This window comes from Schistocerca nitens, chromosome 4, assembly GCF_023898315.1.
Source record: "Schistocerca nitens isolate TAMUIC-IGC-003100 chromosome 4, iqSchNite1.1, whole genome shotgun sequence".
NCBI classification, from domain to species: domain Eukaryota; kingdom Metazoa; phylum Arthropoda; class Insecta; order Orthoptera; family Acrididae; genus Schistocerca; species Schistocerca nitens.
Window position 1 is genome coordinate 105,645,259 of NC_064617.1, and position 1,113,055 is coordinate 106,758,313.

The 1,113,055-nt window shown below is 43.4% G+C and overlaps 5 protein-coding genes and 1 pseudogene across 5 annotated transcripts; 4 read left to right on the plus strand and 2 right to left on the minus strand.

Moving 5' to 3' along the window:
- The first annotated feature begins 184,896 nt into the window (after positions 1–184,896).
- On the plus strand, positions 184,897–234,512 carry LOC126252139 (transcriptional regulatory protein AlgP-like). Its single transcript, XM_049953006.1, has 3 exons — positions 184,897–185,070; positions 216,483–216,591; positions 234,214–234,512. The coding sequence occupies exons 1-3, from the start codon at positions 184,897–184,899 to the stop codon at positions 234,510–234,512; spliced, it is 582 nt and encodes a 193-aa protein (XP_049808963.1).
- A 128,423-nt stretch (positions 234,513–362,935) lies between these two features.
- Positions 362,936–918,815, plus strand: LOC126252140 (tyrosine-protein phosphatase Lar). The gene is made up of 32 exons (XM_049953007.1): positions 362,936–362,957; positions 367,002–367,292; positions 777,572–777,766; positions 790,509–790,619; positions 797,654–797,929; positions 798,508–798,792; positions 801,147–801,170; positions 811,156–811,256; positions 820,379–820,574; positions 838,835–838,968; positions 839,642–839,792; positions 848,751–849,050; positions 862,842–862,981; positions 863,086–863,288; positions 868,110–868,279; positions 878,170–878,441; positions 885,625–885,843; positions 891,160–891,441; positions 891,609–891,825; positions 896,008–896,183; positions 899,416–899,610; positions 899,698–899,921; positions 901,482–901,707; positions 902,095–902,295; positions 903,314–903,532; positions 903,640–903,794; positions 903,894–904,023; positions 905,845–906,000; positions 910,508–910,813; positions 914,450–914,730; positions 914,871–915,006; positions 917,559–918,815. Exons 1-32 carry the CDS (start codon positions 362,936–362,938, stop codon positions 917,625–917,627), a joined length of 6,063 nt encoding a protein of 2,020 aa, XP_049808964.1. The 3' UTR covers positions 917,628–918,815.
- On the plus strand, positions 702,662–702,779 carry LOC126253787 (5S ribosomal RNA; annotated as a pseudogene).
- A 45,882-nt stretch (positions 918,816–964,697) lies between the features above and the next one.
- Positions 964,698–965,285, minus strand: LOC126252142 (piggyBac transposable element-derived protein 2-like). The gene has a single exon (XM_049953009.1). It carries the CDS (start codon positions 965,283–965,285, stop codon positions 964,698–964,700), a length of 588 nt encoding a protein of 195 aa, XP_049808966.1.
- Positions 965,286–973,188: 7,903 nt separating this feature from the next.
- On the minus strand, positions 973,189–974,852 carry LOC126253068 (uncharacterized). The gene is made up of 3 exons (XM_049954158.1): positions 974,820–974,852; positions 974,261–974,526; positions 973,189–974,180 (listed from the first exon to the last, which is right to left on the minus strand). Exons 1-3 carry the CDS (start codon positions 974,830–974,832, stop codon positions 974,061–974,063), a joined length of 399 nt encoding a protein of 132 aa, XP_049810115.1. The 5' UTR covers positions 974,833–974,852; the 3' UTR covers positions 973,189–974,060.
- Positions 974,853–1,014,569: 39,717 nt separating this feature from the next.
- Positions 1,014,570–1,099,365, plus strand: LOC126251960 (phospholipase A1-like). Its single transcript, XM_049952723.1, has 7 exons — positions 1,014,570–1,014,717; positions 1,023,248–1,023,377; positions 1,044,877–1,044,998; positions 1,063,306–1,063,560; positions 1,081,895–1,082,092; positions 1,095,777–1,095,927; positions 1,099,084–1,099,365. Exons 1-7 carry the CDS (start codon positions 1,014,648–1,014,650, stop codon positions 1,099,166–1,099,168), a joined length of 1,011 nt encoding a protein of 336 aa, XP_049808680.1. The 5' UTR covers positions 1,014,570–1,014,647; the 3' UTR covers positions 1,099,169–1,099,365.
- Positions 1,099,366–1,113,055: the final 13,690 nt, after the last annotated feature.

Here is a 1,113,055-nt window from a genome sequence, read left to right on the forward strand (position 1 = left end):
ATTTCAATCAATGCCTGCTCACAGCCAATATCTGTTTCCTTTGTGTCTTAATTCACAGTGACGTCTGTTGTTTCCGACCTTTCCGAAGGAACAAATACCCCCCCCCCCCCCCACACACACACACAGACACACGCACGTCCTGTCATAAATAAAATTTGTGAAACGATTTATCCTGCCGCCGTGTGAAGTTACGAGCAGTTTTGACGTGAACCGCTACGCAACTCATTGTAGACTCCACTAGGAAACAGAGACAGTAATTTGATTCACAGTAACTTGGAAAGCCTTGAAACAAAACATCAACAGAATCCGACTGCGGCCCTGCGTATATGTGAGCATCCGATTTAAACGACGCGGCCTCTCCAACAATCAGCGCAGCCATGGTTGATTTTTGGAGCGGCAGCTGTTTACTCTCCTCTCAGAAGAACTGATTGAGAATTCAGCTGCAGGTATCTTCCAGACATACAGCCGTTACAGGGTGGTGTGTGCTCTTCTTTCGTGTGCTGCCTCGTGACTGCCTCGCAAACAAAGTGGGAGAATTTGTGGTTACTAGAGGTACACGTGGAGCGCACAGTTTTGACATCGTTTCTATATGTGATGGAACGCGACGTATTTCGTATATGCTGTCCGGAAGCCACCGCATGATGTGTGGCTGGGGTACCATTATCATATTGTGTCAAATCGGCGACTGTGTACGGGAATAACAGCTACCTTTGAATTTGCGTACGAGCTTTCCGTCACGATCATTTTACGAGAGACATGCGAGGAGCAGTGATGCGCTCCTCCACTCCATTCGGAATGCCCAGTCTTGGAATACACAGGCCAACGAAAAATGTTGTATGAAAAACTTTTTTACTTTGATAGCTGATCCTTATAGATTTTTATGAGCTGAATCGAAATCTAGCTTTAGTTTTTTTTTGTATCACCCATAGTTTTCGAGCAATATGCTTTTTATAATATAGTATGAAATCCTATGCTATACAGTAAACGAGGAAATTAATGAAACGCTTTGTTACAACATAAAAATGATTTGTATCTTCAGTAAGCTACTTAAAACAATGATATGTGTTAATAGAGGTTTCACTTGTCAGCTGGAATTGGTTTGTATTTTCTTTCTCTTTTTTATTTGAAGCTTCTTGTGTTGCTTTTTCTACGATGAGTCGCTTGCTGAACTTCTCGGTGAAGTGACCAACCGTAGTCCCCCGTCATGTTGATGTTCCAGCGGCCTTGTTAGCGTTTTTCCATCACTAGTTTTGGGTGAATCAGTATTCAACACCAAACTCATTCATCAGACCGGGAATGTCTGAGCAGTACTCTAAATCACCTTCTTGTTGAAAAAACTTGGGAAGCTGCTGCTCTCTCTTTCTATACATATGTATGCTGGTTCCAACTGCCAATAGCCGGCCGCTGTGGCCGAGCGGTTCTAGGCGCTACAGTCTGGAACCGCGCGACCGCTTCGGTCGCAGGGTCGAATCCTGCCTCGGGCATGGATGTGTGTGATGTCCATAGGTTAGGTTTATGTAGTTCTAAGTTCTTGGGGACTGATGACCTCAGAAGTTAAGTCCCATAGTGCTTAGAGCCATTTGAACCATTTGAATTTTTGAATGGAGAAAATATGACTTTACAATAGTTCAGCTCGCCCATGTCGATAGGCAATTAAAGTAAACTAAAGCGGGAGATCGATGTGAACGCTAAAATAATAATAATAATACAGTTTCAAAATGTTGCGCTGCCGATGCGAAGTCGTGCCTTTTCGCCTGGTACCGCGCTGATCATTGCAGCGGCAGGCTTAAACAGAGTCACCTACGCAGCTACGTATTTTACCGGACATAAATGCGGGGGACTCACTGGTGACCGCTGTCCGTGGAGCTAATCGGCCGCCAGTTTCCAGAGAGGTGCTTCATAAACAGAATTGTAAAAATTACCGCCAGTGAACGGCTGGTAGGGGAATTCCCCCGATAGACCAGCGACAGAGCGTAAAGGCCGACGAATCGTTAAAACGAGAAAATAATTGGCGACCGCGCTGCGTCCAACTGGGGCTGGCAGTGAGCGCGCCCACCAGCCTCCGAAAGCCACACTCCACTCAGCTGGAATATTGTTCGCTGCAGAATCAACGCCCGACGGCCCATACGGGCAATGTGTGAACAACGGTAAATGCTTCAAAACGCCAAAGCATCAAGTTACCGTCGAGTGACCGTTTTATTACAGCAGCACGGCCCCGAACCGTAATGAGTTCTCGCTGACCGGAGATTTCAATGCTTCCACTACTGTGCTACGATTATATCCACTAATCTTCGATAACTGGCCACAACTACATATCGAAAACTAACTCTTTCGCAGTGGTATATATTACTAAAACCTTCAGATCAGGAATGTTCAATGCCAGTACTCACAGAAAAATATTTCACGTTAATTGCTTCAGTTTTTCCATCACATGACTGTTTCACATGGGCTATACCAATTACGAAATAGCAGATCAGTATTTTATAGAGCGACATCGTAAAGTAGGTGTACTGTTGACGGTGACACACTACTTAGCGAGTCGGTGTACAGCAGTTCACTGAATTGCAGGGAGCATAAATACACCCAAACTATGTCGACTGCTTTGGGGCGATTATCGCGAGCTTTCGTACGTATCGTATACATGAAAGTTTCAAAGTTTTCTTTTTGTTTCGTAGCGTGACCTCCTGATAGCCCTCTATTAACGCTGAAGGCAATATGGTACCACCCGATACTCGGTTATCGCATTTACCTGTTTTTTCTTCTGTTTCTTTTTGTGACTTTTTGATATGTTTCTATTAACGGAGAAGGCGATATGAGAAAATCCAGTTTAATTCACAACACCTGTCGGCGAAGTCTCCATTAGAAGTCGCGCCACTGCCACTTGTTCTGAAGAAAATTACTTTGTCATTTGAGTTAGTTCCGCGTCTATGTAGCGCTAATATTTTTTCTAGAAAGCTGTTCATTTTCTGGTGTTTCACATTTCAGCGCTCCATACTTACTCGCATTCTCAGAGCGTACTTCTTTCTGAGCTGTGACTCCCAAAACAAAAATGGTTCAAATGGCTCTGAGCACTATGCGACTTAACTTCTGAGGTCATCAGTCGCCTAGAACTTAGAACTAATTAAACCTAATTAACCTAAGGACAGCACACACGTCCATGACCGAGGCAGGATTCGAACCTGCGACCGTAGCGGTCGCTCGGTTCCAGACTGTAACTCTCAAAACAGCTCTCAGACTAATGAACATAGTTACTTTTCTGTATCACAAGTAAATTAGTAAATATTTAAATATCCGTAAAACTCATATCGTTCTTCAGATGTGCGACACAAATGTGCGAAAAAGAAACCTGATATCGTCGAATCGATAAAAATTTGCTGAATGGCGGCAGGACAGAAAATCGCCATCGTGGAGCTACGGGCGTAAAATTTGCAGCGCACGCAAATGAGTGGATTAACCTGCCTCAGTTAAAACGTTATACTAATGTAATTGCTTAAGCTGAATTATCAAAACTCGGCAAAAGCAAAATTTGTATTCACTGCTGGTTAATGCTTTGTTCACTTACTGAGCAAAGCTAGACTATTAAATCAATTATCCTGCAAGTAGTGTAATTCCATTACTTTGTTATCATAATACGTTACAGAAAGAGCACATCAGTAAGGTTGTCGCCATATATACCTGTAAAATCTAAAGGATAAGTGTTTTAATTTTTGGTAATATTCTGAGACCATGAACGAGAGTTTATTCGGGCACGTAGGTCAGTAACTGTAAACTAACTTATCTGATGATAAAGAAAGCAGCAGTTAAATTTGGAAGCACCATTTCTGTTTCATTTGTATCCACGAAATTTCCGCCGCCAACATCGCTGCAAAGTTGACAACGTCGAAGAAATGATTGGTTCGCCTTCTCGAAAAATACTGACGTGTTAAGAATGATTTCCGCGGTCCGAAAAATTATTCCCATCAGCTCTTCACTGGTGTCGACCACACAATTTCGCATTTATTTGGGAACTGGTGGTATGGCGTCTCATATTTGTTGGAACGCTTTCACTTCAATCTTCTCATACTTTCACCTGTGTCACTCTTTGCCATAATTATGATACTCCAAATAAATTTGGGATTCCCTATACTAACAGGAAAATCTAAGCTTCCGGCCGATATTGTATTCCGTTTTCCTCAAAACCATACTAACCGTATTGTGTTTCGTATTTGTATACTGAACAATGTTGTTTTATTTTCTTTCAGGTAAGTATCACAAGCAGCAGCTTTCCTGACGCTCTCTGGTCACGTGCAATAAGATGGGACGGTCTCGGTGAAGCTCTTCCTGGTTTTTCATCATTTAAGAACGGCCCGATTTGCGGTCGCACAAACGTTATATGTTTGACCTTAAAGAGCCACTTTCATCGAGGTAAGTTTTCATAATATCAATTATTGTGGAATGGCGACACGGTAGCGGTTTCTTTGTGGGCAGGATTTTTCCATTGTTAGGACGGCGGAGACGGACATCACATTCACAACGCCACTGCATCATTATTGTACTTAAGTTTTTGTAGGAGATTAATCTGTGCTGATGTCTGCAGGATATCTTCATACTTTTGAATTATAGGAGATGGTCAAAAATTTTGAGATAATTAAGTGTGGGTGTCTGGCGATACGCCTGATGGGAAGTAGACACATGGCTCTTTTGCTGCATCACCGTTTTACGCAAAATCTATGGATCTTGACTCCTTTGCCTGTACAGAGACGCCATATTAACAGATGGAATTCTGGCCGAAGAGAATTAGACGACGATAACATTCTTAAGTGGGCTTTTCGTGGTTATTTGACGGGAATAATTGTGGCGCTTAGACAGTTAGGCTGTAGCAAAGCGAGGAAGGAAGTGGTATTTGAACGGAGTAGCACGGAAGGCATCGCACGCTGTCCATATTTTGCTGGAATGTGTTTGTGGGGAGACAGGAAGTGGTTGGCTATGAAAAGCAAAATGCTTCCTTTCGTCGTGTTCCCACCAACATGAGAATAGCTGGCTTTCCATGCAGCTGCGGTTACTACTGTAGAAATTGAAGTGTCAAGAGTTACAACCGGCACTCACATTAGGTGTCGAGCAAGTACTTGTTGCACAAACGAATGTACAAACACATTCTAGACGTTCATATTTATGTCCCTTGTTCCAGAAACAAATTAAAAGTAGCTCTAATCCCTCAGTTTTGAGCGAGACACATAGGAGGTGTACATAGTTTCTGAGGCTATGTTCTTAGTGTCAGAGCTCACCAACACCTGAGCCCCGCAGTGTCCCGGACAGCAGACAGTCCGTTCTGTCTGAATAGCAACGAGTGAAAGGTTTCCTAAAATAAAAGCAGTGTGCTGTATCGCGGACAGATCCGAGGATCTCGCTGGCCACATAAGTACCAGAAAATCCTGCACACAGTGCACAGAGGCAAGTATTCTGTGTTGACTATTGCAGTAATGTTGAAAGCTGATACAAGGATACAATCTTTTCAGAGGTAATACATCATGACCTGCTATGTCTGTGGCACACTGCTCTACTACAGAGGTCCCTGAATTAGTGCCAGAGATGATCTGAAGTCATATCCCGTGGCTCCCCATACCAGACCCTAGTGGTAGCACTGTCGTCCGTCACCAAAACTTTGGCAGAATTCAATGCGCCACGTCGACATCGCCATACCCGCATAAGACAGTCATCGGAGGTAGTGTAGAACGGTGTGTCATATATCGTGTAGATTGAGAGGAGGACTTACAGAAAAATGCATGTCAGCAGGAAGCGCGTGGCGAATGAATTCATACCAAGAGACGTGTGCTTGTGTCAGACAGTAGCATTCCCAGACAGTGGGTGTTGTGTTGCAAGTGTGGGGCAACACATGCACTATTACATATGTCGTAGACGCAGGCGAACCCACTGACGACTAAGAGCATCGGATAAACAGCAATAAACTGTTTGTTTTCGTCCTTTTCCCGCATGCCTGGGGGGCTGAGTGGATGTATCTACCACATTCAGGTACTAAGTATCTTGTCACTCTGTTACATTGACTGCTACACTCAAGAGCCAGAGAAACTGGTACACCCACCTAATATCGTGTAGGACCCCAGCAAGCAAAGTGCCGCAACACGACGTGGGATGGACGCGACTAACGTCTGAAGTGGTGCTGCAGGGAATCGACACCACGAATCCTGCAGGGCAGTCCATGTATCCGTAAGAGTGCGAGGGGGTGGAGACCTCTTCTGAACAGCACATTGCAAGGCATCCCAGATATGCTGAGTAATGTTCGTGTCTGGGGAGTTTCATGGCCAGCGGAACTGTTTAAACTCAGAAGAGTGTTCCTGGAGCCATTCTGTAGCAATTCTGGACGTGTGGGGTGTCGCAATGCCCTGCTGGAATTGCCTAAGTCCGTCGGAATGCACAATAGACATGAATGGATGCAGCTGATCAGACAGGATGCTTACGTACGTGTCACCTGTCAGAGACGTATCTAGACGTATCAGGGGTCCCATATCACTCCAACTGCACACGCCCCACACTATTACAGAGCCTCAACCAGCTTGAACAGTCCCCTCCTGACATGCAGGGTCCATGGATTCGTGATGTTGTCTCCATACCCGAACACGTCGATTTGCTCAACACAATTTGAAACGAGAATTTCTTGTGTGTTTGAATGCTTGCTAGGCACAACCTTTTTTTTAATAACAGTGTAGTGTAGAGTACCGCCGTTGCTGTCGACCCTTGTATCGTACAGGCTTTTGTTTGTTTTGGTTAGAACAGCTCTGTGTCAGTTTGACTGTCAGTGAGAGAGCACCGCGAGTTCCTGCTGCTAATAAGGCGAGTACACCGTTCGTTTATTACATATTTTTACGAGCTTCAAACAGGAGCGATTTCAGTGATGAATAGGAATAGGAACTGCGATTACTATGTACAGATGCGAGCTGAGTTGCTAATCCTTCGCTCACAGCTCCAGGCTGTGTTGGCTTCCGTCTGTGGCAGGTCGAACACGGGTATGCGAGGGTCGTCCCCTGATCGGTCCACTGCTGTGGCCGCCGTGGGTAATGCCTGCACTGAGGTGTATGCCTCACCCGTGGTCGAGTGGCAGATCATTCAAAAGTCTTGCAGGCAGCGAAAGACTTTCCGAGGGGCCGATCGTAGAGCCTCGTTGGTTCGCTTGACGAACAGGTTTCTGGCGTTATCTGTGGCTGACGAAATCTCTGAGCCGGATGCAGTCGTCCACCCTGTTCCAGAAGAGACTGCTTGGCCCGCAACGTCTGGGCATTCACAGAGAGTGGGTTTGCTGGTAGTTGGGAGCTCCAACGCTAAGCACGTAATGGGGCCCCTAAGGAACATAGCTGCCAAGGAGGGTAAGGAAGCCGGTGTGCATACCGAGGGGAGTCATTCCGGATATGGAAAGGGTGCTTTCGGATGCCATGAAGAGTACAGGGTGCAGACAACTGCAGGTGGTGGCCCATGTCGGTACCAATGACGTGTGTCGCTTTGGATCGGAGCAGATTTTCTCTGATTTCGGGCGGTTAGCAGAAATGGTAAAGACTGCCAGTCTTCCTTGCGAGAGTAAGGCGGAGCTCACCATCTGCAGCATCGTATCCTATGTCGTTAATATAGATCAGGAACAATAGAGGGCCTATAACACTTCCTTGGGGAACACCGGATATTACTTCTGTTTTACTCGATGACTTTCCGTCTATTACTAAGAACTGTAACCTTTCTGACAGGAAATCAAGAATCCAGCTGCACAACTGAGCCGATATTCCATAGGTACGCAGTTTGTTTAGAAGACGCTCGTGAGGAACGATGTCGAAAACCTTCTGGAAATCTAAAAATATCGATTGTTTGCTGATGATGCTGTCTTTTACCGTCTTGTACACTGATCAGATGACCAAAACGAAACGGAAAATGATTTATATAAGATATCGGTATGGTGTGAAAAGAAACAATTAACCCTGAATAAAGAAAAGTGTGAAGTTATTCACATGAGTACTAAAAGAAATGCGCTAAATTTCGATTACGCGATTAGTCACACAAATGTTAAGGCTGTAAATTCAAATAAATACTTAGGGATTACAATTACAAATAACCTAAATTGGCCCAATCACATTGTGGGTAGAGCAAACCAAGCCGCGCGGGATTAGCCGAGCGGTTTAAGGCGCTACAGTCTTGGACTGTGCGGCTGGTACCGGCGGAGGTTCGAGTCCTCCCTCGGGCATGGGTGTGTGTGTTTGTCCTTAGGATAATTTAGGTTAAGTAGTGTGTAAGCTTAGGGACTGATGACGTTAGCAGTTAAGTCCCATAAGATTTCACAGACATTTGAACAGAGAAAACCAAAGACTGTGATTGATCGGCAGAACACTTAGAAGGTGCAACAGGTCTACTAAAGAGAGTGCTTACACAACGCTTGTCCGCCCTATTCTGGAGTATTACTGTGCGGTGTGGGATGTGCATCAGGTGGGATTGACAGTGACATAGAAAAATCTCAAAGAAGGGCGGCTCGTTTTGTATTACCGCGAAATAGGGAAGATAGTGCCAAAAGACATGACACGTGAATTGGAGTGGCAATCATTAAAGCAAAGGCGTTTTTCGTTGCGACGGGATCCCCTCATGAAATTTCAATCACCAGTTTTCTCCTCCGATTGCGAAAAATTCTGTTGGCACGAACCTACATAGGAAAAAATGATCATCACGGTTAAATTAGAGAAATCAGGGCTCGCACAGAAAAATTTAAGTGCTCGTTTTTCCCGCTGACCGTTCGAGAGTGGAACGGTAGACAGCTTGAAGGTGGTTCAATGAACCCTCTGCCAGGCACTTTATTGTGAATAGCAATCACATAGATGTAGATACTCATCCGACCAGGCAACGCGTTTCCAGTCATCAACAGTGCAATGACGGTGTTGACGGGCCCAGGCGAGGCGTAAAGCTTTGTGTCGTGCAGTCTTCAAGGGTACACGAGTGGGCTCTAAATGGTTCAAATGGCTCTGAGCACTATGGGACTCAACTGCTGAGGTCATTAGTCCCCTAGAACTTAGAACTAGTTAAACCTAACTAACCTAAGGACATCACAAACATCCATGCCCGAGGCAGGATTCGAACCTGCGACCGTAGCGGTCTTGCGGTTCCAGACTGCAGCGCCTTTAACCGCACGGCCACTTCGGCCGGCGAGTGGGCCTTCGCCTCCGATGATGTTTCGTTGAATGGTTCGCACGCTGACGCTTGTTGACGGCCCAGCATTGAAATCTGCAGCAATTTGCGGAAGGGTTGCACTTCTGTCACGCTGAACGATACTCTTCCGTCGTCGTTGGTCCCGTTCTTTTTCCGGTCTCAGCGATGTCGGAGATTTTATGTTTTACCGGAGTCCTGATATTCTCGGTACACTCGTGAAATGGTCGTACGGTAAAATCCCCATATCATCGCTACTTTGGTGGTGATGGGTCCCATCGCTCGTGCGCGGACTAGAATACCAAGTTGAAACTCACTTACATCTTGATAACTTGGCATTGTTGCGGCAGTAACCGACCTAACAACTGAGCCAGACAATTGTTGTCTTATATAGGCGTTGTCAACAGCGGCGCCGAGTTCTGCCTGTTTACATATCTCTGCATTTGAATGCTCATGCCTATACCAGTTTCTTTGGCACTTCAGTGTATAAACCATTCCAGTGACGGTAGCCGTCTGCATGAATGTCACAGTGTTCAAGCGGCGAATGGTTTGAAACGAGGCAGATTGTGGCGAGTATTTCGCGCACGTGGCGGCCGCTGGCGGGCGATTTTCGCTTCGCTTGGCGACGCGCGCGCAGCGCACCATGCATCCGGATCGCGTGCGCTGCCCGTCCCGGCTGGGAATTTATCGCCGGCAGCTCAGCTCAGCGCAGCTCGCTCCACCAGCTCGCCTCCCGCCATCGACCGCGCGTTATCGAAAAGCCATCGCAGCGCACCGCAGCACACCGACCGCCCCAGACCCTCCGCAACGTTCCGCTGCGCGCCATTTGCCGGCAGCGCCGGAATGGCGGGAGTGGGTCACGTAAAAAGAGGACAGCGAGTGCGCCTGGATCCTGAGTTGGCAGCGGCGCAGTCCGCTGGCCTTCGTAGACGCTGACACCACTTGTGATAAAATTAAGTAGGTACCAGTCTTACTGGCAAATAAAAACCGTGTACTGGACCGGCACTCGAACCCGGAACCTTGGTCTTTGGCTAGCAGATGGTGCACCGACTGGGTAGTCTAGGTACGATTCACACCCTCGCTGCATTAGAGTGGATCGTGAACCGTGTCTGGTTAGCTCATTGTGATAAGCATTTGCACGTGAAAGGCAAAGGTCCCAGGTTTGAGTCCCGATGCAGCTTGCACTTTTATTCTGCCTAGAAGTTTCTCACCAGCGTTTACTCTACTGCAGAGTGGAAATTCGTTCTTGAAAGTGATAAGTACCTCATACACTGTAGCGCTAAAGAAACTGGTACAGTCACTCGTATTCAAATACAGAGATATCTACCCAGGCTGAATACGGCGTTGCGGTCGGCAACGTCTATATGAAACAACAAGTGTCTGGCGCAGTTGTTAGATCGGTTACTGCTGCTACAATGGCAGATTATCAACATTTAAGTGAGTTTCAGCGCGGTGTTATAGTCGGCGCACGAGCGACAGGACACAGCGTCTACGAGGTAGCGATGAAGGGGGGTTCAAATGGCTCTGAGCACGATGGGACTTAACATCTGAGGTCATCTGTCCCCTGGAACTTAGAACTACTTAAACCTAACTAACCTAAGGACATCACCCACAGACCGATGACCATAGCAGTCTGGTCCCTTTAATCCCACCTCACACACAGCCATTCCCGACGAAGGATTCGAACCTGCGACCGTAGGGAACGCACGGTTCCGGACCGAAGCACCTAGAACCGCTCGGCCACTCCGGCCGGCGGTGAAGTGGGGATTTCACGAGTGCATCTTCAATATCAGGAATCCGACAAAACATCAAATCTCCGAAATTGCTGCGGCCAGAAAAACATCCTGCAAGAACGGGACCACCGCTGACTGAAGAGAACCGTTCAGCGTGACAGTAGCGCAACCCTTCTGCAAATTGCTGCAGATTTTAGTGCTGTGCGATCAACGAGTGTCAGCGTACGAATCATTCAACATAACATCGTCGATATGGGCTTTCGGAACCGAAGAGCCAGTCGTGTACCCTTGATGACTGCAGGATACAAAGCTTTACGCCTCCCCTGGTCCGTCAATATCGACATTGGACTGTTGACGACTGTAAACGTGTTGCTTGCTCAGATGAGTCTCGTTTCAGATCGTATCGAGCGGATGGACGTGTACGGGTATGAAGACATCCTCGTGGATGCTTGGACCCTGCGTTTCAGCAGGTGAATGTTAGAGCTGCTGGAGGCTCTGTAATGGTGAAGGCGTCTCCAATTGGAGCTATATCACCCGCCTGACACCTCTAGATACGACTCTAAAAAATGGCTCTGAGCACTATGGGACTTAACATCTGTGGTCATCGGTCCCTTAGAACTTAGAACTACTGGCAGGATTCGAACCCGCGACCGTAGCAGTCCCGCGGTTCCGGCCTGAGCGCCTAGAACCGCTAGACCACCGCGGCCGGCAGATACGACTCTTAACAGGTGACACGTACGTAAGCATTCTCTCTGATCACCTGCATCCATTAATGTCCATTGTGCATTCCGATGTACTTGCTCAATACCTGCAGGGCAATGCGACACCCCACACCTCCAGAATTGCTACAGAATGGCACCACGAACGCTCTTCTGAGTTTGAAGACCTTCGCTGGTCACCAAACGCCTCAGACATTATCTTTATGGAGAATATCTGGGATGCCTTGCAACGTGCTATTCAGAAGAGATGTTCACCCCCTCGTATTCTTACAGATTTATGGACAGTACTGCAGGTTTCATGGCGTCAGTTCTCTCCAGCAGCACTTTAGACATTAGTCCAGTCCATGCCACGTCGTGTTGCGCTACTCTGTGTGCACGCGGGGCCCCTACACGATTTTAGCTAGGTGTACCAGTTTCTTTGGGTCTTCAGTGTACAAACCGTAATCGCAAGACATAGAGGGAGGGAAATGCAACTTGAGATTGTGCACTTCTCCGCTGTGGAGACATAACAGACTTGTGATGCTCCTCGTCGCCGTTATTTGTATGCAGATGCATATATAACTTTGATGTCATGCCATTTTCCTGGGTTATGTTCACTTTGAAGTGGAAGCATAAAAGAAGCAGGTAAAAGTGACGTCATTTGCCGACGTAACTTCACGTAGCAGCCAATAAGTAGCCGCTACCCAGCCACCAGTTGCTGAAACCGTCGTCTTCAGTAAAGCTAATTGCACTCTGCCGAAAAGCTTGTAGTTTGTAGCGGATGGTTGAGACAGACTACTTACTAAATACAGAGTAGAACTACCGGCAGTAAATGGGAGGAGATGAACCATCAGACCATCTGGTATCCAAAAGGAACTATTGCCTGGACGTAACTACTAATGCAGCCTTGTAGGTTTCCATCCATATAACATTTACTGGAAAGTTTCTCAGTACTTATGATTGTAGATGCGAACATGTCTAAATTCGTAACTCACGTGAATATCAGAGCTCACTGTTTCATGTCCACCGCTTCTCGTCAGGTTATGAGGTCTTTTTGTTGTAATGCTTTCAGTGAATCAACTAGAAGGAACAAAAACTTTGTGTAATATTTATTATTTTGAGTAATATTTATTATTTGCATCTCTAGGTCGTGATAACGCAGACATTGGACGAAAATTCGTGATATCGGAAATGAGTCTTACAACCATATAACTGTTTCACACGCGCACAATGACGTAAGACTTGCGGCTCACAGTGTGTGCTACGCACTGCCCACCTTCAGCTGGTGCAGCTGGTCCTACAGCGTAAGTGAATTTCTGTATCGTGGAAAGCCACAGTCTGGATGGCCAAACGGGAATTTGAACCCTGTTCCTCCCAAACACGATTCCATTGTCTTAACCAGTGCACCGAGTTGCTCGGACCCAGGGTTTCCGACGTATTCAGTGACTTTCATGATTAAGGTCTGCCTCACAAATATTTTTGTTCCTGTAAATAGTGCTTTCGAGCTTCGATCAATGGCAGAGAACGGGTTAATTAACAAGTGGAGCGTGCTGTTGGGTTTGGAACATTTCTTTCAAAATAACTTTTCGTTTCCCAAGAATCTCTAACTGCCTGTTAACAGCGTCCACGGTTACAAGTAAGGTTACTCACCCAATTATTTTTACAAAATACGAAATTTTGAAACGATGATTTTTACAGGTCTAATTCGTTGTAAAAATTACTGAATACTTTCGCACTTAAGCCTAATAAAAACATTAAAAACTTAAAACTTAATAAAAACACTAAAGCGCTAGGATCACAAATAAAGAGTTTTATTTTTCAAATTTCTCTAGAAGACAGTTGGTGTGAACAGAGGTTAATAATATCGACTAAGTAATGAAACTATTCAGTGCTCCGTCGCTGTACCTTTTAACGATCCTGAACTTTCAGATTACAGTTCCATTCTGAGGCAGAAGCTTAAACACTGTAGCACAAAGGTTAATTTACGTGCCCTTTAATTTCCTGTAAAAACAGAAATGTTCTAGATTCTGTCCGTTCGTCCAAGGCTACCAGATACTCATTACAAAATGATTCTAACAACAGTTGTAAAGGTGAGGAGACAGTGATTACAAAATAATTCAAACAGCAGCTCTTGCCTGCGGAACAGTACATGAGGAGCGCAAACACACACTATGCCTTTAAGCACATTTCCAACATGCTACGCAAAGCAACCTAGATCGTGGTCGGTGTGGTACAGCTCATTTCAGACAACTGGCACTACACAAACTTCAGCTATTATATAAAAATACTGCAAGGCGAGATCAGGACACGTTTTTCTAAGGTACATACCGTATGGTTCACAACTGCGGTAGATGTAGAGCAAGGACGTGCGCACTTCAAAATGCTCGTACCTCCACACCATAAGCACTCCGTCTTCAGGCTACAAGTGGCCCATCGGGGCCATCCGACCGCCGTGTCATCCTCAGTTGAGGATGCGGATAGAAGGGGAGTGTGGTCAGCACACCGCTCTCCAGGTCGTTATAATGGGTTTCTGTGACCGGAGCCGCTACTATTCGGTCGAGTAGCTCCTGGATTGAATCACGAAGCTGAGTGCACCCCGAAAAATGGCAACAGCGCATGGCGGCCTGGATGGTCACCCATCCAAGTGCCGGTCACGCCCAACAGCGCTTAACTTCAAAATGGTTCAAATGGCTCTGAGCACTATGGGACTCAACATCTTAGGTCATAAGTCCCCTAGAACTTAGAACTACTTAAACCTAACTAACCTAAGGACATCACACACACCCATGCCCGAGGCAGGATTCGAACCTGCGACCGTAGCAGTCCCGCGGTTCCGGACTGCAGCGCCAGAACCGCTAGACCACCGCGGCCGGCGCGCTTAACTTCTGTGATCTCACGGGAACCGGTGTATCCACTGCGGCAAGGCCGTTGCCATTACCTCCACACCATAAAGCCACACAAAAGCGAAAGACGTATCGTCATACACAGCTGTCTTCAGCCACCGCGTCTATGGAAGCAAACAACAAGGAAACCGTTCCAGATGCAAGCCGCTGACGCAGTGTACTTGTTGATCTCGGGGGTACTACTGGTACTAGCGTTGTTTCCGTGTTTCCGGACCTGTAGCCGACTAGTTGTACACTGATCAGACAGGAAATGACCTCCTACCTAGTGTTCACCTTTAGTACAGGTAACGATGACGCGTCGTGGCATGGAAGCAGTGAGGTCGCTGGAGGGAGTTACCACCTCCACACAGCAGTCACCTAATCCTCGTAAATTCCAGGTAGGGTGGCGATGAGCTCTGACGTCACATTCAATCACATGTGTTTTGGACTGGATTCAGACCTGGCGAGTTGTGGGGCCACCACGTCAGTTGGAACTCGACACCGTTTTCCGCGTCAGTTGGAACTCGACACTGTTTTCCGCGAACTACTCCATCACACCTTCTAACTTGGCGCATTAACTTGTTGAAAAATGCCACTGCTGTTGAGAAACATGATAGTGATGATGGGGTGTACGTGGTGTGCAACCAGTGTACGATACGTCTTGGCCGACGTGGTGCCTTGCACGAGCTCCACTGAACCCATGGATGCCCACTTGAATGTTTCCCAGATGAAAATATTAAGTATTATTATGATGAAACTTGAAATAAAGATGAATGTTGGTCCATTGTAGAATTTTTTTCCCTAATTCAAACAACATAAATAAAATAAATGAGCTGCCGACAGCTTGTCCGTGTCCCGCAGTACAGGTGCCAAGGAGTTGTTCCCCTGGAAGACGATGGGTTCGCGCCCGACCACGGCATGATGGAGAAGGGATCGGGATTCATCAGACCGTGCAACGCTCTGCCACTGGGCCAATGTCCAGTGCCGATGGTCACTTGCCCGTTTGCTAGTGTCGTGATGTTAACATTGGCTCATGCATGGGCCGTCGGCTGCGGAGGCCCGTCGTCAGCAGTGTTCACACACATTTGTGCTCTGCCCAGAATTAAAGTCTGTCCGCCCTGTTTTACCAGTCTGTCCAGCCTACGAAATTTGTAATTAGGGGTGGCCGCCCAACCGCACGTTGTCTGGATGCGCCTTCCCCATTCTACACACTGAAAGTTCGCTCAGTGATACTACATGAACCGTGCGTGTCCCTCACTAGCAGTTATTCCTTGCCAGGTGACACAGCTATCGCCTGGACGGGTTTATATCGATTTAGGTCGCTGGTCATGATGTTCTGCCTGATCAGGGTATTTACTTTCTCGCCACACCCGCCAACATTCCGTCTCCGTGCACGTGCTTTATTCTCCGTGGTGGTAGGCGGTGCAAAAAAAAACCTCGATAGTTCACTCTGGCGAATGTGATTCATCGAGCCGTCGATAGCCATTGTTCACCGATTTTTCAAATGAAACGCATTTTGTGCCGTCCTGACAGGTCCAGTTGAGTGGTGAACTGAGGAAGGAACGGGTGTAAGGACCTGCCGACGACGATGTCCTCTGAAGTGGACTACATATTTGGGCTACTAAATGATGGAAATTGAAATCGACCGTGCTCTTTCAAAGGAACCAGTCCGGCATTCACATTAATTTATTTAGGGAAATTACGGAAAACGTAATTCTAGACCCGCCAGGGTAGCCGAGAGCACTAACTCGCTGCTTCCTGGACTCGGGTAGGCGCGCCGGCCCCGGATCGAGTCCGCCCGGCGGATTAACGACGAGCGCCGATGTGCCGGCCAAGCTGGATGTGGTTTTTAGGCGGTTTTCCACATCCCGCTAGGTGAATACCCGGCTGGTCCCCATGTTCCGCCTCAGTTACACGGCTCGCAGTCATCTTAACACTTTCGCACTATTCCATGCATTACACTCGACGCAGGCTGTTGGGGTACACTAAATCCGTCCTGGGGGGTACGGGGTGGCGGCAGGAAGGACATCCGGCCACCCCTTAAACATTAACATGCCAAATCCGATTAACGATGGCTGACCCTGCGTAACTGCGGGACAAGGCTCAAGCGATAGATAGAATAGAACGGATAACCTAATTCTAGATGGCTGGACGGGGTGTTCCGAGTATGAGTGAAGTATCAACCCCATGCTTGAACCTAGTGAGATGGTTTGCATGACGCAGCTTAGTAACGCCTCTTTGACATTATCGGTTATCGCTTGTGTGTTTTCCGACAGGTTTCAGTGCATACAACAAGTGATAAACGTCCCATAATAGAAACGGGGCGACCTTTCGGTTTAATTACAGGCAGGTGTCACTGCGTTAGCTGTGACGTGTGGACGACTTCGACAGCCTGCCAGGTGACACTCTGCTTCGTCCTGAGGCCTGCGCCCGTTGCGCAGCCGTTCCCAATTTCCACTCTGTTGGCGTGGCGGGCGCAGACCACCGGACGAAATTAGATTACTGTCACTATTCCACGGCGTGTAATATATCAAAATACAGCGGCGATAAAAATCCACTCTGCCCACTGCCCGCGTCCCTCGAGCGCGTCATGCCCGCCGTGTGTATCAAAAGTGAGACCACCGTAGTTGCTTAACCCGTTCTGGTTGCAGCTTTACTCGCCGGCAGGTTGATGAGTAATTACAGGCACCCAGCCGAGCGGTTTCAGTTCCATTTCATTGATGAGATGTTGACATTTTGCCTCCAATTCTCAAAGACGGTGTTTTGTTATGTGGTGGTCGATTTCTTTTGAATTTTGTCAGGTGAAATAAGTAACAGCCGGAGGACAAAACATCGGCGATCGCAATGTATAAGTTGACACTTCGTAGTTGTTTCGAGAGTGTTACAATAATAAATGGAAGTAGCCAATCCATATGGAAGTAAGTGCGGAAGTAAGTGCTATCTTCGCATGGTTCCAGTGGTAATGGTCCACACCAACGTAAGACCGTGAATATCGCACAAGTTAGCCAGCTAGTTAGCTAAATGTTCCATAGAGTATTTGAACGATACTTTTATCAAAAAGTATGTAACGTGTCAGTACACATGATATGTAAACATAGCTAGTGCAAACATCAATTAACACATTACATTTTTAGCCCTGTTCATGTAAGTACTCATAAAACTAGAAGGTTTTTTTGTTCTTTTTTTTTTACAGACATACAGACACCAGTTTTTAAATAGAAATTTGTCCGTGGAGTAGGAGGTGTTTTCCACGAGAAATGACTTTAGGTTTGATTTAAGGCTAACATTACTACCTGTCTGACATAATACGGTATTAGGCAAATGATCAAAAACTTTTGCTGCTCTGACCCACGGACAGCTTCAATAATTGGTAATAAAGGTCATTTTTTTCCTCTAGTGTTGTTGAATTCTTCTGAAATTCTGTTGGATTATTTATGCCGAGTTTCGTTAGCGATTATATTGGGGCATTCTACCCTGTTGATTGACTTCTCCTCATGTGGTGTGTTTTCTTCGAATTTAGACAGAGTCCGTTTTCAGAGAACCACTTAATAATTCTTTGAAGAACATGATTAAGAATCTCTCGCGTTCGTTTCTGTCTAATGGACTTTATTATAACACTATTATCATCCGCAAAAATGATCAATTCTGCTTGCTGGATGTTTAGTGGAAGGTCATTCACATATATAAGAAATAGAACTGAAGACAAAATTGAACGTTGTGCGCTGCACTTATAAATTTCCTACATTTCCAAGATTGTATGAAGTAACCAGCACGACTTCCTGCACACTGTTTGTAAGTATGATTCAAACCAATTGTATGTAACGCCATCAGGCCCATAAAACTCAAGTTTGTCTAACAGAGTTACACGATCTACACAGTCAGACTCCTTGGAAAGAGCACAAAAATATTGATTGGCGATATTTTAGTGTTCAATGTATGTTAAACATTTAGTGTATGAATCTGTAAATAGCATTGCCTGTCGAGCAACTCTTCTGGGATTCGAACTGTGATATGTTAAGTAAATTGTTTCTACTTCAGTGCGAGACTAATTATGAGAAGACTGCATATTTTAATCTGTCTCGAAGAGTTCCCTGTGACAGTCCTGCACAGGTTCAGGTTCCCGTCAAAAGCTCCTGGCTGTATATGAACTCCATGTGTGTTGCTGTTGGCGATGTATACTTCTTGACAACAACTTTGGAACTTGGGATGAGTTTTGCGAGGGCCGCGTCATGGGCCTGATTCAAGTTAATAGGTCTCTCCGACATACCGGGCAACACGTCTCCATCATGGTGACTATTTCATAGTACAGGAAGGTGCGCCATATCGATGTCACGATATAGCATCCCCAAAGAGCCGAAAGATTCTTCGACAAGGCTTAACAGTAGTGAAATGACAGTGAACCGTTATGTGTACCTCTACTCAAGGCTACACATAACGAGGGATTAGTATAATCATAGGCGTATCCAGTCATTTCATTGTCTGCCTCTCAGCCATCAATTCTAATTCAATCCAGTTGAAGAGGTGGAGAAGACTTGAGACTCCCCACCCCCTTTCCCCCTGGCTGTTGGCCAAAGTTAAGCCGTGCAGTTCGTTGCTGTACGACACATCTTATGATATAATTTGGTGTTTTTTGTACCATGCAGTCGCCACCACATTTCGTTAGTAATACAGCTGATGATACCAAATTTATGTTAGCACTTATTGGGTATATTATGGATTTTAGCTATATTTATAGACTACTATCTATTAGAAAGTTTAATATTTTGTGTTTGCATTTTCTGCTGCTTTATTAGGAGTTTTCTGCTTCTTTATTAAGGATTTTATGCTGCTACTTACGTAGTATTCTAGGCCTAGGGCAGTATTACAGCAAGGTGGGACTTTTCAAGTCTCCATTTATGAGGGACTGACGGTGAATTCTAGACACCTTTTCATGCCAATTAAAATCATGTGATCCTCATTGGACAGGAAATGATTGAAATGAAATTTCGTGCGTCTTGCTGCAGCCAATCCACTGCTCAGTATTCCGGAACACAGTGTAAGAGGAAACACGACATGCTATCTGCTACTACGACATGCAAGGAATAGGAAAAAAAATGTAATCACAATATTTAAAAATTAAATTATATTCTCGGTACAGCAGTCTACATTTAATAGGTTTTTAAATTTAAAACCGGTGGTAGTGGTGGATTGCTTCTGAAACTAAATGAGGGATTAAAAACAAAGTCTCTGAATCAAGGAGGATCCGCCAGTCCTATATTACTTTTCGAAAACTGTGTGTGAAGAATGACGTCGCCTGGACAGCGTTAATCCTGGATGTTAGCGAATGCGATGGCGTATTCCAAATAATGGCAGTTAAAGTGCGCACCCAACGTCCCAGTTTTGGATTTCCCTTAGTTTCGTTAATGCGCTTAAGGCAAATGCTCAGACTTTTCTCCTTCGGTAGTGACACGAGCACTATCCTTCCTCCAGTTCAATTTGAGCTCTATCCCTAATGACTTCATCGTTGACGGGACGTTAACGCTCGATCTTCCTTCCTACCTTCCTTATGTTCCATTTGAGTGTGCGAACTGCTTGCGAAACGATGTGATAACATACTTAAGACGATGGGCCTTTCTATCAAATCATTACATGGAACATATTCCGAACATTGGTGAAATTCTAATGACTTCTTGTAATCGAATCAACCGTTTTCCTTTTTTTCATTTCGCCCTTTGGAAGTGTCTTCTCGGTGGAGCTTCACTGAACAGCGAAAGAAACTGTTACACCGGCCTAATAAAGTTTAGGGCCCCCGCGAGCACGCCGAAGTACTGTAGTACGACGTTGCATGGACTTGACTAATGTCTGAAATAGTGCTGGGGGAGACTGACACCATGAATCCTGCAGTGCCTTTCCATAAATCCATAAGAGTACTAGGGGGTGGAGATCTCTTCTGAAAAACACGTTGCAAAGCATCCCAGATACGTTCAATAATGTTCATGTCTGGGGAGTTTGGTGGCCAGCGGAAGTGTTCAAACTGAGAAGACTGTTCCTGGAGCCACTCTGTAGCAATTCTGGACGTGTGGGGTGTCGTATTGTCCTGCTGGAATTGCCGAAATCCGCTGGAATGCACAGTTGATGCAGGTGGTCAGGCAGGATGCTTACGTACGCGTCACCTGTCAGAGGCGTATCTAGACGTATCAGGGGTCCCATACTACTCCAACTGCACACGCTCCACACCATTACAGAGCCTCCACCAGCTTGAACAGGCCCTGTTGACACGCAGGGTCCGTGGATTCATGAGGTTGTCTCCATACCCGTACACGTCCATCCACTCCATCGAATTTGAAACGAGAATCGTCCGATCAGGCAACATGTTTCCAGTCATCAACTGTTCAATGTCGATGTTGATGGGCCAAGGCGGGGCGTAAAGCTCTGTGTCGTGCAGTCATCAACGGTACACGAAAGCCCATAACGATGATGGTTCGTTGAATAGTTCATACACTGACACTTGTTGATGACCCAGCATTGAAATCTGCAGAATTTGCGGAAGGGCTTGCACTCTGTCACGTTGAACGATTTTCTTCAGTCCTCGTTGGTCCCGTTCTTGAGGATCTTTTTCCGGCCGCATCGATGTCGGAGATTTGATGTTATACCGGCCTCCTGATTGTCACGGTACACTCTTGAAATGGTCGTACGGGAAAACCCGCACTTCATCGGTACCTCGGAGAGGCTGTCCCATCGCTGGTACTAGACTATAATTCCACGTTCAAACTTACTTAAATCTTGATAACCTGCTATTGTAGCAGCAGTAACCGATCTAACAACTGCGCCAGACACTTGCTATCTTATATAGGCATGGCCACCGCAGCGCCGTATTCTGCCTGTTAACATATCTCTGTATTTGAATACGCTTGCGCATATCAGTTTCTTTGGCGCTTCAGTGTATGTTGTTAGTTTTTCGTAGTCTCTCAAATCTATTTCACTTGATAAAGAGCGCCTGCTGTCAAAATACTTTCACGTCGGTTATGGCAAGCAGTCACGTGCTGCGTGTATAAAGGGCATTCTGTCGTTTGGTGGCACGTACACTACTGGCCATTAAAATTGCTATACCAAGGAGAAATGCAGATGATAAACGGGTATTCATTGGACAAATATATATATATATATATGTGGTTACATTTTTAAGCAATTTGGGTGGATAGATCCTGAGAAATCAGTACCCAGAACAACCACATCTGGCCGTAATAACGGCCTTGATACGCCTGGGCATTGAGTCAAACAGAGCTTGGATGGCGTGTACAGGTACAGCTGCCCATGGGCAGCTTCAACACGATACCACAGTTCATCAGGATTAGTGACTGGCGTATTGTGACGAGCCACTTGCTCGGCCACCATTGACCACACGTTTTCAATTAGTGATAGATCTGGAGAATGTGCTGGCCAGGACAGCAGTCGATCATTTTCTGTAACCAGAGAGGCCCGTACAATACCTGCAACATGCGGTGGTGCATTATCCTGCTGGAATGTTGGGTTTCTCAGGGATCGAATAAAGGGTAGAACCATGGGTCGTAACACATCTGACATGTGACGTCCACTGTTCAAAGTGCCGTCAATGCGAACAAGAGGTGTCTGAGACGTGTAACGAATGGCACCCCATACCGTCACACCGGGTGATACGCCAGTATGGCGATGACGAATACATGCTTCCAATGTACGTTCACCTCGATGTAGCCAAACACGGATGCGACCATCATGATGCTGTAAACAGAACCTGGATTCATCCGACAAAATGACGTTTTGCCATTCGTGCACCCAGGTTCGTCGTTGAGTACACCATCGCATGCGCTCCTGTCTGTGATGCAGCGTCAAGTGTAACCGCAGCGATGGTCTCCGAGCTGACAGTCCATGCTGCTGCAAACGTCGTCGAACTGTTCGTCCCCATTTGTTGACTCAGGGATCGAGACGTGGCTGCACGATCCGTTACAGCCATGCGGATAAGATGTCTGTCATCTCGACTGCTAGTGATACGAGTCCGTTGCGATTCAGGACGGCGTTCCGTATTCCCTCCTGAACCCACCGATTCCATATTCTGCTAATAGTCATTGGATCTCGACCAACGCGAGCAGCAATGTCGCGATACGATAAACCGCAATCGCGATAGGCTACAATCTGACCTTTATCTAAGTCGGAAACGTAATGGTACGCATTTCTGCTCCTTACACGAGGCATCGCAACAACGTTTGACCAGGCACCGCCGGTCAACTGCTGTTTGTGTATGAGAAATCGGTTGGAAACTTTCCTCATGTCAGCAAGTTGTAGGTGTCGCCACAGGCGCCAACCATGTGTGATTGCTGTGAAAAACTATCACAACATCTTCTTCCTGTCGGTTACATTTCGTGTCTGTAGCATGTCATCTTCGTGGTGTAGCAATTTTAATGGCCATTAGCGTATTTTGGCTGGATTGGGATAGGTTGGATGCAGAATTGGGGCATAGGCGGCCGGCATAGGGCCCCCGCCGGAGGCTGCCGGCGTTCGATGGTGCGGAGCAGCGGGCTGCAGCGGTTCCCACGGAGACGCGCTCTGTCAACAGGTGACGTCACGCCGCGCCGGCCGTTGTTTGCGAGCGGACAGCAACAACACAGGTATGCAAACACGCCGCGGCTACGACAGCAGCGCCGCCAAAACTCACCGCCGCAAACGTTTTGTCGGCGACCCGCCGCTGTTGACAAAAGCGACGCGCTTATGCGCCGCCTCCGCATGCTGCGGCCGGGTTGCTCCAAAACATGCGCCATCACGCTGAGCAACCACGGCTCGCGGCGGCCATCAAGCCGACGCGCACTGCACAGAGCTCGCAGATGGGGCAGCGAAAGCATCTCCGTGCCATCTATCTCCGGCCACTGAAGTGTTTGATATGGAGGCTGCTTTCCCAAATTAATGTGGGCCACGGTGGCAACACAGAAGAGCAGAGGTGAGGTCGAAGCGTACTGTTCCTGAGCAGCAGGCAGTGCTCCCAGAGAGAGAGAGAGAGAGAGAGAGAGAGAAATGTCGATTCGATGATGCTACGTCCTCACCCACATATGTTAAAGCTGTGTGAATCTTCACCCTATATGTGCAGGGTAAATCACCTAAACCTTGCGACGCTAATATTGCCGTAATGAAAAGTGTTATAGATAGCGGTTTTCACAGAATGGATTGGATCTCAGGGTCTCGTTTTGTTAGCCGCTCAACAGATAATCATACTTAGATAGTGTATTTTTTGTGAAAACATACAATTTTTAATGGGAAATGCCTATTTATATTAATAAACTTAAAGCAGGGTAAATTAGTATGTAAGTGATATTTGTCGCAGGATTGTAGTACGAGTCGTTTACGGCATATCGTATTTTGAAAAGTTCCCACAATGACACTTTTACAACCCCTGTCGTAGCACACACCAAAGAACAAGACAAGTGTCCAGAATGAGATTTTCACTCTGCAGCGGAGTTTGCGCTGATGTGAAACTTCCTGGAGATTAAAACTGTGTGCCGGACCGAGACTCGATCTCGGGACCTTTGCCTTTCGCGGGCAAGTGCTTCACTATCTGAGCCACCCAAGCACGACTCACGCCCCGTTCTCACAGCTTTACTTCTGCCAGTATCTCGTCTCCTACCTTCCAAACTTTACAGAAGCTCTCCTGCGAACCTTGCAGGACTAGCACTCCTGAAAGAGATGATACTGCGGAGACATGGCTTAGCCACAGCCTGAGTGATGTTTCCAGAATGAGATTTTCACTCTGCAGCGGAGTGTGCGCTGATATGAACAATCAATGTTTCAACAAGTGTATTCACTAGTTACATGGAGTCTGACCAGTAATGAGACAACTGACCATCACAGGCTGTGTTCAGAACCACCACCGGCAGCGGCAGTGCACTCTTCCAGTGTGGTATGTTACGACTGCTGCACACGTGCCAACATTTCAGCGGAGATGTCCGAGCAGGCTGCAGCAATGCGTCGTTGCATATCATCGAGTGTGCTTAGTATGTCCTTGTAGACAACGTGTTTCAGCTTTCCCCACAGAGAAACGCCTACAGTCGTCAAATCTGAAGAACGGGCCGACCAAGGTACAGGTCCTCTGGGTCCAATCCAGCTATTTGGAAACAATTCGTGAAGACATTCAAAAAAATGGTTCAAATGGGTCTGAGAACTATGGGACTTAACTTCTGAGGTCATCAGTCCCCTAGAACTTAGAACTACTTAAACCTAACTAAGCTAAGGACATCACACACATCCATGCCCGAGGCAGGATTCGAACCTGCGGCCGTAGCAGTTGCGCGGTTCCGGATTGAAGCGCCTAGAACCGCGCGGCCACAACGGGCGGCCCAGCGTAAGTCCCCAGAGCAACAAGATTTCTCCTGTTCACCGCTATCGTTCAGAAACCGTGTATTCCTTTGAGTTGTGGACACAACTCCTGCGCGATTTGTGCGAAGCTCCTCCATATCCCTATAGCCGCTACGTAACAGTGTGGTTACCTTCTCCCTCGTAAATTGAAAACGTCCTCACTATTCACGCGAATGAATGTACAGGAGCAGCTAAAAGACTCAAGTGAATGGCCAGCAGAAAAGCGACCACCAGTCCTGGGCTGCAGCAAACTACTGCTGCAGCAAACTACTGCCTTATACAAGCGTTATGTTTTCATCTTTCGTCAGTATTTTAAAGCTTCGTCGTGTGAAAGGGTAAAAAACGTAAAAACATCGTAATCTAGCATATACGGCGAGGAACGACTCAGAATGGTAACAAAGTTGTGGTGTCAGCAACTGCAGTATCGAACAAATAAAATCAGTGTATAGAAACCCTGTGCGAGAACTTCCGTAAGTGTGTTATCGAGGACAGCCCGGTGGAATAAAGTCGGCAGGTTGGTTAAAAGGGCGCTCTCTAGCATCGGAGACGGAAAGCAGATCCTTTTTCGCGAGTGCTGTGCTTACGCGTGTGCGAGTATACCACATCGCCCTATCCACTAATGCTGCCTGTTTTCCAGGTAAAGACAGCGCAGAGACTTTCATTTCAAAGAAGCGCCTTTGTGCTCCAGGATTTAAAGAAAGAAAGATTGCAGGTAGGACTTCTGCGTCGTGCTTGAAGGGAGTGAAAGGAAATTATTTCTCGTCCCACGTTCCGGAGGCTGCTGCCTTTGTGACGTGATTCTCAGTTCTTTAGGGAACGGGGAGGGGAGAGAGGGATGGAGAGAACGAGAGAGAGAGAGAGAGAGAGAGAGAGAGAGAGAGAGAGAGAGAGGGGGGGGGGGGTGGGGGGAGGTAACTAAGGGCTCGTAAGCATCTATTCATGCCTCCTCGACTCAATTTACGGAAATCTTCTTCCCTTTCTCATTTTGTAAGCCACCGTCAAACAGCTGAACAATGTAGGCGTGTACACAAGCATCATTAGACATTTAAGTTGCTGCTTATAGAATGGTGATGACCAATGCAGTAAGTAGATTTTAAAGAATGTGTGGTCAAGTTAATATCACGGGACAGTCACCATCTGATACTCGGACGAAACCTTTAGAGTTTTGAACAACACGGCGCAGCTCGAAGCTCAAGACAGGAAGTTGTAAACCCCGTAAATATACTGCATCGAGAAGCAAGAGGAAATTACAAGTAGCCGATGTGAGATTTTTCAGCTCCCTTGGAAGTACTGATGTATGGACGAAACTGGAAATGTTCGCTTTCAGGGCACTTAACTAAATCGAAAATGACATATTGAACGAATGGACACTAGCAATATTCCAAAGATTTTGGTTGCTTATAAGCCAACGCTTGAACCTTACGGATGACTATTATTATTATTATTATTATTATTATTATTATTTTCTTTCTTCCCTTACATAAACCCGGTGAGATGGCGCAGTGTTTAGCACACTGGACTCTTATTCGCGAGGACGACGGTTCAAACCAGCGTCCGGACCTCCTGATTTAAGTTTCCCACGATTTCCCTTAGTGGCTTCAAACACATGCGGGATGGTTCCTTTGACAAAAGGCACGGCCGATTTGTTTCCCCATCCTTCCACAATCCGAACTTGTGCTCCGTCACTAATGACCTCGTTGTCGACGGGACATTAAACACTAATCGCTTCCTTCTCCTCCAGTGCTTCTCCAGTGCATAAATGGATAGTGTAATGGAAACTACTGATAACAGCTTGTAAAAAACGTGTGAAAAACAACTACAATCTGCATGAAAATTCTGTTTGGGCTATTGTCGTTTATCAATGTAAACTGATCAAAAAATGGTTCAAATGGCTCTGAGCACTATGGGACTCAACTGCTGTGGTCATAAGTCCCCTAGAACTTAGAACTACTTAAACCTAACTAACCTAAGGACAGCACACAACACCCAGCCATCACGAGGCAGAGACAATCCCTGACCCCGCCGGGAATCGAATCCGGGAACCCGGGCGTGGGAAGCGAGAACGCTACCGCACGACCACGAGATGCGGGCATAAACTGATCCATTTCATCATTTCATACTGCTACGTAACTTGACATGCATTCAATCCCCTCCATGTGCGAACGGATCTGTGGAAATCAAAAGTATCCGGACATCCATTAGTGGATTTTAATACAGGGTGTGCCCACCTTTCACATTTATGACAACTTCAACTTCGCTGGGGACATTTTCAATGAAGTGTCTGCATGTCTTTGTCGGAGTTACAGTCGGTTTTTCCCCAAGACGCGAAAACAGAGAAGGTAGTCAATTTGGACGGTGGGGTCTGGAGCGAAGCCGAAGTCCTGATGGGCGTTAGCTACAACAGCTCCACGGACGAAATCGCCGCAACTCCGGGGCACACTATTGGTGCTATGTACTTTTTAATTCCTGTCTTTTATGTATTTGACAAGCGTGTGTATTAAAGATGGAGTGTGCTCTCGTTATGACGGAATATTCATGCACAGTAATATTATTTCCAGTAGATCCGAGGATGACAGCTAGACTTGTCGAAACCGGCCAGTGAGGAAATAAAAATATTTCATCACCCGATCTTGGTTGCAAAAATTCTTATTTGTCAAAAGGTTCTCCTCTGGGTTCAATTCGGGGTCTCAGCAGGACAGTCCATTTAAGAGATGCTGCCTTATGACAGGATGCGTTTTCATGCTGATCCAAAAAAATCATCGTTACGGAACTGGTGTTCTTTGGTACGCAGTACGAAATACTGTTAAACTAGCTGACCCGGCGAACTCTGTTCCGCATTAAAGCCAATAAATAATCAGATTTTGGATGTTAAGTTCAATTTTTTATTGGGAAATACAAATAAAAAATTAAGTATTTTAATGTTTCTTTATTCTTTATGTTTTATGGTGCATAGCTTCCACTCTTCAATTAAGTACCCTATGATACACGACATTTTTTGTTTTATTATCAGGCGCAAGAAAAAACAACGCAGACGGTCTTCCGACCCGTGAACATGCCACATATAATGACCATGTGAAAAACATGGATATTCCAGATTTAAACCAAAAACTTTCAAGGATTCGCCTTGTGATTCGTTAATGGTCAGGGCGAATGCAAGAAGGATCAGAAATTGAAGTCTTTTAAACTCAAACGGCATATCGGTTGGGATCATCGGGATCCTCGGCATGAGAACTTCCTCACCTTCGAATTTTCCTTTGAGTATCGTCGCGTAAATAACATTGATCATCAATTTACTTACCCCCAATCGCATACCGTTGCACAGTTTTGGTTGGTTTATGTTTCGAAGCATGATTACTACGGAGCCAACTTTTAGGCGTAAATTGTGCGGTTGTAAGCCAGGCACATCCAAGGAGTTTAAAAATTCAGTTGGATAGTTGGTGGCTTCGTCTTCATTTGTTACACAGTCAATAGTATGAATGAATGCATTTTACCAATGATCGCATTCCGCATTAGGTAGTTTAGGTCATCTACATCTTTATTCTTAGCCGCTGAAATTGCTCGCTCACTGAACCATTCATTACTTTTGTAGTTAGAAATGATGTTTGGGAATACTTTGTTGATAAGCTCGTCTTTCGATGAAAAAAAGATACAGAAATATTTGATCGTCTTGGTCGCGGCATTGTTAATGATGATTCAAAGAAAATACAAATTATTTCTTTAAATTTTTAGTTAATGATATATGCTGATACTTAACCATAGACGTTTAGCTGTCATTTGCGTTTTGTTACTCCATGTCAGATGCGTTTTTGTTATACCACATTTTATAGTGACGTTTAGCTGACATTTGCGTTTTGTTATTCCATGCCAGATGCGTTTTTATCATACTACGTATTATAGCGGTCGGACGGGGTAAAAAATATCCTTTGTCCGTCTCCTGGTTCTAAGCTACCTCTCCACCAATTTTCAGCCAAATCGGTCCAGCCGTTCTTGAGTTATAAATAGTGTAACTAACACGACTTTCTTTTATATATGTAGATGTGTTCATATCCTTCCCCATTTAGTGTTCTCTAATCGCGAAAAACAGCCCCATATCGTAACATTAATTCCTCCGTACTTCACTATTAACACTAGACATAATGGCAAATAGTTTCCTCCAGGCATTCATCAACCACAAGGCGTCCCATCAGATTGCCACCGGGTATAGCGCTATTCGTGACACAAAAGCGCTCGTTTCCAGTCGCATAATCTATACTGGCGTCTCTCTTTACACGATTCAAGCGCCACTTAGCATTGGCTACAGATTGTCTGGTCTGTTAGGAGCTATTCGACTATTGTACGCCATTCTCCTTCACTCCGTGGGCACAGTCATTGTGGTAGCTGGGACTCACGTGTGACTCCTTCCGCCGAATTCATGCGATTTTTACAACCCTGCTCCCTAACACTCGAAGGTCCCGTTCCATCTGACAAGGCAGCTGTCCTTGCCTTCTTTTATACTGGTGGGTTAAGCTCTCGTGGCATCTAGCTGTCAGTTCCACATTACACTGGAATGTTCGAACACAAAAATTTATCAGGTTGTGTACGTTTCTGTATCGTCGCCAGCCGTAGTGACGGCAGTAAATGCAAAATTTTCTCTCAGGAGAATATAGCGCTGGACGAAGAACTACTGTTCATAGCAGAAATATTCGTGAACTAGGTGCTACGTGAGTCATACACTCCTGGAAATGGAAAAAAGAACACATTGACACCGGTGTGTCAGACCCACCATACTTGCTCTGGACACTGCGAGAGGGCTGTACAAGCAATGATCACACGCACGGCACAGCGGACACACCAGGAACCGCGGTGTTGGCCGTCGAATGGCGCTAGCTGCGCAGCACTTGTGCACCGCCGCCGTCAGTGTCAGCCAGTTTGCCGTGGCATACGGAGCTCCATCGCAGTCTTTAACACTGGTAGCATGCCGCGACAGCGTGGACGTGAACCGTATGTGCAGTTGACGGACTTTGAGCGAGGGCGTATAGTGGGCATGCGGGAGGCCGGGTGGACGTACCGCCGAATTGCTCAACACGTGGGGCGTGAGGTCTCCACAGTACATCGCTGTTGTCGCCAGTGGTCGGCGGAAGGTGCACGTGCCCGTCGACCTGGGACCGGCCGGACCGCAGCGACGCACGGATGCACGCCAAGACCGTAGGATCCTACGCAGTGCCGTAGGGGACCGCACCGCCACTTCCCAGCAAATTAGGGACACTGTTGCTCCTGGGGTATCGGCGAGGACCATTCGCAACCGTCTCCATGAAGCTGGGCTACGGTCCCGCACACCGTTAGGCCGTCTTCCGCTCACGCCCCAACATCGTGCAGCCCGCCTCCAGTGGTGTCGCGACAGACGTGAATGGAGGGACGAATGGAGACGTGTCGTCTGCAGCGATGAGAGTCGCTTCTGCCTTGGTGCCAATGATGATCGTATGCGTGTTTGGCGCCGTGCAGGTGAGCGCCACAATCAGGACTGCATACGACCGAAGCACACAGGGCCAACACCCGGCATCATGGTGTGGGGAGCGATCTCCTACACTGGCCGTACACCACTGGTGATCGTCGAGGGGACACTGAATAGTGCACGGTACATCCAAACCGTCATCTAACCCATCGTTCTACCATTCCTAGACCGGCAAGGGAACTTGCTGTTCCAACAGGACAATGCACGTCCGCATGTATCCCGTGCCACCCAACGTGCTCTAGAAGGTGTAAGTCAACTACCCTGGCCAGCAAGATCTCCGGATCTGTCCCCCATTGAGCATGTTTGGGACTGGATGAAGCGTCGTCTCACGCGGTCTGCACGTCCAGCACGAACGCTGGTCGAACTGAGGCGCCAGGTGGAAGTGGCATGGCAAGCCGTTCCACAGGACTACATCCAGCATCTCTACGATCGTCTCCATGGGAGAATAGCAGCCTGCATTGCTGCGAAAGGTGGATATACACTGTACTAGTGCCGACATTGTGCATGCTCTGTTGCCTGTGTCTATGTGCCTGTGGTTCTGTCAGTGTGATCATGTGATGTATCTGACCCCAGGAATGTGTCAATAAAGTTTCCCCTTCCTGGGACAATGAATTCACGGTGTTCTTATGTCAATTTCCAGGAGTGTATAACTGTCGGCACAGTAGTTTGATATTTTCTGTTTATGTTTTTACTCTGTTTGCTGCTTGAAAATTTTATCATTCGTTCTCTAAGTGAAGGTAAATAACATTTATTGAAGATTAAAATACTCTGTAACCAACATTCCGAAAAGAAAATAATTTAATGTAACGATGGAGTCATCGGACTAAGTCAGGGCAGTTGAAGATGATAGGCGGAGAACGAAGTCGTTAAGCGAAATAGGCTTTTAAAATTACGCTTGTTGCTTGTCTTTAAAAGAAAGTTTACGGAGTGTACTTTACCAGTTGTAATGTAAGGCAGTAAGGCGGAGACTTTTAATTCGAACATGGTTAAAAAAATGGAGGTTGCTCAGCGAGTTACTGGAATTGAGTTGGAGAGACGGGAAAACAAGCAAATGGAAGAGACTAGAGCGGAAGGACAGGAATGAAAGTGAAGAACTGAAAATCGTAGAGGAGGTCTTTGTCGAGCAGTTTGTGTCCAATGACTGACGATGATTTAATGACATGTGGCATGAAGGCAAAAGAGACTGTTTTGTTTGTTCTCAGGGAAGTCTAGCACAGAAACAAGGGGCTCTGTAATACTGACCTGAAGTATCCTAGTGTGTAACTGACACAACTACCGCAATGGATTCTTGAGAAATAGCCCATGCGCCAACCTGATCAGTGTTTCAGTATTTTTCCTGTTTGATTTTTCCCTCCTTTTTTTCATTAATCCGAATAGCTTCGTTAGAAATTATTCTTTCCTTCGCAGAGCCGATTACGACAGATTTGTCTAGTGATTTGCTCTCCTATGAAGCCAGCTTTCCCCCCCCCCCCCCCCCCCCCCCTTGCGCGGCAGGTTTATAGAGCATACTCGCAGTAGCAGCTGCAGACCGCCTTTACGCCAGCAAGAAATAAAATCTGAGTTTTTACGCTGTGGCATTTAGAATGAAATACTCGACCTTTCGACAGCTGACTCCCGAATCGTACTCTTCATGACGGGGCCGGGCACAGCTCTCCCGAGTATTTTATTCGAAATGACGCGCCTTGAAAACCGAGAACATTTTATTCACGCATCCTCCCACGAAGGACCCCGAGGAGATTGGTCAGTGTGGACTAAGTCGATGAACGAATAAAATGATTTTGTTCGCTCGAGTGTATCAGAGTAAATGATTTTATCGCAGCGAGACGGGAGATGAGCGCCACAGCTGGCGAACGCGTGTTGAAACAGAAGGAATTCCTTCGAAATGTGGCCGCTGGGCCCACGGAACGAGCCGGACACGGTGCTCGTAAAAGCAGATGGCGCCATTCCCCACGTAACTGGCCCCGCTGGAAGCTGGGCTCGTGCATGGAATTTCCATACAGATCTTGCGCCTCGGGCCCGCCCACGTGGTCAGGACAGGGTAGGCCCGCCGTTTTCAGCAGCGGGAGTTCGGGTCTCGCTGTCGTGTAGCGTGTTGGCGGCAGACGTCGATTCTAACTCACAGCCCCTACAGTAAAATCACATTATAAAGAGGAATACAAAAAGGATGGCAAGAAGATGAACATGAAGAACTGTGAGTACTTGACTGTTGGAAGGGAGAAAGTAAATAATTTGGAGATAGATGCAGAAGGAATTGTAGGTGTTGAAAAGACATAATACCTTGTGGTATTATTTAACAAACAGGGCACAAGCAACTATGAAATCCAAGAACTTTCAGCACTGCAGCGTGTCAGCAATCGTAAGCATCGAAATAATTAATAAAAATCCGTCTCGGCTGCACAAACTACCTGGTGTTTACCTAGGTTTCAACGTGGGTAGCCACGCCTTCTGCAGAACAAATATAAAACAGCTTGCCTAAATAGGCATAGTCAAAGGCTAAAATCAACACCTACAGCGGCAAGCCCCCATAATTTTTTTTTTTTTTTTTTTTTTACAAATACTCGGTACCTAGGTACCAAGTCAATAATATTACTTATCTCAACCCTGTGTGCGCTGCCTCGCCCCGGCCAACGTACAATGGTCACAGGCTCTCCACCGGAGTTCGCCTTTGACTACGCCTATTTAGGCAAGCTGTTTTATATTTGTTCTGAAGAAGGCGTGGTTACCAACGCTGAAACCTAGGTAAACACCGGGTAGTTTGTGCAGCCGAGACGGATTTTTCATAATTACAACCATGAAATCATTAGTACGATCAATAAAGGACGACCTGCAAAGTGAACTCTGTTCTGTGAAACGAAAAGATAAGAAGAACAATAACGAAGAAGAGAATGTGTGAGACTGTAGTCCAGAGTATAGTTTTGCTCGAAGCAGAAGCCTGCGACGTTAGGAGGAAAAAAATACTGCTTGCCTCTGAAATGCATTACTGAAGACGAAGCTCAAGTTGTACTAATATGGATAGGATAAGAAATGACGTAGTACAACGAAAGATGAAAGTGGATAGCGAAATCTCTGACGACATCCGACAAAAATAGCTGATGTGTTTTGGCCATCTGAATAGGATGAATGAAGAAGACAGCATACCAAAAAGGATACCACGATGGATACCATTCCAGCGGAAGAAATGCGGTCGCCCACGACGCAACTAGCAAAATGATGTGGAGAAGGCAATGGAAGCACGGTATATGAACGTTGAGCGAAGTCAAAACAGAAGAAGATGGCGACTTGGGGCGGAGAAGCGGCGCTAGAAGTAGATAATCCGCAAGATAACTTTTAACGACAGACTACACAAGGTGATACATTCTCTCCGGCATCGTTTTGATAATCGATTTCCACAAACGCCATGCACACTAGTAAATAGAAGAATATTTTGATCTAGTAGACCAAATTCCACAGAACGCGATACACTGGATCTGTATGGTTGAACGTTAGAGGCTTTCGTTTTAGAGGGTCGTCGTTAAACTTACCTGCTGTAAAACTTCCTGGCAGATTTAAACTGTGTGCCGGACCGAGACTCGAACTCGGGACCTTTGCCTTTCGCGGACAAGTGCTCTACCAACTGAGCCACCCAAGCACGACTCACGCCCCGTCCTAACAGCTTTAATTCCTCCAGTACCTCGTCGCCTACCTTCATTCTACTAACTTACTTGCTGTTTTAACTATATATTCGTTCATTGAGCCAAGGAGGTACTAATTATACGCAACGGCAGCAGTCAAGACCGGCTGGCAATTTTAGTTCAGTTCCAAAGGGTCTTGAAATGTCTTGTGTACAAGTAAGGTCTGCCTTGGGTGCCCTACCCATGAGATTGAACTCATGCTGCGGCTTTTCGCATAACGGCGTCGCTGCAGCATACACTATTGATAAGAAATTTAGTACTGACTGGAGTAGGGGTCAGAGTCCTTGGGCACCTTGCTAATAGCCACGCAACTAAGCTCTGTGACTAGGCTTCTTATCTGCTGAAAGAACGGCGGCTCTTTTCAGACGAAAAACCACTGCTGCCACTGCAAGGCAGTCCCTAGATGCAAAGAAAACAACGTGCAGAAAAAAAGACTTCATTTTTATTCTCGAAGCGATACCTTTGAATGTAACAGTGATTGTATTGAATTTGCACGACTAACAATTCAGATGCACCAACTTACCGCGTTTCGAAGGCACGCCAGAATTATCTTAATATAGAAATCTACGTTGATGGAAACCACTGACAAAAAAGCAGTGCTATAATCGTATAAAGGTACAACATATCGATGTAAAAGTACATTAAAATTTCGTGATGACTGCCGGCCGCGGTGGTCTCGCGGTTCTAGGCGCGCAGTCAGGAACCGTGCGACTGCTACGGTCGCAGGTTCGAATCCTGCCCCGGGCATGGATGTGTGTGATGTCCTTAGGTTAGTTAGGTTTAAGTAGTTCTAAGTTCTAGGGGACTAATGACCACAGCAGTTGAGTCCCATAGTGCTCAGAGCCATTTGAACCATTTCGTGATGACTCCCCTTGTAACCACCACTCTTCTTAAAACGTAGTCCATTAACAACTGTATCTTCGGCAGAACAAATCCGCGTATGGCGACCGTGAAATGTAGCGGTGTCACAGCGACTGCATTCCGTTTGCGTGGGTTCTTCTCCTTCCGGAAAAATGCGACTCGATGTAAACACATATGTGACACTACGGAGCATCTCATATACGTAATCGAGGTATCAAAGACATTCGTACCAAGTATCAAAGATAATTAAGATTCTCCCTTTGGAAATGACTGGGTGTCCGAATGACACCACGGTTCAGCATATCCCATATCACTATTATAACTGATATTTGAGGTACCTAAACAAATGACAAAAATATAACACTTTCGCAAACTTTATTAAATATTATTTACGTAAACCTTCTACACTACTGGCCATTAAAATTGCTACACCACGAAGATGGCGTGCTACAGATGCGAAATTTAACCGACAGGACGAAGATGCTGTGATACGCAAATTATTAGCTTTTCAGAGCATTCATACAAGGTTGGCGCCGGTGGTGACACCTACAACGTGCTGACATGAGGAAAGTTTCCAACCGATTTCTCATACACAAACAGCAGTTGACCGGCGTTGCCTGGTGAAACGTTGTTGTGATGGTTCGTGTAAGGAGGAGAAATGCGTACCATCACGTTTCCGACTTTGATAAAGGTCGGATTGTAGCTTATCGCGATTGCGGTTTATCGTATCTCGACATTGCTGCTCGCGTTGGTCGAGATCCGATGACTGTTAGCAGAATATGGAATCGGTGGCTTCAGGAGGGTAATACGGAACGCCATGCTGAATCCCAACGGCCTAATATCACTAGCAGTCGAGATGACAAGCATCTTATCCGCATGGCTGTAACGGATCGTGCAGCCACGTCTCGATCCCTTAGTCAACAGATGGGGGACGTTGGCTGACAACAACCATCTGCACGAACAGTTCGACGGCGTATACAGTAGCAGCTGTCAGCTCGGAGACCATCCCTTTGGTTACCCTTGACGCTGCATCACAGACAGGAGCGCCTTCGATGGTGTACTCAACGACGGACCTGGGTGCACGAATGGCAAAACGTTATTTTTTTCGCATGAATCCAGGTTTTGTTTACAGCATCATGATGGTCGCATCCGTGTTTGGCGACATCGCGGTGAACGCACATTGGAAGCGTGTATTCGTCATCGCCATACTGGCGTATCACTCGGTGTGATGGTATGGGGTGCCATTGGTTACAGGTCTCGGCCACCTCTTGTTCCCATTGACGGCTCTTTGAATAGTGGACGTTACATTTCAGATGTGATACGACCCGTGGCTCTACCCTTCATTCGATCCCTGCGAAAGCCTACATTTCAGCAGGATAATGCTCGACCGCATGTTGCAGGTCCTGTACGGGCCTTTCTGGATACAGAAAATGTTCGTCTGCTGCCCTGGCCTGCACATTCTGCAGATCTCTCACCAATTGAAAACGTCTTGTCAATGGTGGCCGAGCAACTGGCTCGTCACAATACGCCAGTCACTACTCTTGATGAACTGTGCTATCGTGTTGAAGCTGCATGGGCAGCTGTACCTGTATACGCCGTCCAAGCTCTGTTTGACTCAATACCCAGGCGTATCAAGGCCGTTATTACGGCCAGAGGTGGTTGCTCTGGGTACTGATTTCTCAGGATCTATGCACTCATATTGCCTGAAAATGTAATCACATGTCAGTTCTAGTACAATATATTTGTCCAATGAATACCCGTTTATCATCTGCATTTCTTCTTGGTGTTGCAATTTTAATGGCTATTAGTGTATTTAATATCTTTCCATTTAGTCGCGTTATATGCCGCAATCTCCAGTCATTCAATCAGGTCCATTTCCCTGTGTGGTAGATGACGAAGAACAGTCCATTGGGGATTTATGAGCTCTCACGGGTGCATAGACTTGTGTGAGACTTTGCGTTGTCATGAAGAAGAAGTTCGTTAGCATTTTTATGGCGACAAACAAACTGAAGTGGTTTCTTCAGTTTCCTCATGATAGCTCCAATACACTTTAGAGTTGTTCGTTGGACCTAGAGGGGTGGGGGGGGGGGGGGCATCAAACAGAATAACCGTTTCAGAGTTGCAGAAGACCGTCCCCATGACTTTACCGGCTGAGAGAGCAGCTTTGAACCTTTCATTCAGGGGAGAGGTGGTGTGGTGCCGCTCCACGGATTGTTGTTTTGTTTCTGCTCCGAAGTGAAAAAAAAATAATCCGTCATGATCAGCCTCGTAACGCGCAAGCAGCTCCACAAAGGTTGTTGCTCCTTATGGTTTTCTGTTAGGCAACGAGGAACCCAGCGAACACACACACCTGTGAGTACCCCAACTGGTGGAAGAGTGTGTCCGCGCTGCCATCAAAAACGTCCAGTCGACCAGAGAGATGTTTGATTGTGTTCTTTCGATCATCGCGAATGAGAGTGTCCGCAGGTTCCAACATTGCAAGAGTCCCTGCTGTGTGCCGCCGGCCAGCACGCGGGAGATCGAACGAGTTTGCAGGACATTGTTGCGATGATGACAACGCCTCGGCCAACGACTCACCGTGCTTTTGTTCGTAGCCAGGCATCCGTATAGATGCTACCAGCGCCAAAAGAAAGTGACAGCTGTCTGCTTGAATGCAGCTCCTTTACAGACGTCATTTTGAAACGTATAGCGCCGCCACCTGTCGAAACTCAGTGAAACTATAGCATCTGAAGCATATTTCGCAATTTTTTAACCAAAATTGGCCGAGAAAAAAATGTGTTGTATTAGTTGTTGATCGCCCCTGTATCTAATAGCTAAGGGCGGATTGTTTTTATCCATTCTGATGACAAGATTTATTGTTGCGTAACTTTTCTAGTCCCCTTTGTGAACGCGGACTATAACGTAGCAGGTATAATCCTTTCGCTGTCGCCGGCCGCCCACAGCAGATGCGATTTAAATCGCAAAAACCTCGCTGCTGTCCAGTGCGCGACATGGCGGATCGTCCGGTGCAAGGCACGCCGGAGCCGGGCGAGAGCTTCTAAATTTACGCAGACTGGCAGGTGGTATTTTGCTTCGGCGCCGCGTTCTGACGGATCGCGTGACGAGGCCGGGGCGGATTTCAATTAATCCGGGTGAGCAGCGTCTGCCCGCGCTCCGGATATCGTGCGAACCGCGTCGGCCTAGTCGAGCACCCGCCGTGTGTACGCTAATAAACCTGGACGTGCCGCCGTGGGCTAGTGGTGGAAGTGACGGGCAGTGATAGGCAGCCCGCTAGCCGTGTTGCCTGTCTTAAAACAGGTAAACAGACGGCGCATACTGCAGCTGCCCAGCACTGCTCTCTGATCTGCATTTTCACTGGCCTTCCCTTCTCCATAGCATAAGGGGTGATTATAATTAAACAGACACCACTTGCGGGGGCCCCATGAAAAACGAGTCATCATAGGACGATGAAACTTTGTGCAAAGATTTTTCAGGACGTGCGGAACAAAAATAACGAATAAACCATTGAAAGAAACACGTTTTAATGTCCACTTGAGACGGGAACATTTTTTATTGCGTTCTATGTTTTCGACGCAGGTTAGAAAATTCTGTGTCTCGCAGCAAACGTAGATTTACTTCAGGTATAGATCGAGCGGCTGCTGCTACTGAACAGTAATCGGAGACACTTTTAGAATAATCACTTTATTAAAAAACATAACCCAGTTATAATGTCGTCGGATGAATAGCCATACAGCTGCATATAACAGAAATGTCTCTTCTATGGCCGCGCGGGATTAGCCGAGCGGTCTGGGGCGCTGCAGTCTTGGACTTTGCGGCTGGTCCCGGCTGAGGTTCGAGTTCTCCCTCGGGCATAGGTGCGTGTTCGTCCTTAGGATAATTTAGATTAAGTCGTGTGTAAGCTTCGGGATTGATGACTTTAGCAGTTAAGGGGGGTAGGACGTCAAACGGGCCGACTTGGAAAAGGAGAGGCATCACAGGATATTTTAATTTCCAGTGTCTATACTTTTACAAATAAATTCATAAAACTTTGTCAGGATTCACACTCATTCCAGTGGAAGTTCGAAAACATAACGAAGTAATTTTTTTTACGTGTGAAATTTCATCATTTTTTCACTTACTAATGGCTGCATTTGTTGCTATAGGTACACTTTTCTTCATAAGTTAGAGAGTTTCTTCGATGAATTTTGCACAGCATACATACCGTACTTACAGGTGTATGAAACTCTAGAATTTATTTAATTTATGAAAAAACGAATGAGCTGCTATATTTTAAACTTCATGTTTAGAAAAAACACAAATTTTGTAGTTAATTACCTCAATTTTTACCACAGTTTTTAATAGATTTGCAAAATTCTAGAGTTTCATACACGTTTAGGTATGGTTTGTATGCTATGCAAAATTCACCGAAGAATCTCTCTTACTTATGAAGAAAAGTGTACCTATAGCAACAAATGCAGCCATTAGTAAGTGAAAAAATGATGAAATTTCACACGTAAAAAAAATTACTTCGTTATGTTTTCGAACTTCCACTGGAATGAGTGTGAATCCTGACAAAGTTTTATGAATTTATTTGTAAAAGTATAGACACTGGAAATTAAAATATCCTGTGATGCCTCTCCTTTTCCAAGTCGGCCCGTTTGACGTCCTACCCCCCTTAAGTCCCATAAGATTTCACATACATTTGAACATTTCTCTTCTATGACTTTGTACGTGATGTCCTGCATGACGAGTCCTAGAGCCGTGATAGGCCGCTCCGTGAGGAAGTTGGACGTTACTGGTCCGGTATATGACGGCTGACGTACTGCTGGTGCAGACCAGAACGAAATGGGACGATGCTGCTGCCGTGGAGCGGTGATACCACAGTGCTGGTACTGCCAATTTGAGACGTAGGCGTTAACACTTCGCACCGTTCGGCGGTGGCCTAAATAGTCGGAAGCAGATGGCTACCCGTGTGTGCTGCGAGGGCGCGTGACTGAGCTGGCTTCGCAAAATAGTGCCTTGCGTAATGGGCTCTCTGCTGCGAGAGATACGCTGCGCGTCGGCGAGATCGCGCCCCACAGACGCTGTGGATGCGACATGTAGCTCAGTGTTAAACAGCCAGGCAGTACTGCTTCAACTCAGCCGTTTACCCACGTCCTCCTGCCGCGACAGCTGCCCGCACGGTCTGCCTGTTGTGCGGTGGAAACGACTACTAGGCGGACACAACAGTACGAGGTGCAATCAAGTTATAAGGCCTCCGATTTTTTTCCTCCGGACTGGAAAGAGGTAGAAACATGCGCATTGTTTTAAAATGAGGCCGCGTTCATTGTCAATACGTCCCAGAGATGGCAGCACCGTACGGCAGATGGAATTTTACCGCCAGCGGCGACAATGAGAACTGTTTTAAATACTTAAAATGGCGACGTTTTCCTTACTTGAACAGCGTGCAATCATTCGCTTTCTGAATTTGCGTGGTGTGAAACCAATTGAAATTCATCGACAGTTGAAGGAGACATGTGGTGATGGAGTTATGGATGTGTCGAAAGTGCGTTCGTGGGTGCGACAGTTTAATGAAGGCAGAACATCGTGTGACAACAAACCGAAACAACCTCGGGCTCGCACAAGCCGGTCTGACGACATGATCGAGAAAGTGGAGAGAATTGTTTTGGGGGATCGCCGAATGACTGTTGAATAGAAGATCGCCTCCAGAGTTGGCATTTCTGTGGGTTCTGTGCACGCAATCCTGCATAACGACCTGAAAATGCGAAAAGTGTCATCCAGGTGAGTGCCACGAATGCTGACGGACGACTACATGGCTGCCCGTGTGGCATGTTGCCAAGCAATGTTGACGCGCAACGACTGCATGAATGGGACTTTCTTTTCGTCGGTTGTGACAATGGATGAGACGTGGATGCCATTTTTCAATCCAGAAACAAAGCGCCAGTCAGTTCAATGGAAGCACACAGATTCACCGCCACCAAAAAAATTTCGGGTAACCGCCAGTGCTGAAAAAATGATGGTGGCCATGTTCTGGGACAGCGAGGGCGTAATCCTTACCCATTGCGTTCCAAAGGGCACTACGGTAACAGGTGAATCCTACGAAAATGTTTTGTAGAACAAATTCCTTCCTGCACTGCAACGAAAACGTCCGGGAAGGGCTGCGCGTGCGCTGTTTCGCCAAGACAAAGCACCCGCACATCGAGTTAACGTTACGCAACAGTTTCTTCGTGATAACAACTTTGAAGTGATTCCTCATGCTCCCTACTCACCTGATCTGGCTCCTAGTGACTTTTGGCTTTTTCCAACAATGAAACACACTCTCCGTGGCCGCACATTCACCAGCCGTGCTGCTATTGCCTCAGCGATTTTCCAGTGGTCAAAACAGACTCCTAAAGAAGCCTTCGCCGCTGCCATGGAATCATGGCGTCAGCGTTGTGAAAAATGTGTACGTCTGCAGGACGATTACGTCGAAGAAGTAACGCCAGTTTCATCGATTTCGGGTGAGTAGTTAATTAGAAAAAAAATCGGAGGCCTTAGAACTTGAATGCACCTCGTAAAACACACCAGTCTCTAACACTTCGGTGCTTTCCATGTCCACTTGAATAACAATATATATTTATTACTGTCGCAAAATACAAGAAGTGATTTGTACTTGAATAGAACAGAAGTAGAGTCACATCTCAATGTATCTTAAACTTTGAAATTTGGTACACGGTTGTGATGGATGTGAGTTACATTGATGCTGGTGTGAGGCTGAGCGGCGCTGCACTGTGACGTAAAAAATCTTGCGACAGCGGCGCCGATGACTCTGAGGCGTGGCTGACCTCACTCTACAGACGACACCACACAAAAGTTGCTCAGTGTGACTACCATCTGTACCCACGACAGCTTGGAACCGCACTACAGATACCATTTCGCATTTGTTCTCAGCTCTTTTCCAGCGGTGGATCAGGAAATGTTCAGCTGTCGCGACACAGCTCGAGTACTGTTTTCAGATCGTACGTGACGTCCCCGGGGGTCTTAGCCATGGCAACAGCAACTACTTCAACTGTTCGTGGCACAATTGACCGTCAGCCTCTCTCAGGAGCAGTGCCCAAATCGCCAGCTAATTCGACCTTCCGAATCATAGTCTTCATCGTTGCGGAAAGAGGACCTCTCTGGACAGCTTAATGCGCCGATACTCGCGAAGAGTAGCAGCACTATTCTTTTTCGTTATTGTTTTTTTGATAAAACAGCTTTACGAGTGAAGCCCTGCTCACCTTGTCCAGGCCCATTCTGACTGAATCTATAATGCATGCTGATACTTGTGTATCCACCCTACGTCGCCGAGCCAGTACCGGTGCCTAAGGCAAGTCGTGACACTAACACTACTAAGAACGGAAATCCTACAGCGCACAGTCTGTACATCATTCCTATAAAACTGGGTGCCCAAACGGTAAATAGTTTTCCGTCTACGCTGGCCCAGGTACTGCAAGATTAATTACAACCTCCCTGTACTACTTAACTACACCCTTAAAAATTTTAGAAGTAGCAGCGATAAAATACAAGGAGCGAATGGTTGTCTACAACGTGCAAAGGAATAGGACTGCACTAATAAGAGACAGTAGTTTCGAAGAGAATGAGTGAGGGTTGTAATCTGTCAAAAAAAAAATGTTCAAATGGCTCTGAGCACTATGGGACTTAACATCTATGGTCATCAGTCCCCTAGAACTTAGAACTACTTAAACATAACTAACCTAAGGACATCACACACATCCATGCCCGAGGCAGGATTCGAACCTGCGACCGTAGCAGTCGCGCGGCTCCGGACTGAGCGCCTAGAACCGCTAGACCACCGCGGCCGGCTGTAATCTGTCCCTGAGGTCTTCCAGTCTGCACGTTGAACAAGTAGTGAAGGAAACCAAAGAGAAGCTTTGAAAGGGAACTAAAGTTCGTGGAGAATAAATAAAAACTTTGAAGTTTGCTGATGACGTTGCAGCTCTGTCAGGCACGACATCACAATAAGTTGAACGCTATGGACAGTATCCTGAAAAGACTTCATAATATGAATATCAATAAAAGTAAAATGAGCGTAATGCAATGTAGTCGAATTAAAACAGGTGATGTTGATAGTATTAGGAAATGACACACCAAAAGTAGTCGATTGAGTTCTGTTATTCGGTCAGTGGAGTTACTGGCGACGGCCGAAAAAGAGAGGATATAAAATGAAGACTCGCAATAGCAACTGCAGTTACGAAAAAGAGAGGTTTATGAACCTCGAATGTGAATTTGTGTCTGGAAGTCTTTCCTGACGATATTTGTGTAGGTTGTAGCCTCGTACGGAAGTGAAACGTGCACGATACAGTCAGGCAAAAAGAAAAGAGAAGCTTTCACAGTGTCGTGCTGCAAAAGAATACCGAAAGTTAGATGGGGTGGATCAGATAACGAATAAAGAATTGCTGAACTGAACTGTGGTGAAAAGAAATTTATTGCACGATTTGACTAAAAGTAGTGGTCGATTCATAGGCTACGTGCATTCCTCAAGTCTGTAATGGAAGGAAATGGGAAGGGGAGGGGGAATAAAAATTGTGGAGTGTGATCAAGGTTTGGCTATGGTAAGCAGGTCCAAATGTAGGTTCAACAAGACGTGCGAAGATGAAAAGGCTTTCACAAGCTAGACTAGCGTTGAGACCTGCATCATCCAGTCTTCTGCAAATGGGCTCTCATTAAACTTTGAGAAAACACAGTATATACAGCTCCACGCAGTAAATGGAATGACACCATTAATAAATATAGACTTCGATCAGAAATCGGTAGCTAAGGTAGAATATTCAAAATTTCTAGGTGTATGCATTGATGAGGGGTCGAATTGGAAAAACACACTGAGGATCTGCAGAAACGTTTGAGTTCAGCTACTTATGCTATTAGGGTCATTGCAAATTTTGGCGATATACATCTCAGTAAATTAGCTTACCAACCCTATTTTAATTCTCTGCTTTCGTATGGCATATTCATATTCTGGGGTAACTCATCATTGAGTAAAAGAGTGTTAATTGCACAAAAGCGTGTAATCAGAATAATTGCTGGAGCTCATCCAAGATCATCCTGCAGACACTTATTGAAAGAGCTAGAGATCTTCGCTGTAGCCTCACAATATATATATATATATATATATATATATATATATATATATATATATATATATATATATATATATATATATATATATATATTCACTTAAGAAATTTGTTATTAGCCATCCGAACGAATTCAAAAGTAATAGCAGTGTACATGGCTACAACTCTAGGAGAAAGGATGATATTCACTACTCAAGGTTAAATCTAATTTTGGCTCAGAAGGGGGTAAATTATGCTGCCACAAATGTCTTTGGTCACTTACCTAATAACATCAAAAGTCTGACAGATAGCCATATAGTATTTAAAACGAAATTAAAAGAATTTCTTAATGGCAACTCCTTCTACTCATTAGATGAATTTTTGGATATAGTAAGTGGGTAATTTGCCCAACACCCACAAGTGTCATGTAATATTTTGTGTAATGTAATATCATATCTTGTATAGACACCTTTTATTAATCTGACACGTTCCACATCATTACGAAGTGTCGCATTCATGATCTATCGAACAAGTACTAATCTAATATAATCAGACCACATGAATTGCTGCTCACCAGCTAGGCACGTGTCCTAGGCTTTTTACCGTTTCTCGTCAGGCTCTACATAACTCTTGCATCCTGAATGAAATTTCTGTCTAAAGATCGAGTCATGCACCGTCAACCCAATGAAACGAAAATAGACTTAACTGTCAAAGATTGGCGGGAAGATACTTTTGGCACTGTAGACTGGGGAGGGTGAAGTCTTTTGCTAAACAAGCGTTGTGCTCACTTATGTTGTAGTAATGATTGTTCTGTTTTCACTATCGTTATTAGCTATTATTTTTCGTGAAAAGATGCGACGGTTACGTGAAGAGTTGACTCATTTCCTTTGAAAAGGGACCAAAAGTGTAAAAGCGAAAAATCATTTACATTCTTCAGCACCTAGACAAACAGAATGCCTACACTATGCGTAAAAACTAACATAAATGGATTAGAAAGTTTATTTAATGAAAACTTTTCAACGTCTTAAAAACCAGATCTGTTGAATGTGAAAAATACAATTGATTGACGTTATTTCTCACTTCGGAAGAAAACAAGACGTCAAGCATAAAATACTGCCTTCAAAATATCGATATACTTGTACGTATATATTTTATGGAGTAAATAAATGTTTCTAAGTGAAAATTTAGCAAAATACCTACATGATGAACATACATTATGAATTTTTTTTATTATTTCAAGTGCCTTAATACAGTTATTGTACTCAGACATTTTGTAATACGGATGGTCTCTCATGACCTTACTTCCACCGTTCACTGCTGGACTATGGGACGTTACGTTGCGTTGACATTCCGTTTAGAGTGAACAGAGCTCTATGTGTTGGTGACGTACCCTTCCATTCCGTGATGTTTCATTGACCTCCAGTGCGAACCGTCCTCCATGAACCACAAGTGCAAAAGGAGGCAGTAAAAAAAAATTTAGTACTTATTAACAGTCTAACGTTCGTTACTGTTATCTACTAGGTATCGAGACAAAAAATGTAATTATCCTCCATTGCTAGGTTTCTACCATAAACTTCGTCATGTTTTAAACCTGGGCAGTTTTCGCTGTAAGTTTCCATGTCACTAGAAAGTTACAAAGTTCACCTTCTAATGCACATAGAGGTACTGCAGCTAAAGGAAAGTTAAATACCGTATTATGATATAGGTAATGGCTACACATAATAAAATTTCTCAAAATTGAATCAATTTACTAACTCTGTAAGGTTTTTCGAGCTGCTTATGTAACCGTTCAGCCGTACACACATAAAAATGGCATTTGTTCACGAAATGCGTTTAGATTTAACAATTACTGGTAGTTCTGTGTGAGTGCACCCCTTACGCGAACATTGCATGCTGTCGTTGCTCTTCGTCGTCAGTAACTTTCTACATCTCCATCTATACTCCGCAATCCACCATACGGTGCGTGGTGGAGGGTACCTCGTACCACAACTAGCATCTTCTCTCCCTGTTCCACTCCCAAACACAACGAGGGAAAAATGACTGCCTATATGCCTCTGTACGAGCCCTAATCTCTCTTATCTTATCTTCGTGGTCTTTCCGCGAAATGTAAGTTGGCGGCAGTAAAACTGTACTGCAGTCAGCCTCAAATGCTGGTTCTCTAAATTTCCTCAGTAGTGATTCACGAAAAGAACGCCTCCTTTGCTCTAGAGACTGCCACCCGAGTTCCTGAAGCATTTCCGTAACACTCGCGTGATGATCAAACCTACCAGTAACAAATGTAGCAGCCCACCTCTGAATTGCTTCTATGTCCTCCCTCAATCCGAGCTGATAGGGGTCCCAAACGCTCGAGCAGTACTCAAGAATAGGTCGTATTAGTGTTTTATAAGCGGTCTCCTTTACAGATGAACCACATCTTCCCAAAATTCTACCAATGAAGCCCGTCGACTATCTGCCTTCCCCACAATTGCCATTACATGTTTGTCCCACTTCATATCGCTCTGCAATGTTACGCCCAAATATTTAATCGACGTGACTGTGTCAAGCGCTACACTACTAACGGAGTACTCAAACATTACAGGATTCTTTTTCTTATTCATCTGCATTAATTTACATTTATCTATATTTAGAATTAGCTTCCATTCTTTACATCAGTCACAAATCCTGTTCAAGTCATCTTGTATCCTCCTACAGTCACTCAACGGCGACACGTTCCCGTACACCACAGCATCATCAGGAAACAGCCGCACATTGCTATCCACCCTATCCAAAAGATCATTTATGTAGATAGAAAACAACAGCGGACCTACCACACTTCCCTGGGGCACTCCAGATGATACCCTCACCTCCGATGAACACTCACCATCGAGGACAACGTACTGGGGTCTTTTATCAACTAAATACGCTGAAGAGACAAAGAAGCTGGTACACCTGCCTAATATCGTGTGACTTAGCGGATGATGATTCTGCGCTTTCCCTGCAAGCGGTGTACATCTTCGATACGGTGCGTCTTGGAACGCCTAACAGTTCGGCTACCTCGGTTACGGAGGTACTCACCATACGAGCGCCAACAATTTGTTCACGTTCGAGTTTACTTAGTTGCTTAGGGAAATTCACAGATGGCGTTTATGGCTAAATACTACAGCGCAATCTGCAGGCTTAGCTAGCGCGTGCATTTATATTCAGGCATGTATTTATCGCGGTGTTTCTATATTTTCTACAACCCCTGTATATTGTATTGCAATGCATAGACCGAGGGAATCTTAAACGCAGATGTGTCCAGATGCACTCGAAACCTTAAGGAAGGAAATCATCGGCTGGTTTGCAGCGTGTATTCGTTACCGGGACGTGACGAACGAAACCGTAGAATTGGGAGAATCCGCTAAATTTAAGGAGCTGAACGCGTTGCTGTAAGCGCCGGGGTCTACTTTCCCGCCCACAGTAAAACGCCTCAGGCGTAATAAAACGCCCCGGCTACGCCCTGACGGGCAACGCAGGACGGGGATTTCGCAATGAGACCCAACGACGCTATAAATAATGGCGAATTAAAGAGAAGGCTATTTACGAGCAAGTAGGGGCAGGAGCCGGCAAAGGCGGCCGCGGCAAACAAGCTGTACTTTATATTACGCCGCACCTTAATGCCGGTCGCTCGTGGGGGCCATTCGTTTCACTTATGCCGTCCGCTGGCTCTGTGCACGGGCTGCGTCATACCTGCGCCGGTGTCTCGCTCTACACACGCTTGCGGTCCGCGCCCTGTTGGTAGTGTGATGGTCAGCCAGCAAAAAACAATGATTTTTGCTCGGTAGTTAAATTTGCCACGTTGCCACGAAACAATTGAAATATTTGAAAACAAGTTAAGTTGCTACGTCCGAATGGAATCTCATTTCGGTTTTACAAAGAGTTAAACTGCTGTTATCGCGAATACCTCTCCACGCTCTTCGTCCCAAGCGACTGAGAAAAGCGCAGGTGACTCCTGTATATAAGAAAAGTAAAAAAACGGATCCGAAAATTTACAGACCAATATTGTTAAAATCGATCCAGATTTCTTGAGCGTATTCTAAGTTCGAATGTGATAAATTTCCTTGAGACAGAAAAAAACTTTTGTCCACAAATCAGCGCTGATTCAGAAAGCATCGCTCGTTGTGGAACAGCTTGCCCTTTTCTTATACAATATCCGGCAAACCTAGACGAACTGCAACAAGTACATTCCTGATTCCTAGATTTTAGAGACCATATGATATAGTTCCCCACTGCAGACTGTTAACGAAGATACGAACCTACGGAATAGATTCCCAAATATGTAAGTGGCTCGAACACTTCGTAAGTATTAGAACCCATTACGTTGTCCTAGACGGCGAGTGTTCACGAGAGACAAGGGTATTATCAGGAATGCCCCTAGGAAGTGTTGAAGGATCACTTGTATTCTTTACATAGATAAACAGCTTGGCTGATAGGGTGAGCGGCAATCTGCAGCTGTTTGCTGTTGATACTGTTGTGTACGGGAAGGTGTCGTTATTGGATTCCTGTAGGCGGATACAAGATGACGTACACAAAATTTCTTCTTCCGTAATGAATGGCAGATAGGTCTAAATATAGAAAAATGTAAGTCAATGCAGATGAAGAGGAAAAACACCCCATATTTTTCGAATATAGTATCAGTAGTGTATTTCCTTGACACGGTCACGTCTCGAATGAAAAACAGCCCAAAGTTGCACTAAATTATGTCTATTTTAAACCTTGACCATGGTTTCTGCTATAATAATGTAGCCTTCTTCAGAAGTCATCCACACTAATAAATGAAAAATGTCTTAGCCCAGCGGCTGCGTCAAGACCAATAAAATAACTTCAACAGACATAAGCCTTTTTCGAACATAAGTAAAATTATATATGGTACCGTATGTCCTCCGCCACTACGTTATAACAGTGGACGGAGGAGATGAAACTAAAACAATGAATACCGCTAAGTGGAAGGAAAGTAGTATAGTCTGAAGCATAACGAAAAATATTCGTATTTTCTCCACGACGTTCAAGTAGCGCTGCCAAAGAAGCTTAGTGGAACTGAGGCGTTTCTAAAGCTACAATCGTCTTCCGCTTGCTATACTGCTGAATCTTTTCGTGTATTTTGCGACCAACGTACTTCGTTTGCAGCTCTACGAAATTTTTATAGTGTGAATATTGATCAGTTTTAGGTTCTTACGACTTGTCATCTACGAGGTACGGAAAAATAGCGACGCAAACATCTGTATTTAAATTTTCTATACACACTGAAAAAGCGCATCAGTGGCAGGGCTAAGCTAGTCGTCATTCCTAGTTCACTGCTGACTTGTTTCTGCCCTGTGCGATCTGACTAAAGCAAATACACTGATTTGTGTTTGAGTAAAAGTGTTCATTTGATCAGTGAGTGTCAGTTTTAAAGGGCCTGCTGGAACTAATTTAGAACTACGGGAGGAACAAAATAAAACTGTCCCGGAAGATATTTCATGCTCGTTAAGGTGGGCAACTGAATATCGTCCGCTCCCGGAGCGGATGATAGGGAACCAAACTTCTATCTTTAGCTCCATTACATATCTTCCGGGGCAGGTTTCTTTTGTTCACCCTTCGTTAATTACTCTCAGTTCGTTACATTTCGGGTTTAGCACCAACTACATTTGCATAATAGACCTAAGGAGGAAAGCAGCACCACCGTTGAGAGTCGAGGGGCCGTGTGAGCACTGACCAACGTGGATAAGCGACTGACAGTTCAGTCATCGAGCGAGTTGCTGCCATAATAATTAACACGCTGGAAGCATATTCGGGAGAGCGGTAGCTTATGCACGTGTAAGTGTGCTGCAGTTTTCACAAATCGCTCAGTTCACCTACCGGGAGGTTCCTCTGAAAAGGACAAGGCTCATTTCTGTTCCCTGTTATTCGTACTGTCTGGGCTAGTGCCATATCTCTAACGAACACAGTACATCATCTGGTTACTCTTGCGCTATGGCGGGTAAGTGACAACATTAAAGTGGACGTCACGCTTTCATTCTGAAACAGCACAATAATAACATTTCAGTAAAAGAAATTGGCAATAAACAGCTGGTGTAGTGAATCAGAGAAAAAATTAGCGAATACAATCGCTTTGAGGTACTGAGGTAGAAATTATTGTGGAAGAGAGGGGATTTTTCAGTGAACTGCAGGTGGATGAAGGGTCCATTGCGACACTTCGCAAGCAGCAAACGGCGTTCCCTTTGTGCGGCTGACGGGTGTAAATGGCGATTTGCGGGCGACGACGGCGCGTGAGCGCGCAAAAGCCAGAGCGCCGCTGCGCTGCGATATTAAGCTCGGCGCATCAAAGCCGCCGGCATTATCCCGGCAGCGCGGCGGCGCTAAAAGGGCGCCCGAATCTGGAAAAGCTGCGAGCCGCGATCCCTCAGCCCGCTGTCACAGGTGTCCGCCTGCCGGTGCCGCCCTCACAAAGGCCGTCCCGGCGAGCCCTGCCGGCCTCAAATTGGCCGCGCACATGTGCTGCGTCGGGTGCGTCTCAGGAAAGGGAGCAGGCCAACGTCTCGGCGACAGCCTGCTTACGTGGGTCGGAATAGCTGGGGTGTGGAAAGGTAGTGGCTTTGGTGAAGGACTCATAGCGACATCCGCCTAAAGCGGGGATGGCCACGATTTCGGCTCGCGGGCCGACTTAACGTTTCGTCCGCATCTCGTGGTCGTGCGGTAGCGTTCTCGCTTGCTACGCCCGGGTTCCCGGGTTCGATTCCCGGCGGGGTCAGGGATTTTCTCTGCCTCTTGATGACTGGGTGTTGTGTGCTGTCCTTAGGTTAGTTAGGTTTAAGTAGTTCTAAGTTCTAGGGTACTTATGACCACAGCAGTTGAGTCCCATAGTGCTCAGAGCCATTTGACTTACGTTTCACGCTTGACAACAACATGTTGTTGTTGTTGTTGTTGTGGTTTTCAGTCCTGAGACTGGTTTGATGCAGCTCTCCATGCTACTCTATCCTGTGCAAGCCTCCTCATCTCCCAGTACCTGCTGCAGCCTACATCCTTCTGAATCTGCTTAGTGTATTAATCTCTTCGTCCCCCTATACGATTTTTACCCTCCATGCTGCCCTCCAGTACTAAATTGGTGATCCCTTGATGCCTCAGAACTTGTCCTGCCAACCGATCCCTTCTTCTAGTCAAGTTGTGCCACAAGCTCCTCTTCTCCCCAATTCTATTCAATACTTCCTCATTAGTTATGTGATCTACCCATCTAATCTTCAGCACCACATTTCGAAAGCTTCTATTCTCTTCGTGTCTAAACTATTTATCGTCCATGTTTCACTTCCATACATGGCTACACTCCATACAAATACTTTCAGAAACGACTTCCTGGCACTTAAATCTATGCTCGATGTTAACAAATTTCTCTTCTTCAGAAACGCTTTCCTTGCCATTGCCAGTCTAAATTTTGTTTCCTCTGTACTTCGACCATCATCAGTTATTTTGTCCCCCAAATAGCAAAAACCTAATACCCTCAGCATCGCCCGACTTAATTCGACTACATTCCATTATCCTCGTTTTGCTTTTGTTGATGTTCATCTTATATCTTCCTTTCAAGACGCTATCCATTCCGTTCAAGTGCTCTTCCAAGTCCTTTGCTGTCTCTGACAGAATTACAATGTCATTGGTAAACCTCAAAGTTTTTATTTCTTTTCCATGGATTTTAATACCTACTCCGAATTTTTCTTTTGTTTCCATCACTGCTTGCTCAATATACAGATTGAATAACATCAGGGAGAGGCTACAACCCTATCTCACTCCCTTCCCAACCACTGCTTCCCTTTCGTGCCTCTCAACTCTTACAACTGCCATCTGGTTTCTGTACAAATTGTAAATAGCCTTTCGCTTCCTGTATTTTACCCCGGCCACCTTCAGAATTTGAAAGAGAGTATTCCAGTCAACATTGTCAAAAGCTTTCTCTAAGTCTAAAAATGCTAGAAACGTAGGTTTGCCTTTCCTTAATCTTTCTTCTAAGATAAGTCGTAGGGTCAGTATTGCCTCACGTGTTCCATCATTTCTACGGAATCCAAACTGATCTTCCCCGAGGTCGGCTTCTACCAGTTTTACCATTCGTCTGTAAAGAATTCGCGTTAGTATTTTGCAGCTGTGACTTATTAGACTGATAGTTCGGTAATTTTCATATTTTTCAACACCTGCTTTCTTTGGGATTGAAATTATTATATTCTTCTTGAAGTCTGTCTCATACATTTTGCTCACCAGATGGTAGAGTTTTGTCATGACTGGCTCTCCCAAGGCCGTCAGTAGTTCTAATGGAATGTTGTCTACTCCCGGGGCCTCAACAACATAGATCACAAAAAGCAAATTTTCATTATTATTTAATTGTTTTTGGCGTGGTGAACACGTAACTTAATTTTTATCTGCTACAGACTGTCGCCATACAGACAGACGCAGACAGTTTCACAGAGTTTCGCGCTAAAGTTGCCATGTCATTGGGACTTATTTAGTTTCGCACTAATAGAAAGGTCATTCTCACAAATCTGTCGTTCGAAATACTGTAGCACTTCTGTCACCTCATTATGGATAGTTGGAAGTTCTACCCAAGGAAATCCATGTAGATGTCCTGCATAGTTTTAACGTAAAGAAATGTCATTATAACTGGAATTACCTTGCAGGTCCGTCAGTTACATCTGTGCATGCACAAGGCTCTTTATCTTAAATGGCAAATAGTGTCGGAAACATCTCGGAGACAGATGTAAGACTGAAGTCTCCTCAAAACTTTTATAAAACTATTCTTGTTACTCTTTCAAGGCCATAATGAATTCTTCAAACCTCGCGCTTTTTTAATGTCAGTGAGTTTAGGGAACTGGTCTGTCTTCGTCAGAATGTGTCCATTCTAGAACGCGATTTTCTTTCTATATACATCGTAATAAAATCGGAAATAAGTCACCTGTCTTAAATGTGGGCAGTTTGCAGTCAAGTCCACATAAAAAACGAAGTCTGCAATCCATTCTGGATGTTCTAATTTCCGTTCCTGCACTTCTTCTTTTTCCGTCACAAAATCGAAAAATCGTTCCATGCGTCCCCCTTGAATTAATTAACGTATTTTGCAGTAATATATGAACCCTCCATACTCTTCGTTCAGTTCCGTTGAAACTATTGCAGCTCACAGTGGAATAATGGTGGGACTTCAATTTCTTAACGCACTCTGTGCCTGCAAGTTTAACACACATTGTGTCGTGATGTACAGGCCAATGAATCGTATCTTCGATCTTTGTAATTGTCATTGTCAACTAAATCACGCAATAGCCGTCGCTTATGCGAACTAAAAATACTCATCCCTCTCTTCTGTCATTCCGGTTCATTTTTAATGATTCGGTAGATCGCTAGATTGCCTCTCTTTGCGTAAACAGCTACTATACCTGTGAACTTCCTTTGTGCTACGAACAAATAGCAAAGAGTAAACTGCGCTGACGCCACGATTCTGGCGAACTAAGAATGTCGTTCCGACCGAAATACAAAATGAGACGTCGTGCTGTTGCGGGTATTTCCGAGAAGGACCGAGTAAAGTCCAGAGGCAGGCTGGGGCTTGGCCGGCACACGCTGAACTGAACGAAGAGTACGGAGGCTTTATATATTACTGCAAAATACGTTGAATAAGTGAAGGGGCATGCATGGAACGATTTTTCGATTTTGTGAAGGAAAAAGCAGTGCGGCAACGGAAATCAGAACATCCGGAATGGATTGCAGACTTCGCTGCATGTGCGAAGTTCGGCACGCCTTGGCCGGCCTTGCGGTAAAGGGATTTGAAGGCGCAAGGGAAACTGACGAGACTCCCTCAGGCCGGTAAAGGCACTAAAAGGCTTGCCAGTAATTGGCAGATTTTCTTCTCACCTTTTTCTTCAGTTGCCCATTCATTAGGAGTGTGCAGTTAACAGCAGGTATGACAAGCGTTCTTCCCGTCTGTGCTGAGCATCGAAATGCTCATTTTGTTGTCACTCTGGAAATTTATTAGAAAAAGAAAAGAGTGCTTACAGGAGAATTTGAAGTAGAACAACGACACAAAACTAGTAGTAGGAAAGGCAGATGCCAGACGGACTGGGGGACCGCGCCCACTAATCGTCACCAATTTCGTCCAAACTTACCGTTTATGCAGGACTTAACCAAAAATAAAAGTGACAGGATTGGTAGCTCGAGATGGCCAAACGATCAAATGAAATTAGAATTTTTTGCGCAAGTCGGACGAGGCATGAGCCATGGCGTTAGCGTAGTTTACTGAGAGCGGTTGGCGCAGCGGGAAGACTCCAGGAAGTATTCCTAGGATCGTGGGGTCGAGTACGTACACAGAAAATGTTTATTTTTCAATTTTTACGTTACTTACACAGCAAATAAACGAAGTAACGTTCAGTATCTCATGCTTATTAATATTTTCATAAGAGGGATGGAAAGGAAAGGCATCGGAATATTTGTGGGCCGGCCATTGTGGCCGAGGGTTTCTAGGCGCTTCAGTCTGGAACCGCACTGCTGCTACGGTCGCAGGTTCGAATCCTGCCTCGGGCATGGATGTGTGTGGTGTCCTTAGGTTAGTTAGGTTTAAGTAGTTCTAAGTCTAGGGGAATGATGATCTCAGATGTTAAGTGCCATAGTGCTTAGAGCCATGTGAACCATTTTGAATATTTGTGACTGAAAATAAGTTTCCAACAAAGGATTGCGCTTAACAACGTCCAGGAGAATTCTGCAAATAACGTTTCAAGTAGTGATTATACTTAAAGCGTACAGGACTTCGTACTCCGTTAGTCTCATTTTGGCCTTGGAGAAGACTGCCTCAGAATGCATTCTAAGGTACTTCACCGGCTATCGTCGCCAATAGTTTGCGAAATTTTGCGTTGTGCGTGATTTGCTGCCAAACTGTGCTGATGAGAGAGAATCTTTTATGAATGTAAACCAGCTTTGCTTTTCTGTAGAAACTGTATAACAAACATGTAATTGTAAAAATGCGGCGTTTATAATATGTGCAAGATGCCGAAAAATAACTGCTTCCCCTGCTTTTGAGACGAATAGCACCCCATCACGTGTAACTAATCAACTGTAAAATAATAAAACTACCTAATTTTATATACAAAGTTCTCGTGTACGTCTTACAATCCCTTCATGGAAGTATATTTGCAATCACAGCTCATATTTCTCTTTTCATGTCTTTTACGAAAATGTTAATAAACACAATATATTTAGCATTATTGCCGTACTTTCGCAGCGTAAAGTTATGTAAAAACTGAAAAATGAATAAAAATATTTTCCGCGTACGTACTCGACCCTGCGACATTCGAATTACCGTTCTTCAATCTTACACCTGCGCCAGCCACTCTCACCAAACTACCAAAACATCAATGGCTCATGCCTCACTCAACCCGCGCCAAAAATGCTATTTTTTTTCTGAACGCTCGACAGTCTGGAACTCCCACTCATGACTCTTTCATTTCTGACCAAGCCCTGCGTAAAATCCGCACGATATCGGCGGTGACGCGCAGGCGCTCTCCCCATATGGGGCTGATTGGAAGAATCCTTAGGAAGTACTCCGCCCACCAAGCTGGTAGCTTAAAAAAACCCTCGTTCGACCCGTACTTCAATATTGCTCGCCCGGAGGCCAACAACAGTGCATTTTACGCACCACGCACCATTTGCGGCTGAAACAGGACGCTGGTGCACCAAGTACCCTCCACTACAAACCACCTGCGGTGTATAGATCTAGACGTAGAACCACTGTTTTTCAAATATTCAAATGTGTTTGACTTACTGAGGGACCAAACTGCTGAGGTCATCGGTCCCTAGACTTTGTCACTACTTAAACTAACTTATGCTAAGAACAACACACACACACACCCATGTCCGAGGGAGGACTCGAACCTCCGGCGGGAGCACTGTTTTTCGTCACACAGTTCACTGAAATGTGATTTATTTATATGGTGATTTAGCTTTTAATTACTGATACTGAAGAATAGATCAGCGTATAACCAGATTAATTTCTTGTCCATGTAAATTTGCGTGTCGGTTGAAATCTTTAATTACAGTGTCAGATGTAAGAAATTGCAAGTGTCCATCAAATATTACACCCGTTGTCAGTTTCTCGGCAGTCGTGGGCTGCATGTTACTCTTATCGAGATTTCACGCAATTTTGCAACGATATTCATCCCAGTTACATCTCTTTCCTTCGTCAGCAATGAAAACCGGTTAGGCAGTTCTTCATAGCACTGGTTTTCTACTCGGTGTTAACACAAAAATCAATTTCAGTGCTCTGTGAGGAAGGAGTGGAAATGATAGTATTCAAAAATTCACTTCAAAAGTGAAGACTCATTAAAAATTGGGACTTTGCAATGAGCAATAATCGTGCTAAAGTTCAGCGAGCAAGTGCAGACTACTGAAATAACTTAGCTGGCACAAGAAATGGGAGCGCAGTGCATTCCTCATGTGCGAATTAAACCCTGCAGTAAAAAGATAACAGATCACATCCTGTAAACAGTTCACAAGCCAAGGACTGCTGCATCAAGTATTTCCTTCGGATCGCCTTGCCACTTTGTGGACATTCACTGCACAATCTCCAAAGAAGCTGTGGAGACTTGCCGAGAAGTTGCTCAAGCCTTATCAGTCTGTTTCCCTGATGCCTTAACATATGTCCTATTTTCCTGTCCTTCCTTGTTTTGTGTCTTTCACATATTTCTTCCGTCGCTGATTCTGCGCCTAAACTGCTCATTTCCTATCTTATCAGGCAACCAAATTTTCGGTCATCTTCTGTAACACCACATCTCAGACGATTCGATTCTCCTCCTTTCCTATTTCCACGCTCTCCATCATTCGCTTCCATAGAATACTGTGCTCCAAACGCACATTCATAAAAACTTCTTTCTCAAATTGAGATCTGTGTTTGACACTAATAGATTTCTTTGGGTGAGGAACGCCCTCATTGCCTATAATCTGCTTTATATGTCCTCATTCCTTCGCCTGCCATACGTTATTTTCCTTCCAAGATAGAATAATTCCTGCTCTTCGTCTACTCGGTATTGAGCAGGTGTCAAATATTATATCAGATCTGAATAAAAGTTCAGAACATTTTTTTAGTGGCTAATGTATAAACAGTTCTTAACTCCCTTTTGAAGAGTACTAGTGTTGTGACTAGACGAAACAACAATCGCCTGGCCATGAGTTCGGGTTCTTTGATTGCTCTGGGAGATGGAAAATCAAGATACAATAAATGAAATATTAGTTCATTTTATTATATGAACAAGATTTACTTAACTTGAAACAATCCTTTGCCACAGGAGTGCTTGATAATTTACAAGTCATTGACTATTACAGCTTCGTTTGACCCTTGAAATTACAGCTCTTCTCTTGAAGAACGAAGTTTAAAATTTTCAAAGCAACATTTCCACCCTAAATAACTCTTTAAACTTATTTGATGATGTTGAGTGCTTCAGCCGAGGTCACGCAATGGGACAGAGCACTCCCAAGCTCGGCTATGTATTGACCTCTGTGCGAGGCCGCTGCTGTGCGGAGAGGGAGGGCATGTCTTCTGGGGCGCCTTCTATTCGTCGTTGCGGACTGCAGCTAACCTCGCTAACATCTGTGGTATCGATGTGCATTGCCGAATTTGGTTGAATTGTGATCTCTGGACGATACCACAAATGATGTTAGGCACAAGTAATCACTCTGTATCAAAGGCCTAATCAGGTCAAGTTAGACTTCCAAGAAGTTCTACGTCCATTCTTGGAGCTAAGCATTGGTGGGAGAGCGACAGTCGTCGAAAGAAGGGTGGTGGTAGCCTGTGGTCCACTGACGTTCGTCACATTAGCTTGCAGTACGTCGGTCCTGGGACCTGCTGACTCTCTAGTAGACGCTGCACTTCGTTGTGGTGTCGTCCGGCCGCGCAGCTCCCCAAGTATTCGGCAGGCGGAGGGATACTTAGCAACGCTCTAAGCGCACGTGACTGTCGCTGCAAAATGTACGCAAAGGCTGCGCCCGCTATAGGTCAGACCGGAACTACGGTGTCACCTCGCCGCTTAGCCTGCTGTGAAGGCAACCCGGCGGACTCTGCTGTACTGCGTGGTGCCTAGTTGCCCCTGCAACTGCAGCGCAGGCAACCCGGCGGACTGTAGCGCAGGCAACCCGGCGGACTGTACTGTACTGCGTGGTGCCTATTTGCCCCTGCATCCTGCGAAGTTCGAGGAGTAGACTTGCGACTTACGCGACCGTATATCCGAGCAGCGTTGCTGTGCGCACCGTTGCGGCGACCAGAGCACATTGAGGGTTCTAGCAGAGCTGCAGCAGGCGGTGAAATAGCCGCCGCTGTAACTACAGAGGCATTCAGGGACGCCGCGACTACTGTGCGACAGCGGGCGCAACCGCGGCCGCATTAAAAGCGACTCAGCGCCCGGTCAAAGCGGCGGCCGGCGCCCTGAAAGCGCCGCTCTGGCACAAGTTGTCCGCGACCGGCCGGCGCCTGCCCCCCCCTTACCCCCCCCTCCCCCGGGCTCCACCTTGCCTAATTAATCCTTTTACGGCCTTCCTCTCCCTTTCGCTCTCTCGGTACAATCTTATCAGTGGCGGCTCCTCCTCCTCCGGCACACGCGCCGCCGAGTTAATTATCCAACAAGCCCACTGGCGCTTCATCACCGCCATAACACAAGGAACGCCGGGAATTATACGGCGCTATTTAAATTTACATCTGAGCACGACGCGACGCACCTGTTAAGGCACAATGTGGCCCCGGAGGCTGTTAAACTCACTATCTCGCTGCCGTAGACTACTTTCGCGAACACTCTTTCATCCGATATAACTTCCTGGAGCTTTCGCCAGCTTTTGCAGGGGCCACGGGGTCAACGGCGCTGATTTTACCCGCGTACCTAAAGCTGAACTCGTGCCACTACCGACAGTGTTGTCGTCATCGTGTTCGTTGTAAAGCGTGGCCGCGGGTTGCCTCTCATGCTGACACGGAGACCTTGCCGACTGCCGCCGGACTCGCCATCGACAATTTTCTTGTAGGATTTGAAGCTCAGTGCCCGGTCATGAGTTTCCTAATACAGTACAGTGGGAGAACAGGCTTGCCGACTGCTGTTAGGTACAGAACATAGTTTCCGGTAGCTTAGTGAGTAGCGTAGAAGTCGAGTAATCGCGAAGTCATTAGATCGAATCTTGTTGATAGCGACATTTTTCTTTTATTTAAATTCCATATTTATTAACAAATGGAAATGTTAATAAATACTGAATCTATATTTTCATTAAAAATATGTTTCTATTTTTAATTAATAATCTCATCGAACTAAATTTTAATTAAATATAAATGCAAAATGCGTGTTGTCAAAAGAAAAGTTATGTACGTCAGTAATATTATTCAGACTCTAAATAAGCAAGTGTTTTATTTTCTATTTGACGTTTCGCTTTTTCATGCAGTTGGTTATTAAAAGACATTATTTTTATTAAAAAATATTGTTCAGCATTTATTAATTAACATTTCCATTTGTTAATAACAACAGAATTTAAATAAAATATGAATGTCGCTACCAACAAAATGGGAAGAAACGACTTTATTCTAAACGCTCAGCCAGCGGCAACTGTGTCAAGAAGTGCGAAATCTTTTGCTCTTAAGAGCGACTGGAGATCTTCTACCATCTAAAAAAATGGTTCAAATGGCTCTGAGCACTATGGGACTTAACTTCTGAGGTCATCAGTCCCCTAGAACTTAGAACTACTTAAACCTAACTAACCTAAGGACATCACACACATCCATGCCCGAGGCAGGATTCGAACCTGCGACCGTAGCAGTCACGCGGTTCCGGACTGAGCGCCTAGAACTCTTCTACCATTTCCTCATATATATCTCTTCAAATATATATAATTTTTTATAATCCCGTGGTGTTGCTTTAGCAAACTGGCGTCACAAAACTGACCTTAAAATCCTGTAAGTATGAAGAAAGTAGAAGAGGGCAGTGCGGTGCATGAGGTGAACTTATGAGAGAAACTGTTAAAATGAGAGAAGTCGGTGTAACCAGTCCTATCCTAACCAATGATGGGTGATTCAGCACCCCTACGTAAGGGTTTTATGCAACCTTCAAATACCACGTGCAAAATTTTCATATTCTTTTCCTTGCTACGAACAAATATTATTCGAACATAAAAAATAAACAGGACCTTGTTGAAGCAAATTTAATGCAGTTAAATTCTGTATTGGAATACATTTTCGCTCGAGGCCTTAGTTTTCGAATTATTCAAGATACACGTACAAAAGTGACGTTCAGTCTTGTTTTTCTTCAGTAACTCGAAATCCGTGGACTCTATTCCACTGTATAATTTAAATACATTAAATTTCCTACAAAACGGTCCTGTTAATCTGGTGTGTAGCGATCAGGGGAATACTAAAATCTCGCACGTCGTTTATGAAGGCATTCTGGGCTGCATAAAACCCACAGGTAGGTGCAGATGACTCACCCTGTCTGTAGCAGATCTTCACAAAATAAAGCGTTGTTTAAATAACAGCTGAGTAAACAGCATTCTTGAACAATGTAGGCTCTGGTAAATTTCTTACTTCAGTTTTATCTACATGAGCTAACGTTCAGTCTCCGATGTCCTTAATGTGATGAGGTGGGGACTCAGCCGGCCGCAGTGGCCGAGCGGTTCTAGGCGCTTCAGTCTGGAACCGCGCGACCGCTACGGTAGCAGGTTCGATCCTGCGTCGGGCATGGATGTGTATGATGTCCTTAGATTAGTTAGCTTTAAGTAGTTGTAAGTGCTAGGGGACTGATGACCTCAGATGTTAAGTCCCATAGTGCTCAGATCCATTTGAACCATTTTGGGGACTCAAACTTGGGTTCCTTTGTCTTAATGGGAGCACTATCTTACTGACTGACGTCTAACAGGAATTCTATTTTATTTCCCATTCTTCAGTATGTTAATTTTGTGAGCAATTTGGATCCAGGAGCTGCCAAGCTGACTGTGGTATAGTTCCCGTAGTGACTTGCCCTTGCTATTCTTGGGATTGGATGGATGACATTCATCAGAAAGTCGGATGGCATGTCTCCAGTCTCCTAGAGTGTACACTCTTAACTCGACCAGCTGACAAGGAACCCCTTGAGTGCAACGTGTTAAGTGCAGTCTTTAGTAAGGCTCATTTGAAAATATTGTGGTAATAGTTATCATAGGAAAAATATTAGCTGCTATTGACTCACCACGTGCATCGCGAGGGCGACAGAAAATTTGTGTCCGGGAGGTGCAGAGATCAGCCTTCCGTGCGACGTATGTATTACACTTCACAAAGTCGACATCTTCGACATTCAACAAATGTTCAAAACAAACCATTAACTTGCACCATGAACACCAAATGAAAAATGGCGGGCCACAGTGATCACAAAGGTTCGCACCATCATGTTTGAAGGCAAACTCCTTGAAAACTATACACCATACACGACGTTCGGCTTCGTATCCAGTCTTAAAACAATGCATATAGAATCACATTGGTGTAACGGGGTGATGATAACTGATGGAATGTGATGGCATGCAGACGAATGCGAAACAATCTATTGTGGTGCTTATCGTGAAACTAGCTATCCTTTAAGGCGTAGTTGCAGATAGTGTGATTACGTGCTTTACAGGCATGGAAAAACAAATGTCAAGAAGCTGAATTTGTCCAATGGTTCCAGGTGCTACACATTGCAATGTCACACACTTTTCAAGGGGATTAGCTTTCTATAAAGGAGTACGATTTTTGTACGCAGTCCAGGAATCAAGCAAAAGCAACTTATTTTGATCAGCTATTGGTCAAAAGCAGTGCTCATATCATAGCTGTAGTTCTCTTACGCCCATTTTCTCACTTTTTCTGACGGTGGGTAAATATTCCCAATTACCCTTCCAAGATTACGCACGCGAGAAAGAACGTATGGAGCTGATTCAGCAGAATAAATAACTTTCCAGCCACTTTACCGTTTAGATTAACCATCGGCATAATTGTATACTATTGCGTTAAGGGGGGGTAGGACGTCAAACGGGCTGACTTGGAGCAGGAGAGGCACCACAGGACATTTTAATTTCCACTGTCTATACTTTTACAAGCAAAATTCATAAAACTTTCTCAGCATGATCAGGAAGGATTCAGGAATCAAACTCATAGCAGTGGAAGTGCAAAAACATAACAAAATAATTTGTTGTTAGATATGAAATTTCATCATTTTTTTCACTTACTGTTGGCTGCATTTGTTGCTATAGGTACATTTTTCTTCACAAGTAAGAGAGATTCTTTGAAGAATTTTGCACAGCATACAAATCATACTTACAGGTGTATGAAACTCTAGAATTTTCCAAATCTATTAAAAGCTGTGGTAAAAATTGAGATAATTAACTACAAAAATTGATTTTTTTCTAAACATAAAGTTTAAAACGTAACAGCTCATTCATTTTTTCATAAATTAAATAGATTCGTGAATTTATTTGTATAAGTATAAAATGAAATGTCCTGTGGTGCCTTTCCTGCTCCAAGTCGGCCCGTTTGACGTCCTACCCCCCTTAAGGGATTCATATTATTTGATCTTGATACACCTCTCCTGGTACCTTTAATATGCAGGGTTCCTTTGACATGCATTTCCTCTTCAAGCCCCGATTGCTCTGAGTTGAAAACAAATATTACTGGACGATGGGAAAGTTTTTTTATCTTATCTACAAATTTTCGGGCCGATTCTGCAGTTTCCTATGCATCGTCAAGCTGATTCTTGGCTTGAAATTTCGTTATCTCACTGTTTGAAGTTATTCAGCCGCCCATTGCTTACACTGAAATCAGCATAATCTGTGTCACGAACAGTTTGATGTGCACAACATACTAGGTCACTGTCACGCACGTCCTGTCTTTCTCCCTCTGCCAAATTCCTTGGGTTTCTTTCTGACGAAATGTCAGCTTCAGCAGCTGTTGTTGTAGATATAATGCAGTGTTTGCTTTGTTTATCATTGCCACTGATGTGTTTTGCATCAACACCACTAGCACTGTAACACTGCTGTTGGGAGCTACTCGTGGACTAAGCAATTCAGCTACGCGCCCTAGCCTTATGTGGTGCTCGTCATTGGATACCTCGCTCTGAAGTAGCTCCTTGTGAAATTTGTTGTACGGCGGTGAACACTCGGTCGCGGCGAGCGGGTGGATGAATGCTTGATCGTCAGTAGGGGGAGAGCCCGGTGCAGAACATTGCGCCGTGCTGCCTGCAGCCGGCCCTCGCCGCCGCGGACGTCACCGCGAAGCCCCGGAACGCGCGCGCTAAGCCCTGTGAGACAGCCCTGCAGGGCGGCGGCGACGGCGGGAAAAACGGCGGCGCCTGCAAAGCGTGAAGCGCAGCCACCTGCCAGCTACCTCCTGGATCCCTAGGATTACCGCCGGCGAGCCCTCAAATCCCCGCCTCCCCACTCTCTTCCTCCCCCCCCCCCCCAGCCAGCAATACGACGTACACAGCTGGTAAGCAAAACAACGCTCCAGTACGGCTCTGGGCCACTGTCATCCTATCGTGCATATGCAGTCCGTCGCGGAGTGCATGTAAGCCATTCACGAAATTACCATTTCAGATGTCTCATTTCGCTATCTTCTCTAAGAAGAGACGACCTGCAAAAGGACGATCGCGTTTGGAGTGTTTGGCAGTGTCAGATGTGGAGGTGCGGAGCTAGAAATGGGAATAAGGACATCGTCGTATAGGAAAGGTGACTGCCATTCTAGCGAACAAGAGCTGCGCGTTGCGATGTAATTGATAATAAATACAGGGTGGTCCACTGATAGTGGCCGGGCCAAATATCTCACGGAATAAGCATCAAACGAAAAAACTACAAAGAACGAAACTCACCTAGCTTGAAGGGGAAAACCAGATGGCGCTATGGTTGGTCCGCTAGATGGCGCTACCATAGCTCAAAAGGATATCAATTGCGTTTTTTTTTAAATAGGAACCCCCATTTTTATTACATATTCGTGTAGTACGTAAGGAAATATGAATGTTTTAATTGGACCACTTTTTTCGCTTTGTGATAGATGGCGCTGTAATAGTCACAAACGTATAAGTACGTGGTATCACGTAACATTCCGCCAGTGCGGACGGTGTTTGCTTTGTGATACATTACCCGTGTTAAAATTGACCGTTTACCAATTGCGGAATAGGTCGATATCGTGTTGATATATGGCTATTGTGATCAAAATGCCCAACGGGCGTGTGCTATGTATGCTGCTCGGTATCCTGGACGACATCATCCAAGTGTCCGGACCGTTCGCCGGATAGTTACGTTGTTTAAGGAAACAGGAAGTGGTCAGCCACGTGTGAAACGTCAACAACGACCTGCAACAAAAGATGATGCCCAAGTAGGTGTTTTAGCTGCTGTCGCGGCTAATCCGCACATCAGTAGCACACAAATTGCTCGGGAATCTCAAAAACGTCGGTGTTGAGAATACTACTTCAACATCGATTCCACCCGTACCATATTTCTATGCACCAGGAATTGCATGGCGACGACTTTGAACGTCGTGTACAGTTCTTCCTCTGGGCACAAGAGAAATTACGGGACGATGACAGATTTTTTGCACCCGTTCTATTTAGCGACGAAGCGTCATTCACCAACAGCGGTAACGTAAACCGGCAAAATATGCACTATTGGGCAACGGAAAATCCACGATGGTTGCGACAAGTGGGACATCAGCGACCTTGGCGGGTTAATGTATGTTGCGTCATTATGGGAGAAAGGATAATTGGTCCCCGTTTTATCGATCGCAATCTAAATGGTGCAATGTATGCTGATTTCCTGCGGAATGTTCTACCGATGTTACTACAAGATGTTTCACTGCATGCCAGAATGGTGATGTACTTCCAACTTGATGGATGTCCGGCACATAGTTCGCGTGCGATTGAAGCGGTATTGAATAGCATATTGCATGACAGGTGGATTGGTCGTCGAAGCACCATACCATGGCCCGCACGTTCACCGGATCTGACGTCCCAGGATTTCTTTCTGTGGGGAAAGTTGAAGGATATTTGCTATCGTGATCCACCTACAACGCCTGACAACATGCGTCAGCGCATTGTCAATGCATGTGCGAACATTACGGAAGGCGAACTACTGGCTGTTGAGAGGAATATCGTTACGCGTATTGCCAAATGCATTAACGTTGACGGACATTATTTTGAGCATTGATTATATTAATGTGGTTTTTACAGGTAATCACGCTGTAACAGCATGCGTTCTCAGAAATGATAAGTTCACAAAGGTACATATATCACATTAGAACAACAGAAATAAAAAGTTCAAACGTACCTACGTTCTGTATTTTAATTTAAAGTACCTACCTGTTACCAACTGTTCGTCTAAAAGTGTGAGTCGTATGTTTGTGACTATTACAGCGCCATCTATCACAAAGCGAAACAAGTGGTCCAACTAAAACATTCATGTTTCCTTACGTACTACACGAATATGTAATACAAAATGGGGATTCCTATTTTAAAAAACGCAGTTGATATCCTTTTGACCTATGACAGCGCCATCTAGCGGGCCAACCATAGCGCCATCTGGTTTCCCCTTTCATGCTAGACAAGGTTGGTTCTTTGTAGTTTTTTCGTTTGATGCTTATTTCGTGAGATATTTTGCCCGGTCACGATCAATGGACCACCCTGTTTACACTGAACTAACAAAAGCCATTCAAATAGATGCCATCAGTTTCGCGTACACAAGGTATAAACGGCCAGTGCATTGATGGAGCTATCATTTTTACTCAGGTGATTCATGTCAAAGGGCTTCCGACGTGATTATCACCCCACGACGGAAATTAATAGACCTTGTTCACGGAAAGGTAGTTGGAGCTAGACACATGGGACATTCCATTACGGTAATCGTCAGCCAATATTCCAAGATCCACAATGTCAAAAGTGTGCCGAGAATACCAAAGTTTGGGCGCAGTGGCCGATGACCTTCACTTAACGACCTAGAGTAGCGGCGTTTGCGTAGAGTTGTCAGTGCTAACAGGCAACCAGCACTGCTTGAAATAACCGCAGAAGTCAAGGTGGGACATACGATGAACGTATCTGTTGCGACAGTGCTACAGCCAGATGTTGTGTTAATGGGGTATGGCACCCGACGACCGACGCGAGTGCCTAGCAAGATATCGCCTGGAGGCCGTCTCCTGGGCTCGTGACGATACCGGTTGGATCTTGGACGACTAGAAAACCATGACCTAGTCAGACGAGTCCAGGCTTCAGTTGCTAGGAGCTGATGATAAGGTTCGAGTGTGGCGCAGATCCCATCTAGTCGTGGGTCCAAGTTTTTTAACGAGGCACTGAGCAAGTTGGTAGTGGCTCCATAATGGTGTGCGCTGTGTTTACGTGGAGTTTACTGACTCCTCTGGTCCAACTGAACCGATCGTTGACTGGAAATGGTTATAGTCGGCTACTTGGAGACTATTTGCAGCCATTCATGGGCTCGTGTTCCCGAACAACGATGGAATTTTAATGGATGACATTGCAGCATGTCACCCCTACACAGTTGTGCGCGATTGGTTTGAGGAACTTTCTGGACAATGGAGCGAATGATTTGGCCATACAGATCGCCCGACATGAATCCCTTCGAACATTTATGGGTCAAAATCGAGAAGTCAGTTCGGCATCAAAATCCTGCGCCGACAACGCTTTTGCAATATTGACGGCTATACAGGCAGCATGGCTCAGTATTTCTGCAGGGGATTCAACGACTTGTTCAGTCCGTGCCACGTCGAGTTGCTGCAGTACTCCCGGCAAAAGTACGGCCGACACGATAGTAGGACGTATCCCCTGACTTTTGTTTCCTCAGTGTATGCCATTAATTAGCGGTATGCCGTTAATTCGTGACCATAATTTCTTCTTGTAGGTCAACAATGACAGGTAATAATAAAAGTGCTTTCTGCACTAACATCATTTTCAGGCTGAATCTTTCAGCCTGCGTGGGAGTGGGCACTTGTTTGAAAGTTCCTGGCAGACTGAACCTAGTCATTTATTCGGCCGTCTGTCTGGGCATGCACTGTGAGCTAATGGGAGCACGGTCTCGCATTAATATCTCAACTAACCACACGTGACAAGGCTCAGATATTAGCGAAACATCAGCGTTAGATGTTTCAGGTGTCGACAACGGTCGCATACACAGTTCGCTTTCAGCACATGCTCGTTCTATTGCCTACTGATGGTTCTAAACGTAAGCATGAATTCCATGACACGATGGACTTCTCTTCCTGTTAAGTTACAGTTGGGTTCGGGCTAATATCATCGTACATGAATTATTACGTTAACGTAGGATTATATTGCGCTCTTAAAACGTCTGCCGTTCGCGAATCAGTTATATAGAAATAATTTGGAACCCAATGAAGTTAATCAATTATCCTCCTTTTATTTACGAAAAGAGTTACACAAGTAAGTACTCATAGAAAAACAATGTCATCAGTACCAGCCAAACATTGTGACATATCCCACTATGGCAATATCGCAAAATCTGGATGATGTTACACTGCTCTCAATTCCCGATGACTGTTCAAAACCATATACATAGGAAAATTTGGAACCTCGTTTAGGTCTACTTTTTGTAACTGTCACACTGTTTCGCTTAATATTCCATGGATCTGAGAATATTTGCCACACGCTCAAGCCTCTAAGCTGAATTCTATTGAGTACATCTGGCACATTGTCTATAAGAAAGTACATACGTTGGTTTCGATTCACGACACTTTCCGCTGCAGGTAGTGGCTGTTGAATGGTTAAGCGTTCACACTGCTTCCCACAACACGCCGTTCTTACGAAACTCATACCATTCCGAGCCCTCGTCTTCATTAGGTTGAAATGGATTGTTATCCTTTATTGGAGAGGAAGCTCTGCTTAGTTCTTCTGCAGTGGTTTCTGGTAAATAGTAAAAGGTTACCCAAGCTAACCTGGCTACACCGCTGCTACAGAGGTTAGAGAAATGTGCGGAAACACCAAACCCACAGCACATTACCAGGCCTAATACGGCGGAGGAAACGCGTTGGCATTCAAAACGGATTCCAGCCGTCTCGGAATGGATAAATGCGGGTCTTGTATGGTATCCGAGAAAGTCGTAGGCAATTATTTCTCCAAAATAGCGACAAGAAAGCGTAACGACGATGGAAATGGATAGCGCTCACTCACCTTTCTGTCCGCAGTAGACTGCAAATGATCAATACTACTGAGATCTGGTACCTGTGGTGGCCTGAGAGGGTTCGAAAATTCGTCCTAGTGCTCATAAAACCAGTTCTGGGAGATCCGAGTTGCGTGAACAAGGACTGTGTGTTCTTGGAACACAGCATCATCATTGGGGAACATACACTGTACCCTGGGATGGACTTGATCAGCCAAAATTGTCACATCGTCCTTGGCAGTAATGCAACCCTGCAGAGTGACCATGGGGCGCACGGAATACCACAATATGATCCCCGAAATCATCACCGAATCCCAGAGTCGTTTCACTGTTGGAACGTACACTCGCCAGAGGTTGGAAACATTGTGAAAGAAGAGTCGTCCGACCAAATTACTTTCTTCCAAGGCTCCGTAAGCCAGGTTTTATGGCTTTGTCACCACGTTTTCCTATTGTTTAAATATCTTCTACATTTGGCGGCCCTGTCAGCAACGGTGTAAATATTAATTTTAATTTTAATAATTAATAGCCTCAGTTGCACCGTTTACCTAGAATTTACCTAGGTTTCAGTCGGGATAACCCAACCATCTTCAGAACTACCGTTTGTCCATAGTGGACACCGTCAAGCTAAAACTACAAATCCATAAATCATCATCAGAGTATAAAACTTTTCTGGAACTGCCTCGGCCCCACTTCGCGACCGCGATGCGGCAGCCACTACATCTACATCTACATTCATACTCCGCAAGTCACCCAACGGTGTGTGGCGGAGGGCACTTTACGTGCCACTGTCATTACCTCCCTTTCCTGTTCCAGTCGCGTATGGTTCGCGGGAAGAACGACTGTCGGAAAGCCTCCGTGCGCGCTCTAATCTCTCTAATTTTACATTCGTGATCTCCTCGGGAGGTATAAGTAGGGGGAAGCAATATACTCGATACCTCATCCAGAAACGCACCCTCTCGAAACCTGGCGAGCAAGCTACACCGCGATGCAGAGCGCCTCTCTTGCAGAGTCTGCCACTTGAGTTTATTAAACATCTCCGTAACGCTATCACGGTTACCAAATAACCCTGTGACGAAACGCGCCGCTCTTCTTTGGATCTTCTCTATCTCCTCCGTCAACCCGATCTGGTACGGATCCCACACTGATGAGCAATACTCAAGTATAGGTCGAACGAGTGTTTTGTAATCCACCTCCTTTGTTGATGGACTACATTTTCTAAGCACTCTCCCAATGAATCTCAACCTGGTACCCGCCTTACCAACAATTAATTTTATATGATCATTCCACTTCAAATCGTTCCGCACGCATACTCCCAGATATTTTACAGAAGTAACTGCTACCAGTGTTTGTTCCGCTATCATATAATCATACAATAAAGGATCCTTCTTTCTATGAATTCGCAATACATTACATTTGTCTATGTTAAGGGACAGTTGCCACTCCCTGCACCAAGTGCCTATCCGCTGCAGATCTTCCTGCATTTCGCTACAATTTTCTAATGCTGCAACTTCTCTGTATACTACAGCATCATCCGCGAAAAGCCGCATGGAACTTCCGACACTATCTACTAGGTCATTTGTATATATTGTGAAAAGCAATGGTCCCATAACACTTCCCTGTGGCACGCCAGAGGTTACCTTAACGTCTGTAGACGTCTCTCCATTGATAACAACATGCTGTGTTCTGTTTGCTAAAAAATCTTCAATCCAGCCACACAGCTGGTCTGATATTCCGTAGGCTCTTACTTTGTTTATCAGGCGACAGTGCGGAACTGTATCGAACGCCTTCCGGAAGTCAAGAGAAATAGCATCTACCTGGGAGCCTGTATCTAATATTTTCTGGGTCTCATGAACAAATAACGCGAGTTGGGTCTCACACGATCGCTGTTTCCGGAATCCATGTTGATTCCTACATAGTAGATTCTGGGTTTCCAAACACGACATGATACTCGAGCAAAAAACATGTTCTAAAATTCTACAACAGATCGACGTCAGAGATATAGGTCTATAGTTTCGCGCATCTGCTCGACGACCCTTCTTGAAGACTGGGACTACCTGTGCTCTTTTCCAATCATTTGGAACCCTCCGTTCCTCTAGAGACTTGCGGTACACGGCTGTTAGAAGGGGGGCAAGTTCTTTCGCGTACTCTGTGTAGAATCGAATTGGTATCCCGTCAGGTCCAGTGGACTTTCCTCTGTTGAGTGATTCCAGTTGCTTTTCTATTCCTTGGACACTTATTTCGATGTCAGCCATTTTTTCGTTTGTGCGAGGATTTAGAGAAGGAACTGCAGTGCGGTCTTCCTCTGTGAAACAGCTTTGGAAAAAGGTGTTTAGTATTTCAGCTTTACGCGTGTCATCCTCTGTTTCAATGCCATCATCATCCCGGAGTGTCTGGATATGCTGTTTCGAGCCACTTACTGATTTAACGTAAGACCAGAACTTCCTAGGATTTTCTGTCAAGTCTGTACATAGAATTTTACTTTCGAATTCACTGAACGCTTCTCGCATAGCCCTCCTTACGCTAACTTTGACATCGCTTAGCTTCTGTTTGTCTGAGAGGTTTTGGCTGCGTTTAAACTTGGAGTGAAGCTCTCTTTGCTTTCGCAGTAGTTTCCTAACTTTGTTGTTGTACCACGGTGGGTTTTTCCCGTCCCTCACAGTTTTACTCGGCACGTACCTGTCTAAAACGCATTTTACGATTGCCTTGAACTTTTTCCATAAACACTCAACATTATCAGTGTCGGAGCAGAAATTTTCGTTTTGATCTGTTAGGTGGTCTGAAATCCGCCTTCTATTACTCTTGCTAAACAGATAAACCTTCCTCCCTTTTTTTATATTCCTATTAACTTCCATATTCAGGGATGCTACAACGGCCTTATGATCACTGATTCCCTGTTCTGCACTTACAGAGTCGAGAAGTTCGGGTCTGTTTGTTATCAGTAGGTCCAAGATGTTATCTCCACGAGTCGGTTCTCTGTTTAATTGCTCGAGGTAATTTTCGGATAGTGCACTCAGTATAATGTCACTCGATGCTCTGTCCCTACCACCCGTCCTAAACATCTGAGTGTCCCAGTCTATATCTGGTAAATTGAAATCTCCACCTAAGACTATAACATGCTGAGGAAATTTATGCGAAATGTATTCCAAATTTTCTCTCAGTTGTTCTGCCACTATCGCTGCTGAGTCGGGAGGTCGTACTAGGCGGGCCTGATGACGCTACGGTCAGTTCCAGTACTGCATTAGTGGCTGCCGCATCGCGGTCGTGAAGTGGGGCCGAGGCAGTTCCAGAAAAGTTTTATACTCTGATGATGATTTATGGATTTGTAGTTTTAGCTTGACGATGTCCATTAGGGTCAAACGGTAGTTCTGAAGATGGTTGGGTTATCCCGACTGAAACCTAGGTAAATTCTAGGTAAACGGTGCAGATGGTTCAGATGGCTCTGAGCACTATGGGACTTAACATTTGTGGCCATCAGTCCCCTAGAACTTAGAACTACTTAAACCTAACTAACCTAAGGACATCACACACATCCATGCTCGAGGCAGGATTCGAACCTGCGACCGTAGCGGTCGCGTGGTTCCAGACTTGAGCGCCTAGAACTGCACGGCCACACCGGCCGGCTACGTAAACGGTGCAACTGAGGCTGTTAATTATTAAAATTAAAATTTATTTTCCTATTGTGGTCACTTGCACCACTGATGTGTTTTGGAATTCCCCCTCACCCTGCAGTTCGCTGCTTTTGGAGCTCCAGTCGTGTTGTTTAGGTGCCGACAGGGTTCTCTACTGCGACATTTGTTCGTCTCTCTATTTTTCGTCACAGTCGTTTTTAATCACCGTCTGTCGTGATTACTCAACACACACTATCGTCCCCAGCGTGAGTTAGAGGACGATGTTTTTCCACTTTCTCTGTATGCGGTATAAATCTTCGATCGGTGCCTGTTGAAATACCGAACACATCGGCTAACTTGGTTGGGGGAGCATGCACCGTAGGAGCGCCAACAACTTGCCTACGTTCGAATTTACGTATTTCCAACATACTGCGCTCACGCCTACACAGTTCTGACCACGACTGACACTTGCTAAGTGTTGAGGACACTGGCCAGAGGACCATTCGTGGTCAAACACAACAATACTGTCTGCAGGCTTGGCTAGCTCTCTACTTATGTTGAAGCATGTTTTTGTCCACCCCCTTGTAGCTACAGATCAATTACTACGCAAACTCTGCAAACGGGCAGTGGAATTACATTTTCCTCCTTGCTTAAGTTAGGGGACGCTGCACATGTTACACTACCAGTTTCGGGGTCCTCAAGAAAATAGAAATATTCCGTCTCCCAGGAGAAAAGTTTAAGCGAGTCGTCCAAGCAGGAATGAATGCGACGGTGGAGGTGCCGTGGCGCACACGTGGCGCTGGATATACGCCGGCTATTGGAAAACGCTAAGGCACGCCCCCGCGCCCCAGGGGCATTACCCGTCGCTTTTACTGTGCCATTTTTCTTTTGCCTGCTATCTTTCTCTCTTTGCCTCTCACAAATGGCCCTCGGCATTGCGCAGCTAACCTCCTGCCGCTTCCTTACGCCTGCGACGGTAAACAATGTACCACTCTATAGGCGGCGAGGCGCCGACTCGGTCAGACGTGCCACACATTCCTAATGAGGGGCGAAATTTAGTCTCTCTCCAGCGCGATGTAAGAGGTAACGGGCAAGAACAGTAACAAGTCAATAAATGATTTGGCAACTTTCTCTGCTAATCACCTACAGCGTATTGTGAGCAATTGTCGCAAGTGAAGACAAGAACTGAGAAATGAAGTTAACCGCTCATTTAAAATATACTACAGGCCATTAAAACTGCTACACCAAGAGGAAATGCAGATAATAAACGGGTATTCATTGGACAAATATACTATACTAGAACTGACACGTGATTACATTTTCACGCAATTTGGGTGCATAGATACTCAGAAATTAGTACCTAGAACAACTAGGTTGCTCGGCCACCATTGACCAGACGTTTGCAGTTGGTGAGAAGTCTGGAGAATGTGATGGCCAGGGCAACGGTCGAACATTTTCTGTATCCAGAAAGGCCCGTACAGGATGACGCTGTCGTTTATCGACTAATAAAGTCATCAGAAGATCAAAACAAACTGCAAAACGATTTAGAAAAAATATCTGATTGGTGCGAAATGTGGCAGTTGACCCTAAATAACGAAAAGTGTGACGTCATCCACATGAGTACTAAAAGGAACTCAAATAAATGATGACTAACTGAAACCCTCAGCTGCCGACGGGTGTTGTTGATATACCTCGATGTGGACAGTTAAAAATGTGTGCCCCGACCGGGACTCGAACCCGGGATCTCCTGCTTACATGGCAGACGCTCTATCCATCTGAGCCACCGAGGACACAGATGAATAGCGCGACTGCAGAGACTTATCCCTTGCACGCTTCCCGTGAGACTCACATTCCCAACTGTCCACAATTCTACATACGTAATGTACCTTATAGAGTGGATGGGCAAATGTCTATAAGGTACATTACGTATGTAGAATTGTGGACAGTTGGGAATGTGAGTCCCACGGGAAGCGTGCAAGGTATAAGTCCCTGCAGTCGCGCTATTCATCTGTGTCCTCGGTGGCTCAGATGGATAGAGCGTCTGCCATGTAAGCAGGAGATCCCGGGTTCGAGTCCCGGTCGGGGCACACATTTTCAGTGTCCACATCGAGGTATATCAACAACACCCGTTGGCAGCCGAGGGTTTCAGTTAGTCATCATTTATTCCAGGGAAAAGCTGCACGGTCATCAACAGTATTCTGTTCTTTCGAGAATAGTTACTGTCTTCACATATAAAAGGAACTCGTTAAACTTCTGTTACACGATAAATCAGTCTAATCTAAAAGCCGTAAACTCAACTAAATACCTAGGTATTACAATTACGAACAACTTAAATTGGAAAGAACACTTAGAAAATATTGTGGGGAAGGCTAACCGAAGGCTGCGTTTTATTGGCAGGACACTTAGAAAATGTAACAGACACACTAAGGAGACTGCCTAGACTACGCTTGTCCGTCCTCTTTTAGAATACTGCTGCGCGTTGTGGGAGCCTTACCAGGTAGGACTGACGGAGTACATCGAAAAAATTCAAAGAAAGGCAGCACGTTTTGTATTATCGCGAAATATGGGAGAGGGTGTCACAGAAATGATACAGGATTTGGGCTGGAAATCATTAAAAGAAAGGCGTTTTTCGTTGCGACGGAATCTTCTCATGAAATTACAGTCACCAACTTTCTCCTCCGAATGCGCAAATATTTTGTTGACACCGACCTACATAGGGCGGAACGATCACCACGATAAAATAAGAGAAATCAGAGCTCGTACGGAAAGATATAGGCGTTCATTCTTTCCGCGCGCTATACGAGATTGGAATAATAGACAATTGTGAAGGTGGTTCGATGAACCCTCTGCCAGGCACTTAAATGTGATTTGCAGAGTATCCATGTAGATGTAGATGTAGACGCTCACGACACAAGCACGTGAATAATCAGCTTAGCAGTGCTTCGTCTCGTCCGTACCCTCATTGGTACTATTCCCGTCTCATCGCAGAATCTCTTTTGGTAGTGTCCAGAAATCATCACCAATGCAATGAAAATTTTAATTAGATCTGCAAGCGTGATTAAATAACCTATAGAATAAGAATAATGCTGTTGAGTACAGGTAAATCCTGGTTCGACTACCGATGTGATACTAACTGTCGTTAGTTACGATGTATTCATTACAATTTAGGTACTTCTCGCATCAGATACCCAATATTTTTTTTATATTTTCGTTAAACATGATGCCAGAGGTCAATACAGATTTAGATTTATGTTCCAAATACACCCACAGTAAGTGCTCTTTTAAAACTCATGTCTAGAATTGTGAACATACCGTAGGCTACTGTAAAATATCGTTAAGTAAGAGTTGATTACGGTAGTTTACCTATTAGCTTTGATCATATAAGGCGGTATCCGCGTTAACTGTACATTACGTGTGTTGCACACCTGTCGGGCGTTACTTCGTGACGATCACTTTCTTGACGTGCGATCTTATTCTTACTTGATTCCCCTAAAAATTGGAAGCGGTCAACCGTTTAGAAACTGAGAGAGGATTTGTAAAAGACCGGGTGGCCTACAGAACATTTCAGTTCTGCCTGCGTATGCTCCTGTCTGTTACTTAAAGGCAAACAGTATTTAAAGCAACTGTTAATGTTTAATTCATGTTCTATACGAAAATTGTGGGTTTGTAACCTGAAACAGAGGGATGTTGTAGTAAAAATCAAGAAAATAACACAGGTTTATCACATAGCGCTAGAAAACGCAATTTCATATACAAGAAGGTTCAATAAAAAAAAGTGCAGAACGGAATTATATCAAACATGGCTTCAATACTACGTCGATTTTTTTTAATAAAACATACTTCTGTTATTTATAAACAACGTCTGCATTCACCAATAATAACAGGAAACTCTTGCCTTTGATCAAGATGAAGAACGCTTTATTGAATACGAAGTAGCAACAATAACTTCATATATTTTATATGTCTGTACGTGTAAACTGTGTTTACATCAATGGTAATTGCTTTGGTTACACAAAAGCGCAGACGTTACGCGATCAAATAATTTTTGTTAGTTCGAAAATGCAGTTTATATTTTACATCTACATCTACATTTATACTCCGCAAGCTACCCAACGGTGTGTGGCGGAGGGCACTTAATGTGCCACTGTCATGGCCTCCCTTTCCTGTTCCAGTCGCGTAAAAGGCCCGGGGAAGAACGACTGCCGGAAAACCTCCGTGCGCGCTCTAATCTCTCTAATTTTACATTCGTGATCTCCTCGGGAGGTATAAGTAGGGGAAAGCAACATATTCGATACCTCATCCAGCAACTCATCCTCTCGAAACCTGGACAGCAAGCTACACCGCGATGCAGAGCGTCTCTCTTGCAGAGTCTGCCACTTGAGTTTTCTGAACATATCCGTAACGCTATCACGCTTACCAAATAACCCTGTGACGAAACGCGCCGCTCTTCTTTGGACCTTCTCTATCTCCTCTGTCAACCCGACCTGGTACGGATCCCACACTGATGAGCAATACTCAAGTATAGGTCGAACGAGTGTTTTGTAAGACACCTCCTTTGTTGATGGACTACAATTTCTAAGCACTCTCTCAATGAATCTCAACCCGGCACCCGCCTTACCAACAACTAATTTTGTATGAGCATTCCACTTCAAATCGTTCCGTACGAATAATCCCTGATATTTTACAGAAGTAACTGCTACCAGTGTTTGTTCCGCTACCATATGGCTCTGAGCACTATGGGACTCAACATCTTAGGTCATAAGTCCCCTAGAACTTAGAACTACTTAAACCTAACTAACCTAAGGACATCACACACACCCATGCCCGAGGCAGGATTCGAACCTGCGACCGCAGCAGTCCCGCGGTTCCGGACTGCAGCGCCAGAACCGCTAGACCACCGCGGCCGGCCCGCTACCATACAGAACGGTGCTATGTAGGTGCGCGTCTCTGAAGTTTAATGTGTTGTTGTAAAGATATAAAATACGCAGTGGTCTAATACTGAACGCTGAATGATGTGCAGTGCTCATTATGTGCAAAACAACCAAAGAAACAAAAGAACAAAGATAAGTCTTTGGCTCCCAGTTTCTCTCGTAGACATTGATTTAAGTTTATTTCCCTACCAACGCTACCGATAATGCAACCATTTACTACGTCATTCATGTAGTGTACCAAAACTGCTGAAGCGCAGGTTTGGTAGGACGCGACTCAACTCGTGTCCAAACCTGAAGTACGATTCGAACCCGAAAATTCCGCCTAAATACCTGGATATCTTCTGAAGTCGCCATATTAGCATGAGATGTACTGTAGGCACTGTGTTATGTGAACAATTTTAGCACTATATCGTCTTCGTGAAGTAGAGTCAGCGTTTCAAGAATAACTCTTCAACGTGCTCATAGACTGTAGATGCAAAAAAAGAAAAAGCTGTATTGGCCATACCTCGAAACGAGTCTACAAGCAGCTTGTACACGGCAGTTTGCAGAAAGTTTTAGGCGTGTTTTTAGCGCTGACTCATGCGCGAGGTCAGCGGGTCTGCGCCCTCAGGTCGGCGGCTGCAGTCGATGGAATTGTGGCGGCGTTCTTGCGGCGCTGACCCTAATGACCGCGGGGTCAATACCGCTGGCGAGGACATGGTCCCGGATGGCCACTGCCGTCCCGCCAACCGCTACCCACACACACAAGTTCCACCTAGTCTGTGTTCACAAACGCTTTCAAATACAGGAGCACTGACGCACCTACGCATTTATCTCTCTCGGCAAGTTCCTACAGAACGGTGCTACATAGTTGCGCGTCTCTGTAGTTTAATGTGTTTTATTACGGGGGATAGTCATAAATTCTTAATCATCATCAGGAATAGATGAAGTTACGTAATTTAATTTTTTGTGGGTTTGCAGGTACTTGTCTGCAGTCCCAGTATACACTGAAATCCTCAGACCACTGCACCGCAGCGAGACCACTGCACCGCAGCGGGACGCTACAGGAACAAAAACAGCAGGACGGAGCCCGTTGATAAAATGGCGTATCGTGCGATAATTAGTTTTCAGCAGTTACGGAAATGTTGCACCTGTGTGAACCTAATTAAGACGGCTACAGAAATCATATGAATTGGCCTGACACAGCTGCACTAATTCTGCTGCTGCCGACAGCGAATTACCACGCGATACTACACTTTATCCTCTAGTGGCGTGGGAATTTCAGTGTGTACCACGACTGCAGACGTATTCACAAATTATTTTTTTCGTGGTTGTAACTGAAACTTTATGAATATACGTTGTATAGTGCACAACGTGAATAAAATTTGTGTAATACAGGAAAAAGAACGAGAGATACTCGCGTGACTTAAGCATTTTGTGTAACAACTGTGGGTACATCAATACACATATGTAGCGCTAGTGTTGCACAGTTTGTCTATTTGTTGACATTCCGATCAGCTGGCGTACAAGAAATATTGCTAAAGAGCGGGATATTCTCTTCCGCGTACAAACAAAATATATCTCATCCGTAATGCCAGAAGCGGAGGGAAGAGAAGGGAAACAGCAATATTTTCTTAACAACGAGTTCGGGGCTTTCTTCCATATCGCCCTTAAAAGAGAGAGAGAGCTAGAGAGGGAGAGAGAGAGAGAGAGAGAGAGAGAGAGAGAGAGAGAGAGAGAGAGAGGTATATCTTAGCTTTTCAGTGCAGCCTGAGGAACAAAAATTACCGCAAGTCGAACTTCACAAAACAACTGAAATTTACAAAACCATCAAAGACGGTGCAGACTCTCTTTATCCTTTACGTCATACGTATTTATGCTCTGGATAGACAAAACGTCGGACTCTTACAAAATTTTGGTCATTGTTGGAATATATTCAATACTTGTATTGCATGAATCTCAAAACACCATGAATGCATGAAGGTAGATGTAGATGCAGAGGAAGAAAGTAAAAGACAGAAGAACGTACATAAAGAAAACCTCCCTCAGGAACTCGTAGCATCGCACACGACATTGCGTCTAGTAACTCTTAACTTTGCAGACTCTACTCCGCGCGCTGATAAAGGATATCCCAAAGATAGATCCATCTGGTCAGAAACATATTAGCATTTCACTTCCGCCTGCAATATTTATTTATTTATTTATTTTTTTGCACACAGTACAGACCGGAAAAATAAACCTACAACAAAATGTTAGGTTTCCAACATAAAACAGAAGTTTGCCCTAATTGTAATAAATGAATAAGCTTCCCCTGTATTCACCAAGGAAATGCGTCATTTATAATACCTACATAACTGCAGAGAGTACATTCCAGGTCGGCCGGAGTGGCCGAGGGGTTCGAAGCGCTACCGTCTGGAACCGCGCGACCGCTACGGTCGCAGGTTCGATTCCTGCCTCGGGCATGGATGTGTGTGATGTCCTTAGGTTAGTTAGGTTTAAGTAGTTCTAAGTTCTAAGGGACTGATGACCTCAGAAATTACGTCCCATAGTGCTCAGAGCCAGTACATTCCAGTCGATACTGTAAAAAGCTTTTTCTAAATCTACAAGGCAACAAACACCAGAATATTGTAGAAGCTAAAAGTGGTCGCCATACATCGTGCACAGTGACAGCCCCAGTAGAAAGAAAGAAAGAAAAATAATACTAATGAATATGCCTTGTGTCTGTCACGGTTGAATAACATTTGATAATATTGCGACTCCAATTTCATATTTTTGGCCGAGCTCCGGGCCAGAGTGGCTTTCATGTCACAGTTGAGGGAAAAAAATAACATTGCCCGTGAAGTTTTTTTTACTAGATTTAAATCGACCCTTTACCAACAGTGTCAAATATTGAAAAATGATTTATTCTTTTATTTGCTTGTTAAAGCCACACGTCACTTCCACAAAAAGGAAAACTGAGCACCAGCGCCCGGCAACACTACCTGTATCTCAATAATTTTATGTTTCTGACTGGTACCTAATGGATATTATTACTGATTTTTTAAAAATAATCTCTGCAAGACAACGGCAGAAAATAGCTCCAGAAGGGCATTTACACACAAGCTTCTACTCTTTACACGTCAGTAGCGCAACAAAGATTATAAGGAAGGTGCATGGTTTAAACACAGTATTCCGGTACTTCATTTATATTTTCTTTCAGGCACAATTATTACTTATTGTTACATAAGTCCTTCATCGTATTACATGAGAAAGACAAAACGTATACATAATGTCCGTTCTATATTAGGAATAAAATAAAAACATACGCGCACACACATTGAGCTAGTATGCTAGCATTTGTCGGTCGCGATCACTGTCCGTTCTCACCTCCCCCGTTACAAGTTCCCAGTTTTAGCAACAGAAAACGCCACAGGAGTGCAGCTTTCTGTATTGCTTGGCCGTCGCTAATCATGTAGAGTTTATGAAAAAAAGATTATCCAAGTATCAGAACCGCGTCTTGTGTGTGGAACCGAAGCTTATTAGTGCACGTAAGTGTAAAGAAAATATTTACTTTTAATACGCCAAGTATTAGATGTAGAAAATATATACAGAAAATACTGATTTATGATTTTATAATAGCTTTCAAATACTTATAAGATTTAAAAAGAATAACACGGGGCTCATCCAATACGTAATAGTAAAGAGGTGTGTGTGTATTGTGTGTATTGAATCGGGGACCTAGAAACGACGGAGAGGCTTCGTTGCGCCGTAGCCCGCAGTGTTCCACAACCCCACAACAGGCCACAGCAGTCCACCCACCCCGCCGCCGCTCCACACCGAACCCAGGGTTATTGTGCGGTTCGGCCCCCAGTGGACCCCCTCCCCCCCCCCCCCTTTCCCTGGGAACGTCAAATACCAGACGAGTGTAACTCCAAACATTTGCATGGTAGAGTAATTACTGTGTACGCATACGTGGAGACAGTTTTTGCGCAGCAATCGCCGACAGTGAGGCGGAATAAGGGGAACCAGTCCGCATTCGCCGAGGCAGATGGAAAACCGCCTTAAAAACAGACTGGCCGGCACACCGGACCTCGACACTAATCCGCCGGGCGGATTCGTGACGGGGACCGGCACGCCTTTCCACTCGGGAAGCAACGCGTTAAGCCGCGCGGCTAGGCAAGCGGGCACTAAAGAGGTGAACTGTTCGTGCATCGATTATGTATAACAAGCGTCAGACTTTTTCATTTTAAGGATTACGAGTACTTCCATAGCTATTAAAATTGCACAATCACAAATTTTCAGGACTACCTTTATGGACTTGAGAGTAATTATTTTATAGGGCTGAGAGAAATTATTTCATACTTCTTAGTCTAATTTAATAGCGTGTCGTATTAAAAGTTTTATTGACATTGAAATAATTATTTTTTTTTTACATTTAGTCTTGCTAGTGGGAAATTTCTCAATGGGTTTTAAACATTTTGAGGAGGTTGTAAGGGAGACATTAAATTTTAGGTTTATTTCAGTGCCTTTTCACCTGGTAATATCTGAAACAGAATAGTGTTATACCTTCCTACTAATAATATATCAATCCATTTGTTATATTCCAAAAAAATAAAAAAAGAAGCAAGCAAAATTAATTTTATATTAATACTAGTTTTATATTGACAGCTTCATTCATGTACATGTATGTTACACAAATCTCGCCCTCCCCCTCTGTCTGCCTGTCTCCTCCCCCCCCCCTCTCTCTCTCTCTCTCTCTCTCTCTCTCTCTCTCTCTCTCTCTCTCTCTCTCCTCCCCGTCTCTTTACCCACCTCCTCCTCACCACCCCCCTCTCCCTGTCTTTTCATCTGCTCCTCCACACCTCCTCTCTCTGTCCATTTCTTCCCTCTACTGTCTCTCTGTCCATCTGTTCCTCTTCTGCCTCCCTCTATATCTTCTCCTGTCTCTTATATTCCACCTTCACACTATATATTTTTGCTCCCCTCCTCTCTCTTTTCAGCTGAGGTCATCCCTGAAACACATTGTGATACTACTCTGCACAACATGCCAGTCACGCAGGGTGGAGTAGATGTCAGGCAGTACCAATCTTTTACACCCCCTCTCCCGCACTGTCGACCAGACCGACAAGAATGGGAGCTAATATTCTATTGTTACCCCCTTCTGAGCTATGTGCGTAGCTCATTGGAAAGTTAGTTTAAAATGAACTGCAACATTTGTACGGAACTGACAGACTGACTGACAAGAAAGAGAGTTAATCAAAACATCGTAAAAATTAATATACTGGTCTGTCACACATTCTTCAGGATATGTACACTACTGGCCATTAAAATTGCTACACCACGAAGATGACGTGCTGCAGACGCGCCCACAGCAGCGAAAAACGTAGATTGGCATCACATCTCCAGACGTACAGTCTCCGAAATTTCTTCGCAAAATTAAGACAATGCTCGATAGCATTAAGACTTCTCTTGGCCAGAAACGCCCTCTTTGCTTGTGTTATTGCGTTTCTCATGCCGTTCAGGCTTCGTCCGTCGTGCATTACTCTGCATACAAGATAGCACAATTATTTCAGCTGGTTACAATACGGTGCTCAGTTCTGAAATTAAGTTTATCGCTAATCTGATTTCCGCTATTCCTCATTACTCTCGTGGATCTCTGGTTTACTATCGAACCATATTCTGTACTCGCTGCGCGGGCTTAGCCGAGCGGACTGAGGCGCTGCAGTCTTGGGCTGTGCGGCTGGTCCCGGCGGATGAGTCCTCCCTCGGGCATTGGTGTGTGTGTGTGTGTGTTTGTCCTTAGAATAATTTAGGTTAAGTAGTGTGTAAGCTTAGGGATTGATGACCTTAGCAGTTAAGTCCCATAAGATTTCACACACCTTTGAACATATTCTGTACTCGTTAGAGTGTTCATTCCACGCAATAGGTCCTGTAAGTCTTCTTCTTCTTCTTCTTCTTCTTCTTCCACTGAGGTGTTCACATTCTAAAGAGAGCTGCCATTCATCACAGGAACTAAATTCTGTAGGCGTATTTGTACACTGACTGACGACGGTTTAGCGACGATACTTTAGCGCAATCGGCAGCGGATAGTAAAACGCCGTAGACAGATAAAGGTCCGCTATGTAGATATCGGCAACGGCCTTTCCGCAGTGGATACACCGGTTCCCGTGAGATCACCGAAGTTAACCGCTGTCGGGCGTGGCCGGCACTTGGATGGGTGACCATCCAGCCGCCATGAGCTGTTGCAATTTCTCAGGGTGCACTCAGCCTCGTGATGCCAATTGAGGAGCTACTCGACCGAATAGTAGTGGCTCCGGTCATAGAAAACCATCATAACGACCGGGGGAGCGTTGTGCTGACCACACGCCCCTCCTATCCGCATCCTCGACTGAGTCGGATGCGGTCGGATGGTCCCGATGGGCCACTTGTGCATGTTGATATCGGAAAAGAAAGTCTCCAGTGTACAGAGGTTTCAGCAGTTATGGAAATGGAGGATAGCAGATGAAACTGCTCCAATGATCGTTCGGCTACAACATCTAACAACCCTACCACAACAAAGGTCAAAATTTAATAATAATTGTGGTGTTGCTCACGCTGCTAAATACTGCATTTTCGGGCAACAACATAGTTATTATGTGGCAGGTGTCATTAGAGCACAGTTAATAAAGTCATTTCATGTAATAATGAATTAACTAGGCAGTCATGTTTTCGTGTTTCCCATGCTGGTCTCGTTGGAAAATCATGGCTCAATCGTCGAAAATCTAGGTGGTGATGATTCCAAGTTCGGATGCAAAAAGGCCTAGGTTTTATTCCGCTATATTCAAAAGTTTTGTAGATGCGCTTCAGAAATCATTCTTGAAGATTAAACCTTTCAAAGTTAGCACAATGGTGATGTAAAAAATAATCAGCAGTCCGAATTTCAGTTACACTTCCTTTTAATTGCTTTTATTGCAATATCACGTAACACACAAAAGATCACTTCACAATACAAAACATACTTGAAAACATCTTCCTCACTGTTAAAGTTCACATTTTGTAAGCTGACGACAATATGCGTCTTTCCAACATGACGTCCAAGACTTGACTCTCGCAAGGTCCGACTCTCTAACAACTAACTAATAACCGGTTACGCACCCAAAAATCAGGGTTACAAGTACGTCAAAGATCATAGTGACAAAAGAAAGAATACACATAAGAATAATATCATTGCAATATGAACATATCGATGTATCACAAATGAAATCAAATCTGAATGTTGTCTCAGAAATATGTTAAGTAGTTAACGGAAACACAGTAGAATATCGCTGGTATCGAGACGTTGAGTTGAGGTGCCATAATGGTTACGTAATTCAAGTACCATTACAAACGGTCGATGTGAATGTGACGTGACAACAAAAATTCTCAGTCGCGAGCAAATTTATTCATAAAAATATTCCGTCGAGTTAGTAGAAAGTTAGCAAGTGTCTTCATATCCCAGCGTTTAACGACGGTATCGAAGCAGCTCACCTCAGCTCGGCGCGGCGGCCCGGTGTACAGTGAATTATAAAAGGGCAGAGGAGGAGGCAGAGGCGGCGGCGGCGGCGGCGGAGGAGGAGGCGGAGTTAAGCCGCGTGAGCCGGCGGCCGGCGGTTATGACCTCCTTTATAGGCGTGATAAATTTAATAACGCGGGCCGGCAGATTTATTCGGGCGTGTGATTTACGCGGCCGCCGCCGCGGCCGCCGCCGCCTGCGGCCGGCCCGGACGCGCGGCTCGCGGCCCGCGGCCGCAGGCGGCGCTTTTATCGGCTTTGCAGCGCGGTTGTCGGCGGCCGCGCGGGCTCCGTAATCCCGGTTTATCCTCCGGTGCCGGCGGCGGCGGCGCCGGTGCGGCAGTGGCCAGCCCAGCCCTGCACAGCCCGGCCGACCTGCCTGCCGGCCGCGCGTGCCTACCCACAGCGCCGGCGCCTCTCGCTATACACGGCCTGGCGCGTGCACTCCTGTTTCGTGGTACAAACTACTGAGCCGATACGACGAACATCACCATTTCACCTCGTATGAATAGTGCAACTGGAAAGGGTGATAAATACTGTCACTACACTACTGCCCATTAAAATTGCTACACCAAGATGATAAACAGGTATTCATTGGACAAATATAATAGAGCTGACATGTGATTACATTTTCACGCAATTTCGGTGCGTAGATCGTGTGAAATCAGCACCCAGAACAACCACCTCTGGCCGTAATAACGGCCTTGATACGCCTGGGCATTGTGTCAAACAGAGGTTGGACGGCGTGTACAGGCACAGCTGCCCATACAGCTTCAACACGATACCACAGTTCATCGAGAGTAATCACTGGCGTATTGTGACGAGCCAGTTGCTCGCCCACCATTGACCAGACGTTTTCAATTGGTGAATGTGCTGGCCAGAGCAGCAGTCTAACATTTGTTGCATCCAGAAAGGCTCGTACAGGACCTGCAACATGCGGTCGTGCATTATCCTCCTGAAATGTAGTATTTCGCAGCGATCGAATGAAGGGTAGAGCCACGGGTCGTAACACATCTGAAATGTAACGTCCACTGTTCAAAGTGCCGTCAATGTGAACAAGAGGTGACCGAGACGTGTAACCAATGGCACCCCATACCATCACGCCGGGTGATACGCCAGCATGGCGATGACGAACACACGCTTCCAATGTGCGTTCACCGCGATGTGGCCAAACACGGATGCGACCATCATGATGCTGTAAACAGAACCTGGATTCATCCGAAAAAATGTCGTTTTGCCGTTCGTGCAGCCAGGTTCGTCGTTGAGTACACCATCGTAGGCGCTCCTGTCTGTGATGCAGCGTCAAAGGTAACCGCAGCCATGGTCTCCGAGCTGATAATCCATGCAACTGCAAACGTCGTCGAACTGTTCGTACAGATGGTTGTTGTCTTGCAAACGTCCCCATCTGTTGACTCAGGGATCGAGACGTGGCTGCACGATCCGTTACAGCCATGCGGATAAGATGTCTGTCTTGTCGACTGCTAGTGTTACGAGGCCGTTGGGATCCAGCACGGCATTCCGTATTACCCTCCTGAACCCACCGATTCCATAATCTGCTAACAGTCATTGGATCACGACCAACGCGAGCAGCAGTGTCGAGATACGGTAAACCGCAATCGCGATAGGCTACAATCCGACCTTTATCGAAGACGTAAACGTGATGGTACGCATTTCTCCTCCTTACACGAGGCATCAGAACAACGTTTCACCAGGCAACGCCGGTCAAATGCTGTTTGTGTACGTGAAATCGGTTGGAAACTTTCCTAATGTCAGCACGCTGTAGGTGTCGCCACCGGCGCCAACCTTGTGTGAATCCTCTGAAAAGCTTATCGTTTGCATATCACAGAATCTTCTTCCTGTCGGTTAAATTTCGCGTCTGTAGCACGTCATCTTCGTGGTGTAGCAATTTTAATGGCCAGTAGTGTAATTAACTCGAAAACGGCGCAACATATTGAATTTTTCTCTTAATAATTATTTCTCAGCTCAGCCTACCGTGCAACACCTTTACATGTTTTTCAGACCGTTTCTGACTGCCCTGTATAACCCACCAGCCCTTACAACAACACCAATGTAATTTTGTGGACGTTAGACGCGTCACAAAAAACTATGATCATTCAAATACCCGCCAGTGACGCGTACGTATACGAAGGTACATTAACATCTGATCGTGTCTTCGGGGTGCTTCACTTTTTGTGTCAGGCATTCTGTGTAGGTGTGGAAGACGTATTTGCTATGGAATCTTTCCATAAGCGCGGCGTATTTGAAGTTCCAGTATAGCGTCTTCATTCGTAGCTAGATCTTGTTCATTTCTGCGAACAGATGAGTTTGTACATCCAGTAGAAATATCGCAGTAAGTGGCAACGGAGAGTAGTCCACGAATGCATCTCCGTACCGCTACCGTGTTTTAGGTAATCTTGTTACCGGGAACAATGGCGCGGCTGAAATATTTTTAATTAAGTTAACAGGAGGGAGGAGGGCAGTGGGAAGAGCTGAAGCGAAGCGGGAGAGCGGTGACTATTTATGACCCGAGAGGCGCCGTTTCAAACTTTAATAAGCATTGCGGGCGCCGCAGCAGGGTGGAGACGGGAGCAGGTAGCCACCGCCTTGCCTCCTCGGCTATCGCGCTGTTTCTCGAAACAGCCGCGCCGGCGGCGACCTCTGCCGCTGGCAACAGACTCGTATTTCTGCGCTCACAACTGGACGGTAATTAGCCGGAGACAACGGCGGAAGACCCACTTGCTACTCCTGCGGACGGCGAAAACCCGAGCTGTTATAGCCGCTATCGAAACCTGATATTAGCCGTTGGCTCGGAGCAACCGGACGCGACGCGACCGACGTTCTGGGACTCCCCGAAAACTAGACGGGCAGCTGCTGCAGCGATCGCAGGCTACAGCCGACCACGCGGTGGGTCCACGTCACGCGTCGATACCGAATAACCGCTGCTGCAATAGAAACACAAGCGAGGAAACGGCGTGCTGTTTTAGGCCGGTATTCCACTATCATATTTCTTTGTCAAAGGTGATACGTCAAATATTTACGTCAAAGAAATGTGGTGGTGTAATAGGGAACTTTGTCAAATCTCGCTTGTGGTCTATATCTACATCTACATTTGTGCTCCGCAAGCCACCCAACGGTGTGTGGCCACCCTTTCCTGTTCCAGTCGCGTATGGTCCGCGGGAAGAACGACTGCCGGAAAGCCGCCGTGCGCGCTCGAATTTGTAATTTTACATTCGTGATCTCCTCGGGAGGTATAAGTAGGGGGAAGCAATATATTCGATACCTCATCCAGAAACGCACCCTCTCGAAACGTGGACAGCAAGCTACATCGCGATGCAGAGCGCCTCTCTTGCGGAGTCTGCCACTTGGGATTGCTAAACATCTGCGTAACGCTATCACGCTCACCAAACAACCCCGTGACGAAACGCGCCGCTCTTCTTTGGATCTTCTCTATCTCCTCTGTCGACCCGACCTGGTACGCATCCCACACTGATGAGAATGCTCAAGTAAAGGTCGAACGAGTGTTTTGTAAACCACCTCCTTTGTTGATGGACTACATTTTCTAAGGACTCTCCCAATGAATCTCAGCCTGGTACCCGCCTTACCCGCTTCCCACGCCCGGGTTCCCGGGTTCGATTCCCGGCGGGGTCAGGGATTTTCTCTGCCTCGTGATGGCTGGGTGTTGTGTGCTGTCCTTAGGTTAGTTAGGTTTAAGTAGTTCTAAGTTCTAGGGGACTGATGACCATAGCTGTTAAGTCCCATAGTGCTCAGAGCCAATTGAACCATTTTGAACCCGCCTTACCACCAATTAATTTTATATGATCATTCCACTTCAAATCGTTCCGTACGCATACTCCCAGATATTTTACAGAAGTAACTGCTACCAGTATTTGTTCCGCTATCATATAATCATACAATAAAGGATCGTTCTTTCTATGTATTCGCAATACATTACATTTGTCTATGTTAAGGGTCACTTGCCACTCCCCACTCCCTGCACCAAGTGCCTACCCGCTGCAGATCTTCCTGTATTTCGCTGCAATTTTCTAATACTGCAATTTCTCTGTATACTACAGCATCATCCGCGAAAAGCCGCATGGAACCTAAGACACTATCTACTAGGTCAATATATATATTGTCAAATAAATATGATCAAACCTAGGGTCTCGCCGTAAATTTGATCATAAAAGTCGTTCGTCTTCTGTTCACTGCAATGTGAAATGTGGCCGCTTCGAGCACTGGCGTCGCTACAGCTATTTGACTTCTCTGTAGTGTGTTTGTAAACATAGCTTCAAGGTTGATTTCTTGCTTCGACTCTCTTTTTGTTTCGACTACGGTGAGGAGAGAGAGGGGGCTGAGCAAGGGGCACATTGCATGCTATTAATTGTGTGTTGATGGGCAGGTGGAATACGCAGCAGGTGACTTCGTGTCCACAATTACACTTAGAGCCGTCCATCTCTACATCTGGAAACATCCACGCAGGTTTCCAGTAAGGCGGAATAGAAGATGTGGTCATTCTCTAAAATAAAAAATTCTTTCGTAGTTTTCCATCCTACTTTGTCTATTTTTGAACTCTGGATGCGACAAGTTAAAAAACGCTTCATCTGTTTCGTACTTCTTATTAATTTTGTAGTTGTTGGAACACTAATTCCATTAATTAAATTATTCAAAATTAAAAATAGTTCTTATAGCCTATATAGTGTGCTAAACATTTACTTTTTTTCTTTCTCTCTTTCGCTTGTACCTTTTTCCCGCAACGACGCAGGGTCGGCATGGTTAATCGGATGTAGCAAGGTTAATTAAGGGGTGGCCGGATGCCCTTCCTGCCGCCACCCCGTACCCCCCGGGACGGAATCAGTGTACCCCTGCTGTCTGTGTCTAGTGTAATCCATGGAATAGTGCGAACGTGTTCAGATGTCTGCGAGCCGTGTAACTGAGGCGGAACGTGGGGACCAGCCCGGTATTCACCTAGCGGGATGTGGGAAACCGCCTAAAAACAACATCCAGGCTGGCCGGCACACCGGCCCTCGTCGTTAATCCGCCGGGCGGATTCGATCCGGGGCCGGCGCGCTTACCCGAGTTCAGGAAGCAGCGCATTAGCGCTCTCGGTTAACCTGGCGGGTTGTGCTGAACATTTACAGACCTTCACATATTCCCACTTCAGTGCTTTATAAATCGCTTCACACGTTTCTCGAATTACACCATGTGATCAAAAGTATCCGGACACCTGGCTGAAAATAACTGACTAGATCGTGGCGTCCACCATCGGTAATGCTAGAATTCAATATGGTGTTGGCCCACCCTCATCCTTGATGACAGCTTCCACTTTCGCAGGCATACGTTCAGTCAGGTGCAGGAAGGTTTCTTGGGAAATGGCAGCCCGTTCTTCACGGAGCGCTGCACTGAGGAGACGTATCGATGTCGGTCGGTGAGGCCTGGCATGAAGTCGGCGTTCCAAAACATCCCAAAGATGTTGTATAGGAATCAGATCAGGACTCTTGCAGTCCAGTCCATTACAGGGATGTTATTATCGCCTAACCACTCTACCACAGGCCGTGCATTATGAACAGGTGCTCGACCGTGTTGAAAGAGGCAGTCGCCAACCCCGAACTGATCTTCAACAGTAGGAAGCAAGAAAGTGCTTAAAACATCAGTGTAGGCATGTGCTTTGATAGTGCCACGCAAAACAAAAAGGGGTGCAAGCCCCCTCCATGAAAACCATCGTCTACGAATTTTACTTTTGGCACTACACATGCTGGCAGGTGACATTCACCAGGCATTCGCCATACCCGCACCATGCTATCGGATCGCCACATTGTGTACCGTGATTCGTCACTCCACACTACGTTTTTCCACTGTTCAATCGTCCAATGTTTACGCTTCTTACATCAAGCGAGACGTCGTTTGGCATTTACCGGCGTGATGTGTGGCTTATGAGCAGCCGCTCGACCATGAAATCCCCCTCCCGCCTAACTGTCATAGTACTTCCAGTGCATCCTAAAGCAGTTTGAAATTCCTGTGTGATGATCTGGATAGATGTCTGCCTATTACTCATTACGATCCTCTGTAACTGTTGACGGTCTCTGTCATTCAACAGACGAGGTCGGCCTGTACGCTTTTGCGCTGTACGTGTGCCTTCACGTTTACTCTTCACTGTCATATCGGAAACAGTGGAGCTAGGGATGTTTAAGAGTGTGGAAATCTCGCATACAGAGATATGACACAAGTGGCATCGAATCACCTGACCACATTCGTATACGGGAGAAACGATTTTTAACGAATAAAATTTGCCAAAAACAGTCTTGATCGCATTAATATTTTTTAAACTGGTGACCTGTTTCGATCTATTGTACGTAGTTCATCTTCGGACCTTGTACTCCACTTTGGTGACAAGAGGTCGTCTAGCTGAGCAGGCTGCTCTAGAGATGTAATCGACTATTGAGCTGGCTGAAGATGATCTAAGAACAACAGTTCGAAACTGGTCACCACTGTAAATAAAATATTTGAGTGATCAATACTGTTTAAACAAATTTTATTGATGCACCTGAGATCGCTGTTTTCCTAGTACAATGGTCCACAAATTTAATTTTGTAGCTGTTTAAATGCCCTGCTATAGTATTAGAAATTGACTGCGAGAAAGGCCGGCCGGAGTGGCCGTGCGGTTCTAGGCGCTACAGTTTGGAACCGCGTGACCGCTACGGTCGCAGGTTCGAATCCTGCCTCGGGCATGGATGTGTGTGATGTCCTTAGGTTAGTTAGGTTTAAGTAGTTCAAAGTTCTAGGGGACTGATGACCTCAGAAGTTAGTCCCATAGTGCTCAGAGCCATTTTTGACTGCGAGAAAGAAAACAAACCATACATTTACACAGAACAGCACATTATTTTCCCAGTCGCTTTCGACAAAAAACCTCTACATTACTGTTTAAAAATGTATGTTGTATAGACAAACGTGCAAAAATTAAACTAAAGAAATCGAAATCTTCTCGAAATTTTACTAGCATTTCCCATTTATAAATTAGATGTGTATTCGTGAAGTATGTGACCTATGTCCATGTGAACCTTCATTAGAGTAACATGTAAGAGTTTTAAGGGGGGTAGGACGTCAAACGGGCCGAATTGGAGCAGGAGAGGCATCGCAGGACATTTTAATTTCCAGTGTCTATACTTTTACAAATAAATTCATAAAACTTTGTCAGCATCACCAGGAAGGATTCAGGATTCACACCCATTGCAATGGAAGTTCGAAAACATAACAAAATAATTTTTTTACGTGCGAAATTTCATTATTTTTTCACTTACTAATTGCTGCATTTGTTGCCATAGGTACACTTTTCTTCTTAAGTTAGGGAGATTCTTCGATGAATTTTGCACAGCGTACATACCATACTCACAGGTGTATGAAACTCTAGAATTTATTTAATTTATGAAAAAACGAATGACCTATTGTATTTTAAACTTCATGTTTAGAAAAAAACACAAATTTTATAGTTAATTACCTCAATTTTTACCACAGTTTTTAATAGATTTGCAAAATTCTAGAGTTTCATACACGTTTAGGTATGGTTTGTATACTATGCAAAATTCACCGAAGAATCTCTCTTACTTATGAAGAGAAGTGTACCTATAGCAACAAATGCTGCCATTAGTAAGTAAAAAAAATGATGAAATTTCACATCTAAAAAAAATTACTTCCTTATGTTTTAGAACTTTCACTGCAATGAGTGTGAATTCTGAATCCTTCCTGGTCATGCTGACAAAGTTTTATGAATTTATTTGTAAAAGTATAGACAGTGGAAATTAGAATATCCTATGGTGCCTCTCCTGCTGCAAGTCGGCCCTTTTGACGTCCTACCTCCCTTAAGTAAATTAGTCAAAAACTTTTCGAGATTCTTGGAAACAATCTTTCCCACATATTTGTCCGAATGTTGACTAAAGCATCCTCCAAAAATTTCAAGTAAACTGGTCAAGAAAATTAAGAGATTTTTGGAAACAGCGTCTTGTTCTTATGTAGTAGTATAAATTATGTTGCGTACTGTTATAAAATTTTATTTTTATCTTCGTCTCTTCGAATGGTAAAATTATCATGAAATAAGTCATTGGTCGTTTGTGTAAATATAATACCGGGTGGTCAGAAACAGTCTGAAAAGCTCGTAAGGGTGTTGCAGGATAGGTTGCACTGAGAAACATTTATTAAGAAAAGAATTCGACACGTTGCGTCGTTTTCGAATTACGTAATTAGCATTGAAGTTAGCCAATCAGGGCGGGCCGCGGTGGTCTAGCGGTTCTAGGCGCGCAGTCCGGAACCGCGCGACTGCTACGGTCACAGGTTCGAATCCTGCCTGGGGCATGGATGTGTGTGATGTCCTTAGATTAGTTAGGTTTAAGTGGTTCTAAGTTCTAGGGGACTGATGACCACAGATGTTAAGTCCCATAGTGCTCAGAGCCATTTGAATTAACTCGGAAAAGGCGCAACGTGTCAAATTTTTTTCTTATTAATTATTTTTTAGTATAACCTACCCTGCAACACCTTTACAAGCCTTTCAGACTGTTTCTGACCATCCTGCGTATCGTGTGAATATTACGCCGGCTCTCTTTAACAGCAAGAGAAAGCTCAGAAGGGGAAAAGGTGCCGGCCGCTATTCGATAGGTGGCAAACAGTGAAAACGAAAGATGGACTGCGAAAGGTGAGGAGGGGGCGAGAGAAGATCCGCTGTAGCGAACGGGTCAGCCTATTACGAGTTCACACCGACTGCGCCACATAAAAGGCTATTCTACCCGCGAGCCGCGTGTCGTTACAGTCGAATTTCACCCGGCGCGGACACAGACCGGCCGGCTAATTTGTCGCGCCGCAGCTCGTATGGCACTGAAAAAAAAAAGGAAAAAAGCGCACCGCGCCGCTGTTTGTGCGTGACGCACCGTGGCCGCGTCCGACGAACAAGCGCGCAGCACCGCTAGCCTGTCCCCACCTCTTCACACGCTTGCAGACACAGCGCGGAAAAAGGGGTCAGTGCTCGTGGGTTACTCACCGGGAACATCGGCAGCGGCGTCTGCAACTCTGGCGGACGGCGGGAAGAATAAAGGCGTAATTAAATTCTGAAGACCTCCCTACAAAAATAGACCGTAATTAATCGCCATCGGAGCGGCGCGACCTTTTGTGTTGGGCCTCCCTTTGATACCGTTCTCCGTTTCCGTCGCGGTTCCTGCTTTCTGCCCTTGTTGCTTCCTCCCTTCATTCCGCAAGAGAGTGCCTCGAAACAAGTTAGGCAATTGATCCGATCGATGGGGGGGGGGGGAGGGGGGGCGATCCGTGAAGCACTGGCATTCCCCGTCTCGACTACATCCAAAGTCATTCTTTTTTCCAATAGAAAACTGACTGGCAGATTTTATCCGTAATGAATAAATCGTAGGTACAATTCACGTTCGTGTGATACTAACAGAAGCCCTTTTTTTTTGTTGTTGTCCGCCCTTGTGACTGTGAAGGTCAGGAAGACTACAGCCGTTCGCTATTGTAAGAAAATGAAACACTTAATACGTCCTTATGATGTCATTTATTGTGTAGCTACCAGTTTCGGCGCTTCAGTGCACCATGTTCAGGCTTTAGTCGATGCTGAAGGTGTTATCACGAACTACACTACTGGTCGTTAAAATTGCTACACCAAGAAGAAATGCACTTGATAATCGGGTATTCATTGGACAAATATATTACACTAGAACTGACATGTAATTACATTTTCACGCAATTTGGGTGCATAAATCCTGAGAAATCAGTACCCAGAACCACCACCTCTGGCCGTAATAACGGCCTTGATACGCCTGATCATTGAGTCAAACAGAGCTTGGTTGGCGTGTACAGGTACAGCTGCCCATGCAGCTTCAACACGATACCACAGTTCATCAAGAGTAGTGACTGGCTTATTGTGACGAGCCAGTTGCTTGGGCACCATTGACCAGACGTTTTCAGTTGGTGAGAGATCTGTAGAATGTGCTGGCCAGGGCAGCAGTCGAAAATTTTCTTTATCCAGAAAGGCCCGTACAGGACCTGCAACATGCGGTCGTGCATTATCCTCCTGAAATGTAGGGTTTCGCAGGGATCGAATGAAGGGTAGAACCACGGGTCGTAACACATCTGAAATGCTACGTCCACTGTCCAAAGTGCCCTCAATGCGAACAAGAGGTGACCGAACCAGAGGTGACCGAGACGTGTAACCAATGGCACCCCATACCATCACGCCGGGTGATACGCCAGTATGGCGATGACGAATACACGCTTTCAATGCGCGTTTACCGCGATGTGGCCAAACATGGATGCGACCATCATGATGCTGTAAACAGAACCTGGATTCATCCGAAAAAATGAAGTTTTGCCATTCGTTCACCCAGGTTCGTCGATGAGTACACCATCGCAGGCGCTCCTGTCTGTGATGCAGCGTCAAAGGTAACCGCAGCCATGGTGTCCGAGCTGATAGTCCATGCTGCTGCGAACGTCGTCGAACTGTTCGTGCAGAAGGTTGTTGTCTTGCAAACGTCCCCATCTGTTGACTCAGGGATCGAGACGTGGCTGCACGATCCGTTACTGCCATGCGGATAAGATGCCTGTCATCTCGACTGCTAGTGTTACGAGGCCGTTGGGGTACAGCACGGCGTTCCGTATTCCCTCCTGAACCCAGCGATTCCATATTCTGCTAACAGTCATTGGATCTCGACCAACGCGAGCGGCAATGTCGCTATACGATAAACCGCAATCGCGATAGGCTACAATCCGACCTTTATCAAAGTCGGAAACGTGATGGTACGCATTTCTCCTCCTTACGCGAGGCATCACAACAACATTTGACCAGGCAACGCCGGTCAACTACTGTTTGTGTATGAGAAATCGGTTGGAAACTTTCCTCATGTCAGCACGTTGCAGGTGTTGCCACCGCCTCCAACCTTGTGTGAGTGCTATGAAAAGTTATTTACATATCACAGCATCTTCTTCCTCTCGGTTAAATTTCGCATGTGTCACGCGTGTGAGACGCCGATAGCAGTCGTGCCGGATTCGGCGGACCCAATGGAGCACTCCCGCTGAGTCACGCCTGTAGAGACTCCGTACCAGAAGCGCGCTGTGCCGCCACAATGCAGGATGTTTCCGTAAGAGCGTGCAAAAATTTATTACAACATAGAGGATGCTGCACTGAACAATCTGAGGTAGGGAACCTGGGGGTCAGAGAGGCCAGCTTAAGGAGATAATAGGAATAAAATAGCGTTACTGTGTACTTTTTTATATACATTATGTACAGTTAACTGCAAATACCGTCAACGACACAATGAACGTACCATTTGTACCGTATCGTACAAAATTTGCTGCAACTGATGGGCATGAAACCTCAACGCAAGCATGACATCGGCGAACAAGATCATGACGCACTGTGACAAATATCGCTGGTGTTTTTCGAATCACATCACAAGCAGCTACAATTCTGGCGACTAATTCCACCTCCGTCTCACACACAAGCATTTAGTCGAGGTGGTTCAGGTTAGGTGATCTCGCAGGCCGTGGAATAGGATCTCCCCTTCCAGTCTAGTAGTGAGTTGTTTGCGGGCATCCACACTGAAGTGAGACGATGCAGCGTCATGTTGTATCCGCATCCTCTCACGAACAGTCAAGAGTGCGTTCTCCAACAACTCGGGTAGAACTCTTTCTTTGCACGAACCTCAAGTGCAGGTGGCCATTCAGGCTTACTAGTAATCGGGCTCGTCCTCCTTGTTTCCTGCAGGAAAAAAAATGTAAATAAACAGCTCAGTACGTGCAAACTTGTACGTATGTTAGTTGTAAATAAGCTGGAAAACAGTAAAGCTACAGAAAGCGGTAGACAAGTGTACTTACACCTCTCCTTAAGCTGGCTTCCCCGACCCCAGGTTACCTACCTCAGATTGTTCAGTGGAGCATTCTCTCCTGTTATTTTTGGACGCTCTTAAGGAAACGCCCTGTATAGGAACGCCGGCGGCAACGGGTCGGTCCACTCTAGCTCGGAACCACATCAGTACGTGAAGCTCGCAGACGCAGAGTAGTCACGGCTCCGTCACCATCGTTGCTGCAATAGCTGCACTCTATTTCTTGTCGCATTATCTGTATCCAGACTTCGCACGTTTCCAGGACTATATTGAAGAGCCAAAGAAATTGGTACACCTGCCTAATAGCCGCGCAGTATTAGCCGAGCGGTCTAAGGCGCTGCAGTCATGGACTGTGCGGCGGGTCCCGGCGGAGGTTCTAGTTCTCCTTCGGGCATGGGCGTATGTGCTTGTCCTTAGAATAATTTAGGTTAAATAGTGTGTAAGCTTAAGGACTGATGACCTTAACAGTTAAGTCACATAAGATTTCACATACATTTGAACATTTTGAACGTGCCAAATATGGTGTAGGGCCCCCGCGAGCTCGCAGAAGTTTCACAACACGACGTGGCATGGACTCGACTAGTTTCTGAAGTAATGCTAAAGGGAAGTGACACTATGAATCCTGCAGGGCTGTCCATAAACCCGTAAGAGTACGAGGAGGTGGAACAGCACGTTGCAAGGCGTCCCAGATATACTCATTAATGTTCATCTCTGGGGAGTTTGGTGGCCAGTGGAAGTGTTTAGACTCACAGAAGTGTTGCTGGACCCACTCTGTAGCAATTCTGGACGTGTGGGGTGTTGCATTGTCGAAATGCACAATGGACATGAATGGATGCAGGTGATCAGACAGGATGCTTACGTACGTGTCACCTGTCGAAGTTGCATCAGGACGTATTAGACGGCCCATATCACGACAGGATGATATGACATCTGCTAAGACATGAGGGAATGACTTCCATGGTACTAGAGGGAGCTGTAGAGGGCAAAAACTGTAGAGGAAGACAGAGATTGGAATGTCAAGCAAGTGCTACTCTGAGATGAAGAGGTTAGCACAGGAAAGGAATTCGTGGCGGGCCGCATAAAACCATAGACTGATGACCAAAAAAAAAACCACTCCTACTGCACACGCCCCACACCATTACAGAGCCTCCATCAGCATGAACAGGCCGCTGCTTAAACGCAGGGTCTACAACTACATCGATACTCCGCAAACCACCTGACGGTGTTTGGCGGAGGGTACCTTGAGTACCTCTGTCGGTTCTCCCTTCTATTCCAGTCTCGTATTGTTCGTGGAAAGAAAGACTGCCGGTATCTCTCTGTGTGGGCTCTAATCTCTCTGATTTTATCCTCATGGTCTCTTCGCGAGATATACGTAGGAGGAAGCAATATACTGCTTGACTCCTCGGTGAAGGTATGTTCTCGAAACTTCAACAAAAGACCGTACCGAGCTACTGAGCGTCTCTCTTGCAGAGTCTTCCACTGGAGTTTATCTATCATCTCCGTAACGCTTTCACGATTACTAAATGATCCTGTAACGAAGCGCGCTGCTCTCCGTAGGATCTTCTCTATCTCTTTTATCAACCCTATCTGGTACGGATCCCACACCGGTGAGCAGTATTCAAGCAGTGGGCGAACAAGTGTACTGTAACCCACTTTCTTTGTTTTCGGACTGCATTTCCTTAGGATTCTTCCAATGAATCTCAGTCTGGCATCTGCTTTACCGACGATTAATTTTGTATGGTCATTCCATTTAAAATCGCTCCTAATGCCTACTCCCAGATAATTTATGGAATTAACTGCTTCCAGTTGCTGACCTGGTATATTGTAGCTAAATGATAAAGGGTCTTTCTTTCTATGTATTCGCAGCACATTACACTTGTCTACATTGAGATTCAATTGCCATTGCCTGCACCATGCGTCAATTCGTTGCAGATCCTCCCGCATTTCAGTACAATTTTCCATTGTTACAACCTCTCGATACTACAGCATCATCCGCAAAAAGCTTCAGTGAACTTCCGATGTTATCTACAAGGTCATTTATATATGTTGTGAATAGCAACGGTCCATGAATTCAGGAGGTTATCTCCATACCCGTACACATCTATTCGCTCGACACAATTTGAAACGAGACTCGTCCCACTAGGCAACATGATTCCAGTCATCAACAGTCCAATGTCGGTGTTGACGGGTCCAGGCGAGGCGTGAAGCTTTGTGTCGTGCAGTCTTCAAGGGTACACGAGTCGGCCTTGGGCTCCGAAAGCCCATATCGATTATGTTTCGTTGAATGGTTCGCACACTAACACTTGCTGATGGTCCAGCACTGAAATCTGCAGCAATTTGCGGAAGGGTTGCACGTCTGTCACGTTGAAAAATTCTCTTCAGTCGTCGTTGGTCCCGTTCTTGCAGGATCTTTTTCCGGCAGCAGCGATGTCGAAGATTTGATGTTTTACCGGTTTCCTTTCACTGTACATTCGTGAAATGGTCGAACGGGAAAATCCCCACTTCATCGCTACCTCGGAATTGCTGTGTCCCCTCGCTCGTGCGCCGACTATAGCAGACTCACGTAAATCTTGATAACCCGCTATTGTAGCAGCAGTAACCGATCTAACAACAGCGCCAGACACTTGCTGTCTTGTATAGGAGTTGTCGACCACAGTGCCGTATTCTGCCTGTTTAGATTGTATTTGAATACGCATGGCGATAGCAGTTTTACCGGCCACTGTGGTCGAGCGGTTCTAGGCGCTTCAGTCCGGAACTGCGCTGCTGCTACGGTCGCAGGTTCGAATCCTGCCTCGGGCATGGATGTGCGTGATGTCCGTAGGTTAGTCAGGTTTAAGTAGTTCTAAGACTAGGGGACTGGTGACCTCAGATGTTAAACCCCATAGTGCTTAGAGCCATTGGCACCGTAGCAGTTTCTTTGGCGTTTCAGTGTATAAGTTAATTATAACTTGTGTTCGCTGTGTTACTTGTTCATTAACCATCTCTGCTCCTGTGGGGCTTTCCTACGACGACAGTTGCCGTAACACTCTGTACCTCAAAAATGGTGCAGTTGGCTCTAAGCACTATGGGATCTGAGGTCATCAGTCCCCTAGAACGTAGAACTACTTAAAGCTAACTAACCTAAGGACATCACATACATCCATGCCCGAGGCGCGATTCGTACCTGCGACCGTAGCAGCAGCGCGGTTCCGGACAGAAGCGCCTAGAACCGCTCTTCCGCAGTGGCCGTCCACTCTGTAGCACCCCCGTCTTACCGCTGTGTAGGAAGTCTCACACAGCACTTACAACAAGTAAAATTTATATATTTGCGCTCCTCACTAGACCTGCAGTGTCAATGAACAGCAGTGTATTTAATGAGCTTGTCAGTACAACGGTAAGCGCTTCCGCGGAAGAAATCTGTATATTTCCGGGCGGGGCACAGAACGGCCTGCGGCGGTGTCGGCGCGCTGTTGCTCCGGCAAACCGCCGCCGTTCAGGCTTGCAGAGTCACTCCTCGCCGTCTTGGCTGTTTACATCGACCGCCAATTAGCGCGCGACGGCGGCTCCGCTCCACACACGCACGAGTACACGCGCCTTGAAAGGAACAGCTCTCCCGCGTACTCCTAAGCTGTTTGTTATTGCTCCCCCTAATTATAGCGGGATGCTTCGCCGGTACGTACGCTCACTGTCATTCGAAGAAAATACTTCTTGCCTGAATAAAATCTGCTCGGTTTTTAATCCACGTCATTCCGAATAAAATACTTGAGCTTCGATAGCAGTTTTGAAATGAATAAATAAATCTCACTGCTGGGACTGGCGTGTTGTTCCGCTAATAGGGGCGCGATACTAACGTCTGGAACCTTCGAGAGAGAGCGCATGCGCGGGAAGACGAGTTGCGCAGTTCACAGCTGCCCCGGCCTGCCACGGGACCGGGGCCAACGGGAAATACGGGCTGCGCAACAAACTTGTGACGTCACACTAGTTGCCTTGCTCGACCTACATAACGAACACTCGGCTACGTTCGGGGCAAGGCGGGAAATCAATGTGTCAGCGAAAAGGTACCCAATAAAGTCCTTAACCTTATATATTATCGCGAGTAATGTAGCCAGAAACGTGGGACTGAGGATCGCCTATAACAAGACAAAGACATTAAATGCCACTGGGAAACACTGGAAGGCACTGTGTAAATGGAGGACAAATTTAAAAACCTGGGAGAATTTATAACAGGAAGGAACAGGAGCAAGGAGGGAATAACAGAGAGGATGAACAAGATGAGGTTAGCCTTATGCATGACGAGAGAGATATACAATAAAAAGAATATATCCACAGAGGCAAAGATAAGCCACTGCAAGGCAGCTGTGAGGAATGCAGTATTATATGCTGCTGACACGATGACACTAGGAAGAAATTGGGCAGAACAACTAGAGAAAGAAGAGAGAAAAATACTGAGAACAATACTATGTCCCAAAAGAGGTGGAGAGAGGTGGATGCGAAGACCTAGGGAAGAATTTTACCGGAACGTGATAATAATATCCGCGGAAATCAGACTCAAAAGGGGAAGGTTTGCTGGACATGTAGTTAGGATGAGTATGGACAGAATGACGAAGAGAGTGTGGGAAACATCAGGGAGAACAAGGGAAAAGACGGGAACCAAGTGGGTTGTTGTACTTCGGGAGGACTGGTTGAAATTGGAGATCAACGTCAAAGGAAAGGAAAATTGTAGGAACAAATGTACACCGACCAATATGCCGGAGATCAATGACAGAGAGGAATACAGGAAAATATTAGTGTCACCACTGGAGCCGACAGGAGAAACGGACACTGAAGATCTCGGAAGAAGAGCGGCAGAGAAGAAGAGAAAGAATGAAGAGGTTCTGGGAGAAGAAGAGGAAAATGGAGTCAAGGAAGGGGCTACCCGTGGTCCTACAGAGGCCGTAACGCAAGAAGAAGAAGAAGAAGAAGAAGAAGAAGACGATTATCGCGAGTGTAAGTCTCTTTACACAAGTAACTAAAAAGTATTAATTTGATATCAAATGGTATCTCGTTCCCCGCTGGAGACTGTCGCTGCAACTCGTAAGACATATAGTGTCACATGGTGTGGCATAGGCCACAGGAACCATATATTTTCTTAACATTGGTTTTCTGAAGAGCCGGCCGCTGCGGCCGAGCGGTTATAGGAGCTTCAGTGCGGAACCGGAACCGCACTGCTGCTGCTGTAGTCGCAGGTTCGAATCCTGCCTCGGGGCATGGATGTGTGTGATGTCCTTGGGTGAGTTAGGTTTAAGCAGTTCTAAAGTGTAGGGGACTAATGACCTCAGATGTTAAGGCCCATAGTGCTTAGAGCCATTTGCATTTTTTGTTTGCTGAAGAATTCTAGAACATATTCTGAGCTCGAGTATAATAAAGTTCCTAGAGACCAAAAAGCTTATGTCCATGAAACAGCTCGGTTTTAGAAAGCATCGCTCCTTCGAAATTCAGGTTGCTCTTTTCTCTCATATATGCTGCAAACTGTGAGTGAAGGGCAACAGGCAGATTCCACATTTCTAGATTTCCGGTAAGCATTTGATGTGGTGCCCCACTGCAAGCTCTCGAAAAAGCTACGTGCATATGGAATAGGTTCACAGATATGCAAGTGGCTTGAAGACTACTTCAGTAATAGTAATCATTGTCTTATACTAGATGGCAACTCATCGTCAGAGACGAATCGTCAGGAGTGCCTCAGGCAAGTGTGGTAGAAACGCTATTATTCCATGCGGCTTTCCGCAGATGATGCTGTAGTATACAGAGAAGTTGCAGCATTACAAAATTGCAGCGAAATGCAGGAAGATCTGCAGCGGATAGGCACTTGGTGCACGGAGTGACAACTGATCCGTAACATAGACAAATATAATGTAGAAAGAAGGATCATTTATTGTATGATAGCGGAACAAACACTGGTAGCAGTTACTTTTGTAAAATATCTGGGAGTATGCGTACGGAACGATTTGAAGTCGAATGATCATATAAAATTAATTGTTGGTAAGGCGGGTGCCAGGTTGAGATTCATTGGGAGAGTCCTTAGAAAATGTAGTCCATCAACAAAGTAGGTGGCTTACAAAACACTCGTTCGAGTTATACTTGAGTATTTCTCATCAGTGTGGGATCCGTACCAGGTCAGGTTGACAGAGGAGATAGAGAAGCTCCAAAGAAGAGCGGCGCGTTTCGTCGCAGGGTTATTTGGTAAGCGTGATAGCGGTACGGATATGTTTAGCAAACTCAGGTGGCAACCTCTGCAAGAGAGGCGATCTGCATCTGCATCGGTGTAGCTTGCTGTCCAGATTTCGAGAGGGTACGTTTCTGGATGAGATATCGAATATATTGCTTCCCCCTACTTATACCTCCCGAGAAGATCACGAACGTAAAGTTAGAGAGATTCGAGCGCGCACGGTGGTTTTGCGGCAGTCATTCTTCCCGCTAACTATACGCGACTGGAACAGGAAAGGAAGGTAGTGACAGTGGCACGTAAAGTGCCCTCCACCATACACCGTTGGGTGGCTTGCGGAGTATAAATGTAGATGTAGATAATTAACGTATAGATTATATGATTTGTTTTCTTACTTGCATGTCAAAAATCATCTGACTTGTGTGGAACAGAACTCATCGTTGAAATACATATCTTGGGTTATATAAACCTGATACTTTATAAGTAAAATTGAGAACATTTTTGTAATATGTTAATTGCTTGGCGACTCTCCATAACATATCACAAAAATTTTCTGAGTTTTACGTACGAAATATCAGGTTTACATAACCGACGATACAGATTTTAACGACGAGTTCTGTTCCAAATAAGTCAGATGTTTTTGACATGTGAGAAAATAAGTCATGTAATCTCTGCATTAATTATATGTTGCACCGCGCGGGATTAGCCGAGCGGTCTAGGGCGCTGCAGTCGTGGACTGTGCAGCTGGTCCCGGCGGAGGTTCGAGTCCTCCCACGGGTATGGGTGTGTGTGTTTGTCCTAAGGATAATTTAGTTTAAGTAGTGTGTAAGCTTAGGGACTGATGACCTTAGCAGTTAAGTCCCATAAGATTTCACACACACAATTATATTTTGCCCTTTATACTATTTGTACTCTGTTGTGTATTCATTTGCTCCAATTGTAACACTAGAAAGTGGCCTACGGCTGAAATCTAGATTGTGTAATGAAGCATATCATACAGTCAAATGGCGATCATATCTTTACGTAAATCTTTCCTAGTCAGCTAGGTTGGAGTCAGATATTTAGTATCGTATTGCATCGATTACAGCACGGTAGAGATTGTATTGGCGATGGAGCTGAGCAGGTATTCTGGTAGCGGCGACAGGCACGCCTGGCGACTTTCCCGCGAACTTTCGTACATCGTAACAGTTCGTTTCTACCCGCTGGCGTTCGGCCTGCAGTCCCAAGAGATAGCGTATGTCGGTAATTTCGAGATTGTTGAAGTAGCCCACAGAAATGAATGAAAGCGCCTGTTCCCACGCCCCGAGACTTGGGCAGTTTCTTCGGTCTGCAGGTGCGTCCGAAAGACTAGCCGAGTCGTTGGGAGGAGTCTGTGCTGGCCGCCAGTGAAAGCTGAAGACGCCCGCGTGCAGAGTGGCGGCGCGAAACAAAGGCGGCACCCGGCTGCAGGCAGTCGGCACTCATTGTAATGCAACCTGTTGAGAGGCGGCTTTTCGTGCCTGCGAAGGCGGCTATATTCGGAGCAATATTATCCTCCAGGAGCGCCGTCCCTACTCCTCGCTAAGATTGCCACCGTTGTGCGAGGACTATTAAATGTCTCTTTCGTCCTGCAGAACGGCAGTTTTGTTCTTCTTCCGCGCACACAATACCGGGAAGTGCTTTTATTCTCGGCTTTGTGTCCGCGCACCAACAACTTCGTCTCAAGGTCCGTCTTATTCAGACGCGCGTCGCTGCTTGTTCTATAAATATTTCTGTTGGCGTTTCTCTGGAACGGCGTCAGAGATTGTTGTATTGACGCGACGGGCCGAGGGAAGCAGGTAGAAGAATAGAAGTGTTTGCTCACCTCTGAAAGCATCTCGGGCAACGATTTTCTTTCGACTCATCTCGAGATCAGCTCTAAATACTTCGTACGAATCCTGATTTTTGAAAGACGAAATTCGACATCATTTCGCTTGCCTTACCAAAGTTTGTCGATAGCCCTTTTTGCAAAAGAATGGTACGTAAAATCACTAGAGATATTTCTGACCGCCTTGCTGCTATTAGCACACAAAAACATTTGATTTGAATTAAATAGATGTGTTGTATTATTGAATGAATTTTCCTTCCGTAACAGAGTGTTCCCTGGTTCGAAATTCCGTGGCAGCTTAAAACTGTGCGTTGGACCGATACTCGAACTCGGGACCTTTGCCTTTCGCGGGCAAGTGCTGTAACGACTGTGCTATCCACGCACAACTCAGGAGTGGCCTTTAGAGCTTCACTTCTGCCAGTCCCAGTGAAGATTGAAAGGCAGGAGAAGGCGTAATGGCGGAAAAGTACCTCTAATGGCGGGTCGGAGTCGCGTTTCTATAGCTTGTCTTTCACTATGTAAAATATTTGATTAAAAAAAAGGGAGAAAAAGATAGCTCAGTGGGGTTGCATGTGCCCGCGAAAGGCAAAGATCTCAGGTTTGAGTCCCGGTCCAACACACAGTTTTAATCTGCCATGTAGTACCCTTGTTTTCAATCAATGTACTAAGCGTCATTATTTGATACATAACACTTTACTGTTTTCAGTGTCGATTGCTGTAATGAGAAGACGTATGCCATTGTTTGCATTGTGTATGTCACACATTAGCGTGTAATATCAGCTGTTCTTTTAAAACATCGGTTTTTCGATTAGTTTCACGCTGAGCTTCAGCCGTTTCTATAGTGTTCTTTTTAAAACGTTCTGGTTACAATAGTCTTCTTCCCATGGCTACCATTATTCTATACCAGTGTTCCTTCCACAGTCAAGTTAACAATTTCCTATCTTAGCACTTCCATGTTTTGATAAGGGGTTCAACCCAGAATTGTATAGTCCGATACTGAATCTGTTTCTCCTTCATTTCGTATCTTTAATGAGCGCTTAATTTGCAGCGTCCTTCTGTAGCACATTTCTTGCTTGAATTTTCTTCTTCAGTCCTCTCATTTCGGCACAGTATTGTGCCTCACAGATACACCTGCTCTTTTAGTTCTGCCTCCGTATGTCAATTCAGTTAAACCTTTGTGTCGAAGTAAGTTGTTTAACCCTGCGTCAGTCTGCTTCTTATATCTTCCTAGCTTTGGCCATGTTATTTAATTATGACGTATTATTAATTCCTCTCTTTTCTTGTGCATGGTTTGCAAGCAGCGCGTTTGCTACTGAAAATATTGCATTTCCCTTTGGGAGAATTGTGTACTAGATTGTGGGAATAGATTTGTGTTACCTAATCTGGCTAGGTCCCCGTGTGACGAAATATCCCGATTCACTTTCCTTCTTTACACATCTTACCGGTAATTAAGGTTCATCAAGTTGGTAATAGAGGAAAGTGGTGGAATTAAAAGTTATAGACGAAGGATTGTCTAGGTGAGCAAATTCAAATGGATGTAGGTAGTAGTCATGTGCGGGATAGACTAGTCTCAAAATTTGCATCAAGTAAGTCTCCGGAGAAAGGACTGCTGTAATTATAACAATACCAACAATAGCAACAGCAACAACAACAACAAGTATACGCTCATCCGACAAACAATCGTGTTTTCAAACTACTGGATAGGTACCTTGAAATTTGAGTGCGTCAGTGTGATTCTTATCAGAAAAGCTGTAAAACGTATTGCTTCAAAATTGATAAGTTTCAATATTTCACGCAGCATTTTACTATAGCATAAAACTCTGAATTGAACCTATAGACGTGTTAAGTATGTCAGTTTCAATCTCTCGACTGCGAACACAAGCTGAAGCATGGGATAGCGTGCTCGCCGGACTTGGACATCGAGATCGAGATGGACGCACCAGCCTTGGCCATCCAGATGTATTTGGTTTTGGTTTCGAGTCCGCATCACGGGAGACCTGGACCCTCTGTAGGCACAAGCTAAAAGGAAAGTCTTCGCGCTTCCTCGTACAGTTGTGTCAATGTTTCCGAAGCTTGCCGATCGGGGACGTTATTTTCGCAGTCACTCAGTTGCTCTTGATTTCTCTCCCTGTTTGCTATTGTGGCTTTTGTCGTACTCTGTTGGCGATATTTCTCTTTTGCTTTTTGGACTATTCTCGGTGTGTCGTTTCGGATTTGTGTACCGCTTTCGCTGTCGACCTCTCGATCCTTTCGGCCACTTTCCGTTTCTCAGAAACTGACTCGCGGCGCTCCCACACCTAGATAGAACTTTACTAAACATTGCAAAAGAGAAGCTATAGTCCGATTAAAATTACGTAATAGTTGACACTTCACGCGCTGGAGCCGGTTTCCTCCAATCAGAGTGCTCAATTGTCCGGCTTTCTTTCATAATGTGTTTGGATCCCGAATCAGGGTCAGGCACTTTTATTTCGTGCTTCATCACAGATGGCGATCACATAAAAAGCGACGCCCGTAACCCACCACCATCACCACAACCACACACAGCGATGCTAATGAAATACACGCGTCGCATATACAGAACTAACCAACACTATTGGATACTTCCGCACATGAAGCGATTCAGCGTCACATACGCCATTGTCATGATCACAGAGATTGGCTTAAATTAGATAGGATTCGCACGACATTCCGTGAAGCTGAATTTTTGGAAGCTGCATTTCATCGTGGTGACTGGGTCACTACATTTATAAATATAGCGGAGTAGCGCAAAGGTTGTTGGATGTTGTAGGTTCGTATCTCGTCAAATGTTTCTAAATCTAATATAAAGAGTTTGGTTATTAATTTTATTCCGTTAATTGGTTTAAATGTAATTTTTTATTGTGCTATTGACAAGGGATTTGAAATTGATTCCGTATTCCTGGATTTCCCGAAGGCTTTTGGCACTGTACCGCATTGCGTGCTTGTGGATTATCGTCTCAGTTATGTGACTGGATTCGTGATTTCTTGTCAGAGAGATCACACTTGGTAGTAAGTGAAGGAAAGTCTTCGAGTAATACAGAAGGGATTTCTGGCGTTCCCCAAGGTAGTGTTATAGGCCCATTGCTGTTTCTTTGGGAGACAATCTGAGCAACCGTCTTAGGTTGTTTGCAGATTTGCAGATGACGCTGTCATTTATCCACTAGTAAAGTCCTCAGAAGATAAAAACAAATTACAAAACTATTTAGAAAAGATACCGGTATGGTGCGAAAATGGGCAATTTTCCCTAAATAACGAAAAGTGAGATGTCATCCATATGAATGCTGCTAAAAGGAATCCATTAAACTTCGGTTACACGATAAATCAGTCAAACCCAAAGGCCGTAAATTCAACTAAATACCTGGGAATTACAATTACGAACAACTTAAATTGGAAGGAACACACAGAAAATGTTGTTGGGAAGGCTAACCAAGACTGCATTTTATTGGCAGGACACATAGAAAATGTAACGGATCTACTAAGGAGATTACCCACACTACGCTTGTCCGTCCTCTTTTAGATTACTGCTGCGCGGTGTGGGATCCCTACCAGACACGATTGACGGAGTACATCGAAAAAGTTCAAAGAACGGCAGCACGTTCTGTATTATCGCGAAAAAGGAGAGAGTGTGTAACTGAAATGATATTTGGGATGGACATCATTAAAACAAAGGCGTTTTTCGTTGCGGAGGAATGTTCTTACGACACTACATCACCAACTTCCTCCTCCGAATGCGAAAATATTTTGTTGACGCCGACCTACATACGGAGAAACGATCATCATGATAAAATAAGAGAAGTCGGAGCTCTTACGGAAAGATACAGGAGTTCGTTCTTTCCGCTCGCTATGCTAGAGAATTGTGAAGGTGGTTCGATGAACCCTCTTACATGTGATTTGTAGAGTATTCATGTAGCCGGCCGCGGTGGTCTCGCGGTTCTAGGCGCGCAGTCCGGAATCGTGCGACTGCTACGGTCGCAGGTTCGAATCCTGCCTCGGGCATGGATGTGTGTGATGTCCTTAGGTTAGTTAGGTTTAAGTAGTTCTAAGTTCTAGGGGACTAATGACCACAGCAGTTGAGTCCTATAGTGCTCAGAGCCATTTGAACCATTTGAAGTATTCATGTAAATGTAGAGATTTAGTTGTAGATTTCTAATATTTCGCTGCGTCGTTTTCATCATCGCATTGACTGCATTATGTGCTCTTATTTTTCGTCTCGTCATTTTTTTTTTCGTTCGGAATGTGCCTGTGTTGCCTATAATCTGCAACCAATTGCCAACGAGGACTGCCCATCGGTTGGTAACGCGGCAACGTCGTGTAGCATGTGTGAGTGCAATTTCAGATAACCAATGACAGCGACGAATTACAGTTTGTTTTTAGCGCTGAAACTATTTTTTTTTTCCTGTCTTGAGTGTGCTCGTAGAGGTTCGCTTTAATCGCGGTGAGCAAAGTGACCGCGATTGTATTTTTGCCACAGATTGTTGATTGTAGTTTTCTCGGATACATTGCACGAGGTTGTGGTTAGGGCATGAGTTTAAATTCAAGGCTGCAAAACGCTTCGTATGCCCCATTCTAGTCATTGGTCGCAAAAAATGAGCTGCCGACGGATCATCATTTCCGTCATACTGCCTAGCGGCTGCTTCGGACATTGCTCCTTGTTACACATTAACAGCAATTGTTAAGTGACCCACCATATGTGTTCCTTCCTTCGCTTACGCCATAGTCCCGCACCGATCGCAGGGTCGGCGTGGTTACAACGGATTTGGCAATGTAAATTTTAGGGGTGGCCGGGTGCCCTTCCTGCCGCCACCCCGTACCCCCCAGGGATGGAAGCAGTGTACCCCCAGCTGTCTGCGTCTGGTGTGAATCGTGAAATAGTGCGAACGTGTTTCAAATTCTACGACGCGTGTAACTGAGGCGGAACGTGGGGACCAGCCCGGTATTCACCTAGCGGGATGTGGAAAACCGCCTAAAAACCACATCCAGGCTGGCCGGCACACCGGCCCTCGTCGTTAATCCGCCGGGCGGATTCGAGCCTGACCCACCATATGTGTGTGTCACCTATAATCGAGCGGTACCCATCAGAAGATGTGGCAAGACTGAAGTGATAAGTGACAGGCGTCAGCTATCAAGTAACTTTAATCGGACTATGGCGTTGCAGTAGCATGTAGCACGCCATCACTGTATTTGGCAGAACAGGCCCGTTGCAAATGGCGCAACTGCTTTTGCGAAAGATTCCACTGCGGCGCCCCATATTGCCCCCGTGAAAAAGCTCTTCGAACGCCGCCGTGCTGTATCCCCGCCGTTTCCAGCTGCGCCCGGGAATTGCGGCCTCCTTTGTTCCTTCTTCCAGCGTTCCGTTTCCCCCGCTCGCCGCCTTAATTTTTATTTTAATTTTCTCTCTTTGTTTCACTTAGGCACGGCATTACCGGTATTAATCCTCGGCGGGCGCAATTTTTCACGCGGCCCTCCTCGGCGGCGATAGTCCCTGCAGCTCGCAAACGCCCGTCCATCTAATCGCCCAAAGTAAATTAGGAAGAATAATTAATGAAGATGCATCTGGAGGAGCCACCGAGGTGCAGCCGGAGAGGAACATTATTGAAATTGCTTTCTGTGGAAGCAGCGGGAAGGATGGGGGGGGGGGGGGGGGGAGGGCTACGCCGCGCTGTCCCCGCCTCGGAGCGCGCTTCTGCTGCCGGCGATGATGGATCATGGCAGCGGCAACCACTTGCTGGTCGCCCCTTTGTGCGCCGCTTCCGCGGAACAGCATTTGTTGTGCGAATACGGGATAAGCCCCGGCTGAAGCTTACTCCGTAGAATTGCGTCAGCTTTACCTCAGAATTAGTTTTGGCGCACCTCTGCAACTTGTCACCACTGTAGGCACTATACGTACAACTTACACATGCATTCGTCTTCACGGAGCTCAGCTGTGGCTGTCATACTCGTAAGAGGCCTTTTGCTTAACACAACTGTAGAAGCTTCGTGTCAAATATGGTAAATAATAAAAAAAGACGATTAATTTTTTTGACAGTTCCCAAATATACTCCCACATTCTTTAAGTGAGAAGTTAGCATTTTCATGACGATAATTGCAAGTTGTCGGCAGACTTGAAAAGTTGAATGCAAATAATAAAATATTGTTCACATATATGCTTATCTTCTGTGGCGAAATAAATAAAAAAATTAAATTTATTGATTTTTTAAAGAGAAAATAATTATGGATATGGAACTGTAACCTTAGAATTTTTGAAACGCTTTTTTACGGACTGTATTGACCGGCTTCAATGTTGACAAATTCAGTGCTGCGTGACATTTGCCTGTAATATAATTTACAATTCTGATTAAATACATTTTTGAATTCTAACATTGTTGATTTAGTCAGAGTTCTCACCTTAGACGTAGAATTAGTCCTTCTGCCACATTATTAATTCATTAGTCGCCATCAATGTTCTTCTCTTTGTTGACCGTGTGTATCTTCCTGAGTCGGCATCGGTTCACTTCACGTAAAACTTAGATACTTCTCACTATTTTTTATTCACAACACAATAAGACTTGCTCTGTTCGTCGCACAAACCATAAATGCTAAGAAGAGGGCTGCCTTTCCGCACACACCAAAAAATTGCGTCCATCCTCTACTAGGTAACAATCGAAAGTGTCTCTTAACTGGCCGGCCGCGGTGGCCGAGCGGTTGTAGGCGCTTCAGTCTGGAGCGGCGCGACCGCTACGGTCGCAGGTTCGAGTCCTGCCTCGGGCATGGATGTGTGTGATGTCCTTAGGTTAGTTAGGTTTAAGTAGTTCTAAGTTCTAGGGGACTGATGACCTCAGATTTTAAGTCCCATAGTGCTCAGAGCCATTTGAACTCATTTTTCTACACCCTATACTTCCTGTCATCATGTAACTCGCAAAAATTACATATAGCGTAAGATTTTAAGACGGCATTCACTAATAATTTCATACTTTTTCATAAAAATGTCCTACAACGAAATATATTATCAAGCGTTGTCTTCAAATACATACTTAGTTATATTCATTTAGGTAGTTTTAATATGAATCACAGAAAAACCAAGTATTCTCGATTTCACTCGGGTAGTTCTAGTGCCACCACCATACCCAGAAATTTTTATGACTAAAAAAAAGTTTTCTTATTTTGCTCTACAAACAATAATTGGCCGTAATAGCTACCGATAATGACGTTAATTTACTTTAATTTACCGACAAATTAATTCCTTTTAATATATATGATAAATTTATAACTGAGGTCTAATTTATGAAATATTAAACAAATGCGTTTACGAAATAAGGTCATTGCCCTTAATTTGGCTCCAAATGGCCACAAATTTTGAAAAAAAAAATTCTCTCTTTAAAAAGAAATAATGATCGTTCTAACATAAAAGCGTTGTTCACATAATGAATAATGTTAACTTATTCTTGAAATTCAAGTTACTGGCGTAAGATTTTAAGACAGCACTCCGTAACAATTTCATGCAATCGATGGACACTCTAAAGCGACATATGAAAGTTTCTGCCCGACCGTGACACGAACTCAAACTTCCCTCTTATCATGAGCGGTCACCTGACCACTTTGGCTATCTGAGCACGCTCTCTACACTGACCAAAATTTCCTATGTCTCACACACACAGATTATTAATTCATTTACCCACACTCGCGTATCTCGTGGTTCCCGTGCAATTTTTAGAATCGAGACGACGACGTCGACTAAGAGAGTGACGTTGTCATTTTCGTCACAGGCCTGCCTTCGCCTTACGTATGTTTATATTTGATGATTTAATGACGAACTACAGTTTCAAGTATTGAATTATACACCTGTCCGTGTATAGGCAAGTAAATTAATAATCTGTGAGAAGAAACAGAAAGGTGTGCGAAGTACGGAAGTGTGAGTCGGTGTGGAGAGCGCGTTCACATAGCGTAAGGCGACCTCTCGCAATACGCCGGAAATCCGGGTTCGAGTCCCAATCTGCACAAATTTTCATATGGCGCTTTATCTGATACATCTGTACCTAACACAGTTAAATTCAGTTTCAGGAAAAAATTTCAGTGTTTGAAACTATAGTTCATCATCAAATATAAAAATATATGAATGTTGTTAAATTACACAATCTGAATTATTTCAGCATAATTTTGGCCTTAAATGAATAATCTATATGTGAATAAGTAACAGTAGCAGAATAACATATGTTTAGTGGAGGCTGTACAGTTCTAGGAAATTGCACATACTCGACTCAGACGAGACTTAGTGAATAGTGTTCTTCATCAAACAGATAGATAGCATTCCTTATTGAAACTAATGTGATAGCGTATCCAGTTTCATTACAGAAGCCGTTTCCTGGGTTCAGCCGTAACCTCGGTTTTATGTGCCGCATTGCTGTGGCATAATGGTTAAACCTGGTAGAAAGGTTGCGTGCCCTAGATCGCGCAGTCTTGAATGTAGTTTGATTGTAGCTGCTCCAGGCTGTTATTAAGCATAGCGTTTCATGCCCATGAAAGCGTGTTGTAATAAATCTGCTTCAAAATCGGTTTGCTCCGATACCTCCTATTCAATCGTTCTGAATATGACTTTATCTGTATGCACACAGATTTGACGGAAAGATGGATGGGCACAGATAATGAACTTATGAACGTTAATATAGGTCATCTAGCAGTAATCGGTATGTCGAATTGTACTGCACCTGATAACTCACTTTTTCAACACGCATACAGTTTTCTTGTGAATTTCACTAAGCGCGTTATGTTAAAACTTTAGGAGGGATGTAGTGGATTAGTCACATATCTTTTATTCCCGTTATTCTGATTCCCAGTAACATGTGCCTACTGAAGATTCGCATTTTTTCCACAGTTTTTGCTAATCCGCGGTCAGTGCTATAGTTTTTATCATTGATTTATCATATCTGGCCGCCCCTTTAGCTGACCAGTCAGTGCGTCTCGGTGATATGTGGAAGACCTGGGTTCAGTTCCCGGTACTGTCAGCAATTTTTCTTCGGTGGACGCACTGGAACTTGATGCCAAAAGAGGAGCCCCTAGAGACAGAAGTAGCGGCTCCAAGGTCGGGGAAACAGACTGCTGCCGGAAGGGCGTATGTTGACCCCACTTCGCTCCAGGCCGCATCAAAAACGTTCAAATTTGTATGAAATCTTATGGGACTTAACTGCTAAGGTGATCAGTCCGTAAGCTTACACACTACTTAACCTAAATTATCCTAAGGACAAACACACACACCCATGCCCGAGGCAGGACTCGAACCTCCGCCGGGACCAGCCGCACAGTCCATGACTGCAGCGCCTGAGACCGCTCGGCTAATCCCGCGCGGCACCGCATCCGAAAGACGCCATTGCCAGAGCATGAGACGCCAGTCGGTCGATCTCAACTGTCGCATCAAGAGGTGGTACGTACCTCCTCTGTCGTCTCCGGCAATGTTTGTAAACGTGAAAAATAGCGAGTTGCGCTGCAGTTCGAAGTCAACTTTAATATGTTTTTCGACTTTTGTTCAGATTCCTTAAGATCTATTGACGTTGCAGAAACAACGAAACAAACATGCCAAATTTAAACAGACGCAAAATCCCCAAGATTGGCGATCCTTTACAGAAGCTCTAAACTTAGCGCGGAGTACAATGCCAGACGCCTGTAACAGTTTCCACAACGAAACTTTGTCTCGAAACCTGGCAAAAAATCCAAAGAGATTGTGGTCGTATGTGAAGTATGTTAGCAGCAAGAAATAATCAGTGCCTTCTCTGCGCGATAACAGTGGAGATACTATCGAAGACAGTGTTACCAAAGCAGATTTACTAAACACAGCCTTCCGAAATGCCTTCACAAACGAAGACGAAGTAAATATTCCAGAATTCGAATCGAGAACAGCTGCCAACATGAGTAACGTAGAGCCGGCTGGGGTGGCCGTGCGGTTCTAGGCGCTTCAGTCTGGAACCGCGTGACCGCTACGGTCGCAGGTTCGAATCCTGCCTCGGGCATGGATGTGTGTGATGTCCTTAGGTTAGTTAGGTTTAAGTAGTTCTAAGTTCTAGGGGACTGATGACCACAGATGTTAAGTCCCATAGTGCTCAGAGCCATTTTAACCATTTAGTAACGTAGAAGTAAATATCCTCGGAGTAGTGAAGCAACTAAAATCACTTAATAAAAGCAAGTCTTCTGGTCCAGACTGTATACCAATTAGGTTCCTTTCGGAGTATGCTGATGCATTAGCTCCATACTTAACAGTCATATACAACCGTTCGCTTGACGAAAGATCCGTACCCAAAGGCTGGAAAGTTGAACAGGTCACACCAATTTTCAATAAAGGTAGTAGTAGTTGTCCACTAAATTACAGGCCCATATCGTTAACGTTGATATGCAGCAGGATTTTAGAACATATATTGTGTTCGAACATTATGAATTACCTCGAAGGAAACGGTCTATTGACACACTGTCAACATGGGTTTAGAAAACATCGTTCCTGTGAAATGCAGCTAGCTCTTTATTCACATGAAGTGCTGAGTGCTATTGACAGGGGATTTCAGATCGATTCCGTATTCCTGGATTTCCGGAAGGCTTTTGACACTGTACCACACAAGCGGCTCGTAGTAAAATTGCGTGCTTATGGAATATCGCCTCAGTTATGTGACTGGATTTGCGGTTTCCTGTCAGAGAGGTCACAGTTCGTAGTAATTGACGGAAAGTCACTAACTAAAACAGAAGTAATTTCAGGCGTTCCCCAAGATAGTGTTATAGGCCCTTTGCTGTTCCTTATCTATATAAACGATTTGGGAGACAATCTGAGCAGCCGTCTCCGGTTGTTTGCAGATGACGCTGTCGTTTATCGACTAATAAATTCATCAGAAGATCAAAACAAACTGCAAAACGATTTAGAAAAGATATCTGAATGGTGCTAAAATTTTCAGTTGGCCCTAAATAACGAAAAGTGTGAGGTCATCCACATGAGTGCTAAAAAGAACGCGTTAAACTTCAGTTACACGATAAATCAGTCTAATCTAAAAGCCGTAAATTCAACTAAATACCTAGGTATTACAATTACGAACTACTTAAACTGGAAAGAACACACAGAAAATGTTGTGGGGAAGGCTAACCAAAGGCTGCATCTTATTGGCAGGACACTTAGAAAATGTAACAGACCTACTAAGGAGACTGCCTACACTACGTTTGTCCGTCGTCTTTTTTTAGAATACTGCTGCGCGGTGTGGGATCCTTACCAGAAAGGCAGCACGTTTTGTATTATTGCGAAATATGGGAGAGAGTGTCACAGGAATGATACAGGACTTGGACGGAATCTTCTCACGAAATTCCAGTCACCAACTTTCTCCTCCGAATGCGAAAATATTTTGTTGACAGCGACCTACATAGGGCGGAACGACCACAACGATAAAATAAGGGAAATGAGAGCTCGTACGGAAAGATACAGGAGTTCATTCTTTCCGCGCGCTATACGAGATTGGAATAATAGAGAATTGTGAAGGTGGTTCAGTGAACCCTCTGCCAGGCACTTAAATGTGATATGCAGAGTATCCATGTAGATGTAGATGTAGCCGTTGCTTCGTATCAGGTAATGGCGCCTCCGGCGTGTCTCAATCCCCATTAGCGGCGGGAGAGGTGGACTCCTGTTCTGGAAAATTCCGATTCAAATCCCCGTCTGCCCATCCACATTTAGTTTTTCCGTCAAGTCCCTAAATCGGTATGGTAACTGCTGGGATGGTTCCCGTAAAAGGTCAAGGTGGAATTCTGCCCCCATACTCCCCCAGCGCGGGCTGGTGCTTCTTCTCTAATGCCCTCGTTGTTGGCTAGGCGTAAAACCCTGGTCTCTCTTCCTTCCCTTTCGCTTCTCCGTCGTGTTTGACGGAACTCTGGCACCGTGGAGTCCTTTGCCGCTGCCACCGTGCCATGCTCTCACTGTGACGGCGCTATCGACCGTGCGATGCAGTCCTACAGCCCGGGGACGCGTATACGCACTCTCTGATGTAAATGAACCACACAAGAACGTGCCCTTTCTCTCTGCCGACTGTCGATGATGCTGCATGTTGCTCTTTCCATGATAAAAAGAGTGTACAAAAATCATATTCAGTGAAATAAGAGAACGTATTCACTCGAGCTATCAAAAACAAATGTAGGTTAATTCTTTCAAAGAAGACAGCAACCAGCCACTGTTTATACTGCTATTTATTTAGGTAAATAGCGCCGTTAACGGTTTCGAACTGGCGAGTTCATCATCCGACGACTGTTCACATGATTTTCAAGATACACTTTACTTTATCGTCCGTTTCCGATTTTTATTCTTCCACTGTGGCGAAGTATTTTTGGTGTATTGTTGCCCTACGGTGAAAATAACTAACCTCCAAACGATGAAATACAAATAAATATGTGAGGTTAAGTGGCTGTGGTACTTACGTCGAAAATTCCGCGCGATTTTGTTGCGAAGTTACAGGATAGTATTTTTCGAATATTCCAAAATATATCCAGCACTTATGTAATGTGTACATCACCATATTGTGCAAAGTACCCTCCCCCCCCCCTCTCTCTCTCTCTCTCTCTCTCTCTCTCTCTCTCTCTCTCTCTCTCTCTCTCTCTCTCTCTCTCTCATACACACACACACACACACACACACACACACACACACACACACACACACACACACACACCAAAAAGAATTTGCCACATGTGAAGTTATCACAAACATTGCAGATTTACAAAGACAACAATGTCAGAGACGTTCTCTAAAATGGTTCAAGGTTCAAATGGCTCTGAGCACTATGGGACTTAACATCTATGGTCATCAGTCCCCTAGAACTTAGAACTACTTAAACCTAACTAACCTAAGGACAGCACACAACACCCAGCCATCACGAGGCAGAGAAAATCCCTGACCCCGCCGGGAATCGAACCCGGGAACCCGGGCGTGGGAAGCGAGAACGCTACCGCACGACCACGAGAGGCGGGCAGAGACGTTCTCTCTCAGACACATCACAATATACAGATTGCTTTGATTTCACAGTATGTTTTTAAAGAATAGCATAAAGTAATGAAAATTAAAGCACAAAGATAATCCTTACATTATGAGCATATAATATTACAGATTAAGTTGACAGATGTAGTAACCAGCTTGTGTGAATGCTACTTATATGGTATTATGGAAATACTGTGCTTTATACAAGGAGCAACATAGAGATGAGATATAATGAATAATATGACAGTAACAATAGTGCACCACAGATGTTAATATAATTAACACAGTGGAAGAATAAAAATCGGAAACGGACTATAATGTAAAGTGTATCTTGAAAATCATGTGAACAGCCTTCTGATGATGAACTTGCCAGTTCGAAACCGGTACCGGCGTTATTTACCTAAATAAATAGCAGTATTAATAGTGGGTGGTTGCTTTCTTTGTAAGAATTAACCTACATTAATTGTACACAGCCACGATCTCACCATGTCAGTTTTAGACAAAATAGCAAAAACAAATGTCTTACATTATAAATCGTTAAATGTAGATAGAGGAAAAGTTAGAAAATTGGAAGACATGGGAAAAATATTGGACCTGACTTAAATCAGTGAACTTAGGGAGGGTTTCCAGTGAATGAACTTTCTGTGAAAGAGATTTAACTACAACTCCCGTATAATTAGGCCGCCAAACTTTAGAGAAACTGCATTGAGTGAGGTTGTCATCCGCGGGGAGTCGCTTTTGAAACACCTGCTGCATTGTAAGGCGTGGTCCTGTTGGGGCTAGTAGATGGTTGCCTCTATCCGTTCAACCTGTAGCCTGGCGCCTTCTTACACACGTGGCTGCACAGGTTTAGTCGTCGATTAACTATATTCCTTCGATTGCTAGGCAAAATGTGGAGATGATGAACTCGTTAAATATAAACTCGTGTTGAAAATACAAAGTACGAACAGGAGAGAAATTGTACTCGCGCTGACATTAAAAAGAACATAACGTGGACAGTAGCAAACCACCTTTGTCTTCACGAGTACCAAAATGTAATTTACTTGGCTGATTGTTTTACAACAAGAGCTGTAATGGGAAGTTAGCGGCATTAAAAGTGTTAAATTATCTTTTAATTCCTGTTGTTTTCGCAATTCCGGTTCAGAGGAATTCAGTAAAATTGAGCGGGTACTGTGTGAACCAGCATTTATCAAGCGGGTAATGGAGAGAACCATATTAGCCACTCATCAGATACAGTTGAAATCCTCACGCAAAGGTCTGAGATCATTTTAATTTATTTTTTCGAGAATGCTTATCACTCCGTCCAACGTGTGGAATAGTGCTCTTTCTTACTAACCGAGGTCATTACTCATCATACTACTGCAATATAAGGAAAATCTAAGGTGTACCTGTGGTCTAGGGGTAGCGTCTTTGATTCATAATCAGAACGTCTTCGGTCCCGGGTTCGATCCCCGCCACTGCCTAAATTTTGATAAATAATCAGCATTGGCGGCCGAAGACTTCCGGCATAAGAAGTCAGCCTCATTCTGCCAACGGCCTTGTCAAAGAGGGCGGAGGAGCGGATAGAGGTTCAGGGCACTCTCTTGCCCTAGGGGTGGGAAATTGCCCCTAAAGGCGGAAGAATCAGCAATGATCAACAACATGAGGATGCAGAAGGCAATGGAAACCACTGCATTAAAGACACGTAACGTGTATCCACAGGACATGTGGCCTGTAATTGAAGAAGTTTCATGATGATCTCTCCATTGGCAAAAGAATCCGGAATAGTCCCCCATTCGGATCTCCGGGAGGGGACTGCCAAGGAGGAGGTTACCATGAGATAAAGATTGAATAAACAACGAAAGGATAACGTTCTACGAGTCGGGGCGTGGAATGTCAGAAGCTTGAACGTGGTAGGGAAACTAGAAAATCTGAAAAGGAAATGCAAAGGCTCAATCTAGATACAGTACGGGTCAGTGAAGTGAAGTGGAAGGAAGACAAGGATGAGTATCGGGTAATATCAACAGCAGCAGAAAATGGTATAACAGGTGTAGGATTCGTTATGAATAGGAAGGTAGGGCAGAGGGTGTGTTACTGTGAACAGTTCAGTGACCGGGTTGTTCTAATCAGAATCGACAGCAGACCAACACCAAACAACGATAGTTCAGGTATACATGCCGACGTCGCAAGCTGAAGATGAACAGATAGAGAAAGTGTATGAGGATATTGAAAGGGTAATGCAGTATGTAAAGGGGGACGAAAATCTAATAGTCATGGGCGACTGGAATGCAATTGTAGGGGAAGGAGTAGAAGAAAAGGTTACAGGAGAATATGGGCTTGGGACAAGGAATGAAGGAGGAGAAAGACTAATTGAGTTCTGTAACAAGTTTCAGCTAGTAATAGCGAATACCCGGTTCAAGAATCACAAGAGGAGGAGGTATACTTGGAAAAGGCCGGGAGATACGGGTAGATTTCAATTAGATTACATCATGGTCAGACAGAGATTCCGAAATCAGATACTGGACTGTAAGGCGTACCCAGGAGCAGATATAGACTCAGATCACAATATAGTAGTGATGAAGAGTAGGCTGAAGTTCAAGACATTAGTCAGGAAGAATCGATACGCAAAGAAGTGGGATACGGAAGTACTAAGGAATGACGAGATACGTTTGAAGTTCTCTAATGCTATAGATACAGCAATAAGGAATAGTGCAGTAGGCAGTACAGTTGAAGAGGAATGGACATGTCTAAAAAGGGCCATCACAGAAGTTGGGAAGGAAAACATAGGTACAAAGAAGGTAGCTGCGAAGAAACCATGGGTAACAGAAGAAATACTTCAGTTGATTGATGAAAGGAGGAAGTACAAACATGTCCCGGGAAAATCAGGAATACAGAAATACAAGTCGCTGAGGAATGAAATAAATAGGAAGTGCAGGGAAGCTAAAACGAAATGGCTGCAGGAAAAATGTGAAGACATCGAAAAAGATATGATTGTCGGAAGGACAGACTCAGCATACAGGAAAGTCGAAACAACCTTTGGTGACATTAAAAGCAACGGTGGTAACATTAAGAGTGCAACGGGAATTCCACTGTTAAATGCAGAGGAGAGAGCAGATAGGTGGAGAGAATACATTGAAAGCCTCTATGAGGGTGAAGATTTATCTGAAGTGATAGAAGAAGAAACAGGAGTCGATTTAGAAGAGATAGGGGATCCAGTATTAGAATCGGAATTTAAAAGAGCTTTGGAGGACTTACGGTCAAATAAGGCAGAAGGGATAGATAACATTCCATCAGAATTTCTAAAATCATTGGGGGAAGTGGCAACAAAACGACTATTGACGTTGGTGTGTAGAATATATGAGTCTGGCGACATACCATCTGACTTTCGGAAAAGCATCATCCACACAATTCCGAAGACGGCAAGAGCTGACAAGTGCGAGAATTATCGCACAATCAGCTTAACAGCTCATGCATCGAAGCTGCTTACAAGAATAATATACAGAAGAATGGAAAAGAAAATTAAGAATGCGCTGGGTGACGATCAGTTTGGCTTTAGGAAAAGTAAAGGGACGAGAGAGGCAATTCTGACGTTACGGCTAATAATGGAAGCAAGGCTAAAGAAAAATCAAGACACTTTCATAGGATTTGTCGACCTGGAAAAAGCGTTCGACAATATAAAATGGTGCAAGCTGTTCGAGATTCTGAAAAAAGTAGGGGTAAGGTATAGGGAGAGACGGGTCATATACAATATGTACAACAACCAAGAGGGAATAATAAGAGTGGACGATCAAGAACGAAGTGCTCGTATTAAGAAGGGTGTAAGACAAGGCTGTAGCCTTTCGCCCCTACTCTTCAATCTGTACATCGAGGAAGCAATGATGGAAATAAAAGAAAGGTTCAGGAGTGGAATTAAAATACAAGGTGAAAGGATATCAATGATACGATTCGCTGATGACATTGCTATCCTGAGTGAAAGTGAAGAAGAATTAAATGATCTACTGAAGGGAATGAACAGTCTAATGAGTACACAGTATGGTTTGAGAGTAAATCGGGGAAAGACGAAGGTAATGAGAAGTAGTAGAAATGAGAACAGCGAGAAAATTAACATCAGGATTGATGGTCACGAAGTCAATGAAGTTAAGGAATTCTGCTACCTAGGCAGTAAAATAACCAATGACGGACGGAGCAAGGAGGACATCAAAAGCAGACTCGCTATGGCAAAAAAGGCATTTCTGCCCAAGAGAAGTCTGCTAATATCAAATACCGGCCTTAATTTGAGGAAGAAATTTCTGAGGATGTACGTCTGGAGTACAGCATTGTATGGTAATGAAACATGGCCTGTGGGAAAACCGGAACAGAAGAGAATCGAAGCATTTGAGATGTGGTGCTATAGACGAATGTTGAAAATTAGGTGGACTGATAAGGTAAGGAATGAGGAGGTTCTATGCAGAATCGGAGAGGAAAGGAATATGTGGCAAACACTGATAAGGAGAAGGGACAGGATGATAGGACATCTGCTAAGACACGAGGGAATGACTTCCATGGTACTAGAGGGAGCTGTAGAGGGCAAAAACTGTAGAGGAAGACAGAGATTGGAATACGTCAAGCAAAGAATTGAGGACTTAGGTTGCAAGTGCTGCTCTGAGGTGAAGAGGTTAGCACAGGAAAGGAATTCGTGGCGGGCCGCTTCAAACCAGTCAGTAGACTTATGACAAAAAAAAAAGGAAAACCTCTACAAATGTTTGGAAATGGACCGTTGCTGATGGAATACCAGACGTTTCATCTCCGATCCGTATGTATCACGCTTGGCCTCGTTACGAAGATCGGAGCCGAAAAAAGGGCAAATGCGGAGGTAATAGAGGAAGAGCTAATAATTAATAGGCTACCAGAATCGCCTGGGATCATTACGTGTGAAAATCGAGTAACATAAATGACATTAAATAGGATTCACTTTCCTAATGTTCTGTAAAATACATTATTTACTTGGTCGTGAACCGGCTTTTGTCTCCTTACTCCCTAACCAGACGACAGTTCAATGTCGCAAACACAAATGAAATGACGAGCTACTTACGTAGGTATTACTTACGCAAAAGATAAAAAAAATTAAAAAAAGTGATGCGTACAGGATGTTTAGAACCGAATGAATTGCACTTATGTGTCACGCACAAATAGCTATATTTAGCTAGAAATGAAAAATAGTTTATGTGGATATCATTACACATAGGAAGAGATGAAAAACAAAGTTGAGTTGATAACTGTAATCTGATATCAGTACAACTGAAACTTAATTTAGCAGAGGGAGAAAAAGGATACAGAGTTTGCTCATTTCAAGTTGCCGTTTTGTGTCATATGTTTACTGATTTCATGCATTTCCAAGAAGTTGATATTCCAACTTTTCTTAATCTACATTTTGTGGATGGTTCTCTGTTAAAATATGTTCCGCACAAGTTGCATCTGTATCTCCTAATCTGCAACTTCTCTCTCGTTCAAATAACGTAATTGCAGCATCTCTGCTAGACTGACTGACATGTAATTTTCCACAATGCTTGCATCTGATTTGATACACAGCTCCCTGTGCCGAAGGTTGCATTTCGTCTTTATTATTGAATGAAGATTTTCATCTGCTGCTGTTATTGTAAAACACAAATCTATAGCTGCGAGGCGTTAAGTTTTTGCGAGGTTATCTGAAATTTTGCTAACGTATCGGAACGGTGGATAATTTTGTGTAACTTGTGGCGGGTCCCTGTTGGCCAGCGTAAGAAGGAGTGTAATTTTACACATTTTCTATTTTCGTGGTATTGTCAGTCAGGGTAGAGGTATAGGTGTTACTGGAAACGATGATTCTGATAGACTGTAGTTCGGTTTGAAAGGCAGGTTCTGGTTGTGGAACTGGTATGAGACGTTGTTCTATGGCTGCATGTTTGTGTCTTTGTGGCTTTTGGGAGCTTCCAGGGATTGTGGTATCTATAGGTGTGCGTTTTGTGTGAACGGTAAATAATTGTGCCCTTGTGCTCATGTTTGTATTAACATCCAAAGAAATAGTATATAGAAGGTACTCCCAGCTCCATTGTGAGCTGAATTTTGTTGTGTTGGCATTGCAAATGTGGTAACAATGTATGCAATTGTCGGGAAATCAGACCATAAACACAGCAGCAGGTTGTATAGTCTCCTACCAGCATCGTAAAAGCTGCAAATCCCTGGAACATCGAAAGACGCCTTGCGGCCGTCACAGAGACACTCCATTTCGCGCTTGCGTGTAAATTTTTAATATTAATTGAGCCTGCAGTGAGCTCTCAACGTTTTGATAATTGTGGCTGGTTGCTACAAATTTTGATTCGTTTCGGTCTGTTTGTTTACATGCTGTAGTAGAAAGCACATCTAGATAGTAATGTATAGTAGGGACTGTTTGTCGTAGACGAGGAACCTTCCTACTGATGACCAAGCTGCCCATATATGGGGATGGATGTAACACCACGTGTGTTTGACGTCAGACTTCGGACAGGTAATATTTCTGGGTGACTCGTTTACTTGTAACATCAATAAAAAAGTCTCCTATCGCATTAAAATTGCTGAGAAAGGTATACAGATGGACCTCCTTGAACAATGACAGATTTACATCCACAAACTAAAATCACCTCAAAAAATCCTAAATTAACAAACTGAATCAACTCAAAACCTTTTCTTCCAGAATTTCCAGGACATCCTGGTACCAAAACAAACAAAAAAAATGACAATAACAACACACATTCTTCTTCCCGCATAAATTTTGCTATCCTTGTCATGTAACAACTAGGGCATTCTGTAACTTACAAAAAGTTTTTAATTACGTAGTAAATATTTCACTCTACTTTTCTTTTTGCCTTTTGTATAACTGTTGGGCCATATTAAAATTATGCTGTCAATATAAAAACACTCCAGCAGCCAGCAAAATTTGCGGAAATATAATATCTGTACTAGTAATATTACGTACTGTAATACAATGTATCTCATGCCAAGACAATCATCTAGATAAGTGTAATATCTATCACATCTGTATTCTTTGTAAAAACATTAAATGTTTACTTTTTGTGAATCAGTGTAAAACATGTACAGCTGAACACTGTATATATTTGTGCACATAGCTTAATAATATACATTATAGGAAGAGGTTTGATATGTGTGCCACAAGGTAGTGCACTGTAAGTACCTAAAACATAAGAAACTTCCGGTTTCGTAAACTTTTCGTCACCGATTACTAAATTTCCGTCATTTGCGCCAGCAGCATCAGCACTGCATCTAGCTACACTCGGTCCACAACATATTGTTCTTATAACGCCTCCATCTGTTGATGAGCCTGCAGTGGCTCGGAAACATGTGTATGGTTGACTAAATCTTACTAAAAAACAAAAAAAACTCTACTGGTTGCTTATTTATTACCAGGTATACCACCAACGATATATTATCGGATGGTTTTTTGCTTAAAAAAAAGCCCACCTTATCACCTCTTAATCAATGATTAATTCCCCCAGAAAAATCTTGAATGAAAATTTGCCCACGAAGCACAGCTTGTCGAGCGCTACTTTAGACTGAGCTTGTTCATTATTGCTGGAAATGGGGAGGAAAGATAAGCAATTCTGCAAGGGGCGCGGTCGTTTGTTCTTCTGGTCCACACCGGCTGTGTAGTTGCTAATGACGCGCCGGATTCTTTGCCGGCGCGCCCTATTCTGCTGCTCTTTGTCACGTAGGCGCCACCGACCCGCGGCCAGCAATAGCTGAGCCGGCGGCTCATTAGTGTTTATTGTGTATCTGCGGAGCAAGTTGCAGCCGTGTAGCTGCAGCCAGCATTGGCCCTCCCGAACCTTCACCTCCAGCCACAACCCCCCCCCCCACCCCAAACACACACAACCCCCCCTCCCGGGCTCTCCCACACTCTTTGCGCCGCGGAGCGACCGGCAAACTTTTTTCACGTCCGACCCGGACCGGCCGCGCCGTCCACTCGATGCTCGCTTGTTCCCGGCTCTGGTCGCACACCCCTCCCAACTGTTTCCTTGGACCGGTGGCGCGCGGGGTCCGCGTTTCATCTCCCTGTTAGAAACGGAGGGAGAGCCTTGTGTGTCCAAAGTATTGGCACCGGCAACCGTAGTTGCTTAATCTAAATCTGCGACATATTCTGAGCTAAAATAATGTAATAAGGTATCTCGAACAGAATCACCTTATCTGTACCAACCAGCATGGATTCCGAAAACATCGATCATGTGAACCCCAAGTCTTGTACGTAGCTGCCATCATCTGTGCTGGCCTAAATACGTGGTTTTCTTGGAGGTTGTAATTCGTGTGTACAAATATGTAGTGGGAATTTCAAAATTTTTCTAGTTTTATTGGGCTTTCTACATTAAATTTACATACCTTGGCGTTAATAGTACTTCGTCTTCAGACCACGAGTGGCCTACCGGGACCATCCGACCGCCGTGTCATCCTTATGTGGAGGATACGGATAGGAGGGGCGTGGGGTCAGCACACCGCCCTCCCAGTCGTTATGATGGTATTCCTGACCGAAGCCGCTACTATTCGGTCGAGTAGCTCCTCAGTTGGCATCACGAGGCTGAGTGCACCCCGAAAAATGGCAACAGCGCACGGCAGCCTGGATGGTCACCCATCCTAGTGCCGACCACGCCCGACAGCGCTTAACTTCGATGATCTCACGGGAACCGGTGTATCCACTGCGGCAAGGCCGTGCCCCTTGGCGTTAATAGTGCTGAATCTAAATTCACGAATAAAACTTCAATTTAATAATAATTATTTAAAAAAAATTGAAAAGGAGTTGTGCTGTTCAGGTGTACATCTCAATAACCAAACAGTTGATTTTTCTGTTTAAATTTCTTTAACAGGCGATTTAAATCTAAATAAATACACACGACCCAAGAACAAAATAAAATTTTGCATCCATAGTGGGTAGTAATTTTAACTGCGAAAATAACACGATAAACGTATAATCTGAATCATCGTCAAACTGTATCATTTCGTTTTCATGATCTGCATAATCGTAAAAGGGCTTTGTAAATCAATTGCTTCAGGCGTTCCTCCTCTTCACTGCACATTTTGAACACAACATCAACATAAAAGCACAAAAAAACTCACGAAACAGAGAGAACTTGAACGTCAGCTTACGCCTACAAAACAAGAGACGATAACAGGTTCTTTTGCTACTCATAACGCTACTACCAACGAACAGAAACTATGAAGCCTGCAGACCTCACAGACGATTTTGGGAGCCGTAAATATACGTTTGCCACTGTAGAAAATCATCATAAATCGCTTAACGTAATATTACGTCCGCCACACATTCCCATTGCCCGCAAGGGCCGTAATGATGTCAGCCGCACGCTGCTAACGATTACCACCGCAACTCGCGTATCATATTCGTCATGTTCTGTTCCGTATTTCTCGATAATACAAAACGTGCTGCCCTTCTTTAAACTTTTTTGATGTACACCATGGTTCCTATCTATTTATTGTTTTACCTGGTTGCTGATATTCACGTTACACTCATGAAATGGTGGTAGGCGTAAATCCCCACTTCGTTGCTACCTCGGAGATGCTGTGTCCCATCGCTCGTGCGCGGACTATAATACCACGTTCAGATTTACTCAAATCTTGACGCCTGCCATGGACGCAGCAGTAACCAATCTAATAGCTGCGCCATACACTTGTTGTCATATAGGCGTTCTACATCTATATCTACATTTATACTCCGCAAGCCACCCAACGGTGCGTGGCAGAGGGCACTTTACGTGCCACTGTCATTACCTCCCTTTCCTGTTCCAGTCGCGTATGGTTCGCGGGAAGAACGACTGCCGGAAATCCACCGTGCGCGCTCGAATCTCTCTAATTTTACATTCGTGATCTCTTTGGGAGGTGTAAGTAGGGGGAAGTAATATATTCGATACCTCATCCAGAAACTCATCCTCTCGAAACCTGGACAGCAAGCTACACCGCGAAGGAGAGCGCCTCTCATGCAGAGTCCGCCACTTGAGTTTGATAAACATCTACGTAACGCTATCACGCTTACCAAATAACCTTGTGACGAAACGCGCCGCTCGTCTTTGGATCTTCTCTATCTCCTCTGTCAACCCGACCTGGTACGGATCCCACACTGATGAGCATTACTCAACGAGTGTTTTGTAAGTCACCACCTCTGTTGATGGACTACATTTTCTAAGGACTCTCCCAATGAATCTCAACCTGGCACCCGCCTTACCAATAATTAATTTTATAAGATCATTCCACTTCAAATTGTTCCGCACGCATACTCCCAGATATTTTACAGAAGTAACTGCTACCAGTGTTTGATCCGCTATCATATAATCCTACAATTTAGGATCCTTCTTTCTATGTATTCGCAATACATTACATTTGTCTATGTTAAGGGTCAGTTGCCATTCCCTGCACCAAGTGCCTATCCGCTGCAGATCTCTCTGCATTTCGCTGCAATTTTCTAATGCTGCAACTTCTCTGTATACTACAGCATCATCCGCGAAAAGCCGCATGGAACTTCCGACACTATCTACTAGGTCATTTATATATATTGTGAAAAGCAGTGGTCCCATAACACTCCCCTGTAGCACGCCAGAGGTTACTTTAACGTCTGTAGACGTCTCTCCATTGATAACAACATGCTGTGTTCTGTTTGATAAAAACTCTTCAATCCAGCCACACAGCTGGTCTGATATTCCGTAGGCTCTTACTTTGTTTATCAGGCGACAGTTCGGAACTGTATCGAACGCCTTCCGGAAGTCAAGGAAAATGGCATCTACCTGGGAGCTTGTATCTAATATTTTCTGGGTCTCATGAACAAATAAAACGGGTTGGGTCTCACACGGTCACTGTTTCCGGAACCCATGTTGATTCCTACAGAGTAGATTCAGGGTTTCCAGAAATGACATGATACGCGAGCAAAAAACATGTTCTAAAATTCTGCAAAGATCGATGTCAGAGATATAGGCCTTTAGTTTCGCGCACATGCTCGACCACCTTTCCTGAAAACTGGAACTACCTGTGCTCTATTCCAATCATTTGGGAGCTTCCGTTCCTCAAGAGACTTGCGGTACACGGCTGTTAGAAGGGGGGCTAGTTCTTTCGCGTATTCTGTGTACAGTCGAATTGGTTGCGTTGCCGACCTTAGCGCCGTATTCTGCCTGTTTACATATCTTTCTGTTTGAATATGCACGCCTATACCAGTTTCTTCGGCGCTCTAGTGTGTAATGCCGCGCCAGCACGATTGAATGAATTTCATCATAACAGTGCTGCGGGCGAGAGATAACGTGACGGATACAGAAGTGACAGTGGTGTGCAGGTTTCCAGTTTGCGGGTACGACTTCGCCGGCGCATCTTCCACTGGCCGTAAGCAGATTCTTCCGTTTATGCAGAAGGGTCTGGGACTCGCCTCCAAAAGGCACAATTTCTATGCAGCGGAAGTTGGCCGTGCGGACGAGCGGCTAGCGTGGGAACGGTTCAGCGCAGCTGACTGGGTGGCCGCGCCGCTCAACTTGGGTAATGAACGCGCGGCGGGGGAGGTACGGTATGTTTACGCGCGAGGCGCATTGGCGTTCGTTCCGCCGGGCGCTGTTTCGGCCCCGGGAGCTGGCGGCGGCGGCACAGTAAAGTATCCGGCGACGGCGCCGAGATTGGCCGAGCGCGCGGGCCCGGGCGGCCGCCAACTTTTAAATTCATGGACTGGTGCGCCGTGCGCGGCTTAGCCGCAAGTCTTGCGCTATTCATTTCCTGCCGCCCGCGGCGGTGCCAGTTTTATGATGCCGCCCTTATATTCGGCGCAGCTTAAAAGAATATTAGAGGCGGACCTCTCCTCGGTCGGCGCCGCATCGTTAAGTAGTTATAACGCCGCCTTCCTGGCGAAATTTTAAATTAACGTTAATATTTCATTGCACTCACACTGAAAATAAAATTGCTTAAGGTCTCACTTATGGAAGGTTTCGCATACTCCTCGTATACAGATGTAGGCTACTCGGGAAATCGCAGAAAGACGCTTCTGTTGTGCTTCACACGGTGAACCCAAACTCCGCCAACCAACTCCGAGGTGTTATAGAGGGTCTCATAAGAAACGAATTATGGCTGAACATTTATGGAGCATCTGTTGCCACTCAGTGTTTATTATTAAGACGTCCTCCAACGACGCTGCACAGCGCCAAAGCTATAGGGAAGGTGCTTGCCACTGGTAATACTTTCGACAGCAGACGCCAGTTGTAACGCTGGCTCCTCTCCCACCAGTGCGTGTGGCTGGCTCGCGTGGACGCATTCGAGGCCGTTCGACGGCGGGAATGCTGACAGGTCTATTGTTTGCGATCCGTCAGCGAATAAACTGAAGTTTTCTGCATAAGGGGTGGCCTAGCGCTCTGTAGCGTCGTTGGGTGATGCTTCCGGAATTCGGTTCTTATTCGCAATTTGTTCAAGACACCCTCTCTAACCTCATGAAGGTTGTCGCTGACGTTCACGTTCACAAAATATAATAAGGTATCTTACCACGCTCTTCGGTATACAGGGTGGTCCATTGATAGTGACCGGGCCAAATATCTCACGAAATAAGCGTCAAACGAAAAAACTAAAAGGGACGAAACTTGTCAATGGTTCTGTCAAACTGAGTTTCATTTCGACTTAGTAACAGACATGTGTGGATTGTGGCACACATCCTGCAAACATTTATGGAGCATCTGTCGCCACTCAGTGTTTGTTATTAAAATCAGTCATTGACAGTGCAGCCTCAGTACACCAGGCTTGAAAATGAGCCTGTAAGTGTTCGAAACTAGTCGTCTAATAAATACTGAACTGTTGACTGAACCATTAATAATCGCTTTAAAGAATTTAAGTGTTAAATGGTTTACGCTCTCTTATTAAAGTTTCTCCATGTTCCTATTGGAGTTTTGTTCACGAAGATGGGCTTACAATCGCCCGAAACCAGTCGAGACTGAAGAAATAAATCTTTTACAGCTGAAGCGATATACACTCCTGGAAATGGAAAAAAGAACACATTGACACCGGTGTGTCAGACCCACCATACGTGCTCCGGACACTGCGAGAGGGCTGTACAAGCAATGATCACACGCACGGCACAGCGGACACACCAGGAACCGCGGTGTTGGCCGTCGAATGGCGCTAGCTGCGCAGCATTTGTGCACCGCCGCCGTCAGTGTCAGCCAGTTTGCCGTGGCATACGGAGCTCCATCGCAGTCTTTAACACTGGTAGCATGCCGCGACAGCGTGGACGTGAACCGTATGTGCAGTTGACGGACTTTGAGCGAGGGCGTATAGTGGGCATGCGGGAGGCCGGGTGGACGTACCGCCGAATTGCTCAACACGTGGGGCATGAGGTCTCCACAGTACATCGATGTTGTCGCCAGTGGTCGGCGGAAGGTGCACGTGCCCGTCGACCTGGGACCGGACCGCAGCGACGCACGGATGCACGCCAAGACCGTAGGATCCTACGCAGTGCCGTAGGGGAACGCACCGCCACTTCCCAGCAAATTAGGGACACTGTTGCTCCTGGGGTATCGGCGAGGACCATTCGCAACCGTCTCCATGAAGCTGGGCTACGGTCCCGCACACCGTTAGGCCGTCTTCCGCTCACGCCCCAACATCGTGCAGCCCGCCTCCAGTGGTGTCGCGACAGGCGTGAATGGAGGGACGAATGGAGACGTGTCGTCTTCAGTGATGAGAGTCGCTTCTGCCTTGGTGCCAATGATGGTCGTATGCGTGTTTGGCGCCGTGCAGGTGAGCGCCACAATCAGGACTGCATACGACCGAGGCACACAGGGCCAACACCCGGCATCATGGTGTGGGGAGCGATCTCCTACACTGGCCGTACACCACTGGTGATCGTCGAGGGGACACTGAATAGTGCACGGTACATCCAAACCGTCATCGAACCCATCGTTCTACCATTCCTAGACCGGCAAGGGAACTTGCTGTTCCAACAGGACAATGCACGTCCGCATGTATCCCGTGCCACCCAACGTGCTATAGAAGGTGTAAGTCAACTACCCTGGCCAGCAAGATCTCCGGATCTGTCCCCCATTGAGCATGTTTGGGACTGGATGAAGCGTCGTCTCACGCGGTCTGCACGTCCAGCACGAACGCTGGTCCAACTGAGGCGCCAGGTGGAAATGGCATGGCAAGCCGTTCCACAGGACTACATCCAGCATCTCTACGATCGTCTCCATGGGAGAATAGCAGCCTGCATTGCTGCGAAAGGTGGATATACACTGTACTAGTGCCGACATTGTGCATGCTCTGTTGCCTGTGTCTATGTGCCTGTGGTTCTGTCAGTGTGATCATGTGATGTATCTGACCCCAGGAATGTGTCAATAAAGTTTCCCCTTCCTGGGACAATGAATTCACGGTGTTCTTATTTCAATTTCCAGGAGTGTAGATTCCACTATGCTTAGTTGCGCATATCCTGTCAACCAAATTTCGTGCCAGCCAATGGTATTTATTGAGGTTGGGGGACATGGAGGCTCACAAAACACGACTATATCGATAAAACCATTACTGCACTTCTATACCATCGTAAGTTGGCTTTTTATAGGTTACATATTCTGAGATATTACGCATGGGCGTAATGATTCTTTCATTTTTCGGGTATGGTCCCCGTGTGCTGACGTGGCGTTTGAACTGCCGACATTATTCTCAAGCGATTTCATAAATTACGCATAAAACGCAGTGCGAAGTGTCATTTGTGTCTGTCTAGCCAAGTCCATTATCGCTCGTTAACGAGACGGAGGTACCTGTTTCGAATTCGGTTGGCGCAGGGAATTTCCGCCTCGGGTATCGGTTTGGCAACTGGATAAGAGGTGATGGCATATGGTATCTGATCATGACTCGTGTGTGTGTGTGTTTGGGGGGGGGGGGGCGCCTTCGTGAGCTGAGCCATGAAAACAGAGGTAGCTTCTTCTCATACATCTACTTCGAACAAATTTTTTCACCATTTGTTTTCTAAAAGATTTTGTAATTTCTTATTCATTCAGTATAAGTATTATCTCAAAAGCCGATGTCCTGGATTAAATTCGAAATCTATGCGCAGTGTTCCTAGATGTAAGACCGCGCCATCTGAGGTTGAGAGGCTGTAAGTATTGCTCATTGTGGGATGGCGAGTAGCAGTAGATCGGTCGGTGGCTGTCCAGCAACGAGAGGCTCAACGAAACTTGTCTAGCTTGAAGGGGGAAACCAGATGGCGCTATGGTTGGCCCGCTAGATGGCGCTGCCATAGTTCAAACGGATATCAACTGCGTTTTTTTTTAAATAGGAACCGCCATTTTTATTACATATTCGTGTAGTACGTAAAGAAATATGAATGTTGTTGGACCACTTTTTTCGCTTTGTGATAGATATCCACCAGATGCTCTGGTTTTTCGCCAAAAGAAACTCAACGGCAGTTTTCTGCTTGTAACGCATCACCACTACAGACTCCATTTTGAAGATGTTAGCACATTTAGTCTTAACAAAACTTACATATAATACAAAGCAAAATGAGTAAGTAAGCAAGAACAAAACATTTAAGGAAAGTTAACAGTGCACTCAAGCAAAACTATTGAACGCTTAACAAAAAGTACAAATATTACAAGAGAATAAAAGAAAACCTTTCCTATTGAAGCACACTATACGACTTTTGTAATGGTGAACTACAAGGGCTGAAGTATTTTGAAGAGAGAAAATTCATTCGGGTATATCGGAGCATAAGTACCAGAAGAATAGCACTAGGTGGAACTATTCACGGGCAGCAGCGAAAATATTAGTTTGAAAGGAAAACCGCTGAACCTTCAGGTCAGATTGCATAAAACATCTACGGTTTATCTTCTATGTTGTGAGAAAGGAGAAGCTTAATATTGCTGCACGTATCTGGTATCTCGGCGTGGCAGCCAAAGGAAGAAAAGCCGGTGGCGTGCAGTGCAGCTGTTTCAGCGAATAGCGCACAAGACTCACCACAGTGCATTTGGGAAATCATAAAACACTCCGAATGAGTAACTTCAAAGATGGTGTGGAGAGCTCAGTAAATGAGTCTTTTACGGCGAGATGGCCGCGAAGCGCCTGCGAAAGTTCCCTCAGGCCGCAGCTACGAAATGTATCGGCGCGCTGCACGAACTGACCCTAATGAAAGGCTGCTGCATTTTCCATTCCAGGATTACGCAGTCATAAAGTCGGCTACGCAGTGCGGAAGAGGTTTCCCATACCCTCATTTGCTTAATGTCTCTGTAATTAGCGTTTGGACTGGAAGTCGGTATTACGGCGGAATTTCGATGTCAATAAATGTAATAACCTATGCCGTTCTACTAGCGGTAAACGAGCACAATTTACTTTTTCTGCCACTGCTTTTTGGCAGCTGAATCGGTAAGTCGTGTTCAGGCAACACAGTTTAATCATCTCCCTTTTTCACATATTTCAACAATTTATGTAAACACGACGTCGATGTCTGCACGCTGTTACGTCACTGAGATATGTTACGATGTCTGTACACTGTTACGTCATTGAGGTACGTTACGATTATTTCCGGAGGCTCCTGCCGTGGTTCAGGCTGGCACCACCTGTGTCGGTTTTTGCGAGCTTTCTTAAATGTTCCTGCTTTGCGCAGATGACCGATTAGAGCGCGCTGAGTGTAGACTTTTAACCATGACTGGAGAAAAGTGGCAGGAGACGACGCAACTAACGTTGGGCGCACACGTGCACGGAAACGCAGGCGCGTAAAACAGCTGAGGCAACTCTGTTAGCGATTGTCGAAGAACAGCGGGGAAAATCGCGAAGAAGATTCTGTAAGTAGAGAACATCACATAATGCTGTGAAACCATCTAATAATACTACTCGAAGTTATTCGTTAACTCAAAAATGAATTGTCATCTCATTTTCCGTTTTAAATTGAATACAGCTAAGGTATAGCGTCTAATGTCAATTTGCTGCCTCTGGATCACGGGATCCCGGGTTCGATTCTCGGCCGGGTTGGGGCTTTTCTCTGCCCGGGGACTCGGCGTTTGTGTTGTCCTCATCATTTGTGACAGTAACTAAATTGGACTGTGTAAAAAAAAATGGGACTGTGTAAAAATTAGTACTTCGTACCGGCGGTGCTGACCGCGCAGTTCAGCGCCCCAGTAGCCAAACATCATCACCCCAAGCTTTTAAAACTGAATGAGAATGACAGAAGAGAGAGATGAGAATTCTAAAATCCTGTTGTGCGGTCATCTAATCGACGGGTACAGCAAATTTGATATGAAATGACATTACAACCCCATGTGGGAAGAATTTAAAGATTTAGTTAACAATGGAAGAGAAAATAATTACAACCTAAGACAACTGGATTCATTGTTCTGTTCATCAAGAAGCTTTTTGTTCTAAATTTGCAGGCATGGACCACATGAAGAAATTGGTGGTACGAATACTAAAATGAGGTACTAAATTGTCTTGAGTAATAAAATGTTGCACCAATTAAAACATTTTAAATACCTGGTATGCGACATCCCTTACGGACATAATCATGACATGGACCAGAAATTAAACAAATTTGGTGCCACACGTATAAGGACCAGCTGAAGTTTTATAAAACAATAGTAATACTAAATCTTACTTATGGGAGTGAAGGACGGTCAATAACATGACACCAAGGATGTAGAATAAGTGTTCAAGAAATCATATTTCTTGTAACAGTCGAAGGAATTACAAGGGAAGATCGAAAAAGAAATGACCATGTAAGGAATGTTTTAGGAATATATAATGTCTACCAAAATAAATGAAAATAAGAACAAATGGAAGGAATGTTTAGATCTTATGGGTGGAGAATGATTCCCGGTAAAGGCTCTGAATTATAAATTCACTGGATCAAGAAATGTAAGAAGACCATAGAAGAGATGGACTACCATAACAGGTACATGGCATAATACATGGAGTAAAGAATAAGAAGAAAAAGATGAAGAATAGTAAAATTTCTGAAGACGCGCACATTATTCCACTGTCAGCTGCAACAGTTTTCGATGGAGCTGAGCAGAGAGTACAAAATGGTTCAAATGGCTCTGAGCACTATGGGAGTTAACATCTGAGGTCATCAGTCTGCTAGAACTTAGAACTACTTAAACGTAACTAACCTAAGGACATCACACACATCCATGCCCGAGGCAGGATTCGAACCTGCGACGTTGCGGTCGCGCGGTTCCAGATTGAAGCGCCTAGAACCGCTCGGCCTCACCGGCCGGCTGAGCAGAGAGTATGGAGACATTATATATTACTGCAAAGTACATTGATTAAGTCAAGGGGCGTCCATGTAACGATTTTTCAATTTAAGGATCCCTATTGTTGAATTTATGACAGGAAAAGGAGTGCAGGAACGAAAATTACACATAGAATATGCGGCGTGGGAATTGCAGACGACATATTTTAAGCGGACTCGACTGCAGAGAAGCCACAGTAAGGCACTGCAAGATGAGAAACAATTTGTTTCTGATTTCATGGGAATGCATTTAAAAATAAAATCATATTATAGGAGGGACAAATGCTAACAAACAGAGTCCAGCACCATAATCCCAATGCCGCTAAGGAAAATGCTAGGTTTGAAGAGTTCGTTGTGGCCTTGAAAGAATTACAGAGACAGTTTTCTAAACGTTTTGAGGACGCTGCCAAACTTTCATCTGTTGTCGAGACCGTTTGCCATTGCTTGAAAGTGTCCCTCCCCATGTGCAGATGTAACTGATTGATCTGAAATGTAATTCTGTTTTTAGAGAGAACTCCTTTTACGTTAAAAGTGTCCAAGACATTTCTTTCCTCCTGTAGAGTATCCATATCTATCATAATGAAGTTGTAAAAGTGCTACAATATTTTGATCAGTATATGTATGTGCGAAAAATAGTTTTTCGATTCTGAAAGAAATGATTGCATGACAACCTAATGCGAAAATTTGTCAAATTGCTTGCATCTGTCCCTATGCAACCGTTTGTACAAGATAAAAATTTCGTCTACAGCATGCCAAGAATAATTAAATAGTACTAAACATTTGCTTTGTTTTTGATGTATGTTCTTGAGAAATAATTAAAAGCAAGTCGTGTGTAGTGCGACTGAATTGTCATTTAAATGCGGCGCCTTCGCAGTGTCCCCGTAGCGCCGTTTCTCACGCTGAGACGGAGTGCTTTTGCCGCCCGGTGTGGCCGATCGGTTCTAGGCGCTACAGTCTGGAACCGCGCGACCGCTACGGTCGCGGGTTCGAATCCTGCCTCCGGCATGGATGTGCGTGATGTCCTTAGGTTAGTTAGCTTTAAGTAGTTCCACGTTCTAGGGGACTGATGACCCCAGGAGGTACGTCCCATAGTGCTCAGAGCCATTTGAACCATTTTGAACGGGGTGCTTTTCTCGCGCTGAGACGGGGTGTCGCTCGGTGGGGGAAACGTGTAGGAAGGCTAAGCTCTACGGCACTCGTGCCGGGGCACGGCCCGCGAGCCCAATCCTTGCCCGTTTCCACTCTACAACAGATTGCTTAAGTTACATATAAGTCAGGTCTTGCTGGTCTGTATTCGTGTCTCTTGTTTCGCGTTTCCCCACATTCCTCTCCAAACTGACTCTGCGAAATGCCTCCTCATTTGTAATGTTATCGATTTTGTTCTCTCACAAGGGAAGCTCCCCATCGCACCCCCCCTCCCCCCCCCCCCCACAGATCTAGAGGTAAGATGGCTCAGTGGGTAGATAGACCTTCTAAAACTGAAGACAGGTCAAGCATGAAAACAGGAAGAAGGTGTACCGAACTGTGAAAAAAGTAGCGAAATAGAAACAGTGGGCGGTTCAAGCTCAAGGTGTGCAGTATCGAGCAAAGTTGTGTAGCTGTGGCGTCGTAGTTAGTGGTGACAGTGTTGGACTGCGAAGGGGGAGATCTGTCTTCAAATCTCGCTCGTCTCCCAAATTTTTTTTCAAAATGGTTCAAATGGCTCTGAGCACTATGGGACTCAACTGCTGAGGTCATTAGTCCCCTAGAACTTAGAACTAGTTAAACCTAACTAACCTAAGGACATCACAAACATCCATGCCCGAGGCAGGATTCGAACCTGCGACCGTAGCGGTCTTGCGGTTCCAGACTGCAGCGCCTTTAACCGCACGGCCACTTCGGCCGGCAAATTTTTTTTTTTTTTCACAAAATTACGAACTTTACGTCCGGTCGTTGACGTGTCTGTTCTCGTTCTGTGGTCTTGGCGATTATCGTACTATATATTGCTTATAGAATATGCCATATGATAAAAATATGTTACCGTCGCAAGTAAATATGATGAATAGCGAGAGCAGGCGAGGTTTTGTATCTACTTTCACAGAAATGTGGACAACGAGTAAGTGGGTGTGAACAATGTTACAAGAAAGGAATTCAAAAGTCAAAATTTTCAGGACGGAACCGAAGATTCATAACATGTGACACTTGTGAAGAACAAGTAGGAGTTACGTACATCTGGAGCTCCTCTTGCAAACGGACGTTAGAGCACGACGCAGAGACAGATCTGAATGTAGCGAACAGACACGTCAATAACCGGACAGATAGTTCCAAATACTGTGAAAAAAATTTTGGGGCGCAATCGAGATTTGAACACGGGTCTGTCCCTTCGCAGTCCAACACCGTAACCACGGCATACATAAGTATGCTCGAAGTTGCACACCTTGTGCTTGCACTGCCCACTGTTTCTATTTTGCGCCTTTTGTCACAGTTCAGTACCCTTGTTCCTGTTTTCATCCTTGGTCTGTGTTCGGTTTTTGATGGGCTATTCACTGAGCCATCTTACGACTAAATGTGAGTAGGGTGCGATTGGGAGGTACCCTTGTTAGAAACTACGAAACAGAACATAATTTCCTCTTCGCAATTCCAGGAGAAAATGAAACATGATGATTAGAACTTCGCTGTTTTATCCAGTGCTAATTTGACATGTGCCGCCTCTTTTTATGACCGTAATCGTTACAAGGAAAAATTTTCAACGGCTTGAGAAGGAAATAAAAAAACCGCAGCTGGAGAGAGCACAGTGGCTCCTCTCTTCTCAAGGACAACTCTGCCCATCTCTGTGACGGGCGGAATTTGCGCTCCCGGCGAGCTGTGTCTCGGCGGACATATGCGGGGATAAAACGAGGGCGCGCGGGAATATTGAAGTGGCTCTCAGACTAATTACCGTCCGCAGGGAGAGGCGGCACCGGGACGTCGCGACGTAAGACAGACGCCGCTTGGCGACAAAGAGCGTTTAACGCTATTTATAAGGCCCAACACGAGCCGGCTGGCTAACGCAATTGCGACGCAGAGAGAAGGCACGCAATACGGAAGAGCCAAATTAAAACCGCGCGCGCGCGCGCGCCGTAGCTCTCTGGCCAACTTCGTTAACTCGGGGTCGCTTCATAATCGTAGTGGGCCGGCGCGGGAGGCGAGAGGAAACGCGCCCGTGGAGGCGGAACAGTGCGGGGCAAAGATACTGCGCGGGTGGTGAATTGGGGATGGCAGTTACCGCTGTGAAACAACCAGTTTTCGGTTTTATCCTTTTTTTTTCAGCGTAAATTTAACCGGACTACAAAAACTGCCCAAAATAACCAGTTTCTGAAATAACCGTTTATCGCTTTTTATTCCCATTGCTTCCCATAAAAAACGTAGTAAGCAAACAAAAATTGAAAAATTTTGGCTCACTCAGTTTCAAGATACATAGAAGCAGGATATTAAATTAAAAAAAGGTTCAAATGGCTCCGAGCACTATGGGACTTAATATCGGAGGTCATTAGTCCCCTAGAAATTAGAACTACGTAAACCTAATTAAACTAAGGACATCACACACATCCATGCCCGAGGCAGGATTCGAACCTGCGACCGTAGCGGTCGCGCTGTTCCAGACTGGATATTAAATTAAATGGTACTAGGGCAACAGGGGTATCAGCACAATGTGTTAGTGGCTGTCTCTGAGCACTATGGGACTTAACATCTACGGTCATCAGTCCCCTAGAACTTAGAACTACGTAAACCTAACTAACCTAAGGACAGCACACAACACCCAGCCATCACGAGGCAAACAATGTGTTAGTGCAGGTTGCTTACATCAGGGGTAAGTATGAACTCAGTTTGTTCTCCTTCGATTGACAGGTCATTAATCTGTTGTTCTGCTAAGAGGATTAAGATCCCTGGGAATTATCCTTCTTTTTGATCGCCAGGTCCTTAACCTATTGAATCCTCACCCCTCCCCCTCCTCTTCCCATCTGCATAGGAAATCTCTAACCCTCCCTGCCCCCCTTCCCCCCTTCAGGTCTGAGTTATTCAGATTACCCTCTCTCACTCTTATCAATTTGATTTACTACCTAATTAAATTGATGACTTAATTAAACCCTCTCCTCTGGTAAACCCCCCATCCTTCCACCTCCACTCTCCCACTCTTCTTTCCTACCTGGAATTCGGCGGCTCTGTGGCGGAGAGGAAACATATCATGACAGGAAATATAAGGCTATATTGTTTATTTATTTAAAAAAATGCGGTTTCCAAGGGTTGGTTTTCTCTTGCTCATCATTCTCTGCTGTTTGGGAAGATGCAGGTCTTGTAAGAAGTAATTAAATATATCGCCGGCCCTTGTGGCCGTGCGGTTCTAGGCGAAGAAGGGATGGCGGTCATCGCTGTGAAACAATCAGTTTTCGGTTACATCGCTTTTTTTTTCCAGCGCCAGTTTAACCGGAATCTAAAACAGCTCAAAATAACCGTTTCTGAATTTAAAGTTTTTCGGTTTTTATTCCTGTTACTTCTAATAACAAACGTAGAAAGCGAACAGAAGTTGAAAAATTTTGACTTAGTTTCAAGATACATAGAATCAAAATATTAAATTAAATAGGCAAATAAAAGGAAGCAAAGTGGTTGACTACTACAACTAATCATTGGTATTCTCGTATTTACCGTAATTTTTTGAAACTGTGCTCAAAAATCATGTTGTAACCAGGGTGAGAACTATGTATGGAACAACGAAATGGATAAAGATTCAGAAAGGGGTCCGGCAGGGCTGCATACTGTCACTGTACTTATTCAGTTTGTATGCAGAACATGTTATGAGGAATGCGAGGCTAGATGAAGGAGAAACAGGAATTAAAATAGCTGGAATAAATGTAAACAACCTCAGGTACGCGGATGATACGATCCTGTTGGCAGAAAGTGAAGAAGAATTGAGAACACTCTTACTGAAGGTGAAAGACGAAAGTGAAAAGGCCGGTCTTATGCTGAATGTGAAGAAAACGAAAATTATGGCAACTACACCTACCAATTCGTGGGATATAGCAGGAGAAACAAACCATGGAGGTTGTGACCACATTCAGTTATCTCGGTTCCCTGATCTCTGCTGATGGCGACTGCAGCCATGAAATCCGGAGACGCCTGTTGCTCGGTAGACAGGCGATGTCAAACCTTGACAAGGTTATAAGGTCCAGAGATATAAACTAGCAACAAAGATCCGTATTGTGAGGACTATGGTCTTTCCAGTTGTGATGTATGGATGTGAGACTTGGACCATTAGAAAGGCTGAACGGCGAAGAATTGACTCCTTCGAATTGTGGTGTTGGAGGAAACTTCTTAGAGTTCCATGGACTGCAAAGAGAACCAACAGATCAATATTGGAGCAAATAGAACCAGATTTCTCCCTGGAAGGTCTAATGTTAAAACAAAAGCTGACCTACTTTGGACACACAATGCGAAGGCATGCCTCGCTGGAAAAAAACGTTAATGCTGATTGAAGGAACTAGAAGAAGAGGAGGTCAGAGGATGAGATGGATCGATGGCATCACAGAAGCAATGTGTTCCAACCTGGAAGGTCTACGGGAGAAAGTGCAAGACAGGAAAAAGTGGCGTGATTTGGTTCATGGGGTCACGAAGATTCGGAACCGACTAAACGAATAGAGAGAGAGAGAGAGAACCACTGTTCAAACCACTATTTGGATAATACGAATAGTCAGTGCTAAAGGAGAAAACTGAGGTGGAAGAATACTATTTTTCGTGTTAATTCGCCCGTTTTCAAGTAGTACAAGCAGATAAAGGCATATTGTAAACTATGAATGAACTGTTAAGTTTCAAGTGTCCTCCTTATATACTCGTAGTCTCACAAGTTGTTTATGGCTCCTCCAGTTTTCAATCTTATAAAGTGAAGAGCATTGAATCCCACTGATACAGCACTTCGTAAAATTACTTTCAGGATAGGGATGGCGCCATTCTGTAATACAACAGATGTCCGACGATGAGAGCGAGAAACTACCGTATAGACGAGATGAGGCAAGTCTTGTTGCACAATGCATGTACACGCACACAATGTAATGTGCCACGCCACTTCGTAACTGGTACATTACTGAAACTTCCTGGCAGATTAAAACTGTGTGCCCGACCGAGACTCGAACTCGGGACCTTTGCCTTTCGCGGGCAAGTGGTAGAGCACTTGCCCGCGAAAGGCAAAGGTCCCGAGTTCGAGTCTCGGTCGGGCACACAGTTTTAATCTGCCAGGAAGTTTCATATCAGCGCACACTCAGCTGCAGAGTGAAAATCTCATTCTGGTACATTACTGTCTCAGCAGTGCTCTACCAATTCCTATGCGAAGTGTTTATTGCTCTTTTCTTTCGGCATTGTTGTTAAAATAGCACTGTTCGCTTTTCCCATTTTCTACAATATTTCAAAGCAATGTAAAATTTCCGAATAAAAATAATTCGTTCTTTAAAAAAGGTTTATTTAAAAAGGAAAAAATTGTACTGCTGCTATAGCTAATTGATATTTCGCCTTTTAATCCGGTTATTCCTTAAAAAATAAAAACACATGTCATAATCGAGACCAAGGAAATACCGAACAATACCGATTATTCTAAAATACCGGTAACGGTTTTAAGCGGACTGTTTTTCCCATCCGGCGAACTCGTCGCAACCGTTGCAGTTCTCGTGGCGAGATCTAGTTCCGCCAGTTTCTAAACAATCGGAAACAACAGCTGTGGCACTAGACTACGTAATGATCGACAAGAAGTCAGTGATGGCGAGAAAAAAAGTAACTACCTGCAGCCAACTTAACTTCGGTTCCTGTGCTGAACGTTACTGTGGGGCGCACATGCTGATAGCTGTTAAAATAGTGGATTGCGTGACGAACAATGGAAAGTTGCATGTTACGCAAAACAAGGAGGGATAGGGGAAAAAGAACAGGTGGGTAAGAGAGAAAACAGGGTTTGAGGACGTAACAGTCTGTGTTAGGAAACTGAAATAGAGGTGGGCCGGGAGATATACCGAGACGAGATGAAGGAAGATAGGCAAAGGAGATTGTGTATTGAATTTCTCATGATAAGAAAAGAACTTGTGAAAGATCTGATTGGCAGATGGATTGATGACATAAAGAAGGAAATACACTACTGGCCATTAAAATTGCTACACCACCAAGATGACGTGCTACAGACGCGAAATTTAACCGACAGGAAGAAGATGCTGTAATATGCAAATGATTAGCTTTTCAGATCATTCACACAAGGCTGGCGCCGGTGGCGACACCTACAACGCGCTGACATGAGGAAAGTTTCCAACCGATTTCTCATACACAAAAAATAGCAGTTGACCGGCGTTGCTTGGTGAAACGTTGTTGTGATGCATCGTGTAAGGAGCAGGAATGTGTACCATCATGTTTCCGACTTTGATAAAGGTCGGATTGTAGCCTATCGTGATTGCGGTTAATCGTATCGCGACATTGCTGCTCGCGTTGGTGGCGATCCAGTAACTGGCCGCAGAATATGGAATCGGTGGGTTCAGGAGGGTAATACGGAACGCCGTGGCATCCCAACGGCCTCGTATCACTAGCAGTCGAGATGACAGGCATCTTATCCGCATCGCTGTAATGGATCTTGCAGTCACGTCTGGATCCCTGAGTCAACAGATAATGTCGTTTGCAAGACAACAACCATCTGCACGAACAGTTCGAAGACGTTTGCAGCAGCATGGATTATCAGCTCGGAGACCATGGCTGCGGGTACCCTTGACGCTGCATCACATCAGGAGCGCCTGCGATGGTATACTCGACGACTAACCTGGGTGCACGAATGACAAAACGTATTTTTTTTTTCGGATGAATCCCGGTTCTGTTTACAGCATCATGATGGTCGCATCCGTGTTTTGCGACATCGCTGTGAACGCACACTGGAAGCATGTATTCGTCATCGCCATACTGGCGTATCACCCGGCGTGATGGTATGGGGTGCCATTGGTTACACGTCTCGGTCAGCTCTTGTTGTATTGACGGCACTTTGAACAGTGGACGTTACATTTCAGATGGGTTACGACCCGTGGCTCTACCCTGCATTCGATCCCTGCGAAACCCTACATTTCAGCAGGAAAATGCACGACCGCATGTTGCAGGTCCTGTCAGGGCTATTCTGGATACAGAAATTGCTGTCCTGGCCAGCACATTCTCCAGATCTCTCACCAATTGAAAACTTCAATGGTGGCCTAGCAACTGGCTCGTCACAATACGCGAGTCACTACTCTTGATGAACTGCGGTATCGTGTTGAAGCTGCATGGGCAGCTGCACCTGTAGACCCCATCCAAGCTCTGTTTGACTTAGTGCCCAGGCGTATCAAGGCCGTTATTACGGCCAGAGGTGGTTGTTCTGGGTACTGATTTCTCAGGATCTATGCATACAAATTGCGTGAAAATGTTATCACATGTAATTTGCAGTCACATCAGCGATAGATGACTTCGGCAGCTTTAGAAGCGTTGAATCTTACTGATGGAGTTGTTATTCCTGTGATATTCAGTGACTAGTCCACGGTCAAAGTCTCAGAGCTCTCCTGATTTACCAATTCTGCTGTTATTTCTTATTTACTGAGAAGTACTTCCCGCCTCCTTTCATACTGATATCTCGTGACATCTAGTGGTCAATTCCGCATTGCGTAGAGGTGTCCGGATACTTTTGATCAGACAGTATATAGTGGTGAACTGGCATTTTTTGTTAAGGACACCATATAACTTTCCTGTTAGCTTTTAGTAGGGAGAAGGAAGTGCAAGTCGAGCAGAAGCTACCCACGGTCCTCTGCTTGGGGCATTACACGCCTCTAGCGCCCCCTCGCTACGTCTCCTTCCCATTCGCGTCCCAACGTCTCGGCTTTCGCAGTCCCCGGCCACTCGGCGCGGGAATGGCCGCTCGCCGGACGCCGCCTCTTCGATTGCCTGCGAATTAATTGCGCGCATTAGCATAAGGCGGGTCCCGGAGGCGGTGGCGGGCACGGCTGGCCGGCGTGCCGGGGGCGGCGTGCGTGGCGTGCCGTGGCGCGCGGCCGGCGGAGCGGTGGGGATCAATACGGCCGGCCGGGCGGACAGCAGCGGCAGTGCTGGCCCGCCGCCGCCGCACGTCACCCGCAGCGCCACACCGCGCTCCTGACGACGATGCGTCGCGCCGCGGCCGAAACGTTCTCGCGCCTGGCCCGCTCCGGCCGCACACACGCGTGCTCCGCGCTCTGCGTGGGGGCACCACAGTTCCCTGCATATTTTTTGCCCCTTTTGTTTCATTAATTTCTCGACTGGCTTCAGTCATCTCTGTATTACCGACATCAAGCTGTTTACTCAGCACAAACAATATGGTGTGAGTCCGCCTTGATGCAAAACACTTTATTTGTTTATTTATTCCCTCAAACTAGTTTCGGCGACAAATACCACCATTATCACTGGGTTGTTTAAATCTTATTTATTGTTCATTATGACATAATTTTAAGAATTATTGTCGCTGTTCGTGGCTTATTTTCTTGACGTCGTAATGTTCTTTACAAAGTGCGAAAGTTTTGTTTTTGTGTGTATAGAATCAGCTACATGCCGTCCAACGAACTTGCAGATGACATGATGTACTCTGAGAGAAAAACGGCTTCAGAAAATAAGCTGCGAACAGCGACAATAATTCTTAAAAAATGCCATAATGTACAATAAATAAGATTAAAAGAACCCACTGATGATGGTGATAATATGAATTACATTCTTTTTAAGTTCGTAGGCGTCCACGGCCGGTATCATTGTAAACTATGAAAATAACTAAGTTGCCGACGTTTCGACCGTCCTGATCCGCCCCTGTTCAGGGCAGCTTACTCCTATGTACTGGTTAATGTCTTTCTTTATATACCGTCATTTTTGGTTACCTGGTGGCTACTGAAATCACGTATCTGAGATGTCACTGAACTGTTTAAAGAGGCTGTTACAGAGAGGGTGACTGTACGGTACGCTGTTGCCTGTGCCTATCGGCTGGCTGTTGCCTGTCTTTCTCTGGTAAGTCCTCGGTGGGCAATGTCTCGTTGGTGATTGGAAAGCAGTTACAAATCGGTCGCTTGTACCCAAGGGGTAGTGTTTCTCTGCAGCGAGGCGTTAAGGTCGCACGGCAGTTCTCTCGCGGCCACTATTAATGAGCGGGGGGCGGCCCATAAAAAAAAAAACTGGGAATTCGTCGTGACGTCTTTATTTCTTAATGATCACCTCCAAGGTATTATCCGTAGACCGCAACGCACTTCTTCAAACGATCTTTCCACTGTTCAAGACAGTTTTTAAATTCGCTTATCGGGATGTTGTTTATACCTTTCAACGATTTTTGTTTTAACTCTTCCACACTGGCAAAACGCTTTGCTTTTGAGTCTGGACAATAGAGGAGTAGATCCGGTGTCTAGGGTAGGGGGGTGGGGTGAAAATCGGTGTCATGTGTCATGCCGTTTTTGGTCAAAAACTACTGGTTTGCCGCACGGTATGAGGCGCCATGTCACGGATTGCGTGGCCCACAGGAGATTCGAGTCCTCCCTCGGGCATGGGTGTGTGTGTTGTTCTTAGTATAAGTGAGTTTAAGTAGTGTGTAATTCTAGGGACCGATGACCTCAGCAGTTTGGTCCCTTAGGAATTCACACACACTTGAACTACTTGAACTACTGCTTTACGGAGAGGACAGTGTGGGCCAGCGCGTTGTTATGATGGGAGTGACAGCCAACCCCTGGTTGACAGTTTCACCTGCGGGAACGAACTGCGCGTGCACAACACCGCTGCAATCAAATAAACAAATGAGCATTGTCTCAATGTTTGACTTCACTTGGTGAGCTTTTTTGGGACGAGGAGAGCCATTTGCCTTCCACTGGCTTCATTGCTGCTTTGTTTCGCGGTCGTATCAATAGCACCACGATTCATCACCAGCAATCATGTTGGGAAAAAAAAATCATGGTCCACTTTGAGGTGATTTTGAAGCTCAAAACATGCCTGAAGTCGACGCTCTCTTTGCTCGCCAGTGAGAGGGTGAGGGACAAATTTGGTTGCAACCCTACTCATGTGGAAATCTTCAGATAGAACCCTCTGAATTGAACTCCATGATATTCCAGACTTGTCATAGATTTGATCAATGGTTCGGCAACGGTCTTCACGAACTAGGGTATTGATATTGTCGCCGTTTTCGTCACTTCTTGACATTGAGAGGCGTCCTGAAGGGGGTTGGTGTTCAATTGACATTTCTCCGTTTTCAAAACGTGAAAACCACTCGTAGACTCTGGCTTTACTGATGGCAGCGTCACCATAAGCAGTCACAAGCATTACAGTGGTTCCTGTGGCCGATTTCCTCAACAGGAAATAAAATTCCACAGCCGCGTGTTGCTCTCAACAATCTGCCATCACTTTTCGCCGAAATGGAAAAAGTTGTTTTACTAAAAAAACTCCCACGGGCGAATCGATGCGCTGACAGCGACACAACTTCGCACACTGACTGCGGTGACCGTAAGGGACGCCTGCTCGAACAGTGCGTTCCTCCTCTCTCTCTTTCCCTCCCTACCGCAGCCCAATTCCCGTTACTGTTGGGTTCCCCCTCGTATACTTTTAAACCCGGGTCAGTTGCCTTCCAGTCAGCCATCAGTGTAGGACAGAGAATAGCGTACCGTACAGCCATCCTATTGCAGCCTCTTCAAAAGTGTCCACCGATCTCTCTGATATATGACGTCGGTAACCACCAGATAAACCGAAAATGACATATAAAGGAAGGCATTCACCACTATAATGGATTGCCTCCCAGCTGATGTATCAGGCTCCCTTTTCGTGGACGATTTTACCATCTGTTGCAGCGCGCAGCGTACGTGTCTCCTGGAGCGCTGTCTTCAGCGTTCTCTTGACCGTCTTTACTCCTGGAGTGTCGCCAATGGCTTCCGTTTTTCTGCCGAGAAGACGGTCTGTATTAACTTCTGGCGCTACAAAGAGTTTCTCCCACCGTCCTTAAGACTCGGTCCCGTTGCTCTCCCATTCGTGGACACAACAAAATTTTTAGGTCTTACATTTGACAGGAAACTTAGTTGGTCTCCACATGTGTCATATTTGGCTGCCCGTTGTACCCGTTCTCTAAATGTCCTCCGTGTTCTCAGTGGTATGTCGTGGGGAGCGGATCGAACCGTCCTACTTCGCCTATATCGGTCGATCGTCCGCTCCAAGCTGGATTATGGGAGCTTCGTATACTCCTCTGCACGGCCATCCATCTTACGCCGCCTCAACTCCATACAACATCGGGGTTTACGACTTGCGATCGGAGCGTTTTATACTAGTCCCGTCGAGAGTCTTCATGCTGACGCTGGTGAGTTGCCACTCACCTACCGGCGCGATATACTGCTTTGTCGGTATGCCTGTCGGCTACTGGCAATGCCCAACCACCCGTCTTATCGTTCCTTTTTTGATGACTCTCTCGACAGTCAATACGGGTTGTATGTCTCTGCCCTGCTACCCCCTGGAGTTCGCTTTCGTCGCCTCCTTCAACACCTTAATTTTTCACTCCCTGCAACCTTTCGAGTGGGCGAGAGCCACACGCCACCTTGGCTCCAGGCTCAGGTCCGCGTTCACCTTGACCTCTGCTCGCTCCCGAAGGAGGTTACCCCCAGTTCGGTCTACCACTCCCGTTTTGTCGAACTTCGTTCGAAGTTCATTAATATGACCTTCATTTATACAGATGGCTCTAAGACCAATGACGGGGTCGGGTGTTCTTTTATTGTCGGGGCACAAAGTTTCGAATACCGGCTCCATGGCCATTGTTCGGTCTTCACAGCTGAGCTCTTTGCCCTCTACCAGGCTGTTCTTTACATCTGCCGCCACCGACATTCTGGATATATCATCTGCTCCGATTCCCTGAGCGCTATCCAGAGCCTCAGTGATCCGTACCCGGTTCACCCTTTCGTGCACCGGATCCAACGCTCTCTTCAGCAGCTGGTGGACGTCGGTTCTCCGGTTAGCTTTATGTGGGTTCCTGGCCATGTCGGTATCCCCGGGAACGAAGCTGCAGATGCCGCGACCAAGGCTGCGGTCCTCCAGCCTCGGACAGCTTCTTGTTGTGTCCCTTCGTCAGATTGTAGCAGGGTAATTTGTCGGCGCATTTTATCGTTGTGGCCTGCCGATTGGGCTGCACTTACAGACAACTGGACACTGCCGGTTCAGCCATCGCCATCTGCTAACGGCTGCGCCGGCGCCGTTCTGCCCATGTGGGCAATTGCTGACGGTCCGCCACATTTTAACGTCCTGTCCGGATTTTAACACCCTGCGTCTTGATCTTGGCCTGCCCTGTACTGTAGAAGCCATTTTAGCGGATGACCCACGAGCAGCTGCTCGCGTTCTTCATTTTATCAATTTGACAACCCTCTCAAAGGACATTTGATTATGCTGTTTTCTTTTTTAATCCTATGCCTGTCAGTCTTTTATCGTGTTTTCCGTTTCGTTGCTGTTTTAAACTTGTGACTCGCGGTGCATTCCTAACGTAGTCTGGGCGCTAATGACCGTTGAAGTTGTGCGCCCTAAAACCAAAACAAAACAAAAATCACCACTATACAGCAGTCAACCGCCCTGAAGGGAATAATCATGAAGGAAGCTACTACTGCTACTACTCTGTTTGAATGTAGATGATCGCGAGCGTGTAGTGGAGTGGAGCGATTCACAGAACCCGCAATAAACCAGAATCTAGGGAAGTGGATCGAGAATTGAATTCGACCTGTGCCGCTCGAAAGTCCTGCGCTTCCGTACGGTGTACACAGCAGTCGTGAACACGCTGCGTGCGCTCCAGGCCAGCAAGTGGGACCTCGCACGCTGGGGGTCGGAACGGACGGCGCATCACCATTATTAAGGGCACATTTGCGTGGCTGCGGGCCCGATCTTAAAATATGACGGCGCATTAGCCCGTCTGCGGCCGGCTTAACAATTACAGATGCGAGGCGGGCGGAAGGACCGCACGCGCGCACGCCATAGTGGTGGGGCGTGCTGTCGGCGCGGTGCCGGCAAATGATATAGGAGAACATTTATACAGAACGCGCCTCGCCCACGCTGAAACACGACTCGCCGACAAAGCCCCGCAACGTGATAGCGCGGCCCCTGCCGCCGCCGGCTAGCGCGTTGTCAAAAAATGCCGACCCACCGGCGCAAACGAAGCGCTCTCTCATTTCGCGCACCACCATTCCAGGTCTTTTTCAGGCGCGAAACCCGGCTCGCGTTTCCCTCTCCATTTTTTTCCCCTCCAACTTCTTTTTCACGCAATCTGCGTAGCTTACACACGCCGATAATGCAAGAAATTGCGCAGCGCAATTGTACCGGTGTTACAGAAAATTCTGGGCTAGCAGTTCATACTGCTGCAAAGCGTGCTGGCAACTCTCGGTAATACAACTCGACACAATGTAGCCGAAAGGCTTGCAGATTTGAACAGTGGCGTTGTTACGGCTGCAGTTTTAAAGTGCAAAACTGCTGTCCCGTGCGCACTTTCCGGTAGCGACTAACAGTCATATCGGTCGCATAATTTTAGAACTCAGTCGGTGCCTGACTAGACGAGTACTAAAATATGGAGGGTTAGAGTGTAGCTTCTTGATGACGTCGCCATCGTTGGTGATGGAATATACACTACTGGCCATTAAAATTGCTACACCACGAAGATAAGGTGCTACAGACGCGACATTTAACCGACAGGAAGAAGATGCTGTGATATGCAAATGATAAGCTTTTCGGAGCATTCACACAAGGCTGGCGCCGGTGGCGACACCTACAACATGCTGACATGAGGAAAGTTTGTATCCGATTTCTCATACACAAACAGCAGTTGACCGGCGTTGCCTGGTGAAACGTTGTTGTCATGCCTCGTGTAAGGAGAGGAAATGCACTGCACGTTTCCGACTTTGGAAATGTAACCTATCACGATTGCGGTTTACCGTATAGCTAAATAGCTACTCGCATTGCTCGAGATCCAATGACTGTTAGCAGAATATGGAATCGGTGGGTTCGGGACGGTAATACGGAACGCCGTGCTGGATCTCAACGGCCTCGTATCACTAGCAGTCGAGAAGACATGCATCTTATCCTCATGGCTGTAACGGATCGTGCTACCACGTCTCAATCCCTGAATCAACAGATGGGGACGTTTGCAAGACGACAACCATCTGCACGAACAGTTCGACGACGTTTGCAGCAGCATGGACTATCAGCTCACCACGCTGCGGTTACTCTTGACGCTACATCACAGACAGGCGTGCTTGCGATGGTCTACTCAACGACGAACCTGGGTGCACGAATGGCAAAACGTCATTTTTCGAATGAATCCAGGTTCTGTTTACAGCATCATGATGATCGCATCCGTGTTTGGCGACATCGCGGTGAACACACATTGGAAGCGTATTTTCGTCATCGCCATACTGGCGTATGACCCGGCGTGATGGTATGAGGTGCCATTGGTTACACGACTCACTCTTGTTCGCAATGACGGCACTTTGAACAGTGGACGTTACAGTTCAGATGGGTTACGACCCGTGGCTCTACCCTTCATTCGATCCCTGCAAAACCCTACATTTCAGCAGAATAATGCACCAGCACATGTTGCAGGTCGTGTACGGGCCTTTCTGGATAGAGAAAATTTTCGACTCCTGCCCTGGCCAGCACATTCTCCAGATCTCTCACCAATTGAAAACGTCTTGTCAATGGTGGCCTAGCAACTGGCTCGTCACAATACGCCAGTCACTACTCTTGATGAACTGTGGCATCGTGTTGAAACTGTATGGGCAGCTGTACCTGTACACGCCATCCAAGCTCTGTTTGACTCAATGCCCAGGCGTATGAAGGCCGTTGTTACGGCCAGAGGTGGTTGTTCTGGGTACTGATTTCTCGGGATCTATGCACCCAAATTGCGTGAAAATGTAATCACATGTCAGTTCTAGTATAATATATTTGTCTAATGAGTACCCATTTATCATCTGCATTTCTTCTTGGTGTAGCAATTTTAATGGCCAGTAGTGTATGATCACTTGGATAAAAAGAAAAGAAAGCAAGCTGTAGGAAATCGAACCAATGGATTCCGAAAACAGAGATCTTGCGTAACTCAGCTCGCTCCCTTCCTCCATTAGATCCAGAGCGCTGTAGACCACGACGCTCAGCTTGATGCCGTGTTCCTTGGCTTCAGGACGCCATTCGACACCGTCTCGCACTGCCGTTTAGTGATAACAAAGAGCTCATCGAGTATCGGAGCAGATTTGAGACTGGATTCAAGACTTCCACGCAGATAAAACTCGATACTTCCCTCTTAAGCCGGCCGGAGTGGCCGTGCGGTTCTGGGCGCTACAGTCTGGAGCCGAGCGACAGCTACGGTCGCAGGTTCGAATCCTGCCTCGGGCATGGATGTGTGTGATGTCCTTAGGTTAGTTAGGTTTAAGTAGTTCTAAGTTCTAGGGGACTGATGACCACAGCAGTTGAGTCCCATAATGCTCAGAGCCATTTTTTGGAGACCAAGAGATGAATACACTAAGCAAAGGATGTAGGTTGCGATAGGTACTGGGAGGTGAAGAAGCTTGCACAGGATAGAGTAGCATGGAGAGCTGCATCAAACCAGTCTCAGGACTGAAGTCCACAACAACAACAGTGATCTCGACAAGAATATTCGAGAAATTAGAGATAATGCTTGACGTCGAAACTGTTCACAGCAGACTGAAGTGTTATTTAATAGCGGGTTTTGTGGTATTAGAAAAATTCTTTCGTAGAAGAAATAGCTGTTCTTGTGTCATTCTTTGTTAATATTAAATTAACGGAATTCAAACGTGCGCTCAGTGCCTCGTACGTGTCCACTTTGCAAGTCGTTCCGCGATGTGTACTCACAGCCCAGCGTTATTCCCAGAGCGTGTGAAGAAAGGAAGCCGGCAGTTCAACTGGCTGCCCTGTCACCTGATTACAGCTCGTAATTGAAACGGGCAGAATCGGGCTCGTTGTGTTCCGTGTTTGATCCCGGCGTAGTTATCAGCGCTTGTGTACATTTTGAGTTTCGGCTGTTTGTGTTTGCGAGTCGAGGGAAGGCGTGCCGCGCGCGTTACGTAGGCGGCCTTGTTGAATTATTCAGGCGCCGAGTATTCACGTAACGAATAATTAATTCGCCAGTCACTCATGAACTAATAAAAGCACGGCGGCTAATACTGCTGGGCGATGTAGCTGCATGTGAATTCGCGGTCGATGGCTGGATCGAGAGATCCGGGAGCAGCGACACCCTGGCGGTGTGGGCCGCTGCGGCGTGACTCGGCTCGCCGGCTGCCCTTTGGCTGGCCGGTTCTGCGGCTGTTTGTGCTCGTGTGTCGACCTGCCAGTGTTACAGTCTTACGCTCTTGCTTGCGGGGTTAGCGACTTTGTTGTGCAGCTGTTTGTGCCCTTGCACAGAGCCGCGAGTATCATCGTCTGTGCTCTCATGGTTTGGAGTTGTAAAAAGGCAGAAAGGCTGCATACGAGGTGTGTGAGGAAAATAATGAGTCTAATTTTTTATCTACCAAAGTTTTTAAACAACAGCACTGGTCCCAGTCTTGGTATCAGCGCTGAAAGTTTTCAGCTGGTTGGGCCTGTAACATTCTTTTGGATGTTCTCCAGAGTGGCAAATTGGTTCAAAACACTCTGAGCACTATAGGACCTAACTTTTGAGGTCATCAGTCGCCTAGAACTGAGAACTAATTAAACCCAACTAACCTAAGGGCATCACACACATCCATGCTCGAGGCAGGATTCGAACCTGCGACCGTAGCGGTCGCTCGGTTCCAGACTGTAGCGCCTAGAACCGCTCGGCCACCCCGGCCGCCCCAGAGTGTCAAACTGACGTCCTTTTAAGACATTTTTCAACTTCGGGAAAAGAAAATAATTCACAAGATGACGTGAATAGGGGACTGTGGAACAACAGAAATGGCTTCTGAGGCCAAAAATTCCGTCATGGAAGTGGCCGTGTAGTGGCGTTGTCATGTAGCCTCATTCACGTGTCTGCAATGTCCGGTCTCACTCGATTCACCCCTTTCCTGAGGCGTTCAAGGAAATCTAAGTAACACATTTGGTTGACAGTCTGTTCTGGAGAAACAGTCCCACAAGAGCACGCTCACGTTTGACATTTTCGTCTGATTTTCAAGCTGAAAGTCTCTCCGAGCGAGGTTCATCTTCAACGTGTTCTAGATCTTCTAAAAATAATTTGTACCAGCGAAAAACTTGTGCTCTTGATAAGAAATGTTACTCATAGGCCTGCTTCAGCTTTTCAAAGACCACACGCGCGGATTTCCCAAATTTAAGACGAAGCTTGAAGGCATAAATTTGCTCTAAGTTCCGCTGTTTTCGTAACACACAACAAAAACACAGAATCACTGATTTCACTCTCAAAAATAACATGATCGCTGAACGAAGCTGAAACTGGGACAGCATGTGGAAGGATGATCGGACCGTTTTATACGGGTAGAACAACTCAGCGTTTCCAGATCGCTCGCAATGTTGTAGTCTCATTACTTTTCGCACACACTTCGTTTACTCAGATTGTTCAATAACAGAGTGCAGTAGAGGGCCTAAGTGCAGGTCGTAGTTGAAACGGGAGCTGGGACACAACGATATAAAGCTGTCTGTGTTGCCACATCTGCGTGTAGTGTTTGCAAAGTGGGGGTAGAACGGTGTACATATTCCCACTTTGCATATGCTACATCGCCTCCCACTTTGATTTCTATACGCTGTGTGCAACATCTTGTCATGTCGTAACTACATCTTTAGATTTAAAATCAATCGATAGATTCTCTGGTATTCTTTGATGTGATGAAGAGGTGACAGGAATGGCATTTGACGAGATAAATAAAAAAATCACCTAAACTAGTTTAATAAATGTTACATATATAAATATAAAAATGTTATTTATGGGCTAATGTTTGTATGTTTGAGCTGGGGCATAGACATCAATCCATGTGCGACAGAAGTTGTGCAACGGAGGAGCTTGGACACCAGCAGGTGTGCACCTCAACTTATGAAAAGCGGAACTGAAACATCAAAAGAAGACATGTGTCTTAACTTTGTTTTTATTTTTATTATCTGAGAAGTACCAACTGTCTTATAACATTACCTGCTGTAAAAAGGGTAGACAGTAGGTGTGTAGGTGAAACTAAATAAATAATTAATGAAATCCATTAAGAGTCTCTTGAAAAACTACATAAGTATCAGCTAAAGAGGACCGAAAGCTTTTATGAAGAAAACCAATACATGGGAGGATCTGCTCAATATCTAGATGGCAAATGTTTATACACTTTGGTAAAATATGTCAAGTATTCAAATTAAATACTTAAGAGAAATTATCCAACCCTCTAGATGAAATCGGGAAGCAATCTCGGTTGTAAAATCTAAACCGTTATATACCTCAGAGGCTGTAATCATTGGTGTTAGATCATTAACTAAAAATACATGAAAAAATGGAAACGAAAATACTAAAGAAAATTTTGGTCCGGTTTGTGTTGAGAGAATGTGGATTGGACGGACGGCTTATGTGTTATATCAAAATTTGGAAGAAAAAGGAGATTCAAGTACTATAGCAACATTCTCAGAATGAACAATAATAGGCTGACCAAAAGGATTCTCCACCTTGCGCTCTCAGCGAAAATTAGAAACAACTGGATACTTCAAATTGATAAAGATCTTCATGAAATAGGCATTACAAACAAAATACTGCAAGACTCAGCTGCATTCAGAACTCAGACTGACAAGCGTCAAATCAAAGCATCGACAGAAGAACGTAGGAAAAACTACAGTGAGACGATTAAGAGGTTTTGGGAGAAGAAGAAAGCAAGAAAATTAGCGAAATAAGTTCAGTCGCGCTCCATAACTCGGCTTAACGATGAAGAAAATTCATTGTGGGCGATTGTTTATGAGCTACGTACGCCAGAGACAGCATACAGTTTCGGTGGAGACTATGGTTCACTGTTAAGCTGGAAAGAGACAGAAGGAAACCTGATGGCTGATCCTAGCCTTCGCACCAAAGGACAGTTGTTGGGGTCCTGTTTGATGTTTAGTACTTTGTATTTAAGAGGCAGCCATTCGTAGTAAGTGTTCTTTGTTCCCTGGAAATAACCCGAGGATCTTTTAAGTAATGTGATACGTATCTTACCAAGTTTAGGTACGCGTACGATCGTCGTAATACCTGCAGTTGCAGACTAATTTGTCGTTCACACATATCCAGCCGTTTTATGGTTATTAACGTGGGATACTAAGGTAACTACCAGGTGTAGAAGCATGAAATCGGAACTTGGTTGCAGTAATTACACGTCTGTTGTTTGAAACTAATAAATAATATTTTATTCAAAATAATCTACATTGCTGTTTATACATTTCTCCCACTTCTCCGGCCGGCCGAAGTGGCCGTGTGGTTCTAGGCGCTGCAGTCTGGAACCGCGTGACCGCTACGGTCGCAGGTTCGAATCCTGCCTCGGGCATGGATGTGTGTGATGTCCTTAGGTTAGTTAGGTTTAACTAGTTCTAAGTTCTAGGGACTAATGACCACAGAAGTTGAGTCCCATAGTGCTCAGAGCCATTTTTGAGCCCACTTCTCCGGTAGGCTATGAATGGCACACCAAAAAACAGTTCTGTTTTTGAAGCAAACCAGTCAGCGAGCCGTTTTCGTACATTTTCATACGAATTGCATGCCCTAGTATTTCCCAACTCAACGCCTCGATCGTTTCCCTGACCCGTTTTGCTGTGTGTGATGGGGAGTTCTCATGGAGCAGGTATGACTTCGTGTTGCCTTTTTCCATATTCCGGTCGTTTTTCACGTAATGCTCGATTTAAATCGATCATTTAAAGCGATCGATGTTAACAGTTTCACCGGGTTTTAGCCGCTCATAATAGATGACACCCTTCTGATCCCACCCAACACAGAGCACTGTCTTTTTTCAAAAGCAGTTTCGTATTGCAGTGGATGTCGATGGTTTGCCTGGATTCATCCATGGTTTACGACGCTTAGGATTCTCAAAATATTTCCATTTTTCATCACCAATCACTAATCGATGGAGAAACGACATTCTTTTGTATCTGGCGAGCAGCATTTCAGAAATGGTCTTTCGAGTTACTTGCTGTCTTTCATTCAGTTCGTGCGGAACACTTTTTCCCGCTTTCTACACGTTGCCCATAGCTTTCAACTGAAGAGAAACGGCTTTCTGCGTCACATTCAATTGTTCCGCGAGTTCCTGTTGAGTTTGCGTATGAACTTCATCGAGTAAAACCTGCAATTCGTTGTCTTCGAAATTTTCGGTGGTTTTCCGCGCTCGTCGTTTCTCAACTCAAAATCACAACTTCTGAATTTTTTGAACTACTCGAAACACTGTGTTTTCCCAAGAGCGCCTTCAAATGGTTCAAATGGCTCTGAGCACTGTGGTACGTAACTTCTGAGGTCATCAGTCCCCTAGAACTAAGAACTACTTAAACCTAACTAACCTACAGACATCATACACACCCATGCCCGAGGCAGGATTCGAACCTGCGCCGTAGCGGTCGCGCGGTTCCAGACTGAAGCGCCTAGAACCGCTCGGCCATCCCGGCCGGCCAAGAGTGCGTTCGCAGAAAGCTTCGACAAGCATTCGATGCGATTCTGCAGCAGTTTTCTTCAAATGGTAGAAGAAAACCAATGCTATCCGCCAGTCGTAGGTCGTAAGCGCGGAACTCGACATGTTTAAGGGTTTGAAAGAGACACCGATGTATGGAACCTGGGTTACTGTGTGTTGACATACGTTGTAGGCCGTCACAGGAAGTAGAAGGTGCTGCCAGACGCTGTCTCACTGGCCCTATACTGCCGGCTAGCACCATCTATAGGGAAATTCCGGTTTCATACTTCTGCACCTGGTAAACTGAGAACACATGTATTGTGAATGGCTGTTGAATTTTCGGTAATCTGTTGAGCAGAGATGAAAATTTTTTCAACCGTGTCCCGTAAAGGCCGCTTTCGGGGTGGTGGGATACCTCGATAGCGAGTATCAGTGACCCTCCACTCCTGGCCAGCTACTGTTAGGTGATAGTGTTGGAAATATTCACGGCCTGTCAAAGATCTTGGGCAGTGCGCTCCAAATCGGTTCATTGTGTGTCGAGAGACTTTGGTATTTACAGTTATAGACCGATGCTTTTCTTCGACAACAACCGGCGCGTATTTTCCGCAAGTTTCCGTTGCCTAATCCGGCGTATCGGTTAGGCGGCGTGTAAAGAATTAGAAAAAATTGTCACCGTCGCGCGTCGGCAATTGTGACCACCTAGCGAGCCGGTGTGCGGGCCCGCGGTTCGACGCTCTGCTGCTGCAGCTGCAGCCATTACGGCGGACTCAATTAGCGCGCGCGCGGTTGTTACCGCCGGCGGGATTCGGTTTCCTCGGCGGCAGGCAGCCAGTTAGGGCCGGCGCGAATCGCTAATTGCGGTCGCGACCTGCCCGGCCGCCTCTCCTGTGCAAATCTGGACACCCCTGTGTGTGTCGGCAGCGGCTGTTGCTCCAGCTGCGCACCCTAGAGAGCCTGTATAGGGCGAGAGTGACCAACCGGACGATACGGCGGCCATTTTTCTGCCAAACTGCGGGCGGGACTTTTGAATGGCCAGCAGTGGAGTAGTGGAGTACACACTCACCGAATCAAAAGCACAAGACAATATGGCGAAATCATTCGTTAAATGCCTTTCTTTACAGTTATAATATACTCATAGTAGCCTACTACGTACAGCACAGGAAAATTTGATACAGTGGCTGTAAAAATTATTCGTTACTTGCATTTATCTCCTTTAAAGTTCGTTTACTAGACATATTGCAATGAAAGTAACGAAAATAAAAAAAAAATATGTTGCATAGCATTTGTTTTGTATCGGAAGTGCATAACGTTAAAGATTTAACATACCTGTATTACGTCAGATGACTGAAAGTCGTAAGCAGTTGTTTACTTCTGACATGCAAAAAGTGTGAGACATATTAGTACTTCTTGTCACGTGTTCAAACTTTTTGCATGTCACAAGTAAACATCTGCTTACGACTTTCTTTCATATATATCGTAGATATCAAACGAAAAAGATTACAAAAATCAGGTAATGTTAAATGTAGTTTACTGTAATAACGACCACATATAATAAGAAAACTGCCGTATCCCTTCTACCCCACAGTAAGTAGGCCTATTAAAAACTGTCTTCAGGAGTACCTACAATTATATACTACGAATAATGTTTCAGCAACCCCGACAACTGCGGAAAACGTGCTTACAACTTGCCTGCGTCAACAGTCAGGCAATAATACTGAAACCAAAATAGTGCCTAGTGTTCTCATTGGGAACGAAATAAAGTTTGACGCTATAAAGTCGAATGAGCATGGCACAACAATTACAGGAACTTTCCGTTTCCAGCAAGGACTGTCAGATATTGGCTTCAGAAAAGCTTGTGATGCTACCAGTATGCACGCAAACGATAGTTACGTACTAAAAACGATATACAACTAAATCGAACATGCATGCACAACGCATAACAAGTCTCTCAATAATTCAGATACCTTTTAATCGTTTCCAAAAGTCCTCTGAACTTCAACTCAAAATTACGGCGAACATAGGAAGCGCGAGAGAGATTTGGCAGAAAAATGGCGCCAAAGCTAATCAACCAATCACGGGCAGCTTCACCTATGGCCATTCTCTCCCTATGCAGGCTCTCTAGCGCACCCCAGTCCGCTGCCACCGGATCCGCGAATGGGAAGCAGAACGTTGAATGGCCAGTACTGAAACAGACAAAGCAGAAAAAAATACTACACAAACTGGTGAGGCAAAATTCAATACAGGCTAACCTCTACCAGTCGTACGGACGTACCACTGTGTGCTCTTCGAATCAGTACTCAGCTTCAAAGCTAGCACGTGGGCACGCTGACTGAACCTGGCCACCAACAAAGCATCAGTCAGACGAGGGCTGAGAAGTGTCCTACTTAGGCTACCTGGAGCCTTCGGCACCACCTCGGTGGATGCACTGTGCGTGGTGCTCGGAATATGCCCCATAGATATCACGATCAAATACAGAGCTGAAAGGTACTGGTTAAAGATGGGGAGAATAGATGTGGTACACACAATAACTGGTGTGCCGATACGGACGATACGTCATCTTAAAAGTTGGCGTTTGGATACATGACAAGGTGAGTGGGATGTAACTGGTAAGGGACGTAGATTGCACGACCTCCTGCCTGACATAAAAGCGGTTGAGAATGAAACATATCGATCCCATCCGCGGTGTATATTTCTTAACTGGGCACGGACCTTACCCCACGCGCATAAACCGCGTGAGTCTGAGGCAGACACAAATATACACATGCGGGGAAGAAGGTTCCCCAGTACACATTGTCTTTTTCTGCGGGCAGTACACGACACTTAGACTATATAAAAATAGACATACATTCACAGCAATAAGAGGCGAAGAACAATGGGCACAATTAAAGGTATTGACAAACAGTATTTCAAAAACAACACTTGAAGAGTACCTGCGGACACGACATAACAGACATGCCTACATGCAACGTAACAGCGATCTCCAGTGGGTGGACAGCGATACCCATAGTGACAGCGAAAGCAGTGACAGTCAGGTGGAACAGGCGGAGGAAGACGAGATGTGACAGTAAATAGCATAAGGTGCTGGCGATCTAGCCAAGGAATCACCAAATGCTGTACAGGGATGAGCACCTAAAGTAAATGCATAGAAATAGCAATACATAGGATTAGCAATACTATTTCTCTACTAATAACCATTGTGTGTGTGTGTGTGTGTGTGTGTGTGTGTGTGTGTGTGACTGGTGGTCAACAGCTCGAAGAAACCATTCCGAGATATTCACCGTCAATCGGTGATGTCACTAACAAATCTCTCCTTTATCCTATCGTCTTTTTTATATTCGTCTTAAGAAAACCTTAAATCATTGTTATTTTGAAAAGTATTGTTTGTAAATGTTGTAGATAAAAATAGAAAACTGCAAGAAGATGAAAAACGAAAACTGTAAGATGTACGACCTGTTTTAAACCATCAGGTAACAGGTCTATAATTTGGCAATAAATAAATCGCTAATACAGATCTCTACAATTGTCTGTTCTCTGCAAGACTGTTTCCGGTGTGTGGACGTGTGCTACTGAAAGACAGAATTAGTGGACTATTTCACTTACCGAAAGAAGCGTGATGTCAGCATTCCTACAATCATCTGCCAACTGAGTCAGATGGCAGTTGATGTTGAAGTGCTGATATCACAGGTCAAGATAGTCTGTGTAAACCAGTTATGTTGGCCACTGATACTCGTATATATCGATCGTGGTAACCTCTTCAGCATCAACTGAGGCCTGAAGATGGCACTTTGGAGCGCCGAATCCGGTAGCTACACAGTAAAAAAAGATCATAAGGACGGGTGTAGGAGTTTCATTTTCTTACAGTAGTGAACGGCCGTGGTCCCAAAGACCTCCAATCAAAAGGATGGACATGCAAAAACTTAGCCATTTGTGGTTTGACATTAGAGTCGAATGAAAATCTCCATTGCGTTCTGGGGCTGTCTAAATGAACTTTCGATGCAATGTGCAGCTCTCTTTTGGATCTCCTCTATATTTTGTGTGCGTGTATCTGTAGCAACAGCAATGTCTCTCTTGAATGAGGAATAAGTATGTCTGGTTTTATTAGTAGTAGCGGTGATGAATCTGTATAGACCGTCATCGTGCGGGCACACCGCAACCAAGTGAAGTGCAGCTGGTACTCCACGCCGAATGACCAAAATCATAACTGCAGTGGAACGAAATATCGCAGTCGCCGACATTCTGTGGAACCGTCGCTTTCTGTACAGGATCTGACACACACACACACACACACACACACACACACACACAAAAGTTTTATAACCCACCCATCCCCTCAGCAAATAAAACAAAAAGCTCTCCCTAACGACCCTCTCTACTGGGCAGGCAGCATTTCAATTAATTTTTGTGACTTTAATTTCAAAGCCACAGTTCTTTCATGTTTTTTAATTGCAGGTGTAGAAAGTATTTATTTGCTAAACAAAGCCTGCTCGGCGTATGTGTTTGGTCTTCGGTGATCAAAAACAAATTAAAAAGTAGCACGCACTCTTAGCTCGTATTTCCACTGAGCACTGCACAATAAACTGGCCGGAATCATTGTTTACACTATACTTGTGAGGCGGAAACTTATTGTATTCCGGTTTCTGTGTTCCAGCGCCGTCCTATACATTTTAGGTTGGTCTAACTAAATCACAAAGCGAATTGGTGCAATGTGTGCTTTGGGAGGGTTGGGATTGAAATCAGCTCTCGCCCGCCTGCGTCAATTTTTCCGTCTCATCCCAAATCGTCGCTGGAACTGCACTCCACCGCTTAGCTTTCCCGTGCATTCTTCTGTGGGAGAGCGTCTAGTAAAGTGAGTAATGAGACAGATATGACATTATCTCTGACCTTATTTCCGTAGATAAGTTCTTAGCTACTTGTTCCGAATGTCACTGAACTGAACTTTTCCTACGAGCCAGGATCCTTAAGGACGGATGCAAGAATAAACAGAACGTGGCATATTTGCGCTGATTAGCGGCCAGTAACTATGGACGCGACGAAATAGATTCGAAAGAAGGTCACTTGTTTTTGTTTACAAGAAAGAAGCGTTTTGCAAGTGTAACAGAAATGATTGGTCATTCCCTATAAACACAAAAATCGTATGGCATTACTACCTTGGAGACTCTTGAAGGTAGCTCACTCTTCAAAATAGGTCTCTTAGTTCTTGCACTATTCCTTAATCCTTTCCCTTCTCTTATGTAGATACTAATACAGAAATGGTGATGAAAATAATAGTGTGACAAAGCCCTGCCACCTCCTCGCAAATATAATGTGAAGAGCTATGAAAAAGAACGACACTGCTGCTCGTTTACGTCTTAAAAGCGTGTACAGTACCTGCGAAGTGTAGTATGAACTTTAATGATTGAAGCGGGAGACAGTGAGAAAACGTCGTCCATGTGATATTTCCTCCTTGACAGGTTCCAGCAGACTGTATCATAGCCTACTGCATGAGTGCTGTTAATCTTCGATCTGCAACTGCTGATTGGCAAGTAACTGTAACCGAAAGTACCATTTGGTCTGGCAAGCCTTCCAGGACTGGAGAGTGATTACCAACGATTCCAAAATTGTTGAAAGCTTTGCTTCATTTCATTCATTTCTTTCAAAGGCAGGCGTGACAATTCTACGTCTTCGATCAAGGCTGACTACGGAAATAACGATATCCACGGACCAGAGAATGAATACCCTTTTGCAGAGAAGAATCACATCCATTGCCATTGCTCCAGTCTCTCTCTCTCTCTCTCTCTCTCTCTCTCTCTCTCTCTCTCATTTCTTTTTTTTATTGTTAATTTGCTGCGTAGAATTTTATGCTCGTCATAGGACACTGTCTGTCTCGTAACATAATTTACATTTGCACAGGGGGAAGGTAGCGTGCTTGTACGTACAATTACGATCAGACGTCGTAAATAGTTGTGCGTTGCGGCTATTGCTGTATTTTTCTCCCTTGTTTGCAACCTATTCGACTAATGAGCTGCGAACGCGGACGTGTGAAAGTGAAGAATTGCCCACAATTTGGTTTGCATAACAGGCCGGGCGCAGCGAACAACTTCATTTGGCGTCGTGCTTCTTTTTGGGGCGAGCACGACCCGCGCTTTCCGGCCATTGGCTTGGTAAATTTTAATTCGGCCGCCGATACGGTTAACTTATTCACCATTAAAAGCGGCCCGGCGGTGCGCGCACTCGACCGTGTTTGCTATCAGGATTTTTTCCACTGTCCATCGCCACGGTCGGCCGCGCTGATTTATGTCTTTAAAGGCAGCGATTTTTCCAAATGGCTAACATATTTCATATGTAGTACCGAATATATCAATTACACGACAAATGTGATCGCGGTGATGCATTGTGTTCCAGGCGCCACCGTGTACTCTGCCCGTGCGCCACAGTTTCGCTTCTTTTTTTTTCACTGCGTGAATTTTTTTTTTTTTTTTATTCTGGCTCAGTCTCTGCAGTGCAGTAAAGTCCCCTCATCCACTCACCTCACTCAATCCCTTCTCCCCTCCTCTCTCTCTCTCTCTCTCTCTCTCTCTCTCTCTCTCTCTCTCTCTCTCTCTCCCCCTCCCCCCCCCCCCCCCCCACACACACACGCACACGCACAAGCGTCATTGTTGTTTTGCGCTGTTGTGCTGTGTACAGGTGCTTTTAGACTTGTTACGATGCACCTGCACAACCATACTTGATTTAAACTTTGTATGGTTTTGCTGAACCACTTTACGTAAAAGCCAGTTTTGTTTTCTGCGGCGGACTACGGCGATTTACCTCTTACAGTTGTTGTGGGACTGTGCTTCATATCCAACTGTTAGGTCGTACGACTACATACATCGCCTTTTTGAAATTCTGGGGAGGGGAGAGGAATGCTCTATAAATGATAACTTTTTCCTCTTACGGGATCCTTAAGGAGTCGTAGTAAATACGAGGGTCGTTCACTAAGTAATGCCCCACATTTTTTTTAAAAAAGCCATTAATATACATAGACAAACGTCCTTGTTGGTGCTTCACATTTGATGTTTATTTTGTCCGCCGCTGAAATTTCGAACCGTTCTGGCAGTTGGGAGAGCCGTAGTACAGCGTACAAATGTCGTCTTCATACGACTCACTTTATAAGCAGCGTGCTGTTATTGAATTCTTGTGTGCAGGAAAAGAAACCGTAGTGAACGTCCATAAACGTTTGTGTGCAGTGTAGGGCGATGCTGCAGTTAATAGGAGTACGGTTGGACGATGGGCAAAGAAAGTTACAGCCTCGGGAAAAGCAGAAACAGTGCTCTTTGATCAGCCACGCTCAGCACGTCCTGTCAAAGCCACTGCTCCAGACCTGCTGAATCGTGCGTATGCCATTTTTTGTGCCCACCGGCGCCTCACAACTCGACAGTTCTCTCAGTTGTCGGTCAGCGCTCGAAGTGCGTTTGCAATGATCGAGGCTCTCGGATATCCAAAGAGGTGCTCACAATGGGTGCCACGAATGCTCGCAGCGGACCACAAAATTCGAAGAAAGACCATTTCATCTGACTTGTTGGAGCGTTTTGAGACCGACGGGGAGGCCTTTTTGTCACGGGTCGTTACGGGGGACGTAAGCTGGGTGCACCAGTTTGAGTCGGAAACAAAAAGGCAGTCCATGGAGTGGCATCATCATCATTCACCACAAAAGAAGAAATTCAAGACAACCCTCTCTGCCGGAAAAGTAATCGTGACAGTCTTCTGGGATTGTGATGGCGACATTCGATGTGATGCCAGGAGGATCAACCACCAATTCAGGGGCATACGTGAAGAGTGTGAATAAACTCAAGAACCGTTTCCGACCTGTTCGATTGGTCAAGAATCCAGCAGAAATCTTGGAGTAAGATAAATCACGCCCACACACAAATCTGAGAACTCGGGAACACATCGCCAAATTGGGTTGGACATCATTGCCTCATCTACCCTGCAGTCCAGACCTGGCATCCTCGGACTTTCATCTCTTTGGGCCGCTTAAAGATTCTGTACGGGGAATACACTTTGACGATGTCGAGAGTGTCAGTCATGCAGTGAAGACATGGCTATGCCTACAGGACAAGAGCTGTTACCGGCAGGGAATACACGCTCTTGTACAACGTTGGTGTACGGTCATAGAACGTGATGGAGACTACGTAGAAAAATAGCACATGAACAAGACGTGTTGATGTATATTGTCACCAAATTCAGACTCTTAACAATAAAGCCGCGCGGGGTAGCAGCGTGGTCTGTGGCGCCTTGTCACGGTCCGCGCGGCTCCCCCCGTCGGAAATTCGAGTCCTCTCTCGGGTGTGTGTGTGTTGTCCTTAGCTTAAATTGTTTTAAATTAGATTAAATAGTGTGTAAGTTTAGGGACCAATGACCTCAGCAGTTTGGTCCCATAAGATCGTATCACAAATTTTAAAAAATTAACAGTAAATATGTTCTGCGGAAAAAAAATGTGGGGCATTACTTATTGAATGACCCTCGTATTTCAGAAGGCGGTGGTGCAGACTGATTCCATGTAACATCTGTATAATTTGTATCGGCTAGACAGATGCAACTGTAATAATGCATCTCAATCAGATACTCGTATAACATGTTAAACAAGGCAGCCGATCGAGTTCAAAGTCGATTTTTCATAAATTCCACCTCTGACTTCTGAATTCTCTTGACAGCCGACATACAGCACTTCTGCAGCCATCTTGGCATTCTTTTAAGGGGAAGCACTATGCATAATCCGAACGGTCAATTCGTCTCTTGTGTTTACTTTTTTTCTGTAGCCTTCGCTTTTCAGCCATCCTCTAGGGCAAAAATATGAAGGAAGTGAGGTTTGGGTATCTTCGTGGCCGAGAAAGGTGCCCACTTCTGCCTATCCAACTTCGGGGAAATGTTCGGTTTTAAATGTCACTGGACAACTACAGTGTGAAGGAGACTTTTTACGTTGAAACGGCCTCTTCCAATTAACGCTCGGAGTTCGGTTTCAAGGAAGTGTTGGCTGCGGCGGCGTGTGAGGCGACGTGGTAATATAACGGGCTCAATGGACTGATGGTCTACTACACCATACATTTACAGGGAAGCGTACTTGAAAACTTGAGTTCACAAAGATATATTTTTGTCACTTACCCTTCTCACACCTCTGGCAATTAACCGTTCCTGCAAAAGCATGCCAATTTTCACCGTGGTTGCGAGTCGACGGTGTACTGATAGCAAGTTTTGAGAGAAAGCTTATAATTCCCATCGCCAAGAGAGGAATAGTTTAAAATGCGAAAATTACCGAAAGCTTAGCCTAATTGTGCGTACATCAAAAATAATGAACAACATCGTCCTCAACCGGATGCACTATCAGAAGCTTAGTTAGGCTTCCAGGGAAAACATTCTAAAGGAGGAATATTAGCTTAAAATTAGTTGTACAGAGGGATGGAAAGGAATTTTAAAACGTACTTAGTTTTTTGAGGTACATGGGAAGCGTTTCATAATACGAAATGGGGAAACACGTTCAGGGTAGAAATAGAGTACGGAAATTGATACCAATCATTTTTTATCTATATAATTAGCAGACACGTAAAAAGTCAGAGAAGAGTGAGAGAAAGGTGTAGTAATACATGGCAAAAGAATAGATTCTTGAAATATGCAGGTGATAAATGATTTGTGTTAAAGTGAAGAAGACCTCAGAGCCACGTTAAATAAAGTGAATGATGGTATGGGAAGAGAACGGAACGCTTAAATAAACAAGTTTAAAACATGGTGATGATTTATGACAAACGTGAGAAAGCGAAAGATCGAATACATGCACGTGAGGGAAATGGTTCAAATGGCTCTAGGCTCCATGGGACTTAACATCTGAGGTCATCAGTCCCCTAGACTTAGAACTACTTAAACGAACTACTTAAACCTAACTAACTTAAGGACATCACACACATCCAACATCCATACCCGAGTCAGGATTCGAACCAGCGACCGTAGCAGCAGCGCGGTTCCGGACTGAAGCGCCTAGAACCGCTCGGCCACAACGGCCGCCCGCATATGAGGAGCTGCTGCAACAAAGTGACTCTCTTACGTATTTGGGAAACATGATCACTGGATGTGTAAGAAGGAAGGAAAAAATAAGAAACAGAACTGATCAGGCAAAAAGAGGCTTAAATAAAGTGAAGACGATAGTAACATAGAAAGTGCCTGCAAAACGAGGAAAAGGTTTCAGAAAGGATTGTTTGCCACGTGGCTTTGAAAGGCTCTGACGATTGAAGAATGGTAGACTGAATTCTTTTGAAACGTGGTGCTACTGCTGTATTTAGTAAACACTATTTTAACTGCTGTATCCAGTAAACGGTATTTTTATTTATTACTTTAAAAAAAGGAAGGTTAAAAAAACACACGACAGAGAGAGAGAGAACGACCCCCACCGTCCTGCCCCTCTGCAGCCACAACCCAACACCGCACTCCAGTCACACGCTCCATAGTTCCCACGCTTTCTCCAGCTAACCAAGTGAGCAAGACTATGTGTAGTGTGCAACAGGAAAGCTAATGTGTAATGAACTATATGAGTGTGATCCATCAATCGGCAATGTGTCCTCCGTCCGTCATTGTCTGAAAGAATTCAAGGATACATGAAGAGAAGAAAATGAAAGTAAATGATAAATCACAATAATATATTTGTAAATAGAAAATTTGAATTTGCTGCTAAGAATCTCTTCAAATCTCGTAACAAAATAGGGATAATTAAATAATTTTCTCTGTATAATAGACCATTGACGATATTTAGCGTGAACAGACGTAACAATTATCGAGTAGATAAAAAGTAAACATTCAGTTACAAAATATGTATTTGTTCTTGTCTGGGTGACAAACAAACGAGCGTGGATCAAAACTTAATGCTTCGTGTGTCATAAAAAATTTAATAATTAACATAAAAGAGCTGAATTCGTACAGCTGTCCTCTTCATAATACCACCAATCGACAGAGACACCATGGCGCAAATGTATGCAAGTGTACGGTGATTATTTTGAATGGTAGTGTTGTGTATAGAGGACAATGCAGGCTGTGTTCTGTAGTAATTCTGGTGTTATATGTTCGTTATTACATTTTTTATGTCAGGCGGCATTACTGGTTGATTCAGGCTCGTAACTGAAGTAGCAGTGCGGAAGAATGGTTGATAATATTGACAGTACTAGCGGAGAAACCCGGCGTTGCCCAGGTATATATTTATAGCTGTGTGTCGGCGCCCGTACCACGCAGCGTTTGTCCCTAGTGCTTATGACGTCATGTCTCGTGAAATATGTGTCGTGTAAAGATATATTTCTGCCCTTACATTCGGTGGTATATGTGCATATTGTCTGCAAAAATACACTACTGGCCATTAAAATTGCTACGCTACGAAGATGACGTGCTACAGACGCGAAATTTAACCGACTGGAAGAAGATGCTATGATACGAAAATGATTAGCTTTTCAGAGCATTCACACAAGGTTGGCGCCGGTGACGACACCTACGACGTGCTGACATGAGGACAGTTTCCAACCGATTTCTCATACACAAACACCAGTTGACCGGCGTTGCCTGGTGAAACGTTGTTGTGATGCCTTGTGTAAGGAGGAGAAATGCGTACCATCACGTTTCCGACTTTGATAAAGGTCGGATTGTAGCCTATCGCGATTGCGGTTTATCGTATCGCGACATTGCTGTTCGCGTTGGTCGAGATCCAATGACTGTTAGCACAATATGGAATCGGTGGGTTCAGGAGGGTAATACGGAACGCCGTGCTGGATCCCAACGGCCTCGTATCACTAGCAGTCGAGATGACAGGCATCTGCATGGCTGTAACGGATCGTACAGCCACGTCTCGATCCCTGAGTCAACAGATGGGAACGTTTGCAAGACAACAACCATCTGCACGAACAGTTCGACGACGTTTGCAGCGGCACGGACTATCAGGTTCTGTTTCCAGCATCATGATGGTGGCATCCGTGTTTGGCGACATCGCGGTGAACGCACATTGGAAGCGTGTATTCGTCATCGCCATACTGGCGTATCACCCGGCGTGATGGTATGGGGTGCCATTGGTTACACGTTTCGGTCACCTCTTGTTCTCATTGACGGCACTTTGAACAGTTGACGTTACATTTCAGATGTGTTACGACCCGTGGCGCTACCCTTCATTCGATTCCTGCCAAACCCTACATTTCCGCAGGATAATGCACGACCACATGTCGCAGGTCGTGTACGGGCCTTTCTGGATACAGAAAATGTTCGACTGCTGCCCTGGCCAGCACATTCTCCAGATCTCCCACCAATTGAAAACGTCTGGTCAATGGTGGCCTAGCAACTGGCTCGTCGCAATACGCCAGTCACTACTCTTAATGAACTGTGGTATCGTATTGAAGCAAAAATGGGTCAAATGGCTCTGAGCACTATGGGACTCAACTGCTGAGGTCATTAGTCCCCTAGAACTTAGAACTAGTTAAACCTAACTAACCTAAGGACATCACAAACATCCATGCCCGAGGCAGGATTCGAACCTGCGACCGTAGCGGTCTTGCGGTTCCAGACTGCAGCGCCTTTAACCGCACGGCCACTTCGGCCGGCTCGTATTGAAGCTGCATGGGCAGCTGTACCTGTACACGCCATCCAACCTCTGTTTGACTCAATGCCCAGGCGTATCAAGGCCGTTATTACGGCCAGAGGTGGTTGTTTTGGGTACTGATTTCTCAGGATCTATGCACCCAAATTGCGTGAAAATGTAATCACATGTCAGTTCTATTGTATTTGTCCAATGAATACCCGTTTATCGTTTGCATTGCTTCTTGGTGTAGCAATTATAATGGCCAATAGTGTATTTCGCCTGTACAGGCGCTAATGATGGGGGTAACAAATTATAGCGTCATGCCTCATTCGGTACTTCTACTGCATGTACAGCGGAAAAGAGTAAGCAATAAACATTTTTCTGTAGGGATCGTCGCCAATAAAAATCACAATAATAATAATAATAAATGGTTCTAATGGCTCTGAGCACTATGGGACTTAACATCTGTGATCATCAGTCCCCTCGAACTTAGAACTACTTAAACCTAACTAACCAAAGAAAATCACACACATCCATGCCCGAGGCAGGATTCGAACCTGCGACCGTAGCGGTCACGCGGTTCCAGACTGAAGCGCCTAGAGCCGCACGGCCTAGTAATAATATAATCGTAAAGGTTTGAAATCATATGTAAAGTTTGTAGAAAGTCGTGAAGTACTCTCCTTCACACATTGCGGGCTACGCTTCTTTTTCATCCCCGTCCTTTGATGGTTAGGTTGTTCTTAGCCCCACAAAGAATGTCACCTGGCAGTCGAGTATATGTCTGTGGTTCAGCAGGAGATGTGGAAAACACAAACGGACGCACACACACACACACACACACACACACACACACACACACACACACACACAGTCTTTCGTTTTCTGATATGTGTGGATTTAAAAGTTCAGATTATTGATCATCTATTGAGACATGAGGGGGCTTCAAAAAATAGTAATAGAGGTATGTGGCGATGGAAAAAGCAGTAGCTAAAGGCCACATTAATAAAATTATAGAACACGTCAGTTGTAGCTCCTGTACAGAACTGAAGGAGGACGCAAAAAGACGTGCAGACTGGGGACGTGTTGCCAAGCAATCCACCGATTGACCGCTTGTGGACGAAGAGGAGAACGTCCCTCCAGAACCAGACTGTATACATCCAGAGCGAGCGCGGCTGCTACAGTGGCTGCAGAGGATGTTGACTTAGACGCGCAAACACAGAGCGCGCTTGTCTACGAATCGCCGTACGTCTCCGGTTAATTTGGGGATGCGGCGGCCGCCTTATACGGCAGACGGCAGGTGGAGAAGCGGCGGCGCGTCGCGTGTGTACACACGACACACATCAAATTAGGCCGGCCGGGCCGGCGTTGTCTTGCGAGCAGACGCCGCCGCCTCGCAGCACGCGACACACACATACTGTAATTGAATCGGCGGCGGGCGCGCCGTGTGCGTTATACAAGCACCATTAGCTGATGGGCCGCCGCCGCCGCCGCTGCCACATCCCGTGGGGACGCAGCGGCCGCCAGCCACCGGTCGCCCTGCCTAGGTATAGGGCCGCGAGGGTCCGCCGGGACGGCGGTGACAGACACAGCGGAGCCGCCGCCATTCACCTGCAGCGTTCAATGCAGGCCCGTCTGCGCGCCGCGTACTAGGCTACCTCCTGCGACGAAGTTGCGACCTGTCGATAAGGCCGCTATTACACTATCAAATTTCTTTGTCAAAGATTTGATCTACAAAAAAAATGGCTCTGAGCACTATGGGACTCAACTGCTGTGGTCATAAGTCCCCTAGAACTTAGAACTACTTAAACCTAACTAACCTAAGGACAGCACACAACACCCAGCCATCACGAGGCCGAGAAAATCCCTGACCCCGCCGGGAATCGAACCCGGGAACCCGGGCGTGGGAAGCGAGAACGCTACCGCACGACCACGAGATGCGGGCATTTGATCTACATCTACATATGCATGATTACTCTGCAATTCACATTTAAGTGTTTGGCAGAGGGTTCATCGAACTACAATCATACTATCTCTCTACCATTCCACCCCCGAACAGCACGCGGGAAAAACGAACACCTAAACCTTTCTGTTCGAGCTCTGATTTCTCTTATTTTATTTTGATGATCATTCCTACCTATGTAGGTTGGGCTCAACAAAATATTTTCGCATTCGGAAGAGAAAGTTGGTGACTGAAATTTCGTAAATAGATCTCGCCGCGACGAAAAACGTCTTTGCTTTAATGGCTAAAATGGTTCAAATGGCTCTGAGCACTATGGGACTCAACTGCTGCGGTCATAAGTCCCCTAGAACTTAGAACTACGTAAACCTAACTAACCTAAGGACAGCACACAACACCCAGCCATCACGAGGCAGAGAAAATCCCTGACCCCGCCGGGAATCGAACCCGGGAACCCGGGCGTGGGAAGCGAGAACGCTACCGCACGACCACGAGATGCGGGCTTGCTTTAATGACTTCCATCCCAACTCGCGTATCATATCTGCCACACTCTCTCCCCTACTACGTGATAATACAAAACGAGCTGCCCTTTTTTTGCACCCTTTCGATGTCCTCCGTCAATCCCACCTGGTAAGGATCCCACACCGCGCAGCAGTATTCTAACAGAGGACGAACGAGTGTAGTGTAAGCTGTCTCTTTAGTGGACTTGTTGCATCTTCTAAGTTTCATGCCAATGAAACGCAACCTTTGGCTCGCCTTCCCCACAATATTATCTATGTTGTCTTTCCAACTGAAGTTGTTCGTAATTTTAACACCCAGGTACTTAGTTGAATAGACAGCCTTGAGAATTGTACTATTTACCGAGTAATCGGATTCCAACGGATTTCTTTTGGAACTCCTGTGAATCACCTCACACTTTTCGTTATTTAGCGTCAACTGCCACCTACCACACCAAAGAGCAATCTTTTCTAAATCGCTTTGCAACTGATACTGGTCTTCGGATGACCTTACTAGACGGTAAATTACAGCATCATCTGTGAACAACCTAAGAGAACTGATTAGATTGTCACCCAGGTCATTTATATAGATCAGGAACATCAGAGGTCCCAGGACGCTTCCCTGGGGAACACATGATATCACTTCAATTTTACTCTATGATTTGCCGTCTATTACTACGAACTGCGACCTTCCTGACAGGAAATCACGAATCCAGTCGCACAACTGAGACGATACACCATAGATGTGATCAAATATTCCGTCAAATATATTTGACAAAGATCTTTGACAAGGCGCTAGAAGGGGTATTACACTGTCATCATATTTGTCGTCAAAGTTCAAGATGGCTGACAACAACAACTTATTAACCGCAGCAGTTGCATGTACCACATTTGAACTATGTGCACATGCGGAAGAGACGCGGGGGAAAAAAAGGAAACGTACCTGGGTGAAACCGTGGGTTTTACGACGACATTATAAAAGCATTCAACAAAACTTGTTACGTAAGCTTATAGTGGAGGATGTCAAGTCGTACATCAATTACTTTAGAATGGATGAGCATACATTTCTGTATGTGCTCAGTGAAGTGTATCCTCATATCGCAAAGCACAGTATTCACTTAAGAACTGCTACATCTGCATAAGACAGGCTCAATGTAACACTCCGATTCCTTGCTACAGGAGACGGTTAGGTTAGGTTAGGTTAGGTCTACAATCTTCTTAATCTGTTTTTGTATTCACGGTGCCTCACGTTGTAAAGCGCCTCATCAGCTTCATACATCTCTATTAATTTTGTAGTCGGCACACACCAATTGTATTTACCGGCAATGTTTATAAAAACGCTACAGACGACAGAACGGTGCAGCGATGCTAGCGCTCCACGTGGTAACATGTCACATTGCAGTGAACAGAAGACTAGCGACCTCTTTGATCAAATCTACAGCGAGGCCCTAGATTTGATCAAATATTGGACGACATTTGACAAAGTTCCCTATTGCACCATCAAATATCTTTGACAAAGATTTTTGACAAAGATATTTGACAAAGAAATTTGATAGTGTAATACCGGCCTAATCAACAGTAGGCTATCGAACGTCAATAGTAGGGCCGCGTAGACTTACGGGGTGACAGTTTTTGAACTGTATAAAATAATATCGTCGTAACTTCTGAACTGTTTGCTTTAGGGCGTTAAACTGCGCGGTTGGCCGCGGGGCATGATGGGAATTAGTATGCGCATGCGCACGTGTCTTGTTGTCCGCCATTTGCACATGAAAATGTCACGGTACAGCGTGTCTGAGCGTATAGCCCTTCTGAAAGCCTACTCTGCGAGCAATAACAGCCCAGCTGCGGCTCAAAGGAAGGATTTCCATCAACTGTTGAATGGGATAAAAAAATGAAAATTTGTGCCGGATCGAAATTCGAAACCGGGTTTCCTGGTTATCGCGAGAGGGAAATGCGGGTTAGAGTCCCGGTCCGCCGAAATTTTCATTGTCATCATTCCGTTCTATAGCTGATGGTTGTCGTTATTCGCAACTAGTTGCGAATACATTTAGTGCATTTCATAACAGCTGCTGTAGCCACAGTTATGTCCCTTTGGACGTTCGTGCAGGTCTAAAGAAAATTTGCATCGTAGTCAGAATAACCCAGGTCTGACAGGAATCCAAAAGAAATTTTACTCCAAATGTGATCCCACAAATAAGCCTCAGAACCCAGGAACACATCACCGAGTTGGATCGGACGTTACTGCCTCATCCACGCTACAGTCCGTACATTTCGCACTCAGGCTTCCATCAGTTTAGGCCACTCAAAAATTGTCTACTTCACCGTTTGAAGAGTCCGCACCTTGTGGTCTAGTGCGTTGCTGCCTCTGGATCACAGGGTCCCGGGATCGATTCCCGGCTGGGTTGGGGATTTTCACCGCCCGAGGGTTGGGTGTTCGTGTTTGAGCCGTGCCGGCTCGTATCGATTGATCGATCGGGTCGGCATCGTGTGATCTTTGGGCTCGGGCGTTTGACGCGGCTTTTGGCCGCGACGAGCGTGTGGCGCTAGAGAGGGACAGCCGGAGAGCCGCGCGGCCTTGGAGAATCAGGGGGAGCGTGGTTGAGCAGGCCGGGGCACGATGCAGAGGTTGTGGGGTGTTTGACACGTTTGCAAGACCGAACCTGGCTCGTAGTGTGGGAACTGGACTCGGCCACATTACCCGAATCGAGTCGTGCAGCTCTGATTTGGATCTGTAAAGGATTTCATAAAAGATTTGGTTTATCTGGATTTTGTGATGTGATGCAGTCAAAGTAAGCATGGTGTATTAATTGCTACTATTGCTGTTCGGAGTGACGGACGGCATAAGCCAGTATGGTGAAACTGTAATATTTTTCCTGGCACACTGAGCGGTGTGGACGTTGTTATAGTTGGTTCAAAGTACTGGCTTAACATTGAACCTATACGTTCTGTGTTATCTAAATGCATTACTTGTTCACTCGTAAACAGTGAAATGGTAGTTTACTTGACTGTTTAAGTTTATCAGTATCCAGTTAAGGGGTAATTTAAATCTCCTCAGTTTCAGTGGGCATATGTTAACCTACTAGTGTAGTTTAAATTTCTAAGCTGACTTGGTATTATGCTATTCGCCTTCGTCCTTTAAGGTTACGTCAAGGGCATTAGTTATTGATTCACCCTTGACTAGTTCGTGAAATAGGCTATTATTTTATACATCGTAGTTATTTTACGTTTGAGGAATCAATGTTTGCCGTCCGCCCCCCCCCCCCTTTTTCTCTGAAATTGTGTAGTAGCACGGGCTCTAAGACATTTTTTTTTCCAGTGTGTTACAGTGTACTGTGTGCGGCACCGCGTCAGGTTCGCCCGCTTGCTGTGGGTTGTGGGTCTAGTCGCCTCTGGTCTGGGTCCAGTGCCCCCCTTTCTCTTCTGCTACTTGAATTAGCCCGTGCCTTTGTGACGTTACCTGTTTTGAAAACGTGTCACGAAGGGGTGTATCTGTTTGTATTTTTTTTTTTAATTTTGTGATATCCATGATTGGTTAAACTTTATCTCATTATTGTAGTCTCCTTTTGCGAGCTTTACTGTGTACAGGATTTAATTAACTTGCGAATCACTTAATGCCTGTTTAAAGATTAATGTCGTTGTTTGAATAGGGCGCTTGCCCGTGCTTGTAAGGATTCTTTGCTAACTTACCTTATCACAAAATTTTTAAAAATAAAATTTTAATTCCTAAAGAAATGTTTAATAAAAGTGTTGTTGTTATAATTTGCGAATGTTGCTTATGTGGCCCTACCCTCCCGCTCAACAGCAACTGCCTGATTAGGGTGGATTGACCACCACAGTGTTGTCCTCACCATTTCATCAACATTCATTAAATTGGCGAGATTTGAGTGAGTGAAGGTTGGAAATCTGTGCGGGTCGCTGATAACCGCGCAGTTGAGCTCCCCACAAACCAAACTTCACCACAATCTGGAGATGTGAGAGCGTGACTGGCACAGTCAAAACATGGCTAGAGCACGGACATGTGTTGTTACCAACAGCTGACGTAAGGCCACAGAACGAGATGGAGATATTGTAAAAAAAGGACTGGTACATATAAAAGAAATGTTGGTTGATACTGTCGCCAAATACAAATTCTTGAGAGTAAAAATGTTCTGAGAAAGAAATTGTGGGGCATTATTTGTTGAAGTACTACCCTTCAACATGGTGTAAGCGTGGTGTCCAGGATATAGATACTCTTTCTCGAAATAACGTTTGTACGGCTGCGATTTGGGTAGTAATTTCTGTTGCGCTGTAGCACAGTGCAATAGTTATTGCTACTCCGTGCTGGGACCAGAGAGGGAAGATGCAGCCGAAGCGAGCGGGGGAGCAGGCGGCGCGCGGTCCCGCGTGTAATCGCATTGCCTCCGGGCGACGGATCAAAGCGCGCCGCGGGAAGTCGCGTCTTTTGTGGAGCTCCTTACCTCCGCCTCTTTCCTTAATTAGCCCGATAATTCTGCACGGGCGGTGTCGCTCCATTGTCTGCGGATGTCTGTACTAGATAGATTGTGCGCCACCAATAGCTTCCGTCTTTCTCCGAGAGCGAAACACGGTTTGACGCACCGCGAGTGGATTCGGAGAACACTTCCACTCATTTTGTCTTTCTCCTCCTGCCCTTCGTGACGGTAAGAAGCCATTACAAAAGGATTCCTGAGCAGTCGGAAGCCCGATGCGGCCTCGAATTGTTATTGATCTACATTTGTAAAGGAGCGGCCATTTATTTTGTCAGAAACCTACGCTTGCAGTGTGCAGGGGCAGCTGCTGTTTTCAGGACATCCTGCTTCTTTGATTACATCGAACAGAATCCCCTGTTAGATACACCGCCCATTATACCTTTCAGAAAGTATCTTTGAGTCCTTTTTTATTGTGCCTTTTGACCCAATTTGCTGAAGCTGGAAGGTTCGACGATTGTTGGAATCTGAATGGGAAGGTTCAGAGCAGGAAGTGTTATTATCCTTTGACAGGGTTCACTGGAATATATTCTTTGAAATTCTGATGGTAGCAAAGATAAAATGCAGGGAAGGGGAGATTATTCGAACTTTTACAGAAGTCTGACTGCATTTTTAAGAATCGAAGTATGTGAGTGGGAAGCAGCAATTAATATAGTGACACGAGCATAGAAAATGTTAATAATTTTAATTACGTGTCAGATCACAACTAGGAACGGACAGAGGCTTTCAGGTGCATGGAACAGACGGGTGACAAACAGGATGAGAGAACCGAAAGCTGTTCGATTCTCAGCGGCTGACCAAACACGTCAGTGAGGATTATTCGTGAACGGTTCGCCAAGGCGACGAGGTTTGATAAGTTTCCCTTAATTACTTCTATGGTCACAAACTTTTTGTTAACAGATTACCGGTTTCGGTCTTTAATGACCATAATTAGATCTGCAGCAAAAAATGGGAAAAAACATAAATACCCTCGAAAACTGTCTACAGCTTGAGAGCAATACATAGCCCATAATGAAAAGTAGTACTTGCAAAATTTACATTTGTGCGCTTTAAATATGAAGAGGCATTCCTGTTTCATAAAAACAAAGTCCGGGGTTCCCGGGTTCGATTCCCGGCGGGGTCAGGGATTTTCTCTGCCTCGTGATGGCTGGGTGTTGTGTGCTGTCCTTAGGTTAGTTAGGTTTAAGTAGTTCTAAGTTCTAGGGGACTTATGACCACAGCAGTTGAGTCCCACAGTGCTCAGAGCCATTTGAAAAACAAAGTCCTAATGTACTGCAGCCATAATGGCATCGTCAAATGTTAAATGCGAAATCAGCACCAGCATCGTCAAATACATATAAATAACATCATATGCACGAGTCATGTTGTCAGTAGTACTACTGTTGAAAACAAGCTGCCGTACAGTAGCCACAAGATGTTTGTGTAAGTTCACCAGATGTCGCTAATGTCGGCATACACTAGTTTTCAATAATTAATTGAAACAGCGAAAATTAATTAATTATTGAAAACTAGTGTATGCCGACATTAGTGACATCTGCTGAACTTACAACACAAACATATTGTGGCTACTGTACGGCAGCTTGTTTTGAACAGTAGTGCTACTGACAACATGACTCGTGCATATGATGTTGAAAGTGGCTCTGAGCACTATGAGACTTAACGTCTGAGGTCATTAGTCCCCTAGAACTTAGAACTACTTAAACCTAACTAACCTAAGGACATCACACACATCGATGCCCGAAGCAGGATTCGAACCTGCGACCGCAGACTCTAGCGCCTAGAACGGCTCGGCCACTCCGGCCGGCCCAAATGATGTTATCTATATGTATTTGACGATGCTGGTGCTGCTCCTTTTTCACACAACCAGTGATTAGCAGGAACAAGTTTCTGATTAGTACTTGTCTATAATCAGAGTTGGAAAGAACACGCTAAAAATGACAAACCAATCGGGTGCACATGAGATCTTCACACAGTTGATTGTGACCCGATTTCCGCGCGGGGTTAGCCGTGCGGTCTATGGCGCTGCAGTCATGGACTGTGCGGCTGGTCCAGGCGGAGGTTCGAGTCCTCTCTCGGGCATGGGTGTGTGTGTTTGTCCTTAGGATAATTTAGGTTAAGTAGTGTGTAAGCTTAGGGCCTGATGACCTTAGCAGTTAAGATTTCACACACATTTGAACTTCTTTTTTTTTTTTTTGTGACCCGATTGTCAAACGATGAGTTTGATCTCAGTGTAGATGCTATGCGAGTACAGGAGGGCATACGCCTGCGTTTGACGATGCTTCCTTCGTTTTGGTTCATACTAGGAAGAAACAACGAAAGCAGGGATACCCGCTATTATCTTCACGCAACATCTGACACAACACTCAGATGTAAGAAAAAGGCAGACTTTGTAAGAAAGAAGTGCGAAATCTGTTACGAGACTTAGGTGGCGAAGTGCTACGCAAACGCCGGGAGGTGTGGCCGTGCGGTTCTGGCGCTTCAATCTGGAACCGCGTGACCGCTACGGTCGCAGGTTCGAATCCTGCCTCGGGCATGCATGTGTGTCATGTCTGAGGTTAGTTAGGTTTAAGTAGTTCTAAGTTCTAGGGGACTAATGACTACAGATGTTAAGTCCCATAGTGCTCAGAGCCATTTGAACCATTTTTGCTACGCAAACAATGCATTACCGCGGGTTAAGAAGAAATGATAATTACGCCATGCAGCGATTCCAAAGTACTTGTGGTCTGTATTGTCCACAGTAACTAAAAGAAATAATGTATCTGAAGAAAACTGTGTAATCAAGTGCTTTCTGTCACTTTTTTTTTTACGTCTACATGTTGTGCGATCAAGGATTTCACATTATCATGAAATTCGTATAGAGATTCATTCCCCGTCCGATCCGCTTGTCGCAAATTTTCATTTAGGAGAACCAGTACGAGATCTCCGGTTACAAGTAACCTTTTTCGCGTGTCTCATTAAAATTCTTCTGAATGTACTGCTACATCAACTTGCAAAATAATTACTTACAATGCTGAAACATTAAAGTATCCGACGTGACGGATATTTCAGTATTTTAGTATTGTGAAGTATTTTGGAAGGTGATGTAGCAGTGCACCCAGTGTGATTTTAATGAGGACATCTGCCATGGAAGCCTACACATTTATGCTTTTCGTTTGTGTGAAGTTCGAGGAAGACTTGTATCAGTTTCCTTTGTGCGTACTGCTTTTTCGCAATACACGAAATGATATATCAGGTGGCAAAGGGGTACTTGTATTATCCGAAGGTTTACAGATGCAGGGTTCTCTTAACGGAAGGCAGCCATTAGCGCGGGAGCACTGTAGCGTACGTTGCCATTGACAGCTCGTTCCGGAAATAGGCTCGTGCGTAGGCGGGCGACCCGGCGCGTACGCACGCACGCACGCCACACCGGCGCATCGGCGACGCGCGCAACATTTAAAGCCGTCCGGCGCGACGCGCTAATTGGCTTAGCCTGTAGGGCCAGTCGCTGAATGTTTGATGCGCCGAGTGGTGGTTTCGGCGTCGTTTGAATGTTTGATCGGAGGCCCCGTGCCCTCTGCGGCGGCCCCCGCCATCAGATCCTCCTACTCCCCCCCCCCACCCCCCCACCGCCCGCACCCCCACCAGTGCCCTGCAACATTGATGCGTCTCTGTTGCTGGCGCACTGCCGCCATCTACGGGTCGCCATGGTCACCTCACAGTCGCCCCACCATATGCGTGAAAAGAATTGGCTAGCACGTGAGAGCTATCGAACCAATTACTGTAGCACTGAAGCTGCATTACGTTCCTGGGAATGAAGGCAGGTGCTACTAGAGAATCGGTACCGCCTCATCGCATTCTCCTAGAAGTTTTCTATCTTGCACTTTCCGGTTCAGCTCACCTTCGTGTTAGATGCTTGACAACCAGTTCTACGCTCTGCTGATTGGTGAATCTCACGTTTCCAGAGTGAAATTTTCACTCTGCAGTGGAGAGAACGCTGGTATGAAGCATCTGCCAGATTGTGCGAAATAAGTTTTAAACCTGATGTTGTTGGAATTGTAGCCTTCTATTCCTACAAAATGATTCAAATGGCTCTAAGCACTATGTGACTTAAGATCTGAGGTCATCAGTCCCCTAGACTTAGAACTACTTAAACCTAACTAACCTTTAGCCATCGGCACACGGACCGTGCTGTCGAACGCCAACGTTGAGCGTGCCTAGTTCAACGTGCTACTGAACGCTCAGGAAAGATGCGACGTGTGCATACGGTACGTGGGCCCTAACGTGGTATACGCGATCGCAACGTACTCTAGCGCCAGTTTGAGGGATGTTTCTAGTTCCTAAATCACACTGTTTACTCAACGGGCGCGCGTAAAATTCCCACGTTAGCTCTATTAAAACGCACATTTCCCCCATCGTCCACGAAAACGAAAGTACTATGTCCAATCACTAGCGACACAGGCTTATAAAAGTCCCATTACAAACAGTGCGGGGTGCGTTTTGGGTGGATCTTCAGTGTGTCGCTGCCTTCAAATAAGCTACTCTCATAATACGCGCGTTACAATAATTCTTTAGCCACGAATATGATGTTTCTCATTATTTTATTGGAACGAATCACACAACTAAGAACGGGTTTTCCAGTGATTCCCAATTTGCTGGTGCTCAGAAACGGCATATATACATAAAGGCTGGAAATGATTGCCAACATGACGCCTCAGATCTCTGTACTGAAGGGAGGCGGCGTGCGTGTGACTTAAGTGGCGTTGTGCCATCTCATTGGTCAACGCTCAGACGCATGCTCAGAATATCTGACATGCCAGACATTACTGTGCACGTTCGGAAAGACTCTCGAACGTGCTATTCCACGCTATGACGACAGAAACTCGGCACGCTCAACGTTCGGATGCACGGTCCGTGTGCCGACGGCTTAAGGACATCACACACATCCATGCCCGAGGCAGGATACTAACCTGCGACCATAGCAGCAGCGCGGTTTCGAAGCGCTTAGAACCGCTCGGTCACAGCGGCCGGCGCCAATTTTCAAATAGAAACAGAAACAAAAAAACGAACATTGTAGGGAAGTATGGAAAAAATTTTCATATCCATGTTTTCGTGAAAAAAACCTCCGAAATTATGAAACGGTCGTACAAAGAAATATGCATAATGTACAAATGTATAAATACTGTATCCAAATTAAGAAACGTGATCACAGACAGCTTCTCTATTGTGGACGCAGGGGCTTCGCGTGTCTGTAACGCGATTTTGAAAAAGTCTGTAGGGTAGTGCGTCTTCATAGTTCTGTAGACGGCTGCTGTTTTCAACTACAGCTGTTTGCGCTTTGCAGTTGAAAGCTTTCAGAAGCGATGCCAGTTAGCAAAGATTTCCTTACTTTGACTCGCCTGTATGTATTAAAACTTCATTCGTCATGAGGCAATTTTTCACGCATCTGTATGTTTCGGAAGTCATATCTCTTGAACCGTATGTCCTACAATGATAAATTTGTCTAGGTACATTCAGCGGCATATGTGGATACTGTCTGCGAAATTTATTGCCAGTACAGTTAGCAGCACAGGAGTAATACATTTAAACGTCATGCTTACAGTTTTAAGACTGCCTGGGGTGAGTCTAGTTTTACTAGTAGCTTTAGTTTGTTAAGAGTGTAACTGCATTACCTGTACATTAGGTGTATTGCATACCTGTCACGTGTTACCTCATTTTGATCGCTTCGTTTGCATCTGCGATCAGTCTCGTATTAGATTTCCCTAGAAACTGGAAGCAGCGAACTGTCTTGGCACTGAGTGAGGGTTTATAAAGGACCATGTACCCAACAGAACATTTTTGTTCTACATAGTTATCCTCTTGTCTGTTAGTTAAAAATAAACCGTGTTTGTAGCAGAATTGAAATAATCTATGTTGAAGTCTGGTTTTATTTGAAAATTGCTGATTTTTAACGTGAAACAGAGGGATGTTGTAGTAAACATAAAAGGAACAATACCGATTCATCATATGGAGCCAGAAAACGCAGTTTCCTCAGAAAAAGGTAAAATTAAAAAAAAAAAAACGCAAAAATTATGTCTCACATCACTTTAATATTTCATCGAGCTTATGTAAATCACGTTCCTGTTATTCATAGCCGGCCGTGGTGGCCGAGTGGATTTAGGCGCTACAGTCTGGAATCGCGCGACCGCTATGGTCGCAGGTTCGAATCCTGCCTGGATGTGTGTGACGCCCTTAAGTTAGTAAGTTCTAAGTTCTTGGGGACTGATGACCTCAGATGTTAAGTCCCATAGTGCTCAGAGCCATTTGAACCATTTTTTTTGTTATTCATAAACAACATTCGCACTTATCAGTAGTAACAGGGAAACCTTGCCTTTAATCATGGTGAAGTCCGCCCCCCGGTAGCTGAGTGGTCAGTGCGACAGAATGTCAATCCTAAGGGCCCAGGTTCGATTCCCGGCTGGGTCAGAGATTTTCTCCGCTCAGGGACTGGGTGCTGTGTTGTCCTAGTCATCATCATTTCATCCCCATCGACGCGCAAGTCGCCGAAGTGGCGTGAAATCGAAAGACTTGCACCGGGCGAACGGTCTACCCGACGGGAAGCTCCAGTCACACGACATTTATTTAGTTATGTCGAAAAACATTTTGCTGAATTCAAAATCACAACAGTAATTACATAAATACTATTATGTTTGCGATATAAACTATGCTTGCATCAAAATTAATTGCTTTGGTTACATAAAAGCGCATAATTTACGCGATAAACTAACCTTTATTCTTCATAAAATGCAATTCATATTTTGTAAGGATGTAAAATACTCAGTAGACTACATAGAACGATACGCAGTTCTGCTTCTGCAAAACAAACAAACAGAAAACAGAGAGAAGTGGTCGGATTCCAATTTCTCTCTGGCACTTCCATTTGTGTTTCTTTCCCTACCATTGCCACGAATACTACAGATTATCCTATTATTTACTACGTCATTTATGTACGGAACTAAAACTCCTGAACTGTAGTTTTGGTAGGGCGCAGCACTAGTCATGCACGATGCGGCAGTTTTTCCACGCATCTGCTTGTTTATGGCGTCATATCTCTTGAACTATTTTAGCTATGTGGTTCTTACGTCCAGATCAATTGTTGCTTGACAGTAAGGGATATGTGTACCAACTTCGGTTGAAATCACTCCAGTGGTTTAGGAGGAGATGTGTAATATACATGGGGTGGCTACTCTGTATCACTGTCAATTCCTTGTGTATCTCTGTACGATAACTTGTCTCCTTTATTTTGTCCTTACGCGAGATGAAAAGCGATGCCAGTACAATAGTTCTGCAAGCTATGGCACATGCTAATTCTCTAGACTCTCTCAAAAGTGTTTCGCGAAATGATCGTCTTCTACCCTCAGGTATTACCATTTAAACTCACAGAGCATTTCGCATAACTTTCTGCAACAGATCGATCCGACTGTAGCAATTCTAGTAGCACGCCTAAGGGCTAGTTCGATGCCTTACTTTACTCCCATTCATTGAGAATCGCAATCACTCGAGTAGTACTCGAGAATTGGTCGTACAAGCGCCCTGGTTGCGGTCTCTTTTAGACTTGCGGTGCACTTTGTCAGAACACTCCCAAAAAAATGTTGTGAGCCATTCCTCACATCGACGTTACATGGCCGTTTCATTTCATGTCAGTTCACAACACTAAGGCTAGATATTTAATCGACGCGGCTGAAGCCACATGCTACTGATACAGCATTCGAACGTTACGGCAATGTTTCTCCTATCTATTTGCATTACCTACATTATTTGTACAGATTTAAAAGCCAGCCGTCATTCTTCGCATGAAATTCAAATTCTGTCCAAGTCACTCGCCGGCTTTACTTCTGCATAGCCGGCCGGTGTGGCCGTGCGGTTCTAAGCGCGTCAGTTTGGAACCGCGTGACCGCTACGGTCGCAGGTTCGAATCCTGCCTCGGGCATGGATGTGTGTGATGTCCTTAGGTTATTTAGGTTTAAGTAGTTCTAAGTTCTAGGGGACTGATGACCTCAGTAGTTAAGTCCCATAGTGCTCAGAGCCATTTGAACCATTTGAACGTCTGCATACAAAAAAATGGCTCAAATGGCGCGGCTCCAGACTGTAGCGCCTAGAACCGCTCGGCCACCCCGGCCGGCTTCTGCATACACAACGGAAGTATTAGTGAACAGGTGTAGCATCGGTTTTATGTCGCTGGCACAACTTAAGAGACGCTATATTATATTACGTCATATGGAGCTGAACTGCACATTTGGTGGTATTTTATGTCATGGTGTGCGTGGTATGTATATAAGCTATTTCAGAAGACCAGCACACTAAGCATTTCTCGAAAATACGTCGGTTTTGGTGCGACATCATATATATATCCGCCAAATGTGCAGTTCAGCTCCATAGGAGGTAATACAATATAGCGTCTCCTAAGTTCTGCCAGCGACATAAAACCGATGCTACACCTCATTGCCTACGTTTCCTTTCACTCCTCGCAGTATAGTGGAATTCCGCGGTTGTGGGGGTCAGCAGCTCCTGGTCCACGAAAGTTTCCTCGTACCGCGAGAGAGCGCCTTTGGTCCGCCCTCGGCAAGTGCGTAAACGCGAGAGCGACTGGCCGGGAGGGAGTCTCGCTATTCCGGTGCGTGACGGGCGGGGGCGCGGCGGTATGCAGTATGCAGGCCGGCTGAGTGGCAGGACAGGCGCGCGCGCTGCATTGTTAACGGCGCCCGCCCACCTGCCGCCCGCCACGCCCCGTCGACAACTTCTGGCCGCCCCCGCCGTCAATCCGGCGTCAGCGGGCCCGCAGGTGTCGCCGCTGGCGCTGTCTCGCCGGCACCCAGTGCAACGCCACCAGTGCTGTGGTTTCCTAGACATGCGACACCTTTGTCCATAAATCACCAGCGCTCGTAGTAACCGTAGCTCGCCCTTTTCACCGTGAAGGCAGGTTGATTCTACACTTCTGTTTCCTAGGTACCCACAAACCATTCAACATTGTATGTCACTGTAAGACTCTTGCCAAAAGTGACAGCATACACAATCCGTCGCACAGGAAAATTTACTTATATGAAATACACTACTAGCCATTAAAATTGCTACGCCAAGAAGAAATGTAGATGATAAACTGGTATTCATTGGACAAATATATTATACTAGAACTGACATGTGATTACGTTTTCACGCAATTTGGGTGCATATATCCTGAGAAATCAGTACCCAGAACAACCACCTCTGGCCGTAATAACGAACTTGTTACAGCTGGGCATTGAGTCAAACAGAGCTTGGATGGCGTGTACAAGTACAGCTGCCCATGCAGCTTCAACACGATACCACAGTTCATCCAAAGCAGTGACTGGAGTATTGTGATGAGCCAGTTGCTCGGCCGTCATTGACCATTTCTGTATCCAGAAAGGCTCGTACAGGGCCTGCAACATGCAGTCGTGCATTATCCTGCTGAAATGTAGGGTTTCGCAGAGATCGAATGAAGGGTAGAGCCACGGGTCGTATCACATCTGAAATGTAACGTCCACTGTTCAAAGTGCCGCCAATCCGAACAAGAGGTGACCGAGACGTGTAACCAATGGCACTCCATACCATCACGCCGGGTGATACGCCAGTTTGGCGATGACGAATACACGCTTCCAATGTGCGTTCACGGCGATGTCGCCAAACACGGATGCGATCATCATGATGCTGTAAACAGAACCTGGATTCATCCGAAAAATGACGTTTTGCTATTCGTGCACCCACGTTCGTCGTTGAGTACACCATCGCAGGCGGTCCTGTCTATGACGCAGCGTCAAGGATAACCGCAGCCACGGTCTCCGAGGTGATAGTCCATGCTGCTGCAAACGTCGTCGAACTGATCGTGCAGATGGTTGTTGTCTTGCAAACGTCCCCATTTATTGACTCGGGGATCTAGACGTGACTGCACGATCCGTAACAGCCATGCGGTTAAGATGCCTGTCATCTCGACTACTAGTGATACGAGGCCGTTGGGATCCAGCACGGCGTTCCGTATTACCCTCCTGAACCCACTGATTCCATATTCTGCTAACAGTCATTGGATCTTGACCAACGTGGGTATCAATGTCGCGATAAACCGCTATCGCGATAGGGTACAATCCGATCTTTATCAAAGTCCGAAACGTGATGGTACGCGTTTCTCCTCCTTACATGAGGCATCACAACAACGTTTCACCAGGCAACGCCGGTCAACTGCTGTTTGTGTACGAGAAATCGGTTACAAACTTTCCTCACGTCAGCACGTTGTAGGTGTCGCCACCGGCGCCAACCGTGTGTGAATGCTCTGAAAAGCTAATCATTTGCGTATCTCAGCATCTTCTTCCTGTCGGTTAAATTTCGCGTCTGTAGCACGTCATCTTCGTGGTGTAGCAATTTGAATGGCCAATAGTGTAGAAGGGGGAGGGGCGTTCAATAAGTAATACATGTTATTTTCTCGGCGTTTCCGTTGAAAAAATTCGGAGTTTGTTGTTAAGAGATCGTGGAATATTCCCGTGTCAGCCCCTATAATTTCATGAAGTGGCGGCGCTGTACGTAGCCTTCACAATGGTGTCTGTCACGGAGGTGCGTTCCCAGCAGAGAGCTCTCAGTGAGTTCTTTTGGCGGAAAACTAGAGGATCGTAGATATTCATAAGCGCTTGCAGAATGTCAACGGTGATCTGGCAGTGAAAAAAAGCACGGCGAATCGTTTGGCGACGCGTCTGTCATCATCGCAGCAACATCGCACAACCCTGTCCTATCTCCAGCGTGCCGGCCAGCTGCATAGCTATCACTGCTGCAGTGCTGCAACGTGTGGATACTCTCGTTCGAGCTAATCGACGAATGACAAACACCTCTCTGCAGAGCTGGACGTTTCCATTCCGGGCTTCGGCGCTTTGTAAGTGACTCTTACTGAAAACACCATGTTTCATCACCTGCTGCGGTGCAAGACTTGAAGTTTTGGTCCCTAACGTCCGATCTTCCCATGTCCGTGTGGTATGCCACTCTGTAGTCTTTGCGATCGTCAGTGAGCGGCGACTCATCTTCTTTTCGCCAAATTTTCTGCCAGAACGCGATACGCAATTGTTTTAGGATATCCTGTGGGGTCCTTAGTTATCTATTAACGATCAATTAGAAGAATTTCAGCCACATTTCGAACATTTTCATCGACAAGAACTGTCGATGTTACTTTTGGACGTGGATCACCTTCAGTCCTCTCTGCTATCACGAAACCTTCCATAACCGGTAAAAACATTTTTGTGACTCATTGCTTCACTGCCATAAACAGTGTGTATCTCTTGAAAAGTGTCTGAGGCACTTTGAATCAATTTAAAACAAAATTTAATGTTCGCGCGTTGCTCCTTTCACGACCTAAATTCAAAACATACTGTTAATGGTTCAAAAATGGCTCTGAGCACTATGGGACTTAACATCTATGGTCATCAGTCCCCTAGAACTTAGAACTACTTAAACCTAACTAACCTAAGGACAGCACACAACATACTGTTAATGTTTCGGTTATTTCGAGCAGTCTGTGATACCAGTATTACGAGCAGTCTGTGATACCAGTGCTGTTAAATGTAAAACTGAATCTGTTCGACATACCACGCTCGTTATTTCATGCATCCGTTTACAAATGGCATTAGTAGGTACGCGAATATGAAATCATTCACCTTTCCCTTGTGTGTAGTAGGCCCTCCAATACGTAACCAGCTCTAAGTACGTAGCAAGTTGTCATCAACGGCGAGTGTTCATTGGAGACTTAAGTTATATGAAGAGTGCCACTGGGAAATGTGATACGAACGCTGTAGTTCTCAGAGTTGATAAACCATATGTCGGATAGGTCGGCGCACACGAACTCCCCCCACAGGGAAAGAGTCGATGGCAGTGCGAGAGAAAGAGAGGGACACAATGGCAGTGAGTTCGTGAGGGCCAGTGATAATGAAAGAAAGAGCCTATGACAGTGACAATTAAGAAGAGAGAGAGTTAGTGAGAAGAGGCAGCAGCAGTGGGAACGAATGAATGATAGAGCAGGAGTAAGAGAGAGAAGAGGGAGGGAGGAGCAGCGAGAAAGTCCAGTAGTAGTAGGACAGAACGAAGGAGTCTGTGGCTGTAAGATAGGAGACAGTGACAGTTAGAGATACTCAAGAGATAATGACAATGAGTTAAGCTGAATGAGAGAGAGTAGGCAAGTAGGAGCGGAAGGGTATGAGCGACTTACAGCGGTGGACTAGTGGGTGTGAACGAGTTACAGTCAAAAGAGGGAGTGAAAAGTTAGCTACATGTTAAAAAGAGCGCGACTATGTTGGCATGGCAGAATTTTTGGGAAAATTTCTAAAGATCCTGAGGAAGGAAGAATAAGGCAGCTGGAATTCCACTTCTCAGTCAAAGTCATTTTAAAACAGGAGTATATTTCCATTTGTACTTTGTTAGGGAATTTGAGTACCCTTAGCTGATCAGCCATCTTTTTAGTCTGGTTAACGTATAGGTATCTTTTGTCTAAATTGAAATTTATCCTACAATAAGAACAATAATGTAACGAAAATTGTTATTCAGGGGCAATGAACTATATAAAAATTATTAATTCGCCTAAAATAAAACATATGACTAAAATTGTTATCGTCCGTGGACTGTGTGGTTATTACTTTTTAATGTTCCGTCGTTTACCGAAGCATCATTTCACAGTTTTAAGCACTGTCAACATGTAGCTACAGTGTTGTCAGATACGAGTAAACTCCAAAAACTGCAACGCACTGCACGGCTAATTCTTTGAGACTACTGTTCTTCTGTCTCCGTATTCGCAGAAACTGTAGTGGACATAGCACTGTTTCCGGAAAGGTCGCAAAAAAGTAAAAAGGCCGTAACATCGCCAGTGGCGTTAACTTACGCAGCAACACGAGAGGATGCTGTGGAAAAACTGCGTCCGTCCGCTCACCCACACACACTGCTGCTCCCGCCAGCGCCAGGGCAGTGGCGCGTGAAATGTCCGAACCGAGCCACGCTTAACGCACAGCAAGTGAATAGTGCCACCTTCTCTGCGCGTAGTGTTTTAATCTCTTCCGCACGTTTCATTCGTGTCGTGATGACATGCGATAAGTACATTTTGGTTCCGTGTACCACTCTGTTCTTCAAAAGAAATATTGTTTGGCATTTTACAGTTGAAAAAAATTGAGAGAGATAGAGAGAGAGAGAGAGAGAGAGAGAGAGAGAGAGAGGGCGGGGGACACAGAGAAAAAGAATATACTGGATGTTCATTTATGAATGGAGGGGAGCGACAGTAAATTTTGAAATTACGTGCAGTTTCTACGAAAAGCTAGCTTGTAAGTTTATCTTAACATTCATTGCTATATGCGTCTGTAGGACTGTCTCTTAGACTACAGTCGGACGTCGTGACATTGAAGCTAACACCTCGATCAGTTGACTGCTCTCGGCGTCCATTTGCAGACAACTTCTGGCATGCTGAGGCCGGCGGATGTGGCCGAGCGGTCCTAGGCGGTCAGTCCGGAACCGCGCTGCTGCTACGGTCGCAGGTTCGAATTCTGCCTCGGGCATGGATGTGTGTGATATCCTTAGGTTAGTTAGGTTTAAGTAGTTCTAAGTCTAGGAGACTGATGACCTCAGATGTTAAGTCCCGTAGTGCTCAGAGCCATTTGAACTATTTTTCAGTGATAAGGATCATTTGCAATGAGGCGACAAAAGTCATGGTATACCTCATAACATCGTGTCGAACCCCCTTTTGTCCGGCGTAGCACAGCATCTCGAGGTGGCATGGACTCAGCGAGTCGTTAGAAGTCTGCTACAGAAATATTGAGCCATGCTGCCTGCATAGTAGCGAAAATGTTGCCAGTGCGGGATGTTGTGCACGAACTGACGCCTCGGTTATATCCCATAAATGTTCGATGGAACTGATGTCAGGCGATCTGGCTGGTCCAGTCATTCGCTCGAATTGTCCAGAATGTTCTTCAAACCAGTCGCTGACAGCTGTGGCCCGGTAACATGACGCACTGTCGTGGGAACATGAAGTCCATGAATGGCTGAAATTGCTCCCCAGGTTGCCGGATATAACCATTTCCAGTTCAGTTGGACCAGAGGGCGCAGTCCGTCCCCTGTAAACACAGCCCACACCATTATGGACACACCACGAGCTCGCACAGTGCCTTATTGACAACTTGGGTTCACGGCTTCGTGGGGTCTGCGCCAGTCTCGAACCCCACCATCAGATTTTACAAACTTAAATCGGGACTCATCTGACCAGGCCACGGTTTGCCAGTCGTTTAGGGTCTTCTGATAGGGTCACGAGCCCGAGAGAGGCGCTGCAGGCGATGTCGTGCTGTTAGCAAAGCCCGTTACCGCCAGATTTGACCGCACTCTCATTACGGATTCGTTCATCTTATGTCCCACATTATTTCACGCAGTGTTGCTTGTCTGTTAGCACTGACAACCATACGCAAACGCTGCTGCTCTCGGTCGTTAAGTGAAGGCCACTGCGCTGCCCGTGATGAGAGATAATGCCTGAAATTTGGTATTCTCAGCACGCTCTTGACACTGGGGATCTCGTAATACTGAATTCCCCTAACGGTTTCCTGCGTCTAGCTACAACTGCCATTCCGTGTTCAGAGTCTGTTAGTTCCCGGTGTGCGGCCGTAATCACGTCGGAAACCTTTTGACATGAATCACTTGAGTACAAATGACAGCTGCGACAGTGCACTGTCCTTTTATAACATGTGTACGCGATACTACCGTCGTCTGTATGTGTGCATAACATAGTCCCTTGACTTTTGTCATCTCACTGTATAACTATTTTGTAAAAATACTTGAGTCATTAGACCGAAAACTCGATGAATGGCGAAGCTTTTGAGAAGACATGATATCTATCTCAGTACTACAAATGACTCGCAGTGCAACACATACAATAATTCACCGAATAACGGCAACTCTGTCGCTTTTGAAAAATAAGAAAGGTCAATACAGTTTTTCTATGTGTTAGCTACCCTTTGACCTGGGCAAATGGAAAATAACCACCACATAAATATTAAAATTTTCCGAAAAATTAAGTTAAAAGTACTCCTGTGAGAGCGTTTTGAGAATTAATGCCTCCGATTATTTAAAGTGAAAACTCTTAAAGCTTTTTAAATAAAACTAACATTATTAACATTCTACATCTTTATTCTTCATGTGTACGTTGTATATTTTGTGTTTAAACCGGGGACCTAGAAACGACGGAGAGGCTTCGTCCCGCCGTAGCCCTCAGTAGTTCAGAATCCCACAACAGGGCGCAGCAGTCCACCCACCCCACCGCCGCCCCACACACAACCCAGGGTTGTTGTGCGGTTCGGCTTCCAGTGTCCCCACCCCGCACCACCACCACCACCACCACCACCACCCCTCCCACCCTGGGAACGTCTCATATCAGACGGCTGTAACCCCAAATGTTTGCGTGGTAGAGTAATTATGGTTTACGCGTACATGGAGACAGTGTTCGCGCAGCAATCGCCGACATAGTGTAACTGAGGCGGAATAAGGGGAATCAGTCCGCATTCGTCGAGGCAGATGGAAAACCGCCTTAAAAGCCATCCACAGGCTCTCCGGCACACCGGACCTCGACACTATTTCCGCCGGGCGGATTCGTGCTAGGGGACCGGCACGCCCGCCCGCTCGGGAAGCAGCGCCTCAGACCGCGCGGCTAGTCTGGCTTCACGTGTACATAATTGTTTTTCAACATAGTCAAGCTGACGACGAACCAACGAGAGATCGGTTTGTTCATAACGGTACTGCAGAATGCTTGATTTTATGACGGAGCCACGACCTCACTCTGCTTGCACGTTTCATCCCCCAGAAAGTTACGTCCCCGAAGGTGTGCTTTAAGTTTCGGAAACATATCAAGGTTAGGGCCTTAGGTGCTATCTTACTTCCGACGAGACCTTATAGGCTACATATTTTCCACTCATATGTAGCGTAAGTTACATCTATAAAACATTTAATAGTTACTATACTGCAGAGAGAGGGAAAAAAAACATACATTGCGATAAGCATATCATAAGTTACATGTAGAAAACATGTAGTAGTTACCGTAGTGAAGAAAGAGAGAAATAAAAAAAATAAAAATAGTTTACATTCGTTCATGAGAAGTACAACAGCCGGCCGAGGTGGCCGAGCGGTTCTAGGCGCTACAGTCTGGAACCGCGCGACCGCTACGGTCGCAGGTTCGAATCCTGCCTCAGGCATGGATGTGAGTGCTGTCCTTAGGTTAGTTAGGTTTAGGTAGTTCTAAGTTCTAGGGGACTAATGACCTCAGAAGTTAAGTCCCATAGTGCTCAGAGCCATTTTTGAAGTACAACAGTAACGACAAATTACAGGAAGGCAGATTTAATGAATGAGCGCTAGCAGTATTGGGTGTAAGATAAAGGATGGATGAAGCAGAGAGACTGAGAGAGAGGAACTTAACAAAACGAAAGTGATGATGTTAGGAATAGGAAACAGAGCATAAGGCTAGTATAAAAACTATAGAAAAACGAAGTAGAATGCCATACGTTCTGCAACTCAGCTAAATTTTCGTACTTCATGTGGGAGGATTTATATACAGACATTGATAATATGCATGCCTGCTCGCAGTCACAGTGGTCGGGTCACACCCTTGAGACGGAATGACGTGGGGGCAGCGAAACGTTTTCTGCCCCTGCATGCCGTCTGTTGCACGTCTGAAAGCGACAGAGGGAAAGCGTGTTAGAGGCACACAGCTTTTGCAACCGTATGTGAAACAGTTCACATTTGACTGAAAATCTCACTGTGTGCCATTAGTATTTTCTGCAGCTAATTTAAGGCGTGGAAAGGCTAGAAGTTTATGAAATTAAAGCGTCGTAATCTGGCTGGAGATAAAGGCTTCGCTTTGAAAAGGTTGTGGAGGCGAGGGAAGTTTTGCGACGTTTATCATAACGCAAGCGCCGCGGACAGACAAGCAGACGCGGCCGGGCCGGAGCGAGGTAATTGTGCGGCGCGGCTTAGCGGCGGGCGCTCCAGGCTTCCAGCTGCGGGCTTCCAGCTCCAAGCTGCAGGTGCAGCCACAATGGCGCCAAATCCCGCCAGCCGGCCACGTCGTCCCACACCCCCCACCCTCTGTAGCTTCCCGCCAGACTACCTCACACCGACCTAGGGATTACAGAGTGGCCACTGTCGCAGCCCTAATGCCCCGCAGAGCTTGACGAGCCAGTACGATTTACACTTCATAACTGACTCTTACTTCTCTATGAGAGGGAAACCAGATGTGGTAGCACACTTTCGTCGTGCTTTTTTTTTCATTTAAACGCTACAGAGTAGCCCACCACCTGGGTTACTAAGGTGGGCCGTGTGCTACTTAAGACAAGTAACAAGCCAGGCAGCATGTAGGTCTCTTAGCCATCATGGTTGCTCACAAGTTCGGTTAGCTTGGCAAGCACCCATTCCATTGCCCGTCCCTGCCACGAGGAGGCGGAGCTGTTTCTAATATTTCTGCCCTGTCTGTTGCTCTGAGTGTTGGTGCACTATATAATACAGTAAGTGATGTTGTGAAATTAGCGTAATTAATAAAAACAATATAATTATACAAAATATAAAAGAAAATAAAAATAGACAGAGAAATTTCTAAAATATATGGTGTCATCTGAAACCAAATTCTCACTCATGCAATTCCAGAATACCGAGGATGTATATGTGTCTTGAAGTTGAACATAACTAGATTTCTCTGAATGAGACTATAAATAATGTTTAAATTTCACATGACTAATGACAACATTATGAATATTAACATACAGCAAAAGATAACATTTGAACGCTATTAGTGACAACTAAAGCCAAATTTCTCACACAGACAAGAATAGATACAAAAATATTCAGGTAGCTAGAAGTTGAACATAACCAAATTCCTTTAAACAAAATTAAAAATTTAGTTTAATTTAAATGAGATATCATTGCAATATTAACAATAGTTAGAGACAAAAGATTAATTAAATGCAAACAATGTGTTGAAAATCGTTAAATAAAACTAGAAGTAATTAATCGCAATAAATGATTTAATATCACGTTGGAGAATAGTTCATAAGAATTCCTTGTGCGTAATAAATCTTGAATGTTTGAATGCGCTAGGATGGACTTTATTAGAAAATCAAACGTTAAATCTCATGGTGATATAGAATATAATGTTTCAAATGTGAAAATACTTCGTACTGTAGTAAAATGTACCACCTGTTCAGGTGGTATACATCTGTGAAGTATCCTCTGGCCAGATTCCACTAAAATGGGACCCGCCACGGAAACGTAGTCAGTAGCGTTATACAACAATACAACAAAATATCAGATTTATTTTCCTAGTAGCATGATGGATTTACGCCCAGTGTTTCTGCTCAGTCATATTTGAAATGATTAGAAAAGCACTTAAAAATATAGTATGGGAAGGATGCTGTACAAACATTAGAGGAGGATCGTACTTAAAAAAAAAAAATAAAAGAAAGAAAACTGAAGCTGGAATTCCCGGAAGAAAGATGTAGTTGTCACGAAACACTGTGGGGTAAATTTAGAGTAGGCTTGCCGTATTCGGAGAAGACGGAGACGATTATACTGTCAGCATCCTGCATCTCGCATACGGATCATCAGAATAGGATTAGTGAGATTAGCGCTTATACAGAGGTACATGGAAAATTTTCTCTTGTTCAGCACACGAGTGCAATCATTTGAAATTTATGTCACATATTTATGTCTGTGATCCTTTTATGATGTGAAAAAAAGTTAAGCTTCTAAGTTAATCCAATCATGCATTTATGTCACATATTTTGATACTTGCAAACTCATTCATCAATAGCTATTCTTCCCGTTGATCTAAACCCATGAGATTAGGCAGGAAGCAAGATTTTGCAGTACAAGTAAAAGAAAATGCCATAAAGTTGTTAATTTGTAATCATATAACCCGAAAAAGTATTTCTTTTGTAATATGTTATCGGACTCCAGATTTTAAATTTAAGTGTTCTCCAAAGCCTTGGAATTCCTGGGGCCGATGTCTTTCATGTCTATCGGTGTCGATAGCAGGTAAGAATCGTCGAGATTCTCGATTTTCGACGTGGATGAACTGTGTGTATTGTGTATTAAATCGAGGACCTAGAAATGACGGAGAGGCTTCGTCCCGGCATAGCCCTGAGTACGGGCCAGAGCAGTCCACCCACCCCACCGCCGCCCCACACGCAACCCAGGGTTACTGTGCAGTTCAGCCCCCAGTGGATCCCCCCGCCCCTCGTACTGGGAAAGTGTCAGCCAGACGAGTGCAACCCCAAATGTTTGCGTGGTAGAGTAATTATGGTGTACGCGTATGTGCAGCAATCGCCGACATGGTGTAACTGAGGCGGAATAAGGGGAACCAGCCCGCATTTTCCGAGGCAGTTGGAAAACCGCCTTAAAGACCATCCACAGGCTGGCCGGCGCACCAAACCTCGACACTGATCCGCCGGACGGGTTCGTGCTGGGGACCAGCACGCCTTCCCGCTCGGGAAGTAGCGCGGTAGACCGCGCGGCTAGCCTGGCGGGCTTGGATGAACTGACTATATACAGAATGAAGCTCGTACGGAAGGCTCAGAGCGTCAGTTCTCGCACCTGGCCAGTTTTTTTCTAAGCTCTTGGCGAACTGGCGCTGCTACTTCTGTCACTTCCAATTCTGACGGAGCCGTGGATATGCCGTAACGAACGAATTGAACGAAATTGGCGATGACTAGTAGCCGCGGTTCCCCGTGTAAGAGAGAGACGGCGTATCGCCGTGGTAGCGGCTGCCTTCCCAGGGCCTAGCTGCTGGCGGGATGGCGGCACTGCACCGCCCTCCAACTTCAGCGCCAGAAGGACCACGCCGGCGCGTAAATCCATTAGTCGGCAAGTAGTCGCAAATTGACTTTAGAACTGAAACAAATTTGTGGGGGACACTTGGCGGTATAGCGGCAGACGGCCGCCGGCGCCGACGCCTCCTCCGTGTCCGAGCCGACGCTCCCGACTGCGGGCACCGCTTTTTATCTTTTCAATCTGTTTCTATTAAGACCACTCGCGCGCAGGAAAGGGAATTAAAAGTTTTTGTTTCCGTTGGCGGCGCACAACAATTCGGGAAGTCTTGCGCGGTGCGGACCTCGCAGAACAACAGTGGACGAGAGAGAGAGAGAGAGAGAGAGAGAGAGAGAGAGAGACGGTCGGAGGGAGGGAGAAGAAAGTGAAGGTTAGCTCCTGCAGACGAGACGGCGGCGGAAGAGAAAGACGAGACGGTCTTAATAAGGACGTGTCTGCAGACTTGCGTGTGATTTTCTCTCTCCATTTTCGCGGTCTCTGTCTTTCTGGCGTGCCTCGCCAAGTCTTAAGAAGCCACACGTCGAAGAAACGCGCGTAAAAACAGAAAAATAGAGTAAGGGGTAGACGACTGCAGATGAAGAAAGACAGCGCGCGAGGCAAATTAAAAATAAGAAGGGTAAGGTGAAAAATAATGTGGGTAAAAGCGGAGCGGAACAGAAATTCCAACTGCTGGGAGTGTTCCCGCCGCCCGCTCCCGCTGCTCGGCGGCCCCCGCGCACGCCGCAAAAAACCCGCTGGAAGTAAACTCGACTCGCGTTGCGCCAGCCAAGTTACGGTCGGCGTTGTTTTTATAAGTAATTTTACACCCGGGACTCGGCTTCGGGTCCGCGCGCCCGCCAGACGGAAGGGGTGCGTGCGGCTCTTCTGGCTGGTGTAGTCGCTGTCCTGTCCTGGGGGAGGGGCGCATGCGCGGACAGCGCCGCTGGAAACGGTTTCCTGGGGGCCCGACCTTATGAAACATGCATTATCCCCCAGAGTGTGCGACTGTTGCGCCCGTATTTCCATGGGGTGAATAGGCCTCGGAGGCCCGGCGGCCACGAGGTGAGTCGGCTGTCCACTGCTGAAGGGTGTGCTTGCCCATCGTCTCGGGCGACTGTTGTTATTTCTTGGCCGTAATCAGCTCGTGCGCAGCACTCTGAACTACCTACTGGCAAGTTTATGGACTTGTTTCTAGAGCATACCCCGCTGCTGTTGCAGCTCTTGACGCTTTGCAAGCATCTTAACCTCTGAATAACTACTGCAAGCTACGTTCTTTTGAACCTGCTTACAGCGCTCATGCCTAGGTCTTCTATACGTCGCTCCGTCACCAGCTCGACCACTCCACAGAGTCTCAGGATGTATGCTGCCAAAAGATCCCTTCTTTTTGGCAAGTAATGCCATAAATTTCTTTTTTTTTTCTCCCTTGCGATTCAGTACCATGTTTCAGGAACTGTTTATCTTCATATCTGAACTGCTTACCTTCATGGATATGTTCCAAAGAAACACCTTCAGGAAAGAGTCCTTAACATTTCAGCTTATAACAGGCGATCAGAAAGTTTCCGATTTTGCCGGCCGGGGTGGTCGAGCGGTTCTAGGCGCTACAGTCTGGAACCGCTCTACCACTGCGATCGCAGGTTCGACTCCTGCCTCGGGCATGGATGTGTGTGATGGCCTTAGGTTAGTTAGGTTTAAGTAGTTCTAAGTTCTAGGGGACTGATGACCTCAGAAGTTAAGTCCCATAGTGCTCAGAGCCATTTGAATTAGTTTCTGGTTTCCTTTTGAGGGTGTTGGTGCAGCGTATATGCAAAAAAAATGGTTCAAATGGCTCTGAGCACTATGGGACTCAACTGCTGTGGTCATAAGTCCCCTAGAACTTAGAACTACTTAAACCTAACTAACCTAAGGACAGCACACAACACCCAGCCATCACGAGGCAGAGAAAATCCCTGACCCCGCCGGGAATCGAACCCGGGAACCCGGGCGTGGGAAGCGAGAACGCTACCGCACGACCACGAGATGCGGGCAGCGTATATGCAACTCAGCGCACTTCATTGCGGGTGTATCGGTTAGGGGTTAGTGTAACATTTGAACAGAAACTTTTTGATCATCCCTTATATATTAACTGTTTACAGATTTCTTTTGTTTTTTCGCTATTGCCGGTCTCTGTTTTACATGAGCTCTACTTCAGCTGTCGTCAGTTGTTACACTGCTCAAATAGTGAAACTTATTTATTGCTTTCAGTGTTACATTTTCTAATCAAATCCCCTCACCATCACCTGATTTAATTCCAGTACACTCTATTACCCCTGTTTTGCTGCCGTTGATGTTAGCCTTATGACTCTGTAAAGACACTATACCCTCTTTCCTCTTCGTAAAACATAGCGTTCTGCACATTATCTCATTTTGGTAGCGCCTGCAAAGCAGCATGACCTTGCCACCACCTTGCCTATCTTTCGAAACTTATAACACTTCGAACACTACTTTTGCGTTAGTTACACACTTGTACTACAGTTAACGGCGTTCTACGTCTACATACGACTACAAGTACATTCCCTGCAAGCCGCCGTAGAGTGCATGGCGGACTGTACCACGTACCAGTACTTATCATTTCCTTTCCTGTTCCACTCCCAAATAGAGCAAGGGGAAACCGACTATCAAAATGCGTCGGTACGATCCTTAAATTCTCGCATCTTATTTTGTGGTCCTTACGCATAACGTACGTTGGCGGCAGTAGAATCGTTCTCTAAATTTCCTCAATAGTGCGTCGTCTTCCATTCAGGGATTCCCATTCGAGCTCACGAAGTATCTCCGTAATACTTGCATGTTGATCGAACCTACCGGTTATAAATCTAGCAGCATACCTTTGAATTGCTTCGATGTATTCCTTTAATACGACCTGACGATGATCCCAAAGACCCGAACAGTACTCGACAATCGGTCCCACTAGCACTCTATATGCCGTTTCCCTTATGGATGAACTACACTTTCCCAAAATTCTCCCCATATATCGAAGTGGATCATTCACCTTGCGCACTACCAGCCTGGCGTGCTCATTTCTCTTCGCTTTGAACGTTACGCCTGCATATTTAATAGATTTGCCTGTATCAAACAGCACCTTACTGACGCTGTATTCGAACGTTACAGAGTTGTTTTTCGTACACATTCGCAGTAGCGTTTCCACATTTAGAGCAAACTGTTATTCATCACACCTGCTAGTAATTCTGTCACATGCCATTTAGGACAATACTGGGTTGTATTACTTAAAAACTCTTCGAGCCACTCACATTCTGGGAAAATTAACTACACAATCTTAGTTCATCCGAAGCATTTAGTGGGCAGACTAGGGGTCATTGTGAAAGAAAGTTATGCACTTCTTTTTTTACCATCATCTGTCATTCTGATGGATAATGCTTTCGACTAAAGCGCAGTGACAGCATACAATACTACGCCAGGATCAATGATGACCCACCTTTCGAATTATCCTCCTGAAAAACAATTTTATACTTGCTATAAACGATCGCCACATCTTGAAAGGTTGAATCCGTTCAACTAAGAAGAGTTAATGAGTTTATTGTTTCACGAATGTGATTGATGTTTGTCTTAATAGAATGAAACTGACAAACATTAAATAACTTCGTATTCTAACATTACGTTTAAGAATTCTGAAAACAAAACTGAAGTTAGCAGTGATGAAAGGGTGGGAAACGTCTCCTATTTGAATCTCTCTCTTCCCATCTCTCTTTTTCGAAAGTACTGCGTAGTAAGTTGTGTAATCCGCTGGATGGGCTACCTGAATTCCTCGTTTCATCTACCTAACCCTTCGTCATATGTCGACTGCATCCTCGGCCATGCACTACTTCCGTGGTACAGTGACACTTGCCTCGGCTCAACGGGTACGGGTACATTAATAGGAGCTGTCTTCATTACATAAGCTTTTTTGGTATTTAATATTTTTCGGGGAGGAGTCTCTTTCGTTGTCGTAGTTTCTGACATTGACGTGTTTTAAAAGTAACATATAGATATAGGAAATAATGACAAGGTATATAGATAGGAAATAAAGACAAGGTATGGATTAAAAATAAATAAAGATAAGAGTGAAGTAATGGTATTTGGAAGGGAGAAAGGAATCAACGGAAACATTACCTTGAATGGAGAACCCCTCAAAGTGGTAGAAAGTTTCACTTATTTAGGGAGTGAAATATCTAGGGATGGAAGAATAACTAACGAAATTAATAGGAGGTTACAGAAGGGAGGCAATTTCTACCAAACAATAAAACATCTGATTTGGAATAATGAAGTTTCAGAAAGAGCAAAACTCCTTATGTATAAGAATTATTACATCCCTATTGTCACCTGTGGTGGAGAAACATGGACAATGACAGAAAGGGACTGGAGCAGACTGCAAGCAGGGGAAATGAAATTTCTCAGAGCAGTTAAGGGAAAAACAAGAATGGACAGAGTAAGGAATGTAGAGATTAGAAAGGACCTCAAACAAAAAAGTATGAGAGAAGAAATTGAAAGAAAGAGAGTAAGATGGTATGGGCATGTTAAGAGGATGCATGGGCAGAGACTCCCCAAAATTATGGAAGAACTAAAGATGGATGAGAAAAGACCTAGAGGGCGCCCAAGAACACGGTGGAAAATGGGAGTGAGAATGTCTGTTGAAAGGAGAGGTGTGACCTGGCAGCAAGTGGAGGAAGAAAAGTGGTAGGAGGACCGAGCCAAATGGAGAGGACTCGTCAGCACCCAGACCCTGCAGTAGCTGGAGCGGGATTCGGATATAGATAGGTAGATAGATATAGATATATGTCTTAAGCGTGAATCGTGACGTAGGTTTCCTCGGTCTTGATGAGCTTCGACAGGTGGTATTACATCGACGTTAGAAATCTAGGAATTATAAATTTGTATGAAATAGTGGCGTATAAAAGATGGTTGAAAGTTGCTCTTTGGTGGATCTTTTACTTGTTCTGTTACGGAACCTGTTGTTGTGGAAATTCAGGCCTTTCTCAGTTTGTACACACACACACACACACACACACACACACACACACACACACACACACACACACGGGGGTGCGCGCTTGCTTTTGTGTGTGTGTGTGTGTGTGTGTGTGTTTTTGTGTGTGTGCGTGCACCTTTTCAACTACTGAAATTTAACTTCCTTAATTGACTCGTAAGACAGTGATTATCCATTACCTTCTTTTTTTTTTCAGAAAGGGTAGAGATGTTTGTTTTCGTGGAGTTACCTGGTATTCTGCATTACCTCCTCTGAAGATGATGCAGATGCAATTTTGATCCAATTTTCGCTTCAGTAGAAAGGGGCGTGGCGCCCTTAACAACATCAAGAACCATATTCTCCTCACTCTGGCTCAAGCATATGATTTAATGCCGTCCCTGTCGAATGGTCAGTTAAGTCTTAACGTAAATTATATTCTTTCCAAGCAGCTAGAGCTCTTAAATTGCGTGCGCGATTCTATGCTACCTACTTTCATTCACTGGCATATTAACACGAAGCGATGTTCCCTTCTTTCGCGTTCTTCTGTTTTGGTCGTGCCGGTATATGAGTTTCGTAACGAAAAGTAGCAGGTTGGTGGATAAAGTTCCTATCCGCAATTTAGTGTCTTTTGTTGCCATTTCCGCAGCTGCATATGAATTATTCAGCAGACCCACAGCTGGATGAACACAAAAACTCCCGAATAAGTTCCTTTCGCGCCCGGAGTTGTAGATTTCGGCCTCTTTTCCTTGTTAATTACTGAAGAACTTGCGTAATTACAAAGGAGCCGTCCCTTGTACGGCTGCCCCACGATCTTGTCGCCTGACGTAGCCTACTCTACTCACTGGGAGTACACTCCCTCTCTTCGAGCTGCGGTCATACTCCGGACCACAGAAACACTAAAGTTTCATTAAAGGTATTGAACAGCGCCGTTCTCGAGAATAACGGGAGGAATATTCAGTCTCGGCAGCACTTTTCTTTCTTTCGTTCTTTTTTTCTTTCCCTCCAGCCCCGGCGGTTTGCCCCCAGAGAGTTGCAGCATAAATTGGAGTGCGGCACTGCCGCCTGCTAGCGTATTATGTTAATTGCGTTCCGCGGCTCGGAATCCTGCGGCTGACAATAGGCGCGCATCCTCGACTCGCTCCGCTAATTACGAGTGGCCAGGTTTATAAAATTACAAGGAAATTAAAAGAAAATTAGCTTCCCCTGCTCGCGCCCTCGTCTCGCCGCCCGGCGCGGGTTTAATTGCGGAGGCGCTCTCGCGTGGATCAGGTGCAGATTGGTTCAAATGGCTCTGAGCACTATGGGACTCAACATCTTAGGTCATAAGTCCCCTAGAACTTAGAACTACTTAAACCTAACTAACCTAAGGACATCACACACACCCATGCCCGAGGCAGGATTCGAACCTGCGACCGTAGCAGTCCCGCGGTTCCGGACTGCAGCTCCAGAACCGCACGGCCACCGCGGCCGGCGGTGGAGATTGCGCCGAGTATTTCTTGGCAGGCTGGACACAGATTATCTGTACCTTGAACGGTCAGACTTCAACAGGCTCCAGGCGTGGACGCCGGCTATGGGTATATGACTGGTCCTTTTTTTTTTAACCACAAAAAATACCTTTGTGGTACACCCAACGAGGTTCGCTGGTCACTTAGCCATCGTGAGTGGTCGCAAGTTTGTTAGCTTCCGGCCACCCTCGATGTTGCCCGTCTCTGCCACGTGGAGGCGGACCACTTTCGTGAATGAACTACCTATTTACAATTGGGTATTATCACATTTTCACGTACATGCTTTGACATATTTAAATACACACATGGAATTCAATTACAGTTTGTTTTACGAGTAATGCTATAAAGAAATTAAAAGGACTTGAAACAAGTCACTCGGTTAATGTCCTCCCATATGTTCTCATTTCTGATTTCCTGTATGTATGTCGTCTGGCGTTTGTATCTGTAGCTGTGTAGGTGTTGTGTCTTCGACGTGTAACGGGCAGTGAAATACACTACTGGCCATTAAAATTGCTACACCACGAAGATGACGTGCTACAGACGCGAAATTTAACCGACTGGAATAAGATGCTGTGATATGCAAAAATTAGCTTTTCAGATCATCCACACAAGGCTGGCGCCGGTGGCGACACCTACAACGTGCTAACATGAGTAAAGTTTCCAACCGATTTCTCATACACAAACACCAGTTGACCGGCGTTGCCTGCTGAAACGTTGTGATGCCTCGCGTAAGGAGGAGAAATGCGTACCATCACCTTTCCGACTTTGATAAAGGTCGGATTGTAGCCTATCGCGATTGCGGTTTATCGTATTGCGACATTGCTGTTCGCGTTGGTCGAGATTCAATGACTGTTAGCAGAATATGGAATCGGTGGGTTCAGGAGGGTAATACGGAACGCCTTGCTGGATCCCAAGGGCCTCGTATCACGAGCAGTCGAGATGACAGGCATCTTACCTGCATGGCTGTAACGGATCGTACAGCCACGTCTCGATCCCTGAGTCAACAGATGGGGACGTTTGCAAGACAACAACCATCTGCACGATCAGTTCGACGACGTTTGCAGCAGCATAGACTATCAGCTCGGAGACCATGGCTGCGGTTACCTTTGACGCTGCATCACAGACAGGAGCGCCTGCGATGGTGTACTCATCGACGAACCTGGGTGAACGAATGGCAAAACTTCATTTTTACGGATGAATCCAGGTTCTGTTTACAGCATCATGATGGTCGCATCCGTGTTTGGCGACATCGCGGTGAACGCACATTGGAAGCGTGTATTCGTCATCGCCATACTGGCGTATCATCCGGCGTGATGGTATGGGGTGCTACTGGTTACACGTCTCGGTCACCTCTTGTTCACATTGACGGCACTCTGAACAGAGGACGTTACATTTCAGATGTGTTACGACCCGTGGCTCTACCCTTCATTCGATCCCTGCGAAACCCTACATTTCAGCAGGATAATACCGGACCGCATGTTGCACGTCCTGTACGGGCCTTTCTGGATACAGAAAATGTTCGACTGCTGCCCTGGCCAGCACATTCTCCAGATGTCTCACCAATTGAAAACGTCTGGTCAATGGTGGCCGAGCAACTGGCTCGTGGCAATACGCCAGTCACTACTCTTGATGAACTGTGGTATCGTGCTGAAGCTGCATGGGCAGCTGTACCTGTACACGCCATCCAAGCTCTGTTTGACTCAATGCCCAGGCGTATGAAGGCCGTTATTACGGCCAGAGGTGTTGTTCTGGGTACTGATTTCTCAGGATGAATGCACCAAAATTGCGTGAAAATGTAATCACATGTCTGTTCTAGTATAATATATTTGTCCAATGCATACCCGTTTATCATCTTCATTTCTTCTTTGTGAAGCAATTTTAATGCCCAGTAGTGTACTATGTGTTCTGGGGATCCATTTTCGCCACGTACACAGGTGTCACTGTGGCTGAGTCCCACGCGATGTAGATGCGCGGGATATGGGCCATGACCCGTGAGAAGATGAACCATGCCCCGACTTGGGTTAATGTGATTCATCTTCAGACGTTCCCTGATGTCCGGGGAAAATTGGTAGACCCTGCGGCCCTTGTCGTCCGTGTCCCATTCCCTCTGCCATGTGTCCACCCTCCACTCAGTAAGTTGGCGTCTTTCGTTTAGGTTGTGCCCTGTGATCTCTGTCACCTTGTCGTGTCTGCCTTTCTTTAGCCAGTACATGGCTGCCCTCAGTCTGATTGTTAGGTCAGTGGGAAAGATTCCTAGGATCACACAAAACGCTTCCAACGGTTCCGAAGGCCCAAGATAACCTGACCAGGGCGCTTCTTTGCCCCTTCCGTACAGTGTTCCTGTAAGTTACTAGGGGCAGCCTATGGGCCCATGTACTGCCCGCGAAGCAGACCACAGATTCAACGAGCGCACAGTGATAGGTTCTAAGTGTTGACAGTGGTAGTCTGTACTATGCGGCGTTCAGGCTAGCGAGCTTATGCATTATTTTAGTCGCTTTGTCGGTCGTAATTTTTATGTGTCCGTTAAACGTCAGTCTTTCATCTAGGCGTACACCTAGGTACCGTGTTGTGTGTTGTCTGTGTATGTTCTTATTGTTTATTTTAATTGTCGGATGTCTTGCCAGCGAACCTTTAAGTAGAATACAGATTGTTTTGTGCAAAGCCATTTGTAGTTTATTATTGTTGCACCATGTACTGATATCCTTTAGTAGGTGTGATGATTTGAGTTCCAGCTGTGTTCTTGAGTTGCCGTGACTATCACCAAGAAGCCGTCCGCATAGGCTGTCACACCAACTGCTCGATTATCCTCATCAAGTTGGTGGAGGAGGGGTTCAAAGCCAATGTCCCAGAAAACTGGAGCACAGGTTGACCCTTGCGGACAGCCCTTGGTGATTTTCTTAAGAACTTTCTGGTTTCCTGCCCGCCACTACTGTCTTTACAGTAGGGAAAGCTGATGGGATGGTTCTAAATGCGAAAGGATCATTGCTGTTTACGCCAATTTTTGTAATGCCGAAGTCGACTGATTCAGTCCGTCGCCAGTATTACACCAGCATGGAGCAGAGCGGAGACAGCGTGAAGTTCCTGTGATCGTAAGACAAAGTACTGGTGTTGCGATTGCCCGTAGGAGTCCGTTTATGGTCCAGAGTACTGGGATGTTGGTATAGAACCACCATTGGAGTACCTCGAAGGAAACGATTTATTGACACATAGTCAGCACGGATTCAGAAAATATCGTTATTATGAAACACAACTAGCTCCTTATACTCATGAAGTAATAAGTGCTATCGACAGGGGATGTCAAATTGATTTTTAGATGTCCAGAAGGCTTTCGAGAAACACCGTTCCTCACAAGCGTCTTCTTACCAAACTGCGTTCCTACGGAGTATCGCCTCAGTTGTGCGACTGGATTCGTGATTTCCTATCAGAAAAGTCACAGTTTCACCAACTGCGACATAATCGCGTGTACAAACAGTGATCCATTACTGGAAAATACTATTTTATTCCAGTCTCTGATCACAAATGAATTCTTTAGACGATGACCGGTTTCAGTGTGTAATGACCATCTTTAGATCTTTTTTACACCATGTGTTATGGCTGTATCACTTTAGGACATGGTGTAAAAAAGATCTGAAGATGGTCATTACACACTGAAACCGGTCATCGTCTAAAGAATTCATTTGTGCTCATAGACTGGAATTAAAAAGTATTTTAAAGTCACAGTTCGGAGTAATACACGGAAAGTCATCGAGTAAAGCAGAAGTAATATCCGGCGTTCCCCAAGGAAGTGTTATAGGCCCTCTATTGTTCCTGATCTATATTAACGACTTAGGAGACAATCTGAGTAGCCGACAGATTGTTTGCAGATGATGCTGTCATTTACCGTCTTGTAACGTCATCAGATGACCAAAACGACTTGCAAAATGATTTAGATAAGATACCTGTATGGTGCGTAAAGTGGCAATTGACCCTAAATAAGGACAAGTGTAAAATTATTCACATGAGTACTAAAAGAAGTCAGCTAAATTTCGATTACACGATAAGTCAAACAAATCTGAAGGCTATAAATTCAATTACAAATTCGAACGATCACATAGATAATATTGTGATTAGAGCAAACCAAAGACTGCTCTTCATTGGCAGAACAGTCAGAAGGTCAACAGGTCTACTAAAGAGACACCACGCTTGTCCGCCCTATTCTGGAGTACTGCTGTGTGGTGTGGGATCCGCATCGGGTGGGACTGACGGATGACATCGAAAACGTACAAAGAAGGGCAGCTCGCTTTGTATTATCGCGGAACGGGGAGATAGTGTCACAGACATCATAAGTGAATGAATTGGAGTGGCAATCATAGAAATAAAGGCGTTTTTCGTTACGACGGGATATTCTCACGAAATTTCAGTTTTCTCCTCCGATTGCGAAAACATTATGTTGGCACCAACCTACACAGGGAGAAATGATCATCACGATAAAATAAGAGAAATCAGGCTCGCACAGAACATTTAAGTGCTCGTTTTTCCCGCGTGCCTTTCGAGAGTGGAACGGTAGAGAGACAGCTTGAAGGTGGTTCATTGAACCCTCTGCCACGCACTTTATTGTGAATAGCAGAGTAATCACGTAGATGTAGATGTAGACTGAACCAGCTTCAGAGTATAACATACACAGGAGGCTCCATCATCTGCGCAGACGATCTGCTGATTATAGTATCTGCCAACACAAGAGCTAAATTAGAGGAAGATGGTAGGGACGTTCTTGGAAGACTAAGTAACTCGTGCGTTGGGAACAAGCTAACGGTAGCGGCACGCAAAAATGTTTATTATATGTCACTGAAAGGAACATTATCATGATCTAGAGACCCCACAATCAGAATAAGTGACCAACCTGTGGAAAGAAAAGAAGTTTATAGGTACTTTGGTATAAACAAGGATGAAAAGCAAAGCTTTCACGCACGTGTAGAAATCGTCTGCCAGAGATGTATTACAATCCTAAATAAAATAGCAACAGTTGGCGAAAGAAGCTTATAGCTGTCTGTGAGTGCAATGAGAACTATCACAATGCAATCTTACTCGCTATTCTGGGATACGGCTCCAACGTTTGAGCTCATAGTTGTAGGAAGGTGACAGGCTCTGCGGCGAGTACAGAGTAGTGTACACGTGTACACGTGCGTACAGATCCAACGTCTACTGAGGCGCTGCTGGTGATACTGGGCTTGCTTGCTACCCCTGCAAGTAGTCGCGACGAAGAGAGGTGCACAATATTGGCTCAAAAAGCGCGAATACGATAAGGTAAAGGAGATACTGGGCACAAGGGTCAGATATAATACGGAAATAAAGGCATGCATTGATAGAGAATGGCAAGAAATCTGGGACAGGAAACAAGCAGGGAAGGGAACTTACCAGTTCCTAGGTGACATATGAAAGAAATATCCAGAATGTCATGCTTGCTTCCGACGAAGAACTCTACCTGTCGCGACATGGTTAGTATCTCAGGCACTTGTAAATTTGGAGCAAACGACACCCTGGACCACATAGTCTGGCAGTGTCCCATTAGAAGAGATGTTGCAGACCAGGATAGGAACGCCTTTGGTAATACAGCAGTCTATAACAAGAAATGAGGGACTGTGGCACAAGCTGACCCCACTGATAGCCACTTATGAACTGCAAGCCTACAAAACTGAGAGCAGCGAAGAAATGACCATACATTATGACAACGAGACATGCCATGGCAGAACATACACCTACAATATCCTTCCGGAAGCAGCGAGGAGATGAAACTCGGAGAGGACCAGGAAAGATTTTCTGAGACAATGAAAGCCATTAAGTTTTTGTTGTATGACCATCCTTGTAGCTGGAGGTATGGGGAACTACGGCAGTTCGCTATTGTAAGAAAATGCAGTGACGTTTGAAAATGAAATGACAAGTTGATGGTTAGAGAGACAACATCAGAGTTACAGATAGTGTGCGTAGTGCCGGCCGGAGTGGCCGTGCGGTTCTAGGCGCTACAGTCTGGAGCCGGGCGACCGCTATGGTCGCAGGTTCATTTCCTGCCTCGGGCAGGTTTAATTAGTTCTAAGTTCTAGGCGACTGATGCCCTCAGAAGTTAAGTCGCATAGTGCTCAGAGCCATTCTGCACGTTGGGTGGCATAGCGGCACAGCCCCTGTGAATCCTGAGTTGTACCACAGTGCGCCAGTGGATAACTATCCAGACCAATGAGAGAGTCCAGCGTGGTTCTGATACCAAGAACACTAGTGCAGTGTAGCGCTATGTAGTATAGTTGAATAGTAGTGCAGCCCAGAATTATAAAACACAAAATTTGTGGTATAGCAATGCAGCACAGTACAGTAGGCCAGTAGTATACGCCTTCTGGATTCCCTGTGAACGTCCTGGGTGCTTACAATCAAACTCCAGTTCAGGGAAGTCCAGTTTGGGCTGTAATTATGGTAGCGCATTTTGGCCACCAGGTGCAAATCTAGCGCTGTACAGCATGTCGTCGACGCCTCCATTGGTCAGATTGATCAAATTGTGGAAGCAGCGGTTAATAATAAGATCAACATTATGCCTTTCTCACTTGTTTGACCTCCTCTGCCCACGTCTCGTTCCTGATCCATTACATATAGAAAAATTTCTACACGTCTTTCTCGCATTCTACACATCTTTCTTGCATTCACAACGCCAGATTTCCAGCTGGTAGCCAAAGCTGGTACTAATTTTTTTCCTAGCGTAAATCGGTTCCGCTTTAGCACATTAGAATATCTACCAATTTCCGTTACCACACGATAATTAACAGCCCATACTGGACCTCTCTGAATAGCCGTACTTCAGTTATAGTCACCCGGTATGTCTGTGCGCCAGATGGCCGAAGGGTAGCGTGCAGATTTTTTAAAATTACTTTTGAGTAGATTTTTCCGCGTTAAACAGCACAGAAGTTAGTTATAGTAACACATTTAAAAGTTCGCGTCCTTAGCTGAGTGGTCAGCACATCTGACAGCCATACGGCGGGCCTGAGTTCTATTACGAGCGAGGTCGGGGATTTTCTCCGGTCAAGGACTGGGTGTTGTGTTGTCTTCCTCATCACGTCACCATTATCGACAAGTAGGTCGCCCAGTGTGTCGTCCACTGAGAAGACTTCCGGCGAGGAGGCCGAAATTCACTAAGTGGGGACTCCCGGCCGTAAGTGCTATATGATCATTTCATTTCATTTTAAATTATCTTAGAACATTATGTACTATATTCATGTCAGTTCACGTGCAACATTTGCTCTGTTCTTTTGTCTAGATACAGACTGAAAGAAAATGGCAGACAAATAAAAATAAATGTTGTGACCGGAAGGTCTGTGTGTCACCTTTAGGCGTTTCGAGCGATCAGCACACAAGGTTTATTTATTTATTTAATCGTATGGCTAGGGCCCCCCGTCGGATAGACCGTTCGCCTGGCGCCGGTCATACAATTTGACGCCACTTCGGCGACCTGCAGTCGATGAGAATGAGGAGGAGGAGGAGATGAGTGTTTAACGTCCCGTCGACAACGAGGTCATTAGAGACGGAGCGCAAGCTCGTGGGAGGGAAGGATGGGGAAGGAAATCGGCTGTGCCCTTTCAAAGGAACCATCCCGGCATTTGCCTGAAGCGATTTAGGGAAATCACGGAAAACCGAAATCAGGATGGCCGGAGACGGGATTGAACCGTCGTCCTCCCGAATGCGAGTCCAGTGTGCTAACCACTGCGCCACCGCGCTCGGTGATGAGAATGATAGGCTGATGATGAGGACAGCGCAACAACCAGTCCCTGAGCTGCGAAAGTTCTCCGACCCAGCCGGGAATCGAACGCGGGCCTAGTTGATTGACATTCCGTCACGCTGAACATTCAGTTACGGGAGGCGGACCACACACAATGTTAACGATGAAAACAGGTCTTTATATGTCCCGTGGTAGGGCCAGCTGTATTTGACGCGGCTAATGAGGCAATCCTTTTGCAGCTGAGTTGGCGCCCGCACTCCGGCGACCTCGGTAACTTCCTTCCGTCTGTTAGCCCCAGAACGATGCGGCTGATAAGCGAAATTCAGGTTTCGGACTTAAACCTCCGTGAAAGTGCTCAGCCCAGGGACAGGCGACGACGCCGTCTATATATTTAGTAGCATTAAACCTTGGAGAGACGACATAGTCGGACGCTGGAGCGGATATAGCCGCGGCAGGGAAATCCAAACTTACTGCTAGTGCCGGAGTGCAGGATTTTGCGCTCTCAACATAACGCGCCGATCGGCCGCGCCCGCTGGAGGCGCCGCCTGTCTTCGTAAAGTCGCGATAATCCGCCGCGTGGCAGGTGGCGCGCGCGCAGCGTTAGCCCGTCTGTGGTGGCGAGGATGGGTGTGTGGACGGGGTGCACGGACACGCGGTGTATATGAGCGCGCGTGCGCGGCGCCGTGTCCGGGCATTAGCGCGACCCGGGCTGACCTCTGCCCCGCTTCCACCTGGCGCTACTTTCTAAAAGGGAAACCCTGTACCTCTCCCCTCGCCACCCTCCACATCCAGCTTCCGGCTTTACGCGGCGCTGTCCGAGCGGTGCACTGCCGGGAGACTACATCGCGCGCACGCAGAATTCTGGGAAAGAGGAGAGAGAGACGGAAAAAAAGGAGTAAGTTTCCCGCTGACTACACGGTATACGTGACAGTGTTTCCCTTTGCTGCACTGGTAGAATGCTTAGAATCTGATAACAGTCTTCGAAATTCCAAGAAAGAAAATTAGGATTACCGCCCCATCAACAACGAGGTCAAGGGAGACGGAACACAAGAACGAATGGGACAAACGAACGGAAGGATACTGGCTGTGCCCTCTTCAAATGTACCATACCGACATTGGTCTTAAGAGATCTTGGCCACGCGTAATCATTCGGAGATTTGAAAAATGTTCAAATGTGTGTGAAATCTTATGGGACTTAACTGCTAAGGTCATCAGTCCCTAAGCTTACACACTACTTAACCACTACTTAACCTTAATTATCCTAAGGACAAACACACACACACACACCCATGCCCGAGGGAGAACTCGAACCTCCGCCGGGACCAGCCGCACAGTCCATGACTTCAGCGCCCTAGACCGCTCGGCTAATCCCGCGAGGCGGAGATTTGAATCCCACGCCTCATGAATACGAGTCTAATGCAGTAGCCACTTTTAGTCACTCTAAATTACACTTGTAGAGCCACACAGTAGCCAACCTCCTGTCATGAGATACTGGCGGAAGTAAAGCTGTGAGGACGGGGCGTGAGTCGTGCTTGGGTAGCTCAGTTGGTAGAGCACTTGCCCGCGAAAGGCAAAGGTCCCGAGTTCGAGTCTGGGTTTGGCACACAGTTTTAATCTGCCAGGAAGTTTCAATCTCCTGTAATGTCGTCGCATGGACAAATATCCAGTTGATGTTATTACCTAATAGTCCTATTTTAGGGTGTAAATTGGGACCTTGAAGCGATTTCCTGGTAGGGAACGTACGTCGCCTATGTCTTCTTGCACTTGACCTAAGGTGTGTCCAATATGGCCTATTTTGCCGCAGTTGGTTCCATTTCGGTGTCCACTAGCGTATCGTAGATACGTTGCCGGAGTGCGAGGAGGTGGGGGGGGGGGGGGGGGAGCGGTGGTAGAGTGTCCAACGCGACACTTTGTTTTGGGGTACCTAAAGAGATTGCAGTTGGTGGTATTGGAAGCTGTGCTGTCGTACTGCAAAACTCATCTACAGCTTTCAGTGTCTCATTGGTAATCTAATTGTGTTTGCATCACCTGATTTCATACGACTACATTCCATTACCCTTGTTTCGCTTTTGCTGACAGTCATCATATAACTTCCTTTTAAAACCTTGTCCATTTCACTCAAATGGTCTTCCTAATCAAAAAAGTTCAAATGTGTGTGAAATCTAATGGGACTTAACTGCTAAGGTCATCAGTCCCTAAGCTTACACCTCACTTCAGAATCTCATGCGGTATCCAACCACTCTTTTCTACAGTTTGGAGGCTAAAGTTAAACAAAAAAGAAACTAAAAAGTCAACCCTGTCGTTCAGCATTCCTCAACTGTGATGCATGCTAAGAAACAAGTACATAATCATATATTTTTCAACTATTGGCTGCCAACGTTCAGCGCGAAATAAGTGTATCGTTTTCCACAGAAAGAAACGTTAAGTGGTCATGAACCTAGATGAATTTAGAATACCCCGGATTACACCAGCGCCTGGAAAATTTCCGAGATGATGATAGATTTCAGTGCAGTAGGTACGTTGAACTGGAACATCAAACTGCGGTAATTATTGTCTGTTGCAATAATACAAAGTGTCACAGAAAACCATGTCTTATATGTGCCAACTCTCCCGACTTAGGCGGGAGGCTCCCTATTTTCCACATTTTTTCCCGCCTCCCTATTATTCCATTATTTCTCCCGATTTTTCCTAATTATCGTCAATAAGATATTTGTTTTGAAAACCCACCTTTTCAGTTTTTTTTGCAAGTGGTCGGAATTCGTTTGCTTGGTGGTCGACTTTAATTGATATTCGTATAGAAGTTTTTAGAAATCGAGAAGTCGAGCGTGACCTTTGTATCGACAGTTATTTGCCCTCTTTCAGTGTTTCTGCGTGTGCTTTTATAACCATTATATAGCTTTGTGACTTCACAGAGAAAGACTCAAATCACATCAGTTGTCTTAGGTTTACACAAAAATGAGCCGCAGCTTGTTGATCATTCATATTTCGTGATTCTCCTGATTTTTAAACCTGAATCTCCTCAGTTTTTGTTTTTGAAGGTTGGCAGGTATGTTGCCACTACTGGTATAGGGTCTCTGTATTTTGTACTTCCCTTCGCTATGAATAGAGTGGACCAACATCATGAAGTATTACTTCGGAATAACGAGTTCACACAAGCATTACGCGAAAGGTAGTAATTATCTCAGTAATTGGGTTCCTTTTTATGGTTTCGTTTTCGTCTCAAAATATACCGGCTGCGGGGATAGTTGGTGCTAGCAAATAGGATAGCTGACTGTAACAGTGTGCATGGTTCTGTGTAGGAGTGAATGCAATTAAGCGTGCACTCATGTCGAGAAAGAAGCGCGCACCAACACTAATGCAATTTCTTGCGTTTGAGGCAGACTAACGACGACTAGGCACGAGGCGCACAGGTGTAAAATCACCTTCATTCACATTAAAAGATTGTTCGACATTCGTTTATTCCTCCATGAAAAATTGTATTTCTGATTACCATATCGAGGTGCTGGCAAATTAAATGTCGGTGGACAGCTGGTATCTCTCAACGACGTCCTTCACGCACTCAACAAGATCCAGCCCTTTGCGGCGGAGTACCTTCCTGCGAAGTCTCGGCCAGAGCTGAAACTCCCAGCTGCAGAGCCCCTGTGAAAGCGCTTTGAGGCGCTCCGAAGACAGAGCAGTTGGCCAGAAGGTCAAGTCTGCAGCAGGCGCGGTTCTGCGGCCGAAAGGGCGAGATAGCGGTGTGCTGTGTGCGGCGTGCGCAATAACGGGGCGTCACCCGCAGATGGCACCGCCTGCTGAGTAGGCAGCCCGCGGCGCGCGGCCGCGCCCGCCTCCCTGCTCCCTCTGGCGTCGCGCCCGCGAGTTTCTTTCGCTCTCCTTTTCCAGTTTAATAGAAAGCGTACGCCAGATGTATCAACCGGATTAACACCTGCATAACGTACACAATCATATTTCCCAGTTCATTTGCTATACGTTCATCCCATATTCATTGTGGAAGTGCAAATGTCGAGTTTCAGGGATGTGATTAAAACACAGGGAATGGAACAGCTTGTGGCAAAGATCTGGATAATGTGATCACTGTGCTTTTTGACTCTGGATTACTGCAGTACAGATACACTTAAAATCTATGTCCAGACTTTGCCCTCTTAAGTGTGCATACCGTTCCTGAACAGTGTAAGAGGGGAAGCTTCATCTATCTTCGAAAGGGGCCACATTTCTTCGAAAGGGGCGAATATTCATATCGAAATTATTGTACGATAAGCAAGGACAGTTACTGATACCTGTAGTGTCTCGTTGTTGTCTTCAGTTCAAAGTTTGGTTCGATGCAGCTCTCTGTGCTAATACATCTTGTGCAAATCTCTTCGTCTCTGCATACTTCTACACTATATTCAAACCCCCTCCACACACACACACACACACACACACACACATACACACACACACACACACACACACACACACACACACACACACACACACGCTCAGTCTACCCACTCTACACTACGCTACACTCTATTACCAAACTGGCTATTCCTCTCTGCCTCGGATGTGTGTGTTATCAGGCATTCTCGTACTCAAGTTCTGCCATAAATTTCTATTCTCTCCAATCAGATTACTACCTCCTCATTAGTTACATGATCTACCCATCGAATTTTCAATATTCTTCTGTAACACCACATTTCAAAAGCTTCTATTCTTTTCTTACCTGAACTGCTTATCGCCAAAGTTTCACTTTTGTACAAAGCCGCACTCCAGTCAAATGTCTGCAGAAAAGATTTCCTAACATTTAAATTTGTATTAAATGTTAACAAATGTAGATGCTGGGAAATTCCTCATTTCAAGTGATTCTTTTCTTGCTATTATCAATCCACATGTAATACCTTTTCCACCTCAGGCACCACCAGTTGTTTTACTGCCCAAAAGCAAAACTCTCCCACTACTTCCATTTCCTAATCTAATTCCCTAGATAAAATCTGATTTAATTGTACTACATTCCGTTATACTTGTTTTTGTTTTGTCGACATTTATCTTGTAACTTTTTCTCAAGATACTATCCATTCCGTGCTCCATTCATCTCCTCTTGGTAGTTCTTTGCTGTCTCTGACACTATTACAATTTCATCATCAGACGTCAACGTTTTTATTTCTTCTCTGTGAGCTATAATTTCGTTTCCAAATTTTTCGGTTGTTTCTTTTACTGCTTGCTCAATCTCCATGTAGAACTGAATCTTGCACAATATAAATTATGGAATCAGGGCGCTGCTGTGGGAAAATTTCGCCATGTCTCTAGCACGCAGGCGTAATCATTTCATGACCGATTCTCAGTAAGCCCTCATTGGCCTTTCTTTCTCTGAGAAGGCAGATATTTTGATATTTTTAGTTTTCTAAGACTGTTGTTTCTTGCATAACTCGTGTAAGGCACTCCATAGTTGGTTTAGTGCTGTATCACATTGCTCCCGTTGTAATACTCTTTATGTATTAAAAAGATATGGCTTCGGTTCATCCTATCCAATGAAAAAAAAAACACACACACACACTCATGGTCTTTGCCCAAAGCTATCTTATACTGTCGTCGTCCGCAGCTGGTGGTCGTGCGGTAGCGTTCTCGCTTCCCGCGCCCGGGTTCCCGGGTTCGATTCCCGGCGGGGTCAGGGATTTTGTCTGCCTCGTGATGACTGGGTGTTGTGTGATGTCCTTAGGTTAGTTAGGTTTAAGTAGTTCTAAGTTCTAGGGGACTGATGATCATAGATGTTAAGTCCCATAGTGCTCAGAGAAAAAAAAAATGTATACTGTTGTCCTTTCCCTGAATCATCGTGGCACGTAAGCTGAAAACGGTGGCCGGTTGCCTTTTCTGACGCTAAAAGTAGTCGGAAGATTGATCACTGAAAGAAAAAAAACAAACGATGTCAGGTTTCCGACCGCTCCGGAATCTCATTTTTGCCACGTATGTGCTGTAGCGCCACCTGGTGTTAGGTCGTAGTAGAGTGAAGTCTCTTGCTCTCAGGGCGCTAATAACCTCGCCGTTGAGCGCCCTAAATCCATCCACCCACTCGCATCACACACGCACCCCTGCCCCTATGTGGCGCTAAGTTGTGCCCAAGTAAGCGGCAAGTCGGCGGCGCGCAAGGTGCACGGCAGTGCGGCGGGGCTACTAATGCAGTTAGCGCAGCACTAAGAGCCGTAATCGCATCGCAGCGGGCTAACCAGCGGCGGGCCGGCGGACGTCCGCGCCGCCGCCGGAGGACAATCGACTCGGCGGCCGATAAAGGGGCTGCTGGGGCGGCGGGGGCGGCGCGGGTGCAGGGCGGGTGGGGGCGGCTATATTGCTGACGTGCCCCGGCGGAGCCCCGTTATTGCTCACGCGGCCTAAGCCGGCGGCTCAGCGCCGTATTGGCACGCCCTGCCATCGGCAGCCCGGCCGCGGAAAGACGGCGCCGGCGAAAGACCGCGACTGCGGCTTACCTCGCCCTGTCAGCGGCCCTGCGTTTCTAATGGCTCGCAGCCTCTAGCCAACTTCCGGCGCCGTGTCTGTCTGTCTTCCTTTATTTCTCTCCGCTCCTGCCGCGGTTTTCGGCTAGAACGCCGATTGCTTTGGAAACTTTGTTGGAAATGGAATGTGCCAGGGTATTTTCACAACTGTAAAATTACTTCATGCCGTCTTTATCGGAGGCAATACGGGTTTAGCATCTTCACGACAGAAAGAGCTATTTCTCGTAAAGGGAGAAGGATCCAGCGGTGCACGAAGTAGCACTGGGACAGTTCTCCCTGCTATTGGTCATGAAATGTGTACTGTACTGCTCTGGACTAGACCTTTTTCCCATTCATGATTTTCTGGCTCTTACGGCTCCTGCCATATTTCGTACCTCCATCTATCCCCTGCGAATTGCTGTAAAGTGAGGTGGTAGATGGTACCTACCGTATATACCGGGTGATCAAAAAGTCAGTATAAATTTGAAAACTGAGAAAATCACGAAATAATATAGATAGAGAGGTACAAATTGACACACATGCTTGGAATGACATGGGGTTTTATTAGAACCAAAAAAATACAAAAGTTCAAAAATGTCCGACAGATGGCGCTTCATCTGATCAGAATAGCAATAATTAGCATAACGAAGTAAGACAAAGCAAAGATGATGTTCTTTGCAGGAACTGCTTAATATGTCCACCATCATTCGTCAACGATAGCTGTATTCGAGGAATAATGATGTGAACAGCACTGTAAAGCATGTCTGGAGTTATGGTGAGGCACTGGCGTCGGATGTTGTCCTTCAGCATCCCTATAGATGTCGGTCGATCACGATACACTTGCCACTTCAGGTAACCCCAAAGCTAATAAAAAAAATGGTTCAAATGGCTCTGAGCACTATGGGACTTAACATCTTAGGTCATCAGTCCCCTAGAACTTATAACTACTTAAACCTAACTAACCTAAGGACATCACACAACACCCAGCCATCACGAGGCAGAGAAAATCCCCGACCCCGCCGGAAATCGAACCCGGGAACCCGGGCGTGGGAATCGAGAACGCTACCGCACGACCACGAGATGCGGGCAAAGCTAATAATCGCAGGGACTAAGGTCTGGGGACATGGGAGGCCAAGCTCCTTTTATACGCGATTGTCATGAGCAGTCACTGACGTTTTACTGTCCAGAGCCATCTTTCGGACATTTTTTTTCGTTCTAATAAAACCCCATGTCATTCCAAGCATGTGTGTCAATTTTTACCTCTCTATCTACATTATTCCGTGGTTTATTAAGTTTTCAAATTTATAGTGACTTTTTGATCATCCGGTACATCAACCAACCCACCTGACTCGTAAGAGTCATGAGGCATATTTTCTCTGATATTCCAGTAGATATTTCCAGTTACGTTTATGCATTCGATAGGGAGGTGCCAGAATAGCCTGGTTCGATATTTGTTTTATCGCTATGTATTAACAGGGACAGTATTCTAGTAATCCAGCAGTACCCTTATATCCCTGGTCCGCGCTGACTGCTATCGCTAAACATGCAGCGCTACTAAGTCGCTGCTGGATTCCTGTTTAATTTTCCTGTTTTACTGTCACTCTTAATACATATTGATGAAAGAAATATCGCACTGTACTAATTTGGGACCGCTCTATCGGATGAGCACTTAAAATTTCGCGCCACCCAGTGTGGCCGAGCGGTTCTAGACGCTTCAGTCTGGAACCGCGCGACCGCTCCGGTCGCAGGTTCGAATCCTGCATCGGGCATGGATTGTGTGATGTCCTTAGGTTAGTTAGATTTAAGTAGTTCTAAGTTCTAGGGGACATGACCTCAGAAATTAAGTCCCATAGTGCACAGAGTCATAAATTTTCGCCTTAATAATCATTTTGTTTGTAAAGGGAAACAAACCGACGCTTCCGCCCACACTGGACGTCGCATTGAAGACGTGATGACCACTGTTTGTTTGGCTGACTCCAGCTACACAATGCAAAAACAAAATTGTAAATATCTGTTGAAACAACAGAGAAAATGCGCCTGGCGAGTCTTAGGACAGACACCCTATATAATCAGCCAATTCCATTCGATCACTTGCTCATGTAGCCTCTTTGAGTCGACGTCCAACATAGGATACCAGCAGGTTCATCCATTTCTGCCGATTATGAACTTCCCATCGCCAGTTCAATCCGGCTGTCGTTCTTACGTCTCAATCCTATCTGTCTAGTCGTTTTTTGTTAAACTGTGCTCCAGTGTAGTACTTGTTCTATTTTCCGATTTTTCTTCGACTTACATGGTTCAAATGGCTCTGAGCACTATGGGACTCAACTGCTGAGGTCATAAGTCCCCTAGAACTTAGAACTACTTAAACCTAACTAACCCAAGGACAGCACACACATCCACGCCCGAGGCAGGATTCGAACCTGCGACCGTAGCGGTCGCGCGGTTCCAGACTGTAGCGCCAGAACCGCTCGGCCACCAGCGGCCGGCTTTCGACTTACATGACCAGTCTACTGCCATTATGTGACTGACCTTTCTTCTCCGTCTGACACATACTGCTTTTGTCCTGTGTTTCTTTGTATAAATCAACATACGACTTTCTATTCTTCTGGGAGTCGTTATTAGTTTTCTAATAATGAAGTCGTTTAATCTATATGTCTCATTGCCAAGTTATTACTGGCTGTACACATCGGTCAAAAGTTGTCTTCTACAGTTCAGCCGACATCTCAGGCTTCAAAACTGAAGCGTATCTTCCATAATATTGCCAGTCCAAATTAATGTTCTGTTCCATATACCGCCTCTGAAAGTTTTTCGGTATTCTACTTCACGCTGTGCGGTTATGGACCAAAAAATGTCAAGTAAACATGGACTTAAGAGCTAGAAGCACTTTTTCAGAAGAAGAGATTTGCGTGTGTGTGGATCTAAGTAAGAAAAAATGTTATAAGACGTGTTTGTCTTCGCTACTGGGAGGCAAATCTCTTCTGCTGGAAAAGTGCTCATAGCTCTTTGTGTCGTAATTGCCACAGTAGAGTCCTGCACCAGGGGAAGCAAGTCAGAGAATGTTGCTTGGCGGCCGGTATTCTCTTTCTACAACACAACTGCACACGTGTATGAACAGGGTTTTTTATTTACTAGAACAGAAAGCTACTTATCTTTGAGCTAGTCCATGGTTGTGGTACAAGCTCTTCCATAGTAATCCTCGATAGCCTCACTGCTGGTGAAGTACCAGTCCCGCTATAAACACTACGCTCTCGTCGCAACGTACTGACTGACACCGACTAGGATACTGACTGAGACTGCCAGTCTGACTCGGCATGCAACTGCGACTGCGACTCACTGCCTGAAACTGCGACTGACTGGGCCCTCCGGTCGGCGGCGGCGATCTAAATTCCGGCGAACGAATGGGCGTTGCTCACGTGTGGCCTCTCTCCTGATACGCGCTTGATTCTGCAACTGTTATCGATCTTCTTGCAGCCTCTTTGTCGACCGGCGTGCTGGCTACAGCCTACACCAGCACAGCCCTTAAGGTACGCATTTGTCTAATTGTTATCTGCGTGTTTGCTACAGTGCAGATTCATTGGAGACTGCAGAATACTCGTAAAGACGAAGAAAAAGTGCCTCATATGAAACGATCCGTGTATAAACACAACCTGATGGCAAATTCTGTTCCCAAACGATGCCATTGTATGTAGGGGTGTCAACTGGTTAGCAGACTGTGAATAAAGGGAGTGAAACTAGATCGTGATCAGCGTTTGGTGTGGTGACAAGGCTGGAAGCTGACAGTCAACTTTTTTAACGTAATCTAATGCCCAGTAAAATGACAGAAAGATTCTCTACCAAAGTGGACTCTACTTAAGCCTCTGGCCATGTCTGCACATAGAGAACGTCACTGGACATAGCTGACGCAGGTACTATTACCGCGCTCCACCGACGGAAGTAAGTTGATACGCAGCTCCGACTTGTCCATTGGCGGCATACAGCGACATCGATCGCCAGAGGAGATGAACGGTGCAGTGCAGTGTCTGTAATTAGAGAGGTGTTCAGATTCACATCGCCTCTGCCGCAGCTGGCGTGATGGGCCACACCTATCCGACGTGTTTCGTGTCGCGGTGCCTGCGTGACCGCGCCGTTTAAGCAGTGCAGCGCACGTGGCCTGTGCGAAGACTATGCCCCTCACTCCTCTTAACGCAGGCCGTCGGACACGCATTAAAGCCATTGTTTCGTGCGCACTTTTCCAGGGCACCGTCGCTCGAATCGTTTCAGCCTTGCGTGCGAGGGAAAGATTCTGTCACTGCGGTTCCGTATCTTGGTAGGTTCCAGTAGGCAGAGTACGGAGAGGTAGCTAAATGCGGCATGTCCTGAAGTAATACAACTTTAAACAGTCGCTCACGTAAGTAGTTCATAAACCACTCTTCGGCACAATTGGGCGACTTAGCGCCGAGCGTGCCTCCTTAGAATCGTATTCGGGAGAATGAGGTGTTCGCATGTCTGGATATGTGAATTGCGCAGATAAGCATCATATTTACGGATGTAAACCTTTGGAAGGTCATCTGTAACTGCGTACCATAGCAGTTACTACTGAGGACAAATAAGCATCGCTTTTCGTGTTACCCTACGCTGCTGGTATTCCAGAGATGTTATGAAATGTTACGAAACATAAAAAAGGTTTTATAGTACACCGAGTAGTGTCTTCTGTTCCTTGTTACTAGCGAGAGAGTTGTACTGCTAGTGCCGTTTGACGTCACTAACTTAGTTCAAAAATGGCTCTGATCACTATGGGACCTAACTGCTGAGGTCATCAATCCCTACTTAAACCTAACTAACCTAAGGACATCACACACATCCATGCCCGAGGCAGGATTCGAACCTGCGACCGCAGCGGTCACGCGGTTCCAGACTGTAGCGCCTAGAACCGCTCGGCCACCCCCGGCTGGCACTAACTTAGTTGCAAAGGCTCTCATTGATGAGTGTATAATTACATTAACAGATCTCTTGCACAAATCTAAAGTTATCCTTTAGAATTACACGACATAATCTTTGCTACTCAAACATGTGAGAACGTAGTTATTTCCAGTTTCAGAACGCGTATTACTGCCAAGTCTGATGGCCTAGCTATGGGCTAGCCTCTTAGTCCTGTACTATCCGAAATTTTTATGCCCTGTTCCGAACAAGTTTGTGTTCAGTCACTAAGATCTAAAATTAAATACTGGATCGGGTATGTAGATGGTATGCTGTATTTATGAACTGATAGCAATAGATACATAGCCACAACGTTCACAATCGAGATGGGCAGTTCTTCTATAAGAAAATGGTGTACCCTATTGTAGTCTTTAGCTCAACAAGATCGTATTTAGCATTTACAGAGAAACTGCGGTAAGCACTCGAATCTCCCAGTACGAACAAACTCACAAACATGCCGATTTCCATTCCATGATGCATCGCCTCATATCAATTCCATTATCTGAATCTGGTTTCAGAATTAATTGCAGAGTATCAAACTTATCGCTGCTAGTAATGGCTATTGCTCTGCAATGATTGATTTATACAGAAAAATGAAATGTCGAAAATTACGAGTACTCCACGTCTGTTTGCTGACGAAGAGATTCAAATGGTACAAATGGCTCTGAGCACTACGGGACTTAACTTCTGAGGTCAGCAGTCCCCTAGAACTAATTAAACCTAACTAACCTTAATTAAACCTAACTAACCTAAGGACCCGGCCGGAGTGGCCGTGCGGTTCTAGGCGCTACAGTCTGGAACCGAGCGACCGCTACGGTCGCAGGTTCGAATCCTGCCTCGGGCATGGATGTGTGTGATTTCCTTAGGTTAGTTAGGTTTAATTACTTCTAAGTTCTAGGCGACTGATGACTTCAGAAGTTAAGTCGCATAGTGCTCAGAGCCATTTGAACCATTTAACCTAAGGACATCACGCACATCCACGCCTGAGGCAGGATTCGGACCTGCGACCGTAGCGATCGCGCGGTTCCAGACTGTAGCGCCTAGAACCGCTCGGCCACCCCGGCCGGCTGACGAACCAGTCATTAGTTACACAGACTAGTATGTCCGTCGTTCCATTTGTTAGCAAAATTTCAAATGGCCCCACAAAAAAATTAACCTTACAACTAAAGTCTTGATTCTTAAAAGCATATAAAAATTCTTATTGAGTAGGAAAGAGAAATTGCAACCTTTCGCACAAATTTGTGTGTCTAAAGTCATATTCAAACACTGTGAGAGATGATGTGTTGTTTTGTCAGTCAGAGTTGTGGCAGTTAAGTTATGGGAACGTGAGACAAGTCGAAGTTTTTCACACCGTTAAGAAAAGCAGAAACATGGCCATACTAGAAATACTTGAAATCAATAAACGTGTGACACATGATGCCATCTTACTATTAAATAACCAAAACCAGTTTCCTTTTTCTCCGATTAAATTAAGTTCAGGTTATATAAATATTAGATTACAATAGTAAACATAGCGTTATTTCTCATTGTTTTTAAATACAAAGATAGCGATGTAAAATTGTTTGTTCCTTTGTTAGTCAAATGTAACTGCACTTTTTTTGACGTGGAAATTTAGTACTTTCCTTTGTACACACACTGTATGTGATCAGTTGTGTATTTAGTATCGTCTGTGTAGGTAATAACTGTGTAAGTCGCACGTCATTGATTTATGTTTGCAACATTCAGTTGTCACCGGACGATGGACTAAGAATCTGAAAGCTGCTGTGTGACAATGTCAATATGTGAAATAAAAGAGTGGTTTGTCTGTGCTTATTGGTGTGACTGCACAAGCCATGCCCCCAGCGCTATGGAGGCTATACGGTATTGTAGCTCTCCACCTCCCCATCTGTGAAGAAGGTTTCGGTTTGGAACTGCAGGAATTGGGTTCGCAGACATTAGTGTGAGAAGAGGGCATCGCACCAGTGAACGTCTTATTGGAATCGAATGTCAAAATGGCTGAGACTGGCCGTAGTGAACCGGAACGTGCTATAATGCTCCAGACAGAATGCTCCAAAATGTTGAAGAATGTTTCAAAATGTTATAAAATCCTACATAAAGTTCGAGAATGTTCTTGAATTTACTATAATGTTCTAGAAGAATGTTCCAGAATTTACTAGATTGTTGCAGAATGTTCTAAAATTTTCGATAATGTTCCACGATGTTATAAAATGTTCTCGAATGTTCCGTTATCCTGTTGTGGGGCGGATACGTTCTAGCTCAGAAGGAAATAGCCATTTTAGCAGTAAGTTGTTGACGATATTAACTTAAAAATTCCCAGTAAGATTCTTTGTGAAGAAAGAATAGATGGAGGAGCTGATTCAGTGATTAATGCAAATGGTAGTGTTGATTTTCCTACCGATTTTTTTAATTCGATACAAGTGCCAAGAATGTCTTAACACGATTTAAGATTAGGAAGAAGATCATTAATTATTTTGTTGAGATGTTATTGAGAAATTATACAATGGAACAAGAACGGCCGTGAAACAGTTTTGAAACAATATAATTGAAGGAAAAATAATATCAGGAAAAGGAAAGGAAAGGAAAAAAAAATTATTCGAGGAATCTGCTGATGTCTACGGAACTGCCGTTTCAGTTCAAAATACTGCAATTGGCAGTGAAAACATCATTTAATGTCGCCATAAAGAAGGCACATGAACAAACGTCAAGATATTACGGTATTAATTGTCGAATATTTTTGAATGTTTTTGAATATTCGCGGATATTTTGGAAACTTCTTGGTGTTCTATAAGAGACTTGAAAAAACTTTTAATAGCCAAGATCGCATTAATTAGTATTTATTATTGATGATCTGTTTTGACAGTTCAAACTGTCATCTTCTGATCTGCAAAAAATTGCTTGATATAAATCGTATTCCATTACGAATTCAACACGTATGCCATGTCATCATTATGGTGGAGGATACACAGCACGTTATACGTACGTAGGTTTGTCAGAAGTAAAACCACATTCAGACGATAAGCACCTTGTAAATATGGGCGTGTTGACGGAAGTGTACCACCCCACTGAGGCTTGTTAGTTCCTACAATGCACGATGCATAGCAAAAACGCACATTTGTACAAATGTGTACGTTTACATGACATGTTGTGTACATCATGGATACATCTCGGTCAGAGTACAACCGATCATTTTACAATTTTCTGGTATTTTCCCGAGTGATCTGGAATGTGAATATACCGGGTGATCGAAAAGTCAGTATAAATTTGAAAACTGAATAATCACGGAATAATGTAGATAGAGAGGTACAAATTGACACACATGCTTGGAATGACATGGGGTTTTATTAGAACCAAAAAAATACAAACGCTCAAAAAATGTCCGACAGATGGCGCTTCATCTGATCAGAACAGCATTAATTAGCATAACAAAGTAAGACAAAGCAAAGATCATGTTCTTTACAGGAACTCAATATGATCACCATCATTCCTCAACAATAGCTGTATTCGAGGAATAATGTTGTGAACAACACTATAAAGCATGTCCGGAGTTATGATGCATTGGCGTCGGATGTTGTCTTTCAGCATCCCTAGAGATGTCGGTCGATCACGATACGCTTGCGACTTCAGGTAACCCCAAAGCCAGTAATCGCACGGACTGAGGTCTGGGGACCTGGGAGGCCAAGCATGACGAAAGTGGCGGCTGAGCACACGATCATCACCAAACGACCCGCATCTGTCGGACATTTTGTGAAATTTGTTTTTATTTGGTTCTAATAAAACCCCATGTCATTCCAAGCATGTGTGTCAATTTTTACCTATCTACATTATTCCGCGGTTTATCAAGTTTTCAAATTTATACTGACTTTTTGATCACCCGGTAAATCGAATTCCATTCTGAATTCAACAAGTGTGTCATGTCATCATTGTGGTGGAGAATTCACAGCACGTTATACGTACGCATGTTTGTCAGAAGTAAAACCACATACCGACGATAAGCACCTTTTACAGATGAGCGTGTTAACGCAAGTAGCACCCCACTGAGGCTTGTTAATTCTTGCAATGGACGATGCGTAGTAAAAATGCACATTTGTACAAATGTGGAGGTTTACGTGACATGTTGTATACATCAGGGGTACATCTCGGTCAAAGTACAACCGTTCGTTTTACAATTTTCTGCTGTGTTCTCGAGTGATCTGGAATGTGAATACAAATACCAATCGAGGCGTGTCCTTTTTCAGCTAGTTGTTAATAATTTGTGGAACATTAGGAAACAACTTGTTGTTTAATATCTATCAGAATGGTTTGTCGCGGCAGCAGACCAGACAGTGTTGTACGACTTCGCACTGGCGCGGCGGTGTGGGGGCGATGCTGTCGCCATTTCCACGGCTGGCAGCAACAGCCGGAGCTCGAGCAGTGTCTCTCGTTGCCGCCCCCACGCTGCGCCCGTCACACGCGTCGCATTATTCCATATTCCTGGAGGCGCCCTTTTATTCGATTCGGCGCCAACTTCTGGAGCTGTCAGCGGCGCTGCACATTTTGGCCGTTATTGCTTCTTGCCTCCCGCCTCCAGCACATTTTCGCACGTGTCCCGCCAACCCCTCCTCTGGCACGTGTGCCTGTCCTCGCTCGTTAGCGCCTCGTCACTCTCCCTGCGAGTGCCCAATGAAATTGCCTGCTCCGACGAGTGCGCTGACGTCCGCCGCTAACACAGGCCGTAGTCGCACGACGAGTTCCTACATTCCTCATGCGCAATTTGACAAGTTTCGTCTGCTCCGGCACTTTCATTCCTCACCGTCGGTTCCCTCTTTGTTTCGTTCACTGTTACTATTTTTCGCCACTAGCAACGTGACTTGCTTTCACCAGAGGCCGATTCACACTAGACGTCAGCGGTACGGAACGGAGCAGCAGGCGACGTCAACACACAAAAGCGATGTGTTCATACTGCAGACGGAACATCAACACGACGTCACTTCGCTTAGCTCAGAACCGAACGTTGAAAGTGGGGCTGTGACACATATAAATTCAGGGTGCGTCAAAAATATGTATACACACTTTGAAGCGTCATAGAAAATTTATTTCCCGTCCTACAATCTTAAATTTCTGGAAATGGAAAGCTTAAAGTCCAATTGTAAAAATAAATGTACTTTGCAAATATGATTAATGTTCAAACTGGTGGCCTTCAGCATCAATTCATTTCTGAGTACGAGTCACCACTGATTCCGTACATCGTACCAAAGTTTCCAATGAGAAATGGTTGAATGAGAATGGTAGAGCACTTGCCAGCGAAAGGCAAAGGTCCCGAGTTCGAGTCTCGGTCCGGCACACAGTTTTAATCTGCCAGGAAGTTTCATCGTACCAAAGTGTCCAATGAGATTTCTGTGCACACCGCCTGAATCTCATTCCAAAGTGTGTCCAGGTTACGTGGTTTACGTTTGTACATCTCATCTTTTACTGTGCCCCATAAGAAGAAATCCACCGGCGTGAGGTCTGGAGAGCGTGCAGGAAATTCGATTGGTCCCCTGCGTCCTATCCACTGGCCTGGCACATTGTGATCCAGGTATGCTCGTACGTCCCTAAGATAGTGCGGCGGGCCGCCATCTTGTTGGATATAAAACTCATTGTTACCGTATAATGCACGAATGGCAGGGAATATGGAGTCAGCAAGCATTGTTAGGTACATTTCTCCAGTAACAGTACCTTGAAAGCAGAAAGGCCCAGTGAGTCCCCTTGCAGACAAACCACACCACACATTTACACCAGGCAAATTCACAGCCTTTTCAACTGTAATGTGAGGATTATCTTCAGCCCAGTACACACAATTATGCCTATTGACAGTTCCATTGAGTTTGAATTGGGATTCATCTGACCAAATTATGCTACCCATAAATCCCGGTTCGCGTCTCACCATCTCCTGAACTCATTCACAAAATTCTAACCTTCGATCTGGATCGTCGTCACTTAGCTGTTGCACCAGCCTTTGAATGTACACACGAAACTTGCCTTTCTTCAGGATGCGTAGCACACTACTAAATAGCACTTACATTACTCTCACGTGCCGCTTGCCTAGAAGATTTTTGAGGCGAACGCTGAAACAGTTCCAAGACTGCAGTTGTGGAATCATCACTTGTAGCTGTACGAGGTCGCCCTTATCGACCTTTATGCACATCACACACTGTTCCATGAATTTCGAATTTGTCTCGTAGACGTGTAATTGTTAACCTTGAAGGTGGTTCTGTACCACACTCACTTCTTCACTGTCTTCGAACCGCAGCTACATTCTCAAACTTCCAGTAACAATTATCTGCTTCCGCGCTTCAAAGCTCAAACGCACGTCCGCCATGTTTCTGTTACTTCCTTGCCACTGCTGCCACCTGTTGAAGAAACATAACATTACTTTCTCACAGATATTTAACCTTGTAGAACGGGAAATAAATTGTCTATGACAGTTCAAAGTGTGTATACATTTTTTTGACGCACCCTGTATTACGATGTTGTCCCTGTGGTAAAAATGGTTGTATTTTGCACTGTTTCATGTGAAGTTTCTTAAAACAATTCCTTTCTGATATTAGATCAACAACTTTCTTTCCGCCGTTTTTTCTCGGATTTCGAGGCTTTATTGTGAAAAACGTATAAATAATCTACGACTCAAGGTATTGGACATCTCTGGTCACTATCTATCCAATCTTTCGTGCAGCATCCGAATACTGCAACGGAAGAACTGGGCGTCGTTTGAGGAGAGTCATGAATCGATCCGGTTTTCCATTTGTTCATATGTCCGGAAATGCTGCTCAGCCAGGCCGTGTGCCATTGGTCGAAACAGTGGCAGCCAGAAGGAACAGACCATTTCAACATTGCCAAGTGTGTTTTGACGATTTTTGCGACATGGGGTCGAGTACTGTCGAGCTGCAAAGTCACCTTTTCATGTCTGTCGCTGTATTATTGCCGTTTGTCTTTCAGTTCTAGGCTCGAACGTATCAATTGCTTTCGACAACAATCTCCTGTGGTTGTTTCCGTCGGCTTCAGTAGCTTCAAAAATCTGCTCCCTTCGACGTCATACCGTCAAAATCATCCGTCTTGAAGGATTAATACCATTGTTTGCCCAGCGCTTTATGACCCTCAGCGACAGATTTCTTCATGTTAAAACAGAAAAAATTTCCTGCAAATGACAAGAACTGGGCTCGTAAATTGACAATTCAATCGAGAATAAATTTATGATGCCATCGCAGATCGACTAATACTTTGTAGAGTTATGTTTACAAAGGGCTAAACTTACTTCATGGCACTTACGACCTACCGCCTGCACCGTCTATTGCAAAACTGCGTATGCAGAGTTGCAGGCCCAATACAAGGCACAGAACAGTTTCTCATTTCCCACATTGTACACTCGAATATCCTTAAGAGCAAAGTCTGTGACCAAGACTGGCGTATCGTACACCATTCTCAGGCACAGGAGCTGCTGTTTGCTTCTTCTTCAGGTTCGCTTGTCCATCACAGTGATGGTCTGGCCAGACTACCTCTTCCCAGAAAACGTGAGTTCATTTGTAACGTACCACGTAAGAATTCGCTAACAGATTTGTATAATAACTCACCTTCTAGACTTCACCTATCTGTTCATAAGCAGCACCACAAAATCGAAAGAAACTGCTACACCGCTAGCTGGACTCACATAGCCTAGTATGGTGTGTGTTGAAGACGCACACTCTTCAGGAACTTTGCACCAGAGATAACAGAACATCGCTGGAAGAGAGAGTTTAAACATTGCTTGCAAGCGTCATTGCCCATCCAAGGACGAAACTTAAAACATGTGCAGCAAAGAGTGCACAATTTTAACGTCGCTTGACAGCAGCGTTGTCCAATAAGGGATTGAGGAACTAGCAGTAGTAAATTTTACTAATGGGCAAGACAAATTTCATAGCGGATCTTCTTCATAAAATTTGTGTGTTAAACCGCTGAGAAATGAAACAAATGGAAAATTGTCGTCCAAACATTTCAAACTATCGTCAGTTATTAACTATCGAAAATGCAGGCTGTGCCAAAAGTCACGAAGGCGTTATAATTGCTTTTACATATTCTGCTCTCTTTTGTTTCAGATTCTGAAAAACTATGAATGACAAATCTTCCATACTTGATCTTTAAGTTTATGAAATATTAAATGAAACTAACGATACATAAAAAAGTTATTCGCAGTTATGAGCCCTACGCCACTTTTGGCCCACCCATTAGATACGTTCAAATACATCAAACAATATTTGTAAGGCAATACATAGAGCCTGTTTACCTTATCCATTGAGGTCTGTTCTAAGTATCAGGTAACATTTAAAACGACTGTATTTTCCTCCTTTAGTAGAGCTGATTTTTTTTACTGTTAAAAAATTATGTTATGAAAATTGCATGTTTTTATTTCTAGACAATGTAGTCCAGATATTGTGGTAAAACGTAAACAATTTTTTACTGTCAGGCTTCTAGTGCTAGAACACTTGATGGTAAAATATCGAAGTCGTCATGGAACGTTTGTAATGTGTCACTAAAACGAAGCAAAATAATAAAATAAAGACTAAGAAGACACAAAAGTAGGAAATAGAGTTCTATAAAATGAGCGACGGCAGCGAAAATAAGTTAACCTCTGATGTCGGCAGCGTCACTCTAGCGTCAACGTCAAAACTTTCCTTATGTGATACCCTGACATTGACGTCTCACAGTTCCCGCTGCCAGCTTATGCGAATGCCACCATATCTGACGCCTTGTTCCGTCAACTGTGAATCGACCTTTATTCATATAAATGTAGGCGATGAAAGAAATGTTCAGCACAATTGGCCACTAAGAGAACAGGAGGTGGAGCTATGTAATTTTTTTGATCACCTGACAGTTAGTCAGTTATGTGTCTTAATTTCAAGACCCATCGCCACACTCTGTTGTGCGCCGAGACTGTATGACGATATTGATTCTTTCCACAGGCAGAGCGCTTAATCTGGACTATATGCATTGTGGATTTTTATAGGAGCACGCACTGTATCTCCATAAGGTGTCACTCTCACACCAGTTTCCCGCGGTATCATCAGCCACATAGGTACTTCGCTGTTGCTGACACGAACTGATCTCGGCAATCTTCTTCGTAGACTTCGTAGACTTGTCGACATTGGTCATTTCGCGAACAACTACCAGTTCCCAAACAACCACAAAGTGCTCTCCAACCAGTAACGGCAACACGGCATTTTTTTTTTTTACCTCGCATAGCGTCAGTACCAGTATAACACTCTTAAATTGCGGAGTAATGTTCCCGAGGGCGTGAAGTATTCGGAGTGGCATTTCTGCAGATATACGGACATTTTATCTGATTATTAAACATATGACAGCGTTCGTTATGGAATCCTTCTACAGACATCTTACACCTCAAAAATCTGCATTTTTAAAAGTATATTCCTCGAGTCATGACTGTTCCACAAGGTCTGTTTTGATGGCTCACGTCAGTAGATCTAAACGGCAGAGTGAAGAGAGTCTGTCACGAGAATAGCGAATATCCGGGAATTGATGTGTCTGCTGCAAGAATGTCAAACACAGACAAACGTCCCACCTCTCTCGCTCTCTCTCTCTCTCTCTCTCTCTCTCTCTCTATCTGTTATGGTGATAGGTAGTGAAAGAGATGGTGTGCAGTTAAGGCGGTTTTATCGTCCGTGTAATCTTAATTACGGTAATATTTTTTTCGTGCTACGTTCCGATGTGTAAGTGCCAATGACCGGGTAGCGAAGTGTAACATTTCAAGAATATTCTCACGGCCTCTGAGGAGGTTTGAGCACGCGAACTTGTGATTATCACGTCTGAAATGTCAGATACCACTGCCCGTCCGGCCATCAACGACAATGATTCGTATTCTTTTCTGACCATGGTTAATCTAGAATTTTCAGAAGCGCCCAGAGTAGCTGTTGAGCAGAAAAAAAGGGCAAACGGAAATGATATCGAAAGATCGTGTTCAGCAACACGGTTATTGACTAGGTATGATTCTGTTGCAGAGGGAAACTTCAGCCTTGGTCGTATACGTCTTAAAACTTTTTCGTATTATTGAATATCGATTTTAAACACAGAGTGATTATATTAAAGCAAGACTAAGCTCAGTGCACTGATATAATCATGGACGCAATATAACTTCAGAGATGTTCATAGTGAAGAATATGCCAACTAGCAAGTACATGCTAAGTTCTTCACTATGAACATCTTTGAAGTTATATTGTGTGCATGATAAATAAGTCCACGAGACTTAGTCTTGCACTGAAGATAGCCACTCTGTGATTGAAATCGATATGCAATAATGAAAAACGGTTTCAAATCTAGACGATCAATGCTGGAGTTTCCCTTGTTGCCGTGGTGTACAAATTCACTAATGGAATCAAAAATGGTTCAAATGGCTCTGAGCACTATGGGACTCAACTGCTGTGGTCATAAGTCCCCTAGAACTTAGAACTACTTAAACTTAACTAACCTAAGGACATCACACACATTCATGCCCGAGGCAGGATTCGAACCTGCGACCGTAGCGGTCGTGCGGTTCCAGACTGTAGCGCCTTTAACCGCTCGGCCACTCCGGCCGGCCACTAATGGAATCCAATCAGTTGCAAGTGGTATGTATTTCTCTTCCAGTGACCCGAGATTCATCTCGCTACACGAAGACTTAACGTATAATGTTAAAAACATTGAATATTGCTGTCTGGCAAAGATATAAAGTACTTCAGATCTTAAAAGTTATGGTTCTTCATCTGCATTCGAAATCTGTTTTTAGTGTAGTGAAGATTTGGGTGTATCAAAGCTAATGCAGTGAGCGCTCAGCTAAGATCTATTCTCGTCTGCAAGAAGGAAGTCAGTACCAAGACTAAGTTATCTGTGCATTGTTCAATCTTTCGACCAACTTTGTTGTATGGGAGCGAAAGCTGGGTGGATTCAGGTTACCTTATCAATAAGGTTGAGGTTACGGATATGAAAGTAGCTAGGATGATTGCAGGTACTAGTAGATGGGAACAATGGGTGTCCACAATGAGGAAATCAAAGGAAAACTGGGAATGAACTCTATAGATGTAGCAGTCAGGGCGAACAGGCTTAGATGGTGGGGTCATGTTACACGCATGGGAGAAGCAGGGTTACCCAAGAGACTCATGGGTTCAGCAGTAGCGGGTAGGAGGAGTCGTGGTAGACCAAGGAGAAGATACCTGGATTCGGTTAATGGTTCAAATGGCTCTGAGCACTATGGGACTCAACTGCTGAGGTCATTAGTCCCCTAGAACTTAGAACTAGTTAAACCTAACTAACCTAAGGACATCACAAACATCCATGCCCGAGGCAGGATTCGAACCTGCGACCGTAGCGGTCTTGCGGTTCCAGACTGCAGCGCCTTTAACCGCACGGCCACTTCGGCCGGCCAGGATTCGGTTAAGAATGATTTTGAAATAATAAGCTTAACATCAGAAGAGGCACCAATGTTAGCACTGAATAGGGGATCATGGAGGGTTCCAGACTGCAGCGCCTTTAACCGCACGGCCACTTCGGCCGGCCAGGATTCGGTTAAGAATGATTTTGAAGTAATAAGCTTAACATCAGAAGAGGCACCAATGTTAGCACTGAATAGGGGATCATGGAGGAATTTTATAAGGCGGACTATGCTCCAGACTGAACGCTGAACGGCGTAATCAGTCTTAAATGATGATGATGATGGTGTAGATTTGTTAGTACATTGTTGGTTTTTATAGCATTGGAAGGAAGGGCCGCTGGGGAGGGGGGGGGGGGGGTTGGGGGCGAGCGGTTCTAGGCGCTACAGTCTGGAACCGCGCGACCGCTACGGTCGCAGGTTCGAATCCAGCCTCGGATTTGGATGTTTGTGATGTTAGGTTTAAGTAGTTCTAATTTCTAGGGGACTGATGACCTCAGATGTTAAGTCCCCTAGTGCTCAGAGCCATTTTTTTTGGAAGGAAGCGTTTTATGATCAGGCTCTAAGGTTAGCCAAAGGAATGGAATAACACGCTAGTAAAGATGTTACATGACTAACATAAACTTCGGGCAATGCAATGAATAGTTTCTGACTATTGCCTTCTCCTCTCTCCCTCTCTCTCTCTCTCTCTCTCTCTCTCTCTCTCTCTCTGTCTCAGAATAATTACTCATCGTAGTCCTAAGCAATGCGTTCGGGAGTCGTTCGTGCCCGTTAGGGGGCTTTCGTGCTTGAGCAGTTGATGTCCCAAAGGAACACGCAACTTCTATTTATCACCACTCTTGTTTGGAGTCGCATGTCGATGCGTAGGCAGGCTCTTTGACCTTGTCCTATGCGGTTTTTTTGTTGTTTTGTTTTTAAGGGTGCAAAAAATGTTCGGGTATAGCGATGGGTAACTTGCCAGTCCTACCTTTGATCTTTCCTGCCCGACCCCAAGCGGAGGTAGTGTTCAGGTCTGGAAGCTGGTCGCTAACGACGCGGGCACTTTATCAGTGTCAGCGCGGACATGGAAGGCGCACATTTCGGGCCGGATTGCAGCGCAGCAGCCCCTGCCCCTGGATGGCTTCCTCGCCCGCGGTGCAGCCGCGCGTTCGACCGGCCGGCCCGGCGCGGCGCCTGTTGCGGCCCCAGTAATTGTGGCGCGGCCGTGTCGCGATAAAAACCCGCCCGCACGCACGGCCGCCGCCCCCACGCGACCTTGTGCGGCCTCCCGCACTCCCCCTCCTCCTACACCCCTACCTCTGCGCACGCCAGCCGAGAACCGCCGGTGGCAGCAGCAAGCAGTCCAACAGGCGACGGAGGCTCCTACAGGAGGATCACGTGGGACACCTTTGTAGTAAGACCGGGAGAGATACCGCATTGGCTCGCATTTGGGAGGACGAAGGTTCAGATCATTTGGGATTCCCGTGATGTCCGTAAATAGCTTAAGGCAAATGCTGGGATGGTTCCTTTGAAAAGGCCACGGCCGTTTTTCTTAGTTATTAATAACCAATCTGTAGTGTGCGTACTGCAAGACCTTCAGTACACACACCATCAGATTATTTGACTTGTCGCTCTAACGAAGTAGGCGAGTGTCAGCAATGTGTCTCGTGGTCTTATCGTGGCGTCTTTATCTTCTGCCGTTAGGTCAGACGATAGAAATGCCACTTGCACGCTTAGAGTAGCAGATTGACGGTGACCAACTTTAAACAGAACTTGATTAATTTTCACACACATTTATTAAAATAATAACAAGCATAAAATTACTTAACTTGGTTCTGGATGCGATTTACAATTGACAATCTGAAGTTCCTTTGGTATTAATACGTTAATCTTATTCTCACATATATCTCTGATACTTGACAAAAGTATCTATACATTTATCTTCATGGCCATGGTAATCTTATTAGGCGCAGACTGAAACTTGACTATAGACTGGTACAGACAAATGTAGAACTCGTACAGACTTGTGCAGACACATGCAGACTAATGCAGACTGCCTAATCGGAGTTCTGTACACTCGTTATAATACCTCGCGCGTTCATGTATAACTGCGCAAGTGTGACCCGCGAGGAGAAAAGGTTCTACGTTAGCAGCAATCTCATTGGCTGTGTTACATATTAATACGCGGATCGGCGGAAGCAGAATTTGGTCCGTCTCTATGGCAGCGCCATCTAGTTGTGCGGAGACGGACGAGCGCTGCGCCTACGCTGTTGTGCTTACCGGGGCGCGCTCTAGTGGGAAAGTTGTGTACGCGCTGACTACGCGGAACTGTGTACACAACACAATTCCAGCTTTTATTCCGTCTCTAATGACTCAGTCGTAGATGGGTCGTTAAACGCTAATCTCCTCTTCTTCCTCCATGGTAATCTACATCTACATCTATATTTATACTCCGCAAGCAACCCAACGGTGTGTGGCGGACGGCACTTCACGTGCCACTGTCATTACCTCCCTTTCCTGTACCAGTCGCCTATGGTTCGTGGGAAGAACGACTGCCGGAGAGCCTCAGTGCGCGCTTGAATCTCTCTGATTTTACATTCGTGATCTCCTCTGGAGGTATTGGTAGGGGGAAGCAATATATTCGGTACATCATCCAGAAACGCACCCTCTCGAAACCTGGACAGCAAGCTACACCGCGATGCAGAGCGCCTGTCTTGCAGAGTCTACCACTTGAGTTTGCTAAACATCTCCGTAACGCTATCACGCTTACTAAATAACCCTGTGACGAAACGCGCCGCTCTTCTTTGGACCTTCTCTATCTCCTCTGTCAACCCGACCTGGTACGGATCCCACACTGATGAGCAATACTCAAGTATAGGTGGAACGAGTGTTTTGTAAGCCATCAACAAGATGGACTACATTTTCTAAGGCCTCTCCCAATGAATCTCAACCTGGTACCCGCCTTACCAACAATTAATTTTATATGATCATTCCACTTCAAATCGTTCCGCACGCATACTCCCAGATATTTTACAGAAGTAACTGCTACCAGTGTTTGTTCCGCTATCATATAATCATACAATAAAGGATCCTTCTTTCTATGTATTCGCAATACATTACATTTGTCTATGTTAAGGGTCAGTTGCCACTCCCTGCACCAAGAGCCTATCCGCTGCAGATCTTCCTGCATTTCGCTGCAATTTTCTAATACTTCAACTTCCCTGTATATTACAGCATCATCCGCGAAAAGCCGCATGGAACTCCCGACACTATCTACTAGGTTGTTGTCTTTAGCCTGAAGACTAGTTTGCTGCAACTCTCCTCACTATATATCCTGTGAAACCTTCTTCATCTCTGTAACTACTACAGCCTCCTACATCTATTTCAAACAGCTTACTGTATTAATGGCTAGATCTCCCTCTAAAATATTACCTCCCCCCGCCCCCCCCTTTCCGCCTCCTTCAACACAACACTTCCCTTTTCCTTCCAATAATAAACTGAGGATTTCTTGGTGTTTCAAAATGTCGTGTGACCTGTCAACCGATTCATTCTTTCAGTGAAGCTGTCCTTTATTTTCCATTCAGTACCTCCTCATTCGTTACTCGATTTATCCATCTTGTCTTCAGGAGTGTACTACAGCATCACAATCAAAAACTTCCCTTCCTGCCTGTTCACTTCCGTACATGCCTACACTCCATACAAATACCTTCATTGGATGGCAACAAATTTTCCTTTTTCGGAATCGCTTTTCTTTTTATTGCTAGTCCATTTCAAAATCTCTCGACTTCGGTTTTCGTCCGTTATTTTGCTGCTCAAGTAGCTAGTGTCTCTTCTCCCAAGCTAATCCCCCTCAGCATCGCCTGATTTAATTCGACTACATTTCGTTTCTTGCGTTTTACTGTTGTTGATGTTCATCTTATAACCTTCATTGAAAGCAGTCTCTGACAGAATTACAGTGAGACTGGCAAAACGTGAAGTTCTTATTTCTTCTCCCTGAACCTCAGTTTCCTCCGACATAAAAGTTTTCTGGGTTTGGTACCGCGTCATTATGACGCGTCATTTACTGGTTGCTTAATAGTTAGTTCTTCTCCTTGAACTTCAATTTCCTTTTTCAGATTTCTCTTCGGCTTCCTTTACTGGTTGGTTAATACACACATATAACAACATCAGGGATAGGCTACATCCTTGCCTTATTTCCTTCTCAACTACTGCACCATTTTCATGTTCTTTGGTTCTTGTAACAGCGACATTCTGGAAGTAACAGTGAAAATAATACAGAATAATAATCACGATTAACGATATTGCTTTTTCTCAAGATTACAATACAGATTACTAAATTGCAACGAAATTAACTCTTCCGTACATAGTTTTACATTTTATACTGTAACATGTGTGTGGATATAAATGACAGTCAAAAATTAAGGTTCTAACCCAACTCTTTATTGTATGTATCGTGCTGTAAACTAGAAAACAAAAGAGTGCCACTGACCAGTTCCACTATGAGGTCAGGATCATATTCTGATTTATGCCTACTAGAGATTGCATTTGCCGGCCGCGGTGGTGGAGCGGCTCTAGGCGCTTCAGTCCGGAACCGCACGACTGCTACAGTCGCAGGTTCGAATCCTGCATTGGACATGGATGTGTGTGATGTGTTTAGGTTAGTTAGGTTTAAGTAGTTCTAAGTTCAAGGGGACTGTTGACCTCAGATGTTAATTCCCATAGTGCTCAGAGCCATTTGAACCATTTGAACTTTGCATTTCATAACTGAGTCCGCCTTGCAACTGTATCTTTTCGCATAAACCCTGTCGATGGTTTCCTTGTTGAAGCCCAGATATTCCACCTGTAAAGATTAGCCGCACTTAATTAATTACATGATGAGGCTTTATTGTAGGCCAGAACATCCATTTATGCGATAGTGTATTGGAACCCCCTCACCCAACAGTCCACTTGTGTATCAGTTGAAAAAAAGCGAAGTCTGCCCATTCCACACAGGGAACGTTCTCCGTGGTTTATTCCCGGACCTGATGCTCGAATGGATCTCCTGTAGAAACTCAAAGATCACACAGCCCCAAATACTCATCTCCCATTTCATCTCTGTTCGGTCCTTCACGACTACGCAACCCTTAGTCCGATATGTACCGGTGGATCCAAGGACGAAGAGAGTTGGCTGTGCATTTATCGATAAAAATGTTTATTACTAACACTCCCTTCCCACAGTATGCATTATCTACTAGACGATATTAGTAGCCCTCACATACCTGCAGCCTCAACCTTCGACAAACTTTCTCCCGTGCATCGATTCCATCAGTATTAGTGTTGTCAGATCCGATTTGAAGACAATCGGAACTGCTGATATTAAAAATCGACGAGACAAGGACCTAAAATGAAGACAAAAATGTACAGTACAAGCACCTACAAAATGTCGTCAATTTTTGGTCGTTGGGTAAGTACTTCCTTATAATTTGATATGAACGAAGTAGGTACACTGGTACAAGTGTACTAATCAGAAATACCAACTTTAAGCAGATAATAAAAAAAAGTCCAGCATCTTTTCTTTAGTGCTACTACTTACTTTAAACGGAAGGATGTTGAGTTTTCGGTCACATAAAGGACCTATAACAGTTTACAGACAGTGTGGCGCCGTTCCCCTGATACAGAGCCGGCTGCAGTTATGAGAGGCGGCGGGTATTCCCCGCCGGCTGTCAGAACCCACCCCACGTGCGCACCAGCCGGCCGGCTTAACGGCGGACCAGGGAACGCTCTTAACGCCGCAGCGCCGCTAATGCCCCCGCAGCCAGTAGGCCGGCCCAGAGTGGCAGCGTTCCCAAGTTGGCAGCCCTTGCCGCCGCGCTCAAACACAAGACGATCGACAAGCGCGTTATCGCCGCGGCCCGCACGCAACCGCCGCCATCTTTGCCTCGCCGGCCGCCCACGGCTTATCGCAGCCCAGGCGTCCCCATTCAGAAAACGGGCAGTTCGCGACAAACGAATGGTGTCTCGTGCGAACACAGGCGCTGCGCCTGAATGTCACGGAGGGATGGCCGCTGCCTTTAAGTCCAAGTCTTACTATCTAGCACCGCCGACGCTAACTTTAGAGAGTTGTGTATTGTGTGCCGGAGCTCTTATTGTGCAAACAGGCCAAGGGCAAACATAGCAAACTGGAACTGTAGCTGCGGAAGACTGGGAGGTACGACGATAGCTCTTCTGTCGTATTGTGATTCTCGCTGTTTAAACAATGTAGAAGATTCTCTTTTTTTTATGACGAAACGCTGATGAGACAGACCATTATAACCACCTCTTAAATAGTATGTTTAGGGTTATCACGTGTCCGTCTTTAGCCACACATGCCAGGTTTTTTAAGGTCTTCTCCGGCCAAATATGCAGAAGTCCAGCCTATCCCACTTTTGTTTGGCTTTTCCTCCATGAAGGAGAGAACGAACAACTAACGCCCGTTCGAAGCTGATGACGTAAGTGCGAGGAATGAGCGTAACGAGGACTAAGGAGATACATCGTAATAATGTTTAGGTATACCAGCCAATTCTGTTGTCATGAGTCTGCCATACGATTTTCTTCGTAGACTGAAGGAGCCTGACGTACAACATGACAGCCGCGGTAAGCGCAGATTAAGCAAAGCAGAGTAGTGTGTGCCGATCGCCCGCCCGGCCAAATGCATGACAGTAAATTCGTTGATAAGTAGCAAAATTTCATGAAATTCGTGTAACAAGGAAAAAGACGACTCCACCTTTGAAAGCTTTTTGGCACGTGAACTGTGAACAGCTTGTTTTAATTCACAAAATAGTGAAGAATTTTATTCGGAATTAGTGAAATTGGGAGACTACACTGCTGGCCATTAAAATTGCTACACCAAGAAGAAATGCAGATGATAAACGGGTATTCATTGGGCAAATACATTATGCTAGAACTGACATGTGATTACATTTTCACGCTATTTGGGTGCATAGATCCTGAGAAATCAGTACACAGAACAACACCTCTGGCCGTGATAACGGCCTTGATACATCTACATCTACATTTATACTCCGCAAGCCACCCAACGGTGTGTGGCGGAGGGCACTTTACGTGCCACTGTCATTACCTCCCTTTCCTGTTCCAGTCGCGTATGGTTCGCGGGAAGAACGACTGTCTGCCACTGCTTCCGTGCGCGCTCTAATCTCTCTGATTTTACATTCGTGATCTCCTCGGGAGGTATAAGTAGGAGGAAGCAATATATTCGATACCTCATCCAGAAACGCACCCTCTCGAAACCTGGCGAGCAAGTTACACCGCGATGCAGAGCGCCTCTCTTGCAGAGTCTGCCACTTGAGTTTGTTAAACATCTCCGTAACGCTATCACGGCTACCAAATAACCCTGTGACGAAACGCGCCGCTCTTCTTTGGATCTTCTCTATCTCCTCCGTCAACCCGATCTGGTACGGATCCCACACTGCCACCTCCTTTGTTGATGGACTACATTTTCTAAGGACTCTCCCAATGAATCTCAACCTGGTACCCGCCTTACCAACAATTCATTTTATATGATCATTCCACTTCAAATCGTTCCGCACGCATACTCCCAGATATTTTACAGAAGTAACTGCTACCAGTGTTTGTTCCGCTATCATATAATCATACAATAAAGGATCCTTCTTTCTATGTATTCGCAATACATTACATTTGTCTATGTTAAGGGTCAGTTGCCACTCCCTGCACCAAGTGCCTATCCGCTGCAGATCTTCCTGCATTTCGCTACAATTTTCTAATGCTGCAACTTCTCTGTATACTACAGCATCATCCGCGAAAAGCCGCATGGAACTTCCGACACTATCTACTAGGTCATTTATATATATTGTGAAAAGCAATGGTCCCATAACACTCCCCTGTGGCACTCCAGAGGTTACTTTAACGTCTGTAGACGTCTCTCCATTGATAACAACATGCTGTGTTCTGTTTGCTAAAAACTCTTCAATCCAGCCACACAGCTGGTCTGATATTCCGTAGGCTCTTACTTTGTTTATCAGGCGACAGTGCGGAACTGTATCGAACGCCTTCCGGAAGTCAAGAAAAATAGCATCTACCTGGGAGCCTGTATCTACTATTTTCTGGGTCTCATGAACAAATAAAGCGAGTTGGGTCTCACACGATCGCTGTTTCCGGAATCCATGTTGATTCCTACATAGTAGATTCTGGGTTTCCAAAAACGACATGATACTCGAGCAAAAAACATGTTCTAAAATTCTACAACAGATCGACGTCAGAGATATAGGTCTATAGTTTTGCGCATCTGCTCGACGACCCTTCTTGAAGACTGGGACTACCTGTGCTCTTTTCCAATCATTTGGAACCTTCCGTTCCTCTAGACACTTGCGGTACACGGCTGTTAGAAGGGGGGCAAGTTCTTTCGCGTACTCTGTGTAGAATCGAATTGGTATCCCGTCAGGTCCAGTGGACTTTCCTCTGTTGAGTGATTCCAGTTGGTTTTCTATTGCTTGGACACTTATTTCGATGTCAGCCATTTTTTCGTTTGTGCAAGGATTTAGAGAAGGAACTGCAGTGCGGTCTTCCTCTGTGAAACAGCTTTGGAAAAAGGTGTTTAGTATTTCAGCTTTACGCGTGTCATCCTCTGTTTCAATGCCATCATCATCCCGGAGTGTCTGGATATGCTGTTTCGAGCCACTTACTGATTTAACGTAAGACCAGAACTTCGTAGTATGTAAGACCAGAACTTCCGAGGATTTTTTGTCAAGTCGGTACATAGAATTTTACTTTCGAATTCACTGAACGCTTCACGCATAGCCCTCCTTATGCTAACTTTGACATCGTTTAGCTTCTGTTTGTCTGAGAGGTTTTGGCTGCGTTTAAACTTGGAGTGAAGCTCTCTTTGCTTTCGCAGTAGTTTCCTAACTTTGTTGTTGTACCACGGTGGGTTTTTCCCGTCCCTCACAGTTTTACTCGGCACGTACCTGTCTAAAACGCATTTTACGATTGCCTTGAACTTTTTCCATAAACACTCAACATTGTCAAGTGTCGGAACAGAAATTTTCGTTTTGATCTGTCAGGTAGTCTGAAATCTGCCTTCTATTACTCTTGCTAAACAGATAAACCTTCCTCCCTTTTTTTTATATTCCTATTAACTTCCACATTCAGGGATGCTGCAACGGCCTTATGATCACTCATTCCCTGTTCTGCACATACAGAGTCGAAAAGTTCGGGTCTGTTTGTTATCAGTAGCTCCAAGATGTTATCTCCACGAGTCGGTTCTCTGTTTAATTGCTCGAGGTAATTTTCGGATAGTGCACTCAGTATAATGTCACTCGATGCTCTGTCCCTACCACCCGTCCTAAACATCTGAGTGTGCCAGTCTATATCTGGTAAATTGAAATCTCCACCTAAGACTATAATATGCTGAGAAAATTTATGTGAAATGTATTCCAAATTTTCTCTCAGTTGTTCTGCCACTAATGCTGCTGAGTCGGGAGGTCGGTAAAAGGAGCCAATTATTAACCTAGCTCGGTTGTTGAGTGTAACCTCCACCCATAATAATTCACAGGAACTATCCACTTCTACTTCACTACAGGATAAACTACTACTAACAGCGACGAACACTCCACCACCGGTTGCATGCAATGTATCCTTTCTAAACACCGTCTGTACCTTTGTAAAAATTTCGGCAGAATTTATCTCTGGTCATTGAGTCAAACACAGCTTGGATGGCGTGTACAGGTACAGCTGCCCATGCAGCTTCAACACGATACCACAGTTCATCAAGAGTAGTGACTGGCGTATTGTGACGAGCCAGTTGCTCGGCCACCGTTGACCAGACGTTTTCAATTGGTGAGAGATCTGGAGAATGTGCTGGCCAGGGCAGCAGTCAGACATTTTCTGTGTCCAGAAAGGCCCGTACAGGACCTGCAACATGCGGTCGTGCATTATCCTGCTGAAATGTAGGGTATCGCAGGGATCGAATGAAGGATAGAGCCACGGGTCGTAACACATCTGAAATGTAACGTCAACTGTTCAAAGTGCCGTCAATGCGAACAAGAGGTGACCGAGACGTGTAACCAGTGGCACCCCATACCTGGTGATTACACGCTTCCAATGTGCGTTCACGGTTGCGACCATCATGATGCTGTGAACAGAACCTGGATTCATATGAAAAAATGACACTTTGCCATTCGTGCACCCAGGTTAGTCGTTGAGTACACCATCGCAGGCACTCCTGTCTGCGATGCAGCGGGAAGGATAACTGCAGCCGTGGTCTCCTAGCTCATAGTCCATGCTCCTGCAAACGTCGTCGAACTGTTCGTGCAGATGGTTGTTGTCTTGCAAACGTCCCCATGTGTTGACTCAGGGATCGAGACGTGGCTGCACGATCCCTTACAGCCATGCGGATAAGATGCCTGTCATCTCGAGTGCTAGTGATACGAGGCCGTTGAGATCCAGCACGGCTTTCCGTATCGCCCCCCTGAATCCACCGATTCCGTATTATGCTAACAGTTATTGGATTCCGACTAACGCGAGCAGCAATGTCGCGATACGATAAACCGCAATCGCGATAGGCTACAATCCGACCTTTATCAAAGTCGGAAACGTGGTGGTACGCATTTCTCCTCCTTACATGAGGCATCACAACAACGTTTCACCAGGCAACACCAGTCAACTGTTGTTTGTGTATGAGAAATCGGTTGTAAACTTTCCTCATGTCAGCACGTTGTAGGTGTCGCCATCGGCGCCAACCTTGTGTGAATGTTCTGAAAAGCTAATCATTTGCGTATCACAGCATCTTCTTCCTGTCGGTTAAATTTCGCGTCTGTAGCACGTCATCTTCGTGTTGTAGCAATTTTAATGGCCAGTAGTGTATTATAAAATGCATTGCCACTATGTACCTCGGAGAAGCCATCGTCAACAACGATGGAAAAACTGAAAACGATTTACGAAGCATGATCGTAGCACTGGTTTAGAAGGTGCACAGCGACATTGGTTGTCGCGGGGATGGGGGAAGGGTCTCCTGATTTCTCGCGGTTTGAAAGATAAAAGCGGTTTTGCGGGTTATACGACACAGCGCGTAGTCAGCGCGGAGCTGGTAAGCACTCCACTTCAGGTAACTACCGCCTCGCGTCCTTCATGGCCCCACTGAAAATTTTTAATGCCTCTCCCCGGCATTTAGGTGCCGGCCAACTTTGTCCAGGAGACGCTCGGGGCAAACAAACAGTTTAGCCGTGGCTGTCCGCTTGTTTTGCCTCGCCGTTTCCCTTCCCTGCCCCTTCCCCTTGCCATCTCCGCTGACCTCCAGAACGCGGCCGTGCGTCGGGCGCGGTCGACGTCGACGTCGGCGTGGTCGTGGCCGGCGGAGCGACTCTCTCCTGCCCATTAAAAGTTGTCGTAATGAGTCGCTGGCGCGGCCGTCCCCGCCCGGGAATTGCATTGTGTTTGTGCGCACCGCAACTTTCTTGCCGGTTAATTTCCTGTCGCCCCCCGGCCCGCGGGACTAATTGGATTATATTGGAGATGCGCGATTGGCCGATATGCTCGGCCGGGGCCGCGCCGCTGTCTGCATCTGCATCTGCGTTACTACTCTGCGGGGCGGCCCTCTCACCAGCATTACTCGTCGCCTCCCCTTCACGGGAAGGGTGGCGCAGTACACTGCCTTATCTCTGCCTTTTTATCGCCGTTGTCTTCATGCCGCTCTCTTATAACATTAGCTTAATGCACTTCTCGTAAGCGTACTTTGTTAGGTGCTCCGACCGAAACAGGGCGATTCAAAAAGAAAGAACGGCTTGTAATAGTTTATTACATTCGTACTATAAAAGACAGAAACACATTGCCCATGTCACTGGATAGAGGAAGGCTCAAAGTGTTGACTCAGCTGCGCCGATGTCTGTAGCAACATGGCGCCTATACCACAAAGATAAATCATCTTGTGTGTTCGAATTTGCGCGAAGTCGATTCATTGTTCAAGTGCAACGTGAATCTGCCCTAGATTCAGCAAGAAGCCGCCTATGCACAAACAGGTATATGACTGCCATACAAAATTCTTGGATGCTGGATGCATATGCCGAGCTGAAGAGACTGGTCGGCTACTCACGCTTGATGAAAATGTCGGACGTATCCGAGCTCACGGAGCCCCCGGAAGTCCACAAGACTGGCAACCCAGAAACTTCATCTTCCTCTAACAGCGGTGTGACGTGTTCTGGAAACGACGCATTCATATGAAGCCTTGCAGGTCACAGTTACTTCAGCAACTGCGTCCCAGAGAGCTTGACAAAAGGTACGAATTTTGCATTTCAGTAGTCCAGGATATGGCAGAGGATACTTTCCTCGAACAAATCAGCTTTTCGGACGAATCGACGTTTCATCTATCGAGTAAAGTAAACCACTATAATGTACGAATTTGAGGGCCACAAAATCCTCACTTCGTCGTCGAACATGAAAGAGACTCACCGAAACTCAATGCGTTTTGTGCCGTTTCTGTTCACAAAACTTTATGGACCTCTTTTTTTGTGGAGAAAACAATGACAGTAATGTCATGTCTGGATATGCTGCCGGCCGCGGTGGTCTAGCGGTTCTGGTGCTGCAGTCCGGAGCCGCGGGACTGCTAATGTCGCGGGTTCGAATCCCGCCTCCGGCATGGGTGTGTGTGATGTCCTTAGGTTAGGTTTAAGTAGTTCTACGTTCTAGGGGACTTATGACCTATGATGTTGAGTCCCATAGTGCTCAGAGCCATTTGAACCATTTTTTTGGATATGCTGCAAAATTGGTTGTCTCCTCAATTTCACATAGGTTGCAAAGACTTCGTTTTTCTGCATGATGACGCCCCGCCTCAATTTCACCTTCAGATGCGGCGTTATCTTAGTAACACCACAGCGTTGGACTGGAAGAGATGGACAACAGGATCTTGAACATTGCTTGTGGCCTCCCAGGTCAGCAGACGTCACATCTTGCGATTTTTTTTCTGTATTGTACGTAAAAGATGGAGTCTTTGTTCCACCTGTGGCAGCTACTCTTCAAGAGCTGAGAAATCGAATTTTTGAAGCTGTATATTCAATAAACAGGGACCTGTTCCTTCGTGGTTCAAATGGCTCTGAGCACTATGGGACTCAACTTCTGAGGTCATTAGTCCCCTAGAACTTAGAACTAGTTAAACCTAACTAACCTAAGGACATCACATACATCCATGCCCGAGGCAGGATTCGAACCTGCGACCGTAGCAGTCGCGCGGTTCCGGACTGAGCGCCTAGAACCGCTAGACCACCGCGTCCGGCCCTGTTCCTTCGTGTGTGCAATGAAATGGATTACCATTTCAGTATTTGTCGAGCAACACATGGTGCTCAAATTGAGTGTACGGTGTAGTGACTCTGTGAACATAATACTCTGAACTTTCCTCTGTCCAGTGACATGCGCAGTGTTTTTCTATGTTTCGTAGTTTGTCTGTAGTAAACAAATGAAATCCGTTTTTTTTTTCAATCCCTCTGTATAAGAACGTAAATGGATAAAAATTTTCAATGAAAATTGTTTAAACAGTGAAAAAGTCAGATCTACACTCCTGGAAATGGAAAAAAGAACACATTGACACCGGTGTATCAGACCCACCATACTTGCTCCGGACACTGCGAGAGGGCTGCACAAGAAATGATCACACGCACGGCACAGCGGACACACCAGGAACCGCGGTGTTGGCCGTCGAATGGTGCTAGCTGCGCAGCATTTGTGCACCGCCGCCGTCAGTGTCAGCCAGTTTGCCGTGGCATACGGAGCTCCATCGCAGTCTTTAACACTGGTAGCATGCCGCGACAGCGTGGACGTGAACCGTATGTGCAGTTGACGGACTTTGAGCGAGGGCGTATAGTGGGCATGCGGGAGGCCGGGTGGACGTACCGCCGAATTGCTCAACACGTGGGGCGTGAGGTCTTCGCAGTACATCGATGTTGTCGCCAGTGGTCGGCGGAAGGTGCACGTGCCCGTCGACCTGGGACCGGACCGCAGCGACGCACGGATGCACGCCAAGACCGTAGGATCCTACGCAGTGCCGTAGGGGACCGCACCGCCACTTCCCAGCAAATCAGGGACACTGTTGCACCTGGGGTATCGGCGAGGACCATTCGCAACCGTCTCCATGAAGCCGGGCTACGGTCCCGCACACCGTTAGGCCGTCTTCTGCTCACGCCCCAACATCGTGCAGCCCGCCTCCAGTGGTGTCGCGACAGGCGTGAATGGAGGGACGAATGGAGACGTGTCGTCTTCAGCGATGAGAGTCGCTTCTGCCTTGGTGCCAATGATGGTCGTATGCGTGTTTGGCGCCGTGCAGGTGAGCGCCACAATCAGGACTGCATACGACCGAGGAACACAGGGCCAACACCCGGCATCATGGTGTGGGGAGCGATCTCCTACACTGGCCGTACACCACTGGTGATCGTCGAGGGGACACTGAATAGTGCACGGTACATCCAAACCGTCATCGAACCCATCGTTCTACCATTCCTAGACCGGCAAGGGAACTTGCTGTTCCAACAGGACAATGCACGTCCGCATGTATCCCGTGCCACCCAACGTGCTCTAGAAGGTGTAAGTCAACTACCCTGGCCAGCAAGATCTCCGGATCTGTCCCCCATTGAGCATGTTTGGGACTGGATGAAGCGTCGTCTCACGTGGTCTGCACGTCCAGCACGAACGCTGGTCCAACTGAGGCGCCAGGTGGAAATGGCATGGCAAGCCGTTCCACAGGACTACATCCAGCATCTCTACGATCGTCTCCATGGGAGAATAGCAGCCTGCATTGCTGCGAAAGGTGGATATACACTGTACTAGTGCCGACATTGTGCATGCTCTGTTGCCTGTGTCTATGTGCCTGTGGTTCTGTCAGTGTGATCATGTGATGTATCTGACCCCAGGAATGCGTCAATAAAGTTTCCCCTTCCTGGGACAATGAATTCACGGTGTTCTTATTTCAATTTCCAGGAGTGTATTTAAGGATGAAACGAATTTTTAGTTGCTTGTCACTTAGAAAGAAAGATAAAATCAAAAGCGGCGTCCTCCTGGATATCTTTTGATGTGGTTGCAAGTATGCATTCTCTTGAGAAATGTTTTGAAATGTTTGGACGACACGTTTTCTATTCTTTCAGTTCTCAGGATTGTAGAGACTTTAGCGTACGAACTTTATCCAGAACGTCCACCTTGAATTTCGCTTTTGTTACTACCAAACTATTATTATTGTTCCCAGAATGAGATTTTCAGTCTGCAGCGGAGTGTGCGCTGATATGAAACTTCCTGGCAGATTAAAACTGTGTGCCCGACCGAGACTCGAACACGGGACCTTTGCCTTTCGCGGGCAAGTGCTCTACCATCTGAACTACCGAAGCACGACTCACGCCCGTTACTCACAGCTTTACTTCTGCCAGTATCTCGTCTCCTACCTTCCAAACTTTACATAAGCTCTCCTGCGAACCACGCAGAACTAGCACTCCTGAAAGAAAGGATATTGCAGAGACATGGCTTAGCCACAGCCTGGGGGATGTTTCCAGAATGAGATTTTCACTCTGCAGCGGAGTGTGCGCTGATATGAAACTTCCTGGCAGATTAAAACTGTGTGCCCAACCGAGACTCGAACTCGGGACCTTTGCCTTTCGCGGGCAAATGCTCTACCATCTGAGCTACCGAAGCACGACTCACGGCCGGTCCTCACAGCTTTACTTCTGCCAGTATCTCGTCTCCTACCTTCCAAACTTTACAGATTATTATTTGTTCCTACGTTCAGTTACTGCATTTTGATTTTTTTCGTAAAAAGGATGTTCCCTCATAACATCACATTCACCATTCAGACTCCAGGCTGCACATCACGCAGCTATAACGGTACCCTAGCAAATTTTTTACTGAAATAGTACGTACTTAGTAGCTGTTACGTGGGAGTCCGTTAGTAGGAATACCATTTCACACTAGTACTGTCATGTGCCCCTCAGAATTATTTAATGCTGCACGAGAATTCGCATTTGCGTCTTCATCGAAAGAAATGTTATAACTCGAGAAGTAGTTGATGCCGGAGTTAATATTCTGTAGACGTGTACATGATTGATTCATCCGTAGTGAGAAACTGTAGCCCCATGAACACCGTCAGCTGTAGGCTTTCGCCCTCCTCAGTATTTATACTGTCACGTCGGTGACGAATAACCGTTATGCAAATACCGAAACAAAATTGTTGGAAGGCGGTATTGAAGCCAGTTGTATAACTCTTTAAAAAAGAAAGACACTACGCCAGCAGTTAAGCAGAACAAAAAAATTTATTGTTTGTTATTATACACAGATACATAAAGCAAAAACAGGCAAAGCTCTTTTTAAACGCCTTGAAATACAGGGTGAGCACAAAGTCTTACGCTGATTATAAAAATTTATAACAAAATAACCGTTTGACATAATAAGTTACATTTGATGCCATTACATAGGTTAGTGTTACTAGTTTTTTTAAGACCACTTACGTTAGTAAAACTCAACGTGTGCTTCCTTGTTTAGCTCGGAGGATGTCGAGGTGGTATTCCAGTTTCCGCCAGGTGTTTCATAACACTTGTTCTGTCTCAGTATCCACAACAGCTTGTATCCTAGCCTTCAGTTCGTCGACGTCAGCAACTGGTGTGACGAAGACTCTGTCCTTGATATACCGCCAGAAAAAAAAGTCAAGGGGCGTAGCGTCTGCAGAGCCGGGTGTTGGACCGTTCCTTCCAGTCCACCGATCCGAACATTACTCCCCTCTCCACACATTACGACCCTTACTCTTTTTTCTGGGGCTATATCAAGGACAGAGTCTTCGTCACACTGGTTGCTGTCGTCGACGAACTGAAGGCTAGGATAGAAGCTGCTGTGGGTACTGTGACAGAACACATGTTACGAAACACCCGGCGGGAACTGGAATACCATCTCGATATTCTCCGAACTACCAAGGGAGCACACGTTAAGGTTTTGTAACGTAAGTGGTCTTTAAAAAAACTACTAACACTAACCTATATAATGGCATCAAATGTAAATTATTATGGCAAACGGTTATTCTGTAATAAATTGTTATAAACAGGACAAGACTTTGTGCTCACCCTGTACTACATTCTAAGATACTGGACAAACATGAAATTTCATCGGTACCGCCGCCTCAAATTACACGTCCTCAAGATACGCATGACATCAAACCTATTCTCAGGCGATCATCAAAACCGGTGACGATGTCGCTTGTGTGCCCCGAAACTGAAATGTATAATAATTTTTTTTCCACAAAAGGGTAAAAAATGGTTGAAATGGCTCTGAGCACTATGGGACTTAACTTCTGAGGTCATCAGTCCCCTAGAACTTAGAACTACTTAAACCTAACTAACCTAAGGACATCACACACATCCATGCCCTGCGACCACAAAAGGATTACTGTGTGTGTGTGTGTGTGTGTGTGTGTGTGTGTGTGTGTGTGTGTGTGTGTGTGTGTGTGTACACGTGTACCTAAGGCGGTATGCCTGATATTCTGTTGAGGAGAAAAAAGGAATTTGAGAATAAGCAATATTTGTTGTGGATGAGTTACTGGTAACAAACATAATTGATTAAACACATTGTTTTCTGTATGAATGTAGAGTCTCGCGGCGATAACATTGAATAAAATGTTCTCGGGTTTACAATCGCGTCAATTGCTTAAAACTGCACGAGCTTTCGGCCAAGCACTCCTTGGCCATTGTCAAGTGATATGACTGCCCACTGCCCACTGGCAGTCATAACACTTGACAATGGCCAAGGAGTGCTTGGCCGAAAGCTCGTGTAGTTTTAAGCAATTGACGCGGTTGGAAACCTGAGAACATTTTATTCCACATTGGTTTCTGTGTGGAAATTAAATAAATATTGGCACTTTTACGCCCTTCCGCCAAAATGCTGTCCCTAGTATTTGTGTTCTAGGAAATAGTATCAAGAAGAGGTAAACAAATTTGTTCATTACACATCCACGATTTTTTAAAAAAAATCGTATCTGAAATATTTTGCCAAATACTCTTTATAGAGGCTCCACTGCCAAATTGAAAAACGTTATTTTTCACGTCGCTAAAAGCGTCGCGTGCATCGTCTACGGCTTGTACACACTACAGCAGTGTATCCAATTGGTAGTAAGGCCCGTTTTGTATAATGTGATGCATTCTGCTACGTACGTTCCGCAGAACATTACTGCCAATAACATGTTTCCGTCATAACATAAATGCTGCTCGTGGTATTTAAAGCCACAAGCGACAAAGTGACAATTTCTCGTGGGTTCTTGCCTCCGTTGCTGGTGTGATTTGTGGGTACAGGAGTGCTGTGCAGGAAGAGCGGGTTGGGGGGGGGGGGCGACCAACCATCACGCCAGTCAATAATGGCTCCCAGCGGTGCAACTTTCTTGATATTCTCCCCATATAAGTGCGCTGACTTTCGATCGTGTTGGGTTATTTTCCCCCCAATATTTCCCTCCCTCTCCTTTCTCTTGTTTTCTACAGTTTGATCCTCTAAGATATTGAAACAGAGTTGTCCAATTCTGAAGTGATTGGACGGAAGCCTGAAGAATATTACACCGATCGCAGAGCCAGCTGCCTGGGGGAGGAGACTTCCCATACGTAAAAAAAAAGAAGCCTGCCGCCTCGGAAAGCAATATCTTGTATCGCCTAGGCTCATTTCAGTTGCTTATTTTCTCGAGCTGAACTCGCGCTGCGTTAGCATATACTCCAAAAGAGGTACTCTTAACTTCGAGTGCTTTTGCCTACAAGGAAAGTGAAAGATTCTAGTTATTGCATTATGTAGTGTTATTGTGAGGCTATCAACTATCTTCAAAAATACCTTGCGATTTTTTAAACCTTTTAGAACTTGACTGTCAGAGATTAGATATATTCCACCTACTTCGGTATAAAGCCATCGTTAGAATGGTAGAAGCTCGTATAACATATCCCCCGTTTTTCAATTTATTTACAATTGATTTTTCGTCAGTGAAGTAGGTCGTCATCGCACCTTATATCGAAGGAAAATATGCTTATTACGTACAACTGTTTGTCTGCTAGAGTGCGATGCAAAATAAACTATGCTGCCCATTTTTAAATTGCTTTGGGCTACGCAGCCATTCAACTATCACAACTCTGTTTTCCGAATACACACACCTTTTATATGTCTCTGTCATCATGTGTGCTTGAATGATCTGTTTGTTATTGTTCCAGAATACACAGACAGTAAACTCAGTTTCAGAATCCACACGTGATCCTCTGCTGCGTCCGGCAGATGTCATTTACTAATCCAGTATGCCGTAACAGAAGCCACTTCTTCTTGTTAGCAATTTTCCTTGGATTTCGTTGTCTCTGACACCTCTTCGTTAAGTACTTATCAGGCTGTGGTGGACAGCACATTATCATTGTTTCATAATGTATAAACGAAGTTAGGAAATACTATTCCAATAACACTTGCTAGTTCGATTGCACACTGTCGAGATATAACGTATAGCAGAAACAGTACATTAAACCCCAAACCGGCTCATCTGAATGCGAGTTTGGTTATTTCGAGTAGCACGCGACCGATTTCCTTTCTCATCTCTGTCCAATACACGCTGGTGTTCCGCGCTTAATAACCAGGTCTTCGACGGAATGTTAAACCTTACCTTCTTAAGTTCCCCGGTTACAGTATTGTGAGTCCAAATGTTAGAGTTGCTTGACAGTGTTGGCAGCAAAGCACTACTTGCCATTCGTAAATCATTGCAGCCGGTGAGAAAGGAAACCTTGCTCGTAATGGCGGTATAAAAGTTTTTTTCCCAGTTAGTACCGCTTTAGCAGGTGGCCAGAAAAAACAATAACAGATGACTGCGGCGCGTGCTGGCAGGACACGTGTAGGGACACGTACGTGGCTTTGCCTACAAGTACCTCTCAAAGGGCGATGCTTGCGCGCGCGCGTGCGTAAAAAACTAAAGAGAACGAATCGCCGCATCTGGAAAGCCGAGCGGAAGCAGAAATATGATATTCATTTACACCAGCAAAAAACAAAGGGTTTCATTTATCTCCCTTTGTATTGTCCATCAGATTAAAATTTCGAGGACAAAGGAGGGCGTTTGTTTGCACGCGGTGTATTGCGAGGAGGCCGGCTCCCCGCCCGGGGCGTGTAAAGTGTAACAAGCAGCAGCAGCGGCGCCGCGCCGCGCCGCGGTCGCACTTTTAATTAATTTGCGGAGGTGGCGGCGGCTCGCGAGTTGTGCCGCAGCCGCGGGCGCCCACTTGTCGCAGTCTTCTGGCACCGCCGCGCCGTGGCGCTGGCGTCAGCGCGATTTCTGCCGCGCCCTCCACTACCCTGCCGCCGGATGTATGTACTTTGTCAACAACGTCATACGTTTCTCATTGTGTCCATTTTTTTCATGCCGGTGCCATCATTTCTATACGTATGGGATATGGGTTGGAGGCTGTGGGTTAGGCTTATATGTTGCAGGGTATAGGTTGCGGGTTATGGGCTCTGAGTACTATGGGACTTAAGTTCTGAGGTCATCAGTCCCCTAGAACTTAGAACTACTTAAACCTAACTAACCTAAGGACATCACACACATCCATGCCCGAGGCAGGATTCGAACCTGCGACCGTAGCGGTCGCGCGGTTCCAGACTGTAGCGCCTAGAACCGCTCGGCCACTCAGGCCGGCTCGGGTTATGGCGGATGATGGGTTTTGGGTAAAGGGTTATGGTATGGATTGTGGATTAGAGGTTGTGAAGAGTTGTAGGTCATGGGTCGTAGAAATTGTTGAAACCTCAGAATAGCACTGACATTCCGTGTACTCAGTTATTTTCATCTTCTTCTGTATTTCAGCAATATAGTTTTTGCCTGTTACGCTGCCCATCTCGCCCTTGACCTTCTCACATTTCTTCCGCCTTCTGGTTTACAATTTTTGAAACTTTTCGTAGGTGACAGTCTGCAGCTGTTAAATATTTTGGAAAAAGGCATATTTGTGTCATCAACTGTACATTCTGTGTGTATTCTCTACTGGTTTCAGTTATTACAACTACCTTCACAACACAAAAATAATGCACATCAAGGGATAAAAAATCCTTTTTTTATGAAATTTCTTCTTTTCCTTGTGCCTTTGTCCTACAGTGTCGCAGGGTCGGCATGGTTAAGGTCAGATTTGGCGTGGTTAATTTTAAGGGGTGGCCGGACGCCCTTCCTGTCGCCACCCAGTGGCGCGAATGGTGATGATGATGAGGATGAAATGATGATGACAACATAAGCACTCAGTCCCCGGGCAGAGAAAATGCCCATCCCGGCCGGGAATCTAACCCGGGACCCTGCGATCCAGAGGCGGCAACGCTAGCCTCTGGGCCACGAGCTGCGGACACATTTTTGTCGAATATGACCCACCAAAGGTAGAACACATTTAACTGTCAGAAGAGCCTTTCTGCACACAATCTGTATAAACGTGCTATACCTTGGCACAGTAACAGTAAAGTACACTTGCTGAAAGCCTCGCACTTAATAAATGACATGTTAATCTGTCAAAAGCACAAATGCTAAGTTATCGTCATAGAGACCAAGTTGAAACACACAAAAAGTTGATACTTTATATCAGTTTCTACACATATGTTGAAACACACACGCCGGCCGCGGTGGTCTAGCGGTTCTAGGCGTTCAGTGCGGAGCCGCGCGACCGCTAGGTCGCAGGTTCGAATCCTGCCTCGGGCATGGATGTGTGTGATGTTCTTAGGTTAGTTACGTTTAAGTAGTTCTAAGTTCTAGGGGACTGATGACCTCAGATGTTAAGTGCCATAGTGCTCAGAACCATTTGAACCATTTCTCCGCTACCCAGTTCCTCATCTTTTACCGGACTATAAATGTACCTTAAGACTTTCGCTCATACCCGAAATTTATTATTTAAGTGCTTTTTCTGGACACTCCAAGTGTCGAATAAGTGTTTCGTACAGCTGCAGTTTGAATTTCGTTGACAGACTGCAAGATTTCAAAAACTGACTGAGACGATGCGTCTGTTGTAAAGATCACTTCTGGGTATTTAAAATCGTGAATCCTTTTGGAGGATCGCACTCCGACTATCAGTGGTTGGAGTAAGTCTCTTGAGTGGGCAAGAGTTCTCCTCATCACCAGATATCCGTTCTTCGATTGATTCACCAGATCAGTGTTGACTCCACGTTGTCGCCTATCCACATGTTCATCATCTGATAGGAACAACAAGGCCACGTCGTCGGCAAATGCGACATCCGTTATTTTATCGACCCCTGTCGGGATTCTTGAGGAAAGGGCACCTGTTTTCTATAGCAGAGTCGAACAATATTGGTAACACATCATTTCCCTGTCTTAGCCGTGTGGTTATACACTACTGGACATTAAAATTTCTACACCACGAAGATGACGTGCTACAGACGCGAAATTTAACCGACAGGAAGAAGATGCTATGATATGCAAATGATTAGCATTTCAGAGCATTCACACAACGTTGGCGCCGGTGGCGACACCTACAACGTGCTGACATGAGGAAGGTTTCCAACCGATTTCTCATACACAAGCAGCAGTTGACCGGCGGTGCCTGGTGAAATGTTATTGTGATGCGCCGTGTAAGGAGGAGAAATGCGTACCATCACCTTTCCGACTTTGATAAAGATCGGATTGTAGGCTATCGCGATAGCGGTTTATCGCATCGCGACATTGCTGCTCGCGTTGGTCGAGATCCAATCACTCCTAGCAAAATATGGAATCGGTAGGTTCGGGAGGGTAATACGGAACGCCGTGCTGGATTCCAAAGGCCTCGTATCACTAGCAGTCGCGATGACAGGCATCTTATCCGCATGGCTGTAACGGATCGTGCAGCCACGTCTGGATCCCTGAGTTTGCAAGACAACAACCATCTGCACAAACAGTTCGACTACGTTTGCAGTAGCACGGACTGCCAGCTCGGAGACCATGGCTGCGGTTACCCTTGACGCTGCATCACAGACAGAGCGCCTGCGATAGTGTACTCAACGACGATCCTGGGTGCACGAATGGCAAAACATCATTTTTTCGGATGAATCCAGGTTCTGTTTACAGCATCATGATGGTCGCCTCCGTGTTTGGCGGCATCGTGGTGAAATCATATTGGAAGCGTGTATTCGTCATCGCCATACTGGCGTATCACCCGGTGTGATGGTATGGGGTGCCATTGGCTACACGTCTCGGTCACCTCTTGTTCTCATTGACGGCACTTTGAACAGTGAACATTACATTTTAGATGTGTTACGACCCGTAGCTCTACCCTTCATTCGATTCCTGCGAAATCCTACATTTCAGCAGGATAATGCACGACCGCATGTTGCAGGCCCTGTACGGGCCTTTCTGGATACAGAAAATGTTCGACTGCTGCCCCGGCCAGCACATTCTCCAAATCTCTCACTAATTGAAAAAGTCTGGTCAACGGTGGCCGAGCAACTTGCTCGTCACAATACGCCAGTCACTACTCTTGATGAACTGTGGTATCGTGTTGAAGCTGCATTGGCAGCCGTACCTGTACACAACATCCAATCTCTGTTTGGCTCAATGCCCAGGCGTGTCAAGGCCGTTATTACGGCCAAAGGTGGCTGTTCTGGGTACTGATTTCTCAGGATCCATGCACCCAAATTACGTGAAAATGTAATCACATGTCAGTTCTAGTATAATATATTTGTCCAATGAATACCCGTTTATCATCTGCATTTCTTCTTGGTGTAGCAATTTTAATGGCCAGTAATGTATATTACGTAGACGAATGTATTGCCGAAATTTCATTAATGTACGTTAGTTATTTTTTGGTGTGCGATTTTTTTCCATCACTGTGGAAAACACGGTAGGCGTACAGTATGTGACACACTACAGGCAATGCAGGTGCCGTGAAACCCGCAGGTGGCAGCGCACCTCTTTGCGAGCACCTGGTGGACGGCGGCCAGAGTCCAGCGTCCGGCGGCCGGTGGCCAGCTCCGGATATTGATATGGATGCGCTGGAGCCGGGGCGGCGCGCGAAAGTCCGTCCCCGGAGTGCGATATATCAATTAGGCGGCGCGCGCCTCGCCGGCCGGATTAGCCACGTAATTCTGCCCGAGGGCGCATGATGGACGGCCGGCGCTCTTCCGCTCCTCCGGGGGCCGCCGCGATTGCGCCCGGCGCCGTTTCTTCTGTTTCTCCTCCACCTGTCCGGGGAAAAGCGCGCGCAGTGCCCGCTTCCCGACGATGTGCGAGTGATAATGGCCGGTTTCGCGTCTCTCAGATTTTGTCTAACAAAACAGCTGTCGGAGTAGACATTAAATCAAGTCTCGTGTCCGTCGTCCAAAGGGGGTCAGTATTTCCACAGAACGCTTTCTTGTTCCTTTCCTGCGCCCTCTCCCCATACCCCGATCCTGTTCTTCACAGTGCGCCATACGCTACCTGCTCAAAAGTACCGGGTGATCAAAAAGTCAGTATAAATTTGAAAACTGAATAAATCACGGAATAATGTAGATAGAGAGGTACAAATTGACACACATGCTTGGAATGACATGGGGTTTTATTAGAACCAAAGAATTACAAAATTTCAAAAAAGGTCCGACAGATGGCGCTTCATCTGATCAGAATAGCAATAATTAGCATAACAAAGTAAGACAAGGCAACGATGATGTTCTTTACAGGAAATGCTCAATATGTCCACCAGCATTCCTCAACTTCTCAACCATAGCTGTAGTCCAGGAATAATGTTGTGAACAGCACTGTAAAGCATGTCTGGAGTTATGGTGAGGCATTGGCGTCGGATGTTGTCTTCCAGCATCCCTAGAGATGTCGGTCGATCACGATACACTTGCCACTTCAGGTAACCACAAAGCCAATAATCGCACGGACAGGTCTGGCGACCTGGGAGGCCAAGCATGACAAAAGTGGCGGCTAAGCACACGATCATCACCAAACGACGAGCGCAAGAGATCTTTCACGCATCTAGCAATATGGAGTGGAGCGCCACCCTGCATAAACATCGTTCGTGCCAGCAGGTGTTAACAGCCAGGCAGCCCCATACTGATAATCCAGCTTCACTAAAAGCGCCTTTTCAGGTAACGTCAACATGCTGCGACTACATTATTCCGTGGTTTATTAAGTTTTCAAATTTATACCGACTTTTTGATCACCCGGTATCAGGCCAACCCTAAGTAATGCGGATTTGATCACGAGGTGGACCGACCAGTGTGAAAGGGAGCAGGGAGTATCCTCCTGCCAGTAGACAAGCAGTGACAGCGGAATGAGTCTGTCGGGAGCTCTCAGTGACTTGGAACGTGGAATTGGTCGTCACTTGAGTAATGAGTTCATCAGCGACGTTTCGCCTCTTGTGAAGCTACCCAAGTCGACTGTTGTGATTGCGAAGCGGACCCGCAAAAGAACAACCGCGGCTGAACCGGACAGAGTAGCGCCGCCAAGTATTGTGGAAGGTAGTTTTAAAAACGGCATAAAATCAGCCGAGGAAAACACTCGTCAGTTCCAAAGTGCTACCATTAGTCCCGCTACGCCACTAACTGTGCATAGGGAGTTAAAAATAATGGACTACTGTGGTCGAGAGTCTCCTAACAAGCCCCACATTCTGTAGCCAGTGCTAAGCGACGCTTCAGGTAGTGTAATGGATGACGTCGTTGGACAGTGGATGATTGGAAACGATTTATTTCGAGTGATGAATCACGCTAAACCTTGGGGCAATTCGATGGAAGGACTGGGGCTTGGCGGAAGCCTGGAGGATGTTACCTGCCACTATGTGTTGTCCCAACAGTGGAGGACGATGGAGGTACTGTTAGGGCATGGGAGTGTTTTCGTGGTTATGGTGTAGTCACCTTATTGCGCTTACGAGCACTTAAATGTGGAAAAATGGGAGGATGTTCAGAAAGTAATGCAACACATTTTTCTCGGCCAACTTCTGTTGAAAGATACTAGTGTGGAATATTCCCGCTTCAGCCCATATAGTATCACGAAGTTCCAAAAAGCGCTGAACGTAACCTTAAGAATGACGTCTGTAACGGAGTTACGTTCCAGGAATAGACCTATCATTGAGTTTCTTTTGGGGGAGAACCGGAGTATTGTAGATATGTATAGGCGCTTGCAGAATGTCAGTGGAGACGTGTCAGTGAGCAGAACCACCATCAGTCGTTAGGCGAGGCGTCTGTCACCATCGCAGCAAGGTCGCGCGAACCTATCCCGCCTCTCACGTGCCTACCGGCCTCACACAGCTGTGACTCCTGCAATGCTAGAACGTGCGGACACTCTCATTCTAAGTGGTTGACGAATCACAATCAGATACCTCGCTGCACAACTAGACGTCTCTGTTGGTAACGCTGCACATTCTCATGTCGACCTGTAGAGTGGTACCATGCACACATAAAGGCCCCCCAGTAAGGTGGCGTAAGGCCGTCGTATTGAAAGTTTTGAAGCCAAAAGAGTAGGGAATAATTTGGTACATTGTAATCTTGAATAAAACCAACCTGCTTTCAGAAAAAGAAGTATTAACTTATTTATTGAACGCGCCTTGTGCAAACACATTTTACAGCTTTGTGAACTGCTTACAATAGCGAAACAGGTCGGAGACGATGATTGTTTGCACCAGCAATACAGTGCACACTGCCGTAAAGTCGGTGGATACACTCTACGAGGGTTGGAACATTAATAGTGGCAACTATTTATTTACCGCTCGTACAGCATAGATACGTGTCTCAAAGTTTTCCTTACTTTCAAGCTAGTCACCAGCGATGTGGAAGACGTAGGATAGTCTTACCAGTGCAAGTTGTGTTGACAGTTCGAGCGGCGTGGTCTATTGCCCGACGAATTTGTAGCAGTTCTGAAGTGAGTGCCGTGAAGTGTTTCCAATGGTTCCAGTGGCTCTGAGCACTATGGGGCTTAACATCTGAGGTTATCAGTCCCCTAGAACTTAGAACAACTTAAACCTAACTAACCTAAGGACATCACACACACCCATGCCCGAGGCAGGATTCGAACCTGCGACCGTGGTGGTCGCGCGGTTCCAGACTGAAGCGCCTAGAACCGCACGGCTACACCAGCCAGCGAAGAGTTTCCTTCAGTTTAGAAATCGAGCTGACGAGGGCTTAAGTCAGAGGAGTGCAGTAGGTTCAAAAATGGTTCAAATGGCTCTGAGCACTATGGGACTCAACTGCTGAGGTCATTAGTCCCCTAGAACTTAGAACTAGTTAAACCTAACTAACCTAAGGACATCACAAACATCCATTCCCGAGGCAGGATTCGAACCTGCGACCGTAGCGGTCTTGCGGTTCCAGACTGCAGTGCCTTTAACCGCACGGCCACTTCGGCCGGCAGTGCAGTAGGTGGTATAGCACTTAGCAGCCCCATCAGTCAAACAAATAAATCAGTAACAGCTTGCATTGTATGTGCTTGAGCATTGCCCTGAGACAGAAGTGTTGACACTTTCTGCAGGACCTGACCATCATTTTGCAGGACAATGCTCAAGCACGTACAGTGCAAGCTGTTACTGGTTTGTTTGACTGATAGGGGTGCTAAGTGCTATACAACCTACTGCACTCCTCTGACTTAAGCCCTCGTAAGTTCAACTCGATTTCTAAGCTGAAGGAAACGCTTCACGGCATTCACTTCAGAACTGATACAAATCCGTCGGCAATAGGCCGCGCTGCTCGAACTGCCAACACAACTGGCACTGGTAAGAGTATCCTACGACTTCCACATCGCTAGCAACGGGCTATGCATAATGCTGGTGACTACTTTGAAGGTCAGTACAGCTTTGAAACACGTATCTATGATGTACGAGCTGCAAATAAATAGTTGCCACTATTAAAGGTCCAACGCTCGTATGTTAATGTTCACTGATACAGTAAGTACTGGCATACTTTTGTACAGATAGTGTATCTTAAAGAGCATGTGACACTTGAGAGGTTCCAGAGGAAGAATCACAGTTACACAGCATTGATTTCTACAAGACTACGAATGGTCGCCCTTGAACCTTACAGAAAAGATATTCTTCCAACCATACACTGCCCCTCTCGTATCTGATGAATGAGGGTTAACGACAAAGTGGTGATGTTATTCAATAACTAGGCTGCAGCTCTAATAATAGAGATATCTCCCATGTTACTCAATTTGTCCATCGAGCAAGAGGTAAAGCAAGGAGATATTTTGAATGGAAGTAAATTCCAAGCGTAAGAAATCAAGACTTAGAACTTGGCCGATGGCATTGTAACTCCGTCAGAGACAGTAAACCGCAGAAATAAACAGAATATAAAATCCTCGGAAAGAGAAATATGTTGTTATCGGAAATATATTTAAGTGTTACGAAGTATTTTCGAAAGTATTCGTTTAAAAGTGAAATGTGAACCGTAGAGAAGTGCAGAGAACAGAAGCTTTATAAACGTGATGATTAACAGGAATGTTGAAATTATTTTGGTATACCGGGCAATTGCTTCAAATGGTTCAAATGGCTCTGAGCACTATGGGACTTAACATCTAAGGTCATCAGTCCCCTAGAACTTCGAACTACTTAAACCTAACTAACCTAAGGACATCACAGACATCCATGCCCGAGGCAGGATTCGAACCTGCGACCGTAGCGGTTGCGCGGTTCCAGACTGAAGCGCCTAGAACCGCTCGGCCACACCGGCCGGTCCCGGGCAATTAATAGAGATGTCGAATCAGGGAGGAGAGAGGTTCATGGTATAAATTGACTTAAAAACGGCGTAGGCTTAGGTTACGTTTTGACGCATGAAACAATAGCTAATGCGGTAATTGAAGGGCTTGGGTAAAAACTGCACCGGAAGACTATGCTTGGAATTGGTGTTAGGTGCACGTGCAGTCTCACAGATCGTAAATATTTGAAGAAAGTCATAGTTACGAACCACCGAGAGGAACTGATAAAATAAACCTTTATTCACTATTAGTTTCGATCGACCGATTATAATTAGATACCATATAACTGTTTACATAGTCGTATATAGTATTGTACTTACTGTGGTGTTAAAAAAAAAATAAAGTGAAGTAGCACACCTATGCATGCAGGAGCGATCTCCACACAGGAGCGTGCATCGTGAGTGTAGGCAGTTTGCTAATACTACTTAACTGCATTCATGCATTTTACTGTTAAGACAGTTTCAGTGCTGCAAGACGGTGTTTTGTTTTGTTGTTTGACGTCACAGCAAGTACGGTACCATGCAGGCTGAAGTAAATAAGTTTATGTTTTTGATGAAAGTCGGTTAGTCAAAATTGATAGTAAACAAATGGTTATGTAGCTATTGGTTGTTCCTTAACATTCATCAAAATGCATTATATATTCTAATATAAATAGATATACGGGCGCAGATAATTTCACCAAACCAATCTTCGAACCGATGACAACAACGACGACGACGACGACGACGACAACAACAACAACTACTACTACTACTACTACTACTACTACTACGTTACTAGTGGTAGAAAGGAACACTGTGGTTGGTATGCGTAGACTGCAGTGTTCTGTTTGCGTTGGTATCCATTGTGACTGTGAACTCTGGTAATGTCGCATCGCATGTATAACACTCCACAAGTGTTCTTACAGCTCTTGTGCCCGTGAAACGCTCCAAACAGAATGTCGTTAGAGTTAGGCATTGTAGTCGTAGTTGGGAGAGTCTTCCATGAAACACTGCGATGGAATTTAACATTGACTTGGGTTCGAACATATTGCTTTTGTATCAAGCTATCCTGCACTACCTATATAGCCTATGTGATAAGTGGAAAAGAAAGAGGACATTCGTTATTCAGAGTATCTCACATGAATAGCAATAATGAACCTCGTTTTTCGAAATCTGTGCGGGCCTTGGAGACCCACGGGTTCTGGTGACGTGTAGAAGATGTTCCGTAACTAGAATTATTCTGGTAAATGGAAGAGTACGATATTGTGTAACGGTTACATTCCAGACCTACAGTGTCCCGCGTAAGAGCGAATGATACAGTTGATGATGTCGTGGTACTCGAACGGGAGCGTCAAAACTTACGGCCAGCCTTTCGCTTTTCGAGAAGAATGCTGTATTTAGGGCCTAATTCCACAATACTCTAATACTGTTCGCTCAGTTGAAGCGACAGCAACACAGTACACTACTCTACACGGGATCATCGCCTTCACATCTGCGTAAGTCAAGAACCTTTACTTTGCCGATAAAGAGTCAAGATTACGAAAAGATTTCCAAAGAGAGACGCTAAATGACTGCTTCATGTTGTACGACTCTTTGTCCAAGTGTGTCACAAGATGATATTTGGAGATTAGCTTTTCCTTAATCATGGCTACACACAAAGTGCTGTCTTTTTTTTAAGTTGCGTCGTATTTTCAGGGCATTCGTGCGTAATTGTGGTTATCCTGTTTACGCTGGGCAGAAATCTAGTACTTTCGTGGCTTTAGCAAAAACACGAAAAAGGGGTTTTGTTTGCAGTTAGATCAGTGTTAAAAGACGCATAGTATTTTCCACATCGGAGGGATTTAAAGCACGAAACTTAGAAAAATAAATTTAGTGTATCTTGGGTTTTCCCTGACATCGATAAATCTAATTTCCGGTCATCAAAATAGTTTTGCTCTTAAGTCAAAACAGAAATTTCTGGGGACGAAGTGCGTTTAGATTCTGTTATCGCGCTGTCCTTTTTTTTTTTCTAAATTTCCTGCGAAATTCTTCCCCATTGCACGTGGTCTTCAACTTTTACATTCACTCGAGTGATAAACATGTCTATTAGAACAACTGTATAGTTATTACCGATTTTACTAATTTCTCTGACCATTGCGATTAGAAACAGTAAAGTTAAGACTTTCATTGTTACCCTGGAAGCTGTCAATGCTCAGTAGAGGACGCAACTAACCGCTCATGAATAGAGCAACAGCTAGCATTGACAGCTACTGCCAGTGACGCCACAGCGGGCAGCACGTCCTGGAGGGGCGACCCCCGCGCGTACGTCACACACAGAAGGTCACGTGATCCCGCGGGGTCCCGGCCTGCAGCAGTCAGGGCGATTTAATAATTCATTAACCCGCCTCTGTAACCGAGGTTGCTAACGCTACTGCAGGTAGTCCAGGCAATAAACTTTCGATAACCAATACTCGTCCGGAGATATGAACCCAGTAATTGCTGCCTAAATTGGATGTCCAAGTGCAGTGGGCGGAGCGTTCCGCCAGAAAGTCACCTACTTCGTTTCCTACGTAGTAACTCTAAGGCGCCATTAGAACCATAAAGATGCTGTGCTCTCAAGAGCATATTACATTAGATGCACAATTACCAGAGTAGTAAACAACCTTCATTAGTTGTAAATTGATATTAAAATGTGAAAGAGCGCCAAACCCCGACCTAAAGCGAATTATATTTTTATTTTCTTGGTATTTGGCGTGGTGCATTTCCCACCAGCTTTTGTGTTACGCACAAAGGCCGCACAGACACGTATCGCAAATACAACACTGCATTTTTCAAAACAGGATACTAAATACTGAGTTTTGAGAAACACACTCTGCACTTGTGGGTACTACGTGCAGTTTATTATGCTTCATCACGTACAGACCGACCGAAACTCTTTGCCTTATCTCCAGCATGATTATTATCTGTCGCTTTGACTGTTGCTACTTGGATTAAAGTATGCTCCTATGTTCTGTTTTTCAGTACTGCACAATGTCAGCTGTGTAGCCTTATGCAGTAAAGCCCGTCAAATGGACATACTGTGAGTTTGGAAATGGCTGCAAAACCGCCAACCATGCTGCAGTGAAAAATGCAAAGAGTATTTTAATGTACACTCCTGGAAATTGAAATAAGAACACTGTGAATTCATTGTCCCAGGAAGGGGAAACTTTATTGACACATTCCTGGGGTCAGATACATCACATGATCACACTGACAGAACCACAGGCACATAGACACAGGCAACAGAACATGCACAATGTCGGCACTAGTACAGTGTATATCCACCTTTCGCAGCAATGCAGGCTGCTATTCTCCCATGGAGACGATCGTAGAGATGCTGGATGTAGTCCTGTGGAACGGCTTGCCATGCCATTTCCACCTGGCGCCTCAGTTGGACCAGCGTTCGTGCTGGACGTGCAGACCGCGTGAGACGACGCTTCATCCAGTCCCAAACATGCTCAATGGGGGACAGATCCGGAGATCTTGCTGGCCAGGGTAGTTGACTTACACCTTCTAGAGCACGTTGGGTGGCACGGGATACATGCGGACGTGCATTGTCCTGTTGGAACAGCAAGTTCCCTTGCCGGTTTAGGAATGGTACAACGATGGGTTCGATGACGGTTTGGATGTACCGTGCACTATTCTGTGTCCCCTCGACGATCACCAGTGGTGTACGGCCAGTGTAGGAGATCGCTCCCCACACCATGATGCCGGGTGTTGGCCCTGTGTGCCTCGGTCGTATGCAGTCCTGATTGTGGCGCTCACCTGCACGGCGCCAAACACGCATACGACCATCATTGGCACCAAGGCAGAAGCGACTCTCATCGCTGAAGACGACACGTCTCCATTCGTCCCTCCATTCACGCCTGTCGTGACACCACTGGAGGCGGGCTGCACGATGTTGGGGCGTGAGCGGAAGACGGCCTAACAGTGTGCGGGACCGTAGCCCAGCTTCATGGAGACGGTTGCGAATGGTCCTCGCCGATACCCCAGGAGCAACACTGTCCCTAATTGGCTAGGAAGTGGCGGTGCGGTCCCCTACGGCACTGCGTAGGATCCTACGGTCTTGGCGTGCATCCGTGCGTCGCTGCGGTCCGGTCCCAGGTCGACGGGCACGTGCACCTTCCGCCGACCACTGGCGACAACATCGATGTACTGTGGAGACCTCACGCCCCACGTGTTGAGCAATTCGGCGGTACGTCCACCCGTCCTCCCGCATGCCCACTATACGCCCTCGCTCAAAGTCCGTCAACTGCACATACGGTTCCCGTCCACGCTGTCGCGGCATGCTACCAGTGTTAAAGACTGCGATGGAGCTCCGTACGCCGCGGCAAACTGGCTGACACTGACGGCGGCGGTGCACAAATGCTGCGCAGCTAGCGCCATTCGACGGCCAACACCGCGGTTCCTGGTGTGTCCGCTGTGCCGTGCGTGTGATCATTGCTTGTACAGCCCTCTCGCAGTGTCCGGAGCAAGTATGGTGGGTCTGACACACCGGTGTCAATGTGTTCTTTTTTCCATTTCCAGGAGTGTAGTTCAGAGACATTAAAGGACTAGGTCGGGCAGATAAAAGGGTTTCATTGGGTCTTGAAAAGAAGTTGTAGACTAACATGAATATCAACAAAAGCAAAACAAGAGTAAAGGAATGCAGTCGGATTAAATCAGACGGAGATGAAAAAGTTAGATTAGAAAGTGATGCACTCAAAGTCGCCGTCAGTTTTGCTATTTTAGCAGCAAAATAACTGATCATGGAAAGAGAAGAAAGAATATAAAACGCCGACTGACTAGCAAGAAAGAAATTCTGGAAAAGAGAGTTTGTTAATATCCAACATAACTTAAATATTAGGATGATGAAGGAATTTACACTGTATGTGGACAGATGGGGCACACAACTTCCGTCCGAGGGGAATGGTGGCGTTAGGAAGGACATCTGATCACTAACTGTGAACAGAGTTGCCAAAACTGTGTAACAAATTCGGCCCCTTGGATTAGGGGAAAATGCAAGGAAGAAGAAGATGATAAATTCAAGTTTTATGAAGTTTTTTTTATGAACGTATTTATGTGGGAGTGTAGCCTTGTGCGGAAGTGAAACATAGACGATGAACCCAGACAACAATGGAATAGAATCTTTTTAAATGCGGTGCCGTTGAAGGATGCAGAGGATTAGATGGTAGATCGAATATTGAGGAGGTACTGAATCGAATTTACGAAAAAAGAAATTTGTGGCACAGTTTGAGGAAAACGAGGAATCGTTTGATAGAATAGCTTCATTTTGGTTGGAGGGAAGCGTGGGGGGTAAGAATTGTAGAGGAAGATCAATGGGTGGTAAGAAGGTTGCGGTAGCTGTACAGAGATGAAGAGGACTGTAATGTGGAGAGGTGCTTCAAACCAAGACCACAACAAGTAAAAATATAATAGCAACCACCAGTGAGCCATGTTATTAACATTCAGAAATTGTGTTCTCGGTGCAGATCTAGTTAGAAATATAATATTACAAAATGATGGTAGGTACAAATCAGAGGAATCTGCAGCATGTGCAACCCCTACGCTCAGAGAGCACGTTTCTGCACCCACCCAGTACAGAGATAACTGAATAAGTCCTAGTAACTGCATATTGTGGCGTGAGAACATTAGACGAGATTAATGATCTTCCCTCCTCTCTCTCTCCCACTCTTTTATCGAATGGGGGTATTAACTTCTGCGATCCCGGAATTATATAGGGCGATTCAGCTGCTCCTTCCTGTGGGTGTAATACAACCAGCAATGCCTTCAAAAACTACATGCGAGATTTTCATATCCTCTCATTCACTACGCACAAACTGTTAGTCTTACGTGAAAAAAGAGCAGTGCCGTTTTGTAGGAAAATTAGTATAGCTAAATTTTGTACAAGGATACGCTTTCGCTGGACATCACGATTTTCAAGTTATTCGAGAAAAACGCGTTTGAAGCCGGCCGTTGTGACCGACCGGTTCTAGGCGCTTCAGTCCGGAACCGTGCTGCTGCTACGGTCGCAGGTTCGAATCCTGCCTCTGGCATGGATTTGTGTTATGTCCTTAGGTTAGTTAGGTTTAAGTAGTTCAAAGTCAAGGGAACTGATGACCTCAGATGTTAAGTCCCATAGTGCTTAGAGCCATTTGAACCATTTTGATACGCGTTTGATGCTGACTTCCGTATGTTTTTCGTGAATAATTAGATAGTTGCAGTCTCTATCCCAGCACAAACTTTAACTACGTTAAATGCCCTTCGAAAAGGTCCTGTTAATTTTTTTCTCTAAGATTAATAGTTTGGGCAATTGAATCTCAATGTAGACAAGTGTAATGTGCTGCGAATACATAGAAAGAAAGATCCCTTATCATTTAGCTACAATATAGCAGGTCGGCAACTGGAACCAGTTAATTCCATAAATTATCTGGGAGTAGGCATTAGGAGTGATTTAAAATGGAATTATCATATAAAGTCGATCGTCGGTGAAGCACATTCCAGACTGAGATTCATTGGAAGAATCCTAAGGAAATGCAATCCGAAAACAAAGGAAGTATGTTACAGTACACTTGTTCGCCCACTGCTTGAATATTGCTCACTAGTGTGGGATCCGTACCAGATAGGGTTGATAAAAGAGATAGAGAAGATCCAACGGAGAGAGCGCGATTCGTTACAGAATCATTTAGTAATCGCGAAAGCGTTACGGAGATGATAGATAAACTCCAGTGGAAGACTCTGCAGGAGAGACGCTCAGTAGCTCGGTACGGTGTTTTGTTGAAGTTTCGAGAACATACCTTCACCGAGGAGTCAAGCTGTATATTGCTCCCTCCTACGTATATCTCGCGAAGAGACCATGCGGATAAAATCAGAGTGATTAGAGCCCACACAGAGGCATACCGACAATCTATCTTTCCACGAACAATACGAGACTGGAATAGAAGGGAGAACCGATAGAGATGCTCAAGGTACCCTCCGCCACACACCGTCAGGTGGCTTGCGGAGTATGGATGTAGATGGAGATGTGTGTGCAGCGAGCGAGAGAATATGAAAATACTACACGATACATAAAACCCATAGATAGGGGCCGCTGAATCACGCTGTATATTGGAAACGGGAATCGAACCCACCGCCCTGTACCTCAGGGATGTTTAGTTTTTTTTCCGAGCACAGACGAGACGTCAGTGCAGACGGTGTGTCGCGACTTCGGGGCCGCAGAGGTGATGGCCGGCGTTTCGTTGCGGCCCGGCGGTCTCCGCACCGCGGCTAATTGGCGAATTGCCCGGGCTGGCGCAGCGACCGCGTGTAATTAGCAATCTCTTTATGTGGCGCGCGCCTTTGTCCCGGCCGCAGATCGTCTTAAAGGCGATGTCTTTTGGGGCCTGCGGTCGGCCGTAATTACCGCCGCCGTGGGGTGGGGTGGGCCCGCTCCCGGTTATTGTTATTGGCTCCCCTGCTGCGGTGCCGTAGCCGCTACCCGCAGCACACAGCCGCAGCCACCGCCCGTGGCGGAGCGCCGTGCAACTGCAGGCGGTCAGCGCTGACGAATCCTGCCCGGCGCTTACCTCTGCTTCTCGTAGCCTCGCCCTGCAGTTAGCTCTGCTCTCGGCACCGCACAACACCAACTTGGGCGGACGAGGGTGGGCGTAGGAACACGGCTTCGATTGAAAAGTATGGCTGTTTTATACTAGAGCAATGTCGTACTCATTAACGTTTCGACACCTTGAAGTATGATAAGAGTAGATTAAAGTGGCTCCAATCTCACTATCTGTTTTCAAACTCCACTTATAACAAAAACACACACACACACACACACACACACAGAGAGAGAGAGAGAGAGAGAGAGAGAGAGAGAGAGGAAGTAGAGGATATTGAGAAAGTTACCTCGGATAACAGACTGTTATTTTAGTCACACTGGTGGCAAACCCTCCGTAAATATCAGTAGGTGAAGCCCCTATTCATTTCAAGTTATCAGCCATCGTTAAACCAAGCTGAATATACAGGGTGGTCCATTGATAGTAACCGGGCCAAATATCTCACGAAATAAGCATCAAACGAAAAAACTACAAAGAACGAATCTTGTCTAGATTGAAGGGGGAAACCAGATGGCGCTATTGTTGGTCCGCTAGATGGCGCTGCCATAGGTCAAACGGATATCAACTGCGTTTTTTAAAATAGGAATCCTCATTTTTATTTCATATTCGTGTAGTACGTAAAGAAATATGAATGTTTCAGTTGGACCACTTTTTTCGCTTTGTGATAGATGGCGCTGTAATAGTCACAAATGTATAAGTACGTGGTATCACGTAACATTCCGCCAGTACGGACGGTATTTGCTTCGTAATACGTTACCCGTGTTAAAATGAAACAGTCAGATCTTTGTGATGAGTGAGAGCTGGGACCATACATTATGTACTTTTACTGAGAAGCATCACAACACCATTTGTAAGGTGTACATCACTACATAACATTACTAGGATGGCAGTATCATTAATAAATACTTACCAATCTTCACAAGTGCTCAGCTTTTAATAACATCACTTCATATTTCCAAATGGTAATTACTTATTGTGTGTGTGTGTGTGTGTGTGTGTGTGTGTGTGTGAGAGAGAGAGAGAGAGAGAGAGAGAGAGAGAGAGAGAGAGAGAGAGAGAGAGAGGTTGGGGGGGAGGGTGGAGAAATTTCACAAGTTTTAAACAAATTAATACAACCGTTAAGTAAAGCATTGTTTTATTGTCACGAGGAAAGTTGTTTTCCTGAGTAGGCACTTTTACTTTTGAAATAATGACTTTATTTCATGATTTAGCAATTAGCTATATTCGCCTCCATCTCGTGATAAAAAATATCGAAAGCTACATCAGCTCCAAGAAGAAACAAAATATAAAATAAGAAATTTAAATACATAAAAATTTACCCACCTCACACCTGCGTGGCAGAAAAAAAGTAAGCGTACAGCATAATATATCCCACTCATGTGTGTGAAGGAAGCAACTTGTGGTGGCGTCCTTCATAATGGCTTTGCATAGCCGTGCTGGTTACGGGCATTGTATTCATCACTGTACGGAAAAAAAAGGAAAGCAGATACACGCTTTGTCAAAGGTAGGACCACATAAATATGCTTAATCAAAAAGTTTTATAGAAAATCTCGTAAAAGAAACGTAATTGTATCGGAGACATTCGAAGGTTTTTACTTTTTATTACAAATTTTAAAAATTTGGAACTCGAAACATGAAATTACATAACGGATTATCAGAAAAGTAACTAAACAAGAGGATTCCAAATGTTCGAACTGCAGACGAAACGGTCCCAATGTTGGTGAAGTGTAGCAAATATCCTCGTACAATAACGCTCATTCATCTGTTGGACTGTTAGTGCCCGCACCTTGAATTGTTAATAGTGTTAAAATTTTAGGTAAATAATAAAAATGCTACAGATCATTATTCGGATCATACAGTACTATGCGTCCTGTGGAGGATTGATAAAAGCATCGGTCGAAAAGTATCGAATAAAAAAGTATTGCTGTCGAGATGAAACTACTCGACATCAAGAAGTATAGATACCTCGTCCGTGTGCGTAGGTGGGGTCGGAATGAAACCAAGAAATATATAGGATGACTGGACGGTGACGGTGACTTCAACTCCACTTCTGAAGGAGACGAGTGCGGTGTTTTAATCACCACTCCACATTGCCAGGTGGGAAGCTGAAAAATCAGTTTTCAACGTAATAAATATTTGTTGCTTCCAAGCGTGCGAGCGTTGGTTTTAGTGGTCGTTGTCATCTTCCAGAAGTGTGACCGCGTCGTTTAACTTTCTTCGAGAGCGCCACATATCAGATGTATTCGGTTTCGTCTTCTCCTGATTTTTCCCATGGTTCACGTTTCATTGTAACGTGTAAACCTAAGTTAGCAAAGAGTAGGCTGCCTTCAGGAGAACTTCCACTGCTTTCGCAACAATGAAACACCACAGTACCATCGTTCGTGCGAAAAGAAAGGAAAGGAAGACGACAGAAATGTTATGTTGGTGTTGCAGAATTAATGAATGTAGACGCAAGCCTCACCTCGCAGTGGAATTCGCGGGTGAGTGTAGCGTTGCCTGGCTGCCGCGACAAGCAGACGCCAGAAATGTGTCTTCCGCACCAGTTCTCGAGATTTTTTTTTGCGGCCGGCACCCCTGACCTGGAGACACTGGCGCAAGAACGCCGCCGCGCGCCCTAATTGTTGTAATTCCGTGCGAGACGCGGCGTAATTTGCGGCTCGGCAGGCGCCAGCGCGTGGCGAGCTTTCGTTTGCAGCGCGCCTCGTAAAACACTAATGAAGTAATTCAACACGTCAGCTCAGCCGCGTCTGGCTGCAGTGCGCCAGCTAGGGGCTGATGGAGGCAGCGGTGCAGGTCGCCCGTACAGCGGTGCGAGAGTGACGGAAGACCACGTGCAACTCACGGCAGTCGCCTATCAGTGCAGTTACCTGGCAACTGTTGCGAGTTATCTGATATCCTGGCATTAGCTACAACGAAAGACCGGTCGTATGCGGCACGTACGAGAACCTAGAGGCGTCAATAGGAACAGAAGACCCAAATTTAAACAGAAGCAAAATCCCTAAGGTTGGCGATCTTTTACAGAAGCTCGAAATATAGCGCGGACTTCCATGCCAGATACCTATAACAGTTTCCACAACGAAACTTTGTCTCGAAACCTGGCATAAAATCCAAAGAGATTCTGGTCGTATGTGAAGTATGTTAGCGGCAAGAAGCAATCAATGCCTTGATACTTCCTGGCAGATTAAAACTGTGTGCCCGACCGAGACTCGAAGTCGGGACCTTTGCCTTTCGCGGGCAAGTGCTCTACCAACTGAGCTACCGAAGCACGACTCACGCCCGGTCCTCACAGCTTTACTTCTGCCAGTATCGTCTCCTACCTTCCAAACTTTACAGAAGCTCTCCTGCGAACCATGCAGAACTAGCACTCCTGAAAGAAAGGTACTGGCAGAAGTAAAGCTGTGAGAACCGGCCGTGAGTCGTGCTTCGGTAGCTCAGTTGGTAGAGCACTTGCCCGCGAAAGGCAAAGGTCCCGAGTTCGAGTCTCGGTCGGGCACACAGTTTTAATCTGCCAGGAAGTTTCATATCAGCGCACACTCCGCTGCAGAGTGAAATCTCATTCTGGAATCAATGCCTTCTCTGCACGATAGCAATGGAGATGCAAGCCTCACCTCGGAGTGGAATTAGATTGGTTCAAATGGCTCTGAGCACTATGGGACTTAACATCTATGGTTATCAGTCCCCTAGAACTTAGAACTACTTAAACCTAACTAACCTAAGGACATCACACAACAGCCAGTCATCACGAGGCAGAGAAAATCCCTGACCCCGCCGGGAATCGAACCCGGGAACCCGGGCGTGTGAAGCGAGAACGCTGCCGCACGACCACGAGCTGCGGACATCCAGAATTAGAATCGAGAACAACTGGCAACGTGAGTAACGTAGAAGTAAACATCCTAGGAATAGTGAAGCAACTTAAATCACTTAATAAAAGCAAGTCTTCTGGTCCAGACTGTATACCAATTAGATTCCTTTCGGAGTATGCTGATGCATTAGCTCCATACTTAACAATCATATACAACCGTTCGTTCGACGAAAGATCCGTACCCAAAGACTGGAAAGTGGCACAGGTCACACCAATATTCAAGAAAGTAGGAGTAATCCACTAAATTACAGGCCGATATCGTTAACTTCGATATGCAGCAGGATTCTAGAACATATATTGTGCTCGAGCATTATGAATTACCTCGAAGGAAAAATATCTGAATGGTGCGAAAAGTGGCAGTTGACTCTGAATAACGAAAAGTGTGAGGTCATCCACATGAGTGCTCAAAGGAACTCGTTACACTTCGGATACACGATAAATTAGTCAAATCTACAGGCCGTAAATACAACTAAATACTTACGAATTACAATTACGAACAACTTAAATTGGAAGGAACACATAGGAAATGTTCTGGGGAAGGCTAACCAAAGGCTGCGTTTTATTGGCAGGACAGTTAGAAAATGTAACAGACCTACTAAAGAGAACGCTTGTCCGTCCTCTTTTAGAACGCTGCTGCGCGGTGTGGGATCCTTACCAGATAGGACTGACGGAGTCCATCGAAAAAGTTCAAAGTTTTGTATTATCGCGAAATATCGGAGACAGTGTCACAGCAATGATACAGGATTTGGGCTGGACATCATTAAAAGAAAGGCGTTTTTCGTTGCGACGAAATCTTCTCACCAAATTCCAATCACCAACTTTCTCATCCGAATGCGAAAATATTTTGTTGACAGCGACCTACATAGGGATGAACAATCACCTAGATAAAATAACGGAAATCAAAGCTCGTACAGAAAGATATAGGTGTTCATTCTTTCCGCGCGCTATACGAGATTGGAATAATACAGAATTGTGAAGGTGGTTCGATGAACCCTCTGCGAGGCACTTAAATGTGATTTGCAGAGTATCGATGTAGATTTAGAAATGCTCGGATTATAAAAGAGCGTAAGGCAAGAATGAAGTCTATTACCGAATCCTCAATTAAGGAAATAAAAGAAAAGTTCAAAAGTAGACTTGATGTTCAGCGTAAAATTACACTTAGGTGACAAAAGCCCCAGGATTCCTCCTAAAATCGTGTCGGACCTCCTTTTGCCCGGCATAATGTAGCAACCCGACGAGGCATGGACTCAATAAGTCGTTCGGAAATATTGAACCACGCTGCCTCTAAAGCCGTCCATAATTGCGAAAGCGTTGCAGGATTTTGTGCACGGGCTGACCTGTCGATTATGTCCCATAAATGTTTGATGGGATCTGGGTGACAAATCATTCGCTCGAACTGTCCAGAATGTTCTTCAGACCAATGACAAATGATTGTGCCCCGGTGACCTCCATAATTGTTGGGGAACATGAAATGCATGAATGTCTGCAAATGGTCTCCAAGTAGCCGACCATAAACATTTCCGGTGAACGATTGGTTCAGTTGGACCAGAGAATCCAGTCCATTCAATGCAAACGCTGGCCATACCATTATGGAGCCACTACCTGCCTGCTCAGTGCCTCGTTCAAAACTTGGGCCCACGATTAGGTGGGGTCTGCGCCACTCTCGAACCCCACCATCAGCTCCTACCATCTGGACTCATCTGACCAGGCCATAGTTTTCCAGTCATCCGGGGCCCAACTGAACACGAGCCCAGGAGAGCCGCTCCAGGCTGTATCGTGCTTTTAGCAAAGGTACTCGCGCCGGTCGCCCAAAACGCCAAATCTCGCCGCACTGTCCTAAAGGATACGTTCGTCGTATGTCTCACATTGATTTCTGCGGTTATTTCACGCAGTGTTGCTTGTCTGTTAGCACTGACAACTCTACACAAACACCACTGCTCTGGGACGTTAGGTGAAGGGCGTCATCTACTGAGTTTCTGCGGCGAGAGGTAATAACTGAAATGTGGTATTTTTGGCAAACTGTTGACACCGAGAGTCTCGGCATATTGAGTTCCCTAACTATTTGCGAGGCGGAATGTCCCATACGTCTAGCTCCAACTACCATCCCACGTTCAAAATCACGTCGGAACCTCTCCACATGAATCAGCTGAGTAGAGATGGGTCGAACTCGTTCATTCCCGTGAACTACTTCATTCATTTCACTCTATGCCGTGAAGCGTTCAAATGAAGTAGTTCATTGATGAAGTACGGAAGGCTGGCGAAGTTGCCTAGTTCGCCGCTCAGCCGCGGCTACGCTCGCTTCGCCTCGCTCGTACAATAAAGCTTCGTAATACTTCATAATTTTACCAACAGATGGCCGAACTATGCAGTAACGTGCATGCAACGTTTTACGCTCTTACAGCGCCTGAGCTAACTTAAATAGAGCATGGTCGAAGGGGACAGAGGAAAGATAAACAGAGAAGCCTGTCACATATAAAGAAGGTATTACATTTAATCTTGCTCGACATTTTCTCATGAAGCGCCCAAAAAAGTCTTTATCTGCCAAGTGAAACTTTATTTGTTGTATTCGTGGAGTGAAAACTAGGGCTACCAACGAAATGCAGTCCAATTTTACGTTCCTTTTAAAATTTAATCCAAAATAGAATGTGTATGTTTACCACTGTCACAAAGTCTATATATCTACGTAATGTAATTATTCAGAAGTTTTCCTGTAGATTTTATTTTTGTTGAGAATAATAACCCTCCAGATTCAAAACGTTAACTGTCACCTGTAGTCATTGGTACGATTTCAGGTAAAATCCCTCTTTCAGTGTTGTTAACAAACCTTTTATTTTCATGTTGGCTGTGCGTGCTCACACAGCCAGCCTCTTCGTTTGTATCTTTAATAGTCATTAGTCCGCAAGCGCTGCCAACGGTAGGCTACCGGTAGACGCGAAGTATAACTGGACTGCACAAATAGTTACGGGTAATGATGTCAGCACTGCAGGAAGCAGCACACGCTGCCTTCCCCTCGTCCCTCACCCCCACAACCCCCCAAACCAATCGTTTCCCACAAACGCCGCGCGATTCGTCGACAGGCAGTAGAGGGGGAACTGAAGTGAAGGGAGAATGAGTGACGTAGCGCCGATGTAATGGGATGAGGGAGAGGGAAAGAGAGTGAGTGAACTAGAAAAAAAGTGTGGACTGTGCTATCTGTGAATAGTTTGAAGTACCAGTTCATTGAAATTGAGTGGTTAGTTCACACTTCACTGGAGTGAAGCATTCATTTGAACGACTCATTCACGAGCTCCCCATCACTACAGCTGAGTACAAATGATACTCCGCCAGGCACCGCCGTTTTACACCTTGCGTAAGCTATACTTGCGCCATCTGTCTATATGGATATCGTTATCTCATGACTTTTGTCACTTAAGTGTGTATCAGCCATAAGATTCGCTGATGACAGCGACCAAGAATTAAAGGAGCTGATGAATGGACTGAGCAGTTTATTGTGCGTACAAAGTGGACTGAGAGAAAAAAGACGAGGGAGTAACAGAAATGAGATTAGCGACAATCTGAACATCAAAACTATAGTCTACGTCGGAGATGAAACAGTGGAATTTTACTGCTATGGAAGCAGAATGAAGCACGAAGGATGAAGCGAGGAGTACATAAAAGGAGACTAGTACAGGCAAAATAAACATTTCTCACCAGGAGACGTCTTCATCTTACCTATTAGGATGCGGATATCCGGACACTGTGGCAATTCAAATGAAAGCATGCATTAACACCGCCTCCATTCAAAAGGTATCTATGTTTATGGTTCAAATGGCTCTGAGCACTATGCGACTCAACTGCTGAGGTCATTAGTCCCCTAGAAGTTAGAACTACTCAAACCTAACTAACCTAAGGACATCACACACATCCATGCCCGAGGCAGGATTCGAACCTGCGACCGTAGCGATCTATGTTTAAATCGTGCCCTATGTCCATGTACGGATTCAGTTATTCCTGAAGCATTAACGTGTATGTTTACAAATACTTTCTTGTATATGAGATGTGCAAAATCGATATTATAATACACGAAAGAGTATTACGATAACATTAGGTATTTGCATGGGGCCCTTACCGGGAGAGCAATGTAAACTAGCTCCAGAAATACAGGAAGGAGGAGAAGGAGAATAGTTAACACCTCGTCATCTACGAGGTCACTGGAGACGGAGCTCAAGCTCGGATTAGGGAAGGATGGAGAAAGTAATTGGCCGTGCACTTTCAAAGGAACCACCCCGGCTTTGCTTGATGCGTTTTAGGGAAATCACGGAAAACCTAAATCAGGATGGCCGAACGCAGGTTTGAATCATCCTCCCCTATGCGAGTCCAGTGTACTAACGACTGCGCCATATTTCTCAATAAAATACAGGAAAAGGTATGTTAATCGATGTGACATTCCCGTATTACATCGTACCATTTTCTGGAGTTTTGGACTTAAGAAAAGTTTGTACCCATAGAAATAACGTGTTCTATAGCAATATTGTTTGTATATAGACCCTGCTATCACTTCTGTTTTATTAGCACCAATTTCACGAAAACGTGTGAAATATTTGGCACTGGAAGAAAACAAGCCCATGAAGATGGACTCACAACATCATAAATGAAATAGTGTATGATTTAAAAAAGTTACTTTGTGACTGGTGAGGACAAAGTGTTTAGCGAATTGAATGAAGCCCGGTGTAATGAACTGAATGGTACAAATGGGAATAAAGTCAATGAAGATGCAATGGTATGAAATTAATTCAACTTATGTTCTCATGTCATCGCATTTCAGTGATTTCATTCCAACTGATTTCATTTCACTGAATTTAATTCAGTTCGTAAATTCCTGTATGACAGATAGCCACGGTGATGCACTAAACTGGCAACCACAGTGGTGTTGCTACACCCGCGCATCCTGTGGGATAATCTTTGATTGCACTTCATACGCGGAGCCATCAGTGACCGTGAAAGCTCGAGGCAGACAAGGAGGTGCCCGTTGGGTATGGCAACCGCTCGAGAGGAAATGTGAAATAAAGGGTCTGAATCCAGTTGTGACAACACTGCGTTGCAGGTACAGTATTTGTGGACGGTTTTTGCTGATACCATCTCACGTCAGTGCATCTTCATTGATTTCAGCCTCAGTGACTCCATCCATTTCGTTTCAGTGAGCCTTATTCAGTTCATTTAATACTTTGCGGAGAATGAACACGTTTTAATCCCTTCCGTGGTGGAACGCTACTCGTACTTGACTCCTCTTTCTCTTCTATAAGAATTACTTTTCCGGGCATGTGTTGAGTATCTAACTTATTCAAATCCCTGTCATCACTTCTGAGTCAATCCTTCACACCCAGTGGAATACTAGCTCTGTGAGAATATATTAATATTTCTCCTTCGTACACTGTTCACTGTCACTTTCAAGTTCATCTAAATAATTTATTCACGTAAAGCACATTTGATACAATAAGTACCTCATAGTCTTCTTTAACGATTGACAACATGCATTATAAGAACACGCAACATTCCATATGAAGAATGGGTTATGCCGTCAATCAAGCTCGATTATGAATTGCATATTCCACTGAAATTTTCAGACGCGCCCCGACGTTCGAGCGTTAATCGCGAACAATACGCAGCCATGGAGAGAATCTGACAGTTACCAACTGACGAGTACCGACCAAGTTAATGATTTACGGGGTTTACCTGTCTTGGCCATCCGTGTAGTGGATAGGCATTGATACGTGTTGCTGTTAACATTAGGGATTTGAAAGGCAGGAGGTTCGTACTTCGCTATCGGATGTCGGACGAAGATCAGAGTGAGTGATTCCTGCCAGTAACGTCAGTGGTATTAATAGAATGTCTGATGGTAGAAGGGAGAATGCTTTCTCGGAATTTTGAGATCAGTTCAGTCGATATTTATTATGCGTAATCCATACTGAAACTACACTCTGTGTCTTTTACTTCGGGTTAGGCCCTTTTATATCCCCCGGATTATGTTGGACCTCCAACCTTTACGTATGATGTGAGCATTTCGATGTCTTTATAGGGTCTGGAAAATTCCTTCATTGTTCGTGTTGTAAGCAATTGTCTGTGACCTACGGCCGGGGGCTACGTGACTATTACCTTGTCACTCTGCCCGTTGCATGTTAGGCCTGGTTAAACAACCCGCTTCTTATCTGCCTCGAGTGAACTACACGAAGCTGCCTGATACTGACTGATTTGGGGGGAATTTGTGAAAAGAAATTCATATACGTTAATATAACATTATACCCGTTGTTTCTGGCATCCTAGCTGCCGATGTCTCCATCTTTTCATATTTCGCCTTGCAAATTTCGTTCCGACATATCTCTTCTAATTCACTTCTCCCGTAGTGTCAACCTACAGCAACATCTCTAAAATTCGGTCTTCATTGACAATTAATTCCTCCTAATTCTTGCAGTTATTTCCCATATGTTGCTACACTTTCTACAACAATTTTAAATGCCCTAATTTTCGTTACTGATCTAATATGTATGCTGCATAAAGCTCCATTCAGTTGTTTTCTTGTTTGACTGCTTGGGCCTATTTGGTTCTTAATTTCGCTTTTCTTTTTAGATCCATAGTAATGACTCTCAAATATTTATAAGAATCCACTGGACGTACCAACCAAAAATCTAACTTCAAGTCTTGACTGATTCCTCCAGCAACCAAACACGACGTTTTCTCTACATTAATGGTTAAATCCCATTTATAATATTCTCCGCGCTATTTTCTAATCACGTAGTTCACGTCGTCATCAGCTTCTGCAAAAATGACTTGTCATCAGCGAAATTCAAAGTGAGGAGCTTGTCATATTTTGTAGACACATCCTTATTACGACAGAAACGTTTCCAAAACTTTAAAGAGCACATTTTAAATAGTGTAGGTCCAATAGCACATCCTTGTAATTCTTTAGTCAATGAAATTTCGCCGGATTTTTTTTGTATCTACTTTAATTCTACTAGTTGTGCCACCGTATAAAGCTGTAACAGCTTCAAGATATAAATGAGTCACTGTATTCTCTAACGTTGCAGGCCACAATTTACAGAGGCGAATGGTATCTTAGGCGGTCTTAAAATCAATGAAAACCGTTTGAATCTCTAAATTCCTGCCCAAACCTTTTTGCCACTCGTAATTTAAGGGCAAAACAAATTGTCTGTTCATGATCTTCCAGCAATGAAGTCATTTTGTACCTCTTCGTTCACAATCTGTGATTCGATTCCTGCTTTAAATTTTTTCCACATAAACTACTGAAGTTGTCACATTTACTCCTCTATAGTCTCAATATTTTTTCCTGTCACCATCTTTATCCTTGTCGCATATGTATGACGTTTTCTATTGCTCTGGCAATTGTTGCACAATTAGAAAGCAGTTGAAAACATATGCTATTAACTCCAGAAGTTTATCTGGTCCACTTTTGAACAATTCAATCACAGTCCGTTTGGACCTGAAGCACAGCCATTCTTCATAGTAAGAAGCACTTCGTTTTTTAATTATGCTTTTTCCATGCTCGATCTTGTGAACTGCGCGAGCGTTAATGATTGTTGGTGAACAATGGTTGCGGCAGTCACCAACACTTAATACGATTATTCTACAGGACATATATCAATTCTGTAATTACCTGACATTGCCAGAAGGAGAACCATCTCTATAGCAATGTAAAAAAGCTTTCAAAATAGAAGCTTTAGTGGCCAGATCGCAGTTGGTACGTATCCTTATTAGTAGTTTCAGCAAAGCTATGTTGCCATCCTTAGACCAGCGGATGCGCGAATTATAAAAGCCCTACGTGTGACGCGTTGCCATCTGGCCACTGAAAACATGGAGGTAAACGCACAGAAAAGACACTCCGACGCTACATTATGTACACTGAAGTAGAAGCTACAGCTGTATCAGCTAGGCACAGAGATTTGAAATATGTCAGATACAGCACATCAACTGCTGTTCGTACGGAGCCGGCATACTACCCATAAGTTCATCAAGGCACTGTTGGTCCAGATTGTCCCACTCCTCAACGGCGATTCGGCGTAGGTCCCTCAGAGCGGTTGATGGGTCACGTCTTCCATAAACAACCCTTTTCAATGCCAGGCATGGTCGGTAGGGTTCATGTCTGGAGAACTTGCTGGCCTCTCTAGTCGAGCGATGTCGTTATCCTGAAGGAAGTCATTCACAAGATGTGCACGATGCGGGCACGAATTGTTGTACATGAAGATGAGTGCCTCGCCAATATGCTGCCGATATCGGTCGGAGGATGGCATTCACGTATCGTACAGCCATTACGGCGCCTTCCATAACCACCAGCTGCGTAACTCGCCCCCACATAATGCCACCCCAAAACAGCGGGGAACCTCCACCTAGATGCACCCGCTGGGCAACATACACCCATGTGACAGTAGTGGATGTGCTCTACCTCGTGTATTTGACGCCTCTGTGCCTTGCTGATAACAATTATGGCTCCTGTTTTAGTGTACTTAGTGTTGCGACGGAGTGTATTTTCTGTGAGTTTACCTCCACGTCTTCAGTGGCCAGGTGGCAATATGCCACATGTATCCGATGAAGATGGCAACGTAACTTCGCTGAAACTAGTAAACAGGACATGCTATCGACTGTGACCTGGGCAGTAAAAGTTCTGTTTTCGGAACTTTTTACTCGTACATATCAGTACGTTGCTATTTATGTATATGCATCAGTTTAGCTGTAGACGACAAACAGCGCCCGGGTTAGAGTCCCGGACAGGCGCCCAGCTGGATACGGCTACTTTGAAGTGCGGCGAAAACAGCTTCTGGGATCGGCTGGTGTAGGTCGGAAGACAGGTGTGCGCAGTCGCAGCTTGTGACAGGGCAGCGCGTCAAAGGGCGCTGGCTACGGGCACCGCTCCGTGGTGGGGTGTGGCGCGGTCGGCCGGTCGCGATGGACGGCAGTCTGCCGCACAAAGGCGCGCGCCCGCCATTGTTCTCTGGCCCACGTCGATTTTCCGCGCTGGCCTCTACTTAACCTCGTTTTCACCGCTTCGGTAATTAGAGGGATTGAATGCGCGCTCTAATGGAACGCTTTGTATCCTAAGAGCTGCAGAAAAGCTCTCTTGTTCGTTAGAGTTGGAGTATTTTGCTGTCAGCGCGGTTCTTTATTGTCCTCTGGCCAGGCGGTCCTTGCCCGGTGGCGGACGAGCTCTGCCGCAGGTGCCTTCCTGCCCGTACTTTTAATTATTAATGGAAAATGAAAGAACTACCAGTAACGCATTAGAAATCGCGCCCGTCCATGTTTCGTCACAAGTTCTTGCCACGTCTACGTACATACTGTGCAAGACACTGTGCAGGGCACGGCCGAAGGTACACTACTGGCCATTAAAATTGCTACACCATGAAGAAATGCAGATGATAAACGGGTATTCATTGGACAAATATATTATACTACACTCCTGGAAATTGAAATAACAACACCGTGAATTCATTGTCCCAGGAAGGGGAAACTTTATTGACACATTCCTGGGGTCAGATACATCACATGATCACACTGACAGAACCACAGGCACATAGACACAGGCAACAGAGCATGCACAATGTCGGCACTAGTACAGTGTATATCCACCTTTCGCAGCAATGCAGGCTGCTATTCTCCCATGGAGACGATCGTAGAGATGCTGGATGTAGTCCTGTGGAACGGCTTGCCATGCCATTTACACCTGGCGCCTCAGTTGGACCAGCGTTCGTGCTGGACGTGCAGACCGCGTGAGACGACGCTTCATCCAGACCCAAACATGCTCAATGGGGGACAGATCCGGAGATCTTGCTGGCCAGGGTAGTTGACTTACACCTTCTAGAGCACGTTGGGTGGCACGGGATACATGCGGACGTGCATTGTCCTGTTGGAACAGCAAGTTCCCTTGCCGGTCTAGGAATGGTAGAACGATGGGTTCCATGACGGTTTGGATGTACCGTGCACTATTCAGTGTCCCCTCGACGATCACCAGTGGTGTACGGCCAGTGTAGGTGATAGCTCCCCACACCATGATGCCGGGTGTTGGCCCTGTGTGCCTCGGTCGTATGCAGTCCTGATTGTGGCGCTCACCTGCACGGCGCCAAACACGCATACGACCATCATTGGCACCAAGGCAGAAGCGACTCTCATCGCTGAAGACGACACGTCTCCATTCGTCCCTCCATTCACGCCTGTCGCGACACCACTGGAGGCGGGCTGCACGATGTTGGGGCGTGAGCGGAAGACGGCCTAACGGTGTGCGGGACCGTAGCCCAGCTTCATGGAGACGGTTGCGAATGGTCCTCGCCGATACCCCAGGAGCAACAGTGTCCCTAATTTGCTGGGAAGTGGCGGTGCGGTCCCCTACGGCACTGCGTAGGATCCTACGGTCTTGGCGTGCATCCGTGCGTCGCTGCGGTCCGGTCCCAGGTCGACGGGCACGTGCACCTTCCGCCGACCACTGGCGACAACATCGATGTACTGTGGAGACCTCACGCCCCACGTGTTGAGCAATTCGGCGGTACGTCCACCCGGCCTCCCGCATGCCCACTATACGCCCTCGCTCAAAGTCCGTCAACTGCACATACGGTTCACGTCCACGCTGTCGCGGCATGCTACCAGTGTTAAAGACTGCGATGGAGCTCCGTATGCCACGGCAAACTGGCTGACACTGACGGCGGCGGTGCACAAATGCTGCGCAGCTAGCGCCATTCGACGGCCAACACCGCGGTTCCTGGTGTGTCCGCTGTGCCGTGCGTGTGATCATTGCTTGTACAGCCCTCTCGCAGTGTCCGGAGCAAGTATGGTGGGTCTGACACACCGGTGTCAATGTGTTCTTTTTTCCATTTCCAGGAGTGTAGAACTGACATGTGATTACACCGAGCGAGGTGGCGCAGTGGTTAGACACTGGACTCGCATTCGGGAGGACGACGGTTCAATCCCGCGTCCGGCCATCCTGATTTAGGTTTTCCGTGATTTCCCTAAATCGCTCCAGGCAAATGCCGGGATGGTTCCTTTGAAAAGGGCACGGCCGACTTCCTTCCCCGTCCGTCCCTAATCCAATGAGACCGATGACCTCGCTGTCTGGTCTCCTTCCCCGAAACAACCAACCAACCAACCAACATGTGATTACATTTTCACGCAATTTGGGTGCATAGACCCTGAGAAATCAGTACCCAGAACCACCACCTCTGGCCGTAATAAGGGCCTTGATACGCCTGGACATTGACTCAAACAGAGCTTGGATGGCGTGTACAGGTACACCTGCCCATGCAGCTTCAACACGATGCCACAGTTCATCAAGAGTAGTGACTGGCGTATTGTGACGAACCAGTTGATCGGCTACCGTTGACCAGACGTTTTCAGTTGGTGAGAGATCTGGAGAATGTGCTGGCCAGGGCAGCAGTCGAACAATTCTTGTATCCAGAAAGGCCCGTACAGGACCTACAACATGTGGTCGTGCATTATCCTGCTTAAATGTAGGGTTTCGCAGGGATCGAATGAAGGGTAGAGCCACGGGTCGTAACACATCTGAAATGTAACGTCCACTGTTCAAAGTGCCGTCAATGCGAACAAGAGGTGACCGAGACGTGTAACCGATGGCACCCCATAACATCACGCCGGGTGATACGCCGTTATGGCGATGACGAATACACGCTCCCAATGTGCGTTCACCGCGATGTCGCCAAACACGGATGCGACCATCACGATTCTGTCAACAGAACCTGGATTCATCCGAAAAAATGACGTTTTGCCGTTCGTGCACCTAGGTTCGTCGTTGAGTACACCATTGCAGGCGCCCCTGTTTGTCATGCAGCGTCAAGGGTAACCGCAGCCATCGTCTCCGAGCTGATAGTCCATGCTGCAGCAAACGTCGTCGAACTGTTCTTGCAGATGGTTGTTGTCTTGCAAGCGTCCCCATCTGTTGACTCAGGGATCGAGACGTGGCTACACGATCCGTTGCAGCCATGCAGATAAGATGCCTGTCATCTCGACTGCTAGTGATACGAAGCCGTTGGGATCCAGCACGGCGTTCCGTATTACCCTCCTGAACCCACCGATTCCATATTCTGCAAACAGTCATTGGATCTCGACCAACGGGAGCAGCAATATCGCGATAAACCACAATCGCGATAGGCTACAATCCGACCTATATCAATGTCGGAAACGTGATGGTACGCATTTCTCCTCCTTACACGAGGCTTCACAAAAACGTTTCACCAGGCAACGCCGGTCAACTGTTGTTTGTGTATGAGAAATCGGTTGTAAACTTTGCTGATGTCAGCACGTTGTAGGTGTCGCCACCGGCGCCAACCTTGTGTGAATGCTCTGAAAAGCTAATCATTCGCATATCACAGCATCTTCTTCCTGTCGGTTAAATTTCGCGTCTGTAGCACATCTTCGTGGTGTCGCAAATTTAATGTCCAGTAGTGTAGTTAACCGCCGTACTCAGGACAAGCAAAATACCGTTAGTACCCTCTTCGATCCTTTGCTTTCCATTTGAGTCGTACTGTTGCCGACAGTGTAAAGATTTGACGCCTATGCTAATGTCCGAACTCTGCGATGCACGGCGAGCGGACGTAATCGATTGTGGGCGGTGTATTCTCCTCCCTGTAACGAGCTGTTCGTTTCTGGTGGTATGGTAGCTGACCGGTTCCAGCGCTTCTCGCCGATTCAGGTGTACACGGCACACCCTGTAAGTGGTGGCACGTTAAAATCCCAGGACCTGCGCGATCTCCGAGTGCCACGTAGGTGAGGCACCCACGAAGTGGTCGCTGTCAGATCTCTCTCCCCCTCTCCCAACTTCTTCTTTCTATTTTATTTATTCATTATGACTAGTTGACTCTCTCCACTTGTCAGCTTACTTACCCGAGGCGTGTTTTCGACCTACTCAAAGCTGCTAATCCCGACTCACAAGACACCACATCAGTGTTCCACGGCCGATTTCTGACTGGAGAGGTGCCCAACGGTGGGATCCACTTTTTGAAACTGCCTATACGGCGGTGTAGGTTAAGATCGCAGGTATCGCACACTGCAGTCATTCAACCTAGTGGGCCCCCGTTATGCGAATAACTGACAGAAAGAGTCGCAGTTTTATGTGACGTGCAATAGCGCTATGGTTGTGTGGTGTAATTATAGGATAACAGCTACACGTGCAGGAGAATGTGCGTTCGAATCTCGTTAGGTGCCCAAAATTCTTTTTTTTTTTTACTCTTTATCGAAATTGTTGCAATCATTATTTTTATGCAGTTAACTGGTTCAAATGTAATTTTTTATTTCTGGTCCTTTGGCATGTCAGTTTAATCACCCTATGATCTTTATTTGTTTCATTTCTTTCTTCATATAATTCTTCTACGAATCGGAATTTTTGTGGACGTGAATTCAATTATAGTTATCTATAATCATCTGTCAGCTAAAAACCGAAAAAGTAATCTGTTTGTCTTTTTTTTTGCGTGGTGATTGTCATACCAACATTTCAAACGTGACGTGGAAAAAAATAACGCAGATGAAAATTTAAATGGAAGTCGGGTTCATAAGTAAAACGAAATTCGAGCAAAATGAGGAATAGATACAACGAACACAAAGGAATTGAACTAAAAAATTACATATAAATCAGTTAACTGAATAAAAATTATGATAAAAGTCATCTTGAAGAGATTTAAAAATTAAAAAATCTTAAGACACCTGACGAATTCGAACCCAAGGCCTCTTGCATGCGAAGCTGTTATTCTGTAAGTTCCACCGCACACCCAGACTATGTAATGAAACTATCCAATGGTACTGAGTGCCAAACAAAATTCCGATTTTTTTTTTCGTTAATTACTCGCATAACGAGTCCCCACCAGGGCGAATGGCTGCAGTGTGTGATACCTAGGATCTTAATCTACATCACCGAATAGATAGTTTAAAAAAGCCGGTAACTCCGCTTGGGACTTCACCGTGTAAGATGTATAACTGTATATCAGTCCTCGGAAAAAAATAAATGTGTGAAAAAAACTTAGGACTCTTAGGGATGGTTTGATGCTACTTGTGGCCACACATACACAGATACTTTAACCGAAGAACGGAGGGAGCAGTAGAAGCTGGAAATTACTCGAGGTATCCAACAGGTGTGCACGTGAGGCAGCATAATGTATAGAATACAAAGATATTACAGAGGCCGACGAACAGCAGGAGGAGACACATCTCCACTGGTAATCGATTCTAGCAGTCGAGAGTAGCTTCTCAGTAATTTATCTTCTACTGTGACATGTCCAAGCGACGAAATATTGTCGACGGCGTTCGGTATTAGTCGTAGCGTTTGTATTTCCTTTAAACTTAGCTGTCATTGTGTCAAAGTTCGTGACAGCAGACAGGCGCTGGGTGGGGGACGCAGACGCACTAATTTACTGAAAGTCAGAGTTCGCATAATTTGCTTAATGACCTGTGACTGTAATAGCAGTTGATTGCCGCTCTTTGTCGCCCCGCCTGTATTTTTCCAGCGACTGGCGTGCTCGTTCTATCTCATCAGGTATATGTATAAGTAAATTAAATTCCCCTCATTTGAAATGCTGTTTGTGTGGGCATCAGAGAAGCGAAACGTAGCGAGTCGTGTTCAGCAAGAGAGAAATATTACTGGCAATTTCTCATTGGACATTCTGATTGGACATTTTCGTGCTCAGTGGTTTGAATTTAGTGCTGAAGGAGATGTACGCTACAGAATATTACTAATTATATGCTTATTATTGTTGAAATGGAAAATTTGAGCAGATATCGTACTCATTGACAAAATCCTTCCTTGGCCTCCAATATTCTTTTGTCATAGCTAATCATATCAATTAAATTGCTCAAAAATATGATATCTCCTTTCCTGACAACAAGTCTGTAATAATACGTGCAGTTTTGAAAAGTGGTTGCTATCCTAAGGAAAAAGTACTGTAGAGATTGCGAAGGGACTACGTAGGAAGCATTATTTCGGTTATATTTTCATCATTGTTTACTTGTTATTTTGGTGTTGATCCCTAAGTTTTATGCAATTTTTCATTAGCGTCCCTTGCCGGCTAATATCTTCATTTCACCGTCACTCTGCATTCGATCTCATCGACTGTCTATTCGATGTAGTTACACCCAGGCCTGCCCTACGATTATTTTTCTTCCACTGTCCTTCTACTACATTTTTCAGCTACAGCTCATCTCGTAGTGCACGTGTTCTATCTCTTTGATTCTTTATGTGTCTTATTAGGCATTTATTTCTTGTCGACCACTTGCAGAACTTCTTCCTACATTGCTCTGTCAACCCATCTCATTTTCTGTATCCTGTAACACTACATTTCAAACGCATCCCATCGTTGCATTTTCGTCTTCCCCATATTTCAATGATATTTTCATGAAACACTTACTGATAAAAATATTTGCTTTAGTCTGTAGTTGACTTTTTTGTTGTCTGAAGACTTCCGGGTTCGGCATAAGTACAAGCATGTGGCCGTCCTACGATCAAAGAATCACAGTTCATAGATAAAATATTCTTTAAAAGACATTTAAAGAATATTTTTATCTGTGATAGACATGTAGTAAAAAAGTCCTTAAAGTAGAGACAGCCCCTTCCCTGACTTACTGAAAAATTTCTAAATGTAACTGGGAGTCAACCGCGCGACCTTTCGGTTCGTAGTTCATGGTGCTCGGTGACAGTTGCAGGTTCTCTGTCTAAAAGCTTACAGCAGCAACAAAAATAAGATTTTCAATATTTCATGTAATTACTGTCTAAATTGAAAATTTTTGAACACTGTCATAAGCTACTCATTAAGAGGTAAAACAGTGTTAAAGGGTTAACACAGTAACAAAAGTATTACAATCAGGAACTATGTGTATCCCTTGAAGCAACGTAACTCATGGCGCGGAAATTACCTAGACTGTATTGATGCAGTATTTGAGAATGAGTGCACTTACCGATTTTGATACATTATTATTATATTGGCTAATTAATTAAAGATATTCTTTATTTATTTATTATTATAAATAAATATTCTTTATGTGGGCTTTTATTTTAATTTTTGGTTTAGTTATTGTTTTAGTCGATCTATCTTAGTTCCTTATTTCCTTTTATTTTTACTGTCCTGAAAACATGGAAAATATAAATATTTCGTCTTAATTACCACAGGAGAGCAAGAAATGTATTCCGCAGCGGCGATCTCGCGGAAATTCCTCGTTATCTGCTCCACCTGAAAACTAAAACCTTTACTCGCTACGCATGTCGTTCGGCACAACTGTGTGCTATGTTGTTTGATGAGTCTGAATGATAGCTCCAACAATTTAGCATGTTAAAGTTTGTTAATTCTGAGATAAACTCTCGACGAATTCTGACCGTGGAAAATGCAGGTTCGCACTGTCGTTCCAAACTTCACCTCCGAGCGATCTACGTCTCGTAATATCTGTACCTTGATCATTAACTCATTTCGGTGTAGATATATACACACCTTGAATACTTGATGTTATTTGTTGGATTTTATTTTGTGCAAAATACTGTTTGAACATTTACTATATATCGTAATGGCGTCTCACAACAATACAATCTCTCTCCTCCTCCCATGGGTCCGATAACTCCATTTTCTTCACAGTGTGTCCACAAAATAAATCTTTGGTTCGGTAAGACACAGATTCTCGCAGTCGGTATATTCGGTTCACCACAGTATCATTTCGTCGCACCGAGATTTTTCTGTATTTCTGTAGTAATTTTGCTCACGCTGAGAGACCATACGACGACTTACCAAATTTACTCGTGATTTCCCAGGCTTTTAGTTGCTAGCGTCACCTCTAATGATGAAAGGGAGGAAGTTCACTTGCTGCTGCTTACTACATTTTCGCTATTTGTGCAGTACGTTTTCAGCATCAGATTTTTCTGTATTTCTGCAGTAATTTTGCTCACGCTGAGAGACCATACGACTTCTTATCAAATTTACTCGTGATTTCCCAGGCTTTTAGTTGCTAGCGTCACCTCTAATGATGAAAGGGAGGAAGTTCACTTGCTGCTGCTTACTACATTTTCGCTATTTGTGCAGTACGTTTTCAGCATCATGTCGTTTTAATTTATTACTTCTTTACTACTAACACTATTCGCAACACATATAGCAGACATTGAACATATATGTCATGGAAGGTAACTGTAAAATAATATAATTTTACTACATGTACGGCGTCATAAATTCCGAGATGCGTGAAAAAAACGGACCGCAAACTTTGCTCGTCCCGTGTGTGGGAATGAGAGCACTCAGCAACATCCAACACGTTATAAACGTAATTCCAAACATTTTCTAAACTTTTTCACTTATTTAGAACGTTAAGTCATTTGTAAAGTATTCTAGAAGTTTGAAGCTGTTTTGTACGTGGAAGTTTCGTAAGATGGTTTCGAACGCCCTCCGTCATATTTCTTATGTGGTGACATTATATAGGGTGTCCGGGCTAAATGTATACACAAACAAATGCCATAAATGAAAAAATTCGACATTTGATGTTGTAGGGTAAGTACGCAGTTGATAGATACTCTCTCCAAGAAGTGATCGTCACCATTTCATGCAGAGCGCATGCGCACATATGTTTTCTGTGCAGCAGACAGACGTACTCCTAACAGTCGACATGTGGACGCAATAACGAAGAAGTACAGTTTGTGCTATGGTTAGAAGAGTTAAAATCTGTAACATGTGTTCAGCGGCGTGCAAAAAAAGAATGGAAAGTGAATCATCCCACACGTAAATCCATTTATCTGTGGGACAGAACTCTTATAAAAACGGAAGGTTTGATTTCAAATGCTGGAAAAATGAAGAGAACGTGTACGCGATGCATTTGGTACAAGCCCAAGTAAATCCGTTAGACAAGCTAGAAGGGAACTAGCCGTCCCCCTTTCGAAGGTGCTGTGCAGAAACGCCTCCGGTTGCGTGTGTACAAATTCCAACTTTTGCATCACGTTAAACCTGATCACCGCAGATTATGTGATTCTTCTGGTGAAATGTTGCATCCTATAGACGAAAACAATGACTATCTCAGTGCAGTACTGTTCAGTGATAAATCTATCTTCCACGACTGTGGCAAAGTTAATCGACATAACTGACGAATATGGGGAAGTGAGCCTCCAGGGGAAGTGAGTACGAAAGGAACACATCAAAGTTAAAATGTGGTTGGAATTACATAAACATGAAGTGATTGGTCTGCAGTGACAGAGCACACATGTCTCGTTATGCTGGCGAACTGTGCTGTTCCAGAGATGCCTCCCGACGTCGTTTTCCAGCAGGATGGCACACCGCCCCACTGTCATGTGGATGTTACACATTTATTCATGAGACGGTTTCTTAGCATTGTATCGCTGGATGTCCGTGCACTGGTTACAGAACAAATATTCAAGATCTAGCAGATCTGTGACAAGAGATCTACGCCGCAGTAGAGGCCTTAACAACAGTAATGCTTATTAACATGTGGCGAGAAACGGAGTACTCAAAATGAGACTTTCACTCTGCAGCGGGGTGTGCGCTGATATGAAACTGATATGAAACTTCCTGGCAGATTAAAACTGTGTGCCGGACCAAGACTCGAACCCGGGACCTTTCCCTTTCACGGGCAAGTGCTCTACCAACTGAGCTACCCAAGCACGACTCACGCCCTGTCCTCACAGCTTTACTTCTGCCAGTACCTCGTCTCCTACCTTCCAAACTCTCAGCGAAAGGCAAAGGTCCAGAGTTCGAGTCTCGGTCCGGCACACAGTTTTAAACTGCCATGAAGTTTCAAACGGAGTACTGTTTGGATATCTGTCGAGCTACAGACAGTGCCCACACGGAACTGCCCCAACGTACACAGAAATTTTTGAGCCCTGTGTACAGTGTTGGACAGATAAAGTTGTGAACCTTAATATGTGCTATAATGTAAAAACAAATCTGTATTGTGGAGCCCTCGTGAGTGAGAAGAGGGCAGCTGCAACGGCATCCTACTACGGCCCGCCTGAGGTGCGTGGCGGTGGGTGGTGGCTCTGTGTCCCCGCGGGGCGTGCCGCCGGCAAACAAAAGCTAGCGGCTAACGAGTAGCGTGGCGGCCACGCGCCAGCGCTGGCCGTTTATCGCGGCGTGGGCGGCGGGGGCGGCGCGCTGGGGCGACAAATCACGTGCTGCCCCCAGCCGTGCCCTGGTGGTCCTTAGCGCCGATACGACGACCCTCACTCCAGAGCAAGCGGCTATCCTGCGCGACACGCCCGCCATGTCGCAACGCCAGTTTCCATACAACCACTACACTGCTTAGAACTGCAACACTATAAACCATAAAGAAATATTGTGCTTATTATATACATGGAGTCCAATTTATCTTGGCCGCAATAAATAACTTTTTATCGATAAGAAAAATAAAAAAAATGTATCAAACAAATTTTTCTTAGTTCTCAGGGGGACATAACCAGCGTTATTGCCTTTCTTGTAACTATAAACGATGGAAACTCTAGGTTGTAACATCATCAATATAAGGAAATGATAGACTGCATGGCATTCCGGTCCGAATTGATGTAGGTCACGTGTGCGTGAGGTGTGCTTACTTGTGTGAATGAATGTATGTGTATTTCTTTTCCTGGCGAAGGCTTTGGTCGAAGGCTAATGTGTAAGTGTTCTTTCGTTATGTCTGTGTGCGACTCAACGTCTCATCTTTACGGTGAGTAACAATCTATCTTTTCCTCATATTGTTTCTTGTAGCTTTGTTCCTCACGAAGATGTGTACAGCAGTACATCTTTTCCAAATAGCACCCTACATGTTTTCATTCGGTAATCTCCTCAAGACCTCGACATAAAAGTTTTCTGGGTATGGTACCGCGTCATAATGTAAGAACTACTACTGCTGGAGAAAAACGTTTCGGCCTAATTAGACCCAGAAGAAGGCCGCTGCAATCGTGGCCGAAACGTTGGTTTTTCTCCAGCAGCATTAGTTTTTACATTATGACGCGGTACCATACCCACAAAACTTTTATGTCGACTGACTCTGGCCGCGGAATCCTAAGCAATTATATCCTCAAGACCTGTTCGAAAACATGACACAGTGTATCATTGACTTAAACATGATGCTATCAAAAACGTAACTCAAAACTGACTTTGACTCTCTCCTATTGACATACAGTACAGGTATCAGCGGTACTCTTTCAATTGCTGCAGCTGACAGCCAACAAATAGCAACAAAAGGGAAGTGCACACTGTTAGTTCAGTCAACCGTCTTCATTTGAAGGTTCGCATGAGTACAGTGTACAATGACAATGCTCCTTATGGGCTGTGTTATCTCTAAATTTCTCGTCACTATCGTTTCGCGAGGCGAATGTGAAGAGAAATAACAGGTTGTGTTACCCTTTTTGGAATGTAAGCTCTCGAAATTTCAGCGGTAAATATATCCGTGGTACACAACGTGTTTCTCGTAGCGTCGACCACTCGACTTTCTTGAGCGTCCCCGGAATGCTCTCCTGAAGAGGAAACGTCCCCGAGACGATACACGCCACTATTCGTTGTATCTTCTCTATCTAATCTATTATTCCACTGAGAGAGGAACAATACTGTGTACTCACTGCAGTGAGTGTTTTGTGACTCACTTCTTGCGTGCATGAACTAAATTTCCTTTTGATTCTCCCGCTCAATATGGCATCTGCTGCTCCTACTATTTGTTTTGTGTGTTGATTCCACTTTAGGTCGACTTTGTTCCGATAAGAACGACTTGTCGACTAGTGCCTCACGCAGAAGTCCTGGACCCAAGAGTAATAACAGAAGAATTAAGTCACAGTTTACTATAAAAAATTACACACACACACACACACACACACACACACACACAGTACCTCACTACCCACTGTCCCTCTATCCCCACCCCAACACCCCACTCCACCCCTCCCTTTACATCTTCCATCATTCTTCAAACCCGCCCTAAAGCATGTAAACAAGAACTTGTGCAGTGCGCTAGAGTTAGGTTGTATGGTATGAAATGTTTAAATCTTACATAACAGTTGGCAGATGTGACGTCCGTTTGGGATTCGTTACGTCACATACAAAAAAATTACTTACATATATATTTTATATATTTTTATTTTTAATTTATCAGCATGATTCTTTCTCTCAGGGATATTGTCTTCTCTTATCACTTTTACTTACGTGCATAAGTAAATATGAAACGAGTTCTTGAAGGGCCTCAGTTATTCATGTACCAACTTTAGATTTAGAACGTGATGACTAAAATATAGTTGCCGTTAACTGAATTGAATGTAATTTTGTTAATTTCTATTTATTTATTGATTGCAAAGCAAGGTTTGAGAGAATTTCGATTGTTGCCGTGGAGCGGCCCAAGATAAAACTTACTGAACTCGTGGAATCTTTATAGTTTAAAAACATGAACTTTAATGTAAATTAATTATCTGTTGCAATTTAAAAAGGTTCTTACAACGAAATCTCTCGCATTTGCATTTACTGTTAACACTTTGATAAATAAATTAATAGTTCGGCGCGTAATGGCCGCCCAGAGGCTGCATCGGAAGATGAGCTTCTCGCAGCGCAAATTACTGAAAAATGCTTATTAAAAATAATTAGCCACTGCGAGCATTTGAGGTGACAACTATTACAAAGAAATTCATTTTCTAATAATAATAACAAGTTTATTTAAGCAGAAATACGAGTAACTTACATAAAACATGTGTAGCCGCTCAATGGCTGCCTTCCGTATAGCGAAACAAAACAGTGCGTGTACCACAAAATACGTCCTTCATCCTCGGCCGTACAATCGCGTTTCTTTCGATCCATTTTTATTTTAATAGACATTAAATAAAGATGGTCGCTGCATATCAGTTGTTTCAAGAACATTAACTATATCTTTTACACTAATTATATTCATAAAATACGTAAACTATGATTTACAACCGCTAGAAATGTCAATATTTATGTGACGTACCGTCACACAGAGATCCGTATTATGTGCATGTAGTACATGTAGAACAAAAAATGGGTGCATGAATAGAACAAAAAACTGAACGCAAGTAAAAAACACAACAATAAATGGAAATAGCTGGATTGAATGAGCTGCCAAGAAGCACTGCAAAAGTCATTTCAAAATATATATAATTAAGTAATTTTGTTTGTATTATAAACCACTGAAGATGCCTAGCATAACTAGGCGAAACATGTTTGGCACACACAAATAAATTAAGTTGCAAGTTTTCCTTGTCTGCATGATAAACCACAATTAAAATTAGCAACTGAGGAGAAATGGCTGCGAATATTACGGCTGTCTTTACCCTACTGGACGGGAGTGGAACCATTCTAGTTTGTATGTAGTATCTGTTATACTAATTGTATTATGTTGTGGAAGTGTATGTGGACAGGGAATCTGTGCGATGATGCGATGGCAGTGTTGTTTCCTCTCTCACATTGTTACGAGAGACGTCGGCGGTGCGTCATTACGCCCGCTCAGCTGCGTCAGAAATGATGCCATCGAGTCGCCTCTGGCCGCGCCGCGCTACGAACGGAAAGGTCTCAGCTCGGGCAGAAGATTCTCCCCGAAACAGGAACAAGTTTGGACGTCCAGTCTGCCGAAAGTTTTAATTGCAGTCCTAACCTTGGTGCGCCGCTGCCGCTGCTGTGGTATTTCAAGTTCGCCAGGCCGCTGCGTTGTCTGCACAAGTTTGGACTCAATTTTATTCTCGGCGAGGAGGAGGGCGCTGCCGTGCCCGTGGATAACTGTGCGTTAATTGCTTCTGCAGTTCACGGCCGTTGTGGTCATTAGAGTCCAGGGATTCAGTGTGCGCCGCGTCGAAATCAAAGATCTTTGCGTTATTTTTGTTTCTTCTTTATTCGCACAGGGTAGCTATATCAAATTGATCCCATGTTTCTAGATTTCCAGAAGGCTCTTGACCGTTTCCCACAAGCGCCTTCAAACTGCATACATATGGTTATCGTCTCAATAGCGCTACTGGATTCGCGATTTCCTGTTATGCAGGTCACAGTACGTAGTTACCCATGTGAACATCTGGCGTTTCCCGGCGAAGAGTTATACGCTCTCTACTGTTGCTAATTTATATACACGATTTAGGAGGTAATCTGAGCAGCCGGCGTAGATTGTTTGCAGATTATGGTGTCTTTTACCGTCTAGTAAAGTCATCAGAATATCAAAACGAATTGTAAAATGATTTGGACGAGATATCTGTATGGTGCGAAAACTGGCAATTCTAGACCATTGAAAGTGTGAGTTTTTCCACATGAGTACCCAAAGAAATCCGGTAAAGTTTGGCTATTCGCTAAATCACATATCAGACCCATCACACAGAAAATATGGGGAAGGCGAACTGCGTTTTATTGGAAGAACACTTTGAAGATGCGACTAATCTGGTAAAGATACTCCCACACTGCGCTTGTCCGCCCTCTTTTGGAGTATTACTCCGTGGTATGGAATCCTTACCACAAAGGCTTGACGAAAGACATCGAAAAATTCCAAAGGAGGACGGCTCGTTTTCTATTATTGCGAAACAGGGGAGAGAATGTCACGTATATGATACGCAAGTTCGGGTAGCAGTCATTAAAGCCAAGACGTTTATCGTTGCGGTGAAATCCTATCACGACATTTTAATCACAAACTTTGTCCTCCGAATGCAAAAACATTTAAACATTTTATTGACTCCCATCTACACCGGGAGAAAGGATCATTGTAACAAAATAAGAGAAATCAGAGCTCGCACGAAAGTTTTAGGTGTTTGTTTTTCCCACGTGCTGTTCGAGAGTGGAATGGTAAAGAAATAATCTGAAAGTGTTCGATGAACCCTCTGCCAAGCACTTAGAGTGAATTGCAGAGTAGTAATATAGATTTCTCGTCACAAAAACGTGCCCAAAAGGGTGAAAAAGTGAAATGTCCGTTTAGTCCTCGAGTCACAACTTCGACTATATTTCCGTTCCACTTCCTGGGAGCAGACTTTCTTCTTTTCGAAGAAGAGTGCGGCATTTCTTATTATTGATTGTTTTTCAGCTACATACAGTAAAATTAAGAAATTGAATTTTGTAAAATGCATGATTTTCTAAGCGTATTTGTTGTTGAACCAAGCGTGGATACAAATTACGAGTACCTCAAAATTAATTAGACCGTAATGCTACATACTGATCTTAATATGACCATTCGATACCTTTGTAAGCAAAAATGTAAGAATATAAATGTCTGATTAGAAAAATCGGTATTTTCGTTGTTGGATGCAAAAATTTGCTCTTTGTTCGCTGGAAGATTTCTCCTTGTATCTGCCAAACCGCCCTGTGATTGTGAACACTGCTGTATTGACGGTCTATCTGAACAGAAGAAAACCCAGTAAAGACGCCGCAAGAATTAGAAAGATGGATGACCGCAGTCGAAATGAAAGATTATGTATCTTCAAATCTGTGCAAATCAGTGTTCGATAGAACCCACTCTACTTTGTTGATGTCAGAGGATGTCGGGTTGGAAATCTCCATGATTCAAAGAATAGTGAATGAGCCGTCAACCTTTAAGATACCGTATGCTGACGTCACAGAAATGAGGGCCGCTTACATGTGAGAATGAATATATCGTAGCATCGTTTACGTTTTAGCGACGTTTTGGTGCACCGTAGCAGACAAGCGAATGGGCTGACTTTGAAGCTGTCGATCTTCGTTGCGCACATTGTCACACGATGACTTCGCTTCATTGGACTGACTGCCTCGAAATTTCCCAACCCTGTCCACATCAGTGCAGCGTGTTGTGTGTAGAAAGAGTTATTGCGGACTGTGATGACTTCACAGAATACAGATTTCTCAGTACGTTGTACTAGTCTCAGTTTTCAGGTACTTCTGTTAAGTCTGTGTGTGACAATCTATTCACTTTTCAAATAATTATCCCCAGGCCGAGCGGTTCTAGGCGCTACAGTCTGGAACCGCACGACCGCTACGATCGCAGGTTCGAATCCTGCCTCGGGCACGGATGTGTGTGGTGTCCTTAGGTTAGTTAGGTTTAAGTAGTACTAAGTTCTAGGGGACTGATGACCACAGCGTTTAAGTCCCATAGTGCTCAGAGCCATTTGAACCAGCCAGTTATCCCCATGCGTAAACACTGTAGCTTATTGCCATCACAGTTTTAATTTTTTACCGACATGTAGTCCCACAAAAGTCCTCGGTAAAGGTGTCAGTTTATTGCTTCTATTTCCGTAGTTTACGATTAGGTAACTATTTGAAACTGTGTAAGAGAACGTACAGCTGTTTAGAACTGCGCAATCGAAACTGCAGAACTGCCGTAGCCTTACGCTGTAAAGAACACGTTGTAAATGCGACTCAGTCCTCGCTAATGTGATGGAAGTCGTAAACAAATCGTCATTTTTAAGCCAGTGGCAGATAACGAGCCATAAAAGTCTCCCTCTAGCGTCGATGTGGGCGTGGCCATACTCTGCACTGTGATGCGTGGGTGGCTCAGTGTCTGATGCACCCGCCGAAAAGACGATGAAATTTCTTTTTTACAGCTGTCATAGAGGCGGCATCATATCTGTATGGTGATAATGTATAAGTATGGCAATGTGTGTTGCATAACGAGACGTTACCGTATACTGTTGATGTGAATGGTTTCTTACGTTCCTTCAAACCTTAATCTTGCATTTCTCCTTTAGATGTTTATGCACTGAACTATAAAAATGCACTAAGGAAAAATCTGAGTCAAGACTCTCCCTCTGCCTCTCCCTAGTGTTTCTCACACGCCCTCCCACTAGAAGTCGACTAAATTGAAGGGGAAAGCATCGAAAATACTACAAAAATTGCTTTATACGTAAGAAATCTAATCAGTATAGTACTGAAAGGAATCCATTACATTTTGGTTACACGATAAATTACACAAAGGGCTGCCAATCCAACTAAGTACCTGGGGTTAACTATTACGGACAACTTAAACTGGAGCGATCACATAGAAAATATTGCGAGAAATGGAAAAAAAGACTGGGTTTTTTTGGGAGAACACTCAGAAGATGCAACAGATCTACTAAAGAGACTGCTTACATCACTCCTGTTCGTCATCTGCTTGACTATTGCTGTGGAGTATGGGATCCTTACCGGACAGGATTGATAGGACACATCGCAAATGTTGAAAGGAGGGCAGCTAGTTTTGTATTATCGTGAAATAGGGAAGAGAGTGTCACTGATATGATAGGCGAGTTGGAGTGGCAGTCATTAAAAAAAAAAAGACGTTCTTTGTTGCTGCGAGATCTTTTCAGGAAATTTCAGTCTCCAACATTCTCCCCAGAATATGAAAATATTTGGTTGACACTAACCTACAATGGGTGAAATGATGATCATAATGAAATAAGAGAAATCAGACCTCGCACGGAAAGATTTAAGTGTTCGTTTCTCCAGCGCGCTGTTCGAGAGTGGAGTGGCAGAGAAATATTGTGGAAGCAGTTTGATGAACCCTCTGCCAGGCACTTAAGTGTGATTTGCAGGGTAGTCATGTGCATTTAGACGAAGAAATCGAAAACAGTGGCGACTATTACTTCGAGAATGTAAAAACTAGTAAAACATTTATTTACCATGATACCATATTTTGCTTGGACACTGATTTAATTTCGCATTTACGACCACCCGTTGAAAGTTCATTAAAACTATAAAGTTTCGTGCATACGTCCATATTCGAATTATTTCTCGTCGTACAACTATGAAATGATCGTATTCAGCAGTACTGCAACAGAAAATAAAACGCAGAATTGGAGCACGATTTTCAATTTCGTGATTATAAAACAATATAAGTTGTGTTTAGTTCTCGAAAATCTATCTTCAGGTTGAAGGAAGGAAGGAAGGAAGGAAGGAAGGTTGGTGTTTAACGTCCCGTCGACGATGATATCATTACAGGCGAAACATAGATTCAGAGTGAGGGAGGATGGGGAAGTCCTTTTCGAAGGAATTATCCAGGCATTTGGCTTAAGCCACAGAAAGCCTAAGTATGAAACAGTGACAAGGGGATTTGAATCGCCCTTCTCCCGAATGCGAATCCAGTGTCTTACCTCTGTACCATCTCGTTCGGTTTCCGTAGCATGAAAAGTGGGCGCTTACATAGCATCACACCACCACTGACTTAGAAGAGCCTATCATTGTCTAAGGAACAAGCAATTTAAACGTCTCTCTCTCTCTCTCTCTCTCTCTCTCTCTCTCTCTCTCTCTCTCTCCCCTCTCCCTCCTATATATGTATGCACAAATATCCTGTGATATTACGACTGCATTGCTTTTGCTTCCGAGGAGTTAAGAATGATCATAATAGCTACCTTGTCCACGGTAATTATGTTGTACTTATTTATTCCCGTCAAATATTATTTTGGTGGTCCAGCAGGTCGAGCACTAGACTCCGTCCTTAGAGATGCCGGCATCAGTTGCGGAAGGGGGCGGGGGTGTTGTCAAATTAGTCCTGTTCTTATCCTCGCGATCCCGACGGGAGCGATGAGTAAACAAATTATAGTACATTCAAAGATTCATCAGTTAAAGCTGGTTCTTGAAACTCTTAAAATCCGCGTCTAAGCGCTTGCGTGTTCAGTTTCTTCTGCATCACTGTGACACGCGGCCACTGATCAAAGAAACCTTGTGACCATTCGTGCCGTCCGTCTCTGTATATGTTCACTATCTCCTGTTAGTTCGCCGGGAAATATTCTAGGATAGGTCGCACGATTGTTATGCAAGCACTCTCCTTCTTGTAGAGTTCTTGCATTTCCCTGGTACTCTACGGATGAATCTTGCTTTACATATGACTATGCCTATGTGAGGGTTCCACTTCACCTCCCAACAAATTGTTACCGATTCCAATTGCTTTAAAAACGCTAAATATGTAAGTATATGGTCATCCGCCTCCGTTACCGCGGTCTCTTACGCACGTAAGGGCGATGATGCTTCACCTGAAGGTAGGGAGCTCGCAAGCAGTACGGTGGATCAGACAGATGTAAAGTACTTGATTACCAGCCCTTCCTGTAATGACGTGAGATATATGTCACAATTTTTTCTGTAGTGTCATACGGAGTGGAGGCGCGTGACACGTTTAATGGTGACCGTCTGTCCGGTACTGACCTTCGGCTGAGCGACCATCTTCAAGGTAGCCGAACGGAATACGCTATGTGCCGACACAAGATTTTAACCTCTCCTCCGACTGTGTTTTCTCAGGTCAGAATGCCTGGTCTAAGATCTACATCTACATGACGACTCCACAATTCTTAGGTAAGTGTTAGGCTCTGGGTCATAGAATCAATTTCGACTATAACTCAGTCGTTCCATTCTCGAATAGCAACTGGGAGAAAACGAACACGCAAATATTTCCGTGTGAGCTGTCATTGCTCTTATTTTAATACTATAGTCATTGCTCCCTATGTCAGTGGGATACAACAAAATATTTTCTGTAGAATAAATATTTATCCCCTTTGTTTTGAAATTGGTTCCAAAAATCCTTATTTGATGATGACGGTTTTTGGAGGTGATGATGACGACGGTATTTGGAGGAGGTGGTTGGGAATTGAAATTTCGTGAAAACCGTAACGGAAAAGGACTTTGTTTTAATAACGGCAGCCACAAATCAGTTACCATATCTGTGACACTGTATCATAGATTTCGCTCTAATACAAAACAACATTTGTTGCTACTTTTTCGATGTCCTCCGTCAATCCTATCCGGTAAGGACCCCATACAGCGCGGCAGTAGAAGAGCACGGATTGGTTGATTTGAGGGAGGCGAACGAACAGCGAGGTCATCGGTCGCATGAGATTAGGGGAGGATGGGGAAGGAAGTTCGCCGTGCCCTTTCAAAGGAATCAACGAAGAGGACGGGCATACATAATGTAGGCATCTCTTTCGTAAATTCATTGCACCTTTTAAGTGTTTTGCCAGTAAAACTCGGTCTTTGATTTGTCTTCCCTACTTGATAGTTGCAGTTTAAGCTGTTTGTAATCTCTAGGTATTTAGATGAATATACAATTTTAAATTTTGTGTTATTTATCGAGTAACCAAAGTTTAGGTAAATTTTTTAGTACTCATGTGCAGGACCTCACATTCTTTTATTGTTTATGCAGATATCTTTCTAAATCATTTTGCAATACGTTTTTATTTTCTGCTGTTTCTGGTAGACAGTAAAGAACAGCAAAATGACTTGCCATCAGTTAATACGAACTGTGACCTTTCTGACAGGAAATCACGAATCCTGTTACAGAACTGAGACGATACTCCATACTCATGCAATTTGATTAGAAGCCTCTTGGACGTAACAGTGCTGGAACCGTTCTGGAAATACAGCAATAAGGAATCAACTTTAAATCTCGTGTCAATAGAACTCATTACTTCATGCAAATAAAGAGCCAGATTTGTTTCAGAAGAAGGATATTTTCTGAATCCATAGTGGTTATATCTCCATCTTATCTCTCTGTCCATCTCACTTCTCATCTTCTCTTTTCCCCTCTCTGCCCATCTTCTCCCTCTTTTTCTACACTCCTGGAAATGGAAAAAAGAACACATTGACACCGGTGTGTCAGACCCACCATACTTGCTCCGGACACTGCGAGAGGGCTGTACAAGCAATGATCACACGCACGGCACAGCGGATACACCAGGAACCGCGGTGTTGGCCGTCGAATGGCGCTAGCTGCGCAGCATTTGTGCACCGCCGCCGTCAGTGTCAGCCAGTTTGCCGTGGCATACGGAGCTCCATCGCAGTCTTTAACACTGGTAGCATGCCGCGACAGCGTGGACGTGAACCGTATGTGCAGTTGACGGACTTTGAGCGAGGGCGTATAGTGGGCATGCGGGAGGCCGGGTGGACGTACCGCCGAATTGCTCAACACGTGGGGCGTCAGGTCTCCACAGTACATCGATGTTGTCGCCAGTGGTCGGCGGAAGGTGCACGTGCCCGTCGACCTGGGACCGGACCGCAGCGACGCACGGATGCACGCCAAGACCGTAGGATCCTACGCAGTGCCGTAGGGGACCGCACCGCCACTTCCCAGCAAATTAGGGACACTGTTGCTCCTGGGGTATCGGCGAGGACCATTCGCAACCGTCTCCATGAAGCTGGGCTACGGTCCCGCACACCGTTAGGCCGTCTTCCGCTCACGCCCCAACATCGTGCAGCCCGCCTCCAGTGGTGTCGCGACAGGCGTGAATGGAGGGACGAATGGAGACGTGTCGTCTTCAGCGATGAGAGTCGCTTCTGCCTTGGTGCCAATGATGGTCGTATGCGTGTTTGGCGCCGTGCAGGTGAGCGCCACAATCAGGACTGCATACGACCGAGGCACACAGGGCCAACACCCGGCATCATGGTGTGGGGAGCGATCTCCTACACTGGCCGTACACCACTGGTGATCGTCGAGGGGACACTGAATAGTGCACGGTACATCCAAACCGTCATCGAACCCATCGTTCTACCATTCCTAGACCGGCAAAGGAACTTGCTGTTCCAACAGGACAATGCACGTCCGCATGTATCCCGTGCCACCCAACGTGCTCTAGAAGGTGTAAGTCAACTACCCTGGCCAGCAAGATCTCCGGATCTGTCCCCCATTGAGCATGTTTGGGACTGGATGAAGCGTCGTCTCACGCGGTCTGCACGTCCAGCACGAACGCTGGTCCAACTGAGGCGCCAGGTGGAAATGGCATGGCAAGCCGTTCCACAGGACTACATCCAGCATCTCTACGATCGTCTCCATGGGAGAATAGCAGCCTGCATTGCTGCGAAAGGTGGATATACACTGTACTAGTGCCGACATTGTGCATGCTCTGTTGCCTGTGTCTATGTGCCTGTGGTTCTGTCAGTGTGATCATGTGATGTATCTGACCCCAGGAATGTGTCAATAAAGTTTCCCCTTCCTGGAACAATGAATTCACGGTGTTCTTATTTCAATTTCCAGGAGTGTATGTCGTCCTCTCCTTTGTCCGCCTCACCGACCCTCTGTCACTACCGATTCCCACATCCCCCTCTCTCTGCTCAGCCATGCCCATCCCCATGTATAGCCTGTGGAACACATTCGAATACTGCCCACACAGTAACACGCCTGTTACGGAGGGCAGCGTAGATGTTAGTGGTTACCAAGTCTTCTCACTGCCATCGCCACGACTAAGAGAACTAGGTGGTTCTTGTCTCCCCCCATTACGCCTCCTCAGACACTAGATAGTATGTGCACCATATTTGGCACATATCGATCCAGTGCTTTAAGAGAAGATGCGGTAAAAGCACACACACACACACACACACACACACACACACACACACACACACACACACGCGCACATCCATTTTTATTTGTGTGTAAGATATATATGCAGTGACTGAAGGATTTAGAACGGTTGCTAATGTAGAGAAACCAGCCCTAGATGACGGTTACTGTAGAATACTCAGTATTGTAGAACACTCAGTATAATGTCGTTCATTGAAACTGAACTACAGTTCTCGAACAATCACTATATACACACAAAAACAAATAACTTGTAGACGACCATTCACCAAGAGCGTCGGAGCTGGTCCTAGCTCGGCGAGGAACTGGCTGTACTGCTGCTGCGCTGGCCTTATAAAGCCGGCGGAGGCCGGCGGAGTACTCCAACTTTCCCTGTATCTGTGAGACGACCTCTGCAGAAAAAGGTTCGCATTAGTCTCTAGCAAGTTCTGTTTGTTTTGAAGAATTGTTTTCTCTCGGTTGCGCCTGCAAGTGACTGTGTATGTTATATGGTACACAGGTGTGTCTTGAGTGTAGTCTGCCTGGCAGGGGCCGTCTGTGGCAGACGTAACAGTTACTATGGTGACGACGGTTGAGGCGGTGAAGAACACCTGTTCGTGTGTCGCTAGGGAGGCTGTAACCGTCACGTGACGTTACCACCTGCCGCATAGTGGCACAGAGCCGCTCGGGTGTTTGACATATCGCTATGTACTGGGCGGGACATTTATATGATATTTATTAACTGGGGTCCGGCAGGGCGCGGCGCGCTGTTTTTGCAACGCGTAATTTACGTGACTGCCCGGCGGCGCAACAAAACAGGGCGACTGGTTAATTGCGAGCGTCCCGCGGCGCTGCGGCCCATCCAGCGCCGCCGAAAATATTCGCGACTGCAGCGCCACTCCGCGGCTGGTCGAGCAGAGCCCCCCCCCCCCCTTTCACTCTTCCCTCCCCTACCCGAGCTCACCCCTCCCTCAGCGCCCACCCACGGTGCGCGCATACATTTCTGCTCTCCGCGCCGCCATTGCTTATGCGTAAAAAGTTATCAACTCCATCTTGATATTTCCATCTGCGGCGCGGCATTCCTTCGCGGGCCCTCCGCCGTTATCTGCGTCCGCTGCGCCTTCCTTCGCTCCTCCGGAGTTCTCCGCGTCCCATCCGTCTGGCTACGCGAGTGATGAGCATTCCGATGGCGGGCCGCAAATATTCCAATAGCGGCCGCACACTGGATGAGAGACCGGGCCGATTGAAGCCAGTGAGCCTTGCCGCGGTTTTACGGCGCCGGCGACTCAGTAGCCCGCCCGACGACTCGTCACTTGCCTGCCTTCGCGCTCACTCCCCCTCCCTCCCTCTCAACCCATCCCACTACTCCCTCTGCCTCTTACGCACATAATTTCCACGTAGTGTATTTCCGGCGTTAGTTAAAAACCATTCAAGATCGCGCAAAATATTTTTTTTATTCAATACAACCGCTTTCAAGTCTTAGCTGTCATTTCCAGGTCTTAAACATTTTTTGTAAAAAAATATGGTTATTTTACGATGATGTCAAGTGGATAAAACACAGCTCATAATAAACGTTTGTCATAACTGGGTTTTATCCACTTGACATCTTGTGTAGCGTAAAACGAATATGTTTCACTACAAAGAATGTTTAAGACCTGAAGATGACAGCTAAGACTGTTGAAACCTGTTGTCTCGAATAGAAAAATATTTTGTGCTATCTTGGCTTTTGAGCGATTTTCAGTAATTAAAACAGATCGCCCTTCAATACTCTCATAATGAGAAAAATCAGTCCGGCGTTAGTGTTCGGCTTCGAGAGACGGGAAAGTGCTTAATGCTCTGCATTCGCAGGTGGGAGGGTCAGGGTTCAGATCCCCACCCGGCGATCCAGAGTTGGGTTTTGAATAGTTTGCATTCCAATGGTAACTATCTAGACTGCAGAACTCCAGTTGTCTAACGACGTGCCTCGGCTTATCCGCAGATACCTGACCGTTTTTGAAAAAACGACGGTCAAAATATCTGAGCTACTGTCGAGGTACTTTATGTGCAGTGCCCCAAAACGGAATCGTGGCACAGTTGTTAGCTTCTAATCTTCTTAATTTTGCGCCCCGTGTTCGAAATCCGATAATTGCCTTCATTCTAGTTTTTCATTTATATATCCATGTATGTAAAAGATTACTACAAGAATTTTTACCATCCTTTATTGATATAACGTTGTCCTTATTCGTCTACTAATTGTATGTCAGGTGAATGAATTAAAAAAAAAAGGAATGATAGAATTGTTTGTAATTGTTTTTGGTGAAATACCGATAGTGTATCGTGGTTCATAATCAGTTGCAAGCGCCAGTTTTCGGGAAAGTGATCAGTTATGCGTATTATGCCGCAAAATTATCGCCAACGCATGAAATTTTCTCCCATGTTAACGACGTTTGCATCGCGAGTGAGATTCATACCAAAAAATGTCACTTTGGATGCTCGTGGTGTTCGTGATATCCGTGTTTCGAACGTTTGTACTATTGGTAGCACTCAAGGGAATGCACCAAAATTTTCTGAAGAATAAGAATAAAATATAAGAATTGGTATGAGAAGGAAATATCAGAGTATAGGAATTTAAAAATATTGTAACCCCTCAACATACCGTACACACATATATTATATAATAAATGTGTGGCACTTATTGTGCAATCCTGTTCTAATTTTACTATTAATATAACTACGTTGTATCCCCTAATTTGATAAGAAATCTTCTATGGATATGGGTAGATAAATGAAAACAAAATAAAATAATATGAAATAAAGAAAAATAATAATCGGGTGTCATTGCAATGCAAAAGAAAATACTTTCCGATTCTACACTCACACGACCATGTTACACCGCATGCTCCAGGTTTCTGGGGCGCAAGAACGGCCGTAATTCTGTTGCACCGTTTCAAAAATCTCGTCATCCGTCTGTTGACAGGCTGATCAGAAATTTGATTCTGCACCATTTCAGTTACACTTTACTCATACGTTCTGGCATTCGGGAGGACGACGGTTCAATCCCGTCTCCGGCCATCCTGATTTAGGTTTTCCGTGATTTCCCTAAACCCTTTCAGGCAAATGCCGGGATGGTTCCTTTCAAAGGGCACGGCCGATTTCCTTCCCCATCCTTCCCTAACCCGAGCTTGCGCTCCGTCTCTAATGACCTCGTTGTCGACGGGACGTTAAACACTAATCTCCTCCTCCTCCATACGTTCTGTTCGTATGCGAAACAACTGCATTACTTGTAGCAGAAACCAGTAAATCAGGTACTACATTAGTCAAACCTTAATGGTCCCCATTGTCTAGTGGCTAACGTAACTGGGTACTAATGAGGATATTGCGCGAAGGGATATTCTTTCAACAAACTGCCTGTTGGCTTCTGTCTCGGCTTCTTCGGCGGATGTTGTTTGATGATTTTTGTGGCGTTTCGCCAGTACGAGTGGCTGGCATTGTCAAAGCTTCACCCACCATTGGTGGTGGTGGACTGGGGTCTAGCTCACGACCGCGTATTATATGTTCCTGGCGCGCCGACGTCCAAGGGTTTTTCGTGGTATTTCCGCGGCGGTTCTCCTCTTGCTACCTGCAACGGTCGTTCGCTGCAGCACGGGAATCCGTTCACCATGACTCTTTCAGTTTTACGTTCCAGAGGACGTGGCAGTTTTACAGCAACTGCCATGAAATATATAAGTAATTGGCATCACTTCGAACGTCAGTTTTGTAGCCATAAACTCTATCGTGCAACTGAGTTTCACAGATAAAATCTTCAGAATGTTATACTTCACGCTAGGCATAATTATCGGTTTCACACAAGTGTTGTTTTGCCGCGCAGGATTAGCCGAGCGGTCTGAGGCGCTGCAGTCATGGACTCTGTGGCTGGTCCCGGCGGAGGTTCGAGTCCTCCCTTGGGCATGGGTGCGTGTGTTTGTCCTTAGGATAATTTAGGTTAAGTAGTGTGTAAGCTTAGGGACTGATGACCTTAGCAGTAAAGTCCCATAAGATTTCACACATTTTGAACACGTGTTGTTGGTATACTAGAATCTTATAAGAGTGTTTACTAATTAAAGTCCGTTTGTCTATATTCCTTCTAATTCTGGAATGGCGAAAATAGTTGTTTCCGCGAAGCATATCGAAGTCGAATTTGAAGTGGTGTTAATCGTAGCCTGTTATCGTACTACGTACTTATTCTTGACTCATCTGACAATAACGGTCGCAGGTTCGAATCCTGCCTCGGGCATGGATGTGTGTGATGTCCTTAGGTTAGTTAGGTTCAAGTACTTCTATGTTCTAGGGGACTGATGACCACAGCAGTTAAGTCCCATAGTGCTCAGAGCCATTTGAACCATTTTTTCATCTGACAATAAGTAACTATCAAAAATACTGTACAGTTCGTTGAGCTGTGAGAGTTCTTGGGCATATCTGCAGAGCCAGGCAAGTAGAACGCAGTAGTTGTGCTGAGTTTCTCGGTATTGAAAAAAACATTCAGTAAAGTATAGCACAATGGAATCATTTTCAGACTACTTCAACACGACTAACCACCACCTACTCGAAAGCTTTTCGTATGTTGTGAAAAAAAGACTGTTCTGTCTGGCTATGCAAAAGACAGATAAGCAGCCGAGACAAACTGAAACGCGCTCAGTTATGTGACAAAGCCTGTATACCATCTGCAGTACACAAGAGGCATTCCGAAACAGCTAGGGATCACGTGTTTTTGTTACCCAACGGCACAACTCTCTGTGGACGTAGTTGGAACTCTAAATGTATCGCTTGCATCTATAGAACGCCGTTAAATTGACTCTACTTTGGGAAATTGCTATAAATGTCTAGGTAACTTTATCCGTCGTGTTCACTAATAAAATAATTAACCAGAATGTAGACTAATAAACAGGCCTACCTTGGGAAACAAGCGTACAATATTTAGTCCTAATCATTATTTCAAAGTTAACATTCAGTATACTCGTCGAATTTATTTTCAAGGAAGGAAAGGCACTACTACATGTGATGTATCAACTCTTAAACGGAGATGCACACAGTAACTCGATTCAGTGGTTTAGTTTGTTGCGAAATAAGATTTGTTGCCACCAGTCACAATTTATTTTCCGCACTGTGCGTTTCGGGAAAGAATTCCCATTATCAAGTGCATTTTTATGTTATTGTATAACAAACGAAACGACTGTTTTACAGTCTCCGGCTTTCAAGATGTATTTCGTACAGGATAAAATAAACTCGAGACTGAATTAAAAATCTCCACATTATGTTTTCTTCAAATGATGAGTTGCGGTTCGGAAAGACAGTTTGAGTCAGGAGGAAATGTACTAGCTATGAGGGGTGATGTATTAGTGATTCTGAACAAAAAACTTCATGTTTCCGAGATAGAACACATTTAGTATCACTTTTGTACGTTTTTCTTGATTTACTCGAAAACCGCACCCTCCAGCGAAAACGTGTCGCAGTACAAAATTAAACCATATTAAATTTCCCGACCTGATAGACCACAAGTGTCCCGTATCAAACTGTTCGTCTCAACTTGCTACCTCAGTATGCTACCTCAAATTGGCCTTCAAAAACTATGTAAGGTACAGCGAATGCTCGTCGAGCGAGTTTTTCAACATTCTACATCAACACCTACATCCACACTCCTCAAGCCACCTGACGGTGTGTGGCAGAGGGTACCTTGAGTACCTCTATCGGTTATCCCTTCTATTCCTGTCTCGTATTGTTCGTGGAAAGAAAGATTGTCGGTATGCCTCTGTGTGGGCTCTAATGTCTCTGATTTTATCCTTACGGTCTCTTCGCGAGATATACGTAGGAGGGAGCAATATACTGCTGTACTCCTCGGTGAAGGTATGTTCTCGAAACTTCAACAAAAGCCCGTACCGAGCTGCCGGCCGCGGTGGTCTAGCGGTTCTAGGCGCTCAGTCCGGAACCGCGCGACTGCTACGGTCGCAGGTTCGAATCCTGCCTCGGGCATGGATGTGTGTGATGTCCTTAGGTTAGTTAGGTTTAAGTAGTTCTAAGTTCTAGGGGACTGATGACCATAGATGTTAAGTCCCATAGTGCTCAGAGCCATTTGAACCATTTGAACCCGTACCGAGCTACTGAGCGTCTCTCTTGCAGAGTCTTCCACTGGAGTTTATCTATCGTCTCCGTAACGCTTTCGCGATTACTAAATGATCCTGTGACGAAGCGCGCTGCTCTCCGTTGGATCATATCTATCTCTTCTATCAAGCCTATCTGGTACGGATCCGACACCGGTGAGCAGTATTCAAGCAGTGGGCGAACAAGTGTACTGTAACCTACTTCCTTTGTTTTCGCATTGCATTTCCTTAGGATTCTTCCAATGAATCTCAGTCTGGCATCTGCTTTACCGACGATCAACTTTATATGATCATTCCATTTTAAATCTCTCCGAATGCGTACTCCCAGATAATTTATGGAATTAACTGCTTCCAGTTGCTGACCTGCTATTTTGTAGCTAAATGATAAGGGATCTATCTTTCTATGTATTCGCAGCACATTACAATTGTCTACATAGAGATTCAATTGCCATTCCCTGCACCATGCGTCAATTCGTTGCAGATCCACCTGAATTTCAGTAAAATTTTCCGTTGTTACAACCTCTCGATATACTACAGAATCATCCGCAAAAAGCCTCAGTGAACTTCCGATGTTATCCACAAGGTTATTTATGTATATTGTGAATAGCAACGGTCCTACGACACTCCCCTGCGGCACACCTTGAAATCACTCTTATTTCGGAAGACTTCTCTCCATTGAGAATGACATGCTGCGTTCTGTTATCTAGGAACTCTTCAATCCAATCACACATTCTCGCGCTCTCTTCGCACAAACCATTACTTCTAGAGAAAAAAATGAATAGGACCTTTTTTGTAGGAAATTGAATATAGTTTAATTTTGTACTGCGACACGTTTCGCTGGAGGGTGCGGTTTTCGTGTTATTCAAGAAAAACGTACAAAAGTGATATTAAATGTGTTCTGTCACGGAAACGATTGGGAATAGGGCATACGCCCATATGAAGTTTTTTGTTCAGAATCACTGTCACCCCTCAAAGCTTGTACCTTTCCTCCTGACTCACCGTCTGGAACCGCAAGACCGCTACGGTCGCAGGTTCGAATCCTGCCTCGGGCATGGATGTTTGTGATGTCCTTAGGTTAGTTAGGTTTAACTAGTTCTAAGTTCTAGGGGACTAATGACCTCAGCAGTTGAGTCCCATAGTGCTCAGAGCCATTTGAACCATCCTGACTCACCCTGTATGTTCGTCCTCCAAGAAGATGCAAGGTGCGCGTAGACATATAACGCCACATAACCTACCAACAAACTGTCGAATTCCTGATACATATAATCAGTGGTGTATTTCGCTCCAAAGACGGACAAACAAGATGTTAAGCGGGTGGTCCTAACGTTTTGGCTCTACATTTTAGTACAACAACCCTGACAAAGGATGACCGACGACGTCTCGCGGAGTTTCAGACACAGTGGAGTTCAGAACCCCAAAGCGCTCGCCCGATCGGCTGTTCTCGTGTCCCACCCGCGGGGCACCAGCGCAGGCCTAGGTATCGCCGCTGAATGCCTCGGCTGTCGATACGCGCGCGGCCTGTCCGCCGGCGATGCGGCGCCTCCTCGCCTGCGCCGCCCCCGCAGCCTTTTATCTGCCGACAATCCCTCCCCGCCGAGTGCCGGCCGAGGTGGCTATCGGAGTGCATCGGCTGGTAAGAGCCCGGAGATAAACCTGGCGCGCCCCCCGATGAAAGAGTGATGAGTCCGCCCAATCTGTCTGCCGGGGGATGCGCCTCTCGAATCCCTCGCCCCGCCGCTACCTGCCACCCTGGCCGCCTCGTATTTCGTCAATATTGTACCGCGCGGTCCCTCGCTCTGACGCCCCTTCCCGGCCGCGCAGGGAGGGGCAGAGAGGGTTAAAGATGTATGCCGAGCTGATGAACGAGCCTCTGCCCCTCCCTGGTATACTAAAAGGATAGGTTACCAGCTGCCTCGTTGCGATGTCGGCCCTGGCTCTCGTTAATGGTTCGAGGGGAAGGGGAGACACCGAAACTGATGGGAGGTCAACGTCGTTAAGCGCGGAACCTCGCGAGCTGCAGGTGATCTGCCCTCCAATAAAAACGCCCGATGGGAGGGAGACCCGTCAATGGATTTAAACTGTCTCTCCGAGTGCGAAGAAATTGCAAATGTGAGCAGCGTCGGTAGGGCCTGTTTACCAAATTGCAGAACGATGTACTAAATTCTAATACATCCTGCCGACACAAAATCTTCGAAGAACAATTTTGATTTTTGTACTGTCGAGCAGCTTGTAAATGTTTAAAGAACACTGTGATCAGCTGGAGAAGCTACTGCTTGAGTAACAGCTGTTTACAGTCAACCGATTCCTATCGCGAAGGGCGTCATCAGGTTCTGAAAAAAGTCAAAGCAATGTACCGGGTGATCAAAAAGTCAGTATAAATTTCAAAACTAAATAAATCACGGAATAATGTACATAGAGAGGTACAAATTGACACACATGCTTGGAATTGCATGGGGTTTTATTAGAACCAAAAAAATACAAACGTTCAAAAAATGTCCGACAGATGGAGATTCATCCGATTAGAATAGCAATAATTAGCATAACAAAGTAAGACAAAGCAAAGATGATGTTCTTTCCAGGAAATAACTTGTCCACCATCATTCTTTAACAATAGCTGTAGTCGAGGAATAAGGTTGTGAACAGTACTGTAAAGCATGTCCGGAGTTATGGTGAGGCATTGGCGTCGGATGTCTTTCAGCATCCCTAGAGATGTCGGTCGATCACGATACACTTGCGAATTCAGGTAACCCCAAAGCCAATGATCGCTCGGACTGAGGTCTGGCGACCTGGGAGGCCAAGCATGAAGAAACTGGCGGCTGAGCACACGATCATTACCAAACGACGCGCGCAAGAGATCTTTCACGCGTCTAGCAATATGGGGTAGAGCGCCATCCTGCATAAACATCGCACGTTCCAGCAGGTGTTTCAGCCAGGCTGGGGATGATGCGATTCTGTAACATATCCGCGTACCTCTCACCCGTCACGGTAGCAGTTACAAAACCAGAATCACGCATTTCCTCGAAGAAAAAAGGCCCGATAACGGTAGATGTGATAAATGCAACCCATACCGTGACTTTCTCGTCGTGCAATGGAGTTTCCACGACAGTTCTAGGATTTTCTTCTGCAGTTGTGGGTGTTGACAGACTCTCGGAGCGTGAAATGAGCTTCGTTGGTCCACAACACGTTACTCAACCAATCGTCATCTTCCGCCATCTTTTGAGACGCCCACACCGCTAATGCCCTCCGCTTCACTAAATCGCCAGGTAACAGTTCATGATGCCGATGGATTTTGTACGGATAGGATCGGAGGGTACAGTAGTGTATGGAATGCCGGTGCGACGTGCGACTGCACGAGCGCTGACTTCCCCGTGCATTGACGAACCCGCTACAGTCTCCATTTTTTCCTGAACTGTCTCAGCAGCATCATGCCTTGTGCTCGGTCGGCCACTACGGGGCCTATCGTCTAAATAACCCGTGGCTTCGAACTTTTAAATCATTCTCGCCACAGCTGCATTTGTCAACGGACCTTTACCCGTTCGAATCCCCTTCCTATGGCGATAGGATCGTAACGTTGAACTAGCACATTCCTCATTCTGATATTACAGCTTCACTAAAAACACCTTATCAGGTAACGTCTGCATGCTGCGACTGCACTGGAGGCCTTTTTCAGGTGCCTACATACGTTTCTTGACAGCATAATCATCAAAATTTGCGATGGCAAATGATATCGTGCTGGTCTCTTGCACCTATTGTACGTAAATAATGCCTGTAGTCATGTAATTCTGAGTTCAGGTGTCATGTTTACGAGAACGTGCAGAAAAGTAATGCTTCCGAACTTTTTATGCGAAAATTCTTAAATTCTTTTAAATAAAACAAACCTCATCAACATTATACATCTTTATTCTCCATGTCTAGAAGTTGATATCTCAACATAGCCATCTTTACGACGGACACGTTTCTTCCAACGAGAGACCAGTTCGTTGATACCGCTACTGTAGAGTGTTTGACTGTATTGACTGAGCGACAGCATCAGCTCTGCTTGGACCGCTTCGTCACTATCAAAGCGAAGGCCTCGAAAGTATTCAAGTTTTTGAAACAGATGAGAATCTGATGGGGCCAAGTCGGAAGTGTATGGAAGATGATCGATGCCCGTGAACGCTGTGCGTCGTCGAATTGTTGTAGGTGTCGCAGCGCTCGTGTGTGGTCTGGCTTTGTCGTTCTGAAGGTGGACGAAGTCTTCAGATTTGAAACTCGATTACAGCACACTGTTACTCGCGCAGCGGCGCTACAGTCCGGAGCCCTCTAGCAGCCGAGCGGCTGCAATTATGTGGACACAGATAATAAAGATATGGAATGTTGATAACGTTTGCTTTATTTAAAGAGATTTGTTTTCACATAAAAATTCCGAGACATTACTTTTCAGCATGGCCTCGTATAATCAAGCAAGAGAACGGCATGATAATATTTGCCATTGCATTTTTTGATGATCATTTTGTCAACAAATGTATTCAGGTTCTTGAAAATGGCCTGTGGCCGGATTTGGACGATACTGCGAAAAATTCCTGTTTTAGGCAGTATGTAGCATTTAAAAATAATTTTATCTGTGCAACATACATAGGACGCGGTGCTTGTCTGCCTGAACGTATGAAATTTCAACGTAGTATAGTGCAGTTATGCAAAGACTTCTTGGTTGTTCCTTACATTAAAATAAAGTGATTGGTCACTGCTTTGAAAAGTAGCAATTCTTACAGTGTAAACTGTTATCTTTATGGTATTTTATGGTTTCAGACACAAGATTAGCATTTCTTTTTGGTTTTAAAGTAGTTTATGGAAATTTCCACTGAAACTAAACTCGTCTTGTGTGTGCTTTGCCGTAATATATTGGTAAAGAGCTGTGGCAGATTTCTTGTTGCGTGGTCTTGAGTCCGTAGAAAGTCGTCGTGTTTATTTGCAGATTCGTTTGCCAATGTCCCCAGAGTCTCTCCAACTCCACGTAGACGTAGTCTAGCTGAAACTTAGCTGTAGTTGGAATGAATGACTAGAAAGAGTAATATTTACGTTCGAATCTCACCTAATGAGCACTTGCTTACTTCTTTTTGAATGCAACTTTTACTATCGAATTGTAAAACGTATTATTCACGGTTATAAGTTCCCTTAGTCTTTATCAGAGCAAGAAGAGAATTGGAGTTATGAACATTACATTAAACAAGACAGATAAAAGAAATAGAGATAATGATACGATAATGTTCGCTTTCTTATGCAAGAAATAAAATCTTTGGTTCTACGCACAGCACAGTATCTGACACATTCATCTCCGTAATAAAATGTATTACAAACGATTAAAAATTTTTCACTTATAGGTCGAGAACCATGATACTATTTTCGATAGTGTGTTGGCAGTACGTTGAACAACTTTTCGGGAGTGTTTTATGTTTGAGGCTATATACATCATCGAATCGGATGAATAAGAACCGAGATGTCGGTATAGAACAGAATGCGATCGTAAGTATCCTTTCTGAGAGCTTTTTCTCTAATTTCAAAACGATTTCCTAGTCTCCGTTTGACATGTTTGAAACACATTCTATCGTCGGAAACACTACCGAACGAAGTAACTGTAGTATGACGAGAAACACTTGTGTAGAGACTAGGTAAATTATAGCAAGGTGCACACTGCTGAACGGGAAGCGAATACTTACGTGTCTGTGGCTGTAGCTTTTTTTTTTTTTTTGTGCTCGTGCTTGTTTACTTACTGTACCTGTGGTAAGTGCATCAGTTTAATTTTTTTATAGATCTTGTTTTGTGTGTGATGGACACTGATTGTCAAAAAACCCTTTTTATTCGAGCAGCAACTTGTTCTAAGTGATCATGACCTCCTTTAAATCTCGGAACAATTTCGAAAGCCCGCAGCAGATGAAAGTATAACTGGAATTTACAGAGCAGCATGACAATTATTCAGGATTATTCAGCTGTATTGTCATTCAAACTACCTGCGTCGTTGAAATTGTAGACAACTTACATATGTACATACTACATGTATTAAATGTGACTTAATAAAAAAAATGGCCAGGTGCGAGTAGGATCGCGCTCTGAGGTTTCCGTACGAATTTAATTATGTATATTCACGGAATAGTGAATATCGACGATTTTCGTCTGTTACCGAAATGGATACTGTCAGGATATTGGTCTCAGCGATTCCAAGACTTTCGAGAATGCTATAATCATAAGTTTGAAGTCGGATAACAAATGAAAAAAATAATTTTTTTCGTGTGACGTAATTAGAAGTTAACAATTTGCAGATTTTTGCATTTGTTTGTGTTGTGAAATCTTGCCTCTTGCAAAATTGCGTGATTCTGGGTCAACCGGAAGAACGCTACAGTTTTTGATGAGTGAGTTTGTATGTGACGTAAGTGGCCGTATTTTTTTATTGTATTGATTTAGAAGATTCACTTTCTTGTACCACCAAGGGCCTTAGATCCTAGTATGTGACATAAATTTCAACATATGTCTGCCCGTTCCTGAAAAAAAAAAAAGGATTTTTAACAGTAGGACCGACAGACAGACAGACAGACAGACAGACAGACAGACAACAACAAAGTGATCGTATAAGGCTTCCTTTTATACCGCTTGAGATACGGAGCTGCGACTAACTGAATTAAGACATGTTGATCGCCTCAGCGGTGGTACGAATGTTCACGGTGTCCCTTTGCATCGTACACTTGTGTCGCATTGTGCGATGAGGGAACCTACCTGCACGGACCATATAGTGCGGTGATAGGCAAACTATTCCGCGAATTATGTATCGAGTTTGCGGTGAATTTATGAACTTCTAACGTTTAGTACTCTTTCTTTAGTACTGTGGAGTGTGAATGTAGCACGAGAGGCGAACATTAGCTGAATGAAAGGTGCTTGTGTGTTGATTGAGGTTGTTACTGGTTTTTATTGTCTTTTATAATACTGCCCTTAAATCAGCATCGGGTTTACAATTTATGAACGTACAGTGTATTAATGCAGATACCCTCTTACGTCCAACCCGTGTTCAAGCTACGCAATGCTCTTGTGCTGGTTCAAACACGCACACAGAGCTACTCAGGTGATTTCTACTGTATATGGCAACATTTGTTCAGCCTTCTGGATGAAGGCGATTATTGAACAGTGCAAGTGAAACGTTGAGAGTTCAAGAAATTAAAAAAAAAAATGAGGCGACTGAACGTTTCGGGATATATTTGGACGTATGAAGACGCATAGACGCAATTGAGAGTTCATTATTTGACTCTGATAACAATGTATGCGACGTGCATCCTTGCGGGCTATGAAGCTGGACAAGAATTTCCGTAGCTATGGGATACAACTGCAGAGATCGTCTTGTTAAGATTAGTATTCTTAGTTTTTTAGAGCTGTGCTTTACCTCCGTCTACCTGACACGGGCCATATTTCATAAATTTCCGTGGATAACGATTCTCAAATGGAGCAGAGTCACAACACGCTTCTTCCAATTGGACAGATCTCCGCGAGAGCTTAATCATCGTCGCTGAGAAGTCTTTGGTCCAAACCGCTTCGCTTAAAATGACTGTTCGTAGTGTACTTCCTGTGATACATCTTTTATTCGTGTCGTCAGGGCGGTAAAACGAGAAGCTTGGAGTATGGTCCCTGTCAGAAGGCGGTCACTAACAGTACTTGTGAGCGGCACCGGCCTGTCTGTCTGACCTACGGTCGAACAGCTGCGCCAGCCGCCGTGTTCCAGATATCCTATAACGGAATTGTTTCTCTGGTCTCTGTGCAGGCGCCAACTACTCCGAATACCCGTACATCCAATACCTTACACGTAAGTGCCCTGTGGCAACACAAGGAAGTAAATCGGGAATACGGTGCACGGATCGTAATGGTTTCTGAGTACTCTGCCACAACATCGAGTGTTTTCAGAGTACAAGTTGGCAATACAGCTTGCTCTTCACGGCAGGAAGGTCGACTCGTCTACAACAGAAAGATATTACTCACTGACTTAAGCATTATTCTTTGACTGAAAAGCGGGAAACATACCACATTTCTTTAAAATAGATGCTTCAGGCATATACTGCTTATCTTTAGACACCAGTCTCGTAACAAAGATACATATTTTCGACAGTAATGTACCGTAAAGTAAAATGCGGCGGCAGATGAATCGAGTGTTCCATGAAGACCATTTTCTTTTTCATCCAACACATTCTTCGAATTAAATAATAACTCTTCATATCACGTTATCGTAGAATGAATATGCTGGGATGATTTGCAAAAAAATTTAAATGTAAAGAATACCCACATAATGGTCTGTAAACCCCTAAACGTTGTTACGTTTATATTAAAGTCCGAAGATGAGCATTAAACGACCGAAACACATCGTCAAAAGAAGCATGTAGTTGGAAGATCGCAACAGTGAAAGTAGTTGCGTCTCGTTCCTTAAAATAATTAGGACAGGACCCACATCTACTGTCACTGTTGAGATCTTCTTATACTTTATGACACTACTATGGCAAACTGAGCAGCCTCCAGGACAGCATTACTTTTTGCTGTTCAGAACGTACTGTTAATGTTTGAAAGCACTAATAACTTTCGTTGAGTTCACATCATATCACAATGACTGTTTCACAACGAAGCTGGGATACTGACCGAAAAGAGATTGTAATCGCTGGTACAAGTCTTACATTCATGAATTCCTGCATGCACTCAAAATCGGAAAGCCGGTCAAATAGTATAACAAGACAAAAACACGCTGTCACCCGTGTTAGCTGTGATTTGCAGGAAGTCATCGGCCACCGACATTGTTTTCGACTGTAGTGTGTGTAAGGTGGTAGCAAAGTACGTGCCCATCTCGAGTGCAGCAAACTACGAAGCTGACGATGATATGGACTGGATGCTACTTTGTCAACGGGTTCTCTGCAAACTTTTGACATTTGCGTTTCAGAACTGATTCTTCTTCCATTTCCTGTGGAATGAAGTGCTGCAACTTCTCGCCATTTTCATATATTGAAAAATATATTTCCCCAATGGACGCACAACCTGCTCCCTGTATGCAGTCACATAGTTCGCTCATGCGTGATGTCTAGTATCAATTTATGGCGCATTCCATTCGTGGCAAATAAACAGCAAATAAACAGCGTGCTATATTACGAATATGTAACTGTAAGGTTTCATGGCTCTTATAATGTGCAAGGAAACTTTTTCCACAGCAATTTTCCCCTACGCAGCGTTCTGTTTGATATGCTTTCAAACTACATCATGCTGCAATTCGATGTTTCAGGGTTATCGTGGCCCAGTACAAGACAGCAAGACAAAAAATTTATTGCAATACATTTACAGTCACAAAAGTCGGGAAACGCTCTTTTGTTTTGACGTCCAATAGCGCCATTAAGCAACATTAGTCGCTAGCAGTACGATGGAGTCAGCTAATACGTAAAATATTGGGTCAGAGTTTTTCTAAATGAAGTAGTTCTGCAATAGGGTTACGAAATTACATGTTCACAGTTTCAGTGACTTTTATCTCCAAAAAACAGTGTGGCACCATGTGTTTCAGCAACATGCTGCCATTTGTTGTTAATACATAACGCCGTGGGTTACACATTTCTTTGAAGTACTGTGTTCTAGTCAGACCATGTAGCCAAATATCGTGAACTTTGATCACGAAAATGCAGTTAGTTGGTTTGTATCATCCAGTGCTTTGGCAGATTTACGTCGAAGCAACAGTATAGTAGCCATTTCTGACACTCTGAACACAGAAGCAAAAACAATGCTTCAGATTTCTTTTAGTTTGCCCGACAGCTTAATGTAATAACGACCCAGAGACGAAAATGTGCTGCCGAAATGCGTCATGTTTGTAACGTATTATTTCCTTATGTTTGCTAATCATGAAGAATCTTAGCTCCGCATCTTCCATCGAAATAAATTAACTACCGATGAATACGTTAATACGGTGGAAATTGTTTGTACTTAACCACACTCCGAAACCTAATCTTGAAAGATGAGTTTTTCGAGTCTCCTTTTCTTCGTTAGAACTGCGTTATACCGCTTTAGGAAATTTATAATATTACTTGAAAATACAGCTCTTCGGTTGCACAGGTAAAAAATTTCCAACTTCACCTAGGTTTCAACTGCTCTAAGGCAGCCTAATGTAAAAAAAATTTACATTACCTATAACAGAGTTTTGGAATAATACAAAAATTATTAAATTATACATATGTAATAAATAGATGCTAACATCGAAGGCGCGCGCGCCTGTCAGTCTGATGCTGCTTACAGTGCCGGCCGCACACGCGACCCTTACCGGCGCGTCTTAATCAAATTGTGCATTCCTAGGAAAATTTTATAATGTACAAATATATTTTTATCTTTAACGTGAACACTGTTGCTCTAAACCATTTCATAACTACTTACTCTATGTAAGTATTCTTTCTTTGTGTACTGTACTGTAGCAGTTAGCTATGATGTAATTTTATTACATATGTATAATTTAATAATTTTTGTATTATTTCAAAACTCTGTTATAGGTAATGTAAAAATTTTTTACTTCTGATGAAGGCTGCCTTAGAGCAGTTGAAACCTAGGTAAAGTTGGAAATTTTTTACCTGTGCAACCGAAGAGCTGTTTTTTCAAGTAATATTATAAATTTCGTCTACGGTTGCTGCATTATCGGCAATGTTCAAAATTGTAAGCTTTAGGAAATATTATAAAGTACGAAGAAAATGGAAGAGGGCCAGTGCGAAAGGTCTCCTTGTCAGTATTAACCTTGTTTTGAGAGTTGAGTTTCATATCGCCCGCCCCTAAGAGAGCGCGCCACGAATGGCGTTCTAAGGGTGAGCAGTTTCACGGAAGATACCGCAGCAGTAGAGCATAAAAAAACACTTGGACCGGGAGTCGCTTTTTCGCCGGAAGCTCCATACTCGTTGTAACAAAGTGGCCGGAAGCACAGGCGAACCGCCAGCGATCAGTGGACTGCGCGGGCCGTCCCCTTCTTTTTTGCTGTATTTTTTCCGGTCGGCCGCCGCTGCCACCGCAGCGGAAAATTTGCGTGCGCGCCGCGCCGAGCCGAGCCGGGGCTCCCGATTGACAGCGGCGGCTGAATGGCAGCCGGTTGGGTGGGGTGGGGCGGGGCGGCAGGCAAATGTTATTAATTGGGAGGCCGGGGAAGCCCCGCGAGTGGCGGCCCGCCAAAGCCGCTTACTGTGCGGCCGAGAATGGACGCTTAATAGCGGCTCTCCGCTCCTTCTGTCTGTGGAGAAGCCTGTCTGTGGCTGCGCAGCAACACGACTCTGACCGCGACTTGTTCCTTGTTACCGGCACTTTCTTTTATACAAACTCCCCAATTACCCGTTTTAAGCGGACCAGAGACTGCACGGATAGCACAGATGGTTCACAAAGTCCATGTTATACCAATAGCTGCTATTTATTATATTTACAGAACATGCGCAGTTCAAAGCCCACTTCATTGCTTATCGTAACCCTTCAGAAACTGACAACTCATTTACAAAATTACACTTAAAACACACTGTATTCCGTACCACTTGCTTTCAGATCGCTTTCGACACGTAACAGTCCAGTATATTCTGTTTCTTCTCCTTCTTCTTTCTTTCTTCGTTTGGGTCATCTAAGGACCATGCACCAATTTCAGTGCTTCCTTCTCTGTTGTTCTTTCTTTTTCCTCCAGTATTCTTTCATCTTTTCACTGTTGTTGTTGTGGTCTTCAGTCCTGAGACTGGTTGGATGCAGCTCTCCATGCTACTCTATCCTGTGCAAGCCTCTTCATCTCCCAGTACATACTGCAGCCTACATCCTTCTGAATCTGCTTAGTGTATTCATCTCTTGGTCTCCCTATACGATTTTTACCCTCCATTCTGCCCTCCAGTACTAAATTCGTGATCCCTTGATGCCTCAGAACATGTCCTACCAACCGATCCCTTCATCTAGTCAAGTTGTGCCACAAACTCCTCTTCTCCCCAGTTCTATTCACTAACTCCTCATTAGTTATGTGATCTACCCATCTAATCTTCAGCATTCTTCTGTAGCACTACATTTTGAAAGCTCCTATTCTCTTCTTGTCTATTTATCGTCCATGTTTCACTTCCATAGATGGCTACACTCCATACAAATACTTGCAGAAACGACTTCCTGACACTTAAATCAATAATCGATGTTAACAAATTTCTCTTCTTCAGAAACGCTTTCCTTGCCATTGCCAGTCTACATCTCTACTTCGACCATCATCAGTTGTTTTGCTCCCCAAATAACAAAACTTCTTTACTACTTTAAGTTTCTCATTTCCTCATCTAATTCCTGCAGCATCACCTGACTTAATTCGACTACATTCCATTATCCTCGTTTTGCTTTTGTTGATGTTCATCTGCTACCATCCTTTCAAGACACTGTCCATTCCGTTCAACTGCTCTTCCAAGTCCTCTGCTGTCTCTGACAGAATTACAATCTCATCGGCAAACCTCAAAGTTTTTATGTTTTCTCCATGGATTTTAATACCTACTCCGAACTTTTCTTACGTTTCCTTTACTGCTTGCTCAATATGCAGATTGAATAGTATCGGGAAGAGGCTACAACTCTGTCTCATTCCCTTCCCAACCCCTGGTTCCCTTTCATGCCCCTCGACTGTTATAACTGCCATCTGGCTTCTGTACAAATTGTAAATAGCCTTTCGTTCCCTGTATTTTACCTCTGCCACCTTCAGAATTTGAAAGAGAGTATTCCAGTCAACATTGTCAAAAGCTTTCTCTAAGTCTACAAATGCTAGAAACGTAGGTTTGCCTTTCCTTAATCTTTCTTCTAAGATAAGTCGTAGGGTCAGTATTGCCTCACGTGTTCCAATATTTGTACGGAATCCAAACTGATCTTCCCCGAGGTCCGCTTCTACCAGTTTTTCCATTCGTCTGTAAAGAATTTGCGTTAGTATTTTGCAGCTGTGGCTTATTAAACTGATAGTTCGGTAATTTTCACATCTGTCAACACCTGCTTTCTTTGGCATCGGGATTATTATATTCTTCTGGAAGTCTGAGGGAATTTTGCCTGTCTCATACATCTTGCTCACCAGATGGTAGAGTTTTGTCATGACTGGCTCTCCCAAGGCTGTCAGTAGTTCTAATGGAATGTTGTATCCTTTTTCTCTCCTCGGACCATTTTGACCCTGTCTTCTTCTCCCTCTTGCCTTGGATTTCTTCCATTTTTAACACATTTCTCTTGAAACTCTCTGTTGCATCTTTTTCACTTATGTTGTTTCTTTCCTAATCTTTGCTAACTTCTTGAATCCAGGCTATTGTTGACTTCTTGTCTCAAAGATATTTAAAAATCTGTTTGGTTAACCTGTTGCTGCTCATTCTGTATAAGTGTCCAAAAAATAGCAGTCGCCTCTTTCGTAGTGTTTCATTTATGTTTCCTGTGTTGCGATAAACTTCTTCATTGCTTCTTAATTTCCATGCCTCATTATTTTTTGGTGGTCCAAGTATTTTTCGAATGATTTTTCTTTCTAGGGCTTCGAGTTTGTGTAATTTTATAGTTCAGTACTAAACATTCTGGTTTTACTAGTGTGTTGTAGTGCTGTATCTTCAAATTTTTAGACAGACACCTTCTGTTGTAGACATTCCTAGTTATTCCATAGGCTCTCTCCATTTTATGTACTCTTTCTTCTGTAGCGAATTTTTCTAAGCCATTTTCTTGGATAATTTCTCCCAAATATTTAAATTTATTTACCCTCTTTATCCGGCCAATATCTTGCTAGGGATTCCGGAGCATTTTAATATTTATCATAAATTTTGTTTTTTCTACAGATATTCTTAAACCCGCTTTGTTGGCTATTTCTTCTAAGAGATTAATTTGCATTCCAGTATTTGTTAGGTTTTCAGGAAGAATGGCAAAATCATCCGCAAATGCTAAACAGTGAATTTCAATGCCTTTGTTTTCAGTTCCCAGTCTGATTGGTGATAGCTTCTCTTTTAGTTTTTGTTTCCATCCTCTTACTATTTTCTCTAGTACGCAATTCAAGAGGAGTGGAGACATGCCTCCGATATTTCACCCTGAAGCTTTACTTTTGATTTAGTGTCTGTAAGCGTTTCACGAATAAGGTTTGCTATATAGATTTGATGCCAAATTCTATGATCAATTTATCTAGTATTTCCCTATCAACTGAGTCAAATGCCTTTTTAAAATCTATAAATGTTACAACTGTATCGTTGGAGTTTGTAAGTCTGTGACGAATTATGGACTTTAGGTGGAAAATCTGTTCTGAGCAATATCTTCACTTTCTAAAGCCACTGTGATACTCTCCCAGTTGGCTATTAAGTGCTAATTCTACCTTGTTTAGTAGTATTGTTGAAAATATTTTATAACCCGCTGGCAACGAAGATATACCTCTGTAGTTATTTACATATTGCTTATAACCTTTCTTGTGCAAGGGATGGATGAGAGCCACTTTCCAGTCTTCTGGATGGATGAGAGCCACTTTCTATTCTTCTGGTATCTTTTCAGTTTCCCATATTTCTTCAAACATGAGCTGAAGGTTAGTTATAATTTTTGGTTGAGACCATTTTCTGTTTCGTTTTTCATTCTCTTTTATTTCCTGATGACTGTTCAAATTTTAATGAATTTAGTCCTGCTTAGGCTAAAAGCAGTTTAGTCCATTTATGTGGATCGGTGGACATGGTAACGGATTCCCCGATCGACTCCTCGTCTTCGCTCTCTTCGTCTACTGAGGAATAGACTAAAATATTTATGGATACAACAAGCACCCGATTGTCAGGGTGCGAACTGGGATCCACATCATCTTCCGGCGGCAAAACATTAGTCATATGAATATTACTGCATTCCAAACGAAAATGTAGTTTCTTCGTATAACAGAATACTTCGTGCTTTTTTTTCCAGAAATTGCGGAGCTGTGGTCCGATAATGCACAAACCGGATAATCCACACTCAGATAATCATGAACTTGCTGTACATTAAAATAATCGTTTGCAACGGTTCGTCAATGTTAGAGACATCAGAATGTTCCATATCTATGACCAGAACTTTATTTTTGTTTCCACGATGCGTTTCTTGGCGTTACACATCGGTCATCATGTGGTTTCAGATCAAAATTAATACATATACATATAAAAAGAGGAACTACTTGACTGACACAAACACCATGCATTCTAAACTTCTGTTCCTAGGATCATGAAATGTGAAACGAACATTTTTTGTGTGATGTAGGCGCCCATGTGGAAAGGACTTTCTTTCAAAGGCATGGCCTAAATACATGAAAAGAACGATCCAACTTTTTTGCCGAATCGACGTCCAGCCTAAACATTGGTCCTATAAACATGAATTTTCTTGTAAATTTTTATTATGTATCGTATTCTCCCACTAAAAAAAGATTCTGAAAAATTCAACACCCAACGGACTAAATGGGCATTGTGGGATGCAACGCGAAACAATCCAAGAATCAACGAAACTATTGGTCGCAGAATAATGAAATCTGGAGGCATCATTCGTTATACATCGTAGGCAGGCACTCATCGATAAAGCATTTTCTCTAAATTCAGTCCCTAAGGAGATGGATTGGATATGGATTGTGTGACAAATATTCCATTGTGCTGCCGGCGTCGCGGAGAGTTAATAGACCATGCAAGCTGGTGCATGTAAGGTTCACACAACACATGTTAGTGACTCACGCGTATTTTCAAGTTCTTTTGCGTGTGTACAAAACGTAGAAATATACGATTGTGTACTTAAGCACAAGTCTTGTCAGACGAAACATAGCAACCGGAAAAACGAGGTAAACTTACTCTAGGGAAAAACAGTAATCGTAGCAAGTGAAATATGAAGTTATAGATTTCTTCGCAGTGTAGAATTCAGAAAAAAGACCATAACGACGGCTGAAAAGGTAGGACGCAACCACTCGGAACTACATACTAATGAATACATTACGGTACGCCATTCCATTTTTAATAAAAGCCATTCGGCGGATTGAAATAAGCGACTCAAGACCGACTTTGGTCATAGAAAAACATCATGTTGCAAAATTTACGAGTAATTCGTCATTTAGTCCATAAATCATTTGAGAGCTCTCAAATTATCGTTTCGTTAAGTAGGAGTACTCTAGAAACATTCTTGGAGGTTTTATTATTTATGTTCCAGTATACAAAGAAAACATATGAAAAAATTGTGGGTTCACTTTCTAGCTTTTTAGTTTTAAAAATAAGTTTCTGGACGTAGTATGAACACCACTGGTACAACTTTCAGATGCACTTGAATTACACAAGATAAAAAAAAAAATTATTGTCTACCCGGCGCCCTGTGTAAGTATCATCATGGTTGGTTTTGTGGACTGGTTGTACGTACAATAACAACTTTTTCTGAGTAATTTCTGTAGAAACTTGTTACTCGTTTGCTCAATTTAACGCGTACACTCGACTGTGGATTTGGAATTTCGTTGCTCTACTACATGCCGTTTGAATTTATGTTTGTTTTAGTTTATTCGTTGTGGGGCAGCCATTTGTACTCAACGTATTTCCAGCAAATGATCGCTGGAGTCACACTGAAGTAAACAAATTAGAAAAATCTATAGTAGAATGTGGGAGCTTATAATTACGCTTTAAGTATTGCACTCTGATGTACACAGTTAAAACAAATCACTTAACAAATGGGCATAAGTTCCCCGGCGCCAGTTGCATCACACGATAACGAAAGGTCTGTCGGAAGGAGTATTCGAGATGCTATCTCCAAGGCTTCAGCACGTCTTATATCGTACATAAGAGATGCGATAGTTAATTAATGAACTATCATCTATAGTTACTGAGAAAACGTATATGTAAAAATATTTCAGCTTTAATATCGTTATACATTAGGTACTGTTGTTGCAGGACAACATATATTATGTAAGTATTCTGGGTAGCAGATGATCCATGTACTACGAAATGAGCTAACAATGTTATCAACAGCTAGTGCTGTTTAACTCTGCACACCCAGCTTTTCCCATGAATTGTGGATCAGTAATACTGTTTCCTTTAGAAGCAAATGAAATTTGTGCATGCTTTCTGTAACATGCTTACAATTTTTCTTACACGTTGACAGTAGCTATTTTGATTATTTAGCTTCGGACGCCTGGCCCGTGTGTTGGCATCCACCACATGGAGAACTTGGACGCTTGTCTGCTACGAATGGAATGCGCCGTATAGGCCGTATAGGAAACCACCCACACAAGGGGTACACCCCTGCTCACCGGTCGCATAATACTTTCGTGCTGTAACGGAAGAGCGCTTGGGAAACAATAATAATTTTTCTGTGAGAGCGTTTTTCGACATTACGTAAGCAGTTATTTCAATGAGACTCTGGTCATCTGTGTTCTTCCGCAATCGCGCAAGCTTATTTAACTTACTCCTGCAGAGCTCGAACATTACGATTCGTGAACCTGTTCCCGATTTTAAAGTGTTCATCTTAATGTCAAAGGAGACAGGCGTGCTTCATATGGATAGCTAGAACAGGCAATTCCCGGGACAGTAACTGTGGCATCTTTTTATGCATTCCAAGCTAACTTCAAAAGTAACATGTCACATAAATTTGTTGGAGTACACATTCTTGTTTGTTATTTTTTTACGTTTGTTTCTAGATTTTGTAAATCTTGGGCTGAGTCTATGAAATCGGGTTAAGGGAATGTTAAAGCGATCATTGAAGCTGTAAGCACAGAGATAAATATTTGTCCTGTTCGAAAAACTTCACATGAAGCACGTTGCTCTACCCTGTCTAACAGTACGTGTTACTGTAACATGATCATGTCTACATCTTGTTGTCTGTGTACAAATTTCTGATTTTATGTTGCGAAAATTTTATGGAAATCTGACTTCAGTCTCGAATCCTTTGGACTTTCCTGGTAACAACACTTTTTTTTCGATGATGTGAGCAAATGCGAGTGAGAAAGATTGGTAAGGCAGCTGGCACACCAGTACCACCATGATATGCAGTGTGACAAAACTATTTGAGCACTAACGTGCATTCTCTTCTCGGTATCTTAGAATGAGAGACATTTGATAATCTCTCTTTTAACCTGAGTTGACCTGGAGTAACTATTGCCATGTAATTCCAATTAGTAAGTAAGCTGCGATGACCTTTTGGAAGCAGTTGGTAAATGGCAGCATGAATCGCTGTTTGCACGGGAAATATTTTAGAGAGGCGTCACAAATATATCTCTATATTCCGTAAGAGCACAAAAATTGATGTAATTTTGATGATAATACTAATTACTAATGCTGAGATGAAATGTAAATTTCTGTGTTAATCTTTTAAACGACAATGTTATTTTTGTCTGTTATTTTCTTTTATTTCTTATTCGCCCCAAAATTTATCTCTGAATATCCAGCGGAGTACAGTATGTGCCAAAACAACTCGCTACCAATCATCTGCGCGGCGTAAGACACTGAAATTTGCTGTTCATATGTACCATGCTTAAAATTACCATCCGTTTGTACAGGATGGGGGAGGTTGGAGCAACAGCACAGCTACGGCGCTGGGTCCGCGGTGATAGTGTAGAAAGGGCTACGTATAGAAGAAGATCACGGTCATCTATGTCGACCTGAGGAAACTCGACAGTAGTTTATCCTTGTCTGTCAAATCTCAAAGGTTCAGTGTTTTTGGTTCTGCAATCAGCTCTCCATATTTAGTTTCTACTTTCTGGGTTATTTTGACAACATATATAGGATTAATAATACATGATATTGAAATAATGCAGGCAACAGCAAATTCTTGATCAGATCACAACTATATTGAGCAAACTCTAATATAAGAGTGTGATCGCGCTTCTGGCTTGCGTACACTTGCTACGACACCTATGAGAACAAAAAGACTAACGAGGATTCCGTCGGTAACATGAAACTTGGTCGCCAGTAGAGACGTACATGCGGGGAAAGTATGTAAAGGTGTCCTGAAAATAAACCATGCACCTTAAGACAGGCAACCCAGCCTCTGATGATATGCGAGGCCGATAGACTTTTGTGCAAGACTGCGTTTTTGTATCTGTTCATCAGAGGGTGGCATCCTGGGGAACATTTGGCTTGATGGAATGGTAGGCGACACAATTATAGAAATTTTCTGCTATTTCACGTGTCTTGTAAATGTAAGGGGAGATGTATATGGGTGGAACTTTTGCAACGAGCCCAGTTTGGACTTTGCACTTTGGAGATCTTGCAGAAATTAAGTCTACGTTTGGGTTTTGTAGAGAGCAAACGCATCAGGGTACCCCTCAGCGACAAGATATAACTAGTAGTAGCTTCGCCGCTCCGAAATATGAGATTTAATTTTGTTTCAGGATGCAGTTCCAGTGAACGGTATAAAGCGTTGGTTACCAGTGCTGAATAGTTCACTCGATGCTGCTTCTTTGTTACGACCTCTGCACTGATTTGACGTTATGTTAACGTCGGTTATTGAACAGAAATGACGAATGCAAGTCACAGGAATATATTGGCTCTTAAATACGCCATACTGTGTGTTAATGGTTTTCCACTGTGCGCAATGTCAGCCGTATTATGTACCTAAGATATTTACTCATATTCTGTAATACGACAACTGGTCTATAAGAACAGAAATATGTATTTTCGACGATGACATGTCACACAAAGATATATTTTAACATGTAAGTATTGTTTTCAAAAATGTAATAATATATTGTTCCTATGACCTACACTGTAGGATATGTACGCTTTATTAATTTCCAGTTCAGCGAGGACTTAAGAGTGGCTGTAAAGCCGAATTCACGTTTTTGTAAAATAAATGGGCAATTAACAGTCAGATTTTCTTGAAGAAAAATCTGCACTTTGTGTTGTTGGTATTAGCGACGCTGACAACAGCCAATTAAATAAGTTGCTGAATGATTTCTCCATTCGGACGAAGAACTGGAACAGCATCATATTTAGCACTAGTATCGATCCGATTTAGATTAATTTCTGTGAGCCAAATATTCATTTACACTACTGACCATTAAAATTGCTACACCACGAAGATGTGCTACAGACGCGAAATTTAACCGACAGGAAGAAGATGCTGTGATATGCAAATGATTAGCTTTTCAGAGCATTCACACAAGGTTGGCGCCGGTGGCGACACCTACAACGTGCTGACATGAGGAAAGTTTCCAACCGATTTCTCATACACAAACAGCAGTTGACCGGCGTTGCCTGGTGAAACGTTGTTGTGATGCCTCGTGTAAGGAGGAGAAATGCGTACCGTCACGTTTCCGACTTTGATAAAGGTCGGATTGTAGCCTATCGCGATTGCGGTTTATCGTATCGCGACATTACTGCTCGCGTTGGTCGAGATCCAATGTCCGTTAGCAGAATATGGACTCGGAGGGGTTCAGGAGGGTAATATGGAACGCCGTGCTGGATCCCAACGGCCTCGTATCACTAGCAGTCGCGATGACAGGCATCTATCCGCATCGCTGTAACGGATCGTGCAGCCACGTCTGGATCCCTGAGTTTGCAAGACAACAACCATCTGCACGAACAGTTCGACTACGTTTGCAGTAGCATGGACTGCCAGCTCGGAGACCATGGCTGCGGTTACCCTTGACGCTGCATCACAGACAGGAGCGCCTGAGATGCTGTGCTCAACGACGAACCTGGGTGCACGAATGGCAAAACGTCATTTTTTCAGATGAATCCAGGTTCTGTTTACAGCATCATGATGGTCGCATCCGTGTTTGGTGACATGGCGGTGAACGCACATTGGAAGTGTTTTCGCCATTGGTTACACGTCTCGGTCAACTCTTGTTCGCATTGACGGCACTTTGAACAGTGCACGTTACATTTCAGATGTGTTACGACCCGTGGCTCTACCCTTCATTCGATCCCTGCGAAACCCTACATTTCAGCAGGATAATGCACGACCACATGTTGCAGGTCCTGTACGGGCCTTTCTGGATACAGAAAATGTTCGACTGCTGCCCTGTCCAGCGCATTACCCAGATCTCTCACCAACTGAAAACGTATGGTCAATGGTGGCCGAGCAACTGGCTCGTGACAATACGCCAGTCACTACTCTTGATGAACTGTGGTATCGTGTTGAAGCTGCATGCGCAGCTGTACCTGTACACGCCATCCAAGCTGTGCTTGACTGAGCCCAGGCGTATCAAGGCCGTTATTACGACCAGAGGTGGTTGTTCTGGGTAGTGATTTCTCAGGATCTATGCACCCAAATTGCGTGAAAATGTAGTCGCATGTCAGTTCTACTATAATATATTCGTCCAATGAATACCCTTTTATCATCTGCATTTTTTCTTGGTGTAGCAATTTTAATGGCCAGTAGTGTATGTAGCATTTATACATCATCGCAGGGCTGTTGTTTAATACTGTTGCGACATTTCTCCACCTGTCCCTCTGTGGCAGTTTTGGTAGCGTATCCCCTGCGTCTTTTACGTGCACGCACCGTGTATCGTTCTCTCCCTTTTTTTTTGTTATTTTTATCGCCTCGTGTCGGCGCACGTAGCGCAAATTCGGCGATCCGGGCCGTGTCGATGGGCCGCGCGTAAAATAAAGTAGTTTGGTTTTAACGTCATTGTAGCGGTAGTAGGTGAGCGACGCGCGGTCGGTCGATGGACGCGCTACCAAGTGGAGCGGGGCGTGGCGCGGCGGCGGGTCGTCACCGGCGCTTTTAATATGCCGCCCCCGGCCCCCGCCCCCGCCGGCCCCCGGCCATGTTAATTGGATGTTTAATTTATCGAGCCGCGGGGGTGGACGGCGTGCGTGCAGCGCGGCCGACGCGCGTCCAAACAGTTATCGGCCGGCGTGGCGCTGCCGGAGCGGCGACCGAACCGCCGTGTACCTCGCCCGCCGGTCCTTCGCTGTAAATAAATATTCTTCCTCCCCCTCTAATTGAAATGGCTTGTTGCCTATTTAACCCGCCAGCGAATCGGTTATTTATTTCGTGTTTTTGCACTGGTAGCCGCCGCACTAAAGCCCCTGTCCAGTACCGGCGATGGAAACAAAAAACGGGAGACAGAAAGACAAGGGTGGAAAAAAAAGAGGGCTGGACATGTAGTCAGTGGCGCCACTGTTCTGGCGCCGCCGACCCTATTGACAGCTGTTGACAAATAAAATGGAGCTAATGAAATATGTGTAAAGCTCGCAGTGCGCCCGGCTTAACGATGGCTGCGCGCTGTTGCAGGGCCCCGTCTTCCCCTTCACCCCCCGCCCCCACTCCGCCCCCACCCCCAACGTGCTGCACGTCCAGTGTTATGAAAGCCAGAGCGCAGCGCACAACAAGCAGCGACAAGAGACGGCGCCATTTTTTTCTTTCGTTGTCCAGATATCGGTGATTGGACACATGTTTCCTTTTTCCAGACCGTGTGATTATTCGTTTTTGTACTATTATGCAAGGTTGTAAGGTGCCTCTTACGTGAGGAAGATATTTTTACCAGTTTTAATAAATTATTGTCTCTTATTGATGTATTCACGATAGTTATGAAGTACTGTAGTCCGTAGCCGGCCATGAATCGGAGAGCATTTCCCACGCTGGCTGGCTTGGTGACGAAGCGACCATATGTCGCGCGTAGTGGGGTGGGCCTCGGCTCTGGACCGTAGCAACATGCGTCAGCCTGGAAAATATACATAACGGGAAGTACCGCCATCTTGGCGCCAAAGTCACCGATTTTGTTTATCTATATTTAATAATTACAGTCATTTATGACAACACGAATACTAGGAGGAGCCTCTGGATGCTTAAAACTATTTATCATAATGTTGCCTTGTTAAAATTCACACATGTTCATTAACAAATGCATATCTTAGTAAGTACGAACTTGATCGGAAATCCACGAACTGTGACGAAACTAGTAAGAGATACGGAATGTGCGCCAAAGTCGGCAGTCGGCGTTATGAGCTCTTCCTGTCTTGTTCGATGGTAGCCGTGCTCTCGGTTACGAGTAGTTTGTGACGTGAGTGTCTCATTATTGATCTAATAGGAAGAAAAGTGATATTACGGCATTCTGAATGTTAATTTCGAGTAAATAGATACCCCAAAGTTGATCGACAGCAATTTCAGATAATTAGCTTCCACCGACAGAGACATCCATTGCGCCAATGAAGAATCTGCACGGGACGACATTTAGAGAGCTGCACCGTGCACAGGTAGGAGGAAATCGGACGACACGACCCACCAAGGCGGATCAAGGGCGGTCCGACTTACACTCGCAAATTCCGGGTGGAAACGCTGACCAATTATACTGTACGTCACATACACCACCCTCTACGGACTCGCGGCTGAGCTGAGTAATAACAGTATCAGTTTAGAAGCGAGGGGATCTTGCAAGATGTCCCAAGTAAAACCGCTGCACCTCACGTACGCGTTAATCGTCTCTACTCGAATTGTTTGTGAAGTGACAAAACTGTCTCGAAAGTTTGCTACAATGCATTTTATCGAAAAGTTGAGTACAGCTATGTGTTCGTGCGTCAGTAGTTGTGAGAAGCTCGTATATTTGAGTTGTTACAGAAATGCGGCAGTTTTCATTAGAACAGCGAATTGAAACCGTAGAGGCCCCATCAAGAAATGTAAAGTAATGTTTCAAGCGAAGTGTCCCGGTAGGAAACTCCTCACGTCCAGCGCTACTCAAGATATGTACAAGAAACAGCGGGCTGTAGGATCCGTTCAGAATCTGCAGAGGTACAGACGACCGACAATGAAGATACCTGGAACTATAAGCAGAATTCGCATGGACAATATGAAAAGTTCCCGCAAGTCTTACTAGGAGGTTACCACTGCCGCTTGGTGTATCTAGTACATTTTCTACTAAAAGATATGAAATTAAAAGTCATCATATGAGTTTGGTGCAAGAGATGAAATTTGAGGATCAGGAAAAAAACTGGCTGTCAACATTAATTGCTAACGCTTACTTGGACCCCTTGCTTCATGTCAGACGAAACTTGGCTTCATTTGTCAGGTTATGTAAACTCCCACCATTGCAGATACTAACCCACGACTCAGACAAGATGGGTGTTTCGTGTGCGTTGTCCGGCATGCGTATTACTTGCTTCATATTTTTCAGTCACGCGTTAAACCGTGCCAGACATACAGAGACCTTTGACTCTTTCTGTCGACGGTTAACAGACGTAAGAGAAGTTGTTTGCAGTGTTCCAAAAAGACGGGCCAACCTCTCACACATCCATCGGTAGTATGGCCACATCACCAACGTGTATCCTGAAGACAGACTTGTCAGTAGACGCCCCCAGGATCCCTGGAGTTAATATCGTGTGATTTTTTCATGGGGGCACACTAAAAAGCAAAGTGTACGCTGACAATCCTCGCACAATAGACGATGTTAAACGGAACGTTACTAGAGAAATCAACGCCACCACGCCTGCAGAATTACAGCGTGTTGCTGGTAACGTCATTACTGGAAGTCAGCGATGCCTGGATGCCCGTCGACACCACTTCCAGCATCCCTTACAAACTTGTAACTACATATTTTTAACGTTACTATTATCTATTCTTGATCAGTTAGTTCAATGTCAGTTGAATCTCGGGCATGAGGCGTATCTGTTTTATGTGGGACGCCCTGTATTTGTAATTTTTGTATCTTTTTCTGCTATGACGCTGGGTTCCATGACGACATGACCCCTCGCGTGGTCCTAGGCTGGTTTTGTGGGCACAAGAATGAATTTTCCCGTCTCCTCTGCCCACCACCGTCATCAGAACTCAATATCACCGTTACTTGAAGTTGCCGCTATTTTGCATGAAGAATGGTATAAAATTCTGTATCTGTGCTTTCCGAGACGACTGGAAGCTGCTTTGAATGCCAGCGGTTTTCCTACACCGTATTTGGCATGACAATGTGTTGCGTTTTTTGTGTTTCCATATTATTATTCAACTCCTGTATAGTTGCATGTATCCGTAGCACCAACAAATATTAACAAATGATATCACTAATAAATTAAAGTGTAAAATCAGAACAAATAGATCGCGAAATGTAAACAATCAGCGTTATACTTAAGTGATGGAACAGTTACAGTTTGATGATAACGAAATGCGCAGACCGCTATAATTACTGCATAGACATCCCTAGTGTATGAATTAAAAATTTTCAGAACAGTCGACATCAAGTTATACTTGCCTTTGCTTCTAAGGAACATTCTTGACTACAGAGCTCGCTGCCACCTTGGAAGTGTAAATATTTTCCACTCTCTGGCAGATGTGAATGTCACCATTATGTGTGCACGCACTGTGCTTAGAAACCTTAGAAAGAAAGACTCAAACCATGCTGTGGCATATGTCGCAGTGACCAACATGTGTCGGCTGACTAGCAAGGGGTTCTACATCGTAATTTGTCGACTAACAGCCCATAACAATCCAGGCAATGAAATAACTGACGCTATTGCGAAGGAATTCATTTACAGCGACCAAGAGGAAAACAGAGTAATGCCATCGGAAGGCTGGATCCACAAGACGAAGCATCTCTTGATAAGAGAATGGGACAGTGCGCCATGATGGCGGACGAGAATGCTTAGTCAGTATACCCCGCATGATGTTTAATGGTAGTCGACTAAGACAGCACCTCCAACGCATTATACCATCTCCTCTACTCGATTGTGTTGAAATTGTACATCTTAAAAACACATGTTATTTGCCTGCTTATGGCGGAAAGACTGAAAACTGAAATCACTTGTACATTAAAAACAACTGCATTTTCTGTGTTCTCGGATTATCTTGGGCCAGTTTTCAAAGGTACATCATGCATTAATTGACGACGCTATTCAGTCAATCGAACTGTTCCTCTGAAAATGGCATTGCAACAATCCGAAACCAGCTCGCAAATAAATAAATTGTTGTAATTGCTTTGCGACATAAAAGTCATTTATGCTCGAAGCACGCAGCTACGTGTGCAGCGGAATCACAACGCGCGGTAAGCTCAAAGTTGCAACACAAAAGTTGACGCTAAAACTCAGGATGCAAGTTAATCGACAATTGCGTGAAAACTGATACGGGAATATGGAGCTGTTGATAGCAGTCCCCGTATGGGTTGGTACCCAGAGACTACCATACAAGCAGAGTGTGAGTGGGTTTTGTTGAGAGAGGCAGCTCTCACCGCCATACTTTGCCGCTGGCGTTTTGTGTACGCCCAGCAGTGACCGAGCCGCTGCCGCTAATTGCCGACTGCCGTACGCACCCCCAGCGGGCCCCTGCTGCGACTCGAACTAATTCTGAGGTTGCGGGGCCCGTGCTCGTCCCCAGATTAAACCGGCGTCGCGACGCCATTGCCACGCCGACGGCGACGCCGCCTTCTTTCATTTCAGTCGCGGCGGTTCCCCCCAACCCTCTCTCGTCTGGCCGCTTCTATATTCGCTGCAGTGCGTGAACGCGGCGGAATTCTCTTGTTTCGGAGGAGCGGCTGACGCGTATTCGGAAACTTAATGAATAGAAAGAGACGCTTGCGGTGGTCTCCGCCCCAAAGCAGTAAACGCTTGTGCAGCGGTGAGTACAAATCCTCGCTAGACGCGCAAAGGAAATTGAATTTTCTCGCGGACTGACCCAGATGAGGAAACCAGAAGCACCGGCGTAGCGGAATTGGGCCCTGCCGTAGAATGTGAGAGCTCCAGATGCAAACTTGCCGCTGTTTGTGTCGATGAAAGAGCTCGTCTCGCTTTACGAAAGAAACCGAGTGAAGTTGTACAAACATGACCGTTCCAGAAAAGTATTGGTGTTGCTTATTTCGCTTACCGCACAGCTAGCTTATTATGTTTTATATAGAATCAGAAATCGGGGAGCGAAGCCACTGAAAGTTTGCCAGCAAATTTTCTCGGCGTTCAAGCAGCCTCACGTGCGAGTTAAAAGTCCAGCTTTCGAAGCTATTCACCATCTTCATTGTGAGGAGTAATCTGACTGGCGCAACCGATGTTGGCAATAGCGGTACATAAAACATATTACGTTCTTTGGAGGTACGAAGATCTTACGTCACACGTCGTTTAACAGAGACTATGTAATAAAAGAAACTATAGCATTTCCGATGTGCATCAGTAAATCTGTCAGAGATGTCGTCTCTAAGCTGAGTGGTCACTGAAACCGGTGCATTGACAAACAAACAAAATTAAAAATATCGTTCTGGAAACCGTGTGTCCATTTGCCTCCAGCCCCGTAATTTGCGCTTAAAAGTCTCACTTCCCACGTAGATGACATCACTTTACCAGTAGCAATCCGGACCATCACTACAGTGTCTCTGTTGATCGATTGTGGACGTGGGACAACAGCTGGTCAAATATTTAACAAAGAAATTCTCCAAACACCCGTGCAAACTTAGAAGTTATTTTATTTTATTTTGGATACCAGTTTCGGCAATTCAATATGCCATCTTCAGGCCCCATATGCACCTCTAAAAAATTACCGATATTGACATATTGGGGCCATCTGCTTCTGCCTGTCGTGAATTCCCTAGCGCTTTCTTCGAAGAAAGCGCTTGAGAATTCGCACATCCAGGAACAGATGGTCCCAATATTCCAATATCGATAACTTTTGAGAGGTGCATATGGGGCCTGAAGATAGCATATGGAATTGCCGAAACTGGTAGCCAAAATAATGTTGTTGATGTTGTGGTCTTCAGTCCTGAGACTGCTTTGATGCAGCTTTCCATGCTACTCTATCCTGTGCAAGCTTCTTCATCTCCCAGTACCTACTGCAACCTACATCTTTCTGAATCTGCTTAGTGCATTCATCTCTTGGTCTCCCTCTACGATTTTTACCCTCCACGCTGCCCTCCAATACTAAATTGGTGATCCCTTGATGCCTCAGAACATGTCCTACCAACCGATCCCTTCTTCTGATCAAGTTGTGCCACAAACACCTCTTCTCCCCAATTCTGTTCAATACCTCCTCATTAGTTAGGTGATCTACCCATCTAATCTTCAGCACTCTTCTGTAGCACCACATTTCGAAAGCTTCTATTCTCTTCTTGTCCAAACTATTTATCGTCTATGTTTCACTTCCATACATGGCTACATTCCATACAAAGACTTCCCGAAACGACTTCCTTACACTTAAATCTATACTCGATATTAACAAATTTCTCTTCTTCAGAAACGCTTTCCTTGCCATTGCCAGTCTACATCTCTACTTCGACCATCATCAGTTATTTTGCTCCCCAAGTAACAAATCTTCTTTACTACTTTAAGTGTCTCATTTCCTAATCTAACACCCTCATCATCACCCGATTTAATTCGACTACATTCCATTATCCTCGTTTTGCTTTAGTTGATGTTCATCTTATATCCTCCTTTCAAGACACTGTCCATTCCGTTCAACTGCTCTTCCAAGTCCTTTGCTGTCTCTGACAGAATTGCAATTTCATCGGCGAACCTTAAAGTTTTTATTTCTTCTCCATGTATTTTAATACCTACTCCGAATTTTTCTTTTGTTTCCTTTACTGCTTGCTCAATATACAGATCGAATAACATCGGGGAGAGGCTACAACCCTGTCTCACTCCCTTCCAAACCACTGCTTTGGGTCCCTCAACTCTTATAACTGCCATCTGGTTTCTGTACAAATTGTAGATAGCCTTTCGCTTCTTGTATTTTACCCCTGCCACCTTTAGAATTTGAAAGAAATCTCAAATTGCACGGGTATTTGGGGAATTTCTTTGTTGGCTTCTTCAGATTTCTTTTGCCTTTGCCCAGCATCGGCGCTGAGTCAGTGTGGTTATTACCTGAGTACCGCGTTATAGAATTCAGAGGCCACCAATTTGTTCCAGTTTCACAAATTATGAGAAACTACGCAGAAACAAAACTAAGCATTGCCACGCTGTGCGCATTGCGAGATGAGCACTTTCCATATTTTTAGGCTGCACCACGACACATTGTACGCTACATACTGTCCTATCGCGGAGAACGCAGCTCCTTCCGTCGTGTTAATGCCTCGCGCGTGCTACTTTCAGTCGGCTGCTCGCACATTTCGCACCAAGGCAGCCGCGAACAAAAATGCAGGATTGGCCTTTTTTTGCTGCGCTTCGTATTGATGTGGCGCTTGTGTAATGTATCAGATACGAGGACGGCGATGTATTTTTTCGATAATCGCCGATTATTCATGACGTGTTAAAAGGGCTTTTAAAATTAATCAGTTTACAAATGCATTATTTTGAAGTAGATTATCCCGCTTCGCCATTGTACACGAACGTTTTTTCGTTGTTCGCAAAATGGGGTGTAGCGTTTCTGACAGCTATCGACTAATTGAACGGCGGCACTGAATCGATGGACAGACACGAGTGAGAGAAGGCAAATCAGAGTGTTTATAATGCGTTCTAAATTCGCCCTATCGTACGCCTTTGCTTTAAATGGAACGGAAATTTCATATCGTCGTAATATCAACTACATTAATAATACTACAAAGGTGGGTGCGTCCAAAACTGCCCATATATAATGCAGATTTTTTAAAAAAGTTTGTTGCTCACATCTTGTTGTTATGCGTGCATGTTAGTCTACATCGCTACTCGTTTTTGTGTGTGATATATTTAAAAATGAAGTTATCTGTTTACTGTTATGAAGTTTACGAACATCGTTGATAAGAGAGTTACTTTGGCGTGTGCAGGTGGTATATTTCGTATCCCCTCTAAATTGATGTTTTATAATGAGGCGTGGATATCTTTCTGAGGACAAAAAATTATTTTCGTGTATTAAAATCCAGTGACTCGAAGTGAGAAAACCATGAGACTCGTCGAGGAGGACAGAAATCACAAAATTGAGTAATATGCGTGTCAAAATTAACCGTTGGAAGGAAGAGCGTCATTATAAATTGAGGAGAAGCTGTTTAACAAGACTCCACATCATTTTACACCATGTAATTCAAAAAAGATGTACTTTTGGTGACTAAATAAGCGGGATAATACTCTTCCCATACCGAAATTACTGCTTAATACTGGAAAGACTATGGGACATGGCATGACTCAACAAGTTGCTCTGCGTTTCGATATAAATATAACGGAAACATGTAGATGTCAAGTGTAGATCAGTACCAGACCCCACAATCTACAAGAGCAGTAAATTAACAAATTTTAGAGAAATTCGGTTACCTGGGAACAAAGATTGGGGCATACACTGAGACCAACACCGAGCCATACAGAACCAATAATCAGATTGACGGTTCAGTCAGTCACGTAGCTGTTCTCCATGGCTTCAGAACAAAGTAAGTTAAAAATGTGATAGAAAAAACTTGAGATCAGTGAAAAAAAGAGTATTTTGCTCCGACATGTTGCGATTGGATTAACATGGCTGAGACGACAGACAAGGAAGTGTATGCTGTGGCGGAAGGAATGCGTTGTGAGGAGGTAACAGCTGCAGTGGGCTGCTCACACGGCAAGAATGTCTCAGAGCTTATGTCCTAACCTATGAGAGCGGATTACAAACCAGACGAACAGGAGTCGCCGGCAAGATGACCTACGAAGAGCCGTAACGCCGTTGGGTGTTCGAGAGACTGGAAGGAGGAGAATCTAGATTGACTTAATAAAGCAAGTCGTCATTAGTTCTAAATGGTCGTAGCAACTAAAACCATTTCTCTCCTTGACAATGTATGTAACTTATCGCGAAACATTAGAAGTAATTCGAGCGCACGAGACAAGTGTATGACGGATCATACCTTCGTTAGCTGTGTGGGGAAAGATAAGAATTACTATAACGCTGACGAAAATGAAACTGAAAACTAAACTGGATCCTGAGACTGACATCAGAAGCCAGAGTGTTTCGGTCGATTAAGAGAGAACCAAAGTTGATTAACGGCAGAAGCAAGCAATCGAATAGGAAATGAATAATGTGACAAGCAAAGAGGTAATAGTACAAGGTCCGATCGGTCGCGAAATGGAAACCACTGTAAAAATCAAAAATGTTTTATTTGCAACAGTTAACTACACCTTCCAGCTACTTCTCTACATTGTCGCCGCTCGTAGCGCTGCACCAACTGTCCAACACCCTTGTCATAGAAGGCAGCCGTCTGTGCAGGTTCATGTGAACAGCCATGAAAATTGAGGGAACCATATCTAGATTATATGATGAGCGATGAAAGTTTTCCCATCGAAAACGTGGCAGGAGCGTCTCCGTTGCCCCTGCAGTGTGCTGTCGAGAACTGCCATGAAGAAGGAAATGCATGTCAGGTACGTTATGTGGAATGCATGAAATCAGGCGAAATCTCACGGCTGGCACCGGTACTCGATGGGAGACTCTATCAGCATCTTTACTTTCTCACTGTGCGCACAGAACTGAAAAGAGCAACGTGCTGCGATTGACGGACATGCTAGAGACACACCCCAACACATCTGTACAAAGCTAATCGGATCTTCACTGTGGTTCCCATTTCACGCCCAATCGGGCCTTACTTTCGGAATAGTCCTCGTAGTAATGAAGGGAAAACCAGAAGAAGGTGGTGTGAAAAGGCGGTTTTATAATAGCTCGCGAAAACGATTATACTACGTGTAAAATTGCTACGACAGTTCACATTACTGAAGGTACTTTCGTTTGAATCTACTAAGCGATAAAAGTCATGTTAACCCTTGAAGCGGGTAGTTTTAGCGCGCTCTCCTCTGCCTCAGTGACCACGAACAGCGATCATATCCAGGCTTCAGAGAACACTTCACAAACCAGGTACAACTACGAATGAAAGATAGTAAGTATAGGCAAAAGTGTGCAAACTGTATATAAACACTGAAAGTAATTAAAATATGAGATGGAAAAAAGAATGAAGAAGGCACAGAAACAAAAATGCTACAGTTGCAGTTTTTGTCTTGCTGGCTGTTGCTAGTAGCTTCCTTCTGCGAATCTGGTGTTCTTGCTATTGCAAATGTACACAGTATCTACAAAGACATGTAAATTCTGCTCAATAGGACGAGTGGTTTTCTCGGTAGTCTCTTTAGTTGTACATTTGTTATTGCACCTCCACCAGCTGCTTTGTTCTTCTTAAGATTTTTTACCTTGGTCCTCACTTCGTTGAGTGTTGCCTGTCGAGATGCATTCCTGTACAGTATCTACAAAGACATGCTTCGTGCGAAAATAAATGAAGCATCTGACGTGGACTACATAACTGCACCCGGTCACTTTCCAGGGTTAATGTATATTTCTCGCATACCCCGCAGCATTGATGACTTCAACCTGCCATACCTTGAAACTGGATGGATGGCAAACACAGCAGGACAGTGGAGCAGCCAAATAATGGCAGTGAAGTAGTGAACAAGTAGGAGGAGGAATAGAAGAAGAAGAAGATGGTGATGGTGACGATCAAATTGAAGACAGCGATGATGCTGTACTACCATCGTCTTAAAAGAAAGAAATCGGAGTAACTGGGATAACAGTACGTGAAATTTATAATGTGCCGATAACAGAAGACAATACTGTGTGCTGCTTGATTTGAGTTTGTATTTTGTTGAAAGATTGCACGTTTACTATTAATAAATTATTTTTGATAAAAAATGTGGGTAATTTCCGCCAGCTCTGGCTGGCACAGTGGTGCCGCGTGTCTTGCTCCCATATTAAAACATTTCTTTTTTATATTAGTTTTTGGAGAAAAATGAAAGCGGATTTAACCCATTGGGATGTATTAAAGAAAAAGAATAAATTTCATTTCCGTATAGTTACACGTCGTTTTGTGTGTGAAATATTTAGAAACATTATGTTACACAGGAAGGAAGTTGTCATTTTGCGCACCAAATAGGATGTCTCCCTTCAAAGGCCTCTTATCGTGTGCACTCCGGACCTCCTTGTTGGTCCTTCCTTCGTTGTGCGTGGCGAAAATTCTAGTAAATGCGTGGCAGTAAGACGAAACACTTTTTGTATTTATGGAGGACGTCCAGTCGATGACCATGGTTCTGGAGAGGATCCGGCCAACTGTTCCCCGAGACTAATTATGAATTACAACCTTTTTTTTCACCACCTTTTTTTGTACACAACGTACACATTGAAAAATGCAGCGCCCAATAAATGGCGATAAATCTTTTTATATTATGTTTTTCAGTCTATTCCTGGCTATTTGTTAACCTTCCAACAGAGAATCACCTCTCTTGTCTGACGAAGAATTAGCCTATCCCGCAGTTTGTTAGCGCGCGCTGTGTGTATTCTGCGCATAGTGGTGACAGATGTACCACGACATCTGGGGAGCAGCAGCCTCACTGTTGGAACTGTGGAATTCTGCTGTCCTCAGGGTTGTCGTCATCCTTTTAAACAAATAGTGGGAATGATGGGGCTCCACGCAGGATTTAACCGGAAGCATCCTCTGTTACGGCTCATGTCTCTTGCCATGGTTCTTTCAATCGATTCTTCAGTAATGGAGTCTCAAGATGTTACAGTGGTCCAATTCATTCTTTTATCGTGTTCTATTGGTTGCCGGTGGTGATACAATATTAAGCAACAGCAGACGTGATAGGTTGCAAAAGACGAGTGCAGCAAGGTAGAGTCCAGCCTTCCTCAATAACAGATCTTCAGTGATACCATAAGGTCAGCAATCTTAGGTGGTTGGCTGGAAACCACTTTAACACAGGATTTACGAGGTTTATAGCTATCTTGAACGAAATATTGCGGAAAAATGGAAGAAAATCTGATTATTTAGCCGGCGTGTTCTCCTCTTTTACCCACTTCTTGATGTCAACTGCGTTATAATTGGATCTGAGGACAACTGGATACGTAGGACGGAGTTTAGCGTGCGGGAGTCGCAGCCAGGAGGCTCTGCACGGTGAATCACGACGCAGGAGTCATCCACTGGTATAGCAGAGGAGACGGTGGCAGCTGGTTGCACCCGCAGGTGTGTGTACTGCGGTGGTACGGCTGTATGAGGGCTCGGGGAGGGGGCGGGGGCGGGGTCGGCTGTATGACGGCCCGTGATGAGGGCGGGGGGGGGGGTGCCAGTCGCCCGTCACCCGTCAGCGTCGCGCGTTCATGAATATAAATAGGACGCGGCGCACACGGCTGGTTTGCATGTTATTATATGCGGCCCGCCCCCGCAGCTGTCTGCAGCAGCCGCCGGGACTCGGTCTCTAGCACGAGCCGCCTCCGCGCTCCCTTCTGTCACAATTAACACCGAAAAAAAATCTTGTGCACCACTGTCCCCACCTCCAGACCTGCAGACCTGTTGCTGCAACTACTGGCCCTGTAATGATGTACTTCCAGGTCGACACTGCTGAACGCTGGACTTACGATTTCGTCCGTAGGCAATCCTAAAAAATTAGGTGCAAGTGTCACTACTGTTAATCCTTTAAGTCGTCATGATAGATATCTCTGCGCAAGGCACTGTCGTTCTCAGTCGGTTCGACGGCTTTATCTGTCCGTGGCATTATGTGGTTTGTAGCCAGTGGGAAAGACGAGTTGCAGGCAAGCAAATGTTATCTACATCTACATCCATACTCCGCAATCCACCTGACGGAGTGTGGCGGAGGGTACTTGAGTACCTCTATCGGTTCTCCCTTCTATTCCAGTCTCGTATTGTTCTTGGAAAGAAAGTCGGTATGCCTGTCTGTGGGCTCTAATCTCTCTGATTTTATCCTCATGGTCTCTTCGCGAGATATACGTAGGAGGGAGCAATATACTGCTTGACTCCTCGGTGAAGGTATTTTCTCGAAACTTCAACAAAAGCCCGTACCGAGCTACTGAGCGTCTCTCCTGCAAAGTCTTCCACTGGAGTTTATCTATCATCTCCGTAACGCTTTCGCGATTACTAAATGATACTGTAACGAAGCGCGCTGCTCTCCGTTGGATCTTCTCTATCTCTTCTATCAACCCTATCTGGTACGGATCCCACACCGCTCAGCAATATTCAAGCGCCGGCCGCGGTGGTCTAGCGGTTCTAGGCGCTCAGTCCGGAACCGCGCGACTGCTACGGTCGCAGGTTCGAATCCCGCCTCGGGCATGGATATGTGTGTTGTCCTTAGTTTAGTTAGGTTTAAGTAGTTGTAAGTTCTAGGGGACTGATGACCACAGATGTTTAGTCCCATAGTGCTCAGAGCCATTTGAGCCAATATTCAAGCAGTGGGCGAACGAGTGTACTGTAACCTACTTCCTTTGTTTTCGGACTGCATTTCCTTAGGATTCTTCCAGTGAATCGCAGTCTGGCATCTGCTTTACCGACGATTAATTTTATATGTTCATTCCATTTCAGAACACTCCTAATGCCTACTCCCAGATAATTTATGGAATTAAATGCTTCCAGTTGCTGACCTGCTATATTGTAGCTAAATGATAAAGGATCTTTCTTTCTATGTATTTGCAGCACATTACACTTTTCTACATTGAGATTCAATTGCTATTCCCTGCACCACGCGTCAATTCGTTGCAGATTCTCCTGCATTTCAGTACAATTTTCCATTGTTACAACCTCTCGATATACTACAGCATCATCAGCAAAAAGCCTCAGTGAACTTCCGATGTTATCCACAAGGTCATTTATGTATATTGTGAATAGCAACGGTCCTACGACACTCCCCTGCAGCACACCTGAAATCACTCTTACTTCGGTACTTCTTCGATAGTACTTCAGTCTCATGTATTCTTGGCCATTCATAACATTTTTCATTGCTTATAGTGACAAGGACCCAAACTACTGCAGTCACTATCCTGAAAAGAAAAAAATATCTGCAATTGTCTTGGTATATTGCACATGATATGCTCGGAGAGGGTTATTGTATTTACCTCGACTACTGGTACACTAGTCCACTTTGGTTGACAAGCAAACGAATAAGAAAACTGACGTTGTCGGCGCAATGCGCCAAAAACGGAAAGGAGTTGACTGACTTCACGAAAAATGAAGAACCTTAAAAGAGAGAATACGAACGCCATTGAGAAAAAAGCAGATGTTGATGGAATGGAGGGACAACGGAGACGCCGTGATGATCAACATGTTCCATGACAATACATTTCAAGAGGTTAATATAAATAATGGCACCGTGCAAATTTTTGCCACGGATTACAAACCATATGGGAGGTGATTCTCTGTTGGAAGGTTAACAAATGACCAGGAGCAGACTGAAAAAATATTATAAAAAGATTTATCGCCATTTATCGGGCACTGCACTCCTCAATGTGTACGTTGTGTACAAAAAATGGTGATGTAAAAAAAACGAGTTGTAATTCATAGTCAGTCTCGGGGAAGAGTTGGCCGGATCCTTTCCATAACCATGGTCATCGACTGGACGTCTTCCTTAAGTACAAAAAGCGTTTCGCCTTACTGCCACGCATTTACTAGAATTTTCGCCACGCATAACGAAGGAAGGACCAACAAGGAGGTCTGGAGTGCAGACGAGAAGAGGCTTTCGACGGGAGACACCTTATTTGGTGCGCAAAATGACAAGTTCCTCCCTGTACAGCACAATGTTTTTAAATATTTCACACACAAAACGACCTGTAGCTACACGAAAATGAAAGTTCTTCTTTTTCTTTAATACATCCCACTGTTTTCAAATCCGCTTTCATTTTGCTCGATAAACTAATATAAAAAAGAAATGTTCTAATATGGGAGCAAGACACGTGGAAGCACTGTGCCAGCCAGAGCTGCCGGAAATTACCCACTTTTTTAATCAAAAATAATTTATTAATAGTAAACGTACAATCTTTCAACATAATACATACTCAAATCAAGTAGCACACAGTAGTGTCTTCTGTTATCGGCACATTATAAATTTTACGCACTGTTATCTCAGTTACTCCGATTTCTTTCTTTTAAGAGGCTGGAACTACAGCATCATCGCTATCTGCAATTTGATCGTCACCATCACCATTTTCTTCTTCTTCTTCTTCTTCTTCTTCTTCTTCTTCTTCTTCTTCTATTCCTCCTCCTACTTGTTCACTACTTCACTGCCATTATTTGGCTGCTCCACTGTCCTACCGTGTTTGTGTCACCAGTTTTTTCCTCAGTTATTTTCTGGTTTTCCACTGTTCCGCATGAAGGACATCGTCCCTTCCATCCGTCCAGTTTCAAGGTATGGCAGGTTGAAGTCATCAATGCTACTGGGTATGCGAGAAATATACATTAACTCTGGAAAGTGACCGGGCGCAGTTATGTAGTCCACGTCAGATGCTTCATTTATTTTCACACGAAGCATGTCTTTGTGGATACTGTACAGGAATGCACATCGACGAACAACACTCAACGAAGTGAGGACCGGGGTAATCTGTTTAAAATGCTGCTTTGCCGGCCATTTTTAAAAGAGCAAACACTTTCGTTGCTGTGGATGTATTTGGATGATGTTTATGTGTATTGGCATTGATAAACGGTTGTGCGGGCGTGATTATTTGACTGTGGCAAAACTAAAAAGTGGTCAGTCGCAGCGTTTGAAATGTGTTACCGCAGGCCAATGAATGATAAGGTTTCGGACGCTTTGGTCTTCGGTCTCGTCGGATCAGGGAAGAACGGGGAAGGAAGTCGGCCGTGCCCTTTCAAAGGGACCATCCCGGCATTTCCCTGGAGCGATTTACATTACCTAAATCAGGATGGTCGGACGCGGGATTGAACCGTCGTCCTCCCGAATGCGAGTTAAATAGACTGTCAAGATACGAGGTGTTCTCCCCAGAATCGGCGAGGTACGTAACATGTGGCAAAAGTAAGTGGGAAATTTTAACAGTTGCTGTGGTCACGTTAGTTGCTTGCATGCAATGGCCTTTATGCAGTCTTCTCAGTCGTTTTCCTTCAGTTGTGGCCTTTAGGCGTCTAAGCTTTTGCCAGTGAATTTCAGCATTCGGCATGATGATTCCCAGAGAGCAGTTCGTAAAACACAGCCCTTCTTCCACCCACCAAACGCATAATCAGTACTGTGTTTCCAATCAAACTTTTGTAGGAGTTGTTGCTTCCTTGTTGGATTCTGACATACATTTTTATATTGACATAGTAAATGGTGACAATTGCTCACAAAATAAGTGTAGATAGCAAGCAGAGAAGCACATTTGGTCGTCCATTCATTTTGTGGCTGTCCTGTTAAGTGTATGCAAAACGTGCAATTTTTTAACATGCTCTTAGAAAACCCACAGGGTTGTAGGCTTATTAAAAATGTCCTAATTCTACAGTTAACTGAACTATACCATTATAAACTAGTGTGTTCTGAAGCTTTTCATCTTGTCAGTATGGTATACCTGTGTGTGACCAATATATCGTGTCCAGGCATCTTTTGTCAAACAATAAAACCATTTTTTTCTGTGCTTACTGCAATGGAATTCTCCCTACAGGCGGCAATACCATTTCGAGCCACCTACGGCGTCTTTTCTGTTCTCTTGTGAAAGAGAAGAACATGTCTGAAGTGTTTATTTCTTTTTCCTGTCATATCCTCTGTAGCACACAAAGAGTGCGCAAGTCCTTGACATCTAGTCGTATTTACAAGCACAACATTCGAAATGACGAATAACTTACGTGTCCTAGTAACGGATTGTTGTGGCAACGAGCAATATTGGTGCGAACTTATACGCCAGCCATTTGCTTCTAGACTGGATTGCGCTTTACATTACAGTGTGTGTGTAATGCCTGATAATATTTATTATACGGTAAATTAAATTACCCTTCTCCTCCTGATTTTGTTCCACTGAGAGTCTTCTATCTATCGGCTTATTGGAAGTTCTTGTCCTTTATTCTACCTGGAATGCCTTCAAGTTACCGCCGTTTGTTATGAACACCTCGTAGTTGCAAATTTTGTTGTGAATTAATCTCAGCTTCGTCCAGATGCTCGTACTCAGTCTTGTAATGTACCCATAGAATTTTACTCTGATCTTATCATTCTAGGTTCCTCAACTGCCCTTCTTCAGTGTCCGGCATTAACAATATGTCTGTCTTCATTGCTGTGTCGTATACCTTGTAGGAGATCGTCTTCTTGTTGTATCTGATCTAGTCTAACCTGTGATTAGGTCACTCTTAAGCACTTATTATAGTAGCCAGTGTCAAGATCACTCAAGGATCATCTCAAGGATGAACGTGATTAAAGAGTTATGTCTTACTTTATAGAACCTTCAGATATCTTCTTTTAACTACATTCATGTTTATGGCAAGCTCTGCTACCATATGATATTGTTAGGCCCCAGGAACGTGAATTCACTACCAGAAAACTGTAATCAGATAGATTTGAAATTTATGCCATAATAATTGCCTACATGGTTGATTGTGTCCTGTACTATGACACGAAACTCTTGTATTTAGTAACGCGTCAATTTTTCGAGAAGACTAGCCTCTTACTGTGGACGCTATTCTTTCTCTGCCACTGTAAAAAGAGCTCATACTTCTTTTTGTGTGGACTCTACCGTATGGGACATCATGGCTAACTAGCTTCCCCTGCAACAGCGCGAGAGCGTTCTCATTCTGGGTGACGTGTGAGAGGCACAGGGTGCTTTTAACACTGATGAGCGGCGGAGCCTATTTTTAGTGAAGGCGGGCCCAACGTCATTACTGCACAGGTCGACCGAGGTGTGTTTAATTAGTGCGTGTAGCCAGCGTCAGAGAGCGGCACACGTCGAGTGCTGTCAGCGGCGGGGCTACGCCTGATGAGCCGGCGCGGTTGCCAAATGAAGTGGCGCCCCGCCGCGCGGCCACAAGCGATCAGCCATTATGGCAATCTGGCAACGCCGGCCGGCGCAGGGGCACTGGCAGTGCAGCCAACAGAGGCGTGGTCATCTGCGACACGGCCACTGTCCGCTGCCGAGCGAGGCAGTAGCAGGCCCACAGTCTGGCAACCTGGGGATGTTTAACAGCCGTGCAGACAAGTGCTGCCAACTCAGGCGGAGTCCCTTGCGCAGAGCGGTTAAAATATCACCACTTCGTACAGATAAGAAAGCGAATAGTGAGCTGATGTAAATTTTGACAGTTATACAAACGATAAAGTAGAAATTTGCCGCATTTGGGATTTTTGTTCCAATCTCTGATTTGACGCCAATGTTTCTAAAAGAAGAGTGTGTACTACTGAACTGGCTGCGACCAAGATTTGATTTCTGAAATAGCACTGTGTGAAATAAGAGGAAGTGATTCTTAGGAGTGATTCTTAGGGTGTGGCTGCAGATTTTTGCTGCATGAAATGTGTATTCTAATCTTCTACAGCAGCGTCTTCAAACAGATGTATATTTTTATACGTACGATCGATATTTTACTTAATGAAATCATTTCTTTTTCGCGAAATGAGCTCGAAGTACGAAGTTACACCGAAGTGTTGTCACATGAAGCATTTCCCAGGAATAGTTATGAGTTGTAAAACGTAAAATGATGTTTTAATGCGTAAGAGAACACAAGTAAATCCTTTGGCACTGCAGAAATTAATGAAAACTTCGTAATGATACACTGATCAGCAGAAAGCCTGGCGTTACACAGATATTTAGAAAGATTACTAGTTGTAATGATGTAGGAAAAGTAATGATGTAGGAAAAACTGCAGCTGTTACATTTAGCCTCTTACTAGTTTTCAAGTGTTAAATGCACGGCTATACCTCCTATTTTCATCTGCTGTTCGTGTACTTAAGGTGATTTTTGTCCTACAGTCGGAGCACCCACTATGGACTGTGAATAAGCCGAAATAAGACGAAACTAACTAGGCGTAAGACAAATGGGATAAGTAGGTAAACTTAGCACCGAGACTGGTGGCTACGAAGTGAAGGAATTACGCTAGCTTGGAAGCAAAACAACACATGATCATGATGGACGAAGCAAGAACATGAAAAGCAGGCTACGAAAGGCAAAGATGGATCTGACCAATGATAGTGTACTAGTGTCAAATGTTGGTCTTATTTTGAGGAAGAAATTTATGAGAGTGTACATTTGGAGATGTACATTTGGAATGATTGATGGAATGTGGAAAAATAGAAAAAGAAGGAAACCGAAACCTGTGAAATGTGGTGCTGTAGAAGGGTGTCGAAATTTAGGTGGGCTGAGAAGATAAGAAATAAGATTTGGCGACGCCAGGAACTTATGGAAAACATTGGCAAGAAGAAGGGACAGGACAATAGCACGTGTGTTAAGACTCTGGGGAATAACTTCCACGATACTAGAGGAGTAGCTGAGAATAAAAGCTCCAGGGAAACACAGAGTTTGAGTTACACCCAATAAGTAACTTAGGACATTGGGTGTAAAAATGACTCTGATGTGAAGAGATAAGCAAACAAAAATATATTCCACAACTATGACCAGACTAACTGTGCCCCATCCACAGGCACCACGTCCTTCGAACCGATGCCACTGCACCAGGTGGTCGCCAACGCCTCTTTGTTTTGGGCAGGTCTATTTATTATTGGCGAATGGGCCCAGACTGCGACGGGATCGCCAGTGATGGCCCTGGCGTTAGTGTTGTATGTGAGTATAGTGACAAGAGCGACATGTGATGGCATAGCGCGGAAGCAACTAGCGCCGTCAAGTGGAAGCAAGTAAGAGGCCCTTACGATATTACCAGCATCCCAAGCTACTGACTACTCTTATTAGTTCACACACACACACACACACACACACACACACCAGCACGCCAGTCATACTCTGATGAGGCACAATATTATGGCCACCTGCTTAATAGCGTGTTGGTCCATCTCCAGCGCTTCTGTATGGCATTCTTTCTTCAAGTGCTAGTAAGTTTCTGGAAGTACAAGTATCTATGAACAGGTCACGCGATTCCCGTAAATTAAGGGCTGGTGGTTTGTCAACACGAATATGGCGTCCCCGGCGTGTTTTACCGGATTGTGATCAGGCGAATTTGGTGGTCAAGAGGTCAGAGTGAGTTCTCTGTCATGGCCCTCGAACCGCAGCTGCATGATTGTGGCGCTGTGACACGGACAATTATCCTGCTGGAAGATGCCAAGAAGAAGAAGAAACATAAAGGGTGCAACTGTCTATTACTACCACTAGTCCCACGTAATCCCAAGTGAATGCTCCCCTTAGCATAATGTTGTCCGCATCAGTATGCGCCCTTGGCTCGGTGAATGTTTTCAGCCAGCCATTCTCCTGGATAATGGCATACCCGGACATGACCATCGGTCTGGTGTAATAAAAAAGGTTTCCAATGATACCAGCGCAATCTCGATTATCCCGTGCCCACTGCAGTCTTCACTGAAGATCCAGATCGGTCACCATGGGAATACGTAAGGATCGTGTGCTGCAGAGCCCCATGTTGAATAATTGTGTGCTGAGCTGTGTGCTCTGATAGACCTGGGCCTGCACGAGCACTGTACTCTGTTGTCAGATCCACACATCGCCTGTTGCCCTGCGTTACAGAGCAGATAAACCTCCGAGCTCCACGTTCTGCTGTGAGGCGTGGACGGCAAACACCTTGCCGCCTATCGTGGTTTTCTCGTCTTGCGACCCCTTTGCATAGATGCTCTCGACAGCAACACACGAACAGCTGACCAGCGTTGCCGCTTCCGAGATGCTGATCTTCCAGACGCCTGGTTGTAACAATCTGTCCGTTGTCAGAGTCGCTTACGCCAGTATACTTCCTCTATTTACGGCCCGTTTTGTCACTAGGGTGGTTCCCCATTCGTCTCTGCTCCGATTATATTCCTTCTTTGCCGTAAAACGTGTCCGCAAAACGAGCAGACAGAATGCGATCTCGCGCTTGGCAGAAGTCATAATGTTGCGGCTCATTAGTGCGTCTTGTACACTACTGGCCATTAAAATTGCTACACCACGAAGATGACGTGCCACAAACGCGAAATTTAACCGACAGGAAGAAGATGCTGTGATATGCAAATGATTAGCTTTTCAGAGCATTCACGCAAGGTTGGCGCCGCTGGCGACACCTACAACGTGCTGACATGAGGAAACTTTCCAACGGATTTCTCATACACAAACAGCAGTTGACCCGGCGTTGCCTGGTGAAACATTGTTGTGATGCCCCGTGTAAGGAGGAGTAATGCGTACCATCACGTTTCCGACTTTCATAAAGGTCGGGTTGTAGGCTATCGCGATTGAGGTTTATCGTATCACGACACTGCTGCTCGCGTTGGTCAAGATCCAATGACTGTTAGCAGAATATGGAATCGGTGGGTTCAGGAGGGTAATACGGCACGCCCTGCTGGATCCCAACGGCCTCGTATCATTAGCAGTCGAGATGACAGGCATCTTATCCGCATGGCTGTAAGGGATCCTGCAGCCACGTCTCGGTACCTGAGTCAACAGATGGGGACGTTTGCAAGACAACAAGCATTTGCAACAACAGTTCGACGACATTTACAGCAGCATGGACTATCAGCTCGGAGACCATGGCTGCGGTTACCCTTGACGCTGCATCACAGACAGGAGCGTCTGCGATGGTGTACTCAACGACGAACCTGGGTGCACGAATGGGAAAACGTCATTTTTTCGGGTGACTCCAGGTTCTTTTTACAGCATCATGATGGTCGCATCCGTGTTAGGCGACATTCCAGTGAACGCACATTGGAAGCGTGTATTCGTCATCGTCAAACTGGCGTATCACCCGGCGTGACGGTATGGGGTGCCATTGGTTAACGTCTCGGTCACCTCTTGTTCGCATTGACGGCACTTCGAACAGTGCACGTTAGATTTCAGATGTGTTACGAACCGTGGCTCTACCCTCCCTGCGAAACCCTACATTTCAGCAGGATAATGCACGACCACATGTTGCAGGTCCTGTAGCCGTTTATCATCTGCATTTCTTCTTGGTGTAGGAATTTTAATGGCCATTAGTGTATTATTGCGTGATGGACTTTGAGCGTTACTCGAGGCCAGTAATGTTTGGTCTGAGCTAGTGGTGCGCAGAATTTCGCCCGCCGACAAGAGTCCATTTGGGCTGACTTTTGGGATATTCGTCGCGTGTGGTCGGCCGTTCGCTGGAGGCCGCTCTGGCCGGGTCGCCCCTGGCTGGTAGCCCACCGGGCAGCGCGCGGCCGCGCCATGAATATTTGATGGCGCGTGCCGGGCCGGCCGCCGCGCTCCTCCTATAATTCTTATCTGCGGAGCGCGAGCCGAGCCGCGCTACACGTGTTTGCGCCCTTGTCCCGTGTGTAGCGCCGCGACGCCGACTTCTCTCCGTTTAATTCGTGGCCGGCGGTCATTTTTACCGCATGTGCCGCGGCCGTTATCTGATGCGCGTCGCGTTTCCTGGGCGTTAGCAATTAAAGTAGACACCGAGCGAATTAGTGCGTACTTCCGCGGGCGAACTACTTGTTTTGTATTGCAGGTGTGCTAGATAGCTAGCTGCGAGTTGTTGTCCATACAGCTCTAAACGCGTATGCTGCTAGATAGCCATCTGCCGTAACCCGAGCAGGCGTAGATGATGACGACGAGTAATTCTTTGCGGGTAGTTCCCGATTATTAACGGGCATCGTGGAAGTTTAACTGGAACATTTTTCAAATGAACTAGTTAAACATTTTTTAAATCGATTACCAACAGCTGTTTCGTGAAATGCATGACACAGCTGTCTAGATGTCCTTTATTATCGTACCAGTTATGCTAAATAACCATCATCGCATCTGATATTCTTCACGGGTTTGCAGCCGGATCATGTCGTCGTCCAGACACAATATTTCGGCGGACCAGCTGGCCGCCATCTTCAGGTGAGTTAATGCTCGTGCACTGCCTCGCCGGAACTGAATTCCAGCCACAACGACGGAAACCTTTATACGAAATTTCAAGAATTTTAAGAAAATATAATATTAAAAGTGTTTTTGCGCCGGTGGCCAAGACTAGAGCCCTTCTTGGCTCCGTTAAAGATAATTTGGGCTTGAGGAGGCCCGGGGTTTATGAAATTCCGTGTCACTGTGGAAAGAAGTATATTGGTCAAAGTATTAGAACCATTCAGGACCGGTGCGTGGAACATCATCGGCACACTCGGTTGTTCGAGCCTGAGAAGTCGGCAGTGTCGGAACATCGCCTTAACTAAGGACACAGGATGATGTATGACAAGACACAATTGATCTCTCCTGCTTCTCGCTACTGGGAATGTGTTCTTAAAGAATCCATTGAAATCAGATTATCCAGTAATATTATTAAGAGGGATAAAGGTTTTCCTCTAAGATATGGAATCCGATTTTGTCCGACATTAAACAACAACGGTCTTCTTTTCGATCATTGGATTCTTCCAACAAGTGCGATTTATCTTTTCTGCCGTCTTCTCCCACAGGCGCGCTGCGTGTCTATTTGTCGCCAGGAGGCGCTGCCCGTCATCTCACGCACGCGCGGTGCTCTGTTCACGGTGTAATAAGGTTTCCGTCGTTGTGGCTGGAATTCAGTTCCGGCGAGGCAGTGCACTAGCATTAACTCACCTGAAGATGGCGGCCAGCTGGTCCGCCGAAATATTGTGTCTGGACGACGACATGATCCGGCTGCAAACCCGTGAAGAATATCAGCAGTTATTACGCCGGAAAAGTCTACGAAATCACAACCATCATCACAGTATCAATATGCAGCAGGAAAGATAAAAGACAACCACCAGAAACGCATAGTGTATAACCAGTTACGTATTATTTTACGAGCGTCATGCCAGTACAGCAATGTTATTAATACAGCCCCGTCAAAACTACTGAACATCAAAAGAACGAACACGTCGTATCCGTTATCAAGAGGTGGCGTGTCAGATGTGAAAGCACAACTATAATAACTGGTCATTAATTAATAGTAAACAAATCAGAGCGTTTGTTATGAAAAGCAAAGCAAAGCGAAGATATAGCTAGTGCTGCTTCGTGCATTCAGTGTTGAAAGACACTACAACAAGCTATAAAAAATCGGCTTTAGACACAGAAATAAGATAAAAAATATACCATAAAACACAAGTCATTTATTCAGAGCATAATCAAAAAAATAAAAACAATCTGCTTAGGGAGTAGGAAAATGAAATTAAATTTGGAGAATGGATTAATACATTCCTTTTATCGAACGTATTATTGGGACAACCAAATCGTTGCACGTGAAATAGAATACAACATATAACAAAGTCAACATCAGCTGCATAACAAACGAAAGAGAGAGAGAGAGAGAGAGAGAGAGAGAATCATTAAAAAGTAGGGAGGTGATGAACTACCTCCGGCACAGGAACTAAAATCTTGAAAGCCGTAGCCTCAAGGGACATCTTGAGTGCCATAAAGGCGTATCGCTTCTATCATTTCTGTGTGGTTCTAAAATATTAACTTTTCGCAAAGCTGACGAATACACAGCAGAAATGAAACTTCAGGGGACAGCAGTAGACGTCGGCCCACGCCCCCAGTGACGAACAAAGGGTGAACTAAGCTTGAAGCCAGTGCTAAATCAAATCTTAGCAAGTACTTCACTTTGGATACAGCCCGTTTAAAGCACGCGGGGAGAAAACGAGCCTAACGAAATAACCACATAACGATCCAGTCAGAAGATCGGTGGCGGCAGACCACTCATCAAACTAGAACGGCCTAGGACCTTATCCTGAACCGAAAGTAATTTTTTTTTTATCAAGCTGGTTCTTTGAAATAGATTTATCCTATCGAATACATCGGTTGGTGATCTGAAACTTCGTGACACACTGAAAATGTTTTGGGCCTGGACTTCCGATTCTCAAGTTTCATTCTCACTACCTGCGCTACCGAACACGACAGATTCAGAGCTACATGGCAGCTACCCTACAAATTTTCCATGTCTGAAATGTAACGCTGTTCAACGAAAGACACAGTATGGAGTACTTTAAGAGCTTTCATTCAAGGTGTTCTGGTTCTTTTTTCTGAACATGAGTGTGCGTAGTGTCCTAGAATGGGTGCAGAAATGCACTTATCACGAATAAAAATTTATTGAAGTACTGTCAAAAAAAGTAAAACTTAAATTCTCAGTGTCGTGTGTGCAATGAGATTGTACATCGAGCACCTGATACTCCCTTTAATTGTAAAGGTCTGTTTTCTTATTATTTTTATAATTATTTTTATTCTCATTGCAAAGGAATTACAAACTGTGTTAGCTCTTTGCTGCTGATTTTTAGACTCACTATTTTGCTCTGGCAACTTCTCTCCCTTCTCAAAACCTTTGCGTTGTATTGTCTTCTTTGTACGTTTCCTTTTCCATTTTAGTCAAGAGATCAGGTTTAAAATGCTTACCTATTCGCATTTGATGATCTTCGTAGAGATATTTATGCTGTCAGTATGATTGAGAGGGCTTAAAATTCTAACGCTGTCTCCATCTGCTACTATGTAAATTTTCTATGTGGAAAGAATGTTCTCAGATACTTAAATTCGTTCATTTATCCAAATATTTGAGTTTAGAATATCAAGGTAGTCGTTATAATGTAATTTAATGAATAAAGCAGCAAAATCCATTCTCTACAGTAATGTTTTTCTTATCTTAATGACTTCCCTGTTTAGCTTAGTGAAATAAAAGTTGCGAATGCTGTTATACTATGCTTTCAAACTGATAGTATACTTTGAACGAAGAAAAATTTATTGAATGTTTTTATTCCTGTCTGAATTACTCTTTAACTTCATTCGTGAAGTGGTTTGCTACTCAAAAATACCAATTCGTGTATTTATCCAAATATTTGAGTCTGGAATATCAAGTTTTCTAATGTAATACCTTTTCTGCAGTAATTTTTTCTTATCCTAATGACTTGTCGGTTAGCTTAGTGAAATAAAAGTTGCGAATGGTAGTATACTTTGAACGAAGAAAATTTTATTGAATGTTTTTATCCCTATCTGAATTGCTCTTAACATCATTCGTGAAGTGGTTTGCTACAGAAAAATACCAGTTTTTATTGGCGATTCATTTCGGCTCTGCGAACTGCTGGAGATTAAGGAAGAATTATGACACTAATTGGGTCTATCCGCAGTTTGCCGCAGAGAAGTGCAGCGCTTCTCGGCGAGTTTTACGAGCTGTTGCTGTTAATCCGAAATACCAATAGCGGGGCCCCTGGCCGCCGATACGTTTTGTTGCCGCTCTCTCGACTGATAGCGGCGCGCGCGGGGATACGTTTAAGCGCCGCCTAATGAGTGGCTCCTACGCTCCAGCAGCTCGTTAATAAGGCCAACTCCGGACGTGTTGCTCTCTGTATGCGAGCTATCGCTCCCACCCCCTGTCCCTAAACAAACAATTAGCCGGCTCGTATTTCGTCGTTTAATCGTATCTCTCTGCCGCCATTATGCGTTATCGTCTTCCAGGCGGGGACCTAACTGCGTCCCCACGACCGTTGGCTCGGCGCGTTCGTCTCGTAGCAGAAAGGCAGTCGTGGATACATATAATGCGTGCCTGCAATCTTGTCGCCGACTTCGTGGTTTGCGTTTTGTGGAAGCTATAATAATTCTGCTGCTTTCTAAACATTTCAGTGATGTAATACGTTTGCATCGCTGTGGGCGTGGTTCAGACCCGTTGATTTGGCATAGCGTGGGAAGTTCAGCAGAATTTTAAATCACTCTGACATTCAGCCGGTGGCCCTTTTCTTCTCGCTGTGAAACGACGCATTTTTCCCACGTGCTACGTTACTCAAAGAGCAGCTTCTCTTTGTTGGAATAACATTGGTGCTAAACCTGTTTCGACTGGACATCAGTTTTCAATCATTTTTGAAGGCGATTTCCAACCGCTGTTAAGTGTTTCATAAAATGCATAACGTACAATCTACGTGTATTTATAAATTATAGAGCGCAGCAAACAGTCGTCCATTTTTTCCGGTTTTATTTGGCAAATCTAGATTTCGGCTAGTGCCTAGCCATTATCAGTGCTAAAAAATACAAGAAGTACATGGTCAGGTGATACAATAAAAAGGTACAAGTCATGGCTTATACATTAGATTACATACCACTATTTTCTAGTCTCGATGCATGTCAGTTTAGATTTGTTCTGGCGTCAGTCACAGTTCTTTGAATGCTTCTGTACAAAGAAGGTAGGCTTATACATTAGATTACATACCGCTGTTTTCTAGTCTCGATACATATCAGTTCCGTGTTGTCACAGTTCTTTGAATACTACTGTACAAAGAAGGTAGGCTGTGTGGAGAACCTTCCTAATGGAAGGTAACCTGAATATACATGTACTTTATTATCACTGACCGTCACTACAGTACCTGCATACAACAAACAACAAAAGCATGGAACAACCAGAAATGTTTTTCTGCTTGTTCCATGCTTTTGTCTTTTGTTGTATACAGGGTGTTACAAAAAGGTACGGCCAAACTTTCAGGAAACATTCCTCACACACAAAGAAAGAAAATATGTTATGTGGACATGTGTCCGGAAACGCTTACTTTCCATGTTAGAGCTAATTTTATTACTTCTCTTCAAATCACATTAATAATGGAATGGAAACACACAGCAACAGAATGTACCAGCGTGACTTCAAACACTTTGTTACACGAAATGTTCAAAATGTCCTCCGTTAGCGAGGATACATGCATCCACCCTCCGTCGCATGGAATCCCTGATGCGCTGATGCAGCCCTGGAGAATGGCGTATTGTATCACAGCCGTCCGCAATACGAACACGAAGAGTCTCTACATTTGGTACCGGGGTTGCGTAGACAAGAGCTTTCAAATGCCCCCATAAATGAAAGTCAAGAGGGTTGAGGTCAGGAGAGCGTGGAGGCCATGGAATTGGTCCGCCTCTACCAATCCATCGGCCACCGAATCTGTTGTTGAGAAGCGTACGAACGCTTCGACTGAAATGTGCAGGAGTTCCATCGTGCATGAACCACATGTTGTGTCGTACTTGTAAAGGCACATGTTCTAGCAGCACAGGTAGAGTATCCCGTATGAAATCATGCTCCATTGAGCGTAGGTGGACGAAACTAAAATGAGCTCTAACATGGAAATTAAGCGTTTCCGGACACATGTCCACATAACATCTTTTCTTTATTTGTGTGTGAGGAATGTTTCCTGAAAGTTTGGCCGTACCTTTTTGTAACACCCTGTATAGAGTACTTTTTATTGCTTTGCACTGTGGTGATGGTTACCAACGGAAACCGTTAGTGACAATAAAGGAAGATACCGTACAACTAAACTTAAGAAGTGGAAGCAAAGTACGCAAATACACTACACTGATGAAGTTCTCAACTACGTACATAAACTACAAAAACATTATGAACGACACTGTGGAATGAGACTTGGCGAAAGACTCCATAGTAACCGATCGAACTGCAGCTAGTCTTTGTAAGTCCTTAAATAGATTCCAGGAGTGTTTACAGTTAGCTTACACGCATTACTTAAATTTGTGTTTACATAGCAAAATACATACGAATGCTTTACAGTAGTGTAGAGCTGACAGTTATAATATCATACGTTACATAAAAGGAATAAAATGTGCTTTGAAACGTTGAAACTGGTATAGGTTCATAAATGTGGACATGAATTGTGACTATAATAGATTTACTGTTGGAAATTGTGTTGTTGTTTGTACTTTATTTTCTCTAAAGAAAATCGAAAGCCAAATGCCCGTAATATCCAGTCACGCTCTGTGACGTGTGGTGAACGATACATAAATTAAATAGTAGTAAGGTCATTTTATAGCGCACTTGCCTGTATACAGCGCAACCGACGACTGTTGGCGCCGCATTGAAGTTGCCTGGGAATGGACTGTTCCCACACACTGCTCATGGTGGTACTGATGTTCCAGCCTGTGTGGTTTCTACTTGATTACAGTAAAGCTGTGAATATGGGATTCTTGTAAGAAACTAGCAATCTATGAGTAATATTGTGCAGAATCTCTTCAAGTGTATCACATTTCAGCGGGAAAAGATGTCATATGACAACGGTTCATCGGAAAGTGATTTTATGTGACGACAAATCGTTCTTTATTAAAAAAATGGTATCATATTGAGTTTTTTTTTTGCATCCTTTAGCAGTAGTCATTTTGTTGCAATGATGTACCGATAGCATATCTCACAACTGCCCTCTGAGCGAATCATACAAGTGCCATCTGAGCGAATCCTACGCAGTAGTCGTGAGGGAGTCGTCTACTCACCTCTGCTTTAGGCCTTCCAGTTTTAGTTACCTATGAATTGTAGATATCATGTGATACGTACTCCGCAGCATTCGTTTCAGATTCCATCTCCATTTTCATATTTCACAGTCACCTTGCGCTGATAGTGTATGTAATGTGTGTCACCCTGAAGCTAACAGAGGCCCCGGTGGGCCAAGGAACTGGTCTCCTCTTCACATTGTCCACTACTCTACTACTAATACCTACAGAAACCTTATGCTAAGAGATGCTTTCAAACAGTCCATCTTTAACCTCTGATCATCCTTTTTTTAAACTCTAAAAATTGGGAAGATATCCTCCGTTTCACTGAATGGTTTTTCATCTAGGATGATAAGTCCAGTTGTTGATGCAGCTAAGTAGTTAGTGATGTAAAAATCTCATACTTGTTTTGGGGCTTGGGGACTCATGTTTCTGCCCTTACAGAGGTGTATCTGTTTATGAGTGTGGCGGGTCATACCTTTCGCCATTCCGTAAATCTTCGTACTCCAGACAATAGTACGATTTTGTTCCTGTCATTTAACAAATGTTTCCTTAACCACCCACAGCCCGTTGCCCTACTTGTGGTACTTCCTGCAGGTACTCGGGTATTTTCAGAGAAGATGACGACTTTTTGCAAAAAGTCTGGAATCCGGTTTCGCGTGCCAGTCTGACATATTTACACTCGCATAGCGTATTCGTTGCCTTTTCTGGATCATCAGACTTTCGTGTCGTTTGTTGCGGCCCGTCACGACTTCCCCTTCTGTGCCAACCTTTTCAACTTAGTGTAGCACTTGCACCCAACGTCTTCAGTTATTTCTTGGGTGTATTCCAGTGTCTATCTTCCCCTACGATTTTTACCCAATACAACTCCAACTACGAGGAAGTTATTCCCTGATGTATTGACACATGTTCTATCATCTTGTCCCTACACCTCGTCGGTGTTCACCACATGTTCCTTTCCTCTCCAGTTGTACAGAGAACCTCCTCATCTCTAGTTCTATCAGCATACGTAATTTTAATCGTCCCTATGTAGTAGCACATCTCAAACGCTATGATTCTGTTCTTCTCCGGTTTTCTCACAGTCCATAATTCACGTGCGTACAATGCTGTGCTCCAAACGTACATTCTCAGAATTTTTTTTCCTCTAATTAATTACATTTTAGTTCCGTAATTCTGTTTCTTCGCCGATATCATGTCACGTCATCGCATCTTAATTGAGCTCATCACTATTGTTGGTACTCGTTTCATCAGTTAAATTGATTCATTGAGCATTCTCACCTGTTGTGGAAAAATTGAGTCTAACACTTCAGTCGACATTATTTTGTTTCCTTTTACTGCTAGGCGAGTTCTTTTGTAGATTTTTTTCTGCCGATCATTTACAGATCGCGACTTTGATTGGTACCTGCTATACTGTCAGATGTGTTTTTTTCAAGTGTCAGAGGGGAGCATCGCTTCACGTCTCTGACATTTGTGGTGTCAGCGGATGATTTGTGCGGAAACGATCTTCACTCATTTTACTGTTTTTAAAACTCTTTATTTGCCAATTTGCCAGCTTTCAAGCCACTGCAAGATGATCATTAGACGCTGGTATTTACGGATAATTTAAATTTTATACCAAGGGCAACTTACCACTGGGATTGTTGCGTTGATGAAAATATTTTGGATTTATATGAACCGATCAGAAGTTTTTCGGACCTGCAGATCTGCGAATGTGTGTAGTCATGGGAGAACAGCGAATGAAAGGTAAGCCTCTACTAATAAGGTTCTGACTGCCTATCTTCAGTATTTGATGTGTCACAATATCGGCTGAACGTTCGAACGACACCACTGTGGTGTACACCAATTCTTGAGGCAGTTCCCATGAGATCAAGCCTCCTAGCCTAGAAGTGACATTGTGAGCATAGTCGAAATTTGAAATGACCGTCCCGAGGTTTACTGATAGCCTGAACAGCGTACACGAGTTGCTTTGTGCCAGCTACTGAAATGCACTGGGAATGCAGATTTGCTCGTTCTTTTAGCTCAATTACACTTGTGCCTGCGCGTTATAATTTCCTATGCCAAAAGAATATTGGGAAGTGGAACCAGATTAGAAAAAAAAAGCATCGACTCTGAGCAGTTTATAATCACCAGTGCTGTTGTTCTACGGCTAACTGGGTTTGTGAAATGCATACCAGCGTCACGTTCGAGCCGACCGGCCGCCGTGTCATCCTATGCCATATGGCGTAATGCGGGTGCGGTATGGATGGGCATGGGTTCAGGACACCGCTCTGCCGGCCGTAGTCGGCTTCTCAGACACTACAACCGCTACTTCTCGCTCAGGTAACTCGTCAGTTGGCATCGCAAGGCTTTCGCAACGTGCCAGAACTTCCATCATGAAAAATATCCGTGGTAGTACCAAGATTTGATAGCTTTTTCCTCCGCAAGGTGGTTAGACACGTTGGCCACTCAGCAACGTAGACGGATTTACATTAACTCCATATTTCTTGTTTCTGTAAATATCCACGATCTGATGGAGAGCATGCAGTGACTACGAAGCTGACTAATATGAACGTAAAGATGTTTGCTTCCACGACCATGTACCTCAGCAGCTGTTATATATATCCGTTATTATTGTTTTTTCCTACTTAACCACCCTGCAATTTAAGAAGATAGTCATCCGAACTGTGTCGCTTTATTCGCAACGCTTCTTCAGTGGTCATTCTGTAAACGTAATATAGAGAGAACACTTTTTATGTCTTATTATTTATACATTAAAAACAGTTTATCTTCATAAATTTTGGAAAATTTACTTATGGTGTTTTCCCTCTTTTTCATTTTTTTTCGAAGTTCACTGGTTTTTCCCTCGTTGTTAGCGGATGTTGAAGTTACAAAAGACTTCCTTTCAACTTCCGCGTTTTTCGGGTTACGAACGCACGTTTTTGTGTTTGTGTTTTTGCTCATTAATTTGTAAAACGTAACAAAATTCGATGTCATTGAAATACTACTGATTCTTTACGAATGATCACGGAAAAACTTTGTGCTGAACGTGGAACATATGCAAATTCCGTTCGCAAAAGACGAACAATCGCGAAGGGGAAAGAATGTAAAACCAATTTTTTTTAACTACAACCTCTGTTGACACGGAGGAAAAAATCAGCGGAGTTCACAAGGTGTGGAAAGAAAATTTAAGTAAATTTTGCTGCAACATTTATAAAGAAAAAACTGTTTTTTAATCCATACTAATATTATAAATGAGAAAGTGTGTTTCTCTGGTATCTTTCTACGAGCAAACCGCTGAACCGATTTCGATGAAATTTGGTACAGATATATTAGCTTGTACCCTGAGGAAGAACTTAGGCTACATTAGACATTTAGAAAGGGAAATCATTTCGACCGCAAAGAGGGGAATGGAACGTCTTTTTTAACTTCAGTGAACATAAACTATGTTAAAAAGCGTTGAATTTGTTGCATAATGTGCACAATGTATAATACACAGCACGAAACATAGACGGCGCGCTCCTGCCTGCCTTCCTCCGCACGCATCGGTCGACAGTGACACAGCGCGTGCCGCGTCGTGGAAAGCAGACGCGTGAGGGCAGCTGACGTTGTTGCACGTACAGTAGCTCACTTACCCACCATCACTCCGCATAACAACACTAGTGGTACACGAAAACAGCTGTGCGTAACAGGCAGTATGTTGTTGTTGTTGTCTTCAGTCCAAAGACCGGTTTGATACAGCTCTCCACGCTACTCTATCCTGTGTAAGCCTCTTCATCTCTGAGTAACTGCTGCAACGTACATCCTTCTCAATCTGCTCACTGTATTCATCTCTTGGCCACCCGCGACAGTTTTTACCCCCTGAAGCTTCCCTCCAGTACTAAATTGTTGTTAAATTGGTGATCCATTCATGCCTCAGAATGTGTCCTACCAAACGATCCTTTCTTCTAGTCATGTTGTGTCACAAATTTCTCTTCTCCCCAATTCTGTTCAGTACCTTCTTAACAGTTGCGTGATCTACCAGTCTAATCCTGAGTATTCTTCTGTAGCACCACGTTTCGAAGGCTTCTATTCTTTTCTTGTCTAAACTGTTTATTTTCCATGTTTCACTTCGATACATGGCTACACTCCATACACTTTCAGAAAGGACTTCCTGACGCTTGAATCTATACTCGATGGTAACAAATTTCTCTTCTTCAGAAGCGCTTTTCTTGCCATTGCCACACTCCATTTTATATCCTCGCTACTTCGACCATCATCAGTTTTTTGCTTCCCAAATAGCAAAACTCATCTACTACTTCAAATGTCTCGTTTATCATACAATTCCGTCAGCATCATTCCATTATCCTCGTACGGCTTTTGTTGATGTTCATCTTAAATCCTCAAGACACTGTCCATTCCATTTAACTGCTCTCCCAGGTCTTTTGCTGTCTCTGACAGAATTACAATGTCATCAGCAAACCTTAAAGTTCTTACTTCTTCTCCCTGGACTTCAATTCCTATTCCAATTTTTTCTTTTGTTTCTTTTACTGCTTGCTCAATATACAGATTGATTAAACATCGGGGATAGGCTAAAACCCTCTCTCGCTCCCTTCTCAATCACTACTTCCCTTTCGTGCCCCTCGACTCTTATAACTGCAATCTGGTTTCTGTACAAATTGTAAATAGCCTTTCGCTCCCTGTATTTTACCCCTGCCTCCTTCAGAATTTGAAAGAGAGTGTTCCAGTCAACATTGTCAAAAGCTTTTTCTAAGTAGGTTTGCCTTTCCTTATCCTAAGATAACACGTAGCGTCAGTATTGCCTCGCGTGGTGCAACTTTCTCCGGAATCCAAATTGTATATAAATAACAAAATGCAGGAACATTATGTGTACCATATTTACAGAATGATCTCAGAAGATGATTTGTAAATGAAAGCGGGAACGATCAGGTGATGAACATTCATCATTTGCAGGAAGCGTAAGTTGGAACGAACAAAAACTTAAACCAACGTAGAATTTTCAAATGTATTATGCAGCAGATGGTTACAGCTGCCACACAAATCACCCGCTGTCGCAGTGTTGACGGTGTAGAGTGGACGGTGGCGTTCCTCTGGATCCCAGGACACGTTGGTATCTGTGGAAATGAGGCGGCCGATACAGCGGCCAAGGCTGCAGTCTCTCTTCTTCAGCCTGCTATTCGCATGATTCCCTTCGCCGGAGTGTTTTATGTCGTCGTGTTGCTCTTTTATGGCACGCACATTGGTCGACACTTCCCAATAATAAATTGCGGGACGTGAAAACTCTTCCCTGTGCTTGGACCTCTTCCTCCCGAACGCGTCGTCGGGAGGAGGTAATTTTAACTAGACTCCGGATAGGGCACTTTTTAGCCATCGACATCTTTTAAGTGGCGATCCTCCCCCACTCTGTCCCCACTGCTCTCAGCTGTGGGCAGTGAGACAACTTTTACTCGAATGCCCCTATTTTACTCCGTTACGCGCCCGTCTACAGCTGTCGCCTGATATATCGTCCATTTTAGCTGGTGACACGCGCTCAGCCGATCGCGTTCTCAAATTTATTAGTGCCAGTGAGATGACGTCAGTAATTTGAAGCTCTTTCTGGGGACAAACAACCCCCCTTCTATAGTGGTTTTTTAAGCTTTCCTTCTGGTTTTAGTTTCCCCACTTTTTTGAGTTTCGCTCCCATTGCTACTGGTTTCCAGTCTCGTTTTTTACCTTTTCCTAAGTCACAGACCGGGCGCCCAAAAAACCGTAACGAGGCGGATTGCAGCGGGGACCGGTGCTGACGGACGCGTGTTCGTTCCCGTGTTGCAGACCCGCCGGAGATCACGCAGCGGCCGCGGGACCTGACGGTGAAGGCGGGCGGCGTGGCGGCGTTCGTGTGCGGCGCGCGCGGCGACCCCACGCCCAGCATCACGTGGCGCAAGAACGGCAAGCGCATGTCCAACACGCAGTCGCGCTACCTGCTGCACGACTTCGCGGGCGGCTCGCTGCTGCGCATCGAGCCGGTGCGCGTGCAGCGCGACGAGGCCGCCTACGAGTGCTACGCCGAGAACGGCGTGGGCGACGCCGTCAGCGCCACCGCCAACCTCGTCGTCTACGAGGGTGAGTACCCGCCGTCCACTGTACACTTTCAGCACTCACCGGCAGCCGGCCAAGAGCCTGTTGCGTCCAGCCGTCAGCGGATGAGTACCAAAATATCTCTGGAGCACGCGAAGAGAAAAAATTTGCGAGTAATAAAACAATTGCCGCCTTTCTGATTTGTAGCTCCTTGTATTGGCCGTGTTTGTAGTCAAAATTTTTGGATGTGAGGTCCGCCAGTTATGCAAAACACCGTTTTTCTCAGTACACAAACATGTTTCGGCACCACTGTGCCATCATCAGCGGGTTTTCGTTTTTTTTATTCTTTACATTTAGTGAACATGAATTTTCTGGATCACTTTTGAGTTAATTATTACAGGTAGCTTGCCATGTTTCCGTGTGGCAAGCCTTCCATTCTCCGCATCATGCTGAGGTATTGTGATGCATACCTAACTATAACAAGTATTTTCCACAAATAACGTAGTAAAACACTTTTCACTGCACCAGAACACAGTGTGATTGTGGTTTGTTCAAACCAAACGCTTATTCGATGTTAAGAAAAGTTCTGTTTTTCAGGAAAGTTTGCTGCCCAAAAAGCAAAACGTGCGTAATAGTTTTAATGTCTCATTGCTGTGAATGAGGAGTGGGTGCTGAGGGTCTGGCCAAATCTTTTCGTTACTCCATGTGTATTTTTGAGCGCCCAGGTCCCACTTGTCACTGTTACATTTCTGAAGTTGACTGGTTGCTCTAGAACATGGCTTCCCAACCTTTTCAGCTGCCGGACCCCTTCAGTCGAAAATCCATGGCGGACCCCTAGTCAGTCAGGATCACAGTAACTTTAAATTTCAGAGCGAAACCAATGGGTACTGAAAGCTTCTTAATGGAACTGCTGTGTTCCCAATATATTTCAATCTTAAATTATTGTTATTTTGAAAAGTATCATTCTTTGTAACTGTTGTAGATAAAACAAAAGAAAACTGTAAAAACATGAAAACGAGAATTGTAAGATGTACGACCTGTTTTAAACATCAGCTAACAGGTCTATAATTTGGCAATAAATAAATAAAATAAATGTTCCCAATGACCCCCCCCCTCCTCTCCCCGCCCCCCGCCCCCCGGAGTATCAATAGTCTTTGGTTTAGAGATGAATGAAAACAACTTGAAATTAACGACCTAGTTTGAATTCCCACTGTATCCAGACACTTACTAGTGGATTTACTCCCTTTGTTCAACACACTGTAGCCTGATTAAAATTACTTGGTAATTGAAATTTCACAGGATGGAGCTGTCTTCCTCCAAGAGCAATCAATGTCACGTCCAAATTGTTCGTTGTTGACAAGCTGCTGCTTATGGTCTGTTCACTTCCACTATTTCGCTACTGTTGTGTAAGGAGCATGCATATTTCGTAATAGTCGTGTGTGTGTGTGTGTGAGGGGGGGGGTGTGTTTTTTCGTGAAATCCGAAGAAAAATGTTCAAGTATATGTAAAGTCTTCCTTTGGTCGTCCTCTCTCCTCATTCATTTCAACTGGAAACATCCCTTGTTGTGAAGGCGATGGAGAAACTGCACCCTTCTTCAATGATCCTGACCTCAGCCACCGATCCACGTTAGAAGTAATAAACTGGTCAAAAATCGACTTATGAAATAGGTAGTGCACTGACAAGGCAAGTTTAACATTTAATGATGCCTGGGGCCGCATACGTGCCAGCGAGCGCTGTGATTGGTCGACAAAGCTCGCTCCCCGCATGCGTAAAAGGTTTCAGCGCATCTAGCGCTGTGAGCCGGGGCACAACGACCCCCGTATTGTTGCTGAACAGTCGATCAGAGAAGCCGCATTCTCCGGCTACGTTCTCACTTAGGAACCGCAAAGGCTGCTTGGGGATACGACTTGAAATAAAAGTACACATGTTTTAGTAAAAGTAGACATGAAACTTCCTGGCAGATAAAACTGTGTGCCGGACCGAGACTCGAACTCGGGACCTTTGCCTTTCGCGGGCAAATGCTCTACCAACTGAGCTACTGAAGCATGACTCACGCCCCGTCCTCACAGCTTTACTTCTGCCAGTACCTCGTCTCCTACCTTCCAAACTTTACAGAAGCTCTCCTGCGAACCTTGCAGAACTAGCACTCCTGAAAGAAAGGATATTGCGGAGACATGGCTTAGCCACAGCCTGGGGGATGTTTCCAGAATGAGGTTTTCACTCAGCAGCGGAATGTGCGTTGCTCATTTTGGAAACATCCCCCAGGCTGTGGCTAAGCCATGTCTCCGCAATATCTTTTCTTTCAGGAGTGCTAGTTCCGCAAGGTTCGCAGGAGAACTTCTGTAAAGTTTGGAAGGTAGGAGGCGAGGTACTGGCGGAAGTAAAGCTGTGAGGACGGGGCGTGAGTCGTGCTTGGGTAGCTCAGTTGGTAGAGCACTTGCCCGCGAAAGGCAAAGGTCCCGAGTTCGAGTCTCGGTCCGGCACGCAGTTTTAATCTGCCAGGAAGTTTCATATCAGCGCACACTCCGCTGCAGAGTGAAAACCTCATTCAGGAAAAGTAGACATGTTTTTCACACGAATAAAAAAACAGTGATGAATTAGATTGTCACATTTTTATTCAATAATTTTACTCATTATTTTACACGATTTGGTGAAAGGTGGCCGCGGACTCCCTAGAAAGAGCCGGCGGACCCCTAAGGGGTCCGCGGACCACAGGTTGGGAAGCCCTGCTCTAGGAGAATATCCTTTCGTACGACTTTCGGAACATACGCTGACCTGGCAACGCAGGCCGTACGCGGTGCTCCGCAGCATCACAGCTGCCCTGTTGGATTGTTGCTCCCCGCCTGCTGCCGTGGGCCTTCTGGGGCGCGCGGGATTGTGTAAGACGGCGGCTGCCGCCTCGAGCCGCTGCGCCAGTCGCTCCGGCAGGCCGTATTATCGCGGCAGCGCGGTTGCGTTATTGCTGGTGCCGCCAGACTGCCGAGCCGCGTAACGTTTATACCAAACACGAGAGGCCCCGCGAAGGCAGAAAATTGAGTTTGCCTGCGAGATGGGCGCGCCGCTGATACGCGCCCTCGCCGTGATTCGGCGCCGGCCTGCGCCACTCCGTTCCGAGTCTGAATTAGTGCGCGCCGCGCCGCGGGCTGCGCAAACACTGTGCGCTCTGAGGCACAGCCAGCCACAGGGCTGTGGCTGCCGCTGCTGCTGCTGGCAACAGCACTGGCTCTCGCTCTGTATTTTCGAGTCATCGGGCTGCTGATTGGTTTCATGCGGCCCGCCACGAATTCATCTCCTCTGCCAACCTCTTCAATATATTCCAATCTCTCTTCCTCTGCAGTTTTTACTTGCTACAGCTCTCTCCAGTGCCATGGAAGTTATTCCTTGATGTCTCAGCAGATGTCCTGTCGTCGTTTCCCTTCTTCTTGTCACTGTTTCCTATATATCCCTTTCTTAGCCGATTCTGCTGAGACACTTCTCATTTCTTATCAGTCCGCCTAATTTTCAACATTCTTATGAAGCTCCACATCTCAGATGCTTCGATTCTCTTACACTACTCGCCATTAAAAGTGCTGCACCACGAAGATGAAGTGCTACAGACGCGAAATTTAACCGACAGGAAGAAGATGCTGTGATATGCAAATGTTTAGCTTTTCAGAGCATTCACACAAGGTCGGCACAGGTGGCGACACCTACAGCGTCCTGACATGAGGAAAGTTTCCAACCTATTTCTCATACACAAACAGCAGTCGACCGGCGTTGCCAGGTGAAACGTTGTTGTGATGCCTCGTGTAAGGAGGAGAAATGTGTACCATTACGTTGCCGACTTTCATAAAGGTCGGATTGTAGCCTATCGCGATTGCGGTTTATCGTATCGCGACATTACTGCTCGCGTTGGTCGAGATCCAATGACTGTTAGCAGAATATGGAATCGGTGGGTTCAGGAGGGTAATGCGGAACGCCGTGCTGGATCCCAACGGCTTCGTATCACTAGCAGTCGAGATGACAGGCATCTTATCCGCATGGCTGCAACGGATCGTGCAGCCACGTCTCGATCGCTGAGTCAACTAAGGGGGACGTTTGAAAGACAACAACCATCTGCACGAACAGTTCGACGACGTTTGCAGCAGCACGGACTATCAGCTCCGAGACCACGGCTACGGTTACCCTTGACGCTGCTTTACAGATAGGAGCGCCTGAGATGCTGTGCTCAACGACGAACCTGGGTGCACGAATGGCAAAACTTCATTTTTTCAGATGAATCCATGTTCTGTTTACACCATCCGTGTTTGGTGACATGGCGGTGAACGCACATTGGAAGTGTTTTCGCCATTGGTTACACGTCTCGGTCACCTCTTGTTCGCATTGACGGCACTTTGAACAGTGGACGTTACATTTCAGATGTGTTACGACCCGTGGCTCTACCCTTCATTCGATCCCTGCGAAACCCTACATTTCAGCAGGATAATGCACGACCGCATGTTGCAGGTCGTGTACGGGCCTTTCTGGATACAGAAAATGTTCGACTGCTGCCCTGGCCAGCACATTCTCGAGAAATCTCACCAACTGAAAACGTCTGGCCAATGGTGGCCGAGCAACTGGCTCGTCACAATACGCCAGTCGCTACTCTTGATGAACTGTGGTATCGTGTTGGTTGGACTGAATGCCCAGGCGTATCAAGGCCGTTATTACGGCCAGAGGTGGTTGTTCTGGGTACTGATTCCTCAGGATCTATGCACCCATATTGCGTGAAAATGTAATCACATGTCAGTTCTAGTACAATATATTTGTCCAATGAATACCCGTTTTTCATCTGCATTTCTTCTTGGTGTAGCAATTTTAATGGCCAGTAGTGTATTTTCCGGTTTCCCCACTGTCTTTGATTCACTACCATACAAAGCTGTGCTCCAAATGTACATTCTCAGAAATGTTTTCCTCAAATTAAGGTTTATCTCTGACACTGGTAAACTTCTTTCGGCCAGGACTGCCTTTTCCAGTGCTAGTCTTCCTTTTACGTCCTGTTTTCTCCGTTCATCATGGGTTACTTCGCTGCCTAGGTTGCATAATCCCTTTACTTCCTCTACTTTGCAATCACTAATTTCGATGATAGGTTTCTCGCTGTCCTCCTCTTGCTACTTCTCATTACTTTCGTCTTTCTTCGGTTTTATCTCAATACGCGGTATTTACTGATTATGCTGCTCATTCTATTCAGCAGATCCTGTAATTCTTCACACTTTCTCTGAGGGTAGTAAAGTCGTTAGCGAATCTTATCATTGATATCCTCTCAACCTGAATTTTAACCCCACTCATCAATCTTCATTCTATTTCTGTCTTTGCTTTTTCGATGTGTAGGCTGAACAGTAGGGGCGAGACACTGCACTCCTGTCTGATACCATTTTTAATCCGAGCACTTGGTTTTTGGTCTTTCCATTTTATTCTTCCATACTGTTTGACATCTACCGATGTTTTTCCGGCCTACAAATGTCGCACTAGATCAGAATGCTAAAGGTTAGATGGCTAAATCGAACAACAGATGAGTAGGTACTGAATCGAACTCATGACAAAATAAATTTGTTGAATAAGTGATTGGTTGATAGGACATATCACAAGGAATCGAGGAATTGCCAGTTTGGTAATGAAAGGAATTGTGCTGGAGGGTGTAAACGTTGCAGAGGGAGATCATGTACGTTCTGGTGGTTACACAAATATGAAGAGGCTTGCGCAGGAGAGATTAGCGTGGAGAGCTGCAGCAAACCAATCTTTGTATGAAAACGACAACAACGTCTGTAAAGCCCAATTAAAAAAAAAGCAGCTATGAATATTGCAGAACCATCAGTTTAATAGGTCGTGGCTGCAAAATTGTTACAGGAAGTATTTAATGATGGAGGAAGATCAGTTTGGGTTCCAGAGAAATGTAGGAACAGTTGAAAACAATGGAACCTTACGGTTTACCTTACAAGACAGACAGAAGGAAAGCATTTGTATTGTAGACTAAGAAAATTTTGAAAGTAGCAGAAATGAAAACAGGGAGCGAAAAGCTATTTACAACTTGAGCGTAAACCGGACTGCAGCTATAAGATTGCAACGACATGAAAGCGAAGCTGAGGCTGAGAAATATCATCCTCGATGTTATTGAAACTGTACACTGGCCAAGCAATAAATGAAAATTTGGGGAAATGAAATAAAAGTTTAGGGAGAAATAATAAAAACTTTGACGTTGCTAATGCATTGTAATTCTACCATAGATGGAAAAGGACTTGGAGGAGAAGTTGAATGGAATAGATAGTGTCATGAAACGAGGTTATGAATATCAACAATAGTAATGGTATGTAGGCAGATTAATTAAATTATGCTAAGGGAATTAGATTAGAAAGTTAGACACTATAAGTGGTAGATGAGTTTTGTTATTTGGGAAACAACTGACGATCGTCGAAGAAAAGCCTGTATAAAATGCAGACTAGCAACAGCAAGAAGAGCTTTTCTGAAAACGTAGAATTTGTTAACATGTAATATAAATTTAAGTGTTAGGAAGTATCTTCTGAAAATATTTGTCTGGAATGTTGCCTCTTATGGAAGTGAAACGTGGTCAATAGCCAATACAGACAAGAAAAGAACAGAAATATTAAAATGTGGTGCTATAGAAGAATACTGAAGGTTAGGTATGTATATCGAGTAGCTAGTAAGGAGGCACTGAATAGAACTAGTAGAAAAAGAAGTCTGTGGCAGAACTTGACTTACAAGAAGGGGTCGGTTGATACGACACACTGTGAGGCATTAGCGAATCGTCAGTTTGGTAATACAGGTAAGTGTGGTCGGTAACAGCTGTAGAAGGAGGGCTAGGCAAGCAGACAGTAAGCAGGTTCAGATGGATGTAAGCTGCACTACTAGCTAAGAGAAGAAGGGTCTTGAGCAGGAATGAGTAGCGTGTGGAGCAACATCAAACCTATCTTAGGACTAAATACAACAATTGTTATAACCGAGCCCCTAGCAGTAGAAACTAAAATCCACAACCTGCTTCGATCTACTTGTTGTGATTCATAGTTTCATCAAGGTTACAGGTTTACGGCCGTTTGGAATCGATCTATACTGAAAATGACTTTGTCACAATTTTGGAGCAGTTCTGTCCAGTGTCTTTATTTCACCACAGGCCCTAGGACAGTCTTTGAATATTACGAAATAATTTTAAGTTCTGGTGGCTATAATACTGGATAGTCTTCTCAAACTTAAGACAGTTATACTTTATTGTTCATTTTAATCGAAATCCGCTCAACCGGTTCAAAATGGTTCAAATGGCTCTGAGCACTATGGGACTTAACATCTATGGTCATCAGTCCCCTAGAACTTAGAACTACTTAAACCTAACTAACCTAAGGACAGCACACAACACCCAGCCATCACGAGGCAGAGAAAATCCCTGACCCCGCCGGGAATCGAACCCGGGTACCCGGGCGTGGGAAGCGAGAACGCTACCGCACGACCACGAGATGCGGGCCCACTCAACCGGACGTGCATTGTTTGGCGATACTGGTGACATGTATCATCTATGGTCACACTGCATAGTATTCTAAATTTAATCATCATGCGTATATGTCCCTTAACTTGATTAGATTAGTAACGCATAGGGTGAATATTTCGACTAACTATGTGATACTACTTGGCAAGACAACTTGTTTTGTTAATGAAATTCCCTTTTTGAATTCAAACAGCCTCAACGGGAACAGGTCCATTATTTTAAAACTGAAAATAACTCAGTTTAAAAGCCTCGAAAGCGACTTTATGATCAGTAATAATAATTATATTTAATGAATGAAATGTGTGAAAGAATTAGAACAAACCCTGGTATGGCATGAAATTTTATAAAATGATTGCCATGCATGAATTTTTGTGTGGTAGGGAGACCTGGATCAAAAATAAATTACCCGAGTAGAATAAGGCTAGTAAAAAAAAAATTATTTAGACAGCATCGAAAACGAACCTTGCCAAAAGAACAGAAGATCTAATTTCAGTTCTTTTTTTCAGTATTCAATAACAGATACTAGCTGTTGTATTCAGATTCTATGACTATGGTTTTTGAAAAAGCTTGGCAGTGACACCAAAGAAGCGTTAGGAAATCTAAAGCTTTCAAAATGAAAATTCAGTAGAAGTGCCTTATGTTATTCTGTAATAATTATCGAGTCGTCGTCGATTTTCGAAGTGCCTACGTTGCCAAACGTCCCTGTTTCTCTGATAAAATATTTTTTCATTCGTGTTTGTTGTATCCACATTCTAGCAGTTACAAAATAGCTGCTGTTATTCTGGTCGCTTCTCTTATTCTTCCAGATTCTGAGAAAATTGTCTAGCAAGGTTTTTGTGGTTTCAGGCGCCTCGAATGGTATAACATCATCGCGATAGTTTTTGTTACAATATTCATGTGAATCTATCTCCGTGTTCAACTCACTGAAACTCCAGCTGTTTGCGCAGATTGATCGCTAGCTGCCAGGGGCAACTAGCAGCGCAAGCGCGGTAATGATGTTTTTCGTAGAAATAATTTTCCATTAATTCAGTTTTTTTCTGTTTTTTTCTTCCGAAATGACGCACTTACTAATTTTCAGGTTTATATGAACGTGAGTTCTGATTACAGATGTAAACATGTTGTTACTATGTTGTTAATAATGCGTATGGCTCGGACAGAATCTATATTTTGTATTGCTGCATGATATTATACTGAATGGCGAGTAAAATAGTCATATGTAGCTAGACTGATTTTGCAGCCGGCAGTAGAACGCGTAAGTGTATTGTGGTCGCACATGTTGCGTGATCCGCTGATTGTGGTGTGGTTGATTTACAGCAGCATTTGCATACTCATTGCGGAAGGAACAGCGGTGTATCTATTCAGAATACGAACCTCTCCGCGAGAAGTCTTCTTTGCCTCTCTTGGTTCATTGTTCGTGGTACAGACCTCTACGGTAAATTAGATTTGTGTGTTGGGGGCGGGGGGGGAGGGGGGCAGCGGGAGAAGGGAGAGGGAGGATCCCTCATTACTGTGTTAGCAAAGTAAACATCGCGAGATATGCCGGTGTTCTGCACAGTAATTCACTTTCCCATTCGTTGCTTGTGCAAATGCAGAACAGTATCATGTGACGTGTGGTCCTTATTGTCATAACATCCAAGTCATTTCTGTAGGAGGTACTTTGGCGCAACTCGCTATTCACTTGTCTCTACTCAGCTGGGTGATGGCAAAATGCCTTATTCATATATGCGTAAAATATGAACGCCCATCATTTCGGAATTTGCATAAATTACTCCCAAACCACGAGAATACATCATGAAAAGAAATGATTTGCAGCCCAATCCTGTATCATTTCTGTGACACTCTCTCCCATATTTCGCGATAATACAAAACGTACTGCCTTTCTTTGAACTTTTTCGATGTACTCCGTCAGTCCTATCTGGTAAGGACCCCAGACCGCGCAGCAGTATTCTAAAAGAGGACGGACAAGGCGTAGTGTAGGCAGTCTCCTTAGTAGGTCTGTTACATTTTCTAAGGGTCCTGCCAATAAAAGGCAGGCTTTGGTTAGCCTTCCCCACAACATTTTCTATGTGTTCTTTCCAATTTAAGTTGTTCGTAATTGTAATACCAAGGTATTTAGTTGAATTTACGGCTTTTAGATTAGACTGATTTATCGTGTAACCGAAGTTTAACGAGTTGCTTTTGGTACTCATGTGGATGACCTCACACTTTTCGTTATTTAGGGTCAACTGCCACCTTTCGCACCATTCAGTTATTTTTTCTAAATCGTTTTGCAGTTTGTTTTGATCTTCTGATGACTTTATTAATCGATAAACGACAGCGTCATCTGCAAACAACCGAAGACGGCTGATCAGATTGTCTCCCAAATCGTTTATATAGATAAGGAACAGCAAAGGGCCTATAACACTACCATGGGGAACGCCTGAAATCACTTCTGTTTTACTCGATGTCTCCGTCCATTACAACGAACTGTGACCTCTCTGACAAGAAATCGCAAATCCAGTCACATAACTGAGACGATATGCCATAAGCACGCAGTTTTACTACGAGCCGCTTGTGTGGTACAGTGTCAAAAGGCTTCCGGAAAGTTAGTTCGTAGGAAGCTCATATCCACAATCCAAACTGCCAAAGAAGCTTTTAATTATTAAGTTATGATGAAAACCTTCGTCGCTACTCCCCCGGCATCTTCCTTTTGTTGCAGCAACATAATCAGTTCCGTCTGCAGAAGACACGAGTTCAGTATCGCTGGCTAAGTGTAACATTAACACTCGCGCATTCAGGTCTTACCCAGCTGACAAGCAGGAGGGCTTCGCATCGAATCGTACGTCATTGCATAAATATCAGTGGACAGCGACGGGAGGCAATCAGAGCTGGCTTTAGGAGCACATGTGCGGTAATATTGAAGCTCCGCTTAGCCACTGTACATCACGATAGCGGGGCCAGTAGATTAGCTCCATCAAAAGTACATTAATATGTAGTTAAGGCAGGGTTAATGCGGGTGACACGCCTGCCTATAGGCGGCGCAAAGCCCGTTAATCACGCGGTATTTCACCTGCTGCGCGCGGCGAAGGGGATTCCCTGATAGCCACAGGGCTGCCAACGCCGCGGAACAAAAGAGGACGAGCTGCCCGATATTGTGGTTACTGGACAGTAATGTATGAAAATTATAAAGGCAGCGTTGCATATTGACGTCGAGTTCATGTTCATGGATTACACAATCCACCAGCAACCTTCCGATTCTTTAACGAATTAAACTCCCGTGTATAAAGCAACTTCAAACGTCTGATTGCTTTACAAATGAGTTAATGTGTTAAATATTTGCCTTTAAACATTTCAGAGAGAAAATTTTAGGAAAGATTGGAAATTAAGCGTAAATTTGTTGGAAGTTGCTAAGTGCTCTCATTGTGAAACACTGGACGAATATAAACAGGGTAATTTGCACCCCATTTTAAGCATTTCACGTATCTCAATGTTTATGAAGTCATATACACTGAACTATGTGTCGTACAATGATACAATCTTACAGGTACCGTCGGTGATATATGTGGATACTATATGCAGAATGAGTTACAGAGTTAGTAGCAAAGAAGTTTTAAATTTAAACTTAGAGCCCGATATTGAAGTTTTACTTGGCGCCATTTTAAGTAAACGCTGGTTTTGCACGTGTATAAAAGCTAATGACGTCATATCTCCTAACTATGTGACGTACAACGATATAATTTTACAGATACAGATATTGCTATATATGGATACTGTCTGAAAACTGTGTTCCTAATAGAAATAGTAGTAAAGAAGTAATAAACTAAAACGTCATGTGTAGTGCTTAAGTGTGACTGCATGAAAAGCGAAAACGTAGTTAGAGATGAAATTTTTTCCGTTCACCAATTTGCGGGCGGAGGGTGTCGGCGATTGAAAATTGCTAAAAGGTTTGAAATTACATGTGAAGTTCGTTGGAAGCATATATGAAGGTAATATCTGTTCCCGAAAGAACAGATACCATTAATGACCGTGCAGCTTCTCTAGAATGAAATGATAATTAAATCGACACCCTAGCTGCAAACAGGCGTTTATACACATCATTGAGGACATTTTCAACATGTCCCCAATGATGTATAGCAACTCCTGCTTGCAGATAGGGTGTCGATTTAATTATCATTTCATTCGTTGGAAGTCGCTAAGTACATTGATTTTCAAATATTGGACAAATGAAGCTCGGGTATTTGTTGGCCGTGAGTTACGCAGCTTCATGGCAAACACGGTGTTTCTAACTATAGTACTTGTCTACTGTGTCAAACTTTTAATGTAAGATTATACCTCTTAATGACGAGATTATGATAACATTTAAACTTCTGGGTTGGGCCAATAATTAACCGAAATACTGAAGACAAAATTTTTGTGCCACTCCGCAGCAACTGATGCTAAGTGCCGGGATGTGTGTTCGTAATATAGATAGGTTGATTACGCCAACGGCCTTGCTGAAGGGTAACACGGTTCCCGTCAGATGTTAAGCGCTGTTGGGCTTGGTTAGCACGTGGATGGGTGAGCGCTGTTGACAAGCGAGAAGAAGCACTCAGCCCCTGTGAGACCAGCTGAGGAGCTGGTTCACTGAGATGAGATGTAGCGGTTCCGGTCACGAAAACTGACAACTGCCGGGAGAGATGTGTGTTGATCACATGCCCCTCCATATCCGCATCCAGTGACGCCTTTCGGCTCAGGATGACACCGCAGTCGATCGGTACCGTTGGGCTTCCGAGGCCTGTTCGGACGGAGTTTAGTTTTAGTTTCTTACGTCGACTATAGGGCATGCTAGTGTGCTTTATTTTCACATGAAATATTTATTATTAACTTATCACCCAAGAGAGTAATTTAGGAAACAGGTTGCTCTTAGTTTATGTGTACTCCTCGACCAATTTTCTAACGACGCCACACTACTTGACCGCAGCTGTGATATGCGGGTAAGCGAAGCGTCATAACCGATTTAGGCAAATGTTGGAAAAGCTAAATCTTGATGGAATTTGAACTAAATCAGTTTATAGTATCTATATGGACACTAAACTATGTTACTGATATCAAACGGGTTGAACAAATTTTTCCTTTGAGAATCCTCTGTTTTTCGTGGCCTGTTCTGATAGTAGTATTACATATTAATATCTTCATAATCTTCAGCGAACATAGGCCTTCGCATTACTTCCAATGTGGTAGAACTGAAACGATCTCCTATTCAGTCAACCCCGAGCAGAATTTCATCGCTTCTTTAAATTGCTCACGGAGAACACATGCATAATACGCCTGTACGTTTCCGCTTACTTCTCCAGTTCATATTTGTTTCGTTTGTCTTCATTTTTTTCGACTACATAGTATCTGTTTTTAACAGATTCACTACAACGTAAAAGTGACAGAATTTTAGAGAAAAAGAGACTCGTATTGGATGTATTCGTTAAGGAAGTAGAAAGTAGGTTATAATTTAACGTCTAGCCGACCATACATGGAGTTTCAAAGTCTTTGCATCAAACGTTTCGGGGTGATGGATCGTGTCATGAGCAACAACTTTTCTCAGAGACAAAATGTTCGCTTGCATTATAAATGAAAGACACACAACGCTGGTGTAATATTCTACAACATTTTATATTATACAGTATTGTAGAATGTTACACCAGTGTTGTGTCTTTCATTCATAATGTATAAATTATTCTAGGAAGAACCGACGGAACAGTCGGTGGATACAAAATGTTCGCTGTCGCTTTCGGTGACGGCAGGTGTATTTTTTTTATTCGTTATGCCCCTGAGAGGCTGCATGGCGCAGGCACTTTGGAACGTGCGTATGGAATTTGTGTCGCCTGTAATCCAGTAATCCAGTCGTCTTCTGTTCTTGAAAAGATGTAGGCTGATCATAATTAATAGCCATGATTTGTTTTTAAAATATCTTTCTCTGGTCAAAGACACTTGTTCTTAATGGTTCAAATGGCTCTGAGCACTATGGGACTCAACTGCTGAGGTTATTAGTCCCCTAGAACTTAGAACTAGTTAAACCTAACTAACCTAAGGACATCACAAACATCCATGCCCGAGGCAGGATTCGAACCTGCGACCGTAGCGGTCTTGCGGTTCCAGACTGCAGCGCCTTTAACCGCACGGCCACTTCGGCCGGCTGTTCTTAATGTTTTATTGTTGTAAATCACTTTAGCAATTTACTGTGGCAGGTAGCATGAAGATGCAGGACACCTTGCTAGTTCGATGTGATTTCGTCGTACCTCCCTGGCGAATGCAATAAAAAGACGGCTAACCTCGCCAGGAAGCTTAAGCGAACATTTTATCCCTAACAAAAGTTGTTCCTCATGAGACGATCTTAATCCCTAGATTTTAGACAGGTGGGAAAAGGAAACCGTCGCGACTACTTTAAGGAACCATTCCGATATTCGCCACAAGTGTTTTCTGGAAGTCATTATAAACTTGAGGAACGATGGTTATGCGGAGATCTGTATCCTGCCCTTAATGAGTACGGCTGTAGTACATCTCGCTGGGTAGTAGTAGTTTTCCATAGTCTTTTTGATTACTTTTTAAGAGAATTTTACAGGCGGGTCGATAGCTGATAAAGTAAAAGTTTTCTGCAATGGGAATAGAGGTTCCACAGCTTCCATTGTGTGTTTGTTTTATTTATATATCTTCCGCACCTTACGACTATTGCACTTGGCAGTCATTCTTTCCATCAGCCAAAGTTTTACGCTGTGATCCGGATGAACCACTGGTGCCGCGCGAGGTAGCCGCGCGGTCTGGGGCGTCGTGTCACGGTTTGCGCGGCTCCCCCCGTCGGAGGTTCGAGTCCTCTCTCAGGCACGGGTGTGTGTGTTGTCCTTAGCGTAAGTTTAAGTTAGATTAAGTAGTGTGTAACCTTAGGGAGCGATGACTTCAGCTGTTTGGTCCCATAAGATCTTACCACAAGTTTACAAATTTGCACCACCGGTCACTGCCATATCCTGTGTCAGATATAAGAGATAAGTAAGATGCTAGTGTGCTAGCAAGGTAATACATTTATACAAGGTGGTCCATTGATCGTGACCGGGCCAAATATCTCACGAAATAAGCGTCAAACGAAAGAACTACAAGGAACGAAACTTGTCTAGCTTGAAGGGGGAAACAAGCTGGCGCTATGGTTGGCCCGCTGTATGGCGCTGCCATAGGTCAAACGGATATCAACTCCGTTTTTTGTTTAAATAGGAACCCCCATTTTATATTACATATTCGTTAGTGCGTAAAGAAATATGAATGTTTTAGTTGGACCACTTTTTTCGCTTTGTGATAGATGGCGCTGTAATAGTCACAAACATATGGCTTACAATTTTAGACGAACAGTTGGTAACAGGTAGGTTTTTCAAATTAAAATCCAGAACGTAGGTACGTTTGAACATTTTATTTCGGTTGTTCCAATGTGATACATGCACCTTTGTGAACTTATCATTTCTGAGAACGCATGCTGTTACAGCGTGATTACCTGTAAATACCGTATTAATGCAATAAATGCTCAAAACGATGTCGGTCCGCCCCAGTGCAATCGATGTTGATGTAGCATTCTCAACACCGACGTTTTTGAGATTCCCGAGTCTCGCGCAATTTGTCTGCTACTGATGTGCGGATTAGCCGCGACAGCAGCTAAAACACCTACTTGGGCATCATCATTTGTTGCAGGTCGTGGTTGACGTTTCACATGTGGCTGAACATTTCCTGTTTCCTTAAATAACGTAACTGTCCGGCGAACGGTCCGGACACTTGCATGATGTCGTCCAGGATACCGAGCAGCATACATAGCACACGCCCGATTGGCATTTTGATCACAATACCCATATATCAACACGATATGGACCTTTTCCGCAATTGGTAAACGGTCCATTTTAATACGGGTAATGTATCACTCAGCAAGTACCGTCCGCACTGGCGGAATGTTACGTGATACCTCGTACTTATACGTTTGTGACTATTACAGCGCCGTCTATCACAAAGCGAAAAAAGTGGCCCCACTAAAACATTCATATTTCTTTACGTACTGCACGAATATGTAATAAAAAATGGGGGTTCATATTTTTAAAAACGCAGTTGATATCCGTTTGACCTATGGCAGCGCCATCTAGTGGGCCAACCATAGCGCCATCTGGTTTCCCCCTTCAAGCTAGACGAGTTCCGTTGTTTGTAGTTTTTTCGTTTGATGCTTATTTCGTGAGATATTTGGCCCGGTCACTATCAATGGATCATCCTGTATCCGCTTGCCAGGACTAGTAAGCCTAATCACCTGATTTCGTAAGCTGATCAAGCACCTGAAGATGAGATCCCATGGCTCGAAACACATCTGCATTGAAATAAAACTCACGATTTAACCTGAATGCGGCTATTTTTTTTTATTATGAAAATAATAGAGTCACTGGGACAACACAGGCAAGTCGACATAAATTTTAAAAAATGACTTATTATTTAGGTTACTTTGGAGGAATCGTTTTCGTGGACGCCGTCGTTATTTTGAGGCCAGCGTGAGCCGCTACTCTGCGTAATTTCGTTACTGGTTACAGGCTCCGAAATTCCGGCCGCCTGGTGAGGTCTTTATAAGCGCAACAACTCATCTGCACTGATACGCGGAATTTCTGGTGGGCGCAGGGCGAGGGCCCCGCAAAATGTGACAATTAATTATGTGCGCGGCTAACGAGGTGACTATGGGTGGAGGCGGACCTGGTCAGCAGAAACGGGCCGGGCACGGGCAGTTAGAGCGGTAACTGCCTCCATTCCAGACAGCGGGCTGTGCGCGGCCGTGTTCCTGGGCCGGCGGACCACGCATTAGGCACACATGGCGGGAATCTGCGCCAACTCCGCCGAAACACTGCGCTGCGCGACGTTAGCCGCCGGCCTAGCACACCCACCTGCTCGTGCGTCTGCGCTATACCTGACCAGAATGGCGGCTTCATTTAGGATTGACTGCTCATGCTCAGTTCGCTCCACTTTAACTTAATTCACTTTTCAAATGGTTCGAAGCAGTATGGGACTTAACATCTGTCATCCGTCCCCTAGACTTAGAACTACTTAAACCTAACTAACCTAAGGACATCACACACAACCATGCCCGAGGCAGGATTCGAACCTGCGACCGTAGCAGCAGTGCGGTTCCGGACTGAAGCGCCTAGAACCGCTCGGTCACAACGGCCGGCCATTCACTTTTTCCTCCTTGATATCCATACACGTTTCAAGGCAGGTCAAAGCGAATGCAGCCTTTACAAACAGCTATAACTATATAATGCAAGACAATGTAAGAGAAGATTCAGTTTTTTTACAGACTCCCATTGGTCACATGGACAACATCTCAGAGGTAATCGATTTCACGCCATCCATTCTGAAACACATAACGAGTCACCGACGCGAGTGTGTCAAAAATTACACTGATGGATTTCTTTTCATTTATATCTACATCTACATTTCGCAAGCCACATTGTGGTGTGTGGCGGAGAGTACTTCTTGTCCCACTGTCACTTTCCCCCTTCCAGGTTCCAGTCGCTCACAGAACGATTGCCGATAACCGTCAGTGTGAGCTCGAAAATCTCCAATTTTATCTTAATGACTTTTTCGCGAGATGTGCGTAGGAGGAAACAATATATTGGTTGATTCTTCTAGAAATGTACGCTCTCGGACCTTTAACAGTAAACCACACAATGATGCAGAACGTCTCTCTTGCAGCCTCAGCAAGTGGAGTTGGTTGATCAAGTCTGTAACGAAACGCTCCCCTCTTATTAGGACCTTCTCTGTTTTCTGTATGACTCCTATCTGGTACAGCTTCCATACTGACGAGCAATAACCAAGTACTGGCGAACGAGTGTTTTGTAATCTACTTCCGTTGTTGGTGGACTAGATTTCCTCAGCATCTGCCAATGAATCTCAGTGTGGCACCTACCATACCCGCGATTAACTTTACGTCATCTTTCCATTTCAGATCCCTCCGTACGCATGTTGTTGTTGTTGTTTTGGTCTTCAGTCCTGAGACTGGTTTGATGCAGCTCTCCATGCTACTCTATCCTGTGCAAGGTTCTTCATCTCGCAGTACCTACTGCAACCTACATCCTTCTGAATCTGTTTAGTGTATTCACCTCTTGGTCTCCCTCTGCGATTTTTACCCTCCACGCTGCCCCCCCCCCCCCAATACTAAATTGGTGATCCCTTGATGCCTCAGAATATGCCATACCAACCGATCCCTTCTTCTAGTCAAGTTGTGCCACAAATTTCTCTGCTCTCCAATTCTATTTAATACTTCCTCCTTAGTTATGTGATCTACCCATCTAATTTTCAGCATTCTTCTGTAGCACCACATTTCGAAAGCTTCTATTCTCTTCTTGTCTAAACTATTTATCGCCCATGTTTCACTTCCATTCATGGCTACACTCCATACAAATACTTTCAGAAACGAGTTCCTGAGATTTAAATCTGTACTTGATGTAACAAATTTCTCTTCTTCAGAAATGCTTTCCTTGCCATTGCCAGTCTACATTTTATATCCTCTCTACTTCGACCATCATCAGTTATTTTGCTCCCCAAATAGCAAAACTCATGTACTACTTTAAGCATCTCATTTCCTAATCCAATAAACTCAGCATCAAACGATTTAATTCGACTACATTCCCTTATCCTTGTTTTCCTTTTGTTGATGTTCATCTTATACCCTCCTTTCGAGACACTGTCCATTCCGTTTAACTGCTCTTCCAAGTCCTTTGCTGTCTCTGACAGAATTACAATGTCATTGGCGAACCTCAAAGTTTTTATTTCTTCTCCATGGATTTTAATTCCTACTCCGAACTTTTCTTTTGTTTCCTTTATTGCTTGCTCAATATACAGATTGAATAACATCGGGGATAGGCTACAACCCTGTCTCACTTCCTTCCCAACCACTGCTTCCCTTTCATACCCCTCGACTGTTATTACTGCCATCTGCTTTCTGTGCAAATTGTAAATAGCCTTTCGCTCCCTGTAGTTTACCCCTGCCACCTTCAGAATTTGAAAGAGAGATTACATACTTTATAGATTTTCTGTATGACTCCCATTGGTCACATGGACAACATCTCAGCGGTAATCGATTTCACGCCATCCATATGTGGAGTCACCGACGCGAGTGCGTCAGAGATTACACTGATTGATTTCTTTTCGTTTATATCTACATCTACACTCCGCAGTTGCAGTGTGTGGCGGAGAGTACTTCTTGTCCCACTGTCACTTCCCCCCTTTCAGGTTCCAGTCGCTCACAGTTCACGATAATAACGATTGCCGATAACTCTCAGTGTGGGCTCGAAAGATGTGCGTAGGAGGAAGCAATATATTGGTTGATTCTTCTAGAAATGTACGCTGTCGGAACTTTTAACAATAAACCACGCCATAATGCAGAACGCCTCTCTTGCAGCGCTGCCGCTGGAGTTGGTTGATCATTTCTGTAACGAAACGCACCCCTCTTATTAGGATCTTCTCTGTTTCCTGTATGACTCCTATCTAGTACAGCTCCCACACTGACGAGCAATACCCAAGTACTGGTCGAACGAGTGTTTTGTAATGTACTGCCGGTCTTGGTGGACTAGGTTTCTTCAGCATCTGCCAGTGAATCTCAGTGTGGCATCTACCATACCCGCGATTAACTTTACGTGGTCTTTCCATTTCAGATCCCTCCGTTGGCATACTGCTGGATATTTTATGGGAGTAATGCTTCCAGTGATCTATCTGCAGTTGTGTAATCATACACATAAGGGTCTTTCTGTATACGCATTTGCAATGCGTTACGTTTGCTTCTGTTGAGAGTCAACTGCGACTCCCTGCATCAAGTGTCGATCATCCACATACATGTCTTCCTGCATTTCGCTACAACTTTCTAGCGTCACAATACAACGGCATCATCCATGAAAAGTCTCATGGAACTTACAACGTTATCCACTTGCTCATTCGTACACTATATATCGTGAAGAGTAATAGTTCTATAACACTTCCCTTGTGCACGCTCGAAATGTACAGAGGAAATTTTCAGCTTCTAGAAATGTCATAATATGCCAGCATAAAACTTCCCAAAATTCTACAACTGAGCGATGTTACAGATATAGCCTATAATTTTATGCGACTTTTCGACGACGCTTCTTGGAAACGGAAATGATCTTTTGAGGTGTTAAGTCAAAGACCTCGTGTAAAAGCCTCCTTTGTCGAAAACAGTTCGAGAACTCAAAATGCGCTTTTATAATACGCTCGCGTTGGTGTGTACAGGGGTTTCAGATAAGATGTTATTTTCTGTAACTTACAAAATAATAAGCGATACCAACATTTCTGTGCCGGCCGGAGTGGCCGAGCGGTTCTAGGCCCTACGGTCTGGAACCGCGCGACCGCTACGGTCGCAGTTTCGTATCCTGCCTCGGGCATGGATGTGTGTGATGTCCTTAGGATAGTTATGTTTAAGTAGTTCTAAGTTCTAGGGGACTGATGACCTCAGATGTTAAGAGCCAGCCAACATTTCCTTAAATATTTAAAGTCAGTCTTTAAGCGGAGTTACCAAGATAGCTTTTTAGTTATTTCCTATGCAGGTACAGTACGGTTCATTAATTTTTAAATAGAACATTACCTTTTCTATCATGCAGCTGATATGTCTGAAGCATTTGAAATCAAATAAACCAAATTTCTATCAATTTCAGTTAAGGACATGCAAATATACAAAGTTCTAAGGGTGGATGCAACATGTTCCACCTAACTGCTGTATTTTAAGTGGCCGTTCTGGTGGTAGAGTTCTTCTGTTCATGTCCGATTGGAAACGACACGTTACTAGCTATCAGCGCAGGTAGCCAGAACAATAGAACTGTATTAATTCAGTGTACTAACGCAAGAGTAATCGAAACTTTTCTGACAGGTTAAAACTGTGCCAGACCGAGACTCGAACTCGGAACCTTTGAGGGAGAGCTTCTGTGAAGATTGTGAGGTAGGAGACGAGGTGAGGAGCGGGTAGTGGGTAGTGAGTCGTGCTTGTGTTGGGTAGCTCAGTGGGTGGAGTACTTGCCCGCGAAAGGCAAAGGTCCCGGGTTCGAGTCTCGGTTCGGCACACAGTTTTTTAATCTGCCAGGCAGTTTCATATCGGCGTATACTCCTCTGCAGAGCAAAAATTTCGGAAACATCCCGCAGGCTGTGACTAAGCCATGTCAAAAAAATGGTTCAAATGGCTCTGAGCACTATGGGACTTAACATCTACGGTCATCAGTCCCCTAGAACTTAGAACTACTTAAACCGAACTAACCTAAGGACATCACACAACACCCAGCCATCACGAGGCAGAGAAAATCCCGCCGGGAATCGAACCCGGGAACCCGGGCGTGGGAAGCGATAACGCTACCACACGACCACGAGCTGCGGGCCTAAGCCATGTCTCCACAATATCCTGTGTTCCAGGAGTGCAAGTTCTGCAAGGTTCACAGGAGAGCTTCTCTGAAATTTGGAAGGTAGGAGAAGAGGTGCTGGCAGAATTGAAGCGATGAGGGCGGGTCATGAGTCGTGCTTGGGTTGCTCTGTCGGTAGAGCACTTGCCCACGAATGGCAAAGGTCCCGAGTTCGAATCTCGGTCCGAGAAACAGTTTTAATCTGCCAGGGAAATTTCATATCGGCACACATTCCGCTGCAGAGTGAAAATTTCATTCTCGAAACAAGAGTAATCTCTGTGTGCCGGCTTATAATCAGTCACTGTATACGACAAGGTACTAGAAACGCTGTAGATGGCCGCTGTCAGTGGTAGAGTGCAGTGCTGCAAGGCTGAAGCCGTGGAGATTGTGATGGAGTAGTCCCTCGAAGCGGTGCGGGGTAAGCACTCGGCGCTCGCTCGTCGGTTTGACACATGGCCTGCGATTGCTTCGGTTGTGGGGGGAATCCGGTGAAGCGATAGCTCGGAGACGGTGTTGGAGCTGAGGAAAAGCGAGGTACAGCTGGCGTTGGACTGGCGATCGGCGAAGAAAGGTTCGTATTGAGAGACTGCGGACGGTCAGCACTTCGCCGCGGGAGGACTCCCGATGTGGACTGACGTGGATCGACCGAGCGGCGACCTACAAACAAATAGTGGGTTCGCGGATGGATACAGCGACCAGCGCTTGGCTGTAACGATGTAATGCCAGCGCTGGCAGCGGCACGTGTGGGGAGACTCGCGCCACCGGGAACCGTGCTCACTGCTGCAGCCCCGGAGGGGAAACAGTCCTTCATGTTTATGCGTGCCGTTGATTGTTTTCCTGTGATTGCCAGAGTCTGTGTAGGGAGCGGCCGAGGAAGGCGACGACCTGCGGTACACGGCTGCGTGAGTGGCTGGTGGATCACAGGTGATAGCCGTGCGATGCAATAAGAATGTTCACCTATACTGAGGTGACAATAGGTGATAGAGATATGCAGATATACAGATGGAGGAAGCATCGCGTACACAAGGTATAAAAGGGCAGTGCATAGGCTGAACTGTACTCAGGTGATTCATGTGGAAAGGTATCCGACGTGACAATGCTCGCACGACGGGAATTAACAGACCTCGAACGCCGAATGATAATTAGAGCTAGACGCATGGGACATTCCATTTCGGAAATCGTCAGGCAATGCAATATTCCGAGACTTTTGTCGCCTCAACGTAAATGAGGTGTTAGAATGAGTGTCGTTTTCCTGAATGCGTAACTCAGTGTGATTTAAAACTAACTGTACACTAAACCAGCTGGTGTCCCGGAGCGACACACTTATTCGGTGTGCTGTTCCAAGTTACGGTCGATTAGACTAGGCTCTCATTTGAACACTTCAATTAAATGAATATTCTTTCACCAGAACATCCATGCAAACACAGAACTTGATGTACACCGTGTTCCACGATCACGGGGTCCCGGGTTCGGTTCCCGGCTGGGTCGGAGATTTTCTCTGCTCATGGACTGGGTGTTGTGTTGTCCTAATCACCATCATTTCATCCCCATCGACGCGCAAGTCGCCGAAGTGGCGTCAAATCGAAAGACTTACACCCGGCGAACGGTCTACCCGACGGGAGGCCCTAGTCACACGACATTTACATAACAACTTTCCAATACCCTCGTTTTAGGAGGCATCCGTCAATGCTTTCCGCCAGTTCTCTACGCTGGCCTACAGCTCGTTGTCTGTGCCAAAATATTGCCTTCATATGTTCATATGGGCAGAGATGAAACGGCTATAGTGTGGATAATCAAACACTTCCAATTGATATCGCTGGAGGAGCATCTTCATTGCCCCTGCAGAATGCGGATGCTAATTTCCTTTAAGAAGAAAACGCATGACAGATATGTCATGAGGGCTGCATAGCTTCAGACGAAATTTCTAAGCAGGCCCTCGAAGTTGGCGGGAGACCCTATTTTCTTGGCATCTTTATATGCTCACTGTGGGCTCACAACTGAAAAGAGCGACGTGATGGGATCGACGGGCGTACTAGGGACGCTCCTCTACACATCAAAGCTTCGTCACATTTTCTCAGTGGTTTCCATTTCGCGACAGATCGGACCTTACTTTCCGAGTACGCCTCGTAAACTTGATACAGATTTGGTTTAAATTGATTTATGCACAAAGAATCATTAAATTCATCGACTACATAACTGAAAGAATTGCTTTCTATTTAAACAATTGTAACTCATTGATGTTGCTTTCTGGAAAATAACAAAACAAAGTATGCTTAAAACTCTGCAGAAAGTGTAGGGTTTTTACACTTACCTTTGTTATTTTATAACTGACTGGGGATAAAGACCTCTGACAAGTCGTGTATATATGAGGTGTACTGTAATCGTAGACAAGTTGTTGATACCGCTCTGACCTATTAAGACGGCCAGGAGATAAAGTTATGCCAAAAGCTGTACGAGCACAGTAATGTATTGGTTGGTTGGTTTGTGGGATTAAAGGGACCAGACTGCGATGGTCATCGGTCCCTTTTTCCAAAAAATTAAAACCGCCCAAAGAGAATAAAAAACGAACTGCAGGAAAGACGTCAGACGACACAGGACGAGAAAGACTCCGACAGAGATCAGACAAAACAAATTAAAACACACAGAGTGTGACGGTGGTTGGCCGACCATAGAGAAAAAAAGAGGAAAAGCCAACCACCAAGAACACATTAAAAACTCAGTTTAAAATCAGAGGCTAAAAGCCAGAATCAACACTAAAAAACAAACACTCAGATTAAACTATAAAAACCCCCTGCCCGAATAAAACGCAAAACTAAGTCCACCATGGCAAAGTCATCTAGTAAAAGGGCAGGGAGCGTATCAGGCAGCGCAAATGTCTGCCTGAGCACAGTTAAAAGCGGACAAGTTAATAAAATGTGTAACACCGTCAAAACCGCCCCACAGCGACAGAGAGGCGGGTCTTCACGACGCAATAAATAACTGTGAGACAGTCGGGTGTGGCCAATGCGGAGCCGACAAAGAACAACGGAATCTCTGCGAGTGGCTCGCATGGATGACTGCCACACACGCGTCGTGGTCTTGAGAGAAAGGAGTTAGTTTGGCGTGGGCAGATTGCGCCATTCAGTGTCCCAAAGCGAGAGAACTTCGCGGCGGAAGACTGCCCGCAAATCAGTCTCCGGGAGGCCAATGACAGTAATGTATTGTCTAATAGCATCTTTTAGTGGTACAGAAAATAACAGTCATAGTACAACTCTTACGCGGTACATGTATTACTGCCGGAACCACAGTTTGCGATACCTCCAGCAGGGCCTGCCTTTGTAGTGAGCCCGCTTTGGTGACGTCGTAGAAACGTCCACTCGGGGTAAAGCGTTGTAGGGATGCTTGTTGAGCGCGCACGGAGCAACACATGGCCCCCGCGCCGCCGCTCAGCCCAGCAACAAGTCTCGAAGAAAGTGCCCGGCTGAGCCTCGTCCCTCGTAAATATTCATCCGCGCACCAGGCCAGCGCAGGTGCCCCGGGCCCGAGCCCGAGCCCGTACAGGCGACGTGATTTAAATAAACATCGCGCCCTCCGCCGAGCTTCCGTGCCCTCCTCTGTAACCAGATTCGTTAACTCGCCGCTTACGGACGCTGCAGACACACCCGGTGCTCCTTTTGTGCGGACGGCGTATATGATATGAGTTTTCAACTTTGTGTCTGGATCACAATGCCGAACGATCAGTGGAATGGGAATGGAAGAAATCACATGACTGTGTAAAAAGTGATTCGCATGATAAATTCCATATACACTGTCTGGAATCGTATTTCGTATTCTGAAACTATGACGCAATTGCGTTGACCGGTGAATGTAACCTGTTCCAAGATTTGCGGTGGTGCCAAATCCGTATACACTATACCAGGGGTTCCCAACAAAATTTTCTAGAGGACTCCCTCATCGAACATCATTGGTACCTTGTCATATCACAGTATCAAGTACCTATAAAGGCCAAATTAAGAGTCTTTTTATACGTCTTCTATTTTTGGTACTTAGAAAAAACATTGACTTATCATTATTGAAAAAATATTGAGCTTAAAACTCTTTCAATATAGCCATCATTGTTAATGTTTAATTTTTGATTATTGCTCAAAATCTTTGTCTTCAAATCTGCATGTATAGTATAACAAACTCTTTAAAAAATGAAAATTGAGTATGAACTGAAAATGACAGGAAAAAATTAAAACTGAGTTTATTGGTCTTTGAAGTGTACTACACTTTAGATTGCATTGAGCAGACATGTGTGAAAAATAAGAAAACACTAATTTCATACAAGGTATTATTTATTTGAAAAAATACAATTACAATAGAGTACTCCATCAGTATACAGTTACTTTTGACTTTCAGTTCTTAATGAGATGAGTTCAGTCTGACCCGTGAGTCCGGGTTTTTTTTTTTTTTTTTTTTTTTTCATCAGTCTACTGACTGGTTTGATGCGGCCCGCCACGAATTCCTTTCCTGTGCTAACCTCTTCATCTCAGAGTAGCACTTGCAACCTACGTCCTCAATTCCGTTATTTCTGAAATATTAGGTTCCAAACTTGAAACTTTCACTCTGAAATTCGACCGCATGTCGAGCCGATTCCTATATTTGGTTTCATGAAACACATAGAAGAAAATGCTTGCTCACACCGATGTGTGGTTGCAAATGGAAGGATCTTTTTCATTGAATTATCTCCAAGTTTCTTGTAGTCCTTGCGTGCTGATGCCCAGAGGTTTGTAATTTATCACCGATGAAAATGTTTATCATCGTACCACAGCTGGACAGATCCACAAGTTGATCTTGCTCTTCTTCAGTGAGGCCTTGGATTTTGTCTATTTCTTCACAGCTAAAGGGATTTCGAATCCATCTATCGTCAGGGTCAGGTTCAGTGAAATACTCTCTAAAAGTGGTAGCTAGGCTGCTTAGGTGCTCGGCTACATTGATCTTGATCTGGTCAGGCAGTCTCTCCTCTGATGACTCCCAGAATTGTTCTAAAGTAGAAAAGCTAGTTAGTGACTCGTTTTCTATCCTTGACGCCCAGATCTGACACTTTTTGACCATAGCACTAATCTTATCCTCAACTTTGAACATGTCTACATTTTGCCCGCATCTCGTGGTCGTGCGGTAGCGTTCTCGCTTCCCACGCCCGGGTTCCCGGGTTCGATTCCCGGCGGGGTCAGGGATTTTCTCTGCCTCGTGATGGCTGGGTGTTGTGTGCTGTCCTTAGGTTAGTTGGGTTTAAGTAGTTCTAAGTTCTAGGGGACTTATGACCACAGCAGTTGAGTCCCATAGTGCTCAGAGCCATTTGAACCAACCATGTCTACATTTTTTCCTTGTAAACTCAAGTTTAACACATTCAAGTGTTCAAACACATCAGCTAAGTACCCAACTGAGCAAAGCCGAGAGAAGTTAGTGATAAAATCCGCGTACTTTGTGTCAAGAAGGAAGACACGAACCTCGTCTGTAAGTTCAAAAAATCTTGACAAGATCCTACCTCGAGAAGCCATCTTACTTCAGTATGAATAAGAAGTTGCTCATGCTCACTGCCAATCTATTCACACTCTAGGAAGACGCTACACGCAGAAGTTAGCATTCGCTAAAGCTCTGCCCATGCAGGAAGCGGCCAAAACAAAAAATCTGTTATCATACGAAATATATTTTTTATTCTAATAGCATCTTGCGGACCCCTTTGGCATAGCTCGCGGACCCCTGGGGGTCTGCTGATCACCTGTTGGGAACCACTGTACTATACTGTTGAGGAGTGCGGTCGAGTGCCCTTCTTGGGTGAGATTAGATTCAATCTGAATAGTGGTTCTGGATGTACTGTCACATGACGAGAGTTGGGAACACGTATAGCGCCCAGGAACATTGTCGAACATAATCGTTTGGTACTCCAGTTGTAATGGTCTGGTCAAGCATAATGTTGCACGGCCTTACTGACCTCGAAATTTTTGAACACGGTGCGTTCACCGGTGAACGTTATTGCGGCACTGTACTGATTTCCCCTGCGCATCTTTTCAGTGTGCATTGGACTCTGACTTCAGTCTTACCGCTGTCGATGCGCGATCGCATCCTTCAGCTCAGGTGGATAAGCCCTTCGAACCAGAGGGTATTCGGCGAGTTGATTGTTCTGTGTAGGAGCATGTGACACAGCATGCGTTACCATCCGTAGTCATCACAAACCTTATTAAGAACCATATCCCGTCTTTTGTAACGTCCAGTGGTCCATTATAAAGACCTGTGACTTCACTGTAATGACTACCTTTGAATAAAAGTATCATTTCTGTTCGTTTAATTGCGTAATTGTCTCACTTACCACCTGTGCTATACTGCAGGAATTCTTACTTTGTATGGTCCAAGTTTCATCGATCTATGCTACAAGGTGTACAAATTTGCTTCCGCCTTTTTTTCCCCAACATTCGAGGCTTTAATGAAACAAATTGGTTACACATGTATCATTCAAAGTATTTTCCATCGCTGGCTACTACTTTCTCCCATCTTGCGGGCAGTGTACGAATCCCGCGTCGAAAAAATTGTTCATCTTTCGAAGCGATCCACGAACCGATACAATTTGTGACTTCTTCATGAGGTCGGAAGTGTTGGTCAGCCAGGCCATGCGCTATTGATCTAAACAGGTGATAGTCAGAGGGAACAAAGTCTGGAGAATACGGCGGGTGGGGTAGGACTTCCCATTTTAACGTTTCCGAGTGGGTTTTGACCTCTTTTTGCAACGTGGGGCCGGCCGGAGTGGCCGAGCGGTTCTAGGCGCTACAGTTTGGAACCGCGCGACCGCTACGGTCGCAGGTTCGAATCCTACCTCGGGCATGGATGTGTGTGATGTCCTTAGGTTAGTTAGGTTTAAGTAGTTCTAAGTTCTAGGGGACTGATGACCTCAGCAGTTAAGTCCCTTAGTGCTCGGAGCCATTTGAACCATTTGATTTTGCAACGTGGGGTCGAGCGTTGTCGTGCTGAAAAATCACTTTATCGTGCCTCTCGCTGTATTGCGGCCGTTTGTCTTTTAGTTCTCTGCTCAAACGCATTAATTGCGTTCGATAACGAGCACCTGTGATTGTTCCACTTGGTTTTAACACCTCATAGTACACGATGCTAAGCTGGTCCCACCAAATGCAGAGCGTGATCTTGGGAACCGTGAATATTCGGTTTCGCCGTCGACGTGGAAGCATGGCCGGGATATCCCCATGATTTTTTGCGTTTAGGGTTATCGTAATGAACCCATTTTTCGTCCCCGGTCACAATGCGATGCATAAATCCCTTCCGTTTTTGCCTCTGAAGGAACAGATCACAAACGCGCAAACGTTTCTTGGTTTCAGCTCATACGGGACCCAAGTTCCTTCTTTCTGAATCATGCCCATAGCCTTGAGACGTTTTGAAATGACTTGCTGTGTCACTCCCACAAATGGTGTCAATTCTTCTTGCGTTTGACGCGAGTCTTCACTCAGCAATGTCTCCAATTCTGCATCTTCGAAAACATTCTCTCCTCCACCACTATGCCAGTCTACGACGTACTTTTTTTGTCTGGGACAACCGTAGGAAATGGACAAATGTGTTACTAAACGTTTTACATCAGTTACGTGTGTTCCACTAACAGGATTTTTTGGCACCTTATACCTTTTATCCATCTATATATTACCGAGTTCTTTATCTCTGTGAAGCGCATTACTTTACATTCATCCACATTTAAAAAGACGTGCCGTTCACTCGGAGTGGAAAGCCTTTCTGCATTTCCGTATGATCGTTTAAAGACGATACTTTCAGATCAGCAACAACATTATACAGAGTGTCGCAGAAGAAATGGTTAATTTTCAGGGATATGAGAGGAGCCATTATTCGAAGCAAAAATGTCTCACTGAACATTAGCTCTAAAATGCATACCTTAATAGCTAAGAGCGCTTTTTCATCTTCTATACTGTGAAACTGATCTCTTCTATTGCAGTGTCCTCGCTTTCCGTATTTTGCGAGGAGATAATACGGAAAAAAGGGAAAAAAAGGCCGGTAAACATGAGATACGAGTTATGAGCACTTGTACAGCAGAGAAAGACGCATACCTTAAGAACTATGAACACTTCTTCAACAGAAGAAATGTGTTTCATAGTAGAGAAGAATATCTTTGACTCAAGAAAAAGAAATTTTCCTCTGAATTTTGTTATTTATTTAGAACAAGTTACTGAAGTTCTTATAGAGTATCAGGTTGTGCGAAAGACAAGTTACCTAAGTTAGCAAAGTTACGTAACAAAGAACAGTGTACATGAAAAATTGTGTTAACACCAAAATTTACACACGTCAATGACATCCGTACATTTTGCACCAAGCTTTGGCTATCTTTTTCCAGATATTCCATACACCGTCGTTGCTTTGTATTAACTTTTATATCCTATTCTTTTATTTTCAGAGTACTGAATAAACAGAATTACCAACCGAAGCTAATGCAGTGAAAGACTTCTCAGCATGAAAAACTTTGAACTGTCCGGAACTTGCTGTTAGAGTGTATCTAACTGTCGAGTTTCTTTGCCTGCGGCCGTCACAAAATAATTCAACTTGCCTAGTACGTGCGTTACGGATTTCGGCCTGTTCTATTTACATGCCAAAAACAGCTGCTGCAAATGCGTTTATGTTGATTGAAATCCGTCTCAAATGCGGAATGAAAAGACTGCTGCGTTTGTTATAAAACGTGAACGAAACGAAATACAAGAGCCGTAACACACGGGCGAATAGCAGAGGATTAGAGTCGAATCTAATTTTAGCATTGTACTAACTCCGCATTGCAGAGCCAGGAAAAGCAATGCGCCGATGGCATTCGCATGCGGGGCCCCGCACAAAGGACGACGTATGCCGCGTGTATTTCCTCCTGCAGCGGTAAACTGAACGAACGGCTCTCCCGCCATTTATCCGTTCCGCACTTTGTGGTTACGACAGGCAGTATTTCAGAAGGCACGCCACACCGCGCGTCCAGGCACCCGTTTCCCGCGACAAGACAGACAAAACGTAAGTTTACTCGTCTCGGCAAGGATGCTTTGTACTGATGTGCGACAAATAGATCACGGGGCTAATATGTTTTCGTTCAGGTTTATGGCCTCATGTATCCTCCTACAGTGATACACGGTAGTGCAACTATGTTCGACCTGGATGTAGCCAGGTCATAACTTGGTGCTGAGAGATATTGCTTCAGCATCATCTAGCGAATAAGCAATTGAGAGGCGGCGGCGTATATATATATCCTGATTTCCAGACTTGGGGGCAATGTTCAGTCCACTGTTGCCTTTAAAGAGAGACTGATCCATATTATTTAGCTTTTCCTGCAGTGCCACTTGGTGCTATAACTTAGTTATTTTGTATTTTTCACTGTCTAGCCCAGTATGCTAGAAGCCGGATGTGTGGAGTTCCAACTGAGAGTATTTCGAAGGTGTTTCCAATTCCGTCACTCGCCTGATAACGAAGGGAAGCCCCCCCCCCCAAAAAAAAAAAAATTGAGTCAATTTTTGATGTACACGGTGTCCATAAAGTTCGTTTATCACTTCAAAGTTTTTATTACAACGGCGGTTGGTGAAACATTTTAATTTCTTTTATTGTAATTAGTGTTTATAAAAGTTTTTTTATAGTGTTTAATAGACCTCTATATGGGCGCCTTTAGTTGCACGAAGCGCATCAAGACGGTACTCGATTTCTTGCCATGTTCGCTGTAGCATAGCGTCATCAATGGTGGCAATGGCATTACGAATCTTTTGCTTCGAGTCAGCAATGTCCCGTATCTGTGTTTGATACACGATATCTTTTACATACTCCCATAAGAAAAGTCCAAGGCAGTGATATCTGGCGAACGCGATGGCCAATTCCTCCCAATCCATCTGCCTGGAAATGTTTCATTGAGGACCCGACGAACATGCAGTCCCCAATGTGGTGGTGCACCATTTTGCTGGAAAATGATAGTTGGTTGGAAGTCAATCAGTTGTGGTGCTACATATTCCGTCAGAAGGTCGAGGTAAACATCTGCAGCAATTGTTGACTCGAAGAAAAATGGACCAATTATTCGGTTGCACATGACTCCACACCACACATTCACTTTTGGACCATCCCGGTGAAGCTCCCTAGTCACATGGGAGTGTTCAGATCCCCAGATTCTCACATTGTGCCTGTTTAATGTTCCAGAATGAAAAATTGCCTCGTCACTCGCTTGAGGATTGCTTTTATTTTCTGAAAGGCGTTCCAACATGTCAAGTGCAAACTCTGTCCTCTTTGGCTTGTCATTCGGCTCAAGTGTCTGTAACAGTTGCACTTTGTAAGCGTACAACCGTAAGTTCTTGTGGAGGGCCTTATCCTCAGTTGAACGTGGTAGTTGCAACTGTCTGGCAGCAGCGCGAATGGACTTCGTAGGTGAACGAGTGAAGACGTGTAAAACGCGATCGATGTTTTCCTCGGATGTTCTTGGTCGACCGCTCCTCGCTTTATCCAACACTTTCCCTGTCTCTATAATTTTTTTGTGCGACGCACTGATTGAAGGGCGCGATGGTGGATCTCTTCCACACTTCGTTCTGAAGTTTCGTCTCAATAAACCAGGACACCCATTGTGCCTTCTCTTGAGGAATTGCCATTTTATACAGGATCACTTCCTTCCATCAACAGAGTATCTGAAACACAAAATGTTAGTATATATAAAAACTTTAGTAAACAGTGATTACAATAAAATAAATTTTGTTAAAATATTTCAACAACTGCCGTTGTAATGAAAGTTTGAAGTGTTACGGCAGAAATATTAAGGGCCGTCCTTAACATTGTTTGCATGCTGTAGTAAGGCGACAAAAATTGTTTTATATTGTGCTGAGTCATAGATTAGCTGTTGAGGTCGTTATACATTATTATTGCAAAAGTTGGTAATTCTTACGAGAACACGGCAAGTGCCATAACCCAATTTCCCAGAAATTTTGCTCAGTGGAAGAGGGGTCAAAACTAGCGAACAACTGTCTCGGCTTATCCGTAGGTACTCAACCGTTTCTGAGAAAGCAACGGTCAAAGTTTCGACATAATCTAGATGCCTTCCAGCGCGCGCTGGCATAGTGGCTAGCGTCGCCGTTTCTCACTTTTTCGTCCTGTGTTCGAAACCCGATTACTGTTTTTCTTTTTTTCTTTTATCTACACATGTCCGTAGAAAGTTACTGTACGAATCTTTTTGTCAAGCTAAGGAATATAAGGCTGTTATATTAATTGTAAAATTACTACTGTGTTTCACAGTAAGTGCCATACGTTTATAACGTAATATATGTATGTGTGGTGCTTTCACGGTTTAAAATCTTTCTAAATTTTGTTATTCTTATATTTCATTCTTACATCAATTCCTGATTCTTATGTTCTATTCGTATGTTTATTCTTCAGGAAGATTTAGTGCATTCTCTTGGATGATTACGATCGTTCAAACATTCGAAACATAGCAGCTCCGAAACCCGCGAATATCGACCGAAGGTAGGTTTGCCACAGTGACATTTCTTCGTGTGAATCTCATTCGGGAAAGAAGAGTCGTTAACATTTCTGAACATTTCTTGCTTTGGCAATAATTTCGCGGCAAACTACGCATAATGGATCACTTTTCAGAAACTGGCGCTTGCGATTGATTATGAAGTAAAATGCACTACAGTAATTTTACCGACGATTTTAAATAACTTTTCCAGTCATTTATTGTTACTTTTTAATTCATTCACCAGACATGCTGTTAGTGGGAGAGTAAGGACAACGTTATTTCAACATACTTTCGAAAACATTCGTGTAGTAATCTTCTACGGACATTGTGGATAAATGGAAAACAAAAATATAAATAATCAGGTCTCGAAAATGGGGCACAGAACTATGAAGCCGCGGCGCGAGCCACTATCCCACCACTTCGGGTGACGTAATTGCGTGCTAAAGGAAGCATAAAGTACCTCCAGAAATTTGATCATCGTTTTCTCCGAAACGGCGGAGTGCCTACGGATAAGGCGAGACACGTGTGCGCTTATTTTGACTGCCCCTTCCACTGAGGAAAAACGGGTAGTGGTACATGCCGTGTTCTCCTCGTTAGTATCATAAACTGAAACAATTGAAACCTTTTTAATTTGTTTGTGGGAGGTTTCACTACAATGTCTCGTTAACTTGCTCACACAGTACATAGTGGTACTGTGCTGACTCATGTTAAGTGCATTCGATGTGCAACTAAACAATGTTAATTAGTCATAACATATTCATATTTTGAATACAGTTTAAGATTTTAAAAACATGTCGTTACTCTAGGAATATTTTAAAATAGTGGCTCATCTGAATAAAAAATTACAGTGGATATTCTTGAAATATCTTAAGAGATTTTATTGAAACGTTGCTGCGCAATTTCTCAAAAAAACCGACTGGTCCCCCACCGTGGTTTACTGCCGAGGTCTTCAGATGTGTAGGATTGGTGCCGTGGCTTCGCTTTGGAAGAACCACTCCGGCATTCGGTTCAAATGATTTCGAGGAATCGACGGGATATCTGAAACGCGGTGGCCAGACTGTCGTTACTCTAGGAATATTTTAAAATGTGGCTCATCTGAATAAAAAATTGCAGTGGATGTTCTTGAAATATCTCGCTCGATAATTCCGCATTAATAATAATAAACTCACTAGTGAGTCGCTTTTTCGTTTAACAGGCTGTTATCACACACTTGACTGACGCTTTCCCGAAGCTAAAATCGAAACGCATTAATAAACGAAATACGGTTCTGTTAAATATGAGGTGCTTGCACTGTTCGCAAATGCAAAGTTCCTCGAACGTACCACGTTCTGCGCTGACGTCAGCTGAACGATGAAGGATGTAAAAGGCAAGAGAAAAAATGCTAATAGCGACCGTCTATTCTTATTCTGGTAACTCGTCTGCCGTGGGTGTAACAAAACTCGTCCGGCTACGAGACTGCATAGAGAGAGAAATACTTTGTACTGTACTGCTGTGCCGGGAACGAAAATTAAGAACGACTGCAGAGGTAGCTTAGCTTGTCCTGGAAACCAAACGCAAAGCAGCGATTGTTAATCCGTAGTGTAGAGCTTTCTGATTGCTTCCTTTAGAAGATACCGAAGCCGACAGAGGGGATGTATAATGGGCTGCCAGGCTGCCAGAAAGTTAGCGCAGGATGCCGACCGAGGAGCGAAACGCCGTGCATCGCGGTAATGAGATAAAATTCTGTAGCCGCCGCGCAACTCGTCGATCGTAATGCATGCGCCTGCGAGCTTTATTAATTAAAAGTTCACAAACGTAATTGTGCTCCATTTTAAAGTTCCGGCAAAATGTTTCAGAAGCTGTTAACATCGCGGAAAGTTAAAGAGGAGATTGGCAGTTACGCCGTACGCACGCCATTGTTTGCTAACTTATTAATGAAGGCGGAGAAGAAGGTATTGCGCCCGATAGTGGATCGTCCGCGGAAGATAGCGCCGGAGTAAACAGGTCGCACGAGCAACACCGTGCAGCGAAAGGGGCGTTACATTGCAGTATACTACCACACAAGTCCAGCTGCTCACTTTGGGAAGCATTTTTTTTTCAGTGTATTGGCTTTCGGGCCATGCCCATTCGCCCTCTCAATAGTAGTGTCATTTACGAAGACACGAATCTAAGGAGAAGATAACATCCGGTTTCGGAGCGGTGAAACACTCCGACTCGGCTGGGTGTTGAAACCGGGCCCCTTAGCTTAGCAATCCGCCGCGTTGATCGGGCTCCTACCGAGGCGAACACTCTGGGAACTACTGTTATTGTAACAATTTCCACGTTAGTAGTTAATGATAGATATTCCCAAGAAATGAGGAGGATATTCTGTATTCGGGGCGTTACGTATGCACGTGTTGTATAGAAACTCCCCACCACTAGTGATAGCAAGGAGCCATTATACCATTTATATCGAGTATTGATCGTAAATTAAATTTTATTGTAGTACTGTAGTACTCGAAGACTTCATAATAGCTGACTCCAGTCAAGATGCAATTCTCGTTAGTGCGTATACAACCAGCTGCGAGTTAACAGGTTTAGAAAGACAGTTTGTCTGCTGAGTTGAGCGAGCGAGTTCAGGACTACCTTCGTGACGTACGCGCCGCGGCCTGTCTTTCTCGTGGGCCTCGTGCCCACGGGAGGCTCACGAGAGAAAGTCGTTAATTTGCAATTATATTATATGAAAAAATATTTTTTTGTTATTTTTCATCCGACTGTCCATCTGCTAAGACTTCTTTTTTCCTCAATGATGGGTAGATGCATGTCTTGCCATTATCGATATTAGTAACGGGCAAAAATTGTCGAGATTTTCGATTTCTGGGATGGGTGAACTACCTGTAAACGTAATTCAACCTTCAGTGCACGATTCTTACTCGCACCTAACTGCCTTTTTTTCATCTAGCAATTATTTCTCAGCACAGCCTACCCCGCAAACTTTCCAGGCTGTTTCTCACCACCTTGTTTTTAGTTGCTTTGGAAATACTCTCCCCAAACAGGAAGCCGTGGGCCGGCCGGTGTGGCCACGCGGTTAAAGGCGCTACAGTCTGGAACCGCGCGACCACTACGGTCGCAGGTTCGAATCCTGCCTCGGACATGGATGTGTGTGATGTCCTTAGGTTAGTTAGGTTTAAGTAGTTCTAAGTTCTAGGAGACTGATGACCTGAGATGTTAAGTCCCATAGTGCTCAGAGCCATTTGGACCATTTTTTTAGGAAGCCGTGTGGCACAGTTTCTCGTAGACGAAGTGAGGCAGCACGACGAACCGGCACGTGGGTGCCGCCGTGGCGCGCCGCTGTGTGGCGGCTGGGGGGACGCTGAGACCGCAGAGGGCGCGATCCCGGGGCCTCCCGGCGTGTTTAATTCGCGGCGGGTGTCGGCCGGGGCATACCTCGGCACCGGCGCCGGCTCACAGGCTAATAAAGACGGCGCGCGTTAATTAAGACTGACGGCGCGCGTGTGCGGGGGCGGAGGGGGCGGGGGCGGCACCGGTCTCTGGCGGCGGCGCCTCCTCCTGCCCCCGGATTATTATTAATCTGCACGCCCGCGCGGCGCCCCATGCAAAGTAGGCGAGGCGCGCGAAACAATCGCGGGCCGCAGGGAAGCCGCCGGCGAAAATACGGCCGGGGTCGGGGCGGCCCTTCAAAAAGGGATTACCGCGGCTTAGCGGCTGCGGCAATTCGCGCTCGAGGGCGCCATTCATATTTCACACACCAACACCTTCAGCGTGAGCTTTACCCAAGATACTGTTCATCTGTGTCGCCGCTTCGTTGCGGGCGTCCGAAATATAATATAGCGCTCGCTGGATTTACATTATTTTCTTTTTCTTCTTTTATGGCAGCTAGAACAAATTTCGAGAGGAAATGCGACACAGGAAACAGTAAGTACTCTCCAGTTTCTTCGAGACAAATTCCCTCAGATCTGACGAGAGCAGGAAAATGACTCGTGTCTTAGGGTAGTAGGTACGTTTCGTCGACAGCGCCGCGATGTCCTCCCACAAATGCAGCACAATGAGGCTGTTACCTGGTGCGACACGCAGCGCACTGTCTCTTGCTACAGAACATCGCTCCACCTCCCTCCTTCTGACGTGCGCAGCGCTCTACGTATGTTATTGTTGCTGTTGTTGTTTTCAATCTGAAGCCTGCTCTGATGCAGCTCTATATTCCAGTTTCTCCTGTGCATTGAGCACATATACAGTGTGACGCACGAAATGTGTCACCATTTTGATTTTGAATACAAACTTTATTGTCAATACAATGTGAAATGAACATATACTACAATGAAGAGCCGTCAATGGAGATTTGTTCTAACTCAGCACATGCTCAATATGTCCACCATTTCGTTTCCTAACTTCCTTCAAACGAACACTGAAGTTGGTAATTACCCTACGGCACATGTCTTCCGTAATTTCACTGCAAGCTTGAAGAATAAGTCTTCTGAGCTCCATTAAATCACTTGGACGTTTCGGGAAAAATTTTTCCTTTAGTTACCCCGAAAGAAAAAAGTGACATGGATTGAGGTCAGGACTATTGGGGTCCAATTTTGTCCGCCATTGAAGCGACCTGGAAACCTGAGTGAAATGATCCGCATGTCGAAATGCTCGTGTAAAAACTCCAACACAGTGTTTGCAGTATGTGGCCTTGCTCCATCTTACATGAACCACTGCGTGCTGAAGGGCAAGGCAGTAGCAAAAAGCTGTGGAATGAAGCTATTGCGAAGCATGCTCAAATAACGCTCGCTGTTCACAGTTTCTTCAAAGAAATAGGTTCCAATAAGTCCGTGACTGGAAATTGCTGCCCACGTTGTAATCCTCGGGACTGCTACGGTCGCAGGTTCGAATCCTGCCTCGGGCATGGATGTGTGTGATGTCCTTAGGTTAGTTAGGTTTAAGTAGTTCTAAGTTCTAGGGGACTGATGACCACAGATGTTAAGTCCCATAGTGCTCAGAGCCATTTGAACCATTTTTGTAAACCTCGGAGCATAATGTTGTCGTTCATGAAGCACTTGTGGGTTTTCAGTGGCCCAAAACCGTACATTTTGTTTGTAAACCACACCGTCTAAATGAAAATGCGCCTCGTCTGAAAACCAAACGTTCCTGAGAGTTTCTTCCCTATCCTCCGCCCTCTGAGCAAACAGTAGTCTCTGCTGCTTGTGTTCTTCAGTGAGCTTCTGTGCACAGGTCATCTTGTATGGGTAGATATGGAGGTCACTTTTAACAAAGCGTTGAACGGAGCGTCTGTATATCCTCAGTTGCACTGCTGCCTTTCTACACGATTTCCCGAGACTTCTCTGTACAACTCGTACCGCATCAATATTCTCCGGCGAACAAACAGGCTTAGGCCGAGGTCGCTTCGCTTCCAATACTGTTCCTTCCTGTACAAATTTATCGTACAACCTGTGGATGGTCTTCTTGCAAACGACCCATCCTGTGTGAAACTGTTGTCGAAAACGCCTCTGAGTCACAACAAGGCTTTTCGTTTCAGTTGCTGCTTACTAGTCTCCTAGCGGCAGTATCGTGAATTACACGTCATTTCGTAACTCATTTGTTTTTCCAAGCTCTGTTGGTACTGCTGTAGAGATCCCAGCGGGATATCTAATGTGCGTCGTAAATTGTGAAAGAAACAATTGGTAACACATTTCGTGCGGTACCCTATATAAGAGCGCAATGGCTCTTTGACTTTAGTTTCAGTGCGGATGCACTAGTACCGCCTGAACTTCTACGGGAATAAATAATTTGCTAGTTGGGGCATAATGGACGAGGAGCGCTGCATTGCAACGTACGATAAGTTGAAGTTTGAGTCAGTCAGGGAGCGTGCCCTGCTGGCCGAAGCAGGTAAAGCAACCGCACATGAAAAGCGGTAATTCCGGTTTCGAGTCCCGTTCTGCATTATCACAGTGCCCTGTGCGGTTGGAAGTCACGACTTTCCCACCCATCCTTTCCCTATCTTCTCTCTCTCTCTCTCTCTCTCTCTCTCTCTCTCTAGATGCAGTTCAAAATTTTTGGTTCTCATGGAGATATTTCCATAGCAACTTTCATACTTTCATCCCCTAACAACTCTTATAAATTAAGATTTTAAATCTTTTAGTGTAACCAAATATTTGCTTAAAGTGTGTCTTCTCCCGCCGAAAAATCGGTGGTCGCTGAAAGTGTTACCTGGCAGAATTCCCGGAAGTTATTTGAAAGTTGTATACGCCAGCAGAAACTCAGGTCTCACATAGCACCATTTAGATTGCCATCGATAAAATGGTGGACAATTATCCTTCCTCCCTTAATGCCGCACCATACATTAACCCGCCAAGGTCGCTGATGTTCCACTTGTCGCAGCCATCGTGGATTTTCCGTTGCCCAATAGTGCATATTATGCCGGTTTACGTTACCGCTGTTGGTGAATGACGCTTCGTCGCTATATAGAACGCGTGCAAAACATCTGTCATCGTCCCGTAATTTCTCTTGTGCCCAGTGGCAGAACTGTACACGACGTTCAGAGTCGTCGTCATGCAATTCCTGATGCATAGAAATATGATATGGGTGCAATCGATGTTGATGTAGCATTCTCAACACCGACGTTTTTGAGATTCCCGGTTCTCGCGCTACTGATGTGCGGATTAGCAGCTAAAACACCTACTTGGGCATCATCATTTGTTGCAGGTCGTGGTTGATGTTTCACATGTGGCTGAACACTTCAAATGGTTCAGATGGCTCTGAGCACTATGGGACTTAACATCTGAGGTCATCAGTCCCCTAGAACTTAGAACTACTTAAACCTAACTAACCTAAGGACATCACATACATCCATGCCCGAGGCAGTATTCGAACCTGCGACCGTAGCAGTCACGCGGTTCCGGACTGAAGCGCCTAGAACCGCACGGCCACCACGGCCGGCCCCTGAACACTTCCGTAACTATCCGGCGAATGGTCCGGACACTTGGATGATGTCGCCCAGGATACCGAGCAGCAAACATAGCACACGCCCGCAGTTGGTAAACGGTCCATTTTAACACGGGTAACGTATCACGAAGCAAATACCGTCCGTACTGGCGGAAAGTTACGTGATACCACGTACTTATACGTTTGCAACTATTACAGCGCCATCTATCACAAAGCGAAAAAAGTGGTCCAGCTAAAACATTCATATTTCTGTACGTACTACACGAATATATAATAAAAATGGGGGTTCCTATTTAAAAAAAAAACGCAGTTGATATCCGTTTGACTTTTGGCAGCGGCATCTAGCGGGCCAACCATAGCGCAATCTGGTTTCCCCCTTCAAGCTAGATGAGTTTCGTTCTTTGTAGTTTTTTCATTTGATGTTTATTTCGTGAAATATTTGGCCCGGTCACTATCAATGGACCACCCATATTGAAATGTTTTAGCTTACACCGAAATTGTATATATGGCTTGTTGGTTGATGATCATAACACTGCTATAAAATCTGAATTTACATTAACTGTAAACAAGGCTCAACATCAGAGAGACGGGGTGAAGAGGAGGGGTGGCAGGAAGTGGACACAGAAACTGGACGGAGGAGATGGACAGAGAATGGGGACAGATAGATGGAAAGGGGGGAGAGATGATGGAGAGAGGAAGGGGGGTGGTGGATTTTTGGAGGGGGAGAGATGGGCAGGAGGAGAGAGAGAGAGAGAGAAAAAAATGGTTCAAATGGCTCTGAGCACTATGGGACTCAACTGCTGAGGTCATTAGTCCCCTAGAACTTAGAACTAGTTAAACCTAACTAACCTAAGGACATCACACACATCCATGCCCGAGGCAGGATTCGAACCTGCGACCGTAGCGGTCTCGCGGTTCCAGACTGCAGCGCCAGAACCGCGCGGCCACTTCGGCCGGCAGAGAGAGAGAGAGAGAGAGAGAGAGAGAGAGTGATGGATGGAGGGACGGGGGAGAAGATGGACGAAGAGAAGGGGAAGGAGGAGGAGATGTGTAAAAAAAAAAAAAGTGAGAGGGAGGTGGACAGAGACAGGGGAGGGAAGGAAATTAGTACGTATATCCAATTCGCATACCTATTAGAAACGCGTGCTTTCTCTTTTCTTTCTTTTCCACATAGGCAGACTGATCCACAAGGAAACGTGGCCGAGTGCAGATAGTGAGCGATAAAACTGGAATAAGGACCGTGTCATTTAGGGAAGGAATTTTTTCTGTCCTGTGTGTCTTTCTAATCTTTAGTTTGCCTGACGAACAAACTCTGTTGCCGAACGGAGGAGGTCAGTTGGTATTTGGCAGTGGGGGGAACGGCTCGTAAAACGCCGCTGTTTGATGGCCACCGCGGGCCGCGGCGGGCTCTTTGGCAGGCGGAGCGTTCCTCGGCGACGATAAATTTCATCGGTGCGCCGCCGTAATGGCTGTTCGATGGAGGATGAAATTGTTCATCTGCGGGATGGGGGCGTGGCCGGCAGCGCGGACTGTCGGCGGGTTGCGGAGGAAGTTGTAAGGCCCGGTGCGGCGAGGCGCAATTACACGTGGCCGCGGCGCCAACTTGGCTGATAAAGGGCGACCGTCCTCTCCCCCACCGTCTCCTCCCTGTCCTGCACGTGGCGTCCGGTGCGACGTGGCCAGGGGAAAGCCACGCTGAGGCGCCTCTCTGGCCAGAATCGACTACTCGCTGCGGGTGCGCGTCACGTGCTTGCGTGTAAATCACCCGTCAGCCACGTGCCGGGTGGGCAGTGACGTCAGTGGTCAACTGACTGGACCGAGCGTTGAATTCTAAAATTTGAGTATGTTTCAAACTACGCAGGCGCGGAAAAGGGGGACAGCGGCGACGTCTGCTAACACCGAAAGTTAATCTGTTATCGCCGAGCTCACGCCAGTTATACACTTGTGTCCAAAATTAAGGAAACAAATGGAAATTTTGCAAAGTAGAAACAATGTAAAGAATACAGAACGTAAACAACTGCAACTTGCAGAACATTAGACGAAAATGTTCTTCGTTTTTTTTCAAATTAACAGATTTGCACACACACACACTTTCCGAAAACAGGTTAATTTGCTCACTATCGGGTGTGACCACGTCTGACAACGACGGGGCATGCTGTGAATAACTTCATCAATGTCATGTCGAGGCAATAATGCTCATTCTTCCTGCAGAGCTGCTCGCAAGTCTTGGAGAGTGGTTGACGTCATGCTGTCTCCCTAGCGCGTCCCAGACATGCTCTGTGGGACCCCAAGTCGGGAGCGCGACCAGGTCACTTCATCCGTGCAGTATCTTCCGTTTCCAAGAAAACATCAACCTCTCGTGGTCTAAGAGGTCGAGTATTATCGTCCATCAGTATGAAGTCTGGGAGCACGGGACTTTGAAACAACCGTCCATGAAGTCCCAAGACCTCGTCACGGTACCTGACAGCAGCTAAATCTCTCCGATTAACCCATTCGATTTGGAGTGGTCAACATAATCCATGCTCACACCTTTAGCGATCCTCCTCGATATCGGTCTCTTTCCATAATGTTCGGATCTCGAAATCGTCTTCCTCATTCCCTTCAGATTTCGGATGTGTCGAGAATCACTCTGCAGACGAAATCAGGACTTATCTGTAAGAATAACATTGGACCACTGTTCGGCTGTACAGGTGGTATGTCGACCACTCCACTCTACACGTTCCCTTCTGCGAAGACGCGGCAGAGGCACACATATAGTAGGGCTCCGACAATAAAGGTCACTCTGCCGAAGCCTTCTGTACACAGTTCGCGTCGATACAACACGTCAGTATAAGCTGCGAGATCAGATGCGTTGCTGTGCAGTGCTAAGGCGGTACTGTCGTGCCCTTACAGCCAAATCACGGTTCTCTCTTTCTGCTGTCACACGTAGCCGGCCCTTCGAGATACAGAATCGATCTCTATAAACTCCCATTTTTATTGCAGATTGAGTATCTAGGCCAAAAAATACTTACGGTTCACTCAAACCATTATCTTCCATTCGTCGTAGATGGCGCTCTTATCAAATAATATCAAGTATGCCTGTTGTTTTTGCTGTGAAGAGCCGACACATTTGGTTCCTCATTTCATTTACAATCTACATCTAAACATTTGTTTTCTAACGGTTGATAGTGTTGTTCATTTGGTACTTGAGTGTTACGAATGTGATCATAAAGTACAAATATAAGACATTGACATTTCTGGCAAATAAACTACGTGTATGCTAAATAGTTTTCTTTTCCTTAGCGGGTGGGTGTGGTTAGTCCCCAAACCATCTGAATGCTTGATTTCGGTGGCCGCTCTCGAAACCTGCCATCTGGCTGTGTTCGGTTGTGTTTTCGGCCGGTACACAGACGCACCTGCCATGGATACCAATCGAAATCACGCACCATAACGGTGATAGGCAACGGAGCTAGCCGATATCAACCATCCCAATTGGAAATGAAAACTATTAGACCCATGTCGTTGTTCCTGGATCACGCTAAACGTAGTTCCTAAGCAGACATTGAAACTGCTAACCGTGTTTATTGTACTGTACAATCAAATTTGCAATACTAAAGTAAATTTCGAAAATAAATGTCAACTGTTGGAACACGCAGATTTACATTTATATCATAAATGAAATGTAAAATCAAATGCGTCATTTCTAAATTGCAAGAATAGGCACACTTGATATTTGTCGGATGCAACAGCGTCTATCACGAATGGACGAGAATGGTGTGGGTAATCACACGTATTCTTTGGCGTACAATCTGAATATGCAATAAAAATGGGGGAGGGGGGGGCGGTTCCATTTGAAAATACAAAGTTGATTCCGCCCTCGCAGGAGAGGTAGTTAGGAGATGGCGAGTCGTCACACACACAGATGTCCCTTTGCTGATTTTTTTTTCACCTGTAACATTTTTTTTCGTGATATTTAGCTGCCTCATCTTAAAACAAGCACCATGTATATTTTCTCGACCAATGTTTTAAAATGTATGGGCGACACATTTCCCATTCTTTCAGTTCTCGGGAGTGTGGAGAATTTACCATATGTGCTTTGTCAGAAACATCCACTATGAATTTTGTTTTTGTCACTGATACATTATCATGATTGTTTGTTTCCTACATTTTCTCACTACATTTCGATGTTTTCGTAAGATTGATGGTCTCTCAAAACCTCACTTTCACTGTTCAGACGACAAACTGTAAGCACACTGCGATCATGGCACACGCAGTTTTGACCCTTCCGAGTGAGGGGAAACGACCACTGGAGGCAGGCGGAACTCAGTATAGGAAAACGTATGCCGGGCGAACTCCAGTAGATTCACTTGAAACGATTAATCGATTTAAAGAAGAAAAACAGTCTTCTTTTCCTTTTTCCACTGAGCTGTTTTTGTTGTTGTTGTTGTTATTGTGATCTTCAGTCCAGAGACTGGTTTGATGCAGCTCTCCATGCTACTCTATCCTGTACAAGCTTCTTCATCTCCAAGTACCTACCAACCGGTTCCTTCTTCTAGTCAAGTTGTGCCACAAATTTCTCTTCTCTCCAATTCTATTCAATACCTCCTCATTAGTTATGTGATCTACCCATCTAACCTTCAGCATTCTTCTGTAGCACCACATTTCCAAAGCTTCTATTCTCTTTTTGTCCAAACTGGTTATCGTCCACGTTTCACTTCCATACATGGCTACACTCCATACAAATACTTTCAGAAACGACTTCCTGACACTTAAATCTATACTCGATGTTAACAAATTTCTCTTCTTCAGAAACGCTTTCCTTGCCATTGCTAGTCTACATTTTATATCCTCTCTACTTCGACCATCATCAGTTATTTTGCTCCCCAAATAGCAAAACGCCTTTACTACTTTAAGTGTCTCATTTCCTAATCTAATTCCCCCAGCATCACCCAACTTATTTCGACTACATTCCATTATCCTCGTTTTGCTTTTGTTGATGTTCATCTTATATCATCTTTTCAAGACACTGTCCATTCCGTTCAGCTGCTCTTCCAGGTCCTTTGCTGTCCCTGACAGAATTACAATGTCATCGGCGAACCTCAAAGTTTTAATTTCTTCTCCATGGATTTTAATTCTTTCTCCAAATTTTTCTTTTGTTTCCTTTACTGCTTGCTCAATATACAGATTGAATAACCTGTCTCACTCCCTTCCCAACCACTGCTTCCCTTTCATGCCCCTCGACTCTTATAACTGCCATCTGGTTTCTGTACAAATTGTAAATAGAGTATTCCAGTCAACATTGTCAAAAGCTTTCTCTAAGACTACAAATGCTAGAAACGTAAGTTTGCCTTTCCTTAATCTAGCTTCTAAGATAAGTCGTAGGGTCAGTATTGCCTCACGTGTTCCAATATTTCTACGGAATCCAAACTGATCTTCCCCGAGGTCGGCTTCTACCAGTTTTTCTATTCGCCTGTAAATAATTCGTGTTAGTATTTTGCAGCCGTGGCTTATTAAACTTATTAAGCTGCATTTATTGACCTCAAGTGGATTTCAGAGCGAAACGGCATCATTTTAAGCCATTTTACTGAATGCAGGAACCAACCAAATCTGCGGATAGTGTTATCTTCTGCAAGAGGTTGTGACAATGTGTTTTGGATGTGTCAAGCGTGAAGACACCTCAGTGCAACCACTTGGCACTACTGCAAACTTTAGTCATATTGATCGACACTGTGGAAATTACGAGAGTGTTTCTTTTGAGACTTCCTACTTGCCGTGGCACGTCGTTGGGAGGAGCGGACGGAACTCCCCGCAACGGCCACGCCGCGGCAAGCAGATGCCGCCCTTCATAACGGCGTGTCAGCCGGCTGTCGCCGTGCATGACGTCACGCGCCACTGGCGACGCGGTGTGGGTCTCGAAGGCGCGACCTGCGCTCCGCCTCCATCCGCCCCGCGTTGCATTATGTATGGCGGGCCCGTCCGGGCGCCTGTTGAACAGGTGACGGCTCGGAGCGCCTAATTCCCCCGGGGGACGCGTCCGTCCCATCCCACGCCCTCTCCACCTACTGTGCCGTCCGGAGGCTGTGGCAGCGCCGCCTCCTTGATCACTTGATGACAAGCGGCTAAGCTTCTCTCACAGCTGTCAGTCTCATGTTTTCCGCCGGTTGCTGTACAGTTCAGTTACTAAATGACGTACAGGTAAGTAGCTTGCAAGTTACAGGCTGGCGAGAAATTTGTATTTCATTTAGCCAAATCTGTTTCGAACATTGACAAATCATTTTCAGCTAGAGTGGAGAACAGCTACGAAGGCGGGTCAGGGTCGGATGTGCAAGTGTACCACGTGACTCACAACCAATCGCGCGCGCCAGTGACATTCTTGTCTTCGTTCTGTGCTGTGTATGGAAGTTCCAACTCTTTATTTCAGTCATAGTGTTCCGTGCTGACTGCTGACTGCCTTCATAGTGTTCATCGTTAGTGATGGTAAGCAATCACGCCAAATGCTTCACAAACAGGCAAGAGGAATAGTGAAGAATACTCAGTATTGTAGAACACTCAGTATAATGTCGTTTATTGAAACTGAACTACACTTCTCGAACAATCACTATATACACACAAAGAAAACAAATAACATGTAGACGACTATTCATCAAGAGCGTCGGTGAGGTCCATCGGAGCTGGTCCTAGCTCAGTGAGGAACTGGTTCTACTGCTGCTGCGCTGGCCTTATAAAGCCGGCAGAGGTCGGCGGAGTACTCCAACTTTCCCTGTGTCTGTGAGGCGGCCTCTGCAGGAAAAGGTTCGCATTAGTCCCTAGCAAGTTCTGTTTGTTTTGAAGAATTGTTTTCCTCGTGGTTGCGCCTGCAAGTGGTTATGTATGTTATGTGGTACACAGGGGTGTTGTGAGTGTCGTCTGCCTGGCAGGGACCGTCTGTGGCAGACGTAACACATAGTCTTCCGTTTTTACCAATGCTTTCAGAGACAATCTTCCGCTGAATCCACGCCGGCACAAGGCGCGGCCGCGGGTCGCGCCGTTGTCAAATGCCAGGAGCAGACAGCTGAAGCCTGTGGTATTGACTTGAGGACCATTCAGAGAATATCCAGTGAATCTAAGACTTCTATGCAAGCCTGCAGCTCAACTGTTTTCAAATCACCGGGGAAGCAACACAACTGTAAAAAAGAAGTGTGTGAGGTAGACGGTTTCGCGAAAAACGTTTTGCAATGCCTAGTGTTCAGCATGTATGCTGAAGGCGAGTATCCGACAGCAGAGAAACTAGTTTCGCGTATGAAAGAAGCTGAAAATTTTAACGGAAGCAAATTGACCACGTTGAGGATACTGAAAGACGTGGGGTTCAGGTATCAGAAAACGAATGATAGTAGGAAATTGTTAATGGAACGAAGCCATATTATAATTGCAAGGACTGTGTTTTTGAGAACAATGCAGGAGATCAGTGAAGCAGGCACATCTCGAATTTATTACTTAGATGAAACTTTCATTAATCAGAACCACGCAAGGGCTATGTGCTGGAAAATGAGCGATGGGTACGATGAATTAAGAGTTCCTTTTGGTAAGGGTAGTAGAACTATAGTGCTTCATGTCGGTTTTATTCCCCAGGGTAAGCTGATTTTTAAGGTTCAAAAATGGCTCTGAGCACTATGGGACTTAACATCTGTGGTCATCAGTCCCCTAGAACTTAGAACTACTTAAACCTAACTAACCTAAGGACATCACACACATCCATGCTCGAGGCAGGATTCGAACCTGCGGCCGTAGCGGTCGCGCGGTTCCAGACTGTAGCGCCTAGAACCGCTCGGCCACTCCGGCCGGCGATTTTTAAGGTGTCAGAGGCTAAGAATACTAAATATTACCCCTCTGAACTGACGTACAGCGTCTTCAAAAGGTGGTTTCCACAAAAATTATTGCCGCATATTCCTGCGTCTTCAGTTATTGTCGTGGACAATGCGAGCATCCACTCAGTGCAAGTGAACAAAGCTCAGAATACGAACTCCAAAAAGGCAAAGATTATTGCATGGAATACCTCGTAACTCGTCGCTTAACAGAGCAGAATTGCTGGTTCTTGTCAATCAAAACAGGCCTGCATACAGAGTTTATGAGAGAGACGAAATTGCAAAGCAGTATGGACATGGACACCGTATCGTTAAATTACCCCCATACCATTGCCATTACAATTCAGTCGAGCTGGTACGATTTCAGGTGAAAGCACATATTGCGAAAAGAACAATACATTCCAAATTGCCGATGTTGAGAGACTTACACATGAGGCAATAGACAGCATCTCAACATCTGCATGGGCACCTTGCGTAAGACACGCTGAGAAACTGCAAGATGAAGATTACAACAGGGAAATTTGCAGGGACATGCTTATGGAACCATTCGTCATAAATCTTGCGGAGTCTGATTCATCTACGTCGGACAGCAAAGACGATGGCGTGGATTTCTTGTTGTGAAGTTTGTAAGTACCAATTACTGCTACTTATGACTTTATTTGTATGACTGTGCCTGCAGCAGCATAAGAAATTATTAGTAACTGAAGTTTCATCTTTGACCTCGTAACAGTGCCGTTTTTTTAGTGAAACACATTTCGTTCGATTAAGTACACATACTATAACGCCGTAGCAGGTTGCACAATAAAAGAAAATCAGCTTTTAGTAGCATATGAAACGATGTGTTTCTGATATTCTTATACTCACAAATTATTAAAACTTGAAAATGCTTGAAATGTATTCGATCACTGTGGGTGCATAATGTAAGCAATGCAAAAAGTCGTTTGATTAACGAAACAAATCGTTGTCACTCAAAAACGGAACATTAAACATTGACAGTATTTAAAGAAAGATTGAAACTACATCATGATTACTGACAAAATAGTGTGTGTATCGTCTTGAGGATGAAGCTCTTCCGACTGTGTTTGCTTTACACAAAAACTGGTGTTTTGGAAGGGATCCACAGTGAGCAAAACACAATTGTTTCTTTTTGTGCTATCATCCCCGGGTTCGATTCCCGGCGGGGTCAGGGATTTTCTCTGCCTCGTGATGGCTGGGTGTTGTGTGATGTCCTTAGGTTAGTTAGGTTTAAGTAGTTCTAAGTTCTAGGGGACTGATGACCATAGATGTTAAGTCCCATAGTGCTCAGAGCCATTTGAACCATTTTTTTGCTATCATCCAGAGACGTTTCGTTGAGGTTTCAGCTTCGTCGCTGGGCTTCTATTTGCTTTCTGTTATACAACAGGAAAAATATCCGTTACTACTTACATATAAATTAGAGTTTTTAAGAAAGTTTTTACAAATCTGAAAACTGCATAGTTTTGCATCAGTACGTTGTTGCCACATGCAGTGGTTTTCCTGGTTTTTATGTTTTTCTTTACAGCTATTTTACATTTAGAGTCTTCAACCATATAGAACATAATGTAGAGAAATTATTTATCTCGATATTTTATACGACTGGGAATGTTGTGATTGAGTTCAACATTAATTAATTCTATGTGGAAGTTTGTGTGTGCGCGCCGGCCGAAGTGGCCGAGCGGTTCTAGGCGCTACAGTCTGGAACCGCGCGACCGCTACGGTCGCAGGTTCGAATCCTATTTCGGGCATGGATGTGTGTGATGTCCTTAGGTTAGTTAGGTTTAAGTAGTTCGAAGTTCTGGGGACTGATGACCTCAGAAGTTAAGTCCCATAGTGCTCAGAGCCATTTGAACCATTTTTTTGTGTGTGCGCGCGCGTAAGGATTCTTGTTACTGAGAATGCAGTTCTTGGAGTTCACTGTGGAACGATGTGTATGCTAGCGTCAGCTGTCTCAGTGCGGGAACTGACGGAAGGATATTGGCAGCGTCGCAACGTATCATCCTTCTCTCTCTGCGGAGAATGCGCGGCGCACCCGCCTTTGTAGCTGCTCTCCATTCCAGAACATACGTAAATTACTGTGGAATTTTATCTTTTTGTTCCGCCCAACACTTTGAGGTGCTTGGTAGTGTTTGTTTTATTAGATATATTGGTCTTCTGACCGATTTGATGCGGCCCGCCACTAATTCCTGTCGTGTGCCACCTTTTCTTTCTTCGGTTTGTATTGTACCACACGTTAATCTTCCATTTTATTTGCGGCTAAAGCTTACTTGTCTCGGTGGCCACGGTTTCTTGCGGAAAACGAAAATCGAACTTCAAAAACTGATTTTCGCTGTCGTGTTTACATGTTAAACTGAATCGATTTTGGTTTGCCCGATTAAATACCAGTTCCCCGAGCGTCGGCATTTGTACACGAATTGTGCCTGTAAAATAGTTGTTCCGATTTCTTCAGCACGGTAAAGTTAAGTTTCTCGTATTAGTAAACAGAGAGCACGATTTCCTGATGACCGGCCGTGAACTCGTGAGGAGTAGAAGGAGGAGGATAAAAGCAGTAGTCCTCCCTTGGGCATGGGCATGTGTGTGTGTGTGTGTGTGTGTGTGTGTGTGTGTGTGTGTGTGTGTGTGTGTGTTGTTCTTAGCATTAGTTAGTTTAAGTAGTGTGTAAGGCTAGGGACCGATGACTTCAGCAGTTTGGTCCCTTAGGAATTCACACACATCTGAACATAAAAAGCAGGAGAAGAATAGCGTTCGAGAAGTGATTTATAGAAGGGCAATTGGTAACAAACTGTTCTTTTCAAGAAAGGAAAGAAGAAACTTAATCATGTAAATACAACTTAAATATTGCATGGAAAAATAATAAATGAAAGTCTCCGAAATATATCTAAATCTGATTGAAGAAAAACTGGTTTCTAAAAAGGGAGGTACTGTAATCATGTTTTTACAATAAAACCAATAATTTAAAAATACGGAAAATTAACACGCCTACCTTACAAAGATTTCGGAAAATCATTTGACTGTGTTCGCAAGTAAAAGGTACAGGAGTCTGCAATCTTTTATAGAGACGATGAACCCAATTTATGATGTCTTCAGCTGCCTGTCTTCTACCTTTCTTAGATCCCAGCATTATGCTCGGAGGAAGATTGGGGGACCTGTCGTTGCTTAATGTAAGAAATAAGACAAAGACCTATCCTAGAATAAGAAGACAGTTGCAAGAACTCTCAAAGAGAAGGTGAGGAAAGGGTTGCAAATCAAACTTTATAAAGTACTGGCAGTTTCCACCATGTTCAACGAATCAGAATGTCGGTCCCCAAGAAACAAAACTCTTCGATAGTTGGAAACATTCGAAACGAAGTACCTCAAATCAGTAATAGGTTACAGCAGAGAAGAATATCTGCATAAACGCTGAACCAGGTGTAAAATACATAGCAGGCAAGCCTAAAAACAATAATAGTGATTAGGAGGAACGTGTTCTACATACATTGGAGTCCAGAACCCCAAAGCAAAGCCTTACTTTATAGATCTCTGAGGAAAATTGCGGCCATCAGGAGAAATCACAAACCCTTAAGTCAGCTACGTAGACTCCCGCCACAACCCATTTAGGAGGATTAGGGAAAGACCGACCTATCAGCTCTATGCTGAAGAAAGCCTTCTTCCCTCAGAAACTTGCCCTGTTGAGACAATAACCAGAGGTAAAACACACAGACGCTGTCCAGAAATCAGATGTTAAAAGATCAGTGGGCAGACCGACGAGATTTATGTTAGGCTGAACCTGGAAAGCTAAAAGAAGAAGAAGAACCGAACGATTTGTCTCGTAACGAGCTACTAGAGACCAGGGATTCCTCGCCTCCATTTAGCAAAGAGCTCTCATCTATCCGTGAAAGGCTAACTATGTAGCCTGTAAATAAAAGAAAGTTTTGAAACCTCGTCCTTCAAAACGTGGGAGGCATCCGGCCAGACATGGGAGTTGTTTTTGTAGCTGCATTGTATCTTTTGTTCGTATTTTAGTGTGTTATTTGCTGTCTGTTCCCTCGTGGCTGTTCAATGGTTCAATTTGCAAGTCTCTCTTTTCCTTTTGTCCGGCGGTGTATTTGGAGGAAATTGCCCAGAGACATTTTCACCTGAAACGCGGCATCTGTGAGGGGGAAGGGGGGGGGGAGGTAGAGAGAGAGAGAGAGAGAGAGAGAGAGAGAGAGAGAGAAATGTCCGCATGATCTTGCTGCATCCTCCTTCCCTGCCCTCCTCCCCCCCCCCAAATATCTCTCTCTCTCTCTCTCTCTCTCTCTCTCTTGTCCTCCATTTCTCGGACTCGCCTGTAGGAAACGATCGCTTAATTATCTTGCCCGCCGCGCACGGCGGAGAAATTTAATTCTCCGAATAAGCTGCCGCTACCGACTGCCGATTCTACGCAAGCCGCTACCGGATTTTTCTTACATTTTCCCCCGACTCTTCTTTTTTTTCTTTAAAAAAAGTGCTGACTCAGTCCTCATTTGTTTCATCCGCGGCACAGAATTTAAGAAGAAATAATATTTAACTGCCGACTCGGCACTTTTCTTGCCAGCGAAATCCGACGATTGAGCACGGCAGAAGAGATCAAACTTCCTTCTTTTCCGGCTTAGCATCTTCAGACGGCGAGGTCGCGAAGCCGGCCGGTATCTGATTACCGCGCCGACTGGGAGATTGCGTTCTGCGCCCGCTTTGCGCAGTAACTTAAGGTCGCATTCAGATGGCCGCATAAATGTTTAATAGAAGCTGGAGCTCTGCGTTTCAGGTAATTATGGACTATTGTGCGAAATTTTTCTGAGGTAGTCGCGCTTCCGAGGCCCAGCCGAAAAGCGGAGAGTACCGTATTGCGAGAATTAAATTAGCCAACATCGAAGCATTTATTAAAAAAGATGATAATTCTCGTGCTAATAGACTGCAAAAATTTGTTTTGATTATAGATTGACACTTGTAGAAAAACAGTATTATTTTAGCCCCAAATGAAACACCGATTGTCATGTGCTCTAGTCAACCTAATGTATATGATTTAACAGACGCAGGAGTGGGTGTGTTTCTTGAGGTTATCCCGGCGTATAGAATATTGCATCAACTTTCTTGCGTGCATCTGGGACAAAATTATTACTTCTTCCGGTAATTTGATGATAACAAGTGCATCCATCTTCAAGGTGAGTCAGTTACTAAATTAAAACCACTTGACACTGTGCAGTAAATGCGCGTGCGTCAAATGTGAGACGCTTGGGAGAGGTATTCAGTAGAAATGGGTATACAGAACATCAGATTAAGGGAGCTGTTCAAGCAAAAACGCCAGGCCAACGGAGAAGAAAGATATGTTTTAACCGTATGTGGAAAATGTTTCTTCAAAAATTACCAGAATAATGAATGAGTATAAAGTGGATGCTACCTTCTGCCCACCGACCGGGGTCCGTGAAAGACGATCTGCTTTTACGAAAATCGGTCAGTTACGAAAATCCTTGCCGGTGTAGTAAAAGCTACATACGACAACAATACGGACTATACTAGAACCGTACATCGAACACCAGTGAGACACGAGCTTTCTACAGACCAACAACTCTACTGCATTTTATTTCCAATGATCATTTCATGGATTATCAGAAAGTAAAATACTGGCCATAGGTTTATACTATCAGGATTCAGCGGTCAAGGAAGCTCTAGAAATATATTTAGCACGCAACTTGCTCAACCGCGAAGTGAGTTTCCAGCTCGACGGATCATGGAAACCACTCATTTAACATAGCGGTCTTAGAGGTTTGTTGTCATGAGTCTTTGCTGCCTGACATTCCAACATAAGCCCCGCATTTTAATAATTAACCAGCTAATTAATAAGCACTATGAATTTGATGTGTTATTCTTAGATACATTAAGTTTTATCTATGACTGATGCTCTTGTGCCAATTGTTTTATCTGTGACGCACGCCCATTTGCCCCACAATATATTTGCGCCACGTTGTTTTAATTTAGTAACCGACTTACACTGAAAATAGACGTACGATAATCAGCCGAAGTATCCGAAATAGAAATAATTTTCTTCTGGACGGACGTGACTGAACGCATACCGTTTTCGACTCGAGGAAACTGTCGTAAAAGTCCAACTTGCTATCCCAGGGTGATTAAATAATCTGTGAAGTGCACATTTTGAGTTGTTACCATCCAAGATGGCTGAAAATCTGTGTTAGACTTATCACAGTCGAGATCTTATGCAGAAACTGAATTTTGGTTTCGCTATAAGAATTGTCTTAGCTATCCCAGACATTGAAACGTGAAACCTTGTTTGCGTTTGCTCTATTATAATCTGCGGTGTCTTTTGGCTTGGGTTTACTCAGTACATCCACGAACAGTGTTTCTGCCTCGGAAAAGTGCTGCCCGCGCGACATTCAGCGTCATTTCGCAAACTTCACGCAGTCCGTCGATACAACTCTGCCTCTCCTGGTCAGCGCAACAGATTGCACTGGTTTCGCACCATTAGGTGTGCCTCCAGGCTCAACCTTCGTTGTGAGATGATTATAAACTGTGACCAAAGCTCACAGAAATACACTCCTGGAAATTTGAAATAAGAACACCGTGAATTCATTGTCCCAGGAAGGGGAAACTTTATTGACACATTCCTGGGGTCAGATACATCATATGATCACACTGACAGAACCACAGGCACATAGACACAGGCAACAGAGCATGCACAATGTCGGCACTAGTACAGTGTATATCCACCTTTCGCAGCAATGCAGGCTGCTATTCTCCCATGGAGACGATCGTAGAGATGCTGGATGTAGTCCTGTGGAACGGCTTGCTATGCCATTTCCACCTGGCGCCTCAGTTGGACCAGCGTTCGTGCTGGACGTGCAGACCGCGTGCGACGACGCTTCATCCAGTCCCAAACATGCTCAATGGGGGACAGATCCGGAGATCTTGCTGGCCAGGGTAGTTGACTTACACCTTCTAGAGCACGTTGGGTGGCACGGGATACATGCGGACGTGCATTGTCCTGTTGGAACAGCAAGTTCCCTTGCCGGTCTAGGAATGGTAGAACGATGGGTTCGATGACGGTTCGGATGTACCGTGCACTATTCAGTGTCCCCTCGACGATCACCAGTGGTGTACGGCCAGTGTAGGAGATCGCTCCCCACACCATGATGCCGGGTGTTGGTCCTGTGTGCCTCGGTCGTATGCAGTCCTGATTGTGGCGCTCACCTGCACGGCGCCAAACACGCATACGACCATCATTGGCACCAAGGCAGAAGCGACTCTCATCGCTGAAGACGACACGTCTCCATTCGTCCCTCCATTCACGCCTGTCGCGACACCACTGGAGGCGGGCTGCACGATGTTGGGGCGTGAGCGGAAGACGGCCTAACGGTGTGCGGGACCGTAGCCCAGCTTCATGGAGACGGTTGCGAATGGTCCTCGCCGATACCCCAGGAGCAACAGTGTCCCTAATTTGCTGGGAAGTGGCGGTGTGGTCCCCTACGGCACTGCGTAGGATCCTACGGTCTTGGCGTGCATCCGTGCGTCGCTGCGGTCCGGTCCCAGGTCGACGGGCACGTGCACCTTCCGCCGACCACTGGCGACAACATCGATGTACTGTGGAGACCTCACGCCCCACGTGTTGAGCAATTCGGCGGTACGTCCACCCGGCCTCCCGCATGCCCACTATACGCCCTCGCTCAAAGTCCGTCAACTGCACATACGGTTCACGTCCACGCTGTCGCGGCATGCTACCAGTGTTAAAGACTGCGATGGAGCTCCGTATGCCACGGCAAACTGGCTGACACTGACGGCGGCGGTGCACAAATGCTGCGCAGCTAGCGCCATTCGACGGCCAACACCGCGGTTCCTGGTGTGTCCGCTGTGCCGTGCGTGTGATCATTGCTTGTACAGCCCTCTCGCAGTGTCCGGAGCAAGTATGGTGGGTCTGACACACCGGTGTCAATGTGTTCTTTTTTCCATTTCCAGGAGTGTATTTGGTACACTTAAACGTGTGCCGTGTATGGCGATCAAAAGTTGCAGCTAAATGGTGCATACGGGACGAGTGTAGAAGCGATATCTGAGAGGTCTGCTACGGTCACGTGTGCAGTGAATGTGGCAAAATGTCGCGAGTTAACTTGATTTGGAAGTGGGATGGTAATTGGTGCTAGGCGCATGGCTCAGTATACTGGAGATTACAGAAGAATTCGGGTTTACGAGGTCAACAGTCTCTATGTAGTTCTTCAGTACAGCAAAATTTCCACCCATATAAATCGTCGTAAAGGAAGATCGCAGGTCGTCTCCTCAGACCCATACGGGCCGATCTACAGTCCGTCGTGAGTCTGTAGTTGTACGGCTTTCTGATACAATAGCATTATGAACCAGCGGTATATGAGTGTGGCTATGTATCTTAGCTTCACTTGCTCATTCGCTAGGCCTGCGAAGATCTACATTTACGTCTGGAGAAATTAAATATTCTTTTCAGGTTCTTTCCCGCTCTTGCAATCGGATTGTAGGCAATAGCTCTTGGGTGTATTCTGTTGTGTCGTATGTATGACTGTCGCGACTAGGATGCAATACTCTCTGATATATGAGACAGTCACTCTCAGTTAATTGCGAATTTGTATTTGAATATACATAGCCTCTGACTACTTTAGGAATGATAGATTTTAAACCACTACTCGCTATTCAAAAGCATCTACATGTACATCTACATCGATACTCCGCCGGCCACGGTACGGTAAGTTCTACCCTGTACTATTACTCGTCATTTCCCTTCCTGTTCCTCTCGCAAATAGAGCGAGGTAACAACGACTGTCTGTTTGCCTCCGTTGTTGTTGTTGTGGTCTCCAGTCCAGAGACTGGTTTGATGCAGCTCTCCATGCTACTCTATCCTGTGCAAGCTTCTTCATCTCCCAGTACCTACTGCAGCCTACATCCTTCTGAATCTGCTAAATGTATTCATCTCTTGGTCTCCTCCTACGATTTTTACCCTCCACGGTGCCCTCCAGTACTCAATTGGTGATCCCTTGATGCCTCCGTATGAGCTCTAATTTCTCCTACCTCATCTTCGTGGTACTCACGCGCAATGTATGTTGGCGGCTGCAGAAGCGTTCGGCAGTCAGCTTTAAACGCCGGTTCTCTAAATTTTCGCAATACTGTTGCTCGTAAAGAACGTCCTGCAGAGATTCCCATTTCAGTTCCCGAAGCAATTTCGTAACACGTGTTGCTCGAACCTGTCAGTAACAAATCTAGCAGCCCACCTCTGAACTGCTTCGATGTCTTCCTTCAATCCGGCCTGGTACGGACCCCAAACACTCGACCAGTACTCAAGAATAGGTTGCACCAGGGTCCTTTATGCGGTCTCCCTTGCAGGTGAACCTCTCTTTCCTAAAATTCTCCGAATAAACCAAGGTCGACCATTCGCCTTCCGTACCATAGTTATCTCATGCTCGTTCCACCTCATGTCACCTCTTACCCCTTTCCTTTCAGAACATCACAATATTCAGAGTTGACTTTAGAAACACGTAATATGTAGTGACCATAGATATCCTTGCATTATTCCTTGAGTTCCGTAACCAGTCTTGATTTTAAATTAATATTTTCGAATTATTTCCGGATCATTTTTGTAGATAATTTTCAAATTTCTAGTTTCACGGTAAATATTAACACATGCTATTCACTTCAACACATCAAAAAGTTTTAATGCACAGAGTAGTGTGCAGACTTTTGTCAAGCAATAACTTGAAATTATTGTACTTGTGTACACTATGTCATCAAAAGTATACGGACACCTGGCTGACAATGACTTAAAATTTCGTGCCGCCCTCCATCGGTAATGCTGGAATTCATCATGGTGTTGGCCCACCCTTAGCCTTGATGACAGCTTCCACTCTCGCAGACATACGTTCAATTATGTACTGGAAGGTTTCTTGGGGAATGGCAGCCCATTCTTCAAGAAGTGCTGCACTGAGAAGAGGTATCGATGTCGGTCGTTGAAGCGTGGAATGAAGTCGGCGTTCCAAAACATCCCAAAGGTGTTCTATAGGATTCAGGTCGTGACTCTCTGCAGGCCAGTCCATTACATGAATATTATTGTCGTGCAACTACTGCGCCACAGGCCGTGCATTATGAACGGTGCTCGATCGGTTGAAAGATGCAATCGCCATCCCCGAATTGTTCTTCAACTGTGGGAAGCGAGAAGGTACTTAAAACACCAATGTAGGCCTGTGCTGTGATAGTGCCACGCAAAACAACAAGGGGTGCAAGCCCCCTCCATGAAAAACACGACCACAGCGAAACACCGCCTCCGAATTTTACTGTTGGCACTACACACGCTGGCAGATGACGTTCACTGGGCATTCACCATACCCACACTCTGCCATCGGATCGCCACATTGTGTCCCGTGATTCGTCACTCCACACAACGTTTTTCCACTGTTCAATCGTCCAATGTTTACTCCTTACACCAAACGAGGCGTCGTTTGGCATTTACCAGTGTGATGTGTGGCTTATGAGCAGCCTCTCGACCATGAAATCCAAGTTTTATCACTTCCAGCCTAACTTTCATAGTACTTGCACTGGATCCTGATGCAGTTTGGAATTCCTGCGTGATGGTCTGGATAGATGTCTGCCTATTACACATTACGACGCTCTTCAACTGTCGGCGGTCTCTGTCAGTCAACAGACGAGACCGGCCTGTACGCTTTTGTGCTGTTCGTGACCCTTCACGTTTCCACTTCACTATCACATCGGAAACGTGAACCAAGGGATGTTTAGAAGTGTGAAAATCTCACGTACAGACTTATGACACAAGTGATACCCAATCACCTGACCACGTTAGAAGTCTATGAGTTACGCGGAGCGCCCCATTCCGCTCTCTCACGATGGCTAATGACTACTGAGGTCGCTGATAATGGAGTACCTGCCAGTAGGACGCAGCACAATGCACCTAATACGAAAAACGTATATTTTTGGGTGTGTCCGAATACTTCTGATCACACAGTGCATATTATAATCATCGTGCCTGCATATACGTGTTGTACAGAATCTGACAAGTCTCAAACGGTAAGTGAAAGCCTTACGTCACCTGCAACATTTTCTGTCTTTATTCATTTTTAACGAATAATTCGCCAGACCAATGAATTGCAGGCTCTGGCATTTTCTTTATTCGCACGGTCGTCGACTCTCTGGCGAATACATACGGTGGCGCCAACTACTCGTGCGTAGTTGGAATCTGCCGTCGGATGCCAACTAGTTATTGCACCACCCATGAAAAAAAATAATACTAAAATAAAATAAAAAACAAGAAGAAATTGGGAGTCGAAACAGGCACTCGTAAATCGGCACTAAAAAAGCACTGTGACTTACGATGTATCGTTTCTTCATTAAGACCTAAATATTAGTATCACTACAAGCGGGAACGCTTCTGATTTGATTGTGGGCTGTCAGCACTGTTTCTACCAAGACTGTACGGAGACAAATGTGCCTCATAGGCTCCAGCACTCGTCTCCCTTTGCCTTGCTATGACGTCTGGCCATTCAGTGTATAACCTAACGCCGTATATTTGTTATAATGCGGTGAAATCATTTTGGACCTATTTCTTGCCCGTTAAAAATACATCTGAGCGACACCTGTTTCCAGAGAGAATTTATTTACCTTGCAGATTGTCGAAAGCGGCCGGTGGGTTACGTATGCCGGCTTGGTCTCCGCGTGTCACGTACGGCAGGCACGTGCGTAATTCACAAAAGCGAGCGCGCGTCACCCATTCCGGACACATCGTCTCTCTCTCTCTCTCTCTCTCACTCTCTCTCTCTCTCTCTCTCTCCCCCTCCCCCCCCCTCCCTCCCACGTTTTTTTCCAGTCTGTGCGACCGCAGGTGGAGCGCCCTTTCATTTGATGCGTGCCGCCGCGTTTAAACGCTTGAAAAGTGCGCCGCTTTCACAATTTTAAAATAGTGGCCGATGTGCGGCGCTCAGCGACCCAGTCTCCATGACGGCTGCCAGGCGAAAAAGAAAAAAGAAATATATACAGCGAGAAAGCACTGTGTCTGTGTGGTCTTTTTTTTCCGTATCGTCTCATTATTCTCGTCAAATGCCTCTGGAACTCGGCGCTAGCCGTGCCATTGACCGTGATTCTAGTCCACGTATCCGGAATAATTGCTAGCCTTAATTTGAAACCCACAGCGGTAAAAAAAAAATCGCTGCAGCAGAAAACGGCAGCACGCGCACACGTTTAGAGCCTTGTTTCGAAGAGCACAGGCCGCTTCGATTGCAGTCTGCTCTCTGCGTACGCGCGCGCGCGCATGTGTTCATTTTGCGCGACATGCTGTGACCTCAACTGGCGGAAAATGCTCTAATGCATAATGGCGCTCCGTGGACGAAAGCTTTTGCTTTGAAGTGCAATTTCCGCCGAAATGGGACGTTTACAGAGAAATCCCTGACGACTATCACCAATGCGCTCAACCTTTCGTCTCATCTGCGAAATAAATTCACCAAAATTATTAATCAGTGATTTGCTCCGCACATTATCCACCATTTAAATATTTGTCAGAGTGTTTCCGTGTTGTGTTGTGCTGCACTATGCAACTCCTTCAGTATGGAAGACGTGTTTTCTGCGTTTGTAAGTTACTACAGTGCCCATATTATTTCCTGCGCTTCCGCAGGATTGCAAGGAAACTTGTTCCCTCGGTAGTTGCGCTGTCAGCGCGGCGGATTCTCGGGGCCCGGGTTCGATTCCCGTTTTCCCGGCCTTGTCGGGAACTGGGTGTTGTGTTCTTCTCACGTCCGTATCGTCATAATTGACATTGCACTATTGAGATGCCGTTTGGACTCGTCCCTCTAATGTACTTCATTGTCTGGTTCGGAGCCCCACAGTCACAAACCGGGGACTCTATAGCACCCTATTTGTAAAGAGAGTCTGCGCATCGTACATGCTCAGTGCGAGCTCTGTTCGTTTTGACCCACAGCTTCCTGTCGAGGTCTCTGCTTGTAGTATCACAGTTATACCTTCGGAACCATTCTCGCTCTTCAGGATTTTCAATAAGTTGGCACTTCTGATCCCACAGGTCTCTCACCTCGATATTCTGCTTGCCATAACGATGCATTTCTTGAATGGAATTTGTTTCGTTGTAGATGTGATATGTCTCTCTGTATGGGTAATTCCTGGTTCTCCTGTACGTTACCGTACTCCTTAAGCAAGGTCTCGCTTCTACGCTTTGCGTGTGGATAGATGTTGCTAAGCAGAGGAAGCCAGTAAATGGGTGTTGACCGGATCGTCTCAGCTATTAACCGCGTAGTGTGGTTCAACTGGACGCCGATCAGGTTGATGTGGCAGGTGTTAAATCACACCAGGGCACAATACTCGGCTGCTGAGAAGGCCATGGATGATGTGCGCAAAGTATTTGCTGAGGCTCACCACGTCATTCCACACAATTTTTAAAAATATTATTATGAGTTTTTATCTTGGCAGCAGTATTTTCAAGATGTGTTTTATACGAAAGGCTTCGTTCAAGGGTGACACCAAGGTACTTACGGTACTTGTTATTGCAAAGAGTGTTTCCGTTAAGTTTCATTCTGAACTCCGTGTTAACTTGTTTGTTGTTCAGATGGAATGAACATACTTCAGTTTTACTTGTAAGGTGTTTAAGTCGCCACTTTCTAAAATAGGAGTTCATAACGGCTAGATCTTCTGTGAGAATTGTCTCCGCGAAGTTTTAAAGCAGTGTTTGATATGTCTTTGTTTTCCATTTTCTAGCACTATATGATATATATATATATATATATATATATATATATATATATATATATATAATTTTTACAAAATTTTACTGCAACATCCCTATGTTTCACATTACAAATCAACAATGCTCTAATAAAACGTAGATTAAACACCGAAAATTTCAATTTTGGCATAATTACTGTTTGTTTTTGAGTAACAGACAGGAGGATAATTATGTTTTACCGCCGGCCGGTGTGGCCGAGCGGTTCTAGGCGCTTCAGTCTGGAACTGCGCGACCGCTACGGTCGCAGGTTCGAATCCTGCCTCGGGCATGGATGTGTGTGATGTCCTTAGGTTAGTTAGGTTTAAGTAGTTCTAAATTCTAGGGGACTGATGACCTCAGATGTTAAGTCCCATAGTGCTCAGAGCCATTTGAACCATTTTTTTATGTTTTACCAAAATGTTCCGTAGTTTACAAGGCCCTTTATACATCCTCACTCAGTTTCTAGATGGTTCACCGCTGCCGGTTTGTAGGGGAATCTAGTGAGACACTGATCGCATTCGGAAACAAAGCAGTCGAAATGAGGTACCGCTCGACAGGTATGCGACACACGTAATGCGGTTAAGATCTGAACTGAGCAAAACTACAACTGCCGTAATCGATGCTTCTACCGTACCGTACGGTAGTTCTACAGCTTTAGCTGTGACAGAGCCGTTCGCCGTCATTGTGTTGTCTGTGTGGCTAGTTTGAGCTTGCGGCAGGTGGTTAATTATCCCTAAGGAACACACACACACACACACACACACACACACACACACACACACGCTCGCGCGCACTTTGAGGGTACGTGCTTCTGCTCTTAATTGCCGCAACTGTTTTCCGACTGAACGCTACGCAGCCGGCAAATGAGCGAATTAAAGGAAATTAATCGGCCAACGACCGCTCGTACAGCGAGCTGAGTGGGCGTGGGGTGAGAGAGGAGGGGTGGATGTGTAGGACACGTGCTACTGGTGGGCACCCGTTGCACCCACCATTCTCGGAGGAGCTGGCTGCTTAACATTCGCCTGCACGGTACGTATTGTACGGCAGTCTACGGACGCAATAATGTTGCCCTCGAAACTGTTGCAATGTGGCTGCAAAACACGGCAGTAATGCGGTATGGTCCGGCAATATTGCTGACCTACACCTACATCTACTTCTACATCCATACTCTGCAGACCACTGTAAAGTGCATGGCAGATGATACGTCCCATTATACCAATTATTAGTGCGTTGACCTATTTCATTCACGTATCGAGCGCGGGAAGAATGATTATTTAAATGCCTCTGTGCCTCCTTTTATTGATCTGATCTTGCCATCACTGTCCATTAGTGAGTGATACGTTGGGGATTGTAGTATATACCTGATCATCATCATCAGTGTTCTGCCAAGAGGCAGGTTTTCACATGGTAGTTCTCCAGGCTGTCTGGTCTTCTGCCATCCTCTTCAGGTCTGCATAATTTCCTCTTCCCTTTCTATCATCTTGTATCTCCTTCTTCCTCTCAGTCTTCTCCCACAAACCAATCCTTCCAAAGCATCTGCTAGCAAGCAGTCCCTTCTCAATGAATGTCCCAATCAGTTCTTTTTCCTTTCTCTTACAACCTTCAGCAGACATCTTCTCTCACCAACCCTTTCCAATACTCTTTCATTGCACACTCTTGCCATCTAACTTATTCTCTCCATTCTCCTCCACATCCACATCTCAAATGCTTCTAACCTTTTCTCATCCTCTCGTCTCAGCGTCCATGTTTCTGCCCCATATAGTGCCACACTCCAGACAAAACATTTGCCAAGCCTTTTCCTTAGTTCTTTATCTAATTTGCCACATAAGAGTCTCCTCTTTCTGTTGAATGCCTCCTTCGCTATGGCAATTCGAGTTTTCAACTCCTGGTGACATCTCTTCAGTTATTGTGCACTTACTTGGCTAATGGTAGATTGTCCTATTTTAATACTGGACAGTCTGCGTCTTGTACTGATGACTATACTCTTTGTTTTTGCTGTGTTTATTTGCATCCCATATTCCACACAAGCTTCATTCAGATCTTTCAGCATGTTATACACTGTCTGCTCACTTTCTGCCACTAATACCATGTCATCACCAAATCTTATACATTCTGTTCTCTTTCCACCAATACATATTCCTCTTTTCCCATCTAAGATTTTCGCAATAGTCTCTTCAAGGCATACGTTAAACAACCTTGTCTAACACATCATTCAAAGCCGGTTGCTGAAAATTTGTAAGCAGGCTTTCTCTGGGTAGTTTACGTCTATCTTCAGGAGTGTGCCGTACAGTTCTTTCAACATCTCAGTGACACTGTCCAGCGGGCCAAACAAACCGGTGACCTTTCGTGCTGTGCTATGTATACGTTCAATATTTCCTGTCAGCCCCGTTTTGTACCGGTTCCACACACTTGAGCAATTGTGTAGGACGAGTCACACGAGTGAATTGCAAGCAATCTCCTTTGTAGACTGGTTGTATTTCCAGAGTATTCTATCAACAAACCGGAGTCTCCTAGCTGCTTTACCCATATCTGAGCGTATGCGATCCGTTCCATTTAGTGTCTGTACAAAGTGTTACACCCATGTATTTGTTCGAATTTACCGATTCCAATTGTGACTCACTGACATTATAATCACAGGATATTACGTTGTTTTATTTCGTTTTGTGAAGTACACAGTTCTACATTTCTGAACATTTAAAACAATCTGCCAATCTGTGCACCACTTGTCAACAGCTGACTGAATATTTATACAGTTTCTTCCAGACCTTACTTCATTTTAATAATTGCATTATCTGCGAAAAGTCTGAGGTTTCATTAACGTTGTCTGCAAGGTCATTGTTATACAATATGAACAGCAGGGTACCCAACGTATTGTTCTCGGGTACATCCGAAGTTGCTTCTACATCTGACGATGATTCACCATTCAAGATAACTTGCTGCGTCCTCCACACCAAGAAATCCTCAGTCCAAACATAAATTTCGCTTGATACCCCATATGCTCGTAATTTTGACGATAAGCGTAAATATGGCGATGAGTCAAATTCTTTTCGGAAATCGAGAAATATTGCATCTACCTCACTGTCTTGATCCGTGGCTTCCAGTATGTCATGTGATAAAAGTGCAAGTTAGGTTTCACATGATCTACGTTTTGCGAAATCCGTGCTGTGGCATGGAGGAGTTCATTCTGCTCAAGATACGTCGTTATCTTTGAGCTCAGAATATTTTCTAAGATTCTACGGCAAACGTATGTCAATAATATTGGACGGTAGTTCTGTGAATCACTACTGCAACCCTTCATGTCTAGGGGATCTATGATAGATTACAATTAACTGAGGGGCTAACTCAACTGCAAATTTGGTATAGAATCAAATAGGGATTCCATCGGGCCCTGGCGTATTGTTCAGTGCCAACGATTTCAGCTATTACTCGACGCCACTGCAACTAGTTGTCCAGGTGTTGCCGCTGTTGTCCATCAACAGTGGATATTATCTGTTTTCCCTTTGTGTAGTCTTTGTGGACTACTTCGGATATCATTGTCCGCCTCTGCTAATATTTTACAAGAAAAATGGTATATAATTTCCTAGTAAACCATATAAGACCTGTATTCATCCATTCCGAGTCGACTGAAAATCTGTTTTGAATGCCAACGGTTTTCCTACACCGTAGTAGCTATGGTAATGTGTTTGATGTTTCCACATTTTTGTCCACCCCCTGTCATTCTCTCACTGTACTCGTGAACCACAATAGAATATTAACACAAGTATATGATTTATTTCAAACTACGTTAATGACTTCCTTGAGACTTTCTACCAGAGCAGTGAAAACTTCTGTTACGAAGAGGTTTATCAGTGGGAAGTGCTCTCTAGAAGTAGGCCTACAGGTACATTACCAGTAGCTAACAGTCGAAGGGTGATCGTCATGCTGTTTATAACTGGTACTCAGTCTTTCATATTCGTATTGGTCTTACCAGTTCTCGAAAATTACTTTTACAGTACATTCAAAATTTTTGCAACATTGCAGTATACTTCTGGAATATGTACGAGGGTTATTCAATAAGTAACGCCCCTCATTTTTTTCTCAAAACATATTAATTGTTAAGACACAGAATCTGGTGACAATATACATCAACATCTCTTGTCCATGACCTATTTTTCTACGTTCTATGGTCGTACGCCTACGTTGTAGAAGAGTATGTATTCCCTGCTGGTAAAAGCTCTTGTCCTGTAGGCGTAGCCATGTCTTCCTGCATGACTGACACTTTCATCATCTTCAAAGTGTATTTCCCGTAGAGAATCTTTAAGCGGCCGAAAGAGATGGAAGGCTGAGGGTGTCAGGTATGAACTGGAGGGTGGATGAGGCAATGATGTCCAACCAAATTTGGCGATGTGTTCCCTGGTTCCCAGACTTGTGTGTGGGCGTGCATTATTGCAGACGCACTTCCAATGCTGACCGACAACTGTAGAGGCAGTTGTCGAGTTGTGATGCGCCGGTCGGCACGAATAATGGCATCCGCACGATTCAGCATGTCTGGAGCAGTGGCTGTGACAGGACGTCCCGAGCGTGACTGATCATGGAGCTCTGTTTCTGCTTTTCCTGAGGTTGTGACTTTCTTTACAAAACCCCCAACTGTTCTCCTATCAGCTACAGCATGGCTATACACTGCACACAATCGTTTATGGATGTTCACCATGGTTTCTTTTTCTGCACCCAAGAATTCAATAACAGCACGCTGCTTGTAACGTGAGTCGTTTGTAGATGACATTTTGACGCTATACTACGGCTCTGCCATCTGCCAGAACGATTCGAAACTTCACCGGCTCACATAACAAACATAAATTTTGGGGCATTCCTTATTAAACGACCCTCGTATTTATCCCGCATCAGTTCACATTTTAAAGTTTAGGGAGCGGTTCGCTTGCTTAAAAATAAACACATCAGCAGAGCCTGGTTTCTTTCCGTCTCCTCCCTCCCCCCCCCCCTTCTCTCTCTCTCTCTCTCTCTCTCTCTCTCTCTCTCTCTCTCTCCCTCTCCCTCTCTCTCTCTCTCTCTCTCTCTCTCTCCCTTTTTATGACTTATTGCCTAGTGGAATGCAGAAACAGCAGAGCTATACTCATTACCATTAATTCAGTTTCGCCCATTTCGCTGAAATACGGTGGCCCGTGAAAACATTTTCAGCCTGGAAACGTGATGCCGCAAACATTGCCGAGCAGTAGTGTTTGACAATGTTGCCGATCACGTGGTTGCAATTCGGGTGCCACTAAAGTTGCCGAATAACACTGCCGTGCCTTATTGTCGGCAAGGTGCAATTTCTGTGAACCGCGTAAACGGACCTTTACCGATTGTCAAGAAACCCTGAACTCCAGTATAAAATCAGGTTTCAGTACTCGCCTGTGAGGTATTGTACCAAGAGCTGCTGTCGGCCTTTGCTGGTCCAAATAATCCGCACCTGATGGTCGATGTAAGTATTTTCACTCAGGGGTAGGCCACTGTTTACTCGTGAGCAAGCGTCGCGCGACGAACATTTATTGCGCACGGACTAATTTTGCGATGGCGCGGAATGTGTATTGAGCGGTCATGTCGGCGCTGTTTCATTTTGTAAGTGCTGTTGTTACGCTTTTACCGCGTTATCTACTTCCTTCCGTAAATATTGTCCGGCGCAAATATTTCATGCAGCGTGGGGCGTGTCACAACAAGCCGCTGTTACCACGTACGGATGTTTAAACGTGTTTGACCGGTAAAGTAAATGCAATGCGTTTTATCGTCCTCCGCTTTCCGTTTGAGAGGAAACAGATTAATCATAATTCTCCCTCTCTCTCTCTCTCTCTCTCTGTGTGTGTGTGTGTGTGTGTGTGTGTGTGTGTGTGTGTGTGTGTGTGTAAAATCCTCTCGTTTCAACATAATGTGCGGTTTTCGCGGCTTCGGTGAGTAATTTGATTGGCTGATTTGCTCCGCTACCTCGATGATTTTGTCCAGAATAGTTACGTTGAGGTTCACCGCCATGGGAGTTCTGTAGCGTACGGTCGTTTCCATCGTTGTTGTATGAGTACAGTGAGGTTGGCTGTACTAGTAAATCGCCTGCTACGCCACCTTTCGTGTGTTTAATAAACCCACATGTATTTTGTGTCGTAGATACTGTCTTTAGGTTCAGCGTGCCGTACTGTTTTACAGTCCTGGAAATACGAGCGATGCCGTCCTCTTCCCATGAATGAACGTTTGAGTGTAACGCCCCGTCGACATCGCGGTCATTAGAAGCAGGGCACTAGCGTATTTGTACAATTTATACAAGGGGGGACAAGGAAATGTGCAGTACCGTGCTTGAAGGCACTGTCAAGTAACTCACGTGTAATACGTTAGACAAACCAAAGTGAGGTGGAGGGGATATCACATCCGCCTCTATAAATGCCACAATTGCAGCACCTCATTTGGTCCCAGAGGGGCACTGGAAGTCAACAACGGTACTGAAAGTACAATAAGACGGAACGCGTTTACGATTTGATGCATGTGTGTATTCTTGCTCAACACGTATGGCGCGTAAGCAACGTATTGCGATCATGCCTCACATAAGAGGAACAAGTACACGGATGACGTAACTGCTCCGGTCTGTTTTTGACTCGGCCTGACGTACTTAGGTTAGAGGCTTGGGATAAAAAGATTTGGGGCGAATAGAATGAACGAAGAGTTGTAACAGAAAACAGCGTCGTAATTAACGTCAGAATTAGACACATTAATGCAAAAGAGTTGTGGTATCTTGAAATCAGTCTTAAATAAGACGGATGGTGCAAAGAATGTCCCAGGAAAAGATTGTTACAGACGAAGAAAGTTTTCTGCGATAAAAAGATTCGAATAATATCGAATATTGACAGTACATTTAGAGATCTGTAAAAGTGAATATGCGGCATATTGTAGTCGACCGTCGTAAGAAACTGCAAGAATATGAAATATGAAGCTACGGAAAAATTTTAAAAATTAAGTGGACGAGCAGGCTCTAAAAATCGAAATGGAGGGCTGGAATGAACAAGCCAGTAAAGAATTTTACATAAAGTTTCGGCCTGAAGATGCAGGTTGGGGGACGTCAGATTATTTTTGTTAACATCACACTGGCAGGAATAGCAGAAGAGAGAAACAGTGGCGAAAGAAAACAATGAAATATCCAGAACGAATTGTCAAGGATGTCGGATGTAGAATAGGTAAAATGTGGCACTGAAACAGTAGAAACGGAGTAAGAACTACTGCGGAACCAGAATATCGTGCTGCGTTACAGATTCGAGACGCGAACTAATGTTAAGCGAACGGATGTAGGTAGGTTTTGCTTGTGAGAGTGTGTGACGAATAACATAAAAGAAATAGGTGCTCTAGAAAGTTAATTGGCACTACACGTAAAGGTTTTCTGCAAAGAATCCGGAATTAGATGGGAGCTCTATACAGACAGTTCCACTGGGACTATGTAAGCTTAGCCCAATTTAAACATGCGCATAGGCATAGAACCAATTATTCATCGCATGAATAAAATAAGGAGAAACGTCGGGATACGGTACAGTGAAATGTGGCCTCTGTCATGTCTCCTTCAGGGAATCGCGGAGTGTGAATGAAAGTGCAAGGGAGGGTAGGTGAGGCAGCAGTTTAATCGCTTCTGTTTCACCTCACTCTACATCTACATACATATCCCGCAAGCTAGTGCACTGTGATAGCGTACGGTAGTTTGTACCACTGCTAGTCATTCAGTTTCGTGTTCCTCTCGCAGATGCAGCGATGCGAAAACGCTTGCCTGCATTCCTCTGTACGAACCTAACCCTCTCATTTGTCTACAAGAGGTGAACGATGGAGGCAGTAGAGACGTTTTCCAGTCTGCTGCAAATGCTAGTTCAGTAATCTTCGTAAATACCGTTATCCGAAAAGTTCACCTTGTTCCATTCAAGGATTCCCAGCTAAGATCAGTGAGCTCTTCCTAACGCTCTCGCGCTGATCGGGCCGATCGGTAACAATCCGAGCGCAATGCGTTGGAGTTCCTTCGACGTGTTCTTTAAATCCGACTTGCTGGGAATCCCAAACACACGAACAGTACTTAAAAATGGTCCTCACAAGCGTTCTGTACGCGATCTCCTTCGTTGGTGCACGACAATTTGCCAGGACTGTCCCAATAAACTGCAGGCGGCCTTCTGCCTTCCCTATAACTGCCCGTTCCGATTCATGTCGCTTCGGAACAGTCAGTCTAAATATTTACTCGACGGGGAGTCACGCAGCTTAACATTAGTTGTAAAATGACAAGGAATGGTTCTCATTCCAATACGCATTAATTTCCATTTATCCACATTTACACCAAGCTACACTCATTGCACCAAATACAATTTATGTCCATGTCACCCTGACCCTCCCCCCATCCCCCACCCCACCCTCCCCATGCAGTCACTCGACGATGAAACTTTCTCGTACACAACAGAGCCATTAACGAATGGTCTCTGACTGTTGACCACCATGTCCGACGAACATATTCTATCAACTGATCCCTTCTTTACCTCAAATTCTGCCGCAAATTTATCTTTTCCCCCAATTCGATTCAGAACCTCGTCATTAGTTATTCGATTTACCCATCTAATTCTCAGCATTCTTCTGTAGCACCACCTTTCAAATACTTCCATTCTCTTCTTGTCTGAACTGTTTATCGTCCACGTTTCAGACCCATACAACGCTGCGCTCCACACTTTGGGAAAGACTTCCTAACAGTTAAGTTTATATCCGATGTTAACAAATTTCTCTCTTTCAGAAACGCCTTTCTTGCTATTGCTAGACTGCATTTTATATCCGCTCCACTTCGGTAGTCATCAGTTATTTTGCTGCTCAAATGGCAGTACTTAGGGGCTACATTTAGCGTCTCATTTGCTAATCTAATTTCCTCGGCACCAGCTGATTTAATTTGACTGCATTACATTACCCTTCTTTTAACTATGTTTTTCCCATAATTTGATTCAGAACCTACTCATTAGGTATTCGATTTACCTCTCTGATTCTCAACATTTCTCTGTAGTACCACCTTTCAAAAACTTCTATTCTGTCTACTGGCAGTACTTAGCGGCTACTTTTAGCGTCTTATTTGCTAATCTAACGTAGATGTTCATCATATATAACTTCTTTTCAAGGCACTATCGATTCCATTCGGCTGCTCTTCGAGTCCTTTGTTGTCGCTGACATGTCATAAACAAACCAAAAAGTTTTTATCTTTTCTCCCTCAACATTAACTCCGTTTCCCTATTTCTCGCATCTCGTGGTCGTGCGGTAGCGTTCTCGCTTCCCACGCCCGGGTTCCCGGGTTCGATTCCCGGCGGGGTCAGGGATTTTCTCTGCCTCGTGATGGCTGGGTATTGTGTGCTGTCCTTAGGTTAGTTAGGTTTAAGTAGTTCTCAGTTCTAGGGGACTTATGACCACAGCAGTTGAGTCCCATAGTGCTCAGAGCCATTTGAGCCAGCCCTATTTCTCCTTCATTTTCTTCACAGCTTGCTCAAGATATAAATAGAAATATTTATGCATACCACCACAAAGCCATTTAAGTCTTTATCATGCTGCAGATGGTTCCGACAATATGGCATTATCTGCAAGACTGTACAATTTTAAAATAGTGTATACCACACACCCATAATTTTAGAGTATGCTATATGCTATACAGGACTGCCCCTACGTATGGGTTTATGCAAACTTCAAAAATCAAGCATGAAATTTTTGTATTCTCTCGCTCGCTGTTCGCAGACTGTTAATAAAGAAGACCTTTTTGTACTAAGTTACGTGTAGTTAAATTTCATATTGGGATACGCTAGAGGTCGTAGTTTTCGAATTGTTCAAGAAAAATGTACAATAGTGACCTTCAAGCGCGTTTTTCTTGGATAACTCGAAAACCGTGGCCTCCAGCGAAAACTATCCCAGCGGAAAATTTGACTACATTAAATTTCCTACAAAAAAGTTCTGTTAATTTTTTATTTTATTTATTTATTTATTTATTTTTTTTTTGGACTCTTAGTTTGCGGGTACCGAACGAGAGTATGAAAAGCTCGCACGTGGTTTTGGAAGGCGTTGCGGTTTGCATAAAACCCACCGGTACGGACAGCTGGATCACCGTGCGCATCTGTTAGGGCTGCGAATGTAACTGGGTATGGGGTACGGGACGACATCACCCAGCTCGTGACTCTTCCCCGTGGCACAACAGACGTTATCTTTGGCACTGATGAACACTCAGTTTCCAGGACAACTTACTGGATTCTCTTACTCAGAATTTTTTAAAACCTATTCCGTACTCTAGGACCTTTGTCCACATACTGCAATATGCAACAGTTTTTAAAATTTGTAGGAATGTAGATTCTGTCTCTCTGCATTCGTGATTCGCAAGGTATCGTATGCGAAAAGGACAAAGAGCTCACAAAACGGTAAGAAGGGCGGGAGTGAATGTTTCCTGATTTTCTAAACCTGCACGTAATACGGCCGATAATTTAGCCCGTTTCACAAAGCGTCGCCTTTTGTCAGACTTTGGTCCGTGGCTGTCCACTTGCACAACAGAGGCGGTGTTCTCTGCCACGCAGACGTCGCGGGGGAGGCGAATTCTGTCGTCCGGCGGTCACCTGGCGTAATGAATAGCAGGGGCCCCCTCCCCCCCCTGCCCTCACCACACTGCTTCTCCCACCAGGCTTATCGATTGTCCGGCGGCGCCACGTGTGTGTGTGTGTGTGTGTGTGTGTGTGTGTGTGTGTGTGTGTCGCGCCCGCTCCTGCCGTGCCAGTCTCTCCAGCAAACCAGCAAAAACTGCACCCGGTACAAATGCTCACCTGCCGCTGCCATTCGTTAGCGAAATTAGTAGCGTTTTCATACAAGTCATTATTTGGAACGCTCGCTGCTAGTCCTGTGTAGCCGCATGCCCATTACTACACTTACGGAAAATTTATTTTGTTGTTATTAAATGCAGCTGTCGTGCTTTGCATCCACTCAATCACGACGCCAGTGCGGGGTCATTCGTAAGTGCCTCCAGCGTTTCAGAAGACAACTGCACAGAAATTAAAATACACTACTGGCCATTAAAATTGCTACACCAAGAAGAAATGCAGATGATAAACGGGTATTCATTGGACAAATATATTATACTAGAATGCAATTTGAGTGCATAGATCCTGAGAAATCAGTACCCAGAACAACCACCTCTGGCCGTAATAACGGCCTTGATACGCCTTGGCATTGAGTCAAACAGAGCTTGGATGGCGTGTACAGGTACAGCTGCCCATGCAGCTTCAACACGATACCACAGTTCATAAAGAGCAGTGACTGGCGTATTGTAACGAGCCAGTTGCTCGACCACCATTGACCAGACGCTTTCAGTTGGTGAGAGATCTGGAGGGCAGCAGTCGGGCATTTTCTGTATCCAGAAAGGCCCGTACAGGACCTACAACATGCGGTCGTGCATTATCCTGCTGAAATGTGGGGTTTCGCAGGGACCGAATAAAGGGTAGAGCCACGGGTCGTAACACATCTGAAATATAACGTCCACTGTTCAAAGTGCCGTCACTGCGAACAAGAGGTGACCGAGACGTGTAACCAATGGCACCCCATACCATCACGCCGGGTGATACGCCAGTATGGCAATGTCGAATACACGCTTCCAATGTGCGTTCACCGCGATGTCGCCAAACACGGATGCGACCATCATGTGCTGTAAACAGAACTTGGATTCATCCGAAAAAATGACGTTTTGCCATTCGTGCACCCAGGTTCGTCGTCGAGTACACCATCGCAGGCGCTCCTATCTGTGATGCAGCGTCAAGGGTAACCGCAGCCGTGGTCTCCGAGCTGATAGTCCGTGCTGCTGCATATGTCGTCGAACTGTTCGTGCAGATGGTTGTCTTGCAAATGTCCCCATCTGTTCACTCAGAGATCGAGACGTGGCTGCACGATCCGTTACAGCCATGCGAATAAGATGCCTGTCATCTCGACTGCTAGTGACACGAGGCCGTCGGGATCCAGCACGGCGTTCCGAGTTACCCTCCTGAACCCACCGATTCCATATTCTACTAACAGTTATTGGATCTCGACCAAATCGAGCAGCAATGTAGCGATACGATAAACCGCAATCGCGATAGGCTACAATCCGACTTTTATCAAAGTCGGAAACGTGATGGTACGCATTTCTCCTCCTTATACGAGTCATCACAACAACGTTTCAGCAGCACGTTGTAGGTGTCGCCACCGGCGCCATCCTTGTGTGAATGCTCTGAAAAGCTAATATATTTGCATAGCACAGCATCTTCTTCCTGTCGGTGAAATTACGCGTCTGTAGCACGTCATCTTCGTGGTGTAGCAATTTTAATGCCCACTGGTGTACAAATAGAAAAATAACACCTTTCAGTTGATAGAGCGTCTCTTCAGATTTCGTAATAGCCTGGGGCATAGTTGCAGTAGTGGCCAGCTGCGTCAGAACGTATAGATTACTCGGTATCGTAGCATTCGAATCATTTCTCGCCTGCAGGCAACCCTCCTTCCCAGGCGCTTCGATTAAGCGGCACGTACTCACGTTAGCTGCACCACAAACCTGCGATATGACTTAAACTTATCCTCGTGAACACTGGCAGTATTATTGAAATAATAATCAACCGTTACTGTTGAAGCCCTAACATATTTTTTGTGATGTTCGAAATTGTAATTTGCGAGTGTATTTAAAAAAAAGTCTATGTTTATTTGTGTGTTTCTACAATAGCTGAGGGTGCAGATAGGGTCATCTACACCGTGAATGACAATGATAAGCTATACAAAGATGTAAAGAAGCACCGACAATCTAAGAAATGAGAAGTGAAGAAACGTATCCAATGATGAGGGCACAAAAATGTATTAAAAGAACACTTGTTTACGTAATAGGTGGAACTGAATAATGAAGTTTTTCATATCTCTACAAGTATAACTTGACCCATTACAAATCCAATAAAAGCAGATGCTGACAGTTGTTAATATTACCGAATTATCAGTTTTTTCAGTCGTGGTTGCGAATTATTTACAGACGAATAGGGAGACTGGGTGAGGCCGATCTCGGGAAATATGAGTTTGGGTTCGAGAGAAACCTTGGACCTCGCGAGGCAATACTGACCTTGTCTTAGAAGACAGGTTAAGGAATCGCAAACCAACGTTTACAGCATAGGTGGACTTTCATAGAAACCTTTTGACAATGTTGACTGGAATACTACCTTTGAAATTCTCGAGGTGACAAGAGTAAAATGCGGGGCGCGAAAGGTTATATACAACTTGTGCAAGAAGTAGACTACAGTTATAAGAGTCGAAAGGCACGAAAGGGAAGCGGTGGTTGAGAAGGGAGTGAGACAGGGTAGTAGGCTGTCCCCAATGTTTTCCATCTGCAGCTGAGCAACTAGCAAAGGATGCCAAAGAAAAATTTGACGGAGGAAATAAAGTGCAGGGAGCGGAAATGAAAACCTTGAAGTTTGTGATGACATTGTAATTCTATCAGAAATAGCAAAGGACTTAGAAGAGCAGTTGGACAGAATGGGCAATGTCTTGAAAGGAGGATGAAATATGAACATTAACAAAAGCGAAGCAACGGTGTGGTTGAATTAAATCAGGCGATGCAGAGGGAATTAAATTGGGAAAAGAGACACTAGAAGCAGTAGATTGGTTTTGCTTTTTGGGCAACAAAATAACTGATGATGTGCAAAGTAGAGAGGAATAAAATGTGGACTGGCAATAGTAAGGTAAGCTTTTTGGGAGGAGAGGGTTTTTTAACATCGAATATGAATGTAAGCGTTAAAATGTCTTTTCTGAGGGCATCTGTCTGCAGTGTAAACTTGTGCGGAAGGGAAAGTGGACTATAAGCTATTCAGACAAGAAGAGAATAGAACCTTTTCAAATGTGGTGCTCCAGAAGAATGCATAAGTTTAGATAGGGAGATCGTGTAACTAATGAGCAGGTACTGAATAGAGGTACGGAGAAAAGAAATATGTGGCACAACTTGATTAAAAGAAGGGATCGGTTGATGGGACACACAACCGTGAATGTACTATTAGAAGGAAGTGTCGGAGGTAAAAGTTGCAGAGGGAGTCTAAGAGACGAGTGCAGTATGCAGATTAAAATGGATATGGGTTGCAGTAGTTATTTGGAGCTGCACAGAATAGAGTAGCGTGGAGAGCTGCATCAAACCAGTCTTCGGACTGAAAACCATAACAGCAACAAAATCTACTACTACTTCATCTATACACACGATACCTTGATAAATGTTTATTTTACACTTCTACCAATCACTTTATATTAAATCACTGTTTAACACATGTAACCTCCTTCCGTTATATTTCACTGATTTCTAACTGAAACTGTTTTCTTTGTGATAGTCCGACATGATTAACAGGGACAGTATGTGCGAAACCTATCAGTGTTGCCCAAAACGAAAACATGTATCTTTTCTTCACAGTTGCTAAAATTTTTGAGCTTTAAGTGAAAAAGTTGGTTTGAAATGATAACTAACACAGTTCGTAACAACGGTTGGATCCAATCATTCTCATATTTTCGGTTAAATTTAGTTCCACTCTCACACTGAACTTAGCCATTGTTGTATTTTTTTGGGCAATTGAACAACAGAGCCTGTGGGGGACGCATATAGATATATTCGTATTTACATCATTTACGGTCGTGCTAGAATCGTCTTACTATTTAATGTGTTCATACTTGTTAATGAATGCGGAAGTTTGCTTTGAAGTTTCATACATGCCCGATTGCCCATTTGTCATTCCGCACACAAATGTATAAGCGTGGGAAAAGTTTGCCTTTCGCCGCTCGCCGACAAACCGTGACAGGTCGGGGGACAAGATGCATTTTTTTTTTTTTTGAACGTTCCAAAACACTTTCGCTATATTTGGACGGGTCGGTGCACAGTAAATACCATTGTATGTAACGCGCTTACTTCCACATCACTCATGTACCGACGCATTCCTGGAAATATTTCTCATTTCTTCTTGCTGCAGAATTTCTTTCTTTCTAATTCTGAATAAAATCGGAGGGACAGTCCAGTTAACGTGGGTAATGACGATAGTTTCCCCTGTCGCGTACTCTGAGCCATGGTGCCGATCACACCCTACCTTTAGATAACATCTCGTTCGGTCTCCTTCACCTGTTGTCTGTATTTGTCGCACTTAGTTTCGTACTCTTCTTCGCTTTGTGCCCCCTTCCGAGCTGTGTAGATGCGGAAATAAAAAAAAAAAAAAACCCTGTATGCAAATGGACTACCGCGTGCAACGGACGTGTAAATATTTGATGAAACAATATTTACTATTTAGATGGGCCCGTGAAATTAAGTGGTAGCTTAATGCGCGGTAAATAACATTGCGGAATAATTTTACGCCGTACTCCCAAGTGGTGGGCAAATAAAAGGAATTCTCTTGTTTACGTCAAAATAGCTCCACAAGTGTAGACAGAGATCCACAGGAAATCAATTTTGTACACTTGCTCACGTTGTGTTGACGTAGAACGGAAGAGTATAGGATGTTTGTTAAGTCAATAGCCTTTCTTCTGAATTGTTCAAAAATAGACTAAGTCATGAAGAGACACGAAAAGAAAGTATCTCTCGGTCACCCTTCAATACGGCAGATATTCTGGGACGTGTGAGGATTTGATGTTACAAAAAAAAAAAAAGGGGGGGGGTAGTATTTTCTAAAATTTCACGTAAATGCTATAAATTGTTTTGTGAGCAGCGCACAATGGAATTCACTGCGCAGCCGTCCTCTTCCGCGATGACGTGCTCTGGTATTGTTTTCTCTGGCCACTCATCGACTTGCGGCTCCGTTCTCATCCTTCCACTCCCTCTCAAGGAAATACTTCAGCCAGAAACCTAATTAACTAGGTCGGGTGCTTAAAGTTAAGCAGTTCATGGTACCAACCGTCTTTTGGCCTCTGCACGGTTCTGTGCAGCTGGAACTTGTCACGCTAGACACATCTATCTGTAACTGTGACGCTGCTCTGCCATCCGTATCCTCCACTGAGTACACGTGCCCTCCAGGTTACTTCTTTATCCCAGTCTCTTGTTATACAGTAAAAGGAACGGAATCTGTTCAAAATGGTTCAAATGGCTCTGAGCACTATGGGACTTAACAGCTATGGTCATCAGTCCCCTACAACTTAGAACTACTTAAACCTAACTAACCTAAGGACAGCACACAACACCCAGCCATCACGAGGCAGAGAAAATCCCTGACCCCGCCGGGAATCGAACCCGGGAACCCGGGCGTGGGAAGCGAGAACGCTACCGCACGACCACGAGATGCGGGCGAACGGAATCTGTCAAACGTTGTTTATTTCCATGTAACTTCAATTCCACCCAGAACTCACACTCGCAGATAACATCGAGACTGTTACCAGTCATCTTTCTGACGCCAAAGCCACGGAGCCGAGAAAAATATCGGGTTTTCGATTGTTTTTTCATGCCACTTTGCAACATTTCTCCCTCCCTAATCGACTATGTAGATTACCGTTATCGCGTGAATCTTCAGAAAATTGAAGCAGTCTTTTTGAAAATACTATTTGACTATCTGGGAAAGTGTACGAGAAGCTAACCTAACAAAAAACTTATTCACTTTCTTCGTGCGTAAATTTTGAATGGATGTTACTAAGTAGTGCAAATCACACAAAACAAAGACAACGGAAAGTACCACGAAACTGTATGTAACCTGCAGTAAATCAATGAAGTTATTTCTGAACTGGGTCTCCGCCTGAATTGTAGAAAAAACTGTTCAGTAACTAGTTGGTTATCAGAACAGTAGTTAATACGTAACTTAACGGAACAGGCGCGTGGTGACTAAAGAGTTCCCACACGACATAAACAAAAACACTTCCAAAATAACAAAGATGAATATTGACTATGGTTTCAAATTACTAGAGAAACTCAAACGTATTAATTCGGAAAAAATGAAAATAATCGTTACAGAATAGCCAAATAGTGAGCTCACTGTATTACAATCAAAATTATATTATCTCCCAATAACGTATACCTGCTCAGGCAAAACTTGTCAACTTCACCAATAGAGATTATAACATTTCATTATTTTAAATAATTTAAAACTCTCTACACGAAATTGTAACAATCAAAATTCAACGCCATTGCAATGTAGAAATACGAGCCACTAAACAAGCAACAGAAAACACTTTCAGAAAATCGTGAAATGAAAACTTTGAATAATATTGTTTTACTTTGCCAGTGTTATTGCATTTAAATTATTCCGCTATTACTTTAATGGCCGAATCCTGTTCTGCCAAGTTTGGGAAAGGTCTTTGACAGAGACGTCATGGAATTCTGAACACGGATTATGTTTATTTTAAAATCTCCCTCTCATTTTTCCAGAATATACATTGTAACAATGATTAGTGTCCTCAAGGAAACCTGCTCGTGAAGAGGCAGCATTTTCGTAACATACTTCCAGAGTGCCTTACTGTTGATATATAACAGTTAAGACTTGCTGTTTTCTGCCAACACTGAATGACATTAGGTTAATAGTAGTATTAATTGTATTTATTTACCTATAATTAATTACTACAATAGTTTGTTTGTGCGATGAATTTTGAAGAAATATTAGTTTCCGGTACCATTGTCTGGTTCATATTGGCTCTGAGCAGTATGGGACTTAACGTCTGAGGTCATCAGTCCCCTAGAACGTAGAATTACTTAAACCTAACTATCCTACGGACATCACGCACATTCATGCCCGAGGCAGAATTCGAACCTGCGACCGTAGCGGTCGGGTGGTCCCAGACTGGAGCGCCTAAAACCGCTCGGCCACACACGATGCGTCTGATATCGTTCAAAGTTTGTCAGGCTTGGAGCAGCACCTATAGAATTATGTTATGCCCCATAGTATACAGGATGTTCATAATTTCCCGTTACAGACTTCAAGGACTTGTAGAGGGGAGCGAGTATGTAATATTTTGAATAAGAACACTTTTTCAGAATCGTACCGTTTCCGTTCTAGATCGGTTTCAGTTTAGATGTGTAACGCGTCCATGTGTGCCGAGGGAAAGGAAAAGTCTCAGAGTTGGTTTATTCTGGTATGCAATAGGGTAGACAGACTGACGTAGAGTATTTCTCTTGCGATCGTACGCAAAGTTTAACTTACGAGACTACTGTAGGTACAGAGGAAGATCTGTTGGCTCGAGTTCTGGCCTCCTCTGCACTGGAAACTGAAGAGACACCATGTGGGACGGAGAGTATGTACCAGAACATGCTTCCGAGGTGCAATGTCTCTAACTACGTTGGTGGTCGCCAGATCAACACGCTGTCGTAATGCGGGTTCTTTTTTATTTTGGAATAATGGTACAAATTCCAAGTACTAGAGCAGTACTGAAGAATAAGTCGCACCAGCGTCCTATATGCGGTCTGCTTTACGGGTGAACCGACCTTTCCTAAAAGTCTCCCAATAAACCGAAGTCGACCATTCGCTTTCCCTGCCACAACCCCCTCACGGTAGTTCCATTTCATGTCGGTTTGCAACGATACGCCCACATATTTAAACTACGTGACTGTGTCAAGCACGTCGCTGCTAATGCTGTATCCGAACATTACAGGCTTGTTTGTCCTACTCATCGGCTTTGACTTACATTTTTCCTCATTTTGAGCTAGCTAAAATTTGTCTAATCAACTAGAAATTTTGTGGAAATCGTCTTGTATCCACCTACACTACAGCATCGTTCAGCAAACAAGACTGATTGCAGCCCACCCTGTTCGCCAAATCATATACATTACTAGCCATTAAAATTGCTACACCAAGAAGAAATGCAGATTATAAACGGGTATTCATTGGACAAATACATTATACTAGAACTGACATGTGATTACATTTTCACGCAGTTTGGGTGCATAGATCCTAAGAAATCGGTACCCAGGACAACCACCTCTTGCCGTAATAACGGCCTTGATACGCCTGGGCATTGAATCAAACAGAGCGTGGTTGGCGTGTATAGGTACAGAGGCCCATGCAGCTTCAACACGATACCACAGTTCATCTAGAGTACTGACTGGCGTATTGTGACGAGCCAGTTGATCGGCCACCATTGACCAGACGTTTCCAATTGGTGAGAGATCTGGAGAATGTGCTGGCCAGGGCACCAGTCGAACATTTTCTGTATCCAGAAAGGCCCGTACAGGACCTGCAACATGCGGTCGTGCATTATGCTGCTAGAATGTAGGGTTTCGCAGGGATCGAATAAAGGGTAGAGCCACGGGTCGTAACACATCTGAAATGTAACGTCCACTGTTCAAAGTGCCGTCACTGCGAACAAGAGGTGACCGAGACGTGTAACCACGATGTCGCCAAACACGGATGCGACCATCATGATGCTGTAAACAGAACCTCAATTCATCCGAAAAAATGACGTTTTGACATTCGTGCACCCAGCTTCGTCGTTGAGTACACCATCGCAGGCGCTCCTGTCTGTTATGCAGCGTCAAGGGTAACCGCAGCCACAGTCTGCGAGCTGATAGTCCATGCTGCTGCAAACGTCGTCGAACTGTTGTTGCAGATGGTTGTTGTCTTGCAAACGTCCCCATCTGTTAGGGATCGAGACGTGGCTGCACGATCCGTTACAGCCATGCGGATAAGATACCTGTCATCTCGACTGCTAGTGATACGAGGCCGTTGAGATCCAGCTCGGCGTTCCGTATTATCCTCCTGAACCCACCGATTCCATATTCTGCTAACAGTAATTGGATCTCGACCAACGCGAGCAGCAGTGTCGCGACACGATAAATCGCAATCGCGATAGGGTACAATCCGACCTTTATCAAAGTCGTAAACGTGATGGTACGAATTTCTCCTCTTTACACGAGGCATCACAACAACGATTCACCAGGCCACGCCGGTCAACTGGTGTTTGTGTATGAGAAATCGGTTGGAAAATTTCCTCATGTTAGCACGTTGTAGGTGTCGCCACCGGCTCCAACCTTGTGTGAATGCTCTGAAAAGCTAATCATTTGCATATCACAGCATCTCCTTCCTGTCGGTTAAATTTCGCGTCTGTAGCACATCATCTTCGTAGTGTAGCAATTTGAATGGCCAGAAGTGTAAAATACCTGTTCTTGTCCTCGCCACACGCAGTTACAGCGTTGCCAGAGCCCCGTTTATTAAATCGCATATTATTAAACCTATTGGCTGGTCTACGTTTTGCCAAATACAAGTTTTGAACTGGGATGACGTATCGCGTGCCGACCGCCAAGTGCAGCGTGTTTTCTTCATACTCTGGTTGCCCTGACTTCCTATCAGAGAGGAAATCGAGTGCGGAGGGAGTCGCGAGGCGATCCGTCTTGGGACAGGAGCTGCTCAGTGAGGCCGCGAATAACGAGCGACGGTCCGCCGGCCGCCACCTCGCTAAGAAGCCTTGCTGCCCGCTTGCCTTCTTTCCGAGCGGTGCGGCGTATCCCTCCTAATGGGCAATCTAACAAGCAGCTTTGCCGCGATTACGCCGCCTGTCCGTCTGTGCCAGTGTGTGTGTGTGTGTGTGTGTGTGTGTGCGCGCGCCGGGTTAATCAGGATTTGCTGGTGCGCCGTAGCTCGCAGACTCCTTGTCCCGGGACGGGCTGTGCGCCGGGCGTTCGTTAAAACTAACGAGTGCGCCGGCGTGATTGTGCGGTTTGGCGGCCGGGCTGCGCCTCCGTGTCTGTGCGTCTGTGCCCGCCTGCTCATTACGCGATCCTCGACAACTTTATTAGCCGGGCGCACAAAAAAGTAAAAGTGGGAGTAGGCACGCGCGCAGCCCGCAGCACGGAGCCGGGCCCCGCCTCGCCTCTTCATTGTCCCCCGCTGACAGCGGGCGGCGGCGCCAGCTGCCACACTTCACGCAAATACTTGCTGCAGCTTAGGCGACGAGGCGGTGCCTGTTTTCTGCTCCATTTGCTCATTTTTGGCCAAATTAAATCTCATCACCTCTGTAGTATCCACAGGGAAAAAGTACTGAACGTACTTCGCACGTGAATGACAAGAAAACGGACGAAGTTTCAGACTAACATACTGCAGTAGCAGCACATAACGACTAGTGTAAAACTACCGTAGGCTACCGTCGACTCTCGTAAGTAAACGTAGACTACGGTAGATTTCCTAGTAGCTTTGGTCAGTTAAATGGCAACACCGGTTCCCGTCAGATCACCACAGTTAAGTGCTGTCGGACGTGGCCGGCACTTGGATGCATCTTGGCCGCCATGCGCTGTTGCCATGTTTTCGGGGTGCACTCAGCCTCGTGATGCTAATCGAAGAGCTATTCGACCGAATAGTAGCGGCTCCGGTCAAAGAAGACCTTCATCATAACGACCGGGAGAGTGGTGTGCTGACCACACACTTCTCCTATCCGCATCCTCAACTGAGGATGACACGACGGTCGGATGGTCCCGATGGGCCACTTTTGGCCTGACGACGGAGTGCTTTTTGGTCAGTTAAGAGTGTAGCCGCATTACCTGTATGTTAGGTGTGTTGCATACCTTTCTGGCGTCACGTCGTTCCGTCGCTTTGTTTGCGTATGCGACCAGTCTCTTACTTGGTTCCCCTAGAAACAGGAAACGGTGAACCGTCGAGAAACTGAATGAGGATATGTAAAGGGCCGTGTAACCTACAAAACATTTTTGTTCCACATAATTATCGTTCTGTCTGTTAACAAAAAACATTATCTACAGCAAAAATTGCCATTGCCATTGTTTTTATTCGAAGATGGATGTTGTAGTAAAAATAAAAAAAGGCAATATAGATTTATGATATATCAATAGAAAATACAATTTCCTATAAAAAGAAGAAGAAACAAAGAAAAAAGTATTAAATTACAGGAAACACAAAACCGAATCATATCGAACATCCCTTCAGTACCTCTTCGAACTTACAAGAAACAAGTTTCTGTTATTCCTAAACAATTTTCACACTTTTCAATAATGACAGAAAACTGTTACCTTTGATGAAGAACATTCTATCGAGCACAAAATAACTGAAATAATTTTTTGCGGACTACGTTAATAAACCATTCATTTTTCTTATTAGCTGGTTGATCACAAAGTATGTCGTTACAATTTCATTTTTTCTTCTTTCTCCAGAATTTCCTGTGTTTCCAATATTCCTTCATATGGTAGTTATGCTGTTCCTCGGTCGATCTTCTTGAGGTCTTCTTCTTTCAACCTAAAACCCTTCTAAACTTTGTATTCTGTTTCGAAACATGTCCCGTTCTAAAATGAGTGCTTCTTTGCTGTACCTCTGAATTTCTTTCTGAGTTTCTTTAATTCTCATCGTGGTGGTCTTCTTGTTCTGAAGGTAATGATATATTTGTTTCGACAGTTCTTGTCCATTTTTGTAGAAGTGTCCAAGAAATATCAGCCTCATTTTCCTCAAGCTCTCCGAGATCACATTCTGCTAGCCTTCTTTATTGCACCGAAGTTTCCAGCTAGCCTCTTATGTAGGATTCTCCTTTGCAGGATCTCCAATTTCTGTAGCTTGTATTTCATCACGAGGCATTCACTGGCATAAAGGCATTCTGTTTTGACCACAGTCACAGTTTGTGACACAGTTTGTGTTAGTATACAGACTCAGGAGGACAGTTATCCAGAAAGGAACGAAAAGGTTTCCTCCTAAATTCACTGTACAGTTATTGCAACTCGCGACTGAGTCACAAATGGAGCTGCGCTCTTCTAAAACTTCGTACAGTGTTATTGAGCTATTCCCTTTGAAATCCCAACTAACGTGCAGGTGTTATTTATAGTCGTCTTACGAAAGTAAACAACTCTACTCTCAGATCGGTTAGTTCTTCAGTACGGTGACCAAGCAATGTGACGTGGTTGTTAAGACACTGGTCTAATATCTGTGAGCACCGGTGTTCAAATTTCTGTCCGCTCATACTCATGTGACCATTACGCTATTTCCACAAATCGTTTAACCAAATGCTGTAGGACTATTACTGCTTCAGGAAAAGCACCACCGCCTTCGATGTCGGCGCGCTTATTTCGTCTCCTCCTACACCCCATCCCTTTCGTCCTCGCCTTTTACTAAAAATACGACAGAGAACAGCGCAGTGGACACCCTGTAGCGTTGTCGGCAGCCTCAAAGTGCCACTCAGGTGAAGAGTGTGGAAGGGTTGCCTGCTTGCAGGCGCATAGGACGCACGCAAGGGCTGTCTCTGTAAAGGTACATTTTTTTAAGTGCTCCACAAAGATGTGCTGGTGACACCGAGGATGTTGCCGAACTGGGGGATCTTAGAGGGACCTTTTTCTATTCTATTCACGCCTGTGTCAATGTCCCACTTCCCCGTCCCCCTGTGACCACGCCACAGGAGGCGCGAAACCAGAGGTATCAAAAAGCATAAATACACTTTGCTGCTTCAGATCTCGTTATAATTTCAATGAATGGTTTTGAATAGTCCTTAGTGTTTCCACCCTGTATACCAAAGCAAAAGTTGCTGTCGCACCACACTCTAAAGAGTTGAGATGGCGTTCAGTGGGTTTGCAGCCCCACAATGTCCTTAGAGAAGCGTTAAATCGTCACGGGGGGGGGGGGGGGGGTGCCAGCATTGAGAAAGGTTGTCAAGAACGCCGTAGTGTTGCACACCGCACTGTAAACGATCGTTTCTGACCGTGAAGTGTGTGTAAATGAACGCCCCAAGGGAGAGGGTTGTTTCATTGACGCCCTTTGTGCCGGCTCCTGAGACCTTTCCGTGTCGATTTTGAGAGGCGGTGCGTCTGAAATGACGTCGTCGGCCACTCATAAGAAATGCACGTTTCAACGCTGGACGTCGCCATTCTGTTCTCAATCGCAGAGGTGTCAAGAGAGAGACCGTGATTTAGGTAACGGAGGAGGGGGTGGGGGGGGGGGAAGAGGAGGAGCGTGACGACTTTCCGTTGTGTGAGACGTCCGCACTGGCGTTGAGCAGAATTGTTGTGCAATTTGGTACACCTCACACGAACTTCTGAGCTCTGACTCCTTTTTTTTGTGTCGACGCCTTGCTGTTCGAAGCATCCTCACGTCCGACGATGACGTAGCAGGGCACCACGCTTTTGCATTATTACAGAGGAAGGTTGACGGCACCTTTGGGCCAAATTTTAAAACTCGTGCCTCATAATTGGGGAAATTGAAGGGCTTTCAAAGCAGTGACCCTTTAATTTTTTGTGCATTGTAATGTGTTTATTAAATCGTTTTGGAACGATGTAGAAGAGCTAAAAATGTACAAAAATCAAATGAAAAATGTCGAAATAAAAATCAAACAGAATGTTACTGTTGTGTATATCAAACGATTTCGTTTGATCAGAAGATTACTAAATTGAAATTGGGTTTTGTCTAGGTAAGGAATAAGGGGCGATCAATACGTTTGCGTTCAAAGGCCATGCAGTCCACAATCGGTATGCCAGTCAGGCAAAATCGCCTTCAGCATTGAGACAATCCCACCAACACACCAGGCTGGTTGGGTTGGGTTGTTTGGGGGAAGAGACCAAACCTCGAGGTCATCGGTCTCATCGGATTAGGGAAACGGGGAAGCAAGCCGGCCGTGCCCTTTCAAAGGAACCATCCCGGCATTTGCCTGGAGCGATTTAGGGAAATCACGGAAAACCTAAATCAGGATGGCCGGACGCGAGATTGAACCGTCGTCCTCCCGAATGACCAGGCTGGAGATAGGCGTTTGTTAAAATACCGTGTCCTACTGCGTGAAGAAGTCCGTAAGTGCCTGCTGCGCATTCTCGTGCGACAGGAATCGTCGACCCTTCAACGCGTTTTTTAAGGGACCGAAGGCGTGATAATCGCATGGGGAGAGATCGGGACTGTAGCGCGGGTGTTCGAGTGTCTCGCACATGATATGGCGTAACTTCCGCGTTACGATATTTGCGGTAAGGGAGACGTGCGTTACCATGAAGCAGCAGCAGTCCATGTTGTAGTTACCATTCCTCAAACGTGGTTTTCGACAGACCTGCTGCCCCTTACACATCCTTCACATTCTTCATTCTACGAGGGCAGTTCAGTAAGTAATGCAACACATTTTTTTTCTCGGCCAATTTTGGTTGAAAAAACCGGAAATTTCTTGTGGAATATTTTCAAACATTCCTGCTTCGTCTCGTATAGTTTCATTGACTTCCGACAGGTGGCAGCGCTGTACGGAGCTGTTAAAATGGCGTCTGTAACGGATGTGCGTTGCAAACAACGGGCAGTGATCGAGTTTATTTTGGCGGAAAACTAGGGCATCTCAGATATTCATAGGCGCTTGCAGAATGTCTACGGTGATCTGGCAGTGGACAAAAGCACGGTGAGTCGTTGGGCAAAGCGTGTGTCATCATCGCCGCTAGGTCAAGCAAGACTGTCTGATCTCCCGCGTGCGGACCGGCCGTGCACAGCTGTGACTCCTGCAATGGCGGAGCGTGCGAACACACTCGTTCGAGATGATCGACGGATCACCATCAAACAACTCAGTGCTCAACTTGACATCTCTGTTGGTAGTGCTGTCACAATTGTTCACCAGTTGGGATATTCAAAGGTTTGTTCCCGCTGGGTCCCTCGTTGTCTAACCGAACACCATAAAGAGCAAAGGAGAACCATCTGTGCGGAATTGCTTGCTCGTCATGTGGCTGAGGGTGACAATTTCTTGTCAAAGATTGTTACAGGCGATGAAACATGGGTTCATCACTTCGAACCTGAAACAAAACGGCAATCAATGGAGAGGCGCCACACACACTCCCCTACCAAGAAAAAGTTTAAAGCCATACCCTCAGCTGGTAAAGTCATGGTTACAGTCTCCTGGGACGCTGAAGGGGTTATTCTGTTCGATGCCCTTCCCCATGGTCAAACGATCAACTCTGAAGTGTATTGTGCTACTCTTCAGAAATTGAAGAAACGACTTCAGCGTGTTCGTAGGCACAAAAATCTGAACGAACTTCTCCTTCTTCATGACAACGCAAGACCTCACACAAGTCTTCGCACCCGAGAGGAGCTCACAAAACTTCAGTGGACTGTTCTTCCTCATGCACCGTACAGCCCCGATCTCGCACCGTCGGATTTCCATATGTTTGGCCCAATGAAGGACGCAATCCGTGGGACGCACGACGCGGATGATGAAGAAGTTATTGATGCAGTACGACGTTGGCTCCGACATCGACCAGTGGAATGGTACCGTGCAGGCATACAGGCCCTCATTTCAAGGTGGCGTAAGGCCGTAGCATTGAATGGAGATTACGTTGAAAAATAGTGTTGTGTAGCTAAAAGTTTGGGGAATAACCTGGTGTATTTCAATGCTGAATAAAACAACCCCTGTTTCAGAAAAAAAATGTGTTGCATTACTTATTGAACTGCCCTCGTACGATGTATGTCTACCGGTGCTTGTCCTTCGGCAGCAAAGAAAAGAATAACAGCACGTTGGACCTCAAAATCAAATGGCTCTACGAGGGGCGTTTCAAAAGTGCGAGCAAAGTCCGAGAGATGGCTCCACCGGCGCGTATCTAGGTCATGTTTAGTTAGTAGCATCTTTGGATAGAACGCACACCAAGTTTCAGCGATATTGGTCTATTTCTTTGTGCTTGGCATTCGTGTAAATCAAGGAAGTCGAGTGATTGTCAAAAAATGGACGAAAAAGAATTTCGTGTGGTGATTAAACATTACTTTATGAAAGGCATTAGCCGAGCGGTCTAAGGCGTTGCAGTCATGGGCTGTGCGGCTGGTCCCGGCGGAGGTTCAAGTCCTCCCTCGGGCATGGGTGTGTGTGTTTGTTCTTAGGATAATTTAGGTTAAGTAGTGTGTAAGCTTAGGGACTGTGACCTTAGCAGTTAAGTCCCATAATATTTCACACACATTTGAACATTTGAAAGGCAAAACGCCTCTGGAGACTAAAGAGAAACTTGGTAAACATTACGGTGACTCTGCACCTTCGATTAGAACAGTTTATAAGTGGTTTCAAAATTTTCGGAGTGGTCATATGGACACAAGTGATGCTGAACGTTCTGGACGCCATGTGGAGGTTATGACTCCATAAATCATTGATAAAATCCATGATATGGTGATCGATGACAGAAGAGTTAAGGTGCATGAGATTGCTAGTGCTGTGGGCATCTCGAATGAACTGGTACATAATATTTTGCATAAACATTTGGACATGAGAAAGCTATTCGCAAGATGGGAACCGCGATTGCTCACGCTTGACGAAAAACGGAGTTGTGTGAAGTGTTGCGAGGATTGTTTGCAGCTGTTCAGGAAGAATCCGCAGGACTTTAAGCGTCGTTTCGTCACTGTGGATGAAACATGGATACATTACTATACTCCTGAGACCAAACAACAATCTAAAGAATGGGTTACTAAGGGACAATCTGCAACAAAATAAACGAAGACCATTCCTTCGGCCGGAAGGATTATGGCGACTGTCTTTTGGGATTCGCAAGGGATAATCCTCATCGACTATCTGGAAAAGGGTAAAACTATTACAGGTGCTTATTATTCATCATTATTGGACCGTTTGAAAACCGAGCTGCATGTAAAACGCCGCCGATTGGACCGCAAAAAAGTCCTTTTCTATCACGACAATGCACCAGCACACGCCTCAGCAGTTTTGGTCGCAAAATTTATGGAAATAGGATTCTAACTCGTTTCACTTCCCCCATATTCTCCAGACTTGGCTCCCTCGAACTACTATTTGTTCCTCAATTTGAAGAAATGGCTGGCGGGACAAAGATTTTATTCAAACGAGGAGGTGATTGCAGCAACTGATAGCTATTTTGCAGACTTCGACAATTCCTATTATTCGGAAGGGATCAACAAATTAGAACAGCGGTGGACAAAGTGTATGAGGCTAAAAGGAGACTATGTCGAAAAATAAAAAAGGTTTACCCCCAAACACATAAGTAGATTTTTGCACGGACATTTCAAACGCCCCTCGTAAGCACTATAGGACTTAACATCTGATGTCATCAGTCCCCTAGACTTAGAACTACTTAAACCTAACTGTCCCCTAGACGTAGAACTACTTAAACGTAACTAACCTAAGGACATCACACACATCCATGCCCGAGGCAGGATTCGAACCTGCGACCTCAGCAGTCGCGCGGTTCCGGACTGAAGCGCCTAGAACCGCTCGGCCACCGCGGCCGGTCACGTTGGTCCTGTTTGGGCTCTTTTGCTAATAACTTTGCCATAGTTCACGTTTCCGCATTTACGGCACGCACGTCGGAAAGACACGAATGCCAACCTAATCCCTGCCTACACGTCGGTGCTTAAACACCCGCATGGAAGTCACCGCTACGTTGCATATACGGTGCAGGAACAAACGCAAGCGTAAACCGTTTGATCGCCTCGTATAGTTTGGGAGGTACCGACCGATCTATATCAGTGATTTAATTAATTAATAGCAATTAAATCGTCGTCTTTTAAGCAAAACTAGTAACCAGTAGCGAGGTATTTTGACATCGTGCTTCGATGTAATACATCAATCGCTTCAAAAATCTTTTCTAAAAAGTGTCAAAATTATGATGAGCAGTGGCTGTCGTATCAGTCTTTGCCACGCGAAATCTATTACGTCTCTGCGAATAAGAGGAGGTTTTGACTTTTAAGCACATGTTGTTAAAGCTGGTGATAATTTCTAAAAAAGAAACCAATTACGTAAACTTGCACCACACGAAGATAGTTCATAAGGTACGTGCAAGTAAAAAGATCGATATGGAGACCGAATGATAACTTTAAGCAATTTCATATAATGAGTGGAAGTGTTTACGTCTGTTACATCAGAACCGACTTCTGTTACGTAGAATTTTTGGTTACAGTTTACCAGTCAGGAGAGTTCGATTTTTACCACGTCCGTTCTATGTGGATTGCATTACGGACACTATGGAAAATAAACCAAATATTCGGCCTCGAATGTGACCGAGGTGCCGCCACGTATAAAATAAAAGCTTTTTGGCGCAAAACTTCTTTACTCGATGCGTGGGTAATGTCTTTGTACAAAAGTGCACTGAAATATTTATGCGACACGAGAAAGCAGGCACAGTCCGCAGAACACAGGGAGAGTCAAGTTCCTTTCAGCTGCGAGAACTTTGTCATCGCGTAGTGCAGTGTCACGTCCCGTGAATATTTTATGTTCACGAAATACTAATCATTTTATCTGACTGCGACAAGGTTCTTCTGTTGTAGCACAGGCATACAGCCTGCTGAATATTTAAGGAATGCAACAGACGCGTCTCTCTCGCTTGTCTTAGACCCTAGATGGCAACCACTGCTAGCTTCGCTTCTTTTATGGACATCCTGCGATTTGACTTCAATATACAAGATATTGGCAACGGGGAATATAGTCAATGTTCACTCATTTTCGGAAGCATTGTATTTCTATGGATTCATTTGTTATCCAGTTACAGGCTTTTTGGAAGTTTCATTCTTGATCTAGTTTGCGTCTGAAGAGTTAGTTACCTTTTCAGTGTAGGCAGCATCATATTTTTTCATCAGTGTTAGCGCCACGTTCTGTAATCTTTCTCCTTCACGTCAAAAATGTTGATATATAATGTTTGAGGACTAAGGAAAAAACTATTCTGGCTTGAAGAGGAGCTGTAAGATGCGCCTTTTTCCTGCTGCTTAAGGACAAATCTTTAATGCAGTTTCAGCTGGCTGTTGGGATATCGTAATTTTGTCAAGTCAAGACTGTATTGTATGGAATTGTTGTTTGAAAGCAGTTTCATTGTTTCCTAGATGAGTCTTACAAACCTGCGATATACAGGTGCTGTTCGGCAAGAAAGATGGGTCGCGAAATGGAAATACTGAAAATCAAAGATATTTTATTTGCAGCAGTTTGCTCCACCTCCCAGCTACTTCTCTACATAGTCGCCACTCCGACTTAGACATTTGTCGTAGCGTTGTACCAACTTTCCCATATCGTAATCATAGAAGGCGGTCGCCTGTGCTTTCCGCCACTTCTCTGCGCTGGTCTGCAGCTCGTTGTCTATGCCAAAATGTTGTCTTCATAGCCAGCGGTTAATGTGAGCAGAGGAGGACATCGAAGGGAACCAAATCGGTGCTCTATGGTGAGTGATCGAATACTTCCATCGAAAACGCTGCAGTAGTGTCCCCATTGCCCCTGCAGTGTGCGGCCAAGAATTTTCATGAAGAAGGAAGTGCATGACAGGAACATTATGTGGGGTTGCATGAAATCAGGCGGAACATCGCAGCAGGCACCCGTACTTGGCGCTGCATGGTGTCGTGGTTGCAAAGATGGACCTTGCCATGGACGTCGGGAGTAAAGTTGCGCATCATGCAGCCTATTGCTCACAGTTTGAGTCGTAACACAACGTCCTGTGGCTGCACGAAAAGAATTACTCAATATGGTGGCGTTCCTGTCAGGGTTCCACCGAGCCGTAATCCGTAGGTAGCCGTCATTCACTGCAGCTGTGAGCACTATGGGTTCAAATGGTTCAAATGGCTCTGACCACTATGGGACTCAACTGCTGAGGTCATTAGTCCCCTAGAACTTAGAACTAGTTAAACCTAACTAACCTAAGGACATCACAAACATCCATGCCCGAGGCAGGATTCGAACCTGCGACCGTAGCGGTCTTGCGGTTCCAGACTGCAGCGCCTTTAACCGCACGGCCACTTCGGCCGGCGAGCACTATGGGACTTAACATCTATGGTCATCAGTCCCCTAGAACTTAGAACTACTGAAACCTAACTAACCTAAGGACATCACACAACACCCAGTCATCACTAGGCAGAGAAAATCCCTAACCCCGCCGGGAATCGAACCCGGGAACCCGGGCGTGGGAAGCGAGAACGCTACCGCACGACCACGAGCTGCGGACAGTAGTAGCCCTTGGGCGGCCTGAGCGAGGCATGTCATCGACACTTCCTGTCTCTCTGTATCTCCTCCATGTCTGAACAACATCGCTTTGGTTCACTCCGAGATGCCTGGACACTTCCCTTGTTGAGAGCCCTTCCTGGCACGAAGTAACAATGCGGACGCAATCGAAACGCGGTATTGACTGTATAGGCATGGTTGAACTACAGACAACAAGAGCCGTGTACCTACTTCCTGGTGGAATGACTGGAACTGATCGGCCGTCGGACCCCCTCCGTTTAATAGGCGCTGCTCATGCATGGTTGTTTACATCTTTGGGCGGGTTTGACATCCCTGAACAGTCAAAGGGACTGTGCCTGTGTTATAATATCCACAGTGAGCGTCTATGTTCAGAAGTTCTGGGAACCGGGGTGATGCAAAACTGTTTTTGATGTGTGTATTTACGATCTGCTGAGCAGCACTTCCTGAAAATATAATAGTAATTAAAAACTCACATTCTGGTGAAAGTCTTAGGATTAAGAATTATCTGCATTTCCATCATACAATGGAAGCAGCAGATTATCACAACGATCCGTAATGCTTTGATCTTGCCGATTTTACGACAAAGTATTTCGAAGCGTTTAGCCAGTCACGTCCTGTTCTCCGACGACGAAATACCACTGTTTCCTTAAAAAAAAAACTGCATGTTTGTTTCTCAAACGATAAGGCAGGTTAGTTGTGGACATTCCCCAAATAACATTGCAGTGTCTGCTTTTAGCATCCTACGCCTGTTTACGCAAAATGACGTTTATCGCCACATGTGTGAATGTAAGTAACATCTATATACCTTTTCACGCTCCTCACATGAGCGAAACTTGTTCGCATAAATGTAGAAATGCGTTATAATACTCGTAGTTTTAGAAAATATCCCAAAGATAGTTTCTAGTGTGATAAACGTATGCGTTATTTATATTATAAACGAGGCTACAATTTAGCTATATTAACATAGACTTAGCATATTGTTTGTAAGTAAATAATGTACTAACCCACTAACATGTCACCATAAGAAACGTAGTTGCAATAAACATTATTCCATTCCATTGTAGGATGGTGCTATACATGTTTATATGACGGATGGATCACATATCCAGCTAATGTTGCGTCCATTATCCATTATCGTATGTGGCTTATGACGGATGGGATATATATATATATATATATATATATATATATATATATATATATATATATATATATATATATCCAGCTAGTTTTACACAATCTGATGATGCCCCAAAAGCGTGAAACGCGGAATTAATATTAAATAATTTCTCAACCTAAACCGTTTTTTTTCTGGAGTAGTTGTAATATACTGAAATATTAAAATAACATAGCTGGATAATATTCTTATTTTGTAGAGCGGAATACATCTGCGTTTAATTAAAAATTTCTAATAATAGGTGTCACTGCTGTGGTACCGACGCAGCAGCTCTATATTCAGTACCAGCAAATGAATAACTAAATATAATAAAATGAAGTAATTAATGTCGGAGTGTGCACACCGTGTTTAGAGTGTTCTGATCGAGTACTGTAATCGAGATGCAACAAGAAGATCGCCGACAGCTGGCAGCGCTGTTACCGGCTTTCAACCCAAAGCCGAAGTGGCTGCCGGCCAAAACAATACCCGTCTACACTCTACAGAGCTGTGACAACACTGAAGCGTTGCCATAGACACGTTTACAAAATCGCGTTACGTCGTCTGTTAAGGTAGGCCAGCCAACCTGCCGCGCCCAGCCCACTGCAAACTGTCTGGGATCAGCTTTCGCCCACTGAACTATAGCAACCATACTACTGCACGCACGCGTAATCTCGTCTTCTGGTGAGATATTTGACTCGGGTTTCTACGATACTCGATGGTTAAAAGAGCTGTGGCTCCGACTATGATGCCCGCCGGCATTCCAGGAATTTGCCGCGTATTGTGCGCCGTTTCGTATAGCCAACAGTAACGGGCAATTCTCATCACGGGTCTCGACCACTATTGTGAATCAGTTCCCGAACTGTGGCTTCAGACTGAGGTTCAGTCGGTATATCTTCTCAGAAATTGTCGTTGGCAGTATAATTTGTAGCAGCTGCTATAAATTCTGGTGTGCATACAGTACCAGACTATCGGAATACGAGGTGCATTCAAGTTCTAAGGCCTCCGATTTTTTTTCTCTGGACTGGAAAGAGATAGAAACATGCGCATTGTTTTAAAATGAGGCCGCGTTCATTGTCAATACGTCCCAGAGATGGCAGCACCGTATGTCAGATGGAATTTTACCGCCAGCGGCGAGAATGAGAACTGTTTTAAATACTTAAAATGGTGACGTTTTCCTTACTTGAACAGCGTGCAATCATTCGTTTTCTGAATTTGCGTGGTGTGAAACCAATTGAAATTCATCGACAGTTAAAGGAGACATGTGGTGATGGAGTTATGGGTGTGTCGAAAGTGCGTTCGTGGGTGCGACAGTTTAATGAAGGCAGAACATCGTGTGACAACAAACAGAAACAACCTCGGGCTCGCACAAGCCGGTCTGACGACACGATCGAGAAAGTGGAGAGAATTGTTTTGGGGAATCGCCGAATGACTGTTGAACAGATCGCCTCCAGAGTTGGCATTTCTGTGGGTTCTGTGCACACAATCCTGCATGACGACCTGAAAATGCGAAAAGTGTCATCCAGGTGGGTGCCACGAATGCTGACGGACGACCACATGGCTGCCCGTGTGGCATGTTGCCGAGCAATGTTGACGCGCAACGACAGCACGAATGGGACTTTCTTTTCGTCGGTTGTGACAATGGATGAGACGTGGATGCCATTTTTCAATCCAGAAACAAAGCGCCAGTCAGCTCAATGGAAGCACACAGATTCACCGCCACGAAAAAAATTTCGGGTAACCGCCAGTGCTGAAAAAATGATGGTGTCCATGTTCTGGGACAGCGAGTGCGTAATCCTTACCCATTGCGTTCCAAAGGGCACTACGGTAACAGGTGCATCCTACGAAAATGTTTTGAAGAACAAATTCCTTCCTGCACTGCAACAAAAACGTCCGGGAAGGGCTGCGCGTGTGCTGTTTCACCAAGACAACGCACCCGCACATCGAGCTAACGTTACGCAACAGTTTCTTCGTGATAACAACTTTGAAGTGATTCCTCAGGCTCCCTACTCACCTGATCTGGCTCCTAGTGACTTTTGGCTTTTTCCAACAATGAAAGACACTCTCCGTGGCCGCACATTCACCAGCCGTGTTGCTATTGCCTCAGCGATTTTCCAGTGGTCAAAACAGACTCCTAAAGAAGCCTTCGCCGCTGCCATGGAATCATGGCGTCGAGAAGTAACGCCAGTTTCATCGATTTCGGGTGAGTAGTTAATTAGAAAAAAAATCGGAGGCCTTAGAACTTGAATGCACCTCGTATAAGGGTGAACATTAATGAAACCGATAAACTGCAGGGAGGGATTCCTGATAGGAAACGGAGGAAAAAAGGTCCAAGAGCATGTGTCCTGGAATTGACGGTGTGCGTGCAACGACAAAAAATCGTCCCAGAACCCAGTACATAACTCCATCGCATCCACTTCACAACAGATATTCAAAGTGGTCTCCGTGCCATCACAGGTGATAGGAATATTAGCGGTCGTCGTGCGGGATACACATAATCATACTTTGGCTTACTCCATGTTGGTGAATCACTAGCCAAGGGGTTGTACTAGGGTTCGCCTCAATATTCTCTAGATCCCGGTCCTTCAAATCTGTTGTACGCACTATCCATCACCTCCCGGCATGTTCATCTCTCTGAAAGGACCCACAATCACACAAGCACCCAAGAAGGCCTTGAAATGTTGTGGTCCGTGGCTGTGAAGGTACTTGTTTTGTTATAGCCGTGCTGCCTCTTAACCGTTTCCGTTTGCTTAGCCGTACACGAACACTATCTCGGCTTGTTGCCGACGTGAGTACCGGACCATTCTGCAGCTTACAGCACGCTACGTCAGTCACACAGCCTGCTACGCACATGGAACGTACGGCTCGCCGTCAGAGGAACTCTCATTCGTCAGCGGCCGAGCCAACGATGTATTTGCAGACACTTGTTCATAGGGCCTTTCTTTCTCAATTTCCATTCAGGAATCCATCCCTGCAATTTGTTTTATTAATGTTCACCCTGTATGGAACTGCTCGTACATCTGGGAAACCCTCAGTTGTTATTACATCTTTTTTTCTGGACGGATTACATACGTTTAAAATGACAGAATCTTTCGCATAATACTATCAGCAGATTTTTGGAGATATCATTGCAGATTAAAGTGAGTAATAGATTCTCATTACTTAGAAAGCTCCACTGTTCTGTTTCTTCTTCCCGATGCTACTAGTAAATGTTTTCTCCTTTAAGATACTGTGAATACATAGTTTTGCGCGTACAACCTACTCTATTGTAGGTTTACTTCCTCCTATTGCCGAAATCGAATTACCGCACCATTCTCTGCTTTACCAATCGGCCGCGCCCAGAGCTGCACTCTAACAAAACTATGGTTCGATAGTTTTAGTGCAGTACATGAATGGCGTAGTAAATGCTAGGATTACAGTTACTATTTCTAGCATTGTTAGGGAAATAAACATAAATGAATGCATGGCACAAATTGGGAGCAAACGATTTTTCTTGTTTCTTATCTGGTTTGCACATAATTGGAATCGCACATCGTTCAGTGTTACTGCATTGTGTATTTTATATCCTTCCAGAATATAAATTGCATTTTATAAGTAATAAAAATTAGCTGATCGTGTAACTTCTGCGCTTTCATTTTACCAAATCAGTTACTTGTGTTGCAAGTGCAATTTCAGCATGATCAAAGGCAGGAGTTTCCTGTTATTATTGATAAGTGAGAAATTTCTTTGAAAATAACAGAAACATATTTTATATAAGCCTGACGAAGTACTGAAGTTATGTTTGATATGTTTCTGTTTCAATTTTATCCTTTTCGTGAGGTAATTGCGCTTTCTAGTGCTATACGATAAATATGAATTTTTTCGTTTTTAATTTTTTTCTTTTATTACACCATCCCTCTGTTTCTTGTTGTAAATCAATAATTTTCGAACAAAACCTGAATTAAACACTGAAAATTACAATTTTGGTATAAATACTTTTGCTTTTAAGTAACAGACAGGAGGATAACTGTAGGTTACAGCCGGCCGCGGTGGTCTCGCGGTTCTAGGCGCGCAGTCCGGAACCGTGCGACTGCTACGGTCGCAGGTTCGAATCCTGCCTCGGGCATGGCTGTGTGTGATGTCCTTAGGTTAGTTAGGTTTAAGTAGTTCTAAGTTCTAGGGGACTGATGACCACAGCAGTTGAGTCCCATAGTGCTCAGAGCCATTTGAACCATTTTTTTGTAGGTTACGCGGATATTTGTATATCCTCAGTTAGTTTCCAGACGGTTCACCGCTGTCGGTTTCTAGAAGAATCTAGTGAAACATACGGAAACAAAGCGATCGAAATGAGGCAACGTTCGATACGTATGCAACACACCCAACGCACAGGTTAACGCGGCTGCGACCTTGACTTACCAAAACTACAAGGAGAGCTACCGTCCTCTTCGCTTACTTATTACTGTCTACCGTAGCACAGTTTTACAAAAAAAGCTGCGCCGTTTTACTTTGGCTCGTCTAGTGGCGTGTTACGGTACCGTACCGCGGCGATTTCAGTTTATACCAGGTCTACGAACACGTACGTGCAAAGAAACAAAAAATTAATAACGTAACTTTGGTACTCCTTTCTCGAGGTCGCACTTAAAACGTAGTAACTACTTACCCAACTTTGATTCTGTAAGGAACCGTTGCTCACAGCGATCGTAGACGATTATTAGGAAGGATAGGAACACAGCAGTCAGTCGCAACCTCACAGATTTTTAATTATTCTTACATATTCAGATTACAGTTATAATCATCTTCAGTGCGGAAAATTTTGGAAATTTTTTGGTTAAGTCCTGTGGGACCAAACTGCTGAGGTCATCGGTCCCTAGGCTTACTCTTTGCTTGATCTAAGTTAAACTAACTTACGCTAACGACAACACACACAACCATGCCCGAGGGAGGACTCGAACCTCCGACCGGGGGGGGGGGGGGGGGGGGGGCAGAGCCACCGCGCGGCCCTGCGTTTGAGTGAAATGGATTACAAGAAGCTGTACATGTCACCATACGCATGGTGATTCGTATTGATGTTTGGAAACTTCCGAAGCGATGAGCGACGTAGACGGCGCAGAGACAAGTAATTTAATACACGACACATGCGGCCGCAAATGCCGGCAAATACCACACAAGTGGATTAAAAATGTGGAATATGTGACGTCACCTGATGACGTACCTTGCCGCACGTGCAGCGGTAGAGCATATGGGTATGTTTCACCTGATCAGCCCAACCTAAGTGAAGTATTCACGTCGGTGTGGCGGCTCTGGGCCTACGTACGCGAATTCAGCGCGTGGGGCTCAGGGTTGAAGTTCTGTGTCTGACAGGCAGCATTCTTATGCATTACATTTGACAGTAATGTGTTTACATTGTGGTACTATTCATTATTTTATTTACCAGCCTTGCGGTCTCCGCTGGTTAATTCCGAAGTACAAATGTTCAAATGTGTGTGTAATCTTATGGGACTTAACTGCTAAGGTCATCAGTCCCTAAGCTTACACACTACTTAACCTAAATTATCCCAAGGGCAAACACACACACACCCATGCCCGAGGGAGGACTCGAACCTCCGCCGGGACCAGCCGCACAGTCCATGACTGCAGCGCCCGAGACCGCTCGGCTAATCCTGCGCGGCTCCGAAGTACAGTACAACAAAAACCTACGATATTGTGTCACAAGTAAATAAATATAAGCTTCCGAACTGCATCGCTACCATTTAATTTGCCTACTGTTCTTTACTAAATAAAGTCTATAAACAGAAAAAACGAAGGACAAAAGGAAAGACAAACAAAATAAGAACGGCTTTTGCTTGGTTACTGCGAGGACAATAATTTTGTAATTGCTGCGTTTTCAACAGACCACATTTACAAAATGTGTTTGAAAATTGAGTAGCCTAGCGGAGCGATGTGTAGCACTGCCCCATATCGGAGAGCGGGACCGACAACCCCAGTTGCTGCACGTGCGGGGAGGTACGTCATCTGGTGACGTCATATGTTCAACGTTTGTCGTCTACTTTTGGGCTTATTTCCCAAACATTTGCGGCCCCAGCGTCATCTGCGTCGATTCGGGGTTTTTAAACAAATGGCTCTAAGCACTATGGGACTTAACATCTGAAGTCATCAGTCCCGTAGACTTAGAACTACCGGGTGATCAAAAAGTCAGTATAAATTTGAAAACTGAATAAATCACGGAATAATGTAGATAGAGAGGTACAAATTGACACGCATGCTTGGAATGACATGGGGTTTTATTAGAACCGAAAAAATACAAAGTTCAAAAAATATCCGACAGATGGCGCTTCATCTGATCAGAATAGCAATAATTAACATAAAAAAGTAAGGCAAAGCAGATGTTCTTTACAGGAAATGCTCAATATGTTCCACCATCATTCCTCAACAATAGCTCTAGTCGAGGAATAATGTTGTGTACAGCACTGTAAAGCATGTCCGGAGTTATGATCAGGCATTGGCGTCGGATGTTGTCTTTCAGCATCCCTAGAGATGTCGGTCGATCACGATACACTTGCGACTTCAGGTAACCTCAAAGCCAATAATCGCACGGACTGAGGTCTGGGGACCTGGGAGGCCAAGCATGACGAAAGTGGCGGCTGAGCGCACGATCATCACCAAACGACGCGCGCAAGCGATCTTTCACGCATCTAGCAATATGGGGTGGTTCTAATAAAACCCCATGTCATTCCAAGCATGTGTGTCAATTTTTACCTCTGTATCTACATTATTCCGTGGTTTATTAAGTTTTCAAATTTATACTGACTTTTTGATCACCCGGTATTTAAACCTAACTAACCTAAGAACATCACACACATCCATGCCTGAGGCAGATTCGAACCTGCGACCGTAGCAGCAGCGCGGATCGGCACTGAAGCGCCTAGAAACGCTCGGCCACGGTTTTTAAACGTTAATAAGAATCACGCTGTATATGAAAGTAGTCACTACTTCACTCGCTGCCAAAATCGATATAATTGTTCCGATATTATTGAGTGATCGATGCTATATGTGGGATCGGTATCGATGCTGAATGTATCGAATCTTGTATTGGACACACGATACGTGGCTCAGAACTGACCCTACAGACAGTTGAATTTGTCTCAGGCGTGCCAACTTCTTGATCATCCCGAGTGCGCGCGCAACAGTAGCGGCACTTGGGAACACACACACACACACACACACACACACACACACACACAATGGAGTTGAGTTGGGCATCCAAATGGTCGTATCGCTGTGCTACATCTCGCCCAGGTCCCCCAAACGTCACGTCGGCTTGTGACTGTGACTGGCAGAGTTTGTGCCAGCTAACAAAGAGCGAAGCCATTCAGCAATCACAGCGGCGGGAGATGTCTGCGAGCTGACGGCTGGGGAATACACGGAGCGGGAGAGCGGGAGCAACGACAAGGGACTCGTGGCAAGTCTCCCGTATTAAGAAGTCTGCCGCGCAGCCGCAACTTACCCGTTCGACATTCTGTCTCTCCTCCTCGTCCTGTCTCCCCCCCCCCCCCACCTTCCCTCACCCCCTCTCGCTCTCCGCTCCGCCTCTCCCTTTCCAATTCGCCGTCCTTTCTCCCCGCGCCGCCCTGCCACGGCCGAATGCATCACCATCGTAATGTGCCCGCCGGAACAGCCGCGTCACTGCTTGTATAAAAGATGTCTCAGGGGGGATTAAAGAGAGGCTTTTTTCCCTCTGTAAAGGAAATCCCGTTCTTGTAAAGTTCCACTGTATACCGCCGTGGCTGAGACTCCATCGCCGTCTGTCAGAGCGAGCTGCTGCTTATCCGCCGCGCGTGTGTTCGCCGCGTAACAGCAAGGACCGCTACAAGCCCCCCGCTCCTGCACGTGTGTGTGTGTGTGTGTGTGTGTGTGTGTGTCTGTGAGCGCGTGCCCGCAATTTATCGTCGGCACAAGAAAAATATTCCGGCTCGTTGAGATACTGCGGGGCGGCGCCATTTGTCATCCGCCTCGCTCGGCCAGCTGTTATTTTATTAACTACCGACACGTCCGATTCGATTTGGAACTGTGGGTGATATTCATTTGTTCCCGCTGGCCAGAGACGCGTTCGTGAAATGTACACGTATATCTGCTCTACCACCTGCACTGGGCCGGGTCAGTGGCCAAAGCTATCAGTTCTGTTCCGATCACTACAGCTGAACTGAGGAAACCAAAGATTTACGACCTGCTGTTCATGGTTATCGCTAAGTTCACTACGTCTGACAACAATGCCGTACTGTACCCAACGGTTTTCCATGCCTTTACCGCCATGCATTTTTCAGAAGAGACGACAAAAATGAACGTTTTTCAACGTTATATGTATGCTTATGACTCTAAATTTATTTTCAAAAGCTACGACACCGTCGCGAGAAAACAGTCACCCATATATGTAAGATTTTTGTATTGAGAAAGATTATTCTTTGCAGATTGGTTGCACAGAGCTGACAAGATGACATTCATGGGATTTTACCTTTTCTACCATGCTTTGTTAGACTGCATTGAGAAATTCATCTATAAGTGGACATGTCTGTCTTTGGTGCCAACTGTTTCGTAACATCTTGTAACTAGTTTTCTTTTCGATCCTCAGGAAGCAGCAAAGAGAGGGATTTTACTTGTATCGCTTTGCCACATCAATTTTATATTCTTTACCATCCTCCATGTGCGTTTATCTCATTTTTTTTCTACGGAATGTCGCTTGTACCACTTTGCTTCAGATCTCTTCATCTAACATTTGGTCCCTCAAGAGAATCAGAATCTGGAGTAGAATACAGGTACTTTTACTGGTCATTTCTGCTCCACTTATATCGCTTGGTAGTATTCTGCTTCCCCTTAAAGAGCCAATGCGTGTTAGGAAACACCGAATGTTATGTGGAAGTCATTCGACCTTGAGCCGTCCTTAAGCCCAGAACACCACCTATTTAAGAGGATTGGGGCAGACAGACCCATCAACTTCAGGCTAAAGAAAGCCTCCTTTCGCCCAGAAACAGACCCTGTTGTACACAATAGGCACAGAAAGACAACAAAGGCACTGTGCGGAAATGATAAAAGCCAATCCTGATTCTTTCACTGGGAGTGTGGCGAATCGATCAAAAACCACGCTCAGCTTAGACATTTCAACAGACGAACGGTCGTTAAATCGGCACGCGAATCCATGCAGGTGCCCGTCATCTCTGCGTATCGCAAGGTGGTGTCCTTCGCATTACGATGTACGAGTAGGCAAGTTAAAAATAAACAACTGAAAAAAGAAACAGTATGAGTAAGTCTAAAACCAATGAAGTGTTTAGAGGCAAACGGATAAGTCAATAGACGAAAAGTGCCAGAAATAATGCCTAAATGTTCTTGCTAAAAAAATAATTTTGGAAAAAACGAATTACTTAGGAATAAAGAAAGGCAGAAGCTCTGGGCATAGGCATACAAACAAAAGGTATGGAGCTTGGCTACCTTTCGGAATACACTTCCTTTTCCTAGCCATAGGAAAAACAAGCGCTCTCTCTCTCTCTCTCTCTCTCTCTCTCTCTCTCTCTCTCACTCACACACACACACACACACACACACACACACACACTAACATACATACGCATGTCTCCCCACACTGAGCTCAGTCGGCCAAAAGAATGTCTATTGTCTACAACAGGGTCTGTTTCTGGGGGAAAGGAGGCTTTCTTTAGCCTGAAGTTGATGGGTCTGTCTGCCCCAATCCTCTTAAATAGGCGGTGTTCTGGGCTTAAGGACGGCTCAAGGTCGAATGACTTCCACATAACATTCGGTGTTTCCTAACACGCATTGGCTCTTTAAGGAGAAGCAGAATACTACCAAGCGATATAAGTGGAGCAGAAATGACCAGTAAAAGTACCTGTATTCTACTCCAGATTCTGATTCCCTTGAAGGACCAAATGTTAGATGAAGAGATCTGAAGCAAAGTGGTATAAGCGACATTCCGTAGAAAAAAAAATGAGATAAACGCACATAGAGGATGGTAAAGAATATAAAATTGATGTGGCAAGGCGATACAAGTAAAATCCCTCTCTTTGCTGCTTCCTGAGGATCGAAAAGAAAGCTAGTTTCAAGATGTTACGTAACAGTTGGCACCAAAGACAGACATGTCCACTTATAGATGAATTTCTCAATGCAGTCTAACAAAGCATGGTAGAAAAGGTAAAATCCCATGAATGTCATCTTGTCAGCTCTGTGCATCCAATCACCAGAGATTAATCTTTCTCAATACAAAAATCTTTTGGACTTTCTTCCATTTATCGTGGCTACCTATCATGCATTCTTCCACTCGCTTCGACGTGAAGAATGACAATCAATAACAATAACTAGGATTGACCGACTTGAGGTTCTTGAACCAGATGATGAGAAGGACTTTCTGGAACGAGATTATGAATATAGTCTTTCTTATTTTGTACCACTACTTTAAATACTGACTCAACAAAATGCAGTATGTTGATGTAGAATTATACTGACGTTTAATGTTGTGCATTATCTAAATAATCTTTTAATGATACATGAGAATAAGGGATCAACCCAGGTGGTATGAAATATTTTCAACAATGGGATAATGCGTTAAACAGTACTCTTTCTTATTTTGTTTCAGTATCGTGAGGACGAAAGGTGTGATGTGGGATTACATAAATGTTTTGTTATAGGTCTAAATGACAAATTTATGATTAACTGTACTGATGACTACCGATAATAAAGCATTATAGACAAAGTATAAATCACATTCGTCTTAATTCATAATATTGTGGGAGCAAATGGATACAAGCGCATACAGACTCTTACGAATTGTGGTATAAAACTGATCATTTATATTGACTTATTACGCCAGAATGCTAATGACAAATGCTACAAAGTAATACACAAAAATTCAGAAATTCCGTTTTTCTATCGCAAGAAACTTATGAACTTTAACTTCAGTTTTCCTAAAACTACAAGAAGTGTACTTACACCCCTTTACTTATACCCCTTTGCTTCTGACTCCATCAAATAAATTCGTGGAGCGGTTTCAAGTTTGCTAAATCGAAGAGTCGTGCGGCAGCTCTTGTGGGGTGCACAAGTCGCATGCCCTCTGGTGTTTTCGAAGTGCACATCAGAAGTCGGCAGAAGGCGGTCCTTTTGTGATCGACTTGAGTTATTTTTTGCAGTACGGAAACCTGTCTCACTGCAATTTGTCTCGCATACGGTTAGTGTGCAAGAAACCACACTGTGGCGTCCGAATAAGCGAATTTTCTCTCACGTTGCATATTAAACACTAACGGTGAGATCAGTGATCCGCGACGAATGCCTTGTGTTATGAGCATAGTTTCTGACTTCCTTACTTGCGTTTGTACAATTAATCTTGTAGAGGATGGCTATAATTAAAGTGCAAAACACTCACGGAGGTCCATTGTGGGCTGTAAATATCGTATGACAGCGGAACTTGGTAGATATGCTAATGCGTTAATGTGGAACCGATTTACACTGTAAAAAAAAAAAAAAAAAAAAATAGTTCCAATTTTGGCCACCTGATGCAAATCTGGCTCTGTGCACAAATTGTGTAAGCGGCGTTTAACAAGATCAAAATTATGCCTTTATCACTTGTTTGACCTTCTCTGCCCATGTCCTATTCGGAATCCATTAGATACGGAAACATTTCTACTGGGTGAAAAGTATTTAAACCGACAAACTCTGGGAGGTTGTAGGAGACATCAAAACAAATATTTTTCCCCAATGTCATTTTTTCCTATGAGGAGCATGTAAACGGGTAGAGGAATTGTGCTCTGGGTGGATAATCATCTGGTTTCAGGTTGTGGACACACTGTAAGTGAAATGGACGTAACAATTGCTCTCGGAGGACTGTTCTTACATTCGTCTGATTTGTCCCCATGTTACGTGCAATTGCACGAGTGCTGATTGAAAGGTCCCGCTCCACGTGCTGCAAGACAGCTTCCTCTAATCGCAGCGTTCTTACCGTGCGACGGTGTCCCTGTCCTGGTAATCTGCTAAATGACCCGGTCTCAAGCAGATGTCGGTACACAGCAGCAAAGGTCGTATGATCCGGGATACGGCGATTAGGGTATTGTTGTTGATAAACCCGCTGTGCATCTCGTCCGTTGTGGTGCGCTACGCAGTACGCACGAACCATATCAGTGTACTAACTCCAGGTGTATCGCTCCATTAGTAAACAGAGACAATGCACTACTACACTGGTGGACAGCAGTTGCCTACAACTGAAGAAGGTAATACGCCCTCCAACGGTTTAAATAATCCTCATAGGAAAAAATTACATTAGGGAAAAATATTTGTTTTGATGTCCCCTGCAACCCCCAGAGTTTGTCGGTTTAAATACTTTTCACCCTGTATACGCCCTTCAAGCATTCACAGCGCCAGATTTGCAACTGGTAGCGAAAATCGGAACTTTTTTTTTTCCAGAGAAAATCGGTTCCACATTAACGCAGTAGCATATCTACCATGTTTCGCTTCCTACGAAAATTACAGCCTACACTGGTCCTCTGTGAGTAGCTGCACTCCACTGTACACCTACTCGAAGGTAGTTGTTTATAATGTTGATACAGTAATTAAGGCTAGCTTCCCAAAATATTAGGAAACTTGTGACGTTACCGCGAGGTGTACGGCCTGCGCGGCGGTGTGGCAGCCAGACGGCCTCCGCGGCCCTCTCCCGCCCGCCCTCGAAGTTTCGGAGTGTCCGCCGTCGTCGTCAGTAGCCGCGTCCGCGCCACAGAGGCCGCTGTCAGCCTAATGGAGCGGCCAGCGAGCAGCGGCCAGTGGCCGGGCTATCGACCGGCCCGTGTTTACAGCCCGCTCCGGCTGTGTTTGCCGCGAGGGCGGAGCACGGCGCGCTGCGGCCGGCCGCCGGGCAACTCTCTGAGCTGAAGGCGTGGAGCCAGCCGGCTCCTCCGGCCCCGCCCTAAATCACTCACAAAGGACGCGTCCCCGCGACTTGACTCTTCCTCCCACGCCAGCGGTGCTTGGCAAGCGCTCGACGTCGACGAGAACGCGAACCTAGAAAACACGCAGGCACTGGCGAGAACACGGAAAATGCCATAACCCGAGTTCACAGCAACGTCGTTCACCGGAAGAGTAAAAATAAGCGAAGTCGTGTCTCGGCTTGTTTTTATTTATTTTTTTCATTTATCTACCTATGTCGGTAGAAACTGCACGAATGTTTCCTACGCAGTTAGGGGATTGTTGTTGCTGTGGTCTTCAGTCCTGAGACTGCTTTGATGCAGCTCTCCATGCTACTCTATCCTATGCAAGCTTCATCATCTCCCAGTACCTACTGCAACCTACATCCTTCTGAATCAGCCGGCCGCGGTGGTCTAGCGGTTCTAGGCGCTCAGTCCGGAACCGCGCGACTGCTACGGTCGCAGGTTCGAATCCTGCCTCGGGCATGGATGTGTGTGATGTCCTTAGGTTAGTTAGGTTTAAGTAGTTCTAAGTTCTAGGGCACTGATTACTACAGATGTTAAGTGCCATAGTGCTCAGAGCCATTTGAATCCTTCTGAATCTGCTTAGTGTATTCATCTCTTGGTCTCCCTCTACGATTTTTACCCTCCGCGCTGCCCTCCAATGCTAAATTTATGATCCCTTGATGCCTCAGAACATGTCCTACCAACCGGTCCCTTCTTCTTGTCAAGTTGTGCCACAAACTCCTCTTCTCCCCAATTCTGTTCAATACTTCCTCATTAGTTATGTGATCTACCCATCTAATCTTCAGCATTCTTCTGTAGCACCACATTTCGAAAGCTTCTATTCTCTTCTTGTCTAAACTATTTATCGTCCACGTTTCACTTCCATACATGGCTACACTCCATACAAACATTTTCAGAAACGACTTCCTGATACTTAAATCTATATCGATGTTAACAAATTTCTCTTCGTCAGGAACGCTTTCCTTGCCATTGCCAGTCTAAATTTTGTTTCCTCTGTACTTCGACCATCATCAGTTATTTTGTTCCCCAAATAGCAAAAACCTAATACCCTCAGCATCGCCCGACTTAATTCGACTACATTCCATTATCCTCGTTTTGCTTTTGTTGATGTTCATCTTATATCCTCCTTTCAAAACACTGTCCATTCCGTTCAACTGCTCTTCCAAGTCCTTTGCTGTCTCTGACAGAATTACAATGTCATCGGCGAACCTCAAAGTTTTTACTTCTTCTCCATGGATTTTAATACCTACTCCGAATTTTTCTTTTGTTTCCTTCACTGCTTGCTCAATATACAGATTGAATAACATCGGGGAGAGGCTACAACCCTGTCTCACTCCTTTCCCAACCACTGCTTCCCTTTCATGCCCCTCGACTGTTATAACTGCCATCTGGTTTCTGTACAAATTGCAAATAGCCTTTCGCTCCCTGTATTGTACCCCAGCCAGCTGTAGAATTTGAAAGACAGTATTCCAGTCAACATTGTCAAAAGCTTTCTCTAAATCTACAAATGCTAGAAACGTAGGTTTGCCTTTTCTTAATCTTTATTCTAAGATAAGTCGTAAGGTCAGTATTGCCTCACGTGTTCCAACATTTCTACGGAATCCAAACTGATCTTCCCCGAGGTCGGCTTCTACCAATTTTCCCATTCGTCTGTAAAGAATTCGCGTTAGTATTTTGCAGCTGTGACTTATTAAACTGATAGTTCGGAAAATTTTCGCATCTGTCAACACCTGCTTTCTTTGGGATTGGAGTTGTTATATTCTTCAGTTAGGGGATAGAGGGGCGTTATACTGATTGTAATATTAGAACTGGGTTTCACAGTAAGTGACATACATTTTTGACATAATAAATGTGTATATGGTATATTCAGGGGTTACAATGTTTTTAAATTCTCATCTTCTTATATTTCATTCTTATATCAATCGTTACATTAATTCTTATATTTTATTCTTATGTTTATTCTTGTGGAAGATTTCGTTCATTCTGTTGGATGAAACTGATAGTAGAAACCTTCGAAACATAGAAATTCCAAACACCACGAGTATGACGTGAAATCATGTTTGTCACAATGACATTTCTTCGTATGAATCTCGCTCGAGAAAGAAACGTCTCAGGACTGCTTAAGATTTCACGCGTTGGCAATGATTTCGCGGCAAACCACGCTTATCGGATCACTTTACCGAAAAGTGGCGCTTGCAGTTGATTATGAATTCCAACGAAAAAGATAACAAGAATTTTCTATTTATTTTTTTTTTAATCCATTCACCAGACATACAATTAGTAGACGAATTAACGCAACGCTGTTTCAATATACATTTCAGAACTTTTGTGTAGTAATCTTCTACGGATATGGGAATATGCATGGAAGAAAAAAATAATAATTGGGTCTCGAAAACGGGGCGCAAAAGTGTGAAACTGTGACGCTAGCCGCTATGCCGGCGTTTCGGTTGAACAAATTACTTGGTAAAAGACACATATAGTGTTTCGAAAACTTTGACTGTCGTTTTCTTAGAAACGGTCGAGTATCATCGGGTAAGCCGAGGCATGTGTTCACTTATTTTCACCCCTCTTCCACTGAATGAAATTTCTGGCAAATCGGGCTATGACATTGCCGTGTTCTTGTTGTGAGCCGCGAAACCATCGTTGCGAAACTAGTTTTGTAAACGGACGGCTACACAGCGACGTCAATGCGCAGTTCAGCTTCGGCGTTTTATGAGTACTGGAGCGCCATTTTCTTCTCTTGAATGAAAGTTTGGCAGTTACATTGGTAGTGGCAGAGGTCAAGCTTATCTGCTTGAAATCTCAATGGAAGTATACAAGTTGCAAATTATTTGCAGACTTTTGTCACGCAGCGTACGAGGGCACTTGAAACATCAAGTTACACAATATTACGGCAGGACAAATAAATTTTATTGTGCAGTATAGACGACATCTTTGTCCACCGCAACTAGCGCGCCGCTCACAGCTTCGCGAGAGGCGCACTTCTGAACTTCCCGCCAGCGCGCTGCGGGCGAGTTCGCTCTTTCTTCGCTCGGCGTTCTCCAAGGGTTGGCACCTCCAGAGGACGCTAAAACCACATGAAGTCCTTGCGTGCGACTCTGATTGGTCGGCGCATCATATAAGCTCTCTCAATTCAGTCATCACCCCGACACAGCCGGCCGGAATGGCCGAGCGGTTCTAGGCAGTACAGTCTGGAGCCGCGCGACCGCTACGGTCGCAGATTCGAATCCTGCCTCGGTCATGGATGTGTGTGATGTCCTTAGGTTAGTTAGGTTTAATTAGTTCTAAGTTCTGGGGGACTGATGATCTCAGCTGGTAAGTCCCATAGTGCTCAGAGCCATTTGAACTAACACCGCTCACCAAGCGACGCCCAATGTCAACAGAAAGCGTCACTTTGTTTTCCGTTACAAACTAAATGATTTTTTAAGCAGAATGGCACTGCCGCTTTCGATTGAGCGGTCTCAGGTTAACCTAGTGCGATATTTGTTTTATTGGTATGTAGTAATGGGTCCAGTAGAACGCGAAGAATAACCAGAACTCCAGCGAATACCGCTCTGGCCATAGCTATATACTACCGCCATTCAGCAACACTGCTCATTCACTGCTGGAGTTGTGATTACTCTTTCTGTTTTACTGTCCCCGTTAATACTTACCGATGAAACAAATATCGCACTAGAATTGAAAAAAAAATCAGCCCTCGGTGACTATTTTTAACAAATTAACCTGATTTCGACACTCCTAGGAGCGTCTTCCTCAGAATTTCAAACAAAGAAAGGTCTATATTCTATAACATGGTCAGAGAATTATGACTAAAAATGTATGATAGAGGATAAGTACGGACTCGTCGTGAAAGACTGGCAGTACTTATATGTCATTTATATGATAGTAAATATGCCAAAAGGGCATTAGTCACAAAGCTATTTAAGATAAAGGAAACTGTGATGGCGAGCCAATAAGGGCTGCTCGTTACTTGCGTGGTGCAGGTTGAGAAACGGTCTTTCACGACGAGTCCGTACTTATACTCTATCATACATTTTTAGTCATAATTCTGTGACCATGTTATAGAATGTAGACCTTTGTTTTAAATTCTGAGGAAGATAGTCCTAGCAGTGTCGAAACAGGTTAACTCGTTAAAAATAGTGACCGAGGGCTGATTTTCTTTCAATTGTAACTATTCCCGGTCTCTGAACGTGCAGCCATGTACAAGATTTACCGCACTAGACTAATTTTAGAGCCACCGTATCGAATGGGCACGTAAAATTCCGCATTCAAGATCGTTTTGTTTGTAAAGGGAAACAAACCGACGCTTTCCGTCGTCAGTGGGTGTCGCATGAAACTCGTGATCAGCAGTTTGCTTTTGGGCTGCCTCCAGCTGCACGTTGCAAAAAGGAAATTGCAAATATCTGCCGAAACACCAGAGAAAATGCGCGTGACCACTGTTAGGAGGGATACCCTGTGTATACAAGTGGGGGAAAACTGAAATGTTCGAATTCGTTGAATTTCAGCCGTCGGTTTCATTCAGAATGAATGAAGCTGTAAAACAGAGTTGTTTTCCCTCTTCGCTGTGATTTAACGCTCTCTCCTCGCCGTGTGACAGCTGCACGGAGTACAAAACTATGCTGGCGAAAGGAAAGTGAGTTCGCGTGCCCCCTGCGGCACCGTTGTGGGCCGTCTGGGTAACGGCACGAGGGCCCTCAGAGAGCCTGGCCCCGTGGGAAGTCAGCTCTGAACGGCAGCTGTCAGGCATATGTGCAGCTGCGTACCGCTCTCTGTCGCAGGGGATGCCGACAACAGGAATAAAGAAAATATAGCGTTAGGCCTGTTTCACACGAGCGACTTTCTGTTCACAGTAGACTGCTTGTGCCGGGTGTGCGCGTAGTCTCACTGTTTGCCGATGATGCTGTAGTCTACAGGAAAGTAGTATCACACGAAAGTTGTGAACAAATCAATGAGGATTTGCAGAAAATAAATGCGTGGTGTAATGACCGGCAGTTATCTCTCAATATTAGTAAGTGTAACCTACTGCGTATAACAAGGCGAAAATCCCCATTAATGTATGAGTACAAAATAAATGATCAGTCTTTGGAAGCGGTAACATCAGTCAAGTATCTGGGTGTGACTATTCGAAATGATCTCAAATGGAATGATCAGATTACACAAGGAACGGGTAAGGCGAACTCTAGATTGCGGTTTATTGGTAGAATCCTGAAGCGATGCAGTCCTCCAACAAAGGAAATAGCTTACAATACGTTAGTTCGTCCAGTCTTAGAGTATTGTTCGTTTGTATGGGACCCTTACCAGTTGGGTTTGATTCAAGAGATTGAGAAGAGCGGCAAGATTCGTGACTGGTACAATTAGCCATCGCGAGAGCGTTACAAATCTGATAGAAAATTTGAAGCGGGACACACTTGCAGATAGACGACGCGCTAAACAGAAGGGGCTGCTCACTAAATTCCGAAATCCAATCTTCACTGAGGATGTAGAGCATATATTATTACCACCAACTTTCAAAATGGTTCAAATGGCTCTCAGCACTATGGGACTTAACATCTGTGGTCATCAGTCCCCTAGATCTTAGAACTACTTAAACCTAACTAACCTAAGGACATCACACATATCCATGCCCGAGGCAGGATTCGAACCTGCGACCGTAGCAGTCGCGCGGTTCCAGACTGAGAGCCTAGAACCGCGAGACCACCGCGGCCGGCCACCAACTTTCAAATTGAGTAATGATCATCATTCAAAGATAAGGGAAAGAAGAGCTCGTACTGAGGCGTTCAGACAGTCGTTTTTCCCTCTCGCGGTCAGCGAGTGGAACAGAAGGGGGGAAATATGACCTTGGCGCGAATTGTGCCCTCCGCCACACACCGCTTGGTGGCTAGCGGAGTATGTATGTAGATGTAGATGTAGCATCCAGCTGGTAAATCAATTTCCGGCACATCACGAATGGGTTGGTGACGCCAATGAATGTGCCGTGCGCAGAGTTCTAAAATCGTAGGACGGTACACATGTGCGTACGTTTCTTTACTGCCGATAGGAAGCAGACACCATTAATGACAGTGGATGTTGTGTACTCACGCCACAATTCTGACAAAGCCACGTGAAAAACACTTATCATGTGATGATAAAACAAAAATCGGTAGGTACCTCGAAATGGAAGTCTCTAATCGTCAAATTGCCAAAAATATGAAATTTGGAAAATTTGGGGTAAGGTTTTATGGGACCAAACTGCTGAGGTCAGCTTACGCACTACGTAAGATAACTGAAACTAACTTACGCTAAGGACAGCACACACATCCATGCCTGGGGGAGGACTGGAACCTCCGACGGCGGGAGCGGCGCGGACCGTGACAAGGCGCCTAAGACCGCGCGGCTTCAAGAAGATCCTGTTCAGGTACACTGATTGATAATTTGGTTAGAATGGGCGCGCGTGTGGACAGAAAGGGAAATATAGAAAATTATTTGAGGCATAGAGTGGGCTACTTTTGCGCAAAGATAGGGGAACAAACCCTTGTTCGTCTCATCTTGTTGCTGATTTCAGTTGCCAGTAACTTCCAGAGGCGCGCAACAAATTTTGTCACATGAGAAACATTTGCATTCATGAAACGAATGAAGAAACCCGCATTAACGCTCAAACATGAACAGGCTACACTGGAGTTTGGTGAAAACCATATGTCGTGGACTTGAGAATGGGATAAAGTGATCTTCAGTGATAAGAAGTAGTTTAATTTAGATGGGCAGGGTCGACTTCAGTATTATTGGCCTGATATGAGAACAGAACAGCTGGTCGGGATGAGAAGAAGTTTTGTTGGTGGAAGAGTTATAATTTGGGGCAGCCTTCTGCGCTAAAGCTTGGCTTGAACACTAACTAGAATGAACATGTACACTGAGATGTTAGAAACAGAATTGATCAGAATGTATGAGGACCTAGGGGACGTAACTCTAATGATTCAACGAGACAGTGCATCTGTGTATGCTTCTGCTAGAACGAAAACGTCGATTGAAGACAAAGATATCGCTGTCTTGCCCTGACCTGCACGTAGCCCGCATTTGAACCATGTGGGAAACGTTTGTGGGATACGTGCAATCGCAATGGAAGGCGATCTGAGGCCGTAAGTGAGCTGAATACAGCGATACGAGAAGAATGGGCGACAATTTCACTGCAAGAACTACAAACCCTAACAGAATCAATTCCGAAGGGAATTTTTGACATAATTTGGAAGAACGGAGGTCGGACAAAGTACTAACGGCGCAATAGCAGATGATGACAATGAGTGCTTTTATACCTAATATCAATCTGGATATGCAAACGCCTTATTTTGTTACTCGTGCTATGAAAGAAACTTTGTGATTCTTTCTTGATTTTTTATGTCTTAGACGTAGTGTATTACTTTCATAATAAATTCGATACATGTATGCTTCAGTCTTTATATTACCAATTTAATTTTATCTATATTTTGCAGCTCCAAACGGATTGTATTCAATACGCTGGAAGTATGAATTGAAAAACGCCTTGAGTCACAAATTTTCGTGTTTTATTAAATACACGATGTATTTCTGACCCTGTGGGTCCATCATCAGATATGACTTGTCTTAATGCATGATTTATTTTTGCTCTCGAAGGAGGTGAAATGCATGTTCCTGTCGCGAAAGGGTTTGATGGTAGGTTATGGGTTTCGTAAGTCACATGCGGAAAACGTATGCGAATCAGTGGAAAAACTGAACAATGAAAGCTTACCACTTAACCCAAGAAGAGGGTTTTTAACTTTTTAGCACCATCGCACGTTCTTTTCTCCATCCTGTTCATGCATATCACTTCACGCAAGAGGTACATTTGCATACACAAGTTTGTAAACACTTCACAGGTGTTGTTACACATGGTGTGATGAAAGACGTACAGGAACATCTGTCAAGTGTTTACAAACATGTTTAGGCAAATTTGCCTCTTCAGTGAAGTGATATGCATGAACAGGATGGAGTAAAGGATGTGTGATGATGATAAAAAGTTAAAAACGCTCTTCTTGGGTTGTGTGTTAAGTTTACCCTGTTCAATTTTTCCAGTGTTTCGCACATACCGGGTGATCAAAAAGTCAGTATAAATTTGAAAACTGAATAAATCACGGAATAATGTAGATAGAGAGGTACAAATTGACACACATTCTTGGATTGACTTGGGGTTTATTAGAACCAAAAAAAATGCAAACGTTCAAAAAAATCTCCGACAGATGGCGCTTCATCTGATCAGAATAGCAATAATTAGCATCACAAAGTAAGACAAAGCAAAGATGATGTTCCTTACAGGAGAGGCTCAATATGTACACCATCATTCGTCAACAATAGCTGTAGTCGAGGAATAATGTTGTGAACAGCACTGTAAAGCATGTCCGGAGTTCTGGTGAGGCATTGGCGTCGGATATTGTCTTTCAGCATCCCTAGAGATGTCGATCGATCATGATACACTTGCGACTTCAGGTAACCCCAAAGCCAGTAATCGCACGGACTGAGGTCTGGAAACCTGGGAGGCCAAGCATGACGAAAGTGGCGGCTGAGCGCACGATCATCACCAAACGACGCGCGCAAGAGATCTTTCACGTGTCTAGCAATATCGGGTGTATTTTTTTTTTGTTCTAATAAAACCCCATGTCACTATAAGCATGTGTGTCAATTTATACGTCTCTATCTACATTATTCCGTGGTTTATTAAGTTTTCAAATTTGTACTGACTTTATGATCACCCGATATTTTCCGCATTTGACTTACGAAATTCATAACCGAACATCTCCCCGTTTTAAAGAAGGGACGTCGAACAGATGTGCAGAACATTAGAACCTATATATCTGACGTCGATCAGTTGTAGAATTTTGGAACACGTATTATGTTCGAGTATAATGACTTTTCTGGAGACTAGAAATCTACTCTGTGGGAATCAGCAAGGGTTTCGAAAAAGACGATCGTGTGAAACCCAGCTCGCGCTATTCGTCCACGAGACTCAGAGAGCCATAGACACAGGTTCCCAGGTAGATGCTGTGTTTCTTGACTTCCGCAAGGCGTTCGATACAGTTCCCCATAGTCGTTTAATGAGCAAAGTAAGAGCATATGGACTATCAGACTAAATGTGTGATTGGATTGAAGAGTTCCTAGATAACAGAACGCAGCATGTCATTTTCAATGGAGAGAAGTCTTCCGAAGTAAGAGTGATTTGGTGTGCCGCAGGGAAGTGTCTTAGGACCGTTGCTATTCACAATATACATAAATGACCTTGTGGATGACATCGGAAGTTCACTGAGGCTTTTTGCGGATGATGCTGTGGTATATCGAGAGGTTGTAACAATGGAAAATTGTACTGAAATGCAGGAGGATCTGCAGCGAATTGACTCATGGTGCAGGGAATGGCAACTGAATCTCAATGTAGACAAGTGTAATGTGCTGCGAATACATAGAAAGAAAGATGCCTTATCACTTAGCTACAATATAGCAGGTCAACAACTGGAAGCAGTTAATTCCATAAATTATCTGGGAGTACGCATTAGGAGTGATTTAAAATGGAATGATCATATAAAGATGATCGATGGTAAAGCAGATGCCAGACTGAGATTCATTGGAAGAATCCTAAGGAAATGCAATCCGAAAACAAAGGAAGTAGGTTACAGTACGCTTGTTAGCACACTGCTTGAATACTGCTCAGCAGTGTGGGATCCGTACCAGATAGGATTGATAGAAGAGATAGAGTAGATCCAACGGAGAGCAGCGCGCTTCGTTACAGGATCATTTAGTAATCGCGAAAGCGTTGCGGAGATGATAGATAAACTCCAGTGGAAGACTCTGCAGGAGCTTGTTGAAGCTTCGAGAACATACCTTCACCGAGGAGTCAAGCAGTGTATTGCTCCCTCCTACTTATATCTCGCGAAGAGACCATGAGGATAAAATCAGAGAGATTAGAGCCCACACAGAGGCATACCGACCATCCTTCTTTCGACGAACAATACGAGACTGGAATAGAAGGGAGAACCGATAGCGGTACTCAAGGTACCCTCCGCCACACACCGACAGGTGGCTTGCGGAGTATGGATGTAGACGTAGAAACCTTTTCACGGCAGGAATATGCATTTCACCTCATTCAAGAGTAAAAATAAGCCATGTGTTAAGAGGATTTACACCTGATGATGGACCCACAGCGTCCGAAATGCATCTCGTATTAAATAAAACATGAAAAATTTGTGACTCAAGGCATTTTTCATCTTATACTTGCAATTGTATTATCACTTTCGTGGAACCGTCATTTTATACTGATTTCCACTACACATTTATACTGATTTCCAGCATAAATCGGTCGCCCCCCCCTTTTGGCCCCGTGGACTAGCAGGCAGCGACTTGTGCGTCTGGAGAGGCACACGGCAGCAATACAAACAGTGGCCCGCAGCCCGGGCGAAGCCGCGGCGCGCGGGGCGGTGCTGGGCAGCCATGCGTCTTGCGCGAGCCGTTTATTGCCGCCCCCTGCCAGCCGAAGCGACGCTCCTCCGCCCCCGATCGCGCACAGACGGCGCGGCGGCGCGTTTTAGCGACGACGCGACGCCGCAAGAAGCCGTAATTAGAGCGCCGCGGCGCGCACCGAGGTCGTAAAGCGCGCAGGCCGCGCCTCACCGCGCCACGGCAAGAACACGCGTCCTGATTTGCGCCGCCCAGACGTCGCAGCCGCAGACGCGAGTCGCTACACGGCGCCCTCTCCCTGTTTACCTCCCCCGCCGCCCGCCCCCGCACGCTCCACCCACGCGGCCGAGATATATGCCCAAAGTTTCTTACGAGCCGGCTAACCTCTGCGCGGCAGTAGACTAGTGGTGCCTTTCCTGGGGCAGATTACTGTAACGGCCCGGGCATCAGCGCCGGCCGTAGCGCCTATTTGCATAATCTGGGCGCGCCAGAGTCAACACGCCAGTAGCGGGCTGCCGCCTACTGCGGCGACTCAACTTGTAAGCCGGCAGCGATATTCGGCCCGCTTTCGCCGTGGGCACTCGCCGCGGACATCGGCAAACAGTCGGCGGCCGCAGCGCCTGCTCCATCTCTCTCTCTCTCTCTCTCTCTCTCTCTCTCTCTCTCTCTCTCTCTCTCGTCGTCCCGCCCATCACAGGCTCCCATTTCGGATTTCGAGAGCCCGCAGTAAAACTGGCCCGAGTGACTGACCTTGCGGCTGCTTTGAAAAGTGAAAGTGAAAGTGAGCCGTGTATCGACTCGTGCTACACCTTGTATTTAGATTGCATTGGTTTTTCCTATTCTTCCCCTGACATGTTTGTTTGATATGTTGTCTGTCATTAAGTTTCTGCTTGGTTGTCTTTTCCCTCTGCTATCGATATCTGCGTTTGCTTCCGGGAAACTGCTATGGAGGAACTGAGGTCTTTGACCGGTGGTAACCTTGTGTGTTGGCGCGGAAGGAGGGGCGGGCGCTCAGAGAGTCTGGTGGTCACGGGAGGGCAGAGTGGCTCTCCAGCGCGAAGCAGGCGTGGTCGGCTGTACCGTGTCGCCACGTGATGTATGTCGGTCAGGTACATGTTAGAAGACGGTAACTGCTGCACCGATTGCTCACAGTGATTTGACAGCACCGTCGTGAACCTGCATCAAAATGGACTAAGAGCTGGCTGGGAGAGCGAATCTCCTTGGTTTTCTTGTCTCGGAAGAGACACAGTGGAGTGCCTACTCTAGGAAGGTGTAGTTTCTGTAGCCAGCTTACTGCGGGTCAGCACTGATCACTCCTGCAGCTATTTAGCTAGAGCGGCCGTGGAAGATTCCTTGGGAACTAGGTTGATCACTCTGCCCTGGCGCGAGGTGGTCACCTTCACACAAGAGAAAGGTTGTCTCTCCATGGTAGCGGGTGTGCGCCTCCAGTTTGAACGTAACGGCTCCGTCATTTAACAATGTATGCCATCTTGTGACTTTCTTAAACAATGTGTTCTGCGATGTTAAAATTACTTTGTCCACACAGTCAAATGGCCGTGTATTGAGGCAGCACATCGGCGAGTTCAGAATTCTGCAAAAATTAATATTTTAATAAAAATTTACATATTAAGTTTTCCATTCAATATTCAGGTAATCGGCCCATTATGCAGGCCACTGGATTTTTAATTTTTACCCCTGTATGAGTCTGCGATTAGAAATTTCATGAATCTAGTAATAAAGTACTTTTTCTTTGTTAGTTCTGGACGACACAGTCGCTGAGGTCTCTCTACATGTGTCTCATACATCGCGGAAAAGTCTCAGATTCACAAACTGAGCGAACTGCCTTGCGAAGTGTAGCATGCAAGCTCGTCCTGTTTCACCAGTATTGTGCACTATTGAATTCTTTCACTAATCTACTAGGGTGAATCAAAAGGTATCCGTACTTTTGTCATGAAACACCTTTAAAGTACTCTCACTGCTTTTTGCGCATGAACGCTTGCAGTGCGCACATGTGCACTCATGTAGACGCCATTCTACCTCGGCCGCTTCAGTTGAGGTATCTTGTCAGTTACATTCTGTCAGCGTCATCGTAACTATGCCCACTCCTCTAATAGTGTGCCCCAATGTGGGAGAACAAACATTGATTCGATTTCTTTGGTTTGAAGGGGTGAAAGAGGCTAAAATCGATCGTAGTCTTCCCGCACAGTATCAGGACAGGGCCGAGTTACGTAAAAGCTTTTATGTGTGGATCGGGATGATTCAAAGCGGCCAGACGACACACGGAGCACGATTCCCTTCAATATCTACCATGCTCCAAGAGAGTCAGCAAGCTCAAAAAATGGTTTAACAAATAAGCGAGTTACCATGGATATGGTAGCGTTTTCGATGGACATCAGTCATGGATGTGACTATCAAAGTGCTGCGGTTTGTGATACCGCATTGGGCTGACAACACCCCTGAACTCTCCTTACAGATCAGATCTTGCTCACTCATTCATTTCTTTGGAGCTCTCAAGGATGCCATACGACCGTCAATTTTCCTCAGACCTTGAAGAGCAGAGAGCAGCACAGAAATGGTAGGAGATGTACTGGCGGAAGCAAAGCGGCGAGGACGGGTCGTGAGTCATGCTTGGGTAGCTCGGTTGGTAAAGCACTTGCTTTGGCTAAGGTACCGATTTCGAGTCCCGGTCCGACACGCAGTTTTAATCTGCCAGGAAGTTTCACTGCATATATACTAAGATGGTATCTGTTCTTTCGGACATGTCTGTGCGAATGCACAAACAGTGCCCGAACACTTACGGGAATCGGCAACGCGCCGCGAGTAATGAGTATAATGGGCGGGGGCACTACGAATGTAGTGCGGGACAATACGTTGAGAATGTGGGTTTCGCGGGAAGCGTGCCAGGGATAAATCCCTGCAGACGCGCTATCCTCTGTGTCCTCGGTGGCTCAGGTGGATAGAGCGTCTGCCATGTAAGCAGGCGATCCCGGGTTCGGGTCCCGGTCGGGGCACACATTTTCATCTGTCCCCGTTGACGTATGTCAACGCCTGTAAGCAGCTAAGGGTGTTCATTTCATTGTAGTTTCACTACAGATGTGGCTTCTCGAACAATCGAAAACCACCTTCTCGTCAGGAGAACACAAGTCTTTGGATTTTTGTACCAAGTTCATTGTAAACGAAAGAGCATACGTTGAAGAATAATGTGCATGTCAAACTATCATTATTTCATAAATACGTTGTAGAATGAAAAGTGTAAATAATTTTCATTACCGCAGTGTCTGCAGCCTCACAGGAGTTCAAGTGTGCGTCATCATTCCTCAGATCTTCAGTATACTTCTTCTTTCCACGTTGATTCCTCTTGACGATTCCCTGTGCTGTCTAATCATTACTAAATTGTGGTCTGAGTCTGTACGTGTAGCTGGACACACCTTACAATCTGCCTGGTTTCGGAATCTCTGTCTGACCATGATATGACCCAACTGATATCTTCCTGTTTCTTCAGACCTTTTCCGTGTATACCTCCTCCTCTTGTGACTCTTGAACTGTGGATGCACGGTTACCAGCTAGAGTTTGCTCCAGATGAATCTTAATCTCTCTCGTCTATTACTATCATCATATTCTCGCGTAACACTGGCTTCAGTTCCTTGGTCTACCACAGCGTTCGAATCCTTTCCTAATTATTAGATTACCAGCTTCCTTTACATACAGAGTTACCTATTCGGTGCCCGCATATACTCTCTCTGTCTCTTCGCCTTCAGCCTGTGAAAGAGAAATCAGAGCTCGCACGTAAAGATTTAGGTGCTTATTTTTCGCACTTGCTGTTCGATAGGTGAATGGTCGAGAAATTGAAAGTGGTTGTATAAATCGTCTGCCAAATCCTCAACCGTGCATTGCAGAGTAATCATATAGGTGTAGCTGTAAATGGGAATATCGCAGCCGAAGGTGAGGCTGTAAAGGATTTGGCGCAAGTACCTTATGGACGAGAGCTTAGTAGGTCCTCGGAGGATAACAGACGCGTGTACATAATTGAACGGCGTCATTAGCCGGCGCCGTTGTATTTGTGTGTGGCTGGGAGCGGGCGGTTACGACGGCGAGGCAGGCGGTCCTTTTTCGCCGCGGCTGCGGCTGCGGCGCCGGCGATGGGCTTTTAAGACCGGTGCGTGGGAGCGGCCGTAATTGCCGGTGTCCAGGCCGGGACGTCAGCCTGAGAGGGCCGTGCATCACGGCCGCTAAAAGGCCCGCCGCAACACGCCACGCCGCGCCGCCTTTCCGCACCGATCCCAGCCGCCTCTGAAACACTCTGCGGCCCGCACCCCGACCCACACAGAGCCTCTGTGCCTCTACTCCTGCATCTACATCCTCACTCTACCCGCCACTGCGAACTGCATGCCAGAGGGTGCTACTTACCTGCGTTTCTTCCCATTCCATTCTCACACGGAGTGCTGAAAGTATTGTAAGCCCCTCCTGCTGTGTCCTGAACAGCGGACAGCCAGTTGCAAACAGCTCGCTACAGAGTTTCATGTCGTTGCGACTGGATCTGCCTTTTGCGCCGGAAATTCGCAAGCTGTATGCAATTTAAATCGGATGTAAGTTCGTGTTTCTCCCCGTCACTTTGAAACATATCGATCCATAAATAAACACTTTTACATGACATGGCTCTGTCCTTGTATTGTGCTGAAAACCTACGATCAATTGCAGCCCCTTTCACACGTTCCAACAAAAGAAACTGAATCAGTGCTCGTTCTCGCACTCTGGTGCAAACTACACTACTGGCTATTAAAATTGCTACACCAAGAAGAAATTCAGATGATATACGGGTATTCATTGGACAAATATATTAAACTAGAACTGACATGTGATTACATTTTCACGCAGTTTGGGTGCATAGATCCTGAGAAATCAGTACCCAGAACAACCACCTCTGGCCGTAATAACGGCCTTGATACGCCTGGGCATTGACTCAAATACATCTGGGATGGCGTGTACAGGTACAGCTGCCCACATTCAGATTCAACACGATACCACAGTTCATCAAGAATAATGACTGGGGTATTGTGACGAGCCAGTTGCTCGGCCACCGTTGATCAGACGTTTTCAGTTGGTGAGAGATCTGGAGAATGTGCTGGCCAGGGCAGCAGTCGAACATTTTCTGTATCCAGAAAGGCCCGTACAGGACCTGCAACATGCGATCGTGCATTATCCTGCTGAAATGTAGGGTTTCGCAGGGATCGAATAAAGGGTAGAGCCACGGGTCGTAACACATCTGAAGTGTAACGTCCATTGTTCAAAGTGCCGTCAATGCGTACAAGAGGTGACCGAGACGTGTAACCAATGGTACCCCATTCCATCACGCCGGGTGATAAGCCAGTATGGCAATGACGAATACACGCTTCCAATGTGTGTTCACGCGATGTCGCCAAACAAGGATGTGTGACCATCATGATGCTGTAAACAGAACCTAGATTCACCCGAAAAAATGACGTTTCGCCATTCGTGCACCCAGGTTCGTCGTTAAGTACACCATCGCAGACGATCCTGTCTGTGATGCAACGTCAAGGGTAACCGCAGCCGTAGTCTCCGAGCTCATAGTCCACGGTGCTGCAAACGTCGTCGAACTGTTAGTGCAGATGGTTGTTGTCTTGCAAACGTCCCCATTTGTTGACTCAGGGATCGAGACGTGGCTGCACGATCCGTTACAGCCATACGGATAAGATGCCTGTCATCTCGACTGCTAGTGATACGAGGCCGTTGGGATCCAGCACGGCATTCCGTATTACCCTTCTGATCCCACCGATTCCATATTCTGCTAACAGTCAATGGATCTCGACCAACGCGAGCAGCAATGTCGAGATATGATAAACCGCAATCGCGATAGGCTACAATCCGACCTTTATCAAAGTCGGAAACGTGATGGTACGCATTTCTCCTCCTTACGCGAGGCATCACAACAACGTTTCACCAGCCAACGCCGGTCAACTGCTGTGTGTGTATAAGAAATCGGTTGGAAACTTTCCTCATGTCAGCACATTGTAGGTGTCGCCACCGGCGCCAACGTTGTGTGAATGCTCTGAAAAGCTAATCATTTGCACATCACAGCATCTTCTTCCTGTCGGTTAAATTTCTCGTCTGTAGCACGTCATCTTCGTGGTGTAGCAATTTTAATGGCCAGTGGTGTACTAGCAGAGTGGGCACGGTTGCTGTGACACTGACAGATCTAACTCGTTTTTTACGATGTTTATGGTTCTCTATGTGTTCATCCTTCATCACACAGCACGCATCCTGCCGATGTGATTTCACACGGGACTGACTCCCTAGTAACGGAGACGAGCAAATGTTAGGTAAAGATGACGGCGTCTCTACACTTGTTCTTTACGATGATTTGACAGCACCGTCGCGAACCTGCTTCAAAATGGGCTCCGCCAAGGTTCTGCATAAGAGTGGGCTAGGTGAGCAGGTCGTTTTGGAGCAGTGGACTGCCTATTACAGAAAAATGGAAAAATGTAGTTCCTCTAGCCAACTTTACTGGAGGGTCAGCACTGACCACTCCTGCCGCTATTTAGACAGAGTGGGCCTGGCAATTAGGTGGAAGACAGTCGCCTTTGGTCCTACTTCAGAACTGTGCAATTGTCGAGGTGTGCTATCGTGCTGCCCTGTTTCAAGTTCTCGCATGAGTCATCGTTGCAGCATGTCGAGGTAGTGACAGTCTCTCAGCTTAGCAGAAGGGTCAGCGCGTGCTCATCCCCTTCCTCAGCCTGCAGCCTGCAGAAGAAGGGTCCACAAGGCCTTTTCGCCCGACAGACCTGCTACCTTTCTCACATTTGTGGTGTGCAAGTAGCCTAACAAGGAAAGGGCTACATCAGCAGCTACAGAGCCACAGTTAAGCACGCTGACTAGCAGGCGGCAGCTTGAGCGCCTTTAGAGCTCACTGGCTCCGTGGATCTGTTTGCTTCCACAGGCCATGTGATCTCAAATAGTATTGCTGTCCTGTCTAGGTATTTAGGCCAGCGCACAGACACTCCAAGCAGACTTTCATCCAGTCTCTGGGCCAGGGCCGACTGCACCCACAGTTCTTTAATCACTCGTTGGAAACTTCGCACCAGCCACCGAGAGAGCCGCCAGTCTCTGTCACTGCGACCTCCAGGACGTGGCCTCTATCTCGGATACTTCAAGGTCCATCGGTATCAGCTATCGACATTACCTCGCCTTATAGTTCCGCTAACAACTGAATCTCGAGACTTCTTCATTGGGGCCGTCAGCCGAAGTTCAGACATGCGAAAATTCAGCACATATTAGGAACCTTCACAAACGGTTGTTTAACTTTTTCTCCATGGAGGAGATTTTTTTTTGTTTACGTATTTTTAATAAAATTGTTTACCTGGACTGTGTCCTTACTGCGCCTCAAGTGGAATGACGTAATGCGCAGACTGTCTTTTTGGACACGAGACAGAACACGTTTTTTGAGAACTCCAGTCGGGTTTAGTAGTTGATCTGTGCCCGGTGGAACACATCAGGAGCGATATCGATCGCAAAGTCAGCGCATGCTACCCACCGGCCCGTAATTTACGGGGTTTGCCTGACCTGTGCATAGACATCTGGTGAATAATACGTCGCAAGTCCACCGACGACCTGTCGCATTCATGCCAAGTGGAGTTGCTGTCACACTGCGTCCTAAAGGTGAACCAAACCCGCTACGAGTATTAAGTCGGTGGTCATGATGTTTTGGTTCCTCAGTGTAGGCCTCACATTTCGAATAGCAGTTGTACTCAAACAAATCTAAAGAGTGATAAAAAAATCTTCGATATATCCCAATCGCATATGACGTAAGTTATTTTGAAGCAGATGCGGGCTGAGGAGGGGGATGAGCACGCGGTGAGGATGGCGACAGATGCGGCGCGAGGAGAGACGTCTCAGGGAAAACGCAGACAAAGAGGCTGAGAGCCGCGGATTCTGTTTCAGAAGTTGGAGCCACATTTCGCCAGGTTTACAAGGAAATTCACTTTCCGTCATCTGTTAGAGGAGCGTTCCGTTTCGTATCAGTCGGCGCCCGCGCGTGGAACTCGGGGCGGCTTATATTACATTCTGGCCGACCGCGAACTCCACTTTACATCCACTTTAAAAGTGCACTCGGCCGGGCGGAGTCGCGAGCCCTGCGCCGGATCTCATTATCTTAGGCGCGGGACAGGTCGCGCGCCAGATTACACGCCACAACTTGCTCTTCCTTCCAGTTTCATCGGCGGCCGCAGCCACTTTGTGCTTCCTCGCTGGCTGGAAGAAGGTAGAAGGCGCCACTTTGCCACCATATTGCTGTGTCTCGCTCTAAAAGGTCACCGCATGTGCGGGGCCCATACCGACAGACCTGTCCCTCTATCAGTGAAAATCAACCGCTGTTTTGAAGACAGATGCAAGAGAAATCCAAGAAGGATATTTAATTATTCCTCCTCCGTAACAAGGTAAATACTAACAAAATGGCAGTGGTAGTTTTATAGTAATTCTAACATTTAATGCTTCACAACAATAATAGCTTCTTCTTTCACCCTTCAGTATTCTTATTGTGCCACATACCACTGAGATGACAAGAAGTCATGGGATACAGGTGGCAGTAGTTCCACGTACACAAGGTATAAAGGGACAGTGCATTGACGGAGCTGTCATGTGTAGTTAGGTGATTCATGTAAAAAGACTTCCGACGTGATTATGGCCGCACGACGGGAAATGAGAGACTTTGAAAGCGGAATGGTAGTTGGAACTAGACGCATGGGACATTCCATTTCGGAAATCGTTAGGGAATTCAGTGTCGAGAGTATGCCGAGAATACCAAATTTCAGGCATTACCTCTCACCCCTGACAACGCAGTGGCCGACGTCGTTCACATAACGACCGAGAGCAGCGGCGTTTGCGTAAAGTTGTCAGTGCTAACAGACAAGCAACACTGCGTGAAATAACAGGAGAAGTCCATGTCAGACGTATGACGAACGCATACATTAGCTCAGCGGCGAAATGTGGCGTTAACAGGCTATGGCAGCAGACGACCGACGCTTGTGCCTTTGCCAACAGCATGGCATCGCCTGCAGCGTTTCTCCTCGGCTCGTGATCACATCACTTGGAACCTAGAAAACTATAAAACCGTGAGCTGGTCAGATGAACCCCGATTTCAGTAGGCAAGAGCTGATGGTAGGGTTCGATTGTGGCGCAGACCCCACGAAGCCATGCATCCAAGTTGTCAACAAGACACTGTGCAAGCTGGTTGTGGCTCCGGAATGGTGTGGGTTGTATTCACATGTAATGGACTGGGTCTTCCGGTCCAACTGAACCAATCATTGACCGTAAATACACTCCTGGAAATGGAAAAAAGAACACATTGACACCGGTGTGTCAGACCCACCATACTTGCTCCGGACACTGCGAGAGGGCTGTACAAGCAATGATCACACGCACGGCACAGCGGACACACCAGGAACCGCGGTGTTGGCCGTCGAATGGCGCTAGCTGCGCAGCATTTGTGCACCGCTGCCGTCAGTGTCAGCCAGTTTGCCGTGGCATACGGAGCTCCGTCGCAGTCTTTAACACTGGTAGCATGCCGCGACAGCGTGGACGTGAACCGTATGTGCAGTTGACGGACTTTGAGCGAGGGCGTATAGTGGGCATGCGGGAGGCCGGGTGGACGTACCGCCGAATTGCTCAACACGTGGGGCGTGAGGTCTCCACAGTACATCGATGTTGTCGCCAGTGGTCGGCGGAAGGTGCACGTGCCCGTCGACCTGGGACCGGACCGCAGCGACGCACGGATGCACGCCAAGACCGCAGGATCCTACGCAGTGCCGTAGGGGACCGCACCGCCACTTCCCAGCAAATTAGGGACACTGTTGCTCCTGGGGTATCGGCGAGGACCATTCGCAACCGTCTCCATGAAGCTGGGCTACGGTCCCGCACACCGTTAGGCCGTCTTCCGCTCACGCCCCAACATCGTGCAGCCCGCCTCCAGTGGTGTCGCGACAGGCGTGAATGGAGGGACGAATGGAGACGTGTCGTCTTCAGCGATGAGAGTCGCTTCTGCCTTGGTGCCAATGATGGTCGTATGCGTGTTTGGCGCCGTGCAGGTGAGCGCCACAATCAGGACTGCATACGACCGAGGCACACAGGGCCAACACCCGGCATCATTGTGTGGGGAGCGATCTCCTACACTGGCCGTACACCAGTGGTGATCGTCGAGGGGACACTGAATAGTGCACGGTACATCCAAACCGTCATCGAACCCATCGTTCTACCATTCCTAGACCGGCAAGGGAACTTGCTGTTCCAACAGGACAATGCACGTCCGCATGTATCCCGTGCCACCCAACGTGCTCTAGAAGGTGTAAGTCAACTACCCTGGCCAGCAAGATCTCCGGATCTGTCCCCCATTGAGCATGTTTGGGACTGGATGAAGCGTCGTCTCACGCGGTCTGCACGTCCAGCACGAACGCTGGTCCAACTGGGGCGCCAGGTGGAAATGGCATGGCAAGCCGTTCCACAGGACTACATCCAGCATCTCTACGATCGTCTCCATGGGAGAATAGCAGCCTGCATTGCTGCGAAAGGTGGATATACACTGTACTAGTGCCGACATTGTGCATGCTCTGTTGCCAGTGTCTATGTGCCTGTGGTTCTGTCAGTGTGATCATGTGATGTATCTGACCCCAGGAATGTGTCAATAAAGTTTCCCCTTCCTGGGACAATGAATTCACGGTGTTCTTATTTCAATTTCCAGGAGTGTAGTTATGTTCGGCTACCATTCGCAGCCATTCAACGATGGAATTTTTATAGATATCAGTGCGCCATGTCATTGGGCCACAGTTGTTCGCTATTGGTTTGAAGAACATATTGGGCCATTCAAGCGAATGGTTGGGCCTCCCAGATTGCCGACACGAATCCCATCGAACATTTAGAAAATAGTCGAGAGGTCAGTTTGGCAAAAAAATCTTGCACCGGCAACACTTTCGCAGTTATCGACTTTTAATGCTGCAGCGTGTCTCAGTATTTCTGCAGTGGATTTCCAACGAATTGTTGAGGCCATGCCACGGTGGTATCGCATGTCTTTCGTCGCCTCAGTGTAGTTCATAGGTTTTAATTTTCTTTTTTATTTCTCTTCTTCGAAAGCTATGTCATATCGTAGATACTATAATAGGCTACGTGTTCTATTATTGTGTTACTGGTGATTATCTTGGTCGTTATCGAGTATTTTCCTAAAAAGGCCACTGTTTTAGTTGTTGATATTTTCGGTTTAGAGTTTAGGGTTATATGGATTTAATCTATGTACCGCTGTTTGTAGCTGGTGGCCTTCACTGTCCTGTATGATTACCTGGTCGTCGGCAAAAAATGTTGTATTTTAGAAATTTAGCTGCCTAATTTTTATACCTTGAGGTTTCCTGTCCTCCATCCATTCCCTGACCAGGCCTTCGATGTAGATACTGAATTGACGTACCATAGCCTTGCCTTACTCCCGGTTTATACCTGTCTCTGGTATCAGATCTTGCCAGTATCTATTTTTATATAAACCATGGCATACGTTCTCAAGTTCATGTGAAAAACTCTCTTCTCCAGTATGTACGTGAGCTTTTTTCTGTGCATGCGGTCAAATATTTTTCATAAGCGATTAACGCTCGGTGTGCTTCCAAATTGAATTCTCGTCTTTATGATTTGCTTCAGTGCGAAAACATCATTAGCACAGGACCTTTCCGTATGGAAGCCTGCTTGTTGTTCTAATAAAAGTGATAGAGATGTTTCGAAGCTTTTCTTTTAATTATTTTGCTGAAGATTTTATATGAAGCCTTCAGAAGACAGATTCCGCTGTAGTTATTTGTGTCACTTCTGTTACCCTTTTTAAATAGTGAAATAACTTTAGCGCATCTCTGTTCTTGTCGTACTTCGCCTGTACGCCAACACCTGTTACAGAGGTGGAGCATCTGAATTCTGCAAATGTTCCACCGTATATTATCAGTTCCGAGTTAATTCTGTTTAGGTGGTTCTCTATTTTTTTCTTTTCTTGAATGCATGTTTCAATTGTGTAAAAACTATTATATCTGTTTTTTCCTCTACCCTTTCTTCCGTTGGTTCTTCTGCTCGTGGATTATATCATAATTTGTTCTAACGATTTTCCCAGTCCTTTTAAGAAATGATATTTTTACATGGTGTAACAAAAATGGACAGCACAGATTGAAGGACACATTACTCACACGTAGGCGTCCTCACACGTAGGTGAAGGAATTATATGAACATGGGTCTAGAAACCCTTTGTTTCCGTGTTGCAACTCACTTTCTCCAACTCATTAATCACGGGAAACATATAAGAACAGAACGTTAGAATCATGGGGTAAATGCTCTCTTGGTGACGTCTGGTTACTTTCTAGACGGCCAATGTTTTGTTTTACATGTCCTTGTTGCCTTGTGACGTACGTCATTGCTTGTTAGTAGGTAATATCAACTATTCCAGTGATCAGTACGACCTTTGCAGGTACACGTGTTACTACGTATGGTTAATCACAGACTTGGCGGTGTACACAAATGCAGAGTTGGCAGATCCCCATTTGATGTGTGGATTAGCGGACGACAATGGTGCTCGTGCTGAACGTTTGTCCCGGGAGTAATTTCCAGGTAGAAGGTGCTCTGACGGGAAAACGTTTGAGGCCATCGGTCGTCGACTTACGGAACATGGGGCATTTAAGCCTGATACTGGGCACCAGGGGAGGCGTATAAGGACGAGGACACCGCAACGGGAGGTGGCAATTGTTCATGCAGTTGACGACGACCATGTAGCTGCAACACTGAATGTTGGCCACGTGGCTGTGGGGAGTGTTACACGAGGACCAACTGCGTCCATACCATTTACAGCGTGTGCAGGCGCTATCGGCAGCTAATTATAATGCACAGGTACCCTTCTGCGAATGGTTTATTGAACAACATGTAAACCATAATTATAGTGCAACTGTGCTGTTCGCAAATGAGGCGTCGTATCAGCGAGATCAGATGGCAAACTTTCACAATCGGCATGTATGGGCAGTCATCAATCCTCACGCAACTGTTGAAGGGAGTCATCAACAAAGATTTTCTATCAGTGTTTGGGCCGACATTGTTGGTGACTGTTTGGTAGGGCCTGTTTTTTTCCACGCAGGTTCAACGGGCAGAGTAATCAAAATTTCGTAAAGAATGTTCTATCTGATCCTCTAGCAGATGTGCCTTTAGCTGTGTCACAAAACAAAACATGTACATCATGCACGATGGAGCACGTCCTCATTTTAATGTTAATGTCCATTGTCTTCTAAATAACAGATTCGGTGACAAATGGGTAGGTAGAGATGAATCAGTTGCTTTCCGGGTCTAAACCCACTGGACTTTTGTTTGTGAGGGCATTCGAAAGCTCTTGTGTATGGATCCCCAGTACATGACGCTCAGAATTTCCGTGCCCGCTCTATGGAAGGCTGCCCAACCATACTCAAGACTCCAGGGATACATCAGCGCATCCGGGATTCTCTACGATGGCGGGCTGACGTATTTATCAATGCCCACGGAGGCTTTATTGATCACGTGTGCACATGGTATGCTGGTGCGTTCTTCTCGCGTGTGTTTCCCGTGGTTAATGAATGGAGAAAAGGAGTTGTAACATGGAAACAAAGCGTTTCCAAACCTGTGTTCATATAACATAATTTCTTTGCCTACGTGTGAGGAATGTGTCCTGCAGTTTGTGTCGCACATGTATGTTAAAGCCTGTATATACACCTTATCCGTTCCTTTTGCTGTCTGATGAAGGACAGAAACGTAAATGAATTTAATGAAGTCATGGCACTAGTCAGAGAGCTACGGAGCAGAAAGTTGGACATTAAGTTCAGGAGGTCTAAGATAACTTGAAACACCAGTAATAAACTTCGTTAGATCAGTGAAAGACTGCACTAGAGAAGATAGAATGAGAAATGAAGAAATAAGGAAATAACTAGGGTACAACCATTAACTGAAAAAGTAATCCATCGAAAGCAGGATTGGAAAGAGCACGTATTACGTATGTTATCTCAGAGACTCCCTCGAGAAGCAGTGGAATACAATCCTATTGGAAGAAGGAGGGATAAATAGTTAGGCAGGAACAGTTCGTAAAGCATAATCCTGGACTGGAAATAGAAGACAGTCGCCGGCCGAAGTGGCCGTGCGGTTAAAGGCGCTGCAGTCTGGAACCGCAAGACCGTTACGGTCGCAGGTTCGAATCCTGCCTCGGGCATGGATGTTTGTGATGTCCTTAGGTTAGTTAGGTTTAACTAGTTCTAAGTTCTAGGGGACTAATGACCTCAGCAGTTGAGTCCCATAGTGCTCAGAGCCATTTTTGAAGACAGTCATAGCACAAAATCAGTATTTTGTAAATGCACCTTCAGCTAGGAAAAGGGTTGTTATTCCACAAGTGGCGTAGTTTAACAAAATACCTCCCGATCGCATACGTGTACAATAGTCACACACTCTTCGCAGTCTCTTCCGGAACTCACCGTTACTGGGTGTCCGTTCTCTGGTTAAATCTGCTACTGAATGTCTGCCGTATGGTCACTTGGCAGCTGCCCCATCATTGTATTCCAGCTATCAATACCGACGAATTAAAGATTCGAACCGATGCAGCATATCGTATGTTATCGCAAGAACATCACTCTGGAGCGCGTTATTCAGTTACGCGTCAAAGCCACCGACTTTCTTCTCATCGCGCGCACAAAAAAAGAACGAGAATCATAAACGGTGCACAAAATCGGATTGTACGTGGACGTAACAGGAAACACCCCGTGGCCTATCCGGTGCATCCGCTTTCATTGATATGGCGGTCCATGGAAAACCCAAATCGGGAATGTCTACCGTAGATCTGAAATCCGTTTTTCGCGAACGCAAGTACAGTGTGCTAACCACTGCGCCACCTCGCTAGATCACATATGTTCCAACAATATATTCAAGTTGGTTCAGTCCCCATGTACTCACAAGGCTTTTTGCGAGGTTTGTCTTGGTTGTGAATGCCAAAACTGGAAATCTCCTCCAGAATACTTCTTTGGGCCGCACACTGGCTCCACCCCCAATCTTGATGGGACCTGCCAGAGATGTCTCAACAACTTTACGACGACTGTCCTGTCCTGCTGAGTAACCAGCTGAATAGATATAAATAAACTTCTAGGACGTCCTAGGTTAGATATAAAGACATCCTGGTTGCAATTTCCAATTCCTTCATAACACACAGATGTCGCCTTAATGACATGAAATTTAAATTGGCGATTTCTATCTTTGTTGTTATTGTGGTCTTCAGTCCAGAGACTGGTTTGATGCAGCTCTCCGTGCTACTCTATCCTGTGCAAGCTTCTTCATCTCCAAGTACCTACCAACCGATCCCTTCTTCTAGTCAAGTTGTGCCACACATTTATCTTCTCCCCAATTCTGTTCAATACCTCCTCATTAGTTATGTGATTTACCCATCTAATCTTCAGCATTCTTCTTTAGCACCACATTTCTAAAGCTTCTATTCTCTTCTTGTCCAAACTATTTATCGACTATGTTTCACTTCCAAACATGGCTACACTCCATACAAATACTTTCAGAAACGACTTCCTGACACTTAAATCTATACTCGATGTTAACAAATTTCTCTTCTTCATAAACGCTTTCCTTGCCATTGCCAGCCTACATTTTATATCTTCTCTTCTTCGTCCATCATTAGTTATTTTACTCCCCAAATAGCAAAACTCATTTACTACTTTAAATGTCTCATTTCCTAATCTAATTCCCTCAGCATCACCCGAATTAACTCGACTACATTTGTTAGTTGCATACATTAAAATATTGTAATCGCTTTGCCACGTGAAATAATAGCGCGCTTTGCATTCACGACAGCAGGTAAAAACAAAGGCCATATTTAATGCAGCCATATGCAGCTGATGCTAATAACTGCATATGTTGAAATAAATGTTAACATTCAAATATGCCGTCCATCCAAAAAGTTCTGAGACTGATCTTATTCTTGCCCTATAAGCGACGCGAGCGCATTGACTGCGGTGACAGAATGAACTAATAACTGTAAGCGACAGATGTGCATTCAACCAGTCGGTTGTGAGTAGCCTGTGTTAGTAGTGGACGATAACACATCGTGTTACGACCCATCCCAAGCACACCATGTTACAGTGACGAGCGCGTGCGTGGCAGCCTAAGGCCAGAAACAAAGGATGAGTCTAGAAGCCATTAATGAATATGGAATCAGATGACAGATTCGGGACGTATCGACGAGGAAGAAACAGATGCTCTACCCATAATTTGCACATCAAATTTATTTCGATCTAAAGATTCAACCGCGAATTAAAGCACCTAAATAATTGCAATGAAACCTTATAATTCGGCTGCCGTCATTTTGAGAGGAGTTAATAAATTGTTCAGTATAGCGGCAGCCGTTAAAAGGGTACAAGTTTAAACGGAGCGTCTTCTTGGTCTTGAGGCACGCACGAGCGCAAAAAAGCCCTCTTCCGAACGGCTGATACTGCGCCAGATGTGAAAACGTATAAGCCACGTCGGAGCAGTAACTACGATGGCAGGATCAGCTAATAGCTGTAAACAAAAGATTTGCATTCGACCTGTCAGTTGTGAGCAGACAGTGTTATATAGTGGACGTGTGCCCGTAGGGTGTCAACGCCTTTGCATCACAAATCGCAATGGAGCAACTAACTGAACACATCTAAATCAAGTGTTCAACACATTCTCCATATCGTTTTGAAGAAGAGAAAAGTGTGCGCAAAGTTTGTGTCGCACACCTCGACTTCCGACTTGTGGACGCCTGCTGCGAGATGATTGAAACTGCACAACGCGGACAGTTCTTTTCAGTACAAAAATCGTCACTGGTGAGAGACTCGGTGTTATCAATACGAAACGACGAAGTTCAGAATGGTTCTCTGTGATTGTTCGCCAAGACCGAAGAAGGCGCGAATGTGACGCCCGGAATGAACAACAACAACAAAAAAAGACTTTCCTGCTAGTTTGAAATGGTTGTACCAACGTTCTGTGCATTGTACTCAAGTGGGGGCAGACAATGTATTGCCGGCCGGTGTGGCCGTGCGGTTGTAGGCGCTTCAGTCTGGAACCGCGTGACCGCTACGGTCGCAGGTTCGAATCCTGCCTTGGGCATGGATGTGTGTGATGTCCTTAGGTTAGTTAGGTTTAATTAGTTCTAAGTTCTAGGCGACTGATGACCTCAGAAGTTAAGTCGCATAGTGCTCAGAGCCATTTGAACCATTTAGACAATGTATTACAGTTGAAGCATTAAAACCTCTGTCTTAACTTTTGTCAATTTTTTTTTTATTAATCCAGCCTAGAAAGTTTTCGGGCTGACGGGGTAAGCTTGAAATGGACTCTTCACATTGTTCTTCCGTTAAGAATTCCGTTGTCCATTCAATTACTACAAGCGGCCCACAAGGAAACTTCGTATATTCTGTGACCTCGGATCATTGTTCTGTCGTAGTGGGATACGTAAAAAGCAGTAGGTGTAGGCAAAAAAAAAAAAAGTAAGAGTGCGAGTTACATTCTGAAAACTTGGGAGAGTAACCCCCTCTACTTTGTGACTAGGACGAGACCACCTACACCGAATTAGTTTATTTATTTTTAAAAAATCAACAGCAAAGCCCGTATATACGTCAATGCATCACGTCAAATTTGATGCGCGATTCGCTACTAATAGCTCGCCATCACTCTTTGGGCTTCACAGCGTCGTGTTATAAACGTTGTACTCATTAATAGTCTGCCAACCTTCATGTCGCGGATTATCTGACAGTCACCAGACTCTGATTTTAGGAAAGTATTATGCGGAACTGAAATACATCGGCTTTCTGTTGAAGAAGACAAATGATTCCGATAGCAGGCGTTGTAAAGGAAGTGAGTAATGGGTTCAACAACCCAGGTGGGAGCTTTTTGAAGCAGAGAGTACTTAGCATTTGCAGGAAATACTTAACAAAGATTGGTTACGGAAAAGTCCGGATCTTATTCCGGCTTCTTTTATCGTACGTGACACTGGTTCCAGCAGTGATCGTACAAAAAGAAACAGGGTCAGAGTCTGCCAAGAGGTTATCCTGAAACTGGCTTCTTGACATGTAGTGTCCTGGAAAATTGCTGTTGACCCTTCCGAATTGATGGTTCAAATGGTTCAAATGGCTCTGAGCACTATGGGACTTAACATCTATGGTCATCAGTCCCCTAGAACGTAGAACTACTTAAACCTAACTAACCTAAGGACAGCACACAACACCCAGCCATCACGAGGCAGAGAAAATCCCTGACCCCGCCGGGAATCGAACCCAGGAACCCGGGCGTGGGAAGCGAGAACGCTACCGCACGACCACGAGATGCGGGCTTTCCGAATTGATGCCAACTAAAAATAGGGGTAATAGTGAAACTGATATAATTAGAGCGGTAAAATGAAACTGTAATCTGGGTTTGTGCCCTCCGAATATCAGAAATGAAATGTTTTTCCGTATTTTTCCAAATAAATTTCTGCCAATAATACCGCAATATATATATATTTTTAATTTTTGTCGTAGTTATGAAACAATTTTTCATAGGAATGAAACGAATCGTCGAAAAATAATAATTTTATTATTATTATTTACCTTGTTCCGTGAACGGACAAAAAATATAAATTCTGAAAAATATTTGCAGTAGGGCGATGCGGTTTTCACAGGAAAGCACGAGATTTCTCAGCAATGCAAAAACAAAGAATTGCTGGCAGAATAGTTACGTTTTTTATCGGCAATACAATTGTGTCGTAATTGCCCCTGCTGCCATTTCGAGGAGGGAAATATTGCACTATGGCTACTAGACAAAGTACATTTTTAACTTCATGAAAGTGTGAACTGTGCCACCTCTTCTGCTGAAGTTCCACTTGTCTTTAAAAAATGTAACTAGTCTGAGAATAAATATTCCATTAGGGGATCATTCCATTTCTGTGTAACAACATCTTAATACTGGCAATGTCCGGCCCCGGTAGCTGAGTGGTCAGTGTGTCGGAATGTCTGTCCTAAGGTCCCGGGTTCGATTCCCGGCTGGGTCGGAGATTTTCTCCACTCAGGGACTGGGTGTTGTGTTGTCTAAATCATCATCATTTCATCCACATCGACGCGCAGGTCGCCTAAGTGGCGTCCACTCGAAAGACCTGCACCAGGCGAACGGTCTACCCGACGGGAGGCCCTAGCCACACGACATTTCATTTCAATACTGGCAATGCTTTTCAGATTACACTGGTGTGCAAAACTTAGGGACTAAAGTAGCTTTCACATCATGTGTCGCTGCTGAGTTACGTAGTTCGATGAAACTTGGACCATACGTAGAAAGAACTGCTAGACTATAGTACAGACGGTAAATGAAAGAAATGAGATAAACGGAAATGACACTTTTATTCAAAGACGAGAATTACTTTGAAGGCACCGCCGTTCATGATGGTCCCCTGGACATTACAAAAGGCGGGACGTGTTTTTTAAGGGGACCACACCGTGGTTGAGGTCGGAAAAAATCGATTTTCGGTTTTCATCATATTTCTATAGATTAAGGTTTTATTTAAGTACTCTGAAAAGGATTTTGCAGAGAAAATTTTTTTTCGAACATTTGAAGAGCATTTTCCTACCACGTGTGTTTATGTGCCACGCACACTTTTCTGTCACCCACTGTCAAGTCTAAGCCATATGGAGACGCCATTATTAGCAAAATAAAATGTGTAGGCCATGTTCAAAATCGTTTGGGAACAAGGCTGAGAAAACTAACTGTTGATATGAGAGGAAAAAATTAGAAGATGGAGAATTGTTGACTGGACAGGGTCGGTTAATTAAAACTGAAATAGAAAACTTCCAGGTATACTATAGGCAGGAAATTAGGAGAAATAAAGAAAATCTGGAGGCAATGAAGAGAGATGTTTGGGCCATATTCTTCCATAAGTCCGCTACTGATGATAAACCATGTCGTGGATTGTGTCCATCAGGAGAAAATTCGTGGTGCAAATACAATAGGGCTCAGACAACTGGAGAATCTTATTCTCACCAGCATTCTGCTGTTATTACAGCAATTAAACCTATTTTCAGAGACTTGGCTCATCCTGACCTTCTAAGGAAATGTCTGCATGGGCAGACACAGAACCCAAATGAATGTATTCGGGAGGACGACGGTTCAATCCCATCTCCGGCCATCGTGATTTAGGTTTTCCGTGATTACCCTAAATCGTTTCAGGCAAATGCGTGGATGGTTCCTTTGAAAGGGCACGGCCGATTTCCTTCCCAATCCTTCCCTAACCCGAGCTTGCGCTCCGTCTCTAATGACCTCGTTGTCGACGGGACGTTAAACACTAACTACCACCACCACCAAATGAATGTTTCAACAGCGTAATTTGGAACCGCCTTCCTAAAACTGTATTTGTAGGCATGCATACAATGAAGCTAGGAGTTCACGATGCTGTTATTACATTCAATTGTGGTAATATTGGAAAGTGTTGGGTACTGAAAAAGCTTGGAATTAATCCTGGTGAAAATATGATCACTGGGCTGCAACATTGCGATAAAATGAGGATAGCCGATGCAAACAGGTCTGCATCTAATATGGCAAAGAAAGCAAGATAAACATCCAGGAAAGTGAAAAACAAGCTGGAAGACCTGCTACAGGCCAAAGAAGGGCCATCATATGCAGCAGGACAGTTTTAATGAGCTGTAAGTAACAAATTTATAAAGTTTTTTCTTTAAAATCAATTCCACGCAAACTAAAATTTTCAGTACATGTGCCCCATTATATCAAAAACTATCATAGATAAATGAATGAAATTTTCAGAAACTCTGCATAACATAAAAAGCCACCTCTGGTACTACATTCATTAGTATTCCCACAGTAGGAAGTTCACAAAAAATAGTTTCTGCAGAAAATACTTAATATTTTTTGTTAATAAATTTAAAAAAGTATTTGTTAAAAACTATAAAATGGATAAAGTAGATTTTAGTGCAGTTCACTCTATTAGCATCATGTAACATAGAGTAAAAATATTTAGGGCCTGCATCAATTAGTTTTTTTCAGAAATGGGTCAAATACTTGCCTAAATTAACATGGGTTAGATAGGCAGTGTGTGGTCCCCTTAATAGGGTGTGTGATCACTGCGGACACGAATGCAAGCTCTGCAACGTGCTCCCATGCTGATCACGGAGGTGGTTGGGAATACAAGTGGTACGGAGGTTCGTACCCCTCTAGCGCGGTTGAAAACTACTGGCTGGTGGATGCGCTGCGGTACGTCTCCCAACGCATCCCGCACGTGCTCGGTGGAATTTATTCTCTCGTTCAACAAGAGCTTCTCCGTCTGCTCAGTTCGATGCGGTCGCGCATTATCATCCGCGACCGTGAAGTAAGGACCGAACGCAGTTTTGAAACTATGCACATGCCTGCAGCTCGTGGTCTAGTGGCTAGCGTTGCTGCCTCTGGATCACGGCGTCCCGGGTTCGTTTCCCGGGCGGCTTGGGGATTTTCTCTTCCAGAGGAATTGGTGTTTGTGTTGTGCTCATCATTTCATCATCATTCGTGACAGTGACTACATTGGACTGTCAAAAAATATTGGACTATATAAAAATTGGGACTTCGTACGGGCGCTGATGACTGCGTAGTTGAGCGTCCCACAAACCGAACATCATCATTATTGGAAGGAACGTTATCTGGTAAGTATCGTGTTCAAAGAGTTGGAGGTCAGTATTCCCGTGCAACATTATGCCTCCCCACTCCATCACACCTGAAACTCCAAATCGATCAGGTTCGATAATGCTGGACGTCGGGAGAGGTGGGACACGCCAGTCACACAGGAACAATGCCGAACATGATCCAGGTGTTATGGTTTGGGGAAGCATAAGGCTGCGTGGGCGTACTGACCTCCAAACATTGAAAAACTGTGCACTCACCGGTCAACGCTACTGTCATAGTGAACCCCTTCGTCATCTGCGTCTTTTCAGTGGTGTACGAGGTGCATTCAAGTTCTAAGGCCTCCGATTTTTTTTCTCCGGGATGGAAAGAGATAGAAACATGTGTACTGTTTTAAAATGAGGCCGCATTCATTGTCAATACGTCCCAGAGATGGCAGCACCGTACGGCAGATGGAATTTTACCGCCAGCGGCGGGTATGAGAACTGTTTTAAATACTTAAAATGGCGACGTTTTCCTTACTTGAACAGCGTGCAATCATTCGTTTTCTGAATTTGCGTGGTGTGAAGCCAATTGAAATTCATCGACAGTTGATAGGAGACATGTGGTGATGGAGTTATGGATGTGTCGAAAGTGCATTCGTGGGTGCGACAGTTTAATGAAGGCAGAACATCGTCTGACAACAAACCGAAACAACCTCGGGCTCGCACAAGCTGGTCTGACGACACGATCGAGAAAGTGGAGAGAATTGTTTTGGGGGATCGCCGAATGACTGTTGAACAGATCGCCTCCAGAGTTAGCATTTCTGTGGGTTCTGTGCACACAATCCTGCATGACGACCTGAAAATGCCCGTGGGTGCCCGTGTGGCATGTTGCCAAGCAATGTTGACGCGCAACGACAGCACGAATGGGACTTTCTTTTCGTCGATTGTGACAATGGATGAGACGTGGATGCCATTTTTCAATGCAGAAACAAAGCGCCAGTCAGCTCAATGGAAGCACACAGATTCACCGCCACGAAAAAAATTTCGGGTAACCGGCAGTGCTGAAAAAATGATGGTGTCCATGTTCTGGGACAGCGAGGGCGTAATCCTTACCCATTCCGTTCCAAAGGGCACTAGGGTAACAGGTCCATCCTACGAAAATGTTTTGAAGAACAAATTCCTTCCTGCACTGCAACAAAAACGTCCGGGAAGGGCTGCGCGTGTGCTGTTTCACCAAGACAACGCACCCGCACATCGAGCTAATGTTACGCAACAGTTTCTTCGTGATAACAACTTTGAAGTGATTCCTCATGCTTCCTACTCACCTGACCTGGCTCCTAGTGACTTTTGGCTTTTTCCAACAATGAAAGACACTCTCCGTGGCCGCACATTCACCAGCCGTGCTGCTATTGCCTCAGCGATTTTCCAGTGGTCAAAACAGACTCCTGAAGAAGCCTTCGCCGCTGCCATGGCATCATGGCGTCAGCGTTGTGAAAAATGTGTACGTCTGCAGGGCGATTACGTCGAGAAGTAACGCCAGTTTCATCGATTTCGGGTGAGTAGTTAATTAGAAAAAAAATCGGCCTTATAACTTGAATGAACCTCGTATTTGGCCCTGAACTTCATTTTCATGGGTGAGAATGCGCCACCGCGTCGGCGCAGGCAGATGAGTTCCTAGAAAGAGAGGACATTCGGGGGTAACTGCGTGCCCGTTTCCCTCCGACCATGGAGCACGTGTGTGACGCGATGGGCAGACATATTGCAGCACGACCACTTGCACTAACGATCATCAGCAGCTGCCAAACACACTAATGGAGGAATGGAGCAGCATACCTCAAGAACACTTCATCAACCTTTTGGTCAGCACGAGAGCACGTTGCAGAGCATGAACTGCACTCCGTTGTTATCAGACACGTGCTGTCTTTTATAGTCTCCAGTGGACCATCATTGATTGCGGCAACTTCAGCGTAATTATTGTCTCTGAATGAAAGGTAATGCCTCACATTTTTTTTGAAAGCCATTAATATACATAGACAAACGTCCTTGTGGAAGGTTTACTGCTGTCTAACTAACTCAGGTGATAAAGGGAAGAAGCAAAAAAAATTCCGGCCTCGTAAAAATTAAATGAGTTCAAATCTCATGGGCCGGCCGGTGTGGCCGAGGTCTGGGCGCTTCAGTCTGGAACCGCGATACCAAGTCCTGCCTCGGGCATGGATGTGTGTGATATCTTTGGGTTGCTTGGGTTTGGGTGGTTCTGGGTTCTAGGGGAGTGATGACCACAGTTGTTGAGTCCCATGGTTGAGCCATTTGATGTGAAAACGTCCATTATCGTTTCGGTCAAATTTCCTTGTGTAACAAAAAAATATCGGTGTGGGTTCCTGTAGTCATGTCCTAGTTCATGAACCACGGGAAACGTATGAATGGCCAAGTAAGTGGTCCCGACAGTCGGGATACCAGTTACTTTGGAATAAAGCTGGGCATCTCGGACATATTCTGAGTCGTGGTCACCTTTGTGCTCATACGGCAAAGACTACCAAATCCACCGGTTAGTCCCTCAGCCGTTAGGGGTAAAACCCAATGGGACTCGGGGCAAGTAAGGCTAACAACCTGCTTCCCTGGTACTTTAAATATGATGCTGGCAATAATCAGAGCAAAATGCCTCGGACCTTTGGAGATGGAGTCCCACCTCTAACTGACAAACCAGGGACTCCTAAGATAAGGGGGGCTATGCTCCAGACTGAACGCTGAAAGGTATAATCAGTCTTAAATGATGATGATGATGATGATGATGAAACGTCCTTGTTGGTGCTTAACATTTGATGTTTGTTCTGTGCGCCGTTGAGGTTTCCTACCTTTCTGGCAGATGGCACAGCCGTAGTACGGTGTCAAAAGGCGCTTACGGACGATTCACGTTACAAGCAGCGTGCTCTTATTGAATTCTTTTGTGCAGAAAAAGATCCCTTTGTGAACATCCATAAACGTTTGTGTGCAGTGTATGGCGATGCTGCAGTTGATAAAAAAATGGTTCAAATGGATCTGAGCACTATGGGACTTAACATCTGACGTCATCAGTCCCCTAGAACTTCTTAAACCTAACTAACACATCCATGCCCGAGGCAGGATTCTAACCTGCGACCGTAGCGGTCGCGCGGTTCCAGACTGAAGCGCCTAGAACCGCTCGGCCACACCGGCCGGCTGCAGTTGGTAGGAGTACAGTTGGGCGACGGGTAAAGAAAGTTACAGCCTAAGGAAATGCAGAAACAACGCTCCGTGCCGGCCGCGGTGGTCTCTTGGTTGTAGGCGCGCAGTCCGGAACCGTGCGACTGCTACGGTCGCAGGTTCGAATCCTGCCTCGGGCATGGATGTGTGTGATGTCCTTAGGTTATTTAGGTTTAAGTAGTTCTAAGTTCTAGGGGACTGATGACCACAGCAGTTGAGTCCCATAGTGCTCAGAGCCATTTGAACAGAGCTCCATGATCAGCCACGCTCAGGACGTCCTGTCACAGCCACTGCTCCAGACATTTTACCTGCTGACAAGGGCAATGCCACCGTTGTTTTAAATAAACATGATTATGTAAAAAAGATGCAACGTTTACTATCTGATTCAGCGTATCACAGAATCGATGCTGACCCCACGAAAAGTGTTGAGAGAAAGACCAACAGCCTCCTGAAGAAAAGTGGTTTTTCGCAGGACACTATCAAGAGGCTATAGTGCCGTTCCCCCTAGGTTATATGGGCTTCCAAAGCTTCACAAGGAAGAGGTTCCTTTCCGTCCTATAGTGAGTAACATCGGCGCTCCGACATATCATGTATCCAAGCATCTTGCTTCTCTGTTGAGTCCACAAGTAGGACGGTGTGAACATCATATCAGGAACTCAGCTGATTTTTTACGGCGTTTGGAGGGACTGAGGCTGAATGACTCTGATATTTTAGTGAGTTTCGATGTTGTCTCTCTCTTCACTCGTGTTCCTGTGTCTGATTCGTTGCGGTTAATTGATGCCAGGTTTGGTGCTGATTTAACTAATCTCTTTAGGCATGTGTTGATATCCACTTACATTTTATTTAATGACCAGTATTACGAGCAGACAGATGGAGTTGCGATGGGTAGTCCGTTGTCTCCTGTGATCGCAAATTTGTTTATGGAAGACTTCGAGGAACATGCATTGGAGTCGGCGCCTTTGAAACCCGCCTGTTTCTTCACATACGTTGACGATACCTTAGTTGTTTGGCCTCATGGTAGGGAGAATTTGAATGTCTTTCTAGAACATCTGAACTCGATCCACCCGAACATTCGTTTTACGATGGAGGTGGAAGAGGATGGTTGCCTTCCCTTTCTCGACGTGTTGGTTAGGAGGAAGGATGGTGGATCATTGGGACATGCAGTCTACAGGAAACGTACTCACACCGTCTTGTACTTACAAGCTAATAGTTGTCACCATCCGGCTCAGCGTGAAGGGGTACTTCGTACCTTGGTACACAGGGAACATGTCGTTTCTGACGCTGAGACTTTATCAGCTGAGCTGTCCCATCTTGAAGTTACATTTCGTCAAAATGGTTATAGTGATAGACAGATTGAACGTGCGTTGCGCTATCGACCAACTGTACATCGGGTGATTGATGATTGATGATATTTCTGAGTCAACACCTAAGTCTACTGCCTTTTTGCCTTACGTAGGAAACACGTCCAATAAGATCGGTCGTATTTTACGGAAATACGATGTGAAATGTGTTTTCCGACCTCCATCTAAAATTAGAGCACTTTTGAGTTCCGTTAAGGATGATCTTGGACTGCGTAAGGCGGGTGTATATCGTATTCCTTGTAGCTGCGGCATGGCATATATTGGTCAAACTATCAGGACCGTGGAGGACCGATGTACTGAGCATAAACGGCACACACGATTACAGCAGCCAAATAGATCTGCTATTGCCGAACATTGCTTGGATACTGGTCACCCCATGTTATATAATAACACCGAGATATTGGCATGCACGTCCAGCTATTGGGGCAATGTTATGAAGGAGGCAGTTGAGATCAAATTAGCGAGCAACCTCGTTAACAGGGATGGAGGTTTCTGTTTAAACTCGGCTTGGAATCCGGCTCTCCCTTGTCAAAAAACAGAGGGACAGAGTCAATGCTGCCTCACCTGCGAATTCAGTCTCACTATCGATAGCTCTGACTTTGGTCATCTTTGGTGGCACTAGTGTTCAGTGTGTGTGTGTGTGTGTGTGTGTGTGTGTGTGTGTGTGTGTGTTATCTTTCCTGCTTCTGTCCGAGAACCGAGGTATTAAATTCGCATGTACGCCGCCTGTCCGTTGCAGTTTGCCTTGAAAATGGCGGGGTGTTCTCCCGCCGAAATATCGGCGGTCGCTGAAAGTGTTACCTGGCTGAATTCCCGAAAGTTATTTGAAAGTTGTATACGCCAGGAGAAACTCAGGTCTCACATTACTCCAGACATGCTGAATCGTGCGGATGCCATTATTCATGCCGACCGGCGCATCACAACTCGACAATTGGCTCCACAGTTGTCGGTCAGCATTCGAAGCTCGCCTGGAATGATCGAGGCTCTCGGATATCCAAAGAGGTGTTCGCGATGGGTTCACAGCGGACCACAAAATTCAAAGAAAGACCATTTCATCCGACTTGTTAGAGCGTTTTGAGACCGACGGAGAGGCTTTTCTGTCACGGGTCATTAGGGGACGAAAGCTGGGTGCACCACTTTGCGCCGGAAACAAAAAGGAATCCGTGTACAGGGATCATCCTCATTCAGCACAAAAGAAGAAATTCAAGACAACTCCTCTGCGCGTAAAGTCATGGTGAGAGTCTTCTGGGATTGTGATAGGGTCATTCTCGTGGATGTGATGCCAAGAGGGCAGCCGTCAATTCAGAGGCATACGTGAAGACTCGAATAAACTTTAGAACCGTTTCCGACGTGTTCAATCGGACAAGAATCCAGCAGAAATCTTGCTCCAACACGACAATGCACGCTCACACACAAGTGCGAGAACCCGGGAACACTTTGCCAAATTGGTTTGGACATCATTGCCCCTCATCCACCCTACAGCGTTTGCTGCGGCATTCCAAGTTCGCATATTTGGCAAACCGTTGATTTTATTTGGCCTGCATATGAAACTTTCGGTCACGCTGTCCACGGTAGAATCTGGCACACTAGTTCGTGTACTTAGCTGCTTACAGCCTCCTTGAATTGTCGATACCAACGCACAGTGTTTACGTGGCGGTTCTTCCTTCTGAATGCGGCTACTGTGTTGTAAGATAAACATCTCGCATATTCCAGTACACAAAAAGTAGTTTCTTACTTTTTCGCCATTTTGCCAACCCATTACATTCGTAACGCCAGCTGGTGAAAGTGAGTTTACAGTTCTATTCTGGTGTCAATCACACGTATTTGTACCAGTAATACCGCTGAAAATATAGAACTTTCAAAATGAATGAATCATTTACAGTTGCCCCTCTTCTTGCAGCGGTGTACCGTAGGTCTCTAGAGGAGCGTAGCGTTCCAAAGGATTGGAAAAGGGCACAGGTCATCCCCGTTTTCAAGAAGGGACGTCGAACAGATGTGCACAATTATAGACCTATATCTCTAACGTCGATCAGTTGTAGAATTTTGGAACACGTATTATGTTCGAGTATAATGAATTTCCTGGAGACTAGAAATCTACTCTGTAGGAATCAGCATGGGTTTCGAAAAAGACGGTCGTGTGAAACCCAGCTCGCGATATTCGTCCACGAGACTCAGAGGGCCGTAGACACGGGTTCCCAGATAGATGCCGTGTTTCTTGACTTCCGCGAGGCGTTCGATACAGTTCCCCACAGTCGTTTAATGAACAAAGTAAGAGCATATGGACTATCAGACCAATTGTGTGATTGGATTGAAGAGTTCCTAGATAACAGAACGCAGCATGTCATTCTCATTCTCAATGGAGAGAAGTCTTCCGAAGTAAGAGCGATTTTCAGGTGTGCCGCAGGGGAGTGTCGTAGGACCGTTGCTATTCACAATATACATAAATGACCTTGTGGATGACATCGGAAGTTCTTTGAGGCTTTTTGCGGATGATGCTGTGGTATATCGAGAGGTTGTAACAATGGAAAATTGTACTGAAATGCAGGAGAATTTGCAGCGAATTGACGCATGGTGCAGTGTAATGTGCTGCGAATACATAGAAAGATAGATAGATCCCTTATCATTTAGCTACAAAATAGCAAGTCAGCAACTGGAAGCAGTTGATTCCATAAATTATCTGGGAGTACGCATTAGGAGTGATTTAAAATGGAATGATCATATAAAGTTGATCGTTGGTAGAGCAGATGCCAGACTGAGATTCATTGGAAGAATCCTAAGGAAATGCAATCCGAAAACAAAGGGAGTAGGTTACAAAAAAATGGTTCAAATGGCTCTGAGCTCTATGGGACTCAACTGCTGAGATCATAAGTCCCCTAGAACTTAGAAGTACTTAAACCTAACTAACATATGGATATCACACACATCCATGCCCGAAGCAGGATTCGGACCTGCGACCGTAGCGGTCACGCGGTTCCAGACTGAAGCGCCTAGAACCGCACGGCCACTCCGGCCGGCCGAAGTAGGTTACAGTACGCTTGTTCGCCCACTGCTTGAATACTACTCAGCAGTGTGGGGTCCGTACCAGATGGGGTTGATAGAAGAGATAGAGAAGATCCAACGGAGAGCAGCGCGCTTCGTTACAGGATCATTTAGTAATCGCGATAGCGTTGCGGAGATGATAGATAAACTCCAGTGGAAGACTCTGCAGGAGAGACGCTCAGTAGCTCGGTACGGGCTTTTGTTGAAGTTTCGAGAACATACCTTCACCGAAGAGTCAAGCAGTATATTGCCCCTCCTACGTATATCTCGCGAAGAGACCATGATGATAAGAGAGATTAGAGCCCACACAGAGGCATACCGACAATCCTTCTTTCCACGAACAATACGAGACTGGAATAGAAGGGAGAACCGATAGAGGTACTCAAGGTACCCTCCGCCACACACCGTCAGGTGCCTTGTGGAGTTTGGATATGGATGTAGATGTAGATGTAGATTTGTTGCATTTGGCGAGATGGGCCGTGTCTTTGCTTGTACCCCGCGTTCTCGGAGAGCAGTTCGGCGCTGCTGCACAGATGCGGCAAGAGGCGGGCAGGCCCTCCTTTGGTCTCGCTCGCGAGCATATAATAATCTCGTGCGGCAGACTCCCGCTCCCGGGCTCTGAGAGCGGGCTGTGTTTTGCTCGCGGCTGCTGATTGTTGCCTCTGCGTGGAGTGGCCTGGGGGCCAGGGAGGCGGCGGAGGCGAAGGCGGAGGCGCGCGGAATTAGAATTAGCCAGCCGCCCCCACCGGCCGCCATTGTGAAGCCGGGGGGGCGCAGGCGCCGGCGCCGAGAATATATCACATCAGGGGGCGCTGTCGGCGCGTAATCAGCCGCTGCCCCTGCCGCTCTGCCCCTGCCGCTCTGCCCCACTGTAATAATAATAATAATAATAATAATAATAATAATAATTCAAAACTACACGGTGATTCATAAGTAAGCCTACTTCTAGGGTTTTATAAGATGACTGTGCGAAAGCAAGATATATAGACACGTATCAGAGGATAGAGCATTTCTCGTAAGTTTCCATCAGCGCCTTGGATTCGTTGCACTAGGGAACAACCGTCTCAGAACACGTACAAATAGTACTTCAATAAAAATAAAATTTGAATGCAGTTGTTCCTTATATCGGACGAAAAATTCTGAAACGATTTCTTCTAGCCCCCGACAGATTCCTAACCTCATACTGATAGTGTTGGAAATTTGTGATTTTGGCTTTTAATAGCTGTAAAAACATTTCTAAGACTCAAGATGAGAAATATGGCGTACATGCAATAAACAGCAGTAAGGAGGAGAACTACTCAAGCATCTGTTAGTTGTTGTTGTTGTGGTCTTTAGTCCAGAGACTGGTTTGATGCAGGTCTCCTTGCTACTCTATCCTGTGCAAGCTTCTTCATCTCCCAGTACTTACTGCAACCGACATCCTTCTCAATCTGTTTAGTGCATTCATCTCTTAATCTGCCTCTACGATTTTTACCTTCCACGCTGCCCTCCAATACTAAATTGGTAATCCCTTGATGCCTCAGAATGTATCCTACCAACCGATCCTTTCTTCTAGTCAAGTTGTGCCACAAACTCCTCTTCTCCCCAATCCTATTCAATACCTCCTCATTAGTTATGTGATTTACCCATCTAATCTTCAGCACTCTTCTGTAGCACCACATTTCGAAAGCTTCTATTCTCTTCTTGTCTAAAATATTTATCGTCCACGTTTCACTTACATACATGGCTACACTCCATACAAATACTTTCAGAAACGACTTCCTGACACTTAAATCTATACTCGATGTTAACAAATTTCTCTTCTTCATAAACGCTGTCTTTGCCATTGCCAGTCTACAATTTATATCCTCTCTACTTCGACCATCATCAGTTATTTTGCTCCTCAAATAGCAAAACTCATTTACTGCTTTAAGTGTCTCATTTCCTAATCTAATTCCCTCAGCATCACCCGACTCAATTCGATCACATTCCATTATCCTCGTTTTGCTTTTGTTGATGTTCATGTTACGTCCTCCTTTCAAGACACTGTCCATTCCGTTCAGCTGCTCTTCCAGGTCCTTTGCTGTCTCTGACAGAATTACAGTTTCATCGGCGAACCTCAAAGGTTTTATTTCTTCTCCATCGATTTTAATTCCTACTCCGAATTTTCCTTTTGGTTGCCAGTCTACATCTCTACTTCGACCATCATCAGTTATTTTGCTCCCCAAATAACAAAACTTCTTTACTACTTTAAGTGTCTCATTTCCTCATCTAATTCCTGCAGCATCACCTGACTTAATTCGACTACATTCCATTATCCTCGTTTTGCTTTTGTTGATGTTCATCTTATATCCTCCCTTCAAGACACCATACATTCCGTTCAACTGCTCTTCCAAGTCCTTTGCTGTCTCTGACAGAATTACAATGTCATTGGCGAACCTCAAAGTTTTTATATCTTCTCCATGGATTTTAATACCTACTCCGAACTTTTCTTTCGTTTCCTTTACTGCTTGCTCAATATACAGATTGAATAACATCGAGGAGAGGCTACAACCCTGTCTCACTCCCTTCCCAACGACTGCTTCCCTTCCATACCCCTCGTCTCTTATAACTGCCATCTAGTTTCTGTACAAATTGTAAATAGCCTTTCGCACCCTATAGTTTATCCCTGCCACCTTCAGAATTTAGTAAGGAGCGTAACGACAAAGGAGTGAACTATTCGTTCAGTTATGTACTGCGTATGCCCCACGTTTTTCGTGTTAAATCTTACAGTTATTTTCAGAGCTATAAAAAATTCACATTCCAGCTTTTCTGGACTATCCATCTGTACGGTGTTTTGAATCTGTGTAGGAGCAGAAAAATTATTTTTAGTCTTTTTTGTACAATTGAGAAACATGTTATACTAAAAATTCATTTAATTTACGTTATTACATTCTGCTTTTTTGTCTTGTGTGTGTGTGAAATTTTTCAGTTAATTTAAAAATTTTTGATGAGATTACAGCAGAGACATGTGGTAAATTTCAATTTCTCCTCACCTGACGCAGCCAATATATTGCTTTCTGCTATGTGTACCTTGCACAAGTTCCTTGAAGGTAAAAATTACAAAGGTTCGTGCTCACACAGAGGCTTACTATAAACAATACGTGACTGAAATAGGAAGGGGAGGGAAATGGCAGTGGTTCACAAAGTAACCTTGGCCGCACACCAGACAAGAGAGAGTATGAATATTGCATTCTCATCCAGTTCAGAGCTATTTTTAAAATTTCGTGTCCGTAACTCATCAATCAGTTGCGAAATTGGTATTGGTACAGACGAGAAAGCGATATCCATCTCCTCTCTCTCATCTCTTTGCTCAGCCGTGCCCATCGACTCGCATACGACCCTGAATGCATTCCGATACTGCCCGTACAACATGATGCTTGTACAGGGCAGTCAAGATGTCACGTGGTATCAACCTTTTACACCCTCACCTCTACCGAATAGACCGATAAGGAAGCGGATTAATATTGCATGGTCATCCAGTCTTGGAGGAAAAAAAACAGTTAATACAGCTTATGGTACTACATAAAAAATACAGTAACAGCTGTTATCCCACTGTCGACCAAAAGATGAATGTACAGAGACAGCATTTTTGCCAGTTACATCGATCATAAATTACTTCGTTGCTATTTGTCTCTTCTCTGAGAACAGTCTGTTGCCAAAACTTTGATACCCATATTTAAGCGTAGTTTAACACTGACATTCACCTAGCTAATTTTCACGTCGTATCTAATTGTAAGTGCGACTACCACCGTTCTTTGATACAGAATTAGCTATAGCTTCGTGCCTAGATTGGCACTCAAACACAGCACAAGTATTTTTCTGTACAAATAACTACAACAATACTGTGCATGACAAACCCGAACTCAACCGACCATATTTCGCAGGTTGCTCAGTCATATTTCCAGAGTATTTTGGTATTAGAGACTCGTGGTCTCCCGCAGCTGGTAACAGAGTAATTGTATTATGTTTGTTTTCTTACACCTACTTACCTTTGTATCAGTATTACACTGAAAATGTCTGCGGAAAAGAGGAAATGTCGACAGTATGCACAGTGTGTCTTCTTTGAAAATAAATCCTTATTTCACTCACTGTATCAGTCGTCCACAATATTATTGCAGCTGAAAAAAATGGTTCAAATGGCTCTGAGCACTATGGGACTCAACTGCTAAGGTCATTAGTCCCCTAGAACTTGGAACTAGTTAAACCTAACTAACCTAAGGACATCACAAACATCCACGCCCGAGGCAGGATTCGAACCTGCGACCGTAGCGGTCTTGCGGTTCCAGACTACAGCGCCTTTAAGCGCACGGCCACTTCGGCCGGCTATTGCAGCTGAGTGCGAGGGCGCTTCGGTCGGCATATCGTGAGTTTTTACAGTGATGTCTCACGGGGACACTCTGAACTGCTTGATAGTATGTGCACAAGTGTCCTGAAAGCATTCGCAGTGCGATGCGTCTTCGTTAATCTCCACTGTCATTGTTTACTGTAACTTCTCCGCATGTTTCCGATACCGGCCACAGGAGCCCAGCTGCAGTAATATCGTGGTCAGGTAGTGCTTGCTGTTGACAACAGTAATGCCTACGTTACTCTGCGCCCTCAAGCTTGTACTCGGTGTTGCTCGTTTCCCGCGCAGGTTTGTTTTCCCGACAGTGTTATTTCTCCGTTAACAGCGATACACAGCAGTGCGGATAGATCTATTGATAAACAGTTGGCCAATATGAATCTCGCGCATGGCTCCACATATTGCAGTGGAAGAGGTGCACAGTGACGCAATTCCCAGCTACTTCCGCACCAACGGATCCGCAGCACAGTACTTCTGCGTGTGTACATAGGTGCCTTCTCCGTGTTTTGTTTTGTTCGTTTTGCTGATAGTACACTACTGGCCATTAAAATTGCTACACCAAGAAGAAATGCAGATGATAAACGGGTATTCATTGGACAAATATTACATTTTCACGCAATTTGGGTGCATAGATCCTGAGAAATCAGTACCAAGAACAACCACCTTTGGCCGTAATATCAGCCTTGATACGCCTGGGAATTGAGTCAAACAGAGCTTGGATGGCGTGTACAGGTACAGCTGTCCATGCAGCTTCAACACGATACCACAGTTCATCAAGAGTAGTGACTGGCGTATTGTGACGAGCTAGTTGCTCGGCCACCATTGACCAGACGTTTTCACTTGGTGAGAGATCTGGAGAGTGTGCTGGCCAGAAAGGCCCGTGCAGGACCTGCAACATGCGGTCGTGCATTATCCTGTTGAAATGTAGGGTTTCGCAGGGATCGAATGAAGGGTAGAGCCACGGGTCGTAACACAACTGCATTGTAACATCCACTGTTCAAAGTACCGTCAAAACGAACAAGAGGTGACCGAGACGTGTAACCAATGGCACCCCATACCATCACGCCAGGTGATACGCCAGTATGGCGATGACGAATACACGCTTCTAATGTGTGTTCACCTCGATGTCGCCAAACACGGATGCGACCATCATGATGCTGTAAACAGAACCTGGATTCATCCGAAAACTTGACGTTTTGCCATTCGTGCACCCAGGTTCGTCGTTGAGTACACCATCTCAGGCGTTGCTGACTGTGATGCACCGTCAAGGGTAACCGCAGCCATGGTCCCCCAGCTGATAGTCCATGCTGCTGCAAACGTCGTCGAACTGTTCGTGCAGATGGTTGTTGTCTTGCAAACGTCCCAATCTGTTGACTCAGGGATCGAGACGTGGTTGCACGATCCGTTACAGCCACGTGGATAAGATGCTTGTCATCTCGACTGCTAGTGATACGAGGCCGTTGGGATCCAGCACGGCGTTCCGTATTACCCTCCTGAACCCACCGATTCCATATTATGCTAGCAGTCATTGGATATCGACCTACGCGAGCAGCAATGTCGCGATACGATAAACCGCAATCGCGATAGGCTACCTTTATCAAAGTCGGAAAGGTGATGGTACGCATTCCTCCTCCTTACACGAGGCATCACAACAACGTTTCACCAGGCAACGCCGGTCAACTGCTGTTTGTGTATGAGAAATGGTTGGAAACTTTCCTCATGTCTGCACGTTGTAGGTGTCGCCACCGGCGCCAACCTTGTGTGAATGCTCTGAAAAGCTAATCATTTGCATATCACAGCATCTTCTTCCTATCGGTTAACTTACGCGTCTATAGCACGTCATCTTCGTGGTGTAGCAATTTTAATGGCTAGTAGTGTATATTACAGGCTTTTTCATTGTTGTGGAAATATTTCCAAAGAAACAAACGTAATAGGGGGACCAAACTGCAAAAATTTCTTCTTTGAAACAAACCACTGGAGACCCCGGATGCGGGTCCCGTATTCGGAAAATATACCAGAAAAACGTCCAAATTTTGTCAGTGGGGTTCAGGTTCACCCTGTGTATAAAACGTCGTCTACGTGGAAGTCTTTGTAGAGACCCACAACGCTTGTCTTTCGTCCCTTTTTAACAAAAGGGCTCACGTCGGGTGACTGCTCTTACACTCGAGGTCAGGTCGTTTGGGAAACGCGAGGCGGTGCTCGGTGAATCGCGGGGCTCGAGCGCGCAGCTCGCGACCGCCAGAGTGTAGTAGAGTAGAGTTAGCGCCGAACAAGCGGCCGCGTGTTTTGCATAATCGCCCAAGTTGCGGCGTCGCCGTGTACGCCTTCCGGTCGACAAATTTACCAGCCGCGGGCCGACCGAAGCCGCGCCAAGTTACTGTACGCTCCGCGCCCGCGCTCTGCAGCACCAAGAAACTGCGCCGCCCGTTCCCCTATGTTCTCGACTGTGAACGTTCCTCATGCACGTCCACACGTACACTCTGTAAGCCAGCGTACAGTGCGTGGCTGAGGGTACAATCGTACCAATTCTATCCACTGCCTGTCATTTTTTCGCTTTGAGCAAGGGGAAAATGACTGTCTACATAACTCCGCACGCACCCCAATTTCTGTCGGCTTAGTCTCACTATCTCTCGCTGTTCGTGTTGTACAGGGTGGTCCATTGATTGTGACTGGGCCAAATATGTCATGAAATAAGCGCCAAACGACAAAACTACAAAGAACGAAACTTGTCTAGCTTGAAGGGGGAAACCGGATGGCGCTATGGTTGGCCCGCTAGAAGGCGCTGCCATAGGTCAAGCGGATATCAACTGCGTTTTTTTAAACAGGAACCCCCATTTTTTATTACATATTCGTGTAGTACGTAATGAAATATGAATGTTTTAGTTGGACCACATTTTTCGCTTTGTGATAGAGGCAGCTGTAATAGTCACAAACATATGACTCACAATTTTAGATGAACGGTTGCTAACAGGTAGGTTTTTTTAACTTAAAATACAGAACGTAGGTACGTTTGAACATTGCCTTTTGGTTGTTCCAAAGTGATACATGTACCTTTGTGATCATTTCTGAGAACGCATGTTGTTACAGCGTGATTACCTGTAAATACCACATTAATGCAATAAATGCTCAAAATAGTGTTCGTCAACCTCAATGCATTTGGCAATACGTGTAACGACATTCCTCTCAACAGCGAGTAGTTTGCCTTCCGTAATGTTCGCACATGCATTGACAACGCGCTGACGCATGTTGTCAGGCGTTGTCGGTGGATCACGATAGCAAATATCATTCAACTTTCCCCACAGAAATAAATCCGGGGACGTCAGATCCGGTGAACGTGCGGGCCATGACATGGTGCTTCGACGACCAATCCACCTGTCATGAAATATGCTATTCAATACCGCTTCAACCGCACGCGAGCTATGTGCCGGACATTCATCATGTTGGAAGTACATCGCCATTCTGTCATGCAGTGAAACATCTTCTAGTAACATCGGTAGAACATTACGTAGGAAATCAGCATATATTGCACTATTTAGATTGTCATCGATAAAATGGAGGCCAGTTATCCTTCCTCCCATAATGCCGCACCATACATTAATCCGCCAATGTCGCTGATGTTCCACTTGTCGCAGCCATCGTGGATCTTCCGTTGCCCAATGGTGCATACGAGGTGTGGCTAGAAAAAAACCGGACTAGTACTGGTGAAACAATAAAACGAATGCAATAAGGCTGAAAGTCGCGTGGCCTGTCACGTGACTCTCGCTCCGCCTACTGCTCGAGTTTCATCTGCCTCCTGCACTCAGTCTGCCCGTGGCGTCTGTTTTAAGTAGTTGACGTTTTGTCTGTGCGTCGGAAAATGTTGAGTGTACAGAAAGAACAGCGTGTTAACATCAAATTTTGTTTCAAACTAGGAAAATCTGCAAGTGAAACGTTTGTAATGTTACAACAAGTGTACGGCGATGATTGTTTATCGCGAACACAAGTGTTTGAGTGGTTTAAACGATTTAAAGATGGCCGCGAAGACACCAGTAATGACACTCGCACTGGCAGACCATTGTCAGCAAAAACTGATGCAAACATTGAAAAAATCGGTAAATTTGTTCGACAAGATCGCCGTTTAACCATCAGAGCAGTGTCTTGAGTTAACAGGAGTTGACAAGGAAAGTGTCGAACAAGTTTACCGATTTTTTCAATGTTTGCATCAGTTTTTGCTGACAATTGTCTGCCAGTGCGAGTGTCATCACTGGTGTCTTCGCGGCCATCTTTAAATCGTTTAAACCACTCAAACTCTTGTGTTCGCGATAAACAATCATCGCCGTACACTTGTTGTAACATTACAAACGTTTCACTTGCAGATTTTCCTAGTTTGAAACAAAATTTGATGTTAACACGCTGTTCTTTCTGTACACTCAACATTTTCCGACGCACAGACAAAACGTCAACTACTTAAAACAGACGCCACGGGCAGACTGAGTGCAGGAGGCAGATGAAACTCGAGCATTAGGCGGAGCGAGAGTCACGTGACAGGCCACGCGACTTTCAGCCTTATTGCATTCGTTTTATTGTTTCACCAGTACTAGTCCGGTTTTTTTCTAGCCACACCTCGTATTATGCCGGTTTACGTTGGCGCTGTTGGTGAATGATGCTTCGTCGCTAAATAGAACGCGTGCAAAAAATCTATCACAAAGCGAAAAAAGTGGTCCAACTAAAACATTCACATTTCTTTACGTACTACACGAATATGTAATAAAAAATGGGGGTTCTTATTTAAAAAAACGCAGTTGATATCCGTTTGACCTACGTCAGCGCCATCTAGCAGGCCAACCGTAGCGCCATCTGGTTTCCCCCTTCAAGCTAGACGAGTTTCGTTCTTTGTAGTTTTTTTGTTTGATGCTTATTTCGTGAGATATTTGGCCCAGTCACTATCAATGGACCACCCTGTATATTAATGAGCTTGAGGACAACAGTGAGAGTAACCTCAGAATTTTTGCAGATGATGTAGTTATTCATATTGAAGTACGCTGTGAAAGAAGATGCATAAATATTCGGACTGGCCGTGATAAGATTTCAAAGTGGTGCAGATATTGACAAATCGCTTTTAACGTTCAGATAATATCAATGAACCACAGCTGGAAACAGCCAACTTATACACATACCTGGATGTAGCACTTTGTAGGCATATGAAATGAAATGTTCACTTACACCATGTGATCAAAAGTATCCGGAAACCCCCAGAAACATACGTTTTTCATATGAGGTGCATTGTGCTGCCACCTATTGTCAGGTACTCCATATCAACTACCTCAGTAGTCATTAGACATCGTGCGAGAGCAGAATGGGACGCTCCGCGGAACTCACGGACTTCGAACGTGATCAGGTGATTGGGTGTCACTTGGGTCATAAGTATGTACCCGAGATTTCCACACTCCTAAACATCCCTAGGTCCACTGTTTCCGATGGGTCGTAATGTGTAATAAGCACACATCTGTCCAGTCCATCACACAGGAATTCCAAACTGCATCCTATCCACTGCAAGTACTATGACAGTTAGGCGGGAGGTGAGAACTTGTTCATGGTCGAGCGGCTGCTCACAAGTAAATGCCAAACGACGCCTCTCTTGGTGCAAGGAGCGTACACATTGGACGATTGAACAGTGGAAAAATGCTGTTTGGAGTGACGAATCACGGTACACAATGTGGCGATCCGATGGAAGGGTGTGGGCATGGCGAATGCTCTGTGAACGTCATCTGCTAACTTGTGTAGTGCCAACAGTAAAATTCAGAGGCGGTAGTGTTTTACAAAAAAATGATTCAAATGGCTCTGAGCACTATGGGACTTAACTTCTGAGGTCATCAGTCCTCTAGAACTTAAAACTACTTAAACCTAACTAACCTAAGGAGATCACACACATTCATGCCCTAGGCAGGATTCGAACCTGCGACCGTAGCTGTCGCTCGGTTCCACACTGTAGCGCCTAGAACCGCTCGGCCACTCGGGCCGGCCGTGTTTTTCATGGAGGGGGCTTGCACCCCTTGTCGTTTTCCGTGGCAGTATCACAGCACAGGCTTACATTGATGTTTTAAGCACCTTATTGCTTCCCATTGCTGATGAGCAATTCTGGGGTGCGATGGGATCTTTCAACACGATCGAGCACCTGTTCATAATGCACGGCCTCTGGCGGAGTTGTTACGCGACAGTAACATCCCTGTAATGGACTGGCCTGTGCAGAGTTCTGACCCGTATCACATAGAACACCTTTGGGACGTTTTGGAACGCCGAGTTCGTGCCAGGCCTCACCGACCGATATCGATACCTGTCCTCAGTGCAGCACTCCGTGAAGAATGGTCTGCTATTCCCGAAGAAGCCTTCCAACACCTGATTGAACGTATGCCTGCGAGAGTGGAAGCTGTCATCAAGGCTAAGGGTGGCCAACACCATACTGAATTCCAGGATTACCGATGAAGGGCGCCACGAACTAGTCAGTCATTTTAGCCAGGTGTCCGGATACTTTTGATCACATAGTGTAGGCTCAATCATGGATAAAGCAGTGGTCGACTTCCGTTTATTGGTAGAATGCTGGAGAAATGAAACCATCCTATCCTAGAATATTACTCAAATGTTCGGGACTGGCACCAAATAAGAGTAACAGGGGAGATAGAACGTGTACAGAGGTGGGCAGCACGATTTGTCAATGGTTTGTTTGACCTGTTGAAGAGTGTCGAGTAGATGCTACAGAAACTGAACTGACGGACTCTTGAAGATAGACGTAAACCATCCCAAGAAAACTGACTTACAAACTTTCAAAAATCGGCTTTAAATGAAGACTCTAGGAATATACTACAACTCTCTCATACCTAATGATGAAAAAACAAAATACTACAACGAGAGACATAATTCCACCCAGTTAGCATGTTCCTAGTATGCTACGATAACTTGCCAGCGTGTCCCTAGTATGCTACGATAACTTGCCACTAGCACTTTTTTCGAAGACTTGAAATTTACAGGTGCAGTTTCATCTTGAAGTGTTTGAGATTTATTTATGGAACTATAACACACAGCAGTATGTGCGCTAAACGATCACATTCGGGTAGGTAACGTATCTTTGCATTCTTTGTAAAAAATGCTGTCCTTCGTTGCCTCTCCGGTATTTTTGAGCAACAAATCGTTCGATTCATTCTTAACGTTTATGTTTTTGTATTCATATGCCATAACAAATGGTTCAAATGGTTCTGAGCACTATGGGACTTAACATCTGTGGTCATCAGTCCCCTAGAACTTAGAACTACTTAAACCTAACTACCCTAAGGACATCACACACATCCATGCCCGAGGCAGGATTCGAAACTGCGACCGTAGCGGTCACGCGGTTCCAAACTGAAGCGCCTAGAACAGCACGGCCACACCGGCCGGCATATGCCATAACATCCCAATATGCTGGCAATGGTTTATACATCTAATAACAAACTTCTTTCGTCTTGTTTTGAACTCATTTCCGCCACTACCACCAGCGCAACCACAATAACAACAATGAACAGTGAAGGCAGTGATATACCCACATTCTCTAGCACGCTAGAGAGTGGCAAGGATATTGCCAGTAATGTCTACAGATGGTACAGTATTTCCGGCCAGATCAGTATATTTCAAAAGTTTTTGTTAATCTGAATATTACTGCTCAGCCTCTCAACCTCTCATGTGCACCTTTAATATTATTGCGTAACCTTTCAATCTCACACCTACACGTCCAGTATTATTGCGCATCACGAAATATTGCGCAATATTATTGGCCGTCTAGGGACATCTTTGGTATTCAAAAATGGCTCTGAGCACTATGGGACTCAACTGCTGAGGTCATTAGTCCCCTAGAACTTAGAACTAGTTAAACCTAACTAACCTAAGGACATCACAAACATCCATGCCCGAGGCGGGATTCGAACCTGCGACCGTAGCGGTCTTGCGGTTCCAGACTACAGCGCCTTTAACCGCACGGCCACTTCGGCCGGCTCATCTTTGGTATTACCCAGAAATACAAACACGATGTTATGTGCTCAACATATTCATAGTAGTCACGTAATCGAATGCTATCACGTTCTTTCTCTTTATTACAGGCATGGTCAGACATTTATCCACTTCTTATTTCACTGCTCTGCACCTGTATTTGTCTCTCCATCTTCTGTGATTGCCCTTTAGAGCGACATGTACAGTACTCTTCAACCGTGTGGTATTCATTATCGCAATATTTACAGCCGTAACGAACTTCAAACACGTCTAGTCTTCCTTTTATCGCACTCCATACTACAATGATTCTTCAGGCCGATTCTCTTGAACTTCATGACTATACTCTGATCTGAGTTTGTATGTGCTCCTGGGTACACCTGATTTCGGAATATTTTCTTGTCCGTGATGTAATTCATTTGGAATATTTCCGTGTCTCCGGTTCTTTTCTAAATATGCACCCTTCTCTTCTGATTCTTGAACACACGCCGGCCGGAGTGGCCGTGCGGTTCTAGGCGCTACAGTCTGGAACCGCGCGACCGCTGCGGTCGCAGGTTCGAATCCTGCCTCGGACATGGATGTGTGCGATGTCTTAGATTAGTTAGGTTTAAGTAGTTCTACTTTCTAGGGGACTGATGACCACAGCAGTTAGGTCCCATAGTGCTCAGAGCCATTTGAACCATTTGAACACACGTAATCATTTCTGAGTACTTCAGTACCGCACTTCTTTCCCTGTTGAATGTTGCTGACTGTCCTCTTAAAGTATACGTCGGACCCGCGTGTCGCCACTATCAGTGATTGCAGACCGAGCGCCGCCACACGGCAGGTCTAGAGAGACTTCCTAGCACTCGCCCCAGTTGTACAGCCGACTTTGCTAGCGATGGTTCACTGTCTACATACGCTCTCATTTGCAGAGACGACTGTTTAGCATAGCCTTCAGGTACGTCATTTGCTACGACCTAGCAAGGCGCCATATTCAGTTACTATAATTACTTTGTGAATCATGTACCGTCAAGAGCGACGTTCATCATGAATGGATTAAAGTTAAATATCAAGCTACTTCCACCCGCTTTCTGAATTCTCATTGCTTGTCATGTTCCAGACCTCACGTCAGTATAGTCCTTCCCTCCTCACGCCAGCCTGCGTGAGTTAAAACGCGTGTATTTCGGCCTCCACTAGTAACACGGTGTTGGCTCTTCTGCCAACACAACAGTAGCAGCGTGATTCTGCGGAACGTGTCTACCGCGCTATCCACGGGTAGGCCCCGCAGACGGCCAGCGCAGCGCCTGGGCAGTGCGCCTCCCACCGCTCCCTACGTAACCGCTTTTCAACGGGCAATTGCTCCAGGGGCGGCCGGCGCGCCGCCACGCACCGACGACGCGGCCCCTGCCGCCGGGAAGGGAACTTCCCCGTCCGCCCTCCTTGCAAGGAGCGCTTCCGGCCCAATCGAGCGGAAAATCACATTTTCCTATAAATTAAACAGGTTTAGCTAATGGCCGTGTCCTCGGCGGGCCTTTGTGTGTGACCCCGTACGCCCGCGTGCTGCCGAACACGGCGCGGGTGGGCTGGGACGCAGCCAGCCTATACAGCCCGTCTCCCTGTTCGCCGATATACCCTCAGCATTCAGCAAGCACAGCCATCACAGCGACACATTTCTTAAAGGAGCGCCGTCTTCTCGTTGAACTCTGTTGCCTAATATGCGTCTTGGAGGTGCGTCCCTTCACTCTTTCAACGTCGCTCTCGTTTTCTCCGTTGATCGTAAAACGTTTTTCGTACGTCTTGTTCCCAGATCGTACGAGGGAACTTCAAAAACTAAGTTATATATGTCGTCCGACGTTAAGACCATAGCGTAAGAAGAGTGGCGCAGTATCAGAAGAGCATACGTGTCCTGGATTTCCTTCAGACGTATTTCTGGTACGGTATGGATTACAGGAGCGTCACTGTGCGGGAGGGAAGTGACCCGGAAACTGGAAACGTACTCCCAAGCTGGAGTAAGCGGAGCAGCACGATTCTTGTGGGGAAAAAAAGTCTAAACTGCACATCGATTTACCGTGAAATTCTATTGGTATAAGGACGAAACGCAGTGTCGCTTCCAACAATTTGTCCAAGGCCGATGATGCTGCTCAGGGAACAAAGCCATTGACGTCGACGACACATGGCAATTGTCCAGGCAGTCGATGAACTCAATTATTCAAAATAATAATGATAATGATAATAATAATAAATGTGATTATCATTATTATACCGCCAACCGGTTTCAACTCGACGTAGGGGTCATCTTCTGGGCGTTTACACCATTGGTCGACTGCTGGTGGTGTCACTCCTGTCTGAAGATAGTTTCCTGCCGTTACGTAGAAAGGCTTTTCCAGAGTATTTCTCTCTGACGCCGACGAGGACAAGTCAAGGATTACATGCAGTCAATACAAAGAAAGAGCATCTTATAATTCAATGCAACTAAATTATGATCAAAGGTTCTAGTAGGTGATGAAATTGCGAACCGAATGACCACAGCACGGAATGACCACAGCACGGATGGATCACAAGTATGTTAAGCAAGCACATCAATTTAATATGAAAATCCCTTCCAGTAAATTAATTTCGCACGAAATTCTGAAACAACCAATGTGTTGTGGAAGGACACGACTATCAGACATTCATGTCTGAATGATGATTAAAGATCCCAACATGGCGTTCGCTGTTAGGAAGGGCCGTTTCCTTTCAGTTTGTCCGGGACTCACAAGGTCGCGTTGGCGAAGCTTAGAGAGGATAACTTCCTTGCAGGGTTGACAATGCGGACCACGCTCTCAGCCGTGGAGGCGATCTACCCACATGACAAAACGGCCCGGAAATAATGCGTTCCCTCCTGTCCGTTGTTCAGTCGTGACTCGGTGTTTTCTCGTTCGTTTACCGTCGTGTATTCGTTTTCTGTTAACGTGAACTTTGGCGCAGCAGTACGCCGCCATTCTGTGACCCCCATTACCGTGGAGTAACACCAGCAGAATGCAGCCTCGCTGTTAATTCAGCCGCCACGAGAGAACATAGTATCGACGAACTTCAGAGTCTACGCTAGGACCAGCCGGCAACCTGCGTGCTGTCGCTAGACATTTCATGGCGATTTTACAGCTCATATTCTCCCTCAGTGTTGTTTTCATTCGAATGCTTTTGAAACTCGAACCTTTTCTTTGTATCCTACGCAAGCATTGTAGTTGCTTAGTCGCCTGCCATCTTGTCGTTCCGTTATAATATGCTACTGGCTGGAGTAAGTGAACATCACTGCCTCTTTCATATTTTTTTCAGTTCAGATATTTTCTATGTGTAACAAGGCTATCTCTACTGATAATAAGGCACTGTGGATTGGTGGATTCCATAATGGAAAGATACCTCAATTTATTTCTGCTGAAGAATACATCTAAATTGCATTAAAATTCTCCTAGCTGTTTCTTGTTTGTAAACGTCCCACCTCCCCCATATTAAATACATACAGCAAGTTTTGGCAGAAACACCTGCAGTACGACGAGAAGTCTACATACATATCTACACGTGTGGTGCATGGCGGAGAGTACCTTGTACCACTACTAATGATTTCGTTGCCAGTTCAACTCGTCAATAGAGCGAGGGAAAAACGACTCACTGTATGCCTCTGTACGAGCCGTAATTTGTCTTATCTTCTTGGTCCTTAGGCAGAATGTAAGTTGGCGGTAGTAGAAACATCCTGCAATCAGCTTCAAATACAGCTTCTTACAATTTTCTCAGTGGTTTTTCGCGTTAACCTCGTGTTTCCTCCGGGGAGTTACCGAAGCATCTCTTTAATATTCGCGTGTTAATTTAAACTACCGGTAATAAAATTAGCAACACGTAACTGATTTGCTTCGCTGTCTTCCTTTAACCCGGCGTAGTGGGGATCCCAAACACTCGAGCAGTACTCAAGAATGGGTCGCACTAGTGTTCTGTATGCAATCTCCTTCACAGATGAACGAAACTTTACTAAAATTCTCCCAATGATCCGAAGCTGACCATTCGCCTTCCTTATTACCATCCTTACGTACTCTTTCCATTTCATATCGTTTTGCAACGTTGTTGTTGTGGTCTCAGTCCTGAGACTGGTTTGATGCAGCTCTCCATGCTACTCTATCCTGTGCAAGCTGCTTCATCTCCCAGTACCTACTGCAACCTACATCCTTCTGAATGTGCGCAGTGTATTCATCTCTTGGCCTCCCCCTACGATTTTTACCCTCCACACTGCCCTCCAATACTAAATTGGTGATCCCTTGATGCCTCAGAACATGTCCTACCAACCGATCCCTTCTACTGGTCAAGTTGTGCCACAAGCTTCTCTTCTCCCCAATCCTATTCAATACTTCCTCATTAGTTATGTGATCTACCCATCTAATCTTCAGCATTCTTCTGTAGCACCACATTTCGAAAGCTTCTATTCTCTTCTTGTCCAAACTATTTACCGTCCATGTTTCACTTCCATACATGGCTACACTCCATACAAATACTTTCAGAAATGACTTCCTCGCACTTAAATCTATACTCGATGTTAACAAATTTCTCTTCTTCAGAAACGATTTCCTTGCCATTGCCAGCCTACATTTTATATCCTCTCTACTTCGACCATCATCAGTTACTTTACTCCCTAAATAGCAAAACTCCTTTACTACTTTAAGTGTCTCATTTCCTAATCTAATTCCCTCAGCATCACCCGATTTAATTTGACTACATTCCATTATCCTCGTTTTCCTTTTGTTGATGTTCATCTTATATCCTCCTTTCAAGACACTGTCCATTCCGTTCAACTGCTCTTCCAAGTCCTTTTGCTGTCTCTGACAGAATTACAATGTCATCGGCGAACCTCAAAGTTTTTATTTCTTCTCCATGGATTTTAATACCTACTCCGAATTTTTCTTTTGTTTCCTTTACTGCTTGCTCAATATGCAGATTGAATAACACCGGGGAGAGGCTACAACCCTGTCTTACTCCCTTCCCAACCACTGCTTCCCTTTCATGTCCCTCGATTCTTATAACTGCCATCTGGTTTCTGTACAAATTGTAAATAGCCTTTCGCTCCCTGTATTTTACCCCTGCCACCTTTAGAATTTGAAAGAGAGTATTCCAATCAACATTGTCAAAAGCTTTCTCTAAGTCTACAAATGCTAGAAACGTAGGTTTGCCTTTCCTTAATCTTTCTTCTAAGATAAGTCGTAAGGTCAGTATTGCCTCACGTGTTCCAGTGTTTCTACGGAATCCAAACTGATCTTCCCCGAGGTCGGCTTCTACTAGTTTTTCCATTCGTCTGTAAAGAATTCGTGTTCGTATTTTGCAGCTGTGGCTTATTAAACTGATTGTTCGGTAATTTTCACATCTGTCAACACCTGCTTTCTTTGGGATTGGTATTATTATATTCTTCTTGAAGTCTGTGGGTATTTCGCCTGTTTCATACATCTTGCTCACCAGATGGTAGAGTTTTGTCAGGACTGGCTCTCCCAAGGCCGTCAGTAGTTCCAACGGAATGTTGTCTACTCCGGGGGCCTTGCTTCGACTCAGGTCTTTCAGTGCTCTGTCAAACTCTTCACGCAGTATCGTATCTCCCATTTCATCTTCATCTACATCCTCTTCCATTTCCATAATATTGTCCTCAAGTACATCGCCCTTGTATAGACGCTCTATATACTCCTTCCACCTTTCTGCTTTCCCTTCTTTGCTTAGAACTGGGTTTCCATCTGAACTCTTGATGTTCATACAAGTGGTTCTCTTATCTCCAAAGGTCTCTTTGATTTTCCTGTAGGCAGTATCTATCTTACCCCTAGTGAGATAAGCCTCTACATCCTTACATTTGTCCTCTAGCCATCCCTGCTTAGCCATTTTGCACTTCCTGTCGATCTCGTTTTTGAGACTTTTGTATTCCTTTTTGCCTGCTTCATTTACTGCATTTTTATATTTTCTCCTTTCATCAATTAAATTCAATATTTCTTCTGTTACCCAAGGATTTCTACTAGCTCCGTCTTTTTACCTACTTGATCCTCTGCTCTCTTCAATATTTCATCCCTCAAAGCTACCCATTCTTCTTCTATTGTATTTCTTTCCCCTGTTCCTGTCAATTGTTCCCTTATGCTCTCCCTGAAACTCTGTACAACCTCTGGTTCTTTCAGTTTATCCAGGTCCCATCTCCTTAAATTCCCACCTTTTTGCAGTTTCTTCAGTTTTAATCTACAAGTCATAACCAATACATTGTGGTCAGAGTCCACATTTGCCCATGGAAATGTCTTACAATTTAAAACCTGGTTCCAAAATCTCTGTCTTACCATTATTTAATCTATCTGATACCTTTTAGTATCTCCAGGGTTCTTCCATGTGTACAACCTTCTATCATGATTCTTAAACCAAGTGTTAGCTATGATTAAGTTGTGCTCTGTGCAAAATTCTACCAGGCGGCTTCCTCTTTCATTTCTTAGCCCCAATCCATAGTCACCTACTATGTTTCCTTCTCTCCCTTTTCCTACACGTTACGCCTAGATATTTAATTGACCGTACTGTCAGGAAGTAGACTGCTAACGCTATATTCGAACATTACGGATTGTTTGGCCTACTCATCAGCAATAACTTACATTTTTCTACATTTACATGAAGCAGCCATTCATCACAGCAACCATAATTTTCATCTAAGTCATTTTGTATACTCGTACAGTCACTGAACGACGTCATGTCAGAACCTAATCCACATGCTCGGACCATCGTTAAGAGCCTGCTGTGGGGTTCCGTGTCAGACACTTGCCGGACGTCTAGGAACACGGAATCTACTTGTTGCCTTTCAGCCATGGTTTGCAGGATATCATGTTCCGTAAGAACGATTCTTTGTTAATCCGTTTTGATTGGTGAACAGAAGTCTTTATTTCTGAAGGATGATTATTATATTCGAACTGAGGAGTTTTTCAAGAATTCTGCAGCAGACCGATGCTAAGGATATTGGTCTGTAATTCTGCGGGTCAGTTCTTTTACCCTTCTTTTACTTGTATGAGCGTCGCCTGAGCTTTTTTCCAGTCTCTTGGGAATTCGTGCAAGGCTAGAGGCTCGCGACAAATGCAAGCTAAGTAAAGGCCCAGTGGCATAGATTATTCTCAGCAAAACCGAACTGGGATTCCAAACGGACTGGATATCTGTTTCCATCTGTCTCGGTAGCTGTTCTACGCAAAGAATGCCGATTACTATGTCCTCTATACGGGAGTCTGCGCGACGGTCAAACGAAGGTGTCTGTACAGTACTCCTGCGTGAATGATTTCTTAAATGTGAAATTTAAAACTTCAGCTTTCCTTTTGCAATGTTCCGGCTATGTCACGTCCGTGGTGACAGGTGAATTTCTCTGAAGGTAAAAAGTTGCTTATTTTACAGTAAGGGAGGAAGCGAAAGTTTGGGAAAGACAAATCTCAAGACTTACAAGACTCTATACTAATATTGCGGATTCAGTTTCTTGCCCCATTGAAAAGAGCAGCAAGGTAGAGGGATTCAGTTTCATGCCCCATTGAAATGAGCAGCAAGGTAGAGGAAAAGATGGAAAGCATCAAACCGATGGAAAGAGTGACGACTTAAAAGGAAGACCAGAGTGCAGATGTCGATGTGGCCTCACCCGTTGCAGCACCTTAGGCGGCTCATAGCTCTGGTTCAAAGGACAAAGTGGAGCGCTGAACGCCCGGAGGTACCGTAAAGCTGGTACTGCGAACAAAGGGATGAAAATATTTTCCGTACTGGCTGCGTCCGCGGACCCGCGCGCCGAGTTTATTGTGCAGCTGGAAGAGGCGGGCCGCACAGATCGCGATCAGATGTCGGCGCCGCGCCGATACAATGGGGAATCCATCATCGTTAATCCTTGCTCGCCGGAGCCTTTTCGCCGGCAATTTGGCGCACATCTGAGGCGCCTTTGTACACAGTAAGCGGCGGGGCTTCCCCTGTCTCCCCTCCCCTCCCCCTCCCCACTCCCTCCCCTGGGAGCGGGCGCGCCGCAGCAAGCGAGCGCATTAGCGGTGATTAGTGCCATCGATCGCCGATTTTCCCTGCGGATCGGCGGAGGTCTGGCCGTGCCTCCCGGCGCCAGATTACGTTCGCTCCGCCGGCGGCCGCTGCTTCCTGTCCAGAGTCCGCGCTGCCCACCGCGAACAACGAAGCGCGCCTGTTAACCACTGTACGCGCTCACCGGGTCCTCTCCTTCCGCGTGCCTTCCGTTGCACAGTACGTTAATTATTCGATTAGATAGTAATGATTATAGAAAGACGAATTCTGATGAACAGGAAACCATACACTGAAGAGCCAAAACATTATGACGACTGCCCACTGCGAGATTAAATGCCTCCCGATGGCGTTGCGAGCGCGTGACGCGGTACGGTCTGTGTGTAAGAGGAGCACAGGCGAATGGGGAATCATTGTAGCGACGATACGCGAATCAAATAGCCAAATCTACTGTCATAAGTGACTTTAACAAAGAACAGATTGTTATGGCCCGGCTCTGGAAACGATCATCTCCCAAAGGGCGAAGCTGGTCGACTGTTCGCGTGGAGACTTCTTAAGTAATAGAACCCATTACGTTGTCCGCGATGGTGAGTGTTTATCGGAGGTGAGGGTATCATCTGGAGTGCCCCAGGGAAGTGCGTTAGGTCCGCTGTTTGGATAGGGTGGATAGCAATGTGCGGCTGTTTGCTGGTCTACGGGAAGGTGTCGTCGTTGAGTGACTGTAGGAGGATACAAGATGACTTGGACAGGATTTGTGATTGGTGTAAAGAATGGCAGCTAACTCTAAATATAGATTAATGTAAATTAATGCAGATGAATAGGAAAAAGAATCCCGTAATATTTGAATACTCCATTAGTAGTGTAGCGCTTGACACAGCCACGTCGATTAAATATTTGGGTGTAACATGCATGTAATGGCAGTTGTGACGAAGGCGGAAAGTAGAGTACTGCTCGAGCGTTAGGGATCCCTATCAGGTCGTATTGAGGGAGGACATAGAAGCAATTCAGAGGCGGGCTGCTAGATTTGTTACTGGTAGGTTTGATCATCACGCGAGTGTTACGGAAATGCTTCAGGAACTCGGGTGGGAGTCTCTAGAGGAAAGGAGGCGTTCTTTTCGTGAATCGCTACTGAGGAAATTCAGAGAACCAGCATTTGAGGCTGACTACAGTACAATTTTACTGCCGCCAACTTACATTTCGCGGAAAGACCACAAAGATAAGAGAGATTAGGGCTCCTACAGACGCATATATGCAGTCATTTTTTCCCTAATTCTGTTTGGGAGTGGAACAGGGAGAGAAGATGCTAGTTGTGGTACGAGGTACCCTCCGCCAAGCACCGTATGGTGGACTGCGGAATATGTATGTAGATGTAGATATCGTGAACGACTATGGAAAGTGATTGAAGGACTGTGAGACAACGACCACGTATTGGACGTCCTTGTCTCATCCCAGAACGCACAAGAGGCTCCGTAGCAGACGACTGCTGCGTGTTCCCATGCTGACCCAGCAACATAGTCTGTGGGCACGGGATCACCGAGATTAGACGATGGATCGATGGAAAGGTGTCGTCTGGTCAGATGAATGTCGTCTCATGTTACACAAGTTCGACGGACGTGTCCGAATATTCAGTCATCCAGCCGAACGGCTGTTCGAAATAATGCACTTCGCCAAGGGCGCAGGCCGCTGGGGGGGCAGTATTATCCTGTGGTCTTCCACAGTTCCTGCGGTAGTAATCGAAGGCACCATGGCAGCTGTGAAGTACGTGAACATTACAGCCTTACTCCCGTCACAGCCACTGCTTCCCTTCATGCTCTTCCACTCTTGTAACTGCCATCTCGTTTCTGTACAAGTTGTACATGACTTTTCGCTTCCCACTGGCTACAGAAATTCCAGATGGAGTATCGCTCCAGTTGCGCGACTGGATTTGCGATTTCGTTTGAGGAAGCTCATAGCAATCTACGGAAAATCATAGAGTAAAGCAGAAGCTATAGGCCTACATGACATTCCCCAAGGAAGTGTTACAGACCATCTGCTGTTCCTAATCCACGTATATAAACGATTAACGAGAAAATGTAAGCAGCTCTCTTAGATCGTTTGCAGATGATGCTGTCATTTACGGTGTAGTAAAGTCGTCAGAAGATCAAAACCAATTGCAAAATGATTTAGACACTATATATATGTATGTTGCGAAATTACCCGCCAGGATAGCCTAGGCGCGCCGGCCCCGGATCGAATCCGCCCGGCGGATTAACGACGAGGGCCGGTGTGCCGGCCAGCCTGGATGTGGTTTTTACGCGGTTTTCCACATCCCGCTAGGTGAATACCGGGCTGGTCGCCACGTTCCGCCTCAGTTACGCGACTCGCCGACATCTGAACACGTTGGCAGTATTCCATGAGTTACACTAGACGCAGACAGCTGGGGTACTAATTCCGTCCCGGGGGGTACGGGGTGGTGGCAGGAAGGACATCCAGCCACCCCTTCATACTAACCTTGCCAAATCCGTTCCTAACAATGCCGACCCTGCGTCAGTGCGGGACATGGCACCAGTGAAAGAAAGAATATGTATGGTGCGAGGTCATCCACATAATTGCGAATAGAAATCCGTTTGAGTGATCGTTTCTGTCATATCCATGAGAATTGACCGTTCCTCCAGGGACACTGTGTATGGTGGCAGAGTACTTCGTTACTAGTCGGGGCTGTGCAGGGCGTGATCACCGCAAGCACGCATGGCCGACACTGGGTAGCACCCTAGTGTCTTCATTGCACTCATTATTGTGATAAAGCAGTCTCAGAATTTTACGGACACAATTCTGCGCCGCGTACTAAACAGTTGGAGAAGAGTTTAACGAGAAGAAACATTCCCTCACGCTTTTTGTTTATATCAATGGTACGCGCGCAGCTTTGTCTCCGTTTCGTGTAGCGGCGAAAGAAGCCCGCACGAGAGGGGCTGGGCGCGGTCACGAAAGGCGGAGCGCAAGTGGGTGGATTGTGTTGTGGCGTGGCACGCACGCACGTGGACTGGCGGCGGCCCGGGAACAACGAGCCGCCCTTACGGCTTATAAACTCGGCGACCATTTTCATAGCCCGGCGCCGCGGAAGAGGAGGAACGGAAAGCAACGCGCGGCGCCAGCCAATTCCCCGCACCGCGGTGAGAGCCCGGCTGTCAGCGCCGGATCTGCGGCCAATCGGCCGGCGGCCTACGGTGATCTGTTGGCGGGGCTCCCCCTGCGCGGCCCTCTTCTCGCCGACGCACATAAATACGCTTCGGGGATTCCCCGCGTCGAGATGCGATTCATGACCTGGCAGAGCCGCCGCGTGTGACGTCATCTCGCACTGCGTAGAAATGCTTCCATTCCCTGAACCTGCACTCTCCGTCATTTCCCCCTCTCCCACCCGCAACTCCCATCGCCCGAAGTTGCCATCCACCTTTCCAACAGATCACGACACACACATACACACACACGCACGCACACACACACACACACACACACACACACACACACACACACAGTCGCCCGCAGTACACAGCCTCGCGGCTTTATTTTATTACCGCGGTGATGCGCTCTTCCGCTACAAAGGGAATTTGATGCCGAGCCACTCGCACGGAAAGATATATATAGAATTAAAATAAAACGTGATCGGAAGAGATATCTGCAGGAGGAGCAGTCGAGTGCGAAAAAAACTGGCAACGCGGGAGAGAGAGGCCGGGCAGCGAAGATGTGAGTGGGGTGCGCAGAGAGATTGGCCCCGAAGAGAGGTGGAGTGATGAGGCAAACGGGAAACGGGTGAGGGGACAGGGAGGCGGAGGGGGAGGGAGTATGGGTAGAGGATCTCGCTGTCGACAGTGGTGCGTCTGTGCGAAGTGCAACAAATAACCGCGTAATGGGGAGAGAGTGGGCGGAATAAGGCGGGCACCTCGACGGATGGCCGGGGGGTGAACCTATACCTCCGACCTAGTGCGAAATTTATGATCCCCGATTCGTCCTACTGTTTCTCTTCCTTTCCCTCGCGCCTTTGTCGATGCAGGAAGGCGCGCTTATTCTGATAGCGGTAAGGCGAACCGCTGACTCAGCGCAATGCGGTCCCACCATACTATCAGTTTCTTCGCAACAATTTCATGACAGAAGCATATCTAGACCTTTCGAAAGTTTCTTTCATCTCTCCGTATCCGACTGGCTCACAGATCACTCTAGTAGATATCCTACTAATACGTCTTCCAGGCACTGCAGTCATGGACTGTGCGGCTGGTCCCGGCGGAGGTTCGAGTCCTCCCTCGGGCTTGGGTGTGTGTGTTTGTCCTTAGGGTGATATAGGTTAAGTAGTGTGTAAGCTTAGGGACTGATGACCTTAGCAGCATAAGATTTCACACACATTTTTGAACTTCTTCCAGTCGTGCTTTTTCCTTGTACTAGACGTACGTTGCCAAAACGCAGTGCCTCCCCGCAGACTGTAAACAGACCTCCGGGCATATAGTGTAGGTTTCCAGATAAGTGACTGACTGGAACACTTTTTAAGTAACGCAGTCCACTACGTTCAGCGGGACAGCGAGTGTTTAGCGGAGACAAGGGTATCGTCAGGACTGTCCCAGGGACATGTGACAAGACCACCCTTGTTCTCTGTATGTACACTGACGAAAAAAGAATCACAGCACCAAGAAGGGGTAGTGCGGCAAAAACTAAAGTTGGCAGGTGTTTTTGTACACCTGAAAGATGATGTCGCGAAAGTCGTGTAACTGTGATGCTAGTAGCGCCACCATGAGGATGTAAATACACTTTGTAGCGGTCGTGAGCGTTAGTTAGGTTAGAGTGTGCCCGGTTGGCCGTGCGGTCTAACACACGGCTTTCCGGGCGGGAAGGAGCGCCTGGTCCCCGGCACGAATCCACCCGGCGGATTTGTGTCGAGGTCCGGTGAACCGGCCAGTCTGCGGGTGGTTTTTAGGCGGTTTTCCATCTGCCTCTGCGAATGCGGGTTGGTTCCCCTTACTCCGCCTCAGTTACACTATGTCGGCTATTGCTGCGCAAACAAGTTCTCCACGTGCGCGTACACCACCATTACTCTACCACCATTACTCTACTCGTCAACACCGCCATTGGACTGTTGGTAACTAGAAACATGTCGCCTGATCGGGCGAGTCGCATTTCAAATTGTTTGGAGCGGACGTGTACGGGTATGGAGACAACCTCATGAATCCATGGACCCTGCATGTCAGCAGGGGACTTTTCAAGCTGGTGGAGCTCTGTAATGGTGTGGGGCGTGTGCAGTTGGAGTGATATGGCATCCCTGATACTTCTAGATACGCCTCTGACAGGTGCCACGTATATAAGCATCGTTTCTGATCACCAGCATCCATTCATGTCCATTGTGCGTTCCAACGGACTTGGACAACTCCAACAGGACAGTGCGACACGCCATACGTCAAGAATTGCTACAGAGTGGCTCCTGGGACACTCTTTTGAGTTTAACACTTCCGCTGGCCACCAAACTCCCCAGACGTGAACATTATTGAGCATATTTGGGATACTTTGCAAGGTGCTCTTCAGAAGAGAGCTCCACCCCCTCGTAACCTTACGCATTTACGGACAGCTCTGCAGGATTCATGGTGTCAGTACATGGTATGCCGTGTATTCTCAACACTGCCCGCCGCCAGAAATGAAAGGTGAATCTTTGACAGCCGGCCAGAGTGGCCGAGCGGTTCTAGGCGCTACAGTCTGGAACCGCGCGACCGCTACGGTCGCAGGTTCGAATCCTGCCTCGGGCATGGATGTGTGTGATGTCCTTAGGTTAGTTAGGTTTAAGTAGTTCTAAGTTCTAGGGGACTGATGATCTCCCGTGGTGCTCAGAGCCATTCGAACCTTTGACAGTGTCAGGCAGTCGTCCTGGCGAAACGTCAGAAAAACTTTAAAGAGACGTCAACGGAGGTCCCGAGACAAAAGCCTGGCGGCAATAGGTAGGTCAACAAGTGTCTACGAAAGCCTCAACAATTTTGTACATGTTGCTAACCTCTGCACACCAAATATATGATCAGGATCTCGTTCAGTCTAATTGAATTGACGAGCTGGGCAGCTAGCACAATGGCCACGTCCTTGCATAATTTGAGGGAAGTAGGGAATTAGAAGAAAAGAAGGTGCTACTCACATACGGTTGATGAGTAAAATTGTACCTGCTAGCGAATATTTTAGTCGTACCTGGCCATCATCCGCTCCCGCTGCCGTGTGAACGATACTACCTGTACCCCGAGCGCGCGCTAACAGCTTCGGGGCGACTTTGACCCAGTTACCGCTGCCGGGATATCGAGGGACTGCGGCGCGCTTTTACTGCCGTCTCGTTCGGCAGCTGGGGGATGCGCAAGAAGGAAAGAAGTAATACAAAATAGAAAAGGCGACGCTGGCGCAAGAGCCACCAACTTTGTCTCCGACGTCGGCTTGTCCCCTGCTCCGCTGGTTGCAGGGCTGCGGGCTTTTTGTTGGGGGGAGTCTCCAGTGTTCAGCCGTCTTCACACGGGACGTGAAATCAGTGTGGGGCATGCTCTGTGAGACGCCATAACGTGGGATTTCACCTTTCAGAGCACTCTAGAGCGTACGTAACTTCAACCAATGCGCTTCCCCCTAAGTCCATTCAATTGTGCACCCTTTTTTCAAGGCTCTGGCCGTTGTTAACTGGTGACCATCCTTTGAAGTTACCTCCCAGTTGGTGTGTCTTTCCAACCACATGTTGTCAAGTGTGATTAGACTTAAAGCTGAAGCGCCGCTCTAACAGGACTGCTCCTTATAGCAACACGAACTTGCGCATATGATAGTAATCGGTTTCATGCACAAACCAGATGAATCCTCAGTCCTGCATTTTGTAATTACTTCGAAATAACTGATCCGATTTTCAAGAAAGAAATGCCTTTGAAGTCGTCTTTTTAATGTCAAAACGTATATTCTTTCTTCGGTCGAACTTTCTTATTTGACGAAATACCGCCATATTTGAACCGATAATATTTACGAGATCATTAATGCGTAAGCAGTGGTTGAGCTCACAACGGATAAATCTGTACGTGTCTGTTGCGCCGTATTTATTTTGCCTGTGACGTCATCGTACCAACGTAGGCACATGCATGTAATTGTTACTAATTAGCGTTGTGTAATATTACAAATTGCTGTACGTGGAAACGAATTTAGTTAGGATATCAATTCGGGTGTCATAATGAAAAAAGAATTTCAAATTTGAAGCTAAACAAATACCTTGCACAACCACAAATTACATCTAGTCTAACGATAAACATCATTTCTTTCCGAGACTTAAACCTCTGTGACACTGTGTTGCATACAAAAGAAATAAAAATACTCGAAAAAGGTCTTAAAAATGCCATTACACATATAGACGAAAAATACATAGAAAGCCGTATAGTTTGGTCAGAAAGCATTATCATATAGGAAAATAAAAACAAAACAATGGAGGTAAATGTTGGTCTGACGGGAGAGCTAGTAAGCAGTGAAATCAAAAACATAATATCACAGATGAAGGAAACCGTAAGAAACCGGAGCAATGCAGACTCCATAACACCGACAAGACTTAAAAAAGAAACCACAGGAATACAACACTATCATCACAAGAGCGGGAAAAGGCGACACTGTGGTTCTCGAGGATAAAGAGCAATAGCAATACATCAATAAGACGCAGGGGTTCATCAGAAAAAAATTACAAAATTAAAATCAGATCCAACTAACAGATTCCAAACGAAGTTAAGAAACACTCTGAAGAGCTTGAACATACATTAGAAAACAATGAAAAAAGGAAATTTACAGACAAATCTCTGTGCACCGTCCTTCTGACGCCAACCAAAGCTACACAAGAAAGACCTCCCATTCAGAGCCATTGTGAATTATAGAAACACTTCTACATAACCACTTGCAAATTACATCTTGAAATTGTTATAGGAAAATTTAAGAATCACCACACAATTAATTCAGTACATAAATGACATATAGGTTCCAGACACAGCCACTCGCTTGTCATTTGATGTGGGGAACATGTATTCCAATATGCCAATGACAGAAAAGTAAACGTTATAGGGAAAGAAGTCTTAAGATGCTCAATACGCTTCCACATGTATACAGCAAAGAAACAGCCAAGCGGCTAGAGGTAATAGCAGAACATAACTACACTCCTGGAAATGGAAAAAAGAACACATTGACACCGGTGTGTCAGACCCACCATACTTGCTCCGGACACTGCGAGAGGGCTGTACAAACAATGATCACACGCACGGCACAGCGGACACACCAGGAACCGCGGTGTTGGCCGTCGAATGGCGCTAGCTGCGCAGCATTTGTGCACCGCCGCCGTCAGTGTCAGCCAGTTTGCCGTGGCATACGGAGCTCCATCGCAGTCTTTAACACTGGTAGCATGCCGCGACAGCGTGGACGTGAACCGTATGTGCAGTTGACGGACTTTGAGCGAGGGCGTATAGTGGGCATGCGGGAGGCCGGGTGGACGTACCGCCGAATTGCTCAACACGTGGGGCGTGAGGTCTCCACAGTACATCGATGTTGTCGCCAGTGGTTGGCGGAAGGTGCACGTGCCCGTCGACCATGGACCGGACCGCAGCGACGCACGGATGCACGCCAAGACCGTAGGATCCTACGCAGTGCCGTAGGGGACCGCACCGCCACTTCCCAGCAAATTAGGGACACTGTTGCTCCTGGGGTATCGGCGAGGACCATTCGCAACCGTCTCCATGAAGCTGGGCTACGGTCCCGCACACCGTTAGGCCGTCTTCCGCTCACGCCCCAACATCGTGCAGCCCGCCTCCAGTGGTGTCGCGACAGGCGTGAATGGAGGGACGAATGGAGACGTGTCGTCTTCAGCGATGAGAGTCGCTTCTGCCTTGGTGCCAATGATGGTCGTATGCGTGTTTGGCGCCGTGCAGGTGAGCGCCACAATCAGGACTGCATACGACCGAGGCACACAGGGCCAACACCCGGCATCATGGTGTGGGGAGCGATCTCCTACACTGGCCGTACACCACTGGTGATCGTCGAGGGGACACTGAATAGCGCACGGTACATCCAAACCGTCATCGAACCCATCGTTCTACCATTCCTAGACCGGCAAGGGAACTTGCTGTTCCAACAGGACAATGCACGTCCGCATGTATCCCGTGCCACCCAACGTGCTCTAGAAGGTGTAAGTCAACTACCCTGGCCAGCAAGATCTCCGGATCTGTCCCCCATTGAGCATGTTTGGGACTGGATGAAGCGTCGTCTCACGCGGTCTGCACGTCCAGCACGAACGCTGGTCCAACTGAGGCGCCAGGTGGAAATGGCATGGCAAGCCGTTCCACAGGACTACATCCAGCATCTCTACGATCGTCTCCATGGGAGAATAGCAGCCTGCATTGCTGCGAAAGGTGGATATACACTGTACTAGTGCTGACATTGTGCATGCTCTGTTGCCTGTGTCTATGTGCCTGTGGTTCTGTCAGTGTGATCATGTGATGTATCTGACCCCAGGAATGTGTCAATAAAGTTTCCCCTTCCTGGGACAATGAATTCACGGTGTTCTTATTTCAATTTCCAGGAGTGTATTTCCGGTTCAATAATGAATTATACGTATGGAACCATAGCAAACACATTTATGAACCATGTAAAACAAGTCAAATGTAACAAAATAGTGCCAAATAGATTCTACAGTCTATACGGGGTTAGATATATGGATGGCATCTTGTGCCTGAGAGATGAACCAAGGAGTAACAATGACCATTTACATACAGACTTAAAGTGTGTTCATTATAACATATGTTTTACAATAGAAAAAGAGCAAAATAGTCACTTAAATTTCTTGGGCATTACCTAAAAGATTCAGAACAATCAGCACATATTTGACATGTACCGAAAACCGACAACGGCAGACACAGTTATACGAATACACCAGACATCACAGCACCCTAACTCTCAAAAGCAGGCAGCACTTAGATACCCGCTCCATAGTGTAAGTGCAATACCTTTGGACACAGACGACTACCAAAATGAAATGAACCAAGGATAGAAACAAAACTTAGTAACAAAGCTGAACAATAAAATAAAGAAACAGAAGATAGCTACCACCCATGTATCGCCGACACAAGGACAGAATACCACATAAACAAACACACAAAACGCGAAAACAGGAACACCAGATGTGAGAAAGAAACAGAAAACAAAAGATGTTACACAGAACGTAAAACCACAGAATATCCAATATTTTCAAAAAAAAAAGTACTTTCCAAAAACAATAGAAAACTGATCTCTATCAGGAATATAAGAACAGAAATGTAATACATGTCATGGAAGATGCGTAGCTCAGACCAGGAGGACATTTGACCTCAAGTACAAAGAACGTGTAAGAGCATGAAAGAATAGGTGAAATCATTTAACTTTTGCAGGATACTTACACAAGCACTGACATAAATTAGGATCAGAGATACAGACACGGAAATCGTATGGGTAAACAACAACAACAACAAACACCTCACCTTACAAGAAAACTAGCACATTCAGAAGGCCATAGTCAGCCCCCTTCACCATTACCAGTTTCTTTCCTGTAATTACTATCCCTTGAAAATTCGAATCACAACTTTCAACTCCTCCCCCCGCCCCCGCCCACTCACATCTCTGCTCAACATAGAAGATATCTTCAGTAATATGCTCTAATGCACTCTCTCCCCCTCCCCCTCTCTCTCCCTCACACAAACACACAAACACACACACACACACACATACACGAATTATATATTATCTTTTTAAAAATTAAGAGAAATTCGCAAGTTGACAACGCTCAAAACCTACACGAAAAAAATAAACATAAACGCTGTTCTGTAGTACTGTGCTAAGTGCTGCCACATGTAACTGCAGTTCTGTTTCTAAGCGCAGCATAACAGAAAGTTCAAAAAGACAAAAAAACTGCCAAGAGCACACGTATAACGAAGTTTATTTGGAATTCAACGCCCGTTAACAGAGAAGGAAAAGCAGTAGTTTGCAGAGTATGTCAACAAGAGGCAAATACGACATAAGGAAATTGTACTCCAACTTTTAAAGTAATACTGTTTCTAATGTATAACAATCAAAATCTACAACCGTATGCATCCTTATTTCCAGAATGACAACAGAAGGTGCTTTGTTGATTAAAATTCTTTTTAATCAATTTCAATAGGCTTAAGACGAAGAAACCAATAATAATTGATGTTAACAGCCGCTGAGGGAGAAGGATATACAAAGAAACATTTCAGTTCTTTTATACCTAACGTTAAGAAGTTCTTAAATTGTTTGAGCCATCTTTCCCACAAATTCCATTCCGTGCTTTGTCTCTAGGACTCTGGTTCAAAGTGGTGAACCCAGGTTTCATCACACGTTAAAACCTTGTTTAGAAAAGAGTCGTCTTCCCTTTTGTAGCGATCTTTGAAGTGTGTACACACTCTGAGTCTTGCCTCCTTGAATTGTTTCGTTCACTCTTTCGAGTCCCACCTCTCAGTTGTTGTGCTGTACTTGAGCTTGAAGTGATACTTCAACTAATTTTGCTACACGTTCAACTGCAACACGTTGGTCTTTACGAATAATGTCGTAAATGCGGGTTTCAAGTGAAGGAGCTGAAACTTTAATTGACCGGCCACGACGCTGCTTGTTAGTCACTGATATTCGACCGTTCTCGAACTGTTCTATCTATTCGTAAAAATTTTCGCGGTTCAAACACCTTTCACCATAGTGTAAAAACATTAGTAAAACATTTTAGCCGATTTTTCAGCTTTAAAACGCGAAAAACGAATCACTTAATGTTGTGCAGCTAATGTGGAAACTGCAGTCGGACACGCCATAGTTAAATGCCATATTAACGTTGTCAGCTCACCGCAGTGATGCCACCCTAAAGTCATGAAAGTATAAATCTCCTCCTGTAAGCGGCGATGTAAGAGTTCCCGTTTGAGGACTTTGCTCCAACGTAACTCCGATGCGGTTGTATGAGCACAGACATGTAGACAAGGGACTGGTGTGGCATTCACATCTATATCCATAATCCGCAAGCCACCTGACGGTGTGTGGCGGAGGGTACCTAGAGTATCTCTATCGGTTCTCCCTTCTATTCCAATCTCGTATTGCCTCTGTGTGGGCCCCTAACTGAAAAAAAAAAACTGTGGCCACGTCAGATGAGTCCCGATTGCAGTTAGTAAGAGCCAATGGTAGGGTTCGAGTGTGACGCAGACCCCAGGAACCTATGGACACAAGTTGTCAACAAGGTACTGTGAAAGCTGGTGTTGCCTCCATAATGGTGTGCGCAATGTGTACATGGACCGGTCTGGGTCCTCTGATCCAACTGAATCGATCACTGACTGGAAGTGGCCATGTTCGGCTACATGGATGCCACTTGCAGCCCAAACAACAATAGAATTTTTATGGATGACAATGCGCCATGTCACAGGGTCACAGTTGTTAGCAGTTGGTTTGAAAAACAGTCTGTACAGTTGGAGCGAAAGATTTAGCCACTCAGATCGCCTGATATGAAAGCCATCTAACATTTGTGGAACATAATCGAGAGGCAGTACATGCGCAAAAGCCTTTCACAATTATGTGGCTATAGACACAGTATGGCTCAATATTTCTGCAGGATACTGCCAACGACTTGCTGAGTCCATGCCCCGTCAAGTTGCTGCACTTCATCGGGAAAAACGAAGTCCGACACGGTGTTGGGTTCAAAATGGTTCAAATGGCTGTGAGCACTATGGGACTTATCATCTATGGTCATCAGTCCCCTAGAATTTAGAACTACTTAAACCTAACTAACCTGAGGACATCGCACAACACCCAGTCATCACGAGGCATAGAAAGTCCCTGACCCCGCCGGGAATCGAACCCGGGAACCTGGGCTCGGGAAGCGAGAACGCTACCGCACGACCACGAGCTGCGGACGGTATTGGGAGGTATCCGATGACTTTAGTCACCTTAGTGAACAGTGGTCTCTGCCGTCTATTCGTTTACCAAGGTAGCGTATATCTTCACTGGACGTCAGAGGACTTACCTGGAGACATGAATCTCTACTTTATTGTTCGTTAAATGATGATGGCATCCTCTTTTGGTCAAATATTTCGGAGGTAAAACAGTCTCCCATTCGGATCTCTGGGTGAGGACTACTCGGATGATTTCGTCATCTGCAGAAACAAAATTGGCATTTTACGAATCCATGCTCGGTAAGTTGCATCTCTTAATCAGGTAGATAAATTGCATAATTAAAAAAGGGAAAAAAGTAGGTTGAAGTTAGACAGGAAGTTAGGCATTCGTGTCTTTCCGACGTGCGTGCGGCAAATGCGGAAATGTGAACTATGGTGACGTTATTGTCAAAAGTATCCAAACAGGACTAACGTGATGTTACCCTGTTCTTGGCTGCCGAAGGATAAATACTTGTAAGACATCCATAGGAGGATGAAGAACGTGTATGGGGCAGCCTATATTTCGAAAACCACCATTGTGGTATGAAAAATGCGACAACGGGTGCTGCTGCTTCACGATAACATGTGTCCCCGTATCGGGAATGTCGTAACGCACAAGTTATGCCAACTCGACTGAGAGACACTCGGGCACCTGCCCTCTAGTCTCCTGATCCCTCCCAGTGAGACTGTCACGCCTTCGGTCCCAAATGACCCTGAAGGGTCGTCTACTCCTGTTGGACGAGGATATGCAGCAATCAGTTCCGGACTTCTTCACGCAGCAAGACGCTGGGTTTTTATGAAACGGCTATCTCCAACCTGGTTCGTCGGTGGAAGGATTGCCCCAATGCTCACAGCGATTTTGCCTGATGGGCATACCGATTGTGGAATTTACAGTCTTCGAACGGAAACTAGGTGATCGCCACTTATACAAAGTAATTCATTTCTACATCAATTTGTCTCTTTAATTACTGAATGTCTCTCCTAGCAATGAAAAGAGATTAGTAAGTACACTACTGGCCATTAAAATTGCTACACCAAGAAGAAATGCAGATGATAAACGGGTATTCATTGGACAAATATATTATACTAGAACTGACATGTGATTACATTTTCACGCAATTTGGGTGCATAGATCCTGAGAAATCAGTACCCAGAACAACCACCTCTGGCCGTAATAACGGCCTCGATACGTATGGCCTTGAGTCAGACAGAGCTTGGATGGCGTGTACAGGTACAGCTGCCCATGCAGCTTCAGCACGATACCACATTTCATCAAGAGTAGTGACTGGCGTATTGTGACGAGCCAGTTGCTCGGACACCATTGACCAGACGTTTTCAGTTGGTGAGAGATCTGGAGAATGCGTGTTGCATTGCGCCAGGGCAGTAGTCGAACATTTTCTGTATCCAGAAAGGTCCGTACAGGCCCTGCAACATGCGGTCGCGCATTATCCTGCTGAAATATAGGGTTTCGCAGGGATCGAATGAAGGGTAGAGCCACGGCTCGTAACTCATCTGAAATGTAACGTCCACTGTTCAAAGTGCCGTCAGTGCGGACAAGAGGTGACCGAGACGTGTAACCAATGGCACCCTATACCATCACGGCAGGTGATACGCCAGTATGGCGATGACGAATACACACTTCCAATGTGCGTTCACCGTGATGTCGCCAAACACGGATGCGACCATCATGATGCTGTAAACAGAACGTGGACTCATCCGAAAAAAATGACGTTTTGCCATTCGCGTACCCAGGTTCGCCGTTGAGTACACCATCGCAGGCGCTCTTGTCTGTGATGTAGCGTCAAGGATAACCGCAGCCACGGTGTCTGAGCTGATAGTCCATGCTGCTGCAAACGTTGTCGAACTGTTCGTGCAGATGGCTGTTGCCTTGCAAACGTCCCCATCTGTTGACTCACGGATCGATACGAGGCTGCACGATCCGTTACAGCCTTGCTGATAAGATGCCTGTCATGTCGACTGCTAGTGATACGAAGCCGTTGGGATCCAGCTCGGCGTTCCGTATTACCTTCCTGAACCCACCGATTCCATATTCTGCTAACAGTCATTGGATCTCGACCAACGCGAGCAGCAATGTCGCGATACGATAAACCGCAATCGCGATAGGCTACAATCCGACCTTTACCAAAGTCGGAAACGTGATAGTACGCATTTCTCCTCCTTATACGAGTCATCACAACAACGTTTCACCAGGCAACGCCTGTCAACTGCTGTTTGTGTATGAGAAATCGGTTGGAAACTTTCCTCATGTCAGCACGTTGTAGGTGTCGCCACCAGCGCCAACCTTGTGTGAATGCTCTGAAAAACTAATCATTTGCATATCACAGCATCTTCTTCCTGTCGGTTAAATTTCGCGTCTGTAGCACGTCATCTTCGTGGTGCAGCAGTTTTAATGGCCAGTAGTGTAGATTCTAGCAATTCCTTTGGCTGAAAACAGAATTACGATTCCTCAAACTGTTCAGGAAATACCTGATGCAAACAGCTTATCTGAGTCACCCTGAGCAAGCCACGACAAGCTTACTTTCGGTCTCATCTTTTCTGTGGGAAGCTAGGCATCGTCAGAATATCTCACAAAACCAGATGAATGACGCGTTGCACAGCACAGTGACGGCGGACTGAACATAACTAGTCGTTATATGCTGGCTCCCTCGGTGTTGGGCCGTGGGCGAAGAGTGCCCCTTGCAGGACGCGCCCCGCCGCCATATTGGTGAGGTGTCGCTGGGGCTGCGAGAAGTCGCCGCGCCGCGCCGCGTCGTCTGTTACATATTCAGCGGCCGCGATATTTCAATCCCTGGTAGCTCGGCTCGCCGCCGTAAACGCGACAGTAAAACCCGCTCCGCGCCGCGCCACGCCACCGGACCTGCTGCCGAGCTGTCCGCCACGCGCCGTTTACACGCCTGCTCCTTCACGGGCCGCACTTTCCTCGTTCCCCGCCTCCTGGATTCTCTGTCTCCGCCGTCGTCGCGCCCGGCCGCGGGCCGCAGCAGCTTTGCGCTCGTAACAAGTGAAAAGCCGAGGCTTTGTGCCAGGGTTTCATGACACTGCTGACATTGTTGCTGTCAAACAGCACAGATGTAAACCATATTTTCGATTACTGCTCCTGAATAACCTCCTTATGCAAGAAACAACAACAATAACACCGTCCGAACAGGCTTTGAAGGCCCACCGGTACCGACCGGCCGCCGTGTGATCCTCAGGGCTTAGGTTGTTTGGTTGGTTGGGTTGGGGAAGGAGACCAGACAGCGAGGTCATCGGTCTCATCGGACTAGGGAAGGACGGGGAAGGAAGTCGGCCGTGCCCTTTGAGATGAACCATCCCGGCATTTGCCTGTAGCGATTTAGGGAAATCACTAGGCCTTAGGCGTCACCGGATGTGGATGTGGGGTGCCATGTGGTCAGCACACCGCTCTCCCAGCCGTTGTCAGTTTGTAGGGAAGCAGCCTACTCACCCCATATAAATTTCATATTCTTTCCATTGTGTGCCAGCCTAGGTCCGCTGTAACTAGCTATGACGTCACGAATGTTGCGCAATACCTAAAAAATAAAGTAAATAATCTGAAAAGTTGTTAGCATGTCAGGAATGATGCTAAAATGATAATGTGTTAAGTTTCAGTTTAATCACTTCAACAATTTCCGAAATTTGGACGTTTTAATTAAAAATCATCGGGGCAAAAGGAAGGAGCTAGAATCTTCAAAATTTATATTCGGATTCCTTTTTCATTATAATTTAATGGAAACAGCATGCTGGATCTCACGAAGTAATATTTTGGTTGAAATTCGTGATTTTCTGTTTTTGTGTCCTAAGAGTACGGATGAAAGATAGATTAAGTTAGTGATTAGATAAAGCTAGGATGTTTAGATTTAGGTAGAATGGAGATACGCTTTAATAACAAAGATGTGAGAAGTTTCAAAAAGGTAGCTATAAAACTATAGCTGTAGCGTCTCTCCAAATGGCAAGTTCGGAGCTCCTCTATTGCGTACAGTACAACTAAAATAATTCTCTCCCCAAAAGTATTTAACCTAGCCACATTAGAATTTTATTACAGATACTTCCGTGTGTGCTGATTGCACAATTAAATCGAGAGCTGCATTGGCCTTCAGCGGATGAAGCAATTAATTATTTAGTAACTTGAAGTGGTGTTCTGCTAGCCTCAGCAGTTGGTCAGTAAGGCAAATGCGGCTATATAAATAAGAGCGTGCGAGCTAGAGTAAGGCCCCAGTTCTCGTCTAGATTCGTATCAGCGCGCACTCCGAGTCGGAAGCCGCTCGCGTTTGGGCAGTTGCAAGGAACAGCCTTGGATGCCGCTGCTCTCGGTCGCTAAATAAGAAATTCGGCCACTGCGCTGTCCTGAAATTTAGTATTCTCGGCACACTCTTGACACTGTGGATGTCGCAATATTGAATGCCCTAACGATTTCCGAAATGCAACTCCAACAATCATTCCGCGTTCGAAGACTTAATTCACGTCATGCGGACACGCCGGAAACCTTTCCATATTAATCAAATGGTTCAAATGGCTCTGAGCACTATGGGACTTAACTGCTGTGATCATCAGTCCCCTAGAACTTAGAACTACTTAAACCTAACTAACCTAAGGACATCACACACATCCATGCCCGAGGCAGGATTCGAACCTGCGACCGGTTCCAGACTGAAGCGCCTAGAACCGCTCGGCCACCCCGGCCGGCACAATATTAGGAAGTAGCCCATGACTTTCGTGAGTTCAGTGTAATGCTTCCTGTGTACTCCAAGATCTGTCTAGTTTGTCGGGTGTTCGGCAATCTGTTGATATTGTCGTAAAATTCCAGTCGACATTTCCTCATGTGATGTACTATGTTGGGTATCTATTCAGTCTCCCGTCTATTCCGCAGTCTGTACCCTCCTTCTTACAGTGTACTCGGTTTTTTCTGATCGTCCTTTTCTCTAGTTTCTCGAAATTTTCTAGTCTGGAAGACGTAGCAATAGGACCAAAAGTCAGCAAGCCACAAAATTTAGCTTTGCAATATGATTCTAAAAAATTAAATTTGTTTCGCGGTTCCGTCTGTTAGTGGATACAGCTGGTCTTCAATAAGGAAGAGAGCACACCGGCGGTCCCCGCTGACCTCAGTGGTCCTCCATCTCTTCCGCGGCCCGCCGGCCGGCCTCCTGAGATTAAATTAAGACTGTTCTTTCATATAATACGGCGGCGGGCAGAAAGGAGCGCGGGACCTCAAGGAAAAGAAGCTAGCCCGCCCGCGCTGGATATTACGTCTCGGCGGGCGGCTCCCGCTTGTTAGTGACGCATGAACAGGTTTTAATTAAACTATGGCCCGCCCTGTCTCTGCGCCGAGCGGGACACGGCGCTAGGGGGCGCACTTTTTGCAGGGACGAGCTTCCGTCAAGGTACGCGGCGTTTCCCCCTTTCCAAGCACTAGCGACATCTGCGCATATCTCAAATTAATTTGTGGCTTCCTATCTTTCAACTTTATCGACGGAAACGCTCAGCTTTTTGATTTCTTCCCTTCCGAGGCGAATCCGCTAAGTAAGCTGAAAAATCAGCGTCATTTCAAGTCTATCATTCTCTTAAAACTGAAAAGCAATTATATTGAAAAGTAATCATATTGTGGACCTAGAATTACACTACTGGCCATTAAAATTGCTACACCAAGAAGAAATACAGGTGATAAACGGGTATTCGTTGGACAAATATATTAATCTAGAACTGACGTGTGATTATATTTTCACGCAATTGGGGTGCATAGATCCTGAGAAATCAGTACCCAGAGCAACCACCTCTGGCCGTAATAACGGCCTCGATACGTATGGCCTTGAGTCAGACAGAGCTTGGATGGCGTGTACAGGTACAACTGCCCACGCAGCTTCAACACTATACCACAGTTTATCAAGAGTAGTGACTGGCGTATTGTGACGAGCCAGTTGCTCGCCCACCATTGACCAGACGTTTTCAGTTGCTGAGAGATCTGGAGAATGTGCTGGCCAGGGCAGCAGTCGAACATTTTCTGGATCCAGAAAGGCCCGTACAGGACATGCAACATGCGGTCGTGCATTATCGTGCTGAAATGTAGGGTTTCGCATGGATCGAATGAGGGGTAGAGCCACGGGTCGTAACACATCTGAAATGTAACGTCCACTGTTAAAAGTGCCGTCAATGCGAACAAGAGGTGACCGAGACGTGTAACCAATGGCGCCCCATACCATCACACCGAGTGATACGCCAGTATGGCGATGACGAATACACGCTTCCAATGTGCGTTCACCGCGATGTCGCCAAACACGGATGCGACCATCATGATGCTGTAAACAGAACCTGTATTCATCCGAAAAAATGATGTTTTGCCACTCGTGCACCCAGGTTCGTCGTTGAGTACACCATCGCAGGCGCTCCTGTCTGTGATGCAGCATCGAGGGTAACCGCAGCCGTAGTATACGAGCTGATAGTGCGTGCTGCTGCAAACGTCGTCGAACTGTTCGTGCAGATGGATGTTGTCCTGCAAGCGTCCCCATCTGTTGACACAGGGATCGAGACGTGGCTGCACGATCCGTTACAGCCATGCGGATAAGATGCCGATCACCTCGATTGCTAGTGATACGAGGCCGTTGGGATCCAGCACGGCGTTCCGTATTACCCTCCTGAACCCAGCGATTCTATATTCCGCTAACAGTCATTGGATCTCGACCTACGCGAGCAGAAATGTTGCGATACGATAAAGCGTAATCACTATAGACTACAATCCGACCTTTATCAAAGTCGGAAACGTGATGGTACGCATTTCTCCTCCTTGCGCGAGGCATCCCAACAGCGTTTCACCAGGCGACGCCGGTCAACTGCTGTTTGTGTTTGTGAAATCGGTTCAAAACTTTCCTCGTGTCCGCACGTTGTAGGTGTCGCCACCGGCGCCAACCTTGTGTGAATGCTCTGAAAAGCTAATCATTCGCATATCACAGCATCTTCTTCTTGTTGGTTAAATTTCGCGTCTGTAGCACGTCATCTTCTTGGTGTAGCAATGTTAATGGCCAGTAGTGTAGTACATTCTGCTCGAAGTCGAGCGGTATTCCAAGGACAGGAGTGAATATTACCAACTATGAGTTTAATAAGTTATGCTTGTAAAATGCTGACACGAAATTTTTACAGAGTCGAAAAACTGACAGAACATGGACTCGGTGAAGGTCAGTTTTGATCCCGGAGAAATGTAAAACAACGCGAGGGAATACTGATCCTACGACTTACCTTAGAAGTTAGCTTAAAAAGTCAAAATTAAGATTATAGCGGTTGTAAGTTTAGAGAAATGACAATGTTGACTGGACTGTACTTGAAATTTTGAAGGTAGCAGGGATAAAATATAGCGAGCGGAAGATTATGTACAATGTCTACAGAAACCAGACTGCGGGTATAAGAATAGGAGGATATGAAACGGTAGAAGCTAATGTCAGATGTCATTCAGTTCTGTTGCATTCAACCGGGGACTTGGAAAAGACGGACAGGCTTCTTCTTCACCGTAGCTCTCAATGGGTGACAACAGGCTACAGCAGTCCACTCACCCGACATCGAACCTAGGGTTATTGTGCGGTTCGGCCCCCAGTGGACACCACCCCCGCCCTTCGGGAACGTCTCACACCAGACAAGTGTAACCCTAAAAGTTTGCGTGGTAACGAGTAATGGTGGTGTGTGTGTGTACGTGGAGACAGCGTTTGCGCAGCAATCGCCGAGATGGTGTAGCTGAGGCGGAATAAGGGGAACCCGCCCGCATTCGCGGAGGCAGATGGAAAAATGCCTTAAAAACCATCCACAGGCTGGCCGGCACACCGGGCCTCGACACTAATCCGCCGGGCGGATTCATGCCGGGGACCGGCACGCCTTCCCGCCCGGAAAGCAGTGCGTGAGAGCGGCACGGCTAACCGGGCGGGCTGTTATTCAGTTAGTACGCTGAGCAAACAGTAAAGAAAACCGGGAGGAATTTGGAAATGCAACTAAAGTTTAGGAAAAAGAAATAAACGTTTTCTGGTGCGCCTGTGATGTAATTCTGTCAGAGACGGCAAATGACTTGCGATAGAGGTTGAACGGAATGGATAGTGTCTTGAAAAGAGATTATAAGCTTAACAGCGATAAAAGTAAAGCAGGATGGGATGTAGTCGAATTAAATCAGGCGATGCTGAACGAATTAGGTTAGGAAATGAGAAACAAAAAGTGGTAGATGCATTTTGTTATTTCGACTGGAAAATAACTGATGGTGGCCGAAGCAGAGACCATATAGAATGCAAACTAGCAATAACCAGAAAAGCTTTTCTGAAGGAGAGGTCGGCCAGTGTGGCCAAGCGGTTGTAGGCGCTTTAGTCTGGAACCGCGCGACCGCTACGGTCGCAGGTTCTAATCCTGCCTCGGGCTTGGATGTGTGTGATGTCCTTAGGTTAGTTAGGTTTAAGTAGTTCTAAGTTCTAGGGGACTGTTGACCTCAGATGTTAAGTCCAACAGTGCTCAGAGCCATCTGATCTGAAGAAGAGAAATTTGTTATCCGCGTATATGAATTTAAATGTTAGGAAGTCTTTCACGAAGGTATTTGTCTGGACAATAAGCATTACAGACAATGGAATGGCAGCTCGTAAAGTGTTGTGCTACAGAAGTATGCCAAAGATTAGGTGCATAGATCGAACAACTGAATCGAACTGAAGAAAAACAATTATGGCGCAACTTCCCTAAAAGAAGGGAGCAATCGATGTATCACTTTCTGAGACTTTCTGAGACTTTCTATCCTCAGTTTGGCAATGGTGGGAAGTTAGGTGGTAAAAACTAGAGGAAGACGACGGAATAGACCCAGCAAGCAGATTCAAATGGAGTGCAGTAGTTATTTGGGGATGAAGAGATTTGCACAAGATAAAGTACAGTGCTCCGTGAAACCATACTTTGTACGGAAGACATTAACACACCTTATTTTGTCATGGTTGTGGCTTTCACACTAAAATTAGCAACATCCCGTTATTAGTGACCTTTAGATTTTATTTACCAGTTGCACAGTTGGCGTCATGGTAGGTGCAGTTCTGATTGCCACACGGTCTACGCTATAATCATACTTGTGAGCAACTTTTCAATTGGTATAAAATAATTATGCATTTGAACACTGGTACTTCATTTCCGGATTTAGTTATATTTACAGGCAGTAAAATATCCAAAGTTTCTAGTTTGCTTTTCTGCCCAGAGGTGTTTGTGGGTTTCCAAAATTTGGCAGCTGCTATTTACGATTTAGTTTAATCATAGTTCCCAAAGGTTTTTCATTGGTGCCCGTATTAGAGCTCATAAAATATTGATTTGCTCCAAAGACACATTTCCTGAGGACCTAATATGTAGAAAATGAAAAAGAAAAAAAAGTATTTAGCTGGAATTATCCGTTGGCAAGCCTAATCCCTTCCCGTCAGTCCTTTTTATCTCTATGCGTGTGCTTTTGATGTATCTAATTGCTTACACAGTGATTTATAAATAAGGACTCCTCATTCAGCACGTTATCAGAGCAGCGCGCGAGTGGTTGTGAAGCTTGAGACGTATGCCCGTAAAAAGTTTGTTTAACTCGGGAACGCACTTCTGAACTTGGTCGCTGATCTCTTCTTCTGGAGTTTATAGTCCCGAAGTATACAACCCAGACGAACTTTGGAAGCGAAGTCAGTAGACTTCCTTCTCTTGTTGCCAGCCTCTGATCTGCCACGACAAGGGTCCATCAGCGCTCACCGCTAATCTCTCTCTCTCTTTTTTATGCTTTTTACATCCAGTACCGTCTCTGCCAGTTCGTAATTGCTTGAAAGTCTTCCAATCGAGAGTAAGCGACGAATGACGAGTAACATTTATCTATTATCCGTAGTGGTAAAACGAAGGCAAGAAGGAATAATTAAGGTTATCGTATCGTTGACTCGAGGTCTTTAGTTATGGAGAGCCAGATCTGTTTGGAAAGGAACGTGATCTTGTACTTTTCGAAGGTACCATACCAGTATTTTCCTAAAGAGATTTAGAAATCTGAACTTCGATGGTCGGACGTGGTTTTGAATTGCTGTCCTCCGGAATGCGAATTCAGCGTCGCAAGCGTTTACGCTCGTTCCGCAGAAATAGACGTAATAGAGGTGTTTCGTATTCGAAACCCACGTTATCGATCTCCATTCGTTAGTGGTAACGTGATCGTCTTAGATAGCTGTTGCCGTCTCCGTCACGTAGCGGTTAACGTAGAGCACACATATCAACTACGTTACACGTGCGGGTGACGTCAGCAGGCGCGACATAGGACGACACGGTGACGTCAGCCGGAGCTATTTGGCGCAGTTGTGCGCAAGGCAGAGCGTTACCCGGCCCACCGTACTTACACGCACATGTGCGTTCAGCAGTCACTCACTGTGTCACGGCCCCTTTCCTCGTGGGCTGTTGAATGTTTCTGCACGCTATGAAATCTCAAGTTTATTGCTGTTTTGAGAGGTGTACACCGCACCACTTTCTAGTTCAGTTTGCAAGCAGTTTAACGGACTGGACTCGTTCAAATCTCATTCATCATTTTGATTTACATTTTCTATCATTTCCGAACATCCCGTCTAACGTTTTCCAGAATGAATGCTTGAACATACCAAGGTAGCTTTTTTTCGCCCCGTCCTGGTTAATGATGGGTCTCCAGTGATTTCGATGATGTTGGGACCTTAAATTTTGATCTGCAATCGCGAGTCGTTGATGTTTTCTGAGAATGACAACGCAGTATTTTCATCACAGATTTACTCTATAGTGATTTGTTATTCTTTTCTCCAGCACAGGTTTTGGGTGTTCGAACATTTTCAAATCGTGCGTACAGCATGTCCCAGAAAGAGTGGTCAATATTCGTGGGTATGATAGGAACGATTATTCGAAGCAAAACCGTACATTAGACATAGGCTGTAAAGTGCATACCTCAGGACCTATCAGCACTTATTCATCTTCCACAGAACTAGTTGCAGAGACTGTGTTTACTAGACAATTTTTCTTATTTTGAAAGGTGACATGGATCATATAGTATTCAGGTCACCTTCCATTCAGAAGGCTGTTGCACGCAGCGACTGTTATATTGACATGTAAATAATAGATTTTAGCTATCAGTCGTCCTTTTGAAATTTTATTGGCAGATCTACATTTCAGCTAGAAACTAGCCATTCTCAATGCACTATCATTTTTGATCAATGTATGTAATGCCTGTTGGTCGGGTTTCATCCACAGTTCATTGAATACTATAGTATTTGTCGGGCTTCATCCACCGTTCATTGAATACTATAGTATTTGTCGGGCTTCATCCACCGTTCATTGTATACTATTCAATGAACTGTGGATGAAGCCCGACCAACAGGCATTACATGCATTGATCAGAAATGATAGTGCATTGAGAATGGCTAGTTTCTAGCATAAATCTAGATCTGCCAATAAAACTTGGAAAGGGCGACTGATAGTTGAAATCTATTATTTACAAGTCATGTAGTGTTTATTGTTTTCTTTCAACGGTGAAAGTTGCATGAGAAATCATTATACATCACCGAGGCTAAACAAAGTTTGTTTAGATGGGGCAATTTGTCGGCATTCGTGAGTATTATTGTTTCTGCTCCAAAATACCAATCACTATGACATGTTATTGGACTTCACCATGTGTTTGTGGAACAAATGGATAGAAATCAGCTGAGTGAATCGTAGACTTGAGAGTGTTTCATGTTTTCTGATGTCACGACATAATTGTAGGTACCTCATCCGCTTCTAAGTGAAGGAAATTAAGGAATTATCTGGATGTTGGCCCTTCGCGTCAACACTACCTCGCGCACGTAGGTGTATGCGTGTGCGCGCGTGCGTGTGTGCGTGTGTGTGTGTGTGTGAGAGAGAGAGAGAGAGAGAGAGAGTCATCATACACCACCACAGTTTAATATTGTAGGAACTGACCGACATTACGTCTCTGGAAGCCACTGTGTTTCTAAATATGGTAGAGCTGCACTTTGGGCATTTCTTGAACGCACTGACATACTGCCATTCCTCGTAATTGAGTCGAATGCTTACTGCTGCCCGCATCTCGTGGTCGTGCGGTAGCATTCTCGCTTCCCACGCCCGGGTTCCCGGGTTCGATTCCCGGCGGGGTCAGGGATTTTCTCTGCCTCGTGATGGCTGGGTGTTGTTTGATGTCCTTAGGTTAGTTAGGTTTAAGTAGTTCTAAGTTCTAGGGGACTGATGACCATAGCTGTTAAGTCCCATAGTGCTCAGAGCCATTTGAACCATTTTTTTTTTTTTTTGAATGCTTAGTGCTACTTTTCTTGCATCCATTGCGGTGTCCATTGATGTTAACTGATGAATCTTACATAAAAGACGTTGAAAGAGATCGACTTCTTGTCTACAGTCGATGCACGAAATCGCACACACGAGCTGGATATCGCTTGACCACCAGCAGTCTAACTGCAAACGTTCTTTACATGTAAACACACACGTGGTAAGTCGGTAGAGACTACTTGACACTTCTGTATAGACTGCCTGGCAATTGAGGAGCTCCTTCCTTGACAAGTAGCGACACCGGTCACGAAAACTTACAGCGGCCGGAAGATCGGTGTGCTGAGCACATGCCCCTCCGTATCCACATCGGCACCCGGCGACGCCTACGGGCTGAGGATGAACGGCAGCTGATCGGTACCGGTGAGCCTTCCAGGCCTGTTCGAACGATGTTTGTTTTTATAGATTGCCTATACGCATTCATAAGATAATTGTTCTCTCTCTCTCTCTCTCTCTCTCTCTCTCTCTCTCTCTCTCTCGTCTCTTCTCTCTTTATGCGAGAGATTTACCGAAGAAAGTAGATTGGTTCTGTAGTCAGTTTGGAATATTGGCTCTCTACACCTGTGCGAAAGCAGCTCTTGAAAAAAAGTCGTGTTTATTTCAGGGGTTCCGTAAGGCCACTATGCATTTCCATGACGGTCTGAAGCGATCGGTTACAAGTCTTTGCCTCACACCTCCGAAGCCATTGTATCTCTGACCTGATTAGGATCCCAAAAACTCCAGAAGTGCTACATCAAGTCATCTGTTTGTGCTTCGCATGATGATTTGCGTAGCAAAATAAGTGATGATAGCAGAAGTAGAGACAATATAAAATTGGCAGTAGCAAGAAAAGCATTTCTGAAAAACATATGTTAAGATGGAATATAAATTTAAGTGTCAAGATTTCAACATAGGAATCACACAGCCAACCGCTTGCAAATAACTGGTACATCGACCTAAGTTTCGACATCTCTAAGGATGTCTTCATCAGAATGAAATTTTAAGAAACCGTAAAGTTACATTGCGAGAAGGCAATGGTCAAAGTTTAGAGCACATATGCTTAGTCAGAAATTAAAATTAAACACGTTTCAGCCTTTGGCACGGATGCCTCTGGTGTTTGATTTTAATTTTTGACGTGAGCGTATCTGCTCTAAACTTTGACCATTGCCTTCTCGCAATGTAACTTTAAGATTTCATAAACTTTCATTGTGATGGAGACATCCTTAGAGATGTCGAAACCTAGGTCATTGTACGACACAGCTATTTGCAACAGGTTGGCTGTGCGATTCCTACGTTGAAAATTATATACGATTACTGACAGACAGCCATGTTTCAAACTGTAAGTGTCAGGAAGTTGTTTCTGAAGGTGTTTTCTTGGAGTGAAGCGAAACGTGGACGATAAGCACTTCAGACAGGAAGGGAATAGGAACTTTTGAAATGTGTTACCTACAGAAGAATGTGGAAGATTACGCGGGTAGATCGAATCGTTAACGAGAACATACAGAACCGAATTGGAGAAAAAAGAAATGCATCGCGTCACTCGATTAAAAGAAGACATCATTTAATAGGACACATCCTGAGGCGTCAAGGAATCATCGGCGGCCGGGGTGGCCGAGCGGTTCTAGGCGCTACAGTTTGGAACCGCGCGACCGCTACGGTCGCAGGTTCGAATCCTGCTTCGGGCATGGAGGTATGTGATGTCCTTAGGTTAGTTAGGTTTAAGTAGTTCTAAATTCTAGGGGACTGATGACCTCCGAAGTTAAGTCCCATAGTGCTCAGAGCCATTTTTGAAGGAATCATCGTCAGTTTTGTGTTGGAGGGAAGAGTGGGGGGGGGGGGGGGGGGAATTGTAGGGGGAGACCAAGGCTTGAATGCGTGAGCATGTTCAAATGGAGATGCAGAGACTTGGCAGTGGGGAGCTACATCAAACCAGAATTCGGACTGAAGATCATGTCAGCGTCGTCACTGATGTGATATATCGACATACCACTACTGATTCTGGCGAACTGTTTCTTCTACTCCTGTACATTATGTACTTCGTAGCCGCTGCTGGTGATTCATTTCTTCGTGGTTGTTCATATGTGAACTAAATTTCCACAATTTCCCTTGATACTGTGACAATGTCGGTGTCACTAACTTTTGGCCTAAAGTATACAGGAAATATCTGTGAAGGAGTACTATGACTGTTTACAGTGCTCGCAATGTTTCACTGTAAACCCGCCTCTGATTTCCGCTTTCATCTTTATAGCGTGCGGCACGCCAGAAAATACTCATGAGGTAAATACTCGTGTGTGATGTATAACTCTGATACCGGCGACGTTTTCCCTTTTTTCTCCCCCACATCTGCGACGAAGCACTAGCAACATGAAACGAAAACACGCACGTTATTACATTTTATCGGTTTTCCGCCGCGGAACCGTGTCCAAAATACTTACTGGGAATTTTTTTGTGCGTTTTGTAGTTGCCTTTTGCGAATCGAAGAAAGATCGGCGGCAGCTCGTTCCCCGCCAGCGGGAATGTCAGATAATTTAATTAGCATATTTGCCCCGCCTGTTGCAAGACCGACCGGGACTAATTTCGTTTGAAACGAGACAGAAAATATTATTAAGATTGTTGTCACTGGGAGGGGGGCGGCGGGAAGGGGGATTGGCGTAGCGTATAATAAAGCTTTTAAATTAAATTAGCGCTACACTGGCGCTTCTGTCGGAACAGCGCTGCGGACTCCACAAGTCAAACACATTTTAGTTTAATTAAAGTAATTAACTCGCCAACCCCCACTCCTGCGCCCCTCTCGATGGAGCGTGTATGCGAGCGCGAGCGTGTGTGTGTGTGTGTGTGTGTGTGTGTGTGTGTGTGTGTGTGGAGCAAGTGCGCGGGCGCGCGCGCTCCGCCTGTCACCGCGCATAATGTTTACCGCGTTACAGTTATTAACTCGGGCCGTGTGTGCGGCCGAAATTATACGAATGACGGCAACTGTCAGCTCCGCTAACGTCAACAGTGGCCGGCCACTCCTCCACCCCGACTGTCCGCGGCCTGCGTCGCACAGTGGAGTCCACCCGGCACGAGGCGCGCGCTGCTGCTGCTACAGCCGCGGCCTCTGCCGCCGCCGACGCTGACACTGCCGCTGCCAGTCCGCCAGTGCCCGGTAATTAATCTCCCATTCAGCCGTTCGACTTACCGCCGGAAGCCCCTCGCGGGCCGTCATTCACGGCTTAGCACGTAATTTCGCGACGATTACCGCGCCAGGTAATGCCCGCCGCCGGCATCTACTGTCCAGATATTACTGCCCCGCGCGCTCCTGATTTAGTGTTCCGGGCTGCTGCCGCCGCCGCCGCCGCCGCCGCCCATGTCTGTCTGTCTGTCCGTCATACGCGCGCCTGTCACATTGTTCACCGTCCCGTTCGACTTCCCAAATTAGTACTTGTCCAGCGTGGCTGCAGCACGGTGGTACGGGGCTCGATGTTCGGTGCTTAATCTTCTAACTCTGTGTGCCCACTGCACATCACGCGGCTGTATGTGGTGAGAGTTCGACTGGGAAACTCTGGCTGCAGCGAACGCCTCCATTTGATGTGAAATATCTCCCTTTTCGGGAGACTAGCCATTCACCGAGAGGCCGATCCGCAAACTCTCTGTAACTCTGGACGCTCCCCTACGCGCAGTTACCGGGAACTCGCGTGACCTGGTATCGTGTAAACTGCGCCCAGTGAAATTTGCACCCAGGAAAGATAGGGTTCAAATCGTTCAAATTGCTCTGAGCACTATGGGACTTAACATCTGAGGTCATCAGTTCACTGGTCTTGGAACTACATAAACCTAACTAACCTAAGGGGATCACAAACATCCATGCCCGAGGCAGGATTCGAACCTGCGACCGTAGCAGCAGCACGGTTCCGGACTGAAGCGCCTAGAACCGCTCGGCCACACAGGCCGGCGGAAAGATCGGGAGAAAGTCCACTGTTCCCCACGTCCAAACTCCCCAACTTGCCCGTCAGACAGAAGAGTAGAGGGATCATACGTGCGTTTGTTTCATTCGTTGTACTTCAAATGGTTCAAATGGCTTTGAGCACTATGGGACTCAACATCTGTGGTCATATGTCCCCTAGAACTTAGAACTACTTAAACCGAACTAACCTAAGGACATCACACACGTCCATGCCCGAGGCAGGATTCGAACCTGCGACCGTAGCAGTCGCGCGGTTCCGGACTGAGCGCCTAGAACCGCTCGGCCACCGCGGCCGGCCCGTTGTACTTTTGAAGTCTGCATGAACAATGCAGAGATTCGACAAAAATATAAAAACACCCCGATAAATGCGCGCTTGAACATAAATGCAGTGCCCAGCCAAGGCCTCTGCACCTTACAAGTATCAGTCGTGTCCAGAAGAGTATTCTGTGCTGTTGTGAGGGCGTTATGGCGGAGCTAAGTGAATTAGAGCCTGGGCAAATTGATAGTTCTCGTATGGTGGGAGCTTCCCTAACCAAGGCAGCGAAGTGTTTGGTGTTATAGTACATAACGACATGGCTCGAAGAAGAACACAAATCAGAAAGTGTTCGGTGTTACAAGAGGCACCGAACGCAAGGTTTTTACCACGTACAGAGAAAACAGAAATATCTCCGACAAGGGAACCTCCCCATCGCATCCCCCTCGGATTTAGTTACAAGTTGGCTCAGTGGATAGGTCTTGAAAAACTGAACACAAATCAATCGAGAAAACAGGAAGAAGTTGTGTGGAACTATGAAAAAAATAAGCAAAATATACAAACTGAGTAGTCCATGCGCAACATAGGCAACATCAAGGACAGGGTGAGCTCGGGAGCGCCGTGGTCCCGTGGTTAGCGTGAGCAGCTGCAGAACGAGAGATCCTAGGTTCAAGTGTCCCCTCGAGTGAAAAGTTTAATTTTTTATTTTCAGACAATTATTATCTGTCCGTCCGTCCGTCCGTCCGTCCGATGCTAGGTAACTGCGCCGTAGTATGGGGACGCTACGCCTAAACAAACATCGAAACACACGACGCACATGCCGTCACCAGTGTCATATAGAATATATCAGACGTGTTTTCCTGTGGAGGAATCGGTTGACCTATGACCTTGCGATCAAATGTTTTCGGTTCCCATTGGAGAGGCACGTCCTTTCGTCTACTAATCGCACGGTTTTGCTGTGCGGTCGCCAAACATAGACACTAAACTTATCACAGTGAACAGAGACGTCAATGAACGAACGGACAGATCATAACTTTGTGAAAATAAAGAAAGCAAACTTTTCACTCGAGGGAAGACTTGAACCAAGGACCTGTCGTTCCGCAGTTGCTCACGCTATCCACGGGATCACGGCGCTCCTGAGCTCACACTCTCCTTGATGTTGCCTATCTTGCACTCGGACTACTCAGTTTGCATATTTTGCTTATTTTTTTCATAGTCCCACACAACTGCTTCCTGTTTTCTCGATTGATCTGTGTTCAGTTTTTCAAGGCGTATCCACTGTGCCAACTTTTAACTAAATCTGAGGGGAGTGCGATGGGGACGTTCCCTTGTGGGCCGTGCTCTCTACCAACTATGCGTTTTCGTGAACTTCGCTGTGTATCTGCGTTTGGTTTCCCGCCCTTGTCGCGGTTACCTCGCGGTTCCTCTTCCTTCTACGTGTGGCAACAGTGATGTGTATCGATATTTGCGCCGTGTGCCATCTTTGGTTGTGGTGCGTATAGTTTGCGGCAAGGGGGTCTGGAGTGAGTCTGTCGGTTGTTGCGGACGAGGGAAGTTATCTCCGCGCGGTGCAGTCGGCTGGGGCCGCTGGCAGCCCCCTGCGCAGTGTCGGAGCGTGTGTGCAGCTGTCCGATCGCTACGAGCTTCGTGGTTCGCCGACCCAGGACGTCAAAGTTGAGTAGTGGTTTCAACTACCCAAGCCACGTCTGTTCATGTTGTGGTGGTTCGCTTCGGTGGTTTGCTGTAGGGAAGGTTTTCCGGTGAGCAACACCGTGTGGTTCTACTGATGAGATTTAGCCGCCATGCGGTGCAATTAAACTGATTGACGGGAAGCAAGTCGTTGTGTCGGTCGGTCCGTGACTGTCCCCTGGTTGTGTTCCGACGGATCATGTATAGTTGGGCTCACCACCTGTCACGCCTAAGTGAACGAGGGCAGACCGACCTCCCTGGAGGCTTCTGAGTGCCACCGGAGTTCAATTATCTGTGGTCAGCTATTTTAAATTTTAGGCTTATGGTTATTTGTTTTGTTTTCTTAAAATTTTTGCAGAATTAATTTTAAATCTATCTTTCCAGCTTAAACACTGCGGCCTTCTGCCTTTAAAGGTCTATGGTGATATATTCCAAAATTTTGGAGTTTCACTGTGGCCCTCAGGCATTTGTATTGCACCTTGCGTATCATGTGTTTTTGATTTATTTTATTGCTATCTTAATAGAATTTTTACCTTGTTAAGATTTCTTGTTGGAGGCCGTCAGCCGTGAAAGAATTGCATTCGGTAAAGATTCGGCTCTGTGCCGCTTTGGTTGTAAAGGTTATTAAATTACAATAAATGACAATTAGAAGCAGAAACTGACCTCAACCCTTGGCCCTTTCCACAATCCTATTACCAGTTATGCCCAGCGGGTTTAGCGGGCGTATCAATCTCCTAAGGTAGAACACGACGAATGTGTGTGACAGACGGTCGTAGAAGAAGATTGTGGTCTAAAATAAGAGAACGTTAGCTGCAAAAGTCATGCATGTGTATCCGAAGGAACGTTGCGTTGCTCTTCGTAACAACACAGACACTGCATTATCGTATTGACTATGTACCTAACAAATTTGTCTTATTTTTAGAGAAAATTGTGCTGAATCTGCTGAATTACTCGTTACTGTCTCGTTTATTATATGGAGATAATTATTAAGCAGTAAGTATATTCCTTAAATATGAAACGCTCCATTCCAAAATGTGGTGAGTTTATTCCTAAAAGTGATGCGCTGTCGCCTACGGCCCAGCTACCAGCCACACAGCGGTGTACTGCGGGTTGCCGCCCTGTCCATACGCCAGCAATACAAACTTCTAACGAGAAACGGTGGTGGCCAAAAGCAGGAGAGCCAGAAAGCTACGCCTGTAACCAAAGCTGTGGCAAGTACACAGAAAAGAAAGGAAACTGACGAGACCGCTCTAGATTCAGGCGTCCCTCTCAAGAGAGGCGACAGCGTGGATAACGTCGATCTCTTTAGAGAATCAACACGATACTATTGTATTGTAAAGACGGCCGCTGTGACCGAGCAGTTGTAGGCGCTTCAGTGCGGAACCGCGCTGCTGCTACGGTCGCACGTTCGAATCCTGCCTCGGGCATGGATGTGTGTGATGCCATTAGTTAGTTAGGTTTAAGTAGTTCTAAGTCTAGGGGACTGATGACCTCAGATGTTAAGTCCAATAGTGCTTAGAGCCATTTGAACCATTTTTACTATTGTAACGACAGACCTAGTACCTGTAGGTAGAGGAGATTATATCTAGACTAAATTTCGAGGAGGAAAGAGGAATTCATTCAGCTATAGATATGTCTGCACCATAAAAAGAAAAATACTGGAAAATGACAAGTTATTGCTCTCGAGTCTGTTCACAAGGACAAAATAGTTAGTCAATGAAATGAAAAAAATATTTCTCTTCTAATTACGAGTGATGTGGGAGCGAAATTCCTTTTGTTGGTACTAGGGTGGTAAATATGAAATAAGGAACCTGCTTTGTGAAATATCTCGATGTTCATAAAAAAATATAAGATAGTGGTTTTCTTCTACGTAACTCTTACTTTCGTATTAGTGTCAATCTATAATTGTAAATAGTTCCTAACCACTGCTGGTTGATCTAATAATATTAAAAATGGGAAAAAACAAATTAAAGAAACTTCAGTAGTTATCTGCGACGTCTGTTTGATGCCATAAATGTCGTAGAAATTTTCACACAGAAAATGTCATATAAAATGTGTATATAGTTTAGTGCGTTCTCTATATCATTTTTAAGACCTCAACCTTCTACCTTCAGTGCACGAAAAAATCACAAGTGTATCATTTTCTGGACGAGCCGTATTATAATTAAGAATTTCAGTTCAAAAAATGATACATTGTGCTTATTTTTTTTTAGTTTACTTTTGTAACTTTGAAGAATTAAATACAGCGTGATTTTAAAGCATCTTGAACTCTAATATTTACAATTTTTCCTTAACAGTCAGTCCTTTCCGTCTTTTTGAAAGTGACTATACAGACGACCTTTGTTATTTTGTGTCATATTTATGTACCCTTAACGCTAAGTGTCATGTCGCACTTGAGAAGAAACAGCGTTACTTACAGGGCTGAAAGGTGTTTTCACACATTTCCTCATGCGCGATGCAGCCGAATGCACTCTCTGCCTGCTTCCTTAGTTCATCACGCGTGTCTACTTCACAATGCAAATATGTTAGTTTTCACTGCAAAGTTGTTAGACACTGACGAGAGCTGCTTCAAAGATGATGACGTGGTCTTGAGTTCGAAGAGTAGCTTGATAAGCTGTCGGTGCTAGTCTCTTCATTTCTGCATAACTACCGAAACTTAAATCCATTTGAGCCCTGGTCTCCCCGTACAATTTTTACCACTGACGCTTCGCTCCATTACGGAATTGACGATTGTTTGGTGCCTCAGGCTGTGCCCTATCAATTGATATCTTCTTTCAGTCAGGTTGTTTTTCCTCAGTACGATTAGTTACCTCTTCGTTGGCTACTCTACCTACCCTTCTAATCATTATTCTTCTGCGGCACCGGATTTCAAAAGTTTCCGTTCTTTTCGTGTCTGATCTGTTCTCGACACTTCGCTTCGTTCAAGGCTACACTCTGGACATAGACCTTCAGAGAAGTCTTCTTAACACTTGTATTCCAGTCAACTTGCGGTGTCTGACTGAATTACAACGTCATCAGCAAACCTTAAAATTTATATTTATTCTCCTTGAACTGTAATCGTCTCTCTGCGATTCAGCTTGGTTTACTTCAGAGATACTGAGAAAAAATACTGTATGAGGTGCGTGAGAAAAGTAATCAGAATGACAAGACTGCGAGTCTTCTGCTTGTGTAGACCATTGTGTTCGTCCCTGCTATATGCTCAGTCCGAGTATCAGCTCCGTACAGCCGTGACGCGACTTTTGAGAGCGCCATAAGCAAAGTTGTGTTTCCTTCCGTGTTAAAAAAACGGAAGAACGGAATTTAGGGCAAATTTATGCCATCAAGTTTTGTGCTGAACTTGGGGAGTTTGTGAGTGTGACCTTTGAAAAGTCGAAGCAGGCCAATGGGGAACATTCCTTGTCAAGAGCACAAGTTTTTCGCAAGTTTAAATCATTTTTGAAAGGCGTAGAACACGTTGAAGGTGAACCTCAACTTGAAAAACCGTCGAAAATGTCGAACGCGTGCGTGCTCTTGTAAGATCAGACCAAATCTTGTACTTCACAAGCAGTGAGACTGACGTGGACTATCACGGAAGAGCTTGTACCACAACTTGCTTCAAGTTTATGTTAATAAAGATCCCTGTTAATGCATGCGCGCAGTTATGTTATAGAAAGAGGATACCGGCCACCAAACATCATCCTCTTCTTGTTCCCCTGGTACAAGACTACAGTGACAACGAGCACTCTGATCGACAAAGAAGCCGCGACAATATCGGTAGTAGGCACCAGAGCATGCGAGCCTATCAGGAGAAAAGCCAAAGACTAACTCGCAAGAAACGTGCCGCCAACGCCCTCTCGACCGCCAGTACTTAGATGGCCCAGTCAGTATTCCAGCCATAGACAGTCAGTACCTAGAGACCACAGTAGTGTCCTCTAGGACAAACTATCAACCAAGTGTTTTACGAAGCTGTCCTCAGGAGAAGTGTTAAAAGACGGAGACCGGGCATTGCAGACAGGTGGATGTCGTATCATGATAAAGCCCGATGTCACGCGGCCACTTCCATGACGTAATTTTTGATCTCAAAAGACATTCCTGTCTTTCCACAGCCCCCCTCCACGCACGCCCCCATCGCGCATATTCTACATCTACATTTATACTCCGCAAGCCACCCAACGGTGTATGGCGGAGGACACTTTACGTGCCACTGTCATTACCTCCCTTTTTTGTTCCAGTCGCGTATGGTTCGCGGGAAGAACGACTGCCGGAAAGCCTCCGTGCGCGCTCTAATCTCTCTAATTTTACATTCGTGACCTCCTCGGGGGGTATAAGTAGGGGGAAGCAATATATCCGATACCTCATCCAGAAACGCACACTCTCGAAACCTGGACAGCAAGCTACACCGGGATGCAGAGCACCTCTCTTGCAGAGTCTGCCACTTGAGTTAGCTAAACATCTCCGTAACGCTATCACGCTAACCAAATAACACTGTGACGAAGCGCGCCGCTCTTATTTGGATCTTCTCTATCTCCTCCGTCAACCCGACCTGGTACGGATCCCACACTGATGAGCAATACTCAGGTATAGGCGGAACGAGTGTTTTATGAGCCACCTCCTTCGTTGATGGACTACATTTTCTAAGGACTCTCCCAATGAATCTCAACCTGGCACTCGCCTTACCAATTAATTTTATAGGATCATTCCACTTCAAATCGTTCCGCACGCATACTCCCAGATATTTTACAGAAGTAACTGCTACCACTGTTTGTTCCGCTATCATATAATCATACAATAAAGGATCCTTCTTTCTGTGTATTCGCAATACATTACACTTGTTTATGTTAAGGGTCAGTTGCCACTCCCTGCACCAAGTGCCTATCCGCTGCAGATGATCCTGCATTTCGCTGCATTTTTCTAATGCTGCAACTTCTCTGTATAGTGCAGCATCATCCGCGAAAAGCCGCATGGAACTTCCGACACTATATTCACCTGATCTGAGCCCCTGTGATTTTTTCCTTTTCCTCTGAAAAGGACATCATTTTGGGACTTCAGAGAACATTCAAAATAACGCGACCGACATGTTATAGGCCCTACCAGCACTGCTACAACACTCAGAACGACTACTCCGCCGGTGTACACCTGCGTAAAGGTACTACTTTGAAGCGGACAATATTGTTGTTTGAAGAGATTAAAATCTTTGGTACACAAAAAATCGCTCTCATTACTTTTCTCACACACTTCGTATGTCGTGAATAGCAGTGGTGCAGTCGTATTTCCCGAAGGCATATCCGCCGCGCGGGATTAACCGAGCGGTCTTAGGCGCTGCAGTCGTGGACTGTGCGGCTGGTACCGGCAGAGGTTCGAGTCCTCTCTCGGGCATGGATGTGTGTGTTTGTCCCTAGGATAATTTAGGTTAAGTAGTGTGTAAGCTTAGGGACTGATGACCTTAGCAGTTAAGTCCCATAAGTTTACACACACACACATTTGAACATTTTTGAAGGCATGTCCGGCGTAACGGACGGTGTCGTGCGACTGAGAACACGGGAGACGTAAGTCCAGTCACATACATCTACATCTACATTTATACTCCGCAAGCCACCCAACGGTGTGTGGCGGAGGGCACTTTACGTGCCACTGTCATTACCTCCCTTTTCTGTTCCAGTCGCGTATGGTTCGCGGGAAGAACGACTGTCTGAAAGCCTCCGTGCGCGCTCGAATCTCTCTAATTTTACATTCGTGATCTCCTCGGGAGGTATAAGTAGGGGGAAGCAATATATTCGATACCTCATCCAGAAACGCACCCTCTCGAAACCTGGCGTTCAAGCTACACCGCGATGCAGAGCGCCTCTCTTGCAGAGTCTGCCACATGAGTTTGCTTAACATCTCCGTAACGCTATCACGGTTACCAAATAACCCTGTGACGAAACGCGCCGCTCTTCTTTGGATCTTCTCTATCTCCTCCGTCAACCCGATCTGGTACGGATCCCACACTGTTGAGCAATACTCAAGTATAGGTCGAACGAGTGTTTTGTAAGCCACCTCCTTTGTTGATGGACTACATTTTCTAAGCACTCTCCCAATGAATCTCAACCTGGTACCCGCCTTACCAACCATTAATTTTATATGATCATTCCACTTCAAATCGTTCCGCACGCATACTCCCAGATATTTTACAGAAGTAACTGCTACCTGTGTTTGTTCCGCTATCATATAATCATACAATAAAGGATCCTTCTTTCTATGTATTCGCAATACATTACATTTGTCTATGTTAAGGGACAGTTGCCACTCCCTGCACCAAGTGCCTATCCGCTGCAGATCTTCCTGCATTTCGCTACAATTTTCTAACGCTGCAACTTCTCTGTATACTACAGCATCATCCGCGAAAAGCCGCAAGGAACTTCCGACACTATCTACTAGGTCATTTATATACACTCCTGGAAATGGAAAAAAGAACACATTGACACCGGTGTGTCATTCCCACCATACTTGCTCCGGACACTGCGAGAGGGCTGTACAAGCAATGATCACACGCACGGCACAGCGGACACACCAGGAACCGCGGTGTTGGCCGTCGAATGGCGCTAGCTGCGCAGCATTTGTGCACCGCCGCCGTCAGTGTCAGCCAGTTTGCCGTGGCATACGGAGCTCCATCGCAGTCTTTAACACTGGTAGCATGCCGCGACAGCGTGGACGTGAACCGTATATGCAGTTGACGGACTTTAAGCGAGAGCGTATAGTGGGCATGCGGGAGGCCGGGTGGACGTACCGCCGAATTGCTCAACACGTGGGGCGTGAGGTCTCCACAGTACATCGATGTTGTCGCCAGTGGTCGGCGGAAGGTGCACGTGCCCGTCGACCTGGGACCGGACCGCAGCGACGCACGGATGCACGCCAAGACCGTAGGATCCTACGCAGTGCCGTAGGGGACCGCACCGCCACTTCCCAGCAAATTAGGGACACTGTTGCTCCTGGGGTATCGGCGAGGACCATTCGCAACCGTCTCCATGAAGCTGGGCTACGGTCCCGCACACCGTTAGGCCGTCTTCCGCTCACGCCCCAACATCGTGCAGCCCGCCTCCAGTGGTGTCGCGACAGGCGTGAATGGAGGGACGAATGGAGACGTGTCTTCTTCAGCGATGAGAGTCGCTTCTGCCTTGGTGCCAATGATGGTCGTATGCGTGTTTGGCGCCGTGCAGGTGAGCGCCACAATCAGGACTGCATACGACCGAGGCACACAGGGCCAACACCCGGCATCGTGGTGTGGGGAGCGATCTCCTACACTGGCCGTACACCACTGGTGATCGTCGAGGGGACACTGAATAGTGCACGGTACATCCAAACCGTCATCGAACCCATCGTTCTACCATTCCTAGACCGGCAAGGGAACTTGCTGTTCCAACAGGACAATGCACGTCCGCATGTATCCCGTGCCACCCAACGTGCTCTAGAAGGTGTAAGTCAACTACCCTGGCCAGCAAGATCTCCGGATCTGTCCCCCATTGAGCATGTTTGGGACTGGATGAAGCGTCGTCTCACGCGGTCTGCACGTCCAGCACGAACGCTGGTCCAACTGAGGCGCCAGGTGGAAATGGCATGGCAAGCCGTTCCACAGGACTACATCCAGCATCTCTACGATCGTCTCCATGGGAGAATAGCAGCCTGCATTGCTGCGAAAGGTGGATATACACTGTACTAGTGCCGACATTGTGCATGCTCTGTTGCCTGTGTCTATGTGCCTGTGGTTCTGTCAGTGTGATCATGTGATGTATCTGACCCCAGGAATGTGTCAATAAAGTTTCCCCTTCCTGGGACAATGAATTCACGGTGTTCTTATTTCAATTTCCAGGAGTGTATATTGTGAAAAGCAATGGTCCCATAACACTCCCCTGTGGCACGCCAGAGGTTACTTTAACGTCTGTAGACGTCTCTCCATTGATAACAACATGCTGTGTTCTGTTTGCTAAAAACTCTTCAATCCAGCCACACAGCTGGTCTGATATTCCGTAGGCTCTTACTTTGTTTATCAGGCGACAGTGCGGAACTGTATCGAACGCCTTCCGGAAGTCAAGGAAAATAGCATCTACCTGGGAGCCTGTATCTAATATTTACTTGGTCTCATGAACAAATAAAGCGAGTTGGGTCTTACACGATCGCTGTGTCCGGAATCCATGTTGATTCCTACAGAGTAGATTCTGGGTTTCCAAAAACGACATGATACTCGAGCAAAAAACATGTTCTAAAATTCTGCAACAGATCGACGTCAGAGATATAGGTCTATAGTTTTGCGCATTTGCTCGACGACACTTCTTGAAGACTGGGTCTACCTGTGCTCTTTTCCAATCATTTGGAACCTTCCGTTGGTGCGACTTTCATTTTGCGTATTGTGCAACGACAGAAATGTGTAATTTCTGAAGACAGGAACTCAAAATCGAGCTGTGCTGCACTGCTGTCGACGCTGTGCGAGAGGTATGACAGAAATATGTCTCAGAAGAACGCGAGTCTCGCGGTGGGCCGGAGAGAGAGAGAGAGAGAGGAAGAAGGCGGCCAATAAGAAGTCGGGCAGGCGTTTTCCAGGGCGGGGCCGGCAGGCGCTTTTACGGCTGAGGAGAGCGAGGCAATCAACATCGGGGGCGGCGGTGGGGGCGGGCTTATTGCATTCCTGGGGGCCTGCCGGCCACCGCGGTTCACACGGCGCGCCGCCTTCCGGTCACTGGGCTCTGCAACCCGCAGCGCAGCGGCCGGCGGCGGCCAGGTGCTGGCGCGGGAGGAGAAGCAGGGGCAGAGGGCGAACTCCGCCGTCCCTGACCGGCCCGTGTTCGCGGGCTCACACGAACACGTGTTCCTGTTAACACCACCAGGGATGTGGCATTAGTATAAACTATGTCCCGAACCTGTGGGGTAAAACTTATACATACCACATGATTATTTATTTATTCAATTTTTTTTATTTGTGGCGTTTGAACATTATCCACTCAGCTAGCTACAAATAGTAATGAGTAACACTTCTTTCAGTAAGTCAAATACGTATTCAGGCACACACATGACTCGCGTTCCAAGCATAATTGGTCACTACTGGCCATTAAAATTGCTACACCACGAAGATGACGTCCTACAGACGCGAAATTTAACCGACAGTAAGAAGATGCTGTGATATGCAAATGATTAACGTTTCAGAGCATTCACACAAGGTGGCGACACCTACAACGTGCTGACATGAGGAAAGTTTCCAACCGATTTCTCAAACAGCAGTTTACCGGCGTTGTTTGGTGAAACTTTGTTGTGATGCCTCGTGTAAGGGGGAGAAATGCGTACTATCAAGTTTCCAACTTTGATAAATGTCGGATTGTAGCCTATCGAGATTGCGGTTTATCGTGTCGCGACATTGCTGCTCGCGTTGGTCGAGATCCAATGACTGTTAGCAGAATATGGAATCGTTGGGTTCAGGAGGGTAATACGGAACGCCGTGCTTCATCCCAACGGCCTCGTATCGCTAGCAGTCGAAATGACAGGCATCTTATCTGTATGGCTGAAACGGATCGTGCAGCCACGTCTCGATCCCTGAGTCAACAGATGGGGACGTTTGCAAGACACCATCTGCACGAACAGTTCGACGACGTTTGCAGCAGCATGGAGTATCAGCTCGGAGACCATGGCTGCGGTTACCCTTGAAGCTGCATCACAGACAGGAGCGCCTGCGATGGTGTACACAACGACGAACCTGGGTACACGAATGGCAAAACATCATTTTCTCGGATGAATCCAGGTTCTGTTTATAGCATCATGATGGTCGCATCAGTGTTAGGCAACATTCCAGTGAACGCACATTGGAAGCGTGTATTCGTCGTAGCCATACTGGCGTATCACCCGCCGTGATGGTATGGGGTGCTATTGGTTACACGTCTCGGTCACCTCTTGTTCGCATTGACAGCACTTTGAACAGTGGACGTTACATTTCAGATGTGTTACGACCATTGGGTCTACCCTTCATTCTATCCCTGCGAAACCCTACATTTCAGCAGGTTAATGCACGACCGCATGTTGCAGGTCCTGTATTGACCTTTCTGGATACAGAACATTCTCCAGATCTCTCAGCAATTGAAAACGTCTGGTCAATGTTGGCCGAGCAACTGGCTCGTCACAGTACGCCAGTCACTACTCTTGATGAACTGTGGTATCGTGTTGAAGCTGCATGGGCAGCTGTACCTGTACACGCCATCCAAGCTCTGTTTGACTCAATGCCCAGCTGTAACAAGTTCGTTATTACGGCCAGAGGTGGTTGTTCCTGGGTACTGATTTCTCAGGATGTATGCACCCAAATTGCGTGAAAATGTAATCACATGTCAGTTCTAGTATAATATGTTTGTCCAATGAATACCCGTTTATCATCTGCATTTCTTCTTGGTGTAGCAATTTTAATGGCCAGTAGTGTACATATTCATGTAGTACGTAAAGAAATAAGAATGTTTTAGTTGGACCACTTTTTTCGCTTTGTGATAGATGGCGCTGTAATAGTCACAAACATATGGCTCACTATTTTAGACGAACAGTTGGTAACAGGTAGGGTTTTTAAATTAAAATACAGAACGTTAAACTTTGTGTCGTGCAGTCATCAAGGGTACACGAGCGGGCTTTCGGCTCCGAAAGTCCATGTCGATGATATTTCTTTGAATGGTTCTCACACTGACACTTGTTGATGAGCCAGCGCTGAAATCTGCAGCAATCTGCGGAAGGGTTGCACTTCTGTCACGCTGAACGATTCTCTTCAGGCATCGTTGGCCCCGTTCTTGCAGTATCTTCTTCCGACGCAGCGATTTCGGAGATTTGATGTTTTACCGGATTCCTGATATTCACGGTACACTCGTGAAATGTTCGTTTGGGAAAATCCCCACTTCATCGCTGCCTCGGAGTTGCTGTGTCCCATCACTCGTGCGGCGTCTATAACATCACGTTCAGACTCACTTAAATCTGTAGCAGCAGTAACCGATCTAACAACTGCGTCAGACACTTGTCTTGTATAGGCGTTGCAGACCACAGCGGCGTATTCTGCCTGTATTTGATTAGCCATGCCTATACCAGTTTATTATGTGCTTCAGTATATGAATTCCGTGGCGTAATAGTTGATAACAGCCACGACTTAACACTAGGTTCGGTCATTTGACGCTCACATGATTCGCACTTTTTGCGCTATTTTTGCTACCGTGCGCAGATAAAACGTTTAGAGTTTTTCCATCTTGGGAACATGTGATTATAAGTAACGGATTGTCAACATAAACGGGATGTAAAATCACGAAACTAACGCTGCTAGGAGAAACATTATAACTGCAGTGAAACACTCTGTCGTTGCTCTGTATCAGGAGGCTCCCAGCATAGCGTATAGGTTTTATTCGTCTCCTTGACTTGACATGCCTCTAACATTTCGTGAACCTCTCTCAAAACGTTCTTTCGCTATTACACGAAAAGAGTACTTGATGAAATTGTGCAGGAAAGAAGTACCGAATGCTGTGGACAGCCCTGTTCAGGGTCAGGTTGGCTTTGCGGCCCATGGCAACAATTTTCCATGAGCAGCGAAGAGGGAAAATTGTACTCAAACTTTACATGAACAGATCAGCTTTGATCTACGGATACAGGACACGGGATAGCAGCCAAAGGACGTACGAACACATCTACACCCACACCACTAATAAATCAGATTTTTTGCCCATTATGATCTTCTGTGAACACTAATTCCTCCCCCCCCCCCTTCCCAATATTATACTACCGGCACACGAACAAAACCAGTAACATTCTCGCTTTCTCGTGGTCCCGCGTTGCCCAGTGTCTCGTCAATAACTATCGGCTCTTTTTGTGAAACTAGCTTTTCAAAATTTTATCGGGGCAGCACTCAGCAGTTGTCCTTCACATTTAAAGGTAAAACAAAGCACGAGGCTGTCCAAAATAATGAAGGCAAGTTATTCTAGAGTGAACAAGTTTCTTCGCAAAATAAAGGAAAGTTAACTGTGAAATCACTGTTGAGGAATCCTCTACAAAGATGTGGTAGTGTTCACTGAAGAAATCGTGCAACGTATGATGGCTGTAGGGCCGACAAATATTTACGGATGACATAATTTTGAATCGTAGGAGAGAGAGAGAGCGACTTTTCTTCTTCAAATACTGCTGAATGGTGTCACGTGATGTGATCGGAGTAGATACGGTTTTAATATCAGAATGTGCACCGTTCGACCAAGCATGCTACTCCCTCTCCTCGTCATTTGCCCTGTATCTGATGAGGAAACAATTTGCTTAGTTGTTATTTTCCAGAACGGAAAAAAAATTTCTTGCGTGAATTACGTTCCTGGCGTTATCAGAAAGATCATTGCGTGCAACTTGACACGAGACCAATTTCAATGGAAACGCTCCATTATCAGCAGTGAATGGAATTTTCAACACTGTTACTCCATTTGTCCCCAATGAGCAGGGCGTACGTGGTAGAAAGGTTGCTTTCACAGAAATTTACTTGTCTCAGTTACTGTTTATGTGGAAGGACCACAGAAGTTGCATTGTTACATCGTGCTCATTTCATTTCGTTATGTTTGTTGTACATTATCTTAGTATGATTAACATATTAGATTTACATTCAGACTTGCTCTAGTAACATCATTCATTAGCTGTAGAATTATTTCGCATCAGAGACCAACAGTACAATGTCAGTGGAAAACAAAAGTATTTCATGTATGACAAACTGCCTATTGGCTTCTGTCTCGGGTTCTTCGGCCGACGTTCATCTAATGATTTTTCTGACGTTTCGCCAGCACGAGTGGCTGGCATTGTCAAAGCTTCACCCTCCATTGCCGGTGGTGAACTGGAGCCGAGCTCGCGGGCGCAGGCTATATGTACCTGGCGCGCCAACGTCCGAGGGCTTCTCCGCGGTCATTTCCGGTGCGGTTCTCCTCTTGCTACCTGCGACGGTCGTTCGCTGCAGTACGGGAAGCCAGGATCCGTTGACCTTACGGCTTTCCTCTTTCTTGTTCAAACTGTTCGCGTGTTTTTGTATTTCTACAGCTTCTCTGAACAAGCGCGTGTGATAGTGCTTCTCTACAGCCAGAACTTCCGTGTCGGCGAATTTAATTACATGGTCGGTCTCATTCAGTGCGTGCTCTGCCACGGCCGATTTCTCCACCTGCCCCAACCTGCAATGTCGCTTATGCTCTTTGATCCTGGTGTTAATGGATCGTCCAGTCATTCCGACATAAACTTTTCCGCATGTGCATGGTATGCGGTATATTCCCGACATTGCAAGTGGGTCTCTTTTCTCCTTCGCCGATCTAAGACACTCTTTGATCTTCCTTGTCGGTTTGAAAATCGTCTTTACGCCATGTTTGCGCAATATACGGCCGATTCTGTCCGTCACTCTGGGAATGTATGGCAGAAAGGCCGTACCCGACAATTCTTTTTCCGGTTCCTTACTTCGCCGAGGGTTGGGCTCTGTTACACTTCTAATATAATTTGTGGAGTAACCATTGCTACTCAGGACAGTTTCCAGGTGTTGCATTTCTCGTTTGAGGTGTTGCGGCTCACATATTCGTCCTGCTCTCGTTACGAGCGTACTAATCATGCCTCTTTTCTGGCTCGGGTGGTGGTTTGACAGTTTGTGCAGGTATCGGTCCGTGTGAGTCGGTTTTCGATACACGCTGTGTCCCAGATCTTCGCCGTCCCTTGTGACCAGAACATCTAGAAATGGCAGTTTCTTGTCCTTTTCTACTTCCATGGTAAATGTTATGTTGGCATGGAGGCTGTTCAAGTGTCTTAGGAAGTCACTGAGCTGTTCTTCACCATGGCTCCACACCACGAAAGTATCATCGACGTACCTGTACCACACCTTAGGTTTGCAAGTCGCCGAGTCCAGTGCCTGTGCTTCGAATTGTTCCATGAAGAAGTTGGCCACCACTGGACTGAGAGGACTACCCATGGAACAATTCGAAGCACAGGCACTGGACTCGGCGACTTGCAAACCTAAGGTGTGGTACAGGTACGTCGATGATACTTTCGTGGTGTGGAGCCATGGTGAAGAACAGCTCAGTGACTTCCTAAGACACTTGAACAGCCTCCATGCCAACATAACATTTACCATGGAAGTAGAAAAGGACAAGAAACTGCCATTTCTAGATGTTCTGGTCACAAGGGACGGCGAAGATCTGGGACACAGCGTGTATCGAAAACCGACTCACACGGACCGATACCTGCACAAACTGTCAAACCACCACCCGAGCCAGAAAAGAGGCATGATTAGTACGCTCGTAACGAGAGCAGGACGAATATGTGAGCCGCAACACCTCAAACGAGAAATGCAACACCTGGAAACTGTCCTGAGGAGCAATGGTTACTCCACAAATTATATTAGAAGTGTAACAGAGCCCAACCCTCGGCGAAGTAAGGAACCGGAAAAAGAATTGTCGGGTACGGCCTTTCTGCCATACATTCCCAGAGTGACGGACAGAATCGGCCGTATATTGCGCAAACATGGCGTAAAGACGATTTTCAAACCGACAAGGAAGATCAAAGAGTGTCTTAGATCGGCGAAGGAGAAAAGAGACCCACTTGCAATGTCGGGAATATACCGCATACCATGCACATGCGGAAAAGTTTATGTCGGAATGACTGGACGATCCATTAACACCAGGATCAAAGAGCATAAGCGACATTGCAGGTTGGGGCAGGTGGAGAAATCGGCCGTGGCAGAGCACGCACTGAATGAGACCGACCATGTAATTAAATTCGCCGACACGGAAGTTCTGGCTGTAGAGAAGCACTATCACACGCGCTTGTTCAGAGAAGCTGTAGAAATACAAAAACACGCGAACAGTTTGAACAAGAAAGAGGAAAGCCGTAAGGTCAACGGATCCTGGCTTCCCGTACTGCAGCGAACGACCGTCGCAGGTAGCAAGAGGAGAACCGCACCGGAAATGACCGCGGAGAAGCCCTCGGACGTTGGCGCGCCAGGTACATATAGCCTGCGCCCGCGAGCTCGGCTCCAGTTCACCACCGGCAATGGAGGGTGAAGCTTTGACAATGCCAGCCACTCGTGCTGGCGAAACGTCAGAAAAATCATTAGATGAACGTCGGCCGAAGAACCCGAGACAGAAGCCAATAGGCAGTTTGTCAACAAGTGGCCACGAAAGCCTCAACAATTTTGTATTTCATGTATATTCGATCGACATGAACTCAATTTTCTTTTTATCAGTTTGAGGCTCTGAAACATTCCTCCAGGACCGTTGAGAATAGTTTTGGTTGTATGGAGACAGATTTTCTTAACCCGACTGCTTCTTCAGTTGATTACTACTTAAGTACGGGAAGGTGTCGTCGTTGAGTGACTGTAGGAGGATACAAGATGACATGGACAGGATTTGTGGTTGTTGTAAAGAATGGCAGCTAACTCTAAATATAGATAAATGTAAATTAATGCAGATGAATAGGAAAAAGAATCCCGTAATGTTTGAATACTCCATTAGTAGTGTAGCGCTTGACACAGTCACGTATTTAATATTTAAGCGTAACATTGCAGAGCGATATGAAGTGGGACAAGCATGTAATGGCAGTTGTGGGGAAGGCGGATAGTCGTCTTCAGTTCATTGGTAGAATTTTGGGAAGATGTCGTTCATCTGTAAAGGAGACCGCTTATAAAACACTAATACGACCTATTCTTGAGTACTGCTCGAGCGTTTGGTATCCCTATCATGTCGGATTGAGGGAGGACATAGATGCAATTAGGAGGCGGGCTGCTAGATTTGTTACTGGTAGGTGTGATCATCACGCGAGTGTTACGGAAATGCTTCAGGAACTCTGGTGGGAGAAGGAGGCGTTCTTTTTGTAAATCGCTACTGAGGAAATTTAGAGAACCAGCAATTGAGGCTGACTGCAGTACAATATTACTGCCGCCAACTTATATTTCGCGGAAAGACGACAAAGATAAGATAAGAGAGATTAGGGCTCGTACAGAGACATATAGGCAGTCATTTTTCCCTCGTTCTGTTTGGGAGTGGAACAGGGAGAGAAGATGCTAGTTGTGGTATGAGGTACCATCCGCCACTCACCGTATGGTGGATTGCGGAGTATGTATGTAGATGTAGATGTAGATGAAGTGATAAAATATTGCTTCGTAAACTGTATGTAATTCACAAATCACACTACAGAGTGTTTTGTACATTTAGTGATTTACGTTAAGACGAGACATATTTTGTTCTTCCCCAGAGCAGCAGTTCGAAGTGTAGAACAAATGTCTCTTACAGAAACATTGAATAAATCGATGTGGAAATGACGGCCGAATTTTTCCATATAATGTGTGTCACTGAAGAAGAGGGAGGCCCACTAAACTTGTTTGAGGCAATAAAACTATCCGCCATTTGTGACAGGTTGCTGCGTTACCTGTAGAATACAAGAGGTTCCAAGGCTTCAGCAGCAAAACTATACAAATGGTGGAGAATCGCAACCTAAGATAAGGAACTAATGGTGGCAGTAGAAATTTAGATTTTAATCAACGTCAACGACTTACGTCATATACCATTATAGCAACAATTTCAGCATGTAGTGACATTAAAACACAGTGCGTAAAATTTTGTCGCAGTATCTCAAATATTCGTACTGTTTGTTGTACGAAGAGACAGGCAGCTATCAACCACTTCATCTTCAGTTCCGTTGGGGTAGTCACACACCAACGCACCATGTAATCTCATAGGAAGGGAATACCACACGATTGACAGCCGCCGATAGCGCTGGGTCATGGGCCGTGGCTCCCCTTTCAATCAAAGGATGAGGGTATCTTACCCAGATACTAACATTAATATAGGAGTCGGGTGCAGCACCGTTGATTTCAATCTGCATATTTTCGCAGGAAAGAGAACATGTCCAACGACTGTGGAAGTAGTTTCTGAAAGTGTTTATTGCATTGTATCCGTATACGGCAACGAAACAGTACATACATAGAAAATTTGAAATATTGTTACAGAAGAATGATGACAACTGAATACGAAGGCGTGCTGGAAACAAATGCTACCGAATATTTTATGTGAGTAGTCTTAAATCTTTTTACATGAAACAAACGTTGTTATCATTATACATCTTAATTCTCCATGTGCACGTGCCGGCCGGAGTGGCCGAGCGGTTCTAGGCGCTACAGTCTGGAACCGCGCGACCGCTACGGACGCAGGTTCGAATCCTGCCTCGGGCATGGATGTATGTGATGTGCTTAGGTTAGTTAGGTTTAAGTAGTTCTAAGTTCTAGGGGACTGATGACCTCAGAAGTTAAGTCCCATAGTGCTCAGAGCCATTTGAACCATTTTTTCCATTTGCAACCTCCTGCCGCTAGAGGGCTCCGAATTTTAGCGTGTGTCATGGCGGTGTGTAACGTAACTATATCGTAGTCTAGTTTTGAATTGGAACAGATTATCCACACTTACAGAAACCTCTCCTTCTGCATGACAATACCAGACTACTCACGTGCACTGCGACGCCTTGGGTTCCCTGTCTGTCATCCATGATCCTCCATACAGTTCCAACCTGGCCCTGTCTGATTTTCATCTGTTCCCAAAACTTAAAGAACATCTCATTCATTTTCATAGTGATAGTGGTGAAGCGGTGCCAGCAGAGGAGACGTTGAGGCTACGTCAACAAAGTCAAACATTCTGTAGTGACGGTATCAACAAACTGCTCTCAAGTTGGGAGAAATGTGTTCATCGTCAGGATGACTATGTTGAGAAAGAAATACACTACTGGCCATTAAAATTGCTACACCACGAAGATGACGTTCAACATACGCGAAATTTAACCGACGGGAAGAAGATGGTTCAAATGGCTCTGAGCACTATGGGACTTAACTTCTGAGGTCATCAGTCCCCTAAAACTTAGAACTACTTAAACCTAACTAACCTAAGGACATCACATACATCCATGCCCGAGGCAGGATTGGAACCTGCGACCGTAGCGGTCTCGCGGTTCCAGACTGTAGCGCCTAGAACCGCTCGGCCACCCCGGCCGGCGGAAGAAGATGCTGTGATATGCAAATGATTAGCTTTTCAGAGCATACACACAAGGTTGGCGTCGGTGGCGACACCTACAACGTGTTGATATGAGGAAGTTACCGACCGATTTCTCATACACAATTATAACAGGAGTTGACCGGCGTTGCCTGGTGAAACGTTGGTGTGATGCCTCGTCTAAGGAGGAGAAATGCGTACCATCTCGTTTCCGACTTTAATAAAAGTCGGATTGTAGCCTATCGCGATTGCGGTTTATCGTATCGCGACATTGCTGATCGCGTTGGTCGAGATCCAATGACTGTTAGCAGAATATGGAATCGGTGGGTTCAGGAGGGTAATACGGAACGCCGTGCTGGATCCCAACGACCTCGTATCACTAGCAGTCGAGATGACAGGCATCTTATCCGCATGGCTGTAACGGATCGTGCAGCCGCGTCTCGATCCCCGAGTCAACAGATGGGGACCTTTGCAAGACACCAACCATCTGCACGAACAGTTTGAGGACGTTTGCAGCAGCATGGACTATCAGCTCGTAGACCATGGCTGCGGTTATCCTTGACGCTGCATCACTGACAGGAGCGCCTGCAGTGGTGTACACAACGACGAACCTGGGTGCACGAATGGCAAAACGTCATTTTTTCGGATGAATCCAGGTTCTGTTTACAGCATCATGATGGTCGCATCCGTGTTTGGCGACATCGCTGTGAAAGCACATTGGAAGCGTGTATTCGTCATCGCCATACTGGCGTATCACCCAGCGGTATGGTATGGGGTGCCATTGGTTACACGTCTCCCTCACCTCTTGTCGCATTGACCGCACTTTGAACAGTGGACGCTACATTTCAGATGTGTTACGACCCGTGGCTCTACCCTTCATTCGATCCCTGCGAAACCCTACATTTCAGCAGAATAATGCACGACCGCATGTTGCAGGTTCTGTACGGGCGTTTCTGGATACAGAAAATGTTCGACTGTTGCCCTGGCTAGCACATTCTCCAGATCTCTCACCAATTGAAAACGTCTGGTCAATGGTGTCCGAACAACTGGTTCGTCACAATACGCCAGTCACTACTCTTGATGAACTGTGGTATCGTGTTGAAGCTGCACGGGCAACTGTACCTGTACACGCCATCCGAGCTCTGTTTCACTCAATGCCCAGGCGTATCAAGTCCGTTATTAAGACCAGAGGTGATTGTTCTGGGTATTGATTTCTCAGTATCTATGCACCCAAATTGCGTGAGTATGTAATCACACGTCAGTTCTTGTATAATATATTTGTCCATTATCATCTGCATTTCTTCTTGGTGTAGCAATATTAATGGTCAGTAGTGTATGTAGATATGAACAATAAAGATGTAGAATGCTTTTAACGTTTCTTTTATTTAAAAGACTTTAAGAATTTTTCCTTTTAAAAAATACGCCCTCGTAGGTAATCAGATGAAAAAAATGTTGTACTGGCTGCGAGAGGACAGAGATTTGTAACAAGTTGACGAAAGAAGGGATAGGTTGTTAGGAAAAATCCTGAAGTATCAAGAAACAGTTAATGTGGTAACTGAAGGAGGAGTAGGTGGGTAAGAACTGTAGACTGAAACTGTAGTTTGAATAGAGTAAGCAGTTTCAAGTAGATGCAGGCTGGTGTTCTTATGACGAGATGAAGAGACTTGCGTAAGACAGAAGAGCTGCTAAAAAATACAAAAATAATCATTTTCTGGTTCATATTGCGTTCTTGAAGGTGTGTTGATTTACTCGTAATTTACGGGAAATTTGAAGAAACCTGTGCTGAGCTGGAGCGTAACCCGTGTTGAGCGTTTCGGCACCGCGGCACCACCTCAGGACGGGGTGTGTGGCGCCGACGTCGGCGGCTGAATTAGGGCGTGTCGCCTATCTGGGGCCTAACGGCCGCTTACGGGGACTTAGCGCGGCTTTGCGACGCCGACGCCAGCCGGTAGCGACGCCTTTCTTCGCGCCGTCGCGGATTATACGGCTGCGGCGCGCGGCTCTCGAGGGCCTTGTTGCTGGAAGGCCGCGGCATTCCTGAGGGGCTCGCCGACGGCGCGGAGTGCCGTCGGATCATTCCGAATATTTCACTGCATCCCTCCTCCCCGCGACGCGTTTTGTTAGGGGATTACAATGGCCTAAGGTCAACAGCGCAGAGCACAATGCTATACGCATCTCTGAGCTCTGACCAGCCCTGTATATGGAGGGTGCTAGAAGAAATGTCAGTAGCTACCGACCACTTCCGCAACTAACAAAATTATCTAAAATTTTTGAGTAGGTGATGTACCCTAGAACTGTCTGACCCTAACAACAGTAATATCCTTAGTAAATTACAGTTTAGATTTAAGAATAATTTCTCAACTGAAGATACCGTTTACGCGGTCACTTACATGTTACAAGCATTAAATAACAAAATAGCACCAGTTGGTATTTTCTGTGACCTATCAAAGACATATCCCTGTGTGAATCACATGGAAATACGGTTTAGACAACCAATATCATATCTAAAAAAAAAAAAATGCATTACATCCTGAACACCCCACGAATGAAGTACAATTTTTGCAACATACTTGTTTTCTGAAAGCAGGTTGGATTTATTCACGATTCCAATACACCACATTATTCCCCACTGTTTTGGCTACATCTCCGCTCAATGCGACGGCTTTAAGCCATGTTACTGGGACGGCCCGTGTGCCCGCATGGTTCCACTCTAATGGTCGACGTCGGAGCCGGCGTCCTGCTCCATCACTAACCTCATCATCCACGTACTGCTTACCGCAGAGTGATGGCTCTGAACACTATGCGACATCTGAGGTCATCAGTCGCCAAGAGCTTAGAACTAATTAAACCTAACTAACCTAAGGACATCCCACACATCCATGCCCGAGGCAGGATTCGAACCTGCGACCGTAGCGGTCGCTCGGCTCCAGACTGTAGCGCCTAGAACCGCACGGCGACTCCGGCCGGCACTTCCCGCGGAGTGCATCCTTCATTAGGTCAAACTGATGGAAGTCGTAAAGTCCCAGATCCGGGTAATGGGGTGGAGTCCAATGAAGCTTAGTAGGGTTGCAGACTTGTGTGAGACCTTGCGTTGTCGTGGAGATGTTCGTTTGCATTTGTGTGGCGATGAACACACTGACGAGGTTTTTTCAATTTCCTGAGAGTGGTTTTTTTAGGGCGCAAAACTGCTATGGTCATTAGCGCCCGAATCCTGAGAGTGTGTGCAACCAGCCGGTACGTGGCAGTTCTGACAGGTTTGCGCAACCTCATTGCCGTGATGACGAACGTCTCGCCCAATGACTCGCCGTGCTTTTGTTCGCTGCCACGTGTCTGTAGACATTCCGTAACCGCCTGTGAATATCTGCAATGCTCTGGATTTCCTCCAAAAGGAACTCAATGACAGCTCTCTGACTGGCACACACCTCCGTTGCAGCCGCCATTTTGAAGGCCACGTATAGCGCCGCCACCTATCGGAACTTCGTGGAACTATAGAGCATGAAGCGGGCATACTGCACGATATCCCACAACAAAGTCAGCATTTTTTCAACGGAAAATGGTCGAGGAAAAAATGTGTTTCATTACTTATTGGACGCTTCTCGTAATTCGATCAAAATAAGCTGCAGAGATTTTTCTGCCTGGGGAGAACTCACTCATGGAATTCCACAAGTACCACTCTAGTTCAGCTGTTGTTTCTCATTTATGTGAACGTTCTTTTGCCTAATATACAAGAAACAGAGGTAATTCTTTCTGCAGACGACTCTAGTATTGTAATCGGTCTAAACATACTTATAGCAACAGAAGACATGTTAAACCATGTTCTTAAAAGTACTTTTCTACAAATGGTCTTACTCTCAGTTTAAAAAAAACCAACATACTTAGTTCTGCACATCTTGAGGTCTACAGCTCTGATAAATGTAACATATGGCGAGAATGTAAACTTCATAATTTTTAGCTGCCCCTTATTGAAAAGAATTTAAATTGGAGAAAACACGTTTTTGAAATAAAGTATGGTCCAGTTACACTGCTCTCGTATTTTCCCGTACCCTCTTGAAGCGAGTAGCGAGTTGGTTCCTTTTAAAAGCGAAAGATGTTCCTTCCATGTTTGATGAACTCGTTAGATCTCTTTGTATTGTACTGACAGTGTTGTTAATTAAGTTTCGTGGATGCTTGAAATTGAAAAAGTATTGAACAAACTGGTTCAAATAATTAGTGAGTATGACGATTCATCACATCGTGTCACGTAGTGTCTCTCTCTCTTCAGATGCCTGCTGTCTAGAGGCTGTGTTGATTTCAGTATTAGAAAGGTCTGCCCTTCGTCGCCATGCCAACTTCTAAACAGGAAGGAGGACAGCTAGCTATTTACAGTTTGCTCTCATTGCCATCGTTCGCGCAGTTTTGGAAATGGCTATTATAAATGAATGCCAAAAAGTAAGAAATTTGAGATTTCAGCGTTGAGATGGAGCAGAAGATAGGATACGATAAATACGGAGAAGGAAATCAGATATGTCCTTTCGAAAGGACACGTTAGTCGCTTTAGGAAAACAATGGAAAAATCAGGATGGCCAACCGAAGTTTTAAAACTCTCACTCTCTCTTCTTGAACGAGAAGTCCAGTGTACTAACTACTGGCCCACGTTGGGGTGGGTTCAAAACAACCACTTTCATACAGCATTCGCAACATAGATTTTGGTGAATTGTGCTTTACTGCCAGATTGGTGTCAACTTTTCAGGCTTCGAGGAACTTATGCCAACGAATCAAGACCGAACATCGGAAAGTGTCACACAACTATGCGGCTGTATTTACGTTAGGAACAATACGCTTCACTAAGTGGTGGATGTTAGGCAACGCAAAGACATTTATCTTTTTATAAAGAAGGGGACTGCATCTCAGATGCAGACAATATTGTGTGACACCACAGTTTCTCGTGACGTATAAAATGTTCAAGCAACATACGCGAATGCAGCCGGGTGACTCGTCGACAACCACCGATATTTCTACAGCACCACACATTGTCATTTTGGAGGCACAAGTGCAGAAAGAAAGCACTGTACAAGAGAATTTACAACGTCAGTATGTAGAAAATATCCGGAAAGATCACACACACATACACAAAATAAACACTAGCGCCGCCGCACAACGAAGGATGATAGTCGTAAGAAAAGGCTCAAAAGCGTTGCATACGCTTACAAAAGCAGAGCCAATCTGCTACTGCAGAACATTGCCTTGGCAACGGTCATGTTATGAAATACAGGGTGGTCCCGAATTCATGGTACAAACTTTAATGGTAGGTACAGGACATTGTAACAAGGATTTATTGTATAGGAATGTATAGTCGCAGGTGACGCGGTGAGGCGTAAACAGGGGAAAGAGAAATGGAGTGATCGGTTGGTGTCACTGCCGGTAGAGGGCAGTAGATGAACATGATGTATCGCAGTAGGGACAAGCGCCATTCACAATTGTGCTGCCGTAGACGATGGGTGACTTTACGTATGCAGAAAAAGCAGACATGCATTACATGTACGGCCGTGCAAATGGTAACGCCAGAGCTGCGTTACGAATGTATCGCGCGGAGTATCCTAATCGACGAATGCCGGATCATAGAATTTTTCAACGGTTACATCGTCAACTTTGTGAAACAGGTACGTTCGACGTCAACAGACATGACGCTGGTCGATTAAGAGCTGTACGCACTCCACGACTGGAAGAACGCATCTTGAACATAGTGGCTGATAGACCCGAGTCAAGCACAAGAACTGTTGCGCGTGACGTACATGTGAGTCATCAGACTGTATGCAGAGTGTTAAATGAAAATCGCTTACACCCCTTCCATTTTCAAAAAGTACAAGCATTGAATCCGGCAGATTATCCTCTTCGCGTGAACTTCTGCCAGTGGTTGTTGCAGCAATGTGCGTTGCAGCCGGATTTCGTAGGTCATGTGCTATTTACAGATGAAGCGACATTTTCACGCGAGGGTGTCTTTAATGCGCACAATTCCCATGTGTGGGCAACAGATAATCCACATGCAACGCGTCCACATGCGTATCAACAACGTTTCGGTATTAATGTGTGGGCTGGTATTGTGAACGACTTTTTGATTGGGCCATACTTACTACCCACGCGACTCTGTGGCGAAAGCTATCTTATTTTTCTGCAAGAAGTGTTACCAGAACTGCTGCAAGATGTTCCGCTCGCCATTCGTAACCGCATGTGGTTTCAGCACGATGGAGCGCCAGCACACTTCAGCACTGCTGTACGGAATTACCTGAATGCCACGTTTGGTGCTAGATGGATTGGGCGTGGTGGACCAGTCCCTTGGCCACCCCGATCTCCTGATTTCTCTTGCCTCGATTACTTTTTATGGGGACATCTTAAGAGCCTTGTTTATGAGACTCCAGTTGACTCAGATGAGGATCTCGTTGCTCGCATATCTGTAGCTGCTGCAGGTGTGCGTGAAATACCAGGCATCTTTGAACGTGTACGCCAATCGCTGCACCGACGCTGTCAAGCATGTATCGCTCATGGTGGACGCAATTTTGAACACTTACTGTAAACATGACACTTGTCAACAACGATTTCAATAAAATCTTTCGTTTTCCTTTCGGCCGTTATTTCCCCTGTTTACGCCTCACCGCGTCACCTGGGACTATACATTCCTATACAATATATCCTTGTTACAATGTCCTGCACCTACCATTAAAGTTTGTACCATGAATTCGGGACCACCCTGTATAATAACACGGAGACTCTCGCATAATATAATCGGATAGTGTTATTGAGGAAGTAGTTGAAATACGATTCTGAGTGGAATCGTGTTCCTTTCCCTTGTCAAAAAACGGGACTAATTTAATGCTACCTCACCTGTTGGTTATTAATATTCACTATTGATAACTTCTGACGTCGGTCAACGTTGGTTGTTGGTTGTATGGCAGCGCTTGTGTGTGTGTGTGTGTGTGTGTGTGTGTGTGTGTGTGTGTGTGTTATTTTTCCGTATATGCATACCGAGGTTTTTCACAGAGTTTGTTTGCTACGTTTGTGCTTTAAAATTAAATGTATGTGCCCCTTTGCCCCTTTGCCCCTTTCGAAATATCAGCGGTTGTCCGAGAAGTCCCGCAACTGCATTCCCGTAAGTTATTTGAACAGTGTTGATGGGACTTCATTATGGACAGTGCAGCAGCCCTTGATAATATATGATCTGTCGCAAGTCAACATCCCTTTTTCTCAACACGTATTAATCGTACAGGAATGAATGAGATATCGTTACGAAGGTTTTTTAACCAGCTTCCGACATTGCGTACCGACTTTACGGTAAAACGTACTGTTTGTTGATAATTTTACCATAAAAGAAACTTTCAACTGTCATGCGGCCTAATGAGCTTACTGTAACTGAGAATGTTTGTCGAGGTTAAATTATTGGTTATGTGGCCCTAACGACAGCCGCTGGTCTCTTCCCGTGATACAAGCCGGGACGAATATTCCGAATGCAAAACACATTTTTGGACAAATGGAAACATACACTGAAGTGAAGAGCCAAAGAAGCTGGATCACCTGCCTAATATCGTGCAGGGCCCCCGCGAGCTCGCAGAAGTGCCGCAACGCGATCTGGCATGGACTCGACTAATATCTTAAGTAGTGCTGGAGGGAACTGACACCATGAATCCTGCAGGGATATCCAGAAATCCGTAAGAGTACGAGAGGGTGGAGATCTCTTCTGAACAGCACGTTGCAACGCATCCCAGATACGCTCAATAATGTTCGTGTCAGGGGAGTTTGGTGGGCAGCGGAAGTGTTTAAACTCAGAAGACTGTTCCTGGGGTCACACTGTAGCAATTCTGGACGCGTGGGTGTCGCGCTGTCCTGCTGGAATTTCCCAAGTCTGTCGAAAATCACAGTTGACATGAATGGATACAGGTGATCAGACAGGATTTTCACATACGTGTGACCTATGACAGTATCACCGTATCACGGGTCCCGTATCACTACAACAGCACACGCCCCAAACTTCAACAGTCCCTGCTGACATTCAGGGTCCATGGATTCATGAGGTTGTCTCCATACCCGTACACGTCCATCCTATCGATACAATTTGAAAGACTCGTCCGAGCAGGCAACATGTTTCCAGTCATCAACAGTTCAATGTCGGTGTTGACGAGTCCAGGCGAGGCGTAAAGCTTTTTGTCGTGCAGTCTTCAAAGGTACACGAGTGGGCCTTCGGCTCCGAAAGACCATATAGATGATGTTCCGTTGAATGGTTAACAGTCTGACACTTGTTGAAATCTGCAGCAGTTTGCGGAAGGGTTGAACTTCTGTCACATTGAACGATTCTCTTCAGTCGTCGTTGGTCCCGTTATTGTAGGATCTTTTTCCGGGCGCAGGGATGTCAGAGATTTGATGTTTTACCGGATCTGTGGTATTTACTGTACATTCGTGAAATCGTCGTACGGGAAAATCCCCACTTCATCGCTACCTCGGAGATGCTGTGCCCCATCGCTCGTGCGCTGACTATAGCACCACGTTCAGACTCACTTAAATCTTGATAACCTGTCATTTTAGCAGCAGTAACCGATACAACAATTGCGCGAGACACTTGTTGTCTTATATAGGCGTTGCCGACCGCAGCGGCGTATTCTGCTTGTTTACATATCTCTGTATTTGAATATGCATGCCTATACCAGTTGCTTTGGCGCTTCAGTTTATATACAATGATGTGTCATAAATTCATCATTGGTAATTCACGTCGTTTGGTTCATTTTTGAAGATTTTTCTCTTCATTCTCACATCAACCCTTGTCCCATCGACTGCACTGATTCCAGATTTTGTTATTAGCTAAAACTATAAAAGTGAGAAAGTTTCGCATGGGTCACATGGTACCAGTGTTAAGTACCCGATTAACCTGCTGACTCTAGCACTGTGTAAAGATTAATGTTACTTCGTACAAAAATTTAAAAAAAAAGGGAAACAGGAACAAGCCACTGTTAATAATGGTATTTATTCAGAACAAAGGGCGCTGTCACCGGTTTCGAACAGGCGGGTTCATAATCAGATGGCTGCTCACATTCAAAATTGCATTTAGCTTATGCCGTACAAGCGGTGCGGCTGGTTTTGGTAATGGTGAAGTGTCTTATTGCGGTGATGAGTACAGAAAAAACAGATGTTAGAGAAATGGACTACTTTAAAGTGAGTTCGTTGTGTGCCACATCGTCGAAATTTGTGTCTTTTTATAGATTGCGCCTGTTTTTGAAGAGGTGCATATTCTGCGGAATAATAAGCAAGATTCAGCCCTGTTCTGAACTTTTGGGCACAGTTCATTTTGTATGTGTGTGTGTGTGTGTGTGTGTGTGTGTGTGTGGGTGGGTGGGTGGGTGGGTGGGTGTGTGTGGGCGGGCGTGTAGGTAGGTGTGTGTGTGGTGCTCTAATTTTGTAGTAGTTAACGCGGTGGTCTTGCGGTTCTAGGCGCTGCAGTGCGGAACCGTTGGACTGCTACGGTCGCAGGTTCGAATCCTGCCTCGGGCATGGATGTGTGTGATGTCCTTAGGTTTAAGTAGTTCTAAGTTCTAGGGGACTGATGACCTCAGATGTTAAGTCCCATAGTGCTCAGAGCCATTTGAACCATTTTTGTAGTAGTTAACCTTAATCGTAATACGTACCAACGTGTTAAATCCAGTGTGTTCTATGCGGAAACCACTTCAAAATTTCTTTAAGGTTCCTTAACATTATTGAGAAATATAATCGGAGCTTATGAAGTAGATACACATCAAGCCAACAGCGCAGGCCAACCGAAAAAGAACTCTGTTCCTACGAACATACAATATCAAATGAGTTGTCTCCATACCCGTACACGTCCATCCGATCGATACAATTTGAAAGACTCGTCCGAGCAGGCAACATGTTTCCAGTCGTCAACTCTAAGACCGTATTCAATAAAAACGTCAAATCATATAATGTCTGCCAATAAGTTAATACTTACTTATGGCGTTGTGTAATCCCCTCGCACCACTATCGACAGTTACCGAACAACGGCGGAGCGGACATGTTGAGACAAATACACTCTTCGACATTGTGAAGTTATTAGAGATAAAATGCACGGAGTGAGAGGCTGTGGAGGCATCAGTGAATAGTTAATTTGGTAATGGAGAGAGGTGTAGGAGTAAAAAACTGCAAACGGAGATTAAAACTCCTCTACACGAAGTAGATTTAAGCGGATCTGCGTTTTTCTCATTACGCGGCACTAAATCTCGGATTTTTTTCCAGTGAACCGCATACACGACTATCAGATTCAGCGAATCAGCCGTAGCATTCTACTGGAGAACACGCATAATTTTTGCTGCTCACACACCCTACTGCCTGTGTCCATCACATGCTGTGTTAACAGCACAGTAGACGCACTTTACTCTCTGTGTGCGAGATTGACGTAATGAAAGAGAGATGTGGGAGTAATGACGTTTTTTTTTTTTGTCTCTCTCCCTCTTGTTTGCCTTCCCTCTCCGCTTTTAATTAAAGCTTCCGCCGGTTCTTGCGCTGGAACACACGTAATAAACTAAATGGCGCCGGATGTGCGAGCGGTCCTCCGCAACCAGAAATGTGGCGAAGACGCGACCTCACGCTAGCCTGCCTCGTTATAGGACAAATACTGCGCGGAGCTGCATGGGGCGCGTTTCATAGCAGTGGAGTGACGTGCTAATAGCAGCGTTGCGCTTTTTCTCTATCGTAACTTCGTGCTGGAAGTGGGCAATTGGTATCGCCAAATCCCGTTCAGTCGCAGTGGTAGCAAGGTGTCAGCGGTATTGAAATTGCAACATGACGTGCTACGCGGCGCAGTTGTAGCAAGAGGTCAGCGGTATTGAAATTGCAACATGACGTGCTACGCGGCGTTTCTTTTGCCGAAAATCAAGGCCCAACGCCTAGGCTCATGTCGAATTGTTGTTATTTAGTTGGTTGGCTTGGATTCCACTTAAAAAGTAAATTGAATCGCCTAGCTGTTGACGTACTCCCTTGTATAACTGCTTCAAGCAAATCTACCTGTGAAACGTAATACTGCCGATGACTTCGCGAAATAAAGTTCAGACTCATTCGAATGTTTTTCCCGACGTTCCTTGACGATTATACCAGGACCTAAAAATGTGTGAAAGTCGAAAAGTATATCGAATGCACAATCAGTAACTAAACGTTTTTATCTTTTCTGCAAATTATTATTATGTGCGTAGTATACTGTATTCCTCATTATCACAATTCAGAATCCTCCGATTAGAAATCGGATGCTCTTCAAGAATACACTACTGACCATTAAAGTTGCTACACCAAGAAGAAATGCAGATGATAAAAGGATATTCATTGGACAAATATATCATACTAGAACTGACATGTGATTACATTTTCACGCATTTGGGTGCATAGATCCTGAGAAATCAGTACCATGAACAACCACCTTTGGCCGTAATAACGGCCTTGATACGCCTGGGCGTTGAGTCAAACAGAGCTTGGATGGCGTGTACAGGTACAGCTGCCCATGCAACTTCAACACGATACCGCAGTTCATCAAGAGTAGTGACTGGCGTATTATGACGAGCCAGTTGCTCGGCCACCATTGACCAGGCGTTTTCAATTGGTGAGAGATCAGGAGAATGTGTTGGCCAGGGCAGCAGTCGAACATTTTCTGTATCCAGAAAGGCCCGTACAGGACCTGCAACATGCGGTCGTGCATTATCCTGCTGAAATGTAGGGTTTCGCAGGGATCGAATGAAGGGTAGACCCAAGGGTCGTAACACATCTGAAATGTAACGTCCACTATTCAAAGTGCTGTCAATGCGAACAAGAGGTGACCGAGACGTGTAACCAATGGCACCCCATACCATCACGCCGAGTGATACGCCAGTTTGGCGATGACGAATACACGCTTCCAATGTGCGTTCACCGGAATGTCGCGTAACACGGATGCGACCTTCATGATGCTGTAAACAGAACCTGGATTCATCCGAGAAAATGATGTTTTGCCATTCGTATACCCAGGTTCGTCGTTGAGTACACCATCGCAGGCGCTCCTGTCTGTGATGCAGCTTCAAGGGTAACCGCAGCCATGGTCTCCGAGCTGATACTCCATGCTGCTGCAAACGTCGTCGAACTGTTCGGGCAGATGGTTGTTGTCTTGCAAACGTCCCCATCTATTGACTCAGGGATCGAGACGTGGCTGCACGATCCGTTACAGCCATACGGATAAGATGCCTGTCATTTTGACTGCTAGCGATACGAGGCCGTTGGGATCCAGCACGGCGTTCCGTATTCTGAACCCACCGATTCCATATTCTGCTAACAGTCATTGGATCTCGACGAACGTGAGCAGCAATGTCGCGTTACGATAAACCGCAATCGCGATAGGCTACAATCCGACCTTTATCAGAGTGGGAAACGTTTGGTACGCATTTACACGAGGCATCACAACAACGTTTCACCAGGCAACTCCGGTCAACTGCTGTTTGTGTACGAGAAATCGGTTGGAAACTTTGCTCATGTCAGCACGCTGTAGGTGTCGCCACCGGCGCCAACCTTGTGTGAATGCTCTGAAGAGCTTATCATTTGCATATTACGGCACCTTCTTCCTGTCGGTTAATTTTCGCGTCTATAGCACGTCATCTTCGTGGTATAGCAATTTCAATGGCCAGTAGTGTATTTTGTATTTTGGTAGAATGGATCTGTTATCTAAGGCGGGTAGTTGCAAAGTATCGTGGTTTTTCACCATGAAGTGATCGGTCACCAGTCATGACACCAATGGACTACTACTTCTGGTATCATGTGAAGATACTTGTGTACGAGACTGCTGTCAGTATTCACATTGACCTTTTTGCTTGGATTTCTGCAGTCGCGGAAGTAGTACGCTTAAGTCCTAGGATTCTTGAATGTGATAAGATAGTCGCTGGGCCCAAAGCCGTGGTCATGGTGGTTGACATTTTGAACAGTAACAGTAAGGGAGCAGTCCTGCGTTTATTGCGTATAGACCGGGCACTGACAGAACAGACTAAACACACTGTGATGAAAGTGTGCGCGAATCGTCTGAGTGTTGTGGCATGACTCTGTGTTTAGTTTTGTACCTTTTGGTGATTACATTTTACGTTTCACTGTTTTCAGGTATCTTCACATAAATAAAGGTATATGTATAACAAAAAAATGGTTCAAATGGCTCTGAGCACTATGGGACTTAACATCTGAGGTCATCAGTCCCCTAGACTTAGAACTACTTAAACCTAAGGATCACACACATCCATGCCCGAGGCAGAATTCGAACCTGCGACCGTAGCAGCAGCGCGGTTCCGGACTGAAGCGCCTAGAACCGCTCGGCTACAGCGGCCGGCATCTGTATAACAAACAGAAGAAATTATGAAACTTCCTGACAGATTCAATGTGCCCGCCGGACCGGGGCTCGAACATTGGATCATTGCCTTTCATGGGCAAGTGCTCTACCGACTGAGATAGCTGAGTACGACTCACGGTCCGCCGGCGCAGCTTTATTTCCGCCTTATTTACTACCTTTCAGACTTCCAGTTCTCCTGCATACCTTGCGGGACAAGCACTCCTTGAAGAAAGGTTATTGGAAAGTAGGAGAAGAGGTCCTGAGTGATGTGAAGCTGTGTGTGTGTGAGGGGGGTGGGGGGTGTCCCCATATTTTTCGTCAAATTCCACTTCAATGTCACTCTGTCACAATCACTCAACATAGACGCCTGTCCCCGTTCTGATTTAGCAGATCATGTTTTTCCACTTTTCCTGCACGCCGTATAAATCTTGAATATGGTGCCTCTTGAAATACCGAACATTTTGGCTCCCTTGGTTACGGGACCAACCAACATGCGAGCACCAATAGTTCACCCACGTTCAAATTCACGTAGCGCCGACACAATGAACTCACTGCACAGAATACGGTCAGAGAGCTGCCTGGCCTCTGTAATTAAAAAAAAAAACTGAGTAAAAAGATCAACAACGATCTTAAACGGATGTCATGTGACGTCCGCAACGACCAAACACAACGATAAAAAAAAAAAGCTGATAGGAGCACGACTGAGACTTGCAACGTATCAAAGACGTTGCAAAGGTGCCGTTCGTGGTCAAATATTACGGCGCAACCAGCTGGCTGGGCTAGCGTCTGCATTTATGTTCAAGAATGCGTATCATATATTTGTCCAACTCCTGTACATAAGTGTATTAGACAAAACCAGTACTAGGAAGCGTGAGGGCGTATTGCCGAAGATGTTCCTTGTTATGGGTATTTGAAAAATTGTGGACTGCCGCAAGATGGGAAGAACCGGTTATTGAAATGATTTTGAATATCTGCACAGCACATGCTGTCTCTTCAGAGAATGCAGAGTACATTATCGGCCGGTCTGATTAGCATCAGATACGTTTGTTTAAAAACGCTGGAAGACCGAAAGATAAAAAAACAGAACCGCTTTTCAGTGTAATTAAAGAGGCGGTGTAACCGAATGCAATGGGTTCTGAATTGAATTGGATATCGGAACAGACAGAGAGGAGTCGCGTTACACACAGCTGCTATTAATTAGGTCTTTGGCATAATGTGATACAATGTAGAGCGTCACGTTGATTTCTTTTGATGCCATCTGCAAATTTTAATTTAATTATTCAATAGCAATTCGCAGATAAGCACAATGAACATAGATACTGAAACAATTTTAATAAAAATTCAGCGATGAATCGGCTGTCGCATTTGTAGTCACACGGGAACAGAGAACGAGTCTCACTGTCCTGTCAACTGCGATTCTAAATTTCGCGACGTTGCCAATCGATTATTCTCTTCTTGCACCCCTTTTCTTTCACCGCTACTCAGTAATCCGAGATATTTTCGTACATTCTTATCGCTATTATCGTAGTTAACTTACTTTGGACCACAGGTAACGCTGTGTTTCAGCATGTTGCCTCAGCACTCTTTAAGCTGAAAGTCTGACAGAGTGTTCCTTGACTTAAGTGAATCGGTCTGAAAGGTTAACGTTATCTTACAGGAAGCCTCCGTCCGATATACGGTCGCAGTAATAGAACGGGTGAAACACAAAAAATAAGGCACAAAGATGAACTACTAAATCAGGTCGCCCACGCAGTTATTTAAATCAATCCCCCGAATCTTTCTTTTCGACTACTACAATTTGTAGTTAATCCCTACCAGGGAGACGGCAAATAGTCAAAATGAAGGGTTACGGTCTGCTAACACCTTGTCTGACGGCTGAGCAGAAAATTATGTATATACAGCCAGTCGGTTGCACAACTGTAGCTAGTTGGCTCTGTTTCACGTTATCCTCACGAAGACTCCGTTCTACAGTTGCTGCATCCAGCCAAGTTCAAGATTTTAAAGAAGTTTGTATTAAATTGTTTTCCAATCTGGAGCTACAAAAAAATGTTCAAAAGTGTGTGAAATCTTATGGGACTTAACAGCTAAGGTCATCAGTCCCTAAGCTTACACACTACTTAACCTAAATTATCCTAAAGACAAACACATACACTCATGCCCGCGGGAGGACTCGAACCTCCGCCGGGACCAGCCGCACAATCCATGACTGCAGCGCCTGAGACCGCTCGGCTAATCCCGCGCGGCCTGGAACTACACCAAGTGTTGGTGACAGACACGAGAGTTCAACTTACCCCTGCTTACGACAGCATCATAACTCCGAAACACTCGAACTACATGGACATCTACATTTTCATCCGTATTCCAGAAGGCAGATGGAACCTCAGGTACATTCTTCCCCCCCCCCCCCCTCCCCCAAATCTCTGTTCCATTCGCGAATGGTGCATGCAAATGTCTTCTAACTTCCGTATGAGCTCTAATTTCTATGATGATGCTCTTGGAATTTCAACACTAACCATTTCCGTGAGCAGTGGTTACCACACTGGACTCGCATTCGGGAGGACGACGGTTCAATCCCGTCTCCGGCCATCCTGATTTAGGTTTTTCGTGATTTCCCTAAATCGCTTCAGGCAAATGCCGGGATGGTTCCTTTGAAAGGGCACGGCCGATTTCCTTCCCCATCCTTCCCTCACCCGAGCTTGCGCTCCGTCTCTAATGACCTCGTTGTCGATGGGACGTTAAACACTAATATCCTCCATTTCCGTGATCATGACGCATTTCTCGTAGCGGTTGACAGCGGATTTTGTTGAACATCTCCGTAACGCTCTCACGATCAATAAACGATCCCCTGACCAAACATGTCGCTCTTCTTCTCTCTCTCTCTCTCTCTCTCTCTCTCTCTCTCTCTCTCTCTCTCTCTCTCTCTCCTCGAAATCCTACTGGTGACCAGTATTTAGAAATCAGTTGAATAATTTTATTGTAAGCCACTCCTTTCGTGGATGAATTACAAGCGCCCCGCCAACATAGTGTAAGCCAAAGAACGATTGAGAATGTTGCTGCCAAGTCTTCCATCGAAGTACATGTGAAACGTTTGAATTCTCGACATCCAGGGATTGATGACACTATATGAAATTTTCGTTGATTCGGAGAGATGCATATGGGACCTGAAGATGGCACAGTGAAATGCTGAAACTGGTAGCCTTCAAAATAAAATAAGGTCTTAAGGTACACGGCTGTTGGAGAATTTCATTGACATTCACAGTTACATAACCAGCCAGTGTCCCCTGTCCATGATAAACCAAGAGAGATTGCAAGTATCATTATCTGTATCCTGCATGACAACTGCTATTATCTCTATCCCACTTTGAACATCTGTTGTGAAGTGGACGCGATGTAGATCGGTACTGTGTTGCGGGTCGATTTGTTGTCGTTGCACGCACACTGTCCGTTTCCGGACACACGTTGACAGGACCTTTTTTGCCTCTATTTCCAGTCAGGAATCCGGCTCTGCAGTTTGTTTTATTGGTGTTGACCCTGAATGAAATGTGTGTGAAATCTTATGGGACTTAACTGCTAAGGTCATCAGTTCCTAAGCTTACACGCTACATAACCTAAATTATCCTAACGACAAACACACACACCCATGCCCGAGGGAGGACTCGAACCTCCGCTGGGACCAGTCGCGTCACCCTGAATATTACAGAAGTTTGCCTATGGCTGTCCGACTGTTGTTAGAGTATCGTGTAAAAATTTGAAGTAAATCGGTCAAGAACGTTCCGAAATTTGTGATAACTACGCATCCCCTTTATCTATTGCATACATTTTACAAAAATATGTAGCCTATGTCCTCTCAAGGTTCATTAGAAGCTCGTGTAAGAATTTGCAGTAAATCGGTCAAGAGCTTTCCGAGATTTTCGGTGACAGCGTTTCCCTTTTATATACTACATACGTATTTATATAAAAAACTGTCAAACTGATATTTGTTTGTTATGAAAACGTGACAACAGAACTGCGAAACTGAACACAATTGCGAACAGAATAAAAAAATCAACGAAAACAATCGAGCCATTCTCAATTGATCTTAGACAATTGATTTTAATTTCCGAGTTTTCCGGTGGATTTTCCAAAAATTTTCTTTCGTAAAAATCTTTTCCCAACAACTACAAACAAAAAAAGGCAAATATCAACTAAATCTGACGAGCCATTCTGAAGTGATGAACTTTCATATATGCGGGAATTGATTTTCATTTACATAAATAATTGAAACTCACAGTAGGCTTACGTGAATACACTACTGGCCATTAAAATTGCTACACCACGAAGACGACGTGCTACAGACGCGAAATTTAACCGACAGTAAGAAGATGCTGTGATATGCAAATGTTTAGCTTTTCAGAGCATTCACACAAGGTTGGCGCCGGTGGCGACACCTACAACGTGCTGACACGAGAAAAGTTTCCAACCGATTTCTCATACACAGACAGCACCTGACCGGCGTTGCCTGGTGAAACGTTGTTGTGATGCCTCGTGTAAGGAGGAGAAATGCGTACCATCACGTTTCCGACTTTGATAAAGGTAGGATTGTAGCCTATCGCGATTGCGGTTTATCGTACCGCGACATTGCTGCTCGCGTTGGTCAAGATCCAATGACTGTTAGCAGAATATGGAATCGGTGGGTTCAGAAGGGTAATACGGGCCGCCGTGCTGGATCCCAACGCCTCCTATCACTAGCAGTAGAGATGACAGGCATCTTATCCGCATGGCTGTAACGGATCGTGCAGCCTCGTCTCAATCCCTGTTCAGGTGTGTTACGACCCTTGGCTCTACCCTTCATTCGATCCCTGCGAAACCCTACATTTCAGCAGGATAATGCACGAGCGCATGTTGCAGTTCCTGTATGGGCCTTTCTGGATACAGAAAACGTTCGACTGCTGCCCTGGGCAGCACATTCTCCAGATCTCTCACTAATTTAAAACGTCCGGTGTCAATGGTGGCCGAGCAACTGGTCCTTCACAATACGCCTGTCACTAATCTTGATGAACTATGGTATCGTGTTGAAGCTCCATGGGCAGCTGTACTTGTACACGCCATTCAAGCTCTGTTTGACTCAATGCCCAGGCATATCAAGGCCGTTATTACGGCCAGAGGTGGTTATTGTGGGTAGTGATTTGTCAGGATGTGTGCACCCAAATTGCGTGTAAATATAATCACATGTCGGTTCTAGTATAATATATTTGTCCAGTGAATACCCGTTTATCATCTGCATTTCTTCTTGATGTAGAAATTTTAATGGCCAGTAGTGTAGCTCTGACACGATGTGAAATTAGTATCAACAGCAGTCACTATATTGCGGGGCGACTGAAAGATCGAGTAGAACCCGAGATCTCTCGAGCGGTGACGTAAACTGCTCGAGCAGTTCGAGTCGTGTTCGAGCTGGAGCAGACAGACGGCACGTACGCATCTTAGGCCGGCGCGGCGGCTGGGCTCGGCCGGGCCCGGCAAAGCTCGGCTGCGCTCGCACGCGGTCGGCGCTGACAAATGACGGCGGCGGCTGCGCAAATTAGCGGCGCCGCCATTCATCAGGCGCGCGCTGCGCCCTGGCGGCCATTAATCTTGGCGCGCGCATTCCGCGCCCAGCTGGGGCGGCCACTCAATCGGAGCGTGCGGCCAGCGGCCAGGTGAGCGCCAGCCCACCACGTCTCCCGTCCATTTGTCCGTCTTTAGCCTCGCCGACTGACACCGCCGCCGGCGACAGTGTCGCGTAATTGGCGCGTCAGCCGCGCTTCACGGCAAACTGGCCAACGACCGCGATCTAAGCCGTGCCGTGGAAATAGAGGGGAGTATTCGCGACGCTTTTGAAATGCATCTTTGCCTTCGTGTGCAGCTGCCAACACCGAAGAACACTAAACTGCACCAGATGCAGGCTGATTGGAAGAGCTGCGCACAGGGAGTTCGGATACAGAGCGTGACTTCTCGAAATATACTGAAAATCGTACGACGTACATATAATGCTCAAAAGAATCTCAAAATTGTGTATCATTCTTTCACGAGATCAGCCTTCGCGAAGTTATCGCTATTTTTCTATATATAACAAATGAAAAATCGGATGGACATAAAGTAATTCATACTTAAGCTGGGTACATTATAAAGAGTTCGTCGCAAAATTCACAAGCAATTTCAGTAGATTATACGGAAACACAACAATCAAGTTGGATATAAGCGGAGAACTGGCAGCACCTTTCTTCACTAACAGGAGACGTGGGTCGGACTCGGGTTGTAGCGTTTCGCCCACGCCCTTTTAATACAGAGTGTTTCAAAATGTATGGGTTGGGGTTGTTTGGGGGAAGAGACCAAACAGCGAGGTCATCGGTCTCATCGGATTAGGGAAGGACGGGGAAGGAAGTCGGCCGTGCCCTTTCAAAGGAACCATCCCGGCATTTGCCTGGAGAGATTTAGGGAAATCACGGAAAACCTAAATCTGGATGGCCGGATGCGGGATTGAATCGTCGTCCTCGCGAAGGCGAGTCAAAAAAGTATGACCTGATTTCAAAACTCCATATTGATTGATCAGATTCAGAAGGATGTAGGTTGCAGTAGGTAGTGGGAGGTGAAGAAACTTGCACAGGATTGAGTAGCATAGAGAGCTGCATCAAACCAGTCTCTGGACTGAAGACAACAACAACAACAACAACAAATCGATTGATACAAACATACTACAAACACGAGATGAACTGCAAAATAGCCACAAAATCTTCAAGTTTTAGGTATGCTATTATAATGGAAATGAAGTCCCATGCTTCTTTACAGAGCGTAGGGGAACGATACGTGAGACCCGCACCGCCGTACTAGGCAAGGTCCTAATGGAGGTGGTTTGCCTTCCTCCGACCGTAATGAGGATGAATGATGGTGATGAAGACGACAGACAACACCCAGTCATCTCGAGGCAGGTGAAAATGCCAGACCCCGCCGGGAATCGAACCCGGAACCCCGTGCCCGGGAAGGCTATTTCAAATGCTCTATATGTCAACCAGTAGCAACACGAACAACATCTAGAGGCTATGTAAATACATCATAAATTTTTGCCCAATATATCGGCTTTTACAGAAGTTATGTCGGCTATTACTCTGTTCTTCTGTGACGAGGTAAAGGGAAGATAAACATAATTTCCTTCGCACGTCTCCAAAATAAAAATTGCATTGGGTCATGTCTGGCGATCTTGGAGACCAAGAATACAGGACAGTGTCTCGGGGTCCTGTGTGACCTATCCATCGTTGAACTATCTTCAAATTCTTCAGAATTAGCTTTTTCCATAACTTCAAGGGCACTCCGATGACTTCATTTTCCAACAGTATTGAGCTCCACCTCGCTGGCACAACAACGTACGCGTGTTTCTCAATGACACTGTGCCTCAACGCTGAATAGGGTGCATGACCAAGACACTGCTTGTATTCTTGGCCTCCAGGCTCGCCAGCCATGACTCCTCCAGTTTTTTCTTATGGGAATATGTGAAGGAAAGAGCGTTCATCTCCTATTTACCTCGTGACATAGAAGATGTGAAAAACAGGATAACAGCTGCCATAACTTCTGTGAAAGCATATACTTTGTGTACAGTTTATGATCAATTTAGCTATCATCTAGATGTTGTTCGTGCTGTTGCTGCTGGTCGACACACGCAGCGTTTCTAACAGCACAGCTAAAACCTGTAGATTTTGTATTTGGCGATTTATCCCATATTTGTTGTATTTTTTATCGATAAATTCGGAGTTTGAAATGAGGTCATTCTTTTTGGAACGCCCTGTGTAGACCAGGTTGTCTCACAAAAGTCGTCAGGCGCGTTTACTCTGCTGTTTCAGCAGATATTCGCAGTTTCGTTTCTGCATTGTGCATCAGAAGTCAGCACAAACAAACAGTGCTCATCACGTTTTCATGCGACGCCCATTGTCGACGGAAAGCATCGATTTGTTTCCCGTTACGAACAAAATGATTCTTGAAGTGGAATTTTACGTCCCCATTCGATAGAACTTTCCCAAATTAGTCTAATGTGGTATCTATTAACACGGACAGTAGACAACGAAGATTTTGTCCCGTCTCATGTGCCGTGTCCTGCACCGACTGCTTCCGCCACACTGCAGCGCTACTCAGTCGCTTGTGTAGTACTGGTGATTCTTACTGTTTTACTGTCTCTGTTAATGGCTATCGCTAAAAGGAATATCGCACTTGACTAATTTGGAAACGCTCTATCGAATGAGCACGAAAATTCGGGTACAACAATGTTGCATATAACCGAGACGGTATAACCGAGTCGCGCACTCCCGGCGAGTAGTAATGCGGTAATTGCACTAGCTGGTTACGGTGGCCGGCTTAATCAGGGACTTGGTTGGCGCCGTACTGTGGCTCACCTCCTCCCCCCCCCCCCTCCTCCCTATAGCCGCTGAGCCGCTTCGGCGGCCGCCCGCGGTGCAGTAAGTAATGAACAGACTGGATGAATTACGCGGCGGGTGCCCATAATTTCGTGGCTGACATTTGCATGTAAATTGGAAGCTCGCTCACTCACCCATCGTGCATAAAAGTTTGATATTTATGGCGCAGGTAGGCGGCGCTAGTTCGGCAGGGAACGCTGCGGCTTTTCCAGCCAGATGCCGCGTTGTCTACTTTTGGCGAACCTCACCCTGTGTGCCTAGCTGAATCTCCCAAAGTTGCACTCTCTCATTTCGACGCCTGCACCAGATGTTCGCGGTTAAGCTTGTGGCCTTCCCCATTCCTTAGGCGATCATCGTGAACGACATGGCCGGGTTAAACAAAGCAAAAACGAAGGTGATAAAGAACAATAGAAAGGAGAGTGATGAATTCGTTACATCAGAATTGGGAACGACGCAGTAGTGGAGCAAGTGCAAGAATTAGCCTATTTGATAGAAAGATTATACTGGATGACTGAAGCAAGAAAGCTACCAGAAGAAGACTGGCAAAGGCGAAGAAAGGGCTCTTTTCTCGTGTGGGATATTAATATTGAATTGAGTAAGACGTTACAGAAATCACTTGTCTGGATAACAGCTTCGTTCAGAAGTGAAATGTGGACCACCGGAAACCACAGAGGCAAAATTTTTGAAGATGTGGTGGAACTGAAAAATGTTAAAAATTAAAAAGTGTAAAAGGAAGTGGAGTTCAAAGGAATAGGTGAAAAAAGAAGACAGTTACTACCCAAGGGAGACGGCCTGGCGGGACATTGCTGTGGCATCCAGAAATAAGTTTAATCGGAAAGGAGCAGTATAAGAGGAAAATAGTAGGAGCATAGTAGACTATGCAAAACATTACGGATGACTTAGAATCTTTTAGGTACCAAAAAATGAAAAAAAACGTAAATGGGAAACATCGATGAAAGCATCGTCTCGTACGAAAAACTGATGCTTGGAAAAAAAAAAAGTTAGAAGTGGTTCGCTGGTATTTTTTCGTGACAGTTTTTTCTCTCACCACGTGATATTTTAGGGGTTATAGATCGCAAAACGGACAGGCGTCAAACTGAGAGAACCCGTGTAGTTTGATAAAGTTTCCGTTAAATCGTCCCCCTCTGGCCAGTAACTGCGATTTTCAGAATTGAACACACGCTTCATCAGATCGTTTGCTTTTAACGAAACATGAATTTCTGCCACTGAGTTTGCTTTTAGTAGCTTGTGTTGCTCGCACATTATTTGAGGTCAGTAGTTTCGCTCGCATCCTCGGATATTAGGTGTGGACTTAAGACAAAATTTCTAGTTGACGTGATAAATGGCAATTAGCAGTAAATGTAGAAAAATGTAAGTTGATATAGATGAGTAGGAAGAAAAAACCCGTAATGTTCGGGTACAACATTAATTATCTCCTGGTTGACAGAATCATGTCGTTTAAATATGTGGGCAAAATGCTGCAAAGCGACATGAAATGGAACGAGCATTGAGGATTGTGCTATAGAAGGTGAATAGTCGACTTGTCGTTTCATGGATAACTGAAGCCATGCAGCTTAAGCAAAACTGTTGTTGCTAATTTTTGCTGAAATGATGTGAAGACAACACTGATGTCATGTTTTCGCGGCACAGTCAGTGGGTTGGTTGTGTGTCAGTGTGACTTCGCCCCGTTAGCCCTTCGCCAACATTCCCAGATCCCTACTAACTTTTTTCATCTGGTTTTTACCGTTTCTCCTTCCTCCTGTTCGTCGTATTTTACATTTGCACGAAGACGCGTTTAGGAGAAGCAGAGGTTGTGTAGCGAATTTTTCAGCTGCAATCGATGAAACTAGCAGGGGGTAGCCAATTACCGTGATTAGTATGGGAAAAGTGTGACGAGTATTTTCGTTTCACATCGATTCAACAGTGTAAGTACCACATAACTGACGAAAGTATGGAAAACGTTATGACCTTGTTCTACCGTTGTACACAGCGTTATAGTGTAGTTTTTTGTCACCAGTCTACTGACTGGTTTGATGCGGCTCGCCACGAATTCCTTTCCTGTGCTAACCTCTTCATCTCAGAGTAGCACTTGCAACCTACGTCCTCAATTATTTGCTTGACGTATTCCAATCTCTGTCTTCCTCTACAGTTTTTGCCCTCTACAGCTCCCTCTAGTACCATGGAAGTCATTCCCTCATGTCTTAGCGGATATCCTATCATCCTGTCCCTTCTCCTTATCAGTGTTTTCCACATATTCCTTTCCTCTCCGATTCTGCGTAGAACCTCCTCATTCCTTACCTTATCAGTCCACCTAATTTTCAACATCCGTCTATAGCACCACATCTCAAATGCTTCGATTCTCTTCTGTTCCGGTTTTCCCACAGTCCATGTTTCACTACCATACAATGCTGTACTCCAGACGTACATACTCAGAAATTTCTTCCTCAAATTAAGGCCGGTATTTGATATTAGTAGACTTCTCTTGGCCAGAAATGCCTTTTTTGCCATAGCGAGTCTGCTTTTGATGTCCTCCTTGCTCCGTCCGTCATTGGTTATTTTACTGCCTAGGTAGCAGAATTCATTAACTTCATTGACTTCGTGACCATCAATCCTGATGTTAAGTTTCTCGCTGTTCTCATTTCTCCTACTTCTCATTACCTTCGTCTTTTTCCAATTTACTCTCAAACCATACTGTGTACTCATTAGACTGTTCATTCCGTTCAGCAGATCATTTAATTCTTCTTCACTTTCACTCAGGATAGCAATGTCATCAGCGAATAGTATCATTGATATTCTTTCACCTCGTATTTTAATTCCACTCCTGAACCTTTCTTTTTTTCCATCATTGCTTCCTCGATGTACAGATTGAAGAGTAGGGGCGAAAGGCTACAGCCTTGTCTTACACCCTTCTTAATACGAGCACTTCGTTCTTGATCGTCCACTCTTATTATTCCCTCTTGGTTGTTGTACATATTGTATAGTAAGAATAAGATTATCCTTAAAATGGTGCCTACTGCTGGGAGGCATTGATGCCCAAAGGAACAACAGTTTCTGTCCAAGTAGTTTCAGACATCACCAGTTTGCCTTAAAGTATGCATCATGTCGCCTTTCCTATTTCGTTTTAAAGAGGGAATCTGCAGACAACAGTTTCTCTAGCTGGTCACACCACTAACAGCATATCTCTTGTACATAACTGAGAGATTTTGTCAAGGCTGAAGACGATTTAATTCCATCAACGTTGGCAGACGTGAGAAAACGCATAATCACTGGCGTCGAAGCCGTCCACAGCTGACCTCCTTCGTAGGATTGGGACAGCAAAAGCCTGTCGCTTTGACGTCAGTCGTATTGCACATTTAGAATCAAATGGCTCTGAGCACTATGGGACTTCTGAGGTCATCAGTCCCTTAGAACTGAGAACTACTTAAACCTAACCTAAGGACATCGCACACATCCATGCCCGAGGCAGGATTCGAACCTGCGATCGTAGCGGTCTCGCGGTTCCGGACTGTAGCGCCTAGAACCGCTCGGCCACTCCGGCTGTCTATTGCACATTTAAGTTCACATCTTTCCGCCCTAAGAATACCATAAAATTTCTCTCTTTCAGGTAGTGGAAATATCATTTCTTTGAAGAATTGGTTGACAGAATAGCCCCATAAAACCACCTGATAATTTGAAATCATTGCATATAATGTTCAGATAAATATCCAGTACTCGCGTATTAGTAGTTTCGCTCCATCCTTGGTTCAAATGGCTCTGAGCACTATGGGACTTAATATCTGAGGTTATCAGTCCCCTATACCTAGAACAACTTAAACCTAACTAACCTAAGGACATCACACACATCCATGCTCGAGGCAGGATTCGAACCTGCCACCATAGCGGTCGTGCGGTTCCCAACTGAAGCGCCTAGAACCGCTCGGCCACATCGGCAGGCGCTCCATCCTTGGATATTAGATGTAGACTTAGACAAAATTTATAGGTGGTGTGATGAATGGCAGCTAGCTCTAAATTTAGAAAACATGTAAGTTTATGTGGATGAGTAGGAAAAACAAACCCGTAATATTCTGGTACGATATTAGTAGTATGTTGCTTGACATGGTCACGACGCTTAAATATCTGGGCATAACGTTGTAAAGCGATATGAAATGGAACGAGCATGGAGCATTACGGTAAGGAAGGCGAACAGTCCACTTCGGCTGTTGGGAGAATTTCGGGAAATTGTGGTTCATCTGTAAAAGAATCCCATACAGGATGGTAGTGCGACGTATTCTTGACTACTGTTGTAAGGTTTGGGATCCGTAACAGGTCGGATTAAAGGAAAACATCGAAACCCTTCACAGAGGCGGGCTGCTGGATTTATTCCGGTAGGTTCGAACAACACGCAAGTATTACGATAATACTTCGGGAACCCAAATGGGAATCCCTGGAGGGAAGACGACGTTCTTTTCGAGGAACAGTATTGAAAAAATGTAGAGAACTGGCATTTGAAGCTGACTGCAGAACGACTATACAACAAGCAACATATATTTCGCATGAGGACCACGAAGATAAGATACAAGAAATTAGGAGTGATATGGAGAGTCGTTTCTCCCTCGCTCTGTTTGCAAGTGGAAAAGGAAAGGAAATGGCCAGTAGTGGTACAGCGTACTTTCCGCCACGCAACGTACGGTGGCTTGCGGAGTATAGATGTAGATGTAGATTCATTGCTCTGTTTGCAACATGGTAGGGGTTTGAAGCACCACTCGAAGTCAACTGCTTGGTACCGAACGGTGCTTCTAACCGGTTATATATTGCTATCAGCGCAGTGAATTTCAGAGCATGCGAGCGAAACTACTCAAAGCAAGTAGTAACGTGAGCTGCGGGTGTTTATCTGAACATGAACTTCAGTGGTCGCTGTGTCGGCAGGCATTCTGTATAAGGGGCTGTTTACACGTTCCCTTTAGAGCATAACCTGAGTCCACGGTGTTTCGCAGACTGCTGCTACATGCATGTTACATGGAACCGAAGCCAATTCTGTCTCCGTGCGTGAAAGCGCATACGTCGCTCCACGAATGTTACCGAGAGAAGCCGAACCTCAGGTTAGTCGACTGTAAAATGCGTTTAAAAATGTGATTATAGTTTCACGCAATTTGGGTGCATAGATCCTGAGAAATCAGTACCTAGAACAATCACCTCTGGCCGTAATAACGGCCTTGATACGCCTGGGCATTGAGTCAAACAGAGCTTGGATGGCGTGTACAGGTACAGTGACTGGCGTATTGTGACAAGCCAGTTGCTCGGCCACCACTGACACCACACGTTTTCAATTGGTGAGAGATCTGGAAAATGTGCTGGCCAGGGCAGCAATCGAATATTTTCTGTATCCAGAAAGGCCCGTACAGGACCTGCAACATGCTGTCGTGCATTATCCTGCTGAAATGTAGGGTTTTGCAGGGATCGAATGAAGGGTAGAGCCACGGGTCGTAACATATCTGAAATGTACCGTCCACTGTTCAAAGTGCCGTCAATGCAAACAAGAGGTGACCGAGACGTGTAACCAATGGCACCCCATACCATCACGCCGGGTGATACGCCAGTATGGCGATGACGAATACACGCTTCCAATGTGCATTCACCGCGATGTCGCCAAACACGGATGCGACCATCATGATGCTGTAAACAGAACCTGGATTCATCCGAAAAAATTCGTGCACACTGCTTCGTCGTTGAGTACACCATCGCAAGCGCTCCTGTCTGTGATGCAGCGTCAACGGTAACCGCAGCCACGGTCTCCGAGCCGATAGTCAATGCTCCTGCAAACGTCGTCGAACTGTTCGTGCAGGTGGTTGTTGTCTTGCAAACGTCCGCATCTGATGACTCAGGGATCGAGACGTGGCTGCACGATCCGTTACATCCATGCGGAGAAGATGCCTGTCATCTCAACTGCTAACCCTCCTGAACCCACCGATTCCATATTCTGCTAACAGTCATTGGATCTCGACCAACGCGAGTAGCAATGTCGCGATACGATAAACCGCAATCGTGATAGGCTACAATCCGACCTTTATGAAAGTCGGAAACGTGATGGTACGCATTTCTCCTCCTTAGACGAGGCATTCCAACGACGTTTGACCAGGCAACGCCAGCCAACTGCCGTTTGTGTATGAGAAATCGGTTGGAAACTTTCCTCATGTCAGCACGCTGTAGGTGTCGCCACCGGTGCCAACCTTGTGTGAATGCTCTGAAAAGCTAATCATTTGCATATCACAGCATCTTCTTCCTGTCAGTTAAATTTCGCGTCCGTAGCACGTGATCTTCGTGGTGTAGCAATCTTCATGGCCAGTAGTGTAAGTAACTTAATTCTTTTTGTTCACAATATATTTGTGTGTGGCAAATGAATGGTTGAGGAACGTGTAAATGAGCAATTAGATAAGAAACGAGAAATTATAACTCATACAGAGACATAAAGACAGTCGCATTTTCCTCACGTTGTTTGCAAATGTAATAGGAAAGGCAAGTCCTTTATTAATTTGGGATATCATTTCCTGATATCGTTTGTGGTAGGCAGAGAAGCTGTTGTCTGTCTTCGACACCCCCATTAAAAAGTGTCGCGAGAGTGGTATATATCAGAGGGGGGGAGGGGGTGGGAGAGAGCTGGTGACGGTGTGTCGTAGGAGGCTAAGCCGGCCGCCGGCGGCGCGGGCCTGGGGACTCGCCATTAGGAGCGGGCCGTAATCGAGGACATGCGAATCGATTCGGCGCGCGCCCCACTTGCCGGCTGGCTTCTATTAATATCGCGGGCTGCACGCGAATGCCTTCCCGGCGGAACAGAGCCGCCGGGCCGGCGACTCCCGGCCTGCACCCCTCGCCGGCTCGATCGCGAATTCCAGATACGGCCGGCACGGAAAGTCGCCGCCGCGCCGCCAGACACTCGAGCGGGAGTCGGATGTGAGGCGGCCGTCGCGAGGCCCACACCCACCTGCTTGCGGGCAGCCGCGGCGTGTGATCAACGTAGCGGCGACGTGGCGGTGCGCCGTGACAAACAGCCGCACTCTCGGGAAATATTAGCAGCCAGAATGCAGAGGAGGACGGCCGCAAGGCACTCGCACTGTTGGATGAGCGAGGCGAACACAGCAGGATCCAGCCTTTCAATAATAGATTCTCGGAAATCCGTTCAATCGGCGTACGAACGTCGAAATGGCAGATCGCGGAATTGAAAAGTAACTACATTCGCTTAGTCGTGGAAAGGCGTCACGACCAGATGAGATACTTAAAGATTCTATAAAGATTATGTGAAAGAACTTGCTCCCCTTCTAGCAGTAATTTATCGTAGATCGCTTGAGCAACGAAAGGAACCTAACGACTGGAAACAAGCGCATGTCATTCCCATTTTTTTAACAAAGGCCGTAAGACGGATCCACACAATTATAGACCTATGTCGTTGACGACAATCTGTTGTAGAATTATGCTCAAGAATGATGACGCTTCTGGAAAATGAACATCTGCTCTATAAAAATCAACATGGATTTCGCAAACAAGCATCCTGCGAAACTCCATGAGATCCACAGCGCAGCGGACAACGGCGCTCAGGTTGATGCCGTGTTCCTTGATTTCAGTAAGGCATCTGACACAGTCCCACATTTCTTACGCTCGGAGCAGACTTGCGATTGGTTTCAAGATTTTCTTGCCGATAGATTTCAACAGCCGGCCGCTGTGGCCGAGTGGTTCTAGGCGCTTCAGTCTGGAACCGCGCGACTGCTACGGTCGCAGGATCGAATCCTGCCTCGGGTATGGATGTGGGTGATGTCCTCTGATGACCTCAGATGTTAAGTCCCATAGTGGTATAGCCAGAACTCAACACGTCGCTCTTAACGGAACTAAATCGACAGATGTAAAGGTAATATCCGGAGTACCACAGGGAAGTTGCTGTTTACAATGTATACAGGTCATCAGTCCCCGAGAACTTAGAACTACATAAACCTAACTAACCTAAGGACATCACCCACATCCATGCCCGAGGCAGGATTCGAACCTGCGACCGTAGCAGTCTCGCGGTTCCGGACTGAAGTGCCTAGAACCGCACGGCCACCGCGGCCGGCTATTCGCAGATGATGCAATTCTCTATACCAAAGTAGCAACGCCAGAAGATAGTAAGAATTTGCAGAACGACCTGCAGAGAAGTGACGAAAGGTGCAACCTCTGGCAGTTGACCCTGAACATAAATAAATGTAACATATTGCGCAGACATAGGACAAGAAATCCAGTACTGCACAGCTACATTATTCATGACAAACACCAGGAGACAGCGTTTGCCGTAAAACATCTAGGCGTAACTATCCAGAGCGACCTTAAGTGGAATGACCACACAAAACAGATAGTGGGAAAATGAGATACCAGACCCAGATTCATCGGAAGAACCTTAAGGAAATGTAACTTACCCAGGAAAGAAGTGGCTTGTAAGAAGCTTTTCTGCCGATTCTTATTATTCATCTATCTGGGATCCCTATCTGGTAAATGAAAATGAGGTTTGGCGTCATTGGCCGGGAGGCCCCTTACAGAGCCAGTCCGGCCGCCTTGGTGCAGGTCTTATTACATTCGATGCCGCATAGGGCGACCTGCGAGCCGGATGGGGATGAAATGATGATGAAGACAACGCAACACCCAGTCCCTGAGCGGAGAAAATTCCCGACCCAGCCGGGAATCGATCCCGGGCCCGTAGGACGGCAATCCGTCACGCTGACCACTCAACTATCGGGGCGGACATCCCTATAATGTAGGGCTGATAGAGGAAATAGAGAAGATCCAAGAAGAGCGGCGCGTTTCGTCACGGCATCGTATAGCTGGCGAGAGAGCGTTACGGAGATGCTAAACAAACTCCACTGGCAGACTTTACAATAGAGGGGTTGTGCATCAGGGAAAGATTTACTGCTGAAATTTCGGGACACAAGAGGAGTCGGACAACATATTACTTCCCCCCCACATACACCTCGCGTATTGACCAAGAGGAGAAAATTCGAAAAATTAGAGCCAATACAGAAGCTTACCGACAATCATTCTTACCACAATCATTGGCGAGTGGAACAGGGTTGGAGTGATCAGATAGTAGTACCGAAAGTAAACTCCGCCACACACCATTAGGTGTCCTGCGGAGTATGATGTAGAGATGTAGATAACGAGAGGCAGTCGATTTCTGCTAGCACCCGAGGAACGTTCCAGTAAATCACCTAAGTAAAGCTAACAGTCCTGGCAGATTAAACCAACTGTCTTAAGGCTCTGATTTTTCTAAAGCGCTGTTCTTCCAGCAGATGTTGAGTCGTTCCTTGTATCCGTAACTCCGAATGCCCGCAGATCGCCAGATTTATCCGTTTGTGATTTTTTCTTGTGGGGCTACCACAAGAACAAATTCGACACGACTCGACCAACAACCCTGCATGAGTTAAAACACAGAATTCGGGATGCAATTCACAGCATCCCAGCTGAGATGCTGCAGCGGTCAATGAACAATGTCAACAGCAGATTTCACGAATGCATTCGTACTGGACGACGTCATCTAAAGAACGTAATTTTTTTTAAAAAAAATGATAAATGCCATAAATGTTTCGTAAATGGCAAAGTTTTAAGGCTTCAATTGCTATGAATGCAGTTTCTTTCCTTCATCACTTCTAGTTTTATTGGTTTGGGGAAATGTTCCCGTTTTTTGTGTCACCCTTTTTATGGAGTAATTACTTAAGTTATTTCATAGTGATGAGGCATTTAGCGAAAGAGTACAGGACGAAATGGATTAATTGACAACCAGAGTACCTGTCTATATTGGAGGAATGCAGAAGGACCTGTCTCACCCTTCATGGAAGGATGCCGCTTAAACGGGTTTTACATAGCGCAGTAGCGAGTCATGGTTCATCTAGACGTCGTGTAACTGCATCTGGCACGTAAACTGGCCAATAAGAACGCAGGCGCAAAAGGGTTTGCGCGCTCATTGGTCAGTTTACGGGCCACATACAGTACAGTAGAGTGCACAGAGTGGGTGCGTGGGCTCGTCCTAGTTGGAGCGCCGTGTAAACCGAGTTTTATGAGACCTGCCTGAGAGCCTCGCGCGGTACCACCTGCCACCCCCGGGCTTACTGACTGACAGACAGCACAGACTTCGCTGCGGTTTGAGGTGTCACAACTCTTTTGCCTTCTGCAGTTTTTTAATCTGAAAACATCGAATTCCTTTAAAATTGGCTATATTCGGCTACAGTGCTGAAAGGATATTAACACTACCCGTTTGAAGTTTTTGCTGTGTAAACATATCCTTTCTGATAGCACGAAATATTGAAAAATATAAAAATGCGAGCAACAGCGAAGCGAAGTGTCGACGTAATGACCTGCGGTAGCACCGAACAACCGCAGTCGAGAAAAATGCTTATGTTATTGGACGCTCAATCGTCTTTGTTACCATTGTCCTAGCATCCATAAAAGCAGAGGGATTATATCCCTGTGCACAAATACCCTATCACTTGCTTCACAAACCAGCGAGAAGGAATATTACTGAATTCCAGTCAAGAACAACTGCCAAGATGAGAAACAGAGAAGTAGACTTCCTCGGTGTAGCAAAGCAGCTTAAATCAATAAATAAAGGCAAGGCCTCCGGTCCAGATTGTGTACCAGTCAGGTTCCTTTCTGAGTATGCTGATACAATAGCTCCATATTTAGCAATTGGATACAACTGCTCGCTCACAGAAAGATCCGTACCTAAAGACTGAAAAACTGTTCTAGCCAAACCAATACCCAAAAAGGGAAATAAGAGTAAACCGTTGAATTAAAGGCCCATATCACTAATGTCAGTTTGCAGTAAGGTTTTGGAACGTATATTGTGTTCGAACAATATGAAGTACCTCGAAGAAAGCGATTTATTGATACATAGTCAGCACGGATTCAGAAAATATCGTTGTTGCGAAACACAACTAGCTCTTTATACTCATGAAGTAATGAATGCTATAGACAGGGGATGTCAAATTGATTCTGTATTTTTAGATTTCCAGAAGACTTTCGACACCGTTCCTGACAAGTGTCTTTTAACCAAACTGCGTGTGCCGGCCAGAGTGGCCGTGCGGTTCTAGGCGCTACAGTCTGGAACCGCGAGACCGCTACGGCCGCAGGTTCGAATCCTGCCTCGGGCATGGATGTGTGTGATGTCCTTAGGTTAGTTAGGTTTAAGTAGTTCTAAGTTCTAGGGGACTGATGACCTCAGAAGTTGAGTCCCATAGTGCTCAGAGCCATTTGAACCAAACTGCGTGCCTATGGAATATCGCCTCAGTTGTACGAATGATCCGTGATTTCCTGTCAGAAAGGTCACAGTTCGTAGTAATAGACAGAAAGTTATCGAGTAAAATGGTTCAAATGGCTCTGAGCACTATGGGACTCAACTGCTGAGGTCATTAGTCCCCTAGAATCACATGTCAGTTCTAGTATAATATATTTGTCGAATGAACACCCGTTTATCAACTGCATTCCTTCTTGGTGTAGCAATTGTAATGGCCAGTAGTGCAGATAGCATTCCTTAATGACCGCTCAGGTGCTGTCGCCATGGCTGTTGGTGGCTGATACAGGCCATGTTTTCTTGTCCCGTTCACAGATGTGCGTGATGGAGCAGTAGCGTCAGTGCTTTCAGACGAGAGCCGTAACACACTGCCCCGTCGCAGCGCTGCCTGGCTTCGTGCAGACAGGGTCATTGCACGGCAGTGGCTTGCTTTTCATTTGACAATATTAGCGTCGCGTGTGCTCTGCAGCTGCCAACCAAGTCGCGGACGACCTCCTGTATGTCTCGCGGATTTTCTCGAAATTGCAAAGAGGTAGCTAGCTCTCTCTCCTCCGCCCGTAAAAACAATTGCGAGATGTTGGCAATATTTCGTACGCAGCAAACGTTAACTGGGCAGTGATTTCATTCTTCACTGAAGAACTTTGAGAATACGCCCATTGTTTCACTTATTTGCGCTGTTTGGCGATAAACTATAGAATATACCGAATACAGCCAATGAATTATCAAACTGTGATGTCGCTCTGTATGATGCTGAAGAAAACAGTTTTTTTTTTTTTTTTGTCTACCAATTTTCTCAAAATCGAATTAGAGTGACTGCATAGCAGGGAACACACATTAATCCCAAAGTTAGTTATTTTACGTGACAAGTTAGTTATTTTACGTCACAAGTAATGAGTGTGAATGAGAAACTAACTACGGAGGCGGACATAGAGCGCTTCATCTACATTGAGGTACTTGGGATGACTTGAAATTTCCTATGAAATGATAATTAAATCAAGTCCCTAAGCTGTCGACGGGCGTTGATATACATCAACGGGGACATTTGAAAATGTGTGCCCGACCAGGAGTCGAACCCTGGATGTCCTACTTACATGGCAGACGCTCTATCCATCTGAGCCACCGAGGGCACAGAGGATAGTGCGACAGCAGGGATTTATCCCTTGCACGCTCCCCGTGAGACCCACATTCCCAACTTTATGTCCACACACTACATTCGTAGTGCCCCCGCCCGTTACACTCATTACTCGCGGCAGACACTCTTGCCGAATCCCGTAAGAGTTCGGGCAATGCCTGTGCTTCCAGCACAGAAGAAGAAGGCTAATGACCGGTTAGCCTGAAGTATATGAAGATGTCCGAAAGAACAGATACCATCTTCATATATTCATATATAAAATTTCCTATGTCGTGTATCGCACGAAAGAAGTTGGGGGAAGCGACCAGCACTTCTTATTGTGCAGGGTTATATGAGAGAGATACGTGTCCGTATCGCATCGCTGTCGTCCATTGTGAACCAGTGAAGTTGGTTCATTCACAGGATGGCGCACGAAACGATCCACCATTGTTTTGGTATTAATTATTTAGGTTATCAGTTGTTGTTATGTGTTTGGCAGAAGTGAGAGTATCTTGTGGAGATTACTTTCTTTTGTTTCGGAGTGCACTGTTTATGTATCTTTCCTAGATGGATGACAGAGAAAGACTGTTAAACAGCACGCTAAAACTCCGTTATTTTTTCGTGAATCGAAAAGTATGGTGTTTTCACATATACGTTTTCGTGCACTTCTTAAAACTCGATAGTCACCCCTCATTTAAAACAATATGTAGATTTGGAAAATATTTGACAGTGATGGTTCAGCGCTTGCGAGGAAGCGCGGGCGGCCTGCTATGTTCGTTCTCCACAGGTTATCGAGCTGTCGGAGCTGCGTTTGAGAAGGCGCGGCAAATCAACGAGGAATACAGCAGCACAGCGAATTTTAAAACTCATCCGTAAAAAATAGAAGTGTTGCCTAAAATAACGGCGAACAAAAAACATCGAAAGATGACATTCGCTGAATGGGCTGTGAATCAACAAATATTGTTCAGTGATTCTGTTGATTTTCAAATGTGGCACATTTTCATCTTGATGGCGTCCTTAATAAACAAAATGTGCTCCTTTGGGCTTCCGAGAATCCACCAAACATGCTTCAAGAAAAGGCGCACCACGCTCCAAGAATTACTGTATGGGCCGCTATCTCAAATCATGAGGTAATAGGGCCATTGTTTTTTGAAAAGAAAGAGAACAGTGAACGTTGTGTAAACATGCTGTGTAATAACTTTTTTCCTCAGCTTCTTGGAAAAGGGTGTCAGCATGGAACCAAAGCACACATAGTCGTTGTTTTAGAATTCCTGCCTGAAATTTTCAACGGAAATGTCTTTTCAGATAGGTTTCCTAATAGTTTCGCGTGTGGACAAAAGTCTCCCGAACAGTCCTGATTTGAATCCGTGTGATTTTTCTCTTTGGGGATTTCTAAAGGAAAAGATTTGCGCTAAAGATCATCGTAAAGCGATGGAACTGGGGGTACTGGTAACTGAGGCGAGTAATTTATAGGAGTTCGTGTTGAACAAGTGGGTAGACGTAGTACTGGTCGCACTTTACACGTCATAAGCATAACATGATGTTCATTTATCTCGTTCACTCATATTTTACATTTACACCCAGGTTACAAGAGTCACGGAACAGCGATATGCACGTATACAGATGGCGGTAGTTTCGCGTACACAAGTTGTAAAAGAGCAGTTCACTGACGAAGCTGTAATTTGTACCCAAGTGATACACGTGAAATGGTTTCCGACGTGATTGTGGCCGCACAACGGTAATTAACAGAATCTGAACGCAGAGTGGTACTTGGAGCTGGACGCACCGGATATTCCATCTCGGAAATATTTGAAGAATTCAGTATTACGAGATCCACAGCGTCACGACTTCGCCGAGAATACCAAATTTCAGGCACTGCCTCTCACCACGGACAACGCAGTAACCGACAGCCTTCACTTAACGACCGAGAGCAACGGTATTTGCGTAGAGGTGTCAGTGGCAACAGAGAAGCAAGGGTGCGTCAAATGACTGCAGAAATCAATGTGGGACGACGAACGTATCCGTTACGACGGTGAAATTTGGCGTTAATGCGCTATGGGAGCAGACGATCGACGCGAGTGCTGCCGGCCGGTGTGGCCGAGCGGTTCTAGGCGCTTCAGTCTGGAACCGCGCGACCTCTACGGTCGCAGGTTCGAATCCTGCCTTGGGCATGGATGTGTGTGATGTCCTTAGTTAGGTTTAAGTAGTTCTAAGTTCTAGGGGACTAATGACCTCAGATGTTAAGTCCCATAGTGCTCAGAGCCATTTGACGCAACTGCCTTTGGTAACAACACGACATAGCATGCACCGCCTCTCTTGGGGCTCGTGACCATGTCGGTTGGACCCTAGGCAACAGGAAAACCTTGGCCTGCTCAGATGAGCCCCGATTTGAGAACTGATGGTTGGTGGCGAATGTGGCACAGACCCACGAAGCCATAGACCCTAGTTGTCAGCAAGGCACTGTGCAAGGTGGGAGTGGCCACATAAAGTTGTGGGCTGTGTTTACATGGAATACACTGGGTCCCCTGGTCGAACTGAACCGATCATTGGCTAGAAATGATTATCTACTTGCACACCATTAGGAGCCATTCTTGGAGTTAATGTTCCCATGGCAATGCGCACGTGACTGGCCCACAGTTGTTCGCAATTGGTTTGAGGAACATTCTGGACAATTCGAGCGAATGATTTGGTCACCTAGATCGCCCGACGTGAATTGGTTCAAATCCCTCTGAGCACTATTGGGACTTAACTTCTGAGGTCATCAGTCTTAGAACTACTTAAAACTAACTAACCTAAGGACATCACACACATCCATGCCCGAGGCAGGATTCGAACCTGCGACCGTAGCGGTCACGCGGCTCAGGACTGCAGCGCCTAGAACCGCTCGGCCACCCCGGCCGGCGACGTGAATTGTATCGAACATTTATGGGACATAATAGAGAGCCCAGTTCGTGCATAAAATCCTGTATCGGCAACACTTTAGCAATTATAGACGACTATAGAGACAGTATTTATGCAGGGGACTTCCATCGACTTGCTGAGGCTGTGCCATGTCGGACTGCTGCACTAAGCAGGCCGAAAGGAGATCCGACACGATATTAGGAGATATCGCACGAGTTTTGTCACCTCACTGTATGACTGAAATAAATATGTTTCCACAGAAACAAATTTTGTGCGGTTTCGCCCGTCTTCCTGTCCGTTCAAATGTTCAAATGTGTGTGAAATGTTATGGGACTTAACTGCTAAGGTCACCAGTCCCTAAGCTTACACACTACTTAACCTAAATTATCCTAAGGACAATCACACACACACACACACACATGCCCGAGGGAGGACTCTAACCTCCGCCGGGATCAGCCGCACAGTCCATGACTGCAGCGCCTGAGACCGCTCGGCTAATCCCGAACAGCTTACCTGTACGTTTCTATGCACTCCACCGATGCGAGTTGCTTCTGCGTCGCGTTGCGAGTCGCGCGGCATTGCCTCAGTGTGGCCGCACCCAACATTGCCAAATCAGTATTAACATACCAACCCTGTAAAGATGCGGAATAAGGCCAAGAAGAATACAGTGCCATCTCGTGCGAGCACATCGCGTTGTTGTGCAGTGAGGTGCGGAAGGTCGTAAAAGGGGTCGAGAGGATAGAATGGGGCCACCTGTAAGCAGGACAGGGCAGATGGCGACATGAAGTCTCGCAGACAGGCAGACACGGGCACGGGCGGCCGCTGGGGAGGCAGGCAAGTCACGGCCGGGGCTGCGGCCGCGCCGGCTGAGGCCGGAATCGAATCTCTGGCTGGCTGCGAGCAGGACGTACATTGCATTAGCTGCGCAATCCAATATCGGCCCAGGCGAACCGTCCCGCCCCCACCTCGCCGCGCCGCGGCCCGGTTCCCCTTGCTTATAGGTCCGCCGCCGCCGCCGGCTTCACACTGCCCCCCTCAGGCTTCTCTTTCCCTCGCCAGCTCCTCTTTCTCGCCCTATTTTTTTCTTTTTTTTCCGCTCTCCCCACCCGCTTGCGCGGCCTGGCTCTGTCCTCGCGCCCCGTGTTTGGCAGTCACAGCAGACGAAACACCAGCCGGCGCCGCTGCTCTAGCAAATTTTTGACTCCTAGGCGCGCAGCAGCTGTCGCGTAAGATGCGTGACGAGCGTACTGTAGTGCAATGCTTCCCTACCTGGGGGTAATTACCACCTGAGGGGTAAAATGAAATTTTTTGAAACGATTCGATTCTAAATTATTTTCAAAGTATACAACTGGCCATTAAAATTGCTACACCAAGAAAAATGCAGATGATAAACGGGTATTCATTGGACAAATATATTAGACTAGAACTGACATGTGATTACCTACAATTTCACGCAATTTGGGTGACAAATCAGTACCCAGAAGAACCACCTCTGGCCGTAATTACGGCCTTAATACGCCTGGGCATTGAGTCAAACAGAGCTTGGACGGCGTGTACAGGTACAGCTGCCCATGCAGCTTGAACACGATACCACAGTTCATCAAGAGTAGTGACTGGGGTATTGTGACGAGCCAGTTGCTCGGCCACCTTTGACCAGACGTTTTCACTTGGCGAGATATCTGGAGAATGTGCTGGCCAGGGTAGCAGTCGAACATTTTCTGTATCCAGAAAGGCCCGTACAGGACCTGCTACATGCGGTCGTGCATTATCGTGCTGAAATGTCGGGTTTCGCAGGGATCGAATGAAGGGTAGAGCCACGAGTCGTAACACATCTGAAATGTAACGACCACTGTTCAAAGTGCCGTCAATGCGCACAAAAGGTGACGCCGGGTGATATGCCAGTATGGCGATGACGAATACACGCTTCCAATGTGCGTTCACCGCGATGTCGCCAAACACGGATGCGACCATCATGATACTGTTAACAGATCCTGGAATCATCCGAAAAAAGAACGTTTTGCCATTTGTGCACCAAGGTTCGTCGTTGAGTACACCATCCCAGGCGCTCCTGTCTGTGATGCAGCATCAAGGGTAACCGCAGCCATGGTCTCCGAGCTGATAGTCCATGCTGCTGCAAACGTCGTCGAACTGTTCGTGCAGATGGTTGTTGTCTTGCAAACGTCCCCATCTGTTGACTCAGGGATCGAGACGTGGTTGCACGATCTGTTACAGCCATGGGGATAAGATGCCTGTCATCTCGACTGCTAGTGACACGAGGCCGTTGGAATCGAGCACGGCGTTCCGTATTACCCTCCTGAACCCTCGGATTCCATAATCTGCTAACAGTCATTTAATTTCGACCAACGCGAGCAGCAATGTCGCGATACGATAAACCGCAATCGCGATAGGCTACAATCCGACGTTTATCAAAGTGGGAAACGTGATGGTACGCATTTCTCCTCCTTACACGAGGCTTCAAAACAACGTTTCACCAGGCAACGCCAGTCAACTGCTGTTTGTGTACGAGAAATCGGTTGGAAACTTTCCTCACGTCAGCACGTTGTAGGTGTCGCCACCGGCTCCAACCTTGTGTGAATGCTCTGAAAAGCTGATCATTTGCATATCATAGCATCTTCTTCCTGTCGGTTAAATTACGCGTCTGTAGCCCGTCATCTTTGTGGTGTAGCAATTTTAGTGGCCAGTAGTGTAATAATTAACGTGTAATCTTAGGTACGAGGCAAGTATGAAGGGTGAGTATGTAGGGAAGTGCAGAGAAGAACTATGCCCATCACCACGTTTCATCCTCGCAGTTATTTTCGAAAAGATAATTAAAAAGTTATGACTAACCCTCGCATGCAGTAACTTAAAAAAAAAAAAAAAACATTACTCTTCACATAGAGAACTCCACAAGACATGTGACCTGTAGCTGATAGAGAGTCACGGTGATCTCTCCATTTGCAAAAGATTCCGGACCAGTCTCCCATTCGGATCTCCAGAATGGGGGGTGCCTAGGGGGAGGTGACCATAAGAAAAAAACTGACTCAGTATGTTAATACAGCAAGTTCGAAACTGTGTATCTACTGTTATGGAATAAGTCGAAGTCGGATTAATATCTCGAATATTCCCGCTGTAGGACTGCGTCAATCCTTTCGTCAGACTGAGTTTACAAAATTCAAACTGTTTAAAGTTCTCAGACTGACCCGGAATGCACACTGCTAACCGACCCCGCCTCCGGCAGGGAACCACGTTCGGGGTAACACAGTACTGTAATTTTTTATTGTTTTAATAAAAAGCTGCGGGGCAGCGATTGCGGCGGCAGTGACGGATGCGACGCGATCCGTGCGGCGGCGCGGCTGTGACAGCGGGCTCTGGCGGGCGGCCGTGACGCGACAGCTGTCACGCCGATAGCCATCCGTCGATTCCGAACCGCCGAACCAATCTCGCCATGCAAATGAGCCCGCCTCCTTGTCTGTTTGTTTGATAGTTTCCCAATTATTTTCCTTTTTTTCCCCCGCCGGCGCCATTACAGCAGTGTGTCCGAGAGAAGGCTGTCTGTACTATATAACGTGTCCGGCCCGTACGTACTCGTTTCTGCGACATCGTGTAAAGTTTTTACTGTATATCGACTTATTCTGTCTTTTTTTGGTGGGATTTGCTTTGTTTGTCGCGGATTTGAATCTCTAATTCTCCGTAGTGTGCGGGTCACCGGTCTCGACACCATTCCACATAGTGGAAATAGCGCGGTAGCTAAACTACTATATACGAGGGTTGCAACTTTGATACTGGCGTTTTCTGTATATTAATGGTTAAACCTCATTTATGATATTCTCCGTTGAACTTTCTAACCATATAGTTCATGTCCTCCTCATCAGCTACAAAAATGACATAGTACTTACCGAAATGCTGATAAATAAACTTATGCCTACCCCTCGCACGTGTAGTGTACATTAATAAGATTAAAATCGACAGTGTCTTGAAAGGAGGATATAAGATGAACATCAACAAAAGCAAAACGAGGATAATGGAATGTAGTCGAATTAAGTCGGGTGATGCTGAGGGGATTAGATTAGGAAATGATACACTTCAAGTAGTAAAGGAGTTTTGTTATTTGGGGAGCAAAATAACTGATGATGGTCGAAGTAGAGAGAATATAAAATGTAGACTGGCAATGGCAGCGAAAGCGTTTCTGAAGAAGAGAAATTTGTTAACATCGAGTATAGATTTAAGTGTCAGGAAGTTGTTTCTGAAAGTATTTCTATGGAGTGTAGCCATGTATGGAAGTGAAAATGGACAATAAATAGTTTGGACAAGAAGAGAATAGCTTCCAACATGTGGTGTTACAGAAGAATGCTGCAGATTAGATGGGTAGATCACATAACTAATGAGAAGATATTGAATAGAATTGGGGAGAAGAGGAGTTTGTGGCACAACTTGACTAGAAGAAGGGATTGGTTGGTAGGACATGTTCTGAGGCATCAAGGGATCACCAATTAAGTATTAGAGGGCAGCGTGGAGGGTAAAAATAGTAGAGAGAGATCAAGAGATCAATACACTAAACAGATTCAGAAGGATATGTGTTGCAGTAGGTACTGGGAGATGAAGAAGCTTGCGCAGGATGGAGTAGCATGGAGAGGTGCATCAAACCAGTCTCAGGACTGAAGACGACAACAACAACAACAACAAATGCCTACCCCTCGCACATGTAGTGTACATTAATAAGAATAAAATCAGTTTACGGTAACATACTTCTCAGTTTATCTACTGCGGCTAGGGAATGTCGTCCTTACCTGCCGGACACACACACACACATACACACACACACACACACACACACACAAATGGTTCAAATGGCTCTGAGCACTATGGGACTTAACATCTATGGTCATCTGTCCCCTAGAACTTAGAACTACTTAAACCTAACTAACCTAAGGACCTAACATAACACCCAGTCATCACGAGGCAGAGTCACACACACACACACACACACACACACACACACACACACACATTATAACTTTTCTCAGGGACAGTGGTCAACATTGTCGTAGAAATAAATTAAAGTTGTTCTTAGCCCCCAGTTCCCAATTGTTGTACCTTCGTCCTCATTCCCAGCCTGGTGCGATGAGACCGATGTTCTGCAACAGTTCGCCCTGCTTTCCTGAGATGAGAATAAAAAAATACAATTTTAACAAAAATACAGAATTTGACCGACCTCCGCCGGACGTTGTTCATGTAAGCTGATAATATCGCATCCTTTCAGGCATCGCACTTACTGCGGCACAGGTTTCGAAATACCTTTCTCGGCATCATTGTTGACGAGGCAGCAAATGCTAACCATTCTTTATCGATAAATTCCTTGAAACGATACGTTACGTGCGGCTGCTCAGCTGATCTTGTCGTTGATGGTTTTGAAGTACAACGCGGGACACGCCCGTCTGCTGTGATGACGTCATATGTCGAACCGCTGCCCTCGCTTGTCCCAGGGCAGGTATTTTTGTAGCTGGCAGTAATTCCTCAGCTACGATCGCGGTATAGCTGTGTTGTCATGGATGTACTGAAGGCTGATGTGCGGGAAAAGACTTACCCTTTTTTCCTACGCCTATGTTGTTTGCGAGGACGACCATGGGGAAATACTGTGCGCGCGTCGGAACTAATCCTCACATTGCCGTGGAGCGCTCCACCTGCCTCGTTTGTGGGAGGGGGGGGGGGGGGGGGCGAGTGCCAGGACAATATTTCCACCTGTCAGCAGCTGGCCTCTCCATTTTTGTTTGCAACGAAGCGCTATCGGGAAATAGCTCAATGCGACCGCCTGGCTAAGTATTATCTCTGCACAAATAATGTATGCGGCCTACCGTATCGGGCGACACATTACCCTCTCCCCCTTTTCACCCCTCCCGACCCCTGCCAGATGCTTTAACAAATGCCGTCTCGTTCTGCGTGCGTTGTCTGGCCAACCCCACCCCACACCGGCGCTCGAGGAGCTATCTGGAACTGGTGCCACTCTTTCCAGCCGGGCAGGGCGGAAACCAGAGCGCGTCCGCCGACACCGGCTAGCTCCCTCCCCCATCCACCACGTGACGTCCTCCCCGTCATTCGTTCTGCGTATTCTCTGTGCTTATTTATTCGTCCGAGAGAAAACTCGCTTTGAATTTTAAGGCGGACCACATTTCGACACGTTGTCACCCTGCTTCGCTCGTCACGTAGATCGCTATAAACAGTTAATGTGGAGACGTTCATGAAATTCACCGAAATTGTCAATTTTCATTCATTTTTTATTTGTTATTGTAGTAAAACTCATGGACAATTGGTTTCCAAAGTTTCAGTGATGAAATTCGCATCCGAAGTGCCCAAAAAATAATTAAATGTGTGGCACAGTCACGACCAATTTTTGAATTATCGCTTCAGTATATACTCAGAGGGGTAATAACCCATATATTCACAAGGAGTGGCTTCTAAATTATATCCTGGATACTGTCAAGCCCACTTACATGTTTCTGGCCGAGCCTAAACTTCTAAACAACTGTGTTCATGGCAAAACCCAGAATCCAAGTGAACTCTAAATTCACTCGTATGGAAATAATGCCCTAAAACAACATTTCTTCGCTAGAGTTGTCAGAACAGCAACTTATGATGTTGTTGTTGTTGTGGTCTTCAGTCCTGAGACTGGTTTGATGCAGCTCTCCATGCTACTCTATCCTGTGCAAGCCTCTTCATCTCCCAGTACCTACTGCAACCTACATCCTTCTGAAACTGCTTAGTGTATTCATCTCTTGGTCTCCCTCTACGATTTTTACCCTCCACGCTGCCCTCCAATACTAAATTGGTGATCCCTTGATGCCTCAGAACATTTCCTACCAACCGATCCCTTCTTCTGGTCAAGTTGTGCCACAAACTTCTCTTCCCCCCAATCCTATTCAATACTTCCTCATTAGTTATGTGGTCTACCCATCTAATCTTCAGCATTCTTCTGTAGCACCACATTTCGAACGCTTCTATTCTCTTCTTGTCCAAACTATTTATCGTCCATGTTTCACTTCCATACATGGCTACACTCCATACAAATACTTTCAGAAATGACATCCTGATACTTAAATCTATACTCGATGTTAACAAATTTCTCTTCTTCAGAAACACTTTCCTTGCCATTGCCAGTCTACATTTTATATCCTCTCTACTTCGACCATCATCAGTTATTTTCCTCCCCAAATAGCAAAACTCCTTTACTACTTTAAGTGTCTCATTTCCTAATCTAATTCCCTCAGCATCACCCGACTTAATTCGACTACATTCCATTATCCTCGTTTTGCTTTTGTTGATGCTCATCTTATATCCTCCTTTCAAGACACTGTCCATTCCATTCAACTGCTCTTCCAGGTCCTTTGCTGTCTCTGACAGAATCACAATGTCATCGGCGAACCTCAAAGTTTGTATTTCTTCTCCATGGATTTTAATACCTGCTCCGAATTTTTCTTTTGTTTCCTTTACTGCTTGCTCTATATACAGATTGAATAACATCGGGGAGAGGCTACAACCCTGTCTCACTCCTTTCCCAACCACTGATTCCCTTTCATGCCCTCGACTCTTACAACTGCCATCTGGCTTCTGTACAAATTGTAAATAGCCTGCCGCTCCCTGTATTTTACCCCTGCCACCTTTAGAATTTGAAAGAGAGTATTCCAGTCAACATTGTCAAAAGCTTTCTCTAAGTCTACAAATGCTAAAAACGTAGGTTTGCCTTTCGTTATTCTTTCTTCTAAGATAAGTCGTAAGGTCAGTATTGCCTCACGTGTTCCAGTGTTTCTACGGAATCCAAACTGATCTTCCCCGAGGTCGGCTTCTACTAGTTTTTCCATTCGTCTGTAAAGAATTCGTGTTAGTATTTTGAAGCTGTGGCTTATTAAACTGATAGTTCGGTAATTTTCACATCTGTCAACACCTGCTTTCTTTGGGATTGGAATTATTCTATTCTTCTTGAAGTCTGAGGGTATTTCGCCTGTTTCATACATCTTGCTCACCAGATGGTAGAGTTTTGTCAGGACTGGCTCTCCCAAGGCCGTCAGTAGTTCCAATGGAATGTTGTCTACTCCCGGGGCCTTGTTTCGACTCATGTCTTTCAGAGCTCTGTCAAACTCTTCACGCAGTATCATATCTCCCATTTCATCTTCATCTACATCCTCTTCCATTTCCATAATATTGTCCTCAATATACTCCTTCCACCTTTCTGCTTTCCCTTCTTTACTTAGAACTGGGTTTCCATCTGAGCTCTTGATATTCATACAAGTCGTTCTCTTTTCTCCAAAGGTCTCTTTAATTTTCCTGTAGGCAGTATATATCTTACCCCTAGTGAGATAAGCCTCTACATCCTTACATTTGTCCGCTAGCCATCCCTGCTTAGCCATTTTGCACTTCCTGTCGATCTCATTTTTGAGACGTTTGTATTCCTTTTTACCTGCTTCATTTACTGCATTTTTATATTTCCTCCTTTCATCAATTAAATTCAATACTACTTTTGTTACCCAAGGATTTCTACTAGTCCTCGTCTTTTTACCTACTTGATCCTCTGCTGCCTTCACTACTTCATCCCTCAAAGCTACCCATTCTTCTTCTACTGTATTTCTTTCCCCCATTCCTGTCAATTGTTCCCTTATGCTCTCCCTGAAACTCTGTACAACCTCTGGTTCTTTCAGTTTATCCAGGTCCCATCTCCTTAAATTCCCACATTTTTGCAGTTTCTTCAGTTTTAATCTACAGGCCATAACCAATAGATTGTGGTCAGAGTCCACATCTGCCCCTGGAAATGTCTTACAATTTAAAACCTGGTTCCTAAATCTCTGTCTTACCATTATATAATCTATCTGATACCTTTTAGTATCTCAAGGGTTCTTCCACGTATACAACCTTCTTTCATGGTTCTTAAACCAAGTGTTAGCTATGATTATGTTGTGCTCAGTGCAAAATTCTACCAGGCGGCTTCCTCTTTCATTTCTTAGCCCCAATCCATATTCACCTACTACGTTTCCTTCTCTCCCTTTTCCTACACTCGAATTCCAGTGACCCATGACTATTAAATTTTCGTCTCCCTTCACTATCTGAATAATTTCTTTTATTTCATCATACATTTCTTCAATTTCTTCGTCATCTGCAGCGCTAGTTGGCATATAAACTTGTACTACTGTAGTAGGTGTGGGCTTCGTATCTATCTTGGCCACAATAATGCGTTCACTATGCTGTTTGTAGTAGCTTACCCGCATTCCTATTTTCCTATTCATTATTAAACCTACTCCTGCATTACCCCTATTTGATTTTTTGTTTATAACCCTGTAGTCACCTGACCAGAAGTCTTGTTCCTCCTGCCACCGAACTTCACTAATTCCCACTATATCTAACTTTAACCTATCCATTTCCCTTTTTATATTTTCTAACCTACCTGCACGATTAAGGGATCTGACATTCCACGCTCCGATCCGTAGAACGCCAGTTTTCTTTCTCCTGATAACGACATCCTCTTGAGTAGTCCCCGCCCGGAGATCCGAATGGGGGACTATTTTACCTCCGGAATATTTTACCCAAGAGGACGCCATCATGATTTAATCATACAGTAAAGCTGCATGCCTTCGGGAAAAATTACGGCTGTAGTTTCCCCTTGCTTTCAGCCGTTCGCAGTACCAGCACAGCAAGGCCGTTTTGGTTATTGTTACAAGGCAAAATCAGTCAATCATCTAGACTGTTGCCCTTGCAACTACTGAAAAGGCTGCTGCCCCTCTTCAGGAACCACACGTTTGTCTGGCCTCTCAACAGATACCCCTCCGTTGTGGTTGCACCTACGGTACGGCTATCTGTATCGCTGAGGCACGCAAGCCTCCCCACCAACGGCAAGGTCCATGGTTCGTGGGGGGGAGGAACTTATGATGCTGTTCCTGTATTTAATGATTGGAACGTAGAGAGCATGAAGATTTTATAAAGAATGGTCTTTAAGATACGAAATTTCGCTCAAGAAATCTTGAGAAAAATCGATTTACAGTACCTCTCTGCTGCTGTAAAGTCAGTTGAAGACCTGGTAAAGGAAACAAGTCACAACGTAAGAAACCAGAATCCTTGAAGGGAAAGAAGACCCTGAGTACAAGTGTGGCCCTTCTGAAGAGGTGACATAAGAAAAATAGTTGGTTTGAACTTTAAAATTCATTTTCTTAAAGTTTACGTACCTTCTTCTTAGAATCTATGAAGACTAGAATTATAAAATTTTGTGCTCTTATATCTATAAATTCAGTGCATGTTGTCTCAAGAGTAAATTTTGAAACTCTGAGATTTGGGCCAAAGAGCTTGGAATCTTTCATGAATTTTATATTACACTTATAGAATTATAAATACAAATTACAAAAATTCTCGTAATCGATATCAAAACAACTCATGGGAGAAGCTTACTATATTCAAAGAGATTAAACAGAAAATTTTCTGGAAATCATCTGGATAGTTTCTGAAAAAATTTAAATATATGTAATAGAAGAAACTTAACAATAAACGTGTTAATTTCATATAAAGCATGGTAAAAACTTTAATTGCTGTATCTTCAAAATTGTGGATTTGATGCATCTTTTAAATAGTGAATGAACTTGTAACGAAACGTTCTGCGCTTCTTTGGATGTTCTCCAGTTCCTCTAGCAATCCTACCTGTTACCGATCGCATACTGACGAGCAGTATTCAAGTTTGGTCCAACGAGTATTTTGTAAGCTACTTCGTTTGTCGATGGACTGCATTTCTTGAGCATTCTTCCAATGAATATCAATCTGGCATTAGTCTTACTCGCGATTTATTTTATGTGGTCGTTCCATTTCAAATCGCTCCGTGCGCATACTCGTAGATATTTTACGGAGGTAACTGCTGCTAGCGACTGCTCTGCAATTTTGTAATCATAAAGTCTTTCTGTCGACATATTCGCAATACGTTAGATTTGTTTATGTTGAGGGTCAGTTGCCACTCCCGTCGCCAAGGGTCGATCTACTGCAAGGATTCGTGTATATATTGAAAAGTAATGGTCCTACAACAGTCCCCTGAGGCAGGCCCGAAGCTAGTTTCACGTCTGAAGACTTCTCCCCGTTCAGAGTGACGTGTTCTGTTTGCTAGAAACTATTCAGTCCGACCACACAGTTGAGGATACCCTATACGCTTGTATTTTGTTCATTAGGCGGCAATGCGAAACTGTATAGAACGCCTTCCGGAAGGCAAGGAACACGGCATCTACATGAGTGCCTCAATGAACTGCTTTCTGGGTCTCGTGGACGAACAGAGGAAGCTGGGTTATCACGAGCGTTGTTTTCGAAACCCATGTTTGTTCTACAGAGGAGATTTTCGGTCTCTACAAGTATAATACACGAGCGTAAAACGTGTTCCTAACTTCTAAAACTGCAATTATGCAATCAGAAATTGTTATTACAATTCGTGTGTAGGTAATTGCATCACCCTTTAATGTTTATTCTGTGGTGTAGGATCTGTCTATTAACATTTATATCGTGTAAATGTCAATCTTTTTAAATATTTTATTTACTCATTGGTTGTAGTTTTGTATCATCTAATCTGACTGCAAAAGGAAATGTTAGTGAGAGAATCTTCGACATCCTGTATTTATTCTTGAGCTCTGAGTGCCACGTCTTCGCATTAAAAAGTTTGTCGTGATACGTCTTGTACCCCTGAAGAGATGGTTTCCATAGGATGCCAATAATAGGCTCTGTTTTACCTGCAGCATGGCGGCGAACGCTGATTTGAACATAATCCTAGGAAAGACGAAAGTAATGAGGAGAACCAAATATGAGACTAGCTATAAGCTTAACATAAAAATAGGGGGCCACGAAGCAGACAAATCAAGGAATTCTGCTACCTTGGAACCGAAATGACACATGAGAGGTGGAGCAAGGAGGACACACTAGCAGACCAGCTCAGCTAAAGAGGATATCCTTGGCCATAAGAAGTCTATTGTTATCAAACTTACGCCTTAGATTACGAAATTTTTCTGATAATGAACAGGATAATTAAAATTCAACTTTCGCTACTTGAGGGGGCCCCTGTGAAGAACGAGTGACACAGTGAAACATTGTGGAAGCATTTTTAAGGACATGCATAAGAGAAATAGCGAATAAACCACGAAAGGGTAACAATAATTAGACGTGTGTCATGTTTTATTTTCCAAGTTACAGTTTTGCTCAATGTGACGACCATCAGCATGTGAAGTTTGTACAGATATCATTTCACAGTTGTTGGCAGCACTTTTCGAATGGTGCAGCGTGGAATTTTCAACTGTCTTTCATTGCTGGAAGATCGCACATTGCGTCCTGCATTCTCAAACACGGTACAGTAACTTCTCCAACAGTTCGTGGTGTAGTTGGCCGTCTGTCTCTCCCAGGAACAACTTCCAGACCACTAGTTAATTCTTTAACCCCGGTGTGGAAAGAGCAGCAGAACTATTGCTCTTGCTTTAACAGACCAGCTTTGCAAGTAAAGCCGTCCTCACCTTGTCCAGCTCGCTATTGAGTGTCAACAACTGTAATGAATGCTGTTTTTCAAACCGCCGTTGTCTTACCAGTACCGGCGCCTAATGGCGAATTATGTTACTAACACTGCTAACAACGCAAATCCTACAGCGTAGGGTCATTCCTATCATTTGATACGTGGTGTCTGGTCAGTGTACACGCCGTGTCCCAGTTCCATTAAGACTGTCTGTGTGAAACTCCAAACTGCAAAGCGCTAGCATTGCTGCAGCAGGCATCCTGGCCGCGAATGTGAGCGTGTCTGACGCTCATTGGAAAATGGCAGTGGAGCTGTGAGGCAGCATCACGTTTTTGAGTCGTCCAGTGTTTGTGGGCGGGAATCCGTCGAATATGACCCGAATACGAAACCGTGGTTCTCGTTGCTCCTCCCAGCCCAGAAAGCGCAGATTATGAACGAGTTTTTGACCAGCAAATGTATCACTGTCCTCAGGCGGCTACCGTATTCGCCGGATCTGGCTCCAGTCGACTTCTGATTGTTCCCCAAATTCGAGTTGGCAATGAAAGGATACCGTTGTGACACAATTAAGGACATCCAAGAAAACTGTACTGCAGTACTAAGTGCAGCACCAAAAAAGGACCCCAGTCACTGTTTCAAAACACTTTTAAAAAGATTTCAGCTGCGTTTTGAGTCAGAGGGAGACTGTTTTGAATAAATACATTGATTATGTGAACATAATCCGTGACTTATTTTTCATAGTGACAGCCCTAAGGGAGGATAGCCATATAAGAGGCGTGTTCGCAAAGTAAGGTCCGATCGGTCGCGAAATGGGAACCACAGTGAAAATCCGATGAAGCTTTGCACAGATGTGTTGGGCAGTGTCTCTAGTATGCTCGTAGATAGCATTACGTCGCTCTTTTCAGTTCAGAACGCACACTGAGCACATAAAGATGCCTAGAAAATACTGTCTTCCGCCAAGTACGAGGGCCTGGTGAGAAATTTCGCCTGAATCTAAGCAGCCCACATCATATAACTGTCATACGTTTTCTTCTGCAAGACAATTCTCAGCCACATTCTGCAGGAGCAATGAAGATGATCCTGCAGCGTTTTCAATTGGAAGTCTTTGATTACCCACAATACAGCTCGTAATTGGCCCCCTCTGAGCTTCATGAACCGCTGGGTATGAACTCGATATTTTTGGCACAGACAACGAGCTGTAGCCCAGCACAGAGACTTGATGGAAAGCAATGGGGGATGCCTTCTATTGGAAAGTTGGTAAAACGATACGACAAACGTCTGACCGGCGACTATGTAGATAAGTAGCTGGAAGTTGTAGCCAACTGTTACAAATAAAACATTTTTGATTTTCACAGTGGTTTCCATTTCGCGACCGATCGGACCTTAGTTTCCGAATGCGCCCCGTATATGAGCGAGGACGGCTCTAGGTACTTTCAGTACTGATGCAGCAGATCTTCCGAACCGCTGTGAGACTTAGCGATTGTTACAATCATTGGGTCTAATGGTTCAAAATGGTTCAAATGGCTCTGAGCACTATGGCACAACATCTGAGGTCGTCCCCTAGAACTTAGAACTACTGAAACCTAACTAACCTGAGGACAGCACACACCCATGCCCGAGGCAGGATTCGAACCTGCGACCGTAGCGCCTAGAACCGCTCGGACACGCCGGCTGGCTGGGTCTAATGGATAGGGATGTGACAAATTGAGAATTTGGGTTGGACAGGAAGCGTGTCCAGATGGTTGAGGTGGTTAAGGCAATTGTTGTAGAGAAATGGAGCATCTAGTTTCGAGTCCTGGTCCGACAAATATTTTCAGCCTTTATTTCAATGCCTGAGGACGGCTGAAGTAATTTCTTGTAATATCTCGTTCCTATAAATTTGGGTTCCAATATGGTAAATAGTTGTCCGCCTACACTGGTTCAAGTAGCGAAGGTTTCATTATTAGCAGCCTGTGGTCTGGGTCTGTGGTCTGGTTCACAGCACTGCATGGCAATGAATCATGGATTGTGGGAACTCGAAAGGAACAGAATTAAAGCGTTTGAGATATGGTACTGTAGAATGATGTTGAAAGTTAGGAGGTATAATAAGGTAAGGAATGAGGAGCTCCTTTGGCGAGGGTAAAAGGTTACAAAAGAAATGACTATCTAGAAGATGTTTTAGCTGGATGCAAGTGGTACTCCGGGGTTCAAGAGATTCCCACAGGAGATGAGTTCCTGACCGGCCGTAGACAGGGGAGGGGGGAGGGAATAAATAAAAATTTGGCGCTACACTTTTTCGAGGTATTGGCTGACCCTCGTGAGGTTGGGGACCAGTGCTGTAATGACGTCACTAGAGAGAACTGGGTGATACGTAATGTTTTGGGCGCAGCGGTAGGAGCCACGGGTCCAGGTGGCAGGCAGCAGGTAAGGCTGTAGGCACGTGCTGGGTGGTCAGCACGTGCGGCCGTGCGTGCCGGCGTTGCGTGAGACGGGCGGTGCGTGGCCGTCGCAGGTGCAGCACGGCGATGGGCGCGTGGCGATAGTGGGGTGGCGCAGGGGCTCGTTATACCTGCCCGCTGGACGCCGTAGTCGATAGCGGCCAGACGTCGCCACGTCGCGCACTGCAAACACTTGTCCTGCTGCCGGCGGCGGGCTGTCGGGCTGCGAGTAGGGGATGAGGGAGCCAAGCCTACCACCAGCTCCGACCTTTGTAAACTGCTCCCGGTTTAACTCCAGCACCAGAAAGGATGGCAAAGAAAGGAAGTGTCAGTCATACTTACAGTGCCTACACACAACAGTACGAATAATACAATGATGGAAAAAAATCGCGACGTCAAAAAATAATTAAGGTAGACTAAAGAAATTTCGGCAATACATTTGTCTGGGCACCATATTTAAGTGATTAAGTTGCAAGGACACACATTAATGTAACCTCGATATAAGGCATTGCAAATGTGAAATATTGATATATTAATACACTACTGGCCATTAAAATTGCTACGCCACGAAGATGTGCTACAGACGCGTAATTTAACCGACAGGAAGAAGATGCTATGATATGCAAATGATCAGCTTTTCAGAGCATTCACACAAGGTTGGAGCCGGTGGCGACACCTACAACGTGCTGACGTGAGGAAAGTTTCCAACCGATTTCTCGTACACAAACAGCAGTTGACTGGCGTTGCCTGGTGAAACGTTGTTTTGAAGCCTCGTGTAAGGAGGAGAAATGCGTACCATCACGTTTCCCACTTTGATAAACGTCGGATTGTAGCCTATCGCGATTGCGGTTTATCGTATCGCGACATTGCTGCTCGCGTTGGTCGAGATTAAATGACTGTTAGCAGAATATGGAATCCGAGGGTTCAGGAGGGTAATACGGAACGCCGTGCTCGATTCCAACGGCCTCGTGTCACTAGCAGTCGAGATGACAGGCATCTTATCCGCATGGCTGTCTCGATCCCTGAGTCAACAGATGGGGACGTTTGCAAGACAACAACCATCTGTACGAACAGTTCGACGACCTATGCAGCAGCATGGTCCATCAGCTCGGAGGCCGTGGCTGCGGTTACCCTTGACGCTACATCACAGACAGGAGCGCCTGGGATGGTGTACTTAACGACGAACCTAGGTGCACGAATGGCAAAACGTCATTTTTTCGAATGAATACAGATTCTGTTTACAGCATCATGATGGTCGCGTCCGTGTTTGGCGACATCGCGGTGAACGCACATTGGAAGCGTGTATTCGTCATCGCCATACTGGCGTATCACCCGGAGTGATGGTGTGGGGTGCCATTGGTTACACGTCTCGGTCACCTCTTGTTCGCATTGACAGCACTTTGAACACTGGACGTTACATTTCAGACGTGTTACGATCCGTGGCTCTACCCTTCATTCGATCCTGGCGAAACCCTACATTGCAGCAGGATAATGCACGACCGCATGTTGCAGGTCCTGTACGGGCCTTTCTGGATACAGAAAATGTTCGACTGCTGCCCTGGCCAGCACATTCTCCAGATCTCTCACCAACTGAAAACGTCTGGTCAATGGTGTCCGAACAACTGGTTCGTCACAATACGCCAGTCACTACTCTTGATGAACTGTGCTATCGTGTTGAAGCTGCATGGGCAGCTGTACCTGTACACGCCATCTGAGCTCTGTTTGACTCAATGCCCAAGTGTATCAAGGCCGTTATTACGGCCAGAGGTGATTGTTCTGGGTACTGATTTCTCAGGATTTACGCATCCGAATTGCATGAAAATGTAATCACATGTCAGTGCTAGTATAATATATTTGTCCAATGAAGACCCGTTTATCATCTGCATTTTTTCTTGGTGTAGCAATTTTAATGGCCAGTAGTGTAACTGGAGTAACCGCCAGAATGTTGAATTCAAGCATGTATATGTGCCGGATGTCAATTTACGGGATGGAGTTGCTTTTGGTCGATCAATACAGGGACGGTCAGTGCTGTTTGTGGATGATGGGTGGAGTTGTCCGATGATTTCCCATGTATGCTCGACTGGAGACGGATCTGGTGATTGAGCAGCCCAAGGAAACTTATCCACATTCTGTAGAGCATGTTGGGCTACTACAGCGGTATGTGGACGAGCGTTATCCTGTTGGAAAATACCTCCTGGAGTGCTGTTCATGAGTGGCAGCATGACAGGTCGAATTAGCAGATTGACGTACAAATTTGCAGTCAGGGTGCTTGGGATAGCCACGAGAGTCTTCTGCTGTCATACGAAAGCACACCCCAGACCATAACTCCAGGTTACTTCCAGCGTGTCTAGCACGCAGACAGCTTGCTTGCAGGCCCTCATCTGGCCTCCTTGTAACCAACACAGGCCCATCACTGGCACTGGAGCAGAGCAAGTTTTCAGCAGAAAACACACCAGACCTCCACCCTGCCCTCCAGCTCTAACTTGGCACCACTGAAGTGGCAAATGGTGGTGGTTTTGGGTCGGTGGAATGCACTCTACATGGCGTCGGGCCCGGATCAGTTCTTGAAGTAACCGACTTGTAACAGTTCGTTGTGTCATTGTGGTGCCAACTACTGCTCAAATTACTACTGCAGATGCAGTACGATACGCCACAGCCATACGCCAGATACGATGTTCTTTCCTGTCGGTAGTGCAACGTGGCCATCTGGAGCCAGATCTTCTTGCAACGATACCTTTTCGTGGCCACCGCTGCCAATAGCCGTGTTAGTTGGCTACATTTCTGCCAAGTGTTTCTGCAATAACGCAGAAGGAACACCCAGCTTGTCGAGGCCCTATTACACCACCACGTTCAAACTCAGTAATGTGTTGATGATGGAGTCTTTGTTGCTTTTAAGGCTTTCGTGATTAATATGATCTCACCACGTCCAGTCTCAAGAGTAACTATCGCTCACGACCTTTACAGCGTGTGTTCCAAACGAATCTGATTTGGATCCTCGCAATGGCGCTGCTAACGCCACTCCTATGCAACTAGCGCGAAATTTGAATATGTTGCACAACTCCATGATGATGAGATTTTTTCCATCAGTGAAGTTACATGTTTCAATTTCTCGGTGATTGTAGGCCTTAGGGGTTGCGAAACTCAGTACTCTGGCAGCTACAGTGGCTCCAACCGAGATGGCTATCGAGTCGAACTCATCTTGAATGGAAAATGCGAGTACATCATTCTGTACTGCTTCAATTAAATTCCAGAGTTAATCAATGAGGTCAGTGTCTAACCTTCCATTTACTGAAGCAGTACAACACATTTCTCAGAAAATGGCTGAAAAATGGCTGTGAGGATTATATTATTTCCAACGCTGCTAAATATGCAGAATTTCTGAAGTATTAAATTATATCCATTGGCTGAATTCATAGCTTAAAAGCCTTGTAATCGTAAAGTCACTGGTTTCCACTCGGCCGTAGTACAAATTTTTGCGTTTTTACTTTTAATTAAATTCCATATTTGTTACTCAGACTCGCAAAAAAAAAAAAAATCTAATTCGTAACGTCTGACGATGTTGGTGGAAAGGGAGTCCCGGAGGTTCCTTGTAAATATGTTCTAACGTGCCAAACATTCAGAATAGGGCATATGTCCTAAGCAGTTGTTTCATTTAAGTGAACATTCCTCCTGGGTCACACATTATATACAAGGTGATTGAGCTGTTCCTACCGATGGATTTTATGCAACCCGCAACGACTTCAAAAACCATGCATGAGATTTTCATATTCTCTCGCTCGCCACGCACAAAGTATTAGTCACACAGAAAAAAAATTAACAGAACCTTTCTGCAGAAAATTTAATGTAGTTAAATTTCGTACTGGGATGGGTTATCACTGGGGGCTATAGTTTTTTAATCATTCAAGAAAAACGCATTTGAAGGTAATTTTGTACGTTTTGCTTGGATAATTCAAAACTTACGGCCTCTAGCGAAAATGTATATCAGTACAAAATTTAACTACATTAAATTTCCTACAAAAAGGTCCTGTTGATGTGTTCTGAAGGACTAATTGTTTAAACGTAACTAGGGAGAGAATATGAAACGCTTGGTATTTTAAGGCATTGCAGGGTGCAAAAATCCATTGGCAGAGGCAACTGAATGACTGTATAGCGCTGCCTTCAAATACCACACACCAGAATTTCGAATTCTCTAGCTCGGTACACGCAAACTATTAGACCTAAAAAAAATTAACTGGAGCTTTTCGTAGAAAATTTAATGTAGTTAAATTTTGCCGTGTGATACGTCACTTTTGTACGTTTTTCTTGAATAATTCGAAAACTACGACCTCAGGCGAAAACGTGTCCCAGTAGAAAATTTAAGACGATTAAATTTCCTACAAAAAGGTCCAGTTCATTTTTTCAGTGGGACTAATAGGTTGAACGTGACGAGCGACAGTATTTGAAAATCTTGACGTGCTATTTGAAGGCGTTGCGAGTTGTATAATATTCATCAGTAGAGACAGCTGAATCGCCCTGCCTAGCCTTGCCGTGAAGCATCATTGAACAATTTATCTCTAATCAAAGCTGTTCTCCATGACGTGGTCGTGACCTTTAGATGTTTCGTATGTTTCATAGTTTTGTACCAAATTTTATCTTCTTGTATAAACAATTAGCAATTAAAAGTAGAACGATGTTATTTTTATTAGATATTATGGTTGCAAAACTATTACGTTATGCACTGCGCTGCCGGCGACTTTTTGAATTATTCAAATAAACTTCGTACTTAACAGCATTCGGACATCCTGTAATCTTTAAAGGCTTTTGTCCATTGCTCTTGAGATTGCATCATAATGGTTTAGGAAACGGATTTCGAGGAATGACCTTCAAATGCTATACGTGTAAGAAAGTCAAAGGGCGGCCAGTCCTTAAGATCCCCTAGTTTGACAGTAGTGTGGATGGAGTGTACGCTGTGAAATACACGCGCCAGCTGCCACGACCTGGGGACGAAACAGCTGTATATGTGGGTCTCTTTTTGCACCTCATCAGAACGGAACAAAGCAGAGCTCGGCTTAGCGCCGGCACCTGTGTGTCTGTGCGCGGCTCCCGGCTGGCCGCTAATTGAGGTTCAGCGGAGCGCGGCGTTCCGCGTTCCACGCTGACGCCAGCGCCGGCGCCGGCGCCAGCCGCAATTAAGCGCCGCGGGCCGGGGATTCCCCCGCTCTGGTTCTGGCCGCTACAAAGCCGCACCGCCGCCGCCGCACCTGTCTGTGTCTGAGCAGCGCGTCTTCCCTACCCACAAACACCCCTCACCGAGCGCCTCGTCCTCTCTCATACGTGCCGCGGATCAGTGGTCACGCCGCTTGCTCTGGGGAGGGGAGGCGGGGCTCTGGAAGCCTGTTAACGGCGTGGTTACAGAGAAGCGGATGCCGGTTGCGGCAGTTGACCCATCCTGCTATTGCCCCCGTGCAAACTACACTACTGGCCGTTAAAATTGCTACACCAAGAAGAAATGCAGATGATAAACGGGAATTCATTCGACATAATATATTATGCTAGAACTGACAAGTGATCACATTTTCTCGCAATTTGGGTGCGTAGATCCTGAGAAATCAGTACCCAGAACAACCACCGCTGGCCGTAATAACGGCCTTGATACGCCTGCGCATTGAGTCAAACAGAGCGTGGATGGCGTGTACAGGTACAGCTGCCCAAGCAGTTTCAACACGTTACCACAGATCATCAAGAGTAGTGACTGGCATATTGTGACGATCCAGTTGCTCGCCCACCATTGACCAGACGTTTTCAGTTGGTGAGAGATCTGGTGAATGTGCTGGCCAGGGCAACAGTCGAACATTTTCTGTATCCAGAAAGGCCCGTACAGGACCTGCAACATGCATTATCCTGCTGAAATGTAGGGTTTCGCAGGGATCGAATGACTGGTAGAGCCACGGATCTGAAATGTAACGTCCACTGTTCAAAGTGCCGTCAATGCGAACAAGAAGTGACCGAGACATGTAACCAATGGCGCTCCATACCATCACGCCGGGTGATACGCCAGTATGGCGATGACGAATACACGCTTCCAATGTGCGTTCACAGCGATGTCGCCAAACACGGATGTGAAAATCATGGTGCTGTAAAGAGAACCTGGATTCATCCGAAAAAATAATGTTTTCCCATTCGTGCACCCAGGTTCATCGTTGAGTGCACCATTGCAGGCGCTCCTGTCTGTGAAGCAGAATGAAGGGTAACCGCAGCCAAGATCTCCCAGCTGCTAGTCCATGCTGCTGCAAACGTCGTCGAACTGTTCGCGCACATTGTTGTTGTCCTGCAAACGTCCCCCTCAGTTGACTCAGGGATCGAGACGTGGCTGCACGATCCGTTACAGCCATGCGGATATGATGCCTGTCATCTCGACTGCTAGTGATACGATGCCGTTGGGATCCAGCACGGCGTTCCATATTACTCTCCTGAACCCTCCGATTCCATATTCTGCTAACAGTCATTGGATCTCGACCAACGCGAGCAGCAATGTCACGATACGATAACCCGCAATCGCGATGGGCTACAATCCGACCTTTATTAAAGTCTGAAACGAGATGGTACGCATTTCTCCTCCTTAGACGAGGCATCACAACAACGTTTCACCAGGCAACGCCGGTCAACTGCTGTTTGAGTATGAGAAATCGATAGGAAACTTTCGTTATGTCAGCACGTTGTAGGTGTCGCCACCGGCGCCGACCTTGTGTGAATGCTCGGAAAAGCTAATCATTTGCATATCATAGCATCTTCCTCGGTTAAATTTCGCGCCTGTAGTATGTCATCTTCGTGGTGTAGCAATTTTAATGGCCAGTCGTGTATTACAGTATCACTGACATTTTGTTTAGGAATAACTTGAATATTTCTGCCCTCCATAATTTTTATAATGAATATTCCACCCAGCAGTGGAGTGCTCCCTGTTTTGAACTATCACCCTGGACCAACAGAGATGGTCGTCCACATAGGTCATGGCACCAACGCCGCAGCTTCTCGCCCTAGGCTGTTAAGTAGCGTCTCCATGTTGACATCCCAAACATTGTTTGACAGTAGTTGTTACATGTGAGAAGAACAAACACGGCTCGTGAAATCGTCTACGGAAATATGGCTCAAAAATTGGTTCCCTGCTATGTACGCGTACATGTATGACTGTATGCTTTTTGTTGTTCATGCTACAGAGCCTGAATATGACTCTGCTGGCGAGTCGATACTGGTATCTTTAATACGATAATATAAAGTAACGGCTGTTGCAATATTCATCGACCAGCCGCTGTCGCACACTCCATAACTGCAAGATGGAGTTGCGTTTCCCAAAAAATCGGTGCGCAGGCTGAGCCCTGAGGACAACCGTTGGAGATTTCCTTTGATATCACGATGCCAGGAGCCGTGATCAGTCAAACCACTATACAGCGGCCGAGGACCTCAATCTCCCACAAGCAGGAGAATAGTGACAGGACCCACTGGTTGTCGAATGCTCTGAAGCATGTACAATCACTCTGACAGCATACTTCTGCGTGTGTGACTGGACAATCTGTGCCGCTCTTTCGAAAGCCATATTGTCATTCATTCATTCCAAACAGAATTCCATGACTTTCCAGTCTATTGCACAGCAATTTCTCGGAAGCCGTGCTCGGAACCTCCAAAAGGGATATTGGACAGTGCTGATTTTATTAAAGTGGGGTCTTTATTTGCGCCTGTTTTGATTGTTAGAACTGCAGCTACTCTCCCGGTTGTGGGAAATTTGAATTGATCTTAAAAATCTAATGGCTCGAAGCACTATGGGACTTAACATCTGAGGTCATCAGTCCCCTAGACTTAGTACTACGTAAACCTAACTAACCTAATAGAACCGCTCGGCCACAGCGGCCGGCTAATTGATCTTAAACATTGATTATATATAGTGCAAACTGCAGGGGCTATTACTGTCGCTAAGAACTGCTAAATTTCAGTTGGAATTGCATCAAGGCTGGGTGCTTTTTTCCTAGTGGAAGAGTTTAATAATTCTATGATCTCGGGAACTGAGAACGGATAACATTGAAATTGTCCTCGTTTTCTTGTATTGATGCTCTGATTCGTTTTTCGATATCAGCATCAGATTCCTGTTTATCAGCTGGAAGGAAAACTTCCAGTAGGATCTCAGCTGTTTCCTGCAGGACGTGGTCCAAACTGGAGTATTGTCACCTGACGGTAGACAGCAACTTTGATGAATGCATCTTTCCCCGTATCACTTTGCACGGAACGCCCCAGGTGTCCAGGTTTAATTTCTTCATTGCGAATCGTTCCGAGCTCTCTTTCCCATGGCGATCAAGGCGCCTTTGTATTGCCGCTTTTGCCGCCTGTAGTTCGCAAGGTGAATCACCTGGACAAAGCTCGGTTGATAACTGCGGAGCGCTCTGCGCACAGACTGCCGAAGACTGGTAAGCTCCGCAGTAAACGGGGTAGTCGCGTTGCTGATGGCCTCCTCCTCCTCCTCCTCCTCATCATCGTCATCATCATCATCAGCATCTCTACCGCAATTGCTGCGTCATCTGTCACAAAATAACCATTGTCCAAGCAAGATTTCGTTCCTGCGCCAGTAGGTCCCGTTTCGTTCCCCCAGCACAGCTCTCGCACCAGTAGTAATTTCGAATTAGATTCTGTTATGTTATGGTCACTTAGTGTTGTGGTGCCCCAGCATAGGTTCTGACCAATAGAGTTGGTGTGGCCTGCGTGGTGTTTGTTTGTTCCCTTACTACCCTTTGTAGTGGAGTCGAGAGGGAGTAGAGTCTTCTTAGTTGCTTACGGTTGGTGGTTCTGGCGAGGAAAGCAAGAGTCTGGCAGGGACATTGATCTGTCCACGAAGCAAGGTGGTGTAGACATTGCTAAGTCTCTTTAAACCAATTTAAGACATGTATTTATGTGACTTGTCTGACCATCAAACCCACTAAAACAAGTAAATACCTAGCTACATTAGGCGGAGCTCCTTTCAGTTTTATACTCTTCTATCGCATCTAAGAGACCAGAATCACATTGCGTCTGGCTCCACGCTTTAGTAGCCGCACTACCTTAGGAAACCTAGCTCAGAGACAAGTGCAGTTACCGTCGCTCGTTCTGCTACATGCAAACACATTGGACACTCGGATTATTTCGCAGGAGGCAAGTGCTTCTGTAGCTACTTGTTCCTTCTACCAACTAAATACAAGGCATTAGTATTGGAGACAAAGACCAAGTGTGTCTGTTCAACGCTAACCATGAAAAGATGTATCAAACACTTGCTACGTATCTATCAATAGTATGTGCCGGCCGGAGTGGCCGAGCTGTGCTAGGCGCTTCAGTCTGGAACCACGCGACCGCTACGGTCGCAGGTTCGAATCCTGCCTCGGGCATGGATGTGTGTGATGTCCTTAGGTTAGTTAGGTTTAAGTAATTCTAAGTCCTAGAGGGCTGATGACCTCGGATGTTAAGTCCCATAGTGCTCAGAGCCATTTGAACCATCAATAGTAGCTGCTACGTCGCTGAATTACTGCCCTCTCGTAGTCCTTTGGCCCTGTCCGCTGCTGTTGCGGCTGTCACTCTTAGCTGCTGCCCTTCCGCTGCCCCCGATTACTGCTCGATGCTCGCTTGCAGGACTGCCACCTCAGCTGTTTTGATACTGCCTTCGATGCCCGTTTTATATGCCTTTCGAAGACCTTTCTTATTTCGGTACAGTGCCGTATACCCGCTTTCCCCTTGTTTCCCGAAAATGTGTCGGTCTGTCATCGTAGCCAGATTTCCTGATTGGAACTTTCCGACATGGAGTACTTGAAGGTTCCCGGGCATACGCTACCGGAGGGGCGTATGTGTGGCTCGCCCGCAGGGGTTTGCCCTGGTGTTATTCCCAGCGCCTCATTTTCTCTCAGTGCGTCTGTCCGCCTGTATCGTTAAGCAGAACATGCAGGGGCGTGCCTATCTGGGGTCTCGGCTACAGTTTTCACTTTACAAAACACTTGTTTAATACAATTAATGTAGACCCACGACAGAGGAAGACTTTCTAAGTCGTTCAAGTTATTTGGTCCGCAGCATTGACAGCCTCTAGCGTTACATCAATGTTGGGATATCGCCCCGGCTCTACTACTACACTGTAGGAGGCTGGCCTGATTTATTAGCACAAGTAGCTGTAATCACTTAACACTTCCGGGCTGAGATGCCGTGGTCCATACATAAAACTCTCCCTTGACGTTTCGCCTTCGACTGCGGAAGGCAGCCTCTGAGGAAAAGCGGCGAACTGCAACGAGAGCGCGAGTGAGCGCCGTATAGTATAAGCCATCCAGAGGACGCCGCTGTCAATCATATGACGTCGGCTGTGCTATGATCTCTGATATTGCCAACTTTCTCAGTTGAAATTAATCGATTGTCACGCTGTTGGCTGCGATGTTGACATCCATATCTTATCCCGCTTAATGCCTTCATCTTTTCTATTAAAATTATTGCAGTGTTTGGCAATCTCAATAGCCTCTCTGTACATTCGCGCATGATAATGTGACGTATTTGCTATGACTGTCGTCTCACTAAACTTTATTTCATGATCACCTTCCTGAAACACATGATCTGCTACAGCAGATTTATCAATATGCCCGAGGCGGCAGTTCCTTTTATGTTGACCCAGACGGGTGCTGACGCTCCTTTTTGTTGTACCTATATAGACCTTTCCACAACTGCACTGCTACACCTGCTGTGGCTAGAGGATGTCGTTTATCTTTCGCGGATCTTACATTCTTTTATTTTCGTGGTGAGTCTTAAACAGTTTCCACATCGTACTTGCTTAAAATTTTTCCAATGCGATCAGTGACCTTACTTATAAATGGTAAGAACACTTTCCCCTTGGGTTGGTGTCGATCCTCGTCCGTCCTGGTTTAAGATCTGCTAAAGATAAACGACATCCTCTGGCTACAGAGGTGTAGCAGTGCAGTTGTGGAAAGGTCTATATAGGTACAACAAAAAGGAGCGTCAGCACCCGTCTGGGACAACATAAAAGGGACTGCCGCCTCGGACATATTGATAAATCTGCTGTAGCAGATCATGTGTTTCAGGTAGGTGATCATGAAATAAAGTTTAGTGAGACGACCGTCATAGCAAAGACGTCGCATTATCATGCGCGAATGTACAGAGAGGCTATTGAGATTGCCAAACACTGCAACAATTTTAATAGAAAAGATGAAGGCATTAAGCGGGATAAGATATGGATGTCAACATCGCAGCAACAGCGTGACAATCGATTAATTTCAACTGAGAAAGTTGGCAATATCAGAGATTATAGCACAGCCGATGTCACGTGATTGACAGCGGCGCCTTCTGGATGGCTTATATATACGGCGTCACTCGCGCTCTTGTTGCAGTTCGCCGCTTGTCCTCGGAGGATGCCTTCCGCAGTCGAAGGCGAAACGTCAGGGGAGAGTTTTATGTATGGACCACGGCATCTCAGCCGGGAAGTGTTAAGTGATGACAACACCTGCCGCGAAAGCCTTCATTCTATGAACAAGTAGCTGCAATTGGATAATGATATCCTCGAAAAACATGTCGCGTGCATCTGGTAATCCGCCGTATTAGAGGAGTGACTTCGCAGTGGTAAAGTAAACACAGTACATAGATGCATTATACGGTGCTCGATGCGTGAGGACTCAGCGCCAGGGCGTGGTGGGCTCCTCAGAAGCAGCCAAGTGGAAACGCGCGGGCGTGGCAGCTGAGTCCCTGTGGCTGGGTGGGCTTTGTGAGAGGGGGGGGGGGGGGAGCGAGGAGGGGCAGGCATGCATGATGCAGCGGAGCCCAGGGGAGCAACAGCGGCGCAACTGCTGCCTGGGGAGTCTCCGGCCCTCTCAGAGGGGCTGAAGAGGAAGACGGCGCACACGTACACGTCCCGACACCGGCCGCCAGCACACCGCATTCTCTCCACTTTTCTTGTCGGTGGGCGTAGCCCGTCTCATAACTGTTTACCACTGAGCAGAGTGAGCGTCCACGTAGAAATGGCGCGGCAAAGGGGGAGACAATTGCGGATACAGCTCGGGCCTGGGAAGTGTATCGAAACACTACGAGAAATACACATACATTGAGGCGACAAAACTTAAGGGAGACCCTCTAATATCGTGTCGGACCTCCTTTTGCGAGGCTCAGCACAGCAACTTGACGTGGCATGGACTCAACAAATCGCTGGAAATCAGACACACTGAGCCATGGTGTCTTTATAACAGTCCCTAAGGGCGACATTGTTTCCAGCGCAGGAAGTTGTGCACGAACTGACGTCTCAATTATGGGATTCATGTGGGACGATCTGGGTGGCCATATCAAATGGTTTAAATGGCTCTGAGCAGTAGCGGTCGCGCGGTACCAGACTGAAACGCCTAGAACCACTCGGCCACACAGTTTTCCAAGCGTCACACGATGGGAAGGACGTCACAGCCCCTCTTACTTACATTTCGACACCTTCATGGTGGAGGTCAGATCCGCGACACACTGCGTTGTAATCACGCAGTATTCTTATGGCTGGCCAAGGAAAATATTTCAGAACGCCGCTCAGAAGCGGCACGAAAAGGCCTCAGGGCGTGCCATAAAGGACGCTAATGAAAAGACCCCTGATCCTCGGGCATTGATTCCCACAGATTTTGCGGTTGTAAACCACAGTGCGACGAGCAACGGGAAGACTTTCTTCACAGCCTTATGACACTCCTGACACCCTCGGACGTTTCATCCCTCCTCCAACTACATCATAAGGCTGCATCCACATCGCACGTGGTTGTGCATGTTTGGGGTGCAGCGTGACCGCAGTTTTTGCCGTTGTGTACAGTTTGGGACCTCTAGGGACCTTTAAAAGCCATTCAGCGAGATGTCAGTGTGATTCGAAGCAGCATCTCTACTGTTTTTTCCGTCTTCCTGTGGCGTCACCACGCGGGAGTGCAACATTAACATAAGCGCGAGTACAACGGGAAAGGGTCCCTCTAGCACCCCCACCCCAAAATCGGAAACACTCTCCGTGCCACCCGAGCAAGGTCGTTCAGGGAAATGGGTGGTTTCATTAACACCCTTTCGGCCACCCCGTGGGGCCTTTTCGTTGAGCGGCGGTGTGTCTGAAGTGTTTTCCTCGACCACGCGTAGCAAATGGTTCAAATGGCTCTGAGCACTATGGGAGTTAAGTTCTGAGGTCATCAGTCCCCTAGAACTAAGAACTACTTAAACCTAACTAACCTAACGACATCACACGCATCCATGCCCGAGGCAGGATTCGAACCTGCGACCGTAGCGGTCGCGCGGTTCCAGACTGAAGCACCTAGAACCGCTCGGCCTCCGCGGCCAGCACCCGTAACAAACCAGCGTGAATACAATGCTGTGTGTCGCGGTTCTGACCTCTACCGGAGAGACGTCAAAAGAAGCGCTGAAATGTGGGTAAGAGCGCTGTGACGACCTTCTCATCGTATGACACGTCCATTGTGGCGTTATGCGGAATTGTGGTGAAATTTGGTGCTAATGTGACGCTATTAACCGACCTTACAGCTTTCAATGAAGTTCCTAGCTGTGGGAATTTTTCGCACATGTCGGCACGTTGTTGTTTGAAGTGTCGCGTAGCCCGACGGGGGCGGCGCAAGCGCAGGCGCCACGCTTTTGCAGCATTACAGAGGAACGCTGTAGGCACCTTGAGTCCAAAATTCAAACTTATGCGTCGCAATGGGAGGCAGTTATAGGGTTTCGAAAAAGTACTCTTTCAATTCTGTTGCGCAGTGTACTTCATGCACCTTAAGATGTTTGTTGTTGTTATGGCCTTCAGTCCTGGTTTGATGCAGCTCTCCATGCTACTCTATCCTGTGCAAGCTTCTTCATCTCCCAGTACCTACTGCAACCTACATCCTTCTGAATCTGCTTAGTGTATTCATTTCTTGGTCTCCCTCTACAATTTTACCCTCCACGATGCCCTCCAATACTAAATTGGTGATCCCTTGATGCCTCAGAATGTGTCCTACCAACCGATCCCTTCTTCTAGTCAAGTTGTGCCACAAATTACTCTTCTCATGAATTCTATTCATTGCCTCCTCATTGGTCACGTGATCTACCCATGTAATCTTCAGCATTCTTCTGTAGCACCCCATTTCGAAAGCTTCTGTTCTGTTTTTGCCCAAACTATTTATCGTCCATGCTTCACTTCCATACATGGCTACACTCCATACAAATACTTACAGAAACGACTTCCAGACACTTAAATCTATACTCGACGTTAACAAATTTCTCTTCTTCAGAAACCCTTTCCTTGACATTACCAGTCTACATTTTATATCATCTCTACTTCGACCATCATCAGTTATTTTGCTCCCCAAATAGCAAAACTTCTTTACTACTTTAAGTCTTTCCTTCCTAATCTAATTCCCTCAGCATCACCCAACTTAATTCGACTACATTCCATTATCCTCGTTTTGCTTTTGTTGATGTTCATCTTATATCCTCCTTTCAAGACTCTATCCATTCCGTTCAAGTGCTCTTCCAAGTCCTTTGCTGTCTCTGACAGAATTACAATGTCATCGGCAAACCTCAAAGTTTTTATTTCTTCTCCATGGATTTTAATACTTACGCCGAATTTTTCTTTTGTTTGCTTCACAGCTTGCTCAGTATACAGAATGAATAACATCGGGGAGAGGCTACAACCATGTCTCACTCCCTTCCCAATCACTGCTTCCCTTTCATGCCCCTCGACTCTTATAACTGCCATCTGGTTTCTGTACAAATTGTAAATAGCCGTTCGCTCCCTGTATTTTAGCCCTGCCACCTCCAGAATTTCAAAGAGAGTATTCCAGTTAACATTGTCAAAAGCTTTCTCTAAGTCTACAAATGCTAGAAACGTAGGTTTGCCTTTCCTTAATCTAGCTTCTAAGATAAGTCGTAAGGTCAGTATTGCCTCACGTGTTCCTACATTTCTACGGAATCTTCCCTGAGGTCGGCTTCTACTAGTTTTTCCATTCGTCTGTAAAGAATTCGCGTTAATATCTTGCAGCCGTGACTTATTAAACTGATAGTTCGGTATTTTTCACATCTGTCAACACCTGCTTTCTTTGGGATTAAGATGTGCAACCCAATTTACATGATTCTCTTCAGATGCGGGTAAGTTGTCTGTCTTACGGAGCATGAAATATTTTGTGCCCCGGTTTTATTTTGTGCACCCTGTGGGTGGTTTGCTACTTCCTTCCGTGGAGTAAGCCACCTACTCTTTGCCGGTGCTGCGTCTGGTGTCGTGGAATGTGACGTATAGCTCACAGAGAGATGGTACAGTGAGAAGCTGCGCGGGAGGCGCCTGAGCGGCTGACGCTGCCCGGGGTGGATGGAGCTAATCCGCGCCGGCCCAATAAAAGCCAACACCGGCCACCAGGCTGGTGTGAGAGGGGTGGGGGTGGGGGGAAGGGGCCGCCTCCCCTTCCCAGGGAGCGATATTTCTCCCGCCGGCCGCGACAAATCACGCCGCCCATTACCGCCGCCACTTTATTGCGATTGAAAATGTTGCCGGCACAATAAAAGCGCCCTTGACGGCTCGTACGGGAGCGGTCTTCGCTACCGGCTAAAGCCTTCCATTTCCAGGCGTCTGCCATATTTGCCATTCAGTAAATATTCTGTTCTGCAAAAAGAGGCTTTTTTTTCACTCGCGTAAGGTTTTTAATCTCGACATCGATTTTTGGTCAGCTGAATAAGAAACAATGTTCTTCCATATGTAACATCATCAGTTTCATCTTGTAGTTTCAGCCTATCCGGTGGCTATTCCTTTTTTGATTGACTATTCGCTACAATATCCCGTTAAACTTATGTTCACAGCATTTGTAGAGTTAGAGTGAGCTTTTGACAACTTTGAGTGTGTTACAGTCTTTTAAATTTTTAAAATAGCAGTGGTAAAATACCGGGAGAGAAAGGTTGTTTACAATTGTATAAAACCCGACTGCAGAGGTTGTGAAGGGATGAAGACAGGTGTAAAGCCTATCGCCAATGTTATTCACTCCTTACTTGGAGCAAGCAGGAAAGGAAACCGAGGAAAATTTGGAAAGGAAATTAAAGTTTAATATATTTTCTTGTTATTGTTTCTGTTTCTTTACACCATTTTGCTTGTTGTATTCGGTTTTGTACTTTGTACTGCTGAATAGTCTGTCTTAAAATGCACCCGTTTAAACTCATCGTATTTATTATTATCATTTGCATCAATTACAGTAATACACATTTAGCAAAACAAAGAAATATATATAAATGAACATGTGAAATTATATACAGTACACAAGTTTTAAAACGGCTCAGACTACGCTGGGATGTTGATGGACACCATCCAGGGGAGTGCCTCGTGGGATGCTTGATGGAGCTTCTCAATGCCACTGATTGAACATTCATTCACAATGTCGCTCATTGTTTGGGTGTCACCTCACTCACACACACTGTCACTTGAAAAGCCCCACTTGTGCATGTTGTATTTGCACCTACCCTCTTCAGCCCGATATCTGTTTAACTGCACCCACACCCCCCTTGTTTGGTGGAAGCCTGGAACTGGAACTGTTGGATTGTCTACAAGTTCGTGGTTTCGGTTCTTGTAGCTTGCCACTCACGTTTCCACTCTGCGTCCTGGTCGAATCCTGTGGATAGCATTTGAACTCCCATTTCATATGCTGGTCTATATTTTAGGCGTTTCCTGGGCAGTGATAGAAAATCGCCATGAAGAGGGATCGAGTTGTTTTCAGAAACTTGCTTACAGAGGTTGTAAACAGCAGCCTTTCGACGGAGGTCTGGTGGACAGATGTTTGAAAGCACTGGTAGCCAGCAAGTAGGTGTAGACCGGACTGTACAACTAATTACTCTCATAACTGAGTTCAGTTGGACGTCTACTTTCACTACGTGGGCGCTTCGGAGCCAAACTGGTGCACAGTATTCTGCTGCAGAGTATACCAGTGCTAGGGATGCTCCTCGGAGGACTGATGTGTTTGCTCCCCATGTTCTGCCTGCCAGCTTTCTCACAAGGTTCACTCGTGTTTGTATCTTCTTGGCCGAGTTGGAAAGGCGTTTTTTGTATGTTAAAGTTCTGTCCAGAGTGACTCCCAGGTATTTTGGGCTTTCGTTGTATCTGACTCTGCCAATAGGGCCGAACTGTGGACTGATCTTTGCTGATGAATGGCGATTAGAGAAGTGGAACGGCTTACCTCGGTTTTAGAAACATTTGGTCTCAGTCGCCATGTCTCTCATCGTATCTCATCGTATAATGTGTTGCGAAGCTCAAGTGAATGTCCTCAACGAGCGTCGCTTGCATTACCTCGGTGAAGAACTAAACATTTTTAATCTCGCAGTCATTTAAATTCGTGATGAGTCGCCGTGTCATATCCTCGCAGAAGTTCTGAACAATTCTATAAGATTAGAAATAACGTGATACCATAGTAGTTAACAGCCATCCTCACCTATTAATCTATGGTGAGCACACATTTATTCTCCAATTCTTGATTAGTAAACAGAAAAAGAAGTTATCTTCGTTAATTGGCTATCATGAACCCCAGCACAGAGTCAAAGATATACCGTTACTGTCCTGTCTCTAGCATGGAGGTCAAAATAGCTGTAGGTTGTTTTGAAGCCAGAATGGGCGATGCCTGCCGCCATATTAAGTAAAAATGGTTCAAATGGCTCTGAGCACTATGGGACTCAACTGCTGTGGTCATCAGTACCCTAGAACTTAGAACTACTTAAACCTAACTAACCTAAGGACATCACACACAGCCATGCCCGAGGCAGGATTCGAACCTGCGACCGTAGCAGTCGCACGGTTCCGGACTGCGCGCCTAGAACCGCGAGACCACCGCGGCCGGCCCATATTAAGTAGTCCAAACATTAGCAGACGACTATTTATGACTGATTCTTGTTCATTATTTCTGTTTTAAATACGAAAGATTACGTTGGTTACATGAATAAGTGTCAGAAAAGCAACTTCGAACGTCTTTCTCTTCTTGAATGCTTGTTCTCTCTAATAATACAAGACATTTGGCCTCGTTACTGAAACTTGTTTTTTTTTTTTATTGATATAATTCGAATAACCAAGAGGAGATGGAAGTGATGTGAAGAGAATGCTTTCGTAATCCTTTTAATTCCACTTTTACTGTATTTGTATGGGTAACATACAAAGGTGCAACTCCGAAACTCATACTTGTTTGCTTACTGAAACTACATGTTGTTCGTTATATTTCCAACTTTCGCCTCGTATACACCACATTTTTAATGTTCGTGTTTGAAAAAACTTTACCTACTTGTTCTTTGCTAGCCCAAAACGTGTGCAATGAGGAAAGAAGCAAGGCACGCTATCGTATCTTGTCCGTGTCAACAAAATGAAGCGTTATTGAAGTGTTAAAGAAACATAACTGCATAGAGGTACACCATCATGCAGAATATAGTTCTTGTTTTACTAGACTATCGATGCATCAGTCGATAGACATCCCCAGTGATCGAAACTGGGCACAGAAACGTCAGAGTGACGTCACGGGGAAGTATCACGCGCTGAACTTAAAGTTCGTGACGTAATGACAATTCCCTTCTATGTTTTCGTCCATGGCCGCTGGTTCATATGTCACGTAATAAAGATCTATCTGATTCTTACGTGCGCAACAGTATTTAACACAGATAACATACAGTCCATATATGATACAAGTTCATGAAGAAGAAATAGAAGCTTCGAGTTTATCCGACGGAGACGGTAAACGACATGGAAGAGTAGTTGAATGATAGTGCCTTGAAAAAAGATTACGAGTATTAACAAAAGTAATGGAATGCAGGCAAATTTAATCAGACGACGCTGAGGGAATTAGATTAGGGAATGAGACAGTAAAAGTAGTAGGTGAGTTTTGGTATTTGGGAAACAGAATGAAAAAAAATGGTTCAAATCGCTCTGAGCACTATGCGACTTAACATCTGAGGTCATCAGTCCCCTAGAACTTAGAACTACTTGAACCTAACTAACCTAAGGACATCACACACATCCATGCCCGAGGCAGGATTAGAACCTGCGATCGTAGCAGTCGCACAGTTCCGGACTGAAGCGCCTAGAACCGCTCGGCCACCGCGGCCGGCAAACAGAATGAAGATATACAAGATGCAGACTGGCAACACAAAGAGAAGCGTTTCTGAAAAACAGGGATTTGTTTAGGTGTGATGCACATTTAAATCTCAGTAAGTCTTTTTTGAAGGTATTTGTCTGCACGATAAGCAACTGAGACAAGACTAGCAGCTTTTGAAATGCGGTGATGTAGAAGAATGCTGGAGGTAAAATGGGTAGATTGAATAACTAATGAGGAGATTCTGAATCGATTAGATGGGAAAAAAGTAATTTATGGCACAGCTTCACTAACTGAAGAGATCTTTTGATAAAACACATTCCGAGGTATGAAATAATCATCTTTTTGGTAATGGTGGAAGGTGTGGGAGGTAAAAATTGTTGAGGGAGACCCAAGCTGTAATACAGTAAGCAATTTCAAATGATCGTCTTCGGAACGAAGACTACAACAGTCTCGTTAACGTTGATATTTCCGTTATATTTTAAAAGCTAGCTCTGTGTGAAAATGTCAACTAGAAATGCAGCGATCCGAAGTTCAATTAACGGTTAGCCCAAGGATTTTTTTTCTGTCACTTATGAGTTATTCACGTCCTGCAATGATCTGTTATTGTGGAAAACGACAAATTGCTCTGTGTGTACGGAGTCCACGTTAAATCGCCCTTCTCTTTGTAATCTGCTGGGTAAGAAAGTTGAAAGGTCGGGATAAATCAAGGGCGTACAATCTCTTAATAATAAAGCACTGCTGTGTTCAAAACAACCTTCTGGTTGAAGATAACTTTTTTCCTGCAAGGTCGCCATTTACATGACGGCCGTATGCTACCATAATGTATCCACTACCTGTCTCATCCTCCATTTCGAGGCATTGTTCGCCCTTTACAGTAGTCGAACTTGCCACATTCGCATATAATACGGTAAACGACTTTCGGCGACCTAAATCGTGTTTATCATTACAAAGAAAACTTTTGGCGGGGTCGAAGTACGCTGAATATCATCTGTCCATAGGGATTTACCTGTCGTTTCGGAGATTTTTCCAGCATAATGCAGATAAGTGATTCTTAGCTATTTTTCTTCACATATTCAACCTCTTCTTCAGGTTTCGTTCAGTTTGACTGCAACGCCACTTTGGTATGTTCATCTGAGCGCGCATTTGTTACAGATACAATTTGTAGATGTAATTCTTTGGCGACGCTTTCCTTGCTGACAACGTTCGAACTGCATGTCTTTAGCAAGGTTACTTCGTTATGACCGATGGTGATGGATTGAGACGCGGTGGTAGATGTCAGTGTGTGCAGATTTTCTACGTACACTGTGACCCCAAGGATCCGTCCTGTGTTCCCGTAACACATCGAGGAAAGGTAAGTGGCCGTCTTCCTAAAGTTCCATCGTGAATGTACTCGTAATATTTGGCCTCGAGTACACGTACGACAAGACATGTCACAGCAGGTTGAAGAAGACGACTGAGTGATTCGTCAATTTTTCTGTTTAAAATGGAATGTACAACGAGGCTGTACAACGGAATACACGTCATTAATCAATCACGCCTAGAAACTTAGAGAAATCTCACGATAGTCCTTCATTGTATAGCAGTTCCTACAAAGCGTAGCCTGGCGAACACCATCGGCGAACGGTCTCTGTGTGCGCACAGTGCTTCGAGGCCAGGCCACCCGTGGTGTGCGCCGCTCTCAAACCCCGGCGCGTTAAACAAACGCAATAAATTTATGAGTAGCGCGTGCTGCGTTTCCCCATGTCTCCTCCCGCATTCGGATAGCACTCCGAGTCGTTTCGCAATAATAATTCATCTCAGAGTCGTGACGCGATAAATCTGTCCCCCTCCCCCGTGAACGCACACACACCCTCCCACAGACACACACTCACGCTCTGTTCTTATGGGAGATAAAACGCCGCCACTCACTTGGTAATAACTCCGGACAGTTCCCTCATAAATTTCGAAGTGTCCCTAATGTCGCAATGAGACAAATGACAGTTCCTCTGCAGGTCTGGCTGTCTGTTCGGATCACCTTCCTTTTTCACACAGTGAATAATAATCAAAAAAGAACACTGAATGTCCATAAATTCAAAGGGTGCCAGTTTATAGCTATATGTTTCAGAAAGAGGTAGACCGTTCTTTCTCTTCGTTCTTAAATTATACACTTTTATTTTTTATTTTATTTTTATTTATTTATTTTTTTTGTAATCATGAAATACAACGAAATAGAAATTATTTTACTGGCTAGTGGTTCATGCTTCGTTGAAAAGGAGACAGTAAAAAAATTTTGTGAATTCTCACGCACGAATGTAGTTTTTAATAGAGTTCATTATTTTACACAGATATTTAATCATCGCTCTTAAGTAAAAGAGCTGCATTATTTTGTCTTTATATGGATGTTAAATACCAATTCTAGTAGTACCAGGGGACTGATTCCTTTTTTACCGCGTTTATATTAGATCGCTTTCTTGTCTGTATGTTCTGTACAAATTTTGGAGTTTATTTTAAACGACATTCCCTTTGAGCTACAGAGATTTAAAATTTTGAACATAACTCAAAACGCGATGACAATGCAATATTAACTCTTTTCGTGCCTGTTGTGTGTTGGAGGGTATTTTGTTTACCACTGTCATTTCTCGATGAGCTAGAGACTTGAGACTTGAAACATAGCTCAGAATTAGATGACAATGTAGTATTACCTCTTTTCTTGCCTGGTGTGTGGCGGAGGGTATTTTGTTTACCACTGTCATTTGCCGATGAGCTAGAGACTCGAGACTTTAAACATAGCTCAGAACTCGATGACCGTGCAATATTAACTCGCTTTATTGTCTCGTGTGTCGCCAAGGGAACTTTGTGGGCCACTGCCATTTCCCTGTTTTCCTGTTCAGTTGCTAATGGTTCAACGAAAGAACTGTTGCTGGTAAGCCTGCGTATGAGCTCAAATAACTCTAATATTCGTGAGCTTTTCGCAAGATATAAGCAGGAGCAAGCAATATAATGGTTGCGTCAGGCGAAGAGAAACTGAAGTAAATCGTAGATTTACCAGATATGTCGTGATCTCATCAAAATTTTTGGAATCGATTGAATAATTTCACTCACAGAACACTATATAAAATAATTATTTACATTTTAATTTTGCACGGATTACAAACAGACAGAAAACGCTTCAATGCGAAGTGTGGCCAGAAATCCTTAGTTTATTAATGAAACATAACGAAACTTCATGTTCAACGCACGAGTTACGCATTGTCAGTTTGAAAGTGTTATCAAGTCAGAAACCCGTAAAAAATTGTTAAAATGTCATGCTCTTGCTTGAACACGAGCATGCACCAATGGGAGCATGTACTGTCGCATCCCTTCAAATACTCCCTAACACTGTCGATTGTGATGCCACGATGGAGAATTTCTGTACCTGGGTTGCCTGCTCTACAAACAAACTGGTTAAGGTGCCCCCAGAGACAAAAATTCGAAGTATTGAGGTCGGGAGAACGTGCAGGTTATGGAACTGGCCCAGGTCTACCAAACCACCGGTCATGGCAGACACCAGCCAGCGCATTTCGAACAGTGAGACTAAAATGTGCTGCAGCGCTGTCATGCACATGTTTCTTCTTTTTCTTCTTATTTGCCGTGGTTCATCTTCTTAGTAAGTCTGGGAGAGTAGGGAGAGTATTCTGAATGAAGCCTTCTGTGAATGACACACTACGCGTCTACCTTTACATAACAAAATATGATTTCTGAGTTTTATATTTTGCAAACACACACAATATAAGCAAAATTTTGTATTGGAAAACGATCTCTGCTTGAAACCGGTTGTACAGTTAAAAATAAATTATACAGCAGTCTGAAGTGTTAAAATATGTAATTTCTAAGATTTATATGAGTAAGAGCAACACACCACTCACTAGAATTCAGTGAATCAGATGCTTTCTCGAATGATTCATTGTATGTTAAAAGCTGTCTTATGTAATACATCGGTGTACTAATGATTTTATTTTTTACTGTCGATTTCGGTCAATTTAAGACCATCCAACGACAACATGTGTTATACCGGGTGTTTAAAAATGAATACCGGGCTTTTGGGGCTTTGTAGAATTCATTACATTCAATTTACAATTATAAAGAAAAATGTAGCAAATGAAAGAGCAACCCAAACAGTTTCGTTTGTATTCCTGTGCACATGTGCATAACTGTTTTTTGAGTCTTTCGTTAGAAAGCGCTAGTTGTAAAGACGGCGATTGCTTAACGGAAAGGTTTTTGTGTTTTGCAGTTTACAGGGACTGAATTTATTATTGCAGTGCGTTCCGCTATTCTATTGAAAACTTCTAAATGATGATAACATCCGTGGATGATATCATCAGTTTGAAGACATGGGCTGTCTTTGCAAGGGAAGAGTACAAGACGACCAAGAGTGACTGAAGAACCTGTTGAACGAGTGACATAGTCTTTCTCGCATAGCCCCAAGAAATCAGTTCGGAAGGCTAGTCGTGAAGTATCAGTGGAGACTTAAAGTTCAAATGGTTCTGAGCACTATGGGACTCAACTTCTGAGGTCATTAGTCCCCTAGAACTTAGAACTAGTTAAACATAACTAACCTAAGGACATCACACACATCCATGCCCGAGGCAGGATTCGAACCTGCGACCGTAGCGGTCTCACGGTTCCAGACTGCAGCGCCTAGAACCGCACGGCCACTTCGGCCGGCGGAGACTTAAAGGGAGGCGCTTCCAACGTCCTTATCGTTTGCAGTCGTTAAGGACTCTAAAGCCTACAGACTACGCTTTACGTTGCCCATTTTGTAAACAAAATGTTGCTGCATGACGATGAAGATTTCCTGGACCTTGTCTTCAGTGACGAATCGACATTTTACCCAAGTGGAAATGAGGACACTTATGAGGAGTTCATAAAATACCCACGAGATGGTACATTTACAACCAGACTCCCCTAAATTGAATGTCTTTTGTCATATCCCGGAGGAAAAATTTGTGGCCCTTTCTTATTCTGTGACGCAACTGTAACTGATGTTTTCCATCTTGATGTGCTAGAACTATGGGTCTTCCCTCAACTGAAACAAGCTGAACCGCAGAACTTTATTCGACAGCAAGACTGTGCGCCACCTCACTGGCATTACTCAGTAGGCCATTCGTTAAACGACGTTCTACTCGCCCGCTGGGTTGGCCGCAAGGGCCCGGTGGAAAGATCTTGTTGCGCACGACCTTCATTTTCACCTGATCTGACGCTGTTCAGTTTTTACCTTTGGGGATTCGTAAAGGGTCATGTGTAAGTTACTCCGCTACCAGCTGATCTACCCGAAGTATTGAAACAGTTGTTGCAACAGTTATTCCTTGCACACCGATCAATGTTTGGGAAGAACTCGCCTATCGACTCGACGTGACGAATTGTGCTCACAGGGAACACTCGTAATGAATACTGTTCGAGTTACTCTTTCATTTGATGTACGGTTTATAATTGTAAATTGACTTAATAACTGCTAAAAAGCCTTAAAATCCCGATCTTTCTTTTGAAACACTTTATACACAATATGCGTCCTATTTTTAATGTTTACGTTGCAAGACAGAGGACATGTTTGGTATAAAACATAGTAAAGCAGAACATTTCAGGATGAATAGTCATTGCAGTTGTGGAATTCATAGGTTTTATGATCGGTTGATGGTCTGAAATCGGGCCAAAATCAATAATCAAAAAATAATATAACTGTTACAGGTGTGTACAATGGATTTATTAACATTCATGTCCAACATGTTCTAACAATACCACCACTTTCAAAGTAGGTTAGAAATCAGATTAATAATGTTGCTCACGCAGCATATGTTCGCTTTATCGGGCAACAACAAAGTTATTGACTATGGATGGTATCGTCAGAATGGAAATAATGAAGTCACTGTAAAAAAAGTCATTAATTTTGGCACTTATCTTGAATGGATTCCCACGTAGATTTCGTCGAAGTTGTTACGCCTCATCTTGTTGATTCTAGGGTGATTCCACTTTGACTGCTAGAAGGTCCAGATCTGTATTTTAGCAATATTTGAAGACCTAACAAATGTGTTTTTCAGGAAATTCTTAACGATCAAACAATCCCAGATCATAACAATGGTATGGTAGAAATAATTTTTGACTTGGTGCTCACGATCCACATTTTTATTAAACTTCTTGTAAATTCACATATACTTCTTCTTAATTGTCACGTCATCAAGAAAACAATTTTGTATCAATCTTCATATATTTAATTTCCTCTTTAACCAGACACAAGACTTGGCTGTTCTTTTACAAAGCGAAATAACAACTTCTGCAAAGTGAAACAAAGACTGCTCTGTGCGCATTCGCCCCAAGACGGTTACAAGTAAGTCAAAGATTATGACAGTCTCACAGAAATGAATACACAGAAGAACCATATCACTGTAATATATCGATACATCGGAGTACCCATACATTAATAAAACCAAATGTGAATATTGTCACAAAAATATGTCTGTTACTTCGCAGAAAAGCAGTACGATATTATTGGTATCGAGAACTGGGGTTGGAGTGCCATAATGGTCACGTAAATAAAGAACCATTACAATGTCCAACCACCGCCTACACAAGATACATTCGACTAGAGGTGTAGAGCTGTACATGTTAAACCACTGAACATAAACTGTGATTAAAACTCGAAAATAAAGGGCATAGGTTTGTGTGGACTCTTTTTTGTAAGGAGACTGTTGTGGACATAGTTCCGCGTACTCAGCGCGTACACAACTTTCCCACTAGAGCGCGCCCCGCTAAGCACAACAGCGCAGGCGCAGCGCTCGTCCGTCTCCGCACTACGAGATGGCGCTGTCTTAGAGACGGACCAAATTCTGCTTCCACCGATCCGCGTATTAATATGTAATGCAGCCAGTGAGATTGCTGCTAACGTAGAACCTTTTCTCCTCGCGGATCACACTCGCGCAGTGATACCTGAACGCGCGAGGTATTATAACGAGTGTACAGACCTCCGATTAGTCAGTCTGCATTTGTCTGTACCAGTCTATAGTCAAGTTTCAGTCTGCGCGTAATAAGATTATCATATTCCCGTACATAGCCATGAAGAGAAATGTATAGACACTTTGTCAAGTATCAGAGATGTGAGAATAAGATTAACGTACCAAGACCCAAAGGAACTTCAGATTGTCAATTGTAAATAGCATCCAGAACCAAGTTAAGTTATTTTTTTACTTGTTATTATTTTAATAAATGTGTGTGAAAATTAATCAAGTTCAAAAATGGTTCAAATGGCTCTGAGCACTATGGGACTCAACTGCTGAGGTCATAAGTCCCCTGGAACTTAGAACTACTTAAACCTAACTAACCTAAGGACAACACACACATCCATGCCCGAGGCAGGATTCGAACCTGCGACCGTAGCGGTCGCGCGGTTCCAGACTGTAGCGCCAGAACCGCTCGGCCACCAGCGGCCGGCTAATCAAGTTCTGTTTAAAGTTGGTCACCGTCAATCTGCTACTCTAAGCGTGCAAGTGGCATTTCTATCGTCTGACCTAACGGCAGAAGATAAACACGCCACGATAAGACCACGAGACATATTGCTGACACTCGCCTACTTCGCTAGAGCGACGAATCAAATAACCTGATGGTGTGTGTACCGAAGGTCTTACAGTACGCACACCACAGAGCCTGACTCTAAAAGTTCGTAAAAGTATTTTTGAGTCACCCTGTATACTGTCTTCAGTGCTGTATATAATTCCTTAAACTTATTGGAAATAAAATACGATTCGGATGTCGGGGATGGGAGGTTGATGTTAATGATAGTAATTAAAAATCGAATTTTAGTGGCCCACATTGAACAGTCAGGACGGAGGAGTTCTCGTAGTTTAGTATTGGGATAGTCTGAATAAAAAATATTAGTTACAACACATAATCGTCTGACTATACGACGCAGAAAGTTGAATAACAGACGGCAGTATCGTGGTGCAAGTGCAGCTGCCGTGTTGGACACGAGGCGCCACTGTTGCGACGTGTAGCGGGTGGTGACGTAAGCGAACAATGGACCGCGCGCGCCTTCTGCCCAGCCAGGCCGGAAGCCCGCCGCCCTCCATCTCACATCCGAAATTGGATCAAAGGCTGCGACGAGGAAGCACTCAGCTCTCTGAAGAGCATACGAGGTACTCCCCTTCTCTTCCCCCCACCCCCCCTCACCACACCCCTTTACTGCCGCGGAGTCTGGCGACGGGAGTACCGGCGCGAGTGTCACTGTTGTGAATTAGGTCGAACAGCTTGGAACAGGCTACCGAGTCTCCGATCACTTGCGCACTTTCGCCGTAAACGATAAGATGCTTTCTACTGTTCGAATACAAGTGGCGGAGGACATTTTCACTGTCGGAAATTGTACGTCTGTAGTCTGCAACACTAGAGCACTTCACTGGTACCACTAACACTTCATGTTCCACCCGCGAACTGTGCATCGAAAGAACCTCTGTCGGTAGCCTCCACATCGTATCTAATTTTCCATCGTGGTCATTCACTGAAGCGCGGAAGAAAGTGGTATAGGCATGCGTATTCAAATACAATGTAAACAGGCAGTATACGGCGCTGCGGTCGGCAACGCCTGTATAAGACAAGTGTCTCGCGCGGTTGTTATATCGATTACTGTCGCTACAATGGCAGGTTATCAAGATTTAAGTGAGTCTGAATATGGTGTTACGGTCCGCGCACGAGCGATGGGGCACAGCACCTCCGAGGTAGCCATGAAGTAGGGACTTTCCCGTGCGACCATTTCACGAGTGTACCGTGAATATCAGGAATCAGGTAAAACATAAAATCTCCGACATCGTTTCGGCCGAAAAAAGATACTGCAAGAACAGGACTAACGACGGCTGAAGGGAATCGTTCAACGTCACAGAAGTACAACGCTTCCGCAAATTGCTGCAAGTTTCAATGCTGCGCCATCAGCAGCTATCAGCGTGCGAACCATTGGGCTTTCGGAGCCGTAGGTCCACTCGTGTACCCTTGATGACTGCACGGCAAAAAGCTTTACGCCTCGCCGTGGCCAGTCAACACCGACATTGGACTGTTGATAAATGGACATAATTTGCCTGGTCGGATGAGTCTCGTTTCAAATTGTATCGAGCGGATGGACGTGTACGGGTATGGAGTCAACCTCATGAATCCAGGGACCCTGAATGTCAGCAGGGGACTGTTGAAGCTGGAGGCGTGTGCTGTTGGAGTGATACGGGACCCGTGATACTTTGATACTGTCATAGGTACGTGAGCATCCTGTCTGATCACCTGCATCCATTCATGTCAATTGTGCTTTCCGACAGACTTGGGCAATTCCAACAGGACAGCGCGACACCCGCACGTCCAGAATTCCTACAGAGTGGCCCGAGGAACACTCTTCTGAGTTTAAACACTTGCGCTGCCCACGAAACTCCCCTGACACGAACATTATTGAGCGTATCTGGGATGCCTTGCAACGTGCTGTTCAGAAGAGATCTCCACCCTCTCGTACTCTTACGAATTTCTGGACCGCCCTGCAGGATTCATGGTGTCACTTCCCTTCAACACTACTTCAGACATTAGTCGAGTCCATGTCACGTCGTGTTGCAGCACTTCTGCGTGCTCGGGAGGGCCCTACATGATATTATGCAGGTGTACCAGTTTCTTTGGCTCTTCAGTGTATTACGGGATGTATGAGTTAGTAACTCTTCAACGCTGTGTGATGCACAATGCCTCTCTTTCAGCGCCTACCACGGATTATCGTGAATACCTCTACAGGGCGTTTGACTATTATACTCTAACGGAAGAAATGAAACATCGTCAGTGACAATGTCATTTTATTAACTAGTTAGGTGACAGTAGTTCATCTTTGTAGACGAATACACGGTAAGAAATTCAGACCAAGTGAAACACACACGTAACTTCAAAGGCCGCCCAAATAGTCGCATCAGCACGCGATATAGCCTCTATGGCGACAACGGAGGAGCGTATTCTCGCGTGCAAAAGATCGTAAAGGTGCCGAATGCTATCCTGCGATAAATTGTCCCAACAATCTTGCACCTTTTGTTGAACACAGGATGTGGCGCTTAAATCTGGACAAATTTCAATTTGAATTTCCCACCATATCGTAGTTCCTACAGAGGTTGCGATTAACGTTCTTGATAGCCATAGGCGTCTAGTAAACAGTCAGGACCTCTAAACGGCCGAGATATTACAGACAATTGCGGAGTACAACCGAAGAACTGCGATTATCGAAAGTCTTCATGCTGGGTATTCGCCCACTGAAATAGTCAGAGTCTTTGGGTACTCGAGATCAACTGTTTACGATATTGAGACCAAGTATGTAGCCTATAATGCTTCGGAGAAGCCTATGGTTCACGTCCTAGGTGCTGTATCCATTGAGAGTGATGTCACTTTGAAAAGGGACAAACTGTCACAAAAGAAGGTCATCTGCAAATTTTTGACGAATGTCGTGAAATTGTGGATGGTAATTGTGGCCCCGTGGAGACAATGTGTTTTTAACAGGACGGTGGACCGGCTCATACGAGCCGTTTAGTCCAAAACTGGCTCTCGGATAACGTTGACATGTACTGGTCAAAGCAGTTCTAGCTGCATAATAGCTCGGATTTGAACGCCCTCGGAGCGTAGTCGGAAGAGTTACCAATAATACGAGGCACCCTGATGTCGCATCTCTGTGCACCGCTATCGAAGCAACATTCTCTCATACGGACAGCGTCGTTTTAAAGAGTGCGTGCGATCACTACAGGACAAGACTGGAGGCGGTCGTTGCGGCTGAAGTTGGTTACATCGAGTAACGTTACTCTTGAAAGATAACACTATTTAATATGCAAAAGGATTGTTATTTTCATTTGTATTTTGTGTTTAATAAATTTGATTTTAAAAATGTGATTAATTTGTCCGGATTTAAGCGCCGCATGTACGCTAAACTGCTTGCTCAGTAGCGTCCTTTCTCAGGACCCTGATATTTTCATATGAATAATTAATATTATTAAAACGAAAAGTGCAGGCCATGTAACTACAGGAACAGTCATAGAAAAAATTCACAATGATCTCCAGTATATCTACGCATGTCCTTTTCGAACCTTAACAGTATAAATAAAACAATGGATGGCATTAAGATAGTTGGTTAATCGCGGAAATAATAGGATGAGCCAGGCATCAAAAACATATTAAAACCGTTGACCAATTAAATTGGGCGGGGGTTTTGACGTCACACAAAATGTCAACAATTTCAGTATACTTATTCCGTCATTGCTGTTGCGTTTATTTGTCGCAGCTTATGTGACAAACTATTACGTTTTCATCATTTCCTTGGGAATGACTACATTCACATTCATATGAACACCTATATCGGGCAAGGAGGCTTCTCTCACTCACTTGTCGTACAAATTAGGCGGGTCGATAAGAGATTCGTATCATATGAAACATGTACTGTCGCTAATGCCGTGTATGACACACCAGACGTGTTTTCTGTTGGAGGATTCGGTTGACTTGTTGCGTTGTCATCAAACGTTTGCGGTTCCCATTCAACAGCCACTTCCTTCCTGCTGGTAACAGAGTAGTAGTGCAGAATGAACTGTCGTTAAACGTCCCTACCTCACACCTCGCTGTTGCAAACGGACGTTACGCCACGACATCGACACAAATTTGGTTTGAATAAAGCGAACAGCGAAAACAAATAGCACAGTGGAGGTTTGAACGCGGCCCGCCCGCTTGGCAGTCTACGACCGTAACCAGTTAGCCACGACGGCATTTCAGTTACTGGCTGCTCTATATAGCACTTCTTGTTCGTGGACCTTTCACTGTTCCTACTTTACTTATTTTTCACAGTCCGGTAAACCTTCTTCCTGTTTTCGTGTTTGATCTGTGTTCAGTTCTTGACGGGGGATCCACTGGGCCCTCTTACCCCTAAATCTGAGGGGTGTGCAGTGCGGAGTTTCCATCGTTTCCATTGATTCGCGATCGGAAATGACAGTGTTTTACGAGAATTGTTGGGTTCGAATTGCGAAACTCAGAATATCTTTTGTGAATAGTGGAGTGACGTAAGTTCTGGTTAGAGATGTGTGTGGGTCACATGACCGAGCGGGGGTGCCCTGAAACAGGTCGCGCTTGGTTAGCAACCCAGCATGACGTCACAGCGCGACGCATTCGCACACTCTTCGCATCCGGTCGCGGCGCGTCGCATATGCTGCACTGCCCAGCGACCTTCTCCAGGCAAATTACATCATTGTTTCCGATGGATCCCCTGGGAAATCTCCACCGCGGCCACTTTTTCACGACGGCGGACTGCCCCGCCCCCACAACTCCACCCCCTCCCACCCCTTCTGCCATCTAACCCTCCCCTACCCCCTTCCCCTGCCGCGAATAGCTCGTTCGATCGCTCACATCGCCGCCCGGCTGCGTCATAATATATATTCGACGTACCCACACACTGTAATTAACATCGTTACGTGACACACAAGTACTTTTCATTCGTTTCAGCTTTTTGCCCCCCAGGAAAGCCTCCCCCATTTTTTTTATCCTCCCGTGCTTCCGGGAAGCACTCACAGCCCGACATGGCCGAACAATTATTTCCGTGCCATAAATTGATTGCTCCGCCATTCCCTGTCGTTCGGGCATAATTATTATGGCAAACAAGTGAATTATCGAAGCTTTCGAGTTGTGAATTGGGAGCCGGCGCTAGTGTACCCCACCATAAAAAAAGAAAAAAAAGAGAGGTCAGCTACAAACATAGAAACGCTGCACGACCCGGCCGCGTATAAAATATTTTATATATAAAACATCGAACGGCGGCGGGAGCAGTCGAAAGGGGGAGCGGACAGTGAAAAACAACGCGCACGAGAAAAAAGGAGGAGGCCAACAGATGTGTCCGGGGCTGGAACAAATTTGTCCCGACAAAGCGCAATGAATTACGTCGCACACTAGCTGCTTCGGGTGTATTAATAATCTGATCGAGAAAGAATGATAGGGCCACGGTTAGTGTCAGCCATAAATCAGCAAATTAATCAACAGTAAGCCGAGCGCGCAGATGCGCCACGGCCGCCCATCCCCGCTCCCGATTTATTAGGTATCACTGCACGGTGCAAGCTCCACTCACCGTCACCCACTGGCCCGCAGCGACGCGCTGCGCTCGCTCCGATTTACGACACTTTAAACAGTTCCGGGGAGATGTGCTGGCAGAAATAGGCTTCGCCCCGCTAAATGCCGTGTTTCCGCTCTCGATTATGCTTCAACTAGGACCGTGGGGACCGATGATAGTAGGACTATGCTCTTCTGAAAGCCCCCGAGTAAATCCAAATATATTATACATTTATGAAACAGAATGGTAAGCTGCAGGACTAGAGAGGCGCTCGTTAGCTCCCTCTCCGAAGTTGAGCCGGCCGTGGAGCTACATTTCAAGGCAAGCATTGGTTGAGAAGGGAGAAAGGATTGTTGCCTATTCCCAGTGTCATTCTGTCTGAACATTGTACAAAAACCAGAAGCAGTTTTTTAAAGGGAATTGACGTTCAGCGAGAAGAAATAAAAACTTACAGGTTTGCTGATGACGCTGTAATTCTCTCGCAGATGGCAAGGGAATTGGAAAAACAGTTGAACTGAATGGATAATGTTTTGAAAAGAAGTTGTAAGACGAACATGACCAAAAGTGAAACAGCGGTAATGAATATATGAAGTCATCACGGGTTGTCAGCCGAGTAGCATCATCGTCTCGTAGCAACGTTTCGATGGAATGCGTCCCATCATCTTCGCCTAAAGATGATGGAGACGCATTCCATCGAAACGTTGCTACGAGACGACGATCCTACTCGGCTGACAACCCGTGAAGACTTCATATATGAAATTCGCCGAGAAAGCCTGCACTCGCATATAACGGTAATGAAATATAGTCGAATTAAAGCAAACGATGCTGAGGAAATTTGATTAGGAAATGAGATATCAAAAGAAGTAGATGAGTTTTGCTATTTGAGCAGCAAAATAATTGATGATGGCTAAAGTAGAGAGGTTATGAAATACAGGCAAGATATCCATTTTTGAAAAAGAGGAATCTGTCGAGTTCGGATATAAATTTAAGTGTTAGCAGGATTTGTCTGAATGTACTTGTCCGGAATGCAGCCTTTTGCAGACGGAAAATTGGGCGATAAGCAGATCACACGAGAAAAGAAGAGAAGCTTTTGAAATGTGATGCTACAGAAGAATACTGAAGTTAAAACGGGTAGGTTGAATAACTGATGACGAGCTACTGGATGGAACTGGGGACGAATGATTATGACACAAGTTGACTAAAAGAAGGGATCAAGTCGATCAGACACATTCTGAGGCCTCAGGGAATTGTTAGTTTGATAATGGAGGGAAGCGTAGGCGTTAAAAATTGTAACGGGAGATGAAGGCACCAATGCATTGCAACGGCTGAAAGCAAGGGGAAACTACAGCCGTAATTTTTCCCGAGGACATGCAGCTTTACAGTATGATTAAATGATGATGGCGTCCTCTTGGGTAAAATATTCCGGAGGTAAAATAGTCCCCCATTCGGATCTCCGGGCGGGGACTACTCAAGAGGACGTCGTTATCAGGAGAAAGAAAACTGGCATTCTACGGATCGGAGCGTGGAATGTCAGATCCCTTAATCGGGCAGGTAGGTTAGAAAATTTAAAAAGGGAAATGTATAGGTTAAAGTTAGATATAGTGGGAATTAGTGAAGTTCGGTGGCAGGAGGAACAAGACTTTTGGTCAGGTGATTACAGAGTTATAAATACAAAATCAAATAGGGGTAATGCAGGAGTAGGTTTAATAATGAATAAAAAAATAGGAGTGCGGGTTAGCTACTTCAAACAGCATAGTGAACGCATTATTGTGGCCAAGATAGACACAAACCCCATGCCTACTACAGTAGTACAAGTTTATATGCCAACTAGCTCTGCAGATGATGATGAAATTGATGAAATGTATGACGAGATAAAAGAAATTATTCAGGTAGTGAAGGGAGACGAAAATTTAATAGTCATGGGTGACTGGAATTCGTCAGTAGGAAAAGGGAGAGAAGGAAACATAGTAGGTGAATATGGATTGGGGGGAAGAAATGAAAGAGGAAGCTGTCTGGTAGAATTAGGAACCAGGTTTTAAATTGTAAGACATTTCCAGGGGCAGATGTGGATTCTGACCACAATCTATTGGTTATGAACTGCAGATTGAAACTGAAGAAACTGCAAAAAGGTGGGAATTTAAGGAGATGGGACCTGGATAAACTGAAAGAACCAGAGTTTGTAGAGAGTTTCAGGGAGAGCATAAGGGAACAATTGACAGGAATGGGGGAAAGAAATACAGTAGAAGAAGAATGGGTAACTTTGCGGGATGAAGTAGTGAAGGTAGCAGAGGATCAAGTAGGTAAAAAGACGAGGGCTAATAGAAATCCTTGGGTAACAGAAGAAATATTGAATTTAATTGATGAAAGGAGAAAATATAAAAATGCAGTAAATGAAGCAGGCAAAAAGGAATACAAACGTCTCAAAAATGAGATCGACAGGAAGTGCAAAATGGCTAAGCAGGGATGGCTCGAGGACAAACGTAAGGATGTAGAGGCTTGTCTCACTAGGGGTAAGATAGATACTGCCTACAGGAAAATTAAAGAGACCTTTGGAGAGAAGAGAACCACTTGTATGAATATCAAGAGCTCAGATGGCAACCAGTTCTAAGCAAAGAAGGGAAGGCAGAAAGGTGGAAGGAGTATATAGAGGGTTTATACAAGGGCGATGTACTTGAGGACAATATTATGGAAATGGAAGAGGATGTAGATGAAGATGAAATGGGAGATAAGATACTGCGTGAAGAATTTGACAGAGCACTGAAAGACCTCAGTCGAAACAAGGCCCCGGGAGTAGACAACATTCCATTAGAACTATTGATGGCCTAGGGAGATCCAGTCATGACAAAACTCTACCATCTGGTGAGCAAGATGTATGAGACAGGCGAAATACCCACAGACTTCAAGAAGAATATAATAATTCCAATCCCAAAGAAAGCAGATGTTGACAGATGTGAAAATTACCGAACTATCAGTTTAATAAGTCACAGCTGCAAAATACTAACGCGAATTCTTTACAGACGAATGGAAAAACTGGTAGAAGCGGACCTCGGGGAAGATCAGTTTGGATTCCGTAGAAATGTTGGAACACGTGAGGCAAACTTATCTTAGAAGAAAGATTAAGAAAAGGCAAACCTACGTTTCTAGCATTTGTAGACTTAGAGAAAGCTTTTGACAACGTTAACTGGAATACTCTCTTTCAAATTCTGAAGGTGGCAGGGGTAAAATACAGGGAGCGAAAGGCTATTTACAATTTGTACAGAAACCAGATGGCAGTTATAAGAGTCGAGGGGCGTGAAAGGGAAGCAGTGGTTGGGAAAGGAGTGAGACAGGGTTGTAGCCTCTCCCCGATGTTATTCAATCTGTATATTGATCAAGCAGTAAAGGAAACAACAGAAAAATTCGGAGTAGGTATTAAAATTCATGGAGAAGAAGTAAAAACTTTGAGGTTCGCCGATGACATTGTAATTCTGTCAGAGACAGCAGAGGACTTGGAAGGGCAGTTGAACGGAATGGACAGTGTCTTGAAAGGAGGATATAAGATGAACATCAATAAAAGCAAAACGAGGATAATGGAATGTAGTCAAATTAAATCGGGCGATGCTGAGGGGATTAGATTAGGAAATGAGACACTTAAAGTAGTAAAGGAGTTTTGCTATTTAGGGAGTAAAATAACTGATGATGGTCGAAGTGGAGAGGATATAAAATGTAGACTGGCAATGGCAAGGAAATCATTTCTGAAGAAGAGAAATTTGTTAACATCGAGTATAGATTTAAGTGTCAGGAAGTCGTTTCTGAAAGTATTTGTATGGAGTGTAGCCATGTATGGAAGTGAAACATGGACGATAACCAGTTGGACAAGAAGAGAATAGAAGCTTTCGAAATGTGGTGCTACAGAAGAATGCTGAAGATAAGGTGGGTAGATCACGTAACTAATGAGGAGGTATTGAATAGGATTGGGGAGAAGAGAAGTTTGTGGCACAACTTGACTAGAAGAAGGGATCGGTTGGTAGGACATGTTTTGAGACATCAAGGGATCGCCGGCCGAAGTGGCCGTGCGGTTAAAGGCGCTGCAGTCTGGAACCGCAAGACCGCTACGGTCGCAGGTTCGAATCCTGCCTCGGGCATGGATGTTTGTGATGTCCTTAGGTTAGTTAGGTTTAACTAGTTCTAAGTTCTAGGGGACTAATGACCTCAGCAGTTGAGTCCCATAGTGCTCCGAGCCATTTGAACCATTTGAGCCATCAAGGGAACACAAATTTAGCATTGGAGGGCAGCGTGGAGGGTAAAAATCGTAGAGGGAGACCAAGAGATCAATACACTAAGCAGATTCAGAAGGATGTAGGTTGCAGTAGGTACTGGGAGATGAAGAAGCTTGCACAGGATAGAGTAGCATGGAGAGCTGCATCAAACCAGTCTCAGGACTGAAGACCACAACAACAACAACAACATGGTGCATTGCAACACTATATTTGTTCGGAAGACATGTGACGCCTACAAAAAATGTATATCAGTACAAAAAAGCACATCGTAACTAACTATTGTTTGTCTAGATTAGAATGCCTTACATAATCGGTGATTACTCAAAAGTCGTTTGTCACATTACTAAAACTACCAGGTTCGGTTAAACAGCAGACCGACCTAAGATATCCTATGAGGGCTTGCTGAAAAGTAACGCCTCCGAATTTTTTACGTGAAAACCTTAAAGCTTATTAAATAAAACAAACGTTATTGACATTATACGTGCCTGACCATACACGGGCGCTGCGACGGCTTGTGCTCCCTGTCATCGATCATCCGACATACAGTCCCGACTTAGCCACATCCGATTTTAATTTGTTTCCAAAACTTAGAGAATACCTTCGAAGTTTTAACTTAGATAGTGATGAAAATGTGGAAGCAGAGAAATAATTAAAAATATATATTAGCGCACACTCCGCTGCAGAGTGAAAATCTCATTCAGGAAACATCCCCCAGGATGTGGCTAAGCCATGTCTCCGCAATATCCTTTCTTTCAGGAGTGCTAGTTCTGCAAGGTTCACAGGAGAGCTTCTGTAAAGTTCGGAAGGTAGGAGACGAGGTACTGGCAGAAGTAAAGCTGTGAGGACGGGGGCGTGAGTCGTGCTTGGGTAGCTCAATTGGTAGAGCACTTGCCCGCGAAAGGCAAAGGTCCCGAGTTCGAGTCTCGGTCCGGCACACTTAATTTGCCAGGAAGTTTCATATCAGCGCACACACCGCTGCAGAGTGAAAATCTCATTCTAGAGAAAAAGTTTGTGGATCTGAAGAATAATGATGTAGAATGTTAATAAGGTTTTTACTATTTAAAAGGCTTTAAGAGTTTACACATAGAAAAACTTTGAGGCATTACTTTTCACCACGCTTCTCAGATGCAGTGGAGAAGACTATCTTTACGTACACTAATAGAGTCGGAAAGCAATTGGCATATATCCATAAAACATTCGTCACATAATATATACTTACTAACTTATCACCCTGGACGGCAACATGGATGTTTGGGCTGTCAAATTCATTGCGCTATAGTTCTCTCATTTTTCTGCCCTTACTGCCTTTAGAATTATATGCATTATATTATTTTGAAAGTTTGATGACATGGATCCTTTCCCTTAGACTCTACCCGTTAACCTCAATAATCATTCTGCTTTTATAAATTCTACAGATATGGTGTCCATTTCTTGTGCTTTGTTCGATCTCAGATTCGATGATTTTTATCCATAATATAATAAAGAATACCTTAAGTCTGTCGTATATTACGCAGTAAGGAATTACGGCAACATGTTACTATTTATTTATCTAATTTCCTTCAAGTACTCAAAATATTCATCTTTCATCTTTTAATAAGACAGTATCGACTTCGTTTTCTTTCTTTTATAGGTGTTATCTTGCATTCATCCATATTTAAAGAGAGCTGTAGTTCTGTAAACAATGTGGAAATTTTGTCCAACTCTTTCTACATTTCTTCACTGTCGTCCAACGACAATACTTTTCCTGTGGACAAAAGCATCCTCAGTGAAAAGCCTTATAGTGCGGCTGATCTTATCAGTGTTATTCCGGTAGCCGAACTTTTGAATTAAAAAAGAATGTGCGAATGCTAGCACGTGTGAGACCTAGTTCTTTTTATGTAATAATGATAACAATAAAATATGTAATAGTTGAAAGAGTGCAGCTGTCGAAGATGAGTATCATGAAAAGTAACTGGCTGTTGCATTTCCTTCCTCTGCAGTGCCCGCAATACTCGCAAAACTGTATCAGACACTAGCAAAGCGAGATGTAGAACGTAACCATATTTCAATAATAATAATAATAATAATAATAATAACCGACTTCACCTGACCACCTTTGACACTTCCATTTTAAAAAAAAATTGCGATTCCCACCATTCATTTTTATCCCTTTACCCTGAGCATCCCCAACCACACGCAACAACACATACAGCTGCATAAGAAACAAACGAAAATCAAGAAGATTACAGACACCACAACGCAAATAAAGCACGACCGCTAAACACAAAGCGAAGGTTGGCAGCACTGTACATAGTAAACACACACAACTAATAAAATAAATAGTGAAAGTGAATTGTTTATGTGAAATCTGCTCCCCAAGGCCGACAGTTTCATTGTGGTGTATGCGGGCAACAACGTACAATTCCAGTGTGATACGTATGTGATAATACTCGTAAGATCCCAAAAAATCGTGCGTAGAACGAAACCGCAGTTTAATGAAACTTGCAGTCCTCAAAATTTTCTTACGTAATAACAGTCAGAGTGTAAAGAAAAAACTGTAATGTAGTAATATACCTGGAAATACAATTATTATATGCACGCACCGAACGTGTATTACAGGTCACTGAGGATGCTTTGCAAATAAAAAGAAGCGAAATGGCATAAAACGGGGAAATGGCATAAAAAGAGCCTTTTATTTAGATGCATAGACGGGTTACATCTCCGGAAAGGTAAATGTAAATGTCGTGTGACTAGGGGCTCCTGCCGGGTAGACCGTTCGCTGGGCGCAAGTCTTTCGATTTGACGCCACTTCATTAGGACAACACAACACCCAATCCCTGAGCGGACTAAATCTCCTTATAATAATAATAATAATAAAAATCAACGACAGAAAACAAAAAAATACGGTAGAACGATGTCTGTCTCTAGATATCTCAACGAAGATAAATGTTGTGACAGCAGCCACAGAGAATTTTATTGCATATCAAATAAATTTTAGTAAATTTTAGGATCTCTGATGTGGCCATGTTATTACAAATGGCAGTATTAATGAAAGTCACCACAAGATTACTTAAAAGCAAAGTAAGTTGTACATTCCGGATTCAAAATCCAATCCAGACTGGGATGTAGTCCAATTTCTAAATATTCGTAAATGTGAGTAGAATCGCAGAGGGTCGCTCGGAGGGCACAAGATGACCACTGCTAGACAACACGTGGGTAACTGCTCGCAGAACTTGGAGGTAACTGCTTCACTGGCGCCGGCCGAAGTAGCCGTGCGGTTAAAGGCGCTGCAGTCTGGAACCGCAAGACCGCTACGGTCGCAGGTTCGAATCCTGCCTCGGGCATGGATGTTTGTGATGTCCTTAGGTTAGTTCGGTTAAACTAGTTCTAAGTTCTAGGGGACTAATGACCTCAGCAGTTGAGTCCCATAGTGCTCAGAGCCATTTGAGCCATTTTGCTTCACTGGAATCACAATTCAAGTGGCTGTTGAATAGTGCGGCCTTGTAAATATTGGTCGATCGGAAGGTTAGTTGTACCGCTCTGTCTTTGTATGCGTGACCGGAGTAAGAAAACAGTGCAGCGATGTTGACGTCGCCTGTCGCAGTGGCGCCTTCCTCAGGACTCGCCGTAAACATGTTGTTCTTGCTGTGCTGTTGACGTCTGCGTGATTGGCAACCCGACCGAAATGGCTGTACTGTGGGAGAGCCTAAGCTGTAGGATACAGCACTAAAGGACCCCCAATACATTTTGTATGGTTATCAAGCGGTTCCTCCCATTTATAGACGCCCTTAATTGTCTCTTTCAACCTATTCGCTCCTGCCCTCCCTTCAAACGGTGGGAGGAAATCTACAGAATTTAATGTGCTGGACATTACAGAGTAATTGAATTCGCAGTAATTTGCCAGAACCATCGAGCATATATCTGTAGCCTCGTAGCGAAGCAAAGCAGCGGCGTTCCTTTTCTGCGGCGCTTCTGCCACGAATAGAGCGGGGAAGAGCGCGTGGGTGCAGGGAGTAAGCGGAGCGGAGTAGCGCAGCGCCTAGAGGCTGTGCCCGGGTCGGCGGCGCCGGGCTGTTAAGCCCCTACCTGCCAGCCGAGGCGGGGCTGCGGTGTGCAGAATTAATAGAGCGGCCTGGCCGGCCGGCCGTGTGTGCCCACTAAATCTGCCAGACAAACTCGTTGGCCGGCCTGTGGCCTCCCAGGCAGCCGCCCCTAGCAAACACGCCGCGCACCTCACCTCAACCCACCCGCTGCGCAGCCAACTTTACACCTGAGGACACTTTCCAGCTGCCTGCCGAAACGTATTCTTCTTCTTTGCCGCGCTTGTTTGCCCATTTGCTGCCTACTGCAACGAGTGCCTTCTCTTGCCATTTTTGCTGATCTTTCTCCTCTTGATGGGCAACCTTTTAGGATCTACTCTGTGCCTATTTCGTTTCCTTAGTCTGCATTTTTGTAATGTTTCTGACTCTTGCATTCACGATTACTTTTGTCATCGAAAGCATGTTACGTGTTGTAACAGATAAATGACGTCACAAAAGGTATTTCTCAGCCCTTGCGACCTAGAGAAGCTATCAGGTTTCAAATTTTTGGCTGTGAGGTCCGCCAGTTATGCAAAACACCGTTTTTTCAGTACCCAAACATGTTTCGGCACCACTGTGCCATCATCAGTGGGTTTTCGTGTTTTTATTTATTCTTTACATTTGGTGTGCATGAACTTTCTGGATCACTTTTGTGTTAATTGCTACAGGTAGCTTGTCATGTTTTCGTGTGACAAGCGCTTCCTTCCTCCACATCATGCTGAGATGCGATGCATACGTAACTATGACAAGTATTTTCCACAGATAACGTAGTTCAAAATGGTTCAAATGCCTCTGAGCACTATGGGACTGAACTGCTGTGGTCATCAGTCCCCTAGAACTTAGAACTACTTAAACCCAACTAACCTAAGGACATCACACACATCCATGCCCGAGGCAGGATTCGAACCTGCGACCGTATCGGTAACGCGGTTCCAGACTGTAGCGCCTAGAACCGCACGGCCACTCCGGCCGGCGATAACGTAGTAAAATACTTTTTCACTACACTGGGACACATAACAAACCACTACCACACTGTGTTCTGGTGTAGTGAAAAAGTATTTTACTACGTTATCTGTGGAAAACTCTTGTTATAGTTACGTATGCATCACAACATCTCAGCATGATGTGGAGGATGGAAGCGCTTGCCACACGAAAACATGACAAGCTACCTGTAGTAATTAACACAAAAGAGATCCAGAAAATTCATGCACACCAAATGTAAAGAATAAATAAAAAAAAACGAAAACCCACTGATGATGGCACAGTGGTGCCGAAACATGTTTGGGTACTGAGAAAAACGGTGTTTCGCATAACTGGCGGACCTCACATCCAAAAAATTTTAACTGCAAACACGGCCAATACAAGGAGCTGCATATCAAAAGATGGATATCAGGTTCCAGTTCACACACAGCAGTACAGGGTGACTTGACTGCCCCTACCTGTGGATTTTATGCAACCCGCAACGCCTTCAGATACCACGCACAAAATTTTCGTTTTCTCTCGCTCGCTACGAGCAAACTATTAGTACTACAGAAAAAAATGAACAGGAGCTGTTTGTAGCAAATTTTTACTTTAGTAACTCGAAAGCTGTCTCCAGCGAAAACGTATCCCAGCACAAAATTTAACTACCTTAAATCCCAGAATGAGATTATCACTCTGCAGCGGAGTGTGCGCTGATATGAAACTTCCTGGCAGATTAAAACTGTGTGCCGGACTGAGACTCGAACTAGTTCTGCAAGGTTCGCAGGAGAGCTTCTGTGAAGGTTGGAAAGTAGGAGACGAGATACTGGCAGAAGTGAAGCTGTGAGGACGGGGCGTGAGTCGTGCTTGGGTAGCTCAGGTGATAGAGCACTTGCCCGTGAAAGGCAAAGGTCCCGAGTTCGAGTCTCGGCCTGGCACACAGTTTTAATCTGCCAGGAAGTTTCTTACCTTAAATTTCCTACAGAAAGGTCCTGTTCATTTATTGTCTAGGACTAATAGTTTGCACGTAAAGAGCGAGAGAATATGAAAACCTTGCATGTGATTTTTGAAGGCATTGCAGGTTGCATAAAACCTATCGGTAGGGACAGCTGAATCACCCTATAGATTTCAGTGAACTCCCGGTTCTACATGAAATGTAACCAGCAGAGAATGCTACACCCTGACTGGCTACTGGGGGACTGATTGTGCACCAAAATCTGTAACTCCATTGTTATTGATTACTTAAATAAGATGTCAAATAATTTACAATGGGATAAAATGCCTCTTTTCAGTGAACGCATTAGGATGCACTTATTAAAATAATCTGACTAAAGCAGATACGGAAAGGTGTGAACAGCCCGATTCCTTTCGTGCGTTGTCAGGTTGTTTGGAACAGTGCCAACATTGGCAATAAGTGTAGAGTGCATGCCTTGCTTGTAGCAGTATGGTTGCTTCTTGGTGCAATTCTGCGAACGATGCAGGCCAGTGACCTGTCACAAAAGTTATTTATTACTCATTGTGACTGAAAAGTGTTCCTGTAACATATGCATGAGAAGTATAGATCACTGATCATTGTGAGCAACCAACTTTGTAATTATAGTTTCTTTATTCCAACTAACGCCAACATCGTGAATAAAATAATCGGCATCCTTTGCGAAATTCCGAGCCATCACTTAATAGTGTCCAAAGCTTCAATATCTCAACCACATAGAGTAACAGTCCATTTCAGCCAACAGCACCTATTCAAGAACCGACGCCTCACCTATCGTTGCACTAGAACAAACTACTTGGAGTGAAGATATAAGGTCAGTGCTACTTAAAGAACACTGCGATATTGTCCGATGCGTTGTGATCCAGTCGTGGACACGGTTGTGACATACGTCGTAGGGGGAAGGTTTCCTAAAAATAAATAAAACTGTCGTGATTCCTACAACACAATCCTCGAATGGTGTTCAGAATGGAGTATTTGCGAAGTGTGTACTACTCCCATTCGAGTTCTATTTCTTCACTCACAATGGACTGCATGTCGAGCATTGCGAATAATTAGTCTGACGATTTTTAATTTGTTGCTACATGTGGTATAAACATAGCTCCAAATTTTATTTTTTCAGTCGTCTATTGTGGTTCCACAGAACTGAATACATGTTAGGACCGTGGTTCCTGACTTACTGGGGAAGTTAATGATTCTCCACAAGAAGAAAGATTGAGATTCTACAATGAAGGCTTTAACGATCGGTTGTCTTAGTTGCTATTGAATTTCCGGATTGTATGGCTGTGCTCCATGAAACTTTTTTGTTCTTAAGTTTCATCCAGAGCAGCTGCGGACGGCCTCAGAGGTTCTTCTGAATCCTCTGAGTCTTGCCGACTCGGCGATATGTAAAGCTCAGCTCATCCGGGAGCACCTCTGAAGATGTCCACCATATAACTCGCAAGATTCACCAGCAGCTAAGACACTGAGAATGCCCTTAGCCCACAAAATATGACAGCGTTAGTATTTGCTCGAAATGTGTTAAATCAGTTTGGATGGAAGATCTTCGACCATACATCTTACAGCCCCGACCTCGCCCCAAAGTGACTTTCGTCTCATGACGCGTTTCTGGCAGAAAAACATTACCCCCCTAACTTACAGACTTGAAGTGACTTTGTGCACCTGGCGTTGGCGGCGGACTCCTGTGACATGGGTATAAAGTTGATGGTGCATCGTTACGATAAAAGCCTCAACAATGCCTGTGACAATATTGAGAAATGGTCATAGAATCTATGTAAATATTTCTTACTTGATGATGTTTTGTCTATCGGTCATAGAACTTACTTTCGGAATGTACCTCGTTCATAGATCTTTCCTAAATTTCACAGAATAGCTAAGCCTAAGTGCTGACTGCAACTCCAGTATGGCCTGCCGAGCCAGTATGAACTGGGAAGCAGTCGTTAAACACGACGCTAGTACGAAGGCGGATGGAAAACAACTTCTTCTTCTTTCTCTTGTTCCTCGTCCTCCTTGGTTCAAATGGCTCTGAGCACTATGCGACTTAACTTCTGAGGTCATCAGTCGCCTAGAACTTAGAACTAATTAAACCTAACTAACCTAAGGACATCACACACATCCAAGCCCGAGGCAGAATTCGAACCTGCGACCGTAGCGGTCGCTCGGTTCCAGACTGTAGCTCCTAGAACCGCACGACCACTCCGGCCGGCTCCTCCTCCTCCTCTTCTTCCTTTCTTCCTAGTCTAAAGCCTGTTTCCTCTAGTACCCGGTCTACCCTGAGGTTGTCGCTTATCTTTTGCTTGGACGGCCAATATTTCTTTTACCAGCTGGTAATTTATTTCTTAAGATATTTCACAATCTTCCTTTCATCCACCCTGTCTGTGTGTTCGTTCCGTGCATGCTTTCTCTTTTGTATCCATTCATTAATGGAGTCCACTTTACATCATTTTCTAATGATTTCACTTTTCTCTCTTTCTCGCAGTGACTCCCCTGTAATTTCCCGCAGAATTTTCATTTCCGTGGTTTCCAAAAGTCTTTCTGTTTTTGATGATTCCGATCTTGCCTTAGCTGTGTTTGTCATAATTGGTCTCACTATTGTTTTCTACATTCTTGCCTTTTCATATTTCCTTATACGCTTATTTTTCCAAATAGTATCATTTAAATACCCAGACACTTCATTTGGTTTTGCTACTTGTTCTGTAACATCCTTTTCGACATTTCCACTGCTAAATAGTACAGAACCAAAGAGTGCATTTTATTGTAGTGTGATATCTATAAAAAGCTGAAGATTTCTGCAAATTCGATTTGGATGATGTATTTCTGATATTGTTAAACCTTTTGTTGAATAACAAACATTTCCATTGATCACTCGTCGATGTGCACACGTGACTTCTAGTTGTACTTACATCTAGCTTTTTTTCCCTTTAGTTTGTGTCTGAAGTTCATGCTCATATACATCAGAAGTAATTGAGCAAAAATGGTTTTCTATTAGCCTTTTCTTTTCTTCGAAAACTATGTGCCCTAATTAGTAATTTCACTGAAAATACCAGTACTTTAGTTGTAAAGAGTGTTTTATTCCCAAGATCAAGCACATATTGCTTAAAATTTCATTTTTCTGTCCACTCCATTTTTGTGTACATGTGTGAGAGAGAATCAACATGAAAGTACTTGTATGACAATATTTTGGTTGCAACTTCCATCTGATTGTGCTTCTGTTCGTGAAATCCGCTGGTAAATCCCCCTTTTTTGAGCTGTAGACTGACGTATTTTTCATCAACTTGTGAGACAGGTGATTCGTTTTTATCGAAACATTTTTTATTTTTACCTTCGTGTATAGCGTATTCGCAGAAAGCCAGCAATTTTCGTAGTTCCCGTCATAATTGCCTGCGGATAGTACGAATTTTGCTGAGCTCTAACAAAAAAAGTGTGTCACACTAATTGAGGCTGCTATATAGCGCCCTCGTTGGTGCTTCAGTAATCCAATGCTTTTTCTCTATACTCATCCGCCTTTCGAGTGAATAAGGCGTTATTTTACACACGCGCTTCGCTTTGCTAGGGAAATAAAGAAGCGATGTATGTGGAAGGGGAATAGCAATGTTATTCAGTTATGGGAGCGACGAGTTCACACAGTGTTTTATTTTGCGTCAGTATACAAGTAGACCAGTATTACAAATCTAACACTGACCGCGCTGATAAAATACGTAGCAGGTAATTGACAACCGGGAACTCTGCCGAATAAATCGCACCGCAAAACACAGTAACCTCGTCCACGGCCCGAAACCACGAGAGCTGTGCCGTGTTAATACAAACGAGCGCTACATGTATCCTGTGTAACATAAAAACCTATACGCACGTAGTTTACAGACGCACAAGTCGCCGAAAAAACAATGCAGTGTAACAGGCAGGTATGTCAGAACGTTCATGAATGTGGTGTTATTTGACAAAAGACTCAAAGTCGGCTGAACCATATTTCGGAAAAATTAAGTTGCTGTGTTCCTTTATTCGTCATCCAAGTGTAAGTACGCAGTTCCACTGAAGTGATTGAAGCAAAGCGAAATGAAACAGTTTGTGGCAAAGATATGGAAAATGTGATCAGTGTGCATTTATTTATTGGAACGCTGACGAACAGAAACACCGAAAATTGTGCTTCATGTCCATATGTTGGGGGATGAGCTTCTTGTCTCATTCTCATTCGGCTGTATTTTAATCACTTCATTGAAACTCCACATCTGCTCATTGACGAAGAAGAACTACGGCAACATAACAACTTGTATTTTGTGAAATGTGAATCTGAAAGTAATGCATGAGTTGGCATTTATTGTTTCCCACAAACGTTGAACTTTTTGCCGAATAATGACTCATTTATGACTCTTGTGAACCCGCTTGTCGTACTTCTTGTCACGGTACTGTCTCTGCGGTGGCATGTGGCTGCGTACTCCTTAGATTAAAATTGTACACGGATAGAGAGTTTTACATCTTAATGATATATATGGGTGCTAGAAAATAGTCATATCCGTATTTTAAAGTAATTTTTATTCGGTTTTAGCCGTTCGAGCTGGGGTGGTTGTATAAAGACGTGGGATATAAAACCCCACCTGGCCGTTCTGTTAGCTTGTTATCCTAAACTAATAACTACGTCCCCTCCGGCTCTCCCCACTCATAGTCCACACTTCTTTAAAAAGTCGAATGCCGTGCCTAAAGCTGATGTTTTACCTCATGAACAATGAACACTCAATAAGAGGTAAACTGTTTTGCTTTCATTATTTCGTGCCAGATGCATTTTTTCAGATGCCCTACCGTTAGAGGTCTGCACGAATAAGAAAAATGCATCCCACGAAACCTTCATTCGCTTCCAGAAGTCGTTTATCCGAATCCTTTTCTATTCTATTCTATCGCTTGCACCTTGTCCTTCAGTGACGCAGGGTCGGCTATGGTTACCGGATTTGGCATGTTAATGTTAAGGGGTGGCCGGATGCCCTTCCTGCCGCCATCCCGTACCCCCTAGGACGGAATTAGCGTACCCCAGCTGTCTGCATCGAGTGTAAATCGTGAAAAAGTGGGAATGTGTTTCAAATGTCTGTGAGTCGTATAACTGAAGCGGGACATGGGGACCAGCCCAGTATTCACATAGTAGGATGTGGAAAACCGCCTAAAAACCACATCCAGGCTGGCCGGCACACCGGCTGTCGTCGTTAATCCGCTGGGCGGATTCGATACGGGGCCGGCGCGCCTACCTGAGTCCAGGAGGCAGCGCATTAGCGCTCTCAGCTATCCTGGCGGGTCTCGTTTATCCGCAGATATTAAAATTTTTTTAAATCATTTCAATCTGGTCGCAGCGCCATAGCTCTGACTCTTAGCATGCTTTCTTGGTGTCGCCTCGTTGTCACTGTAGGCTTGTACCAGGGGAAGCAAGGACAAGATGTTGTTTGGTGGCCGGTATTCTCTTTCTACAACACAACTGCACGCATGCACTAACAGGGATCTTTATTTAACATAGATAGCTACTTATCTTGAAGCAAGTTGTTGTGGTACAAGCTCTTCCGTAATAGTCCACGTTAGCCTCACTGCTTGTGAAGTCCGTTATGTACACTACTCTGGTCTCGCAGGTACTGACTGTCTGTGACTGGCGGGAATACTGACTGGGCCCTCTGGTCTCTGGCGGCGATCTAAGTACTGACGGTCGAGAGGGCGTTGGCGGCGCGTTTCTTGCGAGTTAGTCTTTGGCTTTTCTCCTGATAGGCTCGTTTGCTCTGGTGCCTACTATCGATATTGTCGCGGCCTCTTTACCGATCAGAGTACTGGCGACAGCTGACTTATCGTCTGCCGAAGTCGGACCTCGTAATTTCAATTCCATTGAACGTAGCAATGTAGTGTGCTGCATACTTGATATGTTCTGTAAGTTACAGCTTTCTGAACTGTGCTGAACACGATTTTGTGAATTTCCAGCGTCATCGCGAAGTGAAATGAAATGGTTAAGAGTTGCGTACTGTCAAATGTTTGTAACATAGTTTATTAATTTTGCGGTAATTCACCATGAAGCGAAAGTTGCGTCCAGCACGCCTCAAAATAGTGTGATAGAAGCGCTGCTGTTGGTATAAAGAAATTACATGTCCTATAACGTTTGCATCTCTGAGAGGTTGTTTGCAGACGACCGCAGTTGTGTATGGGGAGCGGCCATTTTTAGCAAATTTTGACGAAATGCGGGAGCCTAATCAGTCCTGTTGCAAAGATTTATAACTGATATTCAGTGTAAAAGACTGCAAAGGAATGCAGGTAAATAGATGAAAAGATTCGATACCACTTGACTATCACAGTGGCGATCAACCACAACCGTCAAATATTTAAGAGTATCTCGCTGGTTCTTGAACTTACGCCAGTCTGCGGCAGGCCGCATAAATTCTTATGTTCGCCAATACCACAGCCACGAAATGCTTTTCACATGCCTCGCTATCGACTGGGCAGCGGATAAAGGCATCGGCCAGTCGCTTCCAGAAAGAGGGATACGCAATTTCCGACGCTGCTCTCCATTTCCGTTAGATACAGACCTCCGAGACGCTAGACATCTTCCGCGGCCGCCTTTTGCAAACGTTCTGAAGGAATCGTCTGCTGTGCAGTCCCCAAGTTCTTTGTGTCACAATGGTAATGCAGTGATCCAGTGAGAAACTTCCATGAAAACACCCATTTGGAAAACAAAAATTATTTTCGCGGTTGTTCCATCTGATTTGCTATCTTTATCTTTTTATTCACACTAGAGGTCTCCAACACCGATGGAAGGAAGGTAGGTGGGAGGTACTGACAGATGTATACCCGTGAGGGCAGGTCCTGCGTCGTTTTAATCTGCCAGGATGTTTCAAACCGAAGGACTCTTCGTTACTGATGCACCATCTGCTATTGAGAGTTCACTAACTACGTCCGATAATTTGTAGAGCACTGGAGATGTCAGAGACAAGAAAGATAAGGAAAGAAATTTGTTGATTCCGAAAACTGTCTTTAATTGAGGAAGTAGTTTGTGAGACTACGATTGAATCATAAAAAAGAACTATAGTGGAAGTAAAACAATAGCAACTAAAAGGAGAAAACGTGGAAGAAAGATTCGTGCAGGTATTTGAAGTGGTGTGTGCCTAAGTGTGTTATACGAATTACCCACAAATAATTAATTTTAACTATTGAGTTCAAGGGAAAAAAAATCGACGCTAGGATGGATGATGCAGAGTTTGTGGCCATAAGCGTATTCATTAATGGCCAACACCATATCCAGTGGAATCAGTGACAGGAGGAACTTCGCGGAAAGTCGTGGAACATTTAAGCGTGCGAACCGCGCGACTGCTACGGTCGCAGGTTCGAATCCTGCCTCGGGCATGGATGTGTGTGATGTCCTTAGGTTAGTTAGGTTCAAGTAGTTCTAAGTTCTAGGGGACTGATGACCACAGATGTTTAGTCCCATAGTGCTCAGAGCCATTTGAACCATTTAAGCGTGCCCAAAAATTAGTTCTTGTTAGCTACGGACGTGGCAACGAGTACGTCACAATAGAAGAAGATTATTAGTTAGTTCAAAACTGATATATTAGGTATTCAGAACCGTTTTACCATGGAAAAATCATCGCACCAACCACTTTGCAAACTCACTGTTCTGTTTTAGTCGAAAATAATGGAAGAAGCTCGGTTCCTCAAACAGAAAAGCGAGAATGTTTAGTGGCACAACACAGATTCGTACATTGCGCTCTCGGCAAAGCGGGCGGTAGGATAATGTTTCATTCGTATATTACCTGCCACTCAGCCAGTAATGGTTCCCCCTTTGTAAGTTACAAACGAACGCTAAGCGTCCAGATGCTGACACTCCAGCGGATCACTTCCCAGTTTTACATTAAATGCAGTGACTAGCCGACGAGTGGCCGAAAGGAAATAGCAGCAGTCCGGATAGCGTTGCGTCAACGCACAGTGACGCACAAAGAGCTGTCTCGCCTCTCTATACTACCGCGAAAGCGGGCTTTCCGGATGATAGACATCACCACACGGCTACAATGGAAAGCGAAACCCGTCTAACAATATTGTGCAAGAGCTGGTGCGCAGAATTCTACGGGACGAGATTTTGTTGGGAGGATCCCAAGCAGTTGTTAGAGTGCCGTTAATGCTCATAGTATATGCAAATGATTTAATGGATAACGTCGAAAACACCGAGGTGAGGTACAGTTCGAGATGAACAGAGTGTGCCCGCGTAATCGATCAGTAATAGATCTGAAACTTCCTGGCAGATGAAAACCGTGTGCCAGACCGGGACTTGAACTCAGGACCATTGCTCTACCGACTAAGCTACCCAAGCACTATTCACAACCTGCCCTCATGGCGGAAGTTAAACTGTGAGGACGCGTCGTGTGTCGTTCTCGGAAGAGCACTCGCCTGCGAAACGCATAGGTCCGGGGTTCAAGTCCGGTCACAGTTTTAATCTGCCAGGGAGTTTCGTATCAACGCACACTCCGCTGCAGAGTGAAAATTTCATTCTGGAACGCTCCCACAGGCTGCAGCTAAGCCATGTCGCCGCAATATCCTTTCTTTCGGGAGTACTAGTCCCACAACTTAAGCAGGATAATTATGAAGTTTGGAAGGAGGAGATGAGATACTGTCGGAAGTACACCTTTGATGACGGGGGCGTGAGTGGTGCTCGTGTAGTGCAGAAGGTAGAGCACTTGCCCGCGAAAGGAAAAGGTCCTGGTCACAGTTTTAACCCACCAGGAATTTTCATATCAGCGCACGTTCCGCTGCAGAATGAAAAGTTCATTCCGGAAAGTAATGGATCTCTTCGCCTTAGGCTAAATGACAAGCACCTTCGTCCTGTCTCAAGGTGCGAAAGCATGAGACATTCCTGATGCAGCTGATGTAAATATCGGTTATTCCAGAGGAGTACGCTAGGCGTGGGCACTATTTTGTTTCCATATTCATCCACAACAGCACTAACACAACGATAAACTATGCTGCAGAAGCACTGGCCCTTGTCATCGACACATGCAGATACAAGACAGTCTACCGAAAGGCAGGTATACGCCCACTATGATCTGACAAGAAAGCGGTGCGGAAGCGAGCAAAGTGTATGAGATTGACTGCAACGTAAAAACGAGCCGCTGGTTAAGAATTATGCCTGCATTAAAGCATTCGAATATATTTGTTAAGCTTACCCATTGTGGACCTTCAATTTGCCTCTGTGGTTAAAGTAGCCGATGGGTTGGCTCAAATGGTTCAAATGGCTCTGAGCACTATGCGACTTACCGTCTGAGGTCATCAGTCGCCTAGAACTTAGATCTAATTAAACCTAACCTAACACATCCATGCCCGAGGCAGGATTCGAACCTGCGACCGTAGCGGTCGCTCGGCTCCAGACTGTAGCGCCTAGAACCGCACGACCACTCCGGCCGGCGCCGATGGGTTGTATTTAGACTGCGCCGAGTCGTATTATAATATTTTTCAAAAAATGTTATTCCCTCCCTAGCTTTCGAGAAACTGCAGGCTCATCCTAGTACAGTGGGTATTGAAGGGTAAAGCCCTAACCAATCCGAAGATTGGTCTGAACAACACAGTCCTTTACGAGGCATGGTCCTGTTGGACGTGGTGTGCCGTTACCTTCCCATTTGAATCGACTTATTAGTCAGTTATAGGGAGCGCTACATATGATGCAACTCAGAAACACTGCCAGCGGTGAAGGAAGTGATAGGTAGATTAAAATCTTCGGAATGATCAGTGGGACCTCTGATCCATCGTTCGGCGCTTGTAACCCACCGAGGCATACTAGAAGTACTTCATGTTTTGTGCCAGTTGCAGCTAGGGCTGTGACGTTATTTTGTTTATTAATTTTCATTCTATACAGGAAACAGGAATGAGGACATGACACGCCCTTCCCACAAACACACATTCGAATGCAATCATACAGAAAAAGGAATTGAACATATGGCATGAAAGGAAGAGACAGGGAGAGAGAGAGAGAGGATGAGTGGGACAGAGGGGAATGGAGGGGGTGAGGATGAGGGAGAAAGAAATAGGTAGAGGGGTCGAAAAGGGTGGGAGAGAAATGGAGCCAGACGAGAGAGAGAAAGAGAGAGAACACGAGCGAGAGAGAGAGAGAGAGGATGAGTGGGACAGAGGGGAATGGAGGGGGTGAGGATGAGGGATAAAGAAATAGGTAGAGGGGACGAAAAGGGTGGGGTGGAGGGAGAGAAATGGAGCCAGACGAGAGAGAGAGAGAGAGAGAGAGAGAGAGAGAGAGAGAGAGAGAGAGAGAGGGAGGATGAGTGGAATGGTGTGAGGATGAGGCATAAAGAAATATGTAGAGGGGACGAAAAGGGTGGGGTGGAGGGAGAGAAATGGAGCCAGATGAGAGAGAGAGAGATACAGAACATGAGAGAGAGAGAGAGCGAGAGAGAGAGGGGGGGGGTTGGAATTGTGACAAGGGGATGAACGAAAACGTGATGAGTGGGAGTAAAGGACGGTAAACAGCGAAGAGGGAGCAAGAAGAGAGATAGCAGGTATGTGGCACAGCAGTTGGTTAGGAGGGGAAAAGGTTTGTGACACGGCAGTGTTCCAGGGGGACGGGGGACAGATAAAGGAAAGAGGATAAGAATGAGAATTGGAATACATCGGAATGTAAAGCGTACAATAGCCTATGATAATGGCAGGCAGCGGAACACGGGGCGTGGCGGAGCACGAAGGGCTTATAATGGGACAGGAATTACCATAAAATATACAGTCAATAACCGGATGGAGAGAAAACGGCGAAGCACCGGGAGCGATGCGCCGCTGTTTACCGAACGGGCTGCCATCAATCACAGCGCCGAGGGACGTAAACCAGATATCAACGAACAATAGCCGCGCAACATTAGGCAGCGCCGGCCACATTTAATGCAGTCGCACGCGCGCCAGCCATAAAACGGCCGCGCGTCAAGCCGAACTGACACCCGTGTCACCGCCCGGCTCTGCGCACGCGTCAAAAACTACACGCCGCTTATGGACGGCCACTGTGTGCGGACTTTATTACGGCAGCCTTCACGCATTCTGGCTGCTGAAGTCAATACCTATCGGATACGAGGAATCGACGAGCCCACTGAAAAGCTAATCAACGAATGGTAGGTGCGGATATCAACAGTAATGATTACTGTACTTTGCGGATGCTGATATCCGCGGGTATGTCTATCGGTATCCGCAATAATTTTTCATCTACATCTACATTTACATGATTACTCTGCAATTCACATTTAAGTGCTTGACAGAGGGTTCATCGAACCACAATCATACTATCTCTCTACCATTCCACTCCCGAACAGCGCGCGGGAAAAACGAACACCTAAATCTTTCTGTTCGAGCTCTGATTTCTCTTGTTTTATTTTGATGATCATTCCAGCCTATGTAGGTTGGGCTCAACAAAATATTTTCGCATTCGGAAGAGAAAGTTGGTGACTGAAATTTCGTAAATAGATCTCGCCGTGACGAAAAACGTCTTTGCTGTAATGACTCCCATCCCAACTCGCGTATCATATTTGCCACACTCTCTCCCCTATTACGCGATAATACACAACGAGCTGCCCTTTTTTGCACCCTTTCCATGTCCTCCGTCAATCCCACCTGGTAAGGATCCCACACCGCGCAGCAATATTCTAACAGAGGACGAACGAGTGTAGTGTAAGTTGTCTCTTTAGTGGACTTGTTGCATCTTCTAAGTTCCTGCCAATGAAACGCAACCTTTGGCTCGCCTTCCCCACATTATTATCTATGTGGTCTTTCCAACTGAAGTTGTTCGTAATTTTAACACCCAGGTACTTAGTTGAATTGACAGCCTTGAGAATTATACTATTTATCGAGTAATAGAATTCCAACGGATTTCTTTTGGAACTCATGTGGATCACCTCACACTTTTCGTTATTTAGCGTCAACTGCCACCTGCCACACCATACAGCAATCTTTTCTAAATCGCTTTGCAACTGATACTGGTCTTCGGATGACCGTACTAGAGGCTAAATTACAGCATCATCTGCGAACAACCTAAGAGAACTGCTCAGATAGTCAACCAGGTCATTTATATAGATCAGGTCCCAGGACGCTTCCCTGGGGAACACCTGATATCACTTCAATTTTACTCGATGATTTGCCGTCTATTACTACGAACTGCGACCTTCCTGACAGGAAATCACGAAACCAGTTGCACAACTGAGACGATACCCCATAGGCCCGCAGCTTGATTAGAAGTCGCTTGTGAGGAACGGTGTCAAAAGCTTTCCGGAAATCTAGAAATACGGAATCAACTTGAGATCCCCTGTCGATAGCGGCCATTACTTCGTGCGAATAAAGAGCTAGCTGCGTTGCACAAGAACGATGTTTTCTGAAACCATGCTGATTACGTATCAATAGGTGATTCATATTGTTTGAATACAACATATGCTCCAAAACCCTACTGCAAACTGACGTCAATGATATAGGTCTGTAGTTCGATGGATTACTCCTACTACCCTTCTTAAACACTGGTGAGACCTGCCTCTTAATTAAAATTTAAAGGAACGTGTCAATGTCACGGTTTTCGTCTACTTGAATAAAATACTACCGACATAATAACCAGTAAATCCCCGATTCTTAAAGAAGCAATGCGTAAAGTAAGTTCAAATTTCTGATTACTTTATATACTGAAGAGCCAAAGAAACTGCTACACCTGCCTTATATCGTGTAGGGCCCCCGCGAGCGCGCAGAAGTGCCACAACACGTTGCGGCATGGACTCGAATAACGCCTGATGTAGTAATGGAGGCAACTGACACCATGAATCCTGCAGGGCTGTCCATGAATACGAGAGCGTGGAGATCTGTTCTGGACAGCACGTTGCAAAGCATCCCATATTTGCTCAATAATGCTCATGTCTGGTGAATTTCAAAGCCAGCGGAAGTGTTGAAACTCAGAAGAGTGTTCCTGGAGCCACTCTGTAGCAATGTAGCAATTCTGGACGTGTGGACTGACGCATTGTCCTGCTGGAATTGCCCAAGTCCGTCGGAAAGCACAATGGACATGAATGGATGCAGATGATCAGACAGGATGCTTACGCACGTGTCACCTGTCAGAGTCACATCTAGACGTATCAGGGGTCCCGTATGTCGAAGCTTGTGAAATTGCTGCAGATTTCAATGCTGGGCCATCTAAAAACCCTACCACAACAAAGGTCAAAAATTAATTATTCACGCTGCTAAATATTGCATTTTCGGGCAACAGCAAAGTTATATTGTGTGGCAGTGTCACTAGAGCACAGTTAATAAAGTCATTTCTTGAAATAATGGATAAACTAGGCACTCATCTTTTCGTGTTTCCCACGCTGGTCTCGTTGTAAACTCATGGCTCAATCGTCGAAATTCTTGGTAGTGATATTCCAAACTCGGATGCAAAGAGGCCTGGGTGTTATTCTGCGATATTCAAAAGTGTTATAGATGTGTTTCATGAACCATTCTTGAAGATGAAACTTTTGCAAGTTAGGACAATGGTGATGTTAAAATAGTAATCAGCACTCCGAATGTAAGTTACACTTCTTTTTTTCATTACTTTTGTTGCAATATCACGTAACTCGTTCCAAAACATCACTTCACAATATAAAACATACTTGAAAATATCTTCCTTACTGTTAAAGTTCCCATTTCATAAACTGACTACAATTTGCGTCTTTTTAACATGACTACCAAAGCTTGACACTCTAATAACCGCTTACGCGCCCAAAAATCAGAGTTACAAGCATGTCAAAGATTATAGTGACAAAAGAAAGAATACACATAAGAATAATATCATTGCAATATATACATATCGATGTATCGAAGTACCTCTACATTAATGAAATCAAATCTGAATGTTGTCACAGAAATATGTTAACTATTTTACAGAAACACAGTAGAATATTGCTGGTATCGAAAGGTTGAGGTGAGGTGCCGTAATGGTTACGTAATTCAAGTACCATTACAGCCATCAACAAGTGTCAGCGTGCAAAGCATTCAATGAAACTTCATCGATATGGCTTTCTGAGCCGAAGGCCCACTATTGTGCATTCCGACGGACTTGGGAAATTCGAGCAGGACAGTGCGACAAAAAAATGGTTCAGATAGCTCTGAGCACTATGCGACTTAACTTCTGAGGTCATCAGTCGCCTAGAAAATGGAACTAATTAAACCTAACTAACCTAAGGACATCACACACATCCATGCCCGAGGCAGGATTCGAACCTGCGACCGTCGCGGTCGCGCGGTTCCAGACTGTATCGCCTAGAACCGCACGGCCACTCCGGCCGGCGACAATGCGACACCCTACACGTCCAGAATTCCTACATTGCTACAGAATGGCTCCAGGAACACTCTTCTGAGTTTAAACATTTCCGCTGGCCACCAAACTCCCCAGACGTGAACATTATTGAGCATATGTGGCATGCTTTGAAACGTGCTGTTCAGAAGAGATCTCCACCACCTCTTACTCTTACAGATTTATTGACAGTCCTGCAGTATTCATGGTGTCAGTTCCCTCCAGACATTAGTCGAATCTATGCCACGTCTAGATGCGGTACTTCTGCGTGCTCGCGGGTGTCCTACATGATATTAGGCAGGTGTACCAGTTTCTTTGGGTCTTCATTGTATAAGAATAATAGAAAGACCCTTAGACATATTTCAGGATGGCGACAAAAATGTACCGGACGTGTTTCCTTACTTTGTACTTGGTTCAGCAATAAATCTGTGGAGAACAGAAGAAGTCGTTCTAGACTTAAGTTTGCAGGACTTGTGCAGGGGTGAGGGGGGGGGGGGGGGAGCTGTAGAAGGGTGGCAGAAAGAAGAAGATGCAAGGACAGAAGCGGGCGCTGTTCGAAACGAGGCCTTCACCCCGGAGCGGCGTAGAGAAAGTAGATTGTAGCGGATTGCCGGGCCCTCTCGACGTGCTTTCCTCGCTGCTGGCCCACTGCCGCCCTCCTTGGCGCGGGCAACTCGGTTGATCCAGCGGATTTTTATGCCGGCTCGGCTCCGGCTGCCGCGTGTAACTCATACTTGTCGGCCTGTTTTTTATACAGGAAACAGCTTTTTTCCCCCGTATCGAAAAGCTGTAAAAATTTATGCGGGACGGACTTTTTAATGTCCTTTTACGGCGCACTAAAACATTCGTTTACGAGTAGGGGGCGAGTAAGTGGACCAGAAGTTTAAATACCGGCGAGTCGCTGGTGGGAGGAAGCGCCGTTTGCTGTTTCACTTGGACCGGCGGCGGCCCTGCGAGCGTGCACCTCGTCGGCAATTCAATCCGCGCGCGCGCCCTTCCCTATAAAACCCACGGCGCGCCGCCCGTCTCCGCCGTTATAATTCGGAGCATTGAGAGCTTTTAGTGCGGCCGACAGGGGCATCATGAAGGTCGTAAAAGCTTCCTTGCAGCGGAACGGCGCAGGGAACTGCCGTGTGGGTCGCTGACGGCTCCGCTATTCTGTTTCCGCTACCGCTGGCTGCGGTAACGTAATTACACCTGTGTTTTATTGTGTACGGATTGTAAGGCAACTGCAACCTCTGCCGGAGGTCGATAGATTTTTGTAAAGCGTAGCTATTACCGCCGAGTCTGTGGAGGAGATAGGTGCACTGGAATGACAGGGGCACCAACCACGCACAGGTTTCGCCATTCGCCCTGATACGTTGCCGTGACTGGTACCAGCTGACCAATCAGTAAAATTTTATATTTGCGTGTGATTGATTTTCTCTTTGTTCCAAAGATCGTTGTTGTTGTTGTTGTTGTTGTTGTTGGTGGTGGTGGTGGTGGTGATGGTGGTGGTGGTTGCTGTGGTGGAGGTTGTGGTGAGGGTATTGTCTTCTGTCAGAAAACACCTTTGATGCAGCTGCCCACGTTAGCCTACCTTTGCAAGCCTGTCTACCTTCATCTCCGTTCACAACTATGTTTTTGGCAGAAGGTTCATAGACGCACTTTCAGACTATTTTTCGACTTTTCCACACTGTAATAGCACGTCAGAAAAATGAACAGCTAAAAGTTTCCGTGCGAGCTCTGATTTCTATGTTGTTTTATTACGATGCTTATTTCTACCTATGTACGAGGGGTCACTCCAAAAGACATGCACACTATTTTTGTAAAAATACAGTTTTCATTCTGCATGTGTGAAAGTTTTCAGTGTGTAGACACATCCTTCCCGCTTGTTTTCAAACTTAGTTCAACCCCTTTCCCGTGAGTGGCGCCGTCACGTCATGTCTTCAAGATGGCTGCTACACTTGACGTTCGTCAGAAGCAACGTGCTGTCATAGAATTCCTGTGCTGTGAATACGAGACAGTGCGAAACATCCACAAGAGGTTGAAAAATGTGTATAGAGATGCTGCTGTCGATAGCAGTACAGTTAGTCGGTGGGCAAGCAGGTTACGTGATGAAAGCGGGCAGGGCAATATCGGGGATTGTCCTCGCAGCGGCAGACCTCGTACTGCACAAACTCCAGACAATGTGCAGAGAGTTAACGAATTGGTGACTGCTGACATATGCATCACAGTAAATGAATTGTCACGCTACGTTGGGATAGGGGAAGGAAGTGTTTGCAGAATACTGAAATTGTTGGCGTTAAAAAAGGTTTGTGTCTGGTGGCTCACAAAGAAACAAGAAAAACGGTATGCAGCGAATTTTTGGAACAGTATGAGAATGGTGGAGATGAATTTCTTGGAAAAATTGTGACAGGTGCTGAAACATGACTTCATCATTTTCACCAGAGACGAAGAGGCAATCAATGGAGTGGCATAATGCAAATTCACCGAAGAAAAAAATTCAAAACCACACCTTCTGCTGGAAAAGTTATGGCTACGGCGTTTTTCGATTGCGAAGGACTCTCGCTTGTGGACATCATGCCAAGTGGAACCACCATAAATTCTGATGCATATGTGACGACACTGAAGAAACTTCAAACTCGACTGAGTTGTATTTGACCACATCGGAAAAAGCAGGATGTTTTGCTGTTGGACGACAATTCCACGTATGTCACAAAACCATGGAAGCGGTCACAAAACTCGGATGGGCAACACTGAAACACCCGTCTTACAGTCCTGACCTGGCTCCATGTGACTATCATCTCTTTGGGAAACTGAAAGACTCTCTTCGTGGAACAAGGTTTGAAGATGATGACTCCCTTGTGCACTCTGCCAAACAGTGACTCCGACAGGTTGGTCCAGAATTTTACCGTGCGGGTATACAGGCGCTGGTTCCAAGATGGCGTAAAGCAGTTGAGAGGGATGGAAATTATGTGGAGAAATGAAAATATTGTTTCTAAAGGATGTATCTACACACTGTAAAACTGTCAAACATGGAGAGTAAAAGATGGATTTAAAAAAAAATAGTGTGCATTTCTTTTGGAGTGACCCTCGTACATCCATATACTGTATGTAATCCACGTGCCACCTGTACTGTGCATTCGTGGTTGGTATTTCGTACCAATATAATCGATTTTATTTCCTAACAGCGGAGTGTCCGGCGTTGTTTACAATCTTCTATTCGTCCATCTCTTCTTGGCCCTCCTTCTGTCCATCTTCACCACTCCCGCTGTCTGCCCACATCTTCCACTCTGTCCATCTCTTCCTGCCCCCTCACTCTGCCAATCAGCTCCTCCCCTCCCCCTTTCATCCATCTGCTTTTCTCCATCTCTTCCACCCCCTCTAATTTCACCTCCTATCCCTCTCTTTGCCATTCTACCCCTTCCCCACCCCCCACCCCCACCCAGTTCATCACCTCCCCTTTGCTTTCTATCTTCTCCTCACTCCTTTCTCTATCCATCTCCTCCCCTATCTCTGTCCATTTCCTACTGCTGTGTGTCCATTCATCTCCTCCTCCGCCATCTCTCTGTCTTCCTTTCCCTGTCTGTGCCCATCTCCTCCTCACCCATCTCTCTGTCCATCTCCACCTCTCCACTTCCTCTGTCCATTTCCCTTATCTCTATCCATCTCCACCTATCTGTGCGTCTCCTCGTTCCTCCTCGCTGTCTATCCAGCTCCTTGTCGTCCCTTCTCTCTCCACGTGACGACACTCATGTGCCGCGCGGCCTGAGGTGCCTTGCCACGGTTAGCGCGGCTCCCCCCTGTCGGAGGTTCGAGTCCTCCCTCGGACATGGGTGTGTGTGTTGTCCTTACCGTAAGTTAGTTCAAGTTCGATTAGTGTGTAAACCTAGGGACAGATGACCTCAGCAATTTGGTCCCATAGGAACTTTCCACAAATTTTCCAACTCTCATCTCAGTAGAATCCTGATGTTTCTTATCCGTGCAGTATTTCTTTCCAGACTGTAACTAATATGTATCGAAATCGTTCCCGGGGTTTAGGATGAGCTTTACCCGTGGCTTTGCTCGCATACGCACGTGCGAGAGACATTACGCATATACTTCACATATTTCACGTGTTTTTGTACGCGTAATGTAATTGTATCTCTAGCGAATTTCGCGCTACAGTTTCTTTTTCAAACAGGTTAATACTTATGACGTAGTATCTCCTTATGCAGGCGTTGTATAGTGATATACTTGTGCGGGTACATCCAGTGGTATATGTGCCTACTATGAGTGAAATGCAAATGCAAAGAAGTAGCAAAGAAATAGTAAATTAAAACGTCAGGCATTGTGCCGTAGTTTCTCACGCATCTCAAAAAACGTCATATCTCCTGAATAATTATATATCTTTGTAGCTACATACGGGGGGAAAAGTGGATACTGTCTGCGAAAATTGTTGCGAATAGAGTGAGTAGCAAAGAAGTAATAAATTTAACGTCTTGTATGATGCGCCAGTTTTTCACGCATTCATTGTTTATGACGCCATATCTTCTAAAATAAGTGTGGTAAAATGAAGTAATTTTTCTGGTACATTCAGTGGAATATGTGAGTACTGGACAAAATGTATCACGAATACAGCGTATAGTAAATAAGTAATAAATTAAATCTTCGTTCTACTTGTGGCAGTTTTACTGTATGAACAGCGAAAATGTATTAAGCCATAAACGTTTTGCCTTTCATCACATTGTGTTGTCAGCGAGAATACCCATACTCTAGTCATCCAGTATTTGAGAATGAGATCACTTTACAGACCTGCAAAATGCACCTTATATGAAAAACGTATGTTTGTGGGGGGTGTCCAGATACTTTTGATCACATAGTGTATGTCTTTCTCCATACGCGTTCAACTTCATACTGACGCGACACACTCGTATCGGGTCGTTCTCAAGTGCATGTCCTCGAAAAGTGGACAATCAGAGACCAGAAAAGGCATCTCTTCCTATAAGCTCGATCTCTGAAAGCCAATGGAAGAGGAGAGGACGTATTTGTCAGTAGACTATGCACCCAGCGCGTGGTTCGACGCAGTGTGTGTCGCCAATTTCAGTTTATCCCACATTGCTCACCATTACAGCGCCCGTATAGTCCAGTGCTTGACTGGAATAGCTGTCCTCCAATAAACCCACATCTTGTTTGGCGGAGCTCACCGCATGGCCAGCGACCCATAAGTACTCGATAACGATTTTATTTACAACGCAACTGTGTTAAAGATGCGTAGCTAGCACGTCAGGCGAGTTCCATAAAATGTTGCGCTGTGTGCTCTAGTACACTTCAACGCCAAACCCATGTACTTTTCACCGTTCGGATAAGCAACCCGCGTTGCAGTGTTCCGCCAGTAAGCAGTGTGCGAGATTTCATGTGCGATATGTTGTGTGCTGTCCAGGAAGTAAAGTTCGGTCCCTAAATATCCGGGCGCCTACGGGAGGCTGGACAGCAAATCCAGTGGTGCCGCGCCGCGGTCTCCGCTGTAAGCAGTCGTGTTTATGACTGGCGCCAAACAGCGCCATAATAACAGCAACAGCTTGTTCCGCCGGACCGGGCGTTGAGAGCTGCACCCCCCCCCCCCCCCCCCACTTGTGTTCTTTACGATCCCACTCTCTCTCACTCTCCCTCTTTCCCTCCCCCACGCCGCGTCACATCTGCTGCTGCGGGCCGGCTCTGCAGAGGTTTTACTGTCGAATTAACATACGTCGGCGGCCGCTACAGTCTTCTACACTGGCGTTGAGTCTTCCGCCCTGCTACCAGTCGCTGTCGTCGTGTAACCAACTGACTTCGCCGCTTCCGAGAGCCTGCTGTGGTAATCAGGCCAGTGCAGAGTGGGACAAAACACGCAAGAGTGTATTTATTTGGCCTCCAGCTCCACAGTTATTTAGTCAGCTACATTGATGTGTAATATGCCTACAATTACTTACTTACGCGCTGTGTTTACAGTGAAGTTTGGATGATCTTGTGCTCTATGACGTGTCTGATGCACCTCTCCACGATCGCCTACCCTGCGCAAGCCTTTTCAATATACATAACTATTGCAATCCATATCCATTTGGACTTGTTTACTGTGGTCAAGCCGAAATCTTTTTCTATAATTTTTACCCTTCCCTCCATCTCGATTCCATTAACAAACTAAAGATTCTTTAAGCTTCAGGATGAGACCTATCAACCCATCCCTTCTTTTAGTCACGTTGTGCAATAACTTTATTTTTCCCTTAGTTCGATTCGCTACTTCGTCTTCAGTTATTCGACGTAGGGCACCTTATTTTCGACATTCGTCTGTGTGGGCGACTTTCAAATGGTTCAAATGGCTCTGAGCACTATGGAACTTAACATCTGAGGTCATCAGTCCCCTAGAACTTAGAACTACTTAAACCTAACTAACCTAAGGACATCACACACATCCATGCCCGAGGCAGGATTCGAACCTGCGACCGTAGCGGTCGCGCGGTTTCAGACTGAAACGCCTAGAAGCGCTCTGCCACACCGGCCGGCTGGGCGATTTTCGAATTGTTTGAATCGTGTACCGTCCACCTTTCATCAGACAAACACTTCCAGAACAGACTTTCTAACACTTAAGTTTATATGAATAACTGGAGTCAAAGGAATTGAAAGGAAACTGGATGGGAAAGAGAAAGGAATCAAACAATGACTTCCAGCCGCACAGGGCGCTACGGCAATGCAAAGGTGAGAGTTGAACATTTCTGGCGGACTGAGACTCGAACCTGGAGCCTTTGCTTGTCTAGAAAAGTTGCCTTGACTGCCTCGGTCATCCCGACGCTCTTCCTTCCAGACCCAAACAACCAGCTTCCCGCTCGCCGCACCTTAAGGGATTCCCGCCCATTATCCCCCTACTCGCAGATGCATCATTACGGTAGGAGTTCAGGCGTTGCTTGTGCATTACCACGAAACTGTATCACCAAACAGCCGTCGCGGCCATAGAATTAAAGAGTGGTGACTGTTGAATCAGACGTGTCTGACAGAACGAAAAAATGTTCAAATGTGTGTGAAATCTTATGGGACTTTACTGCTAAGGTCATCAGTCCCTAAGCTTACACACTACTTAACCTAAATTATCCTAAGGATAAACACACACACCCATGCCCGAGGGAGGACTCGAAACTCCGCCGGGACCAGCCGCACAGTACGTGCCTGCAGCGCCTAGACCGCTCGGCTAATCCCGCGCGGCTCTGACAGAACAAACATCAGTCACGTCTATTACTTAAATTTATATTCGATGTTAACAAATTTATCTTGCCGTTACCTGTCTGTATATTATATCCTCTCTGCTTCGGCCATCGTCAGTTATTTTGCCACCCAATTAGCAGAATGGGTCTTCTACTTTCAGTGTCTCACTTCCTAATTTCATTCTCTCAGCATCAACTGAATTGATTTGACTACAAGCCATTACCCTTACACGTTTTTATGTTCACCTTATGACCCATTTTCAAGAAACTGTCCGTCCTGTTCAGCCGCTCATGTAAAGCCTTTGCCGCATCTGACAGAATTACAATGCCGTCGGCAAACCGCAAAGTTTTTGTTCCTTCTCATTTAATTACATATTTATAATCTTTCGCATATTTTTTTATATCATCATATTCTTAAAATATGAGTAGACCCATGACACGATTATCATCACTGTTCGGCAGTACCAGTAGTGACTAAATTATTAGTATGACGATTGAGTGTCACTATTTATTGAATAAATTTTTCGCATTGAAAACTGTAATGTATGTGGAGGTATTGCTAATAGCAGCTTTCTTTCCTCCACTACCATACACCCATATTGTAAATAAGGAAGGTTGCAATTACTGTTCTGATAACTTACGTTCTCTATACACGAGTAGCATTTCTACACTCTTCTCATTGCTGTACACAGTACTCACACAAACCTTCTTCTGAGAGTGGTTAACTGAATAACCGATGCGCATTTTCCTCGTATTTCCGTTTGTTTGCTACAACTCCAGCAAGTGGGCGAGTTACGTTACCACGGGTACCCGCTCAATTCGCTAGTACAGGATAGCCGAAGTAATTTTTGTGTTAAATTTTGAATAACGTCATATTTACGTGACTGGTTTGCTGTGACACGTTTCCGAACAGATCTAGAGGAGAGGAAGTGAATTACAGAATAAAAAATATAGGGTGCTATTAAAAAAAAGACGTACCGCAGACCATATCTTCGTAATGATAAAGTTACAATAAAGCAATCATGCTGGTTAATATCCCTCTGGTAGCCGAACATTTGCTTGATACATTTATTAGTTATTTGGGGAGACTAAAATAAATGGGATGCCCTGTATATTTTATTTATTCATTTAACCTTATCTGATTAGGGCCACGAGGCCCCCTCCTACATCGGACCAGGATTTCGCACGTACATTTTTTTTTACATCATAGTTTTCTTACAAATAACAATTTTAGCATGGCAAATAGTATTAAAATGTTTTAATGGCAGTATGAGTAAGTAATACTGACTTCGAACTAATAATATAGTTCATACTGGCAGTACTTGTACTACTGCAGCTGCTGCCACTAATAGTGGTAATATTACTACTACTAATAGTAAAAACTACGTTAATAACAATGATAGTGACATATTAAAAATGAATTTATATGTGTACAAGATAGATGTTTTCTGATATCGCCAGTTCTGGGGAAAGAAAATTTGAGAAGACTCCACCAGCTAAGAATACTAGGAAATGAGGAAGATTTGGTTGGAAAGAAGGATGTACAAAGGTGGTGAGTGCGCGCGGGGACTGGTAATCTTTATCGTTGCTTTAGTAGATATGTCACTAAAGGTCTTCTGAAGCTAGAGATGTTATTCAGTTCTCTGATATAATGCGAGCGTTTGCTCCAGAGTCGGGTCCCAGCTACTGAGGACTTCGAGAAAGTGACTGCACGATAGAATGGGACAGAAAGGCTTTTGCTCTGATGGGAACGGGTGTTGTTCAGGTAAGAGCATTAAAGTGGTTCAAATGGCTCTAAGCACTATGGGTCTTAACATCTGAGGTCATCAGTCTCCTAAACTTAGAACTACTTAACCTAACTAACCTAAGGCCATCACACACCTCCATGTCCGAGGCAGGATTCGAACCTGCGATCATAGCAGCAGCGCGGTTCCGGACTGAAGCGGTTCTAGGCGCTGCTGCTACGGTCGCAAGTTCAAATGGCCACAGCGGCCGGCTAAGAGCGTTAAAGTCGAGGGGAGGTGTAGGGGATAGTGTTCGTTGGTAACACAATAGAGGTCCATATAATGCTAAAACACGATCAAAGAGTCGAACATCGTTGGTGTAACGAAGACAAGCATTCATAATCAATTGTAAGTGCCGTGAGCTTTCCGGAGAAAGGCCATGCAAGAAAACATAGCTGTAATCAATAATTTGAAGCATAAGCGTTTGTGCAAGGTGTGTTTATACGAACTAATGTTCTCCGTACTTACGATGAGCTCATTGGTTCAAATGGTTCTGAGCACTATGGGACTTAAGATCTGAGGTCATCAGTCGCCTAGAACATAGAACTACTTAAACCCAACTAACCTAAGGACATCACACACATCCATGCCCGAGGCAGGATACGAACCTGCGACCGTAGTAGTCGCGCGGTTTCGGACTGAAGCGCCTAGAACCTCTCGGCCACCGCGGCCGGCTGATGAGCTCATTAAAACAGTGTATAGTGAGGTGTAAAAGTCATGGGACCTCCTAATATTGAGCCATGCTGCCTCTATAGTCGTCCATAATTGCGAAAGCGTTGCCGGCGCAGGATTTTGCGCACGAACTGACCCCTCGATAGTGTCCCATGAATGTTCTACGGGATTCATGTCGGGTGATCTGGACGCCCAAATCATTCTCTCGAACTGTCCAGCATGTTCTTCAAACCAATCGCGAACAGCTGTGGCCGGTGACATAAAAATTCCATCGTTATTTGGGAACGTGAAGTCCATAAATGGCTGCAAATGGTCTCCAAGTAGCCGAACATACGCAGAGGACGCAGTTTATTGCATGTAAACACAGCCCACACTAGTATGGAGCCACCACTAACTTGCACAGTAGCTTGTTGACAACTTCGAGAGGGCTGTGCCACACTCGAACCATCAGCCCTTACCAACAGAAGTCGGGACTCACGTGACCAGGGCACGGTTCTCCGATGTGGTCACTAGTGACCTAATGGATACGTTCGTTTCACGTCCCACATTGATTTTTGCAGTTAATTCACGCGTGTTGCTTGTTTGTTAGCACTGACAGTACTACGCAAACGCCGGTGCTCTCGGCCGTTAAGTGAAGGCCGTCGGCGACTGCATTATCCGAGGTGAGAGGTAATACCCGAAATTTGATATTCTCGGCACACTCTTGACACCTTGGATCTCGGAGCATTGAATTCCCTACCGATTTCCCAAATGGAATGTCCCATGCGTCTAGCTCCAACTACTATTCCGTGTTCAAAGTCGCCGGCCGCAGTGGCCGAGCGGTTCTAGGCGCTTCAGTCCGGAACCGCGCTGCTGCTACGGTCGCAAGTTCAAATGGCTCGGAGCACTATGGGACTTAACTTCTGAGGTCATCAGTCCCCTAGAACTTAGAACTACTTAAACCTAACTAACATAAGGACATCACACAGGGGCTGATGACCTCAGATGTTAAGTCCCATAGTGCTCAGAGCCATTTGAACATCACACACATCCATGCCCAAGGCAGGATGCGAACCTAACGGTCGCGCGGTTCCAGACTGAAGCGCCTAGAACCGCTCGGCCACTCCAGCTGGCGCCGCAGGCTCGAATCCTGCCTCGGTCATGGATGTGTGTGCTGTCCTTAGGTTAGTTGGGTTTAAGTAGTTCTAAGTCTAGGGGACTGATGACGTCAGATGTTGAGTCCCATAGTGCTCATAGTCATTTTTTGTGTTCAAAATCTGTTAATTCCTGTCGTGCGACGGTAATCTCGTCGGAAACTTTTTCACATGAATCAACTGAGCACAAATGATAGCCCCGCCAATGCGCTGCCTTTTTATACCTTGCGCGCGCATTATTACCGCCATCTGTATACGTGCATATCGTTATCCCATGACGTCTGTCTTCTCAGTGTATATCTGTTCCATCCAGCTAGAGTACGTTTTGTAGGGAATGGGCCACTCCGGCCCCCTTTCAGTGCTGCAGGCAGAGTGTGTATACCTGGCTATATAGGTGGAGGTGTCGCGGCAGGCTAGCACGGCACGCCAGGTCACGCATCCGCGGTCGCTATATTTCGCGGTAAGCCCCATAACGGCGCGCCGGGCACTCGTGTAAAATGAGAAATGGCCGACAATAAAGCGGCGCCTCCTTTCTGGCGGGCGGCGCCCTTAGCCGCCGCAAACTACCCATTACGGCCAGCACGCAGGCGCGGCAGCGTCTAATTTTCGAATTGCCGCGTCCTGTGATGGCGACGGCGATGGAGTCGGCGGGCACACTTTTAAGTACGTGCCGCGCTTCCCGAGCCAAACGAGCCCAAACTGGCCCGCTTTTATGGCTCCGGAGTGGCCCTAGACGGGACTGTCTCTGTACAGTAAATCCGGGGCGCCACTGGCAACCGCCTGCGGCCTACCACCATCTGGATCCGCATCCGCCTCTCCCGAACCACTTGCCGCCCGTCTCGCTGTTTATGATTTGCCGTCGGGACCACTCTCTTGAAATTGAATTAGGGGTCACTTATGTTCTAGAGTGTACCTGCTTAATATCATAAGCCATCTTGAAAGGTTCCTTCTCGTCCCGTTCGCACAACTTACGTAGCGTCTGGCAAATTTCTGCACTTATGCAGTAGGCAAAAATTATCAAAAATTATCCGTATATATTAGCGATGGGCAACGGCCTTGCCGCAGTGGATACACCGGTTCCCGTGAGATCACCGAAGTTAAGCGCTGTCGGGCGTGGTTGGCACTTCGATGGGTGACCATCCAGGCCGCCATGCGCGGTTACCATTTTTCGGGGTGCACTCAGCCTCGTGCTGCCAATTGAGGAGCTACTCGACCGAATAGTAGCGGCTTCGGTCAAGAATTCCATCTTACGACCGGGAGAGCTGTGTGCTGACCCCACGCCCCTCCTATTCGCATCCTCCTCCGAGGATGACACCGCGGTCGGATGGTCCCGGTAGGCCACTCGTGGCCTGAAGATGGAGTGCTTTTTATATATTAGCGATAGTATCCCACCAGCATATCGATGCATCGATATCACAATGGCAATATCGTGTGTCGATGTTTTTATTTGATATTATTTTTTTTCCACATTTTTTGATGAGGGGAAATACTGATGTAATCGGCGCTTGGCGCTACCAACAGAAACTGGAACGTTTAGTTTCAGTACGTACTTTTGACACTACAACTGCAAGATCGCTGGCGTTCGCAGACATGAAAAAACAGGGAAGTCGACAAGAAGCGTTCTGGAAAAATCCGATATGTGACGAAACCTAGCGATGGAGTACCCATCGAACAAGTTGTATTGTGCCATTTACATGCGGCTACCATTGCAAAGTGGTTATCGCTAAGCTTGAACATGCATTGTTTTCCTTTCAATGACTGCTCTGAGGGGGATAGAGAATATTGATCTACTGAATATGTAATAATAAAACAGTACTTAAATACGCAGCTGAAAATCCGGCAGTATATGTACAATCTGCAGCCGATATTTTTATAGGCAGGTACGTTTAAACTGTTTCCTTCGATATATCGTCGTCCAACATTTTTCGATACATCGAGAGCCTGTATTGACTTTAAACATCGACATCAGATTTCCGACATTTTTAAAAAATCGACAGTCCTATTCTGCACTCACTTAGCACCGTGCGTTGCGTGAGACCAGTTTTGGCGACGTAGTGCCCCGTAGATTGCCTCCGTAACGTTTGTTCACGGAACAGGATTATTTCTAGGCACTACTACCAACAGAGGTTGGGCAAAAATCTGGAAGGACAGCGGAAATGCGTGTTCGAACTTAATGCGGATGCTAAGCAAGCCTGCAGGTTGTGCTGTTGTATTTGACACGAGCGGCGCCTGTGCTGTTGTGACTGCATTATGTCGAAGCTCGGTGCTTCCGAACAACGGCAAATTGTTGGTGCTCGAACAGTGGATGCTTCCGTAACCAAAGTAACTGAAGTGTTCAGTGTTCGAAGAAGCACCTTATCAGGATTTATACTGCATACACGGAAAGCGGAAAGACTTATCTGCTACGTCACAACGCGGACGTTAAATGCGTGTTGACTGATCGTTACGGAAGGGCGTCGGGAGGATTGTGACGAAAAATAAAGAGGACGACTGCTGAAGAAGTCACTGCAGAACTGAATGTCGCACTCGCGAATTCTAACAGCACTAAAACGATAATAAGGGAGCTCCAGAAGCATGAAATTGAAAGGGCGATCTGGAATTCCAAAACCACTCGTCAGTGATGCAAATGCTCGTGACAGGAAAACATGGTGCCGAAGCCATAAGACCTGGAGTATGGAGAAATGAAAGAAAGTCACTTGGTCGGATGAATCTTGTGTGCGTATATTTCCAACTTCCAGACGAGTTTTTGTCCAAGAGTGAAACGTGGCGGGGATTCGGTAATAGGTTTGGCAGCCGTATCGTGGTTTTCCATCAGCCCAACTCTACAACGTTGCATTACTGTTGTTGTGGTCTTCAGTCCTGAGACTGGTTTGATGCAGCTCTCCATGCAACTCTATCCTGTGCAAGCTTCTTCATCTCCCAGTACCTACTGCAACCTACATCCTTCTGAATGTGCTTAGTGTATTCATCTCTTAGTCTCCCTCTACGATTTTTACCCTCCACGCTGCCCTCCAATGCTAAATTGGTGGTCCCTTGATGCCACAGAACATGTCCTACCAACCGATCCCTTCTTCTAGTCAAGTTGTGCCACAAACTCCTCCCCAATCCTATTCAATACCTCCTCATTAGTTATGTGATCTCCCCATCTTATCTTTAACATTCTTCTGTAGCACCACATTTCGGAAGCTTCTATTCTCTTCTTATCCTAACTATTTATCGTCCATGTTTCACTTCCAAACATGGCTACACTCCATACAAATACTTTCAGAAACGACTTCCTGACACTTAAATCTATACTCGATGTTAACAAATTTCTCTTCTTCAGAAACGCTTTCCTTGCGATTGCCATTATATCCTACTTCGACCATCATCAGTTATTTTGCTCCCCAAATAGCAAAAGTCCTTTACTGCTTTAAATGTCTCATTTCCTAATCTAATTCCGTCAGCATCACACTTAATTCGACTACATTCCATTATCCTCGTTTTGCTTTTGTTGATGTTCGTCTTATATCCTACTTTCAAGACACTGTCCAGTCCGTTCCGCTGCTCTTCCAGGTCCTTTGCTGTCTCTGACAGAATTACAATGTCATCGGCGAACCTCAATGTTTTTATTTCTTCGCCATGGATTTTAATACCTACTCCGAACTTTTCTTTTGTTTCCTTTACTGCTTGCTCTATATACTGTTTGAATAACATCGGGGATAGGCTACAACCCTGTCTCACTCCCTTACCAACCACTGCTTTCCTTTCATGCCCCTGTCCGCAGCTCGTGGTCGTGTGGTAGCGTTCTCGCTTCCCGCGCCCGGGTTCCCGGGTTCGATTCCCGGCGGGGTCAGGGATTTTCTCTGCCTCGTGATGACTGGGTGTTGTGTGATGTCCTTAGGTTAGTTAGGTTTAAGTAGTTCTAAGTTCTAGGGGACTGGTGACCATCGCTGTTAAGTCCCATAGTGCTCAGAGCCATTTGAACCATTTTTTTTTTTCATGCCCCTCGACTGTTATAACTGCCATCTGGTTTCTGTACAAATTGTAAATAGCCTTTCGCACCCTGTATTTTACCTCTGCCACCTTCAGAATTTGAAAAAGAGTATTCCAGTCAACATTGTCAAAAGCTTTCTCTAAATCTTGGAATGCTAGAAACGTAGGTTTGCCTTCTTAATCTATCTTCTAAGATAAGTCGTAGGGTCAATATTGCCCCACGTGTTTCAATATTTCTGCGGAATCTAAACTGATCTTATTACTACCAAGCATTATGCGACAATTTTGGCTGATCACTTCATCCCATGGTACAATGTTTGTTCCACGGTGTTGACACTGTGTTCCAAGACCACAGCTCGCATCGTCCATGACTGGTTTTGTGAGCACGATGATGGATTGTCGCATCTTCCCTGGGCGCCACAATCTCAGTATTACTGAGCCTTTGTAGTCTACTTGGAAGAGAAGAATGTGTGATGTCTGTCGGCATCCACAATTCTTACCTGAGTTGACGCTTGGGAATGTTTTGTGGGTGGATTGTGCTGCGTATACACAATGCGCTAAACAGTATCCTCTCACACGCAACTGATTAGTTTGATAGTTTCGATTACGGAATAGTCCTACACCAGGCTGGCAGAAATATGTGCTAGGAGTATTTTTGCGCCTTCTGTTACGTGCTAGAAGACGAATATTACTCAGAACAGCTAACAGCTGCATGAGGAACGCTGCCCGCAATATTATGGGCGCGCGACAGCCCTCACTAAGATTGTCGCGAATAGGTCGCGGATGTGAGTAGAAATGCATAAGATTGCATAAGATGAACCTGTAGGAAAGCAACCTAACGTCAGCCAGGGCGCTGGGAAGCAGGAGAGGTTGCGTTTTTGTGGCAAGGGACGCTGGAGCTACGTGACCAGCTACGACAGAATGATCTGGAAGGACGACAGGACAAGGGAGGCGCGCGTGATCGCGGGGGATTGCATCAGACGAGCCTATACAGGGTGTTACAAAAAGGTACGGCCAAACTTTCAGGAAACATTCCTCACACACAAATAAAGAAAAGATGTTATGTGGACATGTGTCCGGAAATGCTTAATTTCCATGTTGGAGCTCATTTTAGTTTCCTCAGTATGCTCTGTACTTCCTCGATTCACCGCCAATTGGCCCAATTGAAGGAAGGTAATGTAGTCATAATCAAAACGTCTTCGGTCCCGGGTTCGATCCCCGCCACTGCCTAAATTTTGATAAATAATCAGCATTGGCGGCCGAAGACTTCCGGCATAAGAAGTCAGCCTCATTCTGCCAACGGCCTTGTCAAAGAGGGCGGAGGAGCGGAAATGCAAAGGCTCAATCTAGATATAGTAGGGGTCAGTGAAGTGAAGTGGAAGGAAGACAAGGATTTCTGGTCAGATTAGTATCGGGTAATATCAACAGCAGCAGAAAATGGTATAACAGGTGTAGGATTCGTTATGAATAGGAAGGTAGGGCAGAGGGTGTGTTACTGTGAACAGTTCAGTGACCGGGTTGTTCTAATCAGAATCGACAGCAGACCAACACCGACAACGATAGTTTAGGTATACATGCCGACGTCACAAGCTGAAGATGAACAGATAGAGAAAGTGTATGAGGATATTGAAAGGCTAGCGGAGTATGTAAAGGGGGACGAAAATCTAATAGTCATGGGCGACTGGAATGCAGTTGTAGGGGAAGGAGTATAAGAATAGGTTACAGGAGAATATGGGCTTGGGACGAGGAATGAAAGAGGAGAAAGATTAATTGAGTTCTGTAACAAGTTTCAGCTAGTAATAGCGAATACCCTGTTCAAGAATCACTAGAGGAGGAGGTATACTTGGAAGAGGCCGGGAGATACGGGAAGATTTCAATTAGATTACATCATGGTCAGACAGAGATTCCGAAATCAGATACTGGATTGTAAGGCGTACCCAGGAGCAGATATAGACTCAGATCACAATATAATAGTGATGAAGAGTAGGCTGAAGTTCAAGACATTATTCAGGAAGAATCAATACGCAAAGAAGTGGGATACGGTAGTACTAAGGAATGACGAGATACATTTGAAGTTCTCTAATGCTATAGATACAGCAATAAGGAATAGCGCAGTAGGCAGTAAGTTGAAGAGGAATGGACATCTCTAAAAAGGGCCATCACAGAAGTTGGGAAGGAAAACATAGGTACAAAGAAGGTAGCTGCGAATAAACCATGGGTAACATAAGAAATACTTCAGTTGATTGATGAAAGGAGGAAGTACAAACATGTTCCGGGAAAATCAGGAATACAGAAATACAAGTCGCTGAGGAATGAAATAAATAGGAAGTGCAGGGAAGCTAAGACGAAATGGCTGCAGGAAAAATGTGAAGACATCGAAAAAGATATGATTGTCGGAAGGACAGACTCAGCATACAGGAAAGTCAAAACAACCTTTGGTGACATTAAAAGCAACGGTGGTAACATTAAGAGTGCAACGGGAATTCCACTGTTAAATGCAGAGGAGAGAGCAGATAGGTGGAAAGAATACATTGAAAGCCTCTATGAGGGTGAAGATTTATCTGATGTGATAGAAGAAGAAACAGGAGTCGATTTAGAAGAGATAGGGGATCCAGTATTAGAATCGGAATTTAAAAGAGCTTTGGAGTACTTACGGTCAAATAAGGTAGAAGGGATAGATAACATTCCATCAGAATTTCTAAAATCATTGGGGGAAGTGGCAAACAAAACGACTACTCACGTTGGTGTGTAGAATATATGAGTCTGGCGACATACCATCTGACTTTCGGAAAAGCATCATCCACACAATTCCGAAGACGGCAAGAGCTGACAAGTGCGAGAATTATCGCACAATCAGCTTAACAGCTCATGCATCGAGGCTGCTTACAAGAATAATATACAGAAGAATGGAAAAGAAAATTGAGAATGCGCTAGGTGACGATCAGTTTGGCTTTAGGAAAAGTAAAGGGACGAGAGAGGCAATTCTGACGTTACGGCTAATAATGGAAGCAAGGCTAAAGAAAAATCAAGACACTTTCATAAGATTTGTCGACCTGTAAAAACCGTTCGACAATATAAAATGGTGCAAGCTGTTCGAGATTCTGAAAAAAGTAGGGGTAAGCTATAGGGAGAAACGGGTCATATACAATATGTACAACAACCAAGAGGGAATAATAAGAGTGGACGATCAAGAACGAAGTGCTCGTATTAAGAAAGGTGTAAGACAAGGCTGTAGCCTTTCGCCCCTACTCTTCAATCTGCGCTGATGATATTGCTATCCTGAGTGAAAGTGAAGAAGAATGAAATGATCTGCTGAACGGAATGAACAGTCTAATGAGTACACAGTATGGTTTGAGAGTAAATCGGAGAAAGACGAAGGTAATGAGAAGTACTAGAAATGAGAACAGCGAGAAACTTAACATCAGGATTGATGGTCACGAAGTCAATTAAGTTAATGAATTCTGCTACCTAGGCAGTAAAATAACCAATGACGGACGGAGCAAGGAGGACATCAAAAGCAGACTCGCTATGGCAAAAAAGGCATTTCTGGCCAAGAGAAGTCTACTAATATCAAATACCAGCCTTAATTTGAGGAAGAAATTTCTGAGGATGTACGTCTGGAGTACAGTATTGTATGGTAGTGAAACATGGACTGTGGGAAAACCGGAACAGAAGAGAATCGAAGCATTTGAGATGTGGTGCTATAGACGAATGTTGAAAATTAGATGGAAAACACTAATAAGGAGAAGGGACAGGATGATAGGACATCTGCTAAGACATGAGGGAATGACTTCCATGGTACTAGAGGGAGCTGTAGAGGGCAAAAACTGTAGAGGAAGACGGAGATTGGAATACGTCAAGCAAAGAATTGAGGACTTAGGTTGCAAGTGCTACTCTGAGGTGAAGAGGTTAGCACAGGAAAGGAATTCGTGGTGGGCCGCATCAAACCAGTCAGTAGACTGATGACCAAAATTAAAAAAAAATGTTGACTTGAGTGCTTGTGATGACATGCGACTCATTGCTCTACAGTACCAGCATCAAGCACATCAGTACGTAGCATCAACAGGTTAGTGTTCATCACCAACGTGGTTTTGCAGTCAGTGCAATGTTTACAAATGCGGAGTTGGCAGATGCCCATTTGATGTATGGATTAGCACTGGGCAATAGCCGTGGCGCGGTACGTTTGTATCGAGACAGATTTCCAGAACGAAGGTGTCCCGACAGGAAGACGTTCGAAGCAATTGATCGGCGTCTTAGCACGGAACATTCCAGCCTATGACTCGCTACTGGGGAAGACCTAGAACGACGAGGACACCTGCAATGGACGAGGCAATTCTTCGTGCAGTTGACGATAACCCTAATGTCAGCGTCAGAGAAGTTGCTGCTGTACAAGGTAACGTTGACCACGTCACTATATGGAGAGTGCTACGGGAGAACCAGTTGTTTCCGTACCATGTACAGCGTGTGCAGGCACTATCAGGAGCTGATTGGCCTCCACGGGTACACTTCTGCGAATGGTTCATCCAACAATATGTCAATCCTCATTTCAGTGCAAATGTTCTCTTTACGGATGAGGCTTCATTCCAACGTGATCAAATTGTAAATTTCCACAATCAACATGTGTGGGCTGACGAGAATCCGCACGCAATGGTGCAGTCACGTCATCAACACAGATTTTCGGTGAACGTTTGGGCAGGCATTGTTGGTGATGTCTTGATTGGGCGCCATGTTCTTCCACCTACGCTCAATGGAGCACGTTATCATGATTTCATAAGGGATACGCTACCTGTGCTGCTAGAACATGTGCCTTTACAAGTACGACACAACATGTGGTTCATGCACGATGGAGCTCCTGCGCATTTCAGTCGAAGTGTTCGTACGCTTCTCAACAACAGATTCGGTGACCGATGGATTGGTAGAGGCGGACCAATTCCATGGCCTCCACGCTCTCCTGACCTCAACCCTCTTGACTTTCATTTATGGGGGCATTTGAAAGCTCTTGTCTACGCAACTCCGGTACCAAATGTAGAGACTCTTCGTGCTCGTATTGTGGACGGCTGTGATACAATACGCCATTCTCCAGGGCTGCATCAGCGCATCAGGGATTCCGTGCGACGGAGGGTGGATGCATGTATCCTCGCTAACGGAGGACATTTTGAACATTTGCTGTAACAAAGTGTTTGAAGTCACGCTGGTACGTTCTGTTGCTGTGTATTTCCATTCCATGATTAATGTGATTTGAAGAGAAGTAATAAAATGAGCTCTAACATGGAAAGTAAGCGTTTCCGGACACTTGTCCACATAACATATTTTATTTCTTTGTGTGTGAGGAATGTTTCCTGAAAGTTTGGTCGTACCTTTTTGTAACACGCTGTATAAGCAGGGGCGCTGGTGTTGCTGGGAGATTCCTTCGACAGTTGCCTCAGACGCTGGACCTGTGTTATTCTGCCCTCGGGACGGACTTAGTTTCTCGTGGCACTTAGCTGCACAGGGTACATGCAGGATTACCCAACTTACATTTAATGTGCTGGTGTCTCTTAGGGTTCGACAGTGGTCTTATCCTTCCTCGTGTTTCGTCTCAGTTATTTCATCAGAAGTATACGTCCTTTATCCCAACGAGTTCCCTTATCTGCAAAGAATTTCCAGCTTGTTTTCCAGCACCAGGACTTCGAGTCGTACGAGCCACCTCATTACTGGATTTAGCGTTTAACTCCCATCTTGATCCGCTCGCAGGAAACTACAGACGCGACAAGATGTGCCCGTGATATTAAGGGCATGGCAATGTTTCCAACGCTGCAGCCAACGTAATGTTACGAGCACGGCAGTCTAAATGTTTAGGGGCACTTTTGGGCAAGCTACGGAGGGAGTTGGTGCGCAGGGCAGGTAAAAGTTGCGCAGTCGGCTGCGTCAACCCCTGCGGCGCCGGCAATGAAGATTAATTGCTGGGCGCTGCGCTGCGTCACGTGCGCGCGGTCGGCCGGCCGGCGTTGATGTATGGCGGCTGGATTGATAGCGGCGCCCTTTGTGATCCTTAATAGATGCCGCGGCCTTCCCTTCCAGCGTCCGTCTGCGGGGCGGCCAAGTGTTTTGCAGGCGCGGCTGCCTCCTTTGTTTGGCCGGCCGTGTTTTCCGCGTGTCAGCCCGAGGACGGCCACTCGGCTGCCCACGAAGCGTTGCAAAAAGCGGCGGCGCGCCCACGCGGCCGCAGCGGCACAGTAAGCGTGGCGCATTCGCGGCGCTTCTTCGCCCTCCTCTGGCACGCTGCCGATTAATCATTCGCAGCTGCGGCTTCCCGTCGTCGCGTATCACCAGTTACGGTACTGGATTCTCACTCGGGGTCAGATCCAGTCTCGGCCACCTCCTGTTTCCTTGCATTGTAAGCAGAATGTTACACGCCAGAAAAGACAGAAAGTAGTAACGGGACATCCTCCTCCAGCATTACTTTTCCTCAACAGTAGTTGTCGATACCAGTATTACTTTACGGATTTTGGACAGGTCAGTATTATCTCAGTTGCTTTCCTGAAAACTTTCATGTACTTTTATGCACAGTATCGATACGAGAGAAGGAAAGTTGCTACTCACCATATAGCACCATATTGTGCCTATCGCGACTTAGCATCTCTGCTGTATGGTGAGTAGCAACTTTAATTCTCGTAATATTGATACATTCCATCCTGGATTTTCCATTGTTTGATTTATGCACAGTATGTTATATTTCAAGCTAAAATTTATGAAAAAAATTACTTTATAAAATATTTTAGTTTCGATGTTATAATCGATAAGTACTAGTTCCGAATGTCCAGTTAAAATTATATATATTTTTTTAGAAACATTTGAAATTACGAAGTATTTGCACACTTAAAATTTCTATTATTATTTATGCAGTCTTGTACTGGTTAGTGTCCGCCCCTCGTGGTCTCGCGGTAGCTTTCTCGCTTCCCGAGCACGGGGTCCCGGGTTCGATTCCCGGCGGGGTCAGGAATTTTTCCTCCCTCGAGATGACTGGGTGTTATTGTGTCGTCTTCATCATCATCATTCATTCCCATTACGGTCGGAGGAAGGCAATGGCAAACCACCTCCACTAGGACCTTGCCTAGTAAGACGGCGCGGTTCTGCCGCGTCGCTCGCCTACGCTCTGTAAAGAAGTATGGGACTCATCATCATCACTGGTTAGTATGTTTATTTCTGGATTCATTTATGAAATAATAGTCGAAAGTAGTAATGTAACAGGAACTAGTTGAAATTCATTTATTAAGAAGAATTTACACCATTTGGAATATACACTACTGCCCATTAAAATTGCTACACAAAGAAAAAATGCAGATGATAAACGGGTATTCATTGGACAAATATACTAGATCTGACATGTGATTACATTTTCACGCAATTTGGGTGATAGATCCTGAGAAATCAATACCCAGAACAAGCACCTCTGGCCGTAATAACGGCCTTGATACTCCTGGCCATTGAGTCAAACTGAGCTTGGATAGCGTGTACAGGTACAGCTACCCATGCAACTTCAACACGATACCACAGTTAGTCAGGAGTAGTAACTGGCGTATTGTGACGAGCCACTTGCTCGGCCACCATTGATCAGACGTTTTCAGTTGGTGAGAGATCAGGAGAATGTGCTGGCCAGGGCAGCAGTCGAACATTTTCTGTATCCAGAAAGGCCCGTACTGGACCTGCAACATGCGGTCGTGCATTACCTGCTGAAACGTAGGGTTTCTCAGAGATCGAATGAAGGGTAGAGCCACGGGTCGTAACTCATCTGAAATCTAACGTGCACTGTTCGAAGTGCCGTCAATGCGAAGAAGAGGTGACCGAGACGTGTAACCAATGGCACCCCATACCATCACGCCGGGTGATACACCAGTATGGCGATGACGAATACACGCTTCCAATGTGCGTTCACCGCGATGTCGCCAAACACGGATGCGACCATCATGATGCTGTAAACAGAACCTGGATTCATCCGAAAAAATGACGTTTTGCCATTCGTGCACCCAGGTTCGTCGTTGAGTGCACCATCGCAGGCGCTCCTGTGATGCAGCGTCAAGGGTAACCGCAGCCATGGTCTCCGAGCTGATAGTCCATGCTGCTGCAAACTTCGTCGAACTGTTCGTGCAGATGGTTGTTGTCTTGCAAACGTCCCCATCTGTTGACTCAGGGATCCAGACGTGGCTGCACGATCCGTCACAGCCATGCGGATAAGATGCCTGTCATCTCGACTGCTAGTGATACGAGGCCGTTAGCAGTGCGTTCCGTAATCTTAACCCACCGATTCCATATTCTGCTAACAGTCATTGGATCTCGAGCAACGCGAGCAGCAGTGTCGCGATACGATAAACCGCAATCGTGATAGGCTACAATCCGACCTTTATCAAAGTCGGAAACGTGATGGTACGCATTTCTCCTCGTTACACGAGGCATCATACCAACGTTTCACCAGGCAACGCCGGTCAACTGCTGTTTGTGTATGGGAAATCAGTTAGAAACTTTCCTCACGTCAGGACGTTGTAGGTGTGGCCACCGGCGCCAACCTTGTGTGAATGCTTTGAAAAGCTAATCATTTGCATATCACAGCATATTCTTCCTGTCGGTTAAATTTCGCGTCTGTAGCAAGTCATCTTAGTGGTGTAGCAATTTTAATGGCGAGTAGTGTACTTATTTCCGCAGAGTGTGGGGGTCGTAAGCATGCCTCTGATGTGATCGGACGTATTTTTGTGCGAACATTGTAATTTCGGCTTTGTTAAAGTGAAAAATCAAAAGACTGCATGATATAATAAAATGTGAGACAATATATTTATGTAAAAACAAGAAGTCTACAACAACAATCTTCGAATTTATTTGGTTCAGTCCAACCTTGTGGACCTAGAATATGAGATTTTCAGCTTCAAGAATCAGACGCCAAGACGAGCTAACCTGAAAGTTTATTGTAACCTTCACCCCTGTCAAATCTTCATGAAAGACTTTAATATGGTCAATAGATGGACGTAGAAAGAAGGGGGTGAGATTACAAGGTTAGACTTGAAAGCAGCGGGACTTGGAATGGTTAGAGCTGGAAAGTAAACTTACTGCTCCTAGTCGCGGAGGGAGGGAGGAGGAGCGGGGCGGCAAGGCAGTAATTCGGCCGTAGTCCTTTTGAAGAAACCAGTGGATAGGGATAACTTTTTTTCCTGCCCATAACGATTGCATTTGCTGTGCCACTCACTTCATTTCAGAGCCGTGACGAGGGACAGCCATAAAAGTTACGCAATCAATTTCTTGTTTGCTAGCAGGTAAATGTGTGCAGTCCTGTTACAAACTGAATTTCCCGCCCCGCCAGAGCAGCCAAAACAAAATGGCGCCACCTGCAGCCACTTTATCACCGGGCTGTGCTATTTTGTTTCGTCGCAATGGCGGAGTGCTGCGACACTGTGGCTCGGTGTGTACCAGAACTGCGCGCAAATGCCTGCAAACAAACAAGAAAATCACACACACGCACACGATATATACACATGTTTACATTTGACGTGGTGTCCAGAATTCTGCTGTACGAACAGCGTTATCATTGGCGAAACCGTATCGTCCCTCGAGACAGGTTCTGCCAGGTCCCTGCAGTTGAGTAGGTGTTGGTGGTCTTGACGTTCACCACACTCATATAGCTCGTCCTCTGAGATGTATCCCCATTTCTTCATGTTTACCTTACCCCAAGATAGTCCAATTCTCAGTCTTTTGAAGACGTTCCTTGGTGGTGACCTGCAGCAAGTTCTTCTTTGGCGTCATCCCAATATTCCTCTGATGATGAACTACGCCAGAGTTGTATTCTGCGCATTGCAGGTGGTGTCGGAATTGGTTGTGCTGTCTGCAGGAAACTTTTTCACGATTTCAGTCTTGGTTACTGATGTTTAAGTCCAAACAGTGGCTATTTTGGGTCTGTCTCCTGCTTCTTTAAACCACTTCAGCTGCAGTTCTCCTTCGGATATCTGGAGGTGCTATACCCAAGAGGTAGTAGATTTTAACAACGGGGTTTTCCCGCTGGCAGTATGTCACAATGCGTCCTGTTTCATTTACACCTGATTAATTGTGGTGTTAAGCTAGAAGCTATTGCGTTTTCTTATTATTTTAAAGCTACGTGTTCTTAGACGTGGCAATGTTGATTATTTGTGACATTAGGACTGGCAATGGGTTGAGCAATTTAAATGCCGAGATAGTGTCGAGGGATTGAATAGGAAGTTTCAGCTGTGTGCAGGAACCGATAGCTAAGTAGACAGTTGCTTCAAGGTTTGCTATTTGCCGAGACCCAACACATGCTGACGAATTTAGCTATCGCACACATATCCAGCAGAATGCCACGTGTGCTCGGAAAAAAAGGATATGCGAAATATAAATACTTACCAACGATACCTGAACTATATTCATTACCTGTAGCCCTTTCGACGCTAAATACTTTTTTGTAAATGCAAATGAAATGGAAGTACCTGAACATTTAGTCTTGGTAACGCCGAGTGATAACAAGATACTGTGCAAAAACAGACATAATGTCTGGTGGGATAGCAGCACTCACTTTGTATAATGTTACTTATAATCCGTCTTGATTGCAAATTTTTTTTTTATTCATATGATGTGACGCAGCATGTGAAAGTTGCTGGATTTGGACGGGTTACTCCTGTAACTGAAGTATCAGATTTGAAGATGGTTCTGAATGAACCGAAACCGCATCATGTGACGCAGCATGTGAAAGTTGCTGGATTTGGACGAGTTACTCATGTAACTGAAATATCAGATTTGAAGATGGTTCTGAATGAACCGAAATCGGTCATATGAATAAAAAAAATTTGCAGTCAAGACGGATTATAAGTAACATTATAACAAGATACACTTCCGGATAACCAGCACAGTCGTTGTGCGGCAGCTGGGAGCTAGCACATCTGCGTGCAGAATGACGGCCGTGGTCGCACGCTGGAAAGAGTAAAAGTTATCTGAAATAAATCAGTACTTATTAATGTCAGAATAACATACAGCACTGGAACATTGATCGCTGTTGGCCAAACAGTGTGGATAAACAGTTACATTTGTACGTGCTATAGACGTGACGCACAGAAAAGAAACGAGAACGCAGAAATATTTTCCCATTTTGTTCGTCATTCATGTTTTTACGGTGACTAATTGTAAGAAGACGTTCTTTCACCTCAGCTGTATTCCAGAGCTGAATCAGATTCCTGGCCGACGTAGGACGGCACGATTTCCAAATGCGGAGAGCGTCTGCCATGCTTGCTGGCTCACGGAAAGCGAGGAGGAGGCGTGCGTGATAGGAGGCAAGCTGTAATGGCAAATGACGTGGGGTGGGAAAAGCAGTAGCTTTACGTGTCATAAAAAATTCCTCTTTAATTTTGTTTTTCGTTACGCCGGTTGCTGCGTCTCCCGCAGCAGCGGCGAGGTCGCGGGGGGCGGTCGAAATAATAATTTCATGAGGAAAGCCCTTTCCTCTGGGGAACACTACACAAGCCCGGGTAATGACATTCATTAAAAAGAAGCCTAAGAATGAAGATGGCTGCGCGGTCCGCGCGCTTGTAATAGGAAATGTCAGAAAGCTTTTATACCTCTGCGAGGATAGCGGGAGTAGAGCAGAGCCGAGGAGGAGGGGAGCCGGCCCTTTTTTATTTTTACGGTCGTCATTCCATACGACGTCATTACGCCGTTAAAAAATAATAAGCGGCTCGGAGTGACAGCCGCTAGCGCGCCGGGCACTTAGCCGACCGCAGCTCGCGGGTGGGGTGTGTAGGGGAAGGGGGTGGGGGCGGGAGGGGGGGGGAAGCCACGCCCAGACGCGTCTAATGACGCTTACCTTCCGGCGGCGGCGGCGGCGACGGCCGGTAAACAGGCGCTAGCCGCTACCTGCTGCTCGTGCTGCAGCGTACGGACAGATCAACCGGCCGTCTCGCGTTCGCCAGTCGGCCAAGATATATCCCCGTCGTAAAACTAGGCTGCGCAGGGCCATTTCCGTCCACCTCACCCCGTTTCGCCCTTCGCCCTGATACGTTGCCGTGACCGGTACCATCTGACCGATCAATAAGATTTGATATTTGCGTGTGATTGATTTTCCCTTTGTTCCAAAGATCGTCGTCGTCGTCGTCGTTGTTGTTGTTGTTGTTTGTGTTTTTCGATTCCGAAGGACTCTTGCTTGTGGACATTGTACCAAGTTGAACCACTATAAATTATGATGCATATGTGACGACAATGAAGAAAATTCGCCAGCCGGAGTGACCGAGCGGTTCTAGGCGCTACAGTCTGGAACCGCGCGACCGTTACGGTCGCAGGTTCGAATCCTGCCTCGGGCATGGATGTGTGTGATGTCCTTAGGTTGGTTATGTTTAAGTAGTTCTAAGTTATAGGGGACTGATGACCTCAGAAGTTAAGTCCCATAGTGCTCAGAGCCATTTGAACCATTTTTGAAGAAACTTAAAGGCTCGACTGAATCGTGTTCGACCACATTGGAAAAAGCAGGATGTTTTGCTGTTGCACGACAATGCACGGCCACATGTCAGTCAAAAAACCATGGAAGCGATCACAAAGATTTGATACTTGCGTGTGATTGATTTTCCCTTTGTTCTAAAGATCGTTGTTGTTGTTGTTGTTTGTGGTAGTGGTGGTGGTTGTCGTGAGGGTATTGTCTTCTGTCCGAAAACACCTTTGATGCAGCTGCGTACGCTAGCCTATCCTTTGCAAACCTGTCTACCTTCTTCTGCGTTCACAACTACGTTTTTGGCAGAAGGTTCATAGACGCACTTTCAGACTATTTTTCGACTGTTCCACTCCCGAATAGCACGTCAGAAAAATGAACAGCTAAAAGTTTCCGTGCGAGCTCTGATTTCTATGTTGTTTTATTACGATGCTTATTTCTCCCTATGTACGAGGGTAACTCCAAAAGAAATGCACACTGTTTTTGTAAAAATACAGTTTTCATTCTGCATGTGTGAAAGTTGTACAGCGTGTAGATACATCGTTCCTGCTTGTTTTCAAACTTAGTTCAACCTGTTCCCGTGAGTGGCGCCGTCACAGCGTGTCTTCAATATGGCTGCTACACTTGACGTTCGTCAGAAGTAACGTGCTGTCATAGAATTCCTGTGCTGTGAAAACGAGACAGTGGGAAACATCCACAAGAGGTTGAAAAAGGTGTATGGAGATGCTGCTGTCGATCGCAGTACAGTTAGTCGGTGGGCAAGCAGGTTACGTGATGAAAGCGGGCACGGCAATATTGCGGATTGTCCTCGCAGCGGCAGGCCTCGTACTGCACACACTCCAGACAATGTGCACTGTGTTAAGGAATTGGTGACTGCTGACAGACGCATCACAGTGAACGAATTGTCACGGTACGTTGGGATAGGGAAAGGAAGTGTTTGCAGAATACTGAAAGTGTCGGCAAAATCAGGCACGGCCACATGTCAGTCAAAAAACCATGGAAGCGATCACAAAACTCGGATGGACAACACTGAAACACCCACCTTAAGAGTCCTGACCTGGCTCCTTGTAACTATCATCTCTTTGGGAAACTGAAAGACTCTCTTCGTGGAACAAGATTTGGATATGATGACTCCCTTGCGCACGCTGCCAAACAGTCGCTCCGACAGGTTGGTCCAGAATTTTACCATGCGGGTATACAGGCGCTGGTTTCAAGATGGCGTAAAGCAGTTGAGAGAGATGTAAACTATGTGGAGAAATGAAAATATTGTTCCTAAAGGATGAATCTACACACTGTAAAACTTTCAAACATGAGGAATAAAAGCTGGATTAGAAAAAAAAAATAGTGTGCATTTCTTTTGGAAGTGACCCTCGTATAACTGGCACTCAAATGAAAACGAGACGTGTGGAAAAAATTAGCCAAGTGCGATTATGACAAGCTCATCGAGGGTTCCCTACAAACTTAATTATATATAGGAAGGCAGTTCATCCATCTTGGGAATAGACAGTCTCAACGATTTTTGCTTGTTATCGATATTTATACTGGCAATATATTGGTCCCGGAAATTCCAAGATCGTATCAAAATCTGTACACTAGTTCCTCAGACTAGGCCGGACACGCCGGCCGCGGTGGTCTCGCGGTTCTAGGCGCTCAGTCCGGAACCGCGGGACTACTACGGTCGCAGGTTCGAATCCTGCCTCGGGCATGGATGTGTGTGATGTCCTTAGGTTAGTTAGGTTTAAGTAGTTCTAAGTTCTAGGGGACTGATGACCTCAGAAGTTAAGTCCCATAGTGCTCAGAGCCACTAGGCCAGACATAAGAAAAGAAGCGAGCAGTGTACATATGTAGAGAGAGAAGATTTAATAACCCATTTTTGTTTTCTTACTAAAACATTATATCGTTTTACATTCTATGTTTGTATGCAGTAATGTTATACATTATGCTTTTGACGGGTGACGTCTAATTCCACTTGGGAACCACGACCGTATTACTGTCAATACATTTCGGATAGATGGCAGCACCGGTCTTAAAGATTTAAATCCTTTATTTTACAGATCGATTTTGGTCACTCTGTGACCATATTCAGTGCTAAAAATACATAAGAACCATCAGACATTAGGATCTTAACACAAAAATGGCTCTATTTATAACAACCACCAAAGAATACAGAACAGGAAATATACAGAATCTCGTACACACCAAACATTTCGAATCTTGTAGGCCCATATCATAATGCCACAACATTTTCCATGAGGTGTAACGTGTACTATGATGACTACTTCCAACAGATATCTTCACTTTTACTGCATACAATAATCTTGAATTACAGGAGAATCTGTCTTGTGACCTCAGCAGTTGCCGATCCAGCGTATAATGAGCTTATAGCTTACACAGCCAACTAGCTAAGATCAGTGTACCAAAACAAGCGTCGTAATGCCCTCTACATTGCAAAGCGAACAACACGCACCCATCAAATCCAGCAAATACCATTACTAGAAAAACTAAAGTTTACAAAAACATAACTTTTAAAATCACATGACAATTTTTTACCGTCAGAACTTATAGCAAAACTTTACAAAACATAGTAGAGGCATAATAAAAGTACATTAAATTACGCTGTCTGACGTAAAATATAAGATAATTCTTTTAAAGGAGTATACATAGCGTAAACGCATATAGTAATTTCTTAAAAACAAATACAGAAGTGTTAACATCAGAAACGTCCTTTAAACATTTCCAAAGCTTCGATTAAATGTAAAAACATTAATCCTTTATAATGGGACGTTGCGCCCTCTCGTATCATATTTGAATACTTGACCAACCTTGGAAATCGCATGGGGAGAGACCGCGACTGCATGGAGATTGTGTAAAGGCGTCCCTGCGAAACTCCACGCAACTCGTATCGCACGATACACGGGGAGTGAAATTTCGAGGGAGAGCTACATCTGTCTCTGTCGTTAGTTTCTCAATAAAAGTCTTATTTTCGCGTAAAAAAATAAAACCACAGTTTTGAGATTCGCGCGTGTTTTCTACTATTTAGTCGTTTTCATTCTTTTGAGGAAACTATTCGGTAAGAAAATATTATTTTTGCGCATATTATAGCCACACTTTGCAGCCTGATAATGCACTTGCTTTCTTTTCGTTATGACTCAAAGTTAAGTACAATACCGAGCGTATTTTGAATAGTTTGCGGCAAAAAAAAATTTTGTCGCTGGCAAGCTACTAGTGCTCACGGAACGTAGCTAACATATCGAAATAGTTTTTAACGGTGGGAAGAGCGTCATAGCTGTATCCATTCTCGAGAAAATAACGTGAGATATTTTGGAGTCAGTCCGCGGTGATGGCACCTACGGCCACATGCGCGGAGCTTCCTCGTGTTCCTCTTTTTCATGGTGTTGATGCAAACCGAAGCTGTAACTGAAAGAAAAGCTTAAAGTAATGAAAAGACAACGGATGTAATCCGCTCATGACGCTGACTGTATGTGTTTTCTGCCTGTTTTTAGGATACAATATCATCTGTATTATTTTTTCTTAGCGTTACCTATATATTTATTCGCTCATCTATGTATGCTGGGTTCACTTTTCAATCGCTATTTTAACTGAGCGCGCTGCGAATTATTGACACTTTCTTCTATTGGTTGTTTCGAATGACGCACGAGCGATAGAATTGCGCTCAATCGAAATGTAACAAGGCTCCTGAAGTGTACTCTATATCGGTGCAGCTAACGCACTCTTCTACACTAAAACAACCGAAATAAACAATAGGAAAACAAAACCGGTTCTACGGTCGGATAATGCAGCTGTGCGTGTAGAAGACAACGCTACTTTGTCTTTTAATATTGTCTTGTACAGGAAAGAGTAGGAAATAAGGGACTTTTGTGTTACTATATAACTACTGAATTGAACTCGTAATACATTTCCTCCAGAGAGAAGCGTACGAAATCCACATAAAACTTTTGATTTACCATCTAAAACTGTAGTTGGGATCCAGATCACAATTGAAGGTTTTTTCGCATCTTTCTTGTTTTCACTCATTGTTTCAAGAAAGTTTGTACACCATGCTACGGTGTCCTCCTCCTCAACCAGAAATGTTCTATTTTTACATTCTTTACACTCCAGACAATGTGCAGAGAGTTGACGAATTGGTGACTGCTAACAGACGCATCACAGTGAACGAATTGTCACGCTACGTGGGGATAGGGGAAGGAAGTGTTTTGGAGAATACTGAAAGTGTTGGCGTTAAAAAAGGTTTGTGCCAGGTGGGTTCCCAGGATGTTGACAGTGGCACACAAATAAACAAGAAAAACGGTATGCAAAGAACTTTTGGAACAGTACGAGAATGGTGGACATGAATTTCTTGGAAGAATTGTGACAGGTGATGAAACATGGCTCCATCATTTTTCACAAGAGACGAAGGACTCTTACTTGTGGACATCATGCCAAGTTGAACCACCATAAATTCTGATGCATTTGTGACGACACTGAAGAAACTTCAAGCTCGACTGAGTCGTGTTCGACCACATTGGCAAAATGTTTGCGCGACCTTGTTGCGATGATGACAGACGCCTCGCCCGACTCGCCGTGCTTTTGTTCACTGCCAGGTCTCCGTAAGCATTCTGCAAGCGCCTGTGAATATCTGCGATGCTATGGTTCTCTGACAAAAGAAAGTCAATGACAGCTCTCTGCTTGAAGGTACCTCCGTTACAGTCGCCATTCTGAAGGCCACGTACATCGCCGCCATTGGAACTTCATGAAACTATGGGGGCCGAAGCGGAAACATTCCACGATGTCCCACAATAAATTCCGCATTTTTTTCACCCGAAATTGGCCGACATTATTGAACGCCCCTTGTACTACGGGAATATTGTTGGACCGGCAGCTGCTAGGGAATTAGACGATTGTGAGGTTTCGGGGACAAGGTAGTAGCAGACAGCAGGTAGCAGAGTGGCTTCTGTAAAGTGCAGGGACCTGCGGCCCGGCGCTACTTTGTGCAGTGCGGCCCGTCCAGAGCAAACAACGACCGCGCCGCCGCTGTTTGCTCTGGCATTACGTCGCCGGGGTGCGATATTTGTACACGCGGCTCCCGCGCGTCGCCGGCCGTGTGTGTTTGCGGTCGGCAAGACCGGCTGTCGAGTACGCGGCTTTTGTGTGCGCGACCGGCATTCCGGCACGCCTGCGCCGGCGTCGCCGAGGTGTGCTAATACGGAAAGTGTGTGGTTCCGGGCGACTTCCGCTGGCGCGGCGCGTGGGCGGTACGGCCAGAGAAACAGACGCAGGAAGTCGCTAGAGGTAGCTTTCAACCGACACACGCAGGTCGTGGATTGCCGTTATCATTTGACACAACGTGGAGAAGGAAGGAAGATTACAGTGTAACGTACTATCGACAGCGCGATCGCTAGAACAGAATTGTAGAAGTAAGCAGAGAGGCCTTTCTGTGGCAAAAGACCGAAACGCGTGTGCCTCCCCTTCCCCGCTCCGTGGATACCTCACGCTTCTAACGCAGCACCAGTAACGCTCCTGTTTTCGTAGATCAGTTAGTTTTCAAGTTAACTACACTACTGGACATTAAAATTGCTACACCAAGAAGAAATGCAGATGATAAACGGGTATTCATTGGACAAATATATTATACTAGAACTGATGTGTGATTACATTTTCACGCAATTTGGGTGCATAGATCCTGAGAAATCAGTACCCAGAACAACCACCTCTGGCAGTAATAACGGCCTTCATACGCCTGGGCATTGAGTCAAACAGAGCTTGGATGGCGTGTACAGGTACAGCTGCCCATGCAGCTTCAACATGATTCCACAGTTCATCAAGAGTAGTGACTGGCGTATTGTGACGAGCAACATGCGGTCGTGCATTATCCTGCTGGAATGTAGGGTTTCGCAAGGATCGAATGAAGGGTAGAGCCACGGGTCGTAACACATCTGAAATGTGACGTCCACTGTTCAAAGTGCCGTCAATGCGAACACGGGGTGACCGAGGCGTATAACCAATGGCACCCCATATCATCACGCCAGGTGATACGCCAGTATGGCGATGACGAATACACGCTTCCAATCTGCGTTCACCGCGATGTCGCCAAACACGGATGAGACCATCATGATGCTGTAAACAGAACCTGGATTCATCCGAAAAAATGACGTTATGCCATTCGTGCATCCAGGTTCGTCGTTGAGTACACCATCGCAGGCGCTCCTGTCTGTGATGCAGCGTCAAGGGTAACCGCAGCCATGGTCTCCGAGCTGATCATCCATGCTTCTGCAAATGTCGTCGAACTGTTCGTGCAGATGGTTGTTGTCTTGCAAACGTACCTATCTGTTGACTCAGGGATCGAGGCGTGGCTGCACGATCCGTTACAGCCATGCGAATAAGATGCCTGTCATCTCGACTGCTAGTGATACGAGGCCGTTGGGATCCAGCACGGCGTTCCTTATTACCGTCCTGAACCCACCGATTTCATATTCTGCTAACAGTCATCGGATCTCGACCAACGCGAGCAGCAATGTCACGATACGGTAAACCGCAATCGCGATACGCTACAATCCGACCTTTATCAAAGTCGAAAACGTGATGGTACGCATTTCTCATCCTTACACGAGGCATCACAACAACGTTTCACCAGGCAACGCCGGTCAACTTCTGTTTGTGTATGAGAAATCGGTTGGAAACTTTCCTCATGTCAGCACGTTGTAGGTGTCGCCACCGGCGCAAACCTTGTGTCAATGCCGTGAAAAGCTAATCATCTGCATATCACAGCGTCTTCTTCCTGTCGGTTAAATTTCGCGTCTGTAGCACGTCATCTTCGTGGTGTAGCATTTTTAATGGCCAGTAGTGTATAACCTCTTCATTTTACAATTGCCGACGGCAGAACGCGGAACTAAACTTTGTTTACGTACGGATGAGACAAAACGCGTGTGCCAATACTCTTCAGTACTCGAATGTACACGATCGACGCACGTGGCTTTGGACTGTACAATCACCTTACAGTCATAATGCATTACTACTTCTGCGTGTTCTTAGCGTCTGCTAAAAGGAATAGTCATCGCGCAAATAGTCGTTATCGAAGAGCACACTGAGGTGGAAAAATGCAGATGAATAATGTAGCTCAGTTCTGTCGACAAGAAAAACGGGAAGGTTTGCTTCGTTGGATGTTTTACTGTTGCACGACAATGCACGGCCACATGTCAGTCAAAAAACCATGGAAGCGATCACAAAACTCGATTGTACAACACTGAAACACCCGCCTTACAGTCCTGACCTGTCTCCATGTGACTATCATCTGTTTGGGAAACTGAAAGACTCTCTTCGTGGAACAAGGTTTGAAGATGATGACTCCCTTGTGCACGCTTCCAAACAGTGGCTCCAACAGATGGTCCAGAATTTTACCGTGCGGGTATACAGGCGCTGGTTCCAAGATGACGTAAGGCAGTTGAGAGGGGTGGAAATTATGTGGAAAAATGAAAATATTGTTCCTAAAGGATGTATCTACACACTGTAAAACTTTAAAACATCTAGAATAAAAGATGGATTTAAAAAAATAGTGTGCATTTCTTTTGGAGTGACCCTCTTAGAACGTGCCTCAAAAACTCATACGAACTGCTCCTTCTCCATGAGCAACGCAAGGCTTCACACAAGTCTACGCACGAGAGAGAAGATCACAAAACGTCATTGGACTGTTCTTTCTCATCCATCCTACAGCATTGACGGCACTTAGAACAGTGGACGTCACATTTCATATATGTTACGACCCGTGGCTCTGCCCTTCATTCGATCCCTGCGAAACCCGACATTGCAGCAGGATAATGCACGACCGCATATTGCAGGTCCAGTACGGGCCTTTCTGGATACAGAAAATGTCCGACTGCTGCCCTGGCCAGCACATTCCCCAGATCTCTCACCAATTGTCTTGTCCATAGTGGCCGAACAACTGGCTCGTCACAATACGCCAATCTCTACTCTTGATGAACTGTGGTATCGTGTTGAAACTGCATGGGCAGCTGTACCTGTACACGCCATCCAAGCTCTGTTTGACTCAATGCCCAGGCGTATCAAGGCCGTTATTACGGCCAGAGGTCGTTGTTCTGGGTACTGATTTCTCAAGATCTATGCACCCAAATTGCGTGAAAATGTAATCACATGCCAGTTCTAGTATAATATATTTGTCCAATGAATACCCGTTTATCATCTGCATTTCTTTTTGGTGTAGCAGTTTTAATGGCCAGTAGTGTAATTCTGTGCCACTGATGTAGGGAGCAAGGAAAGATAGCGGCGTAGTTGAAGAGGTGGTAAGAAGTGAAGAAAATGCTACCTCTAGACAACCAAACAAGAGAGCGAGTTTGAATGGCGAACGGCGGTAGGTGGGAGGGAACCGTCACCAGAGCGAGCTTCTTGTGGGACGGTACGCTAACGAAGCGGTCGCCAGCGTTGTGTAGCTCGGACGAGCACGTGCTAATGAGACACAGGCGCGTGCGAGCCACAGGCCGTACACTTGCGTAGGCAAGGCATCTGCAGCTGGCGAGCTGCAGCGAGGAAGGAGTGGGCTAGTGGCGTTGGGCCTGCAGTTGTACTTGGATCAAAATGACTTCGCGGTCGACGTTTCAGCGCGGCGAGTGGCACGAGCCATCCGTCGGCCAACCGCAGCTACATGGAGGGGTCCACGTGCTCGCCGTGTTGTACCTGCAGAGCCTTACTCGCCGATGCTTCCACCATGGCTGCTGTCTATAATAAACTTGCCGGTACGCTACTTTCATAAGGGGACTGTGCTTACTATACCAACATCTCACATCATTACAACATGCAGTTTGTACCAACATGTAATAAATTACACTGACATTAAAAAAAAGCAGAAATGAAAAGAAGAACCTCATGGTCCGGGCGGATAGCTGCGTGCATTTCTTGGCGTTTGCTTCCGTCCCTCTTGATCGTACGCCGTGGGGCGGAGCCATCCACGCGTTGCGTATTCCGAGCGCGCCGCGGCCGCCCCTGTAACTCCTGCTCCCCTCCAACCCCCCCCCCCCTCCCACCCGTATCATCCCTTACCTGCCTTACTAGTGGTTCACCTGCACCAGCCCACACCCTCCCACGCCGCGACTGATGATATTTCTCTGCATCGGCCGCGGTCAGCCGGCATCCCCATAGCGGACCAAGTCTCTTTCCCTCTCCCCCCCTCTTCCCCGTCTCTCCCACCAGAATGTACGCCCTCATGCTCGGCCCTGGTCACGTTGTACCAGCGGCACTTTGCTGCAGTCCACCTCGCTTTAAAGCCGACCTCACTCGGCATGTGAAAGTAATAATTCTAAAAAGGACAGGACGTGACAGCAACGATGTTACATATAAGGTAAAAATACCTAACGATGTATTATAACTTTTCTAATTAAAGCTACCGACCATTACATTAAGACAGTCATCGCTCTCTTATATATTTATAGAGCACCTAATCACGGAAATATACCGAAATGGGTTCATCGTGAATGATATAAAATAAAAACAGTTTACTGAGCAGTGTAGCTGTTCATAATGATTTTCTCATTAAAAGACATATTTTACACTGCGAACCCCAAAGAACAAAGGGATGTAAAGTGCTCATGCACGAGGAACTGATCTAGTTTTGTGACGTCACAACGTGGAATTTCACGTTCAGGAGTATTCTGAAGCGTGTAGCACTGAATAAGACAAGTCAGATGTATTCTTCTTGGGAACGAACTTGGTCAGATGCAAGATGGCGTTCTATGCCGAAAGTAGAACTTGGGAGACGCCATATTGGATTGTGTCGTTTGCAATGGTAGGTTTTATATCATAACTTTCGTTCTAAAGAATAAATGCTGTTTCAAAGCAGCAGCACAATGAGGATCTCTCGAAATCGAGTCGTTTTTGGTACGATTTTTTTTAGTAAAACGACATGAAATTTCATTATCTTATTAAAGAATTTTCGTTTTCGGTTGATTTCATACTATAATTTACGTGCTATGAAAGTATGCCGTTTCAAGGCAACGGCGCATTGGAGCTTGATCAAAGACGCGTTGCTGTTGGTAGACTATTTAACAATTGTAAATGTCGGTTAATGACATATGATGGTTAATACTTTTTATCTTATGTGTAAGACTATTGTAAAGTTACATCGCACTATTTATAATGGAAGTCTCGAAAGCTGATGCTCTTATTATCTAGAGATGGAACTCTCCTTCCTGTTGTTTTTTTTTTCCAGGTATATTGAAGATTTTTTCCTCGTGAAGCGTTTATGAACAAATCTGTCGCAGTACTTGTTTTTGGCGACAAGTTTCGAACCAACTCGTTCATTCTCAAGCCTGACCTACTGAGGCTGCACTGAATTTCTGATCTTAATAACGAACATCACAGTGGCAATAATTGCTTTACAAAGTAGTCGTAGATGACGTCGACTACTTAGCAAGCCAGAATCAAACTGGTACTGACTTGCTAGGTATCTATATGTTGATTGTGACAGTCACCCACGATTACTTTGTAAAGCATATATTGCCACTGTGATGTTCGTTATTAACAAGGGGAGGCCGCCAATTGTGAAATTCAGATTCGATTCATACTGCGCAAAATAAAAGCTCATGGCCAGAGATGTAACGTGGCAAAGCACCAAGATGCACTTCTCAGCCGTTGTCGAGAAAATCGACAGTTAAAAGAAACCGTTGCGGTGAAATACTCTCTATGATTGGTAATTTTCTACAGCGTCGTGGTGCAGCGGTAAGCGCTCGGGTTCGTAATCCGAAGGTCGCCGGATCGAATCTCGCGCCATTCAACCTTTTTTTTAGTATTTGTTTTTTGTATTTCACATATATATATATATATATAAAATTCCCGGCAATCAGTTGCAACAATTATGCCTATAATAAGTTGTTGAAAGTCGTTTGTCGTGGAAAAACTGGCGACTTCGAACATCATTATGTTTTCCGCAAACAAAGTTGTATTTCACAAATGTTATTAATTGTCTTCATAATGTTAACCACGTATAGTTAACGGAAGACGTAGAAACGATATTCCGAAACGAATACGTATAGCGTAAGTCAAACGTTCGAATTAGAATAGAGATCCCACGAACACAAACTTGCTGTGGCAGGTATGAAATATAAACTCCGTTACTCGCTCGTTACACTTGAAGGACAGATTTTGAATGGGCCGAAACGAGCCGCCGCATAACAGCGTAGTTGCGTGCTAACTTCGAAAGAAGGTAGATGCGGTCCCTAGCGCAACTTATAACATCGTCGAAAATCAGTGCGGACGGGAGAGCTTTGGTACACCCTGTTAAACAAACGGAAAAATTGAGGTGATTATATATATATATATATATATATATATATATATATTTGAATTACAAAAAAATAATAATAAAAAAAATTGCATGGCGCGAGATTCGATCCGGCGGCCTTCGGATTACGAACTCCAGCGCTTACCGCTGCGCCACGACGCTGTAGAAAATCATTAATCGTAGAGAGTATTTCACCGCAACGGTTTCTTTTAACTGTCGATTTTCTCGACAACGGCTGAGAAGTGCATCTTGGTGCTTTGCCACATTACACCTCTGGCCATGAGCTTTTATTATGCGCAGTATGAATCGAATCTGAATTTCACAATTGGCGGCCTCCCCTTGTAAGATCAAGTGTTCAGTGCAGTCTTGGTAGGCCAGGCTTGAGAATGAACGAGTTTGCTCGAAACTTGTTGCCAAACATAAGTACTGCAACTGTGACAGATTTGTTAATAAGCGCTTCAGGAAATATTAGAAAATTTTGCTGGTCCTATGTCAACAAGAACTTCTTATTTAGTTATACTACAGACAGAACAATTTTGCCAGCATATGGACAATAAAGGAAACGTGTGCTTCGGTAGAGCTAACCAAGTGGTTTTACGCGCGTCCGTTTTCGTAAACGAACCTCGTGATTTGCGAGCCAGATACAGTTGGTCGGCCGGCCGCGGTGGTCTCGCGGTTCTAGGCGCGCAGTCCGGAACCGTGCGACTGCTACGGTCGCAGGTTCGAATCCTGCCTCGGGCATGGATGTGTGTGATGTCCTTAGTTAGGTTTAAGTAGTTCTAAGTTCTAGGGGACTGATAACCACAGCAGTTGAGTCCCATAGTGCTCAGAGCCATTTGAACAGTTGGTCGGCCGGAGTTGCCGAGCGGTTCTAGGCGCTACAGTCTGGAACCGCGCGACCGCTACGTCGCAGGTTCGAATCCTGCCTCGGGCATGGATGTGTGTGATGTCCTTAGGTTAGTTAGGTTTAAGTAGTTCTAAGTTCTAGGGGACTGATGACCTCAGAAGTTAAGTCCCATCGTGCTCAGAGCCATTTGAACCGTTTTTTTGACAGTATTCCCAACCAACATAGTGCGAGGTTACTTCTTAAGAAGTGGCCAGACAGCAATAGTATCTCTCGCGAGTTGCGACGTAGTCGCAGCAAAGTTTTACAGTGATCGAGGCTTAGCAAACTATGTGTTCTCAGGTCTGGAGATGGTCATTACAGAGTGAAATTAATAACATCATTTTTTATTTAATTGTCGTGATCGCTAAGTTTTTTAAATGGAATTACTGGTTTCGCCTATAAAATAGACATCTTCAGGATCCCACATTCTGCTGCACTGCAATAGCTCATAATAATAATATGAGTCGAAGTTATTGTTACGTGGTTTTATATATATACATAGATAGTACGTCTCCTTGTCTTCCTATGAAACATTTTTTATTTATTTTTATTTTCTTAAATTTAAATTCCGCGTATTGCACTACTACAAATAAATTTGAGAACATGATGTGTTTCCACTGGCCACAAGATTGTGTGAATAAAGTGTATATGTTTCGGTAAATATCTTGCAATAAATAGTATCTCTCTCAGAAGATGGATCTGCGAGACTATAAATTTTTCAAAATGGCTCTGAGCACTATGCGACTTAACTTCTGCGGTCATCAGTCGCCTAGAACTTAGAACTAATTAAACCTAACTAACCTAAGGACATCACACACATCCATGCCGGCCGGCCGAAGTGGCCGTGCGGTTAAAGGCGCTGCAGTCTGGAACCGCGAGACCGCTACGGTCGCAGGTTCGAATCCTGCCTTGGGCATGGATGTTTGTGATGTCCTTAGGTTAGTTAGGTTTAACTAGTTCTAAGTTCTAGGGGACTAATGACCTCAGCAGTTGAGTCCCATAGTGCTCAGAGCCATTTGAACCATTTTGAACATCCATGCCCAAGGCAGGATTCGAACCTGTGACCGTAGCGGTCGCTCGGTTCCAGACTGTAGCGCCTAGAACCGCACGGCCACTCCGGCCGGCTAATTTTTTCTATTGGCGGCGTTATTAATTGTTCGTTAGCAGCAGGATGTGGATTTAAAGTGCATATTGAAACCCAGAGGAATGTTGCTGATTGATAATATAAGACCGGCAGTGTGAGACCGTCTCGAAAATGAGTGGATACGGTTGAAATAAACCGGTGGAGCGCAGTCTGCCCGAAGAAATCAAGTCGACGATCACGCAGCGGGCGTTTGTAAAGAATCCCTTTGATACTGCGCAGCCAATCCGACCGTTATGTAAGTAAAGCAGCCTCCGGCCAGCCCCATGCCCCATCTTTGTTCTTGCCTTTGGATGGAGGACTGTCCGCGTAACGGCGCCACTACTTTGCAATGGACTCGCATAAATTTGCCGCTGAGGTATCCGCAGCTGGAAGCTAATAATATGTAAATGCTTCGAACACTTCAGGGGATGATATGACGAGTGGTTGGCATTAACTATGGCAGCACGCGCATGTACACTACCAATCATGATATACATTTATTGCAATCCAAGTGACTAGTGATAGCTAAACATGTAATTTATATTCACAGTTATTACAGTATCAAATAAATAATGCCGGTTATGGACTCGTCATAACCTCAGGGTGCTTGAGCGAGAGTAGACGGTGTTTGTAAACACGTAGGACGGGGATTTATGGTTTTGTGTGTGCTGCGGCCAAGTTCACTTCATCTTGGCCGTATTTTAACATGTGGCACAATGCGACGGTTTATGGGTGCATTAGGCTACGCTAATTGTGTCTCTAGCAGGAGTAGATTTCTCTTCCAGTCTCTTCAGTGTCTTGTGGATCAAACCTTTTATGTCATAAACTGCGTAGTAGAAGAGACAGCTTCAGTCATAGCTCGAAAGAGGTCGAGGTAGCAGATACATCTATAAATAGCAGAATAGCATATTAGGCTGCATCATTGTGTGTTGTTTCTTATAACATTTCTTTGCGACTGGTCGAGCATTATTCTTTCTCCATCAATCGTAAAATTTCGTACAACGTAGACGCCTTGTCTTTCTCATCTCAGCTTTACTCATTGTTCCTCTTCTTTCAGGCAGTCGTTCTGTCTTCAGCTGTGGCCAAACCATAATCCGTGTTGCTTGTGTCTATTTGATCTGCGGCTCGAAGGTACTTGACTTTAGTTCGATGTCCCCTAATCCGAACATTGCTCTGATGCAGCTCACCGCGCTAGTACATCTTGGGCAAGCCTTCATATCTCTGCTGTACTGTTCACCCGTTTGACTATAACACCACGTTCAAACTCACTTAAATCTTGATAACCTGCCACTGTAGCAGCAGTAACCTATCTAACAACTGCGCCAGATACTTTTTGTCTTACATAGGTGTTGCTTACCGTAGCGCCGTCTTCTGCCTGATTATATATGTCTGTATTTGAGTACGCTTGCCTATACCAGTTTCTGTGGCGCTTCCGTGTTTTTACGGCATAGGACAGGACCGCTCAGTCCATTCCGCGATCATCGACTAAGACGACAACATTGTCTTCTAGCAGGCCATTTGTGTGATAAATGTACGTCAAAGTTACTATTAAAAGTACTCGAAGTGAGAGACTTGTCTTTTGTATGTATTAAGTGATACGTTAATGTTTGGAGACAGTTGTAAATATTAATGACATTCCTGTGGAGATGGATTGTACAAAGTGAAGTAATTATCATTATCTATGTTATAATAAATTGGTCAATATTTTATGTGTTGTAGTAGCACTCGGTCCCCTCCTAAAGCACAGTTAACAACTCACCATTGTACCGACGAGTGTATTTTCGTCCAGTGTAACAGGACGCACTTTGAAGGCTCTGTTCACTAGACATCTTTGTTGTTTTGGTTCATATCACCTCCCCCAAAATATGGTAAGCAGTAGAAGACGTCCACTGTCAGAGGTTTTGTAACGATTTTCGGTTAATGTAAATGTCTTGTGACTAGGGCCTCCCGTCGGGTAGACCGTTCGCCGGGTGCAAGTCTTTCGATTGACGTCGCTTCGGCGACTTGCACGTCGATGGGGATGAAATGATGATGATTAGGACTCTTTTTTTCACTAGCTGCTTATTTTTTATGACCCACCGTCTAATTTCTTGTGGTGGGTCGTATGTTGCCACTTAGCCGCTGTGACTGGGTCCGGGGTCCGGTGTGACTGAAAGTAACACCACACCGGCTCCCGTCCCCACTCACACCGTTGCCCGTGTCCCGCCACGTGGAGGCGGGCTCTATTTGTTTACAACCATTTGATATCTTTTTTGTGCAGCATTAGAAAAACTTATAACTAATACAAAATCAAGTGAGATATCAATAAACAAAACGAAATTAAATATTTAGAAAGAAGGAAGGAAGAGAATTGAATAGAGAAGAGATAGGTATAATATTGCCCGTCACCTGGTTGTGGGCGGCGGCCCGGATCTTGGAACGACCCTCAAGACGCTGGCCATCGCTCACCATGCTTTTAATATCTACCATCCTAAAAACTAACTTAACTAGAAGAGATTAGGGTACGTTAAAGCTAGAAACGATGACTAGGAGAACACAACACCCAGTTCCTGAGCGGAGAAAATCTTCGACCTTGCCGGGAATAGAACCCAGGCCCTGAGGATTGACATTCTGTCGCGCTGACGACTCAGCTACCCCTATTACATCAAAATGCTACATTTACCCTTCTCCACCATCCGAGAAAGTTTGTAACATCATCAACGAATCACTCTGTATTGCTTTCTCCGACGTGTGCCTCACCAAAGGACCATGAAGGTGAAGTCAGAGAGTTGTTTTCCACCGCTTACCATTCGCGACTGCAACAGCGTAAGCGTGATAGCGTTACGGAGATGTTTAGCAAACTCAAGTGGCAGACTCTGCAAGACGGGCGCTCTGCATCGCGGTGTAGCTTGCTGTCCAGGTTTCGAGAGGGTGCGTTTCTGGATGAGGTATCGAATATATTGCTTCCCCTTGCTTACAGCTCCCGAGGAGATCACGAATGTAAAATTAGAGAGATTCGAGCGCGCACGGAGGCTTTCCGGCAGTCGTTCTTCCCGCGAACCATACGCGACTGGAACAAAAAAGGGAGGTAATGACAGTGGCACGTAAAGTGCCCTCCGCCACACACCGTTGGGTGGCTTGCGGAGTGTAGATGTAGATGTAGATGAGAGGGAGAAAGTGTCAGTGGTTCGTAAGTATCGTCCGCTACACACGAGAAGGTGTCTAGCGGAGTACAGATATGGGTGTGTCACTACGTGGTTAGCTAAGTGGACACCTGCAGCGTGTAGAGGGTGCGAGACCAGAGCCGGTCTAGTTATGCCATCAGGGGGCTTCCCCAGGCGAGGCGTTTCCGCTCTCTCAGATTCAATTCCCCGTGAAACTCTGGCAACTGTGTAATTGCATTTACCGCGAGGAAGGTGGGGCCGCCCGGGCGCTATAGCCTCCGGAGGTTGGGAATTGGTTGAGGAGGGGGGGGGGAGGGGGAGGGGTAGCGGAGTGCGGGGGTGGCGCCACCCAAAACAATGAATGATCCTTCCGGGCGCTTACTGCCTCGGGCGGAACGGCCTGCCGGTCCACTCATAAATACCTGCATTGTTTCGGCAAAGTGCCTTATTAGATTTGACGAACAAAGGAAAACCAATTACGGAAAGAGAATTATTTATTCGTCTACCTTTCAGATGTCGCTGGAAGTAAATTAATTGAGCGCAGTGCAGGCGCTGGGACTGACGGAGCCGCCGTCGCAGCCGGCGCCGGCGCCGCCGTAAATACTGGCCCCAGGGGCCGCGGCGCGCGCGGCCGCCCGGGGGCGCAACTTTCGGCCAAAGTTTCCCGTTTGCGACGTGCGAGAGAATAAGCAGTTTGTCAGCGGCGGGCGGAGGCAAAACTCGCCGGCACACAAAATTGAATTTGTCGCCGGGGCGCCGAAGAGGCCCAGTTATAGATGCTAAGTGGCGTTCGCCGAAATATTAAGAGGCAGGCAGGCAGGAGGGCAAGGGGCGGAGTCGAGGACGCCCGCACGTCCGGCCGTTCGGCGGCGTCAGCGTGTGGGCGCACCGCACGCCCTGCCGCTCTGCGCGACGCGGCTACGGCGCCAGTCTCCCGCTCTTGCCCTGACACCGGGCTGTGGAGTCGACGCCGTCGAACTGCGAGACTTGAGGTGGCAAGCCTTTGGGCGAAATCGTAGGCGAGCGAGTAGACGTGCTCCCAACGTTCCCGGCATTCACGATATCGCGTTACTTGCGACGATTTCACTCTGTTAAAGACTTTCCTCAATTGGCTTTCCAGTGAAAGCAATGCAGCCATTTACAAGTGTAAATTAACGTTCACGTTACAAAATAACATCGTTATTCATATTTTAAAACCAGCTCATCGTATTTCAATCCAATACTCTTTTTTAAACAAAATTTTTCTGAAGAAATGTGCTTGAAACTGAAGATAGTGGTGACTAATCATTGGAATGTATGCCTCGAAGGTACTGATTTGCGTGTCAAAAAGTTCAACTCCGTTCTTCTGTTACGTAAATCAGTCCTCTCGCTAAAACGAAGGAAATCCTGTTTGAAGTACTTCGGGCGATTGGGTCAGCTATTCTCGATGCACGAATAAAGCTATTACAACCTTAACAGTTTAGTAACTGTTACTCAGAACAGCGCAATTATACCGGGTGATCAAAAAGTCAGTATAAATTTGAAAACTTAATAAACCACGGAATAATGTAGAGAGGTAAAAATTGACACACATGCTTGGAATGATATGGGGTTTTATTAGAACAAAAAAAAAATGTATTGCTAGACGCGTGAAAGATCTCTTGCGCGCGTCGTTTGGTGATATTCGTGTGCTCAGCCGCCACTTTCGTCATGCTTGGCCTCCCAGGTCCCCAGACCTCAGTCTGTGCGATTATTGGCTTTGGGGTTACCTGAAGTCGCAAGTGTATCGTGATCGACCGACAACTCTATGGATGCTGAAAGACAACATCCGACGCCAATGCCTCACCATAACTCCGGACATGCGTTACAGTGCTGTTCACAACATTATTCCTCGACTACAGCTATCGTTGAGGAATGATGGTGGACACATTGAGCATTTCCTGTAAAGAATATCATCTTTGCTTTGTCTTACTTTGTTATGCTAATTATTGCTAATCTGATCAGATGAAGCACCATCTGTCGGACATTGTTCGAACTTTTGTATTTTTTTTGTTCTAATAAAACCCCATGTCATTCCAAGCATGTGTGTCAATTTGTACCTCTCTATTTACATTATTCCGTGATTTATTCAAATTTATACTGACTTTTTGATCTCCCGGTAAATAATACACTGCGCAATTAAGGACTGCCACTAGATATTGTTTTATATCAGTGGGGCAAGTTGAAAATTTATGCTGAATTGGGATTCGATGTCCTGCTTCCTAGGCAGTTGGGCTGACCACAACGCTATCCACACACAGTGGACACCACAGCAGAACGAACTACCCTAGCACTCCTTCCGTCAGACTCAAATTTTCAAGTTTTACCGCGCATCAATGATATAGTGCCCCTCTCATTAGCCTCATTACTTGCGGAATCCCGCTGATCCCGTTTGATTTCGAGTTTGGTGTGTGTCTGCACTGAAGGAATCATTGGCCGTCATAGCTTTAACTGCACACATATCAAATAAACCTTTCCATCACCCCGGTTCGAAGAACTCCTGAAGATAGACGTTGACTGTGGATATTTTATCACAGACACAGTCCATTTAACTGTCCAGAGATGTCACTAAACCCGCCCAAAAATGTAAACAACCATGCACGCCAGAATGGATAATCGATTACTTGGTCGGCATGGACTGGAACTAGGAATTTGCCTCGACTTTGCAGGACAGTGCTAACAAAGGAACCTCCCCATCGCACCCCCCTTAGATTTAGTTATAAGTTTAGTTATAAGTAGGCCTTGAAAAACTGAACACAGATCAATCGAGAAAACAGGAAGAAGTTGCGTGGGACTATGAAAAAAATAAGCAAAATATACAAAGTGAGTAGTCCATGTGTGATATAGGCAACATCAAGGAACATGTGAGCTCAGGCGTTCCTTGGTCCCGTGGTCAGCGTGAGCAGCTGCGAAACGAGAGGTCCTTGGTTCAAAACTTCCCTCGAGTGAAAAATTTATTTTCTTTATTTTCGCAAAGTTATGATCTGTCCGTTCGTTCATTGACGTCTCTGTTCACTGTAATAAGTTTAGTGTCTGTGTTTTGCGACCGCACCGCAAAACGGTGCGATTAGTAGACGAAAGGACGTGCCTCTCCAGTGGGAACCGAAAACATTTCATCGCAAGGTCATAGGTCAACCGATTCCTCCACAGGAAAACACGTCTGATATATTCTATACGACACTGGTGACAGATAATAATTGTCACAAAATAAAAAATTAAACTCTTCACTCAAGGGAAGACTTGAACCCAGGACCTCTCGTTCCACAGCTGCTCACGCTAACCACGGGACCACGGCGTTCCTGAGCTCACACTTTCCTTGATGTTGCCTATTTTGCACACGGACTACTCAGTTTGTATATTTTGCTTTTTTTTTCATAGTTCCACACAACTTCTTCCTGTTTTCTCGATAGATCTGTGTTCAGTTTTTCAAGGCCTATCCACTGTGCCAACTTATAACTAAATCTGAGGGGGGTGCGATGGGGAGGTTCCCTTGTAAGTATTTGAAGCCGGACAGCTTGTCTAGCGTAGCGATAATTTGGTTTATGAGCCATTGTGTAGAGCTATGATTTAAATTCAGAGAACAGCTTTAGGTAATTGAGTATCATCACTTTCATATAACTTAAACGATTTAATCGACGCACGCCAGGAAAGTTCTCAGCTGTCACGAAATTTATCTGTTCCATGTTTAATTGGCATTTGGAGTGACATATCGTGACAGCCACAGGCTATCGCAATTGCAGAGCTACAACCACTTGCTGACCGCCAGACCGCAGCCAGCGTCCGGCACGAGCCACATTTTCGTAACAGCTTAATATCTGATACGTCCTGCACTGAGAGTCGTTTAGGATGAGGCTGTAGCTCCCGCCAACCCCCCCCCCCCTCAGCTACAATCGTTTGGCAGTGGAAGGACATCAGTACCAGATCAAATACCTGTACGATTCTACAGAGGGTACATGAAACAATGTGCTTTTTTTCTAGCACCAGGTTATCATAAGCACCGAAGGGAACTTGGCGACTGGAAAAAAGGTGCAGATCGTTCCCGTTTTGATGGTTCAAATGGCTCTGAGCACTATGGGACTCAACTGCCGTGGTCATTAGTCCCCTAGAACTTAGAACTAGTTAAACCTAACTAACCTAAGGACAACACAAACATCCATGCCCGAGGCAGGATTCGAACCTGCGACCGTAGCGGTCTTGCGGTTCCAGACTGCAGCGCCTTTAACCGCACGGCCACTTCGGCCGGCTCCCTTTTTGAAATAGGGTCTTCTGACAGACGCAAATAATTATAGGTACCATATAATTAAGTCGGGTGATGCTGAGGGAATTAGATTAGGAAATGAGACACTTAAAGTAGTAAACGAGTTTTGCTATTTGGGGAGCAAAATAACTGATGATGGTCGAAGTAGAGAGGATATAAAATTTAGACTGGCAATGGCAAGGAAAGCGTTTCTGAAGAAGAGAAATTTGTTAACATCGAGTATTGATTTAAGTGTCAGAAAGTCGTTTCTGAAAGTATTTGTATGGAGTGTAGCCATGTATGTTTGGTTGGTTGGTTGTTTTGGGGAAGGAAACCAGACAGCGAGGTCATCGGTCTCATCAAATTAGGGCAGGACGGGGAAGGAAGTCGGCCGTGCCCTTTGAAAGGAACCATCCCGGCATTTGCCTGGAGCGATTTAGGGAAATCACGGAAAACCTAAATCAGGATGGCCGGACGCGGGATTGAACCGTCGTCCTCCCGAATGCGAGTCCAGTTTCTTACCACTGCGCCACCTCGCTCGGTGCCATGTATGGAAGTGAAACATGGACGATAACCAGTTTGGACAAGAAGAGAATAGAAGCTTTCGAAATGTGGTGCTACAGAAGAATGCTGAATGAAGATAAGGTGGGTAGATCACGTAACTAATGAGGAGGTATTGAATAGGATTGGGGAGAAGAGAAGTTTGTGGCACAACTTGACTAGAAGAAGGGATCGGTTGGTAGGACATGTTCTGAGGCATCAAGGGATCACCAATTTAGTACTGGAGGGCAACGTGGAGGGTAAAAATCGTATAGGGAGACCAAGAGATGAATACACTTAGCAGATTCAGAAGGATGTAGGTTGCAGTAAGTACTGGGAGATGAAGAAGCTTGCACAGGATAGAGTAGCATGGAGAGCTGCATCAAACCAGTCTCAGGACTGAAGACCACAACAACAAACAACCATATAACTGACGTCAATCTCTTGTAGAGTTATGACACTTGCTTTGGAGAACGAAAATCTCCTCTTTAAAAATCAACATCGGTACTGCAAACAGAAATCTTGCGAAAGTCAGCTCGCTCCGTTATTCCACGAGATCCACAGAACTGTAGACATCGACGCACATGTTGATGCCGCATTACTTGACTTCAGGAAGGCATTTGACACCGCCTCGCATTGCCGTTTAGAGAAAAAAAATACGAGCTTACCGAGTATCGGACCAAATTTGCGACTAGATCCAAGACTTCTTTGCAGATAGAACTCAAGAAGTCGCTCTTGACGGAACAAAATCGACAGGTGTAAAGACAGTTTCAGGAGTGCCACAAGGAAGTATAACAGGAGCACTACCGTTTACGACATATGTAAATGATCTAGTAGAAAGTGTTGAAAGCTCCTTAAGGGTGTTAGCAGATGAGGTGGTTTTCTATAAGACGATAGAAGCGCCTGAAGACTAGCGATTTGCAAAAGGACCTGCAGAGGATTGATGAATGATGCAGGACTGGCAGTTGACCCCGAACGTAAATAAATGTAACATATTGCGCATAGACGGGACAAGACGTCCGCTACTGTAGAACTACACCACTTATGACAAATTTTTAGCAACAGCATATATCGTAAAATACCTAGTAGTGACTATCCAGAGTGACTCGCAGTGGAATCGCCACGTAAAACAAACAGTAGTAAAAGCAGATGCCAGACATATTCATAGGGCGAGTGAGGAAATGTAACTCATCCACGAAACACTTATTCGGTCGATTCTTGAATACTGATCATCAGTCTGGGACATTTACCAGGCAGGACTGATAGAGAAGATCCAACGAAGAGCGTCACACTTCTTGACGGGGCCGTTTAGTCGGCGCGAGTGCTTTACAGAGAAGCTCAACAAATTGCAGTGCCAGACACTACAAGAGAGGCGCACTGCGTCGCAGAGAGGTTTGGTATGGAAATTTTGAGTGAGCATTTTCCTGGATGGGTCGGAGAACATATTTCCTCCCACAACGAGAAACTTCGAGAAATTAGAGCTAACACGGGGGTTTACCAACAATCATTCTTTCCGCGTGCCCGTCGCGAATGGGACAGGGAAGGACGGCTCAATTAGTGTGTGTTAGTCTGTTGGTCGATTTTAGAATAACTGTGCTGGGAGGCAATCCAACAGCTAACACAAAGAATATGAATGGGCAGGGCCGGCCAGGGTGGCCGATCGGTTCTAGGCGCTACAGTCTGGAACCGCGCGACCGCTACGGTCGCAGGTTCGAATCCTGCCTCGGGCATGGATGTGTGTGATGTCCTTAGGTTAGTTAGGTTTAAGTAGTTCTAAGTTCTAGGGGACTGATGACCACAGATATTTAGTCCCATAGTGCTGAGAGCCATGTGAACCATTTTTGATGAATGGGCACGACATTTACGTAATGAGAGATAATTACTGCTTGCAGTAATGGAATTAAAGCATGGATTCTTGTTGAAACTAAGTTGGTGCCATGAACAGTCTTCCTCGCAGCGTCAGAAAGATACAATGTAACGTACAAATACTGAAGATGCAAAAATGAATAACGTATCTAGGATAACTTCTCTTACTCTGTCACGTAGGTTTTTAGACTGTTTGATTTTGCAGCAAACACACACACACACACAGGCTGACATCGTTAATTTACTTATAATTTTCTGCGTTTGCCGATCATACAGTCTGTCCATTAAATCTTGAAGATTATCACATATATATTTTAAGATGTCTTGCACGATGGAAGAAATTAGTGCCTCTTCGTATGATCGCCGGCAGAAGTCATCCTTATGAACGAATCAAATAAAAATATCTTGCGGAGATGATGATGTATATATTCTTCTCTTTTTATACACACACAGCATTTACTACACACGTTGTTGACGCACGTGTAAAAATTACAGGTTCTTTTTGTTTAGATCTTGAACATAAGTACTCTCAAGCGAGATTGAAACAGAAGTTGTTAAAAAAAAAATTGAATATTCTCCGGACGTTGCTCTTCTATCTTTGCCGTCTTCTGCAGCAATGTACAAATTTCTTATTACTAATGAGGAAAAGAAAACATTCACATAAATTAATAACGCACTCCGTCTTCAGGCCACGAGTGGCCTACCGGGACCATCCGACCGCCGTGTCATCGTCTGAGGAGGACGCGGAAAGGAGGGGCGTGGGGTCAGCACACCGCTCTCCCGGTCGTTATGGTGGTATTCTTGACTGAAGCCGCTACTATTCGGTCGAGTAGCTCCTCAATTGGCATCACGAGGCTGACTGAACCCCGAAAAATGGCAACAGCGCATGGCGACTGGATGGTCATCCATCCAAGTGCCGGCCACGCCCAACAGCGCTTAACTTCGGTGATCTCACGGGAACCGGTGTATCCACTGCAGCAAGGCCGTTGCCACATTAATAACGAGGAAAAGGAAAAGGTATGGCGTTGGAAGTTAGTTGTTTAGGTATTACACAAATGGTACCAGAATTACCCTCCGCCACACGCCGTAAGGTGGCTTGCGGAATTTAGATGTAGACAGAGAGATAAATAGATGGATAGAAGATGAATCTGCCCTCCTCCACGACTCTCCGTTCGACCTTGTTAAAAGAAACATCGAGCCTGAAATGCAAAGAGAGAAGACAGCACAGAGAGTACTTTATAGATAAGAGGCCCCGACTACGAGAAAACCAAATGCGTGAAACTAGAAAGAAATGCATTCTTCCCAGTTTGTCGAAAGGCCAGGGAATGCTGGCGCAGAGAAAAAGAATAGAGAAACAACTGTGACGAGAGTACAGGAGTAAAGGACCGAGTCGCAGCAGCCGGCAGCTGTGGCGACGACGACCCCGCACAGTGGCCAGCTACGAAGAGCAAACGAGGCGTGGCTTTACACACACCGCTGGCGTGGCGGCATGCCGGCGTTTACACGGCCCCGGCATGCGCTGCACTCTGCCATCTTTTCCCTCTTTACAGTGACGGAAAATAAGAGAGATTTCTTCGCTGCCGCGGACAAAGATACGCGGGTGAGGAGAGGGTAGGGGAACCAGATGCGGCTGGAAGCCTATTTACATGTGTATGCGGAGAGGCAGCCTGGGACGAGCCCGTTCGCCGTGTTGCTCCCGAGCCGGTTTTCGCAGGGGGGCGAAATTCCCTCGGCGGCGTCCTAAGTAGTCTTATGAATCATTTTTCGGTGGTTTGCATAATACAGGGGCGAGAGGCGCCGGGCTTACCAGTGTAAGTCAGGGCTTCGAAGGAGGCGTGGGCGCCGGCGCCGCACAAAAGTGCCGCCATTAATCGAGCGCCCCGGGGATCGGAGAATTTTGTGCGACGCCGGCGTAATCTCCGAATACTTGCGGCGCGCAACTTGGCGTACTGGCCGTTTAGCGCCTGCCAAAGTGCTAATGCTTGCCGCATTCGATACGGCACTTTAGCCGGAGCAGCCTTGCTGCATTTCACGGGCGACGGTGTTAACTTTTTGCTCTTCGTGGCCCTCTGAAAATGTTGAGAGCGAAGAAAGCGCTCGTAGAGGAGCTATCGCGCGAAAAGAACAAAGGACTGTTTCAACACACGGCTGCTCATCAACTGCGGCTCGACATAAATGCAAATCTTTAAAGCAACAGAATATTCACAATGGTTATTAAAAGATCTAATAAGTTTTCGGACTGGAACTGTAAGCGTTCACTAAGTAACAGCTGTTTTAAAAATACGCGTTCTAACTTTGTAATTAGCTGGGAAATCCGGCGTTGCTTCGGTATTTACACACATCAAAAAAAGTTTTGCATAGCCTCGGCTCCGAGAGTTCCGGAACCTGTCATAATTGGAATAAAGATCAACATAAACATTTATTGCTCATGAACACACATTGCATGTTGTACCACCATACAGCGAGACCTTCAGATGTGGTGGTCCAGATTGCTGTACACACAAGTACCTCTAATATCCAGTACCTCGTCCTCTTGCATTGATGCATGCCTATATTCGTCGTGGCATACTATCCAAATGTTCATCAGGGCACTAATTGTCCAGATTGTCCCACTCGTCAACGGCGATTCGGCGTACATCCCTCAGAGTGGTTGGTGGATCACATCGTCCATAAACAGCCCTTTCCAACCTATACCAGGCGTGTCCGATAGGGTTCATGTCTGAAGAACATGCTGGCTACTCTAGTCGACCGACGTCGTTATCCTAAAGAAAGTCATTCAGAAGATGTGCACGATGGGGACGCAGATTGTCGTCGATGAAGACGAATGCGTCGCCAGTATGCTGCCGATTTGGTTGCACTATCGGTCGGAGGATGGCATTCACGTATCGTACAGCCGTTACGGCGCCTTTCACGGCCACCAGCGGCTAATGCGACTTTGAATAGACATCATCTCTGAGATGTAGGAACGTGCCTACCAAATTTCGTTTATGTCGCACAACTCTATCTTGGTGTTGGTGTTGCTGATCTAGAGCTTCGAAAACGACTGAATCGTTTATGATAACCCTGTATGTTCGTACCTGCCTTTTTTTTTCTTCTAAAGAACAAAACGAATCGCGTATTACTGTAATAGAAGATGAGAAAAATAAAACTCTTGAAAAAATGCAAGGAATGTCTGAAAAGGTAGAGGACGGAAAGGAGATTGTCTGTTTCACTTTTCTATAATGCGCGGCGCAATAACCGTCATCGCTAGCCGGGTGAATAACGCCTATTCGCAGTGGAAGCAGAGGCGTGGTGATGTTTAGATGCAAATGTGCACATGCAAAGTTTGGGCCGGAACTAGTTGACATTTTGGGGCGACAATTTGCAGCAGCGAGGAAGCACGGATCTCGGCTAAGGATACCGCTATGGCCCCCAGGCACGCGACCGCCCGAGCCAGCCTGCCACGTGGGCAGCCAACTAGCCCCACACTTCCAGAGTTGACCACGCTGTCGAACCGTGTTATTCGTCGACGCCGCACCCGTCTGGGCAATGAGAATTTACTTATTTTGACACTGTCCCCGTAGGCACTGTTTCATCTCATCTAGGAGAAAGCTACGTAAACTTAATCGTTACCGTATTTGGAACGTTCCTCCAGCAGCCCTCCGCAACTTGCGATACTGAATCATAACCTTTCAAGAACCGCTGAATGGTAGGTGCAGCGCTCAAAGTCGTAGCACCCCTCAGATCCGCTCATTATAAGTGATATCAGTTTATTGGAATACTGGAAAGGTCATCACATCTCTCAGATATGTTCATTTGTAATTCTGAATTTGTCAGGGATAAAGTACATGCGGTGAAGGGTTGCCTACGAGGTGTACAGAAACAATACTGCTGTTCTAAGAGTCGCAGGACATGAAAAGTGCGAGTAAGCCTAACTGCGAAGGGGGACAGGATTGCTACCTATCACCCGTGTTATTCAGTAGGTACACTTAGCAAGCGGTAAAGGAAACCAAGGAGATATTTGGAAAGAGAATTAAAGTTCTTTCAGGCTTGTCGGTGACATCGGCGTAGTGCAGAAACTCGACATGGCATGGGCTAAATAGATCGTTCGAAGCCCCTGCAGAAATATTGAGCCATGCCACCTCTACTACAGCCGTCCATAATTGCGAAAGCGTCGCATGTGCAGGGCTTTGTGCACGAACTGACCTCTGGATTACGTCCCATAAGTGTTCGTTAGCATTCATGTCGGGCGATCTCGATGGCCAAATCGATCGCTCGAATTGTCCAGAACGATCTTCAAACCAGTCGCGAACAGTTGTGGCGCGTTGATATGACAGACTGTCATTCATAAAAATGCCATCGTTCTTTAGACACGTGGGTGCGTCAGTGACTTCAGCGATCAATGCTGTGAGCCGCGAATAGAGATGAAAAATTCCGAATTAGCTGAAGACTGGCTTGCTCAGAATCAGTGACAGATGGCGTAGTCTGGCTTGTACTAGACGTTACCCAATTCTCGGCGCGCAGATAATGCTATGGGAGTGGATTTTGTAACTTTGTGTCGTCTTAATCTTTGTTGTGTTTGGATCGTTTTAGTGAAACATTGCGAAGATTTCGAGAGGACTTGATAATTTTTCCTACGAGTGTTCTGCTACAAGAAAGGCTAAATTATTTACAGTTCCTGGACAACAAAAATCTACGCTCTGCACCAATAAGAACGTAAATAGACAGAAAAAGTTGGTAATGAAAATTATTTCAACAGTGAAAAAGTCAGTTCTCTTACAGGACGAAAATAATTTTGGATTTTATTTGGCACTTAGGAAGAAAACAAAACACGAAGGGTCTGGGAAGTAGACATTTTGCGCTGTTATGTAAATATTGTTGGATGTTTTTGTGTGTACTGTCGATTCTCGATAGTTAAGTTCAAGGGGCTTCAGGAAAAATTCAAATAAAAGCGATTTCGATTTAACGAACATTTGTCTGATTAAAATGAAAACAGGACAAAATCGAAACAAGATGACTCTGCGCAAACAAAAAGTAATTCTTACTTCGTTACATAGATAGGCAACAATTAATAACTGGAACCAAAATTAAAAGAAAACTGGTTTTTGATGTTTATTAGTTTTCATTCATTTATTAGTTTTCATTCATTTCAACATTTCATACGAGAAAAACGTAGAACTTTCCGTAAATACATAACAAAATTTCAATTTTGTTTTACAGAAAAATAACGACACTTTTCTACTCCGTTGGCATCCGGTTTGTTTGGTTAATTGCATTTTCTATTGTGACTTGAGCCGAAAATATGTATATCATCATATAGGTCTGTTTCAACGATGAACATGCTCAAAGACTCTGCCTCTTTTCGAGTCACAGGTGGAATCAGCACTTCTTCTTCTTTTTCTGCTTTCTTATCATTTTCGATTGTGTCACCCATAACAAAGTGTATTTCGACTCGACTTCAGTCAGGAAACAGCAGAATTTCACATTATCATCATAATGTACGCTGTTCATTGCAGAGTAAACAAACGAGTTGAAACGAAATAATAGACGAAACATTCGAATTACTGTGTGTTAGACAGCCGCTGACTTCGAATTATAAGGGTGTTTGTGTGCGGCCCGTCACGAAAATCGCTTCGATTTATCGAGATTGTTTTGATGCGAGTCGGTAGCCGCTATGTTCCGAGGAGCCAAATGAGATGTCCTCGTTGCTAATGAAGGTGGAAGGGATCTGAAGCCGTATGAACCTGGACAGGCAAGCAAAAGATTAGTTGACTGAAGTGCACTTTTTATACTGTGCTCATCTCCCAGGTGAAGAAATGCTGCGCTGTTGATAACTTGCGGCAGACGCGGCTAGCTATAAGGTACGTTTACGTACACTGAATATTTGCCAGTAGAGCTAACTGTCAACAACTCGGTGCAATATTCGACACCAGCTAGACACTAGAAGTAATCTTGAAATAGAAGGCTGGTGTCCGAGTGCCCGCCATTAATAACAGCGTCCTGGCGATCTTCAGTGGTCGGCTTCCTGGAATCACTGAAGTGAAGAATCACTCACTACTGGTGATGATGATGAAAGCGTCGCTTGCTGCGCCCGCAGGGATCTTCGAGACGCCGGCTTCGACAATGTCGACAGACTATGACACTCCAAAGATGTTTTCAAGTGAACAGAAAACTTGTTCGAATTATCGATAAATTGGATTTATTGAGAAACTTGGATTTATCGTGCAAGAGCCACCTGTACGTATTTCCTCGATAAAATGATCTTTTTAAAAGTTTGATGACGGTTTTCGTATTGGTTCAGTTCTCAGAAGTGCACGACCTTCGTCAAGAACATCGACTATGAATTTGTCTCACGACATTAATAAAATACACTGTCATAGGTAGTTCCTTAATGTTGTTATTACATTCCTACTTTTTGTAAGAGGGACAGTCCCTCGTAAGTACCCGTTCAGAGCAGACAGCACTCAGGCGACACGGAATTTTTGACGTCGACGTCTAAAAAAAAATGACCACTCGTGACAAGCGAGTCTCAGCACGTGAATAATGCTCCAGGCTTGTGCAGTAGATTCGTTTGCCACGAGTGGTCGATTCGGTCAAGAATCGTGCAAGAGAGGATTAACACCGCTGTCACTTTGCTAACCGTTTTACTCAAACAGGTACGGTCCAGTTACACATGTCTATGTAACTCCACCCCCAGTTGTTGTTTCGTCATGGGTATCTCTAGGGTTTTTACTGTCAGACAGCGGGATCTCCTGTTAATATGACCAGGTGAGCTTCGTTGCTCATCATGAGAACCTAATCATCAGTGTTCACTTCAAACGTTTGTTCATAGTCGCTGAAATATGGCCCTCATATAATCGTGAAAATGTGAATTGTATTATTTCCCCTTAAACTGCGATCAGTAATATGGATAGAAGTCTGTTTACAAATGGTTCAAATGGCTCTGAGCACTATGGGACTTCTGAGGTCATCAGTCCCCTAGAACTTAGCACTACCTAAACCTAACTAACCTAAGGACATCACACACATCTATGCCCGAGGCAGGATTCGAACCTGCGACCGTAGCGATCGCGCGGTTCCAGACTGAAGCGCCTAGAACTGCTCGGCCACTTCGGCCGGCTCTGTTTACAAGTTGGGTGGTGAGGACACAGCGTGTCGTAGCCGCCGAATGTTTTCTGGTCTTCCGACGTGTTTACTTTCGTTTCAGAGAAGAATAAACTTCTCTGGAGTTTCGCTCCCATAACAAAAAGATGTGTTGCGACAGGTATTATACGTTCTCTTTGACCCACGTTGGAGTGCTGGAGGAATTAATTGAGTTGCAGTGCAAGAATTAGCACTTAAAAAAAATGTTCCTACGAAAAATACACGGCGCTTACACGACCTTAGCTCAGTAACTTTAGAAATAGAATCGCACGGGCAGCAACGTTTCTCGATGCAACCATGGAAATTTTGTGTAGTGGCTCTGAGCACTATGCGACATAACTTCTGAGATCATCAGTCGCCTAGAACCTAGAACTATAAAAACCTAACTAACCTAAGGACATCACACACATCCATGCCCGATGCAGGATTCGAACCTGCGACCGTAGCGATCGCGCGGTTCCAGACTGAAGCGCCTAGAACTGCTCGGCCACTCCGGCCGGCTTTTGTGTAGTGTAATTATCAATCAAAAACTGTAATCTTATACTAGCACCTTTTACAATGTTGTTGAAGAGGACAGAATATTGTCGTTCAACATATGTATGTAAACTGTAGATTTCCTGAGTGAGAGTGTTTCGGTTGCACAGCGCTACAAACAATCCAAAGGTAACCTGCAGGCGGTTGCGAGCGACGTGGCTAATTAAGAGTTTGTAAATACTACTCCAGTAACGTCAAAATACTGCTGCCGCTAATGAGACGGACGGAAACAGGCGGTCCATTAAATACTACACTCCTGGATGTTTTGGAAGCAGCTTTACTGACTCGCTTAGACAATTTTTATTTGCTTCATTGTTTTGCAAGGCGAAGAAAGTAACTCGTTGGCATTTAACATCGATCTAATAATCTGCAGGAGAACAACTTGTCCTGTAGGTGTAGCCATATTTTCACTGCATGACTGACACTCTCGTCATCTTGAAAGTGTAGAGAATCTTTAAGCGACCCATAGAGATGGAAGTCCGAGGGTACCAGGTCTGGACTGTAGGGTGGATGAGACAATGATGTCCAACCCAATTTGGCGATGTGTTCCCAGGTTTTCAGACTTGCGTGTGGACGTGTGATCGTGTTGGAGCAAGATTTCTGCTGGATTATTGACCGATATAACACGTCGGAAACGGTTCTTGAGTTTATTCAGTCTTCACGTATGCCTCTGAATTGATGGTTGACCCTCTTGGCATCACATCCACGAGAATGACGCCATCACAATCCCAGAAGACTGTCCGGCAGAGGAAGTTGTCTTGAATTTCTTATTTTGTGGTGAATGAGTATGATGCCACTCCACGGACTGCCTTTTTGTTTCCGGCGCAAAGTGTTGCACGTAGCCTTCGTCGCCCGTAACGATCCGTGACAGAAAGGCCTCTCCGCGGGTCTCAAAGCGATCCAACAATTCAGATGAAATGGCCTTTCTTTGAATCTTGTGGCCCGCTGTGAGGATTCGTGAAACGCACTTCCAACGATGACCGACAACTGTAGAGGCAGTTGTCGAGTTGTAATCCGCCGGTCAACACGAATGATGGCATCCGCACGATTCAGCATGTCTGGAGCAGTGGCTGTGACAGGACGTCCTGAGCATGGCTGATCATGGAGCTCTGTTTCCGCAATCCCTGAGGCTGTAACTTTCTTTACTCATCGCCCAACTATACTCCTTTCAAGTGCAGCATCGCCATCACTGCACACAAACCTTTATGGATGTTCGCCACGGTTTCTTTTTCAGCACACAAGAATTTAATAACAGCACGCTGCTTGTAACGTCAGCCGTATGTAGACGCCATTTTGACGCTGTACTACGGCTCTGCCATCTGCCAGAACGGTTCGAAATTTCACCAGCGCACATAACAAACATCAAATATGAAGCACCAATAAGGACGTTTGTCTATGTATATTAATGGCTTTTTTTTAAAAATGTGGGGTATTACTTATCGACCGAACCTCGTATTAATCCCGCGATGTATTGTCAATCAAATTCTCTGTCCGACAGATCTCTAAAAGTTTTCATATAATAAACGATAGTATTTTCGACATTTTGTTTCTTTTCTGTTCGTGGTTCTGCGGAAAGAAGACCGTTTGGCTCAAGGAAATGCGAGGACAGGGGAAGTGCGACATAGACGGCGCGTCTTCGGTGGGGGGGGGGGGGGGTAATGAGATGGGGAGTGTCACTTTTTTCTTGGTCAGTGCTGATAATCCACGGAAGCGCTCGCCTCGTATCGATCAGAAGTATGGTATAAAAAAACTCACAGCGGATTATAGAGACGTTCATGTTTAAACACATTCGCTACGTTATGTATTACTCAATTGACTCGCACAACACAACTTTTCGCAGCCCATCGAAAGGACCAGTACTGATAGATCCCTTAAGTTGGCAGTAATCGAAAACAAAGGAAAGTCAACAGGAAATGTTCCGATTTATGTAGTCGTCTTTTCGTAATCGTACCCACTATCCTGTTCGGCGTTCATCTGGTCCTAAAGTGATTCAGTTTTCATCATGTATTCTCACATTGAAAATGAGGATGTAAAAAAAAAAAAAAAAAAAAAAAAAAACACGAAACAAGAAGATTAAACTCTTACTTGTTGGTCTGAAGAAATGGAAAGAACAATAGCTTTGATCAAAGCGCTCGACCTCCGAAATTAACCGAGCCTACAGTATGCTATGTAAGCATGCCTTCAGCAACGCTGAATCTTGTTGCACGCTTTTGCACTCCGAAACCTTTCTGTTGGTTTGTGGAGTTGCTTCTTAATATATTTCTTAAAGTAACTAAATTGAAATTAACATCTGAAATGAGAGTATTACGAAGAAGTGACAAAATCTCCCCCCCCCCCCAAAAAAAAAAGTTCAAATGACTCTGAGCACTATGGGACTTAACATCTGAGGTCATTAGTCCCCTAGAATTTAGAACTACTTAAACGTAACCAACCTAAGGACATCACACACATCCATGCCCGAGGCAGGATTCGAACCTGCGACCGTAGCGGTTTCGCGGTTCCAGACTGAAGCGCCTAGAACCGCTCGGTCACAGCGGCCGGCGACAAAGTACAGATTCTGTTACTCCAGTACTGGTTATTTTAAATTGTATGATGTGCCTGGAATCTCAAATCGTTGTTGGTAAAGCACAGTCTAGGATATCGTGTTTCATTTTTGGCACGTTATGTTGGCACCTTATGTTTGATGAATAACTCCAGTTCCATTACTACATTTAGATATATTTCGTGTGTGTTTTAAACATTAACGTCTCAACCTGACGGACACGGCATTTGGTACCCTTCTCACAAGTATTGTTTTTAGAATTTTTAGGAGTAAATAATGGTGTCATCGTTTTATGTGCTGGTTATATGCTTTCCATGTAATATGAATGTATAAAGTTACAGGTTTTTACTGTTTTGATTTGTAATTATCTGCCTTCATTGTATTTCTATTATAGAACTTAGCTGATGCTGGTTTACTTACGTGCCCAAGGTGTAGGTTTAATGTGTCCCTGGAACTAGGTTGAGTTAGTTAATTGATGTGCACATGTACTCAACCTAATTGGTTCATGATCCTATTGTACTTTTATCTTTTATCCCAGTTACGCAGTACGGTTACATTATCAAATTCTAACGTTTATGTAACGTTTTATACATCGACAAAAATGGTTCAAATGGCTCCGAGCACCATGGGACTTAACTTCTGAGGTCATCAGCCCCCTAGAACTTAGAACTATTTAAACCTAACTAACCTAAGGACATCACACACATCCGTGCCCGAGGCAGGATTCGAACTTGCGACCGTAACGGTCGCACGGTTCCAGATTGTAGCGCCTAGAACCTCTCGGCCACTCCGGCCGGCTATACATCGACACATAGTGATTTGATAACGTCCCTATGATAAAACTCTAGGAGATTGTCTTCGTATTTCAATAATGTATCAATGCCACGTTTTTAAATGATCCGAAGATGTCTGTTGGTATGGATGATTTACTTCTTACTCTACCATTTAACAAATGTGATTACGTTTTTCCTACCATGTGGCAGCTCTATAGGTTAATACCTGCTCCATATACATTATTCATATAATGCACGTCTAAACACATCTAGTAATTTTGTTTAATGCTATATTTATAATTAAATTTAATGTCACTACTGGTTTCCAAAAATACATCTTTGTTTGGGGCGCCATCTTTGTTGACGGAGATATTGATTGACTAGAAGCAAGAAATAGAACATACGATACCTATACTCTTTGAACTGCAGGTTACTGTTGTTTTCCATAATCTCTGACAATACTGTGGTAGGCTGCACCACACATAACAGCTCGCTTGCGCAAGCATTTTAAGACTGTACAAGCAGCGGATGCTTGATCGAATTTCGATTATGCATGCTTGTGCTTGAGCGTGTGTACCAAGACTAGGGGGGCTTGTGCAAACGTTTGTCAGTGATCTGGCTTGGTGTAATTTTTATTTGATTGTGTTAAATTGCGTACAAAGGTTGTACTGTACTGTATATCAAGTCAAAGAACACAATATTATATGGATAAAGAGGATAATCAACAGTACTGTAAGATAAATTCCATTGGGTGTCTACCGCGAATAGTTAATACGGGAATAATGTTGTCGTTTCTGTAACTACTCATTACTCCATATATCACATTTTATCTTTTTTTCGTAACACAAGCATCGTTGTCTGAGTTCGACATTTTCTGATAAACAAACTAATGCTTGTACAAGTTTGCTTGAACCGTGTGTAGGCGCAAGGAATTTGTGCGTGCTCGACAAGCGTGCCTGCACAAACGTGCTTGTCCATATGCAGTTACGAGTGTGGCCTACTTTAGACACCCAGCTTGTAATATATCTTTTTAAGATTGAAATAATCAGTTGTAACAGCTGATGACTGGAGTTGATTTGAAGATAATGTATGCGTGACTCACCATGGTACAGCTTTGTAAGTACTTTCTAATTGACTATTCTTCACACTTGTGCCTCTTTTGTCTATGTGTACTACGTAGGTTTTTTCTGTTTCTATATTTTATAGTCTTTCTGTGAAGATGGATATTTAATCGAAGCCGGTAGAGAATAAAGATGTGTTTGTACAGATTATGACTCAAAGATGCATTTCTTCAGAAACAATTACATAACTCATGGACAAAACTAAAGGGTTATGTAAGTAGAGCACTCTAACCACAAACCGTTTGCAATTGCCGGCAGGAGTTTGTTTCATCTCTTTTTTTGCTTCCGCGTTGACAAACATTTGCACAAACATCGATAGAGGCTTAAGCCGCAACGTCGCAAACACTTTTTGTTTAAATACTACAAACGTACTCCCTTCGGTAGCTGTTGCGCTGGGGTGAAGGCGAGCACAGAGTGGCTGTTGGCGTTTGTACAAGGCACCAGACCCGACCTCTGCCGGCCGACGTTGCTTTGTCCGAGCGGCGACATTCCTTTGTCTTCCAATATGTCCGCGGGGCGCCGCGTCCACTGCGCCACTGCCCCGCTCGTTTCGCTACCCACGCACTTCTCCCCCCCCACCTCTCTCTCTCTCTCTCTCTCTCTCTCTCTCTCTCTCTCTCAGCGACATAGTCCCACATCTCTCTCGCCGAACCCTCTTCCGTCCTCTTTTTGTGTCGTTTTCTCGTCTGGGCCGAGGCTGCTGTAAAGTGATCGCCCTCTTGTGGAGAGCGCGAAGGATCGATTTCGTGTATCCAGGATTTTTTCATTTTCTTTCGTGCTCCAGCGGCATCGTTTTACATAGAAACGGATACGCGCACTCCTTTTCGCCTCGACTTTAAAGGCTGTCGAACAATTTTGTGTGAGGACGTCGCATGAAAAAAGGGGTGAGGGGACAAGGGGGGAAGGAAGAGTGGATGAAAGGAGTTGGGTAGTCTGTCGGAAATACGGCGCGCAAAGAAAGCGGAGGGTGCTTCTTGGAAAGAGAGGGGGAACTGTTCCGCGCAGACAGCGCCACCGCAATGCTTCCCCGATCTTGATTTTCTTTGCTCCGAATTTTAATTACTCCGTTCCTGTATAAACTTTCCCCTGTTATTCTTTCACAATTTCTTCTGATAGCTGACGATCAACTATTTGTATACCAGTGCCTTCATTTCTTTCGATATGAAGATGTTCTTTGTTTCCTTTTGGCCGTATTAATTTCTTTCCGTAACAAACGAAACGTGTTGTCCCAGCTTTGCTTGTTATTCTTTGTAGTCGTAATTAATATTCAAACAGTGGTTTCTGATTGACCCGAATGCTTTCGTCGCCCCCAAGTCGGACAAGAAACGTCATGTGACAATAGAGCCATGCCTTTCTTGTTTTGGGTTAGTCAGAGGTTCTCAGTTATTGATAAGAGGAACTCATATTTAAACTGACACCAGAAATCAGAGAGTAGTCATTTTCTCTGTATGTCGTTATAAAATTTCACTCATTGCGACAATAAGAAAACTTACTACCTGAAAGCACTTAAGGACATGCTCAAACCGCGTGGCACCGGACTAAGAAAAAACCACCCCTTTATTTCCAGGCTGGAGAACAGCCCCGTCCCGTGGAAACCGGAAAACTCACGCTGGCGTTCCGAATACCGACGAGCCCTAACCGGAGAGTACGGCAAGGGAATAATATTTCGGAATCTGACCTTTTAAGGAGTATAAACGGACACTCATAAAGTACATGATCATTTGTCTTCTCAATGACACGGCCGGTTTATGCTCTAATAAAAGCAAGTTTAGAGCTTTGTGTTTGTGTGTGGGCGTTTTAACACTAAAAGAAGCTAAAGAGATCATTCATACCGAACTTGGCAAATCTGACCCTCAGCAAAGGGCAGGGTGATACCAGAATGTCTCCGAGCGCTTACACGGCGAACACAGGTAAGCGCATGTGCAATAAACTGCATCCGCTGTGTAAATGCCTGGCTAGCGCAGACGTTGCATGTAGCCTGTTCCCCGTGTTTGCACAGCGCGCGCGCTTGGGCGTGTTTGCTTTACGCGCTCCGCTGTAAAGACAGCACGGACTGCAAAATAAACACACAGAGAAGTGGTCGTGACTGCGGAATGAATCTGTCTCTCCACTGTAGTGTATACCCGAACGGCACTCGAAGTGGAATCATTACGCTTCGCGTGCATCATCTGTCCTATCCCGGAGGCGTTACGCCTGTACTCCTCTGAAATCGCGAAAGGTTTTACCTGCCTTGGCCTTCCGACTAATGGAGGGACGTTATACCGGTCACTAGTAATGCAGGGCTTTCGTACGTCGCTGTCGGGTAACTGGCGAAGGTGAGAGGGAATGATTGCTTCTCATCACGACAAGAGGATTTGTAGGAAGTCTGCAGGTACGAATTCGTACACAACGGTAGGAGAGGTGGGCGACAGAATGGTGTAGCAACATCGTAGGACAGCTGTACAGGAGCAGAAGTGACTAGCGAACAAGTTAACACAACAAACAAAAGATTTACAAGGGGTAGATAAAATAATGTGAACACCTGTACTTACTTGGGAATGGTTTATTAATAAGGGGTTGGTCCCCCATTTGCCCGTAATGCAGCTGCGATTCTTCTTGGAATACTGGCATATAATGATTGTATAGTCTCCAGTGGAATGTTGTGCCACTCTTCGATCCGAACCTCTTCTGACTCCTGTAGTGACGAGTGAGGTGGAAATCTGGTCCGGAGTCTGTGCTCCAATACCGGCTACAAGGTTTCGATAAACTCCGGGGACTGTGCTGGCTAGGAAAGGTGCTACAGTTGAGTTGCATGCTCCTCATACCACGATTGTACTGGCTGTGTGAATGGGCGCATTATCGTCCTGAAATATGGCATCATTGTTGGTGAACAACATTTGACTCATGGGATGCACCTGATCGCCTAAAATGTTCACATAATCGTTTTTTGTAACACGGCCTTTGAGAGTAATGATGAGACCAGCAGAATACCATGATATGGCTGCCCACACCATCACACTTCCACCTCCATGCTTAACAGTTGGAATGAAGCGATCATGATTGTAGGCGTCTTTTGGCGTTCTCCAGATATAAACCTGGCCCGATGTTGGAAATAACGAAAACGTTGACTCATCGGAACATATGACGTGCTTCCACTGATCAGCCGTCCAAGGATTACGCTCCTGACACGTTTTACGCTTTTTTCCATTGGTTGTCGTCACTAATGGTTTCGGTATAGCAGCTCGTCCATGAATATTCGCTTTACGGAGTTCTCGGCGGACAGTGGTGTTAGATGTGGGGTCTCGAAGATGGCTGTTGAGCTCTGCAGTCACTTTAGCTGCCGTAATTTTGTGTTGTTTTGACACATTTCGTGTTAGCGTCGATCACTGTCATTTAGTTCTGATTTCCGCCCACTGTTACGTTTACACAATAATATCTTTCCATGTTGTGTGTAGGCTGTCATGACTGTTGAAACAGTTACGCTTGAAACATTCAATAAGTTTGCTGTCTTGGTTACTGATGCCCCAGCTAATCGGGCCCCCACAATGTGTCTTCTTTGTAACTCTGTAAGGTCTTTCATTGCACGTCGACCTCGTCCTCTGAATGCAAATACAGAGTGCGCACTACTCGTAAACAACCTGCGCTGATTTCTAGCCCGTACTGAGCATGCACAATCCAGTGCGACACGCGCCTTACCTGCGTTGTTGACCGTCAAACAACCATCCCGTTACTACCACTGTTCACATTATTTTACCTATCCTCTGTACTTAACTTAAAAGGACTTTTTACAAATAGTGCAACCAGAAATAGAGTCCGGCTATCACGATGTGAACAGTGATGAGGCAACCTGAAGTAAGCTCGAACTATGGTGTCATCACGATGAGGCTCCAAGGGCAAGTGGGCTGAGCGGTTACCGCCGGCTACGGTCGCAGGTTCGAATCCTGCCTCGGGCATGAATGTGTGTGATGTCCTTAGGTTAGTTAGGTTTAAGTAGTTCTACGTTCTAGGGGACTGATGACCTCAGAAGTTATGTCCCATAGTGCTCAGAGCCATTTTTGAACTACCAACAGAGACATACGGTTGGGAAGCGAGGTATTTGTGATCCGTATCCGCACGTTCCAACATTGCAGGAGTGACAGCTGTGTACAGACAGAGGGCACGCCTGAGATCCGATAGGTTTGCGCGAGCTCGGTGCGATGATGGCAGACGCCTCGCCAAACGACTCACCGTTTTTTTGTTGACTGTCAGGTCTCCGTAGACATTCTGCAAGCGCCTGTGAATATATACGAAGCTCTGGTTTTTTGCCGAAAGAAACTCAATGACAGCTCTATGCTTGGAACGTTGCAGACGCCATTTTGAAGGCTATGTATGTAGCCGCCACCTATCGGAAGTTCATGAAACTATAGCGGCTGAAGCGGGAATATTCCACTATGTCCTACAACAAACTCTACATTTTTTTCAATCGAAATTGGCCGATAAAAATTGTGTTGCATTACTAGTTGAAGGCCCCTCCTACATTAGGTGTTGTTTTTGTTGTGGTCTTCAGTCCTGAGACTAGTTTGATGCAGCTCTCCATGCTACTCTATCCTGTGCAAGCTTCATCACCTCCCAGTACCTACTGCAACCTACATCCTTCTGAATCTGCTTAGTGTATTCATCTCTTGGCCTCCCTCTACGATTTTTACCCTCCACGCTGCCCTCCAATACTAAATTCGTGATCCCTTGATGCCTCAGAACATGTCCTACCAACCGATCCCTTCTTCTATTCAAGTTGTGCCACAAACTCCTCTTCTCACCAGTTTTATTCAACACTTCCTCATTAGTTATGTGATCTACCTATCTAATCATCAGCATTCTTCTGTAGCACCACATTTCGAAAGCTTCTATTCTCTTCTTGTCAAAACTATTTATCGTCCATGTTTCGCTTCCATACATGGCTGCACTCCATACAAATACTTTCAGAAACGACTTCCTGACACTTAAATCTATACTCGATGTTAACAAATTTCTCTTCTTCAGAAACGATTTCCTTGCCATTGCCAGTCTACATTTTATATCCTCTCTACTTAGACCGTCATCAGTTATTTTGCTCCCCAAATAGCAGAACTCCTTCAGTACTTTAAGTGTCTCATGTCCTAATCTAATTCCCTCAGCATCACCCGATTTAATTCGACTACATTCCATTATCCTCGTTTTGCTTTTGTTGATGTTCATCTTACGAGGGCAGTTCAATAAGTAATGCAACACATTTTTTTTCTCGGCCAATTTTGGTTGAAAAAACCGGAAATTTCTTGTGGAATATTTTCAAACATTCCCGCTTCGTCTCGTATAGTTTCATTGACTTCCGACAGGTGGCAGCGCTGTACGGAGCTGTTAAAATGACGTCTGTAACGGATGTGCGTTGCAAACAACGGGCAGTGATCGAGTTTCTTTTGGCGGAAAACCAGGGCATCTCAGATATTCATAGGCGCTTGCAGAATGTCTACGGTGATCTGGCAGTGGACAAAAACACGGTGAGTCGTTGGGCAAAGCGTGTGTCATCATCGCCGCAAGGTCAAGCAAGACTGTCTGATCTCCCGCGTGCGGGCCGGCCGTGCACAGCTGTGACTCCTGCAATGGCGGAGCGTGCGAACACACTCGTTCGAGATGATCGACGGATCACCATCAAACAACTCAGTGCTCAACTTGACATCTCTGTTGGTAGTGCTGTCACAATTGTTCACCAGTTGGGATATTCAAAGGTTTGTTCCCGCTGGGTCCCTCGTTGTCTAACCGAACACCATAAAGAGCAAAGGAGAACCATCTGTGCGGAATTGCTTGCTCGTCATGTGGCTGAGGGTGACAATTTCTTGTCAAAGATTGTTACAGGCGATGAAACATGGGTTCATCACTTCGAACCTCAAACAAAACGGCAATCAATGGCGCCACACCCACTCCCCTACCAAGGAGGGGAGGAGGAGGTTAGTGTTTAACGTCCCGTCGACAACGAGGTCATTAGAGACGGAGCGCAAGCTCGGGTGAGGGAAGGAAATCGGCCGTGCCCTTTCAAATGAACCATCCCGGCATTTGCCTGAAGCGATTTAGGGAAATCACGGAAAACCTAAATCAGGATGGCCGGAGACGGGATTGAACCGTTGTCCTCCCGAATGCGAGTCCAGTGTGCTAACCACTGCGCCATCCCCTACCAAGAAAAAGTTTAAAGCCATACCCTCAGCCGGTAAAGTCATGGTTACAGTCTTCTGGGACGCTGAAGGGGTTATTCTGTTCGATGTCCTTCCCCATGGTCAAACGATCAACTCTGAAGTGTATTGTGCTACTCTTCAGAAATTGAAGAAACGACTTCAGCGTGTTCGTAGGCACAAAAATCTGAACGAACTTCTCCTTCTTCATGACAACGCAAGACCTCACACAAGTCTTCGCACCCGAGAGGAGCTCACAAAACTTCAGTGGACTGTTCTTCCTCATGCACCCTACAGCCCCGATCTCGCACCGTCGGATTTCCATATGTTTGGCCCAATGAAGGACGCAATCCGTGGGAGGCACTACGCGGATGATGAAGAAGTTATTGATGCAGTACGACGTTGGCTCCGACATCGACCAGTGGAATGGTACCGTGCAGGCATACAGGCCCTCATTTCAAGATGGCGTAAGGCCGTAGCATTGAATGGAGATTACGTTAAAAAATAGTGTTGTGTAGCTAAAAGATTGGGGAATAACCTGGTGTATTTCAATGCTGAATAAAACAACCCCTGTTTCAGAAAAAAAATGTGTTGCATTACTTATTGAACTGCCCTCGTATATCCATTCCGTTCAACTGCTCTTCCAAGTCCTTTGCTGTCTCTGACCGAATTACAATGTCATCGGTGAACCTCAAAGTTTTTATTTCTTCCCCATGGATTTAGGATGCAGGTGAAATCAGGGGAAGTTATGGCAATTTTTTTTTATTTTGGTACGTATTACAATGCATATGAAACCGGAGCGTACGAACCAAAACAGGGACCAGGTTGGGAGCTACTGATTTAGAACGTCCGAGCAGCTGACCACATAGCGAATGAAAGTAGGAGATAATCCTGGTGTCTGACGGATGTTGTCCGTTTGCTGTGCGGTTTGAGTGACCTCGCGTACCTGCGGTCTTGTGTGTTTTGTTGACATTGCCCCGTAGTCATGACTTGTGGGCCGCCCCTGGGTGGAGAGGAGCGTCCGCGCCTAGTTAGCGGCAGAGAGCGCGACGCTATCTGCTGGCGCGGCGACAGCGGCGCGCGGTGTAACTCAGGGGCTGCCCGTCCTATCTGCGTGACGTTTACTGCGCGCGTAAATCACGGCTCGCCAGCCTGGCGTCCCCGGTCGAACCCCGGCGACGGCAGTGCTGCCATCGGACCGACACGGCCGCATCGCGACCCGCCGCACTAAATTACGTTTACCTGCCGCTGCCGCCGTAAAGTTGGCACCGCCGCGCACCTTCCTCGCATCTATCCTGAGTCGCACCTTCCTCGCATCTATCCTGAGTCACACCTCATCGCGAATATTACTCGACAGTGACGCCGGGTGTTCTGCGATGACACTGTAGCCAGCACGGCGAGGTAGCGAATAAACGAGACAGTTACGACACGTTAGTGCGCGTGACTGTACACACCGAACGAAAGAGTTGGAAGACGCGTTGCAAGGATCGTACCAGGTCACTATAACTCACCATTACCCCCTCGCAATACCAAGGGAGGGAGCGATAAATGTTCAGATGTGTGGGAAATCTTATGGGACTTAACTGCTGAGGTCATCAGTCCCTGAGCTTACACACTACTTAACCCAAATTATCCTAAGGACAAACACACACACCCATGAAACTTCCTGGCAGATTAAAACTGTGTGCCCGACCGAGACTCAACGTCGGGACCTTTGCCTTTCGCGGGCAAGTCTCGGTCGGGCACACAGTTTTAATCTGCCAGGAAGTTTCATATCTGCGCACACTCCGCTGCAGAGTGAAAATCTCATTCTGGAAACATCCCCCAGGCTGTGGCTGAGCCATGTCTTCGCAGTATCCCTTCTTTCACGAGTGCTAGTTCTGCAAGGTTCGCAGGAGAGCTTCTGTAAAGTTTGGAAGGTAGGAGACGAGATACTAGCAGAAGTAAAGCTGTGGGGACCGGGCGTGAGTCGTGCTTCGGTAGCTCAGATGGTAGAGCACTTTCCCGCGAAAGGCAAAGGTCCCGAGTTCGAGTCTCGTTCGGGCACACAGTTTTAATCTGCCAGGAAGTTTCATATCAGTGCACACTCCGCTGCAGAGTGAAAATCTCATTCTCGACTATAACACCCATACCCGAGGGAGAACTCGAACCTCCGCCGGGACCAGGCGCACGGTCCATGACTGCAGCGCCGAGACCGCTCGGGTAATCCCGCGCCGCTGGGGGCGATAGTATTGTAATCTAGTCTGTTTCCTTATATTTTAAAATTTTCAAAAAAATATTTGTTTTTAATGAATCGTGTACCATATTCCATGTATGTTTTATATTTTTCAGTAAAACTAAAACCAAAAATTTAAATCTCAGTAGTAGTTTTATGGATGGGCTCGAAATACCCCACCCCCCTCCCCTTGGTTATGCGCGTTATGGAAAGTGCCTTGGTGTTGAGAATCTAAGTCACGTGTATAAAACAGTTTCAAACGTCTGATTACTTTGCAAATGAGTTACTGTCTTAGATATTTGACGATAAGCGTGTAAGCATGAAAAGGTTTAGAAATTGTGATTATAGTTTGTTGGAAGTCGCAGAGTGCTCTCATTATGAAACACTGAATGAATATCGCCTGGGTAATTTGCGCTCTATTGCAAACAGAATCAAGTTTTTCGTACATCTAATGTCTATGACGCCATATCTCCTCAACTGTGTGTCGTACAGTGATAAAATCTTGCAGGTACTTTCAGTGGTATATGTTGATACCCATCTGGAAACTGTGTTCCATATAGTGTCAGTAGTAAAGAAGTAACAAAATTTTTTGAAACGTTGTTTACGGGAACAGCTGCAGCCAAAAAGCACTATTAAAATTTCAATTAAAAAAGTGTTTCGGCTGTATAAAACAATTTATTTTAATTTTAAAATGGTTTCGATCGGTGTGAGATCAGCTTGAGCACAGTTGCTCCATGATGAGTGATGGAGAGAGTGTAAAGAGCAGTTGATCTTAACGCCTTTCCATAGCGGTTCCTCCTCAGTGCCACTGTCTCCAACAATATTGGAGTAACTGGTGTGAAGATGACCAATCGGGGTAGCTCAGTGCTTAGCACACTGGACTCACGTTCGAGATAACGACGGTTCAAACCCGCGTGCGGCCATCCTGATCTAGGTTTGCCGTGATTTCCCTAAATCGCTTAAGGCAAATGCCGGGGTGGTTCCCTCGAAAGGACAAGGCCTCTTTCCTTCTCCATCCTCCTCTGATCCTAGCTTGTGGTCCCTCTCAAATGCCCTCATTGTCGGCAGGATGTTAAACACTAATATTTATTTCTTCTCTTGGCGTGAAGGTGATCTAACACATATCGAAACCAGACACCTTTTAACACAATGTCTGTTTACTGCATAAACAGCGAAAACGTAGCAATTGGAATGGTGCAGAGGAATATTTTGATGTATTTATACGTCTTATCATAAACCTACATGTACAAACTGATTAGTACTTTGCCTGATATCTTATATACTGAAGCGCCAAAGAAATTGGTATAATCATGCTTATTTAAATACAGAAATATGTAAACAGGCAGAATACGGCGCTGCGCTCGGCAACGCCTATATGAGACACCAAGTGTCAGGTGCAGTTGTTAGATCGGCCAATGCTGCAACAATTGCTATCAAGATTTAAATGAGTTATAGTCGGCGCACGAGCGATGGGACACAGCATCTCCGAGGTAGCGACGAAATGGGGATTTTCCCGTACGACCATTTCACGAATGCACCGTGAATATCAAGAATCCGGTAAAAAATCAAATCTCCGACATCTCTGCGGCCGGAAAAGGATCCTGCGAGAACGGGACCAACAACGACTGAAGAAAATCGTTCGACGTGACAGAATTTCAACCCTTTCGCAAATTGCTGCAGATTTCAATGCTGGACCATCAAAAAGCGTCAGCGTGCGAACCTTCAACGAAACATCATCGATATGGGCTTTCGGAGCCGAAGGCTCACTCGTGTACCCTTGATGACTGCACGACACAAAGCTTTCCGCCTCGTCTGGGCCCGTCAACACCGACATTGGACTCCTGACGACTGGAGACACATTGCCTGGTCGGACGAGTCTCATTTCAAATTGTATCGAGCGGATAGACATATACGGGTCTGGAGAAAATCTCATTAATTCATGGACCCTGCATGTCAGCAGGGGACTGTTCAAGCTGGTGGAGGCTCTATAATGGTGTGGGACGTGTACAGTTGGATTGACATGCGACCCCTGACACGTCTAGATAGGGCAGGTGACACGTTCCTAAGCATCCTGTCTGATTAGCTGCATCCATTCATGTCGTTTGTGCATTCCGATGGACTTGGGCAATTCCAGCAGGACAATGCGACACCTCACACGTCCAGAATTGCTACAGAGCGGCTCCAGGAACACTCTTCTGAATTTAAATACTTCCGCTGGCCAGTAAACTCCCCAGACATGAGCATTATAGGGCGTATCTGGCATGCCTTGCAACGAGCTGTTCAGAGGAGATATGAACCCCCTCGTAGTCTTAATGAGTCATGGACAGCCCTGCACGATTCCTAGTGTCAGTTCCCTCCAGAAATACTCCAGACATTAGTCGAGTCCATGCCACGTCGTGTTCCGGCACGTCTGCGTGCTCGCGGGGGCCATACAAGATATTAGGCAGGTGTACCAGTTTGGTTGGTTGGTTTTTGGGGGAGGAGACCAGACAGCGAGGTCATCGGTCTCATCGGATTAGGGGCGGATGGGGAAGGAAGTCGGCCGTGCCCTTTGAAAGGAACCATCCCGGCATTTGCCTGGAGCGATTTAGGGAAATCACGGTAAACCTAAATCAGGATGGCCGGACGCGGGATTGAACCGTCGTCCTCCCGAATGCGAGTCCAGTGTGCTAATCACTGCGCCACCTCGCTCGGTGTACCAGTTTCTTTGGCTCTTCAGTGTATAGGCTCGGTAGAGCGAGTGATAGTTCTGACTTTTTATAGCGGATTGGTCGTTGTGAGGGAACCAGCACAAGTAACATTATCTTTAAAGAACAAAGTTTTTACCACAACTCAACTAGTAAAAAAACCTATCACGAAGTCGTAAAATGAATACTGGTTGAATCATAGATTAAACTATTAATAAAATTCCTTTCATTGTAAGATGAAACTATGTCTCCCTCCAGGTCTATACAATAAAAATGCGGCATTTTTTAAAGTACCTCCTTTTGAATGAAAAGTAAACGTCTTTTGCAAGTGGCCATATACAGGCAAAACTGATAAATAGTTGCAGGCAGTTACTGCATGACACCCTTATTTGAAGTTGTTACCGAGTCTTAACTCATTTCCTTTAATATTTACAAACTATCACGCAAGTTCTGAGACTGCTTTTCTATAACCGTGTCACATTACAGTTCAGTTTTTCTGTTATATGAAAAGGGCATTGTAAATATCTCTATAAACATTAATTACTGTTTTTTCACTTCATACAAGCAGTATCAAATATTTTAGAAGAAATACTGTAAAAAGTTGCGTGAATAGGTTAACCACGCACAAGGTAACCTCTGCTGAAACCTGATGATGCTGATGATTGGTTTGTGGGGTGCTCAACTGCACGGTCATCAGTACCTATACAAAGTCCAAATATTTTCAGAGTCCAATTCTTTTTACACATTCTAGTCTAGCCACTGTCTCGAATGATGATGATGATGAAGAAGACAACATAAACACCCAGTGCCTGACTCTCTGTAAATTAGCAGAGAACTGACGTAAATGATACATTCCCTTTTTTTTTGTTTTTAATGAAGAGAACTGTGTAGGACATAGGTGTGCTCGGTCTCCGCTGAAAAATGTAACGGAAGCTCAGGGAAGCAGTTTTGCATTAGGTTTCTCCGCGGGAACTCGTAAAAAAGGCCAATCGTGGGTCGGTCGTATCCTTGGTGCGCCACATCAAGAGAAAGCGCCTTGGATGACGGAGGGAGAGGCGGGGAGGGGGTAGCAAGGTAGCGAGGTGTATCGGCGGAGGCGGCGTACCTGTCGGCGTGCGGGTCTCGCCATCAATCAATGGCCGCCAGCCGCCAGGCGGCGAGGCTTTTAGGAAATGAGAACTCCTGCGTGCACCAGCGACGTCGCACGCCTCGCCTCGCAGACGCTGCTTCCCGCCGCCCTCCTCCTCCCCCCCCCCCCATCCCCTGTCTTCCTCCTGCGACATGACGTCACGCGCGCGTAATATTTTATTACGAGGTTACTTTGTCATCTCGTGAATGGACCTGGGAGTCGCGAGGCGCCCGTAACGAAGCCGGCGGCGGGCCCCAATCCGTTTCTGTCTTGAGAGCTGCTCTGTTTCCAACTGTCTGCTGAGCTCCTTCTGCCCGCCGTGTATTATAGCGATACCTATTATTGGTACGTACGCCCACTCGCACACTGTAGAGAATTAGTAAATAGTTTGCTGCTTGATATATATAAACTTATTTCGCATTTATTGCTTTCGCCAGTACATCTGCAAACAAATAGTAAAAACGTATTATAATACAGGGTGCGTCAAAAAATGTATACACACTTTGAAGCGTCATAGAAAATTTATTTCCCGTTCTACAATGTTAAATTTCTGGAAATGGAAAGCTTAAAGTCCAGTTGGAAAAATAAATATACTTTGTAAATGTGATTAATGTTCAAACTGGTGGCCTTCAGCATCAATACATTTCTGAGTACGTGTCACCACTGATACCGTACATTGTACCAAAGTGTCCAATGAGATTTCTGCGCACACCGCCTGAATCTCATCCCAAAGTGTGTCCAGGTCACGTGGTTTGCGTTTGTACACCTCATCTTTTACTGTGCCCCATAAGAAGAAATCCAGCGGCGTGAGGTCTGGAGAGCGTGCAGGAAACTCGATTGGTCCCCTGCGTCCTATCCACTGGCCTGGCACATTGTGATCCAGGTATGCTCGTATGTCCCTACGATAGTGCGGCGGGGTGCCATCTTGTTGGAAATAAAACTCATCACTGCCGTATAATGCACGAATGGCAGGGAATATGGAGTCAGCAAGCATTGTTAGGTACGTTTCTCCAGTAGCAGTACCTTCAAAGCGGAAAGGCCCAATGACTCCCCTTGCAGACAAACCACACCACACATTTACACCATGAAAATTCACACAGCCTTTTCAACTGTTATGTGAGGATTATCTTCAGCCCAGTACACACAATTGTGCCTATTGACAGTTCCATTGAGTTTGAATTGGGCTTCATCTGACCAAATTATGCTACCCATAAATCCCGGTTCACGTCTCACCATCTCCTGAACTCATTCACAAAATTCTAACCTTCGATCTGGATCGTCGTCACTTAGCTGTTGCACCAGCCTTTGAATGTACACACGAAACGTGCCTTTCTTCAGGATGCGTAGCACACTACTAAATAGCACTTACATTACTCTCACGTGCCGCTTGCCTTGAAGATTTTTGAGGCGAACGCTGAAACAGTTCCAAGACTGCAGTTGTGGAATCATCACTTGTAGCTGTGCGAGGTCGCCCTGTTCGACCTTTATGCACATCACACACTGTTCCATGAATTTCGAATTTGTCTCGTAGACGTGTAATTGTTAACCTTGAAGGTGGTTCTGTACCATACTCACTTCGAACCGCAGCTACTTTCTCAAACTTCCAGTACCACTTAATTATCTCCTTCCGCGCTTCAGAGCTCAAACACACGTCCGCCATGTTGCAGTTACTTCCTTGCCACTGCTGCCACCTGTTGAAGAAACATAACATTACTTTCTCACAGATATTTAGCCTTGTAGAACGGGAAATAAATTGTCTATGACAGTTCAAAGTGTGTATACATTTTTTTTTTGACGCACCCTGTATATGTGAAACATCAAATCATCGAACAACTTTAAAACCTTACTGAAAAAATATTACATCCAACTACTACGGTTAACACTAATAGTTTACTCAAAATTGATACGTCAGGACGGGAGTGCAATACCCAACGACAGCCCGGCTAGCCGCGCGGTCTAATACGTTGCTTCCCGAGCGGAAAGGCGTGCCGGTCCCCGGCATGAATCCGCCCGGCGGATTAGTGTCGAGGCCCGGTGTGCCGGACAGCCTGTGTATGGCTTTTTAGGCGGTTTTCCATCTGCCTCGGCGAATGCGGACTGGTTCCCCTTATTCCGCCTCAGTTACACTATATCGGCGATTGCTTCGCAAACAGTCTCCACGTACGAGTACGCCGTAATTACTCTACCACGCAAACCTTTGGGGTTACACTCGTCTGGTATAAGGCGTTCCCGGTGGGGGGAAGGGGGTCCACTGGGGACCGAACCGCACAATAACCCAGGGCTCGGTGTTGGGCAGCGGTGGGGTGAGTGGACTGCTGTAACCTGTTGTGGGGTTGTGAACCACTGAGGGCTACGACGGGACGAAGCCTCTCCGTCGTTCTAGGTCCCCGGTTTAAATACACACAATACCCAATGTAAAAAAAATAAAATAAAATAAAAAATAAAAAAAAAAATAAAATAAAAAACAACTTTACAAAATACATATTGTATAAATATAAATAATGCAATTGTTTGCAGATGTACTGATGAAGGGCACAAGCCGAAATAAGCTTATTTAAATAAATAAAATATCAAGTAGCGGTCTATCTTATAATTCTCTGCATAATGTCTTACTGTGCCATAATACTCGTATAAACTGCAGGTCCCATTATAAAGAAAAAAAAGTAATCTCTTGCGCTCCTGCTATTGTCGAGTGACGATTAGTGTCCGGATTTTCATGCTCTAACAAAACGTAAAATATGCATAGGGTGACCATATTTCCAAATGAAAAAACAAAACTGTGTGGGTATTGGAAACAATCTTCATGTTAACCACAGTTGCTTGCTTACTTTTTTACACAAGCTTTCTCGACATTCTTAAGTAACTCTTTCTTGGATTTCATGGTACCACTGTACTGAGAACAAGTGATATCTTTAACAAATTCTTTACACATTGTACAGAAATTATGTTTCCTTCGTATTACTTAATAAGGAAAATATCCATTCCACAGCTGCATTGTGAGTAGGGATTGCAAGAAAAGTATTACACAATTTTCAAAAGTTGTGAATAGTCGTCTTCATGCCGATTGTTCAAAAATGACACCGTCTACGGCCGCGGTGGCCGTGCGGTTCTGGCGCTGCAGTCCGGAACCGCGAGGCTGCTACGGTCGCAGGTTTGAATCCTGCCTCGGGCATGGATGTGTGTGATGTCCTTAGGTTAGCTAGGTTTAAGTAGTTCTAAGTTCTAGGGGACTGATGACCTCAGATGTTAAGTCCCATAGTGCTCAGAGCCATTTGAACCATTTTTGATGAGGCTCGCCAGGAATTCATCTCCTTTGTCAACCTCTTCATCTCATTGTAGCACTTGCAACCTACGTCCAGAGACCGATGACCAAGCAGTTTGGCCCCTCTCCCCCCCACCCCCCTCTCTCTAAACCAACCAACCTACGTCCTCAGTTATGTGCTGCTTGTATTCCAACCTCTGTCTTCCTCTGCAGTTTTTGCCGTCTACAGCGCCTTCTAATACCATGGAAGTCATTCCCTGACGTCTTAACAGATGTCCTGTCATCGTGTCCCTTCTCCTTGTCAATGTTTTCCTCATTTTCGTTTTCTCTCCGATTCTGCACAGAACCTCCTCATTCCCCACCTTATCAGTCCACCTAATTTTCAACATTCGATTACAGCACCACATCTCAAATCCTTCGAATCTCTTCTGTTCCGATTTTTTTTTATTTATATATTTACAGTCTGCGTTTCACTACCATAAAAAGTTGTGCTCCAAACATACATTCTCAGAAATTTCTACCTCAAAGTAAGGCCACATTTCTTTATGAATCAACATTTTTCATATGCCAGTATCAGACGTAAAATATTATAACTAAGATGACGTTCCTCTTCTACTTCCTCAAGTCTTCTTGCCTTCATATCTTGTGCTGTATAACTTTTCCAGTATCTTCCGGTATTGGCAAACTCAGTTACTGCTTTCCCAAATGGGACGCGTTTCTGCAGTCCACCTAGCTTGAACGTTTCGAGTAAGGAAGTTAACTTGCGCCCAAACTAAGCTGACACTCGGTGCGATGGCTGATGGAAGCGATCGCAAATGGGAAATGCCTTTACGGTCGCTACCATCAACCACCTCCCTGAATGTCAGCTAGTTTGAGGGAACAGTAACTCCTACAGGTTTTTTTTCTGTTTGCTTGTGTGCCTTTTCTATTTACTCATTTTCCCATCCTTTGGAGTCCATTTGGTTACAGGACACCAATTTATTCTGCATCATGTGCCAACGTTTCATACTGCTATACTTAGAGAATCATGCGATGCTACGCAAGTATGTGGAATATATGCCCTGTCCCATTTTGCCACTGTGACACTATCACATTGGGTGAAACATGCACTTGTATCTCTTACTACAATATCTTTAAGGTTTGTAATCCAGTTTATAACTTATGAGTACTTGTTTTTTTTTCGCTCCTTTAATATTTAGTCACACACACTGCACGGACTGCAATTACTGTTACGGTCTGATTTCATGATTCGCTTAGCATGTTTTCAACAATTTGCTCTTGTGGCTCCTTCCTGTAGCTTTAATCGTGCAACACTGTGACATTCAAGTTTTAATGTGTTGAAACAAATTGATGGTTAACGGTTCGATCCATTTTAGCGAAGCACGAGCACAATTGAAAACAGTGTATTTCCAAAGAAAATAAATTATACCCGATTGGCAGTCGTGTCACGCTACCGCAAGTAGATTGCGTCAAGCGTTAATGAGTGGGAGATAATTCGTCCTGTTTTGTCGTTAATTTGTTTCCACTGGTGGGTGGTTGCCATAACAGTAATTTCAGAGCTCCCGCCTTGCACGCATCAACAAAATGCCATTTGTGGAAACTGCATCAGCCTGAAATACAACAACCCGCAAAATGAAATTTACTCCGAATATTATTTGCTGAACTTCGTATGACGCATTGCGTCATGAGAGCCACATAAAAATGTTTCGGTAGGTTTTTTGAAATTATCAGGCAACGCTTGAACGTTTACGCGATAGTTCTTGTAAGATTAAGAAAATCAGAAGCGCGATTGGAGGTTGCGTAGCTTTTATTTACTACTTATGCAAACTTATTTAGTTGTGATTAATGGCACATTTCTAACACTTTTGCTGTGTGCTCTAGATACCACGAATGGTAAAAAGGGATGTGAAAGAAAATCACGGGACACACCTAGACATAGTGATGACGATGATTGGTTTGTGGGGCGTTCAACTGTGCGGTCATCAGCGGCCGTAGTGGTCGCGTGGTTCCAGACTAAAGCTTCTAGAACCGCTCGGCCACACCGGCCGACTTTTTAATAGACTTACACAGCTAGTTACTGGGCGGTCTTCAGTTTTCTTGGTACGCTGAATCGTTCCTAGAGTTGCGCTCTACCAAAACTACAGTTTGGTAATTTTGGTATGGTGCATAAGTGACGTAGTGAATGGTAGGATTACCGATAGCTTTGGTAAAATGCACAAACATAAAAATGTATATAATTAATGTTGTTACTTTGCCCTCAGTAGAACAGCAAGATTTGAGTTTCGTGTTATTGATAAGAGCGGAAATTGTTTATGAATAACAAAATGGTTCAAATGGCTCTGAGCACTATGGGACTTAACATATGAGGTCATCAGTCCCCTAGACTTGGAACTACTTAAACCTAACTAATCTAAGAACATCACACACTCCATGCCCGAGGAAGGATTCGAACCTGCGACCGTAGCAGCAGTGTGGTTCCGGACTGAAGCGCCTAGAACCGCTCGGTCATATCGGCCGGCTTATGAATGACAGAATCCTTTTCATAGATGCCTGGCTTCGTACTGAAGCGTTGTTTACTATGGTTTTTTTGTTTTTTTTAGGAAACTGCGTTTTCTAGCGCTGTGTGTTAAACCGTACTTCTTTTTTGATTTTTACAAGATCCCTTTTGTTTTACGTTGCAAACCAGCGTTTTCCGAATAAAACTTGAATTACGCATTGTCAATTTCAATTCTGCTACGAATACTGTTATTTTTGATAGACAGGATGATAACGATGTAGAACAAGAATTGCGAGGTGCCGGGGCTAGCAGTGTATTTATCACTAAATTCTACTAGAATCCACATATGTAAATCATGCTCTAAGCCCCCCCTTTCTAACTCCGACTTTTGCTGTTGCACAAGGATAAAAAAATACGCGAACTGACTCTAATCAACCCTGCCAGTGGAGTAGAAGAGAGTTTGGCACCTGCAATAATTTAATTTGATAAATAAGTTAAATAAACAAAGGTTTCATTAGCATAGTGAGGAGTGATAGGGTTGCTCTATCGATTAACAGAATGAAAGTTCTGTCCAAAATAACAATATGATTTATTAAGACTAAACACAAATTAATAAACAAAAACACATGAATTCTAATTTATGATACATTAAATTGGCTCGAATTGGAGACTCATACAAACACTGTAAAGGTGAAGTTGCCCCTAAACTAGATCGTGAGGTTTAAGACGAAGTGGTATGTGGAGCCAATTCCTTGCCACTCAAATCTCAAGAGAGACACACCGCTAACCCAACAGTAATTGCTGCTACTCAAGACAGAACAAAGTTAGAAAAAGACGAACAGGCGCGCTCTGCTGAGCTCTGATTATCACCTAGGAAAATCCCTATCTGCCGGTGCTGCGGACATACGTTACCAAAACTGTCTTCTTGACTGCCAGAACACGATCTGGCGTACCGGAACCGTTGGCTGGTTGCTTCTACGTCCTCGACCGAAAGGCGACTGCCGACTACCAAGAGCACCCGTACAGGCCGAACACACAACATTCCCGCCCCCACGACAGTGGCCGTGGTTACATTCCAATCAGCAACTCGAAAACCGGCGGAAATTCCACTCCATTGCCGGAGCACTACCATTCCACCAATGGAGATTCTTGGCGCCAATTTCTGTGCTGATTTTGCTACGTCACGGAGCTATGCCCTGAGCAAGCCAATCACAGTTACTATTTTGCAGAAAGCGCGGGAATTTTCCCGCCACAGCTGCCTGGGTATATAAGTCATTCCCACGCCTCGCTGGTAGCCCGCCCGAAAGTGTTTTCGCTAAGCTTCTGCGAAGCAACGGAACCTCCAGCCCAGCCGCCACTTCCGGCTCCCGCGGGCGCGTCTCCTGACAATGTCGGCGTCCGGAAAGCATTCACTCGACCCCCCACACCTGTCGGCCTACCCTTTCAAAGTCAGAAGAGCCCGCCTGTCACTGGACCACCTGGGTGGCGAGAGACGCTGCATGGGAAGTCCGCGTGTGAAGGAATAGCAACCCTCCACCGCATGCAACTAGAGAGGAGAATCGTAAGATAGAAATATGAGAGGGGGCTCATGCCACCTCTCAGAATATTCCGTGGGCGACCCAGATCTTTATATACCATCACTCATTGTCAGACGGTCCAGCGTTTCCAGTTTCTAGGGGAATCTAGTAAGACTCTGATCGCATACGTAAGCAAAGCGACCGAAATTTGGTAACACCTGGTTGATATGCGACCTAATGTATAGGTAGTTCAGTCGAGATTTTAACTGATCAAAGCTACCAGGAAAACTAGTCCACCTTAGTCTGCGGTAGTTCAACAACTCTTATCGTTCCACAGCTCTAGCAGACAGCACCATATTTTCTTTAACATGATTTGGATTGCAACGTGTTGTACATTCTGTTGTCCAAGAATGATCGCATTCTTATAGTTTTGTGGCATTTCCAACCTAAATAGAGGTATTACAATGAGAGACAGTAAATACTAAGGGAAACCTCGATACATGTCGATAACTCTTGCATGTACACTGTCGATTTACAACAATCCCCAATAAATGACTCTACCTGCATTTTACAAACTTGTGTCCGTTTCTGTAATATTTCTCCTCATTACGAACCTCCAAAGAATTCACAGAGCACCCATGGATCCAAAACTTCCACGTATTTGCATTAAAATAAGATTGGTTACAGCAGATCTGACTGTTGATCACCTCTTATTGACAGACGTTTTCTGAGTTCAGTTTACACTTCAAAGCAATATCTCTACGGTTTTCCACAAATACACAAAGTGACCTACAGTGTGATGTAGTACCACTTGTTTCTGGCAGACAGCCTGTTATCAGTGGCGCAATTTCTTAACAGTGTCGAGATCTCGCAACTGCCGGATTCGCCGGAAAAACTGGTGTTATTGTACGAGGAATAGTCATATACTCGTAGTTTTAATTGTCATCCCGAAAATATAAAGATAATTAAGTTTTGACGGCTCGTATAGTGTAACAAGAAGGGATGAGTAGGTAGGACACCCCTAGGCGTCAAGGAATTGTCACTTTGGTGAAGCTGGGAAGTGTGAATGGGGATAAAAATTGTAGAGGGTAAGGTTTACGGACTAGTTAGCAGATTCAAATGAGTCGATATCACTACTGTCCAGTCTCTCTCTCTCTCTCTCTCTCTCTCTCTCTAGCATAGGAGTAGCATTGCAGAGTGCCAGGGAAAGATCCGCAAAGCAGGAGCGTGGATGGACACAGGTCTGCGTTGTGTTAACGACGTGTAAGCCCCGGGCATGCACACCGACGCTGAATAATTCATGCCGCCACCGTGAAAGAAAACTTGTGCTCCGGAAGGATTATCTGTTTGCTCGCCGCATTAGGCCAGTTACACCCCTCTGGCTGACTCGCTCCTCTTGCAAATACCCTTCCCTTCCTCCCTTTTTTCTGCTCCCACTTTCCTACCCGACATTAAGCCACTTCAGCTGCGAGGCGATCTGAAGCGTTCCCACTGGGAACGGACAGTCGTCCATACACTTGGATGACCAAGTAATCATGTGGTAAGGATTGTATCCCGCGAAAAGATTAAGTTTCAGGCTTTCGCATGGACGTCGTAGTCTGCGAGCCTTCGATCATCTTTTTGTAGTGTTCAGGGCCGCTTTAAGGCCCAAGCAACACAAGCTGCAGCTTGGGAGCGCCAAGTTGAAAGTGGCGCCAGAGGCATCACAAGTGGAAGATTTCTATAAAAGACGTATCACAATTAGTTGCGAATCCTGAGATGGCTGAAAGTGTACGAGGGAAAACGAAACGTCAAAGGATAAGTGGCCTGCGCAGAAAAATGTGCTCGAATCGGCCCTACGAGTGCCTAACGAAAAGCATACTAACATCTCGCTGGTCTGTTGAAACATACAGCTAAATGCACCAGCGAATGGCACCAAGTGTGTGGATAGCCAGTGATTGGTAGACAGAAAACGATGGTCCAGATTATTCCGATTCGTGAGCATTGCAAGTTACGTGCGAACGACTCACTTGGTGAAATTCCAAAGCCAGATTCGACATATTATGTTTGATATCGATAACAGTACCTCAGTTGTTCTGATATTAGCTAGTTATCGATACAGACATTACCGCGAGGTTTTGATAATTTATGTATTTTTCAACTTTTAGAATATAAATCTAAATACACGAACCAATTTGAGTATAAAATCAAATATATACATAATTATAGAATGCAAAATGTATATAATACAGGGTGACACAGAATAACGGGAATGTTTGAAATGAGTAGTGGCAGCCATGGGCAGGTGGCAGCACTGCGGTTCCGTATAGTTAGCGAGTAAAGAGTCCGCCATTTCAGTAATCCTGGATCAGTGGAACGGACAACAGCGTGCGTTAGACATAAAAATGTTTTATAAAAACAATGATAGTTTGGTAGCGGCGCAGAGGAACTTGCGACGTTTCTATATTTTAGGATCTCATAATGCCGTTCCGTCGAATCACGCGATAAAATGTTGGATTAATAACTTTGAAGAGACTGGATCTGCTCTCAAGAAGAAACCAACAAGACGACCAAGAAGTGTGCGTTCTCCACCGAACATTGATGTTGTGCGCGAGTCTGTCTTACGGAGCCCACGGCTTTCAGTTCGTAAGCAAGCAGCAGTGGTTGGAATGCACCGGGAGAGTGTTCGCAGAATTCTTCATCTTGATTTAAAATTTCATCCGTGGTGCAACAATTGAAGGACAACGATTACCGGTTACGACTGGGTGTCTGTCAACAAATGATAACAAAAATAAACAATGACGATGAATTTATAAACTAGTTGTAGAAGTCAGATGAGACACAGTTTCATGTCACAGGTTATGTGAATAAACAGAATTACCGTTACTGGGCAAAAATAAGTTCTAATGACGTTCATGGGCGCCCTTTACACGCTAGTAAAATGAGAGTATGGTGTGGTGTTTCATCACATGGCATTATCGGACCGTAGTTTTTCGCAAACGAACAGGGAAAAACAATAACTGTCAATGCCGATACAACAACCGAACTTGCACACCGTTTCTAATGACTGCATCGTGGACGGATCGTTAAACCCTAATCTCGTTTCCTCCTTTTTTTTAAAAAAAAAATGGTTCAAATGGCTCTGAGCACTATGGGGACTTACCATCTGAGATCATCAGTCCCCTAGAACTTAGAACTACTTAAACCTAACTAACCTAAGGATATCACACACATTCATGCTGCCCGAGGCAGGATTCGAACCTGCGACCATAGGGGTTCCAGACTGAAGCGCCTAGAACCGCTCGGCCACACCGGCCGGCTTTTTTAGAATTTGACGGACCGAAGATACGTTATCTGTGTGTGACGAAATTACTTATAAAGTTAAATACGAGGTGTGTGAGAAAAGTAATGAGACTGACAACGCTCTGAGCGATCTCAGGGGCGCTGACTTATAAAAAATATGGGGGGGGGGGGCATACTGGGGGCCTTGCCCCTGGAAATTTTCTAAATTTTAGATGAAAAAGTAGTGAGTTTTAAAGCTTTTTAAGCATTTTAGAGTCATATGATCACCATAAGAACCCCAAAAACTGGACTCTCCATAAGTCGACACTTCGGGGAACTCGACAAGCATGACATTTTTTGGCTTTGAAAAAAGAAACAAAACATAAGCATGGTATTTTCGTAAAAAGCTAATTTAATTTACAGTAATAATCATGCTTATAGATTGTTACAGAGCAGTGAATATATATCTCTGAGAAGACTGAAATTATATGTAAAAATCCTAAACTATCATTAAAAGAATAAAACATAAAATATTGCTGTTGCACAGTAATAGCACTTTGATTAATAAGTGAAAAGCTAATTTAAGCTTACTTTGAATAAGGCTCAGGGTTCATTAAATAAAAACAATATCTCAAAGTTAATACTTTAATACAGATAATATAATTAATACAGTATGCCTAATACTTTCAGTCAAAAATTATGTAAATAGCAAGTTTTAATTGGGTCTTACACCCGAAAAATATTGAAGTATTTGAAAATAACTAATACATTACTATAGTAATATAGTAACACAGCACTAAACTATTACCAATATTTCTAAACTGAAAATTTAACATTATGTATGTATTTAATTCTCTGTTTTATAAAGATTTTTAATGTTGCTCTAAATGCCATTATTAGGGCTAGAGTGTCTTTAGAAAGGTGCAGATGTCGACCGTCTGACTGGATTACTGAATATGAAGTCGTTGATGACTGGTCGGAAATCCAATTCATCCAAAACATCTCGGTGGGCATGAAGAACAGCCGTGACACTGCTTCGAACAATGGGCTGTAGAAACTTATGTAACGCACGGATTAATAACTTTTCGTCCCAACATTCTAGAAACACATACCGTTCAACAAATGCAACAAGAAAAAATCGAATTTACGACCATTTTGAATGAGAATCTGGCCGTAACGGCAGAGCGCTGAGGACACTACTGAACGCCCATTGTGTGTCGGAGAATGCGTGACGTATATGTGCAGAACAAGCCTAATTCGACCGTCATTTTTCATGGTTCCAACTTAGTATTCGTGCCTTTCAGTGTTGCTACCAAGACTGGAAACGACTTCGATGTGTATAGTTGCTTTGAAAAGGACAACATTGTCGTTTGAGAAAAGTAAAAACTTCGGTAGACAAAAAGTCAGTCTCATTACTTTTCTCATACACTTCATATGTGAAATTACATCGTTTTTTGCGTCGTCGCATTTAGTCTTTACTTCCCCCCCCCCCCCTCCCTCTAGTCTATAGTGTTTAAGTTAAATGACATTTCAGCACACATATATCTAATGTAGATCAATGAACGTCTTGTGGTGTGGTTATTGCGCATGTGCTGAGGGCACGCCTGCGTTGCTGTTGCAGCGGACAAGCTGCCGGAGGGCTTCCCGCAGATAACGCAGTCGCCGAGCACCAAGGTGGTGGAGATCGGCCACAACGCGGTGCTGCTGTGCTCGGCCACGGGCGCGCCGCCGCCGCGCATCTACTGGGTGCGCGACATGCTGCCCGTCGACACGGCCGCCAACCCCCGCTACTCCGTGCTCAACACCAGCATGCCAGGTCAGCACACTGCTTCGCCAGAACCACCTCACGCCGGTATTACACTATCAAATTTTCTTTGTCAAATAAAACTTGATAGTGTAATAACGAACTTTGTCGAAGTTAGCCCGTCAGATATTCTTTGATCAAATCTAGCGCCTCGCCATAGATTTGATCAAAGAAAGCGTTTGTCTTCTGTTTCTGCATGGAGAACGTAACCACTTGGAGCGCTAGCATCGCTACAGCTGTTCATAGAGCAGAAATATCTCTGGAGTGAGCATTGCGTTCTGCCAGCACTCTGCGCATGTTGTCAACATTAAACTGGAATTGTCACGTGATCTAGGGACGACGTCGATTGTTTAACGCCAATTCACGTCCGCCATCAGGTGACGTCACGTCTTGTCACATAACATCAAAACATTCTACAATACCTTTCGAATGGAGGCATTCGCACAGGTCGTCAACGGAACGTCACGTCATTTCACGGTACGTCAAGGTTTCTCGGGAAGAAAATTTTGACGGTACCAGTCTGTTAACATCTTAAGTTAACCTATTTTCGCCGCGCTCATTCTCCTTATAATAGTGGATTCTGTACTGTTGTATCTTCATAATCTTTATTTTATAATAGCGCTTTGTTTTAGTGACAAATTGGAGATGTTCCATGACGACTGGGATATTTTTTCCACTTTCTTACACAACCGAGGTCGTATATCTGAAGGCGAAAAGTTATTTAGGTTTTACGATAACACAACAGCGCTGACGCCCAAAATGTATAAGTATAAGAACATAAGTAGACGAAGCAAATTCCACCATATGACATTTTAAGCAAACAAGTCAGCTTTAATGAAGGAGTAAAATACAGTTGTTTATGGCGTTATTAATTACGTAAGAAAAAACGTAATGGATAAGTATAACAGGCTTCATTAATTCATTTGAAGCTTTCTTTGATGTGTATGAATGTACATATTTTCCCTAGCAAATAATTGTCGATGTTTTGAAACGTTGTCTCACTTCTCAATAATTTACCAAACACAACTGCTTAAGAACATAGGTTATAAAGTGTACTTCGGCCATTGACAAACTTTGTCGTTGTTAGCTCCTCAGTTCTGATACTATACTCTAACATTTTATGCATATTAGGGATGGTGACTCAAAACCCCAATTTTGCCGTTCGGTACAGTGTTAAGCGACTTGACGAGATGTTCAAAATGGTTCAAATGGCTCTGAGCACTATGGGACTCAACTGCTGAGGTCATTAGTCCCCTAGAACTTAGAACTAGTTAAACCTAACTAACCTAAGGACATCACAAACATCCATGCACGAGGCAGGATTCGAACCTGCGACCGTAGCGGTCTTGCGGTTCCAGACTGCAGCGCCTTTAACCGCACGGCCACTTCGGCCGGCTTGACGAGATGTGACATGAAAGACATTGTAAATACATGCTGACGTGAAGCTTCTGTGACGTCATGCTCTTCATTTTGCTCGTCAAAGCTAAGAGCTCAATTTATTTCAAATATCAGACGTAAACTGCTATGGTGCCTGCAAAACGTCTATACTAAATCCACAGCACTTATGAAGGGAATCTGTCTTTACTAGCGATATGACAACATTCAAAATTTATAGGACAAATGTCGGACAAATCTACGGCGTCCCGAGATCACGTGATCATTGTGACAACGTATGTTGACAACACAAAATCAATTCTGCGCTTCTGAATGATCACTCCAGAGATGTTTCTACTCTATGCAGCTGTTTGCCGTTCACTGTAGTGTTTGTAAACATGGCCGCGAAATCCGTGAGCACACGTGACATTGGCGCAAACTTAAAAATCAGTTAATGTTGCTTAAAAAAGTTACAATATTTTGGATACAAAATGTGCAATGCTATAGTTGCGTTTTTGTTATTATTATTAACTTCTCGCTTAAAGTAAATAATTTGACAGGCGTACTGATACTGGTTACGTTAAGTAACATTCGTTAAACATCGTAATTCATTGTATTTCAATACAATGAAAGGTATCAGAACAATGTGCGTAGTGTAAAAGTTATATAGTTGTAACGTTAGTGGTTCAAAAATCTCCCTAGTCGCAACATTTTTTCTTTACTTTTATTTAAAGTCCATACCTATTAGTAAATGGGGGAGATTTCATCGTCGTAAAGGCCCGTCCACATGCAACGATCTGTCTGCGCACATCACATCTGCGCAGACAGATCGTTGCATGTGGACAGAAGATTTGCACCAACCTGAGGTGTGTGCAAACCTAGAAGTTGGAGTTGGAGGTTTGAGCGAAACCTCTCAAATCTGTGGGTTCAAACCACATCTGCGCAGACAAGTTGGAGCGTGATCGCCGCAAATCTGGCGCGAAACAGCTGCTCGCTCAGTCTAGTGTTTGTATTTGTGCGCATAGGGCATTAAAATGACTGATACTCTTCAGTGTTCTCCAGAGTTTGTAAGTGAATTCATTGAAATATATAGAAACCACCCATGTTTGTGGAAGATTAAAAGTGAAGAATATAGTGACCCAAGACAAAAGGCGGCAGCAGCATACAATGCTCTAATTGAAAAATTGCGGCCAGTTGACGCCTCGGCAAACAGAGAAACGGTAAAAAAAAATAATATTCGTTGTGAACTGACGAAATTATTTGCAGATGGATGTCGAAACTTATAATTACCACTTAAAGCTTGTAACCCCTCATATTATGAGAAAAAAAATACTTGTATGAGAAGGGCAATTTCTCCTCATAAACGGCTGGCGTAACATTAAGATTCCTAGCAACAGGAAGGAGCTACAAGGATTTGGAATTTTCAACTGCAATATCGAAACAAGCGTTGAGTAAAATAATACCCAACACGTGTGAAGCTATTTACGCTGTCCTAAAGGATGGGGTCATGAAGGCAAGTCAAGTAAATTAAGTCTGTCAGCGAACTGTTTACCGAAAACAGTTATTCAAAGTTCAGAAATCTAGAAGATCTGGTGTAGGAGTAGATCAAGTATACCAGCCAACGTTATGGTATTTTGATCTGCTTGGCTCTCTTAGTGATCAAGAAACGCCAAGACCAAGCAGAAGTACAAATGAAGATGAAATTGGAGTGTCAATGTGCCAGGAAATGGAACACGAGGTAATGTAAAACAAAACAGGTTCGCCCTGCAACTCTCACAGTAAATGTACGTGAGAAAACTGCTTTCGCTTTAGCAGCCACTGTCTACACCATTTTGACCGCCTTATCTGTTTCCTGCGGTTGGTCTGAATGTTTTTGCAACACAAGTTGCGAACACAGACCACAGCAGAACTGCCTCCATTTCTGTATTTCAAAATAACTGAATTAAGTTTTTGACGTTTACGGGGAGCGTAGTCGCTTGCCACTGATATTTCTTTTCTACACCGACAGATGGCGGGCGAGTAGTAGATTGGGGTTTGTGTCGTGTGAACACACCACATTTGCAGCGATCTTTTGCATGTACAGACATCTGCGCCAGTGTCTGCACAGACAGGTCGTTGTGTGTGGACCGGGCTTAATAAAATAAGAGAAATCAGAGCTCGTACGGAAGATTCAAGTGATCTTTTTTCCCAAGCTCTTGAGTAACGGCAGAGAAATAGTCTGAAGGTAGTTCAAAGACCCCTCTGCTAGGCATTTAACTGTGAAGTGCAAAGTAGTCATGTGAATGAAGATGGAAATGTTAATTAACAAATATCGAGTCATAATTTTCATCCTTCATTTTTAATTACTGATCATATGAAAATCAATTAAGATTTGATGCACATTGTGAAAAGCCTTATTGTCAAGTGAAAAACTACGCATTTCAGTAATACTGTCCAGTCTCTAGAAATGAAAAATTATTTCATATTGTATTCGACGATTCACATTATTTTTTTTACAAAATTTTAATAATTATAAATACTCGCATTTTCGTGGAGTTAGTAAGTAAATTTGTTTTGTTCAGGAATTTCCATTTGTTAATAAATATGGGCACTGTTACGCTACACCGTGAGCTAGCAGCGACCAGGGAAAAACAGTATAAACGTTTTGCACTTATCAGCGCTCAGAAATCTTCTAATCTTCAAAGGCGAATTTTTCGAGTTTTATTTTTTAAATTTTATAATGCACTGGTTTAAGAAACTGATGTCTGGCCACTGACATTAAAGTTCTAAAAGAATTAAGCAAATCGAAGCGGGTCAGACAGTAAGGTATCATTGCCAGATTAACATTCCTCTTTTAAAGCAACAAATAATTCACACGAGAATCGCTTTTATTTTTTTACGAACGATCACGAGAGATCGATATTGAAACGTGACCTTACTAATGTTTCAAAATTTGTCATTTTTTGTTAAAACAATTTCAGCACAGTAAAAGGCCACGTAATTCATTTGCAATGAGCGTTTAAGGAAACACTGTTGCGTAAAAGAGGAAGAATCACCCAAAAACAATGCTTCTTCAAACTTTTGATGATAGCGTACTTTCAGAAAAGACTGTTGACAATAACTTTGCACAATTAATTACTGGACATACTAAAACATTTGCAGTGCCCCAGGAAAACAAAGCAAAGTACAAAATAAGGATTAAGAAGACGCAGAAGGACAAAATTCGTCACAATAAGACGAGTGAGCTAGGCGATGATTGATCGACTTCCGACGTTAGCAGACGACGCCACAATACTCGTTTTCAGTACACGCACATTTTGAAGCATACTCAAGATCTCAGAAAGCGTCACTTGGCACTGCCATTTCATCACTGACGCACTCGCAACGTGCTTGTTGGCTGATTTACAAGCAAGCACAGGCACGAGTAGTCGATTTTGAGCAGAAAGTCTTTCGTGAAAAACGGGGATTTAGAGTCTATGCAGGAGCAATAATGGGTGCATATCACATGCATTTCTACACTAGTCTCAAGTTCGGGTGCCACTTCAACATTAAGGGAAGTTGCCTAATGTAAAGAGTAACTGTGCGTACAGTTAAAAAGAGAGTGGGCACTCTGCTGGCGTTGAAGACGCGTAGGAGCTCCCTCAGCGGGTCTTTTGTTTCTGGAACTGGGAGAGCGTTCGTCTCGTAGTAATGGCGAGGTACTTGTTCGCCGTTCCCCACTTCTGGCGCCATTAAGGGACAGCGGCACCTCACTGCAGTCTTCGGCTCCAATTCGGCGCCACTCCGTGCCCGTAAAATGGCATTATCGGGCATTTGTGTGTCAGCGCCCGCCCCTGGGACCATTAGGGGGGTGGCGCTCCTGCGGGGGCTTATATCCCATCAGAGCGCCCACTGATCCCATCCCGTCTGTAGCCGAGAAAGTTCCGCCTGCGAGCCGAGTGGTCCCCATTGTCTGTCTGTCCGCTGACGACATTCGCACCTCGGGCTGCGCCGGTGCGGGTCTCTGTGTTAACGCGACCCGTGGAAGCTGCTTGTCCGATGCATTTCAAAACCAGCAGCGACACGGAAGAGGCATCATTATTCAAAGAAGGATCAAGGACTACTGTAACATCATTTCCTGGCCGCCCAACAGACATCAGAATCGGAGCTAGTACTAGTCTGATGTTGAAGATTGCGTACATTGGAAGTCAAGGCGTCACTTGTACGTCATTGCTCTCTCTCTCTCTCTCTCTCTCTCTCTCTCTCTCTCTCTCTCGCCTATGGATATAAACCCGTGCAGGCAACATCAGTGTCACCTGGCGAGGAATGACTGCTAGTCAGACAGACGCGCGGTGCATGTAGTAACAGTGAACGTGCTGTCCGTGTGTAGAATAGGGCAGATTGTGATGTCCTGGAGGCTCGGCACGAGCATTTCGGAAACTGCACGAATCGTCGGGTGTTCGAGGAGTGCTGGGGTGAGTGTCTTAAACATGTGGCAAAACAAAGATGAAACCACGTCCACACGTCGTGGGGTTGGGCGGCTACCCCTACTTACAGATGTCGAATGTCGTATAGGCTGGGCAGACTGCTAAAACAGGACAGGCGCAGAACAGTGACGAAACTAATATCGCTTTATTCCTGGTCAGATTACATCTACATCTACATCTATACTCCGCTAGCCACCTAACGGTGTGTGGCGGAGGGCACTTTACATGCCACTGTCATTACCTCCCTTTCCTGTTCCAGTCGCGTATGGTTCGCGGGAAGAACGACTGCCGGAAAGCCTCCGTGCGCGCTCTAATCTCTCTAATTTTACTTTCGTGATCTCCTCGGGAGGTATATGTAGGGGGAACCGATATATTCGATACCTCATCCAGAAACGCACCCTCTCGAAACCTGGACAGCAAGGTACACCGCGATGCTGAGCGCCTCTCTTGAGTTTACTAAACATCTCCGTAACACTATCACGCTTACCAGATAACCCCGTGACGAAACGCGCCGCTCTTCTTTGGATCTTCTCTATCTCCTCTGTCAACCCGACCTGGTACGGATCACACACTGATGAAATTCGTGATCCTTACGCCGTGGCCTTCCCTTGTCAGTCGGGGTCCCGGCCGGGTTGGAATTTTCTCTGCCCGGGGACTGGGTGTTTGTGTTCTCATCATTATCGTCAATCGTGCCAGTGGCTAGATTGGACTGTGTAAAAATTGGACTGTGCAAAAATTGGAACTTTGTACGGGCGCTGATAAGCGCGCAGTTGAGCGCCCCACAAACCAAACCAAACATCCCCTTGTCAGTACGGGTATCGGCCACCCTTCTCAGATTCTGTCACTCTCGCGAAACTGTAGCGGGAAGTAAGGAAAGGAGCCAATACAGCTAAGACTCCTGCAATCTACACTGATTAGCCAGTTAGAAGTGTTCGGTGCACTGTATGTTCAGACTCACTTGCTTTTCACAATATATATAAATGACCTGGTAGACAGTGTCGGAAGTTCCATGCGGCTTTTCGCGGATGGTGCTGTAGTATACAGAGAAGTTACAGCATTAGAAAATTGCAGCGAAATACAGGAAGATCTGCAGTGGATAGGCACTTGGTGCAGGGAGTGGCAACTGACCCTTAACATAGACAAATGTAATGTATTGCGAATACATAGAAAGAAGGATCCTTTATTGTATGATTATATGATAGCGGAACAAACACTGGTAACAGTTACTTCTGTAAAATATCTGGGAGTATGCGTACGGAACGATTTGAAGTGGAATGATCATATAAAATTAATTGTTGGTAAGGCGGGTGCCAAGTTGAGATTCATTGGGAGAGTCCTTAGAAAATGTAGTCCATGAACAAAGGAGGTGGCTTACAAAACACTCGTTCGGCCTGTACTTGCTCATCAGTGTGGGATCCGTACCAGGTCGGGTTGACAGAGGAGATAGAGAAGATCCAAAGAAGAGCGGCGCGTTTCGTCACAGGGTTATCTGGTAAGCGTGATAGTGTTACGGAGATGTTAGCAAACTCAAGTGGCAGACTCTGCAAGAGAGGCGCTCTGCATCGCCATGTAGCTTGCTGTCCAGGTTTCGAGAGGGTGCGTTTCTGGATGAGGTATCGAATATATTGCTTCCCCCTACTTATACCTCCCGAGGAGATCACGAATGTAAAATTAGAGAGATTCGAGCGCGCACGGAGGCTTTCAGACAGTCGTTCTTCCCGCGAACCATACGCGACTGGAACAGAAAAGGGAGGTAATGACAGTGGCACGTAAAGTGCCCTCCGCCACACACCGTTGGGTGGCTTGCGGAGTATAAATGTAGATGTAGATGAAGTTACTCCAAACTTTGTATACCTTTATTAGGCGATTAAAGCAACATAATGTGCAAGTAGTAACGTGCACTACTCTGGCAATCCCGAGAAAAACGCAAAATAAATTTTACGCGTCTGTTATATACCTGATGTATCTGTGCCTACGTACCGGACTAGAGTTCATAGTGGTCGAATGGTGAGCGTTCGGGCTTCGTAAAACCTAATTGTATGAGGCGACGGTTCGACTCCCGTTCAAACCTTCGTGTTTGTAGTACAAGTGTATGTTCTGTGATATTCAAAAATTTTGCAGCTACACTATTCGTTCTTGCTACATTAGCAAAGTCTCACCGCTACGCAGATTAACTGCCAAATGAGGCCTGCCTCTGCCGCTCGAAGCGTTTAGGTGCAAAGCAGTTCCGCGTACCTTACCTGATTGCACGTATAAGGAATTTCGTAAATCACGTCAGGCATACATTTTCGGGAAAACTCTATTCGTTTCTTCATTTACTTGTCGGTAGTTATAAATATAGGCCCTATTTGTTCTAATATTTAAATTTCTTTAAAATCAGTAAGTAGTGAATAACATGAAATTCACTAAAATTTCATGCAAATAGATAAAAAATTACGTTTGAGCGTGAGTCGAACCGTCGCCTCATACACGTTTGTTTCATGAAGCTCCGAAACTAACCACTTTTTTTTCTTAGGTTCGTTTGGTCTGGGCGGACGTCACATGACATCCGTTCAAGTTGATCGTCGATTCTTTTACGCTGTTTTTTTTATTACAGAGGACAATCGGCCCTCTGACCGAACACGCTGAGCTACCGCGTCGGCAGTTGACCACCTGGAACTCCAGCATCTGCGCACAGATAAATTCTTTACGGTATATAAGAGACGCGTAAAACTTCTCTTGCGATTTTCTCGGAATTTCCAGAGTAGTGGACATTTCGACTTTATGTTGTTTTAATGGCCTACTAAAGGAGTACAAAGTTTGAAGTAAATGTGTGATACCAACGTCGTGGTCTCCCCTTGTGAAACGCACAGGAGTGTGAGGTTAATCGTCACTTACAAGGGGGACCGCGCCTACTCGTGTTCACCAATTTCGTTCAGATTTACTGTATATGCAGGACTTGGCCAGAAATGAAAGTGACTGATGGTCGAGCGTTTAGACACAAATAGCAGCCGGCCGCGGTGGTCTCGCGGTTCTAGGCGCGCATTCCGGAACCGTGCGACTGCTACGGTCGCAGGTTCGAATCCTGCCTCGGTCATGGATGTGTGTGATGTCCTTAGGTTAGTTAGGTTTAAATAGTTCTAAGTTCTAGGGTACTGATGACCACAGTAGTTGAGTCCCATAGTGCTCAGAGCCATTTGAACCATTTGAACCACAAACAGCATTTTTGGCGCGGGTTGGACTAGACATGAGTCATCTGTCTTATCTCCAAGTAACGGTTGGCGCAGCGGAAAATTAATATTTTCAAAAAAGGCGAGAAAAGGAAAATTTGGAATTGCAAATAAATTTCCAGGAATGGATTGTAAGGCGTACAGGAGAAATTCGTATGTAAAACTAAATAATTTTATTATTTTATAGTTCACGGTTTACACGTAATGCGGCGATATTCATCGGGAAGACAGGGGAAGCAGTAATTTTCACGGCGTCTTGCACTTGCTGTAAAGGCCGCACTTTCGGAATTACATCGTCACTTTAAAGCTTTTGTAGAAAAACAAACATAAAAGATTCTCTCTCATCGCACAGTTTGGCAGTAAACCACGCATAACATACTGTTTCGCCAGATATTGGCAACGGTAACTGATGATGGACCGTGGAATACATTTTGATGCAGGCTGCTCGGGATGTGACGGCTTTTTCACTCTCGATGAGATGAGAGCACCATTTGATCAAATTCTTCACCTGACGATAGTAACAGACATCACTAGGTTGCATTAGCCGCCGAGGGCGGCTCGAAAGCAAAAATGAAACTAACGGAATACGAAGACCTGTACGCTTTAATTACGATCCTCTCTTGTAATGTTATTTACCGAGTTCCCGTGGACGCTGTAATTTCTCTGAAATTTATTTGCAATCCCAAATCTTCATTTGCCTTTCATATCCTTGCGTTTAATGAAACTGTCAATAGTACGATATATTGAGCATTATTTCGGTTTATTTGCGATGTAAGTAATGCGAAATCTGAAAATAAAAAGAATTGTCAGCACAGGGAGTCGAACAAATGCTCCTCAGATTATTATTCTGCACTCTTCTCGGTGCGCCAACCGCTGCCTTGGTACTAGGTTCATGCGTCGCCCGCCTTTTCCCGAAAATGCTTCTTTTTTTCCCATATGCTTGGTCATCTGCAACTCTCACTTCTGTCACTTACATTTCTTTCTGCGGTGTGCACATACCAGACATTTGTACGAGTAGGCGCGGTCCCCTTGTTAGTGCGGAAGCTGAGTGGATGCACGATTAAGCCGAAAATGATCTACTCTAAGGATCAGCTGACCTATAACAAAGCTACTGTACGCTTTGAGAGGCTATGGATGGTGTGATACGAAAATTACGCACTGCATTGCAAAATAATGTGCTCCCTATGAGGAAGAATGATGCCTGGAAAAAATTCGAAGCTACCAACCATGCTTCAGATGAAAAACATACAAAGTTCGTCTAGTCCAAACAAAATGGTTGTATTCGTGTTTATTCCACCTCCACCATGAGAAAACATACAGGGTGTTTCAAAAATGACCGGTATATTTGAAACGGCAATAAAAACTAAACGAGCAGCGATAGAAATACACCGTTTGTTGCAATATGCTTGGGACAACAGTACATTTTCAGGCAGACAAACTTTCGAAATTACAGTAGTTACAATTTTCAACAACAGATGGCGCTGCGGTCTGGGAAACTCTATAGTACGATATTTTCCACATATCCACCATGCGTAGCAATAATATGGCGTAGTCTCTGAATGAAATTACCCGAAACCTTTGACATCGTGTCTGGCGGAATGGCTTCACACGCAGATGAGATGTACTGCTTCAGCTGTTCAATTGTTTCTGGATTCTGGCGGTACACCTGGTCTTTCAAGTGTCCCCTCAGAAAGACGTCACAGGGGTTCATGTCTGGCGAATAGGGAGGCCAATCCACGCCGCCTCCTGTATGTTTCGGATAGCCCAAAGCAATCACACGATCATCAAATATTCATTCAGGAAATTAAAGACGTCGGCCGTGCGATGTGGCCGGGCACCATCTTGCATAAACCACGAGGTGTTCGCAGTGTCGTCTAAGGCAGTTTGTACCGCCACAAATTCACGAAGAATGTCCAGATAGAGTGATGCAGTAATCGTTTCGGATCTGAAAAATGGGCCAATGATTCCTTTGGAAGAAATGGTGGCCCAGACCAGTACTTTTTGAGGATGCAGGGACGATGGGACTGCAACATGGGGCTTTTCGGTTCCCCATATGCGCCAGTTCTGTTTATTGACGAATCCGTCCAGGTAAAAATAAGCTTCGTCAGTAAACCACATGCTGCCCACATGCATATCGCCGTCATCAATCCTGTGCACTATATCGTTAGCGAATGTCTCTCGTGCAGCAATGGTAGCGGCGCTGAGGGGTTGCCGCGTTTGAATTTTGTATGGATAGAGGTGTAAACTCTGGCGCATGAGACGATACGTGGACGTTGGCGTCATTTGGACCGCAGCTGCAACACGGCGAACGGAAACCCGAGGCCGCTGTTGGATCACCTGCTGCACTAGCTGCGCGTTGCCCTCTGTGGTTGCCGTACGCGGTCGCCCTACCTTTCCAGCACGTTCATCCGTCACGTTCCTAGTCCGTTGAAATTTTTCAAACAGATCCTTTATTGTATCGCTTTTCGGTCCTTTGGTTACATTAAACCTCCGTTGAAAACTTCGTCTTGTTGCAACAACACTGTGTTCTAGGCGGTGGAATTCCAACACCAGAAAAATCCTCTGTTCTAAGGAATAAACCATGTTGTCTACAGCACACTTGCACGTTGTGAACAGCACACGCTTACAGCAGAAAGACGACGTACAGAATGGCGCACCCACAGACTGCGTTGTCTTCTATATCTTTCACATCACTTGCAGCGCCATCTGTTGTTGAAAATTGTAACTACTGTAATTTCGAAAGTTTGTCTGCCTGAAAATGTACTGTTGTCCCACGTATATTGCAACAAACGGTGTATTTCTATCGCTGCTCGTTTAGTTTTTATTGCCGTTTCAAATATACCGGTCATTTTTGAAACACCCTGTATGTGCTCCATCAAATGAAGGAAGAGCACAGAGCAACAACACTGTCGTGTCTATGCAACCAAAAAGTGCCCTATTTTTGTATTAATTTGGGTATTGCAACTTGGGTTTACAGGCTAATAGCGAGTTGTGTAGCTTATCATCAATTTCTGTTACTATCCAGTTTCAGCCTGTGGCCATTTTTAAATACAGATGCACATGAGTGACATATGAGTAGTTGTATTTAAAATGACAGTAATTTGTATTATCTAGCAACAGGAATTTGTTCCCACATACAAGATTTTTTCCTTTAGTATTTATTTCATTTACAAGTGACATCTCTGCCTCTTTTCTATAGCTTTGGCTTTTGCTTTTGTTTCTTTGGATTTTAAGAAGAGAAGTTTATCATGGAAAGCCTGTATAAAGCAAGTACAGATTTAGATGATAACAAAGTTAAGAAGTATCTGTGGTGTGCAATGTTATTGATTTATTGTTATTAACTTCACTGTAATTTATTAGCTAACAGATTACAATGTTTCACAAGTGTTGATAAGTTAAAAATATCTGCCATTCTTTATTCCTCAATTATGCCTTATAAATCTATATTTTGTTACGTGTATAGAGCTGCTAGGCAGATTTTGTGTAGCATTACAAAATATTTTATTACACGGTATATGGAGATTACGTGTACTGCTCAGAGTTTTGTACAAACATTTTGCCACAATTTTCTTTTAATGCAGCTCCCAGAACCTGTCAGTTAACTGACTTAATCGGTTAGGATAGAAAAGTGCTTTCAAATGTGATGATGTTATTTTTCTTTTTCTGCTTATCTAAATGCTTCTTATTTTGTAACCACTTAGTCAATAAGTTGTGCATTGGTTGCAGGAGCACTTCAGATTACTGATAGTGAGGAAGAGGACCAAGGGAAGTATGAATGTGTAGCTGAAAATGATGTGGGAACAGAATATTCACATTCCATAATGCTTTATGTTAAAGGTAAGTTTGTAGAAGTAAATTTGATATATCTGATGTAATATTACTTCTATAATATATGCCTCATTATTTTTTTCAATATTATTAATCGTAGATGTGTTTGTTTTGTCTGATTTATTGCCAGAGTTACATAGACAGTCATGTAATAGCTCTGTCAGTGCCACCTTATAACATATATGCCTCTTCAACAATTTTACTTGTTGGCCAAGAACCATACAGAAATAATTTGATTTGGAACCAATGGTCTCAGCTCTTAGATGGCCTGCCAGATTATTTTGCTATACGAGGGCAGTTCAATAAGTAATGCAACACATTTTTTTCTGAAACAGGGGTTGTTTTATTCAGCATTGAAATACACCAGGTTATTCCCCAATCTTTTAGCTACACAACACTATTTTTCAACGTAATCTCCATTCAATGCTACGGCCTTACGCCACCTTGAAATGAGGTCCTGTATGCCTGCACGGTACCATTCCACTGGTCGATGTCAGAGCCAACGTCGTACTGCATCAATAACTTCTTCATCATCCGCGTAGTGCCTCCCACGGATTGCGTCCTTCATTGGGCCAAACATGTGCAAATCCGACGGTGCGAGATCGGGGCTGTAGGGTGCATGAGGAAGAACAGTCCACTGAAGTTTTGTGAGCTCCTCTCGGGTGCGAAGACTTGTGTGAGGTCTTGCGTTGTCATGAAGAAGGAGAAGTTCGTTCAGATTTTTGTGCCTACGAACACGCTGAAGTCGTTTCTTCAATTTCTGAAGAGTAGCACAATACACTTCAGAGTTGATCGTTTGACCATGGGGAAGGACATCGAACAGAATAGCCACTTCAGCGTCCCAGAAGACTGTAACCATGACTTTACTGGCTGAGGGTATGGCTTTAAACTTTTTCTTGGTAGGGGAGTGGGTGTGGCGCCACTCCATTGATTGCCGTTTTGTTTCAGGTTCGAAGTGATGAACCCATGTTTCATCGCCTGTAACAATCTTTGACAAGAAATTGTCACCCTCAGCCACATGACGAGCAAGCAATTCTGCACAGATGGTTCTCCTTTGCTCTTTATGGTGTTCGGTTAGACAACGAGGGACCCAGCGGGAACAAACCTTTGAATATCCCAACTGGTGAACAATTGTGACAGCACTACCAACAGAGATGTCAAGTTGAGCACTGAGTTGTTTGATGGTGATCCGTCAATCATCTCGAACGAGTGTGTTCGCACGCTCCGCCATTGCAGGAATCACAGCTGTGCATGGCCGGCCCGCACGCGGGAGATCAGACAGTCTTGCTTGACCTTGCGGCGATGATGACACACGCTTTGCCCAACGACTCACCGTGCTTTTGTCCACTGCCAGATCACCGTAGACATTCTGCAAGCGCCTATGTATATCTGAGATGCCCTGGTTTTCCGCCAAAAGAAACTCGATCACTGCCCGTTGTTTGCAACGCACATCCGTTACAGACGCCATTTTAACAGCTCCGTACAGCGCTGCCACCTGTCGGAAGTCAATGAAACTATACAAGACGAAGCGGGAATGTTTGAAAATATTCCACAAGAAATTTCCGGTTTTTTCAACCAAAATTGGCCGAGAAAAAAAATGTGTTGCATTACTTATTGAACTGCCCTCGTATTTGGTTTCTACATTTAATTTTAAAAGAACTGAAACCTTTTGGTTACTGACCGAGTCAGCTTTTCTTCACCTTTATCTTGCTGTATGAGGAAAAATGAGCTACAGATTCTATAAACATTTTTAAGCTATTGTTATTGAAAGGGAAAGTTGCCACTCACCATATAGGAGAGATGCTGAGTCACAGGTAGGCACAACAAAAAGACTGTCGCAAATAAAGCTTTCAACCAGTTTGGCCTTGAGAAGGGCCGAAAGCTTTATTTGTGACAGTCTTTTTGTTGTGCCTATCTGCGACTCAGCATCTCTGCTAAATGGTGAGTGGTAACTTTCCTTTCCATAACACTGTTACATTCCATCCTGGATTTTTCATTGTTTGACATTTCTTCACTTGTTTTTCTACTTGTTATTTCATTTCATTTTGTATTTTCACTATAAATGAAGTTTTAATAGATTTTTTTTGCCTCATGATTTGCAACATTTATCCCTGTTCTTGGCACTTCCTTTCTTTGCTTTTTTGATTAGTATTACAAGTGGAATATTTAATTGATAACTTATTTAATATACAGATTTTCAACTCGTACTGAAATATTATGATAACAATAAATTCAAGGAATTCATAACCAGAAACATTTTGTAAGTGAGTGGAGGCATATCGGTACCAGAAAAGATGGTTCAATAAGAACTTTTACAGCAAAGTCAGTTTCATCTGCCAAAATAAAATAATACTGGAGGAAATGAGGCTAATAAAGAAATGTGTAGGGAAATCATGTGGAGTAGTAGGTCAACTGAGATTTGATGGGATGTGGCGGATGAAATTACTAAAGAAAATGTGAAAATCTTAATGTTTAGAAATGTCAGATGCAACAATTGATTAGTCGTATGCAACAATTGATTAGTCATAGGTAAAGGAAGAACAGGCTGAAGTAGCATAGATCTGACACAAACCAACAGTAACAGAGGAAGAATAAAGAACAAGCACAACATAAACAAGAAAATGGAAATGCAAGAGATACAAGAGAACCAATGTGGAATGTAAATCATAGATGAGAAATGAAAGTTAAATAAATGGGGAAGATTGCAGAGATGTGAGGGGAATGGAGAAGTGTATAAAAAAGTAGACAACAACAGTAATGATTCATGAAAGTTGTGCCTAGATGGATGGAAGAACAAAACACCTCTTGTAGAGAATTTTCCAATCCTAGAGCTTCTGATGCGATGATGATGTTTGCAGAAAGAAAGTGTTAGAAATAATACAAATCAGTCATAAGGCGAAACAAGCACTGATTTAATGGCTTTTGGATTGAACAGCATGCTCTTTGATAGGCTTTGTGTATCGCCATTATAAGCTTTCAGTTTATTCGATTTTCAGCGACAGCTTATTGGCCCATTTGCCAAAATGCTGATAGTGTGCGGCATTTAACAGGTGTGCCTCACCAACAGTGAGGTTATCAATTGGTGGTTGGGGCAATTCACAACGAAATAATTCATTATGAGAGTAATCATAAGAATATGAATCTTATAGCAAGGTTTATCACAAGTTTTCAGATATCATCTTTTACTAATTTTTGCTCTGTCCTTTTCCATACATCTGAACATGGGGTCACGGTGTCATCGTGGTTTTACTAAAAGTTCTTCATCAATCTATTTTCTCACACGCCCCCACCCCGCCCCCACTCCCCCGTACATCGTCCTCCTCTCTGCCCAACCCGACCTCAACTGCTTCATATTTTATTCAATGAAGTTGTCAGATGTATTTTTTTTGTTTGCTAACACACAGCTAATGAGATAGAACAGCCTGCCAACAGTAATATAAAATGAGATTCGAAAGCTATGTTTATATAACAAGGCTAGTGACATACAACATCTTGATTATATTCAGTTCTTCTTTCATAAACTCTCTATACAGAAGTAATATTTCTGTAGCAGAGTATAGGATAATGAAGCTTATTTTTCAGCAGATCTAGCTTCATATTGAAAAAGTTCTTGTCTTTTAGTTTGTCGTAGATTTTCGCTTCCAAATTGTAGGGTGTTGAGCATTTAATTTTATTATTGTAATTGATGAATAGCAAGTACCAATGGACTTGTCTTTATTTCTAGTACTGCATTAAGGAAATAACTGTATATGATATAAATTCTGATTTTCTATATATAAACATAGCAATTCCACACACATTTATGGAAGGGGTGTTAAAAGTTCTAGGTTTCAAATAATTGATGACATGGTTTCCTTGGTTGTGTGGGCCACATGTTCATAATAATTTATGCCGTAGCTTTGCTAGGGCCATAAAATTGTTTAAACTTCCCCAAGAAACAACATTGTCTTATTACTGATTGACAGTTACTGTGGTACGTTGCTTTGTGTAGCTCCATGATAGTACCACAAGATAAGATTCGCACTGCAAATGCAATGCTATATAATTTACTAACTAGCTAAATATGGTGCATAATCCAGTTTAAATTTTCATGTAGAATTAATCATATAAATTTAACAGAATCCACGTACCACAGGAATGGCCAAGAATTTGGTATGCAAGGAGTGTTCTTGCATGCGTGCATAGCTCCCGCATCGGGCTGCACATTTCCCCCACCTCCGTACCATGCTGCCTGAGCATGAGGATGGGAAAGTGAAAGAAGCAGCAAATGCAACACTTACAGATAGCAATGCAGTCACACTGCATATAACTTAGTTTCATGTTTCATATTTGTCAATAATTTAGATCACAAACAAAACAAATTTTTGATATTATTTAATTAGGTACTTTTGTGTGCTGAAGACATAATTTTTATCTGCTACAAAGTGTCAGCATAGAGAGAGGCGCAGACAGTTTCATAAATTTTCAAATGCAGGTTGCCAAGTAATCATAACTTATTTAGTTTCATAATCAAAAAAAGCCTTTCACCCACGTATGTTGATCGAAATTAAGGAGATGTGGAAACTCTTCCTGAGGAAAACAGTTTATACCTCTTGTATAGTTATAACATAAAATAATTTCTCTTTTAAACAGGAATTTCATTGCAGATCAATCAGTTCCATCTGCACATGCTCAGGCACTTTAAACTGAAATGGTAGATGTAAGAAGGGCAGTGCCCGGAACATGTTTAGCAAACTATCTTTGTAATTCTTTCAAGGCCATAATTAATTATTCAAAATCCGTGTTTTCTTTGATGCCAATGAGCTTAAGGAATTAGACAGTGTTTTTTGCCAAAATTTGTCTCTTCCACAATGTGATCTTCTTTTTAAATGCTTCCCCATCAGATCAGAAATAAGTTGTTTCGTACCTTGCAACAGCTTATTGTGGGCAATGTGCAGATAAGTCAATGTAAAATGCAGTGTCTGCTGTATATTCCAGATGTTCTAATATTTGCTACTGCTTTCCTTTTTCCTTCAGAAATTCAACAATAGTGGGTTTTAAATCAGAAATTTTTGTAGTATGCCCCTTCATGTAACTGATGTACTTTACAGTATTCTATGTACAACTCCATAGAAAACTGTTGCAACCGAAAGTGGAACTTCAGAAAATTTATTACTCATACCATCAATTTCATCATGTCCTTCATGTCTACAAATTTATCACAAAATGCTTCTTGATGTACAGAACAATGAATTCCATCTGTCACTTTGGTAATTTTTTTGCTCTTTCATTGTCAACTAAATCTTTAAATTCTTTCTACATGGTGTCATCAGGCATGTCCAAAAACTTGATAGTGGTGCTCCCCCCCTCCCTCCCTCCCTCCCTCCCTCCCTCCCTCCCTCTCTCTCTTGAGTGTTTGAGATAGGATGACAAAAATGTTTAAAAAATCGAATTTTCTAAAATATGTTCATTTTGTAGTGGGCATCTTCCTGAAGGGTTTGATATATAAAACATAAGTTTGATGAAATGTAAGACATGTTACTTAGTTTTAAGTGTGCCAAAGTGTAGTGCCAGGCCTCTTCACACAGTATTTTTTTGTACAAATCACTGTGTTTTGTTCTGTGGAATTCAAATATGTATATTTTGTAATGGTATCCATAAAACCTATATTCAGGACAGTGGAAATTAAAATGTCCTGTGGTGCCTCTCCTGCTCCTAGTTGACCGGTTTGAGTGGGATTATTTGTAACTGGGAGATTAAGTACACTGCATAAAATTTGTGCTCTTTATTGCATATTAGGTAATAACTTTCTCTTTTGTTGATATAAAATTAAATATAGTAAACACAAAAACCAGTAAAGACAAGACTAGCAAAACAGTGCACATTTCTTCAATCCTAAGGTCCCAGCATTTTTTCCTCTCTAATTTTGCTACAGTTTTACATGGTGTGCTTTACTTTCAATGGGAGAATCTGTTACCTCATCAAATTTCGTCAAACATTTTGCTACATGAAAACTCAAAATTTCGTTGTGTAATACTGAAAATGCTGTTAATACATATAGTAGCCATGACTGGTATTGTTTCTCATTTTGATTTGATTACATCTGTTTTGACACTGTCTGCTAGATAAAATGAAATAGGCCTTTCTGATATTGCAGCAATTGTAACACACGTCAAGTAAATATGGCTGTTTTGGCACAAATGGTCATTTTTACCCACCTCATTTACACACAAAACACCGTGGCAAAGCTTTTATTTCTAGATGCGATGGGGATTCTCCTGGCAGACATATTATGCACACATTCAAAAATCAACTTATGATTTGTTTCGAAATGAACTTAGAATGTGTTCAGAAACTAACAGGGCTGTGTTACAAAATCATATGAATAATCGACAGACCAATGTACGCTGAATGCTATCCGCTTTGTGAATATGAATTTGGTGTCCCATGAAATTGCCACCGGTGGCAGATACCCTAATAGTTACGTAACTCACCACAAAATTACTGACATGCGAGTGCGGCTATGGGTAACAGGTAGTGTGTGTGTAATCAGTATTCAGCGCCGGCTGGAGTGGCCGTGCGGTTGTAGGCGCTACAGCCTGGAGCCGAGCGACCGCTACGGTCGCAGGTATGAATCCTGCCTCGGGCATGGATGTGTGTGATGTCCTTAGGTTAGTTAGGTTTAATTAGTTCTAAGTTCTAGGCGACTGATGACCTCAGAAGTTAAGTTGCATAGTGCTCAGAGCCAATCAGTATTCAGCAACCAGAAGAGATAATGAATTGGATAGGCATGCATAAAGGATAAGTAATTGGTTATCATCCATCGTACATGACTATCCATTGTTCTGCACGTCTTCTACTGTATGAGTAGTGATCCGTCCTATATACTTATTTTTTGTAACAAGTGTTACACCCACAGCATAGTAGTGATAAATTTGTAACATTCAAAAATGGTGAAGTGTCAAATGTCTACAAGACCCATAACACTGGACTGTGCTGTATTAACTGTAATATTTGAAACATTATTAATCAGTTACTATACAAGTAATTTTGGATTGTTCCAGTCCGTCGAGTGCCTCCACAGTTCTCAATCCCTCCACCAGAGGTCCAGGAGGTGATGTTGGGTGCAGACCTCAAGCTTACATGTGTTGCTGTTGGATCACCAATGCCTTATGTCAAGTGGCGTAAAGGTCTTGATAAAGACATTACTTCAGATGACAAATTACCAATTGGTAAAAATGTGCTGGAGCTTACAAACATACAAGAATCAGCAAATTATACGTGTGTTGCTGCTAGTGCACTAGGTGTCATAGAGGCAACAACAAGTGTGAAAGTACAGAGTAAGTAATTTAATCTGTATTTAATGCCTCATTTAGATATCACATAAAAAATTCCAAAACTGTAATTTAGTGTGATACCTCAGAGAAGGCAGCTACTTACATCAGTATTGTTGTAATAACATTTTTTGTTTATACCAAGTGGAGTGTTCTCAAGTATTTTGTAATATATGTCATTTTAAAAGAAACTTGATATTATACAGCATGTGTCACAATTAATTAAATGCATTATATTGTAAAATAAGAAAAACTTCTAAATTAGAAAATGCAACAATCATGGTTGCAGGATGACATGAATATGTGACAGATATACAAATGCCTACTTTGCAGTCACTAAGAGAGGAGCACCCGCAGGTGTGCTGAGAAGTAAATGGATAGGGAACATGAATATGTTGTCGTTTCTGTCTTGTGTGAAGACTGTTTCTTTATTTCCTATCTTCAGGAGTATACAGATAATTTATTAAAAAATCAAAAAAACCGTGTACCTATACAACTATGCAACAAAAGGTCCATTAATTTGTCAGTGTGCTGAAATTTAGGTCTTCCTTGATGATCATACTGATAGTTTTCTTAACCTGCAGCTCTTCCAGGACCACCAACAGATGTCACTGTGTCAGATGTCACAGCCACATCGGTTCGTCTATCCTGGAAATATCGCAATCCAGAAGATCCTCAATACTATGTAATTCAGTACAAACCAAAGTATGCCAACCAAGCATACAGTGAAATCTCTGGCATTATAACAATGTACTACACTGTGAGGGGACTCAGTCCTTACACAGAATACGAGCTCTTCGTCATTGCTGTGAACAACATTGGCCGTGGACCGCCCAGTGCCCCAGCAGTTGTCACAACAGGCGAGACAAGTGGGTTTTCATTTGTTAATAGTTAATTATTTGATTCAACTGCGAGTGTGTTTCCATCACATATTTTGTGAATACTATAAGGTTTGGTCGCTGTGAACACCTGATTATGTTAAGGAAGATTTCAGCTACTCTAAATAAATAATCTCTCTCTCTCTCTCTCTCTCTCTCTCTCTCACACACACACATACACACACACACACACACACACACACACACACACACACACACTCTATCTCACTATGTGTGTGATGCTTCACTGTCTACGCAGCACCTGAGTGGACATTAATAATGGAATTCTAAAATCAGAATTGCTTTTTTAATAGGCTGTGATGAAAAGAGTACATGGAAAGGGAAAAGTCCTTACTGAAAATATTACATTTTCCTGGAGCATGCTTACATGTTAATATAATGCCATTAATTAAAAACAGCGATTCATATCTTTTCTCATTTTTTCAATATGTATCATATTTTTTGTATTATGTTCCCAAATGAACAGTATCTTCATTTAGACACTGAATAAAGGATGTTTGTATTGAAGTATTTCAGTTTTTACTTAGTTACCTGTGCATTAATTTTCTTGCCGTTATACGATATGTACAGATCAATAGATAAATATACAGAAAAATTAAAAATGAAAAAAATGTATACATAGTTTTCTGAACTGTCGAACCTGATGTGAGGATGGCCAAAATTTATCACATTTTGGCCACCCAAGTTCCCACAGCAGATAGGTCCCTCTTGTCTTTGGACCTGAGTGACCTGCTTCTTCTCCACCTATCCCTCATTCCACCCTGATGAAAGAACTATATAACTTATCTAGAATAGGAGACAGATTTAGCACAGTTTTCCTTAAAAGAAATGGTATTTTTGCATAATAGGTGTGTGTGTGTGTGTTTTTTTCCCACAGGCATGAGCACATGTATTCATGCACATTCTGTGTGCATTCAAGTGCGTGGTGCATGTGTGCATGCACAGAGAGAGAGTGAGTGAGAGAGAAATAGGGCATGCAGGATTTCATATCACTTCTATCCATATATTACTGCATAATTTGGAACATGTTAAAAATTAAATGTGACATAATAATACAGTTATGTCTACAGGATGACAGAAATATTTAACATGCATTCTTCTTCATACATTCCTTTCTGATTGTTAGTTTTCTGCTTCAAGTTAGAGGTTATGAAAATGTTGCTGCTTCTCTCAAACTAACGTTAGCAATTTCCTTCCTTTGGTGCTGTACTATAATTTGCTTTTTGGTATCTGTGGCTTATAGTCAATATATTCAGACAAAATATTTAAATGAGTGTGCTTAAAAAAAGTTTCATCCCTGTTCATGTGAACAACAGAACCAAATAGTACAAGGTCTTCTCTCCTCCAGCCGTGTTTATTTCAAATATTGCGACTCTAACTACTCCACACAAAAATTTACATAACTCATAATCGTTTCAATGAAATTTTTTCATGCCAACAGTAGTTTTTAACAGTAGTCTTGTTTAGCTAAAACTGAAAATTTTTGTAAGATTTTTTGTACCCTAGTATTTTTTGACTTAAGAAGAGAATTTTTTAAAATTTGCGTCATTTTTATTTGCAATTTTTGAAGAGCTAATTTTTCAATTTTCATGCCCAATCTCGGAAACTATTCGATGGATGGCATTTATCTCAAACTTGGAATCTAATCGATGGATGTAAGTTGTAATTTTCTAATGTGTAGTCTTACTGTTTGTGAGGTGTTGTGCAAATGAGAGAGAGCAAATTAGTAAATGTTTAGCTGCTTTTTGTCACCAACCCTCTTTGAATCTAAAAGCTGGTAGTGTGTGCTATGTCGAGCACTTAAGTATCCACTATTATCTCACTGCTTTGATGTCACTGTAATTTCATCTCACAATGCCTTTCATTCTCTCATAGCACTCACAAGTAGGTTAAAAACTCTTTAACCTGTGTTAGATGCCGTACCACACCAATCTGGTATGTTGTTAATTTTTTCTTCATCCAATGATTTAATTATTTTCCTGCTTGGTATTCACCAGTTCAGCAGCACTGTAATGTGCACTTTATAAAATATCTGCACTCTGAGTTTTAGAATATAACAGTTGTCACTTACAAACTAATTTCATTTTTTGTCAACAGTGTTACATTGTTATTAATAACTCATTGCATGTCAACATTCCTGAAAATTTGACATAAAAATTTTGTTTGTAATTGTCAAATAATAATGGTGAAATATTGGTTTAAAACTCTCAAATACTGATTATATAAGTTTGTGATATTGTGAGAATGTAACTAAACAGTTTACAAACTTGTAGCCCCATCTTTATACACAATAGATTAATTGAAATTTTATTTTGCCTTTCTAGCTGATTCTTCCTATGGAGGTGGCAGTAAGTTGGAGACTTTTTCATTAATGTGGTCTGCATGTGTTGCTTTTGCTTGTGTGTGCTTGTGTTTTATTGCTAAGTTACTTTGAGCAGGTACACCATAACATGATGACATCTTTGTGGAAATACTGCTATGCATTTGTTGAAGGAAACAAGGGGGGAGATAAGATTGAACTAATGTCTTCTTTTATCAAATGAATTCCTTTTTTTCTTTTTTTCATCATACTAAAATAGAACTCACATAATAGATCACAGGGAGATGGGGACAAACCGAGAAAGAATTTCTGAGTAGAGAAAGGCAGTGTTAGCTTGAGTGATGGTACTTGGGAATCAAGTAAAAGACACAGTGAGAATCACTGACTGAGCTTGTTTCTTCTCATCTGTGGTTATTACCATTTTTTCTATGCTCCAGATATATGAGCACATTATACACATCTCTTGCTATGTTACTATCTGAATACCTACCAAGCCATGAGGCATAGGTGTTCTCCTATGAGATTAGCAATTTATTGTTTTCTTTATGGCTGTTACAAAAGATAAAAGTTTGTTGTAAAGAATGTTTTGAAAAGCTTTTATTCTTGTTTCAAAACTTTCTTTGCCTATAATGCTCACTTGCATATTGTGTAATGCACTTTTTTCAGATTAGTGTTTTCCTTTTGCATGTTGTGGGACATGTGAAGTAGTTTATTAAGAGTATGCAATTGAAATTGTTCTGTTAGGACTATCCTGGACCCATGTTAACAAATTTGAGGAAATGCTGTTCACATTTCCTCACCATACTTATGACAATAGTTATCATGTATTTTATAGGTGGGTAATGGAGCCCATCAGGAAAATAGCAGGTAGGTCGGGAAAGTAGGTCAGTGTGCATTTGGTATGCTTGTAGGAAGGTCTTGTCTAAGATAGGCTGAAAATAATATCTCATATCGGTATGAATGATGATTTGGTTTTGAGGCCATCCTCAGCTCCTTTAGATACTTAGCGGCTAGTGCCGCACACAGAGTGGTAGATGGGTTGTTATTTGCAGCATTTTACTAAGACTCAATGACAATCCTCAGATTTGGATTTGAGTGGGAAGTCTAAAACAGAGGCTCAGACAATTCTGCATTGATCTGGGATGGTAGTTAATCAACCTCCTCTATTGACTGAAGAATTGTAGGACCCATTCATCAGGTCAGGAATGCACTGAACAAAGAAAGCAGCTAGTGAGTTAGTAGAGTGAGTGTAGCATATACATGGACATTGTTAGATAAGTATACCTCCATGCAGTCAGTGTCAAATTACCCGTTGTGATCAAAGAAAGATCTTTCACATTACTCATGGAGGAGAGCTTAACGTACTTGTAGAGCAAAAGAGAGAATATTGATGTAGTATTAGTAAAATGCAGGAGCAGGCCCCAGAATTAACCTCTCTTATTATGTGCAACTATGGCCATGTAACACTAGAAACAGATAGCTGTCTGAAACTGAAAGTTTGTAACAGTGACATTCAGGTATGATTATGTGTTTCAAGGATAGGTTGGATGGCATTGTTAGCAACATATTTATTGCTGCAAAGAACTCCGCAATATCTACTGATGTTATTACCGGGTGATCAAAAAGTCAGTATAAATTTGAAAACGGAATAAATCACGGAATAATGTAGATAGAGAGCTACAAATTGACACACATGCTTGGAATGACATGGGGTTTTATTAGAACCAAAAAAACATACAAAAGTTCAAACAATGTCCAACAGATGGCACTTCATCTAATCAGAATAGCAATAATTAGCATAACAAAGTAAGACAAAGCAAAGATGATGTTCTTTATGGGAAATGCTCAATATGTCCACCATCATTCCTCAACAATAGCTGTAGTCGAGGAATAATGTTGTGAACAGCACTGTAAAGCATGTCCGGAGTTATGGTGAGGCATTGGTGTCGGATGTTGTCTTTCAGCATCCCTAGAGATGTCAGTTGATCATGATACACATGCAACTTCAGGTAACCCCAAAGCCAATACTCGCACGGACTGAGGTCTGGGGACCTGGGAGGCCAAGCATGATGAATGTGGCGGCTGAGCACATGATCATCACCAAACGACGCGTGCAAGAGATCTTTCATGCGTCTAGCAATATGGGGTGGAGCGCCATCCTGCATAAACATCATATGTTCCAGCAGGTTTTTATCAGCCAGGCTGGGGATGATGTGATTCTGTAACATATCAGCGTACCTCTCACCCCTCACGGTAGCAGTTTTGCTGTCCAGCGCCATCTGTCGGACATTTTGTGAACTTTGTTGTTGTTGGTTTTTTTTTTTTTTCTCCTAATAAAACCCCATGTAATTCTGAGCATGTGTGTCAGTTTTTACCTGTCTATCTACATTATTCTGTGGTTTATTAAGTTTTCAAACTTATACTGACTTTTTGATCACCCGGTACATAATTTGAATTTGAAAGAATCTGGACAAAAAAAGCATCAACAGTGGGTCAAACAGGGTAACATAGGTCGACAAATTTTGACTTGTTGTCTAGGATTTGCAAGAAAATATGAATTTCTGAATAAATCCATTGTGTCAGTCATGAATCTGAAGCCTGTTTAAAACACATGACGATTTTGCACCACCACATCACCACCACCATAACCACCACCACCACCACCACCACCACCACCACCACCACCGTTGAAACATATACCCAATGAATTCCAAAAGCAATTACAGGCAGATAGAGGTAAAATGGAACCATAAAATGGTAAAAAAGTAATATGAGACACACATGAATTAGAAGGAGCAAATACGGTGATTTGGACACTTATCAGATGGAGGCATTACTTCAGTTTATACTTTCCTGTGAATGAACACTCAGTGTTCTTCCCATTGTGTGTCACTTTTACATCATGTTTATTCTCCAACAACCTTGGTAATGACGTTCCAGAGTTTTAAGTTCCTGATGGAACCATTCACCATATTCCTCTGATGTGTCAGCTAAATTGTCCAGAAAATTGTTTAGGTGTTACATTAGACAATGTAGTTTTTGGGAGACTTTACATCCTAACTGTTTAAACAATTATAGCGTATCTTCTAACTATGAAAAATCCAGGAAGGAATGTAACAATATTATGAAAAGGAAAGTTGCTACTCATCATATAGCAGAGATGCTGAGTCATAGATAGGTACAACAAAAAGACTGTCACAAATAAAGCTTTCAGCCAGTCAGGCCTTCATCAGAAATAGAACACACACACACACACACACACACACACACACACACACACACACACACAACTGCAGTCTCTGGCAACTGTGGCCTCAGTTACCTGAGACTGCAGTCAAGTGTGTGTGAGTTGCATTCATGTGTGTGTTTGTGGTCTATTGTTGATGAAGGTCTTACTGGCTGAAAGCTTTATTTGTGACAGTCTTTTTGTTGTGCTGATCTGCAACTCAGCATCTCCTTTAAATGGAGAGTATCAACTTTCCTTTTCATAATACTGTAGCATATCTTCTGCTATTTCTCTGTAATAAGGCTGCTCATTCTAGCCAAGGAAATGATGCATAATGTTTTTTAAGCTTCTCTAAGCTTGCTGTTCTGTTACCATAGTTGTACTTTCAAAATATTCATCACACATCTACTTATGTATATAGAGTCCAACAAATATCCCATTTTTTCAACTTCACAGCTGATAGATTTGGGGTTGGTTGCACTGGTACTGATTTGATTTTGATTTGATTTGATTTGATTTGATTTATTTCGTGTTCCATAGGTCCAACTGTGTTGGATACACAAGGACGTGGAACGAGTCAGTTTTTTACAAATACAATCTGATAATCTAATAGCATATACAGAAATTTGAGTACATAATTATATAAAAATTTATACAGTAAATTCTTTGGGCAGCAATACAGAAAAAGAAAATACATATTTTCTTAGAATCATTAAAACACTACAGAACACAGATACGGAGAACACACAGTTACAGAGCTCAGGTTAAATAAAATTCATAGTGGCATTATGTCAACTTGTATTATATAATATTAAAATATTACAATTTATTTAGTTAAAAATTCATCTAGACTGTAAAAAGCTTTTTCTAGCAAAAATATTTTTAGTGCTTTCTTAAACTCACTCTTGTTATGAATCTCTGTCTTTATTTTGGGAGGAAGAGCATTGAAGAGTTTTGCTCCAGTGTAGTGGACACCCTTTTGTGCCAAGCTCAAATTTCTGAGTTCACTGTGTATGTCATTCTTCCTCCGTGTATTATGCTCGTGATAATTACTGTTTGGTTGAAATATCTCTATATTTTTACAAACAAAACACATGAGAGAAAAAATATATTGGCATGTAGTTGTGTATATTTTAAGATTACGAAAACTATTTCTACAAGAGTCTCTTGGGCGCAATCCACATATAATTCTTAAAGCTCGCTTCTGTGCAATGAACACTTTCCTTGCTAATGGCTGGTTGCCCCAAAAAATAATTCCGTACTCAATGAGACAATGAAAATAGCCATAATATGCCACTTTTGCAGTGTTAGGTTCAACACATGTAGTGACAACCCGTAAAGCATAGGTAGCAGAGCTAAGCCTCTTACAGAGGTCAATAATATGTGAAGACCAGTTCATTTTCTTGTCAATGTGCACTCCAAGAAATTTTGTTGTTTCCATTCTAACTATTGGTTGATTACCACATGTCACACTTATCTCTCTCTCTTTTTCTGTTTTTGTACAGAATTGAATAAAGCTGGTCTTACTGGAATTTAATGAGAGACCATTCACCTTGAACCAATTAACTATATCTGAGAGTATGTGATTAATGAGTTCCTCAAGATTGTTGTCTGTTCTACTGCTCATAAAAATTGTGGTATCATCAGCAAATAATGTAAATTTACACGGCAGGCTTGTACATGATGGTAGATCATTTATAAAAATCAGGAATAATAGTGGCCCAAGAATTGAGCCCTGGGGCACTCCACATGTAATGGAACTCCATTCAGAATCTGAGGAAGTGTCACATACTCCACCCAAGCTATTCAACACAACTTTTTGTTTCCTGTCTTGGAGGTACGATTGTAGCCAATTGCCTGCAACACCACTTATTCCTACTAATTTTGCTTTTTGCAAGAGAATCTGGTGATCAACACAGTCAAACGCTTTGGATAAATCACAGAAGACACCAAGTGCTAGCATTTTTTCATTAAGAGTTTCTAGGACTTCATTTGCAAGTGCGTAGACTGCATCTTCTGTTGAACGGCCCTTTTGAAAGCCAAACTGGCTCTTACTGAGAACTTCATTCTTCATGAGATGAACAGTAATTCTTACATGTATTAGCTTTTCTAGAATTTTGGAGAAAGCTGTCAGCAAAGAGATAGGTCGATAGTTAGTTAGTTCAGCTTTATCACCCTTTTTGTACAGGGGCTTCACAATGGCATACTTAAGTCTAATGGGAACAACACCTTTCTGAAGGGAAGCATTGAAAATATGACAGAGAATGTCCCTTATCCACACACAAGAATATTTCAATAAATTACTAGATATATTATCAACCCCTGCAGAATTCGTACTTTTTAGAGACATGATGATTTTTTGAATTTCTTCTACAGTAACAGGATTAAGGTGCATTTCTGAAATTTTGTTTGAATATACGGCTTGACAAAGAGTTACAGCTTCGTCAACATCGGGCTTGCAACCAATCTGTTGAGTTACTGATAGGAAGTGTTTATTAAAAATCTCAGCCACCGTTTTGGGGTTATCTACTAGGATACCTTCATATCTGATATTATTTATATCTTCTTTACTTGTTGTATCTCTTCCTGTCTCTTTTTTTACAATGTTCCAAATTGCTTTTATTTTATTATTAGAATTATCTATTTTCTTCTCATAATAAAGGGCTTTTGATTTCTGTATTAGTTTCTTCAAAATTTTACAGTATATTCTATAGTGTTCCCATTTTTCTACATCTTTACAGAATCTTATTGCAGCATAAGTTTCCCTTTTGGTTTTACATGACTGTTTTATACCTTTTGTAATCCAAGGCTTGCTTACAGAATTGGAGGCCCTGTTTCTGACCCATTTCTTGGGAAATATTTCTTCAAAAAGAGCACAGAATTCATTTATAAAACAGTTAAATTTAGTATCAACATCATCATGGCTATATACTAAAGACCAATCCATTTGCTGCAACCTGTGGTTGAAAGTTTCTTTCGCCTCTTCATTAATTACTCTTATGAATTTCCATCGAGGAAATTCTTTTTTGAACAGATTAACGTCATAAATAGTGAGAATTTGTCCATCATGATCTGAAAGCCCACTTATAACCTGCCTGACAATATAATTCTGATGTCTATTTACATCTAAAAAAATGTTGTCTATCATAGTTTGGCACTCGGATGTAATTCTTGTTGGGAAGTTTATTACTGATGTCAGATTGTGTAAGGTCATCACAATCTCAAAGTCTATTTTATTCTTATTTTCTGTCAAAAAGTTTATATTGAAATCACCTAATACTACAATATCCTTCGCTTTTGAATGTAACCATGACAGTAGTAGTTCCATTGAATGCAGAAAAGTTTTTATGTCACCTGAAGGAGCCCTGTTTCCAGCTTTGTCCACTGTTTTCACATACTGCTTATTGGTCTTAATTTGATGTGCAGTGGAGGCAATAAAATGTGATGTGGATTAACCAAAGGCTCATTCACAATGTTCTTCAATCCCACTATCAGGTTTTTCCTCTGAGGCCTCTCTCTGTGACTCCAGTGTTCATGGTGTTCTCTACTGTCCCACTCACACATTTATAGACATCTTTGTGTACCATGTTTGCTGGTTGAGAAGAGTGCCATTCAGTTTAAAGTCACCACATACAAGCCTCTGGTGTTTTTCACACTTCACATTTTGAAGGACTACTTTCATGGCACTGTATGTCTCTTTAAGTGTACTGAATATGCGACTGGGATTGATGCTGGTTCATTTCCAATATGCAACAATACTGCTTCCAAACTTTGCTTTGAATAATCTATAAATAACCTCCACTGCCTACTGTCATACTTTTGAACTTCTGCTCTAATCATTAATCCAGCGATATCTTTGCAAAACACTGTTAAACCATCTTCAACAATATTTCTCTGATGTCATTATTATGATTTTTTACACTTTGGAAGTACATTATTTTCACTGAGACATGATCACAGAAGTTGTGCTGAGTCTTTCTTGAGTCCCATGTCTTTCATCAAATTGTTAAGTTCTGTTTGAGTAAGAGGTTTTGGGTTGGTTTCAGTACTACATTCGGAATAGTAAGATTCACTATTTACATGAGTTATCTCGACTTCAGAGAATTTATGTGTATCGACTGACATTGCTAGAGATGAGATTGGCACCCCAGGACCATGAGGTAGAGGTCTGATCACCAAATCTAAGTTCAGATTCCAGATTTTCTATAAGTTTCTTCATTGTATCCCACTACTTCCGTCATTTCTGAAGTAACAATCATCAACATGATTCTTCCCTTTACATCATACCATGGGAATAGTGAAGTTGAAACATTTCATTTTACCTTCACTCCATTTCCACATAAACGGTGGTGCAAATAATTTGCTCTGATCTTAGACCTTCATGATGAAATAAGCAAAATATGATTTTTGCATAAATTCTGTTATTTGTCGACAAATTATCATGTAAGTTTCATATGGAACAAAATATATATGGGCTCTTCACACATTGCCTTCCTGTTATTCTGAGCAAATTTATGATGAGATAATATCACTCACAACAACATGTGTAAGCACCTTATTTAGCTCTCACACTCACTCAGCTCTTGATTTCTGCAGCGATATTGGAACGTCAGCTTTGAAGATCATTTCCCATGTCAACCTGTGCAATCAGATGTTTTTGACTTAACTTGCTAGTTATAGAATGGGGAGCTTCATGATGAAGACTTGTGCCACAGACAAAGATTCTTGTAAGAATGTTCTGAACGTCTTGTTTGAAAAATATTTTGATCAGATGGTCACTAACATGTGAAGAGTTAGTTTTCTAACAGACCCAACATTTTCAAATCAGTTAGTGTAGGTAGTGGCATCACTGATAGTAAAGTTGGTATAAACTCAATGACTACAGGCATTATAAAGAATGTTAAGAAATGTAGGAAAATATTTTTGCTTCACAAGAGTGACAAGGTACAAATTACAAAGTACAAGAGCAGTCAGCACTAAATATTTAGCTCAACAAAAAGTTGCTCAGTGGCACACAGAGGCATACAAACAGAACATGCCAAAAATAAGATGAAAATACTGAACTCAGTCTTCTGAAATTGTTTCACTGTACACAAACAATTCCTCCTGTCAATCATCAAAGAAACGGCAGAATAGTGGATATTGAGATGTAATCACAGAATCAAAAACCTACTAAAATCGTTCATTATGACGTTTTTGAAGAATGAAAATCACCTGTATAAAATAGTTGTGCCAGATGTACCATCCACCTGACACCAGACAGGTAGTTTGTGGAGTATAGATGTTGTTGTAGATCTATTGTCTATCTCAGTAAATTTTCTGAATTTGATTTGTGTTGTAAAATGATGTGGTACATGGAGTGTAGTTAGTCTATTTTAACAATGTTTGAGTCACATGAAATCTGATTAATTGCATGTGAAACAGATAAAGGTTTGACTGTTTTGGTTTTATGTATAACAGGGCTGAACCAAAACTAATAGTGTACTATTGATATTAGTAACATACTTTAGATAAATTATTTGGATGCTTATACATCCATTTTGAGAAACTTAAAGTAGATATTTATTCGTATTATCTTAGTCAAGTACAAATAACTAACAATTTTTGAGGGACAAAGGAGCATCTGCTTACCCCTCAATAATGAGGTTATCAATGCATCAAAAGCAAAAGGTTTAGTAGCAGAAAGATGTTTGAATAGTAAAGCAAGATGCTTTGTATTTTAAGATAATCTACTACTACTTCCAAGAAGTGTGTATCAAATCAGGATATGCTGTTCAATTCTTGCTTTTAAAAAGTCACTTCTCCAAGGGATACTACTCCTTTTCTGTGTGCCTCAAATTTCTCAAGGTTTCAGTTTTTTGTTAGTTTATGGTTCCTGAAATGACGATTATTAACAAAGGTGTCACTACTAGTTTTCCTCTAAACAATGAAATGAACTAGATGTTGATATAAAAATTTGAAAGTAGATTTTGATGAAGAGTGACATTCCACAAGCAGTGTGCCATAAGGGAAGAGTTGGAAGAATAACATTAGAAGTCATTCAAAGAGGTGAGATGGGAGCAGTGAAAGTCAAACAAAAATACCATGCAACTTAGTAAGAAATCTCTGTGTGTCATCTTTACTGTTCTTAAATTTTTTGGTTATGTTGAATACGTTATCTGCGCCCTTCAGAAAAGAGATGTTATTGCTACAATTGTATAGGCAATGCAGACAGAGAGTGAGAAAGAGATAATGAAAGTACAAAGAGAAAAATGAGGAGGATGAAAACAGCATGGTGCAAATTCAAGTATGAACTAAAAGGCAACAAAATATTTTGCTTCTTTCACCTATGAAGCCCAAAATGCAGATTTATTCTTTTGTAGTTAAGCTTTGATAGGATATGTTACTTGCTAGTTAGTGTGTTCTAGAGCTGTGGCCATGATTTGTGAATGTAAACACTATAGTTATTCCTGTTTCTCATCAATAATATCCCAATCTGACATCTTTGGCTTCATTGAATACATTACCTACCCTATAGTTGTTTGAGATTTTGTTGTATCTCTGTTGCTGTTGTTACTGGTTTTTGCTTTTGCCGATGCTGCACAGTTAAATGTTGTGTTTTCTGCACTTGTTTTAATTTTACCAATTATTATTGCATATTTGAATAATCATCTTGCTAGTGGTCATGATCTTTCATTTGTATTGCATCCAGTACTTTTTATTTCTGGGACAATCAATGTGTAGAGGTGATTTCATGACAGGAGTGTTTGCTATGTTGTTTGTAACATATGCATCTTCAATTGTGCAGAACCAGGGACGGCACCCAGGAATGTCCAAGTCCGGCCACTGAGTTCCAGCACGGTGGTGATTCAGTGGGATGAGCCTGAGACACCTAATGGACAAGTCACTGTAAGCACAGTTTTTGTATCTAGAATACATTAATCTCTGCAGTATCTCCTTTTTTTAGATTCAAATTAGCTACTACGATATGGGATTAAGAATGTGTATTCCTTTCTTACTAGTTTGAAGACCCTGAAACTTGTTACTTAGAATACATCATCTCATAAATAAGGTGATTTTATACCACAATGTGAACAAAGTATATAGTTGATAATTTTATGGTAAGGATCGAGTGCTACTCACCATGTAGTGGAGATGTCGAGTTGCAGACAGGCGCAACTGCTAAAAAAGTGAGCTTTCAGCCAACAAGGCAGTCTTCTAAAGTAGACGTAGGTACACACACATTCACACAAGCACAATTCACACACATTACCACAGGCTCTGGCCAATGAGGCCGGACTGTGAGCAACTGTGTATTATGGGACAAGCAACCTAGGTGGAGGGGTCATGATCTTTCATTTGTATGGAATCCTGTACTTTTTATTTCTGAGACCATGCAGACTGACAGCTTGTTGGTTGTCATGTCCACGTAGAATGCAGCACAATGGTTGCAGCTTAGCTTGTAGATTACATGACTGCTTGTGACTGGACTCGAGCAGTGGTGGTGGGAGATGTATGGGACAAGTCTTACGTGTAGGCCTATTAGGGGGATATGAGCCATGAGACAAGGGATTGGAAGCAGGGGTGGAGCAGCGATGGATGAGGATGTTGTGTGGGTTTGGTGGGTGGCGGAGTACCACTGTGGGAGGGACAGCAAGGGTAGGATATTCCTCATTTCAGGGCACAATAAGAGGTAGTCAAAACACTGCTGGAGAATGTGATTCAGTTGTTCCAGTAATGGGTGATACTGAGTCATGAGGGTAGTGCTCCTTTGTGGCTGGACAGTGGGACTTTGGGAGGTACTGGGTGACTGGAGAGAGAAAGCATGGGAGATTGTCCATAGTTCATAATTTTTATATATTAGCACACTGTATAAACATAACTAATAAACATTTACTTACAAAGGAAGCACATGTTATGTATTACCCAGCAAGGGGAAGTGCTAATGTGACAATAGCAGGAACTAACTTAGTCACATGGCTAGCTACAGTCTCACTCCAATCAAAGTATTGCACATTGTTGTGTCGCTGTGCGAACATGGATGGTGAGCATCAAATATATCCTTGTGGGCTGGCACATTTTATCTTTCTTTGACAATCAGAGATATACAAATGCTGAAATATTTTCAAAATTAACAAAACAACACTAATTGGAGGCAACCATATTATCCTTTGTAGTTGGCTACTTTGCAAATTATTATATCCACTTTTTCTTGCTGCAAATGCTCTCATCCACAGTCATTTGCTGGTGACAAAACATTTGGCAACTCAGAAAGGGAGGGCAGTGGAGAATAAGTCCTTTGAAACTATTCATAAGGTGGTGGGCAAATAAAAAAGTCTATATGATGATTAAAAACACATGGCAAAGGATTAGAAATAAAACAAATACAACTTATTAAATAAAAATAATGAATAAAGTCATTTTCATACAGATTTAAAAATAAAAATTTCAGAGCACCTGATGTGATTCAATCCAACAACTTCTTGCTTTTCAGGTGCATGTTTCATTCCCCTGTGCTACACCTCTCGTCAGGAGAACCCATTAGTTTTTATACTCAAAAGTCTATAGCATGACACACATTCTTTATGTTGATTACCCATTTAATAGTTCCCAAAATGTTTGATTGCAATCATGTTCAACCAGTGATCACTGGGCAGCTATTTTCCATAGTGTGCATGATTTGGCAGGAGTAATACAGAGAGAAAAATTTTTAAACATCACTTTTTCAACTGCCTCCTCTTTCTATTAAGCCGGCCGCGGTGGTCTTGCGGTTCTAGGCGCGCAGTCCGGAACCGTGGGACTGCTACGGTCGCAGGTTCGAATCCTGCCTCGGGCATGGATGTGTGTGATGTCCTTAGGTTCGTTAGGTTTAAGTAGTTCTAAGTTCTAGGGGACTGATAACCACAGCAGTTGAGTCCCATAGTGCTCAGAGCCATTTGAACCATTTTTTCTTTCTATTAAATAAAAATACTACAAAGACACTGATAATCTTGCTTCACAGAGTTGACTAGATTGAAACAGCACATTTATATACTCCATTTTCGTTAGACAGGTGGCACTTGCAAAGTGATGTTTGATTGGGTTATTAAAATAGATACAGGCCTAACGAATAAACACGACAGTGAACATCACATTAGAACACAGGAGTGTCTGCCAGTACCTACAGCTCTACTTCCCCCTCCCTCTTTCTTGGGCATTAACACAACAGAGCTGCCACTGTGGCAACAGTACCACTTCACTTTGTTGAGCAATAAATTGATTCAGATGATGGCCAGCATCATAAGAGCCCATTTCATTGTACCACTTTTTACATGTGGATTTGAATTGATTGTCATACATTTACATGTGAAAACTGAAATAATATAACACTGGGTGGTCATTACAAGTTTCAGTTAGTAATAAATAAAATCGACAGAGTGTGGCTTTATGACTTTCTTTTCCAAGCATTTAAACTGTGTGTATTCAGAAAGAAGAGGACAGCATGAAATATTTTCACTGGGAGAAACTTTTTTGTGTACATACACACTATTTAATTTTCAAGTGAATAATAATAATAATAATAATAATAATAACAATAATAATAATAATAATAATAAAATTTACCACTTGTTGGTTGTGATAAGTTATTTTAGATTAAACAATGGTAAGTCCAAGCTGGAATATCATCAGTGTTATGAAAAGGGTGATTGCTACTTACCATAACTATGATACATTGCGTTGCAGACAGGCACAATGAAAAGACTGGTATACATTTAGCTTTCAGCCAAAGTCTTCTTCAGGAAAGAAGAACACACACACTTTCACTCAAGGAAGCACACCTCACACACATATGTCCACTGTCTCCAGCCACTCTGACAAGAATGTAACTGAAATGCATCAAATAGGAGCAACACTCTGGAGTGGGCCTGGGAAGAGAGAAGGACAGCAGGGTATGGGTCAGAGAAGAGGAAACAGCAGTGTCTGGTGGAGCGTGCAAGGACTAGAGTTGGCAGGTCCGGGCTGCTAGGTACAGTGTTGGAAGGCTGTGGGAGAGGGGGGGGGGGGGGGGAACAGGCAGTAGGAAGGTAGGAAGGAGAGGAGCAGGGAAGTTGAAGAGACTGTTAACTACATTGGCAGAGAACAGTTCACAGTGTGGGTGAGGGGATGAGGAGATGATAGGACAGGGGGCAGAAACAGTTGGGTGGAGAGTGTAGGGACAGTAGGTTCAGGCTGGTATGGTTTTGGGACCAGAGAATGTGTTTTAAGGATAACTCCCATCTGTGCAGCTCAGGAAAGCTGGTGGTGGAGAGGAAGATCCAGATGGTATAGGTTGTGAAGCAGCCGGTGGTGGGAGGAGGGGGGGGGGGGGTTAATTTGGGAGAAGAGACCAGACAGCAAGGTCTCCCCAAGGATGGGGAAGGAAGTCAGCCATGCCCTTTCAAAGGAGCCATCCCGGCATTTGCCTGAAGTGAGTTAGGGAAATTATGGAAAACCTAAATCAGGATGGCCAGACGTGGGATTGAACCGTCATTTTCCCAAATGCGAGTCCAATGTGCTAACCACTGCACCATCTCACTCAGTATGAAGCAGCCAGTGAACTCAAGTGTGTTCAAGTGCATGTTGTGCTACAGAATGATCCACTCTGCTCTTGGCCACAGTTTGCTGGTGGCCATTCATCCTGGTAGACAGCTGGTTGGTACTCATAACAATATAAAAAGCTGAGCAGTGATTGCAGCAGACGTGATATATGACATGCGTGCTTTCACGGGTGGCCCAGCCTCTGATGGAGTAGGATAAGCATATGACAGGGCTGGGACAGGAAGTGCTGGGTGGGTGGATTGGGCAGGTCTTGCACCTTGGTATTTGTATTTGTATTTGTATTTCTTTATTGGTCCTGTAAATCATGTTTAGGTACATATTTTGCACAGATGATGTAGGACAAGTCAGGTTGGTATAGTATATACATCATCATACACATTGTTATTTTGAAAGGATAAATAATTAAAAATTATTCAATACATGTTGAATATTGTTGACAAATTTAATATAATAAAATAAAATGATATATCTAAAAACAAAGACGATGTGACTTACCAAACGAAAGCACTGGCACGTCGGCGCTTTCGTTTGGTAAGTCACATCATCTTTGTTTTTAGATATATTTTTTCCCACGTGGAATGTTTCCTTCTATTATATTCATAAAATAAAATGATAGACTTATTAAGAATATTTGAGTAATTACACTACATTTTTCTGGTACTCTAAAAACTCGGAAACAGAATAGAAGCAGTGGTCAAGCAAGTACTCTTTCAGTTTCACTTTAAACTTTTGTAAATTTTGCATATGTTTCAAATAGGATGGCATGTAATTGTACAGCATTATGCCAGTATGATACACTCCTCTCTTACAAATGTTTGTACTTACTGTATTGGCATGCAAGTAATGTTTCTGCCTAGTATCATGAGGGTGGTAATCACAGTTATACTTGAAGATATTTCCATCTGTTAAAATACTTCCTTTTGTGAAATTTAATATTTCATACATATATAAGCAAGGAAGAGGCAGTATACTGAGATTTTTAAATATTGGTCTACAGGAGTCTCTGTACTTAGCATGGTTTATTATTCTAACAATCTTTTTCTGTAGCCTAAATGTTTTGTTTGTACCTACGGAGTTCCCCCAAAAGATAATGCCGTACATCAGCAGTGACTGAATACTGCCATGGTACAGTGTGATCACAGACGCACAGCTTGTATTTTGTGCAAGGATTCTTACTGCGTACGTAAGTGTTTTTAGCTTTTTATTTACATGGTTAAGATGTGTCTCCCATTTTAGGTTTTGCTGTATATGTATACCTAAATATTTTATGTCGCTCACAGATGAGACAGTTTTTCCATCAATTTTAAAAGTTGGTCTTGCAGGATGTAGTTTCTGTGAATTGTGGAAATTGACTGTCGCTGTTTTTTCATTATTTATTATTAGCTTGTTTGTTCTGAACCATTGTGTCAAATTTTGTATTATACCTGTAGCTGTTTTTTGTAGGCTTTCCTCATCACGTGATTTGATTAGGATATTTGTGTCATCTGCAAAAAGTACTGTTGTCCCTTTAGTTATTTTTTCTGACAAATCATTAACATAAAGAATGAAAAGAATTGGCCCAAGAACTGACCCTTGAGGAACTCCATATGTAATGTTTTGTGGATTACTGTAAAAATTACAAATTTTTTGTGTTTTTATGTCTTTGTATTTTATTTGAGTGATCTGTTGATGGTCATGAAGGTAGGAATGTATCCACTTGTTTGGCAGGCCTCGTCTTCTATAATTACCTAGCTTCTGTAACAGAGTATTATGATCAATTACATCGAAGGCTTTACTAAGGTCAAGAAATATGCCAGACACATGTTGCTTATTATCTATTGCAGTTAGAATTTCATTTAAGAAGGTAAAAATAGCTGACTGTGTTGATCTGCCAGTTCTGAATCCGTGTTGCACATCACTTACTATGTTTTCTTTATTTAGAAAGGCTGTCAGCCTTCTAAGAAAAAGTTTTTCAAGAATTTTACCAAAGCCTGACAATACTGATACAGGTCTATAGTTTGCAGCTTCATGTTTATCCCCTTTCTTGTACAATGGTGTCACTTTTGCCATTTTCAGATTTTTCAGGAATATACCACTCACGAATGATGAATTGAAAATATCCGTTAGTGGTTCTATGATAGATGTTACCCTTGCTTTGATGATAATATCTGGTATTTCATCAGTACTTGCTGAATACTTATTGGGTAACCTTTTTATAATGACAGATAATTCCTCAGGTGTTGTTGGAGACATGAATAGGGTTCTTGTAAGAATTTTTGTATCTGGCTGGAGTGTATTGCTGTCTGGTTGTGAGTTGTAATGTTTGGTAATCAGGTGGTGTGCAACATTAGAAAAGTAGTTGTTAAATTTATTAGCCACTACTGTGGGGTTGATTATTTTATTGTTGTTTTCATGAAGTTCTGTATTTTTGTGGGCTAATGATGTAGTACCTGTTTCTCTTTTTATGATATTCCAGGTTGCTTTAGTCTTATTCCTGGAATTTTTTATTTGTTTGTCATTTTCCATTTTTTTTTTTTTTTTTTTTTTTTTTTTGCTTTTGTTATAACTTGTCTAAGTATTTGCTTATATTGTTTAAAGTAGTTGATAAATACAGAGTTTGTGGTTTGCTTTGAGTATTCATATAAGTTCCTTTTCTTCTGGCATGATATTTTTATTCCTGTTGTGATCCATTTATTTGGTTTGTGCACAGAATTAATAAGTGACGTTTGTTTAGGAAAGGCTATTTCAAAAAAATGTTTGTATGTGGCCATAAATTTATCAAACTTGTCATCTGTGCTGTTTGAACTGTAAACATCAGTCCAGATTTCTCTTCTCAAGAGAGAACAAAAGTAATCTATGTTTTCATTATTAAACTTCCTCACAATAGTTCTAGTTTTCTGGGCTTTCGTGTTTCCTGGAATAGTGATTGTTAGTATTTGGGCATTGTGATCACTAAAACCAGTGTTTGCAGTCTGTGTGTTGCAGATATATTTATCTGTGTTTACAAACACCTGATCTATGGTTGTTGCAGAAGTAGTGGTTATACGAGATGGGTTGGTTACAGTTGGTTTTAGGTTAAAGGAATTCAGTAAGTCTTTGATTTCATCTTTAAATTTACTGGGTTTGGAGAAATCAACATTGAAATCTCCACATATGATAATATTTTTTTAAGGGTGTTGAAGTCCTCTAACAGCTCTTCCATATGATTATAAAAAACTTTTTTATCGCCATCTGGTGACCTATATACACAGATGATTACAGAATTGCTGGTTGGCAGTTCTACTATTGAGAGTTCTATGTCTCTTTAGATAAGCTGTAAAATTTGGTTATGTTAGTGAAGTCTGTATCTTCTCGAACATATATGCAGCTACCACCGTGACTGAGTACTTCTCTACAAAATGTGGCAGCTAGTTTAAACTGAGGTAGGTATGCTAGTTCTATCATGTCTTTATTTAGCCAGTGCTCAGTAAAGCATAAAACAGAAATATCACTCATATCATTAAACAAGATTTGTATTTCATTCAGTTTATTGGAAAGACACTGAACATTCTGATGGAACAATTTAAAGTATGAAGCAGGGACTATATTATGTCTCGCTTGACCACTTACCTCTTTTTTACATCTAGTATTGTTAGCTGTAAAAAATCCTCCTTGATTTGAGGTGTGGGTGGTGTCTTCTTGCTAGCTGGTTTCCTGGACTCTGGGCCCTGCCTTTCGTATGCTGTGGTGCTTCTAATGGTAATCCACTTGTCAAGTAGCATTTGTTTCATTTTAGGCACTTGTATTGCACTGGTTTTTACATTGTATTTATTTTGGTGAAACACTGATTTCTTCAGGTAGACTGGTCGATTCAGAGATACATGCATCTGGTTTGTACGAGTGTTAATTTTAATTAACGAAGACAGTCTGTTGCAGACTTGCTCCTTCCCCTGTCTGTTCAAGTGGAATCCTTGACGTGTGAATTTATCATGAGACAGTCTTTCCATTTCAAAGTTTATGGATATTCTACTTTTGTTGCAAGATTTTGAACAGTTCACTGTTTGCACTAAATGATGATTAACCATGTCAATTTTTTCGTTTATATATTCTTTGTCAAATCTTTGGGGAATTGGATGCAAAATGATATTTGTCTTGTTGCTGAGTTGGAGAACACTTGGTAACACGTTATCGATGCTTTCCGCAATGTTGCTGTAGGAGTCTTCAGTATCGTTCGACCCAGCCATTAAGATAAGAGTATCACTCGCGTTCAAGTCTTCTGCTAATTTGTCAGTTCGATTAAAAACTTCACGGAGAGGAGCATTTGGTGTAATAAAACTTTGAATGTCATATTTTGTGTCTAGTTTTGTCTCCAGAATGTTTCTGCAGTACCGGCCTTGGCTGTCGCTAACTATTAAAACTTTCGGATTCCGTACTGCATTCCTTAACTCGTAACCTTGTTTCATATGTTCAGGTGCTTTATCTTCTGGAACACTATTGGTATCGTTCATTACCGTTTCGTTTTCGCTGATTGCCGTGTAAATACTGCCTTCAGTTACACATACACATTGCATTGGCTCTTTACCAGCTGACATCAGAACAGGTTCTTTATCTGAAGGTGCACTTACTTGTTTAGAAGCACTGTTTCTGGATACCGTTGGCATTGCAGATACATTATAACACGAGTGCATTTTCAGTTGCGATTTTAAATTGTGTGTGTTCGACTCACTTTTTATGGTACACCACTTTTCACTGCTTACATATTTGCTTAATTCTTGTTCTGACTTGCCGATTCTCGCTAACAGAATGTTTCTATCCTCTTGCAACACTTTAATTATTTCATCTTTCGATGCTGAGTCCGTTACGAATTTGTGATCGCCATGTGACACCAAAACACAGTTCTTCGTTTTTGATCGTGTAAACATACCTTTACAGTTATTTACTTTTACAGCACACGAATAGCACAGATTGTCCTTATCGCCACCGTTTTTTACACATTTCGCACATAATAGTCTCGTATTTATATCAGTTTTCGTGAGCTTTGAATACGTTACAATTTTACTCTGCGCCATCTTGGTCTTCCGAGGTACATGGCCTCTGTGGCAAGGGATTGGGAATTAGAGTGGCCTAGAGATGAACTAGGATGTGGAGGTTGGGTGGGTAACAGATCACCACTTTAGGAGGGGTGAGAAGGATCTTGTGTATGATGCCCCTAATTTCAGGGTGTGATGATAGATAATCAAAGCCCTGACAAAGGATGTGGTACAGCTGTTCCAGTCCAGGTTGGTATAGGTGGGAGGATTTGAGGTGTGTGAGGATATTTTATATGTGGTGTTTATATTTTAGTTTAGTGATATGCTAAAATTAATTTTTATTATTGGAATCTGTCAGCAATGAAAATAAATGACATGAATGACTGTCCTTCACTGTCCAAGCTTGTGAAAGTAATTCATTGAAAACTGACTCATAAACAGAGACTATTTTGTTGTGTTCCATAGGGTTATAAGGTTTACTATACAACAACACCAAATCAACCAATGGCATCCTGGCAGTCACAATTGGTGGACAACAACCAGTTGACAACAATCAGTGATCTCATCTCACATACTATCTACACTATCCGTGTGCAAGCATTCACAAGTGTTGGTCCTGGACCCCTTTCTGCTCCAGTGTTGGTTAAGACACAACAGGGAGGTAAGAATATACCAGCAGTTTTACATTTTAGATATTACAACTGTTTTATATTATTTTTGTGTGAAGTGTTTCATCCTGATAACATTTTCCATTGAACATAGCATGATTTGTATGTAATGCTCTAAATGAGTTCATTTACAGACTACAGATTTGTTGTGTGCATGAGTATCTACTGATCATTTACAGATTACAAAATAAGACAGTGGCGTAAATTTAATAAAAATGAAGCATATCGGTCTTTGACATTGCTTATGTTTGTAGTAAAAGATACTTAAATCTGACAATAACAGTAAACATCTTTTTGTTGTGCACAATACATGCTACTGATTTTTATTAAAAATTCATCTTTAGAGAAGAAGTCGTTGAAAAGTTAAATTTAAAATTTTCTTTGCTCCCTGTTGCACTATAGATATGGGTATTAGTACTTATTTTCAAACTTTGCATTATTTGTTACAAACTTCATTAGTGGGTATATATAGTGAACATATATCTAGAACTCCAGAAGAGAAGACTACATTTTGTTATAGTTTCCTTATATTATGAAAGCGTAGGCTTTCACAGGTGGAGTCTGTTTCAATAAAACTCGTTTGGGTGTGTGACCACATGATGATGTGATAAAACTACTGTGATGCTTCATCTGACCTTGATGAAGACTGCCAGTGGTAATAGTTGAAAAGTAAGAAGTTTTGTCACATATTGATGTTGTCCCAAACCCATAAGAATTTTACTAAAAAACTCCATATTATTGTTGTAAAAGTAGATGCATTCTTTTACAAGAGTAAACATAATTTTTTCAGTAGTTTATGTTTTCTGATATCTTTAGTAAAAATTGTATTACGCTATACTTAAAATATCTATGAAAATAATCAGTTTTTGAAAATATAATGTAATTAATGATACGAATATAATAGAGGGAAACATTCCACGTGGGAAAAATATATCTAAAAACAAAGATGATGTGACTTACCGAACGAAAGCACCCCATGCACCCTCCCACCACCACCTACTCCAGTCCTGTAACCCGGAAGGTGTACACGATCAAAGGCAGAGCCACGTGTGAAAGCACCCACGTGATTTACCAGCTGACCTGCCTACACTGTGAAGCTTTCTATGTGGGAATGACCAGCAACAAACTGTCCATTCGCATGAATGGACACAGGCAGACAGTGTTTGTTGGTAATGAGGATCACCCTGTGGCTAAACATGCCTTGGTGCACGGCCAGCACATCTTCGCACAGTGTTACAACGTCCGGGTTATCTGGATACTTCCCACTAACACCAACCTGTCAGAACTCCGGAGATGGGAACTTGCCCTTCAGTATATCCTCTCTTCTTGTTTTCCGCCAGGCCTCAATCTCCGCTAATTTCAATTTGCCACCGCTCATACCTCACCTGTCTTTCAACAACATCTTTGCCTCTACTTCCGCCTCGACTGACATCTCTGCCCAAACTCTTTGCCTTTACAAATGTCTGCTTGTGTCTGTGTATGTGCGGATGGATATGTGTGTGTGTGCGAGTGTATACCTGTCCTTTTTCCCCCCAAGGTAAGTCTTTCCGCTCCCGGTATTGGAATGACTCCTTACCCTCTCCCTTAAAACCCACATCCTTTTGTCTTTCCCTCTCCTTCCCTCTTTCCTGACGACGCAACTGTTGGTTGCGAAAGCTAGAATTTCGTGTGTATGTTTGTGTTTGTTTGTGTGTCTGTCGACCTGCCAGCACTTTCGTTCGGTAAGTCACATCATCTTTGTTTTTAGATATATAATGTAATTAGATAGATAACAAATCTACTCACCAAGCCGTGCGGTAGCATTCTCGCTTCCCACGCCCGGTTTCCCGGGTTCAATTCTTGGTGGGGTCAGGGATTTTCTCTGCCTCGTGATGGCTGGGTGTTGTGTGCTGTCCTTAGGTTAGTTAGGTTTAAGTAGTTCTAAGTTCTAGGGGACTTATGACCACAGCAGTTGAGTCCCATAGTGCTCAGAGCCAGCCATACTCACCAAGCAGCGGGAGGGGAAGACTGAATCAGTCTCTCCTCCTCATCCCGTCCGGTAAGTCTCCCCTGACCTGGGACTCTGAGTGACTTTTCTGAACTCTCAACTCTTCAAGTTTGAAGTGTTTGCCAGAAATTTTGATTGATGGAAATTTTGATAAGATGCCAGTCATTATTTGTAATGATGTTCACATATGTTTAGTGAAAAAATGTTTTATTACAATTTATCTCATTATATTGTGGTTTTTCACAACCATGGAAACTGCAGTCAAGTATAAAAACAAAATAGCACTGACAGTTACCAAAATGGTAGAGATGTAGCATCTTTCCCAGCCACATATTACAAATGAAAAGCTTATGAACAGAATCAGTATTTATGCATAAAGTCACATACAAGTGGAAGTGGAATGAAATAAAAGAAATCAAAGTTCTCTGGTTCTTCCATGGATGTTGTGGGCTATATGTTCCTACATTGTGGTATTATAATGAACTGTCTTAGAGGAATAAGTAGAAGAGAATAAATTTCCACAAACTTGTGTCTTCTTTTTCAATGCAAGGGCAAAGTAAATACAGTGCCAGAGTCAATGTTGTTGTTTTTTGTGGTCTTCAGTACAAAGAGTGGTTTGATGCAGCTCTCTGTTCTACAAAAATGCTTTGTCTGCATTTGTAGCCATTCACACTAGTGCCAAAATACAGCACATGTAAAAAGCTTCTGTTCAAAAGTAAGGTAAAATTGACAGGCTTTAAATGTACAGGCTTGTTTGACACATCCATGGCTGGGTAAGAGTGAACTCTGCAGACAAGTTTGCTCGTTTAGGAGGGCCTTAACAATTTTTTTTAAAAAAATCATTATCCATTCAAAGAAAGTTGATGTAATCATTAGGTTCTGAGGGTAATGTTTCCTTTAGCACATTCATGGACAAATCTCTCATTTTAAGACATTCTTCTTCTTCTTCTTCTTCTTCTTCTTCTACTTCTTTACACACAGTGCCAAAGTCAATCCCAGGACTGGTCTGTCTGCATTTGTGGCCAGTCCCCCTACTGTCAAAATACTTACGAAGACAGACAGCATCTGCTTCAAAGTGAGGTTAAATTGACAAATGCTGTTTGAATGTGTATGAGTTTGCTTGGCAAATCCGTGGCTAGATACGGGCAATTTTGTCAAACACGTTTGATTGTTTACAGGTACCTTAAACATTGCCAGTGCTTCCCCTTCATTCGTCTTCCTTTGCCTTCAACCATTCTGTCAGAAGAAGGAGCTACTGACTCAGAAAGCTTACACTTTTACTTAACTTTTAGATGTTCTATGTGCCCCCCTTCCTGTCTCTTAGGGAAAGGGAAAAAATGTAGTGTAGTCAGATGTTTTTCTTTCAATAAAATGATTTGAAAGGTGGTATTAAACAGGGTTTTAGTTGGGTCAGAGCTGGAACTTCTTTTTGGCTACTTACAAGTCACCATTTATCTTCCTAAATATTAAAAGTACTCCATACCTCCAGGTCTAGCACATCCCTGCAAACTATTGTATGGGCACCCCTGAATTACACCATATTTAAAATAACAACAAAAATAATCAATTATTGATAATACAAAAATAATCAGTTATTGATAATATAATATAGATACAAAATCTACCCACCAAGCAGTGGCAATGGAACACACACTCAAAAGGATTTAACTTTTACAAGCTTTCAGAGCCACTGGCTCCTTCTTCTGGCAGAAGAATTGAAGTGGAAGGAAGAGGGATGAAGGAAAAGGACTGGAGAGATTTAGGGGAAGGGGTACAGTTCAGAAAAGTCACCCAGAACCCTGGGTCAGGGGAGACTTACTGGATGGGATGAGAAGGAAAGACTGATTGTTGGGGACTGTACTGGATGAGATCTGAAAACCTGATAGCTTAAAGGTAAAAGACAGGATAATATGCAAGATAGAGATTACTACTAAAATGTTGTGCATGAGTTAGTAAGAATGAAAAGCTAAATGCATTGTATGTATCAGAGGTGGGGTGGGGGGCAGCAAAAAATTGAATTCCTTACATCCAGAATTGTTTCATAACCTTTCCTCAGGTCCTTACAACATGACCCTAACCTGTCCTCTGCAGAACTCCAGGCTCTACATTCCCTAAAAGTTGATGACTCCATCATCATCCTCCCAACAGACATAGGATCTACCACTGTGGTACTTGACCGATAGGAGTGTGTTAGCGAAGGCCTACGACAGCTGTCTGACACTTACACTTACAGTATCTGCCAGCAAGATCTCGTCCCTGTGATTCAAACTGCCCTGCAGTCCCTCCTAGAAACCTCAGGCCCTTCACAAGAACTTACATTTCAATCCATAGAACTTCTTATCCCAGCCGAACCATGCACCCTCACCTTTTACCCGATCATCCTGGCCGTCAAAGCACCTACCGAACGTATATCTGCCTTAGTTGACCGACACCTGCAACCCATAGTACAAAGACTTCCCTCCTACATTAAAGATAACAACCATTTCCTAGATCATCTGAAATCTGTGCCCGTCCCACTCCCACTACACATTTGCTTGTCACCATTGATGCCATCTCCGTCTGCACCAACATCCCCCATGTACATGATCTGTCTGCTGTTGCAATTTCCTCAGTCAATGCCCACCTGATTTCAAGCCCATGACATCCTTCTTGCTCATTTACTTCACCTTCAAGGAGCAGACATACAAAACAGATCAGAGGTACAGCCATGGGAACCAGGATGGCTCCTTCCTACGCCAACCTTTTCACGGGTCGCTTGGAAGGGACTTTCCTGGGATCCATAAGCCTTCATCCCCTGGTTTGGTTTAGATACATTGATGACATCTTTGCTATATGGACTCATGGTGAGGCTGACCTGTTAAAATTCCTGTAATCTCTTAAATATCTTCTCCTAATTAAATTTCACATGGTCCTATTCTGAATCTCATCCCATCCTCACCTAAGGCTAGCTACACACTTCTGTCCACATCAAGCCTACTAATAAACAACAGTACTTACAAATTGACAGTTGCTGTTCCCTCCCATACAGCCTTGTCATTCAAGGCAAACATATTTGTTCAGATGCAGCAATACATCACCACTCTCACTTGAGCCTTCACTGGACATAATTATCCCAACAGCCCAGTTCAAAAGCAGATTTTCTGGGCCATCACATCCAATCCTGGTACTGCTGATCCCCCCAAAAAACAACTTCAGAGCACACCATTTCTCACTCAGTATTATCCTGGTCTTGACTGTATCAGTCAGCTACTTCAACAAGGCCATGACTTCATAAAATCATGCCCTCAAATGAGATCCATTCTGTTTGAGAATTTGCCCACCACACCTAGAACAGCTTTTCGTTACCCTCCCAATCTCCGCAATATCCTTGTCAGACCCTATGCTCCTTCTGCACCTATCTCCCTACCCTGTGGCTCCTACTCCTGTGACCACCCCCACTGCAAGACTTTCCCTATGCATCCTCCTACCACCACTTACTCCAGCCCTATATCTGGCAAAACACATACTATCAAAGGGAGAGCCACCTCTGGACGTCACAAGTTATATTCCAGCTGTTATGTAAACACTGCTCGGCCTTTTACATTGGCATGACTACCACCCAGTTATCAGTCAAGATGAGTGGGCATGGACAGAGGGTGTATACAGGCAACACAAGATATCCTGTTGCAGAGCATGCTACACAATGTTACAGTCATGACCTCAGTTCCTGTTTCACCACATGTACCATCTGTATTCTTCCCCCGGACACCATTTTCTCAGAACACCACAGGTGGAATCTAGCACTACAACATGTCCTTGCTTCTCGTCACCCATCTGGCCTTAATTTACATTAATTCCTTCAATCTCATCATGTATTCACACCAGCTACTCCTTTCTTCACTCTATTTTAGTTTCCTACATCTTTCATTTTCTGACTTGTCTGTTTTTCACCTTCTCCCATCCCACCTCTGTTACATACAATGCATTTAGCTTCTCACTCTTATTAACTTATGCTCAATGGTTTAGTAGTAATCTCTGTCATGCATATCACCCTGTCTTCCACCTTTAAGCTCTCAGGTTTTCAAATCTCATCTGATACAGTCCCCAAAAATCAGTCTTTCCTTCTCATCCTGTCCAGTAAGTCTCCCCTGACCTGGGGTTCTGGGTGACTTTTCTGAACTGTACCCCTTTCCCTAAACCTCTCCAGTCCTTTTCCTTCACCCCCTCTTCCTTCCCCCTCAATTCTTCTGCCCCAGAAGAAGGACCCAGTGACTCTGAAAGCTTGTAAAAGTTAAATCCTTTTGTGTGTGTGTGTGTTCCCGTGCCACCACTTGGCGAGTAGATTTTTTATCTATCCGTTTATACCATATTTAAAATGTCTTTTATAAACAATATATGTAAAACAAACACTGTTATTTTCAGATTTTATGACAGAGAAAATATTAATAATTAGTTTGGTAAGCATTATGGATTGACTGCTTTGTGTATCAACGCTTCCTGGACACCATAAACTTCCAACTGCTGTTATATCATACCTTGATCTTTATGAATCCACTAGTTTTGAAGAGCTTCCTGTCTCATTTTGATAAGTACTGTTCATTTCTCATAAGTTTTCTTCTTGCCCATATTTAAATATTTTAAATTCACTTTCATAAAAATAAAAAGTTTGAGAAATGAGCCAACATACAAATTTAGTGTATTCCTCTGCTTTTTAGGAATTACAAATTTAAAGTCTGTGCTACAAAGGTTGCATACATTCTCAGAGTGATAACATAACCCATACAATATAAAAATGACCTATAGTCAACTAGTACAAAACTAAAACAGAGTTCCTCAACTTTCCATGTCATTGAAGTGTATTAGTTTCTCCAACATAATATTTAGAATGCCTGTGTTCAACGATGGGCAGCAGCTGGCAGAGGGGTTGCACAGCCACTATCCTCACAGTTTTGACATCTGCCACTGGCTGCACTCCTCTATCTAGTTTTACCAGATACCTCAAACAAAATAGATAGTAAACAGTTATAGAACAGACATATAACATGTAAGAACCTTATTACTGTAAGGAATGGGAGGTTGAACTCCAACTTTTCTTCCACAGTATTTGCTTCCTTTCTGTTTTATTCGTGTTCTGAAAATTTCTGTAACCTTTCTTGGTGCTTTTCCAGCACACAAGTTAAGTAATAGGACTGATAACCTGAACACAAATATACAACAAAGATGATAAAAAGCAACCACACACCTACAGCTTGTGTGTGACACCTCTCTCTCTCTCTCTCTCTCTCTCTCTCTCTCTCTCTCACACACACACACACACACACACACACACACACACACAAATGCACAGTATGATGGAGGTATTTTTCTGAAAATTTGAGTGTAAGTTTCATCCTGGTAAGTTCCATTCTTTACAGATTTGGCATAACATAAATTAACTTGACAGTTGACATATTGCTACTGGTTTGATAACTCTAAACACTGACTTTCTTCTGTTTGCACGTTGTTACACTGTGACAGCAAGTAGTATAGGCTATCGTCCATCTACATCTACGTTTACGTGATTACTCTGCTATTCACAATAAAGTGCTTGGCAGAGGGTTCAATGAACCACCTTCAAGTTGTCTCTCTACTGTTCCACTCTTGAACGGCATGTGGGAAAAACGAGCGTTTAAATCCATATCTGCTGTGCCTTTTCCTTGTCATGTCACAGAACAACTTTCACTCATAATATATCCAAAGCAAGTAAACATACTGAGATATGGTTTGTGCTAAATTATAGAGGATGATGTGAGAAATATATCTGACATATACAAATATTTTTTTTAACATTTATAATTGCTGTATTATGACATACCAACTTTGTTTTTCTCAATTGTAATTTCTTAATGGAATTATCTCCTTTTTCTGTGGCACTGGAGAGAGCTTTTGAAGTAGAATTCAGTGACAGGCCATGTGTGTAACTTGATCAAATAGTAATGAGATAAAAGTATTACAAATCACTGTCCTGCTGTCAAGAGAACAGATCTCAGAAACTCGTTCGTATTGTAGCAAATGCAAGCAGACATGTAATGTTGGTTGTTGTTGTTGTTGTGGTCTTCAGTCCTGAGACTGGTTTGATGCAGCTCTCCATGCTACTCTATCCTGTGCAAGCTTCTTCATCTCCCAGTACCTACTGCAACCTACATCCTTCTGAATCTGCTTAGTGGATTCATCTCTTGGTCTCCCCCTACGATTTTTACCCTTCACGCTGCCCTCCAATACTAAATTGGTGATCCCTTGATGCCTCAGAACATGTCCTACCAACCGATCCCTTCTTCAGGTCAAGTTGTGCCACAAACTACTCTTCTCCCCAATCCTATTCAGTACCTCCTCATTAGTTATGTGATCTACCCATCTAATCTTCAGCATTCTTCTGTAGCATCACATTTCGAAAGCTTCTATTCTCTTCTTGTCCAAACTATTTACCGTCCATGTTTCACTTCCATACATGGCTACACTCCATACAAATACTTTCAGAAATGACTTCCTGACACTTAAATCTATGTTCGATGTTAACAAATTTCTCTTCTTCAGAAACGCTTTCCTTGCCATTGCCAGTCTACATTTTATATCCTCTCTACTTCTATCATCATCAGTTATTTTGCTCCCCAAATAGCAAAACTCCTTTACTACTTTAAGTGTCTCATTTCCTAATCTAATACCCTCAACATCACCCAACTTAATTCGACTACATTCCATTATCCTCGTTTTGCTTTTGTTGATGTTCATCTTATATCCTCCCTTCAAGACACCATCCATTCTGTTCAACTGCTCTTCCAAGTCCTTTGCTGTCTCTGACAGAATTACAATGTCATCGGCGAACCTCAAGGTTTTTATTTCTTCTCCATGGATTTTAATATCTATTCTGAATTTTTCTTTTGTTTCCTTTACTGCTTGCTCAATATACAGATTGAATAACATCAGGGAGAGGCTACAACCCTGTCTTACTCCCTTCCCAATCACTGCTTCCCTTTCATGTCCCTCGACTCTTATAACTGCCATCTGGTTTCTGTACAAATTGTAAATAGCCTTTCGCTCCCTGTATTTTACCCCAGCCACCTTTAGAATTTGAAAGAGAGTATTCCAGTCAACATTGTCAAAAGCTTTCTCTAAATCTACAAATGCTAGAAACGTAGCCTTGCCTTTCCTTAATCTTTCTTCTAAGATAAGTCGTAAGGTCAGTATTGCCTCATGTGTTCCAGTATTTCTACGGAATCCAAACTGATCTTCCCCGAGGTTGGCTTCTACTAGTTTTTCCATTCGTCTGTAAAGAATTCGTGTTAGTATTTTGCAGCTGTGGCTTATTAAACTGATTGTTCGGTAATTCTCACATCTGTCAACACCTGCTTTCTTTGGGATTGGAATTATTATATTCTTCTTGAAGTCTGAGGGTATTTCGCCTGTTTCATACATCTTGCTCACCAGATGATAGAGTTTTGTCAGGACTGGCTCTCCCAAGGCCGTCAGTAGTTCCAATGGAATGTTGTCTACTCCGGGGGCCTTGTTTCGACTCAGGTCTTTCAGTGCTCTGTCAAACTCTTCACGCAGTATCGTATCTCCCATTTCATCTTCATCTACATCCTCTTCCATTTCCATAATATTTTCCTCAAGTACATCACCCTTGTATAGACCCTCTGTATACTCCTTCCACCTTTCTGCTTTCCCTTCTTTGCTTAGAACTGGGTTTCCATATGAGCTCTTGATGTTCATACAAGTGGTTCTCTTATCTCCAAAGGTCTCTTTAATTTTCCTGTAGGCAGTATCTATCTTACCCCTAGTGAGATAAGCCTCTACATCCTTAAATTTGTCCTCTAGCCATCCCTGCGTAGCCATTTTGCACTTCCTGTCGATCTCATTTTTGAGACGTTTGTATTCCTTTTTGCCTGCTTCATTTACTGCATTTTTATATTTTCTCCTTTCATCAATTAAATTCAATATTTCTTCTGTTACCCAAGGATTTCTACTAGCCCTTGTCTTTTTACCTACTTGATCCTCTGCTGTCTTCACTACTTCATCCCTCAAAGCTACCCATTCTTCTTCTACTGTATTTCTTCCCCCATTCCTGTCAATTGTTCCCTTATGCTCTCCCTGAAACTGTACAACCTCTGGTTCTTTCAGTTTATCCAGGTCCCATCTCCTTAAATTCCCACCTTTTTGCAGTTTCTTCAGTTTTAATCTACAGGTCATAACCAATAGATTGTGGTCAGAGTTCACATCTGCCCCTGGAAATGTCTTACAATTGAAAACCTGGTTCCTAAATCTCTGTCTTACCATTATATAATCTATCTGATACCTTTTAGTATCTCCAGGGTTCTTCCATGTATACAACCTTCTTTTACGATTCTTAAACCAAGTGTTAGCTATGATTGAGTTGTGCTCTGTGCAAAATTCTACCAGGCGGCTTCCTCTTTCATTTCTTAGCGCCAATCCATATTCACCTACTACGTTTCCTTCTCTCCCTTTCCCTACTGACGAATTCCAGTCACCCATGACTATTAAATTTTCGTCTCCCTTCACTATCTGAATAATTTCTTTTATTTCATCATACATTTCTTCAATTTCTTCGTCATCTGCAGAGCTAGTTGGCATATAAACTTGTACTACTGTAGTAGGTGTGGGCTTCGTATCTATCTTGGCCACAATAATGCGTTCACTAAGCTGTTTGTAGTAGCTTACCCGCCTTCCTATTTTCCTATTCATTATTAAACCTACTCCTGCATTACCCCTATTTGACTTTGTGTTTATAACCCTGTAGTCACCTGACCAGAAGTCTTGTTCCTCTTGCCACCGAACTTCACTAATTCCCACTATATCTAACTTTAACCTATCCATTTCCCTTTTCAAATTTTCTAACCTACCTGCCCGATTAAGGGACCTGACATTCCACGCTCCGATCCGTAGAACGCCAGTTTGCAATTTTTTTTTATTAAGACTGCCATATCAAGGACTGGAAATGTTGACCTTGAGCATTGCTAGATATTGTAAAGTAATTTTGGACAGTCAGTACTGCATGTTGAATTTTGTCTGGACATATGACAGCACAGGGCTGAATTATGCCATTATCACTTGTACTGTATAATATAACTCTGTACAATGCCACTCATACCATTTATTCAGTATGATAAAACTGGACCAATAAAAAATCAATCCATCAGTTATATGGTATTTTTCATTTTCAGGAATGCCTGTGTTTCCTCATATATTTCTTGTTTCGATTCTTCACAGATATAAAATTCCAGAAGTCTGGTTAGTGTGCAGGCCATTTTGGTTTCCCAAACAACTGATACTATGATATTCATACACTCCTGGAAATGGAAAAAAGAACACATTGACACCGGTGTGTCAGACCCACCATACTTGCTCCGGACACTGCGAGAGGGCTGTACAAGCAATGATCACACGCACGGCACAGCGGACACACCAGGAACCGCGGTGTTGGCCGTCGAATGGTGCTAGCTGCGCAGCATTTGTGCACCGCCGCCGTCAGTGTCAGCCAGTTTGCCGTGGCATACGGAGCTCCATCGCAGTCTTTAACACTGGTAGCATGCCGCGACAACGTGGACGTGAACCGTATGTGCAGTTGACGGACTTTGAGCGAGGGCGTATAGTGGGCATGCGGGAGGCCGGGTGGACGTACCGCCGAATTGCTCAACACATGGGGCGTGAGGTCTCCACAGTACATCGATGTTGTCGCCAGTGGTCGGCGGAAGGTGCACGTGCCCGTCGACCTGGGACCGGACCGCAGCGACGCACGGATGCACGCCAAGACCGTAGGATCCTACGCAGTGCCGTAGGGGACCGCACCGCCACTTCCCAGCAAATTAGGGACACTGTTGCTCCTGGGGTATCGGCGAGGACCATTCGCAACCGTCTCCATGAAGCTGGGCTACGGTCCCGCACACCGTTAGGCCGTCTTCCGCTCACGCCCCAACATCGTGCAGCCCGCCTCCAGTGGTGTCACGACAGGCGTGAATGGAGGGACGAATGGAGACGTGTCGTCTTCAGCGATGAGAGTCGCTTCTGCCTTGGTGCCAATGATGGTCGTATGCGTGTTTGGCGCCGTGCAGGTGAGCGCCACAATCAGGACTGCATACGACCGAGGAACACAGGGCCAACACCCGGCATCATGGTGTGGGGAGCGATCTCCTACACTGGCCGTACACCACTGGTGATCGTCGAGGGGACACTGAATAGTGCACGGTACATCTAAACCGTCATCGAACCCATCGTTCTACCATTCCTAGACCGGCAAGGGAACTTGCTGTTCCAACAGGACAATGCACGTCCGCATGTATCCCGTGCCACCCAACGTGCTCTAGAAGGTGTAAGTCAACTACCCTGGCCAGCAAGATCTCCGGATCTGTCCCCCATTGAGCATGTTTGGGACTGGATGAAGCGTCGTCTCACGCGGTCTGCACGTCCAGCACGAACGCTGGTCCAACTGAGGCGCCAGGTGGAAATGGCATGGCAAGCCGTTCCACAGGACTACATCCAGCATCTCTACGATCGTCTCCATGGGAGAATAGCAGCCTGCATTGCTGCGAAAGGTGGATATACACTGTACTAGTGCCGACATTGTGCATGCTCTGTTGCCTGTGTCTATGTGCCTGTGGTTCTGTCAGTGTGATCATGTGATGTATCTGACCCCAGGAATGTGTCAATAAAGTTTCCCCTTCCTGGGACAATGAATTCACGGTGTTCTTATTTCAATTTCCAGGAGTGTATGTTTTGTTATGGTGATCTGTAATTATTAGTGCGAATGGTTGGGATATCCAAGAATGGAAACTGCAGGTAGGAATACCAGCAATGTAGGAAAAAATAGATTGCTACTAACCGTAAAGATGACGCCTTAAGTTCAAGACACTTACATACAAGGTTTTTGCCTCAGCCTTCATCAGAAAGAGGAAGAGAAACACACACCTTTCATTCAGACAAGGAAGCACACCTCATGCACACACAACTGCCAACTCTGGCAGATCAGGCCAGAATGTCAGCATTTTGGCAGTGTAGCTTTTCCTATATTGCTGATTGTGATATCTCTCATGTTGATACCTAATGGATTGACTAATGTGCAGGGAAATGTCTTACAATTACTGTGCCCACGCATCTGACAGGAACTATAGATACTTACGGTTATTTAGAGCCCCGTCAATCAAACTGGAACCAGTTATGTGATACTTGGGAAGGTCACACTACACATTGATAGAACAGAGTTGCTTTTTACCGTCTTCTCTCAGGGAGTATGGAGTTTCAGATGATCATCAGTGCACGCTGCAGATATTGATTTTCCTGTGACTTGTGAATGATGCTATTCTAGTAACATAATCTTGCATAGAAATTGTGCATCACTTTGTAGTTTAGTAGATTGCACTGTAGTTCCTTCTCTAGATTGCTGCACAGATGACAAAATGGTAGATATAGAAATAGATGACAGAGGGATAGAAAAACAATTAAAATTGCTCAAAAGAGGAAAGGCCACTGGATCTGATGGGATACCAGTTCGATTTTACACAGAGTACACAAAGGAACTTGCCCCCCTTCTTGCAGCAGTGTACCATAGGTCTCTAGAAGAGCGTAGCATTCCAAAAGATTGGAAATGGGCACAGGTCATTCCCATTTTCAAGAAGGGACGTCAAACACATGTGCACAACTATAGACCTATAGCTCTAACATTGATCAGTTGTAGAATTTTGGAACACGTATTATGTTTGAGTATAATGACTTTTCTGGAGACTAGAAATCTGCTCTGTAGGAATCAGCATGGGTTTCGAAAAAGACAATTGTGTGAAACCCAGCTCGCGCTATTCGCTCACGAGACTCAGAGGGACATTGTCACGGGTTCCCAGGTAGATGCCGTGTTTCTTGACTTCCGCAAGGCATTTGATACAGTTCTCCACAGTCGTGTAATAAACAAAGCAAGAGCTTGTGTGTTTGGATTGAAGAGTTCCTAGATAACAGAATGCAGCATGTCACTCTCAATGGAGAGAAGTGTCCCGAAGTAAGAGTGATTTCAGGTGTGCCGCAGGGGAGTGTCATAGGACCATTGCTATTCACAGTATATATAAATGACATTGTGGATAACATCGGAAGTTCACTGAGGCTTTTTGCGGATGATGCTGTAGTATATCGAGAGGTTGTAACAATGGAAAATTGTACTGAAGTGCATGAGGATCTGCAGCGAATTGATGCATGGTGCAGGGAATGGCAATTTAATCTCAATGTAGACAAGTGTAATGTGCTGTGAATACATAGAAAGAAAGATCCTTTATCATTTAGCTACAATATAGCAGGTCAGCAACTGGAAGCAGTTAATTCCATAAATTATTTGGGAGTAGGCATTAGGAGTGATTTAAAATGGAATGACCATATAAAATTAATTGTCAGTAAAGCAGATGCCAGACTGAGATTCATTGGAAGAATCCTAAGGAAATGCAGTCTGAAAACAAAGTACAGTACACTTGTTTGCCCACTGCTTGAATACTGCTCACCGGTGTGGGATCCGTACCAGGTAGGGTTGATAGAAGAGATAGAGAAGATCCAACGGAGAGCATCGCACTTTGTTACAGTATCATTTAGTAATCACAAAAGCGTTATGGAGATGATAGATAAACTCCAGTGGAAGACTCTGCAAGAGAGACGCTCAGTAGCTCGGTACGGGCTTTTGTTGAAGTTTCGAGAACATACCTTCACCGAGGAGTCAATCAGTATATTGCTCCCTCCTACTTATATCTCGCGAAGAGACCATGAGAATAAAATCAGAGAGATCAGAGCCCACACAGAGGTATACCGACAATCTTTCTTTCCCCGAACAATATGAGACTGGAATAGAAAGGAGAACTGATAGAGGTACCCAAGGTACCCCCCGCCACACACAGTCAGGCGGCTTGTGGAGTATGGATGTAGATGTAATTTGGAGAACTGTAACCAATTTCAAAAGTCATTTCCATGAAGCTGTTGATAGATTGAAATGTGAAGAATGTGAATGGCATCAGAATGTAGAATTCACAAACCTGTCCTCTGCTTGATTCCCGTAGCAAAGTCAAGCTGCCTTGAAGTGACATGTGGCTTGAGTCCTACTGCTGCTATAATCTTAGATCCATTTTTTTCATCAGTCACAGCTCTTTTTCATTGGTGTACTGTATTCTTCACACTTCAAGTCCCTTGAAATCTTTCTGTAATATTTTCAAAGGCAGGGCATGAAGGTTTGGCACAGTCAAGATAACTTTCAGCATACAACCATATTTTTACTCTGACAGTCTGGCAACATTCATCATAAATGAAAAGCATATTCACTTTTTGGCCTGTCGTAAACATTATAAAAGTCTGAACAACTTCACAATCAACTAGTCAGTCACTAAAATAGCAGAATAAAGACTGGTAGGCTTCAATCAACAGGGAAAGACACGAACTGTACCTGAGTAAGGTGTTTAGTTATATGGGGGAGGATCAGAAAGTAACACACAAAATATTTTTCTCACCTAGTATTGCAGCTGGAATGTTGAAATTTCGCAACAATTTAGTTTGTAGTTTGCGTTACAGAGGGTGCTTTGTTTTCGTGTGCAGTTCTAGCAAGACAGCCCTGAACTATGAAACAAACATGGTGTGTTGTTACTATCATCAACTTAGGAAGAGCAGCGAAGTGTAGTCCAATATTTGTGGACCAAAGGGCATAAAGTGCGTGAAATTCACAGGAACATGCATGACATGTATCGGGATGACTGAATGGACTGTAGCAGTGTGTCCAGTGGTGTGCATTCTTCCAAGAGGGCCTTGTGAACCTTAGTGATTGGTCACATTCCAGGTGGCCAGTTACAGTTGCAACCCTGCAGAATGTCGGAGCCACTGAGGCAACAATTTTGAATGACCAACATATGCAACTGTGAACCTTATCACAGTAGTTCCACATTTTCTATGGTGCAGTGTATAATACTGTTCATGACACACTGAAATTTTATTAAGTTAGTTCTTGCTGTATGCCTGAGAACCTGAGAGAACTCTTGACAGTCTGACGACATTCACCATAAATGAAAAGCATATTTACTTTTTGGCCTGTCGTAAACATTATGAAAGCCTGAACAACTTTACAATCAATTAGTCTATCACTAAAATAGCAGAATAAAGACTGGTAGGCTTTAATCAACAGGGAAAGACATGAACTGTAGCTGAGTAAGGTATTTAATTATATGGGGGAGGATCAGAATGTAACATACAATAATTTTTTTCTCCCCTGGCCAGTGAATGGTGACAAGCTTAGATCACTTAATGCATTAAACCAGAAAAGTGCATGGCTTTCTGAAAGGAATTATCACTGGTGATGAGTCGTGGGCGTACACTACATGCCTGAACCAGGCAGGCCTCTATAGGCAGGAAACATGCTGGTTCCCCAGTATGAAAAACATTCATAGTGACTCAGTCTGCTAGGAAAGTGCTTGTGACATGGACTTTGCTAAACATGGAACTGCTGTGAATGCTGCAGCCTACATTAAAACTTCAGTTAAGTTGCATCGTGCCCTTCATGACAAATGCCACAGTATTAATGCTGATGGCATCAAACTTCTTTATGACAATGCTCACCCTCATGGTGCTGCTCCTGCTCGTGGGAAAATTGCCAAATTTGGGTGGGAGGGACTCCAGCATCCACCATACATTCCAGACATTGCACCATCAGGTTTTCATCTGTTTGCTCCCAAGAAGAAATTCTTGGCTGGCCAACACTTTGTGACTGATGCGGAAGTGAAATCAGTGGTCCGCAGATGACTGTACTCCAACCAAATGATGGGACAAGTGTGTCGAGAATGTTGATGATTTTGTAGAAAAGTAGGTAAAAGTTGTAAGTTCATTTGTGATTTTTTTGTTTTGTTACCTCGTAAACATTTTGACAGTAAAATTATTGTTTGTTATTTTCTGATTTACCCTGTATTTGGTACAGAAAAATCAGAAATTTGTGGGACCTCTTCACCTGATGGTGCTGTTATCTTGTTATTATTTTATCAAATTCCACATATGTTATGTAATTGAAGTCCTCTTTGGAAGCTGTTTCCTATGCTAAACAAAGAGTACATTGTTCCAAAAAAGTTATTGTCATAATTTGTGAGTTATAAATGTTAAAAATTACTAGTGTAAATCACAAAATTCACCACATTGTCCATTATAACTTGATGACAAGCGCAACTTGATATATTTACTCATTATGGATATATTAGGGGTGACCTCAATTTGTATTAAGAATAAAAAGAATTCAGGTACTGCTATTTAAGCATGCATAGTGCTTACCAATTCACAGTATCTTATCCATTATGGCAAAGGTAAGCATTTCGCCAAGTAATATGAGGGCTGGGGCAAAAGTCATTGCAACTATTTTGTTTACAAGCAGATACCAGCCAGATTGGGAAATGCAACTCATACAGATGAAAGGACAATGTGGGAACTAGATGTGTGGACATTGAAGAACATGCGAACATCGTGCCTCACACAGTTATTACAGCAGTGTACAGAAAAGTACTAGTCTCATGGTGCAAAATGATTACAGCATAGCACACATACAAGTGACCTGACAGAACTGGATTTAAAGGCCCTCAATGTAGTCCCCTGCAATATTTACCACATGCCTTCAATTGTGTGGTAAGCACTTAAAATCATCTGCATAACCATTTGGTGCACCATGTCAGAATTTGGTCATCTGTTGTTGCACAGCATTGGGTGTGCCCTCTTGTGTCACAAACGGCCTTCCATGTAGTCTTCCATGTAGTTTCCTTTACCTTTTATATGACATCAAAGTTACAGGGTGAAAGGTCAGGGGAGTACAGTGGGTGCTCCACTTCTCCCCATCCCCAGCACTGCTGTTGCTGCCATAAGCACCCTGCTTTATGTGGTTTTGTGGTGTCATGCAGTATGATTGCACTGTGAAAGAGTTCTCCCTTGGAGAGTGACTGTTTTGATGTATGAGTACTACTCAACACAGGGTACTTCCATGTTGCATGACACTCGCCACACAACTCTTTTCCTAGTGCACTCTGTGCTACTACCAGCAATCACAGTTACAACTATTGTCAATACAACACTATGCCTGCATAGCTTGCATGTGACAGATAGCAGTTTGTGACATGCTGGAAGAAAAATAATAGTTGCAATTACTTTTGCTCCAACCCTCATATATAATATTTTAAAGAAGCCGTATCAAATGTAAGTCAGTATATGACAGTTATACCTCCTGGCTCTCATTGCTGAAGTGAATTTCTTCATTTTCAGTTCCGAGTCAGCCTAGCAATCTGCGTGTGAGTGATATTGGAGAAACATCAGTTACACTTCTTTGGAGCAAGCCTTCCCATTCGAGTGAAAATATCGTCAGCTATGAGCTGTACTGGAATGATACATATGCGAAGGTAGGGTGATTCCAAAAAGATTTGATTTTTATCGTATATGTGTTTATTGACAGTTGCTTCTGAATACATGGGTGTTTTACATTTGAACATACACCTTATAGCTGAAGATTATAAGTCTGTAATATATAAATGCCCTTACATTCTGAAATAATACAATGCATAGAACACAATAGAAGATAACAAAATCCTAAGTTTACAAATCCCCAAGTGTTCTTCTTCCAGGATTAAAAGGAGAGAACAAAACATTTCAAGGATGTAAAACATAATATTGAGACTGACCTGCTATTTAAAACAATGTGTCAAAAGAGAGAGAACAATGGAAGTTTTTTATTTCAATTATTTGGCGTTTATATTGCTGTACATATGATTTCATGAATGATTTACCTCTCAGCTACGTATTTTAGTGCCATCCCTTGAATTATCTTTCTCCAGTAACTCTTCAGAGGAATTATATACACCTAGATCTATAACACAATATGGATCTACAACACGTTTGTGGATCTCTTTATCACATTGTCACCCATAATTTTGGAAACAGAGATTTTCTTTTCTTAGGTATTTGTTTCTGTACCAGGTTATTGCAGCCTCCAGCTTTACTTTCTAGTTACTAACAGAATCAGAATGAAATGTTCCTCTTTGATGTTGTTTATTCATTGCTCGGTTTTATTTCCAGGAGAGGAATCATAAACGAATCCCAGTAGTAGAGAATTTCACATTAACTGGGCTGTACCCCAACACATTGTATTACGTGTGGCTAGCAGCACGCTCACAGAGGGGTGAAGGCGCGACCACGCCTCCAATACCAGTGAGAACGAAGCAGTATGGTAAGCCACACAGTGCTCAGACTATGTTCCTTTTAAAGTCCCCTCATTTACCTTCAGGTCCTCTCCCTGCTGATCAGATCTTTTCATTCTGGAATAATATCTCTTATGAGATAAATCATATGTGCACAAGTTTTAAAAAAGCACAGGTAAGTTTTTGTAAATGCCAGTATCATTCACTGTTTTGCACATAGATTGAAAATGAGCAGTCTCACTTCAGTATATTGTTGTTTATACAGACAGAGCAAGTTTTATACAGAGCACATAATGCATTACAGCACATTCTGTTGCAGTATAAGCCCACAAGCAAAGCATAAGTAAAGACACATTGCCTACCACCTGTACTTCTTATTCGTAAGTGAGTCATCTGTAAGATGATCAATATTTTAAAATATATGCTGTTACTTATTCAGAATCATCTCATTGTATGAAGATAAATTTTGAATCCTATTGAGACACACATTTTCCCAATTCAGTTGTGCAGAATTTATGTAATAACAAACAATATTGTGACAGACAGTGGGAGATTCTGCCAGCATTTGGAAAATATTACAGATGGCTCATTTTTAATGAGTAGCACTGTAGCACTTAATACTTTTTATTCACTGTAATACTCAGTTAGCTGAGTGGATTGGTTCTGTTTATATTCACTTTGTATGTGTATTGTAACATCACAAGCATTGCATGCTTCCAGATTGGGAATGTTTGATAAATATCACACATATTATATACAAAAACTTTATTTATTACTTATCGTTCTCATTATTTATCATTATTGTTCAATGGCTTAATTTTCACTGTTCCAGCACAGCCTATTTCTTAACAGTATTTGTCACAACATTGCACCAGTTCTGCACTGTTTATATTCACTGTGCATTTTGAGTGCACCTTTCCTGAAAGTTACCGTATAGTCTCACTCACACTATTTACGTTAAGAGTGTGAGAGTGCGTGAGTGTGCGTGTGGACTGCACATGAGTCACCAAATTTATATTTACCACCCATTTTTTTAATGGTCAGTGGCAAATGCAAGATGCTGGATATGCACCATGATTTTTTTGGGTGCTCAGTTTTTTCCTCTCTTGTTCTTACTCCATATTAGACATTACTTACACCTAGCTCTAACAATATATGGAAACTATCGTTCATTTTGTTTTTTGGGATAATCTGATTTCTCTCATCTGCTTTTAAAATTACTTTTTTAATTTTTTATGTCATTTTGTTGTGAAATAGTGTTTGTTAGGCAAAAATGAATCTAGTTGTAATGAATTTCAAATCCATAAACTTGAAATTAATTGTGGAGAAACAGTGAAATTTTTGTTGTCAGACAGAACATTTTAACTTAGAATTTAAAATTAAACCATAGATACCTGAAAGAAATCTGTCTGACACACAGGGACCAAGATGGAACTAAATAGATAGACTAATATGAAATGACAGTGCTTTTTCCTTACATTGAAAATACTGCGGAGACCATAAAATTATTATAAAAAATCAAAGTTTAAATTTTTACCAAGAAGTTGCACTTCACTTAAAAAACAAAAAACTACCAACATTAGCCATTCCCAAGTCTACTTCATACAATTCAAAGTTAATCTGTGCCCATAGGCACCTGCAAGGGAGAAAGGAGGGGCACATAATGGCCCTGCACCTCCCCCTCTTGGAATCTGGAGTACAAAGCTTTTATTAATTACAGAATTCTCATGTACATCTAGAAGTGAATGTATAACCATCAGTTTTCTGGGATATATTTGTAATAAGTTTTTTTGTGTTACCTGTAAAATGTAGGTCTTGTGGTTGACATGTCTTGAAACTGACCAACTTATTTATATATAAATGGCAGTTTTGGAGTGTTGCCCCCCCTCTCTGTACCCCACCTACCAAGATTAATTTCTGTGGACACCTATATCTGTGTCCAGGTAAGAGCTCAAGGCATACTGGCCATTTCTAATGAGAATCAATAGTTCACTGATCTACCTGATTTCGACTTCTTGTGTGTATATTTCCTGGGGTACAGTTGGCTGTTGATTGTCCAGTTGTAATGGGACTACTTCAATGTGATTAAAAAGAGATGTGGCAGCCTCAATTTACCATCAGCTAAAACATTTATCTGGTAGCTTACAAGCTTGTCATGCTACATCTCATCTTTTCCTGGCTCAAGGATCTGAAAAATTCCCTAGGACTGGTGAGAAGAGTTCTAATGGGGAATCATCTTCTGTGAATCCTCTTTCAATTTTTAATTCTTCATCATACTGATGAAGTTTAATGGAAGCTGTCACATTGACAGATATATTTTGAGTGTATTAACATGAATTGCATCAGTATCCTGTTTCATGAGAGCTGTTGGTATCCTAGACCATAGATGATATAGACAGTGCATGACATCATAACAGTGAAACTAGCATTTTGATCAGCTGACTGATGGTGGCATCCATTTGCAGGTGACTTCTGGAATACTGTCCAGTTTATCTTTATAAATTGTAGTATTTACAGTAAATGCTACTTTATTGCAACAGGGGTGTCTTGAGTAGTATTTGGTTGCAAAGAGGAAGTAAGGCACTGTAAGCAAAAAAGAAAAAGGATACATCATGAGGGTATTATCTGAATGGGATGGAAATCTGTAGATGTGTTGTACATATACAGATGAACAAATAATTACAATTTCAGAAAAATTGGGTGATTTATTGAAGCGGAACAGCCTTACAAGCTGAGCAAGTCAGTACTATGTAGGTCCACCTCAGGCCCTTAAGTGAGCAATTATTTAGCTTGGCAATGATTGGTAGAGTTGTTGGATGACCTCCTGAAGCATGTCACGCCAAATTCTGTCCAACTGACATGTTAGGTCATCAAAATTCTGAGCTGGTTGAAGGGCCCTGCCCATAATGCTCCATATAGATCCAGAAACCTTGGTGGTCAAGGTATGGTTTTGTAAGCATGTGAAGGTAAGCTGTAGAAACTCTTGCCATGTGCAGGTGGGCATTATCTTACTGAAATCTAAGTCCAGATGACCTGACATGAAGGGCAAAGAAATGAAGCATAGAATGTCATCGATGTGCCACTGTGCTATAAGACGGCTGCACATAACAACCAAAGGGGTCCTGCTATTACAAGAAATTGCATCCCAGACCATCACACCTCATTGTCAGGCGGTATGGTGGTGTCAGTCAGATTGGTATCCACTGCTGTCCAAGCGAGGCACCTCGAGATACGTCTTCATCCTGGAATCTCATTGACTGGAGTAGAGTTGTCTTCAGTGATGAGTCTGGCTTTGAATTGAGCCCCAGTGGCAAGTGAAGATGTGTCTGGAGCCTTGAATAAATCATCCAGTTTTTCTGAAAATGTAATCATTTTTTTGTCTGTACATGTAAGTCTCATCTACTGGTTTCCATACCATTTGGATAATTCCTTCCTGGAGTGTCATTTTTTGTGTCTTAAGAGTGTATTTTGTACCACAAACAGCCCCTGTAGTTTCATAAAGTTCCAGTAGGTGGCGGCTCTATATGTAGTGCCGATGGTACTGTTACTGATGACTGTGCCGCTAAAGCGGAGTTATTGAACACAGTTTTCTGAAATTCGTCACCAGGGAAGACGAATGGAATATTCCAGAATTTGAAACACGAACAGCTGCTAGCATGAGTTTCTTAGAAGTAGATGCCTTAGGGGTTGAGAAGCAACTCAAATTGCTTGATACGGGCAAGTCTTCATGTCCAGATTGTATACCGATTAGGTTCCTTTCAGATTACGCTGATACAATAGCTCCCTACTTAGCAATCATATACAACCGCTCGCTCACTGATAGATCTGTACCTACAGATTGGAAAATTATGCAGGTCGCACCAGTGTTTAAGAAGGGTAGTAGGAGTAATCCACCGAACTCCAGACCTATATCATTGACGTCGGTTTGCCGTAGGGTTTTGGAGCATATACTGTATTTAAACATTATGAATCACCTTGAAGGGAACGATCTATTGATACGTAATCAGCATGGTTTCAGAAAACATCGTTCTTGTGCAACGCAGCTAACTCTTTATTCGCACGAAGTAATGGCCGCTATCGACAGGGGATCTCAAGTTGGTTCCGTATTTCTAGATTTCTGGAAAACTTTTGACACCGTTCCTCACAAGCGACTTCTAATCAAGCTGCGAGCCTATGGGGTATCGTCTCAGTTGTGCGACTGGATTCATGATTTCCTGTCAGGAAGGTCACAGTTCGTAGTAATAGATGGCAAATCATCGAGTAAAACTGAAGTGATATCAGGTGTTCCCCAGGGAAGCGTCCTGGGACCTCTGCTGTTCCAGATCTATATAAATGACCTGGGTGACAATCTGAGCAGTTCTCTTAGGTTGTTCACAGATGATGCTGTAATTTACCGTCTAGTAAGGTCATCCGAAGACCAGTAACAGTTGCAAAGAGATTTAGAAAAGATTGCTGTATGGTGTGGCAGGTGGCAGTTGACGCTAAATAACGAAAAGTGTGAGGTGATCCACACGAGTTCCAAAGCAAATCCGTTGGAATTTGATTACTCGATAAATAGTACAATTCTCAAGGCTGTCAATTCAACTAAGTACCTGGGTGTAAAAATTACGAACAACTTCAGTTGGAAACACCACATAGATAATATTGTGGGGAAGGCGAGCCAAAGGTTGCGTTTCATTGGCAGGACACTTAGAAGATGCAACAAGTCCACTAAAGAGACAGCTTACACTACACTCGTTCGTCCTCTGTTAGAATATTGCTGCGCGGTGTGGGATCCTTACCAAGTGGGATTCACGAAGGACACGGAAAGGGTGCAAAAAAGGGCAGCTCGTTTTGTATTATCATGTAATAGGGGAGAGAGTGTGGCAGATATGATACGCGAGTTGGGATGGAAGTCATTAAAGTAAAGACGTTTGTCTTCGCGGCGAGATCTATTTACGAAATTGCAGTCACCAACTTTCTCTTCCAAATGCGAAAATATTTTGTTGAGCCCAGCGTACATAGGTAGGAATGATCATCAAAATAAAACAAGAGAAATCAGAGCTCGAACAGAAAGGTTTAGGTGTTCATTTTTCCTGCGCGCTGTTCGGGAGTGGAATGGTAGGGAGATAGTACGATTGTGATTCGATGAACCCTCTGCCAAGCACTTAAATGTAAATTGCAGAGTAATCGTGTAGATGTAGATATAGATGTAGATGTAGCCTTCATAATGGCATCTGCAACAAGAGATGTATTCCAAAAAGAGAGCTGTCACTTTGTTTCTTTTGGCAATAAACCAGAACATTGCAAGGTATTCATAGGCACTGGCAGAACATCTACAGAGACCTGACCATGAACAAAAGCACACTTTGTCATTGGGCAAGACATCTGTCATCATTGCAACAAGGTAATGCAAACCTATCCAATCTCCCATGCACCAGCCAGCTGGATACAGCTGTGACTCATATAACGTTGAGACATACGGACACTCTGACCTGAAGTGATCGATGGACCGCAGTCAGACTTCTCGCTGCTCAGCTGGACATCTCTGTTGGTAGTGCTGACACACTCGTCCACCAGTTGGGATACTCAAAGGGTGTGTGCCCACTGTATTACTTGCTGCCTAAAAGAAGACCATGAACTGCAACAGAGGATCATCTGTTCGGAAGGCCGAGCACGACAATTTATCATCTAACATCGTCATATGCGATGAAACATTGGTTCATCATTTTGAACTAGAAACAAAATGGCAATCTGTGGAGGGACACCGTGCCATCTCTCCTCTGAAGAAAAGGTCAAAGTCACATCCTCAGCCAGTAAAGTCATGGTGATGGTCTTCTGGGACTTTGGAGGGGTTATTCTGTTTGATGTCCCCCCTCATGGTGCAGCTGTCAACTCTGAAATCTATTGTGCTACCCTCAGGAAATTGAATAAACAACTTCAGTGTGTTTGTCACCACAAAAATGCAAACAAACTTCTCCTTCTCCGTGATACATAAGGCGCCACACGAGACTGTGCTCCTGAGAGGAACTCACAAAATTTCATTGGACTGTTCTGCCTCATCCGTCCTAAAGCCCAGATCTCGCATCTTCTGACTTCCATCTGTCTGGCCCAATGAAGGATGCACTCTGTGGGAAGCAGTATGTGGATGATGGTGGGGTTACTGATGCAGCAAAGTGTTGCCTACAATGTTGACCACTAGAGTGATACCATGTGGGCATACAGGTCCTCTCATTAAGTTGGCATAAGGTCATGACATTGAACAGAGATTATGTTGAAATGTAGCCAAAACAGTGGGGAATAATATAGTGTATTGGTATCCCGAATAAAACTAACATACTTTCAGAAAAGAAGTGTTGCGTTACTTATTGAACGTCTCTAATAAAAACAATTGTAACTGTCAGCTTCAGTTTGGGTAGTCTGTTTGGGTAGTCTGTAATGGTACAAATGTAGGTTTTTAATCACTGTCACATGACTTAGATGTTAGTTTCAAACCTCAACACATCAGAGAAAGAGGTGTGCTCTGTCTGTATGTATCTTTGGTTTAAGGTTAGTATGGCTCTCCATGAAACAGAATGAAAATCAAACTCATAACAAGTTTTGTTATTTCATTCATGGCTTGCAAATGGTCTCTTGTGCTATAGACATTTCTAAAACCAAATTGTTTTCTTTTCCTGATTAAAAGCAATTATTTTTGTGTTATCATTTTGGTGAGTAAATAGTGCATTAAAGAGAAGAGCCTGTTAGATCTATAGCTTTGTATGTCTTGTCTGTCTCATTTCTTCTCAGGCAAAACAACTGCAGCATTGTTCCAGTTTTGGGTAAATGTCTGCCTCCATAGGCAATATTGAAATATTTTTGCAATAATTTGTATTGCAATACCGTCATCTCCAGGTGCCTTTCATTTTTCATTCCTTGAATGACTTTATACTCCTCATATAGGATTTTCATGTAATGGCACAGTTTCCATGTATATTTTGTGTGCATCTGTGCAATTTCTTGAACTTTATGGATTTTTAAAGAGCTAACTGAATGCTTGAGCAATTTTCGCTCTGTTGTTAGTTACTGTGCCATCTGTCAGTCGATGAATTTGATTTCTGTCAATGAAGTTAGTTCTGCTATGTAGAAAGCATTGTCACTCAAGAGTGAAGACAGTAGGCACATGGCAGAACTCAGAAGGAGAACTGTCCTCGCTATACAAGTCTTCAGAACAAGAAACAGCTTCTGACAAACAGGCACATGAGTATTAAAGTAGGAAAGAATTCATCAGAACATTTGTGTGGTATGTTTTGTTATATGACTGTGAAGCAGGTGTCCCAATGGAACAGGATATAAAACACATAGAAGCAATAGAAATGTGGATGTGAAGAAAGATGCTGAAAGTAAGCTGGAGAAGGAAAAAGTTGAGCGAGTCCTCGAGGAGGTAGATGAAACAAGGAATTGGTCACTTGATCACTACTGTAGGAAACAGGGAAACAAAATTCTTTAGCCATCTTGATGAATTCTTGATGACTATATTGGAAGGAAAGGTTTTAAGGAAGAGGAAGACTATGAAGAATCATCTGGATTCTGTGATGGAAGGGTTTAAATTTAATCAGTAGACTGAAATTTAAATGCTCTGCAGAGGATAGCATAGCTTTTAGAAGATGATGGTGATGACATTTCTGTTTTGTTTTATCATTCCCTAATTGTTATCTAGTTTCTGTCTTCCTAAATTGTGATAGGATATTCTCACATCATCTCAAAGATATTTTTAAACTGTTTCATTTTATCCAGCAAACTCTGTCATATTCTTTTTATTGTTTGTGTGTAGCTCTTTACTCTTCTTTAGTGTTTTGTTCAGTCAATTCTATTATTCATTTCAACAATACACAGCATTTTTCCTAATGTGTATTTTTCCTCTATATAAATATAACAGCCTGTTATTAAGTGTCTGTAATATTATACAGCGAAAGATATTTATAGAGAACCTGAAGTATTTGTCATGATCAGTTGCTATCTGCATTGCAAAACTAATAAAGAAATACATAAAAGAAAGTGAAGTTAAAAATATATGAGAGAAGAGTATGACAGAACAATTTTAGCAAGTGGAAGAAGGAGGGATGTTTAATACCATGTGTCAGAAATACATGATACAAATGTAAAAGCTGTCAGAAGAAACAGAAAGCAGTCTCTCTCAGAAAAAAAAGAAATTTGAAAAAAGACAGTGAAGATGTTGGACACAAGTTGTTCTTACACAAGTTCACATTAAAGAAAAAAAGTGTAAATTTTTAAATTTTGTTTAATTTTTCATTACTTTTTACTTTTATGTTACGCTGATTTTGTTTTGACTCTTTGCTTCTTATGTTTTATTTGCTTCATATTCTGTAGCTTAAAGTAAATTGGTCAGTTACCACCTTGTTATGTCTTTTAGTAATCTCCCATCTCTTTTGTAGTACATCCTACATACAGAGAGATATTTTAAGCATTGTTATCCTCCTTGAGTCAAGGGTTTTAAAAAACTACCCATGTATTTAGGATTTTAGAGTAACATAAAAGCTTTTTGGTGGGCAGATGATGTAAAAAATGTTTTTATACTCGATGTGTACATTAACATTTATTAGATTTTTTGTTTTGTTTCCATATTGTTCCATTAGTTTTTAATGTGGCTTAGTAAGAGTTTATTATTTTTTATACTTTATTTATCAGCAGATGAAGTTATCAGATTGTCCACATAGTATGTAAATGACAGTTACATAGATTATTTACATTTATGAAAAAGAAAACAACAGAACATCCTTTCCAAAGACATTAACATCTCCACAGACTGGAACACTTAACAGTTACACCTGACCTCCTTCCATCATTTATCTACCTCTCCAACCCTTTATTGGTATGATACAGTGTATTCCAAACCCATTCCCATATCCTGTACCTGCAAAGGCATAGCTGTGCTAGAAAGTCAGGTGCAATTAGAAGGCTAGGCAGAGTCCAAGAGGCCACATAGCGAGAGCCCTGTCTGAACACAGTGCCAGGTGCGCCCCCACAGAATGTGCGCGGCGAGGCAGTGGGTCCAACATCGATACGTGTCACGTGGGATCCACCGCCAGCAGACCGCAGCAACGGCCGAATCGTCTACTACAAGCTGCAGGCAGTGGAGGCTGGCCGTTCAGACTCCGAAGCACATGTCATCACCCTGCAGGACAACACCTCGTTCACTCTGGACGAGCTCAAGCGATGGACCGAGTACCGCATCTGGGTGTTGGCTGGAACCAGTGTGGGAGATGGACCGAGCAGCTACCCCATCACAGTCCGTACCCACGAGGACGGTACGTAACTGCAGGGTGGCGGCGTGCACTGGTGGCGGGCTCTCTCTGTCTCTTTTTCTCTCTGTTTCATTTCTCTTCAGTTCATTGGGTGTGCGAACAGAATAGCCTTGTGTATATTACAGTTTGTATTGTTGGAGAGTGGATTATTTTTTCATGTGATGATTTGTATTTGACTAATTAATATCATTACTTTCACAGTGTCAATAACATTTTGTTGCATATTTATTCAAAAGTATAGGGACACTCGAGCAGTTTGTAGTACTTGACTGCTGTGCTGGTCAGACGTCACTTATTATCCAGATACTTGATGTTGTGTAATTCCACGCATCCTGTATTTTCATGGAAGTATGTAATTGTCCAATAAAATACCCCAGTTTCTGCTTGATTTCTCTCATTATCTGTAAAAGGACATGTTACTATAAAGCATTATTAATTTACAAACCAGTATTTGATTGCTATGTTTTGCAGTTGACATGCATAAAACTACAGTTTATGTGGAAACTGTGCAAAGTGTTATTTGTTCCATTATTAAGGGTATTTCTTTAATAGTGTTCAAGCAATATGGCATGCCTTAGCAATGGTCAAACAGTGGTCAACCTGAGAAGTTTTCATTCTTATTTTGTCAGTGTAACTTGACCCCCCCCACATCATCCTCTCCTCACGGTAGTAAAATGCATAAAGGATCTGTGTAATGGATTGAATATTTTGGTTTGTGACATATCATGTAAATCCAGTTATAACTACATGATCTCACTGATCTATGCATTCTGATATGATCTGCCTGTATTTATTCAAAATCACATGTTTTATAAATGTTTGATTTGATGGTTACTGTTTTTGCTCTTTTAATTTAATTTTAATGAGTGAAACTTATTTTCCTCTGTTTCTTACTTCACATACAGTTAAATTCCTGACACTATGAAATAGAATGAAACATGAAAACAAGTAAATTACCATAAATTTGGTTTCTGGTTGTTTGCATAATCATTCAATCTCCAAAAATATGGAGTTTGATTGTTCCTCCAAAGTCCAATATTATTCTGTCTGTAGTTCCTTCAGTTAGTAGTGTTGCTCTGCTGTATAATTTAGTTAAAATAGACTACAAAAGCTACTTCTGTTCACACACCCTTATTTAGAGTAATTATCAAGACAAATTAATATTTTGAAGGTGTCCAGGTGTAAAAAATAACATAAATGTTAATAGTGTAGGGAACTGACGGGTTTCTTTTCTTGAATTCTCAGTTAACCCAATAATTATATGTCATAGTCATGTGCCTGAAAAGAATCTGAAGAAAGCAGTTGAGATTAATCAAAAAGATAAAATTCCTTAGCCCTCCTTGTTCCTGACATGAGTTTAATGCCTTTTGAATTACTATCACCTTACACCTTGCCCACAACTCCATCGTGAGGACTCAAACCATCATTACCTATTTCCACTGATCATGTAACAATTCAAGTATTCATACCTCTTATTATACTCTGATTCAGAGACACATTCTAAATACTAGTACAGTATTTCTCATTCTTACAGATAATTTTTGGAAACATAATAATTTTTAATGTAGGCTCAGCATTTTTGATACTATCAATATATTTTCTTGTAAACTATTTTTGGAGTACTTTTTGATACTAATGTTTATAAAATTTTTGAAATATATTACATTTTTTGTGTGTGTGAGTGTATGGGAAATCCGTAACATTTTTTGTGAGGGTTATATCGAGGAAAGATTAAAAAAAAAAAAAAAAAAAAAAAAAAACTATTTTGCTAATTGTTTTCTTTTTTTCTATTTTGAACAAATGGAGGTCTTCCAGCCACTGGAAGAGGGAGAGGTCTATGGCTTGTATATTAATTTTTAATAATCACTGTCATTTGCCTTCCCCATTTTTGCATTCCGAAAATAGGATTTACAAGTAAATGGAAATGACTGTGTGTTGTTTAATGGCCCAGTTTCTTTTCTATAATTGTATAGAGCAGTTAAATCACTCACTCTCACATATTTGTATTGCCCTTGCTTTCACTAGCACACTAAAATCACGTGAATGTTTTTGAAAAAAAAAATTATCACATACAGCACAGTTTTTGCCTTTGTTTTCCAGTACTTATTGATTTTAGATTTTTTTGTTGCTTTCTGTTTTGATTACATTTTACTGCACATTGTGTATTGATAGATTCACATTTTACTGCATGTTGTCATTGTAAGTTTCCCTTTCCATTCACAGTCCTCAGTTTTCCTCTCCTTTACCTTCCTTTATAATATGATCAGTTTCTCTTAAGGCCTTAACTTAGGCAACGCATATGTGTTGCACTGTTGTCATTCACCTAGGCACTTATCTGGCACTTTATTTTACTGTGATTGACTTTGCACCAATGATTTAAGTTTCTTTTTGAACTCACTATTGTGTAATGTATATTGCCAATGTGTGTAATGTGTGTACGTGCGTGCGTGTGTATTTAATTTTGATTTTCTTTTGTGCTGTAAGTATTCATATTGATGCTGCTCTTTGTTTTTATTTGTCTGGCATTAAACAGCCAGTGAAAATTCACTGTTACTTACAGTGTGTGCATATTTTTCATTAATATGTGAACTTACAGCACATATCACTTTGCACTGCTATATTTGAGGTACTTATTAGCATAGTCATTCACTGTTGTATAGAAGTCATGTGCCACAAGTACTGAGCAGTGATCTTTGCATAGCTCTCAGAATGTCTTCACATTCCTTAGCACAAACACAAGTTTGTTGGAATGGTCTTCCTAAAAATTTTGTTCACCTATTACCTTAATTGCAAAGCTATCTTTCTCAACCTGTCATATAACCACAAATACAGTTTTCTACAATTATTGCAAGTTTTCTGGTCAATTTGGTCTTGTAGACACTAGCTTTTCACAAAAACACTATTAAACACACTAATAACCTGTTACTAGACATCATTATTATTTGTGGAGACATGACCTTCTTTTATTTTTAGTCTCTTTGTACTTGTAAAACTTTCACATTACCACATTTGAATACCAATACACATATGTACATGATTGGCACTATCCCTCAAAAATCTGATGGTGTAAAAATGAAGTATTAATTTATTACTCTCCTAACTTGTTGAAACATTGTGCATGGTTTGACAGCAATTTTCTCACTTTATGAAGCAGTATCATAATGCTTTTTGTTCTTTAAAGGAAATGCTACCCTCCTGTCAAATTAAACCTGTTTATGGAAATACTGGTGCACATTAAACAAAGCCCCTGTGCAACAAATTTTAGATTTGGAATGTATGGATCTGATTCAGTGACCAGTGTACACATATTCACAAAATTTGTACGAAATTCTGAAAAAAGATTTAGTGTATTTGTTATTTATGTCAGCCTTGTATTCAATGCAGTTCATTAGAAATAATTTCTAAAGTATCCCATGTACGCAGTAAAATATGGAGCTTTCATTTAAAGCAGTATGAATATAAAAGTCTTATACAATTATTTACAATAAGTAGAAAAAAATTTGTGGAAAATTACATAATTTAATGACAAAGTAGTAGCTTACAGTTGGGTCTATGAATGGAAAAGTTAAGAAAGAAATATGGAGCTTTCATTTAAAGCAGTATGAATATAAAAGTCTTATACCATTATTTACAATAAGTAGAAAAAAATTTGTGGAAAATTACATAATTTAATGACAAAGTAGTAGCTTACAGTTGGGTCTATGAATGGAAAAGTTAAGAAAGAAATAACACTGAATTGAATCAGATTATCTTTAGCTTATGGTGCGATATGTATTAACACTACTAAGAGAAAGAGTTTGTTAAACAGCAGACAGTGAACAGATTAACCCAGTTCAAGTGTGCTTGTTGTATCACATATAAGTTAGACTTTTATTGCTTGCACTGTGAAGAGACTGAATGAAAAGTCTTATGAAGAGTCCCAGTCTAGCAAACAGTTTAAAAGTGATCTGACAAACAAACTTCAGTGTGCAGATAATGAACATCTTACTCTACAAGTGAATGAAACTTCTGCATACCAGCAACTCCTTATGGCTTTTCACAGTATGTAATATTGTAAAAAAATATAGAAAAGGAGGAAGGTAAAGATATGTTAGCAGGATTGATTAGGACAATTTAAGTTATAGATTTATTCATTGAAAAGAAAGAAAAGCAGAGAAAAGCACATAAATATTTCAGTTATAGAGGGAAATCTAATAAAAGTAAGTGAAACCTAAGATAAAAAAATCGAGATAGATAAAAATCTGAAAATTAAAAAAAAGTAATCCTTATATAAAAATTTAATCAAAATGAACAGCCCTGGGTCAATACATGTTTGTAAGCTTGGCTACCATGTTAATTTCTTGTGACCAAGGTCATTTGCTTTTGTTTCTCTGTATATTTTTTCCTTCTTCTTCTTCTTATTATTATTATTATTAATCTTTCTTCTTGCTACACTGAGTATTATGAACATTAGCTCCAACCTTGTTGTGGCTCTTGACCTCTATATCATAGAATTACATATACTGTAGTAGGCACTGACACAATCACATACATTCTTGAAATTTTCTTAATTTTAAAATTTTCAGTGTTGCCTCATTATTATTATACACTTCCAGTCACTTAAAAAGGAAGTTGTCAGTGGTAGCTGAATCTGGTTTAATTGTCTTTGCTTATCTGCCTTTTTTTTAGTGCATTTTCTATTTCTCCATTCAATCTCTGCAAAGTAATAGAACCACGAGTGAAGAAGATTGGTGCATTACACCTCCCACTGGTGTGTACACACTGACATACACTAAATGAATGAACAATGAAGCCTGTGCTTTGCCATTGGCTCTGCCTGATGTGTTCAGTATGGCTGCTGAAGGCCCTGCAATCCATGGTAGTCTGTATCTGTGTAATAAAGTCAGTGTGCTGATGCCCCATTGTCTACTCTACAAGGAAGCTGTAGCTACATAACTCTTGCACTCATTGCCTTAAATCATGCCTCTTTATGTTAATCCAATTTTAATTTTCTTCCACATCATGGTTGCCACACTTAATTTTCCTGACAATGAAAAATGACATGAAGATAATTGAAGGGTAAACAGGAGAAAGATCAGTACGATAAATAAAAGTCTTAAGAGGGATATAAACACTCAAAAGAAAAAGGGCAACAGCTTACCACACAGTTGAAGTGCTGAGTGGTAGACATGTGCATAAAAAATAATTTGTTGCTAAGCTTTCAGACAATAACTGCCTGATTTCTAACAAACAAGGCAGACATTGGTAAATCTGTGTGGTCCAGCATTCCAGCCTGACTGGGTTGAGGGTTGTGTCAGGTGGAATGTGTGAGAGGAACAAGATGGGGAGGAGAGCAACAGAAGGATGAAGGAAAGGGAATGTTAAGGCTAGAGGAGAGGCAGTAACAATAGAACGGGATGGGGATATGGCCCCTGGGAACTCAGTTTCAAACAGCTAAGGGAAGCTGCATTGTGATACACAATGAAATAGGCTGTGGGGGCCAAGACAAGATGGAGGAGGGGAGGAGGACTGCATTGGAGACTGAAGAACAGATGGAATGTAGATGAATGAAGTAAGCAAAAAAGATGGGAAGCTGTTTGGGAGAGAATGCGTGGCTACAGGAGTAGAAACTGGAGTGGGACAGGGGATAATGGAGATTAAGGCATGAGAAACTGCAAAATCATAGGATGTTTTGTAGGGATAGTTCCAGTTTATGCAATTTGGAGAAACTGATATTGTGAGAGAGAACTCACAGGCATGAGCTGAAGTCAGTTATGTTGTGCTCAGCAGCATTGGGCTGTCAACTCCGTTAATAGGCCACAGTTTGGCAGTGGCTATCTATTACATTGGATAGCTGGTTGATGGTCGTCCCCACATAAAATGTTGTGTAGAAATTGCTCTGGAGATGATATAAGAGGATATCCAAAAGTGCTCACGTAGTGTTGATCAGGGAAGAGCTTCCATAGTACTCTTTTTTTCTTGCTAGGTTTTGTTTACCTATAGTGAGTTTTTCAGCTGTTCCGATTTTTCCTTTTTTCTTTCTTTCTTTCTTTTCGTGTTTCTTTCTTTGCTTGTTTTTCACAATTGTGGGTATCAAAAAACAGTGTGTAGTTGTGAAATTTTGTTTTATGTTTGGTAAAAGATGACACTATGGAAAGAACTCAACTGTAAGGATATTTTCCTTGTTAAAAACATAGTAACATGGTGATTGCTGATGAACCTCAATTTGGACATCTGTCAATAGACCATATAGATGAAAATGTTGAAAAAATCCATGAACTGGTTTTTGAAGACTCACAACGGACTATGACAGAGTTAAATGGATTTTCTTAGGTTGAAACAGTGAATTTTAACAAAAAGTATGGGAGTGAGTAGGGTTGCTACCATATTTGTGCCCTGGTTTCTGACTGACCAAAAAAAAGGAGCACTGGATGGTTTGAAAGGAAAGCTCTAAATCAGCCCAGATCTGAAATACAGCAGTTAGTTTGGATGCAAATCCATACAAATAGAAGTGATTCACATAATGGATTACTATTTTCAGTCAGAGTTCAAAATAGGAAACCAAAAAGTTGACTTGTCCTGTCTTGTCTGAATGAATAGTTAATTAATCACCAATTGACCAGGTCAACTTGAAGTTTATTACTGAGACTAAATTCAACTAGGAAGTTCCCTGTGTACTAAGTCCAACTGGAAATTTTCTGCCCATTAGCAGCAGAGTTCAATGAAGCTGTAGTCAATGGCAAGAGCAACAGCTTCACACTTGTGAAAGGCTTGTCTGCTCATTGAAGTTGAGAGTATCTAGAACTGCCCTGCATTTTCTATATGGAGGGTCTGAGAAGGTTGCATTAACTGTGTGCCTTAAAAATACTCAACCTGTTGGAGTAGGGGTCTGGTTTTCCACCAACACAGCTGTATCATTGCACCAGTTTCTGGGCAAAAATGGCATGACCCCTGTGCCCCATGTCTCTTATTCACCTGATCTAACTATGTGTGATTTCCTCTTGTTTCCACAAGTTGAGTAAGGGCATGGAAGGATACCAGTTTCATACAGATTTATTATCAACACTGATTGCATTATTTTTTTTAAATGACTGGTTACAGTTCAATATGAACCATCCTCAGCTATTAGCTGGATGGATTATTCGTGTAACTGGTATAATCAGATCTGAGGATGGTTCATATTGAACTGCAACCAGTCATTAAAAAAAAAAAAATTACATACTGCATCATATGTCCAGTAGCACAGCATGTAAGGACAAAATAAAACACTGAAAACAAAAAAATACATGAAGTCACTCCAAATCTTGGACTATTTAAGAGGCAGAAAAAAATATTGACAGTAAGCAAGTCAGTGATCAGTAAGAGATACTTAATAAAACATAGAAAAATGGAGTTTTTTTAATGTGTGGATTTATTTACCCTGTCATAATGGAAGGGAGATAAAATAGAAAAAAGGAGAAGTGAGGAGTCAGATTGAGAAAAATTAAACTTAGGACAACAGTAGTACATCTGCACACAAACGCATATGCGCACTTAAATGCATGCAAACATGCACACATGTGCACACGCGCGAATGCGCGCGCACGCGCGCGTGCAAACACACACACACACACACACACACACACACACACACACACACACACACACACCCTAGAAATGTGCTGCAAGTGATTGATTAATCAAAGATGACAGCTGAACTTCAAGACAATAAATAGGAATGTAGTAAAGTATAGAGCAGAACTTGAATTGAAGGAAAAAAATGTGGAAGTTAAGAACTAACTAAGATTCAGAAATGTAAATAAAAGAAAAGAAAACTGGATGTGTAAGGATACAGGGAAAAATTTGGTATAGTAATAATAATAATAGGAATTGTTATCATTATTGTTATTTTATTATAGGCACAAGAAAGAGGAAAATGGAAAAGAGGAAAAAAAAATCATGGGACAAACATAAGTACAGGGATGGAAAGATAGGGCTTGAAACAGATAAAAATAGGGGTCAATTTCCATATTGAGAATTGTGGCTGGGTTAGCATATTTGTATGGCTGAAGTGGTAAAAAAAGTACCTAAGAACTTCATGTGTTCTACAAAATGCTTGAAAACAGGGTATTAGATGTCATTGGGGTGTGTAACTTGTCTGTGACTGCTGGTCATAGTACCCATAAAGAATGGTAGGACAAAAATCTTACAGATAAGTTAGTGGACTGCATATGTGCTCTTAAAAGTTGCTCATTTGCATGCCTCACAAAAATATAATAGGACCATTATTGTACTGTGAATGTATAATGGTGTAGCCACTAACATCACTTGTAACATAAGACTGTTATGAAAGATTCCATGAGGCAGTGTAGCCAGTATTGTGTCCTCTCCTGTGCAGTCACTTCTCTCAATTAAGATCAAAGACAAAAATTTTAATTAAATTGGAAAAAAAGTCATACCTTTTGACTGGAGGCGCATAGTTGCTAAATAGTCATAGCAAATATGAAGGAATAACTTCCTGAATGAGATGGTTGAACAAATCAGTTATTGGTAAGATGAGTGACAGACTTTCATAGAAAAATGATGAAGTATTGTTAATATAAAAAAAGAAATGCTTGCTAAAGTCACTTTGAGAAATTCAGTATTAAATGTCAAAATACTGTGCAGTTGTTTGCTCAGTAGCCATGCAGAGGAAGAGGAAGATTATAAGATTAGCAAAAATGATTGATTATATTCTCTGATAACTATTTTGGCTATAGTCCCTACAGAATACAAAGAACGAACAACCATAATGATAATTAGTATTTACCATTGCTTTTGTCTGTATATATATTCCAAAGGTCAGCATCTGTGTATTTACAGTCCAGGGTGGCCCAGTAAGTAACAAAGTCATGTATGCACTACTTCAGGAGGGAGGTAGATATGAAGCACTGCATGGTATAAAGTGAGTTCATGCTAACAAGGTGGCTGGTTTTATTTCATAACATCAGAGGTCAGGCCCATGTGAGTGCATATGGGCACCTCTTACAGGCGAAGTCTTTTGTCAGCGTATACTGCAGACTATTGACCTCATTGTCTGAGGACACAGGTATAGCAATATAGCAAATGCTCAATACTGATATTATAGATGTAAAAAAACGTGTTGTTTCTGTTACTAAACAAAATAGACACAAGTACATGTTTACTAAGTGTACATGACAAAGCAGCTGGGAGTACCGTATGCATTTGATAGAACACACCATATGCCTCATGGTATTATAAGGTGGGAGAAAGGGTGCACTAGAGTTTATTTTTTTCTGTGCTTGTATAAAAGCTTTTTTACCATTTGAGCCAATAAAGAAACTGACTGCTACAACATTTGAGAATGCAGTATTTGGGAAGTACAAGCAATAAACATTTTGGAAGTACAAGTAATACAACTGCAGCTATTCATGTCAACTTGATATTATACATTTAAGATTCTGTCATAAGATACTGATCATGTACTTTTACTTGGCCCCTCTGTTATCGGGGGGAGCCAGCTGTCTTTGTACCACTCCAGAATGTTTACAATTGCTGCCAATGTTAGTCATGTAACATTATTGTGCCCTGTAACAATAAACAGCCATTGTGAATATAGTGTTGATATGTGTGTTGTGTTGTGCTTAGTGATTGTTAATATCATTTGTGATAGAGAGGGAAGAGGCTGTACCCAGCCCTTGTAGCGACTTGCCATCAACTTTCATGTCACTTTTGTGGCACATTAACCTATTCCATGTCCATGCCTTTTATAAGCTGCAAGGTGGCTGCTGTGATGAAAGGAGGTGGCGCTTGTCTCAGCAGCAAATGTGCTATGAGCCGATTGCAAGCTTCTGCACCCAGTATCCTCCACTCAGTGACCAAGTAAAAGTTTGCAATCAGTAAACATATGCATCATTGTGCACTCAGTTGGCTTTTTGCAGTTTAATACTGGAAGTTATGGAACTGATTAAGTATAATATACAGGATTCTTGCATACCAAGAATGCATCTTATACTTCATATGCTGTTCAAAATATTCAGAAAGGTTATTACTTGAGTAATACCCATGATCTCTCTCTCTCTCTCTCTTCTCTCTCTCTTATTTTAATCTGCTGGGGTAATGAAGAAACTACATATTACCTTTTATTTCTTTGAATAGTGGATCTTCACAGTGGAAACTACTGTTAAATAATACATGTCAATATCTCCAGTAAAACTAGCCAGGAAATGTGTTAAATCATAAACTGAAACTTCCCCAGGGAAGTGTGATAGGACCCCTCTTATTCTCACTAGACATAAATGATCAAATGGACTGGGTAAACAGGAATCTGCAAGTGTTTGCTGATGATGCTGTAGTGTACCAGAAAGTGTCATCATTGAGTGACTGTAGGAAGAAGAAGGATGACTTGAATAGAATTTCTATTTGGTATGATAAATGGCAACTTGCTGTAAATTTGGGAAATATAAAGTATTGAAGATAAGCAGGAAAAAGAGTCCCACAATGTTTGAATACAACATTAGTGTGCTGCTTGACACAATCACACTGATTGAATGTCCAGCCATAACATTGTAAAGCAACATGGGATGAAACAAGCACGTAAGTTTGATAGTAAGGAAGGCACATGGTCATCTTTAGTTTATTGGGGAGTTCTAGGAACATCTCTAAAGGAGACCTGTGTAGAACACTAGTGTGGCCTATTCTTGAGTACTGAGCATGTGTTTAGGATCCCCAACAGGTCAGATTAAAGGAAGACATCAAAGAAAATCAGAGGCGTGCTGCTATATTTGTAACTGGTAGGTTCGAATAACATGCAAGTATTATAGAAATGCTCCATGAACTCAAATGGGAATCCCTTGAGGAAAGACAATACTCTTTTCATGAAGCGCTACTGAGAAATTTCAGAGAACTATTATTTGCTGGTGACTGCAGAATGATCCTCCTGCTGACAACATACATTTCACATAAGGACCGCAAAGATAAAATAACACAAATTAGGTATGTACAAAGGCATAAGACATCTTTCCCTTGCTTTATTTGTGAGTGGAACAAGAAAGGGAATTACTAGTAGTGGAACAAGGAACTCTGTGGCATGCACCATATGATGAGTTATAGAGTATGTACATAGATGTAGATCTCATTTACTGATCTTCATCTTATACTGTATTATTTGGTGAACTAGCTATTTTTAAATAATATGATGCCAAACTGTAACAAACTGGTTAATGTGTTCATTTGTTTTGGGGGCCCTGTGAACTAATGACATGTTATCGTGTACTGACATACTGTCTTGGGGTTTAAGTGATTGAGTTATGTTCTTTTATTTTTATACTTTTTACAACATAATTACATGATAATTTTGTAGTAGTATAACTGGTTTTGACCACTACTAATGTTGACAACTGAATGTAAAATGCTTGCAGCATGTGCCTTTAGTCCAAAGATGACCACTGACTAATCGAGACTCGTTATGGCATTGTGATTGTATCATTCGAGGAATAAGTAATACAGTAATGTGTTCTTGTGTAATTTTGACTGATAAATTTAATCTTCTGTCATGGGAAGGAACAGAACTGTTCTGGAAAATGTAAAGTTGCACATTTAACATACATATTAAGCCACAATATGATGGAAGACTAATGCCAAAAAATGGCCAATGATAGGCAAAGTAATTTTCATAACACAAACTTTTCAGACATGCATGAGTTGGCCTTGGATGACCTCACATTGTAATTTAAAAACAATACAACTTTCATATCCTGAATTATTATTATTATTATTATTATTATTATTATTATTATTATTATGGAAACACTGAGTAATCACGCATACTTTTGTTGGAGGTACCATATGTCGCCAACATAACTGTGTACATTTTTGTCAGTCAGTAATGATTTGCACTCCTTATTGAAGAGGCGACATCATTCCATTTGAAATCTGCTATAAGTCACCTTATCTGTCATATGAAGATTTTGATAAGTTGTGGTGCACATTTGATGCAGTAAATACCAGCTTTCCTAATAACTTTGTCAGAGGGCAGCATTTTCTTTAAAAATGAATAAAGAAATAAACCTCACTGTGTGACTCCTCTCTGATGCCAGAGTAAGAGTGTAAAGTGTGTGAGCGCTATTGTAAATTGCCAGCTCTGTGCTATGAGTGTTTCAGTTTCACTAAACATTTGGGGAATTTATTTGCTTCATGTTCTGTATAATTCAGTTACTCTTTCCATGTAGTTTGTGTTTAAAACTGTCAATAAATGAAGGTTATTAATTGCCAACTTTTTTAAAAAAAGGGGGGAAAACCAAAGAAATAAAAACAATATTAACAATCTTACTCTTCTGACAGTTTTAGCACAACTATAAATTGTAGCAGTTTCTACCAAAAGGCTTGTGTAGAAAAGCCCTATCTCTTTCTTGTAGTACAGTAGAAGGCTTTCTACCTCTCCTGTTTACACACCTGTATTACTGCATTGGTTTATGGTTTCATTTGCTATTTTGTTGTGGTTATTTCATTTGCATAAATTTCTTTACAGTGCTTGATTTGGCATCTCTCTTCAAAATGTAGCTTATGTGCTGTTGATTACATCATGCATGGTGAAAACATATTACATGCATTACACAAGAACAGCTCTCTGCAAACACATACTGTTTTTTCATTTTGATTTTTGAAAAAAATATCCCATTTTGGAACTGCAACAGTAACACATTTGCCATTTTTGAAAGGACAGAATAACAGACTATAACAATTTTTTGCCGTGTTGACTAAGCAAAATACAGTTTTCACACACAAAAAAGAATTTTTTGATATGTAGAAGAAAAAATACTTTTCTCACTTACATTACAATTTTTTCCACTTTTTTCCTGACAACTGTTGGGTTCATCCGGTTCAGCAGCAGACCGCAGTGAGTACTTTCCATAACATTTCCTCAGATGTGTGCCTTTGTAGACATTTTTACATAATTAGACAGTACAGAAAAAATATCTCAGTCTTATTTCTGTTACAGTAGTGTTGATAGATATACTGAATGGTATTTGATCTGTTATTACTTTATAGTTAGTTGATTAGTGGTAGCAGTGGGACCTTCCAATCATTAACCAGCGGTATTATGGGCATTAACACAAAAATGAAAAGGTACGTTTTCAGTCATCTTTATTAATCAGGAGCAATAATTATCTCATTTTGGATTATGCCTTCTGAATGTTAGCATTCATACTCGAGGTGTCTTACTGTGTTGGTATTCAAATGTTCATTTCCTTTGTCACGGAGGACTGCTCATCATCCCACTCCAGTGTTTAAGAACTAGTAACCTCTCTCCTGTTAATATAAGAAACACAAACCTGTATGACAAATATGAGCCCCACATAAATCAGAAAAAAACTAGAAATAGTCATAATCATTCCACCCAGAGTCTTTAAATGCACGGTGAGTCGTACACAGTTTTTTTCCTCACAACAAGGATCATAAAAAGGTAATGTATCTGCTATTAGATGTAGTTAATTTCAAGAATTATTTGTCTGTTTTAATTGAAATAAAGTTATAAACATTCAGAATTCATTTACAATCTTTTCCTATATAAGAGTGATTTTCAATAGCAAATATACAGCATCAAATTCAAGCTACTATTTATGCTTTCATTGTGAGCTTTCAAAAGTATTAATACGAGTTTTACATGCAAACTTAAAAATCATAATTTTCTTGATATACTGTTACATACAATTTCATAATTCTTGTTTTTCTATCTGAGAGTGCTTGATGACTGAGTGTGTATGGTTAGAAGATATTACTTAAAAATGTGACTGTCTGAATTGTATGCTACATACGGTATCTCATAACTTGCAGTGCCAGGAGACCCTCAAGATGTTCGAGCCACAGCCATAAATTCAACGGCCATTAATGTCAAATGGCGGCCTCCAGCTGAAAAAGACCGTAATGGCATAATTAGAGGCTATCACATTCATGTACAGGAAACGAGGGAAGAGGTTAGTCTTTTCACATTTGGCAGATGATCTTTTAAGCATAGGTAAATTTCTGTTTCCTGTCACTGCCGTGTATGTCATTTAATGAGCAATCAAATACAAAACAGGGAAAGAGCCTACTGAATGATCCAATCCGATTTGATGTTCTCGATGGAAATGTGCAAGAATTCAATGTGACCGGTCTTCAGCCTGACACCAAATACTCTGTGCAAGTTGCAGCACTTACAAGAAAGGGTGATGGTGATCGGAGCCAGCCAGTACATGTTCATACCCCTGGTGGTGTTCCCAATCGACCAACAGTTAATCTAAAGTGAGTTCCTGTGCTTTTAAATATTTTATTGATTGGCTACTCAAAGGAGTGCTGTGTGCACCACGACCATATATGTTATATTAAAAGGAAGGTCAGCGTTGGTCGTAATATTGATGTTTAATTGATAGCAGAATCGATTTTTGATCACATAGTGAACATCTTTGATGCTGTACTCATTAAACTCAGACACTGGATCAAGATAACTTGATCCAGTGTCTGAATTTAATGTGTACAGCACCGAAGATCATCATTATGTGGTCGAAAATCGATTCTGCTATCAATAAAACATCAATATTATGACCAATGCTGACCTTCCTTTTAATTAATTTAAATCTTTTGTTAGTCTGAAGCCATTTTATTGTAATGATATGTTGTATACTTTGTTTATTGCATTGGAAGACAAGAGTATTTCTTGTGATTTCACTTATCTGGCAACCAAACAGCTGACTAGATTCCTTCATACTTGTTGTGCAATGAATCAAGGAAAGAAAGAAATTCAAAGAATTTCAGCTTCACCATTTGTTATATAAAGTAACTTAATCATAGAACTGTAAGCTAATCCTCCAGCTTTTCTCTGCCTCGTGATGACTGGGTGTTGTGTGATGTCCTTAGGTTAGTTAGGTTTAAGTAGTTCTAAGTTCTAGGGGACTGATGACCATAGCTGTTAAGTCCCTTAGTGCTCAGAGACATTTGAAACATTTTTTAATCCTCCAGTTGATGTCAACAAACAGCATAAAAATAATAATACAAAGGTGTTCTACACAGATACAATAAAAATCTAACACTGAGTTACCCCTTGCTCAAATTATCATTTCATCCTCAATGAATTCTTCTACTGAATAGCAGCATTTCTTCCAAAGAATTTGCTGTAGCCTTATTTGTAGATTCTCTGGCTTCATATAAAATACATTTTTGTCCATTAACTTATTATATGTTGTCCTCATATACTGTGCATATAATTTCAGTTTGTATGTGAGTAGCATAAAATTAATTTTGTTTCTTGTGCTGTATGTGTGGTTGTAATGGTTCTCCTCAAGTATTTTTGTCTGCTGTGTAGGAAGACTATAATTGCATAAACATTTTGTATATGCCGTATTTGATATAATAGGTGACAAGATTCTGTTTGCTGTGCAGGTTTTTTTTTTTTTTTTTTTTTTTTTTCATGTCAGTAGAATTTGTTAACATGTGCATTGCAAATGCAAAACCACTTATCATATTTGATAGGAAGTCAACATGTGTATTTCAGCTAAAGTGTTTGTTCACATTTAGTCCTGGGAATTTGATCATGTCAGCTTCTTCCATAAGTTAATTGTTATGTATTTTAAGTTCCACATATGTCTAATGTGTGGTATAGTATAGTACACTTAATCACAAATTACTCATGACATTTTACATTAACTTTGTTAGATGAACATTGACTCCTATGACATTAATCCATGAAGGTTGTAACTAAACTGGGAACCATGTGACTGATAGTTTATAATACTGTCAATTTTAACAGGAAGCTAACAGCTTTTCTGAAACAAATACCTTTGACGGTATTGTAAAACTGGCTGTGGCATAAAATGATTTTTGACATTTGATTACATCTTTATAAATACAAAAGCAGTGGCATAAAAATGACTTCACATTAGCATATTCTTCATTTATTTCATTTTCTTCTTTCTTTTTAAGTATCCTGTTATGATTTATTTTCACATGCAGTATATAACTAAAGGAAAACTTGAATAGCACTTATATTAATTGTTGTTACTTAGCACTGTGCAGAAAGGCATATTTGTTGACTGCATGCATTGTAAGTATCTGCAATTTTTTCCATGGTTGTTACTTTTGAATCTTTTCCTGGACCTTTTCAGATAATTTCAGTCTTCTAGGGGTGTATCCATTCAGGCACTGCCATATTTTATGAGGTTATAATGTTGAGAAAGTTTAATAGTTGTGCACAGTCTGTTGTTGTTTACAGCCAGTTGAGGCTACTGGGCTGGGAATGGTAAAAGATCATAAGCAGTCACAGTGATATACAGCTGTGAAGCTAATACACCTATTATTGAGTCTAGGGTTTGGGCTCTTGCTAGGTAATGAGATATTTTCCTCATGCTAATTTCAGAAACTGTAATACACAAGTAAGAAAATCCAAACAATGGATTGACAGGTGGTGCTTGCATAGGAGCATAGGAGAGTACTGACTCTGAACTGACTCTGAGTGCTTAGCCTAATTGTTAGTGTTTCACATAGTGTCAGCTGGGGGGGGGGGGGGGGGGTTGACCATTATGGACCTGTCTGTGTGCTGTGTGACCGCAGTTAGCCAATAGGGAGCAACAGAAGAGCTTAGTACCACAAGTAGGAGTAGAGCTGAAGATTGGTGGTATTGCTGTTGCAAAATGAACCTTCTCTTTGTTGACAAAGGTGCAAATGGTAATGTAGTTTTCACTGTTGCCAGTGATTCATGGAATTTATGTGTATTTTAACATTTATTTGGCCTGTATAAAGATGTTTTTGTTACATGGAGAGGGAAATAAAACATGTACAGAAGTAATAAATTCTGATACACATGTAGCATTTCTGTGGAGGAAGGAATGTGTGTATTTTTGACCAGTGTCACCGTGACATATTATAGCTGGGTTAGTATGCAAAAAATATATTACATGTGGGGTATAACTGTTGCCAAAGTGTCACCGATGAAAGAGAAGTGTATTTCATTTATTTAATCTCTCTCTATTTTAGACATGAAGAATATTCTTGTTCTGTGCAGTTCCAGTACATGTTACCGTCTTTTTCTCCTTATTTTGTGTAATTACTTTTACTTTCCTTTATTTACTGTAGGACACATTCTGAGGCATCAAGGGATGACCAATTTAGTATTGGAGGCAAGCACGCAGGGTAAAAATTGTAAAGAGAGACCAAGGCGTGGTTACACTAAACAGATTTAAAAGGATGTAGGTTGCAGTAGTTACTCAGAGATGAAGAAGGTTGCACAGGATAGAGTAGCATGAAGAGCTGCATCAAACCAGTCTCTGGACTGAAGACCATAACAACAACAACCACCTTTCTTTTGGTGAAAAGATTTATAAAAATTCTTGAAGTCAGAGGTTCATCCAAGGTTTTTAATATGCAGATTTGTCAATTTATACTGTATGATAAAACTGGACCAATAAAAAATCAATACCAATTTGTCATTGCATCTTGTGACTCATATATTGTTATTCATTTATAGTTGATGTAGTTTTTTGACAGAAAATCATCTGTTACATATTATGTGAATGTAGGCTTTTTGATTATTCATGTCTTTGAACTTCAAACACATAACGGTAGAGCAGGCACACCACACTTCCATTAGTCACCGTATATTTTATAACCCAGAACATAATTTACATAACATGATCTCAAACTTTGGAAAGAAAGTGTTTATTTTGTGAATGCTGTTATTGAACATTTTAATTCTAAACTTTTTTGTGAGCTCAACTGCATATTTGAACACTTTAAGGCTAAAATTTAAATATTTCATGAAAAGTTAATACAGAGTGTTTCACTTGAGGTTTACTTTATTTTTCAGTTAAGTGCACATTCCCTGCATTTAAGGCCCCCTGAACATAAGCTACTGTTGCACAAAGGAAAATCCAGGATGGAATGTAACAATACGAGAGAAGGAAAGTTGCTACTCACCATATAGTGGAGATGATGAGGCGTGATAGGCACAATAAAAAGATTCACACAATCATAGCTTTAAGCCATTAAGGCCTTTGTCAGCAGTAGACACACATACACACACGCACACACACACACTCACGCAAGCGCAAGTTGCACACACATCTGCTGTCTCTGAGAGCTGAAACTACACTGCGAGCAGCAGCATCAGTGCATGATGGGAGTGGCAACTGGGTGGGGGTAAGGAGGAGGCTGGGGCAGGGAGGGGGAGGGATAGTATGGTGGGAGTGGCGGACAGTGAAGTGTTGCAGTTTAGGTGGAGGGTAGGAGAGTAGGTGGTGGTGGGGGGGGGGGGGGGGGAAGTAGCGGAAAGGAGAGAAATAAAAATAAAAGAAATTAAAAGACTGATTGTGGTGGTGAAATGACGGCTGTATAGTGCTGGAATGGGAACAGGGAGGAGGCTGGATGGGTGAGGACAGTGACTAACAAAGGTTGAGGCCAGGAGGGTTACGGGAACGTAGGATGTATTGCAGGGAAAGTTCCTACCTGCACAATTCAGAAAAGCTGGCGTTGGTGGGAAGGATCCATATGGCACAGGCTGTGAAGCAGTCATTGAGATGAAGGGTATCATGTTTGGCAGCGTGTTCAGCTACAGGATGGTCCACTTGTTTTTTGACCACAGTTTGTCGGTGGCCATTCATGCGGACAGACAGCTTGTTGGTTGTCATGCCTACATAAAATGCAGCACAGTGGTTGCAGCTTAGCTTGTAGATCACATGACTGGTTTCACAGGTAGTCCTGCCTTTGATGTGATAGGTAATGTTAGTGACCGGACTGGAGTAGGTGATGGTAGGATGATGTATTAGACCTACATGCAAGACCTGTCTGTGTGTGTGTGTGTGTGTGTGTGTGTGTGTGTGTGTGTGTGTTTGCACAGGAGGGGGGGGGGGGGAGAGGGGGTCTGTGTGACTCACTTAATACAGAGGTTATATATAGCTGTTGTTCACTGTTTAGTTCGAAGGGCTGTTAACTTTACATTTTAGTAAGATCCAGCTATTTTTTCTTTCATTGCAATAATGTATCAAGTTTCCTTTTTTCTGTTAAACTAATTATAGAGTGTAGACTGCAGAATATTATGACTGTGACTTATTTCAATATTCTGATGTAATCCCAAAGGACAATTGAGAGAGAACCATCTGTTACTGTTGAACTTGAATGGCAGCGTCCGACACTAACATATGGTGAACTTCTTGGCTATCGGTTACGCTACGGTGTCAAGGATCAACCATTAAAAGAAGAAATGTTGAAGGGCACTACAGTACAACATCGTCGGATACCTGAACTTGGTAAGTTTAGACACTGCTTTCATAATTCTGTTTCAGTTATGTTACAGTTTTCACGAAAGAGATACATGGGATCATATTTTTAAAAATCCAAAGAGCATCAGCAGTGACGGAATTTCAGATAAGATAACAATAGGCAGATTTATTTACTGACCAAAAGACAGCAACAGTCATCAAGAGATAGACAAAAGATGGCTGAATCTGAAATGTTTCAAGCCAAAAACCTAATCTCCCAAAGGACATAGAGATTGGTAATAAGTGGAAAGTGCTGGAAAATTTTAATGTAAGACTGGTCTGGGGAAACACTTACAATCCTAACTGATCAGAGTTACAGCAGGACAGAGGATGAAAATTTTTGTTATTAATTTTTGAGCTCAGATGATATGCCATGCTTCTCGGGACTGAGAGCTGCAGGGGATTTTCCAGTTTAGCATTCTCCTCAGGGGGCTCACAACTCTTTTGTGAGTTCATGACATGAACGCTCTTGCAAGTTCATGTTTGGCAAACATGCAACCCTAAGCCCACAGTGCTACTTCCCCTTCTCTCCTGGAAGTCTAACTATTCTCTGTTCTGTCTCTCCCCCTTAGGGACCCAGCTAGCAACGACAGTGTACATGTCTGCCAGTTGTGGGGCTGCATAGCTGGAGCTTGGCCAGTGCAGCCCATTCAACACTGCTGTGTTCTTTGAGATTTCTTTAGAGTCACTCTTGTTTTGACAATCAAACTTTATTTGTTGCAGGCAGTGGGGGTCTTGATTTAACTATTTGTATCATGAGGGATTTAAAGAGTTTAATTAATTTATTTTAATTTGTTAGCAAGCACCTTTGTGGAGAATGCCATATTTCAGTTGTAATAAGATATACCCAGGCATCCAGCTCCTGCCTGAGTGGACTGTATAGTTTCCATAGCTGTTTATGGGGATAACGTGTTTACGGAGATAACTAAACACATTTCCCAGCAGAATGGATGTAGTGTTGTAATAAAGCCACCAAAGCAAACAAGAGCTAGTTCTCATGATCAAGACTGATGACCTCAGAAGTTAAGTCCCATAGTGCTCAGAGCCTCTCATGATCAAGCTTCTCCTGGAGATCATAACAACACATACTCCATAATACAGACTGTGTTTATAGAAATAAATATGAAGAAGGAACGTTTGGTAAAGAGGGTTTGGCTGGTGCATGTACATCTATTAAGTGGCTAAGAAATGACACCCTCTTTGTCACGATAACAGCAGCTCAGCAAGGAACAAATATAATAAAAAGTAAGAAACTTTGAGAGAACCCAATCAAAGTATAGCTACATTAGACATGTAATTCAAGTAAAAGTACCATGATGTGCCAATATATGTGGTGAGCCATAAGATGTAACACCCATTTCTATATTGTGAACAGTTCATAATACTGAAACAAGATTTTCAACAAATTATAGTGTGCAGCCAGATGTTAGTATACCTAGAGGCAAGTAATTTTGTTGCATGGTTAATACCCATAACTTGTATCAAGCAAGATACTGAAATGGGTAATTTGTTTTTTAGTAGAATGATATACTCTTTCTAACAACACTCATTAGCTCTTGAACATGTGTGCGCAGTGATGTAGTGCTTCTTAATGCTGGCACTGAAACTTTTCACAGAAGTGTCTGAGAAATGTTTTTAATTGAAAGGCATGGTTGCTGAAATCAGATATTGCAGTTTAAACGCTGCCAAGTAGGGCTCTCATGCCAGGCTCTGTTGTTATATGTAGCAAGATGCCTAGACGGCTACCTCATGGACCTACTACATACGACATACCACAATTTTTCTGTTCAGAACTACATTTTAACATCTAGTGTATCAGATGGAGCTTAGGAAAACTACACTGCATGACAAAAAATGTGGAGCACCCAGTAGATATGTTTTGATGTCAACGGAACTTTGTACACACCTTTGGCAGGTATGTAAATTGAAATTTACTCCGACAGGTAGGATGTCCACCAAAGTGCATTAGTGTTGTTCATGTTTAGTGTACTTACCAGACCTAGTTGGGTATATAATGGTGTGAACAGAATCATATGTTGAGTGATTATTGTGAAGGACATGGAGATACTGCGTACTTGTGTGAGATAGTGTTATCAGCACCTGACAGAGTTTGAAAGGGGCCTCGTTGTGAGTCTCCATTTAGCCGGCTGGTCGATTCGTGCAATATCGAGAATTGTGGGGCATTTGGATGTGATGGTGGCCCGTTGTTGGTCTGTATGAGAACATGAGGGCACTCATACTCATTGACAAGTTATGATTGTGGAGGACTGACCACTACAAGGGATGATCACCATATTGTGCACCAAGAACATTGTAACGCCTCTACATCTGTCTTGCCATCTGAGGACAAGTAACGGACTCCCTGCAATATTCTGTGCCATCCTACATGTTTGGTCAGAGAATAGGGAATTACCATCCCCTGGGTAGGTTGCAGTTAACACCACAACACAAATGTCTGCATTTGGAGTGGTGGCATGACTGGGAAGCCTGGACTGCTGATGAATGGCATCACATAGTGTTCAGCAGTTAATCACAGTTCTTACTACCCCAGTTGCTCATCCATGCCAAGTACAGTGGCGACTTGGGGTAGGGGGGGGGGGGGTGTCCATTCTTCCAATGTCTTGGAGAGCCACAGAGGCATTACTCATAGTTTCACGGTGGTGGGTGCGATGGGAAATTACTTCACTTCATGGCTGGTAGTGACTGAAGGAAACTCAACAGCACATTGACACATCATGGACATTCTGCTCCCTCATGTGTGACCTCTCATGTGACAGTATCATGGCTCTATTTTTCAACAGGATGGGCTTGTCCACATATAGCATGTGTCTTTATGAAATGTCTGCATGATGTTGAGGTACTTCTGTGGCACTAAGATCCCCAGATCTGTCCGTGGCAGAACATGTGTGGGGTTATACTGTCAGGTTCTTTGTGAATTTGACTATATTTTGTAATTACTGAAATAACATCACATGCCCTTTCAGCCTAAGAAGTTTCATTTTGTTTTTCATCCTCCTCTTCCGGGCACTTCACTTTTTTTATCAGGCAGTATAAATTGGGCACTTTCATTTGGTAAGTCACATCATCTTTGTTTTTAGATATATTTTTCCTACGTGGAATGTTTCCCTCTATTTTATTCTCCTTCCCTCTTTCCTGATGAGGCAACAGTTTGTTGCGAATTCTGTGTGTATGTTTGTGTGTCTGTCGACCTGCCAGCACTTTCATTTAGTAAGTCACATCATCTTTGTTTTTAGATATATTTTTCCTACGTGGAATGACTCCTGGAAATTGAAATAAGAACACCGTGAATTCATTGTCCCAGGAAGGGGAAACTTTATTGACACATTCCTGGGGTCAGATACATCACATGATCACACTGACAGAACCACAGGCACATAGACACAGGCAACAGAGCATGCACAATGTCGGCACTAGTACAGTGTATATCCACCTTTCGCAGCAATGCAGGCTGCTATTCTCCCATGGAGACGATCGTAGAGATGCTGGATGTAGTCCTGTGGAACGGCTTGCCATGCCATTTCCACCTGGCGCCTCAGTTGGACCAGCGTTCGTGCTGGATGTGCAGACCGCGTGAGACGACGCTTCATCCAGTCCCAAACATGCTCAATGGGGGACAGATCCGGAGATCTTGCTGGCCAGGGTAGTTGACTTACACCTTCTAGAGCACGTTGGGTGGCACGGGATACATGCGGACGTGCATTGTCCTGTTGGAACAGCAAGTTCCCTTGCCGGTCTAGGAATGGTAGAACGATGGGTTCGATGACGGTTTGGATGTACCGTGCACTATTCAGTGTCCCCTCGACGATCACCAGTGGTGTACGGCCAGTGTAGGAGATCGCTCCCCACACCATGATGCCGGGTGTTGGCCCTATGTGCCTCGGTCGTATGCAGTCCTGATTGTGGCGCTCACCTGCACGGCGCCAAACATGCATACGACCATCATTGGCACCAAGGCAGAAGCGACTCTCATCGCTGAAGACGACACGTCTCCATTCGTCCCTCCATTCATGCCTGTCGCGACACCACTGGAGGCGGGCTGCACGATGTTGGGGCGTGAGCGGAAGACGGCCTAACGGTGTGCGGGACCGTAGCCCAGCTTCATGGAGACGGTTGCGAATGGTCCTCGCCGATACCCCAGGAGCAACAGTGTCCCTAATTTGCTGGGAAGTGGCGGTGCGGCCCCCTACGGCACTGCGTAGGATCCTACGGTCTTGGCGTGCATCCGTGCGTTGCTGCGGTCCGGTCCCAGGTCGACGGGCACGTGCACCTTCCGCCGACCACTGGCGACAACAGCGATGTACTGTGGAGACCTCACGCCCCACGTGTTGAGCAATTCGGCGGTACGTCCACCCGGCCTCCCGCATGCCCACTATACGCCCTCGCTCAAAGTCCGTCAACTGCACATACGGTTCACGTCCACGCTGTCGCGGCATGCTACCAGTGTTAAAGACTGCGATGGAGCTCCATATGCCATGGCAAACTGGCTGACACTGACGGCGGCGGTGCACAAATGCTGCGCAGCTAGCGCCATTCGACGGCCAACACCGCGGTTCCTGGTGTGTCCGCTGTGCCGTGCGTGTGCTCATTGCTTGTACAGCCCTCTCGCAGTGTCCGGAGCAAGTATGGTGGGTCTGACACACCGGTGTCAATGTGTTCTTTTTTCCATTTCCAGGAGTGTGTGTGTATATATATATATATATATATATATATATATATATATATATATATATATATATACACACACAGGGTGTTTCAAAACTGACCGGTATATTTGAAACGGCAATACAAACTAAACGAACAGAGATAGAAGTACACCGTTTGTTGCAATATGCTTGGGACAACAGTACATTTTCAGGCAGACAAACTTTCGAAATTACAGTAGTTACAATTGTCAACAACAGATGGCGCTGCGGTCTGGGAAACTCTATAGTACGATATTTTCCACATATCCACCATGCGTAGCAATAATATGGCGTAGTCTCTGAATGAAATTACCCGAAACCTTTGACAACGTGTCTGACGGAACGGCTTCACATGCAGATGAGATGTACTGCTTCAGCTGTTCAATTGTTTCTGGATTCTGGCGGTACACCTGGTCTTTCAAGTGTCCCCACAGAAAGAAGTCACAGGGGTTCATGTCTGGCGAATAGGGAGGCCAATCCACGCCGCCTCCTGCATGTTTCGGATAGCCCAAAGCAATCACACGATCATCGAAATATTCATTCAGGAAATTAAAGACGTCGGCCGTGCGATGTGGCCGGGCACCATCCTGCATAAACCACGAGGTGTTCGCAGTGTCGTCTAAGGCAGCTTGTACCGCCACAAATTCACGAAGAATGTCCAGATAGCGTGATGCAGTAATCGTTTCGGATCTGAAAAATGGGCCAATGATTCCTTTGGAAGAAATGGCGGCCCAGACCAGTACTTTTTGAGGATGCAGGGACGATGGGACTGCAACATGGGGCTTTTCGGTTCCCCATATGTGCCAGTTCTGTTTATTGACGAAGCTGTCCAGGTAAAAATAAGCTTCGTCAGTAAACCAAATGCTGCCCACATGCAATTCGCCGTCATCAATCCTGTGCACTATATCGTTAGCGAATATCTCTCATGCAGCAATGGTAGCGGCGCTGAGGGGTTGCCGCATTTGAATTTTGTATGGATAGAGGAGTAAACTCTGGCGCATGAGACGATACGTGGACGTTGGCGTCATTTGGACCGCAGCTGCAACACGGCGAACGGAAACCCGAGGCCGCTGTTGGATCACCTGCTGCACTAGCTGCGCGTTGCCCTCTGTGGTTGCCGTACGCGGTCGCCCTACCTTTCCAGCATGTTCATCCGTCACGTTCCCAGTCCATTGAAATTTTTCAAACAGATCCTTTATTGTATCGCTTTTCGGTCCTTTGGTTACATTAAACCTCCGTTGAAAACTTCGTCTTGTTGCAACAACACTGTGTTCTAGGTGGTGGAATTCCAACACCAGAAAAATCCTCTGTTCTAAGGAATAAACCATATTGTCTACAGCACACTTGCACGTTGTGAACAGCACATGCTTACAGCAGAAAGACGTCGTACAGAATGGCGCACCAACAGACTGCGTTGTCGTCAATATCTTTCACATCACTTGCAGCGCCATCTGTTGTTGAAAATTGTAACTGCTGTAATTTCGAAAGTTTGTCCGCCTGAAAATGTACTGTTGTCCCAAGCATATTGCAACAAACGGTGTATTTCTATCGCTGCTCGTTTAGTTTGTATTGCCGTTTCAAATATACCGGTCATTTTTGAAACACCCTGTGTGTGTGTATATATATATATATATATATATATATATATATATATATATATATATATATATACACACACTCCTGGAAATGGAAAAAAGAACACATTGACACCGGTGTGTCAGACCCACCATACTTGCTCCGGACACTGCGAGAGGGCTGTACAAGCAATGATCACACGCACGGCACAGCGGACACACCAGGAACCGCGGTGTTGGCCGTCGAATGGCGCTAGCTGCGCAGCATTTGTGCACCGCCTCCGTCAGTGTCAGCCAGTTTGCCGTGGCATACGGAGCTCCATCACAGTCTTTAACACTGGTAGCATGCCGCGACAGCGTGGACGTGAACCGTATGTGCAGTTGACGGACTTTGAGCGAGGGCGTATAGTGGGCATGCGGGAGGCCGGGTGGATGTACCGCTGAATTGCTCAACACGTGGGGCGTGAGGTCTCCACAGTACATCGCTGTTGTCGCCAGTGGTCGGCGGAAGGTGCACGTGCCCGTCGACCTGGGACTGGACCGCAGCAACGCACGGATGCACGCCAAGACCGTAGGATCCTACGCAGTGCCATAGGGGGCCGCACCGCCACTTCCCAGCAAATTAGGGACACTGTTGCTCCTGGGGTATCGGCGAGGACCATTCGCAACCGTCTCCATGAAGCTGGGCTACGGTCCCGCACACCGTTAGGCCGTCTTCCGCTCACGCCCCAACATCGTGCAGCCCGCCTCCAGTGGTGTCGCGACAGGCATGAATGGAGGGACGAATGGAGACGTGTCGTCTTCAGCGATGAGAGTCGCTTCTGCCTTGGTGCCAATGATGGTCGTATGCATGTTTGGCGCCGTGCAGGTGAGCGCCACAATCAGGACTGCATACGACCGAGGCACACAGGGCCAACACCCGGCATCATGGTGTGGGGAGCGATCTCCTACACTGGCCGTACACCACTGGTGATCGTCGAGGGGACACTGAATAGTGCACGGTACATCCAAACCGTCATCGAACCCATCGTTCTACCATTCCTAGACCGGCAAGGGAACTTGCTGTTCCAACAGGACAATGCACGTCCGCATGTATCCCGTGCCACCCAACGTGCTCTAGAAGGTGTAAGTCAACTACCCTGGCCAGCAAGATCTCCGGATCTGTCCCCCATTGAGCATGTTTGGGACTGGATGAAGCGTCGTCTCACGCGGTCTGCACATCCAGCACGAACGCTGGTCCAACTGAGGCGCCAGGTGGAAATGGCATGGCAAGCCGTTCCACAGGACTACATCCAGCATCTCTACGATCGTCTCCATGGGAGAATAGCAGCCTGCATTGCTGCGAAAGGTGGATATACACTGTACTAGTGCCGACATTGTGCATGCTCTGTTGCCTGTGTCTATGTGCCTGTGGTTCTGTCAGTGTGATCATGTGATGTATCTGACCCCAGGAATGTGTCAATAAAGTTTCCCCTTCCTGGGACAATGAATTCACGGTGTTCTTATTTCAATTTCCAGGAGTATATATATGTGTGTGTGTGTGTGTGTGTGTGTGTGTGTGTGTGTGTGTGTGTGTGTGTGTGTGTGTGTGTGTGCGTGTTTGAGGCAGCAATAGAGCCATCACTGGGAGTCACTAACAATGTTTAATGATTGATGAATTTCTTTATTGCCTGCATCAATTTAGAATTGTCTGTGGATGTTTTAAACAAATGTTGCCATGCATGTGCAGTTACATGTACATGTATTGGTGCCAGCATTGTGTGTCCTTGTTTAGGTTGAAGTACTTGGCCTCATACACAGTTGACAGATACTGGTTCTCAATATTTTGTAATTATATATTCTTAGGAAGGTATATTAGAGGTTTGCATTTTGTTAATTTAATTTCTTCAGTTTTCTTCTCTTCATTGAACTTACAGCATTACCAGCTCCAGCCTGGATGTTTAACTGGTTTAGTTAATGCACCATGGTGGCAACTAGCATGTTTTCTTTGGTTCATCTCCTGTATGCTGCACTGCCTGCACTTCTTAAGGTAGTGTGGCCAAGTCTTTGGCATTTAAAGCACCTCAGTGGATTTGGGATAAAAGGCCTTAAGATACTCTTGTAAAACAAACATACTGAAAGATAAAAAAGATAGCAGTTTCCTATAGCATATCACCTACCTTTTTTTTTATCACATTGCAAACCTCTGTGATTCCCATCCTTTTTTGCAGTTTTATTGTGCCTATGTCCATTATAAAGGCTGAGTCACATAAGGCATAACATCGCTTGTAGTCTGTGAACAGTTCAAAATGTTGAAACAAGTTAACAGTCCAAGATACTGAAACAAGGTCTTTGCCAAATAATAGAAGCAGAGGAGCATATAATTTTGTTGTATTTTTAATCCTCCTTACTCTACACACTAGGTAAATGACACACTTCAATACAGCATCAGGATCATTCTCCACCACAGACCTCACAATGTGCTCACCTGTCATTGCAGATACAGCTTTATTGTAAGTAATGAATGACTCACTATCCGATGACCACTTCCCTATCTTAATCCACCTTGAAAATTAACTGTATCTGAACAATAGCCACAAAATGAGTACTCAGTAAAACCAATAAAAAATTGTGGCTGTGCTTAGTGTAAATTTAGCAAATTTTCAGCAGTGAATGAAAGATAGGAAAATAAAGTCATGAAACAGCAGTCATCAGTTGAAACAGCAGTCTGCATTTGTGCTGACGAAGACATACATGATTAACAGCACAGTGGTTAAGACACTGAATTTGCACCTGGAAGGATTGATTGATTGATTGGTCCATTTAATCATTTTTGTACCTAGTTTCAAGCTGATTTTGGACAAGTCAATTGTTGTGAAGCTTAAATCTCTCTCCAGCTGTTGAGATTTCGATTTTATTGGTTCCCCAAATCACTTAAGGCAAATATTGGGACAGTTCCTTTGAAAAGGAAACAACTAAGATTCCGACCTCCTTGTTGATTTTTGGCTTGTGGTTTGACTCTAATGACTTAATTGTCAACAGAAAATTAACCCCAGATTACTAAAACCTCATAAAATTTATGATTGCAGTTTGTACCCATTAGCAGTTCCTGCCAATCTTGTATCATCAGTATAGGATGTAAAACAGGACATTTTGTAATTAGTCTGTATGTGACATATGGCTGCAGACCTTATAATTTTAATTAACTAATGCATAAACTATAAATTATGACATTCTTTGAATAACATATTAAGTAGAAAAATTTACAATGGTTTAGTAACAATGTAACAATCCCCACCCCTGTTAGTGTTCTAGGGTTAAACTCTAATATTCCTTCCTTCCACTCTTTTGGTTAAGTATATATAATAAAAAATATTGAGAACCAGTACCTGTCCTCAAGTGTTTTCTGTTCCTGCCAAGTTTTCCACCTATTAGTTGAGAATTATGTCTGTGCTTTTATTACATGTGGCAAATTGACATCATTTGTCTGTGCTATTTTACATAATCCAGAATCACTTTACAACACAATACACACAGCTGCAAACATTTATTTCATTTAGTGTGTACTAGGAGCAACAAAATCATGATAATGTTGTATAAAATATTTATTTATCTCTAACAGAAAAAGGTGTGGAGTACGAGTTCCGAGTAGCTGGTCAGAACAAAATTGGTTTTGGTCAAGAAACCATAAAATACATGCTGACACCAGAGGGCCCTCCAAGTGGGCCCCCGAGTAACATCTCGCATCATTTCCAAACACCAGATGTTCTCTGTGTCACTTGGGGGCCTCCACTTCGGGAACACCGCAATGGACAGATAGTCCGTTATGATGTTCAGTTCCATAAGAAAGTAGATTACTCTACAGTGATTGATCGTAGTACAAATACGACAAAGGTCAGTACCAAGATCTTTTGTTAGTTTCTTTTTCTAAGCAGTCTAAAATGTGATGTTGTTAGAACCCTTTGCATGAAAGGTATGAAAAGAGAAATTAATAATTATCAGTTTCTGTATTAGCATCTCGCTCTAAAGTTTTAAAAGTAATAAATTACTCAAGAATGCTTGAGCATATCTGCCAAACTAAGATTCCAAGTCAGTAATATCTTGTATTCCAGCATGGCATCTCCATAAAATATACCGTTTACTGAATTAAAATGATCGAAAATTCATGATAAAAACAGTAGATAATCTTTTTGTAGATCAATATTGATCAGAAGTTGAATTGGAAAAATGTTTAATCACTTTAAATGCTTGAATTTAACCACTGCTGCTTTGTGTGTTGGTACTGATTTTGCCAATAAATGTTTTAGAAAGTTAACTAGCACATTGTCTTTATGGCAAAATGATTATACATGTAAGTATGAAGTATTTATTGAATAAACATTATGAGAAGCATTCATGTGAATTTTCCAGTCAAAATGGTTTATGATAAGCATGTTCCTGGGGAAATTCTTCTGACAGGCAGTGCAGTGTAGTAAATAGACTTGTGGTTGAAATAGATATTTGCATGGGTGTGAAAGAACACTCATTTAATATTCTCTATCAAAACAACAAGCTTTACTTGGAGAAGGATGAACTTCTTATATCTAACTGAGCATACTCATTGTGCTTAACAGAACATCTCTTAGGAATTACAGATGTTGAAAGTTACATGTTTTTGATTACAAGCTACTATAATATTATTGTGAAACCAACAAAATAACAGTAAGAATGGGTATATATAAAAAATTATAGTTCAGTCCCAGGCCCTATTTGTTGGAAAATGTTGTTTTCAACAGCAGTAAGAATCAGTTAAAGTGGGTTGTAATAAGGATATAGAAACTTCTGTGAAGAATCATTGTTTATGGAGATCTTAATAATTTATGTTATGGATTCTTCTGCTGCTGCTTGACAGAATAATTTAATATTTATCAGAGGGAAACCTAAACTGTGGTCTGTGGTGCAAAACAGCCAGTTAGAGCTGTAACTAATATAGATGTTTATTTAGTCAATTTCATTACCGAATATTAGTTGGCACCATACATATATGTACCCACATTATTTATCACTATTTTGGATGGATGTTTTACTTGGCAAACATTGGTTGGTTTGAGAATGGGCATAGCCTGAAACCGGTCACCGACTAAATAAACATCCATTTTAGTTGCAGCCCTGGCTGTCTCTTTTGCATCACAATCTAAAATGAGTTGCTGACCCACATTACCCAGCACACAGGAGTTATAAAAACTGTGGGTGTTGTACAATACAATACTGTAGAACATCAACAGTTTGTGTATTTCATTGACACATTTTAATAATTATATTCTGGTAGATGGTAATGATTGGGGACTCATAGATTCCAGTTATGGATAATGTCCTATACTGACATGCAAATCAGGGTTGAAGTGCACAGTACAATGACCGCTGACAACTCGTTTTTAGACCCAGCTATCAGGTCCTACGAAGGTAAGGCCATTCCATCTCCAATAGCGATGCTGTTAGTAAAACACTGTGATGTTCACAGCAATCCTCAAAATTATGATGGCTTTATTTTTAAGTTAAATTCAGTGATTTGTATGTGCAAATGATTATTATAAATAGATCACCTTATTTTTGAATGTATGGTTTGGGATAGTATGAAGTAATAAAATATTCTTGGGTTTCCTGCTGCATCAAGTGGCTAAACTACCATGAGCATTTACTGAGTACTCTTTTGGCCTTTGTCAAGTGGTAACTGACTGCCATTCCACCGATGGCTGTGCTGCTGGATGTAATTTCACTGGCACTCATTATAGGAGTTGGACAGAAATCTGGAAACAACAAGAGAAATTGCATGCTTGAACATAAGTGCAAATGTTAGCCAAGTCTGCAGGTTGTGCTGTTGTATTTGATCACAGATGGCACATGGCGAACATCAGTCATGGTCGGAACAGTGTTCTGTGTAGCTGTGAATGCATTATGTCAAAGCTACATGAATTCGAAGTGGACAAATTGTTGGTGCTTGTATGGTGGTTGTTGTAACCAAGGTAGCCAAAGTGTTTGATGTTTCAATCGGCATTGTATCAAAGATTTATACCACGCACAAGAAAAGCATAAAAACATCATCACCTAAGTCACAGCACAAATAAAAAGTTTGTGTAGGGTGATCATGACCGACGGTTATTGAAGAGGATTGTGATGAAAAATAAAGAGGACAGCAGCTCGAAAAGTCACTGCAGAACTATTGCACATGTGAACTTTTGTCAGCAACATCAAGGAAGCTCCATAAGCAAGGAATTGCTGAGCGAGCTGGAATTTCAAAGCCAAAGTCATAAAAACTGGACTATGAAACAATGGAAGAAATCCATTTTCTTCGGATCAGTCTTGTTTCACACTGTTTCCAACTCCTGGCTGAGTTTACATCCCGAGAGTGAAACATTGTGGGTGTTCAGTGATGAGTTGGGCAGCTGCATTGTGGTATTTAATAGGCCCCTTATTTACTTTGCAGGGTCAAATTACTGCTGAGGATTATGTGACCATTTTTGATGGTTAGTTCGATCCCATGATACAATGTTTCTTCCCCAGTGGTGATGCTGTGATTCAAGGTGACAGGGCCCTGTTCATAGAGCTCACATTGTCCAGGACTGGTTTTGTGAGCAGAGGTATGAATTACTGCATCTCCTCTGTCCATCACAGCCAGTGGTTCCCAATATTATTTAACCTTTGTGCTCTACTTTGGAGAAAAAGATGCATGATTGCTGTCCACCTCCATCATCATTACCTGAACTTATCACTATTTTGCAGGAAGAATGGTATAGGACTGCCTTGAAAACCATGCAGGATCTATATTTATCTATTCTGAGACAATAGGAAACTGTTTTGAATGGAAACGGGTTTCATATACCATATTAGACGCAGTAATGTCTTGTGTTTTTGGTGTTTCTGTATTGTTGCCCACCCCTGCACCTCCAGTGTACAATGTGCCCACTTCAGCCTCCTGCCAGCTGGAGATTATACACTGTACTAAGTTGCAGTGTGCTGTCCTTATTGAGGGTGTTTTCTGAAGTTTTAATTTCAACAGCTTCTTGCACGCTATACCAGGAATGGTTCATTGTAGTAATGACTCAGATGACTAGTTTTTGAAGCACATTCTATCAAGGACGGGCAGAACACCTTGCATGTTCTATGTGGCACTGTGCTGCAGTGTGAACTGTTTACCCGAAGTTGTAGCAGCCACACTCACATAGTATATTATATACGCCAAGCAGTCTGATTGCTATACTATCCCTCTCAGGGCTCATGTATTGTCTTATTGGGAGCCTAAAGACTGTTTTGAGGTTGTGTATATTTAGGAGCTGTCTAATCTTTCCCTTCACTAAATTATAAAACAGCAGGAAACCAAATGCATTGCTGTGAAAATCTTTTGTTTGCACACTGCTCACGAAACAGGCTGAGAGACCTGGTGGTGATTGTAGCCATTTTCCCAGAGGACTTTTTATAAATATTTCAGTTCTTATGTCATATTTTCAGCGTCTTACACAATACAAGGTGTGATTCAGAAGTTTCAAGACTGATTCATTTCTGAGTAGGGGAGCCGGTTCCGCTGGGTGGGGGAAGTAGTGGGGGTCTCGGGGGAATGAACTGACACTGCAGCAGTTGCCTCTGGAACCCTGGAGAGTGCGCATCACTTGCAGTGTGAGTGCGTGTCATTGACCTCAGTCGAAAAAGTGGGAGAGGTGAAAATGGAGTAGCACTTGGAGCAGCATTATGCGATTAAGTTTTGTGTGCAACTGAACAAAACTGCCACGGAGACTCTCGGTATGTTTCAAGCAGCCTTTAAGGAAGAAGCCATGTCCTGTGCAATGGTTTTCATGTGGCACAAATGTTTCAAAGATGGCCACAGGAATGTTGAAGATGACAACCGCTCTGGGAGGCCATCATCAAGCTGAACGGATCAAAATGTGGAGAGAGTGCGGGAACTTTTAAACAATGACCGTCGTCTTAGTACTAGATTTATTGCCGATGAACTGGGACTCAGTCAGAGTATGGTGTGGAGGATTGTGATGGAGAATTTGATGATGCAAAAAGTGTGTGCCAAACTGGTGTCAAAAGTTATGTTGGTGGATCAGAAGAAACAGCGCATGACTGTTTGCCAGGAAATGCTCCAACGGTTGAACGTTGATCCGAACCTTCTGGAGAAAGTGGTTACTGGTGATGAGACCTGGGTCTACACGTACGATCCTAAGTCGAAGTGTCAAAGCTCAGAGTGGCACACTGCTTCCTCGCCGAAGCCCAAGAAAGCTCACATGAGCAAGTCGTGTGTGAAGTACATGCTGATTTTTTTTTTTTTTATGGTGAATTAGTGATTCACAAGGAGTTCGTTGCTTGTGGACAGACTGTCACAGGTGACTTTCACACTGGAGTGCTCTGCTGCTTGAGGGATTGAGTTCTCCGCATCCGCCCAGCGATCAAGGGCAATTGGATTCTCTGCCACGACTACGTGCCCGCTCACACGTCACACGCCCACTCACACATCACACGTCACCACTGAAGTTTTGGTCAAGTTCAACATGAAAACACTGCGGCAGCCACGCTACAGCCCCGACTTGGCTCCAAGTGACTTTTTCCTCTTCCCCCATATCAAGACAGGCCTAAAAGGAAAGTGATTCGACTCCTTCGATGCCATCCAGCAGGCTTCGATGAGAGCCCTTGACAGCGTGACGCCCGAGGTCTTCCAGAAGGGCTACGAACAGTGGAAGACACACTGGCAGTGCTGTGTTGATGCTGAAGGATCATATTTTGAAGAATTTTAGTCCGCTGTGCTTAAATGTCCAATAAATTTCTAGTTATGAGTTAAGTCGTGAAACTTTTGAATCACACCCTGTATTTGTGTGATACACTAGAATCTTCAGAAGACTATGCTTCTATGCCAGATTTTGGTGGCTGAATTCATGCATATACTGGCAGGGGTAGGTTTCCTAAGTACATAATGGCTGGGACACTCACTGGTTCTTCAATGGACAAGAATGTCAATGAAGGGCAAGGCACTATCTAACTTTACCTCCATTGTGAACTTGATATAGTCATGAGTGCTCTCTTAGTTTTTCACAACCGTGGAATGCCAGATAATAAATAGGTCATTGACATGAAATAAAATCAATTAGGCATGACCATATCCTCAAATTTCTCTATTAAAAAAAAAGTTTTCTACTGGTGAAGTTAATGGGCTTCGCAATATTGTCCATCTTTTGATTGTAATACTGTCCATGAAAAGAGGTTGGACCCATTTTTTTGTAAGTTATTGGCTTTCAGGACATGCTGGTACAGCCATCTCAATAGTGGGATGTCAGTTATGATGATACGAAGGTAAGGTCAATGAAACACCCAGTCTCTGAGTGGAGAAAATCTCCGACCCAGCCAACAGTCAAACCTAGGCCCCTTCAGTTAGCATCCACTGCACTGACCTTCAGCTACTGAGGCAGGCAAGAGGAAGGACATGCCAAGACGTGCTTAAACAGTATGACATTCGTGCTGTCAAAGACTGAGAGAGAAGTCCACATAATCTTCAAGGGGAACATCCATGTATAATGAGAATAACACTGGAAACAATTTATAAATCAAATTATGAAAATTTGTCTTTTATTAAATACAGTCTTATGCCACTGTGAATCCTGTTCTCCCATAAAAGATCAAACAAAAATAAAAAGATTCAGGGTGCAAGTTCAATCCTCAGTGTCGTACATTTTATATAACAGTAAAAAGCTATTTTAAAATCATTACCAGTGTAATGAAATCGTCCATTTTCTTATAAAAAGAGCAAAACACAGGTGCTATGTTACAAAAATGCTCCAGAAATAAAGCAAAAATAATCTTAAGCAGGTTAAACAAGAAATAAAGAAAAACAGTGAGATGACTGAGGTTAAGCCATACTTATTGTGTGGATGTTATTTCTAGTAGAATATTTGTAGTTGAGTATCATTACCTACAAAACCAACTCTACTAAAATATATGAAGAGTCCTTTAGCACACTATCCACAAGTTAACTATCTTTATGTATCACTTTATGGGAAACAACTGTAGATGGGCTACTCAGGCACCTGAATGAGATGCACAGGGAGGTGCACTCCAGATAGTGTGTTGATTCAAAGTCAGCTATCCTGTGGACTAGAGTTATTGCATAATGGTTCATACAAAGTGTGGCTGAATGTGAAATGGTGATACTGGCTGAAGCTGGACACTTGACAAATATGTGAATGGGTTGTGTTGATCCCAGGCTCTGAGATTCAAGAGCACTCAGTCTTGGCAGACAGTGCTGTGAGTACAGCATTGCCTAGGTTTAACTCTGTTCAGGTGTCTCACCAAACTTTTGGGGGTTTCATAGGGTAGTGTACCATGGTTAGAGTTGTTAGAGGCCCTATTGTCATGTATGAGGTCCTGGAACGATAAAACTACATAAGGAGCTCATGCAATGGATGTAGACCACAGAATGCCCCCTCCTGTTTCTCCACCTACATTTCGCTACGTGAAATTGGCTGATTAAACAACACTTTACACTTTAAAAGCCCATCTACTTTACTGCTGTTTTTTTTATTAATAGTACATTACATAGATTTAGGATTGAGAGATTGGTTGGAGGGATTAGAATGGATTTAAATAAAATTAAATAGGTTATACAAAAGTATCTAGCTACTGAACATGCTCTTCAGCATGACTGAGGGGACCTGAGAGCCTGCTACACCTCTGGGGCTGTTTGGATCCTCCACCTGATACTAATTTGCCTGAACTCCAGAGATGGGAAGTTGCCCTTCAGCATGTGAATATGCAGCTACGGTACAGGTGTCATGGATAATCAGAACAGAACTATGAGTAACTGGAAACAGACTTAGGCCAGAATTTATGCAAGAGGAGCAGATGTTTGCAACAGATTCAAAGAATTGTAAAATTTCCAATAGTTCTGAAATGGAACTTAAATGCCAGTTAATGGTAATATAAATAGAATTGAATTTCTTTCGACATTTTTATCATTATAAGACATTTCAATAGTTTGGCTTCAATAACATAATTTATGTTATGATAGTATCATAATTTATGTTTGTAATATTCATTGCTTCTTTGTTTACAGGCTGTGTTCATTAATCTGGATGAAAATACAGATTATGTCTACCACATCAGAGCCCATACCAGCCAGGGGCCAGGACCGTACAGTGAAAAGGTGACAGTACACACCGAGAGGGACATTGTGCGTGCCCCAATGAGTGTGCAGGCCGTGGCTACTTCTGACCAGAGTGTGGAAGTTTGGTGGGAAGGTGTTCCAAATCGTGGCAAAGTTATAGGTTACCAGGTAAAACTGCAGCAAATTTATAACCTCAGAAATGTGTTGTATTATTTTCTAGATGAATTTTTGGTTGTGTTAGAGTTCAGTCTTTCTGTTTCTGTTTTTAAATGATAGTTTGTTATTCTGTCTACTTAATTTACAAGTGAAAAAAAGCATTTTATATTATTATTATTATTATTATTATTATTATTATTATTATTATTATTAAAGGATTAATCAGTACAAAGATTAATTAATAACAACATTATCACTGTATCATTTGCCTTCATTATAGATCTTACTTCATCATTAGTTTTCCTTTCGATTCTTGATATTCTGGCACACCTATGCAAATAATCCATTTCCTTTTGAGATCCGCATTTAAGGTCCATAGTTCTGATCCATAGCATAGCACTGATTCAACCATTCTCTTACCTACTCTTCCCTTATCGTTGTTGAAAATATTCTTATATTTTATATTCTTGTCATATTTCTCACTGCAACATAAATATTTACAGCACATCAGCTTTTGTGACATCTGGTATGCTTCATTACCACTATAACAGCAGCATAAAAATCTACTTTGTTGCAAACTTAAATTGTGAGTAAAAACACATCAGTTTGCTGTTAATTACTAGACTCCTCATTGAAATAGTGTGTTACGTTTATCCTTGTGTGACTGCAGCACATCATGAGATTATACAGTACACAGATTCAATAGGAATGTTTACTATGTACTTCAGTCAAGATGGTTGTATGACATCTGGCTACAGCTAAAAGACTTAAGACTGTCAGTGTCCACTCTTTCACTTACACTGTCTGTAACATTTTGAACAGTTTTCAAATGTGACATTTCTCACTGCTTATTAAAACAGTAAGTTCAAAACATCATAAAGTCATAGAACTAAAACAGGAATATTGGCACACAGGGGCTATCAATTATTCAGCATATGGTGATTTCAGACTAGCAAAATTCCTGTAAAATATTACATAATTTTGATTTAAATCTGGCAGCAATGCAGTTCAGGCACCATTCCTTGAGATGTTTACACTTGGATTCCATGGGTGAGCTACATCACTTATAGTAAGGACTGAACAGTTACAACTTTCTGTCTTGCAATGCATATCATTTGATTTTAGGAGAGTGGGAACAAAATGGTGAATCATGTTATGTATTGGCACACACTGTTTAAGATCTCTTGATCTATTAAATGCTACAGAGCAGTATTTACTAGAATGAATTATTTCCGTCATTGAATTTAATGGAGAAAGCATTATATTATGTGGCCTTTCTGTGATTTATTACCTCAACCCATAAACTGTTAATGCATTGAATTTGGCACCTCTCTGCCATCAAAAAGTCCTTTCATTTTTTGGATGAAAGTGCTCTTCTTCATAAAACAGACTTGAAACAAGTGAAACAATGGAAAATCCAGGCTTAAATGTAACAATATTGTGAAAAAGGGTAGTTGCTACTCACCATATAGCGAAGATGCTGAATTGAAGATAAGCACAACAAAAAGACTGTCACAAAGTGAGCTTTCAGCCAACAAGACCTTCATCGGAAATTGACAACATACACACCAATGAGTGCACGCGCGTGCGCACACACACACACACACACACACACACACACACACACACACACACACACAAATGATTTGAAGTGGAATGATCATATAAAATTAATTGTTGGTAATGTGGGTGCCAGGTTGAGATTCATTGGGAGAGTCCTTAGAAAATGTAGTCCATCAACAAAGGAGGTGGCTTACAAAACACTCATTCGGCCTATACTTGAGTATTGCTCATCAGTGTGGGATCCGTACCAGGTCGGGTTGACAGAGGAGATAGAGAAGATCCAAAGAAGAGCAGCGCGTTTCATCACAGGGTTATTTGGCAAGCGTGACAGCATTGCGGAGATGTTTAGCGAGCTCAAGTAGCAGACTCTGCAAGAGAGGCACTCTGCACCGCGGTGTAGCTTGCTGTCCAGGTTTCGAGAGGGTGCGTTTCTGGATGAGGTATTGAATATATTGCAGTTGTTCTACACGCGAACCATACGCGACTGAAACAGGAAAGGGAGGTAATGACAGTGGCACGTAAAGTGCCCTCCGCCACACACCGTTGGGTGGCTTGCGGAGTATAAATGTAGATGTAGATGTAGACACACACACACACACACACACACACACACACACACACACACACACACACATGGCCACAGTCTCTGCCTGCTGAGGCCAGACTATGAGCAGCAGTGCGTGATGGGAGAGGCAGCTGGGTGATGGGGATAGGGAGAAGGCTGGGGTGGGGAGGGGGAGGGATAGCAGGGTAGGGGTGGGAGACAGTAAAATGCTTCTTGTGTGAGCTTACAGGGGCGAAGGGAAGAGAGGGTATGGCAGGTAGGCGTAGTCGGGAGGTTTGACAGAGCACAGCAGGAGCGGGGGGGGGGGGGGGTGGCGAAAAGGAGAGAAGTAAAAAGACTGTGTGTGTGTGTGTGTGTTGGTGGAATAGAGCTGTGTAGTGCTGGAATGCAAACAGGGGAAGGGCTGTATGGGTAAGGTCAATGACCGATCATGATAGAGCCCAGGAGGGTTGCAGGAATGTAGGATGTATTGGAGAGTGTTCCCATCTTCGCAGTTCAGAAAAGCTGGTGTTGATGAGAAGGATCTAGATGGAATAGGATAGGAAGCAGTCATTGAAATTAAGAACGTCATGTTAGGCAGCGTGCTGAGCAGTGGGGTGGTCCAGCTGTTTCTTGGCCAGTTTGTCGGTGGTCATTCAAGCGGACAGGCAGCTTGTTAGTTGTCATGCCCACATAGAATGCAGCTCAGTGGTTCCAACTTAGCTTTTAGATCACATGACTGTTTTCACATGTAGCCCTGCCTTTGATGGGATAGATTATGCTTGTGACTGGACTGGAATAGATAGTGGTGGGAGGATTTGTGGGATGGGTCTTGCATGTAAGTCTTATTACAGGGATATGAGCCATGAAATGAGGATTTGGGAGCAGGGGTTATGTAGGGATGGACGAGGATGTTGTAAAGGTGCAGTGGGTGGCAGAATACCACTGTGGGAGGGGTGGAAGCACTGTGGGCAAGACATTTCTCATTTCAGGGCACAATGAGAGGTAGTCAAAACCCTGGCGGAGAATGTGATACTGAATCACAAGCGGAATGGTCATCTGTGGACGGAAGGTGAGACTTTGGGAGGTGGTGGGCGACTGGAAAGATAAGGCACAGGGTAATTACAGTCATGCCCTGAAATGAGAAATGTCCCATCCACTATCATTCCCACCCCTCCCGCAGTGGTATTCCACCACCCACTGAACCTACACAATATCCTCACCCGTCCCCATACAACCCCTGCTCCCAGCTCCTTGCCTCATAGCTGATATCCTTGTAATAGACCCAGATGCAAGACCTGTCCCATACATATTCCCACCACCACCTATTCCAGTCCGGTCACAAGCATCACCTATCCGATCAAAAGCAGGGCTTCTTGTGAATATGACATTCTTCATTTCAATGACTAGCTCACAGCCTGTGCTGGCTGGATCTTCCCACCAACACCAGCTTTTCTCAACTGTGCAGGTGGGAATTCTCCATGCAAAATATCCTACATTCCTGTAACCCTCCTGGCCTCAATCTTGGTTAGTCATTGTCCTTACCCTTCTAGCCCATTCCCTGTTCCCATTCCAGCACTACACAGCCCTCTGTTCCACCAATGCACCCGTATACATTTTACTTCCCTCCTTTTCCGCTATCCTTCCCTTCCTGCACTGTGTCTAACCTCCCGACTGCACCTAGTCGCCCTACTCCCTCTCCACCCCACTTTCACAAGCAGCACTTTACTGTCTCCCTCCCCTACCATGCTATGCCTCTCCCTTGCCCCACCACCTGGTTGCCTCTCCCATCATGAGCTACTGTTCGCAGCCTGTCCTCAGCAGCCAGAGGCTATGGTCAGTGGTCATGTGTGTGAGTTGCATTTGTGTGTGTGTGTGTGTGTGTGTGTGTGTGTGCGTGTGTCTGTGTATTTGTGTGTGTGTGTGTTGTCTATTACTGACAAAGGGCTTGTTGGGTAAAAGCTCACTTAGTGGCAGTCTTTTTATTGTGCCTATCTGCTACTCAGCATCTCTGCTATATGGTGAGTGGAACTACCCTTTTCATAATATTATTACTTGAACCAAATGGTTTGGCAGAATAGGCATGAATTAAACAAATGGCCAGCTAGAGTCATGTTTTGTATTCATGATTGTTCATGGAATGACCAACCGAGGCAGTTTCCAGTAGAACAGACTTTCCCAGAATCTAGGATAATATTTATTGTGTTTCAAGGAGAAACAGAAGAAAATAGCAGTTTATATCTCATCATCATATCATAAACACCACAACAGTACCAGGAAAGCATTTCAAATGCATATGATTACTTGAAAAATTCAGGATACAATAATGGCAATATTATGAAAAGGAAAGATTGCTACTCACCATACAGTGAAGATGTTGACAGACACAACAAAAAGACTACTAAATATGTAAGCTTTTGGCCAGAAGGCCTTAGTCTGGAATAGAGAACATACACACACATTCACACAAAAGCATCTCACACACATGACAACTGGTCTGGCCCCATTGTTTGCCTGAATGTGTGCATGTATGTTTCTATTTTGGATGAAGGCCTTCTGGCCAAAAGCTTATGTGTTTAGTAGTCTTTTTGTTCTGTCTGTCTGTGATTCAGCATGTGCTTTACATGGTGAGAAGCAATCTTTCCTTTACATAATATTGCCATTTGGTCACTGGGTCACAAATAGTAATATAACGTACTTATTTTTTTAGAAACCTCTACATCTTTACTCTGCAAACAATTGTGAACTGCATGGCAGGGGGTACATACCATTGCACCAGCTATTATTTTTTCTTCCCATTCCATTCTCTTATGGAGAACAGTTATTTTAAATGCCTTGTGTGTGCTACAGTTCATCCTCATGATCCCTATGTGAGCGATATGTAGGGGATTGTAGTATATTCCTAGAGTCAAAACTTGAAGCCGGTTCTTGAAATTTTGTAAGTAGTCTTTCTTGGGATGATTCATATCTGTCTTCAAGAGACTACCAGCTCAGTTTCTTTGGTATCTTTGTGATACTCTCCCACAGCTTTAACAAACCTGTGATCATATTGAGAAAAATGGGAGTGAGCTATTTTATTAGCATGTGTAGGCACTAAACCTCAATTTCTTTCTCTTATTTTCAGAAATCTTATGAGTAGCTCTTTTGCCTTTGGTTTATATGTGATTGTGTATATATCTAAGGTAATAATGTATTGTCAATGTGGATTTTTCATTTTTCAGATATTTTATACAATGACTGCTGTTGAAGACCTTGATGAGTGGCAGCAAAAGAAAGTAGGCCTTACAGAGTCAGCTGACTTAGTTAATCTTGAGAAATATGCTCAGTATGCAATTGCAGTTGCAGCACGAACAAAGACGGGACTTGGTCGCCTGTCAGAAAAAGTTACAGTAAAAGTAAAACCTGAAGATGTTCCTCTTAATTTAAGAGCACAAGATGTAAGCACTCACAGCTTTAAACTATCATGGTCACCACCAATTCGGCTAAATCCAATCAACTATAAGGTAACTACTGCAGATTTCTTTTTTACACACATTACAAACAAAAACAGTAGAAATGTCACACCATAACTGTTTATTATTCAGTATAATGAAGACAATTTTAAGTCAAATATGACTTCTGATAGTTAAATGACAGGAAGGAATAATTAATTTCTTGAATTCTTTTGTAGATATCATATGATGCACTAAAAAATTTTATGGACTCACAAGGAATGACACAGACCCAAATAATTCCTCGGCAGGAAATCCTCTTGAAGCCCCATATACGTTCTTATACTCTGAGTGATTTGTCACCATTCACTACTTACAGCGTCAATGTCAGTGCTATTCCATCAGATCATCAGTACCGTCCACCTACTAAGATCTCTGTAACAACACAAATGGCAGGTGAGTTATTAATTTTGTATTTATGATGCAAGTATTTACAAAATTTTCATTATATGATGTAATGAGTAAATCATTATATTTGTGTCCCGATTTAGTGTTATCTGATAGTCACACAGCATATTCATTTATTTATTTTTATTTTTTTCCCCTGTACCATGATGCTAGTGCGTTGTGATTTTTAGAATAGTACAAGTCAGCTGAAGACCACCTTCAAGCTATTAAGTTAGCTGTACAGTTTTCCAATACCTCCATCAGTTCACAATTTTCTTTCCTCTTTTGTGCTGTCATTTTGTTTTCTGCATTCTCAGAACTGTTTTGTCTTGAAAACCCTCCCATGTCTCGATTTTAGTTTTACGGTATACTTTATTCTGTATTTAGTTTCTTTCAAATTTAAGCCAAATTGTTCTACACCTTCATATATGTCTGTAAACCCGGGTTTGCGGTTTAATTTTTCAAACTGTTTTGCAGTGCGGATGGATATGTGTGTGTGTGTGCGCGAGTGTATACCTTTCCCTTTTTCCCCCTAAGGTAAGTCTTTCCGCTCCCGGGGTTGGAATGACTCCTTACCCTCTCCCGTAAAACCCACATCCTTTCGTCTTTCCCTCTCCTTCCCTCTTTCCTGATGAAGCAACCGTGGGTTGCGAAAGCTTGAATTATGTGTGTGTGTGTTTGTGTTTGTTAGTGTCTCTATCAACATACCAACACTTTCGTTTGCTAAGTTACATCATCTTTGTTTATAATAGAGGGAAACATTCCACGTAGGAAAAATATATCTAAAAACAAAGATGATGTGACTTACCAAATGAAAGTGCCGGCAGGTCGAAAGACACACAAACAAACACAAACATACACACAAAATTCAAGCTTTCGCAACAAACTGTTGCCTCATCAGGAAAGAGGGAAGGAGAGGGAAAGACGAAAGGATGTGGGTTTTAAGAGAGAGGGTAAGGAGTCATTCCAATCCCGGGAGCGGAAAGACTTACCTTAGGGGGAAAAAAGGACAGGTATACACTCGCACACACACACATATCCATCCACACATATACAGACACATGCAGACATATTTAAAGACAAAGAGTTTGGGCAGAGATGTCAGTCGAGGCAGAAGTGCAGAGGCAAAGATGTTGTTGAATGACAGGTGAGGTATGAGTGGCGGCAACTTGAAATTAGCGGAGATTGAGGCCTGGTGGATAACGGGAAGAGAGGATATATTGAAGAGCAAGTTTCCATCTCCGGAGTTCGGATAGGTTGGTGTTAGTGGGAAGTATCCAGATAACCCGGACGGTGTAACACTGTGCCAAGATGTGCTGGCCATGCACCAAGGCATGTTTAGCCACAGGGTGATCCTCATTACCAACAAACACTGTCTGCCTGTGTCCATTCATGCGAATGGACAGTTTGTTGCTGGTCATTCCCACATAGAATGCGTCACAGTGTAGGCAGGTCAGTTGGTAGATCACGTGGGTGCTTTCACACGTGGCTCTGCCTTTGATCGTGTACACCTTCCGGGTTACAGGACTGGAGTAGGTGGTGGTGGGAGGGTGCATGGGACAGGTTTTACACCGGGGGCGGTTACAAGGGTAGGAGCCAGAGGGTAGGGAAGGTGGTTTGGGGATTTCATAGGGATGAACTAAGAGGTTACGAAGGTTAGGTGGACGGCGGAAAGACACTCTTGGTGGAGTGGGGAGGATTTCATGAAGGATGGATCTCATTTCAGGGCAGGAATGACAAGGTACTAGTGTCATCTGCAAAAAGAACTAATTCTGATTGTTGTATATTAGACAGAAGGTCATTTTCAGATATGAGAAAGAGTTGTGGATTTGATTTCTCCCCATTCAGAGAATCTCTCTTTATTACATTGGTTGAATTACTAAGTACAACTTCCTGCATTCTTTGGTTAGATATGACATTATCCATTTGTTGGCTATATCGTGGTATTCAGTACTAAGTATATTTGTCATTGACGATTTACAGTAGAATGGATTTGGACATTAAATATACAATTAACAAAAATTTTTACAGTGAAGTTTTTACAGTTTGATAGGAATATCCTTAAATACTGTCAATCATGTTTACCTCAAAACGTTTGACTATCTCATAAAACAGGTGTTTGAGTAACCATTCATATTCTTAACATTGTAGGGCAATGTCCAAGCAGATACTGGAAATTTATTAAAACCTTCTGTGGTGCTCAGATAGGCACAGGATGTCTTGTCCTTCCAGAGCTCTTTGCCAAACAGACACACAGTTCTTCTAGCTTATTACACAAACCTCTCATATCCTGATAAAACAAGCGAATCTTACTTTTCTGTGCATTTTTAAGCATTGTGTGGGGCTCTTCTGTTATTTTAATTCCTTTCTTGCTTTGTGCATTTCCTTTGGGAATTTTACTCCTGGTCTTCTCTAGTTCATCTCAGTACTTATTGACTCCTTCTTTATCTCTCTTATCTCGGTTTACTGGTGAATGTGAGTTGATTATGATATAAGATAAGACTAATTAGAACATTTAAACCTCATCATCATCAGTTTGTTGTTTATTGGTTTTAGTTCCTTTACTGATTGGAGCATCCTCTTATTGACTGCAAAGGCTTTTCCCAGGAGCAGAGCTCCTTTGCATATTTTGTCATCTGTTTTGCTATTGAATGGTTGTAGTTATCAAAATCTGTAGTGTTGCCATCCATTCTGCGGAGCTCTTGGATTCCTAATATCAGGATCTTTTGTTCATCCCGTGTCTTTTCTGTCTAAAGTTTGCCAGAGGTCTCTGACTCCCTCTGTTTTTGTGGTGGGCAAAACTCCTCAGAATCTGATAAATGTGGTTGTGGTAATATGATGGGTACCAGTGGATTGGTTACCACCAGGGACACTAATAATATTCCAGTCACAATTTATGTATGTGTTAGGTTTATAAGTCCAGTTTTGCGGGGAGAGTAGAACTGGAGTGAATAGTTCCAGCACTTTGTTTGTAGCTGCATCAAATGCATGAACAGATGCTGATCTTTTGCTGCTTGCTCCAAGCAGACACTGAGAGGGTTTCTCTGAATAATTCTTCTGTTCTCCCATTTGTGTTCTTCTGTTCTCTCTAGCATTGGAGATTAAAACTCTTCTTCCACCATTTAGGCAGTTGGGCAGGTTTTATTATTATTATTATTATTATTATTATTATTATTATTAAACTGTCAAGTCAGACATGCAAGAATTTAAACTTGATTTATAAATCAGTAGATACTTATTTATAGGTAGAAATACAAGATGAGATTAACTTGTATTATTATATCACATGTGTTCAGAGGCTTGCATTAATTCATGTAATAGCAACATATGTTATTGGAATTTTCAGTTATATGTGTGTTTTGGAAGGAGTGGAAAAACCTCCACAGTTTAAGTGAATTATTCAGTAAAAGTAAATAAATATAAAAGTTCCCTTCATGTCTGTGCAATGATGATATGAAACATTATTATATAATTAAACAATGGAAACTCCAGGTAGGAATATCAACAATGTAAGAAAAGATAGATTGCTACTTACTGTAGAGGTGACACATTAAGTGGCAGACAGGCACAGTTAAAAGACACTTACACACAAGCTTTTGCCCACATCCTCTGTCAGGAAAAGTGAAATGCACACCATTCGTTCACATAAGCAAGCACACCTCATGCACAATGCATTCTGTCCCAATCTGTCAGACTTGACGGTCAAGTTTGCATGAGGTGTGCTTGCCTGTGTGAATGAATGGTGTGTGCTTCTTTTTTTTTATTTTTCCAGACAAAGGCTGTGGCTGGAAGCTTATGTATGAGTGGCTTTTAATTGTGACTGTCTGAAACTTAATGTATTATTAAGTTAATGGCACAGTGTTCAAATTTGTGATTATAATATATCTTCAAGTGTAATAATGTGAATGAGAGATAAGACATTGTTCAGTAACTGATATTGCCTGTTAAATATCAAATTCATTATAACTTACATTTTTTGTAACATTTATGCTGATCAATTACACACCTGAACAACATCAGCTGTATTATAGATGCATAGAATAACTATAAGAAATGCCTTGCACAGTTATTAGTTGCTGTCATCCATGGCAGGCAACTCAAAATACATTGATTACCTATTAACTAAAAAGGTATATTGGTGATGGTTTGCATATGTACCCCACAGTTATTGAATATTTTCTGCTGTTCCAGCACCTCAACCCATGGTGAAACCAGATTTTTATGGAGTTGTCAATGGCCAAGAAATACAAGTAATTCTACCTCAAGCTTCAGAAGAATATGGGCCAATTAGCCATTATTATTTGATTGTGGTACCTGAAGACAAAGCAAATCAAAACAAGAATCCTGACCAGTTCCTTACTGAAGATGTAAGTGTAACTGCTCCAAGATATTGGTAATAATTAAACAGAAACAAATGTAGTCACAATTCGCATTTAATTCATTAGAAACAAGTCTGTAAAGGGAGTTTTTCTCCTGTGGACCCTACCACTATGGGTCTTCTAGCTTGTAGTACTACATGACTCTGTCTTATACTTTTTGTAATTATTAAAAATTTAGCACTCAGTAAATGGCTCTATTGATCAGTTTATGATGTTGCAAATTTCTTGATTATTTAGACCAACTCCGATTATGTGTGCATGTTTTGCCTTATTATACCTCCATTAAGTCCATGATCATGCATTTACACACTTTTCCTATCCAAATTTCATGCATACAGATTTTATTTTGACAGCTTCCTGTAAACAATGTGAATGAATTCAGGAGATTTTATTGTTAATTCTAATAAAAAAGGGTATATTTGCATAATGACATCTCATCAGATCTGAAACAGTGAACATTAAATACTGGAGAATAATGTTTCCATTAAACCAACTGAAACTTTGCTCATATGTTTAAACGTCATTACAAGAATTTTCAGACAATTGTTTGTGTAAAATGCAATGCTACAATGGGAGGGAATGTCAGCATGTGGAGAATTCTGATGTGGATAATTTTTTACATAAACAAATGATGATTAAATAACAAAATTTGTGTGTTCACATAACTGTCCAAGATATTGTTGAGAAAAGAGTCCAACCCTGTATAGTAGTACATTATCTTCAAAGGATCAAGTAGCTCCAAAATTTGAACATAACCATAAAAACATAATTCGAGAACTGATGACCCAGTCTCAATGAATGCTTCTGAAAAGCATCCTAAAGAAGACTTTTATTTTATAGTTATGATGTTAGAGCCAAAATCCCATTCAGCAGACATAGGGCAATGAATCATTCAGACATAAGGGCAATGGTGGTATTAGTGGAGTACATATATTGGAGCAGTTATGACTGCCACATTTGGGAAAAAATCTTGTTTAGTTCAAAAACCATCCTATTAATATGACTCACATATTTAGACATGTTTCAACCATATGAGACAGTCACTTTTAAATTTTATGGCACTGAGGTCTTAGTCTCACTGTGAACTGTACATTATCATATTTTAGTAAGTGGTAATACTTAAGACCATTCAGTTTCTTGAATATTAATGTGACTGTGTGGTGCCAAAGTACTTGAGTAATGTTGTTATTGGTACTTTTTATGGTTATGTACCTCAATCAGTAAATATGGAATCCTTATAGGATGACTTTGTTGTAGATCTTTCTGTCCATTAATACCTTTATTCTCAGGAACAAGTTGAGATATCATGTTGAAATTTATATCTAATACTAATGTTTATGGTCCTTGGCATTGTAAAAAATTTAAGATTGTAAGTCAATGCAGTCAAAAGATACAGCCGTTTGTGTCATATATTTTGAACTCACGAACTATGTACAGGACGACACAGAAAAACAGGAACATTTCCACTATCCATTAAAACTAGAAGTGATGAAGAAAAGAAATTGCATTCATAGTAATTGAAACCTTACAACTCATTTTTTTTTAATTATGACCTTTGGATGGCATCCTCCTGTACAAATACATTTGTTAAATCTGTTGTTGGGATTCCTCATTGACCAGTGCAACATCTCAGCTGGGATACTGTGAATTGCATCCCGAATTCTCTGTTTTAATTCATCCAGGGTTCTTGGACAAGTCCTGCAGACTTTGCTCTTGAGGTAGACCCACAAGAAAAAATCACAAATGGATAAATCTGGTGATCTATGAGGCCAGGGAGTGTTACCGAATCGTGAGATCACATGGTTGCCATTGTTTGCCGTCCAGTGTGTGATGTTGCTTCATCCTGTTGAAACCAGGCTTCTTGAACATTTGGAAAGTTGGTCAATGCAGGAGTAACAAAAGTTTGTAACATCTCCATGTAATGATCAGCTTTGACAGTTATTGTGTTTCCTTGTTCATTTGTGAAAAAATACAGTCCGATAAGCCTATGTGATGGAACACACACCATACTGTCACTTTACTAGCATGTAAAGGGCGCTCATGAATGTCATTAGGTATTGTGTTTGCCCAATAATGGTAGTTCTGTGTATTCACATAACCTGTGACATGAAAATGTGCCTCATCTGACATCCAAAACTTGTTCTGAAATTCATCATCAATGTTTATTTTTTTTATCATTTGTTGACAGAATCCGAATCGTAACCAGGAATTATTGTCCTTCAATTGTTGCACCATCTGTAGTTTGTACGGATGAAATTTTAAACCGAGATGAAGAATTCTGCGAACACTCTCCCAGGGCATTCCAACCACTGCACTTGCTTACGAAGTGAATGCCGTGGGCTCCGTAAGACAGACTTGCGTACAACATCAATGTTCATTGGAGAATGCACATTTCTTGGTCATCCTGTTGGTTTCTTCTTGAGGGCAGATCCTGTCTCTTCAAAGTTATTAGTCCAACATTTTATCGCATTTCGACAGAATGGCATCGTGATGTCCTAAATTACAAAAAGTTGAAACTCCCTCTCCGCCGCTACCAAACCATCATTGTTTTTATAAAACACTTTTATGGCTAACGCCTGCTGTTGTCCATTCCACTGATTCACGACTACTGAAATAGTGGACTGTTTACTCGCTAACTGTCACGTACCCACAGTGTTGCCATCTGCCCGTTGCTGCCACTACACATTTGAAACATTTCCATTATTCTGTGTCACCCTGTATATACATAATTTGGTTCCTATTCACTTCAGCTCCTCTATAACACTTGTCTGGTTTTCTGTGGTCATTCTTCCTTTTGGCTGACAAGGAAACTCGAGCAGTGTTGCATTTTACCTCATTTTTAATGTTTTAAAAGCTGTATTCATATTTGTCTCTACTTATAATAATGATGCTGATAATCTGTAGTTGAGTGCCCTTAAACCACCAATAATCACCCATCCTGAGTTATGAGAATGAGCATTTATTGAACACTCCAAGAGTTTAAATTTAATAATACATTCTTCTCCAAAAAATCTTTATAAAGATATACTATTTGTTTGTCATGTGCACCAAAGAATCATGTGGAGAGGAAGTTTGAGCACTGGATGAGAGCTATATATAATTATGTTCCATTACCAGTATCTTGTAAAACATTATGAAGCAAATGGGTTAGTATTGCACTAAGAATTCGTTAGTTTGGCAATAACTATGATTGTAATTATAGTATTTCTTTTGGTTTCAGCTTATATCTAACAAAGGAACAAAGCCTGAAAGAGAAAATGCGCCATACATTGCTGGAAAATTCTCCCTTCGTAGCATGCCATATACTTTTCATCTCGGAAATGGTGAAACATATGAAGGGTTTGTTAATCGGAAATTAGAACGAGGTAAACGTTATCGCATTTTTGTGAGAGCTATTGTGGACACTCCTCAAAAGGTAGGCTAGAACATTTCACAAATTAATGATTTATCATGTTGTCATGTTATATTATACATATTACTATACAATGTTACCCTTTTGCAGCACCTGTACACATCAAGCCCATTCTCTGAATATTTATCATTGGATATGCGTGAAGTGCCTCCAGGGGACCCACCGTTAAGACCAGATCCCAACATTCCTCCTGACAACTCAGATGTATCAATGAAGAGCAACACTGAAGAAGCAGGCATGGTCTGGGTCATAGGTCCTATTATCGCTGCTCTTATGCTGTCCATCTGTTTCATGTTGCTGTTTATTATTAAAAAGTGAGTAAGTCCAAGAGGTAACTTAAGGTTTAGTATGACATCTCAGTAGTAGTGAGAAAGTAGTTATTAAATTATGATTACTTGTAGCTGTAAAAAGAATATGAAAATTGTGGTATCATCACTAACATTTAATATACTAATAGTTCTCTCAACCTGGTGCACAGTGCATCCAATTCAATATACAGGGTGATTCAAAAAGAATACCACAACTTTAGGAATTTAAAACTCTGCAACGACAAAAGGCAGAGCTAAGCACTATCTGTCGGCGAATTAAGGGAGCTATAAAGTTTCATTTAGTTGTACATTTGTTCGCTTGAGGCGCTGTTGACTAGGCGTCAGCGTCAGTTGATGCTAAGATGGCGACCGCTCAACAGAAAGCTTTTTGTGTTATTGAGTACGGCAGAAGTGAATCGACGACAGTTGTTCAGCGTGCATTTCGAACGAAGTATGGTGTTAAACCTCCTGATAGGTGGTGTATTAAACATAGGTATAAACAGTTTACAGAGAATGGATGTTTGTGCAAAGGGAAAAGTTCTGGACGGCCGAGAACGAGTGATGAAAATGTAGCACGCATCCAGCAAGCATTTGTTCGCAGCCCAGGAAAGTCGACTCGCAGAGCTAGCAGAGAGCTGCAAATTCCACAATCAACTGTATGGAGAGTCCTACGAAAAAGGTTAGTTATGAAACCTAAACGTCAACTACCCGAGGTGATGGATCGGCCGCCAGGCAGCCCGTGACAGAGCACTTCATCACTGGCCTCCAAGAAGCCCTGATCTTACGCCCTGCGATTTTTTCTTATGGGGATATGTTAAGGATATGGTGTTTTGGCCACCTCTCCCAGCCACCATTGATGATTTGAAACGAGAAATAACAGCAGCTATCCAAACTGTTACGCCTGATATGCTACAGAGAGTGTGGAACGAGTAGGAGTATCGGGTTGATATTGCTCGTGTGTCTGGAGGGGGCCATATTGAACATCTCTGAACTTGTTTTTGAGTGAAAAAAACCTTTTTAAATACTCTTTGTAATGATGTATAACAGAAGGTTATATTATGTTTCTTTCATTAAATACACATTTTTAAAGTTGTGGTATTCTTTTTGAATCACCCTGTACTTGGCCACAGCTATCAAAATAATTTTGTTTTGTTAGATATTTAATAAAGGCTGCACTTTACTTCCATGTAGTCGATAATATGAAGTAAAACCAAAAAACTGTGAAGCAAGAAACAATGTGCAAGACGGTAGTGATGTAGAGAAGTGAAATTGAGATTATTTGTTTGATACTTTGATGTTGTTATCTTACTGCACTCAGCATAAGTCTGAATAAATTATTAATGATGAAATTTTTGCATACATTCCCTTTAACATAAAACCTAAAGATGCAAAATTTGTGGCATTTATACTTGTTGTAAACGATGTAATTAAGTTTTTGCAGCATGAAATACTTGTCCTTTATTTTACAGAAGCATACACGTTTTATAATATAGTGTGAAAATTTCAACTTTGCACATGTTGACTCATACATAATGTTGTACATGCTCAGAATTCCACTGTTTGCAGACGAAGGCAGCCTTGTAAGGCTCCTGACCAAGCAGCAGTAACACGGCCTCTTATGGCAGCTGATATTGGCACCAGCCATGCACCAACTGATCCTGTTGAAATGCGCCGCCAGAACTTTCAGACTCCTGGTATGATTTCACATCCTCCTATACCAATCTCTGAGCTGGCAAACCACATTGAACGTCTGAAGGCTAATGACAACCTAAAATTCTCGCAAGAATACGAGGTAAATCTACCAACTTCGTCTACAAAAACTGAGCAAAATTCATAATCTTTTAGAAGTCTCATAATGCTAGTAATAGAGATGTGAACAGAAAATTGTCAAATTGTCTGGCGCCTTTAATAGATAGCAGCACTTTAGTATCATTGGCTAGCAAAGTAGTAACACATGTACTGTCATTCTGATTAAACATGCACTTTGTTAACTTTTCTGACAAGTGCAAACAGTAACAGAAGCACTAGAAAATTAAAATGCTATTACAGGTTGAGGCAATGTTGTTTTTAATCTTATTGCTGTGAAACATTGTACAGAAAAAAAAAATCACACTCACAGCATATTTATCTCCATTACTGATACCGAGAATTTCTTCACTTACATGGAATTTTTTTCCAGTCTATAGAGCCAGGACAGACATTTACATGGGACCATTCCAACATGGAAATTAATAAGCCAAAGAACAGATATGCAAATGTTATTGCTTATGACCATTCACGTGTCATCCTTCAACCATTAGATGGCATTCCTGGGAGCGATTACATCAATGCAAATTATTGTGATGGCTATAGAAAGCATAATGCTTATGTAGCAACCCAGGTAAGTTGTATGAAATGACAATTATTTATTTGACAGACAGTTATTACACAATCAACAGTGAAAATAGCACAGTTTTTAGAAGTTTACAAATGACTTCATATCTTAGTGTGAAACAAATTTAATTGTAAAGAATTTCATATGTAATGCAAATGCAAGAGAATACTGAGTGACAGTGCCCCATGCTTTGCGCTCAATTGCATGGATACTTAAGTAACAATAAAAATACTATTTCAGACACATAGTTCAGTGAAGATCAACATTTATCTCTCATATAAAGTACATCTAATTTTTGGAGTTTAGAATTTGAAATTCTTGCAACTGAATCTAGATACAATTCCAGCATATCTGTTGCAAATAAATTTGTTCAGCAGAACATAAAACATTAACTCAGTAAACAAAAGATAGAAACCATATCTACAACTGACTTACACTTTTACTGTAAAGCAAAAAGAACTACATTTTTCTGCAGCATCTGTTTTCAGGAGACTTCCATCAGACAAGCAAATAAAAACAACCAACTCCCACCACATAATGTGGTTCAGTGGTTAAGACATGACTCTTGTTTGGGCTGACTGAGTCTCAAATTACAAACTGCCAATTGTGGTTTAGTATTCTGAAATTTCCTTTAATCAAGTCATATGAATGCTGGAACAGTACATTCCCAATATTTCTCCAACTCAGCCAGTGCTCCATCTCTAATGACATGAACATATTATAGATATTGAAATCTATCATCACTTCCTTCACAATAGATAGTCCACTTTGAAGGATTTCTTTGTAGTTTCACCCTTTTAAACAAGTAAATAACAAAATACAAATTTAAACTATTTTTCACTGTATGATATTATCACATAACTAGTATAACGCAAACATGTAAATTTCTAAGCCATACTGTCATGATTCTCTGAGCTCTTTGAACACATTGGCTGTACCAAGATCTATTAATTTTCAATTTTGAAATATTTAATGTTAATATAGCACAGCATTTCACTTGCTTACTCACAAATTAACATTTTAGGGTCCCCTTCAAGAAACATTTGGAGATTTCTGGCGGATGTGCTGGGAATTACGTTCAGCAACAATAGTTATGATGACAAAGTTAGAAGAGCGCACACGTATTAAGTGTGATCAGTACTGGCCTTCACGAGGGACAGAAACATATGGCACAATGACTGTTACTATCAGTGATGTTCAGGAGTTGGCAACATATTGCATTCGTACCTTTCAGATCCATAAGGTATGCAGCAACAGAAAGTTCTTCTTCTCCACATTTTGTATTTCTTATAAAGATCTTTTGTTCCTAAATGGCAACAAATGTATAATATTAAACTGTTTGTTTGTCAGGGTGGCCACCAAGAGAGGAGAGAAGTAAAACAATTTCAGTTTACTGCTTGGCCTGATCATGGTGTCCCAGATCACCCAGCACCTTTCTTACAGTTCCTACGCCGTGTCCGAAATATGAATCCCCCAGAGGCTGGTCCAATGATAGTTCACTGCAGGTATTTGTCAACTTATCCAACTGTGCATTATAAACATGCAAATTAAAACCATTTATTACGAATTTTGATACATGACGCATGCCAACTTTTTGTTTCCAGTGCTGGTGTTGGACGCACTGGTTGTTTTATAGTTATAGATTCAATGCTGGAGCGACTGAAGCATGAAAAAATGTTAGACATATATGGTCATGTAACTTGTCTCAGGGCTCAACGCAACTACATGGTTCAGGTGAGTATGCAAGAGCTTATTGATATTATGTTATGTTCACAGTGTAACTACTTTTAATTAAATGTGCTACAAATTAATTGAAAAATATGTACTTTTCTAATATCTTTTGATGTAATAGGCTGTTTTTGTGCCCTGAGATCATACACCATTTCTTCTCAGCAGAAGAATACTGCTATTTCCATTCTTCCAGTTCTTCCTGCCTGACAGTATTTTTCGTCATGAATTTACTGGTTCCTGCATTTGTGGGGCTTATTTGCTATGGAGATTCTAGTTCACAAGCTAAGGAAGATGACACTACCAGCACATTATCTTTTATGTAAATACTTTACAAGTAAAAGAGATCACTCACCAAGCTGTAGAAGCATTGAATCGTTGATGTACACACAAAAAATAATGAAAACTCTGCTAGCTTTTGGAATAAATCCTGTGATAAGCTAGAGCACAATATAGGAGAAAGAGGTGTTAGGTGCATGGACTTGTCATGTGATACATGGACACTGGAGCCGATGAGATGAGGCACACGAAGATGATGTGGAGGCTTAGATTGGGAGGGGGTGACAAAATAGAGGAAGTGGAAACTGATGGTTAGAGGATATGAGGAATCTCCACATCATCTTCATCATGCGACACACCAGGATATGGGGAACATCCGCATCATCTCCATGAAGCGACACACCTTATTGGCTCTGGTGACTGTGTGCTGCATGCCTAGTCCATGCACCAACCACCTCTCCTTCTGTGTTCCTATCTTGCACACTTGCTGCCTCCCTTGCAGCCGACAGCTTCCATCCCCAACTGCCCCTCCTGATTTCTGGCTCTGCCTCCCAACTCCCCCCCCCCCCCCCCCTCAACATCCCCACCGCAGCCCACCTATCAAACTGCAAACCCAGTGTTGTGCACCCAGCCAACACAATACAGGTGCACTTTTACAGTGCTTCTCAAAAGAACCCTGTCAAATCATAAAATAAGGCAGATACTACACTTCATGTGGCACTATCTCACTGGCCTTATATTATGGAGGACTGTCGTATTAATACAAGTTCTGTAAACTTTTTTGACTTCTTTAAATTTCCACAGATTTTGATGAAATAACACATGGACTACAAGCCACATATTGTTATTGCTGTTTTTTTATACCTAGCTTAATAATTTGAGAGGGTAAAGATCACTCTTGGCACATTAACAGTCTGAGGAAGCTCTGGAAAAAACATTACCTGGTATACCTTAGATAAAAGCAAAATATAAAATCACAAACATATAGATGTTAGTTGAAACACTGTCGGCTACAAGGGACTCAAATAAACACGGGAACCAAAATAGACAATAACAAAATAAGACTCACAATATGTTTTCAAATATTTCATCACAAAGAACAGTCAAACCCGTTGTTACAGTTGAGGACGTGATGTAGTAATTAATGCAAGTGGCATTGAAAGGCAGCCAAAATTCATAACTAAACAAGACCACTTCGACTATAGAGCATCTGTTTTTGTGTTGTATACTAAATTTAAAAGTTAGTTAGTATCACTCTGAACGTAATTTAGTGTGCATTGCTTGCACAGAAAACTCTTCACAGAAACTGGAAAAGAACACACAGGCCACACCCTTTTATAAAAAAGCACTAAAATTTCCACCAGTGTGTTGTATGGTGATTGATTAATAAAGTATTTTGGCAAAATAGAGCTACCAGTTTTTTCTCATCGTAATTAGAATGTAAGAAAGGAGACAGAGAGAGAGATAGAATATAGATGTAAACTGACACTGACATAATTAAAATAACAACAACACTGGTTCCTAATCCTGTTTCTTATATCTTTTCAGACGGAGGACCAATATATTTTCATTCATGATGCACTACTTGAAGCGGTAATTGTAGGTAATACGGAAGTTCCAGCTCGTAATCTGCACACACATATCCAGAAGCTCATGCAGACTGAGCCAGGTGAAAATATTACAGGAATGGAACTGGAGTTCAAGGTGAGCATTAGCAGCAGCTCTGAAAAATAGTGCAGAACTTTGTCATATGGCATTTGAAAACTCTTGAAAAGATGACTGCTGTGACTAATGCATGTTAATGTTGGCAATTAAACTTTTTGCAAAATGTGCTAAAATTGAAAGGCAGCTAAAATCAGCTATTGGAGTGTACACATTGCCAAGAGAGACCCTCAAGCCAGGCTGTTTCATCATATTGAGAATTTTCACTGTTCACATAAATGCACTGAGGTCTAACAGGTAACGCCTTGTCTATTGGCAGCTTATTTCTGCTTCAGCATTCTATATGCACAGACATGTATATCAATGAGGAGTTAGAAGTATTATTTGTATATGGTTAATGTAAAGGAAATGCTGCTAGGCCAGCATGGAAGTAGAGGGTTATCTGTTCTGATTGCAGATGTCAGAAGCACTTGAGAATACAATCTGCCACGAAGCCCCACCTATGCAGACAGTATGTGTCAATGAATCACCACAGCATATGCTGTTGTATTAGATTAGATTATGTTCCATAGATCCGTGCTGAGGAGATCCTCGTGGATATGGAACATGTCAAATTTTTTTTTTAAAAGCTGAAATAACAATACTAATAGTATGAATATATACAATACAGCATTTGTTTCTATTAAAAAATTCGTCAGTGGAGTAGAAGGAGCTGGCCACTAGTAAGTCTTTCAGGCTCCTTTTAAACTGATCTTTATTTGTAACTAAATTTTTTATGTTTACTGGCAAGTTATTGATGATGAGTGTTCCTGAGTAGTGGACCCCTTTTTGAACTAAAGTAAGTGCTTTTAAGTCCTTGTGCAGATCATTTTTGTTCCTGGTATTGTATGTATGAACTGAGCTGTTTGTTGGAAAAAGATATATATTATTTAGGACAAATTTCATTAATGAGTAAATATACTGAGAGGCAGTAGTTAGTATACCCAGTTCTTTGAAGAGGTTTCTACAGGACGTCTGTGAATTTACTCCACAAATAATACGTATTACACGCTTTTGGACTCTGGAAGCTTTTGTTTGACTTGAAGAGTTACCCCAAAATATTATACCATATGACATTATGGAATGAAAGTAGGCAAAGTATGCAAGCTTTTTCATTTTTATGTCGCCTATGTCTGCTAACACTCGAATTGCAAATACAGATTTGTTAAGGCGTTTCTGCGGTTCTGTGGTGTGCTCTTCCCAACTGAATTTATTATCAAGTTGTAATCCCAGGAATTTAAGACTGTCAACCTCTTCTATCTGCTCTTCTTCGTATTTTATGCATATGCTGGGTGGAAACCTCTTACAGGTTCTAAATTGCATATAGTGAGTCTTTTCGAAGTTTAATGTCAGTGAGTTGGCTTTAAACCATTTATTAATATCCATGAAAATGTCATTAGCAGATCTTTCTAGAACTACACTTGACATACTATTTATTGCAATACTTGTGTCATCTGCAAACAAAACGAACTCTGCTTCTGGCAGTGTAACTGATAAGAGATCATTAATGTACGCAAGAAAAAGCAATGGCCCTAAGATGGATCCTTGTGGGACACCACATGTAATTTCTTCCCATTCTGATGATGACTGATGACTTAATTCACTAGTCCCTTGCACTGACACCCTTTGTTTCCTGTTAGGGAGGTATGACTTGAACCATTTTGCAGCACTGCCCGTGAAACCATAGAATTCTAATTTACTTAAAAGGATGTTGTGGTTCACACAAATCACAGAAAATACCTGCTGCTTGTAATTTGTTATTTAATGAATTAAGTACATTTTCACTGTCTTACGATCCACTGATATAAGGTTTATATAACTCTCAAATGGCATTTCCAAATATGTTTCTCAGCCATTGGGAAACAGTCTGAGCACATGCTTAAGTAACATGTAAAGCTGTGTTTTATTAAGAGAAGTGTTTAGTTTGTAGATGATGGGTGGTTATGGGGTCATTATGAGTAAAATGGTTTGTGCATTGATTGTTATGCCATTTGATTACAATTTTGATTATTACCTGTAGTCACAGTTGTCCAACAACTTGTGATTTCCCTTTAAGAAGCATTCCAGCATTTCCAGTCGAGCTAGATAATCATTCCACAAATATAGAATTTAAGATGGTAGTTCCTTTTGTCTGTGGAAAGGGGCCATTTTCATCTCTGTTTTAGTTGAGTGGTGACAAGTAAGTGGCCAAGAGCAGCCTTAACTACATGGTGAAAATGCAGCTGTTTCCGCAAAAGCTGTTCGCTTGAACCTGGGAAAATAGACACATTTGAAAGTTTTTCCTAAGCCTCTACAGTTAGCATGGCCATTTACAAAAATCATAGCTTACCCTCTGTCTATGTCATAAAAAGAAGAGCCTAGAGGAAATAAATTTTACACTACAATAACTGATTCCAACAGCCTTGCTTTCCAAATTTTGCACATCCCTCAGATACTTCAGTGAAAAGTTTCAATGTGAACATTAACAAGAGTTATATCATTGACTAGTATTTTCAAGAGGTTTCTATTGCTGCTTAAAACCATAATGCTCCTTTAGAGAGAGAGAGAGAGAGAGAGAGAGAGAGAGAGAGAGAGAGAGAGAGAACATACTTGCTTCAATGTCTTTGGCTGATGCAAAAGTTAAGAGGGTTAACCACACTACAAAATTATGTGCCCCTCTGCATACTGTCATTTGGCAAAAACCTTCAATATCTTGGACCATTCATGAAATAAAAGAGGTGTTATGTATGCAACTCACTATGTATATCCCTACTCACGAAATAGACACGCTGAGCAGTGAACAAAAGTTTACCAATCAGAAAGTGCTCATCTCTGGAACAATAAACATACACATTCAACTGTTTCTCTCTCAATACCACACTCATTGTCAAATGTTAGGTGACAGTGTCAGGACGCAACAGTGATTGTTGTGTAGTCTATGTGATAGCTCTGTTAAAGGACTTTGTCTGAAAGCTAAGCCTTTGCTCCATGTTTTACATGGTTGTTCATTGTTCAGCACGTTCTATGTTTGATAAACAATCTGTACTCTTATTCATTAACTGCTCAAACAAAGTTTTTCACCACCTTCATATCTGTGAACATGTACTGGCTTAGATTCAATACTTTGTTGCTCTACCTCACATGTCATAACACACTCGGACCGTCTTTGGCAAGCCATCAACAAAGTGGCCAATATGTTGTTGTTTGAGCTTGTCTTTCTCTTCAGTGCAAGTTGTTCTTTTGTCATCTGGGGTGTGAGGAGGTTTATGTGACAACACACTATTCATTTCAGCCAATTCCAAGCACTCTCAATCATGTTCATGTCAGAAGAAACTGGAGGCCTTCCATTTGATCACTTTCTGCTTCCTAGATGAAGATGTTCATGAGTGGGATGCCATTTGCCTGTGCATTATCAACATAAAAGACAAACCAATCATGAAGATGTTGACTGTAGGGCTGAAGAGTAGCTTGGAGAACAGCCCTGAAATTACCACTGACAATGACTAGACATGTTTGATATTTATGCACAGTACCGGTCAAAAACGTGACTGACTCATCTCCCCGCTGAACCCTGCTGGTGGCTGCTACTGCCTGGCTGCCTTTACACTGTTCTACAACAGTTGGCAGGTGTTGGATAAATTCTTCACTCATTGCTAAAGGATACTTGATGCTATTGATCCAGGTTCCCTTTCAGCTGTTCCCTTTCCTGCCTTCTTTGTTAACTATGCTGCTGTGTAGTTTATGCTGTTTTTCATGTGCTATGCCTAGAGGTACAGTTGATTGTGTTGAGGCAGTTCCATACTGTCAGGGTTAACACAGCTCTTCCAGTTGTCTGCAAAATGACAGCTCACTGTTCTGTTGCATTCTCCTCAGAGTACCTTATAGCCGTAATTTTTTGGTAGTGGTCATCAACTGGTGTTATTGACCACAGCAGACACTACATAGCAGTTTTTCAGTGTTTCGTATCACACAAAGGTGACTAGTTGTTTGAACATCATCTTTGTGATGCCAGTGTGGTGGGAAACACACCATACAGATGATCCTTTTTGCTGGCAAGTTACTCTTTGTGCACAGTCTAAGCCTGAAGCGATCCTCCAAGACATGTTGACAGAACTGAATTAGAGACACTATGCCCTCTACTGAATTGCACTGAGAGGACTCATTGGCTGTACATAGCAGTTTCTTGTGGTCAAAAGGGTATTGAGAAAGAGGTTTTGGATAAAAAAAAAAAAAAGAAAGAAAGAGAGAGGTATGCAAGTCATGAGATTGTTACAAAACGTTTTTTGAGCCATTTATCTCCCTCCATTCTGGATTTTACTTTTATGCTTATTAAGCCGAATATGATTATTTCTATTATGAAAAGACTAAAATCAGATTCAGCTACTAAATATTATACAGAATTGTGGATTACAGTGTAAATGAGAACATTATTATTGATTGCAATCAAAATATTTTTTTTTTTTGTCATATTTGCAATGTTTCCCTCTGTACAACATGTGCATATACAAGCAAATTCTATTCCTTTTTGTAGAAACTGTCCAACATCAAGGCTGATTCAACACGCTTCATCAGTGCAAACCTGGCCTGCAACAAGCATAAAAACCGCCTTGTCCACATCTTGCCATTCGAGGCCACTCGTGTTTGCCTAACACCAGTCAGAGGTGTTGAAGGATCTGACTACATAAATGCTAGTTTTATTGATGGCTACCGATATCGTTCAGCTTATATAGCCACTCAGGGTCCACTAGTTGATACGACAGAAGACTTCTGGCGCATGCTGTGGGAACATAATTCCACAATTGTTGTAATGCTGACAAAGCTTAAAGAGATGGGAAGGGTATGTATTAACTTTTTATATTACTTTTTTCTGAAATACAGTAACTCACATTGTATAAAATTATTGTGTATTTATATTGAAAGTTGTTAACATTATTCAACATAATTATGCTATATTATGGGACACTAATGACAATATCAATGACAGATTTCTGATCAGATTCACAGTACACTATCAGTTTTGTACTGTTAGCTTCTCCCACAGATATCAGCACAGGATCAAGACTGCTTATGATAGTCACACCAGAAGTATAGAAGAAGTGTTGCATTTTTAAACTTTTTCCTTTTCAAAACACTCACTCAAGTTGCATTTTCTGAAATACCTCTGTGAAGACTCCTGGAGATGCCTCCTTAGCAAGACAGTTCAGGAATGTTACTTGGATGGAGAGAGCTGTTTTCACTGACTAAAAATATGTTTGCACATGCTGTTCTTCAACTTCTTAAATGGAATAAAACTGTATACACATTCTGGGTTTGGATACTGAAGTAATTGGTAGATGAATTAGTGGCGGTTTACATTGGTTCCTGCAACAGTTTGTCTTTGTTGGTAGTTTGACAATGATCCAGTTCAGTTATTCATCAGAACTATCCATATGACATTCATTCATGCACATTACTCAGGTAACCTTGGCTCAGCATTAACCCATTACTGGTCCATCAAAATATCACATGTTAAGTGCCTAAAAAGGAATGTTAAGTGCCTAAAAAGGAAAATTCCATTCAGCAAACCAATAAAATCACAAAGGGCTAGTCAGAGAGACAAAGCACCCAGTACAGCCAAAAGAAGAACAGAAAAGATATAACAGTACTCCTGATTCCAGGTGGTTCGTCAGGGTGGGGGTGCATGCAGGTCATGTCAGCTGACAAGAAATATACAAATAAGATAGTAAAAAACATCCATACCCTAAAATTCCTATCCTGGAACCACTGTGGTTGGAAAACCTGCTCAATGCACCATCCAGCTACCATCTACTCAGCACTGGCACAGCATGTAACGTTAAAGGCAGACAAAAGTGTGAAAGTGCTTATATGATATCATCAACTGATATTTGTTCTCTACAATGCTTTCTGCACTGGAATGAGCACCACAGAACTGGTAAAATACACAAGTGGATACAGATGAACTGTCTGCCTTGGACATATCCATGGGGCTTGCTATATCACACACTCTATTTGGATCCTACAACCTAGCATTCCCTGAATGCTTGATATAGGTACTTGTTCTGCAACATATTTCTCTCTCCTAAACTCAATCTACATTATCCTAAACCTCCCCTGTCCTGCATCCTTCCATTGGTATTTGTGCAGTTCTCTCTATCTTCTGTTGTGTTATATTCCTCATAGGTTCCCCTCTCCTCATCTGCTTATTGTAGTTCATTTTTACTATGCTTTCATGTGTCATTTTCTGTCTTTCTATGTGTATCCACCGTTGCTTCTTACTCGACCTGAAGCAAAGTCAACATAGCATAGAAGTCAACATAGCATAGAATGCTAAGCTATGTGCTGGCACCTACTTCCTCTGATACATTTTCCTTCTACCCTTTTTGTAAAAGATTAGTCCTTGCTAGTTTGTTTCTGAGTGACATGCCTCCCACCCCTTCCAACCCTTTCCTCTTTTCTCCTCAGAAGCATAAATGTGTTGTTCCAAAAATGCTATGAGTGCTATCAAATGGTTGTGCTTTTCTATTGGTGGCACTGGGTGTTGTGCCACAAAGTACTGGGCAGCTCAAAACATCAAAAATACTACTTTGGTATCCTAACATCATTCTATATATTCTGTACCTGAATCCTTAACTTTAATCTCCAAATTGCTGTAGAAACTCACTAACATATTGTACACTCCTCCATATTAGCCTGTCATTATTTCCTGTCCAGTTCCTGATAAATGATTCCAAGACTTTACAGTACCAGTGATACACTTGTCGTGGAACCATTTTACCACTTACCTCAAACTTTCCTAAATGTACGCACAGAGTGAAAGAAGTAGCAGTGAGAATAACTATATTATTTGGCAGCTCCAGCTGCCAGCTGTATTTAGTAGTCTACTCGCATGACCACCACTGATGCCCCTAGTCACCAACAACCTTTTGTAGCATTCTGCAGTTTGTTTTCAGTGCAGGAAACAGGCCACTGAAAGTGTTCCTAAGTAATTGCTCATCAGACTATTCCAGATATGAATTGATTGAATTTTACATGACACTTGGAAACTGCTAAGATTCATCTATATGCTAAATAATAGTTTATACTATATGAAAGAAAAACAAACAGCATTAGGGGCACCAAGAAAGTGCAGGCAGGGGCGAAGGCGTTGTGCACAGTGAGGTATGGGTTGGGAGGGAACAATAGTGCAGAGGAAGAGTAGGAAGAGGAAGACTGTGGAGAGGACCGTGGGAGTGGAGAGTAAGGAAAGTATATTCGTGGATCAGGGGCTTGCTTGCCGATACCGAGGCAGGGAGGACTGCAAGATCAAAGGGTGTATTACAAGGACAGTTCCCATCTACATAATTCAGATGGTTTGGTTTTGGCAAGAAGGACCTAGGTGGTGGATTGTGAAGCAGCCACTGAAATCGATCTTGTGTCGGCACCATGTTTTGCCACTGGGCAATCAAATCTGTTCTTGACAATAGTTGGGTGGTGGCCGTTCATTTGGGTTGATAGCCAATTGATAGTCATACCAACATAAAATGCTCTGCAAAAGTTATAGCAAAGCTGATAGCACATTCTACTACAGTCCAGTCACAGTGTATATAATTCTAGTCATCCTCCAGGAAAATACATCATCATCATCAATCTCCTTATTGTGAAATGTTGCACAGCAAATGCAGAACATGAGTTGTTGTGTCTAGACCATACAGCCCAGACACAATGCTGTAGCCGATAGGGCACGCAAGGCTAACGCAGACGGGCGTGAAGTCTGGAACATGAGACTTATAAATGCACTAAAGAAAAATACGTAGCTTTTTTAATACTTAACTTTATTCTCTTGTTGGAATACATCTCTCCTGCATACTCGTAAGCTATTGGCACTGATACAAATGGCGCCTTGCTAGGTGGTCGCCATTTAACTTAGCAGAGGGCTATTCTACTGTCTATCTCTCGGCAAATGAGAGCAAGGCTTAGCACGTCCAATCGCTAGCTATGTTGTCCGTACAACTGGGGACGAGGTCTCCTCAGTCTCTCGAGACCTGCCTTGTGGTGGCGCTAGGTTTGCGATCCCACAGTGGCGACACGCGGGTCCGACATGTACTACAGGACCGCGGCCAATTTAAGTTACCACCTAGCAAGTGTGGTGTCTAGCGGTGACACCACATGAGTAATTCACTTTTACACGATCTTAGGTCTCTTGTGAACAGGAAATGCTGACCATAAATAAATATCTTCCCTCTATTTAGTTTGTATGAATGACAGTTCACAAACTTTTAGAGTTAATTCATTTTATTATTTCTTAATTTTCATGAAATAACATTGCAATATATATATAATTGATAATATAATGGGGTTTGTCCCTGCCACAGAACAAATAATTTTATAATTTACAAAACTGTACCAAGTAATTAGATATCTTAAATTGTCAATTAGTCTATGAGTTGGTAGTAGCTGTGAATAAAGGTACTTAACAGATTTTTTTTTCTTTTAGGAGAAATGTCACCAGTATTGGCCGAGTGACCGGTCAGTCCGTTATCAGTGTTTTGTTGTTGACCCAATAGCAGAATACAATATGCCTCAGTACATACTACGAGAATTCAAGGTTACTGATGCCCGTGATGGTAGTTCTCGCACCATTCGCCAATTCCAGTTCATTGACTGGCCAGAACAAGGTGTGCCAAAGTCTGGTGATGGTTTTATTGATTTCATTGGCCAGGTGCACAAGACCAAAGAACAATTTGGTCAAGATGGGCCAATTACTGTTCACTGCAGGTATGTCACACTCATAATTATGTCAGTATATTGTACAGAAATGACATCTCAGTTACTTAAGGGAAATGTCTTAATCCAGTGAGTAATCCTTTGTTTGATTTCCTTGTTGTGTACTAAATTGTAATATTCTACTTTTTCAGTGCTGGGGTAGGCCGTACAGGTGTATTCATTACACTAAGTATCGTTTTAGAAAGAATGCAGTATGAGGGCGTTGTAGACGTCTTCCAAACCGTTCGGATCCTACGAACACAGCGCCCGGCAATGGTTCAGACAGAGGTTTGTATATACAATCGTTAGAATGATGTAAAGTGTATGTTAGCTCTATTATCCTTGAAAACATAAAAGCCAATACATACGTAATTGTTTTGGGCTCCAGATTGCAGACAGAAGGTACAAGCCCTCTAATAAAGTACTAGTTACCTGTGATAGAACATAAACCAAGTATCTTGGTCCATCATATAGCATCCAAATTGTAAAACTGAATTGCCCTTAACAGGAACTACTATTGTACTCAGTTGAAGCGGCAATAATAACATGATTCCTCTCTTACATGATACTTACTGCCAGTGTCACTTTTCAGTTCACTCTGCTTATATTCAATGAAATTAAAAACTTTGCAAATCTCTCTGGATGCAAAATGACCCAAGTAGGCCATTTGTGTGATATGTCTTTAACAAACATTTCTACAGGGTTAAGTTACATCCTTTGTTTTCATTGGCAGAGATCATATCAGTGTGATTGAAACTACTACTTAAGTTTTTACCAGCCAATACCATTAATGTACAAGTAGTATTTTTCATCTTTGTGTAACAGTATTTTCTTGCATGCAGATCTTCATTGAATTAACCTACACTCAACATAAGCCAAGTCGAAATCCTTCTGAAAATGAGGCATTTAAATGTGTCAGGGCACTCTAATAAATAACTATTAAATTTTTGGTGAATGTATAGGGTTACTTTTAAGTACTACCAGGGTAGATGACTGCACAGTACAGAAAATAGAGATACACCAGTGGATAGAATGTCTTTCCAAGTTTTTAACTTACATTACAGTTGCTCTATATGGGCTTCGTAAGGGACACGGCAAACATCAATGTGATAGTCAAACTCTGGCCATACACATCCCAACACATCATGCTGGATATCAGTGACCACTTTTCCTTCCTTGCAACTCTTTCAAATTACTTGGCAGTCTAGACAGGAACAAAAATTATTTGACATAATCCCTTAAGAAGAGTTAAGTCTAGCAACCACGAGGGCCACTGAAGAAGAGGAGAAGCATAATGAGAAGCACATCCAGTCCAATTTAATGTTAGGCAATTCAGCTTTAAGATAATCATGAATGTCTGAAAGAAAGTGTGATGAATTACTGTCTTGCTCCAAAATTGACTCTCCAATGTCTTGGGGTAATTGTGGCTGCCAGATCTCCTGGTGCATGAAACTGATCAGTTTTCCTCTCAAAGAAAAATGGTCCATGAACTTTTGAAGAGGATATGGCACAAAAGACATTCACTTTACATGAGTCACAAATGTGTTCAAAATCATATGTGGATGTTATGCATCTAAAACAGAATGTTATGACATGTTACCTTTCCAGACAAATGAAAGATGGCTTTCTTACAGAAAAACAACTTCTGTGAAAAACCATATTCCTCCACTAGCCACTGTAAGTCATTGCAAATGTCTGGATGAAAGGCATTGTCCAGAGTAGTCAGTACGTGTAACTGCAGCTGGTATGAATTTACATGCATACATTTGTGTGAATATGTCTGACAGTTGACTTTGGTACCTGCTATTCTCAGCTTCCACATGTCACTGATTTCTTTAAGCTCCTGATGAATGATTTCCACACACATTCCACCTTCTCTGTTGACTGTCTTGGCTGGCTCATTTCTTTTGCATCATGTAAGCAACTTATCTCATGAAATGTTTTGTACCATCAAGGACAAGTGGCTACAAAGCTGAGAGAGCCCATAGGGTGACATCATATTACATACAGAAGCATTGTCACATAAAACTTACAATTTCCCTCTGCATAGGAGAAATATTTCATATTGTATTGAACACAAATATGAAAATTAATACAAAAACATTTATAAGTGGAGATCGTGATAATGTCAGCTCCCTTTCTCCACATAAATATTGACTGTGACAAGGTTCAAAAACTTATGATTTTTTATTTTAAAAATGAAAGAGAAGTATATTAGTCTACTTCACATAGTTAAGATGTTCAAGAGGGAACTTGAAGAATAAAATAATATGAATAGAGCAGGCAGCGGCCAGCCAGAGATAAAGAAAACAGTATGGAGAAGACCATCACCTGGAGGGAAAGCAGTCAACACAGAACAGAATTATAATTAAGAATGTGACCACTGAGAGATACACACAGAAAGAAGATGAGTAAGAACATGGGTTCAGAATGTACTAAAAAGTAGAACAAATTGAAAGGAATTAAGTGGTTAGAGTTGAGGGAGGGGGGTGAACAGAAAATAGATGAACACACAGGCAAACATGAGTAATTAAGATTAGGATTTAACACCCCATTAATGGTAAGATTGTCAGAGACTTAGTACAAGCTGAAATAGGACAACAACTGTTTGTTTTGCATTTGTTAATTTCTCAGGTAGTATACTTGAGTAGTGATACCCTTTTAATTTTGTGATAGTCCTACGTAGAAGTTTTCCACTGCTCATTTTCAAATTCTATAGCTATTACTATTGAAATTATTGTTACTATTATTATTTGTTATTAATGTTGACTGTTATAATAAATAGCTGTTTTTAAATTCATTTCATTTTGTAAATATTTACATGCCTTTTTTCCCACCAGGATCAGTACCAGTTTTGCTATCGAGCTGCATTGGAGTATTTGGGATCATTTGACCATTATGCGAATTGACAGTAACACCACTGTGGAACATGATGAGAGACATAGCAGTCAATGGCTGTTTATTTAGAAAGATGAGTAATAAGTAGGGTTTGAGTATGTTTGTCCAGTAAAGTTAGCAAGAGAAATAACTAAGAAAAATTTTAAGGGCGGACAATATTTTAATGATGCCGTGGTGAAGAAAATGAACATAAATACTATAGCTGTTATTGTTCTCCCACTCCATTTGCTGGAAAACATTGACAATAATTCGACAACTCTCCAATTTTCTGTAAACTTGCTGTTTTTGTTTTCGCATTCATCTGTTATTTTACACATTTGATTTACTCTGAACTGGATATAATATCCAGATACTGCCTCAAGAATAATATTGAAACGTCTCTTACCTGTGAACGGACAAACTTTTTTTAGAGCTTTGATGAGTGACACAAACTTAAACAAGTGGAGTGTATGTGTGTGTAATGTGCATGTTACTGAACTGCACATCATCCCCAATGTCCCAAAGTGCCATCATCATGCAAGCTGGATGGCATAAACATTTTCCATGGTGCCTACATAATGAAAGATAATTTCCCAAATAAAGATTTAGAAAAAGAAGAATATGTGAGCAAAATGGGAAAGCGCACATTTGTCGTACATACAATCACTGGGGACATTATTACCAATTTCCCCTCTAATTTGAAACCTTTCTTTTTTTATTTTTATAGTTCCAAATTTCATGTATACCTGTGTTGTTTTGTAGGAAATATATGTGCACTCAAGTGTTCATTTCTGTTTTGGTTCATTGCCTGTGAGGTGTTCATAAGAGAATTGTGTTATGATGTAGTTAGCATTTATATAAAAAGAGCCAAATTTGTAAACATTTCCTACTTTTTTTACATTATAGACATGTTTTCTATATGTGTGTGTGTGAGTGAACCTTTTCGTTATGTGTTTTTAAATGTGACTCTAAAGCAGAAATATTATGACTGCTATTATTTTTTATTATTGACATATCATAAAATTAAAGAAGAAAAAGAAACACCTCAAAATGTATAATATGTATTGTTTACTTTTCTGTAGACTTAAATAAGTACTGATCATTGTATAAGTTTCCATCTTTTTTGATTTTTAATGTTTTCCATTGACAGTACAAACAATGTGTTTTCCCGCATTATTGATTGACATAGTGCTCTCTTTTTAATAAAACCAATCAAACCATGTTTTGTACACAAAAATTATTATAATTCCTGATTTTTAACAGTGTGCTGACCACACTCTTATAAAACCAGAAGCACATGGCTATCTTGCAAGGTGAACAAGGCACCATCAAATTGACACACAATTCAAGTGATCCTGCTTACTGTGGGAAAGGGGGGGAGGTGAGGGAGGGGGGGGGGGAATTATCCACTGTGCTTACTTAAGTAATGGTATCTGATATGCAACATGTAAATTAGTAGTAAATATTTCATAATTACATTTGAAAATTGTTCATTCTCAGTAACTGAGAAAGTAATTTGGCTGAGAGGCAACAAAAAGAGAAATAAGTGGATAGTAGTAAAGGCAAGAGATGAATGACAAACAGATTATTGACTGCATATCTGGAAACATCTGCGACACAGGCTAGGATTGGTGTATGAGACTCTACATGTTTCTATATCTCAACAGGAATTTGGACAGATACCTTATATTTCTGTCATGTGAAAAAAATGAGTGGAATGTGGAACTACTCAAGTTATTCCTGATTTCATCACACAATAAAAGTCCAGACATGCAAAGTTGCCTCTGCTGTACCTTCACAATTTTCTTTCTACACTTGACATTTATTTATGGTTTAGAATATGAGTGAACACAAGTATTAAAAATTTCAGTAGCTGAATCTCACAGACATACCTATTTAAATTTAGTAAAACTATTTACCATACTACCCCTGAATATTCTTTATCTCTTTAAGTATTTGTGTAGAACTGATACTGCTTTTCAAAGTTTTGATGACCAATATGTGATGGACTTCTGCAGTATTAACATGAAATAATTTCTTTCTGACATAAATTGTTTTTAATATTCCATGAATTAAGGGCCTTCTTTCTTTTCCTGAGTTTGCAAATTTGTTCTTTCTCGAGAAAATTACAAATACATTCTCTTTGGTTGTTTTCATTTAATTCAGTTTTTCTTTGCATTGCTTCATCTCCAACATCAGTATTACACTACTGGCCATTAAAATTGCTACACCAAGAAGAAATGCAAATGTTAAACAGGTATTCATTGGACAAATATATTATACTAGAACTGACATGTGATTACATTTTCACACAATTTGGGTGCATAGATCCTGAGAAATCAGTACCCAGAGCAACCACCTCTGGCCGTAATAACGGCCTTGATACGCCTGGGCATTGAGTCAAACACAGCTTGGATGGCGTGTACAGGTACAGCTGCCCATGCAGCTTCAACACGATACCACAGCTCATCAAGAGTAGTGACTGTCGTATTGTGACGAACCAGTTGCTCGGCCACCATTGACCAGACGTTTTCAATTGGTGAGTGATCTGGAGAATGTGCTGGCCAGGGCAGCAGTTGAACATTTTCTGTATCCAGAAAGGCCCGTACAGGACCTGCAACATGCGGTCGTGCATTATCCTGCTGAAATGTAGGATTTCGAAGGGATCGAATGAAGGGTAGAGCCACGGGTCATAACACATCTGAAATGTAACGTCCACTGTTCAAAGTGCCGTCAATGCGAACAAGAGGTGACCGAGACGTGTAACCAATGGCACCCCATACCATCACGCCGGGTGATACGCTAGTATGGCGATGACGAATACATGCTTCCAATGTGCGTTCACCGCGATGTCACCAAACACGTATGCAACCATCATGATGCTGTAAACAGAACCTGGATTCATCCGAAAAAATGACGTTTTGCCATTCGTGCACCCAGGTTCGCCATTGAGTACACCATCGCAGGCGCTCCTGTCTGTGATGCAGTGTCAAGGGTAACCACAGCCATGGTCTCCGAGCTGATAGTCCGTGCTGCTGCAGATGTCGTCGAACTGTATATCATTTTTTTATGATAGAACATTGGTAAAAAAATGGTGATAAATAATTACAAATTTGCTCATCCCCAAATTTTTTACTGCATCAGCAGAAATTTTCAGTTTATGTTTTTGTGAATGGGCAGTTTTACTGATTATTGAGAAGTTTATGATATTAATAGTAGTAGTAATAATAATAATAATAATAATAATAATTGTTGTAACCATAAATGTGAGCAAGTCTAACCAAACAGCACATGATACAAGAGCCTTCACAGCTGATCTAGTGAGGTCACCTTGCAACATGGACAGAGAGCACAGCAGGCACTGTGGTGTGTGCTCAACAGCCCAATATTAGCCTGACACATCAGGCCCTTGGCCACACTTATGATTATTTGCTTATTGTATGCTCACCTACGAGACTGTATATTGACGTGTTCTATAGCTATGAGACTTTTCACTGTTCTATACTTCATTCAGGTTTACTGTGAATCTCTTCATGTGGAAACAGAATAAAATTTGTTTGGTGACTGATATTGTGCCTGTACAACATCATGACATACTTAACAATGGCTGTGGTATTAGGCTCCACATGTTTCTTTTCTTTGCTTCAATATACAGCCAACACATCAGTGGAAGTAGTTCTTCAAACCTTTCTTGAACAACACCGAGCTCTCACTGCCCAGCCGAGCAACTGCAAGTTCTTGCCATGGCACGAAACAATTTGGCAATGTCGTTGATGTGCCAGGGTCCACCACCATTGACCCACCCCCCACCATTTCCTCCATATGATGATTCTTTATAAGACTGAGATGTGTATGAAAAATGCCTACAGCAATATTTTCTTGCTTTTGGAGTTGCCAACCCCAACTTGTGTAAGGTTTTATTCAAGTCATGGATTTCTCCTTGCGTTTATCACCTTTTGTGTCATCCAGCTCTTAATCAGAAACCTGCCAGTCCCTCTTTTGATGAAAAGTGAGAGTTACTCTCTAATTATCATTGCAAATATAGCCATGTTATTGGTAGGACTGTTGATATTTTAAAAAATATAGGGAATCTGATATATCGATATTTAAAAAGACAAAATTATTGGCCCTCGATACATAAAAAAAAGGATCAATATATTGGTGGAAAAAATATTGAAGCACCGGACTATGATAATATTGGCTGCTCATTGTAAATCTGTCCGCCCCTGGTAGCTGAGTGGTCAGTGCGACGGAATGTCATGCCTAACAGCCCGTGTTCAATTCCCAGCTGGGTTAGAGATTTTCTCCGCTCAGGGACTGGGTGTTGTATTGTCTTTATCATCATCATTTCACCCCCATCAACACGCAAGTCACTGAAATGGCGTCAACTCGAAAGACTTGCACCAGACGAACAGTCTACTCAACAGGAGGCCCTAGCCACATGGCATTTCCATTGTAAATATACTGCTGGTCTTAGAACTGTAATATTGATTTATTATGGGATATTCTGTACATCAACAAGCTAGCAGCCTGCTTATCCCCCCTTAGAGTAAGAACTGAAAGGAAAGGAAAATTATGCACATTCACACTTGGTGATAACCACTTTGCTATCAATGGTAACTGCATGTAAGTGGCAGAATAAAAGGTGTGTAATGGGTCCACATCATTCGGTTTTGTCAAATATTAGATTTGCCCAGAACACTTCATGTTGACTTCCCTGTTTTTTCATAACTGCAAACGTCAGTGATCTAACAGTTATTGTGTCAAAATTGTGTGGTGAAGTGGAATGTTGCAGTCTTTTTTAGTAGTACAAAGCACTGATTACATCAGCATTTCTGCTCGCATATCTCCACCCAATGGAAAGACCAATCTTGTCATTTAGATTTTTGTCCATCATTTAAAGTTCTGTTTTAGAAGAATGCCGATTTGAGGAAATAGCACACTGGCTGTGTTAAAAAGGTCTTTTAATGTAACTGGTGTGCTATTGTTATTCCTTTCACACCAACAACCCCTGTGCAATCAGACTTCTCCTCTTCCATCTTGCTCTTATTGTTTTGTTCAATATGAGCAGCCCATATGCCCAAAGCGTTGGCCGATGTTTAACCATTGTAAAAAAAGTGGACATAATTGCATCTGTGTGCAACTGTCAGCCTCCTTCACCAGACATAAACATGGATGTGAACAGTGTTTCCCAAGTGATGGTAGATCCTCTACATTGAAGTACATGTGATGGACAAGATATCAAAAATTGAAGTGCACAAGGGTGCAGCAGTGACTTTGCTAAATTTTCAACCCTATGTGGATCTTGGATCACCGGCATTGTTCTCTGTCTCTCACCAGTTGGTGAGTTCTAACAGATGCCTATACTGGGACAGTTTTCTACTTCTATAGTGTACAAAGCAGTTGTTCAGCCTTTGGTCTTCCTACTAGTGGATGACGTCAACACTGAAAACTTGCTTGGATTAGATGCCTTCAAAATTTTTGAGTTCTCTATTTCTGACAAAGTGCATCTGGTATCGGATCAAGTTCCATACCAAGAACTGGATGTGCTCTCCTCAGAACATTCCTCTCTGTTTTTGGAACGCTTAGGGTGTGGTAGCAATTTCAAAGCTCACATGACAATGAAACTGTTTTTGTCATGCCTGCCCAATCCTAATAGTATTACGGAAATAAGTCAAATCAAAATTTGATCGACTTACGTCATTGTGTGCTGTCATGCTTGGCTCCTCTAGGGACTGGTCTCCTCCATATGCAAAACCTAATGGAAACCTTCAGCTCTGTGGTAATTTTAAAAAGTCTGTAAATTCACAGTCTATTATTGATACCTATCCCTCACTCAGTCTGGATGAAGTCTTAGCATAGCCTTCCAGGAGCCAATATTTTTCCAAATAGACCTGTGAGGAGCCTTCTGCTTCTGGAAGATGATTCCAAACATGTTCCTGTAGTGAGTGTCCGAATTGGGCTGTATCAATTCCAGCACCTGCCATTTGGAGTGACTAGCACTTCTGCCGTATTCCAACAATTTTTGGAGCAGTCACGGCCTCCATGCTGGGGTGCATTAACAACCTGGATGATATTATGGTTTCAGGTCCCTCAATCGATGAACATTTGCAGAACCTTCATGCCTTGTTCATAGTGCTACAGGCCACTGGCTTGAAAAGTAACTTGGACAAGTCACAACGTTTTCAGTCATCTGGCATCTCTCTTGGTTTTGTAGTCTCGTGTGCTGGGTATAAAGCCTTTATACCAGCATGTCGATGGCATTACAGCGTAGCCACATCCTACCAATGTGAAAGAGTTGCAAGCCATTCTCAGAAAGATGGTGTACTACCATAAATTTCTTCCTGGCACTGCCACATTTGTCCAACCAATTCATTGTCTCTTACATAAAGATGTTCCTTTTAATTGGTCGCTCACCTGCGAGCATACTTTTGCCCTATTAAGGTTAAAATTACACTCAGCACTGTGCTTGGTTACCTTCTTTTGGCCACAGATGCTTTCCAGTGTGGCCTTGGGGGCATTCTTTCACACAAATCTTTGGATGGTTCTGGACAGCCTGTTGCGTACACTTCCAAACCTCTAAAACAGGCACAACAGTGCTACTCACAGATAGAAAAAGAATCCCTTGCTGTTGTATACATGTTCCAAAAATTTCATGTTTTCATATATGGTTCTAAGTTTCATTTGATTACCGACTGGAAAACTCTGGTTTCTATTTTCAGTCCTTCATCAGACAAAGCAGCCCATTGCCTGCAATGTTGGGCTCTGTTTTTGTCATGCTATAACTATGAGATTCATTTCTGACCCATAGCCCAACACGCTAATGTGGATGCTCTTTCTCGATTGTTGATTGGCCCCAATCCAGCATTTGATCAGGATGTACTGTTGCGTCTCTGTGTAGGTGTCGAAGCCCAAAACACCAAGGATGTTTTCCCATTACAATTTCTTGGATTTCAGTGGCTGTTGTGCCAGATCCTGTCTTACATCAGATGTTAAACTCGTCCACCATGGCTGGCCAGATGAACCACCACCCTGAGCGTTAGATCCTTTGCATAATTATTATGCTCCATGTCATTGCCTCTTGATTCTTAATGATCTGTTACTGTTGGCTACTGAAGAGTTGGTGCCCAGGGTTGTGATCCTGTCTGCATTGTATGTCATGTGCCTTCTCCAACTGGACCATTGAGTGTTTCTCCTACAAAACCGGTGGCCCATCGCATGTGTTTTGGCTGGGTACTGACAATGAGATCATGTGCATTGTGACAGCCTACCAGCAGTGCACCACCCATCAAGTGGTACCACAGGTCTGTCTTTTCCCTGTGGCCCATCCCTCAGCACCCCTGGGAGTACATTCATGCTGATAGTGGGGATCTTTTTCTTAACTCCTTTTGGATACGCTTTCTCAACATTTTCTTATTTGATTTGTTGCCCATCTACGTCTCTGGCAGGTACAGTCATGGCCATCTCAAAGGTTTTTTTCTGTAAAAGGATTGCTGTGTATGCTTGTAACAGAAAATTGTCCACAGTTTGTGTCTCAAGATTTTGAAGATTTTGTACAAAAAGTGGCATCCAGCATGTTATGATCCCTCCCGTTCAACACCTGTCCAGTGGAGAGGCAGAGCTAGTTTGTACGTTCAAAACCCACATGCAAAATCTTCCCTGAGGGATCCCTCAAGAGGTTCTCAAGTTCATATAGGTTCACTCCAGTCAGTGACCTGCCAGAGCTGCTTCACGGCCACCAGCACTGTACGCTGCTTCATGTGCTCCGGTCAACGCCAGGCCACCTGATGGTAACTGCCTCACAGTGTGTAAATCCGGCCCGCATCTCGTGGTCATGCGGTAGCGTTCTCGCTTCCCACGCCCGGGTTCCCGGGTTCGATTCCCGGCAGGGTCAGGGATTTTCTCTGCTTCGTGATGTGTGTGATGTGTTGTGTGATGTCCTTAGGTTAGTTAGGTTTAAGTAGTTCTAAGTTCTAGGGGACTGATGACCATAGACGTTAAGTCCCATAGTGCTCAGAGCCATTTTTTGTCAATCCGGGCTCTCCTGTCTGGGCTCATGGGTTTGGCCAGCACCATAAGTGGATACCAGCAGTTGTCTATCATTGTTGAGGCTGTCGCCCATGTGTCTTGCACACCTTCAACGACTTGGTGTCACGACACTATGACCAGCTGTGTCCATGCATGACCAACCGTGCACTGGAGAGCCCTCTACCCCCGTGGTCATCTCCACCAACTGTGTTGTCCCCCCCCCCTCCCCCCTCCCCCGTGCAGTCCACACCCCCTCCATTTCCTGTGCCTGCTCTGGATGCCACTGCCACCCAGCGGAGTCATCAGCACTGGGCAGTCAATGTCTCCAAAGCCCCTGTCACCACCACCGCTGTCTTCTCTTCTGCCTCCAATGTTGAGTGCCTTATTGGATGTGAACATGGATACATCACCATCATCACCACTGCTGCCTCATGGTCTTTTGCTGGGGAGTGGGAGCTGCACCTGTCCACGTCCAAGCAATTTCAAACCATATTTTCCTGTGACAGCATGGCAAGTGCTCCAGCAGTAGTCGCCTGCTAAAGAAGACATGAACATCTCCACAGTTAACACTTTCCCCCTGGGGGGGGGGGGGGTGAGCACACGTAATCAGACAGTGCATCATACAATTGCCTCCATGGCTGGCCTAGAAGGTTGCTTCGCAACCTTGGACAGACAATGCAGCAAGCCTCACTTATGTTTGTTTGCTAATTCATTGTTGTTGTGAATCTCTTCATGTGGAAGAAGAATAAAACTTGGTTGGTTACTCCTCATATTGTTGCTGTGAAACCTAACAACAATAATAATAATTGTTGGACATCATCATTTTTCACATATTTACAACAATTTCATGTCATAAATATAATGACTATATACAACAGGTAGCACATTGGATACTGTTATATAAACATTAACCACCACTAATATTCAAAAGTAATACTATCAATAATGGATTTCAGAAATATTTGGGTGAGTAATAAACATCTTTTAATTAATGACTGTTTCAGCTTGCCCCTAAAAGATTTCCACTGAGTTGCCTTACATCTTTTCGCAACCTGTTATTTAATAGTCTTTTAAGTGGACTGTGATCTGTAACTCTTTTACTGCTCAGTATCCCATGATAATCACATGTGGTTCTTGTATTGCAGTTATGAATGTCCCAATTATTTCTCATACTCTTTTACAGGCTATTTTCCTATATTAAAAATATGGTTCAAATTGTTCTTATCTGGAGTGATTATAACATTCAAATCACATTTGCAGTCAATATTCTCACATAATATCTCTTATTTTTATGTAATTAAAGCTCAAAAATAATTAAATATCGAGATTTGGTCACGTGATTGAAAATACTCTGTTATTGGCTGAAGCTCTGGTGACGTCACAGACTAGGAATAAGATGAAATTATACGTGTGTTACAGAAGTGTTAACCAAAGTTACTCTGTTCTTCCGTACTTTTTCTGCAAACAGCTTGACTATTTACTGATGGAAAACGCATTTACAACTTTTAAGTAACAATAGGAAGGAATTTTGTGAACACTGATAGTGGAAACCTTACGAAAATTGATGTGTTTATGTTGCACTTATTTAGAGCGGTGATATGAGTAAGGAGGGACGTTCTCTCTCTGCCCCCTGCAACATCATTAAACATGCTCCTAATCTTATACCTAGAGTGTTCACTGTCAGTCATGAAGTATGACCCAAAGCAAAATAAAATTATTCTTGGCAAATCTTAAAACTGATTTCCACCAAACAAGATACGCAGCAGATGCCCCACCAAAAGCATATGCTCTGTTGCGTGACGGCTAGCACATGTGACTACAAAGAAGCAGAACACTAGTTTGAATCCTGCAAGGGTCATAAATGTTTAAAAGTTTTACACAAAAAATGAAAATAGCATTAAGAAGAACTCACTGTAGCAGTTGTTTCGATGGTGAGATGTATTGTATATAACTTCATATTAATCTTAGTCTGAGAAATGGACAACCGAGAATAAATGCATCCACTTTGCTTGCAAACAATTACGTTTTTTGGAAAGCATTGCTATTAGTGAAGATATCACCATACTACCACAGTACAATGAAGTTTTGTATGCAGAGAGCTATAAAGCACGTACAACATGCAGGTAACACAAACATAAGGGTTGTGCTGTTTGGGAGCATAAACTAATGTCAGAGTCTGAGTAGACTTAACTAAATCTTATGTAAGATGATGAAACTTCAAAAGCTTAAACAATAAGAAGCATATAGTTGGACAGTACAAAGATAAAAAAAAAAAAATGTTGTTCCCAAGGTGTGACTTGGTTTTCATAGGACTGTTAATTTGTTTTATAAATAAGTTAAAATATTGATGCAGACTGAATTCGAACTAGTGACTTATGGTTATCATCTTCTAATATTTATCATTTCACAGCTCTGCCTTTATTGTTTTTTTTTAAATTTTTGTAACCAGTTGAGCTACCAATGATGTGCAAGGAAGCAGGTATAACGATAAATTTTACTAAGAGCTTAACTTTGTCGACTGACACTATCCTTCTTTGTAATAGTGGGAAAGCGTATGTCGAAGATAAAGTAATGTTAACTTCAGAGTGTAAGACATTTTTAATCAAGGGAACTTGTGCATCGACATGGTGGCATTTTGCCAGTACAGTGTAACAAATTTTCACGCACCTTCTCATTCCCTGAAACACTCAAAAACAATTTTTCAAGAGATTTTATAGATGTACTTGTACATCATGGTACTACACAAGATTTTTAATCCACTTTCCAAAATGTAAATTCCAAAGTAAGACATCAATGTGAATTAGCTTTATGACAGCAGCAGCAAGCTTAGCCAGGCATCACATGAATCAAATGGAGCATTTTAGTGGGCTTTCAAATTATTTGAATTTCATTTCTGTTTTTATTAAAGAATATTGAAATTCAAGAAGGAAGAAAGCATGTTATGAACATAAAATGACACATTTAACCATTTAAGACGATTTCCAGAAAACAGCCAAATACCCTGTTGTCTTTAAGAATTTACAGTGAGTACACAGTCAGTAAATTATACATGAAGTAGTCATTACAGGACTGACATTTGCTTATATTAGTAATTATTGTAACTACTTTCTTTTGAAGCCTGAATATGCTGTCTGTGTAGACTATGCATGCCCCACCCCAGATTTCAATCACTTATTGACAATGCAAGTGGATTAATCCATAGTTTATTTGTTTAAGGATAGGAGGAATATTATGTTTGTGATATTTAATAAGTAAAAGTTGCAGTTAATTCTTTTACAGATGTAATAAAAAAGCTCTTTCCACATTCATTAGCCACAATGCCTAAAATTTTATTTTTATCATAAGTTTTGCTGTGACTGTAATTCAGTATTTATGTCTACATCAGATTGTTTACAATTTATCATGAAGACTATCACAACAGTCTTGGTTCCTATTTAATTTTAGTTTATTAATGATCAGATATCCTGTTATCATAGTGAACTTCTCTTTACTGTTTTGCAATGCTAGCTGTTCAGCACAGCCCCAGCTAACAACTGGTGCATTGTCAGCATAGTTCACTAGCTTTCAGTTTTTCAGGTGTGTTAATACATACAGGCTAATTATGAAGTCCATGAAACACTTTAAAAATTTGGTACAGATAAATGGCCAAGAACAACATAACACCTGATACAGTATGTGCAATGTTCTATACGTCCATCCTTCATCACCTGGACACATCTAATCCTTAGTCCAATTCTGCTCATATCCTCCACAGCGTATCCAGTCTGATGGTAAGAACAGTTGCTGTGATGCAGTGTCGCAAGGCTCTGAGGTTCTGTGATAAGGGTGGAGCATAAATACTATTCCTGATGTGACCCTACAAGAAAAAATTCAGTAAGTCCAGTGACTGAGATGAGCACTTGAGCAGTGTCACATCAATGACCACAACACAGCCTCTCCAGAGAAGCTTATGAAGGATTTTCCTTGCCGTTGGCTAAGGAGTTTTCAAATCTGCACTTGCTCAATAGGTAGACTTTGTGGGACTGTGCAACATCACATAGTCCATTCTCTATTCATACTTGCATGGTTGGTCCAAATGTTTTGCATCACATAAACAACCACCTTCCTCTTTTTTTTCTCTGCAGTGTATCATTTGTAACACTACGTTTAGGCACTTACCTGTACAATTTTTTAAAATGTTTCATGTACTTCACAGTTACAATATACAAGAAAAAAATGGTCCGAGAATACTTCATTGTGGACTCTGTAGTTGAAAGTCTTGTATGTTGATTTTACTGTAAGGACGTTATCTGCATTCTTGTAACAGAGTTCAGCACACTGTCTTTTAAGGTAAGAACTTGAGAAATTTAGTAACACTCCTGTTATACTGTGAACTTTCAAGTCTGATTAAAAGTACTGCATGACTGACAGAATAAAAGATTTTAGGCAAATCTGGAAAAGTCAGCTTCTGCTGTTATTGTGGACCACCCTTTTCGGAACCCACACTGTGTGTCCTTTAGTTTGTTGTATTTACAGAGGATAGTTCCATTTCATCTGGAATTACTCTTTCAAGTAACTTGTCAAGCACTAAAGTTAATTAAATGGGCCAGTAAATATTTATGCCAGCAATTGTTCCCTTTTTATACACTGGCAACATCTCAGTAATTATTAAAATATCAGGAAAAAACCCCAACCAACTGAACTGTTTATTAAATATGTTAGTGATTTTATCAGTTCATTTCTACATTCTTTAAATAATGCAGATGAAATGTCATTCCAGCCATTAGATGTTTTCATTATGAGATTTTTTTCCATTACCTTACATTCTGTTATATTCTTTACAAGAAATGAGTTAATATTTTAACTGAAGTACTGCAGTTTAGTCATACTGAACAACACGTATAAGTCTTTCATATTGTCCTTTAATTTATTGATTTCTGGAGAAATTTTAACATACTTTGTATAACATAATTTCCTCAGTTTTTTGTCATTGGATATGCCCAATTTAAACTATAATTAAATATTTGATAGAAATGGCCCACTTTTCATTAATATCATAATATCATCTGATCTGTGTACTTGCTTTCAACCTCTTTGTGCAAGGTCCTTCTTAAGGCCTTTAAAACTGAGTAAGTCACTATGCAGAACTATTTTGTGATTTCTATTAACTTCTATGGTTGGAGAGGGATTTTCAATAGTTTTTACTATTAATTCTTTCCTATTTCAGTTCCTAACTAGATGATCAATAAGACTATGAGTCAGATGTTACTCTGGTTAGTGACAAATTTATATGGATAGTGTTATAGCACTGTATCAAGTCAATGTTCACATATTCTAAGTTTGGTTTAGTCTCTCTCAGAAATTAATGGGTTTTTTATTTTATTAGTGAGGTATGGGCGTTCTGGAACATTATTTTACATTTTTCATCTTCTTTGATGGTGGCAGCGAGTGTTTTGCCTTCTTGTGTGCATACTGAATGCTGCTTTATAAAAAAGGGGCATTTTAAGTTCACAAATGAACAATTTATTACAAGAATTTCTTTATATGTTTAAACTCACATTTCCAAATTTACACAGTAGTCTTGAAGTACTACTTGAATAGGACTATTCATGGACTCAGCCTCTTTTTGTGTCGGAAACTTACTAAATTTTTTTTATTAATTTGTGATATTCTGCAGTTATTTTTTATTCTGTTGAAATAAATAGTCTGGATAACCTAATTTTTTTTTACACCCAGGCTCTTGGTGGAACATTTCTAGTTGTTACTGTTTTTATTTCTTTATCTCACAGCGGCAATTGAATGATTCTGTTCAAATTTCAACTATTTCATGAGCACCTAATAAAATATTAGGCAGCAAAATGAACAGCACTATTTCAACAAGATAACAAATTTGATATTTCCAGTAAAGAAGAGATTAATTGGGTCGAAAGGCAATGGAGAGATTAATGAAGGGTATTATAAATTACAGATAAACATAGTCAACATCTGTGATACTGGTATGGATTATGTGATTGTGTTTGTTGCTCCCCCTCCCACCCCCGCCCACCATCTTTCACATGTCTCTTGCCAATTAAGTTCAATATCTCATGTGTTATCAAGGAATTTCCACTGAGTCTTGTCTTTTGGACTCTTTGATACTCTACTACCTTCATTACTTCAACCCCAAAGCTACCCACTTGTCTACTACTGCATTCCTTTCCCCTGTTTCAGTCAAATGCTGCTTAACACTTAGTCTGAAATACTTAAAAAACTTCTAATCCTTTCAATTTATCCAGGTCCTATTTCCATAATTGCCCACCTTTCTTCAATTTCTTTAGTTTTAATCTGCAGCTAATGATCAATTAATTATGGTCAGAGTTCTCATCTGCCTCTGGAAATTTTTTACAGTTTAATTTTTTTTTTTTTTTTTTTTTTTTTTTTTTTTTTTTTTGCAAATCTCTGTCTTACCATTATATAATCTATTTCAAAAATTCCTGTATCTCCAGGTATCTTCCATGTATAGTGTTGTTTCCCAGTTCTTAAATCAAGTCTTAGCAATGATTAAATTCTGCTCTGTGCAAAATTCCACAGAGACAGGGATGAAAACCAAACCTCAGGCTAAAATTACTGACTTGCTGACCATTTTGATTACAAAACCTGATTTCACTGACTTGGACATAAAAAAGGACAGCCTAAATGCAGACTCAAATTGATCATTAGGAAAGAAGGGCCAATCTGGTCTCCACCATCACCATAGCCAGCCAACTTACACCTATTTATTGTTTTAATTGTAATCAACACATAAAACTGTTGTAACATGCTCTAAGTGCTGGTGACATATGTCACTCTGAATGACTGTGCGAGTGTAGTGTTCTGAAACTAATACAGAGTCCAACTCGAGAAACGGTATTTCATTATAACTCACAAATACTTTGAATAGAACTTTGAACATGTGTACTTACAATAATACAATATCTGCCTCAGGCTAAGCCCAAAGACTAATAATATATTTGACTGTGCCTGTTACAACAACAAGGCCATAACTGCTACAACGTAGTCCAGTATGGCATCTCAATGAATTCACTGTGACAGAAGAACTGCCCATCATGAGTCCGTGATATAAGTCTACTGTTTGACTCTGAGATGAGACTGTGTGATGAGACTACCCCTGCAGCCCATGCTCACGGTTATAATACCATACAGCTGAATACAGTGGAATTGCGTGATAGGCCACCACTATCAGAGATAACAAGCTCGTCGCCAGTTGGCTTTCCTCACTGGATGATGTCATTGTAGTCTCAGCTTGGATTAATGCAGTGTGCGATTTGCAGGGGGGGATGGGGGGGATTTCCCCCCTCTGCATCAGACCATCCCCTCCTCTGGTTTTAGTTTATGCATCCCAACCTGGGATGTTTATTTCCCATGCACTGGAGTAAAACATTACATATAATTTAAATTTGTGGAGCTGAACACTGAAAGTTTTTAATAAGTCTTACTATTAATATGTTTCAGTTTTCTGTCATCAGAGTAAGTACAGCTTTTCACAAATGTGCCTCTGCTTTTTGAATTCCCCTCGTATACCTGTACGTAGATGATTTTGTAAATAACCTTTACCTATAATGTACTTTTTAAAGATATAACAAGGGATGGCTTTTCTGATAGTGCATACGCGTGAATAATGAGTTTCGGCATTAACATCTATTTATAAATAGCTGTTTAACCATGCGTAACGCCACGGTCCAAGCTAGCAGCATATATAATTCTACTAACCCTCTAAGACATCCCTCCCACTGGTAAAAGCACAAATCGCACCCTGGATTAGTGATCATGACGTTACCTTAGCGACTATGGTTACCCAGGTTAACAAGTCAGTCAAGAAAGCTAGGTGGGTGTTTCTGTTAGAAAGAGCTGATAAGCAGTTGCTCTGGAGAGGTAGGTGCCTAGTAAGTTGATTAAAGATGGTAAGGATCCATTGTGGTTTAACCACGAAATTCGGAAAATTCCGAGGAAACAGTCTGTTGCACTCTCGCTTCAAGAGAGAACGCAAAAATGACGACATGTGAAGGTTAATAGAATCCGTGCGTCTATAAAATGTTCTATGCGCGAAGAATTCAACTACCTCCATCATATCTTACCAAAATATCTGGCCGAAAACCCTAGAAAATTCCGATCACACATAAAATAGCTAAGCACGTCTGAGGCTTCTATCCAGTCACTCATTGACTGGTATGGTAAGACAGTAGAAGATAGCAAGTTTTAAATTTCGCGTTTAAGAAATCGTTCACGCAGGAGTCGTACAAACATACCGTCGTTTGATCATCGCACAGTTTCTCATATGGACGACATAATAACAGGCATCCATGACGTAGAGAAATAATTGAACGAGATGAGAACAAAGAAGTCGTCAGGTCCGGATGGAATCCCAATTCGGTTTTACAAAGAGTACTCTATGGCATTGGGTCCTTACCTAGTTTGCATTTATTGTGAATCTTTCGCCCACCGTAAAGTCCTAAGAGACTGGAAAAAAGCGCAGTCACACATGTATATAAAAAGGGTAAATGAACGGACCTTCAAAATTACACACCAATATCCTTAACATCGGTTTACTGCACAATTCTTGAACATGTTCTGAGTTCGAATATAATAATTCTTCTAGAGACTGAAAAGCTTCTTTCCACGACTCAGCACAGCCTTGGTAAACACCATTCGTGTCAAACTTCAATTGCACTATTCTCACATGATGTCCTGCAAAATACGAAAAAAGGGCGACAGGCAAATTTCATATTTCTTGATTTCCGAAACGCATTCGACACGGTGCTCCACTGCAGACTGTTAACGAAGGTGCGAGAATATGGAATAGGTTTCCAGAAATATAATTGGTTGGAAGACTTCTTACGTAATAGAACCCAATATGTCGTCCTCGACGGCGTGTGTTTATCAGAGACAAGGAGTGCCCCAAAGAAGTAGGACAGGACCGCTGTTATTTACTATATACATAAATGATCTGGCGAACAAGGTGTGGATCAATTTGTGGTTGTTTACTGAATATGCTGTAGAGAACGGGAAGGTGTCATTGTTGAGTGACTGTAAGATGATACAAGATAGACAAAATTTCTGGTTGGTGTAATGAATAGCAGCTAGCTCTACATGTGGAAAAACATTAAGTTAATGCAGATGAGTAAGAGAAACGAACCTGTAACATTCGAATTTAGCATTAGCTGTGTGCTGCTTGAAACAGTTACATCATTTTAATGTAAAGGCGTAACACTGCAAATCGATATAAAATGGAACGATCATGTGAGGATTGCGGTAGGGAAGGCGAATGGTCGACTTAGGTTTATTTGGATAATTTTAGTTAAGTGCGGTTCTTATGTAAAGGTGTCCGCATATACACTGAAGTGCCAAAGACACTGGTATAGGTATGCGTATTCAAATACAGAGATATGTAAACGGATAGAATACGACGCTGCTGACGGCAAGGAATATATCAGACAAGAAGTGTGTGGCGCAGCCGTTAGATCGGTTACTGCTGCTACAATGGCAGGTTATCAAGATTTAGCGATGATTCGGGAATTTTCCCGTACAGCCATTTCACGAGTGTACCGTGAATATGAGGAATCCGGTAAAACATCAAATCTCCGATATCGCTGAGGCCGGAAAAAGAGCCTGCAAAAATGGGACCAACGACGACCGAAGAGAATCTTTCAGCGCGACAGAAGTGCACCCCTTCCGTAAATTTCTGCAGATTTCAGTGCTGGGCCGTAAACAAGTGTCAGTGTCCGAACCATTCATCGAAAATCATCGATGTACTCGCGCACCGTTGATGACTGCGCGGCACAAAGCTTTACGCCTCGCCTGGGCCCGTCAACACCGACACTGGACTGTTGATGACTGGAAACATGTTGCCTGGTCAGACGAGTCTCGTTTCAAAATGTATCGAGCGAAGGGATGTGTACGTGTCTGGAGACAACCTCATGAATCCATGGACCCTGCGTCTCAGCAGGGAACTGTTCAAGATGGTGGAGGCTCTGTAATGGTGTGGGGAGTGTGCAGTTGGAGTGACATGGGACTCCTGATACGTCTAGATACGCCTCTGACAGGTGACACGGACGTAAGCATCATGTCTGTTCACCTGCATCCTTTCATGTCCATTTAGCATTCCGACTGACTTGGACATTTCCAGCACGGCAATGCGACATCCCACACGTCCACAATTGCTACAGAGTGGCTCCAGGAACACTCTTCTGAATTTAAACACTTCTGCTGGCCACTAAACTCCTCAGACGTGAACATTATTGAGCATATCTGAAATGCCATGCAACCTACTGTTCAGAAGAGATCTCCACCCCATCACATTCTTAGGAACTTATGGACAGCCCTGCAGGATTCATGGTGTCAGTTCGCTCCAGCACTACTCGAGACATTTGTCACGTCCATACCACGTCGTGTTGTGGCACTTCTGTGTGCTCGCGGGGGCCCTACACGATATTAGGCAGGTGCACCAGTTTCTTTGGCTCTTCAGTGTATAATGCTAATGCGAGCTATTCTTGAGTGCTGCTCGAATGTTTAGGATTGGCGCCAGGTCGGATTGAAGGAAGAAGTCGAAGCAATTCAGGGACGGGCAGCTAGATTTGTTAGCGGTAGGTTCGAACAACACGCAAGATTTACGGAGATGCTTCAGGAACTCAAATGGGAATTCCTGGAGGGAAGGTGACATTCCTTCCGAGGAACAATATTGAGAAAATTTAGGTAATCGGAGTTGATCACAAAAAAATTCTATTGTCGCCAAGGTACATTTCGAGTAAGGACCACGAAGATACGAGAAGTTAAAGCTCGTACAGAGACCTCGCTTTATTTGCCTGTGCAACAGGAAAGGGAATGACTGGTTGTGGTACCGGTACCCTCCACCACGTACCATATGGTGGCTTCCCGAGCACGTATGCAGATGTAGATGGAGAGGCCTGGTTTGGAAGTCGCACATCTTCGTAGGAGTTCCTTGCAGATAGATGACTGTGACGTGGTCAGAACCCAACGCATTCAGATAGCACCTCCTACTGGTTCTGAGCCCCCAAACGGGAAGAGAACCGCGGCCTACTACGAGTGCCACTGTACCCAGACGCCAAAACAAAATTCTTGCTTGATGGTCTCTCTCCTAAGTTGCGCCGCAACTGACGACAGATATTCTTGTTTTTCTCTATATCTAATGGCGGCAAGTGCGGGGGTTCCAGGAGGTACTTCATTCGAATCTTGAGTCCCCATTTATTATGTTATCTACCATGTGAATATGTATTCTCTAGTTTATCGCAGAGTCCCAGAAACACGAAACAGTGACCGGGGACCGGGCCAAATATCTCACGAAATAAGCATCAAACGAAAAAACTACAAAGAACGAAACTCGTCTCGCTTGAAGGAGGAAACCAGATGGCGCTATGGTTGGCCCGCTAGATGGCGCTGCCATAGGTCAAACGGATATCAACTGCGTTTTTTTTTATATAGGAACCCCCATTTTTTATTACATATTCGTGTAGTACGTAAAGAAATATGAATATTTAGTTGGACCACGTTCTTCGATTTGTGATAGATGGCGCTGTAATAGTCACGAACGTATAAGTACGAGGTATCACGTAACATTCCGCCAGTGCGGACGGTATTTGCTTCGTGATACATTACCCGTGTTAAAATGGAGCGTTTACCAATTGCGGAAAAGGTCGATATCGTGTTCATGTATGGCTATTGTGATCAAAATGCCCAACGGGCGTGCACTATGTATGCTGCTCGGTATCCTGGACGACATCATCCAGGTGTCCGGACCGTTCGCCGGACGTTATTTAAGGAAACAGGAAGTGTTCAGCCACATGTGAAACGTCAACAACGACCTGCAACAAATGATGATGGCCAAGTAGGTGTTTTAGCTCCTGTCGCAGCTAATCCGCGCGACAGTAGCAGACAAATTGCGCGAGAATCGGGAATCTCAAAAACGTCGGTGTTGAGAATGCTACATCAACATCGATTGCACCCGCACCATATTTCTATGCACCAGGAATTGCATAGCGACGACTTTGAACGTCGTGTACAGTTCTGCCACTGGGAACAAGAGATATTACGGGACGATGACAGATTTTTTGCACGCGTTCTATTTAGCGACGAAGCGTCATTCACCAACAGCGGTAACGTAAACCGTCATTATATGCACTATTGGGCAACGGAAAATCGACGGTGGCTGCAACAAGTGGAATATCAGCGACCTTTGTGGGTTAATGTATGGTGCGGCATTATGGGAGTAAGGTTAATTGGCCCCCATTTTATCGATGGCAATCTAAATGGTGCCATGTATGCTGATTTCCTACGTAATATTCTACCGATGTTACTACAAGATGTTTCACTGCATGACAGAATGACGGTATACTTCCAACATGATGGATGTCCGGCACATAGCTCGCGTGCGATTGAAGCAGTATTGAATAGCATATTTCATGACAGATGGATTGGTCGTCGAAGCATCATACCATGGCCCGCACATTCACCGGATCTGACGTCCCCGGATTTCTTTCTGTAGGGAAAGTTGAAGGATATTTGTTATCGTGATCCACCGACAACGTCTGACAACATGCTTCAGCGCATTGTCAATGCATGTGCGAACATTACGGAAGGCGAACTACTCACTGTTCAGAGGAATGTCGTTACACGTATTGCCAAATGCATTAAGGTTGACGGACATCATTTTGAGAATTTAGTGCATTAATGTGGTATTTGCAGGTAATCACGCTGCAACAGCATGCGTTCTCTGAAATGATAAGTTCACAAAGGTACATGTATCACATTGGAACAACCGAAATAAAATGTTCAAACGTACCTACGTTCTGTATTTTAATTTAAAAAAACCTGCCTGTTGCCAACTGTTTGTCTAAAATTGTGAGCCATGTTTGTGACTATTACAGCGCCATCTGTCACAAAGCGAAAAAAGTGGTCCAACTAAAATATTCATATTTCTTTACGTACTACACGCATATGTAATAAAAAATGGGGGTTCCTATATAAAAAAAAACGCAGTTGATATCCGTTTGACCTATGGCAGCGCCATCTAGCGGGCCAACCATAGCGCCATCTGGTTTCCCCCTTCAAGCTAGACAAGTTTCGTGCTTTGTAGTTTTTTCGTTTGACGCTTATTTCGTGAGATATTTGGCCCGGTTACGATCAATGGACCACCCTGTATATATCGCTGTACTAAGCCAAGCTAGGTCATTCCACACTTCCAAGGAGTCTCCTATACACCTCGTTTTCTGAGGCCGAGATCATCTATGAATTTGCCTTGCAGAATACCGTGGCCATTCGATTGGAAAACTCTAGTAGGTTGTTAAAACAGCTCACCGGCGAGGTATGAGATTCGGACACGATGTGTGCTGCGTGAATCAAGCATGAGTTGTACACCATCACGTTGTGCGCGGTAGTGATAACTCAGTCCCGTCAGATTTCCTCTGTAGCAGAACTTCCAGCTAAGGCAGTGGGCCCTCTTTCTTCACATCCATCGTAAACTGAATATATGGAGTAACTCTAGTTGTGTGCATAACACCTTAATAGTGCAGAAAAGAAGCTAGTAGGGTACTTACTGTTTCGTTTTATAAGTCACACTGTAAACCATTGTTTTGTGAACAAAAGATCACTACTGTAATAAACTTATATATAAACTATGTTTTAATGTACACAAGAAAGTGGTTACCAGAAGCGAAACGCAAAGAAAATGTACGTTGTTACAGTAAAAGAGAAAACAGATGCTACCCCATACCACTGACTGTCAAAATCACTGGGCAGTTATGAACTCAAGTGGCACAAATTATTTAATAAGATTCCATAATCTGTATAACAATTATCTGTATAAGTATTCAAACTAATACTGTTTTACAGGCTAGTTATCCACCCATTCTACAACATAAATAAATATTTCAACTGTAATATTATATTGTAACACTAATAACAATCCTGTTGTTTCTTTTAAATTATCAGTTGCATTGTATACTATGTGTGACGTTGTCAATTGCTGTACTGACCGAATGGCATTATTATTATTATTGTGATTATTATCATGGGTCGACTTTATTAGTCGAAGAATTATGGGTACGGGAGTAGTCGGTAATACACTGAACTCCTATTCGCAAAGGGCGGGAAAGGAATGTCAAACATTTCAAACACCGCTAGGTTCTAAAATCTGTGGATTGTGCACCAGCTGCCATTATACTACATTAAAACAACGCACAACTGTAAATACAATAACTATACGAAAATCCGTTTCTCCCCTATTTTCCATAAAAAAGATACGATTTATAACTGACCCGGGCCTATTGTTGGTTCAACACGGCCAACCACAGAATGGTTGTAAAATCATTTGTCATTGTTCCTGTTTGCACGACAATGAAATTATTATTATACTGTAAACGAAGGTACCTTACATTTGTAAACTTATTTCCTGTAGGATATCTATATTTTCTGTTATTAAAATAGGGTACGTACGGAACTTCAGACCACTTTTTTTAGGAATCTTCCGGAATAAAGCTTCTTCACCAATACAATTATAAAGAATGTTTCAGATACTTCCTGAGCCTCTTTCACTAGCGCAGAAAATGCAGTATTTCAACTGACTGGCGCGTGAAGTTTTTTTTTTTTTGTTTCATTTATCAACACTCCATAGTTCACAACCCACAAAATACTGTTGCCTTGGTACTCATAAAAGTGGGCTGTACTGTGAGATTTGTGTTTTGTAAGCCATAAATAATAACGCCAATTGATACTGCAGTAAAAGTAAACACACTTCCTTTTAAATTTGTTGAGATGTAGTCCATCTTTTTGTTTTGTAGCATAGTCTCTTTTCTGCACCCTCTTATATTGTTATGTGCTGTACTATAACGATACTACATTCAAACTTCATATGGTACCGGAATATATATTTTTTTTTGTAACTTATAAGATTATTCATGTTTTTGTAATCGTTATAACAGTAGAATTTCTACCAGATATTTATGGCGCACGAATTGTGGTTTGTCCCGTCACTACTGAAATTTAAAACTGCGAATTCGGCTTCGTTTAGTTATTAGGAGGCACTTGCTCCATGGAAAGCATGTTTCAATAATTATCTGCCTTGTACTTACCTACATACAAACGTGTGATACTTATATGAAAGTCTCTCATATAAATGAGACACCTTCCTTCTAAATGCGTGGGCCCAAAGACGACCCACAAAAAATCGGATGTAAACGCAACAGTATATTATACTAATTATCGGTGAGCAACGACGGCGCGAGGGATGGGCCGGAGCTCACCCAAAATTTTTTTGGCCCACCCAAATAAAATGGACAAATTACAGAATCAAAGTCGAAATTGAAAGTTTATCTTATTAAATTGAAATAACTTGTAGTTATATACATATGTCAAACCACTGTTAATTTCTTACACGAAGTTGTATTGCCCCGCATTAAAGCAGTACAATTAAACAAACATATTCCAAGTGGATTTAAGCCGGTATTACACTATCAAATTTCTTTGTCAAAGATTTGATCAAATGTTCCGTCAAATATATTTGACAAAGGGGTATTACACTGTCATCAAATTTTTCGTCAAAGTTCAAGATGGCTGACAACAACTTGTTATTAACCGCAGCAGTTGCACTTACCGCAATTACATTGTGTGCACTTGCGGAAAAGATGTGGGGGAAAAAAAGGAACCATACATACAAGGTTGTCAGTCTTTAATTCCTGGGATTACAACTTGATAATAAATTCAGTTGGGAGGAGCACACCACAGAACTGCAGAAGCGCCTTAACAAATCTGTATTTGCAATTCGAGTGTTAGCAGACATAGGCAACATAAAAATGAAAAAGCTTGCGTACTTTTATTCCATAATGTCGTATGGTATAATATTTTGGGGTAAATCGTAAAGTCAAACAAAAGTTTTCAGAGTCCAAAAGCATGTAATACGTATTATTTGTGGAGTAAATTCACGGACGTTCTGCAGAAACCTCTTCAAAGAACTGGGTATCCTAACTACTGCCTCTCAGTATATTTACTCCTTAATGAAATTTGTCCTAAATAATATATCTCTTTTTCCAACAAACAACTCAGTTCATACATACAATACCAGGAACAAATATGATCTGCACAAGGACTTAAAAGCACTTACTTTAGTTCAAAAAGGGGTCCACTACTCAGGAACACTCATCTTCAATAATTTGCCAGTAAACATAAAAAATTTAGTTACAAATGAAGATCAGTTTAAAAGAAGCCTGAAAGACTTACTAGTGGCCAACTCCTTCTACTCCATTGACGAAATTTTTAATAGAAACAAATGATGTATTTATTCATACAATTAGTATTGTTATTTCAGCTTTAAAAAAATTGATGTGTTCCACATCCACGAGGATCTCCTCAGCACGGATCTATGGAACGCAAAACTAATATAATCTGGATGAAGCCGTGGGTTTTACGACGACACGATAAAAGCATTCAGCAAAACTTGTTACGTGAGCTTACAGTGGAAGACGTCAAGTCGTACATTAATTACATAAGAATGGATAAGCATACATTTCTGTATGTGCTCAGTGAAGTGCATCCTCATATCACAAAGCACAATATTCACTCAAGAACTGCTACATCTTCAGAAGACAGGCTCACTGTAACACTCCGATTCCTTGCTACAAGAGAGGGTTATGTTAGGTCACGGCAGGTCTCTAATCTTCTTAATCTATTTTTGTATTCAGGGTGCCTCACGTTGTAAAGCGCCTCATCAGCTTCATACGTCTCTATTAATTTCGTAGTTGTCGGCACACACCAATTGTATTTACCGGCAATGTTTATTAAAACACTACAGACGACAGAATGCTGTAGCGATGCTAGCGCTCCATGTGAATTGTGAATTTCTGATAAATAACATGTAACATTGCAGTGAATAGAAGACAAGCGATTTCTTTGATCAAATCTACAGCGAGGCCCTAGATTTGATCAAATATTGGACGACATTTGACGAAGTCCCTATTACACTATCAAATATATTGGACAAAGAAATTTGATAGTGTAATACCGGCCTAATGATGAAGTTAACATCGACCTACGCGTTGAACCGTACCTGTGTGTGTGTGTGTGTGTGTGTGTGTGTGTGTGTGATTTGCCTTAACGGTAAAGAATATCCAGTTTCACTGTGATCTCTGTTTTGTTTTTGGTAGCGAACTGTACGTGTTAAGGAAAGTGAAAGTAGCAACATGGCAAAACGCCTAGCATATCAGATTTCTTCAGTCGGCAACAAAATACACTCCTGGAAATTGAAATAAGAACACCGTGAATTCATTGTCCCAGGAAGGGGAAACTTTATTGACACATTCCTGGGGTCAGATACATCACATGATCACACTGACAGAACCACAGGCACATAGACACAGGCAACAGAGCATGCACAATGTCGGCACTAGTACAGTGTATATCCACCTTTCGCAGCAATGCAGGCTGCTATTCTCCCATGGAGACGATCGTAGAGATGCTGGATGTAGTCCTGTGGAACGGCTTGCCATGCCATTTCCACCTGGCGCCTCAGTTGGACCAGCGTTCGTGCTGGACGTGCAGACCGCGTGAGACGACGCTTCATCCAGTCCCAAACATGCTCAATGGGGGACAGATCCGGAGATCTTGCTGGCCAGGGTAGTTGACTTACACCTTCTAGAGCACGTTGGGTGGCACGGGATACACGCGGACGTGCATTGTCCTGTTGGAACAGCAAGTTCCCTTGCCGGTCTAGGAATGGTAGAACGATGGGTTCGATGACGGTTTGGATGTACCGTGCACTATTCAGTGTCCCCTCGACGATCACCAGTGGTGTACGGCCAGTGTAGGAGATCGCTCCCCACACCATGATGCCGGGTGTTGGCCCTGTGTGCCTCGGTCGTATGCAGTCCTGATTGTGGCGCTCACCTGCACGGCGCCAAACACGCATACGACCATCATTCGCACCAACGCAGAAGCAACTCTCATCGCTGAAGACGACACGTCTCCATTCGTCCCTCCATTCACGCCTGTCGCGACACCACTGGAGGCGGGCTGCACGATGTTGGGGCGTGAGCGGAAGACGGCCTAACGGTGTGCGGGACCGTAGCCCAGCTTCATGGAGACGGTTGCGAATGGTCCTCGCCGATACCCCAGGAGCAACAGTGTCCCTAATTTGCTGGGAAGTGGCGGTGCGGTCCCCTACGGCACTGCGTAGGATCCTACGGTCTTGGCGTGCATCCGTGCATCGCTGCGGTCCGGTCCCAGGTCGACGGGCACGTGCACCTTCCGCCGACCACTGGCGACAACATCGATGTACTGTGGAGACCTCACGCCCCACGTGTTGAGCAATTCGGCGGTACGTCCACCCGGCCTCCCGCATGCCCACTATACGCCCTCGCTCAAAGTCCGTCAACTGCACATACGGTTCACGTCCACGCTGTCGCGGCATGCTACCAGTGTTAAAGACTGCGATGGAGCTCCGTATGCCACGGCAAACTGGCTGACACTGACGGCGGCGGTGCACAAATGCTGCGCAGCTAGCGCCATTCGACGGCCAACACCGCGGTTCCTGGTGTGTCCGCTGTACCGTGCGTGTGATCATTGCTTGTACAGCCCTCTTGCAGTGTCCGGAGCAAGTATGGTGGGTCTGACACACCGGTGTCAATGTGTTCTTTTTTCCATTTCCAGGAGTGTATAATTAAACAAAATCAGGGCATTACAAACTCTCCTAACGGCAGAGGGTAGTTACCACAGTCCAGAAAGTGACGCAGAAAAATTGTGTTTGATGATGATTAAGAAATGGAAGGAAAGCAGAAATGAAAAAAAATCGGTGAAAATAAAGGTAAAGGTTTATTTACTATTCCTAGCAGCAGCACTATTGCGTGCTTGTTTCTGATTTATTTATGAAACCTACCAACGTATTTGTTAAGCGAGGGTTTCCCTAATTGGAAAGAGTTTAATTCCGGCTGTAAACAGCAAGACATTATCTTCACATACAAAAACTGTGTAGTTGCTCGCAGAGGCGATTCTAGAATCGGTCAAGGGCGGGGGGGGGGGGTTGAGGGAATGGGGGAATGGAATGTCGCTTAACAAAAGGAGAGTTGGGGTCTTCCACCGACAAATTGGTAAAATTTGGTGTTGGTTAAAGTAGGTTTTGGTAACTGTTTTGGAGTCCAGGTTAAAACGTGTCTACAGAATGTGTGTGCCCGGGAAAATAATACAATTTGACCCAGATGTCCGGCGATTTTGAAGTTTTTGTCCGGGGTCAGCAGTTTAAGTGTTGGTGGGGGTACCGGGCATATTTAGCTTTCTTGATTATTTTAAGTGGTACTCGTACATTAATATACAACCAATGTATATTAATAAAGGATAAGACGCCCATTTTTAGTTAAATGATATTTATTGGTTTAGATAGTAAGCTATTTGCTGCTCTTATTCCTTTGTTAAAATGTGTTTGCCGGCCAGTGTGGCCGGCATTCCTTCAGGGCAATGAATGTGGTGCAGTCAACTTAGTAAAATTACCAAGGCTCAGTTCTCAATCAAATGCATGATTCAGACTGAGGTTTCGATCATGTATGGAAAGAAAGTGCAGATGAGGCAACAAAAGTAGGTGTTGATGTTCCCACAGGGTTCCTCTTCTCTTGCTAGAATTCGAAAGTTGCCAAAACATCTTGGAGAATATGTTTGTGATTTGCCGAATGAAGACAACCTGGAACCTGTTCAAGCAACTGATTTCAAATCTTTACTGTTTGAAAAAGCTTTACACTGAACATGAGAGACTTTTATTTCAAACTGTGGAATAATTGAAGGAATCACTTGTCTCCCAAAAAGTAAATATTTTATTGAGAAACAAATGTCACTGTCATGGGCACAAAATGATTCATGCCATATTGTGTCGTTTGAGACAGAAATTAAGATATTAAAAAAAATTATGTTATTAGGCGTGGAAAGCAAACCTGAATGAAGACAGACAATTTACTTGCATTGCTAAAGTTGTTAGAGCAATATAAACTTGCGTTCTATGATATGTACAAATTAAGTCAAGTAGCAATGATTATTCTAGTTTTCTCACGTCATCTGAAAGAATATTTTCGTGTTTGCGACACGTAAGAAGTTTTCTGAGGAACTGTGTTTCTGTCAGTTTTTACAATAGCGAGGCCGGTAACAATGACCATTGGCTTGCAAAAAGTGGTTCATGATTCAGCCGTGTTGCAACAACAGAAGGATTAACGTGATTTAAAAATAGGTTGTTATTTTGTATTTTACAGTTTTCCGCTTTTTTCTCAGTAGTATCAATTTTTCTATTTTCAGCTGAACATAAAATGTACTCTCGAAAACGCGTGTTTTGAGGCATAATTTGTTTTTAAAGACATAATTAGTCACTGGCTGTATTATGTAATAACAGTACATTTCGGTGGTTACTCCGTAATCTTAAGACGGAACATGCTTAAATTACATTGACTTACATTCCGTGTGCCAGCGACACGTAAAGTCACCATTAAACGACTAACACGGGGCACTGTACCCAAACCTATTTATATGTTGCCTATCGAACAGCTTCCAAGGACATTAAAAATTTGAACCTCAATATATTTCGTAATTAGTGACCACCTTTAAAAATTTAAAACGCTATCATAATCCACTTTTTAAGAGGTATAATCTTATGTTAGAAGTTTAACACGGTAAGGCACCTACTACGGTTAGAAACTGTTTCGAGGCAACGTGCAAATGGCCTGCAAATGCCCAGACTTTATGCATCCAGTATTTGAGAGCACGCAGTGACTTCCGACGTAATTTCAGACGTTTTCGATATATTTTCTTGCTGACACACGGCACAAAATGATGAAAGGAAAAAGTTTATCGCTTACTACATTTCCGCTAACCACGCAGTAAAACGGCGGCATCAGGCAAGACGTTTTGATTTATTATTTCTTTGCTACTAACTCTGCTGCCAACACGCAGGCCGTATCTACATGCATCACTGAATATACTTGCAAACTTATATGATTGTACGACACACAGTTCAGAAGACATGATGTAATATACAATGCATTCAGATGCTTGGAGAAAACAGCATTTCCGTAACATCGCGCTCAGCAAGATTTTATTGGGCAAGACGTCTTAATTTGTTAATTATTTACTGCTAACTCTATTCGCAACACACTTTGCGGACATTATCCACATAAACTGTCGAATGTACCTGCAAAATTATATCATGGTACAACACATACAGTTCAGGAGATACAACTACATAAACAATGAAACCCGTGGAAAACTTAACTTTCGCTTTAAATGGGGCGCAAATTACTCAGATTATATTCATCCAGTATTTGATAAAGAGAGCACTCAACGACTTCCAACAAACAAATTTTAAGCATAATTTCAAACCTTCCCAAAACTTTTTTTCCTTTTACATGCTTAAAGTCAAATGTTTAATCAGATGTTTGAAGCTGTTTTGTACATGATTGATTGATTCTGTCAGTTGTTTTTACTAATTAAAATGCTATACTGTGTTCATCATAAGAATAAATCCGATGTAAGCATTACACGACGTATTTTTCCGCATTTACTTGAATCTCATTGTATTTCGTTTCACGTGGAGCGGAAGCCAAGCTGTGTCCAGTCCAGTAAAATAGGATAATAGGGATACGTTTTATGCTGTGTTACACGCACACAGACTGAGCGATAACGCGGGAGGATAGCTTTACCGGAGAGTCGTGTGAAGTTAGCACCCTTTTTTTCAGAAATATATATTTTTTTCAGAGTTCTTGATAGATATGATATAGTTCTAGAGTTCTTTGTACAAAATTTCAATAGTTCTGCAGAATTTAGCGAAAAAACCAACAATACTCGAAAAAATTTTCGTATCGAAAACATTCTTTGTCAATTTCCGCAAAATGTAAATAAGTACGAGAGTTCTGAGCACAGTTCTGAATAGAGCTCCAAGAGTTCTATCGAAAATCCCAGTAACATTTTTTTGTGCAGCTAATAGTTTCCGAGATAATTGCAATTTAAGGAGAAAGTCTTTTCACTTACTGTGAAGTTGGCACCCTTTTTTCAGAAATATATATTTTTTTCAGAGTTCTTGATAGATATGTCATAGTTCTAGAGTTCTTTGTACAAAATTTCAATAGTTCTGCAGAATTTAGCGAAGAAAACAACATTATTCGAAAAATTTTCGTATCGAAAACATTTTTTGTCAATTTTCGCAAAAATTAAACTTGTACAACAGTTCTGAGGACAGTTCTGAACAGAACCCCAAGAGCTCTATCGAAAATCCCAACAACATTTTTCTATGGCGATAATGGTTTGAGATAAATTGATTTAATATGGGACACACTTTCTCTACGGAAAATATAAATATATTCGTACAACAGTTCTGATGACAGTTCTGGATACCACGTGAAGAGTTCTATCGAAAATCCTAGTAGAATTTTTTTGTGCAGGTAATAGTTTAAGAGGTAATTGCAACTTAATTAAGAATTCCATAAGAGCTCCTACTGTGAAGCTGGCACCCTTTTTTTCAGAAATATATATTTTTTTCAGAGTTCTTGATAGAAATGTCGTAGTTCTAGAGTTATTTGTACAAAATTTGAATAGTCCTGCAGAATTTAGCGAAGAAAACAACAATACTCGAAAAAATTTTCGTATCGAATACATTCTTTGTCAATTTTCGCAAAAAGTAAATTCGTACAACAGTTCTGAACAGAACACCAATAGCTCTATCGAAAATCCTAATAATATCTTTTTGTGGCGATGATAGTTTATACGGTAACTGCTTTGATGTTAGACCCACTTTCTCCACAGAAAAAGTAAATTCGTTCAACAGTTTTGATGAACAGTTCTGGTTAACACCTCAAGACCTGTATCGATAGTCATAATAACATTTTTTGTGGTTATAATAGTTTGTATGGTAATTGATTAATTGTGGGGCACACTTACTCAAAAAAAAAAATTATGTCTGTTCGTATGTTCTGATGCCAGCTCTGGATAGCATTGTAAGAGTTCTATCGAAAATACTAGTAACATATTCTGTGCCGGTAATTGTTTACGTAGTAACTGCCTTTATTAAGGAATGCTTATGAGCATTTCCCGTGAAGTTTGAACCCCTTTTACGATAAATATACATTTTTTCATAGTTCTTGATATATATGTAATAGTTTTAGATTTCCCTGCTCAAAACACGAATAGTTCTGCAGAATTTCGGGAAGAAAACAATAACTCGGACAAATTTTGGTATGGTAAAAAATTATTTGTCAGTTTGGAAAAAATAAATTTGTGTAACAGTTCTGTTGGCAGTTCTGGATAGCACCGGAAGAGTTGCATTGAAAATGATAAGAACATTTTTGTGGCGATAATAGTTTATACGGTAATTGTTTTAATCTGATACTCACTTTCTCTACTATAGCAAAATTCGTAGAATAGTTCTGATGACAGTTTTTAATATCACCCACAGAGTTCTACCAAAAACTATAATAACATTATTTGTGACGATGACATATGAGATAATTAATGTGGGACTCACTTTTGTCATGTAAAAGTAATAAATTCGTACAAAAGGTCTGATGGCATTTCTTAATACGACCCTAAGAGTTCTACCGAAAACTGTAATAATATTTTTTGTGGGGATAACAGTTAATGAGATAATACCATTTTCGAGAAACCCACTTGGTCTGCATTACAATAAATTGGCACAACCCTTTTGCTGACAGCTCTGGATAGCACAGAAAGAGTTATTTTAAAAACCCTCATAACATTTTTATGGTGCCAGTAGATTATGAAATAGTTTGTGTGTTCACTCTGCAGTGGGTGTGCGCCGATGTGAAACTTACTGGCAGATAAAAACTGTGTGCCGGACCGGGTCTCTAACCCCAGGCTATGACGAAGAAATATCGTCACAATATCCTTTCGTCCAGGAGTGCTTCTTCTGCAATTTTCGTAGGACAACTTCTACGAAATTGGGAACGGAGGAGATGAAGTACTGCTGGAAGTACAGCTATGAGGACGATCGTAAATTCGCACTTTTATTTTGGAAAACCGAAAATCGAAAACCCGGATGTATATTCTACTAAATACAAAAAATCTAAATGTTCAGCACTATACAAATGCCAGTACACCTTCTTAAGACTGACTGTAGTAACTGTAGGTGGAAGCATGGGATGTGCACGCTTAGATGATTCAAGGAGAGAAGGCTGGTCAGTGCAAAACAAACAGATGGCTGAGAGAGCGGATACATTCACACGCACCACTAACCAGATGGTGTCACACCTGTCGAGAAGCGCACCAGAGGTACAATGAGCTGTGGTGGAGTGCTGTTGGCGTGGTTACTATGCAACTTACTTGATGGGCATCAATACACCGTTATATTAATGTAAAATACTTGAGAAACAATGTCATTCACACACTCCGAGTTCCTTATCACTCAGTACTAGACTAAATTGCCGGCCTAGTGATAAGCAGCCTATGTACCTCACCGACTACACATCTTCGTGTTATAAGAAAAAAAGAGAAAAATACCAAGGAACACAAAATATGAATCCGGATAAACCGGGAATCCGGATTACTGAGGACCAAATAAACGAGGTTCTTATTTACAAATTTCTAACTTCTTATTAACTTTAATACTGTATCCCCTCAACATAACACATCTATCAGTCATGTATTGAATTAGGATTTAAACATACTAATTAGTTCGCTTGTACAATATATTCAGTAAATATACTTACATTTCTATACATTGTAAAGACTTTTAACTCTCGCTGTAGTGTAACTCATCAAACTTCCACACTTCCTTTCTAACTAGAACAAATGATTGCAACAATATTAACGACAGCAATTTCAAATTTATTCGTTACACACAGCACATGCTTTTATGTATCCTAGCGTCTGGTGATGTTGCCACATAACGTTCATCCATGAGGGTCCTGGGCATATTTTTAGCTGTTAGTGGGTCCTGGATGTCATGAGAGCTCAAAACAATTACTGTTTTACGTAATAAAATTCATCTGGCTCTTCCTGATTCTAAAAATATACACTTCATGTACAGTACCTCGTAATTCTCGTGTTTAAATGTCATTTTGTTTAATTTGGCGTGCCGCGCCGTATTAGCCGAGCGGTCTAAGGCGCTGCAGTCATGTACTGAGCGGCTGGTCCTGACGGAGGTTCGAGTCCTCCCTCGGGCATGGGTGTGTGTGTTTGTCCTTAGGATAATTTACGTTAAGTAGTGTGTAAGCTTAGGGACTGATGACCTTAGCAGTTAAGTCCCATAAGATTTCACACACATTTGAACATTTAATTTGGGCAGTTTCCGTAGAACCTCGTTTATGTAATACCTTTGAAGAACCTGTCGACTGTCGTATGTGCAGGAAAAATGTTTACATGGCATAAAACAAAATCAGAATGCGTTTCAACAGTTGCAATACGTTTTAATGGTGGAGTAAAAATGGTTCAAATGGCTCTGAGCACTATGGCACTTAACTTCTGAGGTCATCAGTCCCCTATAACTTAGAACTACTTAAACCTAACTAACCTAAGGACATCACACTCATCCACGCCCGAGGCAGGAATCGAACCTGCGACCGGAGCGGTCGCGCGGTTCCAGACTGTAGCGCCTAGAACCGCTCGGCCACTCCGGCCAGCCTGATGGAGTAAAGATTAAAAACAATGAGCAGAACAGGCATCAAAACTAGGAACAACACGAAAATTGTGCTGGTATGGGCGGACAGGCAACATGTTACGTAAACTGAAAAAGCTGCTAAAAGCATGAAAAAGGAGGCCAGAATAACAAAGAAAAGAAGCAAAAGTAAAGAAAATGAAAAGGACATGAAAGGTATCAACAAGATTATGGAGCAGGAATGGTTTGCAATGACGTCATTGAGAAGAAAATGACATACAAATCTTTAGTTTCAATTTTCTGCAATCAACGTGTTTGCATACAGAGATACTGTTACCGGTATCTCATCCACTATTAAAGCTACATAAAGAAAGCTATGGATGAATAATAATATAGTGCTTGCCTACACACTGAACCACATTATTCAAGAATGGATTAAATATTTTAAGCTGCAGTATGTCATATTATGTTCTTAAATTATTAGGAGAAAAATTTTTCTCTTAAAATACATTGTTTTTAAAATAATCAAAACATGAAACTGAAAAATATTACTGGTTTGCTGTTTCAACAAGGTAATAATTCAAAGAATAAAATTTGTTTTTTATCTTTTATTTGGAATAGCGTGTAAGTACATTGAACCTAAAATAACAATTACATGTAATTCTGTAGGTAAGAAAAACATCAATATTCACTCCACAATGTATTCCACAGATTTACAATGTATTTCACCTAGAGCTCACAATATACCAATTCTTTGATAAAAGTTTCATTCCTGAATCTATTGACAGTCTTGCATTATTAAATTTCAAAGTACCAGGAAAAACTACAGGCCGTGATATACAGGTCCCCTTAACAGCTATTCTTCAGGATACACTAAAACCGAGAAGGAAATACATATGTAGGGAATTTAGTAATAAATAAGCATAGAATTTATGAGGTGTGAAGCAACCAAGAAAAATAAGTACAAAAAATATATAAGTGACATTTAGGGCATAAAATGCTCTTATTCTAGTAGCTAAAACAGGAGGGCTGTGGTTCCAGAAACAAAGATACGAAGAACTAATATAAGAGCTGTATTTGTAATATTTAGATATCAACTTTTAGCAATTGCTTACCTTATAAAGCAAAGTTCCTATGTAGGAACTACTTGTTTCGTCTCGTCGCTCTTGTAGGTGCCATTTGGAAATTTTCCTGTCTTGACATACATGAACAGGTGTGGAGAAATTATCGTATCTTTTGAAACTCTCTGTACTTCTTTATACAGGTCATCGTACTGCTTCCAGTAGGTTCCATCGAAGACATATGCCATGTAGTGTTTGATGGAGCTATTATAATGAATGGCACCACCGAGAGTGTACTCTTGATTGTCGACTACGATTTCTTTCGTGATCGTTTGCAACACACAATTCTTCCTTTGATTCGGTGGAAACTGATCTTCAGTTAGTGGACAAGTTGTTATACTAGTATCCATCATCAAGTAGCATCCGAATTTCTTTTCTTCGACTGCTTCTCCTTTACATTTCTTGCATTTTATAATAGTCTTTAGACCTCCGTTTGTTGCATCTACAGCCTCTTGCATGAAATTATAACCAAGTCTGAAAAGCACATACGTATCAACGGAAATATAATGTAGTTTCACATAGCGTGAATTTAGGCACGTCAGACACGATATCTTTTTGTTGCAAATCGGGTTATCTTTTAATATTGTCTCGTATAATTCCCCAACATTCGACTCTGCATTCAGAGACAATATTTTTCGAGAGATTACTCCTTTTTTTAGGAACGGTATCACATATAAAATATCAAATCTCTGCTTAAAATGCTGGGAGTTTATAATTTTTTTGTCCAACACATCCAAAGCCAGATCCAAAAATGGATGGCTCACCATTTGAATGGTACTTTTGAAATCATCACTGAGTGATATTGCTTGCATGAATAAGGTTATCAAAGAATCGAAACCGCACGTTCCCTTCAAGTTGTAGGTAGCAGATTTGAATTTGCTTGAGGACCCATTTGGGAAAAGTGGCAAATTAATGTCTATGAATTTCTTAGTCGAATTCCAGTTTGGGCAATCATCTAAGTAGTTTTTCTTGCTCTTAGTTTGCATGCTCGATGTGACAATGATTTCGTTTTGAAGCTTTTTCAGCATTGCACTCTCCTCCATTTTATTGTTACAGGTCTCGCGATTTTCTTCCGTTTTCGAACCACAGGATGAAATTTCATTGACATCCCTGGTGAAGCATGATTCTCGATAGTCTTTTGTGGAATGACATATCTCTTTAGAGTCCAAATTCGGCAGTAAATTATTATCTGAAGAGCGCTGAAAACACACACTCTCACTATTGATTGAGAGACAGTTGTTCTCCGCGTTCATAACAAGTGCGCTCGAAGTAGGAGAAAATCTGTGTTCAAAACTATTAAAAATTTTGTTTAACTCTGTCTTATTGGCCTCATCGAGTTGGGTCTCACTTCTTAAGGTATTGTTCAGTGTGCTCTCAGAATTATCAAGGATATGATTGCTTTTGGGGTTTGTTATCTTCAGCTTCTTATTTTTTCCTCTCCAGTTTTCTTCTTCATGGTAAGGCAACGATGCTTCAGTTGGTTTGTGCTTCACAGCTTGCTTTGAATCTTGTTTTTCCATCATAAGTGGCGCTAACAGTTTTGTTTCCTCACGCAGCCACTTCAAATGCTGAAAAATGAATTTGTCTACTCGTAAAGGCAGCTTGTCAAAGCCCATTGTCTTTAATTTTGAAAATTGTCCTTCAGTCGCTGCTGACGAACGAATAGATAAAGGAATATGGAAAGAAGGATACATCACAGCTGTCCACAGTGGTATATAGTACATCAACTCTTTCAGCATCTCTGCAGCATTAGGAATGTTGTACGGATTCACATCAAATAGATTGTCATCCTTAGCCTGATTCGCGATGACTTCAGCTTCATTGTAGATACGTTTTGCCCTATCAATCCACGCGTTTGCAGTAGATTCCTTAGAGGTCAAAACTGATTCCAAAAGACAGTCATCATTGTTTTCAACATCATCAGTTGTCTTGTCATCATCTTTCTTTTCGTCAATATATGAATGACGTGGACCACCTCTGATAATGTTATCAAGGTGGCGCTGATGTTCCATTGATGCATATTCTTGACCGCACTCATCAATACCAAGATGTTCACTTAACGCAACAACCAAAAGTGAGCGCAAAGCACTTTCAATATCACGAAAATCTGTCATCATGTAAATATGGGCCAAAACTCGAAGATAAAGTTGTTTGACTTGTGATTTAACTCTCGAGAAGCATTTCCACCTCGAAATCATGACCATAAAATGGTTTAAATCTATTCTCAAACAACACGAGGGTAGAATTACTCTTTCATGCAAAACAATATGACTATAACACCTATTCAAATAATCTGTTAAGTCCGAGCAATTGGCTATTGCTCTAGAAATGGCAACCAACAAAGCCTTACCAAAATCAGTTACCATGATTTTTGGTCTGAGAGCTCCAGATCTGACGATTTCCATAAAGAAAAATGACAAGAATGATGCGTCATGCCTAGAGGATATCATCTGATAAGTTGGGCAACTGATTGATGATCGATTGACGATATTTGGATCTTTACTAGTGACGTTTACTTCGCGGATGCACATGTACTGATACAGGTATATGTACTTTGACTTAATTTCCACACAGTCAGCCCTGTTTGACAGATCCCCAAATCGTGAAATAACTCGAAATGCAACGCCACCTGTAACATCTACTGAATCGTATACACTGCTATTGATTTGATGACAATATTTGTGCAACTGACTGATCTTTCAGCCAATATATACAGAAGAATGGGTCCAATCCGATTGCGTGAATTTCGTCCCGATGGGTTGTATGTTTTGCAATTTGCAGGTTTTCAACAGGCTTACTGGTTGTTATACCAAAACGTTTGTCCCTTTCCTCTTCTTTAGCCTTTCTCAAGACATCAGCATTTGGTAAATTTGGAGGAATCATGTCTCCAAAAGACATATTTTTCGCTTCATAATTTCGCCAAAGAGCTGCAGGCATCCTGTTATCAACCAATTTAGCAGCTACCTGTTGTCTTCTCGTGCCACGAAGTTGTCTTCTTTTAAGGTGAATACTATCGTCTGAAAAGTTTGAAAGTCTGCAGTTTATAATAATATCGTTGTCCTTTTCTGGCTTCTTCAGAGCAATCCCTTCGAAAGTGGCTCCGCATTCTGTGCATCTTCCTTTGATCTTCAAGAAATACTTTGAACTTGAACTTTCACATACTTTCGCGTATTTGAAAGAAAAGGCACATGGAATTTTGTGATGTTCATAAATTTTATGAGCCATCAAATCGGTCCATTTCCCTATTTCCAGTCTTGAAGGCTTTCCAAGTTTCCTCTTTGTTGGTTTTATGGTAGACCATTTTTCTGCTGACAGTAGTAAGTCGAATTGCTTTGTCATGTCCTTGTTGCACGAAGAACCAAAATCATTCCACGACTCATCTTTGCTGTCGTCGTCTTTTTCTTCAACGAAACATTCCAGCCTGAAAGTTTTTCTAACAAAAGCAAGCAGATCGTGACGATCTTCTTTAATTGTTGTGTAAATATGTTTTGAAGACATTTTCGAGCCGATGTCGGCCATGGCATCGGACAGTTTTTGGAAGACCGGATGAGACGGAGTGAATTGAATGCCTCTATCATCGATTACTTTAAATTCCTCCATGCTGAGAAGACGTTTCAATTCTGGTAGATTGTACATTTTTATGGGTGTTCTGGTTCATAAATATCACTTACACAACAGCACCGACTGCACAACGGGCAACGACTGCACAAGAGCTCTGACTGAACGAGCATAACGATTATTCCATGAGAGTGAGCAGTATTGTTACGTTTAGTCATTAGGGGCAGATCAAGGAGCGAAATGCAGCGCTGGCGGGCGGCTTCACACGACGCGGCGCGCTAACCCAAAAAGTGCAGCTGTTGTTGTCATTAGCCTTGATGCTACCGTGAGAAGCTTTGATGCTACCTCTATTGTAACTACTACACTGACGTCATTTGCCGATTGTTTAAAAGACGCAGTTCTCGTATTCATTGTTTCCAGATGTAGTGCCACGACTTTTGCATTGTTGCTTTGCTTTGTTTATTATTTTTTGGTCTTGAGAGGTCTCAGGGACGTATCATAGTTTTCATTATCCTTCCATCGGGCGCAGCTGTTCAGATTGACACGTGTCGAAATTTTCTGTAAATTACTTTTCAACAATTTGCAGTATTGGCGCTGCTTCGTTACCAGCTTGCCTTCTCCGTATGCTTTTCATTGTTGTGTGTTGTGAAATACGAAAGGGCGCAGTGGATAAGAACGAGCAATTACTTGTCAACAATTGGCAGCACTGGCGCCTTCTCGTTATAGCTTCCTTTCTCGGTATACCTTTCATTGTTGTATGATTCAGTATCGACGCTAATGCTCTCTTGATGAGATATGAGCCGATTGCTCGTTTTTATCCACTGTGCCCTTTCGTATTTCATTTCAGCGATTAATTTATTTGTTTGTCAACGTAGTAAGTAGTACAAAGCTAATCCAGAATGTAAACTGCACTTAAATTCTGTTTGAACTGTTTAACCATCAGTGTCCGCTGTCTGAACGTCAAATATCAGATTAATACACTGTGCCTGGTTGCGTTATTTTATAGGAATTTTATTATTTTAAGTGGGAAGTACTAGATAATGTTGAAGAAACCCAAAGCATATTGTTCGAAGAGCGTAATATTATTCGAAATTTACCTGTACCAATAGGTGAAGCCAAAACAGCCTTTGTGATGCTGTAACTACCTCATAGATAACGATATCTGTCTATTGTAGTTTTGTATTCCAATCAGAATTTTCAGAGCATCAAAGCCTCATTTCAGCATGAGAGAGGGGTAAAATCAATAGGTGATATTGAATTGAAAGCCTTCATCAGTCTCTTGTTTTTAATTGTTGTTAACAAAAGTAACAGATAAAGCCTGGAAGATATATGTGGAACTGATGGTGATGGCACTGAAAAATTTTACCTCGCAAATGAACATAAAACGTTTCAAATTTATTCTGGAGACCCATAGATTTTACAGTCGCGCTATTCGTGATGAAAGGAGACAATTAGACAAGCTAACAGCTATTCGGGAAATATTTACTGTGTTTGTACGCAACTACCACAAATCTTACACCCGTGGAGAAAATGTTACAGTAGACAAGAAGCTGGAAGGATTCTGTGGAAGGTACAGTTTTCGCCAATATGTATCAATCAAAACAAACGAGTATGGATTCTTAAGTGTGGATTCTTAAGTATTTTACCTGTACAATTTGGAAATATACTCTGTGTTGCAACCAGAAGGATTTACCAACTGAGCAATAAACATTTTGATGTTGTTCTGTGACTGCGTAAACCTATATATCAGTCAGGTCGAAATGTGAAAGCGGACAACTGGTTTACTAGTACTGGAATGATAATAGAGCTATGAAGGGAGAATTTTTCTTTTGTTGGCATGATGAAGAAAAACAAGCGTGGAGATTTCTCTAGAGTTTGCTATCAGTAAAAGAAGGGCTGCCCACATTTCCTTTTCTGGCTTCCACAAGACTGAACTCTAGTTTCCTCCGTACCTAAAAAGGGGAAGTGAGTGATCCAGGCATCACGTTTCTATGAATATAATTCGATAGATGCTGACATTGTAGATAAACGGAAGCCATCCACCGTAAATTTTACAATAGCGTTAAGTGTGGTATTTTCACAGCGGATCAGCTGAATGCTTTGTACAACGCTGCAAGAAATGTGCGCCGCTGGTCAATGGTTATATTTTTGTAATGATCAGTACAGTTGGAATGTATGCACAAGTGATTTATTGTGGCAACAGTAAGAATTGTATCAGAAGGAAAGGGTTCCTGAATCAGCTATGTAATACAATGTTGTTTTCTTCGCTAAATTCTGCAGAACTATTGAAATTTTGTACAGAGAACTCTAGAACTATGACTTATCTATCAAGAACTCTGAAAAAAATACATATTTCTGAAAAAAAGGGTGCCAGCTTCACAGTAGGAGCTCTTATGGGGTTCTTAATTAACTTGCAATTACCTCTTAAACTATTACCTGCACAAAAAATTCTACTACGAATTTCGATAGAACTCTTCACGTGGTGTCCAGAACTGTCCTCAGAACTGTTGTACAAGTTTAATTTTTGCGAAAATTGTCAAAAAATGTTTTCGATACGAAATTTTTTTCGAGTATTGTTGTTTTCTTCGCTAAATTCTGCAGAACTATTGAAATTTTGTACAAAGAACTCTAGAACAATGGCATACCTGTCAAGAACTCTGAAAAAAATATACATTTCTGAAAAAAAGGGTGCCAACTTCACAGTAAGTGAAAAGATTTTCTCCTTAAATTGCAATTATCTCGGAAACTATTAGCTGCACAAAAAAATGTTACTGGGATTTTCGATAGAACTCTTGGAGCTCTATTAAGAACTGTGCTCAGAACTCTCGTACTTATTTACATTTTGCGGAAATTGACAAAGAATGTTTTCGATACGAAAATTTTTTCGAGTATTGTTGTTTTTTTCGCTAAATTCTGCAAAACTATCGAAATTTTGTACAAAGAACTCTAGAACTATGGCTTATCTATCAAGAACTCTGAAAAAAATATAGATTTCTGTAAAAAAGGGTGCCAGCTTCACAGTGGGATCTCTTATAGAGTTCTTAATTATGTTGCAATTTCCTCTTAAACTATTACCTGCACAAAAAAAGACTACCAGGATTTTCGATAGAACTCTTCACGTGGTGTCCAGAACTGTCATCAGAACTGCTGTACGAATATATTTATATTTTCTGTAGAGAAAGTGTGTCCCACATTAAATCAATTTATCTCATAAACTATTATAGCCATAGAAAAATGTTATTGGGATTTTCGATAGAGCTCTTGGGGTTCTGTTCAGAACTGTCCTCAGAACTGTTGTACGAGTTTAATTTTTGCGAAAATTGACAATGAATGTTTTCGATACGAAAATGTTTTCGAATATTGTCGTTTTCTTCGCTAAATTCTGCAGAACTATTGAAATTTTGTACAAAGAACTCTAGAACTATGGCATATCTGTCAAGAACTCTGAAAAAAATATACATTTCTGAAAAAAAGGGTGCCAACTTCACAGTAAGTGAAAAGATTTTCTCCTTAAATTGCAATTATCTCGGAAACTATTAGCTGCACAAAAAAATGTTACTGGGATTTTCGATAGAACTCTTGGAGCTCTATTCAGAACTGTGCTCAGAACTCTCGTACTTATTTACATTTTGCGGAAATTGACAAAGAATGTTTTCGATACGAACATTTTTTCGAGTATTGTTGTTTTTTTCGCTAAATTCTGCAGAACTATTGAAATTTTGTACAAAGAACTCTAGAACTATATCATATCTATCAAGAACTCTGAAAAAATATAGATTTCTGAAAAAAAGGGTGCTAACTTCACACGACTTGACCGGAGCATTTAACTTAGGCAGCACCGGCCAGCCAGCTGGTACATCTAACCTGCAAGGTGCGAGCAGTTGCAGTTCAGACTATATAGCTTCGAATGTCACTTACTTTTTAAAGACAATAAATAATATTCGGCAAAACTCCAGCGCTACCGCACGCTTATTAGGTGACCAGACGGAAAGCATAAAGTGCTCTAGTTTTCACTTAACATATACGGTATTCTAATTACAAACAAGAGTGATGAAAATTCCTTACTTGAAAACAAGGTAATTTTTCTGAGCGAGTTATGTGTGATGCAAAAGAATTCTGCGGGGATTTCACCGTATTGTTGAGTACTGACGCCACTGAGGGTATTAATTACTGTCAGTCGTCTGGTAGTACCTTAGCTCCTTCCTTATCCGAATCGAGAAATACATTTCAGTTCTTGGAACTGTCATCTGATAACGAGTCGATAAACAACAGAATCCACGAAGCTATCCTTGCGCCGCAAGTTCTTTGATAACAGTGACACGCGCAAATGCCGCATGCGTTAGTTCCAAAATGTCTGACAGCTGAGCAGTCTTGTTATTTCTCGCTACAAATCCCTTAACTTGGCTCAGTTTTGTTGGGTTCATATTGTAATAGTACAGTTGTTGTTGTTGTTGTTGTCTTCAGTCCTGAGACTGGTTTGATGCAGCCCTCCATGCTACTCTATCCTGTGCAGGCTTCTTCATCTCCCAGTAGTTACTGCAACCTACGTCCTTCTGAATCTGCTTAGTGTATTCATCTCTACGATTTTTACCCTCCACGCTGCCCTCCAACGCTAAAATTGAGATCCCTTGATGCCTCAGAACATGTCCTACCAACCGGACCCTTCTTCTTGTCAAGTTGTGCCACAAACTTCTCTTTTCTCAAATTCTATTCAATACCTCCTCATTAGTTATGTCATCTACCCACCTAATCTTCAGCATTCTTCTGTAGCACCACATTTCGAAAGCTTCTATTCTATGCTTGTCCAAACTATTTATTGTCCATGTTTCACTTCCATACATGGCTACATTCTATACAAATACTTTCAGAAACGACTTCCTGACACTTAAATCTATACTCGATGTTAACAAATTTCTCTTCTTCAGAAACGCTTTCCTTGCCATTGCTAGTCTACATTTTATATCCTCTCTACTTCGACCATCATCAGTTATTTTGCTCCCCAAATAGCAAAACTCATTTACTACTTTAAGTGTCTCATTTCCTAATCTAATTCCCTCAGCATCACCCGACTTAATTCGACTACATTCCATTATCCTCGTTTTGCTTTTGTTGATGTTCATCTTATATCCTCCTTTCAAGACACTGTCCATTCTGTTCAACTGCTCTTCCAAGTCCTTTGCTGTCTCTGACAAAATTACAATGTCATCGGCGAACCTCAACGTTTTTATTTCTTCTCCATGGACTTTAATACCTACTCCGAATTTTTCTTTTGTTTCCTTTACTCCTTGCTCAATATACAGATTGAATAACATCGGGGACAGGCTACAACCCTATCTCACTCCCTTCCCAACCACTGCTTCCCTTTCATACCACTCGACTAGTATAACTGCCATCTGGTTTCTGTACAAATTGTGAATAGCCTTTCGCTCCCTGTATTTTACCCCTGCCACCTTTAGAATTTGAAAGAGCGTATTCCAGTAAACATTGTCAAAAGCTTTCTCTAAGTCTACAAATGCTAGAAATGTAGGTTTGCCTTTCCTTAACCTATTTTCTAAGATAAGTCGTAGGGTCAGTATTTCCTCACGTGTTCCAACATTTCTGCGGAATCCCAACTGATCCTCGCCGAGGTCTGCTTCTACCAGTACAGTGGTAAATGCAAAAATGCAGCATTTGTATGGTATGCTCGACTGTGAAAGTGATGGTTTTTTGTGTTCTCTACGTTTATCACTCTTCTTCTTGTGAAACTACATCAGTGGTATAAAACAACATAGTCCAAATAAACAATATTTGGTTTCTTATTTTTGTCCTAAAATTAAATTAATAAGCAACATTTATCAATAACTTTCATAAAATATTGGTAATTAACTAACTGAGAATTTATATCTGAAATGAAAACAGGAATTTCGCTTGCAATATGTAATTAGAAACAAGAAGACGTGCATTATTCATAACAAAGGTGATGAATTTTACTGTTACGATATGTTGGTATCTCAAATTGAACGAAAAAAGGATGACCAAGCGAGATTTGAACCAGCTCTACTTTTTTAATGGGTAGAGAGAGACCGCTACGGTCGCTGGTTCGAATCCTGCCTTGGGCATGGATGTGTGTGATGTCCTTAGGTTAGTTAGGTTTAAGTAGTTCTAAGTTCTAGGGGACTGATGACCTTAGAAGTTTAGCCCCATAGTGCTCAGAGCCATTTAATGGGTAGAACAATTAAATTTATAGTCCCATATCACCATACGCTTTTTGCAATGTTATCTTCAGGAACTTTTCAAAGGGTCGCTATACATCTGTCGTGATTGTTGCTTTCCGTGTTCGTTTCACCGATACTCCAGGAAATCCAATTTATCAAAAATTTTTAAGGATAATATTGCGTAAATTGGGTGTCTCATAATCCAGGTCGTGGCATTTTTCTACACTCAGGGATAGAGGTTCAATTGTGGTACGATGTCTTCTGACACTGTGATGTGACCCTCGGAGAACTTCAATGCCAATTTTTTTTGTAAATTTATGAAAAACAATAAGAACAACCATTTTGTCGGCACTTTTTAAATGTGTTCGACTACGGGGCAGGAAGCGGCCTCAGCCAATTTCACACTGGGTATTAACAGCGCGATGTCCGCTCCAATAGCCGAGTGGTCAGTGAGACGGACTGTCATGCCAAGGCGCCCGGGTTCGATTCCCGGCTGGGTCGGAGATTTTCTCCGCTCAGAGACTGGATGTTGTGTTGTCATCATCATCCTATCTCCATCGACGCGCAAGTCGCTGCTAGTGGCGTCAACTCAAAATATATGCACCAGGCGACCGGTCTACCCGACGGGACGCCCTAGCCACATGACATTTGAACTGAACAGCGCGACAGTCAACACAACTTGACGGAGACCGTGACACAATACGATTTTTAAAATGGAGGACTGCCCAGAAAGTAATGCTGCGTTTTGTTTTTTTTTTTTCAACCGAAAATAATGCTACATATGCCAAACGTTATACGTACGTATTATATTTGAAGTCTGAGTGAGCGCACCATGTTTACGTCACTTCCGACAGATAGTATAGCTGTAGGACAATTCCAAAATGGCGTCTGTTGGACGTTCCAAGCAACGTGCTGCCATTGAATTTCTCACTGCAGAAAAACTGTGGGGAATATTCACAAACGCCTGTAGAAAGTCTATGGAGCATCTGCTGTCGACAGAAGCGCAGTTAGTCGCTGGGTACGGAGGGTGGAAGGCAGTTCGGCGGAGCTCCACGGTTTGCAGCTGTTGGGAGGACCATCCACAGCTGTCACACCTGACATGATGCAGCGAACTGTTGTCACTCACCATTAAAGGATGCCATTCGTGGAAGACATTTTGAGGACAATGAGGAGGTGATTCACACAGTGAGGCACTGGCTTCGCCACCAGGTCAAGGATTGGTAACGACAGGGCATACACTGCCTTGTTTCGCGCTGGATGAAGGCCATAGAACGGGATGGAGATTACGTGGAAAAATAGGGTGTGTAGATAAAAAACTATTCTTTCGTGTGTGTAATTCTCATTATGTTCAATAAGGAATTGTTGAAGAAAACAATGTTTCGTGTGTGTAATTTTCATTATGTTCAATAAGGAATTGTTGAATGCAGTGCATTACTTTCTGGGCAACCCACGTAAAAACTAAGTAGTTAAAGGGTGGCAAAAAAAGTTGATAGCTGTTAATAAATAAGAATATCTTAAGTTTCATTTAACGTAATTTAGTAATAGGATATTACATAAGTAGGACCCCCTTCCAAGAGCGTAACAACACCAGTGTATGTGTACTATGGCTTGTTACCAATCATCGCGTTTTTGTTTGTTTACATCAGGTATATATATATATATATATATATATATATATATATATATATATATATATATATATATATATATATATATATATAAAATCAGGCTAGTAAAAGGCATAGGATTTTCAAGGGGGCATGACAAACCAGATGATGTCCTTCACTAAAGAAGTAATGGCAAACGGAAGTTCAGTACGCTGCAAGTCAGTTAAATCCCGTTGATACGGGTACATAAAGGCACACAATGACTACAAGTATATAGTAACTATAAATGCACAGTACACAGATCTAAATTTAACCTGCACTACTAAACAAATATGGCATTTTATGATGTCTGTTATAATGAATTTATTGGCAGAATTATGTAAGGCCAGTAAATTTATGTTTTAAACTATATTTTGCAGTCTATATTTATCCAGGTGAACTCATAGCTAGGCCCACCCATTTTACAATCTGGCCCATCCTTGGCCAACACATGCAAGAGACGCCACTGTCAATGAGGAACTATTGATTACAATATCAAGAAGTATCCCAAATAACAGTTTTTCTGTGTCAGTTTTTCAGTAACAAGTGTTAACCCATTAAGTCCCAAATTAATTTTTTTTAAAATTGAATTTTTTATTCCTTAATTATAATGTACATACTGTATGAACCACAATAAGTACAAAAATAGCCAAAGAATATTTATACATGCTGATATAATGGCTGTCCTCAAAATAGGACACTGGGATCTAACAGTATCGTATAGCATACTAAGCTGTATTAAAGTCTTAACTACTTATTTCTTGTGAAAAGGTACAGAACACTTCACACACAGTATTACACGGAATTTAACACAATATGTTTTTGGTTTCCCATAGAATTTAGCTCGTACACATCTTCTTTGCGTGCTTCTTTTGTCAATCATATGACCAATTCCATCAAACCTGATGTCTGGTATCACTCTCAACTGACTTGATGGGTATTCCATTGGTCGTCCAATATTCGGTCATCTAGTGTCCAATTTCAGGTATGTAACTGTAACAGCACGTCTGAAATCCAGTAAATCCAGTGCATTTTTCCCATGTACTAGTCTGTAGAAGAGCCAGGAATTTACGAGGGCCATTTCCAGCATATGTGTAAATAGGACCGAGTACCATTTTCTCCCTCTAATTACCGTCGCATATTTTCCAGCTAACCAGTCATGCTGGTCAACACCTCCCATGTATGCATTATACGACTTCAAAACGGCAGGTTGTTGCACTTGTGTCTTCTTACTTGCTTGTCTACTGTACCACGTAGCTGCTCCCAAAGGTTCAACTTCGTCAAAATTTGTACCAATTGTAACACATCTGTTGTCGTGCCATCGAACAAATAAGACTTCACCATTCCTGTCGAACTGGTAGTCATAGTTTCCTCGAACTGTCTTTTTCAGTTCGTTGCTGCTCAGTAGTGGACAGTCACCAACTCGATTCTCTCTGACAGTCCCAGTTGCTCGAAAATCCAAATTTCTCAGATAAATCAGAAGATTTCTACTAGTGAAGAAATTGTCCAAATATACACAATGATTCTCGGGTGTTTCAATGCAGTCCAGCATGTTTAGGACTACTCGGCTCCAGTAATGTCGTTTGGACCTTCTTCTTCGTTGGTGATACAGTGTACTTCAGGAAGACATACGGTGATATCAATATGGTCCTGATCATCTGACACCGCATTATAGAATGTGTTAGTGTATTATTTCTTTGTTAGTGAGGTATCTATCTCGTCTGAAGGCCATTATAATCTATGTAAAATGAAATGAAATAAAATAAAGTGAAATGAAAGAATAATACTTTAGCACAAACTACAGAAAAGGGAATGCGGAAATACCTCTGTCCATCTGGAACTGTATTATTTACTAATGGGTAACGTAAAAGAGGGGTCGTTACTTACAACAAAATCTGGTAAAATTACCATGTTCTAAAAAGAAAATACATCAGCAGTAGCGGAGTTTCATATTCGAATGTGCAGCAATACAAATAACTGAAATTATAACACCAAGTCCCAGTGTCCTATTTCGAGTACACCAAATTTTATAACAATGGAAAACAATGAATATAACTCCAATTGAGCTAAAAATGCAAGTAGTTCAAAAGGCACATTGTTGACTATAAATAATCACAAAAAGATCTTTGCTACATATTTCAAATATTACTAAATTGTCGATAAAGTAAATACCTATAATAACGAAAAGAGTGCCTTAGTATTCAATAATCAATTAATGGTAGGATTTATTGCTTTTAATTTCCTGTAAGCAAACATTTGTTATAAAAAGCATCAACAAATGACGTAGAACAGTAATAGTTGCAAATTAATAATTTATTGTGTATTTATACATAAATATGTGCTCTGTCCTCAAAATAGGACACTGGTACTTAATGGGTTAAGATATATAGCTTCGACCCACTGCACACATGGAAAATTTGGCAGCTGATTGTTTTCGATGATTTTTCATTGTTGTTTTGCTCATAGCACGTGTTGTAGGTGCGTTATACCGCGTCCACACTTAGTTTGCCACATCTTACACACTTTTCTACGGACTTTGACTTTTACAATGTTTGTAACAGTGGTTCCGACTTACATGGCAGATTTTCAACACAGACATTGTGAAATACTGACAAACAGCCGTGCGTGACAGTATCGGCACAAATCACAGGGAAACAATGTTTCCAGCCATCAACGTCTGTACTGGGAGACACTGAATGGCACAGGTTATGTTTAGAGTATCCTTGTGCTTATGGTACATTTGGAGCAAAGAATACATTATAGTAGTAGGCTAATTTAAAAAGTCAAGACTTCTGCAGAAAAATGCAGTAATCTCTGGCTACAGTCCGTTTTAAATCATGTTGACACTTCACGGTTTGGAGCTGGTTTCGTCCAATGAGTGTGCTCAACGCCGTCTCACGCCCGAACCGTTCGCCGTTGCGAAACTGACACAACAAATGCTCAGTTGACTTCCATTGTTTGGCTAGTGCTGTGTATCAGACGTGCGTATTGGTTGTGCGGGTGTTTTTCGTGTGGTCTATCACATCTGATGAAATCCGAAAGAAAAGAGGCAGACCCGGGATATGGGGTGCAAACACATCTGAAAAGAAAGCCGGGCAAGGAATTGCGTTTCAAGGACAAACGCGACAACTCGTGTGCAATGTGCGGGAATACTTTGGGAGGGAGGCGTAAAAATGGGGCCCTGTCTTATCGGTTTCGAAAGTAGTCGCGCGAACAGAAGTCGCTGTTAAATTTAGCGAACCGACCCTGCTTTGTGTTAGTAAAGAGAAATACCAGAATGAAAGAGGCGAAGCAGGATCCTCGTGTCTTCATAATCAGGACATGAAAAGTATGCAGAAAAGTGTAACAAATCTGGATGCTTGAGCACAGTACGATATCCGGAGTCACATATACAATTATTATAACAAGAGAGCTTGGCATACATTAGATAAGCTTCATAAACACTGCGTCAGGCTGAACATTTTGAAGGCAACAGATCGTCTTTGCAACTGATTTTGCAGAGTTTCGACATTAAATACAAGAATACTTCAGGCAGTAAAATGTTGATGGAACGAGAACACATAGCCTCATGGCGATGCAGATTTTTGCGTGAAATGAAAGATATTAATTTCGAGGGCATTGTTTGGATCGATGAGTGACTGCAGGTCATACTGTTACGAAAGGTTGGAGTGACGACAAAGGAGAAGGTATTGCACTCCCCACTGGAAAATGTGGTAGAATTATTCTTTTGGATGCTGGTCCCTACCACAGCTGTATTCCCGGCCGTCAACTACTTTTCAGATCCAAAAAAACATCGGAGGAACGCGAGGAAATGAATAGTGCAACTTTTTAAACTGGTTCGAAAATACGTTGTTGCCAAGTTTAGAAAATCCGTCTGTAGAAGACAATGCCTCACGCCATTCAGTTTTAAAGAATAAGACTCCAACGCTGACCTCTCGAAAGAAAGACGTTGTTCAGTGGGTACGATAACAGACTTATTGCGGATGATTCATTGAATAAAGTAGAATTATTAGAACTCGCGTCACTTCACCAGCCACCGTTTCAAACATACACTACTGGCCATTAAAATTGCTACACAACGAAGATGACGTGCTGCAGTCGCGAAATTTAACCGACAGGAAGAAGATACTGTGATATGCAAATGATTAGTTTTTCAGAGCATTCACACAAGGTTGGCGCCGGTGGCGACACCTACAACGTGCTCTGAGCACTATGGGACTTAACATCTGAGGTCATCAGTCCCCTAGAGCTTAGAACTACTTAAACCTAACTAATCTAAGGACATCACACATATCCATGCCCGAGGCAGGATTCGAACCTGCGACCGTAGCGGTCACGCGGTTCCAAACTGAAGCGCCTAGAACCGCAAGGCCACTCCGGCCGGCCAACGTGCTGACATGAGGAAAGTTTCCAATCGATTTCTCATACACAGTTCACCGGCGTTGCCTGGTGAAACGTTGTTGTGATGCCTCTTGTAAGGAGGAGAAATGCGTACCATTACATTTCCGATTTTGATAAAGGTCAGATTGTAGCCTATCGCAATTGCGGTTTATCGTATGGCGACATTGCTGCTCGCGTTGGTCGAGATCCAATGACTGTTAGCAGAATATGGAATCGGTGGGTTCAGGAGGGTAATATGGAACGTCTTACTGGATACCAACGGCCTCGTATTACTAGCAGTCGAGATGACAGGCATCTTATCCGCATGGCTGTAACGGATCGTGCAGCCACGTCTTGGTCCCCGAGTCAACAGAATGGGACGTTTGCAAGACAACAACCATCTGCACGAACATTTCGACGATGTTTGCAGCAGCATGGATACCATGGTTACAGTTATCCTTGACGCTGCATCACAGACAGGAGCGGCGGCGATGGTGTACTCAACGACGAACCTGGGTGCACGAATGGCAAAACGTCGTCATGGTGGTCGAAAAAATGGTTCAAATGGCTCTGAGCACTATGGGACTTAACTTCTGAGGTCATCAGTCCCCTAGAACTTAGAACTACTTAAACCTAACTAACCTAAGAACATCACACACATCCATGCCCGAGGGAGGATTCGAACCTGCGACCGTAGCGGTCGCCATGGTGGTCACATCCGTGTTTGGCGACATCGCGGTGAACGCACATTGGAAGCTTGTATTCTTCATAGCCATACTGGGGTATCACCCGGCGTGATGGTATGGGGTGCTATTGGTTACTCGTCTCGGTCACCTCTTGTTCACATTGACGGCTCTTTGAATAATGGACGTTACATTTCAGATGTGTTACGACCTGTGGCTCTACCCTTCATTCGATTCCTGCGAAACCCTACATTTCAGCAGGATAATGCACGACCGCATGTTGCAGGTCCTGTACGGGCCTTTCTGGAATCAGAAAATGTTCGACTGCTGCCCTGGCCAGCACATTCTCCAGATCTCTCACCAATTGAAAACGTCTGGTCAATGGTGGCCTAACAACTGGCTCATCACGATACACCAGTCACTACACTTGATGAACTGTGGTATCGTGTTGAAGCTGCATGGGCAGCTGTACCTGTACACGCCATCCAAGCTCTGTTTGACTCAATGCCCAGGCGTATCAAGGCCGTTATTGCGGCCAGAGGTGGTTGTTCTGGGTACTGATTTCTCAGGATCTATGCACCCAAATTGCGTGAAAATGTAATCACATGTCAGTTCTTGTATAATATGTTTGCCCAATGAATACCCGTTTATCATCTGCATTTCTTCTTGGTGTAGCAATTTTAATGGTCAATAGTGTATATTATCAATTCGTAATTGTATTGGCTGCCAGAGAGCGCATATTGACATATTGTCAATAGCAGAAATATTGACGAGCAGTACTGATGGCTCCAAAAATATTCTCAATGCGTGCTGAGCGTGTTGGATCGAACATTCACCGTTTGACATGATTCGCCATTCCCTGTTGGCAGATCTTCACGAACCAGCCACACAGCACTAAAGTGCACTCTTCATGCTGTCAGTTCGTCTTAGAGCATAACATCTCTGATTCAATTTTTGTAGTAGTCTTTTAACTGAAAACAGTTTTAAAAGGACTATGCAGTAGTCGTATTTATCACTTTACATTGGTCAATCGAGTATACTCTACGGAACGGTTTTAGTTTTCTTCTTTAATTTGGACACACAGTAGGCCTCGGTATGTACTGTATATGCGATGGCTACCAAATAAATTTCAGCGTCGTTAAATTATTTGCGTTAATTACCTGAATATATCACTGCAACACAGATGTAATTACTTCACAGGGTTCAACAACATTTTTGCTACTTGTGTTTGATAATACAGCACTAAATTTCAAGCTTATGAATGACCTGCCTATTGCCAGAAATCTCAGGTACACATAATTTTGTCAACTTCCATTGACGAATTTGGCTTTTCTATTTTACGTCGTGTCAACAGTAATAATTTGTCGTAAGATGAAGGACTCATACCGGGTGGACCGCGATAAATTTCTGATTTGGGAATGAAATAAAAAAATAATAAACACTTAGAAACGTACATGTTCATTTCTCTCATATTGGACAATAATGGAAGTTTCTAATTGCATGGTTTAAACAGCATATCTGGCAAATGTCTACCTTCACGATCCACACACTGCCACAGTAATTTTCTGAAACTGTCATGCACTTTTTCAAGCACGTTTTCTGGTATTCTTCCAATTTCAGCCTCAATATTCTTCTTAGGTCTTCCAGGTTGTTGAGACGGTTGCAATACACCTTTGACTTCAGGTAACCCCAAAGAAAAAAATAGCATGGGGCTAAGTCCGGTGATCGTGCGGGCCAGTTGAGACCCCTCATCCGAGAGCTCTTCCAGGAAACGTTTGCCTCAAAAAATTCATGGTAATGCCCGCTCTGTGTGCAGTGGCATCGTATTGTTGAAACCAGGTGTCGTGTGATTGCATTGCTTCGAAAGCACGTCCACGAGGGAGCACTGCAAATCGCAAACGAAAAGCACGCTGCACTGCAATGGTCGTGTGGAAATTCGAGAAATATACGTAAACACAAAATGAGCGCTCCTCACGTGTCCACTACATTATCGCAACTGAACAACAATTTAATACAAACCTTCCAGTTGGTCGCTATAAACCACGCCCACTCTCCCCTCTATTCGACCAACAGTGCCGCCACAACGTGAATTCTAAAAAAGAAATTTACTGCGCTCCACTCTGTACCAAAATGGTTTGACATCTATTGTTTCCGTAGTTAAGATTGGAGTCAGTAAATCAACATACGACAAGTAGCCTATTTCCAGCCATTATCGGACGTATTGCCCCATTTTCGTTGTTTTCTGTTGTCTAGCTAAAATAATTTCGGCAGACGCTTTCTTTTGGATGTTCGACATCTTAACCCTGTAAAATGAATAACATAGAAGTAACAAACTTCAAAACGCTACCACCGCTTTAGCAGAGCATTTATTCAGATTATGGCAACATAGTTTGCCGAAATCGGTAATCTGAATAAACGCTGTACTAAAGAGATTGTGGCAGTTTGAAGTGTGTTCCTTGTAATTTCATACCAATACAGATCGTTCCCAGAATGGAATAATGTCAAGCATATATAACCTTGTAAAATACCGTTGCCCACTGATAATACCGACAGTATTATTAATGGCCTGTTGTACGTATGCAGGCCTTTCAAATAACTTCCGGGAATTCAGCCAGGTAACACTTTCAGCGACCGCCGATATTTCGGCGGGAGAACACCCCGCCATTTTCAAGGCAAACTGCAACGGACAGGCGGCGTACATGCAAATTTAATACCTCGGTTCTCCGACAGAAGCAGGAAAGATAAAACACACACACACACACATTGAACACTAGTGCCACCAAAGATGACCAAAGTCAGAGCTATCGATAGTGAGACTATGAATTCGCAGGTGAGGCAGCATTGACTCTGTTCCTCTGTTTTTTGACAAGGGAGAGAGCCGGATTCCAAATTGAGTTTAAACAGAAACCTCCATCCCTGTTAACGAGGTTGCTCGCTAATTTAATCTCAACTGCCTCCCTAATGACACTGTCCCAATAGCTGGACGTGCATGCCAATATCTCGGTGTTATTATATAACATGGGGTGACCAGTATCCAAGCAATGTTCGGTAATTGCAGATCTATTTGGTTGCTGTAATCGTGTGTGCCGTTTATGCTCAGTACATCTGTCCTCCACGGTCCTGATAGTTTGACCAATATATGCCATGCCGCAGCTACAAGGAATACGATATACACCCGCCTTACGCAGTCCAAGATCATCCTTAACGGAACTCAAAAGTGCTCTAATAAAATTATGGATGTCGGAAAACACATTTCACATCGTATTTCCGTAAAATACGACCGATCTTATTGGACGTGTTTCCTACGTAAGGCAAAAAGGCAGTAGACTTAGGTGTTGACTCAGAATTATCATCAATCACCCGATGTACAGTTGGTCGATAGCGCAACGCACGTTCAATCTGTCTATCACTCTAACCATTTTGACGAAATGTAACTTCAAGATGGGACAGCTCAGCTGGCAAAGTCTCAGCGTCAGAAACGACATGTGCCCTGTGTACCAAGGTACGAAGTACCCCTTCACGCTGAGCCGAATGGTGACAACTATTAGCTTGTAAGTACAAGTCGGTGTGAGTACGTTTCCTGTAGACTGTCATCAAGAAGTACAATATTAATATGGGTGGAGTAGATATTAATGACCAACAAATTAAATGCTATCAGACATGATTCAGAACAAAAAAAAGGACCCTTAAGTGCTTAGTTCACTTTATAGACCTGACTGTAGTAAATTGTTGGTTTATGTATAGACAATACTGCGGAGAACAGCAACTTCCAAAAAAGAATGTAATTAATTTGTTGAAATTCAGGATGTCTTGGACCAAGGCTCTATTGTCATGTCCAGACAGGAAAAGGACAGAAGAATGTGAGTTAAAAGTGAAGTAGTTCCACAAAAAAGGCAAAAATTTACAAACCCCATCCAAAACCAGGGTTGGACAAGAGGTATGTATGATGGCTATGACCACTGGCCAACAGTGGATGACATTTATTCCCAAGGACTTGCCATTTTGAGTACTGCAACAGCAGGCCAAAAACTAAATGTGTCAAATGCAATCAGTACTTATGTCCATCCACGGAAAAAAACTGCTTCAAGTCACTTCACAAAAAATAATGTTTGGTTATGTGATGTAATTTTTAATTATTGAAACATTTTTGCTATGATTGTAATATTTTTGATAAATTTTATAATTTGTGATACCTTTTTGCTATGACTGTAATATTTTTGACGAGTTTTGTAATTAAATGTGAGATAAAACATGGTTATGTTGTAATTTATTCAGTTAACTTCAAAATTTTCCCTGAAGTAACAGCATGAGATCATACAACTTTCTACTGAATTAAAATCTGACCCACACGATCATGCTAGTGCTTTTCATGCATAATTATACATGAAAAAAAAAATTTCAGTATTTTTTCTGTAATCAAGGACACTACGGCAATATTATAATACTATTTGCAGTTCTGGCACATTGAAAAATATTTTCAGGGAGGAAAGGTTTAACAGGCCTGCATACGAGCCCTGAGTTTCTCCTGGCGTATACAACTTTCAAATAACTTCCGGGAATTCAGCCAGGTAACACTTTCAGCGACTGCCGATATTTCTAAATAGCCCTTTGGACTTTGCCCTTTGGCTCTATGCCAGCAGAAGTCGATGCCACAACAACCTTTTGATTGTCCTGCCACTCAGTTATAATGACTGCCTCATTTGATCTAATGTACTGATGAAATTCTCCTCTATACATTTTTCCTTTCAGTTTAACATTTTTTATTAGGGTTGGGAAAGCTGCAAAATCACTGATGGTCCTAAGCCTAACGACTTGTCACCAAAATTAGTGCTGGCACCCTGATATATCTCAAAATCTAAAACTATACCTGGAGGTGAAGCCAAAACAAAGTTCTTAATCTCTAAAGGCCTAGGTTTCCCTTTGACATATTGTTTTAATTTGCAATGCCCTGTGAAGGGTATCATTTGTTTATCGATGCTGTGATAATTGAATGTTCAGGGTAAAGTATGGCATCTCTCTCTCTCACAGTATGAGTGAGTGATTGAATCTTCCACGTCTATTCATTTGGGCATCTTGAGGTGGTGCCACAGTATCTACAAAATATATGTTGTATCACAGGGCAACAAAACGGTCTCGGGACATACTGTTACTAACTGCACCCAGAGAAATGAATTTCTGCCAATACATAGGTAACCTAGGATACCTTATGCTCCCCATAATTAAGTTAATTCCAAAGAACAGCTTTATTTGTCTAGCTGTTGTATCTAATGACTTGCCACTTTAGCCACACTATACATGTTTGTGAACTTGGCAGCATTGTCGAAGAAACATTCACTGAAATATTCAGAAAAATACTGAGCAGGGCTCTGAATGGGCGAAGGATTCTGTAACAAAGCAGAAAAAATCAAAGGTGTATGGTAAGTAATAAATATAATGCTTAATTCAGGTGACATTTTCTACTAACCTCCACAGGAATATGATCTATTTGTGGTGGATGACACTTCTCTGTGAAATCCATTTCGCGATAAAGGAAAGGTCTGGATTCTCTTTTACAACAATCTGAAGTGTTCTGTACTCCACATGTTTCATCAGAGATAGAATCATCTTCATTTTCGCTGTCTATTTGTTTGGCATTTGTAGGAGAAGGAGCAAACTTTTCATCTTCGTCTGAAGAGACGCCACTTAGTTCGGAATCATCTAACAGAAACAGAATCTGGTCATCTGTTAAACCTGTATGTATAAACAAATGATATACATCAAGTCGTTTTTATTGTTGTATATAAAACAGAAGTAAAACCAACTAAATAGCGACGTAACAATCTGCCCAGTACAAACGGATGCTACACATGATAAAACCTAACTGGCACCAACGTACTGGTACAATTTTGGCGCCAATTTATTGTTAAGAAGTATGAGATTACTAACGTTTTTCATTGCCAGTTTGTTGTATATACAATATCAAACAAACACAAGCGGTTATGCATTAAAAGACTTCAAATAACACAAAGAAATCAGCTACTAACCTGAAGAACACATGACGCTTCTGTTTACACTCACTTTCATCGTTGCTGCTGCGCTCTGTTGGCGCGGAATCGGAACAAAAACAAGTGAAACGTGTAGTGCGCAAGTTGTACGATCGTTCCAGGCCGGTTGGATGCAAAGTAGAAGCAACAGGTCGGCATAAAAAATTAAAAACCGAACCATCACGATCGTGTGGGCTCGCGTGGAAAGGGTTAAAGCGCTAGCGGTGACGCGTCGTGTGTGTAATAGAGGGACATCCGCCAACCGATGTGGCAACACTGACGCTGCAAGGGACATATGTCAACTATCAAGTAATTCTAAACGGACCATAGTAGAAAATCCGCTTGTTGGTAGTACGAGGACATAAAATAATATGAAAATTATTTGCAAATGAATGAGAGTGCATTTCAATATGTGCTCAAGCAAGTAGCTCCTCATATTTCGAAGCAGAGCACTCACCACAGAAATGCTGTATCTGCAAAAGACATGCTTATCATAACATTGCGATTTTCTGCAAGAGGAGAAAGCTGCTTTAGTTGATAGAATAGTATCGCAGCGCCCATTGACGAAAATAATACCAGAAACGTGTGAAGCTATTTATAAAGCACTGAAGGAGGAATATTTTAATGCAAATAACAGTTCAGTACATACTAAAGGCATTAAGAAATACTTTTAATTCTGCAAAAGTGTAGATTTTATCGCTTATATCTTCGGGGCTACTGCTTGGCCATACTTTACAGCTTCCACAGTCTTTTTATAGCTCTCGCGGTGCTTCTTATTCCTTTTTTGTGTTACACACTGATTTGTACATTTCTATCTGTTTCATTGCAGTTGCGACACATGATGTAAATTTCGAAGCCATGTCCATAAACATTAGATATCACACAGCTGCAATGATGCTAGCGCTCCAAACAGTTATATTTCTCAACGCAGTGAACACAAAAGCCACTTGCCAAAGAACATTCGGTAGTGTAATACAGGCCTAAGGGCCAGTTCGAGAACAAATCATTTTTCCCAGGCAAGTGAAATATTATTTGGCGCACCCCATCCCTTCTCTTTTTCCCCCTATACTTTCACTCGTGTAAGTTTTCGCTACTTATTGTGATAAGCGTCGTATACAAATCTTGAACCTCACACATCCCTCTGTCCCTGCACCTCCACACACTGTATATCATCTCCCAACGCAACTTCAACCAACTCCCTCTCCCAGACAATCAGATCCGCTCTGATATTTATCTCTCCTACCAACTTTAACCCTTCCCCACCTCTTCCACTTCACATCAGGCTCCTCTCTCCTTTTCCATCTACACTCACACGTATCCCTTCCTTCTTGTGCCACTACTCTCCACACACACCATTACTCCTCCTCACCCTCTGTCTCTCCCAATGTGATACGCTGTGTATCACACGGAATACGGATCGATTAATCAAGGCGTCTTCTCTGCCGGCAGACATACAGAGAAACCTGCGCAACACAGAAGCCCTACTACCTCGACTGTATGGACTACCCAAGATCCATAAGAACAACGTTCCACTAAGACCGATTGTTAGCTCTCCTGGCTCACCGACATATAAACTTGTAAAACACATGGCCTTTCTGCTCCAGCCACACGTGGGGTGGACCGACACATACATAAATGACTCAGGACATTTCACTGAGAAGCTGAAGAAACTGAAACTTGCACCAAACGACATCCTGGTCAGCTTTGATGTTGTTTCTTTGTTTACGAAAGTGCCACTCAGTGGCGCTCTGGAGCACATCGGTTCCATTTTCGCGCAAGACATCACAAAGCTCTTCCATGCATGTCTCATCATGAGCTATTTCACGTGGAATGGCGATTTCTACGACCAGTTGGAAGGCGTCGCCATGGGTAGTACTCTTAGTCCAGTGGTGGCCAACTTCTTCGTGGAACAATTCGAAGCACAGACGCTGGACTTGGCGACTTGCAAACCTAAGGTATGGTACAGGTACGTCGATGATACTTTCGTTGTGTGTAGCCATGGTGAAAAACAGCTCGGTGACTTCCTAAGACACTTGAACAGCTTCCACACCAACATAAAATTTACCATGGAAGTAGAAAAGGACAAAAAACTGCCATTTCTAGATGTGCTGGTCACAAGGGATAGCGAAAACCTGGGACACAGCGTGTATCGAAAACCGACACACACGGACCGATACCTGTACAAACTATCAAACAACCATCCGAGCCAGATAAGAGACATGATTAATACGCTCGTAACGCGAGCAGGACGAATATGTGAGCCGCAGCACCTCAGACGCGAAATGCAGCGCCCGGAAAGTGTTCTGAGGAGCAATGGGTACTCCGCAAATTATATTAGAAGTGTAACAGAGCCAAACACTCGGCGAAGTAAGGAATCAGAAAAAGAAATGTCGGGTACGGTCTTTCTGCCATACATTCCCAGAGTGACGGATAGAATCGGCCGCATATTGCGCAAACATGGCGTAAAGACGATTTTCAAACCGACAAGGAAGATCAACGAGTGTCTTAGATCGGCAAAGGAGAAAAGGGACCCACTTGCAATGTTGGGAATATTTCGTATACCATGCACACGGTACAGCTTTTTTATGTCGGAATGACTGGACGATCAATCAACACCGTGAGACCGACCATGTAATAAAATTCGCCGACACGGAAGTTCTGGCTGTAGAGAAGCACTATCACACGCGCTTGTTCAGAGAAGCTATAGAAATAAAAAAAAAAAAAAACACGAGAACAGCTTCAACAAGAAAGAGGAAAGCCTTAAGGTAAACGGATCCTGGCTTCCCGTACTGCAGCGAACGACCGTCACAGGTAGCAAGAGGAGAACCGCACCGGAAACGACCGCGGAGAAGCCCTCGGACGTTAACGCGCCAGGTACATATAGTCTGCGGCCGCGAGCTCGCCTCCAGTTCCAGTTCACCACCGGCAATGGAGGGTGGAGCTCTGAGAATGCCAGCCACTCGTGCTGGCGAAACGTCAGTAAAATCATTAGATGAACGTCGGCCGAAGAACCCGAGACAGAAGCCAACAGGCGGTTTGTCAAGCCTCAATCTGCGAAATCAGGCTTGTCAACTGTTGGAAAGTCGGACATAATGGTTCCCATCATTCGCCACAAGTGGTACTTGAAGGACTACACTCCCGCTTCCCATATTCCGCCAAAGTGTGGTGACGCAGGATGAATGAAGTGCCAATCGATGCCTTCTTCACACATAAAGGTTTCACCTGTGTTTGCTAATAACGACTGCTGACAGCAGCTAGTAACTCCTGAAGATCCCGGCTAGCTCCAACGAAGTTTTTCCCCTTGTCACTGTACAGCTTTTGGCACCTCCCCTGCTGTGAAATAAACCTTCTGAGGGCCGACAGGAATGCTTCAGTCATCATCTTGCCAACTACCTCCAAATTAACTGCTCGTGTAGCCAAGCACTACAGGGCAATGTAGTACTTATCCTTTAATTTGGATCTCCATGAGCAGTCCTGTGTAATCAGTTCTGCAATTGATGAAAGGCCTCACAGCTTCCAAACGTGGGCGTGGCAGATCTGCCATGAGCTGTTGTGCAGGATTCGCCTTCAATCCCTGACAAGTCCAGCACTGATGCAAAACATGCCGCATTGTATTCCGTCAGTTAGGTATCCAGTATTGCTATCTGAGAGACGTAAGCAAAAGTTGACACCCAGCGTGGGAAAGACGACGATGTTCACCTTCCACTATTAGTCGTGTGAGATGATGGTTAGGTGGCAGTACGAATTGATGCTCCTCCTCATATGACAGATCAGCATTTTGTAGCCTGCCTCCAACCTGTAGCAGTCTCATGTCATTGAGGATAGGATGCAGTGATTTGAAAATGGTTCAAATGGCTCTGAGCACTATGGGACTTAACTGCTGAGGTCATCAGTCCCCTAAAACTTAGAACTACTTAAACCTAACTAACCTAAGGACATCACACACATCCATGCCCGAGGCAGGATTCGAACCTGTGACCGTAGCGGTCGCGCGCAGTGATTTGAGATTGCTGCTTTTATCCACTATCTTTATGGTCTTCAACTTGTAGATTTCCATTGCGTATGTATCTTTTTCTCCTAACCTGACACACTGTAGCAAAGCGCTCTGCAGTTCATTGCGGGACAGTTTAGCATTTACTCTCATTTCATTTCCAGCCATGCAGCTATTAATGAATCTAAGACAGTATGCCATTATCTGCTGTAATCATGACAGCTTTGAGAATCGACAGATGATACCAACTTGAATTGCTCTGCTGATGTGACAGAGGACTTAGGTCATTTCTTCAGGCAGGTCCTGAGCTGTAGAATAACTAGAGGTGTCTATCACAGGCCATGAAGTGATGTCTTCCTTAAGTCAACCTGGTCCTTCCCACCACACGCTGTTTTCTTGCGGGTCTGCAGGAGACACTCCTCGCGAAGTCAAATCAGCTGGGTTTTCCATACCCCAGCTGCTGTATTTTCCTGTATCTCAGCGACACGGTTCCCCACAAATGGTTTCCACCGCGTGCGTAGAGATGCGAGCCTTGCCAGTATGATGGACAAGTCAGTCCACAAGTAAGTTCATTCTATGTCTATACCTAATGAGTGAACAACATGCTGTAGTAGTCGTGACAGCAAGAGACTACCACAGAGTTCCACACGAGGTAAGGACAACTTTTTCAATGGAGATACTCTTGTTTTGGAGCTTAATAATAAGACACATGTGATTCCATGATGATTAGTTGATCGCACATATATACAACAGCTGTAGGCCTTCTTAGAAGCGTCGTAGAGTCTGTGCAGCAGAATGCTGACAAGTTTTCCTTCTGTAATGACTCTACGATCGATACGAAAATTATTTATCATACGAACCTCTCTGTACAATGTCTGCCATATGCAATTCAACTTTTAAGGCAAGGGCTCGTCCCATGTTAACTGAAGCTGCCACAGACGTTGCAGAAAGATTTTGAATGCGATAACAGTGGGACTGATTAAACACAGAGAATTAAAAATGGATGACGTGACAGCCAGTAAAATGCGTTTTGTGAAGCTGTAGACCTTTTGCGCTGGCTTGGCGTTCTTCACAATTTGTAACTGATCAGCAGTTGGATGCTAGAGTAAACCTTAAGTTTTCATATCCTCGTCGTTAGCAAACCGTAAGAGTACTTGTGTCTCTCTTAATTTCCATCCTGGATTTTCCATTTTTGAAATTTTATGAATAACTTGAATTTGGAGTCGTCTTTTTCATAGCTGTGTCAGATGCATTATATGTAGTTGTCTTCTTGCAAAAATTGGTAGGAAGCATAGATTGGTCAATGTAAGTCAGTCCAGTTATTCCTGTCACTCACGTCACCAAAAGATTTCTTAGAATATGCGCATTTTTTTTTAATTCACTGTATGTGCTTTTGTATTCATTGTACCCAGCTGTATTTAAGAAAAGAAGTTTATTAAGGCCATGTATAAGTGTAGTACCCTATGTGATCAAAAGTATCCAGACATCCCCATACACATACGTTTTCCTATTAGGTGCATTGTCTTGCAACCTACAGCCAGGTACTCCATATCAGCGACTTAAATAGTCATTAGACATCGTGAGAGAACAGAATGGAGCTATCCGCGGAACTCACGGACCTCGTACATGGTCAGGTGATTGGATGTCACTTGTGTCATACGTCTGTACGCGAGATTTCCACACTCCTAAACATCCCGAGGCCCACTGTTACCGATGTGGTAGCGAAGTGGAACCCTGAAGGGACACGTAAAGCACAAAAGCATACAGGCCGACCTCGTCTGTTGAATGAAAGAGACCGCTGAAAGTTGAAGAGGGTCGTAATGTGAAACAGGCAGACATCTATCAGACCATCACACAGGAATTCCAAACGTCGTCAGGATCCACAGCAAATACTATGACAGTTAGGTGGGAGGTGAGAAAACTTCTATTTCAAGGTCGAGCGAGTGCTCATAAGCCACACATCACTCCGGTAAATGCCTCACTTGGTGTAAGCAGCGTAAACATTGGACGATTGAACAGTGGAAAATATTGTGTGGACGAATCACGGTACACAATGTGGTGATCCGATGGCAGGTGAACGTCATCTGCCAGCGTGTGTAGTGTAAAATTTTGAGTCGGTGGTGTTATGGTGTGGTCGCGTTTTTCATGGAGTGGGCTTCCACCCTTTGTTGTTTTGCGTGGCACTATTACAGCACAGGCCTACATTATGTTTGAAGCACCTTCTTGCTTCCCACTGAAGAGCAATTCGGGGATGGCGATTGCATCATTCAACACAATCGAACATCTGTTCATAGTGCACGGCCTATGGTGGAATGGTTACAAGACAATAACATCGCTGTAATGGACTGGCCTGCACAGATTCCTGACCTGAATCCTATAGAACACCTTTCGGATGTTTTGGAACGCCGACTTCGTGGCATTCCTCACCGACCAACATCGATACCTCTCCTCAGTGCAGCACTCCGTGAAGAATGGGCTGCCATTCCCCAATAAACCTTCCAGCACCTGATTGACCGTATGCCTGCGAGAGTGGAAGCTGTCATCAAGCCTAAGGGCGGGTCAACACCATACTGAATCCCAGCATTACCGTTGGAAGGCGCCACGAACTTGTAAGTCATTTTCAGCCAGGTGTCCGAATACTTTTGTACACATAGTGTGTGTTAGACGATATGCCAAAATGGCTTTCATCATTGAAAATTAGTTTTTCACATTTCTCTATATGCTTACCATTCCCTCTGTTGTTGTCAGTAATATTACAGGTTTTTGTACATTTTTAAGGGATAAAATGCAGTCAGGAACATGAGATTATTATGCAGTTGCAATGTTTCATGTACTCATTTGTAAACATAAAGTTAATTTACTGTTATTTCATTATGAACTACTACTTGAAGTTGGTTTTAGGTTTGCAACATGTGACGTTTTTAAAAATGCGTAGTATAGAAGTGTGTGAATTATAGTGCCTGAATACCTACCCAAATTTCAGTGCAATTATGTTGCCTGTTATTACTTTTTCTTCTTCTTAGCATATCCGACAGTTATCTGGGTTTGCCTTTACGTCCTTCCCACGACAAATGTGTGGTGTTTCAGTTATTGGCAATTATTTATTGTAATTTTATCGCCAGATGTCCTTCCTGTTAAAAAAGTTGTGTAAGCTTTGTTATGTATGCCATCGTATTTTCACTGTTTGTATGTTGTATTTTCTGATGGGGCAGAGATTGGTAAACAGCCTATCATTGGCCTAAATGAGTGTGCTATACTGCCCAGAAACCACACCTAGGTCAGTGGAGAGGCTTGATTCGAGACTGACCTACTCCCATCTCGGTAAAAGTTTAAAATAGGTCATTGTCATATCTTGTACACTTTCAAATGTTGTTATCGTGGTGATCTTCATGATCGTTAGTCCAGAAGCTGGTTGGATGCAACTCTTGATGCTACCCAATCCTGTGCAAGGATCTTCATCTCCAAATAACTACTGGAACCCACATGCCTTTGAACAAGTTTACTATGTTCAAGTCAGCGTTTCCCTCTACAATTTCTCCCCCTCCCCCCCCCCCCCATCCCCGCTTCCTTCCAGTACTTAGTTGGTGATCCCTTGATGTCTCAGAATGTGTCCTATCAACTGATCCCTTATTCTCATCAGGCTGTGACAAAGATTTCTTTCCTCTTCAATTCTGTTCAGTACCTCCGCTTTAGTTACGTGATCTGTCTATCTGACCTTCAGCATTTTTTTTTGTAGCACCACATTTCAAAAGCTCCTATTCTCTTCTTATCTACATGGTTTATTGTCCATGTTTCACTTCCACATATGGCTATGCTCCATGCAGACTCTTTCAGAAAGGACTTCCTGACACTTAAATCTATTTTAATGTTAACAAATTTCTCTTCTTCAGAAACGCTTTTCTCGCCAATACCAGTCTACCTTTTATATCATCTGTACTTCACCCCTCATCAGTTACTTTACTGCCCAAATAGTAAAATTCGTTTGCTACTTTTAGTAGTTTGCTAATCTAATTCCCTCAGCATCACCTAATTTAACTCAGCCTCATTCCATTACCCTTGTTCTGCTTTTGTTGGTGTTCATTTTATATCTTCCTTCCGAAACACTGTAAAAATAAACGATTTTTACAACCCCGATATCACATCCATTATGTCTGAAGAGTTAGCATTTTCTGTAACAACACAACAGTTACAATATAAGCAGCTCTGTTACAGCCACGTGCACACTCTTGCAGACCACTGTGAAGTGCATGAGAGATAGTACTTCCCACTGCACGACATATTTCGATTTCTTCTTATCCCACTCAGATATAGCAAAAATGACTGTTTAAAGGCACCTGTCTCTGTTCCAGTTAGTGAAATCCTGTCTTCATAGTCCCTATGGCGACGATAACATGAGGCTATTATGTATTCCTTGATATGTGACTAAATTCTAGTTCTTGAAACTCTGTAAGTAGGTTTTTGCAAATTTCTTAAATCTATTTCACTGATCCTAGCAGTGGCATCTATATTACATACTGAAACCCATTAAATTTGAGCATACATTTAATTGAACTGTCAGAATCTCATGTATTTCTCTATAGGATTGCTTAACAACCATTTGAATACATGTTGGCTGTTCATGTGTTATTGCATTAGTATTAACTGATTTTTTTTTATTTGCACACATGACTTTAAAAATTTTCTCCATAGAAAATGCTATCAAGTTTTCTATTCTAGAATTGCAGTTCAGAGTGACAGTAGCTATATTAGGGTTGCCTTGAGTCAACACACAGCTTACAAGCATCTATCACCACAGTTCTGACACACACCAGAAGCATATCACTTCCAATTCACAAACACTGTACGAGTTCTATATAGTGAATAGAGATGCCCATTATGTAAGCTAAATTGTGCTGTATATTCATAATCACAAGTACTCATCCAAAGAAAATGTGTATCATAATTACAGTGTGAATAATTGTTCACTAAAAGCACATCTAACCAAGAAACACCTACCCAATTTGTTGAAATAGTAACCCAAGACTAACAAAACACAAAATAGTTTGAAAAGTTCATCTGTACATATAACAATGCTTGTTTGCAGGAAAATTAATAGAGACTGTGAAATTGACACAATTTACTCTTTATTTTATTTTTAAAAAACTAGCACTTTAAAGCTTCTTTTTGGTGTGCATAAAAGGAAAACGTGCCACAAAAGAAAGTGAAGTAACAGATGCAGAATACATCTCTGAACAGTTTGCTCACCTTCTTTCTATAATGTGAAAAACGGCGAGTGAGCTGTTCAGATCTAGATATCTGACAAGGTCTTTCAGAGCATAGAAAACAAAGTTTGCGTTTATGACTCCAGATTAATCTGGAAAGAGTATATAAAACTATGCATTGCATGCTGCTTAATGAGAATATTAGGATACAACAACAGAGATATTGCCTGTATTGTACCCCTGCCACCTTCAGAATTTGAAAGAGAGTATTGCCTATATATACTCACAATTGAATATGGAATGCTTTTCTTGGATAACTCTTTTTCTTAACCAAAAGCTCTTTAGGCTACAAAAAAGGATTTGTGAGAATGATGAAAACTTTAAAATGGAACAAATCCTGTAGGCCACCCAAAAAAGCTGGAAATCCTCCCACTTCCATGTATCTTTGTGTATGAGGTAATTGTTTTCATGAAAAAATAATCAGTGGAAAATCCCACTCGTCCAAAAAAATGGAAATTTTCATATAGTCAGTAAACACCAGCCTAGCTAAAAAAGGTACATTGCATCACAGGACAGTTATTTATAATAAGCTTCACCACCCACATATAATGTCAATAAAGGACTGTCAAAATTCGAGGCAGCTGCTAAGGCATATTTGATTTACCTCTGATTCTGTTTCCTGCACAAGTTCCTTCAGGAAGTATGCTAAATATTTACCTTTGTGCCTAATTGATTTATTATATAAATGTTACTGGCTTAATAATCTGCTATGTTAACTGTTCATATGAATATCAACCTACCTCTACAGTAAATGGTCTTTCTGCATTTACAGTATATTCTCTTTCTACGTGTGCAAAATATGCACTTTATATTATAACTTAGTGCACATTTAATGTAATAATAATGTTATTATAGTGCCGACCGCGGTGGTCTAGCGGTTCTGGCGCTGCAGTCCGGAACCGCGGGACTGCTACGGTCGCAGGTTCGAATCCTGCCTCGGGCATGGGTGTGTGTGATGTCCTTAGGTTAGTTAGGTTTAAGTAGTTCTAAGTTCTAGGGGACTTATGACCTAAGATGTTGAGTCCCATAGTGCTCAGAGCCATTTGAACCTTTTTTTTGTTATTATAGTGAATTTTAAATCATGAAATATTATATTTTGTTAAACACTGACTCATTGTACACATTTGTACTGTTTGTGGACTATATGATTGCCTGGAGCAGCGAAGGCCTAATATACAAGATTAGTCTAAATAATGGACCCATTTTCAAAACTTAATAATGTTTGATATCAATTTAATAATTTCTAATTAATTAGTTTTTAATAATTATTTTATAATCAGAAATGTGATAAATGTTCAACGTGGCCACCGTTGGCTGCACGACAAACATCGACACGGTAGCCAAACTCGACCGACACAGGCGAAAGCGTATCTACTGTTTCTGAGCGCACAGCAGCAGTGATGCGGTTGCACATATCGTTCAGCGTGGTTGGTAGAGGTGGGACGTAAACCGCTTCCTACACAAAACCCCATAAGAAATAGTCGCAGGGTGTGAGATCAGGAGATCTCGGTGGCCAGAAGTGCAGAGCCAGGTCCTCTAGTCCCCCGCGACTGAACCAGTACTGAGGAAAGGAGTCATTCGAAAAGCCTCGTACATCACGGTGCCAATGCGGTGGAGCTCCATCCTGTTGGAAAATGAAGTCCTGGGAATCTTTCATAACTTGAGGGAACAGCCATTGTTCCAAAATGTCCAGGCACGTGATTCCCTTTACAGTTTTTTGCGCAAAGAAAAAAGAGTCCACAAAACCTTTGTATGGGATACGGCACAGAATACGCTGATCTTTGGTGATCCTGTTTTGTGTTCCAATGGTGAATGTGTATTTTCCAAACCTCATATGCGAACATTGTGTCTGTTGACTTTTCCACTAAGATGGAGCGTCGCTTCATTGTTAAAAATTACACACTGTAGAAATGCGTCATCCTACACTTCGGCCGGCATGGCTCGTGAACAACACCGACAGTTTCTATTCTGTATAGTTACAGGTGGCGAGAAGTGGTGGCTTTACGCTAGATAAAGAGAACCACTTGCATGAATATCAAGAGCTCAGATGGAAACTCAGTTATAAGTAAAGAAGGGAAAGAAGAAAGGTGGAAGGTGGAAGGAGTATATAGATGGTCTATACAGCGGTGATGTTCTTGAGGACAATATTATGGAAATGGAAGAGGATGTAGATGAAGATGAAATGGGAGATATGATACTGCGTGAAGAGTTTGACAGAGCACTGAAAGACCTAAGTCGAAACAAGGCCCCAGGAGTAGACAACATTCCATTAGAACTACTGACAGCCTTGGGAGAGCCAGTCCTGATAAAAATCTACCATCTGGTGAGCAAGATGTATGAGACAGGCGAAATACCCTCAGACTTCAAGAAGAATATAATAATTCCAATCCCAAAGAAAGCAGGTGTTGACAGATGTGAAAATTACCGAACTATCAGTTTAATAAGTCACAGCTGCAAAATACTAACGCGAATTCTTTACAGACGAATGGAAAAACTGGTAGAAGTCGACCTCGGGAAGATCAGTTTGGATTCCGTAGAAATGTTCGAACACGTGAGGCAATACTGACCCTACGACTTATCTTAGAAGAAAGATTAAGGAAAGGCAAACCTACGTTTCTAGCATTTGTGGACTTAGAGAAAGCTTTTGACAATGTTGACTGGAATACTCTCTTTCAAATTCTGAAGGTGGCAGGGGTACAATACAGGGAGCGAAAGGCTATTTACAATTTGTACAGAAACCAGATGGCAGTTATAAGAGTCGAGGGACATGAAAGGGAAGCAGTGGTTGGGAAGGGAGTGAGACAGGGTTGTAGCCTCTCCCCGATGCTGTATATTGAGCAAGCGTAAAGGAAACAAAAGAAAAGTTCGGAGTAGGCATTAAAATCCACGGAGAAGAAATAAAAACTTTGAGGTTCGCCGATGACATTGTAATTCTGTCAGAGACAGCAAAGGACTTGGAAGAGCAGTTGAACGGAATGGACAGTGTCTTGAAAGGAGGGTATAAGATGAACATCTACAAAAGCAAAACGAGGATAATGGAATGTAGTCGAATTAAGTCAGGTGGTGCTGAGGGAATTAGATTAGGAAATGAGACACTTAAAGTAGTAAAGGAGTTTTGCTATTTGGGGAGCAAAATAACTGATGATGGTCGAAGTAGAGAGGATATAAAAAGTAGACTGGCAATGGCAAGGAAAGCGTTTCTGAAGAAGAGAAATTTGTTAACACCGAGTATTGATTTAAGTGTTAGGAAGTCGTTTCTGAAAGTATTTGTATTGAGTGTAGCCATGTATGGAAATGAAACATGGACGATAAATAGTTTAGACAAGAAGAGAATAGAAGCTTTCGAAATGTGGTGCTACAGAAGAATGCTGAAGATTAGATGGGTAGATCACATAACTAATGAGGAGGTATTGAATAGAATTGGGGAGAAGAGAAGTTTGTGGCACAACTTGACTAGAAGAAGGGATCGGTTGGTAGGGCATGTTCTGTGACATCAAGGGATCACAAATTTAGCATTGGAGGGCAGCGTGGAGGGTAAAATTCGTATAGGGAGACCAAGAGTTGAATAGACTAAGCAGATTCAGAAGGATGTAGGCTGCAGTAGGTACTGGGAGATGAAGAAGCTTGCACAGGATAGAGTAGCATGGAGAGCTGCATCAAACCAGTCTCAGGACTGAAGAGCACAACAACGTCATGTGGAGACCAAAAATACTCCTGTTCTTCCAGTGTGGCGCTGGTATGCAGAAAGGTCGGAGAGACATTGCTGCGTTGGAGTGACAATCGCATTAATTAGCGGCTGGTCATTTGTGCATCTCTGCTTGTTCGTCGGCATTTGGCTCATGAACAATACCGACAGTTCCTATTCTGTATAGTTACAGGCGACGAGAAGTGGTGTCTTTACGCTAAATACGGAAAAGAAAGGAATGGTTGAGCTCAAACAAAGCAGATGAAGACTTGGGCGCATCCATAAAAGATGATGATATGCATTTGGTGGAACAGCGGCAGTGTGCTGTACCATGGATTCCTTCCCCCAGGGGTAACCATCACTGCAGACATTTATTGTCAACAACTGACTTGAGACATTTCGCTGATGCAATCCAAGAACAACGACCAGGAAGGCTGCGTGAAGTGACGCCACTCCTCGACAATGCTAGCCCGCATTCTGCTAGACTGACAAAAAATAGTATGCAGGAGTTGCGTTGGGAAGTCATTCGCACCCACCTTATTCATCTGACCTTGTGCCCCAGATTTTCGCCTTTTCCGCTTTCTATTTGGACAACCTTCAAGAAACTACTTTTCCGGACGGAAATACGCTCTGAACATGACTATGCGGTTCTTCGCTTCAAAACCGCGTGATTGATACAGATTTCTACAATCGCAAAATCGAGAAGTTACCCCAGCGTTGGCAGACTTTTGTAAATAGCTAAGGTGAATATATATTAAGGACTAAGATCTCGGTTACGTGTATCTGTTGTATTTATTAAACTTTTGGTGACACATAGCGTTTCTAAAATACTGCAGAGCAGTATATGAAAGCAAAGAAAATTGTTGTTGCAAACATGATAATTGCAAGTTTTATAGCGAACCTTAATAAATACCGTCCGCAGCTCGTGGTCTTGCGGTAGCGTTCTCGCTTCCCGCACACCGTGTCCCGGGTTCAATTCCCGGCGGGGTCGGGGATTTTCTCTGCCACGTGATGACTGGGTGTTGTGTGTCTTTCATCATCATCGACTCGCAAGCCAACGAAGTGGCAATACGGCGGCCGAACTTCCCCGCATGGGGCCTCCCGGCCAACAATGCCATACGATCATTTAATTTTTTTTTCATAAATAATTATTCCCGAAGTGGCGTCCAAAATGAAAGACTATTACCAAGCCTTTGAGCCACACGAAATTGTCATCACTGTCAAAAGAAGACCAGTAAAATAGTGACTAATACGGAGCTGTCGTCGGTGAATAACTGTCGGCTTCAGCGGCGGTGTGTATTAACTACGTGTCACCTGTTGAAATGACATGTTAAGTTGCCGAAATGGCGTCAAATAGAACAACTTGTACCAGGCGGCCAAACCACCCGGCATGTCATGCTATAAACGATCATTTCATTTCACCTTCTGAAGTGGGCGACTTCTCTCACAAGTTCGAATCTACCTTACAAGAATCATCCAGTGCAGTTCCAAATGCAATTTTTTACACCGTCATCAGTTTCCTAATGTTTTTTAACTTACCGAGAGCTGCGCATACTGTTCTCGAAGTGGCGTCAATTTAGTGCGCGAAATTAATTAAATGTTTCTTAATAGCAAACCTGAGGTCCAGACTTAACGAAAATCGATAAACTAACACCGAACATCTTAACCAGATTCTACTTTAAATATAGGAAGATTTCTAACCGTATTTGTATTCTGTAACATATACAGTTCTCCAGCTTCATTTTTAGGAGATGCATTGACAGGAAAGCATCATCCGGTTGGGAAATTGGCAGACCTTCCATATTCACACTTCAAGGACGGAATCTGTTCACCTTAAAAAACGTGGACATGACCTCTTGACCCAAAATGAGACCACTCCGAGAAATAGGGGTCTATTTGACCTTTAGAATAAAAAAGCCTCCATTTCCCTATTTTCTCCCTTGTTTTTCGAAAACGTACCATAGACATCATTACATAACGTTTCATTGTGCACTATCACAGTTTTTAAATGTTTACTTACAGCAGAACGAAGAGATGTCTGACGTGACAAAAAGTTTGAACACAACTGGTTCTGTAGACTGTATCTTGGTAGCTTGTATAATCGTTTCATTTTCGTTTTAAATGTAATATTTCCGTTTATGTATCTAACTGACTGTATTATAGATATGGATGCCACAGGGAAAGTGTATAGTGTTAAACGCACTTGCCGTGGATTTCACATTTAATAGTTTATTCCACTAGAACCTGAGGAGCTGATTTCTTAACTATAGTGACAGTAACAAAATTAGACAGGTCAAGGTCATATCGGATTGCGGTGTAGCCAGTTAGTGATAATTTCAAATGTCAATAAAAACTCCGAAAAATGTATTAAGACATCTCTTTTCATAGTCTAGAATATGATAGAGTACTTTCCAAAAGAAAATTCTAGCCGACCATTACGAAAAAAACTATACTTAGAGAAACTTTCAAGAAAAATTATTTAATTCAACCTCCGGAAAAAAAAGCACCGACATATTTGTGCTGAAAACATATTAACATTATCCGAGTTTCTAGACGCATGTGATACATATTTTATCGTGAAAATGTAATCGCATTCCAAGTTAAAAAAAAAAAAAAAAAAGACTAATGCGACATGTGAAACTGTTTCGTCCGTGTAACGAAAAATGTCGTTGCTGATGAATTTGCGTTCTGACAGACACCGTAGAAACTTCTTTGAGAAAAATGGAGAGAAAAATGTAACATTAATTGTGGAAAAATCTAAGATATTGTTATTTAGCGCCATTTATGTATGGGAGAGAATGCATGCGGTAGCCGCCGTCAGTATTTCGGCAGTTCGCGTTAGTAGGACCCAGAATATTCCTTACCTCACGGAAAATTTCAGTTTGGAGTGGTTACAGACCCTTTGTCACTACATTCACCATCCAAAACGCCGGTATCCGCTGTACAAAAGCAACTATCGGTATTTACGGGCCACTATTTCCCTTGAAGTCTAGCATAATATAGGGTGTATAAAAAGCATCATCCGATATGGTACGTCTAAATTTCTGAAGCCAACAAACATATACAATGAATTTTGTTTTTTGATGAACGGGAAATTCAAAGTCTTTTTTTTTCATACCTTTTCATTGGTGTTCAATACGCCCCCCTCGAGATGCACGGCATATGTCAATGTGATATTCAAATTATTCCAACACTGCAGCGAGCATGTCTTGAGTTACAGCTTCCACGGCTGCTGTTATGCGATGTCTCAGATCACTGATTGTTGTTGGTAACGGAGGCACATAAACACTCTTTTATAAATCCCCACAAGAAATAATCACATACAGTCAGGTCTGGTGACCTTGGAGGGCAGTAATGTAAAGCTGAGCCATTTGGCCCAGTGTGACTGATCCATCGTTCAGTAATCCTTTGATTTAAAAATTCCTGCACTTCCAGATGTCAGTGTTGCGGTGCCCCATCCTGTTGGTAAATGGAGTCGTTTAAATCAGTCTCGAACTGTGGGAAAATAAAGTTCTCAAGCATATCGAGATATGTGCTTCCTGTAAATTTTGGAGCATCCCTCTCTTGTTGTACAACTTACTGTGGATGTTGCGTATCCCATATTCTCACATTGACAGTTCACTTTTCCACTTAAATGGAATGTTGCCTCATCACTAAACACTAAATTTGGAAGAACACTGTCATCTTCCATCTTGCAAGATCGATTACAGTGTTCCACGCGTTGTTGTTTGTCACCTCCACGAAGAGCTTGCAGAAGCTGGATTTTGTATGATGTCATGTGTAAACATCCACGCAGTACATGCCAGACAGACATTGGGGGCATGATGAGCTGTTGAGCAACACAGTGAACTAATTTCTGTGGACTCCTTGTGAATCTTGTTCGGAGTCTGTGTCAGTCACTCGGGTATGTCCCGGCGATTTGCATTTACACAGACAACCTGTTTCTCGGAATTGTTCGTGCCATTGTCTAATGCTTTGTGCAATAGGAGGATTCACACCACACCTAGTACAAAAGTCATGATGAACTGTTATTACTGACCCTCACTGCACAAAACGTAGAACACAAAATGCTTTCTGTTGTCCCAGCACCATTTTTACTAGAACTGAAGTGGGCACACGCTGCTGCTACCTAGGAGGAACCATGTAAAACTCGAGAGTTTGCGTTTTCCAACAGTATGTAGTTCACGTACATATCTCAAATAACGTAATAGTTAAGATTTTTTAAATCGGATGATTCTTTTTGATACGTTCTGTATATTTGTTCATGTGGTTTTGTGATCCCCGAGTTTTACCCAAATGTGCTACAGGTCTATTGGTCTCAACACATAGTAAGTACATTGTGCTCCAAAACTTGGGTTATGCTACTGAAATGTGTCTGCATTCCATTAAAAATTCCATTTCTGAGTAGAAAACCAAGTGAGTGGTGAAAGAGAAGAATGGAGGTTGGCGACAATGAGCCAGAATAATTATATTTTTCATGGTGATCACTCAGTAATTTGTCTAGCCTACAGATATTCTCCTCTGTCGCAGTAATGAAGTACCCTTCGTCACTGCATCCACCACCCAAATCCCTGAAGTACACTGCACAAAAGTAACTGTAGGTTTTCAGGCCACTACTTCCATTAAAGTCGAACAAAATATATTTGTGCATATGATTTTGTGAAGCCAAGTGTTTTTGGAGTGTACTACAAGATTATCGTCCTCAGCATGCAGTAAGTTTATTGTACACAGAACTTCGTTGCTGCTACTGCAGTGTCCCAGCATTCCATTAAAGGTTTTCGTCCACCATTACATTCTCTGAATCCAAAACCAAGAGAGCGGAGAAGACAAAGAACTGAGATCTCTGACGCAGCATAATTAACTTTTTTAGAGCAGGATCATAGTGTTTATCTAGCCATTGGATACTCTCATCTTTCATAGTATCTAAACACATTTCTATGCATTAAGTTTTTGTGAAAAATCGTAAAATTCTGTAGATTTCCATTTTCATTTATGTCCCTTTCTTGGAGAATGAAAACCGTGCTCTCATCTGGAGATTTTGCCAATGTTACAGCACTGTTAATATGGCATAAAGTCGATTTCGAAATACTGCAAGCTTTTGCAGTCAGATTATGAATTTGCGAAAAATTTATGTTATTCCTGGCTTCTTCATTGTTGGTCTGTAAAAAAAAGCTTCAGTATTGAGGTTCCCAGATAGTAATGGAGATATTTTACAGCATATTTCTCTGTGCTATATCACCTTATAAACTACATTTGCACCTCAAACCTGATTTTACGTGTGTATTTTGTGTGTACAACTTTGATCCTCTATACTCAGAACTGGAGGAAGACATGAAAAAAATTTTCTAGTCTGTTCAAGATCAAGATCTTAGGATTTTTTTTTTTTTTTTGTCATCAGTCTACTGACTGGTTTGATGCGGCCCGCCACGAATTCCTTTCCTGTGCTAACCTCTTCATCTCAGAGTAGCACTTGCAACCTACGTCCTCAATTATTTGCTTGACGTATTCCAATCTCTGTCTTCCTCTACAGTTTTTGCCCTCTACAGCTCCCTCTAGTACCATGGAAGTCATTCCCTCATGTCCTAGCAGATGTCCTATCATCCTGTCCCTTCTACTTATCAGTGTTTTCCACATATTCCTTTCCTCTCCAATACTGCGTAGAACCTTCTTATTCCTTACCTTATCAGTCCACCTAATTTTCAACATTCGTCTATGGCACCACATCTCAAATGCTTCGATTCTCTTCTGTTCCGGTTTTCCCACAGTCCATGTTTCACTACCATACAATGCTGTACTCCAGACGTACATCCTCAGAAATTTCTTCCTCAAATTAAGGCCGGTATTTGATGTTAGTAGACTTCTCTTGGCCAGAAATGCCTTTTTTGCCATAGCGAGTCTGCTTTTGATGTCCTCCTTGCTCCATCCGTAATTGGTTATTTTACTGCCTAGGTAGCACAATTCCTTAACTTCATTGACTTTGTGACCATCAATCCTAATGTTAAGTTTCTCGCTCTTCTCATTTCTACTACTTCTCATTACCTTCGTCTTTCTCCGATTTACTCTCAAACCATACTGTGTACTCATTAGACTTTTCATTCCGTTCAGCAGATCATTTAATTCTTCACTTTCACTCAGGATAGCAATGTCATCAGCGAATCGTATGATTGATATCCTTTCACCTTGTATTTTAATTCCACTCCTGAACCTTTCTTTTTATTTCCATCATTGCTTCCTCGATGTACAGATTGAAGAGTAGGGGCGAAAGGCTACAGCCTTGTCTTACACCCTTCTTAATACGAGCATTTCGTTCTTGATCGTCCACTCTTATTATTCCCTCTTGGTTGTTGTACATATTGTATATGACCCGTCTCTCCCTATAGCTTACCCCTACTTTTTTCAGAATTTTGAACAGCTTGCAGCATTTTATATTGTCGAACACTTTTTCCAGGTCGACAAATCCTACGAAAGTGTCTTGATTTTTCTTTTGCCTTGCTTCCATTATTAGCCCTAACGTCTGAATTGCCTCTCTCGTCCCTTTACTTTTCCTAAAGCCAAACTGATCGTCACCTAGCGCATTCTCAATTTTCTTTTCCATTCTTCTGTATATTATTCTTGTAAGCAACTTCGATGCATGAGCTGTTAAGCTGATTGTGCGATAATTCTCGCACTTGTCAGCTCTTGCCGTCTTCGGAATTGTGTGGATGATGCTTTCCTGAAAGTCAGATGGTATGTCGCCAGACTCATATATTCTACACACCAACGTGAATAGTGGTTTTGTTGCCACTTCCCCCAATGATTTTAGAAATTCTGATGGAATGTTATCTATCCCTTCTGCCTTATTTGACCGTAAGTCCTCCAAAGCTCTTTTAAATTCCGGTTCTAATACTGGATCCCCTGTCTCTTCGAAATCGACTCCTGTTTCTTCTTCTATCACAACAGACAAATCTTCACCCTCATAGAGGCTTTCAATGTATTCTTTCCACCTATCTGCTCTCTCCTCTGCATTTAACAGTGGAATTCCCGTTGCACTCTTAATGTTACCACCATTGCTTTTAATGTCACCAAAGGTTGTTTTGACTTTCCTGTATGCTGAGTCTGTCCTTCCGACAATCATATCTTTTTCGATGTCTTCACATTTTTCCTGCAGCCATTTCGTCTTAGCTTCCCTGCACTTCCTGTTTATTTCATTCCTCAGCGACTTGTATTTCTGTATTCCTGATTTTCCCAGAACATGTTTGTACTTCCTCCTTTTATCAATCAACTGAAGTATTTCTTCTGTTACCCATGGTTTCTTCGTAGCTACCTTCTTTGCACCTATGTTTTCCTTCCCAATTTCTGTGATGGCCCTTTTTAGAGATGTCCATTCCTCTTCAACTGTACTGCCTACTGCGCTATTCCTTATTGCTGTATCTATAGTATTAGAGAACTTCAAACGTATCTCGTCATTCCTTAGTACCTCCGTATCCAACTTCTTTGCATATTGATTCTTCCTGACTAATGTCTTGAACTTCAGCCTACTCAGCTCATAAGATACTTTTATTTTAAGCTAAGTACTCTCAACATTATTAATGTCTGTCATGACAAGACATCGAGCAGTTAGTAATGTGCACTTGCTCATACAAAAGTGTTCAGAGCATGACAGTGATGCAAGAAATCCTTGTGCAATAATGTATATTGTTGAGGAGGCTTGAGCAGTTCATGATGCCCAAGGATACCCATGGGGTGATGGGGAGCCACGGCCCGCCCTTAGCTCTGAGGGAATGGAAAAAAATAGAGTGTAGTCAGGTGCTTTTCTTTAAAGAAAACGATTATGCAGGTTTTTAACAGGGTCAGAACTGAAACTTGCCATTCATCTTCCAAAATGTTGGAAATATACCATATCGCCAGGTCTAGGTCCACTCCCCTCTACAAACTATTGTATGGGTGTCCTTGATAATGTCTATATATTTTCTTATGTTTAGAGATGATTTTGTGAGCATGTGAAGTGAAAGGATCAGACCCATTATTTATTTATGAGATTGTTGGAAAGAAATATGCTAGCCTATAATTATGAGCCAGAGTAGGTTTATGCATTGGAATATAAATGGTTTAAGTGCTGTTGCAACAAATAACAACAGCTCTACAATAGACAGTTGTTTGCTTAAACAAATGCTGGTTTGTTGACACAATTAAAATTTTAAACAAAACTAAAAATTTAAAGTAAGCAATGAACTATTGCAGCAGAAACAAGTCACTTGCAGATTCACATATACCCCCTCATAGTGATACATATTATGAAACCAGGAATTATTTAACTCTTCTAGTAGCACTGGGGTCAATATGACCCCATAAGGACATTTGAAATATGTATCTCCCTTGTTTTAAAAACAATTATGTTCAAAATTTATGAATTTGTCTCTCCAAGTCGCTTGTCTTCCCCCATGAACCATGGACCTTGCCGTTGGTGGGGAGGCTTGCGTGCCTCAGCGATACAGATGGCCGTACCGTAGGTGCAACCACAACGGAGGGGTATCTGTTGAGAGGCCAGACAAACATGTGGTTCCTGAAGAGGGGCAGCAGCCTTTTCAGTAGTTGCAGGGGCAACAGTCTGGGTGATTGACTGATCTGGCCTTGTAACATTAACCAAAACGGCCTTGCTGTGCTGGTACTGCGAACGGCTGAAAGCAAGGGGAAACTACAGCCGTAATTTTTCCCGAGGACATGCAGCTTTACTGTATGATTAAACGATGATGGCGTCCTCTTGGGTAAAATATTCCGGAGGTAAAATAGTCCCCCATTCGGATCTCCGGGCGGGGACTACTCAAGAGGACGTCGTTATCAGGAGAAAGAAAACTGGCATTCTACGGATCGGAGCGTGGAATGTCAGATCCCTTAATCGGGCAGGTAGGTTAGAAAATTTAAAAAGGGAAATGGATAGGTTAAAGTTAGATATAGTGGGAATTAGTGAAGTTCGGTGGCAGGAGGAACAAGACTTTTGGTCAGGTGATTACAGGGTTATAAATACAAAATCAAATAGGGGTAATGCAGGAGTAGGTTTAATAATGAATAAAAAAATAGGAGTGCGGGTTAGCTACTACAAACAGCATAGTGAACGCATTATTGTGGCCAAGATAGACACAAAGCCCATGCCTACTACAGTAGTACAAGTTTATATGCCAACTAGCTCTGCAGATGATGAAGAAATTGATGAAATGTATGACGAGATAAAAGAAATTATTCAGGTAGTGAAGGGAGACGAAAATTTAATAGTCATGGGTGACTGGAATTCATCAGTAGGAAAAGGGAGAGAAGGAAACATAGTAGGTGAATATGGATTGGGGGGAAGAAATGAAAGAGGAAGCCGCCTTGTAGAATTTTGCACAGAGCATAACTTAATCATAGCTAACACTTGGTTCAAGAATCATAAAAGAAGGTTGTATACCTGGAAGAATCCTGGAGATACTAATAGGTATCAGATAGATTATATAATGGTAAGACAGAGATTTAGGAACCAGGTTTTAAATTGTAAGACATTTCCAGGGGCAGATGTGTATTCTGACCACAATCTATTGGTTATGAACTGCAGATTGAAACTGAAGAAACTGCAAAAAGGTGGGAATTTAAGGAGATGGGACCTGGATAAACTGAAAGAACCAGAGGTTGTACAGAGTTTCAGGGAGAGCATAAGGGAACAATTGACAGGAATGGGGGAAAGAAATACAGTAGAAGAAGAATGGGTAGCTCTGAGGGATGAAGTAGTGAAGGCAGCAGAGGATCAAGTAGGTAAAAAGACGAGGGCTAATAGAAATCCTTGGGTAACAGAAGAAATATTGAATTTAATTGATGAAAGGAGAAAATATAAAAATGCAGTACATGAAGCAGGCAAAAGGGAATACAAACGTCTCAAAAATGAGATCGACAGAAAGTGCAAAATGGCTAAGCAGGGATGGCTAGAGGACAAATGTAAGGATGTAGAGGCTTGTCTCACTAGGGGTAAGATAGATACTGCCTACAGGAAAATTAAAGAGACCTTTGGAGAGAAGAGAACCACTTGTATGAATATCAAGAGCTCAGATGGAAACCCAGTTCTAAGCAAGGAAGGGAAGGCAGAAAGGTGGAAGGAGTATATAGAGGGTTTATACAAGGGCGATGTACTTGAGGACAGTATTATGGAAATGGAAGAGGATGTAGATGAAGATGAAATGGGAGATAAGATACTGCGTGAAGAGTTTGACAGAGCACTGAAAGACCTGAGTCGAAACAAGGCCCCGGGAGTAGACAACATTCCATTAGAACTACTGATGGCCTTGGGAGAGCCAGTCATGACAAAACTCTACCATCTGGTGAGCAAGATGTATGAGACAGGCGAAATACCCACAGACTTCAAGAAGAATATAATAATTCCAATCCCAAAGAAAGCAGGTGTTGACAGATGTGAAAATTACTGAACTATCAGTTTAATAAGTCACAGCTGCAAAATACTAACGCGAATTCTTTACAGACGAATGGAAAAACTGGTAGAAGCGGACCTCGGGGAAGATCAGTTTGGATTCCGTAGAAATGTTGGAACACGTGAGGCAATACTAACCTTACGACTTATCTTAGAAGAAAGATTAAGAAAAGGCAAACCTACGTTTCTAGCATTTGTAGACTTAGAGAAAGCTTTTGACAACGTTAACTGGAATACTCTCTTTCAAATTCTGAAGGTGGCAGGGGTAAAATACAGGGAGCAAAAGGCTATTTACAATTTGTACAGAAACCAGATGGCAGTTATAAGAGTCGAGGGGCATGAAAGGGAAGCAGTGGTTGGGAAAGGAGTGAGACAGGGTTGTAGCCTCTCCCCGATGTTATTCAATCTGTATATTGAGCAAGCAGTAAAGGAAACAAAAGAAAAATTCGGAGTAGGTATTAAAATTCATGGAGAAGAAGTAAAAACTTTGAGGTTCGCCGATGACATTGTAATTCTGTCAGAGACAGCAAAGGACTTGGAAGAGCAGTTGAACGGAATGGACAGTGTCTTGAAAGGAGGATATAAGATGAACATCAACAAAAGCAAAACGAGGATAATGGAATGTAGTCAAATTAAATCGGGTGATGCTGAGGGGATTAGATTAGGAAATGAGACACTTAAAGTAGTAAAGGAGTTTTGCTATTTAGGGAGTAAAATAACTGATGATGGTCGAAGTAGAGAGGATATAAAATGTAGACTGGCAATGGCAAGGAAAGCGTTTCTGAAGAAGAGAAATTTGTTAACATCGAGTATAGATTTAAGTGTCAGGAAGTCGTTTCTGAAAGTATTTGTATGGAGTGTAGCCATGTATGGAAGTGAAACATGGACGATAACCAGTTTGGACAAGAAGAGAATAGAAGCTTTCGAAATGTGGTGCTACAGAAGAATGCTGAAGATAAGGTGGGTAGATCACGTAACTAATGAGGAGGTATTGAATAGGATTGGGGAGAAGAGAAGTTTGTGGCACAACTTGACTAGAAGAAGGGATCGGTTGGTAGGACATGTTTTGAGGCATCAAGGGATCACAAATTTAGCATTGGAGGGCAGCGTGGAGGGTAAAAATCGTAGAGGGAGACCAAGAGATCAATACACTAAGCAGATTCAGAAGGATGTAGATTGCAGTAGGTACTGGGAGATGAAGAAGCTTGCACAGGATAGAGTAGCATGGAGAGCTGCATCAAACCAGTCTCAGGACTGAAGACCACAACAACAACAACAAGTCGCTTGTGTCCAATGACATATTGTTCAGTTTTACATTTACAACATATTAAAATATATTCATTGGCTATGTACTGGGTACCACTGGGGTCAGAATGACCCCAATCTAAATTTCTGTTTTGTTTCTTGAATGCTGCATTATGAAAACAGAATGATGAGTGTTATGAAACACCTGCAACAATGAAACTAACATTTCCCATGTATTATTTATACCCATTGTTGCTGTTTCTTGCCTCAGCGGTTGTTGTGTATTGCCTCAGTTGTTGCTAATGTTTTGCTTCAACGTGTGCAGGAACTATATCATAACTAGAAAACGTTTGAGTAGTGCTGAAATACTAGCAATTTTGAATGAATAAGCGGAATTAGGATATATACTGTCTGATGATGATGGAGAGATTGATGCTATTATTTCTGGAGGTAGTTAATCAACTGAAGATTCTGATGAAGATGTTGGAGATTTGGAAACTCTACTTTCTGAAGTTGCTGACATCTCAAATCAGAATATTTTCACTACCATATGGTTGCAAAAACTTTAATGATAATACTAATGATAATAATATGTAAGTACATGTGTAAAATAGTAATCCCATTTTTTTCAGGTCGAGAAATGGAAATGAAACGTGGGGAAAATTCTGTTAGATTGCATGGGAGACAACCAGCACGAAATATATTGAAGACGCTTCCAGGTCCCTCAAGGCATACTACAAGGAATGTAAATACTGTGCAGTCAGAATTTGAATTATGTATGAAGCCCAGCATTTTCCAGATTATTTTGTAGTGGACCAAAAAAGAAGGTAACATCACATTCGGTAACAAATGGACAGATCTTGATAGAGAAGAATTTTAGTGCTTTCTTGGCCTGCTTATTCTTGTGGGAGTGTGCAAAGGTCACAATGAGGGCATAGTGAATTTATGAAACGAAGAGCATGGCCGACCTATTTTCAGTAGTTGTATGACTAGGAATTGCTATACAGAAATATCACACTGTATTCGGTTAGATGATGCTCAACATTGGCGGTAGAATCATAGGCCTGATAAATTGGCTCCTATAAGGTATTTATTTGAACAGTGGGTAAGCACATTACAAGATGCATATGAACCACGTGAGAATATTACAGTTTATGAAAAAATGATAATATTTAGGAGTAGGTGTGCATTTTGCCAGTACATCTTCCGCCAAAAACCTGGAAAGTATCTTATAAAGATAGGGGGTACATGTGACGGCACTGATCACTATGTCACACGCCTGTAGGTGTACACAGGATAGGGCGAAGACCAGTCTAGAGAATAAATCAGGGAAAAAGAGTGGTGTTAGAGTTGACAGAACATTTATCTGGGAGTGGCAGAAATATCACAACAGATAATTTCATTACAAGTTTGGAGTTGGCAAAGAAACTACACTCCTGGAAATGGAAAAAAGAACACATTGACACCGGTGTGTCAGACCCACCATACTTGCTCCGGACACTGCGAGAGGGCTGTACAAGCAATGATCACACGCACGGCACAGCGGACACACCAGGAACCGCGGTGTTGGCCGTCGAATGGCGCTAACTGCGCAGCATTTGTGCACCGCCGCCGTCAGTGTCAGCCAGTTTGCCGTGGCATACGGAGCTCCATCGCAGTCTTTAACACTGGTAGCATGCCGCGACAGCGTGGACGTGAACCGTATGTGCAGTTGACGGACTTTGAGCGAGGGCGTATAGTGGGCATGCGGGAGGCCGGGTGGACGTACCGCCGAATTGCTCAACACGTGGGGCGTGAGGTCTCCACAGTACATCGATGTTGTCGCCAGTGGTCGGCGGAAGGTGCACGTGCCCGTCGACCTGGGACCGGACCGCAGCGACGCACGGATGCACGCCAAGACCGTAGGATCCTACGCAGTGCCGTAGGGGACCGCACCGCCACTTCCCAGCAAATTAGGGACACTGTTGCTCCTGGGGTATCGGCGAGGACCATTCGCAACCGTCTCCATGAAGCTGGGCTACGGTCCCGCACACCGTTAGGCCGTCTTCCGCTCACGCCCCAACATCGTGCAGCCCGCCTCCAGTGGTGTCGCGACAGGCGTGAATGGAGGGACGAATGGAGACGTGTCGTCTTCAGCGATGAGAGTCGCTTCTGCCTTGGTGCCAATGATGGTCGTATGCGTGTTTGGCGCCGTGCAGGTGAGCGCCACAATCAGGACTGCATACGACCGAGGCACAAAGGGCCAACACCCGGCATCATGGTGTGGGGAGCGATCTCCTACACTGGCCGTACACCACTGGTGATCGTCGAGGGGACACTGAATAGTGCACGGTACATCCAAACCGTCATCGAACCCATCGTTCTACCATTCCTAGACCGGCAAGGGAACTTGCTGTTCCAACAGGACAATGCACGTCCGCATGTATCCCGTGCCACCCAACGTGCTCTAGAAGGTGTAAGTCAACTACCCTGGCCAGCAAGATCTCCGGATCTGTCCCCCATTGAGCATGTTTGGGACTGGATGAAGCGTCGTCTCACGCGGTCTGCACGTCCAGCACGAACGCTGGTCCAACTGAGGCGCCAGGTGGAAATGGCATGGCAAGCCGTTCCACAGGACTACATCCAGCATCTCTACGATCGTCTCCATGGGAGAATAGCAGCCTGCATTGCTGCGAAAGGTGGATATACACTGTACTAGTGCCGACATTGTGCATGCTCTGTTGCCTGTGTCTATGTGCCTGTGGTTCTGTCAGTGTGATCATGTGATGTATCTGACCCCAGGAATGTGTCAATAAAGTTTCCCCTTCCTGGGACAATGAATTCACGGTGTTCTTATTTCAATTTCCAGGAGTGTAGAACGAAAACAGAGGACTCTGCTAGGAACACTAAGAAAAAGTCGTTGTGAACTACCTGCAAGCAAGGGGAAGAACTGCAGCTTCATGTCTCTTCAGATTCCAGGAATTAGCCAGAATAGTCCCCTATAGCCAAAAAATGGGTAAGATAGTGACATTGCTGAATACTATGCATTTCAGAGAGGAAATAGGTGAAGGTGAAACAGCAAAACCTATTATAATCCTAGACTATAATGCAACTAAATCAGGTGTAGACCAATAGACAAGTTAGTCAGAACCTACACCAGAAAACGTATGACAAGAAGAAGGCCCATGGTTATTTTTTATAATATTTTGGGTATTAGTGCCTTACTCGAATAAAAAAACCAACAACAAAAGAAGAGAATTTCTTCTGGAACCGGGAACAAGTCTAGTACAGAAAAACAGAAGTCAGCGCAGCAAAGCTGTGCTTCCTTGTCCTCCTCCTTCAGCAGAAGTGAATATGAGGGCAAAACATGGACAGTGTTCCCTATGCAAAAGTTCAGTGGATAGAAAACATTCAGAAATGCGCAGATGTTTTTCTTTTTTCTGTAAACAACATTCACAGATTCTTTGTTTTAACTGTAAAGAGCTGCTTTGTTTTAAATGTAAGGATCTATAAGATCAAGGATTAAGACAAGATATGTAAGTGCTTATATACATAGTTTACCTGGTTTCAGTCCGCTTGTGTAGCATTGCGGTAGCCTTACCGCCCATCACGCAGGGGGCCCAGGTTCGATTCCTGGCAGGGGACTGGGTGTTGTGTGTCGTTCATCATCACTGACTCACAAGTCGTCAATGTGGTGTCACCTTAAAAGGACTTGCAATATGGCGGCCGAACTCCCCCGAATGGGGCCTCCCGGCCAACAATGCCATACGATCATTTCATTTCACCTGGTTTCAATCAGTAATGTATGCTTTTATGTCAGTTCATTAAAATAAATAAAATATTGCCAATATATCCTGTGTTAATTACTTGGGGTCATATTGACTTCAATATAACAAAAAAGTTGTGGTAGTAGGAGGGTTAAATGAGGAAAATGGTTTTGAGGGCTGTTGTGTATAATTAATAAAATTACCAATGAAGGTTATATTGATTTCGATATATACAATCCCAGAGTGGACAACAATAGAACTCATCTAAATTAAAGTGTGAAGTTTCAATGACTTGGTAAACAAACATGGTTCCAAACTGAATTTCTTTGCATCTACGAGAAAAAAGGGCCAGTCAGAAACATGTATAGCTAATGTTTTAACCAATAATTATGTATATCAAAATGTGTGTAAATTTTGTGTGGATTTAGATATCTCAGATCATTGTGACTGTTCCTTGAACTGCCATAGAAAGGCAGAGACATTTCAGATATGAAAACCCATATGAGAAGGAACTTTGGCAAAGAAAATTTATTAATGTTTAGAATAAGGTAAAAGAAACAAAATGGACTTTTGATAATCATATCTCAAGCAATGAAAATTTTGAAAAATTCCTAAATAGTTTTGTAGATGTCTTTAATGAAACAATTCTCCTAGAAGATTTAGCTATAAAGTGCCGACTAAATTAAAGTGGATCACACAGGGCATCAAAATTTTTGGTGCAAGGAAAAGGCAGCTGCATGGAGAAATAAAATATAATGGAAATACTAATTTCATTGAATATGTTAGACTTTATAAAATTATATTGAAAAGACTTGGCAAGGCAGCGAAAATATTTGCAAATAACAGGCTAATTCTATACGGTAAAAATAAGACAAAGGCTATGTGCTCAGTCATTAAATGTGAATTAGCTGTTGAAGCCCGTAACCAAGAAATCAAAAATTAACTTTGAAGGAAACAATATTGTAAGTCCAACTCAAATACCAGAGTGTTTCAATGAATTCTTTATGAATGTAGCAAAGTTTGACATTAATGTAACATATTATCAGTACAAGGTAAGTCCCTTTTAGTCTTGATGAAAACTTTAAACACCTTACAAAATTTTTAAAAGTTTCAATGAAGGATATAGAAAATGCCTTCTTAACAGTACCCACCAAAGATATTAAAGCAACATAATTGCACACTCACTAGCTCAATTAATTAATAAATGCTTTGAAGGGGGCTGCTTACCAGAGGAACTGAAATACACTAAAGTTAAATCACTTTTCAAAATGGGCTTGAGAGATCATGGGAAGTTATCACCCTATCCCAGTTCTCCAGTCTTATCTAGAATATTCGAAAACATTACTGTTACTCAGATCTGAAACTTCACTACAAAATATTCTACTATTTTAAACTGTCAGTTTGGTTTTCAACAGGGGAAAAAAACACACAGATGCACTAAACAATTTTGTTTGGAAATAGGGAGAAGGCGGCAGGAATCTTCTGTGACCTGGCAAAGGCTTTGGATTCTGTAAACCTTGCTTTGCTTATTTATGAACTTGATAAGTGTGGAATTTGGGGCAGTGCCCTCCAAAGGCTTAAGTACTACTTACCGAACAAAAAACAAAGAGTTAACACTGGTTTAAATGGACAAATTATTTTTCTGAGTGTAAAATAGTACCTCAGGTCGTCCTACACCCAGTCCAGTTCGTGTTCTACACGGTCCAGTCACATTAATGTCACCACCTGTCAAAAACCTGAATAACTAGCTTTTGCAGTGCAGACTGCTGTGAGACATGCAGGAAAAGAGTCAATAAGGTTCTGGAAGGTACCAACAGGGATTTGGACTCCAGTGCTGTAGCCAACTGCACTCGGTTTCTCAGTTGAGGATCAAAGGTGCGAACACCTTGATCAAGATGGTCCCATGATTCTTGATCAGGTTTAGATCTGGGAAGTTTGGTGGTCAGGGGAGTATGGTAAGCTCATCATAGTGCTCTTCAAATCACACACATACTCTGTGAGCTGTTTGACATGTTGCATCATCCAACTGGTAGATGCCATCATGCCAAGGAAAAACAAACTGCCTGTAGGGGTGGATGTGGTCTCCAAGGATAAACACATACTTGTGTTGATCCACTGTGCCTTCCAGAATGACAATATCACCCAGAGAATGCCATGGAAACATTCTCCAGACCATAACACTCCCTCCTCCACCCTGAACCCCTTTGCTTTTAGAAATTTTATGTCATATGCACAAATAGTCATCTGTCCGATAGTGTATAGAACTAAATTGATCTGAAAAGAGCCACCTGTTGCTATTCAGTGGATTTCCAGTTTTGGTATTGGTGTGCAAATTCCAGCCTTCATCGCCTATGAACAGCAGTCTGTAGGGGAGCATGAATCAGGCGCCTTCTGCCCATATGCAGCAATATTTTTTGAATGGTCATTGAGGAAGCACTCATCCTTTGGTTCATATGGTCGGCCACTTGGTCAGCAGTTGCACATTTGTTGGCCTGTACACATCTCTGCAGTTGTCATTTAGCCTTGTCATCTATGGCCTGTGGTGCCCCACAGTTGTCTCAGTGCCAGTTTTGGATAGTGCTGTTTTGCCATACACAGTATACTTCAATCGTGGTGGCATGCAAACAAGTTACAAACTTAGCCAGTTTGGAAATGCTTCCACCCTTGTGTGAAAGCCAATGGTCATGCTCTTTTGGATGTAAGATAAATCACTCAGTTTCAGCAATATGCCAAGCCACCTGCCGTCTGTAAGTGATTCTTGCATGTTGACCTTGAATATAGGCAGTGGTCACATTAATGTGACTGGAAAGTGTATGCTAATGATTTATCATGAAATATCAGCTCCCCACCAGTTCTGGTTGCAGACAATGTTTCTACATTAGTGAAAATCAAAATGCAGAAAAAATTCTCCAATAATTGATCAGTATCCTCATTACCTTAGAAACTTGGTTTCAGCTAAATGAGTTGAATCTTGTGTGGCCTGCCACAGACTGTGATCATGTGTGTGTGAGTTGCGATTTTGTGTGTGTGTGTGTGTGTGTGTGTGTGTGTGTGTATGTGTGTGGTCTAGTTTTGACAAAGGCCTTGTTAACTGAAATCTTATTTTGTGATAGTCTTTTCGTTATGCCTATCTGCGACCCAGCATCTCCGCTACATTGTGAGTAGCAACCATCCTTTTCAAAATATTGTTACATTCCATCCTGGATTTTCCATTGTTGAGTTGGATCTAAGCATATCAAAAGCTCATATGATGCAATTCAGTACCAAACAGTCAAAATGTGACCAGATTAAGATTATTCACAACAACCAAGATGTAGAAGAAATTGATTCTTAAGATAAAATTTTGGTAAAAATTTGAGCAGGCAGGCACACATTGAGTATTTAGCTAACAGATTTGCATTTTCAATATTATCAGTTGCAACTGACATGGACACCTGAAATGTAATATATACAAGTTACTTCAGATCTATTACTAGGTATGGTATTGCTTTTTTTGGGAAACTTTGCTATCATGTAGAAGATACTAAAGATGTAGAAAAAATAGTTCAGACTGTGTTCACTGTACACCACAAAGAACTATCTCACCCATTATCTAGAAACAATTAAGTATTAACTCTTTCATCTCTATGATTGTATGAGATACCAAACAGGAATTATTTTGGCACCATGATACAAGTAACACAATCAGCTTTATACTTCTGACCTACTGCCTCAAACTGTATGCCCAGGTTCCTCACTCCACAAGAATGAAAATTTATAATAAATTAAAAGGGAAACAGTTGATGCAGGCAAATTTAAGACCACTGAAAAAAACTATGCATAAGTGTAGTCTCTTAAATTGGTTTCCATTTCAACAGGTCATGGGAGGTCAGCATGTACCAAGACTGCCGGCAGATCACATTGTCGTGAATGAATGAGGAAGAGCATCCCGATGTCACCACAGCAAACCTGTGAGCCATTTTCAAGACCTAAAACAAGTACCCAACTCTGCATCCCAAATAGCCGCTGTATGTGTGTGATGTTGGAAAGGTGGCATTATTGCTGTGAAAGGCGTTCACAGCACGTGTTTGGTTTCACAATAACATAAGTATTAAACAGAATATAAAACAGAAGAATACCTCCAAAACAAGAGAGACTGCTTGTGTCAAGTCTTAAGAAACAATGAAAGATGGGGTAAGGTAATTGCAAATTGTAGATTATCTTATTTTCTTTTCTCTTACATGATCACTGCCAACAAAATGCTGGTTGTTGTATAAAGTTGGTGTTGATGAAGTTTTGTTTCCCCTTTATAATTCAGTTTTTTTATTTGGTATGGGAGACATGTTAATGAAAGCTACTGCTTACATTGTTATTGTTTTTTGTATTGTTGTGTTACTACGTATATTAATGCTTCACTTGAATAAGCATGCAAAATACTGAACTGAGATGTGTAAATAAAATATTGTTTTACATGTTTTTAGTTGGAAGGTGTACTAGCAACCTTGTTCACAGTTGTGTTGTCTACTTCAGAAGAAGATCTTTTGGCTGAAAGCTAACTTGTTAGCATTCTTCTAGTTGAGCCTGTCTGTGAATCATCATCTCCATGCCTGTCTGTGAATCATCATGTCCACTATATGGTGAGTAGCAGTCATCCTGAAATTTCCATTGTTTAATGTACAATTTTGTTTGTTTGTAATGTTCTGGTGGTTCTTAAAAGCTATACTTGCCTAAATATTTTTGTTTGTGGTGAACCAATATTTCAGATGTGTTTGTGCGAGTGGAAAAATTGTGCTAATAATTTTGCTTTGTTTCTGTTTCATATGCCATTTGTTCTAAATTCTCCAGGAGACAAGCTGTGAAGCCTCATTTATTTGAAAAATGTATAGAATGAGGTATGGGATGGCAAATAACAATCTAAGAACAGGCTAAGAAATGAATCCAGAAGAGATCACATATATTAAAATTTTGGTTACTTTTTTAGTAATAATTCAAATAAACTTTGCAGCTGATGAAAGGACTAGAATGAGGTTAGCCATGTCAGTATGATCCTGATGAACTGTAGAACTTACTTCTCAGTTCCTGAGTAGTTATTGTTTCATGTTCAATAATTTAAGAAATTAATTATTGCCTAATCTATTTGTTTTTGCTGTCCTTCATCCTTAGAATACAGACTCTTCCCTGTTGCCACTATAAAAAGAAATAAAAGTTGCTACCTCTTGTGACTCTGCAGTTCTGTTGGTATCGGAGAGTGGAGAGAGTGACTTCTTATGCACCTCCTCTAGGACTGAGGTAATAAAAAGATGATACAGATTTGATTTACTTGTATTTTGCTCAGTACTTCCAGTTGTGTACATTCTGTGGACATTTTTCCATGGAAGCACAGTATTTAAAACCAGGCTTTGGTGTGTGGTAGAAGAATTTAGAAGTGAACCCCCTATTAAATGGAAATGGTTTGGCAATTTATCATGGATGTACTCAGCTGGATTCTGCTTCAGAGTGTGCACACCATGCTTTTGCAGTGACATCCAAAGCTCTACTGACAGAATCTTCATGTGGTCATACTGTCACTAATTACTTCTTTCCCTTTTCCATGTAATTCTCTCTGCACAATCTTTAGGCAATGGTAATTCATTTCCTCTTGTGGGTAGTAATTTGCTTTTTGTGACACTAGTTTTAATTGTTGAGCTACTGATGATGGCTACTGTGCTGTGTGTGATTTTTAAGTATTCCCTTTAATTCCAAAATACACTATAGTGTCTAAAATAAGACAGTATCTGAACTGTTTTTTTTCTAACTTTTGTAACTGACCCGATAATAAAGCTGTTGCATTATCGTAATATGGTTAGCAGTCATTGTTTGATTGTCGTAGTGTAGTTCTCCCCTTTTGTTTTTATTGTACCTATAAGTATTGTCAGTTTCGCAGAAGCAAATAAAGTATTAGGTGCCAACAACGTAATCAGCTGGTGATACAAATTCAGAGTCCAAATTGCCATTGTATCAACATTTACTTTGATAAGATTCATCTGATCACCCAACACACTCATTCTTCTAGCATTGCAATTGATGCAAGGAGTATCAGGCTATTTCTCTCACCGTTGCACAAAAGAGAAATGACCTGAGTGAAACCACAGCACCACATATTGATCTTTTTGTTTTCATGTCAAATTTTTTTTGAACTCACCACGTAGAAGAGATGAGTTTCCTTCTCTCTCCTTTCCCACTTTCATTCCGCATGCCCCATTACCTCACAAATCCATGTAGCAACCATACCCTGGTGCTCACCACATCACTGCATGCTCCCACAAGCAACAGTAGACTGTCCCCCTCCCTTACCATGCTTGCCCTCCCCCTCCCCATCCTAGCCTCCTCCTTACCCCCTTCACCCATGGACTGCTTCTGCCATCAGGTGCTGTTGCTCACCATCTGGCCTCAATGGCCAGAGAGAGTGGTCATATGTATGTGAGTTGTGCTTGCGTGAATGTGTGTGTGTTCTCTACTTTAGAAGAAGGCTGAAAGCTCAAATGAATAGCAGTGTTTTTGTTGTGCCTGTTGCAACTCAACACCACTCTATATGCTGAGTAGCAGTTTGTCCTTTTCATATTATTATTATTAATTTTACTTCAACTTTTAAGCTTACTCGCCAATTTGATAAAATTTGTTATTATTGTTCATGTGTTTATTGTATATATGTAATAATATGTACCTGACTCATCCTTGTGATTCAGCACCATATGGGTTCACAGAATTCATAATGAATAAAGAAATAAATAAAAAGCTCAAGCTTTAATTGCCTAGATGAGCCCAAATATGGTTGAAAAGAAAACACTACCTCTGTAATAGACAATAAATACTAGTGCCTGACAGATGCATGGCTGCAGTGAGAAAAATGCAACAACTTCAACAAAATGTCTTTCTTTCAATAATAAATGTAGGTGGGGTACCAAGCTAAATGCTGTTTGGAAGTCAAGAATTACTGAATTTTCTGTCAGCCTTTATCTATGGCTTGCAGAATGTTGTATGAGAAAGTGCAAGTTGGCTTTTCCATGACCAATGTTTTTGGAATCCAAGATGTGTTGAATACTTCATGTCTGAGCCTCTCTTTCATGGCCTCAGACCAATATTTACCCAGAAAGGCTGTTTCAAACAGTTCATAGAAGTTGCAATGTTCTGCCATGTCTGTAGCCCATAGCAGAATGTCACACTTTGTATGTCCAACTACAAATCTAATTTTCTTGGCTTCGGTCCAAGAATGAGGTAAAACATTTCAAAATGCTCTGATAAGGACAATGGGGCATGTTCTATTCCCTTCAGAGGTAAATATAAGAAATGTTCAATGCCTCAGTAATCCCTCATCTGCAAATAATGTTGAAAAATACACTGCACTGTCAGTGACAGGTGTGTTTATGTCCACTTGTGGCGTAGCGCATGGCAACTGCACTTGCTCGACAGTTACAGCTGCTGGCAAGTGTTGCTGCATTCTGCAACCTTCACTATTTTCCTTCTATGGGCTAGGGCCGTATTGTGGGTAAGGAGTGAATGTATCTAACTTCTCTAAAAGCTTGGGTTTGTTTTCTGTCAAACGTTGTTTTGCACTGTCAGTAGTTTTAGCAATACTGCCTCATAACCTTTCCTCTGCTCTCTTTACACCTTAATCTATTTTAGCTAGAAGTTGACTTTCTTTCCCTTTTAGAGCTTATTCTGTAGTATCTACATAAATTTTGCACTCTGACACTACCTTTTCAGCAAGGGTGCTGCCCTTATCTAGCATCACAGCTTCAGATTTTTCAGTTATTTCCTTTACATATGCACATAACTTATCACTCTGTTTTTTGGCACATTCTGACTCAAAACTTAACTGGTCTATTCTTAGACTTGACTGGTGTATTTCTGTGGGTGGGTTTGTGCATACGTCTTGCAGCTAGCTGACTGCATTCATCACAGTTTTTACCGAGACTTGGGATTGCTTTTCCTGAATTTGAGAATATGCTTCACTAAGGTTTTGTAAGTCACCTGCAAGTTGTTCCTGTTTATTGTCTACGGATGATACTTCTTCCATTAACGTATTTACATTGTGGGACATGTTTGTAATAATTTCTTGTTTTAGTTGTTTACCTAGCTCTGTCAACTTCCCAGATAGTTTGTCCAATAATTCAGTGTGTATAGTTCTACTCACCTCACTGAACTGTTGACTAATACTATTCTTGAAATCGTTAAATTCCTGATTTTGTGGTGTAACCTGTTGTCCTATACCTTTAAGTTGCTGTGTTATGCTCTGCTGAAATTCCTGCAGTTTTGTAAACTGTTGTATTATTAGTTGCATGAACTGTGTCAAATTGTGTCTCTCTCTAGTATTTACGTTGTTTTTTGAACTGTTTCCTGTTCTTGCATTTGCAACGTCATGAAAAAATAGTCAGAAGAAGTTTTGGTGTCACGCGCTTCAGTTTCACTATTTGAAAAACTGTTTCCTGGTGAGAACTGAGAAACTGTCTCATTGAGTATCATAAAAGTGACATCATGACTAGTTATATTACCAGTGTCATAATTTTTTAGTAGTGGGAAGCCAATCTCATTGTTTTGGTAGCCACTGGCCAGTTCATGAGTTGGGGCATTACTTTCAACTGTTACCAAGTTCGGATTTCCGACATCTTGTGATAATGCATTTTGTAATGAGTTTTCAGTAATAGCCATTTTCTTTGACTCCATTGTGAACAGTGTTTAACAAAATTATGAAAAAATTTAAAAATGAAATTTTGTCTGTATTGGTATTCTTCAATTAAACTAGATTTATCTGCATGTTCACTAATGAATCTGATTATTCTCTGATACAGTCTTATAGAACTTGATAAGCTATTTTTCACTTTAATGCTGATCTTATACAAATTTTTGACATTTTTTTGGAAGTGCACTTTCCATAAAGGATATTAATTGGAAGGATAAGAGATTATCTAGTGCGAGAGAGACGGCACCAAGAACAGCCATATAAGCATACAGCATAGCAGTTTCTTACCTTTACCGCTGAAATTAGCGTTCCCAGCGCATCTCGTTTGTAGGCAGAATTTAATTTTAATTTGATCCTTCAAGTTTTTATTGGTCCCAATCTCACGGACATGTAACAAATACAACAAAAGTCTCATTAGCGTGTTGTAATGATAAAATGTATCATTTATCTCAAAAATGTATCTCAACAATTAAAAGGTCTGTTCATATTCCACTCAGCGCCGTCCTTTAAACAGTTGCCATTGAATAGTGGCATATAGGGGAGTGGGCATAAAATAATGGAAACTGATTAGTAATTGCTATTCTAATAATTTAAAAAATTGGAAAGAATAATTTAAAGAAATTGGAAAGTACGCACATCCTGGGTGAACTTTAACCAGAACTAATAATAACAGATCTTCAATATAAATACAGTTAATATCAATATTCATTATTTAAAGTTACATAATTCTTCTCAATAGTTCCATTGTGCATAGAGCTGATCATGAAAATGCTGTTGCTGGATTGCCCCTCTGCTGCTTATGCAAATTCCTCTTGTCTGCTGCGATCGTTTTGATGCAGGATTCTTGGCACGGGAGAAGTGATGAACAGTCAGTGTTATTGATATGAATATAAATAAACTTGGTCTTCCTAATAACTTTTATAATACATTTTAATGTACAGTTGGAATACACATTTTTGAACAATACTGGTGTGGCGGAGCTTGTCATATGTCCGCCCACTACCACTTATAGAGACAAACAAGTGAAGGTACAGAAATTAACCAATTGCAGAGTGTATCTCCTTTTTTTGTTTTGTATCACAACATTATCACTGGCACAAAATAACATGTTACTTTACCATTGGTTATATGTGGCTTACATGTATAAAAAAAAGAACAAAGAAAAAAATAGTATGATCCATTACACCATTCTAATTATCTGGGATGTGATATCACATATGAGTATCAAAAGATAATATGTCATGTAGACAAGACAGTAGCAAAATATGGAAACAAATTTTGGACAGTAAACAGATACCTTAGAAACAAGACACAAAAAATAAAATGGATTAAGTTTTATAAAATATTGACCAACCTCATATTACTGCATGGAAGTGAGTCATGGGTCATTTACAAACAAGAAATAAAGATACACGCAGGTGAAATGAAATTTTTAGGTCTGTGAAAGCCTGTACCAAAGTTGACATATTAAGAAACAGTGACATTAAGAAAGAATTCAGTTTAAACTTATTTAATGTAAGAAAAAAATTGCAGACAATGTAAGAAAATGAAGTGACATCTCAGTTTAATCAAAAGTTTCCTTACAAAGTCAGAAATTGTAATATGATAGATCAAAGAAGTCTTGGAAGATTGAGAAGAGATGGGCACCATAACAGACAAATGCCTACTACTTGAAATAAAAAAGGGAGAGAGTATTTAATTTAATTTGATAATACAAGTATGTATGTAATACTTTTGCACAAAATAAGCTATGAACTTCTAAATATAAATTCTTCTGTGAAATAGAAGGAATTAATCAGAAGGAACTTTTGCTGCTTTCTTTCAAATTTGGCTTTGCTGTGGCAGGAATTTCAAATCATTGGATAAGTGATCAAAGATTTTAGTAAGCTACAGTCAGTTTTAATGGAGCTCATTTTCTCTTCTACTGTTGCAGGTATGGATGTCATTATTCCTTCAGCACTAATGGATTATGTACTGCAAATTTTATGAGAGAAAATATGTTCTGTGATGCTTTAGTTAAAATACCTAACTCCTTAAACCAGTGATGCAGCCTGTGGTTTTCAGCCATATTTTATAATAATGTGCTTCTAGCAACTAACAGAAGAATCCAGAAATGCTAACTAATGTTAAGAGCTTCTTAAGAGAGTATTTTTCTTGCTCATTAACAAACAAAAATAGTTAGAGGGACAGTAATATTTTAAGATGCGCTTAATTTTAAATGACGTTGGTGAATTTGGCTGTGAGCTAAGTCAAGTTTTCTGCTTCCATTAGGGGTTGAGTGGAAAATAGTGTGACCACTGTAGCATTAATAGATGTGAGAGGGGAAATATTTGATTGTTTGTCTTCCAGTGCTGACAACTCACAAGAGTGCACTGATCAGCTGCATGGTAGAAATACCAAACGGAAGTAACATGGATTTGTGAATATACATTACAGAGATAGTCATCTTAAAATGTGATAGATATTGTTCATAAGTAATAGGAAATCAAATTAAATCTGTTGCAGTACAATGTAATGAGTAAAGGAAAAATGACATTCAAACATTTAGTAAACATTTGTCATTCTATCTCATATTGCAATTACTGCTATTAATTAATATAACATACTAATTTATGTAGGTTATCAGTGGACACTGCTTTCCGGTTTTCCGGTAGCTGATAGTGTAATGATAAGAATCAGTGCTCAAATTCCAAGGTGACAAATAGACAACCTTGATTGATAATCAGTTACCACAGTTCATGTTTTCCTTTAAGAGCAGATTTACTGCTTGGAAATGAAAGAATTCGTCATGCTATTTTTCCATATTTTGTTCTTCACCTGTGTCACAATTGCTTCAGCGAAAAGTAAGTATTTATCGGTCTTAGAAGTATCCAGGCTATATGATACCAGCAGCTATTGATAATTCTGTTGTGTTGAAGTAAATCTCTGCAGTTGCTAGGAACATGAAAACTTAGTGTATATTTTTGCCCAGATTGGCATCTATTTTTAGTGCAATTAGAATATATTTTTGGGCAAATTAGTAAGTGTATAATATATGTATAGAAATGATTACACATGTACATTTAAAAGACCCTGAATTTTTCCTCTGATTAATGAATGTTATATTTTGTAGCTGGCAATTGCTTCATTAACTATTAATGTCTCTCTTAGCAAAGAAACAAAAGTGTCATTTCTCAGCAGATTTTTTTAATATACATTTTTATTGCTAAAAAAATATTGTACTTAGATTACATTCTTGAAAGTTAGACTTTCCATCTGTAATAACATTGTAGTGAGAAAAAAATCTGCTCACTGTCAGCACTGGATGGGGATTTTACTGTTGCCATATGCATCTTTACATGCTACTTGTCCTCATGTAATTAGTAATTGTAATAATTTTTTGATTGTTTCAGAACACTGTCACTCACATAGGATTCAAAATTTAATTCCTGATTTTTAGGTTTTGGGTACAGTAGATTTGACCTTGAATATCTGGAGGCTCCATGTAGAGTTAAAAGTTCAGCTGACTGATGGGCACAATATTTCACAATTCCTATTCCTATTGCTGCCTTATGGAAAACTTTGATCACAGTTAAAGGTGTCTTACATTTCTGGCAACTTAAAGATGCTTACCACATCAAGAAAGTAACTTTTCAAATACAACACAGCTTCAAACCAGCTGCTCCACAGAGTAATTATGTGTCTAATGGAAAAAAATGGTTCCTGTAGATTTCTATTTTCCAACTTCATATATTAAATACACTTATATTTACACTTTCTAGTGTTTATGTAGTAGTTTAAGTAGTTACAACTTTGTTTAAATCAGGCATTATTGTTGTGCATCATGAACCAACCAAACTTAGCACATGTGACCAACACTATACACGGATCAGGTGGTTGTCAATGAAGACAACTGAAGTTTCATGACAAAGAGTCATGTAGGAAGCATTTATCTTTCAAAAACTCTTTCACAGCATCAGAAGGCACCTTGTGCCCATGTACTGTATCTACTACTATATGGGAACAGTTCTTTTGTATTTGCTGATTCAGGGAATGTCATTGCAGTATTGATTAAGATGCATTGTTTTGCATCTGATATTTTAAGTAGGTCAGTGAAAAAACAATCCCCATTATGCCTATGGTTTCATCATACAGCAACAAGAAGTTACTGTAGGCAGTAAAGCCAACTTTAGATCTACAACTACAATTTCTAAACCGCTGTGAAGTGCATGGCAGAGAGTACTTCCCAGTACCATTTTTTAGGGCTTCTTCATGTTCCATTTGTGTATGGAGTGCAGGAAGAATGGTTATTCAAATACCTGTATGGATGATCTAATTGATGTAATTTTTACGTAACAGTTCCTACAGGAGCAATATATAGAGGATTCTGGTATTCTCCTAGATTCCTTATTTAAATGTGCTTCTAGAAACCTTGTAAGTACACTCTATCTTCAAGCATCTGCCAGTTGAAGTTTTTCAGTATCTCAGTGATGCTCTCCCAAGGCTCAAGCAAACCTATGGTCATTTGTGCTGCTGTCTTTGTATACGTTTGGTTGGTATATGAACTAATTCTACAGGTGTTTCATACATTGGCTGAATTGAAGGCATCCCTGAGTTGTCAAAATTGTTTTGTTCCGAATAATGTTATCTCAGCTAAGTCAAGTCCTTCTTTACTTTCCATGTTGGCTAGTCTGCTAGCTGTAACTAATAAGTAAAACAAATACTCTTGACTTAACCTCTGGGGTTGGCACCAGCATATGATGTGGGTGTGGTGTAGTGACAATTGGCATTGCATACTGCAGGTGAGAAGGGAGGAGGGGTGGGAGATGGAGTTGCAGCTATTAGTAAAGCTGAACACCACAGCTGTGATGCCGTGGCAGTGATGTAGGCCACAGATCCATCGGTGGTGACAGTGGCAGCAACATATCGGAACCCCTCGGTTCCCAGTATTTCAGATACACAACAATTGAAGTAGATAAGAAGTCATTAGATTTCATTACTCACTGATTCACTGTATTAAACTTTGATACTAGGGTAAAAAACACTCAAACTAGTCTTTATGAACTTCACAATTCACCTTCTGTAAAGTAACTTTGCTTTGTTAGCTTCTTCTGCATTGTTATGCCCACCTAGTTTGATTTGACTGACTTTTCACTACACATAGTTTACTGTTGAGGGCAACTGCAGCTGAAGTAATCCATGTTTCTGAAACAAACCACATTCAGCTGTAAAATTCATATACAGCTGAAAGCGGTTTATTTCAGAAACATGGACTTTTCATTAACATTCCCAGCTGATAAACCTTATGTATGCAGATTGTGTCATCTAATTTAAGTTTGATGATTGTCCCTTCGTACTTTCACCCACTCAACAAGAGCCAGTTGACCACTTCTACGAACAACTAGAAAAGTAGTCGAAATCAATTACCTACAATCTACTGTCAACTTGCTGATATGTCAGCTACTGTGCTGAAATGTAGCTAAACCTTGTTCCAGGAACTTGTAAAGGAAATGCACTTAAATTAGCATTAGGGTGATGAAATATCTTCATTTGAAGAAGCAAGTTCTTTTTTTTTTTTTTTTTTTTTAATTGATATCTGTATGTTGAATCCAGATTCTCCAGATTCAGACAAGCCATTTTTCCCAGCAGCACTTTACACATGTTGTAATTGAAAGACTATGGAAGTTCTTCAGTTCCAGATGATTAATTAAGAACTCTCCGCAGCTAAGTTCCATATAAGTTTGCTCACCATAAAGTGGATGGTTCTGGTAAAATTCCACTTGCCGCACAGTACTTTATGCAGACAGCACACAATAAAAATGAAAAGTTCCTCAAATCTGAGATGCAGATAACTGAAAATCACTTTATGGTTTTATAACTAAAATGAAGAGCCAAAGAAACTAGTACAATGGCCTAATATGGTGTAGGGTCCCCGTGAACATGCAGAAGCGCTGCAACATGACATGGTATGGACTCAACTAATGTCTGAAGTAGTGCTGGAGGGAATTGACACCATGAATCCTGCAGGGCTGTCCATAAATCTGTAAGAGTACAAGAGAGTGGACATCTCTTCTGAACAGAATGTTGCAAGACGTCTAAGATACGCTCAATTATATTCATGTCTGTGGAGTTTGATAGACAGTGGGAGTGTTTAATATCAGAAGAGTGTTCCTGGAGCTACTCTGTAGCAATTCTGGACGTGTGGGGTGTCGCATTGTCCTGCTGGAAATGCCCAAGTCTGTCAGAATGCACAATCGCCATGAATGGATGCAGGTGATCAGACAGGATGATTATGTGCGTGTCACCTGCAGAGTTGTATCTAGACATATCAAGGGTCCCATATCACTCCAAATGCACATGCCGCACATGATTAGAGAGCCTCCAATAGCTTGAAGAATCCCCTGCTGGCATGCAGGATCCATTGATTCATGAGGTTGTCTCCATATGTGTACACATCCATCCACTCAGTACAATTTGAAATGAGACTTGCCAATCAGTCAACATGTTTCCAGTCATCAACAGTCCATTGTCAGTGTCGATGGGCCCAGCATAGGCATAAAGCTTTATGTTATGCAGTTATCAAGAGTATAGAAGTGGGCCTTTGGCTCTGAAAGCCAATATCGATAATGTTTCGTCGAATGATTCACATATTGACACTTGTTGATGGCCCAGCATTGAAATCTGTACCAATTTGTGGAAGGTTTGCACTTCTGTATCATTGAACAATTCTCTTCAGGCATCGTTGGCCCCATTCTTGCAAGATCTTTTTCCGGCCACAGCGATGTTGGAGATTTGATATTTTATTGGATTACTGATATTCATGGTACACTCGTGAAATGGTTGTACAGAAAAATTCCCACTTTATCACTACCTCGAATATGCTGTGTCCCATTGCTCATGTGCCAACTATAATACCATGTTCAAACTCACTTAAATCTTGATAACCTGCAATTGCTGCAGCAATAACAGATCTAAAAACCATGCTGGACACCTTTTGTCTTATAGAGTTGTTACCAACTACAGCGTTGTATTCTGCTTGTTTACGTATCTCTGTATTTGAATACACCTATACCAGTTTCTTTGGCGCTTCAGTGTATATTATGCATGAAATGTAAGTTCACCAAATTCTTGTGAAATGATACATACGTTCTTTCCGTGATAAGAGACCTCACTATTGCAGTCATCTGAGGCATGTAACATCACTCACATACTGTCTGTCATGAACGTAGAGATGGCTGTTGAGAGACTGATTTGCTGTGAATGTTTGCAGAGACTGATCTGCCTCTCTGCAGTGGTTTTATAGATCTGCACTATCTGATCAAAAGTATTGAGACTCCTATTACTGGAGATTAACACAGGGTGTGTGCACCTTTTGCTTTGATGATGGCTTTAATTCTGCAGGGGACACTTTCACTACAGTGTCTGAATATCTGTGGAGAAATGCCACCCTATTCTTCCTCAAGAGCTGAAACAAGAAAGGTAGTGAGGCTGAATGCTGAGAACTGGAGCATATTCAATGTTCTGACTCATCCCAAAGATACTCCATTGAGTTGAGATCAGGACCCTGGACAAGCCAATCCATTTCACGAATATTATTGTCCCAAACCATTGCCTCACAGATGCCGCTATGTGGTGGGGTGGCTCGTCTTGCTGATACAACCAACCATTGTCTCCAGAGTGTTCCTCTATGTATGCAGTATACAATGATATAAAATATGTTCTCCTTCTGCATTTAGCAGATTCTGATGAAAAACAAATCCATACTGTGTCACCACTTCCTCTGTACCTCACTGCAGGTAATGTTGCCCAGGAATTCGCCAAACCCAAACCCCTCCATCAAATTACCACAGGGTATAACATGTTTCATCACCCCAGATCAATCATTTCCAGCCATAGATTGCCCAGTGGTGTTGCTCTTTCCACCACCTAAGTGTCACTTAGCACTGACTGCAGAAATATGTTCCTTATGAGGAGCTGTTCGACCTTTGTACCCCTTTTTTTTTTTTTTAACTCCCTACGCATGGTCATGATAGCTGGACTGCTGGTAGCACTTTCGAACTCACAAGTGATTCATTCCACTGATTTCATATGATGTTTTTACTGTCACCACCCTCTGTAATGATTGAATGTCCCTGTCCATCAATGTGTGAGATCAGGTGGGTCTTGGTTTAGTTGTGATAGTTCCTTTGGGTTTCCGTATCACCAACAGTTTACTTGGGAGCTTTAGAAGGGTTGAGATGTCTCTGATGGATTTGTTACTCAGGTGAAAAAGCCAGTGACTACTCAATGTTCAAAGTCACTGAGCTCTCCTGACTGATGCATCCAAACACTTTTGATCAGACATTGTATTTGGGCGAGGATGGCACAGGGAGCACCTCTGTGATGATTGGCACAACTGAGGCTAGTGGGTATGAAATGCTTCTAGCTTATTTTTAAATCACTTACTGTTTTCCTGTTTGGGGTTATGCTAAATTGATATTCTATTTTTGATGGAAGCTTTATACCTAATAAAAATTAAAAATGGTGCTGATCATGGTCTTTCACCTCCAACAATTCACTATGTTTAAATATTGATGTACCCCAAAATATCATAGGTACAATTGGCAAGCTTGATACAGCTTCACTAATTTTTTAACTGAAAATGGTGCTGAGACTTCTAGACTTTGTACCAATTCTAAAGGCCAGTTAATGTATCATGTTGTTATGTTTTGCACTACAAAATCACATTTTTCTCAACAATTTTGAAAATAATAAAAATAGTTTTTTTTAATAACATTAGGACAATATTTTTGTGTCCACAGATTTCATGTTTGGAACTATTGTTTGCAGTGGACTTAAAATTTATGAAAAGAAGTGGAATAGGCCTAACTCAAGAAATGCTCTATGAACTTACATAAAACTTGGAATTATATATGCTCTCATACATCGGCACTGAGTGTGCTGTAAATTTACATAATTCATCTACCAGTTATTATCAGTTATGTGTTCTCACATAATTGCTGTTAGCATGGGCAGCGCCATGCCTACGTCTAACAGAGGCTGCTGCATACAGTATGGGGAAGTCCATACCCGCTGCACTTGAGGCCTGTTAGCGTTTCAATTATGCATAAGAAGCTGTACTTCTTTACAGACAATGGGAAGATATACAGGAAGAACCACCAATCATTTGGTATGTTAAAGAGATTGGTTCTCTGTTTTCACTCAGATGATTACTTGTAAGGGTTTCATAAAATAGTGACCACTGTGTTTTGTAATATTATCATCCAGCAAGTTAAAGTCATCAAGTTTTTATTCCCAAATAGAACTGTATTGTATTTTTCCATCATAATAACAGTTTTAGATCAAGTGAATACAGCAATGTAGGCTAACTGTTTTGAAGGTGTGTCAAGTAGGAGGTTAATGATAAAGTTTTAGTTATCATGTCGAAAAAACTGAGCTTTAACATACAAAAATGAGTAGTAACAATGAATTCTGTTATATGTAATGAGCTCTGCTGCAACTCATGTTAAATGCAGGACTTTATTTTGTGATTTAGTAAAGATATACAGGTAGCAAAAGAGTTTCAAAACTGCTGAGCTTTAATACTGACTCCCAATTAAATTAGAAGACTCATACTAGCTACATTTACAAGTGAATGGCTCAAGTATGATGTTGGATGTGGAAACTGAGAGATGTAGTCAAACCTCCTTGTAATATCAATGACATTTTGGGTTGGAGGGGGAGGGGGGGGGGGGGAATTAGTCTAATGGACAAAGTTGCTTCTAATTAACAATGTCCTCAACTCTTTATTTTTCACAAAAGTATAAAACTGTATATTTATGTTGCATTACTTTAAAGTAGAAGCAACTAAATTGAGTTTGGCCCTGAGGAGGCCATCTATTTCACTCAGGGCCAGCAGGACATCAACATCTGGGAAACCAATCCAAGTGTGCATACAGAAACAGAAGTGGTAAACAACATTCTTAAAAGTATCTTTGACTGGTTTTCTGCAAATAGCCTCACCCTAAATTTTAAAGAGAGAAAAAAATATTCAGTTGTGCACATTTAGGGGTTCTACACCAATGATAAGTATAATACTTGGTGAGGAAACAATATATAGGATGGAAACTTTAAAACTCTTAGGTGTCCATATTGGTGAGAACTTAAAATGGAAAAAGCCCATTTTGGAACTCATAAAAGAACTTATTTCAGCTGAATTTGCCCTTAGAATCATTGCAAATCCTGTGGAGAGACAAATCAGTAAGCTGACATATTTTGCAGATTTTCGTTCAGTAATGTTATGAGGTAACTCACCCTTAAGAAACAAAGTCTTCATTGCTCAAAAATATCCTGTAAGAATGTGATGCTCACCCTCAATTATCTTATACACATCTGTTTAAACAGTTGGGCATTCTGACTACTGCTTCACAATATATTATTCCCTCATAAAGTTTGTTGTAAATAATCCACTACAGTTCAAACAGAACTATGAAGTACATAATTACAATACCAGAAAGAAAAATGACGTTCATTACTCCACATTAAGGTTGTCTTCAGCAAAGAAAGGTGAGCACAATGTTGCAACAAAGATTTTTATCACTTTCACAGTGATGTAAAATGTCTGACTGACAGCAAAGCAAAATTTAAAAACAAACTGAAAAAGTTTTAACTTGACAACGCTTGCACAAAGAAATGTCTTTAAAAATTTTCCCCATCTGCTTGCCCCCCCCCCCCCCCCCCCCCCAGCCCTTAAGAGGTTCAAAGTTAAGATTTGTAAAGCTTTTTGTATATAATAATATTGATATGATATTGTAAGGATGTTGATACAGAGAGAATGTTTACCTCCAATTTTAGTTTCTAAAATTTTAGAGTGTCCATAGTCTAAGAAATTTTGTTTTGTTTGACACCACAATAATGTATTAGCTCATAACAGTGAGAAAGTTTGAATAGGTAGTGGTAGATGACCTTTTTCTATAAAAACAAGTGGGATAAAACCATAGTTCAACATATTTATTTGAACTGAGCCTCCTATATCAGTAGATTAAATGACATTGCACAAGAAGCTAAGACCTTCCTGTTTTACAGACACAGCAACAGAATGTCATGGTGAAAGCTTTTGTTCATGATTGGTGCATTTTGCATAAACGTATGTAAATTTTCCTGATGAGATAAGAAAATCATTCTGCCAAAGTGGGTGTTATCAGCTGAGAGCTGTCATATTAACTGTCATAGCAACTGTTAAATGTTGCAGTAACTTTTTGTGTTGGCTGTGTTGTAGTTCCAGTTGAGTGCTGAGTGCTGGTCTGTGCTTTCACTCATATGTGGAATACTATCACACTATCTGAATGTTCTTGCTCTTTGTGAGTCTTCATAAGTAGATTATTAAATTGCACCATTTGTAACTACTTCTAACAGGGATCAGGACATGGTATGTGATGCCAGATGATGGAGGACATGGAATTCATCTTGTGAATATGCTACGTAGAGCCCGACAAAATGATGTACCTAGTATTGAGTCCAATGTCACACTTTATCTCTATGCAAGGTAAGTGATACTTCTTGCAGCCATCAATAAATGTGAACAATCCCATTTTAGCTCATGAGACTAGCAGTAATGCAAAATTTATCTTCGCAAAGTCAGCTAATTAATACAGCCCAGAAATCTGTTTTGACAGTTTCTGAAATGGAGTTCATTCATGAACCATGCATTACGATGGGCAAGCTGTCTTTGATTCCTAGTTTTTGTAAACAGAAGAAATGAAACTGAAATAAATAGTTGGAAATATATACTAAAAAAATAGAAAGTCATTGTGGGGCAGAAAACACCATACAAAATGGAAGAAAGGGTGAGTAAAATGGTATGAAAGTGGAAGATAACATTTTGAGAAAATAAAGACAGGTGGATCCAGTGATATAAAACAGAAGAACAATGAAGATGTGATATCATCTCCTACAGACTAGATTTAAAATTTAGCCAGCTTATAAAATGTACCTAGTTTCTAGTTTATTTTAAGAGACTGATAGTCATTTGGTCAGCAAACACTGACAACCAAAGAAAGATTGTAAACATTGACAACATGATTCAGAATATTAGAAAACACAAGCAACACGTTCTGTATCTGATTCAAATCAGACAAATGTAGCAAAAATATATACTAAAAAAATAGAAAGTCATTGTGGGGCAGAAAACACCATACAAAATGGAAGAAAGGGTGAGTAAAATGGTATGAAAGTGGAAGATAACATTTTGAGAAAATAAAGACAGGTGGATCCAGTGGTATAAAACAGAAGAACAATGAAGATGTGATATCATCTCCTACAGACTAGATTTAAAATTTAGCCAGCTTATAAAATGTACCTAGTTTCTAGTTTATTTTAAGAGACTGATAGTCATTTGGTCAGCAAACACTGACAACCAAAGAAAGATTGTAAACATTGACAACATGATTCAGAATATTAGAAAACACAAGCAACACGTTCTGTATCTGATTCAAATCAGACAAATGTAGCAACAAAGAGATTTCATAACCTAGTATCATATTACATAATATGTTGGAAAATAGATATCACGTCAAATTAAGAAACCTGCAGATGGATTAAAACTCCATGCAGTCCAGAAACTGAAATCCACCACATTGTCTTCTACAGACAACAACCAACTGAACTATCTGAGCAGTCGCCAACAGGCCAACTACAATCCTCAGTTTGCCAGTATTTCTCTCTCCTTCATCAAATCTTTACCACTCATCTTGCAAGGCTGACACTCTTGTGAGAACTGGATACAACAAAGAATATCTAAACTTAAAATACATAAAATGGAAATATGATGTACAATTCTAATCATGTATTGACAGGTTGAGCTAGATCAGGCCATTGTGTAACCAAGGATTTTTGTTCTATTGAACCAACCCTGGTACTTGAATGTTAGTCACATGCTTTTTGTGTGTGACTAACTTGAGAGATTCATTATGAGTAATAATTGTAGTAATCAGTCATGTCGCTATAGTATTCCGTTGTTTGATGCAGCTCTCCATGCTGTCCTACACAAGTCTCTTCATCTTAGCATTACTACCACAACCTATCTACATCAGAATCTGCTGAATGTATTCAAACTTTGGTCTCTACAATTTTTACCTCTCACACTTCCCTCGATTATCAAACTGATGATTCATTGTTGCCTCAGGATATGTCCTGTCAGCTATTATTACCTTCTTCTAGTGAAGTTATATGAGTAAGAAACTTTTTTAATTTAGCCATAGATAATTTGAGAGATTTGTTCTTCTAACAGCTCAGTATTGTCAATCTAGAAATTCACTTTATATTGGAGAAAGAGGCAGTGGGTAACTTAATTTCCTGGATGTACCAGTAATCAAATGGGTGAACAAGATTTGGGGTAATGATGTGTCCATGAAAGACACACACAGATTGATACCTCCATAAAGAATCCAACCACCACCCAACACAAAAAAGAAGTGTCATTAAAAGCCTACTGGACAAGGCTAAACATGTATGAAGTGGATTATTTACAATATGAGGTGAAATCTCTTAAGGTTAGGTTACTCCAGGCAGGAGGTTGGTTGACGAGGCCAGCCAAGAAAAAGAAAGCCAAGAGTGATGTGGAACATCAGCTGCTCACTGGGAACGCTTTACTCCCTTTTATTAAGAAAGTTAAAGGTCATATCGAGAAAGTGTTTGCCAAGTAAGGAGTTGAAACACTGCTAGTCCCTGTCCTCCATCTGCCTGTTCCATTCCATGCACCCACTCCAGCCCTATACATGTCTTCTATCCTGTTAACATATTTGCATAGTCCTTTTTATTTCTCTCCACTTCCCTTGTCCTCATGTTGGAAAGTACATGTGAGACAATGAGTATTTGCCACCTCTGAAGAAATGGAAAAGGCACTAGCTGCTGCTGGCGCAGACTGCAAGCTATTTGCAATGCAACCACAGTTCATTGTGAATAGTGGAGAGAAGTATGAAAACAAGTATATGAATTCATTTTAACAGGGCATGGAGGTCATAGAGCAACAGATTGATGTGTAGCCAAACAATACTGATGGTGGACTTCTAAGCAAGATGTAGAACAGTTTGTAAAGATACATATATCATGATTGCAGTGCGCTGAATTAAGTCATTGTAGAGATTGCTGGAGACCATTTGAGATGATTGCATTGGATACATTAACTCCATTCAGGCAGAATGTCTCATTGGAGGGTGATGCACAAGGTCTATTGCTGTGCCAAGATGCAAAAATACATTGGTGTCTGGCCTACATATCACTTAGCTGGTTCCAAACTCCAGCCCGAAACTCAATCGCCAGCAGGGAATCATTATGTGTTAATGATAATAGAACACAGTTCACACTTTGTGGAAATGATAGCTGTTCTCAATAAATAAGCTGAAACACTGGGCAAGCCATGATTAATACACACATCAAAAAAAGTTTTGCATCGCCCTGATTTCCAGAATTACTGAAGATAGATGTTAACTGTGGATATTGTATCACAAACACAGTCCCTTTGATTGTTCAGAGACGTCACTAAACCTGCCAAAAGATGTAAACAACCATGCAAGAGCAGTGCCTATTAGACGATCAGTTCCAGTCATTCCACCAGGAAGCAGGAACATGGCTCATGTTGTCTGTAGTTCAATCAGGCCTAATGCCTAGAGAGTCAAACCATGGTTTGATAGTGTCCGCATTGTTAGCTTGTGCATGGAAGGGCTCTCAACAAGGGAAGTGTCCAAGCATCTTGGAGTGAACCAAAGCAATGTTGTTCGGACATGGAGAGGATACAGAGAGACAGGAACTGTTGATGACATGCCTCGCTCAGGCTGCTCAAGGGCTACTATGGCAGTGGATGACCGCTACCTACAGATTATGGCTCGGAGGAACCATGACAGCAACACCACCATGTTTGAATAATACTTTTCGTGCAGCCACATGATGTCATGTTATGACTCATGTGCACAATAGGCTGCATGATGCACAACTTCACTCCCGACAACACACCATGCAGCGCGGTACAGATGGGCCCAACAAAATGCCAATTGGACCACTCAGGATTGGCATCATGTTCTCTTGACCAATGAGTATCGCATATGCCTTCAACTAGACAATCGTTGGAGACATGTTTGGAGGCAACCTGGTCAGGCTGAATGCCTTAGACACACTGTCCAGCAAGGTGGAGGTTGCGTGCTGTTTTGGGGTGGTGTTACGTGTGGCCGACATATGCCACTGGTGGTCATGGAAGGAGCCATAACGGCTGTACGATACGTGAATGCCATCCTCCAACTGATAGTGCAACCATATTGGCAGCATATTTGTGAGGCATTTGTCTTCATGGATGACAATTTGCGCCTCCATCATGCACATCTTGTGAATGACTTCCTTCAGTATAACAACATCGCTCGACTAGAGTGGCCAGCATGATCTCCAGATATGAACCATATCGAACACTCCTGGGATAGATTGCAAAGGGCTGTTTATGGATGATGTGACCCCACCAACCACTCTGAGGGATCTATGCCGAATCGCCATTGAGGAGTGGGACAATCTAGACCAACAGTGCCTTGATTAACTCGTGGATAGTATGCCACGATGAAGACAGGCATGCGTTAGTGCAAGAGGATGTACTACTGGGTATTAGAGGTACCAGTGTGTACAGCAATCTGGACCACCACCTCCGAAGGTCTCTCTGTGTGGTGGTACAACATGCAATGTGTGGTTTTCGTGAGCAATAAAAAGGGTGGAAATGATGTTTATGTTGATCTCTATTCCAATTTTCTGTACAGGTTCTGGAACTCTTGGAACTGAGATGATGCAAAACTTTTTTTAATGTGTGTAATTGATGCATGAGAGACAATTATTACTACAAAGTACTAACTACAAGCAGAACGAATAAAGCAACTTTGTCATTTGTTATGAATTTATAAATCAAGAACATGCATTTAACAGCTGCAAGCAAAATGGCAAAATGGAATGTGTTCACAGGACAATAAGGCAGATGTTGAGTCAGTATGACAACAGTTATCATGGCTTGGACATGCTTACAGTATGAAAGGTAATAACATGTCCAAGCCATACAATTCAAAAGTACATGAAAATATGTAACTTTGCTGTGATGGTATCACCAATTGAGACTGTGAAATCCAGAGTGACAGAACATTGTCCATTAGTGTGGAATTTTGTGAAAACCTTAATGACAGCATGGCACCAAGTTCATAAGGCAATCATAATAGCTCTACAGCAGTAGGAGCAAATGGGACTATGGAACACCAGTTTGCCAAATATTAGGTTGGTGCATAAGTTCATAGCATTTTTCCATATGTTTAATAAACACAACTACTACACATAGCAGAGACTTTAGCCATCAGTAATATATTCTCCTTGAGTATTTACAACACTCTGCTAGTGCTGGGGCAATTTTTCGATTTTGCAACTGTAGAAATCTTGTGGTTTTGAGGTGAAGAACTCGTTGGGCCATGTACGCAGTGCATTTTCATCTGGAAAATGAGTTCCTTGAAGGTTGTTCAACAGAGAGTGGAAAAGGTGAAAATCTGGGGGCAAGTCAACTGATGACAAACAAGCAGAGATTGCATATATGACAGCCCACAGATTTTTTTTTGATTTTGGTTTCGAGAATATGATATCTGTATGCTTGATTTTAGAAACTCCCCCACTGCATGGAGATGTCACACAATGGTCTAATGATAACAGTTCACCAGATCTGCCAATTCCTTAGTTCCCTGATAAGGATCATTGTGGATTAATGTATTTAAATGATTTTCACCAAACATGGAAAGTCACTTATTTCAAAACTATACTCCTTAAAATGAGAAAACCCTTTCTTGCCATGCTCTGTCCAGTGGCATTATCCTCACACATGGCACAAATGTTTCCAGCTGCCTCCACTGCTGTTACCTCTCTATTCAACTAATATAGAAGAACATGTTGGAAGTGTTCTGATTTCTCCATTTGTCACTCCTTTTTCTAGTGTCTGCAGTTGAACTCAGTATCTCAAAATGACAATATGTAAAATCAAATAGCAGCAGTGAGTTACAAATAAAAAAAAATAATAAAAAAAAAATAGACCATCGATAAATAAACTCATAGCAACTGGAATACCAGCATGCAAAACAAAGGAAATTTCAATAACAGGAACTTTCTCAACTTGGTCATCAATTGTGTGGCTTATGTTCACCATTAGTGGACAGCTATATGCCCATTCACTCTCCCAGTGGATTACCTACCAACCTGATGGATCAGCCACAAAGTGTAATCAAAGTGACAGAAGATTTTGGGTTTAACAGTTTCCATATGCTGTTTGCGGGAGTAGTAGAAAAGAAGAAGACAAGGAATAAAGTGTAAATAGTAGTGTGGTAAAAAGTGCACTGTAGGGGCAGGAGGACAGCTGTAGACATGGTAGTGCTATGTCAATTTAGTAGTTTACAGGTTCAGCCATAGACTGGAATTTGGAGGACCGAATTTTCCCCAGTGGGGTAGAGTGTTTTGACCTAAACATCAGACAGTTCTTTGTAGCCATCCTACAGATATGTGAGTCAGATATGTGCTGCAATAGATCTGGCACAGCAGCATGTGATGTGGTGTTGTGCCATTAGTGGTTGACTGTGTTGCTAGATGATGTATCGCAATGCAGCATTTCCACAATTTCCTGCATGGCGAGAGCCTACCGTCTGTCACAAAAAGCCAAACCAGAAGGAATGTAAATGTGTCCAGTTCAGATGGTAGCATCATACCCTTGCAGCCACACCAGCTACTTCAGCATCATGGAGCTGTGTAACCAACTAGGATAACCTACTGATCTATAAGCCATCAGCTAGCCATAATGGTTCTGAGCCTTTAACTGGATGCCAAGATGAGGCCTCCTAATTAGTGCCATCACCTGACACTCCATCCACAGGAGATGCACTTGCTGCCCGCTAGCTGTGACTGGCACCTAGGCCACTACTGCCAAAGTACTTTATGGAAGGCATCAAGTAATACAGAATGTTCCTGTTTCTGTTGAGTAAGTGTTTTTGACTCCGCACTTGATGTGCTGGAAAACCCAAACCACAGGTGCTTGCACACCAGCTCTGCAGCCAGAACCAGCCAATGCATAACGACATGGTAATTGTTTGCAAAATCAATATTGACTCCCACTACAGATGCATTTTTTTACCTACAGAAAGGTCAGAAAATATGAATATAAAACATTTTCCAAAATTTTATAACAGACTGATGCCAGTAATTTAGGCTTGTACTTGAATGCTAGAAGCTGGAAGGAATATATAGAAGGGCTGTACTGAATCTGTGACTTATCTTACAAGATAGGTTACAGGAAGACAAACTTACATTTCCAGCCTTATATTTACAGAATGCTTTTCAGTTGATCAGTCTACACTCTTTAAAATTCTGAAGGTATCATGGATAAAATATAGGGAACGAAATGTTATTCACAACTTGTGCAGAAACTAGACTACAGTTATGAGAGTAGAAAGACTTGAAACGAAGCAGTACCTGAGAAGGGAATGTGACAGGGTTATAGGCTATCCTGATGTTGTTCACTTTTTACAATGAGAAAGTGGTGAAAGGAACCAAGGATAAATTTGGAGAGAGAATTAAAGTTCAGGGAGAAGAAATAAAAACTTTGTAGTTTGCCAGTGACATTGTAATACTGTCAGAGACAACAAAGGACCTGGAAGAACAGTTGAGTGGATCAGAAGGGGTTATAAGATGAACATCTACAAAAGTAAAACAAGGGTAATGGAATGTCATCAAAGTAAATCAGGTGATGCTGAAGGAATTAGATTAAGAAGTTTGGCACTAAAAGTAGTAGACGTATTTTGCTATTTAGGCAGCAAAATAACTGATTAAGGTCAATGAAGAGAGGCTGTAACATGCAAAGCATGTCTGAAAAGAGGCATTTGCATTAGGGAGTCATTCTAAAGGAATTTGTCTGGAGTCTAGCACTGTACAGAAGGGAAACATGAGTTTATAAGCAGTTAAGAAGAATGGTTTGTGTGATAGAACACATCCTGGGGCATGAAGTAATTGGAAATTTGGTAATTGCAAGATGTGTTCATTTGGGGAGGGGATGATTGTAGAGGAAGTCTGAGGGATGAATCCAGTAGGCAGATTCAGATGACTGTGAGTTTTTGTAATTACTCGTAGATGGAGATGCTTGAACAGGATAGACCAGTGCAGAGAGCTGCATCAAACCCGAATTTGAACTGCAGAATACAACAACAGTTTGACAGCCTTTCTCAAAAATAGGATTGACTTGTACCATCACTTGGAATGCTTTGTTCCTCCTTTCAGCCTATGGCAGACTGCTGATCGGGGAGTAGCAAGTTCTTTTGCATACTCTATTATGTAGAAACATGTAGGTATCCCAATAGATCCATTTTTTTTCCTCTGTTGAGCAAATGCAGTTATTTTCAATCTGATGGCCACTTATTGTGATGTATGTCATTTTATTGTTTGTGTGGTGATTGATAAGAGGAACTGTAGTACAAACTTCCTCAGTAAACAGTTTTGGAACAAAGAATTTAATATTTTGGCCTTCTCTCTGTCATAATCCATTTCAGAGCCATTATGTTCACAGAATGTTTGGATAGATGGCTTTGATCTGTTTCAAGATTTCACATTAGACCAGAACTTCTTAGAATATTCTGTCAGATCATTAGATAGAATTTCTTATTTATGAGTTTGCTGAACATTTAATCCATTGCTGTCCTTATGGTAATTTTGCTTCACACTGATTTTGTTCGTCTATGAGACTTTTTCTATGTTTAAATCCATTTCTGCTTCTGACATTCTCTACTTGTGCTCATTTTGGGTTCATTTAGCTCTTGTTTCAATAAAGCTTTGACTTTGCTGAAAGCTCTTTTTGTTTTCATAGCAACTTTCTGATATGTCTATTGAACCAATGGTGAGTCAGTCCCATCCCTCACATCACTTTTGCCTTGAAACAAAGTCACCAGACATGTGTAAATGGCAAAAGATAGCATTTTCTCTGTCAGACACCTCAATTTATGAACTAACAACTACATCTCCAGTAGAAAGAGAAGGTTGATGGGCATTGCTGAAGTACATGGCTAAGAGCTTCTGTTTTCAGTTACTGTTGATGAGTCACTCCTACAGTATCTACTAACCAGTGGGCAGTGATGATGAAGTATCAAATTGTGACTCTTCAAGATTTCCCGGTGGATGTGTTGTAAATAGTCTTCACGAGTTTGCCGCCAGATCATGTTGTGCAAATTCCACAATATTTCCTCGGAGCAACTGTCTGACATCTTCAGGTGGTTCAACCTTGCTGGTGGCTAGGTATCATTAAGGTTGAACCACCTGAAGATGTTGGACAGTTGCTCCGAGGAAATATTGTGGCATTTGCACAAGGTGATACAGCGGCAAACCTGTGAAGACTATTTACAAGTATCATATTCTTAGCAAAATTGAGACATGCCCTGCTGGCGCAGAATGGAGCTATGATGAGAATAATTCTTTGGGATAATTACTGGAAAGTAGTCAGAAAGATATGACAAAACCAAAAATATCATCACAAAGCAACAACAGATGAACACAAATATGCCAAATAAGTAACCCAAATTTTTAACAGCTGCTTGGAGAGTGAGTTGCAAATAGTGCTGTGCAAGTTAACATCTTCATAGGACACAGGTATTTGAGTGACAGCACATTTTAATCTGCAAATATTGTGCAGGGTCAGCTAGGCAGTGGGGTAAGTGCTGCATAGTATTGCAGAGCATAAATGTATACAGATTTACAACACTGTGGGAAAAGTAGGGCAATTGCTTAAAATCTATTTAACTGACACACAAATATTAATAAACAGTGATGATGTGAATACTCTCTAATGAAATACAATGTCCATTTACATAGTTTATTAATTTTTAAATGACAGAACAGGTCTACCTATGTCATCCTCATTCATACTGAAGTAAGCTACAAATCAAAGCCTGTTTATACCAGAGAAGCCATAGTTTGTTCATGTTGATTTGATACAAATCTGATTATAAGCATAATAAACCCAACAATAAATTATTCTGAGTGCTGCTGCCCATCATAACAATTGATATTCCATGAATCATGTAAGTTGACATGTGCTCTTGTAAATTTACTTCTGCTTAACATGAAACACTCTCAAATTCATATCTCCTTATAAATCTTTATATATCAAATAATATACCCGTTGATATAATTGCTTAAATACATACCAGTTTAATTGTGACATGTCCATTTTCCATACTGATTTCCTCAGATGTTAAATCAGTAACGCAAAACCACTACTGGTTTCACATGCACTATACAGCAAACATTGTCAGTGTGATGTGGCAACGGCACTGTTGCCAGAAGAGATGTGTAGCAACAAAAGTAACTGGAAGGTAAAGTGCACCAACTAGAGCATGCTAAGCAAAAAAGTTCAAGTGTCAAAACTTTAGCTTATAGTTGTAACAATCCCATAACTCTTGAAGTCCTATGTAGGTGTTATTTTGTTTGATTGTTTGTTTTAGTTGTCAATCCAAAGACTGGTTTCATATCCCTATCCATGTTAGACTATCCTATCTAAGACTGTTAAACTTTGCATCACTATTGTAACTTATATCCATTTGAACCTGCTTGCCGTATGCAAACCTTCATTGCTGTATTAAAACCTTCACTCTATGTTTCTTAGGCTCCACAATTTCCCCTGCCTGTACTTTTTATCACTGATGTTACACCTCCTATACTGGTAAGCTCCAGAAAAATTTCTTTGGAAAAGGTTAACCTAATACTTAAATTTATATTCAGTGTTAAGATATTTAATTTTATGAAAATCCAGCATAATGCAAGAAAATGGGTCATCAACTTATTTTTATTAAAACTATTATTTGTAATTCTGTTGAAGTTGCAATGATAAATATCCTTTATCTGCGGAGACTAGTTTAGGGCATCACATATATTGCCTTCCCAGTCTCACAATGTCATCACCTTTGACAAGTATTGAAAGATAATACAACCAGTACATTTGCAAAGAGTCACAATCAACAATATTACATGACAATTACAAAATCATGTGCAACATATTATCATTTCTTCTTGCTAAGTAGCATCAGGGCAACTCATGTTATCATGATTATCGATTGTGGCTATTTGCAAATGAACCAGTTGTATTACGTTTTAATACTGAACGATGAAGACAATGGTTGGATAATGGACATTGTGTCTGAAAGTTTTCACCACGAATAAAGGATATTTCTCATTGCAACTTTGACAGAATTGCAAACAATAATTTTAATCATGATCTTTTCCAGAAAATATTTTCTGCTGCTATTCTATACTGTAAATCATTTTTGCTTCTGCTGCTATCAGTTATTTTGCTGCCCAAACAGCACTATTCATCTACTGTATTTAGTGTTGTAGTTCCTAATCAAATTCCCTCAACATCATCAAACACAATTGAACTACACACTGTCATCCTTCTTTTACTTTTATTGGTTTTCATCCCAAATATCTCTTTTCAAGACTTTATACATTCTGTTCAACTGATCTTCCATGTCCTTTGCAATCTCCAACAGAATCAGGATGACATTTGCAAAACTTAAAGTTTGTATTTAATCTCCTTGAACCATGATAGTAATTTTTAATTACTTCTAGATTATATTATATCTATGTCTTAGGAGAAAAACAGCTACTTTGAAAACAAACCACTGTTGCTTTTAGCATATTACTCACCTGCTGGTTTCTTTATTACTTGGCCTAGCATACTGTGTTGAGATTTTCTGTCGAACTGCAGCAAGTCTATCTTGTGCAACACACTTCACCTCAAATAATTAACCACAAATACCATTAAGAAGTATTTACATTGGTATGTATGTTAAGAATGCTCAGGCTTCTGCAAGATGTTCATCTATCAACCTCAACATTTGTATAAATATTTATTGTATCCATCTTCGATTATTATATTGTAGTTGATGACATTTTTCCAAGTTTATATTATTATTATTATTATTTATTATTATTATTGTGTTAACACCAATGACACCAATTGCATGTTATGATGCTCACAGGTGGAATAAAACATTTGTATTTGTATTCTTATTTGCAAAAATAATTACATGGTTCTGTATCATAAATATCTTTCTCAGTTTAGCTTCATCGCCTCAGAAAATTAAGGTGTATGGCAGCACTGAGTACAGGTATGGAAAATATGCAAGCAGTTCTGTCTTCAGGCCAACACAGTTATGGAGATTTCTAAGTGCTAAACAGGCTAACGGAGATTTTTGGGTGCCACATCAATATATTACCCTTAAAGTTGCCCAGCCTTATCCTGTGTATGCCAATTGATCACTTATTTCTAGTTCATGTCAGCTATGATTTTTATTTTAAATTGAACAACATGAGTTTTTGTTGGATTAATGGTTTATTCATTTATTCCTTCACCCACAGACAAATTTCTTTATATGGCTGTTACTTTTGTACATTATGCATTATAAATAACAAAGGTACATAAGATAAGAGTAATGGAAGAAACAGGATACTGACATACATATGGTATGTATCACTGGATTGCAAGATTAAAGAAGTGGAAGGGTTCTGATTCAAATAAAAAAAAATGATTCACAAGAGTCATCCAATAATACACCTCAGTTTTTAGATTACATGCAATAATTTACAAACTATACATGTATGATGTTTCTTACAAATATAATCCTTTCTATTTGGCTACTTTGTTATTGTTGAAACTGATTACTTGTTTGTAATAATTCTTAATTTGTGGACTGGAAAGAACCTGGTGCCTTCATTGATATATAATTGATCAAACAAATGCTCATTTCTGTGCACATAACTCTACTTCAGGGTACATTTATTCATTGTTATAGTAATGTTGTCCGATTAAATGTAATATACAAAACAATGTGAACCATTCAATTCTACATTGTGTGGGAGTGGTCAACACTAGATGATGCCCCACAAGGCAAATCGGCATTCACTAAAACCCACACTACTTTTGCCATACCTGCCAGTATTTTATCCTGTTTATCAATCTTTAACAAACTCATCTGCAGTTTTGTCGGCATCACCTTCATAACAGATGAGCCTTGTGGCATGGCTTCATTTGCAACCATATAACCCAATTGAAACAAAATTCCACTGAGCTCAATGGTGCATTGCCGAAGATCGATTCTAGCATGACATTGGTAGAGAAAATATAGCCTGAGAATCAATGACTACCTTTCACCCACAGATGGCAAAACTTCCATACACTCCGTAAACTTTTCCCAATAGTAAGTACCATCATGCCCAATGACTCAGCTCTGTTATCACCAACCCCACATAAAGTATGTCATGGTGGCCCAAGTCTCCTCCTGCTCACCAAGTCCAGATTGATAATGGACACATGTGCCCCATGTCCACAAGAAACCTCTGTTCTAGACCACTCACTAAGCCCACTAAACAGCATTCCATCTGTGCACTAACTTGTGCATTGTTATGGTCTTTAGGACTGCTTTCCAACAGTTGAAGCATTCCTGTTTGAGTTTAATGACTGCTTATTCTGACGCTGCTTCCCATTCTTCCTTTTCAACAATCCAATGCTCAATGACCAACTTCCCTACATGATTAAGACTCTGATTACCTATGCAGTTTCTGCATATGGCTCTTGCATTTATACCTGTAATATTTGACCTCCGAAGTAAAATCTTCCTTATTTACCTATTGTTCCGTGACAAAATGTATCTCCTCCAATTACTCTGCAATTATAAGAGCTGCTGTTCAATCACTAGGATTACCAGTGTGAACTCTTTGTGACATTTCTGGGTATTTCTCTGCATGAAAATATCTAATGCTCTGTTTTCTGCTTCCTGCAGTAATACTTCCTTGGCCTCCACATTCTGGTTAGGCATCAAGATGAAGACAAGTTTGTGATGAAAATGACAACTGTAGTTTTTGACTTCTCATTGTCCTGATTCTAAAACCTGCACAGAAACCAAAAGATATGCAAGTATGGGTAAATGAATTTATAATCTATGAGAGGAAATAGATAGGTGTGTGACATACAGAACTTTCTGTCAGTCTGGACAGCCTAAGTGGTAAGGCAACCACTTGCAAAAAGCTGGAAATCTGAGTTCAAGTCCTGGTCCAGGACAAATTTTCATATGTTGCTTTGGATAGTACATCTATACCTGTTACAGATAAGCTGAATTTTAGGAATGAATTTCACTTAAATTTATATTAGTCGGATCTGGTCCAGGATGAGCAGAGGCTGGGTGTGGGTCATCATGGTGAGGTGATCAGTACTCATAGACAGTTACTTTCACATAACTTTATTCATAACACAATACAATACATCCACTCTAGCAGTCAACATTCCAGTGGCCTACTGATATGCATGTGTGATGCTCGAGCTCCAACTGGTGGCAACACAACCATCAGCCAACAGAAAAGGCCCACTTCTGTTCTGCTTGGCCGACTGTATTTGTGATTGATGAATTGCATATGTGGCATCAGCAGATGCTTGAAAGCACATATAGTGTGTGAGTATTCTACTTCTGTGCTCTTATGTTTGGTAAAATTTTATGAACAATACAGTGTAGATGTTTTATTGACTGTTATTTCTGGTTTTGTTCAGATTAGGCCATCTTCAGATGTAACACTACAATGGAGGGAAACAAAACCTTTTATTATTCTGTTTCACCCAAGCTAAGAGATATGTAGACGGGATAAAATATATTATCTAAAATACACGATGTTACTGCAACTAGTGTCAGCTACTGTGTCGTTACCTAACAACAAATGCCGTCTTTATGTAATCTTAAAGCTAAGATATATGTAGACGGGATAAAATATATTATCTAAAATACAGGATGTTACTGCAACTAGTGTCAGCTACTGTGTCGTTACCTAACAACAAATGCTGTCTTTATGTAATCTTAAAATTTTTCTTTTTTGGAGTAACACTTTTTTTCTATTCCCAGAATGAATTTTTTACCCTCTCTACTGCATAGACTGAATAATGTTCCTTTCTAAACAGCTTTTTCTAGTTCATATCCTTTGACATGTATATTGCAGTCTAATTTCTGTACATGTTTCAAATAACCTTTCCCTTCCAGTATTTTATTCTTGCTGACTTCAGATTTTCAAAAAGTGTATTCCAATCAACATTGTCAAACGTCCTTCTACATCTACAAACGCTATGACTTTAGATTTGTCTTTCTTCAAACTATCTTTTCAAATAAGTTATAGGGCTAGTATTTGTCTGGTGTTCCTACATTTCTTTGAAACCCAAACTGATTCTCCCCCAGGTCAGCTTTTCACCATTTGTTCCACTCTTCTGTTGATACTCATACTTGTTTGCACCTGGCTTCTCTGGTATTGAGATTATTACATTCTTCATGTCTGCATGGAAACTGAAATGAGTCCCAATAATTTTTTTTAAAAAAAACTTATTGTTGTCCCATCACCCAGCTTTTGCGCCACGGTAGGGCCCCCATCTGATTTTGTGTTTTTACTGGAGTATGATACTTTAAAATTGTTCCCCAGACCCCTGTGGGTCCGGGGGTTAGAATAGGCCTGATGTATTCCTGCCCGTTGTACGAGGCGACTAAAAGGAGTTTCACACATTTTGGACTTTATGTGATGGTCCCCTGTAGGGTTTGACCTCCATTCTTCAAAATTTTCACAAAGAGTGAGCCAATTGGGGAAGGGTGCCTTACAAGGTGCATCGTGTCCATCATGCATTGAGATCTTTAGCCCACTTTCTCATCATTGCATTGAAGTCCAGCCCTTTCTCCATCTCTTGGGTGAGGACACCTTCCTGTGTGCGTTTTCCACCATGCACTATGCAGTGTCGATTTCTGTGTCGACGATGCCCATGGACTTCTTTGCACCTGATATCCAGCATGGTAGCCAGTCCATTGTGGTGAGGCTGCCATGTATCCTGTTGGTTGTAGCCCCCTGACCACACAGGGATGGCTCTGTTGATGCTTGCACCATTAACTCCCCACATATGCCAAGGGGTAGATGCCCATCTCCTGGGGCATCGGGACTCCCAGCAATGGCCATCCTGCCAGGTGGCCTTCGCTGCAGCTGGGTGCCACCCATGGGGAGGGCCCCTGGTTGGAGTGGGTGGCATCAGGGCAGATGACACGCAATGAAGTGTAGTCCATCATCTCTTGCTGGTGGTGAAACACCAGCTGTCTCTAAGCGATCACGAGCTCAATTCAACTCTCAGAAGTATGACCCCAAATCGTTCTCCTCCCTGGCCACACCATGGGAAGAACGTCAGGCTAAGGATGGCAGCAGATCTTATTCGCACCAGTACCTTGTATGCTCGAGAGCTGATTGGAAATATTTCAAGACGATGGAGCCTCAGTTTTTTGTTGAGCATTTAGAGGACAAGTTCGGGGAGGTGGAGGTCTTGTCCAAAATGAGATCTGGGTCAGTCTTGATCAAAACAGCATCCTCTGTCAAGTCATGGGAGTTACTCACTTGTGACAAGCTGGGGGATGTTTCTGTAACAATCACACCCCACAGGAGCTTAAATATAGTCCAGGGTATCATATTTCACAGAGGCCTTCTTTTTCAGTCCGATGATGAGCTGCACACCAATTTAGAGCAGCGAGGTGTATATTTCATCTGGCATGTCCACCGGGATCCGAGGGATAATCAGGTTGCCACCGGTGCCTTCATCTTGGCCTTTTAGGGTGATGCATTGCCCTAGAAGGCCAAGGTGATGGTCTACCAGTGTGATGTAAAGCCCTATATACTTTCCCTCATGCGGTGCTTTAAGTGCTGGAACTTTGGCCATATGTCTTCCTGCTGTACTTCCAGCATCACATGCTGAGATTGCGGATGCCCATCACATCCCAATAATCCATGTGCCCCACCTCCCATCTGTGTCAACTGCGGAGAGCACCATTCGCCTTGCTCGCCTGACTGCAGGATTCTCCAGAAAGAAAAGAAAATCATGGAGTACAAGACCCTGGACCAACTGACTTACACTGAGGCTAAGAGAAAATTTGAATGCCTGCATCCTGTGCGTATGACATCGTCTTACGCTGCCGCTACAACAGTTCTGGCACCATCAGCTCCGCCAACCCAGGTCACTTCTCAGAGCCGGAAGACTACACCTGCCCCCTTGATGGTGGAGGGCATTTCCATCCCTGTTGCTCCTGCACCACCTACTTTGGGAGCAACACCTCTCCAACCATCGTGGACGTCTATCTCCATTTCTAAGCCGGAGAAGCGTGACTCTTCTTCAGCTTCTCTCCCTAGGAAGGGGTCCTTTAGGTCACTCCCTTCCCAGGTTTCCAGGTTTCTTCTAGTGGGAAAGATGACACCCGCCAGTGGCTGAAGAGCCAAAAGCAGCTGGTCATACGGATTCACGCTCATCCTCAGTCCCGGAGCCTGAGCCAGTGAAGTATTCCCAGCCAGGGAAACCCAAGGAGCAGCGAGAGAAATTGAAAAAGAAAACCCCTAAGACCAAGGAAATTGCAGTGACACCCACACCAACGCTACCTACAAGCTCTGCAGCTGAGGATGGGGTGGAGATTTTGGCATCTGCTGAGGACCTAGATCTCGCCAGACACTCAGACACAATGGATATAGACTGCTCAGGCAATAAATCGGTGGCAGCAGGTGACTCTGAGGCGTAAACTGCCTCATTGAATGTTCCATGCCTTCCCAATCTCACAATGTCATCCTCCAGTGGAACTGTGGTGGTTTTTTCCAGCACCTGGCTGATCTACGGCAACTGTTAAGCTTTACACCTGCTATTCCATTGCCCTCCAGGAAACCTGGTTGCCAACAATGCAAACCTCTGTCCTCCGTGGCTATAAGGGATATTACAGGAACCATAGCGACTATAATGGAGTGTCAGGTGGAGTTTGCATTTATGTCATAAACTCGGTCTGTAGTGAACATGGGCCCCTTCAAACCCCTCTTGAAGCTGTGGCTGTCAGAATAAGGACAACACAGTATATCAATGTATATCCAGATGGTGCATTACCCCTGAATGTATTGGCTGCACTGATTGATCAACTCCCTAAACCTTTCCTACTTTTGGGAGATTTTAACGCCCATAACCCCTTGTGGGGTGGTACCATGCTTACGGCTGAGGCGGAGACGTCGAAACTTTACTGTCGCAATTTGACCTCTGCCTCTTAAATACTAGGACCACCACACATGTCAGTGTGGCTCATGGTAGTTACTTGGCCATTGATTTATCACTTTGCAGCCCAGGACTTCTCCCATCTCTCCACTGGAGAACACTTGACGACCTGTGTGGTAGTGAATACTTCGTCATCTTCTTGTCACTGCCCCAGCATCAGGCACATGGATGACTACCCAGATGAGCTTTGAACAAGGTGGACTGAGGAACTTTCACCTCTGCTGTCACCACTGAATCTCCCCCACATGGTAACATCGATGTGATGGTTGAGCAGGTGGCTAGCACAATTGTTTCTGTGGCAGAAAACGCGATCCCTCGCTCTTTAGGGTGCCCGAGGCATAAGGCAGTCCCTTGGGGGTCGTTGGAAGTTGCTGAAGCAATTACGGAGCATCGGCGAGCTTTACAGCTGCATAAGAGGCAGCCTTCCCTGGAGCACCTCATAGCCTTTAAACACCTCTGTGCCCGTGTTGACTGCCTTATCAAACAATGGAAGACGGTGTGTTGGGAGAGGTACGTCTCCACCATTGGGTGCCACACGTCACCTTCCCAAGTCTGGGCAAAGATCAAATGTCTCTTCGGGTACCAGGCCCCAACAGCTATCCCCCGTGTTACCATAAGTGGCGAGTTATGTATCAACGCAAATGTGATTGCTGAGCACTTTGCTCAAACCTCTGCATCAGAGAATTACCCCCCAGCCTTTCGCACACTCAAACGGCGGTTGGAAGGGAACGTCCTCTCATTCACTACACGCTGCAGTGAATCCTATAATGCCCCATTTATAGAGTGGGAGCTCCTCAGTACCCATGAACATTGGCCTGACAGAGAACCTGGGCCTGATCCCATCCACAGCCAGATGATTAAACATCTCTCATCTGAATACAAGCGCCATCTTCAGCCAGCTCTGGTGCGATGGCATCTTTCCATCTAAAGCACCATCATTCCGGTACTCAAACCCAGTAAAAACCCACTTGATGTGGATAGCTATCAGCCCATTAGCCTCATGAACTTCCTTTGTAAGCTGCTGGAATATATGGTATGTCGGAGGTTGGGTTGGGTCCTGGAGTCACATGGCTTGCTGGCACCATGTCAGGGCGGCTTCCGCTAGGTTTGCTCTACCACTGATAATCATGTGTCCATCGAGTCTGCCATCTGAACAGCCTTTTCTAGATGGCAGCACCTGACTGCCATCTTTTTTGACTTTCGTAAAGCATATGACATGACTTGGCGACATTGTATCCTTGCTACATCGTATGGGTGGGGTCTCCGGGGACCACTCCCGATTTTTATCCAAAACTTCCTGTTGCTCGGTACTTTCCTTGTCCAAGTTGGTTACTCCCGTAGTTTCATCCATACCCAGGAGAATGGAGTCCTGCAGGGATCTGAACTGAGTGTCTCTGTATTTTTAGTGGCTATTAATGGTCTAGCAGCAGCTGTCGGGCCCTCTGTCTCACCCTCTCTGTATGCAGATGACTTCTGCATTTCATACTGCTGCTCCAGTACTGTTGTTGCTGAGCGGCACCTCCAGGGAGCCATCCACAAGGTGCAGTCATGGGCTCTAGCCCATGGCTTCCAGTTTTCAACTGCAAAGTCATGTGTCATGTACTTCTGTCGGCGTCGTACTGTTCATCCGGAACCCGAACTTTACCTTAATGACGATCCACTTGCTGTAGTGAGACATATCAATTCCTAGGATGGGTTTTCGATGCTCAGTTGATTTGGCTCCCCCATCTTCATCAGCTTAAGCAGAAGTGCTGGCAGCACCTCAATGCCCTCCGCTGCCTGAGCAACACCAATTGGGGTGCAGATCGCTGTATGCTGCTGTAGCTCTAAAGAGCCCTTGAACTGACTATTGGAGTGTGGTTTATGGTTCAGCAGCTCCTTCAGCTTTGCATTAATTTGACCCTGTGCCCCACTGTGGGGTTTGATTAACGACAGGAGCTTTTAGAACGAGTCCGGTGACCTGCGTACTGGTGGAGCCTGGTGTCCCTCCACTGCAGATCAGCCATGCACAACTGCTCGCCAGTTACCCAGCACACATTCATAGTTCCCCTGAGCATCCGAATTACTGTCTCCTTTTCCTGCCCACAGCAGTCCCTCTCCCACATCGGCGGCCGAGATCGGGGCTAACGATTGTGGTTCATGTGTGGTCCCTTCTCTCTGAACTGGAGTCCTTGCCTTTACCACCTTTACTTGTGGTCCATTCATGTACGCCTCCATGGTGTCACTTCCTCTTGATTCTTGACATGTTCTGGGGCTCTGAAGTTGTTTACACTGACGGCTCAATGGCTGATGGTCATGTAGGCTTCGCATATGTTCATGGAGGACATATTGAGCAGCACTCCTTGCCAGTTGGCTGCAATGTTTTCACTGCAGAGCTGGCGGCCATATCTCGTGCTCTTGAGTACATCCGCTCATGCCCTGGTGAATCATTTCTCCTGTGTACTGACTCATTGAGCAGCCTACAAGCTATCGACCAGTGCTACTCTCGCCATCCTCTGGTAGCGTCCATTCAGGAGTCCATATATGCCCTGGAACAGTCCTGCCATTCCGTGGTGTTTGTGTGGACCCCAGGACGCATTGGAATCCCTGGCAACGAACTTGCTGACAGGCTGTTTGGCTCTGTTTTGTATGAAACTGTATATGAATTATTTTTACAAATCCTATGGATTGAGACCACGGGACCTGCATCACACTGCACTACTCACACTACTCTCACAACTTGGGTCGCATTTTAACAGGCTACTAATAAAATCCTTTCTCTAATGCTTTCCAGTGCTTTTTAGGTGCCTGTAACATAAAACTGGATATTCACAATGATAGCACATGTAAAATTTTACCAGTGTGCTACAGTATTACAAAAATAAACGCATTGGGAACATCACACCCAGCTCCATCTCTTTTCATACACTTTCATAATAAATTTGCTCATGTACTCACTTTTTTTACTACCTCTTATAACCTTTTGATGTACAAGAGTAGTAATCATAACTAAATTGAATGTATTAAGTTTACAAGTGTAAGTTGAACTGTTTACGTGTATGTAAATTTTGTAATTAGTAGTTTAACATTGTGTGTGTGTGGGGGGTGGGGGTGGGGGGGGGAGGAAGGGGGGGGAGAAAAGAAAAGAAGAAGAAGATGGTAACAGCAGGAACTGAACCAATTCAATACCAATGAGTTAGAGAGCATTTTACCTTTTCCTATGGCCCACTCATACAAAATATTTTAGGCACTTGAATGAGGCATTTACTTGCTTCTACTCACAGAGTTTGAGCCAAATCAATGAGCCTGTCCCAAGAGTGTGAGCCAGATTGGACCCCTGTCTCATGTCTTCCCCATGTTATGTTTAAATTTGAGTAGGTTAGCCACACTTTTTAACTCTCACTTTCTCATCTGAAGTTCTACTGGGAAAGTGTCTATTTAACACATCATCTACAGAATTTGCTACATTGCTTACACATTACTTTACATGCACTTTCAAGTAAAAATACTGACCAGGTGATGTGAGCAATGAAGCACCCGTAGTGCCAGGAGGGATGACGTCACATCAAGGTATGCACAGTCAGAAACGGACAGCTGTATCCCCTGCCTGAGTTGATCATAGCATGTCTGACCATAATTTCAGCACTCACCATTGGTTTCTAGTTATATGGAGAGAGTGCTACAAAGACTGCATTTGTCCATTTTATGTGTATACCAATATACATTTGAAGAGAAATGGTATGATTTAAGTGTGATATTTACAGTGTGCTGTAACACATTAGCAAATGATTATTGGCTGCCTTTGGGTGTCCAAATCTGAAATGTTCATAGCAGCTGTAACTTTTTTGATATGGCAATAAAAATGAATTTGTCACACCAATACAACATTTCTTTCTAGGAATAATGATACAAGTGTCATTGACTGTGATAACATTGGAGGCTTTGACTCCAAATGGCCTACTGTGATGCTCGCTCACGGTTGGATGAGTAAAAGTAGTGATCTGGACCACATAAAGAATGGTAAGGAGCTCCAATAATGATATATAGTTGCCACTTAACATAATAGAAATCAATTCTTTTCTATTCTGCTAAGACAAGTATTGCACTGCAACTGGATTTAAATATTTATGCTGTCTTTCACTTCATATCATTAATTCATTCAGATACAATGCAGTACCATATGGATGTCATCAAAGAAACACACAGTTTGATGTAATAAAGAGTATGCACTGCAATAAAAATTATTGAGGCATATTTGAATACTTTCTTCAATATTTTGTATCATTTACGATAGTCATTTGACCATTTCACAATGCCATCTTTCAGTAGCTACTTTCGACCAACCAGTGATCATCTCCAAACTAAAGGCACCTGTCACAAGTGGTTTTCATTGCATTGTCAGGTGTTATTGACAAAACAACAGAAACTACTTGCAGCATGTGCCTTCAGTCTGAAGACTGTGATTGTGATTTTTTATTGGTTCCATAAGTTACCTTTTGTACGTGTATGTACTTGTAATATAGGACATGTCATTTTGCTTACATCTAGACAATACACATATAATAGGCTACACATTAATAACATACATCAGCTTGCACAGTATGTACTTAATGCTAAATGATTAACACCAGAGTTAAAAATACATTTTTGTGAATCTTATACGAGGTGTGGCTAGAAAAAAACCGGACTAGTACTGGTGAAACAATAAAACGAATGCAATAAGGCTGAAAGTCGCGTGGCCTGTCACGTGACTCTCGCTCCACCTACTGCTCGAGTTTCATCTGCCTCCTGCACTCAGTCTGCCCGTGGCGTCTGTTTTAAGTAGTTGACGTTTTGTCTGTGCGTCGGAAAATGTTGAGTGTACAGAAAGAACAGCGTGTTAACATCAAATTTTGTTTCAAACTAGGAAAATCTGCAAGTGAAACGATTGTAATGTTACAACAAGTGTATGGCGATGATTGTTTATCACGAACACAAGTGTTTGAGTGGTTTAAACGATTTAAAGATGGCCGCGAAGACACCAGTGATGACACTCGCACTGGCAGACCATTGTCAGCAAAAACTGATGCAAACATTGAAAAAATCGGTAAACTTGTTCGACAAGATCGCCGTTTAACAATCAGAGCAGTGTCTGAGTTAACAGGAGTTGACAAGGAAAGTGTTAGGCAGATTCTTCATGAAAGTTTCAACATGAACGAAGTGTGTTCAAAAATGGTTCCAAAGTGTCTCACAATTGAACAGAAGGAACGCCGAAGAATGATTTGTTCTGACATCCTGGAAAACATTGAAAGTGATCCCACCTTCTTACAAAATGTTATTACTTGCGATGAATCGTGGTTTTTTACTTACGATCCCGAAACTAAACGCCAATCGATGCATTGGAAAACTCCTGGTTCTCCACGACAAAAAAAAGCACGAATGTCAAAATCGAAATTCAAGGCAATGATGATTGTTTTCTTTTGACGTCAAAGGGATTGTGCACATTGATTGGATACCAGAGGGACAAACAGTGAATCAGCATTACTACATTAGCGTCCTGGCTACCCTACGTGAGCGAGTACGGAGAAAACGGAACGATTTGTGGAGAAAAAGTCATGGATCCTTCACCAAGGCAATGCCCCAGCTCACAGTGCGTTGTCAGTGAAGACGTTTTTGGCAAAAAACAACATTCCCATCTTAGATCATCCACCCTACTCACCTGATTTGGCCCCCTGTGACTTTTTTCTTTTCCCTAAAGTCAAGTCAGCTTTGAAAGGAACTAGATTTGAGACTGTTGAAGCAGTAAAAGAAAAAGCGACGGAAGTAATGTATGGACTTACCGAAAATGATCTGCAGCATTGCTATGAACAGTGGAAAATTCGTATGGAGCGGTGTAGAGACCGAGGAGGAGAGTACATTGAAGGAGATAACATGAAATTGTAAATAATTGTAAATAAATGTTTTTTCCAGCATCAGTCCGGTTTTTTTCTAGCCGCACCTCGTATTGTACACGAGTAGCTTTAATTCTAGTTTAGTTCCTTGCACTAATTTGTAATTCTAGTCTATCTTAATAATGTACATTGTGTTCATCATTCATGGCATGAACTTCTCCTCACTATCTGCTTCTGTATTCAGACACACTGTAGAGTACTTCTCCTTTCAAAAACCTTTTTAGAGATGCAGGGAACATATTCTCAGTTTTGATGTTTAGTAATGCTTGTATTAACTTTACCTTAATGTATTTAGGTACTTTTTCAAAAATTTGAAATGCATTGCATCTGTTCCTTGTGTTATGAGGAGAAACAGTTTCACTGATCTGTATTTTTGTGGGATCTTGTAAAGCAGTCATAAACAGTCTTGAATAAATAGAATGGTGGAAACATCAAAATATTTAGTCGTTTGAAACAGTGGGCTTAAAAGATGGCATTGAGGAAATTATAATGTGATTGTGTCATCAGAAAGTATAAAAAGTAAAAGAACATGTAATCAGTCACTTAATCTCTATGGAGTGCATCATTTTTTTCCAATTTCAGGATATAAGCTAAAATCGAACTTTGTGAGACACAATGCAGATAAAAATACAATTTGATTTGATAACAAAACATAAGTCCAAAATAATACACAGGCTAGTATAACAGGAGCAGAAAAAATTATTGCATAATTACATGACATTAACACCTCATGTAGGGCAATCAGGGTGGCCAAGTAATTCACTTGTCCAGAATGTTCTTCAAACCAACTGCTATTAGTTGTGCCCCAGTGACAGTTGCATTATTGTTTGGGAACATGAAGTCCATGAATGGTTGCAAATGGTCTCCATGTAGCCAAACATACCACTTCCACAGCCCATACTATTATGTAGCCAGCACCACCTTGCACAGTGTCTTGTTGACAAGTAGGGTCTGTGGCTTTGTGGGGTCTGTGCCACACTTGAACCCTACCATCAGCTCTGACAAACTGAAGTTGAACTCATCTGACTAGGTTACGGTTTTTCAGTCATGTAAGGTCCAACCGATATGGTGATAAGCACAAGAGAAGTGCTGCAGGTGGTGTCGTGCTGTTAGGAAAGGAACTTAGTCATCTGCTGCCATAGCCCATTAATGCCAAATGTCATCATACTGTCCTAATGGATACATTCATTGTACATCCTGCATTGATTTCAGTGGTTATTTCATGCAGAGGTGCTTGTCTGTCAGCACTGACAGCTCAAGCAAGCACCACCTCTTTCGGTTGTTGATTGGAGGCCATCAGCCACAGTATGGTTCCATGGTGAGAGATAATCTTTGAAATTTGGTGTTCTCGACACACTTTTGGCATTGTGGATCTTGGAATGATTTCTGAAATGGAATGTCCCATGTGTGTAGCTGCAACTACAATTTCACTTTCAAAGTATGTCAGTTCTCATTGTGCGGCCTAACCACTTCGGAAACCATTTCATCTGTATTGCCTGAGTACAAATGACAGCTTCACCAATGCATTGCCCTTGTATATTGTATACCTCATGTATGCAATACTGCCACCATCTGTATATGTGCTCCTGCCACCATCTGTATATGTGTACATCACTGTCCCATGACTTTTGTCACCTCAGTGTATATGACATAAATACGGGGACAGACACAATTTTTGTAAGTGGAACTATCTTCTAGCATATCACAGAAAACTTATTGAAACAATTTCAAATGTGTGTTCATACTCATGTCAAAGTGAACAACATTTGTGACTCATGTCAAAGTGAACAACATTTGTGGGAAAAAGTAAACAATCAAAATGCTAGATACAGTGATGGTCACCTGTCATGAGAGATCTCAATAGCCACTTGCAGCCATCCTACCTTTTCAGTTGTAGCACATTTCTCAAACATTTTATGAGGTTTCAGTGCCAACATTAACTAGATTTATAAAAGAGTGCTCATCTTTTCAAGACCTTCTGAATTTGATTACAAAGAACTATATTATTCTATAAAATAAAAAAAAAAATTGATTCAGTGTTTTAGTTATTACAAGAGATAAAAGTATTAACCAAGTAATAAAATTGTGTGTCCCTCCGTGTACTACTATTTGCCAAAAACCTTGTTTCACTTGCCATGTATATACATTGCATGATGAAAAAAGTGAAACACCCAGAAGTGTAGAAGGAAATGAAATGAAGCTACATGGTTTGAGAGGGTATGTGGCATTATTTCAGTGATTGCAATCCTGAGTAAAATTTGCAAATAACTTGGATGTACAAGCCAAATTATCCATATTACATTGTACCAGCCCTGGCCTGGATGCATGTACTATTTTTGTCATGCAGTCGTCGTAACCCCTCCCACAGCAAATGGGCCCACAACTGTTGTAACTGGTGGTCCTTGATATCCCAGATGCACTGGGCTGGAGTTGACTTGTGAGCTGGTCTCACACATTACATCGATCACGGATTTGGCGATCTGTCTGGCCACAAGAGCAACTCAACATCACACAGACAATTCATAGAAATGCGCATAGTGTGTGGATGAGCATTGCCCTGATGAAAAATGATGCCATGGTACTAACACGTGAGCAGTAGTACATGAGATTGCATGATATCTGTGCCATGCTATTGTGCCTTTTGAGTTCCCTGAATCACTATCAGCCATAACCTGTAGTCATACCCAATGGTTCCCCACACAGTGTCTCCATGTCCTTCATACTGATCACTCGACATTTGATGCAGTTTGTGCCCATTGTATGCCTTATCAGGCCTAGTAAAAACACTAAACAAGAACAAAGTTAAAGACTTCAAGTGGTTATTGTACTTGTCACAGGGAATTACAAATCTAATCTCTTACATTCTTATTGAAGGTGCTTATGTGTATGAAATTAGATTGACATCTGACCATGTCTTCTTGGTGCTACATTTTTTTGGTAGGCAGTGTATTTACTGTGTTCAAGGTTGAACAGAATAGAGTAAATCCTCACACGGTAAACGAAAGCCAGAACTACTTGAGCATAGGAATATTTGCAAATACCAAAGAAAGTACAATGTTCCCCTCAGTTTTTATACCAGTGATATAAATTAAGAACAAAGTCATAAGTTTAGGATTTTAGATTAAAAATCTAGATATGCCAACCCGCTTCTCACACTTTGGTGCAGGAAAGGGTTCCATCAATACATCCGCTGCCATGCCCCCTGTTACGTAATACTAAAGTATCACTGCATTGTCTTGGAGAATTTGTTGTATAAAATGAATCTTTATGTGACTACCTGAGTTTCTCCTGGCGTATACAATTTTCAAACAACTTACTGGTATTCATCCAGGTAATATTTTCAGCGACCACCGATATTTTGGTGAGAATACACCCTGCCATTTTCAAGGCAACTGTCTTAACCCCACCAAAATATTAGCGGTCACTGAAAATATTACCTGGATGAATACCCGTAAGTTGTTTGAAAATTTATGTGACTATCTTTTGTCTCCTCATGTGCTGTGTCCAAGCAGTGAGCAACAACAGACCACGGCTTTGGCTCACATTGGGATGACTGTGTCTGGGTGTCAGACTCAGCAATAGACTGTCATTCCCTCTTGTACTGGAGACACAGAATGGTGACATGACTGAACGTGAATGTGAGGTCCACAAGCCCTGCTATTTAAGCAGTGTAGCATACACCTGTGATACTGTGGCTCTAGGCAGGTGAACCCAGTTTCTCTGGTTGATTGAACTTGTCAGCATTACTGGCCTTGTTTTGATGGCTCAATAATTATTCTGGGTTATTGAGTTTGGGCCATTCAGCAATATTTGACTATTGCAGTGGCGCTCTGATGCCTGGAGTTTGAGAGCGTTACTTCATACTGACCTGTAATGATGTATTTTGTTTTTGCTCTTTTGCTACCACACTCACAGGTTTTGTGGCATTGCTTGACTGGTGCCTTGCCTTCTGCTACATTGGTGGTGTACCGTGTTGACATATTGATTGGCACACCAGGTTCATGCTGGCATTCTTGTCTCTGAGCTTGTCAAGTAGAAACTTGAAAAAAATTATGCATGGACACTGTATTCATTCTGGGATGCAACACTCCTCCCTTCCACAAAAAATTTGCCCTAAGTTTTCCTTGGATTTTGCCAATTAGAGAGCTGATATAGATGTTGGCAGGAAGGTGGATGGGACAAATCTTACAGTGGCAATAATCACAGGGATAAGAGCCATAGGGTAGAGAAACGAGCACAGAGGGAGCATAGGTTCTGACCAGGATTGAGCTGCTGATCACAACATTGAAGACTGGGGTAGTACTGAGTGACAAGGCATGTATTCCTGTATTTCTGAGTTGTGTTTTGGAGAGATCAGCAGCACCAGGATCGGATGTGGTGGCCTGGGAAACCTACTTTTGAACTAGACTGGTGGGATAATTATGTCCAGTGAAGGCTGAGGTGAGAATGGTGGCATACTGCTGGAAAGAGTCTGCATCTGAACAAATATGTTTGCCTCAAACACCAAGGCTGTATGGGAGGTAACATTTGATGTAGAAAGGGTGGCAACTATTAAAATGTAAGTACTGTTGTTTCTTAGTAAGTTTAATGTGAACAGAAGAGTGTAGCTGACCAACAGTGAGAATGAGGTCAACATCAAAGAAAGTCACATGGGATTCAGAATAGGACCATGGGAAATTTGATTTGTAGAATATGTTTAGAGATTTCAAAATATTTAAAAGGTCAACCTCAACAAGAGTTCATTCAGCAAAGATGTCATCAATGTATCAAAATCAGACCAGAGGCTGAAGGCTTCTGGGTTCCAGGAAATAGTTGGCATAGGAAGGAGCCATCCTGGTTCCCATGATCATTCCCTTTACCTGTTTGTTGTCTGCACATCAGAGGTAAAGTAGTTGTTTGTAAGTTTTCTTTTTTGTTGGGGAGGGGGGAGGGAGGTAGTGCTATTTTTTCTGATGAGCTTACTTTATTTACTTTCACTGTCCCAGGAGACAATTCCACAACACAACATGATGTGAAAAAAGGCATCATCACCAACATCCCTGTCTTTATCTCAACTCAATGGGAGATACTTCTAAGAGAAAAACATGCTGAACTGTGTTTCTTGGTCAGTTTGTCTTTTTTTTTTTAATCTTGTTATCCATTTGAATCCCAAGGCATTGTGCATGCAGTCTCTCATTTAATGTGTGACCGTTAATATTTGCCTGCTCTAATTGCTTGATGTTCCAAGTACAGATGCTCATCCAGAATTATACTAAGACCTGTAATTGTGTTTTGAAGGGAATCCTGAAGACTGCAAGAGCTGACAAGTGTGAGAATTATCGCACAGTTAGCTTATCAGCTCATGCATCAAGTTGCTGACAAGAATGATATACAGAAGAACGGAGAAGAAAATTGAAGATCTATTAGATGACGATCAGTTTGGCATTTTCTTTATTTTTTAAATTTTCTTTTTTATTTTGAGTCATCAGTCTTCTGACTGGTTTGATGTAGCCTGCCACAAATTCCTCTCCTGTGCCAGCCTTTTCATCTCAGAGCAGCACTTTCAGCCTACATCCTCAGTTATTTGCTGGATGTATCCCAGTCTCTGTCATCTCCTCTACAGTTTTTACTCTCTGCAGTTCCTTCTTGGAAATATTCCCTGATATATTAACAGATGTCCTATACCATCTTGTCCCTTCTTCTTGTCAATGTTTTCCATATATTCCTTTCCTCATCAATTCTGCAGAGAAACTCTACATTCCTTACCTTATCAGTCCACCTAATTTTCAACCTGTCACACCACATCTCAAATGCTTCAACTCTCTTCTGTTCGGTTTTCCCACAGTAGTGTCTCACTGCCGTACAATGCTTTGCTCAAAATGTACATTCTCAGAAATTTATTCATCATATTAAAACCTATGTTTGACACTAGTTGATTTGTATTGGCCATGAATGCACATTTTTCCAATGTTAGTATGCTTTGTATGTCATCCTTGTTCCATCTGTCATGGGTTATTTTGCTGCCGAGGTAGCAGAATTCCTTCACTTCACCTTCTTTGCAATCACCAATTCTAATGTTAAGTCTCTCATATCTGTTACTTCTCATTATTTTCATGTTTCTTCATTTACTCTCAATCTGTATTCTGTACTCATGAGACTGTTATGCCATTCATTCGATCCTGTAATTTTTCTTCACTTCAACTGAGGATGGCAATATCATCAGTAAATTTTAACGTCAGTATCCTGTCACCTTGAATTTTAGCCCCACTCATGAACATTTCTTTTATTTCTTCATTGCTTCTTTGATGTATAGATTGAACAGCAGAGGCAAAAGACTGCATCCCGGTCTTATCCCTTTTTCATCCACACACTTCATTCTTGGTCTTCCACTCTATTTGTCTGCTCTTGGTTACTCTACGTCCTTGTAGATATTGTATATTACCCATCTTTCTCAATAGCTTACCCTGTTTTTGTCAAGCTTTCCAACAGCTTGCGCCATTTTACATTGTCAGATACTTTTTCCAGGTTGTCAGGTTCAATGAACATGTCTTGATTTTTCTTCAGCCTTGCTTCCATTATCAACTGCAACATCAGAACTGCTTCTCCAAAGCCAAACTGACTGTCGTCTAACTGATCCTCAATTTTCTTTTCCACCCACCTGTGCATAACTTGGGTGCATGAGCTGCTAAGCTGATTGTGTGATTATTCTCTCACTTGTCAGCTCTTGCAATCTTGAGAACTGTGTGACATTAATTTTGTTGCCACTTCCCTCAATGTTTTTAGAAATTCTAATGGAATGCTCTCTATCCCTATTTATTTTTCTTGATTTTAAGTCATCCAAAGCCTTTCTGAACTCTAATTCTAAGATTGGATCCCCTATCCTTTTCCTTATCAATTCCCATTTTTTCTTCTATCAAGTCATCAGATGAGTCCTCACCTTCATACAGGCCCTCAGTGTACACTTTCTGCCTACCCACTCTCCCCTCTATATTTAGCAGTGGAATTACCACTGAAATCTTAATGTTATAGTGCTTGCTTTTAATTTCACTGAAGGTTATTTTGACTTTTCTAAATTATGAGTCATTTCTTTCTTGATTTTTTCACATTTTTATGTAGCTATTTCACCTTAGCTTCCCTGCACTTCCTATTTATGTCATTCTTAATTGACATTTAATTCTATATTCCTGAATTTCCTGGAACATTTTTGTACTTCCTTCTTTCATCGATCAGCTGAAGTATTTCTTCTGTTACCAACGGTTTCTTTGCAGTTAACTTGTTTGTGGCTAAGTTATTCCCTGCAGTTTATAAGCATGAAGTTGATTAAGGTGAGCCAGAAGGAATCAAGTGGTTGGGATAATGTTCAGCAGCAGGCAGACCAAGTACATGGGGGTTGTTGGTATAGATGGAGGTCGCATCAATGGTGACAACTAGGTGTGGGGTGAGAGGGAGATGGGCACAAATTTCAGATGATCTAGGAATTGGTTGGTGCCTTAAATATAGGAAAGGAGTATTTGTACTATGGGTTGCAGGTGTTGATCAGCTAAGGCAGATATACGCTATGTGATCAAAAATATCCAGACACCTGGCTGAAAATGACTTACAAGTTCGTGGCGCCCTCCATCACAGATGCTGGAATTCAATATGACGTTGGCCCACCCTAAGCCTTGATGACAGCTACCACTCTTGCTGGCATACGTTCAGTCATGTGCTGGAAGGTTTCTTGGGGAATGGCAGCCCATTCTTCACGGAGTGCTGCACCGAGGAGAGGTATTGATGTCAGTCTGTGAGTCCTGGCATGAAGTCGGTGTTCCAAAACATCCTAAAGGTGTTCTATAGTGTTCAGGTCAGGACTCTGTGCAGGCCAGTCCATTACAGGGATGTTATTACCATGTAACCACTCCATCACAGGCCATGCATTATGAACTGGTGCTCAATTGTGTTGAAAGATGCGATCACCATCCCCGAATTGCTCTTCAGCAGTGGGAAGCAAGCAGATGCTTAAAACATCAATGTAGGCCTGTGCTGTGACAGTGCCACACAAAACAATAAGGGGTGCAAGCCCCTCCATGAAAAACACGACCACACCATAACACCACCGCCTCCGAATTTTACTGTTGGCACTACACACACTGGCAGATGACGTTCATTGGGCATTCGCCATACCCACACCATGCCAGCAGATCGCCACATTGTGTACCATGATTCGTCACTCCACACGTTTCTCCACTGTTCAGACATCCAATATTTATGCTCCTTACACCAAATGAGGCATCAATTGGCATTTACCAGAGTGATGTGTGGCTTATGGGCAGCCACTCAACCATGAAATCCAAGTTTTCTCACCTCCTACCAAACTGTCATAGTAATTGCAGTGGATCCTGATGCAGTTTGCAATTCCTGTATGATGGTCTGGATTGATGTCTGCCTATTACACATTATGACCCTCTTCAACTATCGGCAGTCTCTGTCAGTCAACAGACGAGGTTGGCCTGTATGCTTTTGTGCTGTATGTATCTGTTCATGTTTCCACTTCACTATCACGTCAGAAACAGTGCACCTAGGGATGTTTAGGAGTGTGGAAATCTCGTGTACAGATGTATGACACAAGTCACACCCAATTGCCTGACCACGTTTGAAGTCCGCGTGTTCCAGGGAGCACCCCATACTGCTCTCTGATGATGTCTAATAACTACTGAGGTTGCTGATATGGAGTACCTGGCAGTAAGCCACAGCACAATGCACTTAATATGAAAAAGTATGTTTTCGGAGGTGTCTGGATACTTTTGATTATATAGTGTATGTTCGGTGGATGCTTTGAAGGCAGTAATTATGGGACAGCCAGGGTGATTCGGTTTGTGTATTTTAGGAAGAAGGTAAAAGACGGGAGTGTGTGATTTGGGTGGGGTAAGGATATCAATGGATTGAGCTGTTGGTCACTATGAGGGGCCTAGCTTTCAAGGAGGAAGTGCAGATCAGTTTGTATTCCAGAGATGAGACCTTAATTCTGTACATAACAGTCTCAGAAAGCTGGCATAGATCCTTACTTACATAATTGCATCAGTCAAGTACCACAGTAGTAGGTCACTTGCCAGTGGGGAGGTTGGTGATGGTGTCATCAATTTTTAGGGAACGAAGAACTTACCCAGAGTTCCACAGGAGGTAGCATAAGGTCATATTGTAGGGACTGAGAAAGGAGTGTGAAGCAATGCTGGATGTTTGGAGTTCTTGGAACACTTGTAAGGGCTCAGTCTGAGGTAGTGGTGGTGGATGAAACTGCGATCATGGTCTGAAGTGGTCAAAACCAGGTTAAATGTCAAGTTTTCTGCTGAAACAGTTTTGAGATTGTGTTGCAAAGTGATATTTCCATTTGATATCACATGTGATGGAAAGTAGTTCCTTTGCCTCCCAGCCTGTCTCATAAGTCTCACCTGACTCTGGGTTATAGGCAACTTTTCCGTAAGTCTCCCCATTTTGTAAACCTTGCGAGTCCTTTTCCTTCATTCCTCTTCCTTCTCCTTTAACCTTTCTGCCACTGGCTCCAAATGCCACTTGGTGAGTAGATTTTTTTATCCATCCAACTTATATTATATTTTCAAAAATTGCTTATTTTTGTTGACACTTTAGCTCTTGAGGGCATCATTCCTTCTAATGTAATCCCCTTGTCAGTCTTTGTTGTCATATGTCTTGTTCAGACTGTCATCTGCTTTCAACCTTTTGTGCTAGTTTGCTCATTTATTTATCCATACCACCATTTTTAGTACTGGTTTTTACGTGCTTGGACTGGTCTGTTGTCATTTCCAAATTTTCATGTAATGCTTTGTTCCCTGCATGGCCTTCTCTCGATTGTCTTTTGCTGATTTACTTGAAAATTTTACAGTAGTTTTCTTCATTGCATAGCAACTTGAAGAGGTGTGGCCAAGTCACCAGTATTTTGTACCCTAACTCCATATGACATTTCGGTGGCAATACCACACAAAAAACATCCAAAACTCTATTTTTGTCTCCCTGCATTAAGACGCTATTGGTTTCTGAATTTTGTGTCAGTTTGTATGTCTGCACACTAATATTCCAGTTTATATCTGAAAAGACCTGTACCAATTCATTATGTTATTACATGAGAGTACTCAGTTTTTCTCTGAAGAACAAACAGTAGACCAACTGTTGGAACGTTTGTGCCTTACTAAGGAATTCATGAGGGAAAACTTATACTTTAGCTACACCTGTTCATTGAAAATTAACCACACAAAGAGAAGTCTCATCTGACCAACCACACAATGTGGTAGTAGCCCTAACATCATTGTATTGAAGTAGTTCAGAAGCAGGCTGGTTACCGATAAGTTCGAACAACGTGCAACTGTTACGGAGACATGCTTCAGGAACTCAAATGGGAATCCCAATAGGGAAGGCAACATTCTTTTCGATGAATGCTATTGACAAAATTTACAGAGCCGGCATTTTAAACTGACTCAGGGTTGCCACAGGTTCTGAAAATCAGGGAATTTCGAACTCATCAGGGAAATTAGGGAATTATCAGGGAAATTTGAGAAAAAAAATCCTGAAAAAATCCCATTTTTGTCTCAGTAGATGAAATGATTTGTTAACTGGGTGCAGTTGAGTACATGCGGCACTTCTCTATTCCCTCATTCCTACTGCTTCTCCCCTTCCTACCACTCTCCTCAGCTTGCAGTCAGTGCTGCCACCACTTCTTGCTGCTAGCCTAGAAGCTGGCGACAAGAGGCAGGGAGGTGTCAGCAGTCGTTTGTTTGGGTCTGTTTCTCAGTGGCTGAGTTGTGTCTGAGTGATTCTGTGAATGTGTGTGTGCTCTCATTTTCTCACAAAAGCTATGGCTGAAAATTGGTTGCGATTGTCTTTTCTACATGTCTGTCTGTGGCTCAGCAATCATCTTTGTGATGAGTTGCTACCTATCCTCATCATTATTGATTCTCAGAGTATTTGAAGAAGTTATCTGTTGCATAGATTGATCATGTGGTCTCATTTCATCAACATGCTGTCTGTGGCTCATGAACAGCTGGCCACACAAGTGGATTTCTGTGATAGGCAAAATTGGAGGTCATTTCTGCGGGTATTTGTAATGGATCGTGCTGGCCCATCTGAAGCCATTCGATTCCCACTAAAGTGCAGCCCCTGCCTGTCAGATCTCGTCTCTCCGATCTGCCTGTAGGCTGGGTCTGTTTGTGTGTGGCATAATGCAGCAGATTTTCACGGTTTATCCGTGGATCCAGGACTGCAGTGCTCCTCACCAGGCCAGGGGCCATTGATGATGGATTTCAGGAATTGCAACTGTCTCACCACAAGTATGCTGTGCAGCCTGGTGTTTTATAGACATTTTATTTGTTCTAGTACATTTTATATGTTAGAAAGTATGGATGATAAGAAGAAGAAAATTGTGTCACTAATTGGTGATTTGTATGCTCTGAAAAATCATATTATACCTGTAAAATAATAGATATAACACTGTGGATAATAACCAGTAATAATGAACGTTGCAAAATCAACAGTTTATTGGCAGTCACCTACAGCATTGGTTTACACGGTTCTTCTCCACCTTATGCATGTCTTTCAAGAGGCCTACTTGTGTCGGAGGTTATTTCTGAAATCAGTGAAGGTATTTTAAATCTCTCTTGCGACTCCAAGGAAATGCATATTTTTGTCACCAATTGTGCTTCATTTTATTGAAATAAAAGTGGTCTTAATGAAACACATATAGCATTTGGCTTGCTTTCTCCATCTAAAAACAGTTCAATACAAAAGATGTTGATGTTAGTACTTAAGATTTTTGCTCACATTAAGAAACACCATCTGCTTGCAATTTTTTTAAAGCTATTTCCTCATTTACACTATTGTTTCTTGTACTTTAGCTGCAAAGACAGATTGTCAACTTATGTCTTAACTTACCCTTGAGATCTCAAAATTTGTCATGGAAAAATGCTAAAACTTGTCCAGAAATCAGGGAAATGTCAGGGAATTTCACTTGGGGAAACTTATGGCAACCCTGTGACTGCAGAATGATTCTACTACCTCCAATATACATTGTGCATGGATACCACAGAGATATGATACGAGAAATTAGAGCTCGTATGGAGGCTTATAGATAGTCATTTTTCCTTGTTCAATTTGTGAGGTGAACAGCAAATGAAATGACTAGTAGTAATGTGGGGTACCCTTGCCACACCCCATATGGTGGATTGTGGAGTCTGTAGATATAGATCTTCGGTCATTTTGTGACAGAAAGACATTATTAACCTAGCTGCTGATGGATTGAGAAGATGTGTGCCATAGCTCCCCTTGTACCAAAGTGCAGTTGTTGCTCAATAACTCATAAAGCTTCAACCTTAACTCTTCCTTATACTACTGTCACTGGGAATCCACATTTAACAATGCTTATACTTTCTCTGCCAAAGTGGTAACGGTCTCGCACATAACAGCAACACATGTGAGTGGTTTTGTGTAATCTAAACTGCCATTTACAACAACAAACATGAATGGAGAAACTGTAATTAAAATACAAAAAACATAATTTAACGTGTTGTAAAGGCAGTTATTAGCTTCTAAATATTTTATAAAATGCATAACACACAAATGACGACTTACTTTATATTTTATTTCAACTGGTTTGGGTCATAAATCATGTTCATGGTCATTGAAAAATTAGTCTGCACCCAACATTACACATCAAAGCTGAAAGTATTGTTTATTTTGAACATTACATGTATGATATCTGCCTGAATATGAACTAACTGAAGAGGATCAGCATGAGACCATGAAAATGGTTTATGACTGGAACTGGTTGGAATACAATAAAAAAAATAATAAGAAAAACACCCTTTCTCCACATCATTGCCCAATGGGACTCAAAAAAAATCTTATGCCAGGTGTCTAAATCATATACAAATACTATATGTGGCTGGCACACCCTTGGTACATAGCAACTCATGCCATGACATTCCACTGCTGTCAAACATGTCTGTTTACAATTCCCCCTTAGATTGCAATGAATCTGAAGGTGCCTGTGACCTGACAAGGATTACTTTAAGGTCACGATGAATGTCTCTATGTCGTCCTTCCATGGCCAAGCAAGATACACACATAAACCAAAAAACTATCAATAAAAAAATATTCACTTTCTGCATCACATTGTGCTAGTACTTTGAGACAATGTACAAAGGCTGCAGATGTGGTAGCAAGTAGTTGAGGTAACTGCTACTGCTGCTGCAAATGTAGCAGAGTATTTGGTGACCACTTCGTGATATCAAATGTAGTGGCCTGAGCAGATCAAGCTGTGGTGTGGGAGTCGCCAGGCTTTGCCAGGAGGCATTAGTAACATAGATAGGGATATCTGGAATGACATTCTATTGTAAATACTGCATAGAATCATGCAGCGAGAGGACCTCAGCGCACACTGAGGAGAACTGCTGATCCACCTCGTTGGCGAGTCATGGTGCTAGTGCCACAGGTCACTGAACACTGGCTAGCTTGGAGATATGTGGGTGTCAGTGGGGAAGATAAATAGGCACTGTCTGTTACAAGATTTTTGACAGCACAAGTCAGCCTATGCCTCAGTGCTCTCGTAGATGGCCCCTCATGCTTTTAGGTGAGCGTAGCTGACAGCATAGTCCAGGGTGATGGTTGTCATGTAGGACAGTCACCATGAACAACCCTCTGTAGGAGGAGGTCTGGTGGCATATGTATCTTCTCCTTATCTGTGATGTCCAAATAGGCTGCAATGGCAGACCATGGCTTTGGCATACATTGAGGTGGCTGTAGACCACATCGATCAGCTTGTCATGGCTTTACTGCAACTCAGTAGACCGTTATTCTCTCTGGTACTTGTGCCATGGACAGAATGGTGGCGTGGATAAATGTGAATGTGAGCTCTAAAAGCCCAATTATTTAAGCAGCATAGCCTGCACCTGTGACATGGTGGCTCTAATTGGATGAGCACATTTGTTCTGGTTATTGGACTTTTCAACATTCCTTGCCTCATTGCTGTGGCTCAATAATTATTCAGGGTTTTTGAGCTCAGGTCTTTCAACAGCATGTGACTGTTGCAGTGGCCCTCTTGTGCTCACAACTACAGAATGTTACTTCACACTGTCCTGTTACGATGTACTGCATGGTTTTCTGTTTTGCTTCCTTGCTCACAGTTTGTATAGCGACACTCCATGTTTACATACTGATTAGCACACCGGGTATAAATTTGCCTGCTTGACTCTGAACTTGCTGAGTCAAAACTTCAAAAAATTTAGGTGTGTGTGATGAACTCATTCTTGAGTGGAACAATATTGTGTAAAGTATATTACTGTAGATCTTACAAACTTTTTCAGGATCTTGAATTCCTACACTCACTTCTCAATTGCAGCTAAACAGTGGTTTGCATACTCATAATATACAAGTCAATAAAATAATTTTCATGCACATTTTGCTTCCTTGTCAATGGTCCAGAGAGGAGTTATGTAACAAGTTGTTATGTAACATAGTGTGAAAGTGGAAATATCTACTAACCCATAAGGAAATTTTAAAATACCATTAACCAGTCCTTCTACAAATTATCTTATTGTGTAAATTCAGAGTTTGTAAATTCCTGTTAACTGCATAGGAAGCAGCAATGTTCATTTTAAAGCTATATTCCAAGTTGTTCAGCATTGTAAATGAGATTCAATTGTTACAGATGTTTTCCTTGAAAAATACCCATGTATTCAAATAAATTCGAGGGCCGTTCAGAAAGATTTAAAAAAATACACCAAGTTAAATAAAAATATTTTAATATATACATCTTACAACTACATCTTTGCACTATTTTTCTACATAGTCTCCATAGCGATTGAGGCACTTATCGTATCTCTTCACAAGCTTTGAAATTCCTTCTGCATAAAAATCACCCGCTTGTGCCTGGAGCCAGCCTGTGACCGCATCTTTGAGCTCTTCGTCGTCATCAAACCGCTGTGACCCGAGCCATTTCTTCAAATGCATGAAGAGGTGATAATCACTTGGCGCCAGGTCTGGGCTGTAAGGTGGATGGTTGATAACGTCCCACTTGAAGGACTCAAGAAGGGCCATTGTTCTGCGAGCAGAGTGAGGACGGGCGTTATCGTGCAAAAAAACGATACCGGAAGTCAGCATACCACGGCGTTTGTTCTGTATAGCCCGTCGTAACTTTTTTATTGTTTCACAGTACACATCTTGATTAATGGTCGTACCACGTTCCATGAATTCAACCAACAACACCCCTTTGGCATCCCAAAACACCGTTGCCATCAGTTTTCTGGCAGAAAAATCTTGCGAGGCTTTCCTTGGTTTGGTAGGCGAATTTGAATGTGCCCACATCTTTGATTGTTCTTTTGTCTCAGGGTTCACGTACTTAATCCAGGTTTCGTCACCGGTCACGATTCTGTTTAACAATGGTTCTCCTTCGTCCTCATAACGTGACAGAAAGTCTAATGCAGAGGCCATTCTTTGAGTTTTGTGGTGGTCGGTAAGAATTTTGGGCACCCATTGTGCACAGAACTTAACGGTAACCCAATCTTGCTGTCACTATCTCGTACAAGAGAGTCTTAGAAATCTGTGGAAAACCAGTAGACAACTCCGACATTGAGAAACGTCGATTTTCACGAACTTTTGCATCAACTGTCTGAACGAGTTCGTCAGTCACCAATGATGGTCTACCACTCCTCTCTTCATCATGAACGTTTTCTCGTCCACTTTTAAATAAACGTACCCATTCACGGACAACTCCTTCACTCATAACTCTTGGTCCGTACACGGCACAAAGCTCACGATGAATAGCTGCTGCAGAATATCCTTTGGCTGTAAAAAACCTTATGACAGCACGCACTTCACATTTGGCGGGGTTTTCTATTGCAGCACACATTTCAAACTGCCACAAAAACTAAACTAGCGCAGGTACGACGTTCACTCGACCACGGCTTGATGCCGACTGACCTGTTGAGTGCGTGAACGCACAGATGGCGTCGCTACTCCCCCCACAACCCGCACTGTGACAAATCGGAGGTTACTTTCTGAACCGCCCTCATAATTAGCTACTTGTACAAGATAAACAGCAGTAACTTAATATAAAGCAGGAAGCAGTAGCTGCTTTCTGAGTTTTGTCTTTTCTGCCATTTTCCTTGGTTACATTTAGGTGGGGTAAACACAAATGGTATTGAGAGAAGTATAGTGATTGTTAATAAAGTGTAATGATACAGTTTAAATTTATAAGAGATGTGTCTGTTTTGTAAATGTTACCTTTACTCATTCCATCACCTTCGCAGTTCTTGCTCTTGATTGATATGTGGAACATTGTTAAAGAATAAACAAAACTGATGAAAATATAGTTGCTGTACTAGAAAAAAACTGATTCCAACTTGAGCCATTAACAAATCTTATTTGTTCTTTTACAGCGTATTTGACAGCAGGTGATTATAATGTTATTTCTATAGACTGGTCACCTATTGCAAGCAATGCAGCATATGATCAAGTAAGAGAGGATCTAGTCATTGTTGGTCAGTTTGTGGCAAAATTTGTGGATTGTTTAGTAGAGATACATGGCCTGAACTTGTCAATAACTCACTTGGTTGGTCATAGTCTGGGTGCCCATGTTGTTGGTGTGATTGGAGGTTCATTATCACAGCAGAATAAAGTGGCACTCATCACAGGTACAGTATTCAACACTGCTAACATTTAAAAAGAAATTATTTTGCTAAGGATATGTCATCTTTTTCATATAAAGTAACAAAGAAAATCAGTTTTTTGCAAATTGTGATGTCTGCAATTATGACACAAGGTGTTGTGCATGCTTGTAACCCTTGGTTGCAGATCTGTTGTTTCAAAATCTTACCAAGCTACAAACAGATACAAAGTGCAAAATTGGATACAAAGCTAATTCAAATGATATGTATAGGTACACGTTGTACAGAGTTTCCAAAAAGTAAAATAATGTTTTTGTTGCATTGCTATCAGCAGTTGTTCTTACCTAATTAAAGGTGCTTATTTCAGAACTAAAGTTGTGGGTTTTTTCTGAAAGCTCCAGTTTTCCTGCATTCACCAGATGTCTATATTTCATGTTTCCATCATTAAATCACAGTATAGGTGGATAAAGACTTGATTTCAGTCTCTTGAACTTAGTTGTATAATACAAATTACACTACTGGCCATTAAAATTCTTACATCAAGAAGAATTGCAGATGATAAACGGGTATTCATTGGACAAATATATTATACTAGAACTGACATGTGATTACATTTTCACGCAATTTATGTGCATAGATCCTGAGAAATCAGTACCCAGAACAACCACCTCTGGCTGTAATAATGGCCTTGATACGCCTAGGCATTGAGTCAAAAAGAGCTTGAATGGTGTGTACAGGTACAGCTGCCCATGCAGCTTCAACATGATACCACAGTTCATCAAGAGTAGTGACTGGCGTATTGTGATGAGCCAGTTGCTTGACCACCATTGACCAGACGTTTTCAATTGGTGAGAGATCTGAAGAATGTGCTGGCCAGGGAAGCAGTCAAACATTTTCTGTATCCAGAAAGGCCCATACAAGACATGAGTTCGTGCATTATCCTGCTGAAATGTAGGGTTTTGCAGGGATTGAATGAAGGGTAGAGCCACGGGTCATAACACACCTGAAATGTAACGTCCACTGTTCAAAGTGCCGTCAATGCGAACAAGAGGTGACCGAGATGTGTAACTAATGGCACCCCATATCATCATGCCAGGTGATACACCAGTATGGTGATGACAAATACACGCTTCCAATCTGCGTTCACTGCGATGTCGCCAAACACAGATGCGACCATCATGGTGATGTAAACAGAACCTGGTGATGTTTTGCCATTCGTGCACCCAGATTCGTCGTTGAGTACACCATAGCAGGCACTCCTGTCTGTGATGCAGCATCAAGGGTAACCACAGCTACGGTCTCTGAGCTGATAGTCCGTGCTGCTGCAAACATCATCGAACTGTTCGTGCAGATGGTTGTTGTCTTGCAAACGTCCCCATCTGTTGACTCAGGGATCGAGACATGGCTGCACGATGCGTTACAGCCATGTGGATAAGATGCCTGTCATCTCGACTGCTAGTAATACGAGGCCGTTGGGATTCAGAATGGCATTCCGTATTCCCTCCTGAACCCACCGATTTCATATTCTGCTGACAGTCATTGGATCTCGACCAACGCGAGCAGCAATGTCGTGATACGATAAACCACAATCGCGACAGGCTACAGTCCGACCTTTATCAAAGTCGGAAATGCGATGGTACGCATTTCTCTTCCTTACATGAGGCATCACAACAATGTTTCACCAGGCATTGCTGGTCAACTGCTGTTTGTGTATGAGAAATCGGTTGGAAACTTTCCTCATGTCAGCACATTGTAGGTGTCGCCACCGGTGCCAACCTTGTGTGAATGCTCTGAAAAGGTAATCATTTGCATATCACAGCATCTTCTTCCTGTCGGTTAAATTTCGCATCTGTAGCACATCATCTTCGTGGCGTAGCAATTTTAATGGACAGTAGTGTAAATGGAAACATTGTTTGAATGTATTTAGTGGTACAAATTGAGTACATACCATCATGGAGAAGGTTGCAGTTAGATAAAAGTGATTTATAATTAAAACGTTCTGTTGAGGAAGAATTCATTTCAAGCTTTCCTGTTTGTGAACTGCTTCAGGAAGACAATGTTTAATACTTCAGCCATAGTCTGCCATCATATTTATGTCTCATCTTCCTTGATGGTGCTCTTCTACAGTCTTGAAGCCCTGCTGGAACCAATCACCTTGCTCATCACTGATGTCTCCCAAAGTTGCCATGGTATTTATCTAGGTAACTGTATAGGAAATGGAATTTGGCACTCATATTACATCCTATGAGATGAAATGCTGACAGCACATCATCTATGAGACTTTCATAGTTAGCACTTCTTTTATTGCTGTGGAATTTCCAGTACCACTAGGATACTGTTCAGTCTAATCTCTAATTCATAGAGAGGACCAGAGACATTATAGCCATAGACAATCATATTTCCCTCTGGGGGGGGGGGGGGAAATGCATGCAGCCTGCTTTTACTAATTTGACACTTTTATGGTATCACTCAGTACTCATTTTTCTTGTGCCCTGGAGGCTAACACTTCAGCTGCATGTTTAGAGACAGACCCTGATTCATTCCAAGCTCTTCCATTTGTTGACCACTTCAGGGAGGTCTTGTTTAATGCTCCGGGAACAGTTTGCCATCATATGTTTGTCATCCCTCACTTGTAAGTAATTAATCTAACTGTGAACTGCTGGAATGAGAAAGTTTGAATTGTATGAAAACCAGAGTATGGAGAGAAAAACCATCTATACATTTGAAATCAGCAGATCAGAAACATTAAGAATCAGTAAAAAAAATCTCATGCAACCAAGAGTTTAAAAAAAACTATTGACCAGTGTAATATTTCAATCAGAAAATCTATTCATTAACTTATTGACTGTAGCAGTTCCAGATTCTGATCCTCTACAATGCTGATTATGTATAAACTTCAAAATCTGTGCTGAAAAAAAAGAGTACTTGACAGAAATATGTCGTCTCTTCTGTGATATAGACATTGGGGGTATAAGCTGCTTAATGCCAAACCACTGACTGAATTACTTACTTTGTGAAATCCCATGTCATTTTTCAGTATTGGATTATATTATAGGGTAATATTCCACCCAGCTCAATCATCTCTTGTCTCAGAAACAAACTGAAAGAAGATTTCAACTTCTCAAAAAAATAGATTATTGTAGGCAGCTCATTTGGAATGTAACCTCTTCCCATTTTCTTTGGCAAACATTAAAATGGTTGACTGAAGTTCACAAGTAGGCATTCAGTGGCTTGCGTTGGTAACTGTGCACATGACAAAATATGAATGTGAACTGAGTAATTACAATGTTGAGAAAAAGCATCATCTTAAAAGAAATAAGTTATTTAGGTAGTCTCCTCAATGTAGTCTTCTTGAAGTTTCTTTTAGTGGGCTGCTGGTAGATTCATACTTTGTGAGAAGAGAGCCACATTTTTCCAAGTCATGCATTAAATTTTGTAATGAAATGTTACGGAACTTTTTTGTCTTCTTTACTTATTGCATTAGTCAGAATCCCACAGTACATCACACAAATAAACAATTATAAATTTTTTAAGCTAAATATCTGCCTTCGCACACTTGGTAGTCAACATCCTTTCCAAACACAGAACAGAACTAATAACAAACAACTGAACTTCTAGACCAACACTCCATTACTACGCGCTGGTGATGTATAGCTCATGAATGAGTCATTCAAAAGAATGCTTCATCCTGTGAAGTGTGAATCAACAACTCTGTTTCAATGAACTGTTATTTCAAACACTTCACAGTTCTCACACTTCATAACATTCACAACTCATTTTATTCGGCTGTGGCTCCCTCACTTTTTTAGTATACTGACTGCCATTCAGACCCCCACTGAAATGGACTGCCTTGCCTCTGTAGCAAGGGTTCTTGCAAATATTTGTCCACTTACACTATCGAAGCAGCTCTTAGGTGTGGAGTACTCTTTAACCTGGAAGACACCACATTAAATTCAACCCAGAGATACGAATTAGATTTGGTGATGGGAACTGGGATTAACATGTGTGCACTTTGTGTTTCTAAAATTGCGTTATCAGATTGAATTTTACTTTCTGACCCAAATTTTTATCAGAAAATCAATATAATCTGAACTGAGAATCCAATAAATTTGCTTCTGTAAAAATCGAATTTCCCTCTATACTGAAAAATTGCCAGTGTAGCTTTTCAACTAACTTCTCAGTCATCTGGTACACCATGAATTTTAGTGTTATTGACAAACTTGTAACACCCAGTGACCACCCTTTCACTGCTCATGTCTTCAAACCAGTCTTTGAAAACTTCCAATACTTCACAAGCTTGTGTGATACATACAGTGTTGTCTGTGGTCAAATTTGGAAGAGCTGGATAATTGATAATTAGTAGTGACATCAGGGAATGCTTGACATCAGCTATTCTCTCAAGCGCAGCAAAGGTTGACTTCCACCTTGTAATGGTATCCTGTTTTACTGCCAGGGCAGGCTCTTTCAACCTGCAGACTTCTTTTTTAAAAAATTCAGTATTTTTTCACTTTATTCAGAATGATCAGAATGACTTGAATGTGCTGAAGGCTATTATGAACAATTAAACTCATGGTGTATGCAAAGCAGGGGATTTTTTTCCAGGATGTGAGTCGTATAGCTGCCACAATATTAGCAGCATTGTCACCAACTACACACACAACTTTTTATTCAGAGCCCCATTCCCTGGTTACTTATCACAGTTCTTCAGTGAGGTTTTCTGAATGTGCCATTCATTATATCTAAAACACTCTAGAAGAGAAGACGCCAGCTCCGGGTCTTTAACATAGTGTGGTATCACCGACAAATAGCTCTCATTACTGACTATAATCCACACAATTGCTTCTACAGAATTAATTTTGGTTTTTGGCATTACTTCCTTTGTCATTCTGTATTGTCATTGGAGAAATTTGTTGAAAATGGTCTTTTATGCTAGCATTCAGTAAGTGCCATTCAGTTTACTTATGAACTTTTGAAACTGCTTGCTCTCAGCTATGCTAAGGGACAAGTAATCTTTCACAGGCCAAGTGCAACATCTATCTCTTTATTTATTTTCTAAAAACAAAGATGATGTAACTTACCAAACGAAAGCATTGGTACGTTGATAGAGACAATAACAAACACACACACAAAATTCAAGCTTTCACAACCCACGGTTGATTTATTTTGTTAGACAGAGGCTTCACAAAACACATAGACAATGTTCCTTGATTTGGAGGTTGACTTACTGCTGTTGAGGTGGTACTGTCATCCACTGGCAGTGACTGCCATTCAGTTCCGGCATGTGTTGATGTTGGTTGCTGATTATCCTGGTTATCTTTACAAGAAATATCAAGAATTGCAGGAGAAGGAGGTGCTAAACACACACAAAGACTCTGTTGGCTGCATAATACAAATATGACGAGCAAGTTTGAATGTGTTTCCTCCTTTATATGAAATAGACAAAAGTTGCACTTGTCTTTCCCATCACCTACTTTGGCAAAGAAACCCCATATTTCACTATGTCTCTGTGATTGCAGGTTGCTAGCAATAATATAACAGTGAGCAGATACAAAAATGCATTCCAAATAAAAGAAAGAGTGATTTTACCTGAAATGATACCAATGCAACGTGACAGTATACCTTTTGTATCTGGAGGGTTATTATTTGCAACAAAAATAAAATCAGCAGGAAAATTAATTAAAAATTAATTAAGTTAGGTATATAGACTCTATGGCAGTGGTAAATGTATTCATTCTGTTTTGGACTGAATTTTAAGGAGAACATAACATTATGATACATGTGTATATCATTGGTAAACTGGAGTTTTCTGCCAGAGAATATGATAAACAAGATATCACATGGCAAATAAAGATTTTTTTGGGCACATAATCCAAGAATAGCAAGGTAGATGAAACATAAATCCTTCTTTACATGAGACAGAGTTCTCTGTTTATCTCTTCCTTGCCTCCTTCAACCATGATCTATTTAAATCAGATCAGATGCTGTAAGTGTGTAAACCAGGTGTCTCCAAACTATGGCCTGCAGACCAACACTGGCCCGTGAACACGATCACGATGCACTTTTTTCAGCCAGTCATAGCTCATGTCATGTCATGTCATCTCACCAGTATATATATATATATATATATATATATATATATATATATATATATATATATATATATATATATATATATATATATATATATATATTAATAGAGGGAAACATTCCACGTGGGAAAAATATATCTAAAAACAAAGATGATGTGACTTACCAAACGAAAGCGCTGGCACGTCGATAGACACACAAACAAACACAAACATACACACAAAATTCAAGCTTTCGCAACAAACTGTTGCCTCATCAGGAAAGAGGGAAGGAGAGGGAAAGACGAAAGGATGTGGGTTTTAAGGGAGAGGGTAAGGAGTCATTCCAATCCCGGGAGTGGAAAGACTTACCTTAGGGGGAAAAAAGGACAGGTATACACTCGCACACACACACATATCCATCCACACATTACAGACACAAGCAGACATATTTAAAGTTTGGGCAGAGATCTCAAAGTTTGTTGTGGAAGTAAATAGATGTGCTTCTTCTGTAAAAAACACCAACAAATTTAAGATAATGTAACTTAGTTATAAAAAGTAGGTGGAATGAGGCCTGAAAGATATTACAAATGCTCACATTTAAGAATATTCTCATCCAAAGCTTACACTTAACTTATTGAAGAAGAACAACACTTTTCCTTGTCAATCAACAAATCAAAAATGAGCGAAAGAATTGAATTTCTGAATGGAGTGTTGGATCTTATAAAAGCTTAGACAGAACACACTAAAGGGTTGTTCTAACATGTATTGTGGCAAAAAGCAATACCTGCTTGTCATTCCAGAAGGGTTTCATAATTTAAGTACTCTCTGTATCTGTATTGTTCTTTGCACTTTACACTGACATAAACAATTATGAGAGCTTCATACATTTTGACTTTTTGGCAAAACCAAGACTGTTCTGGGAAATTCGTTTTTAGAATTCATGGGCTGAGTGCATTTTACAACAATCCAACATCTTTTGAAGTGAAAAATAGAATGTGGCTTCTAATATTGACTGGAAATACAGAATACAACCCCTTATCAGCAAATACATCCATTATGATGAATACTATACTCCGTACATCGAGAGAAGAGCTCTGACAACTGGCAGCACAGTTGCCAGTATTCGACATGGATGGACAGTGAGCCAGTGGTGGGGGGATTGGGGTGCCAGACCTTCCCACCCCACCGTTTGACCCACAGCATCACTCGGCTCCTTCTGAACCAAACAATGCCGGTCATTCATTGCAGCATTCCTTTATGAGCAGCATTCTGCTGATCGATGTGTTCCTTGATGGAATATTTTTTCACATGTGCTACCAGTGTTTTTCACCTTACACAAAAATACACATAAATATTTCTTTAATGATGTTGCTGCCATTTGACAGCAACAGCTTTTATTTTATTGTTATACTGTTCAGATTTTGCTGTATTTCATACCAGTCTGATAGCATTTGACATAGAAATAAGTTACTGTACTTAAAAATGGCCTATGGCCGAACACTGGATTGTATAACAATAAAATAAAAATTATTACCCTCAAATGGCAGTAACATCATTAAAAAAAATACCATGACTATGGTTCCAGCCAAAATAAAAATTACACACAATCAGATTTTCAACATTAACAAGGTAAAGCAAATTGCACAGATGTTACATATAAAATATCAAATAAGGACAATATCCCTATTTTTCATGTGGGAGAATGGAAACCCCAAGATCATCATCATCTGATTGGTCATCTCTTGTCACAACTGCATAGTCTTCGGTATCTTCACTGCAGCTGTCCTCATTGTCTGATAAAAAATTACAATATTATGAATAGATTTTTCTCTTACACCTTCTTCTGTGTTTGACCTTGTAATCTCGTTCCACACATGGTTGATGACGCTCCTCCAATTTTCTGGCATTATTCGTGTGACAGCCTCATTTTACTCTGCAACATCTGCTTTTATTTGAGCGTAGATGAGTCCAATTACTTGGTAATGGCAGTGGTATGGTAAAAGATGTCTAACTTTGTGTCCGTGGTTCTTTGCTATTTATCAATCACATAATGCATCTTCTGTGGTTTGTATCATTTCACTAATTCCAGAAGTTCCATTTTCTGGATATTCTGTTCAAAGCCTATTTTACTATCTTGCAACCAGCTGACTATTTCATCTCTCCTTGCAGCAGCCGTTGGTGCCTTATTTAATTGTACAGAATGGTACAGAGAATTTTCCATTACAAAAACACTACCAGAACTGAGATTTGGTAGCAAACCAGTCTTTGAAGTATCTGCATTCATCTCCTCATCATAGTAGGCAGTTTTTGTTTTTGACTAGAACATCATCATAGCACCAGGAACAGAACCACTCATAGAGTCAGCATGAACTATAATTAGTCGCCCTCCATTACCAGTTGGCATACTCTTAGTTCCGTGATGCACGTCATCTGTCCATGCGACAGAATGTGCATGATGCATGTTGACCCATGTTTCGTCAATCCATATTACGAGGGTTGTTTTTTAAGTAAGGGCCATTCGGGCGTATAGTCCTGTAGTTCGCGCGGACGCCACAACAAGCCACCGCGCCACTTGCCGGCATCCTTCCCGTTCACACTGATGCAAGTTGCAGCTCTGTAGCTGACGTGTATGCATCGCTGTGCTACTTTATAATGTTTACGATTATTGAATCGCCTGCCGCGTGTGAGATACAGTCAGTGATACATTTTTTGACCGCGAGAAGCCTATCAGCTGCAGAAATTCATCGTCAGTTAACAGAAGTTTATGGCTTGAATGCAGTGAGTGAAGGTAAAGTGCGTCAATGGGTTAGAGAGTTTAAAAATGGCCATCAAAACGTCCATGACGAAGAACGCTCAGGCTGGTCCTCTGTGATCACTGATGATTTGGTGGCTGCAGTCGAAACAAAGATTCGTGAGGACAGAAGATTCACAATTTCCACTCTTTCTTTGGAATTTCCACAAGTTTCAAGATCAGTTTTGTACAAAATTGTGTTTGAAAACCTAAACTTTAAGAAACTGTGTTCTTGGTAGGTACCCAGACTCCTCACAGAGGACCACAAAGGGAAGAGATTTGCCACTTCATTGCACTTTTTGATTCGTTAGGAGGAAGAAGGGGATGATGTGTTGAGTCAAATTGTCACTGGAGATGAAACATGGGTATCCCATATCACTCCCGAAAGCAAGCGACGATCGATGGAATGGCGACACATAACCTCGCCAGTCAAGGTCAAAGACAAACAGACGCTGTCAAAGCGCAAGATTATGGCAACTGTGTTCTGGGACCGGCGCGGTGTTTTGCTAGTGGACTTTATGCCACGAGGAATGACAATCAACTCAGATGCCTACTGTGCAACTCTAAAGAAGCTCCGCAGAGCAATTCAAAACAAAAGGCGCGACATGCTGACAAAAGGAGTTTTGCTCCTGCACGATAACACTAGGCCTCACACCTCTCAAAAGACTCGGGATTTGATTGATTCTTTTGGCTGGGAAGTTTTGGACCATGCACCATACAGCCCCGACCTCGCTCCTAGTGATTTTCACCTTTTCCGGTACCTGAAACACCATCTTGGTGGGCAGCACTTCAATGACGACGATGAAGTGAAAGCGGCCGTGAACTCTTGGCTGTCGGAGCAGGCGGCCGAATTCTTTGAAGAGGGAATTAAAAACTTAGTTGTATGATATGACAAGTGCTTAAATAAACAAGGCAACTATGTAGGAAAATAGGTAAAAGTGTGTAGAATCAGAAAATAAAAGTTTTTGTACAAAAGTATTTGTATCTTTTTTTAAAAATAAAAACGGCCCTTACTTAAAAAACAACCCTCGTACATTTTCCGCAACTCACGCAGGCAACAACATCTCCATGCTACAATGTCTCTGTGTTCCATTAATACTTTTCATCCAGAGAACTTTTTCCAATGGAAGCCAATTTTTTTTTTCAAAACAGTAGAGAGACTTGTCATTCTGCCTGTGAACAAACCACTGTCTGACAGTGATGCCATCAACTTTTTGAGTGTCAGACACTCCTTCCTGCTTTAGTATGCATATATGTGTTGCCTGATAGCACTTGCAGCAAAGTTGTCTGTTTCAGTCACACAACATGGTCTCTTCCTTGGGTTTCCAGGTGTCAAAATAACAGCTAGCAGCCTCTTTATCATTTGTGACTCTCTTCACTGTTGCTGTAGAGATGTTTTCAATGCCTCTGCCACTCTGTCAACCACTTTTCTCACTGATATGAAAGGTCCACCATTGTCTCTTTCCCTTTCAAAGTAAACACGCAATCTGTATATAAATTCACAAGCTTGGGATTTCAGCGTAGCTCCTTTCCCAAAAGCCCTCTTCTCTGCACTACAGGCAGCCATTTTCCACTTATACATACTTCTCCACTTACATATATGGCAAGCAACTCACAGAAACAGTGGAATGCACACGTCAGAAGAAACTAAACAGGACTTAGTTTATCACAAGTTGTGTATCAGTATAGCTGGAAATACAACAGGTAATTTGGGTTTTACTAATTTCAGCAAGAAATAACTAGAACTGAAGTATCTAAAGATACTGAAGTCATGTAACAACTGTTTCCTCTGCTGCAAGTAAGGCCATACTTTAAACGTTGTATGAAGAAAGGCCAGACTTTCTATTCATTCTGTGAACTGATTCATTCTGTGAAGGCAATCATCACAAATCTGTGTCCATTAAACTCCTACATCTCCTAGAGTGCAAATGAGTTCTAGTTCAGTGGGTAATGTAAACACAGGATGCCCCAGCTTCACACATGCAAACAGCATGCATTTATGTTACAGGACACACAGGTAAGAGAAAACTGGTATGTTTTGTTCTGGATTCTGACAACCAGTCCACTTTGCTGACAGATCTTCAATTTCCAGTTTGAATTTGCAAGTGATTAACATATGGGCCCTTAAGATTGACGCATTTGGGTCCACAGTTACCATATCAGAATCATGCAGAGTCATCCATCTGAATTTAAGAAGTATATGGAAGAAAGGGCTCATTAGTATCAATGCCTTTGAGAGTTCACATTAGCTCAGCAGCCATCCTTCTGTACCACAAGATGTGTGAATTATGCAGCATGTGTGTAACCTGTCACTGGCTAATCCCATTGACAGACAGTTGTTTTCATTGATCTATTTATAGGAGCCAATCAATACTGGCAAACTGACCATACTACTGTTTCTGTCTCTAGTCTGATTGTCCTTGAAGTTTGACTAGATATTTAGCATAAATCAAACAGGAATTGCAGTGATTCAGACTGCCATTAACCTTCATGTTGCAAGAGGCAAGGAGCAGGAACTGTCAGTGAGCGTGAAAGACTCCATGCTTTTGGAAGGGTTCAGTGCATCTTATTTCTTTCAAGATACTGCATTGTAAAAATGTGTACTAAACACAATGAGTTAAGACTTGCTTATGACACTCTGATGTTAGAATACATCAGGCAAGACCATGTTGAGTTAGCTCCTTCTGATGCACATACAGGCACCTCTCATCATCCACACCACACAGTAAAAAAAAGAAGGACAAGGAACTATAAAATAGCGATCTGTTTTTGATGGATCAGCTCAAGAAGAGAGCCCAACATAACTTAATGACATTTCAGAAACCTTCAACCGGAAGTAATGGTTGCACTACAATGATTCTGCCTACGACATTTTGCCATTATTGCCCATATCACACAAACTTCCCTTCAGCTTGCTCTTCACTTGTATGAGCAAGAGCTTGTGAGATTCCTATAGTGCAACACACCTGTCAGTGAAACTTCACAATCAGTTCACACAATGGAGACAGCTGTTTACCACTTAAAATGTCTTCCTTTCAGTTGTATATGCAGCTTCTTCCTGTTATCGTCCACTCTCAGGAAACTGACAACCACTTGCTCCTCTTGATTGCAGCCTTAATACATAAAAATATGTACACAGATGATGCTACAACTAGAACTGAAGCACAAGACAGACTGGTGGTCTCTACTATGAGCTTATCTCATTGATGCAACAAATATAGTAACAGTAGCAAATCTGCCATGGTTGAGCAAAAAGTGGATGGCGCAAGAAGAAGTCATAAAAGTGAATGCTGCAGTAGTTTGTGTGTTATGGAACACAACAAACAATATGCTCCCTGTACCTCAAATGGTTGTCACTGGCGAAACACTAGACATGATAGCTACCAAAAGAAATTTGCTTTGAGTTACTGCAAGCACCTATGATTCTCTGGGCCTAGTCTCACCAGTATCCATCACCAAAAAGGTTTTATTCCAAGACACTTGGCTACTATGGTTGTGTTTGGACAAAATCCTGCTTCATCACCGTGTCTCGAAATGGTGTATTTGGCTATTGTGACTTCCTAATCTCTATGTATCTAAATGCAAGTGGATCTCAACTTGTGAGAATAGAATCTTGCACATTCATAACTTTTGTGATGCTTCTGAGCTAGTATATTGTGCCACCTAATTCGTCAGTTGTGAGGAACACGGGAACACTAATAAAATCCTTATGTGCAGTAAAAACAATTTAGTATCATTCAGGAGAGTAACAGTCTCTGGTATTGAATTACTAGCTACATTGTTGGGAATGAGACTGTTGCTTTATTAATACAATGTTACCAACTGCGGCATTGGCAGAGCAAGTCTTTGGACTGACTACTCCATAATCCTAGCATTGATATGGGCAGACCCCAGCATTTTGAATCTCATTTTCCTATGTGCAGCTCTGTGGGGAGCCAGGTAGGAAAGAATGGTTGGTTCAGTAAAATGGTGCCTTTGTAAATTACTCGGGTGAAGCAGTCCGGGTGAGGAGAGACTTCCAATTTTTCTTGTAAGCATCAAAGCCATGCTCAGCTCTACACCTGTCTTCCAGACTTACGATGAGGTGCTTGTGCCAGCTCACTTTCTGGTGTGGATGAGACTTACGACTTGATTGAGTGGGATCGAGCCTTGAAAGCCAACTGACTTAATATAAGAATTCAACCTGTAGCAGAAATTAACAGAAGACTTCTGGAATCAGTGCAGCAAAGATTACTTGCTCTTACACATGTGTTTTCATCAAGTTCAGAATGTCGGTAGAAGTGCGGAAGATTAGAATCGGTGACATTGTCCTTCTTCAAGAAGGTGTCTGGCTCAAACATATGTAGAAAGGGGTGAAGATAAAGGACTTCAGAACTGGCCAGGATGGATTTTATTGGACTGTTATTCTCCTTACTCTGGAGCAAAGGGAGATTACCAGACTAAGCCAACTGGTTATAACATTGGAAGTTGTCCAGGGTTGGAAATGGTGCAGTAGAACTGTATATTATAATACAAGGGGTGTCCAGTAAATAAGCAACACATTTTTTCTGAAAGCAAAAGAAACTCAATGACAATTTTCTGCTTGGAATGCACCTCTGTTACAGAATTTTGAAGGCTGTGTATAGCACCACCACATATCAGAACGTCATGAAACTGTAAGGGCTAAAGCGGGAATATTCCACAAAGTCCCACAACAGATTCTACACTTTTGATTTGAAATTGGCTGAGAAAAGGAAAGTGTTGCATTACTTATTGAATGCCCCTTATATCTTTGCATAACTCTTTTTCTCTTTGGTAGGAGTGTACCCTGTTGTCACCAGCAACTGCCTCAGCTGTTCCTGTTGATGATGCAGGATCCACTTGATTAGTTTTGAGAGTATTGATGATCGCGTGGACACAATGTGAAGGCAAGGGCACTGTGGGAGTCGAAAATGAATATTCTGAGGTGTGGCTGCAGGATGTTGTAATATGTCAGCTATGTTTGATGCTGTTGGCTGTGGAGTTGATTCTGATTCCAATGCCACTGGAGTCATTCAACTTCTGAAGAACAGCCTTGTGTAGCTGTAATTGTAGTGGGACTCATCCTCATTGCTGTCATTTGCTACAAAGCCACATGGTGGTACCTGTGTAATACTGATGATGAGATGACATCTTGTTGTTCATCTACAGAGGCACTAGGTGTAGAAGGGTTGGTGGTTCTTGGCTGTGGAGCCCTTCCAGACTGTTCTCATGGATCAGGGTGGCCCTTTATATGTTAAAAATTATTTTTAGTGTCTTCAGGTGATTTTAAACAGATGACTATCTTCATCTTACCTTAAAAACCTGGTAGATTTGTTCAACTGATCCATTAGACTGTTAATGAAAGGCAGCTCTAAGCACATGTCAGATTGTATGATGATTGCAAAAGTCAGAGAAGACTGATGAAATAAATTTTTGTTCATTGTGAGGCAGGCCATTGATTGTAAATATTTGGTTGTGGGCTGGATAGATGTTTCTTTAGTTACCAAGTAATACATGAGACTGGTCCAATTAAGATAAATATGGCTTTATTCATGAATATATAACAATAATGGAAAACCACTTAACAAGACACAGTACACTGATGTGAACGATACACTGGCAGGACATAAAAGAGCTCCGTTAGCACTGCTCCACACATATATGTGTGTGTGTGTCACTGGCAGACAGCATGGCAGAGCCCTCACTGCGCGTGTGCCTCCCGCAGGCAGCCTCCAGTGTCCAGCCCACACTGACACAGTTGACAGCTGATTCAGAAACCCCCCCTCCCCCACCCCCCACCCCCCTCCCCACACACATACCCACCAACACCAGACTTGATGCACTTGCACTCACATGCACTAGCTGCAGGATACAGTGATCTCTCCCTTGTGCAATGGTGATGGACAACACGCCAGCGGCCCAATGAAAGGCACATGCATTCGACCCATAATGCTGCCGAAGGGGCGGGGGCCGTGGGCCATGGGCCATATGGGCAGGGCAACACAGTATAGGACCAAAATGCACGGTGATGTCAGCATGCCCGAGGGAGGTGGGCCCGCGAAGCGCCCAACGACAGCACTGGAGAGCTGGAGAGAAGGGTGCTGTCGCCATCTCTGTGTGTCATCATCAGCAGACAGATGCCAGTGCGGAGGAGAGGGGATGGACCCACTGGCAACAATGGGTGATGAAATAATGATGAAGGGGCTGGAGGAGGGTGGCCTGACTGGCAGCAAGTGGGGGCACAGCCAATCAAAGTGGCGAGCTACCACCCATCGGCTGTACGGACATCTCACAGACAGCATCCCCAGTCGCAGATAACCTTGGCCGGTATCCACTGGGGCTAGTGACCAAACCCTTGCACCAACATCGGCAATCCTGGTGCGAATTGGCCAGATGAACCTGGCTGCAGCAGGTGTGGCGCAGCCTTCATATGGTGGAGGAGTGTGCACGGTTACCAGCTGTGAAGCAACTCAGCCTGGTTCCATTCCCCCATAGGCGTGAAGTGAATGGTGCTCAGAAAACAGAGAAAGGCATCAGCTGGCAAAGAATTCACAATAAACTTTTTCATTTGGGGCTTGACCATACGTACTAGTTGTTTCACAGTAAAGCCTCCTGGTGCACTTTCTCATATGGCGCTAAGGGGGTAATTCCATCACACACCACAGAGTCTGCATAAGAGTAGATATGGGCCTCAGTAAGGAATTGGCACTTATGACTAAGGCTGTGAAGTTCAGCTGCCTAGGCCTTGTGTGACTAGTGTGGTTTCAGGTGGCACCAGTAGAATTCAACTTGCATTGCTATGACATGCATTCATTTGCAATAGTAGTTTGACAATAAACTGCACAAGTGATCAAAAGTAAGAGGTGCCAGTTCTTGTGAAGGTGCCAGCTGACACAGTAATTCATACATTTTAGGTGGAATCTGCAAAAGGGAGGGGCTTTGCACAAATTCAAGGCTGTCACACCAAAAGCCAAAAATTGCTAATGTACATAAGGTAAAATAACTTAATTGGATGTAAAACAATTTCAATTAAATAAACAGTCACAGTAACATCAAATTAAAAAATGACAAGAGTACTGAAGTATAACTTGAAGAGGTAATTGCATATGGAAGGTGAAACAGAAATAGAGCAAAAGGTAGAACTGGCAATTGTAACTGGAAATACATAAGCTAAATTGTATAACAGTACTGTGAAGAATTTCTCTTACTTAGGGAAGATGCACAAATTGCAGAACAGCAGCATACATGGAGTGTACAATAACAATAAAATAAATAAATATAAGGAACAATGTTGTTGTTGTTGTTGTGGTCTTCAGTTCTGAGACTAGTTTGATGCAGCTCTCCATGCTACTCTATCCTGTGCAAGCTGCTTCATCTCCCAGTACATACTGCAGCCTACATCCTTCTGAATCTGCTTAGTGTATTCATCTCTTGGTCTCCCTCTATGATTTTTACTCTCCACGCTGCCCTCCAACACTAAATTGGTTATCCCTTGATGCCTCAGAACATGTCCTACCAACCGATCCCTTCTTCTAGTCAAGTTGTGCCACAAACTCCTCTTCTCCCCAATTCTATTCAATACCTCCTCATTAGTTATGTGATCTACCCGTCTAATCTTCAGAATTCTTCTGTTTCACCACATTTCGAAGCTTCTATTCTCTTCTTGTCCAAACTATTTATCATCCATGTTTCACTTCCATACATGGCTACACTCCATACAAATACTTTCACAAACGACTTCCTGACACTTAAATCTATACTCGATATTAACAAATTTCTCTTCTTCAGAAACGCTTTCCTTGCCATTGCCAGTCTACATTTTATATCCTCTCTACTTCGACCATCATCAGTTGTTTTGCTCCCCAAGTAGCAAAACCCCTTTACTACTTCAAGTGTCTCATTTTCTAATCTAATTCCCTCAGCATCACCCGAGTTAACTCAACTACATTCCATTATCCTCCTTTTGCTTTTGTTGATGTACATCTTATACCCTCCTTTCAAGACACTGACCACTCTGTTCAACTGCTCTTCCAAGTCCTTTGCTGTCTCTGACAGAATTACAATGTAATCGGTTTCCCAGCAAAATACTAAAAGCTTGTTCTCAACAGATAAGGAAGATCCTCAGCCACCTGTGTAATAGCTCTCTGGAACAGGGCATTTTCCCTGATAGACTGAAATATGCTATTGTTATACCTTTGCATAAAAAGGGGGATGGATCTGATGTCAACAATTACCATCCAATCTCCCTTCTAACAGCTTTATCCAAATTTTTTGAGAAAGTAATGTATTCAAGAGTAGCTTCACATATCTGTAAAAATGAAGTACTAACAAAATGTCAGTTTGGTTTCCAGAAATGTTTTTCAACAGAAAATGCCATATATGCTTTCACCAATCAAATTTTGAATGATCTGAATAACCGAACACCACCCATTGGGATTTTTTGTGATCTCTCAAAGGCTTTTGATTGTGTAAATCATGAAATTCTGCTAGACAAGCTCAAATATTGTGGCATGAGTGGGATAGTGCACAAATGGTTCAATTCGTACCTAACTGGATGAGTGCAGAAAGTTGAAATAAGCAGTTCTCATAACATGCAAAGATCAGCACATTCCTCAAACTGGGGAACTATCAAGAATGGGGTTCCACAAACGCAGAACTGGAGAAATATGACTATTAAATGAAGTTTAGAAGAGGGAAATTATTGACCTGTGTTTGATCATTTAATATTAAATTAGGGCTGTGGGCTGGATGTTTATTGATTTCTGGGGCTTCCAACAGATTATTTTTGGATTTTGTTTTCTAAGTGGTGGACTGTGGGATCGTAGCTTTGGCCCACACCCAGTACACACTCAGCCAATGTGAAGTCAGAATTCTGCAACCTCCAACTGTGCTCATGTTCAATTATGCCTTAGCCCAATTGACCAATGTAAAACTTATTACTATAAGGACAAGTGATTTTTTATACCCCATGATTGGCTATAACTGGCTCTTGTCTTTGCTACTAAAAATGCTCTGAGTTGTGGTGTTCCTTGCAAAGTAGAAATGTGGTAGTTGCATAATTTCAGTGTTTAGGCTACAGTCTGTGATACTTGTCCAAGGTATGGGATAACACCCCACTTCCTGCAAAATTTGGAAGGAACGACAGAGGGGATACAATTTTCAATTTTTGCAGTGGGTAGCGAACAAATTTTATTATGTCAAACTCTGCTCACATAGCTTTTTAGTAATATCCATTTGTAGCGTTTTAAAATAGATATTAATATTTTCTTCCTTGTAATATTTGCTGGACATGCAGTACAAGAATAAGCTTTGCATGGGATTGTAAAAATATACATGACAAAAAATACATGTATGCATACCTTTTACAATAAAAGTTCAATACAGACTGTTCACAAGTATTTTAAGTTTTCAAAAAATGGATAAGTGTTATCAGTTTGAGTTAAATCACAAGCTAATACTTGAGAATGACATTAATGAGCAACTAAATTAAAATACGAAACAGGATTAGACCCAGCAGGGCCTGGATATGATGATAATGAAAACCCAGAAAATGAGAAGATGCTAGACCAAGAAGATGCAGAGTTTGTCCAGGTCATCCATACAAATGCTGGTGTTCTAGGATATAAATATACCCTGGGAGATGCAGACTTCTTTCCAAATGGAGGTTCAGAGCAACCAGGCTGTGATACTGATGATTATGGTGAGTTTTTTTGTGCCAGAACATTTTTCTTTCTACTTACATTGCAAGTTTTTGATTTTGTTCATTGAAACATTGAGAGAGGGGGAGAGAGACAGAGAGACTCTAAATTCATCTCTGTCCTTTCGTATTTTCCCCGTCTTTTTCCATCCCGGAATTTCCACTATTAAAATGGGCAGTTGCTATACTTTCTTAGATTAAGCTGCAACTATTACTACTCCACAATATTAAGAGGACAAAAGAATGTGTAGTGCATCTGTGAATGACATATTAGACTGATTAGGCGCTTAGGATTGAAGTTTTTAAAAATTCCACTCTGATTGTCTACATCTGTTCAGGTAAAAATAGATGTCCATACCATATCACCTAGAGGTTCCACTGTAGCATATCATAGACTTTAAAAAGCCAAAGTTATACTTTAATCTCCAAGAAATATAAAACCCATTATTAGATTTGAATTGCTATTTCACTATTAGTGAATGTCACTTTTGGATCTGACATATGCAATTTATTAGTTTATCAGTTTTTCACACACTGATGCAGAAAGGTAGTTTAGTATGTTGTTCGGACTATTTTTGAGCTAGTAGCAGCAGATTATAAACATATTCTGTTCACGAAATTCAGGTAGAAGTAATCTGTGTGGCAAAGCTAATGCAAATAGTTGAAAATATTATATGAGACATTTACTCTTTTAAATTGATGGTCCATCACCTGTAGACCATTTCTTGCATTACTTTTTTTTATAAGTTGTACAAATCCCAGTATATATTATGGTTTTACAATTAAATAAAAGCTTAAATAATAATATTGGATTGAGAAATTTTAGTAATTTAACTTAAGATTATTTGATTATTAAGGGAAAAAAAGAAGATATGGTAGATCATAAGATTCTGTCACCAATACCATTCCAAACGCAAGGAGCTCTACAGTACACATCGAGCATGCACCTGTGTGTGGTATATTGATTTCTAATCCCAGCGCTTGATTGACTGTAGGGAAACATCTCTAAATTAATGTAGGGGTTGCTGCCTTAACTCTGTCTTCTATGCTATTCTCTGCTAATTATTATTTTACTCTAATGTAAACTAAATTTTTATATCATTCTGTGTGTGTGTTTAGTGTATTTCATTGATATACAATCTAGTAATACTACTTCCACACTATAGCTATTACAATTTGTTTGTTCTTCTTCTGCCTCTCCTGGATTAGGCCAAGGCCTGTTCTGATCTCACCATCTCTCCCTCAGTCTTCCCACACTTCTCTTACCCCATTGTTAATAATATGTTGCAAGTTAGGAAGTCTTTGTGGTGACATGCAAAATTCATGTTCTCTTCATTTTTATTTGTACTGGATTGCCTCTTGTGTTATTGGTTGCATCCCTAATACTTCTTGTATTGCCTCATTTCTAATTTTGTCTTTCGTAGTGCAGCCTTTCACAGAGATTAGAAATTTCATTTGTGATGTTTTTAGTTTATTTCTCAGTGACCAACTTCCTATCCATTTTAATAAACTGGGAGCTGCCATGACTTTATAAAATTTTAATTGTCTCTCTGTTCTTGTTTTTCTCTTAAGTGTTCTTATTTTGCCACATACATGTTGGTAAGTATTAGCTTTTGCTATGTATCCATATCTTGATCATATGATATGTCACATCCTAAGTACTTGAAATGGGCTAGTTGTTCTATTGGTTTATTGTTGAAGATTAATTTTCTTTGCACTGGGTGAACACCTAAAAAGACCATGCTTTTAGTTTCATTTATAGATATAATCATATTGAACTTGCACTTATCTAGTTACTGGCTTAACACCCCTATTTAGTGCACTCCATAGTGTGTTTATAGCTGGTTATTCTTTATAGATGTTTCATCTTGGTGTCTCCTGATGTGGGAGGTGTTAGTTATCAATCTGTCAGAGTTGTGGGATTGACCCTCCTTGTTAACCATGTACAGATTTTACATTTGTTTCTTTTCCTTAAAGTAGCATCCTTGTGTATCTGTTCATGATGAGAGCCATAGTGTTGAATAAATGTTGATATCTGCAATGATGATTAACTTTTTACATCATGTGTATCATGCAATTCTCTCTACCCATTCTCCAAATGAATGGAACTCATCAGAAAGTTGAGGATAAATTGATGAAATTACCCATACATTGTTCCCCTTACATGTTTCTTCCATAACTATGTGATAAGAGCATGGTTATGAGATGTTTATCACATTCCAATGCCTGTTGACTAATATGACTGCAGCTTTGAGATTTGCGCCCACTGTAGTCACTGTTGTATTTATCAGACAGTTATTTATCCATTCCTTGTGTATGACTCCTGCCAGTACACTATGTCCACACATTTCTCATTCACAATCTTTTCCAGCTCCACATTCCTAACAGTACTTTGCATAGCATTTAGTTGGAACAGAGGCACCTATAATTTTATCAGATGTTATTTAAAAAAATTGTCTGTGGCTTTTGTTCTTACTTAGGATATCTTACAGAATTCTATAAAAAGGTATTTATGTTATTATCACAGAGTTTTTCACATTATGAATGTGTCATAGCAGGCAAGAAATTCACATACACTGAGATATGGAGATAGAAATTCAAGCTATGTGGGAGATTGTTTGGGCAAGACAGTATCAAGAGTAAGGATAAATTTATAATTGGGGCCTTCTTTGGATCACCTGATTCACACCAAAAGTAACTGTAAACTGTAGAAGGGGTATTAATACACCAACATAAACATTTCGTGATCATAGTGTTATCATTGGAGGAGAGTTTAATAATCCACTAATCAGTTGGGTTAGTTTAAATTTTGTGAGTGTGAGTGTTGGTGTGACATGGTATCCTGATAAATAATACTAAATTCTTTCTCAGAAAACTACATGGAACAGATATTTTGGATGCATGTGCTTGATGATTAAATATAGCATTGGAAAGATGTGGTAGAATGTAAATATACACATGTTCAGAAAAAAGCAGAACAACTTGAATGTATAGATATAGGACGTTCATATTCACAGGACATGTGCACTTATATGTTCTGCAGAAGTGATTAGCATTTCAGTCACCTCAGTTCACAATGTGCCCTGTTGCCTTTTAGGCACAGGGTCCACCATGAGCCCTGATAACTTGTTCCATGCGTGATAGTATTGACACGTATAAGGCATGAATGGCATCCTGTGGTATAGCCATCCATTCTGCATTCACCAGGTTCCAAAGTTCATCTGTGGCAGTTGGCATTGGGTCACAGTGCTGCACTCATTGTTTCACTATATCTCTCACATTTTCAATTGGTGACAGGTCTGGTGATTTGGCAGGCCAGGACAAAAGGCTGACATACTGTGACACCAAGAAGGCATGTGTCCATGCAGCAATATGTGATTATGCATTGTCTCACTGAAAAATGGTCTTTGGGATGTAGTGCAGAGAGGATATGGCTATGGGTCGCAGGATGTCATTCGCGTACGTCACACTGGTTACAGTGCCCTGAACATGCACCAGCTGTGATTTGTAGTTGTACCCAAAAGCACCCCACACCACAAGGCCTTGAGTTGATGCTGTATGTCTTGTGTGAATGCATTCACTGTGATTCTGCTCCCCTATCTGTGGAGAATCAAAATGTGACAATTATTTTCAAACAAACAACCTGAATTTGTCCAGAAATATTATCTGATGCCATTCCTGTCCCCAGTGTCCTAGTTTCAAACACCATCCGTGTCTAGCATATTTCTGCACATCCATCAAAGGTAGTCAGAGAAATGGATGACACCCAGGTAACCTGTGTCATAATAAACAGTGATTGACTGTGATCCCTGATGATGTATGATGTGTTACACTGTTGCACTGTTGCGTCAAAACTGAGGAGGATGCAGATCTGACCTGCAGTGCCATTCGGATGAGGTGTCAATAATGTCAGGGATTGGTCTGGATGGTGTGACCTGACCCATCTTGTCATGTTCTATGGCCTTCCATGACCCATTGCACTGTCAAAACATTTTGCCTCACATGAGCAGCAATTTCCTGGAAGGATGCATCAGATTCTCTCATGCCAATACTGCAGCTTTGTTCAAACTCAATGATTCACAGCACGCATATATCTGCAAGGCTTCCTGCACATCTGCTCAAGTCACACTGATCCATTACCTTCTGCTTATAGCGACAATGAGAGCTGCAGGAACATATTACCAATAGGTGGGTTGTGCCATGGTATGATGTTGACCTCGAACCCGCAGGCTGACATGGTTCAAATGTTAATCATTTTGGCAGAACATACTAATGAACATGTCTTATGACTATGAAAGTCCTGTCTCTAGTCATTCAAGGTATCCTGATTCTTTTTTTTTTTTTTATGAATAAGGATGAAGGTAACAACATACTAAACAGTTGAGGGGTTGAGTCGTCAACATGCATATAAACAAGACTTAAAACTTTAGTAGCTTTGAAACAAATATCTTTATGAGCCAGAGCTCACATGTGCTACCCTTCTTCCCCCCCCCCCCCCCCCATCCCCGTCCCCTCACTCCCCCCCACCTGCCCCTCTCCACACATGAACCAGTACAGATACCATGTGCGTGCTAAATACACTGTGCCAAGACAGCAGTTCTGCAGCTTGGCTGGGGTGAGGGTTTGTGTTAGATGGTTTGGGTGAAGGGAGAAAGGAAGGATGATAGTGAGACGGTGGTTGAGAACTGTGATGACTGGGAGGGTGGCATCAGCAGCAAGAGACAGCAAAACAGGAGGGAGAGGCAGTAGGTGCACAGGGTACAAATGCAGCATGAACACCAGCATCAATTAATTCATGTAGCATATGATGATGATGACATGATGACGTCAAAGTGTGTTGTGAGAGAGAGTGAAACAACAGGGGAGGGAGAGAGTGTGGGACAAGGATGGAGGTAGGTGTGAGGTAGCAGTTTATCAGAGATTGAGACCAGGCAAATTACGGGAACAAAGGAGTGATGCATGTACAGCTCCCATCTGTGTAGTTCAGAGAAGCTGGTGTTGGGGGAAGGATCCATGTGGCACAAGTTGTGAAACAGCCATTGAAACTGAGCTTGTTGCACTCAATGGCATGTTCTGCCACCAGAAGTTCATCTCTGTTCTTGGCCATACTGTGGTAGTGGCCACTAGCTGACATGGACAACTGGTTGGTGGCCATGCACATATAAAATTCCATGCAGAAGTTGCAACAGAGCAGGTATGTGACATGACTGCTTCCACTATAGGCTCTGCCTCTGATGGAATAAAATAAGCCTATGACAGCACCGGAGGAAGATGTGCTGGGGGGAAATATCAGACAGGACTTGCACCTGGGTCTTTTACAGGAATGACAATTGGTCGGGAGTGGATGTAACATAAAGAGGGACCAGGGTATTGTGTAGATGGGGTGGGCTGCAGAATATCTCTTTAGGAGAGGTAGGAAGGATTGTGAGCAGCATGCTACTCATGTCTGGACGTCGTCACCAGATATTTGAATTGAGTAAGTCGTTTGTGCCAACCGACTGGGTATACAGTGCTACTGGTCATGGGAAGGGGCCTTGTGATGGTGTAGGAGGCCTGCTGAAGCACCATGTTACAAAACATAATCGTTCCAGACCAAATACAGCTGTGATTCAGAATGCCAAGGATTTTACAAGAGTCATGAGATCTTATTCATCCACCAACCTCATTCTTTCTCTCTCTGTCTCTGTCTCTCTCTCTCTCAAGCCAACGTAGACACATTCACACACACAACCATGCAAACATCCAAACACACACAGCCATAGCCATAATGAGACTGATTATTGCTTACTTATCATTGAGAGCAGTTGCCTGGGTAGATAGAGGTGGGGAGAGGGCAGGGAAGGATGTACGAGGTAAGGAGGGAGTAGTGGGATAGTGTGAGGCAGGTCTTTTGACTGATGACAACAAGACCAAAGGGGTTCAGAGGGTAGAGTGTACAAGAGATACAGTGAGAGTGGTGGGGGGGTGGGGGGGGGGAGAAGTGGAAGGTGGAGATGAAGGAGACAGAAAAGAGAGAAAGCAAATGGGGGAGGGAAATGGGGAGGGAGAGAGAGAGAGAGAGAGAGAGAGAGAGAATACCTGCACTGGGAGTGATTGGGGGGGGGGGGGGGGGAGGATGTTGGAGGAAGAGTGGTAGGAAAAGACAGGACATGATCAGTATGGGGAAGAAGAGGTATGGCGAGGCAGTGGGAAACAGGTAAGCAGAGGTTTAGGTCAGGAGAGGTAGCTGGGAGAGAGGGGGCTGCAAGAGCACAGGATATGCTGAAGAGACAATGCTCACCTGAGTAGTTTAGAGAAACACATGCTGGAAGGAGTATCCAAATCGCTAGTGCAGTGAAGCAGCTGTTGAAGTCATTTGTGTTGTGGTGTGCAGCCTGTTCGGCAACTGGATGATCAAATATGTAGCTTACCACAGTTTGGTGGTGGCCATTCATGTGAGTAGACAGTTGGTTAATTGTCATGCCCACATAGAATGATGTACAGTAAATGCAGCATAGCTGATGTATAACATAGCTGCGTTCACACATCTCCCTGGCTTTTATAGGGTTGCAAATGCCAGTGACTGGACTAAGATCGGAGGTGGGTGGGTGGATGGAACAGGTCTTGCACATACATTGACCGCAAGGGAATGACCTGTGGCATTGTGGCATGTGAGGCTTTTTTTTTAAACAAAAAAAATTTAAAATGCTATATACTTTCAAATTGCTTACAAAACAACCTCATCCCCTTCAGAATGCTCTCCATTACAACTAATAAATTTGTCCCACTGGTGCTTCCACTGTTTGAAATATTTTTAGTAGTCAACTTTAGAAATGGCTGACAGCTTCTCCCTCAATTTTTTCGTGACTTCTTCAATGTTGTCAAATCTGTCCCCTTTCATGCCCCTTTTTATGTGTGCAAATAAGAAAAAATAGCACTGGGCCAGTTCAGGCAAGTAAGGCGAGGGGCAGCAGAACCATCCTACTTTTAGCCAAAAACTGTCGAGCAGAGATGGCTATGTGCAGGTGTGTTGTTGTAGCAGAAGAACCAGTCTCCTGGCTACCACAAATAGGGTCTTTTTTATGAACACTGTTGTGCAATCTTCTTAAAAGTTCCAAACAAAGAGTTGGATTGAGGTCTGATCTGGGGGGGAACAAACTCTGAATGAACTATGCCCTTGGCATCATAAAAACAAATCAGCATTGTTTGGATTTTTCATTTGACTTGACATCATTTTTTGGATGGGGTGATGATGACATCTTCCATTGGAATTTTTTTTTGGGGGGGGGGGAGAGGGGGGGGGTATTTCGTAACCATAGCACCATGACTCGCCACCGGTAATGACCTTTGACAGAAGATCTGGATCAGTGTCAAGTTATTGTTTCAAAGCACGACATGCTTCAATCCTTCAACTTGACATTTATTTTGATTGTCAGTCAGAACTGAGGAACAAACTTGGCAGTAAACCTTTTCATTCGCAAATTTTCCATGAAAATTCATTGAACCAAGCTCCAAGATAGCCCACTAACCTCAGAAATTTAATCAGTTGTCTGTCAACAGTCTGTGAGGACAAGCTCTCAATTTTTTTCAATATTTTCAGCAATTTGGACAGTTGATGGACATCCAGAACAAGGTTTGTCATCAATCAACATGTCGCCATTTTTAAATCGAGCAAACCACTCGTCATCTTGGTAAGCTGTTTTCAACATCAAAACAGTTTCAGCAGCATTTTTAGTGAGTAGAAAACAAAATTTCACAGCTTCATGTCGTTCATTTAAACATGCCATCATAAAAAGTGAAACAGGAACAAAACAGTGCTAGCAAAAACAATAATTGCAGATGAACAAAAAAAGCCATGTTGACAACATAGGCAATGAGTTGAGCTATACACACCTAGCGGCAGAAATGCATACTACACAAGGCTCCACCCATGGCAGTGTTATTTCATCTTTCTTACTTCCCCCCCTCCCCCCCCCCCTCCCCCCTTGGTACCCTGTCTTACAGGATTGGAAGCAAGATTGGAACCGCAGTGGGTAAGGATATTCCATTGTGAATGATGTGAGCAGGATTTTGGGTTGGATATCCCTCATCTCAGTGCATGATGAGATATACTTGAAGCTGTGATGAAGCATGTGGTTGAACTTGTCAAGGCCACGGTGATACTGGTCAGTGATTAGTTAATGGGCTAACTGGTGTCAGAGGAGGGTATCACACTAGAGATCTGTTTGTGGATGAGCTGCTGTTTATGAGTGACCTGAATGGGATAGGTCTTATCTTGGCTACACAGAAGTTTATTGGAGGAGAACCATTTTCGTACAGTATCTAGTGATTTCATTGAAATGTGTTTTAATACATACGTGTCTTGATGGCTGGTAAAAGAACTAATGCATAATAGGTGTAAACACAAACCATAGGGCTGTAACTGGAAGATGCTGCATGCAGTGTATTAAGCTGTCAAATAGGGAATACATGAAGCCTACAATGACTGCTATACAGTTAGTTAGTTACTTTCATGCCATGGATTATTTTGCACGATAAATCGTCATGATGTGGAACAAGTCATTTTACATTCACATTGCAAATTAATTTGTACATCTATTTGTACTCTCAACATCACCATATAATAATTCCCCCCTCCCCAAAATGAGAACAAGTTATACAGATTGAGTTAGCAATTCCTACCCACCACCTTTTACACATTACAAACATAGCAATTCTTCTATGGAATAGAAGGAGTTGTCAAGGAGAAACTTTTTCAATTTATTTTCAAATTTTATCTTGCTGTCTGTTAGACATTTTATATCACTGGATAAGTGGTCAAAAATTTTTGTTGCAGCAATGTGCACCCCTTTCTGTGCTAAAGACAATGTTAATGTTATCTTTAGCACAGAAAGGGATGCACAGCATTTATCAAAAGATCTCTCACAAACCTCAAAGAAATTTTGATAATATGTAAAGGTTGTCAGTGGTACCAAAGTTCTTGTCCAGACACAGAGCAGCCATAATTGAAGTAACAAAGCAAAAGCAGAAGTACTGAACCCATTTATCAACTGTTCCATTAAAAGGAAGATACAGAGTACTGCCCCAGTTAAATTCTTGCATCACTGAAAAGTCGAGTGATGTAGATATTAGAGTCAGTTGAAAATACTCATATTACACAATACTTCAGAGCTCAAGGTGATCCCCCTAAGATACTATAAGCATTTGCAGCTGAGAAAGCTCCTATTTTAATCATAATATATCACAGATTCCTTAAACAAAAAACTGTGGCCAGTGGTTGGATGAAAACTCAGGTCACAGCCATCTGCAAGAAGGGCAGCAGAAAGTATCCACAAAATTATAAAATTATGATCAAATCTCATTAATCTTCAGCTGTTCTAAATCTTAGAACCTATTCTGAACTTAATGTGCTACCTCAAACAAAATGACCTCTCCAAGCCAACAAAAATGGACTATGTAAACATTGGTAAGCACTGGAAACGCAATTTGTGCTTTTCTCACATGACATTTTGTGAATTGTGGATTAAGTCTGTTGTGTGGGTGCAGTATTGTTTTGACTTTTGAAAAGCAACAAAATTTATTAACATAATTTGTGATTAGACTGAGGATTTCCTGGTTGGGAGGACTCAGTAAGTTACCTTGGATGAGTACCCTGCCTTCTGGTTTTGAGTGAGTTACTTTACAGTGGACTAATGATCACGCAGTATATCTCTAACAATAACAGTTTTAATTTCCCAGTAGAGGAAGGTGGGAAAGAAAATGAGAACAGTGTTTAATGTAATGGTCTGAAATCCCACAAGTTGTCAGGAAAAGAGGAACTTAATGTTAGTAAGGCTTCATTTGCTACAAAATCTTGACTTCTTCTTCTCTTTTTGCAGTTATTTTCCCATGACAAGATACAACATGTTATAGAACCTTGACTAAATGTGTACAATGCATGATGATATTTTAGTATAATGCTAACCTTATCTAAAGTCAAATTGGGAAAAAGTCTATGTTCTACTCTTGCTTTTGAATATTTTCTACACTGTAATGATTATTTTTTGCCTCTTTATCTTTGAAATAAGGAAAAATGGACTGCCAGAGGAATGTCTTCTAAATACAGCAGAAGGACTTTTTTCATGGCATGGTAAATATGTCTGCCCATTTAAATGGGGAGTAAGTAGGACAGGACCCACCAAACAGTTGCCTATGATATCTACTCAAATATTTATCCTTAACTTATGCTGATAGGGCATAATATAAGTGCCATGCTGAGTTGCGTCCATCCAAATGTGACTGTTTTCAGTGTTGAATGCTCCTTCTCTGGTGAAGCTACATAACACTGTCCATAACACTGATTTAAGTACCACATGGAATATTGGTAATGAGAGGGATAGTCCTCTTCCACTACATCATGCACCTTCTGCAGGTGGTACTGAAATTGGTTTGCATCATGTACGACATCCAATACTACAGTGCACAAAACCTGTAGTGACAAACAAACAGATACATTTTACCATGTGTAATTTGCGGGCATACTTTAAGAATGTCGGAATAACTTTAAATAGACCCAAAGCATTACCAATGGCCCTCAAGCTGGTACTAGGGTTGCAGCAATCATATCTAGAACATTTTCTTCTAATTGAATGTTCCGTATGTAGTGTTCTCATCCAACATCAACATTGATTACAGAAAAATTTCCAATCTCCCATAACCATCTGTCATTCACTATGAAAGTATTTGCACACAGAGTAACGTGGTTGGGAAATCTTGTATTGTAAATGTTGATTTCCTCAGGTACATTTTGATATGTAGCACCATATACTAAACGCATATTGGTGTATTTCTCAAAGGAGTGTGGACGACACGCCTTGTTACCACTCTGTGAGTCAAGCCTCCCTCTATTGTTCTTTGATGCACATCCTTCCATGTACCTTTGCAGCTAAAGCTGCGGTCAGAGTGGCACCAGTATAAGTGGATTCAGCTGATGACCGACATCAGCTGAAGACAGGTGATCTTTTCAGACCCAACATGCCACTGTGTGTGCGGTCACGCTGTAGCTGATCTCATCACTCGAATGTGTAGATTTTGGATGACAATTGGTGAAATTCAAATCAGTTTGTTTTCTTTGGTCAAATTGACAGACATTCTCACATATGGGCTGTGAGAAACTGATAAGTTTAATCCAAGGAAGAATGAGTTTCTGGCATTCTGAGGATAAAAGTATCACAATCAAGATATAGTTTGGATTCTATGTACTGAAATCACAAGTTTATTGGAAACAACAAGTAGACAAAATTTTTAGTGGATATTTTAGGTGTAAATTATAAATTCAAAAAATTAATTAATTCAAGTGAGAAGGATGTCATAACGTATGCTTAAAGTTACAGTAATGGGTCATTTTTTGGCTGTGGTAGGTGGACATTAGCTGTCTACAAATTATTATTACTGCTTACTGGCATTTTTATGCCAGTAGTGGTGATTCTATTACATGAAGTGATTTGCGAATGTGATGTTTTATGTGTCCACTTTCCAGTGCTTTACCATTTCAAGTTGTCTTATTCTAAACTTTTGTTTATCTTTAAAAAGACACTGTGATATAGATGATGACCCTTATTAAAAGCTACACTCACTCTGAAATAATACTGCTACCAGCAAGTGTTGAAATAGCATTGAAGTTTCCAGTACTAGATTCTGATTATCTGCATATTGTGCCAATATTGTATTAATTTTCACCATTTTTATAACAAAATAATTTGCTGCAAAACCATGATTATGTCTTTCATTAAATAAATAATAGTTGGTTACTCACAGACAGATTTTATCCATGTTTCACATAGCAGAAGCAACATCTATTTTATCATGTAACTCAAGCACTAAGTGCTCATAACCTCACTGGCAAAACACCAATGTTCACATCCTACAACTGTAGCATGATAAACTGTACTCAGAACAGTATGTTTTAGAGAGATCCTTAATGTGGCATATAATTGAAACTGCATATTTTCATAATATAAACATAAAAATATGAAAAACATGAAGAATGGCATGTTGAATTCAAAGGTGCTGGCTCCTTCTGACATTAATCATTGGTGGGAAAAGGAAAGTGGTGTCATAAAATTAAAGCATTTCTAACTTTTGTGGCATGGTGTTTTCGTCTTCATTTCATATATTCATAAAACTTGACTGATAACTCCAGTAACTGATGGCAGAGTGTACAGTACTTGCCATGTTCTTTCCAGGGCAGATATACTTGTTTACTTGCATTTGGTATCTTTTGAATAGCAAATGCCACACTGCATCACTCATCTCCAAGCACAGGGATGTTGTGGTATCCATCACACCCTTGGAGGTTAAAATCTAACCTACTTCATATATAGAATGGATTCTAGCCTAACCTCCTTGACCCTGTCACGGACTGATGAAGAATATCATATGCACCGTTACCACGCTGTTGGCTGATGCTATTGGGTGACCTCTGGTGATCCAGTCTGATGACCACTGTTGGTGCCACTGTGAGCCCAGCCTAAACAAACTCTTCTGACAAAGATTGATTGCATACATATGATTCCTGATGATGATCAAATGACAAGCTGATAAACGTTCACACTCAGGCTGATATAACGCAAGTTGGATGTTGCCACAGTGCAGATGGTAATGCATGAAATTGTTGGCCCGTTGGGCTAGGATCAGACCCCACTGCCATCTAAACATTTTCCCATGTTTGTTTTTGTACTGCTTTCTTGTTCATCTCAAGAAAACCACATGCAGAATATGTTTGTCAACACCACTCCTCACAGGCTATTTGAATCTGAGTGCGAAACAACCTGATTGGGTAATTTCAATGCTGTATAACTTGGAAGTGGTGCAATGTATCAAGTTTTTATGTCTCAGTACAATCCAAGAATCATTACAACAAAATGGAAAAAATAACACTAGAAATAAAGTAAGAGGTGCACCTTGTTCGACTTGACCTAGATTTTGGAAATATGTAATTATAATCTGCCTTCGGAATTGTATTCAGTAACTGAGTCACATTTAAAAACTACAATGGCAAAGCAGTAAAAAACTTAGGAACAATTATCTCCATAAATTTGCCAGATCAGTACTATGTTTTGTGCGGTTATCCTTGAAACATTTTATTCAATTCTGTGGGGCACTGTAAAACTCAAATTCTCAAACTGCTGTATCATCCAATACATAACAGTTGAGAACAAACACAACTGTGTTTTTTTTTCCAAGTAAGAACTGACTCATCCTCCTGAAGATGGAAAAAAACTATAACAGTTATCTTGGTATTTTGAGACCATAGAAAAAACTTTAATTACACTAATGCTGACCTAGCAGGACACACAAAATACATATGTGAAAATGAGTAGTCTAAATCCCACAACCCATAACATGACAAACATACTTGCATAGTTCTTAATGCTTTTGTAAGAGGACTGAGGCCTGTTTCATTAGTTCTGTTTTTGAGTAAGATATTGTCCCTTAATTATGTGTATCCATTCTCTTGTACTTCATATTCTTCCTTGTATTCTCCCTGTCTCTATTCATGAAAGTCACTGTACATTCTGCAAACTGTTTTGAACCAAATTCAACTGCTCCCTTTCTTGTTCTGTTCATGTATTCAACAAGGAGAAAAATGCTAGTTGATACTATTGATTACATCTACAGTGCCAGGTGTTTGGTATATATTGTTACTAAATTATTCATTTTCTTACAGGAGCCTGTTCACATGGGAGGTCTACACTGTATTTTGCTGAATCTGTCACATCTGCTTCGGCCTTCATTGGTTACCAGTGTGACAGCTGGGACACATGTACCAACTGTAATGGAAAACCGTCGGCTGTCATGGGAGCGCATGTTGACCCCAGGTAGAACATCACATTTGTGCATACACACACACACACACACACACACACACACACACACACACACACACACACACACACATGAACATGAAATTAATTTTAGATTAGGTTACATTAGATGTACTTTTCATTCCAATTGATCCATGGTGAGGTAACCTTTCAGGCTGCAGAACATGTTGGAAAAGCTAGATAACAAATAAATATTCACAATGAAAAACAAATGCGCTAATGTATCTTTCACAGATCCCAAGTTAAAGGATTGTTATGGATGTGGGAAGAGTAAAACAAAAATTTAAGCATAAAGGTAATAAATACCAAGCAGAAAAATTATTTTACAACACCTATTTACAGTGATTGCATTACTGCACTTAATTTGTACTGAAATCAGATTGTGCTAATACCTGCATTATTTGACATTATTAATATAACACACATGCACACACACACACACACACACACACACACACACACACACACACACACACACACACACACACACACACAATACCAGTTGGTTCTACTAAGAAATTCATCAGTGGAGTAGAAGGAGTTGGTCACAAAAAATCCTTCCGACTCCTCTGAACTGAATATTATTGGTAGTTAAACTGTTTATGGCTGCTGGCAAGTTATTGAAGGTGTATATTCCTGAATAAAGCACTCCTTCTTGGACCAAAGTGACTTTAAATCTTTGTGAAGATTGTTCTTGTTTTCCTAAATATGTAAATGATCTTCCATCTAATATACAAGAAGTAGAATTAATTATTTTTGCACATGACACTAGTATTGTAGTCAATCCAAGCATAAATACAGATACTAAAAACTGCTAAACAATGTTCTAAAAGTATCAATGACTGTTATTCTGTGTATAGTCTCACTGTCAGTTTTAAAAAGACACAATATGTTGAGTTCTGCACATGTAGGCATGTAGGAATACTACACCAATGATCAGTGTAACACATGGTGAGGAAATAATAAATTTAAACTGGAAAAAGCACTCTGAAAACAACTTAGTTCTGCCAAATTTGTACCTGGTCATTGCAAATCTTGGGGAGAAGCAAATCAGTAAATTGTCATATTTTGCATATTTTCATTCAATAATGTCATATGGAACAGTGTTCTGGGGGAAGTAATCTTTAAAAAAGAAAGTCTTCATAGCTCAAAAACATGTCACAAGAGTAATATGTGGTGCTCACCCACAATCATCTTCTTGACATTTATTTAAAGAGTTGGACATTCTGACTGCTGCTTCACAGTATATTTATTTCCTCATGAAGTTTGTTGTAAATAATCCACCACAGATCAAAAGGAGCAATGGTGTACATAATTACAGTACCAGAAGGAAAGAAGACACTCAGTACTCCACATTAAGGTTGTCTTTAGCACAGAAAGTGTTACACAACGCTGCAATTAAAATTTTTGATCACTTACCCAGGGATGTAAAACGTCTGACAGACAGCAAAGTAAAATTTGAAAACTAACTGAAAAAGTTTGTCCTTGACAACTCCTTTTGTTCCATAGAAGAATTTCTGTTGTTGTGATGTATAAAAAGTGGTGGGTTTGAATTACTGACCCATATTTGTATGTTTAAAATAAATAAAATAAAAATTAAAAATGCACTTATTGTTCTTTATCTAACCACATTTAAATTAATTTGTGATGTGAATGCAAAATGACTTGTTCCACATTATTGAGATTTGTTATGCAAAATGGTTCACTTAACATGAAACTAACTCCAGTATTGATTTCATGATCTGAGCTGTTGGTCTGAAAAAGAGACATATTTTTAAAGGAACATTTCATTAAGGAATAAATATATTCTGAAGCAATATTTAGTATTCCTAGTACATTAAACTGGACTCTACAGGATGTTCGTGAGTTCAGACCAGAAATAATTCTTATTGCAGTTTTTGGACCCAGAAAACTTTTGCTTGGTTTCACGAGTTACCCCAAAAAATATTCCTGTGTGACATTATGGAATGTCTTGGAGACAACACAGTATCGAGTATAGACTTCTGATGAAAACTAGCTCATGTGTGCTAGTAACAAGAATCCCACAGTAAATGCATCAAGCAAATCAAATACTCTTGTGGCAGAGGCACAGAAACTAGTCGTGTGATAGAATAAAGACATTCTCAAGATACAGCTGTTGTGGTACTTTTTCTCAGATATATCATCAGCTGAAGTCCCCCATCCATGCAGTAAGATGGACATCCATAAACTGCTTAGGTTTTGTTACTTTTGCCATAAGAATAATTACAAACTGTGGGGATACAGAAGTCAGTAGGTCATCGTATGTTGCACATTTTCGTGCTCTGATATTCTGTGGGTTAATAACTCCCCACTCACTTAAAAAGTATTAATTTCACAAAAAAATAATTAGAATTATGTGTGGAGTTCACACATATCTACCTTGCCAGTATCTCTGAGTAGCTGAGAAAGCTAACCACTACCGTTGTCAACAACCCATCCAAATGTGAGAGTAACTGAGAGATTCACACACACAACACTACAAGGAAATATTATCTATATTATCCTTTACTGAATCTAATTTTTATACAGAAAAGGGTAAAATGTGCAGCTTTAAAAGTCCTTAACAGTTTTCGTGTGGAAATAAAATGTCTGACAAATGGCAGGAGTGTTTTGAAATTTAGATTAAGTATTTTTCTCGTAACAACTCCTTTTGTACCATAGGAGAATTGTTGAATAGAAGTAATTAGTCATTTTTACAGAAAAAAATATTTTATTTTTTCTTTGTTTTTTTCTAATTACACATTTCACATCATAACATTTGTCTTGAATTTGATCTGTAGAACAAGTAACTAACTAACTAACTAAAGTAACTTGAAAAAAATCCCTTTCTCAGTGCTGTAAGTCAAAATTGATAATGCACCCTGGTTGTAAATTTCATTTCAGGCACACTGGAAGCAGAGTTTTAAAATCTCCATTTAGGTAACCAGAGTTCCCCAGGACAGTTTTACTCTTCTGTTTATTTCTTTCTCTTTCATTTTCCATCCAGTTGTGTGTGTGTGTGTGTGTGTGTGTGTGTGTGTGTGTGTGTGTGTGGCTGTGTGGCTGTGTGTCTGTGTACAGATCATGAGAACTCTGAATGTCAATCTTCTTGTGTACACGGTACTAGCTGGAAAACATCTATTGTTGCAGCACTACCACAGGAGTATACTACTTGAGTACTGCCAGTTCATCACCATATGGGCTTGGTGTGCAAGGATGTCCACAGGTTATGTGAAGAAGAGACACATTATAGAATGAGCAGGAAAAGTAGTTGCTGCAACACTTGAGTGTTAGAGATTGTTGCTGGATATACAGTTTATTGCATAAAATACTGTCAAACATGAAGAGTAACCTAAACTAATAAACGTTTGTGTAAAAACTTCTGTTCCTACAAATTATGTATGACAAACAAAAAGTATGTACTCAGGAGAAATACAGTATTTTTAAAAAGCTTTGTATATTCTTTTAAATAGAGTTATATCCTAAAATGAGGTGGACAGAAAATGCAGTTTAAAATTACGTGGACAGAAAATTCAGGTTAAAAATTTTTAAAATTTCAGAATGTCGTGATGAGAGATATGCTTTGTTTGGAGATGGAAACTTGTTGTCCCTCAGTCCATTAACTTTATTTTTAATTTTCACTATGTTTTCCTCCTCCTCCTTTTCCATTTTCTTCCTGTCACTTAACTGCATTATTCTTTTCAGATTTTATTATGCATCATGTTATATAAAATATTTACTTCTCACACTGTGCCTTCTGTCATTTTGGAATTGAACTTAATGGTGTACTATTTTTTATATCCTACTCTCTTTGACACTTTCTTTTTCATCTCTTCCTACTCTTGTCACTTCAACCAGGCTCTGAGTAGCTTTCCCCTGCTCTCTAACTTCCCTTGACAAATCAAACAATGGAAACTTCAGCTAGGAATATCAACATTGCAAAAAAAGTTAGATTGCTATTTACCATAAAGAAGACATGTCAAGTTCTAGATAGGCCATATCTTTCGTCAGTAAAGAGAGAGACACTCACACGCACATGAACACACAAGCATGTGAGATGTGCTTGCTTTTGTGTGTGTGTGTGTGTGTGTGTGTGTGTGTGTGTGTGTGTGTGTGTGTGTCTACTGATGAAGGCTGTAGCTGAAATCTATATGTGAGTGTCTTTCAATCATGCCTGTCTGCAGCTTTCCTTGACAAATCACTCTTTCCTTTCTTAAGAGGCAACAGCTGCAAAATTTTGGGTCACTATTTTCTACTTTAAGTAGGCAGTACTAAGAATTTCACGTCTTGAAGAAAACTATTGTCCAGTCATTCTGTCTCTGTGTAATTTTGATATTTTGTTTTATTAACAATAATTGTAGGCACTTGAAAAATTATTTTCTTGTACATAATTAGTTACCATGTGAGTTACAATGTAGACAAACACCAGTATTAAAAGGTGAGTTGCTGCTTCTCTTCTACAACTATGATGTAGCCTCCAGTGTATTTGTAGAGAGGTCTTTAGAGTCAGGAGGTACACTCACATGCAAAAAAGTTGCAAAATTTGTGGTTCTGGACCAAGTTATTGCCAACTTGACAGCCATAACAATTGAGAAGATACATCAAGCTGTGGCAAGATGCTACTCACCATTTTTAAAGAAAGCAAAAGGAGAGAATAAAATCAGTGTTGTAGTACATCCAGAAGTTAAAAAAGAAAATTTGCAATTACTTTGAGTAATAAGTTTGAGGCTCAGAGATTATATCGAGTTGTTGTGGTACTGTCATGGAGCATCTCTGGTTATCATAGAACTGCAATAAATATGAGAAAGAACCTTATATGAGTTTGATGAACATTTAAATTGCAAGGTACCAGATGTTGTTATGCCCTTTATTCTTTAAAGATTTTTGAAATAGGGACCTGCGTCCATGAAATATCTTCAGGAACCTAATGCTCTGCTGACCCATTTAATAAAGATAAGTATGTTATGAAGATAATTTCCATACATTATGCAGCATTTTATATGCATGCTTTCTAGATAATAGTGTTGTAGCATTATACAGGGTGAAATGAAATTTGTGCACTCACGCCTCGCAGCCCGACTTCTCACATGCCAGCGATAAAAAAAATGTCTCTCTCAAAATATCATCCAGCGAGTACATCCAGCAGAAAAATGACGTTAAAGAGTGGCAATCTGGCAACACTGTAACCGCATGTATGGTAACTACATCTGTCAGCACACATTAGTCATTCTGTACAGGCGGTGCAGTGGATAGAGTTTTCAGTTAGCATACAGGAGGTTGATGGTTCAATCCTGCGTTGAGGCATATGTTTTTTATTTGGTAAATGTAGTCCATGTGGTACAGTATCTGGCATCTTAATCATCAAAAGCAATTGCAATGGGTCCTGTACAAAACATTTGCACTTATGCACTAGAGTCATAGAAACGGAAGATTGGTCAGCTTTGAAAGAAGTCCTTTCCACATCGTGAGCGTGAATTTATTCTCACCACTTCATCTACAAGATGCAAAACCTGTATTCTTTGTACCCTCCTCTAATGGTACCATAGATTAGTACCAACTATTATTGTCACCTCATTCAGGTCCATTACATTTCGTTATGGCCTTATGTTGCCAGTAGGACTACCAACGTACTTTGCGAACAATGTCCAAACTCGGGTACTATTTGTATGTGTTATCACCATGGTCCCACTAATTATGCCTTTCAGCAATGAGTCTGGTAACCACATGCTGTTTAGTACATATCTCTGTGCATTATTATTATTATTATTATTATTATTATTATTATCATTATTCCATCAATGGGATTTTGGAAACATCACGTCTATTACTGTTCGTGAGACAGTGTAATTCGAACCGAGCTTTTCACAATTAGCAGTGTCGTGATGAATCATGCAGAACAATATCTGTCAGAGGGGTAATGTGCGTTAGATGGAACAGCACGCAGGACTGACGGAGTGTTTGTATGTGCTGTCCACCAGACAGGGACCAGTTGCGAGTGGAGTAATGCACCCATGACAGACTCCAATGTACATGTGTACACAAATTAAATTTTCTCATTGTAAATATCTATGCCACAGTGTGGCAAATGTATGGCATACACAAACTATGAATATGTGGATATGCTTCTGTTAATGATAACACTCCTGACACCAAAGTTAACGTATATGATCCAACTTCTGGTCACCATTGTTAATGTATACAAGCAGGGAAGGGGAGAAGGTTGTTACATATGCCTCGTCGCGACAGTATTCAGGAGGTCGAGCAGCCAGGATTTCAGAGTGGGCATCCAGGACTGCCATTAAATGACAAAACAGGAAATTAGGTACAATAAAGAGGATATATTTCAATGTACGGTGTACAAGGGGCGCGCCTAGGGTCGGAAGTAACCAGGTTTAGGCCAGTCTATGGGGTCGAACTATTAATTGAAATGGGCAACAGAAGGGGAAGCGGTTCATGTTAACTTACATTGGTGGCCGGTCATGAAAAGCAGAGCTAGAGGCTCTGACTTCCGAAAAGACATCTGTTCTGCTTGAGGTCTGGATTACAAGATAGAAAGGCAACTGTGTTCTGCACTGCAGAACACTCCAGCGTCCACAGACATGACCTGTATCCCATGCACGCTTTGGCTAAAACCAATGATGTGAATTCACTAGCACTTTCAGCAGAGGTCTCAGGGTGTCTCTTGTCATCAGCTTTAACTCGACAGAACTGCCTTGGTTGTGAAATGCAGGCAACTTGTGTCGCATAGGTACAGCGTAAATTACTCTGGGACAAGACTTGTAAAGATTTCACTGGGCCTTTGAAGTACATTTTTTAATCAATTTCCTTAAAATATTATTTGACTGGCTGCTACTCTGTACATTCCTTTTCCCTTCCAGAGAAGTGGTGACAAACATTGTTTACAAAATGGAATCAGTCACTCCCCAGAAAGACAGTTTACCCTAGTAGGGGCCTTAATACTATGGGAGGGATCTGTTACAATATTTCATCTAGTATAAGTGGAAGAGGACTAACATATAGTCAAGTTTATTAGATTTCATGAGTTAAGAAAATAGTAAAATATTAACTATTCAAATTACAATACAATATTTCCTGTAATGGTTGAAGTCATCACTGGCCATATAATCAGATCTTAAAACATATTATGTTGAAATAATACCAGAAAGCTTCACAAAAGAGGGATGAACTATTTTGGTTTCTGTTATGTCCAGGGAAAAAAATCTGTTATTAATCTGCTGTTGTAGCACAAACTCCTTGTCCTAGGGAGTAGATGGTGGCTGAATTGAATCAGCACTGATCTTTTAATGATTTACAGGCATTGTTTGTATTATTTGGGAAATATTAATCTCATTGCTAGATAGTGGAACTAATACCAAAAATAAAATGCATCAACAACATGACAGAATACTCAGTTCTAGGATAATCAAAGTATTTGGGTAAAAAACATAATAAATCAGCTTAATGCAATCGTTAAAATCTGACTTGGTTAAGAAATGGGTGAAGTACATTTAAAAAGAGTGATAAAAAATGTAAAATTGTGCTATATCCTCCACATATTAGTTACAGGTAATAGGAGGAGGAGGAGGAGGATTTAGTGTTTAATGTCCCGTCGACAACGAGGTCATTAGAGACGGAGCGCAAGCTCGGGTGAGGGAAGGATGGGGAAGGAAATCGGCCGTGCCCATTCAAAGGAACCATCCCGGCATTTGCCTGAAGCGATTTAGGGAAATCACGGAAAACCTAAATCGGGATGGCCGGAGACGGGATTGATACAGGTAATAGTTGCACAAAGTTTTACAGGCTACAAAATATTAACACATTTCAGTAGAATGGAGGATTCAGTTAGCAAGCTAAAGAGATGATGTTCCATAAATCATATGAAAATCTTTAACCACATTAACTCATGTTAAAAGACAAGGTACAAAAGTTTTCTTGTGAAATACTGGAATTATGGATGAATTCAGGGGATAACAAAGGCTACACATCAAAACCCATGAATATCTAATACCAAAATGCTACCTTATCACTTTAAAGTACCTTAAATTACTTCATAGAGCAATCATCCTTCAAAAAATGGCATACTGGAATAGAAATGAACACACAGTAAGAGAAGAAGTCTGTGAAATATTTCACCTAGGTCAAAATTACTCAATAGTTTCAATTTGAAAAATTGTAGCATAAAGTAGTCAGAGCGTCTGATGTGCTGTCACTACCTCAACTTGGATACATCATTCAAAATGGCCAATACAACGAAATAGTAGTGAAAATCTCAGAAAAGCAAAAGATAAGGGACACCTATTCATTTAAAAACCATTTTAAATTACCTCATGGGATAATACTGCTCACATACATCACTTAGTTTTGCATGTAAATTAATTAGTTAAAAGAAAGGCAAATAAAAATTAACAAGGTTGAAATGTGACCACATTGTGGTCCAAATGGTTTCTGGTTTGCACAACAAATACTATAGGTCTCATAATGGGAAGCTATAATCAATGTTTCCCATAAGTTAGTGCTCAACATGGAACACGCGGATTTAATGTTTTTCCCAATAGTGCCACTCAGCCATAATATTCTGCAAACATGTTACAATAATTATTAACAGCTAACAATATCCTCATCCTATTCATAAAACTTCACATAAAAAAGAGAAAGAATGCAGTGAGTTTATAATCAGATCATAAAATACGAAAATATTCACTCTGCACCTTCACCTTCACCTTCATGATGGAACACACAAGATTCATCACGATTCAACATTACAGGCTCCAGCCAACAACACTCCAAGTGAATAACGCAGCTAATGTCACCATACGGATGTTCTCTGCAGAGTCAAGTTACTTGTTTCCATTACACCACTGACAGGTTAATGTAACCATTGCACCCTCACTTTGACGACAGAACACACATGTTTCGTAGTGATACAATATTACAGGCTCCAGCCGACACCTCTCCAAGCGAATACCACAGTTACTGTCGCGGTATCAATGTTCTCCTCGGAGTCAAATTGCCTGTTTCTGTTACACCACTGCCACTTTACTGTAATCCTCGCACCCTCACATTGATATGGAACACACAAATTTCATTGCAATTCAATATTACAGGCCCCAGCCTATTTCTCTCCAAGCGATTACCACAGCTACTGTCGCTGTATCGCTGTTATTCTCGGAGTCAAGTTGCCTGTTTTTGTTACACCACAGCCAGGTTACTGTAGTTCTTGCACCCTCACATCGACAATGGAACACACAAATTGTGTCGCGATTCAATATTGCAAGCTTCATCCTACTCCTATCCAAAAGACTAACATGGCTTCAGTCGGGTTTGGCCGTTCTCCTTGGAGTCCTGTTGAATCATTCGGATGCACCTCTGCCATTTTACTGTAACCCACACATCCTCACATTGACGATTCAACACAAAAAAATTGCGTCTCGATTCAATATTATATTCTCCAGCTTACTTCCCTCCTAGGGAGTAATATGACTATGGTTTCCTTATGGTTGTACTCCTAAGAATCAAGTTGCTTGTTTCCATTACACCACTGCCAGTTTACTGTGATCCTCACACCCTCACATTGACGATGTAACAAACAAATTGTTTCATGATTCAGTATTACAGGCTCCAGCTGACTTCTCTCCGAGTGTCTAATGTGGCGCTAATCGCCATGTGGACGTTCTCCTGGGAGTCAAGCAGCTCGTTTCTGATGCACCAGTGCCACTTCACTGTAACCCTTGTACCCTCTCATTGATGATGCAACAAAAAAATTGCGTCTCGATTCAATATTATATTCTTGAGCTTACTTCCCTCCTAGGGAGTAACGTAGCCATGGTTTCCTTATGGTTGTACTCCTAAGAGCCAAGTTGCTTGTTACTGTTGCACCACTGCTAGTTTACTGTAACCGTTGCACCCTCACCTTGACGACTGAACACACAAATTGCGTCGTGATTCAATATTACAGGTTCCAGCCGACTTCAGTCCAAGCAAATAACACAGCTACCATCACCATATCAACGTTCTCTTTGGAGGCAAGTTGCTTGTTTCTGTTACACCTCTGCCAGTTTAACATCGTCCTCGCACCCTCACATTGACAATGGAACACACTAATTGTGTCACGATCAATGTAGCAGGCTTCATCTTACTCCTATCCAAGTGGCTAATGTGGCTTCAGTCGTCGTATGGCCATTCTCCTGGGAGTCCAGTTGACTGTTTCCGATGCACCACTGCCAGTTTACTGTAACCCACACACCCTCACATTGTGTCACGATTTGATATTACAGGCTCCAGCTGACTTCTCGCCTAGCGACTAATGTTGCGTTAGTCACCATGTGGACATTTTGCTGGGAGTCAAGTGGCTTGTTTCTGATGCACCAGTGCCACTTCACTGTAACCCTTGTATCCCCATCATTGACAATGTAACTTCTCTCCTAGGGAGTAAGGCAGCTACGGTTTCCGTATGGTTGTTCTCCTAAGAGTCAAGTCACTTGTTTCTGATGCACCACTACCAGTTTACTGTAACTGTCACACCCTTACCTTGATGACTGACCACACAAATTTCATCTCGATTGAATATTACAGGCTCCAGCCGACTTTTGTCCAAGCGAATAACGCTGTTACTGTCACTGTATCGACGTTCTCCTTGGAGTCAAGCTGCTTGTTTCCGATCACCACTTCATTCAGTTTACTGTAACCCTCACACCCTCACATTGATGATGGATCATACAAATTGCATCACGATTCAATGTTACAGGCTCCATTTGTCTTCTCTCCCAGTGACTAATGTGGCTATGTCAACGTACAGACGTTCTCAAGTTTGTTTCTGATGCACCACTGCCAGTTTACTGTATCCCTCGCACCCTCATGTTGACAATGGAACACACAAGTTGCTTGGCGGTTCAGTATTACAGGGTTCAGCTGACATCTCTCCATGTGGGTGACTGATGACCTCAGATGTTAAGTCCCATAGTGCTTAGAGCCATTTGAACCATCTCTCCAAGTGACTAATGTGGCTACGGTCATCATATGGAGGTTCTCCTGGGAGTCAAATTGCTCGTTTCTGATGCACCACTGCCATATTCCTGTAACCATTTCACCCTCACATTGATAATGGAACACACAAGTTGAGTGGCAATTCAATATTACACTCTCCTGCCATCTTCTCTCCAAGCAACCAACATGGCTTCGTTCAAAGTATGAACGTTCTTCTCGGAGTCAAGTTGCTTGTTTCCTTTGCACCACTGCTAGTTTACTGTAATGCTCGGCTCCTCATATTCATGGTGCAACACACAAATTGTGCAGTGATTCAATACTACAGGTTCCACTAGGCCTCTCTCCAAGTGTCTAATTCGGGTACGATCACCGTAAGGTCGTTTTCCGTGGGAGTGAACTTGCTTGTTTCTGTTGCACCACTTCCAGTTCACTGTAACAGTCACACTCTCACATAGACAAAGGATCACATAAATTTCATCACGATTCATTATTACAAACTCCAGCTGACTTCTCTCCAAGCGACTAACGCAGCCACAGTCTCTGTATGGATGTTCTCATGGGAGTCAAGTTGCTTTTTTCCGATGCACCACCTCCAGTTTACTGTAACACTCACTTCCTCACATTGACGATGGAACACACAAATCACATTACGATTCAATATTACAAGCTCCAGTCAATTTCTCTCCAAGCGACTGACGCAGCTACTGTCACCTTATGGATGTTCTCCTGGGAATCAAGTTGCTTGTCTCCAATTCATCACTGCCAGTTTACTGTAACACTCACACCCTCATGTTGATGATGGGACACAAAATTCCATCGCGATTCAATATTACAGGCTCCAGTAGACTTCTCTCCAAGCGACTAACATGGTTGCAGTCACCATATGAACATTCTCCTGGGAGTCAATTTGCTTGTTTCTGATGCACCATTGCCAGTTTACTGTAACCCTCACACTGTTCCTCTCTTAGTACACTATGTCATTCGGTTCTGCCCCACAGCTAAACATACAAATGCTAACACTCTCTCCCATCTTCCATTCAGTCCGGACCCACTTTTAGATCGGGAGGAATTACTCTGTTTTCACTTTGATGAATATGCTCAACCAACTGTTGGTGGTTTTCCAATCACCAGCACTTGAGTCTCACAAGCTAGTGCTACTTATCCAACTTTTTTGGAAAGTGAAACGTTGCGTACATTGTGGCTGCCCTGAGGTTCCTCCATCATGGGTATCTTAATCGTGCATAACTATTATGCGTTTCAGCATCGTTTCTGTTTCATTGGTGGTGTTCTACTACTTGATACAGACCACTCAGCTCCTCACATAGTGGTTCCCTCAGCTCTCCATTTGGATTTCCTGCAGTTGCTATTCACTGATCACGTGGGGTGAAAGGGGGGGGGGGGGGGGATGAGGCGGGGACGTGTCACACACCTAGGTGACAGCCTGCCATCATGCTTTTTTGTCGGTTTTGGATTTGTTACAGCATGTTCTCAATGCGCATCGCAGTAAGCCACCCCATGAGCAATGTTGTCTCCATGGGCACAGCCTTCGCAGGCCTGGTAGTGTCTTTCCGTAATGCACACTGGCTAATAGTAATTGATGCAGTCTGTCTGTTCCTATATGTTGTTTTTTGCCTATCACCTTTTGCCTCTGCCAACATGGCAGCCCTATCCAAAAATTTTTCCATCGAAGGACTTCTGGCAACATAGGTCTTTGATAAAGGCCCTCGTTTCTGAAGCAGAAGTTTGCCTCCTTCTTCAATGACCACAGGATTCGCCACATTTTTGCCCTTCTATCCACAGTCCAATGTTTTGACCAAAAGGTTAGTTAGAAAATTCAAAGAGAAAATCATAAAGTACGTGACTTGGTCCCCATCTGATATTGCCTTGGATCAATTTCTGTCTTCCAGTTCGTTTATACTGTTCGGCAACAACACCCCTGCTGAAGTGCTCCCGGGTGTCAATCACAGATGCTCCTGCATCTCCAGTAGCCCAGCCAGGGACACCTAGCCATGCAGCCATTGTGTCTTTTCCAGCCCGGGGTGGCCGTCTGGCATGAGGGTTTGGTCATCACCCAAACTGGATTCTTGCCTTTATTGCCTGATGCTGTGGCCACCATCTCTGTGATGTCCGTACACAGGAACGCCTCTGTGTGCATCATTATGACTAGTTGCACCTGTGCGTGGACAACTGGACAATCCTGGCTGGGACACAGACATCACCACGGCAGTCTGTGTTGCACGATGGATTACCTGACGTGGCTGAGTCTCTGCCACAACATACGAGGGGTCCCCCATCACCAGGCACAGCTTCTTCAATATTGGTACTGGTACTGATGTAGCCTCTGTCCACAACAGAGCTGTCTCCTCTGCCTCTGCCATCACCACCACCATCACCTCCAAGCAAAGGACTCTTATGCGGACATGGAGCTTACTCTGACATCATCCATCTTACCGTATGAGTTGACACAAGAAGGCAGACTGAGATGCTGCCCACACCATAAGTACTTCAAACCACACAGCCCAGTATCAGCATGTCATCTCAGACAGAGTTTCATGGAGGGAGATTCCATGAACATCTCACAAATCTGAGCTGTTCCCCAAGGGAAGAAGAATGACATAATCCATGCACATTTGAAAGCCACATTACCAGTGTGTTGTCATCTGCAAGAGTGCATTGCAAAAGAGCAGTACTGTGAACTTCTGATAGAGCTCACCATGGGTGAGTGACTATTTAAACCCTACCATGCTATGCTCGCACTCTACATCTACATCTACATATATACTCTGCTAGCCAACAAGCGGTGTGTGGCGGAGGGCACAATTCGCACCAAAGTCATATTTTCCCCCCTCTGTTCCATTAGCGAATCACGTGAGGGAAAAACGACTGTCTGAACGCCTCAGTATGAGTTCTTATTTCCCTTATCTTTGAATGGTGATCATTGTGCTATTTGAACGTTGGTGGTAATAATATATGCTCTACTTCCTTGGTGAAGATTGGATTTCATAATTTAGTGAGCAGCCCCTTCTGTTTAGTGTGCCGTCTGTCTGCAAGTGTGTCCCACTTCGAACTTTCTGTGAGATTTGTAATGCTCTCGTGATGGCTAAATGTATCAGTCACGAATCTTGCCACTCTTCTTTGGACCTTCTCAATCTCTTGAATCAGACCCAACTGGTCTGCTATTCCAAGACTGGATGAACTAATGTATTGTAAGCTATTTCCTTTGTTGGAGGACTGCATCGGTTCAGGATTCTACCAATAAACTGCAACCTAGAGTTCACCTTACCCATTACTTATGTAAGCTGATCATTCCATTTGAGATCATTTCGAATAGTCACACCCAGTTACTTGACAGACATTACCGCTTCCAAAGACTGGGCATTTATTTTGTACTCATACATTAATGGGGATTTTCACCTTGTTATACACAGTAGGTTACACTTGAGAGATAGTTGCCAGTCATTACACCACACATTAATTTTCTGCAAATCCTCATTGATTTGTTCACAACTTTCATGTGATACTACTTTCCTGTAGACTACAGCATCATTGGCAAACAGTCTCAGGCTGCTGTCAATACCATCAACCAGATCATTTATGCAAATTGTAAAAACCAGAGGATCTATTATGCTGCTCGGGGGCTCACCCAAAGTTACACTTGTTTCTGTTGAAGCCACCCCATTCAGGATGACATACTGTGCCCCGTCTGTTAGAAAACTTTCTATCCAACTGCATATGTCATCAGATAGACTGTAAGCACTCACTTTTTGTAGCAAGTGACAGTGCGGAACTGAGCCGAATGCCTTTCGAAAGTCAAGAAATATGGCATCAACATGGGAGCCGGTATCTGGAGCCTGTTGTATATCGTGCACAAAGAGGGCCAGCTGTGTCTCGCATGACCGCTGTTTCCTAAAACCATGCTGGTTTCTGCAGATGAGCTTCTCAGATTCTAGAAAGGTCATTATGCCTGAACACAAAATATGTTCCATGATTCTACAACACCTCGATGTCAGTGAAATTGGCCAGTAATTATGTGCATCCAATTTTCTACCCTTTTTATAGATTGCTATGACCTGGGCCTTCTTCCAGTCTTGTGGAACTTTCCGCTGTTCCAATGATCGCTGATAGATGATGGGTAAGAATGGTGCTATATTTGTAGCATAGTCAACATAAAATCTTATGGGGATACCGTCTGGGCCAGATGCCTTCCTGGCGTCTAGGGATCTTAGCTGCTTTACAATCCCAGATACACTAAACACTATGTCAGACATCCTTTTGTTTGTTCAATAATTGAAAGAGGGAATGGTGCTGTAGTCCTCTATCGTAAACGAGTTTTTGAAAGCTAGGTTTAGAATTTCGGCCTTCTGTTTATCATCATCAGTTACATTACCCATACTGTCAGCAAGAGAAGGTATTGAATTATTTGTAGCTTTCATCGATTTTAAGTGCAACCAAAATTTTTGGGGGTTATTTTTAGATTCTGCAGATAAAATATTGCTTTCAAATTCATTAAAAGAATCTCTCATTGCCCTTCAGACAGCTGCTTTCATTTCGCATAATTTCTGTTTGTTAGTGGGCAGTTACCACGTTTAAAATGACTGTGTAAAATTCCTGCCTTCACAGCAACTTCATAATATGTTTGTTGTACCGAGGTGGATCCTTTCCCTCCCCTATACTTTTGTTTGGCACGTACTTCTCTAGCGCACAGTGAACAAGATCTTTAAATTCCGACCAAAGATGCTCAATATCTTTGTGTCTCACAGTGAATGCTTGGAGCTGACTATGAAGATATTCATTAATGACACTTTTATTTGCTTTCCCAAACAAGGAAACTCCACTGCTTTCCCAAACAAGAAAACTCTACGCTGTTTACTTTTTTTTTTTTTTTTTTTTTTTTTTTGTGTGTGTGTGTGTGTGTGTGTGTGTGTGTGTGTGTGTGTGTAACTTCTACTGGCATGGAAGCCACAATGACATTATGGTCACTAATACCTTCTTATAGATTAACTTTCTCAAATGTTGTATGTTGAGAGTGCTCCTAGAATAACTTCACATGAATCTTTGCTTCTGCCCCCTGTGATAAATGTGTAATTTTCCCAATCAATGGATGTTAGATTAAAGTCTCCACCTATAGCTAATGGATAATTTGGATATTTACTTCCTATGTACTCAAGACTTTCCCTTAAACATTCTGTGATGTTTGTTGTGGATGTTGGTGGTCTATAAAAACATCCTAATACAATGGTCAATCCTTGTCTAATTGACAGCTTTATCCAGACTATTTCACAGTCCGACCCAGTATTGATCTCAACTGTGTTTAAACAGCTTTTAACTGCAATGAACACACCACCTCCCATAGCATCAGTCCTATCCTTCCTAAACATTGTCCAATCAGAGTTCAAAATTTCACTGCTTTTTATATCTGGTTACAACCAGCTTTCAGTACCTAATACAATATTGGCATTGCTACTGTTTATTTAGGAGATTAACTCGGGGATCTTTACTAACATGAGATTAAGCATATTAAATCCTTTGGAATGACCTGTTTAAGTGAACTAACAATTTTACAGTTGGCACACCCACATCAGTAACAAGAACTGGTAATTTTTCAGGCCAGCGGTTTGTTTCCCATGGGGAGGAACCAAATCTAAATAACCCCCATGTGCATGCCACAAGTACTGTGCTACCCATGTAGCCACTTCCTGTGTGTAGTGCACCCCTGATCTATCAAGGGGTACCCTACAACCTTCCACCCCATAGCGTAGGTCAAGGAATCTACAACCATTTTCATCACAGAGTCAACATAGCCTCTGGTTTAGATTCTCCACTGGACTCCAGACAAGAGGAACCCTGGTCCACCCTGGGTACAATGCTGCAGATCGTCAGCTTGGCTTCCACTGCTTGAGAGATGGAGGCCACCTTCACCAATTTAGCCAGCCATCGAAAGGACCCAAGGATTTTCTCGGAACTCCGACGACAAACATCGTTGGTGCCGACATGTGCAACAATCTGCAGCTGGCTGCACCCCGCATTCTCGATAGCCACCGCAAGAGCCTCTTCCACATCCTGGACAAGGTCTCCCAGCTAGCACACTGAGTGAACATTGGACTTCTTCCCTGCCCTAGCCGCTATGTTCCTGAGGGGC

What these genes read in the sequence shown, in the direction of transcription:
- LOC126252142 (XM_049953009.1), bottom strand. Translation starts at nt 965,285, where the DNA reads ATGCTGGACTGCATTGAAACACCCGAGAATCATTGTGTATATTTGGAC.
- LOC126252139 (XM_049953006.1), top strand. Translation starts at nt 184,897, where the DNA reads ATGCAGTATGCAGGCCGGCTGAGTGGCAGGACAGGCGCGCGCGCTGCA. An exon ending in CGCTGTCTCGCCGGCACCCA is followed by an intron (nt 185,071 to 216,482) that starts GTGCAACGCCAC and finishes ATCGCATCGCAG; the next exon opens with CGGGCTAACCAGCGGCGGGC. An exon ending in GGGGGCGGCGCGGGTGCAGG is followed by an intron (nt 216,592 to 234,213) that starts GCGGGTGGGGGC and finishes GCCGGATTGCAG; the next exon opens with CGCAGCAGCCCCTGCCCCTG.
- LOC126252140 (XM_049953007.1), top strand. Translation starts at nt 362,936, where the DNA reads ATGGGAGAACAGCGAATGAAAG. An exon ending in TTGCTGTTTATTATTAAAAA is followed by an intron (nt 899,922 to 901,481) that starts GTGAGTAAGTCC and finishes CACTGTTTGCAG; the next exon opens with ACGAAGGCAGCCTTGTAAGG. An exon ending in ATGCTTATGTAGCAACCCAG is followed by an intron (nt 902,296 to 903,313) that starts GTAAGTTGTATG and finishes TTAACATTTTAG; the next exon opens with GGTCCCCTTCAAGAAACATT.
- LOC126253068 (XM_049954158.1), bottom strand. An exon ending in TAGATCATATTCCTGTGGAG is followed by an intron (nt 974,181 to 974,260) that starts GTTAGTAGAAAA and finishes GCTTTGTTACAG; the next exon opens with AATCCTTCGCCCATTCAGAG.
- LOC126251960 (XM_049952723.1), top strand. Translation starts at nt 1,014,648, where the DNA reads ATGAAAGAATTCGTCATGCTATTTTTCCATATTTTGTTCTTCACCTGT. An exon ending in TCTGGACCACATAAAGAATG is followed by an intron (nt 1,044,999 to 1,063,305) that starts GTAAGGAGCTCC and finishes GTTCTTTTACAG; the next exon opens with CGTATTTGACAGCAGGTGAT. An exon ending in CTGTGATACTGATGATTATG is followed by an intron (nt 1,082,093 to 1,095,776) that starts GTGAGTTTTTTT and finishes ATTTTCTTACAG; the next exon opens with GAGCCTGTTCACATGGGAGG.